Source organism: Caloenas nicobarica, chromosome 7, assembly GCF_036013445.1.
Source record: "Caloenas nicobarica isolate bCalNic1 chromosome 7, bCalNic1.hap1, whole genome shotgun sequence".
NCBI classification, from domain to species: domain Eukaryota; kingdom Metazoa; phylum Chordata; class Aves; order Columbiformes; family Columbidae; genus Caloenas; species Caloenas nicobarica.
The window spans coordinates 22,633,371-23,786,803 of record NC_088251.1 but is presented as its reverse complement, the minus strand read 5'-3'; the positions used below and the strand labels follow the sequence as shown (position 1 = coordinate 23,786,803).

The following is a 1,153,433-nucleotide window of genomic DNA, read 5'->3' as shown; positions in this document are numbered from 1 at the left end:
TTCTAGAGATTACCTATGTGCCAAAAGGGCAGTTTTACCTGCTCTCATCCTACATCTGTTGAGGACAAGTTGCAACCCAGTCCACGCCTGCATATTCCTGGTCTGTGTGCCGTGTCGCTACTCATCTTCTGCAAAACGGCAAACTGATAGATCCTCGCATCTTGCTTGCGTTTTGCAAAATCCAGGTATTGCCAACGCTTCAGGAACGAAAACCAAACCCCCCAGCCCATCTCTAGAGGGCACTGCAGGGTCCTTTCAGCATGTTATCTGTGTATTGAAACAAAAGCACAGAAAAGACTTTTTTAGCCTGATTTCTAAGAAAAGAAGATGGCACTGTCACTGTTAGTTTATACCAATTCCCTCAGCGACAGATCAGGCCAGGGAAGAGATCTCTAAACAACCAAACTGTCAAATAGTGGCACGGGCATTGCTGCATCTCACCTGGAAGGTGCTGCAGAAAGCAGCTGAAACAGGGGCAGAGCAAACCAGGCCCCATTCCCCCTCTCGTGGAGGATCTTCCTTGATCTCTTTCACCTGGAAACTCGCCATTCTTTTGGTCACAGGACTGCTGTCCCACAATCTTACATGCTTTTTGATAAAGAACCTGCTTGCACCTCAGCTGCAAAAACCATCCGTGCTAGGGGAAGGAGAGAGCACGTTCCCTGGGCTAGTTGGAGGAGCAAGCCCCTCACAAGGACATATCTGTGAAAAGCTCCTCTGTCTGAGCCCATTGCCAGCTCACGCACCACTCTTGTATGCTTTAAAACGAAAACTGCAGGGGAAGCCTACCAGAACCAGCCTCTGAGGAGGTGGCGGCACAGACCCCAGGTGCCGGTTTTGTCCCCTTACACCCCGCTACGGAGCACGTCACTCCCGCCGGCTGGCCCCGCCCGCCAGCCCAGCACCGGGCACCTCGGGCCACGAAAATCCACCCAGGCGCCGGCTCCAAGAGGACACCGCGCCCCGCACCGCCCTGCCGGGGAAGGAGGCGGCGGGGGCCGCCCCGGGGCGCCCCGCACCGCCCCCCGCCGCATGCCGCCGGCCCCGCCCCGCCGTCCGCCCCCGCCTGTGACCGCTCCGGGCCGCGCCGCTCTCCTCCCGGCCCCGAAATGCCCCTTTTCAGCGTGCCCAAAGAAGTGGCCGTCGGGACGGCGATGCTGGGGGTTGCCTTTGCCACGGGGTTGCTCGCAGGTAAGCGGCGCCCCCCGACCCTCTCCCCTCCGCATACGGGGTTGAGGGCTGCGTCCTCCCCTTGTTCCCACGGGGGAGGGGACGGGGATCGCGGCGGCCGGGCAGGTGCCCCCCGGAGGCAAGGGGGACCCCCCGGTTTCGAGCGACCGTCAGGGGGGCATCCTTTGGGCGCTCCTCTGAGAGGGGCTGCCCTGCGGGCCTGGATTTCGCTGAGCTGCGGCGATAAATACGCTGATGATCCTAGAGCCCAAGCCACTCCCCGTAATCCAGCTGCTGCAGCGTGGGGCTGCGGCCAAGGTCCCAGCAAAGGCGAAGGCACGGTCCCACCCGGCCCCTGCCGGCACTTCTGTGGCCAGGCAGAAAACGCCGTGCGGTGTCCTGGTCACAGCTTTCTCGTCTGGTCACAGTTTCGCTTTCGTTCCTCAGGGCCAGAGGAGGTGCGAGCCCACGATCGGGCAGGGGCAGGAGGCTGGTGCTGAGTTTGGGGCACAGGCGCTTGCTTACTTACCCTGTGACTTCAGGCACGTTGCTGAAGTAATCTATACCTCAGTGTGATCGTCTGTAAAACAGAGCAATTAACAGAAAATAAATCAAAACCTCGAAATAAGTGTTCTTCAGTAGCAAACAACTATCAAGAGATGGGGAACAGATATTTTTGTTGTTGTTATTTCTTTAAAGTAATTGCTCCATTTCGTGAAAGAAGCATTAGGCAAAGCTGAGATGAGTTCTCTACTTAAGTAGACAAGCAACAGTTCTTAAACTTCAGATTTCACAATCTGCTTTTTTTGCACCCTGGTTTTATGTTAAACCAGCCATTGAGCAATGCCGGATTTCCCATGGCTAGAGGGCAGGACACTGTCATTAGGAGAACACAATCCTTGAGAAGATGCATCAGCTGACAGCCCTAAAGACCAGCCACCTCTATCCATGTGAAGAAAATAGTGTGCCACATTCATGCTTTTCTCCTTACACTTGCCCTTAGAGTTTTGATGTGGTTACTTGTCCTGTAAGAATATGAGTTTCTAATGTTCACGTAGGCTGCTGAACAGCACAGTACCAAAGCCTTTGCCTTTCAGCCTTTGCAGACGTGGGGCTGGACATCTTAACAGTAAAATAATCCACTGAGTTGTCCCGCTACATTGCATTTTCCTTTTTCACTGGATTTTTCAGAGGAAAGAATGCTCCAACCTTTAGTAATACTTAAGTGCTTCCTTTATTTAAGCAGGCAATAACTAACAAAGATAAAAGTTCTTTTTTTTTTTTTGGTAGGTAAAAGATACCCTTCTTTAGTTTTCGGAACACCTAAATCACCCAAGAGCATTATCGGGAAAAGCAGTCCTCTCTGGCAATACATGCTGGATCACTCTTTGCGGGAACACCCAATTCTAAAGAAGCTCCGACTGGTCAGTATTTTATCCCTCAACACAGATTTTCTGTTCAGTGTTCCACTAGGCCCTTTCTGTATTGCCCATGCCTTGTCCTGAACTGCTGGGCTCTTTGTGATTGTCTTCCTCCATCTTACTTGCACACCGCTAGATTTATAGATGGTAGTATACAAAATTACTAGATCATTCAGGAAGGACTACCGGCATCCTCAATTGTGCAGCTGTCTGTTCCTTATAGATATACCTAAATAGCCCAGCCTCTTAAGGTTAGTCTGCTAGTTTTATAATCCAGAACCTTGAGGAAGAGACCAAAATCTTTCTTACTGCTGAAGACCATTATTTGATGTACATGGAAAGATGGCTTAAATCTTCTTCATTTCCTTACTCCTTGTGCTTTCTGGCACTTCCAGTCCTTAGAGAAATATTTATACTTATTGATGATATCTGGTCCTGAAGAAATCCTGGTCAAATGCACTTCCCTTGGATACACTTCCTACATAGGAGAAACAATGCAAAATTGTCCCATCTATTAAATTGTAAAACACACACATGGATATTGCTTTGGAAGCTTTAGGGTTTGTTTGTTGTCATGTGTTACTGTGGTTTTTTTTTTTCCTTTCTAGCTCACCGCTGATCATCCCTTGGGTAAAATGATGGTGTCCTGTGACCAGGCTCAGCTTATGGCAAATTTGGTCAAACTCATTAAAGCCAAGAAAGTTATTGAAATAGGTAAGAGTGTCACTTTTCCTCTCTGTAGTAGAATAAAGCTGCTGGCTGTGCTTTTCCAAATACAGTCATGTTTACATAAGTTATCTAAACATAGTAAGGCACTGCATCCCTGTCTCAGCAAACAGGTGGGCAAACTGCAAGTGTGAAAAGTAGCGTCAGATCTGCACTTACTTCCCCCTTTGTATGTATGTGCTTTCAATAACTCTGGTATGGATGTCTCATCTACTTAGAGGCAATCTGAAGAAATAAGATGAACAGATCACTTGTGTCTCCAATGTCAGGCAGCAATTGTAGGGTAGGGTGTATACTTTCCTTCCTGTATCAGTTTATTGCCAGAAGGAAATGTTTTGCTGCACAGGCCCTGCATCCAATCGGCTTTTCCTGATACACCTGTGTTAGCAGGACGTCCCAAAGCCAGACAGATGCTGAGCAGCCAGGTATGGGTTCCCACTGCCTTCATTCTTGGCCTGGCTGTTTTGATGCCCTTGTTATGATGTATTTTGCTGCTGGTCTGGTCCCTTTGGCTCAGGATTTAGCTCTGCTTTTAAATAAGGGTGTTCCTCAGAGATGCAGGGCCAGACTCCATCCCGTGTATCCATAAGACTTGGAAAAAGCTAATATTAAGCTTTGGTAAAAGATTGAAAAAAAATAAATAAATAAAAATTCCTCCCAGCCTACTATTACGTTAAAATGGTAGGGAAAAGTTTGTGTGTCCATTACCAAATTGCCATCCTCTACTTCTTTGGGGTTCTTATTCCAGAAGGGATCCCTGTAGCTCACTATCTTTTTTTTTTTTTCCCCCACAATATAGGAAGTGTTAATTACTCTTATGATTTTCCTAGGTGTTTTCACAGGTTATAATACCTTGAATATGGCACTTGCCCTGCCAGATAATGGCAGAGTTATTGCCTGTGATATAAATGAGGACTATGTCAAAATTGGAAAGCCACTGTGGAAAGAGGTAGGTAGCATCTCTTCTGTTATATGTTTGGGACAGCTGCATTTGCATGTCAAGGGATTTTGGTATCTTAGACTTGAATATACAGAAGCATTCCTGTCATTAAAGGAGGCTGAGACAGTTCAATTCAGAAAGACAAATAAGTGTTGTCTGGAACCTAAAAATAATAGGAAAAATATCTGAACACTAGTCACTCCCTGGGTGCAACCTACTAACAGGTTATGTCTTAACCAGTTTTGTCAATTCTTTGTTCTTTTTAACTCTAGGCAGGAGTAGAGCATAAAATTGACCTGAGGATTAAGCCAGCAATTCAAACGCTTGGTAAGTAACCTAAACCACTTTTCCCTTCCCTAGAAATAGAAGATGGATATAATGCCAATGAAATCCAAGACCAAATATGCTTGTGGATGCAATCCCTTTGCTAGCAGTGAGACAGTTTCTCTTATATTAAAAAAAAAAAAAATCTGAAAACTTCACAATTTTCTAAGTTCAGAGTTTTCCTACATGCTAGCAGAGAAAGAAAATGCTTATCCTGTGTGGTGGGCTGTACTGGTCACTCACCTGTCCTGCCCATTGCCTTGTTTAATCTATGAAGTACTATTGTCAGCTGCTTCTGGGAAAGCTGATTAAAACAGATTAATTAGACAAAGCCAAATTTCTCTTATCCATTTTCCATTCCAAGCCAGTATTTCTTTGTTACAGGCAGGAAGAGTTTTCTGAAAGGGCTGAAGTGCAGAAAAAAATACAGAAGCCAATATAAAACTTAAGGTATAAGAGTTGAATTTTGTCTAGAGAAGTTGAAGTTTAGAATGTGTCAAAAGCATGGAAGGCTATTAGAAAGGCAATGACTTTTGTCATTCAAGAAAAGAGAAGATGTGGAGAAGCGGGGATATTAGTAAATATTCTGAAAATGCAAGAAATTTGCTAGGAATGGAGGAGGCAGAAGAAGGTTTCCAGCAAAGGTGTTTGATGGATTCACAATTCCGAATTTATCCATCCTTTCTAAAGAGGCAAATATTAACAGTCGGCCAGGATGCACTGTCCTTGAAGTCTGATGGACAGCTTTGTCTAGGCAACACTTCAGACAAAAAGATCCTCTGTTGACAGAGGTGGCTGAGAACCTTAGGAAAGCAGCAACCAGCCCCTCTGCAACTGATGATTTGTAGTTCTTGGTCAATAAGTCCAATTAGGAGAACTCAAATCTGAACAACGCTTGCCTTGGCCCAGAGAGGGAATACTTACAGCAATCTTTTGCTGTGATGGAGATCTCCAACAAGATTTATTCATGGCCTGTACCATGGCATTTAATCATCAACAAGAGATTAGCACTTAGGACCTGTTCATAAATGTGAGAAAAAATCCTAATCCATTTAAGAAAACAGTTCTCAGTCAGCTCAAAAACTAGCTGAAGGTGTAGAGTGTGTCCAGTTTCAAACTGCTTGACTCGTTTTTACTGCAGCTTTCAGCAGTCCCAGATGTGTCCTGTAGGTTTAGAACTAATCCATGAACTTCCAAGTAGGCAGAACTCAGTAGCCAAGTGTTTTATGGCATATATTGTGTCTAGACTAGTTTCTGTGGGATAAGCTTTTCTAGTGATTAGCTGTAGAGGAATAGGCTGCCTGGTCAAGGCACCAAAACCACTATTTAATGAGAACTTTGACACAAATGGACAACTTCCTCCTATACAGTATTAACCAGGGTATAATGACTCACTTTGTTGCTCATCTAGATGAACTGTTGGCCAATGGAGAATCAGAAACCTTTGATTTTGCTTTCATTGATGCGGATAAAGAAAGCTACAACGAATACTATGAGAAATGTTTGCGCCTCATAAAGAAAGGCGGAATAATAGCTATTGATAATGTAAGTACTGCGGTTGTAGTGGTAGTAGCACAGGGAGTTACTGCTTTTGCCTCTGGGAAAGGAAAAAAAGTCACAGCGGGATACTAGTAATGTGATTTCTGACCTGCAACTCGGTTGCCCATTGCAACTTGTTTGTTCCATGTTATACAAAGGGGCCTTTTATAATTCAACATAAATTTCTAAAGTAAGCTATATGGAACTCTAATATAAGCAAAGAGTAAAAACCTATAGAAGAAAGAAGTAATGGGTTAAATCTATGTTAGTACATACACAGCCTGTGATAACAAACTTATCAAATTTTTTGTAATTAATTACAGAGAATGCTCTGTAGTATTCTGATTTGTCTTGTAGTGCATTTTCTATTATACTATGTACAGTACTTATGCAAGATCAAAGGTAACACTTGTAATCAGTAACTACTACTAAGTTACCAATTAATAACTTTCACTAGAAACAAAGAACAACGTTTAACTTCAGGTTCCTTCAGGGTTATGGTGGCAGCTGAATTGGGGCTTTTAAAAATGCCTATGTTTAATAATGTTTTAATTTATTTATTTTGGCTTCTAATTTGCAGTAGAAGTACAATTAGCCAATTCTGTGGACTCCCAACCCCACTTGCTTATGAGAGCTCCATGTCAGATACCACTAGAAATCTGAAATATAATGTATAATATTGATTTCTAGAAAATGTGCAGGACCTTTTCCAGGGCTTCATTTGTGGTCCAAAGAACATATTAGAACAAACAAGGTGCATGACATTTCTTTTTTCAATAGGTTCTTTGGGGTGGAAGGGTGCTAAAACCAAGAAAAGATGACTTGGCAACCCAGAACATCCACCACCTCAATGAGAAGCTTCTCAGAGATGCACGAGTCAATATCAGCATGCTTCCAATGGGAGATGGAGTCACATTAGCGTTCAAGTTGTAACTGGAGGAAGCCCAGCAGATGGGAAACAACAAGCAGTATCAAATCATCAGGAAAAATGTAAGCAGAGCAGTATCAAAAATGATTATTTAACCTATATCTCCACGGGATAGGATAGCCTGGGAAAGTAGACTTTAGGAGCAGCAGGATCCTAAGGATGGCTAAGTTGAGAAGAGACACTTCTTTTGAGATCAACTATGGTTTCTTATTTTAATTGTAATAAAGTAAGTAAACTTATGTGAAGTTGTCCTTGTAAGACAGTGGTTGAAAAAAAATCTCCCTCTGTAAAATGACTAAGTTTCAAGTGAGTCAATACAACAAAGTCATTTTCTGTCCTAAAGGAGACTACTGAGTAGCAGAATAATCAGTCCTACCATCAAAAGGAAAAGTGGAGTTTAGTAATGTAAAAAGCCCTAATAGAAAAGTGGATTTTAAATGAAATGTATGTGACATCAAGGAGATTGCCAGCCTTCTCAAACTAATGATTTTGAAAGTCATTAGTAATCCTTGAAGGGTACTACATAAGAAGCTGCAAATATACACCATCTGGGGGAAAAAAAAAAAGTTGTCTTTAAAAGCATTTCAAAGCATAAACAGGACTTCCAATACAGAGCATGCCCTATAACCTTTGTGTGCAAGGACTGGGTTTCTTTCACCTAGATAACAGTGCAGGTAGATTTTTTTTTTTTTTTAAGTCGGAATGAGAAAGAACAAATGGGCAAGAACAAAAAAAAAAAAAAAATTCTTCCTCCTTACTCTCTCCCTCCCACCTGCCTGCCAAAGTAGCAACTTGCTAGGTACTTGTCTAAAGAAGGAAAATGATGATTGTACAAGAATGTAATACAGCTGTTAACTGGCTATTCAAGTAATTACTGCAAGCAGAGATTCCCTTCCCTAAGCAGCATGTAACAACATGATGCCTTTTCCACGCCCTAGTAAAGATTTTTCTAACAGTGTTCTTAACTCCTAGTTAACTTCATTTGGTGTTGCCATCCATTGCTTGTTTCATCTTGATGCATTCCGTAATTTTTTTGATCAAGAAACAGTAGTTGAAAAAGCTCGCCTTACTGGGGACCAATGAAAGAGACTTAAGGTGGTAAGAGGCGTATTCTGTTCAAGCTAGAGAATAGGAATCCAGCTCATGACTTCTTTCCATGGTGAATTACAAATAGTAGTAACTAATTTTTAGGGATTTCTATTCCAGCCCAAAATTCTTATTACAGAAAAAACCTAACTAAACAAGAAACCAAACCCAGCATTTTACAGACAAAAGCTCCACTGGCTACTGTTTTGGGGGACTGATACACTGGAAGGATATCATATGTATATTGAGGAAAAAGGCCACTTAAATTTGTGTCCTATAGGGAAGCTGTATCAAGCCTAAGAGAATCCTCCTTCTTTTTGCTTAAAGAATGCACTTGAATGATTCAAGGCACTGGGGGATAAAGATTTCAAGTCTCAGAACTGTTAGAACTGGGTACTTGGCTAACGTTTTTTAAGTTTCACCTGGTGGCTTGGGTTCTGATAAGGGGCAGACGTCGAGGGCACAGGTCTTACCCATCTCAGACACTGGTGGCCGTACACTGCAGTGGGAGAGAGATGAGGAAGGAAGCGTTGCCTGATGGTTTCGTAGTGGGACTGTGAGTGAGGTGTTCTCAATTCTATTTCTGTCACTTCCACTTAAAACCCTGATTCAGCAGACCACATCAGGATGTGCTTAAGTACTTTGCTGAATTGAGGACTGGCTGCTGTAAAGTAAAATCCATGCCTGGGAGAAGGCCAGGACAAGGTGCGTATAGCTCCTAAATGAGATTTTTTAAACAGGGCATAAAGCTTGCCCAATTTCTTCTTCTGGGTACAGTTTTCCCCTCAGAGCTTCAGACCTCTGTGTGCCTCAATTTTCTTATCTACATAAAAGAAATAACGCCTTGCCAAAGTCTTAATGACTATAATACTTAAGATAGAGTGGTTAAAGGAACATACAAGATTATACATTTTCATGCAAAGCTTCTGGCCATGTTCTACATTACGTTTTTACTTTTTAAGTAGATAACAAAAAACTGTGAGGGTTACAAACACAAAATGGGACAGTTCAACAGCTAGGTCATCCTCTCAAATATTCCTGCTTTCTGAGGCTAAAGGCTGATAATCACAAGCAAGCTACAAGCTGTTAAGAATACATACATACTGTGACCTAGAAGTACCATGATGGCCTTTCCCAAACACACAGAAGTCACTGGAATATTGATCAAGGACTCTTAACTGTTTTGCTACTAATTTCCCAGTTGCAAGAATCCTTTCAGTAAAGCCAAACCAAAAATGGGTAAGTACCATCAGTAGTTTTGCAAGAAACTGACAAGTAACGTTTAGCAACATTCCAAACCAGATACAATAATAGTTCATCAATTCAAAAACTCTTGTTCCTTGAATGGTGGGAACTGGCAAAGTCCTCATCACCTGAGCTAGAGAAGACCTACTGAGTGCCTGAGGTTGAAGCTACACACAGCAAGCTAGCATTTTGCCTTTCCTTTGGACTCTGCTCCATTTTAAATATGCAGAGCATAGTGCAAGCATTTAATCAAACCTGTCTCCATCTTGATCACATAATTACCATTAGAAAGAATAGCAATGTGTCCCTAAACTATAGATTGATGAGCCATCTGTAAGCTGGAACAAAGAGCAGAAGGAAGCTTAATTGAATCAAATATTTAGAATACATTACACTCTATCTTGTAGTTAAGTCAGAAGCTGGCTTTCTCTTCAGGCTTCTGTCCTGCACGTCTGGAATTCATCACCACTAACTGCATTTAATCCTTCAACCTTACTATAAAGTGACTGCTGATAATATATAATTATGGTTTAATTCAAGTGGTGAATCAGCTTTGCAGAATTTGTGGGGACAATGGGAATTTAGGCTTTCATTAGGTGCTGAGAGTGGACCGCACAATAACGGAGTGCAAGTCTTTGTCTCTCTCTAATGGTGAGATCGGGTATGGAAGCTGACGGGTCTGCTCACCCCTCCCAGGTAACACACCTGCTCAAGACACTGCTCACACTGTAGGGGCTCAGGATTTTCCACCCCTAAAAGAGAAGCTGACCTGAGGGCACAGCTGTTGCCCAAACCCTGTCACCCAGCTGTTCGTGCAGCACTGGCATCTCTTCTAGTTGCAAGGGTTGACTCTGGAGAGGCCAACACAGGTAACAAATGTACAGTTGGGGCTTGCTTAGAAGCAAATGGGGCTAAAGAATAGCGCATTAAAAAAAAAAAAAAATCCCCCTAGTGCAGTAACTCCTATAAGCTACCATGAGAATGAAAACATGTAACCCTAGCTGCTGGTCGGGTATCTCAGTCCCTGCTCCAAAGATGTCACATTCGAAACAGTGTGGTGTGATATTTGGATGGGTGACAGGGAAAGGAACAGAAGATTGTTTCAGAGCAGACTTTGCATGTCTACTAGCTAATTAAATGAGCTAACGACGCTCACTCAGCAGTGCTACCATGTTCCCCCTTCGTGCTGGCCCTCTCTGATATACCCAGAGGAATGACAGCAAAAGCTTGGAGTTATCTACAGCATGGAAAGCACTCAGGACTCGGATCGAGTGCTCAGAAATCTAGAGAGAGGGGCTGCCCTCAAATAGAAACAACTCACTGCCCAAGGGCAGACACAGGGGTTACTGGATGCTCAGGGCTCACTTCTGCATCTTCAACGCTGCAACTTCTGATCCCAGCGGGACACATGGAATGAAGCAAGGAGCATCATCCGTCTGCCACGTTGCTGCAGGCCTAAAGGAAAACTGGGCTGCTGGGTGCAGCATTAACATAGAGGCATTTGTTTAAACCCCTGGCACTGCCGTCCCTCCCTCTTTTAACAAACTCATAAATTGCTTTTAATCTCTTTGAATTTGGCCACATTAGACACAAACAATTAGCAAGCTTTGTGTGATAAAGCCCTTCGGATACAGGGAAAGGAACATGAATATAAACCTCATCCAAATCCCCTCCTTTGAAGCATGAACAGCAACTCACATTCCCCACAAACCTTGCAGCTCAGACCTGAGGCATGTGCCGTGTCTTTGGCACTGCAATCTCAGTGATACCTGGGTGGTGACAGCAACGAGTGCCACACCTTGCAGCTGGCTCCTTTCTGTCGATGTATTAGCAGAGTCAGCTGCATCCCTGCTTGTGTTCTCTGTAGCAGTTGAAGAAATCCATCCTAAATGCCCGCAACAGGGGTAAATAAGCTAAGAGGTCAGTGCTGTCTTAAGAAACCATTCTCCCTTCTTGTTGAGATGAATGCAGCTCAGTTTTATCTAACCCACGCACTGAAACTGCACAAGCCTCCTCCATCCCTTGCACCATGCTTGTACTACTATGAGGAACATGACCTTGCTGAGCAGCTCCATCTGTCCTGCTAAACAACGGGCACATCAACACATCCAGATAACCTACCAGTTCCCCACACAACAATAGATCTGGACTCATCTCTGAGTGGTTTGCAGCACATTTGATTTTACTGCTCATTTCATTTTCACAGGAGCAGCAGCACTATCACAGCCTTCCCAGAATGACAATGTGGAAAGCTGTAAATAAAACGAGAAGGGTCTTTTGAGGAGGGATTTCTGATGAGATCCCAAACAAGAAGTACTGAACAGGGAAGACAAAAGCCATTTCTTCTCTCTTTGCACACCAAAGAGTTGCAAATGAACATTTCCTGCCACCGTGAGCACTGAAGTTCCTTCAGAGCAACTTAAAAGTAATAAGTTGTATTTGCTGCCTCACCCACCAGTTGCTCTGCTTCCTGTTCTGCCAAGCCCTGCCCCAGGGCCATGGCATTTCACTGCTGTTGCAAGTTGTGCCCTATGACTTCCACTGGAATTAAAAGCTCTGCCGAGTATGAAGCATTGCCTCTGCATAATTCCAATCACACACAAATTGCTCTCATGCATTTGCAGCTACTTGTGGTTTCCAAGTCACCTGTTTTACAATAATTTAAAAAGCAATGTTTTGAAAAAGGAAATGAACAAACATAAAACCTGTAAAAGAGGGATATTAATGTGGGATTTCAGACAAGTTATTTATCTTCCTTTTTGGCTCAGTGCAATACTGTAGGGATAAGCACACTAACTAGCTGCTTTAATATTTATTCCTGTTATAGGAAAAGTAAACATTGCTGATAAGTCACTGCTTTCCACGATTAGATTTCATGTTTTAGAGACTACTTTAAATTAATGCAGAAGCAAACATTATCTTTTCTTCTTATTCATATATTTCCCTAATGAGTTCCAAGCAAATTGTGCCTACTTATATTTTATGATTTTAAATAATTAAAGCATTTTATGGAGGCAACTAAAATTCTCCCCAGAGTTAGCAGAAAGATTATTGATTGAACAGATCTCAGGCTACAAGGAAAAATTATTATTTAGTTTAAAGGCTCATAATTTTATTCCTATTCATCTGCTGAAAAACCAGGAGACTTCGTGCATTTTTACGACAACCTTTGGAGTTATGCTGGGGTAGGGACTCGGGTTATGTTGGTGAGCTGAAAGTAGTAACTTTTTGACATAGTGAAATTAGATTTGGAGAACATAGTTAATGAGAGTGTGTTACTGCTTCTGTCACAAGTAAATGCAACGCCTAGCTCCCGCATAGACACAAGACAACACAGCGTCCATTACCCAGGACAAAACCTGGCTGTACATTCACAACACCAAGAATTTGAGTCAAGTCCATAAACGCAAAACATCAACAGAAGTAGCCAGCTCTCAGGGAGGACTGGTTCACAGGACACCTGGGCTCCACGGTGTCGTGTCGCATGCGCCAGAGTCCACAGGGCTATGGCCCAGATGTTACTGGCCTGTAACAACCCCCGGCAACAGAAAGGAGGTTTCTACCAGCATGAGAATAAAAACAAACAAACCAACCAAACCACACCAGCAAAAAAAGAAACAAAAACAAAAGAGACAAATGCTTTTTAAAAACGGGTGCAAAGAAATGTGTATAAGGGAAATGGGTGCTTGCAAATCTAAATGGAAATAAAGAGTAACAGTTGAAGATAAAATTTAGGCTTATTTGTAAGGAACCTCATGCTTATGCATGATGTCACTTTTGTTTTTTAACTTGCGTTTTGTTAGGAAGCAAACGTTAGGAGTTTACATTTAAAGGTAAGCAAAACCTGTAGCTGCTTGGACTAGCAAAAAAAAAAAAAAAAGGAGAACTTACAAAACTTAGGTGAATATATAAAGATCCAAAATGCTGACTTTAAGCATTATTGTTTACCCTGCAAGTCCTATCCTTTTCCCTATAACAGCTAAAAATCACACAGGCTGTGGCTCACAACACTCAACACTTACATCATGTCTTCCTCAGGTACATATTTTTTGCATGTGCCTGCCACAATCGACATTGCTGATGTCTGCTACAGGTCAAAACCTGGAGGGCAGGAGGAGCAGTAACAGATACAACTAGAAGCAGACGATCTTGTCAGATGGTGATGGACACTCCTGAATCCAGGCAGAGCTGCAAGGGCCACGCAGGGACTGGGGGGCCAGTGAGACATCCAGGCTGGTCTGTGCAGAGGGACCCACGTCTGCCTCTGGCAAGGTCCAGCTCCATGGACAGAGGTGAGAAAGGGTCCCTCAGGTGCCTTCACCCACAGCTTCCATCCAGCTGCCCATGACTCCTCAGCCTCCCGGGCACATCAGCAGGGTGTTGGTGTGCCATTTCCCCAGTGTCACCTTCAATGTCCTCTAGCCATCTAAATGTCAGCTGCTATAAAACACGCTCCCAAGACACTTAATCCATCTTTTCAATGCAGAGTAATTAGTGGGGTCATTGCAAAGCAGAAAGCCACAGTTAATTGTGCAACTACTGTGCCATCATGTATTATATCAAAGAGATTAATACAACCTGAAAGAAATTGCAGGGCCCTCCTTGGTTTCCTTTGAACATCAGAGCTAGATTATATTCCAGTGGGCCTCAAAGATATCCCCAGTGCAGAGGAGCATTAATTCACTATCAAAGTGCAGTGTCGAAAGGATATTCACTAGGTCAAACTCCTGACAAAATTATTTCTCTACAAAAAGCTGTAGTTTCTCCACATATGTGTAGAGCCAGATTCTACAGCACTGCTGGGTCTTCCTGCGTCTGTTGCAGACTTTGGGAACAGTCATTTCCTGGGAATTATTCCCACCAACAGGCAGCAGTCCCTCACCTCCGGTTGGGAGGACCATTAAGATGGAGCCAGTAAGGTGTCCTGCTGAGGGCCTGGCCTACACTACCAAAGCTGAGCTCCCATGGCCCCCATCAAGGACTGCTGTGTGAGATCAGACCTGTCCTAACAATCTAAGACTGATCCAAGTTATCACTGAAGACTAACTTGAAAGAGACAAAAGCACAGACACATTTAATCAACACCCAGGGAAGTGGGGCCTCAAAATTCATTCTGGAGTTACCGATTGGGTCCCAGGTGCCACCAAGCCAGTCACACATCCCCTCTCTCACACAGCTTCGGTTACTTTGATGGGCTACCAAGTTTTCCTTTCTTGATTTGCAATATAGTCACTCATATACCAGACACTGAGTGATGCCCTTCAGCTCAAGCTTAACTCCAAGTGTATATTTAAACTTCCAGACACAGACTATGGCAAACTCTTAACAAAAACTCCAGACCTGCAGCTAGGGTCCGCCTGTTGACCTTATGAACCATTTATGGTCACCTCCGTGAACTGCATTAAAGGCACATGATTAAGGTTGCAAAGCTAAGCACTTAGGTTACAGAAGACTAATTAGATTTCCACAAGCAAGCTTAATTTTGACTATCTCTATTACATATAGACATTATAATATAGATTTTAATTTCATGGTCAAGCATTTCTGCATTCTACCTCTTATGTGCTCCTTCCTGACCTTATTAGGTCTCATTTTACTTCTTTTGCCTTCAGGCTAATAAACTGAGAACCTATAAACACGAAAATAGTTGGTTTTAGGCAGCCTGTGTCAGTAGAGGTCTCCTAGGTCTCAGAAGGGCCAAGCAACCTTGTGCTGTGATCATGTTTCTCCAGCAGAAGAGGTGGAGGAAATTAGGGAATCAGCACCAGAAGTTATAACTGCCTTTCCTGTGTTCAATTATATTTTCTTTGTGCTTTGTGTTTATCTTATTTAATCTCCATAAAAGAAAATTGGACTGTAACAGCTATAGCAACACCAAATCATTTCAGCTAACTCCCTATACTTTCTCCCCAAAGGATCAAAGGCTATCAAGTAGAAGGGAAGAAAAAACAGAGAAGAGGTAAGAATGGGTTTTTCTGTGCAATAGGAAAGCTATCCTGTGAAGTACAAAAATTAAAGCCTTTCTTTTCCTGGAAATTTTACACTTTGAATGTTTCTCCGCTTCTCTTTCCTTTTCGCCCTTGCTGCTAACCAGGCTGAGGTGTTTGTGGTTGAAACCCTGTCCCCCAGGTCCCCAGTGCAGCTGTGCAGGCAGCTCAGGCAGGCACGTACCCGCCTGCACTGAACGCCAACGCAGCCGCACCCTGCAGAGCGGCCAGGTACGCCCCAGCCCCACCAAACTAAACACGTCTTACAGTGACACACCATATCTTAAATTCAATAAGTCCCGGACAGAAACATGAGAGCAATCTCATTTCAGGAAGAAAGAACTGGATTAGCCTACCACAAACACCTTGCAGGGCAGCGGGCTCGTGCTTCCTGCAGAGCACCACTCCTCTGCTCAGCAGCGAGGGGTGCTTTGCCAAACACAGGGGGAACCAAGAGCAACCACCTAACTCCCTGGCACTCCTTTCAGGATGGGGTGTGCTTCGAGTCAGGAGGAGCTGTGGCTCTGGGAGAGGCTGCTGCGAGTGACTGCGGTGGAGCTGCACGGTACAGATCCCTGCTACAGCTTCACAGCAAAGGAAATGGGACTTTGAGCCAGACTGTTCAGATAGCCCACGAGAGGGAGCAATTTTGAAGCAGGAGGTGGGTTAGTTGCATCGGGCTCACTTGGCAGGGAGACCTACCAAGGCTCCAACGTTTATGCAAGCTCATGCACCCGCCTTATGATAGGCATGATAAAGTTAAACCAGGTGAACTTCAGACTATGTGAGTGGGCTGTAAACAATTCAATACCCTGCTAACATACTCTAAATGCAGAGAGGACCTTTGCTACAAAGTGTTAGGTCTCACCTGGAAGCCTACCAGTCTTGCACCAGGACACCACCAGATTTCCCAAGGAACTTCAAAGAAGTAAAACAAAACTAAAATATTTCCTCAAACATGGAGGAAGTGAGATCAGCCTTCTGTACAGAAGCTGCAATAAAAGCCTACAGCCACTCCAAGCTACAGTACCCCGAAGAAGCATTTGTGAATTTCAGTTTCCTTAAAAACATTTCATAAAAACATTGATTCCTGAAGCACCCGAGATGCTCATTCAAGACTTCCGTGGCAGCAGGGAGGGCCGCCACCTCCACTTGCCACATGCATGGGGATGTCTGACAGAGCTGGTCCCATTCAGGCCACCCAGTGGACCTCCCAGGTAGGACAGCAAGCAGCCTGCATCCAAACACTACCAAAACATAACACCACTACACCCTCCTCTGCTACAGGCAGGCTTTTGTCCAGGCTAAAGGACACATGTCAAGCACCAAGACCACTAAGGGAAGGTAGAAACATTCCCTGCCCTGCTCCCTAAAGTACATGCTGCCAATTAAAGAAGTGAAAGATAACAAGTGACTTTCACGATCAGTCATAACTCATCCAACAAGGTAGCAAGGAAAAACAAAACAAAACAAACCCACAAACACACTATAACTGTAAATTTGGCCTGGGCCCAGGTCCAGCCCCCTGCACCAGGGCAGCTGACAGAACACCCACTCCTTCCACCCCCCAGCAGCTGAGGGGTTCAACACACCTGGCAGAGAGGTGTTTGCATGCTCTGCTTGGGCAGGGAAACAAGGCCCCAAAGACCAACACGTGTCCCCAAACAGGGGAGCAGGACCGGGTGAGGTACCCTCCAGGAGCAGGAGGTGGGGAGCCCTGGGGCAGCAGTGCCAGCTGCATGGTTCACTGCCCGACACCATGGACACACTGGTCTTCTAACTTTGTCCAGGAAAAACAAATTTTGTATATTCATGAACAAAATAGCCCAGACAAAAGTTGTCTCCACCCCCTCCATGTGAAAGGGATGCTGCAGTCACTCTTCAGAGCAGTGCTGACCACCCTGCAACTGCTTCTGGTTGGAGGTTGCTGCCCCACAGCACCAGCGGCTCAAGCAAGCAAAAGGGAACACGTGCTTTACTACAGCGTCCCCGTAGGACAGCCCCCGAGCAGACTTGCTGGGCTCTCCTCCCTGTCCCCATGCTCCAGTTGCTTGACTAAGACTTAAATTAATAGCAAAGATAGGGGAAGAGTTTGTAAGCTACCTAGACTGCGGCAGCGTAAGGTCCCTGGCCTGCAGCAGTCTGTCTGTGCTGCTGGTACGCTGCATGGTCAGTCCAGCCCCACCACGGTACCTGGTGCCACCAGACAGGGGAAGATCATTAGTCAGGGAACATTTTGAATCTTTCCCTTTGTCTTCTGGTTTTTAGCAGCTGGTGTGACCTGAGTTCCTGCGAGCAAGTGCTTCTCAAAGCCAAGGGTAGCCAGAACGTCTCTTTGGAAATCAAGGGATCTTGAGCCATTTGGAAGTTTCTAGAAAAGTATTGCCAAGTCAGGAGCAGAGCAGCAGTCGGGAAGATAACCTGGTTCCTTAATGAATTTTGTGTAGGCAGGAGCAGGGCGCACCCAGGAACCAGCCGCTGCAGTCCAGTGTGGGGACCAGGACCAGCTGCTCCTTCAGAACGGATGCTGAGGGCAGGACGTGCGCTGCCCGGGTGTCTCAGGCGCCGGGCTGCAGGACACCCGAGGGCCAGCACACGCGGGAGTTTTCGTCCTCTAATTCTGTCTCTTTAGCCCAGAACGGGGCTCCGGCTCGCTGCGGCCACCGTTTCTCTCTGTCGGTGAGCTGAGCAGAGGCCCCTGCACAACGCCCCAGCAGCAGCTGCCGAGGCCCCCAGGGGCGGTCCCCGGAGGAGCAGAGGACAGCGGCCGCCACCAGATGGCGCCGCTGGATCGCGGGCAGGAGGCGCGAGGCGGCGCGAGGCGGCGCGAGGCCCCCCTCCAGGGGCGGCGCGAGCAGCCGCGGCGCGCGGCCCGTCCCGCGCGGGCCCCCGGCAGCGCTCGGAGCTGCCGCCGCGGAACAGCCGTGCGACAGCCAGGCCCTCGCGCGGCACGGCGGCACCCCTGATTCCTTAAGCCAAGAATCCGTGTGTGCCAAAGAAACATTAAGCCGCGCCGGTTTTAATAATGCTACCGTGGATCAATCAAACGTCCAAGGACAAAGCTCACTGGTTCTACCGGAGCCACCTCCCCAGCTGCCCACCTGTGCGGCTTCGGACAGGGCACCTGTGACCCTGACTCATGCTAACACGCTCGCACTGACTCCACAGAGCAACCACGTAAGATTAGTGAGATTTTTGTAATAGCCATTTAGTATTTTAATGCTCATAGGAACAAAGTAAACAAAAAAAGGTACTGAGCTGCTAACAATGCAAAAATCAAATAGACTCATGGCTGTAGCATTAGGATCTTCTCCCACTGATCCCAGACAAGGAACAATCCCATGGAAACACACGCAAACGCTTGAAAGGGTTCTGATGTGTGCGCTACTGTTAACCAGCGGTAATTGTACTGTGAGCATTGCTGTGGCATCAGTTGCAGCAGCAAATTCTCATTTAAAAACACATTTTGTAATAAACGTCAAGTGTTTGGAGCCCAAACGAAGTCTGACCACTTGCCATCTTTAAAGGCCTGTCAGCAACACCAGCACACAAATACGAGTGTAGATACGAACCAAATCTCGCAGTGTATAACATCACATTTTGCCTGGTTTTAATTGCATATTATTTTTCAGAAATTGCTCTGAAAAAAAAGAAATTGCCTATTTTTACATGAGCATCAATGTCAAACTTGCAGCTAAAGCACAAGATGCCGTAGGTTTGGCTCACAAAAATTAACTGGGTTGTGCATGTCTGTTTGACCCAGCAGCATGTGTAAAGACAGACACAACAGGCAACCATTATAAAAGGCAGGCCCAAGAACAATCATGAGAAGCAAAACATCACTAAAATATAAGGAATGCACACTACAATAATTTATATAATCCGTGGTTTTATTCCCATATCAGATCAGGAAATCTTCCACGGCAAAGGGAGACAGACGAACATGATAAAACCGCTTGCAACAAACATCTCCCTTTCATGCCATGTAACAAACAGCTTTTCCTTTGTGTTTACCCTTCCAACATGCACAGGAAGCATTTGTACCTGCCATTAGGACACTGCCGCCACAAGTGCAACCCAGTATTTGTCATCATTAGTGGCTTACCTTGCACGGAATTGCTTCTGACTTTGCTAACGGATATAAGGAAACCAGGACCTTTGATACAAGCAGGGCTGAATCACCTGTGACCAGCTGTCTTCTGTTTGCTCGGTTCTACATCCCACAGAAGTGCAGTCACTGCAGATTCACCTGCAGCACCTTTGAGCGCAGCAGACAGATAATTGCAGGAACAAGCCAGGCACCGGAACAGGACATGGGAGGGCAGTGAGCACACTCTCTTACTGCCTGGCTTCATCCCAGCGATAGCCAAGCAAAAGGGAAACACCTGTGCCCCAGCAACTGGAGGTGAAAGGTTTCCTTGCCTATTCCAAATTCCAGAATAGTTCCAAAAAAAGTTTCCTAGTTTTGAAGGACTGCAGTGTGCAAGAGGCAGATTTAAGAATATACCACATCAAGCTGAACCACATGAAGAGTGTAAGGTGAATTGAAATAGCCTGGAGAATTTCTACAGCACAGTGAGTACGTAAACATTCAAGTCACTTTGACAGTAACTTGCAAAATCCAGGGCATCATAATCTTATCTGAAAGGATTTTTATTTATGAAAGCATGATTAAGTCTCCTTGCAATATGCACACAGACAACCCCTACTCCAGCTGTACCAGGCAGGAATGCAAAGCTACAGCCCAAACAAACAAGATACACAGCCATGCTCAGGTCATTGCTTAGCTGAAGTGGTTTTATTTTATTCAGAATGACACCTGAGGAAAGGCTGGCTACCACTGAAAGGTATCATTAAGGCTTTTCACGTGTTCTAACAAAACAGAGCCATTTAAACTACTGACATGCCTTACTACAAACTCCAATTACACCACCAGCTTCTGTAACACACTTGAAAAGGAAGTCTGAAAGCTATTTTTATTAACCTCACTTGAGAAATGCCAAGAGATATACACCAAACTTCCTTTTCATGCTCAAAGTAGTGATTTATGAAAGAATATTTTAGAAAAACTCACATTTTCACAGTTGTCTTAACTACTGCAGAGCCCTTTTATTTGTCCGGTTACCCATCAGCATTATAACAAATGAAACTACTTAAGGTTTAAAGGCTGAGGACTAGTAAAGCGATGCACATGAAAACAGAGTAAAGTCAATACGTTCAAGCTTTCCACTACTAATTTGTATGAAGAACTGAAGAGAAACTTCACAATATCTGCTTTTATTTCACTTGAAAATTTTGTGACCTCAGGAAAAATAGCTAGAGGTGAGCAGGTAGTGATGAAGAGAGGTACAGTAGTTGTTTCAAAATAAAACACAACCCCAAAGACAAAAAAAGTGTCAGACCACTACAGCCCTACCAAGAGCTTCCAAAAACTGAGAGAAACATCGGTGTTGCAGCCATGCTGGTTTAAGGATGCAAACAAGGCATCATTTATAAACAAAATACAGAAATCTTCATCTGCTCAGGGGCTACAGCTGGGTGATCCATGCAGGCACACAGCCTTTTGTTTTGTTTTTTCCAGAAGTCTGGACATACTTTGTGAGGCACCAAACAGAGTCATACTAAAAAGAGAACCCACACTAAAAAGAACCTGTACTACAGTTCAATTGTCTGGCCATGCGGTCTCTAGCTTTGAGTGATCTAGCACATAAAACCACTTCAAACTAAAAATAGTTTATAAACATTAACATGCAATAAGAGAGCAACAAGTCACACCTTACATGCTTCTTCCATCACTAAGTGTTGGAAGCGCTCCTCAGAAAAGGGCATTTCATGACAACAGCTGTAAAGATACGCCAAAGCATAAATGCTGCCAAACTTTCTCTCTGACGTGTAACAAACACGATCAAATAAATGAGCAAGCCTGCTTAACAGCCTCAGCTGGGAGCTTAAGCTCTGCTCTGTCTTCTTCAAAGAAGGTAACAGCTATTCTGCAGCTGAAGTCTAAACACAGGCAGTTTACAACACAATAGTTAACTTGAGCATTTGACAGCAACAATGCAGAACGGAACAAGACCTTGAACAAACCACTAGGACTTCTGCAGGGGTTAAGTCTAATCCAGCATGAACCGAACGCAACTTGCAAACCAGAGGTAAAGCTTCCTGACCATACACCAGCCACCTGCCCTATGAGGAAAGCTGCTGTGAACTTCAGACTGCAAGACCAAGTACCAAGATACCTTTCTCAGCCATGTGAGACTGTAAGAAGTAGGCTTCGGGCACTCCCCAAACTCATTAAATCCATTCTTAAATCTAAGCACTGTAACTACATGTATTTAATATATTCCACATTACAAGCACGCACAGCTAGTTACGTTTGACATTAAGGGATGTTATGATCACAGAGCAAATATTCCTCATATTATCTTCTAATTCTATCCTGGAAAAACATGAGTTCTTCCATTATTCTGCATGTTCCTGGGCTTAAAATGGATATCTGCCAAGATTTATTAGTCAAAGGGAAAGCAAAATCGGATGCATTTTCCTCTGTCTCCATTTAAAATTAAGCCTTTATTTCAGTCATTTTAAGCAGAAACCTCTCACAGCAGGTGGGATAAGCAGGCTGGTACACCATTACACTGTTACATTCAGTTGCAGAGATACGTCTTACTTCACACGAATATAAGCGAAAGGTGTGCTTGTGGTGAGGTTTGTCAACCCTTAGCCAAAAGCATCAAGGAGCAGTTTCTAAATGTCTCAGTGTGCCAGGTACATTATTCTGCACTTTTTGCATCAGGAGGCCAACTAGTAATGCAGGAAATCTTACCCGTGGAAGACAGAGGGAATTAAACCATTGTGTTATGACAAATCTTACCTGACAGAAAAGCACATTCAACTTGCTTGAGGAATCCAACTGTTCAGTGAAAAACACCTATATCCAGTGTTATCATGGGTGGGGTGGGGGTCCTTAATTGCACAAAGGTGTAAAGCACTACTTCTTGGATTAAAGTTAAAACTTAACTGAGCACTACCCTCACATCTTAACTCTTAAAATATCTGAGGCACAGATATGTGTGTGTACTTGTTTTATTCATAATTTGTCTTGGGATACCAAATGTATTTCTACTTCAGGTGATCTAACAAAACCATTGACCTCATTTCAAAACATCCACTGATCCATTTTTCATTCAATGGCAATATCGAATGTTAAAAGGAACATAAAAACAAACATGCACACAATTGTACAGTTTTCATAAATGTCTATTTCATTATTTGTGGGTAGCGCATTAAACAGTTAAATACATTTAAATAATGTTTAAGTGACTGCACTAATGCAGAATTTTAACTAGATGGGTAACCAATTTAACTAGAAACCAGCTAACAAGTAACTGTCTAAATACTTCAAATACAGCTCTTGTTCTAGGTCATCCTTCTTGGAAAAAAAAGCCTGCTGGTCACATTGGAAATGCATTTTAAGGCCAAATTCTTCTGATATCCCTTCTCTGCAGCAGTTTCTTCGCCCTTTTAAGCCTCCAAATCCAGGCCAAGACCAAGTTTATGGCCACCGGCATTGATGTTCTTTCCATCTATCAGGGCAGACATTGTAAGTTTCACACCTGTAAGATTTTTAAAAAGCATGTTTACAACATACCATTGGAACTCAATCTCTGTCATTAACAACTCCCAGCTCTTCTATTTTATTACTTTCCTCTAAAGATTTCTACAGAAGAATCCATTTACCCATGAAATGTATTGAAAGCTAGTCATGTGAATCAAGCTAGATGCTTTTTGTAAGTACCGTGTTATAAAGTGGATATAGAGTCCCTAGTTAGTAAGTACACAAGGGCTCTCCTTTTCTACATTCAGGTGTGCAAAGAAGGAGGAAAATTATGCATAGACAAAGACTTGTACCAAGGAATCATAGAATCGTTTTGGTTGGAAAAGACCTTTAAGATCGAGTCCAGCCGTTAACCTACCACTGTCAAGTTCACCTCTTAAACCATGTCCCTAAGAACCTCATCTACACATCTTTTAAACCTCTCCAGGGATGGCAACTCAACCACTTCCCTGGGCAGCCTGTTCCAAAATCTGACAGCCCCTTGTGTGAAAGTTTTTTCCTAATATCCAATCTAAACCTCCTCTGGCACAACTTGAGGCCGTTTCCTCTGTCCTATCACTCATTACCTGGCAAAAAGAGACCCACACACACCTCACTACAACCTCCTTTCAGGTGGTGGAGTGGATGGAATTACACTACGATTTTTATTGGTTTTCAAATACGGAACGAACCAATAGTAATATGACATTAGCAGCTGTTTTTCATATTTAAGCAGAATAAGTCAAGTTCTGCAGGGGTTTTTTTTACTAAACATGAAGAGCAGGAAATGTGTTCTTTTGCCAATTAATCATTATGTCAAGACCTGCTATCACTTGATACAATATGACTGGAGAAAGTAACACTGAAAAAAGACTGCTTGCACAGCCTAAAGCTAAGCGACCAAACACAATACAGTTGACTCCTACAGAAATCAATGAGGAGTATGATGCAGAAATATCATTAGATACAGTGGAATTTGTTTTGTTTAGATAAAGGTTTGATGTGCAACATAAGCTCCTATAAACATCTACTTTGCCTTCAAGACAAAATTATTCTGAAGAAGAGAAACAGTTGCATGTAAGTGCATAGATCTCAAAGTTTTTCTCTGTGATGCATAGAAGATACGTATGTGATGTAATACACGTGATAATCCTTACCTGGCCTCAGGGCCTGGGTGTAACCCACTCCAACTAAACTAGAATTGTTCACTTTTGCCTGAAAAAAAAGACAAAAGCAATTGAAGTGTTTTAACTGATTAGTTCTTTGTTATCATTCAGAAGCCAGAATAACTATGGCGATACCACCATTATCGACTTAAACAAATTTTACTTTTTCTTTCAATATCTCTGTGTTTTCTGGATTCTCTCTTCCCGACTATACTCTTGCCCCAGCTGAAGAAGTAACATATTTAAGAGCAGACAGAATGCAAGGGTGCGGAGAACTGTTACTGGAATGTAGCCTGGAAGGTGAAGTTCCCCACTCTGCCCCTACTTTTCAGAAGGGCACAGCAATTGACCACCACGTTATCTCAAAACAAGCCACTTCAGAAGAATCCTCCACATATAGATTATTACAAAAGAATTAGTATCTTGCAGGTCCAATCGGTCAAGCAGCAAACGTTTCACAATATCATCATAAACGATGCAAAATTATTTATCTCACTTGCATTACTTCCTCTACAGGATGACTTCCAATAATTCAGGTTCAATTCTAACTTTATTATAAACAGATAACTTTTCTGTGTATCACCTTTTAAAGTAGTATCATCAGAGTTCTTAACATGAGAATGTGACAGAGCTCCCCAAAGACTGTTGTTTGTTTGTTTTAAGAAAAAAAAAAAAATCTGTAAGCTTACAGAATTGGACATGAAGGTGGGTTTTTGTTGTTGTTGTTTTGTGTGTGGTTTTGGGTTTGTTTTGGTTTTTTTTTTTTACTAAATGTTTTAAGTCTTCTAGAGTAGAAAAACATTTGACAGTCAGATTCTAAAAGACTTGGTTGTATGCAGCATCACAGAATTTAAATACTGCTGGTTGAATTATGACTGCCTGGATTGTAAGAGTAATTGCTACAAGACTTTCTGACTTACAACCTTCTTTTGTACTAATAACACACAGATTTGCAGAAACTGAAAATACACTGTGCTTAGCATAACTCTTTTGGTTAGAGCCATACTTACAGAGATAGAAGAAGTGGAATCCAACTTGTATTTAGCTGCAATGCCAAATCGAGTGCTGTTGCTACCTGCTGTCCAAGCCAGGTTTACAGCAGTTTCAAGACTGTCACTCACTTTCTGGTAAATTGACCCACCAAATTCTGAACCATCATTGCTGCACAAATTAAGAAAAAAAAGTTAGTTTCCTATACCTAGATAATCCAAACATTTTAACTACTTCAAATTTTTATTCCAATTAGAATTTCAAAAGTTTAAGTTGTTACACACTTTGACAGGAGAAGGGAAGATGAAGAAAGGCTTCGGGGCAAAATTAAACTGCAATAATTGATGGAAAAGAAGATAATTTATAGAGTGCTACAGCTAATTGTTATGCTAGTGTTGAACTAAGTACCTGAATGCAATTCCAGATCATACCCTTCCAAAACGAACAGAGAGACGTTAATAGTTAGGAAATCGGTATTCTGAATTCTATGATTATTGAACACATATGATATTCCTAAAGAATTAGATGACTTTTAACAAAAATCAGTCACATTGTCTGACATTAGTAAACTGAAATGGAATTCTTACAGCCCAGACTATGAAGTGGTTTGTAGATTCCTCCCATACCCCTATACTTCCATAAACCCAGACAGACACAATCCATATCCTCACCCTCCAGAAGGACCAACTTCTATCTCAAAAATGAAGTTATTTCCTAATTAAACACACTAGAACACCAGCAATTTTTATTGACTTAGATTGAAAACAGCATGCTCTTCCGTAGGTTTTGATTAGCTTGCTCTGAAGAACATTTAAGATCTAAAGGTGCAAGTCTGAAGAAAGTTCATAAATGTCTTACACTTGTTTAGTTACATTCTAAGCATTTCATGGACTCCTCATCCCAGACGTGCAAGAAGATGAACCTACTCAAGAATTCCAAAAGCAAAGCTCTAGTATTGCTCCAGGAAAAACTACTGACCTACCTAAACAGTGCAACACTAATTACTACCTCTAATAAATCTACTGCCCTTAAATTATAGTCAGATAAAATTCAATGTAATGGGAAATCTGGAAAAAACCATTATGATCAGCTCTGCATAAATCAACTATTGCACTTCCAATTTGGATGCACTTTGGTATGCTGTAGTATATGTTGTGCTCTTTAGTGTTAACAAGCCACAGGTATTTACTTTTTTGAAAGAGAGAGATACAAAGTAACATTTATCATTTATTTGTCATTTTCTATTGAGAAATGGACTCCACCTAATGGCCTTGCAAGCACCTTGCAAGATATTTCAAGCATTTGTATTCTGACTAGAAGGACAGTAGAGAAAGCCTCCTTACGTAAATCTGGACACAATTTTCATTACTTACACATTAGTGTGCAGTTGGAAGTCTCCAGTCTTGTAACCCACAGAGAAGTTATTTCTTGTCAATTTTGATTTGGCACTATCAAAAGTCATCTGATAACCAGCAAGCCAGCCTTCATAACCAAAGACAGCTGAACCATGGATTGCAGGTCCAGCAAAATCAAAGTCAACATCACAACCTAGGTTTACACATTCACGTTTGTAGGCTGACTTAATTTTACCACTTTTCTTTCTGAAAAAGATAAAGAGTTATGTTAAGACGATGCTTGATCTTCCTCAATGAACTGTCAAATTTGAGCCAGATGACCCTACACAACAAATCTAAATGCCATGCACATGCATCCTCTAGACTGGGCCAAAGCACAGATATCCCACCAAAAAAGCACAGGGGTACCACAGACAGGGGCTTTGTGATGATCGTAGAGGCATTTTCATGACTCCTGCAATCTTCCAAGTATTTCTATCCCAGAAAATAAGCAAAGTGGGCTGTTGTGAAATGTCCAGTACTAACCCTGTAGAATGTCATCCTAAAGAGCGGAAGCCTTTAGCAATGTGATTTGTTAATTTGGATCAATAGCAAACCATACAAACACCTGTCAATATACCAAATCAGATGAACATTTCCTGACCATTGGTGTTGTTACTGCCCTAAACAAGGTAACAAGGTAAGCAATTCTTACCCTGTATTTGGTGAGAAAGTTGTGTCAAATGTCAACTTCAAGCCTTTGGCAATCTAATTCAAGGGGAAAAAGATAAAGCTTTAAGTTCAGCTCTGCTAGTTAGGTAAAACAAATACAAATACTCTCCTAATTTATTACCTGATCTTCAATTGCAATTTCTGTTCCCAGGGTGTTATCTGTGTTCCATTTTTCTGTGAAAGTCAGCCCATACTCAGCCCACTTGTATTTGGTCTCCAAGCTCCCATTCACTTTTCCAGTGTCTGTATTCGATGAACCAGATGTTGTGAATTCCTAAAAAGAAGCGTCCACGTTATACAGAAGACACATGTGATCCTGAAAGCATTACAGTGTGCCAAAAGAGAAAATATTTTTCTTCAAACACCAAGATCTTGTCATTCTGCACAAGTTTAACATTAGACAACTTGTGGGGAGAGAAGGGGGAACGACACAGACAAGAACAACTAGATGATTCATGCCCATATGGAGGCCTCCCCCTGCTCCCCATCTCAACTGCAGTGTTTCTGCCACTATTACAAAACGTGCAGGTTTGCAACACAACTCTGAAGCAAGACAGTAGTTACTATATGTACTCTCCTTAAAAGTAGAAAACAGTTCTTGAAACAAAGTCTGATATTCCTGATGAGTACATTAAAAATCGAACCAAGAGCCAAAAACGCTACAGGGCACATAAAACAACTCCAGTAAAATTCTCTAAGGAACACATACATATTTCCATTACTCAAGTCAACCTCAAAAAATAAATTATGTACAACTGTAAAACGTCATAGAATGACATCATTTTTCAAATCAGGGGTGGGTGGTAGCTTGCTTTTTTGTTTTGGGTTCTTTGTTGCCTTTTAAGAGAGCTCTCAGCCTAACTAATGTGCCAGCCTTTCACACAAGCCATATGCACGCATGTGTTTTTACTGACAGCTACAAAATTCCTATTCCCCCCACACTCTGGTTTAATGACACTAGAAGAACATTTATGCTTGAATTGTGAGATAAGGCAAAGTCTGATTTTATGCTTCTGGTACAGTCTTACTTGGAATTCTTGGAAGTGTTTAAAAGTTAGCAATATTGCTCACATCACCTTATTAAACTAAGCTGTCACTAACGTCTCTCACTATTTGGATTTTCACAAAGAACAGAGAGAGTAATTTCTGTGTACTACTATTCAGAAATTAAAGACAATACCTAGCAGAAGTGGAAGCCTGGTTTGTTAAGGATCTCTTTCCACTGAAATATTATTGCCCTTAAGATTTCAAAAATTATTATTTCAATTTTTTTAAAACAGAGATTAAAATTTTTATCTCTGACTTCATCCACACACAGTATTATTTTCAAATTGACCCCTCATACTCGCCTCCTCCAGAAGGAAACATGGATTTTACTTTAAAGACCTCATTTGAAACCACAAGTCCTTAGAAGTCCTTAAGCATTTGTATTCTCACATCGCAAGACCTGCTGCATATCACAAGCACGCATGAGACTGTTCTGTAATGGTGGCCGATCAAATTTAACCATGGCCAAGATATTTGCTTGAATCACGTTAGTGAACAACTAAACCATCCACACAGTTGCTTAATTTTAGTAAGGTCTATTTCTTAGCAAGTGACAGGGACTATACAACTTCAAGTCCAAATACCTTCAGCTTTCACTTCTTGCTTTGTGCTATTTCTAGTGCACAGGGTATATGTGACTGCAACCACTGTGGTAATAGCTTCAGGAGTGGCAGATTATTCCATTATCTCTTATCTCTGCTTTAAAACATCTGCAGTACATACACATCAGTACTTCCTCCTCCTGGGAAGGAACGCTTATAACCAATATGGAATTCACATGAGGGCTTGGATTTTTCAGAGAGTTTTACCAGTATTACTGGTAATCCTTGAAAGAAACAAGCTAAAGTAAGAACTACATCTATAACACGGCTCTTGCAAACTGGGCTTCAGTTGGGACACTCTTCTAGCAAGAACACAACATATATCGCACACACCTTGTTTTGTAGAGAGTTACACTGTTAAAGCTTCCTGGTATTAAAACAAAATAAAAATTTACCTTTTTATCTTGCAAAAATCTGCTCTAGAAATAGCTAAAAGTTACAGGAGGCACTGCCTGCATGACCAAGTCATCTTGCATGGAACATTACTGCAACACTTTAATACCTTTAAAGAGGAGCCAAAGGTTCAACGTCCTGTCACTGTCAGCTACTTAACACAAGCACTAAGACACCAGAAATTTCCACCAAACACTGACAGGATCACGAAGTACTTTAGAAATAAATTCTGTGTACTCTGATATATCAAAACACTTCAAAAATGTAATTGGCCTACCTTCAGACATAGGATGAGGGACAATAAACCTCTTTATTTTTACATAGATTACTAAACATTGCAATACCCCTGCTACATTCAGAATAAAGTCAGATCTTTAGGGGCTTCTGAAATTATTTGACACCAAAACTATTATCATTCATATAACCTATAAACTACTTCATGCCATCTGGAAGGTGTCCTTTCTAATTAAATATCAGAACACATCCAGAAAAAAAAATTATAATGAATAAAAGGTTAAACTCACCACTCCACTTGTAGATTTTGTTTTCACATCCAGTTTCACCAATCCAAAACCTTAACAAACAGAAGTCAAAGTTACAACAGTAGGCTTTAACTAAAACCAGGCACATTTTCCAAGAGGCTGGTTTTACAAGCAGTCTCATCAGTGTGTCACATATATACATTCACGCAAAACCAACCATAAACTGCCTTCAGTAACACCCAAATTTTGGACGCCACAGTAGGATGAGGAGGTCACTCTAGAACAAGCCAGGAGTTCTGTTCTATCATCACCACATAGAAAGCAGGTGTACATTTGGTGTACACTCGTACACTGTACATTTAACTACCAAACAATTACTTCCAAAAGTAAATGCAGTGACAGAAAAAATGCGTTCTTTTCTGTTCCCAGGATGGCATCAGCTTTGTAGTTGGTGCCATTTGAAGAGCCACCCTAACACATACAATTTGTCTCTCAGCACCAAGAAGAAATATCTCAAAGTAAAAGAACTGTAAGAGTGAAGTCACTCAGAAATACGCAGCCTTTGGACCTGTAATATAGGCAGGTTTTATGGGAGTGTCAATCCACATTGTTACCCCTAGAGCTGAGCAACAGTCTTGTTGAAAAAGCCCCCACACGCATTCCCAAATATCAGAAAGAAACAGCACCGTAACAAAACAGAATTTAACTAGGCAACTGCCTGGTATTAAAGCATTTTAAAATGTTGAAGGATTCTTTATCCCAATCGCTATGCCTCTTTCTATTATTAAAAAAAAAAAAGGCCACAATGTTACAGTAGCACATATGCCTTTCTATAACAACAAATGTTGCGGCAGAGACAGGTTGGTAAATGAAGTGTACTAAGTTAAATTACACCTGATGCTTACATTCTTGCACACTTGTACATCTCTGACATTTTTGTGGCTAAGGCAGTAAGTTTTAACAGACTTCACATCAAAACAGCCCTCAAAAAGCCTCCAAAGATCCATTAGTTGATGGTAATGATGTAAAAACATCACACCTTCTCCCTCCCCAAAAAACACAAGCATTTGAGCATTCAATTTTACATACAGGCTTAAAAAGGCAATTCATTGCCACATCACAAGCACTGTGTTTTATAATAAGTACTATTCTTACCATATCCTTTATTGAAGATATCTCTGGCAGACTTGCCAAGGTCTGCATATGATGGAGGAATCGCCATTGAAGCTGAAAGGTAACGGGGTAATTAACAGTCAATCTTTTACCACTGCGTGCACACACACAAAAATGGCTACCACAGCTGTTTTAAGATACTCTTTAAGGCAAATTCATGTATGAAGGCAGTTAAAAGACAGATGGCTCACACTACTACAGTGTTCTGTGAAACACCTACAGATTTACAGTGATGTCCAATGTGAACAATGAATGTTTCCTTGGCTTAGGTAATCTGCTTGTAGAGAAGCAGCATTACAACACCACCAGTTCTCAATGTTTCAAGTAGATTTGTCCATACACCTTTAGCCAACCATTAGCTCACATTACCACCATTTGGCAGATACCACCAAAACCCAGGAAACTGGAAATGTGAAAAACTATAATGCAGACAGTTATTCCCTGAAGTTCCACAACATCGAATTTGATAGACGCTTATGAAAATTACCTGAAAGGACATATAAGGTTTTACTTTCAAAATGCAAAGAGTGCATATCTGTTTTGCAACATCATTTGCCTGATATTTTAAATGGGAGACATACAATTTAAAAATGAACATCTAACACCGCTAACTAGCAACCAATCTGATAAAGTTTTTCCCCCTATAACACACAAGAGTTTAAGTCTGTCAGCTGGTCTTGTTAGTTTAGAACAAAAAAAATAGTAGAAGTGCTTGGCCACTGAGAAAAGCTCTTTTTAGAAGTCCCCTTATCAGCTGGTGAGCCTCTGGCAATCTCACAGTTAAAGAACTTGTCATTCCAGCCTAGCCATGACCCAGCCTCCCCGCCCCATAGATAGCTACTGGCCTAAGGTCTCACAAGGCCTTATGGTTCCCCTCCCTGTGAAGATACACCTACCTGTACCTTCCTTCCGTGACCGTTTTCCCACGATTTCACTAGCAAAAGGCCACTGTTACAGAGGCACTGTATTTTAAAGCTTTAAATTACAGAAAACAGAGCATATTTGAAATAACAGTTAACTCCCCCCATGCTGAGAAAAGGCGGGGGGAGGAAAACAACAAAACTAACTAGGTAAGTGCCACAAAAAGGCTAAACACAAACAGACAAAAATCTTCTCTTTTCAAACTGATTGGTCACATTTGTTTTGCAGAGAAAGTCAGATTAATATAATTGACTGTTTATCTTGCTTCTCTGTAGGGCCTTTTTGTTTAAGAAAATGGAAAAATATCTTCAGAACCTCAAAAATAACAAAGGCAGTACCCTCACATGTTAACTTTCAACTGAAAGCAGAAAAGTAATTTTTATTTTCATATAGTACTTTTAACCAGTATTTAAATTTTCAACACCTGGCTACAGAATTGCTTATCTTCTGCAGATCTGTGCAAGATCATAAGTATACTCAATAATACATTATTAAGAGGAGCTTTTTTTCTCTCTGTCAAAAAGAAGTTTATTTCAATCTTTCCATATCCTTACCTACATATAGGGAAAACTTCTTTAGTAAGGAGTTCTAAACCCTATAACCAGTTCACTACAGCAAGACATCCATCACTTGCTCAAGAATATAAAACAACTGCTTTTTCATAGAGTTAAACTGTCTCTTAGCAAAACAAAAACCACCATGAAAATGACTTAGAGCATTTGAAGCTTAAAAAGGCTTAACCCAAGTTCAAGTCCATAGTAAATAAGTCTTGAGAAAAGAAAGTTCTATAGTAGAACACATACTAATCCCAGTGACAAGAGATTAAATGGTTCCTACTATTTATTCAATAAAAAGGTGCTAGACCAAATTACGAGAAAGTGTGGGAACACTGCTCTTTCCCCCCTAAATTTCTGCTGTACAGCAGTTGTACAATTGATTAACACTTTAAAATAATTTAGAAAATGTTTAGCTACGTATTTTTTCTCTAATAAATAGGTCTCACTTCTCAGTGGCATCTTCAGAATACTTATGTCTAGTTTTAAAGTTTTATACTAGCCTTTAGCACAGACTTGCTTTTACAGTGTAAATAGATGAGCTTTTTGCTTTCGTTTAAATGTTTCTAATCTGACTAGAAAACCACCACGGACAAGAGGTTTACGCAAAGCAGTGATGTCCTGAGAAGTTAACAAACTGGTATCTATGTCTAAAGTCAAAGGATTACTGCAGTAAAAAGATACTGCCATTTTATCTGGCCTGGTTAAACACCCTTTTTACTGCAAGGAAACCAACCTGTATTTGTCAGACATTCCAGCCTACAGATGCAAGTTTTGTGATAAAAACTTAAAACACAGTACAACTGTCACACTGTTGTTCTAATCCCACACTAACAGGGATGGATGAGGAAAAAAAGAGAAACCAAGAGTTAATTTGGGGTACACTAAACATCTGATAAGACAGTGCCATCATCAGAATGCTCATTAAATGAAACCAGGGCCAAAAAAAAAATTCCTGGGTCCTCCAATGTTGGCAAGTTAGCTGGATTTGCAAATTCTTATAATCAGAAGTAATTTTCTTCAACCCTATTTTGAAGTGTCTTTCACTTAAAAACTACTAATTAGAAGTGACTAAAATATAAGTACCATTTAACAACAAGAGGTTTGTGGTGAAAGCAACTACCAGATAATCTTATTCCTCACTTCAAAACCACAAAATCTACTTGAATCTAGTGGGAGCTCCACCCTGATTTTTGTTTCATGCCACTCTAGAAAAAAAAAAAAAAAAGTTAAATTATTCTGTTACTCAAGACCCACAAATATGCTTTCTTCTTCTGTAAAAATAAAATCATCCCAAGTACAGAAAAATGTACAGTGTTCCAAAAAGATGGACCCAATTTCAAAGATATAGTGATTTCAAATTTGGTCCATCTTTTTTAAACACCCCGTATTAATGTTATCAGACTTATTACATCAGTTTTCTTTCGAGGTAATATTTCAAAACTATCTCACACCCTATAATTAAAGGAATGCCAATAACTTCCATAAATGTTTCTAACAATTTTAAGATCTCAGGATATTGAGGAACAGGCTGGAGGCTAGATCAGGCTATAATAATAAAAAAAACCCCTAAGTATTAATGTAGTTTTTTAAAAAATGGCAATAACTACACTGAGACTGCAATCCAGTAGTGTAAATAGCAACAGAGAAATCGATATTACTCAAAAATATTTTGTTAAAATACACTGGACACACCACTGATCTTTAGACTTGTACTGCTGCTAAAGCTTAAATAATATATATAGATATGTGTATATATATAAACCACCTCATTACCCTTGCTTCACCTGTCTCCCTACTTACATCTCAGAGGTGGGTACACTGGTCTAGCAGCCATAGCTAGACCAGTTTAGAGACTCTACGGAGAAGGGAAAGAAAATTAAACATCTGAAAATGAGCTACGTCTTCAGAAACCGAAAGGAGGAATAAAGCAGAGCCTCCCAGGCGATAAGGACACGGGAAGGGGAAGCGTGGCTGAGAGCGGCCAGGCCGGGGCGCAGGGGCAGGCGGCGCAGGCTTCCAGGGCCGGGCCCGGCCGGCGGCGCCCAGCGCCAGGTCCTTCCCCCGCGCCCAGGCCCGCCGCCGCCGCCAGGCCCAGCGGCGCCCGCTGCCGCAAGGTGAACTCCTCCACGCGGCCATCTTGGGCATCCCGGCCTGACCCCCTCCCGCCGCGCCCTCCCCGCCGTCCTTTATGTAACCGCGGCCAGGCCCGGCCCGGGCCCGCACGCCGCGGAGGGCGCGGCGCCTGCGAAGGCCACGGGGGGAGGCAAAGAGAAGCAACCCGTGCGGAGAAACACCCCACACCGCCACGCGCCCCCCCCCGCCGCCCCCATCCGGCCGTCAGCCGGGGCGCTGGGCAACGCGTTCCCGACCCCGCCGCACCCGACTCCACGCGGCCCGCAGCCCCGCTCGCCGCCCGCTCGCACACGGGCGAGCCCCGCCCGCCTCCCGCGCTCCCACGGGGCCGGTTGCGGCCCGGGCGGGCACCTGGCTAGCGTGGGAAGGCGGCGGGGCCGGGCGGAGCGGGGCCGGGGGTGCGGGCGGGTCTCGCCGTGAGGAGGCCGCGCTGCTGCAGCCGCTGGCACTGGAGGGCGAACTGAAGGAGACACCGATCCGCCCGCCCGCCGCCGCCGCGCAGGACCCCAACGAGCCGCGGCCGCCCCGCCCGCCGCCTCCCCCGCCCGCCGCACCGCCGCCCGCCCGGCGGGAGGTGTCGCCGTTGGGGACCCAGAACCGGAGGGGAGCCGGCATACGCCGCGTGCCCCAGCGGGGAGCCGGGCGGGGGGGGTGGGCCGCGGGCCTGCAGGCGTTCGGAGGGGCAGCCCCGGCAGCGGAGAGGGGTCCTTGCGGGCGGGCGGGGCCGCCCTGCGGGGAGGGGCGGTAACGGCTCAGCAGCGCCCGCGGGCCTGGGCGGCGGCGCCTCCTGGCGCGGTGGGGCCTGCATTCGGTGGGGCCTGCATTCGGTGGGGCCTGCATTCGGTGGGGCCTGCATTCGGTGGGGCCTGCATTCGGTGGGGCCTGCATTCGGTGGGGCCTGCATTCGGTGGGGCCTGCATTCGGTGGGGCCTGCATTCGGTGGGGCCGCAGCGGCCTTGGGCGCCGGCGTGCTGGGGAGCGCCCCGGGGGAGGACGAGGCTGAGGGCGCCGCAGGTAGCGGCTCCTCAGCGGGCCTGTGGCGGCCGCACCCAGGGAGGGATTCTGCTGAGGAGACTCTAATACATCGACGTTCCCTGGGGTGGGAGGCTGCAGGGTGGCTCTCGGCCGTTGTGGCAGGAGGATCCATGCTCAGGGCCCCTGCCCGCCCTCAGAAGCTACTGCTCCGTGCAGGGCCCATCTGCCTGGGCACACGGGCCCATCTGCCTGGGCACACGGGCCCGTGGGGCCCTTGTCCCGGGAGCAGCCACGGGGAGCAGCTCTGCAGCCCGACGCGGTGGCGCTTGCCCTGAGAGAGCTCGGAGGCAGCCCTGGTTCTCACAGCCGCCAGGACCCCTTCCCATGGCAGCCAGCCCTTGCAGAGCACGGGGGATGCTTGCCCTTGCTCTCCCGCTGCCCGCAACTCTTTGAACACCTTACAGCTAACGTGGTTTCCTGTTCCTACCCCAAAACACACAGACGCAGAGCAGCATCCAGCAGCACAGCTGTCCCATAGCTGATCTGACATCTAACAAGGTTTGCAATTCCTTTCGGACAAATGCCACAGTCTCTCCAATTGTGTAAGCTCTGTTATTATCTTCCAGTCACTTCCCACCAGAAGACACAAATCAAGAGAAGCAGTAACCCTCAGAAAGCTTTCCTAGATAATGCTGTCCTGATCATAAATAAGACCTCTTGGAGAAAACAGTCAAAACAACTGTTCTGCAGCTGTCACTGCACAGCTCTGTAGCAGGAATCACTGAGTCACCCATGCAGACCATTGCCAGGGCAAGGAACTGCAGGACAGGCACTTCTGAAACTCATAGTTCTCCCCTGCTTACTTACATTCTGACATGATCAAAGTTCCTCGAGAAAGTGAAAATTATTTACAAACACAAATTATATTTGCATAGTATGAAAAAAATATATATTACCATCCAACACTACCAACTTACCAGAACACATAGTACAACAGTAATTTTCCAGGTTATTAAAGAGAGAGCAGATTGGCAGCAAGGCCAAACACAATGTCAGTCAGCACCTCCTAGTTATATCAAAAGATAAGCAACTTCTTTTTTGTGAGAGTCTGGTACTTTCACATCAGAAAACCCAACGGGTTAGTATATTTCATTTTGATATTTTTAAGTGAAACAGCTTCGCATTCCACAGAGGGATATGTATTGATGAATCAATAAGGAAAACCACATGCTGAGAGAATAAAGAGCAGTAGAAGAAGAAAACTAGTGTATCTTATTGAGCGCCGGAACATATATAAGGAATAAATAGAGGTCCAATTAAGTAAAAATAATTGTGAGATAAGTTGTTCATTATTTAAAGACATTCATTTATTATTCATACCCATAGTATAAATCCATTCTGAATAAAGTTTCACTACTTACATGAGGCATCAGATTTTTTGCCCTTTTTTTCTTTTTTAAAGATTAATATTTTAGTCATGGTTCAGCTCTATTTTAGCAATCCAGGAAAGTAATTACTGCCCCACCCTAAGCAGGGGAGGAAAAAAAAAAAAAAAAAAAAAAAGGCAATTAATCACTTGCTTTGTGAGACAATAATCCGTGACGGACAATGCACACACTCCTCTGCATTAATGCTTCAGGCTTCTGTAGCGACAGCCTCTGCCTGCCAGTGTTTGTCACTCTCAGTCTCCCTGTTCCTCACTTGTACAACCTTGCCTTATTTCTCATGGCATATCTGCTAAAGCTTAGAGGGCCATGAAAGGCTCGCCTTCAGCCAACTAAATTATTCTGGACCTTTCTTCTCAGTGCTCTCTTCATACCATTCAGTGCACACAGCTCCCATGCAGGTGCGCTCACTCTCAGTGGGCTGGTTTTCCATTGAAACTAAGCAGCTTTCGGGTTTTTGTGCCACTTGCAGTTTATCTATTACCACTTCGTATGAATACAGCCATGCGTATGCATAACTGACACCACAGTGTCAAATGTTTTACTGGTGCCAATTGGATTAAAAAAAAAAACACAAACCCACACATCACTACAAAAGTTTACTGCCACTTGAACACAAGCTCTGCTTATCTCTCCATGTATTATAAGCACAATTATTTAAGTAATATATGTGACCAAAAAAGGGGAGTAAGTGGCTACAGTGCATATCAGTGTCCAAGCATTTTAAACGAATTTATGTTCACTTCTAACCTGCACCTGAAGTCGTTGTCTGCTCTCCCCCCAGATGCAGACCTTCAAGTTGAAGATTCGGTGGAGAAGAGACCTTAGCAAAAGTCTAGCAAGGAACAGCTAAGTAAATTAGAACTCCTCATTCTGAAACAAGTTGCCCTAAGGGATATAGCAGAGATTATGAAAGTATAACCAGCTGGGAAAGGGTGGGAAATAGTTGAAACCAGGAGGAAACAAGCTCAGAACAAGTACAGAAAGTTTTTTTCCCACCAAAGGAGTGCCATTCAGTGGAACTACCTGCCAGAAGAAGCTAAATATTTATATGGACTCCAGGGGAAACTGGACAGGTTTGTGGATGAGAAATCAAGTGAGGATTACTAATTACTAATCCATTCAATCATTACATATGGCTGTATGGCTTCTGGAATCAGAAAATCCCTGAGCTGCAAATGGAGGTATCATTTAAGCTTACCCTGTTCTTACACACTTTTTTTTTTTTTTTTTTTTAGGCACACATTACCTAAATCATTGCTTAATGCATCATCTCAAACACAGGAATATTAGGCTGGCCACACCTTTTGTTTGATCACCATACAACTGCCCTTATGCAAACCAGGCGTCTAAAAAGCCCCAAGAGGGCAACCAGGAGAGGCCCATACTGCCAGGATCCTTTAGACTAACAGACTTAATACCTTTAAATTTTTTTTCCCAGGCAGTTTTAAGTAGCCTTCTTTCAGTTTCGCTTAAACATCTAGGAGAAAGTTTAACTTAAACCAGATTCTAAGATACTCTTAACAGGTCCACACAGAAGCATCTGGTACAAATACATATGGAGATAATACCTTAGCTCAGAAGAACACCAACAAATATTAGTCTGCAATTTTAGAGCTGAGAAGGCAAACGGAAAGCAAATTTGAGAAAGCCAACAAGGGAACCAACTTACTTGCAGGCCCTACTAAGGCTAATGGAGACACAGAGCAACTTGCACCTACAGAGCTAACAAAAGCCGATTGTCTATAGCTCTGCAGCCAAAGCAAACTAAAAATCCAATCTTTGCCATGGCTTGTGGAGACACCGCGCACTCCTCTAGTATGTGTTCAATGCTAAAGCACCCTATTCCCAAATAAACAGTAAGATGGGGAAAACATTCTGTTAAAGAACAAGGAGAAACTGAAATTAAAACCAACCCATGCAGAAGAGCCTGGACTTATTCCTTCTTCTGGATTTATCTTTAGTTGATCGTAAGTTCTTTTCCTTCATTTTTCTTTCTTTTCCAGTTTTCATTGACTCAGGATTTTTTTTAATCCTCAGTAGCTCAAGGAATAAGTAACTTTTTAACAAAGCTAACTACTACCTGAGAGATCTACAAACCATCAGGTTCCCTGACACCCTGAAATATGTAAATTAATAGGCTTCATTCCTCCTGGAAAGGGAGGGCCAATCAAGTAGTCAAATGCTGATTTGTAAGCAAAACGACCATTCACACAAAACTCACTGAGAAACTCAGAAAGATATGCCCAGTGTTCCTCAATCACTTACACAGAGCAACAGGTTTGAGTGATTGGTGCAACGATTCTCACCTGAAGTAAATATGAAAACAACTCATTTCTGCTGTATCGTTGACATTTCTGCTCCTGGTGCAGACTAGAGCAGTTACTGTGTTGGACTGATGCATGGCACTTAGTTTTGAAGGTTACACATTTTTCGGTTATCTCGAGTTTTTCATAAGAAGTTGAAGGAGGATTACGTGCATTTAGTTAATTTTACACCAAAGAAATCACATTGCAGAGCAGCAGGCCTCCAAGACTTTAATCGCCTAGCTGAAAACAATTTGGTTGCCTCCATTAAACTGAGTGCTTCTCTCATTGTAAAGCTTGACCTGGTGAGGGATACAGGTGCACAAGATGCTGAACAATGTTTTTATGGACTTGCCTCTCACTGAAGCCATTGCAGGGTTAAGCCTAAATTCTGTAAATAACACCATGAAGGTAGGGATAACAAAGCAAAGCTGAGCCATGCAGGAGGAGGAACACCCAGAGGGCTGTGCTCAAGCCATTGCAAGTTACGTACTGCGTTCAGAAGTGCTAACAAGGAGCTTGGGGAGAGCAGATGGACAACAGTTTGCCCACAAGAAAATCCGTCCCTGAGAAAAAAAAGTCCTTCACTGCCACCACAACCTCTTACATTATTTATAGGATGTCCTTATTATGTTCAGAGTATCCTGATGATGGTCTTTACTGTAAACTGCTCTGGATGCACAGCTCCAAACCTGAAAGCATCTCTACAGTACCAGCACATGTGGTTCACCATTTGATTTATGAGGGACTAAGTTTTCTTTTTCAACAAATAGACAATGCAAAAATATTAATATTTGCTGTCATTTCAACCTGCACTCCAAGCAATTTCTCCTTGCAGGCAAGTGTTTCTTAAGGTCACCCCTCTTTCTAGGGTGCCTGCCTGCAGCAGGCTTTCCTAACATAGCAAAGGGATGGGAGGCCATTTGCAGTAGTCAAGCCGCAGAAGCTTCGGGCTTCTGTAATCTGAGCTCCTGCCCAAATGGCCTCAGACTTCGAGGAAGCTGCAGGCGGGGACAGGCTGGCTGAGTCTGAGCTGGGTGCATGCCTTGGCTCTCGGAGGCCAAATGCCACCGTCCTCCTGGGTAGGTAAGGCAGACTGACCTGGGGTAGGGCCACGCTGTGGGACATGAGTCTTGAAACAAATGGAAAACAGCAGATTTCTGGAAGCAGATGTGTTAGGGGTAGGCTGGTGGTGCTGAGTGGCAGGACGAGCCCAAGCTGGTCAGCAGGGCCCCACGCCATGCTGCAGCGGTCACTTTTTGGTTCTGGGTGCATCTTTTGGCAGCAGTGGGTGGATGCGATGCCAGTGACCCCTGAGCGAGCTTGGGACCAGCCATTGCCCACCCTTGGAGAGCGTGGGGTGGCCTCAGTTTTATCCTGTAGGCACATAGGAATAAAGTGGCTGCTGTACACGTCTGCTCTGTTATTCAGCCCCAGCAGTAAAGACACTTTGCTGAACAATGAATTCCATGGCTGCTGCCTTTCAGGAGCACGGGCAGCGGAGGGCAGGATTTCCCAGCTGCTGAGCACGGCCAGGCCCGGCGGTAGGAGGGAAACTGAACTGTAGATGCTGAGATAAAATCCAGACTTTAAAAAAAGAAGAAAGGGAAGGAGCGGGGAGTTGGGTTTCTTTCCACCGTCTTTGCAAAAGCAAACTGATGTCCTGTATTACACTGAGTGCTCTTTGGTAGCTCCTGCACCATCTGGCCACACATCCCATGGGCAAACAGACAATGTAGATGGAATTGACTCAAAACTGATTGATCTATGAACAGCTAGAGTTTCACCGTAGCAATTTGACACAGGTGGTTATCTGGGAGGAGGGGCTTATCTTGACAGAACAGACCTGTTATAAAACCCGCAAGAAGTGATTTTTCTGCAGATCTATTTTGACAGCTCTCATGCTAACAAATACAAAAGCAGCATGATTTCCTTAGAAAACTGTGTGGACCAGACTCTCACGTGGCATGATCACATGCAAAGTGAGCAACCTTTGCCAACGTATGTGAACTCTCCAGTTCTTCAAGGGTTTGCATTTTCATCTGAATATAACATATTAGAACACACACACACACACACACACACAAAAAGACCTGCGGGTTATCTACTCTCCCTATGGCAGATTTTTCCTCTTTTGCAGAAATTTAGCTATGTATATTTACAGTCATGTTCTAGTTAGTTGCCAGGTGCTCAGTGCAGATCTCAGTGCAGCAGAGCTGATGACAGTGATTCTTATAATTAGGTTTGCCTAAAAAGCCCCAGTAAAATGTCATATTTTAGTAATAAACTATTTCATTGACTCCTTTTTATTTACTCAGAGTGGAGATTCTAGTCCAGAAATTTGTGTCAGCCTGAATGTTTTTTCCGAAGTTCTGATTAAAATATTCAGTCTTTTATAAGTGAAATATGCTGTTTACCCAATTGAAATAGTTCTTATAATGCTTAATTGAGAAAGCTCCATGCTTTTCATGTTGAAACAGATATTTCAGACATCACATGGAAGGACTGCCCTTTTGCTGTCTAGTAAAACTCACCCATTCAATCTATAAACTTCAGAAGGATCTCCCGTGGCATGATCTGGCAATTGATTTCTCTGAAGGGTGCATTGATGGAGCATGCATAATCTCTGCACTTAATGTAATTGATCTAAGACATTTCCCAGGAGCAATTGTGCTGAAGAAGTGGGATGAGATCTTTAATACAATTTTAACTCTGTATTGTAAACCTGACTGTGATTCTGAGCAGAATGGAAATCCCTAGAGGTAACCGTTCAGGAGCATAAGAACCCCAAATGCCTCTCATGCTGAGGAGCAGAGAACAGAAAGCAATACAGAAACAAAAGGCAAGAAAGACAGAAGCACAAGTACTAACACAAGGGGATAATGAACTGTGACAGGAACAAGGGCAAAAGTGTCTGTTGACAAGAATGAAGAAAGTGGGGACTTACTGCAGACCTACCTGCAGCAATTAGGTTCACTTTTGTGTAAGAGTCTCCGCTCTTCTGCAAAAACGGAGTAATGATATTGACCTCTTTTGTCGAGCCCCGCGCAAAGCGAACGTTGAAAAAAAAATTGTCCTGCTTTCCAACTGTTACATAACTACAACTTTTTTTTTTTTCCTCCTTAATGTCGCGTTGCAAAACTTGCACAGCCAGGTGTAAAACTAGCAGAGCATGCAATAGAAAGATGGATAAGATATTGGTCAAAAATCTACACAAACAAAAATCCTCCCCATTCAAAGGTGACAAGATAGGTACAATAAATGTGGCATGTCACAATCTAAAGAGGCAATATTATTTGTATACAACCAAACCACCAGGAAAAATCATACACGATTCTAAATAAAACTAAACAGCTTCTTAGCTATCCCCTTTTCTTTCTGTTTGGAAGGAAGATGTGTCTCAGCATACCTATTTCATACCCTGAGAACACGTTCACCACATTCTTGGAATTCAGGCATTTAAAAAATTTCTCATACACTATGGTTCAGAGAGACTTTTGTCTGGCACTGCTGCATATTTGTTTTTAAATGTATTCCCAGTGTTTATAACACAAATGCTGATCAATTATTAGAGCCACAAAGAGCTCCATCTCTCTGAGCTGGGAGTAGGGAGAAACCATGGTGTTCTGTGGTGGTCAGATAACATGGGTGATGTGGACTTCTATAAGCACATGCCACATGAAGGCTGATCCTTGTATCCTGTCACTGTCCCTCCTCATGTTCACTGCAGATTCCATTATAGCAAAGCAATAAATAAGTAACGTCTTAAAGATTTTTAACAAAATACAGGACCCCATCTTTGGTTTAAATATGCACATGACTACTTTGGGTTAAATATTCACAAGCATAAAGTGAAAATTGACATTTACTCAGCCTATAATTCACATAGGCTTTGCCTAAGCACCCAGGAAAAAAGCAATTTTATCATATAAGTAGCTATGATCAAAGAGCATGAAGTTTAGTATATTGCAGGATTAAAATGGGGCAAATTTTGCAAATTTGTATTTTGATGGAGCAAAAGGAAGAAATACTTTTTACATGGGTACCTGTATAGAAATGTGTTTTCAAAACTAGCCTACATAGTATGCATTGACCTAGGAAAAATATCAAGAACTATTCTAATGACCACAATGTTATTATCTATGTGGCCTGGAAGGCAAAAGGGCATTCATTTGTTTTGAAAAGTTATCTTGTGCTAGCCAGATAAATCAAATGTGACAAAACTAAGTAGGAGAAGTTATTGCTAAAAATGACGGGCTTTCAAGTATGGTGTCATGCAGAGACCTGAAAAGCCTGTGTTGGGGGAAATAGAGGGTGTTTGCAGATGGGCTCATAGGTGCAGGTTGTGGAAAAATCCAGTGTCACTTGCTTCATCAGTGTCAGTTATGGCTGGAACCAAAGATGGAGCTTCAGAACAAAGACCTGCAAGTAATGACCCACAAAATGCATATTTCTGAAAAATAACGTCACTGAGGACTGGCAACCAAACCCACCTCTGTCGCTTGATGGGTATTCACAGCAGGACATGGGCCAACAGTTCAGTTAACCCAGCAACAGCTTAAGGAAGTCATAAACATTATGAGACTAGCTAGGACATATGTAGAGAATATAGCATGTGGTTCATTGATCATGAGTGATCACAAGGAAGGAGTCCTTTCAGAGAGAGAAGTGAGCTTTTGCTCCCTTTTGCTTTGCTCTTAGCTCCATCAAGCAGCAGCCTAACACGCCTCAACTTAATAAAACCATCAGCCAGGGTTATGCTACCACTGAAAATTCACCCAGCAGCAGTAAATGAAACCATCTACACTTTGGAAATGTGAAACTATCAGACGAGAAGTTCGTGGGTTTTTCCGAATAATCTACCTTTTGAAGGTCAAACCCTGTGAAATCCGAGCTTTTTGACAGCATCTCAGGTTGGGGAAAAGCAGTAACAAAAACCAAAACAAAAATCCTAAAATAAAGACAACCTTTGCATGAATAAACTGCAGTTTCAGGCTGTATATCCACCAACACGGTCCAGGACAACTGATTCGGTGATACGATGAACTTCTGAACTTTGTGCCATTATATGGCTGTTAACATTTGTTCAGTACTGCAGCATAAGATTAACTGTTTTAAGTACCAAATGCAGCATAGGTCGTATTGTGTACAACTTCACCCCGCCCTGGGGGAAATCGACGGAGCTGCGATTGTTCCCATGAGGGATACATTCTGTCTCCAGGTTTTCATGCTTCCAGCACGATTTTCAGTACACTCAGCAGCTTTCTCCTGGCACAGGCTGCAGCTGAAGTCATGTGAAGTGCTGCTGTGGGTGCTTTGTGGTGCGTTTGCCTCCCTGTCTTTCCTCTGCAGTATATCGTACCAGTCAACACACAGCCTTGCCTTCTACATGCTTCTATGACTGGCACTGCCAGCAGCTCCTAAGGTGAGCTGGCTTATGTGGACTGCTAGATGCGTGTGACCAGTAACAAGAGCAATTACGTGGGTTTGTTTGGTTGGGTTTTTTTGTTTTGGTTTGGTTTTTTTTAGTTTTACTCAGGTGTTCATTGAAGGCAGAAACAGACAGTTTTACTAGCAGCATGTTTATTTCCTTTGACTGCAGTCCTGATTTCTTACTGCTCAGGGAATTTATATATAGGAGACTATGATTTGAAGATAACTCTCACTGTTTTAACTAAGCTATTTGAGAAGCCAGATGCAGTATAATAAGTTGGTATGATTAAGCCCATTGCAATCTTTGGCATGCCTGGGACTACTTCTGTGCTTTCATTTTCCAGGAGGATGAATTTCAAATGTGCTTTGAAATCCTCAAAGCAGGATACAGATGTTCATGTGACAAAAGCCAGCGCTCAGTAATCTTAATGCACAAGCATACTTCTTTTGGCAGGATCCTGGCACTCCAGCTGTTACTCTGATCTGCTGGTCGGCTGCTTTCCATTAATCACTTCTGGCAGAAGAAAAGGCCTTCCAAAGATCTTTTAGCTTTGGCTGATACTCAAGCAGCAGAAAGGATGTTGTAGCATATAACGCTTGTGCCAGAAAGGATCTTCAGCCTAACAGAGAGCATGATTCAGAGTTTTTTGCCATGGGATTCCACACAGGTCCATCTTGGAAGACTCAACAATCTTGTCAGCCTCACCACCCCTCAGGTTTCTGTATCTAAATAGGGCGTTAGTCCTCAGTTACCCTGCCTGCGTTTGTAGCTAACTGACAAGTTAGTTCATGCCTAGCGGAGATCTAGCAAGACAATATCACAGGGGTGATGTTTGGAAGACTGATAATGCAGCACAAGCTTTTTAAGACTTACATGGTTGAGGGTAAAAAAAAAGGAGGAAAAGGAATCAAGGAAATATGGATATGAATCTAAGTCAACTTCATTCCTTTCTTCCCTGCGTTTGGGAACATTAATGTACAGAGATACTTAGACAAAACGAAATTCCTCTAAGGGACCTAAAAAAGAGAAAATTTTTCAAGAACACTACACATTCACTGAACATTAAGATTAAATGTTGAAGAAAGTCAGTGCACTCAATTTAGGAACCCAAGCTACCTTTATTCTGCTTCTGACAAATGCCCTCAGAAACACTGATGAGTTTGTCAGCACACTCTCATTAAGCTCCCTCATTTCTTACCCAGTGAGGTAAAAGAGCCTCCTTCCTAAGCCGGCATCTATCTTACCTGTTTGAGGATGAATTCTCACAGTTCTTCAGCTGTTAGATTGGAGTTTGAGATACCAGGGATCTGCATCCCAACCACCTACTGCCCCAGGATCCAACTGGGTTTAAATTCCCACATTTTACTCACCTGAAAGCTGGGGATCGGTGCCTTCTCTTGAGAGCTGAAACGATATATACATTTAACCTTATGTGGGAGATTTCTTCAGATGAAGTCAAAGAGCTGAGCCAGTTTCCTTAGGGTTCCATAGTCTCTGTGCAGCTCTACGTGCAAACTCTTCCTGCATCTGATGTGATAACATTGATTAGTATTGGATTAGTTGGCATCGGACTTTGAAGAGCTAGATGGGATCTAAGTACACCAGGTAGCCAAAAGTAAGCTCAGGCTACTGTCTTCTCATGGATAACGTGCTTGTCCCACCATACGCTGGCAGGGAAGATCCTGTGACTTTCTTTTGTGCTCCAGTGATCTGGGCTATTCTGTCATTCCTTGCTGGTTCTCCCATGCTGCAGGAAAAGCAGAGGAGGAATTTGTACAAAGTATTTGTGTAGCATGTGGAAAACCAAGGGCAAATCAATAGCCATCAGATGATATAGTGTACATCTCCACTGAAAAGCCAAAGAGAAAACAACACAAGTTGTGAACTGTTCATCGACCACACCAGCTAATGCAGGTTTTACTTTGATTCAGATGCATTTGGATGTAGTAGACATAATGCCCAAGCAGGAGCCTGTCTATGGGTTTGGCTAATGGTGTAACTCTGTCTTGTAAGCAAATACTGCTGGAATAGAATAAGTTAATTCTAGCATTTAAATCCCAGTGCGTTCCCAGTCAGTGTGCACACCACATCAGCGCGGCAGAGCTGCCGTAACTCAGCTGTGCCATCACACCAGCCTGTCCCTGCTTCTACGATCCCAGGCTGAAGCATCCAGGCAGCATTCCTGCAGCGCTAGGACAGAGGTGGCACCCGAGTGGTCTTCCGTGTTGCCAGCTGGGCAAAAGCAGACACCAGCCTTCTGCTAAAGCTCTGGTTTTCAATTACCACAACGCACAGCTCGGAGAAATGACTTTGTTAAGAGAAAACCAGAACAGCCAAACAGAAGAGCACCTTTGTGAAAGACTGCCTCTGTGAAGGAGTCATCTCAGGAGCAGCCAGAGGCCTTCAGCAAAGTCTACATTCAGCAGAACCCATTGCAAACTACTCTCCCTCTTCCTCTGCTGTCTCCTCTTGCTTATTTAATGCAGCCTGCAGGAGAGCAAATGCTTTTCTAGGTATTTCCAGTCTCATGATTGACGGTTTGCGATTGTCACATGAGGGGCTGTTATGCCCCTTGGCATTAGCCAAGCTGGCTATTTTTAGTAGGCAAGACAGAAACAGAGGTAGAGCCTTAGGCCAAGCGCACCACAACCCTCTGTTACTCACAGATTGAATCACTTTTTGGCATCCTCATTAAAGCATTTGGCTAACAAACTGTGTCTGCTTTCCTCTTCAGAAACACCGGTGTCAGCAACCAGTTCCCCTGTAACATGGTGAAGCACTCTTTCGTCCTGGGCTGGGGAGAGGACACCTTGCAGAGTCACACATCAGGGCACTGCTGACTGATGTGACATCCCCAAGGTCACATTAATATCTCGCAAGAGAAGTTAGAGATTGCTAAGATACACTGAAGCCTCCCGAGACGCAAAATAAGGGCTGCAACAATCTAGGCCTAATTTGGGCATTGACTATAACTTAGTTTGGCCGGAGCCTGATCTGGTGCAAAATAACATTTGCAGTTTTACAGAAGCTGGAGCTACTGCTTTGTACTTGTATTGGCTTCCCTGTCCGTAACTTTGGCTCTTGTTTCTAGGTCAAACTGTCACTTTGTGCAAACAATTAAAACATGTCTCTGAAGGCCTCCTGGAGCACAGGGCCGCCATAACCCTGCTCCTCGGGCAGGACCTTCTCTCCTTGGCTTTCTACCACGGAGCTTACCTCGGAGCACAGGAGAACAGAAAGAACATCATACACCTTATTTCTGGCAGAAGCATGCACAAAATCGTCTCTGTGATGTGTAAGTTTTTATGTATGTGTAAACAATAGCTGTATCAGCTTATTCTGTACATATTCTGTTTTACAAGCTTCCCCCAATATTAAAAAAACCCCAAGCATCAAGGAATATTTTTAAAAGTGCCATTAGGACACAGAAGTCTCAATTTATTAGCTTTGTCAAAAAACCCCACAAAACCCTAACATCATGAAACAATTTGAATCCAAAACACTGAAGATCTGGAGAGGACCTTTGTGATGAGACTTGTAATGAAGTTACAGAAGCCAGCAAAATTGCAGGTTACAGTTTTATCAGCCCCTTTCTGTGCTTCCATTCGTACACCAGAGCTATTCCTTAGTGGGAACACTCATCTCTTGAATATTTTTTAGTAATCTCCCCTGAGCTTCATGCTCCACTCTCTTTCACAGTATTTGTGAATTGAATTGCTTTTCCCAACATTTCCTAAAGACCCTTCTTCAGCGCTACAGTAAGAATAACAAACTTGTTGCCTGTTGCTGTCTCCTCTTCCTCTCTGGCCCTTTGTTTTTAGGGCTATTGCTCCAATTATAGCATTTGAGAATCTACCAGTGATCAAGAGACACAGATTCAGTTTTGAGGTCTTCATCTGGCAGGGTGAGGGGGGAGGGGAAAGTTAATTGCTTTTTATATTAAAATTGAACGATACGTCTTTGAAAATAAGCATTCCCCATCTCCTTCCAAATGGATCTTGCTTGCTGTGGTATGCTAGAGAACAGAGCTTGAAAATAAGCTTTTGAGAAACTAATGACACTGCTAGAAAAAAACCTCTGTTACCGAATTGGCTGTCAATATTTTGCACAAGACAAATCACACCGAGGAAAGGCTTCATATTCGGGATTCTCTCTCTAAATTATCAGATTGATCAACATTTTATAATTCAGTGGGAGGTAAATGAAAAACTTTATAGCTGTTCAGTATGTTAGGTTTAGCTGGCTCACACTAATTAGAGAATGTTTTAGCTGGATTAAGGTTACAAAATATATTTTTAAATTGACCTTTACAAATATGAACATACAACTACAGGGCACACAGTGCACCTGGCATGCTGTTACAATTTCTCCATAGGAATGAGTGTACATCCTTTCACATGCCAGATGACTGAAATCCGTGACTGAGAGCAACAACAAGCCTAACATACAAACCCATTAGAAGAGTATCTAGGTATTCAGAAGTTAACTTTACTCTTTCACAGTTTTTCCCAACAGTTCTTATAGACTACTGATTTATTGTAACACTATTGACCACCAATATCTGGAGAGATTAAAGTTACTTCCCCTGAAGAGTCTTTGAAAGCCCTCTTGCCATCCTTAACTGAAATCTTACGAGACAGAATACATTTTCTAACTTTTTGATAACAGAAATATTTAACTGATTTGCTGGAACAATTTACAACTGGCAAAGATATCAGGCACACTGATACATGCATTATGCAACATGCATTTTCACACCCTTAAAACAGAGCTTTCGGGAAAAACAACTCTAAACCCTGGATTACTCAGGTACACTTTTATGGTCACAGCACTAACAGAGACCATCATTTTACATATAAAATAAATCAAACATTTGTCATCTTTCAAATATTTTATTTCAATACTTTTAAATATGTTTTAATACAACAAAGATAGAAAACAATATATTAATTCAATCTGAGTTTAGAATCAAAACAATATTTACTTATTTACAGTACTCACTTTAAACTTCACTGGCACACCTTCTAGCCATTAGGTAATACTATTTTCTCTCTTGGAATAAAATGGAAGTAACTGTCAGTGTGAAAAGCTGTATTTCTACATCCCTATTACGTTAAGTACCACATACAATGCAGTTTGTGGTTTCTCACATTTGACAAATTTCTCATATTTGACAAAACAGAATTGAAAAAGCAAAACTAAGTTACAATTAGTCTTTCTAATTACGCAGTCACTGGGCTAATAGGTCAGGTTATTGTGCTCAATGTTTATCACCCTAAGATCGTACACACCTATTACAAACTGGCTTTAAAAATGTGCATGTTATTGAACTATGTACATAATACTCACTGCAAATTTCTTAAGTTACTAACGGTAAGTATGCAGGATACTGCTATACGGAAAGCTCAGTGTTCACAATACTATAGTGTTTGAGAGATTGTGAGGGGTTTTCGGTGTTTTTCTTCATATAATGAAGACAACATCAGTAGGTTCACTCCAAAGGACTTTTTTTCCCCCAGAAATACTGTTTCAATTAGAATAGTGACAATATCAAAGATGCATCAGAAATAGTAATCTATATGAATCATCAGTGGTCTATCAATTAACCCTTGATTGATAAAGTCTACATGCACAAAACAATTCAGAGGGTAAGCTGGCTCACTGCTAGGACTTCTGCCAAATATATATCCATCTTGATAAGTCTATGATGGGTTTTGTAGTTACAGGTCATGTTTCTACCAAACTATCCCAGATTATTAAAAAACTCCAGAAAAATCAATACTGTCAATTACTGCAAATTCTCCGCAACTCTTCAGTAGAAACTACATGGACAGGATGAAAAACTAACACAGTTGTTATAGGTTACTTTTGTTATACTCCAGGCCCACAAAACCTACTTTTTTTTTTCCTCAGGCGTCTGCTATTTCTTCAAATACGTATTTAATGATGAAGACTCAGCTCCACAATAGTTTTGGTGTGTGAAAACCTAGTGGACTTTCATACATCAAAAAACTAGCTAAATAGTAATGAACAAGTGTAGCACTAAGTACGCAAGCACTGCTTAAAAAACCCAAGGAGGTACTAACTGTTGCAGAAGACTTGTACTGATGTCCAAGTTCAACCCTTCCCTCTTTCTCTTCAGTACTCTTTGGCACTACATGAGACACAGCTGTACAGAAAAGAAGATTATAGGAACCTGTGCTTTTATCCACGTTGAAGGGTTTCAATACTTCTAAATAACTTCATATAACATGCTTGCATCAAAAAATAACTTTTTATTTTTCCAAATCGTTTACCTGATTCTTGCATCTAAAAGGAGCTAACTATCAAGGTTTTATTTCAATGCTTTTTTTTTTCAGATTTATTCTCTCAGAAACAAGTTAAGTAGTAATTTCTTTGAAACTCTCCTGGAATGTTTTCTTCTATAGTAGGTGGGTGTGGGCAGAAATCAGGGAAAACCAAAAAGAAAGTGACACTACCTATTCTCATTACTGTAGCAGCCGACCATGCACAGAATGCACTTGGCCTTATCCAAGACAATGCTTAAACTCAAACGGTAACCCTCACTGAAGTCAAGAGCAGTTTTTGCCTGAAGTTAAGCATATCATTTACATCATCACAAGCAGTAGGCTTGCTAGTCTTGGACATTTAAATACTTCAGGCCTACCTACATCTCTGTACCAACGCTTTGTATAAACGTTATCATGTTTGACAGAGGACAGGAAGATAATCAGCATATACAGAAGATTTCTATATTATTTTTCAAGAACAGCTAAATGAACCTTGTTTAAAGACCCTTTCATAAGCTTTTGTCAGTGTAATCAAAATTTGCTAAAAACCACATACATGAAAGTCTAATTTCTGTATGCAGGTGTAAGGTCATAAAACCACCAGTTTAATAGATCTTCCAGAAAGGAAAAACTAAAGGCAAAAAGTTTAGGAAAGCTATTATAAGACGCTCTGTCATAAGGTACAATGAAAAAAAAAATGGAGGAGGGGAGTGCCTACATGTCTATCACTTGCAGGTCTGTGCATACATATCCCAAAACTGGTAATAATAAGGGAGAGCTCAAGACTATTGTCAAGTCTCAAATATTACTAGATTTGCTCAGCTACCAGAAATGTGACCCTCCCCTTCTTTTGTATATCCAGAGTTATTCAGTTAAGACTTTTCTACTTGATGAGTTTCGCACTCCCACAGAATATGACTTTGTACAAATTAGGTGCAGCAAGTTAAAGGACAGTAAGAAAGACTGGTGCATGAACATAAGACAGAAAGGACAACCCTGAACGTACTTGGCATTAAATTCAAGGCCCAACGATGCTCTGCTGCCATTACTTAAAGTGCCTGTCAGCAGCAGAGAAGCAGCAAAATACTTTTAAAACACTGACTCTCTAAAAAGGAGGTACAGAATGTTAAGCCTGTCAGTTACTTGCAACTTGTTTCCATCTAATTAACAATAAAGCTTACATAAGCAACTTTATGGACTGACCTGTGCTCTTTTGCATGCAAGATAAGATTGTTCTGTCTTCTATCGACTTCAAGCCTTCCTCTTGCATGTTTATAGACAAAATGAACTTCCAAAATAGAAGAGGACAATTATCCCAACCATGTTTTAACCCACTTCAATGCTCACAAAACCAACCTCTGTATATTACTTATCTTGGATTCAGATATTTAGCATCAAGGGAACAGCACAAAAGAACATGTTTCCTTTAAAAAACAGTGACAGGCTGATTTAAAACATGGATTTACTTAACAGAATTTGAAAAATTAAATTAGAACAGAGACAAGCCTTATGTTTCAAAGTATATGAAATTCATTTTTAAAAAAATAGTATTGAAATGATAGCTTTACTTTATGTAAACATTGTTACACTGGGCTGTATTTGAAAATTCTCCTGCATGTCTAAGTTGCAGAATAATTTTTCTGTTTAGACACAGCTATGCCAGTTAGCACTCAGAATCAACAGCTTTGCAGTTCAATTGCATATCTCTCCAAATGTTTTAACTCAGAATACAATCCTGCATATCCTGAGAACAGATGTTTCCTAGAGTTTAAAAAATAGCATTAATAACTGTGTGTGCATTGCAAAGGCAAATATAAATTAGCACATAGAGCTCTTTGATTATTAAGTCTCAAGAGGAATGTTCAAATTGCCTTTCTGAAATCAGAAAGGTAAGAACAGCAAATGAAAAGTCTTCAAATATTTTAGAATATTTTCTCCTTTTTTTCTTAAGTGTATGCATACTCCTCCAGTTTGGATGGGAAAAGCCATTAGGCTATGGCTGATTGAACAACATAGTATTATACCTGCAATTTTGCCAAAAAATTGGAATGTTACAAATGTAAAAGTCTGCAGAATAGTACAATATATATGTGCTCAATACAGCTGGGAGAGATACTCTAAGATGCACAATTCCTCTGTGGAATAGGAGCTAAATTAAGTTACAAAAGTAATATACTACAAAGAGAGGAAGATAGTCAAGTTAGTACAATCCAGGTTTATAAAAGGAACACCATACAGCAAGGAGTAGCCCACAGTAGGTTACAAACCTCCAAATACAAAACTGTCAATTCCAAAGGGATCTTTTCCATGCAAACATAAGTATATAGCGGCCATTAAGTCAGCTCGTACCAAGCTGGAAAAGCTTCGTGCAACTTTCCAAGGCTGACTTACGCTATGTTTTGCATATATCACCTATTTGGAAATTGCAATAACTAAATAAAAATGCCTATACCTTTTTATGATTTGCACCTTTTACCTATCAGTTTTCATTTAGCATTAATCTAATTTCGAGTCTCTACAGCCAATACATTAGTATTGTCCCCCTAGAAACCACCACGTAAGAGATCACCAACTGCGTGACCCTTGGACTCGGAGTGTTGGTTCGGGGTTTTGGGGGGGGGGTTGTTGTGGGGGATTTTGTTTTTAACAACTGAAACTCAACTGCTTATGGTACTTTTATCTTTCAGTGTAGTAAATGAGAAACTTAAATTAAGAACTAGTCTCTTTTCATACTTGTTAGATGAACATATACTCTGTGTGTTTATATATATATAAACAAATATAGTGTGTATATATACCCAGAGATATTCACCATTGTTGATACCAGAGTGCTACAACACACACCAATATGAGCACTATTTCCAATACTCACTATTATTATTCTTCCTGAAAGAGTTACTACATGCATTTTCCCCATCCATTTATGGGACAGTAAGATATATGAAGAGAACCGTTCTGGCTTTCCAACGTTAAAGAGCTACCCCTAAAAAGCATGCAAAGGTTTGGGTACAAAGCACTTAAAACCACAAGAAAATTATTTTGTGGCTTTAAACTCACTAAAGCTAAATTGACTTTACTTTCAGTGGATGTAGCATTTATTTTAACTCATTTATTTAAACAGAAAAGGGAAAACTTCCAAGTGCTGGAACAACCATATACACAACTGATAGACTAGACTAAGTAAGCTGTCATCAAAAAAACCCCTATAATCGCTGCATAGCCACAAGGCAAACTTTTGTTTTTGGCAACCTGTATGCAGACCATTTATACTGTCAATTATACTTTAAGACTTGTTAAGAGACCCTTTTAGCAAGGAACTATACTGCTTTCCTCATTATGACACGGTACTCCTCAATTTTTAAGTATACATATAGTTTGTTTTGAAAATTACATTTATGACTGTTTTAAAATAAAGTTTTCGTGAAGTTCTGATTTTTTTTAGTCAGGATATGTAAAGGCTGGTATGTCAGGTAACGGAGATTATTTGGACTTGTAAAGGGTATATTATATTCAGTACAAGCAAATACTTGAGGTTAAAGTTACTTAAACATTCACATAGAACCTTACTACGGGTAATGATATTCTGGTTCATATTCATGATGCACTGATAGCCTTTACTGGTTCCTGCATTGTTTTCTATTTTAGCAACAAGAAAACAAAACACATACTTGTGAAATATGGGAACCCCATTTTATGGCTAAGAATCTAAGAAACAAGGCAGGGAGGAGGAGTGAAAAATGTTACTTTACATTCTGCCCCGCACCCCCAGCTAGCCTTGTAGGATCTTAGTCATAGCACTTCATAAAAATCTGAATTGGCCCACACACTCTTCAGCCAATCAATCTTTTCAGTATAGTAGGTTTTGAAAAGGGCCAGCAATACTCATTGGGAACAGTACCATTAACATTGCATTCAAAAAAAGAAAACATCGGAAACCAGATCCTTGCTCTCCTACTCTGTTGATATGCTCTAGTATTAGCCAATGTATGGTAATACAAAAAGAGTCTTGTAGTGATGTAGAAGGCAATGAAGACATCTATAGAATAATGTTCATGTGCAGCCAAAATGAAGAAGATTCCAAAGAGATTCAGGACCCAGGACAAGGTGTGCAAGAAGTTCCAGCTCCTTGGTGTATCTAAGAGAAAACAGAAAGTGACTAACCTTGAATGTCTCAAAAATCTGGGTTATTACAAAATCCAGGCCTAGACATCACAAGTTTTTAAACAGAGTTTTCATCCAAAAATGTAATGAAGTTACTGTCATCGCCTGGAAATATTGTTTACATCTACAGGTCAAATAAATCCAATGAAAACAACCACGCAAGTTATAAATGTCTATCACTTCATGACTTCATTTACAAACACAGCTATTATGCATTTCTGGACTAAAAGAGAATCCTAAAATGGTTTAGGACCATGTAAAGCAGAATTCTTTGTTGAACCAACTTCTTTTAATGAAAACCATGCTTTTTCCATGTAATAAGGGAAAAATGTCATAAAGCATACATTACTCTCTTATTGCAGTCATTCCACCATAGGTGAACTCAAACTAATTATCTTAGCTTGCTATATGATGTATCAAATCCTACTTTGTATTTACAGAACAACAGTAACCTTTCATATCTTCTCACTTATTATGAGGTTTGGTATTTTGGCTTTATGCATTATACTAAACGTCCAGCCACCTAGCTGGGTATTTTGCCTGACAGGGGTCAGCGGCAGATACCTAGGGAAGTGTGTAGGAACAGGCAATCATAAATATCTCCCCCCATATTCTCCCAGTAACAAGCTAGAAAGTCTTTCTAATCTTCTTGGCTCACATGTTCTTTCACATGTGCGCTATTCATCCTTCCATTGCTCTAGGTGGTGCTGCTCCTTTCCTGGCTGCAAGTGAACTGTCACGAACATGAGAAAGAGCACAGCAATCTGAATTTACATTTCTTTGCTTAAATGTTACACTCCGAACTTTTTGAGGAGCTCAAGCAGCAGATATTCTTAAAACTTAAAGACATTGAAGTATTTACACTCTCACACCCTTGGCTAACAGCAAGCAGTACATATTCTTAACACTTAAGGACATTTAAGTATTGACACTCCGTACTTACATTCTGTGACAAAGAAGTTGAGCATGGTCAGGACGACAGTGTGACCACTGAACATGTAATCTCCACATGTATGTACTCCAGTCAGAGTCATTCCAAAGCCACTCCATATTGCAAATGCCCGCTGGAGTTTTGCCCAAACATTGCCATACAACTGAAAGAAAATGACATTAACCATATTGCCGGAACAGTACGTCCTTAACGTTAGCTGTATAGCACTATGTATGTTTAATACCATTTATCATGTTGGGTCTTTTATTAAAATGAAGGTTAGCACATCTTTGAATTTTCCTGTGGCATTGAGTCACATTAGTAACTAGAATTACCAATTGTATTCATCATACCTCTGACGAATACTAGAATTTAGAGCAAGTATTTTGTTGCAAGTGATTCACATACAGAGTCTGCCACCTTTTTTTGAATGTATTCAACCTCCCAGTGTGTCATTGTCAAGCTTCCAACATATTCAGCTCAAATCTCTTCTAACTAAAAGTTAAGATAAAACCATAAAATTCCATGTTCTATGCAATATCCCTTATTAGAAGGGGTGAAATAATAATAGGTTGTGGGGTTTTTTTCAAACCATACATCCAACAAGACAATGAAGCGATTGCTCCACTTCCAGCCTTCCTTCATGAAGTCAGTATCTTAAGTGCACACTTCTCTGATGTATTCGCTCTGGTTTACACTGTGAAATATTCTAAACAGCCTTTCCCAAGTAACTATCTCCTCTCCAAGAGGGGCAAGCGCTTCTAATACCCTTAAGGATGCTTGCCTACATAATGGCAATTAATGAAGGGGCATGGAGAGGAACAGGAGAGAAACAACACTGTTCTTACAAACATACGTCTAACATTATGGTCACAACAATCTTAATCATTTTAAAATAAAAAATTTTTAAAAAAAGGAAATGGAAAAAATAATTTAAAGCATTTTAAGTTTTTACCTTTCCAGTACACTGCAAGTGCTGGCCTGGCACAGAGAGTGAGGTAACAAACATTGTAATGCAACGTAATAAGAATACTGTCCCCATGAGGCTGCACAGCCTTCGCAGAAGTATAGATCTGGGAAAAGTACATAGGAACGAATTGCAAGAATCCTAATATATCATATTCTTAAATCAGAAAAGCTATCATTAAAACATTTCCCTGCACCCCAACTTAATCCCATGAAGTCCCTTCATCATTGCTGCAAGTTTCACAGTATGGTTTTTTTTAAGTAGTACTGTAAAGGCATGGTTCCACATGACAGAGTGAGACACTGTGGCAAGCTTACTGTCACCAAAAGGTACAGCTCCACTCCTCTGAAGCTGCACTTGTACTAGCTCTGGCACTCACACCTTCTGTTGGCAAACTGATAAAAAAATCAACTAAGGGGTACAAATTTAACTTCAAATACATACACATACAAAAGCATTTTCTACCCTTCACTGACAGCAAGCTGCTAGGCTGGCTTAGTCATCCTGTGGAATTTCATTCTCATAGGATTTTCTTATCTACAAAATTGTTACAGTATGAGAGTATATACCGAAAACTCTCTGAAATACATAAGTTCTGAAGGAAATTACATATAAATCCAGTAGAAAAGTAAATTCAGATTACTCCTTTGTAAAATTCACACATCACCATTCTCGAATAAATCCTCCCTAATCAATTTTAACAGAGACCTATTAGAAGCTTACAAGATTCTCATTGAGTGGAAAGTCTTAAACAATCATAATAAGTTCTTGTTACAGTCCTTTCTCTGAATCAAAGTATTGGTTAATTTGAACTTTATATACTGTACCTGTGTTTGTGAAGCAGAAGAACCAACAGCCAAATATAGCAAAGAATTACGCCGCACACTTCAGTCATAGCAAAAGCCCATGGTATCCTAGGGACACTAAAAAAAAAAAATAAAGGATGAAGTAAGAAAGTTAACTTGCAATACAAAGGCTTAATTTTTCTACCTAGTCTCAGTATTGAGAATATATAAAGTTCTAACTACAAATCTAACTTGCATTAATCTGACAATAGTTTAAACTACAACCAAAATTATTTTGTTAGACTGAATGAAATAGAATTTGAATTAGTTTTAATCACATCATCTCCCTTCTAATAACATACTTTCAGCAGACATTTACACAGAATTCACTAAGCCAAAGAAAATCTCTAGTATGCTCTCTTAATTTACATGTATGACTTCCTAACAGCATGTGTTCCTCCACCATTGTTTCCCAACAACCTTTTTCTTTCTGACACAAACTTGCATCATGTCAATTATGCTGCTTATAAGAATGCCATGTCAACACAATTAATGAAATGTTGCAAAGCCTAAAATCCTAAATACTTGCAATGAAGCAGAACTGCACAGGAAAGCATCAGGAAAAACAAAAATTGTTTTCAAAGTTAGATTTCAGTGGTAATCACTATATGCAAACTTTTCAGCCTAGCTTCTCAAAATATTTAAGACTTTCTTGCACATGTATGGCACCAATAACAATTTCCACTCTCCAATTTCACCAAAATACAGACCAACAGATTTCAAGAGAGGCTGCTCCTCGTAGCTTTGTGTTCCCCCTGAAACAAAGGGGTAGCAAAGCTGCTCATATGCCAGCTTTATAGTAATCCCCCGCATTGTTTTGTGAGCTGCTGCTTTCTGACCTCTCCCATCCTCCTGCCCACAGAACACCGTGGCAGTGCCCGGAGAACACAGCCCAGCAATGTCACAGCGCTCGTTCTCTCTCCCCTCTCACACTCTGCTGGATGTGGTCCATCCTTGCTGAGTTATAACTGAATTTATGGGGAATTCTGCACACTTAAAAGATTAGACTCCTACGGACTTCATGAAAATCATTAATGAAAACGGAAGTTACTGGCAGGAATAAGGAGACCACAAGGATAGAACACTTAAACGGTTTATCTTGTCTTTTAAAGCTCTCCAGGCCATTGGTTCTCTATGGTGCACAGGCACTTCCTCAAAGGGAACATTTATCCCTCATTAAATCTGTAGTTAATGACTAGAATTTCACCTTTGCTATTGTGTCCCTTTCCTGCCTGAAGAGGAATATTTTCCTTAAAAAATGAGCAGGTACTGTGTAAGTTACAACGGTGTTTTAGTACACAGATACTTTATGGTTAAAAAAGATGTTGGTTTACTAAGTCTACTTCAGAGTTTCCCTAAACCACCTTGGACAAGTTAACAGTGGGGAGACAGCAAGAATACAGTATCAGTGCTATTCCCTTTCAATTTCCCTGCTCACTAGCAGGTCAAAATATTCCTTCATAAAAGGCTTTTCTATCAAGACATATTAAGCTTCATAGCAGCATCTGGATTTCAGAAAAAGCATATGGCTGCTTATCTATGACAGCTGACCGTCAGCCTTTTTACTAAAATTAGAGGATGGACAATTTAATTCCTGTGCTGCGATTAGCTGAACATGTAGAATGAAATATAAACTGGGTAGAACAACAGCTCAATTTATTTTCCCCTGAGAAGACTAAATCTCTTAATCTAACTGATGCGCATTTTGATCTTAGCAGAAGGGTTTAACTACACTCTAATTACTATTTTGCAGAGGCATCTTCAAGAGCACAAGAGACTTTGAGAATGAAGACAGCCTATACTTTAACCATCAAGTTACTATTTTGTTTTAGAAGAAAATTTCTTACCTGTCTAGAAATATGTCTGGTAGAGGTGGATATGTTTGCATGTCAGGTACTCGCTCATGTACTATAACCATAACAAACGATGTAAAGCCAAACACTATGAAGACATACACACAACTTAAAACTGTCTTCCAGTACTCTGGGTCCAATCTTCGGGCCGAGTGTTTGTTTTTGCCATTTGCATATTGATACTGATCACCGTTCGAGTCAGTACTTGGTCCATCGTAGTCCCGAGGTACTTCACCGTTACAAAACCAGTCTGAACCCTGCAGTGAACCCACACTGGGGCACACTGTACCAACGTGACTGTCGCTGTTGTAACCCAGCTCTTCTAGGACATCAATATGTTGCTTCTGTAGTTTGCGTATGGACAGCATTAGCCTTTTGATATCCCCCAGGACTTTGATTTCCAAAGGAGGTGATCGTAAGTCATACTCAGTAAGTGTCAGCAGTGTAATTCCATCTAGCCTGTGTCTATTGCACAAAACATCCACATATTCACAGAAACCTTCTTCCTTCAGCCACTTGGCCACATTCTTGGTAGTCCAACGTCGAATGCAAAGCTGGTTGTTGCCTGCCATCATCCTTCTCTATCCACCAATAAACTGACCTGCAACATGTTGGAGAAAGAGACAAGACCCAAACATTTAATGTAGATCACTGAAATGCCACTGTATTTTGTTTGATTTTAGATGCCTAATTAGCCAAAGGCTTTTTATATATGAGCCAGCTAAAAAACAGACATATAATTTATTAGGTAATATAAAAATGCTTTAAAAACATCTTTTATCCAAGCAAAACTAAATTAAGATTATCTCACTTGTTCGTAAATACACATTTAAAGCTACAAAGCAGCGAAGCATTTCCTAGATGTACCCAGTCTACTTTTATTATTTTCTTAAAATAAATAAATAAATAAAAGTTTGTTAATTACACTAGGCAAAGAAAAACAAAGATTTCTCTGTTTAAATACTAGCTTAACCAGTAGTCTTTTCCACTGCTTGCATTTCATAAGCTAAGTAAGAAAGTATAGCCAGCAACCGTGTAAAACTGAATTAAAGCTAAAATAATACATTACAGGTCCAATACATTCTACTGTTTTAAAAAATATACTGAAGCTTTAGTGGCATAGCACTTCCCCCCCGCCCCTCCCAAGTAAACCTAAGACTAGGTATCTACAATAATATTGACCTGAGGCATCTTAATTTTATGTTGATGGTGCAGCCATCATATTTTATCTTCGTTTGATCTCAGTAATTAAGATAGATGCTTATTATATTATGAATCCTGAAAAATATTCAGCTTTCAAAATAACATTACTAGAAATTAAGCATTAGCTTTAATCCCAAAGCACCTTCAAAAGTGATGTGGTAATAGATAACATAATAACACACCGGAACCAGAAAAGATGTATTCTCTTCACATGGATTTCTCAATAATTGTTTTCTTGACCCTAGAATATTGTTTGAAGGAAGGTAAGACATCTCAGCAACATTTGAGTCACATGGAGGTGACAAGTCAGCAGAACAACTTAGAACAACTACCAGAAAAAAATTAACCCCAGAATGTTAAATAGAATACATGAAAAAACTTCGAAAGGCTACCAGTGATGTGAAAGTAATAAAAAGCTTATCCAATATTCAAGACCCATAGCAGTACAGAATGGATTTGTGCATAATTTATATTTGGTGACTTATGTACAGTTACCATCTAAGAAACAGCTACAATTTCACAGCTCTTTTGTACTCAAAAAAATAATCTACTTAACTAGAATGTTTTAATCATGCCAACCAAATTTCAGAAAATACAGGAGTGAAATACACTAGCACCACATACATCACTCAAGTTTTTCAGAAAGCAAGCAAGGAAACAGTCTATTTAATCTATTATTTAGCTTCTCTATATAGTAAAAAGGTAATCAAGCCCATCATGAATATTCAACAAAAAGTTCTACATCATTTTCAGGGGCACAGCTCTTCCACAAACAGAAGCTCCTTCCTTCTCAGTTCTCTTTTTGAAAAGGTATTGTACCTATTGCTAGAAGTAGCTCTTCTCATAATTATTGGATTCAACTTTTTCTTCCAACTTCTATCTAATAGGACCACACACTATTTTACTCTACATCAGAGAAGATTCAATTTGTCCAACGAAATTTATGAGATTTACCAGCAGTGCATAAGAAATCATTTAGAAGAAAAATGAGTGCACAAATCAAAGCTGCCCTTCTAAATGAATTAAGGGAGCAGTACTTCTGAAGATATCCTCTCTGGAGTTGACTATATATTAACAACATGTACTTAATGCATTGTTTTAATTTTTCAAACCCCATATACAGTCAATATGTATATAAGCTTTAATATCTTCATTTAAATAGTTGCAAAAACATCCATAAACCACTACTAGAATGTCTGCATATAAAAGGCTATTTGCTCATTTCTACGTTATCTTACTATTTTTGAAAGTCTTGCTCAAAACAACTATAGCAACTACTTTGCTCGTACGGCTATTAACAAAAGAAATAATGACATTTAATTTGTAATTAATGATCAGTTAAGCGACCTTTTTCGTATTACATATTTTTATCTTACTCCAGTAAAACAAATGAATAAATGCGAGTTGCTTATCTGGACTTCCAGCTTTCCTTAGACAGAAATATAGACAAAAAATTTTAATCACTGTTTTTTTCATAACACTGTAATCATCACAAGTTTTCTAAAAGCAATGAATTTAGACTCACCAAAAATACACTCAATTTACTCATTCATCTTCTAACTGAAACAACTTCTGAGGGCAAAGGCAGAAAACTCTCCCTAACCCATGAGAAATCTGTTCATCTTTTGCAAGTCAAGTAGTCCAAGGCCGGCCTAGTGTTTCTTCATCTGGCATCGCAGGAATAAAAATCAACTCTTAGCAAACATGCAATAAAATGGATAACGTTATTTAAAGATGAATAACATGCATGAGTAACACAGAGCAAGCACAGACTTCAGTGTCAGAGGGCAAAATATACTTTTTGCCTGACGTCAGCAATGTCTGTAGCGAGCTAGTTGATCACCTCCCTGCTACTGGGACTTCATATTTAGTCAGCTCATCAGCAGTACATATCATGTGTCCCATTTCCCTTTTTTCCTTCCTCAGCCTTTCAATCAACAGCATGAACACAACCGAAGATGAACTTCATGCATGTAAGTTTTCGGTTTTTTTAAAGAAAAATGTTACTTTATGAGCAATTAACATTTCTGCTATTTGGTTAGGGCATTCTTAAAAATGAGATGCCTCTGAGAGGCTGAATATACCCTGGCTGTTAGCACAATATTTTTCCTAGATGTCTACTTAAATATGGAAAATTAATCTCTCTCAAAATGATTATCATGTTTTCCTCTACTGAATTACTGCCAGTCAACCATTTAGTCACTAACTTTCATAGCATACAGACTTTGAGCCAGTATTTTGAGGTAAAAGTGTGGAAAGTTGAATATGAATATCATTGCTCTAGCCAAGAAACTAACACTAACATTAGGCTGCAATTTGGTTACAGAAACAAAACTCGATTCCACCAGTCATAGCTGAAGGGTTAAATAAGATGCTAGCAATGCACACAGCAGTTAGCAGAATGCTGACCTGATCTGTTCATTCCAGACACATGTGAAACTCTACCAGCACCATTAGAGCTTCACCACCTGCCCTTGTGTGCCTGGGAGAGCCTGTGGCTCTCCTTCCTGACATGCCTGCGGATTTTGTCCCAGCTAGGTTAAATCCTCACCATCCTTCACAGGAATTTCAGGAAGGGCACTGAAACTCACTGATCTCAAGTGATTTAACCTACATTTCCTTGTGGAAGGTTTCAAGCTGAAGTCTGAATATAGGCAACTCCAACTCAACCCCTCCTTTGCCGGGTCCGCTGGCCTAGAAGCATGACATCTCACACCTCGGACATCTCACACCTCGGCTGAAAAGTTTTCCTGTAAAAAGGCTGCTGGATCACAATGGGGACAAGGTGCAGGTTTGAGGCCTTGGCTCCCCAGCACAAAAAAAGCCATACACAAAAATGTACACTGAGCCAGCTTGCAATAATGGGGCTACTGTCACCTACCAACCTAGTAACGCTGTGCTGGAAAAGGAAAATACAGCACTGCCTTTGTTAGTCATCAAAAGTCTCGAATACTCTGCTGACTTGCATCAGAAGCCTGTCACTTGTTCTTCCCAAAAACTCTAATTTTTCAGTGCTTATTTAAAGCAAATAGCACCAAAGGTTTCATTGCTATATAGTATACAGTGACTTAACCCTTACCTTCTAAATGCCACCATATATAATACAGTATCTTGAAAACAAAAGGAGAAAAAGAACACTTACAAAAACAATGGATGACTTCAAAGGGTTTTTAATACAATAGCTACCATGCTATACAAAAATCTGATCAAACACAGCAGAACGCCCACCATGAGACCAAAAAATTGGCTAAGTCTTTTCCAGAAGCAAGTATACAATAACTGCAAATGCAGAAATAATCCTGTAAAACTTTCATTCAGTTTTACTTAAGAAACTTTGCTATCAGGGTTGTTTCATAAACATTTATATTAAGTGAGATTATCAGCAGTATCTTAACTGTACTCAAAGGTCTCAGTGCTATTTATGAAAGTAAGATATGAAATCTCATAAAGTAACACTTGTTTAGTTTATTGTATGTCTTAGGTTTTAAAACATGAAGGAAGATGTGTTTTTCAATAATTATTTATTGAAGTGCTGCATTGTGGAAAACATAGAACTGATACTGTAAAATCAAAGATTAGCTCAACATGCTTAGGAGAGTCTGTCTGTTGGAATTGCCTCCATGCCAAATGGACAGCAGCTACTAGAGAGTCCTGACAGCTAAACATATTTGTCTTAATAACCACTTAAGTGCAGTTACACACTGCAGCAAGCTGAACAGAGTACATACTCTTACCTGACTTTTACACCTCATTAAACCAAATGGGTTGTACTATACTCAAGTGAACACTACAAGTGGCTCAACTCCTAATCAACTGCCCAGCTAACGAAACATTTTTAATCCTAGCACTGTAATTCAGTGCACACACAAGTGATTTTTAAACAACTGATCAAGCACTCCACCACTTATCTTAGGATGTAATTCACAGTATTTCACTAATATTTGTACAAGATCTTGAAAATTTCACATGCTAAATGTCAAGTGTCAAATACTTTTTCCTCCAACTTCAAGAAATAGTATATGCATCTCATAACAGAATGTTTGCTGCTCTTTATCCTCATACAGCTTTTAAGTAAAACAATTCATGTTCCCCTTTAATTCTTTTCTTCTCACATCCCCATCTTAGGATGGAAATCAGGAAAAATATGAACAAACTCTCCATCCAAATTAATACCAGAACAGTATCTGAAGTGAAACTGTGTTTGTTCTTATGCTCCACAATCATTTACAACCTGATCTTCTTGGTCTATTGAAAATCTAGGAGCCTGCCTCATTTTAGATGCATTAAAATAAATAAGAAATAAAAAACCTTTTCAAGTTATGTGATTATTAAATAATCATTTATAGTGTAATACAGTTTATGGATCTCAACCAGCTTAGTGGGCTGCAAAACTGAGCTCTGTTCAAAGAAACGTGATAGCATGGAGCCTTAAAGACCGCAGCTCCTAGGCCAAGCTGGGTTTTTAATTGTATACTATGAAAAAAAAGACCACCAAACAACAACAGCAAAAAACAACCCACAAAACCAACCAATCAACTCCAACAAACCCAAACCAACCAGCCAACAAAAAATTCACATAGCATAGCAAACAAGATAATTTCAAATTCTTGCCCTTTACAAATCTACAGAATGTTTCCTTCACATCTAAGTATCACTTTCGCAAAAAAAAACCTTATGAAACTTCCCAAATAATTTCCTTCCACTGCGTATAAAAATCACTTCACTCTAATCCTGAGAGTTAATTCCACCTTTTTTCTGTACCACAGAAAGCAAAAGGAAGAACAAGACCACAGGAATTTCCTTATTTCTGATATCCAGCAAGTGGCAACTCCTACCAAACATGAGGGGCATTTGAATGCCAGGACATGACTTGCTGAGCTCTGGCTGCTGCAGACAGAGCACATCGGGATCAGCGGCTCTGTGGAGGTGGCACAGGCCCCGTGCCCAGCTGCCCAAGGGAGCTCTGTGGAGATGGAACGTTCTCGGCGCAAGAGGAATCTCCCATCAAGTCATCTTACAACACAGAATGTGTGTTGGGTTTGTATAAAATGGATTTTGCAAACTGAAGCATCAAATACAAAGCCATGAGACCACTTCAGCTACAAACCAATAAATATGTGAACATTAAAACTGCCTCTTATTTGCCTCTTCCTCCATTAACTTATAGAGCTGAAAAAAACTACCCTTTGAAGTATTGTTTTTAAAAAACAGCATTAAGGGATTAGTCCAAGAGGCCACCTAATGCATCAGCAATGTAGATTCCAGAGACAGAGTGGACAGCAGTTCCTGCAGAGTTTCAACCTTCTGCACACACTCAGGCCTTAAACTCACACAAAATCTGTCCCACGCAGACAGACTCCTCCCTTAATCCCGAGACTCGAACAGCGTGGAACACGCAAACCAGCAACGGCACTTTTCCTTGTCAATTATCAAATCCTACATGCTCAAAAACTTTTTTACTCAAAACTGAATACTGTGCCCTCAGAAAACCCAGGATTTTACACCATTGGCAGAGAAAACAGTAACACAGATGAGTCTCTGTTTTCACCCGGTACGACTGTTTCATTATCGAACCGTACGACTGACACACAGCATCATTTCCAGAAACGATGTGTTTCCTGGGCAGGCTCGCACAGGAATGAGAAACGACTCCTCTCTCCCCAGACCTGTTACAGCAAAAACAGCAGAGCAGCCGCACGCCCCCGCGGACCCGCCACCGCCCCGCTTCACACCCCGGCTCCTCACCAGGGTTTTCTCCTCGCTGATCACGGCTTAAGTGCAAAATTCACAAAGTCCAGAACGAAGTCGACGCAACCGGACACAAAGACTAAAGCTGTTCATCCTCTCCGCAGCAAAACAAACGACTTAAGAGAGAAACACGCGTGATCCTCAGTTTCTCAGCAGACTGGTTTCCCCCGAGCGTCCGCAACCCGCCAGCCAAGGCGGGGCCGACCTCAGGAGAGCCGGGGCCGTGACAGACACACGTTAATGCCGGCGGAGCGGGTCTCAGCGCCAGCAGAAGATCCAAGGGGCTCCTTCCCCGCTGAGGCCGCTCTCCAGCGCGGCCGCCCCGCGCCCCTGTCCCTGCCGAGGCCCGCGGAGCCGCCCGCCGGGCCGCACGCACACACACACACACACACACACACACACACACACTCCGCTGCGGGGAGACGCGCGACCCCTGCGGGGAGCGCCCCCGCACCGCACCCCGTCCGCCTCACCTGCCGCCGCGGCAGCGGCGCTAAGTGGCGGTGCCGCAGCGCCCGGCCCCCGGGCGGCGGCGGCGGCGGCTCCTGCGCGCCCTCCCTCTCTCCGGCGGCGGCGGCCACCGCCACCACCCCATCACCCTGCCGGAAGTGGCGGCCGGCAGCGCCTCGCGGGCGGCGGAAGGGGCGGGACGGCGCGGGGGCAGCTTCCGGGATGGCGCGGGTGTTTCCTGGCCGCGGAGCGGTGCGGAGCGGTGTGGGGGTCCGGCCGTGCCCGCCGCTTCTGCCGGCCGCAGGGTGGCTGCGGCGGGTCGGGGCCGCGGCCCAGGGCGCCGCCTCGCCCGTGCGGTGTCGCAGCGAGGCCCGGTAACGGCGGCGCGGGGCACCGGCAGGCTGCGGGTCGGTACCGCGGCCTTGCTGGCAGGGGCGGAAAGGCTGGAGCGGCTGCTGCCAGCGGGCCTCGGCTTCCCAGCCTGCTGCCCCTCGGTTAACCGCCCCACGGCGAGGTTACACTATCGATACAGTGTTCTGTCAGGCTGCCGTGAGAATGAAAGTCCTAAATACGTGAAAGCATAGTCACCGCTCATTTGAGCTAAGAAACTCACAGTCCAGTCCCCTATTTTTTAGAGGTCATAAGACAAATGATTAACTCTTCCATAATAGAGATCAGCTGAAGGGACAAGTGAGGTTGTTTTGCTTTTCTGACTATATGGTGCTATTCTAACTGAAGAACAGAACATGCTTAAACCAGGGTAAAGGTATTAAACTCTACCCAGGTAAGATACCATAGTGTATTTTTTTCCAGAATGATCTGTCATTGGGATGTACCTTGGTACAGTGTGGATGGGAGAAAGACGTGGAAGTTTCTAATGACACTGAATAGAATTTTCATTGATTTTTGTATGAGAAATGGGTAAACACGTAAAATGATCCTGGCATCATTTAAAAATCCACTAGTGTTGTCATGAAGATATCCCCATCCTTCATTTAAAGGCGTATGTCAAGAGAAAATAGCAGAGAAATATTGCAGGGCCCTTATACTGTCAATTTTCATATCAAGAAATCATTATAGGACATTTCTCCTTAGATGCACCATTTTTTGCACTGTTGTTCTTTTCTGATGTCTGTAGAAAAAATAAATCTGAAAACTGGCAGCTGGCAGACAGCACTCAGTCATTCATCCAAGGTGATCCACAGCACCGATGTGAACAGCACAGATGATTTATGAAAGGTTCAGCAAGGCACCATAACGTCAGGAGCTCCATAACCTATAAATAATACAAATGGAGGGGATAGGAGACAGATGAGTTAGAAACAAATTACTCCAGAAATAAATTTATTCTGTATATCAACTGACTGTGGTAGCAGTCAGCCCTTTGCAGCAGCATAATGCAGTCGGAAGAACATTCAGATTTAGCTTTGTTTATGATTTAATTACTAATGAGGATCAAGACAAGTGACCAAAGTTGTCACTTCAGCTGAAGTAAAGAGAAGATGCTAATGTCACTCCATAAAGTTAATGACACTAGCCCTTTCAAAGTATTGGGCCTTGTATTCTTTCTTCACAGAGGAAAAAAAGCTCTTTGGCAATCCCTACCCATGTGCCCCTGCACTGAAACAAGGAAATTTTACATTTCAGAATGCTTCACAGCTACTTCAAGTTGTCAAGTCATCAAGCAGTCTAATGCAAGTGTCCACAATTGTACAATCTCAATTATAATGGACTATATATATTTTAAATAGATCAAATATTCAGAAAAGAAACAAGCTGTAAGAATTTCTGCACATTATCACATGCCCTGATACTGGTTCAAAGATGCTGATCTCTAAGCAGTCTGTTCCATCCTGCCTTTATTTTTTACACCAAATGTAGTTTCCCGAATAAGCTGCTGAATTTGGAGGGAATGTGCTCCTTTCTTTGCCAGCTTAGTAGCCTCTGCAAACAGTATAGGAATTAAGTGCAATTTCAGTCCTTGCAGCGTTGCCCTGCTTTCCATTTACACACACTAGATGAAAAACCAACAAGTTTGAATTCATCGGTGCCAAACCGTAGAACACATACATATGAATCTGAAAGAAAAAAAAATAAAAAATGACCTTGTCTTGCTGTTAATAATGGACCTGTTAATAAAGTTGAATGTTGAGGGAGTTTTGCTTGCTCCAGGTCCACATATCTGTATTAAAAATAACTGGCAGTTACCTGACAAGGGAAACAAATAGGAGAGCAAGGCAGTTTAGTTCTGCTATACACATTATTCACTTTTTCTGCCATGCATTTTTCTTCACAAGCTGCCTGTCAATCACAGCTTTCTGCGCACTCCCAGGTGCCAAGCTGGTACAATTTATGACACATTGCCGCATTTGCTTGTATCTGAAAAACTGGTTTAAGCTAAAAATGTAAAAATAAGTAAAAAAAGAAAATAAAAATTACTGCAAAAATAACTGTAGCAGACTACAGAGCTGTCTCATCACAGAACAGGTCACTGTGTCAGTGTCTTAAGCATAGTCCTGGAGCTAACTCACCTTCGTGATCTCATTCTTAGCCTTGTTTTGGGAGGTGCCAGGAAAGTGCTGTTTTGTTCAGAGTGCTGTGGCTTTGTTGTGTGGGTGGTTTTGGTTTTGTTTTTTAACATAAACACACACTAGAGTCCACCAGCTCCCCAAATTGCAGGAAGGAAGCGAAAATGAAAGCAGGAGTTTCCTTATCCTGTTTCCATACACTGTTTATAGCAAGACCAGCAATCCACCTACAAATGATTTCCCAAATTCAGTCTCCAGACTTCATAAATCCGGGTTGGAAAATGAGCCATAATTATATATACATGAGAGTCCAGGACTATCTGAAGTTTAGGGCCCCAAGTTATGTTATATCAGCAATGGATTTCCATGCAGCGAGCCCCTGGCTGAGAGTCACATCCGCAGCAGAACTGGAGAACAGACGTATGTACGTACGTACATGCGTGCGCAGCCTGGCCATGCCCGCTGGAGACAAGAGAGCCCTGTGCCCGGCTGTGGGGGGCGCTGGGCTGGTTTGCAGCAGTGATTTGGCAACTTTGGCACTGGAAAAAGTCTTGGCGGTCAGTTTCTATCTGAAGTTGTCCCTGCTAACAGCGTTTTTCTGCTCTGTCTAGTTGCATCACCTAACAAATACTTTGAAAATGACCAAATTATCTTGCACCAAAAAAGTGATGCATAGCACAATTTAAAACTTGTAACTGTTAAATGAAAGGAGACATGAAATAACTGCTTAGCCACTGCACTTCAAAGCTGAAAACTAGTTCTCCTTGCTGACATTTTATGTTCTTTGAAAGGGTGAATTATCCAAATAGTTTGTGCTTTATTTAACAGAAATTTCCAGTAAACCTCATTCCATCACTTTGAGTTATGTCATTTCATGCCATGTGACATGAAGACATTGATGTAAGTTTGACAGGCAGTGCCAATGCTGACATGTCAGTCTGAAAATTTATGACAAATTATATGCTACAGATGTTTTTAAAAATACTGCAGATTGCCAAGAAAAAATCTTCAAAATGTGTAATCACACTGGATGCATCTTTAGATTGAAAACAATTTCTTCAATACACTTATATTGATTCAATGTTCAGACTGACAATCAAAAAAAAATTTATATTGAAACTCCCCAACTAGCTCCAGTTACAATATATTATATAGTAAAGGAAAATGAAATGTGTCAATGTAATGTGGGGTTTTTTTTAAAACACTCTGTCATCACATAATACTGTTAGCATTTAGTAATTTGAAATTATCTCATATCTCAGGATGGCACGTGGGAAAGAAAGGCCCCAGCTGAATAGGGAAAGAATTGCTTATGAAAATTCTCTTCCAGCAAATAATAAAACATGGCAAGGAAAGATCTTTCACTAGAAATGCTAATTGATCTAAATCATGTCTTCTTTTTCCAAGTTTTGGAGTGGTGGGTTTTTTTTTTTTGTAATCTCATTTTTGTACAGATCAGATCCTCCTTAGAATTTATTTGTAATCTCTACTTGAGTTGAAACATACTTAGATTAGTCATGTGTGAACTTTCAAGCATCTATTTTATTTTCAAATTTTGTACTCCCATAATGGAAGAAAAAGGGACTGAACGCCTAAGAACTAACCAAATTAGTGAAACAATTCTTTTTCAAGGCAGAAAACAAGCTTCTTAGAGGGGAAGGGAAAAAAAGTAAACTCCACGTGCTAATCAGACAAAAATTGTTCTATCCATTAAAAACACATTAATGTTGTAGAACACTAGAAAACTCTGTCTCACTTAGTATTCATCTAAATGTGCCAGAATTCAATTAGTTTCTTTCTTCTTCAATAGCTAACCATCCCCAAAATCACATCCTGAAAGGAGGCTGATGAGTGAACTGAGTAGATGTTTTGCAGTCAGAGATGACTGTATCTATAGCATCACAGCTGGCTGAACTTCCATGCTGTAACATTTTCCACTATAAAAACATTCTTCTTTCAGGATATGTGAAAGGAGTTTGCTTTTGGCCCAGTTTTCACTAGTGAGCTGGAAGAGTGTCACAGACACAGCATCAGTGCTGATGTTCAACAGAAGAGCCTCCATGAATGTCCTGTTCTCTCAACTGCTGCTTGTTTTTCAGGTAATGCCATGCTGCTGGGGCTCTCTTGGCAGCTCACACTGTTGCCACCTAATACGTTATGAGCCAGGCAATGTTTGATTTAGATTATTGCACCAAGTACTGCCTACAAAGTAATCACAAAGGCATAGTCCACTCATTGAAAGGATGCCTTCTGCTGGGTGTTCCAAAATTAATCATGCATTAATTTCAACTGAAACAGCAGCTATTTTAAGATCATATATAATTGCACATGGATGTTTGGCTTAGAGCTGCCCACCATCCCAATGCTCAGGACAGTGTTCAAATCCTTAGAATCTCAAAAAGTCCCTACTGCACAGAAAGCTGATTTTGCCTCTATTCAGTGTCTCCATATATCAGTTTGTTGTTTTTTACATCCATCCTTAGTAGTTTTAGAAGGGCCAGCAAAGAAGCAAAGCTGTAGAGAGAGCTAAACCCATCTGGATAAAAGGTTACATGTGGAAGGAATATCCTGCCAAATTTGAGGACAAAGCTAAGTTCATGCTTTCCATAGTTTTTTAGCATCTGATTCCAAGCTACTTTTTTACTAAAAACCAGCAATTCTTCACAAAGTCAGAGAATCCTGGCATTTCCCTGAATGCTAACATGAGGACAAAATAAAGCACTGCAGGAGCAAGGAGATGGTGGAACAAAGCCTTCAGCTTCACACAGGGGAGTTAGCACTTCTGCTGAGAAGGATCTCCAGCTTCCTGGGAGTTTCACATCAAGGCTCATCTCAGTAGAGGAGAGCCCAACTATCCTGATAGCTAAATGCTGTGTAAATACATGGAGAGGTATATTCTAAGACACCCAAGCCCCATGCTGTGGGCAGAAGAGCAGGCAAGGGAGAACATGGAGTGGGAAGAGATGATCTTGTTCTCTCTAGTGAGGTTATGTCCTGTAGTAACAGGACAAATGCATAACAGAGCTGGTCTGAAAGCCAGATTTCTGCATCCTGTCTGTTTCAAAGACGGCTTCTGATAACAAGAGTCAGTAACACAGCTCTAAAAAAGTCATGGTTACAGACTGTTAAATGTTTAGAAGATGCTAGGTGTGGAAGGCCAGAGTTTTGAAGCAAATGGATGTATGCCATACAAATGTTGGAGGCACACAGGGCTTAAATATCATTCATCTGTAGTTCATGTTTTTCTGCTCAAAAGCTTTCATGCCACAGATGAATTCTGAATTTTTAGTCAGTGCAGTAGAGGTAGAGTCCAATAAAACTTTTACAGCTGAAAAGAGCCAGAATTAAATATGAGTGCCACATTTCTGACAGAACTTGATTAGCAACAAAAGGGCTGGGCTTACATTTTAAAAAACCCTGCTCATAAAGCCTCAGCTTAAGCCTCCACCCAGAAACCTGAGAAAAGTAAATTAAATAACTTCACCTGCTCAGTGAGTTAGTTTTCCTCATTCATGAGCACAAATCAATCAGCTTAAAAAGCACTAGTTTACCAGAGGAAAAAAAGAACAAAACAGAGAAACAGTGTAACATATTAAAGACATATGCTTGAAGTTTAACCATTTTTGCAGTTCTCTGCTGCGTCCGGCCAGCTGGTTGCCGCACTCACTGCAAAACTTGGCTGCATGTCCCACTGCCCCCTCAAAATACAGGCAGCAGCACTGTTGCTGGTATTTTCTCTTATTTGACATTTTAGGCCAGAACGTATATGGCAATGGCAAATAACAGTCTCTTTGTATACAGGAGGCTCTTAAGCAGTTTTTTCTCTAAATCCACAGAATTTTAACCATTTCTGCTTCATGAGAGACTCGTAAACAAAGTCTTTCCCCCACCTCTGTGTAATTTTTGCCCTCTGATGCTGGAAACTATTGCCTTGCATTAGAGTGATCTCTCACTCTCAGTACTACTAAGCATACTTATTTAGTCCAGACTTTAATACCTGGTTTCAAATGGCTCTTCATTATATGTCTCCTGATAAAATAAAATTAAGCAAATGCTCTCTCCATCATAGTAAGTCAATGAATGTAGAATAAAGGTGTTTCAGACCTGACCAAGGGTTCTTTACATTCATCGCCCTTTTTCCACAGGGGATAATAGCAGCAGTAAGGTTCTCTTCTCGGGTCACCTTCTCTTCTGCATTCCTTTGGTAGAGAAACCAAGCTCTGCACATCAGCTGCCAGGCTTACAAAGAGCATCAGCATCTCATGTATTTCACCCTGTAGCTCCATCACTGGCAGCTTTGCAGCCCCTTCCAGGAGTCCCATGGTCTGAAAACCAGAAGCACAGGCACTGCTCTACTTGACAAGACCCACTAACACTGCAGTTTGACATGATCAGTCTCTAGTGGCTCACCAGACCTTCCTATATGAACTAACTCAGCAGCTTACAAGTTTCACCTGTTAACCATTATACTCATGTTCCTTGTTCTCCCTTCCACAGAGGGAAGTATCGTGCAAGAAGTGGCAGCTGTATTGTATTAACACATTGGTGAAAGCAGTGACTGCAATAGAAAAGATTAGGCATATAATGTACAGTGAAGCTCAGGTAATTTTACTTAGTGAAAAAACAGTAGCTTCAAGAAATACATTTCTCTAGATTATTGGTGATAGGCAAAGACATCATCATCCGCTTGGTGTTTGACCTCCTGGTGACCATGTTGGTAGGACCTGCTGGTGCATTTCTGACTCTTTTGCAGCTATGGTTTTAAGCATCTCAAAGTAACTGGGAGACAGTTGTTATTGGGAGATAGTTGCCACGCTTCCTGCACTGGGCAAGATTCCATTTTCCTTTATTGGGCCTTGAATCACTTCAGATGAACACCCAGATCTCTCTGGCTGCCGTACATGTAGCTGTTTCGACTGGCCGTCCCTGGCAGGGCAACGTACAGGCGAGCGGCCAGCCCTGGGGAGGGGTTCGGAGAATGCCGCGGCGTGGGAACAGCTTGGCTCGGCGGCGGGAGCCGCTGCCTGGCACCTGCCCCAGCCCATCTCCCGGCTTCCCTGTGACCAGCGTGGGGGCTGGCAGCACCCCAGCAGCAGCGCCGTGCCTCTGGCTGGTGGGAGTGGGGTCTGTCCCTGGCTCTCAGCATGTCTGGGGCGGAGACGCTGGGCCCCCAGGGACCTGAAGGCACTGGCTCATGCACAGGGGACATTCCCTCCCTTAAAGAAATCGAGCAGCTCCTGAACACCGGGCGGCCCTCTTGCAACCACGTTGATGAAGTGTGGCCTAATCTCTTCTTAGGAGACCTGTGAGTACAGCTTTGTGGACACACCTCCACCATATGCTCTGTCTGTTTGCATGCCTCATGGGTGCAGCTTTAGACAGCTCATAGTTCTGCTAATTGCTGTCATTTACACGGCAGACAGCGTGGTTTCCGAGACAAAATTAAGACTAAGCTGGTACTTGTTTCTCAGTTAGCCCTTGGAAACAATGGATCAGCTCCAGCAAATGGCTTGGGAGATGCAATCGCAGTGCTTCTCCTGCTCTGTGAATATCTCTGTGCCCATCTCGATTTGCTTGTGTTTGTCTTTGCCTTAGAGTAACAGCTCACAACAGATTTGTTTTGTGGAAGATGGGTGTGACCCACGTTTTAAATGCTGCCCATGGCACAGCATACAGCCACGGGGGACAGGACTTTTACGGAGCGACCATTGATTATTATGGTGTACCAGCCCATGACCTCCCAAGCTTTGATATAAGCCAGTTCTTTTTCTCTGCGGCGCAATTTATCCACAACGCCTTGAATACGCCGGGAGGTAAGAAATTGTCATTGGTTGCATTTTTATGTGGGTTTGCAGCCTCTCCTAGCAGGTCAGCACCACAAGCTCAGTAGTGGACAAGTCACTACGTGGTGTCCTGCCAGCTTCTGGTCACCTGCGTGGTAGATGGCAGGAGGAGGGAGTGCTGGGTACACAGATGTAGCTCTAACTAGGTCCCAAAAAGGTGACATGAGAAAAGGGATGAACAGTGCAGGAGAGAGATCAGAGCAGAGAGGAGAGGAGGCAGAGTCGAGAGAAAAATATCTGGAAGGAAAGGCTGGTTGAAAAAAGGAGAAGCAAAGCCATGCATTTAAATTGGACACCCTCTTTTGAGACACTCTTACTGCAACTGTATTTGTAAGAACAAATGAATAAAGAGACAAAAGTCCTGATTTCTACAGCCACCAACCACATGGAGAGGCTCATATATTGCAGATGAGCTTCTTGTATGAATGGGGCCTGCAGCACTGTGCCCCCAGGGAGAAGATTTACCTTTACCCAAGGAGATTCATAGTGTGTTGCAGGAGAGACTGAGCTGCTTGACACTGGTGCAATAAAATACTAATTAACCTGTATTACATAAAAGACCATTTCTTAGCATGAGTAAACTGGCATTAATGGAGATGTCGCAGTCTGTATTACAAGTTCTGCCTTCAAAAGAGAATTACAGTCACAGCAAATTGCCTTATTATGCAATGGTACTAGGCCAGTCATTTTTCTTGGTGGCTAATGTGTTAGTGCCATCCTTTCAGGCCAGATTTTAGCATTCATCTTCACCTAAGTAAGACCCTCTGAAACCAAGGAGTTTGATTTTCTTCTTGCTCACAACTTCATTACTTCAACAGGGTTTTCTTTGATTTACCAGTGTTTCTGAGATCAGGTTGTTATGTCATGATACTTCTCGTACAAGTGAGTGTAACAACTGCAAATTAAAATTAACTGTTAGCCATTCATGTGATCTGTCAGAAGAGTGAGAAATACATTACGTTTGCGGTGTTACTCTAATTAAGCTGGAGAAAGCAGAAGGGCTTTGCCTTCCCTTTAAATTAAACTTCATCCACTGTACTCCTTTTCTTCTATGCTTATAATTTTTTTTTTTTTTAACCAGCTAAAATTTTGGTACATTGTGCAGTTGGAGTGAGCAGGTCAGCTTCCCTAGTCCTAGCATATCTCATGATAAATCACCACCTCCCATTGGTTGAAGCCATCAAAACAGTGAAGGAGCATCGATGGATCTCACCCAATCGTGGCTTTCTGAAACACCTGCGAAATTTGGATGTTCAGCTACGGCAAAAGAAAGACTGCTGAAAGGGCAAACCCATTTACGTTCACTTTTTTGAGTTTCAGCCTTCATAGCCGTTGCGTGTATAGAGCCTCCTATGATCAATGCATGTTGAAAAAAATGACTAAAATTACGCATCAAAGAAAAAAGTCAACAGAACCATAAATGGATTAATTCTGATAGCTCAGTGGATCCAAGACCAGTACAGCCAACATCAGCACCGTAAGTGCTGTGTGCTGCAGAGCGGCTACGCCGGGCCTGGGGCTACCAGGTGACTCCACTGGACTGGTTAAGATAAACCGAGTTTGTTCCCATTTTGTGTAATGCCAGAGGCAAGTTCAATAATTGCATCTAGCTGTATGGCATGTTTGAGTCCCCTTTACTCAGGAGTGTAACATAACCACCTTCCTTGGTTTGGTTACAGTTCTCATGTGCATGTTCTCATAACGAAAGTTTTTTGTGTTTCAGGCCTGGTGATGTGGTGAGGGCAGTTTCTTAAGAGCCCAGTCACTGCTACAGAAACATTCCTCTTTCACTGGACTGCTAACTATTGCAGTGCTACAGAAAGCTGTGACAGCCTGACCACCCACACCAGCAGAATAAACTTCTGTGCAGCTCTCTCTGCAGTCTCTGGGTCAGCAAATCCACAAACTTTTTCTTGTGTAAATATGTTTTCAGCAAGATAATGTTTACTATGTAGTATATTGAAGGCATTAAAAAAAAAAAAGTCAGATCTTCGAAGCATTTTGTAAGCTTGAACTCATCAGCTCATTCTCCCTCCAAATTATACAAAATCAGTTCTATGTAAGTGGCTTTGAATCACCCCTGGTTTAACATCACGTAGGAACTTAGCTTACATCAATGGCTAGGCTTAATTGATACAAATTCATTTTAAGCTGTTTTGAGGATGTCACTTTTCCTACCGCCAGTTAATTGGTACTTAAACCAATGTGATTTTTAATACAGCAACAGCATTTTAAATTCATGATACTACTCTGCCTGAAAATTAGCTTGTTACCTTGTGGTGAACCATGAAGCGATAATCAAATCTATTTTTGCCCTTTGCTACTGGCTTGATTTATTGATTAGCTAACCTTATAAGCCTTCCCTGCCAGACGAAGTAAATACATTTCTGTTTGTTTATTTGCATTTGAAGCACCAGTTCTGATCATTTTCCTCTCTGCTGGAAGAGACTTGCAAGGTTATTAGAAGACTTAAATAGTGGTGACTTGTGAGTTGAACCTATTCCTTCATGGACCCCTTATCTTCCTTAATTCTTGGAGAGGTTATGACATGAATGCTGATTCTGCGTAGCACTTACACGAATGTAGAAATCCCTCCCGATTCCAGTGTACACAAATGCTTTGCAAAGGAAGCATATTTAAGATCCTTTCAGAGGTCTATTTGACTGTCTGTTTAGATTTTCTTGAATCTTGCCAAAGAGGTCTGCTGACAAGAGAAAGAAGACATTGTAGTGAAAAAAGATCAAATAGAAAATCACATTTAAAACCCAACAGTGCTAGGACAATCTTTATACCTCACAAAGCAACAGAGTGGTGGAAGAGGACCCGGGTTTGCTTTGAAGTTCTCCATTAGAGTTAATATGGATTTATATGAGCTAATGTTTCATTATAATTTATACTTCATTCACGTTACAGCAGGTTTTAGCCTGGAAACCTTTTGAAGACATGGCATTGAAAAATCTGAAATTCATGTGAGTGAAATAATGCATCCTAATGGCTTTAGGCTGGGCAAAATTAGACACATGTGAGCAAGATTAATGGAACCTCCCATCAGGATAATGCTTTGCATGCCCCTGAACATCTGTCCCACAAAGCCACAGCTGTGAAAGCTGCTCCTGTTGTAAATCAGTACCTGCTCTCGGAGATACTGCTTGTCCTGGGAGAGCGTTGTTTCACCAGGGCAGAGAAGAACACAGAGCAAAGCTGAGCCAATATGGCATCCATGCCACCAATGACATGATAGTGATCATGTACAGCAAGACTGACTTACCCCAGTGGAGGGAATGAATGTTGGAAACTCTTTTCAAGGGCACTGGCAAACCACAGAAGTACTTTTAATCTGTGGAGTGTGTTGCCTGTATTTCCTGCCTGCCTGTATTGCTCTTTCCCTTATACACAGTTTAATTTTGGCTCCAGGTCTGCTCAGGGAGAAGATTCCAGTCAACATAAGCAAAAGAGGCAGAATTAGGCCTGTAACTTCATAAAACAGAAAACACTGTCTGCTGTGATGTGTGAGGAGGAAAAGAGACCTCACCTGTCACTTACACTACCCATAGTTCAGGTTATGATGTGACATGACACTAGCGCTTCATTATTTTCCACTATCAGCAGGAAAACTTATTTCAAATATTGGTTTGGGAAGTTAGACAAGGAACCAAAACAAAAGAAAAATACTGCCTTACCCGTGGCACTTTGTTCTGAAAATGGACATCTGTCAACAGGGTCTACACAACCCAGGAGATTAAAGACACCAAATATTAACTCCTCACTGAGGGAGGGTCCCATTTTGAAAGATATTTAAGTATTTAAAGGTAATCTGGGTACCTGCTGAGCTGCCAGAGCACCCAGGCTCACACAAAACCACAGTGTCACCTGAAGGGAGCCATGTAAAATTCCAGTGGAAACCTCCCTTGATTTTATTTTCCAGTACAAGAACTGAGGGCATCAGATGAAGTCAGTACAAGCCAGGTCTGAAACAAGAGGAAGGGGTGCGTAACACCTTGCCACAGGATGCTGCAGAGAGTAAAAGCCCATAAACATTCAAGGGGTAGCTGGAAAACTTCCTCTCAGGGTTAGAAATATTCAGAAACTCCATCCAGATCTGGAAGCTGGGAGAGTGTTAGAAAGCAGTGTAACTCATGCTTGTATGTTCATATTTTCCGTAGGTATCCACTTACAGCCACAGTTAGGTGCAGGATAGTGGGCTCCATGGACCTCTGGTGAGGCCCAGAACAGCTGCTCTCTTGGTCTTTATTTTGAACTCACCCCTCATATGAGCTGTCTGCTCTTTCCTGGTAGTTTATTATTAGAACTGGGTCACATGAGGCATTTGGGACTATGTCTCGGTTGCGTTGACCGACATTTCTCTCACGGGGAAAGCTCTGTGCTGGTGGGCACAGCAATATAGCTTACGTGGGGAGGGGAGTAGTGTCTTTCTGTGTAAGATTCGCTTAATGCAGACTTTTCATTTTTGTGGTTGTTCCCCGTTCCATCAGGACTGTAGCACTGAGCTAGTGCGGGGAGGCGGCAAGGCGTGTGCTGAATTTAGAGACAGCCACCTGCTTGGGAATATCACTCGGCAGCAAAGAGCACACTTCAGCAAAAACCCTCCCCTGCGGCTGCTGCAGCAGCGGCGCCCAGCCGGCTGTCCCCTGCCTAAATCTGCCCATGGCCACCCGAGGCGTCAGGGCCACAAAGATGATGAAGGGGAGTGGAGCATCTCCCCCATGAGGAAAGGCTGAGGGAGCTGGGTCTGTTTAGCCTGGAGAAGAGGAGACTGAGGGGTGACCTCATCAATGTTTATAAATATGTAAAGGGTGGGTGTCACGAGGATGGAGCCAGGCTCTTCTCGGTGACAACCAACAGTAAGACAAGGGGTAATGGGTTCAAGCTGGAACACAAGAGGTTCCACTTAAATTTGAGAAGAAACTTCTTCTCAGTGAGGGTGACGGAACACTGGAACAGGCTGCCCAGGGGGGTTGTGGATTCTCCTTCTCTGGAGACATTCAAACCCGCCTGGACGCCTTCCTGTGTAACCTCACCTAAGTTTTCCTGCTCTGGCAGGGGGATTGGACTAGATGATCTTTCGAGGTCCCTTCCAATCCCTAACATTCTGTGATTCTGTGATTCTGTGAGTGCCTGACGACGATCAGACCCTGTCAGCCCAGGAATGCTCCGAGCCTGGCAATCCTCTGCCCAGGAACCAGCAGATATTTTGGACAGCTGCAAGGTGGAATTAAATCACGTGGGTGAAGGGTGGCCTAGCCTCTGCATAGGCAATATGTGTTATCTGAGGCTGGGTTGTTCTGAAGGGCTGGGAAATACAGTACTTGTTAACACACCCTGTCCATCTACTTTATTTAGTTAGTGTTGTTGAACTTCATTGTCTTAAAATAGACTTAAGATTAGCATAGAAGAAAGCAAAAGGCCTGTCCATTGAAGAAAGAACATTCAAACCAGAACAAAATTAATTAGAAAGAGAATAAGACTATATTGCTTTGCATTATTTCATAATTATTCAACAAACAGATTTTATAAACGCTGCAAACATTTACCAAATAAAGCACAAGACAGACTCATGATTCTGAGTAGCCTTAAAATCGAACTATTATTGGTTTTGATCTTTTTCAGTTTATTTGTAACTGGAAGGGAAATTTTCATATTAAAACAAACAAACCAAACCACAAACCCCCCAAAAAACAAACAAAAAAGTATTATAATATTTGCTGTTTGTATCACAACCTTATTTGCAGTTGAAATTTCTGACCAAAAAATATGGATATTCTGAATAACAGCGGGCTTCAGTGTTTATTTCTCAAACTTGTGCAGATGTCTGTTTCACTCTGGAGCATGTAGAAAGCACAGTCATCTGCATTCAATGTGCCTAGTGCCCAATATTATGCTAAAACAAGTTCTTTCCACCACCAGCAGGTTGCAAACTTGTTGAAATATCTGGAAAGTACAATTACAATAATTCCTAAATGAGAGAAGCAGGAGTAACTGATGAACCTTTAGCTAATTGCCCATTGATTACAGCTAAAAGTGGGTGTTCTTTTAGCTGTGAAAAAGAAAAGCCTAAAAATGAGCTAGATGACTTTGGGGAAGTTAAACCGGGTTTTGCAAATGCAGATTACAAATTGTAGCCTGCTTCCTAATCTGGCCACATTTCCAGTGAGGAGCGTGTCACCCTGCAGATGAGCCCTGCGCACTGGTAGGCACTGGTGGGCACCCGGAACACGATTGTGCAGGTCTGGCCCTGGGTGGGGAAAGGCAGAAGCCAGCCACAACACGCAGAACTTCACTGAACTTCTGCCTTGGTGACAAGAGGAGGAATCCAACCTTTGCTTTTCCAGTTAAACCTCATAACTCTACTTGGAAGTTAACTTTTCTCATTTTATTAGAACCAGCTGGAAAAATAAGGATTTGAAGAACTGAGGCCAACAGGTAGTAAATGCAAAGATTTGAGACTCCATAAAAATCACTGAAATTGTATTGTCTTAGCACCATCATTTGATTTTAGACATTCTTCTAAGTGCAGTTTTAAGACCTCCTTTTAATGCCTGTGGGTATATATGCTCCAAATTATTCTTGCATGTTTATTTTCAATCACAATCTGTCTCTTGGGGGAAAAAATGAATGGTGGGGAAAAAATGTATAGATAACAGCAGTGTGTACATGTAGCATGGAAAATATTAACTTTGAGAACATTCGGCTAACAGGAATAAAAATGTAAACAGGTTTGTTTGCTAATGCAACAGCCAATCACTAATATTGTGGTTAAATAGAAAGAGTTACAGACTGCTATCAGTGAAACTGGAAGGTTTTCAAGTGCTATAGATGGAATTTTCTTTATTCAGCCAACATCAATAAGACAAGAATGAACAACACCTGAGAATAAGGTTTCATGGGATCTTCCTGAGGTGGAAACGGGACACAGAGGATTTGCATTCAGGGCCCAACGTAATACTCAGTGAAGTCAACAAACAGAGGCTGTTTCTGTTACTGAGCAAACCTGTGCCAGCATCAGGGCTTGTGCCAGACATAAAATAACCTGAAGCAGTACCATAAATTGTCACTGCTCGTTCCTGTGGAACCAGTTCTGTGCAGTTTCTGAAGAGCTATTTGGAAATGAAAGGCCAATCTAGAATTAAAGCTGTATTTGTAAGAAATATTTATCCTTGTGACTTTTTCAGAAATGTGATGGTCAGCCTCTTTAAATGAGTTAAATATCTGTAGTAAAACAAAGCAGGGATGGTTGACTTTACACAATGTTTCTCATCCCAGAGGACTTTGAAGTGGTCAGCAAACTGATTATTAAATATTTGTCTGGCTATCAGCCATTGCTGATATGCGAGGCCAAGGCCAAGACTCTGACCCTTTGGGTTGAAAGGTAAAATATTTTTTAAAGTGCTACATAATAAGCAGCTGAGGGCACAATATGTAAAATATCCTGCAGAAATCAAACTTCATGCAGATTTTAAGCAGGCAGGTTTATCAACTGGAGCTGAGTGACATTAGCAAGACTAATCTCACTCCAGTAACCGGATAAGATGGTTACAGGCTATGCTCTTAGTGTGTTCTTTCAACATACATATTTCAAATCCAGTTACAGGAGGACCTGAGCTACCTCATGAAGTGAATTTTTGTAAGGTGTTTGGGCCAGTAATTCTCCATGCCTTTGTCATCAAATAGAACCTGTAACACCTGTTAAATTTACAGGAAGTTGTAGGCAGGAAAGCTGTCTTTGCAGAAGTGACATGACCTGGAATTCTGCATTTTCTGCATCTATTTTGAGTATATTAAAAAATCACAACCTTTTACCTTCTTTTACTACAACAGGCTTTTTTACACAACAAGTCTGCAAGTGTGGTGGGCACTGGGCTCCACAGACAGGAATACATCACAAGGCAACAGGATATGTTGAGTTGCTTTCGGTCGTGAGCTTTTGTCCCTGACTCTCCACATCTCTGTAGCCCACAACAAGGAATGGCTGGGGTTGGAAAAGACCTCTGGGGATCATCCAGTCCAACCCACCTGCTAAAGCAGGTTCACCCAGAGCAGATTGCACAGGAACGTGTCCAGGTGGGTTTTGAATGTCTCCAGAGAAGGAGACTCCACAACTTCTCTGGACAGGCTTGGTGTCACCCGTGCACGTTTTGCATGGGGAAGCAAAGAAGACCAAACCGTCTGTGGCCAGGAAATGCATTATTATGTAATACCTGCAGAAGACTTGGTCTGCTTTCACCTTGGTGCACATTTCTGTACCACCTCCGAATATATTCACAAGGCCAAATGGTGAGTCCCTCTCCCGGTGGTAATCTGCTGCTCTTATGCGGCACTTACGCAGCACTTTCGTTAAGGGATCACAAATTAGTTTAGCAGCATTGACTAAGCCTCACTCAACCACTTGAGTGAGCCTAATTATCCACTTACAGATATCGTCTCCATTGGCAGGTGGGAGGACAGCAGGATCCTGAAAGATTAGGCGTAACCAACAAAATTACATCCAAATCAGCAGCAAGGATCACACATGGTTTACTGGTAATCATCAGAGTGTATCTTCTGTAGCAGGAGAGAGAAAAGAAATCAATTATAAAAGGGAATGATGCTCTATTTTAGGGAGTGGGGAGAAAGTTCTGACTTCTCAGTCAGAAACCACTGATTTTAAAAGTTTTTTCTGTGTTGATTCATCAGAATACACACTGCAAAAATCGTTGCTTTCTGGTTTCAGGAACAGCGGAAAGACACAAAGAGCTATCATAGAGACATGCCAATTGGCCATTTACGAAGCCTAATGCCATGTGTTTTCCTGTCTTTATGGACTCAGATCTCTAGAAACAAAAAGTGGTTCTTGATTTATGAAAGGGATGAATGTAATAACCTGGAGGCTACTTTATCTCAGCTGCTGTAAATTGGATCTCTTGGAGATGAGATGTGACTGAGGCAGAAGCATGAACTCAAGCAATCTGTGACCATGGTGCTATTCTGTGCAGTCTGGAACAGCACTGCATGTATTCATTTCTGTTTTGAAGGGAAAAATCTTAGTTCTCTGTATTCCTGGAAAAAGCAGATCTGCTTCCCTTGTGCTGGTCACCTTATGATCTTCTGTCACTTTCCTCTAGCAATGCTATCCCAAGAGTTATCCAGTAGCGAGCAATTTCATCAAGCTGCAAGATTTACATATTGAACTGAGATGCAGTATACACCTATGTAAACTCTAAACTCTTAGGAAATAAAAAAAGGATCAAAGGGGAAGGGAGAAAGGTCAGACAGACAATCTGGATATGAGATAAAGTTGAAAGGAACATGACCTAAAGCTTTGGCAACAAATCTATCTTTCCTCTCTGTTTAGGGGGTAGAAGGCTTCTGAATTTTGTTTGCTCCAGTCACTCCTCAGTCATTTGGTTAAATGGAGGCAACAAATGCACTAGATACGTCTGTAGGATACATCCCCAGTTTGTTGTCCATTCTGCTCATTAAAACTCATAAAATTCAACTCCAAGAGAAAATAGGCCCCTGCTAAAGCTTTTAAGGATATACCTGGACATAAAAAGATGCTAACCTGTTTTGCTGCATTGGGATCAGCAAATGAAAAGGGGGAAAAATGTTGTAGTCCAACACGTACAAGAAGTCACCCAAATGTGAGACAGAATCAATGGCTGGGGACTTTCCAGAGGTATCTTCCTCCCACCATGCCTTCTGCGCACCTCTATCTTAGCTGAGATTTACAGCAAATGAAATAAAATAAAATGAAATAAAATTTCAGCCATAAATTAGCCCTCTTTTCATGCTCAGGATTCCCCATTCTCACCAGACTTCTTTTTACACAATCATTGCTGCGTCTCTAGCACTGGTAAACACAGGAAGAGCCAAGTTCTTCTACAGGATTATTTCATAAAGAAATTGTTTTTTCAACCCTACTCATCTTGCTCAGAAGACAGTTTTCTCCCAGTACCCCGTCTTCTGTCAATGTCTTGCAAAGGAAAGGGAACTGCAAAGATAAAATACTCATCAGACTTTCAAAATGACTACCCAAATTGGCAAGCTAAGCCAGACCAATGTAGGGTAGTTCTCATCTTAGAGCAGGTTCCGTAAAACAAATTGTAGTTTTCTACTAAAGTCCTAGACACGCAGAGGTAAAATATCTGGAGAAAGTTGCTGGTGGCAGTTCCAGCATCTCAGCAGAGCTACATAGCTTTTGCCTAGAGCTCATTTGCTGCACGTATGCAGTTCTGTACAAGATAATGCAGCGCATCATCGGGCACCAACCCTGGGGCCAAATTAATCCTTGGGGAAACTCCCACCAAAAACCAGCGGTGCAACCCAGGGCTGAGTTTGCCCTCCTATTTCCGAAAAGAGAAGTCAGCCAAGGACAGTATGGCCTAAGAGGCACACAGAGCTGGCAGGCTTTCAAGTGTCAAAATAGAACCAGCATCGCCGGCCACGTACATCCCGTGCTTCGCAGGCGAGACATAGACAAGAAAAACAATCAAGTTGTCTGGTGGAAAAAGCGGCTCTCCAGGATCACTGTAGCCACGGTGTAATTGTGATCAATCCGCATTGGCAAGTATCAGCTTTCCATGTGTGTTTGGCCTCACGCAGGCTGCCTGCAGAGAGCAGCTCGGGCAGGCTGCTGCATGCTTGTTATCGCTGGCGTAAATATCTCTGCCTTGTGTTACTGTGGCACAAAGCAGCTGGACCATTTGAAAATCATTTAAAAAGCACTATAAAATTAGAGCTCCAGTGCTCTTATTTTATGACTTTCATGAGCAGCCATTGCCTAGAGAGAAATTATCCTCTTTATTTTCAAGGCTAAAGGTTCTTTTAACATTCATCAAAACGAAAGTGCACCCTTGATAACACATTGAGCTGTTACTTATCTAGTACAGACTCTTTACCTTCTGCATAATATCACATTTGAGATCTCACTTCTTCATATACAACTCATTTCGTTGTGTCTGCTGTTGTTTTCACCAAGTGAATTTGCATAGTTTCAGGAGAGGCTGGATGATGCCCTGAAACATATTCTTTCCATAATTCCTAATTTTTTTTTAATTTCTAAAACAATAGCCTGGAGTGTTTTTGTTACTGATCCTTCTATAAAAATGGTCAATTACCTCTTCTGGCAGTTGATTTGCACAGACCAATTAAGCACTGTAAGCGAAAGATTTCCAAGGACATAAATAGTACTTAGGTGCATAACCTGATAGATTCCCCTTTCTGCCTTTGAAAAATCTCTCCCCCATATATACAAAAAGTTTTTGATAATTTTCCTTTTTTCATTCTTGTTTTCACAGACAGCTTCTTTACGGAACTCAGGAAAACGGTGAGTGAACCAAAGCAGCATGACTAAATGCAAACTGTACGAAGGGAAAGCCATTCTTTTGAGCTGGATTGACTGTACTTAAAGCTCAGATATGGAGGGTTTAGGAAGAGACACTGCATGAAATTCTCAGCTAGAGAGGCCGCAAATGGAGAATGGTGAGGTCCTGCACATCCGCTGTCCTGCAGCTCAGGAAAACCACTGTTTTCCTCTGTGTTGTTTAACTTGCCTTAGGTTTCTGTAAGAGACTGGTCACCTTATTATGCAGACATCAAATATAGATTGAAGATTAATAATTTACAAAGTCATAACCTTAGGTCTGTTCTCATTATTCCCTCTTTGGCCAGGATTTTGTCTTTATTTCCTCTGGAGGTAGCAGGCTGCATTCCTGTGCCAAAAGGTGGCATGCTTTCAGATCTCTGCAAGGAGAACTGGTTGGTGCTAATAGATCCTGCTGTGAAAGCATGTGCGGCCACGCAGAGGAGCTATAAAGTCAAGATGCAGCATCCTGCATGGAGGAGCTGTAGCCAGCCAGAAGACAGGCTGCGTGTGGGCGAAGAGAGCCTCGCCACCACGCCAGCACCTCTGCTGGGAGTTTGAATTTTTAACCATAGAGGTCTTGCCTGTCATCACCCAGTTTGTGATTCGTCAACAGGACGCTTAAGATAACGGAGGGATGAGATGGAGATATGTGGTAATCACAATCTTTTATGCCCCCAGGAAGGCAGAAAACAGGAAAGGTGTGATCAGCAGAACCTAGTACAGTCTGCTGTCACCTTGGATGAAGAAAGTGGGACAGGCATTTAGTAAGTCAGGATAAGAAAGCACCTCTGCTCTGTGGTGTGTTTTTCTGCTCCAACAGTCAGCAAGCCAGTAACCACCTTCCTGTGTCTGACGATGCCAGAAAAGGAGAAAAGGGCCCAGCTGAGCTGACCTTGCTCTGAGCTGACCTTGCTCTGAGCTCCTGCATTTCAGACCAGATTTGACCTTCTGGGTTAGGACCAATCCACCCAGCCTCAGCCCTTACTGTGGCAATGGTCAAGAATAAGTGTCAGGAGAAGGGCAGAGTTCAGTGCAGCACAATCACAATCATGTCACCTGTCTGGGAACTTCCTCCCTTCTGAGCTCACCTGCACATATGCTTTTTCCGTCTTAGGTATATACACCTCACCTAACAGAACAGAAATAGAAAACTCAGGTATACACACCTTACCCAATAGAACAGAAGTAGAAAATCCCTTCCACCCAGAGTTTTCAAGTTCTTGGACAGCCCTGAATTTGCCCTTCTTTTGGAGATAAACTGTATGGAGTGTTTTTTCAGTACTGTCTTCACTAAAAAAAAGGCGGGGGTGGGAAGGGGGCAAATGAACATTTGAAGTTAATGCTTTAGTGCTGAAAGAGAAGGATTTTCCTTTCAAACATGGAAGGGGAACAGATGTCTATAGAGTGTTGTTTCCCCCATATGCACACTCCTACTGAAACCTCAACATGCAAAGGGTATGTGCTTACTCACCTCATGTCCAGAGCAGGGTTAAGCATACCCTGGAGGTGCTTTGACCTAGATGATCAGTTGTTGGACTGGACTCGGGTTGTAGGATGTCTTGGATGAGGGAGACTCAAAGTCATTTTGTGCTCTGTTAAAACTATTCATTTTCAGGGAGGATTAATAGACTTCTGAATAGCAGGTGGGACCCTGTAACTAAGAGGAGGGCAGTGAAGGAGCAAAAGAAAGCTCTTGGATGGCAGCAGTGCTCTTGTGGTGTTGCCAGCAGCCACAGAGCTACCATCACTTGCTTTACTCAAAGGACGAAGCTGATTCCACTGCTAACCACACAACCAAGCTGGGAACAAAGTTGTTTTACCAAAAGGAACAATATAATGAACAATACCTTAAAAAGTCAAGTAGGATCAGAATCCTGAAGCGGAAGGTGTAAGGGCACTGGGGTCTGTGTCAACATCATCTCATGGGGCAAGGGTGTTCCTGCCCAGCTGATGGCTGTCCATAGCATCAGTTGCTTTTCCTCATTGTCACAACAGTTGAAAGTTGCTTTAAACATTTTTCTTTTGCTTCTTCACTCTTGATCCCTTGCCATCCTCCTCCTTGCTGCCACTGTTCAATAAATCTTGGTTGATAGTAAAAATATATTGCCAACTTGGGAATTAGATACTAGATGTTTGGTGCCCATGTTAGATAATGCGATGTTTAGCAATGGATATGGTGGACACCCGATTCATAGGAGACATGGAAAAGATGCCAAGGCAGGTTAGATCTGAAGGTCTAGCTAGTCAAGCATTCTCCATCGGCCCAGAGCACAGTCTAGGGGAAGATAGTGTAAGAAACAGGACAACCTGAGAGTGATTCTTCCTCTGTGTATCTTCTAGCTTTTGGCCTTCAGTAGCTTGGCTGCTTCCTAAACCTCATGATGTTTTTAATTACTGCAGACCAGAGAGAAGTTCTGGTCTGAGCACAAAACTCCCTAATTGCTGCCCCTCCACCCCCAACAAGCACCTGCCTCCATCAGCTCCAGCTGGGGGAAAGAAGGAGAGGCAAGTGGGGGGTAATGGGGCCAGCTGGGGCTGGAGAAGGGCTGGGGGCTGGTTTCCAGCATGACTGCAGTGGCCGTCAGACTTGCTCCCTCCTCGAACGAACGCAGAGGCTGCGGGTGGATAAATGTGCTAAACGTCCTCGCTGCCTCATTCTGCCATCAGCTACCGGCACCGCGGCAGCGCGCTCTGCCTCGCACTTCCCGCCGGCTGCGGGGGCGAGGGGACACGTGGTGGGGAGCAGTAGCATGGCTGGGGCCGCCACCAGGAGCCCCTGCCAGGAACTTCTCTGTGGGAGCCCCCGGGCCTGCTCGGTGCTGCCCTTTGGAAATCACTCCTGCTGGTTAGTAAGAGCATGATCGTTTTCACCGGCGCCCAATAATTTTTGCAAGTTTTCTCCTACAAGGGAAGCATCAGACTGGCTGGGGAGGAGGAGTAACGCCTCTGGTTAACTCCAGGCCCCCAGCCAGTCTGATTGCACTTTCCAAACCAACTTCCATCCTTATAAAGGATTTATTTCCTTTAAGAAAAGTATTTGAAGTGAAAGTGGCTGGGGAGAGAGTATGAGCAGCACGGACTCCTCCATCCAAGCCCTCTTCAAACCCCCTCCAGCTCCTGAGAGAGGCTTAGTCCTGGCCGTGGAAAAGGCTCCGCTGTGAGACCCGTGCGACGGAAGGGTCGGTTTTCCTGTGGAGAACAGGCAGGGGAGATGCTGTCTGAGGTGCCCACCATCACTAGCCCACCGCCTAGTCCGGCAGCTCAGTGCAGAGGCTGTCAGTGCTCGGGTGGGTTGTGCCACCAGCAACTGCCCCCCACGCCTCCCTCTTCCTGAAAGCTGGAGGAGGGGAATGTTTGCACCACGTTGGCTCTTTTCCTACTATGACTGGAGGAACTGGGAAAGGGAAGAGAAACATGCTTGGAAAGAGAGACTAGAAGACGAAAAGAATCACCCTCTTTTTCTTTTGGGTGATTGCATTATGTCCTGGACTCTGGTGTAGCCTGGTTTGTACAGCAGATTTTGCCAGGCCAAATCGCACCGTGCATATGAAAAATGAGCACAGTTACAGGCTTTTCTAATACAGAAAACCTGCATGGGAAAGGATACGGTATAGATCATTTGATGTATACACCCAAGTCAATACCAATTTAATTCATGCAGTACATGTCACATTTTTCATTCATCCAGCTGGTGCCATTTCTTGTGAATCAGTAACAGCTCCCTTTAAAAGCCAGTAATGAGTATGCTGTATATTTTTAAATCATTCAAAATTGCTTTCTTCTGCCATCTTCTGGCAATATGAAAAATGACAGAGCTTCAGTAACGGCAGTGTTGCTGTCCTGATCAAAGTGAAGGGTTGTCAGTGAAAGCAGTGTATAATCATATCATTTGGCATAATTAGAAAAAAAATACGGTCCTTCTTGCTTCTTTGAAAGCTTGCCTAATTCTTCCAGCTCTACTAGTTGATCTAGTAGCAATGGCTCACTGGTTATTCTGGGACAAAGTGTTTGTTTTGTAGACCTTGTGTCTGTGTCGTGTCTGTAACAGCGAAGGAGTTGCACGCGTAACATGTGAGGCTTTATCACTTTATAACACGACTTCATTGAGTGTACCATAAATATTTTGAAAAGAGTAATTTTTTCCAGTTTTGCTCTCAATCTTCATAGCTCCTTGACAAAAGACATCTTTGTTTCCTATGAAATCAGAGGAAGATCTTGTCCAACAGGCGTGTAAAGCTTTTTCTTCTACTGCAACAACTATTTCTTTCTGATGTCTCAATGTAAACACCACAAATCATGCCAAAACACCTTGCATTATTTGCTTAATTCTAAAACAAAACATTTGCAATATTTTTTTTTAAACGTATATAAGATTTAAATAAGACTAAATTTTGATTCCTGGGGTTTTTTACCTTTTCCTGCAATCACACAGAGGTTCTTTGTAAATGACTACTTGTGATTCTCACTCTCCTGTCACAATAGCTTTCCCACATAGTTGTGCTAAAAATATGAAAATGACAGACGATAATTTAAAAAAAAAGAAAAAAAAAATCCAAAAGGGGAAAATGCCAATATTTTCCCTTAAAATAAACTTGAAATTCAGAGCCAGTGAGAAAAACTACTCACAAAATTCCAGCCTGCAAACAGAACACAAATAAAAGCTGTTCAAAGCTGTGTTCATTTTCACTAGCACCAGCAAAAATGACTGCTTGGGATGCCAGGCATTGGAGAGAAAGGATGTTAATGCTATTTATAGCTCATGGATGGCTCCCATTACCATTGTACCTGAGAAGCTCACAGTCTTTAATGTATTCCTTCTCACAGCAACATTTTGAAGCAGAGGACAGCCTTTCCAGGGCTGTGCTGGAGGAACTGGGGTTTGCTTGAGGAAAACGGACAGTTACATTTGTAGCCTGTTCCCAAACCATTATAAACTGCCTCCAGCAGGCACAACCTCCAGCAAGGCTGCACCCCTCCTTGCAATCTGTGCTTGACTCTCCTCTGTGGGAGCCATGAGGCTGCAGCTTTGCTGGAGGCTCTTCCTCCCTCCACCATCCTACCAGCTTTGGCATCCATCTACTGTCCACACCAAGCCTCAGAAAGAGACATCATCAGAAAAAACAGCAGCGTAAAACCTGACAACATAAAGGTGAAAAAAACCCTTCAAAAACTTGCTGGCACTTAACAACCCTGGCTCCTGCCCTGCCCGACCAACTGTACAACTCAGGTGCCACCAACATGGTATCTGGGGAGGCAGCAGCACTGCACTGCCAGCTCCTCGCAGAGACAGTGCCTGGCAGGGAAACTCCTTCCCACCAGCCAGCAAATGGCAGGACAAGCTCTCCCAGTGACCCCGAGACTGGACATGGCACAGAGCAGCAAGGCGTCCCCCCCGCACCCTTGTCCCCCCATCCATCACAGCCCGGAGAGGTGGCTGCACACGCCGCCTCACCCACACCCCGGCTGGGCAGCTCCCTGGTTGCTTGCGCTCTGCTCTACCTGGTACCCCCATACCAGGGAGGAGCAGTAGGAAAACTACCCCCAGTTTTATTTCCTCAAATTCAAAATAAGAAATTAGGAGCAAATATTCACCAGACACACAACCAAAAGTTTGCAAGAGAAAGTAAACCCCAGATCTAGGTCTCACTGTTTCCTCTTAGCTGTTCTAATGCACCTCCTCAGTGGTCAACTCCTTTGATAACAAGTATCACCATAATTAAAAGATGACATAATAAAAAACAACAACAACAACACAATCCAAACCAAACCAAAACAAACAAAAAACCCCACACAAACAAAACATGATTTTAAAGTCAGCAATTATAAAATCTGAAGCAAAATATCCTGCTCTGCCCCAGCAAAGCTGAAGTGTATCCTTTGAAAGTTCTGCCTGAAAACACTTCAGTGCCAAAATAGATCTCTCACTGTAGAGTTTTGAAGTCTTTTTTCTCTTGATTCCACTGCAAAGAGTTTGTACAGCTTTGTCAACCTTATAAAAAGGTACCTTTCTCATATGTACCCTTTCAAGCAAGGCAAGGCAAGGAGCGCACTTCACTGCCTACGTTAAAAGTGCAGGGCGAGACAGCTCAAAGATACCACTGCCAAACGACTGAGGAATATCAAAATGCCTTTACTCATGCCTTCAAATACTCTGAAATCTTGCAAGCTTGGCAGCATTGTCAATTTTGTATTGACAGCAGCAGTCAGAGAAAAATAATTTGAGGAGTACACCAAAGAGAAGAAAAAAAGCCCCTTTAATCCACAGTCACACAAATCCATACTGCCTGCAGAAAGGCAAGTCCTTTAGACCCCCTTTTAATAGCAATATATTAACATCCTTGTTTGTCTTTCCTGGAGCTTGCATGGCATTTCCCATCCTCCCCCCGACTCTGGATTCTTCAACATCATTTGTGTCAGAGCTGCCCATAACTTACACCTATCGACAGCCCGTGACAACGATGCAATCTCGGCGCAGCTCTGGCTGTGACAGCACTCACTGAACTGTTAGCAATATCAAGGTCACTCTGTTTTTCTTGCTCTCACTGGAGCTCCTCTGCCCTCGGGCTGCCCAGGGAAGCTTTCTGCCTAAGCTCCTCACAAGCCACAGCCTCGCTGCTCCATTACTGGCATTATGTAAGATTAGAGTGAAGTTTCCACTATTAGAAGCAGTCAGCTGCATGGTGAGAGTGTGCTCTCCTGATAATAGCATCTAGCACAGCTATGGCTGCTGGCAGCAGGACTTAAAACTACTGCTATTTTAATTCAGGGAGAAGAATGAGTGTAGTCGAGATGTATCAAGGAAAACAGTAGTTTTGGGAGTTTCTAATTCCTAGCTGTGGTATCCTGGACAGGAGCGCCCCAGAAGAGAATTAAAGGGGAAAGCATCACTCTAGGCTTGACAGATATCCACAGCCGAGGCAGAAATTATGGCAGGAGCCTGTGGAGGGCAGCACTGCCTTGCTGGGGATGGTGCGTTGAATAGCCCAGCGATGCTATCTGCTAAGGTAATACTTCTTTTATCTCCTTTGAATCCGAAAGCTGCAAATGTAAAAGCTGTCGTCCTGCCACAGCCATGGCGTGTCACTGCAAGCAGGGCGCCACATTTTTCCACCTGCCTCCCCCATTTTCCAAGCATCCTTTCCCACAGCACTAGCCCTGTGCATGGGCAGGTGCCTCTTCCTTGGCTGCATGGCTCTTAAATGGGAGGGTTGGGGGCGATAAGATGGGGCCGGGGGGCTGGAGGCGGCATGGAGGTTCTCCCCCTTTGGAAAAATATAGTTTTGGGGTAATACGTGCAGATCCATTACATTGCAAAAGAAAGGAAATGCTCTTCAGGAGCACTTCAATGAGCTAGCAATAACACCCTCTCTCCAAAAACCAGCAGGTCACAGGTGAAGCTCCCACCACGAGCCCTAATCCTGCTGGCAGGGCTGTAAATCGAGCTTAGCAAGCTCTGCCCCTCCTCAGGGCTTGCCTGCCAGATTGTCCAAGGGCAATGGTGGCTGTGTGACCTTGCACGGGGCTGCCGGAAGGAGCTGTGTGAGAATGAGCAGTGGGAGACCTCACTGGGGCTCCCCACCTCACTCAGGAGCCCAGCTGAGCTGAGACGCTCGGGCTTCATCTCCACCTGCGCCACCCCACAGCTCTGCCTCTGCCTGGCCACGCACCTCCTTGATTTCCCATTTCACCTGGGACCTGCCTCCCCACCACAGGATCTCCTGGCTGCCCAAACCGCTGGCTGAGGCTGGTTACCCTCACCTGCCCTGCCCTCTGACTGCTCCCAGCCCAGGAACAGCCTCACGCGTCCTGGCCATCCCCGGGTGCAGGCAGCTCCGGCAGGGCAGCAGGCTGTCTCTGCCCCGTGCCAGCCCCTCCGGCCCCACGGGCAGTCCTGTGCCGGGACAGGAGGGCTCTTGTAGGAAGGAGCCTTTTGCTCTCCAGCCCAGCTCAGGCTCCTCACATGCAGAAGCTGGTACCTTCCAGCTCGGTTTGGAGGAGTCAGAGGGCCCCATCATAAATGTACAAGGCTGGATGTGAACGGAGGCGTCAGGAGGGAGAACAGGCAGTGAAGAGGTGTGAAGACTCAGATTTTCTCCCACCCAGTAAAACACGGCTGCCGGCACAGGGCGAGGGGCACGTGCAAGCTGAGCTGCGGGGGTAGCCATGGCGGAGACTTGCCGAGCTGCTCCTGCTCCTTCCCGGCGCTGCGGTTAAAGAGGGGGCTGTGTTTTCCAGAGCCCTTGGTCTGGCATCTTTCCCGGGTAGTAAATTCTCTTAAAAACTGAACCAAACAGAGCTTTAATTGTACATTCTGCTTTTCTCTTCACTCCAGAATAATGGCAATGGCATTAATACAGTGCTGCATTGAACACGTACCTGCACTGAGGCCGAGGGACCGATTCTGCTTTCCATTATTATGGGGCACTGCCTCTGGTGAGGCAGATCAGGATTTAAACAGCGAGCAGGAGCAATGAACTTCTACTGTTCCCTGCTGTTTGAGTGTGGGCAAAATAAAAGGCCCTAATATATGATGCAGTCAGCCAAGAAAGCAATATTGCTCTACCATGTGCACAGTCTACACCGAGACGAGTCCAGGATCTCATTTCTAAATTCCCATAGGTGCCTCATTTAAACCATCAGCCATAACCTGCTTCTCATTTTCAATACCACTTGGTATTAGAGCTGCAGTGAACTGCTGGTGAGAGATTCTAATTCCTGCAAACAAGCCCCTATAGGCTTGCAAGGAAAACAGAGAGTTCCCCTCTTGGTTGCCTGCTAGGTTCCCATCTGGCTGTTTTAACTTTGCTATTGCTTTTAAATGTGCCTGTTTCTGCACACGAGGCTTTCAGCTCTACCTCAAGAGACTCCTGGGTTCTCTTAGCATCGGATTCTGGCCAAAATGTAGAGACACAGATTGGGTCTTCTTAACAAAAAGGAAGATCAGATTTCACATTACAGTATCTGAAAGATTAATTCCACTTACATGATCATTTCCCTGTGAACCACACTTCTTTCCATCTGGATTTTTCCATCAGGAGGACAAAGAGCTGTAGTGTTAAGCAGTACCTGAGAGAAAAGAGCCACGAGTGTGAAAGATGAGTGCAGAAATGCTTGCTGAGAGAAAAGAGAAGAAAAAACCACAGAGTAGACAGCAATTTTAAATGCATCAAGAGGCTTCTTCAAATTTTAATTTTCATGTGAATTATATTCTGATCTCATACTTCAGTAATTTGGACCATTTCATGTATTGGATTTTGATTCAAGGAATTCAAGATTTTTGGCTCCAGGCTCTTTCTGTATCATGTTATTGTTATCTAGTGTTTGTGTTACTGTAATAACCCCGCAGGCCCAGCCAAAATCAGTGCCCTGCTGTGTCTGAGGCTACCAATTATATCATGTAAGACCTTGTTATTCAAAGACACCTGTCCCCATCTGAGCTACCACCATAAGCACAAGCAGAGCTGTGCCAGCTAGGAAGGTGCGAGCGAAAAGGATAGAGGAAAGATGACTTGGGGCACAAGTAATGCCCTGCCACAGACGACTCCTGGGGCTTCAGACAGTCATTTAATCTCTCTACAGCTTAGTTTGGTCTTTAGGAGACAAGGTAACCACTGTAGCAAAAGGGCAATGGGCTTTCTCCCCTATAGAAGTGAAAATTAGGGCTAGGCAAGCAAGTGGCTGCTCAGTTAAGTGTTCATTTTTAGGTAAACAGAACATGTTTTTCTCAATCAGGAACAAGCCACTTCATCTTGTTTTAATATTTTAAAAGATATTATGCAATGCTAAAGTAAAATTGCAAAACAAAAGTAACTTTGAATAGAAAAATGGAATGGGTCATTTTTTTGGAGATAATAAAATGAACTATTCCAAACCTACAGTATTGGAACGTTTGCTTTTTTCTTCAGAACTTTGCTGAGTTTTATTTCACTGGAATCTGCAAATGCAACACAAATCTGTTAAATGCTTTAGCCAATTCAAGTCAGTGGGGGTTATGTGTTTTTTTTCTCTTTTCTTTGCCAGAAAAGTCTTCAGTAGAAAACGATAATTGTTTCCAGTGTAGAGGGGGAAAAAAAAAAGTGCCTTGCAGACTGCAGTACTCAAGTGGCCAGATAATACGAGGGAGATCTCAACTAGGTTGTTGCAGAGGAGGTCCTGAATGACCAGGTCCCTCAGGAGCTGCCCGCAGCTGCAGGCAGACAGGGCGTGGGGTCCCTCGCAGCCCCCCAGGTGCTCCCTGCAGCTGGGCGCTGCTGGCCCCACAGCCACCTGCAGCGATCCTGCCCCCCGGGGAGATCCAAGCCTCCTCCATGGCATCTAGAGAGGTGACTCGGGCTGCACAGCTCAAAGGTGGAGCCAAGCAGGTCCCAGCCATTTGGGGTTCACCCCAGTGCTCTGGCTGTTTGGGAACTGATGCATAATGACAAAACAGTTTTAAAGCTTGTGCTACCTCGTATTGTCCCAGGGAAGGAAGGCAGTTAATACATCTGGACAGCCCTTAAAAGCTCTATCCCATCTCAAATATCTTCTCTAGGTAGAAGGGTTCAGGTTTTTTGTTGCTGCTGTTTAGTTTTTAACAAAAAAATATATATAGAAAGAATGAATCTAATTAGAATGTCTTTAGGTACTTCCAGGCTACAGTTTAAAAGAAAAGTAATCCTACCCAACTTGCATGGTCTAGATCTCTGCAGAAAACACTAGTGACTTTGCAAGACAGAATTTTTTTCCCCCCAATTACAGGGGCTCCTGCCCTCCTGCAGTCACAGGTTGTTTCCAGCTCTAGCAGCTTCTGGGAGCCACCCAGAGGTACAAATGTAATCAGTGTAATCAGTGGCAGCACTTTCACTAGCTTTGCAGTATCTTAAAGTAGAAGGAGGGGGGAACTCTCAGCAAAGTCCCTGGCCCTCGATTAAAAAATTCATATTACTTTCCTCATTAGTGCAATCATCTGCTATAGCTATTTCCAGGCTCACCCCGAAGGCCCCGCAGAGCAATTCAATTCCAAGGCCAGCGCAGCACGGAGCGGGTGCTTGGGAGGAGCTGTGCTTCGCGCTGACACGAGGAGCTCACTTGTCTGGCATTAGTCATGCGAAGCAAATGATGCTGACGCACTTTTTGGGAAGAGGACTAGTGCATGAAAGGGAGCTCTGTTGCAAAGCACCTCCCTGGCTGCAAAGCCTGGAGTTGCCTGCTAAATTTCACCAGCACCAAAACGGCTCAGTTCTTGGAGGCCAAGAGAACCTCCTCAAAGTCAGGTCTTGAACAAGAGGCCTCACAATGTAATTCTCTCTGCTAATAATCTCTTTCCCTCTGCTAATCATCTCCATTACTCTAACTAGCTGACAGGCTACAACAGGCGTTTAAAGCAGTGGGGGCTAAGACAACTGAAAGTTTAGTATCCATCTGCTTACCTCCACAACTTCAGCTTTTAAACATCTGCAGAGACTGAGCATCAGCCACACTCCTTGAAAATGAGCCTGTGGTCATATGAATCTCCTGATGTAGAACCTGGATTATCTTTTTCTTTATTTCCTTTTACTGCTTTAGCTTAATGTTCTGCATCAGTGAAAGTACAAACAGGTCATCATGACAATGCTGGCAGTACCTCTTGAGCATAGTGCATGACTTTTGCAAGGTAGTAAAACTTGTAGGGCAATGCACAATATCTTTTTCTGTGCTGTTCTTCGTGCTAATCTGTGCTGGGACTGCACAACATACTCCTTTACCAAAGATCTTGCTGTTATGTGCCCTGAAAAATTTGTAGGCTTTTATCCCTATACTCCTCTCTACTTCCCTACGTTCTTTTCCTTCTTCATTAAAAGTAGAACCAGTCAGCTTTTTTTACATTTCTCCCATCATTTTTATTGTGCTTTTCATATTTTGCTTATTAAGTAGTTACCCTAGGGAGATTTCCTTTTTATTGGAATGTACAAAAAACTGTAACTGCTCTCAACATTCATGGAGAGGAGGAGGGAGAATGAAACAGGGGAAGAAAATTTCGGCTGAGGTCACAGAAATAAATTTGGTGTGTTCAATAAAATGCCTTGCATCATTCCTACTTCTTTTTCTATAAGCAACGAGATATTCTCTCTTGCTTTCTGCTTATTCCCCAAATCAGCCTACACTGTTAAAAATAGCATACCTGGATGTTTGGACAAAGTTGTTGTTTAGGAGTGACATCCGTCTTGCTGATGCTGCTGTGGGGCAGGGGGCAGACTAGATGACTTCCAAAGGTCCCATCTGCACTTGTTTTCTGGAATTCCTGAGAAAATAAACCAAAATTCTAGACTGAGACATTCAAGCATTACAGGAAAAGCTGATGTCACTTAAACTTTTGCAGAATAAGCACAGGCCATCAACTTTGGGAAGAGTTCTACTGTGGCTCCCATGTTGATTATAGCTTTAATACCAATAAGCAACCAAACAAAGAACATCAATATTCTCTAGGGTCAAGAACAGCAATTCAGGATAATGAGATCCTGTCAGGAGAAATGCTCCTGAAGTCTCAGAGGAGGGGCTGCTTGGATATCTTTGAACCTTTGCTCTCGACTGAGCACTGCTTCAGGCTGGCCTGAGCTTCCTGGGTCTAAATCAGCAAACAACATTGCAAAAGGGATGCCTGTATTCCACTGTATGATCTGTGAGGGAGAAAAACAGTCCTAAATGGGATTCTCAACAGGCCAACAAAGCCAGACCTTTCAGCTCTAAATTTCCCAAAATTCAGATGTTCTTTTTTCTCATGTGCCAGGTAAGTGCCCTACCTCCCAGGCAAGAGGAACAGCCTCTCTCTGCAGGCAAATACCTATCACATTATTTATCCAAAGTGGAACAGCTCCCAGAGGAGAGATTGAGACAGACAGATGCAAGTATACCAGCACAGCTGAGTGTTCAGGATTATCCACCTGAGACAGAGGAAAAACTGGTTCAATTTCTCTCCATTTCTATTCATATACACACATAGACATATGAATGCTTGTGAAAATTCTTTCTTATGTATACATATGTGCATACATGTGTTTAAATACATCCCTATAAACACAAAGAAATTGTACACACAATTTATATATGTATACACATACACTATATGAATATGCCTTATATACACATCCTAAGATTTCCACTTTGGCCCTATGTGTGGGAATAGTGCAAGAATGGCGAGGAGGGGAATTGCAAACACGCTCAAGCAACTGCAGCTGGGTTGTAGAAGAACACGTAAATCACAAGTAGAACCTCTGTGTTTAGATAACAGGCCAGTGAAAAAAGTTGTAAAGGCACCTTATCATATATCCTTGAGATTCCTGTAGGCAAAGATCAAAGCAGTGTGGTAAACTGCGCCTGCATGAATTCCTATATACGGGCCAAAACAAGCAGGCTTGTTGGTCTTCGCCAAGGGCTGAATTCTGCAGCGCCTGCATCTCTGCGTTTGCGACCTCTGCCTGGGAGCTTAAGTGCTGTTTCAGAGATTCCCTGATTAGAAAGATAACAAAAATGAATTTGTTCTTTGCATTGCATCTGTGGCCCCTGGTTGTTCCTGCGACCTACCTGCGCTGGCTCACACACCCTAGAAGCTTTGTAAGTATAAGTCAGACCAATGATTCATTCTTTCAAAAACTTCCAGTTTTAACTAAACAGAATCAAGTGTACACAAACACTTTGGTAGCTCTCCAATATCAAGTATGGGAACTTTCCTGTACACACTCTCCAGCACTATAGTAACAGAAATAATACCTGCACCTATGAGGTTCAGCCAGTGCTGCCTTTGGGTGGCACAGGATGTTCTTTTTTAAAGTGTTACTTGACAAAAAAATAAATCGTATCGTCTTATGCTGCTGCTTTCTCAGGGGATTCATTACATGCCTGCAGAGTCCTACCACAGGGTCAGTTCTGCTCTCTGGATGCTTTTAGCAACACTTGCAGGCCCTGCTGCATACACCGGTTACGATAATGTAATGCTATTTGGAGGGTAATGAACAGGAGAACTTTCTAGGGAATATTATTTCTGTATGAAAATTTCCTCTTAATTCATTTCAGGAAAGCTGTCTCTGATATAGCCTGAGTGCATGCAAGAGAGGAGCAAGATGCCTCACACCAGAGACTCTTCATCTCCAACTAGCAGCACAGGGAGCAGAGCTTCCTATGAAACACCAGCACTATCAGACCTCCAGAGGCTCTTGTGGTTCAGAGGAGGGTCTGATAATCATGTGGACGAAGTCTGGCCAAATATTTACCTGGGAGATGCGTAAGAACATATGGTGTTATAATTAAGCTGTTCTCAGTCCCTGGGAGGAGGAGGAAGGGGTGTGGTGCACTGGGAAGCAGCTTTTGGATCTGCAGGAATGTTTTTGTGATATGGGCTTCCAAAACTGATAACATAAAGAGTCATGAAAAACATGACTTACTAAAGGGTGACTTACTCACCGTGTGTCTGAGTTGGGTCTTCTATATTCTGTGAACCACAGCGGATTTGGCAGAGTAAGAATTATTTGTATTCTAAACAAAAGTCCTCAAAGAACCCATCCCAAATTGGTGTCAACTCTGAGATGTGTTATCCACCCTGGAAACTGCTCCAAGGCGTCAGACAAGAGCATGGTTGCCCTCACATTCAAATAGGAGTAGCATGAGCAAGAGCCAGATGGAGGAGGACCCAAGTGAATTATACAATAGGGATTTTGCCAGTCCAAATCCAAACTTAGTTTCAAAGATGGTAAAACTGAAAATATCAAACAGGCATTTTCAAGCAAATATCTATTCTTGTGACAGCTTCTATTTATTGCCATTTTCTGGTATTTGGATTACTGCAGATTACATAGATCATCAGCTCACTTTTCCCAGCTGTTTCTCCTCATGAATACATCAGTTAACGATCACAGTTTTGTGGAATAACTTCAGTCCCAGTTCAGGGTGGGGAGGGGGTAGAACCTGGCTGGTGAGCATGATGCAGCCACTTCAAGTCCAAACTAGGGATGAGGTGCTGCTGCGTGTGTGGGTTCTTGCCCTCGTGACCCACGCACACTATGAATGAGAGGTTAGCTCTAGAACTTGCTAAACGACTATTTAAAGGAAAATCTTGACCATATTATACAGTAAGCCATGTTCCCAGGGATTAACTGCTGAGAGGCATTTGCTTAACTAAGAGTATCCCACCGGCAAGTCTGTGCTCTTGCTGCTTTCCACAACACCATATCACATTTTTCATGTAGGCTTCTTGAAATTTGCTACTCTGTAAGCAAGCTGCAGTTCCTGCATCCTTCCCTAGCAGGAGGAGGTGCTAACTTTAAACCAGGCTATTTTAGGAGAATGTTAGGAGTGTTGCCAATGAGCCCTTCATGTCTTTCAACAGGTGGGCTGCTAGGAGCAAAACTACTCTTCAAAGCCTCAACATTACTCATATCCTTAATGCAGCAGATGGGCCTTATAGCATCAACACAGGAGCCAAATATTACAAAGATCTGCAAATAGAGTACTACGGAGTAGAAGCATTTGATGATCCTTCCTTTGATATAAGTATCTTTTTCTACGATGCTGCCAATTTCATAGGCAAAGCCTTAAACACTTCAGGAGGTAAGGGGGAGGCAAAGAGAAGATTTGGGAAGAAGTTTCAACGTGAGCCAAATGGCTTCTCCTTGCAGTAACAGGCAGCCAGCAAAGCTCAGATTCGGCATAGGGTTCAAGGAGGCACATGCAGAACCGCCATGCAGAGGATGGGAGGAGGGTGCCTATGCCACGTGCTGCAGGGAGGGTGGCCGTGGCCAGATCCCCAGGGGCTGGGGAGGGCTGGCCGCCCCAAACCCCATGTGCTGGGAGAAAGGGCCCGCTCTAGGGGCAGAGTGAGAGGCAAAAGCAGAGGTTCTGGCACTGTGGGTGCTCCCCCGCGGGTCCGTCCTGCGGGAGCTGGCAGGATCCGTGTGCCTCCACACACCGCACACCCCGGCAGGGGCTCAGCCCCGAGACCCTGCCCGGGGCCGCAGAGCCCTGTGCCCGCTCCCGGCGCGCTCAGCTGGGAGCAGCCGCGCTTCAGCGCTGGCTTAAAGTCTTCACATGCTCAAGTGCTTCGCAGAATTGAAGCTTTATTCAGACTGTCTATTAAGCTAGAGAAGCAGTAGAAGTTAATGAACTAAGTCAAAAACTACAAGCCTGACCCACAGCCTGCTGAATTTTGTCAGCAGACTTTGGATTATGGCCTAGTTATCATAATTTCCATTTGTTCCAGAGTTTGCTCCGACTCTGACTGGCTGCGAGATCTGCTGCTTTCACTGGAGAGCTTTATTAAATCCCCAGTTAAAGCTCACACTGGGCTGCTGAGATACAGTAAATTATGAGTCCACTTTTACAGGCAGACTTTTCTACAGAGTTTATGGGACTTGTCAGGGATCACAGTCAAGGCTGGGCCAAAATTTTCTGCCAAAACTGTTTTTTTTCCACAGAAAACTATACTATCAAGTTTAGACAGAGCAAGCTTCTCCTTCCATAGGAAATTTCAACTATTTTAATCTGAGGCCTAAGTTAGATGCATGTGGTCAGTATGAAATATGAACTTACTGGAGAAAAATGGCACAATCTTATGCTGTCTGCCAAAACATGAGTATTCACTAATCATCACCATTGTTTTCCCAACTAATTTCTAGTAGTTTTTGTCTTCCCTGTGTCCCTCTTGCTTTAGAAATGCTAAAGTCCACTCACCTTGCTGTGCCTTTTCATTTACAGGTAAGGTGTTCGTTCATTGTGCCATGGGGATAAGCCGCTCTGCATCTTTAGTGCTTGCCTTTTTAATGATCCATGAAAACATGACGCTTGTGGATGCTCTGAAAACAGTGAGTGCTCACAGAGACATCTGCCCAAACTCAGGGTTCCTCAGCCAGCTCCGGGACTTGGACATTAAATTAAATGAAGAGAGGGAAGGAACCAGAGAATCTGCTACTAAAGAGTTGTAAAAGAATATTGCTGAGAGAGAACAAAATGTTATTTGAGTTTCCTGTATCTCTTTTAAACGAACTGTAGTTGTAAACTAAGGACACGAGTTTATGATACACCAGAATCCATGTTATTACTAAAAGTAGATTTTACCTGATCTTTCCATTTTGCAAAATCCTCCCAGATTATGTTTACAATTGGTTGTATATTGTATCTCTCGCTCTCCACCTTAAAACATTGCTCTCTGCTGGTTAAAAAAAAAAAAAAAAAGAAAAAAAAAAGATATCAGGTTCCACTTCAGAAATAGCTGTGTTTCAGCAACTAGTGAAGCCCATATCACTTTATGAAGTGTTAGGCTATTTGAGGTGAAAGATGCCATATTATTTATGCTACAATAATGCTTAGAAGTTTTCTTATGAATCAGGCCCACACCCCTTTGCTCCCTGTATCTGAAATGGTTTGTATTTTGCGACTTGAATCTGGCACTGGTTAGTTCTTGCTTTTACAATTGGTGGAGCCGCTGAGTTGGGAGTAAGAGGCTGTTTAAAGACAGAGCAGCTGGGAAACAACACAAGCCACTCTTTAAGAAATTATTCCAGGTCCGCTTATAGTATTTTCCCTTTAACTGTTCATTAGATATATTCTTCTTTAGTCCATAAAAAGTACCTTTGTTTGAGAAGGCATTCAAATAATGTTCGTCTTCCCTAGTAAAATCCATCCAGGAGATGCTGTAGAAAATGCTTCTGAAGAGGAAGGTGGGCTCCCAGTTGAGGCTCCAAACATCTGCATGGGCAGTGGGAGCGGGTGCAGGAAAGCATTTGATGACAAAGTTAAAGGGGTCCCAAATTTGCCTGACAGTCCAACATTATAAAACTTGGGATTTTCTTTCTCAAAAATAAAGGTCATTAACATTGCAACATCATGTTCTGTGGCATTTGCTTTTGTGAGGGGACTCAAGTGAAAACTGAAGGGACACAGGAATGGCAAGGGAGGTGCTGACAGGCATCAGGCTTTCATCTCTGTGTCTCTGGGCCACCATAAGAGCATTCAATAGCTACTGTCATCTGATGGATCAGTGCTGCCTGGAAACTATGTGAAGCACATCTGGCTCTCAGTTCCCAGCGGACAAACATTCACAGCACAAAGCCAGCTTGGGGATGGCAGTTGTTTGCATTCCTAGTACCAAACTCAGGAATGCAGAGGCATGAATACTCCCCACCATGTGAGCTCGCTGCTCAAGAACAGCACAGCAACAAGGGAAAACATTCCTTGCCATTACCACTGCTGTCTACAAGGCAGATTTCTGCCTTCAGGACAGACAACTCAGTGCCTTTTATAATACTCTTTGGCAATATCTACATCTGCTATGTGGACCAGGCTATAGGAGCAAGAACACAAAGCAGAGCATTTGGCGCTGAGGACCGGACTCTCACACCGGGGCACCTCAGAGGGTTTTGATTTGGACTAACCCTGTGGACTGGACATCCCCGAGCAGCAGGCGAGCAGTGCTGGAGCGTTTCTTTGCTTTAGTTCCCTGTCTAAGGAAACCTGCTGATGAGCACCAGGGCTGCTCTGCAAGGTCAACAAAAACACAGCAAGTAGGAACAGTCAGCGTAAATGTATGCTTCAGACCCAAATCAAAATTTAATATGCACATCTCAGTTACCAATTAACTCAAATAAATTGATTTCAACTTACAGAACGAGTGGGAAACAAACAACAGTGGATCTGGCTACAGAGATTCCCCCAGCCCCAAGCAAAAAACCCACATTCCCCTGTTTCCCACCTAGAGGAAAACTCTCCTTGCCCTTGGCCAGCAGCGGGACTGAGGCCACTCAGCCACTTCCGACTGCAGAGCAAAGGGCAGAGCTGAAGATGTTCCCACTGGGGGTACACGATACCTGTAAATTATTTGCATTTCATGTGCTAAAAACTTACTGTGTTTTTAAAATACTGGTTGGTGCGACTGGAAAACCTGTTTCTTACTGTGATGATAAATTACTGTAAACACTGCAGAATAACACACAGAGCGTACTTTCTCACCCTGCGATGCAACACACTCGGTTTTCCCCGCAAAACTCCCGGTGCGCCCCCGCACCCCAGCCCGGGCGCTGCCCCCCCGCCAGCCGCGGCACCGGGTGGCGCCGCCAGGTGGCGCCGTCGGCCCGGCCGGCAGCACGCGCGGCGGCGCGGGGGGGGGCGGCGACCCCCGGGTTGGCCCTTTTGTTCCGAATTGGGGTCAAAGCCCGAGGGAATCGCAGCAGCCGGTGCGGGGGGCTGCGCTTGGGAGTGCCCCCACCCTGTGCCGCCGGGGAGGCTCGGGTACAGCACACTCACACCCGCCCCGCCGAGACAGAGCCCGGTGGCCCCACGGGCACGCGTGAGCGGTGTGAGTGCTGCAGCCCCAGCCACGCACACGGGCAGGGTAAAACTCCACACCCCCCACATGCGTGCCGGGGGTAACCACAGCCCCACAATGATGCACGCAGCTGGGGTAAGCACCAGCCACCCCGCCACCAGCTGCAAGGACGAAGCCCAACGGGCCACCAACGCGGGTGTGCCGGGGTAAGCCCAGCCACCCCCCGGCTGCGCATCTCCGGGGTAAACCGCAACTGCCCCGCCAGCAAGCACACACGGCAAAAGCCCAGGTATCTGGGGTACACCCCGCGACGTTCCCATTCCCGCTGCAAACCCCAGTACCGCCGCCAGCAGCGGCGCGGCCGGGGGGGACCAGCGCGGGGGGGACCGGACCAGCGCAGCGCAGCGCAGCGCAGCGCAGCCCGGCGCGCATCCGCTCGCACCACCTGCTCATCAGCCTCCTCCACCGCGCAGCCGCCCGCCGCCGTGCGCTGCCGCTGCCTCGCCCTGGCTCCTGCAGGTCCAAAGAGGGCAGGGGATTATGGTTTATAATTAACACAATTAAAAATAGATTTTGAATAAACTGAACACTGAGAGGATAGAAATCTGTTGTGCAACTGGCACGTTAGGAGGAAAGGAAGTGGTATTATTCAAAGGTAATCCCAGACACCGCAGCACAGGACCTTCGACTACCAGGCAAGTACTTTTAAGCTTGTTTACAAACCAACCCCCAGTGAACTCAATACATGCACTGAGCAGCATGAATTTAACCACAGCCAGCTCCGCAAGCAGCGACACAACTGCAGGGCTAGGCCAGATTATAATCTCTGCTGCCATACTCAGAAACTCTAATATTTGTGAAATTTTAGTTTGCTTTCCAGCTGGATTCCCAGGGTGAGGATCTCTCACTGAAAAAGATGCTTAAATTCAAGGGGTTTGGTTTTTTAAATACCAACCTGTCTTGTATTTAAATTTCTTACAGATCTATTTTTAAGATAATAGCCATGAAACACTGTATCTGCTGATATTAACAAGAGTCTGTCCTGGGAAGGGAGAAACTGGGCAGCCAGTTACACTGGAGAAAATGTGAAACAGACTATGAATGAAATGCTGTGCAGTTCAAAACCAAAACCTGGAGGTGGAAAAAAAAAAGATAAAGAAGTTTGAGAGATGGATGGGGGGATAATTTTTTTGCCTTTTTTTTTTTTTTTTTTTTTAATACTAACTCTCTATAGTTTGGGACTTCTATGGATTATTTATAACTAGGATAGGATTTTCAGACAGAAACGGGATTTTTAAAATCAACAGCCTTCCTCAGAACATTTTTATTGAGGAAACATGTTTGTGTGGCTGTAGAAGCCATCGAGACGCTTGGAGTAAAAGAGTGCAGGAAGAGAAGACTGGGTTAAATTAATTCCTGCTAAATACCTACCAGCAGACTTGCTGTCTATATGAGGAGCTGGAGACAGAACTGTACCAGGGTAAAAAGGATACTGTGTCTATTTATAGCACTGCCTTCAACACCGTAGGAATTCAAAGGAAAACTCCAACTCAGCACACAGTCTTCTCATCATCTGCTTCTGTCAAGATTATATCAAGGCTGTGATGATTCCTTTCCCCTGCAAATCCCTGCTAGGAAGGATCTGTTCCTTCCTGCAAGTGAGGGACTACCATGGTACAAACCACTGCAGAGCTCATATGGTCTGGGCTCTGGGAGTCTTCGGGTGAATGTCACCTCTTTCCTCTTGGTAGTCAGAGGAAGGGGAGAAAAAGATCCTTACAAGCCTCAGCACTTTAGCAGGAAAAACCAAAAGTGTTTCACCTGCTTTGCATCCCAGTTCTCCATGCTGTCCCCAGCCCTTCTCCTACACCAGATGCCCTGGGGCACTTGCAAAAAAAAAATGGTAGCATAGCTCCAGCATGCTCCCAGTGTCAGGAGGCAGGGAGGGGAAGAAGAACAGGGTCCTGGCACACAATCATTGTCACTCATGGTGTCACTGAGATCAGGCCTGTCCTCCACTGGGCGTCCATCTCTGACAAGGAGTGGGCTCCAACAGGTGTATAGGGCACCTGTTTGTCAGTGGAAATGATTTCTGATGTTAAGAGTACAAATGGAAGCAGCCTTGGAAAAGGTATTGGCAAAAACCTGACCACCACTCCAAAAATAAGGCAGGCTTCTGGAGTTCCTTAGGTCCACTCTTCTTTTAGCATCACAGTGCCTCAGATCTTTCCTTCTCATCTTCCACCTTCCAGTTTCTCTTTAATAAGAGCTGCTCTTTCATTCTTCACAAAGCACTACCTACTCTACACTCCCGGTGCTCCTCTTCTGTAATTCTGTTATCAAGCTGTCTGCTAGGTGGGGAGCAGAAGGTGCAGGACTTGGTGCCACCTTTGAGGCACAGATAATTATTACGTGCCTCATTTAGTGTGGTTGCTTCCTCAACAGGTGGAAAACATGCTGTTCTCTGATAGATTTGCAGCACTCTGAGCTCCTGCCTTGTCTTTTCTCTAAAGCCAGTCATGTGGTGTTCCTAAAATAATAAACACAGCCTCACTGCTGCCACAAAAAAAACCCTGGTAAATATATTTTTATGGGAATGAAATATTAAAGGATTTGAACATTTCACTGAAAGCAAAATATGAGCAGTAAGGTTGGGTAAAGATTCAAAGGCTGGTTTGCTTCCTTTCCCTGGGGCACATCAAGGCTGTACTGTTTGCACTTTAGAGATGGATAGTGGGGAATTACTTAACCCAAAACGATGGAAACAATTCAGACTATAATAATATAGCATGAGAGTTTCTCACATTACATCTATTCCCCATACTGCTGGCTATATTCTGCCTTCAGATTCACATGCACAACTCTCACTGGATTCTGGAGGAACTGTATTTGAAGCCAAAATGCATTTCATTGTCTTTCTGAAGTCTCTACGGTTTAGTTGCTAAATCCTGGGCTCAAGGACTGGGGACAAAGCTTGTCTAAACATTTCCCAGTGTTTATGTCTCTAACATTCCCATCTGCTGTGTTTTATTTTGAATTTCATCTCCCTACTTTCCTAAAAACAAAAAGCAGAAACACAGGTTGCCTCTGCCCTGGAGTGCAGGAATCACCAAATTTCCCAGCAGGTTCTTTCACAACATATGATGGATCCAAGTTTGTTTAAAAATGCTACAAGCCCTTTGTGGAGTAGAAAGAGAGGAGACCAGAAATGTGGGCCAAGTTTCTGAGTGTTATGAACACCCCCCATTCCCCAAAGGGACTCCATATCCTGTTTCCTCTCTCCCAAAAATTTCACCTGGCCTTGGGTTTCATTAGGAGAAATACACATTGCTCAAGTCCAGGCTCTAAGTCTTTGGTTTGTGCTTCCTGCTGACACCGCAGAGACTATGCGAGCAACAAAACCTGAGTCTGACCTGGAGGCTTCAAATTTACTACAATAGCAGAGCAAATTAAATGGAGAGCATGTTAAGCAGGTTGGGAGATTGTTGTTGACCAACAAATCTTCATTAAGCTCCCGCACCAAGCTGTGCTGCATCTCCTATGCAACTGATTATTGTGTCTCCATCTGTTTTTCAACTATATCTTCACCAGGCTTAAAACAAACTCAAACTTGCTTTAGGTCTAATTAGAAATAAAACACAATATTAATCCACCTTGCCCCACACATGCACCTAGTTTGGAGGTGCATTCAAACATTCAAACATCATTCAAACAGGCCAGGTTCCACTCTGTTCACCACCAGGTATTTACTGCTCTGGTTTTCGCCAACTCTTTTATTTACTGCCAGTGTCTCACAGAGACTTTGTTCACTATTTTATGGTGACTTTCTGGATTAGTGGTTTGCATTACCAAACACAAGGTCCGAAATTAGTTCCTGGCACTGCTCTCCAGAACTTTCAGCTCAAGAGCCACCAGCACGAACCCCAAGAGTTCATACAACTCATACCTCCTCACAGCAAAGCCCACGCTTGGCATAACAGCAGCTTTCACAGAATTAGAGCAAAGCTCTTTTTTTGATATTTATGACTGAAGGGAGGCTACCACAACTGGAGCCTCTGACAGCCTTTCCTGCAGGCCACTACTAGAAATACAGCTCCACAGGCAAAACTCAGGTGCCAAGCTACTCTGCTGTATGAGATTTAAAAACACTGCCTAATTTAGACCAAACAGAGAAAGGTTTGAGGAAGAAGTGCAGGGAAAGCAAGGGGAACCGAACAGCGGTACTGCGAGTTATATGGCTTCAGCATCTGCAGTGTACATGCAGAGCAGGATCTTCTGCCACAGACTGGCCTTGCCTTCAGGTAAGATGAGAAACAATTATTAGCTATTTCTCTTCTGAATACAAGGTAAGAAAAAAAAGGTATTACATGCAGATACACCATGAATGAAGGAGGTAGCCTTTAGTATCGTTCTTTGCCAGATAACGTTTATGGTGACCAAACTACATATTGGCCATCCCCCATACCACGTTGTTCTCAAAGTCAGACAACACTTGAAAAACACGGATAGGACTCAACCATTTCTGTATCAAAGAGAAGGCATTGATTATTTGGGTTTATGCCGCAGTACCTCAGCATGAAGGCTGTAACTGGTTCCCTGCACTTGGGCACTGCAAGGCAGCCTCCCCTTCACAGAGCTGCCTATCATGTCCCCGGTGAGGCTGAAGAGTGCAACCATGGCAGCTGCCTTCTGATGGGATCTGAATTATTTTTTGCTAGTGGTTAATTTGTTTCCAGCTCTAGCAGAAAACAAGTTCTGTTCTGTTTGTACCATGTGACCTATGACATCTAGGGGCATATATTTTTAATTGCCAGTTTTAGAAATACGGTAAAAGTTAACCTAAAGGACAAATAATGAGGAATACCTGTAATCTCAAGAGCTAACACAAATTCTGGGAAATTCTAGACCTCAAATCAGCTGTACTACATAATATGACGAGTTCCTATTTCTTTTTTTTTTTTTTTTACCTTCAGCAGACTTAGTAGTGATATTTTACAATGAGAAGAAAGCAATTTGCTTAGCTTACTTAGGATTTCTTCTCCTTCCATTGCATCTCTTAAACTGTACACGCATCAGCAAGCCTGTTCAGTCTCAGTCTGACCTCTGTACTAACTTGATTTATTGTTTTTAGTTCTCAAATAGTATATTACATTATACCCCAACGGGTCTGATTAGAACTGGCCAGTATTTTAATGATTTACGAGGGGCATCTGGGACTGCATGGGTACCATACGTGTTGTGTCACTGCTATAGGAGGAGTCTGTATTGATCCATTCCAGTGTGCTCCAAGACAACAGCATGTCAAATTCCAATAAGCTTTAGTTCACAAACCTGATTTGACAGGTGGCCAAGCTTGCACTGGGACTGACTGTAGTTCTCATGGTGGGAATAAAACAAAACATCTGGATTGCTTCTAGCTATTGCATTATGAGAGGATTTCCATTCCTTTCCCTTGTTCCATTTCTACCTTGCAGTGCTTAAGGAGGTGTTTATCCTTCCCAGTTCTGTAGCCAGAAACCTGGGCAATGGGAGCTTGCTATCAGCTCTGTGGTTTATCTTTCTGCCAGAGAATGCTGGTGAGGACAGGCTCCTGGAACTAGCCTTTCAAACCTCTCTGAGTCCTGCCATGGCTACCACATTGCTAGAAAGTCACAAATCAGAGAGGCTGGGGTGAGAGAAAGATAGACTAATGAACACTTAGAAAGACAATGTGGTTGTTCTTAAGCCATAATGTCACCACATTTAATAAGGGATCATGCTATTATTTTTAGGGCATCTCTAAATAAGGACTTAGCAATCATGAAAAGAAGGGTATCAGGAGAACAGCATAGTGACATAGGGTTTCTGTGTCCTTGGTTTGATTTTGCATGTTCTGAATTCTGTTTTGAACTAAGCTAAAATCTGCCAAAGTATTCCTAGGAAATCTCATCCCTAGGCGTGGAAGTCCAAATTTGACCATGATTTTCACTTCAGAATGTAAGCTATCTTTGACTCACTAGAGGTAGGCACAGCTTTTGACCCAAATTAAATCAGAGAGTGACTCTTAACCCTGGTTTAGCTGTTGCTACAAGTGTTTGGCAGCACTCTGCCCCCGGGTTGCCTCCCAGCTCAGTCTTGTGCAGAGATGTAGAAAAATCATCCAACTTAACTCTACCGTCTCCACCTGTGTGGTAAGAACTGCAGTTTCTTCTTCGCAGGCTCACTGTGGTAAGAACTATAAAATGCATTCCAGTGCTCAAGAAACACCAGGGAACCGGCTGCCTACCTCCTGCTGTTTTCCACCTTTCTTCCTAGCAGGTTGCTCGCCCCTCCTGCTATGCCAGCCTAGAGATATGTGTTTGTTGTCTCCTGTGAGCTTGGTAGCACTGAGCCATCTTCATGATGCTGGTAGAGACCACTGGGCAAGAATAAAGAGCAGCGAATCTGTCAATGTCCCCAAACAGAGCAGACCCCAAAAAGAGCAATATATTGTTTTTAAGATAGAAGAACATACCAGAGCTAGTCACAGGGGAGAAGGGCTTTGAATCATGCCATCCTTTCAGTTAAATGCTTGGGGCAAACCCCATTCATTTGTAATGAGATTCTTTGAATTCTGAAGCCTGATGTTTCCAGCACTGGGCTTGAGGACACTGCTATATTAGTTATTGTTAAAGCAGCCTCATTCACCTTCAGATGTGGCCCACTGAACTCTAGTGGGGACACAAGACACGGACCTAAGGGACTACATTACAGCCGGAGTTCTGTGCAAGGCACGGTGCAGGACATCCTTGGCCTCTGAGTAGTTACTGCTGAAGCAAGAAATAAACATGGCTTATGCCTCAGATCACTTTGGACGTGACCTGGGAAAATCAGATCAGGATAGATTAAGAGCATGCAACATGGTAAGCCTGAGGAGTAGAACCATGGCCGAGAGGCTGGAAACAACACCCAAGTCACATTCTGTCATTCTTTCATTAAGCTAGATGTAGTGTGCCCAGCAACCTGTCTGTGGCTTTCTCGTGTTGTGTTCAATTGGAAGTGAGATGTCTGGATCAACATCCCTTGCAAAGTAGACAGTATGCAGAGGACCATAGCAGTTGAGCTGCTTGGCAGTCACAGTTTCACCCCAAATAGCCTCAGAGAGGGAGCAGAGAATGTACCGTCGTGTACAGCAATGACAGGCTCTGCCTCCACACAGCAACAGTGCTGAGGTTGAAATGCTTCACTGCAGATGGGAGCCTACAGCCCACTGGATCTTCTTCAGAGAAAGAGACTCAGCACATTTCAAGTAATCTGTGAACAAATCCAAGCTTGTGCCTCTCCACAGGGTCATGCTGTACTAACATCACCCAGTAATGAGAGCACCACACACTCTCTGCAACTTCAGGCTGCAAATGTCAGTAAGACCATTACTAGAAGCCATGAAAAAGCAACTAAAATTTGTGTTGTTCATGGAGAGTGAAGGTTTTGGAATGGTTGTACCAAAACACCAGTGTCAGCCAGGCAACTCAGCTGGTTGCTGGCAGCTCCAAGAGGAAATCAAAGTGGCACACATTACTCCTGATTTACAGCAACCTGCATTGACTTGCCAGCTTGGCTTCAGAAATGTTTCATCCTTTGAGTTTTTCAGTAATCTCCTGAGGGTGCTTGCAGAAGAAAAAACAGAATTTACCCATTCAGAGTACACTGGCTTTCACCTCAGACAAGTCATTGCTGGAGGCAATAGAGAGCAAGCGGTGTAACAACCATTCTGCACAGGAGAAGAGCCAGTCTTACACAGGGAGAACTAAATTTTATGCAAGTGTGTCTTCAAGTGGGAGCGTAGGGATAGCAAGAGTGTCTCATGAATATAGCAAGTCCAAGAGCTGTTTAGTGCTACAATATTGTAAATTGGGATTTTTGTTTTCTCAAGAGGGAGTGAAAAATATCAGTACTGAATGGAGGAAGGTGTTACAGACTGTCAGAACTGGTCATTGGTCAAGTCTGATGGCTGAAGTCCATTGCAGAAGAAACTAGCAATTACATTTGATCTAGGAGCCGTAACCTGGCAGGCAGCTAGAGACACTCTCAAATACAGGTGTGCGGTTTCAGTGACAAATAGCATGGAGATGTGGTGGATGCATTTTGAACCAGCTACTGTCTTTGGGTCATATGCAATGTGTCTGATTCTCTACCAGGTCAGGTTTGGTTAACAGGTATTAGGATGCACTTGGCAGCTGAGAGCCCCGGAGTAACAAGGGGCTCAGAGGGCCCAATTTTGCAGCTGAACTTCTGTGCTCACAGCCAAAAGCCCCACACCTTTGCTGGGGCTAGGGCTGGAGGGGAGCTGACTTTCCTTTGCTTGCTTGCCAAGAGCCAAGTTCAGGTCCTTAGAGTCCTACAGCGCTCTCAGTCCAGCTGATGACTTCATGAACACCTAGCGTTGAGAGGAACACAGCTCCCTGCACAGCTTTAAATGTTTGTGTTTCCCTGCATATGCTGGTGACATCATTGCCACCTGAGGGCCTGAACTCTGGTCTTGGCAGGTAAAAGCCTTTCAGGTCACCTTACATTGGGGTTCTTGCTCTCGATACATATTTATGTAATGATTGCTAGATGGCTGTAATTAAATGACTGTAAAGCACCACCTAAAATGCACTAGTAATAAATTCTTAATAGCTGATACTATAACAAGCAGTTACCAAAAAATATATCGTAACATGCAGACTGTTAACAGTGTCTGGGCTTGTTTAACGCACAGCTTTAAAGAGTTACAATGCACACTATTAAAATAACATGTAAAATTTGTAACAAGCAAATAAAAGGTCCAATTCAGCAACAAAATATACCCAAGCTTCAGTGGTGAAGAAGCCACAGAAAAGCTTGGGGTGGATGAACTATCTCCTCTTATCTCTGCCATCCTTCTGGTGGTGCTACCTATCAGCCATGGTTTCTGTAAAGCATAATCCATGTGCCCACCCTTGCCTGGTACAGCCTCTGCCACTGCTCTGTCCTGACTCAGAAACATGGCTAGAATCAAATTTATATTAGAAAAATACAACTGTGTCCAGAAAACTCTTGGTTTTGCATTCCACGAGGAAGGGGTGGCTCTGGGAAAATACATTTAGCTGCCCACGTTTTTCACTTCTCTTTCATCCAGTCAAAGCTTCACTGTGGGCAACATCTCTACAGAGATGATTTGCCGTGGCTAAAGAAAAAATAAATATACATGCAAGACCCAGAAAAATTAACAAAATCAGAAGGTGGCTAGGTTTTGAGCATTTGATACAACATTGCTGCACATAAAAGAATGGCTGCTTCTGTCTAGCCACTGTCAGGAACCACACACATGGTTGATAAATACAAGTGTACTAACCAGCTGATGACAAGAGAATATTTTATACTACAGTCACAGACAAAACCGAGGCCACCCTGCCTTGAGGCTTGCATGCTGATGTACATCCTGAAACAGCGAAGACCATCAGGTCTGAGCCCTGCTGGCTGGCCCACAGACTTGCTATGAAAAAATGAGACATTTTTGAGGCTTCTGAGGCCTGGCAACCCATAACATCAGTGGAAGCTGTGGTAAATTCAGCATATTTGAGAACCAGGATGGGCCGATAAATTTCTTCCTTACATTTGAGTAATGCTTTGCAACAGAAATGTTGCTGCTGATTTCCCTGAATATCACATGGAGGAAAGTTCTACTCTGACAGAGAAGTGTCACAATCCCTCTCCAGTTAGGACAGAAAATTTGGTACCAACGCAGTACTGAGCGGGGAAAAAAACAAACAAAACAAACCAACAGTCAGAGGTTTTCCTCTTCCTTATGCTGCTCAAACCTGTCCAATACAGAGATTAATTTAGCTAGTCTGCTCCTCCGCATAGGCCCTGCATGGTCTGTTGAGAGCAAGGCCATCTAAATGGATTTTGCCAGGTCACACCAAGTGGGTGCCTTAACCTAAACACATATCTGGGTTAAAGTTGGGGGTCTGGAAGCCTCTCCTAAATTTGGAAGTGCTGTTCAGATTACATCCTCCAGCTGCTGAAGAGATTTTCTTACAAACAGTTGGCTACTGAAATACCCTGTGCCTCCCTGGAAACCAGCTCTATCTCAGCTTTCAAGTCCAGCCAGCCCCACCTCAGTCATTGCTGTATTTGATTCAACCCATCTATATCCTCTAGTGCTCCTAGCAATTGATAAATTACAGCTCCAGTGAGACTATCGGGTTAAACACCATGGAAGAATGATGACAGTAATACTTGTCATTTGTATGGAGACGTACCAACAGAAAACCCTCAAACATATGTTATCTTGGAGGAATCTTTCCAAGGGATAGGCTTTCTGAGAAACATTTATGACTTTTGAATACACGATAGGCATGAACTTGACATGACCTACTTTGGCCAAGCCCTAGCTTCAGCCTGGTCCTTTACCACCACAAATCAAACAGTCTGTCTGAAGTGCAGTCAGACTGATATCTTCATTGAGCTGACAAGGCTACAGCACACATCAGATTGAGAAAAAACGGGATGTAGAGCACTTTGTTCTCAAGATTTAAAAATTCAGAAATATTTTTACTAAAGCCAGAGGAAAATGATTACTTTCTACCCACACACAAAAGCCAAAACAATGCCTGGGATGATTAAAATATTCACTACATCACTGAAATGAGAGCATTGACATCCTTATATTATACTCAAATCCCTTCTTTATCTTGGCATTGGAAAATGCAAGGAAAAGCGGAGGATATAAAGGCTTTCTACTGAATATCCTAGACAGGAGCTGGTTTTTCCTTCTGACTTTCCATAGCATCATGCTGCAGGGTTTTGTGTTGCCCCATCTCAGCCTTTATAGCATCCTCTCAGCTTGATCTTGTACCAGTGTAATGCAAATCGTCAAATGACACTGACTTTTGAGTTTGTTCTTATTTAATTAAATACTATGGTGTTGGAGAGGTGGCACGTGTTTGCATGAACTGAGACACCTGTTTAAGGGATACCAGTCTCTAAAGGCCTTCTCCTACAGCACAGCACCAGACAGCATTAATTATGTTACAGATAAAGCTGTAGTCACTGAACTAACTGAAAAACAACCAAAGCATCCACGGTATACACAGCCCACAGGGGCATTCACTGCTGAGAAGAGAGGAAGCCTAAACATTCAGGAGGGAGATGCTCTCTGTGAGCTCTCACAGGACCACTTTCTTTCCTTCCTGGGACATTCCATGTATAAGGAACCACTGACCTGGCCACCCTTGTAGCCCAACTGCAGCAAAGCCACTAATAGGCTTCCAGAAAGGGGGCTACAGGTGTAGGCATGGCATGGTGACACGTGGGGCCGTGTCATACTCTGTGTCACTCTAGATGATCAGAATTATCTTCTGCTCTGCAATAGGCCTCTTTGATTGCAATTCTTCTGCTAGTAATAATTAAGGACATTTTGTTACACAGTTCAGATACAATTATGGTTGTAGTACAAACCAATTCAAAATTAATCTCAGTATAACGGTAAAATTTCTCTTACGTGACTGAATAATTACTGCAATACAACTCCAGTAGGGCAAAGATCAGGAACATTTCATATGAATATCATTCAGAAACCAGCATTGTAAAATTGCATTGCTCATTCACATGACACACATCACAGAAACAGATCCACTACAAAAAGCGAATATAGAGGAATTGAGCTGAGAATCATTAAAAACATATTTTTAAAATTAAGAACCACCACATTATTACATGTAATAATTTTCCTTTCACACTCATTTGTTTTAATCTATTTGCACTCCTTATAAAACATTACACAAAATTTTAATCATCGCATTGTTTTCTTTAAATATGTGCATTTCAGTAAATGACACTTGCATGTAAAAATTTAGTGAGCTAAAATGTTAGACTGACACTAGAACTGAGCAATCATTTATTCAGAAAAAATTGCCTTGTTTTCCTGTCTGTAAATTTCCTATGGAAAGCTACTATATTTTTCAGCGCATTCATTATTCAACATATTATTTGAATAGTTCTACAGAGATTTCTCTGCTTTTGAATCATTCACAGCCTGTTAGTTCCAGTTATTTCACATTTGAAATTTGAACCCAAGTCCTTAATTTTCATTGGACATAGTGTTTACATGAACTGAAGCTGTTGTCCAGTTGAACAAATGTGACTAGAATGCAGATGGAATAAGTTTTGCACACAGCATCAGCGGTTTGTGTCTGTGTTTCAACAGGGGTAAATTCTTTAGCTATAATACAAGATCAATGTGAGCACAAGCTGGAAGTCATCTCAGGGTAATTCTGAAGAAGCACACCCGTCTTATAAAGACAATTATTCCACAACCTTCAATAGCCATGTAGCACACGCTACCTTCTTTTGCCAAGCCTCTGCAGTTATGTTCCCTTCAAGAAAGACAACTTAACAAAAATCTCTGAAGGAGCACTTTTGCTAAGGTGTGCTATACTTCTGAGTTGTCCATCCAGCTGTTAGAGGGACAGAGTTATGGACCTGGAAAGCACAGCTCCCAGAAGAGCTGCTGAGAGTTGCCGCCTGTCCCTCCCGATCTTAATGACAGCCTGAATGCTGAAACGTTACCTGGACTTTTGGACAGTGCCCTGTAATTCTCCACAAATGTAAGGCTTAGGAAAGCAAGGCTGACAGCAGCCTTCCATCTTCTGAGGCTAGGTAATATGAAAATCAAAGTATCTATACAGTGGAGAGGGCAAGAGGAAGGGATAACAGGCAGTAGTAAGGAAGAAAAGAAAAAAAAAAAAAGAAATTGTTGAAACCAACTTTATAAGGAGTGAGAAGTGCCCTAGAGTGGTCATTAGCCACACTGCCAGGAATGAGATACGTCAAAAAAGAGGCACATTTGCTGCAGATGTTACGAGGTGGGAAGGATTGGAGGAGGCTGTTATAATTGAAAGTAGTTAATGAACTTGCAGATGTCCCTGTGGTCAGGCCACAGGAAATGCAAGTCCCATTTCTGCTGCAGACCTCCTGCGTGGGATCAGAGAAGTCACACGGGCATCCGAGATCACCAGTGGGAGCCAGGCAGGTCTGACGCAGTGGGCACTGGGGCGGGCCGGTGTCAAAGAAGCTGTCAAAGTCAATGGGGGATGTCCGTTCCAGTATGGGAATTCCTCCATGCCTCCTCTTGCATAAAGCTATCCAAAATGGGCAAGAACATCTGCTTTTGTTTTCACAGTAAAAGCTGACACTGGCGGAGATACGCACACTTGGGAGGGGAGCACATTCCACAGTGGAGCTCTTTGTAACACAAACAATACAAGACCATCCTGGGAACATTATTATTTTGTGAAAACTTACTGTATTCGAGAGGACAAGGCTGCCTGTGAAGGTGGCAGAAGAAGGTGTACTGACAGAAGAATAGGTCCCTTTGGCAGCTGCCAAGGCAAATCACCCAAGTGCATGGCATAAGGGTGGCTTCTAGTCACTCCTTCCCTCCTCCATTTCTGTCAACATTTCAGGGACTTAGCTATTCCATTTCTCCTTCAGCAAAACAGTGAATTAATATAAAGGTGGGATGAGCTCCCAAAGCAGTCTAGTCTTCAGACTCTGTGCATGCAAAGAAAAATATTTTTTAACAAAATTACACTAAAATGTGAATTTAGGGCTTGTGAAAGTACCTTGATCGAAAACCTTTCACCACAGTTAATATTTGGAAAGAAATTGTCAATGGAGGTGCTTGAACATGAATATGGCCTATTTGCAAATAGCAGAGATGTTCAGCAGAAAGACAGAAGGTTTCAGGTTTTCTATCCTGGACTGTTGTACCCCAAACCACCCCTCTAATCATTTATGCAAAAGACATTCAGCAGTCAGTGGCAAAGCAAGGCTTTGACTCATTGACTATATCTTCATCCATGTCCTAGACAGATGCTTCTGTTCTACAGCAGCCTGAGTTGACAGAGTTCCCAATATCTCTGTAATGCAGATACTTGACTAATTTGTAGAACATAGAAAAGTACATACATTTTTAGTAATTTTTAAAAACGTAACTCTGGTTAAAATAGAGTCTCTATTCCCCTCTTCAAACATCCTCCCAACAGTTCAAGCCTATAGCTAACACAAGGAACCACTATTTCAAAAGAAATGTATCACATGGGAACAGAGTAATACCAGAGATAAATTGATATCTAAAAAAACCTGTTTCTCCTTGTAATTAAAGTTCTTCAGGATTAGAAATGGGACTGTTTTGGAGAAGGCAAAAAGGAGAGGAATGCAAATGAAACAACCTATTAAAAAAATCTATATATTAATGGTCATGTGAATGGCAGCTGGAATCACTGTAACTAATTCATGCAGATTCCTTCTGCCACAAACATTTGTCATTCAGACAAGAAGTGTGGCTGGCAACTACCATCACAAAGAACCAAAATACTCCTTATAGAGTTTCCTCTGTTGAAGCTGACAATTAGGAGTTAACCAGTGAATAAGATTTTGTGTGACTAATTCTATTGAGCTCAGCTCAGTTTGCTGAGCAAATTATAAAAGACAAATCAGATAAATAAGCAAGTCCTAGTTATATGGATAAAGGAAAAACTCAGCATACCAAATCAGTAACTTGTTTCCATACCTGCTGTGTAGCTACATTTACACAATACATTTTTTGTAGCATTACCTCTATCCATTTGAAAGCAGAATTCTCATGCTGGCATATCAAGGACTGGTCTGCTTCACTGCGGTGGTAATAGTGTCTGGAATTCCAAATACGGAGTGGGAAAGTTCATACTACTATGTAAAAACCTTTAAAAATATAATCATGACCTTTTAATCGATTGTTTGACATACCTAGAAAGAAGAGTTGAGTAGTCAGGTCAAAATAAGCCTGCTGAGGCCTTAAGCCTAGTAGTTTGAAAAAGCTTTAGCTTCCAATTTGCCATAATAATAGAAAACGTTATTTAAGAAGCACAAGCTTCAAAATCATTGTCTGAACCACACGATGGGACTGTGGGAGCCACTGGACTGTCATCGTTTAGATCACAACAGTCTTCCTGAGTCCAGTCATGGCATCTGCTGTGATAAGTATATAAACACATGAGAAAAAGGCAATCTCTGCCCACAAGAGCTACAACTGTAACTGTGGGCAAGCTTTGTTAAGGGGATAAGGGAGGGGAGGGTGACCTCAGAAACATCTCTGGCTGGTGCTGAATGTCTGCCCTCCACTTTCAGGATGGCCTGGGACTCCCTGTGCAGCAGGGACTTACTGCGCCCCAAGATAAGAAGCTCCTCGAGCCGGACGCCCGGCAGCCCACGCAGCAACGAGACACCCTCCATGGAGGAGCTGCGGCGTCTGCTCTGGACACACAGACACCCCACAGGGCACGTGGACGAAGTTTGGCCAAACCTTTACGTGGGAGATCTGTAAGAGAGAGGGGAAGGTTGAAGGTGTTCATGCAACTTTTGGCCCCCGCCCTATACTCCCTGAAATAATCTACTCTTTGTTTAAAAAGAGACCTAGGCACTAATTTGGTGCCTCACAGTGTGTTAAGCAAGGCTGAACTCTGCTTAGGATGCTGTCGCATAGAAAAAGGCATCCTAAGTACTCCAGAAGAATATTTCCCCTTCTGATTTCTCCTCTTGTATTAGTACGGGAGTCCCGCCCTGCAACAGCCTGGTGGGGCCATGGCATTGGTACCACAGGCAGTCATGACAGAGCCAAGTCAAACAGGATCAACCCTGTGTTCTCCTCACACTGCCAGGCAGCATCAGTCCCCTGAACCGACGGGTGCCCAGCAGAGGTGACCTGGTGAGAAAGCAAGCCAGAAAACTCTTGGCTTGTACAGAAATATCACCACCATCACCTTTTTATTTCTTGTCAGTTGAGAAGAACCACCTAAACCGATGTTTGGGGGGAAAAAAAAAATATGCAGGAAACGAAAGTCACTTTCTTAATGAGTCACTTCTGTCTTGAAGGATTTTGGTGGAGACTTTGTACCTGATCAACCTGTCAAAAATAGCCACTGCAACTTCATGCAGTTTTAACAAACTGCACCATCAGCAGCATGTTCTACCCCGCATTGTAATGCAGTAGGTAAATATAAACCCCCGTCCATCTTCCAGGTATGTTGCTCGTGACAAAGCACAGCTGAGCCGAATGGGCATCTCCCATGTTGTGGATGCTGCTGCTGGGCGATTTCATATTGACACGGGACCCAAGTTCTACAAAGATCTGTCTGTGGATTACTATGGAGTAGAAGCAGAGGACAACCCAAACTTTGATCTCAGCATTTACTTCTACCCAGTTGCTCGATACATAAGAGCAGCACTGAATTCCCCAAGAGGTAACTAGACCATCTGTGCATGCTGCATACCTTCTGCATAAGAGCCAAGTAGGGCAAGTTATCAAATAGTATCTGGCATAACCAACCGCCTGCAGATGTGGGTAAGAATGGAGATAGCCAAACCAAGTAGCGTGACACCTGCCTTCTGAACTCCCACAGTGAGCGGCAGTTCACCTGAAACAGGGAAGGATGCACTGAACAGGCTTTCAAAGGGGTTTTGCTATGCCTTCTGCTATTCATTAATGAAAGCTAAAATAGCAAGTATCCTTTATTACCTACAGTGACACACTGACCTGGGAGACAGCACATAAACTTGATTTTTTCAAGTTAGTGCTGGGATTAAGAAAAAATGCTGGGATGGGGTAAAAAGACAACAGCAAGCATTATATTTGAATAAGAAGAATCAACTATAATGCTATACAGTCTGTTCAAGTCCTAGAAACACAGGATAGGGAAGAACTTCCTGGGAAGCAATTCTGTAGAAAAGAACCCAAGCAACAGCACTGGCATGCTGTTGGACATAATACCATGCTGTTGCTAGAAGGAGTATAACCTTGAAATAGGAAGATAACCCACAAAATCCTTGGACTCACTAAACACAGGCCAGATACAATGCCAGAGGCCTGGGACTAGGCGGGGATCACTACTGTTAAGGATAAACGTTCACAAAAGCAAGTCTTCACTGGAGCACAAAACTGTACAGATACCCACTCAAAAATAAGTGATTTATTAAGAGAACACTTACAAACTCAGCAAACTGTTTTGCTTGCATCATGGTGAGCTTTAATATCAATGAGGGTCATAAAATACTCACTACCCAGATTAACCATGTGCAGCTAGTAGATCTAATTCACACCATACAACATAGGAAAGGGAGACAGTTACTGAAAACAGTGCACCTCTGTGCTAGATACCTCAGCATTTACTGCTGGTTGGAGGGCTTGACCCATCCTATTAGAAAGAATTGGACTTTGGCTGCATTTGGATTTCAAAACCACTAACACATTTGGGGAATTTGGACCCGCACACATTTCTATTACGGTGTATACTGTTTGCAATTGAATTCATTATTTGTGGTGCTCCAGGGAAAGGTAAGATCCAAAAATCTTTTCATGCGTGTCTAAAAAAAAAAAAAAAAGATTCCAAATCAATTGACAAAAGACAGAAAACAACAGATGAATCATGGTGACTACAAAAGCAAACAAAATCAGTGCTTTGTAAGATGCATGCCCAAATACTGAAAGCTATGAATGCAGAACAAGTTAGGGCGCAAGGCAAACACAATGAACTCAAGTCTAGAGTGTATATTTATCTCTACTCCCATGCTTTTAGAGACTGCTTTACTGAACTCCATATGGAAGTAAGGTTCTGGGAATGGAGACAAGGTGAAATTCAATCATATACAGTCCAGCTGTTGCTGACATTCATCATTTTAAGGAAAGTGCAACGGTTTAGAAAATATATAAACAAGATGTTCTGGAAGCATAATTTCTTGAGGTATAGAAATTTAGCAGCTAAATACCCATGACCTGTGCAAGGATGAGACAGGGAGGGGATTGTTACTCACATCATTTAGAAGAAGAGAAAAAATGGCATTTATTATAAGCAGTGATGGTGAACAAAAAATTACACCAGGTGACAAGAGGCCTGTTCATATTAAACTCAGGATGTAATGAGGTACTTTTGTTTGACTGAGAAGTCGTTTAAGACTGCTGCTTAAATATTACAAGCAAATTTAGCATATTTTTCTTTAATGGAATTATCTTTTTCACCTGGGAGGATAAGTCAAAGTTAAAAATATATGAGGCACAAACATATTTAAAACTATGAATCAAATACTAATTAGAAATAAGCAAGAACTGTTACTCCCATCATGCTTGAAGAAAAATTCTGATACCTTACACCAGAAGTCCAGAAAACAGCATGGTGAGATTTACTTTGGATTTCTACCTTAGCTGAACAGATTACGTCTTTGGTGATGTAAGGAATTTATTTTTAAAGCAATGTCTTCAAACCTGGATGCCAGAGCATGAGCAAAAGGAAGCAGAGGAGTGTGTACTCACATACTCCTCATCGGGAGCTATTCCTGTCACAGTGGTCAATGGCTGCGTAACACCCTGAATGACTTCCTTCATCATCTTTGTTGTCCACATTAAGAAATACAGGCACTACTACTGCAGCCATGCCATATAAGCACTATTTTATGAATGCTGTTTCCTTGGCTGCCTTTCCTTCAGCAGACCCCTGCTGTTACTGTGCCCACTTAACAGAGCTGTTTGGGAAGGCTTAGCCAAGAGCAAGCAGATGCACAAGCTGCCCCCTTCTCTGCAAGGAAAAACATGATGTCAGGGAAGTACTGGCTTTCTCCCTCATACTCATGCTCAAGGGGCAACACCTTGAATATCAAGTTTGACCCTTGCATGGCCATCTGTGCAATTTGCATTTTTCTGGAGTGCAGCTAAACCTAAGCATAAATCAGCAGCGTTTGGTAAAGTCTAGCAGGAGAGGGAAGGATAGAGAACTTGAGAGAACAGAGGAAAGCATGCCATGAAAACTATTAAACTAACACTCTGTAGAGAGAAAGATTCCCAAGCAGAGAGCTTCTCCTTTTATTGACCTCCAAACACATTTAAAACAGGCAGGTTAAAATCACCCATTAGCTTCCTGAAATGGCAGATCCTCTGAAAGACATTTCCTTCCCTCCGCTTCACTGGAGCAAATGAGAAGCTCGGATCCCTCTTCTGCCTTCTTGGTGGTGGTGGTTATGAAAGAAGCTTAACTTACCAGAAAACTTAACTTTCTTGACTCTGCCATAGGCGCATTCCATAGACCAGTTTGACCTCCCACCCTACAGCAGATGACAGCCCTTACCTGTTCCGGGAGGCGTGGGAAGGAAAGGACATGCCACTATTTAAGGCTCTCCATAGGCTTCATGCTATTTTCAGCTGTGACAAATAGACACTTGATTAGTCAATAAATAGACAATTGATTCTGCACCTGGCTACAGGATGGTGGCTAAAATGTAACAGGAGATGAGAAAACCACAGTGGAGTAAGAGCAGCCCCTGGGACCCCCTGGCCCAGCTGAGCTCTCCTCCTGGTGAGCAGCATAATTCTGCTGGATTAAACGGAGCAAGGGCAGCTGGGGCGTTCACTCCGGGTGACAGTCTGCAGACTGGTCTTAAGCAAAACTGAATCCATCCTGCCAGAAAGCAAGGGCTGGTTCAGGACATTTAGCTCAGTTAACCATGAGTAGCAAAAGGACAATAAGATACTATGTGTTTTAATGACTAATTTGTTCAACAACATTGAATTTCCCAACTTGATTTTGGCCAACAAAGTTGAATGTGCAGACTTCATCCTTAGCGCAAACCCTTTGATGTCAGTAGAGTTACAGCAGGCATGAGCTGGATATAATATCCATAATCCGTTGTTAAAAACCAAGTGTCATTGTTCTGCACAAATCCCAGCCAGATGACAGTTATTGTCTGCCTCTGCAAAAAGTAGCTTGAGATGTGTGGTGCAACATTTCAAATAAGGATTGCAAGATTTAATAATGCCAAAAGCTAAGTGGCCCCACTTCTCCTCAGTTAATCCCATTATTCCTAAGGGATCCTGTTACACGCTCAGAAAGAAGGTTGCAATATGGCCCTCTAATGTGGGATCAGTCCGACTTCTCTTTGCACCGTATGATAAAACAAATCAGGGCGAGGAAGGCAGATTTGAAGGATGTCAGCTTGTGGTGCGGACTCTATGGTACAGAAGATCTGGTTATAACCTCCTTGCCCACCCCACGACAGGGGCATGCCCCACAACTGTCCCTGCGAACACCGCTCGCCCGGGCTGTGGTCCAGCAGCCATCCGGGAAGCCGAGCCTCGGCGCTGGGACAGTGCATCTCTGCTGCTCCCGCCAGAGCCTGACACAACCTGGTGTCAGCAAGGCCACTGCAGTCAGCCCACATGGTACAGAGCTGCTTCAGGCACTATTAAAATGCAGTATATCGTGGTGGGTTCAGAGTGTCGCTTAACTCAGAGCAACTGCTAGGAGACAAGGGTCTGAGCCTGTACACAGAACCAAACAGCAACACAGCTTGTGTTTCCTGACTCAGGTTTAACATTCGTTTGCTACAAATAATCACACAGGAAATTCAAACATATTTTCATTAGAACAATTTTACGTTAATTAAATCATTTCATATGACTGATTTATCTGCAACAAATAGTCATTTTATTGTCAGTGTACCAGCATTTATCATAACCTCTGTACATCATGAAACAAAGCTAACAATGTGGAATAGACATCGCACATGTAAAAGAGATAATATACCCGCATCCTCATGGGACCGAGTGTATCAGAGAGACGTGCAGATTAGGACCAGGGTCATTAGTTGGGGCTTGTCCAGGCTGTTGCTGAGACACCTTCTAAATCTAGATGTTGATCTAGGAGGATTCTTTTGAAGTGTGGATAAGCCAGAGAAGCAGAGAAGAAAATTCAGCATGTTCTTACTTACCTCCTTACTTACCACCTCCTCCTCTCAGACACAGAATTAGATACAAAACAGTAGAGCTAGCCTGTACAAGCAGGAGTCTGGAATTTGTTCTGCTTTCTGTGCACGCAACAAAAACACATCGGGCGATATTTAAAAGCAGCATCCATACCTGTGCTTAGCTCTGTCTTCACTTCCAGGCTGCAGGTGGGGCAGAGCATTTTCCAAAGCAGAAGGCTCCATCTGACTGGAAAAAAAAATGGACCCAAGAACAATTTTAAAAATTAATTAGGTTCAGAACAGTAAGTCTCCTGTCCTCCATCCAATTTCTGGACAAATTTAGACTGAATTCCAAACTATTTAGTGATTCAAAAATTAAATTCACCATCAAGGCCATCTCTTTTTGATTTTTCTTTTTTTCCCCCTCTTCCTGGTTCAGTTCAAACCATAAATATAATTTCTTCTAGTTACAGAGTGTTAGTAGCTTAGAAGTTTTCAGGAAAAAAAAAAAAAAAAGAAAAAAGAAGAAAAAAAAAAAAAGGCTGTTCTAGGTCCAAGAACATTTTTTTAGAACATGTCGTTCCTTTGCTTCTGTTATCCGGGCTGTGCATCAGAGTGAGTGTCTGGATTTCCCCAGTCCCTGACACTACCTTGCAGTTAGGCCTACTGTGAACTACTAAAGCATGGATTTTCCAAAGACTTTTTGGACTTAGCCCTATTTGCAGTATTTCTTAAAGATAAATTGTGCTCCTGACTCCTTTATGTTCCTCTGAAAATCTCAGACCTGGCTTATTGGGGTCTGAAGTGCCTCCTCCAGGGAAGACAATACAGCATACATATCCCACCAGGTTGGTATGAAGGCTAATGATAGTGCAGCACACTGAAAAAAAGCCTGGTAAAAATTCAAATTGCCATTATCTTTTAGCAGGGGTGCAAAGCATTTTGCCATATTTCCACAAAAAGTAGGACTTCACTTCCAAGAATCCCCATGGAGTTAATGGGATTGATAGATGTAATTTAACTTGAATAATGGCATCAGTATCTCAGTTAATTCTGTGAAGCTGTATCTGAATCGGAAAACATAAATAGAAATCATTTGATCTACTAATTCTGCAAAACCAACATTATGTTGCGAAAACCTCTTCCTCACCCCAAAGGTTTTGATGCCCAGTCCCAGTCTGCTGTCACCAGAGCTGGTTTTGCCGCTTCCTTGGAGACTATATTTGTCCCTTTATTTCTGCTGAAGACATGTCTATCTTTAGGGCTGAGATCAGATTTCTCATGCCAGGATAATGAAAGGTGGCTGTGTCACATACATCGTAGAATTCAACACGTCTCTCAACCTGCTGGCCAGAGCGGGTTTTTACAACACAGTCATGTCGCTATGCCATCATCATTAGTCAGAACTGGAACAGTTGCTAAATAAATACCCTGTCACAAACAAAAAGGGATTTAAGATGAAAAGCTGTGCACAAAGTACCTGGAATTAACACCCGGGGAGACGGGGGCAATCAGTCTGAGGTTTTTGACTGGATCTATGCTCATCATCCAACAAGGATATTTTTGTCTTGCTCCCTGGTAATAGAGAAAGTAAGATGCTGTAAGCACAAACAAAAGGAACTAGCCCTGAAAAGCTGTCCATTCTTTCTACCCCTCCTTACATTCTACAGAGAAACAGCATCTGAGACACTGTATTCCATCTCCAAAGGTAAAAAAGCGACAGGGGATTGTTTTTACTGATTTTCATCCTTTTCTGGATATAAATTGTATTGTTGTTAAATTGCACTTCATATAGCTATACAATTAGTAAAAAAGAGCCTTCAAATAAGAGTCTAAAAAACCCCTAAAATTTAAAAAAATACAGAAAAGATTTTGTCTCAAACTTGTGAAGATCTCCAGTGAAGCAGTGTTCTGAAATTTTCATGCTAAAAAGACTACTTTTTTTTCCAGCTGCCTTAACAAGACACAGAGCTGTCCACTAGCTGGTCAGAAATTCAAATCTGACTCTAGTCACTAGTCACATTAATAAGGTCCAATCGTTGGGCCATGGTCTCTGTGAAAAGACTAGATCCCACTGCAGCAAAGGACAGAAGAGTTTGAAAATTATCAGGCATGGCTATAACTGAGTAGAACAACAGGTCATTTTTCTAATTCAAATTTTTTCATTGGATCACACCATTTTTGTGAAAGCTGAAGCATTTTACAACATTTACAAGATGTAGGTTTTCAGGTTCCAGGATGAGCTCTTTGTTCACATCCAGAGGAAAAATACTAGAAATCTAAGTTTTTCCCTCTGAAAGCAATCCTTTTGACAAAATTTGCTTTAATTTCACAGAAGACCACTTAAAAAAATGCTTATTGCCTTCCAGCATGGGTCAAAGACACCCATCAGGTACCTGGGAAGCGGTCATGATACAGAATTGGGTTTCTCAGGCTGCTTCCATTAGTGATCACAGCAGCAACCCCAAAAGCAGAGCAGAGGGCAGGAGGGATCCCTGGAAGTCTTCCCTGAGGCTCGCTTACAGCAACATGGAAGGACTCACAATATTACTCTTAAAGAAGATGTACATCTCACATTGAAATCGCCGGGGAACTCAGAACATTTCATAAATTGTTTTTCTGGTGATGACCTAATGCAGAAGGGAAGACAAAAGCATTAGGGAAGGATAGTGACTACAGATATACAGGGTAGGTGTGGGAAAATAAGCGAAGTTTGTCAAGGAGAATTGTAAACACGTTTAAGTGACCTACAGCTGAGGTGTAGAAAAACACGTATCATACTAATTGTTATTTAGCCATTTGTGTTTCGATATCACAGCCCTGTGATAGACTTAGAGGCACCCTATCAAACATGATTGAGACACTTGCCCTGCTGTGGGAAGATCAAAGCACGTAGCGGTAAACTACACCTGCGCGAATCCCTGAAATACAGGCAAAACCAGCAGGTTCAGTGATCTTCTATCATGGGCTGAGCTCCGCGATACCTGCGTCCCCACTTGTGTGTCTCTGTTCAGATGCTGCTCCAGGAATACCCTGGTTGGCGAGGTAATGAAAATAAATTTACTTTTCACATTTCATCTGAGGTTTTGTGGTTGTTCCTGCATCCTGCCTGTGCCGGCTCATACAGTAGGCTATAGAAATAAAAAAACATAAGCAAGCTGGTGCAAATGGCATATACAAATAGGAGCTGTTCCTACAGGTAACACCCATTTCCCCACACACTTCCAACAAGGTCTGGGCAGCAGTCAGCACCCTCAGAAAGCATTACTGCCCTAAGCAAAGAAGAAAAAAGAGCTTGTTGAAAACCAGGAGTGTTCCTATAATAGCAGCAAGCACTCCTGGGCATCACACGTCTGAAATCCCAAGTTTCCAGGCCCTCTCGTAGTAACCTGTCAAGGCTGCTTCACATCGTGTGGCCTTCAAGTATGAAGACTTGAAGCTTTGCCAGCAAGTACATCACTCCCTAAAACCACATGTGAGCAAGCAGGGACACCATGGATGGCAGGCTGTGCAGGAGGGCTAAGGGTGTGCCATCAGGTTGACAGCTAAGCCCAAACAAGCAACTGTGGATCCTGGAATAAAATTATGAATTTTCCATCCCCAGACATTACAAACACCACTGTTCCCCAGCCATCAGTGCACCACGTCTGCTCTGCAGGGCTGAACACACCTGTTTGCTCAGCCCCAGTATCAGCACCACTTCCATCTCTGCTCCAGCACGATAAACCCCACTATTTGGCCTCCCGGCTTAATTGGATCTCTCTCTCCTTTTTCCAGGCAAAGTACTAGTTCACTGTGCAATGGGAATCAGCCGCTCTGCAACTCTTGTCCTCGCTTTCTTAATGATCTGTGAAGATATGTCCCTCACTGATGCAATTCAGACTGTGCGCTCACACAGAGGTGTCTGCCCCAACTCCGGCTTCCTCCAGCAGCTTCGAGAGCTGGACATCCAGTTAGGAAGAAGGAAAGGCAGAGGAGCAGAGACCTGCTAGCACCAAGGGGTGCTGCTTCCTGGCACTGGACCGACAGACGCTGCCCTCACTGAGGACAGTGCAAGGATACTGTCAGGACTGCTCTGTAGCTGCGCTGAGAAGCTGCTCGGGAAACGGCTGAGAACGAGCAAGCTGGTAGGCCTTTGGTATGCATTTTTTGGATAAGCCCACTAATTGGAAAGAAAATGAAATAAAGAAGGATTCGAACCTGCAGTTTTGCCCACCTGGTCCTGTTTATTTAACTACCTGTTGGGCAGGGCATAGGGAGCAGTTGGGTTTTCATGCAGAATTAAAGGCAGCACAGTCCACTTGAAAAAAAGACTTTTTACTTGCTTGTAATTGCATTTATATGGCAAGAGGGAAAATGGCTAAACTAGTAAAAAGAAAAAGCAAGCATGAGGTTTTTAAGCAAATCTTTAACATTTCACATCCAGCTGGCATAGGGTTAGACTTCGGGTTTTGTAAGCTGACATGCTCCTTTAGTCAGACGTGGTGACACCAGTCAGGATCCAACTCGGACCTTGGGCTCTCTGTGTTACAAGCCATGGAGGCTCTCACTGGGACCTTCACAAGTCTTTTCAGCTTCAAACATACAGCAAATACTGAGAACTTTAAAAGATCACGAAATCCTCAGGAGCCAATACTGGAGGTCCCAGCCAGACACTGCACCCTGGGGCATGGCTATCGACCGCCTCACCGCTGGTCAGAGCGGGGAAGGCGTCCCCTTGCACATGGAAGACAAGGGGCACGCTCAGGGCGCGCTGCCCACTGGTGCACTGCGGGGTGGCAGCAGTGCCAGACAGAAACATCCTCCGCCCGGCTGGCAACCCAGCACTCCAAATCACATTCCCTAAAAACACATCCCTGTTTTAACGGAAAACCAGAACCTAGTGTCATAATGTCAGAGCAAAAATGAGCAATGTTTCTAACAAATTCAAAGCAGCAGCTCTGCATTTCGATTATTCTTTTACGCCCAATTGGCCACATTTAATCTTGTGAAGAACCCGAAGCAGATATTTGCTTCAGTGCAATTACAGCCACATACAGAACATTGGCAAATGCAAACAATATAGAATTTCCACTTGACGGCAGATTAATTTGGTGTGATGTTTTCCCTTGAGAGGTCTTAAAGGCTTGCAGTTCTGAAAGTACCCTGCAGTTTGTATTTATAGCACTATGGATGTTGAATAGAAAGAGAGAAGCATATACTGGTTCTGAAGTTTCTTGTGCCTCCATACATTAAAAAAAATTAAGTGAGCATAGCACACTTCCACTGAATTTCTCATAATGCAATATGGGAACATGATTTCCCTGCAGAGCCTATAGAAAAATTCAGGTGGTGTTTCCACTTTCATAAACATTGTAAGTAAAACACAAGCCAACACTACAGACTAATTTCCTCTCAGGGAACAGAGAGATGTGTCTTCCCTCCAGAAAGGGTCCCATCCTTTGAGACTGGAGTAAGCAGCCAGAAGGGAGGTCACAGCTAATGATGGAAAAATCAGTGAAGTTATAGTTTTCACAGGCCTCTTACTGGCTGCTGCAGCACAGAGATTAGATTTCAGTGAGCATGGTGGCTGAACCACTCCTGACACTTGGGTCTCCTCCACCTCAGTCTGTCTGGGGATCCTTCTTTATTTCAGACCATGCTGAAGCTGCTTTGTGAGTAGCCTTTTCAGTTGCCTGACTAATCACTCCCTTCGGGTCTCTGTAACTCAGCCTATGCCGAGCCAAATGGCACTATATTAAAGCACAAGGAGCGTATGAAACACAACGGTCCAAAATCTCCATGCATTGAGCCCGTCAGGACAGGTCATAATTCCCAGCGAGCTGCACATCCCAAAACATCTGTGCTTGCAGGGCAGAATTTAAAGCAAACTATTTCTCTGAGTGACTGAGCCTAAATTTACCCCAGCTGAGGCCTGACAGCCATTGTGGGACTATTTCAGCTGACCACGGACAGCCACAGGTTTCCCAGCCATGTGTGACTTGCAGCAGGGTGCAGTAAGCCTGGCTGGAGCGGTGGCCTGCCAGGAAAGCCAGGGACCTGGCAAAGCAGGGCTGCTGCCTGGATGTCACTGTTACAGGTATATAGCGGAAGCTTCCTCTACAACTTGGAAAAAAACCCTAACAAAACAACGAAGAACAAGAGGTCAAAAATCACTGACCCAAAGACAAAGTAACTATCAAAGCCCAGGACAAAAAACATTCCGTTCCTAGAAGAGCCTGAGCTGGTTCCAGCGCTTAGCATTGCTATGAAGTTCAGATAGCAGAAGGCAGGTCCCCATATCACCTTGCAGTTTCTCCATCCTCCAGCAAACGAGAGTACCTGAGCCCACCATTGCTTTCCCTCTGTGCTTGGGCTGCAGCACCACAGAGATGGCCTGGCAGGGGCAGGCTCAGTTGTTGATGACAATTACGCAGTCCTAGTCTCTGCCCCACATGTGTTGCACACTGGGGTGGTTTATTGCCCCTGTGCTTGGTTAAACAGAAAGTACAGCTGGAATCAAGACAAAGAAAATGAAAACAATATTGGGGGCAGTTCCAAGTACATTTTGTACTACAACCTTGAGATCCAGAGTTGCTGACCCTTTGCAAGCCATCGGCTTGGCCCAAGAAACAGGGAACAGCTCCTTTCAGCCACAGCCATCTCTGCTAACAACAAGGCGTTTGGTCCTGGCGTGCAGCTGTTAATTGTGCTGCTGGTGGGCCAGGTAGAAGCCCCACTTGCTCACTTGCAGGTGCATTGCCCTTGCAGCACCGGCTGTGATCACACTTGCCCAGTGCCCTAGCTAAGTATTACCTGCCAAAAGCAACAGCAGGCAGGGCAAAAGTGTTCAGAACAGCAGATTCAGACATATTAATGGACAAAGCAGCGTTGATGCTACCACTTTTTCCATGCCCACTTCTTACCCAGTGCAGAGCAAACGCTGAGGTTTATTTATGAACACCTATCCATTCTACCTGCTTACGGAGGAGCAACCTCCAGCACTGTGGTGGAGCTGGTGCCCTTCCCGCACAGCCTGCGAGGGAGGACAGGTGTCTTCACCCCTTTTCCCAGACAAGGCACCTGGGGTTTGCCAGAGCTGCCATACGATGTTTGGGGAAAAGCACAACAGGATTGCTCTCCAGCCTCCAGAACTGGCACACAAGCATGAGAATAGTTTTCTCACATGAGGTTTCTTGCCTTCACCAGCTTTTCCTCCCAGGCTTTCAGCAATGATAAATACAGAGAATATTGCCGTGGGCATGTCTGCACTGCGTTATTTATCCTTTGGATCTGCACTTAGGGCTTTTTTGTAAAAGAAAAGTGGGACCATAAATCTGCTCTGCAAGAAGCCGAGGGGAGAGGACAGAAATCTTCAACAAGTTACATGGAAGGAGATGATGCCAAGAACAGGTTTCTCATGGAAATAAATGCCAACCAAGATATTGCCCAGGTACACGCCATGTGTAGTGGGCAACAGCTAAGAGTGTCAGCCTTTTTCTTGCAGGTGCTTTAATTCATTCCTTGTTGCACAGGTAGCTTTGAGGTTGCTGCAGCAAGGATGGCCCTCCTATGGGACCTTCTTTTGCCCCTTTTTCTTAACAAAAATAAATAAATAAATAAATCTTAAGTGAGACCAGAACAGACCACAAACCTGGAAAACTAAGTGTGAACAAGACTAACTCATCAGGGTTGAGTACCAAGCCACTGGGCAAGCCTAAGTTGATCACGTTCCAGAGTAACCATTTTGTTCATGGCCTTCAGCACACACATGACAGCCCTTTGGACACAGCACCCTAAGCGACACGCAGCGCCTGTAGGCAAGGATGGAGGCAAGCACTCTCACAGGCAGATCCCCTGGTTCTGCATTACACTGGCCTGTTCCGCTTTAGCCACTGGCTCCCACTTCTGCTTTAAGTTTGGCACTGCTCACCAAGACCAGGCGACTGTCTTCTGTGTAACCCTGATGTCTCCTGCCAGCCCCTCCAGAATTGCAAAGCAGTCCCAAGCCCACTTTCCAGACATTTTTCTCTTCCCAGTATTTTTTTATCTTGTATCTTCCTGATAGCAAGGCTGAGCTATGTGTTACTGTGGAGAGGGGCTTCAAAATAGCTTGTGCTTTGCAAATTTACTTCATAGTCTAATGCTCAAAGAGCGTATGTAGCTCCTGAAGCCAAGTCAAACAGGAATTTAGGGCCTGAGAGGCTTTCAACAGTTAAGTTTTCTTAAGGCTACAATTATTTTGCTTAGAAACTAGACCCTTGATCCTTTGCAGGAGGCTGCAGTTTAATAAAGTCAAACAATTTGCTCTTTGCAATGTACTATTTGTGGTACAAGTATCATCAAGTTATATCGCTCCCCTTCACTGCTGCCTCCTGAAACCTTGTCTGTTTATATACAGAAAGCACTCTCAGGAAGCACTCCTAAAAATAGCCAGTGATGTTAGCTGAGGATCTGGCTCTGTCTCTCTCCTCCTGCTTCTGCCTCCATAACATCTTTCCATGATCTTCATGCTCAAGAACCTCGGCTGCCCAAGCAACCTTATTCCTGTCTCACCCTCTAAAAAACTGTTCTTTTCCTTCTGCCTCTGCCAGTAACCATTCTCCAGCCTGTCACAGAGCAACTTCCATGATGTTGCCATGCCATGTCCCATCCAGTGTTTCTCACTTTATCACTAAATTAATTACAGTGAAGCCCACATTGTCTTTATCAAATTCTTGGGTACACCTATATGGCTCTGCCCACTTTTCAGACAACAACAAAGTGCCAAGTTGAGGCAAAAATAGAACCAGAAAAAATAACAATATCTTTTACTTTTGATAAAGAGGCATTTTAAGACTGCAAAACAAGATGCAGTACTCTCCACAGACTAACTTTTGAAACCACTCTCAAATAACTTACTTTGGAGAAAAAGCATCTCCCCATGGAAATACCATTGCAAATAAAAATACCGTCACAGTAGTTCAAATAGAAAATCTGCACAGCAAAAATCCAGCCAGCTGACAAAAACACCAGTTATTAAACTTCAGGTAAAATTCAAAAGCAGGTCTGGGATTCGGCTCACACTTCTGATCTGTCTCTTGCCCAATGTGGGCAGTGCCTCCCCCCCCACAAAATGCCACATGTCAAGGGACAGGGTCTTCTAGTTGCTGCAGTCTGATCCTGCTTGTTGCCAGTCATCCTCATGACCACAAAGATCTTCCAGCACATCCAGTAGGCACCCAGCACAGATGGAGATTCATAGCAGCACAAAGGATCTTTGATCTTTCAGTCTGTCCACATATCACCAATTGACCTGAATGTTCAGCAGACATACCCTAAAAATGAAAGCTCAACACCTCTGCTGTTGTAGATCTACCTTTGTGGTGCTTCCCAGTGTAAAACTCTTCTGATAGGCAGTTACTGCTCTACAAGCTCCCTTTTATGAAAACAAAGCATCTAATTGTCTAGTTCTTCCTAATTCAATAATAATTATAATTAATCAATTAATCTAATATTAAATATCAACAATGAAATATTCACAAAAATTTACAACCAAAATCATTCAAAGCCCTTAAGATTGCTTCTGGAGGACCAATGGTTCTTAAACAAAAATTCCCAAAACTCGAAAAGCCAGAACTGTAAGAAGTGAGACACTGACAATTTTTGCATCAAAAACATTTAGGTTACTTATGATAAATAAAAAAATAAATCAGTTATTTACAAAACCCCCACCCATCATTGGAAAACCATCAGACAGAAAAGAACGAGCGAGGAATTATTTGCTCAGCTCTGGTAACAATTGGCTGTTACTAGAGTTATTCTGACACATTATTTTGGAGAACATCTGTTTCCACTCTGACTGCTTTAACTTTCAGAGGTGAAAAACAAAAACTCATTTTCATGCCATGTCTCCCATCTTCCGTTGGCAACAGTTGCGTGATTATGAAGTTATTGTTATGCTGGATGATCTGTTTGTCAGTTTATATTTTCCTATCATATCTATTTTTAGCTGCTCATTAGTATTTGTCGGAGCCCCTCCTATAAATCTTAAACATTTACAGCACATCTCGACAATTCATCAAATGGAGCCAACCTCCAAGGAAAGGAAACCCAAACCACTTCCCCTGCTCAGCTGAATGAGATTCAGATCCTTGTCTTTTAAACTTCAAACTCAACATTTTCCCATCTGCTCTTTATACACAACAGCCCTTTTGCTCCGCACCAATATTTTATTCTCCATTCATAACTTTTTACTTCCCTCCGGAGGTTTTCTGATGCTTTTAGTCTGCTGGACTCATAGAAGACTTGGGTTTCGGAGGATTTCCCCCCAACACACCCCCTCCCCACACCATTGAATGGGAAAAATAATCATTCGGTAATGAATGGCCACTTTTCATTACTCATTCACAAGAGAGACACAGCAGGATCCCAGGGCTGGACTCAACGACACTTTTCTTTGCCATTCTCACAAGAGCAAAACGGCATTTTATCAGAGACTATTCGAACAAAGGATATTTGGAAATTTTAATTTACTTTTTACTCTCTGTTCTATTCATTGACTTGCATTTCTAATCCTGCGTGTGTGCACGTAAAATTATCAATCAGCTGCACAATTTTCGTAGCTATGACCATGCCTGGAGGTATACATGATTTGGCTAAGCCATCCATGCAGGGAACATGTCTGAAGGGTTCAGTCTGTAATGGCCAATGATAAGACGATTTCAAGAAACAAAAACCAGAAGATGTTGTCTGGCCAAGAGTTCTGCAGAAGAAAAATCTCCACCCGTGAAGAAATGCCATCCCGTGCCAGGCGCCTGGATGCCAGGAAAGGTTGTGCAGCTCCTGGCTGGTGGGACCAACTAGTGCTGCAGGCCAGGGGAGATGGCTCTCCTCCTCCTCCTCCTGCTCGGCTCTCCTGGGGAAATCCCAGCCTTGCACGCTCTGCCCATTTGAACGCTAAGCAACACATTTCTCAGATGCAATTGTTAATTGTCTGTATGCAATTAGCTGATATCTGACTGGAACACACAACTGATTAAACATCAGGCTGACCATCTTTTTTGTTTCTTACATATTTGAATTAATGGAGGGAGACATCATATAACAAGAAATGAAAACTGTACCAAGGAAAACAGTCCTGGCATGTATGTTAGTCTTACAGCTCATCTGGTCAGGCAGAATAGCTGTCTGTTGCTTTTTAGGGAGGTACAGAGTGCTCAGGAAAAGGTAATAACATAAAGGTGCATTTAGATTTTTTTACAATTAAAGTTGTTTCCCATCAATTCACACAACTCTTCAATTCACCTACTGTCATGTTGCATGAAAGAAAAAACCCCAAACCAACAGTTTTGACTCTGTTTCATCTCCATATGGTTACACCATAATTTTATGATCACTATAACCTCCAGCAAGTCCTCTAGTTTCTAACCCATCCTGCTCTGCACCACAGACATGTCAACTTACCCCACGTTTCTGCTAGCCCAGATCCATTTGGCTAAAAATTCTGTATATTCTAGTAGTTATCCCATGCAATAAACTGCAAGAGCACTTCTGGAGTGCTGTGATTGTACTAGCAGAATATTGCAATGTGGAATGTCAGCTCACAATGCGGAACAGACATTTGGAAAAAAAAAAAAGCAAACTGTGCAGGCACGATGACTCACAGAGATGAGAGATTACAGCAGCAAATGCAAGCAAGTCAAAGAAAGAACCATCATATCAAGATCCCCTGCCCACCCCAGCCACATTTCCCGTGAAAAGTAGTATGCCAAATCCCTTATGTTTTAATTTGAAAAAAAAAAAAAAAAAATTAAGGTTAAACTGAGGACTGACACAAACGACAAGGTTCAAATCTTACCCAGATTTCTCTTAGCAGTAGGCGCTTACAGACCTGGAATCTTAAAGTTTATTATGGTAATAACAACCTGGGATCCAGAATCACAGCTAGACTCAGACACACGTACAAATCACCCCTGTATCTACCTAAGCAAGAACTGTATTTCTGCCAGCCCCACATGTTCGGAACTCCTGTATCACCCACCCACCCTTTCCCGTTGTGAGAATGTCTTTATAAAGTGTCTTTATAAAGCATGGGATTTTATTATTTGTATTAAGGTTCATTGTTTTCATTATTTTCTTGACAAGGGCAATAAACTATATTCCTCCTCCTCTCCCCTGCCAAGGAAAGCTGAGATTCTCTGGTGGATTTAGGAGTGCGTACCATGTTATGAGACAAAGAAAAAGCTACGAGAGCTATAGTGCTGCCACCTGGTACACCACAGACATGTCCTAGGGCTAAAGCAGCTGGGTACACATGTTGTTTCATTTACTTGGCTGTGCCTTAAAACGAGCAGTGCCAGGGAAGGATGTATACATACATATATATTACAGCTTCATCAACATCCGTAACATTGGGACATTTAACAAATCTCTTCACTTACCAGCAGCTCCAAGCCCTGCTCTGTCAGCTTTGGGAAGGAACAGCCCTTTGCAAGCTGTCAGTCAAACTAAGATCGCTGTTTAAACTGAGATGATTCCCACCAGAAAGTGGAAATTTGACTGGGCCCTGTGTTACCACATACAAACTGGTGGAACAAATCTGTGTCTCAATTTGAAAGGAATCATTTACTGGCAAAGCCATAACCAATCAGGGGGTTTTAAAATTTTTTTAAACATCTGGAAAGACCATATAATAATACTATTTATACAAGGCTTTAGTCTTTCAAAGGAATATTTAGCTACATTAGCCCCTAAGATGCGTGAATTATCCAATGTTGAAGCTATCCTTTTAGCAGCGTTGTATGCACACACTCAGATAAGAGTTCGGCTGCAAAAGCAGAACGAAAGTTGCACGTCACTAAAAACTAAAGGTTATAAGACTAACCACTGCATAGTGCAAAGGAACCTATTTGTAACAATGAAAACATCATTATTTGGTTTTACAACTGATAGTATAAATGTTCTATAACATTAAGAAACATAACTTGGAAAACACTTGCAACCCACGTTTAACATCAGCAGGATGCAAGAGATGTGCCCCACGACACAGCTGGGACCACAGCCTTGCAGCAGCCTGGTGTGTGCCAAGCCACGATCCCTCCGTGCTCAGCTTTAGACCTCTGGCCCTGAGCACAACTGCTGCATGACTGCAGGGCGGCTAAACTGGGAGAGGAGAAGGCGGCAGGACACAGTGGGGACCGCGGGAGGACAGGCACCCTGAGTTGCTCCTGTGAGCCAAACCTCATCTTGTCCAAAGGCATGAACACCCACCACAGCGTGGTGATACTTTGCACAGGTTGTTTCTCACGAACATTAATACAGGCTTGAGTTTTTCACTGTCCTGTCATGGCTGCCTGAAGGATTTAGAGTTCAGGCTGAAGGCTTTTGGTAATTTCTGCAACAGCTGCATAGCAGGGCTCTGGAGACACCGACAGTATTTATAGCAGCCTGAAAATTGTACCTCTTCTCACCAACTGAACCAGTTCCCTCAGCTGAATGCTACAGCTAATTGAGAGAAGACTGTCATACACTATCAGCTAAATTTACCGCTGGTCCTCAGGATCAGGTTGTGCTGACTGCACTGTGACAGCAGTGTCTAAAGAGAGGTCATAGTCATTTCTAAATTTTCCCTCTAGGAGTTTCTTCTGCATCTGCGCTGCTAGGTTTCTATTTTTAGGCTTGAACCCTGTGATGTAATCTTCCTTTATGTTTCCAAGGAAACAATATTTCATGTATGCTACTTTCAAGTTTTCTTTCCTTTAGGTTACCCCCCCCAGCCCCACTCTCTCCCTCCCTTTTTAAAGAGATAAGTCAATAGGTAAACCTGTATTTATGTCTGGCATGCAGCATAGCTCTCTCTCTAAACCCAGGCTTATTCATATAACTGAAAAATTCAAGACATTGCATAAAATTACTGCTAAGCATATTTTTGAACTGTTTATACATATTACTTTCCTGATAGTAAATGAGTTATAATTGCAATAGGCAGCAACTCCTGTTGATGGCTCAGTTTCTTCAAAAACTTCAGTTCTGCATCTCAGCTCTGAGTCCTCTTTTCCTGGAAACATTTTTTAAAATCTTCTCACTGACCACCCCTCCAGCTTTCCCACAGTTTTAGTCCACAAGCCAGCGCTCCTGACGGCCAGTCCTGTCCCCTGGCACTCCCCTGCTGGCAGCAGGGCATCTCCCGACACCTCTCTGCATGCTCTTCTCTGGCACAGGGTGGTGTTCTCACGTCTGCTGCGGCTCTGAGTTCATTTTCATTCACATGAAAATCCTCTACATGAATGCTCTTTTAAAACAATTGGCTGTCACTTCACTGTCTGTAAATTAGGAAAATGCAGCGGGTTGAATCCATAATTCATACTGAAATCAGCATCTGTAACAGCTGGAATGAAGTCTGTTGAATGGATTCTTGGAGAAATGTGGATGCTTTGGAGTCTTAATGGAAAAGCAATGGGTCAACATAAAAGCTTTCCTTAAAAACCTCAGTGCTAGTGTTTATATGGATTGGTTGAAAAGTGTGGGAGAGACTGACTGATTTCACAAAAAGAAACTATTCTAACAGTGCATAAAAACTAAGAGTAGCAATGCTCATAAATGCAGTTAATTAATTCTGACTAGGAAATACACACTCATTTGTTATTCTGCTGCCTTGTGCCTCAGTGATATAGAATCATAGAATGTCCTGAATTGGAAGGGACCTACAAGGATCACCCAGTCCAACTCCTGTCCCTGCATATGACAACCCCACAGCTCACATCATGTGTGAAACAATAAAGGAGCTGGACTGGTGATAATCTGCTCTATGTACAATGAAGCTACAGCCAGAAATTTTTCTAGGACTACCCATTCTGGAACATGAAAGGGTAGGTAAAATTGCAACTTAAATGAGATGATGTGGACCAAGAACACTCGATAAGAGTTGTGTGATGACAGGGAGAAAAAGTGACAAAGCACATGCTGGATATATAGTCAGCAAATATTACAAAGTGAACATGGAAATTAGCTGCAGTCAGCATCTTCCATTTTGCATCATACAGGTTGTTGACTAACATCCATCAGTTCCCTCTGTCGGCTCCAAAGAAGGCCAGGCTCTTTTTTGAGGTATCTGATCTTGATTCAGAAGTCATTCCACAAAATCTCTGGCTTGGCAAGAGCAAGGGACACGGGATGGGAAGATTTACATGATCTAGACCTCTGCCAACATCTCTGGATCCTTTTCAAAAATTCACCACTATTTTTCCTCAAAACCCTAAAATAAGGGGTTTCCACATTGCATTCCTATTCGAAGTTGCTCCAGGAAGCCACTTCTCTCCTCCTTCCATCTCAGAAGCATTTGCAGTCAGTTTTGTCCCAGAGATCACAGTTGTTATCAAGCCATCATATCTCCCAGTCCAACCATGGCTTAATGACTTGACAACACTGTCTCCTTCCTAGTGATTACTCAGTCTCTTGAAGAACCTCAGCAAAAATCATGTTTGAAAGGAAAGAGAATAGTGGCAAGCTTCAAGTCTTTGTCACTAGGTTTTGTTAGTTTATTTCTGAGGCAAACTATTTCTGGTAGCTAAAATGCAGAGCATATTTCATGGTCTGGCAATGCATTGCTTTAGAGATTGCGGTTCTATAAAGAAAGAGCTTTATCAAGTTTGTTTTCTTCTCAAAGATACTCCTTGGCACTGGACAGGTCCAACTGGGTCCCAGAAAATCAAATGCTTATTTCATGTCAGTGAAACTAAGATGCAACTGCTGGTTTTGCTCAAGGTTGTCAGAAAGCTTTTCAGTAATCACTTTCAGCCAGAATAGATGCTCAATTGTTCTTTCCTTCTGCAAGAGGGAAAAAAACCCCAAACAAACAAAAAACCAAAAAAACCCAGCAGCTTGCTCTTCCTCAATAATTCCCTCATATTCCATTTTTAATCTCTTAAGCAAATTACAAGTGAAGACCTTTGATGTATGTGCCAGCCAAACGCATTCATTTCTCAGTACTTGCTGGACTAGAGAGGATCTCCCGTTCTTATGCATGTGGATGATAATAACAACTTCAAAGCCCCCAGGCATGTGTTAGCTTTCCCTGATTTCCTTTCTAAGTATGCGTTTTGTGGGCCAATACCAGCTAAGACCCATAAACAACTGCACTGGAATGCCATCTATTAAGGCAGTCTTGCTGTCTCTCACAGCGTAACAACTATTTCTGCTTCACAGAACTACTCAGTCTGGCTTTAGCATTTTGCCTAAAATGGAGTACCTTGTTTCCAACAGCTTAAGAGAGTCTGGAACTTGGTCAAACTCAGAGCAAAAAGCCATTAAAAGACACTTGCCCTGAGGTGGTGTGGAGCGTTCCTAGTGGATTACAAAGCATTGTTTTGCTGTTGTGGGGTTTTACGACATAAAGCGTACTTGATTACTTCTAGGAGGATGGAAGGTCAGTTGTAGCCAAATGGTACCACAGGACCAGATGTTCTGAGTACAGCAGTACAGCTGCACCTGAAAAGTGGTCAGGCAAACTTCCCCCAAGCTGGCTCAGGAAAAATGAAAGGGGGATATATTTCAAACCAGTTAATGTTATAACTTATAGTTATTATCTTTATTTTAGTCTGTTGAACTCATTATCAGAACACTCGGAGGATGAGAGCATAGAAGAGTTAAAGAGAATATCGGAGAGTCACAGAAATAAGAAAAACTACCACTAGAGACAATTTACACTGTAAGAAAAGAAATTGTTTTGGAAAAGCTGTAAAACTTCATGCTTCAGGCTTTCAGCCAAGCTTTATCTAAGGATGTGGAGTGGGGAGATTAAACAGATTTTCTGTGGGGCAGAAACTTTGTCCAATAAGTGGGGAGCACAGATTTCATGTACTTTCCTGTAAGGTGTTTGCTGACCATTCTCAGTGGTACAGATACTGGACTAATGGAACCAGCACAGCAGCTCCGGTGTTTCTCCATCTGCACTGCTAGCAAGCCAGAAACCTGTACCAAGAAGACAGCAAACATCAATCCAATTCCTGGCTCTCAGCTATATTTAAGCCTCGATTTGGCACTCAGTATACCATGAGATTTCTGTGACCTGAAACCTGTTCTCAGCATGTCTGGACAAAACTTTCTGATCAGAGTTACATACCAAGTATATGTTATTTTTGTTTATTTTTTAAAACATGTTATGCTTAGGAAATAGCTTGGACCACACATTTCTGGAATCTCTGCAGCAACATGTTATTAAGGATATAGAGAAGGAGAAGAAAAAAAACATTCTTAACCCAATGAACAATAATTAGAGTAGAAATAGACTGTGGCAGTTTCCCAACTTGTCATCAAGAGAGTTTAAGTGCAATCCTGTGTGTGATACTGTGGTATGTTAGGGACAAACACACCCTGCATTTTGGCAATGCTGTTTTCCTTGTAGGGCAGTTTAAATGCTATAAACGACTGGAGGTGCCCGAACTTTGGACCTCAGGAGCATGTCAGGATGCCCTGCACAGCAGGGAACGGTGCACTCACTGGTTAATACCCTCTCTCCATAGGATTTCTCTGGTAGGTGCTCTTCTTGCACAGTTTCCTCTTAGCATGAGCCGAGAAATAGGCGAGAAAGCAGCTTGGGGCCCATGCCTTCCCATTCCCAGCATTCTTCAGTAAAGGGAGGTTACAAGAAAGCCCTCATCCTGTATTTTCCACATTACTGTGCCTTGGGATCTATACTCCACTGGAACACAAATCTCCCAGAATGTTTTTTTTTTTTGCTGACAGCGAGAGAAAAAGCAGAACAGTGAACAAAATGCCTTTCAGACTCCCAGCCCCAGCCTCCCCCCACAAGCTTCAGGAAGGCCAGGAAACCTCGTTCATGACTGGGGTCCTTCCTTCCTCGTCCCCAGGAGCTTGATTCATCCCTAACCTCAAATACCGCCTTAGAAACACAGTCACTACTGCTGGGCTAGTAGCCCTGTCAGAGATGTAGCAGGAGACGCACCAGCCAGTGAATGACTCCTACCAGGTCAAGTCCAAATTACCCTCCTGACAATATTGCCTAAGCAACTCATAAAACAGTATTTCTACCTGTTATACTACTTGGACAAACAACATCAACTGTTATCTACAAGAACACTTGCTTATTGACTAAAAAACCACCAACATGAAAAGTAACATAGCACGAGTCTATCATTTCTGATGTGCCTTTCAGTTCCCCTTATTTTCAGAATTTCAGAAATGCTCTTAATGTGCTGATTTAAAACATTCAGACACTGAAATCCTTGCCCTGTGAAGCAAAAACATCCCTTTGATTTGATTTGCAGAATAGTCTCACTAGTCAACATAATTTTGATTCCCCTGCTGATAGAAGCTAGCACAACCGACGTCTAGCTGAAATACAGTAATGAACACAACAGGCAATGCTTATTAAAGAATCAAATAAAACTCTTGAGTATATAAAAAAATAAGCATACAACCAATATTTTCTGGTAATCCTTAACTAGGAGATGAGGAGAGAAGCAGCCCGAGCTCAAACAGCAGGTTACATAGGGCAGCAACTGTCCTGTTTGTTTTATGGGTCTGCAATGCCTGCCTCAGCAGAGCCCCAGCCCCTGGTGGGGGCCATTAAGCAATACCTCAGTATAAAGAAAAATTAAACAAGTAACGCCCAGATAGATACTCATGCATGCAAGGTATTGTCAAACAAGTTTTATGTAGTGCTGGGTAAATGCCAGTTGACTTCAGCAAGAATCAAGGGCATGCAGCATTTTGTGAGGAGGGTGCACAGTCATTTGAAATATTTCTCTCTATCTGCAGTAATCAAAACAAGTTATAGCCAGGCTACAGCTATATGTCTAGTTCGAAGACTGGATGTCTGTGCAAGAGAGAACCATCTGGATTTACTTTATGGTTAACTTTAAAAAATATATATATATAAGGTTTCTTAACTTTTGCCAAACAACTGGAAACATAATGGTTTCTGCATGCTGTTAGCATTCTCAGTACAGCTGCAAATGTCCATTAGGACAATCTTATATAATTATATACTTATTCTTACAATGCAATTGTTAAAACCCCAGCTTTTCCAAATAGCAAAGAGGAAAATCTTCCAGTCCACCAGGTTGGAAAGGGGGAGGGAAGTCTTCTAAAGCAGAACTTTACTCAAAGATTTTATTTTAAACTAACATCAAAACTTCAAGCCTTAGAAAATAGAGCGTCAGGTTTTTCCAACTGCACCTCTAGTGTGGTCTGGCCAGAAATCTATCATTTCTCTCCCTTCTCCTTTCTTTACCCAGTGTTTGTGGAAGAAATTCAGTCCTTTTAAGATTTTGATTTTTTTTTTTTTAAGCTTTTGTGTTTTTTCTCCCTTCCCACCCCTTCCACCCTGAATGAGACTTCAGCTCTCATCCTTCTCACAGCTCCACACACTGTGCCACAGAAACTGCCACCTAGGAATCTGGTCAATGGCATTTTTTTGGCCACAGTCTTGCTCATTCCACTTGAGCGTCATCCTTTTTCCCACCTCAGCCTTTGCCTCTTCTATCTAGAACATTAGCTCTCGAGGCCAGGAAGTGCCTTTTATCATGTATCTGAACAATGCCTGGTGCTGCCCTTGGCTGGCCCTTTGACACTTTCAAAATATACGTGAAAAATAAAGAAATCATGAATTTTGCAGAGGGCCATGTCCTGAGGCTGGTGCCATTGCTTTGCTAAGACAGGCACGCTGGGCCAGCGGGTGACCCCACACAAGAGCTGACCACCAACAGCAGGGACCTGCAGGCTGACTGCATACAAGGCTCCAGGAAGGGGGGCGATTGGCATGCTCAAAGCACCATCATCAGCTTAGCCAAGATTTTCAGAGATTACCAATAACATGGCAAACATCCTCTTTTAGGAGCCCAAGGCAACTGTTCAACTTTCCAGAGGGCAGGTGCTTACCTCTTCCAAGATAAGAGCCTTCCTGCTGTGGTTCCTGTGTGTCCAGGCTCCAAAACACTCCACGTCATTGGCCACCCTCAAGACATCTCAGCAGCTAGTATTTTTTTACTTAACAAAATCAAAACTAATGGAAACACATACAACTAGTCCCCAAAATAGAACATTTTTCCAGGAGGTGAACAATTCCTCTCTACATGTTCTTGGGACCCTACAGCAAGAGGAGCACAAGGGCTCGTATTGCTTTGACAGCCAGGCAGGCAAACAAATGCTTCTGTTTCAGCTTAATATTCCCGGAACTCAAAATGCCAGCCTGAAAAAACAATACCACAAAACATTGTCATGCCATTGATCTGACATCAGAAGGACAACCCTGGGGAGTGACAGCCCAAGAGAATAACAGCCCACTGCCCATCCCCACGCCATGCCGCCCTGGGCACACAGACCTTCCACCGCACACCTCACACAGCATCCTCTCGCCAGCCCTGCCAGTCTGCTGTATCATCTTACCCATATTCCCCAATACTGGGTCGCCTGCAGGGATAAAAATAAAACAACTGCTGCTAGTTTCTGCTATATGGGGCCTGTATCTCTTCCTCCACAAAGTTTCTCTGTTATCAGTATAGAATTAATTTGCACAACAACCTTCCAAGGTAACTTAGAAGGCACAGCAGGTTTCTAACATCTAAGCTCTTTCTCATTTTAAGAGCAACTATCTGAATAATTGGCAGGGAGGAGCTTGGCTGCTCTGTAATACAGAAACTTGGCTGAAGTGATGCTGTTAGCATGAAAAAGCAGCAGCTTCAATGCCCGGAACTTGAGCTGAAACTTTGTTATTACTTCACGTCCGTACTGCAGCATTACCCACAGGCCATGACCAAGTCTGGTCCTGGTCCTTCTGGGATGAGCTTTTATCTTTTGAACAGACAGAAGTTGACAAAGCTGGCTGGAAGCATTTGAAGTAACATTAGAAATAACTGACAGTGTCCCACTGAAAATTAATGGCACCTACCATGGGACTTACATACTTTGGGAAAAAAGTGTGGGTAACTTGAAACCTTGGTCAGGCACAGGCATTTGCATTCACAGAAGACTTTCTGTTCTTGCAAGAGATGAAAGAAGTTCCACAATGGGTATACATCAACAGCTGGCTGCTTTTTGCATTCACTGAGGTGAGAATAGGGAGCACTGTGAGCCAGGAAGAAAGGCAAGCCATGCATACAGGTCTGCTTGGGTCACCTCCAAGATGGTCATCTCAACAGAAGGGGGGCTGAGAGTCTCCAAAACCAGGTGCAGAAACCATTGGGCTACTTCCCAGAATCACGTGTTTGTCCTGACTGGTCTCTTTGCCTCCTTCCCCCACTCCCAGGCAGAAGGCAATGGATCAGAAGAACTTCACCTGAGAAATATCAATACTCATGTGACAGCTGTAGCTTCTTACGTCATTGCAAGCCTGGCTCCAGCAGCACACAAATCTCATTACTCCTAATGAAGCTGCCTGACTTGGCAATGCTGAAGCATGGTTTGCTGCAGAACAAACACTTGGGGAGAAGATATTGTGTCCCAGCTCCTCGCACAAGATCACTGACCCTTCCAGCAGGCAGTCCTGTGAGCCACGATGGTCACTGCTCTTGCTGGGAAATCAGATTTGATCTTTGATGAATCTGGCCACGGCTTATTACAGAAAGTTTTAGACTTTCTGCAATAGGAATGCAAAGAGCTTTTCATGAAACCTTTTTAGAAAAGTGGGGAGTTTTTAAAAGGTTGGAGAGTATCTCCACCTATTTTGGTCAGCTGTGCCCATGTCACCAGAGCTGAGCAGGGTTGAGAACCACATCACTTTTCAGCACAAAAACGCATTTGAGAGTCAGATGAATGCTAAGAGTGGTAGCACTGGAGAAAAGCGAGACAGTAGGTAGGGGAAGGTGGCTTTCTGGTGGTGTGCTTGCAGGAGATGAGGGTCTTGTCAGATGCCACCTCTCCCACTGCCTGTTGTGCCAGTGCCAGATCACTTGTGCACAGCGCGACAGAAAACAGCAGTGCAAGGCTCCTAACCCATACAGCTTGACAAGGGGACAAGAAGATAAAAGATGAGGTTTGTTTTATTATAGTCGACACGCAGGCATCACGTTATCTTAGTCATACCGCGGCTAGGTAACCAAATTGCCAGGTTTAATGTTTCAGGTCACATCAGGGAATAGTTTTACCAGCAGATGTAAAGATCATCCTTTGGAGTGGGTAGCACTCAAGGTCAGAGTCAGCAAATCCTCCTCTAAAAATAGACTCTAGTTGCAAAGTTGGTAAGATTTCTTTTGTCGTTCTGCTGCACTTCACAGGACCCAGCTACCTAGAGCACCCACCTAAGCTTACAGGTAAGGCTAAGCAATACACATTCTCTGCTGTATTTCTTGTGCTCCTTTGCTTCCTTTTATAACCTAGTTCAGTAAACCAGGGAGAAGACTGAGAGCTGGCAAACTTTCTAAGGTAACTGACAAACTTGTTAACATAAACTCAAACTTTAACATAAACTTGTTGCAGAGGGAAAAAAAAAAAAAGCTTAAAACTACTGCAGAGTCAAAGAGGTTTTGAAAGTATATAAAAAACAAATTGGTCATGTTACAGAAAAGACTTTATAAAATAAGATAAATGCAGTTTGGGCACCACATTTCCTAAAGATAATTTCAATTTAAGTTTGAAGTGTTAGGAATAAAAATGCAATTTTTCAAGCTTTTGTGACATCCACCCCAGAATATTTTGCTTATTCTTTGATAATTGCTCCACCCTCCAGTCAAATCTAACTTTTCCAATTGAATTACAGTTCTCTCAGATGACACTGTGTTTTAAGTTTCTTTGGGCACTCTCACAATATTTCATGAAATCTCAGCTTAATCTGTTTTAAATTACCCAGTTCAGTCAACAACAAAGAATGAGGGCAAAAATAAGTTTTTAAAAAGTCATCAGCGGCTTAGAAATTCATTGAAATAGCTGGATAGTTTTGAATATTCGCTGCAGGAGGGTCTGGGAAATAACTGCACAGAGGCTATGATTCTTCTGGTTTTAAACTGTCTAAAAATGAATGCATTGAATGAACTATTTTACAGTTCCGGAATACTTCAAGCATAAGAATGCAGGGGTAAAATAAAGCGACCGAAGTACATGACAGTTTTTGGTGAAGATTAGGACAGGAATAAGGAACACAGGATTGTGTTTTCCCTCGCTAAAGTATGCTGCAGGTACCCTGGGGATTTCCAGTTTTGGATGTACAGCACTGCTTAATTCTTTTTAGGGCTCTTTTAGAGAAACACTTTTTTGAAGTACTTATTCCTCACTCCTCCTCTCCCTCCCAAGAAGTATTGGTACAAAACGCACCGTCTTAGTCCAGCGTTAGGGAAAAGACCAGCCAAGGAAGCTCTGCAGCAGTGGTCACTGCAGCACCCTGGGGCACAGCGGGTGCCAGGTGACACGGGGAAGCACAGAGTCCTTGTGGCCACTGCCAGCGTCTGGTGTCCCCGCAAAATGTCATGGGGCTGGCGTATCAGGGAGCAGCACTTTCATTTAGTTAAATCATCCAGCAAAGCGAGCTTTTGTTACTGCAGCTAACCAGCTCTCAGCTCATGTACTTTGAGTCATGAAAAGCTCAGAGACCAAAGCACTGTTTACCCTCCTCCCAAGTGCAAACACTGCGCTCCAGACAGCGTGTGCATTGGCTTCTGCAAGGAGCACTTTCCAGTTTATAAAACAACCCTCTGCTTAGTCATACTCAAAAAGCTGAAGAGCTTTTTCACCCTGAAGGGAGGTATGTACCTGGCATGCTGGCTGGAAATGGAAGAACAAAACGTTTCTTAAGAATTCAGGAGCTCGCCCAATAGATCGCCTCTCGCTATTTCTGAGGAATTTTTGCCTTTTTCAGCACTGAGAGTGCTTACCTGGAGACAGGTTAGTGAACTGGCTTCAAGCCTTTTGTACATTTTTTTGAAGGTGTAGGAGAACTGGTATTCTCCATCCTGACCTTCTCCCAGGTACTTTCATCTCTTGTAACACACTTGTTACAGATGCTGTTTCTCCAAAAAGCTCTTATCTAAGGTAGTTATTAAACTGAAAGAAATAAGTAAATAAAAATAAAAGTTTTGGTTTTGCAATTGTCTGGAAGCCAAGAAGGTTTAAGGTTTGGACCCCCTGGAAGACAAATGTCCTCTGATTTCAGTGGTGTTAAATTCTACCTAATAAATAAAAACATTCAAATAAGTCAGCTCTCCATACAACATTAGAAAAGCAAATGGGAATAATTTCTCAGTAACAAGAACTTCATGCACAAAAATGATTTCTTAATCATAATTACAGCGTTGTGTTTTGTTTCTTTGGTTTTTTGTTTGTTTGTTTTCCCACTTTATTGTTCTTCTTTCAGATTTAGTGTTCATGACAGTAGGTAAATTCAGTCCCTGGACCTGAGGGTCAAACCACTGACTAATTATAAGAACACCATGTCCATCTCCTAATGCACTGGTATGGGCACAAGGTCTTCTAGCAATGTCATTACTTCCATAGGCTTCTCATGAAAGGCCCAGGCTGACAGATAGTCTGCTTTGGTTATTTTCTTACTTCCCTCGGCGTCTTGAAAAAACAACCACCACCACAAAAAAACCACACAACAACAAAAAAACCCCACAACCAACCAACCAACACCAAACAAACCTTAATATATCACAGCTCCGCTCCTTTTTCAGAGTTGTCATGAAAAAGAGGTAAAAAGCAAAATCTGAAACCATCAAAACAGGAATAAGATTAAAATCTGCCTTCACATTTAAAATAGGTTATATATTTAGGTGTCTGCTGGATGCTGAAAGCCTTAAATTCCAGCTAAACCAGAAGAATTTGCAATTGCTTGGTATCTTCAGGGAGAAGTAGCTTTTAGACAACTCTGAGTACAAAACTGAGGGCAGTACACTTGCGCACACCAAATTCAGTTTAATAAAGCCAGCATCGAAAGCCCCACTAGCACAGGTGATTGATGTCATATGGGCTGGGAGAACTCCCAAGAGCAGGAAACATGGGTGGTAAAGAATTTAAACTATTCTGCTATATAAATATGGACTGAGGCAGGCACGAAGGTGAGGAAGCGTTGTGCCCCATGTCAGGCAGGACAGAACAGCTAACAGGATTACAGTTGCTCCTTCTGAAGGAAAAGAGCAAGGAAAATTGTCTTCTGCCTCCATTTTTCTTCCCACCTTTTATTTGTTTAGCCTTTCTCATTGCATGTTTGTACCAACACCATTGGGCTTTGACCTTATTTGGGATCTGTAGCTTCAGGAACACAAACACAGCCACAACCTGGCAGCCAGAATACACATGCTTGGGATAAGAGCAGTGCTGGAGGAGCCCCCCTCGGTCTGGGGGGGGTGAAGAAAAGAAGGGGAGAGGGTACATAGGTCCTTGCAAAGGACAAAGGCAAATGCAATCCTTTATTGTGCATGTCTGCTTTTTTTGGGGGGGGCGGAGGAGGGGGGGGGGGTGTGGGGGGTGGAAAAAAAATCTCTACAGCTGACTTGGATCTTAACTCCCAGGCATAAATCTTGCCAAATTGTTTGGCGTCTTTATACACAGCACTAAGGCTTGCACAGCACATTGAGCCAAAAACTTTAAGAAACATAGTATTTTGTTATGTAGATAACGACTTCTAGCTTTTGGTCTCAAAGTACTCAGAAACTTCCACCACATCTGGAAAACCAGCATTAGAAATGCACACACCACCACCAAAGCTCTGACGTTCACCACTAGATATGAACCCCAGTTTCCCAACCCCCCTGCCCGCATATCTGTGGCATTACAAACTGTAGAGCTCATGACCGATGTTTCTAAAAGCATTAACTCACCTTCTACAGTTTTTGGTGTGGGGGAGGCACATCCATCCAGTTGAACAAATTTGAAAAAGAGCCACTATGTTCTGTGACTTCCCAGGGCTTTCCTGGAAATTTTGAGTTAATTTGAATGGTTCAAAGGACTCAGAACAAGGTGCAGAAAGGAAAATTTTTACTGCCATATCACTGCTCCAGCCAGTAGACTTTGCTCACTCTGAATTAAACAGCAGATAAATTGGCAGATTTTCCTTTTTTTCCTCTTGCACTTTCTTTCCACCCTCCCTGTTTTGTTAAAAATAAAATAAAAAAGCTAAAGAGATCTGTAAGAAATTCCATTTGGCAGCTGTAGAGTGGATAGTGAACATAAAGAAGAGATTCCTTTGCTGTGCCTAATGCATGCTGCTTATCCAAATTAGCCACACAATTACTTCTATCAATGCAAAAATAGTTTAGTGGTTTTTTTCTAGTGCACAGCACTTGAGAATGACTTAAAATGCAGTGTAATTTGCCACAGTGTACATCCTGAAGTGGCTCACTAATGAAAAGGGGATTAACTCTCCATTATTCTGAATTACCATTTTGTGAAATCACTAACAATATTTTCATTTATATACATATAACCCAAGGGAGAGAAGTATTCCAGCCATCCAAGTGATTAACAAATAAAATTCATTAGATAACATGCACTTTGGTCTTATTTATGAAGAGAAAGATTAGGGCATAAAAATGCAGATGACTGAATTTTTATCATCCTCGTTCCGATAACACACTTAAGTCCGTGACAGCATAATTGGCGAGCACCAGCAGCTCAGCGTTACGTGCACACGCTGGACTGAGCGGCGGAGCCTGCAGGACGTCAGGCTTGGCAGACAAAACCTCACAGGCTGGAGCATCACGCCCCAGTCCCACTGAGAGGGACCCGGCACTGGGCTGCTGACCGGCCACCGCAGGGTGGCCACAGGGAGGGAACGGGAAGGGGAAGGTGTCAGCGGCTGACGCAGCCTGGCCTCGGCACAGCGCCCCAGAGAGAGGAGCTGTGACTTGGGCATGGGGGAAGAGCGGGATGAGCCGCACACGGCTCTGCCTCACTGCAACGGCTGGCCCCAGTGCAGGGCTCCATTCCTCGCTACACCACAAAGCTGGACTCAAACCTTCCCGTTGAGAAGAACCTCTCTGAGACAGTGCCAGTTCCCTCTGACTTTGCTCTTCATTCCTCTGTCATGAAATCAGAAAGGCTGTCCTGTGCTAGCGCAGCACTTCCAGGAGCAAGCGGGGTGCAGAGTCCCCTCTGCAAAGGGCGCAAGGACCACCCCTGCTCCAGAGAGCTTTCACATCCAACGTTGCGTGTCCCAGCACAGCGCGGTGCCATGAAGTGACTGCCAAGCTGGTACAGGAAAGCTGCACCGGTACATCATTCAGCCTGCGCTGACTAGTCTATAAGGCAAAGTATTTTAGCCCAAACAAAGCACCACAAGGGGTGGGAGGCTGCTCCCATGAGCCTGTGGAGGAGTAACTCCGTGATCTGTCTGACCACACTGGCTGAACACCCTGCAAGGGACTGTCTCCCCTTCCGAGCGATCTGCAAAAGAAATCCGAGCTTTCCCTGCTTGGGCTTGTGCTAGACAGCCATCCTTATACAGACAGTCATCCTTATATCTACACCAGCATTAAGAAGAACCACCAAAAAACCAAAGTTCAATCCACTTTTCAATTTTTAATCTAAGAGTGCAGGCCTAGGGAACAGTCTTTCCTCAGCTTCATTTGGTGTATACAGAACAGTTGACACGAGATGAGATCAGACCTCTTTGGTTCCTGGAAAGACAAGCCTTTCCATCCTTCTACCCCAACTAAATGCTTCCTGGCAATTAAATCCAGAGCTCAAGTAGCAAATCAGACCCTTTTTCCTCCTTCCCTTCCTCCTACTTGGACTCTTTTACTTCTTACTTAGTCTAGAGTCAAATCTGAAATACATATTTTATTAGAGGAATTTCAACTGATACTTTCCTGTGCTCTAATTCAATTTAAAAATCCCCACAGCACATAATGTTGGCAAGGCACAAAAGAACATAGCTTACTTGAAAGTTCAGGGAGCATATGGTTTCCCAGGACAGACAGAAATGACTATTTCTCAGCAGAGGTCTAACTTTCAGAGTACTAACCAAGCTTCAAACTGAGATGGTGTTACAGTACCACAAACGATCACTTGCAGATGTAATTGCCCTGTTTTGAGGTCTGCAGTCTACGAGCAGGACTATTGGTGTAACAAATCAATGCGCTGTGGCCACTGAGCGTGATTACCAATTACATTGCCTTCTCTTCTTTCCTTTGTTTCCTTCCCTCTCATTTTATGGAGCTGTGAATAAAAGCACAGTCAGTCCTTCAGCGTCAAGGCACCCGGCTCTCAGTTAAGATAATTCCTTACTAGACAAATAGCAGTTCTTATGAAGTTCTAGATAACAGCCTATTCACTCCCAAAGTCAGACTGTATTAGATTTGTATCCGTGACAGCCTAACATTAGTTACACTGTTGAGTCTGCATGTAGAATTATGGTAAGGGAATAATTCTGGCACAGGAAGGGAAAAGGCTCTCTTGGGGAAGGGCTACTGGGGGCACACAGATGGGACTTGTTGTTACTCAGAGGCACAAAAGACCAAGCTCAAGGTAGATTTGCTAGAAGCTGGAATTCTCAGATTCCTTTACAAATCTCAACAGAGAACCACTTAGCTAAACATCATCATCATGTTTTAGGAAGCTTGGCTGAAAGAGAGATCCCCTTGCCAGTGAAAGCAAGCCAATTTTTGAACAAAGGTTTACACATGCCAAATAAAAACCGGCTCCACAATCTTGCCTAGCTTTGGAGTAGGAAAACAGGAATCATTTGGCTTTTTCAAGTTTTGTGGAGAAAAGGAACATGACAGGCACGAAAGAGCCCAAAATGAGGAAACAAACCCCATGGGTACAGGAGATGTCAACGAAAAATGGTCATCCTGCCTGTAGGAGAGCTCTACAACAGCTGCATGAATGCACTAGCCAGATTTTTGTAATTAAAAGGACACAAACGTCACCAGCAGCCAACAAAAAATTAGTGGGAGCCACTAGAGGATTTGTTGCCTGCAAGAAAAGGTGGATTTTTGGCAGGCTGTACTCGCACACTTCATAAGATCAAGCCCAGCTCCACCTCTTGTTACAAGTCTCCTACAGAACTGCAAAGTTTAACATCTCCCTTCAAGGGGACGAGAGACAGGAGCATCCTCTGCCCTGAGACTTCCGAGAGTCCAGCAGAAGCAAGACAGACCCAACAGGGAGATGGAGAAGGCAAGAAAGTCTGCAGAAGCAGGCTGGCGACATGGAAAATAGGGAAACTTATCTGAGAGGACGAGAGGGGAAGATGCTTAAGTGACAACTGGCAACAGGGTAAATAGGAGGTCAGACATGAAGCCAGCCCCAAATTCTAGTTCCTAGAGGTTTGCTGTAGGGCAAAGATGAGCTGCATGAGCAGTTTAGCTTCTTGTTGACTACTTGCAGAAGAAAACATGCCTTGCCTTCAGAAATGTGCAAATCCATGGGTGTTGTAACATCTCCTTTGGTTTCCTTTCTGTGTCCCTCATAACAGTCCTCCTTCGATATTGTGCCCGGATCTATGACATGTCAATTTGTCTGATAGTGTTCAGAGTTTCCAGCATGGTTAATTTGGACTGAAAAGCTCTCATGTACACCTTTAGCACTTGTGAATCACTCCCGTTTCTTCTTCTTTACTGAGAATACACGGATGTACTGTACCTTAGCTCTCTCCTTGCAAAATCCTCTTCGACTAACCAAAAAATTAAAAATCTGAAAAACCCTTGACCTAAACCCACCCGACAGCGTATGCGTGGAGATACCACGGGGCAGCGCAGTGCCACATCTCAGCTAAGGAGCAGCCTTGAGAAAGTGGGGAAGGAGGGAAAGCACCTCACTGGGCTGTGAGTGTTGACTCCACAGCTGAGGGAGCCAAACCATAGAGGGGAAAGCCCCAACCAGGGCAGCAGCTGAGGGAATCACAGCAAGCAGGAGAGAATCAGGAGCTTCAAGAGATGTGTAAAGCTGACGCCGAAGGATTCAATACTAGCAGATAGCAACCTTTATGTCCTGTGTGTTTGAGCTAGTTCTGAGCAATGCAGGTCTGACAGCACAGCCAGGCAAAGAGTGTTGGTTTTGGCAACATTAATGATACTCCGCTTTTAGCTGCAGGATAACATTACTCCATTGCTCATCAGTGCTTCCTCCTACCCACTTGGCATGTATGCATCTAGGTTTAAAAAAAAAAAAAAAAAAAAAAGAACCCAAAAAGAAGGAAGTCCTTGAGCCCAGCCTGGCTAAAAAGACTTTGTCAGTCAGTGGTGCTACAAAACAGCAAACTCTCATTCCTGCAAAAGCCTACGAGGTTCAGTGTGCAGTGCCGCATTAAGATCTTGTAAGAGTAGAGCTGGTACACACACCATTCACCTGAATGGACACATGTAATCTCCCTGCATTGCTGAAAATCACATGGAGAAGCCTTTAGGAGATTCACAATTAACGATAAAGGAACACCTTACATTTGCCCCACTCAGTTCCCCTAGCTGCTCTAGATCCCTTGGATCAGGCTGCTAGACCTACCAAATTCTTACCAGTGGATTTCCCAGGAAACAAGTTCCCAGTGGAGACCAAATTTCAGCGATCACAAACCTTTGGCTTTTGTTCCCATTGCTGGTAAGCTTGTCCAACAAAGTACTCCTCGCCTAGTTCAGGGGAGGCAGAAATCCAGGTGTGAGTCTGTGCACGCCACAGAGCAAGCACCTCCACCTCATACCATGACCCACCCAACCACAGCTGGCCAGTGCTGCTCCCAGCATCACACAACCAGAGCAGAACACACTCGCATTGTTCTTCCACGGGTTAACATTCTGGTCTGGTTCCATTCCAGTTGCTGGCACATCCTGAGCATACTACTCCACGGACAGGATGTCATCATCATCATCTGCTGTGAAGAAAAATGCGTACACAGCAATCAAAGTAGATCCTGATGAGGATTACTGTACCCCAGGTGCATTTGAATTGGAGAGACTCTTCTGGAAAGGATGCCCAAAGTACACTCATGTAAATGAAGTCTGGCCCAACCTCTACATAGGAGATGAGTAAGTGCACATAGTACCTCTCTACATGGCAGTGTATATAGTGTATATAGTACACCTCTTCCACATAGGAGATAACTAAGCTGTACTAAGTACATCTCACCAACAGAGTAAGGTGTCTCTTTCTTCCTCCTTCCCATTTGTTAGTATTTAGCGGTGGTGATGTGATTTGATGAGCTACTGACAGGTGCTAGGGTTCGATAGAGCAACGAGAGCCTGGCATGGCCCTTACAGATACAGGTGCAGCGTTGTCTGTTGTGTGGCAAGGTCTGCTGGTAAAGACTGAGTAACAGGAGCAGTTGTGGCACCAGCGTAGGCTGCAGAGACTGAAGCCAGTCACAATTTATTTTCAAATGTCTCATTTCAGGGAATAATTTGTCATTTATCTCTGAGTGAAAGTCCTGCCACAGTTACGTTGACAGAAGGGCACGGCCTAGATGTGTTGGACCACAGCTTATGTTGGTTTAAGACTAAAATGTAATTCTTGAAAATTGACTGAAGAGACAGTTCAACCCACAGTGGTATTTCTGCACTTCCAAGCCTGCGCTTGTGTACATGGAGTACTGCATTTCCAATTTGCTCAAGAGATTAAAACAAACAGAACCCCATGGAAGGCAAAGCTGCAGAGATGTGTCTCACTGATCAGATCAAGTGTGATTTGGAAAAAAAACCCCACAAACCCACAAAACAGACTTAGCCCTGCTAAGTACAGGATTGAGCTAGAAACAGCCTATTCTGACAAGCAGATGACTGCTGCAGCAGGGAGACATGCCATCAGAAAATCCCCCAAACCCTGAGCAGAGCAAGAGAGCTTTTCTTACCCCTTAGGCATTACTGGTTCCCTTCCCATTTTCCTCTACACCCTGCGCTAACACGACTTTTATTTTATACCATCACTGTAAGGCACAAGCAGGAACCCCACTGGCTCCAAAGTTCTCAATAACTTTTTTAAAAGGTCCTAAAATTCATCTGTTGCCAGCTTATAAAAGAGAAAAGATATACAGCTTTTAAAGTTACAAGACTTCTAAGATCATCGACCAACTAGTTCTATGGCGCCAGAGGCAACAGAAAGACACACAAGAGTTCTGGGCTTTAACCAAGCCAGGGCTCCCACTTTAAAGATAAAGGAGAAAAAAAAAAAAAAGTATTTTGAACTGTGGGAAGAGCCTGGCCAAATGACTCAGCAACAAAGGCAAACAGAGATGAGCTGTCTGCTCCCCATCCTACCCTACCCCTCTTGTTAGATATTTCTAGCTCAAGGTTCAGGCTAAAAACCAGCCTCTTCTGGCATTTATTTCCTACTTGCTTGTTCAAAATCACCAGCAGAATTATTCTGAATGAAGCCATTAGAAATATTTCCCTCTTATCTCCATGATGAAGCTACAGCTCTGTCCTCTGAGCGAACGGATCTAACGAGACAACGGGTCTTTGGACAGTCAGTCTCTAAACCCAGGACGTCAGCCACCGACTCCTTCATGTAATTGTTCCTGTGGCAGTGGCTTGTTACACCTTGTAAATGCCAGGAGGTTCAACTCCGAATACAATATGCACCTGCACTGTGTCCAAACTAACCTGGGGAATGGGAAAACAAGCGTCTTGAAAGGCACTTGGAGCTACACCCACTGATGCCGGGCAGTTTTTTATTTCTGCAGGGGACAAGTCTTAAGTCAAGAGAGAAAAAAGCAATGGTGCTTCAAGGGGAAACAAGTCCCCCACATGACCAGGACAAAAGAATGAGAAAGCCAATGGAAAAGGAAAAAGAAGTGGGAGGAGGTAAAGGGTGAACGGAAGTAATACTTCACTGGAAAATGGGGTTCCCTGCATGAAAATGACTGTTGTCTGCCAGATAAGGGCAAAATTGACATCCAGTAGCAAAAATCTGAGATGAGAGCTGGTTCACAAGCAAGATACAGCTTTCACTACTAGAACTAAAATTTGATTTGAAGCAGGCACAGTCCAGGGACCTCGGTATCTTTCCTTAGCCAGCTCCATATCTTACTTCTGACCAACAGCTTCCCCCTTCAGTGTGGCAGGGCTTTTTTTACTGTTTATTTTAAGATCTTACTGTAGCGCTGGTCACCAAAGAGCTGCCATGGAGGCCTGAACAGATGTTGGGTGTATTTGCATCCTTGGCCATGCTATATTAAGGTTGTTCTTGAAAGAATTTAGTGGAGTTCATCAACAAAATCAAGTGAACACACACATGCAGAGTTTATCTTCAGAACCTTCACATCTGTGCTTCATTCCTGCCTCCTGCATTTACAAGGTTAACAGGACTTGTGAGTGCTTATGGGAATGCAAATTAATTACCCTGACTACGTAACCACATCTTCCTTCTAATGCAATACAGGCTATCAAGGAGCCCTGTGAGGCCACTCAATTCTTTTGTTACAAGGCTTCGCTGCAGATGTTGCCCAGAGGCAATGAAATCTCCATGAGCCTGTCAGGCCCAGAATAATCAAAGCCTCAAAATATAAAATGCTGTGTTCAGCTCCAATTGAAATTTTCCTCCAGCAAGTTCCAAAGACTTTTAAAGACCAGACACTGGAACTTGTAGGAGACAGCCCAGTGATAGGAATAAAACATGCTTTGCCAAGATTTTGATTCATCCGCTACCAGAATTAGTGCTTGCATGTATCCTTCTTACATCCAGAAGCCTTCTAAAGCAACAGGGAGCAGCTTTGTCTTGCTCCTTTCTTTCATCTTTCACCAGTTTAGTTGCATGGGCAGTTTTACCGGTTAATCCCAAGCCTGCTTGGTTCACCACAATCACATGGAAAATTTCTGCCCATTTTGCAGCTTGTAGTTTCTTCTTGCAGCTCCTCAGTGATTGCCTCATTACCAGAGATTATGTTTATGGTTCCACATTTCTGAATCTCAAAAAACATTTTAGCCGAAGACAAAGGCCTCCCAAGATATTTTTTTTCTCTAACCATTCTCTAGCTCTCATTAGGATTTAAGCCTGATCACAATTTCAGGTCCTCCTGTTGTTCTCAAACTACTCCCAGAGGAAAAGAAGTCTTCTGGAATCTAATTCCCTACAGGTTAAATATGAAAAATAATGTTCTGGATATGCAGCTGAACTGAGCTTGCACTTCCAAGAAAACTATGGTCTGTGCCTGTCCCAGTAGAGCCCCAGGGCTTATGGTCTTGCACACTTACACAGGTCAGGTTCAACAAGACATACAAGTAACTCTAACCTACAGGTTGGAGTATATCATCATTAAAATATATAACTAAACTTTAAATATATGCTTAACTTATTCTATCCTCTTCCCTTTCTCCAGAAAAACAATACAGTATGGCTTTTTCCAAGGAACTAAGTAGAAAGGCAATTTACACTGATCTAGAATAAAACAGATGGGACTCAGGGTAGCAAACAGTTACCTCGTGCTGTTTAACATTATGAATTCCTAGGAACTACACCAGTATTAATCATACAAAAATAGGAGTGTATGCAGATTTAGATTATAACAACACTCTTGAGGATATAGTTTCAACTCTGTTAGTATGAGGACTAAGAACTGACTGACTACATCACATGTGTTCGATGCCTTTGCTGTATAGAAAGCAGAGGCATTTCCTCTCTGTCTTGCACCACTTACAAAAACAACATCCACCATTTTGGGTTAGATGAAAATGGACTACTAAATCTTTTTCTACCACATATTAGGAAGATCCTGTACGGTATTTTCAGTGGTACTTAAAAATCCATCTAATTCACACTGAACAGGAGGTATCCACAGAAATGGAGCAACACCTCAGAAGGAAACAGGAATACAATGCTACACTATCTCTAGATTGCCTCAGTGCTGGAGTCACCAAAGGAAATTGGGTCAGTATTATTGGAAATTCTCAACATCTCTCCTCAGGAGGGAGAGCTGCCAGGTTTTCTTAAGAAAGTGTCAGTATTGCCTATATTCAGAAAGTTTCTTTCTGACACTGACCATCTGGTAAATTATCATCCTGCATCAAGATTTCCTTCAGCACTTAAGAAAATGAAGAAGTTTGAGAGGGAAGATTCTTCCTCTAGTAACATGTTGCCTCAGATTTCCTTGTGTTTTGTCAATCTGGGTCACATCAATCTGTGGCTCTAACAGTCTATACTGAAACATGTTTTCATTGCTTAACATTCACATGAAGCTTAAGTGGTGTGGCTCTACATAGAGTTTATATAAGCATCCCAGTCATCTGGCTGACCCGTCCCAGCTATAAGATGCTGACTTACCTGTGGTGGGAGCTTCTCTGCCCACAGCCTCACGAGACACTTCGGAGGATTACATCCCTTCCTCTAGATGCATTTGGGTTTTCATCATGATCTGCCTTCTCTTCCCTTTGTTAGCTGCTTGTAATATACTTAATACTTGACGTGGAGGTACAGGCTGCAGTGCCAGCAAGTTGTTTCTCTCGTTCTTGCAACTCCATTGGTTTGGGCATCTTCCTGATGAAAGCAGCTGGGACTAAAGCTTGTTATGACAGTATTTTTGAAAAAAGAGAGAAGGGATTTGGTGCACTGCAGACAGCAACTTGAAGGTTTTTCTTTCACATTACAACTACTTACATTTTTGCTTCCAGTCGAAGGCAGAGTTTGCTGCAGCACTTGCTTTTAATCCTATAAATCTTAGCTCTAAAACTGACAGCAGGCACAGTTCAAGTCTTGGACAAGCCCTTTACTTGCCCTTGCACAACCCAAGAGATGTAAATAGTCTTTCGGGAACCATCTGAAAATGGATGACATTTTTGTTTGGGTCAGTTCTCCCTCTTGGTGATAGTCTGTTATTATCAACATATCCCTATGTGAAAGTGATTTTATCTCTGATTTTCACCATTTTAGGTGGCATTTCCATATCAAAGTACTTCCCCTTTCCTCAGAACTTTAAAAACATATTTACGAGTCCATCTGTCCTACAGTAAACGCAAGGTCTGACTCAGCAGAACACTGAGGTTTTGCTTAATGTGCTTTGCCGTACAGTGAAGGACTTCTGGGCATGCTTAACTTTCAGCATATGTTTATGTGCTCTGAAGAGCTGATGAGTTTTTACATGGGACCAATCTGCCCGGTTCATCTCTTACTAAACTGAATTCTACAGAAATCTTCACTGTTATCTCCCAGTGCCACACTTCACCTTCTCTGCATAGACACACATTCAAGGCAGACACTGGAGACCACAGCTGCACCATGTAAAAGGAAATCAAGTGCTAATGGCACAGATTGTGGAGATATACAAAATGAAAACAATTGCAAGAGTAGTCAAATGCTAATGGCTTCACCCACACTGGCATTTGTAGAAAACTCTTCTTTACAATGGCTATGTAAAATTCAACCATAATCACAAAAATGGAAATATTAATTGCAATTCCCTAGGAAACAGAGGGAAAATGAGGAATCTTGTTAGCTTGACTATTAGAATCTAGTAGTTAGCCAATTGCAAGGGAGAAAAAAAAAATTGTGTCATTCCTTGCTGAAAGTGAATTACAAAGAGAGTTATAAATCCTCCAATAAGGTATATGATTCATATACCCCTGAATGATCCTATGCTATTAGCCACTTCAACCAACTGGATATTTGCAGATATTTATGCTTGATTTATTCCCTTCCTTTCCTCTAAAATACTGATACCTCAGTCACAGTAAAAACTACAAGGAAAACCAAAAGCATTCTCCCCTCTTTGGGATGCAACCAGGAGTATCATGCGTGATGAAACACACACAAACATCAGGCTCTGATTAAAGTAAACAGATAATGAGGGACGCCTCCACAACCGCATCTACACTACAGATTCAACTGAGGCGGAAAGCAAGCCAGTCCTTCAAACCAAGCTGGAGTTCACTGATGGCTAAAGCCAGTCCAAGCAAATAGGACACAAGGCACAGCAACATCTCCATTACAGGCACACGGAGGGCTTAAGTCTGTTTCTTGCTCTGTGTTAACTGGCAATCAACACGCTGCAGACACAGCAGGACCTCAGGTCTAACTGCCTATAATATGGCAGCTTCAAGAGTCTCAGCACAGACCATCCCTGCTCAATACGCTTGATGATCAATGGGCAAGGTAAAAAGACAGCTGATGTGAGTGAAAAGCAGACAAATCCAGGTCAGTATGACAGCTGGTGGTGCAGCTGGACTGTTTGCCTGGCTTCTGGGGAAAGGTCTTACAAGAAAAAAAAAAGGAAAACTTTTGAGAGACCAGTAGAGATACCTTTTATGAAAACGTAATTATCAAGTGCAAGCCTGGGGGATGGAGAGAAAGGAGAAAGAGTATAAGTGCTTTCTAATCTCCATGTCGAGTTTGAAGCCAAGCACTCTTGCTCTTAGAAAAGGGTGTCACTTCAGCTTTCTTCAAATAATGCAGATTCTAAAGCCCAAGGCAGGCATCTCTTGCAGGCCCGTGAACCCTATTTTGTACTGCAAAAGAACCATTTCCTCAGATCTCTACACATCGTGTTTTAGAAACCCTAGGAAAAAGCTTTCCACAGATGATATTGTCCAGGGTACCTGCCTGAAGAAAGGTACCCGACATCCTCTTTACAGATTACATGCAATAGCTCAGCCTGCAGATGCACAAGCCATACAGCCACAGGACTTAAAGTGACCATGCTCCGCTTAGCGAGGGCAGAAGTTTTAGGTCTTGGTTCAACTAACAGGTTCCACTACATCCACATACAGCACAGTTTGAGTATCTGTATCAGTGAAAATACGAGGAACTTAAGCAATTTGAATGCTCAACACTGAGCATTCATTTTCTGCACTAGCAATGTCAGTAGAAAGACGACAATGTGCAAGGTTACATTCAGTCTAAAGGATATTGTGTAATCAGTTTACATACCAAGTGTAATTAAAAAGCAAGTGACATTTTAGATCAGTTTATGCCAAGCATTGATGAAAACAGCATAAATTCTTCAGTGCCAAAGCCAGTGGATAACAAAGGGTTTCCTTGGTACACATATAATTTACTTTAGAAATAAGAGATTTCAAAGAAGATGATTTCGTTACCTCTGAGCATTTACAATGGGCTTTTGCAACAGCATTCAAGGCTGCTACTCATTCCCATGGTTTGGGCTGGAAATGGAAACGGAGGGACCTAATGGAATAACACTGTGCACATTCCCAAACTCCAGCAGGCCAAGGGCCAGACAATGCCAATGCAAATACAGATGCAAAACGAACAACCTGATTAAACAAAAAGGAGGAGGATTAATTCCATCCTGGGTCACAAATTTCCAGTATCCCTTCTTTTTTCCTGAATACTTATTAAACCACTGGGGCCACCGAACACTTAAAAATGAGATCCTAAGATATATAGCAAGATTTTAACTGCGACTGTCCAACAAATGCATTAGATTCACCCACTGTGTCAAAAGGCAATCTCCTGAGAACCTAATCGAGGAAATGGGAAAACTGGATTTCAGATGAATGTAACAGTGTCAAATGTTAACGATTGTCAGTGACCTACTGTTTGACATTGTCCTTGCTTGGAACAACTTCATCACTTAATTTAAATGCTATTTATTAGCCTCAGCAGTGCTTGCAGAAACCAAAGTGTGGTAGTATCTACAGTCCACCAAAAACTTCGTTTTTCCACCGACCCTAACTATCCTGCAGGCCTACTTGCTATTCAGCACGTACAGCTCCCCTTGCAGGGGTTCTAGTGGAACACATCTCTGACCTGAAACCACCAAGTCTTCCATTGTTTGCTGGATACACGCTTCGGGCCAAGTTTGGTCAACAGAAAACATATTTTCTCTGTCACAGTATCAGAGAGGTAGAACAAAATAAGACTGAACTTGAAAGCAGAATCTGTAGTATACCTCAAGCACATCGGACCCAAGAGAAGTAGTTATTCACTGCCCCTTTAGTCTTTGGCCACAACATTTAATCTGTTTTTAAGTACTGGCCATCCTCATAGTTGAGAACTGAGGTGCCTTTGCTGGCAAATTGGATCGTGCATATCCACCTAAAGAGAATCCTAAAGGCATGAGTCTCCTAAAAGGAAAGAGAAAAAGAAATATCTTTCTAGGTCAACCACTGCAACAAGGATACAAAGGAAAGGAGTGAGCTCTATTTAACCTGAGGGGAAGGTGGGAAGCCACAGCACCAGCAGCAAGATGCTGCTGCACCTCTGTTCTCCAGCGCCTACTGAGCTTAGGCAGGCACCACCACACTAACTGGAGCTTTTATTTACATTTTAAATCATTGCATAGGGGATGCATGACATTATTTTATGGCAGAAATGCCAGTAACATCGAGACATTATCACTCCTGTCCTGAACGGAATTTCTGCAACGAGAAAGATCTACTCAGAACAGCCAACTATTGACCTTAACTTAAATAAGAGCGAACACAGGTGAAAGCTTCAGTATCCATATCCCTGTTAAATGCTCTCATCACCAGGTTCTTGACTGCTCAAAAGGGGGATTTTGACTTTGACAGAGGCTGGGAAGGTGGAGGTAACTTCAAGCTATTCTGAGCTGTCACTACTGGAACTATGAAACACGACAGGTAGCCCATAATGCCATGTGTGACAGCAGCTGCATTTACATGCTGAAATGTTCAGGAAACATTCACAAAGGGAGGTACTTTTGGTTGGAAAAAGCTGTTTCACATCATGCACTAACTCATTTATGGCAGCAGTAGTTATGTGAAAATATATTAACAAAATAAAGCCTGTGCATTTTTTTGTAAAAAAACTCAGTAGTCTACCCAGGCACTAATGAAACCTGACAGCTTTTTCAGAACAACTTCTTCCAAAATTAAAAGCCTTCTGTAATGGAACAAAAAAGTTTTTCCGTGCCTGTCCATGAACTCTGCACTTTTGGAGGTATTTCAGGCTGCTGGAAGGCATTTAAAAGTGGGTATTAGGCACACAAAAATCAAGGATTTCCTCTGCTATTTGACATCCCTTGTCTAAGAGAAGAGAGGACAAGAATAAATTAGAATATTGGGCTAAATACATGACTTTTAGCTTTCAGTGAAAGCTAATATCCAGTTTCCATATCTAGTTATTTCTGCTTTAGACCCCTGGTTTTACTAAATATGACAGCAAAAGGAAACCTGATAGGGTTTTGTGACCACAGAAGGGTGATTTTTAATTTTTTTTTTTTTTTTTGGAACAGAAATGGAGAAAAAACTCAGTAACTTATTTTAGGGATGAAGAGCTTCTTTTTGAATCCCAGATGATCTCACTACTCACATATAACTGACTCTTCATTAGTTCTGCAATATCAATTGATAGGACAGAAGGGGAAAGCAGCATTCACAGGTCCTATTTCACTGATTTGCTTTTATGACTTTAAATAATTCATTCTATTTCTCGAGTTTCTTCTTGTACAAGACAGATGGAAGCCAGTATTGCCTACATTACAAAGGTGCCAGGAAAATAAATTAATTTTTAAGGTGCTCTAAGGACTTAGGAGAGAAAGTTATGAATTCCAGAAGGATCATTCACTCTGAATGACAGTATCTTAAGAATTTTATAATAGTAAATGATGCATTTTTGGAGCATTATCAGTTTCATTGACATTTAGAACATACCAAATCAGAGATTTTTTTTTTTTTCTTCTGGATTTCTGCTTTGTTCTAACAGGAAAACCGCATTAGATCGCTACAGCCTTGAGAAGGCAGGTTTCACTCACATCCTCAACGCAGCCCATGGTCAGCGGAACGTGGACACAGGACCAGAATATTACCACGACATGACTGTGGAGTACCATGGAGTGGAAGCAGATGATCTCCCCACTTTCGAGCTCAGCCAGTTCTTTTATTCAGCTTCTAAATTCATTGATAATGCGCTTCAGGATGAAAGAAGTAAGGAGGGTGCTGAAAATAGTTAAAACCAGTATTTACTCCATCTGATTATAAGCATAGTTCCATGGCATTCAACCTTGTGGGAATGAAAAGTAGTCCAATACAGTTTAACAAAGAATATAAAACCAGTAGCAGCAAACTAGTTTAACAGAAGGTAGTGAGGTAACTAAGACCGTTCTCACTGCAGACCTAGTTCCAGCCCAACAGCCCCTTACCAAGCACGTTGATCAAGTCCACATCACAGTTTGCATTATGGTCTCCTGTTTGATAGAGGTTTTTTGTTGCTTTGACTCCTTCATGAACATAGACACAACTGGACACTGCATGAATTGGCTGTCTTTTCCTCAAGTTAGTGAATCCTATTAAGATTCAATGAATATTGGTTGCATAGCAGTGAGAATGGAACACCAGTGCCCTGCAGAGATTCCAGGCTGTCACTCCACAGCTTCATGCTCTGCAGAGTTAGATTCACTCTACAAACACAAAAAACACCTTCCTACCTGGCCATGAGATCTGCCCCAAGCTATAAGATTTCTCTCTCTGCCATCTTCCAAGCAGCAGGAAACCAAAACAACTCTGACAGCAGAGATCTAGAAACATTTCGTTAAAGCCTTTGTAATTTCTCAGCTTGATTACTACAATTCATTATTTGCTGACGTCCAGCAGCGTTCCATCAGAAAGCTTTACACTGACGTCAAGTGCTGCAGCCTAGGCCTCACACTGGCTTTCAATATTACTCCTACTCCTCCCCCCCAAATGCCCTTTTAAATTTTTTTTTATTTAAAAAAAAAAAAAAAAAAAAAATCTCTCTCTCTACAGGATACTTTACCAGACCAGCTGAGAAACTTAAAGACTTTCCTGCTGACCTAACAAAGATGTTAGTATCAGAGGGTCACATATCAAGTTTCTAGCCTTGTGTCAGCTTCTGTTCTTGGCTGTTTAGCTCAGCCATCGCCAGCTACTACCTGGCTTGCCCCCAGTAGCCAGCCAGGTCTTTACAATTTTACCCTTTCAGCAAGTAACAGTCTACAGCAACAGTCCTTATCCTTGTTCAGGAGAAAGTCTTGAAAGCAGGTCAGTTTTAAAAATCAAAGTCCTAATAGCGGGGGAAACTGCTTCAGGAGCTTACTGGCTTGTGAAGAAAGGCGCTGCCTTTGGGAAGGATGGATAACTACCACACACCTGTGTCTAGCCAGGGCTGGAGGCCAGAGGTCAGTGTCAGACTGGAGCAGCTGAAACAAGACATGCAGACTGCCTCACTGCCATCGCCCTCCTGTTCCCGTAAGACCTTTGGCTCCTGCGCTGAGGTAAAGAAACAAGCATAAGGGAAGCAGCAAAGGGTAGAAAAAAAATCCCCTTGGATCCCAGTATCTATTGGGACAGGGAAGGGAGCATTAACCTTTTTGTTTCAAAAGCGCATCACAGTCCAGAAAGTTCTGAAACAGTGTCACATAGCAGTCCAGCACTGAAACACAAGACCAAATCACTGAGAGACTGGATTAACTTCTACACAACAAAAAAACCCTGCACTTAAGTAGATACTACCAACTCCAACAATTTCTGTAGCTGTGCACTGCCTGCCACATTCCCATGATTTTTAGACAAGACAGGTAGGATCTTTTCTGATAGAGACCAATAAAATAAAGAATTCCTGTAATACTAATGAAGAAAGAGAGCAAGCTCTTAACTTTCTTATGAGGCAATAGTACTCTAAACGTGCATCTCCTATCCCAGCCTATGTATTAAGGCACATACGCATGGCCCACAGAGACTGAGGTTGAATGCATTACAACAGCTTTCTAATGCACATTCACGTAACAGAATGACTCCAGAATCCAAACTAAAGTGTAGACTGTTGTCCCTTACACTTGCAGGAGAAAAGACTAGAGACAAGTAACTCTCTTCCAACAACATAAATGCATTATTTATGAATGCACATGCAGTGTAGAAAGGTACTATGTAATTCAAGTGCCTAATGAGAGGACTATTTGTGTGCATCTTCCTGACAAATAGCATCCAGACTCTTAGGCAGGATTTAATAGTAAGTAACCAAGTACTTATCTCTAGCAGTAAGAACATGGGACTTCAGTATACAATGCTAAATACATCTGATCAGTAACATCATTACACTCATTTTCTACTTCGCGTTAGAACTGAGCAAATGCAAAGAGAGAGAAAAGGGGAAAAAGAAAAAAAGTTTTGACTTTTGTGGCCAGAATGTACATATTAATGAATTTGCTTTGGCTGTATCACATTGTTTGGGGTGCGACCTTCAGCCAGCCAAGTGACCAAAATCATTGTAACATATGTCTTCATACAATGCTTTTTGCTGGCAAGCTGCTCAATAGTCAATGCTGTTGAAACAACTTGTAACGCAAATGAAGCTGCCTCTCTCTTTCTGAAACAGGGCAGGAAGCTTGGCAACTTGGATGCTGCAGAAACACAGCCCTAATGCAGTAATTCTGATTTAACCTTCAAAATCTTTGTGATAATGAAGAAACTCTGTAATCAGAGCAGTATTTACAGACTTAAAGCATGGGCATATAGACCTAACAACAGGGAAAGGAGCTCAGTTAAGAGCAAGTTCTAGAGGCAAACTCTAACCATTCACAATTACGCATGCTATCATTCAGCTGTGCATAAAGATTTCCCAAAACGTGCAATTCAGATCATAGGACAGCTTAAAAATTTATACCAGTGAGGCCTGATTAACCTGAAAGAAATACATTATTTTAAGAGGTTTTTAAGTTCCTTTCTATGCTACAGATTCCATACTCAGTCCCTTGGTGTCTTAGCTCCTCAGAATGTACAGTAGAAGGGAATAAGCATTTTATTTTCATGTGAGGATGTCATGGGAAAAAATACACTAAAGACTGAGATGATAAAAGCAATGTGAGAACAAACATGAGACAAAGACCCAAGGCATTTGACCAAAGACACATCAACATTCATCACTGCATCTGACTCTGGAAAGGGAGTGCTACATCTAGACAGATTTTCAGGAAACACAAGCCCAAGTCAAGTGAGCAAAACAGTTCAGGGACCTGTCACCACCCCGCAGACCTCTGGCTCTATGCACTGCTACCGCATAAGCAGCCACACGCGGAAGGGTGCAAGTGGTCAGAAGCAAAGACTGCAAGAGCAGACTCCCTTTTGGGGAAAGGGGGCTCAGACTGGTCCTTATGTCAGAACCAAAGAGACTACGGAACCGTACAGGAGGAATGCGGACCTGTGTTTTGCTCTATCAGGCAGTCAGATCTTGAGTGTGCACACACAGGAAAGGACAGACTTCATTTTCATACAACCAGGAGGCATTTCAGAAAATTGTACAGCCTTTTTTTTTTGCCTTTGTTAACACAATATAAACCTGTACATTTTCTCCTAGATTCTTTGCATTTGCCACCCACACAAAGCAAAACCTTTCTTCACCTCAACAGCAACCCATTTACAAGACAGGAAGCTCTACAGAGAAGCATGAAGGGCTGAACAAATAAGTGTTTTTATCCATTTCAAATATTTACAGCAATAATAGAAAGGATTATCATTTTCTAGGACAGGAAGAGGCACTTTTAGTTATCAGAGAGACTGGAATTTTGCCAAGATGCCACCAAGACTATCTGCTGGGATTAGAATGCAGACTGTAACCATTAATCCTCTAGCGTTGGCAGTTCTTGATGCATCCATTACACAGCAATGCTACTTGTGCCAAGACATTCTCTTGTGCCTGGAAGCAAAGGAGTTAATCGGCAGGAGTCATGGCTTTGCACCCAACACTTCTCACTAGGCATAGCTGACAGAGAAACTATTATTGGCCATGATAGGATTTTTTTTCCCTGTGGCAATTCAGCTTAGCAGGGTGTTAAGCGTGCTCCAAATCTACTTCCTTCAGCAGTTCAACCCTTTGTGAGACCCCCTCAAGGGCTTTGAATCGTTTTTGGAAATCTTTTGAAGTGTTTCAAAACCTGTCAATCAGACCTGAACACATTTACCCTTCTCTTCCTCCACCTCCCCCAGACACAGCAAAGGGGGAAGGTGCCACTCTGGCTTACACCCTTGCTAGTACCTGAAGCCAAGGACTTTCTGCCTCTGAAGACCAAAGTGAAACCAAGCTAAATCTTGAGACATTTACTCAGAGATAAAACTATCACAAGAGACTCTGCATTCAAATTATATGAGACAGGCCACTACTGCAACATGATCATATAAACCAGAAAAGTGGCAGTGGAGGAACGTTACTTTTATTCAACATCATAGGGTAAGGGTGACTAGCCAGAGATTTCCGAAGCAGCTTTTCTACAGTTTAAGAGGTGGTTTCTTTCTAACCCCCTGGTTATATGCCTATCAACTTCTACAGTTCTCCTTATCCTCTGTCCTCAACATATGACTGAACCTTAAAAAAGCCTTGTTAGCTGTTTTACAAATTAAGTTATTTGGGCATAAAGTGATGCAATCTAGATCTTGAAGGACATTATTATCAAAATGACAACAAAAATCAAGTTCAGTTAGCCTTTGTGCCCAGGTGATATAACTAAGAAATGCACCTTCATGCCTTACCATTTATCCTCATGGAAGGATGGTTCAACAGCCTCCCGCACCCTTGTGCTTCCATCATTATGTCCAAACACAGAATTACATACATGCTGCTTGTGAGGCTTGCAAGCTTAGGCTGCAGCGGGGCTTGCTATGTTATTTAATGCAAGGTTGCAGCCCCCAGGCCTTCTCTGCAGTCTTCGTTCACAAATAAATTCGAAGATACTTTGCATAGGATTAAATGGGTAATCTCCAACGTAGATGGTGTTCAGTTAAGACAGTAAGATTTACAACCTCAGTTTCCCCACCTGTAAAAAGATGGGCCTTAGAAAAATGCTGGTAAGGGCAGTCAAACCACCAAACAGAGCAGGGGCGCTACAGAAAACTTCACTGTCAAAAAAAGAAATTACTCGGTGTCATCTCTGCACCATCTCTGTTTCCACAGACAAGGTTCTGGTTCACTGTGCTATGGGTCGCAGCCGCTCAGCCACGTTGGTCTTGGCTTACCTGATGATTTACAAGAACATGACAGTAGTGGATGCCATTGAGCAAGTATCAAGACACCGATGCATCTTGCCAAACCGGGGCTTCCTGAAGCAGCTGAGAGAACTGGACATAGCGTTGGCACTGCAGAGGAGGAACACCAAAAACAGCCTACCATCTGATGACGACGGGAACAGCACCACAATCTAGTAGTGTTCCTGGCAGAGTTATGCTACTGGAAAAGAAACTCCATAAAAGGAGGAGAGAAGGTGTAGTTAATTACACAGTCGCAAGGATCATTTGTTATTTGGAAGGAAAACCAAAGTCATTTCAAATGCTGTCAAGATGAGAAAGAAGGGAAGCCAAATCTAAACCCCACCTTCTTAGAATACTCCAGCCTTAGCAGAATTATTTGTTACATCAACAGATAAATTTTACCCTGTGTAAAAAAGCTCTTACAGCACAAAAGCAGGCACAACTTAAAGAAAACCCTTTTCTAGCCAGTTACTCCCCAAATCCTGATTCTAATCCAAGCACATGGCCTTTACAAGGGTGATCCAAGGCTTTCCTGAAGAAATTTTGCAGGAAAAACACCAAGATGCTAGCAGCACAGATGAATTTTTAAGTTTAGTCCCAGGGTCTGACGGATTTTGAGGGAATCTGCCTTTTGTGCTGTTTCCTGACATCTCCATTTCTTCTTCCACAGTCATGACCTAGGGCAGCACAGTGTTCAGAGCGCCTCCAGATGAGGATCAGCTACCCAGTCTTCACAGTGGTCTTTGCGGCAGACCATGCAAACTAGAAACAAAGCAATATCCTTGAGAAGGTCAGATACATAAGCAGATAACGAACAATGCAAGCAGATACATACATGTGACATTTTGGGAGTTTCAGTTTTAACTTGCTTTACCTAAATGCTTCAACTGCCCGAGTTTTAAAGGGTCCGACACGTAGAGTATCCAAGTCAATTTACTAGTCCACAAAAAACACCTCAGAAAAAACTGTGTTGTGACTCGTTCTCCTGCACTTGGAAAAACTAACAGCTAGAACGATAAACAAGAAAAATAGGATGTCTTTTACACCGCTAAGAGAAGTTCAATACTGAACCTGTGCAGCCCCAATAGCCCCCTAAATAACCATGGATTATAAGTAGTTCTAATGAGATTTTGGTTTTGATTAAAAAGGCAAGAGACACAGGTGAAGCCTTTAAGAAAAAACCTGACTAACCAGGAGAAAGCTGCTGCTGTGCTTCCAGACGCCAGTGTATGTATTTACCACTATTAGATGTTTCCTCCTATTTCAGCTTTAGTCACCTTAATACGTTGTTATGCTCCAATACAGCTGATGATAATTTTTATTTGTTGACAGAAGTAGTCCAAATACACAAATTAGGATACTGGACCTACTTTTCTGCCTAAACTTATTCAATTTACTCTATTTGATACAAATTATCAGTAACCCTGTTACCACGCACTGAGAGTTTTGCCACCTCAACAATATTTGATATTCTTAAAATATCCCGTAGGAGGAACACAATTAAGCCACGTTCACCTTTCTTTTGCATCTGCAAAATGTCATAACCCTCCCCAATGGAACTGTAACTAATTCAGTGTCTCAGGTAAGAACTATTTACTGCCTTAGTGCCTGAGAGGAACAACATAGCTACTGAGATCACTGAGTTCTCGTGATCTTTACCAGCTGACAAAGACTTTCTAACTTTGGTGCAAGATAGACTGTAGAAGTCTTGGATACTTTAAGAAAAGAACACAGGGCAGAAGTGTGCCACTGACAACTGCGAGTATACACTACAAACCAGAGTTGAGCACAATTTTAAGCCATTTTTTGTAGATGTTAACAGCTCTTTAAAGGCTTAGCATCACTAGTGTGAAGGCTTTCCCATTTCTCCACTTATTTTGGGGGTCCAAAACCCAGTAAATCATTCATGTCCAAAGAGTAACTGTAGCCAAGGCTGCAAACACCCACAATGCAATGCTTTTGACTTATCATTTGTATTTATCTGTATAACGAATACTCTACCTTCAAATTCTCAGACACAGCAGAACAGAATAAACACAACTAGACTATTGTTAAAAAAAATTAGACATCACAATGTGAACAATATTCATGACAGAGATACACAAACTTTGGAACTTAGAGCAAACTAATTATGTTTACACCTGGATGAGAGAAAAAAACCCCAAACACAACAGGATATTCAAAGGAAGTCATTTGGCACTTCAAAAATAAAACAAGCAGTCACAATATGGGTTTAAAGAGTAAAAAAATTCTTGGACAGGGTCCCTCAGCCCTTTCCATCTAGTTCCACAGACCTTTAAATGCAGCTTTTCAGAGCCCCTGTCTACTGCAATTTAATTCACAACCCAGACATGCAGGTGTTCTCCCAGCCTTGTGTCTGACAAACCTGCCTTTCGGACACATGGCCTCACTCTTCCATTTACCCTGATGGAGAAAGCTGAACTTTGCCACCTCTATGGCAGCAGTGTGTTTCTCAGCATTAGCCTTACAGACAGGAATTCTGTACCAAATGATAGGCTAAAATACAACAAATACCTTCCAGGATTTCCCTCAGTCAAGTTACAGGTCATTTTCTTTCTTGTATCTTTCATGATAGCTTGATAACTGCTGTAACTCAAAGAGAACTTGTAGCTGACTTACACGCAGAACTTTATTTGAACAAGGTTTACTGGGGCCTGGAGATGGGTATTTCTTCTGCATTCTGAGACTTGTGCAAATACAGTGGAAAAATTTTAATTTCCTGAGGTCCAGCTGCTTTTGGTGGAGACTGACAGAGCTTTCAAACAGCAGCCTCCCAACTACTGATAGAAAGCAAAATACTAGAACTCTCAGTGGTTCCCATTTGTTTTGTCCTACATAGCAGATCAGGAAACTGGGACATGGCAACACTGACATAGCAATAGAAGAATGTATCGACAATTTCCAAAGGACAGGATTCCAAGCTACTCAGAAACTAGGAGCTGCTGTCCTTGCATGGAGACAAAAAATAGCACAAAACTGAATTCTCAAGAAGTAAATCAATAGAACCCCATATTACAGTGTTTCTACACATTCTACTTGAAAGCCTTAAACGTGGCCTAATTAAGCTTAATTATTTTTATTTAATAGATGGAGGAAAAAATACTCAGAATTTCAATTACTAAACTGAAGTTATGATAAAGCCAAAACTGTAATCCTTTTATCTTCTTACAAGATAGAACTCCACAAAGCTCAAAACAACAACTTCTGATCAATGCATACCTCAGACCTTCACTATGGAAGAGCTGACCTAGATGACTATATAGGTCATAAACAATGCTAGAAATACATAGTTTTAATACAGAGAATTATTAAAAGGCAAGAGGAAGAAAATCAGTGACACGTCACTACATTGTCACAGCGACAACTTTGGTCAGTTTTTGCTTGCTGCCCAAGGTGTCAGTCTCTGCAGAGCAGGCTGGATCAGGATCACTCTCAGCACTACAGATAGTTGCCAGGCCCATTCTATTTACCACGCTATATAAAAATTGCATTTGCTTCAATCAGCTATCCTGCCTGATGGACAAATGAAACAGCTTATAAAACTAAAACTCACAGTGATCGAACATGAAAGATCTGCATGTTTAAAAGTGCTCTGTTTCTATCACACAGCTTCTCACAAAGTTAGTAAAAAATGCGTTGTATTTTGTCCACTACTAGGAGATCAAGTAGCCAGAGTGTGACAACACATACCATTCCTGTCTTTGCTAAACAGCTACAGTGCAGCTTTCAGGAGTACTGTCATGCAGCAGCCTCCAGATGCAGGTTCTGCTCCAGAGAGAAGTATCTTCCCTAGAACCAGGTCTTACCTAAAGCACTCTGCTGGTACAGCTATGCCAGTTAAACAACTCTGAAGGAAACATACTTATTTACTTCCCAGCCTTTTCCAAACCATCTCCCAGAAACCATTAGACTAAATCAGAAAAAGTAAAAATTCTGTAACATGCAGCTTCCACAAAATAGGCAACCCTTGCAAGGCGTTAACTAGTTAACTAACAAGTGTTGGCAGCACCGACTTCAGCTACAAGCCAGGTCTGCAAGCAATGTACACGTATAATGAGGCAAGCTTATCTCCTTGCAAATCACTAGTGGTATGAAGTATCCCATTTGTCAAACCAAAGACAAAGATTGCATGGGCAGGGAAACCTCCTGCATTTCACAAGAACCATCTATTGCAAGTCTGTGAAGAATTCTTCTGGGACACTGAAAGAGGTAATTCTCAGATGCTATGGTACTAGAGCACAGTCAAAACTGACACTGCAGTAGGCACACAATATATAGAACAGGTAGATCTGTCAAGGAAAAGACAGCTGCCTTATAAAACAGAAAATTCAGTGCAGTAATGCAATTCACAGCTGAACAATCACTATGGAAAAAGATGTAGGAGAGTAATTTGTCCTCCCGAAGGGAATTCAGTTCTGAAATAAAAAAAAAATATTGGAAACTTGTCTGTTGTGCACACACAGTACATCATTTTCCACCCAAGTTTTAATCCATATATTGCAAATATAGAATTTCAGAAATATGCTGGAGTTTGAATGCTCTGTTTTAGGTCAGCACATACTGAAATGGCAAGAAGGTCTGATTTGCCTGTATGTTACAGGCTCGGAAACCCAAAACTAAACAGCAGTGGATAAAGACACAGAACACAGTGCCACTATGAGACACAATTATTCAAAGATACAAGGTCCTAGTTTTACACACTCGAAGGCTGCACATTAACTGTGTTGAGTTCACCTTCCCTTTTCCTAAACCTAAAAGGTGACGGCGACTTTGTGAAGACAAACACACACACAGTTTAAGTACTGTGAATACTCTTTGCCTTCATAAAGCAAATTTGACAGTCTAAGTGCACGAACAAAGATCTTTGTTGTATTGTGCTCTTCTTATCAAGCATTCTGAACTCCTAAACCCCACTGTTACTCCAAATTACCATTTGACCAGCAATTTTAGCTCCCATTCAAATCCTGTATTTTTGACTGCTGCCCCATCATATTAAAATTGAACAGGTTATGCACATGAATTTGTAGTATCATTTTCTTGATTTGGCAACATCACACACTTCAAGGGTTTTATTTGAAGAAATACAAATTTCTCTGACTTTCGAGCATATAAAATACCACCTACAAAGCCGCTTTATATCCTGGAATGGGAACAGAGAATTTTCAATGAAAATGACCAGTCCTTTCACCTTAGCTAGCAACCTTCCTGCAGCATCAATAGGCTAGAGGGGGAATTCACTGGCAATATTCACATTAGAAGCATTTAAAAAAATCTTAGAAGAATTTTTTCCGGTGCAGATTCACACACACCCAATTTAAGTGTGGTCCACTCAAAAGCTCGGCACATAAGGAGCCTTGATTTTTACAGGACTTCTGTTGCTAGATTAGAAGTGTTCATATACGTGTGTATGTGTGCACACGTACACATGCATATACAGAGAACTTGGGAGGTTCAACACAAGATTTGCATCGTCTTGTAACCCGGTAAAAATGACAACGGAAGAGATTACAATTCTATGATTAAGATACAGTTCAAACATCATGTCTGTCACTATCATATAACCTTTTACATATATATTAACGTTTTCTATAAGAAAGAAGTTTCATACATTAAATACTGACAAGCTTGTAATGTATTAAATACATATTTATTCAATATTTTATTAAGATTATTAAAAAAAATAATCTTGGATACTCTTTATTTTCACAAGGTGTATGCAATTATGATGAGTAACCTACACTTAGGCTCTCACCACCTAATCCAAACCCCATCAACTTCAATGGGCTTTAGATCAAGCATGTGAGCACTGTAACAAACACTGTTTCAGGAGGTAATTCCCATGCAACATCAAACTATGACAAGACACAAGAGGCTAAAAATGGCTCATCATAATTTATTTCATGTTAAAATGTACAGCTTGGGGGGAGTGTTTTTTGCAGTTTTTATTTTTGTTTCTTGGGTGCTTTGTGTGGGGGGGATTTTTTTTTTTTTTAAGTGACTGACTAAAAAGATAACAGATAAATACAAGAGTGTCACTGGGTCCTATTTTTACATGTATCAAGCCTCTTCTGTTCGGCCCTTACAGTCACTCTGTACAGGTACAAAGGCTACAAAAAAGGAAGCAATATAAACAGACACAAATAACTTTTGCCTTTTTACATGCGATCTGTAAGCTTAGTTTGAGCTATTCACACGCTACTGCTCTATTTTTTCCCTTAAAAAATAACTCCAATATTTTATAAAGATAGAAAAATCTACAGATGGAATGAAAATGTAAAGTTAGAGGCATTTCCATAAAATAGCAACTTTACACCAAATCCACTACCTTTTTTTTAATCCTGCCAAGTATTTGGACATACATGAAAATGTTTGAAAACTTGACAAATAAACACTGAGATGTTTCAATCAACAAAAAAACATAACAGTATTTATAAAACAGAAAGCTGCCCTTTTTCCTACCCCAGCCCCAAAGTAACTGGTCACAAAAATGGAAAAGAGTCTCAACTTTACACTAAACATACAGCAATAAAACCCTTTGAACTAACCAAAATGTGAATAGCTTTTGCAGCTTTATTATTTTTTACAAGTTTTATAATTAACAAAAATATAGTTCTGTTTTATTTACCCCTCAAACTAGGGTAACCTAATCAAGGCAAAAAAATTAAGAAATGGCTTACTGTTAAGCACAACACTTGTACAGTACTACAAAATGCACTGTCACTAACAAAGACATTAGCGGCATGCGGAAGTGTCACCTTCAGAAACAAAATAATACAATAAAAGAACTGCTAAAAGGCATTTACATGTGGGGAAAGGAGAGAGAAAAAGCTCACGATCTAGTATGGTTTGATAGTTTTGGAGTCTATTTATCCACATTTTTAATGGGAGCAGGCACATAAAATGGCTCTGAACCATCAGCTGCTGTGTAATTGCAGTTCATAGAAAGAGTTCTTCCTTTCCAGAGAACTTCAAGCTCAATGAAATAAACAAAAAAATGGAAAACCACCTAACTCCACCCCCAAAGAAAAGAGAAGTTAAATCCCACAGAGTTTAAAACAAAACAAAATGAAACAAAAACCAAAACAAGAAGAAAAAAGAAAAACTTGTATAAGGCTTTCTGCTGCATACAGCTTTTAAATGGTGCCAACAAATGTTTTTGCATTCACACCAATTGCTGGTTTTGAAATCGTACTCTCCAAAAGATATTTGTGCAGATCAATCCATATGCCAGTTTGGTAGGCTGTCTCTCCAAAGGGCCTACCTTCTCATGTAGGATCCATTGAGAGACTGTTTGGACATGCCTGTATTCATGTAGCCATGATGCCCCGGAGGAGTGTACATCATGTTACCGTGTGGTGCTGTCTGCATTGGTTGCTGTGCGTATGGCTGAGTTCCCATCATCCCCATCTGCATCTGCATAGGGTACTGGGGTGTTTGATTCATATACCCATGATTACTGTGATATCCACTATTCATCATCGGCTGGGACATACTATAACCATTCATAGCATTAAGGGTATTCATATTCATGTTCACTGAATTGACATTGTAAGCTGGGGCTGGCATCAAATTTACACTCATGTTCATACCACGCTGCATTGTTAAGGTCCGCGTGGGCCCTTGCATGGCCACAGTCTGCGAAGTACGCCCATAGATTTGCGGTTGATGGGCTGCAGCAGCAGGTGGCAGAGGCGTGGATTTGGTTCTTACAGAAACATGACCTTTGCTGGCCATCTGAGTCTGCAGTCTTTGGGTGTGGGATATTCCAATATTTGATGAAGTCATGTTACGCTGCAAAAGGGGAGGTGGCAAATTCATGGGAGGAGGAGTAAGGTTGGGGGGAGGGGTCATGGTAGCCTGTGCTTGAGGTCCTCCAGGAACAGCATGTGGAGACTGAGAAAGCTGAACAAGCCCTGTATTACTCAAAGGGGTGGACAAAGAGGCACTGTTTGCATAGGAAGTTACAGCAGCTGAATGGCTGTAAGGCAAAGAATGATCCATAAGCGTGTTAGTTAACTGTTGCAGTTTGGCAAGGCTGAAGGTGGCAGATGGCTGTGAGTAATGCCCCGCTCCAAATTCACTCTGCCCCATTCTTTCATACAATCCAATGTTGGTATTGCCAGTCTCGGGGATTTCAGTTAACTGCATAGGTGGTGTAAAATTGGCAGCCATGCTGCACTGGGATAACTGTTGGTTGCTGCTGGGAGGCCTTTCAACAACGCAGCCTTGGGGAGATTTTACATTGCAAGTGGGAGGAGAGTTGATGTTTGTTTGTTGCATCATACTGCAGCTTCCATTAATGTTAGACATCTGCTGTGTCACTGCACAGCTACTCTGTGTTAGGTTACTAGATGTAAGGCTACTGTACGAGCAACTGTTTTGAGAAGAGTTGTTTCCACAGATACTACTGCCCATTGTAGAATCATAACTGCTTGGGTTTTCGTAGTTTTCCGTTGTGCTCTCAATGCTCCCCAAGTCACTAAACCCACTATCCACAACTTGTTGCGAATGATCAGAAACTGAGGGAACATCCATCATGGGGCTGGTCTCCATGTTCTGTAGAGACGGCACAGAAATGGCACTTTGATCTGGGCTGATCTGAGCGTAGCTGTTCTCTAAAGGAGCAACATTTGGACTGTTAACAGAACGAACTGACTGGCTGGGATGCGAGTGCACAGATGAAACTGGGCTACTGTGATCAGACTGCTGACAATCATCCAGTGTGGTCATTTGTGGACTTTGGTCATTATGGGCATAGTTTTGCAAACTTCTACAGGCCTCTTGAGTCTCTGCACAGTCCTGAAACGTATCTTCATGTTCACTTGCTTCTCGAGTTAGAGACTGCACTGCTTGAACCGTCTCTGAGTCAATCTCCATGGTCTCAGTACTCTCACTCTTGAAATTGGAATGTAATTCTTCATCAGCTTTTTGGTCCTGGTTGTTATCTGTATGATCATCATCAGATTCAGGCACTGGGTCTGAATCTGTAGCAAGTTCTTTCTGGTCAGTTTCACACTCATCAGTTGCAAGGTCAACCCCACAATCCATTAAGTCCTCTTGATTTGAATTACCATTTTGAACATTTACGTCTAAAAAAGATTGCTGTGTTTCCAGCATTTCTTTGAAAGCTTCACCAGGCAATTCCTCTTTCTCCACTTCTGTTGAACCCATGTGGCTATCGTCTTCATCATCTGCATCGTGATCCTCATTGTGAGAAGGTTCTTCATCCTCTTCCTCCTCCTCGTCCTGATCATCCAAATGCATGGACTCTTCTTTTTGCAGAAACACCTCATCTGCTTTGTCTTTTTCTCGATCTTTTGAATTTATTTCACCTTCTTCTACATTCCTTTCTTCTTCCCCAGCTTTCATATCATTTTCTTGTTTTTCAAAGGGTTCACAGGGTGGATGCAGAGGTTCAGGTTCTACCTCTTTTACCTCATCATCTGCTGGTGGCAATACTTCAACAGGCTCTTTAATCGCTTCCTCCATTACAGCAGGAACTGAGCAGGGCTTGTTGTCAGCTACCTCCTTTTGTTCCTCCACCAACACCTGATAGTCAGGCTCCATAGGAGTCTCAGGTGGAGTGTATAAATTAAGCTTAAAGCCAGGTTTTCTTTCTTTGCTTTGCCTCCATTTAGATGGACCACGCTTAACTCCTTTAGGCCAACCCTGCTTACTCTTTAAAGGTTCAAGATTGTCTTTAGTGCTTTCTTCCGATACAGCTGCATCCTCTGTATTATCTTTGGGAAGCAATAAAGAGAGAGAAAATAAAAGTCTTAGCTTGCACAAACTGATCAATATTTTCAAACATAAACCCAAAGTAATTTATAAACTCAAAATGTATTGAGAAACTCTGGAATAAGAGTTAAAGATCTCGGACCACAATAGAATGACATAATATCCACAGCTCTAAAATGCACAGATGTAGAGTTCTTGTTTGGTGGCCTTTTAAACAGTGACCACCGGAACCACCATTTATAAACTGGAAAACTCTTAGAGATTTAAATCACAAGACACGTAAACTAAAGCAAAAATTTTGTCCAAGTATTTGACTATTGACCTGTGTTTTTAGAATAGAGGTATGCCATCACTTTATATAGCCTGATCTAATGTATATTCATCTTTTTTGACAGTAATAACATGAGTGTGGAGTTTCCTGTTTGACCATTCTGGAGGACAAGCCACAGCAAACGTATAACCATGCTTTACTACCAACACTGAAAAAAAAGTGGTTCATTCTAGTAACTTCTCATGGGCAGTATATCATGACACAGCTCACAATACATGACAAAAACCAAAACATAATTGAAAATAAAGACAGAGCGCATCAGAGCACTAAATCTATTGACTACAAAAAAAACCTTACCCAAACACATTCACTTCTCTCTCCCCAGATACCACTTACAGATACACCACAAAAAAGGAGAATTCTCAGGATATACCATGCTGCACTTAGGAGTGTAATGGCTTCAGCGATACTCCTTTGCCAAGTTCTGCCTCTCACTGTAGCGTTATAACACTCCTACAGTCAATTCATGTGATGACATGGTCCACAAAAACAGTCTAGTTAAAGCAGTGCAAACCTGACCACTGGGACATAGCTGGAACACTCTGAATCTGCTACTACTGGTTTGATTCATTTCTGTGGAGAAGCAGGAAAAAGTGGTAATATCCTAATTACCTGTGCACTGGTTTGTAACAGCACCAACATTCGTAAGCATGATTGCTCTAGTCGCACAAAAACTGTTTAAAATAGAAATCAGTGCATGATTCCTCAACTGAGGATCGCAAAGATTAAAATTCCCATGCAATTATGAAAACACTAAAGTAGTACCCACTGGCTTCTTAGAGGAAATACATCGACCTGAGAATCCAGTCATTCATTCTGGAATTAAAACTTTTAAGTGCAATTCAAGAGCCAGGAGATGAAGGGATAAGTGTATGTTCATAATAGCTCATTAGTAGCTCTACTCTCCATCCATTAGCTTTTCTGCCAGGAAAGATCCTTGAAATTAAACTGGATAAGCAGCTTCAAAAGAACACAGTTAAAACTACCCCTCTCTCTTGTGGAGAAAAAACAAAAGGGACCCCAGTGAGGACATACTGTGTCCTAGAAACAAACATTTCATTGAATTACCAACAATGCTGAATAGAAAGATACTTGTGTAAACAAAATATTACTTTTTGCTTGTGTCCTCTACTAGGGATACAAAAACAATATTAAACAATATTCCAGTGATAACGCTGCTCTGTTGAGTACAAAGTGCCCTGTTGTACGAACATAGAAGTTGTTTTTGGCAACACGACAAGAACTGCAGTGCTTCAGACTGAAAAACATTCATTTTCTGAATACAAAAACCAGATTATAATATTAATGGGTCAGCAATAACAAAAGAAGTAAACACAATAGAAAAAAAAAAAACAAACACCACTAAAAAAGTCTGGAGATACCACTGAATTCTAACAAAACTATGTGAGATTAATGGCTCCAGTAGCACCTCTAAGCAGAAAGCATTATTAAGATCATGAGACTTTAAGACCAAAATGGCTAAATACCGCCTTTAAAAATGCCCAGACTTACGACAAAAACACCCACTTGCTCTGAAGGCCACCCAACAAATTAATTTTGTGAAGATACAAGAACATTTTCAGCTTACTTGTACAATTGTCATCACTCCTGTAACAACGAATATTTTTCTCCTCCTTGTTCTGCTCTTCATCTTCCTCCTGCTCCTGTTTCTGCTGCCCAGGTTGATAATCAAAAGCTTTTCTAATCACAGGCTTCAAGTCATCATCTTCCCCATCCATCTCACAAGTAGGTTCCAACTGTGGCATGGGACGCTCTTCATCTGAGTTATCAAATGGCTCATTCAACACCTCTGTTGTTTCAGAAATTGTCTCTGTTGTTACACTGCTATTAATCCTTCTGCGTTTACGGCCCCGTTTCTTTTTCAATATGAAAGGTCTCTGAAAAATAATTCCACAAACATAACTCTTCCTACACTCCTGTTTGTTAGCCAACTCTGGATATAATTTTTCATAAAGTGAGTTTACAATAATCTATCTGCTTGTTCAAAATAAAAACTTCACCTTGCATCAACTTCAAATGTAGACAGAATCTTAAAGTAAAATGTCTAAACAGTTAAAATACATATATATCCATACAAGCAGACAAACCTTTCTGTAGGTGAAAATTAAGATGAGAATTTTCTTCATATTGCAGTGACTTTTACCTTCTTCTCTCAAATAATATTCATAGCAATATTACATAAATTGTACTTATAAATCAACAGAGGAAAAATGTATAATTCCCAAACGACCTTCACAAGTATCAAGGTTTATTCTTCTACATTTCTGGTTTCTGCTAGTTTAGAAATAAGTACGTATATAGAAAAAATAGATGACAGCAAAGGAAGTGCGTCTCAAGCTTCACATGGGTCTCAACACACGAAAAGAATCCTACAGTTGACTGCTATAACGAAAAAACTGTTCAACACTTTATACCTCTATTATTATGCATTCTCACAGATTTATAGTTACTTTTAAGTCTGCTCATCTAAAGTTTAAACCAAGTGACACTTCAATTCTGTAATTCTCAGAGACACTTAAATACATTTGCTAAGGTGGGTTCTTTAAAATTTTGGGATGCCTACTTTTACTAATTTAAACCATTGAAATAGTCAATTTTTCAATGAAATTAAGATTATATAAACACTACACTAAGCAAAATTTATCATTTAAATATCTTGGGAATTAAAATAATATGGGTAAAAAAGCCTTTTGTTTTAACAGCGTTTGCTTCTGAAAAACATTATGCCACTATGAGCAGTTCTTATATTTAAAACAATAAAAAGATAAACTCCACAAGCCGGACTCCATCTTACAATGAAAAAAAGGAAGAACCATTAAAATATTGAACCAATACCAATGCCAAACAGCAGAGGGCAATCACTAGTTTAAAAATTGAGAGGAAATTTTGATATTTTGTGCCACTACTATTTTACAATTCAATGAAAAATCTGAAAGATAAAAAATTGGATGCAGGAGAAAAACCAAAAGACAGGAGTTGTTCACTGTCCAAACAATATAGAAAGCATTAAAAGAGTCTAATAAATGTTGGTAGAAAAACTAGATTGTTATTTCAGTGATAAAAATTTGATCGAAATGAGAGATGAATGACTTTAAACCAAACCATTGAAGTAACACACCTTTCTTTTCATGGCCAGTGACTGTGGCTTTGTCAGCCGGGGAGGTGAACTCTGCTGATTCTCATCCCCGCCATCCTCCTCGCTGCTTTCCTTGGATTGCTCTGCCGATTGCCCTCGCTCCCCCACTACTGCCACACTTTCTGGAGATCGCAAATATTTATTTTTAGATTGTACTTTTGCAGGTGATTGCCTACTATTAGTTCTCGTGGAGAATATGTCTTGCTCTTCCTTTTCCCAGCAGCTAGCTTGTTCCATCAGACGCTCAGCCTGAAGGGTTGAGGTTAAAATAATGGGTCACTGAAAGAACATTTACTTAGTCACATCCTTTACGTCCAGCTAAAGAGTTACAACCCTGATTAGCACTGCTGGCTAACCTAGCAACAACATTTCAGCTGAATCATCAAGTAGCTCCTTCACAACAGTTAGGATAACAAACCAAAGAAGATTGCATTTCATGGGATATTTAGCACTATTAACGATGCAGCGAATTGATTTAAGTCCCTTAGCACTACATTACATGCCCACTGACATGGATCACTTTGAGCAAGTTCATAACACAAAGAATCGATTGACACTGTAGCCCCAGAGCTCTGCACCAAATTTGATCTGATTACATGTTTTTCGACTACCTCAAGAGTGATAAATACAGCTCCGTGACAGGTGCTTCATGTTTTAAGTTAAGTTTTCATATTCATCACCCTGAAGTTACCATGTCTTGCTGCACAGCTTCCAAAAATTGTGCATTACAAAAATATCAGTATTCTCTACAATTAAGCAACGGTCAAAGTTAAAACTACTCTATTTAAGACAGCCTAATAATGAATATTCAGAGCAATAAAATCCAAAGGAAGGGAAATTCAGAATGAGAGGCTTCCCATCTTACCTCCTTTTCTGCCTCTCTCTCTTCTTCAGAAACTGCAGCATTAGAAACTAACAAAGGAGTCCACCTCAAGCTTTCAGGATCTACTTCATTGATACGTGGATTCGCTTTCAGTTTCTCCATGTGACTCGAAATCAGCTTTTCTCTTCTAATAATTACAAATCTACAATCCAAGAAAAAGTAATTTTAGAAAGTGATCACCTGAACCAACCTTCCTACTGTTTAAATCCGTTTGCACAATAACCTGTGAAAATATATGGGTAAATAAATGGATACCTCAAACTAAAAATATCAGCTGTCACACACAGATAACATGCTTACACTACTGACTGTTTAATAAGAGGAAACGAGGGAACAACAGTGTATGAAGTGAAAGCTCAATACCAAAAATCACTGGGGCAACAGAGAAGAAAGTAAAGGTTTTATAGTTGACTACTCTAAATCCGCTCCAGACGTTTAGTGTTGGCACTTCAGATGCTGCCAGAATAATTTCCAATTTTCACATAACATACAAGCATAAATAGAAAACACTGTGGATCATCAAGTAAAAAGCAAGAAAGTCATTAATATTACAAGTGAAGATGGCAGCTAACTGGATCAGAAAGCAACTTAGAAACACAGGTTTTCTAATGAAGCATAAAAATCTACCTTAGTCCTACGCTGATGCAGTAGAAAAAAAACTTTCTAATTACTATGAAATGAAGTAGCATACCAAAAGTAGGTAAAGACTAACACAATAGTCCAGTATGCTAATTTACTAGCACATATCCCACTGAAGCCCCTGTTACAAAGAACTATACAATTTTCAACAACTTTTTTTCTAAACAAGGGTTGCAAATGCTGTAAAAATCAGATAAGTGACAACATTGCTTTTCACTTAGATAATGCTTTTAAAAAAAAAAAATCACATCCAGGTGAACCCTTTTCACAGAATTGTGACAAACTTCTATGCCACTACATGTAAGAAAAATTAACAAAAATGTAGGAAATCATAAGAGGCCATACCCAGGGTGTCTGGCAGGAATTCCAAAGACACGATTTATTTTCCTGGCTCAGCCACTGACCTTCTGGATACCACTGGCCAGGTCAGTTCATGTACCTGTCTAAGCTTTACTACCTGTGAAAAAAGACTAACTGACCTTGTTCATAAAGTATTTTGAATTCTATAGAGGAAAAAACCTGCTATTTTCTAACCGGGTGTCAGTATTCAGGACCTATAATAATTTGTGATAAGGCAGAAGACGCATGTAAGTAATGAACGCTTATTTGATTCTCCCTTAAAACGTATTTGTCCTGTTAGGTTGTTCATTAACAAGCACTCTAGAAAGTGAAGGTTTTAATGCAATGACAGCACTCCTCTTAATAGTCTCATAACACCATTCTGTAAAGCCAATCTCTTTTTTGACAACTTGTATTCTTACTAGTTCAAAACTTGCTAGCTTTGAACACTAGTGCTGGTGCACATAGAAAGTTACTGAGGCTGAGCTATTCCTGATATTAATTCTATTTTTTGGCAGCCCACTGTTTCTAAGGCAGTTTTGCTTGATTAAAGCTTCCATGATTGGAAGAATTAAGAAGCTCTTCAGAAACACAAACACCATTGAAAGTCATTTAAGGCATTTTATGAAAAAAAAGAGCTCAAACAACAAAACAAAACCCATTTAAAATCTAAAACATCAATCAAGATTGTTGAGAAATAATGTATTCACAAAATAGGAACTCACCTTCCCAGTGCACTGACTTTCAACATTGATTGTAACATTAAACAGAAACTTTAAAAATCCATTTGCATTGCCAGTACCTTGGGCAGGAGGGCTTCACATAGTGCTGGTCTGATCCCATGGCTTATGGGAATTTGTAGTGATTGAAAAAGGGGGTGTGGAGAAAAAGACTGCCACCCACTCTTCACTGAAAATGTTTCAGTCTGACTGCACCCTTCTAATGACCATTAACACAAAAGAGGATCTAAAAAACCCACCATTTGTTTAGTAACAAAAAACTCTTTACATAAGACCCCATTAATGAGACGTGGCTGTAGTGACTCCTTCAGTAAGATGCTTATCATTCATTTTGAAGTCAGAATTTTACACAGATGTTTTTCACATCAACTGTTTCCTAAGTAAAGAAAGTGAATGTTTTGACTCGTGGTGGGGTTTTTTTGTTTTTGTTTTGTTTTGGTTTTGTTTTGTTTTTTTAAAAAGATTCACTGACCTATCTTCTCTTTTATCTATCATGCTATGTTGCTGCAGGGTTGTGGCAATATCATGTGGACACATTCCAGTAGCTCGACTCATTCCTTTGATGCTGATTTGTTTTTCATGGTGGCAGTTAAGGTATTCTAATATGACACTTTTCCAGTAAGCCAAGTATGAGAGACGACCCAGATCAGACAATGGTTTTTCAGGGGATCCTGCTTGACCCTCTCTTCTAGAAAGTAAATAGCCTAGAAGGAAAAGAAACAGAATACTTTACTGAGATAACAGAACTAAAGAATTTTAACTACCCTTTAAGAAATTTGATAGTAATAGAAAGATCAGTATGACTGATTAAATTATTGGTAACTCTTGCAATTAAAGAACTCCTACCCACCAAAGAGATCAGTTTTCATCATCATAGTGGCATAGAAAAAGATGAAATCCTTGTAAGAGACTCAGATCTCCTAAGAATCAATCATTAACCAGCCCCCACACCCCTTCTAATCATAAGGCAAGGAGGAAATAAAAAGCAAACACATTTCAGAACAGGTCTCATCATACATGATCTCATTTAGACCTACAACTCTGGCCTTCTGAGAAACTTTACACCTGACTTACAGCACTGAAGCTAAGAATTTTCAGAAAAATCTCATGAGAAAGCACCATGGGTAATATCGCTTAAGTCAGTTTTTTTCAGGAAGCCTCAGGTGATGCAAGTTTTTGATTAAACAGTTAGTTGCATTTCAGAGGTGACATAGAATTCACAAGTTGAATTACTAAGAAAATTACTTAGGAGAAATAATTTAAAAAATAATAATCTCCCATAAGTCACGTTTAAGAACATTCATGTAATTCCAGTTGGTAGTCCTCAAGACAGTAACCAATCAGCTATTGTACAATACACCACCTTCATTTTACATTCTATGTATGTTGTAAGTCCTTTTTAACTTTCTTCAGCTGTAAGAAGCCTTTACAATTTAAATTAGAACACACCTGCTTGGAGATAACAGAAGCCCGGTTTTTGCCACCATTAAAACTAATTCAGGAGAAAGAAAAAAAAACCAGCACAATTAATAAAATCTATCCTCTCACAGTATTTCATCCCTCCACGATACATTCTGCACTTCGCCTTTACAAACACTACTAAAACATGGGCCTTAAACACTAGGCTTACAAAATCCTTATTCCACCATAAGCACAGACATCATGCTTACGGAATTACATTACTCAGTCATTTGGAATCCAACAATATATATGGTTCTTTTGCCTTTCAATATTCTTAAATACCTAAAAAAAAAAGTTGGAATCTGTCCTTTTATTTTTCCAAGACTGCTTTAAAACGTATCTAGTACAGCCATGTCACATTTGCTAAACAAATCCTCCTGACTTCTTCATAAAGTTTCTCCTAATCAAGTTTGCTATAAATTAAGAGCATCCAGCTTTGAGTGAGGCAATGGCTGTTTCCCTCTTTTTTGCTGTATGCTTGACCATAAACAAACTGTACACACATATTTTAAAAAATATTTTTATAAATATGAAATGCACATGTACGTGTATATTTAATCAGCCTGAAACAACGGTCTTCCTTTTTTCCAGGGCAATGCAAAAGGTCCACAACAGAATTTAGAAAATACACATGCACTAGACATCACGCTCTCACCTCCAGTTTGCATTAAAATGTTTACAGAGAAAAGCAGACATCCTAGTACATTCCAAGTGATTACTAACAACACAGATACTGAAGTAAGTAGTGTACTCTTTGTATCTATTAGCATGATTTATGATAAAATGCCAGAACTTCAGGAGGAATGTCATCCCACATCTGCCTACTTCTACACAGCACATGGACGCCTACATCTGCATGGCACCACTGGAAACTCCGCAAGTACATTTCTTCTGTTTTACAGAAGAAACACTACCTTAAAACTTCAGAAAAGGGAGGTGTTTTAACATTTGTAGTTGCAGCATATTGCATTTTTTTTTTTATAACTAGATGATACATCTTAGTACTACCTGTAACTGCTATTGACAGAAAAAGCCAAACTTCACATTCAAAACCACACTGTGTCCTAAACAGTTTGAAGGTAAAGAATTGTTTTACTGCACAAAAGGAGACCTATAGTGTATAGCCTTGTCTACATAATTTCAGACAAAGCTTCATTTGTACCAAGAAATAATTTTGGATCAGCTTGTTTATAACATATAAAGACAAGTTTTATATTAAGACATCATTGCCTATTGAAAAACATGCAAAACTGTAGCAGTACAAGTAGTGAAAGAGGTGTCAACACAGGAAGAGAGAGAATAACAGATCATTAAAAAATCCAGGAGAACTTACATTTGCTTCAAGTAACTTTATAATTTAACCTACCAACTTGACATGCAAGAAAACTTGGGCACTAAAGTGTATGTAGACTGTTTGCGAGACCTGGATTTCATTCTTGTATTTCACTATAATTTAAAATTACTTTAAAAATTACTTTGATAAGAACTTTCTTCCTCCACTTCCATTTTCCTCATACATAACACAGCTGTAACTATACTTTTTTAGTAAGCATCTCATGAGGCTTAATAAGAAACCACTATCAAGAGCTTGGAATCACCAGTTAGGGAACAACGAGTAGTTCTACTAGTATATCCTTGCTCATTGGATCCTTCCAATAGCTGTGGACTTTGAGATTAGTTCTTAGTGGTCATTTTCACATTCTCTACATTAAAGCAGTGAAACTTCACCTGCATGGCAATAACATCTGCAGTATTCTTCCTCCTTCCATTCTACAGTATAACCTGGGCTTATCCAAGATACATTCTATAGGATCAAAAGTATAAATCAGAGGTAACAGTCTCAGTTACACGTAACGAGCACTGAACAGAAAGTTTCTCTTAACAGGTTCTGTGATTTGAATGACATCTATTAAATTAAACTTACCAAAGAGACGCCAAATAATTGATCTAAGTTGCAGGTAAATAAAAAACACTGATCTTGGTAGCTCGTGTATCTATCCTGAAGCATCTGAAATGAGTACAATATGCCCCTGTTAAACAAATAGCCCCAGTGTCATTGTGTCTACCTCATCTTAATAATGGATAGCCTCAAAGTGGAAACCTGAAAGAATTCTTTTAAACTATAATACCTGATACGAGAGTATGAACAACAGCAACGTTCAGAGGACAAAACATAGCTCCTCCCCACCCACCCTCCAAGAGTAAACAAGTCAGACTGTGTGTTACACACAAAACTGCTTGACCTAATCTAGAAGAACAGGGAGTTGTCCATCTTATCTTCTAGGCATAGGAGTGATAGTATCACAAAATTAAACAGTCAAAATACCATTAACGATTTTTACTTCTTGCCTTATCTTCAGCCTTCCTAGTGAAGCAACATGCCACGTGCAATTTACAGCCTTTGATTTTTGTCATGCAAACCTTCCCAGAACCACTAAGGTTTTATCATATTCAAGATTTAAAATAATTGAAGAAATTCAATCTGAGAAAGGGCAAGTTAGTACAAGATACATATATTTTATGCTTCCAACACAAATTTAGGACATAAGACATTAAAGCATACATTTAAAGAAATTAACTTGAGCAGTATCTTGTAATTTCAATCTATAGCATTCTTATTATGTAACTCCCCTGAAATAGCTGCACCAGAGTCCACAACAATAATACATCTGTGTCAGTCCCCAGAAACTTCCAGTTAATTATTGATTTTGCTATGCTCAGTTCTGCCTCTTAAAACAAATTAAACAATGTGACATTTGAGGTCCAGCTTGATTGTACCCTGTTCTGACAGAAAAGTCCAAGGGACAGACTAAAACAGGCAACCATCCTGCAAAACTCACACACGAACAAACTGAATTAATCTGGCTCTGTCCAAACAAATAGAACCCACCAGATGTGTATCATCCCCACACTTTTTGGCATTTTTAAGAACTTGGTAAGATTTCTTTCACAAGCAGCACAGAGTCCATCCTCCTCCTCCATTCACTGCATTTACCAGTGTTCACTACTACTAGTCTTAAATATTGTCATGTCCGCTAATATGCTTGGTACTGACATGAGGTGAATTGACTTGTGTATCCCTAGCTTTCTCCTGAAAAACTACTAAAAATCAGGATCGTATCTGCCCCCTTTCAGTCCTATGGCACAAAAGCAATTTTATACATACTTCAAGTTAGAAACTGCCATAAGCAGCTATTTCATTACTAAGTCTCTTATCTTCAAATTCCCAAGACACATCTTGTCTTCCATGCCATACACAATTCCAAACTTCACTGCCTGGGCTTCCTGATGGTAAGCATAAATCACTCCACAGTTTTAAATAAGGTGGGTACCATTTAGCTTGAGATAGCTGAATTAAATTTTATTATCTACTGAAGAAATACAGACTTGTCCCTTTGCTTGTAACATGGTAGCAAAGGTAGGCTAGCCCTCAAATAGTGCAAGAAGACAGATGCAGATGACAAAGGTCAGTGGCACGGGAAGAAGCAGCAAACAAAGATGCTAAAGAATTGAACTGGTATACTGAGAAAGACCAAGTGAACAAACAAAAACTGACAGAATGAAGTCAAGTGAAGCTTGAAGATATTCTTTAAGTACCCTCCTGCAACCTGTGTGCTCTCTAGACACATTTTATAATAGCAGGAGTGCCAAACTCATTTTCACTGGGGGCCACATCAGTCTCACGGCTGCCTTCAACTGGCCAAATGTAATTTTAGGACTATAGAAATGTAACTACTCCTACATTTCTACAGTCCTAAAATTACATTCAGCCCTTTGAAGGCAACCACAAGGCTGATGTGGCCCCCGGTGAAAAATGAGTTTGATATCCCTGTTCTATAGCAACAAATAAATCAATTTATCATTTCATTTCTGATGAATGGTCAGAGAAAAGAGATGTAGCTAGAAAAAGTTGTTCTTTGAGTGCGTTTAAGACCGACCACAATCATTATAAAGCCATTAGGTTTTCAGATAAGTAATTTAACTTGTTTGAATTAAACCACAAAAACCAAAAACCCCAGTCTTGTCCTCCCTTCCCTCCAGCCCACGTGTAACCTAGGCATGGGTGTTTGACTGCCACTTGTCTGTGTGCAGGCAGGACAGCATGCCCACACTGGGGCTCAGTTACACACAGCCGTAGTTAAACTGTGGCATGCATATTGCATAGGATTGAATGAACACTTCTTTAGTGGTTTCCTGTTCACCTGAGAAGCAAGAGAACTTAGTTAACATGAAGGTTTTGAACAAGCATTTTTGATGTAATTATATTTACTATTTCTATTTTAAAAGAACTTCATATCCTGGAACAATCCTAGAAGTGCTATATTTTATATTAAATACAAAGATTCCTTTGTTTAGCTTAAGAGGAAGCAGTCAGTTGGTTAGCATCCACACTTAAGAAAATGAAGGAACTGTAGCAAAATAAGTTCTAAGAAGGTAAAATAGAGAGCTATATTTGGCTTGTGAAGTAGAATAAGTATATTCGTCCTCCTTTTATGAAGTTATCACAACACCTCTTGCAATCCCCAATGGGCATTTTATTGAAAATCCAGTGTAGCTGGAATACAATCCATCCAGAGCATCCTGACACAGTTTCACTCTAGTAGTATTTCCTGTGTTCTACTCTCCATGCACTCCTTTAACAGAGCATCTGACAGATCAACCTTACCACACACAAATGACACTGTGCCATATACAATGGACACTGTGCTGACCTAACAGAACTCCTCCTGACCTTGAACTTCACTGCTTACAGGCAGGCAGGTTCTTGGAGAACAGTGCCACAAAGAGAGGCACTGGGAAGACATCATCTCTGATGTTTAACTATTGTTGTGAAAAATATTTCACCTCATTGCAACGCATTGTATTGTCTTCAGCAGAGACAGACAGAATCGGCAAAAACATGCCTGAATGGCAAACAAAGTACTGAATCTCATTCTGTAGCTGGACAAATACTTACAAATTGTAGTTCCTTTCTCCTGTGCTACTAGAAACAAATCCACATATTTGTGTTTCACTTATGAAGGTTAACAATTAAAACAAACATAGTCTTCAAAGTGGACCTTGAGGGTAGGGACTCATGCGTCCTGCATTTCAGCTAGAATAGATTTTATTTTGCTACAAAAACCTGGAAATAATAGTTTACGCTGAAAAATCTAAAAGAAATTTATCTGACAGTCTGTGATCTAGGAAACAGCTTTATGTACCAATCGCATAATGCAGTGGAGACAAAACGCAGTTCTGATCTTTTTTAAGTAGTCATGTTCAATATCACTTTCTAGGAAATCAATAATATTAACCTGCCTGTGATGTTCTTGTAACGAGACAGAACTCAGTCTACAAAAAAACCAACCAAACAAAAAATCTTAAAATTAAGAGTATTCCAGAGTCCTCATCTTGGATCATCCTAGCTCTTCCCAAGAAACAACTCTTCACCCAAATTTTGTAATTCAAAGTTACATCTTCACTTTTTTTTTGATCATCTGCAGATTAGATTGGCTTTTACCTTAGAGAAATGCAGTGTTTCCTTCAAAACCAGAACCACATGGGTGGTAATTTAATGCAAGAAAATAAGCAGAACTTTGCTTCACTGCAAACACTCATTACACAGAAACACATCCCACTTCATCCCTCCCATTCACAGAATTATTAATAAACGTAACACTCACGGAATGGTTTGTGTTGGAAGGGACCTTGAAGGATCACCCAGTTCCAACCCCCCTTCCATGGGCAGGGTCACCTGCCACCAGACCAAGTTGCTCAAAGCCCCATCCAGCCTGGCCTTGAACACTTCCAGGGATGGGGCATCCACAGCTTCTCTGAGCAGCCTGGTTCCACTGCCTCACCACGCTCATGGTGAAGAATTTCTTCCTTACATCTAATCTAAATCTGCCAATCTGCCCTCTCCAGCTTTCTTTCAGGTCTCCTTTAGGTACTGAAAGGCTGCTATAAGGTCTCCCCAGAGCCTTCTCTTCTCCAGGTTGAACACCCTAACTCTCTGAGCCTGTCCTCACAGCAGAGGTGCTCCATCCTCCTGATCATCCCTGTGGCACTCCTCTGGACTCATTCTAACAGGTTCGTGTCCTTCTTAGGCTGAGGGCACCAGAGCTGAAATCAAAGCTCTTGAGCAGGAGCAACTTTGAACAGCAATAGACTTGGCAAATAGGAAATATTTATTCTATTCATCAGGGTTTCATCGAGACAGCTTCCTCTCGTGCTTTTTAGGCTATCACCTTCCATGCTTCCAAGTGAAATTGCTTGATCATCACTGTCCTCGTCTTGTTAAAAACAAGACCAGTTTCTCTTTTAGTGAATTTTCCTTTCAGCTCAGTTCTTCTAAGTAACTGCATTTTTCTGAATTTGGCTGCATGTTTTTTCAGACACTGTTCACTCCGGAGGTGATAACAGTAGCAATGGTATGCAGAAGAGGCCCAGGTTTAGACTTATTGCTATGGCAGCCAAGGTTGCTGATAAATTTCGCCCTAATTTCCTGTAACTGAGAGGGGGTGTATTTGCAAGGAGGGGCGGACAGAACAGGTGACTAAAATCGATCGACTGAGTATTCCATCCCATATACATCATACATCCTATAAAAGTGGGAGATCACGAGGGTCTTGCTCTCTTCGACCATAGCCGGCATCTGAAGAGGACCCTGCCTGTCATCTCTGCAATCCGAGGCCTGGTTCCAGACCCTGCATCCCTGAATCCAGTTCCAGTTTACTGCAGAGTCCAGCCCAGGACTTCGAGGTGCCTGTCCTGCAGCCGCCAGGCAACCCTGCACTACCCGTGGAAATTCAAGATTGGTTTTGTATATTTTGTATAGTCTTCTCTATTTATTAGTAGCATTAGCAAAGCATTTTTAACTTTTTCCAACTTGCAAGTCTCTCTCCCTTTTCCTCCTATTCCCTTTCCTTAGTGGGGAGGGCAGGGGGTTAACAGAGAGCATCTGCCATGGTTTATTGTCACCCTGCAGTAAACGGTGACAATCACAATGGTACTTTGCTTCGAAGAGGAAAATTTCTATTGTGAATCTTCATCTAATTGACATGCAAGAAAAGGACTCTCGACCTTTTAAAGTACAAAGGATCAATAATTTATTGCTTATGTATTAAAATGCCCACAAAACAGACAACAGTTTTATCACATCTGAATAACCTTCGAATCAGTTTTAAACCTGGGAAGTCAGATGGTATTCTTCAAACAGGTAATGACCAAGAATCAAAGTGGGGAAAAAAACTGTATGAAGAACCAAATTCAAATTTATTAACCTCAGCTTCCAAAACTAAGTCTCTTTTGCCACTGTAATCTGCCTCACAGCAAAATACAAAAGCAAACTTTAATGGTTCCAAACTTGCCCAAGCCTTGACTCCACAGAAAGCCCATTTTAAACACAGATTTCAACTCACAAACAGGAATTACTTAGCTTAGAACAAATGTCAGGTTGTAAGCTCTCTCAGAGTCATGAAACAGCTACTGAGCTGCTACAACATACAGCATGTCACAGTGAGGTAAACTGTCACCAGCTTCCATTTGCCTACGAGACATGTCATCTGTATGTATTGCTATTCAGCAGCTGAGCTGTAAATGGCTTAACTGCCTGTGAATCAAGGACAAGACAGACAAAGAGCGAAGCACTGTTGCCATTCTAAGGGACAGACTTGCTCTCCAGCTGTGCAGTAAGGCCACTGCAATCAAATATATTTGAACAGTTGCACAGAAATGCCATCAATGCACAACTAAACCCCATTTTATCTTTCTGGATCTGTTCGGCTACACTAACAACAGTAATACATCACTGATCTTGAAGAAACCTGCCAGTGTTGAGTACCACATCAAGTCCAGTTCGAAATGCACCTATGCAACACAGCACTTAAATGACAGCTTGCTCACAGCACTGCACTTGCAAGCTTCCTAAAGTTTACTTCCAAAGTAAGTTTTCCTAGCATGAGCTAATCTAATGCTAACAGCAGAAATTTCAGAAGACAGCAGATGTAGAAATACCTGTAGACAGAATTTATACAGATTCAGAAGCACCTTAGCATTTGTTATGCGACTTATACCAAGTCAAATGCTCTATCACCTTTGTAATATCATGATGATACAAATCCATTTATTTCCCTCACTGCTGTTCACTCTTGTCTTTTTTGAGTATGTAATATTTGCTGTCTCTTTCAGTTACTGAGAAAGTTCCCCACTTGCCTTGACTTCTCAAAGATGATAGGGAGAGGTCTTGCAATCATGCCAGCCAGTTCCCTTGGGTGAATCTCACCTGGTCCTATGAGTCTGTTTATATCCATTTTACTTAAGTATTCTGTAACGTGATCTTTCTCTAACATGGATGGCATCTCTCTCTGCTCCGTAAATTCTGCCACACCTGCGAACAGGTCCTGTCAGTGAAAGCCAGGGCAAAGAAAATACTGGCTACCTCAGACCCCTTCGGAGATCCCCAATGCACCCCCATGTCATCACACGGTGCCTACCCCATTCAGCAGCAGGGCCATGTTCTGCTTCCTTTGGCTGCCCACACACTTGTAAGAGCTCTCCTGTTGCTCTCCATATCCCTCAGCTTTGGCTTAATTCCATTCCTGTACATGTGAACAATACCAGTACCTTTTGCAGGCTTCATTTTTGCTCAGTCAGGAGCTCTCCCTGCAGTCTAGCAGGCTTACTCTCATGCCTGCAATTTTCGTGAACATTAGAATGAGTCATTTTTGCAGTCTGAGGACCCTGTCACTGGAGATCAACATGTCCTGTGGTTCTTTGCCCTTCACAGCAGCCTCTTACAGGAAAGCACTTACTGGTTCTCTAAACAAAGTAAAATTCTGGGCCTTAGTCTGCTTGTTACCCTCCTCAGTTCCCTCAGGATCTGAAACCCTACTATCTCACAGCCACTACAGCCTGGGCTGCCACAGACAATTATTTCCCTGATCATTTTCTCTTTATTTGCAAGCAGCAGATCCAGCAAAGCATTTGCCCTAGGGCAAATACACTGCAGAAGTCTGCTGGATTGCTTGTACCCTGCTGTGCTGCCCTTCCAGCATAGTGTTTCAAGCAGTCCTTGAGGACAAGGGCCTTCCACTAGTGTCACCCAGTTGCTTGGAAGGTTCATCCTCTTGCCTTTTTGATCAGGCTGTCTGTAACAAACGCCTACCACAGTATTAACGACTATTGCCCTATCCCCTGATTCTGAGGCATACGGACTTGACAGACGTACCACCCATCCCACAGCAGAGCTCCATGCTTCCAAGTCACTCCTTTGTGTAGAGCACAAACTTCCCTCCTCAGCTTCCCTGCCTATCCTTCCCGAAGAGACAGTTATCCACCTATTGCAACAGTTCAGTGTTCTGAGCCACCCCATTGCATCTCTGTAACCCCAACGAGGTTACAGCTTTATGACAGAGCACAGTCCTCTAATTCCTCCTTTTTTTTCTTCACGATTTGAGAAACTGGAATAATAGGATCTCAAATGGAGTGTGAGAGGGCCCCTTCCCCCGCCTACCCCAGTCACGCTGTCTCTTGCAAACCCCACTCTCCAAGAAGCCCAAGCCCTGGATGACTCTTATTTCCCTAGAAGTTCGGTCCAAGTTAGTTTCTGATATGCCAGCACGGCCATTCCAACTAGTGCCTGTGATTCATCACCATCACAGCTGTGTCAACTCCAAACAGCTCTCTGGACCCTCAGTACATCCCATTCTGGGCCAACCGTTCCATTGAACTGCCCGGTTTGCAGGTCTTGGTCACTGATGCTACACACATTTGTTAAATAAGAAGCTGTATGCAAGTCTACTTCACCTCACTTCAAGACTTCCTACTTGACAAGCAACTTCACCTGCTGTCTCTTGGTTCTCAAACATAGTTCAATCACTTTCTGAACTAAGGATCCATCAACATGCTCCCTCCTTCCATGCTGTGCTCCAAAATGCTCATGCTGAGTTACGAACTAAATTAACTGTACACAACTCCTTATTTATCCTTAACCACTACCACACAGCTCTAAATGCAGTTAATCTTGTTCCATTTCCTACCATTTAGTCCAAACGTTGCTAAGTACATGAAACTAATACAAATATTCTATCATATTTTACAGCATACTGAGTTTGCAGCACAGGTCACTGCATTTGTATGTTTTTCTACTGTTATGAAAAAGCAAAAAACACACTTTAAACAAGTATGGGTCTCCATGAAGTGTTAACATAGACACTTTTAAGAAACTTCACCAAGGGGCACATATACAGGGTGTTTCAAAAAGATGGATGCAATTTCAAAGCAGTATCTGTATTCTCCTACTATTTAGGATTCATCTTGAAGAGCACTTCTGTGAACTTGTATCCAGATAGACGAAGGTTGCAAAACGTTTAACACTTGTGGTTTTTATTTGAACGTTGTAGATACCTTTCTGCCCATTTTAAACACTCTTTTCCTATCAGGAAGTATTGCATGTAGCACAAATATGCCCTCTAAACTCTATAGACTCACAGCTGTTCAAATAGCAGATGACAAACTCACATGTATTTTAACTAATTGCTTGGTCCAGAGCAATCACATAATAAATAACAACATTTGGATATGTCCTGGTTTTGTTAAAAACAAGATCAGTTCTCTTTTAGTGACTTTTCCTTGCAGCTAAGTTCTGCTAAGTAATGTATGTCAAATGCATGGTGCACCTCTGCACCAGCTGTACAGATTAACTACATTGCAAATTAGAGCAACAATACATGCAATTAAGCATGGGTAGAATGGGTAGCAAAAGGATAGGAACAGTGTACTGACATCATGAAAATGGGAGTCAAATAGCAGCAGGTTGCTTGGATCATAAGAACAGATTTTAGTCTACTGACCCTTCCCCTTGTCATGGAGCCTTCACGGCAGAAGTCCATTTAGAAACACATACACTACCTCAGCAAAATGAGAAATTAATGCTATGCTAGCATTCTGGACTTCAGTCTGGTTTATAACAGCTTTTCTTCATGCACTTTATTAACTTAGAGCTATCTCAGGTTCATAGTTACGCATGCACATCACAGTCAAGCACGTAAACATTTACATACACTTCCACATACAGCAACAGTATCCCAACACCACTGAACTAAGTCTTGTACAGAAGACAGAATCAAGTCACTTTGGAAAGCCTTCCAGATACACAATTTTAAGACACCAATGCATTGCTGAAAACCCTGAGCAGACAGGGGAGCCACAACAAAAACAAAATACTGACAGAAGTTGGAAACAGCTTGAGATCTGCTTCTCAGAGGCCTCTAGTTATAAAATGGAGCCTTTCTGAAACTCATAAGCAATAGTTTGTACCCAAAAGGTTGCCCTTACATAATCGGCAGCCCTCGAATCCTATGTGCATTTTGTTAACATCAGCATCAGAAGAAAATGCATTTATGAGAATCTATCCAGAACAAAAGAAACAACCAGTGAACTATTTGCCCATGCATGTTCAGAGTTCTTCTAAGTCTCTTTAAAGGTCAGCCCTCACAAATTAATTACCAAACTCAGGCAGATGGAATCAAGCACTTTTCTATTAAACTTTGTTTTCTTTGAAACGTAACCAAGTAAAGTAAGTCCATTAATAGGGAAACAAAGAACTCTTAAGTTTTCATGCAATGTTCTGTATCAAACCAGAGATCTGAAAGAACAGCAAGTCCTAGTAACTGTTTTTATAATGCCCCAGTATCTAAAGTGAAGATTTCTCTCGAACCAGCATTTCAAGTTATCCTAAGAGACTTCCTTGTGTCTTATAGAATATCAAATACTTTGTTTCAAAATAATATGAACAAGTTCTGAAGACACAGGTTCAAAAGAATAGTCAGAAAAATCAAAACAACTGAGTATTCAGACAGGATGGCTCAAAGCATTTAAGGCAGCTCAGTGTTCCAAGTTCAGAGGTATGACCATGAGTGGAAGGCAGAAATAGGAAAGGTGAAAGTGTGAGCTTATTAAGACTTAAGATTCCTAAAACTGCAATTCATGTTACCGTTTTTTTCATAACTATTCTGTGTGTCTCTGAACTGTTCTTATCTATGTCAATGGGAGGAAGGTCAAAGATAGAGGACCTTAAGTAGGTGTTAGTACCCTCTTTGAAAGCACTTTTGAGGCAGCTTCAAAGAACCCCAATGCCACAATCCACACAAACACTATAAAATAAAAAAAAGACCAGCTGTAACTTGAGATGCTTAGATCAGTGAACAACCTGCTACATTCTCTTTTCTTCTTTGTCTGGCTAAAGAAAAGCTTTCTTCGTGATGAACAGAGTAAGCCAAAGATTCTCTCATTATTGTTACAAGAAATAATGCCAGCTCTCATTCCTCTCCACATCCTCAAGTAAACTCAACACAGGGGGCCCAAAACCTTTAGTTCCTTTATAGAAAGCTTCACAGAAGAGGTTAGGGCTAAACAAATGCCCTTCATGAAGGGAAGGAAAGGTAAAGATGACTGCATTACAGTCAGACCAACAAGAGGCACCTTTTGAGTGAATTAATTGGCTAACACTTATTTCACCTGTGCCAGTTGCCAGTAAACCCTTCCTGAGGAGGTTCTGTGTACGAAATGGACTACTTATAAGCAGATGTGAAAGCATAAGCAAGGGAAAAGGAACTGAAGTACCCTTAAAAGCAAGAGTTGCATGCACAGAAGGCATCAGTCCTGACTCCCAACTGGATGAATAAATTTGTCAGTAGGTTAAGTAGTTTAGAAGAACATTAACAAGGCTGGATTGTTCTCAATTTTATAAGCAATGTTTAAGTTATTATTTAAACTTACATTTAAAAATTATTAAATAAATGGCACTGAAGAGTCAATTCTTTATACAACTGTAACTGTCGAATGAATTTAAGAACTGCCATTACCTTCTGGTGTTTAATGCTCACAGCACATGAATATCATCCTTAAAAATATGTTCAACATGCCCATTACAAAATACTACCTGTTTGCCTTCTAAGAGGCTCTACATACTCCTACAAGACAGTTGACCAGACTTAGGAGGCTACACCTAACATAACATGCAAACGGAGTAGGTCCAGAATCTTTACATGGCACTGAGGCCCACCAGATGGCATCCATACCAGTGAGCTCCGACTCTTGGCTAGAGTGTTAACCTGACTGTTAACATAATTCTCCCAGATCTGTGGCTCAGGAAAATTGTTATCACACTTGGAGAGTTACAGATGTCCTAGACCAAAACTGTATCAGGAATGGTTTTAACAGTTTTGGAGTAGATAAGCAAGTTTCAGAGCCCAAGAGCTTTTCCTCTAATTGTTTCATTCATACCTACAAAAGATAACCTAGTAGTGCTACAGAACATGAACAAAAGCAAAACGGGGAGTCAATACTGAGAACTCAAAAGGCACATCTAGGAAATCATTGCAAATACTGTACATGCCCAGGTAAGTGGTCATGACACACATACTAGTTAGACACAACAGAAGATACAAATTGTATTTGTTTTACGTATGCAGCGAAACACCATTGCTGTTCATTTGCTCTACTGAAGCATGCAGTAGAACAAGGGATTAACCAAGGAAGATTTAGAAGAAAGAATCAACAGATTAAGGGGGTTATCAGGCAATCTCATGGTGATACCTGGTTAGCCAGCAGATACAGAAACTGCGCGATAAAAAGAGCCCACATTATCTACCAAGCACTGAACACAAATTTATTACAGCGCACTTCCAAAAGCTAAGTCCGAGACATGGCAACCTGGTAAAACTACTGTTACTCAAAACAGCGGTAAACAAACAAAAAAATAGTTTCTTTACAACAAGGTAGAACTGCCTGATAAAAGTGATGGCACTGGAAAAGACCGTCATTAAGAAAACCACAAGGTTATCTCACTGAGGTGAAATGTCTCACTGTGCCTCAACAACAGGGCAACAGGCTACCAAAATACTCACTTTGTCCACTGACTTGCTGCAACATAACCATGTTCTGCAGTCGAAAGTAGAAATTCCTGATCATTAAAGATGCGCTACTTAAAATTTGTTTTCAGCCACCAGCTTTCAGCAGATGGCTCCTCCTGTTCACTAATGCCCTATAAAGTCAGCTTTGTCCAACAAACATTTGTTTTCATTGTTACCATGTTTGGCCTTGCCTTTTAGCTGTTTTCAATGCTATCTGAAATAAAGATGCTCTTCAGTTAAAGCAGTCTTAGCTTCTGTATCTGAAGTGACATGCCCGATTTCTTTTGCAGTTCTGATAAATGCACAGTGTCTTGAAGCTATATAAAAGTGATGCCAAGAAATCCCAAGAGGCTGATTTTCTTGGAATAATCTTAAGTCAACAAAGCTTGACTCAAAATCCATCTTTATTCTCTCCTCATCTAAATCTCAGCTTGACAGAATGTTCCTTATTAGTTATTTAGAGGAGGCCAAACTCATGCCTTCAGGTCAGCAACACAATCAATCATCAAGAAAAGAACATAAAATAAGCAGCAGCTTTCAGGCTCCCTCACAAATTCACAGCTCCCACAGACACTTTTATCTCCCCCTTAAAGGGGGGGAAAAAAAGGCAGGTAACTCAACCTTTCATTTGGACACAATACATCTCCAAACACATCAACAAAAATGACCAGAAGATTGGCACAGTGTTCTGTATTGGCGTACACAAGTAGGTCATTAATTAAAACAAAACCACAAAAACATCGCCAAAAAACAAACACAAAAACCTAACACAAAACACCAGGATGATTCAATATATGATTCAATATGGGCCACCACAGGTAATACATGACAAAGGCCCACTTTACACAGATCCTTAAATTCATGGTGTTGGCTTCACAAATATAGTTTGAGAATATATTTTTCTGATAAAGCCTATTAAAAATATTCTGTTCCTCTCCATCCTCAGCCTCTCATTCCCACCCTCTGTTGTTTACCTCACTCTCAGCAGCAACAGAACAGTTCTTTCAGAATTGTAATGTAAGAAAGGAAATGCTGAAATGCTCTTGGTTAAAATAAATTTTCTCTTAAAAAATATGGTCCCACTTCATGCCTGTCTCAATTCTGTTTACACAGTACAGCTAAATATAACTGTAAACATTTTTTTTACAGTGCGTTTATTCTTAGATTGTATTTCTGCTGTATTTCAGTATTTGTTATAGCAAACTGTAAAACATCTGAACACAAGACTTTGGAAAAGACCAGTATAAGGGACATTTACAGATAGAGTTCATCATTCCACAGACACTGCCATTTTTCAAACATTATTTCTACTTCATATCCATATTTGATTCAAGTACTTATACATTTAAAATATTCTGATTTTCTTAAAGTAGTTTTTCCAAAAGTCTACTTCCGGCCAATGTCTTATTTCCCATGACCAGATTAAGGGATTTAGACTATCAATCCTGTATAAACCATACCAAAGAAGTAGATCCTACCACTTACAGCTCACTGCAGCCTGGTCCCAGCTCTAAACAGCAGGCAGGTATCAAAAGTGGTTCCCAGCAGTTCCAGAAGCATCCCAGAACTTACATGGCATACATGTGAAAACACTTCCCCTGATCTCTCCATTACAGCATCCACCTCTATCTTTTTCTTTTCCAGTCTGCTTTGTTTTCCAGAAATTAATTTATAAATCGGTATAAAGAACACAGGTCTTCTCAGTTCAAGGTCTGTGTCTTGTTTCCAGCTGAATACAGTTTTAACTCAGTTACCACCATCAACTTGATACTACATGGCAAGTCTACATACTTACTTGAAACAACACAAGCTCAGGCTACACAGCAAAGCAATTGCGTGAATTCATCATAATGAAGAGAACTACATGTATTTTGATTACTTCTGCCCTCTTTGGCCCTTTTAGTACTTTTGTTAATAGTCTGTCATTGTTTCTGTGTTCAGGTATTCTTTAAAGAAGAAACAAGTTCACTTCCATAATGCTTTGCTCATTTGCCTCATTCCAGCTTCCAACCAAAAAAAAATGAAACCCCTTCAATCATCTGTCACCCTTTTCCAAAGCTCTTCCTTTACTGATATAACCCTTTCTCAGAATCACTGCAAAAACATCAGGCAGCATTTTTACTCTGTTCCACCACTTAATTCCAACACATTTATAGCATTTTTAATAAGCTTCTCATGTTCAAACCAGGGATGCTAGTATCATCTGTCAGCCACATGTCACCTCAAATGACAGGCCACATGTAAATCCATTACTAATTTCAACTTCTGTTCAACTTGATGTTTTTGGATGACCACACAAACATGGTGCTTTACAAAAAGTCATTGCTTTTCAGGTTTCACAGAGGAGTAACTTAATTTGCTGTTAAAGCAGAAAGCCTAGAAACACTATAGCAGGAACCAGAGATGAGAGTTACGAAACTAACCTTTTGGCACAGCAACATTTCCAAACCTTCTTAATACACTCAAGCACCACAAAGCCAGTGTGGAAGATGGAACTGGATCAAGAGCTCACTGTCCAGACTGCAACTAGCCATGGAAAGCTTAACCCTGACTCTTGAAGACACTGCAGAAACCCAAGTCACAGTAATAGACATGAGAGAGAAAACTAGGCCCAAAACAAATTCTTATTTTCAATTAAAAACAACCTTTTGTCTGTGTCAGAATATAGAGCTTTTAAAGTATTGGAGCCATAAGGAAGTTCAAAATAACTAGTTGATCCTACAGGAGAAAATGCTGTTTGAACTGAACATACTCAGACATAAGCAGTTTTGGTTTTGAATGATATTCATGTTTTTCTTCAAGCTCACCAGAAACCAAACCTCTTCCCTTTCACAGAAAATCTGATTATACAGGCTAGACCAGCTCTTTTCCAAACTTGTAGGGAGAACAAAATTTCACTAAAGACCAGAAGAAGATTTCATACCTTTCACAGTCTCCTTAAACTGTGACAGACATGCATCATGCAAATGGACTTGTATACATGGACATGAAGAGAAACGAACCCGGGATGGGATCTTATACAATAAAAGCCTGCTCTTTGGTTTACTTCTGGATCAACTTAAGCTGGAACCTACTTGCCCAAAATTTAATTTACAGCAAATACAAGATATTAATGCAGAAGTCAATTATTCTCCCTCAGGTACAATCACAATCCAGTCAACCTCATGGAATACAAGAACAAGGAAATGAAAACAAAACAAAAAGCCCAAACCTCAAAAGTCTGGCAAGAGTTATCAGTCCTGTAAAAGGTAGGAAGGTATAAATATAACAAGGAAATTAAGACCCTCATTCATTTTAAGGAATCGGTTTAGATACACTCCAAGTAAAAATTAGATTCCCTATATGAAAAGTCAGACTTATAAAATAATACTTAATTAAGCATACTCTGGCGTAAACAAAATGAGGACTTCACGTAAACCATTTTGTGTTCAGTACGACAGGCTTCTAGAATATAAAGCAGATTAAAATGATTTTATCTTACAGTAAAGTGAATTAAGCAAAATGAAGCAGTACCAAGTCTGCAATTTTACAAATCAACAGTTTTACCATTTGATAAATATTTATAACTAAACTTGTTTTCCATTTCTAACAGCCCAAGTTTCTATAACAGTCGAAGCCCATAACTTCCCTGACGAAGCAAACAAACAAAAATCCTACCATCCTTTAAGAAACAGAACAATTTCAGACAAATGTATTGTGTTTTTAAAACCAACCTTTTTATTTAAATGACCAATGACATACAGAAAACTATACATGAAATTTTTGCTGAAGACAATCAGTCAAGAGAACTCAGGCATTTTAGAGCATGCTTTCTTCTCACACTGAAGTACTCTTCCTACAAATCTTTTTTCCACATGTGAGATTACAGATTCTTGAAGAGGTAGGCAGATAGACCCTGCACAAAGCTTTATGTTGGAGTTTACAGAGCAAGAAATAACAGTACTATCAATTTCTACTTGAAATATAGATAAATTTAAGTGGAGTTAGCAAAAAGTTGAAAAGAAAGGTCAGAAAATAAATGTATTTTTCTTCTAGCAATAAAAAAAAAATCCGTTGCAAGTTACAGGGTACCAAATAGACTCATCTGTAAAGATTACATTAGTTCAAGACAAAAGAATGCATTGCAATCTGAACAAACAAATGCATTTCACTTACCAAAAAAGCAGCAAATTTTGTACTGCCAACTACATTTTCACCAGACAGCTGACAAAGCACAAGTCATGTCATGGCTTAGGGCTGTGTTCTTTCCAGCCTTTCTAACTGTCAAGTGTCCAGATATATACAAAGTAATGTGAGCGGTCAACTGCTGGCACACAGTTCTTGAGACCTTCTCTTTTGAGGTCTGTAACTATGGTTTTCTGATAATTACTTGTTTAGTTACATTTTTATTATTTTAGTGTAAAAACTGTCCTATAAAAAAGTCAAGTACTAGTGACTGCTTCACAGAATTCAAAATACAGCAGTTTAGACGCATTACTCGCATGACAAATGAAGACTTAACATTCAGAACTTAAAATTTATCTTCCAGTAATTTTATGAGAACATAACAATCTACATAATGTTACAGGCAAAAAAAAAAAAAAAAAAGTTTTAAACTATGATAAGCTTGCTCTTTCAAGCTTAGATTATTAACCGGGGTTTTGTTATATCCCAGTTACATCCCATTTTCTGAGGCTAGTTAGAACAACTTATTCTCAGGAGACCACAAGTGAACAGAAACAGTGCAATGCAAAGTAGATGGTGGTCAGTCAATTACAATATAGGAGGTAGAAACACAAATACAGTTCCAAGAAAAAAGTAAATAACTGATGTTGGTTTTTTTCGTGAAAAGACAGATTTTGGACTCGCTAATCCAGAAGAGGCTATGGCTGTCCCATTTAATGGCATTCAGACTCCATCCTGCAGAAGGATATACATAAAACCTAGGAAAACAAGCCTTGAAGTTTTACCTTCCTTTTTACACCTAGGGAAAAACCAGCCACGAGCGGTTCTCACCACGTTTAATTTAGTTTGCAGCTCACTCTCACCACAGAGCCAGACTTCCTCAGTCATCTCAGGGTTCTTCTGTTCATTCTGTTGGAGACTGAGACAGTCTGATTCCCAGTTAGTTAAGGGAACCTCTGTCCAGAAAATGAAGGGAAGACACTGTGGAAAGCTACTAGAAGGATTGACTGTGCTCCCAAAGTGGGAAGTCCGTTTGCTACAGCAGAAGCTGAAGCTGGTCTATGGACTATGCCCAGCACGTATACAGCTGCAGCCTGGACCCCAGATATGAACACATCTGGCAAAGAGGAAAGGTCTAAGAACGGATAAGCTTCAAGCTAGGGATACCATTCGGTCATGTTCCAAGTTATCATGGAAATTCTAATGATTCAAACAATTCTATGTCCTCCCAGATACTTCCAGAAGGATTGGAGGGACAGAATACTCTACTAATTTTTCCAGATTAAGTAGCACACGGCACAGTAACAGAGCACAGATTCAGGGAGACGTAGCAAATCCATATCCAGAGCTTCTATGGAATCCACAGGTTTCATAACTGTGCCACCAGTTTTGCAGACGTAAGTATCACAAACTCAATCACAATGTTGTCTGTTGAGCGCACTTTTCTTGGAAGACACCACAAAGTAAAAACCAAAGAAAAAGCCTAGAAGTACTTACCGGTTGTACCCAGTTATAGTTCCCAATCTCCTTTTGCAAGAGATCCTAATCCTAAAACAGGGCCAATTTCTACCTAAGTAAGCTGAAGTTCACTCTACAGTTCCAGAACTATGCAGTACTCCTCACTGCCTTTCCTAAAAGGTTGCAGAAGGCACACAAAGGAACAGCTGTTGTGTTCCACTCCAGTAATGGCTACGTTTCAATGGTGGATTAAGTGGTCCAGAACCATCCTTATCTAACTCACGGGGGTATAGTGAAGGCTGGTTTTAAAGCCATACAACGATTAGACATATTAAGTATCCCTATCAAGTTTAGTGTAGTCATGCTGGGTAGAACACTACAAGACACACAACTTGAAAACTCTATAGTTAGAAATTATTGTATTTGTCCAGCTGTTATACTGCAATGTATTTTTATTTGCATTTTAATGTTCTTGCATACACCTTCAGGCCAGGAATCCTATTATCTTAACTATGTCTGTTGCCATGTAATTCTACTGTGCCTTAAAAAACATAATAGTGAAAACTATATATTAATATATACTAATAAATACTAATTCCTTATTCTCCCTCTAAACTACAGTACACTGGATTCAGTAGCATTGAGGACACTCAGCTAAGAAGTTTCTTTAGAGGATTTTGTTTGGAGTTTCACTGCAGCTTAAAGATTTTGGGAATAACAAATCTATATTTAAGCAAGTGTGCCCGAAGCTTTCTAACAGGTCAGACAACTCAGCAAAATAAAGCAGCAAGTACATACACAGCCAAGAGCACAAATGCTTTTTTTGGTAACAATTTCCACTAAGGAAGTTATGAACTTCAAGACAAAAACCAAAATACATTCCTTCCATGTAGCAATTCTTCCACTAAAACAGTTCTTTAGCTCAAATAAGATAAAAGTTAGAAATATTAGAATGTAGAGAATGCCTTGGACTAACACCTTCTTAGCTTTAATCACAAATAATTGCCTCTTCGTACACTAATGAGCAAGGCAAAACAGAAAGTAATTTAGACATTTCACTCAGGGTAATAGCTTTGTGAGCTAATATAACTGTTGAGAGATTCATTCTCAATTTCCTTGAGTACAATAACAGAGCAGCACTAAGTTTTTCACTTCAGGGAGCCTTTCTATCCTATGTAAATATAAACAGAAATCCCATTATCTATTGATAAAAACAATAAAGCAAGTTAAATAAATTTTCATATATTACTATTTCTTGTAACAGCCATCAGCTCCCTGGATCACAAGTGTAAACAAAACACTTCACTTACTGAAATCGATGAGAAACCTTCCAAATCCTTGCCTTTGGTATTGGGGCATGATCATTATGCAGGAGACATTGTACTTCTGCTGGCAAAGCTTTTCCTGTGGGAAGGAGAAACAGATCAAGTATGTCAAAGCACTGCTGAAGCAGGCAATTGCCTGCACCTGCCACTGTCCTCGTAAAATAATCCCAATAAGGTGAACAGACACATGGGGTCAGTACCAAAAGTCAAATAATTCCATGTTAATATTTAATTACACTGAGGAAGTATCAAGCATACCCTTCAAAATATATATTTTTTAATTAGTTAACTACTTGGCATCTTAAAAATTAAATACATTGCCTAAACAGCACGATGAAGTGTAAGTGCCGTAAAGGAGAAGAATGGGAAGAAGAGGGCAATATTTTCATGCTCCACTGACCATTCTGTCAGGGATATAAAAGCGGAAAATAATATCCGTACACATGGTGAAGTTGTATTGCCTGCAATTGCTGTGCTAAGTGCCTGCTAGTTTCCATCTTGATTTTGCCTTCTCCCTCTGAATTAATACAGGGTCAGGGTGGAGAGGAGGAACCCCATACTCAGAGAACTGAGTCTTACTACTTGAAGCATATTAACTTTTTCAAAGCTGAATGCTTCTCACCTGAATCCAAATTAAGAGTGCTCTGAGGTCAGAGCTCTTTCAAACAGAATGAAGTAATTAACATATAGGAAATGGAGGCAAATATTCCACTGATTAAGACAAAAGAAGGAAGAATCTCAACTAGGAAACTGTTCTAACAATTTAAGGTTATAGGTTCTTTCACATTTATTGATAAAAAGGAAGAGCCTTGAAGCCTTGTTACCTTTAAAAGATTACACACACACGCACACAAATCTCAACATCAGCACTAGGTAGTTTTGAGGGAGACCAGTAAATCAACCAAAAATATCCAGGTCAGCATAACCGACAAGAAGTTGTGGCAGGCACAGGGATAGTTTGAGACACCAGCTATCACTTCAGCTTCCCCACATCAGATGACACCAGGCCAGTGATGACACTGTCAAGATCACATGCCAGAATATTAGTTTCTAAACATTTCTTCAGCTGAGAGCAGATACTCATGCTGTATTTTACCAGGTGTCTTAGTTTCTATGGTATGGTGAATTATTTTCTCTGCAAAGGCTTCTCAAACTCACAAGACTGCTGCTAGCATGGAGTTCGCATCCTGGCAACATTATTTGCCACCAGGGAAGAAAAGCCAGAGCACTTCTGCGAACAAGAGCACACATGTTTTTTTTTTTAAAAAAAAAGGGGGGCGGGGAGGGGGGCAGGCAGAACATGAGATGACACATGCAGTTCAGTAAATAATTTCAGTGGAATCTGAGAGAGAGGTTTTATTTTTCTTAAGTTTTGGTAGTTAAAAAATTTGTGAACATCAGATGTGACAGACTGGCCAAAAGCAACAGGGGTGAAGCTGACGAAGAAATGCATTCTTGCTGAAAGAAGAAACAAACAACAAGAGACATTCAACACCTCCAGTACCTTAAATAAATCTGGTAAGAAATACTTGCCTGTATCAGAGTTGCCATGTTTGTATGCCAGAAGAACTTCTGACTGACATAAGAGTGCAAATTGTGTCTACACATCTCACTGTTACTTTAATCCCAGGAAGGCCCACATCTTGGAAGGAACTGATGACCCCCAAGAGATCACTATAATATGTGGGTACTCTGACATGATTTTTAAACTTCCTCAAAGTAACATCTTCATACAAATCACTTCATAAACAAAGAAAACTATATACTGAGGGAGGTGGTGATACTAGGGGCAAGAAGTACTGAATCTCTGAGTAACTACCAATTCATCACATATCTTATGGACAAACTAACTAATGGAAACTTTTCCTGTTGCAGACACATCTAGTTATATTTCGCCATTATTTTCATCATCTTTGTCAAGACAGTCCACAGAAGTATAAAACTTTTGTCTATAGCAGTCACCTATTACTCTAAAATCCAAAGCAAAACCCCAACCAAAAGACATCCACTCTAAAAAAAGCATCTGCCATACACTTAGGCACTGCATTCTTACACTCAGTGCAATGAGTAACTGCATCAGATCAGAGTGCACACAGGAGGTGAACGCAGATGGCCAGTTATGTCTAAACAGCCAGCTTGAACTGCTAGCAGTAAAACCATGAAACCACACCGACATTTCAAATACCGAGCACTTCTAGAAGCTAGACTTGGTATACTATTGCAAAAATGATAGAGGGAGGAAAAAGATTTGATTTTCAACTGCAACCACAACACATTCTAGGGGAAGGAAAACAAAACAAAAACACAAACCAACAGCAAACAAAAAATACCCCGCCACACAACCAAACCAACAACAAAAAAAACCCACCACCACCATGTGGCTGAATGCACATATGATTTCTCAATTTGCATCAATGTCTGAGACAAGAAAGTACAAGTGTATTTGAGACAGGGCACATTATATTGGAAATTTATAGAGAATATTCCAAGCTTCTGAATTGTTTCTTCTTTGCTGTTGGCACAAATATTAAGAAAATGTGAAAATTAAAAATTTTAAAAACAACCACTTTTTTTTTTTTTTACCTTAGAGAAATATCCAACTAAATGGCAGCCTTTCTCATCATTTTTTGTAAGGACATAGAAGAGGAATGGTTCAACATCATAATACAAGGTTTTGTGGTCCAGAAAGAGCTTAGCTAACAAACAAAGATTCTGACAATAAATTTTGCTCACATTTCCATCAACCTAGAAAGCAAGACAGATGCAGTTATTTTCAATGCCATCGACATGTTAGGACAAAACAACTTCTTGCATCAATCACATCCTAGAAGGAAACATGAACAAGATGGAGTTACAGAAGAAACACGCATTAAGTTTCAGAAGAGAAATGCCCCAGCTTCTTGTTAAATAAGAATTCTCCAGTTAGTACTAATTACTTTGCAAGTATCCTCCAAGGATCTGGATTTATTAAACAAAGTAGCTTCACCTTTTCATTGTTGAAGTGAGACTTACCTCTTTCAGTTCAGTCCTGACATAAAAATGAGTGACTGGCAGACAACAAAATATTCTAGTTAAAATTACATTAAACTGTGGTTTGCTAAAAGGCAGTGGTGTACAACAATCAAACAAAATAAAAACAGCGAAGCGTATTTTGTTGAATCCTTGAAATGTAAGGCCAGTGAATGAGTTCTCAATTACATATCAATCACAGCAATGTTTTAGATAAACTAGACAAAACTTGTATGCTAGACTAAAACACTATTGAGCAAGAGAATTAAATTTTCAGGCTAAGTACTACAATTAGTCTAGGTATGTTACAAGTGTAAGGAGTCAAGCTGTGACTCAGACGGCTACAGGAGAGCCAGACACGGATTTCCTACATCAATTAGTTGCTCTCTGGAAGGGAAGGCTCAGTCAAAGGCAACAGCATTTTAGAAATAACCTTAATGGAAAAGTTTGCTTGTACTGGTATTTGATAAATTCACTAGCTGTATATCATTTGCAGAGACAGCCAAATGGTATACACACAGTATCAAAAAAGAATCCATATTCTATGCTAATTTGTTTTTAGTAAAAATCCTAGTTAAAAATCCAAGTAAAACCCAAACTTCAGGATATATCTAGGGATTTCAGGGTGGCTTCAGTAGTATAGTTGCATTATCTGGATTAAAGAAAAAACACTTAATGGACAGCTACTGCTCCTGAAGGCATCGGAATAAACTTACATGCAGTACTCAAGAACCTATCAAATACATTAAACTCTCGTACAATTCACCCCAACTGTCTAGATGCTTTTTGTTGCTTCTCACACTTATTAGCAAGTGTGCAAATTAAATGCAAGCATTACCCAAGTAGAAATCATCATCAGGTAAACCATAAGCCTGAAAACCCAAATTACGTAAAATAGCTTTTTCAGCAAGAACATTTGTACAAAAATGTAAAAAACTCCTTAAATTCCAGGCAAACTCAGCTTGTTCATCAGTTTTAAATGTAGGGGGGAGGGCAGAACAGGGACTGCAACTTCAATAGCAAGCATCTGTCAAAAGTTTCTTGTATACAGCATAGTAGTAAACTATGTCAAAGTCTTCTCTCAAATCTGTCGAAGTCATGCTCTGGGCAGAGGTACATAAATCTTAAATGTCAAACTCATCTCAAAAACAGAAAGCATGAAGGAAACCACAAACCCTTCATTCTGTCAAACAGAAAAGAGGTGTACAGAGTTCCTGAAAGTATCTGTGAGGAAGGACATCAACTGATGAGTAAGGTTCCACAATCAGCAGAGTAAAAACTGACATTAGCCTTTGAATTAAAAAAACAAACAAACAAAAAACACACACACACAAACCCCCAAAAAACAAACCTACTTTATTTCAGAAATCTTAGCATAAGTGCTTATTAAAGCACCTAAAGTAAATAAAGGCAATAAATGCAGTGGAAAAAGAGTCAGAACATTGCTTCACATTCACCTTGTTTGACACGTGGTTTGTGTGTCAATCCTCCACCCATCCCCAACCCCTTTCTCAGAACTATATTTTAAATTAAGAAGTTTTTATTCACATGTTGGTAGTAGCTAATGAAATTAAACTGGAAAGCAGGATTTGCCTATTGTATGCTGCACAGCTCTTAACACCTGCTAATAGAGAAGTTTAAGTTATTTTGGACTTACTAAGACAATTTTGCATCTTGATAGGAAGAGAGTTTTAAGCCTGTTTATAATTTAAGTCTTTTGCTGGGAGATCTATAATCTTCATAAACATTGCCCAAGTCAGGAAGGTAGCGATCTTGATGCTTATAGCTATTTTTTTTAATAGCCCAAAACCAAAATAGTGAACCAAATATTAAGATATTGTTCAAATTTGTTGGAATAGACAATGGCAACAACCAAGCACGACAGACATTTATACTATATAAAAACACAAGTTTCAAGAACCTATGATACGTGCAGGTAAAAAGAAGTTATCAATATACACATCTAAATACTCTTGTTGATAAATAGCCTCAAAAGAAGTCCTAGTAATCCCAGCAGTCTTTTCTGCTCATGCAACAGGTAACAACTCTTGAGACACAGGAATGTGGAGGTCAACGCACAGCTGTAGTAACTGCAGGCATGCTACTGGAAACACAGAATTCTATTGTCCAGGATATCCTTAAGACACTAAACTTTAACAGAAGTTGTGTCTCAAGAGAATAATTCAGATTATAAAAATAATACACATCCACAAAGCCCAACTCTGACTTTCTAAATTAAAGGCAGTGTGTTCTAGCCAAAGTTGGACTGAATCTCTGTCACCCAACTAGGCTGTTCCAGGGCAAGTTTCTCAAAGATCCAAAAGGAAAGTAAAAGCACTTAATAGATAAGTTTGTATTTTTATAACAATAACCAATAAACTGCTTTGCTTGCTTTTATACATTGGAAGCATCTACGTTATTAGTATTCTCCCCACACCCAAGATACTCAAATAGCCAGAAATGAACGGGTACAAGAGGTACTTTTGCTGAGAAGGCAAAGGCAATCCAGTAAAAGAGCTTACGTTGCAGTCCCCAAAGATACGTACTATACAATATCTTAAGAGGTTGGGTAGTGCATGAAGAAAATAAGAATTGTGACAGAACATGGTAGGGTGGAACAAGAGGGGGAAGATGGGCTTGGTTTTACAGTATAAGAATCTCCAAGGAAGTATTTAAGTAAGTTTTCACTAGCTCTATAACTGACCTGCAAAGTCTACAAACTCTCAGAGGTTTAGATTTTTATATACCTACCTCAAATACTGAAAGGTCATTTCTTCTGTAGATTTCATTGGCTGGAGGATGAAACCAGCCACACTTCTTTGCGTGCCTCAACAAAATGTTTTTACTTTTCATGTATTTAAGACAGAATTCACACAGGTAAAGCTTTGGTAATCTGTATGAAAATTAGAAAGATATTTTATACAGAAAATTTGTTAAATTCTGTAAACCAAAAAGTTACCACGAAGTGAAAAGCCCTCCCCATTTGTATACAAGGTACCATGAGTAAACGCTGCTTGAGTTTAAAAAAAATAAATAAGAAAAAAAATCAGAGTGAATGATTAAACATATACATCAGCCATTAGAAAAGGAAGAAAAGATTCAATCAATCACAATGAACCTAATCCAATAGAGTTGGGCTGTGGCCAGCTGTTTTGCAGTCCAGCCTCTGGTAGATGCCAGTGACATCACCCTCCCCACATTCCACCTAAGCTTTTGCTGGGGTCTCTATCAAAGTAGGCACCCTGGAGTCATACCTCAAATTTCACCCTCCTTCTTCCAGTAAAGACAAACGAGGCACACAGCAGAACACAGGGAATCTACTTCCCCTTAGTTTTCCTTATTTTGTATATGGGGAGGGCTAGGAGATGATTTTTCTTTCCACTGTCTTTCAAAGACTTGGGTGGGACAGCAAGCTGTAGTAGGATTATACCCCCTCACCCCCACTTAAAATAGCACTTGAACACAGAAGCTCATCCAAACAGTTTGCAAATAGGCAAAAAGTCTCCCACACATCTCCACAACACAGATGATTGTACTCCTCTGAGAAGTATTCAGTTCAGACTACATAAAAGTAACCCAAATGCCCCATGTAAGACAACGCTGAGAAGTGTTCCACACATCAGAAAACGCTCTTTTCAGGAATTTTATGGCTACCTACCTTCATTTTTAAATTACTGAAGCAGTGGAAGACTGCTGCAGAAATTAGTAAGTTTTAGAGCAGAGGGCAATCTTTATGTGTTCTTAAGCTACTAGCAGTATGATCCTGGAATCACACTGGGATCATAGCCATAGTTTACACCACTCCAATATTCTAACAAAGTTTATCAACAACATAACGGTACTTTGAACTGTTTGTTCCATGATGTAATCCCACTGCACTAAGCCAAATACCACACTGCCTCCTACAGGTGCCATCCCACTATTGCCTCAGTCTAATAATTATCCACCATTATGCCTCTATCTGGGATTAATTTACTTGATGAAACGGGTAACTCTCTCTTTCATATCATATAAATTGAGGGAATAAAAAAGTAACTCAAATATTAACACTATAAAAGCAAGAAATACAAATGCTTTCTACACTTTTTTAAACCGTTGAATTTCATATTATCAGTTCATGATATATACCTCATTCCTACCACAAAAAGATGACCATATCTAGGAGGGTATGGACAGAAAAGGCAGCTTACAATAATGCTATGCAAAGTCATTTTGGAACAGACCACATAACTTGAGTGCTTGCTATAGAGGTAGAGCTTGATAAACATACAGTTCTAAAAATCTCTGTGTGCCATTGATCCCATGGATTCATCAAAAAATTTCTTTTCAGCACATGCAAAAATCAGGAGAGATCTGCTGAGCACACATACTAGTTCATGCTCTCTGCCTGACTCCAAGGTGTGCCCTAGCAAAGACAGCCACAAACAAGACACTGTTGCCTCAATTGCTCACTTGGACCTATCTAGCACGTTCAGACCCCTTCCTGGTTCCTAGAAAAAGGATTGTTAAGAAATTCTGGATGATAAACAAGGTTAATTGCTCCAAGTGGCCAGAAGTTGGACTTACCTGTTTGCAATGGAGAAAAAACACAAAAACAAAAAAAACCACCATCCCACACCAACACATAAACCAACACATAAGAACAACAAAACCACACCAATACACACTGCAAGATTATGTTTATGCAGGACTAGGAAAAATCAGTCTTTTTAATGCATCTTTGATTAGATCTATTAAAAAAAAAAAAAAAGAGACCAACCCTTGTTCTCACTTGTAATTACAAAATCATATTTACTTCTAAAAGTTGTAAATTATGAACAATTACAAAAGAGCAAGAAAATAAATTGCAATTATCACGAGTAAAAATTCCAGCCATCCTGACAACTCGCTACCTTGCATATTCCTGTGGGTAAGGTGAAGAGTACCAGGTCTGTATCTCGTATTTTCCAAACTCAATCACAGAAGGGTATCGCCCACTCGTTTCACCACCGTTTTTGCAACCAATTTTCTGTCAGGTGCAATAAAAGCAAAATATTAGTTATAGAAAAAGTAAAAGGAAAGTTAGCTTTGTGTCACCAACCTCAAGTATTTAAACCAGTTGCTTAAATTCTTCCAACCTGGACAAGCACAGGACAGTCTTTGCAAAGAGCCAAATATAACTAGTGAAGAAGTCTGTCAAGGTGCCAAACAACTAGACATGAAGTGAAGTGAGCAGTGCTTACAGGTGTATACAAACAGATGGTACATGGCCCAGCCAAATAAGAGGCACAATTGCCTCAGTCCTCTTCTCCCACAGCATCTAGCACGAGGACTTCTGTATAGTTCTGGTTCAAACTCAAAGCTGCCCTTTTGTCAAAACAATGAGGGAGAAGGCATCAGCAGAACCCTTCTAGAGTCCTTGCAATTTACTTGTTAACAGTCAACGGTATGCCAACACACACTAATCTTGGCTATCATACTCAAGTTGAGCTGACCAGAAAGTGACTGCTAGACTATAGTGTGCTGGCAAAACGCAAAAAAGGAACAAAGATAGGGGGGCGGGGGAAGTAATTTCAATGCCACAAATTTCAGAAGTCTTATCACCTAACATTTTTGGGCTGCATATGAAAGACAAAGGAGGAGGTGGGAACCACTTCCATGAACAAATGGAAGTACAAACTAATAATGAACTTGAATCTTTAAACTTGGTTTGAGTTTGTACCTTAACACACACTGAATTAAAACTATGAAAAAAAGTCACTGCATTGACCCATAGCAGGTAATGACAGTTCTTGTACACTAAGCCTGAAAAAAATTAAGTAATTTCCAATTACTGAAAAAAATACAAGACAAACTAATTTATGATGCAATTTTATAAAAAACAGCAGTTGAAACATTACATGCACCTCTCCTCTGACCCAGATTCTCAAAGACACCAGTTGCTCACTTCATAGACACAGAAACATAAAAGTCTATTTTGCTACAGGAAGCTGCCATGTCCAGCTTCCTTGGTCAAAAAACAAGCAAACAAAAACATCATCAAGAAAACCAGCTCAGTCTCCACAAGCTTTAGATTAACACTACATACCTTAAAGAAGAGCATTAACACCAGCTGGTAAAAACAGTTTTAGTCAGATTCAGATCAAATATTTTCACTGCTAGAAAAAGCCTATAGTATTTAAACTCAAAGTGTGTTACATCCTTGGGTAAAATGAACTCATGAAGTCAGTAAACCCAGTTTCCTATCAAATAGTATTTGCTGGGAGAAATTAAACTTTTCAGGGTGGCTGCTTTATCCACAAGCACATTGTTACCAACCAACATCCCAGTCCTGACCAGGATGTCAGCTATGCTTAATCTCTACGCATAATCACTGGGAGTCCTGTGTCCAAAATGCTCAAGTGTATCTTTCAAAATCTATCCCAAGTGTCACTCATCATCTGATCCATTCCAGTGTGAGGCCTTGTCTCCTAAGACAATGTAACTGTATTTACAGTGTCTCCCAAATTAAATTCACAGCATGACACATTAGATCAAAAGGAATATATTAAAAATGAGCATGAATAGACATATGAAAATAAAGTAAGTTTTTATTTACAGAAATTACTACATTTTATGCACTATGATTCTTACCTCCAGGGAAAGTTCTCGAGCCTGCTTAAATACTTCCAAATCCTCCTGTGTAACAGTGACCTTGCTTCCCACCAGAAATATATCCGTATTTTCTTGCTTGATGCTTAGTTTGATTTCAGTATCTGTTATTTAAAACCAGCAAAAAGTTTATTCAGACATGAAGGTTACACATGCCTTACCACAGATACTCCTAAATAGGATTGCAGCAACTACAGCTGTTATGACTCCCCATTTTAACTAAACTTGGGATTACTAAGTAACCGAAATGAAACCTTTCCCCTTTCTGGATTTGGAGTTTGCTGTTGCATGAGCTATTTTTGGCACTTGTATAAGCCTTTACAATCCAGTTCTACTAAATTAGTTTTGAACTTTGTGAAATGGAATATATTCTATCACTAAAACTATGGTACTTACTCTACAAAGTAAAAATAAGAGAAAAAAGGTTGCCCTTAGAAGTTGGAGACCAATGCTAAGCTAAATCTACATTCAAACATTATAAATCTATTTTTTCTTAAATAAAACTATAAAAAAAGGTAGCTCACAGCAGTAAAGATTGGGTGTTGTGGAGACTGTAACAGGATGGACTTGCTCATGAAAAAGCAATGGAGCAGAGGGAAATGAATTGAAATTCCCACCATTATAAGCACTGACAGCACACAATCATGATGACAGAACTACTGCCAGAGAAATTGGCAGGGGAATAACTAGGAACTAGCATGAAAAGTGACTACTCATGCGGTACTACACAGCCATAAGCAACATTATGAAGGCACCTGGGGCTCCTAGTGTCACTACAGATGCAAAAAATAAATTAAAAAAAAAAGGTAGTGTGGTATTAGTCAGAAAAAAAACAAAACCAAAAAAAACCCAACAAAACAACACAGCACATGTTTTGGAGATTTAGTCAGCATTAGATAACAGGTCAAAGTTCCGTTGCTTTTGTATGAAAGTGAAGCAAGAACAAGAGAAAATAGCTAAGACCTATGTGACAATATCAGAATTTTGGTTTTGGATGGGACGCAGGTTTGGTTGGCGCTTTGACCTTTGCTTACCATCATCCTGATCAGGTTTAATCCTTCCGTCTGCCAAGCTCCCCTTCCCTGGTGAGGGGGTCCCCATCTGAGGGGTCACTTTACACTTTATTCTGCCTAGAATCCTGTGCTTTTTAAGGAAAGCTGCTCTCTTGAGGTGAGCAATTGCTTTAAAAGCGTGTCCTCTAGACACACCCCATCCAGAGGTACGAGAAATAAACCTACTCCTAACGGCTTTCTTTCCACAGAAACAGCTATTAGATTTTGATGTGGAAGATAAGTCTGGTTTACAACGCAAACGCTTGGGTGGTGCATAGCTTGGGTGTCTCTTTTTTCGATAATGTCCCTGAGTGGTATAGATATGAGAGAGTCCATCAAAAAGTCCCTTTATCTGACTGTTACTAGGAAGGCCACTAAAGGAGGGCACGCTTGACTGACTGGAAGAACTGTGGAGAGAGTTAGAAGAAGTGGAAGTGCTGGATTTTTGTGAACTGGGGCTCTGACCAGAGATGGGGGTTGGGGGTAGAAGTGAAGAAGGTGGAGGTTTTAGCTTTTGTGTGGTACCTGTAGCCAACACAAGAGAAGTGCATGACTGTTTCTGAGAGACCTTTTTCCTTGGACGATAGTGCTTTGAAAAGTCTATTATTTCACCTCGTGATCTGCGACCATCAGGTGATGGTGTAAAGAACTTAGTAAGGCCATCAATGAGCCCTTTGGTTTTCTTGTTAACTTTAAGTGTAGAGGCAGATATGTAGGTGGAGGTGGTGGTGATTTTGGTGGTGGCACCAGGCCGAGTGGGGTCTGTAACAGGCAATCTGCTGCTTGAATCCTTCACAGATGCAGCATGACCAGATGAAGGTGTGGTACAGACTTTAGTCTTTTGACCCCTACCAGGTGACCCCCTTCCTGTGAATGCATTCATGGATCCTTCATCACTGGTTACAGACCTATGCAAAAATTTAGAAAATAAAAATTAGCATTAAAAATCTGTAACTACTGCCAAATAACACCACAGTTTACAAAAGTTACTTACGCCACTGTACTTCAAAATCTTTAAAAGAAAGACATACACACTTTGCAAATACATTTTACACTATGACATAACATCCAACTTTTTTTTCCCCTTTTGTTTCGCCCCACCCCCTTGTCTTTAATAGATAGTCCACAGTACATATAAATAGAAGCAGCTGGAATAGCACGATCTCCCAAGTATACAGCCTCCCCATCTACTTTTATGCCTGGCAAAAGTGTGCTTCTTTGGAGGAAAACATCAATGCACTTTGTCTCAGTACAATAACTGCTCCATCACCATAGAGATTATTGTGCACACAGAAGAAATGCACATGTTCAGTGTTAATAAGTTACTGTATATCAAAACACAACTTCAGACTTAAACTGCAGAGAAAGTCCTTAAAGCAATATAGTCGGTTTTCGAGAAACTGCTATTTTTTCCCATACTCTCATTGGATTATGTATGCCAACACTAGTAGTGAAAACTACCATCAAAGACCTAAAAGCAGAATGAGGTAGTTTAAGAAGAACATTACAACAAAACCAAAGAAACAGACTCTGTTTTCTTTAAAAATTGTAACAATAGCAAAACCAAAAATAGTAAAGGAAAGGAAAAAGCAAAACTCTAAGACCAAGTGGTGTTTGTGGAAAAGCTGTAAACCAATCAGACCTAACATGGAAGGTGTTAAGAAGAAAGGGAGAAGAACGGCATGCAGAAAGCCAACATGTCACAGCAGAAGTACAGGTTTAGCTGGTCGCTAAGGGCTGAAGAGAAGAACGACATTGAAGGATACGCTGAAGAGTAGTATACTGTAAGTATATAGAAACAGAAAATTTTAAAAATATTGGCAATAAAATAGGCGTTAGGAGGCACAATCTAATTGAAAATCCAAACAAAGCTATGTAATTGCATCAAGTGCTCTGATTCCCTTTTCCATCCTGCTCTTTGAAGTCAGCTTATTTACTTTGCAGTGGAAAGTTTTCTTCTACAGATTTTGCTTTTTTAATTGAGATGCAGAAGTAATTAATTCCAACAGGTCACTTCTAATTAGAGATCGAACAGCCTGGGGCTACCATCTGGTTTACTGAACTCCAAGGGCCCACAAGTTTAAGAACTAGCCCCTTTTCCATTCACACATCCTTAAATTTGGTTAGCTCCTAAGAGGCAACAAAACCAAAAACTTGTAAGTCTTTTGAATCCTTTGGTGCCATAAGCTTATGTCCATCACAAGACCTATTCTTTCTGCCAGATGCAGTAATCACAGTCAGTGCCAGAGGCCAACACACACCTGGTTTTAGTTAATCCTACACAGTCATTTGCCTGTGAAGGGCTTCCCACAGACGGTCAACAGGCAAAAATCATTCCAGTACTACTGGACAGTTTTTCTTTGTACTACACAAAAATAACTAAGTGGCATTAGCTAACGTTCCTGTATTTCATGTGACCACACACTTTTATGTATGATACTGTCATCTTCTGTTCCCCACGATCACCTTTAAATAGGATTCCATAAGGAAGAGTATCTTCTCTTATCCCACCAGTTTTCTAAAACGTGATTCCTTTGTTTTACATATTAGACATTGAAGTAACAGAAATGTCTCCACAGTCTTGCAAGTATTTATTATGTAAAGAACCACCCCCAAGTACCACTCTAACATGCTAGTGGGGCTCATGTGCTACAAAGAAAAGATTTTTATAAAAATATTCGTATTCATCATCCAATGCTAGCAAAACTTCTGCATCCTTTAGCATGATATTTACGTTAAAAGTTGTAGCTCAGAATCCCATTGGCAAAACGTAACAGTAAAACCCTCACAAGCTTTCCAACGTTTATTTTACATGCATGAGAAAAGAGGAGAAGCAAAATTACTGTGTCAGACAAACATTCCTGCTGAATCCACCATGAGAACCCACATCAGGGACATGTTTTTAGATAACTAAGATGGCAAGTACTCTATTAGAACTCCAGTTGAAGGTTTAGAAGTTTCCAAAAGGGTAAAACCAGAGGTGTAGCTAGAGATACAGGGAATATTTTTATTATGCACAGTGACACACAGGATTTTCAGTTAAAACACTGAAAGTTGTATGGCTATTTCAATGACCTTCAAATTCCCAAGTTATTTAGTCAGGAGGATAATGGAGAAGTAAAATAATATTTCACCACTCTTCCTTTAACAGCATGCTCTCGTGAGCCACTACATCTTTTACTTTCATGTAGCACCACGATTCATCTTTGTCCTGTACTACTTTCCTAGACCAACACACACTGAACTTTAGGACAAGGACCAAAACGGCAAGAGAAGAGACCCTGGCAGAAAGAGTGGGGAAAGAGAACATAGCAAGCTGCACAGCACCAAGTACATCAACCTGACTAGCGTGCTGTACTCTAGCATCATATTTTTTTTTTTCCTTCTTTTTGTGCATGTTGGCTGGACTGCCTCCAGAAATTCTTATGTTGCAAAATGCAAAGTTTTACATCTGCTATCATGCAACTCTGAAGAATACCAGACACGTGTTTAGACTACAGAGAAAAATGGTTGGGTAACAGCCACATGACAGAATGAGTAGTAGATGGAGCCAGAAAGCCTTTCAGCTGCTGAGCTGACATGGCCAAATAGTTAAATAGGCAAAGAAAGGCGTATGTGGATGAGAACACGTGATGGAGGGCAACATGCTACTGGAATTAACACAGAATCTGTTCCCATTTAACACTCCGTGTAATGTCAACTGAGCATTTGAAAGCTACTTAAACAATCCTCCAACCAAGCCTTAAAGCCCAACTACAGTGTTCCCTGGAAAGACAGATGCCAAAGGAATTGCAGCACTCTCTTGTCTTAGATAAACACATTCCTGAGAAGCAAAAGGAATTCCAACCTCTTTCCCTAGTAACCAGTGGCAGCTTAACAGCAGAATTCAAGTAACAATTTCTTCCAGAGTACCACTGAAACCAGAACTTCTGTAGGGCTTGCCTAGTTTGCTTTTTGGAATGGGTTTTGTGAGCTGATATTAACAAATGAAGTAATTTTTATCCAACTTTTGAACAGGTCTTTGAGCAGAACAGTCTCCTAAAGTTGGATTTAAGTAACTCACTATTATCCGCTTAGTATAGATTCTGTATGTAGTTCAATTATCTGAAGTTATGTTTAAAAGACAGCTGTGGCATATGTTATCATAGACACTTCTATTTGCATCTGCTATAAATATGAGTTTTGTTAAAAAAATATGGGATCTGGGAAAGTAAGCTACAGGAAGTTTTTTCTTTTTTTTCATCACCTTCTGACATGACACAAAATGTAACCACTATAACTAAGAAGTTATGGGCCTTTAGGTTGAAAGCCATATACTAGAATACTCAACATGTATTTTCCCCAACTTGAAATACAGTTAAAAACTGTAGCTGAACCTGCATCAACTCTTAGTTGACCATATTCTCAGAACCATTAAAAAAAAATTGAAGAGAAACCTACAACATTCGTTGCTTTAGTTTATTTTTCGGTCGTCCAATAGGTTTTGCATATCGTCGCCTTATTTGGGCAGCTTTCTCATGAAGCAGCTTTCTCCCTTTCTTCTTTGGTCTACAGACCTGGCAAATCCACATGCCTACATTAAAAAAAAAAAAAAAAGTTTAATTGTACAAAGTTTATTTAATCTGTACTGCATGTGTCTACCAAGATACATGCCAAGTACACAAGGTCAATAAATTATCTTATGATTACGACACAGGGAAGGAGAAGTAGATGGAGAAAAGTGATCTACTCATACTTTGAAGTTTTTGAAAGCAAAGTGCTCATGGAAATGGTAAAAAAGAAGGCAACAAAAATCACAGAAAAGATTGTGAGCAAATGGGTTCTTAGAAGAATTTCTGGTTTAGCTTGTCCGTCGTTATACTACATTGGATCTTTCTTCATTAAGACAGTGACAAAAAAAAATTACATGAGCATTACAAAGCAATCTAGGCTAGAGCACACTAAAGAAAATACCACATCACACCTAGGTATGTTTGTTTTAATATGCAACAACTTGAATTTGGCATCCTTTTAATGTTAGGTGATCACATCTGAACACATTTATTATAGATAAGGCTGGGAATTTAGGGGGGATGAGGGTTGGGAGTCAGGGTGGGCAGAAATGGAGAAAGTATTCAGTGTAACTTTAAGAGTAAATAGGGAAAGCCACAATGATGTGAGAGCAGAAATGAAAGGTGCTACGTATCAGAATCTAGAGTTCTGAAGACACAGGTGTTTTATCTGTTTTTTAAATTACTCTTATAAAAGGCATGAAGAAGCGGGCTCTTTCACCTGCTCTAAGGATTTCTTTGTCAGCGTGTATACTCCAAACATTTTAAAAGCCTTCGTAAAACTTCACCTTAAAGAAACTGGCCAACAGTCAATGCGTCTGGTCAACTGACCACAGACCTTTATGAACTTTCTGAGAAAAAAACCTCAAAGAAAAATAAAGTATTGGCTTTGACATGATTGAAATCATACTGTTTATCAATGTAAGAACAATTTGCATGCTCAAGAGCTTTTGGTCATTTAATATGAGAAAAGACTGTGAATGAAAGTATTTTCATCGAAAGGATTTTTATTATCACCTTTTGGCATTCGGGAAAGTGGTGGGTCACAGCACTCCATGTGGAACCCTCTATCACAAGAGTCGCAAAAAAGCATGTTATCCTGAAGGGGGGTGGGAGAAAGGGAAGAGAAAAAAAAAAAAAAAGACTTAATAACTGAATACAGCATTGCTTGAAGTTGTACATCAGCAATTTGTATTTGCATACAAGCTAAGCATAGAGCTACAGTAAACAAAGAAGAGTCAGATAACACTCAGTGTAACTTACCGCATTTTTGCCTTGGATCCTACATGCACTGCATGTCTTGCATTCAATACACTGCCATCTTAAGGCCTTCACATTTGTTGTTAACTCTGGACAGAATTTCAAACATGATGGATGTCCTAAAGAAAAAAAAGAAGCTTGAGATTTAAGATTGGCAAGACGGATTCTTAAGTTCAACAGAACATAGCCAGCACCACCAGAACCCTGCAAACACCAGCTGTTTTGAAAACTTTGCAATAGATTATTTAACTCATTTACTTTACAAGATAAAGAATAGCTACCATAAAACTAACTTATGAAGAGAGGTAGAAAGTTTACTTTATTCTAATTGACACCTGTGAATGGTCTACACAAGCACTTGAAATTGAATTTTTATTTTCGCTAGGTTATTCTCATAGCACATTAAACTGCCGTTGGTTCTGAAAAAAGTATTTTTACAAACTTGACTCCACTTCCCTTTCATAGCAGAGCAACAGAAACAGAGGAAATCTTTAGATAAAACCATATTAGTCATTTTTCTAAATATATTAAGTATCTACGAGAGAAACTTAATAGTCAAACTACGTGCATTTTTTTGTTTCAACTTATTACTTAATGATATACAAAGAACAACTTCAGAGCAGTGAGAAGGAAAAAAAAAATTAAGCAGGCAATGGGCACAAGAAACACCTACTGCAAAGGAAGATTTTAAGTGGCAGGCAGTAGGGGAAGAGTAGCTGAACCACCACCTCCCACAAAACTATATTTTATTCTCTGGCACAACCATCCTCTTTTCATGGCAGGCTAGAAGGCCTACATGGCTTTTCCAATTACTAGAAGATATCAGACAACTGAACACATACAACACCTTAGGCAATACTGGCAGTGATTTTTCACGTTGTAAACAACCTCAGAGTGTACCATTAATACAGAAAATATAAAAGCACTGGTAAACAGGAATGGATAAGCCTTCCCAAGGAAACAGGTTTTGGCAGTATTATATTCAAAGATTATCAAGAACATCAACCCACAAATTGTCAGAGGTAGGAATCCTTGGTGCCATGCAGCAGTTTAATATGGCTGCAAGGATACGAGGCACATGAAGGAAGCTTTCTTCTCGCCATCAGGGTCGGAATGTGTGCTTTCTTCCAGGTAGCGGTCTAGTCATGGCAATTCGGACTTTCTCCATCCGCTGTTCCTCAGTTCAAGACTGAGCTAAACCACCACAAACAAGAATACAGGCTAATCCACGAGGATTTGCTATTTTTGTCTCCTAACAGACTGAGGCGTGAATGGAAAAGATGACTGATGGAATGCAAAAGCCACTTCGATAAGTGCAGATTTCAGCTTCTATTTCCTTTTATTGTATGTACCCAAGGCTTAACCTACTTTGTGTTAAACTTCAAAAGACAACATAAATGGTATGAATACAGCATATTCTCAAAATAAAATGCAGGAATAGAATATATTGGTAAAGATCAATCAATAATAAATTCAAAGAGTAGTTTCAAAACCAAAGATATTGAAAAAACATTGCCATTTCAGTCTTAGCATGCAGTTTAACATCAACAATTTTTTGTGGTTAAAACCAAGTATGAACTTAAAAGGGACTATTTTTCTTGAAAGTGACAAATATACTCCGTAATTGCATAGTTGAGTTCAATGCTACACTGTTCCCTTCAATAAAGCTTAACAAGACCCTCATTTAAAAAAAAAAAAAAAGAAATAAGAAAAAAGCTCCCTAGAGTGGCTGATATTAATAATCAATATCACAGAAAGACTTATTTCATCAACCATGACTTAACAACTAAATTAACACATTAAAGTGTAATCGTAAACCAATTACCTCCATACAAGTACATTTAATTCCAGTTATCTACTCTGCGCAGAAGTGATTTACTTCAAGAAGCAAGTAAGTTGTAGTTTAAATTGTTGATTTTAACTTGGCCTTAAGTAAATAACTGAGAAGTGCAGCCATAAGAAACACTCATTCTCACTGGTTGGTAACTATGCATAGATTAGACGTAACTGGGTTACTTTTTTTCTCTGTCATCTACCAACACAATATTTCTCATTCAAGCCATTATATAGGTTAATACAGTTGTTAATATCCTCAAGTGTTAAATTATACTGTCAGACAAAAGTCAAGAAAAAAAATCCACTTGTATTAAACATAAAGATTCTTCCTGCAACTCCACGTCCCTGAGCCACAAATAACTAGAGGGTGGAAGGGCATCAATGGGAATCACTGTGCACTTGCTATGTTCATTTCCTGTCCTTCCTGGGGATGCACTAGCACAGACAGCACAGTAGTTTTCATATTTCAAAATATCATATGGTATTGTTCTTTAGTAGCTGATAATAAATACACTCTTCATTTTGGACACAAACTGACATATCCCAAATATAACAATAACAAGTAGAGGGTAACACCTACCAGGCAAGAAGTGGTAATCAACACAGCTTTCACTTTTAAAAGGGACTCTGTTTAACAAATTTCTGTAGTCAGTTAAATGAAGTCACTGTGACCTTCAGTGATTTTACAGCTAGTTACTTTAAATTTGAAGGAGTTGAAGAGAAAGCATGCTCCTGGCTTCAAAATTTGCAGTATTTCAGCTCTAACTGATCTAAACTGAAATCAAGAACATACTGTCTTCTCCATATCCAGAAGCTGACACATCTGCCAAGAGGTTTTCAACACTTGATCAATCTCTCTAGTTTGTGAAGTGTTTCAGACAGTTATTTCTGCTGGTTCAATCACTTGACTTTCTTTTAAATCTCAACAGCATCAATATTTTAATGTAGCACACAAGTTTAACAGCTTACTGGAAATTTGGACATTTGAAGGCTGGCAATTTCCACCAGGAATACATATAGGCTTGCTGTAAAGTAAAGCTATTAAAATTAAAGGCTTGAAAATTCATTCTTGTATGTTCCAGTTAGAAAAGGTTATGATTTGTGATCTCTTGATTTGGCAGAAGTAGGTGAGATGAGGAAATTAGAACAGAACGTCTCACTCCTTTGTGACTGAATACAACTCATTTTACCTGCTCACTTTAGTTTTCTTGTAAATTTGGGCCTTGTTTATTCTCCAAAGAATGTGACAAAACAAGCAGTCTTTTAAAAGAACAAGTATTATATCAGTGACAACAATTATGTACAGTGCTAAATGAGATATGCTAATATCTCCATTTATCTTTGATACAAATGTTGGGAACTTATGCAAGATAATTCACATTAAAACCCCTTGTCTTTGATAACGTTTTAGGTAGAAAGCAGTATTATTTAGGGTGATTTGTGCACCTATCTCAGGCATGTAGTAGGTTTTTCTGCATGCAGGTTTCTTAGCTGTTCATTTTATTCAACTAGCCAACATCCTCCCACAGACAGCAATAATCAAGATAACTCCCATCTTCCTTCATTCTTAAAGTTCCTCTAAGTCCCCTTTATAAAGCAATCTCTGCACAGTCCTTTCCAAACATTTTCTGTCCCTGTGTCTCTTGACCTGACTGATGTTTCTTGTTCTGCTCTCCAGTCTCCCCTACCCATCTTTGATGGGTAACCCTCTTGCCTTCTCAGCTTAACATACTAACTATTTGAAAGGACAGCACCCACAGGTATTCTACTTACAGCTATTTTTTTCCTTTTTAAAAAATATTTATTATAGTTCCCCAGTACACTCAACTTATTTTTCCATCCTCTTTCTAAAACTTCAACTTCCTTTTAAAAATCTGTCAGCAGTAGCTTTTTAGTTGCTTCTGCATCTCTCAATTGGGAAAATGGAAGTAGAGTTCGATTCCAGTTCTCAAGTATATTGATTTTTCAGTATCAAAAGGGAAATTAAAAAAAGGGAGTGGGATGGGGGGAAAAGTTATGTTTGCTTTCATAATAGGATTTGTTTTCTCACATCTGACATCTTTCCACTTACTCCATTAGAAAATGCCCAGTGTATTCCATTTCCACTGCCCAAACACATTATCCTCCCAAATACTACAAAATAAGAGTAATATCAATGAAATGTGCAGATATCTGGATGGTTTCTGCTTTCAGAATACAGCATTACCTGAAGAGACACAAGCAACTGACACAAAACCAAAGTAGATATGCCAGTAGTGGGCACTGCAATTTAATCTCTGATCAACTCAACAATTTGCTTGCTGTGCACAACATGCAATTTCTTTTATGTTTGTTAGACAGCAATACCAGCTTTGAGATACACTACGATGTGCAGAATTACAAATCCAATTACAATAAACCTTCACATGAGTGAGGTTTTGTTATTTATAAGTTGCACTGAGATTGTTTTTTATTTTAGTTAGGCATCAGTAGCTAAAGTTTAATGATCCAGCAATCTGATTGGCAGTCTCAACATTTCATTCTTTTTATCTAATACATCTCAGGAACTAATTAAAGATAATTTAGTCTTAATGAGGCAGAGAGAATGTATCAGTGTTAATTCAAATGGAAGCTGATCCATGAAAGTCAAGACTTCCAGTTCTAAAGTGTCTTAGATCTATCAGGGGATTATTACACAACCAAAGAGTAGCTGATACCTAAGCTTAGCTGATTAATGTAAACTCTGCGTACCACAGAATCACTGAATCGTTTTGGTTGGAAAAGACCTGTAAGATCATCAAATCCAACCAGAATCTAACCAAGCACAAATCCTACTGAATTTCCAAATATTAGAATACAGATCTGAAAATACAGGAAACCTGTAAACCATTAAAGGAAGACAGTTTAAAATCTATGGAGTTTGGTTTTGCATACTGGGGTGGAAAAAAGCTACTTCCGTACTTCACTGTTTAATCACTTGCTTAAATATACTAAAACATACACCAGCTATAATAAAAAGAATCTGTCCAGGGTGACAGATGCAGAAGCACACAATCAAAAGCATATCCTGATTAACTGAAAACACATTTTCGATCCACACTGTTTTGTTGTTACTCAAGTACTTATGTAGCTATCACAGTACCCCAGACAGACTGTCTTCAGCACACTTACAGAATGATGACACACATGGACTCTGAATTCAAAGACACCAAAACAATACTTTCGCTTGCAGCTTTCTCAAAAGCAGTGCTGGCTTACGCAGACTCTGTCACTTCTCTACTCACTTCCCTCCTAAGCGCTTGTCTCTTCAACATTCTGGCATAAGAAGCTGGTATGGCTGTGTGGTGAACTGGACTGGGGAACAGATCAAACTTGTTGTCTTTCAACTGCATTTGCTCCTCAAGCCGGTTTAGATGCAACCAGGTGCCAGCACAGATGGGTAGCACTAAGCAGCTGCATGTTGCAGCCTGTGACTTTAAACAGCACCGCAATTTTGTCTTTGAGCTGGGATGGGCAGATCTACAGTGCAAAGCTTTACCAAAAGTACTTCCCAATCCAGCTGTAAGCTTATGGGGGCAAAAGTTTTTTACTGGCACAGCTGAACAAAAGCAGCCCACTCAACTGACAAACTATACTGGCCAAATAACTCCTCTTCCAGGATAAAGTTATTTTCTACAGGGGATTTCTTCAAAATAGCTAAACTGATCAGAGGATTTTCATACACCGAACTCTACAGCTACGCTGGGGAAAGCTTTATGGCATAGAGTTGCTAAAGAGATTTGCCCAAGTTTCTAAGCCAGATCCCTCTGTGAATCAGGAATAACCTAGGCCAAAACCACATTTGGTACCATCCATGCACAAGCACTGCACAAAGGAACAGTGTGCTACAGTATTTCATTTTCAAAATTAACCTAGTTGCTCACTTTAAGGGACGAACCTGCATTCACAACAGCCACGTGGAGTCTGCAAGAGCAACTGCAACACACAGGAGCACCGAACATATCATCAGTAGAGTCGCTATCTTGTGCCTGACAAGTAACAGGTGCCTGACAGCTTCAGCATGTTATTTGAAATATTATTCAAATTGCCACTTGAATAACAAAGGCATTTTATAAAAACTGAACTGGATACACAAAATAAACAGCAGCACAGATTGCTACACAGTCTTTATCATTATGATTATTCCTCAGCTTCTGAAATGTTGCAAATCTGTGCAAGCAAAATTCTTGATCATCATTTGATGCCATAAGGCAAAACGGAGCTTTCGGATCAAACGTGGATCCCAAACAATAACAGAAGTTCTGTATTTTACAAGTGTGGTTTTCCTATTAATTTCCGCAGCAGATCTATACTTTTGGCATAAAGATGAATTCATATCTCTAATTTGTAGTTATCCAGATGACAGAATTTTAGTGAAAAAACAAACAAAAATCTTCCACCCCCCGCTTTGTTTCAGTTCTCAATCTATATCCAAAGAGAGGATGACATTCAGAAGTTTAAAATGCTTTCAATACCTTAAAAACAGACTTAAACATTTCTAGTATCAGTACATTCTGCAAACTTACCACTGCTGCCACAGTCTGCGCAAGACAACAGCTCTTCCGGCTTTTTTTCACGATTCGATTCCTTTGTTCCCAAACAAAAGCTACATATCGGGATGGGATCAGCTCGCGGCTAGATTTAAAAATAAATAGAGTTAGCTAGCAAAACAAAACAAAACAATAACCAAAAAGCAAGCCTTTCTCAGTCGTCTTTTCTTTCATTTTTACCTGACATTTTTTGTACCAATTTGTATTAATTTCCAATAAAGTGTCCATTTTACTCATTTTGGAATAATAAAGTTTATTACTTTAACGTATTATGGGCCAATGTAGCATTTCTGAAATAAGTAATCTTGTGTACGAATCTATGTAAACATCTCCAGTACAAGATTAGTACTAACAAAAAGGAGAAAAAATTAGAATTTAAGACACCATACTTGAACACACAATTTCTGCTACAGAATACAATCACTTGTTCTTCAAATGCAATTGTGCTCAAAGATGAAGATGCAAACTGGCCTTCGTTAGAGATTAATACAGTTTCTTTCCATAAGAAAACCAGTAATTTTTACAGAAACCCTCAAATTTAAGACATATTTTATTACTTTACCATGCAATACAACTCATATCTCCCTCTGAAACTACCATTTCAGGGTAAAAGCACTGGATTCAACAAATCAACAGTTATCCATTCCAGTCTGATGAGTCCCATCAGCCACAATATACAATCAGAATTTAAAAGCCACGCAAAATTTTCAATGTCCGGAAGCAACGCACAGACATTTTTGGAGAAAGTCTTAAGAACTACTACAAATTTACTTCTTGGTCTTCCTAATCTGCGTTGTGACAAACGATCATAGATTAAATACCCCGAAACAGATTCTGTAGTAAATTTTAGAGATTTAATGAAACTACTTGCATCATCCAAACCGTGCATGTATTAATGCCAACATAGAAGTATGTGTAAACTGATCTGTAACAAATAAAATGATGTGCAACTATTTCTTCAAGTTGGATACTCAAGTGATAGAGTACCTTCCCGGACTGGCTGCTAGCAGCTACTTCACAGCAACTAAAAAATTAAAATAGTTTATTTTGCAAATTCATAGCTTCCAGATTTCGCTAAGCAATGCTGTTAGTTTTACATATCAAAGTAATTACTTGTTGTTTCCACCTTCAATGTGTACATTTCCACTCTATGCCACAATACTTTGAAAGCTGACAGACTATCTTCACTTGATCAATGAATCTGTATTCCATTACAGCTCTGGGAAGTGTGGAATGCTTGTTTTTAGGCGAATTCTTGAGAAGTCATCAGTTGTGTGTAGATATGGCCTATACCTCAACACAGAAATACTGAAACAAGGTTTGTATTATTGAGCTTTAGGATGATCTTAAATCAAGTAGCAGATTCCAAAGAATTCTGGCACCAGTAAGATAAAGTTGTCCTACCCAGCCAAGAGGAGCACAGACACCCTCGCCCCCGCCTACAGCCACTTCCACACACACATACCCTGAGGCACAGCACTTTTTCTAAAAGCTTAGTCCTCAGAAGATCTGCTCACTGCCAATCTCTTCACAATTTATTATAATAATTATCAGAATACTAACATGTATACCCCAAAGAATATATATAAAAGATTACCAGAGCCAAAGACTATTCCTAAGCATGGAGATGTCAGTTCTCCTCCATAAACTACTAAAGGGAACCACAATATTATCTTCTTGTAACTGATAAAAACAAACATCATCCATGGTCCTTACTAAGACCTCTGTTATGGATTATATGGATAGCTGAAATATTAAATTGCTACCTGGACAAAAATAATTGTCCCAAGTTATAAAACTGGCAAAATTCCAATTTAGTCATGCTTCAAAAAATAAAAAAAACCCAACAACTTATTGATATTCTTTGTCTGTTTTGGCAGGATAGCATTGAATGAGAACAATAATTCTACAGGTGGGAAAGCATATATCAGTTATCTGCAAAATTTTTCACTTGCAAGTTAAAAACGACACATACAAATTTAAAAAAAAAAAGAGTTGGTTACTATTCTTGACAGTAAGATGTCATAATTCAACAGATCTGTTTCATTATTAGACATTTAAAGAGTTTGTTTTTTGGAGCAAAATGCAATTAACAAAAACAAACAAACAAACAAAAAAAACCAAAACCAAACCACCAAAAACACCACAACATAAACTACACCAATAATCATAGCAGAAAAACAGTCCAGAGCTACCCAAACACAACTGTTCACTTGCAGCATCTTTTGGACATTTCTTAACTGCTACTTAAAGTTTAATTCAGATAATTTAAAAAGAAAGATTATTCTTTTAGTGGAATCCAGTAAAAATCTCCTCTTGGCAACCATACCATTCTCCTTCCCTTTGATATAACAGTGCTCTAGCCATTTCAGAAAGGCTTGCTCTGATAAATAATTTACAAGACATCACATATCATTCATGTAATGAAACAAATCCAGGTCCACAATCTCATTTATCTTTCCAAGATTTTTTTTCCTGCTCTACAAAAAGACATGGCCATTAGCCAACATTCATTTACTTCCCTATTTCAGAACACATCACCCCCACCTTTTTTTTTAAGTGAAGGTAAAATAAGGGACAAAGGTTGTTGGCAGTTCAGGGATACAAAGACTGATGTTCCTAGACCAAACCTAATAATAGAGAGCTTGCAAATCCTATCACTTCACACATGAGTTTTCAAGAAACTTACAGGCTCCAGTGTATTTTTGAAGCCATTTACATTAACAATTGTGTTACTGGGTCTGATCTCTGAGCTACTGGAAGTTAAGAATACACACATTCTTGTCAGCACAGTGAACAAAACATAGTTTCATTTGCTTTAGCTCGCACAGTCAAAGCAAACCCATATTGATACTGGTAGTATTATTTCTGGCTCACAACTGTCTCAATTAAGATAAACTAAGTGAAGTTGTTATGATTCTGTGAGGTTTTTGTTTGGTGTTTGTTTTGGCTTTTTGCTTCTGTTTTTTCACTAGGTCAGAACGTAATCCAAACAGAAATGCATCTCCTGCCTGTATCTCTTTTCTTAATCACTACTTTCTCTTCTAAAATATAGCAATCGAGTATCATTATCTTCTAAAAAACAATGATTAATCATGAGGAAGGTTAATTCCAATTCATCTCTCACAGGAACTGGTTTGGCCAGTTATTCCACACTGCAATATTTTATACCAGATGAATCAGTAATATTTTGCCTGTTAGTCAACCTCAGTTTAAAAGGAAAATGACTTTTTCATCTAATATTTAAGAACCACATTACTAATTGTGTTACAAAAACTTTTAGAAGTACGGTGTCTGCTCTGTCACTGAAGATAGGTCTGAATAATGCTTATCCAGTAACATACTATTATTTCTTCAGAGCTAATAAGCTGAAAAAAATTTTCATTCCTTTAATTTTAGGAAAAAGGTAAATTACAACTTCCAAAAGGGTTCGGTCTTCTGGGTCACTAGAAACTGTACATCCAAATTTAAAAGGCTGCTCTGTTTTTCTGCATTTCGAATTGCAGTAGGGGCAAATTTCCAGAAAATTCATGCGTTATGCCAACATGTAGTTGCACTCAGAAACTAAAGCTTCACAAAAAGTCAGGCAGTAAATTTCTCCCCCTCCCCTCCCTTTTTTTTTTAATATATTGTATACCATAAAGCAATAATAGACCAGCAACTCAGCACCTGTAAGCAGGTGGTTTTTTAATTTTACTTTCCAATTAGAACTTGAACAATACTTATTTAAGCATCATACATCCAACTGTCACAGTCAATCACATATCCAATGACCACGGTCCATCAATCCTCTAAATAGCATTAAGACCAAGTACCATATCACAATATTTTTACTGTCATCAGTAATTTTGGCTCAGAAACCCTTGCGATGCACACACTCTGATCATCTGCCCAATTTCACATTCTTTGTTTCCTACAATAAGTAGGAAAGAAAGGATGATGTTGTAAAATTCAGTACATAAATTTCTCAAATACATACAAGTTCTAAGCAGATTGTATTACTTCACACTAATGAACAAATTATTAGAGTTTGGTAGGAGATACCTATTTAATCCTGCTACGCATGTAGTGCAAATGTTAAACCAGGCATTATTTTTAACATTCATCATAGGAAGTTTCAAATATTTCAAATATATCCCCCTTTCCCTTCAAGCAAAAATGCAGAGGCAAATCTATTCCTATAAACAACCACCGACTGCAGCTGATCAGAACACTGTCATAAAAGCTGTGTGAACCAGAAAAGCAATGCAGGTACATTTTCAAGAGCCTCACTTACTAAGAGTATCACAGCCTATTTAGCAGGCCCCAATCAGTGTCTTCACTTTAGGCATTGTATAAATCCTTGCTCTGATATCACAAACACCATCTTTCTAACAAGGGCACTAACAAGACGAAAGAAGAAGCAAGGACTGCAGCTCTGTTACTCCCAACAAAATTTGGTATACCATATACACTGATTATTTTTTTGTGTGCTGCATAGAAAACCCCACAAACAAACCAAAACTATCAGAACAAGTATCATATTCAAGTGCCTGTCATTAAGTATCTAGAAAGACTGAAGACCACCAGATGGTCAAGTTTGAAAGCAACTGCCTTTCATCAGGAGGGCAATGCAAACCCACGAATTATTTCGTTTCAGTTTGCCTACATATGCTCAACCCGAGCGATGGGAGAAGGAAGATTTCTGAGACTGCACGTTGGTCCAGAAGGTGAGGTGGAGAAGGTCAGCATCACAGCTCATCCTCTTGTAAGCATTTGACACACGGTAGGAAAAGGAAGGACAAGCAACCACCCACATAACAAAGGAAAAGACAAAATGCATGAGTGACTTCATTCACCATAAAGAATCTAAAATATCATCCAACTTTAACACCTGTCAGTGCAGAAAGAACAGGGAATTAAAGAGCAGAGATTAGTGCTTCCAGATTTGTGTTACTGCAGTTATTGGAGGGGGGGAAAGCACAGACTACCCAAGGAATACTGTGAGGTTTTTCAGGCCTAAGAAAGATGGCAACTCCATGTCCACAGCCTGGCAAGGACTCAATTACAGAATTATACCACTAAAGATGTCAATGGAGCACTGAATGCTCCCAGCATCCTTACCATGACAAGTTCAGGTTCCTCCCCCACACCCCAAATCTCATTTTAGAATCAGCACATTTCATAACATCATTTTAAAGCCATTTTAGACAATAATTGTTTGCAATTCTTCTAACACTTAAGACTGTTTTTCACTAAAAGTTATACAAATGTGTCTAAATTTTTATTATGGTTTCATCATTTCAGTTGCTTCAGAAAACAACAAGAAAAACCATGCTTAGTAAGTTTGTGCTAGAGATAAAGACTAAAAATAATGAAAAATACTGGTACTGGTGACTTAAAGAAGTGTTTTGTCATTCATTTAAAAAAAAAACCCAAACAAACACACAAAACAAAAAACCCAACAAAACAAAAAAACCAATACCACCACCACAAACACACACACAAACACACACCACTCAAACGTTAGTTTCAACAATGTAGCATAGTTTACAAGTTCTGAAACATTAGGGACCCACTATCCTTACTGTTCTGTCTTTACATGTACTGCAAACCCTGAGATTGGTCCATGCAAAAATCATATGCATGTAGAAATAACAACATAGTGTTAGCATTTAAGTATATCAGTGCAGTTTCCATATTTAAGCAAAGACTTAGAAGTCATTTATGCAACCAGTAAATGATTTTATTTATTTTAATGAATCATAGCTATCTATTCTAAGAACCCAACAAGCTTTGCCACTGCATGAAATGAATCCTTGGTAAAAATTCAGCCAGACTTTTATTACCTTATGTCAGAATTTGTCTCAAAACTCTGGCACAAAATAACAACTTTCTTCCTAATGATAGTTTCTGTGCTTGTGGAATTTACATGCTTATCTGACTACAATTATAATTCCCATGAAATTCTTAAGGCATTTAGCATGTTCTAACATCCCACTCCCCAAAAAGTCACATTGTTAAGTCCTGAAAAATCTTATTTTTGAGTATGCAAAGTAACCCACAACTATAAATCCCACTGAAAGCAAGGAGATTGCTATTTGCATTGCTACAGCACTCTGAGGCTTTAAACAGATTGTCTGAAAAGTGTTAGGCATTAGCTGTGTACACACAATTACGGTTTTAAATGTTAGTCCCATTAAATGCTACACACACATTAAAAGAAATTGAAAGTTTCACACACTCTCCCAATAAATTTAAGTTTGAACACTAAACCAAAAAACCTCAACTGCTCACATTTGCAACTGTCTCTCAATGCCTTTTCATAAACACATCAACATCATCTGACAACCTGCTGGAAGACACATCCTTACATATGATACACAAATACCAGATCTCTAGTATCCTATGAATAGAAACAGCATGCAAGTAATTCCAGGGTTAACAGGACAGAGAGGCAAATTTTAATAAAAATGGAAACTGCCATGACCTTCACTAGGGATCTACTGTTCTGGTCCCAATCTTTACCCTACTTCAATTACTCAACTATTTACAGCCCTAGGAAGGACAGAAGCAGCAAGCTTGCTTTCTCAGAATTCCTACACTTTCACAAAGCACCTTCATGGGCTGCCTTTTGGGGGGGGGGCGGGGGGGGGATCATCACATCGTAGTTTGAAAAAAAAAAAAGTCTTTGAACAAGAAGTACCACCAGTAGCACCTCTAAGTACCAGCTTTTTAAAAAGTACTTTCAGTTGCAATTCTGTTATTGCACCCATTCTGTTGGTTAAAAAAAAAAAAAAAAAAAAAATCAAGTTTACTTTCCAGAACTGAAGAAATCCATCATGTTTCAGGAACCAGACATTGTAAGTTAAGCTAAACTTTGATATTTTTTAAAACAACTTCTTCATGAAAACTGTCCAGTAGATCCCATATTAGCTTTACAGTACCTCACAAGTATCACACGGTTAAGAGTACCCACTAACTCAAATGTTGGTAAAAACATGTTGACTGGCTATTACTGCAAAAGTATGAAAACATTAGACCTGTTAGAAACCTTAATGTAGCACCTATACATTCAGACAGCACAAAGCAAAAGCCAGCACAATGGCAATTCCAAGAAAAAGAGGACACTTCAGGTTGCCAAATTCTTTTATTACACCTTTAAGTCAATAAATTACATAAACAGGGTGTGTTGAGGAAGAACTATAGTCTGAAGGTTCTCCTCTTGTCTCAAAAGAGTATCTTCACTGCTAAAATACAGGTTTGTGTCCTCTTCTGCCCTATAAAACTCCAATTTCCTTACTACACAGTGGCATCCTCTGCTCACATCCCGCTCCTGTACTTTCAAAGGGTATGTCTGTATGGGAATTATGACATACAACGCAACTTTCAGAAGTATGCAAATTATCCAAAACTGAGCATTTTAAACCCCTTCATGTCCTCCTGGATTCACACACTCCAAAAGCATTTAACTGCAACAGTGACACTAGATTTCAGAGTTCAAAACACATTCTTGCAGGTCCATGACCTCCCCTTTGTGTGCACACAGAGCAATCAGCAGATGACTGGTGGAGAAGATTGTGAGGGCATGGATATAAAGACCATCTCTCATACAATGTTCTTAAATCATCATCTTGAAAACTGGAAATCGCACTTCCATCCTGCACTCCTGAGAAGGTGGGAAACTCCTGGAAGTGCATCCAAATTGACATATTTCTACAGGTAACAGCAGGAAGGGGAGCACTCTCCCACCTCAGCCCATTAAGAAAACTACGGTTCCTCAAACAGGCCTAAGAACTCTCTTCACCTGAGCACACTAGTTCCCTTGCCAACCTACGCTGACGTGTGCAGAGCATACAATGTTATTCCTAGATTTTTTATTGTTCCTCAGCTAATAATTCCAAGTAATATCCTTAAAACAACTTTTCCTTTTTAAAGCCAAGAAGCGTAAAACCAAAAATCTTCCTGTTTCCTTCCCGCTCTGAAAAATACGGCAAAGGCTACAATGCAGACTTTTATGCTTAGAAATTTATATACCAGAGAATTTTGACTAGCTCTTATAGGAAAATACACCATGTACCTCCCTGGACACGATGTGTCTCACTTGAACACAGCTCCCCACATCACTTTGCATGCCTTCATATTAACCTCAGGGGTCAACAAGCAACACTACAGCTGATGGAACTGAACAGACAAAAAGCTAACCTGCATCTTCATAAACAAGTACTGTCATGAGGAAGACACATAAACCAGCATACACTACTAGATACTTTTCTAAATACCATTTCTATTTTTACATTATGGAAAGGAACACTGCTGCTCCCTCTTCCAAACTGGGAAATAATACAACCTATAACAGGGGATCTCACAACAATTACTGCTTAGAAAACAGAATGCAGCTTCAGGCTTCAAACGTCTGTTTTCCTTGCAAAAGACAATACCATTCTATTTCAAGTTAGACCGTTGTTGTTTCATAGAGTAGTACAAGGTATTAGAAACAAAACAAATTTAAATTTATTAAAGTTGCTTCCATTGCATTCAAGAAATCAACTAAGATTAGTGCTCTCCATAGTGAATATCGCTGAACATGCATGGAAGAAGAAACTCCGATCTAAACAGCTATGAAAACCCCACAGAAACACATGCGCACACAGGTACCTCTTCTAGATAGGGTTTTATTCATTTTCCCCAGTCTTCTTAATTAACTTAAACATATGCCAAACTGCATTCATGTTTTGTTTGCAGTGTATATCCACTGAAAACTTTGAAAATCCACTTTCTGTTGAAAAATTACTACCAAAAGCACAGGATACATCTGGAGAAGGGTGCAAAGCAGAAGCTCAAAAGTACAGATAAATCTCCCAGTCCCCTGGAGGCCCAGCTTTCATTTTGAATAGGATCCATCTAAAGCCTTTATACTTACAGAGGGGAAGCTTTCAAACCATAATCCAAGTTTAATAGACACACAAGACTATTGTAGACAGCTGAAAACCAACACTTTTGGTATGTGCAGACCCTGCCATCATTTCAAAAGTTACCGAACTTAGACACTTTACTCATTTAAACTGTATCTCTTCTGTGATTTTTGTCAATTCATATGGTAGCACTACAAGACTTAAAAGGCTCTTTCCTCCTAAATGAGGGGGAATTTGTTATTTCACGTGTGTGTTTCCTGCTTTGGTCCTGCATCTGGGACTAAACAATTAAAAAAAGTTATTTGCCTTTCCACTATTTACAGTCTTGTATAATAGCTTTATTTAAAAGGCTACTAATATAACTGGGCTATGAAGAAGGCTATCCACAAGTCCCTTCTGCATTCTCTGCTGTGAGATTACAGTTCAAGTACAGATCTTGCCACTAAGGTGTACTTACACTTACCAGCCATGTTATAAATAGCTCAAGCTGTAAATACATCCTATATACAATGAAGTTTTCTAGTTGCATCTTTCTGTAGCTCTGATGTCCATCATCTACATAGTGCAAATCTAACCATGGACCAAGCAGCCTTCAGACTTCTTGAAACTGTCTCTTCAGTGGTTTTGAATTTAAAAGATCAAGGGGAGGGGGCAAGTTAGTTCAGTACTTTTCAGCTAGGTTATTGATAGCTGCGGCAATAAGTTATCTTCAGGAATACACATTTATAAGTTGTCTTTATCTAACAGACGAGACTGAAAAGACTGCACACCATCAGTACTGCATGTAGACACTGCTCCACAATTCCACATTCAACTACTATAGGTTTGCTCCCTTTCACCTTCTGCAAGGTACCCTTGGGAAATTAATTCAAAACATATTTTTAAGTGAAGATTTTATATAAGGCTAACTCAGGTCCATTTTCTTTATATTTAAGATGTAAAAAAAATGATGTCTTCAGACTAATCGGAAGAGATAGCTCAATAACAGTTAAAATCAGAACTGCTCCAAAACTTCTTTCTTTTTTCAACTCCAAATGTCATCCTTTTCTTTCCCTTGCTTACTATGAAACCAAAAACTGGTTCAAAATCTACGTATCCTGAACTTCAGTTTCTGGCTAAAATAAATATATTTAGTTAGTTAGTTAGCTTTTAAATTAAACTCTTCAATCTGGCACACAGAATACCTAAGTGTACCAAGAGCCTTGTTTTTCCCCATTCCCTCTCTGAAGTAGTTCATTGACTCCCACAGACCAAAGTGAAATCACTACTGCAGATCCAACCAAGCAAATTATACCTGAAGTCGCATTACTCCTTATATAGCAATCATTAGTCAAAGTATGAGGTCCTCTTCCAAGTGACACTTTGCTTTTTATGGAGTCAAAATTCTTCTTCCAAAGTAATACAAGTTTTCACTATTCACACCTCCCTTAAAACTCACTCGTTTAAATCCATCCAGACCTCTTAAAAGCATCACACCTTTCCCTTACTCACCCATACAGTGTCAGTAAAACGATGCACTTAAGCCTTAAAACAATGACCTATTATCATCCTCATCATGACCTTATCTTCTGTATCATCGAGCACAATGCCATCCTTGTGTTTGACAACATGTAGTTAAAAACAAGAAGTATCCACATCATAAGTACATCAACCTTCCAAGAATCTTACCTTAACTACACTCCTAGGTCTTCATTCAGAACTAAATTTAATTATATAAATACCTAGCTTTCTACAGTTCTGCTCATTTCTTGTTTCTTATTTTCACCTTTCCTTCATATGTCTCAGTTTCATCATACGCTGACGTTTCCAAACTTTTTGGCATAGAATCCACCGGTTTTTGTCACAAGTACATACAGCTGTTTGAATGGGATTGCATTGCCTAACTTCAAATTCTACCTGTTACTTCAGTGCAACTAAGATGAAGCAGGTTACACTCGTCATCACGAGCAGGCAAACAGTGGTGCAATTCACAGACTGATCCCGTGAGCATATCAATTTTCACATTCTTTAGGGAAATGTATTGCTTTTAAGCAGATTAAATAAACTCCAGTTCATTGCCATATTATTATGTTTATTCAGATGTCTGTATATATGTATTTTTATTCATAAGTTATTATCAAAGGCATCCCTACATCAATGTGTAAAATATGTTTGCAGTGTGGCACAGGATAATTATTAGTTGTCTTGATGCTAATTGCTCAGGGAAAATGTTTAATTGCATATTAAATTGATCATATGCATATTTCATCTAGTTTACTCTTTGGGGCAAGTTTACTCTTCACACTATCTAGATCTGAGTAGCACTGTACTCAAAACAGAAGTAGAGATTCATGAGACTGAGCCAGTGTTTGCAATGTGATCTTTAAGAACACAACCAGAGCCCCGTTCTACTTCAAGATAAAGCAGCTGAACTTCTGCACAAAGTCAAGAAATATCCTGCCTTGTTGCCCCATATATGTGAAGGGAACAATATTAGGACCAAAGCAAAACGATTAAAGCTGCAAATTCTAGAACCCGATATGAGATCACAAGAGAACTATTTCTTTAGATTTTTTTCCACTTGTGTGATTATGAAATGGAAGCTTTATTTAAAGAGAGAATTATGTTTTGGTTTTGTTCTGTGATTTTGTGTGGGTTGGTTTTTGTTTTTTTAAAAGGATTTAGTTTAATGCAGTCATGTAACTCGACATCCTTTCTGCTTGAACCATTACTTTAAGAGCAGATGTAATACAAATGATGTCAGTGTAAACACCACAGTCACTTCTCTTACCAGGGCCCAAGTAGTAGAGAACTAACATGGCTAAACATTTATATTCCTATGGGCAACAAGTGACAGCAGCCAGGCCACTGACCTTTCTGTTGCTGAGTCACTGGTTTTTATTTTGTAAAAACACTGGCACTAAGATACTACTGTATCAGGTGAACTACAGAGCTGTTTTATGTTTCATTTATTTACTTTTAAATAAAGTAATTCTTGGTCTCCTTTATGAACAAGGAGAAAGCTGGACAGATAGCTGATTAAATGCCAACAGCTTCATTTTTTTTCCCTCCCCAACAGAGACTGAACTTTGGTTTTGAGAGGAAAGGCAGTTTATTCAACAGCCAAGACACTGAAATCACTTGCAGACGTTTACTTTTATATGCCATTGCTCTAGACACAATGCCATTGAAAATCTGCCAGATCCGTAAAGTACATACAGCATATTTTATACAAGACCTAGGAGAATAGCAGTTTTTCACTTGATCAAGTGCTGAATGATAATAAAGGTGAATAGGCAAAGTAGCCCTGTACCCTAAGGAGTTACCCAAGAGGCCGGCATTTCAAACAAAGGAAACAGATCGCTCTGTTAATCCCCGCTTCTTTATATGTATAGGTTAAGTCCACTATTGACATACTGAAAGAAAATTACCCCCCTCCAAATAAAAACGTGATTTTTTAAATGAAAAACACAGATCACTGTAGTTCATTTTACAAATACAGCACAATTATCTCTAGTAGATTATAATAAAGCATGGTTAACTAGACATCTATGTAAACCAGAGTTCAAACAGTTCAAACCAAAACAGTTAATATTGCACAGAAGACCATATTTTCTTACAAAGGTTTCCAAGTAGGCCTATTAAAAAAAGTTAAATGAAAGTTTCTTGAAGGAAACAGGCTTGAGATTTGCCTTCAACTGTTACATTTACACTGTGGAAAAAAAAAAAATATCGCAACAATTTGTATTGCATGGTTTCTGGAAACAAAACTGGTCAGGCTCTCAAACTCTGCTCTTAATCTATCTTCTCCATTATTTCAAATTCTTTTTCCCAAGTAGTGTTTTCATGCTTCGTATCTCCCTCAAAACTCAATCCTTTAAAGATTTTATCAAACAAAATTTGTTAAGTCCAGGAGGCCATTGTCTGTCCTACCAATTATATTAAATTGCCATCCTACCCAGGGAGAGGATACGAGTCCTACCATCAGAATTCATACAACAGAAAAAAAGGATAGAAGAAGTTCACTCAGCCAGCAGCTTTCTTGCTGTAATTTTGTGAGGGATTTTTAAACGGTGCTTCAAGGTGGTTATGCTCTGCCTCAAAAAAGGCAAGTCTATTGCTGATAGCCTACAGAAGGTGGTAAGAAACTTCCACGCCAACAAAAAGGCATAACTGAAGGAAAGAATATATTAAAAAATCATCACTTAACAAATAATTTTAACAATACTATTAGACTATGCCCAAGTTTGACATTGAAGTCTTCTAGCATCAACCTCCCTCCAACACTGACAGGATTATTTAATGTAGTAGGAAGCTGCTCCTGTTCACTTCCATGTGATGAAATAACTGTGGACGATGCTGTAGGTACAGGTTAAGGGCCACTGCGCATTAAAACAGAAGTCTTATCTGTAATACTCAAACTACTTCCAATGCAAGTTTTCTTGTACAGTGCAGCCACAAAACCACGGTCTTCGATCTAATTCCAAATGAGTGCAGAGCATGGTTGGGCCAAGACACACAGAAAAAGTCATGTAAGACATAACCGCAGGAATCCACGTCATGAGAAAATTTTAGGTGCAGAAATTTTTCCCTTGTCCCTTCCTTCACATACAGGAGAAAATGCAATATCCCAACAGAAACGGAGAAGCAGCATGACAAGAGCTCCACTATATAACACACTGAACAGTCTTTAGGACTGGATTAACCCGTAAGGCCAAGAGATAAGCTAACAAGTAGGCCAAATTTTCACTTTGTATACTAACTGTTCAGCTGTTTTAGCACTAGCAGATAAATACAACAAAATTCTGACCTTGATCTCTTGCAAGGAAGTCTGCAATGCTGATCCCTACAGACTCTACGTATTTTAGACTCCCCTATAGGCTAGTGTGAGAAAAATATCTCCCCTAACCAGTCAGATGTAGCAAGGAGACAGTCAATCTGAAGACACAAGCAAGGAGATGAGCCATACTGGTAATTCTCAACACTCGAAATCAAAGTATTATTTACAGCTCTTGTCCTTTGGTAGCTTAACTCTCCAGTATATAAAATGCTTTCAGTGCTTATAGCATAAGAAAGAACGCCATTAATTTAGTGAAAGTAAAAAATAAAATCTGGTGCTCTTTAACAGCAAAGCTAATTTAAATGAGTAATTACATTTAGGATGAGCACAATATCCCCCTCAGTTTTGCAAAAAACTGTTTGCAAAAAACAGTTTGCAAAAAAACATTTCCAAAATATCAATTAAGTCATGCAAATCCAAATTTTTAAAAGCATAGAAAAAGGTTTTGAAAACTAGTTGTCTAAAAACCAGATAATTTCATTAATAGCCTATAAACAATTCTATATAACCCAATCCACAGAAGAGGCCCATTCTCTCTCTTTCAACTTGGATGCTCACCATATAAACAAAAAGGCTTAATTAATTACTAACAAGTCATCTTCCCAACCAAGTCAACACCTGAAAGATGCAACATCTACACCTTGTAATCTCTGAACCTAGTTTAACTGTATCGGATAGATTTAAAAACAAACCAACCAACCAAAAATCAAACAAACCACCACACTCCGAAACAAAACCTAATGAAAACTAAAACCTGAAGTATAAAGTGTACAGAAAGTCCTCTCAAGACTTAAAATTTTGGTTGAGATATTGACTTCACTGCCATCTGAGAGCTGTGCCACTGATGTCACCACAGCTTAGATATAACATATATCCCCAATTTTTAACTTCTTGCAAAAATTTCAAATATGCCATTTAAAGGGTGCTCAACTTTAAGCAAACAACTATAGATTTTACTATTTGGGAAATAAGACATACTCACAGCCCAAGCTAGTTTCCTTTAAAGTTCATTTGTACCCAAACGCAAGGGTCATGTTAACTGACCAATAAAAAGACATATTTCATGTTGCAAATGTAATCATGTAATGTATATAACAGTTAATAGAAGGCACTCTGAAGTTACTTGATCTGACCAGTGCCTTCTACCACTGCCAAATAAATAAGAAGTATGATCTAGTTATTCCACACACACCAAAATAGTTTCATGATAGGCTAATTAATCATGAACATAGCTTTTCAGACATTACATAATTTTGCACAGACTTGCTTGCAGCTCCTGCCAAAGAAAACAACAACTTGTATGAGAAATAAATCTACACTTGAAGAGAGATGACAGTGACAAAACATGACGAGAGGAAGAAAAAGAGGGGGGAAAGGAAAGGGAAAGTATTAATATCGCACAAAAACACCTGTATAATTTTATTACTCAAAACATAGCAAAGCCTAGAGCTTTAAAGCCAAAATACATTAATCAAGTGAACCTAGCAACTGAAAACAACTTTTCACTCTAATCTTTGTTAACTTTTTATGTTAACCATTTCATGAAATGATGTCTGCTAGAACTTCAGAAACGCAAACCTAAATCATGCAACATATTCTGTAAAACTTATCTGAGATTAGGAATCTCCTAATAACAGTAGGTTCATTTCTCATTTGGGATATATCTAGTAGTATTCAGATCAAGCACAGATCACTTTTACATTTCAGCAAAACAGTCTCAGACTTACATTTCCAATCTGCCAATAAATTAATATGTGATTAATTCAAATTATATGTTTAAAACATATACAATGAAAGCCAGACATAAATAAAACCAAAAATCCATTTTTCCAAGTAACATTTTTTTAATCCCCATTGAAGGCCCCTCTGATAATGCATTCAAATCCCAAATGGGCAAGACACTGTAACTGATGAAATAAGGACCACAAAGGCAGACAGAAGAGTTAATTTAATAAAAAAGGGGGGAGGGGAGAAATAAAACATATTCCAGAAGTGTTCACTTCAACTCCTCCAAGGGTTTACAGTAGCTACCCAGCTAACTAAGCCGCAACACAGACATGGAAACATGGGACCCTGCTCTATGACACATAGAAAAAACAGTGTACAGTGAAACAGTGAAACAGTTATGTATTAATAGATACACTTAAACAATGACCCGTTTGCTTTCTTCCATGAAAAAGGGCAGAGGGAGGTGGTGGAAGGCATGTTTCCAGTCATTCAGGACATCCATAAAGCTGTCATATTTCTAGTGCTCTCATATTCAGTATCTTGGATTACGCAGAGAGAACAGCACCATTCATTGGTGCTGGCTGGGAGACTTGAAAACCTCACGCATCATCTGCCAGGTTCCGATGCACTGTGGCAGGAATTCCACAATTTGTTCACCAAGTGACTCGAGAGCCGCTAGAAAGGACAAGTACTTTTTCATCACAGCAAGCGCTATTTTCTTTACAGACAGAACATTTAAAATGTTACCGGCCACTTAGTAGAGATTTCAGTTAATTTAGCCTGAGTTTGTTTAGCAAGACCACAAAGTGCATACTAAGGAACAAAATAATGCATTCTGAAGAGGATTTTCCTTTAAAGACAAGTCATGAGTGGTTTATGACATTAGCTTACACAGTCTGTTCCCCTTAAACGCTTTTGAACCTTCGTTATACCTGAGAAAACAAATTTGTACTTTTAAGATATCTGCCAGATAATAGTTATAACTGCTGCTGTTTGGCAAAATTCATGAGCTTGTGGTAAACAAAGGTTTCTTAGCAATTTCTCTGCTACATACTAAATTCTCAGGGACAGCAACACCTTTCCTTCTGCTGAGCAAATTCACAGGTAGTTCTGCTGCTACTGACTACTAAATACAACTCCCCTCTTTTCCCACCTCTTTCTGTCCATCAATGAGTCAATAAAAATCACAGCTGAAATGCACTCAGGGAGAACACCACGACTACAGTCTCTCTAGCTTCTGCTTTTGTAGTGAGGACAACAGTGCCTCTTCTACCGGTGACGGCAGAGTAAGAAAAGTTATTCCCATACACACCAGCAAAACTCCCCTCACCCTGAAAGAGTCAGGAATTTCTACTGTTAGAAAAAAAAAAAAAAAAAAGTCTCTCAAAAAGTGTCTCTTCAAATCCTGTATCAGAGACAACCCACACGACCTGCAGATTTATTATATACCTTTTAATTATATAATTGCAATTTAATGAGTCTGTATTCATACGAGCACAATTATAAATTTGACAGTCATTCACTGAAGTTTATTGTTCAAAGTGTGCTGGAAAGACTGACGAAAACTAAACTGTGTTACATATTGTAGCCTATACCCCTTATTAAAAATAAGGCAGAGAACATCTTCATGCCAGAAGACACCAGCTGAGAAAACAGCAGCTCTAAACCAAATTTGCTGTTAATATCACAATTCTGCAAATGTTTCCCACAATCACTCTCTCCCAGAAGTTCAGGGGAAAGAATTTGCACACTAGCATCCTCAAAACGTCAACATTAATGATGAGATCTTTCATGCACTCATGATATGAGTTGTTGTTTTATGGATGATAGGGAAAAGGAAGAATGGATACAACTAGCTGTTTTCCTAAATACTCAATTTTAAACACAAAAAGCAGTTAAGGCCTGGAAAATTTAAATTTAAGCTAAAATGTATAAACTTCTTTAATATCTGCATCTCTTCAAACTAAAAAAAAACCAAAAAAACCAAAAAAACAAAAACCACCACCTACTCCTTCACGACAACTACAAATAATAGCCACAGATACAGAAGAATGTAGAAAAGTTAGGACATATGACAAATGCATATTTGTTACTTTTTTTCCTCCCCCCATCTTGTCATCTCCTCCCTTACAACTGCTGGAGAAAAGATATTGCAAGAGTCTTTTTCTACATTCTAAAACTTTTACCTGCTGGGAGAAAATGCTGTTCTCCTGCCCATAATCATAGCTAATTGCACAGTATAGTTACTACTCCAGCACTGCTTCCGAGGAAAAATCGAGACCTCCACCAACACATCTGCCCACTTTATCAGAATTTGCAGAATCCGCTGACACAGCATCCTCTGGAGCACCTGCGCTACTTGGAGGATAAAGGTGGAAGTAGACTGGAACACTGAAGCCATCAGCTTAGGCAAAAAGTATTCCCCATACAAATCTATACAGCCTCCTTAAACCATTCTCTCCTAAGTTCATCACCTTTTTCCCAGAATACTTCTGTTGAATCATCCTTGTAAGGAAGTATAAAGAACGACCATGGCATGTCCAGAGAAGGAACTGACAAATACCCAATTAAAAAAAAAAAAAAAATTAAAAATTGATAAAGTCACACAACAGGGAAACACAACAAACCACTATCAGAGAGTCCTGAACACTGCCAGGGATGAAGATTCAGCAAACTCTCTGGGCTGTCTGATGACTTTTTCAGGAGTAAATCCTTCCATTATCACAGGCCCATTTTCTAAAAGCTTGACATTCTTGATTTCAAACAGAAATGAGAACCATATACAACCTACCAGCAAATGGATCACAATGGTACCACCTGACAGAGTTGCATAAGACGTCAGAACCATAGTTGCAACTTCTGTTTATACAGATCAATTAATTTATTACCGCACTAGTTAATCCCTAATTTCTCCATTTAACTGTATCTCCACAACAACTATACCAAAAAAATGCACCAGTGCATTTTTACAGCTTTCTCAAAGTCCTATTTAATTGAAAGCACCTGAATTAAGATAGAAACAGTTGCTAGAATACTAATTCAATGAAGAAACTCAGCTTCTGGTTTGGATCTGTGATTTCACTCCCTTCATGCTGTCTTTGGATAGCTGCTAATAGTATCACTGTTCGGAAAAAAAAAAAATTAGAAGAGAGTGCTGCTTATAGAACTTTAGGACTGTTCTTTCCTCTTCTAGCAATACTTAAATACCATCAGAGAAAATTCAGCCTGTAGGAGCTCTGACCCCATCCCTTGAACTGGGGCTAAATATGCAATTTGACTATAGTTCTGAACACACAGAGTGTCAATGCGTCATGGTCAGTAGAGACACATATGCCCCAAACAACATACCTACAAACTGATCAGCTATTCATAGTTTTAAAACAGTCCACCTTGTTTTACAGAAAAAAAGTGCAACATCCTTCTTAAACTCACCCTTCCACTCATTCTGATATATCAGGAAAAATTAAGAGAGACTCCATTTTATTTCAGTTTGAAAAGTGTTCATCTGAAAACCAAAACGTTTCTTTTATTTTTAAGAATAGGTGCCTATTAGGCAAGCATGCAAACTGTATGGGCTGTGTAATCCATAAAGACAGAAAGACAGACAGACAGACAGAAAAAAAAGGAAAACATTTAGTCATGTGATTGGACACATGTACCTCCCCCCCACCCCGAAATCCCAAATTTCAGTTTTGACCACGGCAAGGGGAAATGGAATTTCTCAGTGTCCCCAAAATAGGTTCCTGGGCCCAAAAATCATTCAGCATTTGTCACCTACAGTGACACATCGTGTCAGCATACACAATTTATCTGGACAGAAGTACTCAGGTTTAGTTTACACTACTTCAGCAAGTTAAGTAACTAGTGCTAGAAAAAACATTTATGTGTAGCTATAAACATGTACAATAGTCTTAAGCCCATTAGTCTTAAGGCAATTAGTCATGTTTTTGAAAATACATGTGCCATTGAGACTTTTTAAAAACAGCATGCAGCTCTAACACAGACTGCCCCTTCGTCTAAAAGGACCTTCTCCAAAATTCAGATTATAAAAAAGTTTTGTCTATACATTTACAGTATGACGTATGCATAATGTATGTTGAGAGTTTAAGTGCATCAGTATTTCCTTCTACTCTACCCATCTGCCCTCAAAGAAAAACCATAAAAAGGAGTTCAAAGAAAATAACTGAAGTCTTATGTATGTTGTTTTGTGTCCTGAACAGTTTTTAAGCCTACATCTTTCCCAATAGTTCCTCACTTGTAGCTCTGCAAAAGGAAACAGCAGGTCAGAGCTGGAAACTCTTACCACTGCTGTCTAAGCATCAGTAATCTAATTGCAAATCAAGAGTTAGAATTCTTAACGATGCTAGAAATAAAACAGCCGAACAAATTCTATCAATGTGCAAGCTTACCTTATACCAAATTGATCTAATGTTATACTGTTACATACAACAAATTTTGCTGGAGCAGGAAAACACACAACATGGACAACAGAACTGTTTTCTATCCAAACTAGCAGGGACGGAATGGGGAGAGGGGAAAATGTGTACACAGGTGCATACACTTAAATGCTGCATGCAAGATAGATTAGGAAGCAACTGATAGAACCAGGTTCTGTTGCAATAGCATCATAATTTTGATACTGAGGACAACAAGTAAGTACTTAATCGAGAAGCTGTAAGTGGCAAATCAGTTTAAGTACTTAATCACCTGACCACAAGAAGTGTATAAAGCAAGACTGAAAGTTGAATAAACGTAAGACAAGATGAGCAAGCAATCATGCTCCCAAGATTCTTCATTTCAGGGGGGAGGGAAAAAGCTTTACAAAGAAAGTAACATGATTCAGATAGCTTTAGATGTAACAGGGGGATGAGATGAGGACAGGGAGATGGGACTTAAACATGAATTAACCGACAGTGGTTGCAAAACATATATATGCTGTTTCAGAGCAGCTCAGTACCCAATATAACCAGACACTGAAATACTGGAAGAGTAACATCCCACTCTCCATCTCCAGTGAAGATATCAGCATTAGTTACAGACTAGAGAGACACACAGAGAACAACTACTTTGGGAATCAGAGAGAAGAGACGTATGTCCTTTTTACCACTATTTACATCTGTTGTACAGAAAGATCTGTCTCATATTTATTAGTTACATTTAATTTATTGCAGATCTATATAATGAACCATCTATTTTAAAAGTATCATTAGCCTATTATTAGCTACATGAAAAAACAGTATTGGATTCCCCCCATGCCACCTCCCCCCAGCAAAACTTCACTTGATACTCATTCATCTCCAGGATTATCATATAACCACCAGTTTAAAGCTGGATCGATGTTTTTTCACTTCACTGAACAACCTAATCAATAGCAACAAGGACATTCTGCTGTCAAAAGCAAACTGCTGCTCATGCTGCTAGTCCCCCCTGGGCTTGGTGTTACAGAACCATGTCAGATCCTACCATGCAGCACTCAATGTGACACTGATCACTCTGAAAGCACAGTGCAGGGTATTGATAGCAAGTATACAGCTAAATCAACACGGCTAATTGCTTGCACCTTCAGAAAATAAAGCTGTAGTCATGACAAACAAATTGTAAAATTATTTGCACCTCACACTGAGGAAACCAACCTAGTCTGATTCCTGGTTTAATTACATGTGCATGTGTTTATTTTCCAGGAAGGCAAAGCAAATGAAGAAGCTTACAACAACAACAACAAAATGCAAGTGCACTTCACTCATCCATACTACATAAATAAGTTTTCAAATTTTTCATCCCATCCACTGGAAAGCATACTGTTCTTTCTACAGCTCTCCAACTTCTGGAGAGCGCTGCACAACAAAAATACCACTGTATACTTTTCAGACAAGAATCATGTTTTGTACTTACATTACACACGTTCTAAGAGGATGGGGGCAGTCATACATACAGGAGATTCCAGACGTAATCTCTTAAGAATACATGCCAAACGGTGTAATCAAAGTAAAATCCACTCACTGGGATGCCTATTTTATATTCCATCTATCTTAGCCAAAAAAAAAAGAAAATAAGAGCTTACATTTGATTCCTAGATCATCTTGTTAAATAAAATTAAGCAATTCCTAGCTTTGTTGCATCTTTCATTAAGGCACACAAATGGAAAAATATGTTTCTTGAAACCAATTTTGTGTAAAGGCAACAGGATGGGAGAGAAAAGGACAAAAAGGGCAGAGACATCACACCAAAGAAATTTAAGTATTTGTCTTTACTATGTCTGGCTATCTTAGCTGGTTAACTCCACAGCCTATGCTAAGGGACAGAATACGCAGATTCTTTGTTCAAACAAGATAATGAAATCCGCATCTGTTGCTATAAAATAAGAAAAAAAATTCACAGTTTTCCCTTTCTATTTTACGCTACGAAATCTCTTAAACCATGAGATTTTGAATGTATTTAGCTTCATAATAACAAAATTAGCTTAATCTAGAGTCTTGGATCTTTACGAACAGTTAATTTCTCAGAGCAACACATTTAGTGATTTTGGTTTCTCACTGGATTACCTATGTTGTATTTTCTTCACTACCTTCTCATCTCCAAGTTCTCTAACTATACATCTCAAGCTCACACATCCCCAATATTCCTGCTCCTCCTCTCTATTTACGCTGGGTCTCCAGCCTACCAAGAGGGAACATTTGCCACATCTAATCCACTATCATATATGAATTGCTTAGCTGACTACCACTTCTACCATTATCTGAAATATCACCAAAGATGTATTTAGAGCTGTCCCTCCTTTTCCTTCAGCAATGCTTCCACTCTCAATTTACAGAAAACTTACTTGTCATTTTGGTTGAATACAAGCTGTTTGAAACTGGCCATTAAGTTAAACTTTACCAAGGGAAGATGGATAAAGTACATCTGACTGACATAGACTGCAATACTTCAATACTTTTTCTTCTCCTGCATATTGGGCCAGCCTCACCTTAAGCATCTTTACTGATTCCAGCAGTGTATATTCAAGATGGATATATTTCAGAAGAAACTAGCACTGTTGAAAGATGCATAGCAACTAGTTACTTCCCATTCAAACAAAACATGTCAATCTGCTAAAATGCTGGAACTGGTTTGTCTTGTTTTTTCCCTGCATAGTCTTATGGGACTGAATTTTAAAACAACCTTATGCCTGTCAAAACTTGGACACCTCCTCAGGCCCAGCATCAGCAAGCTGTCAATTTTTAAATGTAGTTAATCTAGTTTTAATAACCACAGGATAAAGGAAGTACACAGTGAACATTCTTGCAAATTACAGCATTCATATACTACAAAGTCATGTAAAGATGTGGCCTGGAAGCTTCTGGGGAGTTTCACAGGAATTCAATCTGCCCAGACACTTTCCTTCCAAGGAAACGTTTAATACCTTAAACAGTGTCGCATCTTCATGTACTATGAGCCTGCAACAGCCCTGGAAAAAGGACTATATAATTTTAGCATGTAAAACAAGTACAGCACATGAAGTTTCCTCAAATGCGTTTCTCAGATGGCTTCAGACACATTCTAAGAAATCAAAACAGGGATGACTGCATTAAAAGGCAATACCTTGACATATTTCCTATGCTACGGGAAATCAATAGCCCAGACTCTCTTGAAAACTGCAAGGCTGTGAAATTACCCTGATTAAGTCTAAAATGGACACCTGCTCATGGAGGACTGGACTGAGACTCCTTGTCATTTACCTAAGCCTGCAAGTAGCCAAGATAACCTCCCATAGTAAATGCACTGAACCATATTCCACATAGTCACCTGGAAGTGAAAAGCATCACATCAACTGCCTTCCGCGGCAAAACCAAACAAGAAACTGCCAAAATGCTGTCAGCTAACATTTCAACAGCCAAAGCAGAACCTGAAGATCCACAAAAACACAGACCGAAACCAAAGCCAAAGCCTTGCCAGAGGTTCCCACTACCAACTCAGAGCTGACAGCCACTTCCTAACACTGCTGTCCTTGGACTCAGGCTAGAGTTCCTGCAGGAACACAAGCTTCAGAAGAAGCAGGCTACTGCACAAAGCAGTGATGACAGATCAGAGAAGCAAACTCAAGACTGACAAATCATTATCAAGCTCTCAAACCACAGGAGCAGTTAAAATCCTTAACACAAAGTGTCAATAAAGTAAGTAGCTATTAGATAAAAGAACACTTATTTCAGAATTTGTTTTCCTTTCTTCACTCACATAAGTCAAAGACCACCCACAAGGAGCTATGCTTCAATGAGGTTTAGCAGAACACTCAACAGCTACTTCCTCTTAATGCCTTTGAAAAAACTGGTGGTTACAGGAATCACCATGTGCTGCATCCACTCTGGGGCATCAGTCGGTATTAGCATCATTCTTTATAATGCATGGTCAAGCTTACCCTGATCCATTGCTTGATTCTAGAACAGAAGTGAATGCATGCATCCATACATATCAGGTTTATCAACTGCAACCTAGGAATACGAAGAAAGCTGTAATGTAATGTCCTACATCCATGCAAACCCTATGACATTTAAACTGTAATTATTTTACTTGAACTACCACCTGCCTATAACCTGGATCCACTAGGGGACATAGAGCACAAGCCAGCCTGGCTGACCGGGGCTTTCCAGGCACCTCCAAAAGCTTTAGTTGACATCAAGATTCTGCCGTGGTTAGTTTCACCATTTAAAGTTACAGACACAGTACTGGCCTGACTGAACAAGTCACATTTTGCTACAGTGAAAAAAAGAGTTTTTAAATGAATGATTATTTTGTCTGGCATTGTGAGGCATGTTTGTTACAACATGTGGTAGCTTTCTGTGAGTATATGCAGCCCTTGCCAGTGTATACTTTCAAACTATATTAATACTTTTCAGCAACAACCATATGATGTTTTACAACAACATTGTAGCATAATTAAGTTTTGCTATATTTCAAAATGAAAATTATTTCAAATGAATTCCGATTTTACTAAACTATTAAAAAAGGTAGCCTCTAGAATTACTAAAACACATGCTTAACCTAGGGATGCAAGACAGTCAAACCATCAGATGTGATGACAAATTTTCACAGAAGCACAGTTCTGCTCAGAAGTCTGACACAATTTTATTAAGCCTTTGAATATACACACAGAATTAGAAAGACATGGATCCTGATGATGTAACCATGTAAATTTCTGTACTTCAGCTCCTTCCATTTTTCTTGTTAACTAGTTGTTCCTTGTCATTTGTCTCTCATTCTTTCTTCTCTATCCAAACTTCAAGTCCTCTCTAAGTAATGCTCAACCTATACCTACAATCTGTCTCCAGTTTTACTCAGACTACCCATGGACAGATTTTTTTTTTTTAAGTGATTTAAGAACATTACTGGGTAAACCTTGAAAATAAACAACCAAAACTCCATGGAAGTGCAAGAAAAGCAGAAAACATGGGGAGCGGGGAAACCCATGCACATGCACACTACAAAGTATTTCTTTATGTTTGACCTAAATATTGCTGTAGAATTTGAACTGACATACAGGTCCAATTCCTTTGGAAAAATACGACCAGAAAGTTGACCAAGTTTTTAGCATATACAAACAATATTTAGCAGAAAAAGATGGACAATTTTATCTCACTTCATTCCTACCTTGGTGATTAAACTTAACGAGCGATAACAACTCAGAACAACTACTCTGTCTCAGGACCTCTCCATATTACATAGCCTGCTGCACTTAGACCCCACAGACCATGCCGAAACCTCATTTGATGCTCACTGATTATCATTCTTCTACCTAATCACCACCTCTTTTCGCACAGGCTTAATTAATTCAGTGAAACTTGTTCACAAACATTCAAGCACTTTTTTTCTGGGGCCCATTGTTTTAAGAAACATGCCAAAGTTTAGAAACATTTTTGCAGGCACAAGCTGGGAAAAAAAAAAATAAAGCATTCAATTTGCCTTAAATTGATGCAAGCTTTACTCACTTTAATGAGGCCAAACCAACAGAGAACACTTGAGAAATAGCTTTCTAACCCTAAGAGAAGTTCTGGCAAGAGATAAGCTACAGTATAGCGATGGCCAGGGACCCGTCACAAGAGAATGCTGGAAGACACTTGAAGAAAGTATGCATGTTCTGGAATCCCTTCTTTAACTATCATCTAGGACTAGCAACTATCATACAAAACTTCTTTTGCTATTTATTTCATTTTTATTATTTCATTTGATTAAAATCTTTAAGAGCAGATAGGAAGTTTTTCCACTGCTATAAAAAACAATTCTGTCCATGAAAGGATTTGCCCATTAGTCGCACTATCTCCACAAAGACAGCAGCCTTATTAAATTACAACTGTTTGAACAAGGTCAAGCACTCAGGGTTTAATTCAAGTGTTTCCAGGTATAATACTGTCAGGTCAACTTAAACAAGCCAACAGAGGCTTAGAGCTTGATTAAATATTAAAACAGAATCTTTCACATCTGTTTTTACCCAAGGATGAAATTACTGTACATCACTTCAACCAGCTCATTAATACACTAAACACATATCTTGCCTCAAAAGGTTACACGAATATCAATGCTTTCAGAGTGCCTGCAGTGAAACCCACACAGCTCAGCTCGAAGTGAGGTCACTGCACACTTTAGCAGCATGTCAATATTTCTTTATAAATGTGAGAGGTAATCAGTTACACATAGATACATTTTAAATTAAAAGATGGGAGCCTCCAGTGAAGCTAAATCAGTTGCCTTTGATCTGAACCTTTTAATCACTCATCTCATTTTCTTTGATAGATAACTTGATAACAGACATGGAACAGGAAGTTTGATCCAACAGTAATTATTTTCAAACTGAAGGGCTGTCACGTCCAACTAGAAATCTGCCTTTTTAAAAAAATTTGGACAGCATAATTTTTAATTGAAACATAAAAGGTCTATCAGGATCATTTATTTTAACACCTATCATTTCTAATGATACTTGAATGCCATGTTAAAGTAGGGGAGAAGAGAATGCATTTGAGGATACTTCTTTGACAGTTACACATACTCTGTATTAACTACTCCACATGGCTTCTGTTGCCATTTAAAACACAACCAAAAAATAGATACTCCTCTAGCATTATCTTTGCATGAGACAGAAGACACTGGTCAAATCATGTTTCCTGACTGTAATCCATAAAACTCAGAGACAAATGAAAGCCATCTATTTAGAGTAACACAAGTATAAGACTGGACTTGGAAGGGAAGCACTGGGAAGTATTTTGTGTCTAAATTATGCTTAGCCCTGATGAGAAAGTGGTCTGTACATGTGTATACGCTGAAATTGAACCCAAGCATCTTATCACTTGTAAAATAAAATAAATTAAAAAATCCTAATGAATTTGCCATAAAACATTCAAACTTTCTATGCTGTCTTAACAGCACTCTGTTCGGGCAAGGGAAGGGGAAAAATAATGCTTGGATACATGTTCTCACATAATGAATAGGAGAAGCCACTCAAACCAGTTCTGAATGCCCTTGCATCTATTCCAAGAGTCAGAACCATACATTTTAAGCACTGGTAGTTAATAAGGCATGAGCCAATTTGCTTAAGACAAAATAAAATTCCAATACAACACACTCTTCTACCACCCACTAATTCACACTTGAATAATATAATCGACTAGACCAAACTATGCCTAATGTAAAGTCAATAAATTCCTTTTTGGCTGTTGACACAAAAACCTACTGGGAATTAAACACTTCAGGAAATTAATCACTATAACACTCTGGCTCAATGCACCGTCTATATTGAAATAATTTGGTCTTTAATTCTCTTTATTTGTAGTTGGGTTTAAACCAGTAAATTTGATAGAAGCGGGCCTCATTAAATCACATCCAGTTCGAACTGCGTTTCATTAAGTGTGGTGTATTTGAACAAAGTCAAAAAAGATTCATTTCCTTTATAACAATTGTGCATTATAAAGTAACCCGAACAAACTAGGACCATTAATACATTATACAATAAAGGCATTTACATTTGATGTGAGCAAAAGCCAATATTAATTATGTATTTGCTCTCAATATATCTTCTTGAGGCACAGAGATCTTTTTTTCTTACTGACCTCGGAAACTCATATTGACAAATAATAGGAAGATCACCAAAATAAAGTATCCAGAAGCCTGGTCTATTATGACAACCTCCCAGCTTCCTGTTTTAAGAGTTGTATTTAACTCTTCTAACAGAGATGTGGTTTAGCATTGTGGCTCCCAGACATAGCTGGCTTGGGAATCAAGAGCAGCGACATGTGGCTTCTGAAAAGCGAGTTTAGGAGACATCACATTCATGGGCTGGGGAAACTTGTGCAGAAGTGACAGATCCAGCTAAAAGAACTATACCAACACTCCTCTCTACATAAATTCAAAAGCAACAGCAGCCTTGTAGAAGGTGGCAGCAATCACAACTCCATATGCAGCTGCCAGGACACAGTGAACAGTTCAGCAGTCTGGGCACATCTCCAGCTTTGAAGCATTTACCCCAAGCTCTCCCAGGACAAAGCATGATGGTCACTGTATATTGTCACATGAGCCCTGATGCCTGCATAATGCAGTATGAAAACCTTTGGCAAAACATATACAGTTATACTAAAAACGTGCTTAAAGATGTGTGTGGTAACTCAAGAGCATCGTGTTAATCACTTCCACACACATCTACCTTTCTATTCTGTTGTAGTTTAAAGAGACGAGACAAGCAGTACACTTTCTGAATAGGGACTGCTTGCTCTCGGGTAGGCACTCAAGCAAAATCCTAGATGATATAAGTAAACTGATATACCCAATGAAGACTTATATTTTCTCTAAGTGCACACACATCATCTACTCCAGGTAGAATACATCTTTGATGCAATTTCAAGTAGTGGAGTTCACAAGTTTAGTTGTTAACTTCCCAAGACAATGCTGTGCGCTGCCCTATCCCCCCCCCGCTTCCACTGTGCATAGTTTATGCCTCCACATTCTCTCTTTTGGAACCAGAAACATGTACCCATATAGTTTCAGGCTTTACAATGAGATACAGTGCAATACCTACATGACAACTGAGTTGCAAACAGCAGTTACATGTTAGACTGGAGTGGGAAGGAAGAGGGGGATAACCTAGCATGAAACACAACAGTTATCTATCACTATTTACGTGATGTTCAGGTGATTACCACTTATTCCACTAAGGAAGTGTTGAAGTGCAAAGATCATTCCTTAAATTCTTATGACAAAAAGAAGAATCCATAATCACCCAAATGGCTCTCCTACAGAGTTTCTCCTAGCCCTCAAATGACTTTCTCACAAAATTCTCTCACAGGTGAGGAACACACTGACACCAGAGTTTCTGGGACAATTTTGCTCATGATTTCAGAAGGTCACCAAACAACGTGTCAGTAATAGAAGCCTGCTTTATTGCAGTGGGATATGGTGCCATGCCATTTGTTACAGCAACCCTGCATCTTTTGGCCCAATCATCTGCAGCTGACTGCAGGTATCACCAAGTTACTGAATAACTTGAAAAGCGAAAAACATCAACATTGCTGAATGGCTGCCAGTACCTGCAGAAAGGAAGCTGCTCTCAACAATAAACATCACCATTACAAAGTTAACTGAACACAGAGTATTTTCTGCTTTCACCTTTCATTCCCTGTAGTCTTCTGGTTTTCACTGCCATCTTCACTTAATCTTGCACCCTATTTTTCTGGTTTTGAAATGAAAGTCTGTCAGTCTTCACAAGACAAGGAGGTTGGAAATCACTGTATAAATGAGGGTGGTACAAATAAAACATTTATCTATATACACATGTACATTGTGTATGAATGTAAGAGACCCCAAGGCACACAAAAATCACTTCTCAGAAGAAAAAAAAATTCTCTTCCCTGGAAGCTCTTTAACAATTACTTGCATCAATTCCTGAATCACTACTGCTAAGCAGTGTTAGAATGCAAAAAAAAAAAAAAAAAAAAAAAAAAAAAAAAAAAAAAAATCACACTCCTATAGTTTTATCCTCTTGGGATTTACAGTCAAATTATAAGAAAAATACTTCCTGGTTAAATTGGACAGATAATGCAATACAGCTTTTATCAAACCAATAAATATGTTATAATACACAACACTCTTGCCCTAAGAGACTTCCTTCTTCAGGTGCTGGCAGTTTATCAATTACCTCATTTGTAGTATAGAAAAAGCTTCATAATTAGTACCTAGTTTATCATTAAAACCTTGCATTCACTTTATGATGGTCACAGACTAATGAGTCTGGCTCTCATTTACACACACTATTTTCTGGCATCTCAGTACAGTCAATCCATTATTTCCTATATAACTGACCAACTTCAACAGCTGCAATTCTGCTCTTGTAAATACAGAGCTCATTGCACAAGACAGGATCATAGTTATCACTCTTAAAATAATTCCACATCATGTACAGTTAAGTTTGACAAAGCTTAAGAGGCTTTGCCCTGCAGCCAGTAGAAGTTTGATTCAAAAAGCACTGTACAGTAATTAGATTTAAACCACAGAATTACTTAAAGTACCACGTTCATTGACTGGTAGAGCTTTTACGGCAATAGATTAGACTCATTAATTAAGAGACTGAAAAGCAGTTTGAGATTTATTTACCTCTAGTACTAGAAATTAATACATTTACTTCAGATTACAGCAATGAACGAGACATGCCAATAGAAGTTCTGCAGGTCTAGCCATGCCAGACACTCTCCTGGAATAACAGGGAGCAGGGGGTGTCCTAGCTGACTCAAATCTCTATTAGTGACCAACACGCTAAATCCTCTTAAATCCTTCTGGGAAAACCTGGAATGCACATGCTTTGAATTTCTTCTACTCAAACAGCTTGAAATGGCAACCTCTGTAGTGTAGACACAGAAGACAAGGGACAATTCAGTAGTATTTAATTTTAAAAAGCCATGAGAAACCCTAAGATGTTTTCCTCTACTTCTGCATAACCTTTCTGTCCAAGAACAAGATCTGAGAGAATACCTGTACCTTATTTAGCATAAAAGGGCTGAAAGCCTGGAAACCAAGAAGCCCTTTCTTATTGGCTCTCAACAGATGCCTTGAATGGTCTTCAATTAATCAAAGGAGAAAGCAGTAACAGAAAAGACAGATAAGATTCAAGAGCCTGCAACCGTACTGTACAGGACCCTTTATCCCTACAAAGCAAAAAGCCATGAGGAAAGCATGCTTTTTGAAGTCTAACAGTTTCTATACTGCCATATATATGCACAGAAGACAACTTTCACAGAAAGGTAGTATTTTTTCCCCCCACTTCCACTTCTACCCTTTGCTTTCTGGCATGAAAGCAAACAATACTCCTTTTACAGTTTCTTCGCATCTTGCTTGGAATTTAAAGACAACACCCATTAACTGCATAATACAGCTTTTTGTTATGGACTTTCATGGTTAATACTGTTTTCACATCATGATGGCTTGGAATTTCACACAATTTAAAGTATTTTATTTTGTATTACTGGGAACAAAAAAAAAATACAACAAAGAACAACACAGCTGCTTCCTGTTAGGAGGCAAAAATCTCTGCCTTTTGGTTCTTGCACTTCTAACATGTGTCATTTGTCAATCTGACACCCAGCAAAGAAAAACCTGGTAGCACTTGGGACATTTTCTTCCGGAGAGAACATATTTTATCAAGGATAACACACTAGCCAAATGTCTCCAAGACTTTTCACAGGTATGTGCCCATCAGTACTGGTGACAGTTGAAAACGTGTCTCAAGCACCTGCTGATATGGTTGCATTTTCTGAAGCATCATTTAAATGAAGCTATGTAATCCATGTGGAAAGGGAAGAGAGAGAAGGAGGGAACATTCCACCTCAAAACCCATATGCTGCACTTAAGTTTTGATTTGGCATTCCTGTTTTAAACCATTAAAGATACTTCAGGTTTTAACCCACTAAAAAAACCCAAACAAAAACAAACAAACAAACCAACCCACCACACATAAGATCACTAGATCCCACAAATAAAAATATGTACTGACCAAATTCAGAAAAGTCTTCAAAATCACGGCAAATACCTCACCTAATTCTACAGGATGGACATATGATATAACAGCATAGCAGTATAACTGAGCTCCGTAGCACAGCATCCTTTTCTTCCAGCCCAATGATTCATCATTTAATGTGAATGATTTTATCATGGTATTAATTACGAGCCATATTTGTGTTAATCTGCTACAACTACAAAAGCAAATCCACAGCAAAGCCTTACAGCAAAAGAATACTATTTTAATTACACAGCATTACAATTTAAGTATATTCTAACTTTTGAGGAAGAAACTGACCAAAACTAATCTGTCTCTTCCCAAATCTTTGGAAACCTAAGCACTGCCTTAAGCCTGCATTTTCTAGACAATTCTACTCTAGTTAAGAAATATGCTGTAGCAAGGGCCTCAAGCCAGCTTTTTTTTTTTTTTTTTTTTAAGCTGTGTGAACTGATGCTGGAAGGTAAGTAGGTGAGTGGACAAAGATATTGCCAGTGAAATTAGAATGGTGAGAACAAGATTATTTTTCCTCCTTCAGCACATGAACGATCCAACACTTAACATGTATGTTTCCCATTGCCCCAAATTATTTTAAGCTAAATATTAAAATATTTAACTCCGCAGAAGAACCTAATAAAGATTACGACATGACAGGAAACAGCATGAACTATACTGTGTCCTATACCACAGTGGTAAACTCACATCATAGTTGGCTTTTCCTTCCCCTAATTATGAGCAGTGAAACCACAAAACCCATGGTAAGATCTTATCAGTTAAAGACCCCTCACAGGAAAAGTTCAAGAATGGCTGTACAAAGAAACATCTTCTGCTCAGCTTGAAGTTTCTGAAGTAGCCACAAATTCAGAAGAGAAAAAATGAAACCTGTCCATCTTGACACAATATTTGGGCCTCATCTATCACATGTGCTATTTGTATTTAGTAACTTCCTAACCAGCGCTCTAGAGAAGCATTCAAAGTGACCACAGATGTAACAAAAACACAGTCTACTGTTTTCACCGGCACTGATAGACCTCAGAAGTAGAGAGTCTAAACACAAACTGGTAATTTGGGCAAAAGAACTCTAAGAATTCAGCTAAATCCTATGTAGTGCAAACAGGTTTTATATAGTCTATACATTGCTGCCTCCCACTTGCATAATAGGACACTTCTTAGTACCTCCGTGAAGCTGTTAATCAAGTATTTACTATAACTTTTTCCTCAAGTTTTACACTGATGAGGCTAAACAAACACCAGTCTCAAAAAATGTCTTCAATGCACTAAGTTAGCATAGAAAGCATTTTTTAAAAAACAACAACAAAATATATGTTCTGCTATTGTTATCACTAAGTAAATTATGTATTCTAGATGATACTGCTCTTAGAAAAGCCTGAGAAGTAATTGGAGCCCCACATCCAGGAAACAGAAAGCCAGGCATACGGCACAAATACCAAACCTGTCTTCTGTGGTAATAACCACAGAGGGAATAGGTGCTGACAGCAAGTGTAAGCTGTATCAAATACACCTGTGATGGAATTTAATAGATCTAAGAAAAGCATTTTTGTAGACTAAGAATACTCTTTTGTGACTAGAAATGCGTTAAAACTGCGCATAAAACAAACATTACTTTCCCATAGTGCTACCTAAAAAACTCTCAGAAAAAATGGTATTTTTTACTTCTTTATAAAAGTCAACACGTCATCAGACTACAGGAGAAGAAACACATATTCCTATAGCTCCTTACAAGCTATAGCTGCCATCTTAGTTTGAAATGCAAGTCTAAGTCATGCTTCACTGTTGCTGTTTTACTTGTATCAAAACAATTATCACTGGACCTCTGCTAATATCCACCCCAATTAAGAATGTAATTACGCTATCTTATTCACTTTATAGTTTAACAGCCCCTTGTCAGTAGAGAGTTATATAATAAGGTAACATTCAATATTCCCTGTAGTACCTCTTCCTGGTGAAACTCCAAGAAAACTGTTTAAATTTGGTATCGAGAAATGCAGGTTTTTTCTCCAGCTGTAATATTTTGCAGTATTTTATTTAAAAGCTACCCAAAAGCAAGCACCCTTTACTACAGGGCTTAACGAGACCTGAGGTGAATGAGACTACTAGATCACACAAAGAAGTAAAACTTCCCAAGTTGCAACAAGTATGCCTAATGCTTATCTGTGCTATTTTTGGCCACATTATAGCACCACCAAGAAACAACAGTGCTGTAACCAAGGCTACACCATAATCTGCCATTCTGAACTCCAATACTAGAAGCTGGTACTTCTGAAGCTGTCACGCAGCCTGCATATCTTCATCCTTGTCTCCTGTGAGGCCACAGTCTCTCACAACTAAAAGCTACCACTGCATGAGCGTATTTGGTCTGGTTTGCCTGAAGAAAGCATTAATAACCACTTTAGCTTAATCATCCAATATATTCTAGGAAAGGTTGCCAAGAAATGAAAGACTTGATTTTATACATACTATTATGCAATAGTTAGTTTTAACATTGGGGCAAAGACACAGATGCTAAGCAGACCATTTTTAGAAGTTATTTCTCTATGACAGTATCTTGGATTTTTATACACTATGAACATGATTAACCTACAAAACATGAACCAGGTCACAAAAGAAACCTGCTAGATACTTAATAAAAGTGGAAAGGAATTATTGGAAATGTACTGGAGTTAGATGTCAGCATTTCAGTAAAGTAATAAGGGAAGAAAAAGAAAATCTATTAAAAAAATCCCACTAGGTACAAGAGGAGAGCCATTTCTTCAGTCTGAGATGCTATTTCAAACAATCATTTATGACGGAATGTATTCCTGTTAACACTGTATTCAGAAATGGAAACCGATTTGATTATTTGGGCAAAAAATATATTGAGGGTAATCAAACAAATATGAAGCCACATCCTTTTTTCCATAATTTCAAAGATGTATCATTTGACTGTGGTATTTTTACAGAAGGGAAAATACTTCAGCTCCCAGGCTTCCGGCAAATATTTATTCAGAAAACTATACTAAAATGGGCATATAATATTATGTAACAAATAAAATTCATTCAACTTTAAAATAGATTAATTTCTAAATTCTATACTTCATATACTGATTTTTAGTCAGCTTTCTCATTATAATCCTGACATCAAATTAGACTTTCTAGTTGTTGAGCACTGCAGTTTCAACAAAACGGCTCAACAATTCTTCTTGAAACTGCATGAAAGATGCGCAACTATTTACTGGCGGAAGTCTAATCGGTACGTATGATTTGGGTTTAGGATTGGGAGAAAACATAAGAACCCATTAAAACATTGTATACTTGATAAAAATAAAATAAACCCCCACGCACTTTCAAGAATGAAGTTGAAATTACACTTAGGCAGGGCATGGACGATGAACCTAAACTGGATCTTAGAAACACCTCCTATAAGGTATATTATACAGTGACTCTTAAACATACATCCTTAAACTCAGCCCTCTTTACCTCTCACACAGAAAAGACATACTGTAATTCTACACAGTTACTTCTATTTCTGAATCTTGCTGAGGGGACCATAATGCCTTGAGAAAGCAGCTCTCTAGAAGATTCCTGAAGTCCTCAATCCATTACTATGTTACAGAACAGAGTATATTACCCCCTTCTATACAGCACAGTTAATACAAGTATACTCCTTCATAGGTAACTGCTCTGACACCACCTTATTCTAGTTGTATTTTATCCATTTTCTTTCCAAAGCAATAGAATTCTTCTCAAAAATCCCACCCTTCAGATCCTTACAAAATAGACAGACAAAACTATACTGATCTCAAGACCTTAGCTGGAAAGTCTGTAAGCACTGTCCAGCAATCCAGAAGTGATTTAATTTTTTGCAACTCAAATAATTTAGGCTTCAGCCAGGGAATGCTCTAACTCCCTCCTCAATCTCTTTCCAAAAATCATTCTAGAAACTAAATATTTTTATTTCAATCTTGAAAACAGTCTTTATTAAAAGCAAACTAACTGAAAACCTAATTCTGCCTACTAATTTGGTTTCAAAATGGCAGGGAAACAAGTTTACAAGCAGGTTTTAACATGACAGTGAACTATCACCTTTAGATGAGGTGCACAAATGTAATCCAAAGTCAATAAACAGATGTATTTATGAACTTTATAATCATCGAATTGCTTAAACTGTTTTTGAGGCAAGTCTCAGCAATAAACTGTGAACTAATTTTAAGTGATATTTGCCACATCAGATAGTATCAAACCAGACTTGGGGACAGAGGGAAGACAACCAAAAAACCCCAAAACTGTAATAATACAAAAAGCAGGCAGAAACAAGAGTTACTTCCCTTTGCACCACTTGACAAAAAAGGCAGAGGGAAAGAAGGAGGATGGAGGAAAAACACAACAGCTCTTTGCAATCTCTTTCTGACCTACTTCCAAAGTTTTAAAATATCAATGAGCATGTGGCAACAAAAAAGTTGTAAATATAGTTTAGTCAAAATATTGACAATAATGCCTTATTGGAGTGTCTTGATTACTAACACACTGAAGGTAGCACTAAATTTAAAAAGTTCTCACAGTGGTCCAGTGCTCAGTACCTGGAGCTGGACTAAATATCCTTTAACATAAACTTTGTATTCACTAAATCCAGAATCAAATAGTAGAGCAGCTGCTCAGTGCCTGGTCTGCAGAATTCAATGAATGACAAAAGGCTACCTTAATTCAATGAGATAATCAGCACACATTTACCCACTACCAAGAGTTTTCCAACCATCTGCAAGGCGGCAGAGCTAACTGCCTATAAAACAACTGGTAGCATGCTGACATGTCCTCACATCCCTCATGTCAACAAAAATTTATCTCTTAGCAGCAGCTAAAAAGAAGCTGAACTTCCAGAAATATTTTAGATGCATCATGAGCCAACAATTTCTTCGTAAGTGATTTTGATTGCTACTGATCTACAAACAGATGTCTACTCTAATTGGTAAGATCTATTAAATATATACTTAAAAAAAAGTCAAGTTGTCATGGCTTAAGAAAGCAGTAACAACAGGAGTCATATTAGCTGTGCACATAAAAGACAAAACTAACCTTATTTAAAGCTGCTCACCACCCAATTAGATCAGTAAAGTGAACAAAAATCGTGTTGTGGGGAGAAGAAAATATTTGCTAGGCTGTTGTCAGAAATTTGAGGGGAAAAACAAAATAAGAGACTCAAGGTTAAAACCACTTTAGCTACTAAAACTATTTTAGGATTCCCTTCCTTAGTACACAGGGGTGAGAAAGTTACTTTTGTTCCCTTCTCCAATTAAGTACACCATGATATTTCTATCTTAGCTAACTCCTAAGTTCAAATACAAAATTTTAAGGCATCAAGCTTTAAAAGTAAATTCCACATAAAACTTCTAAGATTTTTTTTTTTTAAAGCGAAACTCACTTGTAATAGCAAAATATCAAGCAAATTAGAATTTACCACCAGACAGAGATCGGGAAACAGAATAAACTAGTTCTCAGCTATATCAGTAGCTCTTCTTTAGAAATCAAGTCTTTCAGAGGTCTCTTCAAAATACATCCAAACACAATATTGAGACAGAAACAATATAGATCATTAAGGTTCAGTTTTATGTTAGGAGATTACGTGCAGTTCTCTTTAGAACTACATACAGAAAATTACGTATGGCATGTTCACACAACGAAGCCTGAACATCCAGGGGTTTTTTTTCTTAAGAAGAACGGAGCTGTCAGCTGTAGAAGCCATTTTTCTCAACGTAAACCCCAGCAGGTTTATTAACATAAAAGCAGATAAATCAGTTTTATTTGTAGTTAACTCTGAAAGTTATCAATATCTTTTCCATAACAGGCTTAAGGTGTCTAGTAAACATGTTTAAAGTGTTAAGAAGGCAGAGATATCCAAGAAAAAGAGAGGTACCAGATGAACTTCCAGTACATCCCCCTCCCACCACTACTATCTTCTAGGAGACATTAAAAAAAAAAAAAAAAAAAAAAATCTGTCAGTCCTGGGCTGAAGAGCAGCCAAAAATATTTCCTTAAATTCACAGGTAGAATTGAGGTACCCTCTTGAATTCAGAATGGTATAGGAAGTTGGGAACACAGGGAGATTCCTCCAATGGTTTATTATTCCAAATAAAAGACTCCTACCATTCATCTCATGTTTACATTTGAAAAGACTTCTAAAACTCCCTACTGAAAAGCTGAAAACATGCCTGCGAGATGAGCAGCTAGTCCTTGTTTTTTAAACACTGTACACAAATGCATCCAGCAAAAACAACTGCCCATCACCACATAAATTCTAAGTGGCAAAAGCACAGAACTCATGGTTTCAGATACTTAGTTCTTAAGTAGTTCACAATGAATGTAAAGTAGAAGGACTAGCTAGAGCCAGGATTTTTTTATTATTATTTTTTAAACAGCTACTGCATTCCATGTTTTATCCAGGATAAAGTATCTGTGACTTTTAATCACAAGAGAGCAAAGTTAAGTGCATAGATATAAAGAGGATGAATTGCTTGGCTACAATGCCAGCTGTCCCCTTTACAAATGCAGTAGTTTAAAATGTAAGAACATTGAAAACCATTAAAAGGCAGAAGTACCAATGATTTCTTTCATCAAAAGTATGGCAGACAAGCATGTCAAGTGACCCAACAAGAGGAATTCTTTAAAATGGCCACAGAAGAACAAGTCACTGGTTTCTAAGACAGTGTGAGCTCCAATACTTTCTAATGTGATTAAACATATGCATATACAAGCACAGTAACAGACTACTCTGTATGCACACAGCATGTGCTGCTATCTAACTTGAGAATCTACCCTGTGATGGGTTTCTCTAGTCATTTCTTGACTGATTTATCTATGATTTTTATACCTTCAGAAAGCACCTGTAACATCTGAATGAAAGCTTGCTTTGCTAATTCAGCAGAAAGGGTGTCAAATGTGAAAATAAATAGAAATTGGTTTTCCTATACAATTTTCCAATATTAGAGATGCACTAATGTTTATAAAACAGCATTAACAAGTTTTCAGTAACATCTGGTTTTCCTAACTGGATAAAGAGGGAAGGGAAAAGAGAGGGATAGTTCAAAGCATAGCAAGAATATTCAGATCATAAAATACCATGTTCATGTAGAAGCCCACTGTTTGTTACATAAACTTCCATGTGTATATTTATAAACTGACTGATAACCAAACACTTGCGAGAGTCAATACACTGTCCTCTCCCTCTACCACTAACAGATTCTTGTTAACCCGACTCCTACAGCGGATATTCTAGTGCTCAGAAGACAAAAGAGAAAAAAAAAAAAAAAAAGTAGCACATGAAAGCTGAATATCTTTTCAATCTGGAACAGAAGGGAAGAACACGGCCACCTTTATAAGCACAGAACTTGTTAACCAAGCTCAGCGACTATGATGGAGATTACTTTGGTCTTGAGCATTTTTTTAGGCTTATCAAGCATGGCCTTTTTCATCACCCTTTAACTGTATTCTTGCATAACCCTTTTGCTAACTACTGCTCGCTATCCACTAATCCTAAGCACTTTAGACAATTCCACAGTACTTGCAAGTTAGGCATTACTTACATTTTTACACATCAACATAAAGGACAACAGTTCTCCAAGCAGCACAAGGCAGGGTATCCACACAACATAATGGTGGAACTTAAATCAGGCCTAGCAGGCTGCAGACCCAGACTCCTAACTCTTCCGTCTAAAATGCTAGAAGTTCAGCAACCTTAAGTTATTATTTTTCCAGGTTTCGGAGAGTCCCAAGAAACCAGAAATCAGGATGTTCACTATTCTTAAAGCACCACACACAAAATGCACTTATGAAAAAAAAAAAAAAAAACACACACAAATATAAACACACTGAATTCTCTAGTGATGGTATTCCCAAGTGAAGCTTCCATACCTCTTAAAACTTCTTTAGCTTAAACTTTGGCTACTTGATGCAGCTGTCTGCAAATCTTCATCATCATAGGCTTGTATAAAGATACTATACTTCCTGTTTTATTAGCCAACAGTTAGAAGCAGCAGCTAAAACTTTCAATTCAAGTTGAAATAGAATACTCTAGATTGGGAGAGACCTCAGGAGCATGTACCCCAAACAATTACTCAAATCAAGACTAGACTCAAATGTTCCCTCAGATTGCTCAGGACTTTGCATGGTCAAGCTCTGACCACCTGTGAGGATGGAGATCCACAGCCACTCCAAGGCCCTGTTCTATGTCTCTCCATCCTCATCATAAAGGATCTTCTCCATCATTTATCTGGAATTTCCCTTGCTGCAACTGTTGCCAGTTACCTCTCAGACTTTTGCCATCTGAGAAATAGCAGCCTCCATCTCCACTATCAGCACTATCTATTGCGTGACTAACGAGGTGCTTTAACACAACAGCCCCACACAAAGACCAAAAAAACCACCACACCCCCTACGCTTCTGTGATCATTTTATCTGGACTATATTCCTTTCAACTGTTACAAGTAACTGCTTATTTGTTAGTTAAGAAGTACATACATCTACTTTATGTGTGAAACACAGGTGCCACTGACATTTGTCTCTTATTGAACCAACTGCAAATACTGCTAGTTAATGCTGCCACAGGTACACAAAGATTACATAAATATTTATTCCTAGAACTACAGTCAGTCATTTTCACCATTTTGGAAAAAACAGAGCTCTGAACTTGGAGCCAACTTCAAAACATCACTGGTAATGAAATCAAATGCTGGAGAGCATATGGAAAATTTGTGGCAAACTTATCAGAGCTCGTGCTAGCCCCCACTTCTATTAAGGATTCCTCCTAGATGAGGAAACATCAACCGTGCCTCCCAGACAACTTTGAGATCATACACAGCTCTGCTTCTGTGCCAGAGTCCTTCTTGTAATTAAAAACAGAAGTCTCAAGCCTACTCCACCTAGTACTGCATTAAGTTGGTAACTGATGGGCTGTACCACCACAAGGCGAGATAAATGAGACTGTCCTCTAGACTCAAAACACTTGAGAAAGCAGAAATTCCTGCACACATGTATCTATTACTGCAGAGACAAGACATAAGAGTTGACAATTTACAAGTCTGCAGTTCTCCCTCCCAAGGACTTTTCCTTATGTAGCATCTTCTCTACAGCACAATCTGAAGTCACAATAATAGGCAGAAACAAAATGATTTGCACCTAGAACTAAACACAGCAGCCCTGGAGTTGCCTACACAGACATCCCTTTAACAGTTCACATCATTCGTATTGTAAGAAGGCTGCCTGTGCCTGCAAATTCAAAACTTTAAGCTCTTCTGCAAGAACCTCGAAAGGGTAGGGGGAAAAAAGACAAAAACAACACACACACATTAAAAAAAAAAAAATCTAAGTGACACCAGTTATAATCTCCCTCAATGAGGAAAGATATAAGCAAACACGGGAACACAACAAGAACAAAAACACACAAGTGATTTTGCCACTGAAGGAAATCATATGGTCTAAAAGTCCCTTATCTAACCACGAAGGACAGCAGTGGACCTGTCAGCTAAGTGGTGCCTGATTTTATGTGCATCATCCTCAAAATTCTGCAGCCACAATCTGAGCCCTAGTAGCGTTGTATGAGTACACAACAGCAACTTCCCCCATTTGGTTCCACACAGTCCTAGTGTCCTGACTTGAAACAGGCCCTCACGACCACAGAACTGTGGGTCTGTCCTTATACCCAGGCAAATATAGTCCCGAATACAAAGAGAGCTGCCCTTTGAAAGAAGATGCTTTTTGAAAGAGGAACAGATACGGATTCGAAGTTGTAAAGAAGTGTACTACAGCAATTGAGTAGTTATTTTCTCAATGCTAGCTTGAAATTATTCCAAGTGTGACACTCTTTTGCCATTTCCAACCACCAAACTGGAAAACTACAGCCGATTAACAGTTGATCTACACTTGGGGATCTTTCTTGAATAAAAAAGAAAATAATCTGCCTTAAAATAGCAGACAGCCTCTCCTCCTGCCCTGCCTTATGAAAAGGCAAATCAATCTAACTTAGGAAACAGCAGTTTTTAATTTCCCTCCCACCATACAATTCAACAAAACTTTTACAAGTATGCTTCTTTGATCCAAATGTGCTGAATCCTAAAATACAAAAAAGCCCAAAAAACCCAGTGTATCTATCTACAGTGATATGAGCTGCTTCTCCACAATATGGTATGAAAAGACTTTTCCACTTCAGTTTTAAATGCTCAAAAGATTGGGTAAGTCATTCTTCGATTTCTGATAAGCTCCAGTATGTTAAGTGTGAATAGGATCACTTGGCTTATGCATGGAGTTGAACTTCTGGTATTTCAGGAGCTGCAGGGACAGCAGAGCAATGAGAGGGAGCAGCAGCACCTAACTATCATGCCAGAACTTCAAGGACAAGAGCTCCATGCACTGAGATGCAGGCTACCCTTCCAAGAAAGTCAGGTATCTTGTGAACTGAGACAATGAGAAGCGCAAACATGAGAGTGTTTGCCAAGAAACACTAACATTCCTCAAGTCTTTCTTCACCAGGAAGATGTTACAAGGGGAGAAACACAAGTTGTCTCCAAAGACAATAGTATTTTATGGACTGACAAAGTTCAAGCCTAGATTTCACTTTTTTTTTTTCCATATCCCTGCCCACAGTCTCCTCGACTGTAGTGCCACAGACACTCTCTTGCAGAAACTTGCCTATCATCGCGTTTTAGTGCTCAGACTCATCCTCAGGAGCACAGAATTCACGTAAAGCCAGCTCCAAAGTTAGGCTTCATACACTGTGTAGTACTTCCTTTCTGCCTAACTTTTCTGTTTCTGCTCAGTGGAAAGTCTAGAGGCCAGAGGGAACAAGGTAGAGCAAGCAAAGAAATCTCAGCCAACTGTCTCTTGTTGCCTACCCACAGGAAGGCAGGAAGCTGAAAAACTGAGCAGGGAGGAGCCTGAATGCCAAAAAAGCAATTCTCTACAGATTGGCCCTTTGCCTGAAAGACAGAAGGAGAAACACCCAGAGTCTGCACTGGCACAAGCTACCTACCAGAAAACTGAAATTCAACCCATGCCAAGCTATACTTTGAAAAGCTTAGTGTACATAGGCCAGTGAAAACAAAATTAGACAGGAGTTCAGAGTATGAAAAATTAACAAAACAAGTTTGATTTTGCATGAAAGTCAATTTAGAAAGATGAACTGAAAGGGGGGGTTAATAAAAATTTTCATGCCAATAGTCAGATGCAAACAACTATTAATAAGCTGATGAGCTGTTCAACAGAGCATTCAGGAGAACCAAGAAAATGCAGTATGGATCACGTCGTCTCCATTTGCACTGCACCTTTCCAAGTATACTCTAAGTGGTAATTATACTGAACATAGCAAAGTGGTAATCACTGAGACATACTACACGTCACCCCAATCCTCTGAAAATATTACAACAGCTACTGCCTCTTCACCTTTTAAAGCTGAATTTATCCTTATAAATCATGTTTAAAAATAAATAAATGAAGAGCTGTCTATGGCCTACAAACACATGCTTCTTGAGGTTTACATCCACACAGCATTTGTGCTCAGGAGATGGCTAATTCTTAAGACCTAGCAGGTCTTATGCAGTTCCCAAACTGCAGAACCTTCCTAGCACTTGTCCAAGTGACAAGCAAAACAAAGAACACCACAGCACAGATGCACAGAAAACACCACCTATATTGCCATTCTGCTATTGACACCATTAAAGATTAAACACCCATTGAAAAAATAACTGTAACTTTTAGATATTTTACTGCTGCATTTCCAGAAGAGTATTTTAATGCAAAGCCTTATCTAAAAGCTAAGTAACAGTCAATATGTTCAGGTTGATTTTTCTCTCTGTCCACACCCTTTCCTACTACATTATCAGTTTTTACACTGCATTTTCTGATTAACATACTCATACAGCCCTTTTCAGAAGACGTTGGGTAAGAGAAGGTGTGAAGCAGAAGAGAGGTTTTTATGCAAGATACTCTGAACATAAGGAAGAACACATAAGAGCAGTTAAATTGTTAAAACTAACTATGCACTGCAATATAATGAAGTACACAAACTCAAACTACTGAGCAAAAAATTTCCTTTTTCTACTTTCTTGTGTGTCATTGTTTTTTACTTGCAGTGGAAAAAAAAAAAAAGCACACGACACACAAAACCCACCACAACATATTACAAGTCTTCATCCTAAGGGACACCCACTGTTGTCAGTTTCCCTTCATTGTTAACCTGGCTTCACTTCTGGCTAGAGGCTGGTCAATTCCTTTAACACACAAATTTAACGCCTTAAAACAGGCATCTGTTGAAGTGCTTTGCTTCAAGTTACCTGTCCACGTCAAGTAAATATCTACCTTAATGTAGCCACCAGAATATTTAGGATAACCGTGATGTCCTTTTGAAATGTAATTTATACTACCCATTACACTTTATATGATGTACAGCCTAGACACTGTATAACTTATGACAGCTACTGACCTTCCAACGGCATCTATCCTTCTTATGAGCCTTGTGCTTGCCTCTCTTCACACACGAGTAAAAAAGCAACCTCACCCCCACACTAGGGAATGGAAAGGAGTGGAGGAAGAGAAGATTGGAACAGCTGCACTACATACTTCCTGTAACTCAGAGTAGACACACCTTTGCCCAAATCCAGAAGATTCAGGATAACACTTGAAGGAAACACAGCATTTTTACACAAATGTTTTCTTCCAGGCCTACAGGTAACAGTAAGAAATATGACAATACAAGCTATGTTGCTGTAACTAACTGCAGCTATGTCTACATCTAATGAAGCAAGAGGACTATATCTAGTTGAACTGGATCACCAAGTTAATACTAAGACAAGAAAAGCAGCTCTATATCATCACCACTACCAAGTGGAAGATTTAGCACTTCCAACTCCCTGTTCCACATCAGTATTTCATTGAACGCAAAACACTGAACACCCGCCATAACATAGTCAAGGCTCCAGGTGCACTAAATATTCCAATGCTTTGCAGGGCAGGGGTAGTGGGGGAGAGAGAAGGCGGGGCGGGGGGCAAAAAAACCAAAACCCTACACACCACAAAACACACACAGGCAGTACTATATTCTCTTCTGATCACCTTTTACTCAGTAAGAAATGCCTGTAGCCTGCATTTGGTACTATGACTGAAAGTTCAGATTGCCAAACAAAGCTCTGATGCACTTCTAAAGTACTAAATCTAACTGTCTCATCCTGATGAGATGCTAATTATGCATTAAAAAGTCAGAATTACTCAAACTTCTGCAGTCATCTAAACAGATTTCTGTACATCCTCCGGTTCTTTATACTCCTCAAGGAAAGTCAAGAGTATATATACTTGAACTTCACTTCTAGTATTTAAAAACAAGAAACACAAAAAAACAAAAAGAGCCGCCCAAACAAAAAAGTAGCTCTTACCTGTGCTAGCTATATAAACAGCCGAAGAAACTTTAAAATACATCCATCTCTTAGAAGACTAGCCGTTCCTGAGAGATTCCAGTTGACTACATTTTAGTGTATAAAATTCAGTAAATATCTTGACATGCCACGTACTGCCAGTTAAATCCTTCCAATAAAAACAGCGTAACAGTTTTCTTGCAGTGTCACTCTTCATTCTTGAGTTACCACCAATTTCAAAAGAACACGCAATCACATTCAAATAATAGACATCTATTTACAGCTACTTTCAGAACTGTCCTTTACATGTATTTAAAGCCCAACAGCTTGAAGATGAGCAAAAATCCCATAATTACACGAAGACTATGTATTTGCCCAGTAACCTGTGCCACAATTAGTACAACTAAGCAGTGCACTACACAGGTAGGCAACTACTGATTTGCCAACCTCACACCAAAACTATTTACATCAGGAAAAAGTGCATTCCGAACAGTTTTTAAACACTCAAGTCACACTGCTAATTTTGAGGCACCCAAATGAAAGCTTATTTCTTGCCAAAGCACTTGGTAAGAGAACAGATTTGTTTGGCTAAGTTCTAAATGACAGATTTATCCTTATACTAGTGTTTTAGTACGGCAGTAATGGCTTTTCCAGCACCATGACCCAACTAACATTCCTTGCAATGGATGCCAGTCCCAGTAGGTAGCCTAACAAGTGAGATTTTTGTTTCCACAGAATTCATGTGAAGCAGCATACTATTAAACTATTCTAATTGCTCAGTACTCCAGTATTCAAATTTTTCATGCCACTAAAGTATCAGAATTACAGAAGAATCTCTGATAATACTTAAACAGACAGCTTTATCACTACAAGTAATTAAATCTTTATAGTGTATGGCTACAGCAGTAATCACAGTCAGCAACACTTCTGAACTTCCATTCTGGTTATTGAGCCTGAATCCCTGTGCACTCTTCAAACACCCACAAAGTCCAATTTGACAGAAACAGATATCCACATATAACAGCAGCCATATTTAACACATATTTAGAGAAGCTCACAAAAATCAACCTACAGCTACCAACATTTGTAGTGTCACCTCTGACAGTTCCACAAATAAGTGTTTTTGTAAACTTCACTATTTCTAATACAAGCACTTTCTACTCTGCACCCTCCAGCACCTTATAACCAGCTGAAAGAAAAAGGCGAGTGAAAACCATCATGCAGTTTCCAGGAGACACAATGGCAGCTCTACAATGACAGAGTTGTCTAGGTTATTCCATGCCAAAAAGAACTGCAAAACTTTACCACTGAGAAGGGTGGGGGGAGGGGGGTGGGGCAACACACACACCCCAACATCACACACCACCACTTACAAATATTCTAAGCAACCCAATTCAAGTAGAATAGGTAGCTCTTTTCCAAGTACACTGAAAATTCAAAACACACTTCACCATACTAAATGGGGAATAAACAGAGAATGCCTACAGACGTGTCTTTGACACTATCCTTTCACAAATAAAACACTAACTGACACCCCCTTCTCCCTCAAGGCTTAAACCCTGTGAATAATTAACCTGAAAAGAGGGCTCAAGTAACAGCGAAAATAAACACATGTAGGAAGTCCAACAAAACTGATATAGGAGGGGGATTCTGCAGTTCAGCTCAATTTGTCTCTCTGACATCTTCACTTATATTCCTACAATATCTACATTAACTCCAGTTCCTAGTAAATGTAGTTTTAAAGCTAAGTAGCTACATGCAACTATCTTTGAAAATAATAATTCTAACAGTCTTCAATATCAAGAGACCTACTGGTAGTATTTCAGGTGGTGTTCAAACTACAAGAAAATCAGTATGCCCAGGTGTAAAATTAAGGTAAAAGGCCACAATCAAATCACATCACACATTTCGGCAACACCAGTCCACCAGGCAAGACAGAAGAGTCTCACACCTAGAAGAGAGTATGCAGCTGTACTCTTCCCTGGTGCTCTGTTTACCTGCTGAAAATCCAAAGAGCAAACTATCCAGCACAGAATCACAAGATAGAGGGAGCTAAGTAAACTTCCTTCACCAGACCTGATTCTACATGGATCTTTGACATGCATCCTCACTTACACATTTAAACAGGCAAATAAAGAACAAGAATCATCATTATTTTTGCATTACGTAAATAAACAAAGAACAACAAGAACCATTTTTGGATTACTACGTTCGCTCTCATTTTTCAGACTTACCTGGTCTTTTTCATGGGGTAGAAGGCTGACAGGTGGAAGAGAAGCTGGGAAAGTGCTGGAGTATTTTGGTACTCCTTTGCTTTCCAAACTGCCATAATTCACTCTATACTGAGGTCCATCCTTCAGTAATCGCCCATTGTTCACAGCACGTTTGGCCCCCAGACGCAATCTCTGCTGAAAGGCAGGACTGTTGAAAATATTTGCTAGGTCATTTTGACTTCTCAAGTACTTCTCTATGTTTTTCAGGGAGGAGCCATTTGGTTCTTGAAGCCCTTCAATTGCTCTTCTCAAGAGTTTATTCCAATCCACATTACGAAGCTCATTACAAGCTCCTCTAGATCCCTTAACAGATTTAGGAATAGTGCCAGGTTTAACAGATGAAAACCGTCCAGGATTATCTGGGTCCTTGTAGGACGCAAGGCCTTTGTTGGTAACTTTAAGAATAGAACCATCTTGAACACTAAGTTCCAACTGTTCTGAAACAGTCTTCTTATCTAATCCATGGGAAGCACAAACAGCATGACATATTCTCTCTTCAGAAGGCCTTTGTTTCTGCTTTTTAACTTTTTGTATAGCTTCAAGAATCCACTCCGTATAAAGAGGGTTGGCAAGTTTTACCATGGTTGACCAGTAATTGTTTCCAGCCAAGGGTTACCCATAGAGGTTCCTCCTTATCCTTTTAACAGATCTTTCAGAGGTTGTTCACACCTCAGACACAAATCAAAGGATTCCACACACTTCTTGGATGCATCTCAAAAATATCCATCCTGAGGAGTCGGAGAAGGCAGGGAAATGCCAGCTGACTGAAACTTCCAATTACTTCACTGTTAGGGAAAGGCAGAGAGGATTCATTTGTGATGATACTGGTATATCCTTACAAGGAAGTTTGTTGCAACCTTTAAAAAGAAAGAAAGAAGAGGCAGGAAAAGAATATAGTTAATGCTGAAGTAGTAAAAAGAAATATAAGGCATGCAGACTGCATTCATAGTGTAGATACTGCAGTACACAAAAATCTTTGTGAACTTTTATGAAATGTTCACCAATTCCCACCCCACACAAGTCATCATAAAAATCCTTCCACTTCTCATAACATGCAGTGGATTTAGTTTTCTTTAATTCCATCACCACAACACTTAACCTGCTACTAAACTGGTGGACACCTTCCATTCAGCCAGAGATCTGAAAATATTCTGCCTACAAATCATTCCAAGACCCACTGGTATAAGAAAATTGCTGTCTCTGTGGATTATACTTGCACTAAAACAAACAAACAAACCCCAACCGACCAAAAAACAATCCTCAACCGATGAAAGTCAAATTATTAACCACAGCCATTTCTTACAGCATACTGCCTTTAAGTGCCATGCCGTATGTTGATTATACAACTCAAAAATCAAAAGCAAAACAAGAGAACTGAGCCACTAGTATTACATCCTTCATTAATAACTAGGAACCCTGTGATACAAAAAGGACTCAAAGGCACTTCTCATTCTAAGCTGTAAAGAGGCATGCATCTTTGATACAAACTTCTAGGAATAGAAATGAAGATGAAGTAACAGGAGACATTTTCAGATAAATACACTGTCAGCATGAAGACATAAAGAGGTCACATTGACAAAATACATTTTGGTGACTCCCAGTTTAATACATAATTTGGTTTACTTATTATGGAATATATCACTCCAATAGGAAAAATTCAGCGGCTACAAAACTTAAATAAGAAACCTGCAAACATCTTGATCAGGAGTTTATTCATTCTGCAGGACAATATAAAAAAGAAAAAAGCCATACAAATTAAACTAAGACAGTAGTCACCTAATGAATAAATAAATATATTTGAGGTATTTGTTTTTTCTGCCACTGAATGTGAGGAAGCACTTTTGAAGACACTAACAGAATTGTATAATGACTTCAAAACAAAGAAAAACAAATAAAAAACAGAAGAGGAAAATATTCATCAATAAATGGGCTGTCTTGTAAAGCAGAAGATTCACCAGTTTCACAGCAAAAATCTAAACCTGAGTTAATCTGAAACTACATTTACAAAGATATGGCAAGCAGCCTACAACTAGCAATAATATCTATGATTACACAAGTTTTGAATAAATGAATGAAAATCAGATCCAAGTCATCTTGCAATTCAATCATGTTTAAAACTTGCGTAAATTATGAATAGCAAGAAAAAAATAACTGATGCAGTAATCTAAATTATTTTCAACTCATTAAAAAGATTCCTCTGCAACTATGAAGCAAACGACTACAAAGAAGACTTTTGGTCCCAATATCTTCTCCTCTGTCTTCCCCCTCAAAAATCTCTTTAAATATAAACTCCAGATCATGTTTCACACATTATTACACCTACACAACAGGATTAGTAACAAAGGAGCAGCTGGTTATCGGTGAATATAGAATTCTTCTATACCCAAATAGTAGAAATATTAGTAACTGTATGAGTTTGCCATTCTTTAGGTTTGATTGAAGCTTAAGAATTTTCAGATTTATAAATATGACAGTTAAACTGACAGCAAGAATGAAAACACACATTCCTGATACAAATGCAGGGCCTGAATGTTTAATTGACTCTCATACTGAACCTTATTGATCTACATGGATTGGATCCTGGTTCTTGCTTCTAGTCTGTATTCATGACAGTTATATTTGCTAACAGTTCTGTGTATTTCAAGTATTTGTAATAAAACAATAACTTTTTCTATAAACAGACATTTTAATTTATCCGGCTAGCAAAAGCCATTCTTTCTCTAACAGCACTGTTTATATTCACTGTTATCAGATAATCCCAAAATAACACTGTAGCTGCAAAATGCAGACAAACATAGGGAAAAGTTTCCACGGTATCATGACTCCCACAAATTCTCTCACAACTCTGACACTGAAAATACAATAACACAACAAAGCAGAACTCTCTATATAGTGGAGGCTCATTCTCACTGAGACTATATTATACTCTGTGCCTATAAACTTGGAAGTTCTCTGTAGCTACATAATAGAGCCTCAGATTCCTAGAAAGCTACTTTTAAGTTTAAAAGTTTTTTAGTTAGGCTGTTATACTGAACCTTCATGAAGACAGTACCTAATTAAATGCTGAATGCTGCATTTGCTGAGTCAGACATACTTGCCTCATTTTTAAATGTACTGCAGTACTGTTATGTTAAGTTTCATACAAGCAACCACATCACTTCCATTAAATTCCAGAACACACAGTGCAGGGCTTGTTCCAAGCACCTAGGCACTGATGAACATTTCAGTATAAGTGCTATAACTTGTGGGTTACAGGAATTTTTATTGGCCAGTGACTGTGGCAAAAGGTGAACATAAACCTGTATCTTCATGTAAAGTCTACTGCTTGGTACACGACTTTCACAGCAATATACATTCAGAACTACATTTTTACTTATTTACTTAAAACTCCCTATGTGTAACACAACCTCCTGCATGCTAGCGCCTACTAAATCAACACTAGTTGAGTGTATCAGCAGGAGCACAGTTTCCAACACACAGGACAGGATATTTCAAGAGGAAAATCAAGACATCTTAAATTCACACCAACAGAATCCAAATTCATTCTGCTTTAGGAAACCATGCAAAGCTCATCCGATCCAATTTTGGAAATATTTTACCACAACCTAGAGTTCCTGTTATTCCGCACCTTGATTGCATATGTATTTCAAGTGTAGGACCCTGATCTCCACAGCTGATACGACAAGGTCACCCATACATGAGATTCAGAATATCCTCGTAATAACAAATATCTCTGCCAGCAACATAATTCAGCTGAGTGATCCTGCAGCTATAAGTTAAAGAGGTCTGTCATAAATCAAGTCAGAACAGATTCATCCAAAATTGGCAATACAGAGAGATAGATACATATACATGCCCAGTGACCGGATAAAGACAAACTGCTTTAGCAACAAACCTTCCAGATTCAACATAAGACGCCTCACAAAAGTTCAAAATGACATTTGAGTTTATAAGTTTAGAGCTTAACTTCATCAAACCCACAAAACAGTGGTCATACATCATTTCATATAAAAAGTGTGATGCTTACCTAAACAAATTGAGGAAATACCAGTTTTTAAGAGTGATTATAATTTAGTAGCAGGGACTCATGTCTATTTATTAATCTTCTTCCCCTTGTAATTAAATAACTTTCAATCAAACCCTTAACAGTACCCATCCAATCGCAGATTAGATTTTCCAAACTATTAAGTGCACAGAGCCACTTCCAAGTTATGTCAACGGTGTTGAGCTCTTTCTATGTCATAAGTCATATTTCAGCTTTTACACTCTATAGTACCTTATTTTGAAGACATGAATATTTGAAAGTTTGACTACACTGTATTACTGACCAAATCTGTTAACAGGTCCGCTACTGAGGACCTGCAGAACATAAGCATTCAGAATGTAAAGTACATTACCTTTAAAACATGAAAAGCCATCTCTAGTCAAGGCTTGTCCCTTTACCTGAGACATAAATTATCAGATAAATACAAAGAAGTTGCAAAACTGCAGCTTGGGATTTAGAATGAATGTAAATATGACCTTTATAAAACACACACCTATTATACAGCCGATTCTAATTAAAGAATGCACTGACTGAACATGTCAATCTCAGGTGTCATCAGTAATCCTATAATCCTGTAATGAAGTCTTTTTTAGACTGAACTAGTATCTGGAATTATTTCCAAGTGATTCAGACCGTGAAAACAAGCTGTGTACTCAGAAAGACAAAAAAAAAAGTCATTATGCTTCCCTCCCTCCCCAAGAAACAAAACTAAAAATTATTGCACAAGTATCCAAAAGCATTTCAGAAAATACAATCTAAAGACTTCTCTTTGAGAAATTCATGAAAAAAAAAAAATCACTTTGACTGTCTTAAATGTAAATCCAGTTAAGCTTTTAAAAACTGAGGTTAACACAGCTACCTAAAAGATAAATAGAAAGGGAGGGAGGTGGGGAGCGAGAGACAACAGCAACTTGTGCAACCTGCCGGTGACCTGCGAAGCACAATTTTCTTCTGCTCCCTCCTACCTGCTCTGCACACACTCAGGAGAAGCAGCAGCAGGCCAGCTCTCTGCTGCAGCATCAGGGTCAGGTAAGGATTGCAGCAGAGGAAGAGGAAGCAGAAAGGTTTTTGCCATTTTTCTTTCCTCCAAGCCATTACTTATGTAGCTAATCAACTCTGTATTCCACCCCCATCTCAATTAATGATGCAAAAGAGGGATGATACTTGTTTCCCCATTGCAAAATACATGCACCTACAAAGAGACAGAGAGAAAGCAGTCCTGGCAAGGACTCCCAGCACACATGACACCTAAAATTACTCCGATCAGGAAACCTGCTATTGCATTACTCTTTATACGACATACAGTTTTCAATCATAATAAGGAAGGGCAATGACACTTGCACATGCTTTAAACAGACACATGAGGAGACAGTATAGTAACTTCAAAACTACACCAAGAGTCTTAGGGGTGTGGGGAGCAAGAGTGGTCCACGTGAATCAAACTGACAAGGCGCTTGCACTCTGCGGCACCCCACAAGGCTACTCTAAGATCATATGCTAAAAAGCGGCTCACAACGTGACGGCACCGAGCACCACCAGAGGAAGCAGCATCAGCACAACATGACACCAGCAAAATCACCCAAATTCACCCTTCCCACCCTCTTCCATGGAAGTTCTGAACACTTTAAAATATGATACTGGGGAGCACGGGAAGGTAATATCCATCGCCAGCAGTTAACCTGGGAAGGGGGTTTCACTGGAAACATTTTTTTCTTGGGACAGTGATTTTCAACAGAAAGCGTACCGGTTTGCTTTTTGCAGAGTGGGTGATTTTCAATGCTCAGTGACAGAATGCTAAAGGCGAGGTCTGGGCAAAGAAAACACGGTGTGAACGTCACTTCTGAAACGTGGTTTTAGAGGCTTGACCATCCCCCTCCCCAAGTTAGTTCGGGTTTTTGCAGTACACCCGTGCCACGGAGACGTGCAACGCCTAGTGCCGAGCGCCAAGGCATTGTTGTATCTGACAGGGGCCGGGGCTGCCTGGCGAACCCTCCCGGCCTGGCTCCGGGGTTCTTCACCTCCGGGGCGGAACGCCGCAGCCCGCAGGCTCCGTTCCGGGGGCACGGCGACCCCGCCGGACAGGGCAGCCGGCGAGGCACGGCGTGCACCTGCACCCACCCGCGGGGGCGGCGGGCGGGCGGCGCCGGGGGCAGCGGCCTCGCCGGCCCCCCCGCCGCGCCCGCGGGAGGCAGGCTGAGCGGGCCCCCCTCCCCGGTACCACTCACCTCCGCGGGACCGGGGCCGCGGGGGGAGGAGCCTCCTCCGGGCGCCGCAGCGGCTCCCCCTGCTGCCGGCTCTTCCCCTGCTCCCGCTGCCAGACTGCGCCGGGGCGGCTGCCCCCGCTGCCGCGCTGCCCCCCTGCCGGCGGCCGCCGCGACTCCCCCTACCGCCGCGGCTCGGCTCGCCTCACCTACGCCGCCATTTTGTTTCGCCCTGTTGTACTTAACGTGAATCCGACATGACACTGATTACAGCCCAATGGAGTCTCATTAAAACCTTACCTACCCCCGCGCCCCGCCCACCGGCGCCCGCCATTGGGCCATCCTGCGCACGCCGCTCCACGCTCACAGGCCGCGGGCCCGTGTCCATCAACCGCCCACCCCGGCCCTGTTCCGCCCAGCAACCAGCCGGTCTCTCCCATTGGAAGGCAGGGCGTGTCAATCACGAGGCACGCCCCTTCCCTCACGCACGACCCCGCCCACCAGTGAGAAAGGGCGGGCCTGGAGACTGCTATTGGCTGCCACGGCCGCCACACACCCGCATGGCCCGCCCGGCCCGCCTCACCGCTGGGCCTCGAACGCCACCGATTGGTCACCCGCAGCAGGCGGAGGCGAGCGCACTCGCAAGCTCGCCTTCCCGTTGGCTACCACTGCTGTCCGTCTGGTCCCGCCCGGCCTCGCTACCCTCCCCCACCCGCCACCGCCCCACCCGCTCCTGAAGTTTGTTCGAGAGGGTGATCGCCAGCAAGAGACACCGGCGGCGGCCGCCTGAACCAGCCCAGCAGGGCGGGCGGGCGCGCGACACACACTAATAAGCAGCCTTAAATATTGAGCGTCACGCGCGTGCTTCAGATGCTGCCACTCGCCCGGGCGGGCGAGATGGAACAGCACGCTGCCGGCAGAGCCCTCCCGAGGTGCTGGCACTGGCAGCCGCTTATCGCGCACACACGCACCCCGCACCGCCGAGGGAGGGGAGGAGAGGAGGGGGTGGGAACGGGGACGGCGACAATGACTCCCAGCTCTACAGCCACATGCAGGTCCCTGCAAGTTTCGCCATGCGAAGCACAGGGACTTCTCTGTCACCCCGTCTGCGAAGGAACAATTGCCGCCTCGGAAAGACAGGGTGGGAGCATGCAACACAAAAACCTCAGCCATCCCCTGCCTCCCTCCGCCACTCCATTCCCCCTCTCCCCACCCCATCCAACCCAGCCATCACCTCCTGCTGCTGCTCCCCCTCCCCTGCAAAACGCAGCGCGTTGCAACGCATTTACCGAGCGCAAGTGTCTGCAAACACGTGCATCAGCCTCCAATGCAAAGGGAAAAAAAAAGTGCCCAGCCTAGTGACAAGCCCCCTGCACTGAGAGAGGGGAGGGAAAGGGGGTTATTATGGCAAATTGCAGCCTGTCACCCAATGCAAAACAAAACCCATCGCATGCTCCCTGTTAGCCCCCACATAAACTCCTGGGAATCTAACCTCCGATGCAGGTTTCCCCCCTTTGCTTGCAATGACCTCCTTTCTCTGCCTGTGTTTCTGCAGCAGCGGTTCCTGCGGAATGTGCTGCCCCTGAAACGCGATCGCGGCTCCTCTCTCTCTCGCTCGCTCTCTCCTTCTCTGTCTCTCGCTCGCTCTCTCGCTCTCTCTCCTGGCTGCAACCAGAGCCAGGAACACAACAACAACACAACCTCCCCCCACCCCCTTCCCCAAACACATACACACTGAAGAGACCCAGCCAGGAGAGCCAGACGAGCCGGGGAGGGGGTGGAGGGAATCCCCAGCCAGCGGATTGATTGCACCAGTTACCTTCTCTAAGCCCCTTCGCGAGAGGGGGGAAAAAGAAGATGAATACAGAGAGAATACCTTGTCTCCCCTCCTCCTCCTCCGCGGGGCTCCTCTTCTCACTCCAAAGTACTAAAAGGTGGACGGGCAGATCAGACACAAGCGTTCAGCTCACGGCGGGAGCGAGGCGGGGGAGGGGAGCCACACGAACAATTATCATTAATTGAGAAATTAAAACACTAAACCCACCCTTCCCGGTGCCGAGCGGGCGCAGATTGCGAGGACTGGTGCTAAGACACAGGACCTGATAACAGCTAATTGAAAGGTTAATCTACATAGGCTGTGACAGAAGAGGTCCCTCCCCACTTTTTTATCTGCTGTTGGCAAGTGGGAAATTGAGCTCCCCCCACCTTTTTCCCTCAAAAAAAAAAAGAAAAAGAAAAGAGAAATGGGGGGAAAAGGCAATAAAGTTTGGGGGGAGGCGCGTCCCCGCGGCAGGCCGGGAAGGCGGCCGGAGGGGCCGCGTCCACCGCCGCCCCGCCGAGGGGCCCGCCCGCCGCCCGCGGGGGCTTGGGGTGTTGTCCAATGTGGGACGATGTAAATCGTCTCGATGGCAGCACCACCACAGGCAGGCTTTGGCAAATCCTTCCCAAAGGGCTTGAACTGTTCCTCGGTCTGCAGGAAAAGGGCCGTGTTTGAGGCGACCATAATTAGTCTGAAGGATGAAAGGAGGGTGTGCAAATTATAGATGTTGTCGTCCCATTGGGTTTGTTGTGAATGTAACAAGATGTTCTGAAGAGTGTATTTCAAAGGACAAGGTGATAGCACATATGGAGCGAAAACTTGCTTAAACATTTTCTCCATGCTGTCTTGCACCATGCTGCCCAAGGCCACTCGACGTGTCGAAGTTCCAATACCCGTGTTGGTTTTCTCAGCTGTGGCTGAGCAAACGCCCCTTCTCACTGAAGTACGGCATGACAAAATACTGCGGGGAATATACCATAGGGTGCCATGCAAGGGCGGAAGAGGTAATGTGCCTACCTGAGCATCTACTCAAGCGAGTACCAGATGGACACACCTCATCTTCCCAAACTTGAAACGTGACCCATCTCAGAGGTCTCCCAGACAGCCTCTTTTCCATGTCTCCTGGGTGACGTGTTGCATTAGGGGCCTGTCTGCAAAGTTTTGTAAAATTAATACCTGCTCCCGAAAAAGAAAACACAGAAAGGAAAAAAAAAACCAAAACCAAACACAACAACCTTCCTTTTAGAGCAGGTGAAAAATGACCTACAATAAATTAAGGTCTTTCTGGGAAAGACCATGTGTTGGATGCAGACCAGCAGGTGAACAAAGTTTCTGTAATAAAATAGTAAGCGTTAAGGTTTACTGCAACTTTTTTTCAAAGTCAATTGCTGGAGATACTGTATAAGGAAGCTCTTTGGTGGTGTTTCAGAGCACTGTAAAATTGAATGACCTACTTACAGAAAGCTACTGGGTGAAAATACCTATGATGCCATACCTGTTGACTGAGGTTTTAGTCTTTTAACTGCAAGATGCAGCTTTTAAACACAGAGCGGGAAATTGACATGTGTAGTGACCTAATATTTGTTGGAGAATCCTTCAAGGTTCACATATTATGCAGGACTTGGCTGTGATTGAAAATAGCTTTTAAATTATCAGAAACAATATAAATCATTACAGCACAATTTGTAACAGAGTGTCATATTTGCAATACTATTCTGAATGTTGTGTCAACATTTCCATTATAAACTTTTTTTTTTTTTTTCTTTCTGGGAAATTTATGATTTGGTTAGTGGTAAAAGAGGAAAATAATCTCTTGAAACTGAAACTTGGCATGGCACATCCCAGTTCAGGAAACAAAATACTGAAGAAAACTCGACAATCTGCTTGGCTATTTTGAAATTACAAGTGTGCTGAAGACATAAGTAATAGCACAGAGAAAAATCAGAAAAGTCTCTGTTTTAAATACTTTAATTCTTTCTTCTTAATGTAATTCTTTTCCTAAAAATAAATTTTATAGGCCAATATGTCATTTGGTGTTATGTTCCAGTTTCTAACATATTCAAGAACCTTTTGTTTGAAGAGAAACTCCTATGGATCTTGACATTTACAGGTATACCTAACACTGTATGAATTGTGAAGTTAAGCACATGAACCTCTTTATACATGAATCATCCTCCAGCAAACTTAGATCCACTATCACTGTCAATTATCCTGTTTCCCAAAAAATGACTTCAAAAGAATTGCATCGTGTTAATTTAGGGCGGTTCAGTCTGAGACAGTGCATGTTACAGAGACAGGTCATAAATACCTGAAACACGTCGGATCTAATTGAGAATGTCTAATGTGTTGTGTGCATTTTGGTTTGAGACCTAGATAAGAAATGGTTTTGGTTTATTGTATGAAAAAAAATCAAAACTACATTAAAAATATCCATGGAAAAATTACAAGCCCATCAAGGAAGTTAGTGTAAGCAATAAAATTGACACTTCAGCATGTCTTCTACTGTCCAACTTTGGGGGATTTACTCTCCCATGGCCACTACAAACTGATGAAGTACAACGGTTAATGCCCCTGAGCAGTAACAGGTGCCCAGGCACCTACACATTGAATACACCCATTCCATCTGCTAAAAAGATGTCCCTGATATTAAAAGAAGTATCTACAATCAAAACCACTCTCTCTCATCTGCTATTGGAAAGAAGTACTATGGCTCTGTTCACTCTGTTCCATTAATTTTTTTGCTTTAATTGTAGTTTAAATATCCTCATTTAAAGAATATATTTTTCCCCCCTGTGGAAAAATATATTTGATTGGACATCTATATGGTAGTGTATGTAGTAAGCAGATCCTTCTCCATAAAAGTCCTTAAGATTATTCTAAAAATGCATGTAAGGTTGCTATTTTTGGATCACAAGTGTGAGAAAGCAAGAAGGGCTGAACATGGTCTGAGTTAAATTCAGTTCTCAAAAATAAAAATCTTAAAACTGCTGTATGTATAGCAGTGGTATAAGACAAGCTGGAGACTACCCTTTAAATGAAGCCCAGCCATATGCAGACCAAATCCATCAGTATACAAAAAAGAACACTAAATCGGAGTTTGAACACTCGTTTGAAATCAGTGAGAAAATTCTTGTGCATGAAATTGCTGCCATATATAAGAACAAGAATTTCCCTGTGAGAGCTTTAATCGCTGGTGCAGTTCCATTAGAACTAGTGGGGCTGTTACATATTTAGAAACAATTATATAGTTGTCCATGTTGGTGTGGTGACAGATCCCTGTTTATCTCTGGAGCTGCTAGAAGGTGAAGTCTTGACCCCCATCAAAGTTTGGCAAAACTTCCTATGACTTCAAAGAGCCAGGATGTTCATTCTGTTATTGCCATACATAACCACATCTATGCCTACAGTCACCTGCAAATTGCCTCCTCTGCATACGCTGTTGTAAGAAGTGACCCTGGGGAGAAAAGTCATCCTAAGAGTGCAGCGAGTTTCTCCCCAGCCTCTGCAGTCACCCTGAGCGTGTCCCCGCCGATTCACTGAACCTGTATATCCTTTACCTCTACCACCTCCTCTGCTTAGCTCACCGGCCAGGGGTTCAGCAGCTTCCCCGTAACCGTCACCTTCGACCTCATATTCCTTCTGAATTAAAACAGCCTTTTCTTTCTTCACTTACGTGATTTTTTTTTTACAGCCTTTTATGTTGTAATTTAATCTGAAAGATTAATCCATTTAACTAAATCTACCCCTCTGAATACAAACAGACTATTTCTTGGTTTATATATGAGGCTATTCAGCACTGCACACAACAGAGCATCACTGCCCAATGTAGGTACTATTAATAAATACTAATATAGATTATGTGAATATGTACCTGCACATATTTATACACACACAGGCACACACATAGTTAATAACCTGTGAGCATATTTTCTGGCCATTTGCTGTCTCCTCTATTACATTTAATAAAATTGAATAATAGTATAAAATACTCTCCTGCTGCCATCTTACTGTTTTGGGGGCTTTTTATTTCCTGAAACTAACATTATAAGGTAAATGGTATAACAATCTCAACTCAGGAGTTGTAATTGGTATCATACTGTAATGTGGAAATAAGTGTTTGTGGTAGATCAGCTGTCATTCCACAGGGATGGAGACAGTGACTTTTTATAATAAATCCCACACGTTCCGTTCTACTCTGGCAAATATACCACACTGCTCTATCGAAGTACTTTACATTCCTTAATTAATTAGTTCCTATAAGAGCTCAGTTAGGTGAAAGTACATTATTTTTCCTGTTCTCCAGCCAGAGATACAAAGCATAGAGCACAGTGGTTAGAAGAGGATGCCAGTTTAAGGAAGGATCTGGCCACCTGAGTTACAAGGGCCCCGCTCCAGCCACAGGAGATTCGGTGATGGAGTGGCCGTGCTAGTCAGGGAGAGGGAACTAGTGGCCTGTTAACACAGATTTGAAACCTTAGCAGGAACATGTCTTTTTGCTGCACCAACTAGTATTCATGTTAAAGAGGCAACAGGATGAATAGAATTTAGGAATGCAAAGGAAAAGGCTAAAAGCAAAGCAGAAAAAACCAGGTGGCTCTTACACATGATAGTATCCTGTAAGATGGTGCTTTTCATATTCACAGTATCTCACAATACTGCATACAGTGGTTCTATTTATACACACATGATAAAGGATTAGTAAGTGATTAATAGATGTTTTAATAAATGGTAATCAATTGTTACGAGTCCAATGGGTCAATAGGGTTTTTTATAACAATAGCTTGTCATCAGCTGAAACACCCTACCCAAGTATTTAAACTTGATATGCTTTACACAGAAACACCTGCTAATCTTTTATAAAACCTCACAAATGGAATCTTAATATAAAGTGTGACTCAAAACAAATTTGCTGGAGAAAAAAGGATTAGAACCTAGGCTCCACAGTAAATTGTTAGCTATAGCTATACTGGGTTTAAGTTTCTCCTTTTGCCACATAAAACGCACTGATATGACAGGAAGCATTTTGCTGCTGTGTGCAAGAGTAGCGTTTTCTAGGCTAATCCCAAGAGGAAGGCCTGCGATATTGCAGGACTCTTGTATCAAACGGCATCACTGAACTTGATGCAGCTTTGTGTTTTTATACACATTTACAGTAGCGCTTTGTGAGGGCAGCTGATGGAGGATGGAATTGAAAACGAATAAAGATCAGTTTGCTCAGAGGTAGTGAAAGCTGCCATAACCAGAAACTGCTCAGGTCCTTCTTGCTACTGTCCTGCTGCGATTAGTTAGTCTAGGTGAAAAGGGAGGATGCTGGTGTTTGCAGGAGCCATTTTAACACCTCAGCTTGTCTTTGTGAGCTTTAAAGTAATTAACTCTCCAATCATTATCGGTTGACTTTGTCCACAGGTTTAGGTTTCCCTCCTGCTGTTCCCTTCGGGGATATTGGGTTGTCACTTTATGAGAGGGGGGGATTCTTTTTAGAGTTCGCACAAAATCCCTTTCACAGCTTCCCAACAGCTTTTTGTGCTCTCCAAGCTGCTGGAATACTCTCCCATGCTCTGTTTTAATGAACATTATAACTTTCTCTGGATCCAACTGGACAAGAAGAGAGAGGGGGAAAAAAGCCTCTTCGAAAAGCCTGGTATCACACTTGCTGAGCCCTTCAGATGAAAAGGTGGCCATCCTCAGTACTTAGAAGCCAATAAAAGAGACTGCAAAGGCAGTTTTGCTAAATAAGGTTACTTTGAGCCTCTAAAGGATCCTGACAGTCCTTAATGTAACTGAATGTATCCTCACAACTTCCAACTGTGATGTGGGTGTACTACATTCTAGTTCAGTTTTAGCCAGGGGAAAATTTCCAGACTTAAAAGTTGTTGGCAGTCTTTTATTGGTCAAACATTGCCAAGAAACATGGAGAAAAAAGGGGCGGAGCGAGCTTGACCATATTTTTGTTACTTCCATTCTCATCCAGTTTCCACTACATTTTTTTAAGTCCTATTAATAAGCTGAAGAAATTGAATTGACCAGAGAGGCTGTTACCAGCCACATAATTTGGAGACTGTTCAGATGCTGCCCAGCCCTTGGTGTACAACAGCACTAGACAAGCAGCCAGAGCTAAAAGAAATATGACTGAAAGGCACACCCACCACATTTCAGACTCAACAGACAGTGAAACCCTCGCCTACTGCAGAGCTGGTTGGAGCACTTCCCCTTGCAACTCCTGCTCAGCATCTCCTGGCACACACACCTTCTCCTAAAGGATGGGAGTTTGGGAAACAGCCCATGTGACAAACCAGCTCTGAATTTGCCGAGCCCAGGCTTAGAAGAACCTTAGGGGTGTTCTGTATTTTTCGAAAACTGAGCAACCTCCACTCCAGTCTTTGACTTTTTCAGCTTGAAACCAAGTGGAGTTTGGCTGGTCTCAAGGGCCAAACTGCTACCTGCAGCTGGAGTTTTAGCTGGGTCTGTATGGTGTTTTCTTTACTTTGTTGGCAGCATTTGTTGTGAGGTTTCGTTGCTAAAAAAAGCTCTGACTGCACAAACAATTTATTTCAGTCACTTCCCATAGCTGCCGGTGCAGGAGCAACTCTACCTCTGTTAGCTAGACTAGGAGGCCTGTCAGAGTCAGGTGGCGATATACCACATCATTTCAAATACCTTTCAGAAACCTTTAGATTTGCTCAATGCTGCTTTAAAAATAGCCAGTGGCTTGCTTGTATTAGGGCTCCCAACCTGACTAACGCGGGTTGTCAAATTATTGTCACGCACTCTAGGATTTTGTACTAAATATCCTTTGGGAAGGAAAATCTGAGTGAAAAGGGATTTGGGGGGCAGGAGAGACTTGTTTTTCTGTGTCAGGTAATATGAGAACGTGAACTACTGTAGTAGCTAGGAAGAGCTAAGGTAATAACATATCAGTGCTGGGAACACCAAGTATCTTCTTCATACACATTGAACTACACAGACTGTCTCCTCAGTGGTACATAGGATAGGTAGCTGGTGATTTATCAAGATGCCAGGAAAGGAGTTGCATTATCCAGCATAGTGAAGCTCTCTGTTTATTTTTAATAAATAAATAAATAAATAAAGAGGGAAGTTCTACCTCTCAGCTGACGGCAGGACCTGGGCAAGCAGTGAGATTGTCAGGATTGTTTCCTTAGCACTGGCCAGAACCCCCCTGTTACCCTGATATTATTCCCCTTTGTTATTCGATATCCCACAGTGCCAGCTAAGTCAGGAGTTGTCACACTCCTCACTGGTGCAGCAGGATACAAAATAGCTGGGGGTGGGGAGGAAGACTGGAATGGTTAGGAGGTGGAAGGGAAAAGGCCTTTTTTTGTGAAAACAGTAGCACCAGCTGCATCCTGCAAGTCGCTAAATTAGCCAGTCGGTTGTTTTTCTTTTAATTTTTGTGTGGATTCAAGAATAGGTTGTGGATGTCTTGGCAACTCATGAATGAGGCTCTTTATGAAAGAATTCACCTTGCAGAGGGGCTGCTGTCAGATGCACAAGCCTCTTTCCATTAATTAAGCTGCAGAACATCTCCTCTGCTTTTTTTTTTATCCCATCCCTCTCAACCGTCTGGATAATCAGACCCTGTGTCTTTCCATAACATGCACTGCTGTCTCTCTTGCTCCTCATAGTATTTCACCCACTCTTAATTCTAGGCTGCCAGATCTATTTATTTATTTATTTATTTTTAACACAGCTTTATTGCTGCTAAGTGCAATATCATGCTGCCTGAGCTAAGAATTAAGGTGAATATTCTTTTCCACTGCAACCAGCAGCATTTTCTGTGCGTTATTTTCAGCTGAGAGGTGGCCTAAGAGCAAAGTTGGATATTTTTCAAAAGCTCGTCTGGGAGTTAATCAACTCTTATTGTCTTTTGACAGGAGCTGAGTGCTTAACTTGCATCCAGTGAGTCATCCCCTGGATTGTGGCTCACTTACACGCAAGCAGCCCCACAGAAGGTGCAGAGCATGTCTGGGCATCCTAGAAATGACCTGCCATTAAAAGTGTAGAGGCTAAACCGCATTGGGTTAGGCAGTGATTACAGGTGTAGTTATGCCTGGACAGACAGTCTGGGGAGAGAACGTGGGTTGTACCAAGAACCTTAATCAATCCCCACCCAGCTTTGCTCTGGTCTGAACAAGATGTGTGACTGCAATTGAATAGTCTGGAAGTTCTTAGTGAGGATACTCGTGTGTATTTATGAAGTTATACACCTGCTTCAGGGAATAATACCAAAGCCTTTAAAAACAGTGAAAGGTTTCCACTGACTGATAAGCTTGCTATCATACCATAAGTGTTTGTATGTTTGGGCTAAATTTTGTATGGCTGATTTAAAATCCCAGCCACTAGGAACAGAAAAATACAGTATATGGTATTAATGACAGACTTCTAAAAATGATCTGTTAGTTTTCCTTCACACATTAATTTCCTGCAAATGAAGCAATCTGAAGTAGAGTGCACAAAATAATTAATCTTTGGAAACTCTGGACTAAGTTACAATAAAGTTAAATAAAGAGCTCATCTGTGGCCTCAGTGCTCTTTCTTGGAAACCAGGGGTACAGAAAAGAATCAAAAATAAAGCAAATTCCAAATTATCTAATAGGAAAGGAATCTACAAATATATGTAATAAATTCCCACATTACATCATAAAAATAACTTTCTCACAAATGCTGTCATTGCAAATGCCAAGATATGTAGGAGACTATTCAATTGGTAGTAAAACTGAGTAAGCAAATGAGAAATTATTCAGATTGGAAATATGCATTTTCTAATTTTGAGACTTGGTGGTTTTTTTTTTTTTTTTTTAGAGATTATCATGTTATCTATTATACTACTAGGAATTGGATGTGGTAGAATTTGAAATATCATTTAAATTGTACACTCGTGAAGGTAGAAGCACTCTTCCTGAATACAGGCAGCATCTCAAAGAATGAGCATTCACAATAAACTCCACGTTTTTATTAGCAAATGTTGACTTTTTAATCCAACGCCATAATTTGGTTAAAATTAAAGCATAATTGAATAGTTATCAGTAAATGGAGAACATTCAGGAATATAAGAAAAATAATTTCATCTTCATTAGATCCAGGAGAAGTAAGCCTGACCTTTTTTGTTTGTTTGTGATCTTCTGTCGAAATCAGGCCCTGAGTTTCTGTGCCTACATGTAGCCATTTCAGGAAAGACCATAAATAAGTTATTTTATTTACCTTCTGCAGAGGGAATCTGTAAAAATAAATCATTAATATTTGTAAAATAGCAGTGACATCCTCACAGAGAAATTATACACAATAACAGCATACTCCTAAACCCTGGAAACTTCCAGTAGAGCATTCTTGTTCACATCCCTTTGCCCACTCAGCCTACATGTCCTTTGTTTCTTTCACGGTTTCACTTTTTTTTTTTTTAATCTTTCCTTGGCTTCAAATCCACAGCTATCCAGAACTATCTCAGGAAAATAGTCTAATGGAAAACAATATTGCTGAAGAGATTAAATACAATAGCAGGCAGCAGGATCTTTTGAGTTTTAAACACATGGTACTGTCTCTAGTCTTGCTGAAAGCTGCTTGCTGGAGTTTTCTTGTTTGTTAAATAGGAAAAATATTAACCTGTCTCGTGGTGAAGTAGGCTCGAAGCTCAGAAATGGTTCTGTCTGTATAAAGGCCGGGCATTACTAGAGAGCATGTACAGCTTGGGAGGGGGGTTCTGAATACAGTGATGAACCCACTCAATTTCAATTGCTGCATATGGGGGTTTTTTCCTCTTATAACAATTAACCTCTTAGAAAAGAATTAGCACTGAGTTTACATGTTGACTCTATAGACATTGGATAATTGCTTAAAAAAAATCTTCTGTAGTCCAGGAAATTACATTTCTCCTTTTGCTTCTAAAATTACAAACTTCTGACTTCCCAGCTGGTAATGCAAGCAATCAAAATCGGGTCTCTTGAGTGCAGTTGCATGACACACATGAACAACAATCTCATTTCATAAAGAATTAACCCACAGCCAGCCACATTTATTGGCTCCAATTCCTGCCACAAAGCCCATCTGATCTGAGTACCGTGCTTCCCACTTTGCACAGGTAGCAACGTGCTGGTCAAGTATAATAACAGCAAAGCTTCTCAGAGCCCTTCCCTGACAGAGGGAAAGGGTTTGGAATAAAGCACTGAACTGAAACTCAGGAGCTCTGGCTCCATTTTCTGTCTTTCATACAGACTACCTATCAGTAAGTCACTTAACCTCCCAGAGTTTCATCTTCTCTTCATCACATAGGGACAGTAATACTTCCTTTGACTGTCTTTTAAATCTAGAGTATAAATAAAGTGACATTACCCCCCCTCACTAATCTCAGTTAAGACATCTAGGCACTACTGTGGTTCTAATCAGTAACAGCATTAGCCACCATTTAAACAGAAGGGCCTACTTCAATTTGGAATATCCTTGATTTTATCTAGTTAAAATTCTCTTTGTAATTTCCCTGTGGTGTTTTGGTTTTTTTTTTTCTTTTTCTTCTTCCTCTTTTTGAGAGAAGGTGGGAGGAAAGGAGTTACTTGATTTGGGTTCACGATTTAGTTCTTTAAATGCTCCAAGTATAGGGTCATAGAAAGGAAGCTGAGAACATAGATGCAAATGAGGAAAAGCCGGCAAATTTAACTTTTTTTCAGCAGGATCACTCCCTAAAATGTGTTCTCTAGATCTTAGATTTAAAGATGACCTGCCAATGAAAGTCCAGAACAACGCATAACTCAGTTGTGCACTTTCCTCATGAGCTACCTTGAAGTAATCGCGGTGGAGGTTCCCCCAGCACCTCTTCATCATTTCATAGACTAAACACCTTGCTGCTTTCAGATATTTTTTCTTGATGTTCAGTCTAAATCTTTCTCCTGTGTTTTAAGCCATTGCAACCCTAATTATAGTCCAAATCAGTTCTTCCCCATTATTAGTGTTTACTGCAAAGGGTTATCTTGGGTGAGCAATTGCCATATTCTTCGCCAGTAATCAATTAAGCAACCTGTAGCCACTTATCTTTCTGTTTTAAAACACTTTTTAGCTGGAAGATTCAAACAAACACTACCACCTTCAGTTTTGCCAAAGACTGCCATTCAGTGGGGTTTGTGCTACAAAGTCCAGTCTGGAGAAAGGTTATTAATCCATTCAGAAGTCTGACTTTGATGGCATATGTTCACGTTTGTATTTGAAATTTCTAGATTGACAACTCTTCAAAACCAATTGCCTTCTCCTGGGACAGGAACATGAACCTTTATTTCTCTTTAATTTGAGAAGTGACACCACTGCGGGCTCCTTCACGAGTCTAGCAATACTGAGTGTGGTGTTCTTTGCAGTATGACTGACTGCTTGAGTTGAACGAGTACATGTTGACCGTGGGGGAGCTGCAGGGGTGTCTGCATTTGGTTGTTTTTTAAATTCATCCACATGTTGTGGGGAAAGAAGCTTTTAGACGTTACATGATTCAGGCAGATTTAAACAACATTTTATTTCAGCAGCATCTTAACATTTTTCAGCACAGCTTTGTGAACTGTTGAGGCTTAGTACAGAATTTTTTTCTTAGATCAAAAGATGTGACAGGCCACAAAATATGTAGTGAAGAACTGAAACCATCCCCCATACACACCAAGAAGCACCGCTGCCTACCAGATTTCCCTGACAAAGGTGTCTTTAGCATGAGTCCAGAAAATTGACACTCCAAACTGCACATATACTTCAAGACAGACGGCCGTCTGCCAGGGACAAAAGTCTGTCTTCTTTTGTGATGAATTACAATGGAGCGCAGCAGTCATTGCAAGTTCAGTGAAAAGGGAGGCTGTGTGTGATACCATGCTCAACCAAGGGGCATCAGAGGAACCGAGAAAGAGGTGGAGCTGGCAGGTTCCCCAGGGCTTGTGCCTCCAGCCTGCGGTTCTGCCTCTGCTCTACCTGGTCCCCTGCTGCAATGCTGGGCAGAAGTAGCCTGTCAATGGTTCCAGGTACAAGGAAGAAGACAGAACTATTGTCTCCCATCGCTAGACAGTTTTAAAGCCCCCAAAAGACTGAGGTTCTCAGAACCACACATATAATTTAAAAATCTCTAATGAGAGAGAATCTGAAACTCAGGAGGCCCTAAGTCCAATTCAGAGACAAATTCAAGCGCTTATGACAGCGACGGATGAGATACATCCATTCACGGAAAGAAAAACAATTCTATGTTCATGCAGTTGAATTGTTTCTAATTAATTCATGATCTATATTTCATACTGCTGAAGCTGGGTCTGAGGCACACTAAAAAAAAATCCTTCATGTGGCACATCTCCATGGTGGCAAGGGTGCTGAGTCACCGACTCCATTATTAACAAGTTTTCTTGAGTTTGTAACTCACCTCTCAATTTTGTTCTCTTGTTCCCGGACACAAATAATGAGTTGTTAGTACAGTGTGACGGAGCAGCGAGGGACAGCTGCCCCTGGAGCCTAGGGGTGTCCCGGGGCTGGCGGTGAGGGAGCAGGGCAGGGCAGACCCTGAGACCATGGCCGGGTTTAACCAAAAGCCAAGCTCACCTGGGAAGTTTGTGGTGATGAGGCAGGTCCAAGGTCAAGCCAGGCAGTCGATCCACAAGTCAGAATCTGCATCAGGTACAGTGAGGAGCAGGCAGGGCTGAAATCAGGGTCAAGCGGGAAAGTCAGCCTGTGGGCTGGATGAGCAGGGCCCACGGCCAGGCACAGGCATGGCTGCAGCTGGGCTGGAAACCAGCGCTCCCAGCACATGGCGGGGGACTGAACTGAACTGAACTGGGGCTCCTGGGCAGGGCTGGGCAGTGGGGAGGCCCCAGCTGAGGCTGGTCAGGGCCATTAATGCTGATATACTCTGATATACAGATGCAATGTGTTTTCAAGTTTTCTTTATAAATAAACACCGTGAAAAGTGCCATACATTTGCCTGCCACATAGAGCAGGGCCTTAATGTTACGCAAATAATAACTTGATCCTACAAACCCTTGTATATGTCACTGAGATCTTATTACAGCCTGGGTAAGAGGATGCTGGGTGTTTGCACTGATGAGGCTATTTCAGTATGATAAGCTGCACTAAGTGGGCTCAGTTTTGCATCAGTGGAGGGCATTTGCATACTGCACTGCCAGGGAAAAGAAAACCTTCCATATTGTAAGAGTTTGCCATGCACAAAAATGCTGCTGCAAACATCGATGTACGTGAGCAGTTCCAGTGAAGTCAGTACTCTGTGGAAGTGCTGTGTTGGTGCTAGCAAGGCTAAATAAAAGGGTTTGCAACACTTCCAATTCTTGGATGCTCACTAGAAAAATCATCCATATACTTTCAGAACGTTTTGCAAAATCCGTTGCCTTGTGATTTATAAAATTGCACATGGAAAAAGAGTGGCAAATATTTTTGGCTATGAGAATTCAAGTAGTCTTCTGGAAGATTCATTATTAGAACCAACTTTAAGTCCAGCCAAATATTCCCATTCTCTTTCATTTCAGTCCTTGATATATGCTTTCCTGTTGAAAGGCAGTCTGGAAGAGTTGTCCATATTTCCATTCTATACAACACTTCTTTTTTCTATCAGCTGCTGATTTCTGATTTTTTTTTTCATTTCAGATTTTTTTTCTATTTAATAAGTTTTTTAAAACCAACAGAAGAACCCAAAATGTATCTTGTATTTTCCATTCTATGTTGCATTCTGCAGTTGTGTCTTAAAATTCTTCCATAAGTCCAACACAATATTATTCCTACATGAATATAATTATTTTAGGCCAGGCCCTTGAAAAGCTGGCACCACATTTAAAATTCTAAGAAGACAACATTTATATTAAAAACCAAGTGACTTCATATCTCTATAAAACTATAGACACATACTTACACATGCATATACACACATACTTTTAGTGTAGTGATATGTTCTAATGCTGGGGTTTCAAACTCATTTTCATCGGGGGCCACATCAGCCTCGCAGTTGCCTTCAAAGGGCCGAATGTAAGTTTAGGACTGTATAAATGTAACTACATCCTGCTGATGTGGCCCCCGGTGAAAATGAGTTTGACACCCCTGTTCTAATGGGTTTATATGCAGCCTATTAAAATAATGTAAATGGAGAAAACAAACCAGATTACCAGCAAAAAGTGCAATAACAAGATTAAGACCCAAATTATAATCCCCAAGCAAGCTGAGAAGTCATAACATGAACAATTTCATTCTGCTCCTACAACATTTGCATTCACTAATTTAACTACAAAAGAGATTTGGGGGAGTGAGGGGAGATCCCAAGGCTCCAGGATCGTTTCTCCAGCCAGATTCAGGCTGGGTCTTGTTTGACTGAAGCGGAAATGAACAAGAGACTTGCTGCATCCATTCAAACAGCATCTCTGACAGAGACGCCAATGTGGGAAAGTCCTTTATGGATATTGCATACCCTGGAATTTAAGCAGAACCTCCAATAGATTCTGGTAGCCCAACACAACTGCTCACCTCTCTCCAGGCCATCCTGCAAATGGAGCTCACAGTATGGACCTTCAAAGAAGCACGATGCAGCTTAGTAGGGCAGCGCTGGTGCAGAACAAAGCATTACCTGCAGGCAAGTCGGTGGGAAGGAATTAATAAACACAGTTACCCATAAAGTGAGAATGCAACAGTAACAAAAATGAAAGTGATTGTAAACTGTGTTAATGGGTGGGTAATTCATGTAGTAAATAGAACAGAAGAGAAGGCACACAAAACATTGCTTTGGTGAATGGTGTAGAAAAACCTGTCAGAAATTGATGTCAAATATATCCTTTGTAGCTTCACTGAAGTATTTTGCAGTAAAGCAATCAAAACAAATATGCAGAACCCAATTATGGGACAAGAATCTTCTTGTAGTTTGATCATAGGAGTGCCCTGGCAGTTTGCTTTGACAACACCCAGGTTTTGTGCTGTTCTGGGACTGGCTGAGAGTGCAGATCCAAAGCAAGACCCCCAGTCCAGCTGCTAGGTGAGTTTATGTGGTGCTGAGAGTAACGAGCAGCTCTGTACCCTTGCTACATGGATGCAGTGAAATCACTTTCCTGCTTAAACTGTGCACATACAGAAAGAGGTTTTGTTGTTGTTTTTAAATTATTGTTCAGCCGTATCTCTGTGCTTAATTTCTGCCTGTTCAGCTTATGTAGTTTAGTATTCATGACTTTGCACCTTGGACTTCCCAGTAGGTCATCCATCTCACATTGTGCTTAAGGCCGGAGTCCTTTCCATCCCATATCCACCAGAATGTTCACCAGCACCAGCAGGTGCTGAGTAGCCTCATCATTTCCTCAGGCTTCATAGGGTTGGAAAAATCATTTGCTGGACCACCAGGAAACAAGCAGCAGTTATATCTGGCAAGCCTAAATGCAAAGGGAAGATTATGGGTTTTAAAGCCATCACGGACCATTCCACATCACATAGCAACTCTCTGACATATTCCTCCATGCTTCAGCATGAGCAAACACAGAGAGGGATGGGGGCTGTCTAAAGGCTCTGAGAGCATCCCCCCTGCTGGTTGTTTGGCTACCTGGACTCAGGGCCAACCTGGAGCCAGTGCAGGGGGGAGCTGCTCCCCCTGCTCTGCTGCTCTTGGACACCACACTGCGGCGGGGCTCAGCCAGGGCTGGTACCAATGCCTGTGGGACCGGCTTTTAAGCTAAACCCCTTCCACTTGGCGCCCATCTGAGCTGAAGCTCCTGCTGTGTCTCAGCCATGCCTGTCCCTGGCTTTGGGCCCATTGCTCTGGACCTAGACCCTGACCCGCAGCTGATTTCCTTTCTTACCACCGTGGCCCTGCCTGGTGCTCACTGGGCTGTGCCCGAGCCTCGTAGCCCTCACTGGACCTGCCTTGCTTGCCTCACCTGGCGGCTGTGGGACTGGTGAGGCTTCTGCCCTGCCAGCTGTGTTCCTGTGCTCAGCTCCCAGCCCACCTTCCCTTGCAGAGGGCCAGCTCTTGCTGTTCCCTGACACGCTGTTCCTCTCAAAATCTCCACAGCTTGTAAAGATTGATGATCTCAGCAAAAATGTCAACCCATTTTCCTTCACAGAAGAACAGAAATGGTGGAATCAGCCAGGAATCGAACCTACCACTTACACTACTGAACCGTGGATTAATAGTCTTACATAATTTCCCCTCTCTCAGCAATAAGAAGACAGAGCTAGAAACTTTGGGAACTCTTTATCTTAGTCCTCCAGCCTTTCTATACCCAAAGTACAGAGACATCCTGGAAATAAATGCCATTAATTCACAGGTAGAAGAAAACAACAGTGGCACTTAAAACTCTTGGCGTCCAATGGATCTTTCAGTTTCGTGCCCTTCCGACCTCAGCTGCAACCTGTATCTCACTGGCACCTCAAAGAATCACTGCACCAGCAAGTGTCATGAGACTAAAAAAATATTTAAAAGTCCTCTTTGAACTGTAAGTCAGAGGTAGTCCAGGGAAACTGAGGTCAACATGTCAGGATGATCTTTTCTTCTTCCCCTGCTTTCCTCTCATGCCTTCCTCCCCCTGCCCCAGCTGGTATTGCTGGTGGCTTGGGCCCTGCTCCTGGAAGAAGTCTTTTTGTGCCTATTGCTAAACTCCTGCAGCAGCTGCTCAGACCTTTTCCTGTTACTGTGTTGTGATGCACTCAGGATTTTACCACAGAAGTGGTGGTCGCCTGCCTGCCATGAACCCAAAAGAGTTCAACAGTGATTAGGAAGGAAGGCTGGTTGGCTGGCAGGCAGCATGACTGACTAAGCCTGTTTCCTTAGGAACCCAGCCTAAAAGAACAAGAAAGTAGGAGCATGTGTGTTCTAGTAGGCAGTGAATAATCTATTAAAATTCTTAATTAAAAATTTAAACATGTGCCTGCTAATTACATCACCCTTCTCCTGCCCTCAAAAAAGCAGCAAATGAGCATGGTTGCACACCTGCCTGTGTGTTTATTTCCTTAGGATGCTGCTCACTTACTCAGCAACCCAAATACCAGCTCAGGTAGCAGCTGCCATTGTAAAAACATTCTGGGGAAGAGCAATGACAAATATTTTCTTTTTGGTAATGAATGGCAAAGCTGTTCACAGACATCCTGCTCACTGTTGCTGCATGCCCTGAATTTGTTGATGTTTTTCATATATCAATCCTGATATTATTAGTTCTCATCTCTCAGGGCTATTTAATGCCAGCAATGCACACTCTGCTGACCAGCCACCTGAAGACATGTGAAGAGAAAGAGATGGGGTAAATGGTTTGAAAGGTAGGCTGTAAGGATATGAAAATGGACATTGTAAAATCGAAAACAGTGGAGAAACGTCTGCCAAGGCTCTAGACCCTCTGGAGATTCTCATTCCTGCAAGGATAGTGTGGCATTCCACATTTCAAGGGCACATGGGGTGAGGAGTCTCAGCATGATAAAGGGACAGCTCAAATTGACTGCCGTCCATGCACACGAGCACTCATAGCAAACGAAACTTGCCTCTCCCTCCATAAGTTACCCCCAGTGAGTCTCCTCTGGTATGCATAGCCTCCTCAGCTGCTCAGAGTTGGCTGGGCTGCAGCCACTTGACATCGGGCCACAGCCTCTGAGTCGGGAAGGCTGTTTTATTCACTGCCTAGAGGAGTAGGATCATGTTCAACGTTGCTGTTGTTATTTATTACAGTCATTAATTTGGCAGGAATTAACCAAATTCTGGCAGGTAGCATATGTCTCTGTATATTAGCATAACTGTGCTGAGCTATAGTGGGTATACTGGGTGAAAAATCAATTCCCTGATTTTTGGCTCCTGTCAAAACAGGCAGAGGCCAGAGCAACTGGTCACTGTGACCAGATGTTCATCCAATATGCTCTCCTCAAGACCTGCCTTTGCAGAGTGGTCCTACCACAACCTGCTGAACCTCTAGGGAAAGGGTCCAGCTGGGATGTGGGCTTGTTTCCCTGGGGGCACTTAGAGCCATACTGGTGCTGCACAAGGCCTTCTCCAACTCGACCTAGAGAAGACAGTAAGAAACTCTGAACCCCTAAACCCCGGCACTGCGTATCACTGACAAAGCACTGCCTCAAGACTGTAGATGACCCTATGAGGTTATCTTTAAAGTGATATTTTAATGCATTCACTGACTGTTTCAAAGCTTCACAGGTGATTTCTTGAGATGACATACTGGAGAAGGCTCAGTTATTCTTGGGGGTACAGACAAGGAGATGGCTGCCCAGCTGCAGAGTTTCCCCATGTTGAGGTCACATCCATCTAAGATGGCTGGAGTCGGGCAACTCAGCCTCAGGGGCTGCCAGAATCACTGAACGATTTTTGCGTGTGAGGTGAAGCATCTGTTATTGCAGGGTAAAGAAACTAACTGATCCTTCCTTTGAAAAAATGGTTATTTGTTAAAACCTGAGGTATATGTAGAGTTGAGGATGCTATACGGCAAAGCTAGGGGCATGTGAAATCCCAAGCAAGGCCATGAGGTTAATTTGCTCTGGCCAGAAATATTGGGCTGGCAGGCCTGGGCTCTCATCATGGAAGAGGGAGACCACATCTGAAATTAAAAGAATTGGCCTATCTTTATAGGGTGTCAGCCCCCAGTCCCAGGGCTGGGTCACTCCCTGCAATCCCAAGCTCATCTCTGCTCCTTTTGCCTTTTCCTCTCTTGCCAGGGGAGTGACATGAGCTGGTGACATGAGGGTGGCTTTAGTGGCTGGACCCTGCTGCGTCACACTGCCCTGCGATGTGGGGTTGTGGCAAGAGTGCCAGGAGGAGAGAGTGGCTCATGCTGAGGTGGCTGTTTGATGTGGACTCATCTGCTCCAGTAAATGGCCACAGGTCACTCTCATGGGTAGTGTCCACTCTGCTGACCAGGTGCCTGGCTGAGCTTTCTAGCTCGTTTGTGCCCACCAGGATGGCTGTAGTGGCAGAGCTGTTGAGGACAGGCTGATGGACTTACCACGTGTGTTCTCCTCCAGCCCAGACTGGGTGGCATGATGGAGAGAGCTGAGGCACATAGTTACAGGGTCTGGGTTTCTGTGGGTCAGTGTCACTGCCCTTTGTGCTGCAGTGGTGGAGAAGCACCCAAGGCTTACACCAAATCCTCTTCAAGCTGGGAGTGGGGGACATGTCCGCAGCTGGGCTCCCCAGACAAAGCTCAATTACTTTCCATTTGTGCAGAGAATGGGTGCATTTAATCCAGAAAGAGTAGCAACCAAAAAGTCATTTCACTAAGTAGCAAGATCATCCACCACTTGGGAGTAGCTAGAACTATTTGCAAAATGTTTTCACACTTCAGCAAGGAAGAGGCTGCATATTTCTGACTGCGGAGCAGAAAGCAATCCTATAATAATGCCTCATCTTTACCAATCATTCCAAATTATTCACATGAAAGATCCTGCTTTCTCTCTTGGACTTTAATGAAGCTCCTGTTGAACCAATTATTCACTAGCTATTCATGTATTGTCAGAAAGGAAATCACAGAAGCTTTGTCATTAGGAATAAGATTTGATTGGCAAGGCACATGGCTTTGGGGTGGGTTTTCTTCTTCCCCTTTTTTGCTCTAAAGCCATAGCTTTTAGCTGGCAATTTCCGCTGCTATAAGCTGATGGAAAGTGATAAAACGCATCAGACTGCAGTACTCAAATGAGAAAACACTTCAGATTAGTAGGAATATAATTATGTTTTTCATGACATTGATTTTTTTATTTTCTAACTGATAAAAGTAAACAACTGAGGGGGGGAGAGGGAGTGCTGGAAAACAACATTTAGACTTTAGTGAGATAATTAACTCAGCAATTAAACATATTTTGTATTCAGCATTTGTCCTCCATAGCACACAGCATATGTGACGTTTGTCCTTTATTCAAATTCTTGCTTCTTGCAATCTTTTTTGTCAGCAGGAGTGGCAGCCGGCAAGAGTCCTGTATGAAGGCCAACTTCTATGGTGCTTTACTTTTAAAGATGAATATTCACAGCTATGGTTTGGAAGGGAAGAGGCAGCCAAAAAGGATCATTAAGATGAGCTAAATGAGCAGAATTGAGAGGCAAGAGATCTGTGCAACAGGCATTTATGTCTGTTTTCTTTTTGCCAGTAGTGTTTGGAGGTGAAGTAAACCAATCCCCTCGTGATCCTTGCTACTCCATCTACTAAACTTGGGCCAGGCCCAATACGGGGCTGCAATGTCAAGTGCCCAGCACTCTAATCCCATTCGGTGTCACAGCATCAGGATGGGCCAGTACACGGGCAGGATATTTCTAAGGAAAATCAAAGGACAAGAATTAAAGCCAATTAAAGAGGCTAGTCCTTTGGTAGGACTGTCTGCTGGTTTAAGAGAGTTGATTCCTCGCTACAGCATGAAACAGGGGAAGAGGCATAAGCAACAATGGATCATCAGAAATTTCACTGGCCTTTTTAGCATGGAGGGGTTATTCCATCGTCCGTTTGGCGAAGAGCGTGTGAGTCTTTAGGGAAGCCGATTGTCTCAGAAGGTATAACTACAATACAGAAGAGGGGTGCTCCACATCACTGCCCCACCTTCATCTCTTTTAGAAAAATGAGGTCATTAGGAAAAAGTTACAAGGCTAGGATAAATAAAACATGCTACTGATGACTCTATAGGCAGGATCAAGAGGGACGAGCAAACACTGTGTAAGACAGAAGTGTGCAGATATGTCATGCCAAGAATGACACAGTACTTCTGCATGTCAACCCGAACTGCAAAGATGTAGCTGATATTGTGTAAGTTAATACCCAAGCACACTACCATTTATCTTTTTTCTTTGAGACAACAATATGTGAGGCTTCTTTCAGGGCAGAACTCTGAGCCTCAGGGAAACTCAAATATCTTCCTACTCTGTGAGACTCCCATGGCCCAATTTAAGCTGCTGCTGCTGCTGCTGCTGCTGCTGCTGCGGGGTAGAAGGGCTAACTTCTGAGCTGGCATAAATTTATACAGTAAACATACTATGACAAGTCACTCCAAATTAATTTTTTCCTTTCCCAAGGTGAATTTGCTAGGTTATGGGCTAAAATTATTCTCTCTTGCTTTGTCCCGAAACACTGTGGTGCATAATAAAAATCAAGCTTCAGGAGGCTGTTTTACTGCTAATTTTAGGCAATGAAATGTATCATGTATGTATTCATGATACATGCAAATCACCATGTATCTGGAGCACAACCTTCCCTAAATCTGGGGTGTTCATCTTGTGAAATCTGTGGCCATTTACGGAATGCAAAAGTTGCACTGATAAATGCTTTTCACTATCAGACATAAAATGTGTTTGTTATTGTACTGACCTTGGGAGATGAATAGGAAAGCGCTTCGTCCTAACCCTGCAAGACAGCCACAGCAGCTGGCTATGCTTTAGGACAGGCCAGACTAAAATAGGTCTGTCCATGTGATAGCTTGATAGAAGAACCCTGGAAATTCTGCAAGTTGAGTGCTGTTAATAGTCCCACCAATAGATGAAATCCCTGAAAACGTATCCCAGAGTTGGTTCAATGATTTTATTTATAATTCACTGATCCACAGATATGACAACAATCTAATTTTTGGGAAAACTTATTGTGATTGGTAACCGCCCAGCCCCTCAAAACCCCCCAAATCTACTCTTTTTATAAAGCTAATTGGGACAGGAGGTGTATTTGTGGGGAAATATTTCAGTAGATAGAGAAATCCTATGGAAACAAAAGATTGTAGGAATCACTGCCCAAACAGTACATGAGCAATGGGGTTTTGTGCAGTATCTACCACAAGTATTAATTTGGAGAGATTAGAAGAATCATCATTAACTTGCGATCCAAATAATTTTAAGAAACTGAGATCAAGGTAGTTTAAATATGAGTCGTTTTGCTGATGGTTATAGTTTTTGCCGCTTTACTTGCCTGTTTATTATTTCTTTCCTCTTGCCTTTCTGTGGAAAATGGAATATCAGCAAATGGGAAAGGCCAGGGAAGAGCAGTCCCCCTCTGCTCCCGCTTCAGACAGCTACCAGCCTTAGAGCAGGTAGGTCCCGTCCTGCCTCCTCTCTAGAGCCAGCAGAGGTGCCCGCAGAACATTTCAGGAGCTGTTGCTCTGTGCCTGTCCCTAACTTGTCCTCGGGAGGCACACTCTGCTGTGGCTGCCCAGGGAGCCTGGAGGGCATGGCCTTCTCATCACTTTCGTTTGGCACTTACCGTCACTTGATCATAGAATTATAGCATAGTTTGGGTTGGAAGGGACCTTCAAAGGTCATCTAGTCCAACCTCCTGCAATAACCAGGGACATCTTCAACCAGATCGGGTTGCTCAGAGCCCCATCGATCCTGGCCTTGAACATCTGCAGGGATGGGACATCTACTCTGGGCAACCTGCTCCTACATTTTACCACCCTCATTGTAAAAAATTTCTTCCTCATAACATTGATGGGAACAGCCAGCAAATATATAGGGGAAGAGGGAATCTGCCTATTCCCAAGGGCCAAAAAAGTACGTATGTTCAAAATAAGAGCAATTTTAAAGTACAGTAAAGTGTTGCTTCTAGCATGAATAAGAAAAATAATAAGTAGAATGAGAGGTAATTTTCAAGCTGAATCTATTTATTGAAATATTCTCTCATATGCTGTTATTATTCTACAGTAATGCTTCTTTTAGGGCAGTATTTTACACCGATGTTAACGTCTCCATGGCACTACAGCCAGGGAGGCCTTCCGAGCACACAATTTCTCATACAGTTTAGGAGCTCTTCCATTTCTCTATGCATTTATGCTACACCACTGACTCGAGATATTAATATTTGATCTAGAGTAACGATAATGCTCTGCTTTGCTTCATCCCAGCCTTTACTCAATCTCCTTTACAAACATTGTCGGGGAGTAACCAGGCCTCGGGAAGCAGAAAGCTCGGCCAAAGCTTGTCTCTGAGTACCTGGCAAAGCTGGGACTAGAAGACAGACATACTCAATTCTTCTCTCATTTGAGAAGCAGCTCGGGTCCACATGGCTCTGAACTTTGGAGACGATCTGCCTGCTAAGCCACCACACATTTACGATTTGCGGATTTCTAGTCTGACTTGGCTTCATTTTTTAACTTTTTATTTTCTTTTTTGAGAACCAAACTGTTCAGTGGGTTTGGCAGCTGATGGCTATTAACTGTCACACTCCAATAACCAAGGGATAGTTAGAACATCATTAAATATTTGCACTGTGCAGCAAGGCTATACTTCATCTCAGTACACATGAATCCCATGCTCTTTTCACACTGGAAGAAAACCTACCTTATTGCTATTCAAATCTATCTGTCTCTCTTCCCATACTGTCATTACGCATGCAAGGCCTGTCAGTGCCGTTGACACAAAAAACCCCTCTCGCTTTATGCCGACACCAGTGACACCTGGAAAAAAAAAACCAAGACACAAAAGAATTACTGCTTTAAAAATTTTGTTTATTTGGCCTTCGCTTTCTAACAAGGTCACTTAGTCCATATCTTTATAAAAGTATTTTTCCTGCCCTGTAAGGGTGCATGTTGTCTCTCAAAGGAACAGGTTATAGATAATTCTATATGAAAAGTGGGGTTTGGTAACTGAGGTTTGTCTATTTTTATGTCCCTGGTTAAATTTTGAAGTTTTGTTTTGAGCAGGTTTTTTTCCCTCATCATCTTAACTGCCACTTTGAGTCTAATCTTTTAGGAAATATCCTATATAGGCACTCCTTGTGGTCTGCTTTTAAAAAGCAAAATTTATTTTGGCCTCTGCAGGAAGCATTTAAAGCACATAATGAATAATGTTTGACACAGGAGTCAGTTAGCAGTCATTTTAGATTAACAACACTGCTTGGAAAAAAACCTTGCAGGGGATTAGACGAAGGGAAAGATGCTTAGGCAATAACCTCTGAGCCAGTTGGTTGCTGAACTATTCACAATAGACATAACTATCTCCGAAGGTCTTAAGTGTGAGAATTATCTCCAGGAAGAGAACAATGAGTTAGTGAGATATAAAACAATAGGCTCATGCTCTAATACAAGCAGTTAGCACCACACATGTTCTCTTCTCATTTAAGCTGCAAGACTTTCAGACAGTAGCAGTTGGTGCCCAAATTAAGACTTCCTCTCTCCCTTTGATCTTATGTAAAAACTAATTAATTGTATAATCTCCAACACCTCTGAAATCCCGCTGTTTAAAGGGAAACTATCCCTACCTTTTCCATGCCTGTCTCAATTCACTAAACGAGAGCTATATTTAACAGCAGGCCAATCACATGATCACTGAAAAGGAACAGCACAAGGATCTGTAATCCTAATGCTCTGGAGCTGTGATTGCTATAAATCCTTTGCAGAATGATTTCCTTTAAATCCCAAACATGTCATCACACTTTTAATTAACATTTCTTTATGAAAACTGAGGATAAGACCCTTTAAATTAAAGATTGTTCCCAGACTTGTCATCTTAAAACACTGTGCATTTCTATTGTCATTTTTATGTAGCATATTTTACTTCACTGTATAAGTAAAGCCCCTTCCCTTCCCTTCCCTTCCCTTCCCTTCCCTTCCCTTCCCTTCCCTTCCCTTCCCTTCCCTTCCCTTCCCTTCCCTTCCCTTCCCTTCCCTTCCCCCTTCTTTGCCTTATGTGCCTTAACCCTCAAACAAGTAGTAATGGTTTTTTTAAGGGTAAACAAATAGTTTAAAATTAGTTCATGTACAAAAGGGAAACTTCAAATAATCAAAAGACCAGCAGTCAGTACAGGCAAAGATGTGGCTCATACTGTACTACTTGAATTCTTACCACCTTCATCTCTTGACTTTACCATCTGATTGATCTTACCACATTCTTTACAGAGAGAAAGAGACTGAGAGAGGAAAGGAGTCTGCCCAAAGTAATGAAGCGATCACCTGCAGAAACAGGAACACCACCTTTATTTCCTGTTTCCCAGCTCTTAATTCTTCTCAACTCTTTAGCATGTGGCTTTCTGAATACCGGGCCCATTTCCTTGCCTGTTGATCTCAGCAGCATTTCTACCCACTTATGTGGTACTAAACCAAGCCTAAAAAGCACAACGCTGGGCTTTGGCCAATGGTTAGTGGGAAATGCATTTCTAATATTTTTTTTTCCTGAAAATATCCCAGGTAAGAACTCTGTGAATGATGGCTTAAGCTCAGTGACAGACTCACTTCACTTATCCCATCTGGAATTCGAGACAGTGGCACGTGCCACTGGCAGACAACTCTTTCAATGATGTTTTTCAGGAAGCCCCGTTTTCTAACATGCCTCTGTGTGGAATAAACTGTTAGAGTTCCAAAGAGAGAGGAAAAAATATTTGGGAGAGAAAATATTAAAGATGGCACCATTATTCATTATATAGATAAATCCACCCTTCATCTGTGAGAAGCAGGAAAGAAATATAGCTCCTGAAAAATCGTCAGGAAATTTGACAACACGAATTGAAGTTATTCAGCATGATTTGGAAGTAATTTTCTAAGCATCTATATATCATCCAAGAATATCCATTAACAGATTATCAGAGAAGTAATGAATGGCTAAATAGAGCAGGTCAGATGCTGGTGCCCTTCCATGGCACGGGGAGTAGTTTATTCCTCAGCTGCTCCCACTGGCTTCAAATTATGCTTTGTAGCTGACACTCTGAGCCAAATGTCAGGAGCCCAAGCTCACAAAGCACGTCAGTGGAAAAGCTCAGGACAGAACCTCTGACTTGACTCTCTTGCATCCTGAATTGAAAACAAGCAATAGCCTACAAGGAGAAAGCCAGACCTCCTGCTATGCCATGACTACCTTCCTTTACGTATCCTTCCTTCATTTACAGTAGCTATGCTGTCTTGTAGTTTCATTGGTATGGTAAAGAATGTTTACATATTTATATTTTGTTTTAAATGGCCCATTATTATCTGGCCAGGACATTGTGACAAAGTTGTTTTAAAAGGAATGGAAGGTGTCATGGATGCAGAGCAAAGGGAACAGCAAATTTAGCCACTAGGCCATTGGGTTTTTCCTTAATGACAGCCAAATTCATGCAGTAAGTGTGGTGTGGCATATGTTACCATACATTAAGAGCAGGGAATGCAACACATCCTTCCTTGGCTTGTCAGCTTTTCTCGATTAAAATATAACACATAGATAAATCAAGTTAAAGAATTAAAAATTAACCATGCAATGTAAAAAATAACATTCTTCTGATCAGCCTATAAAGCCTGAAGACCATGTGCACTGTAGCTTCTTTCAGTTTTGTTTGCAGTTCCATTTTCACTCCACTACGTTCATTCCTCTTCCTCTCTCCCGTGCTAGAACGTGAGAAATGTAAAGTCCGAAGCTCTTTCGAGAGTAGCACTATGGAGAAACCAGGCAAGTCTTATTTGCACAAAGCTGTTCAAGACTAGGTCCACAGATGGATAAGGACTGTACATGCAGCCTTTTTCAGACAGAACTGTGAGCCCGAGTCCTTGAAGAACAGACTGTACTTACGATGCAGCGACCTGTGCTTCCAACGATGCAGTTCCATGGCCCCATGAGGATTTTCAGAAGTAGCTGGTTTGAAGTTCCTTGATGTACTTGCAGGGATCCCATCAGGTGATCTCTAAGACAACAGAACCTGTTGTCCAGTGTATCAGACTGGCTACTGGGCCAAACAAGGGAATCAGGATCACAGCCTTCATTTCTCCCCATGCTTCTTGCAATACACAAACCGTAATAACAACATTCAGTCTCTGTATGTCCCTTGTTCCATGCTATGCAGTAAAATGTGAAGCCTGCACTGACTTAACATTCTTTTATGAACCCTAGCCATTAATTTTTCATCTCTCCTGAGGTACAAGAACTAAGCTGATGTTCTTTCCCTTCCTCACTGCTGAGATCGCCCTTCGACACCCACCTGGACACTGAAAGTCACATATAAAATGCTGAGATCTTGCAGGTGCTGTGGGGTAAGCACCCATTTCCTGTTCCCATTCAGTACGATACGTGGAGGAAAGCTGGACACACACCCCAATACAAACCAGGAGTAACTGTATGACATTTTTTTATTTATCAGTATCAAATTACATAGCAAAGTAATGAGTGCAGTGTCAGATCACCTCTTTGAATACTGTAAATACAAACAAAATCCATCATATTGCTTAATTATCCAAAGTAAATTAAAAGTTTAAAAATGTGCGTTTCAGAGATTCCGTTTGGCATGTCCTGTCAATATAGCCTGCATAAATATTTCTGTACCTCATTTTCACTATGTGTACCTTAATTAAATACAGCCTCTAGAAAGCCCACATGAAGGAGATAGGATCTATCTGTATGTTTATGTTCATCATCAACTCACGCATCTGCCCTGAAATCACTGAAAGTACCAATCTGCTACCTCACCTGTGACTGTGACTGTGACTGTGAGTGCACACAGAGTGGCCAGACCCAAAGGTACTGGCATCAGTGCAAGATGACTGAATGCATGACACCAGCTTTGGATCAGGTCCTGAAGTTACTGACAAGATAGCTATTCACTTTGATGGAAACGGGGCTGAATCTGATGGCCAGACCTTGTACACTCAAATATGTAAGGAAATTCTTGGGGCATTTAAACCACTCCTTATACTAGTGTGACTCCACTATATAGAAAGAACAATTCCTGGTTTATCACATTAAGTAACAAATAAAGTCAGGCCTGTTGATTTCACGTGACTGGGATTTGGCCACCGCTGGATATAAACCAGATAATTCAACAGAAGCACTTTAATGGTGTTAATCAGCAGTGTCATTTAGATGGGACTTCCTTATAACCTGTGTAAATAGAACAATTTTTCCTGATGGATGAGAGAATAAGCTTCACTTAGCACTGTTTCCAAAAGTTAAGACTGCTGAGACATTATAGTGGTATGAAAAGGAAAACGCCATAGAAATATATATTTTGTTTAGAATACAATGAACAGAAGTACAGAAGCGTTGATGCAGGTAATGGGAAAGGCAAGGAAAAGGAAGGAGGAAAAACGTAGGCAGGAATCCCATGGCAATATGGGAGTTACTCTTGATCCCTCCAATTCACCAGTATCAGTGGAAGTCAGGCTTCTCTGGGAAGGTGCAACCCGAACGCTTGATGATTACGCTGGCTGCGTAATGCCCAGCTCGGATGCACTCGGTCACTGGCCGGTCATAGACGAGTTGTGAGAGAAAGCCTACGAAAGAAAGTGAGAGAAAAAGAGAAGGAAGAAAACGGTTAGATTAGTTTTTTGAGTGTATCGGTTTGTCACAGGGCAAAGCACTGAAATACTGGCCTGTGTGCACACGGGTAGCCTGGCAAGGTTAAATTTAGTATTGTGCTTGAGTGACCTGCTGAGCTGGAGTGCTGCTGCTGTTATTTCTACCTGAAGTCTCCAGTTGGCAGCTTCAAGTAAATTAAAGATTAACAAGACTGATCTTTATTAGTGCCGTCAAAATGATTTTACCAGAGTTCTTGCTCTTTTCCAGAGAGAACACCTGATTCCTCAAATACCATTTGAAAAGCAAAGCAGCCGTTTTCCCTGCTGAAGAGAGCTCCTTCTGTTCGTACTGGCTGCAGCCCCACACAACTGTCACTCTGCAAGCTTTTCTCAAAAAATGGGAAAGGCGAATAACAAATAAATGTTATCTATATTCACAGTTACAGGTGTTCAGAGTGAAAAGGAGGTGAGAAATTTTTACCTGATGAGGAAAGTTAGATGACATCTGTTGCCATTGATTATGGGAAAGTTAACCTAGGGCTTCAGGAGCAGAGGGCACCTCTTAGCATGTTCAGATACCAGCAAACCGCTGGGAGAGCCACGCGCCTCTCACGGTCGGGGCACTTGGTTAACTGCTTTAGCTAACAAAGCCCCAGGATGCACAGCTTAGAAAACCAGAAATCACGGGGAGCTGAGTGTTTTAAAAGCCAGAGCACCTCTTTAAATGGATATAAGCAGAGAGTCCTAATAAGGAGATTATTCATAGGTACTTGGAAAAGTTAGGTACGAGCGGCACCATAAATTTTATGGATTGAGCCCTTCATTTCTAAAACATTTTGTCTTGGCTGAATCTATTGTGATTGAAAGCATGACAGAACTTATGGTAGAGGTGAAATATGTATTTTATATTTGGAAAAGGTTTTCAAGATGTGAAAAGTAAACTTACTATCTTACAATTTAAAACTCTACTCTGTCATTCTAGAGGTAGTATTTTATTCACTTTTATCCTGTTTTTAATATATATCAGATGTATCTTCTCTTCTTTATCCAATCACAGGAGGAAAGTGAGACTTGTCCAGGAAAATCAGAATTCTAGCAAGCTGAAACATGTTCTTTTAAAAGCTTTCATCCACCATTTCAAGTTCCTGTGTCATGCTCTGACAGGCCTTGGCAGTATAAATCTAGTCTTGAAACCGTGTCTCTCATAAGTACTATGTAGCTCATAGGTACCAATTTCTGACATATTACAAATTTTGATTCAAAGTTGATGTTTTGCTAGTTTTCTTTCAAATACACTTTCTCTGTTCAGCTTGGTTGCTATTGGAACAAAGATTCTACATTATATTTATCTCACTTAACCTGTGCTCCTTTTCCAAATATTTCCTTTTGTGGCACATTGGAGTGTACTTTTAGAAGATGACAAAAATATTTTATCCTATGCAATAATACTTGCTCCTTGAAGATTAAAAAATATGTAAAACATGAATAATGTTAGGTTAACAAAAGATAATACTGGTGAGCAGAAGACCCTGTTTTCATGAATTCCAAAGATACTTGGCTTCTCAGTCATGACTGATAGTGAAAAGGAGCCTGGTTGACGTTTAGTTTTCTCTAAACTGCACTGAATGAGAGAAAAGTTTGAAACTACTACATCTATAAATCAAATACTTTTCATTGGAACAAGAAGGCCATGGAGAGTAGGCATTTTAGTTGACAACTGTGAGAAAACTCCTATGTTTCTGCCATCAATTCTGTTCTAGAGAACTACATATTAGCTAGAATTTCACAGATACTGACTCACACTAGCTGGGAAAAAAATGATTGCTTCACCAACAAAGTTAAGTCCATATGCACAAGCGGTGAAAACAGGAGTTTCCAGTATACGAAAAGACGAGACTCTGAAACAGGAAGAAATGGTGCTGTGAGTGCTATCACTTATGGCAGTCAGGGGATGACAGACAACACAACTGTGGCAGGATGGTCCAGCTGTAATAGTTGGGAAACAGTTGAGAAATTCAAACAGCATGCCTGGCAGAAATCAGACCATTTCAGAATAACGAGATGAAAATGGTCTGCTCTCCATTAAATTAACATGCATTCTTAGGAGAAACTTTCTTGGATATGTGGAGAATGTCAATCATTAAATTTAAACTGCCTGGGAGGCTGGAGCTTGCCAGTGTGCTTCTGGGTGGTTAAAACTTGAGAGCAACTTGTAACCGTATGTAAAATGAGGCTGCTAAGACAGTCCATTTCTGACTCGGTAAGTATCAAAGATGCACTGGGCAGGCCTCCAAAGGCAAACACAAGGCTAGGTTTTGTGCAGAGCATGAATTCAGAGAGGGGTTTATACAAGAAAGAACAACTGTCCTCTATGTTTATGATCCAGGCATCAAACACATATGAAGGCAAGAAAATCCGGGGAGCGAAGGACCATAAAACATGAATTATTTTTCAATACCAACTAGACTGGGACTGTCATCACCTCCCAGGCTCACTGTAGTTTCAAGCTAGTATGTATTTTTTCTCTTCAGTGAAGCTACTTCTTATTTATTCTGATCTAAGTGAAAGCAGAATCAGGAATAAAAACATTGTGTTCTAATTGGGGATAGAAATGAGATATCTCTGTGATTTCAGTGTGGTGGAGAAATGACATTAAGTACAGCTGTCATATATGAGATATGTAGAAACTGCAGTGGGGAGTTTGCCCTCAAACCATTCTCTTGTCTGTTGAGTTTCTCTTAAACATGAGTATGTGTTTCATAGATATGCTATGCGTTTCATAGATGAAATAAAAATAGCAGTACCTGACACAATATCCCTTCAAATGACAATACAAACACACATCTCACAAACACAGAACTACATCACATACTAATACTAGACAGTTGGCAAAGCAGACCCCAAGGGAACGCCAGAAAGCACTGTTGTTTGAGCAGAGAAACAAAGAGCTCTATCAGGTTGACTGCTTTAGCTGCAGAATGTTCTTTTTAGTTAATGCAGTAAAAAGCAGCATGGCCAGAACATAATTCAGAGGCAGCCTCCTCTAGTGTATAAGGTACTGTGATGCAAACCCCATGAGTCATAGTCTCAAGGCATGGATTCAGATCTTTGAGTACCAGCTGAAGAAGTTACTGTCTCATCTGTTTTTCACCATCCTTCTTTGCTCCTTGTATAACCTGATACTCTGTCAAAATGAGCCAGATTAGTTTAAACAGTAAGCTGTTGAATAGTAGATCTTTGCTAGCCCAGCTGATTTAAACTGAAATGGGTTAGTGAGTACTCAAACAGCTCTGCCAGCGAGCAGGCAGTGGAGGGAAGATGATGAGCAGTTGAAGACCGTAATCTCTTTAAGGTGCCATGACTGGAAATGCAAGAAGATAAGTGAATGTGGCTTCAGACTTCACACTCCTCCTACAATTTCACAGACAGAAAGAGCAGGATTGAACTCTGATCCTGTATCACGGACCTGGGATCACAGAACTAGATCATCTCAGCACATACTAAAGTAGCTCAGCAACTATTTTAACTTCTGCAATGGCCTGAACTAGTTCCTGGCTATCATTAGAATGGAGCGCAGAAAGCAGTAGCATATTTTGGCTACGAAAGGCAACTTCACTTCAAATATTTTACCAAAACAACTCCAGGCAATATTGTCTACCGTCTTCTAATTCACTCATTCTGCACCAGCACTTCTACAGTGCTGAAGCTGTGGATGGTGTTACAGGCATCGTGTACAACTCCCTTCATACTACAACGCAGAGGCAATGACCAAACTCAAGGCTTTCCCACTTGTCTGCCTCCTGCCCCGACATCCAACGTGTTTATCGTTTATGGAGTAAGAGAAATAGAAGTTGCAGGATGACTAATAGCCACCTTGCTGTAATTAGCTGTCTCGGTGAGCTTTCAGAGTAGACTGGGATACCTTTTGTCCCTCACAGGCATGGACAATCAAATAACCACCTCGTACCTAGTCATGATAGGAACTTATCTGGAACTGTGTCCAACTGAAAGCAAAGACAACTTTGCTTCAAAAGCTGCTTTAAACCTTAAAGTGGTACAAAATGTATTTGCATTCCCAGATGATAGACTATGAGTGATTATAACACACCAATAGCTATTTTTGGCCCATAATTATTTCTTTTCTGCTCAACTGAGAAAAGCATCTCTGAAATCACTTTGCTGAAAAACTTGTGCCTGAAATAATTGAGAGTTACTCTTTATTCTCTCCAGCTTCCTTACTACATAAGCTTGAAGACAATGTTTATAATTGTTAGGTCCGCAAACAGAATGAGGGACAGGAAAGTCAAGTTGCTTTCTTCCTTTTTGTGCTCACCACCAAATGAAAAGTTCTGTAAGCCAAGTGCCATAAGTGGTGCTTGAGCCTCAAAATCCACACCCAAACCAAGGCCCTCACTGAAACCTGCTCAAATCTCTTTGGGGATGTCAAAACAAGTCTGAAAAGACACAGCAAGACAGTTCACTGACTGACACAAAAGGTGTTATCTTTACTTTGGTACTTGTAAGAGCTGAGTAGCACTTAAAAATCATTAAAGGAGAACCAAGTTCATTTTCTTGTGGCCAGCAAAATAGACATTTCAGAGGCAACTTCACAGAAACGAATTATTTATTTGAAAGTTTTGTTTCCAGATTATCAGTGGTAATTCTGAATGAACACCTAGTGCTAGTGCATTTGGACAGGAATGTGGGAGCCCAATAGTGGAGATTTTAAAACAGTTCTGGTCTGCTTCAGTAGTGGTTTAACAACACTTAAAACCAGCTCATATTGAAGCTAAATGTTTCTTTACAAATCGTACACTTGACAATTAATTTTAATGACTGTTAATTACTAATGCTGGCTGGAAATCCATTTATAGCCTCCGACGCTCAGCTCTCCCTCTTGTCTTTCTACAGTTTCTCTCACACTTCCAACCTTTATAAAACGTCCAAGGCAAAATCAACATATTTTTTTAAATGCATGAGAGAAAAGCAGAAAACAACCAATTATCAAATGCAGTAATTATAAACAATTACAAGCTGACCCTGAGTCAGAGCCCCTCAAACCCTTTTTGCTATGTGATGTTCTCAGATAATCCTCCTCTTCCAGCTGAACCCTGAAACACCTAACATAGTCCATGCTAGCCAGGCCACTCACCAGCAAAATTACCTGAGCCACAGAAATGACCATGAATAGCTGAGCTGCCTCCTCTCTTTTGTATTTAAAGTTGCTACAGCTTAATTTGTGAACTGCCTTTTTAAAAATGGTGTTATTCCACCATGGGGGACAGTTGCAAGCATCTTCTCACACTCTTGTCCGTATACAGCATTTTTCACAGTTGCTCAAACGCTCACCTATTTTTATGTGCTCCACAAGCTTTCCAGGCCAGCAGTGTGGGTAGATGCAGTTTTCAAGAAACATCACCCTAGCAATTTAAAGCCTTGTAGCTGATATGACTGAGGCTTTTTTGGATGTCTTTTAGTGCTGTTGGAGTGGGCTAATGTTGTGGTAGCATGAGTCTGGTCAGCTGTAATCAGGTGGTTAGCAACGCTGGTGCCAAGAGCCAACCAGCCAACCCAGATTTTGTAAAAGACGTTGGCATCAGATGATTCTGCAATATAGTCACTGAACGGCCGTACGTCAACATGCTGAGGTTTCTCCTTTTTTAATTTTGTGGCAGATGGTGGATATTTCAGCCAAGAACTGTGGTAAGCCAGAGGCCCTGCCTATTGCTATCAAACTGAATGTTGGCTATTCTAAATGGAAACGTTTTTGATTAAGGGCGGGATTTGGCTTCTGTTTTCATGGACTGACACATTAGACTTACAGTATATAAGACAAATTACATGCAAGCATCTTCAAATACACTGTACTTTCAACCTTCACGCACCTTAGCACTGTCTCAAAATATAGTGCAAGAATTATTCCACACGTCCACATATCTGTTATTAACTACAAATGTATATGTGTGCAAACAAGTGGCTTTCCCTCTCTTTTAAAATGAAATGGCTCTGTGCTTTTACTGAACAGTAGTGCCAGGCTAATTACAAGTGAGAGAAAAAAGGTTACCAACCCTTTTAGAAAAACGGTCATTTAAGATGTATATCTAACAAGTGGCAACCTTGAAATCTCACTTTTACTGAAAAGAACCTTAGAAAACCCTTCCTGACTATACCACTGGAGGAAAGTTTTAATAAAAACTAATTAAACTACAAAAATCCCAAGCGGTTAACTGATTTTAGGGGCTAAATTTCTGGCAATTCTAATTATCCTCTGGTGGCTTCACTTAGTGTTTCACAACCATGACAGATGACAATGAAAAACTGCAGTTAAATTCATCCTCCCTGACACCATGCTAAGCACTAGCTTCTCCCTTTCCAAGTAAAATCAATACTATGTTTGAGTAAACACGTTTACAGCTTTATTAGGATGTCTCGCTTGTTCTGTAACAGCTACTTGAAGCTGTGGTAACAAATCGACTCAACTCAGTTAAACCTAGAGAGCTGAGTAAGAGGCTCATCGATAAGGCTGTTATAAAAATAAACTGCAGGAGATCAGAAAGATGGAACAAACAGACTGGTAAATGTCAATATTTTTACTTCCAGAGAATGACAAAACCATGAGATCACGAATAAAATGTTTCAGAAGTCTATATTTACTTTATTTATAAAATGGTCACATGCTAAATGCTTTTTACTGTCTATGTACACTCCCTTACACAAAATTCTTACTTTCTAATCACCAAGATGAATAATCAACCAAGTATGTTTTCAAGAAAAGCGGTTAGTATTGGTATTGCTGTCCTTAACCCTCTTTTCTTTATAAGTACTGACACATTTTGAATGCGTTGAATTTCTGTAAGGATCACACAGATGGGTATACATTTTCCTTAGTCTGAGGTTATACAGTCATTTATGGCCAAATGCAAATAATACAAGTTTGCATTTACTAGACAACTATGAATAAATGAAGGAATGTTTTCAGTTTGGCAGTCTTTTCCTGGAATGGAGAGGAGGTGCTGAATACACAAAGCAAAAAAGAGTTCAGACCCTAATGCTTTAAACAATTACATGTGGAAAATGTTAATGTAAGATTCCTGCAAAAATGTGACAATAAAAAAGCTGAAATAAAACTCCACTACATTCCCTGTTATTCCATTAGCAATCCGTTACTCAAGGCCGAATAATATCATTGCATTGCATGTATGATTACCAGTGCTTGGACCTACTGAATAAGGTGTCATCATTCTTCCCAAGGTCTGCATAGATGCTTAGGCCCACCAGAGATTCTCTCTAAGGAAAATTAGCAGTCTTGTTTCTTTGATGCCTTTGTGCAAGTAGGAACGGTGGTTGTAACTCTGTCGTGATGTGGTCCTGAAGGCTGTGTAATGGATGGAGAAAACTTAGATCCTGATTTGAAGCCTACCGAGATTGATGGAGTTTTCCCATCGCTGGCCTGTGCCTTGACTGACTACTGGCCACCGGTTGAGGAGGAACAGCTCAAATCTGGACGAGAGGCTCAAGTGTTTTATACTGTGACACCCTCCACATTAGTCATCCTCGGTGGACTCTATATCACCTCTGTTAAACTCCCCAGCGCACCTTATTGTCCAAGAAAATAATAATTTCAGTCTACAATATGCTCCAAGAAAGATGTGATGGAGGAAACTGATAAAAAAAGCTATAACTCCTGATGGTTTTGTCCTATTTTTAGTTTTTAAGTCCACGTGATGAACTTTGGGAAATTGCCTTTTGGATCAGAATCTGGTGGCTTTGGGCTCGTCTCCAACAGCCAGGATCAGGGGAAAACATTTGATTAAAAAAAAAAAAAGACAAAAACCACAACAAACCAACCCTCCAGGCTTACAAGGGATATTCAAGGCACTATATGCCAAACCAAATACAGATATTTTCATTGGAAGCATCTTCTCTAACTGTCTGAAAAAACTACTTTCCAGGCTGATATTTCTCTTTGTTTTTCCTAAAAACATTTCCTAGGAAGTTTCCTAGAAGTGTTCTTCAAAAGCTAAAATTCTCCTTAGCTATTTTTGAGACAGCAGAAAGAAATAAGCTTTCTTTTATTAGTACCTGAGGAAATTTTCTGAGCCTCAAAACAGATCTGTTATATTGACATTAAATGATGCAGATTACTACACCTACTGCTGGGGATAAGAAGAACAGAATTTCGCTAATTTAATGTAGAAATAATGAAGTTCTAAGCATAAAAACCAGAATGCTATATACTATCTTCTATTCAGTTTTTAACATATATTCAAGTACAAAAAGGGCTACGTAAACATAACTTCATAGTTGAGATTCACATGCACAAAAACGAGGAGATTTGAAGTTGTGCTTGCAGAGCGACCATCTCTCAGTAAGGTTTTATTTGCAGGTATGCTTCCCCACAATCAAGCCAGCAGTACGTAAAGACAAACAAAAAGCAACACCCAGCGCAGTGGGAATACGGTAGCTAGACAGCCTATGAACCTCTTGGCTTCTGTGGGCTGAAATACCCTACCCTAGCATTATATTCATAATGCTTCTACTTGATTACAGTGGCATTTAATACCTTTCGCCTCTTTAAAATATTTGGTACAGTCCTGGATTGATACTAATCATTTACTGATCACCAGTAACAGTAATGTCCCACTAAGGAGAGTCGGAGATCAGTGTGAAACAAACCTACGAGCACTGCTACTATCACTGCTTAAAACTGCGACCATGTTTTTTCTTTTATTTCTTTTTTATCGCAACCTAGCCATCTTCCCACTTCACATATGAGCCCATTTCAATGTGCGGGAAGCGAACAAATGATGGGAGATGTTACCATCCTATTATCAAATAGAGCCAATTGCAAATGAGTGAGGATCTTGCGAGCAAATCCCACAGCTGAGAAATACCTTTATGGTCAGTGTGTCAATCCCCGTAGCACCACACCAAGTCATATTAGACGTGAAATAGATAACATATTTCAATGTGTTTTTATTTTTCATTGTGTGGTGTTGTATCTTCTGTGAATAGAGCATCAGCTTAATCTGACACATCGTTCCTTAGGGGACTATATCCTGCCCTGATTCCCAGGGGAATGTTCTTGATGATCCAATATGACTAGTGCTTCTGTCTCTACTCAGAATACATTAAAATGACACAAAAATATTACCCATAGTCTGCAAGCAAGGTAATAATAACTCATTAAAGTAATTTCTAACCTTCCACATGAACATTTTCTTTATCATTACATGATTTTCTAACACATGACACATTAACATAAACCGAAATGTTATGAGGATAGGGATGGTAGGCATGGCAAAGTATTTTAAACGGTGATGATTTGCTTTGAGGCGTTAAGTCAATTTGTAATTGTCCCATAGCTATTACAGCAAAAATTGGAACTTTATAATTGGTTTTGAAAATCTATTTTTAACACAGTTGGTTTGTTTTTTTAAATGTACGCAACCTATTCAATGTTTATTTCTCACAAAACCTGTCCAAAATGTCAGTGAATTTATGGTGAGCTAAGTAAGGCCTTTTAAAACTCAATTTTGCAAAATATTAATCCTCTTGCTGTGTACTGAGGCTTCCTTAACACTGATGGTGTCACTGACAGTAAAAGAGACACAGCAGCCAGAAGGGTCAGGTCCTGCTTCAGTCTAATTAGAAAATTCTGAGGGTTTTTAATCCCATACACTGATCCTTTTAAATGGATCTCTCTCTTCTACATGTTATTTAAAAAATGATAGCAAGTATACTAATTTTTTGCTGTACATTAATTCTACTATGTATTTTTCTAGATTGCCTTAAAATTGTATAGGTGAAAATGTGAATTACCATATTTAAGTTACTATCTTTTGATTAAAAACACATATGTAATAAAATTAAGATAAACAGTTAGAAATCAAGAGAAGGGTAGCAATTAAAACAAAACAATTAAACCAGATTGGATCACATTTAAATTATACTTGGACAACACTTGCTACCAGTTTTAAGTATAATGCCAGCACAGAAGAGTGTATTAGTTCCAAAGAAATAATTTTGAATGGAAATTGGTAAAAAGTGAAGTAGGGAATTAAAAAGAAAACAGTAATATTCCATGTTTTCCCTGAGTGACATCTATTTTTATGTTTTTGTTTAAGTAGCTGCAATTCAAACTGTGACAGATTTCTAAATTGTGCCAGTACTAATGTTGAAATCACTAACGACTGGCTACACTATTGATCAGAATAATGATGTGCCTCTAGCTGAGACTGAGGAAAATCAACTAGGAACATATAATCTGGTAATTTTCTAGTTTCTCAAAGGTCAGTTACAGAGATAACGTGGCCACCTAATAGCCTAGGTTTAGATGCGATGTTTATCTGCGAGAGTTAAGAATGCCATCAGAGCACACGGGCGGTAAGTCATGGACATGTTGACAAGTTATCCCCTAGCAAGCAAAGATTGATGCCCTGTCTGCAGCTCAGCTATTATACTCATGTATGCTGTTTATAAAACAGGAGTATTAAAGATGGGCAAAACGGGCTGTCAGTCAAAATGCTGATGACATTAAGAAGGTATTTTCATTTCAAAGCTTCAGATCTCATCAGCCATGATCTCAGTAACAACAGGATTGATCAGAGGCAATTAGCCACCCGTGTTCTATAAATGAAGACTAAGAAAGTGCTGATTTCTGTTACAACATTTATCTTTACTTCAAAGCAAAGACAGAACAATTCCAAGTAGTATTTCCTTGTCTCTTCACCCGTAGCAGGTTACATGCACATATATCGTTAGTCAATATCACCAAAAAAATACTCCCCACTCCCAGCTGGCAAACAAAATTGCATCTCAGAGCTCCGGCATTCTCAGAAGGCAGTACTTCACAGCAGTGATATTTTATCCAGTGTGTTTCCCTCAATCAAATGTGACTAAAAAATGATGGCAACTTCCCAAGGTATCTTAAACAAGTATAAAAACCCAATATGAATTAAAGAAAACTGTAAGTGGATTAAGTAGCTTCTGATATCACAATCCTGCTGTTCAGTAAAGAACTGTTCCTAGTTCCTTGAATTTTTATTTCAACAACTCTAGAATGTTTTGGGGGTGGTGAGTACTGGAGGGAGGGCAGCTCTTACAACACGGATTCATACAGAGATGAAAATACAACAAATAAGAGCAATACTTAATTCCTCTGCAAGGTTTTTAGTGAAAACAGATTCTTCGACAATCTTAAAAAGCCTTACAAATCCGTTAAGGAACTTTTTTCTTTTTTTAGTTATAGTCACAAGCTCACTCATAATTTAGTATCCTGACAAACGTATCAATTTAGCTGTCTCTGCCGAAGGCATTATCAGACCTTTTGGGCATGTTTAGCTCTCCTGGTATGGCCATACAGGAACTATCCATAAGCACTTATTTCATTTCTCACATGTGCACATGCCTCCACCCACACAATTCCTTCACATGAAATAGATAAGGCACTTATTAAACAAAGTCATGAATATGGTCTGTCCCTGCCCTATATCAGATTTATTGTGAGAAGATGGAATTCCCATTGTATAAGCTTCATTTTTTCAGTTCAGTCAGTTTCTACTCTTTAGCTACCAAAACTGCCCTCTGAAGATGACTGAGGCCGGATTTTCGGAAGAGCAGGAAATGGCACATGGGAACCTAATTCCTGTAGGATTAGAACTCGCAGGACCACAGCACAATTAAAGTTGGAAGGGATTTCTGAAGGTCCCTTGCTCCAGCCCCTGGCTTAAAATAGGGCCAACTCAGGTCATGTTAAATCACACCTTGATGATTTTTTATTTTAAAGATTCTCGGATTCCTTCTATAAATGACGGGTTCTGTGAATCAACAGCACAAAAATGACGGTACTGGATTAAATTCTGTTTCCATTTTTATCAATAGCATATTTGTTTAAATCCACCGCTTCAATCAAGGTATTCCAAATTTATAGTAGTGTGTTTGGAAAATGGAACCAGACCTTTTTTAAAAAACAGTTTCTGAGTCGAACTTGTAATAGTGGAGGAGTAATGATGACCTATGGTCTGTGCCCTATGGGTTCTTTGTAAACCTATATTTACATTTCTTGTGCTGTGTTTTTATAAACATACATATATGTACATGTATAATATATTCAAATAAAGTTCCACATTAAGGATAATATTTTAACATTTTGATAATGTAGAAGTATACCAAATACTACTTAATTCTGAAATCAAAGCTGGATGTCACTCTGCAGAAAATCATTTGCATTTACCTCCTGAAAAGAAGCTAAAATTTGAACAATGTGATGACCTTCAGGCAAACTCTTAGGAGTCAAAGGTCTTTATTTAATTTGTAGTGTCATTTAGATTAAGATGTAAAATAATGTTTAGAATTAACTTCTATATTAAAGATGAGTGAATGGCCTTATTGAGCCAGTTTGGATAAGGATGCCATGAGGCACACTCACACAAGGACACATATGAAAGATGACAATTGCTCTTTTGTTGCTGTCCCTATCTTCTATCAGAATAGTTCTCTGATAGCTGAGACAGTAGCTGGCCATCTCATAAGATTCACGCTAGGTTTCACGAGAGAAAGAGAGAGAGAGAAAACTGCTTATTCTGTAAGCGTGTGCGCCAAAAAATTCTGAATGTAGCTTTCAAACTACAGCTAGCAACTTTATGAGATTCCTTGGTACATGAAAGCTGCCAATGGGATTTTTAAATTGACAGGTGGTTTGAGCCACTGACCTCAACTTTGACACTGACAGAGGCAAATTGCTATCAGCTCGTATCTGGCACTGTACAATGCTTAATGAAGAGCTCCTTCTATCTTGGGATTTATTTTCCTTGAGAAAGGTATAACATCTTTATGGCATGGTGTTAAGTAATATACACTTGCTGTGATCATTCTGTCACTGCTTCCTCATGCTACTTTAAAATGATTTGTGGTTACATTTCATACTCTAGTACTTTTCATGCAGTATATGACTAAATCATAGCAGATTACTAAGTCAATATATTTATATTGACAGATCCTGAACAAACATTGATTTCACACCTTCTCTTACTCATTTATTATGAACTCTCTACCTAGTTCCACTGAGTAGACAGATTCTAGGGGAGAGATTTTGCAGGGAACAATGGCAGTAACTATCAGAAAAGATGCTTATTGTTTTCATTAGTTACGATGGCAATGACAAAGCAGAGTCCAAACAGAAGGCAGACCTACTCTAGCTAAAAAGGGCAGGATGGCATAAAAAAAAGCACAAGAAGGTGAAATTGTCTATATTTCAAACTGTTTATTGCCATTAAATACACTTTGATTATCATTATTGCAAAGGTTCAAACTGGGGCTGACTAGTAATAAATAAATGTTAATTTAACGAGTAATAGAATGTTCCCCAAACTCTACAAATGAAGGCTGTAATTCCACTAAGAGGGCTCTTGTGACATAAGTCATGTCAGCAAAACTCAAGTGATTTGTCAATGTCATCAGAACCCGGAGGTGGAATTGCAACTTTAATTTATGGGTGTTTCAGGGATTTATAACCCAAAATCTGTGGTACCCCAGAAATCCACAAAAGGTTCTGAGATGCTACAAAGTAAATCCTTATTGCTTAAACTTCTAAAAGGTAGCACTGTTGCTGGAAAGCAATAAAAGCAGAACTCTGTTAGTATTGTTTAGAGAAGTGTTTTTAGCATAAAGATACCTGCAGCAGTTTTAAAACCCAGTTTCTCACTCATGCATTGCACCAGCCTGACTGGCAGATGACTTGATGCCTGCAGTAAGAGGCAAGAAATTCAGAGATATTCCTGGTGCCAACTTAATAAAAACACATTTCAACTGAAGAATGCAGTTTCTTTCTTGTTGCTAGCTGTTGGAGTGAGCTAGTTTTCCTTGGAGGCCAGCGGCTTCGTGTTCAGAAACACTGAACTCATGAATCAACTCGCAGAGTTACAACTGCCCAGAAACTTTGTGTCTTAAAACTTTTTCATGACTTTAAGGTTTCAAAACCTTCACTAGTTAGACAGGTTCTAGGAAAAAAAGAAAAAACAACAAAAAACCCCCATCAGAGTTCTTATTTTCCACTTTCACACAGAGAAACACATGAGGAGTGATCTGCCAAGTTGGCAAAATTATCGAGAAGGAATTTCCTTACAATCTGTGAGTTATACCTCTGGAAGAGAGTGCCTCTGTGAAAGACCTTTCAAAATATGATAACGTCTAACAAACCTGACCTCCTAATACAAAATAAATCCTGCTTGATGGGGGTAGCTCTCATTATATCCCACATTCCCTTCTCAGCCAAGACTTTTGCTCCAACAAAACCACTGTTCAGTCACGTTAATATACCAGTCCCAGGGAAGCACAGGAAGCTTTGCCATGGGACTCTTGTTGTCTGCTGTTTGAATAAAGGAACTACATTTGCACAAGAGTGTATTGTAATGCCGAGTGAATTTTTGAGTTAAGGGATGTATTTTGAAACATTTTCCTACAAGGACAATAAAATCAAAATATTATATGTACCGTTGCCTAGGTAGTAACAACTTGACGAAACTCAATCAATGAAAGCAGCTAGAAGAACACTGATGAGAAGATAACCTTCCCATTATAAAAAAGTCTGTCAGGACAATAACACTGCATCTGGCTCAATACTAGAGTCAACAGCAGATAACGTATGTTGAGCAGTATTACCAACATTACTGGGTAGGGCTTTCGGGTAAGGAGACAATAAAGAACTTTTCCTGTTGCAAATATGTACTTTGAAAACACATGAAAAGTGTGATATAGATAAAATACAGACATTTCCCCCAAATGAAACACAGACCAAATCAAAGCCTATCCAGTCCAGTATCCTATTTCCTACATATGGGAAGGAAAATGAAATGACTCCATGAAGGAGACCACAGTATATATGACTAGAATCAGCTGTGTATCTAGACTGTTACGACTCCCAAATCTCGCATCTGGACCAAATGCAGGAAAATCTATTCTCTGAGGAGAATAAATGACCAATTTGTTATTTATGGAGTGACAGAGGAAAACTAAGATATCTCAGAACCTAATGGAAGAATTATGGATATTCTAAAGCTCATGTTGCTTTGTGAGTCAGCAGAGACAAACACGGCGCAACAAGAACCTGAGCTCACAGACCGACACCCAGGTAAGTGCCCGACCACAATGAGATTTCACAGAGATTTACAACTGCTGAGCCAACTTCCATTACAGAGGGAAAACGAGCTGTGGTCCTTTCCTTCTCTGGCATTGGAGAACTGTCCACTGCCATGCTGCCACCAGACTGCATTGCACTTGTGCTCCGTACAAAAAGCATCTGATGCCTCAGTGCTATTCGTGGGGGAACTAAGGAAAATACTATATGTCCATAAACAGTGACAAAGGACTTTTCTTAAGATTACCGCAAATACACTTAAGTTTGCCATATCCAGACACGTTATCTCAACAGACTTAGAATGACAAAGGGGAACTTGTCTTTTGGAAGACCTATTTTCTTTTCTTCCTTCCCAATGGAGTTTAGCATTTTCCACATCATTTTCCCCCTTGGAGAAAGGAACCTCACAACTGATCCAAGACCAGCCTGGCAGGATGTGCCTGAACTCCTTATACTGCTAGTGGAAGGCAGCAGCTTGGAATAGAGTCTGATGTGGTTTATATCAGCCTGTCCATTCGAGATGTTCTGAATAATCACTAAAGTCTATGTTTTAGCCCTTCTACAGAAAAACAGCAGCTGTGGCGGTACCACGGAAAAGGATATAATTTAAAGAGGAAGGGTTATGAGTGACCAGGCACTTCTTAAAGCCTGATTATTTAGTTGCAGTACTCTTCCAGCAGCTAAACTAGGAAAGAACAAAGGCATTATTATTTAAAAAAAAAAAAAAAGAAAAAAAAAAGAAAAAAAAAGAAAAAAAAGAAAAAAAAAAAAGTCCTGATTTCAAAATGCCTAAAATCTGAAGAATGGAGAATAAGCGCAACCTGAGATAAACATGGCTGTCCCGGTTTTGGCTAAGATAGAATTAATTTTCTTTCTAGTAACTGGTATCGTGCTGTGTTTTGGACTTAGTATGAGAAGAATGCTGATAACACATTGATGTTTTAGTTGTTGCTAAGCAGTGATGGACTTTTCAGCTTCTCATACCGGTTTGCCAATGAGAGGCTGAGCGGAGACACAGCCAGGACAGCTGACCCCAACTGACCAAAGGGATATTCCATGCCATTTGATGTCATGCTCAGTATATAAGCTGGAAGAAGAAGGAGGAAGGGGAGGACACTTGGAGTGATGGCGTTTGACTTCCCAAGCAGCCGTTACTTTCCTGAAGATGGCTGAACACCTGTCTCCCAATAGGAAGCAGTGAATGAACTCCTTGTTTTTCTTTGCTCATGTTTGAAGCTTTTGCTTTACATATTAAAATGCTCCATCTCGACCCATGAGTTTTCTCACTTTCACCCTTCCCATTCTCTCCCCCATCCCACTGGGGACGAGTGAGTGAGGGGCTGTGTGGGGCTTAGTTGCCACCTGGGGTTAAACCACGACAATGGCAGACACATAAAAAGGTGCTTCCGGCTGAGGCAAAGCTTGGTTGACGTCTACCATACTGCCTGCCTGGGCCATACCCAGTATTATTTTATTTTCAGGATCTGAAAACAAAATAAGCAAGATATTTTCTCTTTTTTCTCCACCACAAAACCAGCAGCTTCCTGGCACAGCTGATACACAGAGCACATGTAGGCAAGGACAAACACTTGAAGATAGTCACTGTTACTTACTGGTTCAAATTTAGTCTTGTTTGTGATTTAGAAACAACAGAAAGTGACAAGCGCTCACTAAAAGGTGTATGATAATATGACCTAACGTGTTTCCCTCTATTTCTGTCCTTTTTGATTCACAAAAGCACCAAAGCAATGAGTAATAACATTCCTATTTTCAGCCAGATTTAAGCATATACTACAAATGTATCATTGTTTTAAGTGATGTATCGAATAAGGATGGATTACTCACATGCTTAAGATTAACCTTATGTTGAATACTTTCTTGAAGCAAGACACAATTCTGAAGCTTTAATTTGGTAACACACTGCTTGTTATGCCCTTCATAGCTACAAGACTGAGCCCTGCAATTCTATTTATAAAGTCTCTGTGGTAATGTTTCCAGTAAATTAGTGACTAATGGAGCTCCTTACAGCTACTACGTACTGGATATTAGAGCCTTCAGGATGCAATAACGCATCACAGAACTACATGTACGAAGGTTACAATGAATGACAGAACTTTTGGATTAGATTGGTTTTTGGCTTATATAGAGTAATTTTTTAAAACAGGCACAGACATAACATCCTCTTTTTTCCTTAGAGCTTGTGCCAAAAAAAATAGTAAGTTTGCAAATGGATATCAAGCAATGCCAGATATTTTCTGGGTTTAACAAATTAACCCTTTGTGTTCTTTTCTGATGTCCAAATAATTGTATTGGAAGCAGATGTTCTACCAAAATTGACATGATCAGAAGACATTATGCTCACTTATTAACATACTGTTTAATATTCACTACAACCTGTTTTAAAGAACAACAATGTGTTAACATTTAAGCCAGGAGGGATTTCTGTACACTATATAGTACTTGATGCAGCTTGTTTATGCAACAGTCTGACAGATACAATTAATCTCATGAAAACAACCAGAGTATGGCATAATGGCACATTATTTTTAAAGTAATAGAACACACTTTCCATTTGAAAAGAAGAACTTAATTAAATCATATAACTTCAGGATGCAGAGAAAAGCTCTAAAAGAATGAAGCTCATTCTGAAGGACAGTTGAAAGGAAAAATGGTAGATTTTATACAGAGAGAATAATAGGATAATCTCCAAACAAGAGAAAGAAGTAAGAAATACCTCCAACAAATGCATCTCCAGCTCCATTGGTATCCACAATTTCACTCTGATCACTCACCAACACAGGGAAAGTAGTCACTTCATTTTCTATAGTGGAAGGGGAGAATAAAACATGAGTTACCTGGACATATGACTTTGAAACACACAACAAACAGTGAAAATCAAAACAATTAAAAACCGGAGCTCTGACCTTTAACACGGTAATCTGGATAAAAATAGATTTGTTTCATAATTATGTCTGCATTTACTGCATAGGGATATTGGAACACATTTGATCAAGCTATTTGTTGTGGACATTTCCATTAATTACTTCCAGCCTCATTTGTTTTCTTTTTCTTCTAATATTGAGGGCAAGAGAAAAAAAGTAAATCATGAGGAACATAAAAACACTTGGGCATATGGTCGAGACTAAGAAAATCCATCCTGCCAAAACCAGTGCTTCCTATTAGTTGCAGAAAGGTGATGTAGTCTCCAGAACGGCCGGTCCAAACCTCCAGAGGTTCAACAGAAACTGCTGCATTGTAAAAACCAAAACGCATGTGAACTAACAAAAACAAAGCTGTGAAATAAAAAGCAAGAACTAGTGTTAAACAAAGTGCTCTCAAATTACATCTTTTAAAAAAACCACATATATGTAATAAGCCTTGCAGCTTACCATCTGACTAGATTTGGTTTCAAGACTTCAATGACTTCACCCTCTTCCTTAGTATTTTTTTTTTTTAAAATATTTCCTTCTCTGCAGCTCCCTGCCCTCTACTGGCACTTGTTAAACCTATTGCAATAGGTGGATACTCAGCATCTTCACCTCCAATTCACTGCCACACCACAGTTCAACATAATTACACCACTTAGGTATGATAGCTTTAGAGTTCTAGGGTTATAAATTTAATATATGCCACTAATTAATCAGCTATGGCTTTCCAGGTGGTAATGTCATAATGACGTGATAAAAATATAATTACCACCTTGTCACAATACCTTGTTAAAGTGTAAATTACCTCTGTAACAGAGCCAATGGAAGTTCTGCCTCTGGTAGTCAGTATGCATTAAACTGTCTCAGAGCAAACAGATTGTCCTTTGGCAGACAGCAGGAATTAAAAAAGGGGAGGGGGAAGAAAAGCCTGTCAATCAGTGAAAATGAAAACCATCAGAGCTGTTTTCTTTTCATTTTTGGTAAAAATAGAAATAAAACGGGAAAAAGACCCTCTAGTAGCTGAAAGCTGGAGCTGAGTCATTTCTTTACTGTCCAGCAACAGATCAGATCATAAAAATCACTCTTACACTGGTGCGCACAGTAGCAAACAAGGAAACCTCGTTTGGGAGGCATATAAAGAATTCACAGTCTCAAATCAGGCAAGTCTGTGTATGCTGCAGAGGTACCAGAAGGATCCTGGTTTCTGTGAAATGCAGTGTATCAGCTCTACTGCTCTTCACCATCTGCTCCTAAGTGAACCAGGCAGATATAATGATGCTGCCTCCAGAGGGAACTGTTGGCTGGCCCACCAGGAGGGGAGGGGAGGGGAGCATTAGCGACAACCATCCATGAGAGGCAAAGGAAAAAGGGTAATGAAAAACATAAGATGAATATTCCAATTAAAAACCAGGTTTCAGTCAGTTCTCAGTGCATCCTGCTCTCCATCCTGTTAAGAAAGCTATTTGGATACACGCTTCAATGCTGTGTTGTGCTCTTAAGATAGTCTTCAAGAGCAATGCTTTTTCATAATTTTAACAGGATTCATTTGAATTGGAAATCACGAAAGAGAGGTCTTACATTAAACTCTGCCAGACGAGCAGAGTGTATTCATCCATTTCATAAGAAGGTATATACAATTTGCTCTGGATAATACTAAAACAATGAACAAAGTGATAACTCTGTTGAAGACACATTGTAATAAACTAACCTGCTTCCTTCCCAAGTGTGCATGGGCACACACAGATGTTCTACATTAAATACAGAGTAGACACTTGCGTATGCACACAAATGTAAGTGTTTGGGCATAGACATTGTATTTTGAATGCTGTAAATGGGGCTTGGCATCAAGTAAGACTCTGTTCAAGCAAACAAACACAAATGAAGGTTCTCACCATCATCTTTCTCCTTTCTTTGCCTCGATTCCTTCCCTCAGCTCCCTCTAGTACTTGCAGGTAAGTATTGCACTATGAGCTCTTATTCTATTCTTTCTGCATTAGATGTAATTGTAAGTAACTGAATTAGTCTAAAGCACAAACACATAAAGGAATTTGGCTGGTAGGAGAACAATCCTTTTTTCTCTGATCACAGTTTTTCCATCTCTACCTGGGTCATACTTTCTGTTCCTATAATTTTATGCGTTTTCAAGGGGAGCAATAACCTCATATTTTGAAGTACTGAGGTTTCAGGAGTCGGCATGACTTTGGAGCACATACTACATTATAAAGATATTACCATCTGCACACATCCAATAGGGAAATTATCTATCTTTAACCTTAGGAGAACTTCTACTAGCATAGTAAAATCAACTAAACTGTAGTTAACAATAATATTGAGGTGGTTTTCTTCTTTCCTTCACAATAAATGAAGTCAGAATTAAAGCTGCCATTAAATTACCTTGCTATGTCTGTGTAATAAAAATAGCTAACATCTCTTACTGAGCTCTGTTTTGTACCAGCTAGGCACAACAGGGTGAATTAAGATGAAGCAGAAGTCTCCATTCTGAATATCCTTGCTTTTGTGACTTTGATGTTGCTTTAACTTAATTTTTGTGTGTGATCTATTATGTTATAGAACTTCCAAATCCATCATAGCGAACACAGAGACACCTTGGCTAAGTGCACTGGTCATCCGTGGCCTTGCTTTTCAAAGTCAGTTCTGATTTCATTTATCATTCTGAGAGCTTATGAAATAAAGAATAATTACATAAGTGTTTTGAAGTCTAAGTGCTGCTCCTCTGGGCATGAAATCCAGTGTTCTATTTTTAAGCAACAAATATTTTCTACAGTAAACACCCTGGGAAACAACACATTCCACTTGGATATGATTTCCTGGAAGCCTAGAATTGTGAGTGTAAATTGCAACAAAGTGTCTATAATTAGGGAAGTTTTAGTAATGAGCATTAATGAAATGTAAAATTTTGGGACTGTGCTTCAGCTGTCTCAATGATTTTACATTGGGAGGACCTCAACTGTTTTAGAGTGATATAGAAATAATCAAAATCAAACATTAATGTGGTGATTTCATAGGCTGAAGACACGTTCACAGATAAATCAGAAGGAATCAGCTCATTGGTAAATTTAGTTATTGTTAATTTGTTGCAGTATGTACATAAAGATGTGAAATTATCTTTATTTTCCTTAGGCAAAAACATGCGCTAGCATATCTAGCTCAAGATATTTTTGTATGTAAGACAATCTGGAGAGATAATAATTGGAGAGCAATATTAACTGAAAAAACAGTACTCTTTTTATTCTAGTACATTTAAGCTCTCCAATGAACACAAGACTATTTCGTGATGTTAACGGAAACAATCGAACTCTGATGATAGCTGCAAATACTACAGGTCTGTCTTTAAACCAAATTAGAATCACAGACTACACGTCTACTCTTAGTACAGTAATAAACACCAGCAAGCAATCATTACATCCAATTAGGCTGAGTACTTTCCTTAACTGGGTCATTTACCAGTCTCTCTTGCTCTTAAACGTAGATTAAATGTGTAAACTTACATTTAATTACCTGTAACAGAACTCTTATGGGCAACATGTTAGAGTGTCCTTAATTTTGTATTAAAATAAAATAAAAGGAAGAAGGGAGCCCTAAAATATATACAAAACCATCTAGCTATTTCCTCAAATAAGCTTTGATCCGTGGGCTGGTAGTGGTAGTACAGATGCTTACAAGATGGAGACACATTCATGTTTCTTTAGTGAGCTTTAACTTGTAAAAAACGAACAACTGTGAAACAGAATTCTGTCCGATCTCCTCCCCACCTCCACCCTCTGTAAAGAAAACTTTAGATCAGGGGCCAAAAACAGATAAAAAGAAAGAGAGGAAAAAAAAAAAAAGACAGGAAGAACTGAACAGAATATAGAAACCTGAACTCAAAACCTATAAATGTCTCGGGGCAGCTATAAGGTAGGAATTAATGAGAAAAATATTTGCACAAGCCCATGTCATTCAGGATGGTTCTGAGCTCTTAGCTCTCTCTAGAAGGTACAACCCAGAAGCCTACAGACTCTAGGTCTCTGCACCTTCTTCAGCACATTAAAACATATTTTAAAATCATTAGTATAACAACATTTTCTCCTGGGTTTTCTACAGTAAAAATACTGTTGTTGCTGTGCTTCACACAAAGATACCACACTTGATAATGTAAATCAAATTGATACCGCAACTCTCCCACCATATCAGCGCAGCACTGTCCGAAGTTATAAGGCAAGGTGGGGCAGGGCACTGTGTGCTGAATCCCCGGTTAGAAATCTTTCAGACTTCCAGCGATGCCGTATTTCAAACCTGGCAGTGTTGATTCAACCTGTCATTTCTAAGCAAACAGCACAAGATCCTGCATTTTCAGGCTGGGACTTTCAGATAGCTGTACTGGATGAACACCCCAGGGCCCCTAGCACTTTCTGTGTGCATGTTCGGTTTGCCTGGCTTTGCATGCCAACATCTCCTTTCTCCACCGTCTAGTTCTGTGCGCTGTTTGGCCCAGTGCTGTAGCCATGTAGGGCTTTTCAGAAAAATAAGGAATTTACTTGTGCAAGTCAATGGCGTTAAATAGTATAACAAGTGAGATGCAAGTCAGCCACATGCTTTAGGATCTTTCTAATCAAATATTTTAATAACACACAAAAAATGATACTGTATTCTAATGAACTCAATATGTAGCCAAGAAAACGTATAACTAGTAATATAGAAGTTAAGTCTTTATTGCTATAAAAAAACATCACACCAAACAAGGTATAGAGTAGCTGTAATTTATAATGTGTTTGTGTCTATGGTATGATACAATTAATTAATACAAATACTAATTTATTTACATAATAAAAACCCCAAAGAGTACAGTTAGGCTAAAATTCTCTTTGCAGCTTGCTAAGCAAAAGTCCTTATAGCTGTGTTGGCCAGGATGTAAAGAACTGTCCCTCACAGAGAACTAGTTAATTTTCAGTAGATAAAGAGAAGGAATACGATTCCAAAGACTTTGAATCTTCTGTGGCTTCATTAATGATCCTATAGATATCTGTAGGGGAAATGACAATGTGCAGACCCCATTTTTCTTCTCTCCTAGCAGGTAAAGTTAATCCAAAGAGGTTCAGTGAGACTTGTCTTCCCTTTATAGCTCTCCTCAGACATACACATCACCCCATTACCTGGTCAAGAGCATTTTTATTCAGAAGTAATATTCATAGCATCTAACTAAAGTGTGATTCATAAGATTAGAGTCAATAGAGGAAAGAAGGCTCCTCCAAAGGAACTTGTACACTCATACACATCAGCTATTAGCGATGATGTAAAATTCAGCACTAATTTTGTACTCAGTGTATATCCCCCGAACCTACATATGATTCTGTCTGCACTCCTATTAACTCAACACCACTCCTTTGAAATAGCTCTTGATTTATAGCAGCATGAGATCAGACTCGGAACTGTGTATCTAGTTAACAACAATTGTAAAAAAAAGTAACAGCATCAACTAATGACTCATGAATAGCTTCTACAGGCCCAGATGTGTTTTGTTTACTTTATAGGTGTGGAAGCCACTTAAACATCAGTATTTTCTATGTCATCATTGCCAGCGCCATGAGCTGAAGCTCTGCTTTATTTCTCATAGGAAATAATTATTTGTTTGCACAACTAAACAAAACACTAGGACTGTGTGTAAAAGATAGGGAAACAAGAGGTCAACAGAAAATACTAGCTTTGCTTCAGTTTAGTGCAAATATAACATTATGTATATATATGTATACATATATAGAAAAACTGCCCTTAAGAACACGCCGTTGAATTTTTCTGGCATGTGTCACAATGTTTAAGGTTTAGAATGGCAATGAACTCTGTTGAAAAAGCCTTTCTGAGCACACAAGAGTATTGCCATTTGCCCGCTAGGCACAGATTTCAGAGGGAGCTGAAACTGCGTCCGCTGAACTGCCACAAAACGTGCTCTTCTAACTCGGCGGGGTTGCTGAAGACATAAGGTAGTGTTCAGAGCTAAATCCTTTTCCTGTGATCTCTGTCCGTGCCAGGAAAGGAGTTGAGGACTCCGGAAAGGCAAAGGGTGTGAAGTCATAGGCACCAAAATTACAAAAAGCTCAAAACTTCTGCAGATGTTTCACTGATTCAACGCAATGACTGTCTTGGAATCAGTACTAAGAGCTCAGATCCAAATCAGCCCTGAAAACAGAAGAGATGGGTTACAATAAAGGAAACATGTGAATGGTATGATCCCAGTTTCTGTTGAGAGCATGCTCTACTGTGGTGAGCCTAGCCACACCACCGAAAGCACAGGGTGGCACAAAACCACATCTTGCCTTGGATATTAACAAATATAAGTATCTCCTCCTGAATTGTAAATCCTACAGGTATTGGTTTGGCCACTGTACCTCATATTTGACCCAAGCCAAGTGGCCCCCCAAACTATTACTTTTTGAGCTGTATGTGGGAATTGGAAATACAAACTAATCTATTTCTATCTGTAAATAGGCAGGCTCAAGAACTGAAGACACACACAAATTATGTCACTTGGGATTTCAATGTCTAATGTAAAGAATGTATCATATATGTGTGTCCAAGTTACACCAACACATACGTTCTAGCTCAAACAGAGTCTTCAACCTTCTGAACCTTGGCTGATGGAAACTCTGCAAACATGAAGCATTTTTCAGCTCAGAAAGCAGATCGTGCACTTCACTTACTGTTTGCACCAATACACACGCTAGAAAGAATGCATGTATGTTTGTACTCCACTTCATGGCATTCTACAGACATATTTTAAACCACTGCATAGCTGGACCATTAAAACACTGTCATATGGGAGAATTTTCTAACAAATATTGACCTATAATTAGGTCAAAGCAATTCCTACCCAAAAGCTTATCAAGGCATTGGCTAAAAAAGAGGAGAAAAACACTTTATAATTTGATTTTGAGCAGGACAAAAACTATATTATGCCTCACATTTTTTATACATTAAGCATATTGCCTTAGTGGGGCGAACACACCTGTCAAAACTTGCAAGCTTTCTTAGCTATACCTCAGTTTCAGAGTGGTGAACACAGAAATCACATCATTTAAATAAATGCCATGTTACATGACAGCTTTGTTTATGCTACACGATAATCTGAGAAGCATGGGTTGTCAGTGGAGGCAGAAATGGGCCCAAGGCACTTCTATTTTACTTGAGCATCAGTAAGCCTGAAAAGAGAAGGCGTGAGCATTAGGTCACTACAGAGCAGTTTTGAAGGATCTTTTTCTTTTGGGAGAATTTGTATTTGTTTTCATAAATACAATCAGTCCATCAGAATGAAAGAGACAGACTTCCCTAGAAACATTACTAAAAATAACCTAATGTATATCTATATTTCTTCTTTAAAAAATTAATTAATTGGATACTAGTTGGATATTACGGAGGTAGGTATGCCACAGAAATTCTACAGCATTACCTTTAAAGATTCAAATTACATGTAGATATTTTGATTTCTCATCCTTTGAAATCTGAGCTCAGCTCTAGAACTTCTACAATTATTTTTTTTCTTCTCATGCTGTATTTGTAAATTCTGTGTTGCCTTTAATTAAGGTCCCCCTACACCTCTTGTTTATTTTTGAAGAATGAAACATGCTTGCTAAATGAATTTTCTCAGGCTTTTGCAGGTTTTAAATCTATTAGAAGATGTCACTGCAGTGGAGGCTGAAATTTGTTCTCATCTCAATAGGAAAACATTCTGCTTCTAGAACGCCAGTTAAAAAACAAAGCAACTCCACTGTTTTCAGTGGAATTCTTCAGGTATTATGCCAGTTCAGAAAGAGAATTTGGCCCAAAATGAAGAAGTTTTTTTTTCTCTTATATTAGTTGCAGGTAATTTCTTAGATAGTTTAATACTCCAAACTATGATCTCTGTAGTATGAACTTAATAAGTTTAAAAGTATTACCTAGCCATTGCTATAAGTGGCACAGTCAATCTATGACCTTTTAAAATAATGTCACATACGTTTTAATGTAAATCATGCAACCCTGAATTTGCACAATTATTGACTACATAGTGAATTAAATTAATTTGGATTTGGTTATTATAACAGCAGTTTTGACAACCAGTTTCCGGCAAGAGCTCTTGAACTGTATGTTTTTGTAACAAGCCCTTTAAAGCATGGCAGTAGCACACAGGCACTCCTAAAGGTAACACAACAGGTTTTACAGTGCATGCACTATCATTTAAGGTAAACCTCAATGCAGACAAATTAAAAATTTCCAGCCTCTGTGTCTGCAGAACCTTGTCAAACTCCTACCATTGCCTGTCACTCTCAGTTACTTTTCTTTAAAGTTTTATTTCTGTACTATTAAATTGCTGAATCATTCAGTTTTAAGTTATTTCAACCTAAAAACTAAAACAATACATTGATCTTCTTTTTAGAAGCAATAAAACATTTCGAAATTAATCAAACTTTAGTTGGCACGTATAGTCAAGTCCAACTTGTGATCTTTTAAACCTAATTTGTATTCTCCTATTGTCAATGTGACCAACGAGATTTGTATTAGATGAAAAAAAAAAAGGTTCCTGCTCTGAAGAGTTTCCTATCTGAAAAGCAAGGTGGGTAGACAAGTAAACAGATATGTTTAAATAAAATGTGGACACACTGTTGATACATTAATAATTAAGTTATGAAAAGTTATGAAGAAAGGCAAGAAGCAGATACTGCTTTAAAAACCAGATAGATATACAGGAAAAAAACTCTGGTTAGGCTACAGAGTGAGATCATTGAAACTGGAACTTGAAAATGTGAATTAAAAAAAAAAAAAAGGAAAATGCTTGTTACTTGTTCCTTTTAAAACCATTTCAGTATAAAACATATACTTAATGTTTTTTTAGACATACTGCCTGTTTTTTTTTGCCATCTTCTCCCAGAGCAAATAAACCCAGATTGAAAAAAAAAATAAAGACATTCAATTTAACCTTCTTTAATAAAAAAATTTCCTTTTCTTATGGAAATAAAATTAACTTCTCTAACACTCAACTTGCTAAATTTATACTGTATCAAGTTTTACTAATCTTTGCTGTTTACTGTCTTCTCATTCACCTTCTTTCCCCCCATTCTTCTCTGTTGCCTGTTGATTCCTTCTGATTGCAGAAATGACTAAGGTGTCTACTGGTGACTCGGAGGCTGACTGCAGCCAATGATCCTAGCACAATTTGGATTTTTATGCCAACAAAAACTGTAGAAAGGCTTCATTCTTTTTCCATGTAAATACAAATCTGATCAAATAGCTGCTCCTCCGTGGCAGCGGAGGTGGGAGCAGAGGGCAGCGGGAAGGAACAAAGCTGCTTGGGGAGCAGACCAACGTTTGGAACAGGTTTTTCTGTTGAATGCACTTGTCAAACTTGACCTTTGAGCCTGTACTGTTTCACTCATCCAGTCTCTTATTTTCTTTTTCAGATTTTTTTTCTTAAGTGCCTGTATATTTTGCACGTTCAAGCTGAAACTGGAAGAATGGTGCTTTCCTCCTGTAGCTCTAACCTCTCCTGAGTTGGCCTCCAGTTCTCTGCTAACCAAAACCAGGGAATCTACCGTGCCCCCGGTCTCCAAGGAGAGGAGGGCTGTCACTCCCCACCAATTTCTCTGATGCCAGCACAGTGTGTGCTCCAATCCTAGCAGTTTGCCTTGGCCTTGAGGAACCAAACCTTGTTTCTCATCAATTTCTAACATATTTTAATTTCTGTATTCATTTCTCTAAGCCATTTGAGACCACAGCTTCACATGCTCTCATCTTCTAGACCAGTGCAGTGACTACCCCAGAAGCCAACACAAAATACATATCCCAGTATGAAATCTAACATGCTTTGTGCTTTGTTCCTCCAAACAAATGTTTGGGTTGCACACAGAAAGACCACTTAATAGTTTCTATATTCTACCTTTCACAGTAACTGTCCCTTGATTTTTGAAACGTTTAAGTTGTCTAGTTTAGCAGGAAATGAAAACCCCCAGTCTTTAGGTCTTCCGTATTTGGTTTTAGTCAAATATAAAACCATCAGTACTTACATTCCATGATGTACCAGAGATTAAAAGAAAACTGCACTTTTAGCACTCTACTAACTACAGTGTTTAACTGTTCACAAATCGATTTTCATATTTTTGTAGTAATTTACAGTGTGCAATAGGTAACCTAATCCCCTACAAATGCATAATTTTTGACCGACTTGCTGTTGATAAATAATGCAAGTATTAGGTTATTAAATTTTTTACAATTAAGTGACTGAGAAAGCTGTTTATTGCCTTCCGTTATACCCTCTGTTAATAAGATCGCTGTTGCAGATGTTCATGTATGCTGCATTGATGTTTAATGGTGCATGATGCTCTAGGTGGTTCCCATAACCTTGCTTTGTCTAGTATGAGCTGACTCAATTGATATGATAATAGAGAAAAGAGGTCTGAAACAAGCTGGGCTGTACTGGCACAATTTGCATAACCTTTAAATTTGCCATCATTTGACAGCCAACTGCTCCTAAAAATTCTTATTCACTTGTCAGCCACAACAATATACTGTACAAACAGCATTCTGCAATTGGACAGGTGGGGAGGAAAGAGAGGGCATGCATAGTTTATTGTACTTTTATATGCTATCACAAAATGTACTTATTATCAAATTTATAAAGCCAACAATTTGGAGCAGAGTTCTGCAGTTTCACTTATGATCAACCGCTATTAGCCACAACTCATGGCCCGGCATTTTTTTGGGTTCACAGTACAATACCACAGTGTCGGATTATAATACAAGGGACATAAATATTTGGTTTCATAGTCTCCTCTCTGATTTAGTTTTGACTGCTAATCACTGGGGCAGGCAGAGGAATCAGGATGGATTAGGAGGGCGGTGGGGGGCACAGGGTAGCAGAGTACAGCAAACAAAATGAGCGTAAGCAGACCTCCAGAATTTAAATCTGTTTTCAGACTACTCCATGTATTCTTTTTAAACAAACATTAGTATTATATCATTCAGTGGGTATAGCCAAAACCTAACAATATAAGAACAGCTCATGTTTACTGTATTCACTAAATCTGCTGTCTGTATATACTTTAAGTCAGGTCTGCTTACTTTACTGACTTCATTATTCATAACAAAGAAAACAGCTATGATGAAAGTAAGCCAGAGCCTACTTTCACTCAAATGAGATCAACTACATAAACGTTATTCTCGTGGTATCCAGAGATTTATATCTAAACTGCCACTTTATATTCTGTCATGCTCAGGTGTGTCAGGGCCAGGCCATTGGTATACGAGTAACGTGCACAGCCTATTTTTCAGACGTGACATTTCAACCATTCCCACTTTGCTTTATCTGTAAAACCTACTGGAGAAGTCAGAGAGACAAACTGATCATAAAATCTCACAATTCCACTTGTAGACAATCAACCACTTTTGAGAACTCCAATTACCTTCCGCCTCCCCTCCTTCTCCGTTCCCAGTGTTAACTCTAAATATTTGGTCATCTTACACAAAATGAAACTTAAATTCCCAAAGTCAAGCGAAGCAGGAGCCATTCAACCCTCCCCTTTGTCCACTTTTTCCACTAGCCAGGATCTCTGGTCTGACCCTCCTGAAGCTAAGGATTTGTTTTCCATTCACCCACCTCTTTCCCACAACTTCTATTGCCTGCCAACTGGATGCTACAGCAGAGAAACTTCTAATCAAAGGATCAGTTCCTGCAGTTAACTTTTGTCCAGGGTACATACCCACATTTTACTCTCCTTCCATTCTGTGCAATTATTTTATAGTGACTATTCCAGCAGGTGAAGATTAGAGGCTTGAAACTGTAAGTTCCATCATTTATGGCAAAAGCATGATATGGATAGCTACAATTTAAACTTTTCTACAATGTTCGTACAACTGTAATCACAAGATGGGAAATAAAATCTCTAAATTAAAGATGATAGGCTATCAGAGTCTGTAGGGCAGCTTCTGAGTAGAGATTCTGCTGCTCAAACTCTTCTGTGATGATTTGTTATGAAGTGAACTCCTGCCTAATAAAAAAAAAGGCTAGCACTGCCAAAATAATAGAAAAAAAAATTTCTACAGAAGGTATTCTGCCTAGGTGCCAGTGGTCAAAGAGTCCAGTTCTTTATGCACCTCATTTGTAACAGACAAAGAAGATACCTTAAGGTAAAATGTGTTATCAAATCTTTCAGCATACATAAAGATCACTTTTTGTATAACCTCTAGGTAGACTACAAAAATTGAATCGGAGATTGCAGACAAGGTACAACACACAAAAAGACACATGGATCAGTATAAACCATTAATATTCATGAATGTTTTAAGTTCTCCATGGCCATAATCGATATCCAATGAAGTTAATGAGATCTTTCCATTGATTTCAAAAGACACTGGGTTGAGCCCCAGAGACTATAATATCACATCCTCTGCAAGCATGCCAGCTGATAGCACGTACGTTGATAAGCTGCTACCCTCCCATCCAGAATTTCAGCAATGAACAAAAGATGTTACCTTATTTAAAACTGGTTTTGCAAAATGAGCAATACACCATTATAAAACTGAATATGGGCCATTGAATACCTTTAATTGAAGAGCAGTCAAGACCACAGTAGTTACTTGCAATGTTAACACCAATATGAGATCCACGAATAAGACAATCATTACTTGTTTAAGAAGGAAACGAAAAAAAGTCTTAATATGTTACCCTCCCAAAAGGTTGAGGTTTGGTTTTGTTTTAACTTTGAGCCCCTAGACAGCAGTGCTTCAAACTCTTATGTCTTCTAACACATCTAAGCCCATCCAATAGATTTAATCACTGATAAGTAGTGTTATAAGTTCAAACTGGCCTTGACCTTGGGCAGTATGACATTATCTGAAAACCATTAATGGTCTGAATCTAAAGGAAAAGCTCATTAATAAAAGCAAAATCCCACAAAGGTACAAAGAAAAAAAAAGTAAAAGAAAAAAAGAGTAACTTTTATTAAAAGTATTGATCATGACCTAGGGCACTACAGATATCGATCTTCCCACATCTCCACAGGAAAAAAAAAGTTAAGCCAACAAATTATTGATCTATTACGAAACCTGCTGAAAAAGCCATGCATTTAAGTTCTTGCAATGAAAAAAATAATTACACCAAATTAGGTTAAAGAGAAAATAGATTTTAGAATTATTGGCTAAAAAATTACTATGCGATTAATTTCATAAAATAGCCACTTTGTTAGTATGTTTTGAACCTAAGTGTCGGGAAGGGAGAAGCCTATGCGCTGTAAACCTTTAAAGCATGAGTTTCAGATTTCAACTCATTAGAGCATATTCTTTTAAGGAGAAATGAGTAGTGTACAATACTGGATATTGCAGCAACAGAGAATGCAAGTATAGAATAGGACAATACTGAACTTTGAATTGAAAGCATAAATTTAATGAAAAGTTTATAGGATAATTATTTTATATGAAACAGAACACTGTCATTTTGGATTTTCTTCAGTTTGTTCCAAAAGTCAGAAAGATATATTTAGACTGACATAACATTGTAGCTGCAAAAACAGTTGCCAAAAACCTAAAAGTCACCAGAATTTCATGTTTGGTGTACATGACAAGGGGTAGGTGTCATTTTCAGAATATGTGATAAGCTTGACAAAGTTGCATCAATTATATGTACACATGAAAAGCACAAATTAAATTTGGAAGGCTGTCATCAGTTTCAGTGCTTCCCAATTACTGAATGGCTGATTCCACTGTCTCGCCATTCTTTTAATATAGTTCTATGATAAAATTGGTGGTTTTCAGCATAGGAGATATCAAAGAGATTGTTCCCCTTCTGACAGTCTATTCATGGCTCTGTCCCCTTATTCTTTGATCTTTGCTTTGCAGACATAATTCTATAATATTACCAGCTGATCCTGGAGCAACTTTCCTTCCAGCTTTGGAACAACAGTCTTTGCTGCTAGATGGAAGATCAAAATAAAACGTCAGAGTGAGGTTCCACAGCAACTTCAGCTGGTATAGTTTGCAGATAATGTAGCCTCATCCTTGTCTCCTACTGCAAATGCTGCATTCTCTCCTCCCATGCTGGCACTGGTACTCAACCAGACATCGGTTCAGAAAGTCCAGAGCGAGTTTCTGCCAGTCTTGTGCAGATTGCTGAACTGGTTCTCCATGCCGGTAGAGAAGTGCTGACAGGGTGGGGGAAAGGCAGGGGATGGAAACGCGTGTCCTAGGATGAGCCAGCGATTTCTGATTTTTTTATCAGTGTAAAACTGCCAGGGATCCAAGTCTCAGTGTCTCACGCTCTGAGGACTACATAGCCACAGAATGAATAAGGTGAATCCTCATTCCGTCCATGGTGGTGCAGAACAGCAGGGGCCTGCCTTGGTAACCATAAGACTTAATTACTACCATTCTTTCTTCTCAGGATTTCTAGTAGGTAGTTCTGTTGCTTTGTGGTTTGAGCAAACAGAATAATATTGTGCCAGTGTAATTTTTTTTCTGTATGAACCACCTCACAACTCACTCAGGTCACCAGTAAAATAGTACCAGTTTTAAAGTTTACAGCCACGTATACAGGAGGCACCAGAAATTTATGATAAATTAATTCTACGTGGATGTTTTAACTGATGAATAATATCACAGGGAAGGCCTCATTTCTCAAAAAATAATAAAAAATAAGCTGTAGTGTACTAAGGTACTTTATTTCCTGAACAAGACAGTCCATTTGGGATTTAATGTCACCTGAATAGGTGTCTTACTGTAAATTCATTCAATTTTGCTCTCCAGAGTCAAGCAAGACAGGCCTCAAGTTGTTTAAGAGGCGGCATTATTGAAATCCCTCTAAGTCCAGTCTTGATGTTAACTGTGCCTACCAGTTATGGGTAGCACCTCCAGGCCATATATACCATTTCTGAGAGGAGCTCTGCAGTGTACTGTGTGCCATTCTCTTGTGATACACGTAGACTTTGGACAGTAAAACCAAAAGATGAGTTGAAGAATTGCAGAAGTGTCTCACACTAACGGACTATAAAATTCTTTGACAATCAATGTAAAAAAGGCACACATACAAAAAACAATTACAGCTTTAAATACAAAGTGATGGGCTCTAAACCACCCATTACCACACCATAAAGAAAATTTGAAGTTACAACAGTTAATTCTATGAAAAAGTCATCAGAGGCAGCCAGAAAAGCAAATAAAATGTTAGGAATTATTAAGAGAGGAATAAAGAACAAAGGAGACAACAGAATTAAACCACTTTGTAAACTTCTCACGCACTTAACATTCTGGTCTCTCATTCGCAAAGTGTTTAGCAGACCTGAAAAAAATATAGTGAAGGGCGGGCCAAGGTGTCAGAACTGTGGAACAAAGAACAAATAAACAGAATAGGAAGAAGAGTCTGGAAAAAAAAAGCCTAGTGAGGGGACATAAGCAAGAGTTCGGCAAAACAAAAAGTAACAAGACATTGCATATGGAACAGTTACAGACTGGCCATGCAACACAAGCAGCAGGAGATAGCCAGTAACATTGCTAAGTGGCAGAATCCAAACAAATAAGGGGAGGTATTTCTTTACATAACACAGAGTCTGCGATGCTCATCATCCCAAAACACAATGTATGGTAAAATCCTATTTGGGCTATTAGGCTCAAAGACAACATCTCTAGCTCAGAAATTCCTGAGCTGCAGATTGCTGGAAGTTAGGGGAGTGTAACATGGAAGTATCACTATAGATTTGTTCTGATTTTATGCTCTTTTACAAGCACCCACTAGTGTCCACTGCTGTGGACAACCGGCTAGACAGACCTCTGGTCCTGCTCCCACTCTTTCACTCTATACTGCCTCTCCAGCATCAAACAATTTCTACCACCTAATAAGTAGATTTGCATATTAACAGTTAGGCCTCCAAGAGTCCATTTCAGAACTATGGCACAAAACTTGACTTCTTAAATCTACATATTCATATTTGAGAAACAAATAGAGAAATTCTTTTGTGTAAGAGAAATACTGCCTAGTCCTCAGGAATGAAATGGGGCCCATACTTATTGTCCTTCAAACAACACACATTTTTCAGAGCTTAAAGGGGTATTTTTTCCTCAGAACACCAGAATGTAAATTCAATGTAGCACCTGGAATTCAGGCTCGGTTTAATAAGAGGCACAGTTTTGCCTCGAAAATTCCTCATTACTAGTGATTATACACGAAGAGGGGATTTCCCAGCTTCACTCTCAATTTCCGGGCTAATTTGGCATGCTAACACGGTAGATAGAAAAGACATCCTTTTCTTAAATCAATACGAAATTACTGAAACACAAACACATTACATACATATATCTATTTACATATATGTATATGCATTCTTGGAGTTGAAATAGTTGATACACTTTTAAGTCCAGTCAAGATACCAGTATCCGGGAACTTAGATTTTAATAATGTGTTTCAGCTGTCTAATAAAATGCTCAGACCTCCTCTCCCGTGCAGCATGAAAGTATGAATGGTCTCAGTTACAAAAAGGTATTATCAGCTTTGCTATTCATTAATCCTATCAACAAATGTTCATTATTAATTTAGGTTTTGTGGTTTCTTAAGTCACAACTAAACTAAAAATAATTCTATTGGGCTTTCTGGCTCATTTGTGATGCCATTAGCAGACTAAAATTTCCTTTTTTCTTAAATCCATCTTTGTTTTTTAAACTTTGCTTTCCATTTGTGAATATAAATGGATATGGAGGAGTGAAAGGGTGTAATACCCTGAAAAAGAGAGCACACTAATATAACCCAACTACTATTTCTCCAGGTCCAAGACACTACTTTTGTTTATGTAAACACACAGGGAGTCTGTCTTCTAAAAACAGCTAATCAAGGTTTTCCTGTCTTGAAGGCTAAGCATGAAAGCTGTGAGAAGGAAGGAAAAAGAATAACACTTCTTCTTGCTTCTTGGAGCAGAATACACAATACTCAGTAACTTAAAGAAAGACGAGGTGCAAACAGGCCCACCATAAAATGTCAGCAGTGTAATAGTAATAAATACTTCTAGGTTTATAGATAGGCTTACAAGGTAACATGTTGGTCTATGATTGCAGCACAACCTGACAAAGAAAATCTACTGACCTCTGTTTAGAGTAATTTGTACACTTGAACATCAGTTCTTTTTATTCCCCCAAAAAGCATACAGCGTCATGCCATTATGATTAAGAACAGCTGTTAAAATCTCTCTAGTTTCCACAATTTTGACAACCCTTCTAAAAGAAACGGTTTAAAAACTTTCCTCCTAAAATATTTAAGATCTAACTTATCCTTAAAAAGTAAGAGCAGCTTCATCATTCCTAAAAACATACTATCCATACCTTTGTTGTTATTTTCATTGAGATCAGGTTTTGGTTCTATCCAAACATATAAACTTTTAATTTATGATCATGTGCATATATTACATAAAGAATCGTTGTACTGGGTGACACCAACATCCATTTAGCTCAGAATCCTGTTTCAGATAACAGGTAGAGGCAAATGCCTACTATTGCTCCCAACATCCAAAGCTTGATAGGCAGGCTCTAAAACTTGGTAATGTTGCAAGCTTTATTGCAACATATTAATTTGGCTATATTACACATGCTGTTTAATTTATGGAGCAGATTAAATAACAATAATAACAAGTAGAAATTCAGAAAACTATTTCAGTATGTACTATGTGGTAGGTGTGCTAGGAAATTTTTAAGGGGAACGTTTCTCATTCTACCACATTTGCCAGCACTGCTAATGCATTTCCTGAAATATTCTCAAGTAATGTATCCCACAAACTGAAGAAGATGTAAGTGGTTAGAAAGCCCTAACTAAGGTGGCTTTAATGCTTGAATCCTTAAAAATAATACATTTTTACTGCCATATTCTAACAAATGAGGGTATTACAAATGTGCCCTTAATAGAGGTGGTCTTGCAAACACTGGGGGGAAAAAAGAATGGAAAATTCTATGTTCACGCCTGAACATGCCAGATTTCATTATTCATAACTTGAAAAATGCTAAAGTGATTTTCTTTATATTTGGATTGTTTTTCTTTCCTCTATTAAAGCTATAAAACAAGCCAAGTTTAAAGTTTGTAGCTTCAGCTGTTTCTGAATTATGCAAATATTTCAATATAAAAGTATGTTTTTCCATTGCTGAACTGATTTTGCTCAGACTTTCCAAAGATTTCCCTTTGGGCCAATACCAGTCATAAAATGTATCTGACTAAAAGTAATTTGTTTAAAAATGTTATGAGCAACTCTGTAAAAGGGATAGCTTTCACAGCATTTGATTCTGACAAATGTTACAGCACACATATAGATATGACATATATGTTCTTGCCAGAGCTTGTGATTTTTGGTGCATTTCTGAAAAGCTCCAGCTGCTGAAATCAGGAGATTGCATGTGTTCATTAACTCTCCGCCTTTTCTCAGCATATGTATTTTTTGTGGTTACAGAAAAAAGTGTTGAAACATGAAACAAATGTACCCCATAAGCTCAGGAACCCTAAGTCAAATCCAGCATCTCAGGCCTGGGAAGACGGATGTGATGGAACAAGTCTGTGGTAGTGGGATCAGAGCCTTCATAGCCAAGTAATTCCCAGTATGGATGAGGAGCATCCACAAAAGGAATTAACCCAATACTGTTCTTCAAATAAACATTTCTGGTAAGCAAGGCCACAGATCCTATTTTCTTTACTGGTACCTTTCACAAACCATAATTCTCTGTATTGGAAGGTTGCATCACGGGTGTCGCTCACAGGCTACCTTTTAAAAAGAGTTTTATCAAAACTCAGTCATGTTGGGAACTGATGCTAGAGAAAATTACAATGCTTTTGTCGATGCCACTTCTTACGGTCACTGAGAAGATCCAATGCCTTGAAGTTCTTTGGTAATAAGAGAAAATTTGATATCACAGAAAAATGCAACTCAGGTTGCCTACAGAGGTGGTAGATGCCCCATCCCTGGAATCATCCAAGGCCAGGCTGGATGAGGCTTTGAGCAACCTGATCTAGTTGAAGATGTGTCTGCTCATTGCAGGGGGGTTGGACTAGATGACCTTTGAAGGTCCCTTTGAACCAAACTATTCTATCATTCTATGACACAAAGAGGAAAACCTCAGCCAACAATCATTTGGTCATGCTGTGTGGAGCCTTATTAGAAGCTGACAGTTAATTTAGTCAACATTTCATGTGCCACAGCTCCTGTGTGCCAATCCTAAACACTCCTTTCCTTCCCTTCCCTATAAAACACACTGATCACACTCAGCTTGAATTTGAGCTTGCCTCTTCCTTGCAATTATTCCAACTGACAGAGAACAGGAAGGAAGGGGAGAGGAAAGGGGCCTTGGGGCTGGAGTACTGTGACGGAGGAGATACGAACAGACAGTAGAAAGGCCCAATGCATTCCATGATAAAGAGAGAGAAATTTTTCCTCTGAAAACACAAATAATTCAGACAGCCACAGAAAGTGAGCTGACAAATGGGAATGGCTTAGATTGGGATTGCTGATGCAGTTATTGCTTCTGTGTTCAATGTCTGCTCCAGTTGCGTGGACCTCTAAATTGCCTGTCAATCTGTGCCTCAGTGCCTACAGCTCTTGGTCTCTTTGAGGTGAGCCACCAGGGGTTTTGGTGGGCATTAAAACAACGTTGTGTTAACTGTAGCAATTCATAAGCTTTCTAAACATCTTTGCAGTACAGCTGGGCCAGATTGTTGGAGGAAGTCTAAGCACTCTCCTCTGTTTGTCAGAGCTACATTCTCAGAACTTTTTGGTCAAATTTTCTTTCCTTTTGATAACAAACTGTGCCTTTCTGCCCTATGCTCTACTCCTTGAGTATCTGTTGATACTTCCATTCTCTAGAATGTCAGGAATCAACAACTGCTGCCACAGCTGTCTCTCCACATGTAATGATTAGCTGTATCTAGCCTTCTTCATCTCACCAAAAAAAGAAAAAAAAATTCCACATCTAATTTTCAGAATGTATAATTCTGCGTCCTTTCATGACAGGTTGCAACCTGCAACCACTTCTCTTACCCATCTTACTTCCTTTCCTTCCAGCCAGAGCTGTATCAAAGTCTATCCCCTCATTACTTCCATTACCTGATCCCCCACTCAACCTACACATAACTCACTGGAGAGGTACACTCCTCCTCCTGGAACCCAGCCCCTCGGCTGCCTTGACCTGGACAGCATGCAGAGGCTTTGACAGAGGGAACTGAGCTCGGTTAAGGATGCCCTCACAGCCTCAGTGTTGCCTTTCTCACCTTGCCATTTGTGGCAGGGGGAAAGGAAAGAAGAGCGGGTGGCCATCCAGCTGTGTCTCTCCACAGAGCGCAGCCCGATCCAAGCCATTCCCTTCTGTTCCTATGGCTCACGGTAATGCCACTCCGCATTGCTGCCAGAGGGCAGAGACCTTTCCATGGGGAAAATGGGGAATGGGAGGAGGAACAAAACATAGAAAACCCACAAAGGCCAATTTCACCTTGGAGTCTTTTAGTCTCACACCTGTAAGCTCCAGTTCCATCCTGCACTCTTTTGGACATAAACTAAGATCACTGGAATACGTGATCTGCCCAACGGCTGATGAAGGACGGTTAAAGGCAGCAGCGGAAGGGGAGAAAGAGTAGAGTCCTTTGCCTGGTTACTGATCCCTTCTGGTTGAGTCACTAGTGACAGAAATGTCTTCCAACTAATAACCATGTTGTTCTTATTATTAACCTGGACAAAATACAAAGCAGAAGGTATCAACAAGCATATCCAAATCCATAGCTGACTTTGCAAATACATTTTAAATGTAGGCACAAACTCTTTCAGACCATATTGTTTCCGCAGAAAGGCAAGAGACAGACACACAGCCTGCTTTTTCAAAAAATGTACTCCTCTTCTGTGCGTTAGAAAAAGGAAATGAATTTTATACTGGTACCTACTCCTAAATGCAGTAACTCTTCCAAAAATCATTTAGAAACTTTTTACACTTTCCACAGCAGAATTCAATGCACAACTGTACCTAATTAGTGTTGAAATAAGCACGTTAGCAGTACTCTGTGCCATTGTGTGGTATCATCATATGCTAAATTAAGGGACACATTTTCTTTTTTTCATTATTATTTCAATGTGAGGAGGTGGGAAAAAGATGATCCATACCAAAGAAAGGAAAAAGGGGGAAAACAATAACAAATTGGTATCTCTTTCGAGAATTGCCCCACAGGCCAAACATTTTTATGTTCTTAATCATTATTAAATGACTTAACATGACACACGGAGCCTTGCGAATGATTGCATCCTGACATGAGAACGAATTACAAATGAAATGAAAGATCAAGCTGTATTAGAGGACTGCCTCTGGGAAATGAAAATCTTTAATTCTCTTTTATTATTGACATTTATTTGGCTGCCATGAATAACAACATAGCAAAGAGATTCAGCTATGCTTACGCGCTGAATAGCTTATCCCACAGCTCAAAACTGCCTTAACATTTATCATGTTTGCTTTTGTAGCTGACACCACTGCATATACTCTCTATCCATCTTGCATTTATCACGCATATAAAGTGCATTCTCTAATTTAAGTTCATTTCATAGCAAACAAACAGCTAAGATTAGCAAGTGTCAGTCCTCAAATAAGCTCCCAGTTGTAAAAATATCAAAGAAGGGATTAATGGATTTGTTAACAACTCCAGTTTGAAGAATAAAATAAGTACACAGTGAAAATTAAATAAGAGCACAAGAGAGTTACGTTTAAGATTTAGGTTTACTACCGTTATTACTAGCTCATGTATAAAAACATTTTTACACCGCTACTTCTCAGCCAACTGTACCATACTTAAGTGCAGTGCCTCTATATGGGCCATTCACGTAACGCAGTAACTTTCTGGAAGGAACACTTCAGTCATTATTCAGTGAGATACACATACCCAACTCTCAATGACTGCTTTCTATTTCCTTTAAACCTGTTTGTAGCTAACAAAATACAGGAAGAAGCTAACTATTGGAGAAATCATTCAAACTGCTGCTAGAATGATCTATACAGCAGTGTCATACCTACTTAGTGCCTGGGCCTGTAGCCACAGTCTGAAGCCAATTCTGATGTTGAGGCAAATATCGTATGAGTAAGCACCAGTCCCTCAGGTACAAAGTTTCCTCAACTTCACTTTATTTCCAAAGAAGGAATTCAGCCCTGACTAATAACTTACCTTGTGAAGGAATGAACGACTAAAATGGTTTGCCACAGCACATGTTTTTAATAGCTTTATTTAGTCTAGAAGCATAGGTGGACAGAATTAAAGAGACTGCCAAAAGGTAGGCAGTCATGTTTATAATGCTTAAATCTGCGTGTCGTAAATCATCAATTTAGACAGCACAAACTACTTGCATCCCTGCTAGAACACCTTTTTCCCACGTACTCCTTTGAGAATAGAAGAGCAGACGGCTGAGAAAAGCTAAAGTGAGACTTTCTGCTCACAGCAAAAAAGCTTGGAAATTCACTTAGCACTGGATTTCACTTCCTCCTCTTCACAAATGTTTAAATATACTATACTGTTGCACAGCTGTTCTCAGCAGGCATAGTGTGTTCTTGTTTGCAGCAAAGATGGCTACACAGATAAAATCTCAATTCATAAAAATCTGAGTAAAACCAACTAGATCAATATTTTAGATCTATGTTATAAAAAAGAACTTAAGATGTTCAGAACTAAATTCTCAGGCATTCTCGTGAAATATTAAGTTCTTAAAGTCAGAATCTTAAAGCAATTAAAAGCATAACAGATGAGAAACATGGACTAACACCAAAAGGCAAATATTGTGAATACCATTTGACAGTTACAATTTGTAAAACCGCAACTTATAATTGATTAACTAGAATATTTACTGTGAGTGACAGCGAACATTTGAAAAATATACCTGTAGCCATTACAGTGTCATCTTTCCCCTGGGTAAAGACGACGATTCGTTGCCTTTTAGTGTTCACCTTTGGCAGGGCTTGTGCCTTCCGGGCTATCTCTTTAATGTCTTCAGTCTATTAAGAGAAGAAAATTCTTGTTACCAACATACTAGAGTGGACAGAGATTAGAACTTCATTAGCAGGTCAAAGACTTATTTTCTTACAGCTAAGTATAAAACAGACTTTACTGTCAGTAGAGGAAGATTTTTTTTAAAAGAGGAAAACTTCCTTCTCCTTAGTGTTTATGTAGTACTATAAGATCATTGTTTTTAATCTTGATAATGATGGTTCAGCTAGTCCAATTGCTGCAAAACTGCAAAGCTAACGAAGGAATTACAGAGCATTTCCTAATGAGCAATTAGTGGATTTCTTTGCTGCTGACTCGATTGTAATCTTACCTATCGTAAAATTAAAAATAGAATTGGTAAGAGAATACTTTGGATCAACTCTGAGCCTGATTTTCATCCAATTTAGCCAGGTTTTATAGTTCTATAATCCCTCTGGTTTCAGGAGGATTAAAAATACTGTTTCTCTTACTTCCCTACAGCAACTGATCTCAGCAGTAAACGGACTGTGCACTGCAGCACCTGAGAGGGTGCGGAGCCCCAGTGAACGTGCGCTGTGCTCACTAGCTGGGTGCATAATACAGATGCAGGCAAGCAAAGGGTGAAAAAGCTATATTCAGTGGGGCTAAGAACATAACTGATTTTCTGAAAGAAGTCTAAGCTGCAAAAATTCCAGAAATCTTTGCTTTCAAGGGACTTTTTCTGTACACCATAGTGCATGTACCTAGGAACAGAGAAGCTGGCATACTGAACCACACCTCTCATCCACCCAATGTCTTTTACAGTGATAACTGAAATGTTTAACTGGATGCAAGAAACTCCAACAGCACAACTTGTCATTAGACTGTTATCCTTCATATTGTCATAGTTGCCCTATGATCTGAAACACTAGGATTTCAACTTATAATTTACTTATTTTTCAATGTTATCTAAATATAGATTATCCTGTTATTTGTATAAGCATCAAATCCTTTTATAATGCTATGTGGGAAGCTTTTGTTCTCAGATTTATCACGTCAGTAAGTTCTACAAATTACCTTTAGTATATGTAAACCTATTTCTTATCATCATTTATATTTTTTCTTTTATTTTTTTAATGTTAGGAAAAGTAAGGAAGACTGTAATTATTCTCTGTGCTAATTACAATGTCCCCCTTCATTAACATCTGTGTTAAATAACACTATACTTTTTTCCCAGTTTGCTCTTGCATACAAGCAACTGTAGTGAAACACAGCTGATTTGGTGAGGGCCTACCATTGAATATATGAAAGCATAAAAGTATTTTCTGCCTTGTTTTGTGTCTTATTCCTGATGAATCCCAACTCATTTTTAACACAATTACATAATGAATAGAGTTCATTTATAAAGCTGTCCAGAGCGGTTTCAAGGCATTTACCAGAGTTGTTACAATTAATTTATATTATTAATAAATCGATGTTTATCTTCCAAAATCAGCATATAGTGTTATTTTTAAACTCAGGTACAGTATGTGCCATTTTGACTGCAGCTGCCAATTTTAACAAGAGACTGATTATTTTTCATCAACGGGTCAGTTAAACACTTCAAGAAGTATAACCTACATACCATTCAGTCTTGGGTACTTGCTGATTTTTGATAATCTTGTTGATCTTCAAGCACTTCACCTTTCTTATGGACAGAGAATATGCCTGGGCTATATACTCACCAGGATTTATTTATGTGAAAATTATCTAGCTCTTTTGCAATACTCTTAGCTTCCCTTTAATTTCTCCCCCAACTCGGTAGTCAGTGAGCTCATCCATTTATACACATTTGCCAAACACACAAAAAATTTCCCCTTACTTACTTCTTTACTTTCTTCCCCTTACTTCTTTAAATCTTTTTAAAATTCTCTCATACTCTCATGTCATTTGTGTTATTTATTCCTTGCTCCTGTTCAGACAGTTAATATAGCTTTTAAAAGGGAACATCTTCCAGAGAAGAAAGAGAAGAACCTTGGGCTCCTCTACATGGACTGAGGACAGTGAACAGGGGCCATCTTATCCTAATTCTCAAAAGACAAGGAGTCCCTCAAAGATGCCAGAGAAAAAAGTTGAATTTCCTGCTCTTCTGTTTTGAAATGTCTTTAAGACATTTGTGAATAGCAGGTATCAGCTGATGGCACAAGTTGTTGAACAGGGGATGGATGCAGAATTACAGCCTTCCAGCTTGGTAATATGAAGGTTTCTGAAGGTTCACCCAAACTCTGAACTATTTCAGACCTTGATAATTAAGAAATCCATGAACTAGAAAACGCAATAAAGCTTCGTGGAGATCAAAGGAAACAGGAGAGAGGTGTTTAGGTTTTGCTAAGTAGGAAGTGGCTACTAGTGACTTTATTAAGCACATTTACAGTAAAGCGGGCACAGAAATCAAAGAGCTTGAAGATATCTATGTGATATATTTACATGCATTTTAACTTTTAAAAGGAACATGAGGAACTTATAATAGGAGAAAATGGCACAATCAAGAGGCGATGTCTTCATTTTAAGGAAGAATGATGATGAACTTATGAGGGAAAGAGGACCCTGAGGAAAAAGTTTAGTGAAGAATGATAGTAAGGGATGAAATAAAGTAGACAGTGAAAGTAAGTAAAAAGCACATCCGTTTTCTGGAAGAATTGAATATATAACAAGCATGTAACAGTAAAAGGAAGATATGTAGGGGGAAAAAGGCAATTTTTTTAACACCAGAAATTTCAAAACAGAGTGGTTGTGCAGACCTTAAAAGTAACTGTGAGAATTAATTTGGCCATTTTTAGCCAAAATCACTTTCTATACTAAAATTTTTCAAAGGAAGAGAATAAAATAGAGGTTATGTAGTGGAAGAGTTGCACCCTCAGTGTTGAGGAGGCTTTAATTTTTCCACAATTTATCTCCACTTTACCATTATGTTGTATTTTGAAGGTACAAGTGTGACATTTTATAATATGTGACTATTTACAGCTTAAGACTGCAGAGGTACCATTCCCCTCATTCCATTGCCAGGCAAACATCATGAAATATTGTCATCTCCTATTTCTGTTCAGAATATACATAACATTTTCAAATAGCTGAAATGAATAATATTTGTTTTGCACTGACTCATACTTGCACACTTACCAAGACTTTCTTATTCATCCTATATCTACAGACATGACTGAATGGTGAGACTGTACTGGCTTGTGGTCCTAAAGCCTCTCTAATGTGTCCCAAATTCACAGGATATCACATATATTGAATTATACACTTGAATCTGATTTAACGAAGCTGACATATGAGTCTTACAAATGCATGATTTGCCTATTGATGCTGCACCTGAAAAACCTTGTATATGGCATTCATTCCAGCAAGTAAGTGGAACACATGCATATAAAGAAGGTATATCAGATATCTCGGGATCGGACAGAGGTATGTGAAAACTCACATACAGTTAAAACTGCTAGTCAAACTATGTCTTCTGACCTTTGCCTCTGAACAGATAAACAATTGCTGGGACTACCACAGCCCTGACCTAAGCAAGCATAAATCCATTGAAAACAATGGACCTATGCAGTGCACCTCATATACTTGAAGACCTACTTTTGGTCCAGGATACCAAAAGTCTTCAGTTTAGTTCCCCAACCAATACATGCTTAGGAGGAGACCTCTGCCTCTAACAGGAAAAATTATTTTGCATGGCAGCTGCTACTAACTCCTCAGATGCATACTGTTCCATTCACTTCATTTTACTTCTTGGGCTGACAAACAGAATTAAACCCTAAGTTTTATGTTAAAGTAGGATTATGTTTTCCTAATTCCTACACAGAATAAACAGCAAGTTACCATTTTGTAAAAACAAAACCTCATAAACTTTTGCCCTGGCCATTTTGTTATTTGAAACATATTATGAATATCCAGTTAAAATATACTGACAATCATTCTACTGCTTCTAGGGGAACCAAGCCTAAGAGCTTCCCTGGGATAAAAATTGTGACTATTACAACGTATGTATTAATGAGATGACTGCAACATACAATCAGGATTAAGCACTGTCTCTACAGACTGTGAATTTATTGTTTATTTAATAGTTTTAAAATGTCATAGAACATGAATTTCACAAAAAACTCTGATGCACTCCAGGAAGAGCCTGCATCAGAAGCAATGTTCTACTTTTGATTATTACAGATAAGTGTTGGTCAGGACATGAAATGAAGGAAATCGTAGTCTTCAACTATCATTGTTTCACAAAAATACCTTGGACTTCTGCAAAGTACAATGGAAAACTAACTTTTGGTAAGGTGAACCATAACAATAAAAATTCCTTTGAACATGGTCTCTCTTACAAAGAAAAAACAGATCTGTGTAATGGAAGCATTTTCTCCTGCCTATAACAAGGTTTTATTTCTTCAGAAAAGGTGTATTTTTTCCTGAAGTTGACTTGATTGTACTTTTTTTTTAATTGTTTCAGCTATACTTAACTCATCCACATTTAAAAGCTGCATTTAGTCCACATAAGCTGCAGAAATTACTGGAAGATAGAAAAGGAGATGATTAAAATAAAAAGGCAAAAAAGAAAAAAGGTTAGTCACAACTGATTCTCGATGCCTAAAGATTTCTGATGATTTTTGTTAAAAAATAAAATTCCAAGCTGCAATTCAATGCAGCTACCAGCAACTTTTCATTACTTCTGTGATAAATATCCTCTTGATATTTTCTATGGTAACTCCAGTCCTTTACTTTTCTGTGTTTTGTCAGTTCTCTATTCTCAATATAAAATGCAGAATCAGCTTTACAAGCTTTTGAGAGTTGCCGGAAATTTTTCTTGTTTTTAATTGGAAAGCTAACTGAAGCTCTTTTAACGTTTTCCCGAGATGCTTTATTAGTAGTGTGATTTTTTTTTTTTTTGTCTCCACAGCACAATGGGAAAAATGTCTGTGGACTTATCAAGTTTTACACATCTGTGTCAGTAAACTTGACATGTGAGTTGTTGCCAAGCAAGGGGGTAATAAGAGATAAGATCATAATCATTGTGCACTTTACTGATATGCTGTAATCAAATGTGGCAGATTTAGGATGTTGAGAAGGAACTGTGCTAGAATCTCTAAGCAAGCACTAATGGAAAGGTTAATATGATGGTAGTTAGCAGACACCAGCAAAAGCAGTTTGTCACTAGAACTGAATTTAAACCAGGCACATTCAGTCTTTAGCTCAAGGGGGCAATAAAAATATAGAATGGGTAGACTTAATATACTACTTCCTTTCTTTTTTTTTGTCTAGCTACCAGAGGGTACCAATAATTTGTTATGCTTCATATTTGGAGGCATGTGTGAAATTCATTCGATAGAATAAATTCAAAGTGTATTTTTATGCTAACAATACAGATTATACAAATGAAAACTGACAGTGATAAAAAGTCTTGATTTCTACAAAGCAGTCACATGAATTTGGGAAACATTAAATGAAATGGGACAGCCCACAGTTTTAATATCCAAATACGGATGGCATTGATGTACCTGCTGGTGTATGGTTCTAAGGAAATCTAAATTGTAGAACAAAAGCTGTCAGTCTTTCCCTCTTGTTTTATATGCAACCATCTACACACAAAATCGGCATGTTCTTAAAGCAATGCAGTTTGAATTGCGCGGCTTATGCAAAACGGGTGTTGAGCAGTCAAACTCCTATCTATTATTTTACACTGCAAACAAATCAATTAAGGTGGGTTTTATTCCAGTGGAAAAAAAAAAAAACATGTAAAAGGATTTATGTGTGTTCAGTTCTGCAATTTAGATTTCAGTAAGATCACTTACTATCTGCAAAATTAGCACAACTGTTGTCACATTAATTATAGTATTTAAAACCTGCCTATTTGAATTCAGCATTAGAGACCAATAGCTGATAGCTCTCCAGATTAAGTTATCTGAATTTAGCCAATGGGAGATACTATTCAAATAAATCCTTCCAGAAGATGAAATCCAAAGATCTGAAAATCACTGTAAAATAGCAGCGTTTACTTCAAGAAAGAAGAGGATCATACATTTTTAGAGCACAGATGGAAAACACCAACTCGAATATGTTTTGAAACACAAATTCCACGCTACCCCTCCTAAAAGAAGCTGTTTGTAGAAGCATGGTTTACATTAACCAGTACCCAACAATTTTATACACAACCTTTCTAAAATTCATTTGCATAATGATAATCCGCATATGGCAGGGTTTAAGTTATTTAAGCAGTGTTATATTTCACTATTTAGTCTTGCTTCACCACTGCTTTAGCAGTGAATCCTTATGGAGTGTAATGCAGCTAATGAGGTAGCTTTTTAACTGAACAAACTGACAGGTCCCATATCTGCAGAGGCAGCTTGAAACCGTGCCCAACCTCTCGGCTTCCCAAGAGGCTTTTCAAAATTCAATAAATAACATCTGTAGGCGATGTTGGGTGCAGACCTAGCAGAGTGCGTCATAACACTGAGCTGGCAGAACAAAGAAACCATGACGACTGCCAAGTTTCCATGGCAACCGCTGCGAGGCTTGGAGAGTATAATAGCACATCAATCATTGTCCAAAAGAACTTCATTATCAGCAAGAAAAAAAACCTTTAGGATCTGTTTAGTGTGCAATTGTGGGTTAACTCACCTCAAAGCCTTGCTCTCTAGCAAAAGTGGCAGCTTCCTGAAATAATAAAAAAAGAACAGTTAATTATAAAGTGCCAGATAATGAAAGAAATAACACATTTTGAAACTCATTCAGCCAGTTTTCCTTTTACACGATTATCGCAATATACCCATATACAGTTGTTCAATTCTGATAGTCGCACCAAAAGCTTCCCCCTCCTTCCCTCAAGCCCAGCAACAGTACAATGTCAACACATTTCACAAGTTCAAATAAAGAAGGTACAATATGTTTTTTCCAGGCGAGGAAAGTTACTTCTGGAGATAAGACTTTGACTAGGAAACCACTACTTCAAAACCAGACAAACATCCTTCAGACATATTTTTTAATTGAAATTGTATCATATCTCTATTTATATATGGCAATTCACGGGATACAGGTTATCGAGCCATTTTAAAAAACCATTTGTCCTCCATGGTGCATTAAAAGACCAGGATCACAAAATGTGTTCAAACCCTTGTGGTGGAATCAGACGAGCATTTTAAAATACTCTGATGTCTTAATCACCGCTTTAGGCAACTTAACTATGTTCTTTTCCTGAAAGAACAGAGGAAACTTCAGAGTATCAGAGTGTCCTAATTTCTTATTTATCTTAAACGGAGCAATTAAAATCTGTTTTGAAATAAAAGCAAGGAGACAGAAGACAACAGCAATGTTTTTTCCCTGACTCACTTTCTACCTTAACATTGCAAATATTGCAGAAAACCCTCGAAGTCTTTACATTTTAACTTGCATCACTTCCAAGTGATATTAATAGAGGAATAAGATTCGAGCCAAAATAGTAAGTTGATCCAACTGAACAAAAATAACTGCTGTACTGAACCATTTAAGGCCAGTGTCCCTACAACAGCTTTTAGTGCTGCAGAAAATAAATACTTGTGGACCTTTATGATCTGCCACTTTGGGGGCAATATAAGAATTTGAAGTGGGTACAATTGATTATAACTACAGCAAGGTGAGGTTAATAAAATGTGATAAGCTGAAAAGCACAACTCCTCAGGCTGCTTCACTGCAGAAACATAAGGCTGACCGGGTTAGCCTTAGCTGATGTTGACAGAAAAACTGAATCATGGTCCTGACAATTGGGTGCGGGCAAGGTTAGCCACTTTGACAATTTACTTACAATTGAATTCCTTCTTGTACATCACACAGTCAATGACATTTGCTAGCCTGGCTGTCAAGACGGAGTGTAGGGTTCAAAGATATCATGCAGTGTTTTCCTAAACCAGCATGTGATTAACAAAGCCTATGCTCATATGAAAAAAGGAGCCTGTAAGCTTCCACTCTGAAGTGATGTACTTACAATGAGCTGCAACACAATCAAGAAAGCCTCAAATGGGATTGAGACACAGAAAACCCCCAAAATAAGAGAAATAAGGGAGTAGAGAATAAGAAAATTAACTAAAAAATGCATATTGTAGCCAAATTACTTCTTTAACCTCAGGTTTTTGGTCGTGCACTTGAAATCGGAAGTTACACTGATCTGTCCTAAGGGGGTATCTTTAATGTCCCAATGCAGCGGCACATTAACATCTGTGTTAAAACTGTTGTTTGGCCAGGAAACTGGACACCAGTACTTTCTTCCATCTGTGAAATAAAAACTATTCCAGTTAAGCAGTATTTCCTTATGTGGGAGTCTTCGAGAGAACTCATCTGAATTTTCTGTACTGGGGCACCCATGCATAGCACATGTGGTTTGGAAGGCATGGCTCTTCCACAGGGGAGGATAAATGATTGCACATTTGTTAAAAAGTATCTCGTCTTCAGATTTTCCTGTTAAAGCATCATCTTTTAGCCTGGTCTACTGCCTGCCTACATGGATAATCGTGGCTAGCATACAATAATAGATTTTCCTGCAATTGACCTCTAATCTGAGGGTGTCTGAGGGTGCCAAAGAACAAGAGCAACCTGAATTTTCTTCTCTCCTATCAACGGAAGCTCAGAATAACTCCTGCGTAGCTTCTTTCAGTAAGGACTGTGCCTACAGCCCCCTAAGAATCACCCTCTCTCAGAATTACACCCCATTAAGAATTAAGGCCCTTCCAGTAAAAAAAGATAAAGCTCAAACCACACATTTGGAGACTACAGTTTGGTGTTTGCAAAATGGTGAGAAATGTGTGGCAGGCCCTGAATGTCAGGGACAGTTCAAAGTAAATTAACCAGATAAAAGCGATGAGAAGCTTTTAGTATCTATTCACAATAACAGTCAGAACAGGAAACAAGCAGACCCCATCTGTGCAGCCCTAGGGCACCTCATACTGAGCTTCACGGCTCTAATAAAGTAGTCAGGTTAAAACCTAAGTGGCTGTAGCATGTGGAGACTGCTAGGGTTACAGCGGCCAGCCAGGGCGTTCCCCGATGCAGGTGATAATCAGTATGATAATCACTATATTTACAGGCTTTCCGTTTTATATCTGACATTGGATATCACGAAGAAGGAGGGATTAAGGAAATAAACAACCTACACAGAAGCTTTACCGCTCCCTGGAGAATGCAGCATTTTCATTCATGCGTGACATGCGACAACAGCAAAGCAAAACAGCAACGGAACAGAATTTTCTTGGGAGGCTTCATTTCACATCAGTTCTTTCAGTTTTGATAAACTTTAGGCATTATTCATTCGTTACTCTAACTCAGCATTTTCAGAGCTACCTTCCATTATTGTTGCAACAGAACACCTCATTTCGTACCCCCCCTCTACCTTTTTACTCTTTCATACTAAATATATTAAAAACTTGCACTCCTTTTTCTAAATAATGCTTTTACTAACCATGACAGCAAATTTATTGCTGTACCACCTGAAGTAGAAATAGGATTTGTTATTTGTTATGAAACATCATTTGGCTCATGCAGTTTGGGAAAAAAAAAAATTCTAAGTACAGTCTTGCTGAAAAAAACTGTGTACAGCATTACTTAATGGGAGTAACACAATGTCACCAAAGTTAGCACACACCCTCTCTTTGGACAATAGTGAGCAGTTTACACAGGAAAGTGAGATAAATTAAAGAGATAACAATAAAAAAAAAGACACCTTCCGTTAGTACTGGCCTCACTGTTATGTTAGAACTCGCTAGCTGAAAACTATTTCCATTCTTGCATGTATTTCATTGCTGTTGGAGTTCCAGCATTTAGAAAATAGAGCTGTCTACAAGCTACACTGGGGCTAATTGTAACAAGACTTGTTAAAATTCTGAGCCCTTTTATCACCAGTAATACAAACTATTTGTTTATAAGTAAATAGAAACATACCCTCCAAACACAGAATTAATTAGCATCTGCATTCCTAGGAGTATTTGTTAGCCCCCTGTGTTAGAAGAATTTTATGATTATAGAGTTGAGATGGCTCAACTTCAATAATCGTACATTCGGTTTGCCATAAAACATAGAAAGCACACTATATATTAAATATTCTTGACACATCCAATTTTTTTTTGTTGGTACCAAGGTTTTATGATGACTTGATCAAATTATAGCAAAATGGTAACAACATGCATATTGGTTTATAATTAATTCATGTAGGCCAACATAAAACTCATGCAGTTGCATTGAACAGCATTTAAAACTATGTATTGCTGAAATTAGCTGACAAAGACCGTTTCAAAAGCACCACCAACAGTATTATCTACAATACGCATTTTAACCTTTATACAGAGAAAAGGAGCACTGTAAACTAAATTTGCATTTCATTGCTGAAATCAACATTATCTCATAAAGAAATGATAAAACAGCAGGACAGCAATGATACTCTTGCACACTGAATGCATTTCCCATAATTACACAGGAAAGCAAATGCGGGGGACACTGAAGCTAATCCCTCCCCTGCCATCCTTCTTGGTAGAGGAAACATCTCACAGAATAACCTAAACTCACATATTACATTACTACCCTGTGCAGCTCTCTCTAATTCTCTATTATTCCTTGGGATGAGGGGGGTGGTGGGGGCGGGAAATTGGATTTGATTAACTTTTTAAATCGGGGGATTACCAGCGGGTTTTGAGGGAGGTTCCTATTGCAATAAATGTAAACTTCCTGATTCACTCAAAGTAAGCCCCAAACAAGCCCTATTGACATTTTCAGGAGTATCATCCTCTTCCTCTGTGTAACAGATCTGTGACTCCGTGGGTTCAGCCCAGCCCACGAATCAATGTAATCTTGAGCCCGCACGCACACATACAGCGTGTGTAACTGCAGAGGAAGATCCCTGCAGTACAGTGCAGTGCAGAGTGCGTAACGACAAAAAAGAAATAAAAAAGAAAACTTGAGTGGGCTCAATAAGAAACAATAAATTATTATGAGGACCATCCACTTAGTGTCTGCATTTGATAGAACCATTGCTATTGGTACCAACCATGTCTGATTATAACTTGAACAGTACTTCTACCATAATACCTTATGAGACATGTTTAACTGCTAAAATCTTCTAAAAATCTCTCTTAAACATTTCCTTCCTCAGCTTTAAGCTACTGCCATTGGACGACCGCCTTCTAAGAAGTATGAATTGTTAGTTTTCTTCCGTTTACATTGTTTCCTTGAACACATTAAGGGCTATGATTACCTCAACCAGATAATTTCCTTTCAGTATAATCATTCAGTACTGTCCATCCCACTCATGAGTTCATCTCTAATTCTGGTATAACTTTGTATGCATCCTCTCCCGCTTTTCTACAGCTTGCCTTCTTTGCTGCAACCAAGTGTTAGTTGCAGAAATTTTCTCTAACATGAAAACTGTTATCTAAATGAAAAGGGTGACAACAAAGTAAAATAAGCAAATGGGGATACAGGGAAGACATACGTGCAAGTGATGCACACCAATATCCATAACTTCATTCTGTAGAAGACTTAAAGTTTTATTATATGATAACCTTATTTCTTTGAGATAGGTGCTAAGGATTTGTATTTCTGAAATGGATGTTTTTATTTATGATTTCTTGAAGGATATTATACTTGTAAAAATTTCTAAAACAAACCAAAAACAACCAACAACCAACTGAACAAAAAAAAAATTCATGTGTTATTTGTCTTACTCCACCACAGAGATACAAAAGTCTTCTGCTTTATAATAGTATAATTACTAACAGTTGTAGTTCAGCTTTCCCTAGGTAGTTACATCTGTCCTTCCTATCTGTCACTTCTGTCATCTTTCTCTGTCCCTTCTTAGGATGCTTCTCTGTCCCTTTCTTATTAAATTCTGTGCTTTCAGAAGTATACCCTTAGTTTTATATACTCCATAAGCACTGAAAACCTCTGATTTCAGCAGTATCTGTTGTGCCCAGTAATTCTGAATACAGGCCAATAAAAGAAATCTTATTTTGTTAAAATCTCCTTTTTTGTTTTTTTTTCCTCCAGGAGAGAAGTCAGGAAGAATACTACTGTCAAGATCACCATGTGCCCTCCTATTGTTATTTCCTTCACAAAACACTTGTTCACAGAGCAGCAGCGAAGCCAGTTTTTAAGGAGTGGGGCTAGTGAGCTGTGCTGTGCCATGTTTTCCACTCTTCCAGCTCCAGGCCAGTTTACACTAAATATGACCCTGGAAATGTTGCTGAAGGCACAGATAGGACAATGGATTTTCAGTTGCTGCCTTTGACTTATAATAAAGATGCCATACATACATCTACTAACTTCACGACACAGTCTGTGGGCTGTTTTTATATCAAATCCAGGCATTTTATGCAGCCCAAAACATGCAGTAATATGATCTATCTTTATACTGCTCTTTCCTGTGTATGCTACACAAAGTCAAACTAAGTTATACTCGATTTTATTGCCCGTTCCAATTTCACGTGAGAAAACAGATCCATACATATACATGTACACATATTTAATAACAGACCCATGCTTCCTAACAATCTGACTTAACAGCATGCAAGAACTATGATTGATTTCATGCTATGCGCATAGGCGCGATGTCAAAGCTGCGGTAATGATAACCATGACATACCTAAGGAATCAGAGGTAGATACTGCTGAAGTCTGAAAACATGATTTCAACAAGTGGCCATTATCATTCTGTTATTTAAAATGAATGGATGGAAAGTCTATAGGATATAGTTCCAGCTAGATCACTAACCTTTAGTGCCAACAGTACATTTATGGTGGTTAGTGATAAGATATGTATGTTCCTCTTCAATTCAGTGCTAAATAGTTATCAAGAGTTACTCAAAACACTGTAGATTGTCCTACCCAGCCTTTTCGTCACTGTAGTCTGACTTAGACAGGCATGACTATTTCACTCCAGAAAAGTAATACAAGCTCACGTGCCTTTATTAAAAAATGGTCATTTGTAAAGGCATTAAGGCATTCAGGAGGCAAATATGATTTTATCTTTAATTTTCCCCAGAGACAGTTGCTTTAATATGGGTCATATCAGAGTTTGAGAAACATGAGTCGAAACCACCACCCAGCATATTTTTTGAAACAACTATCTGGTGAAATTCTGCTACAGTTGATAAAGCCTGAGCTATATTTGGGGATGTGCTACAGGGATGTAATGCTTCTAAATGATTTTCATTTGACAAGCACAGAAGACTAATCTTTGATTTGGTCAGTGGTGTACATCTGTTCACATTTCAGAGAAGATCAATAAAAGCTGGTCACAGAATGGACAGACCCCTCACACAGCTTGAGAATCAACACTGAGAATCAGCAGTATCTGAGCGAGTATCTACCCCTCGCTGGTTATTACTGAAGAAAGCACAGCTGGCATCAGTTGAATGGGCAGATTATCAAAAAAGAACATGGAGGTGGTTTTTTTCCCATGAGCAGTGCCAGACCCCAAAACTGCTTTTCTTCATAAAGGATAGCAAGAGTTCATACAATATCCTAAAATATTATTTCAGCTTGCTCCAGTAGTATTAAAAGTACTGGTAAATATATCTATACTACCTTCACCCAGTAGGTGAAAATATAAAATAATAATAATCAGTTCAAGTGAATAATCAGAACAAGTATAAATACCATCTGAGGTTAAAGTTGTAATGTTCAGAGGGGGTTCTGGCAGAGTCCCAGAAGGTTTTGTCTGAAAAAGCCTAGTGTGAAAAGAATTGAGAAAGAAACATATTTCCTGTCCTGCTTGTGTTCACCCTGGAGCATCTGTTACATACAAATCATTAATATTCAAGTATTTATTCTCCTATTCAGGTTATTACCCGAACTATAGTTCCTGCTAGAACGTTCTACAGAAAAAAAATCACCCTGAGTCAGAGCTTAATGCCATTACAAGGTCTGCAACAGCTGCAGCACTGATATGCCTCTGAGCCATTTTGAAATTTTATGATGGATAAAGCACTATTACTTTTATCTGTAACTTACATCCTTACCTAAAGAACTGAACTGCCTATGACTCTGTATGTGTCTCTTCACATATTATAAGCATCGAATTAGTGAACTACACTTCCTTAAACCACTTCTCTGCGCAAATGTGTCTGTCTCCATCTTAAGGATAGATGCAGCATGATCAGAACAGAGGCAGAAGAAAAAAAAGACCCTTTATTTAATCATCACTAAGTCAGTAGAACATAATAGAAATGAAAACAAATATCTTAAAATTAATTTAATAGCTAGAAGATAAGAGTTTAATACACATATAAGAAATAAAAGATGGGCAGGGTCTTTTGAAGTCTTTAGCACTGCTCATTGGATGCTCTTAGTGTTAACTTTCTGGCTGAAGGACGACAAACAGAAATGAAAGATTGCATCATTTTCAACAGGGCCTTCTATGATTGCGACCACTCAGACTAGCCTGAAATCACTGACAAGATATTCTCATCTAGCAATTTCACATGAAGAGAATAATCAGATATTGTGCTGAAAGTGCTGGAATCCAGCAGGACTCGTCTCTAGTCCAGCTAAAAGGTTAACACATTTTTAGCAGTGAAATTGAGTTGGTTTATGTACTTCTTTTGGTCTGATGTCATGCACAGCCATTTAGAATTATAACCAAGGCGATGGTTTTGGGAACCCTGTAACAAGCAATCATGGCGTAATGCTTCATGTGCTGGGCGTGCTCTGCTTCTTAACTCTGGCAAGAAAATAAAGTTGCTCACTACAACTCCAGCAATAACACTAACTTATAACTGAACCCTTCCAATTCAGTTTGAACTCAACTGAATTAAAGATTCTTGTTGAAGTTTGTTGTCTTATTTAATGCTATGATGCATTTATCTGTGTTCAAGATATGAATATTCAAGATACACTTTTTTTCTTGTATTCTTCAGTTTTAGCTACTGCAGCTACTTCAGGGAAGGAAAAAACTAGTTCTCATGGTGGCTCAATTCCATTTTTTGCACACCAGGATCTTGAGGTCCTTTTTGCAAAGCTGATTTCCACCCAGCTGGTACTCAACCTTTTCTGGGACCAACATTTCTCCCCAGGTACAGGACCTGCCATTTCTATTTGTTGAACTTCACGACATTCCGGTTGGCCCGTTTACTCTGTCAAAATATGGTACTATACTTTGGATTAAGATAAAAGCCATGCTGGGGCTAGGAAGGCAGAGAAAAGACTTTGTCAAAGACTTACAGATATATGCAGAAAAATCAGGTGATTGTTAGGATGGAAAAGAAACAACTAAAGAAACCAAATAACCAACCACAGCCACACAGCAGGTGAGTACAGTCGGCGGCTACAATTTTAAGTGGGACAAGATGCTCTGACAAATAAGCAGTATCTCTCAAACCAGGAAAACCCCTCCATCCAGCTTCTGATGGCCAAAGGACCGCTAGCATCAGTACAGCACACCAAAGATGAAGAAAACATGGATGTTCATTAATGTCTTGACCACTGAACTTCACCTAACTATTCCACATGGGTTATAATATGCTTGGCAGCAGACATTCAAATTATCTATAAACAATTGCTTCGTGCATTCAAATCACTCTCATTTCATTATAATTGCTTTTACCTTTAACAATTGGCTTAGGTAAAAAGATCATGACTATCCTGCTGGTTGGTTTTATTACTATGCTTTCAAACAAGAAAGTGATTTTTTTTTTCAATAAGTGGGGTTTAGAATTCCTATGTCAGAAAGCAAAATATAAGCTTTTGCAGCACTCCTTTCTACTTTTAAAACACCAAACTCTTATAAAAAAAAGAAAAATTATAAAGAGTAATAATATTAAATGACGTATGAATATGTATGAATACCTATAGAAAAAAAATCAAAATTAAATGAATTACGGAAAACTACATCACTGCATCAAAGATCAGTAATCTTTCACCTAATATATAACAGTGTAATCACGAAAACAACTTATTTGTTAAAAGTGCATAGTTCAGCAATACGTTATTACGTGGTTAACTGTATGCAAACCCCTTTCTTTCAATGTGATAATTTGCTTTAATATGCACTGGATATGTAGCAATAATACTGATAAGAAACTGTATCCATAGCAGTTTTGTCTGTCAGGCATTGCCTTCCCTCTTAAATAAACTTTAGGTACACATATATAGATACACAACTTTCACAAATGCATATATAGCTCATGACAAAACGATAGTGATCTCCCTCTCCAAAACCTTATCTATTTCAGTCTTCTCCTGCATGCAACAATTCTCCAAACAATTGCTGGCTAAATTGATGGTTTTCACAAGCATTTTTATTCACTAGACCTCTAAATAGGGAAAAAAACAGAAAACATTCAAAACCTGACCGCCAGTGGAATCACAGCCACTGAAATTCCACAACTTATCAGCACTTTCAAGTTTTCTGAGCCCTTGAAGGTTATGAAGACCTGCAGCTATAGTCTTAGATACACTGGTTACATCACCATCCATGTTACATAGTGCTAAAGGATCTTTTTGTTACTGTGAAGTAATTCTACCTTGTTAATACACTTGCAATGAATTATTGTCTATTATCTCTTAAAAACATCATTTGATACATTCACTAGCTATAAAATATTTAAGTACAAATATATTTTTCTTAGAGTGTAATGACAGAGGTGGTTTAACAATTTGCCATGTACTATTGTTCTTCAGTTCATAAATTCACACAGATAAATTTTAGAGCTAAGTTGAAAAGTAAAATTTGGATTCAGTCCACACAGATGAGAAATGAAAGACTTAATCTACATTTGAAGAAAAGGAAACTTCAACTGTGCTCTTTTTACAAGACCAGTTCTCCAAATCCCTGCTAAGCAAGGACATCCTCCTAGTGGCACCAGTTGTATATCCTAAAGGATCACAAAAATGTTTCATAGTTTTCAAGAAATAACGTTTTATAAATTTTGTACGTTAGCATACAAAAACCTTACCATCTCTGACTCCAGCATATGCACGTTCTCCACATACTCTCAGACTCAAAGGACATTTTTTAACCCTCAGCTATACTTCAGAACAGTTACCACTTCGACTTGCACTTCTGTGTCTTTAAAATGCTACACGTATTTAGAAGTTGCCTCACAACATTTTAATTACTGAGATAACAGATTAACATTGTATGTTTAGATATTTGTTAATCACTACTATATACTTAGTATATGTTAGCATGTTGCAAATGAACCCGAAATTGCACCTGATACATTTATTATTTTATTACATGACAAATGTAAGAATGCAAATTATTCTGAAGCTGAAATTAGTAGTCATAGTAATAGTAATTCAGTTTTGGACAGGTTATTTTTAGCTAAGTACTTGTTCAAACCCTTCACTACAGATTTCTCACACCTCCTGAGTGCTTAGAAGTGTAAATAATTTTTTAAAAAATTTTCTCTCTGCCTGTAGCATTATATTTGTGTTTAAATACAACAAAAGTTATTTCGATCTATTTAGTTTGCCTCACACTTTCCAACACAAAGAATTCCTGTGATTTCTTCCAAGATGCCATGTCTGTTCCATTTTATGCAAAATTTGCAAAGAGTTGTAGGGTCAAAGCAGTTGCTGTTCTTTTGTTCAGATTGCATTCCAGTTTGGGTTCTTGAAAATTTACTTCTTTCTCTTATATTAGTAATAAATTTTTCAGCCAAATACCAGGCAACAAATGAATGGGAACATCCTAAAACAGTAGTGCTATGGTTTCACAGCAAAAGTAGTGGCAATAACAGCACACCAGATGCTGCATTGGAAGCTTTTTTGAAAAGGCAGCTACTTAGGGATTTAGGGAAATGAAATAAAAATAGGCTAGGACCTCTGAAAAGTGTTTTTCCTAAAAGAGCTAGGAGGAATGTAGTGCTCATATTACATAGTAGAATCTAATTATCTTATAAACAACAAGATAGAACAGATATTCAGCATTAGCAGACGTATACATCTTCCTAATTCTTTGTCTCTTGTCGAGATTTTCATATCATACACTCTCCTCTTTCAGGCAAGTTAATCAACTCTTCTGAATTGTGCTTTGAAAAGTCACATATGACATCAACCATGCCATGTTTTGGAAATTGCCATGCCCTAAAAGGCATTTTGATCTTAGGTTTAGACCCTGAAAACAAACAGTTTATTTGGAGTCTGGCTGGCCTACGTGGCAAGCAGTGAACAGTTTGCAGAGGATACTGTGCTAGAAGTGTCACTTTTTAAAAATAATATTGAAGCAGTTCTTTATAAACATGGCACTTCTCCAAAGCACATATGGAACATTAAATATAACCATAAAATTTTATGTACCAGATTTGACCAAGGTCTTGAGCTCTAATTTATATTTTCTCCATTTTGCTGCAAGACTAGCTGCATTTGATAAAGCTACTTCATAAGGACTCTGTTCTCCTAACATTTACACATCACACATCTGGACTTGGAAAGGGATTCTGAGTGAAAGAACCAACTAATGCAGATCTTGTTTACATTATGTGCAATTACTCTTGTGTCATGAATCTCCCTGGGATATCAGAATGTGCTGAAGACACCGAAAGAATATGTACTTCAAACAAAAGTGCAAAAGCTTGGGTGTTTCTGTCCCTATCAATGAGCTTGGTACACATGACCATGTAAGAAAATGAATTGTATTTGTATTTTCTAATTATATTGCTTTTCATTTTTATTAATTATTTGTATGTAATCGGAGCTGCCCTCAGTGTCTGAATATCTCTGTTTGGATTGTTTTTCTCTCACAACTCGCTCACTGCAGCCAAGGGAACTAAGTGATGGCAGTTGCAACACTCAATCCGGTTACATAAACACATCTTCCTTGCCAGATTCCCCTGCAGTGTTCCCGTTTAATTAAATAAGTCTCCGGAATTTAGTAATGTAGTATACTAGCAAGTTTCTTTTCATGTGACAAAAAATTAGGCCCTCTTCTCCTGGCAGCAGAGCAGCATGTGTTTGAGCATCACACACCTGGAATCCACCCCAGACTAGGTGGCTGCACCAGCAAGAGGACAGGAAAGGAATACAATACTCCAGTAGCTACAGAACAAGAACTGGAGGTCAGATTTTAGTAGGAGAAAGACAGCGTTCATCCAGAAAATGAGGCAGATTTATTCCTAAGTCTGTTGCAGTGCCAACAAATGTGAGTGTACATTATACCTTCAACCATATACAAGATGCATGTGCTTCCCTATTGAGTGTGTTTGCCAGTAACGATAAAAAACACTCTGGCCAGACTCTTCCTGCGAGTGTAAATGGAGTTATGTAATACTTTTTAACATCACAGCTGGAACAAACAGTCTTGACTATGAAAGCAGTATGTGGTAAAAGTGGAGAGATGTAGACAGAGCGACCTAATCTATCGCAGAGCCGATCAGCTGCAGAGAGGGAGGGCTTTCTGGACAAAGTTTCCCACCATACCTGCCCACCAGTGTGAAACTGGGTGGTCACACTCCATTGACATATTGGGAGTTTACCCACTGCTCAAGGTTATATGGTAAATTATATAGGGACTAGTACCTGTATGTCTGTGCAAAGGTCAGAGACAATATAAGTCTTTGGGCATCTTTTATCAGGCAGTGGGGCATCAGAGATCTCAGAGACACCTGAGCTGGTAATTCACCCCGAGTCACACAGCTTAAGGTACTCCTGAGGCACAGCACTCACATCAGCAAATTGAACTGTCTAGTTTTGCAGGTTACATGTCCGGGGTCAGTTCAAATGCCTTTGGTTAAAGCATACACCTATGCTCCTAAAGGATTATTCAAAAATTCCACTTGCTGCCTAGATAAACACAAAAATGCTGAGGTTTTATTTCTAATAAAGAAATACAGGAGAACAGAGAGAATCCAAATAAAAAAAATGATTAGTTAGAATTACTTATTAATGATTACTAATAATAACACAATGAAAGAGGTTTTTCTGATCCTTTTACACAATCTGCAGTCAACATGGAAGCTGTGAAAAAAAGTTTCCTTCGTTCTAGTTTAAGACTTCATTTTCCTTTGAGGGCCTCTCATCAGATTCAGAGACTCTGCAATCTGAACCACTCAGTCTCCACCTCCAGGTGAAGGACTTAGGGAGGTTGGATCAAACTTCCCAGCTAAAGTAATTTCCTAACTCTTCCCTACAACTCATGCAGACGAACTTAATACCTAACAGCACCATGTTGACTTCCTAACCCAGCAAAGTGAGGTTCCTTCTTTGTGGGAAGAATCCTGACACTGCATGATGTGAGGAAGAAGAGACCCACCATTACATGAATGTGGATCACTTTTACTTTCACATGTTCACATGGAATTGCTAATAGTTGGCTCTATGCGTTGATATGTTTGTTCAGTAATTCATGTGAGCTGCTCCTCTTTAGTCAAACACATTTTCAAAGTAAGTTAAACAGGAACAAACCACTCCTGTTCCAGCATAAGATTGTCCACAAATGGATACAATACAAATCTGAGTTAAGGCATGCTTAAAATAATGTGATATCTCAGTTCAAATTATTTTTCCTGTGTAAACAAGTTTTTATTAAAGGAGAATGACTGAAATGGTAGATTAAGTCTACAGTCCCATGACCTGCTTTTCTTCAAAATATCTGGTGTATTCTGATTATCTCATACTGTCTATACGTAAGAAAACATAATTCAGCTACAGAAGAAGTCTAGATCTGTGGTAAAAGAGTTTTCACCTTTTATTTACCCACTGTCTCAAGTCACACTGGGGTAGCCCAACACTCTCCAGTGGTTAATGCTGATTTGGGAAATCTAGTACTCGGCTTCTCAATTCTACTAGAGTCAGTGAGCTGCACCCCAAGGTATAAAAGCTTATCACCTAAATTCTTTACAAATTTGCCATTTCTAAAGTAGAAGAAAGCAGGGGAAAAAACCACCACTTTTTGTGAGGGTATTTTATATAACATTAACAAGATGTAAATAGCCAAAAGATGGCTTTGTTTATGAGTTCACACTTAAAATCAGAGAAGATGTCTTCCTGAATACTACACATTATTTTTCTGGAATATTGCATGTAAGTACCAACATTTCACAGAAGACTAAAGGTTAAGTATGTACTAGTGGAGTCTCTGCTGATAGGTGCCAGTGAAGCTTTTCTTTCAGCTTAGTGGCAAAGGATTTACAATACTAGGGATGCTAGAGACACGATATTCACTTGCACTGATTGCTTTTCACCATAAAATGTTCTGTAAATCAATGTGTTACTGTTTGTTTAGAGAGGTGTGTGACACTCTCAACTTGCACTTTTACTACTGTGCAGGAAATAATCAAAGTACAGGTGGCATATGGATATTTTGTATTTCAGAACTAGCAAAGAAATCTAGTGACATGGCCATTGCTATGGTAACTATACTTTTGCAGTGAACATTGAAGTAAATAGGTACATAAAACATGTGTAAGTTGTCACTACATAAGTTACTGCTGCCCTGGAGCTGCAATAATTTGGTTCCTTTAAAAATCATTAAATTTAGCCATAAATACTTGGTATCTCACAATGTCCTATTATTTCAATAAGATGACAAGGCTCCTCTTACATAATAGAGTACAAACGCATGAGCAGATTGATTTATCAAGAAAGGAACTTTTTGGAAAAGTAATTTATTGGCCTGTAAGTACCAAAATATGAGCAGGCTTCTGGTCTTCATGAAGAAGGTTGCCATCATTGAAACTTGGTGGGACAAATCCCATGACTGGAGTGTGGCTATCAATGGCTACAGGATGTTCAGAAGGGACAGGCGAGGAAGGAAAAGTGGAAGGGTTGCCCTCTATGTCAAGTGATGGATAGAGTGTGAAGAGCTGTCCCTGAAGAATAACCATAAGCAGGTTGAAAGCTTATGGGTAAGAATCAGAGACTGAGCCAACAAAGGAAACCTTGTGGTTGGTGTCTACTACAGGCCACCCAACTGATGAAGCCTGCTTACTCCAGGGATTCAGAGCAGGCCTGTGGAGAAGGACTTGGGGGTTCTGGTAGATGAAAAGCTGGACATGAGCTGGCAATGTGCCCTGGCAGCCCAGAAAGCCAACCGTATCCTGGGCTGCATCAAAAGGAGCGTGGCCAGCAGGCCGAGGGGGGTGATTCTGCCCCTCTGCTCTGCTGAGACCTCACCTGGAGTCCTGTGTCCAGCTCTGGAACCCTCAGTACAGGAAAGACATGGACCTGTTGGAGAGGGGCCAGAGTAGAGCCATAAAAATGAACAGAGAGATGGAACACTTCTATGAAGAAAGGCTGAGTCGGGGTTGTTCAGCCTGGCGAAGAGAAGGTTCTGGGGAGACCTTTTTGCAGACTCTCAGTACTTAAAGGGGGCTTATAAGAAGGACGGGGCCAGACTTTTTAGCAGGGCCTGTTCGACAGGACAAGGAGTAATGGTTTGAAACTAAAAGAGGGTAGATTTAGACTAGATATAAGGAAGACATTTTTTTACAATGAGGGTGCTGAAACACTGGCACAGGTTGCTCAGACAGGTGGTAGATGCCCCATCCCTGGCCAGGCTGGACGGGGCTCTGAGCAACCTGATCTAGTTGAAGATGTCCCTGCTCATTGCAGGGGGTTGGACTAGATGATCTTTTGTGGTCCCTTCCAACCCAAACTATTATTTTCTAAAAAAACCCACTCCCACACCTTGATGCACTGAGGCAACGTTGAGCCATTGTGGAAAGCCTGAATGGTTAAGGGAATTACTCCATCTCTGGGAAACAGAGAACCATTTTCAGGTATAGTGCTCAATCTGATTTTCTCAAGTCTTCCCCTTATGCTTTGTCTCCTCCTCTCCTCAAATAATTCACCAATGGCTGAGATGTGAAATTAGAAGAGAACAGGCTGGACTTGCCCTCCTTCAGCAAACAGCAGTAATCTGCAGAAAGAGATTTTGGTTTCCTTTCATGCTCTGCTCTTCATCATAAAGAATGTTTGGCTTCAGGAGGTCCTCCTTTTGTCCCAGCTGAGCAATATAACACAATTGTTAGGTCTTTCATACACAAACAGGTTTTGGAACAGTTAAGTGCAAGCTTAACACACAGCTTAACACAAGCTTCTCACACATAGCGACGATGAACTGATACTCAGAGAAGGAACTCACAGTTGTCTTCCCATTTAGACAGTGACCATAATCCTGCTGAGCAGAAAACCAAAGGAAACTCTCTAGCCACGGCAGAAAATGAAGGAAGGCACTGATAGGTCAAGTGGATCCCTTGGGAACATTTCCTTGGGTTAGATTACATGTGTGGCTTTGAAGTCTTATGTTTCTGAAAGGAAGGAGATAGTGTCTTGTGACAGCTGTATTATATCATTTTATCGAATAGATAAGCATGGCCATGGAGATTGGAAGGCCTACACAGTTACCACTGATGAGGGACGTACAGCTGAATCAGTCCTTCATAGAATATGTACCAGTGGGTGTCCGAGACTGGACGAACATCAACAGGTATCTTTTTAAACTAGAGAATGCAGTTTCTGCAAGAAATGACAACAAAAAAGATGGTAATTTTATTTTATGTATGAGAAGAAAGCATCCATTTTAATGTTTCACTGATGTTCTGGCCATGTCTCTAATGCCATTATTAAGTTCTGCTTTTTACTTAAAAATAGAGATTTAACCTCCATTTACTATGGGAAATATTGTATCAAGACCATGCATGCTTTGAAAGTACTGTGAGAGCATACAAGAACTTTATTTATTAATCCATTGGCAACTATGCCCTTTACCACAGATACAAACATTGTCTGTATCCCAAAGGATTTAGCAAACATGTCGTAAGTAATTCTCATTTGAAATTTGACATTCAGGCTACATTTAAAGATGGACATTGAAACAAACTATCGATAGTTGTTTTATCCAATTATATCTAGAGGGACTACAGCAGTACAGGTAGCTCTAATATGGGATTATTAAAGTGCTAGTTACCTGTCAGTCTTTGTCTCATTATTTTATAGATTGTAACAATCTAGCAGTAGGGAAGAAATTCAAGGACTGTGTTTTCATTTCTTTCTTTTAGATTGGCTGTCTCAAATCACATCCCTGTTTAAAAATCATGTGGCCACACCTCCTTGTCCCTTTTCTTTAAAATATCGCCCATGTATCTGCTGCCTTAGCCCCACTGTGCTGAGGGAACTGAGACAAGCTACAAGTCCGAAAAGGGGGAGAAGAGGGAGAACAGGGAGAAATGTCTCCCTCTTCCTCTGGCAGAAAATTCCTAGATCAACTCAGGCTGTAAAGTGCAACTTCACATTATCGCAACTCCGCAAATCACCACCTTGAGGGTCTGATTCATCAGTAATGCTCTAATTTCATTATGCTGCTCTGCTGATGGAAAATGTACACAAGTAGAGGTTAACAGCTTGGTGCACTGTGGCTGTTTTTATTATGCTCTGTTACATTTGTAAATCTGTTCTTAAGAGTCAACATCAATGTAAAATGATTTAAGTCTGATACTACTCGAAAGAGACAGAACTTTTGCATGGCTGTGTAATCCCCAGTTGAGTTTCTTGCTTGGAGACCATGTATGACACTTTAAAAAGTCATAATAATAATAATAATAATCATCATCATCATCCAGGAGTAAAATTTACATCAAGTCAATATAGAGTTAAAATCAGAGTATGAACCAATAACTTCATTATGAAGAACTGCAAGTATGCTGTAAGAATTCTGAAATCCATGAGCATAAACTCAGGACACTCGGGGTTAAGTTTATATTGAAAAAAACCCAATCACATTAGAATAAAAGATAGACAAGCAAGTTACTCATACATTAACTTCTACCTGTCATGATACTATGAATGAAAACATCCATGAAAATGTCCAAAATCCTGAAAACATAACTCTGAGCTAATCCAGTACCACAAACACTAAAATATTTAAGTCATGACAATGTTTATTAGATAGTAGTACTACAGGGTATGCTGCCATTACTGGTCTCAATAGCAGAATAGAGAAGACAGACACCTCCCTGAGACACAGCTCTTTCATGGCTCTTTTGTGCTGACAGAGGACCAAGTTACCAAAGAGCAACCTTCTTTTCACAAATCTTGCAACACACAATCCCTGCTGCCATGTTAAAGGCTAATGTGACAATACAGGGATTTCCAACCTCCTTTCCCCTTGCTCTCCTGCATAAGACTTACGCATAATACAGTTAATAATGAGTACGCATTTTTAGCCCAAAATCTTTTACTCCGCTCTGCTAGAATTCAACAGTTGTTTTAAAATACGGGGACTGCTATTAAAAGTTGCTGGAAGTACTCGTGCAGAAAGCTGAAAAGATTGACAGTGAATTTTTTACTTATATAGCAAAGACTAATTTGTATTTTACGCTGTTTCAGCAGTCTTTGACTGTTTTCTTCAAAATCACTGGCTCAGTGGCACCATATGGAGCATGTTGAACTTAAGATACCAAGAATGTGTCCAAGATATATCTCACTCCAGTGTGTTAAAACATTCCACCCTGCAGCTGTCATTATAGGAATATAATTCATACCCTAAAGTTTAAAGAAAAACAGTGTAGCTTACTATGCTTACAAAAATACAAGATGTTTTTGGTTCCAAGTAACGGTCAGTAAATGGAGAACAGTTAATCTTAAATACTGCTTTCTTAAATATTTAAAATCTTAACTGATCATGAACTGCTTTAATACTGCATGATATTTAAGACTGAGAACAACAACAAAAAAGCAAAAGAATTACTAAAAACGTTACAGTGAAGGGACTTAGATATCTAGACTTAGCATAACCCATCATTAATTTTTTTCTTTTCCATGGATTGCATTTCTTTCAAAAATTGATACATGAGATTACAGGGCAAAAACCTTACTTACATTTTTGGTAATGGCACTGAGCAAGCAAGTGATCATTGTTATGACATTTCACCTCTCTCTGGTCATTACTCTCAAGTCTTTTGTTTGTTATCTCTATTTAAAATGTAAATTTCTCAGGACAGGACACATTTCTTACTCTGTTTTGCACAGTGTATAGTACTCCGAACACCTTCTATAAAGTTAACTGCTGTAATAATAAGGGTAGGAGACAGGCAAGAAAAAAGAACACATGATGGTTTTCTGGAAGAGCTGTCTTGGGAAGGACACATTACTCAAGTGGTCAATTCACAAGCTAGTAATGCAAATTGCCTTAGAAAAGAATCCACAAAACCATTTTAACATGCCAACCCATCCTATATTCTGTACATGACACGTTGCAGAGGAAAACTATTTTAGAGAATTTAAAAATTTTATTGATACGATTTTTCATGCGCCTTTGTCTGTAAAGTGAGGAAGTTGTACGAGACTCAGGGGAAAATGTTTTAGAAACCTTCTAAGGTTATCCCATAATAGCTTATTGATAAATGGTAAACTTGTATGTAAGGCTTAATATCCCGGAGGCCTTCAAGGGCAGACAGTAAGTTCTGCGTGTCTTGCTGGTAAGCTGGAGATCTCCTCTCTACAATAGTGTCGATCTTCCATTTACAGCCATCCAAGGACCAAAGATATTGATGCGGGCCTGAACATTACATGCCTTACGTCTCTAGCCAGCATAATATTAGGGAGGCATTTCCCAGCATAATATTAGGGAGGCATTTCCTATTTGCAGGGAGATTACTGGGAGTAGGAACATGAAAAGGATTTTCAAGGGCTAGTTGGGGTAGTTCAGAGCATAGAAGCTGGCTCTGTTGAGAGAGAACAGTAACTATGCTCAGTAATAAGTACTACTGAAGACCTTGTTATACTTTCCACATAGCTGGGGCAGGCAACATAAGATCCATAAAAGTGTTTGTAAAATGAGGAATTAAAATAGGAAAACATTGCACAGTTATACCAAATTTGCACCCCAGGCTGTTGCTGGGTTTGATGTGTTTGATTCCAGAAAAACAGAATGCAAGAAATAAAGAAGAAAAAAAAAAGTAGTTAAGGAGATGTTATGAAAAGGTAAGCATCATAACTTGTTATGATCTTGATTTAAATTAGTAACATGGTTTGGACAGATTAGTATAGGCAAAATTAGTTATATTTCAAACAGTTTGCAGGATGAGTTGGATATTTTTCAAATCTACTCTTGGGAATTTTATCTACACGAAGTATAATTTTTCTTATTCACTATCCTGAACAAGGATGTATTGCAAGAGGTCTTATTAACAGATGAACAATACAGTAGCGCTGAAAACAGTTGTTAAATTCTAATTAAAAAAAGATCATTAGAAAACTTTCCACATGTATAAAACGTAAAATGAGAGAGTTCTATTTATCTGGCTAATCACTTCTTTAAAGAATTGTGTTCAAGGACCACAGGACTGGCCACAGTGGATCAGATCAGCAATCTATCTAGTCCAAGAACCCATCTCTGGAAAACCATTACAAAGAAAACTGAAGGAAACCAAAAGTTTACAGAACAGTCTAGTTTCCTTTAAATGCTCATTAAAGAGCTGATTTTTACCCTGAAAAGTAATTGTTAAGGGATAGTAACTGTGAATGGCCATATTGTCTAATTATCCCATTCTCCTCATTCACCTAACACTCAAGATCACTACTGTACCACTGAACATATAGATTTTGAAGCAGAAAAATTAGAGGGTTTGCTTTGTGTTTCTTTACATGAGATACCATTCTAAAAACTGTTACCTTCAATAACAGCCACAAGAAAGCAGGTCTCCATAATTTACTTCTGAATTAAGCATCTTCACAGTGTGTTAACATTTCTCTTTTATCTATTACATATTCTTCTCTCACTCTCTATCTGTCCAAACACTCTCCAAAGTAACCAACTTCTGTTAATTTATGTTGCAGTGTTCTATACAGTACACTTTTAAATTCCAAATAAAATGAAAGAGACTCTTATTTAAGATTAGCAGAGGTGAAGGTTGGTTAAAAAGACATAATTGACATTTAGCTTGCTACAAAAACAACTCCAATGGAAGAGGTGCAAAATAAATATGTATGCTTTGAATAAAGTTTGCTACAAGGAAGACCCCTCCCTAAAATACTTAATAACTTTACCATAAATGAAAAGATAACTTTGGGATGACTTATGTTGTCACTTTCATGCCAGCTTAAAAATTATCCCAAGAACATAGCTGAAGATGATGTTAACACACTAAACACTTTGATATCGAATTTAGCTTGCTCTACCTGAAATATATACATGTACCACTTATCCTGGGACACAAAGTTCATGTTTGAAGTATGAAAGTAACTCATCTGGAAGTAGAGTTAATATGGAATCTCGAAACTTACGGTTTCCATGGTATAATCTAAATAATAGGTCCACCTCCCACCAGTGCTACCTTTTAGAATACTCATACGTGTGTCCACACACCTCTCAGACAATGCACAATAATATCAAAATGAAGAAGCAGACAATTGCCCAGCATAAGACCATGCACTTCAGTTCTTTTCAGCAGTTTAGATTCTAGAAGAAATGAATTCAGTTCCAGATGATGAGTGTTCTTTTTTGAGCAGTTAGATTCAGTAGTTTGACTCATTATCGTAATTTGTGCATACCGAGACGCAGCTTCATCCAAATTTGGCATTTACTTTGATGTTCAAATCAAATGCATAGTGTTTGGCAACTATATGTGCAGAATTTAAATTGACTGCTCCATTTATCTGAAACTGGTACACGTCCAAGACCACTCACAGATGTATCTACTGGTCTAGTAGAAATTCCGACAAGAGGAAAAAGACACATTAATTATAGCTGCTCCAAAATGACATACATATTAAATATTGTGTGTGTTAAGACTACCTCTGACTGCCCATCCACATAGGTCATACGTGTTTAAAAAAAAGTTAAGAAAAAACTTCAGGTGAACCTATGGTGAAAGATAACTGCAATTCCATGAAATTTCAGATATTTTCCAGTTGGAGGAAGGCCTTCCTTTCAGAGCAATCAGAACTGCCCCAACAACACGCTTTATGGCTACAACTTCATTTCTCATGAAAATGCTCATTAAAATTCTTTTAAAAAAGAAAGAATGTCACCTAATCTGGAGAGGTCAACGGCCTGACTAGGGAAGATAAAAATGCCCTGGTCTCTCAGAGGAATTCCAAAGCAGAAAGACACTTTGTTAAAAGAGATCCTGAAGATGACCTAATTCTGTGAGGTCTCTCACCTGCCAGAAACCAGAGATACTGCTAACAGCTTGGTGTTTCAGAATTTAGAAAATAGTATCCTTCAGAATGACAGGCACAGCAAATGAGAAATAAGCATGCTGTTGACTGGCACCTGCAGGCTGGCTTAGACTCAAAGAACAATAATATCAAAATGAAGAAGCAGAATTTCTCAATAAAAACAATGAGTTTCCCCTGAATCAAGATCCATCAATCTTCATCATCAGAACAATTTATAATAAAAGTCCTAACTCCAGAAATTTTTGGGATGTCCTCAGATAGCCGATTCAACTAACAGGGCTGTACCTTGATAACGGCAGGACAGCTTGAAAAGTATCACTAAGGCCAGTTGTGGATCCTAAGAGTCTTCCATTGGAATGTGTACCACTTTCCCACTGCTTTCAAGTGACTTTCTCAAATGCTAAAGTTATTTGCTTCTTGACAAGGGCAGCCTGTGGCCCTACAGAGCAGGGAGAACCAGCTGGCTCCAAGTTCTAAGACCTGGACAAGAAGCAGATACCGGCGGCTGCTTCCTCTGTAAGGGTGCTGAGGAAAGTCCTTCACCTTAGCTGCGGTTGGGAAGAAGACAGTTTCTGCTTGTCAAACTGCTGCCACTGAATAACTTGAGGATGATTAATACACTTGTTTGCTGAATTCCAAATTTAGAGTAGGGGTTGCCCTCTACACAGCTAGAAACGTGACGAAGAAACAGACTTACATGTTTCAAAATTTCTACCATGCCAGCCATTAGGCTGCTACAATTCTTTCCCTTAGAGCAAGGATGTCAAACCCATTTTCACCGGGGGCCACATCAGCCTTGCGGAGGAATAGTTACATTTCTACAGTCCTAAAATGACATTTGGCCCTTTGAAGGCAATCGTAAGGCTGATGTGGTCCCTGGTGAATATGAGTTTGACACCCCTGCTTTTAGAGAGAAGCTCCTTCACCTGGAAACTACTTTAGCATGGAAAGCAAACGGACTCATACATGCATGTTTCCCTAACGCGACTGCAGATGTTGCTGGTTTTGACATGGAATAGGAGGTGTCAAATGAGGGTCAGAGGACTTAACGAGCAACTTTTCGACATCGTTACTTATCACGAATGTGTTTGTAGTACTTTTATAGTAATAAAGTAAAGGTTTAGTAGATCATATCTGTGGAGAATTAAGGAAAAAAAAGTGTAACGACTAGGAGAGATGAGTTCCCTTAACTTAGAACAAAAACCTCTAACACAGCAATTTCTCCACATTGCTTCTCTGAGAGGTCTATATTTAAACAAACGGTATTGAAAGTCAGAATGTGAGCACTAAACCTCAAAATTTATCTTAAAAAGACACTTTCATGTGACCGCAAAATTATCACCTAAAGGCTGTTGTAAATGGGTTGGCTTACATTTATAAACAAGGCAAGGTTTTAGAGATCTGTTAATACCTTTGGGAAAACCATGGATGCTTTTACTTATCTTTCATATATTTTAGGTACGCTGCAACTGTATTTTTCCTACTCCTTTTCAAAGCTCCTTCCCTAACTTTTTGACAACTCTTTGAAAAAATATTTAGAAATTAATAAAATATTTTTGCAACCCTTACATATATTTATGACCTATTGTACATACTTCATAATAGAGTGCACATTTTGCTTTCCTTTTAATGCCATTTATAGGAGGGAAAAATTATTTTTTTATTGTATAATTAGTAAATTTAATCAATGAAAATGCCGAGTATTATCAATTCTAATGTCTTAACTCTAAATTCTAATTTAAAAATTAAAATACAGATATTAATCAATAACAGTTGAGCAGAAGTAATTTCTAAATACCATCGATGTATATGTCAATGCATGAAGGAAAAATCTTTTTGAATTTTTTAATTATACATAGCACCTTTTCAGTAGTCTTAATGAAACATCAGTGGGTTACATTTATTCTTGTAAAATCTACAAACAGTAGGAAACCCAGTGATAGAAGATTATATAACTACTTGGAAAGAAGAGAGGGTTCAAGTGCCTATTTTTAACCTTCTTTCTTGAAGAAAGTCAGAAAAATGAAACTACTTAATAGATTTGTAATCAGATGTGAAACTCTCTTAACAGAATAAAAGTATTATTTGAGCTATATAAGCAGGGTGAAGGAAGGTGTTGATAAAGATAACATAAGAAATAAGGTTGAAACTGTACTTTTGAAGAAACTGTGTTATGTAATAGTACAGAAAAATGTTAACATAATAAAGATATTGTCAATTCTATTCCAAAATCTCCAAACCACTTTTTCAAGATGATTTCCTTATAAAACAGTTTTAAAAACAAATACCAAAAGCTGTTCTAATGCAGTTTCAACTTACTGTTGCACAACTACGTGTTTGCATTTTGAATGTATTTCTTAAGCAGCTTCAGTGTTAAAATAATTAGTGAAATATTTGCAATCATACAGACTGAAAAACACGTGTACTTTTAGTCTCTGCATTCATTACGTCATATTGCATGCTTTCTTGAAAAATTTAGTTTAGAGCAATTTAGTTTAAGAGCAGCCTAATCTACAATACATAATCACAGGCTTTCGAACATCATCTTGGACTTGCTACTGGCTCCTTGACTATCCTTCCCTTTCTTCTCTTCCAAATACCCTTTGTTCAGAATCAAATTTATAAGCACAGGAAGCACCAATAAATATTCCTTAGGGAAATACAAGCTCTTTTATGTAAAAACCTCTGTCCAAGAACTTTACAGCTAATACCTGAACTCATCCATGCATAATAACATTCAGCTAAAAACCTGCAGACAAAAATATGTTATATAACTCTAGTCAGGATTTAAAAGGATATTTCTGTAAATACTGTACTAAAGAAAGAAAATCTTTAAGTCAGACAATGTTCCTAACTGTGTTCCTTCGCTATATTGCTTGGGAGACCCTAACAATATAGACTGATTAGACCAGATGAAACAGAGAGGTTATCAGGCTTTCTAAGTCGGCTGTACCACCAAGTATGACCTTCTCATCTAGTCAGATCCAGTGATTTTGTTGCCTGGGAAAGCTCGACTGGCTCAGTGATTCAACAGTAACCTACCCCACATACCCTCTTGCTATGGATATAAAATTGCTAAATCTGACTAAAAGGGACAGATGAGACTATGTGATAAGGGCAGCTGATTACCATTTAGGTGTTATCCATGAGGATCACATGGAACCGCGACCTAACAATTCACTGTAAGGACTGTAACAGGGGGAGAATCCCCAGTATATATTGGCATAAAAGGCTTTCACATGATCTAACAATGCTTGGAATCAGAAGCTGGCTACATCTGCCCTATATAGAGCTTGAAATGTGGAGTCATTGAACAGACCTTAGCTGGACTGAAAACCAAAACCTTTATTGAAACCTATACATTTTACCTGCATTATTATCTGCAAATCTCTCTGTGAAATTGAATTATTCTGGATTTACGTGGATTTAAAGAAGTTCTTGTGAACATTTCTGCCTTCATTCTGCTTCTTATAGACTATGTAACTAAATTTTATTCATACTTATTTTTGCAGCTCTTACATTATATATTCATCTTACATTATATACTATTATGCTTTTGCCCCAGTACTGATTATTGAAAATGCGCACGCAGGTCACCTTTAAAAGGCTTTCAGAGACATATATTATATTACACTGAAAACTGAAAGCTAAATTCTGCACGTCTTTCCCTCCAGTCAGGTGAGTTTTGTCGTAAATGACAACATTTCAGGACACTAACTGAAAAAAAATTTAGAACTCCATTTTGCTTGTTCCTGGCTCTCTTGCTATATGACCTTGGGCAAATAACCTCTCAGTTGTCCACCTGTAAAACAGAGACAAGACTACACACCTACCTTATTGGTTTATTCTGAGCTTTAATGTTTATGAAGTGTTAGGAGACGCTCTGGGAAGTGCTACAAAGTGAAAAGGGTTATCAATCATCGTCAGTAAAACACAAGCTGCTGAAATACAGTGAAATCTGCCTTCCCTCCTCACAGGACATGTTCTGTCTTGTGCTGCATTCTAACTAGTATTTGTAATCTTAAAAGTATCTCAACATTGTATAGCGTAAGGAAGGATAAATATCCCTAAGCATTTTGAGAGACCATCGGAAAATATTTTTACTTCTAAGAAGTGAAGCCTGTTGTAAAGTATATGCTTCTCTTCTAAATACCTGCTTGTTTTCCATAACAGGAAAGAAGAAAGCCATTTTTGAGATAGGATTCCTAAATTGCTTAAATAGCTAGACATTTAGCTGAAAGCAGCACTAAATATCAATTTAAATACTTGGCTTTCAATTTTGCTTTCATTCATAATGTACTAGGTAAACTACACTAAAATAATTACTTGCTTATTACTCATGAATTTCAGTGCAACAGCTGAGACAATGTAGATAAATAACATGATTAATTGAAACAGAATGAATCACAACAAAATATGTTGTTGTATAAGGTATGATTAACTCCACAGTGATTCATATCATTTCAGATAACAGGGCTTTTATCAAAGACGGCTGCAAGGTTGGGAAATTATTTTAAAGCATTTCATCTTAGAAAGCCACTGCAGTTCACAAGGGAGGAAAAAAAAATAAGAGAGAGAGAAGCAGATTCAGTGTCTGCAGCTGAAATAGCCTTAGGCTGTTTCAGCATCTTCCCACAGCACATCTTTACAACACGCCATTGACATTATCAACCTGCTTGTGCCAGAGACCCTCTCATTTTTCAGTTGGCCACAATTTATTAAATATTCCAATACTGAGAAAGCTAATTCTATGAATTAAGCAGCCATATATAATGCCATAGCTTTCGTATAATTGAAAACGCAATACCTGCACCAGGCAGTGTGTCAAAATTTTACAAAGACATCGAAGAAAAATAATATTTATTTTTCCTGCCTTCAAAATTACAATTTTTAATTCCCAGGCTCCCTCCAAAGACTATGCAGCAATCTTAAACGTAGGATTCATAAAAAGACACTGCTATCTGTTTACTGCAGTTTTGAAAAGCAAACACCACCAGCAACTGACCTGAAAAACCTCTACCTGTTAAAACAGAAGATGAGATGTCTCCTTACAAAATTTTTTCCCATGTGTATTTAATAAACTGGGTCAGAATATCTGACGACAATTTTTTAACTTAACCACAGACTCCCTGTAGGGGACTGTGCAAACCTCAGTCTCTCATTCAGTCTATGAAATGAAGATGATTACCCTCACCTGTGGGGCAAGTTTCTGAGAACTTCTGAAAGCATGAAAAGGAAAATACTGGCATATAAATTGAAATGCAAAACACCGACACCCAGCTTAATTCCATTTAAATTGATTAATGTTTCTGAAAATGTAATTAAAAATGAATAAAGATGTAGAAGCTGAAGGTAAAGGTTGAATTCATAAGGAAGATAGCTTGCAACCAACCACTGACAGAAAATAACCCCTCAATATGAACCAGTTCCAGTAAGCTAAAAAGAATCAAGATCTCTTAAGGACTGTTTCCATAGCATACATGCAAGTTAGGAGTACAGTAAAATGAGCCTCTTCGAGATACTAGTTTTCGAATATGGTCTAGTATTTGTGTTCTACTATTAATTTGAAACATTCAAAAATAATTTTAAATGCTTACTTGAAAATACTTCAAACAGAAACAACAATTTGGTGATATTTATGGCATGACCAGCCATCCTTTGCTATGTTCCTTACTTCTTGGCCCCATCTGATACAAAAGAACAGACTGAAATGTTTGTCTCCCTTCCATTATTTATGGAAAAATCAAATCGTATTTCCCTTCCTCCACACACCACATAACATCTGCCACCTGATTTTCTCCTGTCTCTTGCCTTTTAATAGTTTCTTCAGAATCAGACAACTCACCAGTGTGAAAGGACATTCAGGTAGTGTGGAAAACTATCTGCCAGGTATGTAAACAACAGCAATTACACTGGTGTAAATTCAGATCAATTCAGTTATGCTGTTATGAATGCACGCTAGTTTAAAAAGAATCACCTTGAGGCTCATTTATCTTACAAAAGTGATTATGTCTCATTTGAGATCCTAGTGAGTTGTGGGCAGCTTCCTAAGCCTGCAGGTGTCAATCTGCTCCCAGGTGATAATCCAGCAGAGGAAATTTGCAGGTGGGACCAAAGATTGTCCACACTGTCATATTTTAATGTAACATATCAAGCTATGTGGAATGAAAGTTGTTTACAAACATGCTTATAGGTTATTGAAAGGGAATAGACCAATTTGTTTGTAAACTATCATTTAGGTGTAAATCCTGGTGTGCTGAACACAGTTTTACGCCAGAAAACTCAGCAGCATTTCCATTCCCTCCCCTGGTTAAAATAAGCACAAAACTGCAGGCTGGCTGCAAGTTCAAAATTACGAGCATGCTAACCACTGTTACCAGTTTTAGATTTACTGTTTTTCCTTGCCATTAAAGAGAATTTTCCACATCATTAAAGAGACCTGCCTTTATAAAGCCTTACAAAGGTTCTTAAAGGCTGTGTCCAAACCACATATATTTGTAGGGATGTTTCTGTCAGTATTTGATACCTCACTTGAAAATATTTTTAAATTAAGGAGGCACAACGTACCATTTTGGTAGAATTGTCAGATGAAATGATAACAAGACCCATTCAATATCTTACTGCATACAAAGGCACCTATCTTTTTAAAGGATTCATAACTCCAGAACCACTACTAAAGTTGTCACTGCTTTTTAAAACATGTAAGTCTTGCATGCAACCTTCTTTCTTTTCAGCACATCTGCTGTCACACCAGCATCCATTTCTCAGTGAGCTTGCAGAAGCATCTGTCTTTGCAGAACTTCAGTTTACAATCCTGTAATTAATTTGTTCAGAGACTGCATGTTTAGAACTAACAGCTCTTTACACTAGACAGGAAGGGGATCTGATTTCTAAGAATAATTGTTTTATTGGTTTTCTTTATTATATTCGTGCTTTTGAAAAATCCACAATTTCTCTTTTACGTAACTTCCTCAACTTTTACTGATTGTTGTACAATGTTACTGCAAGCTATATTGTTTGGTTATGGATTTTGTTGTAAAGCAATAGATGAGGAGCTCAGCATGCCTGTAATTCTAAAGTCTCTAAATGTTCAAATTTCTCAGTGATGTCCTGCCTACACGTAGGAAGAGAACCTAGATGATCTTTACCACATCAATATCTTAATAAATATTCCTCTGAGTCATGAATGACTGCCATATGCAGGGATGAATCATGTGAAAGCTTTGTAGTGCCCCTTGAATTCCGAAGACTTCACAGAAAAAAACCTGCTATCCAGCTGCATGTCCAAAATACACAGACTGTTCCCTCTAGAAGTAGTTCCTTCCCTGAGGAGATGCCATTGTAACTCACATCTTCTGGGGAAAGCGGAAATTGAGTTCAGATTCCTGTGCCCATTACTGACTTAGATGGATCAAGTATATCAGAGACATCAAGGTTTAGCCCTGACTGGGAAAGCAGAAAAGAGGCCTGGGCAAGAAATATATGCAAATTTAGGCTCCTTTACATGCCTAGTACAATTGCTGTGTAGGAAATATTCCACAGCTCTGTGCAGAGATGTAATTTTAAAGGCTTTCACTCCTTTGACCACTCTGTTACTAAAAGTTACTTTGAGTTGTAAAATATGTATTCTAGGGTGAGCTTTTACAGATAAATTAAGCAGCAACTTGTGACAAAGCAGTTATCATCAGGAGATAATTGACCTTATTTGAGAGTTAAGCATCCTGAGGCAAAGTAGAGTGTGCTTAATCCTGGCAGGTTAATTATCCAGTGATTACGGTATCTTGGAAGGTATTATCGCTAAGAACCATTTGCAAAATGACACTATTAAAAAAAACCCTTAATTTAATAAAAATTAAAAGCAATGACAATAATCAAGTTCTCCAGTCATGTATTGCTAGATAATGACTGCAGAATGGCCCTAATTGGTTAGCAGCAATGAACATATAATTATTCCTATTCTGAATGTTCTGTACTAAATTTATTGTATAAAGTACAGTTAATAAGCATCGAAAATCCAAGACAAGATGTTTGGCTAGCTATAAAACGGATTTAAACTATTGATCAAAACATGAGTGGTCAGTGGGCTAATGCTGAAGCTGATACATGTAGTAAGTCGTTATCACAGCATTCAGGGTCTCCACTGCAGTTAAGGGTATGCTGGCTTCTACATTCTAAACTAGAACATTTATTCTGAGGGGTTTATAACTTGCCCATTTTAATTACCATCTGGCTGAAACTTGAAATAACTAATCTCCTTTCAGATGTAAATTTTTAAGTAGAATATGTAATCTAAAATCACTTTGCCAATTGTTTTTAGCTTAGGAATGGCAGTAATTTTGCTGCTCTTGGATGTTGTTGTATTATTCAAAAAATAAACAGCTCAGTGCTTAAAAATAAAATTGTATCGGTCTGCAATGTGAAGATAAATATAGGGAAGAATAAAAATCATATCTGAGAGTATTGTTTGAACTAATAAAGTAACAACCACGCCACTTAGTATGCCTTTCTTATATGTTAAAAACTTTCAATATCTAACTAGCAAAACTGATGGAAAACATAGCAAAAAGCAAATCACAGTAAATGGGCAAAAATTCGGTGTTGGCAAGTTGAAGTGGTTCATCGCGCATCAAGGCATACATAAACAAAAAAATTAGGAATGTACTTGTAGATGAAATGAATATAGGAGGAAAAAAAGCCAAAACAAACCAACAACGAAGGAAGTTACTAGAATGCAGAATATGTCAGAATGAGCGGCTCGGGAGTTTTGCAACTACTCTTTACCACAAACCATATGCAGAGAGCAGAAATACTGACAATCACAAGATATAGCAGCTACCAGAAACTAGAAGTACACCATGCCAAGAGCACGGTTTCAAGTCACACAGAAAGACAAGAGAATAAACCATGCAAATAGCATTTTAACAACTCAAAAGCAGCAATAACCAGCTTATATAGCAGACAGTGGAGACTAAAAAACGACCAGGGCTTCAATGAGTTAGCATAAGTAACAAAGCATAAGAAGCTGGTACTCTGAAGTGTATATATATACATATGTAGTACTGCCACATTGAAGAGTGATCACTTAAGTTTAAGTAGTATCTTTTACCCTGTAAGACATCAAAATACTTCAGAAATTACACACAGAAAATGCATGGAGTCTTTCAACAGTCTTATACAATATTTTATGACAGCAGGTGAATAATACCATAGCAAACTGAAATGGAAGGGAAAATTATGGTAGTCTGAATATAATTTCTAAAATTGGAATGTCATCAGTATAGCAGACTACTGCTTATAAAGTGTGCAAATAGACAAAAAGTAACAAACTATGTTTTGTTGTCTGAACAACAGCACCTAACGAACCACTGTGATCTGAAGTCTCCTAATAGGTCAATGGGGCAGTATTTTATACAAAAGACCAGCAAGGTTTAATCCCAGAACTATCTATGAAGCTCTTCCATTCAAACACCGACTAGACTTGGTATTACTTAATTTGTGAAATCTGACAAGATTTTTTTTTCTGAGCTTATACTGCTATTAAAACAAAATATTCAGTAGCATCTTTGTGAGGAATGTATTGTGGAAGACAGAATAAAGGTAACAGTTGGTAGTAGCAGCAAGATGTCAGGAAAATACTTCTGTATTGTTAACTATAGTTAAAAAGGTTTTCCTTATCCTACTGTATTGAAAAACAGCCATTTTCTTCATTTTTTTAAAAGTCCTATATCTGTAACAATACTAGCCCCTAATATGGACATGTGGACAACAGTGTAAAAACTGACTTGTGTTGATGCAACTCCCTGTATCACAATCAGGAATAAACACTGACAGGAATAAGTTGCTTTTCCATCATTTTCCTGTACTAATGTAGTTATCTTGAGAGACAAACCCACACTTCATTTAAGTGTGTCACATTCTCCATGGCTTTTTTAAACCTTTTTCGGCTAAGCAAACTAATAAATATTTAAGAGCACTTTCTGAAATGGAAAAAAAATAATCAAAAAGTGATAGCACTACGACGAGGGAAATCTGAATTCATATGGTCTGCTACCATGGACTTGCAGGCAGAATTTCATGCAATCTGTTTGCCAACTGTTGCATAGCAAAGATAAGTTTTCCTTAGATGGACTGCCAGTCCAGCTACCATAAAAATCAATGAAAGCCTTCTAAACCAGTTAACCGTTTCTTAGTTTTTCTCCTCCCACTTCTACCCAAGAAGTCGTCTTCATCACAGAAAACGCTATTAATAGCACCAGTATGGGTATGGAAACAAGTTATAGAACATCAGCAGCTCTGCAAGAGCCCTTCATATGTTTTCTTCCAGCAGAGAGTTAATTTCTGGGTGAGTACATCATGCGCATGGACAGTTACTACAAAGCAACCAATGTGCTGGACACAAACAGCTAGATGCAAGCGATATGAATACTTCAATTACTTTCACAAGACTCACCGTCTCATTTCCAAAAAGGACATCGACATAAGGCATGACTTTCATCATAGGCTCTTTGTAGAACTGGCTAATAAATGGTGCAGAAAGATTCAAGCTGAAGATCTTGTTGTTTGCAGAAGCCTGAGTAGCCACTTTTAATACTGCTTCTGGTGACACCGTCAGGAAGAATCCCTGCAAGCATCCAAACAAATCAATGCATGTTACTAATTTCATGTTAGGAACCACATGGAGTATGCTGCTTCTAGGTCTCCCCCAACCCACCTTCATCATGCATGCCCACAGATAACAACTTCCAGAAAATACCACCTTTCCATTACGGTATTATGGAGGTGACAAAGAATCTGCACATGCCTAGAATCACAGCCCTCCAAAATTAAACATAATTCCCTACCGCTGTATTCCATGTAGTATGCTTTCCCATGGCAGCTAAGACGAATGTTCGTATTTTAAAAGGTGATACAATTCTAAACACCACTTTCCAGCAATAGCGTCAGTCAGACTGTGCTGCCTAATTCTGAAGTCCGGTATGATGGCTCTATACACAGCTAGGAGATTAATGAAGTCTCTTGTCTGAAAAATTACCACCTCCTTTATAACAAATATGGTGAGTATGCTGTCATTATAGTAGCTGTTACTGTTTTGCAGGAAAAACCTAAGGGTTTCCACATTTCTGCACATGCATTTTACCTACCCTCCTCCCAAAAGTATTGTTCTATATTCTAAATATGAACATTCCAGTAAGTATCAATTGTGAAACAAAACAAACAGAACTCAACCAGAAATTACTATTTGTCTACTAAAATTGTGAATGCCAGTTTCAACCCTGTGTGAAGAACAGTTCAAGGCTGCCATTTTGAATTTAGCATTGCAGATGGTTACCTCAACTGCACAACTTCCAGGACTTATGTAAAGATTCCCAACAGCTTCATTAATCTACTAATTAGAGAAAGGCTTAGTCTTTACACTAATTAACCAAATTTTGTATGTTTCATTTTTATAATCCTAAAAGTAATTTCACCAACTGTTCTCAAAACTCAATGAATGTGATTTTCAAGTAAGAGCAGCAAGTGTTAACTTTAAGGCCAGAGATAACGTCTAAGGCACAGTAACAAACAACTTTGAGAGGGATCTGATAAATCAAACATCATCTCAGTACCACCTGTAACATTGCCACTGTTACACTCTAGAAGGTATAACAGTGAAAAAGTCTTATTTTCCAGTTTTTATCCATATTATTATGTCTTCAGATCACAGAATACCTGTACTTTTATCCTGCTTACTTCAGCTAACAGATCATAGACATTCTACTTACTGGAAAAAATACTATAATGAAGAGTCTACAGATAAAAGACTACTTAGAAAGTCTTTCTATTTATTTCTCCTTACTCCATGCTCTCCAGTCTAACGAATACATGATTGATTTAATCTGGGCACAATTCACCACATGACAATAAAAGTCCAAAGGACACAAGAATGCTTCAGTACCTTGAACAACTGGAAGCCTGTAAACATCCAAGTTTCTTTGCTATTTTTAGAATCTAAAGAATTAAAATGAACAGTTTATATAACATCTTGTCTCCATAGCAATCTTTACCATCTTTTAGTTTTTCATTTAATGAACAGAGTTGGATTTTTTAATATCTGTTCCAAACAAAAAAATAAAAACCTTTCAAGGCTAACATGTTGCCAGATGTGGATAAATCACAGATCGCTATACAGTGGTCTACGTAAATAGTAACCTGGTCAAGTAATTAGGCTTCTTACCAATTTTAGGCTGAAAACTTCATCTGAACTGAAAGACAGCTGATTGTAATTTAAAATACAGAACACTATCCCCATGAGATCTAACTCAGGCCTGCATCCAACTCCCTTTTCCTTGGAAAGGCAACATAAAAGTACTGAGATACAGATAGGAGAGCTTGCTTTTCTGATCCTGCGAAGTAAAGGCCAGGAACTCTCAAAGGCCACAGCTCTGTCTTCTGGGTTTCCTAAAAAATCACTGCTGCCATTTAATTCTATTCTTCCAAGAGTTTTTTACATTTTTATTTCAATAACTATTTGACATTGAAACATCTAGAAATTGAGTTGCGTGCATGGTAAGTCTTGTTAAAACTTTGCCAACTATAACATTTCTTTGTAAAAAAAAGTTGCAGCAGTACAAAAAAAAGTTGTAGAAGTACAATTCACAAAATGAAATTAACAAAGTAGGAAGAAAATGTATAAAATCTGAACTGAATGGATCTGGGTTTAAAGAAACCTAATCAGTCCCCCCTCCTTAAATATTGAGTTTGTCTGTAGTTTTAGTGGAATTTCAATTACAGCTATGGCCAATATATTTACAGGAACCCGGCTCCCTAAGTTTAAATTACAACTAGATAAGCCACAGACCACGCTATTGCAGCATGCCACAATTTTGTACAGGAATGAACTCCACTAAAACAAACATGTTTTCTTATATTTCACTGGGATTCACAACAAAGTCACTCTGCGGCTTCCTTAGAACCACAGCCCACATGCTCTTGCAGCTGCCTCAGCTTTTGGTCCAGACTGATGTATACGAAGGAATGCCTGAGTCAACTACTCCTTCCTACTCTAACAAGTGTTGGCCGACATTAGCTTTGAGTGTGAGAATAAGTGTATCTTGGTATTGCTGGTACAAAAGACTTCGTATTTCACTTGTAAGAAGTTCTGTTCCCACTAATTAGAAGGCTAAGAGGCCCTTCAGAAGATATTCTATATCCACCTACACACCTCAGTCTACTTCTGAGAGTTTTGGGAACATTTTTACCCTCAAAACCCAAAGGTACTTTAAAACAACTATGAGGAAAATATCTGTAATCAAAGCATGAGACAGTTAACATACAGAAATTCCAATAGCCTTGGCAACTTATGTTGCATACGAAATGAAATTACTGTGTATGTATCTCTTTGTGAAAGAATGTTGTACATACACACAACCGGACAGTGCAGTCAAAGAAAGCGAAAAGCAGCAATATCGAACTAAGAAAACCTAGTAAACATCACATGCTATCAGACACACTAGCAACATGCAGTATTCCTTTGCTGTGTACCCACTGAGACTAAGTATACCAGATGCTACTGCTTCATGATGTGCCACTATTTGCTGCTGCTCAAAATGTAATGAGCCTCTTTTCAATGCCAGGAGGAAGGTAGCGTTGTACCACAAGCCAGAGAGCAAGGCTGAACTGACATGTACACCAAGAAAACAGGATGATAGACTGAATTATTTATATGCATGTTTGTACATATATGCACACAAAACATGACAATACTTTTCTTATTCACTGTAAGCAGTCCTTCTGTTTAGATACAGTTCTTTGGTGGAAAAAAACATTTTCACCGTGGGAGAAAGAGAAACAAAAAGGAAGAAATAAGAGAAAGCTATTTGTGTATTGCAGACACACAGCTACGGGAGATACAGAGTTTGTAACAAAAGCTTTTAAAATTCAATATTAAGATGCATGCGACAGGACTAGACAAAGTCAAGAGAGAATATCATATTAATCTCACTTTTACAATATTCAGGAATTCTTTGATGCACCTTTTAAAATATGCCAGGGCACTGTGAATATAGGATTGTCTTTTTTACATTCACTTTTTTTTTTAAAATAGACTCTAGCATTACTGGAAGGATTTGGTGGGTTTACACACAAGCAATTTGTCTCTGCAAGTTCTCTCTCTAATTTTCATCACACATAGACCCCAAAGGCTTCTTCTGACCTACACTAAGCTCATAGAGCACTAGCAGTAACAGATGTGAGGGCAGAAAATGAGGATGTCAAAAGTGTCAGTAGCACAGAATCAGAGTGCTGAAGGACCTCACGAAGCCAGAACAACTCTGCCTTTAGTGAAGGTAATTCTGTATAAGGTGTCTCGTCCAAACTGAGAGGTCTTGTCATAATTTGTTCACATGAAATAACGTGTTCACACTGAATTTGTCTGGATGACGTACATTTAATGTTTGCACAATGAAGACCAAGATTTTTTTTTTTTTTTAAGCCAGTGAGTTTTTCGTTAAAGCTAAAACTGAAATCTGTGACTTAGTGTACATTTAGACAAATCCAGGCTGAGATTATAAAAACCAGCTTTGCAGTTTCAGATTTATTATTGTTTAACAGCACAGAAGCAATGTTTGTATAAGAACATACAGAGAAAACAAAAATTAGGATTTTCAAACCTACTACCCACTAAAATGCATTTGCCCTCTCCTTTCTAGCTCTTCTTCTCTCCTTGACACTCCTATTTGCAGAGTGGGTTATATGAAAATAACTTTATCATATGAGTGACAGGATTTTGAACCATGGTATTGTGAGCTCATTTTGAAATGCCACTTGGTAACAATGTAAAATAAATAAATTGCAAGTGTGAATAAAAATATTTAACTTTCAGAAACACATATACAACAGTCTGCCGCCATTTAAGACAAATTATATTCTGCCAACGTTAAAGGAACACATCATTTAATCCAAAATCATTTTAGGGCACGCATTTACATAAAAACGCAGTTATGACGACATCACATTATCATCCATCTAAAGGGTGGAATTTTTCAGGCACATAGAAAGTTTGACAGTTACGTAGTGACAGTCCTGATAAATACTGTGGGTCAGTAAAGCCCTGCAGAAACCATCTAACTTCAAGTATGCTGGCAGTTCCAGTAAAAGAGTGAGATTGCTAACGTGCCCAAAGAACTTGCTCTGTTAAATGACAAACATAACCAAGTCAGAGCCTTTGGACCTGGTGAGGTTTCCTATATTCTGTACCCAAAGAGAACTTCAAGCCACACACTTGGGCAGAAGAGACTTCCCTCAGCTCAGCGCTGCCATCAGCCTCATCTGCTGCAGTCCAACAGAAATATCAGGGCTTGGAAAGAGTGAAGCTGCAACACATGGAAATTCTTGGGATGGAGAATGAACGACCAGGTAACTGCGCCAAACAGAAGAACTTGCACAAGGCTCCCAGGTGCCCTTACAACCAGAAAAGACTGAAAGACACTTGTCTTGCAGCCTCAGAACTGCACAGAGCGCAAATTGGGTGCAGTCCATGCCCCACCAACTGTGAGCCAAGGCAATGAAATCACCTTCCTTCAGAACAGGAACCAGAAGGAATCTCCTTGGAACATCGAAGCAAAAGCTTTAATCTTAGTACTTACGTGAGTTTAAAAGAGCAGGGAACAATTTTAAAACTATCTTTAACGCTGAAGTATGTGAATACAATACCTGTAATATGCAACACTGTCAAGTTAGCAGCCTGACTGACCCCCTACCTCTTCCTCTGAGTTTTGAGCATTCATACTTGCAACCTGTTCCTGCCTGAAATTATTTGTTACATTATTTCCCTTACTGAGTTATGACAAAATAGTAGCAAATGACAGAGATATTAGAACACAATGTGGAAAAAAACTCCAGAAATAATTAATAAAATCCCACAAATTAAATCAACAACATGACCTTTATTAATGAAGGTGCTTTAAGTAATTTTTTACTTTCTCTAGGAAGGACAAAAGCTCTATATAACTATCCACTTGGGAAATGTTCAGTCTGTAAATTAGTGAAATACATGGACATTATTTTAATCTGTGTACCCGCTATTCTTGTAATAGGTCATGTAGGAACTTAGAAAGTACGTACAGAGTGTCAACTGCATTTCGGAACTATATTTTATCTTGTAGTGGTTACTTACTGCAACAAACCCCACTGCTTTTCATCCAGTTCCTCCTGGAAACAGTTGTTTTAAATCAGGAAGCGAGGACAGCAAGAACGCAACAGTTTCACTGAGTAATTGTTTTGGCTTGTTCCTATATGCATTGTTTATTTTTATGGAAGTATTGCTTTATAACTGGAAAATGACTAAGCTGTAAACTATTGTTTTATCATTCTGAGTGGCCAGTGTTTCTGTTTCTGATAAAAGCCAAGTTTCAAACAGTTTTCAGTAACATAGGAAAAAACCTAACTGTCAGTGAATGTGCTTATATTGACCATGACACTTTCCTCTACGGTGGTGCCAACATGTCAGAAGGAGAGCGTTGCTTTCAGATTTGAACTGCTGCTTTGTTGCTGAAGTGAACTCTTGATTGCTGCCATATTAGTATCTATCAGATTACAACAGTAGCAGAAAACCTCCAATATTTGACATTATATGTTAAAAAAAAATTATTTCACACATATATTAGTAATTTCTTTTTAAATTTAAACAATTTGGAAATATTTTTCAATTCTGATTACTATTGATTAAATTAAGCACTCTCCAGGAAGTTCTTCCAAGTCATATTTAGGACAAAATAATTGTGTGACATTCCTTACGAGATGTATACTCGCAGAGTGTATAGATGAGAACTCCAGTAATGAGGTGGAGGTGTAAACACATGTACAAGAGAGCAGTAATTTACCTAGCTTGGATTTAGGGAAATGTCATCCCAAATAAAAATTTCTCCTGTTTCCCTGGAAACTACAAAGTTAGTTAAGCTCATTTTGGCAAGATGAATTAAGCTCTTAAGTTGATGGTTTGACATAGCTCCCTAAAGTTTATCCCTCTGTGAGGAAGCAAAAAATTTCTATATTCTTTGTGAAGTATAAGCATACAGTTTTATGTGAGTTTATTAAGCCCAAGGAGTGAGATGTCTGTTTTTATTCGCACTGAATTTACAACAAAATTTTGGAGGAAGTATTAAACATCATCTGGGAGACAGAAGCCTAGAGGTTTTATTACTTTGATTAATAATTCAACCTTTTTTGCCTCTGTTTACCCACTTGCAACATAGTTATAATGATAAATACACTTCCATTGGCAGAACCAGTGGGAGGTTTAATTACTTAACATTACCGGAATTCTGTGTTGAAAGGTATTATAAAGTACAGAGTATTACCATCAATAAAATACATGCTGCAAATCATACAAGCTATGATAAAGAACAAACCACTTTTCTTCTTTTCTCCTAATATCCCAAAACCACTTTGCCACACCTTTTCTTCATTGAACACCAATTTAATCCTTACTGAGAAAGCAACACATCTTTAAGCACAATTTAAGACATATTTTAAGTAAGAAGCTGTTTCTTTCACCTTTCATCCTTCTAAAGTAACTTAATCAAAATTAGGTTTGCCCAACCTATCTATTAATACGAGGATAACATGTATACACCAAAAAGTAGCCTTGGGCATACCTATGATTGTTTAATGAAACAATAACCAAAAGTCTAAAAATTGGTAATTCTATTATTTACAATGTTTGGAACAATGAGATAACTGATTTTCAATCTTAATTTCCACAATTTTGAGCACAATCCCAGGGTCCCTGTCCTAGCAAATGAACATTTCAGGAAGTATAGAATAAGATATCATTAATTTAGGCCCTTGATGATTGCGCAACATTTGCTTTTTTGTGTATGGCTAGTTACATTAATATAATTTGGCATCTCATTAATTATGTAAACATCAACCATATGTCGAATTCATTCAAGTTTGGTGTGTACATAATATTTACAGTATATTAGTAAATGGAGAGGATCTATGTAACTACAAATGCATAGAGAATTTCTAATTCTCTAGACAGTTAATCCTCAGTTTGAGAGCTCTATAAGTAAACATCTTAAACAAGCCTATGGCTTACTTATTCAAATAGCCTTGAACAAAAACAGAACATATATAAGTATCTTTTGAATTACATGTGCTTATATCAGCACAATGGTTTATTTTATAAATACAAGTAGAACACTCAAGGACTGAAACAATGACTGACCATCGGTGTATTAGTAAATAATCAATATTGACTGAATGAGTGTCACAAGAATCTTGTAAAAATGCAGATTATTTAATATTGTTGTACAAAGTCTTGTGGAGAACTGTTCAAAGCTTGCATATCAGTACTGCTTACTTAAGCATTTTAATATTCCATAGCCTGAATGTAATAAAAATTATTCTGCTGTTTACATGAAGAGACTTTTTGGTTATGTGACTTTTGGAATGGAGAGGGAAACTAATTTGTGCTTGCCCTTGCTGTATTTATAAATTTTAGTTCTCATGCTCACAAAAAACAGAAAAAAAAAATCTTAACTAACCTCTTGCTCTATACTAGTACATACCATATACCTGTGCCCTCAGAGTGTCAAGATTCCCAGGTGATGCAGAGGAATGAAAGTCTTTTGTAATACAAACAAATACAGGAATAAGTCTATTGCCGTGAAAAATAAGTCAACTCCAGCATGACTTCTATACCTTATGGATTTCTCTGTCAACAACATGGTCATGCTATGAAAGGTTTCACTTAAATTCAGGTTAGAAAACAGATATAAGGTATAATAAAGCATAGGTATGCTTTTCCCTAGGCACTCTCATACTGAAACACTTAAGCAGAAACCTTTCCTCCCTCCCCCCGGCTACCTTTGAGATCTTGTAAATTCTAAGAACATAGCAGCATGGGGATTAAATATTAATCATTAATCACATTAGTCATTACCATCATCATTAGAATATATTTCAAAGGTCTGAAGAAAGAGCATATTATTCACTAATATAGATCATATCATCAGAAAGACTACACTGATACTGTAGCATGGTAGGTAGAAAGGAAAAAAAAAAAAGTCATGATCAAGAGGTGACACAAAAGATTTCTGAGGCTTATTGCACCATTCAAACGCTAACTCATCCTTTAACTGAGTCTGTTTAAGTAAAACAGACTCACCATGGGCAAAACAGAGCTCTATATAGAACCACAGAAACACACAGTGTCTTTATAAAATGTAATTTCGCTGGGGAGAAAAACAACACAACAAAAATCAAAGGATCCAAACTCCATAAATTATATCAGTGAAAATCCAGAGCAGCTGTAAATAGAGCTCTGAATTCATTTGGTGTGCAACAGGGCAGCCCACAGAGCAACCGGTGCACCTGAAACCAACATTGTTCGCAGGATGACTTATTCCTTGCACTGGAGTAATGACAAGTTTTATGTAATAATAGGACTTTTGCTATTTGCAAATTAAGGTGTAAATGATTAATAAAACAAATACCTTCTCCCATTCGCCAAGGTATTTGCCAGATAATTTTACACAGCCTGTGCATCCTTATGATATATTTCATTTAATGTATAAGCACCACTATTGCATAAAATTAAGTGCATAGTAAAATAAAATGCTCAGAAGAAATAAAAAAGTAATTGGCAAAATAATAAAGGATGTATTTCTTCCAATTTCTGGCTTACCAAGTTTAAAAGTGCATTAACATTTATTTTTAAATCACTCTTTTCACAACTATAGCCCCAGAACCACAATTCCAAAAAAACCTTATTTCACAGCAAATATAACATTTACTATGAACATGCAATTAGGTCCTAATCATTTGAATTAATTACCACATCAGGGTTTACAATAAAACATTTATTGCTGACACTTCCACACACTAAAATTAATTATTTAAAAGAATATTAACGTTATTGCTTGGCCTTTTAATTTTGATTATATAAAGACTGTTTCATGACTTTGTTTCTGAACACACAAATAAATGAGGCTCAGGACCTATGCTAATTCTAATAAATATTAAGATACATAGTTGAAATGTGGACAGTTGCTAAACTCTAAACAAAGATATTTTCACTTAAATTAATTTGGGCAATAATAATTGCCTGTAGAATTCTTTGAATACCATGAGTATTATATAAGTGCTTAGCATTAATTATTATAGTCTTAATGAGCACTTTCTTCAAATTCAAAGTAGGGGCGGAATAGCGCTATTAGCCTTTTAGAACCGAATCATACTTACATTAAGTTCCTGCTTCTAATGAACTCATGAGCTCACACCTCAGAAACCCACTTTTAATAGCAGGACCACTACTGTAACCAGGGAGAGCAGTGTTAATCTTTTACTCTCAGTTCTTACAACCCGAGGAGAAACTTCTCTGCAAAGACACTACTTTCTGTAACATCATATTATCTTGGGAGTAGCAGTTTTCAGTAGAGGCTTCAATTTGCACTGTTATGCAAGATGCTTGAATACTCCAAATAACTTTTATTTTTCTACTGAATATTTTCCGTACTTCTCTACTTGAAAATGACTCCACTCCTGTCACATTATTTTCCCACCTTCACAGAAAATCAAACTACAGATACAGGAAATATGACTGAGCAAACTTTTTCCCCCCGCTATTTAATTAAAATGTGTAATATTTAAAAAAACCAGTTCTAGATCAATAAAAGATCAAGTTAGGTGGTCAGCCTATGGCAGAGAACTAACCTTTCTTGATGCAGAATACCTCTGAGTTTTCAAGCAAAATGATTTTAAGAACAGAAACCCCCTAAAACTTATTGAGCAATTACATATTTGTTCCCTAAGAATGTGTGGTCTGTGACAATGCCCCTTTAGCCACCTTGGCAGGATAACACATCCATGCAGCTTCTCAGTCTTCAGGAGCAGGTCTCCAGGGTCAATGGGGTGCAGGGCCCTTCTGCGGATGTTACGCTGTGTTTAGTACTAAATGTTCACATGATGTACTGCTGCTGATAGAAACACTTGCAAATCACGGATATACAATTAAAAACACTCATGTCTGGCAACACGGAATTCAGGAAGTACTGAATGAGGCTGCTCACATACATACATCGTGATGCCATTTCTGACGGTAGGATTACAGGCTACTGATTTTAAAAATACTGTGTAACACTGTACCTTTTTTCTGCAACAATAGAAACATATGGGCAGTACTTTCTACTTAATGTATGAGAGACAAATGGATTTCATAAGCTGTCACATAAATGAGACTTTATAGTTCCAAATCAATTTACAGATTAAGAACAAGAAAGCAGAATACAAATAGCAATTAAGAAAATCACTGGTAAGAGGTAATTAGTGACTTCTTCAGACTCACTTAAGCCTCTCAAACTGTTACTTTATGGAAACAAAGTTATATTCAAGGAGATATTTCCAACATGGTAATTCCAGTTTTGGAAGATTGGCCTATGCCCTTGAACCAACATCTCTCCCATTTGTTAGTGCCCAAATTAGTTTGTCTGGTTCAACTAAACTTGCGTATTCTTGAAATGTTGAAGTGCACAGGGAAAAAGACGAGAGATTGATCTTAAAAAATGTATTTTAAATCATACAATTCGAACAAACTGGTTTTCAACCTCACATGACTTTCATAACGTCTGAAGAAATTTCATGCATAAAAAGGATTTTCACAATAGTGGTCAAATATTAGAAAATCCTTAGAAATATTCAAAACAACTGAACACAAAGCAACTGTGTAAACTTTGAATTTGGTCTAACAAACCTCTGGTGGTTCATTCCAACCTGAATTACTCTAGAAGTCTATGACACACTAGATATGTGAGTATTTGAAAAATATGGACAAAAGAATATGTGGACAAAATATAGAGCCTACAATGTTCTAACAGCTTCTAAGTGCAGAACTTCATAGCAGAGCACCCCAGATACTGCATATACCTCTAACAATCATGTAAGAAATTAACTATTTTACCCTAAAATGGACACCACAAAATGTATACATATTGCAAATGAAGCATGTAAATGCATTAGGAGTAGAATAACACCTTAGAGGTTAAGATCCTCCAGAGGCCCTTCAACTTCACATGGAGGTTCCCTGAATTCCCAGTTATGAAGTCAATGAGATATTAATACTGCCTACAGCCCTATATGTGGATCGTACTTTGGACAGGAATGAGCTTCACTACAAGAGTATTAATTATGAAAAACTGCTCCCTGGTCTTTTTTGCCCTTTACTTGAATCTCTGCCCATCCAATTTGCATCATTGAAAACAGAGAGAATAAGAAAAATACATACTAAATCTATCATAATGTATTTAACGGTGTTAACTTGTGTGCTAATTTATATAGTATAACCATTATTTTCTACATTACAATATCAATGAATTACTTTGACATATTGGACACATATAAATAAAGACAAATGAAAAGGCATTTATTTTAAAATCATCATTTAAGCTCATGTTTTAGTGCTTTTATAAGAAAGGGAAGTTCGGATCTCACAAAATCACTTCCTAAATTCTGAGAGTTTAAGTCCATTCTTTATGCTAAATAAACATCATTTGCACTTTTTTAAACAGCCAACTAGAACATTTTGGAACTGTATAAGCATATACATGTTGAAGCAAAATGCAGCATGCATTCCTCAAAGCAAATATGGAAAATCTCTGTCTCAGGTTTTTGACATATTTATATGTATCTGTGCCAATGACATGCCATCATTTACAGGAAAGCCCGATGATTTGGTATTTATTGGAGCTTGCTCTCTCTTCAAAACAGCCAATTACAGAAACCAAGGATTTTCTCTTTGCTCCTGTCCCTGCAATGCCTCCTCATCAACATCTATGGTCCAGCCCAGTCAGGAGCCTCGTAAGAAACGAAACACTGGCAGAGTTCCATCAAACACTTCTACAAATAACAGGAAAAGAAAGTGATGAAGGTACCTCCAAACCAGAGGTCAGAAGCCATGGCTAAATATTTTACATTTCTTCAACCTTCTGATACTTCGAGCTCTAATTTTCTTCTGGAAAGGCAGTGGATACACACATCAGCTGTTTTCACAAAACTTTCCCTGGAGAGCAATAGCTATACGATGCTATCTAGAATATCTTTGCAGGACAAAATTAAGCTTAAGAAGGTCCCTTCTGAAACAGATGTTTGAATACTGCTATAAATCACAGGACAACATATTGCCCTCTCCAACAGTCATGTTTATCTGTAGCAATAATTGTTGTTAATCAAAGGGTTAAGTAGTTGATAATGACATGAACAACAAAAAACTTACGAGATTCCATCCTCATTCCAATCTCTACCAAGCGTCAAATGTAATTATAAATTTTCACCAAAGATGTCAGATTCTTATGTTAATCTTTGCACGATCTGACATTGCCATTCTTCAACTTTTATACATGTGAACAGTTATCACTTTGCTTGTATGTCACTACAGACAACATAATCAATAGTTTTAATATCTTTCTGTTCATACGTTTTGTTAAAATGAATTTTATGAGTGCTGCTTACTTTTGTTCCACTATGAAACTTGTTACTGCTTGAATAGAGAGTACTTAATCTCAACAATAAACATTATAATGTATGATAAAGCAGTCAGGAAAAAAAAAGGTTCAACATCTTTTTTCAGTCCCAATTTTAACATACTCTGTCCTTATCAAATTAATATCTAACAACAGTGACATGAAAGCAACACAATGGATGTCTTTGTTCACTTCAGATGTACTAATTTAAAGCACAAACTGCCTTTCACTCCTTTTATGCTGTATATTTCCGTAGTAAGCAAATCTTACTCCATGAATCTCCATGCAAAAAATTATAACTGGAAATAACTGGTTTATAAAATATCACCTCTCCTCATCAATAATTTGAACAGGATCCACAAACAAATGGATTGCTTGTTTATTGTTACCATACCCAAAGAGTCACGAGGCAGGCTGGAGAGGTCGCCCAGGTGAAAGTACCACGCGGGCACACATTCAGCTTTTCCTGCCGTTCTACAGTGAAACTCCTCCAGCTCTGAGTACAATCGGAACAGTTGTTCTGGACTGGAAACAGACACTGATAGATTTTCATAGAAGTTGGAAAACACACTTGTTGAAAAATTGTTTATTGTAGGCTAATGGCTTTTGTAAAAGTAAACTTGATCCTTAACGTGCCTACCCATCTACCTATTCTCCATGGATGCCACAAAGCACCAAGACTTGAAAAAAGTATAATTTTTTAAATCAGTCACTGGAGCACAAAACTGAAATGTAAAGAGCTTTTACAAATGAACACCACTGTGCCAACAGTGAAACTGGTCCTGACTTTGTAACGTTTGCTGAACTCGAGTTCCGAATTGACTTCCCTGACACACAGTCTGATGGGAAGTTTCCCTTCTGGGCACCAAAACAGACAGAACTGCTCCAATAGAAGGAACATATTCTGAATATGATGATTTAGCTTAGGTTTTAGGCTCTAGCTTGATGAAACAAGTATTTCGGACACTTAATACCCAACAAAGACAGTCAAGATTTTTCTATTGCCAGCGCCCAACTGATTTCTTCCAGTGTGACCTAGAAACAGTTAAGAGTCTGCTTCGTCCACACCTTCCTAGCTTAAAATTGATGTACATCATCACAGGAGAATATGTTTATGTCACCTAACTGCTAAGTTTAGCCAGAGGTAATTACCATTGCTTATTGGAAACTGCAGCCCTGGTATTGTCCAGAAGCAGGGAAATTACATGACTCCTCCTTGAATGAGAGCCTCAGATTTGTGAGGCTATGCACTTAACTCTGTAAAACAAACGGTACTGAAGTCCAGCCTAATGCACATCCATAACCTCTGAGTAATAATACCGTGGTATGTTTCAGGCTGCTGAAAAAGCAGATTTTGGAGGATGGGTTGCAGCACAGTGGTACTTTGGTATACATGTAAGAAACAGAGTCTGAGTTGTCATCTGACCCTATTTACTCCTGACAAAGTGCATTTGGATGTGCAGAAATTGCAGAAGTCTTCCTGTGCAGTTGTTTTTCTGGCATCTATTGCCCATAACGATGACTGCTTATCTCTCTTGTACCCTGCCATATCCCTGTCCCCTGTAATCTCAGAGCAAAGGAACTTCAGAATATTCACTGTGAATAACAGTCCTGGGAAAATATTCAACAATTTCAAGACTGTATGATACATTTTAGAATTTAGATATTTAATAGCACTGATGACTAGCAATTTTCCACAATTACCATCATAATCATTCTATGTTCTGAGAAGAGGATACAGATGACAAGGAGCTGTTTGAAAAATTAAACTTCTATAAAACATCTTCTGAATGTCTGGCATTTTGATACACTAATACTTTGCTTTTCTGACTGCCTGTTACAAATTTGTATCTGCCTTTGGATATTCTCCTCATGGCAAAGGGTCTGTCCTGAGGAGATTTGTACCTTGGTTTTCCTACAGTGAATTATGTATCTATTCAGAGATCACGCTCTCCCAAATGAACATCCAAGCCTGTTAAAATAGTCTGCCAACATACTGTGAAGATCTGGGAAATGGCACACCCTCACAAATGCCAGATGTAATTCTGCCCACATGAAAAGTCAGATGGATTCCTCCAATAAATTCCTACTTCTTTTGTCTGCCTCTGGGTTGACATATGATACCAGTACAGATGTATCCAATTTGATTAAGATTTGTCCCATCAGCTCCATTCTGAAAGTAGAATTTTCAAATTTACTCTGAGTTTGTGCACATGTTGTGATAAGTTATTCCTAAGCTAAACCCCAAGCATTAAGTTTTATGACATTTAGTTCAGCAAGGTCCATATCTGGTTGGACAATCTTCTGTGTTTGTGATTGTAAAAGACACCTATATTTAAGTAAAAGTGCTTGGGTATTTGGGCTCCCACTTCAGTAGATTTTTCAGTTAGCACTGAAACTGGAATTATGCCGACTTCGGCTGAGTTTGAAAATCATCATAACTAGCAGAGCAGTTCAAACACCAAAACCTCCCACAGGACTACATGCAAGACACAAAGATCTCATCACAGCTAGCTCTCCAAATGCTAGCAGGATCTTTGCTAAAGAACTGAACTGTAAGAATAACATTCTTTAGTGTTTATAGCTTTATATTGAAAGCTTTTCCTAAATGAGTGGCTAATGATGTACTTGAAATTACAGAGATACTGGTAAATCTGCACTTAAAGATGTCACTTAATTCCTCCATTCCAAAGACATACCTAATGTTACAAAGTATATAGAAAACTCACACAGTTGAAAGAAAACACAGTTGTCTATGGCCTTTGCTGAATTTGATACTAATAAAACTCTGAACTATTTTGAAAACCTCATGTCCTAAAAATCATCACGTAGAAGAAAAGTATCCGCTAGAAAGTTTAAAAAAAAGGTAGCAATTCAGAGTAATTTTTAAAAGGCTTTTTGAGTGAATATTTATGATGAATTTAAGCACGATAATTTACAAGTAGTTATTTATAATACACTTAGAACAACAGCAGTTGCTACACATTCAAGATTTTTTCTAAGGGGACATACTGAGGAGGCTAGGTCAATATTTTTTGAATTGGGAAGTATTAAGACTTGACATTGAGCTAATATGGAACGATCTTGCACTGAATTACTCATACATTTAAAGACTGATGAAATAACTCTATATAAATAAATCCACAAAACAAAATACAGGTATACAGACACGCTGTTTGTGCTCTTTCATGTACTGAAACCAAGCTTGTAATAATTCAACTTGTCTTTGTGTAGTATTACTACCCTGTAGAAAAGAGGGTGTTTTGTTTCTAGAAATGACATTTTTGGCATTATGCCCAAATTACCTGGGATTCTGAAGATATTGGCCAACAACCATCCCTCCCATTCCCAGTCATTCATTTTGTTACTAGTATTTGCAGACGCTGATCACCTAGAATGTCCTTTGTTGTAAGTTTTTGTATTCCACTTTTTTCCTTCTCAAGTGAGGATATTACAGTTCAATACTATTTACATTTAAGGGAACACAGAGTGTAAAAGTTAGTGATGCTCACTGGGCAATACTCTTCTGCTTGGAGATACAGAAGGGAAAAATACTGTGTGGGAACCAGGGAGATAAATTTTAACACAAGTGTGAAAATGAATTAGGGTAACTATTTTTGTCACTGTGGTGTCACAGCTGGCCCTGCGATAGATGAGTCTTAGTTTGCATATGAAATGAATATACACTAAAAACTTTATTAATAGGAAGTATTAATTACTTCAAGATGATAACATACCTTGGATCTAAATCAGATGCTGCTCAAGGGCACACTGGGGATAACTAAGTACTGTTATATGAGTGTCTTTCTCACATGAAAAAAAGTACAGTAAAGATTCTGTACATTTCAGTTCTTGCACAAAAGTATCCAAAAGCATATTGGGGCTTCCTGTAGAAACAGAAAACCTCTAAAAGGGGCCTTTAAAGTTGGCAAAACTAGCAAATTTAATCTATCCACTTTCTTTTGACCTTTAAACCTGACCTGAAAAAAGTGTTCGGCAACATAAATTTGATCTCTAAAGGCCTGCTGCAGATCTCATTTTCTGCTGTTTTTCCATTAGGCATTTATGGGACTTGCTGGTGTTACAGGGGACTAGTAAAATGTCGAAGTAATCCTGCAGTTCCTGTGTATGAATTCAGCTTTTCCCTGTGAGATGATAACATTTTTTTTCGCTGCCAAGGCTTTTTCAGATACTGGAGTATAAGACTAATACCATAGGTGTGATGTTGTTTTTTTTCATTTGGTAACATTAACCAGACCTAGCAGTTCAAGTGTTGAAACAAAAGAATTCTTTTCTGAGCCAATAAGGTGGCTTGGTGCACATCTGCACTAATTGAAATCACAGCATGGCTTTTCAGGATAGGAATTGTATCCAAAGCATACAGAGGATTTGAAGATCTTGGTTGTGTGTTTGTACATTCTCTTAAGTGCAGAGGAAACCAGCTGCTTCCATTTATGAACTGTGCTGACACATGTGCCTCAATGTACCAATGACATAATGTGCAACTTAGCAAGCTAAAGATTTGCCAGCCATTTTAATAACGAAAAGGAAAGGATAAGTATAGAAAGTATGACAATAGAAAAGAATTTATGACAAAGATATCTAATTTCCAAGTAGCACATTCTATAATTTCTGTTATACTTCATGAGGATTAGAGTTAGGTGATAAAAATACAATAAAAATAACAGGTTATTACATCATCCTGCCCTTTCATCCACTGATAACGGCTTTTGATTCTTTCCAAGTTCCTCTCTCCTATCTCTTTGGCTATTGCACTGTTTTTCCATAATATGGCCATTGACTTCCAATGCAAATTCACTTTCCAGTCCGTTTATGCTATAGTAAATTTTTTTACACAAGTTTGCACCACCAAGGCATAATCAAAGTCTCTGAAAAACTCTTCCCAACTGTGAAAACCTAAGTACCTGTTTTCTCTTGATTAATCACCTTATAGTAGGATTGACCATGTTCTTGTTTATGAAGTGTTCTTTTTCTCTTGACTTGCATAACTTTTCCCTTTTTTGATGCTCTTATCTCCCTAACAACTCCTTCAGCACATCTCTTGAAAGATCCTCCTCTATGTTACCCAATATGGTTGTTGAGGTTGGTTTAAAGACATCTTTACCTCTAGCTCTAGCCTATTTCCAGGTAATAATTACAAAATACATATATAAACTGAGAGTGGAAGGCTCTTTCTCCCCCTCTCTCTCTCTCTATTCAAATCCTGGCTTATTCTGTCCAAGCTGAGACCCACATTTTCAAACCACATTCTCAATTCAAATATTTTTTTAGGACTTCAATTCTTCTAATAGTTTCTAGATAACTTTACTTTTTAGTCACACAGCTCAAACTGAGCAGACACCACCTTATATGAACTGACCTTGAAAAAGAAATCATTTCCAGGCCATATCTAATCAGACCACTTTCCATTCATCTCCTTGACTGTATCAAGTATTCGGTATTTGGCTCCTCTCCCAGGCTTTCATACTGATCTTAAACCAGATTATCTATGAGCATTCATCACTTGCTACTTCATTTTTGAAACAATTGGCTATCTGCTTTTATCCCATTCTGTCCCACAAGCAGGTGAAGTGCTTCCCATAAGCCTCTCCTTTTCCAGGTCCACTTCTAGTGCTGGAGATTCTGGGATACTCCGACCAACATCACTGCGGTGTTCTCATTTGTACGTGTTTTCCCTACTGCATGCTCTACAACAGGAAATATTTCTTTGAGTAACACACCAATGGGGCTTGGATCTGTCATTAAGGCTCCAAGGCACTCCAATAATAGGATGAAAAAAGAAAACATTAAGTTTGTGTGACACGTCATAGAGAAAGTTCCAGAACAGAGAGAGGGAAGGGTTTTGATTGTGTTTTTACTTCATGCATGCTCACATAACACTGACCAAAAATAGTCCTGTCTGCACTCTGCAATTGTAGTCAAACAGAAGAAATGGAGAGGAGACTGTTCTAATTCTTTTGTTAAACCACCAAAAAAAAAAAAAATCAATCATTATTGATTGATAATTTGATCCTGGAAAATCATGAATGCATTTCCGTCCAAGAATTAAATACTGCATAGAAGAGGGATGTATAGCAAAGACAATTAGGACCCTGACATTCTCACAATAGAAATAAAATTCGGTTCAATCAATGACTGAATTTCAGTGTCAACACAAGAAAATTAAGATTATGGCCACATATGATGATAAGTGTTTCTTTGAAAAAAAATTTGTATAATTAAAGGTGCTAGTCTCCACATCAAATTCCACTTTGGATGTGGTTAAATTCCAGCTTGGTTAAGTATTTCCTGTCTATTTAATTTCATCCTGTAGATCCAGCTGCACATAGTTATTCCACACTTCCTGTCCTAAACTACCACATAGTGCTGTTGTGAGTCACTGAGCCGCTTCATTCTTTTTGATTCGTTATATGATGTACCAATTATGTCATCTAGAAAGTGCTTTAAGACTGCCTGACAAGTTACCATAGATATCAGGTTATATCCCTAACAAATAACATGTAGTGCAAACTTTAAAAATCCCAACTTTTGAAAGGTAATATAAGTCAACTAAGAATTGGCAGATTCTGGCAAATTATTTAGAGTCCACTAAAAAAATAAAAGCCAAATAAAAATTAATTCCAGAACACAGTTTTCAGAAAAGTTACTTCAATTTCCTCATAAATAGGCTGAAGTTTCTATGGTGGCATTAGGAGAAAACAACAACAACCACAACCAAATAAAACCCACAAAAAAACCCCGAACAAAACCAGCAACAAGATTTAGAAGCAATACAACAATTATACAAAATGAAAAAGCTGATAAATGTATTTTTCTGTATTTCCTCCTCTCCACTTCTTTGCATTAAATAAAAAGTAGGTGACAAAAGCAGAAGTATGCCCTGTCAATCACTCAGTAATACCCCAGCACTCTAACAGCTCACAAAGGATCAGAGAAACTGACTCCTCAAGTAACACCTGGTCTAAAAGCCTTAAAAGCATTTAAAAACACTGATCAATATATAAAACTGAGACAGATATAATCCCCAAAGGGAACCAACTCACTTTTATTCTACAGTCAAAGGTAGAAATAGAGGTCCTTGACTGTCAAAGAACTTCTTGCCAGCTCCCACAGACTTGGTAAACCTAGGTTGTTGCTATCTAGGTTTGGTTTTGTGCTTTTTTTTTTTTTTTTTTTAAGTTTGGGATTCAGCCAAATAATCCAGTGTCAATTGTTTATATTATTCTTCTGTTCCCTCAGCCATGACAACTAAAGCCTCTGTGATCTGAACTCAGAAACCAGGATTCTTTGACAAGCAGAACGGCATAAGCCATCCTTTAAAAACTTATATTGTTACACGTGGGGGAAAGAAAAAGAAACAATGCTCTGGCCATGAACAGGTAACACTCAAGACCACGACCAGAACTGCTGGCATTTCTAAGTGTTCTCCCCAGGTGCCTCCAACATGCAGTACTTCCCTGGTCACAGGCACTGAGTCTATGTATGAAACAAGAAAAACGTTTTTGGAGGACAGGAATATATTGCCAGTGTGGGTAAGCAAAGCAACAATATATCTAAACGAATGATAACTAAAACATTCATCCACATGGGAGCTGTCCCGTAACTCTTTTGTCATCTACAACTTGAAAAATTAACATGAAAATGTACCTGCAGATGGCCCCAATTCCCATCACTTCAAACCCCCATTTCTGATGTTACATCTAGGCATTAGGCCCAAACTCCTCAACTATGTTTGTTCAGGCCAGCAGGGATGTTCAGGCCAGGCATACAGGGAAGTAATGTCCCCTCCTGTATTGAAGCTGCACCACCTGAGCTTCTGCGTTACAACCGTGACTAGATGGACACGCAAGAGCTCAATTACCAATGACGCAACTTAAGCAAAAAAAAAATCCTCTCTTGACTGTACCGCACTGATGAGTAAACTCTGCTACACCTGCATCAACCAGCTGCCCCCATCTCCCCCTGTCTAAAGGCTGTCAGAGCTTTCACAGTGAAGTCCTCAGTGTACATCATCTCTAGCCCACATGGTTCTTGTGGGGATGTAAAAATGGCATGGATGTAATTTTGGCAGAATGCTTCCTCCTGACATTGATTCTTTGTTAAAACACAAACTCTTCTTAGTATATATACAACCAATTATGAATTTAGCTCTAGTTAAAACAGCCCCCTGGTCATCACCATAAGGATTTTGAATTAAAGTTTTATATAAATGAAGGCTAGTTGGTAGCTACTTTTTTCCCTTGTTAACCAACAGGCAGGAGCAGTGAACTACTTATTCTAGTTTCAGCCTACAAAACTTACACAAGGTCCATCTATGCAGCATTGCCATTTGCTCAAGAAACCTAGTTATAACATTGCGTTTCTTTGATACTGTTAACAAACCTGGACTTCATCATTCAAATGGATTTGAACCAAATTAATGTTCTTAAACAAGTTGGTGCTGACTATGTCTCAAAAATAAGATAAACATATGCTGCCTATGATACCAAGTGTCACAAGGCACTGACCCATTTTCTACCAATATCAGGGACAACACGTGAGTAAGACAACTTGCAGTCATGCTACAGAGCACTTAAAGTCTGCAAAGACTTGCTATAATTCCTTCAGCACGTTCCAGACTAATGACCCACAATAGTGAAAGAACTTTCTTTTACAGTGCGGATCAATGCTTATACGCAGCTTCCCTTGACTTTGTTTGTACAAGATACAAGTTGCTCTGGAGATATGGTAACAGTAAACTAAGAAAATGTAATTTCTCTTTCATTTACTCTTCTGAATATCACAGTACATGATTACCAACTTTCTCTGCTCTTGAGTAAGGAGAAATAAAAGAGCTTAATAACATCAAAAACTGCAAACATGAATCCATGACTGTAAAAAAACCTGGACACACAGAGACACAAACAGGGAGACACCAGTTAAGCTACTTTCACATTCAACCTCAAATCACTTTTCCTGTAACATATACATTATGCTTTACATCAGTGTAACTTGAAATCAAGGTTTTATTCTTTCTAAACGTATTTGCTGATGTAGGGAAACATGACCAAACAATGAGTCTCCATTTTGCAGTGGAAACACACAAATGATATTTGCTTTTTTATTAAAATAACATGTCAAAGATGTATTACAGATTGAACTTCCTTTTGGAAACTTTAGCTGCCCTGGGAGACAACACAGCCTATAATATTTCTTACTAAGAATATCCATAATACTTTTGGAAAAGTCTTAAAATAAAATCTAGAATATGCATGAAATATATGTTTTTCATGAGGTTTTCTTCCCCTGTCTTTTCCTCACGAGCTCTAAAATGCCAATTTTAACATTTTAATATTTAATGCAATTCAGTTAGTCTTTTCACCCTTTGCCTTGTATAACTTAGGAGAGAAAGGTTGAAAAGTTAAAGAAAGGGGGAATTTATCTAATTAAAATGAAATCTTTTAATTATGTTATGAAACCACTCAGAGCAATGTTTTAGATTTGCTCCTGCTGTTGTTTGAAGCTGTGGTGTTAAAAATGTCCTAGTTAGAGTTACAGACTGTTCTAAAAAATGGTGAGGAATTTATGTAGGATTTAAAACAGACACATGCTTTTAAAGTCGAGAACCTTCAAATAGGACAGCTAATCCACACAATAATTCAACAACCAACCCATGCTCAAATTCCTAACAGATACCATATGCAACCTGTAATAAAAACTGCATCAAGGTATTTGAAGCAATGGGATAATTTCATTTTCCACTTAAGAGCCCTATTTACTTTTAATTAACAAATTATTATAAGGTGCCTGAAAACTGTTCCACCATTTTGCATACAATGCTTATACTGGAAAGGGTCTTGAAGGTATTTTACTGTCTAGAGAGGTTGGGTTATTAATTAGATGCATTATCATAAAATCAAGTATTGTTTATTTAAATATACCTGACAATCATATACCACAATGATACTTTCTGCCTTTACCTTTTCTGTAACTACAACAAAAAGAAATATAGGACAAAATGATCCATCTGGTTCAGAAGTAGCATATATGTAAGTTAAAAAGCAAGAAGAAAAGCAACCTCCAGGGTTCAATACCGTGTATTTTGTAATGGAAAATGGTGCTTTGACAATATAGGAACAAAATGTAAGGATACACCGAATCTGATGGTTTAGCCTTTACATTTTTCTATCTACTTATTCATTCTAATATCCCTTCTCTCAACATCCTCCTCTTCCCTGAGGATTACACATCTTTTGGATTTGGACTTTCTCATAAGAATAGCTCTGGTAATAAAGCTGCACCCAAATTCTTGTACTAGTTAAAAAAAATTACTTCATACAAATAACAGGATCTAATTCCTCTTTTGACTGTCTCTTTGGTTAAGCAATACATTTAGTTGGCTACATAATTAGGCCATTGCTAAATGTGAAGATTTTTCAAATGTGAATCTAATTAGTCTAAGTAAAGAAGGTATTTCATGGGAATTTTTTTTTTTTTGCCTTCAAGGAGATGATTCTACATTCAGTGAAATTGTGTCATCTTATTAACACTCAGCTTGTCTGGTATAGGTCCTGAATGATTTACTCTTGCACTCTGTTACGAATTACAGGTTCAGTAGCTCCTGAATACTAGCAGTCTTTACCAAGAGTCTCAGGATTTGTATTAAAATGCTTTACATTGTAGAAGCAAAAACTTGACAGTGTCAATATATTTACAAAGTTCAATAAACCATCCCTTTATGTCAAATGAAAATTTTCTTCAAATGAATGAATTGTTTAATATCGTGATGGGAACATGATGTTCCTGAGTGAGGAGATCCTACTTCAGATCAATGAAGTCCATAGCTGCTGACAGCCACAAGCTACCAGAACACCAGAGAGGACTGACTCCTTCTTCCTCCATTTCCTTAAATATTTAAGAACTATCTGATCACTGCCAGATACAGTGTATTCAGCTAGATGGATTTTTGCCCTGATCTACTATGATTGATTTTGTTGTGCAGATATGAGTAGCTGGAAAGATTTTAATGTATCCTTGGGCATAGTAGCCTTTTAGTCTATGAATGGATTATAACTCACCACAGTGTATCTATTTAAGAAACACATCATGCACTAAACGAAGTATTTAAACTCTACCATAAGTAACCAAGAGTTTAGCAGCAATTCCTAAAGAGAAAACAACAAGATGACAATACAACTCCAGACAGCAAAGTGTCGCATTGTCCACCCAAGGTAATCCTAGTATTTTTCAGCAACATAGATTCTCACTCATGAGAGCATGGGAAAAAAGCAAGGAAATGAGTAATTAAATCACATGACATAAAAAAATGTACCTGATTAAATCACCTCATTGCATGGCCTGAATTTTGGGTGCTCACTATTTCTACTTCTGACCTACCACATTCAACAATTCCCAAAGCTTTTTTGGACTGTAGAGTATAATCTCCTCTGTACCTATGCTTCCACAAATGTCAACCACTTTTTAGTGTTCACTGAGTGGAAGCACGATCAGTCCATCTTGACAAGTCTGGTGTTCACATCTAACATATCTTAAATTATTTGGCACATGATGCTGCACTTCAGCTATGACTTTCCAATGAGTTTTCTGCTTTCAGGTTTGTGCTAATCCATTCTGAAATGGTGAATACAACTATCAACAAGAAAGCACGGTATGGCGTCATAAACTGATATGGACATACTTCTGTTTGATATAGTTAAATGGATTAATTTAGATTCACAGTATTTTGAACGGCCTTTATGGGCAGATGCATGCTTATGATTTGGGCCAACCGCCTGCAAGAACAGTCAAAAGTCAACAGTTGGGAAAGTCACACTAGTGCAGTGCTGAGCCTTAGTTGATAAGTGCATCTCACCAAAAACATAAATGAAGAGAGGCTCAGTGCTGTACAGTGTATGGCCATCGGACACATCAAAACCTGGCATAATAAACATGCATGTGCTTGGAGTACAAAGAGTGAATATGTGTGTCTGCTTACTTCGGCAGAACTTTCATGCACTGGAGATTACGAATAATGGACAACAATCGGTAGCTCTATAGTGCATATTTTCGATTTTTGCACTATTATGCACTCAGCTTCCCCATCCCTTAACACCCTCCACAATCAAAGAATCTTCCTGAAGTTGCAGAATGCAAAGCTTCCAAAATGAGGAAAACCACAATCAAAAGCATCCCACTTAACCTTAATTCTCTTCTTTTTGCATATTCAATATTATCATCATTGTCATATGTCAAAGCTTTCTCAGATCTGTGTATGAAACAACCACTTCACAGGATCACTTCCTCATTTAATGTAGAAAATTAAGCAGGGTGGGGAATTTTGTATGTAGTTCCTGTTGTGATTTGTGTGTATAAAATTCAAGGAATTTTTTGCATCATTTCAAATATCATCAGCTATAGTTGATTTATGAATACCATTGCTCCCTTTATCAAATCTAAGAACTTTCAGTATTCCATTCAATCCTTGCAAGGTGAAGCTGTCCAAAATCTCAGCTTATGTTCATCTTTCAGAAAAAAAATCCACCAATTTCTGTCACTCAGGCACTGTTAGAATCTTTAAAGAATTGTTTAACTTATTTTCACCACAGAACTTGGTCTTTATTCTGCATCTTATTGACAACATATTTACCTGTGTAACAGCTACAAGAACTTCAAAGTAAATATCCTCAGACTATTCACTCCAAAATGACAGAACACGTCCTGCCCTGTTTTCCACAAAGGAATGTTGAAGTTTCAGCTCTATGTGACCATTACTTTCTTGGTTTTCCCCCCCAAATCCCATTCTCTTTCCAATAAACTAGAGTCCTTAGCTAGGTGCCAAAAGAAGTTCAATAGCTCCCTCTTTGCATGAGATTTTACAATGAGATATCTTGTATTTCAAAATCAGATGACGCTACTTGAAGATCTGTATAAGAAGAAACTTCTTCTCAGTGAGGGTGACAGAACACTGGAACAGGCTGCCCAGGGGGGTTGTGGAGTCTCCTTCTCTGGAGACATTCAAAACCCCCCTGGACGCCTTCCTGTGTAACCTCACCTAAGTTTTCCTGCTCTGGCAGGGGGATTGGACTAGATGATCTTTTGAGGTCCCTTCCAATCCCTAACATTCTGTGATTCTGTGATTCTGTGATAAGCAGCAAAAGACACCATGGAACTGCATAGCCCTTCTGACTTTTCTAATATTTGAAGATGCTCCTCCTTTATATATGGCTTGTTATATAAATGAAAAAACTTCTGAGCCTCTGTTTTATTCCACTTTCTGGATTAAATAATATTGCTGTAATATATATAAAAATCCCAAAATATCTCTGGAACAGTCTAGTGAGAAAAAAAAACTCTGAAAAAAATTATTCAAACCCTAACACTGGATTCCTTTTGTACCTTATATGACATAAATGTATTTAGAAAATTTCTGTAACTGTTGTTAAAGTTCATCAAACTTAATTATCTTTGTATTAAAAGAAAGGGAATTACTTTTCACAGCCCAAAATAGAATTTAAAAATTCTTAATTCCTACAAACTAAACATTCCAATTGAAGTATTTCTAAATTGTGGCTTAATTCTAAGTTTGAAAGCTGTGGGTTTTATGTATACATAAACTACTCAATAAAATGGTGCTTTGTCTTTCTTCTGAAGTTGTTTTATGAACAGATGAAGCAAAAATGGTCATAAAATGATGAAGTAGTTTCTAAAAGGAAAATTATTGACTTCAACTGAAATGCTTTCTAAAGGTTTTTAATTGCCCTAAATTTGTGAAAAACTACCCAGGAGATCAACAAATTCATATCAATGAACTGCATTATACTATTGAGAGAACCCTTGGCCTCAAGCCAGGGAGAACAAATAGAAAGGACCATTTTCACTTGGCTGCAAATTATCAAAAAGCTAAGAGAGAGCTATGGAGTTAAAGTGACATGTTTGTATGGTGGGAAAAAGATCAAATATTGATCGTCCAAGCTGAGGTAATTAGACCGGTTGTCAAGGAGATGGGATGCATGTCGTTAGCCCTACAGAAATGCATCTTTGTTTTATATTGAGTGAATTAGCTGTTCAGCAGTTGGCAGTGTTTGGTTTTGGTTGTGGGTTGTTTTGTGTTTGGTGTTTTTTTTGTTTGTTTGGTTGGTTGGTTTGGTTTGGGTTTTGTGGGTTTGGTTTTGTTTTGTTTTTAATTTAAAAGGCTATACACCATTCAGCAGTAACATATTCCCGTATTCAATTTTTTTAAAAATAAACATATACGAATACAATTTAAAAGCTTATTCTAAATATTGAAAGTTTTTCTACATAGACTTTTATGGGTATTTTGTAAAATGGAGTAGTAAAGCAGGCATCTTCCTATGCTTTAAGGCTTATGTCAGTGTAAAACACCAGATTGTAAATGGAGAGAAAGACGCATGGCGTGGAACTGAAGTGCCTGCTGTTTTATTAAAACTCTTCAGCCTCACCCTAGGTAGTAAGTCCTTGCAGATTAATGTCAGTCCACTAGGGACTGGAAGCTCACACCACTACGGACACCACAGAGACCCATCTGCTGGAGCTGGTGCCACTCAGGCATTTCACAGAGCAGCTATTATAACTGCTGCCCCTTCCCCAGCAGCCCAGGCTGTAATGCCGAGAACTCAGTGAGGTTCCTCTCTCCTCCAGCAACTCCAGCCGAGAAGATCTCAGGCTGACAGCGGCGTCTTCTGCTGCGGCTCATGCTTTGTCAGCGATCTGCCTGGGACACTGAGCAAATGAACATCAGAACAGAACATGGATCTTCTAGAAATATGTGACTGTGCAATGTTACCAGATTCCCCAGGAAGACAACGAAACAGCTAACAGTTTCATCCGTGCAAACTGGAAATACTTCTGTCATAAAATCTACATCTGTATCAACAAGCAAAACCATTACTCATAGGACATGTAACCTTTGTGACCACTAGGAACACAACGACTGGATGTGTCAAGTCTAATCTTTTCACACAAAGAAGTGGTGTTTCCAATAGACATTTACAAAAATAATTTTACCTACTAGACCAGTGGCAAAAACCCAGAAAAACCCCACAAAACACCATCTACTCCCCCAACTCAACAAACCAACCCCAAACAAACAGACAAAAAAACCCCCCAAAAATGAAACACACACCCCTCAAAAAACCCAACTCGGTTCCCCAAATGATAATATAAAGGTGAGATATTAAAAAACCTCAACCCACAATTGTAAATGCCCGCATGAGAAACAACCCATCTGCTACCAAAGAACCTGTACCATTACCTTCATTTCCTATCTCAGGAATTCCTCTTCAGTGTCATACAACTATTTAAGTGGTTTCATACTTCCAATTATAAGACTGGTCTCAGTCTTATTTTAAGCAGAGGAAATGGAAGGAAGGCATCCAGTAGCTCTGACTTGAATTCAGTTCTCCATAGGATAACAAACATGGGAGGACTATGCTTTATCCTAACGTGCTGCTAAAATATTTTTTAAAATAGTAAAGCCTAAGAAAAACGAATTTTGGTCAACTCCATCATTTTTTTTTCCAAAGAGAAAGTCACCTCTACCATGCTACCTTGCAGACATTGCTCTCACAAAAATCTGGTCCAGAAGCTGTGTGAAGAGAGAGTAAACCAAACAGTCACCTTTCAGCAGGACGCTGAGCAAAGCCTTGTTTCCTTACCTTGATGATCTCAGTTTCTTTAAAAATACTTATCACCATTTTAAAGCTTCAACAGTAAGCACTAACAATAGATTTGTTTCCTTATAGCAGAACATATTCATACTTAAAAAAAAATTCTAAAAAATTTTAATAAAGAAAAAAATAAAACACAGCTGCTCAATCCACCAATAAAAATCTCAGTATATTAAAGTACCTAATGAAATAGCCTGTCTTTACCATTCTGCCATGTATTTAGTTTATTCCAGGTAATTCAATAAAAAGAACTAGCTTTAACAGAAGCAGGCCAGGTACTGTAGCTGATACTTTTTCACAAGTTTCTGTTCCTTTTAAGTAGAGCTGTACAGAAAGAACAAACCTTCTGCTTCCTTTAGTCATTTACTCTTCCCTACACAGATGTCGATTCCTGGAATTCCTATTTGCTGGAAAAGGAACTTATTATAACCACTTAACTTGAATACTATCCTTCTTATGAGAGACAAACTAAAGAAAAAACCTGAGCCAAGTACAGTATTCCATCAGTCTAGATGCCACGGGGCTCCATAATATGGCAATGTTTTATAAAGACCTACTAAAGCAATTAGATCTGAGATCGAGGGACTACCAGCCATAGGGCTGCATATTCTTGCTGAAATACTTAAGTACCTATTTCATATTTGCATTCCTGTCATATCAAAACTGAGAAAATAGTCTCTTTTTGCCATTAGAATTTGGTTGAAAACACAATGGTATCAAAAGTAAAAGCTATCCTTCAGATTATAAAAAAATGCCCAGAAGAATATGTTCAGATCATTATATACTTTTATTCCCTTACTGTATATAGAAAGAAAAGATATATTTCTCATGTGTCAATTAGAGTAACAACTTCTCCAGTTCCTCTTAATGGAACCCCAAATTTGATATATCATGAAATTTGAAAGAAAAACAAACCAAAAGACCAAGCAAACTACTAACCCAATAACCGTTGAATGCAGCTCCGATATTCTTCTTTCTTATATGATGTACTTAGTCAATACTTGTCATATATAACAGTGCAATGACTTAGGGCAGTCTTGTCCCACTAAGATTATATTTTTATGCAGTATACTATAACGTAGTAATTTTCCTTAAAAAAAGGCATGAATGTTGTCCAACAGGTGCCATGTAGAGATAAGAGAGCCATATCACAAAGAATAGCGTATGGATACTGTTAGCTAAATGTTGAAAGACACTGAATTTTTCAAGTAAGCAACTGCATATTTACTATATTGCCATCTTGACCAATAATTATACTCGTCAGAATGCATTAACGAGAGACATGATTTCAAAGTTCTTTGTTTATTATGTTTGTTTACTTGCTCAATCCAAAACCATATTTACTTAATAGTGAAGCTAAAAGTTTCAATTGCATAGTAAATACCACACATTGTGTTTGGCATAATGAAACCTCTAGATCTGTAAAGTATTTCTGTTTCGGTACCAGTACTGAAATTACGATTCCTCTTAAACCATAAGCCAATTTTTGGCCGACAAAAATGTTTCAATAACAAGGAGATCTTTTACTTACTACAGGCACATGGCATTTGGCCTCTGAATAGGAACAAGAAAAGGGCCGAGTTTTCCTCTTTGTGTCCTTCTTGCAATAGCAGACTTTCAAACTTGTGTGTTAAAAACTGCATGAAGCTCACAAATCTCTCAAAAAACAAAGTCCAGCAATGGTCTCTATCTCAATCTGCTTAATGGCAAGGACAGTTCAACAGCTGCAGAAGAGAAAGCCTAAGATGGCATGCACTGCCCTTTAGTGGTTGTAGAAATCCTCACCCATGAAGTACTCAACTGCTAGTTTAACACAACGAGGAGCATACCTTACTTTGCTTTTCTGGAAAAATCCCAATGCATTTTCCCCAGAGCTAAAGGTAACAGTAACTTGTATACCTCAACAGCATGAAAACTATTAGGCTCATTTCAACGTAACAATTACTTCAACAGGGAAGGTGTTTTGAGGGTTATGTTGTCTAAACATGCCATGGTTTCTGACTGATCAAACTCCAGAACAGGATAAGAAAGGAGTAGGTCGAGAAGACAGGAAGAGATAAATTGAAACTGAAGAGAAGAACAAACTCTTCAGTTCATCCTTGTAACACTGGACGGGGTCTTAAGAAATTTTTAAAAAGAACCTATGCAGGACTGGCCTGTAAGATACTAACTACTTTTGAAAACACTCTTGGTGATCATCAGTATTACTAGACACAGAACTAGCTTTGAACATCGAACCCTTAAACTCTTCTTTCAACTTACTGAATTTTTCATTTAAGTAACTTCACTTCCGTTTTCCCTCTTGTGCCTTTAGAAGGCCAGTGGTAATTGCTATCTGACTTCAACAGAATATGCAATGCTTCAGTATTCTTCCGCAGCTATTAATATTTCTTGCACTGCACACAGTTGCAAGATTGCAGCTATTAAAGAAAACAGCAGCATGAACTCTCAAAGACTTGATCTAAACTGACTTTAATATTGTCTACAGGCCAGTGGTTGTTGGTGAATTTCCTAGGTTACTGTGAAAAACTGAAGTTTTAATAGAAGTTTAAAGCTCACTTGAGAGAAACACTATCATTTCTAGGCTAGTAACGGTGTGAAATAAATTTGGGTTAATTTTAAGGTCTGCTATGGATTAGCTAGCCAGTCATGACTGTCATATAAGTTTTGTCTTCTACGTGTTCACAATATTTCAAAAGTGTACTGAAATGTTCTATCAGAAGGGCTATCTTTATTATTGTTACTTAAATGATGTGTCACGCATAGCAGACTTTCAGCTCTGAAAATGAGGGCTTTTATATGAGTTATCCAACAAATTAATCTCTAGGACTGCAGGACTTTTGTCTAAAGTCTCTCATAAACCCTGCACATGACGAATGAATGAATGCCATCCTGTATTTTCCTCAAAGCTGCAATGAAATAACTTTTACTGTGAAAATCCTAGGTGCACGTTCAGAATTACAGAAGATTATCTTTCACCCTGGAAATACCAAAATTTGCACCAGTTTCAAACTTAAAGTGTTTTTCAGACACAGAACATGAAACTGCTGCATCTTCCTGGTGATTCTTGTGTTTCAATAATGACCATGTTGTCACAGTACATTTTTTCTGCCTTTATCTTACCAGTAAAAACACTCAGCAATTCACAGAACACCACAAAGAAAGGTGATGAAAATACAACAGTGTATCACAAGCAATGGAAAAAAGAGGATTGGAGAAGGTATCTGTGTATCAGATTCTAGGATACTGCTAGACAGTAAATATTTGTTTGTTATATTATTAGGATGGCACGCAGTTAAAACTACTGACACACACACAAAAAAAATCCTAACATTTCTTATTGTGTAAACAGGAGCAGATCGGCATCAAAGTCTCTGCAAAAACATTTGCTCACTCCATGACCATGTGGACTAGGACACAAATCCATAGTCTCTGCTAGGGACTTGTCACCTCATCTCCTTTGGTACTTCAATATATTTACCCAGATTCTTATTACATAGTGATTTTAAAAGTTTGAGTGAAGAATGATCTTCCATGCTATTTTTTTGGAATTTGGTAAAAATGGGATGCAGTGAGAATCCAGTGGCAATTGAAAATGATGGTAGCTCTACTTGTTCATAGTTACATGTCCCGCCAGGAAAAGAACTGCAGCAACTAAGTAATAAGAAAGCCTTCAAATTAGTATTTCATCCTGTCTGTGACTGGAATACTAGAAATGTTTTAACTTCATTATTTTTAAAATTCTGTTCTAAACTTACATTTCTGCACTACCCTTCTTAGGTATCTAATGTATGCTACCAAAATGAAAGGGGGTTTTATAGTATTTTCCCAAAGGATGAAGATGCATCACTTGTTTAAAAAGAAAAAAAAAATATTTTTACAAAACTTAGATTTTTTCCCCCCAGTTCTCTCCTGAAAAAACAACACACACACAAAACCTACAACAAAAACAAACCACAAAACACCAACCAACACCACCACAAACACTTTTAGATGTTCAAGAGAAGGGACTGAGACTTTGTTACCAGCATAGCTTTGTTCAAAGATGAAGTGGAAGCTTGGTCCCTTTTTCATCTTTTAACATCCTCAAAAAGATAATTAGGAGAAGCAGCATAGTGGGAAACAGAACAATCATAGTGCATTAAGAGGCCATTGGCCAGGAGATAAGGTAAGGAGGTGAGATAGCATAGCTTATTAATCTCTGAAACCTGCATCCTGAAAACCATTATTACTTAAAATTGATATTACACATTCAGTTATTTTGACTGTTTTCTCAGAGGTGGCACAGTGAGGCTGGATTGATCCTGTTTAAACTCTGCAAAACCCTGTGTTCACTGTGTCCTGTTGGATAAGGCACTCGTGAAAGAGGCAGTCAGCTGGGAATACTAGGCAGAAAGTCCTTGGCAGAACTCAGTTAATGAATCTGGGCCATGACATCCAGTGGAGAACTTGGAGCATCTAAAGAATATAAAGGAGTTAAAATTATATAAGCTTTAAGTTATTAGGGGCTGCTTTCCAAGAAGCACGACTTCCAATACTTGAGCATGCAAGCCAGATTTCATTTCTGGCTCTATCTCACAATGCCATAATAGTTTAATTCAGCTGAACTAGAGATTCTCATCTGGTATTAGGAACAAGAGCTAGAATAATACAAGTGTTTTATAAACTGCAGCAAAATTACTTTGCAATTTATGAGAGAGTAAAATCAGTAACGTCCTACAACAATTCTGCGTCTGTGCTGGCTTTTTGCAAGTTCTGCTGGCTGCTGAAAAAATCCCAGTATTGATAAAAGATGCACTTTTTTGTTAATAATACGTATTACTATGATTTTTATTACCTTTACTGTCTGAAGTGTGTGTTAAGGCTAGTTGTGTGACCAGGAAATGAAGTTTGCACTGACTTTCCCTATGGGTACTTTAAAGTCTGGGAATACCCAACCTGACCTTCTCTAGAGTAAACGTACCCTGAAATAAAATGAAAGTTATTTCTCACGTCTGAAAAATTATTTTAAAAATTTCAATCACACTTCTACTATAACAAAGAAAAAAATTGAAATGACAGGCAAAAGACATTGTGAACTGTATTATGTAAACACAAGCCTGGTATCCTTAGAAAAAATAAAGTTTGAGACTGTGAGGGATTCCAGTCAGAACAGATAGACAGATATATCCATGGATACCTGTGCACGTGCATGTAGTACTTCTATACTCCTGCTTATGTGGCTGATAGCTCCTGAATATGACATCTATCATAGAATCATCTCCTCTTTGAAGTATTCTTCAATGAACAAGTCTTAGTCTTGGGACAGCAAAGCAGAATTTTGATTTTTAATAATGTTATATGTAATTGGATTCATACTGAACATTTTTTGGGAAGATACCCCTAATTTCTTCAGTAATATAATTCATAGTTTCTTTTCTGAGCACATCACAATCATAACAGGGACTGATGGGACCCATGGGTATATCACAAATATAACTACTAGTGAATACAAATGGAAATACTTGGCTGAAGTAGTTATCTCTGGGGCAAATTGTCAACAACAAGGCAAATAAAACTAATGCTTATAACAGAAGCTGAGAAGGTTTCACAAGTGTTATTGAATTAAACCAAACTACAAGCTTCCAAAGCAAGGTTCTCCTAAAAATTCAAATGGCACAACTAGGAATGAAGGCCTTTTTCTTGGCTCCAGACTCTCAAAGACAAACCTTCCCTCATTCTCTCTTCCTCCTAATAGTCTTGCAATCTGTCACTGAGTATTCAGTCATATTAGAAGTATCAATATCACACCACTACTGTTCTGTGAGAACTTTGGATATGCATTAAGAAATGCAGCGAGAGAATTTTCTTTTTGTTAAAAGTGGATCATAAACTTTACTATTGTGAAGTGATGGCCATTCTGAAGAAGAAACATATTTAATTTTAATTTTTAGAGCTCTTGAATACCATAATGGGTTTGTGCAAAATACATGACTTTATTTAATTTTGAAAATTAGGGTTTAGAATTGTAAAAATTTCCTATATTTCTAGCCCTTGTGGTTCCAGTGATAACTTTAAAAATAAGATCAGGTAAATAATGCAGTAGTGACCTGCTAAGTCAGCAAAGAATGTCATTACTGCAGCTAATGTCATTCCTGATCCTAAGAATGACCTAGATGTATAACCTAGACAATGTGCTCGAACATTTAAAGACCATGTGTGAAATAGAGATGACTCTCGTTCACTTTGGGAGGTTTTGTTCCTTGCAAGAAAAACCACCTTATTCTTTCTGAGTTTGCTTATTAAGTGACATTAACACAGCACTTTTATTCTACAAAAGCATTCTAACAAGCAGACAATGAAGTTTAGTAATTCTATTGGAATTCACACCCACAAAGTAAGTTAGTGACAATTTACGGAGGAAAAGAAACAAACTGCAATGTTCTTTTGCATTCCAAGACAACTGTGTGCCTTAATTTCCCTGAACGGTCCAGACAGGGCCATGCCTAGACAGCCCTTCTTGACTGTTATGATGATACAGGGGAAGAACTGAAACTAGTCAGATGGACAAGGTATCAGCATGAAAGCCCATCTGTTTTGACAGTGGCAATAACAGCAAACCTGTCAAGAATGTTGGGATGTTTTTAACATCCAGAAACAGGCTGCCCAGGGAAGTGGTGGAGTCACCATCCCTGGAGGTGTTTAAAAGGCGTTTAGATGAAGTTTTTAGGAACATGGTTTAGTGCTAGAGTTAGGTTAGGTTATGGTTGGACTTGATGATCCTGAGGGTCTCTTCCAACTGAAATGATTCTATGATTCTATAAACAGAAAATCTTCTACTTAAGCCAGCATTATTTTTTTCATAAGATAAACCTAAGAGAATACTTATAAGCTAAGCTTTCTAGGGATGAGGTAAGAGGTATAGCAGAAACAAGTGTGAGCGAAACATTTTCCTATTACTTTTTCAATTACATGGCATTTTCTGATACCTACTAAAGAAAGTGAGCCCACAGATATCAACTGAAAATGACTGAAGAACATGTATTGAAAGAGACATCTTGAATAAGAATGAAACTGCTTGCCATTCTTAGAAAACTGAATAGGAAAAAAAAAAAACATAGAAAGGACCAGATTTTGTGGGCACTCAAGTCATCTGCCTCTAGAGGATGAAGAATTTAATTTATAGTTCTAAGAAACTGCAGTTTTTTCCATTGCATTTTAGTGGCTTAAGCCACTAAACCAGTTCCTTATGTGTAGAACAATAATGGTCCGGCTTTGTTGAAGTTAAATAAGACTTTGTCCAACTTTCAGTGGGACAGAAACAGACCATAAGGCACATTTTGTATAATCACTTTTAACAGGAAGATCAAAGGCACAGAGCTTTTATCTATTCTTTTAAGTAACTGTACATAAATAGAAAACACTTTGCCAAATACACATCGGGCATACTTTTTTCTTTTTCATTTAGAAACATACTAAATGCAAAAAAGAATATCCTAATGTACTTATGAGCAAACAGTATTATCTACTTTTGCTAAAAACAGGCTGCTGTTTCTGAATCTGTTTTACATTATCTTTCTTAACCTGAAAATACACAGGAGGAATTACAGCACAGAATTTTCTCATGCAAATACACAAATAAGGTGGGAAATCTGCACCGCCCCATCCCCAACCACAAGTTTCATTCATTCTTAGGCTGAGTGAATGGAGTAAGTTACAATGACCCAGTTAACAATTCATTTTAGTCAATTTAACAATAATTGCTCTGCAATCACCACTTATTTACAAACATGTAAATGCTTGCTTTAGTTACGGAACTAATCATAAAACACATAAGGTATTTAGTATTGTGATTAAGTATAGACTTATTAATGACACGTAACACTTGTTACTAATTAATGCACACAGTTAATCATTAAGTATCTTGCTAAGTGCTTATTAGGGCGTCTATATCCATGGACAGCTGATATTTCCCTTTGTCATCTGCCTGATATTTTCACATTTCAAGACAGCAAGGAATGTAAAGGGAGGTAAGACCTTTGAGTAAATTATTTTGCATCACAATATCACTTCAGATATCACAATTTACAATTACTTTACAATTAGAGAAAGAACCAATGGCTCCTGTCTTGAAATGCTTACAATCTAATAATTTTAAACCTTGAAAGCAGGAAGTTCTGCTAGACCCAGATAACTTGTACTTTGTGTTAGAACATACATGTTTTTTCTTGTCATAGGCATTTGCATACAAAAGTAGTTCTTTCTTAATGATAAAGCCTTTTATTGATTAAGGAAATTTCCTCTACACCAGAAACATGCATTACCTCAAGAAACCCAAAGTTTGCAACTAATCTACACTTGACATATATAGAATTTAGGGTTGTTGTGCTTCCTGTGCAGATGGGCGGCTGTTTCTTATTAATAATCATTTTATTATTTATTCATGTTGCGATAATGTTCCAAGTCTCTGATCTAGGTCGCAACTTTATTATAGTACAAGTGATCTATATACACAAAGGCTGACTCAGTTCCTACCCTAAAATACTAACTTTAGAAAAAAGACAAGTGAATGAGACACAAGGTACAAGCAAAGTAATTAAGATTGCAGAAAACCTCCTATTAGTTACCTGCTATTTTTATATTCTCCATAAATTCCCTATTGCCTTTCCATTTCCTCCTCAGCCACTGTAAATAACAACTATACCTCTTTCTCAATTTCACGTTTTAGTTACAAGAAAAAAAGAAAAAAACCCATACTGCCCTCAATCAGAACTGCTCAGCCTACTTGGTAAAGCATTCTTCCATGGCTAGCTGTACAAGTCTCCCATGGATTTTTAGTGGCTCCAGCTACCTCCTCCTGTTCAACAGGGAGCGATGGCGACTGCCACGTATGCTGTGATGGGTCATTCACAATTATGGAATTAAGCCCCCCTGTTGCTCCTGGTATCTTCTGAATACAGTCCTACCCAAGGAACGTTCCTCTGCCTTGCCCTGTGGGACACGCCGTCCTCCCTAAAAGCTGTTTAGGTGTTATACTTACTTCTTATATAATGGGGTTTTTTTTATATGGTTTAAAAGTGGTAGCTACATCACCATGAATATTTTCAGTGTGATTTCATATTTAAAGTTAAAAATGTACCCTCTGTATTCCTCGTTTCCTCATCTTTCCCCCTCTCCTTGCTCCAGATTCCTGTCTGCAAGTCTCTTCTTTCTGCCTCTGTTATTAAATCATTTGCCAACATTTATAAAATAGTACAATTGTCTGGAAACAGAAAACAAAGTTCACAGATTGGACACACAAAAATACCCCAATATAACGGGATAAATACATGGATGTTTCCATTGGCTCAGAAACCTGCACATATGATAGGGCTTTGTTTAAACAAGTTTTTCTGTAGTAGCCGTGTGAAAGTAACAAGTGTCCTCATAAGCTAATTTCACTAGTTACGGAAATCTTCGCTAGTACCTTAAAACAGCAGACAAATTTATAGCCGATGGATCACATACCCTTTACCAACTGCAGAAGACTGGATTCCAACCTTTTAAAATTTTTTAATCTTACTTATGAAATGAATACTTCTGTAAGGTTTCCAAATGTTTCAATTAAAACAGTGGTATGTTTTTATCAGAAAGCTGAATGAAATGTAGCTGCTCAGTATGTTTATGTAGGTAGCTTTTTTAAAATTAAATTTCCAATAATATAGTACATATTCTATAATATTTTTAATACTTGGTCATGAAGGGAACTTCCACTATTGCAAATGCTGGAATAAATCTTAGTGATATTAACATGTAATTTATATGACAGTAGCAACATGATAGATGTCCAGAGCATCTGAGATCAAAACACAATATCAGTCATGAACACATGCATGTCATTATCTTAAGAGAAACAGTATGCTCCTTTTCTGCTTCTGAAGAAATGATTCAAATTTCAATCCAACAAAGTAAAATTTTACTTGAACATAATTAATCTGCTTTCTTACTATGAGAGCAAACAAGCATCGTGAATGTCTATCGAGCGGTAATTTCTATGGTGTTGGGGTCTTTTGTTTTGTGGGGTTTTTTTAATACAAAAACCCCCAAAAACCAAACAACACCAAAACACACACACACCCCACAACAAAAAACTCAAACATACAAACAAACAAAAAAATCCCTCATGATGAACAAAGGCTAACAGATGACTAAAATGATTGTGTTCAGATTGTCCAGAGAAGTTTGCCTTGACCTGAGACCTTGCAGAAATAAATACATATATACTCATCTGTCTGTTAGAAAACAGGACATAAATGGATTGTGAGCAGTGCAACACAAGCACATATACTTAATAAAGGCACTGTAGACAAAAACATGCTAAAACTTTCTAATAGAAACCAGTGAAATGTGTGAAGCACAAAAGATCATTTTTTTTAAAGGAAGAAATGCATACTTGTGGAACTAGCACACAGATCTCTCTTATCACCTGCAATATCCCTGCCCAACCCCAACATAAGATAGCATCACATGAGTAACAGGCACCCAGCAAGACTCTTTGCCATGCCCACATGATTTGGAATCCCTGAGCTAAGAGAGGACAATAAATGAAAGAGAGTTAGAATTACATGTTTGATGGTCAAAGACACTAGGACTGATAAATATGGTAAGCGCAGCAAGTAATGATAGCTTCACATAGACAGACAATTCTGCCAGAGAAATACACTTTAAAACACACCTTACTCACTGTTTCAGGGATGCTGTCTCACTTCGAGCTATTACAGATATCTTTCAAAACAACATGTGTAAAAGCAAGCCACGGGCAGGTGCTCACCGAGGGACTTCACTTATATTCTTGCAAACTTTTCAAAAGGAGTCCAGAGTACTCCAAACAATTTTTTATTCAATAACAATTGTGGTGCAATGAAAGAAGAATGCTAGCAATAACAGAAAAAGAAATTATTTTTTGCATAAGCCACTCAAAGCTGAGTGATATGTTGCCGTTAGAATGAAACATCTGAAGTTCATTTCGGATTTTAGCTTTCTTGTGCTGAAGATTTTTTCAATCGTATTTTTTGGCAAGAGCTGATGGGTAATATATACTGCTTGAATTAGTGTTACTAACTGTACTTACTCTGCAAAAATAGATATTGTACTCCAACTGAAGCTCTGCTGGATGAAATAAAGGGGCTCACATAAAGGGCAGTGTGCAACTCTCCATTTGTCCTTATGCAAGCTGTTGCTTTGCATTTTCCCACATCAGCTGAGCATCAGGTGTTCACATCCATATTATTCTGTGAAAACCTGTCTTTCTCACAGCTCTTAGCAAGCTTATTACTTCTACCAAAACCAAAGGCAAACAAGGAGCAGCACAGTTGCTCCTATCAGCTCTACACTCAAGAAAAACCTCTCTGTAGAACAGCAATTCTTTACACATCTTTTAATGTTTCAGTACATTCTGGAAACCAAGGCACAACTTCCAATACTAAGAATAGCTATACTTCGTCAATCGAAGATCCATCCTGTCCAGTGTTCTGCCTCTAATAATGGCCACGAGTGGACACACATAGGGAAAACATAGGAAAAGGCGGTATGCATTTAGCACACTTTCCCTGTGTAATCTTTCAGCCTCCAATTGTTTTCAGCTCAAAAATTTCCTGAGCATGCTGTAGTTTTACTAGCTTAACTCTCACCTTGGAAGAGATAGTGAACAAGTTTTTTTCAGCTTTTGCAGTTTCCTCCTTTCAACTGTTTCTTTTCCAAGCAAGAGTCCTATGTTCCTCAAACAGAAGCCATTCTTTATCTTTGCTTATCTTATTGCATTTCTCTGATCTTTGAGTTCTACTACAGCCTTTTGGAATTGACAGAACCAGAACTGTAAGTATTATCCAAGGCGTGGATGTCTTTGACCTAACGTGTTGTCTTTCGTGCATTGTTCTCTAGTCCTTACTTCATAATTCCTAACATTTGAATTGGTCTTGGTTTTGTGGTCCATCTGGCCACATGAGAACTAGTTCAAGTGCCTATTGCTTCCCCCACACCAAACATAACATAGGTGTCTGGTCATAGGATCATAGAATAGTTTGGGTTGGAAGGGACCTTCGAAGGTCATCTAGTCTACCCCCCTGCAATGAGTAGGGACATGTGCAACTAGATCAGGTTGCTCAGAGCCCCATCCGGCCTGGCCTTGAACATCTGCAGGGATGGGGCATCTACCACCTCTCTGGGCAACCTGGGCCAGTATTCTACCACTTCCATTGTAAAAAATTTCTTCCTCATGTCTAGCATGCATCTCCTCTCCTTTAGTTTTAAACCATTACCCCTTGCCCTGTCATAACAGGCCCTGCTAAAAAGTCTGGCCCCATCTTTCTTATAAGCCCCTTTTAAGTACTGAACGGCCACAATAAGGTCTCCCCGAAGCCTTCTCTTCTCCAGGCTGAACAGCCCCAACTCTCTCAGCCTGTCCTTAGAGGACAGGTGTTCTATCCCTCTGATCACCTTGGTGGTCCTCTGCATGGTTTTGCTTTGAAGATTGCTCCTGTTGTATGGCATTCCTTCCTGATGTAGCTGTATCATAGAATCAGTTTGGTTGGAAGAGACCCTCAAGATCATAGAGTCCAACCATAACCTACCTCTAGCACTAAACCATGTTCCTAACAGCCTCATCTACATGTCTTTTAAACACCTCCAGGGATGGTGACTCTACCACTTCCCTAGGCAGCCTGTTCCGATGCCTGACATCTCTTTCCATGAATAAACGCTTCCTAATATCTAATCTGAACCTTCCCTGACGCAACTTGAAGACATCTCCTTTCATCCTATCACTTGCTACTCAGGACACGAGACCAACACCCTCCATGCTACAACCTCCTTTCAGGTAGTTGTAGACAGTGATAAGGTCTCCCCTCAGCCTCCTGCAAACACCACAAGTCAGATTTCCCTTTGCAGAAGCCACACTGATTTCTCCCAAGTGGACTATATTTAGCCAGGCATTCATTAACTCTATTTTATTATAGTCTCTACTAAATTTGCCTGGCAAAATCCTCCAGCTTACATGCCTGTAATTCCCTAGAAACTTCAGGGATTGCTTAAGCAACAGGATTATCTCTAATAATCTAAACCAAAATGTTTAAATACTTGCTAGGGAAAACATTAATTCAGAGATTCCTTTGTGTATGATTAGAATCCTCAGATAATGTTTCCTAAGACAAACATAGTCCTTTTTTTCAAGAAAAGGAAATAATAGAGATGTTTCTATCTTGGCCTTAGATAAAGTGGTAACAGATACAGTTGCCAATCAAACAAACAGAAAATGTTTTTGTACCTTAAGCATATTTTCACTTTCAACTTTCTGCACCCCCCCCCCCCCAATTGCTTTTATTTATTTTTCAAGTAGGCATATGACTAAATGAATACAGACATTCACTACAGATGTGAACAGAGTCATGTATGGTTCTTCAACATCAACATTCAGGAAGGGAACAATTTATGTCTGTTCTTCAGCTACAACACTACATACTAAGCTTGCATTTTCTGGTAGAAGGATGAAATACAATTGCATCACCTCTGATTACCACAAAGCTGCAGCTTGAAGGCATGTGGTATTTATTAAACACAGACAAAGCTACTGAGAAAGTCAGAACCAAATGTATTTGACCAGGATAACATTTATCAATTATCAATACTTAAGGAAAAGAAGACCTAAAGGCTTATTTAACAACTGTTGTGAAAAGTCAGTTCAGTAGTTCATAGAAAGTCTTTTCCAATAAATACTCCCTTACGCACAAAGACAAGGTATTTGCTGCTTCTAAAATCTTGTTCCTAGCAGTTCCATGTTACTCACAATCATCCATTGTTGGAGTGTCTGATTAAGCCTGGTTTGGCTGGAGAGCTGGCTGCACACAGGAGTGACCCTGCCATACTAGTCCTTAGCTGCAATGTGAGCATCTACCTGCTTCCATGTGTCTAACTGGATGAGATCTTCTGTGCGCACCAAGTGTTATCACAGGACTTTTATTTCCATTAAGCTCTCAATGGAGGCTCTTGCAATCTGATTTTACATGTGTTTTGTGTTAGTCACATTTACAATTACCCAGGTTATTATCCCCACCTCCTCATTACTCCTCATTACATTATTATAATTGAGAATTGACTAATCGAAACCATAAGTGCAGTTTTAGAGCAAGACATACTTTTCCTGTAATAATACATAACTCCCCCTTCCTTCCTCCAAGAAAGCCATAGGAAATTCACACCCAACGCTCTTGAGTAGAAAGCTTTTAAATACTGATCATATGCAAAAAAATCTACTGACAAGTAAAAGAATTGTAATTTTCCTTCCCTTCACCTCCCTGTTCCCCAGAATATCAAGAGAGAAATTTGATGAATAAACTAAAGACATAATACTATCTCAAGAAAGCATCATATAGGAGATACAATGTAGAAGGGACATCTATTTACCTTTGCATCTCACTGAATTTTTCTCTTTCCTGGGGGATGGGTGAGAGCATTTCAACATATGCCAGAGCAGTGCTAATTGCTGCTCTAACGCATGGTGGTTACCTTCTTTCAACAGCTGTTCTGCAGCACAGAAAACAGAGTTGAAAGTGCTCCATCCTTTCAGACCCAGATGCTCCCATCCCCTCCCCCAGCAGACTTATAGGCTGCAGTTTGGGAAAGCCACGGGGAAAAGTGGCTCGAGGGGCTTATTACATCGCCTTTGAAGCTGAAGATCTACTGCAGAATGAATGCAACACTACAGACCTGCCCTAACAGACACTGCATAAATAAAGGCAATTCCAATTTTATAAGTAATTAAAAAAATCCCAACCAACAACCAAAAAACCCAACAAATAATGCGTAATTTTTATCTCATTATGTCAAATAGCAAAAGGAAAAAATTATAAGAGACACATTTTTAAAAAATCTTTCAAATTGAAATTTTTGTGTATATACCAATTTTTACTCAGATACTACAACACCATCTACTCACATTTAAATAATGAGATATTTTTAAAACTAAGGAGTACATTCATGTCTTGGAAGGCCAAATGACAATGTACAAGCATAATGGTTTTAGAAGTGGGGGGTCAATAAATATCCCTCACATATATCTCTTCTTCTTTATTAAAAATGTAAATATGATGTAGGCAGAGTTAGGCCACAATTACTTGCACACTTTTACTATTAGCAGTACTAGGGCAACTTATTCCTAACCTCCAACCTTCCCTAAGCGCTCATTAATATCCCTATGCCACATCTAGTTTTATGGGAGAACTGTTGGTGAGGTTTCTAGGAGATCAGCTCAGTTCCTTGCTTCCACTCCGAGCACAGCCCAATAGATGATATAATAATAATAATAATAATAATAATAATAATAATAATAATAATAATAATAATAATAATAATATTAATAATATTAATAATATTAATAATAATAATAATAATAATAATAATAATAATAATAATAATAATAATAATAATAATAATACTAGACAAGTGAAGACACAAAGTAAGGACAGGGAGAAGATGCTTGGGTACACCTGCCCTCCACAAGAAACGTATAGACATCCTTGCCTTAAGTTTTTTCAGACACAGAGATTTGAAAACACTGTTGTCTCATTTATCTTTAAGACTGTATTGTCTGTCACGGAAATGCAGTAAGCACTTTTTTAAAATAATGGATTTGCACATAGTTATACAAGCACATTCAACCATTTAGTAATTTTTTTTCGAGTGATAAAACGAATCAGGGCAGAATTCATAGCTTAAGGCCTGAGGGTGTAAGAGAAATAACCCAGGTGGGCCCAGACATTTTTCTGGAACAAGCCCCCTATTGCACTTGGTGACAGGCACAGAAGAGAAGTGGCTCTGCACTGCTATGCCCTCACCCTGGCTTGGCCTCAGGACGTTTGTGCATCTCTTTCGGCCAGTAGATGTTCAAGCCCAGCGGATCCTCAGGACAACCCAGCTGCCCTAGCTGGACTCCAGTCCTTCACACCAGCCACAGGCTCAGGCTTTGCCAACCCTGAAAATCATTCAGATTCAGAATCATGTTTCCTTCTGTGCCTACTTCTTAACAGCGTTTCTTTCGCGTCTGAAGCCATTCCTGGGGATTCCTGCAACCTTGAGTATTTATGGCCCGTGCACCCCTAGTTTTTTCTAGGCCAGCAGAAATCTGCTTCAGCTGCCATCCCATCCAGCTGCCTTGGGCACACCCCTGCCTTCTGGCTGGACCAGCTCAGGTTCCCACCTCCCAGGCAAACCAAAAGCAATGATTCTCAAGAGGTCAGTGAGGAAAAAAAACGCATCCCTTCCTAGACCTCAGGAGCTCACGTACCAAAACCCTACTCATTACATGTGAAGTAAAAATTACTATTACATTAACATTCACGAGACCAGCGCATAGAGCTTATGCCTAGCTCTGAAGTGTCAGCAAACAAATATTGAGATGAATGTTACTTGGGGAAATGACACCTAAATACAGACACTGGAACTGGAGTGGAGAAGAGGTGCACTGTGAGACTTCTTATAGCTCCCATAGTCTGAAACAGATGTGCATATGTAGTTTGTACAGGTACACACTTGGGATACAGACACAGCTTTAAGCTGGCACTAGTTTTTATGGACAAGTTTAAGTATTATCTTCAAACTACCTCTTTATAACATAAATACTAATAAAATCTTGAACACTGTAGAAGGCAGCCTTACAAATAAGGAATAAGGTGAACGCAGAACGCTTTAAACACTGTTAGAACATCATTTTAGCCACTAAGAGAGGTGTGAAAGTTGTTACCATCTTCACTATCAGAGTGCTTTTATGTAATGTATTTGGAACATCCTTAAAATGAGGTAGATGAGATTAACCATGTTCACAGGCACCACTGAAGCCATAAAGAAAAAAGCAACTCCAGCCAGAGCTCTAAAACTATTTTATAATTCTGAAATTAGCACTATCATGTACGTATGACATATTTGCCCACTATATTATCATTTTACAACTAGTTTTCCCTGTTCCCTCAGGTACTGATAGCTTTCCAAATAAATTAACTTGCATTATGGGACCATTGTTATTTCAGGTCAACATTTTCAATATGAACTCATTGTCTCCATGAAGCAAAGAAATATTATAATCCATTAATATCCCTTTCAACAAAAAGGATGAAATCTTCCCCTGGTTAGGCTGATAAACACTTTGGTGTCAAAACTAAGTCCCTTTATCATGATAACCCAGGGTAATGGTCTGCTGCTCCAGGCACTTTATCTACAGATGAAAAATCAGTTCTACTTTCATGGAATTAGATTAATGCCATAACAGGAAATACTTCTGGGGCTGAACTTGCTTCATGCCTTCAAAGCTGGCTGTAAATTTAAAATACTTCCTGAACTCAAAAGATAAGACAGAAGAGAAGGAAAAAGAAAAACAGTAGAGTGACCTTCTTTCTAAAGAAAAATATTGCTTCCTGAAAAAGCTGTCGAAAGCTACTTGCTAAGGGCATTGTGCTCCAGAAGGCCCAGGGCAAGTCTGGTTTAGTTGAACATGAGGATTCTGGGAATATATCAGACACTTGCCATAAATCTCTTCCTTCTGTAATCCTCTCTGATAAGCTTTTCTTTTTTTTAGTCATTTTACTTGGCATAAGACAATGTAATAACTTTCTCAGCTTTTAGCAAATACAAACCAGCTTCTTATTTATGTATGGTATTTTTCAGGGATTACAGGTTTGCAAATTTTGAAAAATGCTGACCCCAAGCCTTAAAATTGAATTTCAACTCTCAAAATAGACAACAAGCAGCAAATTCAGTAACACCTTTATACATAAATAGCCTTACAATAAAAGATGTATGGCATTCTTAAGAGTAATTTCACATTGATGGTATCAGAACCTGAAGTCTGATACAAAATATTACTATAAAGGCAGGCTTCAGGGAATTCTGTGTTAAGTTTATGAAGACAGGGAAGGTTTTCTTTAGTTCCCTTTTCTATCAAACAGTATATACTAAGGAATCACTTTTTTTTTAATGTGGTCTACATTTAAACGAATGGAATATCACATCACAAAAAATGGAGGATCAAATATCTTAATAAATTTTACAATTCAGTACTTCATAACAATAACATTTACATACTCAGAACTTTGAGTCAGAGAACCCAAGGAAGATAATATATGTGATTTCCACTGACTTGTCTCTTGACTCTATCAACTGTTGTGCCTTCTTGGGCCAACATTTTTATGGATCATGTAATCCCTTTTGCCTTTTATGTTTGTTGCATTCAGTACATTCCTGCAGTTGGAGAAAACAAACCAAACCAAACACTGTCTTGCCCTCCTGTTCAAACTTCACCTCTGTAATATTACTAACCCAAAGACTCACAGGTTAAGTGTTTATTCCTGTGCCAAGGCACTCTTCATTTGATCACGAAGCAAAATTGTTACACTGAAACTGGAAAAAAATTATTGACCAGCACAAATCTAAACCCAGCACAAATGGGATGGGCAGCGAACTTCTTGTAAGCATTCCTGTTCAGGCTTCCATGCTACATGTCAAGACCTGCACTCTCTTTCTGAGCGTCAACTTTACTCCCAGGTGTAAACACGTAAACAAAAAGCCTATCCAAAAATCACCACCAGTCTTCAAAGATCACCTCAGATCCACAAGATGCATATCCTGCAGCTCTCCACTCATCTCTAAGCACCAATTTAATCAGTAGGAATAACTACGGAGGTTTGCTAAAGATGAGTGGGAAGTGAGAGAATGCTGTGAAAAGGGCGTTTAAGTAATGCAGGCAACTGAACTTTATGACAGAATTGTGTAAAGCATGCATTTATGCATTTTTGAGAGATCAGCTTGAAGCTGAAACACACACACAGTTGTTCAGGAAGACTATAGCAAACCAGATGCTTCTCACAAATTTTAACTGGACACATTATTCGGCTAGTTCTTTCTGTAATACAGGACTGCATACTGAAATAAACCAGCACCACAGCAGGATCTACCATCTAGACAACAATTCCACCTTTGACCTCACAGTACGCTCAAAAGTCCAGGAAATAGAATGAAAAAAACCCTCAAAAAATCTATTTTATGATCTCATCACTATAAATCGTACCCTACATGCCCATTATTTCCCCAATATATGAAATCCGTTCATAATAGGCAGTTCTCAGAGATTTTTTTGGAAGGATTGAAGTATTGCTACCATTGCTTATATGTCTTCAGGATCAAGCGCTTTTTCCTGAACACCTTATGCTATGGCAGAAACATATTGCCACAAGCTTAGCACCAGGGAAATGCAGTATTTCAGACTAGCCTTACTCAAGTGAGATACTACTTTTTAAAACAACATCTAAAATCATGTACCAAAACTGTCCTGTGGATCAACTGCCCTGTAAGGAATTGTAGGCACATGGGACCAGTTAATGCAACAACAGGACTACCTGCTTCTAGAATAAAGCAATCTTGCTAACAACACATCACTGGCACTGAAAAAGCTAGTCAATATTAAAAAAGTAACTAATTAGTAAACTAATTTTTTTAAATGAATTTTGGGTTTAGTTTCTTTTGAGGGATGGATTTGTTTTGTTTGACAGAAGAAACGCTGAATCTGAGACCTTGCATTTTCTACAAATAAGTATGTTAGCTTCAATGTTGGGATTGCTGACAAGCAGGATTCCTACAACAGGCAGCCATCATGCTCTGAGACATTGCAATGGGACACCAGCACTCCAGAAGTGTCGGGTTTCCACAGAACTCTCTAGAAAGTTACTGATAGCATTGCATGCCATCTCTGCTTCCACACCTCTTGCTTGCATTCACAGACATCTATAAGTTTTCTCTTTCTTTCTACAGCACAGACATTGATCTTGCTGCTATGGGCTGAAGAGCACACATGAAAATACTGAGAATATACAGTGCATAGGTCACTTGAATGAAGAACCATTTGGATCTTCTGTATGGAAAAACATGAATGAAAGACACTGCAATGCTAAAAGGCACATTTCAAGAATCCACTCATTCATTTTATCAGAGTTAAAAGCATCATTATGAAAGAATTAAACTCCTTTGTGAAATGGATCTGTCATGTAGAAACTTCAGTGGGAGATTATCCTTATCAATTATTCACATGTGAAGGAAATTTTTATAAATTAACATTGCTCCTGTCAGAATGTTGTTATATTTGCATGTGTTTAACAAAATGTTGTCTTCTTCCACCTACACTCACTAGAAATAGAGCAAACATTTCAGTCTTTTCATTAAAAAAAAGCCACAGAAATACTACTCTCCTAAACTTCAAATCCTCAATTTAATAAAGGGAGGCATTTCAAATCTGAGTAGAAGCTGTGTCTTTTACTTCTTGAATCCTTCACTGTGAAGTTTATTACTTCAATTATTGTAATACATCAAGTCTAGAGTAAGACAAGATCCATAAGCAGAACGTGTGATCGCGACAGGCACCAGCTGTAACGCTCATTCATCTACTAGTGTCTGTATTTGTTACAAAAAGGGTGGAAGACTTCACTTGAGTGAGCTCAAACAATCCTTTTCTGTCCCACATGGATACCACATCAATATCCACTTTTGTGAGAGACTAGTCTTCCAGAAAATATTTGTTTTAAAAGAAGAGAACTGGAACACTCCATTTGTTTGGTATATTTAAGAAAATATTTTTCAGATTTTCCCCTGAGAACATATACTTGGTATTTATAAGCAGGCTTGTTGTATTATGAACAATGATTCAAAGGAAAAAACAACTATTGCGGTGGCAACAATGTCACTGCTAACCATTAGCCCTTTTTATGGAAGGATTTTTTTTTACATTTCAGAGTTCAATTCAAAGCACATACATAATCTTTTGGAGTGTTGTCCTGTGGGTGGTAACCTACAAGGGAAGGAGAAGACTGCCACAGCAGGAACTGTTATGATGCAACATAAAATAAAATTCAAGCTAGAACAACTCAGTTCCTGCTAATGTAACTACTCCAGATGTGGAAGCCGACAAGCTCCATGGCAAGATTTCTAATTCTGTGCCACGTGTAATTACGTGCCCAAAAAGGACTGATTAGCTTTAACGTAACTCTTTAAGAAACATATGGCACAGTGATTTGGCTTACTGACTAAGCTAACCCTGAAATGAGCCCCAGGAACCTCTGTGACACACACAAGATACAGTCATGCCAGGGCATGCATAGTAACTGAAATGTTATTTTGCACATTGCGTGTCCATCCTCACTCAAAATAAGAAAAATTCACTGTGTCAACTTGAGCTTAGAAAACCCGACCTAACTCCGTAGTGTAAATGCACATGATGTCCTTGCATAGTAACACAGGGCCCTTTTAGAGAACACTCTCAACCTGAGTGCAAAAATGCTATATTAAAATTTATTACTACCGGGCTGTGTGTGTTAAGTTATACTGACAAATGTATCTCTGTAATTCAAGAACAGACATAAAGGAGGTGGAAAAGCTTTTGGGGGCCAAAACAGATTAGCAGATCTGTTTAGGGGAGAAGAAAAAAACAAACCAAACCAAAACAAAAACAAAAATCAAGAAAAGGATCTCAGCATAGCTGGTCAGGGTAAAACACCTGGACTTTTTATAAAGCAGTGCCACTAAGACCATATCCAAAGAAAAAGAAACATGAGATGGTATCTGAAGGTATACCTGGCCCTGGGCAGAAATACAGCTCATTTAACACTTCACAAAAGCCACGCTTAGACTATTTAAGAAGCCAGCAATATTGCAAAACCAGCATGCCACAAGGCACCACTGCAGGTCCACCATGTCCTCCTCCACTTTCCACCATTGTCTGTTTAAATTATCTGTTGATTACTTTGTTATGCTTATCTATAAAACTAACCTTACAAAGCATAAGTGGTCTGCACAAGTCTGTATGAATATTTGCTGCTGGAATGATTCGTAAGGTTGATTTTTATCTTCATTTTGAGCAAAGTTAAAGGCAATTGCCAGGGTTAGGTGTAGGAGGGCATCACTGTGATTTTTTTCTTTTTTTTTCCTCTTCCTTTTTTTTTTTAACTTACTGTTACTGGATATACAATAATCCTAGAGTTTTAAAGCAGCACGAGTTTACACTCTTGGGAGAAAGTATACATATCCACATATGTAACTCTTTGAGTTGCTGAAACAACGTAAAAAAAAAATACAAAAAACCCACAACAAACAAAAAAGAACAACCAACCAACAAAAAAAAATAAACCAAAACCCAACTTTTTTTCCCCCAGAAAAAAAGAAAAAGCTTTGCATGCCAGTTAAAAAATGGGGTAAAATGCGATAAGCAACATCAATTTTCCTTTATCATGTGGGATTTTCAACTTCACAAAACCTGATCTATCTAGATACCATATACAAAATATCAAACTGATTTATGGGAAGCATACAGCCTTTTGTCAGCTTACCACCTTCTTCACTGGCAGCACCAAACCAGACATACAGACTCGGGCTTCAAGCCAGGTAGTATTCTCACATGCTGTCAATTATTTAATTCCTTTTGTCTTTACCCTCCCAAAATGCAGACATTTTTTTCTTGTAATCTTTTAATCTCCAATTCTCCATCACTAGAATTTTTATACAATTCTACCCTAAGTCTTCCACAATCATTCAAATGCATAAAGAAAAAATTTCGGTTTAGTATCAGTGGCTTGAACTAGGAAAAAAAATGACACTCGATGTTTACCTATTTGAGAACAACTCATTGCTCAGCAACTACAAAAAAAAGCAAAGAAAGAGTCTATATTAAGTTTAGAAAATAATTCTGAATAAATTACAATCATATATCCTCATCTGAAATACAGTGTTGGGCTCTGGGGAGCCAGACTGCAAGTAGACCCAGTGTACAAAAAGAGAATGAGAAAACTGGGATTGTGAAATTTAGAGCAAGGATGCCACAAGCATTTGAAAAACACGTATTACTCACATAATGAAGAGATACTATGTTTAATATAAGAGTGAAAAAGAAGAAGGATAAAATTACTAGAGAACATAGAAATCCATGCACACATGCTGTATTTGGGCTAGTCCACACTGGGAAATAAATATACAGTAAGCTAGATTGTAATACAGTATGTACTCCACGATAACTTCTGGAAAGGCTGTATTTGGAGCTTATCCATGTTTTTAGCATGAAAGTACATCTGTGGCACTTTCAGTGTGGTGTGCATTCAGAGTACTCATGGAATAGCACAGCAACTACCATGTTATAAACTCAGGCCCTTACTCAATATTTCCTGGTTTCTGCAGGCAAGCCTCAGGACTCTAAAGCCTTTGCACACATTAACCTATTCCACTTCAAAAGTTAGATGTGCTTCCTCACAGCCCATCCACACTAATGAGACCCATATGGGGGTCAGCCTGGAATTCTACATTCACATCACTGCTCACTCCGTGTCGACCATCTCAAATGAACGCACTCTTCCCAGACCAAATAGCTTCTAACGTCAGGAAGGGCATAGAGAACAACTGTTCAGGGTCTCTCATACTATGGGGACTAAAGGACATAAAATAAAACTACCAGGTGGCAAGTCCAAAACAAAAAAATGTACTTCATATGTACACTACTGAAGTGTACGACTTGTTATTCCAGGATCCCACAAATGCAGAAGTTCAAAAAACTATTATTTACGTTGACTTGGAAAAACTCACAAACCTCAAGAACTCTTGAGCAACATGCTACCAGCTTTACCTGAGGAAGACTTTGAGATGCAGTTTACTGAAAGATGTACACATTTACCTATACCATAGCCATAATCTCCTGCTCTTCCCTTAGCACTTGCCTTACTCTATCAGCTCACTCTTGTGAGTGTTGCTCTCGTTTTGTCCCACAGTTTTATTTCTCATTTATATTTCTCCTTTTTATTCTGTTGAAGGAAACATTTTTAAAGAAAATAAACAGTATCTAGATCCCAGTTGTATATGTTTAAATATCTAATGAGAGTGGCATAAGAGGAAAAGAAAAAAAAGGAGTTTATTTAAACACCATCATTGATTTAAAGCAAATAGAGGGGATGAGGTTAATTCTTGGTTTTAAAGGAAAATCAGTGACAACAACTTTGTCCAACCCATGCCTGAACAGTTGTATTAAACATCCTCTCTATAACTTTGAAGAGCACCTTAAACTATCAAGATCAATCAGAGCACAAAGTACTCCTAAACAAAGCATTGCTCAAAGTAGTTCAGCTCCCATTCAGCTAAACCCAACTGTCAATACTCCTGCTATGTCTCAGCTGGAGCAGCATGGCCATTTCTGAGCACAGACTTACCCAACTGCTTTCAAGCCCGTCGTAAACAGCTACAAATGCACGCAGTATCAGCTTTGAAAGTGATAACAAATGTGCATTTCATGGCAAGTTAAGTAGTTTTCTTAATTTCTTTCACATACACCACTTTCTTGGGAGAATTCACTGAAATCCACAGAAATTTCCCTAAATCTAAATCCATTTTGACAACGCAGCAATTTGAAAGTGTGCTTTATTTTGCATTCGACTTGCTAGTATCTGAAAATTTATTTTCTGAAAAGAAATTACCTTTTCCACCTTTTTTTTTTTAGGATTATCTTGCTGAAGTCAGATGACAAGCTATCTTTTTATTAAAAGAAGAACCTGAAGTAACATTATATTAAAAACACTAATGTCCTTTATGAACATGATACAGTGCTTAATAAAACTTTAGCAAAATTTTAATTAGTAAGTATACAGTATAGTCACCATAATGCACCAAATACTTGGTTCTAAACCTATCGGGTGGTCTTTCTAGCATATAACAATCTCTTATAAAAATATGTGAGGTATATAATAAAAATATGAGCAAAATTGGAGAAAAATTACACTTAGATTTATGGCTACATTTGAACCACCAACCATATGCACCCACATTAGTGCAAGGCAAATCAACCACTGCTAGTCTGGGGTTCTTAACAGCCAACAGTCACTGAACTTCAACCACATACGTCTGGAGAAAATGATTTGTTTGCTTTATTGTGCTTAACCAATGCTACCCTTTCAGGAAAACCACACTGTAAACCAAATGGGGTATCCCACATCCTAACAAAGTATCTTAAATATGTTGAATAAAAACATGAGCAGCATTACCTACAGTGCACTAAAGTCCTTTATAACATGCTCTTTGCCCCCTCTCTCATTTAATTTCCTTCCATACTGTGAAAAAAAGTAACACCTCCTATGTATGACAACAGCTGCAGATTGTACCATTACTGCTTTTTAGACGACTTACAAGGTTCACATGACTGTGGGCTACCAAATCCTGCAGCTCATCAGCAGGAGAGATTCTGAGAATGACAAGATGAATTTTTATATTTCATATCAAATCACAGTAAGCAATGGAAGTCTTCCATGTGGCACAAACAAATTAAACTATAGAATAAAAGACAAAGTATAGCAAACATTATTGTGAAGCAGCTCTAAGGAGATTTCAAAAAAGGATCTCTCTCTGGAGATGAAACCAATCACCTTTGCAACATAAGTCCTCTGCTTCAACACACTTGAAATTCAGGATTTTATTGCCAACATGACAGCGATCTTTTTAATGTGGCAAATTAGAGGAAAAAAAGATGAAAGAAGAATGAAATGCAATTTTTCTGGCCCATTATTACCAAACCAGCAGAGAGTATTTTGGGGTTGAAGGATCTGTGGTGTTCCATTATTTGAAACATTGTGCCAAACAAGGCTATACAAAACAAAACAAAGACAGATCAACCATATGTGTGTCCTTTTATAATGCATTTCAGACAAAAAAAATCCCTTGATATGAGACATGAGAAGTTAAGAACTTTTAGAAAATAAACAAGCTATGAAGTTCATTATAAAAAACAGTGTACTGAGAAATTTTGGGAAAGCTGTCTTCTCATCAGAAGTTTCGGTAATGAAAAAAATTTATGGCAATTACAAAGCAAAACGAGTAATTAATAATATTCCTTGACATCTGGGTAGAATTGGGTACTTTATTATAATATATTCTCAAACACTTATGGCTCTTGCAGCAGTAAACACTACTGACATGGAAGACGAACCCATGATGTTTCATGGGATTTCTAATAGCTTTTCTTTCTTTTTAAACAAGAGAGTTTAATTTGAGAACTGCTTTTACGCCTGCTCTAAAACTTCTTAATCATTTGTCATATCATGCAAATATTAACTCCTAATTTGCACAGGGCTTATTTTTGAACCATGATCCATTTCAAAGCAATCATAATTTCTGAGTATTGCTAGGCAAACTTATCTGTGAAGGCAAACAGAACTCCAAAGCAAATATTACTCATGTAGCATTTACAGCTAAGATGCTTTATGCATTTCATCAAAACTTCCATATTTAGCCAGAGCTCTTCAGATTGAAGGGACTGTAAACACATTTTAGATTTAGCCCAAAAATCTGTACAGGATTGTCTCTAAGACTTTGCCTAATTCATAGCACAAAGTTTCAGTTTATTGATGTCATAATAAGTATTTAATTTTACTTAAAACAATCAAGGCACATGTGCAAAACCTAAGAGTACACACTGATTTTTCTTTTTATTTAGCTGTGGGCTACTACTGCCTTTCTGCTATAGATGAGTCACTCTGCAACACGGATTTTTTTGCCAGTGGCCATATCAAGAAGCCAAGGTTCTTATTATCTCAATCCCCCTTTTCTTGTTGTATTAAAACCAGAAATTCATTTCCATTGGACATATTGAATTGGCAAAACCAAGAACACACATATGCTACCTAAACGGGCACATACATTCAATAATATTAAGATTTCTTTTGTTTTGTTTTTCTTGTTTCAAGAGTTTTCCAGCTACCATTGGAAGCAGCTTCCATGAGTTCCAAATAAAGCTACGTACTTTCTATTAATTTAAAGCTAAAAACTACTTACTGTCAAAATTATGGAAATTGAAAACCTACCTGAATTGTAACAAGAGGACAATACAGTATTGTAAAACTGATGCAATGTTAAATCATATTTATTTACAATAAAATTTAAGTGACTACTTTTAGCATTATAATATATATGGTAGTGATAAGAATGAAGAGACATGATGATGATTTAACTTAGTTTTTTGGGAAAAAACCTCTTACTGGCTATAATAATACTGCTCAATTATTGTTAGGAGGCAGAGAAAATGACTTTCCTCATCTCAACTGATGCATCGGTTGCATAGGCACAAATACACTTATGTTAGGAGCAGAAAGAAGAAGCAGGAGCAAAGTCTAAGCTTTGCTACTCTCTAATCTAACTGGGCTGAACTGAGGTGAACGGAGGGACACACGGCACTGAGTGCTCTTCCTTCTTGACAATCTGTCACTCAGCGCCAAAATATCCCGTACTCTGTCAAATGGTAGGAATTATTCTCCCAAATGGGAAAACAAGAGGAGGCAAGGATGACTCTGACTCCAAGTTAAACACATATTGGTTGTGATTCAATTATAGCTTTTTAGCTATTATAGCCATTTATAGCCTTTAGCTTCGAAAATGAAATTCATGTCCTGGGTGGCACGCTAGGTGTTGCCTTCTACATGTTATAGTCTAAATCCACCCTTGAATTTTCTGCTTTCATATTGTTACATTGTACAGTCAGAATTTAAAATTTTGCCTTCAGGACAGACATTAACTGTTAAATCTCTTTATACTTGGTAATACAGGCTTAAGGTAATTATGGCTTAACAAAATCTGTTTTCAAATCTAAACCAAACAGCTTTAACACTGTGGAAAACACAGTAAATGCTCTGCCATGGTTCACAGGTGTGTGAGCTGTACTCTATTGTATTAATATTATCACAATTTTTCTGAAAATAAAACATTAAAGTATGTGTATTCTTATTATGCAGAAGAGTAAGAGGCATAATGTTGTAACATGCCCAGTAGCATTTTTTTCCTAACATTTAAAGATTTATACTTTTATTTTTCACCTCTAACACTTGTGTCTTAGTTTTCATTATTGTTCACATTTTTCTCCTCTGACTAGGTCAAAAATCAAGAGTGAGGGGTGCAAGCCATGATTTTACTGAACTTAAAAGCTGCAATAGTAAATTATCAGCTCAAAGGTTCTCCTAGTGCAGTACCGCATCTCAACAGTAGCCACAAGTGGATGTCTAGACAAGAGTTAAACTAGAGAAGCACATACAATACTCTTCTTGGCTGCCAACTATTACATTTTCAGCTTAGAGTATTTCCTACAAAGATCTGCAGTTGCAGAAACACTCAAGTACTCTCCTGATATTCTTCCCTGTCAGGTCAATGGTGACATGACTGCTACTTATATGAAAATTAGCAGATGCAATCAGATTATCTAATGCATTAGTAAGTTAACCTCCAGTTATACAAGTCTCTGGTTCCTCAGTTCCATGATTTCTACATAGAATTCTGAAGTGTTTTTGCCGCTGTACCCTTTATCTTCCAATCTATTACATTGCTTCATCAACCGAGCAGCCAGTAAGCACTTATTTTAAAAACAAAATTGAAATTAACTTTTCTTACAGATGAGATCAATTCAACCTAATGTTGGAAAAAAGGAGGAGAGGGAGGAGAGGGAGGAGAGGGAGGAGAGGGAGGAGAGGGAGGAGAGGGAGGAGAGGGAGGAGAGGGAGGAGAGGGAGGAGAGGGAGGAGAGGGAGGAGAGGGAGGAGAGGGAGGAGAGGGAGGAGAGGGAGGAGAGGGAGGAGAGGGAGGAGAGGGAGGAGAGGGAGGAGAGGGAGGAGAGGGAGGAGAGGGGCTATTCTAGCAATATGCCTGTAATTCTACATTCTATAAAATAAGGATTTTTTTATTACTGAGCATGACTGAAGTTTAATATAAAATTCATGTGCTAGATGGACTGAATCAAGTAGAGAATGTGCCTCCAATTAAAGGGGTTTTTAATACCCTTTCTGATACTTTTCTACTAAGTGATAATACTGAATGTTTTCTTCTGCTCCTTTTCCACTGTACAACACTTGGCAATAACTCTGCAATTCGGTAGGTTACTACGTGGACATTTTTGCTCAAAAGAAAAGATGACACCTGCTTTCAATTCTACTGACATAATTTTATCATCATACTGATAAAAATAAGAACTTAATAAATTCATATTCTGAAGACTTGGGGGCTTTGTAATAAAAAGAAGTCCAATGCTTTCAAAATAATTATAATCTGATGATTTTATTTAAAGTATTTACCATATGAACATTCAAATATTTGATTCTGCTGCAATAAAAACCTCCCAGTATTCTGTATAGGAGGCCATCCTAAAAATTTTAACGTTTTCTGTTCCTCTTCCATGAACTACATTTTACACTTCTGCTGTTACTGAGAAATGCATTAAAGGCAGATCACATTATTTCCCTCCTGTCAACAAATGATGGCTCAATTAGGCAGATAAGAATCTACAGCCCTCAGCAGAAACTCTCTTCAGCCCATTCTCAGCAGTATAAAGGAGCACTTAGGGACAGAACTAGTTCAGGGGAATGAATACCTGCTATCCTTTATATACACGCTCACTGAAAATTTCTCTTTTTCTTCAAAGAAAATTGGATTCTTCATATTGTTGAAAGTTTTCAATCACTTATAGTTTGTAATTTTTTTTTCTACATTCAGCTACAGTTCATGATTAAAATCAATAAAATGGTAAGGAATTTTAATTTTAGCACATTGCTCTACTAATTCTAAATCATGTCTTGGAAATAAGATGTCTTAATAAGTAAATGAATAAAAACTCTAATGTTTCTACTCTAGTCCTCAAAGAACAGGGGAAATTCGTATTTAAGGATGAAATTAATTCTTACCTTACTTTGCTGTAATCGAGTGCCTTAAGAACTCCATATACAAAGAGTGCCAATGATAGCAAGCCCAGCTATAAACGCCAATATTCTCCTGGGTTCTCTCAGTGGATGATAAGGTTGTTCCTGCTTCATTCCAATTACTCACACCATCTTCCGTGCCCACTACCTGTCATTGTTTCACTGAATTTCTTAATTTTAACCCTACTGTGAAGAGAAATCTATTAAAAATACTGTGGTCTCTCAGTTCATGTTACGTAGAGAGAGTGAGAAAGAGAATTCGGTACCTCCCTTCTTTCTCCTATTTCTTTCATTTGTCTCATTCTTTAAGATTTTATGACTCTTTCTAATACTTAGCCTTTACCTTTCACAAAACACCTCAGTGTTGTTCAGCACCAGTTATGCTCCATATGTTCTTAGAAAGAAATGTTCAGAGGCATATGCTGAGGCATATTTCGTGCTAAATACTGTTAAATGCTGTTCCCCACCACTTTCGAGTTTCCAGGAAAGTATTGTTATATTGCATCTGGCAACAGCATAGTTGGCAAAAAACTATTAGGAGCAGTGGCATTCTGCAAAATAACTTCAGTAACTTTAGCATAAAAAGTGGTAACAAGACAGATCTCATCTACAGATCTTCAAGGGCTAGACATTGTTAGCCACACACTACGCATGGGAAACCTTGTGATTTATATAGGGCTTTGCAGAATTTATGGACTGTGGACTCAGATTATGGTCTGAGCATGCCAATATTTTACCTGAGCAGCTACATCATTTAGAAACATGAAAAACAAACAAACAAAAAAATCAAACCCAAAAGCATCGTCCTTAACCAACACAGTCCTGCCAATAAAACTTTGGTGCAAGCATGGTTAGTCTGGGAAGGTGAGAGCATTTCTGCTGGTATAGCAGCTGTTATAACTGCCTTTACATTAGGGTGCTTATGCCAGAGAGAAGTGTAAATCCCCAGGAGGATTTTCCACAGCAGCTGCACGAGCAAAATCCTTCTTTTGTCGAAAAAAATCTAAGTGCCTTTGGCTTTTGTTTAAGTCAAACCTTTGCAAGGATTAGTACTGGTGGTTTTATCCTGCTCATATTGCTAAAATGATGTTTTATTAGTCAAGCCCAACCTGTCACCATGATGGTTTGGGTATGCCTTAGAAAGAAATAGTGTCTAACTCTATTTCTCCAACTCAGAAATTTCTTCTAAGACAGCACTCATTATTTATTCAGAAAATTTAGTATTTCCTTAAGTATTCTATCCCTAATTAAAATAAGAAGAAAAGTAAAAAGGAGGATCTTCTTTCTTTTGAGCAAACCAGACAGCTGGAAGGACATTTACCAAGCAGGCTTCCAAAGTCTGCTTTTAGAATCGGTCAATTCCTTTTTCAAATAAACCCAATAACAAACAAGGTTGGCTGGACTCAGCCTTTCCGCCTCCTAAAGGGCTAAAGAATCTATCACAATGTTGTAAAAAGCCCAGTCTGCAAGGCATAGTATTAATGTATTTAATGTTATCACTGAAAACCTGTGCAGAAACATTTTTGCAAAATGCTTTTTTACTCTAAGTACACAATGCTAAGCACAACATAGCCCACTGAAATTTACTTGATAGAGATTTTTAGGATATTGACGAACTATACTGTAAAAACATTTTTACTTTTAAAAATAATTGTTACCTGCAGAATCAAAAATTAGCCTTCAGGTTCCTATCCTGCTTGCAACCCCTGTTATTTCAAAGCAGTGTAGATAAATGCCATTCAGTACAGTTCAGTTTTTCGGCTAAGAGCAAGCATATATGAATCCCCTTGCAGTACGTATACATATTTTAACATTCTATAATTTTAGTGCAAAACATTACTGCCTTTGAAATAATAAGTACAAATGTGATCATTTCAGAGTGCTCGTTTCAAAGCACATCATTAATCATAACTTTCTGCAAGGCAAAAGAAGTTTTTTGTTTTTAAACAACTGCACCATCCCTATTTCACACATGAACAGATGAAAACATAATTTCAACTTCAGACCAAGTAGTGGGCTACCACAAATAAATTAAGTCAGCTCTCAAGTTACACACATGCACATAGTTTTTGCTGTTAAAAATTAATCTTCCTCATGTAAAACAGAGCACAACTGCCGTAGTATTTATATGCTGGTTTTAACGCGGCAGTTGATGACACAGACACAAAGGTAGAATATCCCAGGGTTATGCAGGCTACGACATCTCCACATGTTAATGAGATCAACTCCTTTGGAAGAAAGGTGAAACCCCAAATTTCAATCAACTGTACAAAGTGGTGACTACCATTGTATTATAAATTCTGGCAGTCAGCACCCAAAATAAGCAAGTTAGCTCAAATTCGAAAAATCCACAAATCCCAAGTTTTAGTCTTTAGAACAGCCTTAAACTAATCATTCTTTTTTTAAACCTTATCAGAGAAGTACTGAAACAAGGAATAATTCAAGACAGAACCAATACTGTTTCAGTCAGAGCTTCTAACTCCTCGATTTTCTGGTACTTTAGTTTTGAGATTTTGCTCTAACAAAGTTGACATGGTAACAGACAAAATTCTTGTGCTCTCATAAAGAAAGCATCTAATAAAGACTGGCATGCAAGAGGACCTGCAGTAAAAAAATTCCCTTCAAACTAACTAACCTCACCCCTCGGAGTAGGAGAGCTTCCCTTTTTAATTTACATTTAAATAGTGTGTTAAGTCTGCCCAGACTTTACATATGATTTGAGACTCAGTGTCCCTGAAGGCAGAGGCACCTGGGAGCAGAGGTCTGTGCAGCGGCCTGTGGGCGGCACAGCAGGTCCCTGTCCCTGTCCCTGGTGAACGGCTCTTCTCACCACTCCCCAGTCTGCTCCAAAGCCCAATTCAGCCTTGGCAAACAAGTAGATTGCAACCAAGAGACTGATTTAGTATTTCAACAGACTTACAAATTCTACTAATGAAATAAAAGCATGCCCTTTCCCCTCTCCCACCCATCCCTCCTCCACCCCCCAAAGAAATATAATTTTAAAAGGGCAATGTAATCACAACCATTATGCCAATGAAAATTACATGCTGGGTTTCTCTCTGTAGGTATCTGTCAAATGCAAAGCGTGCACAACATCTTTGGAGTAATAATGATGTTTTATCATTTTAATTACAAACACTTTGAAAAAAATCCCTAAAGTGTACCAATTGGGGTGGTCTGAACTAACAGTAGCTTGATAGCCCAAGGGTAGCAAAAATAGATTGAGCTACCAAATTTCATAGTAGTCAGAGCAGCTGTCTTCTTGCCTCAGGGAACCCGGGTATTTAACAAAGCAGACAGCTTGGCATTGGCATCTGATTAGTAATGTGGGTATTGTTGGACAGAATACGCGTGGTTCTATTGTTTCACTGTTTGATTAGGAATTTGGAGAGGAATGACATTATTTAGCTTTTATAGTTAGCTTCTGTGTGTTCACTTACAGGTATTGTAAAGGATATTTTCTCACTTATCACTGGCTGCAAGTAGGGAATACTGTCTTCAACATGATCGATGAAACATGACAGGATTTAAATGTCAGGGTCAGTTGCTTCCCTATTTCTGTGCCAAAATTTTGTTGAACTGACTGCATAAGTTTTTCTAATTGGGGAGAAAAGTGCGTAAGATGAAAGCTTGTTCTTCCCTTACTGCAGGATACAAACTATTTGGAATTTAAAATAATTTTAAACCATCATTCATTCCAGTTTAACTTTACAAGGGAAAATTTCTCTTCAAAGAAACAAGTCACAGAAACAAAAATCCAGTTGTTGGGGTTTCTGGGAGAGGGGGATTGATTTTTATTTTTCTAATCCCACAGTAGCCTGACAGTTTGGATAACCACTGGGGGTAAGAGAATCTCCAGTTCAAAACCAATCTGCTTAATGGTAAAAATCTTTGTTAACATGCTTTATCTTAAAAGAATTGATCTTGGGGAATAACCTTAGCACAAACAACAATATTACTTTGAGGTTTGTATTTGAACTTCATACAGCCATAAAGACCCCCCACGTGGCTCTTCTCTTTTCCGTTCTTTAAGTATACATCACAAATTATTGGTGCTTGTTGGCAGAGTTCAAATCACTGAACTCATTGCAAATAGTCTACTTCAGCTAGAAGTACATTCTTTTACTCTATCAAATCCATCTGAGGTAATAAGACTTGATGTTTTATTCAACAGAGCTGAGGAAAATTGTTGCACAATAGGTTAATTCAAAATGGCAGCATAGAAAATGCATCTGTCAGTGGGGATCAAATTACAGGGCAAGCTCCTCTCAATGCTTAGAAAAACAAGTCTGCAGCTCTACAGATTATGTGCATGTGTGTGTTTAAAGGGGTGGGAAAGGAGCTAAATATCTGAGCTAACCTCCAATTAAAGTCAATCATAAAAACAGCCAATTTAATGAGTACGGATTTCTTTGGGTAATTATAACACCAACCACTTTTTTTTTTCTCCCTCTCTTTTAAATCTGTAATTCTGCCTTCTTGTTATTGCTTGCTTTGTCATTAATCGCCTCAGGAACTTGATTTCCTAGCAACAGACTCTGCCACCAAACATTTGGCTCCTGTTCAACATTTTCTTTGTGAAAAATGGCACTGCTATTGCCGCCTGGCTGCTGCAGCTAGACTGGCTGTGTAAGTGCTCTAATAATGCATTCTTCTAAAAACCACCCCAAAATCACATGATAAAAGGAGCGATGACTGAGCTTCGCTAATTACTGTGCTGAAGAAGTGTATCTGCAATTTAAAGGCTACTGGGGTAGGAGGAGAATGACAGGGAAGGAAACATGTATATTCTTCATATAAATAAATATCATTATTAACAGAGGTGAGCATTTAGAAATAAATATTTTTACTACGTTAGATTCTCATTAATTTTCTATTACAGAAAAAGGATGTGCAATCTTTCTTAAAAGTTGATTATGTATTTCTCTGCATAAAGTACAACGCATTCATCTTTAAAGAATGACATCTTGAGGATCAAAACTGGGGGGGGGGGGGGGGCAGGGTGGAGAGAAGAAAAAGTTTCTAATTCACTTTTCCACATAAGTTAACTTGAGAAAACACTGGCAAAATTATCTATGCATGAGAAGTTATACCTTAAATGGCACACGACGTGCTAGATATATCACAGAATAACATAACACATGGTGGTGCCAATTTAGACAAAGCTATTTTTCTCATTTTGATCAAAAAAAAAAAGGCTGGGAATTCCTGTATTTATGAGAAACTATTTTTCCCCTATTTGTTTTGGAAGCCAGTAAATAGCAGAGTTGCTTCCTGGTTAGAGATGGAATCTATCACCTCTCCACAACAAACGTATCACACTTCAGCTGTAACTTAGCCCCTCAAGGGGGAGTTTTAGGAAGGTGATGTTGCCCCAGGCCAGCGAAAAAAGGCCACAACTAACTGTTGCTGTCTGCAGCTGCTTCTTTACGGCTAAGACATTCAGAAGGGTGCTTTCCTGGCCATAAAACCTCTTCATAATTGTGAGAAACAGTTTTGCATGTAAAATGACATATATACTGATGTCAGAGCACCACGGCAAAAGTTATCAGTGGAAAAAAAGCTATTACAGAGTTATTCAAACAAATGTCTTTTTTAGGGGATATTTTAATTCCTGCCAGTGTCAATGTCATTTCCAATGATGCACACACAGGCCCAGCACACCTCAAAGAAAAAAAAACCTATCACAATCCATTGTAAATTATCATACTCATCATAGCAGTAGATTATAATAAAAATGCCTTCACCAAATATGCCTCTGAAAGGAGGAGACAGCACAAAAGGAATTTCATTTATACTTATCTTGTTATAATAATCAGCATTTTTTCTCAAGTAGAATAACCGAACTCCATATAAAATACTGTAGAATGTTATTTAAGCTTTGCTACACAGTGCTGACATCGAGCTTATGTTTTGACAGACTCATGTTGAAACCAGATAATGCCGCCATCAAGCCCACTACACCACCACAGTACCTCTCTCCTTAGAGAAGCACTTAGGCATTAGAAGAAAATAAATATAAAAATACCACAGTATTTGTTGAAACATATCAGAGTGGTTGGAGCTTTAAAGACTTCTCCAGCAGATAGGTATGTTACATTGGGCTCATTATCGCATGCCACGACACATGACATTTCCTATTTAAAACTCTGCCTAAGACCAGAATATCTGGTCTTGATCAGAACTGTCATTAACACCAGAATAAACTACACTTACCATTAACTTTGTAAACACAAAAGAGATGCTGAAGGTGGTGAATGGAATTTAACTGTGGGCTAACAAAGCTAAGCAGTATTAGAATATTTTGTACTTAATGTGGTGCAACTGAGGAGGATCCCCATTGAGAAATTTCTGTTATTTGATACATGGAAGTAGAAGGGAATGGTTTAAACTTTTATGGATTGTAAAATAACAGCAGTCCACGCAAAGCTGAGTGAAAGTGTTACCTTGTCTGAATAAAAGGTTTTATGGCAATACTGAAATTGAGCGACCCAAAAATCAAGCTGCATAGAAATAAGTCTTAGAGCTACAAAAAAGCTTCATTGCTCCTCTACCCACAACAGGTAGCACAGGAGCTGAAGTTGTCAGGCACTGTAAATTCAGAAAGAAAAGACAAGGGATCATAATGCAAAAAATATGGTGTAAAAAGGGTTTCACATCTCTATAATGAACACATATAAGCATGAGTATCAGTAAGGCCATACCTATATGAAATGGCTAGGCAAGAAGTCTACATAGATACTACTGAGAAAAGCTTTTTAAGCATACGAACTATAGCCACAAAGTACAAACTCAAATACAGTCCCTAAACAACAGTCTACTATTTTATTTTGTACAGAAAAGAGATAAGCATTTTATAAAAGGAAGGTCTGTTTGGTTTTTGGAAGCTGCTTAACTGATCCATTCTAAGCTAAGACTCAAGTTACTACAGATCAGGAACTTAAGTGCAGTCAATACTGCCATTTCATATGCTTAGTAAAGCCATGTACAGGGTGTTTCAAAAATATTAACTCAATTTGAAATCACTGTATCTTTGAAATTGGGTCCATCTTTTTGAAACACTCTGTGTTTAAGATAAAATGGAAAACTGAAGCACTGAAGGAACTTTCAAGAACACATTTATTACTTCAGCACCAAGATATTAGCATCAAATGATAGTGTTTCACCCACCTAATGCCTCCGACTGCAAACATTAAATGAATGCAGCTGTTGGGCTGAAGAACAAATTGAGTAAAGCTAAATAACTGGCAGAAATAAGGATGGATAACTGGAAAAAGAGAAAACACACATCTGGGAAGCACCACACTTGTGGTAATGATGTTCAAATACAGGCAGAAAGTTAAAATTCAGCTGTTTGTATGAGCAAGCAGTATCAATTGTCACAGAGTTAAGATTTCACAAGGTTAAGTGCAGCATTTAATGAAGGAAAACATTTTCTCCTTTTCCATTTTCTTCCCATTATGAAAGGACAAGTGCAAAATTCTTAACTCACATACAGTAAGAAAGAGGTGCTAATTGGAGTCAAATGACAACTAAAATTCTCCTCAGTTTTTCTGCTCTCCTAAATAACTCTTATTAGCAGATTTTTTTTAAAAATCAAAAACATTGACCATAAAAATATCTTTGCATTCCAGGCCTTCATAACATATGAAAATTAATAGCTATACACTGCAAGTTGCATTAAAAACGTTTAAATGTTTGTCTGTGATGTCAAAGAAACTGAGCACCAGCGACGCCCATAGATTTCAGTTAGTGCTAAAGATATTGATGATCTTAAAAAAAATACAACAACAAAACCATACAGCACAAAACCCCCACAACCCAATATGTGTTACAGAATTCTTAGAGATGCCTACGTAAATGCAGTACTACCATCAGTTTACTAAATGCCTCTGAAAATAAGACAAAGAAGGTGCCCAAATATGAAGTTTTATCACCCAGGTTTGTGAAATGCAACTCTAACACATAAAAATTCCACAGTGCAAGTCCTGACAGAAAGCATGGATTCACAGAAAGAAAAAAGAAAAAAATAAAAAAACCCAAACCAACCAACCAACCAAAAAAAAACAAACAAAAAAACCCAAACCGCAAAACACAGCTTAAGACTATTTTCATGCCAGGTTGTGTTCCATTGACAATTTTAGAGACAGAATGACAATGTTTAGTGTTATCATAACTCTCATAACTCTCAACTTATTCTGAAATAAGGGAAATGTCTGAGGAAGTGACATTTTCTAGCTCCAGTAGGAACCAAATAAAGTCCCTCACAGTGAATTCTAATCAGACACCAGCAGCACAGGTAGCTGATCCGCAGCGAAATGAATATGATAGACTGGAAGATATGATGTCAATGGTAGAAATTACTGGAAGTATATGAATTATATCTGGAGAAGGTAACAAAATTGCATAGATTGTATGTGCTGTCAAACTCTATCTTAAATGAAACAAAGCAGAGTAATTTTAAATGATTAAAATATACTTTTAATGTCTACCATCTTTGAGAAAGCTGGGGCAGCCTCTGTATTTTGCTTGTGTCTGTGATTTACAGGGTCCTATTCTTTGCTAGTCTTTCTCCAATTTGTCTGCCAGATCTGATTACCAGATGGCTAAAATAAATGTATTGTGTTCATTCATGGTAACAGAAGCTGTCTTTAAGGGTTCTTTCACGGCTTCACTATCTTTTCCTTTGTACCTACTCCTCCCTCTGTGAATTGATTAGATTTCAGAGCTAAGTTTCATCTGAGAGCCATTCTGCTGAATGCTGCACTGAAAAGCATGTCATCTATTCTAGGAAGCACATACAGATGACCACAGGATATCACAGACCTGTCCTAAAGCAACAACTGCCCTACTCTGCCAAGAAAAGAGATTGATAATCTCAGGACATGGATTTCCAGAGTAAGTATCTGTCACTAACATACATTCTAATGCAATCCAAGAAACAGGTGACAGTTGGACAGAAAGAGGGAAATAAAAAGCAACATATGCACAGTACAAAGCTAAGGAAGGTAACAAGACTAAAATGAAGACAGACAACAGTAGACAAATTAATGACTCAGGGAGCTACTCTGTACCTCAGGAGTGGTAATTGTTCAGTACACGGTTTTGTTTAATCTGGTAAACTGCTACAAACCTGCAAGTAAAGAAGCTAAACGAAAGAAAAGGGCATGAGGGAAGGTGTACAGTTCTACACATTATCTCCTCTCCTTAACACATACGATCTGTAATCTGAAGTAATAACACTGTCCTAGAAATCTCTTAGATGAACCCAGCCTTGAGTGCTTTTACTACAGGTGTGAACTGGGTTCTTTACTCAACAGATCTCCTCCTGCAATCAGATGTTTACCTAATCTGAATTTCATTTTGCAAATATCTAATACAATTTATTAGCACTTCAGTGTTATTTATTTATCCATTAGCATATGCGCACCTTGGGTTTTATTTTCAGTTTAGTACAATAATTCTCTGTCTCTTACTCAAAGCTTGGATGCCATAGAACTGGTATCTGAAGAACAGCTTTTATTGTATATGAAAATCAGTGTAGTGAATCACCTAGTCAAAATTTAAGTGATTAGTCTCACTGACCACAGAAGAGTAGCTTTGGAACTAAAATAAGGTGAAAGCTATATCTCAAAAAAACCAAACCTGCTTTTCACCTCATATAATGTTTCCCACTTTTCCTGAAGCATCTTCACTAGGTTAATTTTTTCTAAATTGTATATTGGAAGCTTCGCTGCTATGTATGTATAAGCACGGTAAAATAATTTAAAAAAAACACTTAGTGGTTTTGGTAACATTTGTCATTCTTCTTCTTTATTTAAACTATACTCTTAGCCTTTCAATAGTTTTTTGCCAATAGCATTAGTTCCTAAGCATGGCATTTGGAACAGAGTGAGGTATTATTATGTGGAAATAAAAAATGCAGAACACTTGAAAAACAGAAACAAAAAATGAGTAGACAATACACCCATGTATTTTTTTTTAACCGCAGCACAAACATATGGTCATAGCAGTGGGATGTATTTTGTTTGTATACTGAGAAGGTTCTAAGTATTTTTTGACAGTTATAAAGGGGCAGCCTTGGCCATACACAAGAATCAATAACAACCATGTAAAGCCTACAGCAGTGCACACTAACAGGCTGTAGGAGACATTAACACTAGCTAAAAGAAATAACTGTATTTTCAATGAACTTGTTCCTCCTGGATAATCAATTTTTTACACTTCTTCCCAGCTGTTACCACATAGCTCAGGTAGCGGAATGGAAGCAGCTGTCATACAGAATCCATATATTACATGCATGTTATGAGGTTTTAATCTGTCGTAGTTGTTTTATGTTTGCTAATTTTGATCAGTCAGTTCAATTTGAAAGCAAGATGAAAACAAATTCACCACTTCTATTTAGGCAATATGTAATCTACACAAATACACTAATCTGGCTTGATTCATTCTGGATGGTAAAAGAAGAATACTAATTGTGAATCTACTAATGCCCCATCCTGAAAACCCCTTTATTCCAGAAGTAAGATTTCATCATTAAAATTAGTTTGCCCCACCACCCACATTCAAGAGATCTGTCACAATCATTGTTTCTGAAATACTGAGTTATAAGGTGCCATAGTAATTACTATGGAATAAATAGCAATTAAGATTGTTCACACAAATAAGCTCAAACTGTTTGCAGTGAATAATTATGCTAATAGTGTTTTTCTACATAATTTGTGCATCCTTCACAACAATTTACTAGAAAATGTGAAATGTAAATTTGATGCACTACTACAAAAGCTCTGAAAATATGTTTAGTTCCTATGATTTTTTTCCCACAAATTTAAGAAAGCACATAACTAAAACATACTTCTACATTTGCACATTTAAATTCAAAGAAACCAAACTATGCTGAAATGGAAGCATTTTCTTTCGTTGTATTCCTATGAAATCATCCTAAACCATACACAGACATGCTCATTGCTTAAACCTTGCAATGTTGTAATGCAAATTTTAGTAACTTGAAAGAAGCTGAACTTACTGCTATATAATAAACTTTGGCCTTTTCCACCAGCTTCCAGTTCTTCTCCAAATCAAGATGCTTTTCTTTCTTATAGCAATTAGCAGCAGCAAGGTTAGCTACAAGAGACCTGAAAGTGATTAAAAAATGGGCATTAGACCCACTTTAACTAACACTACTGCAAATTTGTCACAAAGAACAAAATTTCTCTAAGATAATCAAAGATCATAAGAAACATAAAAGCAATTAACAAAGAGCAAGACAAAACATATACTTTGACCATGTCACAATATTTAGATAATATATTTTAAAACATACATTAAATACAATTTAAGTTTAAACCATATATTCAATAATGATTTTTAAATCCATTTACATAGTTTATGTAACCTGTCACTACTATGCTGTTCACGTGCCTTCATTTGCCTGCAATCAACCTTTGTTGCATTTTGTGATCAACTCCCTCTGTACAGTATACTATCTGCAGATTTTCATGAAAACTTTTCTAGTACCTAACACCTAAAGGAAAATAGCTGCTCCAGTTTAACTTCTGAAAAGTATTTTCTCTCACTAGAACCAAAAAGTTGATGGATATGAATGTCTTCCCTTTATCATTTTCCAACAAGTAGTTATTTTAAAAGGGGAATTGCTTGTGGGTTTTTTTCCTCATTAGGTTCATATTTTCCTTTCGCAAATGAAAAAGGGTCACGCTGCTACTTTCAGATGATGAACTGTTAAAAAAAACCACTTTGGCTTAGCTGTGTATTACTGGAAAATTACCAAAAACTCATTTGTAGTTCATTTTTTCCTAACAAGTTATAACACCAGCCACAGGACGCAACTTCCATTAGCAAGAATAAAAATACTTGTATCATATTTACTTTGCTACATGTAAGATACATTCTATTTTAAATCATCCTCTTCAGCCATTCAGGTCAGCCTTATGAAACAGATAAAACTTACAGATGTACTCTTACAAATGAGTTATAAAAAGATGATTATACACTAACTCTCCACTCTGGCTACCATGACCAAGTCCTTCTGTACAGTTTTACTAGAGAATGTCTAACATTTACTAGAGAATGTCTAACAACATCCAATATTTAGAGAAGGGGAGGAGGGGAAGCAGACATTTCCAGAGTTCTAAATTTAATTTTCAAGGTTTAATAGTCCTAGGATGCACTGTTAACATCAACACATCACTGTTTTGTGATATTTCAGTACATTAGCCAGATAAATAATGTGTAATTATACATACAACATATGGCTATTGACAACTTTTACCTTCTCCAACATGCATACAATCGACCTTGTATGTATCATCCCTTTCCATAGAAATACTACTAGAATCCAGAAACAATGGGTCAGAGCGAATTGCTAGTCTGCTTCTACTCAGGCTTCTGCCTCCAGACTGAGTACCACATAAATGTGTTAGGAGGTAAGTAAACTAGGAATTCTTGAAAATTTAGTCCACCTCAAAACAGCATCTTTCCAGTATCACCATTTCTCTTTGTCCTATTCAATAAAAACCAAACAAAAGCCCAAAACAATCTCTTATGAAGACAACTAAGTCTCCCTGTAAACTTCTTGAAGCACTTATCACTGACAATCCCTGCAAGTTAAACCGCTCAAGTATATTTAAAAAAAAAAAAAAAAAAAAAAAAAGAGTCTAACTTTTTCTGAATATATTAAATTATAGAGCACAGTTCTGTGTCATTTCATCCCAGGAATATTCTCAGGGCTTATCACTTTAATTCTAAAGCCTAAAGACAATGAGAACTAATGTGAATTTGGAAAATTTAAAAAATAATATTTTATGAACAAATAGACCAAGCCTCAGTATCAGTACGAGTAACATGACAAGAAGTTTCATTGTTGATGAACATTATTATTCCAGTGATAAAAAAAATCCACAGGAGAACAAAGCGAATCCAACAAAGATATGCAGAACTGAGGTAAATTTCTGTAAACCAAATTTAAAAAGCAAATTAAATGTTTAAGTTTTGGCAAACACTAAATATCCATCAAGGACCTAGCTGGAAAAATCTTGTATGTCTACACATGTTCCTAAATGAAAAGCAACTACGTTCCAGAAAACTAAGCAAAGACTCTGTTTCCTTTCACTTACCACATGCCCCTGAAATTGTAAACCCAGCTCTCTGCGGCTACATCCAACCGTAGAGATGCTCTGCACATGATACGTTAAAAAAGATTGTTACACTAAAGACAAAGAACCAAGCCTTTCCAAATTAAAACTCTAAGTTTAATGGCACTAACTTCAACATGTGGGACACAGAGACGGTGGATGTTTTTTCATTGAAATACGGTAATTGGAGACCGCCAGAGTACTCCAAATCAAACAGTGTAACCAAGACACTCTGCATGGGGATATTTCTGAGCAAAATGCACAAATCAAAGTAACAGATTATGACACAGTCTATGTACTACTTTATAGTTTTATCCTGTGTTAGGATTTTCTTGAAAAGCTCTGAGAAAACAAAGCGTATTAGTATTGCTAAGCCAGAGAATTCAGACCAGTAATCAGGAATTAGCTCAGAACTCTTTCTTGCAAAAAGCTAGATAGTCTTAGCAGAAACAAGAAACATTCACATCAGGGCACCTGGAACATAAATATACACAGCCACTTACTGGGAAAACCAGGAGTGCCATTAGGCAGCTCCTCCAAAAGAATGCTGAATTACCTGAAGAAGCAAGTTTGCACATACCTGAGTTGGGACAAGAGATTAATCAATAGTGTTATCAACTGGGGCCAGGTTGAAGTGATTCTTACAAGTATAGAAAATACTGAAAACCAAGAAACAATCAGACTGAAAATAAACTTGCTCTCACGAGAAGGAGGAGGGGTTGCACAATAAAGCCTTTAGCAGCAACCGTCAGCCATGTTTTTCTGTCTCCCGAGGAGTGAAATAAGTCTCTTGTACTCCCTGCACACTCTCAAGTGTGCTCTAAAACAGCAATTGAAATGGAGCTACTGTCTCTAGTCTTTGAGCAAACATTTGATATTGAGAAAGAAGAGTGGTTTATGTTTGCAAACCAAAAATACTGCTTAATAAGTTAAAGAAGTTCTTACAGACATTTTAATGCCTAAATTCAACTAAAGTTTTAAATTCCATTGAGATGCATGACAAAAGATGCATATATTTTTCCTGAATTCATGATGTATGTCTATTGACAGTCTTGACTTCAGTTTCCCATCACGTCATCTAGGAAATGGTGATTGCTACAGGATGCGTACACAGACACTATGTGACTGAAGAGAGAGGGAATCATAGAGCAGAAACACCTTTATTGCTTGTCTTCTCTTTGAAAAACTGGATATGGATGCTGGAGATGAAGGGGGAAGTCTGTAGACATAATTAATGTCAAAACTCCAGATGAAGATGAATGAACTTCCTTCCTCCACCAAGCATGTACATTCATTCTTGAGAGTAAGACATTATGTATGACACTCAATTAGGAGGGACAGGGTGATAAGCTGGAGGACAGGGCTGTCTGTCATTCAGTGGATCTTCAAAAGCTTGGAGAATTGGAATGAGAGAAAACTTGAAGCCCAATCCAGAGCCATGCAACCAGGATGGAATAACCCTCATGCAGCAATATAGGCTGAATGTTGACAGGATACAACACAGCTTTGCAGAAAAGGACCTGGAGGTGCTGGTGGACAAGGCTTGGAACACAAGTCAACACTGCATCCACACAGAGATATTCTGGTCTCTACAAGCAAGTGCGCAACCAGCTGGACCTCATCTGGAGTTCCATGTCCAGCTTTGAGCTTCATGTTACAAGGAAAGCACTGACATAATGGAGTGCATCCAGCAGTGGGCCATCAAGATTATTAGGGGGCTGGAATACTTAGCAAATCAAGAAAGGCTTGGCTGAGCTTTAAGAGGAGGTAAATAAGGGGAGACCTTGCTGCCACCTCCAATATCTAATGAAAGGTTATAGAGAAGATGAAGTCAGACTATTCTTGGACCCAAGAAGGAACAGACACAAGCTGGAAGAAGGCAAATTCCAACTGGGTATCATCAAAAGAATTTCTCCCATGAAGAGTCATCAAACACTGGAACAGGTTGCCCAGAGAGGCTGTGCAACGTCCATCCTTGGAGCTACTGAAAACCCAGCCCTGAAACCATTACGTGGTCCTGAAAACCTGAACTAACTTTGGAGTCAGTCCCGCGTTCTGCAGGGGTTTGGAACAAGATGTCTGCTCTAACTAAAATTTTTCCAGGGTTTAGAGGGAAAGCTATACGAGGAGCAGCTAAAGTCACTTGTTTTTTTTAGCCTGGAGGAGACAGAGGGGAGACCTCATCATGGTCTGCAGCTTCCTCACAAGGGGAGGAGGAGGAGCAGGCACTGATCTCTTCTCTCTGGTGACCAGTGACAGAACCCGAGCGAACGGCAGGAAGATGTGCCAGGGGAGGTTTAGGTTGGACGTTAAGAAAAAGTTCTTCACCCAGAGGGTGCTGGAGCACTGGAACAGGCTCCCCAGGGAGGTGACACAGCCCCAAGCCTGACAGTGTTCAAGAAGAGACAAGAAAATGCCCTCAGACACATGGTGTTTTGGGGGTTGTCAGATGCAGGCACAGAAGTTAGACTCGATGATCCTTGTGGGTCCCTTCCAACTTGGGACATTCTATGATTCTATATTATATGGAAAATTCTCCCTCTCCTGACTCTCAGTTCAGTTCACGTTGCTGCCTATTGCCTTTTCTAATTCCACTCAAAACATTCACCAACTTCTCAGGAAGTTTGGTGTGGATTTTATTATTGGACTGCTACCTTATCTTAATAAATTCTACTGCTTTGAAAGGGAAAGAGCAATTCCTCTGGATCAATGGCACCAAAAGCCAGAGAGGGAAACCAAAAAGGATACTTAGAGACGTTTTGTTCTTATTCAGAGCCAAAAAGAAAATATTCTTCAGGGTAACCGATACCTTTTCCATTGTTTTTTCAATATCCAGTATCAGAAAATTCAGATATTGGCAGAAATCCAGGAGGCTTGGTGTGTGCTTGTAGCATCTCAAGACTAAGGCAAATCTGACTGGCTGGTTTTGAAACCTTCAAATAATTGTCAGGAGGTAATCAGCTAAGAAGTAGTACATAAGTTCAGGTGTTGTGAGTGGAGCGAGAAAGAAGAAAGCAAAGGGACACGCTCAAGATAAATACCTATTGTCTTCATTATCTCTTTCTAAAATTCTTGGTTTTATTAGTTTCATTACACTACCCAAAATAAATCGCTCTATAAACAGGTTCTTATGGAATGCTCTGAAACCACATAAAATAGTACAAGACCATTGTTCATACTTTACAAATATAAGAAAGGTTGAACACATCATAGATTTCTGGACAAGTGATTTTTTTATAAAGCAAAGACCATCTAAAAAACGTAGCAAATGAAAAAATGAAAGACAATTCAGAAAAAATTGTTGAGATGTGGACATACAAAATTACAGTTATTAGATTAAGTTAACAACTGTAAGAAAAAATTTGGTTTTTTCTTCCTCTCTTATAAAATCAAATTAACCCATTCAACCAGGCTATATGTTGACACCCATTCTCTTTAAACATATGATCACCTGAAGTATATTCCTCACTTACCAATCAAGTATAATACACGCCTTACATGCCAATCGGGTTTCACATAGGCTGCATAAATATACTTGCTAACCAACTTTTATGTCCCACATATTTTCTCTCTCCAGAGCAACTGGAAGCTATAAGTTCGGAAATAAGTAGTAGTTTATTATCTCACATTTTTCTGCCATAATAGAACTGCTGTTCTCTAAAAGTATACTGATACTGCACAGACCCAAACTATGACCCAGGCAGTCCTGTGTTGTCTCAAACCGATGGTAATACTGTCTTTTTCATTCAAATCACAATTTTTCAAGGCCAAATTTCCAAACAAATTAGGCTCCACATGCTATGCCGACTGCATTTATATCTTAGGAACATATCAAAGGTCCCTGACCTGTTATCACTAGTGATGCAGGCAGCACAAGTTCCTGTTGGTTCTTCACTCTGCTCATAATAATGGGCATCCACGTGAGCTTCCTCAGCCTTCTTCTTTAAGATCTCTCCAAATTTATCTTTGCCAATGCACCCGAAGAAAGTTGCAGCTTTGTAAGGGCTCTGAATCATCCACTGCAGATTGACAGGAAAAACAAACAAACAAAAACCACAATCAACAACAAAAACCACAAAGTTAGCAAGCCAGATTTTTTTTTGGTCATTTTTCTCTCCACTTGCCATATTTTATTCTGTGCCTACAGAGCACTGCAATATACAGAACACTTCTACGCCTGAAGTAAAAACATCTGGTACATCAAGGAAGGGAAGGTCAGCAAAGAATAAAAAAATTTACCCTTAATGATCCCACTGAGTGTTTAATACCTAACGTAAAACTTAAATACACATAGCTCACTATCAAATAAAGCAGATTAGTATTTTTTTAACAAGGTATTTCAAAAGAAGTTCCCTTGCCCAAGGGAGATGTCCCTACGCTTACATTTAATCAAGCAGCGTATGATATCTTTGAAGAAAATTCATAGAAAAGGCAAAAGAAACAAAAAAACCCAACCCCAAACGCCCACAAAAACCAGTGAGACAGCACATAAGGAAAACAATACATTTGAGAAACCTAAGAAGAAACATTGTGCAACATTCACAATATATACAAAAACTAAATGGTACTGAAAATAAGCATTTATGTCTACCATTTAATTATATGCAAAAAAGGAAATGCTCCCCTTTTCCATTGTTAAACCATGCATGAAAATATCTATCTCCAGCTTTATTAAGAGCAGTTCTGTCACCTGAATTGTAAAGAAAGAGTGTAGCTGCACAGTGTTGCTAAGGTGCCAGGTTATTTCATAAAGCTCCTCTTTCATTAAGCCAAAATATGTATCATTCAACTGTAAATGTAACTCCATTTTGTACTAAGTTAAAAAACAGCATCTAGCAGCAAAGTAAAATCAAGAGTGAACTAAAAATATAAATGCAAAGAAACAATCATAGGCCCTACTCTGCTGGTGGTGAGTCAACCAACTGAAGTCATTACAATTCACTCTAATTACAGCCAGAAAGCTTATCCACTCAATCTATAGTATGAATTAAAGGCTACATCAATTTACTGCTATACTAAATCCCTACTTATAATTGTTTCCTAATCAAGATTTAAATAAATGATAATGTCTCCATTACAAAGCAGCATTAGTGGTAGCTGCAGGTTGTAGAAAGGTCAAGTAACTGAGTTGCAAATACATGCTTAGTCACATCTTTATTACTTCCAGCTCCAGGGTAGGGGAAAACAAAACAAAACAAAACCAGAAGTCTTCAGTCATGTAAAAGTCTTCATTAAAGAGGCAAAGGTAGATGAAAATTCCAAGGCCTCTTTCCTGCAGCAACTTAATATATATCTAAAGTTTAAGGACAAAAAAGATTGTGTCATCAGATGGTGGCAGCGTTTTATCTCTCATTGATGAAATGCACACTACATATGCTCTGCTAATCTCATCCATATCTCTCTATTATAAATTAACACCTAACAAGGGAATGATCTACAATGTCCTTGTATTTTACATACATTGACACATACCCAATACACTTTTATACAACATTCATTTTGAATGTCTTAGGAACAGTAATCTTTTATATTTGGAGGTATGTTTAAGTAGAACGGATTACTTAACAAGACTGAAGATCTTATGACCTAGTGTAAGCAAACACGGAACCAATTTCCACACCGATAAGAACAGAAGTACCTGAAGCCTTGTGTCCCATGTTGAAAAACAGGCCTTACTCTCACAAATAACAAGAATTAATAGAGATCAGTATGAACAGCATGTATCAAAGCATCAAACCCCAACAATTCTTTAAAAAAAAAAAAAGTTTAGCTTACAACATTTTATCAAATGACATAACTTCCTTTATATATAAAGTCTGACAACATTTGGAGCAGTAATCTTCCTCATACATCTCTGAAAAAATAATTTCTGCTCAAGTATCGCAGTTTTGGCAGCAGCTCAATTTGAATTCAGATGCGATACATGCCATATATAATTGTCACAATCCTTACTTTAAAGCTAAGTAAAGTTGTTATTATTGAGAATCAAAAGTCATGATCTAGGATTTCTTGAGATGAACCTCACTATGTTGTACAGACCACTTCTTCCAGAACAGTGGTTCTGCTCATATTCATGATTGGAAACACAGGTATTAGATGGTGGGGGAATATTCCCACTATATGGATATTATTTTCATTTTCACATCTGAGCTACGTTAAGCAACACTGAGGAAGATGGAAAAGTAGTTCAGCAGTGTTTCTGGAAAGATCCTCTCATCACAGATCTCCAGTTACAAACACTACCAGCTTTTTGGAATTATCTCCACGTATTCCCACAATACTGGTGGTGAGGTCTTGCTAGTTGCAAAACTCCTCCAAACTGTTCCTCCTGTCCTCAGCTGAAGGGCTACATGTTAGAAAAGGCAAAAACCAGACATCACATTACAAACTTGATGAAACTGAACTGTAGAAATATCTCTGCGGTATACCATTTAAGTTGTACCTAGTGAAATGAGTCACAGCAGGCATTTTTTCCATATATGTGAAGAAACAAGAAACAAAATAACATCTTCAAGGTAGACTCTTGAGCACTTTTTATAAAATTTGACCCTGGATTGGAGTTTACTTTTGAATAACATGATATGGAAAAAACAGGCTTCTATGGGTTACTTCACACACCACTGTTATTATCAACATTTTGGCTAAAACACTCTAAATGTGAATGGGGGCCAGTCATCACAAGACCATGAAGCAGTCAGGCAGCATTATATCCAATAACAAATGAAGGCCAACAACAAACTGCACATATTAATGCCAGGCATATGGTTATATAAACTGCAAATTTGTTTTATAGATTTATGTGGAATACAGGATTTAATTGAATGAATAAATACTCGAGACAGAAATGGAAAATGACCCCGCTGAGTAGGCTCCAATATAATGAGTTAATTATCTAGGGTTTGGCTAGGCAGTGAGGCAACTATTACCGAACTGTATTGACAGTCTGGTCAGGAGAGGTTGGCACCTGGCCACACCATGAATCCTCACCATCACCCAAGGGAATCTGGGGCCCTTAATGGCCCATAGACAGAAGTGTCAAAAGTAGGAACTTACCATGAAGGAACAAGACAGCTTCAGGAGTGGGATGCTACAAAGGAAACTCAAAATCTAGAGTGGTTTATGAAATCTAATGTGTTTCTTCATCCTAAAGTTTTCTTCTGTCAATGCAGTTTGAACGTTGGGTACGCCCAAGCACAGGCCCTGACCTTTTCAGTTAAGATAAGCACCTGTGACAGAGGAAGGAGCATGGAAAATAGAATACCTTTCAGATGTTCTCTTGAGTTAACAGATTGCATTTTCCTTACATTTTTGTTGTATGCACCCTGGTAGACTAAATGAAAATATCAGAACTTTAAAAAAAAATATTTATTGCCTTTAGCATAACTCTGTCTTAAAAATCAGGCTGATTTCAAAATAAGCATCATCTAATATCAGATTATCCTATCCCTACAAGCATGTTATTCCTTATGATCGAATACTGAAGTCAGCACTTCCAAAAGAGGCCAGCACCCTGGCCACTCAAGGACACACTAGAGAGCGACAGAAAGCTTCTCTTCTTATTTTCATGAGACTAACTTGGGCTCACAGTAGCAGAAGTATCTGTTCAAGTGTTTTTTCATGATCAGAGTTAACAGAGTGACCTCTCTGGCATGCTTTAGCTACCAGAGAAATGTAAAGAACCTTTATGTTCCAGCGAGTGGGTAGCAATTGCAGAGAACAGCACCGTCTTTTCTTGCAAGATGTTGAGATGCCAAGAAAACTTGGTAACAAGTAAAACTTGTGAAAACTCCATTGTGACTTTGTGAGACCGCCTGGAGTTAACTATGTCCCACTCTTTCAAGTCCTCAAAGATGTGGAACACCTATTTCCACTTTTGTCTGATTAGAAAACAGCTTTGGAAACAACCTTTCCTCCGAGTTACAGAAGCACTTGTAGAAGCACTTCTTCCAACCCTAGACTTGACTTTGATTGGCTACTCAAGGCTCTCTTTTGAGACCAATATTCAAGATGAGATGACAGAGTTCCCTGAATGGTCCCTTACACCCCCAAAATAAAAAATGCCCCTTCATACTATGTGAAAGAAAATCAGTGGCCTTAAAGAAGTAAAGAAAGAGAGAAACTTGAGTTCTTTTTTATTTCCCAAGCTTATTCTACTTAGCCTGAGAACACTATGCTTCTGCTGCAGTGGCAGAGTGCCATATCCCATACCACAACACTCAATCTGCATTCAAAGCTTTTCTTTGCTGTTCCTGCACAGCTCATTGTAGAGGAGAACCTCCACTTGAAAGGTAAAAAGCAACAAAACTAAATAGTTGATCTAATTTGTCTCATTATCTCCAGTTGCAAAGATACTTCCCCTGCGAAAGGAGAGTTTGCTGCTCCTGCATCTCAGTACATGGTCCCATAAGACTTAAAAATAAACATCATACTAATGAAGATTAAGAAAGCTTTATAGCCCTCTGACTAAAACAAAGATCCTCCAGAAATTATTTCATTTTACTCTGACTGTACACTTTGCTGTAAGTGCTGCAGTTAACTGGACAACATCGATAATCAGAACGAGAAGGCTGACGAAGACACTTGCTATGACGCTCACATTGTTCTCCATCTGAACTCCTTAGATCCCAAATTGTTTTTAGAGCTGTAGCCAGTAGTGCATTTCCACATCTGTCAGTCATCTTAAACTAGCAATGCCAAAGCAGATGAAGTTTTGCTTAGACTGACATACCTTCTGTACACAGGAGTTTTCAGCTGTTGACTTGAATCCTAAATGCCTTGGAACTGACAACACAACAGGAAGCATTATGCCCCTTCACAGTGAAGGATCTTCAAAACTCATTAACACCGAATACAGACATCTGAAGTGCATCTGAAGTGCGTTATCTGGAGATGGACTCTTCTCTGCATGATCTGTCAAATCTGGTCTTATTTTAAATTGCAGCTCACAGAGGAGAAGACTCAAAAGATCAAAATTAGCTAAGACTTAACATGCTTGCTACATCTAAACAAAACACTGTTAGCAGCTACTTATGATGCATTCTTTTTAGTAAATCAGTACAGAAATGGCTTCTCTTTATACAGCTCTATATAGAGTATCTCTTATTTTTATATTCTGACTTTTGGAATGAGTCCACACACACTTCAGGTTTCCCCAGTCTGCTGTACCCCAGGACATATCCTATCACCAGATATATATGCAGTCCATTAAAAAGCTGTTACAAATGTTTTAAGGAATATTTTAGATGGTAAAAGAAAATAAGTCACACATCATCTTAGAAAACTAGATAAAAATGAGAAAAAGTGGGATCAAAACCTAAATCACTATATATATCTATATATCTATATATAGAGATCTGTCTTAAAAACACAAAAACCTGACAACATGCAAAACTATCCTAAAAAATGACATTCATGTCACTGTTCCAGTGAGCTCACTTATTTCTTGTGAATGATGTGATACACCTTCAACACAACTTGGAATGCAATATTCTGTTACCATAACACATATTATATCATTTAAAATCCCTACCACAGTGGGTTAACCCCAGCCAGCAGCTAAGCCCACACGCAGTCATTGTCTCAATCCTCCCCCAAGAGGGAATGGGAGAAAGAACTAAGAGTGCAATAGTGGGGAAAAAAAAAAAAAAAAAGAAAAAAAAAAAAGAAGGCAAAAAAAAGCAAAGCACGGGTCAAGATGAAATGATGCAAAGGCAATCATTCACCACCTCCCAGCAGCAGACTGAAGCCCAGCCAGTCTCCAAGCCATGGCTACCTTGGAGAAACTCCCCCTCCCTCACTGCCCCCAACAGTTTATTGCTGACCATATTCCATATGGCCCACACTACCTCCTTGGTCAGTTAGGGCCAGCTGTCGTGGCTGTGTCCCTTCCCAACCTCTTTCCCACCTCACAGTCTACTTGGTGTGGTAGCAGAGTAAAAACAGAGAGAAGGCCTTAGTGCTGTGCAAGCACTGTTCAGCAATAGCTAAAATATTGCTGTGTTAAACAACACTGTTTTGGTGACAAACCTAAAACACAGCACCATTGGGCTGCTATGAAGAAAACTCCATCCCCAGCAGACCAAATATACCTATTCAAGAGTCATTGTTATGAGAATACAGCACCAGGACCCTGGAAAACAGATGAGATACTACAGTTTTGTTCCAACATCTTTGCAATCCTTTTTCCTTTTTCTTTTTTTCATTGATCAACATTTAGAGATTGAAACTGCTATTAACACATAATGGCCATATAAGAAAAATGGAAAAGGAAAAAATAAGCTTATCTTTATAAAAGCAGGTTTGCAAAAAGGAGGCCCATGTCCTGTACAGTAATTCTTCCACCATTAGCTGAAGCTGCCAAATCTTGCATGAGGAAGTGATATTGTTAAAATGCTTGACAACACCCTCAAGCAACTTCCAGTCCAATGAGATAAAAGCGATAATATTTTTTAAAGGAAAAGACTAGCTAAAGCCTTGCGCTGAGACCAATATTTAAACCTTATCAGGGTCTGGTTCAACACGCACTATCCAAATCTCTGCTCAGGAATATCTATTAGTTTTAGTGTGGTGCCACAAGTTGTGCTTCGCTATAGCTTTTCAACTTGAGATGTCTATCAAAACATGAATCATCCAGAAGAAGTACTTTATTCACTTCTACATTTAAAAAACCACAAAGCTAACAAAGTGCCTCTTAACAAAATCTATAATCCAAATGACTATTTTCAGTGCTGCTATTCTTTCGTATCCCATTTTGTATTCTTTCCCTCTTCATTTGCATCGCCACTGTTTTATTTTTAGTCTAGTTTGTAAGCTTCTTGCTCTACAAGGAAATACAAGCATATTTTCTGTAATTAAACATGTATTTTTATTGCACCCCTTAAATATAGGCCACTCGAGGCACCCAATTCCAATATTCCTTACTCCATCACCCTCTTGTCCTTCCTTTATAATGCTCGGCCCCAAATACCTGAAGTGCAGCAGCCTCTCTTCTGAAGTTCTATATATGCTGAGGCCAAAGGCAGAATATCTCCTGCAAGACCTTAAAAAGGCACATAATTGAGACCACAGCTGGCCTTGTGTCCCTTCCCTGTTTGAAGCACAGAACCTGAGGCCTCAACCACCTCCTCATTGTTTGATCTGATGTGTCACTCCCTTTCCATTTCCATGACATAACGTGGTCCCTTCTCAAAACCAGGTAAAAGATGATACACGTACGAAACAGGACTGGTCATGCTAGTTCTTCATCACTCAGATGACAGTTATGTGAAAGGTATCACAACAGTAAGAATTCCAGGTTTACTTGGGACTCTTCTGCAGCTGTTTCAGTGTCTACAACTGCTCATTAAGAAACTTGCTAATATTACAAAGCAACGTACAAATTAAGATTTAAGAGTATTGGTATCAGTAAAAGAACTTGAAGATACTAATTTCCTTAATGAACACTGTGTGTGAAACATGGAAAGGTGGTGAACAAAGTACAACACAAAAAAATCTTGTTACTCTGTGGCTAGAAGCTGTGGTGTTGAGCTGTTAATGGAGGCATATTAACAAACTGAAAATGGAGCATCATACTTGGGTAGAGTAAGACAGACTCATTGGGCAACTGTACACCCCCGTTAACCCTGCCTCAGCTTACTCTACCTGTAAAGAATTAGCACTCACTTTAAAGACATATAAGGAATACTGAGAAGCATTTAAAAAATGCCTTGAAATTCTCCAGTGTAAAACACTGTACATGTATTTAAGTGAAGTTGATATTGTTGCAGATTGACATTTTACGATAATTCACATATGATTTTGCATATCTGTAACCTTAGAACAAATCTTTCTTTTCAAAATGCATGTACGTGTCTCTCTCACTCCCCTGCTAGATGATGTGCAGTCTCAATGAATACACCCACACTCAGAATGACAGCAAAAAATCCACAAGTGAAGAGACTTCTTTCATTGTCTGGCAGCACAGAATTCAGAGAGCACAAACTGTAAACAGCTGCCTATCAGCTTCCATCAGCAATAGTATCAAAAACAGATGGCAAAGGTCAAGTCAAAGTTTATTGACAATGATGAACTTTGACAGTCTCTATTAAATTACTTCTTCCTTTAAGGTGTATGTGATCAAAGCAGCAGAGAGATTTTCACTCAGTCACATAACAAGCTATTTGTTGAGATTGAAACATCTGGTCAATATCTGCTAACACTGCAATTTCATGCACAGTTAGCAATAGGGTACATTTCTTCTCTTCTTCTTACAGGGTCCATAAGGGTGGCACATATGGCCAATCATTTCATTCAAAAAGGTTTCAATTCCAGGCATTACATAAAATTGTCTCTATGCTTTATAGTATTTTAAGTCTACCTACCATTGTTTTCCATCATCACTGCTGTCTGCTCTACTCTTTGCTACAAAAGCCCACAAATATGACAGAGCACTTAGAGCTGAACAGCCTTTGACTACTGGAGTTCGCAGTTAAGGTAAGGGCGTTTTTACAGTGACAGGTCTTCACCTATCTGTTGTTCAGAATTCCCAATGCATTAGACTATTTACCAAAGCTCTAGTAATACAAATTGTAATTTTTGTTCTAATAGTAAACTCCTCATTTATGAGGCATTCTTGAGCAATTAGAGAACACCCTTTTTACTAATTTATAAATTATTATACCTTTTACAAATTTAATACACAACATACACTATATTTCAAGTAAATGGGTGGTAATGGCAAGAATTTGATGAATCACAATCCTATTTCTTGAGCTGAAATAGCAAGAAGACACAAACTGTTATCTAATCCAAATGCTGAGAAATGCTTGCCTTTAAAATTACACATCTATGTTGCCACAGCAACAAGTAGTGGATAATGTGAAATGTACTTCACCCTTCCTTTTCTAAATCCCAATCTTTTTGGCTAAAAGAGAAAGGAGGGCTAGTTGCAAACATGCCTACAGAAAGTACATTTCAAAGAGTTTTCAGTTACCATTAAATAACCTCCATTTTTATTCAGTTAACAGTTGATTTGCACATCTCATTACCACACTGGCTGACTCCAAGTAGCAGCTGAACCTTAAAAGTTTACTTAGCAATTGTAGGAAGACACTGACTCTAAAACTCTCCAATACGATCATCTATCGTGCCCAGATGCTGCACCAAAGATATGACAGAGGGGTGGGAAGGGAAGGGAGAATCTGCAAAATGCTTGAACAGAGACATCCCTCAGAGATGTCACTGAAGATGCCTGGGATTTTCTGGAGAGTGTGTTGACTTTTAGCACTATGGCATTTATTCAGTAGCACCTTGTTGTTCTGAAGGAATGACTTATGTAACCTAGATTAAAAAAAAAAAAAAAAAAATCAGAATTGTATAATTGTATACTAAAAACTGATGGGTTTCATATAAATGTCAAGACAGGTAACGGAACATATTTACAGGTTGTAAACATGAGCCTAAATAAGAGCCTGTCACACCATGCCACAAAGGCAGACAAATTGTATCAGGAAAGCAGCTAATTGGCTGTCACTTAGCACTAACAGCACTGGTGTAGAAATTGAGCAGTTAGCCAGATTCTGTTTTTGATAGGAGTGCAAAGCAGGAAATGTCCTAGGAGCTTCAAACAAGTTCAGAAGTGATGGGATTAATACTATTAAATTGCAATTTTTTTTTTTTCCAAAGAAACCCACAACCACCCCGACCAGTCACAAAGGGTGTAAATCCAGCCTAAACTTTACTGTATATGTATGGTAAGGCTTATAGTATTGTGGTGGAGCATTCCACCCAAGCTGATAGGAAGTTTATTTCTTCCAGAGTTAATAAAGAAGTTTCTTCAAAAGAACTTAGGAGAACAAAAGTTAAAAAAATAAATAATAATCTGGTGTCTCTCCTCTACCTTTGAGGCTTTCTCTTACTAGACTGGAAGGCCTCTGAATGACCAACATAAAACTTTGGAAAGGTGATATTATGTTTTGAGTCAACCCCATCAGGAATTAATAATTCAAGATTAGCCTCTCCTAAGTGTTATCCCATATACTCCATCCACAGTTTCACATGGAAATGCCTCCCCTCCAAGGTTCAATATTCTTAAGGAATGATCCCTCTTCTAAAGAAGAAAAATGTGAACCAACTGAAAAATGACTGCTTTAGGACAGGCAAGCCTCAGAAATGCTCCTGGATTCCAATACAGTTACTTGAAAATGCTCTACATCCACCAAAGATCGTGACTGGCACACAAACCAGGCTGAGATGCCGGGGAATACTGGATCCACAGTTTACATCTGAACAACGATTGGAGGAGAACTCATACATGCTCTCACAAAATAATAAAAGTAATTGCCATAGTATTCCCAATAGAAAGTACTGACTTCCTTAAAATTATGTTTGATGTCACTGAAACAAATCCATTATCATGTTTATTACTATGTGTACAAACATTGGTACCTTACCTTATGCTGGTCCTGCACAGTAGTTAACATCATCCACTCATGTAAATAGATAGTTTTTATTCTATTCACCAATAACTGAATGGCAACAATCTTTTCCTATTTCTTCATTTCTTAAGCATATAAATATCATATTGTGTTTGCTCCAGTTCACAAGAATCATTTCCCCTTGCCAGTTTCATCCATAATGCCTTTATATTCGCTGTGGTGGGACATAACCAATACCTTTGTCAAAATAATTTAAGAAGGTTTCTATTTGCCATAAAGTGTAAAGATACTCCATTCTGATTCCCAAGATATCAAATGAAACAGCAAAATACAATTATTTTAGTTTTTGCTCACTTATAAACTCACGTACTCTTTCCTGCATGGTAACTTTTATATTTGATTGTAACAAATTTTAACTATTTTTTTTTCATTTTAACAAAATGTATGACAGAAATCACATATAATTATGCGCAGTTGAAAGCAGCACTTGGCAAGAGTTGGAATAGCTACCACTGATGGACAGAAAAAAAAAAAAAAAAAAAAGAAAAAAAAATCAGACAAATATCCAGAAGCAACAGCCTCCCAAAACACAGGACAGTCCTACAATTGCATTTGGCCCTTTGAAGGCAACCATGAGGCTGATGTGGCCCGCGGTGAAAATGAGTTTGACACCCCTGTTCTAGGACCTTTTTGTTCCTACTAGCAACATAACCAATAATTGTTTAAAAAAAAAAAAAAAGTATAACACTAAATGAAAAATCTTGTGTCCAAAACTTGGTGTGATACACTCTTGGGTTGCACATGTCACAGAGGATAGTCAATGCTATTAAATGAGATAGAAATCTTCAACTGATGCCTTGAGAATACAGTAACTTTATTAATTGCTATAAAGCCAGATTTTTTTTCCCTCATGGGCAAGTCCAAATACCCAGAATTATCTGTTCTTCTTCATAATAAATCTGTCATAAAATGCCTCCATCTCAGCACATATAACAGTCCATTTACTTTTTAAAGAAATATTTTTATGTATGCTTTATAGAAAATGTAACACAGTCTAAGCAACAATGTAATTCAACAATCGCTGTTGTTTTCTGCTTAGGGGCATTTACTGCTTTCAGCAGCATAAGGCAAGACAACAACCCTGTATCTTGCTTGTGCTGGCTGCAGGATATGCTAATTGTGAACCCTGAAGATCCAGCGTATTAGACAGCATGTACTTAATCTGAAACCCAAACTACATATGTGCTAATTAATTTGGATCTAAAATTATCATATTATTACTTTGGTATTTTGTATAGTCATTTTCTGTACAGCACAAAATCCATCATATTGAAATTGCACAAGTATAAATGTATTTAACTGAGTATCTAAGGAAAACTCAAATCAAGTGTTTTCAAACTATGAATACCTTGGGATATTTTCCTTCTCAGAAAGAAAAAACTGCAACATAATTTTAAGGATTCTTTCTGGAGTTTTTTTATATTGGTGTCATTGTTAGCTGTTCTACTAATGTTAATTACATCGTTACATGATTTCCCATGGATAACAACTTGTAATTCCATCTACTTATTCTCCATAGATGTAGAGGAACACAGTAGATTAGGAGGCCGTCGAGATGATAAAATGACATAGAATGCAAATTTGTATTTGTAATACAGCATGCAAGATTTGGAAATGCTACTTAAAACAGAAGCAGCAAACTAGCTTCAGGCGCTGAATGTATGCTTCAGGCAGTGAATGTATGAAAAAATGCAAATACATCGGAATATCTGAAGCAACAACAAAAAAAGATTCTATCTAAACTTCATTAAGAGGAGAATCTGTCAATAAATCAGCTGGAAGTATGAATATTAAAACATTCACTAGTTATAACCGATATAACATCATTTCTCTAGACGCAAAAGCTAACAAGTAATGATATAAAAGGTTAACTCATTAGTGCTAATTTTTCATTTTCCAGAACAAATTCCTAAACATTTCAGATACTTTTAATCTAAAAGCCAATTTTCTGCTCGTACTTATATTGGTGCAACCTGACTGATATCAGTGGGATTATACCAGTATGGATTAAAAGAGAATTTGGTCCTATTGTCTTAATTCTGATAAATTGGTAGTTGTTATACCTAGTATATAACTACTCAAGACTAAGCTCTCAGGATGCAAATACATTGTTGTATTAGTGGACTGTGAAGACATTCATTAGTAACTGTAAAGCAATTTGAAACTTAACAGACCAGATCAATGCTAGACACTGTTACGAAAGTACTGCCTATGCATATGATTTTAAAGCCAACATCATCACTTCCTATTCCTAAGAAAATACAAATACATTTATTTTTACCCGTTTAGGTACAAAACCTACTTCCATAAAACCACAGCAATTTAGTATTGAAAGGAGCAAGCTGAAATTAAGTTAGAATGTCTAGGTGTTAACAAAAACTATTTCTGCAGATCGAACGTTTTAATGATGTTGAAAGCATTCATCCCTTTATTAACATGACAAAACCCACACTCTGGAAAATGCTGTAGAAATTTGATAAATTATCCAAATTTTTTCTCTTTTTTTTTTTTGGTATTGATGCTAGAGGGGTTTTGTATATTTGTTAATACCCCCATTAACATGGCAATGTGATTACTCTAAGACAATCTAAAACGGGATTGGATAAATTGTTACTGGCTGGTAATAGACTGCTTTTAGCCTTCAGTATCCCTAACCCTGATTTATAATGCATATATTCCCATATTCACACTTTATTGTACCACATATCGATGTACCGGGGTTGCCCCGCAGACACATGCTAAGGGATGGCCAGGATGGGTTCTCTCTCTAGAGTCTCATTCTCTAGAGAGAAGGTATGGATTGTGAACTGCCATTTCATCACGTCATCTGATTAGGGGCTAGTTGCCATCACTTTTATTTTTATAATTTTTATTTACCCTTTCTTTTGCCATTTTTTTTACTATTATTTTCAGAAAACAAATGTAGCTGCCACACAAGGAGAGACTGATTTTTGTGAGGCTGAGATCTGTTATGCTCTAGGTTTCACATTTAAAGAAATTTCAGAGGAGCAAGACCACAATCAGCAACTTCTCAGAAGGCCTGACAAGTATTTACAATGTTTAAATTTAGCCTAATAGGGCTAATATTTCCACTGATGAAATGCAAGATGGTAATGAAGATTCTTAATTTTCAGACCTCTTCAGTTTCCTCTTGAAAGTGCACATCTACTTAGATTTTTGCTATACAGATTCCATATAGCAGACAAGAATTTTCCTTCCTCCTTCTATTTCTATGAACCACTTAGCAAGTCCATGATTCCTTTTAGTTCACTTGAACACCCATAGACAAATACAAGGCAAATACTACACAGCAACCTCCTTCAAAGAATAAGTTAGAAATGAACCCAAACGCAGTTCAAGTCAACATCTTCAGTAGCTGCTCCTATTCCAGCACCACCCCAAAAGCAATAGAAAGTTACAAAGGAAACTAATATTACCAGTTTACAGCTAACCTCTGTTAACACAGAGAGGAGAAATAACTGCCACAGTGAGGATTCCTTCTAGATTTAGCGATATTAAAAGCTCGCCCTTTAGCAGCAATGATTTTGATGAGTTGCCACTCGACAGCTGAACCCCAGCACCAGTATACCATCTTCTAGTGCTTTTTACATATAAGCCAAATTAAACACTTTATTTTCCAAAGTGTATTTGTTAAATCCCACTCTAACCCAGTATTTTAACATTTTTGAAAGTTTATGCTGACAAATTTAGGAAAACAATGTTGTTACAGCCATTCCTGCAATTCTGTCAACTTTTTCTTTTTTGAAAAAAAAAATAAATTCCTCCACTAAAAGCCAAAAGTAGCATTCTTAAGTCAAGGAATTGTATTTAATTTCCTTGTTAATCAATTATCCGTTTTAACAATTGCTAAAGTCTGGACAAAAGATGGCAGTGTTAAAAAATGGGAGCTAAAAATACATCAAAACAGGTATCTTCGACTGTTCTGGAATGAGGTTTTAAAAAGACAACAACTTCACAGTTCCGTAGGCTACACATTCAGAAGATCTTAATGTAGGAAGCCGTAAAAATCCTTTTAACCCTGACCTTACCAGAGGTCAGACACAAGGCAAACTCCAGGTGTTACAACATTAAGCTTACCTCCCCCTGCAAAAACCCAGAACATGCCCAACCACCACAAAATACTGGCAACTCTGATAAGAGATGTCTAAGCTTATTCCTCAAATGCTTTAGACTCCTTAAAAACCAAAAACAAACAAATTATTTTTAAAAGCCACTATCTACAAGCCAATTTTTTTCAGATCATCACAGATGCACTCAAGAAGGCATTCACGTTTTTTTCAGACACTACTTGAAGTAACAGATGCATGGTGGAGAGAAGAGCGGGTTACAAAATTTTCAGAACAACCAAAATACGTGGATTAGTTTCTGTTCCATAGCTAGGCTTAGAACAGAGCCAAACAAGGCAACTTAAGAAGTTCAACTACCCATAACTATCTGACTCAGCATACAGAGAATGGAAAAAAATAACACAATACTATTAACACCAAATGGAGTAGCAGAAGGGGTTTGAATACATAGCTCAGTGGATCTCTACAATTAAAGTTCTGAAACTATTGCAGTGAGTAATTCCTCACAAGGTTATTATAACCATGTCAGAGGTCAAAATGGCTGGCAGAAATAAGTCAGATTTTTCTCTATAAGCAAACTTCAATGAAGCTCTCATTTCACCTTATTTAATTGCACAAATAAAATGTGCTCCTTTTACATCTTACAGAATCAGTACGGAAATTTTGCTTTTTTGTCATGCGACACATTCACCATGATCGTACAGCAAGTATCCAAAAATTAACTGATCTTCTAATAGCTCTGCCTTGGCAAATCAATAGGTTTCTGTACAGTAGAAAGTAAACTAATACATCACTCAAATGATTTTCTTCCTTTGAGTCTAATGATCACATTTCAGTAACCAACGAACCAAAACCAGCTCAATTAATTCCTTTACTGTATTAAGAAGTTATTCTTCTCTTGACATTCAGGCATAACTCCCATTAATGCTAATGGGAGTTATGCATGTTTATTACAGTGACAATAAACTTTCAGATACACAGTACAGAGTCTGCAGGCAAGCGTGGAGATCCTTCGACAATCTACTGCACTTCCCGACTCCAACACAGCAAAGCTGCGCACTTCAGAAGCTCAACTGTTCAGTCACACCAGAGAGAACTCCAAGAGGGGATAGTCATCGTAACTGCATGGAACTACTTCTGTTTGCTTGTTTTAAACAACTCTTTGAGTGTCACATCAAAAAACAGTGGAGAAATTGTGTCTCAACTTCGAATGTGTTAAGAAAATGCAACTTGTAACTTCAAAGAATAGGAAAAAAATCATATGATGGGACAAAAGCTTCAGGTGGGTGGGTCTGCAGTTCTGAGGAAAAAATCAACAGTGTGTAATGTACAAATAGACTAAGGTCTTGGGGAAGAGGTGCAAATGGTGCTGAGGGGAAGAAGCCACAATGGTCTTCAATATGAAAAGAACATTGAATACATTAAGATGTTATAGTGTTCTACACACTAAAATAATTAAATTTACAAGTTTAAACCTGAATTTAACTTGGCTAATACAAGCTTATCTGCAACTATCCCCCCCTCTCTTTTTTTTTAAATCTTCAGTGTATTCTGTCTTTTTCTGAATTTATTATTTCTTCAATCTAGAATATTGGGCAGAGTAAAACAGTTATACAGAGGGTGAAAAACTGTGGCTTTAGGTTTCTTGAATTTAAGTTTTCAGAATAAGTTAAAACCATTACATTTTTAAATACTTCATAAATACTGTGATACCTATGTTCGATTTTACAGCTACAGTATAATCTAAACTCAAGTTATTTTTAAAACACTGAATAGAACAGTGGATTCTTTCAGCTACAAAAGAAAAGTTCCTTTGAAAGACTGCCAAAAATACTTTTATAGCTGACATGTAGCTGACACATTAACCTGCTGAATGTTTGTGGAAGTACTAATGACTAAGCAAGAGATATCAAAGACAGTGAATAAAAGAACAAACAGCTGCCAGTACTTGGCATTCCATTCTGCTATCAGAGCTAATATGATTGGCAAAGGAAGTTACACCTACTTTATAATAATAATAATAATACTACATTTGGCAAAGACTTCTAGATGGAAGTATTCCAGCACTTGATTTTCCAAAAGGTATTACATGATTCATTAGAAAGATCAAAATAAAATATACTACTACTGTAACTGCAATAATGCATCCAGATCAGCAGTTTTCTAAGATACCTAATCGGTATTATTTTCAGACATGCTTTTTACTGTTATTGGATTGTGATGTAGTTGAAAGCATTTCGTTAAAAAAATATATATATATATATATATATATATATATATATATATATATATATGTGTCGAATTCACTTGATGCTGAACATTTCACTGAAGAGTAGCTTTTTGGATAGTATGACAGTGTAAGAGTCCAATTATAAATTATGCGTTCTATATTAATGACAGAAATATGACAACTTTCAGTTGACTATCCACTGAAGAAGCATGGAAATTAATTTTTAAGAGCTACTAACAGCATTGAAAATCCCCAAAAAGATTCTACGTTGCATAAAAAGCCAATAAAACTTGGAGTTTTTACTTGCTTTTACTATTGGTCTAGCAATTATTTTACTATACTCATTGTAAAATGGAACTCTGCATGTTTATGATGATTAATATAACTAATTTTAATTTTTACCAGTAGGCTAATCTTTTATATCTTTGCTTATACCTTCAATATTAAACAGATTCCAAGTAATGATTCTAAACTGTTACGATAAAGTGATTTAAAAAAAATATGGTTTCAGAATATGTAGAATGTTGTTGCAAAACAGTGGATTACAGAATTACTATGATGATAGCAAGTGTCATCATAAAACAGAAAAAATATACGCAAAAATTGATCTTAAATACATTGGTGTTACCAGAGACATTAAATTACGCAGATATACCTGATGTGGGTTGGACTAGATGATCTGCGGGTTAAACTAGATGATCTCCAGAGGTCCCTTCCAACCCTAACCATCCTGTGATTCTGTGATTTAAGAGACTAGGATAAGTACAAATGATATAAAATGACCACTGTCAAATAATACAAGGCGTTTGGTTTTGGCAGGTGAACACATATACTAAAAATTGTTCACATAAAAATAATATTTTAAAAATTAAAGTTTTAAATTTAAAATGTATTATTTTAAAAATCTGAGAACACTAGTTTAACACGCTGTCATGAAAGTTCACAAAATAATACTTCCTTAAATTGTTCTTTGTGGAATTTATAATGCAAATGAGCATTCGGAAATACTGTCTTCAGTGGTTTTGTGTGCCTTACAATGTAAATAGAATCACAGTATCATAAATATTTAAGTAAATGAAGAAACAAAACAGAATTCCCAGGGCAAATATTATGTGTTTCATGTACTTAGTACCTTCCTTTTAGGAAGCAAGAGTCTAGGGATCTGTTACCTACAAAAGCACTATCATCCCAATGTGCTTCATTAGCTCTTGATGGGGACCAGACAGGAGAGTAATAATGAGCTACATATATTTGTTCTACTTAACTGTTTGTACCATGCATGTTTACTAATGTAAAAATTGATAAAACGATCGTTCATATTCAAGCACAAAGCACCAGAGGAAATGAGAGACAGCTTTACTCCTTATTGAACAGATTTAAGGAAACATGTTAATCCCTCTTTTCATTACGAAAAATGGCCAGGCTGCCTCTTGGATAAGGAAAAAGCATAGCGACTTTACAGCAAAGGGCTTAATTTGGTGTTTCTAGAAGACTTTGCAGGGTACAGCAACTCCAATAATCACTCATCTTAATGGAAAAAGTTGGCTAAGAGGAATGTGATGTGCAGGCCTGTGTGATGCAGTGAGGATCGCCAGCAGCTCCCCACCACTTCTACCTTACTCCACTCTTAGCTGCACACTCCCATGTGCCCATCTCATCCCAGCTCCAGCAAGAGCTTCCTGGGCTTCTCTCAGAGAAGCAGCAACCACTTTATGGATATGTATGTCCATAATATTGGCGCATAACACTGTGCGAAACAGCTGCCTGAAGTTTTCCTTCCTATTAGTTTTCACCTACACTTCACATGCCTTGTTTTCTGCCTTTATTCCAACACTGCAGCACAGCATTATAAGCATTTTGGGTAAGAAAGCACATAACTTCCAGCAGCTGCTTTATAATGAACATTCTTAAATAAAAGCCACGTTCACCTGCCCCTTCTACACCATCACCCCAAACCCTGAAAAATCTGAGTATTTCCCAAGATGTCTTCAACTTTTTTTTTTTTTTTTTTTAAGATTTGTCTTAAGTAAACCAGTAAAGATTTTACACCGCACACTCCCAAGGTTTTATCTGTGCACTTAGGAAAGATAGAGTACAACTCATTACAGGATAAAAATTATGTTCCAAGTAAAAAACTCGAAAATAGCAGAATTCTACTAGGGAAAACAAACAATCTCTCATTTAATTAAAACTACTACAAATTTACATAGTCGATGAAGGGCATGGAAAATACATACAAAGAATTTTCAACACAGCTATTGGAAACATGATCAAGGACCTCAAGTACCATTTCTTACAGAAAATGTCTGCTTCAGACATGTATGGCTTTTTGCCCACAGGTATTAATTGGCATCTATAAAAAATGATAGGATACAATAGATTGACTGCTGAAACACCATGTACTGCAAACATGCCGAGCAAGAAATAGTTCTTACATTTAAGACAAGACAAAACAAGATACAGATAACTGAAGATGTGCAACGTGACCTCAACATTATGCAAGATTACAGGCACTCTTCTTGAATCTTTGAATGAAACATAGGGAGGTAAAGGTGGGGAAAATGCCAGATGGACTTCCTAAGAGTAGATTATACCAGACAAACCTGACATTTTTCTTTGGTATTTAATATATCTGAGCTTGACTGTAGAGGAAACTATTAACAAAGCTGCTGAAATGGAACTTAGTAGTATGCAAATCCCAGGAAAGTAACAGGCAGTGCTGCCTGGAAATGGGTTATGCTGAAATAGGGATCATCAGGCTTCAAGCAAGTTAATGCTGGAGCTCCTCCAGGATCAGCCCTAGGACATATCTTAACAAAACACTAATGACAGACACCACAGAACAGTGCTAATGAGATTTGCTTACAAAGAAGCTCAATAAAGAGGAAAAGCTGAAAACCTTAGAGGAACCAAACGGTTTAGAGAACTATGCTACTGTGAAAACAAATGGTATCAAATGCCTTAGCATGAAACACAAGGTCACATATTCAATGCCCAATAAGTGTGTGTATATATATATATATTTTAATATAAAAGTAGGGTCTTGCTTGTTGGAGAAAGCTCTGGACATAATAATTGACCACAACCTGACTTAGACCAACTTGAGATGCCATAAAATACACTGATTTCCTAATTAAAGAAAATGGAAACCTGTGCCAGCTTTTGACCACCCTGAGAGGCTACGGAGACTCCATCCTTGGAGATACTCAAAACCTGGCAGTCCACAGCAACCCGCTTTAGCCGCTCCTGCTTTGAGAACAGGGTTTGGACTGGAGAGCCTTTCCAACCTCAACAATGCTGCAATTCTGTGTAAACACCAAAATGGCTCCCTGAAGGAAAATTTTGACACATAGAAGCAAATTAGGAAAAACACAGGACAGAAATTACAATACCATTTACTTTGGAACAGCTTTTCGGAAAAAGCAGAGAAGGTTAGAAAACCAGTCAGATGGTTTTTAGATGAAGTTGACAAAATTGTGAAGGGGTTTACAAGACATTGCCTGTGATATCTAGACAACTCCGGGTCTTTCTCTTCAAAGAGGAAGATAACTTCATACTTCACATCTGCAGGTACCATGAAATAATATATCACTGCATATGTACACAATTGAGCACATACTATTATAGTTTCCACAGATGTGCAATCTTTCAGAAGCCCCAACTTTAGTGAAACCTGTTCTATATAAAATGAAATATCCTCTTCAAGCAATTAGGAGTTTTACATTTAAATAGCATGCTAGGTTGTTTCTTCAAGCAAAATTAACCAGAAAATTATAACTAATGAATATTTCAAAAACAAAGAGCAAATTGTACATAGCCTGTTTCTCACATGACATTTTTGATGTTTACAGAGAATGACAGGATCTCAGCCTGACAACTTACAAAGCCTCCAGAAGCCAAATTACTTGTAAGTGCTCATATTAACTTAATACTTAATATTAAGTAACTGTGAGCACGGTCACTAAAATACCTTAGCCCTTAGCTTATTTACCTTAGAAATATTTTAAATAACATACCATGACAAGAAATCAAAATATTAATGACTGCTACCAGCTTGAAAGTAACCAAAAATGACCAACCCCCACCCCCCAACACCACCACAAAAAAATTAAATAAAGAAAAAAACCAAACCCCCAAAAACACTACAGTCCAAAAGTTCTACTAGGATTTTTAAAATGTCTGCATTTGGTATCATAGAATCACAGAGTGCCCTGAGTTGGAAGGGACCCACAAAGATTAGAGTCCAGCTCCTGTCCCTGCATATGACAACCCCAGAGTTCATACCATGGATGATAGTATGATTTCTGCAATTAAAGATAAAACCTTGAACTAATAAGCAAGAGCTAAAAGATGTTAATTTTCAAACCTATACCTGCAAAAGTTGGAACATTCAGAGCAGACTATGTCTCTTTCCTTCTTGACCTCTGGGTGTCAAGATCACTGTATGCAACACGTCTATCTTTTGTTTTATCTATTTTCTACCAAAGCTACTTCAGTGCCCTAACAAGCACGGCACTTAACACAACTTCTGAGCAACCGATTTCATGGCATTGAGCAATACACCATACTACTAAATAAACATTCAAAAACTACATCAATAGGGGCTTTATGTTTTTATTTCTAGACGATCACTAAATTATCAATCTAGTATATGACTGTAATTAAGGATTTACCAAACAATTTATTGCATGGAATAATAACTACTAGTCATTATAAAACGTTGCATGCAGAAGAAAACAAATTTCTACATACTGCAATTTAAAACTCTATGTTTTCTACTGAAATACATTCAAATACAGTAGTCTACGGAGTTATCCTGCCTTCTAATTTAGCCGTTTTAAACTGCTGTCACTAGATTTCCTCTGTTGTAAACAGGAGCTGTCCACGCAATACAGAAAATTGCACTGTAATTATTTTGAAATGGCAGGATTTTCTTACACGACTTAGAATTTTGACCTGTGTTGGAATTCAACGTATGCTCTTTGTTGGCTTTTAGAAATCGCTCTACTTTTGAAGCAGGGTGAACAGACCACTACAAAGTTAAGTGAGAACTTGAAGCTACTACTTTATCATGGTGCCTTCCTACTAAGCTTTTACTATACTCCCATCTTACAAAATGAGAACACTATGCAAAAAAAAAAAAAAAAAAAAATCCCCCTTCCCAATACTCACAACACTTATGTAGTCTGTTCCATCTGATCCACAAACTACAAGCAACCAATCAGTTTCTGAAATGCCTGCTGTGGCATCTCCATGCTTATAGCACCTGAATTTAAAACTTTGATAAAATACTTTAAAAATACTTGAAGTGTCTACCATAGTGCATGTTTCCAAGGAGAATAAACGGATACTCTAGTTACATACGATGTACTATTTATTCTTGCTAAATCAGAGCAGTACTTCTGCCAAATACTTCGGTAACGTCCTGCATGGAAATACGTCAAAAAAGCAAATACATAACAGATAAAAGCCAAAATGCACTGAAAGCCAGGAGAAGAAAAGAAAAAAGAAAAAGAACCTGAGGGAAAAAGAGCTATATTTAACTGCTAAGAAGCCATGGGATAACTATATTTCACTTGAACTGATAACATGAGAAACATCTTTTTTTTTGACAACTAACATTTAGAAACTGCCGGTTTGTGTGTCTAGCAATCTTTCATCTCTGTAACAATTCTTTGTAGCCACACTTTCAATCCTTAAAAGAAGGAAACAACTTACGTTTTAAAAATATTTTTCATCACTAGAAATAGTTTCTGTCAGTGTTTTTTCAGTGTGAACAAAGACTCATGAAATTTTCAAGTCTACATGCCTAAATCACTGAAGTTAGGTATTAAATACACTGGCTTCCATGTTCAACAGTACTAGGTAACTCCAACTTCTATTGATATTAAAGATAAATTGATATTAAAGATAAATTATTGATTAAAGATAAATATTGAATATCTACTGTGAAAGCAAGGTGCTCAGCGGCTCCAAGTGTTTCTGTGTAAACAGTTAATCAGAAGAGAACATGAAATGTTTCACAAGAAGCTCCTGTTCTCATGTATACTATAACCAATGCTATTCTCCGACACAGCTGAAATTGGCTATATCAACCTCCCATTTCCCAGCAGGACACAAGATTTAAAGAATTGGGATCACAAAACTTGATTCTCATTTAAACAGATTCAGGTTCTTTCAGCTTCACCATTAAAGAGTTAGGTTATAAGGGCATGCAAACTCATTTTATACCTAAAATATATTGACATTTCCAATTAGAACTTCAGATGTTTTCTCAGATCTACAGAAATGAAAATGGTTCAGAAGATAGTAGTCAAAAATGAAGAACAGGAAGAAGGGTTAAATGGCAGACACCCCCTCATACACTAGTGTGGACGCTTAAAAAACCTACCAAACAAATAAAAAGCTCCAGATATGCACAAATGCTACTTCAGCCAGAATCTGGAAAGACCAAGAGAAAAGACAAGAGAAGCCAGGGAAGTGCCAGCCAGCAGGCTGCCTACTTGTCAGATAACTGACAATCCAGTGTGATTCTAAATTCCTTTATACTTAGTCAAAGAACTGAAATCAGCAAGCCAAATAAAACTGTATTTTAATAATTTTCAGTGACATCAGGCAAGTATAAGCAGACGTAAACCCCCCACATTTATTCTGTAAGAATCTTCAGAGTTAGTTCCTATTCTGGCAAATGTACAGCGTTAAAACCACGGTGTCTCTTTTGGTAGCCCTGTGGGCTCCCTGCTCTTCAAATTTTAATGTTCAGTCCAAAGATCCCAGGCTCACTTCAGTTCCTTCTGCACTGCAAGTATATGAATAAACTACTTTTTATGACCCATTCTCTGCACTTCTAGTGTTTAAGACAAAAGTACTTAAAACTAAAATGAAGACATTAAATACAATGCACTCAGTTGCTTTGTTCTGTAATACGGCCCTCCTAGAAGACAGAAAATTAGACAACTTTCCTGTATGCATAAACAGATCTATCAACTTTTTTTAAATTGTGACATGAAAAACATTGGTTTTGGGAAAATAGAAGAAATAAGACTTACCCTGGCCCGTATGCAATGCTCTAAAATAATATGTAATTTCATTGCTTTTCAAAATGTTAGTTAAGAAACAAAATTGATAAAAAGCGAGTAAAAACTGCATGCCACTGTCATAGTTTTTTACTGAATTACCAATAATACACACACTGAGAAAGACTGGTGTTGAAAAATTACTGCCTGCTAAAACAGGTTTAGTACAAACCAGAACACATAGCATAAAAAAAAATTGATCACTACTTACAGAGTGCTATAAATGAACACAGTGCTTTACAGATAAACATTAACAGGGTTCCTTCCCCTTAAGAGTGTATAATTTAACTCAAATGGGATACTCTGAATGACAATTAAGGTTTGTGAAAATGAGCAGAGGCATTGTTATTGCAAAGATGAATATATTATATAAAGAAACAGAGACTTGCATGCTCCCTGCTTGATTTCCTGCAAAAGCTCTAATTCACACACTGCTATTGTTCTGATAGCTGCATAGATTTGTTCAAAGGAAAGATTACATACCTATAATTTAAGAGGTGACAATTGACTATTCGAACTATCAGACTCGATATTCCCTTTATTAATACAGAACACTTAAAGATAAGAATTCTATAATTGACGTGGTTCGCTGCTTAGAGTATGACGTTATTTTTCATCTCAGGACAAATGACCATAGTTATCGCATGCATTTTGTTCAGCTTCTGGTTGTGCTGGAACAGACTGAAACTTGTTTGCCATAGCCAAGGAGATCAATACAGATGAGATGACAAATGACCACCAGCTGTGTAGGGTACAACACAAATGCAATACACAAGAGAAGAAGAGAAACAATCAGAAATAAATGACACGAAGTAGGAAACTGAAAAAGTTTTTTCAAAAGACAATTTTAGTGTAATTATCTCAGGAGTCCTGAGACAGTTCACAGATTAATTCACAGAATGCAGCTCTACATGAAAGTTTAAACATAACCCATAGTAGCACAGCTGAGGACACTGGCAGCATCATAAAATTAACAAAATCAAGAGCCAGGTGGGGCAATAGGCACTCTAAAAGACAAGCTGGGAACAGATGCTGCAGTTAAGAAAAATCACACCAGATACTTTTTATAGCTTTAGTCACTTAAGGTTACTCCCTATTCCAGCACCTATTCAGAACACATCTGAGCACAAAGAATAGAGAAGATGATCAGACTTTCTAATAAATTACGTAAGATGGGATAAATCGAAAGATTTCTTAAATATTTAGATACTACACTGGGAATAAAACTTTGAGGGAGGTACATGGCCTGCTTTTTAATATGCATGATCACACCTAAAGAAAAACACCCAAAATACCTGTAAGATATGAGAGAAGAAATGTAAAGCATCAGTAAATGTAGAACCATCAAATCAACAAAGGACTCCTGAGCAACAAAGTAGCCAAGTTGTTTGAGAAATATTTAAATAAAAGCTGGTTTGGGGTTTGTTTGGGGTTTGTTGAGGTTGTTTTAACAAATAGGAAAACCACATGAAATAATTAAGCAAGAAAAGAAATATTGAAAAAACAACAGAAAAATACTACTTTTCTGTTCAAATCAAGTTCATTTACAAGCTAACATTTAGGTACTTGCTCAGAGAGACAGAAGAGATGTATGAGTATCTGAAAATTTTTCAGATAATTAATATATATATAAAGTATTCTTAACCACGCATTAAGATGTTGAGTTTCAAATGTATTCTTTGACATAAGGGAAAAACCATCTATTTTTAAATGTCCTCATTTCTTGTATGTCAGATCTGAGAAAAGGTGTCCACCCACATGTAACAATATCACAGCGTACAAGAACTATTCAACCACCACAAAGGAAAAATAAGACTGCTATGGGATCATCCAGAACACTGCAGTATTGTCACTTATGACACAGAAGGCAAAAATTTAGCGCAAAATTATGTATTTGGCTATGATACTTAGTTAATATAGCACTTGTTAATCGGTTATAGAACTTCACAGGACAAATTAACTTTTGCCTCTAATATCCAAAAGAAAAGTATTGCAAATTTTTTTGGCCAAAAAAGGAAAATATATATGTATGAAGAGAAACAACAAAACTTCATCAATAGTTATCTTCAAGAGCAATTAAAATACAAATAGTATTCCATATTCCATCTGTCACAACAAAAGAACATTTAAAATGGGTAGCAAGGGACAAACAGAAACCCATAAGATTGGGCAGCTAATGTTTCTACGCTGCATCTTTGTAAGCATTTATTTTGTTAGTGATAGCTCATCTGTTTCTGTAAAAGCTTCTGGTTCTGTAACCAGGAATTCAACACCATGAGATACACATTTAGCTACATAAAAGGGCAAAATAAGGCTGTAAAGCAGGAACAAATCTGCATTATTGAAACATGAGACTATAAGAGTAATGCTCTCAACTTTTGCAAAATCTTAACACTCAGTACAGCACCTAAACATCAAATGTCATTAGTGCTGTTGCTTTAAGCCTTTTCACCCAAAGTAGATCCTGACATAATTTAAAACTCGAGGAAAAGTTGGATTGCTATTTTAATAGGATTTTCAGTAGCCCAGATTATACATAATAGAAAGTTGATGTTACAAAAAGGGGCTTAAACACGCCCTATTATTCATTTACTTTAGAGAGGAAAAACACATTTTTGGGTCTGTGATTCCAGATTGTTTAATCTCACCATAGAATTTCAAGCATAACCTGAAATAATTCCTTGATGTACAACTGCAGTATACTCCTTAAAAAATAGAAAAAGATAGAAGCAGGTATGAACAATTTGTACTTTTGATAAAATGCAGTGGCAGGCTGGTAGAAATCTAACCATTTGAGGATTAAAAAATAGTTAATACAAAACAGTGAGGAAAGCAATGCTGACATTTGCAGTGTTTTTAGAGTCTATTTCTGTTTCCTTTTGAAAAGAAAACTTGAAACATGAGCCAGTTTTCACTGAGTTTTACACAGAATAATTGAACAAAATATAACAATTTGCTAGAAACAAATTACTGAGACAAAATACATTGAAATTACCCACCAAGAACAATATATATATTTATAGGGACATGCATGGAAAATGTCATTTCCTTATGCTATTTAAACATGTCATAAAAGTGGCTATACATTTCAGCTTCATTCATAGAATCTGTTTAACAACACATTACGTAAACTGAATCTAAATCTCTCTCTTAATTGTAGCAGATGCAAAATTAGTGAAAGCTCATCCTTTACTTATTACAGGGCTGCCCTCATGTTCATAAATACTGGCTTCAAGTGGCAGTTATATTATGCAAAATTCTCAGTTGTAAGAGATCAGGATAGAAGCCTCACTGTTTTTATTGGGTAATAAAATGCAAGCCACTCTAGTGGAACCTTCAGAAGAAATTTTGTTAATATGTCATTAACACTACCTCATAAACGAAATTGTTGATTTGAAAAGGGTATGAGGATAACTCCACTAATTTCCTGCTGGACAATTTACACCAAAGAATGCAGAAATAAAGCTGTCAGTAATAAATTCATAAATCTTTTTTAACTTAAGATATTTCAGAAAATAGTATTCCAAATTGAAAGGCAAAAGTAACAGAAGTAAAAGTCATTTTATCATGAAATCTTAAAGACATTGATGCTGAAAAATGATTATTGTTTCTAAATATTAGAACGCACAACGGAAGAAACCTTGTATCAGTTCATTGGTACTACACTGTGAGATTATGCAAATAGAAATAAGGAGAGTTTAATATGAGTCCAAGATAGTGGAGAAAACCTGGAATCTAAACAGCTTCCTGCAAAGTTTGTATCAGCTTCACAAATTTTTCCAATTGCATCATGCCCAGAAGTCTTGCAAGATTAAGTGGCAGCTGGAGAGTTTTTGCCTGCTGAAGTGTTTATAAATTCACTGGAATCATGATGGACTCAGAACCATGCCTCCCCCAAGTATAGCTCTGAAAGCAATCCAAACTCCTATGGTTTAAAACTGGGATGTTACTTAACACAAGGATCTCACTCTCCAACATTTTGAATACGAAAAGTATAGCATATCCATTTCGTGTCCACTCAATATATTGAGTTTGATATATCATTTATTGTATGTATTTACTTGTTTAATGCTGGTTGTAAATCATTAAAGCAGAGTCCGTATTCCTGTCAACATGCAGCTGAGTTTGTACGTTGGCTATTTTAGCATACTATGTCATAGCCATGATAGCTTAATGATTTTAAAACATTTTCCCAGCTGGATATCACAGACTTTTCATCTTCCTCACCAAAAAGTCCATTGCATACTCATTTAATGCACACTGGTAAACATGCATTAGATCTGGAAGTTTTCCCCTATTTGTCAATATTAACATTGAGTTTAATATATAGAAAAATAATCCTTGCCTTTTGGCATCAGGGATACAGAGGATCCGAGGCCCACTATACTCCAAATGAAAAAGAGATACTGGCAGCATACGAAGGGGTTCGAGCTGCTTTGGAATTGGTCAGTACTGAAGCACAGCTTCTCCTGGTACCTCGACTGCCAGTGCTGGGCTGGATTTTCAAAGGGAGGGTTCCTCCTACACATCATGCAACTGATGCTACGTGCAGTAAGTGGATCACACTGATCCCATAATGAGCTTGCATAGGAAACGCTAGTTGTGCAGGGATCTTGGAAGTGATCATGAACGGGCCAGGAGGCAAAGATTTTTGGAACATTGCCAAAGGAAGAGGTGGCCCATGCTTAAGAGGCCCCACTGTATAATAAACTACCAGAAAATGAGAAGCGGTATGCCCTGTTCAATGATGGGTCCTGTCGTACTGTAGGAAAGCATCTTAGGTAGAAACCTGCTGCGTGGAGCCCTATACAAGTTGTAGAAACTGCTGAAGGCGAGGGTGAATCGAGCCAATTTGCAGAAGTTAGAGTCATCCAGCTGGCTTTAGATATTGCTGACTGAGAAAAAAGGCCAGCACTTGATCTTTATACTGACTCATGGGTGGTGGCAAATGCCCTGTGGAGGTGGTTACAGCAATGGAACCAGAGCAACTGGCAGCGCAGAGGCAAACCCATCTGGGCTGCCCCACTGCAGCAAGATATTGCTGCCCAGCTCGGGAAGCTGGTTGTAAAAGTACGTCACATAGATGCCCACGCACCCAAGAGTCGGGCCACTGAAGAACATCAAAACAACCAGGAGGTGGATCAGGTTGCTAAGACTGGAGGGGCTCAGGTGGAACTGGACAGGCAACATAAGGGTGAGTTAGTTACAGGCCGGCAGGCCCATGATATCTCAGGCCATCAAGGAGGAGATGCAACATACAGATGGGCTCGTGGCTGAGGGGTGGACTTGGCCAATGGACACTATTGCACACGTTCATTGCCCATGAATGTGAAACATTTGAGGCAATCAAGCAAGCCAAGTGGTTAGAGCCAATTCCGAAGCCAAACCAGGACACCTATGAATAACTACATGATTCCTGTAAGCAAATGTAAAACCAAAACAGTTTCAAGGTGATGGGAGACAGTGTTCCATTCAAAGTATATATTTACATTTTAATATACCAGATCCCACCATTTTGCAGTTCATAGTACAGCCCCTTATGGTTACTTAAAATAATTTTCCATTCTGCAATTAAGACACTATTAAATATTGGGACATGTTAATAACTCTTTCTCATTACCATATTAGAAATCATTATTGTCACCACACAGTCTAATGTAATGCTGGATTAATATAGTGGAAAATTGCTAATCATATAATAACATTTCAGTGTTTTTACTACACTGGCAAAACTGATTAAGAATAAAGTGCAAATAATAAATAAGACAATTTTACAAGCAAGAAGAAAATTACAAGCAAAATGACAGCACTGAAAATGCTGCTGTACCTGATAATATAAATATCAATTATGCTATGCTTCTGGTTAGAATTTAAAATACTTGTTGCTGACACACAGCATTTTTGGAAATCAGATCTCCTCTTCTATGCCTTAAATAAAACTAAAACTTGTTATGGCCTTTTCTAATTGAAATGGAATTTGCAACCAAATGATAATTATTTTAAAGGTTGGAAACCATCTACAGTTTTAAGTTCTGTTAATTGTACACATTTTTAAGCACTACATTGTAGTAAGAATGCTAGCAGATAATTTCAAGTTTTGGCTAGAAAATAACTGTATAATTTTAATAATCGCCTGTAGCATACTTAGATATTACATGTTTGACTTAGTATGCATGAAATGGAAAATACCAACAGGATCCAATTTCTGTTAACATCCGAGTAGTTTTTTTCTGAGGAGTTTCAAGCATCCACAAACACTACTTTTAATTTAAAACATCCTTTTTATAGCATGCAAGTTCCAAAAAGCATGATGAAATGTGCGATTACAATACAAAAGCCTATCCCTTTTATCAGGCTTCAGCTTGCATACTTCTCACAAAATATGAAAGAATTCTTATAAATGGATTCATTAGTTATTTAGTTATTCTAAACGGTGCATATCATTTCAAAACCAGTTACCAGCATACATTGAGATGCTTCTGTAATTTCTTTTGATATAAAGAATACAAACCAGAACTGTAACACAATTTTTACTAATTCTAGCAAATCTACTGCGATTCAGTTTACAGACTTGAAAAATTAGTTTGAACTAATCTGACTTAGGTATAACTGATCTGGCTTAAGTACCAACATAATTTTAACAAACATTTAAAGAGAATCACAAAACGATGCTTTAGCCTTTATTCATTTCAGTAAAGATGTTTTTAAAGTATTGAAAAGAAGAAAGCGCTGCCAAGTGTTTTCTTTTTTAACTAACAGACAATAATACTAAGCTAATGAAAGTGAAATTTTTATATCCCCTTGCTTACGGAGTCTCTCTGCTGGATTTATGTTACATTACAGTACCAGTTAGGTATTTTTCCACTTACAGTACTACACTATACTTCACTATGCACCTCAGTCTCAGAGTCTAGACAAGATTTTGGCACTCAGTTACCATTAGCAGTTAACTCAAGCTCCACAGAATGCCAATATCCATTGCATAATGCTCCCCATTGTTAAGGAACTCTCTCTTCTCTCTTGGAGAATTTCATTTAATTCTATTTAAGATTTCTCATTTAAAGCGTACTTTCTCCCAAAAACTAAGGCATAGTGCAAAAAGGTATGTTTATTTGACAAGACTTTTGTTAGGGAAGGCTGCTCATGATGAAAATGCATTTCCTCATCAGAGAGACCTGAGCACACCCAAGAGTTTTGTTGCAGGTCACCTAATTAGGATGTTGAGAAATGGCAAAGCATGTTCTGAATACAGGTCTTCTGTGTCCCAGTGACTGCATGGATCACTTCAGTATGGCTAGGATTGACTATTGCTTATCCTCCTATCAATTTCTCTCTTACCCTGTCAAATTTGGCTCAGTTGGTGAAGGCTCTTGAAAAAGTTGCCTCTTGAAAATTTAGGTGTTTCATAGGAAGGAAAGAGTATTGGCTGACAAAGGTATTGCTGAGAGCGAGAATAGTCACAAAATACCAGTGAAACTTCACTTTATGACAGAGTAAAAGAAAAAGCTTCTTGTCTGTATTTTCTTCCTCAAATCCACAGAAATAACAGTCATGCTTTAGTAAATAGTAACACTAGGTACTTCAGTCTGAATACATTTATGATTCTTATACCCATCTTGGAAAGTACTACATTTTATACTGATAGGAACCCTGAGAAATACTGAGGGAAGAGTAATGGGAAAACAATTCTCTGAAGAATCAAACCCTTTATTTGTCAGTTCCTAGTTCTCACCTTGGAAGTTCCATTCTTGTAATGCCTAAATTAACATGACAAATACATCAAAAGCTACCTAAAAATGCCTAAAAGGGGTTTTTGATGTAAACCTAACTTCAAATTCCATTTCTATTAGGAGATTATATTTAAAATTTTATGTTCCAGTTAATTTTCAGAATGAGATATTCAAATACTCATCTATCTTGCATTTCAGTTTTACCACCATGCTGGTTCAACTCTTACTTAAGAAAAAAACCCTAAAGCCCCAAAACTGAAAAAACTTGCCCTGACATTCATTATGCTAAATTATATTACTAGCGGAAGTGTAGTATCTGCTGACTAGGACTCATTACTTCCTTCATGATAGACCGCAGTAATGAAATTACATCAGGATCTGATCAAGGTGGCTCCTATTTTGCACAGAGTTTTACAGTTTATGCATTTTTATCTGAAGTACAATCTCAAAACAATATTTTTGTGAAGAACTAGGTGATACTTCCTGAAATTCACAGGAATGAGGGAAGACTTGATAACAGGCACACAACTAAGTTACTCTCACAAAACATGTTTGTAAACCAAAAATCTCCCATTCATTCAGATAAAAACAATCACTTAAAGTATTAACATAATAAAATTCTTAGCATCCTCAAAAATTATTTTCCTTTTTTATTATTTTGGTCCCATTGGAAATTTAAAGAGTTTGTGCAGATGCTGACTTACTGTAATTCAAAAGCATTGCCTCAAATCCAGCTTACCCATATAATCTCCAAAATATCACTGCTTTTACATCAGAGGTTTAATAAATCTCTAAATGATTTTGTCATACAGAAGACTGAGTTTTCAACTTACTGCCACAAAGGAAATATGATACAAAAACCACAACATCAGAATAGGCATTAAAGGCCAGAGTTTATCAGCAAAGCAAAGATATCCTAGCTGGAAGCCCCACCTCAATTACGTGGTGTCTAGATAATGCACCACACACCATGTACAAGATCAGTCACAGGTGTGAAACTGCTCCAGCACCTCGACACAACACACTAGACTGAGGACAGCAAGTAGGTCCACACTGAAAATCTGTTACATGTGTTCTCAAGATGCTTTATTATATTTCCTATTAAAGAAACACCAACAGTTTTGCAAGTGAAGATAACAACAGGTTTGAATGAAAACATACAACTGTTTTGTTCCATTACCTAAGAAACCCCAGCCTATGAGTACATGCAAGTTAAGCTGCTACTATGATTAAGTAATTATGCTGTAGTATCACAAATAATGTCAGTGTTATGCCTGCTTCAGCTAGGAGAATGCCAAGCCCAGGCACATTTTTGAGAAATTTTGCAGTGTTGTGGACCAGTCTCAACTGTAAATCTTTTTATTACTCTCTACGAAGTTATAGGAAGAGTTTGAGAGAGGTTTATTTCTACAGTAGAAGTTCATTTTTCTTATCTCCTACTTTCCCTCCCACCATCACCTTCATCAGAAATCGATGGGTGCACATGCGACTTGATTTACTGAGACAGGTGTAGAATGAGATTACAAAAGGTCAAAGAGGAAGTAGGTAAACTGCCTGATGGCATTCTACCAAAGACACTCCACTTCCTCAGGAACCGCTATTTTACCTTCTAGCCCAACTGTAGAGCTAAATATTTCTGAAGGTACCTAAATAAATAAACAAATAAATCTTTATTTTCCACTCGGTTGTCTTTCACTGTCATGTCTGAACTCTTTGCTATGTTTATCTTGCTTTATGCTTAAATCTGTAGTTATTTCACTCCAGAGAAAGCAAGAAATGAAATGGACATTATCATAAATAGTTATTGAAAAGGCATCAACATTCATGAAAATGGAAGGGTAAAAAAAAAAAAAAATCACAAAAGCCTGGAATTCAAAAGAGCATGATAAAAATAGTTGAAGCAAATAAACGCAAAGGTATAATAATGGGTTATCATTTTTGCATACTGCTTCCTCCTATTCTATCACTATTTGTGAAAGCAAAAGAGCACACTCCTGCTTTTTTCATTCCAATACTTTTCATATACTTCCTTCCTGCAAATTAAAACCTGAGCATAACTAGCAGCAGTAATTACACTAGTAGTTACATATACACATATGTGCTTCAGTGAAATTCTAAGCTGGCTGAAGTCACCACCACTGAAGGTTTTGCACTAGAAGTTTCTAATGCATATCATCTGGTTATCTCCTCCTTTTAGATATGCCTAGAACTCAAGAAAAATAAATCTAATTGAAATGAAGTTAAAATATTTGACTTAACAACTAAGGCAGTCATTAGCTTTTTCATATAATATACTTCAATCTACAAACTCAGGCCAAAAAGATGCCACTGACTGATTCAGAAAAGACAGACCCTAGAATGTGCCTTTATCAGTGAAGACTATCCACGCGCTGCCACTCAATGCCCTTAGAAGCAGCAATTTCTGTCAGATACTGATACACCGCAATAGCATAGGAGAGGGAATTGGAATGTATTTGTCTTATTCTTATTTCTGACAGAATTTTGAAAAAAGGCCATAAGCCAAAGCAAGGCGAGCAACAACTTTAGACCCTGAAGACTTGTGCCAACTTGGTAACTCAGAGTTCCCTTCTGGTAGAGTGCTGTACATGGAAATAATCTCTTTCCAATTCAAGTATTTATGGCTGCATGTAACTGTGGTAAATCCATACAAACTAAAGTGATCAAAGCAAATCGTACATTCTTTCATCCATCCTGGATTTATTGTCATCATTGAAAGTTTGCAGGTGATTCAGATGGCAGTAAGATCTGAGGTCACTAATCTCCCTTAGAAGAAAATTTCTGTGGGCTGATCATCAGGAAAACATCTAAGCCACATTCAGAAATGATATAAAATATTCATAAAATATATTGCTTTACACTGACTTGACTCATTTATCCTCTGTTAGGATGTGTAAGTTAAGAGTTCATACCTATACATTACTTTCTTCTATCTCCATATCTGACTATTTCTTTCCACATTTTGCAGCTGTTATTTTTAAGAGCTCCTCTATTTCTGAAGAGGACAGCCGTTGTGAGAGAGATCTTTACTGCTAAAGGAGACATGGTCCCCTCGGCAGTCCAGTCAGCTTTGATATTTAGTACTATACTCTGGAGCCAGTATCAGTAGGTAATAGAGAGCAACTGTAGTTTAGAACTGAGGCTTTCAGCTCAACCTTAAGCTACTGTATTCTGGACCAGATAGCGTTATTTTAAGCCTTAGGTATTTTCCAGGTACAGCATTGTTAGAGTAAACAAGCATGCAAGTCTCAAAGGTAAATATCTGTCAGAATAACAGCTCAGCCTCATAGTCAATAAAAAGCAACTTTTAAAAGCTCCCTCCTGGACTGAAGAGGATCACAAGCTGCACACCATTTCTAACAAAGTGCAATATTTTAAATGCTAGCTTCTAGCAAAAGTTTCATCTTTCCATTGGTATCACTTCTAGGCTAAGTTCAGTCCCAATACATTGCTTTTCATTTATGTTCAGATTTCTCAGAAGCTTTTAGATGATGCTTCCTGTACTGACTTAAAGGCAATATACAATTATTTCATGTTTGCATACAGGCAGCATTTGATAGCCCCCCAGGTTTTCATGTGAATTCTAACTACCATGGAGAAGAAAACTGAAGTCTGAAAGACTCCATGCAAGACAGCTCATGCAACACTTATGTCAATTCCTATAATGTATAGTTACAAAACTTAGTTTGGTGTTACTGCTACTGAGGGTAGCAACGACATTTGGATCCCTGAGCTGTGAGCCAAATAAATAATGAACATCACCATGGAAAGGCTGTCTCCATCTCTTCTTTCATTATTTCTCTGATAACGGCCCTAATATTATCTCTGTTAAAATGAATGCTTACCAGCATCCAGAGTCGAGCTAATGGAAGGGCCAAGTGAAACAGATCCACAACAATGGCAGAAGACGGGCATTTTTTTGAATCGTCCATCAATGTGCTTCTGAAATAAATTCCTCGTAAGTGAACAGCTACCATACAAAGAGAAAGATAGAGGCATCAGGTGCTTTTCATTTCAATTTTCCTTTATATTTAAATGATACTTTGTAATTGTACGTTATCACAAAAATGGCACTGCTTGTCTCCTTAGAAGAGATGCAGATGTTTAAAATTCAAGCATGATCCTACAGGGCAGGCTGGACCCTATGTCCTACCACATCACTCCCAAACATACTCCAAAACCAAAGAAATAAAGCAACAGTTTTTGAATGAATTATAAGGTACTCCCTCCATAATGACAGTGGGTCATGACACTTGAGAGAGCAAGCAGCATCTGACAAATTCTGTATTAAAGAAATACCAAACACTACTCAAAGGGCCACCAGTTCCTCCCTAAGCAGACTGTCAAAAAAAGAAAAGCTTCTAGTATATGGCATCTTGCCATTGCACTCTGGGTATTTCTGATTTCCTGACAAAAACCTGGAGCAGCTCCTTTGGGAAAAAGGATGCTCCCTTCTTAAGTTCAAAATGGGGAAAACAGAAAGGAAAAGCAACAAGAAAGCTGCAGAACAAGGGAAGACTACAGACTCCTAAGAGTTATGGAGAGTTTGTACTAGATAGCAAATCCAAAGCAAACACTTGCAAAGATCTGGGGGTGAAGAGGAAATTGCACAGCATTTGTCTAGTGTCAGAAGCCATTTGAAGTTCCCAAACTAGAAAGCAAAACCATTAAAAAAGCCCTACAAAGAATGGAACAGGTTGGGATTTGGTTTTAAACTTTATTTAATCTGCCTCACCCATATCATTTTAAATCATAGCTTTAGAACTGGAAACATTTTGTGTCTTTCACATGGTAACAAAAAAAGGCAAGGAAGGAGACTGTGGAAAGTGAAAGAGGTCATTTCTTGTTAAGCCAGACACACCATAAAAAGAGAAGTTCAACTTCAGTGGCCAGACGGTAGTTCAGAGCATAAGTTAGAAAGAAAGTTTTTCTATCTTTGACTTCTTGCTTGAACAAAAGTGTCGGGTTTTGGTTTGTTTTGTTGAGGGTTTTTTTGTTGTGGTTTTTTTTCGTCAAAATCCTGCTTTCAGCTGTCTAAAAGCATCCTGAAGACTACACACTTTCTCAGGATGCTAGTAAAATGAGAAAAATCTGACAAGAACACATGCCAGATGATGGTCAAATTCTCCTCCTCCTTCTACACTCTCTGGAAAAGATGAAAGAATAATTAAAACTCACCTTGACAGGACTAACAAAGTAGTTTATCAAGATGTTTCAAATGGATGGGAAAAATTGGAAGATGTAAAAGAAAAACTGAGATCTCCAAATGCCATCTCACTCCACCATGTTGCAATTAAAAAAAAAATATCTGATATATGTTCTTGCTTGCTTGACTTGGAACATACTCAATTACTATACATCAATATTTTTAACAAAGCGTGCTATGCCATTCTCCATTTCCTAAGTGAAGCTGCTTTGGAATTTAATTATTAACCTTTAAATTTATTCTAAAATTTAACTTGCCCACAATATTTAGCAAAAGGAAACCTGGATGTCAATCAAGCCTGTGTTGCCTTACTGATTTGTAAAAAATATTACAGCTATTAACACAGGAGTCTCTTGGACAGGTAGCTTCATACGACCAGGTCACAGTTACCTTTTCTTTTAAGTACCTTACTTCTCAGGATCTTTACATCTTTGAGCTGTATGTCAGAGTTAAAATACCATCAAAAATCTGTCATACACAGCAGCTAATTTTTTTTTAAATTTGCTGATATATTCTGTATGCATACAGTTCAGATTTTAAAACAGAAACCTGCTTTATTTTTAGCAGTACAGCTTTGAGTCATCTAGTCTAAAATTCTAGCACAGTTAGATTGTCACAGAAAAATCACACTTGGTCTACTTCACAGCAGTATTTCCAGCATAAAGCTCAAATTTACATTATGTATGTAAATTTAAAAACTGTCATTGCTACAGTTTTTTAAATCATGTTAGTTCTTCTGAAAAAATTGTATTTGTCATACCTAAGGCCATTATCCACCCATACCAGAAACAGGGTAGCAGAAAGAGAAAATTTCCTTTTCATGCCTGCCAACTTGCTCTTATTTTGTGACCCAGCAGTCCTGGCCCATGCTAGGTCATGCTCTGGATCCTAGAGCATGCTTGGTGGAAAAAAAAGACATGCCGTTTCTTACAGAGCTACTGCAAAGCTTTTCAAAAGCAGGTATATCTTCATCGATAGTGACAGCAAAACTTGATAAATTGCCCAGTTTAAAGGGTCATGGACTAGCTTGTAATAAAATAAAAATCAAAATAAAGAATTTTTTTCATTAAAAATGGTTCTGAAGAAACAGCATAACTAAATATACAAATAACTGGACAAATGCTTGAGAGTAATTACTTTGCATTTGGTAGATGTGCTTTTCCTCATTTCTGTATATTGCGCCCCTCGAAAGAATGAGTCCCACTTCCTTTTGCCCTCCAGAACTTCTGAGAAGGGTACAGAATGTAAACTTGTCATTTCTGAGACATCAGCTTTCAGTTCCATGACTACAAAACATCACAAAGATCTGTCTCCAGTGGGCAACTAACATTGGACGAGAGAAAGTGCAATTAAATTTCAGAACTATTTTTAAAAACAGAATTTTAATGTACTGCAAAGCACATAACTGTTTAAAAAATGCAATTAATGAATGCAATTCAGTTTAGTGTTAAAGTATAATTGTAACATAAGTGTATGCCTGCTGTGCTAACTTCTTTGAATTGAAATATTCAAAATGTAATCCACTTTTGAAAACAATCTTTGAAAAAAACTTTGCAGTGACTGAAATAGGCAACATCTAGACTTCTAGATTTGGTTAAAAAGATGTATTACCATTTTATCTCATTTATAAAAGAGGATGGGGGAGAGACATTGTTATAAGCAGCAGTATTTAGCAACTTTTCACAGCAATTTTAAAAGGTAATACATATCACCATGTTATCAAAATATCTGCATTTCACATATGCCAACCATTAGTAAAATTATTTTGGGGATACGAATTCTTCAGTTATTGTAATTAGACTAATGCTGAATTTTGGACTACCTTGCAATTATCATTAGCTATATTCACAAACTAAAGATGCAATAATCTGAGATCAAACTCCCTCTCACAACAGGGCAGGGGCCCTTACAAGCATAGCTGGACACCACTGCTAATGATCCAGACAGATTTCTGTAATATGTACCCTCTAGAGAAGAAGAGCTGATTTTTCTGGGCACTCATCTAGGCACAGAATTCTGACTTATGAGCAGGAACAGATTTCCATAGGAGAGTCTAGTGGTGTTCAACCAGTAGACTACTGATCCCTCTCCCAGGAACCCTTGCCTTCACTGCAGGAACATTTCAGTTGCTCATGACGTATCTGCTGAGCTACCACAACTGACAGCCTGGTAAATTAAAATATACCAGCACCTATTTTCTCTCAGTATTTTGGCCTGCAGGTTACAGCAATTCAGCAGCTGTTCCAGAATAAGCTGACCCATCTTGAGACCACAGATGAGAACTACTGAGGCCACACATGAATTAGCTGTTTTGATCAATCACATCCACTGTAGTCTCGACTTGTACACAAAGTATTTTAGAAACTTGAACAATGAATAATAACAATATTAAAAATTTATGCCAACTCTTGTCCTTCTTGGTTTAATAATAATCTGCTGTAGACTATAGAGTTAATCTACAGCCAAGCAGCATTTCTTCCATATAAGATGCATGAAAAAGGCAGAAAATCCCAACTCATCTCAGAGTCTAAGAAAGCTCTGGAAAGTTGTCTTGAAAAAAAAAAAAAATTTATGAACAAAGACAATGAGACCATCATGATTTCAGGTTGTATTTTTAAAAGAAAGACTAACCAGCTTGATCTATCCTACAGGACAATTCTACCACTATAATGACAGTGAAAGAAAGACTTGCTACTTATGGTTTACAAATATATCTCAATGCATTTATGCTACTGTTGACAGAAAAAGAGTAAATCATTTTCTTGAATTAATTTATTTGTCAGACTGTAACATCATGAAGAAACTCAGCATCATTGGGTTTAGTCATCCCACTTTACTAGGATATCTAAACTTAACTCTCCTTGCACAAGTTCGTATGCCATTTAAAATATATCTTTTATTAGTATTCAGTTCTAAAACATCTGCATCTAACTCCTGACGATGTCTTAGTAAATCAGAGTGATCTCATTAGAAAAACTGAAAATTTAAAAATGTGCATGTAGAAGCAAACGAGTTTACTTAACTTATTTTCTTTCCTAGGATAGATTTATACTAATTTGAGAAAAAGAAACGCAAAAATACTTGAAACATTGTTCAGTTAGTCCCAACACCGTGTCATGTGTAAGGATGGGGGAAGAGTCTAAGGCAGATGCTGTGAAAAGCTAGGGAATGTATGCATAATCTAGCTATTACACACACAGCACCCCTCCTTCACCCACAAGTGAAAAACATCCCAGAGTTAAAAGCAGAACACAAGCACGGCATTTGAAGTGAATACAAACCTGTCAACTTTCAGTGTTTTACTTCACTCGCTACAACATAACAAGAAACTAAGTGGAGCTGCTGCATGTGTTGTGCTTTAACTAATCCAGAGTATACAAGAGGCATATTTTTCCTTTAAGGTCTTGCAACCATTTTGAACACAACCTCAGCAACATGGGGTCAATATTCTGCTGAATATTCTCCTACAGTTGTTTAAGATGATAATCCACCTAAATACTATCTTGCAGCAAGAATAATTCAACTGTGACACTCAACACATATCAAATGAAGTCAAATTCTACAAAGTTCTTTTTAAAAAAGACCGGACATATTCCGGTAATACCTACAGGTCAACTCTAATGGGCCAGGGTGTAAGTCAACTACTAATGGAGTAGTCCTAGGATAAGACTTCCTTATTGGGAGTTCACTGTACTATCCCATATCCTTTCTTTGAAAGGAACAGCACACAATGCCAGGCACTGCAAAGGCCAGTGAAACAGTCTGCTGACGTGGTTGGTAAGGCAATCCCATGTGCTTCTTTGAAACCACGCTCAGGGGCCTGAAAAATGGCACTACTGTACCTCCTGATAAACCAGTCAAATTACCAGTCCTTATCTCTTTGCATTCTTAAAAAGACCAGGTAAATTCCTATATTAAATTTCTATTTTGATAACCACTATCACCTCCGTCATATGCCTAAGTTATACTAATTTACTATACAGCTACAATGCAAGTTAGCAGCAAAGTCAAATTCAGAACTCAAAAGTACTAAATGAGACAAACATGCACTTGGATCGAGCACAAGTTATTGAAATAGAGAAAAGAACGGGTTTAGGCAGCAAACCTATGAATATATCTAATCAATGTGCAAGAAAGTTACACTGATATATTTAAACTTTCTATGGAAAGTGCTAGGTCTCCAGAAATATTATATTGTAAAATCTGCATAGAGTTCTTGGCTAACAGCAAGCTTTTCAGTGTCTTTGTTTTGGGGGCGGGGAATAAAAAGAGGTACACTTTCAACAGGAAGTATTCTAGAGATGTGCAAGAAACCCCTGTAACTTGGCATTTCAGATTTCCAAGGCAATTAACTCCCCGCTGTATCACATCACTTAACATTAATTAATTGCTAAAGATGTAGTTATGTAACTTATTGAGCTGCTAAGGATAAAACAGCTCTTGAGCTCCCAAGACTTGAGTGGCATGCCAAATTAATCAGTGAAGCACAGGGACTTACCCTCTCTCCTGAGACTGCCAAATCAGTCAGTCTCCTTTCCATGTCAACTAATGGGAACAAGTCAAGTAACCGCCAGCCAACTACCAGAGTGCCATCAGCCACCGCTGCATGGACAGCCTCACGGAGTGAAAGGTTCTGACAAAGTCTCATTGTCACTCCATGTACAACAATATTGGAGAGTTCACAACACGGCACACTTGGAACCAGGTACCCTAAATGTGGTTCACTGATACTTCCAGCTTTTTATTTCTTCAGGATAAATCCCAGCCTGCACCAATTATTGCATTACGTAGAAACATCTTTATTTTCAGGATAAGCATAAATTAGGGAATGTCCTAATTAAACTCACTCTAATATATAGCATGGCTTACAAGTTAGAGGTGGCATTGGCTCATGGCAAGAAAAAAAACCCAAAAGTCAATGAAGTTTGAGTCCACTTACTCAGCTAGACACTAGCTTAGGGACAGAGCCCAAATTTGTTTGTTGCTTTTGAAAAGACTGACCAACTTGTACAGTTCCAGAACACAGTGTGAGCATAGTTTAACAGGCATAGAAGCTGAGTCAAGTAGCAGGCAGCTGAACTGCGTTCCCAGGAAGAGCCAACTGCCACCATTTATATAGTGCCTTCCGATTCCATGTGGGTGAATGATGTTTGATGACTCTGGAATATGGAAACAGTTTCTAATCATTTAAATAAATTACCATTTTGGATGGATGAACAGGGGCTGCATATGCATTCTGAAGCTCACTCAAACACAAAGGAGAGAGTTTCAAGGTTCTATCTGAATGGATTTAGGGGGAATGCGATTGTACAATTCTTGTTACTGTTTTTCTAAAGTGATTTCAGATGTGACTTATTTCGAACACATTCTTCCCACAATCCTACTGAAGTTGCTGGCCAAGGACAAGACCTGAAGAAATATGTGGTTGTGGTTCTGTTGTATCAAGCAGGCAAGTCCATGTGACCAACAGCCAGCCACTCATATCCATGCCCAAGTGATGCACATAGGACATCTGTACCCATCAGCTTAGGCATTACACCAGTTTCCCAAGCTGCACGGTCTAATTCTGAAAAGGAAATGCTATCTGGTCTGTCAGAAGCACAGACACATCACTGCTGTTTGACATCGGCTAATTTGGAAAAGCACATGAATGATAGAGTGCTCTTGAGAAAATACATAACTTGGGAAATTGATGTCACTGATACGTGACACTGTCCACTGTGACTGCAATAGTGGGAAGAACCATTGTTGTATTTCCAGAGACTATTAAACAACTATATTTGCCAGCACCAAGGCATGTTTTGTTACTCATTCACAAAGAACAAGTCTCACTCATGAGTATCGGCCACGGCACTGAATAGGTGGACGTAATGAAGCTGCTTAAGGAATATTGAGCATAAGAGGCCAAAACTAGCTCCAAGGAATTTAAGATTCTGACCAAACAGTTCGGAAAGCACAGACCTACTTCTCTTGAAAATCAAATTATCTATTTCCTTTTGGCCAACAGAAAGATACAGAGCTAAACATTCTCTGCTTCCTCTGTAGGAGGAAAGAATTGTTTAGGGGACTTCCTTGCACATCAGAGCACTATCTCAGAAACAGTTTTTGGAGAAAGGTATTTGTGGCATAAGTGAATTTAAGTATACAACGAGCAGAACAGGAACATTTCTAGTTGATGGCAAGATGGATTCCATAAAACCATGACAAGTCTTGAAAAGTTGCATCAACATCAACAATTTGAGAGCATGCTTGGGGTGACCTCCCTGGTAAGTTTTCCATTAGCTCTCTCCTAGTTATGCGTATTCAATACATTTGGAGGCCAGGTCTCAGCCAAACCTTTCCTCCTGCTATGCCTCAGTCTAACCAATTGTATAGAAGTAATCCAGACATTTCCACAAGTGAGGAAAATATTAAATTCATTACAGTTATATGCCTATTTGTATAGAATGATAGGAAAGTGAGGAGGAAACCACTAAATGGCTGAACACCGAAGAGCTAACGTGTGATGGACTTTATAGATTATATACAATAAGTAATGTTTAGCCAAGGGTACTACTTTGTAGATACATACGAATTTAATTTTAAAAGCATGGAGCCAGTTGAAATGAGCTCGTTATATGTTTACAAGATTACAGTTAATATTCTTTAAAAAAAATGAAGTTCTGCCTGCAAGTATTTTTCATAGATAGATTTGTAATTTTACAGTATTTTTGGATTAAGCATAAGACAAGACACAGTAGACAAATATGTTTCAAATAAAGCCAAGGTTTGGCTAATTACATAACAAATAGTAAAAATTTATTATAAAAGACATCTAAGCCTCCAGCACATATTGCTTTTTATAAAAAAGCATGGATCTGTTCATTTTTCAAAATGAAATTCTCTAACTTTTGAGTTTATTAGAATGCTAAAAAGCACTATCACTTTAGATTAACAGAACAAGTTGTTAGTCATTGAAGAATAAAAATTAGTATGAAGTTACAAGACCTTGAAACTGGGAAACTGTCATACTTCCCTGGTGTACAGAAGACGAGACACAAATGCTCCACATAATTTAGCATCGTATTATTCTCTTAGTGTCATCCCTCTTTTAAAAGTCATACCAATCAACACATTATTAAGAGTAAATAAATACATACTCTAGTTTAAAACCAAGGTCCTTTTAAGTATCTAACAACAGTATGTAGGCTTTTTGCATAAAAGTTGCACAATCACAAAAAAACCCCAAAAGCTTATTATTATATAGCAAGAGGTAGTGCAGAAAAAACACAGGGAGTCATTACCATTTTCTGAGGTGTCTATTATAAAAACATTATTGTTAAGTCCCAGGAGTATCTATATGAAAGCTTTGTGAGAATTGTAACTTATGTTTTTCCCTTGTCTGCCAGTCCTACAAATTCAGCTTGAAATGTGTCAAGCTATGTTCTTCCAAGTTCACATGGCATCACTAGTAATAAACGAAAATTTCACACTTGTTATAAGTATGAATAAACAAGAGAATACAGCACACTCTAACTGCTAAGTTGGACCCACAGCAACAGCAGAATTGTTAGAATGAAAATGATCTAATAAGAAAATTAGCATAGACTAAAAGCACTAATTCTGAGGATGAAGAATGTGGCATTCTTTATATGCACTTCCACAAAAAGAAGAATGAAACCTTGGCAACAAACAGCACGTTTTAAAATCCAAGTTATAAAATTCTATCAAGTTAAGACTTGAAATCCAGCACTTGAGTTAGAAAGATAAAACTTCAAACACTACATCTTATAGTTCTAACCTCAGCACTCCAAAGTCAAAATAAACACTGACCAGAATCACAAAAATATGGCCTGGTCAGCAACAATTGCCCTGTCTTGCAAGTTGGTTTAGATACTTTAAAGTCACAGCCCTATTAAAAGATTCACTTTTTTTTTTCTTTCAGAACAATATCTGTCACTAGACAGACAAAGTCTTAATTAAAATTATAGAAGGAAGCTGAGAAGTAGTAAAATACTGTCTTCACAAATCTGAATTTAGTTTGTTGGCAGAACTCTAAAACAATACATTATTTATGAACTGCATGCAGTTACATGTATGCATCTTTTATAGATCCAATATAATGGATCCAATCGTTTGGAGGGATTGCAAGAGCTCAGATTAAAGCAAGATGTCACATATCATATTAGATATAAAGCCAAAATCTAATGAGACAAGTAAAGGTCAGAGCAGCACACTGCAGTTTCAATTCAGTACCCCCACTCTCCCTCCTGTTCTTAAGCATGCAGCATAACTTCAACTTTAAACACAAAGCAAAACTGAAAGTTAGCATAAAAGGATAATACCAATGCCAAATTCACTAAAGCAAACAGGGAAGTTAAACTTCAGTTTCTATTCCAGAAACTAAATCATTACGATTCAGTTCGTCATCTCTAGTCCTCCTTTTCCAAATTTCAGTGACTGACGCCTGATTAATTACTGCTTGATACAGTAAAGTTTGAAGTTATTAACAGTCCCTGCTCGTGGGTTAAGAAAAAAATCCCAACAACCGTGTCCAATAGTAACACAACGCCTCTAGAAGTGCATTACTTGCACTTTTACTGAGAATTGGGATTCCAACTGATTTCTGTATTGTACTGCACTTCCCCTCTCCCCATTCTTTATGGCCTATTTTTCCGCTCAGTACTAAGTCTTAAATGAAAATGTTTGTTTCAGTAAGACTTTTCCTTAAGGCCTTAGAAGTACTAAATATGTTCTAGTTAGCCATCTTTTGTCTTCCAGGTGAAAAAATTTACACCCAAGAAAGATGAGAGTAGACAAGGAAAAGCAGATTGGTGAGGAAGAAACAAGGATGGGACACTGAAGGATGCAGAATCAGAGCAACACTGGGATTTTTATACTGTTTTTCTCTTTCCAGATTACTTATTTTTCTATCCTCTCAGCTGTGTTTTCCCTCACCTGTTTTTCTGTCTGGACTCTCTTCAATTTTCTGTCACTATTCCTCTCCAAGACATAATTTGCTGTTAATTTAAAATCATTAAGGAATTATTTTTATGCCTCTGTCATTTGTGGAATATATCAATCACTTTCCCTCCTCCCCTCCTCATCCTTAACATGAGTTAGGTCAAATCAAAATAATTTAGACTTCCTCACTCTTTTCAAGAGCAGTGTATGTTCTAACAACTTTTATATCTGAGAGAACTTAAACATAAACATCCTATCTCAGTGGCTTCAGTACTGCTCTTCATTACTTTTATATCACTCTTGGTACTCCCTTTCACCACTTCGAGGTATTTTTAAAAAAATATTATTGTACTTACGAAAACACTTATATAATACACTTTTGAAAAGTAAGAATGCGGTATTTCCAGGTTTCTGCCCCTTTATCATTTATCTCCTGTTCTCACAATTTTTATTGCAGCTTGCTGTATTTCTTATGCAACAGAATATTTTTTCATTTGCTCCTTCCTTTCCTTTTACAGAGCTTTCTCTTTAATATATATTTTGACTCTGCTTCCTCATTTCATTTTGCAAAAAACTGTCTTCTCCACCGTACATTAGAAGCATTTATTAAAAAGAAATAAAATCCTTTCTGATGTCCCTGTTACATCCAGATCTTTTTCTTTTTCTGACTCTGCCGAGATACCCTGTCCACATAATGCCCACTTTGGGCAGTCAAACTTTTGCATTTGATTCTCACAATCCTCTCCAACCACTGCTCCCTCCCGCAGTGTGCCAGACACTCTACTTCTGCTCTGCTGCAAGACAATATTGAAAAAATACCAAGATACCCTTTAGTAACTTACCAGCAAAATTTTTCCTTCAAAGCTGCACTTCAAATCTTTCATTCCTGTTAGCATACTAGAAAAAAAATAAATCTAATTCTACACCTCACAGCTTGACTGCAATTCTGGTTAATTCCTTGTAAACTTCTAAAATCTTCATTTCCATTACAGCTGATGATGCTTTACATTTTAGTTAAAAACCCCATGATTTAAGCTTCATTTTCTTCCCAGTTTTCTTCGTAATTCAGAGCTTCTTCCTATTGCCTCTTTCTGTGATTACCATCTCAAATTTCTCATACACGATAAAGTATTTTTAAGACTATCTTTTTTTCCTCTCTCCCTTTTTTTAAAAAAAAAAAAAAAAAAGTTGGCTTATCCTTTTCAGGAACAGAGATACAGTCTTTCTTGAGTAGATCTCACTATCTTTACAGATACGAAAGAAATACCAAAATAGATGTGCACATATAACAGAAGCGATCATTGCCATACACCATGTAAGCAAGCATATGACAGTTTCATTTTTCCTTTTTAAACACATTTTGCCTTTGGGTATTTTTTTTCCAACATAGTGTTGCTTTTCTGATCATTAAAGCAGCAGACTATTTGAAACAATTCAATGACCCTATTTATGTGTTACTTCTTCAATTCTTCCTTTTTTTTATTCCAATAAATTTATTAATTGCTCTCCAATTTTCCTGCTACACTTCTTAATAATACACTCTTCCCGCTCAGAAATGAACTTCTAAAAAACCAATTGCCCGACTTGAGGCCATTTGTTCATTCCCAGCCCTTCTACTCAGGCAGTTGCCTTCCACAGCAGTCATGCTTCAAGGATGCTTTTCTAACGTGCCACTATTTCTCACCAACTTTTAAACAGTTGAAACAAACTTTTTTCATATATATCTCCCAGGTTTTAGCATATTTTTTCAAGCTTTTCCCAAAAAGTAACACAAGTTGAGAAATTAATAAGAGCTGTATTCTTAGGATTTCTTCCCCACACGTCATCGTATCCATTTAGAGTGTGACCACCTCAGAGCCCTGAACTAATTTATTGGTCCCTTATTTCTCAACAACTTGTCAGGCATCCTGAATCAGCCTTTGCTTTCGCCCATTAGTTTCAACAAATAAATATATATTTAAGTTATCCAGATCTAAGATTACTTACACACTTATTCTCTCCAATATGCCAATGAATATTGCGGAAAAAATTATTCCAGAATTTCTAGTTTAATTGTTGATTTACATTTAAACTGTTTTTTCTATCATCACGGTTTTTTTCTTCTGCTAAATCTTACAGAATAACAGCTTTTTTCAAGATTTCCAGAATTCTCTTTTCTCTCTCTCCCTCTCAGCCTCCCATCCCTCTTTGTAAAGCCTCTTAGTGATGTTATATTATTTATGCACAACTGTTTGAAGTCGTAATCTTATTTGAAACAAAACCTAGGAGATGACAACCCTTCTGGAGACAAATACAATTCCAGATGGCAACTGGAAATGAATGAGGATCTCAACTCAGAGCCAAGGTAAAGGGAAAAGTTCACAGACAGAACCTGATCACTATAAGAAGGGAGCATTGACATGAAAATCCCTACATTTTATTGATTTAAATTTCATCTTTTTCATTGACTCTATATAGGTTCTGTGTTCTTCATAGTATAATTATTGAACAGCACCTGGACTGATAGATTAAGAGGCAGTTAAATATGAGACTAATAAACTAGCTGATGTCAAATAGGTCGCTGCAAGGAGAAATGGAAATAAAATCCTGGGCTCTTTGAACACTTCAAAGTTTGGAAACTCTGAGTCTACCATATGCACTTGCTTTTAAACCTCCTCAATCTAAATGTAGGAATAGAAGCAGAATTTCATGCCTCTGAAGTAATAAACAGTTGCAGAACTCTCTCCAAAAAGTTGATCTTGAATCAGCTGTCATGGAAGAGATCAACAGCATGCCACCTCTACACCATCCCCATAGGTCAAGCAACAGTCATACTGACATAGAATGAATCCAATAACTTGAGCTCTCCTGATGAAAAGTTTTTTTAAGTATCAGAAGCAAAAAACTAGTTTAACCACATAGTAAAAAAAAAAAAAGCTCTGAAAGCTCTCTGTATGTAAAAAACAAAACCATTTCAGAATTATAATGCTCCATACAATAAAACACATGCAACTTAGGTTTCTCTCTGTTGTGAAATATTTCCATCACAAATATTTTCAAGATATTTTGGGGTTAAGAAAATGCAAACTTTAGTAAAGCAGCAGCAACTATTTTGTACAAAGGAGCAGCAATTATTACTCTAATGAATTTTTCCTTTTTATTGGCAGGGGCAACCTTTGTTAAACTAGAAGTTAATTTCTTCCAAATGTGCATTTAAAGCTATCTGGTAGTAAGTTTTAATTATCATATATATGAAGTCTGGAAGTTAGTAAGTCAGGATCATTAACGAAAAGGTTATAAATACAGTCTGCATATTTTGATTTATAGGATTTGTACATCTATCACAATCTAAAAATATACGTACAGGTATACGCTTAAGAGTATTGTGACAAAAGGCATACTTTAGTTATAGAAAAGCTAGTATACCCGAAACCAAATTCATCATTACTGTTGTTCATCATACCGATAGCCAGAAAAATTATCCTTGTATAAAACAAGTTTTACATTTCAGTGTTTTATGGACAAACTTTCAAGTTCTTACAGAAGAAATGTAGTTAGAATCACAGAACAATTCAGGATAGAAGGGACCACTGCAGGCCTCTAGGCCAACCCACCACTCTAAGCAGAGCCAACCTGAAATTTAGACCTGGTTGCTCGAGAACTCGTCCTGGTAAGTTATAAAAATCTCCAAGCACAGAGATTCAACAACTCTGTTCATTCATTCTGATTTTTGTTCTCCTTATTGGAAGATGACTAATTGCAGCTAAAGACTTTGTCCTTGCCTCTTATCCTTCCACTGTATAGCTTTGACAAGAGCCTTAAAATGCTCTCTTCCACTCTTAGGTACATAGTCATTTAACTATAACCATAACAGAAAGTGTATGAAAAGGGTACAGAGCACAATTGCAAAATAAATCATGTTGAAAAATACAAGCGTAGTCTGAGCAAGAGAATCACAAGCATCCACTCAGCAGTGCTCATGATAAACATAGACAATACAGAGCATCAAGTTGGTTCAAACTCAACACTTCAAGCTATCAATAATTCTTTAAAGAAGAACAAACCTGGGCGACTTTAACGGAATTTTGAGTAGAACCACCAGCATGATATTCTACTTTGAACTTTTTCACAAGTTCTTCAAACCTGTTAAAAAAAGGTGGAGAAGAAAAAAGTTAAATGCTACAATTTTTGTTTGTTTTCAAAAGGAGGCATGAAGATTAGAAGTAGATGACATCATGTTATTTGAAAACAAGAAATTCAGATACATTATTATAACTACTACATATGGTGCAAGCTGGAAACATCTATTTAGATTTTCTCCAAATTACAAAGCAGTGTGACATCACCTTGAGTCCTTTAGCTTAAAGTTGCAAGTGGAGTAAATAACTGAAAAGGCATTATCTGAAGCAAAAGCTTGATTGCAATAAACTGTTAGATTGATAAAACATATGTTGAAGAAAAATTATATAAATGAAGACATTTAGATACTTATTCTACCTCATTAAAGATAGAAACAGAATGTAAAATCAAATGAAAAGATTGAGGAGATCTGGTGTCTATTTCAAAATTAAGGTGACCCAAACAATGGTGCTATGTTTTAAGTTTTCATATGAAGTAGTACATTTTGACAGGTCAGTTTTATGAACAGATCTACTAGAATATGAGAAAATCTGATAACAGAAAAGCCAAGTGTCTCCAGATCAGCTTTCAAATCCTTCAAGTCATACTACTATGAAAATATGGTATTCTCTGGTAACATTCAGGAGTGTAATATTAGGTTTGAATGTTAAAACAGAAATTTAAACTTTTAATGGAAATATCTACCCTCATATTTCAGATTGAACTTTAGTATTAAGAATCAAATAGAGTTCTATGAAGACACTCTTGTCTAGGGTACTCTCTGCATCTCTGATCACAGTACACCACAGCTTAAGAAACAGCCGCCTTCTCCTCTCTTGTCACAGGCTGTAGAAAAGGGAAGTATTACAGAAAAGGAAACTTATACAAGCGAGTTGTGGAGATTGCAGGGAGGCTGTGCACAAATGCTGTCTCAAGTTCTACATACACTTGAAAATGAGTGGATTAAACAGCAGGATTAACAACTCAGAAGAGAGACTCAGAAGGAAGTACTCCTGCAGGCAAGTTAAAATGTTTACTGTAAAATTTGTTTGCACATTTGAGGTGCAAAATGACCTTGAGGTCAACCCTAATTAATAGCATAGATTTGCCCTTAAAGTCTATTAACTTTAGACGTTTACCTTTAATAAATGAAACTTGCCCAGTTAGATGTATTTAAACATATTTTATTGTATTCACCTTTAGCATCTTTTAAAACAGTGACACATCTTTATTTCAGACACAGTGAAAAATGAGCGTTACCTGCCAACCCTGCCCTTCCTCTCCCCCTCACAACCCCAGTCTCCCCATAGCATGTGAACAGCGGCTTTGGGGATAGGCTTGTCAAATAATGACTTTTTTGTTTAAAAGGATTTGATTTTCAATACCATGTTACTAATAAGCACATTTTTATTTCTACAGCACTTTCCATTTAATACATTTGAATAATGAGCTACTCACCCTAGCAAACTACCGATGGGCAGACTACTAGAAAGAACCAAGAACTAAATTGCTACATATGCTTTTCACAGTTATCCACACTACTAATTATCCACCAATTCTATGTCAAGCAATTGAAACCTCAAATGACAGCAAGTAGCTGAGAGTGGGAAAAAATAACAAAAACCAACAGGTCTCCTAATAACTGCTTCTCAAAGACATACAAGCCGTCATGAACCAATTAAGTATTTTGGCGATAGTTTCTTCAAATTAATTGACATTTTACCTTTTCAATCAATTTCAGTGTGTACTGCCCAAATCACATGGTTATTTTTGTATTCTTGTACATATACAAGCATGCCAATTGATATTTTAATTCTTCTGTCTAAACACATCTAATGTTTTATGTCCATATTATTTAATGGCATGTTATACCTAATAAATTTAGTATACTGTAGTTGATCACCTACATTAGCAGCTCTAAATCTAGATGAGTATGTATTTAAACACTTGTAGTTTGAATGAATAAAACAGGTGGTATCTGAATTTGGGGCGGGGGTGGGGAAGAAACAGCCTTAAAATACTGTCCTTATTATGAAGATTTCAAGGTGACGGCTATGTAATCTAAAAAATAATCCGAACAAATTATTTTACAATTACTTATTAGAAAAAGGCAATGTCCACTGTCTTTCACTATTTCAGACTGAATATTAAAAAAGACCTAACTCCTTTTCTTCAAATTAAGATAGTAAACTCAACACCTCTAAAGGCCTGTTACATAAAATAGAACAAATTGTACAAATGCAAGAAAAGTAATTTTTGCTGGTCATTTTCCATGACTCAAAAGGACAATAAAAAATGTTTTGTTTTAATCCACAAGAGCCTGATAACCAAGTTGTATCAAGCATGACCTCAAAATTATGAATGTCAATAGCTTTTTATCTTAAGAAAATGAACAGCTAGATGGACATTTTTCAAAATGTCAGCAGATGGCACAGGCAGTGTGGGAACACTGACTTTGTCACTGTCTGCTCTATGTCTGACCTGCAAAGAGAAGACTGTCATTCCAGCATGCCTCAGGAACATGGTATTTGCTTTTATAAAACTCTCCATTTTAAGGAAGGAAGTTCAACTGTAGAAACTGCTCTGAGGCCTGGGAATGCTAAACAGAGCTTCTGTGTGTGCTTCAGGACTAAGCTGTTATCACACTTAGGATAATTCAAGAAAATTAGAACCTTATGAGCAAGACTGAATAATATTTTTGTTTCACTTTCTGCAATTGTTGATCTTTCTGAGTATTTCTTAAGGCTGTGCTATATCTGAGAACTGTGACCCTTCTTCTGACCCAGTAACATACCGTTACCTTAAATAACAGAACAATAAATCTCACAATCAGCACCATATAGATGGGCCCCTATTTTTGGTACCATGAATTTGTTCACCACATTACAGTGTATTTTAACAGAAACAAGTTTGCCTTTGCAGCAGCATATGTTTTCAGCTGTGATACTGCTGATCAACTCTAGCACTGACCAAAGAGGATATGTTCATGTTTTGCTCAATTACACTAAAGGCAATGAGCACTTGTCAGTTGCTTTTTTTCCTTCCCCTTATAAAAAAGTATTGACTCTTAATTGAATTTGATACTGGAAAGGTGAGCCTTTTCAGTACCTTCCTTTTTGACAGAATTAACAGCTTTTTTAAAAAAAAAGTATAAAGGTGGTAGCTGAAGAAGCTATTTTATAAAAGAATAGAAACAAGAATGAGAATAATTTTTTTTACGCTTTTAAAAAAAATACACACCACCTCCTTACATTATAGGAGGTGAAGGCTTATTTTTAAAAGGCACAGACTCCTTTTATGTATGCCATACCTCAAACTGGAGACAGCTGTTAGAACTTCCTCCCAGTATCACTGCTGACAATTTCACAAACCTGTTTGTCACACAAACCATTCACAACCTGAGCATCACTACTCATCTTCTCTGTGTCCTCTTACCAAACTGTGTTTAAAGCTCACACTATTTCTTCTCATAGCACCTCTTAGAAAGCATGATTTCCTGTACTGTATAGATAAATGCACTCATCCTAATATCTGATCCCTTCAAACAGCTGCAAAGATCACCAGCGTGGGCTATCCCTCTGAGCCTTGCCTCTCTCCACACTCCTCTGCTGGGCACTTCTCAGCCATTTCAAGCAGAAGCCACTTCTCTATGTTTTCAAGGCCCTGCAAAGTGTTCCCATCCTTCATTCCGTACATACAGCCCCCAGGCACCAAGCGGTCAACAAAAATACATCTTCTCTCACTAACCCATGATATCATCCAATGTCCAGTTACTAGAATTTTCTATGAATATTAGCAAATCTACTTTAAATCTTCCTTCAGAGTATCTTTCACCATAATGTCTAAAAAACGTCATCAGCAAAGCTGTGTGATTTCCCAAGGCTATTCTCCAGCCTAATGGCTGGCAGTCCTCTGCTGGATCAATACCCATCTCCTGTAATTTGCTTTTTACACAAAATCTGAGGGTTTTTTTGAGCTGAGACTATCTTCTTGCTCTGTGTTACACAGTAACAAATACAGCCCTGTTTGGCTCACCATGGTTTCCAAACCAAAATGACAACAAAAATAAGCACATAAAACATCCTCTACAACTGAAGGCAGACGACATAAGGCAACAGAGCTGCAGTAAAGAAAAATAAAGCAAATCAAGTAATGCTGTTAAGTTTTCGGAAGCAATTTATATTAGAGTGCAAGGTTTAACTGTCTTATATAAAGGGATGACCAGGAAAAAACACTTCTGATGCATATGTCAGAAGCTACTTATCTGCAACAAGCAGAGAAAAGTAATCTCTTGTTTTTCAGCAGGGTGTGTTGCCCTGGATATCCTTTAATATATCTGCTTATTACCTAAGATGTACTCAATAGCATACATCAGCGGGGAGCTACACTTTAAAAAAAATCAGCTGCCAAAAACAGCTAGAGAAGAGAGAAAAATAATTTTTGCCCTTTTTGCTTTTGTATGCCAGATAATGACAGCCTGAACATAGAGACAAAAATCTGGTTATTCTGTATAATAATACAATATTTCCAGTGGGTTTTACATTTTTGTTTGGTGTTGTAAAAACGCTCAAAACACTTAAATCAATAAAAGGTCGCAAGTTGCACATAAGTGTGTAACTTCTTTTTATTTGGAGTAAGTTAGGGCTCAGGAGGCAGCCTTTGTTGATCCCTCTAGAGCAGAAGGCAGACCAGGATTTGGTATGTTTTCAAGCTATTGGATGAATTTTAATTAGATTTTAATTAAAAATTATAATTAATGGTGGTTCTGACACCTTTCCCAGATATTTATTTTTAGTCACAAGAAGTAGTCATATTAAGACATGCCAATAGCTTAAATGTTCATCTGTGAGGAGAAACAGACTAATACACTGACACTTAGATGTTTGCTACTTTTAATTGCATTTTTTAAAATCTACTTAAATCTTCAAATTAAGTAACCTCTGTCAGAATGTGTATGAAATCACTCCATAAATTAAAGAAAAAATGAGTGAGAGAGCGAGCATCATATTATACAAGCTGTTTTAATAATATTAACAGCTCAGTAAACCTACAAAAAAGGTACAAAATATTCTTTCCATTTTTTAAGAGAACCCTCAAGGAATAAATCAACACAAGTAAATAATGCCAAACCTGCATCCTGATTGTTCTGCAGGGCATGGCAGAAGTACTTATGCATACATCTGGACAAGCCTGTCGTCTGTCACATTCTCAATTTCATCAGAGGCTGGGCCAGCGCCAGCCGACGCAGGCAGCCACACCGCCAGGCAGATGGGGCACATGTTGCAGCCAGCCAGCCTGGCCTGGGCAGTGTTAGCAGGCAAGCTGAAGCCCTCAGAATTTGACCCTAAGTGAAATCTAATTCATATTTAAGGAAAAGGTCTAGTTTTGAGATTCAAACATTATTATCAAACCACAATTATTTTTAAATATAGGCATTATTTTTAAACAGAAGTAAAAGGGGAATACTTAAGAATAAATACTGTGGCTAAAAAGTAAAGTAATTCATATTTTTAACTTTAAGAGTGTACCTAATTTCTCTAAGTTGTACAACGCAGTGTTCAAAGTTTAAAGCCTATAAAGGACAGCGATACAAATGAACTATTTCATCCATGGTCTTTGACGTATAACCAATTAAGACGGAGATGCAGATATAATTGGTTGTTCTTACTTAAAATTAGACCTGAAAGAGCAAAAATATTGCCTTTTAGAAATGAGGTGCAATCACAGAGGTACATGAGAAAACTGTAAAACAGCTGTTTGGCAATGACTGACTTTACCCAGAGCTAGTTCTTCTCCTTATTAGCTTGGCACAGAATTAAAGAGCTTGGGAATGGGTAGGGGAGTAAAGGGGAAGAATGAAACATGCTAAAAAGGAAGTATTGGAGTCAGGTTAGCACCACGGACACAAAACACAACAGAAAGCTAAATGTGTTAGAAATACGATCGCTACAATTGAATATAGAAGATTATAATATTTTTTTTCCTTTATTTACTAAAGTTCAGAAAACAGTGACTCTTCCTGAAAGTATTTACTGTTGTAAACCAGAATTTCACATAAAGTATTTTCCTAAATCACCTCATCCAAACAACCAGCAAATGAAAAAAGCCAGTAATTCCAACCAGGTTAGAATTATGAGTACCAAATGTTAATATATGGAAGAAGAAAAAAAAAATGCATAGGCAAATTGCAAGATTCATAGCTTTGAAATATTTTACCACAAATGTTAGCGAGGTTGAAAAAAATGCACTTAAATGTCAGTTTGATAAAAGCCAAAAGAACATTTTCCACATGTGTTTGCATTTAGGCATATTGAAACAAGATGGGAAAAGTAACAGTCATTCAAATGTAAGGTTAAAACATCAGCTCTTACGGATCATGATTTAAAGACACTTCTCAAAGTATTTTTTTTCTTTTCTCAGCAAAAAGTTAAGCAAATTTATGCTAGTGTTCTTGAAAAGCCCCACTTATTCCAGATTATCTGGATATCTTTGTCCTCTATATTATCTCAAAATCATACATGATTATAGACAGAAGCATTAGCCACCACAAGGCAAGTTTTACTGTTGCTATTATGAAATACTGTAGGAAAAGAGAAAAACTACACTGTTAGATACATTTCTGATTCAAACTGTCACTAAACACTACAAATACATACACACATCATACATATCCAGAGTATCTTCAAAAACCTAAAAGTATGTATATTAATATAATTACTATAAGTCAACAAGACTAAAATTTCTCTCCCTCTAATAAACCTCTAATGAAAACATTTTTAAAAGTTTTATCTGAGGATACTTAACCAGAAATATTATTAGAAAATTTCCATCAGTTCAGTAATTCACTACAAGTTTATGCTTTCTCCTCACTGTCTTTTTGGAAGATCTTCCAAATGATCAGCCAAGATTCAAAAGTCTAGGGATTTGCACCATAGTATTTGTTGCAAAACACTGTAGCCAGAAATAGCTCCCTGCCCTTACGCATAGCCAATAAGGGTCAAAAGACATTGCAGGCAGGGAAAAACATGTTGCATTTACCTTATTCACCCTTGGATATGCCACAGTGTGCTCTGGAGCACTAAGGAACAAGGTCATTTTGCAGCAGTATTACAAAAATAATTACACTTGCTCCTGATGTTTCTACTATACATTTGGCAGCTTGTATACAAGAGTACTAGTTCCAAAAAAACTGTGTCATTTTCTGTTTGTTTCTTTTAAGTAGTATGGGAAGAACACATGCTTCTGAGACCTACCAGTAAATTCCTCATCTCCAAATATCCTTGCTAACTAGCCAATGAAAGGGCAAGTTGTTTTTCATATTAGAAAGCAGTATACTTCTTAATCCTTTTAACGTCAATAACTTTGCCCTATAATAAAAATGCAGGAAAACAAGTAACATGGACTGGTTTTGAAAATAAGACTAGATTTACAAAAAGCAAATTAGAGATCATAATCCTAATTATGCAACAATCATATGAGACTGCAATAGATGCTTCCCACTTGGCACAGTAGAGACCAGGTGTTAACTGTCAGGAAATCTTTAGTGAATGTTAATTGAAACTGCTGTTTCACAAGCATCAGCTTACTCCACCTCATATCAAAGTGAAAATTTGTTAAACAGAATATTTGCCAAGAATATTTTAATATTAAAAGTATTCAGTCATCAAGAGATCTTAGACTTTACCGTTGCTATAATTTAGATTATCTAAAGCTATAGTGCAAATCATATTAAGCTGACTGTAAAGAGCTGACAAAAAAAAGGACATGCACACTCGCACCTGGCAGAGAGAAATATTTTACTACAGTAAATTTACAATTTGTACTTTTATCTATAAATACATCAAAACAGTAAAAAAAAAAGTTAACCAAATGGCAAAGTTCAGGTTCCAATTCAGAGTCGATAAAATATCAGCAAGTTCTGCAGAGCTGTTCCAAAACCAAATTATAAACTAATTGTTTCCATACATCCCTCAGATTAAGCATTTTATCTGAGTAATATTTTCAATTAACATAAAGTCCAAAACAATGGTGACAGTTGTTAACCAGAATCTACATCAATATTTTGTTCTTTACAATAATATAAATGGTTCATGTCAATTCAACTATACTGTTAAAACACCTATTTTTTCTTCACCCCTTGTGCTATTTTATATTGTTTTACATCAGTAACCAGTCAGTAAATTTAAACCAAGCGAACATTAAAAATATATCAGGATATTTAAGTAGACCAAGAAGCAGTATATGTCCCTCTAAGCTCTTATTAACATGCAGTGAACCATAATAATTTTCCTCATGAAGAAATAATGAGTGCAGAAAACCCTGCTTTGAGCACAACCAATTAATAATTTTATTTTAGTTCTCTTTAACCTCCCTGTTTCTCAATGCAGCTCTGTCTGTAGCTCAAAAGCACAGGTAATATTTATTACCACAAGAACACACGCGTACTCCCAAATATATTTCCTTTCTTCAGTTTTGGTAAGTACATAATCACATGTCTACATCTTTATTTTCACTAGGTGGCACTGGAAACTACAAAAGGAATCAACTGTTTATTATCAACATCTTAGGATACTCAGAGGAGGGAAAACAAGATTTAAGAAAGAAGGAACCAGAACTGTTCAGAAGGGATAACCTGGAAATACCTTCCTTTCACTTATGGAGAAGACAAAAGCCTTGCCTTCCTACAAGCAGAAGAAATTATGCTGGTGGGATGACATCTGAGGACTGCTACCTGAGAAGATGCATAAATTGCCAACTAGAGACACAATTACAGGACAACCTATAGAGTCAGTGTAGTGTACTCAACTAGCCATAAACAGCTGAGATCAGGATTTGGAAGCAGACTAGCCACAGCAGCTTGAGGCTTAGGAGAAGTTCTTTCTGCTAAAACACAGGATAAGTTTCCCCACACAAGATTCCACGCTACTGCAGTTAAATTGATTCTGATACCTACACCAGCTTATTTATACGTTTCTCAAGTGTTTTGACTACAACACTATTGTCTGCAATATACATATATGCCAAATTTCTAAAATGTGAAATATTAATCTTGACTAACCCGGTCTAATCCCTGTGGGTAATTTAGGAGCAGCACACACTGGTAATATCAGAATCACTGAACTTGATTGGTTTAAAGCATTTGGTACAGGGATCACAGCAACATGAAAAGATGGGTTAAACCAATATGGGTTGAAAGGTCAACACGTCCTAAAAATGCAAAAATATTTAACTGAATGAGGTAAGATAGAATGTTCTTTTTTATCTCAAGATTCCACTGATAATTGGAAAAAAACCAAACCCAAACCCAAATACCTAAATAGTCAATGGAGAGCAAAAATTATTATGTCTAAATGAAACATCCTCTTGACTCCAAAACAGAAAGGCCTCTTCAGACTTGTAATATGCTTTACAAGAGGAAGATGTGCGAACAAAACAAGGTAAACATATAGATTGTAAGTGGCATTAGAAGTTCCAAAGGTGAAAAGGAGACTTAACACTGATGCTATTCTTTAAGTCATTTCCTTTATAACACAGGGCTTGGGGGTCTTTCCCTCCCCGTCTTTCACATGGCTCTCCCTAAGCCTTTGCATAGTTATTTTATAAATGAATCCTTTGCAATACCAAATTCTGGAATTTCATTAATAGAAAAATAAAGCACTGGATTAACAACATTGATTAATTATTCTTAAGTTTTTCACGTGAGCATTGATATTTTCAGCTGCAAAACAAAGCCTACCATGTTGTATCAGCACAAAACCTTCAAACATTGAGGGAAGAGGTTAAAGGAAAGACTATGAACTGCGGACAGAAAGAAATTTTAAAAATGTTCTTCAGTAGGAACCAAAACAAAGATACTGGATAATCTTTAAAAATTATACACTGAAAGCTGACAAATTCGGGGTTCTCTCAAGGATGCAAGCCTTACATAGGGCTTATCTAGTTAGGAATCTTTCCAGAAGATTCCTAGAACTAGATAACATATTCAGATTTCAGGAACTGAACTATGTTCTAAATTAGGAAGCAACTATGTATTCTTCTCTATCTGTAAAAGGTGACTGTCTTCAATTAACCTTCTTTCTCGAAAATGTTTCACTACTATATCATTACTAGGCTCTTCAGTCTTCCAGTTTTTGAGATTTTCATATACATCATAATACAACAATGGTGAATGCATGCTTATTCTTACAGGGAGATGATATGTCTCCATTTCAACATATTTTCTAGTTGAAGCTTTAGTTACTTGACAGAATATCTCCTGCAGAGATTAGCCTATTATTATTTGCTACAGACCCTCTCTGAAAGCAAGAAGCCCATTTTCTCCAGATGACTCATTAACAAGCACGACAGAATGAAGTGTTCCAGCCTGAAATGCCAACAGCTAAAAATAACTCATCCCACAGCCTATGACAATTCAGTCCATATCTTCACTCCATAGGTACAATCTCAGAGGGTCACCTTTCGGGGGAAAAAAAATGGTATATGCAATGAACAAGGCGGGGCAGGGGGGGTGGGCAGGGTGAATCACAACACCCCAAAAATCACAAGTTCCAGAACAGCTGCAAGAGAATCATACTGCATAAATCATTTCAAAAAGCAATGTTCCCAGCAGCATTAAAAGATTAATTCCACAGCAGAACAATTCATGGATTGAAAGAAAAAATCCAAACATTTGACTCAAATATGACAACATTGAGAGGCTCCCTCTGATAAACCAGTAATTTTGACTTCCCCTGTCTGTATACACCCTGCCACTACATTGCTAACAAGACATGTTTACTGATAACCTGTGTTAGCCTTCATGCTATTATTAAGCAGCTTATGGTCAGCTGTTAAGTTTCACAGAATCACACCAGCTCTTTTGCAGCATTCTGTCACAGGACTTGTGCGTGAAAGAATTTCTCTCCCCTCCCAAGAATGCTGGAATGAAGGAGGAAGAAACTTACCTTCTTACCCTCAGTCCTGCAAAAACCAGGAAAAAAAAAATCATCTGTCTTTATTAAGTATAAAAATGACTGGGATATGTGAGAACTCAGCAGCTACAGACCACTGAAGGTTAATTTCTCTATCTGGAAGGCTGCTGGAACTAAACACCAGTGCATAAGTACCTGGTAGTTAACTGTCACACAGTGACCATTAATTGGATATCAACATTTTCTTTACAAATCAATATGCATTTCCTTCTTCAGCAAGATAACTGGCCTAGTAGAGTAAAGAGGAAAAGCAGACATCATAAATCTCAACTTAAAAAAAGTTCCTGGCATTTTCTCGTGTGGCACTCTCATAAACAAACTTGGGAAATATGAAACAAAACAAAGTATTCTTAAGTTGTTACACCAGTAACTAAAAAGCACCCACTAAAACTATAATTTGCTATATAATCAAATTACATCGCAGGCTTGATCCAGACATGATTATCATGTTGTTTTGCAGTCAATGTTTATTAGACAATCAGGCACCTAAACTTAGCAAAACAGATGCACCAAAAAAAGTCACTTTGCTCAATGTTCCTAATACAATTAAGAAAAAAAAAATCAAAATCTTTTAAAATGAAAGCTAGTGAGGACTAGCACTGATGAAACAGAAATTTAAAGAACAAGAAACAAAAAGGAAGTAACTAGAACTAGGCAGCAGTATCACTGGGGTGGGAGGAAGGTGTCTGATGGTAACGGAGGATCAAGAATGTAAAAACTAGACAGCAGCTTAACTCCATTGCAGCAGCTGAGGGAGTTGTGGGAGCAGGAAGGCATATATTTTTTCTAGAATATAGTAGTATGGATGACAAATGTTAGATGCAAGGAAAATGTACTCTTTTTCTAACTCAATAGTAACAAAAGATCCCAGCTGCCAACTCCCATTTCAGCAGTCTACTTTGAGATGAAAAGGAGTTTGAAGAATTAATTGGAAGACAAGTAGAATAAGAGGTATTAAAACATGATGTGTAAGAGGAGATTGAAGAAATTGAGTTTAGTCAAGAAAAGAAATGTCTAGAAACAAGATGGACAGTTGAATGATGACTCTTACAAAGAAATCAAACAACATTTCCTCATATCTCTTACAGGCAGGCAAAAATGAGCTTAACTAAGACTTAGACTATACATTACAGAAAGTTAACTACATGTAAGGAGACACTCTACATAGAGGAGGGAGAATCTCCTTCACTCACATTTCGAGAACAGTTAAACTTGTAGATATTCCAGCTACGTATGTTTAGCTTGGTGCTATACAATGGACTTCAAGTTCATACCAGCCCTCTGTCTATAATTAAAAGTACAGAAGAAAATCAAATGACATTTCCTTAGTTGTCTTATCTCTAGGTTGAACATTCCTTTAATCTTCTACACATAACAAGAGAAAAGCTCCCACAAGAGAGAAACCAACATACAAGGAGATTGCAAAGCTCACCACACACTCAAGTAATGAGAAAACTAAAGTCAACAACTCATTTCATTTCAAATATAATCTTTCACATTAAGGTCACCGAAGATAAAGAATACCCTGCTGTTCAAGAAATCAGGCAACTGTAATGAAGTTCCACAGAAACCCAAAGCAATCACAACCACTTCTTCAAGTGGTAGAAACATTCCTTTAACTTCCCCTTTTACAAATAAGGAAAAAACAAACAAACAAACAAACAACAACAAAACACACAAAACCCCACAAACCAAAACCAAACACACAAAACCCAGCACCAAACCGAAAAACAACCAGACAAAAACCCCCCACACCTGCACCTAAATCTCCTGTTGGGGAAAAGGAAAAAGGAAAATACATGTAAGAATACAAAAAAACCCCACAACACTACACATCTTTTCATGGTGCCTGTAGACATTCCGGTAATAAGTAGGATCAGAATGATGCAAGAGCCCACAAAGACTAGAAAAATAGCTCAAAGAGCAATTTTGAAAAGTTCAACAAGACCAGAATGAGAGAGTTCCCAAGCGCAAATCTAAACGTCCTTAGGTTGATATGAGAGACCAATTTTAGAAAACGTATTTTTAAGAGGACATCGAGATCTGACATTGAGATTTTTCAACCTTGCTGATCTTCTACGTAAACAGTATTTAGGTCAGGGTACTTCATTGTTTTAGGAATATTTTTACTTCATGCATAGGCATATATCACTCAATGTTATGATTGTTCTCTGGTCCTCCTAATAAAAGTGGAGAAAATCATCACGTCGGAGTGAAAATCAACAGTGTGAACACCACAAATAGCTTTAGCCCTCATCACCTTAAAAGGGAAACAGTGAAAGACTGAAAAAGGTACAGAGAAAAGCACCCGGCATAATCAAAGTCATGGAAATCCTCTCGCATAATGGAAGACAACCAGGACACAGTCTAGAAGAGTCGACTATAGAGAGAAACAATCAAGATCTATAAATTCATCAGCAGAATAGGTTGTGATTATTCACATCATCTCTTAATACAAGAGATAAAGGGCATAAATGAACCAGGCTAGTGACAGATTGCAAAGATGGAAAAGAATATACTTCTATAAGATGTACAGTGAAGCTATAGTACTCTTTCCCTAGCAAACCATGAACGTGGAAGCACACAGGACTCAAGAAATTACTGGATAAATTAAGTGACAAAACATTTAGCAAAATTATTTGCTAAGAAAAACCTCACACCACCCTCCTGAAACCCCTACCATTTCCATTTCACAAACTCTAAATATTATTTGTTGGGAGCTGGGAGAATATTCAACACAAATACAGAAATTCAGTAATGACTGCTATATTTCACAGTCCTTCCCTCCAGTCTCAGATACTATTAATTGAGCCTTTGAACTGAGCGGATGCGAACATAACTATATTCTTACACACCAAGCAGAAGGTACATGAGCCATTTCAGCTGTTTTAAGTAGCCTTTGTCACCATGACACACTGCTTTGTCATTGAAAAGACTTGGTCAGAGTATTTATTACGTTTATGTTAGTGCAGCTGAACCACTCGCAAAGAAACATTTGGCCCTCATGCCAAAGGCTGGCCGGTGATGTTTGCTACCTTACAGCAATGCTTCCCAAACACTTTTCAAGTATACTTTCTGTAGTGCATGTAGTCTTGTGGGATGATCCACAGAGAGTATTACTGCGTGGAAAGCTTAAAGAAAGTGTCTGTACCTGATAGAAGGTGGCAGGCAACTCCTCAGTAAGTTTGGATATGCCACTCAATAGGGTAACACCTCTGCAAGGGCTTGAATTTGTTCACAGACAAAGCCTGTCTTTTTCCAGCAGGAATTCATGACTTAGTCTCATCACATGCAGAATGTCTCAAATTATGTAGAAGTTTTTCCCTCTCCAATTTTTACTCACTAATACTGTAAAAATAGTAAAAATATAAAAAGAGACCTCCCTCCAAATAGTTTCTGATATTAGAAGACAAAAAAGGAGGTTGAAACACATATTCATCCTGACTGACTCTAGCTAGGAATGACCAGTGGTAGTGAGAAAATTGAACTTTATACAAGAAACAAGCCTGAAAGCTTTGGGTTATGGAACTGTTATTTGTATCATTACCATATACAAGTCGGTAGGAATGGAAATGCATCTGATCAAATAACAAGTTGAACTGAAGCAACTTGCAAAGTTTTCTCTTTTTGTATGCCATGTAATTCTTTAAGTACAAGATTTCAACCAAGGTGGATTAAGACCAACAATTAAACCAATTTTATTTCTTTTCTTTCAGTCCCTAAAGATCTAGGCTTTTAAAAATATGTTTTAAATAGGTTATTATAAAAGTCATAGTGAAATAATAAATTCAAAATTAGAGTTTTCAGTTTTAATAAATAGTTTGATATCATGGTGAACATTTTAATTTGTTTACTTGAACGGGGTCTTGTCCTAGTGGGTAGGAACAAAGTAGCTTTGAATTACAAACAATGCCTTGCAGTCAGTAAAAGTCATGAGGTATTAATTTACAGTTTCATCTGTGATCAGTTAAACTGTATGTGAAATCTTAAACATCTTTTTAAAAACACCACGAATAGTTCAAGAAGATTTTTTTTCAACAGTGCTTTAACAAAAACCATGCAAGATTAACTTCTATTGTCAAAACAGAGCCAAATACAAGTTGTGTTTAAAGCCTGCATTCTAGTAACCAAACAATACTGAGAAATGTTATCCTTCAACAATATCCAAGGAGCTGATACAGAAGTAATAGTCTCCAAAACCACTTCACTCTGATTTTTAACTCATACAAGAATAATAATAAAAATATAAGTAATAATAAAAACAATTTAGAAAAGTATCAGGAAGAAAATATGTGTGCATATAAAAAAATATTTCTCATAGATAGCAAAATAAATACAGTTTTTTTGCTACAGTGTGTATGTCTATCTATATATAACAACAGATGGCAGTTTAACTGGTCTAGAATCAGAGTATTGTTAGCATGCGTTCTTATGTCCCTGAGCTCTTCTTCCTCTGGTTTAAAAGCGACAATGTTGTGGCTTTGTGCCGTAATCAAAGGCACAACTATATTGGCAGAACTTGCTTTTGGGGAAGACAATTTAGCAGTGATATGTAATTGTGGTCAACTGCGAATACAGGGAACATCTGGAACATTTATACTCCTTTTAAAACATTTATATTGCTAATATACATTTATTTCTAAAAAGTAACTTTTTGTAACTCTTGAATTAACTTTCCATAATTGTTGAGGGCTGTGTCCATTTCACAAAACTTTTTTTTTAACAAAAATTTTTATTAATAGGTTCTCATTCATTAAAGAGGGAAATTATATGTTAAGCTTTAAATAGAAGTTCATTATTAACAATGTAAATGAATATAAAATACTCAAAAACATAAGGAAACTTTTGTAGCAGTCATCATAACTTAAAAGTAGCTAACATTCTTCACACATTTAGAAATACTTGTTTTAAAAATATGAGACTTTAAACCAGTCAAAGGCAATTTAAAACTGTAAGACAGTTCTCACAAAAGTTTTTTACTTTCCTACAGGACTAGGGACATAACTACATACACTTTTTTACTGCATAAACATAGATGGTAGGAAGTTAGTATAGATCATGACTTAAATATTGCCTTTATATCACACAAATCTAACTCCTACTGTGGAAATGACATGTCACTTTCTACTTTTCAATGGTTTGCAATGAGAGCTACTGAGATGCTGTACAGAATATTCTCATGAACAGTGGCACATACCTAAGAGTGTCAGTTATGCATGTGTGCATGCTTTTTTAAAAAAATGAACACCTGAAACAACTAGTTATATCTGTGAACATAATTATACCATTACAAATTATCACCTCATTAATATAGTAATTTGACTTTCATTCATGAGGTTCTTTTTCTCCACTTGTAACTCTGCTCTCCTTTAGTAATTAGTAGCAGAGTTAAAATCATGCATTAAAATACAATATGTAATGTATTTAGAACAAAAGGTAATACTATATAATTATTAGACATCTCATGATTCAAACATTACATGTGTACATGTGTATAACTACAACAACAACAGCAACAACAACAACAAAACAAAACAAATCCAGACAAAAAAAGAACTTCCAACACATTTCAGTTAATTTCTATTTCCTGGATTTAAGACACTGGATTTCTCAGCTGACTGATCTATTCTAATGAAGAAACAGTTGAACTTTAAGCAAAATTGCTATAGTTTCAAATTACAACAATGCAAAATAGGTTTGTACCCAAAAGAGAGAGATACAAAACTTATGAAACTGTATTAATGATGCACAAAATCCTTCCGTTGAAATCACTCACGTTCCAAGTCAAACACTTTAAAGTTATGAAAAGCTGGAAATCAGACTTTGGCTCATTCTTGTGTGTGCGGCTTACTATTCCATCATCTTATTCAGCTTGTGGCCCTACACCTTCTATATACAACATTTATGAGGACAGAATTACTGGCTTTCTCAGCAGTATTTTACAACATAAACTTCTATAGTGAAGCACTTGTATTCAAGTGCAAACAAATGTATTTTCATAGGATCCCACTGAGATTAAAGGTATAATTACCCTTTTCTGTGGGAGCAAAGGTTAAAAAAAAACCAAACCAAACACCACACCAAACCACACCACAAAACCAACATAAACCACAAACCCACTAATTTTGAGTGCTCAGCTTGTTATGCTTACAACCTGTTTTTCTCTGTATTCATGTTTAACTAGTACCTAATATGTTCGAAGTATAACTCCCACTCATCTGCTTACAGTTGTATGTACTCAGCACATAAAGAGCACAAGTCAAATACTTGGGAAAAAAAAATCACCTGTGAAAATTAGAAAATTTACACAGAAGACCAGAATACAATCTTACAGGAGATTATTCAATTTTGCTGTAAAGGAACACTGTCTACAATTTCCACTATGTCTCTTCTCATTCATCTTCACATATCCCATCTACCACAGTGTATGATGCCCTATAGACAAGAGCATCTTTTCATTACACAATCACCACTCTTTTCATATTGTGCTCTGAACAGCCCTACATAAAAAATAGCATATAATCATATCGCCAAAGACCACCAGCATAGAGATGCATGCTTGTTATTAAGACTGAAGAATGTAAGACAAGCACACAGCTGATGGCTACTGTCACCTTAGTGGAGATGGCAATAACTGCCTGTATAAATGTTGTTGGTCAGTTTTAATGTAAAACAAGGCAGATTATTTTAAGTCACTTTTAGAGATAATGAATAGGCATATTCACACTAAAAATAATCTCAAAAGTAAACTCTGGTGTTTAAAAAAAAATTCATGAACAATCATCACATTGTTATTAGAACTGACACTGGACTGCAGATTTCTTAGCTTAACTTGTAGAAAGCACAAATATTTCCCCAAAACGTAAATACAAGATAGCACTGAACAGAGACACATCCTTAAGACATAAATGAAGTATACAATATCCAGAGAAGTTTCAAATACGTTTTTTAATTCCTCAGTTCAGTTTCAGATCCTACAACAGAGATGCCAAAGTTGGCTGGCAAAGATTACTAAACTAAAATCAAGCCCTTACAAATTAAAGAGCTCTAAAAAGGCTGCCTTGCAAATCTCCTGGAAAAGTAAACTGAAGCTGCTGTTCATCTTCTGAATGCGTGATTTTTTTTTTTTAATATGCTTTGTAGGTTTAGGACAAGCATGTGACAAGCAATCACCAATGCATCATATACAAGCCTCAAATTAAGATTCTGGAAGACAAAGAAGTATATTTTCCAAAGCCTTTATTGCAAACCATCTGGACTTCAGAATTTTTAAATATGCATTTTATCAGAAGAAATCTTGAACATGGGTAGACCAAGAGCATGTATAGCAAAAGAAAATAAATCTTGGTCATGAATTTTTGTACCTAAACAGGCAGAATGCAGTTCTCTTTTTCAGTTCCCTTACTTTCAAAAGATGCATTGTATCCAGAACAGCAGGCCTCGGGATAACGACCATTTTCCATGCGTTCTCTTATTTCTGTTTTCCAGTAACAGTTTCCAAAATTTTTTTCAAAACCTAATTGTCCTCCTGCATTTTCTCTGGCAAAGATATCTGAAAAATTATCATACTCTTCTCTGAGTTATAAAATTTCATTTCATTTATTATTCAGTTACTACCTAGTATCTTATTTTATAAAACACCTATTGAGGTCCATTATTCCCCTTCAATCTTTTTTAGTTATACTAACCTATTTCTGAGATGGGGGCGGGGGGGGGGGCGGGTAAGTGAACTCATCTGCAGACCTCATCTGCTGGGCTCTTTTCTGTTTTTTTAAAATTTTCTATTTGTCTGGTTAATGTATTTATTTGGGGGCACTTTTGGAAACCACATTGGCTTTGCGTGACATCTGTATTTTTAAAGTGAACTGCACCCTGCAACTCACAAACTTTAGAAGAGTCTCCAGGTGACAGATTTCAGTCATTCTTAGGCCTTGCAAAGGGAGGGAGAACAGAGCACGCATACGGCTTCTTGCACATGTGGCTACAGAAGAGCCCATGAAAACAGCAGTCCCACTGGTATGAGCAGCAGCAAAGTTAAACCTCTACGACGAGTTATATATGTGTAAAGCTTTAAGAAGTCTGAACTGATAAACATCTACTTGGTCACTAGCTTTTACTGTTACCAACAGCATTTTGGCAAATTTAATTTACAACTAATAATTGAAATAATTTTAGAAGTGAGACAATTGCCTATATTGGATAATTAGGCACAGCATCCAGAGCAACCACCATGATCTGCTTAAATGTATTACACCGTCTGTGGTTTCAGCTCATAACAATCTCCTCACAAAGCACGAACTAGTTTCAGTTATGCTTCCCCAAGGAAAAACAAAATCTTTTGTAACACATTATTGATAAGAAAGTATTTATGTACAATGTTTGGCATTGTGAGTTCCTTCATTTCCCCCATTTGAATGCACCAATTTATTGGTTAATACAGTAAATCTGTTGTGTTAAACCTGAACCTGATTAATGATGCACTGTATCAAGCTAAGTAGAATTAAATTAGTGTATACTTGATTAGTGTGTAATTGGAGCAGAGATGTAGATTTACCAACTTTAATTAGGATAGCTCATTACAGATAATTTACGTTATCATAATATAAAACAGAAAATAGAAGTACTTGGTTCATCAAAAAGCTTAACTTAAGATCAGGTGGACAGCCTCATAGATTAGAGGCATACAAGCTAAAGCCTTGCAAAGTTCGTTAAGAGAAGTAAATCGTAACAAGGTAACTCCTTTAAAGAAAGGCAAATTGCTGATTAACCTTTTACCCTGGATTTCCTAAGTAATTAGACAGTTTATACTAATTTACCATAATAGACCATTCTAGTTTAAGAGGGTAAATCTACAGTGCCGCTACAATTAAACATCAAATCCTTTTAGTCAGTACGCAATATTGCCAGACTGAGAACAGAAAGATTATGACTACTCTCAAAAATGTAAAAAAACCAAACCAAACCAACCAAAAAACCCACAAACAAAACAAAACAAAGAACATTCCTTTAAGATGAAACTGTATAAAGCATATGCATTTACTAAAGCAGCAGAAGGAAATAAGTAGTGGCAACTCAGCTACCAGATCTCATCCACATTTTCTTAATACTCCTTTAGATGGCAACTCCAGTCTAAATGGAGGGAAGAACTGCTCATTCCCCTGAGTACGCTGCCATAGTAATTATGTTCATTATCTTACATGCTAACAACAAAGATATAATAATCTACCAGTGCATAATTCAGACATTGTCAGGTCTCTCTCTGATATTCATTACTAATGGTGCTATTTACAGTGCAAGTTAGAATGCAATTTTTTTTAAGATGCATTTCCTACACATAAACAAAATCTTTGAGTCAAGTGGTTTCTACCTTCTTAACCATTAATGAATTTAGCAAACAAAAGAAACACTTTTTAAAACATCATTTTCTTATATATTTAAATGAATACCAAGAAAGGGAAGTGAAACAGCCAGTGGGCAACTTCACAGATAACCACAAATGACTATTTGAAAAGGCTAAAACTTTTTTTTTTTTTAATTGTAAGTTAACAACAAAAGAGTCCAAAAGCTTTGATAACAGCCACTGGTCTCCCCCGCCCTGCAATGCTTGCTTTATTCACTACCAAGATAAAAACATCTTTCCACTGGTTTCATATAAATACTTGCCATCTTTCTCACAGAATCTAAACAAACGTCATATTTAAGCAAACATTAATAGAACTGACCTACTTCCCTGTTACAACCAATAGTTACAGTATTTTTCTATTATCAGAACACAGAAGAAAGTGAAAACCAAGGCAGGCCTGCACTCAAAAAGTTCTTGTGTATCTCATTCCACATCCAGTGAACTATTTATACAACTTCAGTTCATGAATATGACGTGCCTGACAGGCATAGAATATATTTGAATATTGATAGAACCACAGTACTCTTTGCTTCAAGTCCTTCTGCACTAGTATCACCACTACCATTAACTTCCAACATGTTTAAGAGATGTATATGCAAAACCAAGTTATGCACGTGAAGGGAAACTCTCTCCTAGTTACTACACACAGGCAGGCAAAATCCTAAAGGATTGGAGGAATGCAACAAAAAAATATAATTCAAACATTAAATTTAATAGAAACTAACACCAATTAGAACATCGCACCCCAGAACTTCTCCCAGTAGACTGGTAAACTGATATGGTTCACTTTGGCAGGGGAGGCGGGGAAGGTACTCTCAACTGTACCTTCAAGGCTAAAAGTAAAACTTACCCTGAACTGCAAAAAGGGGAGCAACCAGGTATTACCACATTTATAAAGAGCAAACTTTTTATAAAATCATAACTGTATGGAAACATCCCTAACAAACAAACATTACTAGCAGCCAGTACATGCATTCCAGGCCAGTCCTGATTTTTCTCTTACCTTTAAATCCCACATTGGTGGTTATTCTTTTCCAAAAAAAGAGTGGTGAACTCTTCACCATGTTTTCACTTGTTTATTCTTCAAATAAAACAAAAGCTTCCCATATACATTAACCACTATGCACTTAGCAGCAGCAGCCCCATATTTGAAAGGTTTAACAAAGCCATCACAACTGTGCAGATAGCTCGATGGCTAGTGCATTGCCCCATAAAGATCTATGTCTAAAAATAATTTCAGGCTCATATATACTGAGCCAATAGTAGAACCAGTCAATTAGCTGGTTTTAGAAGTAGGTATTCACTGCACAAGTATTTCAAGGCATTTGTCAGACCAGTTCTTGTGAGGTATGGTTTGGTAGCACGCTTTTTTTGTGTTGCCCAAAAATAATTCGGTTCATGTGCTCAGAGATCACTCTACAATGCCACGCCAAGTGCAGTAAGTAGGGACAGTTGGAAGATTCAATCCAAAGGTAGAGGAAATCCAAACTAGACAGTAACATAAATGCATCTATGGAACACATTAGTTCAATCTGCCCAGACAGCATCCAGATTAGGTCTTTTCCTCAGAGGCTAATTTCCTAAAAACACAGCAGGGTTACATACAACATCCATCTTCCCAACTACTATTCCTGTATGTAAATCCAATGAGTGTTTAATTAAGCACCCTTCATATATGTATTAACATGGACTGGCTTAGATAACCTAGAGCCTACCTGAAGCAATACTTTAACAGGGCTGATTTCCAGAGCTCTAGTAACGTTATACCTCAGACAACCACAACACTTTCTTCTCCCAAAAACATAAACAAAATCTTGCCTTTCCACTGCAAAGTACACAGAGAAGATAAGGCTATATAGCAGGGCCTGCTCCCAAGCTATGTTACTTGGAGTAAATGACGTGCCGCTCCACCAGCACCAGAAAGGACTGGGCTAACAGCACTTTGCATCCTTCAAGGGCAAGCCTATACAGCCTCATTCCAAACCTATATTTGCATGATGGAAGAACAGTAACAAAGTCCAAAAAATGAATGCTTCTTTCTGCTAAGAGAAACTGAAACATTGAACACAATTTGGAAAGCAGTAAATGCACTCCTTGGACTAACAGAAATTTGTACATCAACATCTAATAAACTAAAAATCATAATTTTAGGTTGCTTAGATATACATATAATACTTGCAAACATTTTAAGATAAACACCAGTTTGAAGTCTGCACTTAATATGATCAAATGTTCTTCATTAGGATCGAAGTTCGTCCAATTCAACGAAGTTGTTTTAAATAACACCAAGTATTCAGAGACAAGTCATGATGTAATATGAGAAATTTACATACTGTGTTCCCTCTCATTGCGGCTTTGGGGTTTAATGCAAAAATCTAACATCTGTATATGTTTTCCCCTGTTCTAGTTTATTAAGGACTTAACAAGGAAAAATAATTTGTTTCACAATCATCAAGATACTGCTTGCAGGATTTTCATTCCTTCATCCAACCAACTTGCCAATTTCAGCACGCTTCATTTTAGACCAGTTCGCATGTCTTAAGCTCCCAGATTGGTTTTATCTTGGTTTGCTTCTCCTTTATACTAAAAAGCACTCTCCAACACTCCGCATTTTCTCCCTATCAAGATACTCGTAGGCTGTTGTCAAGTCTGGGACAACATTTCTAACATTGAAGTTTTTACACCAGAAGAAGAGGACAGCATAGGAGGCAAGCTGTTTCTGGAGAACTCCAAGGTTTTCACTCTCCTCTCCTACTCGTGCATGTCTCTCCCCACAGTGAAAGGCAGAGCTCCAACAGACCAGAGCCAGTCATAGCATGACTGAAATGGGACAACTCCAGTGCCCCATCTTTCAGAAAGAGTGGAACAACAGGGGAACAAATGAAAGCCAGCTTACAGATTTAACTGTGATATAGAGAACAGATGAAGAATCCATCATATTAAAGAATTCTAAAAATACATCAGAGCAGCAGTATGAAAGGCCACAGTTTTCCCCCTCCTTAAAACGCACCTATTAAAGATTCTCGCTCATAGACAGAGAGTTTGAATAGTATCCCGAGGCATGAGGGAGAACAAAGAGGTAACATGGGGCACTAATACCTAATTCTGATTTCTAACTGCTTTTACGTAAGGGAATGGATCAAGAAAAAAGTGTTAGTTGGGAAAGAAAGGTTAAAATAAATTGAAAACTGGAAAAACTTTGGAGAAGGCACTTCTAATAATCAGAGAAGGTTCATGAATCTACACTAACAAGATACTGGACCCAAGAACAGGAGGCCTGAACAGATGGTGTCTTTAAAGATTTCTCTTTATTTACCAAGAGAAGCTGGATGCTCTGAAACAATATCCATTTTATGAAATCTATCACAACTACTGTACATTATAAATTTCAAAAAAGACATATGCTACTACTACTTCTTGGTTGTTGAACACCCTATCTATATTCACAATCACACTGATTAAAACATGAGTTTGTGATGTGTTACCTCACTACAGTCAGAAAATGAATCTTTAGTAATAAGAATTTAAGTGAGATAGACCTATGACACGCTGAACATGAGTCTTCTGCGTGGGAATGTATCTAGGATTTTGTACTCCTTGAAACAAGTGATAATTCTAGTTAGGTATTTCATACAGAAGGCAGAGGGCACAGTAGCAGTCATATAACAGAATGTAATCACTCTTTCACATGCAGACCTGATAATCAAGAAGGGGGGGGAAAAAAAAAAGAAAAAAACCCCTGAGGTGTATCTGGAATCATGTACCTAGCTACAATGATCCATACATTCCATTCTGACTACTTAAACTTTTTTGTATGGAATTTGAAAACAAAAAATCTACAGCGATACACAATGTCAGCTTTTTTCTCCCCTGTTAGATGACAGATTGTTTAACAGTGACACGACAAAAAGATGGAAAAACAAAATAGGATAAAAGAAATCAAATTATATTAATAAAATTTCATTAGTGACTCACACAGACATGACACTGTTCAATAAACACTCCACAGAAGGCTTCCATCCTTCAATTACAAAAACACAGGTTCTTGCAGGTATTTGATTTTGTAGATGATCTCAGTTTGTCCCAGGGAGATGGACACAAAGAAGAATGCAAAGGGTTGAGGGTATTTTTGCTTTTAATTTCGGAAACACATCATCTTCAGGTATTCAAAAGATTAAGAAATGAAAATACATCATACTTCAAGGAGTCATCCCAGCTTATATTGCTGTGCCTTTAAATGCAATAAGACTAACATTATTTGAGATATTTATTTTACTTTTAAGCATTTTAGGGTTTTTTAAATGCCAAAGGATTTTTAGAAACCTAAGTGGAGAGTGGAAATTTGAAAAAAAATTACAGTATATTTAGCTATCAGTTCATTTGTATCGAGTGGGAAGAGTTACATATTATAGTAAAAATATTTCAACATTTCTACCAGCTGCCATGCAGCAAACTGAGTAATAACAAAGAAGATTTTCAACTAGAATTAAATCTCTTAATCTTTTCAACCCTCACTGCAAGAGAAATGGATCCATTATTTCATAAACTTTTTAGATAACGCTTTTGACATACTCAGCCTACTACTTTGGATCTGTTTTCAAGTTCTACCACCCACAACATATCTATACATAGATAGCCTGCTTCAAGTAAGTACATCCCATAGCCTTTAGCCCAACAGACACTTCAAGTGTATGATCAATACCACTTACCGCTGTTGTAAAAACCCTCCCCTGAAGCTCCCAAGTATGCTGGCCAACTTCCTGCCAAACTGCTGCACTTCATTTGCCTGCCAGGGATTTCCTGCACCTTCTCTTGCTCCTCACCTGGCCCCAAGGATCCCCAGTTAGACCCAATGGTAAGTAGTGCACCATTCCCCTAAGCCTCTGAATAGTTTCCAAGACTTCTCTCAGAGATAGTTTCTCTACCTTCAGGCCAGCTCCTCACAGTCTAACTTCATTGTGCCTCTTCCCAAGCCCTGTTCTTGAGCACAGCTTCTAGGAAGAGAATTGCCTTCTCTCAGAGAACTCAAGATCAGAGCATTGCTTTGTATCAGCTCTCGAAAGTTTAAGTCACCATCAATAATGTCTGTGCTAGATAGAGCTAACAGCTACAAGAGCAAGTAAAATAAACACAGTAAGAGAGTTAATGGGTTAAAACAGAAAGGAAAAAAAAAATAACATTAAGCATAAGAAATAATTGCACCAAAAGCAGCAGACTGATATCTATGCCTCTTAGAACAGAGACTTTGGAACAGGTTCTCTGACAACTAAAATAAATTAGGAAAAAAAAAAAGCGTGCTACTTCTGTCTTAGAAATGTACAAGTAATAAAATGGAAGTTAGAACTCCAGGACAGACGTAGCATATGTAGCATAAACTAAGGTCCTCCAGGTGCAGGTGGAGCAAGCGAACACCTTCTGATGTCAGTAAGTAATGAGCATATCCAACAAGTAGCCTCTTGAAAGATACACCTGCTGAACGTAAACCTACTTCTTGATCAGAGAAATAATGAAGTCTGCATTCTTAAGAAAGCATATTCTACAGTTCCTACACCAATAGCCTCACTTCTCTGTCATGTTCCTGAAGTGACACTACAGTACCCTCTCACACTCATTTTCTCCAACCTCCTCCAGCCACCTCTTGACTGGTGAAAAAGGACGACCTGCTGATTTTGGGTTCACAGAATCACAGAACGCTTGGGGTTGGAAGGGACCTCTGGAGATCACCTAGTCCAAACCACCTGATAAAGCACATTTACCTAGAGCAGGTTGCACAGGATCATGTCCAGATGGGTTTTGAATATCTCTAGAGAAGGAGACTCCACAACTTCTCTGGGCAACGTGTTCCAGTGCTCTGTCATCCTCAAAGCAAAGAAGTTTCTCCGCGTATTCAGATGGAACTTCCTATGTTTCGGTCTGTGCCTGTTGCCCCTCATCCTGTCGTTGGGGCACCACTGAAAGGAGTCTGGCCCCATTCTCTTGACACCTGCCCTTAAAATATTCGTAAGCATTGTTAAGATCCCCTTTCAGTCTTCTCCAGGCTAAACAGATCCAGGTCTCTCAGACCTTCCTCGTACAAAAGATGCTCCAGACCCCTAATCATCTTTGTAGCCCACCACTGGATTCTTTCCAGTAGTTCCTTGTCTTTCTTGAACTGGGGAGCCCAGAACTGGACACAGTACTGCAGATGTGGCCTCTCCAGGGCAGAGTAGAAGGGGAGGAGAACCTCCCTTGACCTGCTGGTCACACTCTTCCTAGTGTAGCCCAGGATACCATTTGCCTTCCTGGCCACAAGGGCACATTGCTGGCTCATGGTTAACTTGTTGTCCACCAAGACTCACAGAGCTGCTTTCCAGTAGGTCAGTCCCTAACCTATACTGGCACATGGGGTTATTCCTCCCCACGTGCAGGACTCCACACTTGTCTTCGTTGAACTTCACTAGGTTCCTGTCCACCCAACTCTCTAGCCTGACCAGGTTTCGCTGAATGGCAGCACAGCCTTCTCGTGCATCAGCCACTCCTCCAGTTTAGTATCATCAGCAAACTTGTTGAGGGTGCAATGTGTCCCTTCACCCAGGTTACTGATGAACAGGTTGAACAAGACTGGATCCAGTACTGACCCCTGCGGAATACCACTAGCTACAGGCGCCCAACTAGACTCCGTGCTGCCGATCACAATCCTCTGAGCTCTGCCATCCAGCCAGCTCTCAATCCACCTTGCTGTCTATGCATCCTGGTTGACTAGGCAGCACCCATAGGCTGTTCCGGCCCATGAGGCACAATGTTTCTGGGAGGAAAATGTCTCAGTTCTACCCACCTTTCCCTCTATGGGACTCTCTTCTTTATCAAGCCACTAACTTGCTTGAAACCTGAAGTAACTTACTATCCTACGCATTTTTGCTGCCCTGTCAAATACGGTTATGATATTGCCCACTGAGCTTAAGAACTATTAGGAAACAGACACAGGACAGCTCATTTGGTAAAAGAGATAGGCTACAAATATATAAGATGGTGCCTTGCCAAATCTCATTTCTTCTGAGGTCTGGACTGACAGCAGCAATAGTTTTCTTAGGTTCTAGAGATATTTTTTTCCCTTCCTCTCCCCTCCCAAGCCTCTTAAAAAATTTTACTCCAATTGCTCCGGACAGATTGAAACATGTGAAAAAAAAAGTGGAAAAGAGAGAGAGCAAGCATAAAAAAAAATAATTTTTAAACCATCTTCTAAGAAAATTGGAGTACATTTCCAATTGTTCATAGCATATTCAAAGATGAATTTCAAAAATTTCTTAAGTCATTTTAACTCTCAAATCTCTAGCTTATCAAACTGCAATCTTTAAAAGAAGGTGCACCTTTTCAAGTAGTTATTTACTTCTTGAAATGCAAATTTATAAGAAGAATTCATTTTCTCCCCCCTCAAAAAACATGAAGGGCTTTCAAAAGCTGATTTACCTTCTCATTTATAGGAGGTAATGCCGTATATTTGCATAAAACAGTCAAAACTTCTTTTTTTTGTAATGTAATAGGTAGCTAACTATGTAACCCCTGCCGTTCTAAAAGACAGTCCTCTTGTTAGGAAACTGTTCAAAGTGACGATTTCAGTAACTCAGCATCTCTTTCTGGATAATTAGATGTATTATGAATATGCAGATTTCACAGAGCTGATTGGCTCAAATATAACCCATTCCTCGAGAATATCACCTTTCACAAAAACAATTGTATTACCAAGCAGCAGGCTCTCATCCAAACTTGAATTAAACATTCATCTGCAAAGCTCCAGTACAGATCACACCAGATAGAATTATCGTTGCCCAACCTTTGTGAAGGTACAGGTTAAGGGTGACTGTTTTCCCACTGGTACTGTGACCTGTATACATAGGATTTTCTTGCAGTAGATCTCAAAATGTTTGGGGAGGACAGGGGTGGAGATTTCACATCATCCACATTATCACAGAATGCAAGTTAAATAACATAACAATAGCACCATCCAGTGGCCATAACTTCCCTTTAAGAAGTTCATCACTCACTTCTGCCATCCTCCTGCTGGAGCAACCATAAAATAGCTAAATAGGGTATTTCTATTTCGGACCATAGTTTTTTGAGCAGCCAGGATCTCGAGAATTTAGGGATCTTGGTGGGAAATGCAGTACTAACAAAGAGTGAAAACAGCAACTGCACATACAACTAATTTTGCAAAAACAACGCTGAACTGCAAGTATCAAATATAAAATTCTGCAACTTGTAATATTTACAAGATCTGTAATACAAGTTTATTCCAATGCTGAAGTCCTACTAATCTATTCACTGAAGGCTGAAAATGCTTTTTTCCTTCTTATTGTTTTTTAGGTAGAAAATGATTCAGTGTCTTCTCAGTATATACACTTTATATATATATACTTTAAAAAAATCCGCCACATTCACCCCACCCCCCCCCCAAAAAAAAGCCCAAACAACTGTTCTCTTGTATTTTAGGCCTGCTCATTCTTCCCTCTGTTGTTTTTTGTTGGTTGGTTTGTTTGTTTTAATTCATATTCAGTTACTTTTCTTCCTTCTGTTCACTTGGTTGATGCCTTATTTTCTCAGAAAACAGAATATTTTATATTTTCAGGTATCAGAATAGTGACATTCCCAAAGCTGCTGCTGGGATTATAACCCTTTTTTTTTTTTTTTTTCAAGAATGCAGAAGTCTGTGCAGGACTGTGCCAACAGAAGGGATTGGTCAGCCTATTCACTGTTGCTGAATGCTAGAAACGTTAGCTGAAGAGATTGGCTACTTTAGAAAAGTTATTGAAGTGAGTTCAGGGACAAATCAGCGTAGCCCATCTCAGCTTTCAGCAAATCTGTAAGATAACTTGTCACTACAGTTTAAAAGCATGGTGTTAACGAGGGTAGTCACATATCCTGTTTAAACAATCACTTTCAACTTAAAGCACTCAACACATTTTTGCACTGACACTGAATTTCCCAAAATGCTTTTTCCAGTACAGTGGAAGATTGTGATTCTATCTTCTTGCCTTTGATAGTCCAATACAAGATCTGCACACATCCTGCTGACCTGAATCTAGTACAAGCGGGATAGGAGAATGTGCATGTATTCAGCTTTGTTTATGCAGATATTCAAAATTAACAACTGAAATGAATTAATACCCTTATATTCTTACTGTGTGGCAGCTCTATTGTTACTCCCCTCACAGAGCCAGCTACATCAGTTAGAGACAAGGCCTGCCTGCATGTACTGAGGGCAGGGTGCTCAAGATGCTTGACTGGCACAGGGAGTTCATCTCCATCACCTCCCACACGCTCCTGCACCAGCCTGAATAATGTATATTGGTTTCAGCTGCTCAGCAGAGACACTGGCATCTGCAGCTGCAACTGCACCAGCTGACTCATGTGACCAGAAGGTACCACTGAATCCCTTTCAGCAGCTGCGCTCCATCTGCGATCACTGGTTTGGGGACAGAAGCTGCAGTGTGTGTCAGTTGCTGTTTCCACTTCTTGTAAAGCAAGGTCATCTGATCATACAGTCAGTACACTATTAGGATGGGAAACCTCCTTCAGAATAAGCAGATGGCTCAGTGGTTAAGACACAGCTTCTGAATTCGCTTGTTTCCCATGCAATTTGGAGCCAGCTACATTCCCTGTTTGCTTTGGCCACAAATTCGTAAAATTACAATCTTATCCAACAGAAAGCTGTAAGAACAAATCCATTTAAATGTCTGAGACACCCAGATACAGAGCTATGAAGTATGTAGATCAGAAGACGAGATATTTGCTAACAAGTCTTCAAGGCTATTCATGATCAGCAAGAAAGCAAATCAGCTTTACACTGAAACACAAACTTATCTCCCTGCAAATGTAAACCCACCTATCCACACCAGACATATACACCTGCACTACTAACCAGGGGCTTCTACATGTCCTAATTAAATCAGTCAACTTTAAGTGATCTCTTCAATTACACTAATAAAATGGCCTAAGCCTCAATATTTTCCTCACACAACAGCCTACTCTGCCTTCTCTATGTTTCTGCTTATGGGGTGCATAGGTGCACAGAACCTTACTGTAGCTAATACATAAGCACGTTCTCTTTGCATATGGCCTTGTTCTGCCAATCCTGCATTGTTCTGGCTCGCCAGTTTAGAACCACTGCCATTTTTTTGCCATCCCATTCCTATGCATTCTTTGATCTATACAACTACCTCTTCACTGTTCTTTCTCCACTGTTTAGATGTTTGAATAGGAGTTAATTAGTAGAACAGTTACTCTTGAACTTAAACTAAATCCTGAACATATGAAGTAATAGATGCTGGAAATGTTAAGCTTTTTTAATCAGTCTTGTTTCTTAATTAATCTGAATGTTCATAAGAAATTTTTAGTTCTAAGGCATACAAACCAGCATCTCCAAGGTGACAAGAAAATTAAAATGTAAAGACAAATATTTACAATTCCAATACTACTTCTCAGAATACCGCACTCTTTCAGCTTTGAGTTTTGTGTGTTTTAATTTGATGCCTTAGGAATTCCACAATACATACAACAAGGCCACAGCTGGAATATTGCATCCTATTTTTGGCAACACACTTCATGAAGTACCTAAAATAGTTGGAGAGAGGCCAGAGGAAAGCAGTGAAATTGAAAAGAAGTTGAGATGATGCGAGCTGCATTCTCCAGTCTGCAGATGAGAAGAAAAGGACAGACTAGAGAACAGAAAAATAAAACCAATAAGGGAATAACCTGTTCTCTGCACCAGTGGAGAACAGCACAGCTGATAGAAATGAACTGTATTCAGAACAGATTAAAACATAGACTTAGTATGGAGAGGGGTAACTTTTCAGTGGGAACGAAGCGGCACACCAACACAGATTACACAGTGAGATTGCACTGTCTCCAGGTGACACCTTACTATTTCTAAAGACCTCTAGAGAAGGCTAGACAAATATCTGGCACGAATGACAAAGATACATCTCTAGCTGGATGAGGGGAATGAAACTAAATGATCTCTTGAGGTCTCTTTCTGAAGTTCTATGAAAGGAAAGGCAATTAATGGACAGATACTAAATTATTTTCACACAAGCCATTTAATCTGCTCTGATGGATAATCAACTCCTTTAAAATAGCAGAATCCACTATACTGAGCACTAATTGGTACTCTTGGGGTTAAGATTAACTCAGAAAAGACTGAATGGACAAGAGAGACTTGTCTATTCTTTCAGCTGCTGATAAACTATACAGCTTATTATATTTTTTACTTGGGATGCTTTCATCTGTAAATGACTATCCTTTTAAAGCTAAATTAGTGAAGATAGTGATGTTGCACTAACAGCTTTGAAAATGACATATCTGATGTGATCATGCTTTTTTTACAATGCTGTAACAAGCAGGACATCAGTTGAATTTCTCTGGCAATTCAGTTCTAAACAGTCTCACTGGAAAAGATTTTAAATGAGAAAATTGAAGTCCCAGCACAGGAAAAATACATACTGGGTTATTCACTGAAAAGCACACAAATGTCTAAGAAAAACAGAACTACACTACAATACAGCTCATTACCTGACTATTTAGGAAAAAAGGTGGCATTATATCCTTGACTATGTCTCTTATGGAATTATGAAGAAACAATAAATTACACTATGCATTTAAGCAGAACATTCACACATAGGTGCCATCAAGCAGTAAGTTCTATTTTTAAAATTCTAAGATTTCACAAAAGCTTGAAGCTATTCAAAAAAATCAAATGAAAGATGTCTTACTTTTTAAATTCAGTTATAGTATCTCTCTGTTACAGTAGATTTTTTCATTAAAACACAAAAACAGTGAAAGCTTAAATTCTCCACCTACTCTTAAGACTACCAAAAAAAAGTATAAACTAAATTATTAATATTTTTACTTTATTTTCTTTTGCATTGGCCAGCTTTTAGTAATCATACCAACAACATGTGTGATGTTAAAAAGCACATTACCTCAACATCATCATCCCAGTAGCAAGAAAAAAAAACCCCACAACACACACCACACAAACCACAAACACACGCACACACCACTCACACAATTTGCTTGCTGTACTCATGTGCATCTTATCTCAAGCTCAAACTGTGCATGCACATGTACATTTCTTATTTTCATTGTTTTTAAATAGTGTCTATGAAAGTATTAAGCCTCCTCATCTCAAGCCTAGAAGTATTTAAACAAAAAGACAACAGTGCATTGTCAAGTACTTTGAAATGGTTAAAAGCTTTAGACATTTTGCATCTTTTACTGTAGTCTTCAATTAATTGCCATAAAGCTAGCTACCACATAAAGCAGAACCTTGTGGTACAACCAGTACTGACTGCATGTCCCTTCTTTGGGGCTTTCAAACATTGCCACAATTTCAACAGCTTTGCTATGTATTTCATTAAAACCTGAACAAAACCAGAATTTTAAAAGGATCTGCCAAGAGAAGGTTTTCTGAAGATTCTCCTCCACACACACTACATTTATGACATTAATGAAATTAATATAATTTCATTAAATTCTCAGACAGATATTAACATTTTTCCCACATCTAGTGCTGTGTCCAGAGGACCGTGAGCAAAACACAACATGTAAGAAATACAATAAAAGGATGGCATAAAAATTCCATGTTACCTACAAGAAAGACTGCAAGATCTGCATAAATTAATTACTCTGATGGCTCAAAACCATTTCACAGTAATACCTTTATCTAGATTCTGTTTCTAAAAGACCTTAAGACAGATGGCCTATCTTCCAAGCTAGTAAAACGACCAATTAGTCATTTCTAAATTTTAGAAATAAATCTCAGGTTTAGTGCTACATTTAATAACACATAAAAACTAATATTCTAAAGACAGAGTTTGTCCGATTCTAAATTGTCTTCTTCCGTGCAACAAAGATGCAGAAACTTTTCCAGCTACCTTAACTAAGAAATAGCTATTCCAGAACATTCTGCATGCATCTTAAGATTCTATCTTGTTGTAAACATGCACCCCATTCTCTATCTGAAAGAAACCAATACAGTCACAGATACATACCACATTATGGAAAAACAGTCTGCATATTCAAAACTCAGTCTTCAAATATGTCAGTGGTTGCACAAAGTCATGTCACTACTGTATTAGCACCACATTTTGTGCATACCTGGAGTCAATGCAAAATACAGTTAATACCATTTTCCACACAAATTTTTGAATTTGTTGTAAAATAAGAGAAGTGTTAAAAGAAGTAGTGAGGGAAATGTCTCCTCCTTCTGGACAATCATGCCTCACTGACGGCTCAAACTGCATTTATTTAAACATGAACCCCAGATAGACAAGAGGGTGCAACTATTACATGCTGTTTGTGAAGCCTTTGCTATGAACACTTGGTGAGCAACAAGCTGAAACCCTTTACAGGAGTTTGGAATAATTGAACTTTCCAAGACTGGGCATTCAGTTTAATGCTGTGCGCTACCTGTTCAGTCTGTGCTCAAGGGCAATTTCAGGAATACGTAGCAAAAGCAAAAATGTATTTCTTTGCTTTAAACAAAATATGTACGGTACATACCAAGTAACAGTGATTACTATCAGAAAGAGCAATAGAGGAACTCATCTCATAAGCTCACTACATAGAAGAGCCAGGTAAGTCGATGTCAACTCATCTATTTCTGAATAAGTTTTCAGAGCATAAGAAATGGTTACGGAAGGTCAATTTAACTCAGTAACCAGTACTGTGAAAGCTCCTGAAAGCTCTCAAATTTGAGCTAGAATTACAATTTGAAATACTGAACAAAAAAATCTTTTCCTTAGAGGATCTTTTGATATCTCTGCTGTACCAGCTATAACAGGAAAATGATAAACAAAGTAGATGACACAGGTACTTGAAAAACATCTCTTGAAGATAAGAGAAGAAAAATCAATATATGAGATTAAATTGCATAAGAGCAAGACTACAGAAGAAAAACAAATGTGACACTAGGAACTTCCATAACTTCATTTAAGCAAATTAAGTTTCAATCCTCTGGCAGCTGTTTTTATACCTTTCGGTTTTTAGTTCTCATATGTCACACACAAAATAATTTGGTTTCTCCATTGGCTTTCACATCCATCCTTCTCTTTCCCCTCCAGCTCTCTCCTTCCCAGTACCTTGGAAGTACTGTATCACACAGTCTCAGATAAGCAGCTCAGGCAATGAAATCAAGCTCCCCAGAGGAATAAGCCTTGTTCTTATCTGCCAACCATAGCTATTATCAAAAGTTTTCTTCCATTTTATATCAAATAACCACCATGTCATATGAGAATGAATCAACACAGATTTCCAAGAGCTGCTTGACAATAAAGAATATTCTAGCAGAGCCTATAAAGCTACATAGCAAAGTGTTGCCTTAATGTACTATATACACAAACTAAACAGAGGCAGAAGGCTTAATTAAAATACTGTATTGATACGTGAGCACAATTTTAAAATATTGATCCAATATGTTTACCACCCTGTATAAGTAACCTCCCGATTATTACTTATTTCACATCATCAATAGCAGGAAGCAAAATGCAACGATACAATATAATTAACACTTGCAACTTTTCATTTTAAATTTAAGCAGATGTAACAACTGCCTTCATCAAAGAAGGCATTTCTGCTGTAATTTAGATTCTTAATTTTTTAAAATTTTATGCAGGATTGTCTGTTACCAAGAATTCGTGCAATTTTTTGTGTAACACTAATTTGCATCAGTGCTGCATTCAAAAGAACTGGGTGAGGGATGGGCAGGCAGAGAACTGAAAGGAAAAATAGAGGGAAGAATCTGTAATAGAAATTTTGTAGCTAACCATAAATCATTCTTCTTGTACATGTGAGTTAAGTCTTTATATATATATCACAGAAATGAGGAAACAATTTTAGAGAAATCAAACTGCAATTTAAAATAATTTCTACAGAGGGAGCCAACAACCCAAAAACCAGGATTAACAAAATGCATTCTAGATCAGCACAGAGTTCTTCCCAAACAATCTCTTTCATTACATTTATGTATTTTTCAAATATCCACAACACATCATTTGGATTCTTATTCCACAGCACTCCCAAGCATTTAAAGAAATTTTACTTACAGTGCTTGATTACACATTATAGAACAATCAGTGTCAATATACAACAAAATTTATGTTTGCTTTGGGAGAAGGTGACACCTTAAGAAACCTATCATTCTAAATTATTATTTGTTCATTAAAAACAGTAGTTTAGAAGTTTCAATTTGTAGCAATTAGAAAAAATAGATTTTATAAATGAATATTAATTCCACAGTAGACATTTTTATTGAAGTTTTCATACAAACCTCTACACTAGGAAATAGGCCAGTATGATAGCTTGATCTAAAAGAACGAGGAGGAAATCTAAAACAAAGTTGTGTAAAGATGAGAGTTGGTAAGCTTTTTCATAAAGCTGGGCACCTTGTTATTGCCATAACAGTTTTCCACATTACTTCATTGCCAAATCCTATTTCATATTATATACTAATCCACTCAAATTTATTTACAAGTGACGTATACTATATACAGTAACTCAACAGCTTGACAGACATTTGTGACAGGTTCATGCATCACCCCAACCATACAAATCATCTATATTGTCAGCATATGTTGAGTAGGCTGACAAAAGATTTAAAGCTTATTATTTCTGATATTTCGGTATGTCTTCCCCCAAAACAATTTCTACTCTCTTTTTTAGGTTTTGGGTGCAACAGAGTGGATAAAAAACACCAAAGGACACTGAATCCTAAAAGCAACATACAGAAGGATTTTTGAAGTGTTATGGAAGACAGGCTACACCCTCTAGTGGAACAAAATTCTGCAGCTTGGTTGCTCCAAACAGACAGACGGTTGCACCCCTTTATGTCCCCGGCATTCATGCCTCTCTCACTGCATGCTGAGCAATCAATGAGGCATGGTTGCATAGTAAATGGTGTGGGGTTGAGTCCCTTAGCTTTTGTACTTAACTGTTGTGATAGTGATTTACACATGGTAACATCTCCAAATAACAAGGAAACTCCACTACAACTTTCCCATTAACAAGTTCAAATCCTTTTCTCATCCTCTAGCTTTCTAACATACCCAGACTACTTCTAAAACCTTACTGTAAATTTCTCTACTCTTTCCCAAGCATCATACAGGCCATCTGTAATCTCCAAAGAGCCCTCCTATGTCTCCAAGATTCACCCTTCCAATGCTCACATATGAACTCACTTAGATACATCCTAGCTAAGCAAAACTAGAACACACACAAAAACCCCCCACGTTCCAGATAATTCAAAACTGCATCAGTCACTCAAAAAGCTGTTCTCAAGCTTAAGAGTCCCTCTCCCTTGTTCAGTTTCACTATGAAAAAATATTCATATGGCAAGTACACAGCTAAGAATGAAATACCTAAATAAATTCCTCTCAACAAACCTCAGCACCATGTCTGTTCTCCCTTCTGACTGTAACACATCAAACAGCTGACTGAAGAGAAAGGAAGCTTTTATTTTATTTATTTTCTCTCCTGAAAGTTACAGGGGATTAGTTGGGTTATGGGAGGTGGGAAACATCTCCAGGACATGTCTTCAGCCATAAAACCATGCTTACCTTGTAAAACACCTGCGCAAACTGAAGATACTGCAGTTCCCCCATCTTTGTTATCCTCATGGCAGAATAACAAACTCGCCAGTCAAAACAAATATGATTGTTCATCTGATTCACTGCAATTTTGGCATGCTTGGCTTGATGGTTTGAACTAATCTGCTAATTTTACATGGAATCAGGCTAGGGAGCCTCTACACATTTCACTCCCTGGCTGAGATGCAGAACAGTGACCTCCATCTTGTGTGCATCTGGGAGTTGACTGGGACAGGGCGGGCAGATATTCCCAGCTGAATTCTGAAAACAATGTATATAAGCTTCAACTTGCAACTTTCGTGCTAACAAATCCCTTTAAAATAAAAAAGTATACACTAATGAAAAGACACAATTTTAAAAGGCTGCTACAGTCCAAGTAAATTGGTAGCAGGAAAAAAAAAAGTGATCTTTCATACCTTAGCTCTTAAAATAGAAGCTAAGTATGATGCCACGCCTGTAAAGCAACTCCAGTCTTTCCTAGTGACTGTGTGTATCTCTTGAGATAACTAAGATTCAAGGACAACAGGATTAAGCAAAATCAGGGTGCGGCCAGCCCAACTACCTTTGGAGATAAAGCATTCACTACTGAATAAAATGTACATTTTTATGAAGAACAGCTACACAGAAGTGCTCTCTAAGGAACTGAAGGACATCTGACATAGAAATCATCACGGTACTATTAGATAAAGAATGCCAAAAGAAGTCGTCTTTACTACATAAGTCATTATAAAAGCTGCTGACATTTCAAAGACTGGAAGATAAAGTATTTCAAGCAGGAAAATTTTGGCACTGAACAGGAATACAAAGTTTAACTTTGCCTGCATTTGACTTAAGAACGTCAGGACAGGTTCAGGAGAACACCTTAGTTACAAGGGCACTGAACCTAAGAGTAAGCAACTTTTATCCAAAGAGTAAGCAACAATTACCCTAGTGGTAAGTTGTCTTGCACCATTCCCTAGAATTGGCATTTCTTTTAAATATGAAAGCCTACATAAATATCAGAAAATTATAGTTAAATATCTAACAACTCATCTGTAAGTTAAATCAGAGAATTTAGCTTGAAGGAATAAAGTGCTCGGAGGTTCAACACTGTTTAAAATCTGTTCTGTACCATACAGTTAACACGGTCTGAGAAGCAGCACAGAGCATACCAGAAAAGTTCCAAAGGTCTGTCCTGAAACAACGTGACACTGACCTACGAGAGTTCTTCCCCGGTCAAGTATCCAGCGATATTCAAGATGCCAAGGTCAATGGCAAAAGCACGTTCAAACTCCTTCATTATAACCAACAGCACATAAATCATCTCAGGAGGTACTGTAGTGATAACAATGAAAAACCACAGGTTTCTGTTGCAGCTGATTCATGTAAAACTTTAGTTTCATTAAATTGTCTTTATTTAATTAAAGGAGTCCAACCCTCCATTTAAGAAGCGACTATGCTCTAAATATACCAGGAACTAACATGCAATTAAGCAGTACGCAATATACCTAAAATAGAAAGCTCGAACATGATTTTAGTACGTTTAAACTACTTCAAATGAAATAGCTCACATTGAAAGGTTCAGTTTAATCAATATCTATTGTGCAAATACAGCCTGTGTACACAGTACAACTTGTACCGCCCAAAATACAGACCTGAATGTCATTTAACTTCTGTTTAACCCCTCAACATGCTAGTACTTTGAATACTTCTGATCTGTATCTTTTAAAATGGTCTAACACATTTAATGGGTTAATCATAATAATCCTGTGCACAGTATTCTGTCATTAGAGAGAGTGCTTTACATAAAACCCATCTTATCTACCTATCAAAGGCAACTGCTGTTGCCTGTCTTCTGCCTGGAGCTCAGGCAGTTTTAATGCCACAGGTACATTACCATGACGTACAAGTAACGTCTTTTTCCATCCTCTAAAAGAAGATGGAAATTTTATTTGGTTCAGAATTCAGTCATTAAGGCTTGCAGCAAATAAGTCTTTCTCCAAAGGAATTAAATCTTTGTTATCAGAAAACATTTTTACTGTTTGAAATCTATGAGCTTACTGAGAAATACTCCGACTTTTAACATGCAAAAACCTGACAGTTAGAGATACTAATTCATCTGAAACAGTTACCTTATCTTACACATAAACTGCTTAAGTCTTTTGGGATAGTATAAAATAATGCAAAATACTGCTACAGTAATTATGGAAACAATAATGTTCAAGTGCTGAAAATCTAAAATATTAAAAAACACTTTCTTCTATGAATGAAGATGCACACAAAAGGGACCAATTTCCCCACCATCTCTATCTTGAAAGGAAGAAACGTAAAAGTAATCCTAAAAATCTGTATCTTATTTGGAAATACAACTTCATACAAATATTCCACTGGTCATTGTGGAGAAAACACTGAATAGAATTATGTAACGTGTGACATGTGAAGCATTTTCTACAGTCTTTCATACCAACTATCTTCAAAAAAGCAGTTACATAATACAGATTTGAGGGATGGTAAAGAGGACACTCACATCGAATGTTTTTCAGTCAGCTCATAGAGAAAAGCGAGTGAACAAGGCAAGAAGAAAACTGAAGTTCATGCAATGAGTACAGCTCTTCAGCTAGTGGTATCAATGTGCAGGAATTAAAATCAGTGGTAATAAATGAGACAATTACTCCACATAATTAAGAGCTTTAAGAACAGAAACTAAATTCTGAAATAAAGAAGTATTATAGTATTGCTTGTACTCAACCTGTATGCTTACGCATGCAAGTGAGCAGGAATGTTCCAATTGTGCCATCTTTTATTTAGTGAGTACTTTTCTCTGATCTAATATAGTAACTTTTGATTAAACTATTCAGTCATCACTGAACATATACCAAGCTCTGATAAGTCTTTCAAAACACGTATACAGTTCAAAAGTCAGTAACTTGGATGACTTCAGCATCTGTTTTAAAAGCTACCATAATTGAAAAAAAAAAAAAAATTTGAAGGTTTCAAAACCAGACACACAAACACAGAATTCCCTTCTCCCATATCTAGATAACATGCAGACAATACCTACCTTTTTACTTTGCATTTTCCAAATGTATATATACATGCTTATGCACAGTACCCAGTATTTGCTTTCAACTCAAACACAGAGCTTTTGTATTTTAGTATATAGTGTGCCGCCATAAAAAATAAAGGTTCTTTTGCCTGATCATGGAAGACTCTCTAAAACCAGGTTAAATCTGAACTTCAGGCTTCTTAGTTTGGGCATGTCTTTAATGAAGGAGTAAAATAACTGAAGATTATGTTGTTGCAGTGTTTGATTAAGCTTCCTATGGCTACTTCTCCTGCAAGACCAAAGAATAATCCATTCAACAATGGATCATATTTTTTCCCCCAGGAACAAGAGTTTTTAGGCTACAAAATCAGATTAGCCAAAACAGGCAAAATTGACTGACAAGGCACTGGTGACTCTTGGCCACATTCAACATCACAGTCCAACTGTGATGATGAGAATTTGCCAAGGTGGGAATAGCCATGATATCACACAAGTAGGCAAATTAAAATAATGAGTCAACACTGAACCTGGAAAAAAAAAATCATCTTCCTTTTCATTTCTGTCAGATATAAACAAATATTTCACTTCTCCACAGACATACTGCAGGAAGGCAGTAGCTCTTACTATAACCACTGTCATACATAAAACATCAACTAGGATGAACACTAAGACATTTCAATTGCATGTGTGCCAACTGCAGTTTAGAAAAGAATTTAAAACAAATTAATGAAAAAAAATTTTTAAAACTTTTTTGAAACAATTAGTTTTCAGACAAGTTGTGTAATTCACAAGAGGCAATACTGAAGAGCAGAACCTATTTATAACAAAAAATTTTTGCTTCAGGTTTTTACTAAGAAGATACGCACATATATAGAAAAGTAAATACATAAAACATGCATGTATATCACCACAAAAGAGCTTACAGTTCTTTGTGCTTCTCTTCTGCCAATATTTGGTCATTTGGCTTCAGCCCATACCTTGGAAAAAAAAACAAACAAACACAAAACACAAAGCAGTTACTCCTTTGAAAATACAGGCATAAAACGTAGTTTTATAGTTTCAAACTAGCAAATTATTAAACTCTGTAATATTTGTTGATTCAGGTACCTCAGGTATTGCAGAGATAGTAGCAAAATTTTCTAAAAAATTTACATGTTTATTAAAATAAACTTAACATCATACTTCTGCTTTATACCACAGCTTCAAATTACATCAGATACTTTGACTTTCTATATATCCAAAATCATTGCACTTCATACCATAAACTGCACATTGATCTTATAGATTGGATCTGACAAAAGATGACAATGTGAACATTAAAAGTGGCTAGTGTTTCCTCCTGTACCAAATGTTACATTGATGCAAAAGTAATTGTGGTTTTGGACTGTGAATTTTAAATCATTATAACTGGGCTCAAACACATCTTTATTAATCAAAATAGGAACCATTACAATCAACACAGTTTTGCCAACAAGAAATAAGTTTGTTTATTCCTGCAGCATCAAAATCCGTGCTTTGGGATTTCACAAAATCTTGCAAAGCATTTTCTGCATACTGCGAGTTGTGGAAGCACCTTCCCTGCAAAACGTTGTCGAGACACTTGAAGTGGTAGTCGGTTGGCGAGAGGTCAGGGGAATACGGTGGATGAGGCAAAACTTTGTAGCCCAATTCATTCAGCTTTTGAAGCGTTGGTTGTGCAACATGCAGTTGGGCGTTGTCGTGGAGAAGAATTGGGCACTTTCTGGCGACCGATGCCGGCTGCAGGCATTGCAGTTTTCAGTGCATCTCATCAATTTGCTGCGCAGACTTCTCAGATGGAATGATTTCAGATTCAGAAAGCTGGAGTGGATCAGACCAGCAAGAGACCACCAAACACCGACTGTGACCCTTTTTTTTTTTGAGCAAGTTTGGCTTTAGTGGTCCTTCTCAGTCCAACCACAAAGCTGGTCGTCATCAGTTGTATAAAATCCACTTTTTGTGACATGTCACAATCCAATCGAGAAATGGTTCATTGTTGTTGCATAGAATAAGAGAAGGTGACACTTCAAAATGACGATTTTTTTTTTTTCAGTTGGCTCATGAGGCACTCACTGATCGAGCTTTTTCACCTTTCCAATTTGCTTCAAATGCTGAATGACCGTAGAATAGTCAATACTGAGTTCTTCAGAAAGTTCTCGTTTAGTTGTAAGAGGATCAGCTTCAATGATTGCTCTCAATTGGTCGTCATCAACTTCCGACGGCCGGCCACTGCGCTCCTCACCTTCAAGGCTCTCTTCTCCTTTGCAAAACTTCTTGAACCACCACTGCTCTGTACATTTGTTAGCAGGTCCTGGGCAAAATGCACTGCTGATGTTGCAAGTTGTCCCTGCTGCTTTACGACCCATTTTGAACTCAAGTAAGAAAATTGCTCAAATTTGCTTTTTGTCTAACGTTATTTCCATACTCTAAAATAAATATATAATAAGCAGCAAGTAATAAGTCAGTAGCAAAAAAAACAAAGCAAGAAAAGCACATGTATAACATAACCACATTTAAGAATGTATTCCAATATCAAACAGCAAATTTCAACAATGCCAAAACCACAATACCTTTTGCACCAACCTAACAGAATTATATTATAATCTATACCAATATATCAATACCAATCAATCAATATCAATAACATTCTACAGAAAAAAATCAAGTTTAATAGGCTTTTTAGGAAAGTTTCTGCTGTCCATATAAGTGACCTCTGATGAAAGCAAGAGCTTGAGACAAAGAAATTTGCTAGCTTAACCTAATAGGCAATTTAGGTTACCTAAACTGTCTGAATCAGAGAGATAAAGGAACCTAGCTTCTCCCAGCACAGTCTGCTACTGGTCATGTTGCGGACTGCACTGTCACTCGCTTTGGAAAAACCTTTGAGAAGTGACCTCACCTTTGTTGTGCCTCAGAGCAAAATCTCTTGCCATCTCAAAATACTCCACAAATCTAACTGCTATGGGGTTTGGTTTTTTGAGTTTCTTTGTGGTTTTTGTTTGGTTTTTAGCTGGTTGGTTTGTAAGACAGTCATACATAATGAAAGCAGCAAGAAGTCACTGTCCATCTAACAATTCTGCAAAGAGCTAACTGCTCACACTGGAGAAGGCTCCCACTGTCCCTTTGCCCTGTTTTTGTTCCTTACTCCAGTCAACTGCAGAATCATAAATTACTCCTACTGAGGAAAGATTCTGGTGACCAGTCAACTACAATCAAGCTACCTTACAAATTGATTCTTTGTGTCAAATAAACAGATAAGACATGTATTCTCTATTCTTTATAGCATTTTCTGATTATACTCTCTGAAACTTGTTTTTCTAGCATCCATTTAAAATGCAAGCATCAACCCCAGACACATTCTCAAGTTCACTAGTGCTGCATTCAAATATGCAAGACACTGACTGACCCATTTTTCTTGTTTACATATGCAGAGACTGCCTTAGGTTATTTGCCATAGTATCACGGTGACTTGAATCCACTTATCCACTTTGCTGCTAAATCCTTCATGGGGTCACTTCTAATCAGGATACAGTGGGGTCCTTCCACATTCTTCTTCTAAATGCAGGGTTTCCATTTGACTCTTACACCAGACTATACTGTAATACACTATTCAATTACAGATTCACGTGATGTGGTTTAATTGCCAAGTCTTCATAGTTTACCATCCTACCAGTCTTTAAGCCACAAATTTCAGCTGTTGTGATCTTACATCTATTTGCAAATCAATGTTTTCTGTAGTGAACAGTATCAGGCTTTTCCTTTAATGAAAAAGGGTCTAGCCCAATACCAATCTCTTCATAATGCTGCTGCTACATCTCCCTGATATCCCCCATTTGTCATGTCTTAATAAGCATTTTATTGATAGCAAATATGTATCAGAGAAAAAGCAAAGAGCTACCAGGAAATTCTAAAAGGAACATCTTCCAGAAGTCAAAGGACACTAGCTCTTCTTATGCAACTTGCAATATTACTTAAGATGAAATCAGGTGATTTGTTAAACGGATCTGCCTGTCATAGATAGATATACCTTTGTGTAATATGCAATCCATTTTGTAAATGGAGATCATTTTGCCTATTAAAAAAATAATACACCTGCATAAAGTCCCAACCGTTCTTCACTAAAAAATAACACTGCATGCTTTTCCTCTGACCAGAAAGCAGACTATTGCAGCTAGAACTTCATACAATTTTAGCTGCTGATGATATAGAAATAATATCTATACCTGAGCTTTTTAAAGCTTCCAGATTCCTTGTTCCTTCACTTGTTTGTTTGGGTTTTTTAACCATAATTTCACAACCCCTCCCCCCTCGTTATTCAGAGGGAAAATAATAATACCCTTCACTACCTACTCAGGCTATTAAGTCAGCTACAGCAGAAATCATGTAACATAACGGGAATGCTGTTGAACAGATGTGTGATTTTCACCTCGGGTATGTTACTGACATACCACAGAGGGGTGCAGGAGGGACACAGTTGCTACTCTTGAGATTTGCACAACAGTTCCTTTGGTGAACCTTAGCTTACCTAATATTTTTCACTGCTGCCCCTTCTTTCACCATGAAAATAGCATTTTTCAAATGTTCTTGACCCCTAAAGATATTGCTTTGACAGCAACTTGCCAAAGAAACTTTCCCACAAAGGGATATGCTTGTGGAGTTCAAACTTTTTTTAGTACTTTATGCATTAAGAAAGGATGCGTATTATATTTCATACACAGCTGCTGAAGTATTTAATTAGTTTAAATGTGCAGCTAGCAGAGTGAACAGCTTACATAATATTTCCCAACGTGTTTCGTAGGCAAGATTGATAAGCACCAGTTGGCTCTTCCTTACTGATGAAGGTTAGGGCTGGGAGAATTTCTCAAAAAAACATTTTAGGAGCCAAGGATACTAAATGCAAAATTCAAGCTAAAGATATGCAGTCCAAAATTTAAAATAAGGGCATTTAAAACCATCTAAGCAACCAGAACAACATACTGTAACATGCATTATACATTTACATGCCTGACATGAAACTAGCAAGTAGGAGACATGCAAATACACTATAGAAGTGGGCAAAGGAACTGAAGGGACCACAACTTCACTTTTTTCTATTCTCTGCCCTATGAAATTCAAAGTTCAACACACTCTAGCACATTAAATAAGTACCAAACTGCGATACGGTTTCAAAATGTTAATAGCCTCTTCATCACTGCTCAAGATCCTATTTCAAAACAGAGGCCTAAGAGTAAAAATATACAAGGATCTAGACCAAGATCACAGGGGTCAAAACAAACCAGATATGCACAGCCCAGCCTCAGAGCATCACAACTGATGGCTTGACAGTCCAATAGGCTGACTGTACCTCGGCTAAAACTTCCACTTTCAGAAGACAGCAGCATTCTCCCCAAACTCAGTTCCTTATGGAATTTCTTAAGCCACAACATTCTTGGTCTAACCTCTAGATGTCATCATGTTATAGTCACTCCAATATACCCTATTCCGATGAAAGCTCAGGTGACCTAGCTGCATACAGGAGCTAACAGAGATCATTACTCTATCATCCATCTTCTAATTGCAGCTTAAATGAGAAGTTCACACTGCTTTACTTTACTCTTGTCAGTGTTGATATAATATTTTAAGCAGTTTTCTTTCCAACCTGGTTACAAAAAGGCATTTTTTGGCATTTAATTTACCAGGACAAAAGAGCAAGCTAATGCCCCTACATTTCATCAAGAAACAAAGACCCAACTCTGCAAAAGCATTTCTCAGTCCTTTGACTATAATGGGGCATAGTGATACAGAATGTCTAAACTATTCTGCTGAGCAAGATGATTTGAATGCCTCCCATTAGTCCCCAAGCCCATAACTTCAGAACATGAACAAACCACAGATATATTTCAATGATAAAACCTTTTACTCATTTGTTTACTGTAATCAATAACTGTACCAGAACTCAGATCTGAACTTCATGTTATTTTCTTCCTTCCCAATTGTTATCTTTCCAGAACCAAATTTTATGTGCATGCAGATATATACATAATATATGCATGGTGCGATACACATAACGTGAGGTGCGAGGCTGTACCTCGAACTCTGTGTCCAGTTTTGGGCCCCTCACTACAGGAAAGACATTGAGGTGCTGGAGAGAGTTCAGAGGAGGGCAATGAAGCTGGTGAAGAGTCTAAAGCACAAGTCTGGTGAGGAGCAGCTGAGGGAACTGGGGCTGTTCAGCCTGGAGAAAAGGAGGCTGAGGGGAGACCTTAGCGAGGTCGTAGCATGGAGGGTGTTGGTCTCTTCTCCCAAGTAGCAAGTGATAGGACAAGAGGAAATGGCCTCAAGTTGCACCATGGAATGTTTAGATTGGATATTGGGAAGAATTTCTAGACAGAAAGGGTTGTCAGGCACTGGAACAGGCTGCCCTGGGAAGTGGTGGAGTCACCATCCCTGGAGGTGTTAAAAGATGTGTAGATGAGGTTCTTGGGGACATGATTTAATGTCAGTGTTAGGTTAACACTTGGACTCAATGATCTTGAGGGTCTCTTTCAAAAAACACGATTCTATGATATCAAACTTAGCTCTCAAAAACAATTATTATAAATCCACAAGCAAATTAATGTTAAATATTTTTGCTTTCTACAACCCTGAAAATAAAGTAGCATAGACCCAGACTAAAAGATTATTTCAGGCATTCTGAGGACAGATATTTTACAGAGCCAAAATGGTGTTAAGAAAATTTGGCTGTATATACAGGTAAATCAGAGAATTTTAGAATACTATGGGTTGGAAGGGACCTTAAAAGGTCATCTAGTCCAAATCCTCTGTAAAATGCCAAGACCATTTGGAAGAGTTTTACTGTATTTAACAGCTAGAGGTACAATTCTCACCAATACTTTCTATTTGGTTATGGTGCTACCAAAAAAAAAAAAATAAAAATAAAAAGGTGGCATACTCTTCTTCTCTTGCAAGTATACGACTTCCCTAGCATTCACCTACAGGTTTATGATCTAAATTTCAGTTTTTTCAGAAACATAACATTTTTATTAAATGTCTGCTGTTCATTTTTTAAGCATACTAGAACCTTTAAGTTCAGTTCTGACTTCTGCAACACATTTTAAAGATCCTTGTGAAATGGTAATCCTATGACTCAAAGCTTTTTTTTATTTCCTAACTCCTAATATGAGAGAGTATGAAAATTAATGTGCTTGGACTGTAGTCAGCATTTTTACAATAATGCTCTTAACGTAACAAACAGCCATAAGACATGGTCCCCTTCAGGCAGTATCCAATTTTACAAAGCCTTAACCAAATTAAAAAGAAAACACATCCTACACTAAATATGCACTGGTGAAAAACTCCAGTGAATTTCAAGTTCAGATCTGCTCTACAAACAAGATTTTCCTGAAAAGCTGGTAAAACTCACCTGTCCAAAGCCTCAAAATAAAAACTGGTGATGAGCAAAGAGGTTTAAAAAATGGCAACAGATCTTCATAGCTTCAAACTTCATTCACTTTTCAAAATTTCTGACCTAGATCCACCAACCTAAGCAAAAACTTACATAGAAACAACAGCTGAAAATCACAGATATCAAACTACAAATCAGCACAGACATACGCACTGCTGTTTGGGCCAGAAGAGCCAAGGCGAAATCTCCACCATGCAGAATACCCAGAAACAAAGAGGTACACAAAACTGTATACATATCAGAGTAATATTTTCATCACTATTTTCAAGAATACTTGTGAAGCAAAAAGACACCAGAGATAAAAGATTTTTTTTTTGCATTAACCATCAGTGTGAGTAGTCAGCATTAAACAAAGATTAAAACTATTTCAGTAACAAAGTTGTGACAGTAAAGCACCCTAGGAAGCTCCAAACACATACCTGTGCAGACATTCTTCTGCCTTGTTTGATGTACAAGTTAATATGAACTTTTTGCCACCGTATATGGCTTTGACTAAACTTGCTCCCCTTTAAAAGCATTTGGGCTTTACTATTCCATAAGCTTAGTGTACTTGACATGCTTCACTGCAGCTACTGTTTTAAGTATTTCCCAGATTGATTAAAAACTGAACGTATGAGAGGGTAGATTTCCAACACGTTGTCTGAACTTTGCAGAAAAGTCATCTAAAAAAGGAAGAGCGTGTGATTTCTCTGTCAGAGACTTAAAGCATGTTGGTGGTATTAAATGGACAAGATAAGCAGAATTTATGTTATACTAGGTTATGCTTCATCAATAAAAGACCTTTTAAGGCAGAGCTCTGCAGAAGCATTTCTTCATAAATTTTCAACAAAGACATTAAGAAACCCTAAGGATTTTAGTATAGTGTTCTTGTATTTCAGATTAATCTAAAGAAATTTCCACAAAAACAATTCAGCAACTATGTTGCTTCAACTTTCAAGTGATGTTAAGGCTAAAAAACAGAAATGCAGTCCTTTTTCTGTTGTTTTTTTCTTAATTATTAATCTTGTAAAACTAGGACAACCAGCCTGTGGGGCACTGGTGCTCATGTCCTTTTTCAAACTGTATTGACTGTTTTCTACTAAACGCACTTAACACATCCCACAAGATCTGTCAGGTCAGAAACAAAGCGACGTGTGAACCTGCTACCACAGTGCATCCTCACAAGTGTTTACAGACCAATGCACACAGTAAGCCAAACAGAATCTCCCAAAATATTTCTAACACATCAAATTTATGAGAGATGCGTATAGAAGGTCCGCCTGTTTTTCAACTTCCTTCTGCAATTTATCAGACAGAATGAGTAATGCTGCTGTAACTGCTAACTCAATTTCTTCTGACTTGATCTATACAGAGATCAAAAGGCAATAAGTGAACTGCTTTTCCTACAGTAGTAAAATACTTCTTAAAACAAGGCAATATTTCTGCATTTTTGACAAGGCTACGGTTGCTTAGAAATTTCGGTTAAGCCTAATGTAGCCTCACTCTTCTGATTAGCCTAGTAATCTTTTTCAGGTACACAAATATAGAGTGTAAGTACCATAACTTGTGTTTGTTTGGATCACTACTTTAAACTTGCCAAGCCAGATTCTAGGGGCTGTACATTTCCTAAATCAAGATGAAAACAAAAAAGCACAACCCAGACCACACCTTATGTATAAATTCAACAGCCAGAATCATCATGGACCAGATGCAGCCAGCTAAACCTAAATAGAAGTTTTATGTAACCCTAGTCCAAATATTTAAGAAATCTTTTTTTCTCCATTAAAAGAAAAAAAATAAACAAACACAAACCCACAACCCACACAGTAAAGGGCTTTGATTCATATCCTGAAAGTCTCAGTCCCTTCCCTGACTGGCACTGGGTTTATTCCACCAGTTTAACACATTTGTTTTTTCATTTTTTCCATAAATTCCTCTGTTGCTTTGCTATAGTCTTTCAGCTTCACCATCTGAAAGGCACCACTCCCTCAAACTTTCTCTCCCCTTTAGCCTCTCTCCTATTCCATAACAAAGCAGCTTGTCCCACCTACCTTTTCACATTCTTTCTTGGCCACAAACTGACAGCAAAACAGGGACCCCTTCTACATTAATTTATGGTTTTAATGACAGCTTATAATCATTCACTGTTACTCCAGGATGACCTTGTACAGGTTAGACAATTTTAGAAAAAATTCCTTACTGAGTAGATACTGCTTTTTTGTCTAATCCAAAATGCAGGTCCAGAATCTTTTCCTTGAAAAACTGAAATATTAAAGAGAGATTGTATTATAGCAATCCAATCCCAAAGAAAATCTGCTTCCAGAAGATTCTAAATTTTGCAATAGTCCACTTATACCAACAAAAGAGGAAACTGCCTAAAAGACTTTACAGACATTTATTTAGGAAAGTATTAGGGTTGTGAGAGAATTCACATCACACATTGATTTCAGCATGGATCAGTGCTAGACCCAACACTATGCCACACATTTAGGAGCGATCTAGAGTTAAGTACAGTAGCTACTGATGAAATCCATAGATGACAGCAGACTGGCAAGGGTAACAAGAGAACATTCTAGCAGACAGTAAGATGAACCCGTTCAAACACAGGAACTTCAAACTACAGACAGATGCAGAGCCAAGTAAGTAAATAAAAATAAAAACATGGGCAGGGGTAAGGCATCCCAGACAGTAGTAACTTGGAACAACTAACTCAACCTGAGCTTTCAACTTATGTCAAGCATTGAAGACATCAGTGAACTACTTCAATATAGAAACAGGGAAAAGGAAACAAAACAAAAAATAAGAAAAAAAAATAAATAGGCCACAAACCACTACACCACAGAGTGAGCAGTCTTCCTTATTATTTTGTTCTCTTCCATTTTTAAGCAGAAAAACATGTAGCTAAAACGTTTAGGCTTGGAAGATGAAATGTAGGTAGGAGTAAAGAACACACTAGTGGCAATGGGGGAGAGACATGAAAAAATAGCAATAGAAGGCTAAGATACTTCTGTCTAAAGACTGCTGAAAATAAATTACTTTATAATTATAAATGGCAAAAAAACAAGTCCAGCTAGGGAAAAAACATGTAGCACTGTGCTGGCAGAGAATTACACTGCTGAACAACAGCATCTACTTAAGGAAAGGTTTAAGAACAACTCAAACCACAGATCTTGGCCATTTCATATATAAAAAAAAAAATCCAGACTTTAAACACAGCTACTAGAATAGAAATGTCAGGGCTGAGAGAATGAAGGAGTACCTTGGAGAACCCATGGAGGAATTTCTGGTGTTTTCATTTTTACCCAGTTATTAGTACACAGTTCCTACATACTAGTATGACTAGAGTCTTTATTTGGCTGCATCACATCCTATATAAACCTCTGCTTTTCAGAAAAACAAACAAACAAACAAACAAACAAACTTGGAATTTCTGGGTAAAAGGGATCCCAAAAATGTTAGCAGAAAGATTTTTTTTTTTACCACAATACTTATTATGGAAATGAAAGACAGACTTAAGTTTCAACACAGAATTCACTTAAAATTACACTCCTGAAACCTAAAGGAAAAAAGAAACACAGTTATTGATGACATAAATTAGAAACATTTTGTTTCTCTAATTTCTTGCACGCATACGATCTCTTAAATAGAAACATTACTAAGTATAGTTTTTCTGGTATTTTTTTTTCTCTCCCCCATTTTCCTAAATAGTTGTTTCTAAATTATTCAGTGTAATAAAATAGACTCCACACTGATAATATGGTTGGAAATCAGGACTTTAATCAGCTATTAATATTGTAAGACAGATTTAAAGAGCTTTTGAAATTGAAGTCAAAACAATAATAGGTTTAAATGATTAAAGGGGATTAAGAAAGCCAGGAAAGTTCAAAGCCTGTTAACCACCAGACTGTGGAAAACTATGATCATTTCATAGGGTCAGCCCTATCACCCCGGGCTTAAGCATGCAGTAGTGGCCTTGTCAAAACAGTTTTCTTAACTATAAATTAGTGAGCTAAAAATTTAAGACATCTAAATACTTCCAGTATACAGCTGAAGAAAAATGTTTTCTCAGTAATAATTTTTTAAACATCTGACTTCAAGCACCTTTTAAAAAGTTGTACACACGCTGTACATTTTTTTGGAAACTGATACTCTGAATTCTATATTCATTAGACTTGTTGAAATATACTTGGTTGACCTTTAGTAACTTCCTCAAGGAATAAAACATTAATTCAATTTGTGCAGAACTATAGGCAGTTCTGTTTATAGACTGAACTCATCATTTTAATATTATTCATTTGAGCCTTCAGTATTTAAAGAGTTTATTTAGTCATACTAGTCACTTTGCATTGTTTCTGTTCTGAAATCATAACCTAACCTTTACATATCAATTTTCTTCAACCAGAAATAAACATCACTTTGTAGTTGAATTAACTTTGATTATAAACACAAACCAGCTTCCACAATTTCGCGTTAGTTTCATTTGTATTTAAAAAACACAAAAAAACCTCCAAGAAAAGTAAGATGTATGTAATCTAAACAGGATTCCTGTTCTCTTCCTAGTTATACACGACTACTTGCTATTATAACTTCAAAATTTATTGTTTGAATGATCTTGTACCAGTTCTACAACAGATCCTGTAAGCATTAGTACTGAAAATCCCCCAAATACCTCACTGCTGCATAAGGTCTATCCTGAGAAGGAAACTGTAACAAAATACCATTCAGGAAAGGCGGAGTAGTGTGGTTGTGGACACTATCCTGACATTCTCCTGCCTAGAGTTATAGATTTCTGTATGCCATATATGAATAGCACTGCCAGCTACACAGTTGAGCTTCTTTACACTTGAAAATGAATCCATCATCTTTTCTTCTAAGGAGAAAGTACACTTGGGAAGCCATGTGCTTTGGGTGTCAGGATGAAGTTCAACAGGTTCTACTTTAAATACAGGTTTAATACTTTGGACAAACTAACAAGGGCAGTAACATTACACCATTACAAACTTAAAACAACAGTGTGAGGCTCCATCAATATGCAGTACATTTCATTACTGAGTTACAGCTTTGTCCCCACATTAGATCTGTTCTGTCTCTATCTGTAAAATAAAAAATGAAAACAGAATTTCTAAAATACAATTATTTTAATATCTCTAGTAAAAAGACAGGACACATCCATAAAAATCAATTAAGACACAGTACAAGACAATTATTCTCCAGTGAAGAACTCAAGAACCACCAAGTGAGCCCAGAATATTACTTTCAATCAATAAAATCCTCCAAAAGGAGGACATTGGAAGTGCTGAGGCTGTATTGAATTTTGATGGATGTTAAATACTTTATTGTCTTAAAAATGCTCAGAATTGACCTTTTCATCATTCATAAGGACACAGAGAAAAAGACTGGAGTATCATATTTAATGGAAAATACATTGCTCTATTCAGAAATCATAAGGAAACTAACAGTCTTACATATCAGTTAAAACCTTTTTGTTTAAAAAAATATAGTTTAAAATGTATCGCATTTTCCTGCTACACAACTTTATGGACGTCTGTTTGTGACAGGCTAGGCAAAAGTATCAATTCCGTACTATTATTGCAACCTAAACAAGTTTTCCTGCTGCTTAAAAGCTAGATCTCTTCCATCATCTGTCTCTGCACCTGAGCACTTTTTACAGGACAGTTCAGCTTACAGAAATTTAAACAAAGAATTGTCAGAGAGTTCATGTGTTTTAATTTGCCTTCTCTAAAAATGATTTTTAACACTGACTGGAGCTACAGACAAGTGTTGCAGCTACGGTGAAATTCCAGCCATGCTGAAAGAACTTATCCAAGCCACTATAAGGGTATAAGCTTTACTGGGAAAAATTAGCATATGGAAAAGGGCAGAGAAGGCTTCTTTACTGCACTGAAAATTTTAATTTAATCCTAAAAAATGAAGGAGCAATACCAAGATGGAGATTCAGGGAAGATCTCTTGAGAGATAAACTCCTTGCTCTGTTACCACTAGAGAATGAGACACATGGAGAACAGCAATTACTGCTTCTGGGAAGCACTGTTCCTCCCTTTCGTCTCTAGCCATAGCCACTGTTTTGTATCTTAAGCCTCCACCCACAGTGGTAGCTGCAACATCAAGCCCAGACATCCAAGGATCTGGCAGAGGAAAGAGGGACTGAGGTATTAGGACAGTTCCTGCCATTTATGGCCCAGAAGAGCTTCACACTTCAGCTTAAAAACAGTTTTCTCCCAGGGGTGGTTGTAGAAAAAGGTCTTTCAAGCATTTCCCATTTTGCGAGTGTGCAAAAACTTGATATTAAAAATATCTTTCTATTTTGTAAGGTCGCCAGGCTTCTTTTATTAACTTTTTACCCCAATTTACACATAAAACTTGGAATACCCTAGTTTTGAAAAAGTCAGCTACACTTTGCACATTCTTAGCTAAAGCAGGAATTCATAGTTGGTGCTTTCAAAACAGTAAAAACCTAGCAATTACTAAACCAACTCACTCATTTTAATTAACTTGTTATTTGAATGGTGGAGTCTGTTGATACAACTCTACAGTCTGCCTTAGGGACATGTTTAGCATATATGACCTAGGACAAAAGCTGCTAAAAAAAAAAAAAAAAGTAATTTGCACAGGCTAACTTCACAAAGGTGGCAAGATTAGCTTTTTTTTTTTCCCCCTCCATAAGTAAAAAAGCCAATTCCCAGCCCACAATCCTCCAAAATGTTTTTTCCAACAACTCTTAACTTCTGGAATTGCAATCTAGATTAAGAATACTACAGACATAGAAACAAACTATATCTAAGGAAGATACACATCCAAGCTCTTGACATAATGTAGACCAACGAACAGTTGCATTATGTTTAGTAATTTAGTTGTTGTTTAGTACTGCTGTACATAACACTACAAGCACAATTCAAAACCAAAATAGCTGCCATTAAATTCGCTGTAAGACACTTTTGCAAAAATTAAGTTATAGCAATCAAATTTGGGGGAAGGTCTTCAATCTCTTTTCCACACAGCAACTCTACAAAAAGGTTTGTAAGAGACACATGAGATCCGGAACAATCTGCCTCTTCTACTGGAAGGCCAGAGAAGTACTAATATTAAAAGTTAAAATATTTTCATTGCAACTACAGTTCTTGTCTTGAAAAAAGAACAGACAAGGTATACTAACTTGAAGCCATGTAAGAGACACTAGGATTGAAACCTCTGCGTCGCTATGTACCATTTTTGGGTTTTTATTAACTTAATATCCATAGTTGAGACCCCATGCCACCTTGGAGGGGTCAGGCACTGAATTTCGTCATAGTTTCACTTCTCATGAAGGAAGATGACTGTATGCTTACTGACTACAGCAACAGCATAATTTTATGGTGATCTTCATTGCTTTTCTTCCTATCAGTAGGAAGCTCCCGTTGCCTAAAAAGAAAAAGAACCAACCTCAACACTAAAAAAGTAGCCTCAACAATACAAGGATTGAAAAAAGTCCACGGTAATATTTGTATTTCTACAACTTCTTGCTACTGTTCACTTGTTACAGCTTGTCGTATTAGGCAGTTGTATGCCTCCCTTTATGCTTTGTCATGTGCATCTCAGATTCTTGCATTGAAATTGAATCACCTGTGCTGCCACTTCATAACAAGGGAAAAATACAAGAAAAAAAAAGGGGGGGGGGGGGAGGAATCACTGGAACAAACTGGAAAAATAATCACCCAAAATTGTTTATCCTTAGCTCCCCAGTCTCCATCTGTCAATAAGACAGACATATAACCACAAGTTTAAAGTAGAACTCAAAAAATGAAGATAACTTTCATGTTAAAATTAATTAATGCAGCTTGCAAAAACACAGAGCTTTTCTGAGTGCAATTTTTGAGTTGTCCTAAAAGATATAGCATTGTTTTAAAGGATTTGGCTCAGGTTCAAAATAAGAATCTAATGGCATAGTAGGACACACAGCACAAACATCTACACCAGTGACTGATGAACTCATCGTTGCATCTCATTATAATATTTTTTTTTAAAAAAAGAACAACGCTTCCACTGAATTATTCTATTATTCTATTAAAGTGGGGAATCAAGGGTTTGTGAAAGATCTTTGTCCATAGCTCTGGATTTAGTCTGAACTTATTAGGTAACTACAGGCTTCATGGCATCCTAAACTCTACAACACAGACTTCGTCTCCAGTAACTTGAAGTATTGATGGTTCTGCCCTGACAAAAATAAAGTCAAATAGCAATTAAACAGCTGGTTTACTCTTCTCCAGCCCTTGACTAAGGAAAAACAAGAACACCAGTAATTAAGCCAGGCTGCCTCCACCCTCTCCCTGTGGCTACAGCAGGGACCAGAGATCCAACACTCCAGAAAGGAACAGGACAAGCAGCAAAGCACAGAGCAGGCCTGGACATGGTTACGTGATGCAGAGCATAAGCATAGTACCAGGGATCGACAGCAGCATAAGTGTCTCATAACTTAGAGTACAGTTAACAATAACACTGATGTGCTACCTGCACATAGTTCAGGAATAGCCTGATGAAATAGCAAGTAACTAAAAAAAAGTTTAAAATTAGTATTTCATTTCAAGGGAAGGACAGAATTCCTCTCATCTTGATACACCTAACTTGGGAAGAAAAGCTATTGAGACTGCAAATTGCCTGACCTGAATGAAGCAAAACCAAACAAGAGTAATGAGCATTAGAATTTACTTAAATATCAATTTTTTCAAAATCTTAGGTTGTTAAAAAGCTGAAGGTATTCCAACCACTTAAAAATGCTATAATTAAAAAGTTGTCTTTTCTAAGAGATGACAAATCAATTTCATCTAAAAAACCTGAGAATTTCACAAATAATTGTTAATTTTTAACTTGACTTTTCTGTCTTTTCATTTAATATTGTTGCCTAGTTAAAAACAGAGACACTTAATTCATAGAGTTCATTCACCTAAAGTCCTTTGTTTGCATTGAACAGGCAAATGGAAACCAGTATTTCATAATCTCCCTTGTAATACAACTCCAAAAGTTTTGTGAAACAAATTTTTACTTGGGAGTGAATTGAAAAATACAGATAAGCTGTGTGTGATGTGTTTCAAGGTTATTCTAAACAAAACAATCCAAGAACTAGACATGTTCTATGTACATGTATTAAATTAGCAGGTTCTCTGAAGAAATGGAAAACTTAAAAAAAAAAGAAGTTATGACTTGCAGTTTATTACTAAGCAATTATTTGACAAAGTGAGAAAATACAATAGAGAGAAGAGAGAACAAGGAGTGGAATATTTCCTATTCATGAACACGTTATGTACTATTTTAGAGGTAAATAAGGAGTTAACAAGCTTTTCTGTAATCATTGCTCAAGCTCAGTACACCCCAAAAACATCACAGCTCCTCATCTAGAACTTACTCCTTGCATAGGGCAGATTTTTTGAATAGCCTTTTCCAAATGAATCTTAACTAAAAATCTTCCACTCATTTAAACTAAACATTTAACTAAATGTACTAGGAGAAGCTATCAGGCTTGTAGAAAGCTCTAATTATGTTGTCAGGAATGCTACCAAATTTATAGGCACATTAGTACTGAGAGGATATTTTTAAGACAGCCATCATTACCCTAAGTTTTTGCAAACAAATACTTAAGTTTTATATAATTTACCAGCAGTCAGGTGATGCAATTTGGCTTAACAGTTTCAACAATGTTCTATGTTCAGACCCTGAGATAAGCTAAATTGACTTCTACAACTACAACTTAAAACACAAGGTAATATAAAGAACCTTCAGCTGTTCAGCTTCTTGGCCAAATGAGCCAACACAACAGATACTTTTACCAGTGATGTTTCACAAGAATTATTGAAACAGTGGAAAATTATATAGCAAACTCTCTCAAAAAAGGGGTAAATTTTCAGGGACAACAAGTTTTAAAGTTATTACTATGTACTTTCTATACATTCAGCACTGTACAGACAGGTAACACAATCCTCACCTCAAAGAAATACAAAACCCCATTAACCTCTTCAAGAGGGTTGATGAAGCATACAAGTAAAGACATTAGTGAAAATGAAAAAGCTAGAAGTCTGGGGGTTTTTTTTCTCCCCCTTAAATCTGGCAACAAAGTCCGTATCTGTAGCTTGTGCATTCTTTGATCCTGCAGCCTCCTAGTACAGAATCATCACTCACCCTTCTCAGTCTCGAGGCTCACTCCATCACGTGTTTTTGAGGAAGAGCTTGTTTTGCATTGAAGCCTTAAGACTGTGTTGAAATCTGAGTTTTGTAAAGAGACAAAGAACCACTTCTGATTGTGTAAAAGCTATTTAGACTCTCAGCCACTTTATGAGAGCTAACTGCATGAGCAGTGTTTTGATTTTTCTGCTATGGAAGTTACAAAGGCTTCTGTTAGACATGAGCAAAGGTAACAAACTGAAAATGTTGAGAATAACACATGGCAGAATGGCTAAAGCCACAGCTATACAGATCAACCTAAATTTAATGTGAGATGATGTTTTTCATTTCAGCTGCTTCTCAAGCCTTTTCCTAATTTATAATCCAAAGTCTCACATGAGTATAAAAATGATGAAATATGTACACTTCCATCACAGCAAACACTAAAACAGTCTCAGACAAGAAAGTTTAGTATATGAGATGTCAACATTGCCCTATTAGTAAGGTTTGCACTTAACCAATCCATCACCTTCCAACAGTACTCTGCAGTAAGGAAAGGTAGAGAATGACCAAGCATCTTGGGATCTTCGGTAATGACCCAATGCTGCAGAGAAGTTGGCAGCACACTGCAGGAGAACCATACCCCTACTTGTGAAATTACAGATCAAAATTACAGCATTTCTTCCTTCAGTGTGATAATATCCTTTTTTCATATATTAACCACTACCACCACCCCAAGACACAAACACACTTTGAAGACCTCATTCATTCTTCTTCTCATATTTCTTCAAATCTGTTTTTCCAGTGAAGAGAAAAGTACAAATCAATTTCTTGGTTTACATATAGTTCGTATGTACAACAGTGTCACAGAGAAGGCAGGGAAGAGAACTAAGGAACAGATGATACGTGAAGGCTATAAAAAACCTACAGATCTTTACCAAGCACCTTCAATGAACTTGTGCAAAGATTTCCACAGACCCCGATTTTAAGGAGAAAAAAAGAAAGTCAAAACAAACCACACAAGAAGAAAAAGACTTGGCTGATTTGACAACAGATGAGAAAATAAAATAGCAACTTGTAATCCTGGACAATGATGCTGATTGAATAATCAGTCTGGAGAAGCCAAATGTAATGGAATTTGGCATCCAAACTACTAAACATAATTCACTTTATGAGATCATGGCTCTGGTCAAGAGCCCAGAAAATAGAGTGAAATAAAGCAATAAGCACCCTTAACCCTGATATGAGAAATAGGACATATAATTTCCGCTATATCTCCATTCCTTTTTAAGAGCATGGGCTGGAAGACATTTACGTGCTTACACAGATGCTGTCTGTATTTTCCTCACCCTCCCACTGGCTAACTAAGGAAGATACAAGGTTTTCACATATTTAGAAGTTCCAAGACTAGCATAATAATTGTGTCAACATGAATTTGACAATAATAATTCTATCTCCTCAATTCATGCAGTCATAGACCCAAATGTTTGACAACAGCAAGACAAGATTTGTCCATTCAGTGAATACACACTTCTCAACTGCTGGATGTGCACTTGAGGTGACCAGGAATGACCGAATCTCTACAGCCTAAAAATTAACTATAGTTAGATAAATGTCAAAAACTAAATCATTGCAAAACAGAGTGCTCTAGGGGGACCTATGAAACAGATGTCACCTCCTAACTTTTAACAGCAGGACACTGGAGTATTTACAGGAGTCAGCAGTACTGAATTTCTATGGAGTCTTAACATATCATTGCCATGTTGATCAGAATTTCTTTACCTGCTTTATTAGAGTTTAATACATGTAGTGTAGATTAAGTTATTCTTAAATGTAGTGTAGATTAAGTTATTCTTAAATGCCTGTTACAGATTCAGTAGGTAAAGGAATCATTCCTGTTAAATGTCACAGGTAGAAAAAAAGTACACAAAAAGCTTTAATGAATACCTATTAGCAAAGTTACTTTCAGATTAGCATAGCTATAGTTAGCAGTGCACCCACAGAACATCAATCCTTTTCCTATTCTTTCCTCTCCCACCCATAACAAGCTGCTCTTTGAGCAAGTATCTATATCCCAGAAAAATTAAACAAAAATAAATATTGTTAGGTTATGCAGTTAATGCAAATTAAAAGGAGACCCCAGCCCCACCCCGCAAAAAAAAAAAAAATCTGATATTTCTTTCATGCATATACTCAGAAAAGCCAAGGACATAGAATGGATTATGTTTACTTCAAGAATGCTCTCCAGCTTTGTGAACAGAAACTGAGGTGAATTTGGGTATCGCCAGCTTTTAACAGTGCCATCAACACTGCTAACACTTTTACAGATTGCCTCCCTGAAGACATTAAGACATGAGACCCAGAAAACATAACTACCTGACAGAGGCCAAAGGTTCTCCGGCCCAGGTAATGCCAGACTGCTGATATGGCCTGAAAAGCTCAGACACAGTGAAGTTCTGTTGTGATATAAATTAACACCACCTCTCCTAGATATAGTCTAAGAAAGGCTTAAAGCTTTCCAAAACTTGTCAAGACAGCAAAATACTTCAGAGCCCAGATTAAACCAAAATCCACATTGAAAGAAAGGTGACAGGGCCGTGCTAACAACACAAGCCAAAAATACCCACCCAACCCTCCAATACTGCTCATTTCTTCAAACCAGTATTACATGGCACCAAGCTGGTTCAAATCCACCAAGGGCTAGGACTGCATTTATTTTCACCTTTATTTATAACATGGATAGTAGGCTATTTAAATATTGTTAAAAGGACCGCTTGAGACTTTCTACACACTCTTATGCTGTTTCCATTTGCATTTTCTTAACAGAAGTTACAAAACTAATCTAGTTACAGGACTCATTTTAATACTCTAATTTCATTGACAATATATGTTGATTAAACTTGCAATATCAAGTCATTGATTCTGAACAAAGGTATTTACTCTTAAAATCAGTTATACAAGAGAGTAGGATGAACTAACGGAAACAGTGAAAAAGTTAAATGTATCAAATTCTTAAGGGTTTTTCCTAAACTCTTTCCGCATTTTACTAATCTATCTTCTCAAGTCAGAGTCCAGCTGGCCTGATGGGCCCATTAAACATGGCCATGCAGTTGAAGAGGTGAGACACGGGCTCCAGAGTTACTTCACAAGCTGAGGAAGTGTAGGATTCAATTCCCATTCCAGAAAGTATTGCAAAATGTATTTGGACTTAGAGTAGAAACATGTTTGTCCATTTGTTAAATGCACTACTATGCACAAACTTAAAAATAGGGAACTAGAAATAAAATCAGGGACATGCGAAGAAGGTAGACAAGCTTTTCAGTTTTCTTGTTATTAACAGAGTTATCACAGTACTATTCAATATATTCATCAATGACTTCGATGAGGGAATTGAGTGTACTATCAGCAAGTTTGCTGATGACACCAAGCTGGGAGGAGTGGCTGACACGCCAGAAGGCTGTGCTGCCATCCAGCGAGACCTGGACAGGCTGGAGAGTTGGGCAGGGAAAAATTTAATGAAATGTAACAAGGGAAAGTGCAGAATCTTGCGTCTGGGCAGGAACAACCCCAGGTTCCAGTATAGGTTGGGGAACGACCTGTTAGAGAGCAGTGTAGGGGAAAGGGACCTGTCCATCCTGGTGGACAGCAGGATGACCATGAGCCAGCACTGGGCCCTTGTGGCCAAGAAGGCCAATGGCATCCTGGGGTGTATTAGAAGGGGAGCGGTTAGCAGGTCCAGAGAGGTTCTCCTCCCCCTCTACTCTGCCCTGGTGAGACCACATCTGGAATATTGTGTCCAGTTCTGGGCCCCTCAGTTCAAGAAGGACAGGGAACTGCTGGAGAGAGTCCAGCGCAGGGCAACAAAGATGATTAAGGGAGTGGAGCATCTCCCATATGAGGAAAGGCTGAGGGTGCTGGGGCTCTTTAGTTTGGAGAAGAGGAGACTGAAGGGTGACCTCATTAATATTTATAAATATGTAAAGGGTGAGTGTCACAAGGATGGAGCCAGGCCCTTCTCGGTGACAACCAATGATAGGACAAGTGGCAATGGGTACAAACTGGAACACAGGAGATTCCACTTAAATTTGAGAAGAAACTTCTTCACAGTGAGGGTGACAGAACACCGGAACAGGCTGCCCAGGGAGGTTGTGGAGTCTCCTCCTCTGGAGACATTCAGAACCTGCCTGGACACATTCCTGTGTAACCTCATCTGGGTGTTCCTGCTCTGGCAGGGGGATTGGACTAGATGATCTTTCGAGGTCCCTTCCAATCCCTAACATTCTGTGATTATCAGCAGCTTCCACATGAAACTGTTGTTGCAAGACTGCTTATTGCTTTAAATAATGCAATACGACACAAAGGCATTCTAGCAGTAAAGAAATGCTCACAGAGCATATGCTGTTCCAGGAGATAATTTAACTTGTCTGACAGGACTCTAAGTACATAAGACTTCTATTTTTTAACTTAAATTCTGCAGAGCATATCAGGTCCAGTGAAAAGCACAACACACACTTGCAGGATTTCACTGCTGCAATATAGATACAACCACCTCTTTTATGACACCAATTTAAAAGGATTAGTTGGGGGAGCATTCTTAGGTTGGTGTCAGGGGCATTACTGTTGTTCAGAGATTGGTTTTTCAAGTTATTTCAGTAGAAACAGAAGTCAGAGAATTACATCAGAATAATTTACTTTTTCAAAAATCAAGTCTATGCCTTGAGTGTTCAAAGTTCCAGATGTTTTTGAGACTGATACACTCCATTACATTCTTGTCTTTTGCCTCCAGCTTACATATTCAGGCCCTCACCTAACGCACCCTTAGATAAAACTTGAGTGATAAAATAGCCATTGCAAAACAAGTTATTGTTATTATTAAAAACTTCAGAACAAAAGATTTGTGGCTGACAGTACACATTCACAAATAAAAACTCTGCACCTGTTCTTTATTGATGTGACATTTATTCTTGAACCAATATTCCAATTAATAACTAAAAGAACTACTAGAGGCAAAAAAATTAACACTTTAAAAATTAAACAAATAATTGTGAGCACCCTAAAAGATGAAATCAACTTACCGAACACTTGAAAACAAGAGAAACAAAGCGATAACTATATTTTACACATCTTGAAAAGTCACATCTCTAAGCTGATAGAGAACGAGGAAGCTTAACATCACCAGCAATACACAAACCACAATTCAGTGATATGCTTATACGGACGGTAGCATAACAACTATGCTTAAGGCAAGATAACAGACGACACGATAAGAAGCAGTCCTGTTCTTGACTGATAAATTGGAATATTAAAAAAGTACACTTGCACAGCTTTTCATGGTGTGTTGCAGAAACAGCTTATTTGCCCCAAAGTCATCACTGAAGAAAGAAAAGAGCACCGTTTGTAATAGCACATCAAAAGTAGCACACAAATATTCATATAGGAGCTACCTACACGTTACTGACATTGATGATTGCTTCCAATTAAAGGCTAGCAAAGACAGCATGAAGAGACTAGAATGATTGTAGAAAACAATAAATACCAAAACCATAAGAAAACAATGAAGTTTTTCACTGACACCACCACCACAGCTTCATATAGCTAGAACAACCAAATGACTGATATAATGTTGCCATCTTTCAGCATAAGGCCAGAATCCCACAGAGATCAGTGCAAACTTAGCAATTCACAAGCACATAGTCCTGCATTTATTTATAAGCATCATTCTGGAAACAAGACTGACATTAAAAAAAAAAAAAACCCACACACAAACAAACAAAAAAACCCACAACTTACTTGTCAAGGAAGTCCTTGTCCACAACTGCACAGATATCAAGCAGAGGATTTCCCATTCCAAACAGGACATTTTCACTGTAAGAAAATCAGTTATTTCAAGTTAGCTTAGCATTAGTGTATTGTTCCTAGTATAATACACTGAAGACATTTTTTTTAATTAGATAGAATTTTTTTTCTTGAATACAGCTAGGGAACAAAAAGATACACATTTTGCCCAGCTCAGTAGTCACATAGAGACCAGGCATATAGACAGTGTGAAATCTGAGTGAAGTATCATCCTACAATAATCTTTGATCAATATCCAGACTGTAAGCGATCAACAATATATCATCCTACAATACTCTCTGATCAATATACAGACTGCAAAAACTCAGGAATATATGAAGGTGTATTAACCTATCCTTCATTCAGATAAAGATTTAGAGCTGCATGCCACATTCTGGAGTTTTAAAGGATTGCATTCAGGTTGTAATACCAGATTTTAGACATGGAGAGCATCAGACCAGATTGTAAGAATTTCACTGAACAGACTTAGTTGCTATGCTAAGTCTACTCTGCTACTAATCAGTAATTAACAATTTAAGACTGTTTTAATAAACTGAAGTTAAGAGACTATGGATTCTGCATTGTCAGCCATCTTAAACAGCATAGCTGTCTACTGATGAGAATGCATGTACTTTTTAATCAATTTGAAATTCATTACCATGACTTCTGCCACATAAAAAACAAGATGGAGATACTGCAAACAGCTGAAAGTGCTGGCTTTAACTTTTTTAGATTCATTCAGAAACCGTGTGTTACATTTTCCTGAATACCAGTACTTGGGTGATAATGCAGTAATACCAAAGGATTAGATATCTAGCCTAGTGTCAAGTAGGATTGAATGCAGCTGTTCTCAAAGGCTGCCTAAAACTACATCCAAACCCATCACATTCTTTGCTAAGCTAACACCTGCTGCCTCCAGCTGGCAAGGCAAGCCCTCCCTCTAGACACCCAAGGCAGCTTCAGTGCCACCACCAAATCCACCTCCCTCTTCACTATGTCTCTATCAAGCATTTGCAGAGAAAGCATATTCCCTATCTCTCCATTCCCCAAAAAGCACTACTGGAACACTACAGTTGGATCCAAAGTTTATCTTGATATTGAGACACTGCAAACGATGCTTTAAGTATCCTATTTTTTTGTTGTAGCTTTAAAGACAGGCCTTTACAGCCCATTTCACTGTAAGTGAAGTGTGGAAGATGCTGCTCTATGAAGACAGAGCCAGAAATCCAGCTCACTCTTAAATGAGATGGGTAACAACTGCTTAGTAAAATACTTTTGTCAGTGTCAAAAGTAGTATTGATTCTTCTAAATAGCATAACTGTATCTAGCTAGAAGAGAAGGAAAAGAGACAGATGACAGTTAAGAAGCAAGGGGATTGACGTTATGCCCCCAAGACATGACATTCTCTCAATTTTAAAAACTAAATATTCCATCGGTAGTATTGCAGGACAATTAACAAACAAGTCAGAATTCTAAAAGTGCTGAATGCAGATTTGTACCAAACTGTATGCTCCTGTGCTTGATGTTTAGCTTATTCTCATATTCTGTGAAATTCTATGTATCAATAATTTTATACCTGCACTTAAGAAAAAAATGCCTATCATGGATAACTTAGATGGAAGACAAGAATCAGTACTTAAAGAGTCTGGTATGTTAGAAAACAGCAGCTGTACTTCAAAAACTCTCTGAAATGCAGCTGACATTTTGAGGTCACTACCTATGAAGAAGTTACCTTGTTCAATAGAAAAGCAAAATAGAAGCTACCATTTAACAAGCTGTGGGATGCAGAGCATATCAGCCAATATACTTAAAGCAGTATGAGAGCAACTTTGTACTGGTTTAACATCCACAGAAGCTCTGTTAAAACTAATAACGTGCATACAAACTCCTGATTTGTCAGCAGCAGCAGAAACCAGCATTTTCAGTGCCATTTAATCCGGGCAGCTCTCTATATCACATACACGTCCTGTTCCATCCCCAAGCCTTCCTTCTCCTACAGTATTTATAATCATCCCTGTTCAAGTATTCCAGAGGTTGTGTAGTAGGGTGCCATCTGGGATGGAAAGTTTTAAAAGCCAAGGTAGCTATCACTAGACTAGTAAATGTATGTTAAGAAACATCCCCCTGAAGCTTCTGGGCAAACTCTCCCCAACTTCAGCATAGTTGTTTCTCACAACCAAATATAAGATAGCAGAACCTGACAGCTTTTCAAACACATAAAACTTTTGAGCACATTAACTGTTAAATTTCTATGAAGAAAAGAGGTATACGGGTTATAACATAACTTATTTTTTGCAAATAATCTAAATACGTGAGCTAATATATAGTAACAGCTAGCCTTGTGTCTATGATTAACATGTATTTCTACATTTTCAATTGTTTCAGCTAGATGCTTGAATTAACTAAGTCCCAAGGTACTAGAACTTCCAGGCTTAAAACTAGATATTAACATTCCATTGGCAAAAAGGAGAAAAATCCATACACTTCATTTGTACTGAAGACTGTAGTTTTGTCATTCCTTAACTGACACTGTTTGGTAAAGATACCTTTTTGGGCAAAACTTCAAGAGTTTAAACAATCTCTTCCCAAGTCACGAATTTTAAAAATTCAACAAGTCTAAGCAGACATTTAAGATCACTGCTGTGATCAGTGTTTCCTAATGTAAGATTTGTGAACCACAACCTGTAAAGTCCCGTATTTCTACCACTGAAGACTTGGCTGTGTAAATCCTTAGCACGTTCAACCTGATTAACCCAACACTGGCTACATTTCAGCCAGTGCAAATCACCCTTCCCTTCTTGAGGGGCTGCAAAGTATCTGCACTGTTACACTACTGTGCCTTTTTGTGGCACAACATGAGGTATAGCACTCAGTTTGCTCCTCTGTAAAAATGTAAATTTTTCTATATATACACACTGCATAAAGCCACATATTGTAAAAGCATAAAATCAAACATAATGTTTAGGATCCTGGAGAATGCTAAATTTACAAGTCTTGGGAGAAAGTAACCAAGATATTAAACTGTTACAGTCTCATGAAGTTTAACACTTTCAGCAGTACATGTGAACCTTACTGGCCTTACGTTTGCTGTTCAGTCACACTGGACACCTGCATCAATTAAAACTTCATGAATTATTTCCAGCCGACTAGACGTAAAAGACCTGCAATAGGCAGCAGCAGCAATAGTTTCCTGACATGTGAGATTTCATAACACATAATTTATCTGGGAAATATGCCTCTGCAGACACAGAACAAACACTTATGTGCTCCACAGCCTCTTCAACTCTCTCCAGTCTCTTCTCTTCCAGAAGAGTACAGGTATCTAATCATTTGAGAAGGATATTCTTGCTTAACTTGACTAACCTATTGCAAAAGAACATTCGGCTCAGCTCTGCCAGGAACAAGTGACAACACCTGCACAAATAAAGGGCATACAATTGACTATACACAGTCAGTGCGTGAGTGTATATATATATATGCATACACGTACAGAGAACATATATATGAGCAGAATATATACTTTTTGAACTCTAAGGATAAGGTGTTCATACAAATCTAAAACTTGTTTGGATGCTGAAAAACACTGTTCATCTAGCAGGCAAAACTACAGGAAATACAGCATCTACTTTACAACAACTTACTTTACAGAAAGCTTGAGGTACACCACATTTGCATCCTAAACTCTTGACAACAAGCAATATATTTTAGGAGTTTGTCATTTAACTTTGGACTAGATGAAGAGTGAGTTGTAATTATAAGTTCAAGCAATGTAATTCATGAAATATAAATAAATCCTCAGCTACTAATGATAGCATTTTTTTGAGATTGCCAGGATGACTGACTTTTCACAAATAGCCAGTGTTTCATGTATTACTTTCATCATAAGTTGCAAAAGTAATGAAGTGAAACCAAACTGGATGGAAGTAAAACAAAACACACACACAAAAACAAACAAACAAAACCCCACAGTACAAACACAAAACATCACAAAACCCACACATCAGTACTGAGCTCCCCCTTCAATCATTTTTAAAAAGTCAACAAAATTAATCATAACTGAATGATCTGGAAAGCTGTGTCCAACATCACGATTACTAATGCTCTACTGTTGCATTCATTTTTAGAAGTACAATCCTGTTTCAAGTTGGAACATTAGCAGTATTATACCTGTCACAGAATATTGTTATCATCCCGTGCTGCTGTGCACTTCAGTGGAAGAGCAACATCAAAATACCAGAGAAAGTATATGATTAGTTACTGGCACAGAGACAGAGGACTATTTTGAGCCTTTGTATACTGGAATGTCTTGCTAAAAAGAAAATTCCAAATATTTCTTTAAAAAAAGTTCATGTTTTTTCCCGTTCATTGCTGCAAATTTTTCTCATCTATGTAATAGTAACTAACAATAAAGGAAGGCAAGATTTCATCTTTTTTTATGCCTCTGTAACAGCCTCACACTGCTGTACAGCTGTAGTGTACACTTAGTATTACGTTCTTATGTGAAGACATTTTACAATGAGAAAGCCTTAATAAAACATGATTGGGACATTTGGGTGTCCTGACTGCATGACAGCCTGCTGTATGCCTAGTCTTCCACTTACAAATATAAGATATGGTTTCACAACATCTAAAATGTTAGTACTTCTATAGGGTTTGACTATGCCCTTAAAAGTAAGGCCAAACAAAGCATGTTCTAAGCCTATTCTCAGCATATCAATTTCAGTCACAAATGAACATAGTTCAACCCCATATAATACAAGACTTGAATTTAACAAAAATCATTTAAACGTCATTAAAACAACAAAACAACAGTACTAGATTCATAGCATTTGGATAGCTATAAGCTCTCAACTAAGAACATCCTTCTCTCATTCCACTTACCTACACAACATAAAAGTGAATAAGGTGACATTTACTATTAACCGTAACTTCTCTGACATTCAAAGTACCTCAGAACCACTGTTCCATGATTCCAGAGTTCAGACAATTTCCCTTGCATCACTCATCAGCAAATCACTTTCGCATATAGACTTTAAACATGTATGTAGCCTGTAGGACTGCTCACATTGCTTTCCTTGTGTAGGTCTTAAGTAAAGGCAATATTTGGCTAAGGAGATAAATGTTTACATACTGACTTAGAGGAGTATCTTCAGTGAAGATTTCATTCATTATGGAACAATTTTCGTAGTCTTCTAGAGTGACACATTCACAGGTTCCAACTTGGAAGTCAAGCCTAACAGCCTTGGCCTTACATAAGCAAGGCTGCCGCAGAAAAAAAAAGCTGTTCCACCACTACCCAGCTCCTTGGGCGCTAACTCCACAAGCTCCAATAGTGAGATACTACTACAATTTCAAAGAGCTACCGTCTGTACTCCTCGGTCAGAAACAGTGTGAAATCCAATACACTGAGTTTTGAGGGTGGAGAAAGGAGACGGGAGAGTTGCCTGGAATGATCACTGAACTCGTAATTTTAGGCATTTCTTCAGCAACTGAAGAACCGATAAGAATAGCTAAGGTTACCAGTTCACAATATCCCCCGTCTTGAGATGAAGTGTATTAAGAAGCAAAAGTGACCATAATAATTATTTTCACTGAATATTAAGTTACAGGTTTGCCATTCTTCAGTTATGGCTGATAAACTGACACCACCGCTAAGAGCCTAGCCTGATATTACCACCCTGCTTCTCATTATTGGAGATTCATTTAAAATTAAGTTCTAGTCAAGGCACGCTACAGCGATGCTCCAAGGTTCAAAGCCGGCTGCCCGAGCCCCACCACATCCGTCCGCCCACCCCACGGGCGGGACGGCCCCCCGCCACGGAGGGCGGCCGCCCGCGCTCAGGCGCTACCTTTGACAGCGGCACCGCCGCAGCGCGACGCCGCACGAAAGCCTCGGCCGTGCCCCGGCCACCGCCCCGCGGTTCGGCCCCGGGAGCCCGGCTCAGCCGGGGCAGGGCGGGCGGCCGCGCCAGGGCTGGCCGGACCCGCAAGCCGCTGAGGAGCGGGGCGTCGCGCGGCGCCGCCGCGAGCCCCGCGCCGGGGCGACCGTTGGCGAGGCCGGCGCGCGCCCACCTGCCCGCCAGCAATACAGCCCGCGCGGCCGGGACGCGGGTGACCGCCGGGCGGCCCCGCCGGGCTGGGGGGCCCCAGGGAAGCGGCGCGGCTGCCCCTCCGCGCGCCCGGGGCGGCGGGCGTGCAGCCGCGAAACCAACTCCCGGCGGGGAGCGAGGGACGACAGCCGCGCGGCCCCGCACGCTGCAGTTACACGGGTGGAGAGGAGGGAAATGCTGAGCTCCGGCGGAATATCGCGCCGGGCGCCCCCGCCCCGCCAGCAGAAGCACCTCAGCGCCCGCCGCCCCTTCCCCCGGGGCGCCGGGCTGAGCTGCGGGAGCCGCGTCGGGGCTCGGCATTACCTGAGGGTGGGCATGGCTCCCCGCCCGGCCGCCTGCGGCGGAGCCCCGGTGGCAGCGGCGTCGCCTCTCCGCCCGGCGCCAGCCCGCAGCTGCGGCTGCTGCGCCTCCCGCACCGCCCGCGACTGAGCCGGTGGCCACGGCTCGGCTGACCCACCCGCGCGCCACCGCCCCGCCCCGCCCGCCCGCGCGCGCCGCCATTGGCTGTGCGGCCGGCGGGGGCGGGCCCGGGCCCTCCGCGGCTGCGGGGCGCGAGGAGCCCCGGGAGGAGGCGGCGGCGGCCCCGGGGCGCTGGCGACCGGCCCCGCGCCCCAGTTCGGAAACTCGCGGTACCGGGCGGCGCCTCCCGGCCGGCGCCCCGGGCTCCCTGGCCGCCATCTTGGGTACGGGCAGAGAGCACGCGCCTCCCACACCCTCCTGCCCCGTCCCTCCCCCAGCCCGAGGAGACAATTACGGTCGGCAGTGCCAACTAAAAGATACGTTTAAAGGAGATACGGAAGACGTGCGGAGTTGTAACCGTACTGCCCACACTAAAGATGGCCAGCGGAGGCCCCGGCAGCGCAGTCCCTCAGCTGTCACGGGGCCATGGGAACTGCTGCGCTCCCAAGGGGACCCAACCGCCCCCCGGCCGGGGCTGCTCCCGCCCCGGTCTCCGCCCGCCGCCCCGCCAGGACCGCGCGTCCTTCCCGGCCGCTGACCGACGCCTCCCTCGACACGCGTTTTTTACTGGACAAGAACGCATTTTCACTCTTTTTATTTGCGTGCTGGCTCAGACCTTAACGCCGCCTCAGGTGACGCTCCGCGAAGCCTTTCGCTTCCTCCTCCGGCACCGCCGCTGCCACCGGCGGGCATCGGCACCCGCGGCCGGCGCAGAGCCCGCCCCCCGCCGGCGGTGCGCGCCGGGGCTGGCCGGCCGGGCGGAGCGGGCTCCCGCCCTACCCGGCAGGAGACTGTTACTCCCGGGCTGCTGAAGCGCCTGGCAGAAAACCGGCGGTGGGCAGGTACCGGGCGTTACTCCGTCTCTCCAACCTGCCAGAGGGCAAGAGTGGGGACACCGATGAGATACGGGCCTGTCTGCCACCGTGTGCGGGGAAAAAAGGGCAGCCCTTCGTGGCCTAACCTGCTTCTTGTCCACCTGACATCCCAGCACAACTGCCGGAGCAGAAAGGAAAAGCATCAGTAAAGCCAGCGTCCTAGTCTTTGCTTGTCCTACCCACTTGCTCTTCATGTGGCTGCCGGTTACCACTACCCTGTGCGGATTTGGCACTTATTTTGTTAACTTACCAGCACCAGAAACACTGATTCATGAAACTGATGTCAGAACAGGTTGTTTTTGCCAAAAGTGAATCTCACGTTGTGAAGTACTGCTGTGTCACCTCTAATTAAATATTTAAACTTTACAACCTCCTAATCATGTGGTTATTAGCCTTAGTTTCCCTTCCTCTCCATCTACAAAATGGGAATATTGTACTCAGAAAAATTAAAGCCCAACTTTTCAACTATTTGCTAATTTTTGAGTGCATCAGAAGATTCCGAAATTTCAGATGTTCATGATGCTCAAGGACCTATAGTGTTACATGAAGGTAACAGGAATATTTACACTCAATACCTGATGTAGGACAAATTTCCTAGGTTCTCTAAACTGAACACTCAAAAATGAATCGCCACTTACAAAATTGTTATTAAAGCGTGTCAGGCGTCTTGAAAAGTCTAACTAATTGGAGTGGTAAATACATTCATCCCCTTACTGTTGCAACACACAGTACCACAGGTCCCCATGTCCTGGTGGCAGACTTTGAACTCTAGTAAAATGTGAATACTATATTTGGATACGTTATGGCTGTATCCTCTGATCCATGTTGAACAATATATTATTCCCAGTTTAACAATTTCAGTGCCTAACAGCCAAACCTCTGTTTTATAACTGAAAATGGTGCGGGGAATCCCATCACAGGTAGACATAACAACAGTAGTAACACAGCTTGGTCTTGTTGGTCCCACCACTGTATTTTAAAATCATACTTTTTTTTTTTTTTTAATCAAGTTGTAGAGTCCCTCATAAACAATTGCCTGGCTTTAACAAGCCCATAAGAATATCTAAAGGAAAGCAGATATCATACATTAACATGATCTAAATGTATAATAATTTGTAACATACAATTGCATATTATGAATATTAAGCTACAGAGTCCAAACGAGGTACCATCAAATGTTTCTAACATTCTACCAGTTCAGCAAGACAGGATCAAAAGAGTGTTTTTCTAAAAAAAATAAATAGCCTTTCATGAAATAGCATGTATGACACCTCAACAGCATTTGTCAATAGCACTTTATAAACTTGCAACTATTCCCAAGTGCCCAGTTGCCTTACTTATATTACCACATACCCACAGGTTCTACTGTTACTGACGTCTTTGAGGCATCCCCTACCACTACGGGTTTTCCCGTCATTTGCCAGGGAACTTACATAAGTCCTGACATGTAGGCAGAGCAACAGCAACCAGGGTATCCCTGGAAAAAATGGTCATCCATCACTTACAGTCATTCATAGATTAACTTTATCATGCTTATGCCACAAGTTCGACTCATAGTCACAGCACATATGTGCTAGGCAGCCAACTCGAGTTTGCTCAGCCTCACTGACACCTTCCAAATTTGCTCTGCTTTCATGGAGCAGCGACCTGTGCCTTCACATGTGTTTTGGCTTCAGAAATCCCTGAGAGAAATATGGAATTCACAGCTTTTGCATGTAAAAATACAAAGCATCAGACAGGGTCTAGCCACAGTTTCTCTCAACTGCTTCTGTTACTGTACAGCAACTGTATCAGTTCCCCTATGCATGATGAACAATTGTTCCTCAGGTGATTTTACTAAAATGCTTACTTCCAAGCAAGGTATGAATTAAAAATGAACTGCACCCCTACCTAATACAACAACAGGTAAGCATGTGAAAACTTTTAAAATTGCACTTTATTGAAGTAATCCATGAAACTATACATTTTATACATTTGTAACTTGTGCATCCATGATATAGGCAATCTAGGCCTCAGCCTTGGACTAATATGTTTTACACGACAAATATTTGATATAAATTGTCCAGTTTACAATACATAAAGTTCTCTACTAATTCAAAGTATGAAACTAAAGTTAATCTTAGATAAAATGACCACTCTTTCACCTTTGCAAGATGGAGGTATGATCTCTTACATAACAGCCTCAGCAGACATTATAAAACAGGACCAGCAAGCAGAAAGTCCACAAATTGTCTTTCAATAACAGCATTTTGCAGAGCTTGCATGTATTTTCTACTAGAACAGGGCTTGTTTTGAAAGCTTTTTACAGAGAGAACGCTATGTTTCTCAACATAAAATAATATGTATTTTATCCTATATGGCTCTACTAAGAAAGTATTAAAAATAATTTTTAAAAAATTTTAAAATTCCATAGCATAATCACATTTCTTTTAAAGCAGCTTCACAGACCATACAGCTCTAAAAGCAAAGGGAAGTCTATAAATCTGCTAAGTCGTCATTGTATTGCAGACAGCTATACTATTTTTTCTGCCTCACTCTAGTCAAATAGCCTAGCCCGTGAGACAGTTAGAACTGCTTTGTACCACTGAATGTACAAGAAAAAAAACCCACAGAAACCTTTCACCGTAAATGAAATCCCCAGGTAGCATAAAGCCAGCAAGTAGCTTTATGCTACCACATCCTTCAAGCGTGGAACAGCTTCAACTGTGGTCAAACAATCATTACAGAAACTATTACAGTTCAAAATGGAAAAAAAGCCTCTCCTTTTTCTGAATTCTGAGTAATACCCAAAGACTTCTCTCCTTCACACACACACACAAATATATATATTTATTATATAAATAATACTAGTATATAAATTTAAATTATTTAAGAAGCAATTTAGGTAAATAGAAAACATTGTGTTGAGAAAACATAGCGTTCACATTGCATATGCAAGTTCAACTTAATTTTTCAAGGTTTTCCAACACTTTGCCAGCAAATACTAATTAACAACCTTTAGATAGCAACTCATGCCCTGCTTCTGAAACTGATTTTGTGAAATACTTGTGTACCATGCCTGTGTAAATAACTACTCAAATTCATTGTCACAGCCTTGAACCACAAGCCAGAGTTTTTCTTCAAGCATTTCCACATCAAATATACCTCAGGAATAGCAGAGTAAGCCAAGGTCTTGTTCTACAGGAAGTGCATTGACACCGTATTCAACTACCTCTACATTCACTCACGTCCCCTTTCCAGGCCTCTTCTTTGTCCGTTTACAAGTAATATTAGCAGATCCAACCAGATAAGTAATTTGACACAAGCTGTTTCATTAGCTGAAAAAGAAGGAACTTGCAAATGTCTGAAAAATTCACAGGAACTTCAAGATTCATGATGAAATAGTCACATTTGCACCGACTCCCCTCCCACGGGTGATCAAGCACGCAAGCAGCTATAGGGACAAGACCAGGCCTGTTGACTTCAGGGAGGCCACACGCAAAGTCAGAGGCATACTTTGCTGCAGGATATTAGTAAAGCCTATTATGTCTAAACTACCGTCGTTCGTCAGTATGTCTCTTCTGCTGGGTGGGCTGCAGGTAATGAAAGCAAGAGACCCAGCCATGCTTGTGGTCCAGAGCAGCATGAGCCTTCCCACGACCTCCTCTTTCCTCAGGTTACACACTCCTTCCCATAAAGCAAGGAATTACTTTAACTAAAAGGATGAAAACACCATTAACAAGCTTCTCCAATACAAGAAAACAAAACTGTGGAAATATGACACAGCTTGCAAGAAATCACACAGGATTACATCAAAGGCCAAGTGAAGACACATGTCAATCTAAACAGTAATTTGAGGGTTACATATCTGAACACTGGAAACAAGTGAACTGTAAGAGTGAGGTATTTACCATGCTGCAAGTCATTCCGGTTTTGGATATACTTCTGTCGACATGACTTGGAAGGGAAAGTTACCACTGTTCTGTCCTAAATGAAGCAAAATTTGCAAAGTCTGTTGCTAGTGTCTTCAAAAGTATTTGTGTTTGTGGAGTCTAAACATCCATTTGAAGAAAAAGTCCATTGCTTTTATTCTTCTGAGAGCAAACACAGAAAGGTGCTAGAGTCTCAGATCTTTCCTTGTACTAAGAGGTCATATAGAGTACTGACATGGAAAAAGTTACCCATATTTGCAGATATGAGAAACTGGAAAGTGAGAAAAGCATAAGCCATGAAGACAGAAAGTGAAATGAATACAAATGGAGAGAGAGATGAAACTATTAAAAAAAAAAAAAAAACACACCCCACGGAGATAGTAAAAGAGGAAAAAAATAATTTACTAAATTCTAACCAAAAGCTTTGTCACAGCTAATTTAAAATATTCAGAATCTCATTTATAGAGAGCTGATGAAGGAATAAGGTAAATTAACAGCCATCTTATCAAGAAAATTTAAAATGCATGAAATTAGCAATTTTTTTTCCAGTCACAATCTAGTGGAAGAATAACGACAAAGGACGGCTTTTGCTAACAGTTACCCACAGAGTGTTTGTGAATTTATTCTGAAGAGATGTCTAATATTAGCAGAAGAAAAAGAATACTATACTTTGTACTTTTAGTATGAAGTATTTGTCAAATTCAATGCTTGCATTGTCTTCATGTAGATAAATTGATTTGCCCAAACAGGCAGCCACATCACGACTGTTCAATCAATACAGCAGCTGCAGAGCGGCCAGAAGGCCATAATGCAGCAGTAGGAACTTCACAGTGGAAGATTTCACAAGTTTGTTCATTTTTTTCTTCTGCACACATGTATATTTCTATCCAGACATGTACATATAAGCTCAAACATTTCTACAGAGGATGTCCAAATTCTTTCATAACTGTACCAGTCTGTTCACAGAAGTCTGGTTGTGGTATTCACAGGCTTCCTAGATAAAACGAACCCAAATATAAAAGGACACAAATCCTTAGTAATTCTCCTTTAAAGAAACGGCTCGTGATGTTTCTAGTAAGTTGATGCTACCACTCAGTGACATGCGGTTTTGCAAGCCTATTTTCTGTTCAAACAGAACAGTTTACACACACAATGATATTTTATTTCGCACAGCAGAGACACAGTCAGAAGCCTGAAACAACACAGCACACATTAATGGCCTTGCCTAAAGCCTGCTGGTTTTAGGGGGGATTTGCACCCATCAATAAAGACAATGCAAAACCTGCCGCCCAGCAGATGAATGTCAGCACAATGCATTGTTGAGCTGGGAACGCTACTTTGGGTCTCGGGCTTTGTGCTCTGCTCACTGGGTGGCAAAAGCCGGCCATCCTATATTGCTTTCAAATAACTTTAGCTGAACCCCGTCAGTTTTGCCTACCTCATGAGAGAGTAATATTTGCTTTCCTTTGCCTGAAAGGATCAAAAGGGACTAAACAAAAAACATGTATTCATGAAAACTTCCTGATGCCACTTTGACAGAGAAAATAATGAAAAAAAAATACAGGGGAAGGAAACGTTTGTTATTGTTGACAAGGTATGGCTTATATTACAGAGTGGAATTTAACTTTTTATGTAATTTTTTATATTAAAACAGTTTTTGTGGCAGCCACAGGAAAGATTCAGGTTTGTATTGTATGGGAGAATAAGGTACAAGACCATCCTTGTCGAGTCCCTTACACACAGTCTTCTGAAGAAGCTGGAGAGCCTCAGATCTAGAGGCTGAGAACAAGGAGTTCTCCTCTAATTCCTGGTATAACAAATATGAAGTTACTATCTGCCAAAATTTTGAAGTGATTTTTCACTTCTTTTCTAATCTGTAGGTTAACTGTTTCCAGTACTCCCAAGCATATGTAGCAGTGCTTTGAACTGACAACAGAACCCTTGTTACAAATACAACAAAGTCAAAGAACCTTGACCTTTCTGGTACCTTCTGTACTGGCTCTTAACACAGGACAAAGTCCTACAGCAGCACTCGGCCAAACACATTTTTGCCGCTATGTTCAAAGAAGTGCAGAGGTCTGCCAAATCTAATCCAACCACCTCGCTTGCTTTGCAGGTCCAACCCGAGGCCCACAGCACACGGTAACTTTATTTGATCACCAGCTGATTATGGCATTTCTCTTCTTATGAAACACAGCTGGAGTCTAGGTTACACTTCATACTGAAATAACTTGAAACAGAATTAGAGTACACAAGTCCTAACAACGTTCCCCATGTTTTATCCATCGTACCTCACAAAAGTATTATTTTCAGTTTGATCAGTTGTTATCAGAGCATGTCACCGTGGCCCTTCATTCCACATCCTTTACATTTTTAACTCAGTACTTCAATAACGTTCTCAAATTTTTGAATTTTCATGTTTAGGCTTGAAGCAGGTAAAAATGCACTTTTGTCTAATAAGCTTTATAAACAGAAACATTGCAATTCCCAGTTTCTTGTCTCCCCTTGCTTTAAGGCCCATGAAAATAACTGTTGCTTTTTAATTACAGCTTTACACTGCGGCCTGCCATTTATTTGCTTTCAGGTCTCAGTTACATTTTTCCTTTTCCACTATCTGCAACTGAGCTTGTCAACTATTATTAGACTTGAAAAGTCACTCAGCTGCCAAGAGAGCAAGTAGCCTGACTTTGACAAACTTAATAGGATTAGTTCTTTCAGTAAGGACACCAGTACCGAAAGTGGCTGTTCGCATATCTGTATTAAGTACATCTCTTTTATGCTATATTTGAGCAAGTTATTAGTTATTGCCAAAGTAATTTTAGACCTTTGAAGCCTTATGTCATTAATCCTCTCCATATACCGAATACTTAGAAGGAGATCAATCTTACAATTATATTCATGCAAATAATCCCAAGAAAATAGTCGGAAACTGCACCAACAGAAGCTCCAGTCTAGCACTCTCTGTACTCATTTTGATCATGCTTCCTGCATTGAGAAATCTTGCATTTTTCTGCTATATTTAAAAAATAAATGACTTGCTTGTGTGCAGGCCATCAGTCAGATCGGGTTCAGTCCACAATACTATACAGTGATCACACAAATAAGGAAGCATAGTAAATTGCACAGATTGCTTCAATATGAAAACACTTAAAAACATTCCACGCGTCCTGAAGAAAATGTCTCTGTTAATAAGGATTTTTGGATAACTAAATTCCTGTCTAACAGGGACAGAGACCCTTTCAAAGGCATTAATCGGGGCTTTCAGAGGGTATTTTTCAAAGCCGAGGAACACGGGGTGCCAAACTCAAGCTGTATCTCAGGTACGGGCTGCAGCAGCTGCAGGCAGCGTTCAGTTCCATCGCATCCCCCACCCAGGGGCTCAGAAGCGCGTTTGCACGAACTGGCCCCGGCCCCAGAGCACAGCGAGGGCCCCGCACACCGGGCGGCACCGTCCCCGCGCCTCCCGCGCCGCGGCAGCGGCGCTCCCGCCCGCCCGCCTGCGGGGCGCCCAGCCCGGCGGCGCTCCGGGGTAAACGCCGGGGCCGGGCACCGGAACCCGCGGGGCGGCTGCCAGGACGGCGAGAGCGGCAAGCGCAGGGCCGGCAGGCGCAGGGGCGGCAGCGGGGCGGCAACGGGGCGGCAGCGGGGCGGCAGCGGGGCGGCAGCGGGGCGGCAGCGGGGCGGCAGCGGGGCGGCCCCGCCGCCCGGCTCCACGTGCGCCCGGCGCCGCCGGGAGGGGAGCGCGGTCCCGCCGCCCGCACCGCCCCGCGCCCAGCCCGGCCCGCCGGGGCCCTCCCGGCGTGACTGTGACTTTGCACGTGGCTCGTCCTCCACCGGGGGCAGCACCGGCGGCACCCAGCCCCCCGCCGGTATGCGCTGGGGCTTCTCCGTGAGGAAGAGCCCCTCCCGCGGCCCCGCCGCCCGTTACCTCAGTTGCTTTTGCTCCAGCTTGAGCTTCTTGGCTTGCGGCTCCTCCGCTGCCATCTTCGCGCTGGCTGGCGTGCGGCGCGCTTCGCTCGCCTCGGCCCGCCCGCCAGCCCCGGCCCGCCCCGCCGACCGCCACCGCACCGCCACCGGGGGGCGGGGGCGGCGGGGCGGGCGGCTGTGCCGGGCGCCTGACGGCGACGGGAGGCCGCGCCGCCCGCCGCTCCTGCCCAGCGGTGCGCCGCCCGCCCAGGTGGTTTTAGCGCCTAGAGACAGCGCCCGCCCCTTGCCCACCGCCGCGGCCGAGGGGCACCGGCGGGCGGCTGGCAGCGGGGCCGGCGGGAGCGCCCGTTATTCGCCGCTCAGCGCAGGCAGCGCCCCGGCCGCCCGCGCCTCCGCCGGGGGGCGGCCCCGCGCGCTGCCGGGCCTCGCCGCCATCTTGGCCGCTGCCCCGGGAGCGGGACGGGCCGAGCCTGGCCGGGGCGAGTGGGCCGCACCGGGCCGGGGGAGGTACGTGAGGCCGGAGTGGGGGGCGTTGTTTTCCGTGTTCGGGGGCCTGGCGGCCGGCGCGGCGGGGCGGGCCTTCGCAGCAGCCGCGGAACCCTCGCCCGGCGGGAGTCGCCTGTGCCCGGCCCCGCACGCAGCCGCCGGCAGGTCTGGGTGGCGGGAGTGGGGCCGGGGTGACATTCCTGTCAGCGGCGGTGGCGGCAGGTTGCGCCGGAAACCCGAGACTTCCCGTTTTACCGGCGTCCGTTTCCGTTGTTCGGGGTCCGTTTAAATACTGGATTATTTCCGTGTGTGAATAAAGCACCTGTTTGCGTGGGCTCTGGGGCGTGTGAGGCACGGCGCGGCCTGCGCTGGAGCTGAGGCCCGGCCGGCGCCTGCAGAGCGGTGGGTGCGCGGGGGGTGATCTGCACAGGTCAGTGCGGAGCGACAGGCGGGGGTGGAGAGGGATCACGCACAGGGAGGCAATTGGGTTTAGTTTTTAGAGGAGGTGGCACAGAGACTGCGGGAGGGGTGATGCAGGAACTGCCATCCAAGGCTGCAGGCAAAACCTGCAGCCGGGAGGGGCGGGGGGGGCAGCACCCAGGTCACCTGAACCTTTCTTCGGCAGCACTGCTGCAAACATGGTGGTTCTGGCCATGCTGCACTTGCTTAATTAGCAAGGGGCCCCGTGACTGTAGATTTGCATAATATGCGCTGGAAATTAATCCGTTATCATCCATCTCTGTGCATCGTACATCACTTCTGCCCTGTGCAGTACCCTGCCCTGTCCAGTACCTAACAGGGTAAATGAGTGGAGGTTGTCGCTGCTTTTCTTTTGTTTCAGTGCTAATCTGCCTTGAAGTTGCAATGCACTGAGCGTCTTTTCAGTATGATGATTTGTACCCATTAGATGTTGATCAGACTGGAGGAATAGCTTCACCATTACATGTAGCTATTATGTAAACAACCAGGCAAAAAATCATACTTGAATAATGAAAATTCATGTTAAAAGAAGGCAGACTGCAGTATGGGAGAGGAAAAGCTATTTTGCAAGAAAACCACAAGAAAATCACTCATGCAAGAGGTAAAATGATGGAAGCAATGTTTTACAGAAGAACTGACTATGCCAACCATGAGAATGATTCAGCTGGCGGTTCCCAGCGGGTTTGAATAGTACATAGATTCTCATTTATTTTTAAAAAAATCTGAATGGTATTTCACTGTAAGTGTCTAGGATTTAATCTGCGGTGTTTTGGATGCTAAGAAAAACACAAGCAAACCTGGTTTTGAAGAAAAAAAAGAGGGGAGAAGCAGATTCTTTCCCATCTGCATGTGCATACCTGAAAATTCCTTGCAGATGGAAAATTAAACATTAAGACCACTCCATGCCCTCTAGTACTTAATTTTTCTGTCCCTTGTCCAGAAATGAAATTTCCTGTTGTGCAAAATAGCTATGCATCAGCTAAGTCCTAGTTATTTTTTCAAACAAAGCTCTCCTTACAAGCAGTTGTGCATTAAGAATCTTAAATAGAAACATTGTCATGAGGATTCAGGAAAGAAAAATTGAAGTCCTTGAGGTAGAATGGTCTGAACAGCAGGTGACAAGTGGCAGCAATACTTCATGGCTGTAGTAGTGGGAGGAAACCAAATTAAACCTTTTTAACATGTTAAATTCCTTCCTCTTATTTCCCTTTTATTTTCCCCCAATTTACAGCTTCCCATATAGCTTTCAAAACTTCATTAATACACAGAAAATAAGTGTAATTTTTTAATGCTTACTCAACATAATGCATGAGAGGCTGCTTTTTAACAGGAACTTCGTAGAAGATTCTTTAAGACTTAGTATTTGGGAGCCTGATTTTATTCATATACGATGGAAGAACTAAAGAGTGCTGCTCTGCTCTCTTCTTACAGAAGAGAAGGGAGGTAGAAGTGGTTCTATATCTTCTTTCTACTGTCTGCATTTGGCCCGGTTGTGGAAGAGCGTGCACACATTAGTAAGAGCTGTCATTTACAGCAGAGTTCCAGTGATACTTGCTGGCTCTGATCTAGTATTTCAGTAGTGCATGGCTCTTTGGCACTGTGCTTGTCCTTTCTGGAACCTCGAGTGCCTCTTAAAATAGAGCCTGTGAAAAGGAGCAGTATAAAGCTGGTAGCACTGTCGCCCCAGCTGGTCAGACTTACTGGAGCAGTGAATTGGGAGAGCACAATGGAAAACATCTTCCCAAAGAACTGCTGAGATGAGGCTTTTATATCCTTTGATCAAATCCTGCTGCCTTGGCTGTTCAGAGTTCTCCATGGTTTGGCTGGAATATGATCCTAATTATCAGTCTGTTCCTGAAAATCCCATTGACAGTGTCCTGTGTCCATTTGTCCCATCGCTGTCTTGTCAACACTGCTTTCAGAGGGAGAATTTCTTAAGTGGTCTCTTGGTAGTCCTAAAGCAGCTGATTCGGCTGTAAATTGCGGTAAAAATGTTCCATCTTCATGTAAAAATGTAGTTTTACCAATGAATTTTTAATTGTTTTGGTGGGGTTTTTTTCTAAGAAACTCTTGCTTTTTCAGCTTTTACAGTGAAGCTTTCTGTTCTTGCAGGTCCCAAAGGGAACTGCAGTTATTCAGGATCTAATACTATTGGATTATTCAGGATCTAATATTGTTCTGTTGGCAAGAGATGGAACTATCTTGACAGCAATTAGAAGATTTGTACTGGAACTAAATTGGACAGTGGCGCCACGCAAATGAATTATTGGAAAGCTCAACAGTCAGTAGATGAAATGCTGCACAAGTTCTTATGCAGGCTGTGACTGTTATTGGTTAAAGTGCGGAGGAAGTTAGAAATTTGTTATGGATACGAAACACTGATTTGAGACAACTTCAGAGTATTCTCAAAGGACTACTTCCTTATAAAAACAATTCCAGAAAGTTACTAACAGTGTTTTAAATGAAAGTAAAGATAAATAAATGTATACTGAGCATCGGGGAAGCAAAGTGTTTAGCCTTTAATAGGGATGATCTTGCTGGGAAAATATGTATCTGAGTAGTTGTACAGACACAAGCACTTCATGATGTTAAGTTAGAGTTGATTCAATTATGGGAGTTTTGCTTGACTAACGGGGACACTAGACAATTTCTAAGAAGGGTTGCAAAAGTGTTTTTAATGTGCAGACACCTGAACTGTGGGCATCTTATAAGTAGACAGATTAATGACACTTGAGCAGCAGCAGTAAGATATGCTAACAATGATAGGAGCCTTACAAAACCCGTGAAATTACAGAACATTCACATTTTAGTAAGATACGAGACTTCCAGGTGTATCAGTTTGAATCACAGCTTTTAATGTTGTGTCAGGGTTGGTCCAGCCAGTGATACGCCAGAGTTGCCATGTTTGCTGTCTTGAAAATGTCATTCAAGTATTTAATAGGACTTCTTTAAGTTTGCTGTTTTAAGGGGCGGTGAATGGGGTTGGGGAGGTGGGGAGCAAAGGTTGTCTAGTTCTGCCACGTCTGTGACACATGTTGAATTTATAGGAAAAAGCTAAACTGCTGACCAGCTGGTTGTGACAAAAATACTACCTTTAAAATAGAACTAGAACTGCTTATTGTAGCTTATTTGTTTCTCCAGATTACTTCAAGCATTCAATTACTTTCCATTCACTTGTCACTAGAAGTTCATTTCCACAAATACATAACAGAAGCTCAGACAGTCCACCCCCACTAATCCTTCCACCCTTCAGAGCAGCTACACCGCATGCAGGGAACATGGAAGCTATGGAATACTTTCCCAGTGAAGGTCCCGTTTTGAGCCATTTTTAGTAATTATTACTAGCTCTAAAGGGCATTGCAGAGGTCAGTGATAAATTCCTCACTTCCTGGTTTTCAGAGCTTTGACTGTAACTCAGCTCAGTGTTACAGAAAAGCAGCTGCTAACAGAATTTCTGCATTAATTACATTTTCGAGTACTTAATTGTAGCTAAGGACAAGCACGTGCAGTCTTTTCCCATGCTCACAGCTTTTCCCTCTTGCCAATGAGCTCCACTTCTCTGTTGTGAGCCTGCTGTGACTTCAGTCCAGATGTTTCTCTGCCAAGAGACTGAAAAAAACGGTAACATTACAAAACCAGATTTAGTCAAAAGAAAAGATACAGACTTGGAACCAAGGTATGCAAGGTGCCTTAGTTAAAATATTTAGCTCTTCTGTGAGGACTTCAAATTCTGGTAGGATGGAAATGACTACAAGGTATCACGGGGAGTTTGGTGTGTCAGAGCAAGGATGGGAAGTCTGTGACAAGAAGTTGCAAACAGGCAGTAGTATGGAAGGCTGTCAGCCTCCTAAAATGAGCTTGAATGGCTTGCTCTGGACTAAAGATGCAAATAATAATCCTTGTATGTTGTCAGTTTGCTTCTTAGGTAGGCCTAAAAGCAGAGAGGTGGGAGACATGTCCTTTTGAAAAAGTCCTAGAAGCACACCTTCAGTATTTTACATAGAGTGGTTTTATGCTGCCATCTCAAAGTGGTATGTGTTTGCCGCTGCACAGATTCTCTCATGATTCTTAAATTTTGGTGGTGTGCTTTTGCTACTATTTTTTTAAACTTACGAACTTTGATTCAAGACCTTTACCCTCAAAGTGTTGCAGCTTTTAACATGCTTTGCTGCTTGGCCACAAGTATTAACTTGACCTATTAGTGTGAGGAATCTTACTGTTACTAGATTGATTTCTTATGTTCAGCATTTTTTAATACTTTTTTCTTTGCAAATCTAATGTTCTGAAGAGATAGAAGAAGGTGGGGTACTGAGAAGTGAATTCAGGAATGTATACGTGTCTGAAATGAAATCTGGCACTCAAGAAATAGAGTAGCAGAGACCACTCTAATTTTTGTGAAATAATAGCTTACATAAGGCATTTTTATAGTAGTACAAGTTGTAAGATAACCAACATTAAATCCATCTTTAATTGGCTGGTGCCAATTGTTTGACAGTGTGTAGGATAAATCAAATTACTTAGTCTTGTGTATAACAGACTGATGGCTCCACTGCTGTAGGAGCTTCTTTACTGTAGTCAGCACTCGCAGAGGTAAGTGTCCAAACTGAGCTGCCCATTGACGGATAGGGTGGGGTTTGTGCCTGTGGGTCTGCCTGCTCTGCACTTCAGTTGCAAGGAGAGAGCTTTGGTTTTCGGAGTACTGCTAAAACTTATGAAGGGGGAAATGAGTATGCGAGGGGCTTTGAAGGGAACTCTTAAGCTAGAAGCAAAATAATTACGTATCAAGGGGAATCCTAGGTGGGATTTGACTGCTCCATTCCCACAGATACTGCAAAGCTGTCATCTGCCGAGCATGGTCTCCTGGGTCAGTTTGCTTCTCCAGTTCACCACAAGGCCGCACAAACATGTGTGTTGTATGAATACAGCCAGTACCTGGGCACTTTGAGGCAGATGAGTAACCAGGGGACATGGACCAACGCTACTGTCCATTCTGGCTCTCCGTGCGCTCCCTCAATTGCAGATCTAGTCATGGTCTAACATCCTAAGTGGAACTTACGGCACAAGCAGAGGCCCTGCTAACACAGCCGTTTCACATGCCAGGAACTTGTTGCTACCTAAAGGTAGCGATTATGTTGGACTGCTGCACTGCTGTGCTTGTTAAAAGTATATCGTGACAAATGCAATTGTTTCTGATCAATACAATTTGTATGAACATTAACAGCAGGACAACTGCTAGGGCTTAAAAACACTCTGTCACACATATCTGATGTACTTTGTCAAAGTATTGTCCAAAGCTGCCTGCAGCCTAGCCTAGCTGGTTCACTGTGGGCTGTAGATCAAGTCCTCTGGAAACGGCGTCTTAACTGGTGCTGCTTGTATGGAAACTCTCCTATGCAGCTTTGTGTGCATTTACTAGGAACTGAGTTTTCTATTTGTTAACAGATATGCTATTGTATCCATATTAAAATGTACAGAGAACTATTCTAAGCTTTACAGCTGATCACCTTCTTATGTTTGGGCTGCCTTGGTGTGGAACAATACTGACATTCAGTGGTTGATTATACTTGCCACCGTTGTGTGACTATCCAGGAGATTTTGGAGGGTTTTAATGTTCAGCACTGGCTAAATTCAGAACACATTTAGTTAAACTGGATTAAAGCAATTGTGTTAAGGCTCCTTTATAAGAATTCTGTGCTTACAGTATTAAAATTGTCTGGTTTTTTAACAAACTAAATTAGAGATTCATTTGGTCTGGGAGAGATACAGCAGAAACATGCAATAACACTTTGTAGCTTTGTGTCCTTTCCCACTCTTAAGCAAACTGGCAATCACAGTTTCCAAAAGAACTTCCTCATATAGTGTATTGGCTTAGCTGGATTTTTCTGTCCATGTTTTGACTATTGGTCTTTTTGTGTCTACCACCAAAGACAGTGTGCTCTCAGCAGGAGGTATCTAAGACCTGGCAAGGCCCCAGTGAAGATGAGCACATTGCTGTCATGCATGTGAAGGAGCAGCTGGAGTTTAGAATTTGAAAAGCTGGATCTTGGCACCCTTCCCATATCTGCTGACTTAGGTGGAGGGAAATGGCACGCTAACTCCCTTCTTTAGTTGCCCTTTTTCACCTTCTCTGGTGAGCTTTGAAAGACGTACTTTTGTTTTGTCGAGACCCACAGGGCCAGACAGTTTTTCAGTGTTACAAGTGTGTTGGGAGGACATTGTAGAACTTTGGGCAGTTTAGGTTCAGACACAGCAACAAGAGCTCATTCTGGATGGAGCTAAGTGCTTATTCCAGTATTTTGGAATGAAGCTTAATCATACAGTGTTTTGACTCCTTAGTATCTCTGTGAGACTGGGCCATTAACATCTAGATGCTTCTATGCCTTCCTCACATTTGTGTGCCAGAGTTAACATTAGCAAAGGAGCAAATTTTATCTGTTTTATGGCATGATCCTGGCCAAACGTCCTTAGGTTAATGAAAACTATGATAGGTTTTTGGTAGGTATATTTGGCTTCTCTTGGACATGCAGAGTTGACTGTGATCTTCCTGTTTTGAGGTGTGGATGCCCAGTAACTGTTTGATCTCTTTCCAGTCATATTTGAATTCCTCCAAAGGCTAAATAAACTTCAGTTCAGGATATCTCCACTGCTATCATCTGCCCATTTCCACTATCTCCTCTCCTCCAGCTGTAGCACTTTCTGGCAATGTAATAACTTGTATCAGAAAGCTGATCTCACCAGAAACTCCTTTTTTCTGTGTCAGTTTATGGCTGGACCAGTTTCGTGACGTAGGTAATTGCAGGGCCGCAGATCTGCTCAAATCAATACCTGGAAGGCAAAAGGGATGAATAGCCAGTGGCAAGGGCAGCTTTTTTCAATTACAGAATGAATTTATGCAGGATGCAAGTACCAGGTTTACTTCACCGTGAGGAGCCAGTGCTTGGGTTACAATTTGTTTTGTTTTCTAAGCCTGAGTTTAAACTTGGACCTTATTTTTGTTAGAGGATGGTTATGCTGCAGGTCAGCCAAAGCATTGTATCTGTCTGATATAAAGGCCAAAGTGATAAACTGAAGTCTGATAGCATGTCTCTTCTGTACATGTGAAGAAAATAGCTTATTCACTTCATTTGAATCAACAGCTTAGTTCACTTATTATCTCATTCAAAGTTGAGAAACAGACTGCAAATTAGGGTTTTTTTAAAAAAGCAGATAAGCTTCTTGTCCCATCAATAAAATGATCAGTGGCTGAGGCATGCTATTTGTGAATCTTTAAAGATATGACAAAAAATTCACGTGTTATCTGCAGTTCACACTCCCCTTTTTCTTGAGTGAGTTAGTGTTTCAGTGTAGAACATTTTATGTAAACACATTTCATGTGTGTTAAGCACATTTGAGGCAATTTTATTCATTAACCTGATTTAAACTCCGGGTTTTGTGTACTTTTAATGAATTCCAACCCTTTATCCAAGTGCAGCTTGGCATAGATCCTAAGTAAAAGACTAATCAGCCAGAAAATAAAACCCACTTTTCTAGTTCAATAGGTGAAAGCTGGCAAGCTGAAGAGCTGCATCTTTAGGATAAAATTCTTAGTTATGTGTAAAAGTTATGCGAACCCCTCTACCATACGAAACTTTATGTGTAAGTTACCCTTACATGTTGCCAAACATGTTTAAGTGAGTGCCAACTCAGGAGAGTTAGCTTTTCTTTAAGAAATAAATAACAAAAACCAAATAGGGATGAAAGTGGAAATCAAGGGTGCTAGCTGCTTGCTTACATTGTGATATATGTTAGTGACTCAATCCACTCTGAAGTATTTTGTGGTTGAACATTCCTCTAGAAAAAGAAAACACAATTTAAAGAAAAACAGCAAAGCAGATATTTTTCTTAAATTCACAGTGCGTGTTAATAAAGAATAACTGTTGTAAGAAAGGGAATCTGGGAGAAGAAATAATGTTAGCCCTTATATCCTTTTGTTTATTTTAACTTCTTTGAATGTGTTTCCAACAGAAAATGATTCACAGCCTGTTTCTTATAAACTGTTCCGGTGACATATTCTTGGAGAAGCACTGGAAGAGCGTTGTGAGCCAATCTGTGTGTGATTATTTCTTTGAAGCTCAGGAGAAAGCAGTCGATGTTGAGAACGTGCCTCCTGTCATCTCAACGCCACATCACTACCTCATCAGCATCTATCGGGATAAAATCTTCTTTGTGTCTGTCATACAGACGGAAGTGCCACCACTCTTTGTAATTGAATTTCTACACCGAGTAGCAGATACTTTCCAGGTCTGTCACCGTAAAATAATTTTAAATTTGAAATAATTCCAAGGAAATTTTTGTATAAACTTATTTGAAAAAAGGCAATAAACCCTCCTGTCAGTGACTTTTCCCTTTTAAGATAAACATAGTTTTTTAATTTTTTAAAATATTTTAGAATTAAACACTGGTTTATATTGTACAAAGGAAAAGGAGGTATATTTTGTGTGCTCATTTGATTTACAGATACCAGTGCATATGCACTGCAAACCAAATCCCACTTTGTAAATGCCGTCTTTTTTTCTGTAAGCTTTGGTACTGCTCATGTTAAATGGATGAACAAGAAGGAGCATGCAGTCATGAAGGACGCTGGAGGGAGGAAAGAGATGCAAAGTGCGAATCAGTTTTCGACCTGTTTCACAGATACTGTAAATAAAAGCTCTGTGAAGATTAGGCAATGTCACAAGTTAGTCTCTTTATTTTACAAGAGTCATCTAACTGAAGATGTGTTAGTGTTCACAAGTAGGAGAACCTTTGGGACATATATGCTACTAAACTACATTACAGTAATTTCACTGTTCATGGTGTCTTTATTTCTAATTAGGTGATAAATAAATGTAACCTTAATGTAAGATGCAATCAGACTACAGAAGTATTAATAGCTAGAATTTCTGATCTATTCGAGAGTGTCTGTAAATAAAAAAACAAAAACAATACCAACAAATTTTGGAAAGCATTTTAACAGGAATAAAAATTGTCTCCTTTGTAATCTCTGATTTGTTTAGGATTACTTCGGCGAATGTTCTGAAACTGCAATTAAGGACAATGTAGTTATTGTGTATGAACTTCTAGAAGAAATGTTAGACAATGGCTTTCCACTGGCAACAGAATCTAATATACTGAAGGAGCTGATTAAGCCTCCCACAATTTTGCGCTCCGTTGTCAACTCGATCACAGGTATGAAAATAAATAATTTTCAGTGGTGACTACTTAAAAACAAAGCCACATCGTGCTTCATAGCTAAAAAAATAATATCACAGTGGTGTGAATCCGTAAGGTGTGGCCACTGTCCTGCCACTTCTCACAACTAAGAGTTGAATGAAAGCAACTTCCTCCTTATTTGCAGTTGCTGCCTGGCTGCTTTGATATCCCCAGTGGCACTGCCTAGCCCAGCCACAGCTGCTGAAGTCCCTCAGGAATAGCAGTTCCCAGCACATACTGGAGACAGGTGCTCTGGGACTAGTACAGAACTAGCCCCAAGCCTTGAATAACTGAGGGGCATTGGAGAAGGTTATGTGTTTTACAAGAAATCATTATAGGAAGGTACATAACAGTTACCTAATAAATCTTTGCTGGCTGGGAACAGACAGCATGAAGGGAAGCAAAGAGCCTGTCCTCAGCCTCCTCCCTCCCCCTGCCACCATCAGCCTCCGTCAAGTTCGGAGCTGGTTTCAGGCCGTCGTAAATGGGTATGTCTTGCACTGACAGAGCCGAGTGTCTGTCAGCTGAGCTGGTGTAATATGTTTGTCTGGTAAGTGGGTGCAGGGGAGGTACACACACCATGAGGTGTCACATGGGGTCAGAGATAAGTGACATGTTCACGTATACATTGTGTTAGAGAAGGGTGGTAGATGGCTGCGGGGCCACGCAGAGATAGTGCTCAGAGGAGCTGGTCTTTGAGGTGGCACATGGGTGTTGATTTTTTAGTATAAATCTCATCAGCTTTAATTTCTGTTTTCTAGTTGTGGTTTTGTTGGGGTTTTTTTTTGGCGTTTTTTTGTTTTTGTGGGGTTTTGTTTGTTGTTTGGTTTTGGGTTTTTTTTGTTTTAATGTGGTTTTCAATGGTAGTATACTATGTTATATATAAGTTCTATATATATGATACATATATGTTATACTTACGAAACATTTCTATTATGTTAATGGACTAGATGCACCACTGTAAGGGGAATTAAGACTCCTGAAGCCAAGGGCTGCAGCATCAAATCCTCTTGTTTTATCTAAAGCCTTATTAGAATTCCCTAGGAGCTTGAAGCACCTGCCTGGGGCAGCCTGCATCTTGTCACTGTCAACAGCGTAGTGCTGAGCGGGTGGGAAACAGCAGCCTGAGCTCTCCGGCCTGCCTGGGCTGGCCGCCCAGCCTGCGCGGTGCTGCTGCACCCTGCGAGGCTGCCGAGGGACAAGAGGCATGGACACAGCAACTGTTCCCCTTCGGAGATGCAGCAGGAATGAGGAAATGATTGTTGCAACTCCTACCCAATGTGTTATAGCACCAGAGTGTACTCAGGAAGGGTTTTTTCTGTGCGAGTTATTTTACTAGCTGAAAAGAATGAAAACTTCTGTTTTCTGCCTGCTAGGAGAGGACCTATCCAGTAGGTTGTGTAGAAATGAAAGCCGCTGGCCGTCAGCCTCTCAGTGAAGCTGTCTCACATAGCAGGACATACTACCACATTCATTGTGCTAAAGGGCACAAGGAAGCATGAGCTGTGGCCCTGTCCCGAGACCTACTTCTAGTAGAGGGACTTGTTTTCACTGTACTGGGATTCCAAGAACAGTCAGCTAAGCCCCTGAAGTGTTTTGTTTTTTTGTTTTGGTTTGGGTTTTTTTTTTAAATCATCAGTTTATAAATAGGTAGCTCAGGAATCCCTTTTCTCACACTGGGTATTGTTAAAAACCAGGATCTGAGGGCCTCAGCAAGGCAGGCTGGGGCAGTGGCATCACCATTAAGGAGCCCAGAAGTTGAGCCAACAGGTCAGGGTCAGGATCAGATGATAACAGGGTCATTTACAGCTCAGCGATTGCCAGGAAAGTCCTTTATGATGAGACAGGTCAAGCCAGAAAGTCAAGTCCATGGGCCAAGATCTGGATGGATTTGGCACGTGGTCAGGCGTAGACGCGGCTGTCTTGTTGCTACGAGGTAGCTCAGATGGGTACCAAGGTGAGAGCCTCAGCCTAACAACAGCTCCCAAACAAAGGGGTGGGAGCCCTCCTTAAGGCTTCTTCCAGGTCTGTCTTCATAACAACTCATCAGTAAATCAGCCCTGAGGTCAGATAGCTACAACTCTTAGGAGGAGTGGGAAGCATGCTTAAGGCCTTCACAAGGGTCTTGAATTGCAGCGATGAAATCCTTTGCAGGATCTAGCCCCACATCTACTGCCACTCAACCTCCTGCTGACTTGAGCATTGGATTTTGCTGTGCAAAGCATAGTCTGAAAACCGTAAGTCTGGACACATCTTGCGTTCATGTCACGTAATGAATGAAATTGTAGTGGTCCAGGTTCTAGTCTGCAGATCTTGGGGGCAAATCTTGCTTTGATTCTTAATTTTGGCTGTTGAAATGTTCCTCTTGTAATTGAGTTCCTTTTCATTTTTAAGGCAGTAGTAATGTGGGTGACACACTTCCCACTGGACAGTTGTCCAACATTCCCTGGCGCAGAGCAGGGGTAAAATACACAAACAATGAAGCCTATTTTGATGTCATTGAAGAAATTGATGCGATTATAGACAAATCAGGTAAGATGCCTTGCAAACTCATTTTTGTTTGTTGAATGTTTACATTTAGCTGCCGATGTTTAAAGGGAATACAGTCCAGCCACTTTTTTGCATGTGTTTTATATACATTAATCTATATCTTAAATAGAAATATATGATTTAAAATTATGTGCCCAAATGTATTTCTTCAGTTCATCTTAAAATAGCAACATGCTCCAGGCTCCTTCAGGAACATCCACAAGAAATATTCTGTACTTAGATGTTTTCTATTTGTATATTGGTTATCTCTTAGATATAAAAGGGAAAAAACAGTTGAAGTTTTAAATGTGATGAGAAAATTATCTTCCATTGTTCCTGCCAACAAGTTACTTTAGTCCTCATAGGCCCTCAAATGGGCAAGACCAAAGCTTTCATTAGCTTTCTTCTGACAGCAAGACAAAACTTGGTGCGAAATAGCTGGACAGTATTGTTTTCCTTTTAGCTGGACAGTATTGTTTTCCTTTATATATAAACTGGAGCCAGATATTATGAAGCGTAATAGTACTCCTTGTTTTTCCGTAAATGAAACATACTGTCTTCAAATACAAAAGATCTTTAATCTGAGATTTAACTCTGAGGAGGAATCTGATTAAGTTTTGTGCCAAAAAGTAGAAAAAACTGATCCCAAGAAGAAAACTGCTGTGCTGTGGACAGGAGCCTGCTGGTTTCTTCTTTATTGGAGCAATCAGTTACTAAAGCTGAAGATGCACGACACCATTTTGTGGTGGTATGAGACAGGGAGTAAATCTCTGATTTCTTCATGCAGTGCTGCTGTTGTAGCAGTACTCAGTGTTGCTTTGGTTCCACACACCAACTCAACAAATGCCTTGGCCACCGTTGAACTGGATAGTTATAAATAGCTATTGTGCAGTTCTTACTCTTGCCATCTTGAGACTAAACGAAGGTGACAATTGCAGTCAGAGCACCCTGACAGCTGTGTTACTCTCCTAGCTCAACAGGGTTCCCAAGAGCAGTATGAGTGCTTCATCTGAGGAGTCATAATCAAGACCATGTTAGTATTTCGTTATGTATTTCAAGCCCAATCAGTGTCCACTGAGTGTTTAAATTTCCTACTGAGGATCCACTGCAGTAGTCGTAGCCATTTCTTTTTTTTTTTCTGATGCCTTGGGGACTAACAATGCACGAATCTTTCTTCCTTATCTTCAGTAGAACTAAGAAGTAAATACAGTTGCTTCTGTAGAATAGGGATGTTATCTTGTTTCATAGGGATATGGGTAACTGCTTTAATCTGAAATAGGATCCCTTCTTTTCAGGCAAAATATTAACCCATAATTCCTCCTTCCTTTTGACTAGATCAGCAATATTTTCTATGCACCTTCTAAAATAACTTTTGCTTGTAGGGTTAATTAATTCATAGTCCTCGTCTCACTTCTCTCTCCTTATAGAGGATTTAAGGCAATGAGCCTTTCTTGGGTAACATGCTTGGTATTCTTGCTTTGGTTTTTGGGGGGATTTTGGGGGAATGTTATTGTAAATTTTTGCTGTGGCTTTATTTAACATCAAGATGAATATGTAATCCTACTGTTGAACAAGCCATGCTTGTGAAAGCCAAAGTTATCTGGCGCTTTATAGCACAAACTTACTGTGTTTTCACGTGGACTGTTTTGATGTGCTTCAATGTCCCTGCACCACGACACAACTTGATAGTTTTCTGGAGACGGGGCACAGGGATGAAAGAAAAGATTCAGAGCTTGCATATTCTGAAATTCTTACTCGCTGGTTGCTGGCAACTAGTTCAGGCACAGCCAGGACAAGTCCTGTGCACCAGTTGGCACAAGTATCATTAGCTGATTTGTGGCAAGCTGTTTGCTCTGGCTCATGTATTCTAGCAGCTGCCCAGGCCACAGGTAACTGGAATGACCTTTTCTATCTGTGCCTGGCATGTTCTTGAGTGCTGTGCAAATATCATCTGTGCCCTCTGGCTGCACTTCACAACGTTTGCAAGGCCCTGGATAATAATGTTAAGTCAAGTGTCTGTGTTTTTTTCCTGCAGGTTCCACAGTCTTCGCAGAAATCCAAGGTGTTATTGATTCGTGTATTAAGCTCTCAGGAATGCCAGATCTTTCTCTTTCTTTCATGGTAAATTTAATATACATTTAGGAATTTTAATTGCTTAGGATTTATTTTTCTTAATGATCAGAGTTAAACAATTTTAAGAGTGCAATCACTACTTCATGTTGTTACACATACAAAAAATAACTCAAGTTTTGCATTATATTGTAGAAATTGCGTTGCTCAGTAGTTGGAATGGCTTTTGTCTGTACATAAAAGTACACTCACAGGAACTGCTGCACCAGGTCAGACTAGAAATCCATCTAGCTCAGTAACGTGTCTTAGACAATGGGTAGGAATGATACTTAGAGTCTAAGAAAAAGGAATTGTGTAGAGTTCAGTAGCTAGTTCAAACTGCTGATACTTGATAGGATTTCACTTACCGCTTTGCCACCACTTACAGAACCCACGGCTGCTGGATGACGTCAGCTTCCATCCATGTATTCGCTTCAAACGCTGGGAGTCTGAGCGAGTCCTTTCATTTATTCCTCCCGATGGGAATTTCAGATTGATCTCCTACCGTGTCAGTTCACAGAAGTACGTTTCCATTTAGACACACTGGTTCTTTAGATGTACCACCTACTGTTTTCTGTCCGAGTAACCACAGATTTCTCCTTGTTACGGGGAGAACTTGCATTGTTGCTAAAATGTATGTTCTCGGGTTTTGTCTCATCTGTTGCTCTGTCCCCACTAAAACAAGAAAACAGCTTTTCAGTGAGCTGCTGACACTCAGCAATCATTTTTCAGTGGGACAAACTGTACATGACAGTAACATAGAGCTGTCCATTCCTGGTAGTCATGGTTGCTGCAAGATGCTTTGTGGCTGAGTCTCTGTGTACATAGAGGACTCTGATCTTCATAAAAAGAATAAAGCAAAAAAGTCTGAACTGCAGATATTTGCAAACTAAGTCTGATTCCACTGGTGGCTGTTCTGAGATTTGGCTCGGTGAGATTACTTTAAAAAAAATTAAGCAGATGGATGGAAAGAGATTACGACAAGTGATTTGGAAGAAAATATTTTTTTCCTCTGATTGCTAATAAAATCACTTCAGCAATGATGTTGAAGAGCTGAGTATCACTTTTCACTTTTGAAACAAACTGATTCTAACTTGAATACCTGCCAGAAACACATGAACTATTTGTGAGAAAGAGCTTTATTTTCTCGAGCAGAGAAGTAGCCAGGATGCATTCAGCTACTGTCTTGTCTTTTCAGCTTGGTCGCAATTCCTGTATATGTGAAACACATGATCAGTTTTAAGGAAAATAGTTCTTCAGGAAGATTTGATGTTACCATTGGACCAAAACAGAACATGGGGAAAACTATAGAAGGAGTTGTCATGACAGTTCACATGCCAAAGGCCGTGCTTAATATGAACCTCACTGCCACACAAGGCAGCTACACATTTGACCCAGTTACTAAAGTAAGTCTTACGTTTTTATTTATTTAAATACCTAAGACAACATTAGAACAAGTCATGTGTATTGCAGAGCACTGGAGCAGTGTTTCACACTTGGAAGAACGCTTTCCCTTCAGTATACATTTATGAATTACAGTCTTCTTTTTAAAATTTACTTTTTCAAACTCAGATACACACCAGTTGTGATTTCTGGTTTTATCAGTCTTCTTTCCCTTCCCCTCTCCCTTTCCTTTCTTTCCTTGTTCCTTCATCCCTCTAATTTTTTTCTTCAGTGGATGCAGCAGTATTTTGCTGATAGTTTCAGCTATGGTATATTTTCCAAGCTATGTTCTTTAAAACATGCTTATCTAGAGAAAATGCAGTAGATTTGAAAATAGGTAGCCACAAAAGCAGAGAGCAGCAAATGAGGAAAAATAACCTCTTCCAGAAGATCGGCCTGAAGACACACAGGAAGGAAGACATAGGGTCTGAAAAACTGTATCTTGAGAGTCCTGCTTTCTTGCCTCTGAGCTGGCGTTTGAGGCCTAGATTTCCTAAAGCTCCTGAAGCTTTTTAGTACCCAGGAACCATTTTGCTGAAATGCAGTCTGAGCCAAACCATTCTGCTGGCTCTAACACTCTGCTCTGAGCTTTCTGCTGCCCTTGGAATATCTCAGTCAGCAACTGGATTTGAATTGTAAGTGAAAGCTCTCCAAGTAACATTTTGTTTCAAAAAGAACGGACCTTGATATTTTGAAAACAAAAACACCAACAAAAACACTTGAAGTCTCCTTTCCTCTCTGCAGAAATAAATTATACTCCGTTATCCCAACTCTTGATAAAAACAAGGTGGATTGTAATTGCAAAAGCTTGTAGAAGCAGGAAGAAAAAAACAACCTCTTGTGAGTGAGTGAAGGGCCAACTTGGTTCCCTGTATCTTCTTTGAAGTGTAAGAATCAATGGGAAACAGGTGACCCTTGGGAAGGTTACTCTAACTTAAACACCTCCTTTTGCTAAGTGCCTTGCTCCTGGCCTCCTCCTGCTCCTGTGTAAGTTCCTGTGACCTTTGCACTGGTTACTCTCCTTGCTTCATGGATCTACCTGACCCGCTCTGACAACAACCATCATCACAGAGGGAGCAGACGTGTCGAGTGCATAGCCCAGCTAAGGAATGCCAACAGGGCAAAATCAGCGCTGGGGAAGAACACACCTCACACCTGTGGGAGCCCCAACCGCGCCTTCTCCCAGCCACTGGGATCATTCCCAGGCCTACCAGGCTACTTTCTGTACCCAGCCTGCAAACTAAAAGCTTGACGTGAATTTGATCTTATAGGTTGTTTCCTAGAAAGCTACTTCTACTATTCTCTCTTTCCTGACAAGGTGTTAACATGGGACGTTGGCAAAATCACCCCTCAGAAGCTCCCAAACCTGAAGGGTATAGTGAACCTGCAGTCTGGAGCCCCCAAGCCAGAGGAGAATCCAAGTTTAAACATCCAGTTTAAGATACAACAGCTTGCCATTTCAGGTGAGTGAGTGGGTGTTACGTGAAACTGCTACTGACAGAAGGCGTAGCAGTAGGAAGTGAAGCGGGAAGCCTGTGAATCTTGTAATTGGAGATGCTGATCCAAAGTCAGCTTGGTCCAAAAAGGAGAAGTCCGATTTACCCAAACCTGACAGTTACTCTTGCTGGAAGATTCCCTTGCTGAGAATTGTGAATTCCCAATTGCTTTGCTCAAGAAAGGCTGAGAAGTGTACAGAGGAATGGGGTTTTCTTTGTTGACTTGTGCATTAGACATGCAAATTTATCCTTTTGGTGAAGAGTGATGGATGATGATCTAAGCATGCTGCTCTTGACTTGCACCGCTAAAGCCCTTTCTAGCGGTCAAAATCTCCATTAATTTTAAAGAGATCCTTCGTACCTTCTGGAGCTGGTTAGTTTTTCTTCTTCAAAACAATCTGCAAGTAAAATCAGAATGAAGTCCGTAGAGTAAGTGCAGAAGTAAATGTAAAGCAAACAAGGCCTCAGTCTGTAAACACTTAAATCATGTGAGTTGTCCATGTGTAAAATGCTTCTGCAAGCAAACTTTGCAGGATTAAGACCCTGACAGAGCAAAGACTCACGTTTGTAAAGAAGGAGGATGACTGAAGGCAGTAGATGGGAATGGGTGGTAGTACCTGCCTACCTTTCTAGGTAGGTACCAGACTGTGGTCCTTTTGCTTCCTAGACTACTTTGCTGAGAAAATAACGCTTAGTCCTTGTGTAAGAACAGAATCCTGCAGTTTCCTCTTAAACTTGCAACCCACTAGTTTATAAATTTAGGAAAACATAGTGGATCCAATGGCTGGGACCTGTAAGAAAGCAGGGGACAACCTGAAACTGTTAGGTAATCAATAGCTACTGGTGTTAGTTAATAGCAGAAGGATTTCTGGTCCTTGCAATTACAGAGTGAAAAGAATTCTAAAATTTGTCCTTTGCTTCATCTGCATTATTGGACATAAGTGCAGCATACAGGAGCTGTGGAAGATAATGGTCTCTTCTGTTTCGTACCAGAGGAACTTGTGGAAAGAAAGAAAATCAGCTTCATAACTGATCTTACCATGCTTCAAGAAAGCAGGACTTTTAAACAGACTGACATGATTTCTAGCATTCTGCTTTTAACTTTGTACTTGTTTTTGTCTTTTTCAGGGCTGAAAGTGAATCGCCTAGACATGTATGGAGAAAAATACAAGCCTTTTAAAGGTGTCAAATACATTACAAAAGCAGGAAAATTCCAAGTCAGGACATGAGAAGATGCTCTACTTTCAAGAAGATATTCCTCATTTAAAAAAAAAAAAACCAACTTGACTGCTTAGTGACTTATGTTGCTATTGATTAGGTGCCACTTAATAGACACTGATTAGTTTGGGATCAAAGCATTTGTGCACAGCAGCTCATAAAATGAAAGCATAGCTTAGGTTTTTTTGATACGGCTTTAAAATAAGGTACCTTTTTTCTAATACACCTTCACTCTTTTTTTACTGAATTGTTGTGTTGGTGAATAGTTTGATAGAGGTGATCCACACAACGTCGCTAACACTACACTGCCAGTCAGATACCAAAGCCCAGGGGCCAAGCACATTAAGAAGGCCAGACAGGCCACTGGAAAGGTCTCGTGGTGGCTGGTTTTGCTGCTGCAGCCACCTGCAGAAAAGGCTCGGCTGTCCTCCCAGCCATCTGCAATCTGGCATTCCACAGAGCATCATGTAATCCCTCCAGAAATGGAGCAGCAGTGAGAGGGGCAGGGGTCCCACTGCAGCCTGGGACAGAGCAAGTGTCACTCCCGAGAAAGAGTTTCTGATGAAGAAAAAGTAATTTCCTTGTTTACAAGAAATCGCCTTTCTTAAGAAGCATTTGCCTTAAGCAGCTTTCATTTGTGCCATCTGCGGATGAGCTGATAAAAAGAATATTCTGCATTAAATCTGGGAGGTGTTTGTTGCTTCAGTAATCCACTTTCTTCCCATTCAATCTCATCATCGCCACCATTTTTTTTAAGAATACAGTTGCAGAGAGTAAGATCTATTTTTTATGTGAAGCCTTTGCTTTGATTTGGATGTTCCACTTGTTTGAAGTGGATGCCACCAGATTTGTGCCATGAGTACATTGGAGTGTAGCTTTTTAGATAGCACAATAGAACTGTCAAGTGTATTTAATGATTGTGTGCTTTAATGTTATGAAATAAAGGGAACTCTACTGAAAATAAATCTTCTCCTGTGATATGTTGGTGCTGTTGTAAACTATTAGTGATGCTCTTAAGCAGGAGACATCAAATATACAATGAAATTATGACTGTTTACTGAACTTCATCACTCCGCAGCTATTTAAAGTTTAGACAGGGCATTTAGGAGCATGGCAGGTAAGCTCTCTTTCATGTTTTTTATTTTTACATGGAGCACAATTTATGTTTAGATTATGACATTTCTATGACATACCAGTGATGATGCAAAGCTGACTAAACTTGTTCTCTCTGTAAACTAGTAAGTGCTCCCCAGTCCCTGTCAGGTTCAAAGCATACATTCAGTCAGTACATTGGCTGAGAAACTCACGTTCAGAATTAAGGAAGGGGGGCACACTGGAGAGTCTTTGTTTCCCTGACCTGTTTGGATTACAGCTTGATGAACAGGTGCTAACTTTTAACTTTGCTTCAGATAAAGAATAGCAACTAAAGTCATTCAGGAGTCAAAATTTCAAATACTGGGAAAAAAAATTATCCAGTCTGAGAAAAGGAGGGGGGACCCATCTGAACACTGGCAGCAAGCCATTAAGAAAAGAAATGAGCATATATTTTCTGTTGGTAACTTTGGTAATATCACTAGGGTGAACATGGCCAGAGATGACCATTCTGAATTTCTGAAATTAGTGTAGATAAAACAGCACTTTTAAGAACCAGCACCTGTAGGAAAGCCTTGTGTTTGTGCAGACACAACAGTGCCTACTAAAAGCTACCGAGCTTCTAGTCTACCTTTTTCAACTGGAGAAACATCCATCAATTCATGACTCACCCTCCAGTTCCACTCCCTTTCAGCGAACAGCATCTTTCAGTTACAGTAATTTTACAAGGTCTTGTTTTCAGCTGTAACTGACAAGGTCCCCAGCTGAAGTCTGAGTAGCTAGTGCTACTGTCTGCTTTAGCAGCCTGGAAATGCTGCAAGATTTCAGAACTGACACCATTACTGATACAGAATGTAATGCAGTATCACAGCTGGCTGGCCTTAACACCAACGCTTCCCTATACTGTGTGTTACAGAACGAGCCTTGCCAGCCTTCTGTAATTCGGGCACCAGGGAAGCGTGCACAAAGCTGCTGTCTCTGGAAAATCTTTGATCTGTACTTCACAGCACACCACCACAAGTCACTGTCAAGAAGAATTACACTCACCTGGTACAAAACCATCCCAAGCACAAAGATGGTTTTCATCAGGGAAATGGTGTTTGTTGCGTGAGGCTTATACCTTTTGCTGCAAGTTTGCTGGCTCCTGACTTTTCTCCAAACACAGGAAGCTCAACTGCAGAATCTGCAGTTGCATCTCCCTGTTTGTTGGTTGTTTTTTGTTTTTTTTTTTTTTTTAAAAAAAAAAAAAAGCACCAGCAGCTATATGGATAGTACAGTGTAAGAAATCAGAGGATGTCATTATCGAGGAATTAGTACGGCCGACTTTTGATCTCCCTTCCTCTAGGTGCCCATCTCTGGGAGTGCCGACAAAGATGATTGTCTCAGGTTCTCGTCCTCTCTCAGATATTAAGAGAACCATGTAAACAGTGTGAAATCTGAGTTCTACCTATTATTACTGAATCTCAGATGCCTTCTGGCACTGCGGGACTATGTTTGGTCCTACAGCACAAATAAACGTTGGTTCCACAAACTCATAGAATCTTAAGAGTCATTTTGGTTTGAAAAGATGTTTCAGATCAAGTCCAACCATTACCTCGCACTGCCAAGTCCACAACCAAACTACGTCCCCAAGAACCTCATCTACACGTCTTTTAAACACCTGCAGGGATGGTGACTCCACCATTTCCCTGGGCAGCCTGTTCCAATGCCCGACAACCCTTTCTGTGGAGAAATTTTTCCCAATATCCAATCTAAACCTCCCCTGACACAACTTGAGGCCATTTCCTCTTGTCCTATTGTCACCTGGGAAAAGACACCAACACTTCCCCACTACAACCTCCTTTCAGGTAGCTGTAGACAGTGCTAAGGTCTCCCCTCAGCCTCCTTTTCCCCAGGCTGAACAGCCCCAGTTCCCTCAGCTGCTCCTCATCACACTTGTGCTCCAGGCCCCTCACCAGCTTCAAAACATTGTGTACTTGTAGACTTTTTTTTTTTTTTGCAAGAAAAAGTGTTTGTAAGAGGTTCTTACTGTGAAGGAGTGAAGGAAACAGGACAGTGATTCCATGCTAATCGCCTTTACATTCAATTTGTGAAGTAAAATTCAGATTAATGAGGAGTTGGCCAGAGTAGCAGTTCACCCCTTATTGACAGGACCAGGCAAATTCCATTTCAAGTTTTCAGTACCTTGCGTGGTGCTATCAGAACAGATGACCACCAGGTCTCTAGAAAAGCTCCCGGTTTTCCCCCACTGGACCACAGCTTCCAGTAAGTTCTTTAATTACTAGATTTATGGGCACAAAAGACAGAAACAATTTGCTTTAATCTTCTCCTGTTAGAGGAACTTTGCACGTTTTTCGTGTTCAGAATATGTAAAAACAACTGTTCTTTTGCTTAAGTATTTCTGCTGCTTTAGCTTTTTGCTCTTCTTGTCGCAGTGTTATCCACTGCCCCGTTATCGTTAATACTCACAAGCTGACATTTGTACAAATGCATTTTTATTATTTTCATGGAACCAAAGAAAGGTTGAAAACGTTAGACTATACAATACATTTTGGTTTATAAACAAAGTTTTATAGTGGTAAAACATTTTTAAGTGACATTCATGGTCTTTTTCAAATTTTTGCTGCATTTTCGGTCTGAAGACCAATAGTGTTCAAAAAAGCAGTAATTGCATAAGGTGGACAAGTATCTCAGCTTCTACAAAACAGTTTGAGAACTTATAGCAAACATTCTGGAAGAATATCAAAGGCAACCATGATTCATAACTTCCCTGCAAACATTCCTCAATGAACGAAAAGTGATCTTTGGCATAAACAATTATGTATTAAAGGCATTAGTAATATTGCATTAATATCAGTCAAGCAACTAAACAGTGATGCTAAAAAAAAAAAATAATCTCACAGAGAAGCCTGAAGGGGGGTGGGGGGAGAGGAACTGTGAGGAGCACTGAAAAGTAATACAGGAAGACTATTTAGAAAATCCCTTAAAAATAACCCCTACCTATTCAGTGTTACTTACTATTAAATAGAAATTACTACAATACAATTATGTTAAAGATCTGGTGTAAACCAATCAAATGCAAGACATTCAGGTTAAGGCTCTGGCACCTCTTCCTTCCTCTTCCTGTTGCAGGTAAATTGCAGGAAGAGAGCGCTACGCAAAGATCTTAAGTACCACGTATTTTGTAATACCCAGACAGCAGGAGTGAACTAAAGAGGAACGCGTGCTTGCTCTTGCCAAGGTCAGTTTGAGGCAGATGTATTACAATCAGTTTAACTTCCCTTTTTAGATAACAGTGCAATGAAGGGCGGGAGGGTGGAGGGGAGAAAGTCCAGCTGTAGAATAACTGTTGCAGCCAGGTAAAGGACAGCTGACTGTGACAGGTAAAGGACAGCTGACTGTGTTGTGTCTCTCTTTGAGCTGTTAAGACTGAGCAGTTTTTCCACAAGGGCACTTATACTAAAGGTGGCTTAATCATGCAACAATTTTCAGCAAATTAGGAGGGCATCTTAAAGTCAGTGCTGATCTGGGCAGAAGCGTGCAAGTGTTCCTTGCCCATGAGCAGAGACTCATTCTAAAGCAATAATTCTCCTTTCTGCCAAATGCCAAAAGATACTATGGAGTAATTAAATGAATATGTGTACATATATATATAAGGCATGTTCAACTATGGAAGGATAAAAATATCCCAAGTCTATTTTAATAATAGAGTGGGGAGATTTTGTGGGTTATTGTTGTGACTTTGTTGTTTGGTTTTTTTGTTTGTTTGTTAAAAGATACAGTAACACTTGGTTCAATTCACTATTACTAGAACTTGAAAAAAAGATTTTGATCCTCCAAACTCAAAATGTCAAAACCAGTGAAAATATCCTAATTTATTCAGCATTAGATTAGAAAGCACCATTTGGTGGTAGCCAGACTACTGAAAAAGCGTTTCAGAAAGCTTATGCATTGTTGGAAAGAAGGGCAGTGAGACATAAGGTCTTTTAAAATTTGATATCTTTATCTTTTAATTTCCACCTTGAGTGGCTGGAATGACACTAGAGGGCAAGAAAAGGAAAAAAAAAAAAAAAAAGAAGAATTGCATGTGCTCATTTGGTTTTCAAAAAGAAAAAGCCAGCATGTGGCATTTTCTGGTTCTGGACACGCAGCCAGCTTAAGAGAACCAGGACTTTTCAGCTCAATACGTTACTGAATTGAGCAAGGAAAGAGTTCCATGATTGAAGGTCTCCAGCTGCTAAGGCTCAAGCTGTCAGCAGTGCGCCACTAACATCCACTGCAAAGCATTTCAGTACAGTACACAAGTTCTGGAATGCCTACCTACAGGGTCACAAAGACAGCTTCCGTTTTTGTTGCAGTACTATTGCCAGGCAAAAATAATTTTGGACGTGGAATATTAATCTTCAATTTACAACAGTTCTGTTGCCCCCTGATTTTAATTAAAAACCCCACACCTTCCATCATTTCTGCATGGTTTAAGAACAGCCAGCTAAACTCCTGTTGAAAAGTTGAATGTCTCTACATCAATGATTGTCCCTAAAAAACTGCCAAGTAATCCATAGTGTCCTAGACTTCCAACACTAGCTTAAAGTGAGGTCCATGTTTTATATCATGACATGGAAACTACTGGAACATACAGTGCATAAAATAAAATGTGCTTCTGGGAGTACAGAACTCATGAAGAGAATCTTCAAAAGAAAAAAAGAACTGTCAACTGTTGGAAGCAATTTTGAGGTGTTTGATACCAAATGTGTTCTGAAGACATTTGAAATGCATTATTTTATAATTCATGCCCTTAGAATGGGGCATTAGCATACGCTAATCTTAAACTCATGTATACAGCACATTTTGCTGTTGATATAGCTCTTCTGTTTCCAAAAAAAGGCATTTTATGTTACAGAATACTTAACATGGAAAGTGTTTACTGATACCATGGGGTCTTTCTGACCCAGCGAAGAGTGAATCCAGCATCTGTTCTTATTTTAATGGATGCTGCTTCAGCTTCTCTCACAGTTTCCTTCACAGACTGCATGAGATTCTGAGCATTATGAACCAACATCTCAGTTGCCTGTCAAGAAAATGAAACATTTCCAATGTATTAGTAAATACCACGTTCAGGACAGTAGCATGGAAGCCCACTGTGCGTGAGGACTCCCAGTGCAGGCATTAAGGCAGGCGATTGCTGACTTAAACTATGGAAAAGTAAACGCAACAACTCGTCTGTGGAAACTAGCGTTACCCTGACTCACAGCAAGGCTCTCCCATCTCTCACTGTATGTTTGTGCGAAATCTGAATTACGGCTGAGTGTCTCCAAGCAGAGTAATCTGCCGGCAGCCCGAACCGCGGGATTCCCACAGGAACGGAGCCCTGGGGACCCCCCGGGGCCCCCGCCCTGCCGGCCCAGCCCGCCAGGGGCTGCGGGACAGCCAGCAGAGGGCGCTGCCGGCGGCCAGTGCCGCCCGTGCCGCTCGGCCCGCACTCACACCCTGCTCACCGGCGTGGGAACGGAGCGGCCCCGGGCTGGGCAAGGGCTGATGCTCCTCTCAAACTGGAGCTTTCGAGCCAGAAACCAAGGTGCCACACTACAACTATCTTCACAGAACAGCCGAGGTGAGCTCCAAACGCCCAGTGCCCCCAACACATCCGATATTGCACGTTGTGTATTTTTCCCCATAAAACTGCTCAGCCATGTCACACTATCAGCAATTTTTACACCTCTTACCTGTTCCGACTCTTCATCACTGATATTAGTTCTGCCCAGCATGGTGGCTTTAACAGTGGAAAGAATTTTGAGTTGTGTGCTGATGGTTGGGATTCGCTCACAGACCTGAGGAACAGAGATAAAAACACTTCACGTTGTAAACTGAACAAATACATTATCTATTATATTTTCAGATAAGTTACTGGATTTTGTGTTACTATTACATAAGGAATAACCATAAGAAGAACCTTATAACCACCAAGACTTTCGAACAAATATTGGTAGGATACGTGAATCTTATTTTACTTGCTTTGGGAATTTTGGGGATGGAGCCGAAATTTTTCCTTTCCTGCAGATATTCCTGGAGAGTCTGCTTGGTTAGGAATGCGATGATGTATATTTGGCTGAGACTGAAAAACTAGGAGTATTATATTTCCGCTACTGTTCTTCGATACAAAGGAATGAGTAGATGAAACACAAAACAAAGCAGGCTTAGGGCAGGACTGTGTTCACAGCACAGTATTTTTTAAAACCACTTTGAACACTTCCATCTTCCACTCACCTGTAAACAAAGCCAGACTTTACAGAATGTATATGACCATGGGATCTAAAAGCAGACCTAGAACTTGACAAAACTTTACAAGCCAAGCGAAGATGCACGTGATTTACTGCCACAACTCCTGTGCTCACACTAAGAGAGGAACAGAGAAAAAAAGTAGTATTTGAGTCATTTACAAATGAAGTCATTACCTGCAAGAGGTTTGTTCTGATGCGCTTGTCAGTGCACTGCTTTGCCACCTCTTTGGCCAACCGAGTGACTTCATCTGATGCCTTAGCAATATCCTTTGCACACTGAATAAGGGCACGCTTGTTTCCACTGCCTCCTCTCACGAGGCGCGACATCTCTGCCATGAGCAGCGCCATTCGTTTAGCAGCAGCAATGATATCGTTACCCTGAAGAGAACAACATGAGTTAGTGTTCGTGCCCAGGACAGAAGCTTCACAGAAGCCACGACTGAACAGCAGTCTACATTTTGATAGCAACGCTTTCAAGAAGGATGGAAGAACCATTTGTGAACACAGAAGAGGTTTCTTCGAGGAACAGGGAAGATCTGTACTAATTGTATGTTTCTGACATTTTTCTTCCTAACACTCAGGAAAAAAGTTTACTTCAAAACTGGAAAAGAAGTGGTAAAGAAAAGTGTTAGTTTGTCCATGGAATGAGAATTACTGCTCTGCTGGCTAGGTTTTAAGATAAAACATGTTATTAGTATTTGAAATTCCAGATTTCCCCAAAAAAAAAAGGCCTTTAAATTTAAAAAAGTGTGCTAAATAGCTTGTTAAACCAAATAGCACTGATTAAGTTAAATAGTGTAGTCATAACAGTTGAGCACAAAATTTTCAGTGGCATCTGAAACTGAAGTTGTTAAAGCATCAGCTATGCTGCTAAAGGATAAACGAAAGAATCTGTGACCTAAAACTTTTATCACTGGTAACACGGAAATGAGATGCAACTATTACCTTTTTTTAAGTTATTCCTTGAAAAGAAATCTTCCTTTTTGACAAAATCTTTCCCTTAAAAATGAAGCTTCCAACGGATAAGAACTTGATAGTTCAAAAGATAATCTAGTGATGTTTCTTACATTAAAATCCATATTTCTTTTATTAAGTCCATCAAAATTACAGTCACAGAAATACTTCTGAGAAATATTTGAAACATGGGAATTAAGTATGACCCAGACAAAACCATCTCTTAGACACTGTTCCCAAGAGAAACCTAGTGCAAGAAAAAGCAGACCTAGATGATCAGTCGTTAGTAGTCTGTTAGTATATTTAGATTCACCTTTGTAGAAAGTTGTTAGAAGTGAACCATTTGATGCCATGAAGCATTCCTCTTGTGTGGATGACATATTAGCAGAGTGAGTTTAAGTATTAGCACAGTCTTTCCTCAGTATAATTCCACAATTAATGACCGATGAAGTTTGGAACAAAGAGTACACAGCAGAACCCAACTTAGCAAATGTGATCTCAATCCCTGTGCACAAACTTCCATGACTCACTACTAGCAAATTCAAGAAGATATCCCAAGATATTTTACAGATACAGGTGACACAAAAAGCTGAACTACTTGTTACCGTGACCTAATAGCTAAACAGTTTGCTAGTATAACCAGTTAGGATGCAAATGACATAACACAAAGCTTTTCCATGTTTTCACGTAGGAGGATCAAGAAATTAGGACCAGTGTCATTTACGAAGCTCTCTAACAAGTTATCCAAGCATCAGAATCTGAAAAGGACAAGAACATTTTTAAAGCCCTTTTTATTAAAATAATTTAGTGTATCTATCTATGTAAATATATATACACACACATATACATACACACACCCCCCTAGCCTTTGTTTGTTATGGGACACCAACCTTGATTTTTGCAGCATGCTATAAAAAGTGACCAGTCTTGCAAACATTTGTGTTTAGACAGAAGAGACAGGCTACTTGTGAATGTCTGAACCTCATGTTAGATTTCCACTGTTTCATGTAAGCACAATCTCAACTCAGCAGCTAACAGCATTCAGTGCAGCTTCCTCAAAGAATTCTCTCAAGACCAGCATTTGCAATACGGCCAAGTGCAAGCCAGCAACAGTCAGTCCTCTTGGATAAACACTGCCACACAAAGCCATTCCTTGTTGGAAGGTGTTCTGATGGCAGCAATGGAGGCAAAGCACACAGACATGTTAAATGACTTCTTGAATGCTGTATGCTCTGCTGTATCTGGAAGTCATTAGGAAACCATGAATGATGGCTTCCCAGGTAGTCCAAATGAACAGAAAAAAGAACAGGGGGGAGGGAAGACAACCCCTACTACAGTTTGAAAACTGCCATAACAAAGAACAGGCAGATGCAAAGGCAGAGGAAACCTTCACATATTAATAAGTGACCCAAATCAAGCTTCAATCCAGCACTGACAAACAGATCTAGCAAACTTGTGAAGCCACTCTCTGTCCTTAAAATGAAGTGCAGACACACTTATTCATTCAGAATGGTGGGGCCCAGCAGGGATCAAGAGTGATGCAAATGTGTCAGCGTTCCAAATGGCTGGATGCACGCGGATCAGTCCCCGGGGAGACTCAGGAGTACCTTACTAGACCACTTGGTTGCTTCCCGATGTAGAGACTGAGCAGCAGCCAGAATGGGCTGGTTAACAGGCTGATTGGTTGGCATTAACAGCAGCTCAGGCTCGTAATCATCTTCAGTGTCAGAGGGGAGAGTGAATTCAACATCTGCATCATCCTCATCATCTATATCTACAGACTCAGCCGCTTCATTAATCACAGTCACATCAGGCTTTGCAGGTGGCAGCAAGGGTGGAAAAATGGGACAGTTAGTACGAGAAGCAGAACTTGGTAAAAGAGCATGAACTGAGCTGTTTTAGTGACCAAAACATCCTCTTGGTCTCTCGGGATCTGGACAAGACAACTCTAGGATCAGGTCAGAGGGAGCAGGTGAAGGAATACAAGATTAGCTGAAGGAAACAAACATTTCACCTGTGAACCAAAGTTACCAAAAATATTAAGAACTTACAATTCAAAGATGCAGAAACATTTTTCATCAGAGCATACACAGCTTCTACAGAGACTGACTTGCAGAACAACATTTTTCTGGCAAGACAATGGTGAAAAGAATGGATTGTCTGTTTAAATGAAAGCCATTTTGACTGCATAGAAACAGGTACAGCAGCTGATGACCGTGGTATTTGTGCAGGAAGAAAGCTTCGTATGGAAGCCCCTTCATGTGTATGTGGTGGAAAGAGATAGCAGCAGGTTCACAGAAATACCATTGACACTGCTTGCTGTAGAAGGGAAAAAAAGATGGGGTGAAGGACACTGTAGAAGTGAGTATTGACGTACCGCAGATAACATGAAAAAGAACAAAACCAGGTTATGAAAAGAGGTGATACTGAATGTTATGAATGCTGAGAACATTACAGTTCTTTTAAAAAGACTGAAAAAGAATTAGTAGAATAAGAGGATTATGAAGTATGATACTGTTTTGCCACAACATGTTGTATCCGCTACCTTCAAAAAACCAGAGGATTCAAGCAAATATATTGTGTTAGGGCAGATCACAAGGAAGAGGTAACTGGTATAACAATACAGGCACTTATGATACAGCAGCATTTCAATACAAAAATATTCTATAAGTTTACTAACTATTTCTTTGACTAAAGCCAAGCATGATAAAAGCCAAACTACCCTTACCAAAAACTATGCATTTTCAACCGTTTTGCTTAGATGTGGCCTTTTATAGAAAAATATCTACACCAACAAAAACACACAGAAGTTTTGGAAGGAAGTTGTAACTTTTATATAATGCCAAATCAACTCGTCTTCATAAACAACATCTATTTAAGTCTTGATCTAATGAAAAGTTTCCAAATATCCCTCATTCTCTGATTTATCCGAATGAGGGGGGAAAGCTGGGAAAGCTAAGGCAATAGCGTGTTTGGTTTGTGCTCCATGAGAAAAATGGAGTACATAAAAGCCCAGAATCCACTCACTGAAGAAGAGTTTTTGTAAAGGAGAAAACACCAAATTATTTTAAATCTTGACAGAATGAAGAATGTTACCAAAATCTTTTAGAGACTAAATACTTGCCATCCCTCCTATAAGCATAACACATGGTAAAGTACCAGTAGATTAACGTAATTGGGCAAAAAAGCAGAAGAGAGCTGACACATAGTCGACTATGATTTAATATGAGCAAGACATTGTTATCTGTCTTTCCATGTCTAACCCATATTCCTCAGTAGCACTGTCCATCAATCCCTCTTCCATCCAATAGGTGACTTCAGAGACTACGAAAGTGTTTTTAAACAACTTCTTCCCCAAAAGCATACTGGCAGAATAACTGTACTCTATTGATAAAATATACTGTTAAAATAATTAGAAGGACAAATGCTAGGCTACCTTACTTGTTTGCTGGTCTCAAACTAAAGACACAGCAATGAAAATAGTGTCTGATAATCTCAATGCAGTAAGCTTAAAGGTCTTTCATAAGCAGCAAGGAGGTTTAAGGTCTGCTGCTCGGCTTTGATAAACAAATATTTTAACGGTTGCACTATTTAATTTGGAATGTATATAGTACATATAGGTAATTTAGTACCTATATAGTAAAAGCATTTTATTACCTACTGTGTATTGTTAAGTTGCTCATTTGGGGATTCAAACATCAAAACACTTGTAGGAAGCTGAAATTAAGGCTTTTTGCCTCAAAACTACCTTCTGAGATGACTGCTACATGCCAGTACTATCTCTTTAGTAATGTAAAACTCTATTGGGTATATCCAGAAGGACTGGGGGAAATAGAGCTTTTCATTTTATGGAAGAGACACTCAAACAGATTTGCAAGATGACTTTAGGATGTTATCTGTACTTCCGAAGCACATATCCCCTAAGCACAAAGCACTGAAATTGATTCTGTAAGCTGTTCAAGTTTATCTTCTCATTCACCATTTAATTTGGTGGAGAAAAAAAGTGGAGATTTTAAAAGCCAAATCCTGATCTTCAATTTTTAGCTGCAGAAGCCTGAATCTCAGAAGTTTACTCAGCTACTGCCAGAAGAAAAATGTAGTTCTCAGGGCGGGGGAAGCAAAGTGGGGGGGAAGCAAAAAAGTTACATTGGCAGTTATAAGACTGACGAGTTCACACTGTTTCGTCCTAGCACTGAAATGGTACAGAAATGAAGGCTTTTGGCCATAATAGTGAGTGTAACTCAGTACAAAAAGAATGAGACCAGGCCATCTATATATGGTCACTTTTCCAATCATAAATGCAATGGATTAACTGCAAAGTAACTTGCAGCTCCTTCCATAATTAAGACAAACCAGCTCATAATTCCTGCAGCTGGTGTCTGCAACATCCACACAGACTTTTCGAAGTCAAAGCAATCAGCTTGTCAGCCTGGAAAAGGCATAAGTATTAATGGTTCTCGAGGCAATGGTAGCATCAAGGCTCACAAACAGCTTAGCATACAAGTCACACTTGTGTTCACAGATGTATGTTAATAAAGCATTCTAGCAATTCTGAGTATTCAAACAGTTGACTCTAGTTCAGTCCGAACTTGAAAGGGTTTTTAATCCCTCCTACAGCAGTGTTTTTACTATTTGGTCTATAAAACATTAGCCTCTGTCATTGATGCAGCTGACTTTGGACCAAATACACTGATCCTAAAAAAAATTTTTTCTTTTTCTTTTCCTCCTTTTAGCACAAGACGTATAAAACAACTTCTTACCTTGCTAGACCATTTCCGGGCTTCATCATGCAACTGCCTAGCAGCCATCATCATTGGCTGATTAATAGCTTCTCCTGCTTTCTGCTCCGGGAACTCTTCATCCTTTTCTTCAGGTGGTGGAGGTCTGGGTGGGGGAACCTCACCTTCTGGAAGTGGTGGTTTTGGAGGAGCAAGCTCATCAGTCAGCTAAGAAAGGGAAAAACCTTTTTCAGTGCAATGAAGTAGTATATAGATTGAGTGAAGGATGGTGTCATGGCAAGGCATAATTGCATGAGCTCGTGCTTTTTTCCAGTTTTTCAAGTGCTCTGTGTTAGAAGAAATAGCACATTTTAATCTCTTATTTTGAAAGCTGCACTGGTATTTTTTAGACTTAAAAGTGCTTGTAGGCATGGCTGGCTAGACAGTGCATTTTATTTCTAAGGAATAAAAATATACTCAAGTAATTTCAGTGTGCAATCCACACATTGTCTGTGACAACTGTGTATCGTATTACAAACTATGCTGCACTTACATGAAGCTGCTCAAGGTCAGGAGGAGGAGGGGGAAAGTCTGGTTCCTGAGGCTGGAAGGCTTCTCTAACTTTGGCCACAGCTCCCAGAATTCTGTATCCTGAATCCAAGAAACTCTTCTGCAAACCTGAACAAAAATTCCATTACCAGTTTAACAGCATTCTGTAATATTTAGAACGGCAACACTACCCCAAAAACCGCTTCTGTAACACACTGTGCCAAGTACACATATATATGTAAAAAAAAATGTTTACAAACAACTAAAATGCTTACATTGGATTTACTGTCATATGCAACATGCATAAAATAAAGCCTGGGCTGAATAATAGTCACTACGAATAGTCAAAGTAATTCCCAGAACACCTTTTAAAGAATAAAAGAAATTAGGTTATATTTTCTCATATAAAGTAGTACTACTGATAGCTAGTGACAAATACGTCTTCTAAAGATTATGAAATCATGAAATAAACTAGAATGCTGAATCTTTTTCCCTTAAATATACCAAAGGTCTTTGACTGTATTTTAAAAGAGGACTCAGCATTTAGTGGTGTGACCTTGATTTACCATTCTGGGATTTAAACGTACACAAAACTTGCATAAAGGGGGCTACACAGCTGTACAAGACCAAATAAGCACTACTTCACATCATCTTCAGCCAGTCAAAATTATATTTGAAATCAGCTGACTGAATCCTTACCAGGATCAGAAATGTTTCCTGCCACAGCTTTAGCATCCATTACCATTGGTGATATGGTTTTGCTCAGCTCATCAGAGGCTGCTTTAACAGCCTCACGGAATTTAGGGTCTTCTGAATTTTCAACCTCCCGTTTTGCTACTAGTAGGATGCGGTTTGCTCGTCTAGCAATGCTGGTGGCACCAGCTACCAGCATCTGAGGCTGCATATTAGCCATCGCAACTTTACATTTATCAAGATCTTTCTTAATAGCCTCTTCTGATGCATCCAGCAGAGATTTAGTATCAATGGCTTCATCCACCAGCCCTGCAATAAAAGATAAACACATTAGTATTCTAGTTTCATCTGTGAAAAGGGATGTTTGGTATTCCAGAGATTGTTCAAAACCAGAAAAGTATTTCCAAACTGGGGAGCATGGAAATCAGACCAAATGTATTACTGCAGTTTTACTTCTGATTATGTGGTACCTCTATCACAGTAACTGTGGTCAGGCTTCCTCCCACTAATGGCATCCTAAGCTCTTATTCATCTTCCGTGGAATGTTGCTTGAATCAAGAACTGGCTAACACAGTATAAGCAGCAGAGCTTCCTTCCTCCCAACAGATTTCTTTGAGCATATTCAGTACTTTTTGTACCTATCCCATTCATTCAAAAGGAAATATCCCTCTGACTGTGCTTTTACTTAAGGATAATATATAGTGACGAAGCAGTAAGATTTCAAGTACCCACAGTTTAACATTGGGGACGGAGAAGGAGGTAGTATACAGTCAGGAGACTAGCAGACCAGTGCAAAGGATCTGCAGTTTGGAAAGACTGAAACATTTAAGTGTCTCAGCAAGATTCATCAGATCAGTAGCTTCTGTTTTAATCACTGCTTTCATCAAGCTGTTATATCATTTTAAACATGTTTTCTTGTCTCCACTTAATAATGTGCCCTCATTTAATATGCTGAGATTATGTAAAAAAAGAAAACCCTGAAGCTGCTGCAGCGATACATTGCTAGAATAGCAATCACAATAAAAACTACTGGTACTCTGGTTTTCCTACAGAAGAACTAAAGCCAAATTTGCTCCCCTGCAGCTCAAAATTAAAACCTATGAAGCAAAGTATTTTGTTTATGCTACAACATATACCTATTTCTAGCATCAGAAAGCACATTCCCACTTCTCTTAATTTATTTTTAATGAGTCACTACTCTTACATATTTCATCAATCCAAACAAAAAGCGGAAAAATTCTATATCAGCTAGTTAGCCACAAGTATAGTCTTCAACAAGAATTCCTGCTTTACCTGTCATTTTTTCTACGTTATCAATCCATTGGTTTTTCATTGTCTCAAAATGTTCATAAGCAGCTTGATTTCCAGGATTTCTCAGGAGGATACGAGCAGCTGATACTACCTGCCAATGGAAAACATTTTTAATTATGGAAGTATCAGTATATAAAGACATCACACATATTCCTGGAAATACATTTGTTTTTCAGGGCAAGATGTATAGCTGCTCATTTGGAATTCTAGCTCATTAATTCTAGTTCAACATCGAGCTACCTGAAGCTTTACAATGCTTCTGGAATGTATTAACACATATACTTTTTTCTGGAACTTCAATTACATGCTTATATATCAAAAAGTGTTTATCATTTACAAACACTTCTTGAAAGCACTGTAGTACATTCATTAAGGGACATTTTTTCCACTTACATATTTTAGTAAGCCTCAAAGTAATTTTGTTTCAAGAATAAGTCACTAACACTTCTGTCCAAAAGTTGAAGAGTAAGACATGTCATTTAATCAGTTTGTTCTACTCGGTATCATATACACAAATATTTGCCATTCCCCTTTTAAGTGTCAGCACTACATTCCTTGCTGGTATTAACATCTTTCTCTGATAGCAGAGGCATAAAGAAAATTCCACAGCAGTAATCCCCAGCCCTTTCGCAGCCCCCAGAGACTCAGGGAGCAAACCTGCGGGGTAAGTTCCCTTGCTGACTTCACTGTTGCTTGGATGCCCTCCACAGTAGTTTTATTCGCAGTTCCAACTGCAGCTGCTTTTTCTGCTGTAGCTCCCAGTCTAGCAGCATGGTTTTCAAAGTTTGCTGCTCTTTCCTCAAACACCTAGTTGTCAGAAGAGAAAAACACAGTAAAAAAGCCTAACTTCCCTAAATAATACACGATTTCTTCAAAGCATCAAACACCAGAGAGACCTTCATAACATTCACACAATGCATCTCCCGAGAGGATACAACAGGGACACAAAAGCTTTGAAGCTATTTCATTTTTTTTAATCTTCACATTACTGGACTTTCTTCTTTACTAACTCATCTGGGCAATGAAGGATACTACCACAGCTTATCACATTGAGGTATTAAGTACACTAATTCCTGATGACTATTGCTGTAACAAATACTGTTTTAAGACTATTTTAGCTCATAGACATTAATCTTCAAACCCATAATCCAGAAGTAACTATATCTGGAAGATAAATACGAGGTTTTACATAAAAATCAAAGCTTTGCATTGTAAAAAATAAAATAATAAAATAATCCCTCCTTCCACCATCCTTAGTTATTCAAAGCACAGAACACTTTGACAAAAAAAGCTATCCTGTCATAAAGCTGAATTCCCCAAGGCCTTGGGAATCATTTTGATCATGTTCAGATCAACCAGGCAAACAGAGCTGCCAGCCACAGAGCTTTAGATACTTCACATGCAGCCAGTAGCTTCGAAGTACAGTAAACATATAGCAAGATAACAGGTTACATCTGTTCATCAATCTTGGCATGAATTTTGACTATTTTAATCAGGTTATATAATGTCAAGACACACAATCCACTAACTAGTGTGTCAGTGATTTTTGCACACTATTTTTTAGCATGCTGAAGGCAACATGGTACAAACATCACAAGGAGAAATCTTTGCCATTTACCAAAGTTAGGACAATACAGTTTCCGGGCATACTCAGCACAATTTGAATTTGCAATTTCCAAGAGTCCGGAGAAATTTGCATGACAGTCATTATGCTGTCAGAATTAATAAGCATGTATCACAAACTTAAAAAAAAAATACTGATTCGTTTTTCAAAATGCCAATTCAGGTAAAATTGCAAAATAACTGAAGCATCACATAAGAAAAAGACCACCTGGGTATACTTGCCTCATCTCTATTGGGAGCATCAGAAGGAGCAGTGGCTGCTACTGCTAGCAATTTAATAGGAGTTGTGGTGTCACTAAAAATATCAGAAACCTCTTGGGTCATTGCCTCTTGCATCCGTGTTTTAAGATCCTTAAAAAAAAGGAAAATTATTAGCACACGATATAGGAATATTAAGTTTGTAGGGATTCAAATCAATAAAACCTCTTCTTAAAAAAAATCCCATTACAACGGCAGTCATTAAGATAAACTGGTCTTAAAAGCATGATCAATTAATCACTTTTTACATAATTTGAAATACCAGAAGCTTACATACCATTCCTTGAAGGAACATCAGAAGTTACAAATAGCACAATTTGAGACCTTGCCCCTCAAATTTGCAATGCTAGCATACTATTTTAAAATGAGACTTTGGTTTTACTTCTAAATTGTTTATTTGGAATTAATCTCTATGGCATGGTATCAAGAACTTTGTAGAAAGTTTGCTTTAAGCATCTCAGCTAAACAAACAGGGTTTGTCTTGCTGCACTTTTTGTTTTTATTGATACCTCCCCCACACAAGCACTTCACCAGAGAAGTGCAAATACTTCAGCATACCTTGCATCTCACTGCACAAGAGCAGATTTTTACCTTCAGTGAGTCCCGGAGCTGAGCAGCAATTGCCCTGGCCTGAGGAGACTCTCCCTCCCCTCTCGCAGCAAGGTCAGCCAGCTGAGCAGCCAGCTGGTCTACACGGTCACATTTGGCAAGCAGGTCTTGACGATAAGGTCCCATCATGACATTGGCTAAACGACGGCCTTCTGCGACCAGACCCCGAATTGCTGCCTGGCCTACAGTGGAAGAAGTTACATTGCATTAACATAGAGTGGAGAGGGAAAAAAAAAAAAAAAAAAAAAAAAAAATCTCTAACGCATAAAACAGATGACCTATGAAGCGACAATCAGAATTCTTGGGTTTTCAAGAACACCATTCTAGGCAGTGGAAAAGATCTTCTGCAGTTTATCATTAAGCAATTGCAGTTCAAACCCATAGAGGAATTCAACTCTCATCAGTTTCTTTTTGCTTATTACAGCAACTCTGGCTAGAGATGCATCCTTTTTAACTAGGGTGGCCTGACAGAAGTTAACCATTACAAGCTGTCAGGTATTCCTACAGAAATCATCTGTTGACCCCAGTAGAAAGCACTTGCAAATTCCAAGTACTGCAATTCATCTTCACATTATTACAAGTCATTAGAAGATGAGCAGGAAGTGGGGAAGAAAAGTCAAGTAGAAAACAAAACCAAAAAAGCAGAACACTCTCTCCCAGGCTTCCAGAAATCATAGGTATGAAGTATCAAGTGTCCAGGATGGAGAGGGGGGAGAAACCCTTATACGGCCTCCACAGTGTGTTGAAATTTTTTCTGTAAAAAAATGTATTTTTAGCGTGGACGATTTCTTTCATTTATTTACAGAAGCTTCCTGTTCTTTCACAAGAATATGCTCCTCAAAACAATAGTATTCTTTTAAAATAAGTAATTGTATTTTAAGTCCCTTGAAGACCTACTGAAGAAGTTTTTCAGCCAGTGCTAACACACAAGTGATCCAAGTTCATGATCAAGCTCAAAACTACTTAGGAAGAAGTTCTCATAGGACCTGACTATCCAAGAATCACTCAGCACTGCCATCATCATTTTAGAAAGCTTATTAGTGTAATTAAGCTTGGTCCTGCCGGACTGTGCCAAGGTATTTTTTACTTGTTGTTTTGCATGAGACAACTGCAGCCAAGCAAGAACACTTCACACTCCAGTTTAGTATTTCAATACATCTTGCCTAGTTTGTATCTGCAAATTACAATTACTTTAGCCATCACTTGGCTAAGATAATTCAAAATATGATTGCATGTAAATATTTGTAGCAGCTAACACCACTGAAGTGGTTCACATGTTTATAAAACAAAATACACATTCTTCCTTGTTACTTCAAAATTCAGTTTCTGCTGAAGCACTATCCTAGGACAACTGCAAACACGAGTTATTTGTGACATGGTCGTTACTACTGCAGAGAACACTGAAGTATTTCCACATTATCATAGCACTGAAAATACCAGGCCAAATTTTACCAGAAGCACTGTCCAGACTGAAGAGAGCCCATAGCTGATTTATGTTCTTAATATACCTTTCCCATAGGCACCCTGCCAAGGGCCAATGCAAGTGAAAGACATTTAAATTAAAAAATTGAACAACAACATCGTGTTACAACTAGAATTGTTCTTCATTAAACTGGAAACATCTATGTAATGCGACACGGAACATCTTGCATCTCTACACAATTTTCTATTGTCTGTATTACTACAGCAATTGATTAAATTCTATACTATATATGTAGTGCTTAGAAACTTCAGCTCCTTCAGCAAGTTTTCAGTATGTATGCAAGTCTCATGATTAACTAGGCACTGACAGACTTCACGTAGGATTTTAGTTACCTTGTTTCTTCTGAATTAAAAATTTTTTAAATTAGGTTTAGGTTTTGTACTTCTTTGAGCTGAGCACCTCTCAGGTTACTATGCTCAAGAGAAACATCAAAATTAGGACAGTTTTCAGCCACTGCAAAAGCATCTCATTCAATATGCAGTTTGTTCATCAAAAAGTGTCAAAAACACAGAACTTCACTATTCTGCTTAAAATATTGCATATACATTTGCACTTCACAAGTGTCAAAGCTATTAACATCACTAAATCTTTAATTCAAGGATCTGTCATTGGTTATTCACACAATAGGAGTTATCTTCACAGACATGGAAAGTGTGAAAAAGAGGTAGTAGAGGTCTGCTGTTATACTACTTATAAGGCACATTTCCATTTGCCATTATCAGTTGCACTGCTCAGACTTAACTGCTATGGAAAATTCTACTGAATCCAGTTTTCAAGCCTCATCCACCCTACTTGAAACGGCATCAGAAAAAGCTAAACAAGAAATTTCAGAAACGGTTTACAATAAGCTCTGAGTAGAGCAGCTCCTGAACCATAATGGTATGCCCACTGACCACATACTTGGATTCTCTGATCACCTTTCTCTTTGATTAAGTAGCCTCCTCCTCAGATAACCCAGAAACCATACAAGATGTTTCATTCGTAGGTCAGATTTATTAATGTTTTTCTCTTCTCTAACAGACTTAATTACTCAATTTGCTAAAGTAGGTATAAATTCAAATTTGAGATACTATATTTGTATGATAATAAGAGCAAGGAGCAGTCTAAAGTGTGTTCTACAGCACACATTCTCCTATTCTTTGCCAAAGTTGTTCTTTCCAGAAGACAAAGAATCATGGGCCAGCTCAACTCAGTAATATTGCAGCCAGGACTTGGCTATAAGCCTCCAGCCACAAACTCCACATTGGTGAAGCAATTCTGTGCATCCTCAGCATCCCAGGAGCAGTAGTTTCAGTCATAACAATTACTAACAAGTTCAACCATAAAACTGCAGGGGGAAGAGCACACAGAAACACTTACCTACTCCCCGATCAGCAACTGTAGGATTGTCTATCCACCTCTGAGCTTGCTCGATCTTGCCCTCCAAATGGACAGCTGCTTTAACTGGCCTTGTATTTGCTACAGCCCTATTTGTTTTGGACTGTAAATTCTGAAGCGCTGTAGCTATTTGCTTAGCCAGTGTACGGGCCTCAGGAGAGTCACCTTTCCCACTAAGGATTGAAAAAAAGTACAATCATATAAAGATCATTTACAGCTAGTCCCAAATTCATCAGAAAGACACAATGAAAGGCACTTCATCATTTTAAATAAGGTTAAATTGGACACTTGAGTCTCAAAGCAAATAATGCAGATTTGTCGCCCATAAATCCGCACCTCATACTTTTCTAGTGTGGCACCTGGATATTACATTTGTTCAACCCAGCACTGAGGTGGGGGAAGGCACAGCACTGTCATTGATAATACTGATGTACGACTTTGATTACCCAGACTCATGGCTGTCTTATGAGCAACTGCAATAATGCCACACAGATTACAAGCAGAACAGTAAGCAGCAGACCTAAGGCTATATATAAACTTGAAAAGAGGCAGCACATTAAGACCTGCAGCAGCTGCTTCTCAAGAAATAAATTGATTAAAGTGTCTAACTAAGGAAGAAAAATATTTGTCTCCATATTGCAACTGGCCACAGATGAAGACCACTCTATACAATAACTTTATCTCCATTTCCATTCTCAAGTATCCTCTTTGCAAAACATCATTTGCAGCTGAGCACTGAACCCAAAGTAACATAGTTTTCTGAAAGGCTTATCTTTTTTATATAGTTTGCAGTCACAGATTAGAACACTGACACTGATTGAAAAGCCAGATACACCACCCTGCCATTTAGTAAACTGCTTAGTAAAAAACAATAATGACATTTGCCTGTATAAACAAACTTAAATTTTACATTATGTCATTCCTTTGAAGTGCTTTGACAGTACAAAGGAGCTCACTTTTAGCTTCAGTTTGCCTGTCAAATATTCCATAGGCAGTAGAAAGAAAATATTTTCTAGATAATACAACTCTGGTTATTTTTTTTCCTTTGGAGAAAGGTAGTGGAAGTTGGGCTATGGGATAGAAATCATTACGCTGAAGCATTAAAAAGGATACCACATTTTATAAATTAGATTTTTTTAAATGGTGTTAAAAAGTTAGCTTCCCATCCCCCCCGAAGAATGGAACAATTCTTTGCATTCGGTTTTTATTAAATGCAGGATAGAAACTCAAAAATATAAGATGTCCATTGCCAGTTCTTGGAGGAAAATATATTCCTCAAATAATCCGCAATATTCTGATTTTGCTCAGTGTTTTGAACTGCAAATAGAAGTCATTCAAATAAATAAATGGTGATAAAAGTAATACGTACTGTCGCCGCAGATCTGATAGCTTAGCTGTCAAAGCAGAGATTTCCCCCAAGGAACGAAGGATATCATCTCTCTCTTTAGGCTCCTCACATAATTCGGCAACTTTCCTTGCTTCAGCCATAATTCCCCGAATATGTTCTTCTCCTTCACTGCCCCCATTAGGATCCGCAAGCCAATTCTTAATAGAAAGAAGTTATGTATGAGTGAAGATAAACAGTATTATTTCTACAGAGACTTTTAAACAAAAACAGAAATCAATACAGCTTTCAAAACTTTATTTAACAGAAAACATTTATTAGGTACCATGAAGACCACTGCTGTCTAGCAGATTTTCTGCTTTGAAAAAGATGTCAAACTAGATGAAGTCTGCCCAAAGATCTTGCCTTCTCTCCCTCCCCAATATTTGCCAGCAGTATTTTCAGAAGTAAAATTTAAGTAGCAGCTTTAAAAACTCATGATCTGGCTTTCAGAAGAAAAATTAAAACAGGCGTGCTCTTGTGCACCATGTGACATTCTTTAGAGAGCTCTTACTAAAAAGTTTCTTTATAATTTCATTTGATATGTAGATAATATTCATGCGCATATATATAAAATTATATACATATACACACATTTAAGTAAGGTATATATAGAAGGTTTATTATTTGATGACCATCATCATCACTGGGTAATAGGCTGACCACTGAGGCAGATTTTAATGGTTACAAAAATATAAGATTGACTAAAAGGAAAAAGCAGTTCAATAACATTGTTTTGTTTTTGTCATGAACATGAAAGTTCTAAATCTTGAACTCCACTCCTAAAGCAGAACCCAAGGAAAGGGCTCTGGTTTTACCCACAGGTAAATCTGTGCAGTCTGAAACGCCTCTACTCTTTTCTTCAGTAAGACCAGTTTATGTTCAAACTTAAGGTGTTTCCTCATTTTAATTTCACAACCTTGACATTTTCAACAATTCTAGCAAAACTACAAAAAAAAGGCCATAAGCTGCAGCAAAATTCACAGCACCCCGTAAATTACTGAATTTAGGATTTTTCTGTGTAAAAGCAAGTATCCCCTACATGTTCTTCCTAACACTGCGATAGTTTAGTATAACAGCTCTAATAGCAGTAATGTAATGTTCTGAAGTATTTATGAAAACATTAGCAGTACCTGAGCAGCATCAATCTTCTTAGCAATTGCCTGCTTAGAGTTTGTCATGGCCTCCAATTTGCGGGCTGCATTCTCCACTTTTGCAGTGAGCAAATCCAGACCCTGTGACACCTGCTGCGCCTTCTGCATGGCCATGGGGGTAGCACCCTGTCCTCTGCCCAAGACAAAAAGAGTACCACAGAGTCAGCTCGAGATTGAACAAAGCTCTTTTCTAATTAAGAGCCAACAAAATCTGATTGTGAGCACTCCCAGCAATTATTGCAAGAGATACAGTAATTATTCAGAAAACTGATAAAGGGCTCTGGTTAAATAAAACTCTATGCAAGAAATGTACATGAAGTTCAGTAGAATTTGTCAGTGACTGAAACAACTTCTACAGCTACTGCTTGTGGTCTAACATCCAAATAAACACCTGAAAACTAGAGTAATCATGTATCTTACAGTCAGAGGTGTATATCCTATTTGGAGAACAGACTTAACAGTAGAGTTGAAAATTTCATTTCTGCCTAATTTGGAGGAAGGTTATGTGTTTGACATTAAACAAATTCCAAATTATCTACTGGAGCAATTTTGCTCATCATGTTATATATTTAAGATTTTGTGTAATAAAACATTTTTCGTATTCAGAAGAGACTGAAGTAAAAAAGGCAAAATACAGCTATTGGCCTGCTCTCCTACAGGTAAGGTAGTGACAACTGCAAGTTCAGAAAAACTGTTTTAATAGTATTGGAAAACTGTCCATTAAAAGTAATAGATTTACCTAGCTCGGAGGTCAGACAGCTGATCAGTTATCTGGCCCAGCGTTTTGCATGTTCCCAGAATCTCTCTGCGTTCTTTGCCTGCACACAGTTCTCCTGCTTTTCCAGCTTCATCAAGGATCTGTCTTATTGCTTGCTCACCAGCATCCCCTAAGATGCAGATTTAGTTAGTAAAACGAATGAGACATTCCTTGACATGTACAAGTAAACCACTAGTCTCACCATGTCCCACCACATTCATTGCATTAGGTTCAGCCGCGAAAATACATTTATCAAAAACTATAAGATATACACCAAATGTGATAATTATAATGGGACAGTATTTCTGAAACAATATAGCATAGCCTTAATGTGCACCATGTATTTAAAGTCACTTAACCATTCTGTTATCATAGCTTAATTTCTATAAATACTTCATTTATAGAATCTGTAATTCAGGATAAGAAGGCAAAGAACAACATGGCAATGTTCATGTAGCTTTCAGCCAGGTGCAAATGTGCCTTGATTTAGGCTAAAGAAGATGCAAGAACAACACTGCTTTTACTTGCAACCCACCCTGATCCCACTCTCCAGCATTACAGATAATGGAAGTGCCAGTACCCACAAAGTACTGGTTCCTCCATGAAATTATAATCATGAAATTGGCTCAAAAATCCTACCATAAGGAATACCCAGATGACATTTTATGAGGTTAGTTCAAAAACACACCCAGTAAAATCTGATTTGCAGTAAGTTCTACAATTATATTTGCATTTGACCTTAGCTACTGAATTTTTAATAGGTTTTTTTTCATTAATTGCCAGTGTCAATGATAGAAGGCTTTGAAAATAGCTTTGAGGTTTCTGGAATTGACTGTGGCAGAAGGAATAAGGTCAGAAGTAGAAAAAGCAGCAGCTTCACAGATAACAATTCACTTCCAACTTTTACAACTTTTATTTTAGCTTCAATTTCAGAAGAAATCTTTCAGATAAGGTCTTTCAAAGTCCAAACGGAATAGGCCTCTGCTTAGTTTTATTTGCTCTAAAGAAGCATACAAATGCAAAAACTTTATATAAGTAAAGGTGACTATGGTATTTATGGCAGATTTTCATATTAAAAATTGCATGTCAAGACTTAAAGAAAAACACTTAAAGATTACTGTTACACAAGTCTAAAGTTATACAAAAATAAAAATACAGAAGGGGGGATTTTAAGTATTAGCAACTACTACAGTCAAATACTGATCAATGCAATTTATGGGGTTTTGTTTTTACTAGTGTTATTTTTTTTAGTATTACCTGGAGGTGCATTTGGATCTCTCAGCCAACCTTTTGCCTGGTTCATCTTTGAATCTATTAAGGCTAAAGCTCTTTTCATGGCTTCAGTGTCCTTTACAAAAGAGAAACCACCAAAATGATTCTCAAAAAAAAAAAAGTCAAAGCACAAATAGTCAACACAGCCAAAGCAGACAGAAGTTCTATGAAGCACAGTTTACTTACAGAAACAGGCCCATATAAGCAGCTCTAAACCCATTTTCAAACTAGCAGGTCATAATTGTTTCTTTCCGATTAAGACAGACATTTTCATTTCACTCAAAATGCAGAAAATATGCATGCAATTTTAGTGATTTTTCTACTTCTTTATTTACTAGTGTTTTAATTTCTCAAGTCAGAGCTCTAATAAGCACACGTCTTGGAGTTAGTTCCATTTTTTTCCTTAATGTACATCAGGGCATGTAGAGAAGTTGTAACAATGAGATTAAACTTTCCAAAAATAAAAATTGCCCACTGAATTCTACTACTTACTTCTGTGTAAGAGGTTTTACATCTGCATTTTTCACCTGCTCTGATGCTTAAAGTCAAACAGCTGCTATTTGCAGAAAAACAGACTGCCAGCTAATTCCTGGGATTCTCAGATGTGGAGTTTAATGTCTTTGGAGACAAGCACATGTATTCAAATGTGGTTGTTTTAAACTCAGAAATTCTCTGCCAGGAGCATCAGAGAAGTTGCTTATTTGACTATTATGCTGCTATTATCAACAGCTCTTTGACCAGAGGAGATAAAACCATCTAGTTCTCATTTCTCTGCATACTCTGTTAATTGTTCATGTGTCATCTCTCCACTAGAGGCCAGAAGTTTTCTATCCTATGCAAATTGAGAGACAGTAAAAGGAGTAAGAAGTACCTTAAGTAGAAAGTTGGGAAAAAGCCAAAATAGCTTTTTACCACACATGTCATGGAAATAATTTGAAATGCACCTAACATCTCATGATACAGATGATGAAAAGAAGCCTGGCTTTCACGCTTAACAGAACTGGACTGTCCATGGCCAACTCTTGTGAAGAGGAGCCTACTAGGATCAGCAATCAGTATTTTCTAGAACAGCATGTGATATCCTGACAACACTAAAGAACTGCCACATTTTTCTGGAGTTGTTCATTCTGTGTGCTTAGTCTCAAAGATACATCACCGTAAACATTTTGGCACTTAAGCAAGTTTTATTCAGGCAGGTTGGTCTGCCAGTTGTTCATAAGGTGCTATAATACAATTCAGCAACCAGCTTTCCAAAAGGTCATGCAACACTCTCCTGGATATTTTTAAAGGCTCTGGAATCACAGCCTGAGAGAGAACACCAAAAGCAGAATCATATTCACTTGGAATGTTGGTTCTCAAATCTAGAAACTGTGTCTAAGAGGTCAGGACCTGTTGAAAAAACTTCGAAAGGGTAGGATATCCAGCTTTGAAATTCATCTTCTCTATAGCTTGAGAATTGTGCATTTAATACATGACAAGAGAATAATTACTTAAATATTCAAATGTATATAAAAACATTACCAACTGTGAATGAAGGCACATGTTACAGTTTTCTGTTTTATATATGGGCTACTTTCATTTGGAATGCATGGTCTACTGCAAAAATAACTTGAAACTAAAAGCTAACTGAATTTTTAAAAAGGCAACAGATGTTGCTTAGTGTGTTGATGAGATGATATGTGTGGGATGGCTGAGAAAAGCAGTGTTGGGAAAACCGTCTTTGCCCCTCCCTTTCTACTAACACCCCTCCCTTTTTACTAACACAGGCTTTTGCATTGTCTCAGCTGCCTGCAGAGTTGCTGTTTCAGCCAAACTCTATAAAAGCCTCTGAGTCTAAAGTCTTATATCAGGTGACACAAAATTACAGGTATTTTAGCTTTTACACTCATGATTTTGTAATTGCTAGCACTACCTAAGCAATAACAGGATCCATCTGTCCTATCATATGAAGGCTTTATAACTGCCTTGCTCTGCAGTGTAATCTTGCTATCCCGTGTAGCTCTGCACTCATGTTCACAAAATACTGCTCTCTTTTCCTATTTAAAAAAACTGGTGGAATCCTAGTGTAGCAGTCAAAGTGTTCCAGGACAACTGCTCTTAAAGCACAGATTTCCCATTTCACAGCTCAAACTGTCACAGCAAGGTATCCCTCGCAGCTTTAGCCCAATAAGGAGTTTTCATTGTAATGAGATGAGTAATTTTTAAATAGGAAATTAGAACATGTCCTTAACTAGGTTTGTTGGTACTGCACTTTTTTTTCTGCTACAGTTATGCTGGGTGTCAGATACCTGACAAGAGACAAAGGTGTAGCAATCCTGAAATGTCTGGACTTTGTCACCAGTTCAGGATATTAAGCAGGAAAACAAAACTATTCAATTTAAACAAAACAAGGCAACTTGCTCTAGGTCTTACTGCTTGAAAGTGTCTTGATACTCCTGATTTCTGGAGCCGTTTAAATGCCTCGTTCCCTCCTAAACAGCTAAGTATAATATATTTCAAATTTTACTCTTTGGGGTTTGCCAGCAGAATATCAGTTGAAAGCAAGAAAATTAAAAAAATCCTACAGCTATCCTGCAAGAAAAATTTCATACAGAGTAGTTTTATCAGAAAAAAAAAAAAAAATTCTCTCCCCACAGTTTTCCTGTTGACAAAAGGAATGTCATTAACAAAAGCAGCACTTTATCTTTTCAGAAGAGATGAACAACTTAAATTAATCAAGTTAAACAACTAGGGCAACATTGTCTGAAGGGAAAAGAACAAGTTGGCTTTTTGCAAATCAGTTCCTAAAGCAAATGAGCCCTTATTCAAGACACCTTTATGCATCACTTCTGCCACTACCAAGAATTTTGAGATAATTCATGGAGTGGGTGGCATTGGCACTGCTTTGAAAAGGAGCAAAATAAATACTACACAATCTCTAGTTGAATATAAAACACAACCTCTGACTCAAAGTGGTCCAGTCCAGCAATATCTGCATTTCATTACCAAAGAAGGCAATCTGGAAGGAAACAGGCAAACCCAGCCTTCTGGCAGAATAGATGGCTTAGTCAGCAGCCTGGGTTCAATCCTGCAAGATACTAGATACTCCTCAGCTTCCTACAACTTTTAACTCCCGCCATTTCTATGGAAATGGAAGATGTTTGAATTGAGTATTGCTTCACATTTATTTAAAAATAAACACTAAAAATATAAAAGAGACAGCTAAACTCCTCTGTAAAATGAAAAGTTCAAGGGAAAAAAAAAAAAAAGGTAAAAAGCTATGAATTGAAGAAATAAATACTTTTTTCCCACCTCCAAGATTTTTTTTAGAGATCAGTATTTGCTCAGTATTTCAATTTTAAATCAGCACACTGTTTTTAACTATCCAGTGCTGGTGCAAGTAGAGATTATTGCAGTCCAATAACAGTAAAATGCATTTCGGAGTCTAGAAAGACCAACAAAATAGTTTACAAAAAAGGCCTACAACTCTGGCTCCAAACGCTCAGGCATTCCCTACTATCTCTAGGTAGATTTTGTGATATTTCAAAGTATAAACAATTCAACATAGAATAATAAATATAAAATAAACTCTAACATCAACAGTAGCATGTACTACACAGGAAAAAATTCAAGGCTGTGCATCCCCAAACACACCTTACTTCACTTCAGAAAAGCATGAGGAAAATATCTTCCCCTTGACCACCAGGTACAAAATGCCTGCAACAGTGATCTCAGGCAGAACTAAGGCTACCCCTCCTCAGAAAAAATAATGAGTCAACCATTAGATATATATCCAAAAACAGGGAAAGGTCTGCAATAAGTGGCCATTAGCAAACTAGCTCCTGCTTCTTCATCCCACTGCATTTTTCAGCTCAAACTCACTCTTTGTCCTAACTATTTGGTTAGTGCCCAGTGCTACAATTCCAAATTGTCAGCGTATCTCAGTTCAAAAAACGAAATACAGTTTAAAAGTTCTCAACTCAGAAGAGAATGATACTTTGATTATACTAGTCCACAAAACATATTTATGTATTACACACAACGACCAAGATTTTCCATTTGGAAATACTGCTAATACACCAACTACTTAATAAAATCCTGTACTACTCTGCCTCACAAGCAAGAGAAGTAAGAATTTCCTAAGGCTAAATTGCCAACTTTTTGCAACAGTGCATTTTTTACCACAAATTTCCAAATTTTTTCTGTGAAATAAAACAGAACTGGATTTGATTTCATAAAATACGGGAATGCTTAAATCCAACAATAAAACTGAAATGAAAACACACACATATATAACTGAAGTTTTGGGCCTAGACCTGAAGAACATGAACCATCTGAACTGAAGGAAAGCTGCTGGTGAAATACTCTGAAACAGACAAAATTCCTGATTTAATAAAGCTTCCTGGGCATGCAGAAAGCTTGTTCCTGCATGACTGGATCCTTTATTTGTAGCTACAGAGACTAGTAACATAAATTAACACAAAAGCATTCAGCAAGAATGTGCTCTGAAATCTTGGGCAAACTCTAATCAGACTCAGAAAGACAGTCTTAATGCAGTTCAGCTTGCAATTCCCATTCTTTTAGTGACAGCCAACTCTACACATAGCTAGACACAGCTATTAAGATCCTTTTAAAACTTCTGTGTGTATATACGTAAGTGTGGTGTCACAGCTGGCACACAAATAAAAAGTTGCACAGCACACAGTCTGCACACAGCACAAAAACCCACAGACATGCTTTTTTGGTTTTAGTACAAGGTAGAGGTGTAGGGTGTGGAAGAAAGCTTACCTTCTAAAGGTGAGAAAAGGGTAAGAAACAGGAAAACAAAAACAAAGATGCATAAAGTAGTCATAATAAGGAAGTGATAGTGACAAAATAACTCAAAAGGCAAACTAAGGGTCAAGTGCCAAACAATATAGGCCAAAGTGATTTTAATGCCTAGATTACATCAATGTTAGATTTTCTGCAGGATTTCATTTGTTAATAGGTCTGGCTTCAGGTCTCAGTATTTTCTTTAAATACATTTATAGTTACTCGTTGCTCAGAGCACTAACCCTTAAAAAAAAATCCCTTCAGCAATTTATTTCAAGGTATAAAAAAAAAATTGGTAGGAATTTCAGTTATGCAGTTAAATGTATTTGTAAGCCCACAATAATAACACTTTTACGATTCCGTCTGTCAGACCTGCTTTATGTTCTGCTAGACACATCAGTATCTTCAGTGGGTATCACCAAAGAGCACCACTTAACTCCAGGTAAGTGGCTGCAGTCACTTGCTCAGCTTAATGCCAAGTTGTAAGGAACCAAAACTGTCCACGTGCCAGCTTCACCGACACCACACTTACACAGAAAGGTTGTTCAATCCAACATGTCTTTCTTCGAGACAATGCAAATACCTGAAATTTACTCTCACGCCCCGAGTAAAAATGGAGCAGGGGGAGGAGGAAGCGTTCAAGGAGGGATCCCCAAAATAGACTAAAATTTCTCAACTTCAGACCCTTTGCACAAGGAATGTGACAGCAACCTATCTTTTCTTACAGTATCTAAGGAGAAAAATCTCAGGTAATCTCACTTATGAATGCCTAGCTACAAGACTAGTTTAATGTATAAAACAACTTTTACCTAACTTCCCTCTGTCAAATATTATTATGTAGCCACTGAGCCATCTTCAAATGTTCCACTCCTTTAACCTAGCTAATTGAGAGAAAGCTAATTTTGAAAGATACATTAATACAATAATCTCTGAAGATGTTCTTTGACCTTGAAGAGATTACATGATGTGATTACAGTGCTACGAAACTGATGCATAAATACATATTTCAACAGTCTCAAAACCGCAGGTTTGTAAAGCACACACCACAGTAAATAAAAAATAGACTTCCATATATAAATATAGGTGTGAAACATACCTTGCTCGCCCATGCATCTTCATCCCAGGAAGTGAGTTGTAATACACGGATTATTTCATTTATCTCAGCACTCATTTTCTCTACTGTGAAATTGCGATTTTTCAATGCCTCTTCTATTCCCTGGCTTTTAGAATTTTTTGTGGTTACGAAAATCTTCATAGCTGTGACAATACCATAGATTAGAAAAAGGTATAGGCAAGATACAATCAGTGCTTAAGGTGACCTACTGCATTAATGCAGAGGTAGTACATTTTATTTTGCATAGACCATTTTATCTCAGAGAGATTGTAGTTTTAATACAAGAAGCACAGTTATTTGCAATCAGTCAAGGCTGTTATGTTTAATAAACATGAGACATTGGAACTCCAGCTCAAAATAGACAGCAGTTCAGAGTGATGTTAAAAATTAAAGCTGAAAATACCTGAAATAAGTACTGGCAATAGCTCCTTCACAGTATTCATGGAGTTTACCAGCATAACCCTGTGTTCCTGATGAGTTAACTCCTGTTGCCTCTCATCAATCATTTTGGCCATCTTTGTCATTCCTAAAGATTAAAGTAATTGAACATAGTAATAAATAAAGAACAGTAATATTAAGCCTAATTTGCAACAGTTGAGTTTTCTAAATAAGAACAAAGTGTAATGCATTATGACAACTATATTGAAGTTAAAAACTTAATATTAGCAGCTGTTACCTAACACACATTCCAGATGCTTCAGAGAAGCCACTGATTCAAAATCTAGCCACTATACAAAGTAGAATGGAATCCTCAAAAATATTGATTTAAAATCCTACCAATAAAATAGGAAAATATCTGAAATCACTACTTTCAGACATGAAGCCACTTCATGAACTCTGGAAAGCTAATTTACAGGTTTTTTGGGTTTTGGGGATTTTTCCTGTTAAGACTTGATCAAAGCCTTAATTGTGAGAGACAGAAAAAAGTAAACATCAGGGTTTTTTTTGGTTGGTTGCCTTGAGGTTCTACCAGAGTTCAAGAATTGTATTTATTTATACTTCAGTTCTGCTAGAAACATTTCTGTGCTCTAAAAATGTATAAAGAATTAAATTTATTCTTGAGCAAATATATTTTCAATGGCTAAGACTTGTGACGTTTACCACACAGCACACGTGGAAATTTTAGACACAGCTTCATAAGAATTTAAGCTGATTTGAATTTGCTATTGTGGTCCCACTCTCTCTTTCTCCTACAGAGGACAAAACTGGAAGAAAGCTGTATGCTCTCTGGCGGAATTACTTCTCTGCTGGTTAGCATCTTAATACAATAAAAGTGTCAAATGAGCTTTAATTACAACATTTAAAAGTAGCAGAATTCTTGAAGTGACAGCATAGAGGGTTAAATTATGCAGAACCACCTTTCCTTTCAAATGACAGAAGCCTAAACAGGCAATCTTGTTCTCTCCATGCTCATATTCCTGTTAGTGCTCACATAAAGTTCAGATGCCCACTGATTTAGCTGAAGGGAACAAGGACAAGAGGCATAAAAATTTTTGTGGGCATGGGCTGCATTGAGCAGCATTTAGTTCAGGCAAAGACTGTGCTCCTAGAGCATGTCAGAAGCACAAGATTAACTATTTATTCAGAACAGCATGAGTTTAGAGAAAGTTATTTGCAATAAAGGTACAAGCCTGTACCTCACTAAGAAATTAAGACACTTGCCTAACACCTCTAACCTCTGTCACACACATAACAGCAAATTATGTCTAGTTCAATGAATAGTCCCAAATGCTCGTGACTGAGCCAAACAGAGTAATTTTGCTTCTTTTCCTGTTCAAAATAAGGCAAAATCTATTTAGTTGAAGGTAACTTCTTACAGGACAAAAAAAGTTTAGAGAACACTATAGCTTCATATGGAACTTAAAGATTTTCACATCTAGAAACAGGGTATACACATGTTAAATAAAACCAAGATAATCTACAAACATACTCTGTTACCTGAGAGCTGCTAGTCATTTAATCTATGAGCTAGTTATTCTTACACTACATATGTATTCTTATTTATATAGAGTACTAATAGATTCCCGTTCTGTTTATATAAGCATTCTTTAGTCCAACGTAACTTTAATTCCAACATCTTCCTACATCACCACCACAACATCTAGATTTTATAGAATGCTTTTGTTAAATACCTAAACTACTTTATGCTTGCTGAAACTAAAGCATTTGGAGTAGTAGATGACAGAGATTAATGGTAGATTTCCTCTATAGCAACCCAAGGCTTCACTTACCAATTGCTTACTTCCACCAGTGAAAGTGTGCCTTAACATGGTGAAGTAACAAGTAGTGAAAGAACATCAAATAATGAACAAAAATAATTTTTGTAACAGCTGTACTTCTGTATTATCCTGCAAGACAGCTATTTCTGCAACCTCCTCAAAAATCTATTATATGTACCTTATACTACTCCAAGAAACTCCTAATAGGCCTAACTATCTCAGTTAGTACAGATATTTTATCAGCTTAATGGACTTTATAGCTGTGAGTGCTGAATAACACAGCTTTTTCATTTTTTTTCTTTTACTTTTACTAATCCATGCTTTCAAAACCCGCCTGGATGCCTTTCTATGTAATTATGTAATCTATGTATTAGAGGTTCTCCTTCCCCTCTACTCTGCCCTGGTGAGACCTCATCTGGAATATTGTGTCCAGTTCTGGGCCCCTCAGTTCAAGAAGGACAGGGAACTGCTGGAGAGAGTCCAGCGCAGGGCCACAAAGATGATGAAGGGAGTGGAGCATCTCCCTTATGAGGAAAGGCTGAGGGAGCTGGGTCTCTTTAGCTTGGAGAAGAGGAGACTGAGGGGTGACCTCATCAATGTTTATAAATATATAAAGGGTGGGTGTCACAAGGATGGAGCCAGGCTCTTCTCGGTGACAACCAATGATAGGACAAGGGGTAATGGGTTCAAGCTGGAACACAAGAGGTTCCACTTAAATTTGAGAAGAAACTTCTTCTCAGTGAGGGTGACGGAACACTGGAACAGGCTGCCCAGGGAGGTTGTGGATTCTCCTTCTCTGGAGACATTCAACACCCGCCTGGACGCCTTCCTGTGTAACCTCACCTAGGTGTTCCTGCTCTGGCAGGGGGATTGGACTAGATGATCTTTCGAGGTCCCTTCCAATCCCTAACATTCTGTGATTCTGTGATTCTGTAACCTCATCTAGGTGTTCCTGCTCTGGCAGGGGGATTGGACTAGATGATCTTTCAAGGTCCCTTCCAATCCCTAACATTCTGTGATTCTGTGATATAATATAGTGTAGGAAAAGTACCATACATATTATTTGCCAACATCTTGACTCCTCTGCATTCCTAAGAGAGAACGTGAATCAGAAAATAGTCATCATTCAACCTCTAGTGTAAAACTCTTTCCAACAGACACTTTCAAGGCAACCACTTTAACATTATCAAAACACTTGAAACTTGGGTGAGGAAGGTGCTGAGGGGGAAAAAAGTAGTGGAAGAGACTCTACTTCGTATGTTTATGATAGGCTGTAGCAAACCAAACCTGGCCCTAGATTCTTTGTGTATGTAACCAAATCCTCCATAGTCTCTACTACTTCTGCCACCGTCAGATATTCCAATATTCCTTTGCAGACACGGATGATTTTACGGACCTAAAAAAGGAACATTCCATCATTAATTAGATGAAGCGAAGTTACACTTGAATTAGAAGTTGAGTCTATTATTAGAACAGAATATGTATAGCATTTGCTAACTTGACATACGGGCAAAGGTCTGGCATACTGATTAAACTATCCACAATGTCATTATTCAAGAGTGCTACATTGACAAAAACAATATGTAATCAGCATTTGACTACTCAGAAATGCAAAATCCTACTACAGTGTTAGCACTTTGCATGATAAATGAAGGATATCATTGAGAAAATAAGTTATATGGAAGTGAATTTAAATATGCTAGCATACTTGAAGTTTTGCATTCTAATTTCATTACTAAAAAATATTTGACTTAAATCACAAAGCTAAACTACATAGAAAGCAGACTCACAGCTTTCAGAGGAAATACACGTTTACATATGGATAAACCATTATCCAGCATTCCAGTGGGAAAGGTAAACCCAACATATTAAGCTTTAAAAAAAAAAAAATATCTGTGGAAACTCTACTTTATCTCTGGACGCCTGCCTCAGCTTAACTTTTTCAGTTCATACTTGATGGCAAACCAGAGTTCTCTATCAGTCTTCTAAGCTCCTGAACCACATTGTTTCTGACAACACTACATACAACTCTCATTGAAGAATGACTTAACTAACATTTAATCCATATCAGCCCCATGCAGTGTTAAGCCCCTAGAATGGATCATAGTTTCCTCTAAAACTCATTTCAGTTTTGTCCCAATGTTAGCTTATCTCAAAACATAGTAGGATAGAGACAAGCCAAGTTTTTTATTTGTGAAAAGTCAATCATTCCCAACTAATATTTTACTTTTGGTTAACATGCAGTTATCAGAGACTAGTTCAATGAAGCAGTAACTCCACAGAAGTCAACTCATTTCCTAAACACTGGAAGCAGGTAGATTAAAAGCTATTAACTTCCTTGCAATTCTGCCCTATAACACTTCATAGTATCTATTCAAAACCACTTAAAATAATGCGTAATCACAAGTGCCACAGAGAAATCCCACAGCATTCTCCTAATTTCAGATGAACGTGCTAACAGTACCATGAGCTGGTTAAATGAGAGACAAGGATGCCATGTTAAACTACTCAGACCAGCAGGAAGAATAGCAATTTCAGAGATTAACAGATTGTTGAACAGGTAAAATTTAGAATTAACATCAGCATTTATAAGTTTGTGCTTCATTTCCTCATGGTAGAGTGAAACTTGCTACTTAGAAATGAGTAGGACTTCACATTCCCAGAAAGAGGATCACAAGAGTAAGTAAGATTTGTAACACAAGCATTTTCTAATATAAGACACTCAAAACCTCCTTTAAGTTTCCCTGCAACTCCGGCTTTTTTGTCCATCTGAGGTTGAACAATACTACCTCCCATGCTCCAAGGCCAATTAAATTGCCACAGCTAAAGAGTCAGTCAGACATATTAAGAAGTGGCCTAAGGCTTTTCAGGGAAGGGATACAGAAAATATAAGAATCAGTAAGGAGAATGGTGAAGGGAATACAGAAAAGTGTCTGCAAAATGTAAGACAGGATTGATGGGATCTGGCCTTTTTAAGGAATAATCACAGGCAACATCTAAACTATCTTTGTCTTACAAAGATACTCTTTCCAAAACAGAGCAACAAGCCTAAGCTCCTTCTGACAGAAAGGAATGCAAAATATGCTTCCAATCAAGCTAAAATTATCAAAACCACATTCATCTACTCAACAGCTAATTCAGTTAGGTGGATATTTGAATTAATAATACTATTGTGCAGATACCTATGTCAGCCATGTTGGGATTCCTACCTCTGCTTCATCGAATGTCAGAAGTAAGTCTGATGTTCCAGACAGGATGCCTCTTGAGCCATCAATTAGATAGTCACGAGCTGGTACTGAATAAGGGTCTGCTTGCAGCATCTGGGCTGCCTGAACAAGTTTGGTACAGGCATTCTCCACTCTGTAGAAAGTCAGACAAAACTTGCCAATTAGTTTCTGTCTATATGGCAACATACTTGAGAAAAGGCTAGATTTATTCTTAACTTTACTACTTAAATCTCTGCAAGCAAACTGATTACTCTTCACCTTTATAGTTTAAAAAGCAAGAGTATTTATTGTATTTATTTGAACAAGAAAGTAACCAGCAACCGTACATCATGGTTTCTCAGAAGTCATGCAATCTTCTAGCGTAGGGGATGTTTGACAAATCCCACGTGCAGCAGTCGATAGTGTCATTAAGGAGAGGTGCCAACACAGCAAAACACCTTTCACTCTTAATGACAACAGCCGAGGACAGAACATTTATTCTTTTAGGACTTCACAATCAAAGTAATTGCTAACCTTTATGAGCCTTGTATTTGCATCGTCATTCAAGAAGCAATTGCTATTAAGAAATATGAACTGATAGCTACTCATTAAGACAAAAGAACACAGTATTAAGGAAATCAGGCCACTGTGCCCTGGTCATTGAAGCTGTAGTGCAGCTCCTCAGAGTCTGTTGACACTCATGAAATAAATAGCATTTCAAATAGCCACAAGATTTAGCAATAAGGTATGAATTTCAAATGCAGCTTGCAATTCCACACTTAAACAGGAAATAGTTTTCGCAAGATACTACGGTATGTAATTACAGTAACACACAAGATACCACAAGAAGCAAACGAGCTCTGAAATTAGGTTCCATCAAGCCATTTAACACAACTATTTTAAAATATCAAGAACTGAAACATTGAAAAGCTTTTGGTTTTGTTCTCTTGCTGTAATTAGTTCATGACAGCTTAGAGGAATACAGCATTCAGACCTCACTTCCATGTTAGCTATGTTATTCACAACTAATCATTAACTACACTGTGACTTTCCTCCATTCTCTCCCTTTTCTTTGACAGAAATGTACATGCAGCCTAATACACGTGAGTGCCACGTGCTCGTTCAAGTTATATAAGGTTCCAAACATTAAACCTTTTTATTACAGCAATACTACCTCTTATCACAACTTTTTTCACACTTGTCATATAGCCCATTTTCTACTGACCACTTGCACAGACTTTTATTATACTTTCAGTTAAGTACCATTGGAAAGTTACACAGTTATCCCATTTTCCCCCCTACATTCTTCATTAACACAACTGGTAGAATGTAATGGTTACATCTAAATTTAACTATACTAGAAATGAGACACTCATTACAGGAAAACACACTTTTTTCCAGAAAGTAAAATTTTCAGCTAATGGCTCCCTAGAGCAGATCAAATTGGGCCAGCTGACCTTATCATAACCTGCTTTTTTGTGAGACATCTGCTCAGCACATCAGATGGTGGTAACTCATAACTGAGTAAGAAATACAGGAGGACTTCAAGGCAGAAAGTGGGAATGGTCTGCTCATTACTATGCAATGTACTTAGTTGTGTTATTGAAGTCAATTGACTTCACTAAATTAGATTTCCGTGCTTGCTTCTCAAATTTATTCTTTTCAACTCTGCCAAGAAAGGGATTAAACAAATCACCTATTCAGCCATCTCAGAGCTATAGGCTCAGAAATACTTAATTTCCTACAGCTCGATTTCATGGTCATCTGTTTAATACAAATTATTATCTCAAGGCTGGCTTTTTCATTTGTAAAGAAATAAATTAATGTGAATGTGTATTACCACAGAAGTCACCATAATTAACAAAAATAAAGTTTCTAAAGATTCAAAGTTATTTACAGTTTTTAGAGTTCAACCTCTGAAAGGTAAACTTGTATTTTACTTGTACAATGTTTATTTTGTATAAACTTCCCAATGCATTTGAAAGACTTCAGAAGTGTGTGCTAGGTACAAAAAAGCAGAGTGGTGTTTAAAAACCAGACACCCTCCATCCCCTGCAAAGCATAGATGCTTAGAAACAAAAGATTAGAATTTGGGAAAAAGAGTAATTCAATTACTCTAATAAAAATTAAAATATAAAAATTAAAAATAAAATAAAATTTTAAAAACCCACAAAATATTCAGTGCAATGAACTGCTTGTTCTATCGCAAGAACTAAACACGTTCAAAAGTTTTCAATTGCTCATTGCTCTAGTGAATTTTCTAATCCTTGTATTATATCACAACCTAAAAAAATCTCTGCTTTATAGAAAAAGTATGCTCATTTTTGAGGCACGATTACAATAAAGCCATGTTAACATCAGCCACATTCTTTGTGAAGACATTGGTCATGATATTTCCAACCATACAATTTCTGGTAGTCAATCAGCTTCATTGCTGTTAGTGTCGTCTTTATGAAATGTGAGGAAAAAAGTTACCTTATGCTAAACTACCATCTTAGTTTTTAGGATTGAACTCCACTTTTTTTTTTGGAGATGTCTGCTCAAAAATGCCAGGCAATGCCTTTGACTCTTGAATAGTGCTCAGCTCAATTTCTAATCACTTAAGTTACAGTGGGCTGCCTCACTACAGTTTAGATTACTTGGAGTTCTAGAAATATAAATTAAAATGCAAGTGTTTTACATTAACATTAGTTTGTTGATACAGTTACCAGCAATGCAGCTCCAGCTTGACTGGCAAAGTAATGTTAATATAGGATAGCATTACTGCTTGATTTGTTAAGTGACTTTGCATGTGCAAGTTAAACACAGACTTTTTTATTTTCAGTGTAAATAAATCAGGCGTTACTCTATTCTTCACCTAGAGATTATAGCTTTTTCATTCTTCACCAGACAAGTACAACAAGTAATATGAACACATTGCAAAGCATCTGATGTAAATTATATGCATTAGTCATACTCCCTGGTGATTAAGACAATCAAGATAAAGAACAGAGAATTTTTTAACTCTAGGTCAATAGTTCCAGTGTGGTTTGTGTCAGTAGCAAGCAAAGAAATGCATGATAGTTTTTCAGCAGCCAACTTATTTTGTTGCACAATCACTCTCCCACTGAAAAACTTGACAGATTACCATCATATATATTCATTATAAACCCTCAATATCAGTCTCACATAAGCTAAAACCCAAGTCTTTGATCAGAATAAACACATCTTCTCCTTCAGCCTTCAAGAGTGGTTCCCTCCAGACTGGTGGTCCTTCTGAATGGAGAAAATATGGACAGGGAATGCGGTGCTAGCACATGCCCACTGCTCCTTACGCCATTTTCCATGTGCCAGTCAGTACAAGTTCTGCTGGAGCACTCCCTTAAAGAGGAATGTCAGTTCCTCAACTAACACTTCAAAAACATATATCCCTCCTCTAAAGAGAGGAAAAACACCTCATCTATTTCACATCCTGCATCCAAATCCTGCCCTTAATGCAGGAACAGGTAAGACTCCCTTGGCAGCTCACCTGTGACTGTCCCTTGTCCCTACAACACACATATCAGTGACAACCCACTCCACAGGGTTAACAAGGAACAGGTTCATTTTGATATAAACTCCAGATTAACAAAAAAACAAATGCAATAGATTATCATTCATAAAGGCCACTGAACATTCCTAACTCATGTTACTAAGTTTAGGATAGTAAGCAAGTACCATGTGAAGTAGGTTTCATTACTGTGACAGATAGCTTTGTTTCCTGTTTTTCATTATATCACAATTAAAGCAGTCGTGATTTGCTGCAGAAAAAGTTCTTGCATCCAGCATAAAGTGTTACTATTCAGTAGTGCTTGTATCACGTTTCTACAGTAATTTAACTATTTAAGTCTCCACAATCTGCTAAGTGTTGATCAAAGACTAGCTGCAGTACAGCAAATTAAGAAAATCATCTTTCTTTAATCCCTTACTTGTCTAGGTGAACAAGAAGCTAGAAATTAACTAAAAACTCTACACATCCTAGAATATGAGCACAATTAAAATTACATGTTTGAATACAACTGATCAAGAAGGAAGAAAAAAATTTTGGTCTCATTTCAATACGTAAAGAGAGATCATAAACAAGAGAGAACAACAAAACAAATAAAAAACACACACACAAAAAAACCCACCACCTCTATACCTGAACAAGATGACACACCAGGCACACAGCATAATAAATACTGTAGTCAATTGTAACAAAGGCCCATTTAGGCCAGTATCCTGTCCCCAAAAGTAGCTGGGACTAGATGCCTAAGGAAGGTTAGAAACAAGATAAGCATTTAGCATACTTCTTTCTGGGTGCTCTCCCATCCTTCAATTATTTTCAGTTCTCTGGATTTCCTGCAGTTTGTCTATTTGATAATCCACAATGGATTCCTTTAAGTACTTATCTATTAAGCTCCAAACCTATACAAAGAAGTGTAATGGTACATAACTTGCCATACAAAGACGTTCTCCCTACTGTTGGTTTATAAACCTCTATCTTAAAGCAATGACCCCATCAAGTTCTTGCACAGAAAGAGAAGTGCAAGTTTTCACCTTCTACATGTAACTTGTACTTCCTTAGACCTTTGTCAGGGCCCCAATCCCCTCCATCACCTTTCCCAGGCTGAAGAGTTCCAGCCCACTTAGGTCTGCCTTATACAAAAGCAATTCCATACCTTGATTGTTCTCAGAGTCCTTCTATGGGCTTTTTCCAGTTCTACTACAGCCTAAAATTCAGGGATCACAAGCGCAGGTAATGTTCAAGGTAGGGGAGAAAAATAAACAGTGACATTTTGGTCTTTCATCCTTTGCTGATAAACCTAACATTTGATTTACTTTTTGACCACTACTAAAAACATATAATGGATGCTCTCAGCAACGCATCACAGCTCCGAGATGCTGATCACTATCGGTAATGGTCAGTTCAGAATCAATCACCCTATCTGAAGCTAGACCTGCTGCTCTCCCCTGTGTGCATCATTCCACACCTTTCAAAAGAATTTCATCCACACTTAAGTCAATTTAATAACGTCCTGCTGTAATTTCTCAGAGTCATACACTAATCTCACTACCCTGTGTGAGACTTCAGGTCACTGGCAAGTACTTTCAACTCACAGCTGATCCTGGTTTCCAGAGCATTTGTGAACATGGTGAAAAGCACAACCCCAGCAGAGATCTCTGGAGCCCTACTGATTGCCTCCAAGCATTGTCAGGGTTAACCAGGTAACTTTTCCTTTCAGTTTTCTCTTTTCCATACAAGAACTTTTCTTATTACCCTGTGGCTACTTCATTTTCTTAAGAGTCTTCAGACTTCACCAAAAAGTTCAGAAATTGGTGTATACTGTATCACCTGGATTATCCTTATCCCTGTTTGATACACCAACAGATTTATCAGGCAAGATTGCCCTCCACAGGAACACTGTCGGTTCACCTAAAGCAATTAATTTGTATTTCAAATCTGTTAATTCTCTTCTCTGGTATAGAATTTCTAATCATTTTCTCCACAGGTACGTCAGACCTATATACTTCCTCTTCCCCAGGTTCCCCTAGAAAGTTTCAGAGAGAGTAGCATCACCTTGATTGCCATACCAGGTGGTCGCAAGTGAGAAACTGTACTTCGCTAACAATTCAGCTATTTCATTCTTGGACTTCTATACTAATGCCAACTGGTCCTAGGCATCTTTTTCATCATTCGTTTTGTCAGCCTACAATGCAATACACTAAATCCTTTTTCACTGCCTTAAAAATGTTCTCTTTAGACATAATATCTGTTTTCCATTTTAGTATTTTCTTAGTTGCATCGATGCTTTCGGCTATTGGCCTGTTTTGTGTTTGGGAATACAGTAAAATACTCAGGCACTCTGTGCACATTGGACAACACTAACAGAGCAGTCACCACACTCAGTAAATTGTAGGGCAAAGTCACTTCAGTGAAAGTTTGTCAGCTGGCAGTAAGAAGCTTGACAATTCCACAAGAAGTCACATATGATTTTTAAGACTTAGGGCAGCAGGAAAATGTCAGTTGCCCTTGACACTGAGCTATGGAATTCAGAGTGTCAGTCACTGCACTTCAAATGTCTTAGATTTCCAGGCAGTTATATCATGTATCAGCTGCCTATACTAACAAATTCACACTTTTCCACCAACCAAATTAATAGAAAAGATTGAGAACACATTATCTCTGACACTGTTAGGCAAAACTACAACAGCACATAGCTGAGTACCATTGTTACTCTGATTTTTTTTATTAGTAGTATTATTATTTTTAAAGGAAGAAATACCCTAGATGCATACTCATACATATATATAAAACACGTGTCAGGAAGAGTCACTGTTGGCAGAAAGGTTGATCCTGACAAAGGTCAGCCTCTAGACCCCAAAGAACTATTCAAACATAAGAGTATTTTCTAATCTGTACAGTGGAAATGAGTAACAATGATATCTCGGAATAGGTTTCTTGTACCTACAATAGAAGATTTACAATAAGATCAGTTTACTTGATAAATGCTGGTGGCATATCCCTCTTCAAGATCTGGTCTTCTGTTGTCTGCACGGTCTCTTTTCCAACCTACAGGAGAAAGAAGTCATACTTAAGATTCAGAATTTCACTGTAAAGCCTAGATAAAAACAAATAGCAAAGTAACAACAAAAAATTGTACTAATGATAACTCCTTTCAATAGGTTTGCTGTTGCTGTGTCTATTTGTGAAACCACTATATATACTGTGGTTAGTCTAATGCTTTGGAAACCATATGTTGTTTCCTGCCAACATCTCTACTAAATTAACTGGAAGAGGTGCTTTTCCATCTTCCCACTTTCCATAGAAACAGTATTATTTGTTTGCTAGACTTAGTTGTAAAAACTTAATCACTGTGAACTCTGTAGGCTTCCCTCCCTCCCAATCCCCACAAGTCAGAAATCAAGTTAAAAAAAATTACTCCATTTTGCCATTCAACCTAGTCCATTAGAAAAATGTAGTTAATTACTGAGAATACATCCTACATTCACACCATCCTTTAGGCAAAAACAGTTATGCAGAAGCTAATAGAGTTAAGATCTGGAATCTTCTATATACTAGCTCTTGTGTTATACAATAGAAGCCTTTATAATTGGTGGCTGGCTCTCTGGACTGTGAGATCACCAACTTGACAAAATATTTCCAGCTCCTTTGTTCACTGTATTTTCCAGCTGAATAAGCTATTCAGGAAGGCATCACAAAGCAGAAGGTCTTTAACTCAGGCACTAGTTTATGTTAAGAGCTGCCAGGCCTGTTCAAACTAGACAAGATATCCCTGAAAACCCCTGATCAGATGGTGTTTAAAGATCTGCTGGTTTTTGACAGAATTTGCATGGTGCCAATATGCACGGCACTTGCCAATTCTAATGCTCTACAGCCTTCCGAAGCACCATTTCTTTGCAAATTTATGCCACTTGCCAAAAACTGTCTCCCTAGTTTGGTCCTTTTCAGAGGGGCTTTACAGAAGTACATTGGCCCTAGTGTTTTATTTTGTTCCAACACTAGGTCTGCCTGCCCTACATTTGATTTTTTTTTTTTAATTTATTAGTACTACACTCAAAAGTAGTTACACAGCTATTTATAAGTAATGAAGGGAAGAGCAGAGAGGAGGTTAAAGGTCTTCAATTTTATGATAGGTTTCTGTCTCTTTGGGTCATTGTAGGCTCACTAAGGGCCATGCTCCCTCCCAGCACTCAGCACTGCAGTGTTGCTTGGACTCCTAAGCTTCACAGCAATGCCTCAGGACCACAATTATACATGTATCTCATGCCCTGTTTCTTGGGACAGGGCTACATTACCCACGAAAGACTATGCCTGCATTGCTCTAATTATTTTCATTGCACTCATGAAACATGGTTTGTTGTTGTTTGTTTGGGGTTTTTTTTTAAATACTTCTCACATGTTTGTATGTGCACATGCATTACAAAGACACAGAAAAGGGATAATTTGCATGAACTTTGAATTACACATCATTCAGACAGAAGGCTGTCACCAGGTGAAAAATAAAGAGTAATACTTTTTTTCCAGAGAACCACTAGGAGGAAATCCCATTGCCGACAAGATTTATTTCTCTTGTAGCTGTACCAATCTGCATATAGTTCAGTTCATTTTTTTTAAATAAGTATTTCTGAGGATATAGAGTTTCTAAAGAATACATGAAAAATAAAGCTTACTATGGGGGTGGTGGGGTTTGAAGTTTTTCAAGTTCATTCTAACAATCATTGCTGTTTTATATTGAATAGTCGGTCAGGAGCAACCAAGAAGCAACTTCTGCTCAAGTTACAACACACTCAATGCTTGAGGTAAGTTACCTCTAGTTTTAATAGACCATACAAAAGCACTTCTTTCAGTCTGGAAAGCATAGATATATCCTCTTACAGAAGAGACTTAAGTTCACTACTCAAAGAAGCATTATCAACTAATTACAGACAGATTATATATACACACACTATATATGCACATTATATATTGATAGATACACGCGTATATACAGATGTTTTTTGCTACGCCTAGCTGGGATCTTTAGTCTTCAAATTAAAGTAATATATAGGATATGAGTCAATTCCCATTTTCATTTTTTGTGGGGAGTTTTAACCTCAAAACTTTCCTGAAACAGACTTTGTCCCAAACTCCAAAACCAGATCATTTCTTTTCCACATCTACCACAAAGCAGAAATACACATTCCTCCAATATCCTCAGCACTATACAGCACACCGGCAGAACACAAGATTTCAGGCAGTTCCCATGAGGTCTCAACTATAAAGGTCCTCTACCTTTCCAGAAGAAACAAATTTTTACCATGTTTTAAGGACCAATACAGCATATACTCACTGAATCTGTTTAAACATAAAACCCTGTGGCTCAAAGGAAAGCATTTCATATTTACATAGCTATTAACCTTTTCAGAAGGTGCTCTTTGCATTTGTAGCCAAAGTATAGAGATAGAATGTAGAGAACAAATGTACTCTGCACACCATTCAACAGGGAAAGGCTCAAAATGGGAAGCCACAAAATACACAACTCCCGAAGAGTTTTGTCACTTTTCCTTTTTAGCTTTGTGGTCAGGAGGATTTTTTTTATTATTTATTTATTACTTTTTGTTTAATAAGATCTGGTTCCTTCAGACTTAATTTTACACAGGCTAAGCAATTTTCAAACACATTGCACTGTAACACAAGGTAGAGATTCACTCAACTTTCCCTTCTCTGTAGTTCAATACCAATGGAATTAAGTTGTTTTGTTTTCCATAAGATGTAATAGTTACATATTCCCCATTTCAGACAGAAGGTTTGTCAAGCTTCATGCAATACAAAACAATTATCTGGGAAACCTGTATTTTATTTCTATCCAATGGTATACATGTGGGAGGGAAAAAAAAAAAAAAAAACAACCTTACTTCCTAAGGTAATTTTTCCCTAACTAACTGGGAAACAGTCTCCATGGAATAGAAGCTTCTGCTTTAAGTAACACTGAAGTGGCTGCTACTCATGGTTCCAAAGAAACTGCACTGGTTAACACAGTAAAGACACCACAACTTCTTGAACACCACACCTGCCCAGAGCCAGGGAAGCTCTCATGCAAAATTTATCAAGACTGTTACAACTTCTACCCATCCATATTCATTTCCATATTCCTTGGGACATTAGAGGCAAATCAGTTGAATCAAGATACAGAAAGAGCTACTTCCTTGCTTGCTCCCTGCTACTTAACAGTGAACAAGAGGCTGAGTAGTCTAGAAATTTAAAGGAAATGGGGCATGCACAAGTCAGACGGCACATGTGGCCACTGAAAAGCCTTCTGGAATGCAGCTAGAAGAACCAGGAGGAGATTCAGATTTCCTGCTGCTTTCAGCTTTCAACCTTGCTTGTAGGTCTCACCTACTCTTATCTGCCACTGATCAGTAGAAGATCAGTATGTTCTAAGCTTCCTGCTGGTGAGTATTTTCTCCATGGAAAAGCAAGAGGAAAACTTTCTGATCAGGCCGACGTTTTCCTTTATAAAAACAGTTTTTACAGTTTTTTTGTCACATCTGCTTCTACTGCAGGAACGACATGAGCACCCCACAAAGGTCCCTTTCCCATCCTCTTAGCCTGCTGCACATAGCAAAGAACAGCTGTTCAGTGAGAAGGGAAAATGCAGTTTCAGCTTCTGTAATTCTCTAAGAGTTTGTTTAAACAAAAACACCACAAACACCCAGTAATATCTAGTTCACTTAACTTCAAGAAGTTTGAAAGTACAGACTGCATGTATCACAGAGAATAAAACATACAAATATTTGAGAGTCCAAAGTTTATTTTTTGGGAATGGGGTTTCGTGCAGGTTTTTGTTGGGTTGTGTTTGGTTTTTCTTTTCTTTTTAAACAAAGATTCTTCTGAATGCCTATATTGACAATACCAATTTGACAATTTGCCAAATGCTGGAAGTGAAATTTTCCTTGCAGCTTATATTACTTCCCCAGTTAAAAAGGGAGACCTTAGAAAAATTAGTTCTTGCAATGTTCTAAAAGTTAATTTAAAACATCTGTCATTTTAGCAAGGAAATTAAGAATATTCCTGCATTGTCATCCAGTGAACATACACAGCCTTGGCTGTAACATGCAGAGCCCCGGGTTTCTACCAAGGAATAACGTAGAGTATGAGTTTTGCTCAACAAAGTACCACACAAAATGAACTAGTCTGTATGCTATAAAAGCAAGTTGATCATAAGCCATCTCATATTAAAATTCAGTTGCTGGTTTATGCATTCTTCAATGTTTTCAAGTTTCCAGGAAGAAGAGTGGCATGACAATGAGAGTGTTAAACCTCACGTCAGAAATTTGTTGTACGTCGGTGCAGTTCCATGAAGTTCTCTGCAACTTCTTTCTCAATTTCTTTAGATGTCTGTCCTGAAAAAAAAAACTTAACTATTTTCTATAACTCTACAATGACAGTAGTTTCTACATTGCTTATCCATGTCCAGAATCCATCTCAAAACAGAGTTGGCCAGTGCTTTCCCCTGACCCCACATTTTAAGGAAGTAAAACTGGCCTGGATTTCAAGACTATGAACAATCCCTCAAGCAGAACTAGAAGCAAGCCAAAGTTACACAAAGTTTACACCTACTTCTTACTGGCACACATGTACAGTTCAGTTCAGACTGAAAAATACAACATAGGCATAGATAATTAGATCTTTGTGAAAGCATTTTGAGTCCAGGTGACAGACTGAGAGGGCCTTACTCACACATGATAATATAAGGAAAATGACAACTGAAGTTAATGGTATTCAGTTTTGTATCCTGTACCTTTTACAAGAGTTCACCCTCCCCACAAGGCTTGTTCATTGAAGGACAGGTCCTTTATCTCAGACTGAGTTCAGAGACAGTTTGTCTCAGTGTGTTCACAAGTGGCAAGAGCTCAGTAACTACTTCACAGTTGTTCAATTTCCCCTTTGTGAAACCAGTCAGAGCCAAATTACACAGAAAGGTTTTGGTAAGGAGTTCTGGCAATAAACCAGAAGCAAATAAGGCTTAGCAGTTTACTTCCATTGTTGTCAGTCACAGTTTTTTTGATTGCAACCCTTGTTCTGTTTTTATTTACAGCATCAAGCAGATTCAGTTGTTGGTGTTTCAAGCTATTTCACTCAGCTGTTTCTTGAAAAATCAGCTGTTAGAGTGAATATTGTTTTATCATGCCCTGACTCTTAGCTGCCACAGTTGATGTGGTAAACATCAGCAAAACAGAACTGCATATATCCTGACATAGCAGCAAAGCCTAAAACTTTTCCAGATGCAAGTCAAACAGCTTTGGGGTACATAATGAAATTTATTAGTCACACTTGAATTTTACAAGTTACTCAAAAGTTATCAGATGACAAACATCTTCCAGTAAAGACAGACTTTTAAGCAAACCATAAACAGAAGAGATTAGTGTTGAAGTGCTTTTAGAGAACAGGCTTACAGGTTACTCTTCTCAATCCAATCCTTCTTATCCAATAAATCTGAAGAGTCAGTTATAACAAGGTACAATAATACAACTTTTTTAATAAAACCACAAAACTATCTTTGTCCTTCAAATGCTCCCCGGAAGCATCTAACAAAGCAAATTTCCAATTTCTTCATCATTCTACTCCTATCTTGCCACCAGCAAGTTTAACACAGTTTTAAGAAGCTTGACGTTTTTCTACTTATCTGTAGGGGAAAAGGCAATGCAATTAGAGACTGAAAAATAAGCTCAAATAAATTCGCAGCTGAATTCTCTTCCTGCTTCTAGTTTATGCCAAACAACATTCATATACTACCAGTGACATCAGTCAATAGGACCACTGTTGCTTCGAGCCAGGCATGAGCCTAAAGAAACTGCTGAATCAGAGCCTATCCGCATTACCTTTCAGTTAATATGGAAGCTGTATGCTGGATCCTGGTTTTCTCATTATTACGCTGGAGAATGCATTCCAGGCATAGCAAGGTACAATTTCAAAGTCATCTAGCAATAAGTAAATTAGAACACTCCAGCCATCTGGTCCCTACCTGACTACAGCAGAGATTAAGACAAATTCAATTGGCTTGAGGCTAAGGAAATCCTGCTGTCCAAGTAAAATACATAACTCTGAAACATGAACCATATGGAAACCAGGAAGTGACATCGTTTGGGTACCAAAAGGCTTTTATTCATGCTGCTATTGTCTACTAAGTCTATCACTGGTATGGAGTTGAGGCTTGGATGGTTTAGCTAACTACAGGATGCACAACTTAAAGAAAAGCACATACTGATTATGTGAGACCTTTTACAGAACTATTAGAATTTGGAAGTTAGTTCTTTTATGATAAGAGTTTCTTCTTCTAAACCGGTACTTCCACATTGAAACTACTTTGAGACATTATAACTCCACTTCAGTCAAATAACATAAGTCAGCTCCAACCTTTGAGCATATACAAAACTCATGTGGAAAAATAAGATACAGCAATTGTCTTCTACAAATGAGATTCACAGCTGCAACTAGCTAGTTTTACCTTACAAGGAAGACTAAGGAAAGTGCCTCACACCAAGCAGCTCTCCCATTTCATTTCTATGTCCCCAGACCTATGAATCACCACTCAGTTTCAGAGCACCTCTTAACATAAATCCCGCTGCAGATATATACACGATTAGTACTGTACTAAAAGATAACATGTTATATCACAGTTAAATTCTCTCCTTATTCAGATTCTTGTCTGAAAAGCAAGCAACCACCAAACACCATAATGGCGCTGGCAGGTTTGCATTATCTTTGACAATTTGCTAATATCTGCATGTTGAAGAGGTGGATGAGGATCCCGCCACACTGCCCAGCCCAGTAACTGGGTTGCATCCTGTCCCCCCAGCCTTCCAAGTGTTCAGTCCAGTAAAGTATCTAGAAAGTTTACTTAATCTTAAGGGTTTCTGTTAGTAACAGAGTAATAAAAAGCCTCACCATAGGAAGCTTGTAGATCATATAAAGTGGAAGAAAGAGTTCTACCCAGATACAGCAGAGTGGCCTGTGAAAATTTGTTTTTCTAATACAAATAAATATTGTATTGCAGAGTCTCTAAACCAACTCCAGTTATAGCTTCACATAGGTAACAGATTTTTCTCCCTAGGCTGGTTTTTACCTTCATCAGAAGGACAAACTAATTTGGAGGTATTTCACTTACCTATGTGTTGGCACAGAAAATATTCAATGAGCTGAAAAAACCACAACACCACAAAAAAAACACACACAAAAAGCCAACTTGATATGTATTCTCTGTTAATTCTTGAGTAAGTTTCAGATGCAGAACAGTAGAAGTTTCTTCCTCTAAAGTTTCTCAGATGTCTGACTAAATCAGGTGCAAGGCAGATGTCCACTACAAATGCCTTCATTCTACTTCGATATTTAATTAATTACAAAATCTGTTGTTGCTTAGAAGTCATTTTACTTTTTTAAAACACTGCTAATTTGGCAGGTATTGTTAAGTACATGAAGCATTTTAATATAGCACAACTGAAAATGTAGATTTGCTACCAGACACTGAATTTTAGGGTCTTCTATTTGATATATGCAAACTTGTACTGACTTCTGAATGCCAGACTGTTCAACACTGATTTTCCCTCTTCCACAGAAAAAAAGGTCAGCACTGCTTCCATTATGAGCTCCCTCCTTGAGTATCAGTGGTTCCAGAGTAACAAATTTTATAAGTTCAAGTCAGTAACAGTTGCCTGCAAGAAGGCAAAATTTATAAGTATGAGAAAGAAAAAGCAGTTTTGAAGACCTCTGATAACAGGGGGAAGAAGAATACAAATCATCATTTATTTTAAGACATAACAAACCAGAATAAAAACTTGCTTTTAGCACCTGATAAGGACAATGCATTTACCAGTGGATAAATGGAAGAACACTCACCACTGTCATTTACATGACACTGCTTTAACATGTTCTAAATGTAACTATTTTGCAAAAGCCACTGTCATGAGACCATCCTTCAATCTAATCAATTCTGAAATTCTTATAACTCCCCCCACCTCTTCCCATGACACTGTTCCAAGTTACTGAACTTTTTCTCATCTGTTGTAAGTGCTGTCATATCTATCTGCAGCCCAATCAAACAAGTATCTATTTAAGTTACCTTGATGAGTTACAAAAACTAGACAGCTTAGTGCTAAACAATGTACAGAGTCAGAGAAGGAATACATAAGAGATACTACTTTAATCTATGTACTTAAGTCAACCTGCAAATGCAGGAACTAGACAGAGTTCTGTCCCTCATTGCCTTTTTTTAATCCACACTCATCTAAAATTAGCTTTATTTGATAAAGTAACATTTTTTGCTGAGTTTTGAATACTATATTAAAAATATCTTCATGTGTTCACTAATATATGGTTGAAGCAACAGAACCTTGTAGTAGCCACCTTTTGGCATAAGCCCACCCACAGTAAACTTCACTAGCAAGATGTGTATTAACAATGGTACTTCATAGTGATTATCCACCTTTTGTAGCATATCAGACAATTTGTCTGTCATAAGAGTCTCATTTTACTTGAATAACAGTTAATTCAAGTGCACAATAACTTCACAGTCTAAATCGTTGCTCACACATTAAATATGATGCTTTAATTAGCTACAATATCTAGTTACATTAAATAAAATTAGGACTAGAAATAGTGGGCTGTTTTCCAAGGGACAGTGATCATTTACAGAATCATTAAAAACTTAAGTGTGTCAGAAATGTGATATCATGTGATTATTTTCTGGCTTGATTTTTCCTCAGTGCTTGTCATCATTTATACCACCTCTGCAAGGAATTCAACGTGTAAAAGACCCCCACATATGTGCAGAGTCATCACAACGAATTTGCAAACTATTATAAAGCAGTCACTCAGAAATAAATGATAGAGAATATTAAAAAAAAGTCAAAGAAAGAAATGTCTGATATGGCATTTGTTCTGCATTAGATTAAGACTTACTCTGCTTTTAAAATTGGTTGTTAATAAAACTTAAACATATGTGGTCAAGTAACTACTTTTCACATCCAAAAAAGCTTTAAAAACAACTACTTACAACAGCATTTGCTATTTATTTCTTGACTGGCACTGAAAAGGAAAATCATTCTTTGAAGACATTAAATGGTAAAGGCCAATAAATTATGCTATAGCAACAGATGTTGCTCATGTAGTCAAAATCTTCTACTACAGGATGACATAACCAGTAAGGGTGGTATAATCCAACTCCTAGTTGTCAGTGGTTCCTTTGAGAAATTAGGTGTGTAGAGGAAATTCAGTGATAAAAATTCTTACTCAGAACAATTCATGTCTTCCACACTATCTTTAGTCTTAGCTTTTACAGTCTCCATTCAGCCACTAAAACTTATTTCCACTCAAAACAGTGCCAGAGCCAGCCTACTTCTAAAACAGTGCTTTGGACTAACATTAATGTACATTACATTCGACTTTTCTTTGTTCACTCAATTAAAGCATTATGAAAGCACTATTCTTACTCTTGAAGTCACTACTGGAAAGCTTAGTTCACATAATATTGAAGCCTGTGGGACCTTTCCTTGTATTGACAGATCTTTTTTGGCCCTTTTCTGTAGACAGTAGCATCTGAACATGCTTGATGGGATGGACAGACTTTCTCAGTTTAGCTCTGTAACATGGAAGCTACTGCTATTCTCAATTGAAACGAAGGGGGAAAATTAGGCAGTGTAAGCAAGCAACTTGAAGGTTGCAATCTTATTTTGTTAAGTTCCTGTGACTGGCAAAGCTGGCCAAAGTCTGGCTTCACCTCCTGCGTACAAAAGGAATAATGTGAGTCACTGTTAGTTCAAAGCTGCACAGAAGTAAAGCCTCCATAAACTTGTCTTTAAAAAAAATTAAAATAAAAATAAAATCAATCTTTAAATTTTAAACCAAATCATAAAGAGACATCAGAAATTTCAACTTCTTTAAAACAGAAGCTTTTTCACTGGGATTTGTTAGCATTTAAGAGCTCCATTGTGCCAGACATGGTACAAATACATAATATTATCTAGTCCACATATAACGGACCCTTGCTTCCCTTCCTGCTCCATGGAAAGTACGGTGCACTCGGCTGGTCTGAGCTCAAGTGCCAGCAGAGTCCAGTCAGAGAGCTAAGGAACACAGGTTTTGTCCAGCATTAACTTAAGTAAAATAAATGCTATGCTATTACCATTTTGTTTCCAGAGAAAGACTGAAGTCAAGCTAAAACCCACCTAAAACTTACTGAGGTTCCCACTCTTCTTTAATCCCCACCCCTTGACTTTCTTGAGAATAAGGGAACTTTTTGTAAGTGTGACAAAGAATCAAGCAGCACTTCTTTAGTTGCTACAGTTAAGTCAGTTTGGCAGTTACAACCTCTTCACAATCCTTTTTTTTTTTTTGGTCATTCTATCAAGGCAAGCTAAATGAAAAGTGAACTTTCTGCTACCACTCCGGAGTTCGAGAGAAACTCCATTTGTTTATCTCTGTTAATCAGCACAACTATTATGCTGTAAAAGCTGCAAAGACAGCAAGGCTTGTGAAAGTGATTTTTAGTGTAGTCCAACAAACACTAGTCAGTTTACTCACTTGCTCTCTTACCCAAAACCTCATAGAAGGTATGCAATAATTTAACAAAAGTGGTTTCACACTTGTGAATGAGTTTCCTTTCAAGTATTGAGTGGTTTTGTGACCTTTTTGTAACCAAATCAGCTTTTGAAGACTTAGCTGAAGGATATTCAGACACATCTATACACATTCAGAGGCTGAAATGGGAAACAACTTTTGAGATCAATCTTGAGCAAAGTTACAAAAAGTAAGATTTTTAAAAGCAAATAGATACACCAAAGAAAGTAACCTTCCCAGTAACTTCTGACTGGGTGCTTGAAGTAGCACTTTTTGTAGTGATAGTCCTTAAGATAAAGATTCAGTACATCACACACTTCAGTATTAAAAACCTCTCCTAAGCAAGTTTAGATGACAACATCAATATACAGTAGCAACTGACAAGGTTTCCACAGAGTTTAAATAGGAAGGCTGAACATGCCATCTTGCATACAACTAAATCTTATCATTGTTGCATTCAATTATGTATTATTATATCTGATTTTGAGATTAAAAGTTTAACCATTTGTTGTCTATGCACTCATTTATGAGAAGTGAATTTTTTCAAAACCTAATTGAATTTGTGGTCACCAGGAATCAAATCCACCCAAAAACTCTCGCAGCTTACAAGTTATCTGGCTGTCACATGTACTGACTATCAGTCTAGTTGAAGTCTGTTTCGGCTCCTCCCAATGAAGCATTTGTGCAGGTAAACAAAACAAGTGTCCTGCATAAGAAAGTTTTATTAATGCTTCTGTCCTCAAAAACAGTTGTAATATGCAACCTCTTCCAAGCTCAGGTAAAGGTTTGAAGACAGCAGAGGAAGCAACTCAGCTAGAATAACTGAAGTTCCAGATGATGGCTTTTAATAGCTTCCCTGCTTGACAGGAGGAATCTTCAGACTGCTGTGGCTGAAGAACTGATACCTAGAAAATGACTGAAAGACTAGAATGGGCAAGGAAGTTGACATGGACTTTCCTAGTTCAGCCTTTAATAAGCTTCCCATTTTGATACACCTGCTCCTTATGTTATATAGCAACTATTTTATGAGAATTAAAAAAAAAAAAAACACACAACAAAAAACCACACACACACACAAAAACACTCACACACAAAAAAGAAGAGAACAGTCATTAACTGTTTGCCATCACACAGTGACTTAGCTAAGGTGACACTTGTGTCTTATCCAGTACAGGCCAGAGTGCTTCTCATCAATTCAGGGGTTACAGAAACAACCACCATCTCTCATACTGCTGTTTGGGCACTTCGGTGACTATACCTGTTAAAGAAATTAATTTCTACAGCTCTTTTCTTGTGCACTCTTCAGCATTTAGGAAGGGACAGTCTTGTCTCTGTAGTTCATGCAAACACTCAGCTACTAAAAAGCAGTTCAAGTTTAATACCATCATACTTTACTGTTACCACAAACCTAAGATGAACACATACTCTGGGTACTGCCATCAGTGTGTCCATTAAATAGAAAAGACAAAATGCAATCTTGTCCATCACCTACTTTAAAAAGATGTGTTGCTGGATAAACACCACAGGAATATTAAGTACTCCTGAATACTCTTATGAACTGCAAATGCATTTACTTTTACACTCATTACAGAACAAGGCTTTTGGTCTTTGTCTACTGCTAGCCTTAACTGAGATCACCTTGAAATAAACTGTACCTTTTCAGAACAGTTAAAGAATTTAGACAACTCTGAAATTGCCAGACAAAGTTTACTGTATCCTAACCAAGTGATTGAAAATGGTCACAGCTCTAGTTTTGTAGAGACCACAACAGCTGCAGCATACCCAGACATTTTAAGCTGCATACACAAAGATATCCAAGCATAAACCTTGTGAAACTAGCCAAAGCAGTATTTTTACTCAGTTCTGTTATTCGTCATTTCATTTATGCACCATATTTACCTGAGGACAAAGGTCAAGCATGATAGTTGCTCAAGTCAAACCTTCTTAGGCCATCATAGCAAATCAGTTTAATATGAAAGTTGCTTACCTTCACTGCAATGAGAAATGCTGTATTTTTCCTATCACATACTGTAAACTTTAAACACCATTTTTCATTACTAGACAGATACGGATCAAGGACTCAAAGAGAAGAGGCACTCTGCTGTTAAAAACAAGGAAGAACTGGTTTGGAATCCAAAGGTCAGGTGCAACCTTAGCTGCTTTCCCTGAAAGGAAGAAACAAGACAGATCAGACCCTGGACTTCAGGACAACAAACTTTGCCCTCTTCAGGGACCTGCTTGGAGAAATCCCATGGTATACAGTCTTAGAAAGAAGAGAGGTTCTAGAGAGCTTGTTGATTTTCAAGGATCACCTCACTGAGGATGGTTCACCCTGATGAGCGGGAAGTCAAGCAAAGGTGGCAGGAGGCCTGCATGAATGAACAGAATGCTCCTGACAAAGCTGACATGAAAAGTAGGCACACAATAGGTAGATGCACGGACAGGTGACTCAGAGGCAATACAGAGATGCTACCTGAGCATGCAGGGATGAGGTCCATCCCTAAGCCTATCTAGAGCAGAATCTGGTAAAGGACATGAAGGACAATAAAAAGTGCTTGTGCCAGTACAAAAGCAGCAAAACAGAGACTAACCTGGCCCACTAAAGAGACTAAACTTGGGCCCACTGCTGAATAGGAGGTGACAACACAGAAGATGCTGAGGTCCTCAATACCTTCCTTACCGCAGTCTTTGCTGAGAAGATCTGCCTTTGGCAATCCCTGGTCTCCAAGATACACTGAAATTCTGGCACAAGGAAAACTTATCCTCAAAGAAGATCAGGTTACATCCACAATTCTGTGGGTGTAACTACTGATGGAAAATAAAATGCAGTTTTATTACAAAAGTTCTCTTCACAAGGATTCTAAGCCAATAGCAGCAAGACACAAAAATTTTCTACAGGAACAGCTTGTTTCTGTTCTCTGCTCCACTGGAGAATCCTGACATTGATCACCAGTTTCTACCCTACCCATGAAATAAGGGTACTGGGACACTGTTCTGACACACGTTCTTTCACTGAGAAAAAGAGTTCAAGACCATCATTATCATTTAAGAGCCAATATCATCTGACAGTTTCAGTAATCATGGAACACCTTGGGAAGTTTTTTGTTGTTTTGGTTTGGTTTTTTTTCCTTCTTACTGCTTTCATTAGCCAGTATTGTTATCCATTGATCATTATTCATAATTAAATAATTATTCTGAAGCATCAGAACATTATTTACTTCAGAATAAGAGATTGGTTCAGTACATTTTCACAGAAAACTTCGGTTCTAGTGTCAGGACAGGGGCAAGTACAAGTCATACCTCAGGAGACTTGAATAGGCAAAGTACACAAAAGGTAGGTTTGCTCTCTCTACTGATTCTCTATCCAGTCTTTTATATTCTTACAAAAGCACTAGGGCCTGAAATTACTACAGGGACAAACTAGACCTACTTCCAAATGTTATGCGCACAGAGTTCCCCCACTTCCACTGCAGTTTTGAACTGTTAGGCTCATGTTTTAAGGAGATATTTAATGGTGAAATACTTGTAACTGAAAAGATGATCCAGCCTTTATTTTATGATTTCATTTCTCCATGCAACAAGTCATTGTCTATCCACAAGGTATCTTCTGAAATGCAGCTAGCTACAATAACCACTCATCTGTGGTGCATTTCCATGCATAAACACAAGTTGTTACTTTAGACTGCAATTACAAGACATTATTTAGGGTTAATTCTCTCTTGCCTGATGTCATAAAAATTAAGGAAGAAATTATACAATTAAACATTACAATTAGTGGATGCACTTACACCAGTTATGTAATTATAAAGACAATACTGTACTGTTTGACTTAGATAATAACAATACTCCCTAATAAGAGCTCCTATTGCTATGCTTAAAGATAAATGCCACATAGGTTATTTTACAGGAATTAAGAACCATGGCTGCAGAGGCAAGTTCTGTACCAAGAATTCCTTCTCAGAATTTGACTGAGCAAGTGGCAGAATAGAATTTGTGTCACTCGAGGAGGAAGGAAAAAAAACCCCAAAAAAACCCCAAAACAAACAAAAAAACCCACAAAACAAAACAAAAAACCACAAACCACACCATACATTACATTGCAATGTTTTTCAAAGTCTAGTTTGCTAGTCTGATTTGCTTTTCAGAGTGAGAAACAGCAAAAGATTGATATTACTTCATCTTCATATTTGAGGTGAAAAATACAAAGCCAGTAAGACTAGTAAAACAATGCAGTCACAAACGAGAGCTTAGGAATACCACATACAAGCTGTACAACAGAGAAGCAGGGATAAAACACTAGTCTCAGCTATATGTGAAGCCACTACCAAAATTAAGCAGTACTTAAGGCAAGGATGGACTAGGACTGGCCTATTCTTCTTTGGAAACAAAATTGGCAAAAAGTGTCATTTGGCTTTTATTTTGGAACAAGAAACATACCCTAGCATTTGCAACAACCAGTTAATTATTTCAAGCATCCTTTCCAGTAACAAGGATTAACACCACATGTTTGCTAACACATTTTTAAAACCACTGCTTGGTTCTCCCCCTCCCAGTCCTCTCAAAGACTTGCTTCATCAACCCAAATTTCAACTATATTGGGAAGGGGAAGACACCTGTAAATTACCCAGCTTATGTTCTGAAGCTATACATTTCTACACTGCAACCTCCAAATTATTCCCTGCCTGTTGCGCCTGCCTATTTTTTCACCCTCAACCAATTCTGTTTTCTTATAGTGTCACGAGAAATACCAAACCAAACCCCAACTCTCCCAGAAGAGGCACAAAGTCACTCCAAATATCAGCCAATAAAAACAAAGATCTTTAAAAATGACTGATTTAGTACATGATTAATCTTGTGATATTAATCTGAAGCCTCTCCCTCAAATTCTTGGCTCCAGTCAAAGGTTATTTTTGTGCAAAAAGCTTCTGACACATCTACATGCAAAATTTCTGCATGTGCAACATGGACCTTACATCACAGTTCAGAAATGTCAAACTAATTCAAATAATTTGAGTATTGTTCTGCAAAAGCTATCCCCCCCAAATACTCAAGACACAGTAGAATCCAACTGTCACATATTGGGAACTAATACAGAAGTGCAGAATACCAAGTCTTTGGTGTTTACCATGGGAAGGAGACTAACTGGTAAATATTTAGTTATTTCATTAACTTCAACAGTGACTTGGACTGTCTCTTACCTAGGATTACTTTACAATTAGGTTTTGTACAAGGGAACACCTCTACAGTAGGTGGTGTTCAGTGTGCAAACCTTGCATTAAAAATGCACAAAACTTAAGGGGCCTTCAGGCAAGCCTTAAAATACAGCACATCCATTTCTCATAGAAAATACAGAAACGTATGCTAAATGGCAAACTGAAGGAAAACTGTAATCAAGTTACCTAGGAGGAAGACTCAAGTTTAATTCATCTAATAGTCTTAATCTAAGACTGTCATACCTATCAACCTCTGTTCCATCTTGGATGTAGTGTATTGTGCTAGCTCCATCTCAGGAATGTCAACAGAATAAACTTAAGTTATTGCATATAGTTCCTTCCTCACAGCCATTCTCTCATTTCCTAGCCCATTTCCTCACACAGCACATCTCCTAGGCCTTGCACAAGAATGGGTCTCAGCACTTCAAATGCTGCTACCAGTAGTTACTTACAGATGAAATAGTTACATGAACTAAATATTGCACCCTCCAGCTGTGGAGTTCTTACTGTAACCTGGGGAACTGGAAAGTAATGCTGCTGTATATGACAAGTTACCACCAAAAAAACTTCTCTACTGGTCAGTACTTACCATTTTGTACAGTTTGTGACGCTAATGCTAATGAAGAACCCTGAGCAGACAGCAAGCTATACAAAGAGCTAGTGACTACATTACTGTCTTGGTTATACTGACAATTCCATCTTTGTCACCTGTGAAGCCACCAGAAGGCTCATAATTAGATAACCTGTCTGCACAAATATTCCTGCTCCTGTGAAACTGCAGCTTCACTAATCACTTTTACACTTCAGAGTGATGGACCAGCAACATAGCTCCAGATAGGAAACAGAACTTTAATTCAGTATTTTTCCTAATGTAGTCAAAACTGTATTCTACCAGATCAGAACATCTTCCTTGTAAGTACCACCTCAGATTACACCCCTTCTATTTGCTCTTTGTGAATTAACTCAAAAATAATTCAGTCTTTCATCTAGCTAGCAGGCAAGAAAAGAAAACCAGCACCTTCCAAAACGGTCCAAAATGCAAGAAGAGCTGGCATTGGCAAACTGCAGAAATAAACTAATTCTGTTTCTGCATTTCTCTGGTAAATGCTACTTTATCAGATTAGGTTTCTTTTGAGAGGAAGGGAGGGGTGGGTGGGAAATAGTCACACAGTTGAGTGATACAGGCTAAGCTCACAGAGGCAAAGTGTTATTCTAAAGTCTTCCTTTCAAGGAAAAGTATTTCATACACTCAGGCTTCACACCCTTACAGCCAATATACCTATTACATCAGTTCATTGCTGCAGACCAATTGTTCTTCATAAAAACAAGAGTTTCAGCTAAAATCAGCAAGAAGCACAAGTATTCCAGGCAGTACATACTGCAAAATTCATAGAGTCATGGGGACAAAGAGTTATAGTTACACTGTAGTAAACTGCAAAACCTCAAAGTGGCAAGTTATTCTAACAGTAGCAAGTACTACAGGCTGAAATCTGATGAACACATCACATACATTAGTCATCTTGACATGTTCTTATACCCACAAGCCTCATGATTTCAGAGCATTAACACATCAGTTAACAGTAACACAATGTTTTACGTGTATGTAGCTATTTCATTTTAAGGTAAAGTTTGCAGGCAAGGGATATTACTTGCTACAAAGGAATTAAGAATTTCCTAGGATTCCAAGTGAGCAAGTAACATCTGATGTTGAAAAATGAACTCAGAGCATCTGTAAATGAACTTAACAGAAGTAGAAGGTTAAGTATTGCCAGGTAATTCTTAAAGAAATAGAGGAGGAGTATGCAACATTGCAGCACTTTCTACATCAAACATATCTGCCTTGCAACAGCTTGCTATTCTTTTGATACAGTCGGTTATAAAAGTACTAACAGAACTACATCATTTCAAATGTATCAGTCATTCGCACTTCTCACACTGAAACATCCATATTGCAAATACCCAGATTTTGAAGAGACATGCTATGTATAGCTGCTTTCAAGAAGTCGAGGGATTCAAGCCGATTTTCAGTCACCTTTACCTTCCCACAAGCAAACAGTAACTCACACTCGAAGCTATCTTAACAGACAGAACCAACTACAATGCCAAACTCTGCCAAGAAACCACAGCTCTGTCCTTCCTCAACTCCTGTGCTGATAACCAACTGACAGCCTTCGCCAGTACAAAAACCACTATCAAATGCCTGGGAGGTTTAGGGTTTTTTTTTTTAGGATAGGATCACACTAAGTAAGTGTTTTGCTTTTTATAGTGCACACCCTTAAAATAGGAGTTTCCAAGACAGCAAAAAACCACACAGCATATCAGAGACATCTGTGAGACGTTTCAGGGTGCACTCCAGCAATAATTACAGCACTTCTCTGCACTTTGGCGTGATGCTGCTCCTCAGGTGGGTAGAGGGAGACTTCTCCAGCCGTTACGATGGTGAACAACGCGCTGTTCAGCTAACTCATCCCCCCGCAGCAGGGCTCGCCGAGCTCCTTCGCCAGCCGGGGCGGGAAGTGCCGAAGGCGGCTCGCAGAGAGGCGCCGCAGAGGTCCAGAAAGCCTCTGGGCTTCACCCGTTCCCGGCCCCGCGGGCGGCACCGGGGGTCCGGCCGTTACGGGGCGCCCAACGGCCGGCGGGGCTGAGGGGGCCCGCGCACCGGCGCGCGACAGCCCGGAGCCCGAAGTTGGCCGGGGCGGCCGAAGTTGTGGCCGCGAGGCGCAGCGGGGGAGGCGGCCCGGCCGCCGCTACTCACCCGCACCAGGTTGCTGACAGCGGCCTGCACGGCCGACACGGGGGCGGTGAGGTCCGGAATAGCCTTGCCGTCCACCTCCCCCTCCTCGTGCATGATGACCAGGTGGGAGATCTGCTGGGCCACCGGCTCCAAGATGCTCTCGATGGTTCGCGTGTGGAAGACGGGCATGGCGGCGGCAGGGCGGGAGGCCGGGGCCCGAAGTCCGCACAAACTCTTAGCAAACTCTGTCTCTGCGGGCTGGCGCCCCACAGAGAAAGTCGCGGCCTCCGCGCACGGAGATAAATGAGGACGGAGAGGAACACAACCAACCACTGAGATCTCCCCTCAGCGGATTGCAGCAGCCCAGAGAAGCAGCTCCCGGTTCAGGCTGGCGGAGGCGGGACTCGAACTCGCCACCGTCCTTCTTCCCCCTGGCAGCACCCACCCCGCACTGGCACGGCTCCTCAGCCAGGCGTCGGCTTTTCAACTGCCACAACCTACCCTTCCCACGACTTCCCGCCCCCTGGGCCGCCCTCGCCCAATGGCCGAGCAGGAACCGCCGCTCCCAGTGGTGCAATGCCGCGTCCGTCAACATTCCAGCACCTCCCTCCCTCCCCCTCCGACCCCCCCGCGTCAGCCACCATCCCAACCAAGCTTGGATGCGCGGGCGCCGGTTTCCCAGCGTTGGGATGACGTCAGACATTCTGGTGTCCATATAAGGAGACGACTACAGCCGGGGCGGTGGGGATGAGGAGGTTGATGGGATCCCTGCGTTCCGCCCACGCCAGAAGTTTGGCCCGTCGGGCTGAGGCGAGGTTGCTTGGCTGGGGGGAGGCGGCGCCCCTCGCCCGCTGTCCCCGGCCGCCGTTCCGGGAGTTTTCCCGCGGGGAGCGCTCCTCGCGCCGCGAGTGCGACCCGTCCCTCCGCGCGCTCTCCCCACAGCTCCCGGCCGCGCGCCTGCAGCCGGCCCGCCCGGGCGCGGCCCCGACCGCTTCCGCCCCGTGAGGAGAAGCGGCGGAGGCCGCCCGAGGCGGGAAGGGTGTCCCCGCTGCCCTGTGCCTCGCCCGCCGCCTCTTTGAGGTTGAGGGGACGCGGCGGGGACAGCGGCCGCCGCCCCGGCAGCGCTCGGTCGGGAGAGCCGTTAATCGGCCCCCGGCCGGGGGTCAGTACCAGGCGGCGGCCCTGCGGGGCGGGAGCGCCAAGCGGGGCGTGAAGCGCCGCTTACGGTTTTTACCGTTATAGCCCCCGGTGATAACAGCGGCACAGTCGCGGGAGCTCATTTAAATACATTTAGGTGAGCGACGTGGTCTTGGGGGAAGAAATAGAGTCTTAAAATAACAAACTAAGGGTGTGAGCTCATACAGAGGGTACGTTGCCTGCTCTCTGTGTGGTCTGTGCAGTGTCTCTTATGACACTGGGAGTACTCATGGTGATAAAATAAAATATGTAAGAGGTTACAGGGTTGCGCTCTGTACTTCTTCCTTTCCTTGATAACGTGAGCACAGAATTAGAGTTGGAAAATTATTACTGGCTTTTAGGTGTTTTTGTTCTGATGCTATTTTAAGCTCTAAATCAATGTTCCTGTCAGACTAGCTTTCACTCCTAAATGTCTCAGAGCAAACGTTATGCTTTCTGTGCAGTGTTTGAACACAGACGGTCCTACCAGCAAACACAGGGGCATATAGGAAGAGCAATTAAATCGATAAGGCTTCTGACGTGCATAAGGATCTGTTTTCATAACTTTTAGTACTAGAATTGTCATTGGTGGAGCTACAGGGATCGTTACAAGTTGTAGGCCTAAAGAACTAAGAAAAACAGGTTTCTTGCAGGGTTAGAAATCTCAGCAACACCTTTAGCTCTGATTTTTTTTTTTAATTGTTCTCTTTTATTTTAGTATGCTTCAATTTGCATTTACATGTGTGTATTGCAATGGTAGAATCTGCAATGGTAGAAGTCAGACAACAAATTTACATGTTGCATAATCCAGTTTTGTTTGGAAAGAGGCATACCTGTAGGCTGGATAACAGATAACCAATTCATGTTATTGGCATTCAAAACATACTTAAAATATCAGCCTCTCAGCAGCAATGAGTGTATTAAGTCACTTGAACTGTGCACTGTATTTTATGTTGGTAGCTATTGGCTATATAGCATTGTACTTAGAGTTTCTAGTATATACATTCCCAGCAGTGCCTCTTTAGCATACTACGGATCAGTAATAATGAGCACACATAAAAATCCTTCTCGATAGTAATGTGCAGCAGCTGGGAATTACAAAAAGTAATTAGTCCATGCTATGAACTAATGATCTGCAAAATTCTGTTTTGTGTAAGTGTGCAAACTTAATAAACCATGTATTTAGTAATTTGTGGGACTTGCACATAAGCTAAGTTCTCTGATTAGAAGTAATTGCTTTAAGTCTGGGATCTTGATACCAAGTTCTGGCTAAAATATTCATGTACATGCATATGTTTTAAAAAAAAGTTATCTGATCGTTATAAAAGGCTATCTTGGCTCTAACAGATATAGTTACTACAGGCAAAATAAAATAAGAACAGATGGACATTTTTGGTAGCTTTCTGAAACTTTACTCATCTACAGGGCCAAAATATGTGTGTTTTTATTTGAGGGTGTGTTGATATTAAGAGTTTGTTCCACTTTTGGGGTTATATTGGTATATTTTTTGCCCACACAAAAATGAATTTTTGTTTTCTGTACTACATGACTACTGCAGGCCCATCACTGAAATTCTCTGCCTGCTATTGCTGTGGCTACCTAATTTTTGAGGCCTCATCTGGCAAAATTCTATGCAAGTAACAGCAATACACGTAGCACTGTTGTTTGTTTTTAAGTACCACCTTTACAGTGTTTTCTCTTTCCTTTGCAGTATTCAGATCTGTCGCACTGATGTCATATGAATAACAGCTTTCCAGCAGGTACTTTTTTAAAAAAAATCTTTTTTAAAAAAAAAAAAAAAATTTAAAAAAAAATTCTTTTGCCCTTTGCACTATTCAGTCTGTAACTGTACATTAATTGTGCTGCTACTGTAAGATTGCTGCTCTAGTTTATACAGTTTCATTAACTCTCCAGGTCCTAACAGATGGTTAGAAAGTAATGATAGATTTGATCACAATATTTTCCATATATTGAGCCCAAGGTAGAAATGTATGAATTCTTTTGTCCTCTTCCAGTATGGTATTACACATGGAAGGGCGGATTCCCCCACTGAGAATTAAAGAGATACTGAACCTCCTTTCCTTTCCACACACTCAAAATCTTAGTATTGTTAAGAAGCAGCATCTGTTATTAGCACTACAGTGATGACTAGCATCTCAAGTAAGTTGAAGGGGTTAGAATGAAAGGATTTCCTTTTAAGACACTCTTTCCATGTCTTTTACTATTTCATAAGAACTCAGGTGAGTCCAGTTAAACTCAGTTCTGCAAAGAACTTAATGTCAGCAGACTCTTCTGCTTACAGAACTCCCCACTGACTTTAGGGCTTTAATGTCTCTCAGTCCCCGATGATCAAATAACAAGTTATCCTTTTCTGACACATAATGAAGTCTTTTAATGAAGCAAATCCTCTTTTCCACTGAAGTAAGCGAGATGTATGAATACAGAAGGAGTAGGCTTTAGGAGAAAAAGGGAGAACACTGTGTGCTTACAAGCAATGTAGCTGCAGTGCAGCCTCTTCCACAGTATCTTTCAGAGAGGTCTGTGTCTGGTGGTCAGGGTACATGGCACTGCAGCTGCAAGTGGTGAGAGCAGTGGAACAGAACTATTTTCAAAGAGCTTCACCAACTTGCAGTTGTCTGTAATTACAAGGTGTTTAGCTAGTACTAATACTTCGTTGAAGTGCACATGTCTGGTTCCTAATAGCTCTAAGCACTGACCTTCATTTTAGAGTACTTCTTTTCAGTATTGGGTACCACAGCAGAGAAAGATTAGGCTTTATAGGCACTTGGCTGTGATTAATCACTTTTCCCTGGAATTACCTCATGTTGTTCCTTGATTGTACCAACTTCTAACTTTTCTGAGTAACACCTGATTAGCTGCCTGAGAAAGTTTGCAGAAATGCCATATTAATATATTGCATAAACTGGGTTGGATTACTGTCTTGACCCTATGTAGGTTTAAGCATATGTCAAAATTTAAGGATTTGAGTCTCTTTTTATCAGCTTCTGGAAGACTGGGGGCTACTGTTGATCAGTGAACATAGGCTGTAAGGTCAATGTATTCTGCACTTCCCTATTATCGAGCCATTAACTTTGGGTAGTCTAAGGAGTAAGCACTGGATGATTAAAGGAATCTGTTATAAAACAAAAAGAGGACACTCTTTCCTTTTTGTGTTATGTCTGCCTTAAATGCTAATTTTAAGTTTGTCATAAGTTTCTTGTAGAATGATATTACTATATTGATAGCTCTAGTGTGTAGGTGACTGGTGCAGAAAGAATACATTTCACACTTAAGAGACAACAGCCTAGGAGAATGAAAGAGCAGGTTACTAAGGAGATATGACAGTGTAACTTCACTATAATAGTCTGTCCGTGTGCCTTGCCATTGTAATGATGACTTCTGCCATGAGACTAGGTTAGGTTCTGTTTAGTTTTGGGTCTTGGCTGGCTGTGTTCTAGAAACTATAACGAGACCAACACTTCAGGATTTTTCTACACTGACTCGTCATCAGTCACCATCTGAGCTAGATGGGAGCAGCCTGTTAGGACTGGAAAAATTGAATCACAATTGTCATCCACATCCTGAATACGAACTTCTTTTCATCACACTACACTCCTGGGTTCCTAGCTGTCCTTCTGTGGGTGCAGTGATAAAACATAGTGGGGCTTAGATCTGCAGAGAGTGCTGCTGCCAATTCACTGTCTGCTTCAAGGAGTTTCTTGCTAGAAGTTCTACATAGCTTTGTAGCACCTACTGGGAAGCCAAGAGTGCAAATGGATTAATTTTTTTTTCATCTTCTTACTGTGCCAACTGCTCTGAACCCAATTAGCTGCACTGCATTCTTAAGTGTTTATTGTGGAATATCACAACAATTGTAGCAAGACAATTCAAGGAACATTTTTAACAACCTAAAACATGTAGAAACTAAAAATGAGCTTATTAAACGTGTGTGTGTATATATATTAATGCTTATTCTAGAAATTGCTAACTAGGAATGAGGTTTAAAAAACAGATTTTCCTACTTTTCTTCTGAAAGATTCCACATGAGAATACATTTTCATGTGTATGTAAAGCATGTATGATAGTGTAGATGTCGTTAAAATTAGACAGGTTACTCACAGTAAATGCAAACAAAAAGTCTTTCTAGTTTTCTGACAACATTACTGTGAACCTACAATAGAGTTTGGTTTTTCAAAAAGCAACAAGTAGTTTTCAGGAGCTTGACTCTGTGATTGTATAGATGAGTACCACCAAAAGAAAAAAGAATTGATAAAACTATTCTTATATATCCCACCAAGTATCCCATTTGTTACAGCAGTGTTCTTTTAAATAACATTTTTAGGCAATAAGAGATGTGTACTTGTGTTCTGAGTATATGTATGCTGGCTGAGAGTTTGTCAATATAAATGACTGGTAAACTATCTAAGTGCTTTATTCATAGTAGGTGGCCATTTTAACAGTCTAAATATTTATTTTACCACTGATGATTCTGGTTAATATTTATGGTCATGTCTACACATGGACACACGGAAATTGAGGCAAAGGAACTGAGGATGTTGAAGGAGTTTAAGTTAAGACTGTGAAAATTCATGTGGATGCTGGCATTCAGCTTTAAATGGCCTTTGCTGCACCACGATTCTTTTGTAGGAACATGCTTTTGGGGAGCGTTAAGACTGTTGTGATCAAGCAGTTTACAGAGCTACTGCATCTACCGGCTGAGATATGGTAACTGACTTCCTGTATGCTCTTTGTGCATTTCCTTAAAATGGGAAAGGTTAGTTTAAATCACTCTTGTTGATCAGTTTAAGCTTCCCTGGTTTGGCACTGAAATGGACAGATACCTCTGTTGAGATGCCTACAGTAAGTTCTGAAATTTTTTATCTGCCTTGCAAGAACACATCTTGATTTTCAGTCAGTTCTTAAGGTTTTTTTGTGTGTAATTATGTTCAATTCCATTTCAAGGACCCCTGTATCGAAATCAGCCTCTAAGATCCACTATGCAATACTTGCATTGTTTGTGTACATGTTTATCAGTGCCTGTTTCATCTCTGCAGGCTTTCCACCCCCCACACTCCATAATACTGGGTGCTTGTATGTATCAACTCCTTTCCTCATAGTTCCTCATGCTGGATTTGCCTTACTAAAGCAATAAAGCATGTGTGTGTTGGTAAGTGTAAGATTAGTCTGAAAATTTAAGTGTTTTGCTGGTTCGGAGTCTCATAAATTATTTATATCCCCACTGCAGAATGAACAGGCTGAGGGGTTTCTGCAATTTTGTGTACATTCCAGTTCACCACAAAACCAAAGCCTCTGGACTGGCCAAGACTTCTGAAATAGCTTCTGGCTAAAATTAAATAATACTATATTTAGTAATAATGAATTATTTGAATATGTGCATGTGTGTAATTGGTTTTTTACTGGCTAATAATGAAGATCTTAACTCTTTCATAGATTCTTTAGGGCTTAAATAATTACCTTATTTAGCATGCATACTAAAGGTTTCTAGCTTTGTATTAGTAGGTATGGGAGTTTAGTGCCATCAGCAAGCACTAAATGACCAAATTAGGCAATACTTTAATAAAATTGCTAGATAGCACCATATTTTTTTATATATATATAAATTCTTTCCATATACATTGAAGATAAAAATCCACAGATTAAATCATAGTGACATATTTTTGGGTTTCTTATCTGTGCCATATTCATTAACTCGATTAAAACTCTTCTAGTGTCCCAGACCTCAGAGGAGCTTCAAGTAATTACAATAGAGAAAGAAAATTAACCTCATAGAAAAATACTTCCTTTTTCCTGCCCTGAGATCCTGAACCTACAGTTATTTTCACATAATTGGACCTTGTACTTGCAGAAAATTCAGTAAGACTCATTGTAAGATTTTTCTGTGAATATATACATTTTGTTCTCTGTTCCTCATAAAAATGCAGTGGTGTCACGGAAGGGACAGTGTGTATTCAACGCTGTGCCACTCATAGATTTAAAGATCATGAGAACTATAGTGAGAGTTTTATCCTGCTGCAAAGGGAAGAATTACATTGTTCCACTTCTGGGCTTGAAAAAACTGTCCTCATGACATATTATGTTTGTAAGGTTCGTTTTACGTTTTTTTAAAGTGTACTGAAAACATGATAATCTTAGTCTCCTCTATAGCTAGATTCATAGCTATTAAGAATTAAATTGTGAATCTTTTACACATAGAGAAGATCCTTTTTTTTTTTTTTTTGCTTTACTTTCCTGAAGGGATCGAGTGTTAGCGGGATGGATGTTTGCCTCATTACACAGGTGAGATTACCCATGTGAGTGTTCAGAGATAGGGATGAGAGGTTCATAAACCTGGTCATAAAGGAGTGTACTATCAGCAAGTTTGCTGATGACACCAAGCTGGGAGGAGTGGCTGACACGCCAAAGGGCTGTGCTGCCATCCAGCGAGACCTGGACAGGCTAGAGAGTTGGGCGGGGAAAAATTTAATGAAATATAACAAGGGGAAATGTAGAGTCTTACATCTGGGCAGGAACAACCCCAGGTTCCAGTACAGGTTGGGGAATGACCTATTAGAGAGCAGTGTAGGGGAAAGAGACCTGGGGGTCCTGGTGGACAGCAGGATGACCATGAGCCAGCACTGTGCCCTTGTGGCCAAGAAGGCCAATGGCATCCTGGGGTGTATTAGAAGGGGGGTGGTTAGTAGGTCCAGAGAGGTTCTCCTTCCCCTCTACTCTGCCCTGGTGAGACCTCATCTGGAATATTGTGTCCAGTTCTGGGCCCCTCAGTTCAAGAAGGACAGGGAACTGCTGGAGAGAGTCCAGCGCAGGGCCACAAAGATGATTAAGGGAGTGGAGCATCTCCCTTATGAGGAAAGGCTGAGGGAGCTGGGTCTCTTTAGCTTGGAGAAGAGGAGACTGAGGGGTGACCTCATTAATGTTTATAAATATATAAAGGGTGGGTGTCACGAGGATGGAGCTAGGCTCTTCTCGGTGACAACCAACAGTAAGACAAGGGGTAATGGGTCCAAGCTGGAACACAAGAGGTTCCACTTAAATGTGAGAAGAAACTTCTTCTCAGTGAGGGTGACGGAACACTGGAACAGGCTGCCCAGGGGGGTTGTGGATTCTCCTTCTCTGGAGACATTCAAAACCCGCCTGGACGCCTTCCTGTGTAACCTCACCTAAGTTTTCCTGCTCTGGCAGGGGGATTGGACTAGATGATCTTTTGAGGTCCCTTCCAATCCCTAACATTCTGTGATTCTGTGATTCTGTGAAGGAGCCTGGCCGTAAACTATTAGTTCTATTGAAATATTTTAACGTCATGATTCCATGTATTCAGTCCACTGACAAAAAATAACACTTGTTTAATAAAAATGTTAACATTTTTCTGAAACTAGGAGATACTTGGGTTCTGCCGTCTTGGAGCTGCTGGAAGATGAGAAGCAAAAATTAAGAGCTATTAAGTTTGCTGCAGATGCCCCAAAATTTCAGGGGTGAAATGAAATTCCCATTTAGGTTTTGGGTTCTGTGTAAAGAAAAATGCTCCTGATGCCAGGCATGTGTGTGTCATTCCTTACCGTTGCATGCTCTATCAGCATTGCCAATCAAATGTGGTACATGGTGGAAAAGTGTTTGTAGACTGCTGCCAAATGAGGGTCAATAGCCCAAAGGAATGATGTGCTTTTGAAACATTTTCTCCTGAACCAAACTTTCTGCATTCGTTACAGTTTCCCTTGCAAAGCAGTTAGCCAAGCCTATGCTCACATTTTTCACTCATAATGTATTTGATTTACATCAGCTGAAGGAAATGGTAATGTGCAACAGTGACTCTGGAATTTAAACAGAAACCCACAAGGGATCTCTGTGCTGCAGGCCAACTTCCAAATATGGGAGAAGAGAAGCAGTCATAGTAGCCTGGGAAGCCATCCTCAGTGCAGCAAGGGGCAAAATAGTTGGAAGTACATGAGCTGCTTGGAATTTGTTCAGAAAGGTAACTGCTGTAGTGCTTTAGTCAGAATAAAGGAATGAAGTACAAATGCTGTGACAGCAGAAAGAAGCATTGTTGAATTTTAACTGCCTAGGCCCTGAACAACAGAAGTGCAGCTATTTTTTTCCATTCCATTTTTCAGTATGTCATAGTGCACTTACTCCAAATCCAAATGTGTATCCAAACTCTACCAATACCAATTTGTTAGGTTTGCAGATTTCTGAGGAAGACTCACAAGAATGCTTGTGAGAAGATTGGTGGGGCTGACTGTACTGAGTCTGGTTGAAATTCTGCCAGATCAGACTCTCCGAACAGAACTAAATTCACCAATATTTAGACCCCACATTGTGAAAAACCTTTATTTGAAGGCTTAATAAGAGCCTTTAATATATGTTCAACAGAGGGAGGACCTTTTAAAAAAGCCCTAAAAAAGTAGAGAATCGACAGATTTTAACTACTAGCTGGTAGATTCACTTGTATTTAGCTGTTGCAGATTTTTGAGGCTTCTGATTTCCATAAGCAGCGGTAGCTGCATGTCAGCCAGGCACGCAGGGAAGCAGTGGCCTACAGGCCAAAGGATCATATAGCCAAGCCAGCAAGTGCAAGTCTGACAGAGTAGTGGTTCACATTTCTCATGAGTCACCGTTTACAGAATCACAGAATGGTTGGGGTTGGAAAGGACCTCTGGAGATCATCTAGTCCAACCCACCTGCTAAAGCAGGTTCACCCATACCAGATTGCACAGGAATGTGTCCAGGCAGATTTTTAATGTCTCCAGAGAAGGAGACTCCACAACCTCTCTGGGCAGCCTGTTCTAGTGCTAAGAACAGTTTACACAACACTTTGTAAGTAGTGGTGCCCTTATTTGCTGCTTTATAGACAAGATTTAGGATCTTTTGATAGGACGAGGATAAATCTGGCTTTTAGAAACGAGGAAAATGAAGCCAATGTCCTACAAATTGAAATGCCATTAGAAAAGCCTTCTTATGGAGGCAGGCATTTTATGTCAGAAAATAATTTGTAGGCTGCTTTCCTTTAGTCATTGTGAAAGAGCTGGGCATTTTCTAGAAGAATAGGTCAGGCTAGAATGGCTGTGGTAGAGACAGGGTGCTGCTTGTCCTGGGACACTCTTGAGATGAAGGTGGAGATGGAAGATTCTGTTTTTCTTTTCAACCTGCCTAAAGGAGGAAGTATCATGTGTTCATTTAGCAAAAGAGATTTGATTGCACTGTGTTTCAAACTTCTGAAACTGATTTTGCTGTCTCAACAAAAATTGACTTTCTTTAGGGTGGTATATTATGGTGGTATATGTGAAAGTATATTATTTATATGTCATTAGGCAAAAGCACCAACATTTATCTCTGCAGATTCTAAACAACTTCTAGTGTGCCTTCATGTGTTTCCTGTACTACTACCACCAAAATAAAGATACCATGTACAAGTTGTAACGGGAACGACTTCCAAATTTCAAGTGGCAAGTCTCTCAAATTAGGATTGTAATGTTGAAGTCGAGTCATAGTGATTCAGCTAATGTGCCATCAGTGAAGGTTTGGTAGGAGTGCCACTAAATTACACTATTAGCTTTCAGAGCTGTCTGAAATAGGAAATGTTGCAGCTTTGATAAAGTTGTTCCTGTCTAACTGAAGAAATTTTGTACTTTATTCTACAGGTTGTCATTGCTTTGGCTACTGCTTGAAAAATGTACTTTACCCCTCAGAAGGCTTAAACCCTAATGCCTGATTTGGTTCCACTTTTCACCTTCCATGATAATGTACATGATAATGAAGTCCAAAAAACATTTTGCAAAGATGTAAAAGACTCTCTCTCACAGTACATGCTTAAACTGTTCAGTCTTTAGTTGGAAATTTAAAAAAAAAAAAAAGTGCTGTCCATAGCTGTAAATGACAAAATAAGAGGTTCTGAATGTTAAGTGCTTTTAACTTCAGTAGAGATATATTTTAACTATGTCATCATAAAGAGATGTTATTAATTCCAAACGTTTATATGGAACAAAGTTCAAGAGTCCAACACGTTCAAAAGCTGTTTGAACAAATTCACAGTAGATGATGCCATCGGGGTCTGTTAAACATGGAGACACTATTTCTGTCTCAAGAAGATCCTCAGCTTTAGATTTTTCAGCTGGACACGTGTACTTTGGAAATCATTATTTTATTCATGGACACCTACTGTTGATCACTGTCAGAGCTGGGATAACATCCCAGATGACACACATGGTCTGACTCTCTGCATCTTTATGTTGTTCCTGTAAAATTATTCTGCTCTAACACCTCAGATCAAGAACGAAGGACCAAAATTGGTGTCCGTGTAATGAGAAACTTCCGGGTAAGGATGAGCAAGACAAAAGTAACTTGTTATCTGCTGTTGCTGTTACTTCCTCTCTTCTGTGACTGAGCTTTTCTTCTGCTAGAATTGACTTATATCTGCTACAACAAAGATACATATTGTATAAACAGAGCACTGTTTCTATTTAAAAATTAGCGATAATATGAGAGAAAGCAGAACACACGCTGCATGATCATGTCCTGACCCTGCGGATGACCATGCACACAGTGATCCAAGGGGCACAGCTGTGGGTCAGGTCATGGCGTGGGCTGCTCACATCTTGGTCACATGGCAGAGACTGCCTGCTGGACAAACCTCTAACTGCCACACATGCTTTTAGCACTCAAAACATGACCTGTAAGGAAAAAAATGTACATATACTGAAGATACCCATTGGCATACTCCCATGCACCTTATTTTCATGCTTATGACACTCCTTGTGAGATATAATCCTTGCATCTCCTTCATGTAAAGTGGCAGTAAACTTGTGGTATCTCTCTTCCAAAAAAAGCCTGGAAACAACCTCTATGGCTTCATGCAAACCTGTTTTCTTTCCAGTTTCTAAGTGTGTCTAGCCTAAAAATTCCATGTGTCTTTAATTAGGTTTGCATTTCTCCTGGAAACTGGGAGAGAGGGCAGAGAGACCATAATGCAATAGAAACCCAGGGAAAATTAGATCTGAAAATGAGGTAAAGTAAGCAGACTCTGAATAAAGGACTGAGACAGAGAGGAAAATTATTGTGGGAAAATTATATAAGCATTCTACAGACAGGACTGTTTGAGTATCTGAGAGCTTTCATGAAGGGAGGAGATCTTATTTTGTCCATGAAATGAAGGTGAACATAGATTTCCTTTTGACAAAGGAAACACGCCTTCTATATTTTCATTTCAAAGTAATAGTAAAGGAGAGAAAGAATATGGGTTTAAATGAAAGAAAAACATTTCAAGAAATCCCGCCACATCTGAGTTGATACAGTTCCTGCAACCATAGCACCAAACCCTTGGGACATCAGCTTCCTTCAGCTCCTGTAGGAAACCAGTACTTCTATAGCTTTCAGGAAGAGTTAAAAATAATATCACTAAGTGTTTTTCCAAATGTGACTAAAAGCAGGGAAGGCTCTCTGCTGCACTAGCTGTGGTCAGTAAAGCTCAGTACAGGCAATGTGTTTCTGAGGGGTAGTTGTGGTACTTGATGGCTACAAAGTCTGTCACCTCGGCACAGTTGCTTTCTGAATCTTGCAGCTGATAGAATCCTGGGGATAACAGAGTAACCTTCACTATTGGACACTGGAGTCTGGTTCTCCTTTTAGTTGTCTAGTCACAAAATACAAGATCAACATCAGATTAATATCTGAAGTACAAAGAGAATCATGGTTCATGGATTTGCATGACTCAAACCCTATGAGTGAGAGACTGGGCTTTGCACTGAAATCTTGCAGATCACACTGAATCATGCAGTGGTCTGCACTACTGCAGAGGGAAGGAGGAAGTGTAAACACTCCAGCCTGGCTGCTGCCATTCTGCCCTCTCCATTGCCCATAAAGTGGGAAGCAGTAGTGGTGCAACCCAGGCCTGACCTTGGCTTGTCTCTTTGACAGAACATTAGCAAAAGAGCAAATAAAACTGAAACAAAAACCAACCAACCAAAAAGCTCCCAAAAAAACACCTGACCCACAAAAAACCCAATATGCAGAATCTTTGTAGCTTAGATTCTGCTTAGGGTCTCTCCAGTCCAGGATTGGAATCCTAGGAGCTGCATAAAGGCAAGAACTTGGGAGGCCCAGGAGCAGAACAAGAAGGAATGTGGACATGCTGGGAGCAGGGAGAGAACTCCCTGGTAAATGCAGGACAAAAAGAACAACAGGTGCCAGAGGCCAAGAGTTGAGGTGCCTTGTCACAGAAGAGCTATGTAAAGAATCTTGCTCAGCACCTGTTCATAGTGTCCCAGGCTTGAAAAAGAAAAAGACAACAATGATAACAATGACATTCATTTGGAAAGATTCAACTCTGGGACAAGCTGAGACAAAAAAAAAAGGAGTCATAAGGAAAGAAGTAGCCATTATGATTTTTTTTTTAATTGAGAGTAAAGTAACTTAAAAGTACGTGCCAACATAAATTGAGTTACATTTAAAATTGCGATAATGGCCTACAATCAGCTTTGAGCCTGTAATAAAACATGTTAAATACTCTTAAGTTATAGCTTACTTTCACCTTACATTTTAATGTATGGACACTGCAGGAGCATTCCAGGGAATTAACCATGCAGCTGATAGTACTGCAGGATGGAGAACTGTGCTTCTTCCCTCCATATCCAGTATATGCCTATCCCACCCCACCCAGAATTGAAGGAGTTTTGTTTCTTTCTACTGCACTGTTCACCCTTCTGCTCTCTGTAGGCTGAATTTCAAGGAGGGCAGTACACGGGAAACAAGGTAGCACTGCGCTTCTGGCCTGCAAAATTAAAGAGATGGCAGCTGACACCTTAGAAATGTATTTTCTTGCAGTTGCCATGGTCAGAAGATAGCTTTTACAGTAAGAAGAGGTAATCTGGTACTACTGCTAATTGTACTGCAAATGTTTCCATATGCATGGGGTGCTCCAAAGCTTCATTAAAATCTCCAGGCTGTTTCCCTTTTCTCTTTTTTTCATTCCCAGGTAGCACCCTACAGTCATCTTGAGTTCAGACTTCTTAGTATTCCAGAGGCAGACAAAGGTACTTTTATTTGATATAAGAAATAGAAAGTACTTCCTATTTACATTTTGTTAGGAGCACAAATACTTACATAGACTTTTTATGGGAAGGTAGCAGTCATCATATAGATCAGACCACTAACCTGTCAAGTCCAGTCAAATTGCGGCCAGTCCTGACACTTCTAGAGGAAGGTGTAAGAAACTCTGCTGAAGAGTTCCCACCCAAGGTAGGAGACTGTTTGGGGTTTTCTTTGGCTTTATTTGTCTGTTTGTTTTACACCCATGTAATGTGGCAGTGAACTCGCGTTACTTGTAACCTGATAGGTTGAGCAAGCTCATTTCTGCCATGAGTTAGTACATGCTGGGTCAGAATTTAGATGCATACATTCCACTACATATGAAAATCCCACCAGGGTATCCTTTTTTTACAGACTGTGTGATTCACATACTGGCAAAATGACATTCAGAAGTATTTGGACTTATAAAACTGCTGAGCTAGCAAAACTCCCATTGTAGTCTATAAGACATATATAATGATTTGAAATTATCAACAGTGAATTCTCCTATCTTTTTGCTACCGAAAATTACTATTGTTAAGTAACTGAAAGTATTGTATAGCAGTAATTCTAATATCAATTTATCTCCTGGGAGATTGATTTCCCTATTTGTGGATGTTCTGCTTTCTCTGCAAGTAATGGTATTATTTATATCTATTGATGCTCTTTGCAAGTTCATTCACCACTACATATTTTTCAAAGGATGGGTTAGATATTAGCTAATGTGTAGTACTCTCTTCTGAGACTGGCATGAAATAAGTCCTTATTTTAGAAAGGAAGGAACTGAGACTATTTAAATATAAATATTTTTCATTCTTTAATAGGGCCTGGAAATTACTGAGTCATATTTTTAGGCTTAGTCTGTGAATGGCTCTTTTTGAGCCATCAGAGAGCACTGTTTCTATGTGCTTTTATTTTATGTAATTTGACATGAACACAGTAGTTACACAATTGAATGTTGATTGCCTTACTGTTAATGCACTCAGATGTGCTAAAAGATGGTACCCAGAATGGTATACAATGTGCAGGTACTATAGGAATAATAGCAGAAGATGCCAACTTTTCTCACCAATGTTCATAAATATGCCTTGGAATATTCCGTAGAAAAATAAAAAACAAACAAACCCACAAAACAACCGCTAAACAGCTGTGCTTGGGTTTTAACTGGCACTTTCAGATGTAATAAAACTATTAGTATAGAAGGAACCAGGTGTCTTTTGCTCAGGAAATTGGCTGTAGTTTATTCAAACACAGACTTAGCCCCGTATCTGGCTTAAAGCTATCTGAAATAGAGCGTCAGTGGTGAGGAGGATGTTGGAATTTAAATTTCATAGGACACTGACTTATACAGAATCCCTAGATAACTAGAGTATTTTGAATGACCATTGATTCTAGCAGTATGTGTAAACAACTCACCAAACGTTTTGTTCCAGATTTCTTTCAAGTCTAGCGCATGCTTATTGCAAGCTTCCTCTTCTTCAAGGCCACCAACTGTTGAACAACGTAATATAGTGTAGTTGCCGGTACTGTTCTATATTTCTGAAATCTGTAAATGCATACTTGCTAGTCATCATGTACAAAATAGGGGAAGGCCTCAGGCTGATAAAGATCGCTATAAACCAAAATCAAATCCAGTTTAACAGCAACTAAAGCTATGAGGTTTCAACCCAGATGGTTTCTTACTTTAGTGGAAAATAGGGATTGGGGATCTTGTAGCATCAAATCCTAACTTTTCATCCCACTAAGTGGTCTGTGGAAATACTTTCCGTAATCTAAAATAAGACACACAGACCGGAAGCATAAAGCTGCCGTTTTTCTGTGGGAAACTAAAGGCAGATTCAAGAGTTTCTTGAGTCAAGCTTCTTGCATTGTTTGTTTGGAAAGACCTGGATTTCTGTTGTTTTGTCAGTTACTCATACAAGAAGAAAATGCATCAAAGTATGAAAACTGCATGGAGAAGAATCCCCTTCTTCCCCTCTGTTTCGCTCAACTGTCACTGGGCTGTATCACTGGCACAGGCACAAATGAACTCTCCTGCTCCTGAGAAAAGCCTTGGGGGAATAACTGCTGGAGACATTAACATTTCAGTTTGTTCCTGTTTTTCTTTATCTGTTGACAAAAATATGATGCTTGCATCTCTCTCAGGCTAATCTATTAAAGAAGCTTTGCCAGGGTTCATTGTTGTGCTGACATGCTCTGCCCCAGTGAAAGAGTATATGTATCAGTACTGAATTCTTTCTGAAGTTTTAGTTGCTAATTTGTTTCCCTACAATGTTGAAGACTAGTTCAGGGTCAGGAATGATCATCAAATAGCAGAGACAGAATAGCCTACAGTCTCATTTGGAAAGCTATGCTGTCTTGATAGCAGTATCTTTGCCAGAATGTTACAGGCTGGAGCCATAGCATCTCTTTTATGGGAAAGTTGTCACAGCTGCTGTGTGTCACAGTGGTTGCGGGTTATTTCTTATTTTGGGGGAGAAAATGGAAGGTAAGGAAATGGAGCATCTGTTAATAATTCCTATATAAGTATGCCTTGGTTGGTGCAGTGATCAGTCCCCTCGAGGATAACTCAGGAACTGACTCTGCTTCACAAGACTTGGCACCACACAACCCCGCAGTAGGACACAGGTCTTATATGGTGCTAAGACCTTGTACTGGCTCTATATGAGTGCTGGATATCTGCACCCCCGCTGTGCATCCAGCTGAGCAAGTGTTGATGAAGTCACACTGCTAGTAACTGTAGGAAACAGTATGTGCATGAGGGGTGTGGGTTAAGCCCATGTCTTGGTGCAGTCTCCACTTTGTCGTGGTGTAGCCTCTGAATTGTTAAACAGTCAAAACTCCCCTCCTTCTAGGTTCCTGTCTTCCTCACTGAATTGTATACAGCTAAACTACACTCTCTAGTGATTTTCTTGATTCTTGCTGTTGTACACTGCTAGGAAATTTTCTTGAGCTGCCACACTCATAAGATAAATCAATCGTTCTTCCCACTCTCCAGCCCTGCTGTATCCTCTTTGATATGGAATCTTTTATGTCAAAACCAAAACATTTTCAATTACCTTTGATAGCAGATCTCACTAAATGAATAGTTATATATTACTGTGGTTCTTTTTCTGTATACTTACCTGCAGCATTATAAGGGCAGGTGCAAAACCTCATCACGTCATGCTCATCTGTACTGCAACCTTTTTCTGATTCTTGCAAAACAATACTAGTGCTCAATTAGTGCACAGTTACCCAAAGTATTGCAATTACTTTGTCTTACCTCTAAATGATAATGGCAATCCCTGTATTAACCAGAATCTCTGCCCTTAATATGTTCCCTGATACGTAACTGCCGTAGTTTTATGACCCAAATAGACAAATAATGTTTAAATTCAGACAAATATGACTCAAGGATTTCTAGAATGTCATGATATAATGCTGAAAAGGCAGAGAAAGTTACATTAACCATATGTAAATTTTAAAAATGTCATTTAATTTCAGTTTCAAAAATGTAAATTGGTAAACATTTTAAGAGATGGGCACAAACTGGGAGGACAGTACAGGAATCAGTTGATTTTGGCTATTGTTTCAGTAATAATCCTTCTGCTTAATTTGATTTTATGATGTAATATCATGATGGTTAGGGCAATAGGAATATATTTTAATAAATAATGTCCTGCTGTATGTTCATTCATTTTCCTGTCCCCACTTTGAAATCTTTCATGAAACTATTGCAGATAACTTGAGAATAGCTTGAGAGCAAAACTTGTAACACAAAGACACATAAATCCCACAGTGGCCAAAAATGTGACCCTCCCAGTGATCATTATTATGACCTTGTGACCAGCAGGAGAGAGAAGCATGACTTAAAGATCACTAAGATATCCTACAGACTGAAGGAAACATTCTCCTATCTTCTAGAAACCAGAGCCTGCTGCTCCTATTCAGTGATGTCTTCCTCATAGTGACCTATTTCTTGAGATTACTCTCAGAGTGCCAACATTTCATCCAGGTAAAATAAAAATCTGAGAGTCCATGTTTTTGTGGTCTCTTTTCAGCTCTGCCACTGGTGTCTGTCTATTGTCAGACAAGTCTGTGCCTCCATGGTTGAAACAGCTTTAGTATTTACATGTCTCAGAGCAATGAGTCACATCTTGGTTCTGTCCAGTAAAGCACATTGAGTTCGTCATGAAATACAGAGTTATTTCCAGACAGGGCCCCTCTCTGAAAAATGTTAACAGGTGGAAACCCTAGTAGATAAATTAAAGTCTGCTCTTCAAGAGAGGGTTATTTTTACCGCCAGCCTGAGTTTGGTGAGTGCAAGTGTACCATGCAATGATATACAGAAAGCATTTATAGCCAGAGTGTTGTGGACCTGTCCCTCCCCTACTTTTAAAGCAGAAGAGACAAACAGTCTGATAACGTGTGTGCATTTGTGTATTCGTAACACCTGCATGGGAGATTATTTGATTTCTAGGCACAGAATTAATTTGATCACACAGACTGAAAGAAGTGGATCATGAATAAAGGGCACCAAGTGCGTGGGTGCTTTGGTGAAGAGAAGTGTACATAATTATTTTCCATGAAAATACTGCTTGTCTTTGTGGGGCTACTGATCTTAATATGCCTACCCCCACATGAAGATATCTAGAATTTTCATATGCTTATATATGAGAAGATGTCTAAGGGCACCACGTTTTTGTTTGGGGAAATATTGATTTTTAGCTTCTCAGAAAGTCAGTGCCTTTTTCCCAGTGTCTAGCTTTGTCTTTTACACTTGGAGAAACATTCATGCCCATGAAACTGAAGAATTTTTATGCAGAAAGTCAAGCTAGTAAGTGGATGCAATAGTCTTGTCTGCTGGCTGCTCTGCTAAGCAAGAATAAGACCTGATCACTTGTGGAATTCCCGCTGTCTCAGCCCGAGTGGGTGGGCAGTGACCTGCATGATCCCCCCAGCCCATCAGCTTTGGTGCCTTGGACACCACTGTCTCTTCAGGCACTTGAGGCCCACCAGTGCTCCTCCTGTGAGCAGGATAGCGGTGTCATATAAAACATGATATATTCCTACAGTGTTCCTGACAGAAAAGAGTCCAGCTTTATCTGGGTCCAGTTTTACGGGGAAGGACTGTACAAAAGAAAGCTCATAATAACAGTGTAAAATGATGTCGCATTATGCTATAATCAGAGTTTAAGTGTAGGAATGAGAAATTCAGTAGTGAATCACCTGAACTCTCCTTCCCACTTGCAGAATATTTTACATGTTTTTAGAAAATTCTGCATTAGTAATGCTGTAAAAATCTGCTTTTATTCATGGATTGCATTGCATATCCATAACTAAAAAAAGGGAGGTTGTGCTTCCCACATAGTATTCTAGCTAGGCCACTAATATCACATATTTTAAGAGAAGTGCTCTGTTTATTTTAGGTATTTTGTCTTTTCTGAAACACCCGATATGAATGCCAAATAGAGGCATGTTTTTGATGAGTATCTTTTCTCTAGAAACTGGGCTGAGAGCCACAGACTTGCTTCCAGTGAACCACCAAAGCGTCTTTTAATTTGATGACCTAAGTTGCTGTTGAATTTGGATGAACTCAGACAAGTTTATCTGTGAAAGTGTCTGTCTTTCATTGCTAATCCATTGAGCTATTCAGTCCTTTTAAATGCTCTTCTTTTTAGGCTTAAAAAGGCTACATCTCTATCCAGACACATTCAATGTTCTGCTTTCAGGACTTAAAAACACACTTCAAGGCTCTTCCTGTATTTAAGATTATGCTGATAACTGCAAAGAAATCTTTTTAGCAAAGATGTTTGCAACAGCAGCCAGCATACATTATTCTTTTTTATTGAGGTATAGATGTGCTTAATTATATAACATACATTGTTGCACATTTAAAAATTGCCTTTCTAGGAAAAGACATGTGAAGGATGTAGTCAGGTTATCTGATGTCTTGCTTCAAAAAATTCTCCACCAAACAAAAATCACCAAACCTCCTTCCAAGAAAGGAATCAGCAAATCATACCATACTTTTCAAGGTAACATAACTTAAATAAGAGCAATGGCATGGAATAACATATTCTGAGTTCAGAGTGCTTGATATAAATAGGTTTTGAGACAGGATAGAAGAAAGTTTTGTGTCATGGGCTCTCACATGTTGAGCACACTTTGACACCATGGTCTTCTTTCCAAACCTGGGCACTGGGAGGGGTCCCCATTGCTGTGCTGTCACACATTCCCCTAACCGAGCTACTTTGAGCTCTAAAGTGTCTGAACTTCTGAAGAGTTCCTCCCCCGTTCATGAATATTTTTTTCTATTTTCAGTTCTTATTTAGTGTCAGGTTGAAACCAAGACCTTCGATGATTTGTAACAACCACAAAAAGTATAAGTAAAAAAAGTGTAACCTAGAGGTTATTAAATCTGGTTAAGCTCTAGGGAGTTTCAGTGATACTTAGTGTCTTCTGACAAAAGATTCCCCATCTTTATCTTTAAACTTATGACTTGAATTGGGATGGTGATTGTTAACTCAGGTAAATTTTGAGAAAGATAGGTGGTGACATAAAAGGGATTATTTTATTTTTTTTTGCTTTTCTTGTTTTTAGTTAAAATCAAGCACATCACAGAACATAATATATGTTTCCATTAAATCCTCAGCAGAAGTCGACATCTTTTACTGAACAAATTACAACTTCTAGCTGCTCGCGGAAATTGTTTTTAGAATACTCATTTAAGGTCATGGAGAGTCAAATGTAATCAATCATCCTGGAAAATGCAGCCGGACAGACTCAAAGAATCTGAAATTGTCTGAACTTGTCAGCATAGGGAACTCTGTGCTTGCTTAGTGTGAAATAAAAATGTTTACAGCTACTATGAGCAAGTAGGAGATGGAAGATACTTTTTTTTTTCTGAACTTCAAAAAGTGTTTTAACAGACACTCATTTAAGTGCTGTACTCGTCTGGTAGAGTGGCATGGTGGTAACATCTACTGTCCTAATCTAATATTAAGTTACTAGGCAAGCATATTCCTACTTCTTACTATATATTTAAAAGGTATCAGGAAATGCTGTATTCAGAAATGGAAAGGCAGTTCAGCCTTCAACAGGGTAGGCTGGTTATTTTTCTCTAGTGGAAGTCAAGGATTTAAAGAAATTACTCTTAATGTTTTGGAGACTCCAGAAAGAACTCCACTGAACATGGAACTGCTTTAGTTTTCAATCCTGTCTCTTACGAGTGCCTTTCTTACTGGAGAATGCAAAATCTGATGCTTATAAGTCCAAAAGCTACAATATGCTTTGCATCGTGAAAAAATCATCTGTGCTAGCTGTCAACCATCATGGGGATTGATGCTAAAAATCTTGACATATTTCTCACTGTGAAACACAATATTTTAAATAAAGGAGAATGTTCATTTTAAGGCATGCTAACAGAAGAAAACAAATGTCTGAGAAGCAGACCCTGACCCCCCAGGGTGTATTTTTCTTCCTATGCCTTACACCAGAAACTGTAGCAAAAGGCTTCTACTTCTCACAAAGCCTCTGTTGTACAGATGAAGAGGGAATGCCCCCATTTCTGTGCACCCTGGGGGGCTCCCTGAAACACCCTGTGTTACCTGGCCTCGCTGGCGCCCCAGGAGCAGCCCGACTGAGCAGAACGTCAGATTTGTTCCAGGCGCTGCTGGCTGCCAGCATGTTGTAGGACTAACTCGTGAGGAATGTTCCCCTTGGCAGGCAGCATTCTCCTGGCACCAGCGCCAAGTGATATCAACCATAATTGTTGCTATTTATGATTTTTCTTGTTGTTTATATGAATCACTGCTAAGACAGCTAGGTTATCCCAAATCTTTGAACGACTCATACACTGGGAAGCCTGACAGTAGGTAAAGGATAATAGAAATTATTTTGAATTGAATCTACGATTTTTTGAGCTGAGAGATAAAAGGATATTCTGCTTGAGTGCGTAGCTCCAAATCCAAGAACTGCTGAGTCTTACAACTCCAGCATTGATACTGTCTTGCTATGTGCCCTGGAAGAAGTTTCTCCAACATTTTGCTTGCTTTTCTTTTACTTATACTTTTCTCTATTTTCTGTTAATTTGCTTTTCATTCAGCTGCTTTGAAACTAATGTAAGCAAGCAGGTCCACATGTAAATAAATATTGCAGCACTGAGAATAATATCACCTGTATATGATGGGTCTGAGTATGTGTTAAACCCTGAGCTTGTTTATATGTGGATGAAATACACAAAATAAAAAAGGTAATTTTGGATTTGGCTGAAACTAACAAACAATAAAAACATAACAATGACCCTGTCCTTCAATTTAACTTTTTTTCTGAATAAACAAAATGCAAATATACCCAAGACTCTATGAAATTCCTGAACTGGACACTGCTGTAAGTGCCCAACAGCTCTGATCCGGGTTTGCACTTCCAGAAGCCCTGGGCATGCTCACCGTCAGAAGCATTCTGGAAAGTGCTGGGTAAAACAGCTATGCATACCCAGTAATTCTGGCATGTCCTAAAAGCAGGTGACATCACTGTGCCAGTACATTGTCATATGAATGCAGGCAGCTTTGATCAGGAAATCCCAAGCAGAAAGATATTTGTCCTTTTCTGTGTGTCACTACTAAAGCAGACAAAAACCAAATTTTCTGTAAAAGAGAGAACATTGTATGCAGGGTGCTCCTGTGTGGGGTTATTGAATGTCTACTCTAATGGCATAGGCAAATAAATCCACTCTTTGGTGCTGTAGAATAACCTTCTGCAGCATGTATTGGCTAGTAGAGACTTCTGTGGTGGTACTTGAAGGATGCTTTAAATTCTACACAAGGAGGATTGTGTTTTTCTCCACTTCTTGTGATTGACTGTGAGATAAGATAGTATACACCTCTTCTTGCATTTGCATAGTGTGTTTAGTGCCTCCGCAATTATGTTATATAAATAATATTGCTCATTTAAACTTACATAAGGTTTCTGAGTGCCAATAATACTCATGGCAGAGTTTGAGTTTTGCACTATTTTTATCTACTATTACTATGCATTTAATTCTAAATGCAGTACTTCCTATTTCATTTTGCAAACAAGAAGCACCTATCAAACATCACTGTTTATGATGACAAACATGAAATGTACTATGCAAGTAAAATATAATGCTCTTTTAAAGTTCAGGATCTGTATAGTCAGAAGAAGGCGGACAGGAAGTGCAACTGTGACTATCCCCAAATATGTGCATTTTCATCAGGTCACCCTCAGCTACATGAAGAAATGGGTTGTTAGTGTAACAGACAGACCACAGATGTGAAACATCTGGAGACCCAAGAAAGCAAAGCAACACAACAACGTTATGCCATCAAAGATGATACAGCTAGTACAGAAATAGAAGGGTTGGTGACTTGGAAACAAGCAGCAGAAGGTCTGAGCTGATTAGGGACACGCTGCCAATGCCAGTGCTTTCTGTTGCCTTCAGGCTGGCATTGTGTCCAGGCAGGCACAATACTATCCTATGTAGACAGGCAGATATTGCCTAGTACAAGACACAGAGAGAAGTGGAAAAGTATTGAGGTACACTGTGTAGCTGACTCACTGAAAGGAAAGGGTATGGTAAATGTTTCTGTGTCTCAAACATAGAACTGAACTGTGGGTAAGCCACTAAGAGGCTCTGAATGCACACACTGGGGCAGCAAGCAATCTCTCTGCATCAGCGATAGAGAGTACGTCACTGTGCATCCTCACTCCTGCTATCCGAAGCAGCTGTCTCAGACTCAGATTGCAAAAGATGTACAAGCTCAGTTGTTTGCTGTCCTGACACAATCATTTAAATGCACAGAATTATTTATCTTGTTTACTTTATTCCAAACTCCAGTTAGCACAGAACTCTAAAAACATGGTTTTGTGGAGGACAGATGAGATGCTTTATTATGATGCAGTTGCAGAGTCAAGACTCAAATGACTCTTTGGTGCAATCCTACCTAGAAGTTGTGATACAACTAGGAAATCTTTGTGTTTATTAAACATAAGTACAGAAAAAAGAACCAGTTCATTAGGTTTGAGGCCATTCTGAATGAATAGATCTAGACATACTAGTATTTCAAATAGCAACCAACCACAAACTTGCTTTTAGTTGTTCAGGGTCCTCTTCCTATTTCTTAATTTTTATAATTCTTAGAAAACAGAATGTAGCCAGAGGAAGCATGGCAGGGAAGTAGTGCTTCCTCTGGTACACCTTACACTGAAATGTTATTTCTGTCTTTTCTAGTGAAGAAAAGGCTTTTCCAGGATTCAATTATTTTTTTTCTCAAACTTGTAATAATGTTTCAATTAAACTACCATAGATGTTAAATTTCAGCAGTTGTCTGGTCCTCCCAGGAACATGAGTCTTCTGTTTCCCACCGTTAACAGCTTAGAGCTAAAACTTTTCCACATTTTAATTACTACAGATCTATCAAAGTGCCAACCATCTAATTATGACTTGTTCTGGGGCTTTTAATTGTTACTTTAAATGTGTTGTCTTCAATGAACTTTCCTCTGCCCTGAAGACAGTATTCAGCAGATTTCCAGGTCTTGGCTGTGTGGCATTACGTACGGTCTGTTCAGGTGTATCATTTTCCTTTGTAAGAATGACCTTTCTGCTGCATTAGGCCCTGGATGTTTTTTGCTGGTGGTTGTGACGGTTTCGAACATACCAGGAAGGCAGTGGCCAGAGCAATGATTTTGCTTTACCTGTGCATTTCTCAAAAGCCATCCAAATGCCATAGTGATGGATGGCTTTGACCTATATATTTAAGCTTATAAACTTGCAATTAAAGAGCCTATCTGTTATGCCAGAGCAAAAGACAAGTCTTAGAAATCAATTGTAGAAAGCCTGAACTAGCCACAAGCAAATTTTTGGTGCATTGGCCTTTTTCACTTCTGCATCTCATACATGTGGTGGTTCCTAGTGACCAGGCTTCCTTCCTTCCTTCCTTCCTTCCTTCCTTCCTTCCTTCCTTCCTTCCTTCCTTCCTTCCCTCCTTCCCTCCTTCCCTCCTTCCCTCCTTCCTTCCTTTTTGTGTTTCTTGAACTATTCTGTTCTTTGTAAAACTCTGACTGTATCCTTTTCCTAACCTTTTTCACTAGCATTCTTTCTCTTTGCATAGTATCTCACAATATCTGACCTGAAGTCAGTGAGAATGCAAAATCTGAAGATTATTGATGCCAAAGAATTAGAGGGTTAGAGTTACATAGGGAACATGCAAGGCGGAGCACTGCTGGAAAGTGAACCAAAAAGATCAAAATCACTAAATGCTATCTACATGAGACTACTGTCTTGTGCATGGCTATTCTCATTTTACTGTAAAATTACTTGCATCAGAAGTGCACCGCTTGCATTAGTTATTGTCACAGGCGACAGTGTTGCTGCTTGTTTCCATCTCACAACAGAAGGAAAAAGAGAATGGACAGGATACACACTAGCCTAAATTTCTTAGGTTTGCGTTCAAAGTTGTATTCAGGATCCTTATTTTGACAAGTACTGCTGAAACTGGGTAGGTTCACTGCAGTGATGTGGAGCTGGCTTCATTCCGTTGCAATTGCTTGCGATAAATTGTAGCTTTCTCTAACGTAAGGCCTTTGTAATTGTACTGATAATGCTGCTGGGCTGTCAGGGACACTTCGTAAAGAGCATCTGTTGCAGGAGTCTCCAAAAATAGGTTGTAGCACACGTGACATTATGACCACTAGTATCTGGCAATTTTAGCAACCCACCTGACTACATTTTGCTCTTTAGGAATGTATTTTTAAATAGATGCATTTTTAAATTAATGATATCTTCTTTTTTTGCACTTGATTATTTAGGAGCTTTCTGCACTTCAAACTCTCAAACCATAGTCTAGCAGGTAGCAACAGCACTTAAATGCGGCATTTTTAGAGCATGGTTTACAAGGCACAGAATTCCAGCCTGGAACAGCTGGCTGATAAATTACAGTGCACACTAATCAGCATGTCATGGTGGAGGATTTACATGGTCGATAGCAAGTGCCAACCAATTATAAAGCAAATACATCACTATTTCTGTCTCTTCAACCAGAGCACTATCTGTATAGTAATTTGCTTCTGCACCCACTAAGCTATAATTTCCTAGTCATCTGGAGAAAGATGCAATTACCAATAGGGAGAGTGATTCTGGAGGGAGAAAATTGAATTTGCTTGGATGTTGTAAGCTGAAAAATTTTAAAATAATGTTTGTAGTTCAGCTTCAGAAGTACATTTTTACCTCAATTAAGTGATATTGGTTTTTACTTTTGTGAAATGGCACAACAGCTCTAACAAGTGACATTGTCTTCCAGATCCTCAGATTCACATTATGATGTGCTCATATTCTGAGCAGATGTTTGGTGCTTGTAGAAGAATATCTCCTTCCATTTCCTACAAGAAGCCAAGCATCAGCCAGCTTGTGTGTATGGCACATGCACATGGGAGATGTGTCTGTACACAGGTGTCAAGTTAAAGTAGGTGGATAAGGACAGGAAAGATGACTAACAAAAAACAATTAACAATGAAACAGAGCTGTAGGTTGTGGGTTTTCCTCCTGATGTTTATTGTTCACCAATGGCTAAAGACTTCTTGCTGTGTCAGGTGGTAGTCTTGGCGAAAGAGAATAGAGTTTCTATACCTCTTTAATTGCTGGATGTTCTCAGAGTACTAGTGCATTTTGTCACCTGTAGAATATAATGCTTCACTTCTGGTTGTAGGAACAAAGGCAGAGCTCTAATATTCAGCTCTGATTTGAATTTTTTTCTGGTAATGGGCCAGTAATTGTTCTTCAGCCACTCAGCAATGTAATACTAATTCTGAATGACCGATGAGCAATGGTAGCTCATTTAGCTAAGTTTACAATGACTTTATGCTGAGCTGGGACTTTCTAGGCATTGGTAGAACTTTTTGTTGCTGCCTTGTGTAGGTGCTGCTAAGCGATAGCAGCAGCACCAAATTTCAGATCTAAACCTGCACTGACGGGAGAACAAGTGAGGAGTGGAAGTCTGAAAGGGGAGTGTTTCCGTTCTGAGAAAATTTCACTGCCTCCTTAAATTACCAAATAGCTAAAATCGTGCTTATGTAGGTTCTGAAAGTTTCCATATGTGCTTCTGTTACATGGATCTATACTACTGATGAGACACAAACTTGTAAGGAAACAACTAAGCCATGTTGTGGCTGGTTGATTGCTGTGGTTAAAGATGGTACTGGGTGGATTTGAATTTATGGAAATATTGCATACTGCTGAACCCATTGTGGCTGAGGTTTACCAGTCAAGGAGGACAATGCGTCAGTCCACTGAAGGAAACAGAACAGAGGGATGTTCATGAGATATACTGTATTTCTAAAAAAGGAATCATAACTGACAGTTCATTTGCCTTCACTTGCCTTCATTTTGAAGTCTTTCTGTTACTATGAATGGGGGCTCCTGGTAAAATCCGCTCCCTAAGTGTTGACGCACATACATTTTTTTCAGACTTTCTAATTTTTTGCTTAAGCTGTCTTAAGCCTGGATCTGTAAGCAATAACTACACAATGGCTCTGGAGGAGAGAAAATGTATACACTTCAACAGATAAGAATGCTAGTTTCTTACTACTCAAAATTATGAGAATTTTCTTGTTTAAGGAATGAGTCACAACACATTGACAAAAGTCATTTACTCAACTCAGTGTTCAGCTGCTATTATGTCTGATTTTCAGTATGCATGTGTTGCAATGTCTAATTTTGGGAAAAAAAGCATAACACTCACTTATGTATAGGAAATTATTTATGAGCTAATGGCACTGTGGAGCCTGGTTTGATCTTCCAGGAGTGGCCTCTGACTTCAAGGACTACAAACATTTGCAAACGCAATTAATAAAAAATTGTTTGGAAGCATAGATGGAGATGAGACAAAAGAGCACTGTAAAATTTACTTCAAAACAATGTTCCAACTCCACATTTGTAACTAGACTCTCCTTAAAACTAAGTCCATGGAATTGATGTCGTGTGTCTCATAGGGGTCTTCAGCAATCTCAAGGAACTGCTTCAGGGTTAGCTAAAAATGTTCTTGCATTGTTTTCTGATGACTCATTTGTAACCATCTGCCACTCCTCTTCCTTGAGTAAATATTGGAAAATGTTGTTGCTGCAAAAACAACAGTCAGCTCTACATCACGGCTTTCTCAGATACTGGCATAATGGCTGTGCCAGGATAAGGCAAAGAGCTTATCTAGAAGCTGTAAAAACCATCTGGGGCTTTCTCAAATAATGCCAGTCAAAGTAACCATAATGCTGTGCCATCTGATTGGGGGGAAAATCAGGATCGAGGTCAGGAAATAACAAAGGTCGACCCCTCGGTCATTTGTGTTGTTTCAGAGGACCTGATCTGTTTTGCCTTAGCTAAGAACAGTCTTCTAGCTTGAGGAAAAGAGCAAGGGCAGATGATGCTTCTGTGAAATCTATTGGGTTTCTCACTTCCCCCTCTGGGGGAAGCTTTGGATGCTAGTGATGCCTAGTGTTCTTGCTTTCTTCAGCAGGACCAGAAAAGATAAAAAACCCTTCATGTGTATATATATATTACTTTCATGCTGTGACATGCAGTTGTATCTAATTCCCATGCTTTTAGCTTCTTCATCTTCACTGTAGAATTGTGAAATCCTTTGTGACCTTATGCTGTATATAGATTATTCAAAAAGTGGCATCTTGATATAAAATAACAGACAGTACTTTTATCCTAGTTCTATGACTCGGTCTGTTTTTTAAAAAAAATAGCAGAATATCTTTGCTGAATTCTTACTTAGAAATCAGTGATCCAAAATTATATCTTAATTGATTTGGCACTTACCAGGTTTCCCAAATAAGACATTACAAGATCCTTAATGGCTGTGCTTTTGAGGTTTTGTAGTGGATTGGCTCCTTCTGTTTGCTTTCAAGGTAACCTTTAACGCTCACTACATTTTCAGAACACTTGGAATATCTGCCCCAAACCACCAAAGACATTACAGAATCACAGAATGTTAGGGATTGGAAGGGACCTCAAAAGATCATCTAGGCCAATCCCCCTGTCAGAGTAGGAACACCTAGATGAGGCTACACAGGAAGGCGTCCAGGCAGGTTTTGAATGTGTCCAGAGAAGGAGACTCCACAACCTCTCTGGGCAGCCTGTTCCAGTGTTCTGTCACCCTCACTGAGAAGAAGTTTCTTCTCAAATTTAAGTGGAATCTCTTGTGTTCCAGTTTGAACCCATTACCCCTTGTCCTATCATTGATTGTCACTGAGAAGAGCCTGGCTCCATCCTCGTGATACTCACCCTTTACATATTTATAAATATTAATGAGGTCTCCCCTCAGTCTCCTCTTCTCCAAACTAAAGAGATCCAGCATCCTCAGCCTCTCTTCATAAGGGAGATGCTCCACTCCCTTAATCATCTTTGTTGCCCTGCGCTGGACTCTCTCCAGCAGTTCCCTGTCCTTCTTGAACTGAGGGGCCCAGAACTGGACACAATATTCCAGATGTGGTCTCACCAGGGCAAAGTAGAGGGGGAGGAGAACCTCTCTGGACCTGCTAACCACCCCCCTTCTAATACACCCCAGGATGCCATTGGCCTTCTTGGCCACAAGGGCCCAGTGCTGGCTCATGGTCATCCTGCTGTCCACCAGGACCCCCAGGTCCCTTTCTCCTACACTGCTCTCTAATAGGTCATTCCCCAACCTGTACTGGAACCTGGGGTTGTTCCTGCCCAGATGTAAGACTCTACACTTACCCTTGTTATATTTCATTAAATTTTCCCCCGCCCAACTCTCCAGCCTGTCCAGGTCTCACTGGATGGCAGCACAGCCTTCTGGCATGTCAGCCACTCCTCCCAGCTTGGTGTCATCAGCAAACTTGCTGATAGTACACTCAATTCCCTCATCCAAGTCATCAATGAATATATTGAACAATACTGACCCCAGTACTGACCCTTGAGGCACTCCACTAGATACAGGCCTCCAACCAGACTCCACCCCATTGACCACGACTCTCTGGCTTCTTTCCTTCAGCCAGTTTGCGGTCCACCTCACTACCCGATCGTCCAGTCCACACTTCCTCAGTTTAGCTGTGAGGATGCTGTGGGAGACTGTGTCAAATGCTTTACTGAAGTCAAGGTAGACCACATCCACCGCTCTGCCATCATCAATCCACCTTGTTATGTCCTCATAAAAGGCTATGAGGTTGGTCGAGCATGACTTCCCCTTGGTGAAGCCATGTTGACTGCCCCTAATGACCCTCTTATCCTTGATATGCCTTGAGATGGCACCAAGGATAAGGTGTTCCATCCCTTTCCCAGGGATGGAGGTGAGGCTGACTGGTCTATAGTTATTCATCCTGCCCCATCTAACTTCAAAGGCTATTTCAGTCATTCTCTCCTGAGCAAGTGAGGTTGTTGTAAGAGAATGACTTGTCAACATATCTTTCTTCCCTCTACGCTGGTAGGTAGTCAATCCATACCCAGTACTCTGAAATGCACCATGGAGGTGCCTTGCTAAATCTGAGGAGTTTAGCTTGGCTACTGGAAGTAGTACGGCTATATAATCGTGTGTGTGGCTTCACCTCAGCTAAAATTCTCAACTTCATGTTTGGCTTGGTCATGCTGAATAGAGTGTCAGTAGGGTGAAATGCTGCCTAGCCAACAAGAGGTGAAAATACATTGCTCTTTCATATTTTGATGTATTATTCTAGTGGATTCTGGTGGTAGGTATTGGGTCCTTGCAAGGTGGCTTTTGAAGAAGAAACCAGGGATGTGGAAGTCTGCTATGTCCTTGCTACATGCAGGCCTAGAAAACCAGCTTTTCTTTCAAGACTTAAAACTTACTTGCACATGAAGAAAAAAGGGTTCTTGAGAGACAGCAGTGATATTGCTGGGTAATATGTAGACTTAGTTTGCAGAAATTAGATCTTCAGTAAAATTATCGGTTAACATAAAAATTCTGAGAAATAGGCAAAAGGAGATATTTAAAGACCAAGTTACAGACTGCTGGCTGATTACAGCTTGAAAAGTAGGGCTACTGACATGGTGTGGGGAAAAGCCCATTTAAAACCATACTCTGCCTGATATAGAGTGATGTGGGATGAAAATCTATGGTAAATACCCATCACTCATATTCAAATATTAGAGCACGGACTTGTATCAGATTGTCCTGAACCCTTGTGTTATTAAAAAAGTATTGAAAGGTTTTGCCTGCTTTCATTGCAAAGGGAAAATAACACTAATTTTGGGAGCCTGCAAGAACCTGCAGGACAGAATTAAGATATGCTGGTCTAGTTCTGTGTTCCTTTTATTGTGGTGCAGCATGTGAAAGTGAAATGCAAATGTTTGCAATATTATAACTTGGATTTGTCTTCTGTTTGCTTAGACTTCTCTGTGGAAGAGTTTTAAAATACGTTACATCACAAATATAGTTATACAGAGTTCAAGTATGTTAGTATTGTGCAGACTTCTATATCCCTTCTCTCTCCTCTCCCATCATCCTGTAAAATCATGGGCTTTTCTTTCTGATTCATGGGATTTTTTCATTTCTTTCTTTGTTTTGTATAAGGAAATACCTGAGTTATGATTTTACTGTTTTCTCTGCAACTGCAAGGGATACAATTTTTCTTGTAAATGAAAGCTTAAATCCCTTGACTCTGGGCTTTAAGCAAAATGACAACTATAGTTACAAGTTCTCAGAGCTTTTGTTTTCCCACTTTAGCATGAGTAGTATTATTTCTAACTAAACACACTGTTAAATACCATTGGTGCTTCCTTTAGTGCTAGAAACTCACAGAAAACTATTCAGCTTGTTCTGCAGTACAGGATTCTTGTTGGCTAGGCTGCTTGTTTTAAACCAAGTCTTAGCTGTGACCATGAGAGAGATGCTGAGGTGAAGAAAGAACATTGCAGGTTCAAGCTTCATATCTTTGCATCCAGAAAATGGTAAGAGAAATGAAGAGCTAATTTTGAAGTTATTTTTTATACTTGACACACCAGCCCCAGCTGAAAAACATAATTGCAGTTGATGTATTTGCTGTGTCATGATCTTTCCCAGTATGATAATAAACATTCAGCAGTTTGGTGATACTGGAATAAAGTTATCTTAGGAAGCACTCTATGGTTTTATTTGTCAGTATCAGGGTTGCAGGAGCACGCTTTGGCCTCTTTGTACACACATAATAGAAAAAAAGCCCAAAAGGTTTTTATATGAACATCTCTCTTCACAACCAATAAGCCATTTTTTAATGCACTAACTGCCCTTACAGATTCCAAATGGAGACTTATCTCCATGCCCATTTCCTTCGTGTTGGAATTACCTGTTTTAATTAGTCTGAATGCCTTAAGAGCTTTGTGTCTTTATACACCACTGTGCTTATTTACCTTCTGAACATACAAGCAACCATCTAGGTACAGAATACATGACACTGCAATGTTCACCTGGCTTGGTAGTGCAGCTTTTGCAGCAAATTCAATTAAGGCATCAATTTTAGGCTATGCTGATGATAATAAATTCCCCATTTAATAGAAGTTATGCTTTGATGGTGTTTCACATGTAATTTTAATTAATCAGTGTAAGTGCTAACAAAACAATGAAGTGGTCTCAGCCATAGAAAATAGCTATCTTCTGCTAAGTACTATGCAAGAAAGAATAACAGTGCTTACCAGACTGATGCATAAGTTAATGTGGCTTCCCTGAGTTTATGGTTTTCAGCTTTTTTAATTTTGTATTTTATTAGTCCCAGGAACGTGTCACAAAATGAAGTAAACTACTAAAAGCATGGAAGTCTAATGCAAAAAGTTAATGCTTAAATTGTCTGATTACAGTGAATAGAGGATGTGATTTTGTAAGTATGATTAGTTCTTACTGAATAGTCTTCCACTATGCCTTGAAATGGGAGTCACTGCTAAAACCAAGAACCTATAAAATGTAGCTCTTTGCTTCCATTGTGGCTTTGAGAAACATAGGAGACAAGTTGTCTGGGTTTTGCACAATGCGCAGGGCTTCCGCTCTCAGTACGCATCAATTTCAGCAGCAGAGCCAGGACCGCAGGCTCAGTTCCTTCCCCGCTCAGTGATTCAGCTCCCTTCGCCGCTTGGAGCAGGGGAAAGTTGCAGCCAAGTTGGTGACCAGTTACCAGTCCACATGAAGCTGGTAGTGTTGGCTGTTTGCTTCTAGTAGGCTTCACTTGAGCGTAAGCACTATCTAATTAGACATGGAGTGATTTGTTGAATTATGTTCCCTTTGCTCACTTGGTCAACGCTCAGAGCATGAATCTTTTAACAGATATTGACGCTGACTCATGGGACTCTAGCTGATGAGGGAGAAGGTTGTGCATCTGGCATGCTCAGGGTCACGTCATGGATTCACGTGTTTGTGGGAAAGTGCAGAGCTGCTAGGCAGCTGCCCAGAAAATGTGCATTACTGCCGTGTCTGCTCCTTCTGAAAGGCCATGAACAAGGCACAGCAAAGAGCTGGAGGAAAATCCTGGCACTGCAAATACATGAAACGCAGGCTCTGTGGCAGAAGTGGGGAAGTGCAGAAGCTGAGGTCTAATTGAGTGAGTCATATGCTCAGAGCAATGAGACTTGACAGGTCTAAGTGAGGAAAGCCCCAGAGGGGCTCTTCAGAGAAAGGGCCCTATTGCTACAGCAGTTCCATTCCTTCTCAGCCTCTTTCTAGAGCTGCAGCCTAGCCTTGAAACTATTACTTGCAAATGTTTGCAAAATATAAACTGCATAGGAAGTTCATACTTGCCCATTTTGCAATGTCTTGAATGTCTTGATTGAGAGTTGTCTTTGCAGACATTTGATCTCACTGAGCTGTATTTCTTTTTCATGGCAATCTGAACTTCAGGGTAAGAGAAAGTTGCCAGATTTTGCCTCTGGAACAAGCACTTGATGCCCATGAGATTCAGTGGGAGCTGCTGGCATTGAGGAGGACAGAGCTGAATATTTGGGCTTGATCCTGAAAAAAAAAATTTGAAGTCCTGCTGTTTTATTCATTATAAAATGACCTAGACAAACAGGATTTGCAGAAGATTTTTTTTTTTTTTTTAGTGTTGGACTCTTTAGCATGTATTTCATTGTTGGTAAAATAGCTGTTTGAAAAACGATGTGCAACATAAATACCATTACTGAATTTGGCTCCAGCTGAGGGGAGATATGCAGAGGAGATGGAAAAAGATGCATAATGAGAAATCTGACCTTAACTTACTCCCTTGCTGGGTGCATGCTCTTTTACTGAGGAGAGGCCCATAAATAATAGATTTTTTAAACATTTAACTTAAATCACCAATGCATTTGAATAAATATGTTTAGCCACTCTTTTCTGACTAACAACTGCCATGATGTTTGGCTCCCCAACGCCGTGCTGTTAAAGCAATTGCAGGCTAATCTCTATTCCACACCTACCTGGGTTTCGTCAGTTCTGAGTAGTCAAGCAAGTCCTACAGCTTAGTTTTATTCCTCCTGTCACAGAGGCAGAGAAATAGCCCTGCTGCTAGTCTTGTTCAATGTTGAAATCGCTCTTGAGTTTCATTAATATAATGAATCAATATGTTCTCCTGACCTGGCACGTTTTATGTTCTCAGTCTCTGCTCCCTAGGAAGATACTACTATTTAGGGATCAAATCTATCCAGTTAAGTAAAATGAAGTAATTTTCCCCCTTCTTTATATATTTTTCTAGCTAAGGAGTATTCCAAGCAGCATTCCAAATTATTCAAGATTCTGTAGCCTGTGGAATTTTCAATCTGTTGGAAACCGCTAAAAAATAAAAACCACATGCTCCACTGGCTCTGCATACAAGAGTCTGCATTTTAAACCAGAGCTGCTACATACACTGTAGCTTGTGCCTGTATCGTTTGGTGTTGACATCTGCATTATGATGAGGAGAATTATTCAAAGCCAAATTACTATTCAGGGTGGTAATGTGAAACAATGAAAATGAGATTGCTAGGGGGGAAAATATATGCAACAGTTTGTATAGTTAGGAAAGAAAATCGGCTTCATTTGCTGAAGCACTGCTTTCCTCTTTAGCAGAGTTTAACCCCTTTATAACAGCTAAAATAAAGCTGTGGCATGTTTATTGACAAAATGAAGTGTTTTCTCTGTGCTTTCTTAACTGGGGTAGTTATATTGTTTATGAATCTAATCTGAAAATGTCCTGTAGGGTAGTAAATAGTTGGTTTGGACATAGGTCTACACCTTGTTGGAAAAGTGGGAATAATTTGCATTAAAAAGTAAAATATGACAAAAAATCACCACTTTTACGAAGCTGTGAACACACTGATTGTATTTTTTTCATTGCGTATGTAAAAAATCCTACTTCAGTGAATAGATTTTGATCTTTAGTGAACTGGGCCTGTGAGTTGTGAATATTCAGCCACCATCCTTTGTTGGTTAGCTTAATAGCTTGAGCTATTAATTTCTGTCCCTAAAAGCATTTTCTTCCTTAGCTAACCAAGACAGTCTGGCTTGTGAATACTGGAATTTAGTGTTAGAACTAGCAGCTGGTTTCTCCAAGTTTGTGCTAGTCTACACCTGCTTTAGAAGTAGCGTCCTGATGTTCTCCCGCTACCTAACCATTCAGAGATTCTAATAAAAGTTTGGAAAGTCATCCTTGCCTTGGACCCTACCTCTGCAGAGCTTCAGGAGGAGAAAAGAAACATTCATAGATTACAGATTCCTTCCTACACTTAAAAATTGTCTGCAATAGCCATGAGTTAAAGAGCTTCTCAGTAAATCTTCGTGAGAAATCCAGGTTTACATATCGCATCTTGCCTAGGAAAGAGGCTATTTGGAATACATTGCTGTTTCACAGCCCTTTGGCAGAGCAAAATTTGCATGCATTCTTGAAAGGCTTGTGCCAAAGTGTAGCTCTAGCCTCATTTGCTGCTTCTGAATCTTCCTTCCTTTTTCCTATATTGTCTGTCCAGGCTTCAGTATCTCAGGTCTGAGATGGGGCGATAGTGTTCCCATTCAATTTCTTTACTTCTTGGATTGTATGCCAGACCAAATACTGGCATAGAGACACATTTGAACTGTATGCTAAATAAGCAACAGACACCTTTCTCCTCGAAGGCTGTTTACCTACAGTTTAGCTTCACTTACCTGTCTTTTAACTGCTGGCAATAACAGCTTTTTGTGTGATTACAGGAGCCCACAAAATTTCTTATTGACCAAAGAGAAAATTCTAAGAAAATAACAAAGAACTGGAAGTTTAAATTTAAGACCTGAGACAAATTGACTAGTGCTTTTAAGGCTGGCTTTACTTTTATTAATATTCGGGCTGTTGATTTATTGAATCTTTATTTAAACAAACAAAAAGCCCTGAAGTGAGTTGTTTCTTTTCAGCAATATGATGTTTTTATCAATGTACATTCACAACAGGGGGAAGAAAGTTGTTACAATTCCCTGATTACTTGAGAAAGGATTATGATAAGACAGCTGAGTGGTTTTGATAAAAGACAGCAAAGAACCATTTTTTAAAAAAATATTCAATTCATGGCATGTAGTACCTTTTCTTCTAATGGAATTCTGCACTTTCTTATAATAAGGAAATCTATTCTATATATATTTGCATGATGTGCCTTTTATGTGTAAAGATAGAAATACTTATCCAGTGAATAGTGAAATGTTGCAACCAGTAAACTTGTGTTAAGAGATGGACAAACACAGAAGCAGAAAGGAGCCATGCAAGTTCTGTGCTGAAGAGACCAGGAGTAAGGAGACACATCCCTGGCTCTTGCAGTGTCTGTAACTACTCTTAGACTGACCATCTGATGCTGAGTCTTGAGAACTGAGTGTTTGATAGCTGAATGGTGATGTATCCGCACTGTCTTGCAAAAGATCTGAAGAAGGGTATCAGCTATGAAAGTGCTATTGAAAGGTGCCATAAGCTTTGATCACAGAGAGTTGGAAAATCAGGAGTTATCCATGATGAAAGACACATGCTGACAGATTAATTAATTCGTGGGAGCCAATAAGTGTTCGTGTGTTTGCACTAAGGTGCAGAATTGTTTCCATACATATACTAGAAGATGCCTGTTCTCTGGTCCCTGGTCAGTGCCCCAGTGATAGATGTTGAATATCCCCCATTGCTGCAGTTTTAATAACCTTCTCACAGACACTGGAAGGCAGCCACGCAGAGTGCAGCCTGGGCAGGAACAGTAGGAACTCCATTCAACTTCATTTTCCTGCAGAGCCTGGAAATGACAGCTATTTAATCCTCATATTTTGCATGAAGGAGATTTTGCCTGCGTGATGCCATCCTGAGTTTATGTAGCATATGTTAATAAGTCAAAAGCATCTTGTTGAAGAACTTAATTACTTAACTGTTACCTTTCATTTAATTTGTAACTGAATGCTTTAGAAAAAATTCTTCTATACTAAATTGTCTTCACATCTTCAGTCAGAGTTTATCCTTTAAGCAAAAAAAAAAAAAAATTACTTACTCATCCTTGGCATGTGAACCACCAATTTTTGCAAAAGATATCAATTCTAAAAATAACTTTGAAAATTACTGGAGATTATTAAAATTATCTGTCTCCTCCCTTAACTTTTGATTCAATGATGGCTGCCACAGCTTAATCTCATTTGCTTTCAAAACATGGTATATCATACGCTTGTGGCAGAAATGACCATAAAAGGAATGAGTGATTTGACAGCATTTTAGAGTTTAACTGATCCCTAATGAAGATCAACAGTAAGCTAGAAACTGGGTAGTTTTTGTGTGCTGTACACTTTTAATAGTCTAACAGAGTATGTAACAAATCTATTTAAACCAGTTTCTAATGGGGATAGGAAATTTATGAGAAATGCAGAATATCTCTGGCATTCTGACAGATGTGATGTTTGTTTGACATCTGCAGAATGAGATTAAATAAGTGTCCAGTTTCGATCTAAAAAAGTCGCATTTGCTTCTCTAAGCAATATTGAGTTCTGTTCATATGTCAGGGAGAAAACAATCTTTAAAGGGCTCTTTACTGAAATGATGAACTAGGATTTTTTATCTTTGCCATATATTTCAAATTTCTCTTATATTTGAAAAAAAGGTAAATTTGATAAATTAGAGCCTGAAAATATTTCTTGACCTTACAATGTATGTTTTCCAGTCACAGGTGTTTTAACAACTTCATATTCCACAGATCCAGAATAATAAGGATTCCTAGTGCTCAGGTCACAGGCTCCGTAAAATTTGGCAACAACTGATAACACAGATCAGACACCTGTAGCACAGGGGAGTGTGCAGGCTTATTTATTAAACATATGCAGGTGCTTTTTGGGACATTCTGTTAATCTTACCTATTTTGATATCGCAATGTTATTTTTACTTTCAGGATGGGACAACTTCTTGAACAAACTGATAAGATCTGTCTTTTTAGCTGTGCATTGATGTCTAGATAGATTACAATAGTTACTCAATGTAAAATCAGTTGTGTTCTGAAAAGGTTCATGCTCCTCCTGATGGAAGTGCATCGTCAAAAGTCATTTGACAGTACTTTGCTTTCCTGCCTGAAAGTGTCAGATGTGAAGACCCATGAAAAATTAATTAAAAAAAAGCTTTTGGCTTTTACCTGAGTATGTCTGCATTACCATCAGAAAGCAGTCTAGGACTGACTTCCCCAAGCACCTGTAGAAACTTTGTGGGTGTTGTCTTGAAGTTCGAACTTTCAGCATCCAAAATCCAAGAGCTGAAAACAATCCAAAACAAATTGCGGGGTGTTGTTGTAACTCGGCTACAACTTGTACTTGTCTCTGTTTGTGTGGAGCATGTAACAGAAGTGATCTGAAGAAAACTAGACAAATGTTAGTGCCAGAAGACCCCAGTGCCATGTTTGGGATGCGACCTCCATCCTCACCAGTATCTGCATCCGGGGAGAAGTAATGCTTCACAGCTCTCAGAGCAGAGCTCTGAGCTGGCTCATACTTAGATGTGACCGCACGACCTGGGGTTAATATTTTCATAATACGAAAATAATATTTTCGTAAGCGAGGGTTGCAGCCTCGCATCACTGCGGGTGTCTGGGGTGTCCCGGTGAAAGGCACCTTCCCCTCTCCGCGGCTTCGGTCTTATAACACGCACGCCCGGCTAGCCTGCTCGAGCCAGGCTGCCCGGCTCTGTCCTCGCTGCCCAGCCGAGCGGGGGCTGCCCTTGGCCGCCGCCCCGGCCTCGCCGTCCCGGCCTCGCCGCCGCGAAGGGCGGGCGCCCCCAGCGGAGCCGCCGCCGCGGAGCCGGGGGGAACGCTCCCAGCAAATGCTCTGAAGCGGCAGCAGTTGGCGGGCCCGTTTTTAATGACCTAGAGCTTGAGAGCGGCTCGGGGGAAGATCACGGTCACCACCTCCACTTAAAACGATTATAACTGTTACTCATCTTAAGTAAGATTGAGTATTGTCGTGTTCGCTTGTATTTTATGTGCCACATTATCTTTGCCCATGCTATTTTAGTCGAACTCATGCATTGCTGGAGGAAAATGGTAATACACTGTACTCTGCTTTTGCAATTTCTTCTTAAACACTTTTCCCGCTGTTTCCACACTTTCCTGTGAGCACGACATGAAAGAACTGGCCTTTGTTTTGTTCACGAGGGCTTTGTTGTGACGAGAGATTCTCACAAGGGCAGCATTCTGGCTTTGCTGCTGCCCTGATGTGTGCTAGCATTGCCTGAAATCTAGTTAAATCAGGAATATGCAAGATTATATATGTTGATGCGGAATCACAGTCTTGTTTGGCAGGGTCGCAGTAAGAAGTGCGAGGTTATATTCGTAAATGGCTGATTACCTACTGTTTATCCCTTGCTCATATTTTTTAAATCCAGAGGTGGAAGGGGAGCACAGATTACGTTATAAATAAAACCACTTCACTGTGATTTAGGTGCAGAGCCCAAGAAATTGTCTGCGAGTGGGCTGCGACGGACAGGTCTCTTTTTGTGAGGCTGCTGCCCCATCTAGTGGCAGCTTGGGCGTTGGGTGCCCGGACAGGAAACGAGACGCTCGCTCCTCCCAGCCTGGGTTATCGATTGCAGGCACAGAACTTAAAAATAGATTTGAATAAAAGCAAATACGACCCATCAAAGCTTGCATGTATCTAGGCCAATCAATTAAAGACATAATTACTTTTTCTTCAGATGTTCATAAAAGTTTTAATAGAGAACAGTGCCATTTAAAGACAGGGAAGATGCTCTATCTGCTGGGAGCTTTGAAATTGTGAGGTTGTTTCCCGTAGAGCAAGCAGTGTAGTTGGCCCCGACAAGTAGGACTGAACCTGGAAATAAGAATTAAATTGCTGTTGTAGGTCATTCAGTAATAAAGGTGTCTTTTGGGGAGTGGGGGCTTTCCTTGCTTCTGTATTTACATTCTCCCTTTAAAATGTATCTCTGATGGCTCACAAATCTCCAAATTGATCTGATTATTCATAGCTTTGATCGGAGGGCTTCTAAATTTAATTTCTGTTGCTGAGTCTGTATAAAGACTGTCTTGATGCATCTTTGTTTTCATAGCAAGATTCTTTAATTAAAAATACAAGACTAAAAATTCTGTTCGGCAGTGGTTTTGTTTAATATGAAAACCAAGCCATTGGCTCCTGTACAGTGACACCAGCAATATGGCTGGGATACTGGTAACCTTCTAAGTAAGAAAGCTCATACAGAAATGCGCTTTGCCATTTGAAGACCCCATAGACTGTAATTTTAGATGTAGTGGCTAGACAAGTGTAACAGGTACCCAGACAATGAAAAAACAATAATTAAATAGCACCTGGTAATGATTGTTCCCATAGAAACTAAGATATAGCAGCAGGTTTATCTACCTTCTCAGGCTGTTAAATGCAGGAGATTTGCAGGATCCTTTGATGTTAAATCAGTGAAATACATCATATATATATATATAAGTAGAAACTTCAGCTGTTGTCATGAGTGGTTTGCAGGAAAAACAAATATAGTGAAAATTATCAAATATCATTATGCTTGTCTGTTTTCTCATACTGACACAAAGTCTATCAGCATAAATGCCAGCATAGGCATGTATAGCCTGGCACTTTAGTCTGATATATTTTCACTGACCTACTGTATCTAGCTCCTGAGATGTCTTTAAACATTGCCACCTCCTGACATTTCGAATACTGCAATTAATAATAACATTTTTGTTATTATTGCAAATGTATTTATTTAAAAGACTGCTGATATAGATCACAGTCAGGTGACAAACTTAATTTTTGAACTTTGCAATTCAAATAAATAAAATAAACAATTCAAATAAGCTAGCATCCTTGGGAGGCTGGAATCCACTGTCTCTTTATGTCCTTCCCACTATTTGTCGGCTTGTATGTTTGACGGCCTCTGAACAGTCAGTATTTTTCCTGTCCATTGACTGTTTTCGTGCTTCAGTAGGATATATATGTATTTTAAGACTGGAATGTGACTGTAAAATCAAAAATTGTTCCAAAGTTTTAGAGCAAAGCTAGTACCTTATAAAATTTCACCCCTAAATGTTCTAAAAGTCTTTTAAATGTAGTATTAAGGCCGAGTTGAGTTGAACATCTAAAAATACTTCCATAGCCTGGTTTCAGCAACAAAATAGGATACATTTCCCTGAGTTACCTCCCCAGGTAATAAACAAAAGAGCTCTTGATTGCATGTCTCCAAACAAGCCTATTGTAAATAACGGATACAGTTAATGTAAGACAAAAGTGTCCTTAGATGCCCAGCCTAGTTGCAGTTATTTTACATGAAACTGGGTTGTTCTGGAAAAATATTTCAAAATTATCTTTTTATGTCTAGTTTGAAATAAAATCAGCAATTGTTTGTTCTTAAAGGTGGTACATAAAATGTGATGTCTGTAATCAAACACACTTGATCCCAAATGCAAGGTGTGTGAGGGAAATGAAACAGCCAAAATCAGATTCAGTCTTTCCAGTGATTCTCAATAAAACTGAATACTTTAAATATTTCTGTTGTGCCCAGTCTTCACATGGGAGACTCAATGGTAATTTCTACCCCACATTTTTGAGGGATTCTTCCACTTCAGTTTCTGCCCACACTCCCCATTTGGCATTCAAAGTCTTATCAAACACCCAAACAATGAAGCCTAGGACACACTCTGTGAAGAACCGCAATTGGAAAATGACAGCTAAGATCCTTCCAGAAATAAAGCAGAAACTGTAAACCACATAACAAGGGGGAAATGTCTTCCCACTGATGATGGCTCTTGAATTCTGTTGCTGATTTAAGTCTGATAGTTTCTTTCATTTTTTCTGGAGGGTTTTCAGTCTGAGTCATTTCTGAGACAAATCAATTCATTTTTGAAGGGCAGCTGCTTAAAGCTACTTGTTCTGCAATGTTGGCTCAGATTCTGGCTGGCAAGTTCTAGAGCAAAGTATGACTGAGATGGTCAAGGATACCTGTTCATGGTAGTTCTTTATGTTGCTGTGTCTGCTATTAATACAGAACGTAAGCAGGTCGAAAAAAAGTTACCTGGCCACACCAATTTGCCATGTGTCAGACTTTGCAGGTGCATTTGAAGATGAAGGAGTTGGAACATTAGTGAAGATTTTTTTTACTATGGGTGCTTATGTGCTGTAGTAATGCCAAGTACATGCTGTGATCTTCATGGAACAGCTGCAGTTTCAACAGATGTAGTGATGTTCTGATTTATGTCACTTGGGGATGTTTTGTTTTAACTTAGGCTAAAGTTTTGTGCCACAGCACAAGAAAATTTAAGGGAGAATTAGTAAGTGGTGACTCTTAATTACTGCTGCTAAAGTTATTATACTGAATTTAGAACATCTGAACTTCAACTAGCAGAAATACCTTGCTTCATTTCCAATAAATTGTCTGTGGTTGTTTTTTATTTGTAAATGTGCCCATCTGGTTTTCTGGAATTCTACTGTTGCCAAACAGGCATTACCTAAAATGCATAAGGCCATGACTGGCAAAGCCTGGTAGTTGCCTGTGATTTTCAGCTTCTTTTGTGATTGCCTCCTTATGATGATACTGTGCTTTGGAAGGTTTTATCACACTTAGAGGCTTCCAGCTTGAAACATACTGAGGTAATTAATGCGTATGATGCCAAGTCATAGCATTACGTACAAAACACTTTCCAGTTACTTTCCAGTTATTCAGTAGAGAAATAATGTTTCCATTATCCAATGAGGGATAATAATTTTACTCACTTGCCAGTTGCACATGTTATTCATTGAAAATATTTTGCCCAGTGGGACTTGAAAGCAATTAATTTGATTCTAGTTCAGTCTAGAATATTATTTTGTTGAGCGTCACTGAAAAGTTTGCTCAAAACTTTAAAAAGGTATTAGTCTACCATTAAGAGGTTTGCCTTTAATTGGTAATTCAGAAATCCAGACCTTCTTGTCTCATAGGAGCCATTTTTTTAAAGCCACTTTTTAAAAAGTTGATTAAATTGTGTAATACTATTTCTAAACTTCCCTCTGGTGTCTGTATTTTCATGTGGTCATCTCAGTCACTGAGCATGTTCATTTATTTCATCAGAAAACATATAACCTTGGATGAGATGATTTCTCAAAACCTCTCCCAGTTGCATTCAAGAGCCTGAAACAAGTGGTTTATCTCTGTCTAAATTGTTCTGAAAAAATTCCAGTGGAGGAGGTTCAGTGCCACTCAATAGCATTTATTGTTGTGCTTTACTGCTCTCACCAGTAGTACTTTGATTCAGTTTCCCTTCCTGCAGCCAGGTTTATTGCTTTTCACCCCATCTCTCATAGACACAGAGGACAGCTTATTCCCTTCTCTGCCACAGTCTTTTCCCCTTTGAAGAAAATGTCCCTTGTAGATTTTGCTTCTTTGGATAAAACAAACCAGATATTTTCAGTCTTGTCTCCTTGTGATCATTACTGTCGTGTTCTCATCGAGAAGAATGATGCTCAAAACAAGACTATGTGTCTATGTGTCAGTGTGTTTACATTTTTTACTCAATACTGTTGACTTCAATCCAGCTTGTGGTCTGCTATGCCTTCTGGATCCGCTTTAATACTCATCTACATCTGTGCATTTTATTATTCCTGGTTGTGTTTATTAGCTTGTGTATTTCCAATAGCTCTGGTTTGCTAAGCTCCCTCTGAATGCTGGTTGGATGCTGGTGTACGTACAGTCCTTCCCAGCTTCAAATATCGTCAGTGTATCCTACCAGTCAGGTGCAGCCTAAATCTGAATGAACCAACTAGTTGGCTGTAACCATGGAACAGCACACAGGAACTGAGTATGTGCTGCATGTTTTCATGCTTGACTTGTGGGTCTACGTGTCATTTTACTGTTTATGAAGTACATGACACTTGCTCCATAAATTCTTGCATTTTCACTTCTTAAAGTTCCATTTCCTTCACTTGGCAAAAGGTTAAACGGATTGCCCATTTGTATAATTGCAAGGAATAGGACAGATGTGGAAGGGCTATGCCAGACCAAGTTTAAACCCAGATTTGCTCTTTAACGAATATGCATTGTTTCAAGTATGTCACTTACATTTTTAACTTTGTCTTGAGATGGAGGTACCTGAAACTTCAGATTTCAAGTTCGATGAATGCAGAAAGGTTTGATTCTCTTTTCATGGATAAACTCTGTTCTCATTTGCCCCAAAGCAAGCAGTCTGTTTAAGTGTCAGAGGTGAGCCAAAGGCCTGGTGACCAAATAGTCATATTGCTCTTTATTAGTTCAGGTTTCAATACACACAAACAAAATCCTCCTACGCCTACAATTCTATATGGAAGTGGTGTAACATGCAACCAATAGGTGACTATATATCATGTTTCACTATAACTTAGGTTTTTTTAAACACAGATTTTATTTTTATGTACTTTGAGTCACATTTTAGTTTCACTTCCATGAAGAAAGCTTTTGCTATATAAGGTAAAGTGGCCTGTCCATTCAGGATGCATCACTTCCTTTAAGAGCTGTCAGGTTAAACTAGCTTGCCATGCTCTGGACACATCAGATACTGCTTTATCCTCATTGCTTAATGTTTCTTCTCTGGAAGTGTTGAAGATAAGTAGGGACTTGAGTTCATATTAGTTATGCTCCTGAGGCTTCTGAGAGTATGATCTCTTCTCGTTGGCTGATGCCCACCTCTCCGCTGTTTCTAAATGCTTGTTGGACTCCCATTCTGCTCCTTTCTGCTGCCCGCACATACCTGAAATCAAGCAACGATATGCTTTAGAGCAGATTTATGATATCAACATTTGTCCTGCATGTATGTTAGTACCAGATAACCAATACCTTCCAAAAATGTCCTCTCTCTAGTATTTCTCTTGTCATTCTGCAGTGGTGTTTGCCAGTCTCCATGCACAGTTCTCTAGGCTGTTTCTCTTAATCCTCACCAGCACCACAACCTGCATGGTCCTCTGGTCAGTCTCTGTGAGGAAGGAAAGAAAATATTTCCCATGGATTCTGTTGCAGGAAACAAAAGTTTTGCAAATCAGTGCTCTCATCTTCTGGCCTTCTTCTTCCCAGGCTTTGATCACTAGCCAGCCAGATGATAATGTAGTTGTGGGGCCAAAGGCATGCAGGGAACATTGAAAGATAGTATATGAAGTATTATAGCAGCCGAAGCAGAGACATATGTACACTGTATGTTTGTTTGAAGATTTCATTTTTGTTGGGGAAGTTTATCTAACATAAACTAAAGAACAAATGAGATTGCACACCCAAAACAGCATCTCAATTTCCTCTGCTCTCAAGACTCTTTATTCATATTTTCTCTAGAGCTACCTAAATTTCAGAATGAAAGAGACCTAAATACAAATTTTGTTTATCGCTCCTTTTTCATTGTTACTTACATTCATAATGATGGGAATAAGTTGAAATTTAAGTTGTACTTACTTTATTAATAGAAAAAGCCCACAGAAGTCAATGACAAATGTGCCATTCATTATGATAATAATAATATGCAATTGTCCTGAAGATATGTATATTCTCTACCTGTTGGAAGTCTGTTGACTTTAGTACTTTGATTAATGTTTAAATGAAAAAAATACTGAAGTGAACAAGCCGTAACATCCCAAAAGACATGATTAAAACATAGTATTTTTTTGTCTAAAACTATATTACCATTGCTTACTTTGTGCCCAAAGTATTCTTGGCCGACACTGGCCAGGCTGTCCTGCTAGTTACTGTCTAGAACAGTAGTGAAGAGGTGCCCCTGCTTTCTTGTCTTGCACAGTCTCCAGTCTCACAGTCTCTCACGGGAGATCCCAAACTTGTGCTCTAGAAACAATGGAATTTTAACTTCCTGCACAAACTTTAACCAACAATCCACAAACAGCACCCTTTTGCTGAATAACTCTACCACCCACAGTGGTAACCTCTAGTAATAAATCTCAGTTTGCGGATCCCAATCACAAATTGTATTGCCAAACAGTTCACAGTCCAGTATTGTCAGTAACCATTTTGTGTTTGAGTAGTGCTCGCTGTCCCTGTGCGAGACCGGGCTGTCAGTTTGTTACTCACAGCACATTCACACTGTTGTCAACTCTCCCTCCTCCTGACAAGTCATACCCGAGCAGACCTGTGCGAGAAAGGAACTACTGTCCCACCCAGTTTATCAAAAGGAAATTGAACTATAAAAACAGGCTTAAAAATAACAGAGCTGGTAATAGTCCAGATGTTACATGCTTCAGTCTTGAGTCTATAGAACAAGCCTTCATTAAGATTCTTATTCCTATCATTCCACCACTAATGTGCAAGGCTGATGTACCCAGACTTCAATAAGCTACAAGATGTAGCATGCTTCTCACAAATACCAGTGTGCTTTTTGGAAAGAGAGAATTTAGTTTATGCATTTTGCCTAGATTTTTGAAAGGATTGCTATAGTTGAATTTGTACCTGAGCAACTCCGAATTCACAGTTGCCATGCTATGAAGACATCAGTCTAGAAACTACTTGAGTTTATGTAGCTCATTTTTTATAAAGAAGAAAAGAAAAGGGAAAAGAAAAGGAAAAGAAAGGGAAAGAAAGGGAAAGAAAGGGGAAAAGAAAAGGGAAAGAAAGGGAAAGAAAAAAGAAAAGAAAAGAAAGAAAAAAGAATAGAAAAGAAAAGAAAAGAAAAGAAAAAAGAAAAGAAAAGAAAAGAAAGAAAAGATTTTCACTTTCAGAGGTTTTTTACATTCTTTGGTATGTATAACATGACCAAAAAAATTGACTGAAATGTTATTATGAGTACTTTTTAAAAAGAGCCAATTCTGCTCTTTTGTAGTCAGAGCACTACTTGTAGGTCACAACAATTTTTTTGCTCAAGACTTTTCCAAAATGTTTCTGAAAACTGTAGTCATTCACCATTAAGCAGCTAGTGACTGAGACCAAAAGCTTTGTATGAGAGCTCTGTAAGGAATGATTGCACATACACATTTGATTTTTTTTCTGAATTCTTAAATGAACTATGATGAAAAAGTAAACATTAATATGGTCTGATCTACAAAAATCAGTTAAATTTTGCTAGCGGTCCTGTAATTTGACCCTAAATTCTGCATTTGTGAGAAGAGATGAATACTAAACAAAACACTTGGGTACTAACTTTTTTAAAAATAGGCCAAAAAATGACAAGCCAAATTGCTAATTTGAGATCTTCAGATCAGTAACTACTGGAGTCTTTCTGGCTCACTATGTTGCTCTGTTAGGATGGATAGAACTGCTAACTTCGGAAATTAGCCTGCTAATTTGCTCCATGATGGCCATTTCAGTGCAGGGAGTCATTTGATTCTTGGCAGGATATTATTACAATATGTGCAAGCCATTTACTTTCACAGTTACATGTATCACAGAAATATATGCCATCTTGATGCTGTGACACAAACTCTTCTCTGTAAGTTTGCAATAAACAGTGTTTATAGCAGTGTCTCCAGCCTGCCTCATCTTATAGCTTCCTTAAGAGAAACAAAATCAAAGCAGATAGCACATGTTCTTGAGGATATTGAAGCGATGCTAGGGTATCTCTGTGTTTCCTTAACCATCCAAAAGATGGTTGAGAATATTGAGAATATTTTCTGCCTTGTCTGCCCCAACAAAAGAACATCTTCAGCAAGGACTTAAATTGTGACATTTTGTCCAGAATTAGAAATGTAGTTGACTTTAAGTATTTCTTTGTTCTTAGCACTCTTTACTACAAATTCTGTTCTAGCTAAACTTCTTTGTTGATAAAGAAAAGAAACTGAAATACAAATAAATCTTGCTGTTCAGATGTAATTTCTACGAACTGAGCTTTTGCGTAGCAGTACTTGATGTCAACTGCAAAAGCTTCTTTTCAAAAATTAGTGTCCACAAAGAAGTACTGAGGGAAGCTGAAACTATCACTTTCCTTTTAGCACCTTTCTATGACATTGTTGCTTTGCATTCTTCCACATTCATTAGCATTTTAGTTAATGAGTGAACTTTTGATACCTATCTCTTGATCCCCCCTACCAAGTGACTTGGAAGTTATTGCAGAGCAGGTCTGGAGTATGCGAACTGTATTGCTTTATGGTAAAGCCCAAAGAGGATGGTTTGGCTTTACAGGTTCACCTGTTATTCCACAGCCACTTGCAAAAGGCAAGTTCACGGGTCTAGATGGGAGTCCTGAAGCACCTGCAGCATGGATAGTGGATCCTCAGCACTTCATTCATCCTATGCTCTATGTTTTGCTAGTAAACAGGAAGTTCAAACATGTATGTTTTACCAAGAAACTTCACAGTTCAGATTAGAACTTAATAATATCAGTTCTCTTTGAATTGTACCCTTCACCTTTCAAGAGAGGAGAGACAGACACATAAGAATAAGAGAGTTTTTAATGATTTTTTTAACATTAATAATAAAAAATAAGTTAAACGCAGTAAAAATAAATAAAAATTGAGGTTCCAGCCCTCATACGAATAATTCAAATCTGTAGAAAAAAAAAAAGGCAAGTTTAAAAATAAAACCAGCATAAGTCTTGGGAAAAACTAAGTAGTTTCCATATAATATCAGTTAAATGAAATGGAATAAAGGTCTGACTTCTGACATCTGCAGCGTTCAATGAGTGCCGAGTCCTTAAATCCTCTTCTAGTGCATAGGTATATGTAAAGAGGTTGCATAATCAGAATTTTCAGGGGAATCCTGCAGGTACCTTTACACGTGATCTGAAAGTCCAGTCAAGTTTCCAATTTCCCTTCTTGCAGCACAGTTCTTAAGTGGAATACATTAAGAGTTTGTAATGCTGACATAGCTACAGGTGCCATCTTTCAGATTTTACTGTATGTTGGGCCTATAGCAATGACCCCTCTACACCAAGAGTTGCCTTAGTCTAAGTAGACTTTGGTCCTTCTTCACACTTCAGCAATAATAATGCTGATTGATTTTCTTTTACTTTCTGATGCAAAGCCTGATCACCCTTCTCAGTACTGGTTTTAGTGAGTTAGATTTCTAGAACAATACTAAGATTTTAGACTCAGGCCATGTATAAAATGAATACTCGAGTTAAATAAGTTAAAACTTTACCAATGCTTCCAGACCAAATGCCGGTTCTTCAATGAAGTGGACAGATAACTTGATATGCATAGTATTGTGCATGGGAATACTCATTTAAATATTAAATATTTTAGCTTCCCACTGAGTGGTTTTCAGGTAATTCATAGTAGTAAGATAATATATCAACCATCTCTCTGCCTCAGTAACACTGATGTGAGTGGCAGACTACACACACATTTAAAAGGAAAGCCTCTCGTGATATTCAGGACTTTAGTGTCCTGTTACCAGTATAGGCTTAATATTGTTCATTTGATTCCAGATGTAGAAAAAAGGTCACTTTGGTTCAGGAAGAAAACGACTCTTGGTGCTGATTGCATTCATACTGGAGTCAATCCAATTAAGGTACTGAGTAACTCTGGTGTAAACGCCAGGCCTGTTTTCCTTTGCACAGCCGTCTCCCCAGCTGACAATCCCATAAAGCGTCATCCTGCCATTGTGCTCACAGACCATTGGGCCACCGGAATCTCCCTGACAACAGAAGGAGAACATATTAGGCCATTTTCTGCAGATGGAGCCTCTGTAACAGGGAGCCTGTGATTATTGCTGTTCTAGACCGAAACAAGCGTAAACACCTACAAGCTAAAGCTTTGATTTTTGAAAACACCACATAGATAGAACAGAAGGTTCAATATCTGCTGTGACTTGAACACAGTCTGTAAGGTATGGAATTCTCTAGTTCCCCACAGCAGGGCACAGAGAGAAAGGTTACCTTGCACACTTCCATCCTAAGTTTCTAATCACAGATATTGGGATAGTGATAAAAGGTCAAAGCCAGCATGCCCAATTCTTCATCACAGAATCAATTGTCTCACTCTCCATAAGGTACTTTCACACTTGAGGATGACACTTGTTCTTTTTAGTGGCTCATGTGGCCACTCTGCCCAGTCAAGGGTACAGGGAAGTAAATATAGTTTTGAGGAATCTGTGGAATCGGTGTCCCCCTATAATTCACCTTTTATCCCTTTGCAGAACTACAGTTAATGGTAAGAAAGTGCGCATGGAGATTGGAGTAGCTGCCATATTCCTCTGATGCATATCTACCAGCCATTGCTTGAATAGATTGTAAATAAGGCCTTGAAGAATAATAGTGGCTAAGATACTGCACTCCTTGCACCTCCAAAGAAGGGTCTGGAGGGGATAACACCTAACTTTACGTCCCAACCCTCTTCCATATGTTTGGCCACACTGTGGGTCACCTCCATTAAATGTACTGAATTCCTGCTACGTGAAGAGAAACTCTTCTGACTAGTAGAATTACAAGATGCCACCAGCTGATCCATATAGTGTATGTATATTTAAAATTATTTAGAAGATAAACCAAACCAGTTTTACCTTGCACGCATCAGTCATCCATGTGGGATCTCCAGCACAGACCATGTTGTCAGTAACTCTGATATTATCATAATATTCATATTTGCATTTTGTCTGTGATATTAAGTTTACCGTGGCTGACATTAGTCTTTGAGCATAGTAGATGTCATCTGCAAACAAAACAGCATTTAACTATTTTCACCATCCAAGACAAAAACAAACACACACACCACAAACACATGCCCCGCCCCCCCCCCAACACCAAAACAAACAACACAACAACACTCAAACCAAACCCAACCCAACCCCATAACACACACTTTCAGGACTTAAAAGAAATTAGCATAACTATTCCAGTTCTGATTTGAGGCTCTTATTACCCACTTATGCAGTATTGCTTTACTTGTACTGTTAATGAATAGTTTTACAGCAAAAAACAAGTGTTTCAAATGCAAACTTTATAGTTTGATTTTTAAAGATAAAGAGTTTGGTATTTCTTGAAAGAAATTCTGCACAAACACAATCCTTTTTTAATCCTCCAACACAGCTTTAATTTTTTCTACTCCTCACCACATCAGGAATGAAAAAGTTGCCATGTTTTACACCTTGGCTTACTTTGTATGGTTGACAAATGTGAGAAGCATCAGATTAGAAATGCCATGGACAACTAGAGAAGATGACAGCAAAGATCACCTTTGACAGACACACATGGAGTACATGGAATAATAGAAAGGATTTTTTTTTTTTTTAATCCTTTGCAGATTATGGTATAAAAATACATCCAGTTCCCACATGGTGAAAGTACAGCTTTGGAATGAGATGTCATTCACTTACAATAATCTTGTTTTCCATAGCCAGCTATTTCACACCGGGTATTGTCTCGTAAGTAAAGGTTCTTCTCTGGCAAGCAGACTGTTTTGACATATTTGGATTCTACTGCACACTGTCCAGAATTTGTTCTTATCCTTATCAAAGCTGAGAAACAAGTCAGAGAAGATACAATTAGATTTGTAAAGCAGGTTTTTTTTCCCCCTCAAGTTCTCTAACAATAGGAGCAGTTACAGTTAATGATAATAGTTGCAATTACATTTAGTTCTGGTTACACACGGTTCCTCTCATTGCTTTTGGAATGACACTAGGTCATTATTTAGTAACAACAAAATTAATTTCTCAGCACTAAGACTGGCAAACGTTCCAACTTGAACTTTCATCCTGGAAGGATAGGGGCTGATAGCTCAGGGAAGATTCTTCTGCAAGTGTTATCTTCAGATGTTTTAAAACCTCAGGTTCCTGACTGGCTGTAGAGGGTGGCACCAGCTGCCCTTCTGAAGAGAGGGCAGTTTATGCTGTACTTCTCACCAGAAGAGCTTATGAAGCTATTCTTTGAGTCTTTTTCCTTAGTGGCAGTAATCTGGAAGGCATAGTTGAGTTCTAATTGCCAAGTGCAAGAGTGGCAAGTTTGTTCTGTGCAAGTTGCAAATACCCATCTCTGACTTGGCTGGTTTAGGCATAGGCTTGTGAAAGCCAGAGAGACTTATAAAAGTCTGGATTAATTCGGTATAACCTTTGGTTAATGCAGTACTTGATATGGCATTCTCGTACTATATGATGAAAGGCACTGCACATGCATTTTTTCATCATTTACTAAACATACAATGTGATCTCTGTAGGCATAGAATAATGTGGTAGAAGTGGGATGCTGCCAGTAGTGCTTATGGAAAAGCCATGCCTTGTACAGGTCTAGAGATAAGACAGGCTTACAATTGACTGTATACCAGGTAATGTGTCTGACATGCCACAAACCAAATTTATACAAGCTCAGCACAGGCCTAGTTCTCAGAAGCACCTAGTTGCTGTTGCGCTTCAGCTTATCTCCAATTCTACTTGTTTTAGAAGATGTATGCTGTGATTACATAGTCTTCAGCTATCCTCAGTGTTTTAACAGTTCATATTAAGTTGACACTTACCAATATCATTCTCATTGCCACCTGTGTCATCTGTAAAGTCAGGGTGAGAGATGATGTTATCAACCATGAATTCTTGTTCTTTATCATCAGTCTCATTCAGTCTGGACTTGCCAAGGAAGACTTTGTAGACAGATTTGTTGGGTGGGTATTTTGACCTGAATGAGAATAAAGAGTTTCATGAAGACTACTGGTGTCTGAGTGAGGTCAATTTAGATCCAGTTCCAGGTCTTTTTTGTGTTTACGTTAGTGCTGACAAGAAAAAGCAAAATTTAGTCAGCTTTGAAAACTGATCTAAAGGAAAGCGTCCTGATTTTCCATTTGAAGGGCTCAAGATAGAGGTTCAGGCCAGGCATCGACTATGAGAATCCCCTGCAGGATGCCAGCAGGATCAGCTTTCCACAGGAAAAACAAACAAACAACACCCACAAATGTATTGCTCAACAGTTCATCACCTTTCAGTACAACTTTTAAGTTTTGGGAACACCTAAGGTAAAATGAAAGCCTGTCTCCAATTCAGGCTAAAATTGTTTAAATTGCATAATTCACCAAAAAGTTTACATTTTGCTAGCTCATTCTGCCAGACTGAGACTCCCAGAGGAGTCCAAGCCATGTTTATGGCTGCTTTTCTTGTTTTGCTCAGAAGAACATTCTTACTATGGTACATTTTGAAGGGTTGCTTAGCAAGCATTGTGCAAAGAAATCAGTTGAAGAAAGTTGTAAAGAAGAAGGATGTGGAATTGTAAACTTACGCAGTTTGAAAACAGTGTGCTGCGGTGAGAACCCAGCAAGGGTCAATGAGGCTGCCACCGCACAGAAAATGGTCGACGCCCCTTACGTTTTGGAAGATGCCAGCTACCCAAGGCTGAGACTCAACCTCTGCCTGGCTTCCACCAACAATCTTGAAGTACTTGCTGATGCTCCTTTGGCCACATTCACGCCCTATGAAAGAAGAAAATTTTTTCAGATTTTCTAACAACTAAGCACCAACCTTGTGCTACTAAAAAAAAAAAAAAAAACAAAACCCAAAACAAAAAAAACCCCATTGTTGTCCTGAAACTGCTGTTACTTACCACACTTCTCTATGTTGCAGGGTGTTTCTTGAATGGTGAATCCCTTTTTGGTGTAACACCAGGGACTGTTCCTTCCATTTGGGTTTCTAGAAGAAAAAGGAAGTGTTCTTTTCATAAAGACAGTTTAAAAACATAATAGTATCTTAGAATTCTAACTGTCCTGAAAAGGCCAAAAATGTCCTGTCGCAAGATATGCCAGAGAAAATAATTGATAACTATTACTGTTGCATACTGGGAATTTTGCAGTACAATCGTCTCTGGTGGTGAGAACTCTAACACTTCAAAGAGTCCCATTCCAAATATTTTCAGTCAAAATTCAATTCTAGTATTTTGTTGTTTTTTAAACATGTACCAGCACTTGAGGCACTTCTGGGGCTGTGGCAATAGAAGTCATCCTGGGAAGAGTGATGCTTTTCTTACCTGCAGTAGCTGTGTTTGCCCAGTCCAAGCTGCAAAGCATTCTTCAAGTCAGCATGGTAACGACCTCTCCTGATTACTGAGGGAAGGTCCCATGGCAGACACTCATCTTCTGTTGCCATTCCTCTGTAGCTCTCCCCATTCTCAGTATAGCATGTGCTGTCAGTGTCTGAGAAAATGAATATTTTGTTAGCAGCATGTTCTCATTTATGATTGTTCTGAGACAGAAATAATCTGTATGGATCCTTCTAATGAGAAAAAAGTTCATGCATTACACTTGAAAACAGATTATGCAAAATCTGGACTGATAATATATTCTTCTAAAATTTGTTCTATATGAATTTTGAGCATCAAGTATCTTCTGTTTTAAAGCACACATGTTGCTGTTGTTTCTTTAATCATTTCAGTGTACTTCACAATATAATCAGTTGTTCTTCTGCTTCTGGACATTCCCAAACAAGTTCACTTTTTTCACCCCAAATAAAACATTTGTGAGGTAGACAAAAGTTAAGAGATCCTGGTTTTTGCACCAATATTTAGTTATTTCTCCTTACTTGGTCTGTTAGCATAAAGTGCTAAAGGATAATCAATCATGTGTTTATGGGTAATACTTCACTTGCCATTTCATATTCATGATTTGCCAATCTTTTCAGATCTTTTTGATCAATTTAGTTAGTATTAAGGAAGATAGATACTCTACCTAGTTCACAGTGAATCCCAGAGTATCCATCTGGGCATATGCAACGATTAATTCTGCTGAAGAGGTAGTAGGTAATGCAGGTTCCTCCATTCAAACAATGGCATTCTGAAAGAAAGAGACATCACTAGTTAGAGGCAAAACATCTGAATGATGAAGCGAAACATAGTTGCAAACTAAGTTTTAGGTGTTTAAGTATCATTAAGAATCTTCCTTCTTAATTGAAGATGTAATTGCAGGATTATAAGTTCTCTTTAGGTTCAAGTAGAACAAGCAGATATTTACCCTTGTGATCTGATCTGCGTTTATATGGCAGCCTGTAGTACTTCTTGCTATAAACCTAGAGGAAAAGAGAAAAGGATTTTAAGGCAACAGTTTCTGTTATGTGGTTTGATTGTCTTTTATGGGCCCAATCTCTGTTCCCTGCTGCATCCCTTCAACAGTTTAGTTTTTTGCATGCAGTTACTAGCTGAACCTGCTCTGTTGAATCTGGATGCGAATGAAGAGTGGAACTCTACTTGAGCAAAGCAGAATGGGGAAGGACAAAAAAAACCACCAAACAAACAACCAACAAAACAAAACCCACCACCATACCATAGAAAAAACCCACCAAGCTGGTCCACTGCATCAGGTTAACATTGCAGTTATTTCTGCTGTGAGAACCTATGCAGCTACCAATGGTCATCCCAAAAACAGGGAAGGGAACTTCTCCCTCTCCACCTCTCAGCCACCAAGCAGAGCAGCAAAGATGCAACATTCTCCAGCTACCTCTGTCATTTTGGTGACATTGGCGCTTCACATTTGTGCCATGGAGTAAAAGCCAGCAGATTTATACAACAATGGATTCTTGCCCTGTCTTCAGGTCCTCCCTTGGCTTTGCAGGCTGGATATTTCTTTCTCCATTGAATTAATTAAGATTAGGTTTTTAGTACACTTTTCCCAGAGGTCAAGTGGTCTTGCCTGAGTTAAAACAAGTAATGGTAACAATATAATTCCCTAATGTTGAAGAATGGCTCTGCTGATAGATATGAACCATCATACAAGTTGATACTCAAAAAAATTCAAATTCATATCTCTTCCTCCTTTCTTAGCATCACTCTTTCAAGTACAGGAGGTTAAAATTTAGTTAAGGCCCAATATCAGCCTCCATGAAAGACCAGTGAGCTCTTGGTACTCAGTGTCCATGTCTAAACTGCATTAAGGGAAAAAAAAAAAAAAAAAAAAACAGAAAAGCTAGATTTCTTGGTTATTGTGTGATGTCTTCACTATTTGAATGCTAGCAGACATCTTAGGATGGAGCACAATCAGAAGAAAACCCAAAGGGTTCAAACCCGTGTTTTTTGGAGGTATATGTACAGCATACGTATATGTACATGCAAAGGCAGCAAAAAGGAGAATTCAAGTCAAAAGCCTACCATACTGTTCAAAGCAGAAGTATAATCAAAACCAGAAGTGGTTCTAAGTGAACCCCCCCACCATTTATTTCAAAACTTACAGAATCTAGTCCTGTGACAAGTATGCCCAGGGTTACTGCGAGGAAGATGAGTAACTTCATGTTGTTGGTTAACTTCTTACTTTGTTCCTCTTCTATCTGTATTATTTTGATTCTGAAAATAAAAGAGGAACTTAGTGTCATGTTGTAGTTTTCAGTGTCAGCTTTCTTCATTCTGTTGTCTTCCATTGGTTTCAGAATAAGTCACAACACAATTGACAGAAGAACTAAGCATTGACTTGCTGTGGAATATCTTCTAATTATTTCCACATATTAAATTACAGGTTATTGTTTGATGCTTTTTAGTACATTCAGCAGTACAACCATATTTTTTTCTGAGTTTAAATGAAGGAGTGAAATTGGAAAAACCCATATTTATTTTCTACAGCGTGGGCTAACACAGAAATTGGCAGATGGATTTAGTTGCTGTCCAGCTGCTTGTACCTATTTAACTGATTATTACTACCTTGCAACAAAAGCACTGAACACCCACATTTAGGGTATGAAAGGGAAAGCTCCTTTTTCATTACATCTGTAGTTGCTGACTGCATCTTGTTGATGTTAGGTATCTACATGAACCTGGCCACCTCACTGAGTACCTCTGGCCACTGTGAACTCTTCAAAGTCTGGTCTTGATGTTTCCTCACATGTTTACAGCATTAGAGAGGCTTAAAACATATTCTGTCTTGATTTCTTACATGCAGCTAGCTCTTGGAGGCAAGTATGTACAGCAATCTTCCCAAGAGTGGCTGTTAAAAAAACAGCTTGTAAAAACAACGTGGGAAGAGTGCTATTAAACGCGGGAAGAGTGCTATTATATACCAGTATGCCTTTTTTTTTTTTTTTCCAAATTGTAATGCAAGTCATGGGATTTTTTTTTTTTAAGTGTCCTCAGTGCTAGAAAACAGGAATTGATTTTTAAAGGATTCCGTGGGAATCCTAGTTATATCTACATTGGCAAGCAGTGCAATGCAGGAGAGGCTGTGCAGAACTGAATTGGTGCAGAAGACCTGCTCCACATTGTCTCTGCTTCAGAGGTTTTTGCATTGGACTAGTTCTAGTTTGGTCCTGCAGACTGAATGCCTGCTGGTATTTGGAGTGTATCTTCTAGTTCAGTTTTATTCAGAAACACATTGCAAGTACTCTAGAGCTGCTCAGGGGTGTGAACCAGAACATAAGATATAAAGACGATCAGCGGATTCATTTGAAATAAAACCTGACATGATCTAAACCAAAATGCTGATGCAGATGTACTCTTTGCTTACAAGCATGTTTAATAATACAAGAAAGCAAATCCTGCCTCAGGTACTTGGGACACACACAGTTTTCAGATTCGGCTGAGAATTTCAGCAGATGGATCTTCCCTCAAGCATTTTTTGTATTAAGATAATTATTTTTAGGATACTTGGCATCTATGAAAGTATTTTGTTATTTGTTACCATAATTAGTTTCCAACCTTAGCACCACAAATAGTACTGCTGATTCTGTGTTAACATTATCATACTCTGTACCTTGTAGAGCAGATCCTCTCCTCTGCTGAAACACTACATTACAGGAGATTTTTATACATTTTCTTTTTTTAATTTAAAAAGCAATCCCTTAATTCTGTTCGATTCATACCTGGCATGTGTGTCCTTAAATCACAAGTCGGTTTAAAAGGCATCGCACTTACCAGCAGCGGAGGAGCCCCGCGGTCCCTGCCGGTGCCGGGTGGGTGCAGAGCGGCAGCGGCCGCAGCGCGGGGCGGGCGCTATAAAGGCCGAGCCGGGGCGGTGCTGGGGCCGCTGCCGCCCCGGGGCGGGGCCGCGCCCCCGCCACCCCCCACGGGACCTGCGGATGCCTCGGCGTTTACCTTCCTGCGAACGAAAGTTGCTCGAGTGACTCAAGAGGGGAGTTTTAAATGCTGCTTTTTAGTTTCGGGGGATGTAGAGGGGTACGGTCAGGGCGAGCAAACAACTGGATTCAGGGTTAAATTTCTGTAAGAGGCTCCTGGGCTTCCCCGCGGCTGTCAGCAACTTAGGGGCATTTAGAGAAACAAAAGAGAAATGCGAGCGACAGCTATGAGGAGAATGGCTTGTGGTGAAACATGCCTAGAGATACGAACGAGCGTGATGTATTTTATTCGTATGGTGATAACTACAATGTGAGAAGCACAAATGACTTGGTAATTAGTAGAGGATTAAATTGATTCAGGTGTGGGTTACACACAGCCCACTGGGAGGGGGTATTGGGCCAGAATGTGTGCTTGAGGCACTGAATGTGTTTTCAGAGAGCTGCCTCCAGCTGAAACGGAGGGCATTTGTGGCAAGCAGGGTGCATTCCTCATGCCAGCTGGAATCTATTAGGACACGGGGCTCACAGCAGGGGTGAAAATCACTTTCTGCAAAGCTACTTACAGCTCCCTCACTCCTAAATGATCTGTTGTTCCTGAAAAATTGTTCCTGGTTTCCCCATAATTTCTGTCTTCCAAAGAAATATTCAAAGCAGGGTTTTTTTGTAAGATGTGGATGGAAATGTGAACTGACAGATTTCTATCCAAGAATGCAGGCCCAGCAAAAGAGATAGTCTTTGCTAGTCCAGTCAAATGTGATTTTTCATGTTATGCTGTGACATTGTAGCAATGCAGCGAATAACAGCAAACCAGCACATAGTATTTGTGGGTACATTCATAGGGTTTAGCTTCAGGTAGTGCAGGTGACTAAGCTGAGGCAGATCTCCATAGGATGTGTAGCTGATGAGGAGCAGTTTCTTCAGAGGCCAGGTCAAAGCAGGTGGTGATCTGAGTTTCCCTCAAGAGGGATGTTTTCGTAAATGGAAATTCAGAGCTTAAGGAGACCACCCTTCTGCATTCGACATCTAAATTCACTGGTATGAGTATGGTTTAGCTTTCTTCTTTCCTTCCCACCTTCTATTTGTGCCAAGTCTGTGATATAACCATACCTTTATTTGGGTACTTTGGCCACTTATGTTCTCTATTCCTTTCTGTTCAGATCTTTAAGCTTGTGTCAGAACAGACCTCACATCTGCTGAAAGCATGCTGAATTCACTTCACTGAATGTCAGGAACTGAGTCAAGAGAAACAGTTCAAGCTGGAAGACCAAAAATGAACACAGGTAAGGAACAAATCTTTCTAAATTTCAGGAGATTCATTTTTCTCACTCTCTGTGGTGACTGAATATATCAACATCATAAGCAGTTAGATCCTCTAAGAAACAGGACAGAAAATATCATGGTAGAATCCCTATAGAAGGCTCTTCACTTTAGATGAGTGGCTGTGGAGTAAATTTATCCTAAGGAATAAATTCTGTGGGGTGGAATGGAAATAATCTAGATTTTAAAAGCAGTCTGAATCATTTACTCACATAATGAATTTTAATACACCAACCTTACAGATAATAAATGAAGAAATGGGTCACAGTTTGATTCAGCAGGGAGAGCAGGGAAGGGACAGGGTGCCAGGAAGAGGAGAGGTCCTCAGGGCTGGGCAGGTCCTCTCCTTTCTCCTCACACTCCCAAGGAAGAGGTGCTAGGCCTTGGTGGCTTTCTCAAACCCTCTTTCTGGAAAAAGTGTCAACCCTAGAGCATCTAGGTGTCCTCTTTCACATTTATTGTTCCCTGAGAAGTGCTGTAGAAGTGTGAGCAATTACCTTCTCCCTGAACCTCTGATCAAGCGAAGTGGCACCTGTTCCTCATTTTCTCCCTAAAACATGAAGATTCATACTTGTTTCTCAGGTGCGAGAGCCAACAATTTTTGTTGTCTTCACTCTGGCACAAGATACAGCAAGATTCAAACCTCACTTTTTCTACTATTTGTCATATACTTAGGTTTTACTGAAACACTGTATTACTTTATTCTCAATGATAAAATATACCTAAAAGGCCACCAGGAGAATTGACCCGGGCTGTGGTGTTGCTTTGTTTAAATGGGTCTGGTAACAGTTACCGATCAGAAACTCTGCCATGTTTGCGGTACGGCTTTAGTGCCATCAAATTACTTTGGTCTAAATATTTGCACCTAGATAGGTGGGTGAATTATAGTTGAATGATTGAACTGAAACTATGGTTTAGCAGAGAGATATCCAAGCTAGCTGCAAATGAGTTTGCTTTGGTACTGCAAGTAATCTCACAGCAAACAGGGCTGCATGATCTCTATGAGTATTAAGTGACTCTTAGGGAAGCAGAAATGGATGAGATAATTTCCAGTGCCCGAGTTCATTGAGCTGGCCAATGGTTGGCACAAGATCTGAAGTGAGGCTGCAGCTGAAATAAACCCTCGGACCCTTGTAATGCATCCTGTCTTAAGGCAGAGACCTTGGAAAATCTGTAGCCTGACAGTTCTGGCAAGACCTCCACCTGCCCTCAAAGCTGGTACAGGTGCAAAATGCACAGGCCCAGGGGGTGGGAGGGGTGAAACAGGACCAGTTCTGCTACCAAGGGACTTTTGGTATCTTCAGGGTAGGGATTTGTTCATTAATACGTGTCTTGAGAGTTTAGAAGGGCCCTGTTACAAGCTATATTCTCTCTCCAGAATAAGATTGTGATAGGACAGAGGAAAAGAAGGTCTTCATAACTCAAAATCCAAGTAGTCTGGGAAGAACAGTGGACAAAATGAAATGCCTGCTGAAAGATTCTTGGTAAAATCTGTTTGTCTAGTAGATACTGATTAATGACAAACCACTGGCCCTAAGAGAGAAACTCTTGTGCAGACCCATGAACAAGTTTTGTATTTTGAAAGCTGCTTTCTGCTTTTCACTGTTTAGTTCTATTTCCTTACACATGTCTGGGGTTTCATCACTTTGGTCTCTTCCCTGAATTTGGCAGAAGTATGGGCAGGTTGGTATGGGGGAAGACTTCTGAAGAAGAGAAGGTGCTACAGGAAGTGATACGGGTTACCTTGCCGAAGACAGTTTACTTGCTTAGTAGGAGTGCAGTATCTAAACAAGAAAAATCAATTAACAAAATTTACAGTAATTCATTTACATAGTCAGGGCTGTTAATAATAGGGTTTTATATATTTATCTTGTCTGTACCTGGATTATAACACAGGCTAAAGAAAATATATATACCTATTATGAGCTGCTCCTGTGAATCAAGTGTGTGAACCCCTTGCAGTTGTATAGTACTTCTCTCAAACAGAGTTCAGATGCAGTGGATCCAACCCTGGAGAGCTAGTAGGATCACACCCATGGTCAGGCAGGTCTTGGTTTACTGTGATTCTGTGATTTAGTTTTTAGTTACAGATAAAAATGTTGCTGATTCTTTTAATTTATAGTTGAAGTAACTTGAATGTTTCAGACTAATCGCCTAGCCTGACTTAGCAAATTTAGAAAAGACAACATTCCATTCCAACTAGATGAAGACACTGACCCTCTTAAAGAAATACAGGGTTTTTATCTTGTGGTGGCGCGCTGAAAGAGATAGTGAGGTTTGCACTGTTTTGCGGAAGTTGCCAAGGTGGAGGTATTATTAATTCCAGTGTTCTTTTTCACAGCTGATGATAAAATGTTAAAACTAAAGAGAATACTGTCCACCATACATTAGTTGTGATGGTCCATCAGTAAACCCCAAAGGGATAGAATTCATGGAGAGTTAAGTAGCCCTGTAAATATTAGTAAAAAGAACTGCCACAGAAGTACTGTTTGATCAGGAAAAATTTCCCTTACTGTGGCACCCTGTCATTCACACTGGTTTTCTTAGTCAGGGACACTCACTAGCCTAATAGGAATCTCCACACACTTAAAATTACAGCCATGCTAAGAAATCTGCCCCAATCCTGAAATCCTGGCTCTGTGAGCAGGCACTTCTGCAAGCCCCTGCTGAAGGGAGTGAGGCTCAGTGCAGGAGGAGCAGCCCCTTCTGTTCAAGGCACTTCTAGAGTCAGGGCTCAGATATGCCTGAGGCTTTATGGTGCCTTAAGTTTGGCGGTTGTGTGGAGCATGTTCTGGTTTGTATCCCATATCAATAATGCCACAATTATGTTTATTTAGCCAACATGGCTTCCAATTAAATAGAAAAATCATTTGCAAGTCCTTGCTACTCATGGTACATTAAGAAAGAGGAGGTCTAAATTTGCCTATGAGCAGTTACCTGCACCTGAATCTCTGCCACCTCACATAAAAGAGCGGGGTTAAGCCTTACACTCAGTATTTAGTTAGTGATTAAGAATACAAAAGCTAAGAAAACACCTAGATCCTTTTGACATGACTTGTCATCTCCATAAGGATAACAGTTTGGTGGGTGTGGTTTTTTGTTTGTTTTTTTGTTTGTTTGTTTGGGGTTTTTGTTTTGTTTTTTGTTTGTTTGGTGTTGGGGTTTTTTTTAAAGATAATAGCTTGTCATTGAATTAAGTAGGCCCAGCTATCAGTATAGAATGTAAAGGATATAACTATATTTACAACAGCTTTGTGTATTGGAATGTGGCTTCAAAATCAAATAGTATTGGGTTACTGTAAATTTTGGATTATGGCAGAAAGGATTTCAAGTCAGTTATAAAATGTGTTACGAGTTTAAGGGAATTTTTTCCAGTATTAAGTTGTTTTAGAATATTCTAGCTTCACCTTTAAAAACATGAGCACTTTTACAATAAAACATTTTTATTCTCACTTTGATATTAACCAACTTAATTTTTTTAAATCAGTTTACTTCTAGCTCTTGAGATAATAACAGGTATGACTGAATAAACCAATAGATTTTTAAATGTAAACCAATAGATTTCAAATGTTACATTATCACCATTCATGAAGTTAAAAATATACAGCTCACTCTTTAATCTTATTCTCCCAGTTTACAGCTTGTGTGAGTCCCAGGAATTTCCCGAGTAGCTGATTTTAAGTTGAATGTGATTCATAATTCTTGTACTTTAATGACTCTTGATTACTTGTCAGTTGTTTGTGGCTGGAATCTGAAGCAAATGGTGAGCTCATTTCCTTTAGGTATAATTCAGCTACTCAGGTTTCTTTGTTTATTTAAAATTTTGTTCCCTTTCCTTGCTGCCTACAGTTTTTTTCTCATCTGTGTTATCTGTATGGGTAGATGGAGCGGAGCATATCAGTTGTGGGCCACTGGACTCTCTCTGGAAGCATGTTGACACTACTTGTTGCTTTGCAAGCAGCAAGAGTAGCCAGCCTTTATCTCTGAACTAAGCCAGTATAATAAAAAACTTGCAAATGGGCTTCAGTCACAACAAGAAACCAACTGCTGTTGGCTCAGCTATTTTATTACACTAGGAAGGGATGTGGTTGAAGCTTTAAAGCAATATAATGCCTCCAAAACACAGTTTTGTTGGATACTTCAGCGGCGTTCTTCAAAGCGACTGGGTGAGAAGTTGACTCTGGGTACAGGCTGAGTGTCTTGAGCACCTGTGAAATCCCCTGTCACTGGGCCCATTTCATTCATGCGTAGAAAGCAGCTACTTGATGAATGTTCTTTTTTTGTATACAATGTTTTGTTGTTTCAATGAGCTGTCCGGATACGGATATTATTTGAACAGCAATGATCACATCTGAGGATTTCTTCATCAGCTTAATATGCACCTGCTTTTAAACTATGTCTTGCATCTAATTTACCATTTATGAAAATCCATTGATTATGAAAATCAGCAACCCCTTTGTTTGTTGAAATTACTCAGTTGAGACTGCTAAAATCTAAAGCAAAGATTAGTCTGAGCTACAGATGTTGCGTCCAGATCCTAAATAGCTTAAAATTATGTTTGTGTTTAGGTCTAGGCCTGTCTTTAGTTTCTAGTTGCTGGTAGCATCAGAGGGAAACCCAGAAAAGAAGACTGCAGTGTCTGAAGCTAGAAGGCAGAAAGCAAATACAAAGTTTTTTAGGGATTAAGCTGTGCGTCTTTCAGTGATCTTAAGTTCTGAAGTAGGATATTTTTCAAGGGAATCCTATGTCTGCCTGCCGTTGACTGATCTGCAATAGCATATTGAAATCTGACATTGGAAATTTACAGAAAAAGCTGGCTTGGCCTATTATTTTGCAGTGCGTCAGTCAATCAGATTCACATTCCACAGGAAACCAACAAACAGAGAGCATGCCAGTTGGCAGGATTCTGGAAAAAAAAGTTTTGCTAAAAACTAGGAAGAAAGTAAATTTGGGGGAATGAGTTCTGTGTGCTGTATCCCACTGATGGTGTATCCAGAGAAGCAGCATACCTTCACCTCCTATGCAATACAGCCCAGGCGAGAAAATTGGCATTGCTTATCTGTGAGAGGCTGCCTGGGAAGGTCATTTAGGATTCCACTCCTTCCTCCTCCATCTTTGGCTTTCCTACTCATGAAGGAAGATAATAAATGCCTAAACTAACATAGACAGTTCCTACCTACAGGGAAGGAAGTGGTGATTTTAAAGGCTGCCCTGCCAAGCAGCACTAATATCATAACAGGTGTCTTAGTGGAGAGACAACTAATTGTTCCTGCTCTCAGTCGGGTGTGACACTGCCTGTTCTTAGCAGTTTGGCCTCCAGGGAGAAAACAGCATGTTGTGCAGGTCTTACACCTCTCAGGTAGAAGCCAGGGGTGCAGGATCAGTGACAGGGAGCCCTGTCTGCCCGGTGAGTAGCAGGTGGGCTGAGTGTATCACTTGCTGCTTACCAGAGATGCATCTCTCTTGCAGCTATGGCACAGAATTTTGCTACCATCCTTAAATGCAGGATTGTTATGACTATAAGTATCCAGGTACCATAATGGCGGGCAGCAGCATAGATTTTTAAAGCATTAATTATCTAAATAAATACAAGCTACAGAAAAATAACTCTATAATCATAACATTAATGACATAAGTCACGGACTGTTCTATGAAGTACTGAAAAATCTCTGAAGAAAAAATACACCCCTGGTAATTTACAGCTTTAGGAAAAGCACACCAAATGCAGGAAGATATGAGTGCGGAGATCCTACAGGGCAGCACTGCCCAATGTGACAGGCAGAGTCTCTATAGACTTGCAAGCGAACAGCTGTTGAACAATTCAGAGGAAAAACAGTTTTAAGGAGAAAAAAAAAGTTGCTTCCTGGGTGCTGCTGAACAACAGCATTCTTCCTGGATAAGCTCATAAAGAAACTGTGCTGAGAAGAAAGGGGAAACACAATTCGCTTGGATACTCTAATAATAGCATGTATCTTGGGTGCTCTAATAATAGTACTTATCTTTTCTCCCCCTCCCACTCCTTCGGATGTTTTGACTGCAGTCTTCCTCCTTTTTTTTTTTTTTCTATTTAGCTTCCTGTAACTTATTTGTAGTATAGACACTGTGCTACTTTCCCTAATCTTTGCTTGCTGATGATTATTTAAAGTTGATAGTTTAAGTAAATACACCTCTAAAGCAAGTTGTGCTTGCTTTTCTGCAGGAACTTTAACACCTATCCTGTCTGTGGCAGTTGTATTGATAGCCAAAGAGGAGAAAGAACAACAACAAAATAAAGAGAGAGATTACAGAGCCATCTCATATATGATAAGCACAACAGAAAAAAAAAACTTTTTGAAACACTTTTTGTTTGCAAAATAAACCTTTTTTCCATCCTACACAAAGTCTTCCCAAGGGAGGTTCTGGCATATAGTGGCCTGTCATCAGTACCACCAAGGGTATTCCTGCTAGAAGGCAGAAATACTTTCTGTCTCTATGGCTTTTTTCTTGGCAATACTGACCACTTGTGTGGTCACTTCACTTCTGTGATTTTGGTTAGAACTGTTGGAAATTACAATATTTTATTTCTTCTGAAATATATCTGGGTTTTGACCAAAATATCTCAAATTGAGATACAACAAAACCTCCCTCGTTGGGACTTTTGGAAACAGTTACGGAGTTTATCTGCCCTTTGTTCCCCCAGAGGTGTCAGGAGTACGCTCTCTTGTTTCTATGGACCAAGCAGTGAGAGAGGCAGGCATTTACAGTGGAGACGGAGAAGGCGAGGTGTAGAGCAGAGTCTGTGCTAATAAAACTGTGAGGCTCAGCATATGGGGCTGCATGCTGGTACTGTTGTAGTCATCATCAGAAAGGTAGAGTGGAAGGTGGGGCAGGGGGAGAGGCAGTGTTAAGTGTTGTTTGCCTTTCAGAAACTGCTGTGTTTTAGCCAGGAGAAGGGTAAGAAAGAAGTGTTATTAAGTAAGTAGTTGTCAGAAATGGAAGAAGAGCACAGTATCAAATGAAGGTTGTGCTGTAAAAGGTTGAAAACCACTTCTCCCTAGATTTAATATCAGAAAAGTTAGTAAGTGGACAGTGGAGGCTGGCCACACAGGTTAATCAGCAGCAGTCAGCATCCAAAGGATGAATGCGAAAGGGTAGGCCTAGAAGGAATAGATCATGAGAGATCCTGAGAGTGAAAACAAATTATGTATGGCTGACTCAGTGAAGAACAGGCAGATGATACAGGGTGGCTTTATCAAAGAGAATTCCATAAGAGAATCCTTTGCAGGAGGTTTTCTGAGTGCAGACAAGAGAAGCAGAATTGCATTTGTCAAGGCTTCTGGCAGGCAGAAAAGTTGTGTTGCTTTCAATGATAAAGAAGCTGGAGGATGGTGGTTTTGGACCCAAAAGGACCAGGAAACATGGAGCACTGTCATAATCAATTTGAGTTTGACCTTATGAACACAGTCTTACAAAAGGTGATACCAGAGAGATGTGTGGATTTACTCTTTGACAGAGTGAGGGAAGTTTGCAGTAGAGGTGTAATATCACCTGCAGAGAGATGGCAAATTAGTTTGCTTTTCCAAGTGAGATGTGAAATGGAATAAAAAAGGGAACCAAAAGGCAGCCATTTCAAGGCAAGAAATGTTGAGTTAGGAGAATAGGAAGGGAGGCAGCCAAGGACAGAGCTGTGGAACGTGACCAGTGATGTGTCAAGGGAGCTCCCAAGCCCAGGAGAAGGAGGACAGCGCTGCTTCTGAACAGTTGTGGTGAGGGTATCTTCCACTTCATGCGAAGGACAGAGGAAGATTGGAGAAAGCCTGAACTGGAAGTGGAGGAGAAACTTTACTGTAAAGTTTGTATTTGGTGAGCTCTGAAGTGATCAATGTATGAGATAGTTGCAAGTAGTGTAAAGAGTGGGATATTGTTAAGGCAAGACAGACTATAGGAAAGAATCGGGTTTTCCCTAGCAGCACCTGGTGATGAACATTCATGTTATAGTCCAGTAGGAAAGCTTTTGCCAGCCTATGTGAATTCCCCTGAGATAAATGGAAATTTCTAATATAGTATAACACAATTCATTATATGGAACTACTTCTATGAATAAGCATTACTCAGTGGGAGTAAGGAACGCCAGGACAAATCTTGGGCTACTGTTTTATGCTATACTGAATATTACTTAAAACTACCTTATGCTGCACTGAATTTTATTTAAAAGAAAACTAGCTTAGGGAGATCCTTGTCTTCTGTTCATTTCAATTGAGTAGAACTGGGTACCGGAATACCTACTAAATCAGAGACTCAAACCTTCCTCTGAAACACACATCTATAAACTCAGTTACTCTGTAACATGTTTATACTGGTGTAACAGGGATCAGCATTTGGCCTGTAATAATTCATCACTGTATTCTTGTATCCACAAAATTATATCAAAAGCCCCCTGGAGAACATATATTCTAATGGAACAGCTTTTCCTGGAAAGCTACCTAGTTACTCAGTGTCTCTTGGGCCTCATTGATCCTCCATTTCTCTCTCTGCAGGGCTTCATTCTCCTCAGGAAAAGGTGGAGGATGACTCCTGCCCTAGGCCACACTCTTCACCGTAAAAGCTAGAAATTCATGACTTAGGCTGACGAGAGCCTGGCATCCCAATCTTTCCTCTCAAGGTCACTGCAAAAAGTGGGTGCTGCTACTGCTGCCTCTTCTGTCAAGCTCCTCCTCTTAGAAGATAACTTAATATGAGTCTTAAGGGGGAAAAGGGTGTTTTTAGTGCAGGTGCTGAATGTCAGCTGGGCAATGGTTCTACAAAAGCATAAGCTCATACACCTTAGGATGTGTTAAATGTTTTTAGGGGTGCTCTCATGGGACATAACAACATCAAATAACTACCTTAGGCATTCTGAACCACCAGGCCAAGCACTTTTTTTTTTTCCATGCCTAAATTTGATATGTGTGGAAATTAAGCTTGTAAGAGTAATGATTTTTTTCAAGCTAAATTCCAATAAAGGCAATGTAGGCTAGTAGGTCATTTACTTGTTTCAGATAGTTTTGTGTGATTAATGCTACTCCTCTGCCTTTCGTTCTTCTCACTGTGTGATTCATATTGAAAAAAAAAAATTATCTTGTTTTGACAGTCTGGTGATATATTAGTAGGTGATTCCACAATAGCATTCAGTGTCAGGCAGACGTGTTTGCTTTGATCCTCAAAGTATGTCACTACATTAACATGAGAGAATTCCTGAAAGTGAGGTTCATTAAAATTACAGTGCTGCACAGTTCTGGTTTCACAGCTCTCAGTTCTGGAGCTGGATAATTTGGCACACTTGGACCTCTGTCTCTCTCCACATTGCCTTCTATAGGCATGTTTGACACTTTTTCCCTAGCTGCGATATATACTGAGAACAGTGATTCCCCAAAAATTAGTGAGAAAATGCAGAAAAAGAGAAAAGATAAAATCATTTAAGGAACATAAGGAAATCACAGTTTGGGCATGTGACATTCAAGTCTGTGTGAGCATATATATCAAGTATTGTAACTTGAAACAGTTTGTGTAAGTCACTTCAGACTTAAGTATCTTCAAAAAAACTACCAAAAATATAAATATAAGATCTGACAATACATCTCTACAGACACTTCAAAAGGCAAAACAAATATTATAAACTATGTTTTGGTTGTTAATAAATGACATAGAAATTTCCAGCAATTTAATGAAAGTGAAAATTAGACTAGGTACCTGAATCCTTGGTGCAACTCGTGTTATGAGAGGATTTCTTCTGCTATTATATGGACCAGAGCTATGAAGAGCCAGCAGAGCCCCAGGATCTGTGACTCATCAGGAGCTCTGAGGCACCTTTGATATGACAGATAGTTTTCTGAAATCTGACATGAGATTTACCTTTCCAAGCAGTAGTAACACTTGTTTTAAATAAGTCTTCCTAGGAAGAGAAGAAGCCAGAAAGCTCAGCAGCTGGAAGTCAATGTTGTATTTTCTTTTTACTTCTTGATAAAATAGAAGTGTTTATTGCATATAAGCACTGCTTTGCTTATAAGCAGGTGATTAACAATAGGAATGTGTCTATCTGATACTCTGTCTCAAAGCCTTAGAATGGTAGATCTTATGCAATGACCAAAGGAAATGATGAACTCCTGAGTTCTTGTATAGTACTATTGCCATCTCACCTCTGCTGAAACCTGTATTCCACAGCAGGGCAAGCTTCTGGGGCATTGTGTTGGTTCCTTAAGGTTCCTGTACAGCAACATCTCGGCTATGGGAAATTCCACAATAATGTACAAAGACGGTGAGGTTTTGGGTCTCTAAGAATATTCCAAGTGCAGTTGGGCTGCCTGTATAAGCTAAAAATGACACCCACTGCAAAAGATTTGGTTCAGATCTTAGTGCCTTCCTCATACACAGTCCCTATTATGTCATCTGAGAATTTCTGATTTGAATTTTCAAGTTTTGTAGTGGTTGTTTTCTTCATCATTCAGGCGTAGGATGAGAGGTCAGTGCTGTTACTCTATGAGCAAAATAATGTCCCAGTTCCTTGTGCACAAACCTTAAGAAGGAAATGTGAATATGTTAGCAGTTCAAGGCTAGGCTTATACTGTTGTTTTCTCATGTTACTACTCTCCTTTTGGACAATCTTCTTCAGAAACCTCATTAATTGAGTCTCCAGACTAATTAAATCTTTGCTCATTCTCAAAATGAAGAGACTTACTGCTTACTACCAATTAAAGCAGATACTTGATGTGAAATATTGAGTCCTTTGGCAGGCATGTAAGCAGTTAAATATATTTTAAATAAGCTTGCAAATGAGAATAGTTACAGCTGGGCTAACAATAAGAAATTGGAACAGAAGCATCCATTACTTCTGACTACAGCTTTATTTCATGCATGTTCCTGGTACTTGACAAATATTTTTATAAGCACAACTTACCAAAACTTTTGCTAACGGAAATCATGGCAGGAAAGTCACAAAACTATAGTAGAGTGCTTAGGCTTGGCTGCTTGGCAGAAACAGCTGAAGTTGTTAGCCCTGGCACGCAAGCATGACCTCATGATAAACTCGCTGATCCTTACTAGGACTTAACCGTTTCTACTTGCAGCCAAGAGTCTATTACCAAGAGGAAGAGACTGTTGACTTTCTTTTGCATATCATAAGGACATTTACCAGCATTACTGACCAGAGACTTAGCAATGAATTTATGAGCTGGGACGGTCATGTGCAATATGTGCACATGACACGTGTAATTTCTGATAATAGTACCATGTAAAATTCCCCCACTAGTCCTTTATTTGTTTTTAAAATGTGTAATATGACAGTGATCTAGGAGTTGCTTGTTTTGTGTTTGTCTATTTCTAAAAGTGTTGTACACCCTAAGATATGTAAATCCAACTCTCAGAAAGTTTTAGCTATCTTGACTTCCTGACATAGAAAAATCATCCTGTTCAATAAGATGTCTGTTCTAAGTGCTTTGCCGCACCATTGAAGGAGGACACAAAGCAAGAGAAGCATAAAGATAGACATGCTTTCTTTTTTCATTTGAGAAACTTAGTTTATCTTCCTAAGAAAAATGAATATTTTACACCACATATGAAACACTACTGCATTTGAATAACCTCATACGAAGCCTGTTAAATGGAGTAGTGTATTTTGTTCAAACACTACACAAACTGCTTTATGTTCTGCAACTTTGTTGTCTTAAACTGTGAGGTGAATTCTCAGCTAACCAGCTAAGCACCCCTTCAAAATACTGCAGGCAGAAACAGTCCCGCAGGAAGTGGGATTTGTGATTCAGTAAACGGCACCTTGCCCACTGAGTCAGTGTTGAGCCAGTGTCCAAATGTGTTTCTAGAGCTTGGAATATAAAACTGAAGTCCTGAGTGCTTGGGTAATTCATTGATATATTGATGAGAACAGGGGTATTAACCGCAACATCCCAGATTCCAGACAGGGATAGTTACAACTTTCCCTCACTTCCTTCATTGAGAGGATTATTATTCTCCTTTCTTCTAAGCTGGTACCTTTTCCTGCACTTAGTTGGTCACCATCCTCTAGGATGTTGGAAGGATGAGTGCCACAATTCAGATGTGCAGTGTGCCTTTCTGTGGGCACTGCTGGAAGTCTCAGGCTTGGCACCTGCAGTTTTGCAATCCCATGCCTTATCCCATGTGGAGTCTGTCTTTCAGAGAGACACCACCACCGTAACCTGTCTGAGCTTTTTCAGCTGGTTCAATTTTGCAACCAAAAGGATGCACTGAGACATTTGCAGTACATTTCCTCTCAGGACTCATGACCCAGTAGATGTGCACAGTGACTCAGAACAGCCTTTTCTAAACAAAGTCTTAATTTATGGATAGGAATTGAAAAATCTCAGCAAAGTTTAAACTGAAGATGTTTCACATGTGATCTGACTGACTCTCACATGTCCAGTACAGAATTGTTCTCTACTCAATAGGTTTCCCGTTATTTTATTTTTTTAAATCTCGTTGATATATTAAAAAAAATCCCAACTTTACAATTTAAGAAAAATAAGTCCTCAAAACAGATATCTACTGTCTTTCATCCACACAATAATTTATGCGAAGGTTTGTAACAGCAAATTTTGGTACCTGGTCTTAAAAAGTAATGCCAGAAGCTGCTGTGAAAGATCACAGCTTCAAATCTGATGTTGTCAGGCAGCGTAGGTGCTGTGATCCTGCATGTAGTTGATGACATAGTGCCTAGATTTTGTAAGTCTTTTTCATATTTAATTGTTCACATCCATATTTTTGTAGTTTTCCTGATTTTCGTGGTTTTTTTCCTAATTATGAACTATCTACCTGTATTTGACTTAATTTTATAAAAATTTTACTTGGAGTCTTGGTAATCTTTTAGACCTGCTAGAATTATTGTTGCAATCATTACTAGCTACATGTAAATGGTTTGAATTTTTTAGCAGGAAGATGCATTTTGGACCATTTAGTTAACCATTGTAATCTGTATGTAATGGTTAACTGATTTCTGAGACTATGGATCATATTAAACATTATGTAGCTAATTTAGCAGGTGGATGTATGTGGAGTTTGTCAACATGTACCTCCATTAAGGCTGTGGATATATTTAAACATTACATGTATGATCTTAGCAAGAAGATGTGGTTCATCATGGGTAATGGAGTAGCTTCCACAGCAGAGAAAGGGACATAAGCATGCAAAATTCAATTCCCTGGGCACAATAGTACCACCTCTGAGTACCTGCTAGAACTAGGCTTGCATGTTCAAGACCCTTTGTTCTTAAAGGAGTCAGTCATTCCATCAGAGTGAAGAATAGGATATTGATCAATGTGAGAAACAGTGGCAAGATTTCACTGTGAGGCATGATCAAGAAGTTCTCTTGGTGTCATATGAAGAATGCTCTGATCATGCACAGCACACCAATTATCCTGGTCTCTCCCCTTCCCCTTCCTTTATCTTTCCTCCACCCTCTGAAACAAAATTTTCCACTTGATCATGAAGGAAGTGAGGGAGCCTGGATGCTACCCCTGGAGGGAGAGCTAGAGGAAGGGCTGGGTCACTTAGTCAAGAAAAGGGGAGGAGAAGGAAATGGTCAGTGAAAAATAAGGTTCTAAATACAGGTCTTTGGACTAGAAATATGTTGAAATACTTCTAAAGAAATGAGGGAAGGGGATAATATAGGCAAAGCAATTTAATCATATGCAATTAGTAACAGGAGCTTTCAAAGTCTGTGGCCTTGTGTGAGACCAACTGCCAGCAACATAACACAGAGTGCCAGTTCTCATTAGGTATTGACCCAGAAATGCCAATCGTTATGAAATTCCTGGTATCCCTGCAGTTCACCCACATAGCAGCCTGCCTGTGCTGAAACTCACTAGTTGACCTTAACTCCATTTTGATCGGAATCCTTACTGATGCCTTCATCTGTCAGATTCTGCCTGTTGCAGCACCTTCCTTTGTGGCTTCTCTCTCCCTCTCAGATATAATGATTTAAACTGTCTACATTCTGACAGTTTAGAAAACATACAAAAGAAATTGATTGTGTCAAATCCAGTTACCCTATTGGTGTACATTGCATGTGTATATTACCATCTGTTTGTTTGAAAAATCAGATAATTGTTCATCTTTTTACTGTGCAAATATAAGTTAATGTAGTTCGTGTTAGCCCATCTCAAGTTAAGCAGTTTTTCACTGAGTTTTTCAAATTTTGTTTGTTTTAAGCATTGTTTTTAGAGTATTTGTTCAACCAGCACATTTTCTACCAGTAGTTTTGTGAACAACTACAGAAGCCAAGCAACCTGTTTGTGAGCATGCTGGAATTTTGTAGGTGTATTGCTCTCACTTTGTAATGCTGAAACATCTTATGCGGTGCAGAAAATTAAAAACTTCAAAAAGCTCTTCAGTCAGAAATGCTGGTATTTTATACCTATATTGCCATAGCATGGAAGCTCACAGAGTGCAGATGGTGAGTTGCGCTAATTGGCAGAAGTTGTGGGACCACAGGCAGTGGAGTCCCTCTGCAAGCCTTTTGGCTTTCCAGCAAATTCTGCCCTTAGGGATGGCCAAAGAGAACTGAAAAAAATAGTAACAGTGTTATTTTGACATTTTATGACTTGACTATGTCTTTCCTAGCCTTTGGAGAACTGTGAAGATACAGATATCATGCTGAAGCAGTTACTCATTTCAAGTCATGGGAAAGGGTTAGTAGTTGAAGACTTACTGGAAAGGTCTTACTATGCCAAGTAACTAGGCAGCTCAAATCCCTTCTAACTTTAGGGGATATTTTTTACAGGATATCAGTGAAAAATCATTGAGCAAACAAAAGGCATTGTCCCTTCCTGTACCAGACCTGGTTCATAAATAGGATTTGTTGCCACTTCCTGCACTCTGCTACTTTGGAGCCTCATGGGGCCGTGGACAGGCAAAAGAGTTATGTATCTGATCTAGAATTGAAAGGGCAGGATTATTTCACTCTAACCTTGGAAGTGCCGTTTGAAGATAAAATGGCTACGATGGGGCTTTTTTACTGCTTGAGAATTCAAGCATGTGTCAGTGCTTATGGTTTGTGAGCATTCACTAAGTTTTGCAAGATGAGTAGCTGGCACCACTCCTTGATGTCTGCTTACCTTGCTCTTATACAACTCATTTGTTTACAGTGGACCTCTTTGCTTTATGCAGCCAGATCAGCAAGCAAAAAGTAGATGCTGTCTCAGCTGTCAGAGTTTTAGCCAGGGTACACACAGTTCTGTGGGATGAAGATTAAGAGATACTGAGGTCAAATGTTGAGGAGAAGCATGTCTTTTACCCAAAGGTCGTCTTAAGTATATCGGGGCAACTTCCCCATTTCCTTCAGATACATAAACAAGAACACCATGCTTAGTGGCAGCAGGAAGTTTCTGTTTCTTTCATTTCCTGGGAAAGTACTTTTCTTCATTCTTTCTTTCCTGTAGCAAGCAAAGCTCTGCTAGGAGATTCTTCCCCAGCAGTTTGCTCTGGTGAGAAATGACTGTCAGCTCATTCTCTGAAAGCAGCTAAGTGAGGTGCATTTGCAGGTGCAGGATGACATCGTTACATTTTCACAGTGTCCGTTCTAGCCATGAGATTTCTTTCTGAAGTGTGTGGCAGTAGGCATAGTCACCAGATGTAGACCTCTGTCATCCATATTACTTGTCGTCTAGCTGAAGAAGCTCATATAGGAGCATCTTACCTGACTCTACCTCACACATTTATTTGCCTTAATTTATAGATAAATGCAGGGGGAAAGTAAATTTTTTAAGGCCATAAGCAGTCAGAGTGAAGAGCAGAACAGAGACTTGCCTTTTATTCTGGTGCTTGAATTTCAAGCCAGACATTTCCCAAACTGCTGCCTGAAGAGGGCTGGGTTATTATTTAATACAGGTCCTCATGCTGTTATTTTCAGCTGTCTCAAAAAAACCTCAAAACTTTTGATACCTAGTGATGTGAGAACGCACAGAGCAGCCAAAGAAATGGAGGCAAAGTTCCACCTCCACCTCTTCCTCAGGCTTCAGGGGAGAAGTAATTTTCAGGCCCACTGGGTACATGTACCCTCCACCAATTATCAGGAGTACCACAGAGAGCAAAGACAAGGAACATTAAGTTTCTTGAAGCTGCTGGAAACAACCATATCTTTAGCATTACATTTATTCTTATCACGTACTGCACTTTCCTGTGGGTTGCTTTGAGTTCCCATGGGTTGCTATTGAGGTCGTGAGTGTGAATGAGAGGTAGGCATATGACGGCAGCTATGAAAGAAAGTGCAGGGCAAGCTCCCTATTGAGGTGTGACTGGCTCGATCAGGATATTCCTGAAGAGTTCATAAGAGTTCATTGTCAGTGTTTCATGGATAAAAAGTCAAATAATTTAGAATGGATGATATTAGAAGACAAGGTCATTGTCTCTAATGGAACTTTGTACAAATTTGGTTTCTTTTCATTGTCCTTGTTTCAAAACAAAATGTTAGCAGTGAAAGTCTAACTTCAACTCCTTTTCTCTGTTTTCTGTAACTTGGCAGAATTGAGCTCTGTTTCCAGGTTGCATTTTTAAATGCTTACAAACATCCAGTTTCAAAACATGGGAACAAACAGTTGGTAGTTTTGACTTTACAAGAACTAGAAGTTTCCAGACAACCTGTAATCTGTTCAGTTTTGGAGGTGAGCAGGCAGGAATGAGTTTCACACTGAAATTTTAGTCCACTTCAGTTCTTTCTACTAGTAAAGTGGATTATTTTGCCTGCACAATAAATACATCTGATTGCTTTCGAGAAAAAAGCATTACTCCTTTCACAAAAATAATTTCAGAAAGGCCTTCAAATGAAATAATAATTATTTTTATGCAGCTGCTCACCTCAAAAAGTAGCAGAATGTTCCCCAAAGTGTTATTCCACAAAGACCAAAAGCATCTGCCGGACCTGGGAAAGATGTTCCACAGAGGAAGGCTAGAGCTCTTGTCTCCACTGCACTGGGCTGGTAGGATAGGAACTGAACCTATTGCTAGTGGGATCTGTTCAGGAAATGCGTCTTTTCTTGGAGTTGCAGACAGATCAATAAACCAGCTCTCATCTGAAAGTAAGGTGTAGCTGGGTGTTGCCACAAAAGCAACAACAAATGAGAGAAGTTTATCTTTCTCATATTCATTCTAGAAGACATGACATGTAAGGCTCGTGGATTGAAACGACATCATGTCCTAGCAGAGAAGAAATCCTGACATGCAGAGAGAGGGGTTTCTGTAATATATTTGAAAGTAATCTTGTTAATAGAATAAAAAACCCCAAACTCTAAACCAAGGGACTTAATTACCTGGTGTTGCAATAAAAAGCAAGGCGCAAAACATATTCTATCCTATTATGGAAATGGTTTGTTTTCACCCTTCCAAATGAGCCAAAATTTGCAAAGGGATATGTTTCAGGGAATGCTGGCAGTATGAGTTTCTCAATAAAATGCCCTGTGTGTTCTCACTTCTAGTCTGCAGCATCTCAGAACTGACCAGTGCATCCTGCTGCCTGACATTGCATGGGCATTCAGTTACATCAGATTTGAATCCCTTCTGAGTAAACAAGAGGAGGCTGTTTAGTTTTGTTTAAAGATTTTTAAAGTATGATAAGAATACTCCAGTGAGTTGGAATAAACTCCTTGTGGAGTTCAAAGTCATTGTTGGCTTATCTTGTAATCTAGAACTGGTACCGACAAGAAGTATGACTGTAAACACAGCTGAAATTTATTAAGATATCTTCTTGGTTAAAAAAGAAATAATAAGGCTTGGGCTGGCTTTTTATATTTTTTGAAACAAAATAGTAGGAAACAAAACAGTTCTTAATTCTTTAATTACTAACTGAATAACCAAAGTGACTGTTCAAATAGAGGGAGGCTGAGGCAGGTAACCTCTTATTTATTGTGAAAAATATTAAAACGAGCAGGCTTTGGGGCAAAGAGATGTAGCTGTCATGCACCATGCCGAGTTCTTGCTAGATGTGACATATGTTAAGAAACACGTCTATTTTAGGGCAGAACCTGAAAAGAGCAAACTAACAGTAAATGTTCATTTCACAGGACATTACTGGCTTGTGTGCCTTAATGTAAACTCCCTGCAAACTGCACTTGAAATTTCCTGTCTGTGGTAATCCAGATGGGAAGCACAGTCGGCGTAGGTATTCCTAAAGTGGCTTTATGCTTGCTAACTTAGCTACGCCTAGTAGAGCTGTAGGGGCATGTAATTTTCATGGTTACGCCTGGAGTCCCTTTTGGGCAGGCGGAGCTGAACCTGCCACAGCTATGCTGTCAGCACTGAAGATTCATGCTCAAAGCTTCTTGGGATATGTCCACACAAGTTGCAGTGCCACTAGATTGCCATGTAGGCAGACTCAAAAGTGTGAACCCCAATCCAACCTCTATGGCACCGACATCCAAGTTACAACCATTTGCAAGTTGCTTTTCTGTGAGCTGCAGCACTGTCTCAAACCCATCGAGCAGGCCTTGTTGATCTCCCATTCTCCAGCATGTCTCTTATGCCAAGGCTCGCAAACATCTCCTCTGAGCAGCACTATCCTGCTGTCTGCTCAAGTGCCAACCCAGAGATGAACTGATCCAGCTTCCAGGCATAAAGGTAGTGTGGAGTGAGTTAAGTTCTCACCTAAAGCAAGTGTGTTTCTTACTCCGACATAATTTTTGTATCTCAGACCTGAAATTAGTCAAGCTGTATGTGCTTCTGCCATTCTGTTTGTGGAGATAGATGTAACATACTGTGTTGAGGACGTATGTCATAAAATTGCTTGTTGACTATAGCGCAGGAAGCTCTTCATTGAATCAGTAACCTAGAAAAGGAAAAGCAAGGTAGTATGAGCAAAGTAGCTGAGTGATGGAGGACTATGAATTAGTCATATTTACTGTAGGATGTCATATTTACAGTAGGATGTGTTCCTAAGATAGGTGTCTGTGGGTGCTGTTCTCTGTGAAATTTATGTGAAAGGTATTGATGACTTGTCCATTCTCCTCTTACCTCCTGTCCTATGGACAGTTGTCTTACCATGTTCAACTGTTTTCCCCAACTATCTCATTGTGGGCAATCTTACTGGACAGCCCAGAATATTCTCTCACAAACACACCCTTGTACTATCAGAGGCATGCCCAGCAAGGACTGTTAACCCAACACTTCTTTCATCAGCTCCCCCCATCTCTCATGGTTTTCGCTTCCCTCCTCCCCTCAGATTGTTTGCTACTTGCGGCAATCATGTCATTGTTTATATAGATTGTTCTTAGACTGTTGTGTGGAGCTGTGAATGTCACGTTGTGTCACTCCACAAGGATGGGGCAAAAAGAAAAGAGTATCCTTTACTGCTTCCCTAGCTGTATGTTAAATACTGCCGATTTGGGTATGCGAGTCACCAATTTATTCACAGTAGAGACTGACTGCAGGAGTGAGGGGATCACAACTTGCAAGTCTTTCCAGCCTGTTTTCATAACATCAAGTTATTATCTTCTATCAAATTACAAAAGGATTGCAGGGCTTTCTTATTAAAACAAACATGGAAATCTGGAACAGTTAAGGTTTCATGTGTGTCTTGTTTTTCATCTGTGCCTGAGCATTTCTATCTGATGATAATTCTTCAGATAATAATCAGTGCAGTTCTGTAAAACAGGCATAGTGAGAACTCTTGGTGCTGTTTGATAACTGCTGAAGTAGAAGTAGAGCTCAGAAATGACAGAACTGGCTCACATTACCAGCTGGGCTGAAAACTCAGGAACACCACAGTTCTTGCCTTAGTACCTAGTCCCCAGATGGCATTTTGGTGAGAAACTGGCATTTCGGTGAGAAACCGGCATTTATAGATGGACTTGAAGAAACTGTTGCATTGTCCACAGTCTTAAACTGATTCAAACAAAACTTGTGATTAAAAGTATATAAACAGCTTACCTTTTTAACTTTCAGGGATTTCAAAAATAACCCAACCAGTTATATCTGCAAGTACCTGCCAGTTGTTTCCCATGAGCAAAGACATAGCCCAGGGCTGTGCAATCTTGACAGCTGACAGTAATTTTGAAAAGATGCGGTGGCACTACCAGGTATTGTGCTTGTCACACTGTGTTCTAAAAGTCAACTATTCAGTGCATTGTAGGAAGAGAGCAGCATCGCATTTTTATTGCCAATGTATGAACATCGCTTAAATTATTTGAAAAATTTCTAGAAAAATGGTAAATATATTTTACTGTGATGAAGTAGCTCAGTTTTGGGCTGGTCGTTAGACTGATCATTTACAAATAGTGACTCAAAATTTGTCCCTAGCTACACCCTCGCAGTTCCACTTACGTCACAGTTTGTGACCTTCGAACAGTTGTATTCATAGCTATTAATGATGCAATTAGGAAATGTAAAGATGGTGGTATTGCATGCTACTTTTACAGCATCATTAGCTGTAATAGTAAGAGCTCTGATTTTAAGAATATAATTAGTAGAAGAAAGTAGCACTAATAGTCACAGCTGCCAAATACTTTTCTCTGGCGCTTTTGGTCAGTAGGGGCTCTATTTGTTATTTTTTCTGTAGTGAAGATGGCAAACTATTTTCAGGCCCTTGAGATTAACTGAGAAGAAGGTCATCCAAGTTTCAGCCTGTTTTCCAGTCAATCCATTAAAATTTCTACCACTAAAAATACAACTAAAAGTAGTATTTTATTTGCCTTTCTCATTAAGCAAAAATTAAAGTATTTAAATGCTTCCAGGCTAGCAGATCAGTTCTTGTTTTGCTCTTTTTAAGAACAAGTGACAAAGTGAAACCCATGTCCATAAAACTGGCACGCATGGTTTAAACTGGGGGAGAGACCACCTTGCTGCTTTTGCTGTTCCCAAGCGTGTGTGAGGGATGGAAGGAAAGCCATGGCAGAGGCTGCTGGAGCTAAGGGGATGTATTCCCCCCACTGGCAGCTGGAGCCATCATCTCCCACACCCTGATCCTTCCTCCAGAGGCAACCACAGGGGCACATCTGATCGCTTGCAGCTCTAGTCGTTTCTTATTTCCAGTTGTGCCCAGCAACCACCTGCTCCAGGCAGCTACCATCTCTTTACCTGTGCCAAAACTGACCCTGCTCAGCAATGTAAGAAAAAGTCTCCATGCAAAGTCTTAAAGTTCTCCTGAACAGCCTTAAAGTTATGTTTCCGTAACACATGGTCCAGACTAAAAATGCTGATAAACATAGTACATTTGTGTGGGATACCAGCTGTACTTTGCTTGTGCTTTTAACACTGCTATATGGTATAGCTGTCTTATATGTGTACTGATTTAAAAACCTGTCATGACAGCACAGTCATTCAGAGAGTGAAGATAGATGTATGAATCTGTGACCAGCTCAGGGAGCTCCAGCCTGTCACCAGGTTGCTCCCTTGCAGTTCTCACTACCTTTCTAAGCAATGCTGCCTGCTAGTCTGGATAGTATAAATAAATGGTTTAGCTGCAGTAGGAGGCACTAAAAATTTAACTAATATTGCTTGTAGGTCAGTGGAAAACAGGGTGCAAATTCCAAGTCTGGTGAGTTCCATCCCAGGGCTCTGCTTATAGGTATCTCTAGTGAAATCATGTGAGCACTGAAGTGTCCTGAGGGCATTGTGTGTGACTGTGCATGATGTGTTTGGCTTCATTATTTCCACTTTTAATGGCTCCATAGTGATAAATCCCCTTGTCCGTTATCTGGCTCTTTCAGAGAATATTAAGGTAAATAGCCTTCTGTTTTGGAAAAACTGGTAAAGAACAATAACCCTCCTTGAAATTAAGACTTTTTTAGATGTCCATATTTCTCTGACTTCCATATCAGCCTTTTCTTGGAAACTTTGTGGTTTATAATTTAAAGTAAATGATAAATATTTGTATTTTCATGTTGTTGCATACTCCACATTCTTTCAGGGCATTTAATGTGTTCCAGTTTGTACAAACAAGATGTTACAAGAACGCTTAATACTTACTGATTGGAACAGATCTGTTTTTTCATGAAGTTTGAAATAGTGGCCTGTCAGTTCAAAGTATACAGTTCTCCCACAGCATTTGGGACATTGCCTTGCCTCGCATGCCTGCTTTTTCTAATGGAGTCAAAAGAGTTCTGGGTCATTCATGGTAGATTAGATTAGTTTGGGTGTGGAGTGATTTTTAAGATTACATAAGGTACCTCAATATGTGTGGTCTATACTTAGAATAAAAAAGCCAGCGAAACTCATGTGCCGTTCTAACAGGTGATTCAGGTCCATAAAGTGTATGGAGTTACCTTGAGTACGTTACAAGTGCTGGGTTTTTTCGGTTTTGCTTGTTCGTATAATGTGGGTGCTTCAGTTCACTCCTTTTAAAGATTCTTGAGTTGGCACTTAAGTTTGCTGAAAAGTTCACTTAAGTGTCTTAAGCTGACCACACAAAAACTTTTTTTTTTTTTTTTTTTAGGTAATTTTTGGAAGTCTTTGCAATCTATACGTATTTTCCAAGTTTGGTCCTTCAAATACCTGCAATAGGATATAATTTTTTTGTTTAAGCATTTTATAAATGCATATGAAGTAATGCACAATTCAATTAATATACCATTATTTGATAGGACAGCAAATGAGAAACTGAGGGACGGAAAGTTCAGCTCACTAGATCAAGGTCATAAAAATGACATTTGGAAAGAGAAATCAATGGCAGTACTAGAAATATTTACCAAATCATTTCCATCAGCTGCAAAGTCAATTTCTATATAACTCTGTTCTCTTAAAATGAACATTGCTCATACACATCTACCTGCCTAAAAGATTTAAGAAGGTGCGTATTGGATATGGTGTTCATTTCTGTGGAGATTAGGATTTTGTGTTTGTTCAGTATATTAACTCAGTTCCTTCATTTGAGATGCTAGAGTAAACCAGGAGGTACTTGCTTTCCACTAGTAACTGGTATTGGTATTCTAGCTGGAATGTTTACTGGCGGCCAAAAATATATTTATATGCTAGTTGTTTGGAGAGCACAACTTTTGAGAAATGAAACTTCAGGCTTTTTAAAAAAATGTAAGTATGCTTAACAGCAGCTGTCCCATTTGCTGCTTCTCAACTTCAGCAGTATTGTCTGCCATTATCTGTCAATTCCTATAATTAATATCTCCACCAGACAAAAGGCTTCTTTGAACCAGGCTCTGTCAGTACTGATAATTTTATTTTTTCCCTGTCAGATATTGTACAGGTCCTATGTCTTTCAGGTGAAATGTTGTTCAATTTAAGTTGCAGTGTCTTAAAAAAAGAGCCCGTTAGGGCAAATAGCTTCCTGTGTGGAACACAAAGTTCAGCAGCTGGTAGTGGTGACAGTGTATCTATCTGATCACTGTGAAATGATGAACAAATCCATAATTTTGACTATTTGGAATAAGGACTGCTGCAGAATTCAGATGTTAGAGTAACCAAGGCCTATGTTTTAAGGATATTACAAGTGTCTTCATTTTCTTGTTTATGATGATAGATGTGTGAGTCAGAAGAAAAAGAAAACAAAACACCCCCCACAACCTAGCACCACCAAAACCACCAACTTCTGCACAATTCCCGCCCCCAAGCTGGAAAGATGGGTAATGAACTGCTTGCTGTGCATAAATCCCTGTCATTATACCCTTAAACCTTTACAAAGTTCATTTAACAAACATGTCTCGCATGCCAAGTATCCAAAGGGATAGAAGGATTTCAACAATTCTTCTGCCATCAGTCACTCATTTTCATTTTAATATGTCTTGCAAAGGAAGGAGAAAAGGCTAATGACCTGCTAGTCTTTCTCTTGCCGTTGAAATGTAGATGACTGAAGACTACATTTTTTTAGGCATTAAGGGCATAGCTAGTTTGAGTACTAATAGGGAATATTAAATGAACTCCAAGATGCTTTGTTTTGAGAAGATATTTCTCCAGGCATCTCACAAGGGTAATACAAGGGTAATTAGGAGATCTAAACTGAGCAGTTTTCCTCTGCTCTACATGTCCAAAGACTTCTCAAAGTCAGTAGGGAGTAAGATGGGCATGTTGGAAGAAAGCAAATATATCCTACTGGGACTAGAACAGCTACAATGGAGATGCTAGTGCCTGCCATAAAGAGTAAAGAGGTATGCTTGGTGCCTGTTGGGAGGAAGAATTTTGACAAATTCAGTTTTGACAAAACCAGCATCAGTCTGAAGTCTGGATAAACACGCAGAGCTTTTGGACCATGGAAGTTGAATACTGACTTTCAGAATCTTTATGATTTTTGTCACAATTAAGCTAAACATAATTTGAAACCTATTTGCTTTCTTCACTGGTCAAAATAGTGCTTACTCCTCTTCTGGTACCACTCACTGAGGCCCATTTCCCTTTTCTTTCAGTGTTCTGCTGTCCATTATTCTCTCTACATTTTTAATATAAAAGAGTAACGAAGCTAAAATAAAATAGAATAAGAGTGGGTATAAATTGCCATCTGGCTCTGTATTTTCTGCAGTAACTGCCACTTAGTGGGAGGGGAGCAGCAACATGAATATATGCAGTGCAGTGACACCCATCCCATGCATTGTCCTGCAGTGAAGTACTGCGCTCACTCAAGTGGAGAACTGGCATTCACAGAATCACAGAATGGTTGGGGTTGGAAGGGACCTCTGGAGATCATCCAGTCCAACCCACCTGCTGAAGCAGGTTCACCCAGAGCAGATTGCACAGGAATGTGTCCAGACAGGTTTTGAATGTCTCCAGAGAAGGAGACTCCACAACCTCTCTGGGCAGCCTGTTCCAGTGCTCTGGCACCCTCGAAGTAAAGAAGTTTCTCCTCATGTTTAGATGGAACCTCCTGTGCTTCAGACTGTGCCTGTTGCCCCTCACCCTATTGTTGGGCACCACTGAAAAGAGTCTGGTCCCGTCCTCTTGACACCCACCCTTGAGATATTTATAAGCATAAATAAGATCCCCTCTCAGCCTTTTCTTCTGCAGGCTGAACAGACCCAGCTCTCTGTCTCTCCTCATAAGAAAGATTCTCCAGACCCCTTATCATCTTTGTAGCCTGTTGCTGGACTCCCTCCAGTAATTCCTTGCCCTTCTTAAACTGGGGAGCCCAGAACTGGACGCAGTACTGAAGATGTGGCCTCTCCAGGGCAGAGTGGAGGGGGAGGAGAACCTCCCTTGACCTGCTGGTCATGCTTTTCCTAATGCATCCCAGGATACCACTGGCCTTCCTGGCCACGAGGGCACATTGCTGGCTCATGGTCCCTAGGAAAATGAAAAGTAGTTACTTTTTGTATCACCATTCCCATTTCCTGACTTCTTTAGTCATTAGAAATCTGTAGAAATTCTGAATCAGACTTCCACTTCTCTGTAGTTGTTAATTTTAATGAGGAAGAGACAAGAATAGGATATTGTGTTTGCTGTTTGGCTGATAAAGATACTCCTCCCTCTAGTGCTGATAAGGATTTCCTTCCTATGATTAATATCTCTATCAGATAAAAAGGTGGAGTGATGTTCTTTAAACCAGGATCAGTCAATAGTGTTTACTTTGTATTTATCCCTGTCTGTTATTTCACAAATCTCACATATTTAATGCAAAAGGCTGTTCAGCCTGCGTGCAAATTATACAGTTAAAGCTAGAGGTTCCGAAGATAAAATTGTCACATTTCTTGCATTAATCCTTTATGCTTATTTCAAGTGAGCTACTGAATGACCTGGAGTTCAATGAGATTTGTCATACCATTTTCTTATGTTCTTTAGAAAATCCCTGCCTCTGGCCTAGTTTATTACAGAAATTTTTGTTTTTAATACTTTTGATTGAGCGCATAGTAATTTTTTGAGCAAAAGAAAATATATTACTATCCTTAACCCTCTTCCATTCTAGCATAGTAATACCTGTCCAAAGGCTTCTACTAGTCTAGAAATATAATAAATGCCTACTCGTCATTGGTAACACTTTCTAACACAACCTGGAAATTTCTTTTCATCTGAAATTTTGCAAAGTTAAAATCTGCATATCTTGCAGTTGTACTCCTGGGTTGCACATAGTACTGATCCTCTGGCAGCTCTCAAGGAGAAGTAATGATCAGATGCTCCTAAAGTAGTGTATTTCATTAGCTTTTCTTCACCAGGAACACCACAGGATTTATGTATGTTAAAACTCCTTACTTTCTGAGAATCATACATGCTAATTAAACTTACAACACTTATTTGACACCCCAGGAAGGGTCTTACTGACAGAATTAAGCATCATGAATTCCTGTATTGCTTGGAGCTCTGTGTTATGCCTATGCAACAGACCTGTCTCTTTAACAATACTGAAAGCCTGTGTGCTTTACTGTCCTTATTAGGAGCTGATCTATAGGATTATTTTATTGTTGCTGACATGCACAAATGGATTCTGACACTTGCAGTCATGCAGATGTGTGAGGTTTACCTACCCAAAAACTTTCAAGGGGCAGATTTTTCTTCTTGAATGCACACACTAAAATCGACATTTGCATTTATTATATACCAAAGATGCAGAATTAAGTTCCTAAATTCAGTAACATAAATTGGGGGAAGAAGAAGAAAAGTATTTAGATTATGTCCTTTCATGATGTTTCATAGATGTTTAAATGTATAGTGAGGATCTGCTGTGAAGTATCTTTTAGTACCAGTGTTTCTACCGATGTCAAGAGATATGTAAATCAGATCTTAAACTGCAACTGTTTTACCAGTAGACTTAATAACATGCCAGTTCTGGATAAGAAAATTGAATGTAATACCATGCAAGTACAACTTAGTAAGCAACCTTCCCCATGTTAGTTGGGAAAGTGATGATAAAAATCATCAAGGTGTATAGAGTTGTGCCTCTTGATAGTACGAGTGCCAGAGCAAGGACTGACTGTTTTCCATCCAATTATCAAAGAATTCAAAATCCAAGTTTTACATGAGTGAAATATTAATTGATTTAATTGTACTAAACTCAGGATCTGAAGAATAAGGCTGCCCTTCATAGTACTTCTTGATGTTTCAAATATATAGGAAATAGCACAGCTCTCTTGAAGCATGTTAGTATATATCCTCAGAAGAACATACCATAATGCTTCATCTCAGTTGTCACCTTATCTGAACTTCAATACACAGAAGAGTATAGTCCAGCTGCTTACAACTCTATTAGTTGTCTCATTACCCATATGACTCCTTCCTCAGAAGAATTAAGCTTGGTTTGCACATTCAGTATTCTTTGACAGCGAGAAACAATTTTTAGACATATCTGTCCCTATGCAAGTTTACTGATCAACACAGCAGCAAAATGATTGCAATAGCATGAGCAACAGGAATGCCTAACATCAGTCAGATTTTCAACATATTTTTCATGCCGCTTCCTTTATTTACGCTATTGTAAATCAGTTTATGCAATCATGACTTGACGCTAAGTCTGTCTTGCTTTACATAATTGTGGGCTGCATTTCCAAACAAAGTAGGACGTGACTTAAGTACCTTTTAAAACTGAATATGACTGTCAGCCGTGTAGGGTCATCTTTATTCATTTCCTCTGCATAGATACTGCATACCGTACATTGCAGTCTCTCTTCTTCTGTTGTTTACAGTTTGCTAATGACTATTATCCACCAACCTAATGGCATTTTATCTTTTCTTTGAATTTACACCTCTGATTTTGACTGATATATCCGCAATCCTTAATGAACTTCGTGATTTTGTTTCAGGTTTTTCCCATCTGGCCTGTCTTTTTCAGTAGCCCACTTCTATGGCATTGATGCCTGATTTATTTGATGCCTGTGCTGTTTCAAAGAGGCATTGCATTGGTATGTCAGGGTGGTATTTGATCCTGTGTCCATGCTTGCTCAGTTTCAGTTACTTTAAATTCTTTTAAATTGAATTGGAGCAAAACACAGAAGTTTCAAAAAAAATTTCCCCCTTTCCATTCCAAAGAATTATTTTGGCTACATGGTGAGATTTGAAAATTCACTGAAGTCACACGAAAGTCTTCCACAAATGAAATCAGTAAATGGAGATACGAATTATGACAAGCATTAAGAGGGAAGATAACCTTACAAAAAATTCAGAAAATGGTTAAATAGTAAAATCAAACAAAAGAATCATATGCCACCTTAAGTTTATTGGTAAAGGCAAGCCCATGACTGATTTGGTTGGCCTAGTGGATCACAGGCTGTTAGGAAATACAGTTAGGAAATGTAGACAATTGCTGTGGTTGCAAACCAACCTTCTGTATCTATGTTCTGTATTAACTTTGGAGAGAGACCTGTCTTGGACCTGTGTTCTTCTTGTAATATATATGAAAAATGAGATCTCAAAAAGAGGGGTGCCTGATCAAACTAGTAGTTTGCAAAGAAGTAGTGCTGTTAGGAGGTAAGCAGCATCTGAAACTTCTGAATCAACTTTAATGTGAAGTACGGGAATATTAAAAACAATGCTGCTTCTCAAAATTGATGCTGCTGAAGAGGATCAGAATTAGTGGGTATTGCTCTTCTCTTGAAAAATATTCCAAGGTTAACCCCAGGTGTTGTATACCAAAAAACCTTACCTTTATTCCCAATAATTATTTGAAACTGTAGCTAAAACAGAGGGAGCACTGGAAGATAAATGTTCTCAGAGGATGAAAGAATGCAGGCTTTGCAAAGGTAAATCTTGCTTCTCTTACTTGCGAATTCTTTGAATGTGTCGGTAGAATGAGGGATAACTAGGAACCAGATGGTGTAGTTTAATGTGTTAAAATTTTGATTCTAATATCCTAAAGAATAATCATGTGGTAAGAACCAAAATATATTAGGAATGGAGAAAATGAATGGCTTTGTGGACCTTCTGCCTTCCTTCCCCCATACTGGCATGGTTACAGATATTGATGTGGAACTAAACCATTATTATATTGGTTTGTTCTGTCACGGAAATAGTCTTCCTCTCAGATTTGGCTTCAGCTGTTTGTTTTTCTGTTAATTGTTTATGCAATTCATGGCAAAGCTGCATATATTAAGGACATGTTCAGAGACTTAGCCTAACCTAGGAAAGAAAATAATTCTCCTGTATATCATGACTATATGGATAAGGCTGTCAAGTTGTTTTCTTTACTAGTTTTAAAAGCTCGATATTGGTTACACATGTCTTTCTGGTTTCTGTATTAAACATAGTGTGATAGTTTGAAGTATCTTGAGTGCAATTCTGGCACTTAATGTGCTTAATGTAAATTTGTGATTATAACAATATGAATGCTAGAGAAAATGTGTTGAAGAGTTCAAATGGAGTTTGTTGAATCAACATTGCAAATACAGTAACACACAGAAGCACAATCGTTTGTGAGATTTCATTCAAATAATTTTCAGGTATTTGTGAAAATGTTATATGTTCATATGACCCAATGACTACATCTGAAGAAATCAGGAGTGACTCATGAAATATTTGCAGACCAAAAAAGCCTTCAGTGTAAATGTTACAACAAAACCTATTCACAGCGCAGTTCCTCTTTTACTGGGCCATAACAGACTTCTTGCTGTATGCAAAAGCATGGGATTTTCACAGTAGCCATTGTTACAGTTAATATTATAAACCACCTTGTAATGGTCCTTTGTTCTCAGATACTGGTAATATACTGAAAAAAAGATGTTTCAGGCTAAGACTCTGTTCAGAAAGACTTCTGCATTGAAAGAGGCATACACTCTCCAAATTAAGGTATGCTCTTAAAAGTCTGAGACAAATCTGGATTTTACTATTTGAACTTCTGTACAGGTGAAGCAAATTTTCCCTGCTTTTGTCAAATGAACTTGGATTAAAGTGAATATCAAGAGGCACAGATGGCCTACTGGGCTGCAGGTGGCATGCTTACAGGTTTCCTGCCTTCTGCTTATTTCAACCAGTTTAACCAATGGAACCCTGTATTTCCTAGACTCTGTTCAGTTTTTATCTGAGGTTGCCCAAGAGTCACTTTAAAGAGTCTCATAAAAGAAGAAGATAAAATCTCCAAGTCTGGCTTTCCTCCAGGATATAATGCAGATGTGCGGTAGTTTACTTGGGAATTTAAACAGCTCCTCATGAGTCAATGTCCCCAGTATTGTTCTTGGCACTGTTCTCAGAACTGAGGTTGCTGGATCTGTCCTCTGTAGCCATCTCTGGTTTTCTTTGTTTTATTACTTTGGAGGCCTTGTTTAGAAAATCATTCCTGATCAGCAATTTCTGTATTAGTATTCTTAAACTTGAGAACATAGCATATGTTTGAAATTTCTTGTATATTCAACTTTGATCTGAAGAGTCAAATAGGAAAGTTCATTCAGAGTGGCTATTTCAGATGGAGAAAGGCGTGCAAAAGTTGTCATATTACACACCAGTACTTTGTGTCTTACAACTGTCTTCATCAAATTGAATGAAGGAGAACCGTCTTTTCAGACAGATTTTTCTAAGCAGTAGAAGCTCTGTCTGCACTGGTGGTCTCCTGCGTTTGGCCAAGCACCCCAGAGCTCCCTGGCTACAGGATTTCAGTCCATGTTCCCTGTCAGAATCCACATTCTTCTACATTTGTAGTGCTTGCATTGTGTAATGCTGGTTGCTTAGCAGTTTTCTTCTGTCCACAGACCGCTCTTTGCAGGATTATTATCGGTAAATGAGGTTCAGCCCCTTTGTCCCATGATCCTGAACCCTGAGTCTGGGTGAGATTTATATATACTTTGGCTTTTTTCTTATTTTGAATCCTCAGTTAACATACAAATGCTTCCATAAGGATCTTCATTATAGTAATACTTCAAGCTCTGAAAATGATCTTTAATTTCAGATGTTCTCATGTGGAAAATGTGTTTATTGAATCTAAATGTATCTTACCTTTTGCAAGTCATTGAAGTTCTTTTAGCAATTATAGCAGCCATTTTTTGCTAAATGAAAGAAAGAAGAGTGGTGCTTTTCCTGGTTTTCAGGTCCTTTTGAGAGTTTATGATGACTGGAGGCATCTTCTAAATAAAACTGAAATAAAATGCTGCTAACATATTTTTAATTTAAAAAGCTGTGTGTAATAGGAGCACTGATATGCATTCCAGCCAATGTACTATCTAGCCCTTTCCCTATTTTTTGATGTATTGGCAAGGAAAAGACTATTTTAAGTATATTGTAATATCTCTCTTTAGTGACTTTTCTTTGGCAGTCATGGTTTTAACTCTGCAGCATTCCCGGGAAATAGGGACTGAGGCATAGGGAAATTAGATAAATCTGCAGTCATAGGAAATTAAAACGCTTAACTGTTTGCTGGGTACCTGAAGGCAGTGTGTCTCACAGAGGCTTTGGGTGGCGTAATGGATTATAATGTTAGGCAAGGAATTAATTTCTGGAAGGAGTAATGTTTGTTAGAAAGATTTGCAGTTAGTGTGTCAGATGCTTCTCCATTTCCATAATAGGTATAAACCAGAGAAATTTTAGTATTTTTTTGGTTGGACAGAAGAAACTTGTGACAAAGATTAAAGAGGAAGAGAGTGATTTGGTTGAGGTTCTTTTTTCCCATGTTAGTGTTTTTATGTTTCTGCATATCATAACAAGAATCAATAACATTCACATCCGCATGGTCTTGTGAGAAGGAAGTCGTCTGAGGGGCAGAGGGTTGTACATCACTTTTTTAGTTTTGTTTTCTTTTATAGGCTTAAGCTCAGGAATGAATGACCTATAATACAAAGTCCTGTGTTACTCTTTCTTTCAATAAGTTATAAAATAAATCATATTTGAAGGAACCTTAAGTTCATCCCTCTGTCCAAAGGCAGGTTCACTCTATGACATTGTTTCACCTGTTTTAAAAAAACCTTTGATAATGGAGGGAGCGTATGCTCCTCATCAATTTTTTCTAATGAAAATTTGGATTATGGTTACTGCAACTGAAATTCGTTAGTTCTTGCTCTGTCTCCCGCAGCCATTTAAACACTTTATTTCTACATTCTGCATGTACTTTAAGAATTGTATTGCATCCCCCCTCCTGCCTTTTTCTGTGATGGATGCAGTATCTGATCTCTGCTCATAGGCAATGCTTCCTGAACTCCTAAAATGCATAAGTTGGGCTCCTTCTGTCTCTTACTCGCCCATGTCCTTTCTTACACCTAGAACTGCACCCCATGTTTCAGCTGAGGCTTTACAAGTGCTTAAGTGGATAGCAAAGCAGGATTATTTCACGTGTTGTACAGACCATACTCCAATGTAGACACTTCAGTACAATGCCTGCATTTTTCACAGCAGCATGATGTTGTTGACTCATGTTCTTTGAATTATTAGAACCCTGAGATCTATTCCTGCAGAACTGCTGCCAGTACAGTAGTATCCCAGCCAGTCCCGTCTTCTCATGGAAGCTCATTTGCTTGTATTTGCCAAAAGAGATTTGCGTTTTTTCTTTTTTCCCAATTGTTTTTCTAGTTTTCAAAAATTGCCTTAAGTTTTAACCTGATCTTCGTCAGAATTTGAGCTCTGCATGCCAAATAATGATAATCTCTGTTCCACCATTTGTGCTGTTTTGAAAATATTTAACAGTTCTGGGTCATGGACAAACTGTTTTTTAAAACCCCATCCAATGACTGAGAAAAGGAATTCAAAGAGCTGCCTCCATTCAGGTATGGCTCTGGATTATAGAATCATAGAATGTCCCAAGTTGAAAGGGACCCACAAGGATGATCGAGTCCAGCTCCTGTCCCTGCATCTGACAACCCCAAAATTCACACAGTGTCTCTAAGGGCATTGTCCAGTTGCTTCTTGAACGCTGCCAGACTTGGGGCCGTGACTGCCTCCCTGGGGAGCCTGTTTCAGTGCTCCACCACCCCTCTGGGTGAAGAACCTTTTCCTGATGTCCACCCTAAACCTCCCCTGGCACATCTTCCTGCTATTCCCTTGGGTTCTGTCATTGGTCACCAGAGAGAACAGATCAGCGCCTGCTCCTCCTCCTCCCCTTGTGAGGAAGCCATAGACTGAGATGAGGTCTCCTCTCAGTCTCCTCTTCTCCAGGCTGAACAAACCCAGTGACTTTAGCTGCTAAAAGCAGTTGTCACTACTGTGATTGCTCTTCTCTTCACGATGGGCAGACTGAATTATAAATATTGACACAGAGGACATGCATATTCTTTCAGAGGTCTACATGTACCACAAAGGAATATGTGTCCTTGGCAGACAAAGGCAGCCTCATATTATCCGTAATCCCTACTAAAATGTGAGACTATTTAGAATTACTGCTATAACTGTCCTACAGATCATCTGATGTTCAGTAACATGAAGTTACAGGTCTTAACACTTAATGTACAATGTATAAAAAGGAGGAGGAAGCTGGGATTTTCTCTGGGAGTTTTGGGAAAGCATATCAATTTGCTCGGTGCTTAGAGTTGTGCACATAGTACAGAGAAGAGGTATTGTTTAAGGCAGAGAATTTAAAGTCTCATGATTTGTGTTCACGCTTGACTCTTTCTAGTCTGTCTCATGTTAGGGAAGTCATTAGGGAAGTCAATATACTTCTGTGCTTGTATTTTCCTAAATGACTAAAATGATCCCAGAAATGTGAAAATGAAAGGGAACTTTGAGAAGCCATGTAACCTCCTCACTGAGATAGTGTTAGTTATAAACGGATATAAGCAGCTATATATTCCTGTGACACATTTAAAAATATCTGTTCAAATCTCTGTTGAATGAGACTTAAAACCTCCTCAGTTAAGATCTTAAAGAGGTTTTTTCCTTGGTATTGCAGTGCTAGTACCAACTCTTAGCTTCTGCATATTTACGTCTCGTTTTCCTGCTTCTAAAGATGGAGAAAAGTTAACCACTCTTCTTTTTAAAATATCCATTAATCTATTATAAGCCTTTTACCTTTGTGTTTCCTCATGGTCCTTTGTAGTTGTCTCTTCTTCAGACTCTAGCATCCCGATTTCTTCAACTTTTCCTTTTAGAGCATGTTTTCTAGTTGATTTATCATTCATGTTGTTCTTCTCTGGACTTGGCCACTTTGTCTACATCTTTATTTTGTTTGTCTTTAAAGAAATACCATACTTCTCTTCACTAACACTCAGAAGCATTGGATTTTCACCTCCATTTTCTAATCAACAACAAAACTGATAATTTAGAACAAGCTGAGATTTCTCCTTTTTGTAGCGATCACATTATTGATCCCTATTCAGTGTGTGACATTTTCTCCAAATGCTTCACTGCTCTTTTGCTAGGATGCAATTAATCTTCATTTTGAATATGTGTTCTTTCATTCTTCCTTCTCGAGGGTGGTATTTTGAGCTTCTCTTTCTTGAATTTCATCTTGCTGCATTCAAACTTCTTCTTATCCTAATCAAAAGAAGTTTGAAATTTTGTCCTTCTCTGCAGAGTGCTTGCAATTCCTCTGCCCCCCGCCCAGTTTTGCACTTTGACAGATGTTATAGCTGTAATCTGCAATATGTCATCCAAATTGTTAAAGAAAACATTGGCTGGTACCAGGCCTGTGGACACTGACTTAAATGATTTCTCCATTTGCCAGCAGAACACAGATGACTACTTTACGTATGCTTTTTCGTATGGTAGGACCACTCCATAGCAGTGTCCCTCTAGACTGTATTTCACTGGTTTTCTTATGAGAATATCATATGGGATTGTGCTGGAAACAGATCTATTATCTCTCCTTTGCAAGGTCAGTAGGTCACCTGCATCAAGAAGGAAACATGGTTTGACATGATTTGTTCTTGACAAAGCTGTCTGTGCTCTTGTTAGCAGGCTTAAGGCTTACCTGGGAGCAGAATGGATTTCTGCAATGAACCCAAATGAGATCTACTTAAGAGCAGATGCTACTCCAGTAGCACAGTGAGTCAGCTGAAGCTCCTTGTGCAGTTCATAATTACATGACTGGTGGGGTACTGCTAAATACCCAGCAGTCCTGCAGGATGATGAAACTGATAATACAGAGGTTGAGAGAGCATTAGGGGGAAACTGTCCTGTTTGCTTAGCCTGTTCCCATTCCTGTGAAGGCGTAGATTTTATAATCCCTGTTGGAGAGGATAGTGGGGGATATAAATAGCCTGACCTCCTTCAGTCATTATTCTATAGTTGGGGGGCCCTTTTGCATTCCCCCTTCTCTGTTTTCATCAGCTCAGTGTAGAGCTCCGGGGAGCTGCAGGGTGGCACAGAGAGTTGGATTAACCAGCTCCCTGGAGCCTGGGGGAGCCTGATCGGGAGGGGAAGCAGTTGTATGGGGCTATGGACAGGAAGATCCCCTGTGTACATAGTACAGGGCCTGCAGAGGCAGAAGGACTCTGGAACAGCAAAACGAAGTGAATGTTAATAATTTCTGCTTCATTTTTAATTTCCGATCTTCCAGAATTAAATATCATCTTAAATGTGAGATTACCTTACAATCAAGTCAGTATGGTATGAATGCACTGTGTAATTAAAATGCATACTGTCTTCGTTCAAGAGATCACACCTTTTCAGACCTGCCTAGAAGTCACGTGTTGGAAATGAAAAATCTGCTTAAATGCATTTCTGAACTAGGGTTTATGCATTTAAAGTATTTTAGTTAGGGGAAAAAACAACAACAAACAAACCACAAAACAAACAAACAAACAAAACAACACCAAAAACCCACCAAAAAAACCCCACACCAAACCCTGCAGTGTTTATACTTCATCATGATACTGTGTAACCCTGGCAGTTTTAGGAATTTCTCCTCAAATTCTTATTTCTCACCTGTGGTAGAGTAGAAATAGTTTGATTATTTTTAGCAGCTTGTTTACACAGCCATGCAAATCTAGAGGATAAAGTTGTAAAAACTCCTGAAGATAAATACCATGGAGTTGGGCTGCTAATGCTGCAACAGATGGAGAAGTGCCAGCACTGTCACTGACATTAGGGCACCCAGACATTCAGAGTAAAAATAATTTACTGTAGAGTGGCTACAATGTAGTGATCAATGTAGGTAGAGCAGAGGGGTTGTATTTAGGGAAAATTTTGTTGCCTTCTTCCATATTTGCTCTCACAGCTGTGACAGCTAAGCAAAACCAGGAGGTGAGGCAATAAAACAGCTCAATGGAGGATGGATAAGATATTTTTTCTCTTACGTTCATGTCCATATTCAAGTTTTCTATTCATAGCTCCGATTCCAAAACCTACTTGTCACTTTAGAGCCATCATTTCTTTTGAGAACAGACATTGGATCATCAATGACTTATTTCCAAATATTGCCCCAACATCTTTTCACAGTGGAGATTGTCTGTTTCTTGTTATTACCATTGTATGATTGATCTTCTTAGTCACAGGCTGTCACTTCTTTCCACAGAAATGGGGAGGAAGAGGTCAAATCACTAGACATTCGAAAACCTCCCCATCCCCTGAGAATACTTTTGTTTTATGGAAGAGCTGGCAGCATTACAGAGTTTTTAGAATTCTTCTTTTCCATGTGGCCTGAATCAGACCTTGGCCAAGATAAATCAGCCAGATAAAACAAGCTATTGTACTAGAAATGCAGCTGTCAGGTGTAACATTAGGCCATGGCGGCATTGTAGGTGGTGCTTCTAATCGATTTCTTTATTATTTCACTGTTAGCAAAGAGCTTTGTGCTCAGGCTTAGGGAACATGCCCTTTAAGGGACCGTGTCTCCTCCCATGTACAAGTCTCTTACATTTACCAAGACAGTGTGCCAAATTTGCTTGACCTGTGTTTTGTTGTCCAAACCGTCATCCAAGTCATTGGTAGGTCTGACATCAATGTGTTACTGAGAAGAACCCATGCTCTGCAGACATTGCAACAGACCTGGCACATAGGTGTGTTAATGATGCAGTAGCCCCTTAGTAACAGTATAGTAGAGGACACACTGACAAAGAAACTGTTACTGGCTAATTCAGGCAAGCTCAGTGTAGCTCTAAAGGAGCATTGATTTGTATGTTGCATTTTAATGGGTTGGAGGACTTTTTCTTTTTCTTTCCACAGCAATGGATCTGTCTTAGTGCTGGTTATTTAAGAAGGAGATACAGTGGTCAAAGCAGAGAACAACCAGGATGGCAGAGTACTAGATCAAAGATCCATGAGCACTAAAAGGAAGTGTTCCTTCCTACAGGCTGCCACAGCTGGTGCTCCAAGCAAAGCACGTGTCTCTTTCAGAGACAATTTCCTGTTGTTAATAAGTGGAAGTGGTCTGCAGGGGAAGTGATGTGTCTGTCACAAGTTTGAAGAGTTTGCGGACAGCAGTCTGGACTGCAGCTGGAAGAGCAGAACTACTCTGTGAATTTCGATTTCTAATTCACTGCATTGCTCAGATTGCCTTTTTTGGTTCTTTATCTTCTGAACATGTCACTGTTCTCATTTGCATAGGAAAGTTAGAGGTTCTGCTCCCAAACCCAGTTACAAGGCACTATACTCCTGGGAAAGGAGTAAATTAATCAGTTAAATCAGCCACAATCAAGTCATGCAAGTCGCTTCTTCCTCCTGAGGCTGAATTTGAAGAATTCCCAAAATCAGCTGCCCAACAATGTTGCATTCCCACTTCCACCCCAGCAGCACAGACCCGGGGAGCAATAAAAGTGGGAAAACCAGACTGTAATTTCAGAAATTATGAAAGTTACAGTAAAGAAAGCAAAAAACCCAAGAATTTTGAGTTCGTGCTGGCTTAGGCTCAAGGTCTGGTTGTGTTTAGTAAAACTATGGAAACATTTGAGTGATTACATAGACACCATGTCACAAAGTAGACCCAAAGGAGTCTGTGTAGTTACTCAGTCTCCTTGCCTGGCTGGATGCTCCTATGAGCTAACTATGAGGGAGCCACAAGCCACACTCCAGCTGGTCACTATTGCCGAATTTCACAATTTCGTGGCAAGACTTTCTGCAGTTGATATATTATTTCAAGGTAATTCGGTGTATCAGACCAGTGGAGAATCTCAGTTTTATTTTTACATTCCTGATTATTAGAAAAAGGCTTGAAACGTAGATTCAGGTAGGAAATCATAGGACCCACAAAATACTGTGTTTTGAAAATGTCATTAAGCAAAATATTTTTTAAAACGTTTGAGGTGAGAATTCTGGTCCCTGTGGTCATTATGAGACCCCTGATTGATGCAGCATATGATACACTAAACTTGAACTGGTGACCTGTCTTTCTCTCTTGGGCATTGGTCAGTAGAGCCAGAGAATGAGTTGACAGGGATGAATCTGCTTTTCTGTGGATTTTAGTTAATTTTTTGTAAATACCATTTCAAACTCAAAGCCATCAACATTCCTATAAACATGTTTCCTGAAGTCCTGGCCTCTGCAGCAATGTTTTTCAAGAACAGGCATCCACTGAAGTGCTTATAATCAACCAACACCACAGTGAGTCACCAGTATGATTCACTGACCTAGTCGTGATGCACGGGATTGTAAAAACGGGGCCAGATTTCCCTCTGTCCCAGGGAAAGGCATGCTATGACTGCCAGCTTCGCTGCACCAAAATGAGGGACGTGGCCCTGGATGGTGGGTACTAGTAGGAATGCACAGCCTGTCCTCAGAAGTTGCTGCACAGGCTGAAGTTAAATGAGACGCGGTATGACTTTAAAAGCAGAACCTGCCACCAGCAGTGACAGAATCTTTACAGTTCTGAGCATACTGACCAGTGCTCTATCACCGCTGGTAGCAGCCAGTGTTATCCCTGTGTTTTCCAAGGTATGGGCAGTTATGGACACAGCCAGATGGGGCTGTCAGGCAGGTTGTACAGTTGCAGTTCAACCAGCTATTCATCTACAGAGCTTTTCTTAATGTCATGGTACAGCGAAGGAGGGAGGGTCCTAGGCCAGCTATCTAAATGGCAGACTTTTCCAAGAAGACCCTTATATGTAGGTCACTTTCCCCCTTAACTATCACTTCCACTTGTAAATATTTTTAAAATGAAGGACAAACATTTTGTCATTTGTAGATGCATGTTTGGAGTCAGTAGAAGTTTGATGTAAACTAGGAGGTTGATATGAAGGACTTGTATCCAAGCTCACATACCACTAGGAGCTGGATGAACTGTGTTTCACAAATACTGTTGAAAGACCACGGTATTTCAAATGTCACTCCATGAAAATGTGCAATGAAAAAGAAGCAATGGGAAAAGATATACTGAAAATGTATGCACCGAGCAGGCAAGGTACCAGAAGCTGCACAGCACTTTGGTTCGAGAGAGACCATGGAAAGAGATGAGGCTTCCTTCCCAGTAGAAGAGGCTCACAGAAGAGAGAGTAGAAAAGAAGCAGCTTAGCTGCAAAACCACTCAAAGGGTGAATGTTACAGCCTGGTGCCCATTCACACACTTGCTGCTCAGCTTGGCCACCAAATTGCTAGACAGTGAACTCAGTGAATCACACAGATTGGAGCAAGCAGATGTCATAGTAATTAATTCCAACAGTAAAGTAATTGAAAACAGCATAGAGGCAGCAATTTCTTGCTGACAACATTAATATGTCATCTTTAGATGGAAAACCTCAGGTTTTATAGTTCTGGGTAATACAAAATTATTAACCACTTCTAAAGGAAATAATGAAACTATAGATACTGAGACAGGTATTTCTGTGAGACAAGACCATAGTCTTTGCATATCCCCTCAGAAGGGACTAGCTCAGCATCCATAATTCTAAAATATCTCTTTGAAAGCATGTGTATAAGGCTTCTTCACAGGCATATGCTTGTCCATCTTTAATTTAAAATCCTCTTTACTAAAATATTTAAAAATTCTATAAAGGAATTCCAGTACTCCATGGGAGTACTCTGCTTCTTTTATGTCAGTTCTGACTTTACTGCTTAATGTAATTATCCTTGAGGTAAATGATTCTTAGGCTGATTTTTTTTCTTGTTTCAAGGTGATATTTTGATATGCATCTTGGGGATTTAAATGCCTGAATTGCATTGAAATGCCTTAGGGCAGAGCACACAGTTCTTGTAAAAACTGTTGCCTCTATTAGTATCTCCTGTGTTCATAAGATCCAAAATGTAACTTCTTATCTATATGTTCCTACTCTATTTCTCTTTTTATTTGGATGTAGTTTTTCCTCTGTATATTCTTATTCTATTTCTCATTTTAGTTGGAGGATGTTAAAAATGAGGAAGACAAAGTTTGTGCTTGTTGATGGTTATAACAGTGTATGAAGGGTGCTGGATCTTCCATTTTTTTCAGATGAGAGCCTTTCTGTGAAGTAATAAGAGTCATTTGCATCTGATCTATATGTTCAGCTCTTTTGAGTAGCAAATTATGGTTCATTAAGATACCACAGGAATTTAATTAAGTGGAGCTACTTTGTTTACACAGTACAAATGAGAGCAGAATTTACCTGCAGTTGAGAGACAATTGAGAGAAATTTTCTTCATTAGAAGAATACTATCACTTCTGAGATTTTTATGTAGCTTATTGTAGATAAGTTAAGAAATTGTTAATTAAAGATTTAACATGTAGTTGTTGTAATTCTACTTTTACCCTGTCTAGCAGTTTAAGTGGAGATGTCATAACTTTGTTTTACAGTTCTTAGATTTGCCGCAAGAAAGTGGGGAAATGAAACAGAATTAATTAAGCTGTTAGCTTTAATTGGGGGGCTGGGGGATTTGGTTAATTGTTATTTTATTTCAGTACAATTAATACTTGGTACCATTAAAAAAAAAAAAAAGAAAAAAAAAAAAACACAACAAACCGAAACAACAACAAAAAAACCCAACTCACACCACAAAACCAAACAACCCTGTAGCACTTAGCACTTAGGATCTTTCATGTAATAGCAAATAGATCTTCTACACTTCAGCACTTGTAAGCAACCCTAGAATAGCAAACCTGTGCAAACAACTTGGATCTTCTGAGAAACTTTGAAGTAAAAAGTTATTTTGTGCAAAACACAGCACTTTGTGCCCAATCAGACAATGGCAAACCAATGTTCTCAGTTCAGCACTTGCCTGCTCTTTTGCAATAAGCCAGTGTGAATGTATGGCAGAAGAAAACCACTGAGACAAAGTTTTCATTTCCAAGTTCACAAGGAGTGAGTAAAACCAAATTTTGTCATTTACAAATAAGGTTTTTTCTATACAGAATAAAGTGCAAAAGGTTAGACCTGGGCTTTTGGTGTGCTGCAATACTCATAGTTAGTACAGGAAGATGTGATTTTTTTAAAAAAAATTATTTTTTTTTTAATTTCCTTGCTAGAATCCTGAGGCCACATTAAGCAAGGAAGGGCGAGGCAGGCTGGGATAACTGACAAGTAGTGGTTAAGGATTTGCTCCTTTTCACAACAACTTTGGGGGTGTGATTCCATTGTTCACTCAAATGCTTTCAGGGCACCTTTCTGGCATTTAGCTGAATGCCGCTGGAAACATTTCAGCTTGTGCTGCTTGTGTAGCAGTGTGACAGGGACTGCTGGACTAACCGTTCAGGTCTACAGAGCTGTGTTCAGTCCCCATCCTGTTCTGGTTTGAAACATGACTCTCCTTTTCCCATATTCTCTCTTCCCATTTCTGACTCATTCTTTGTGTCTTTTTATATACAGAAAGGAATTATTCAAGTGCAGGAGAGGTCAGAGCTGCTTCTGCAACTTTGCGCTGCTCATACAAAGACAGCATCTAGGTACCTCTCACTCACATAGTGCTATGCAGACTTGGGGGTCAAAAGTATCTCGCTCACAGCAGATTGTTTTCCTACAATATTCAGCTCCTTTGTATGTCTCGTCTCCTCCTGGTGGCACTGGGGGAAAGGAGGCTGTGCCTGGAGGGAGAACAGAGCAGCTGGATTGGCATCTGTCATGTGGCAATAAAAATAGCAAATCTCCATTATGATTCCAGCCACAAAATTGTTATATAACCATGAGTTATACAAGATTCAAGGGGTTTTTTGCTCATGCTCATGAAAGTGACCTTTAGTGACTGTTTTCTGGTCAAATAAACACCAAGCTTTTGGAAATGGAAAGTCCAATTACATACTGAATGTTCTCAGCTCTGACATAGATCTGGAAATCTATCTAACGACTGGAATAATGATGAACCATCACAGTCAGAACCTGTTTTACCAACTGCAGTTAACCTACGGAGTGCTTGTTAGGGGTTTAACCAGAAAAAGGCTGGAAATTCATCTGGAACACAAGCAGCCTTTGTTCAGCAAACTGCTGACATATTCCTTCAGGCAAATTTTTCATTTGCCTGGATTAGCTAACCAAATAACTATGCAGAATGCTCCCTTCTGGGTTTCCAAATCTGAATGAAATCTATTTCCTTTACAGGTGCACTATATATATGAATATGTCAAGACAAGATCGAAGTCTCAGTCTTTAGGACTGAGTAAAGCTCAGGCCATTTGAAACAGAAGGGAACTCTGGTTCTGCGTTATCAGCAGGACCACTGATGCTCATCACCAGGTGGTTAAGAAATACTTCTGATACCGCTGAAGTCCTGTTCATATTTTTGTGCTCTTTATACAAGGAAACAAAACTGAAATGAGCGATGCAGGGTATTTTAATTCCAGACTCCTGATAGAGGATGTTAGCAAGGTAGAGGGCACTTGGCTGTACCAAGTAACTAATGAATACACACCAGTTGTCCCATAACTGTAAGATTATGGCTTACTGAAAGATATGGCTTTGAAGAATCCTGTAATAGTATAAGCTATAAATTATGATTTAGAAGTCCTTTAACAGACTGTTAATCAGTTCAGACACACAGAACTCTGTGTGTGTGAGTGTCCAGTAGTGAGCTAGCTCCTGTACAGTCAGAGATAAAACACTTTTCTTGGGAAAAATAATATAATTGTCTCTGTATGCTTTTTAGGAGTTTTCAAGGGAATGCCAACACCAGGAGAGCTGCCTCTCCTTTTCTGAAATATCTTAATATGTTGTTAGCTTTACCTTAGACATCAGCTTTGTCCAAAGGTGTTCAGTGGACCCTTCATTTAAGTAGGTCTTAAAGTGCAGATGACAAATATTTGGCAAATGGTTAATACAGGTTTTTCTTTCTTGGTTAAAATCCATTTTCGCCTTTAAACCTAGCTGCTGTGTTATGTTTTTAGTGATTACCACTCTATAATCGAGACTTTTTCTGTGATGTAGCAACTGTATACCCTTTTTCTGAAAGGGTCCTACATAACTGATTTTTTTCACATGGCGTTTCACAGACTCATTAATTCAATCCCACCTCCTTTGTGATTAGGAAATTCATATATTTCCCATGTTACAGGTGTGCAGACATTGGCGGGAGGGGTAGCACTTCTCAAGGTTGTGGAGGAAATTGGTAGCAGAGCCTGAATGAATCCTTCGTTCTCTGGATGTCTGATCTTGCAAATCAGTCAAGAATCCAGGAGCAAAGAACTCAAGGGACATCTCAAGGACAGCATCTCAGAACACGAGGGGCACAGGGCCACCTTCCCTGTAGCTGCTCTCACAAGTGCATGTTCCTGCACTGAACTCCCCCAGAGTCTGAAAGAAAATGAAATGCTCGAGTGTCTCAGATGCCTTTGAGAATCGCAACCCAGAAGCCCATTCTTCGTAACAGGGCTGTTTTCTAGCAGCTGGCTAAAACCAGCACAAAATAACAGAAACCCATCTGTTGTCTGTTGATAGGAGAAACAATAGATATTTGATGGGCTGATTTTCGTAGCTAATCTGTGGCTTTCTAGACTCATTCTGATTTTTGCTGGAGTGAGGCATAATAAGTTACAGCTGGGACATGCTTTTTTTTGTACTTTGTAAAAAAAATAGTAGAAAAGTGTGCTTGGAAAGATTCGTTGTTGTTACACTGTATTATTGACATAATGAGGCAGCAAAAGTGAGCAAGAACAAAGAGAGAAACAGAAGCGTGCCTTAATCAGCCTGCATAGGCTGCCTTGATAAGTCTCATGAGCTAGGAATTAATCCGGGACCTCCTCACTCCACACCATGCAGGTGATTCTGTGACCACTGCAGACCTGCCTATGGCTGCTTTTGGACTTTGGCAACACCCGGTTGCTGTTCACAGGCCTGAGTGATGCTCTGACTTGCCTAGGCCTATGTCTCATTCTGCAACATGTAAGCTGTGCAGGAATTGTGCAGTGCAGTGCCCCAGTCTGCTTTCCCTGAATTCCCTTCCCCATTGCCTTTGGTGGCTCTGAGTGACAGAGCTGAAGTCAACGAGACTGTCTAAGGAAGGAACCGGTCATGTCTGCCTTTCCTGTCGAGCTTTTTCCCTTTTACAGTTATAGCAGACCTGTTAACACAGAGAAAGCTGGGGAGTCGCTTGCTCTTACAGAGCACTTTCGCACACTGTAATTGAGTTGTTTCCCAACAGCCTCATCAGGCAGGCAGAATGATTGTGAAAACATTCCTGAATCTTACAAGGGGATTTTTGCCTGCTTGAGCATCATGAAAGGTACACAAGGAATAGAGATGCCAAATCTTTCAGAAACCATTTTGAAAGTTGTGAGCAGAACAGGAAAGCAAATAATAAAATAATGAGCGTGTACTAATGTAGACATGCCCCACATCCAGGTGAGAGGAGCTAACAATTAAATAGCTAACAATTAAATAACTTTGAGGAAGGACTGCTCAAAGGTTCTATGTGGGGGCTGAAGAGGTTTGCAAGTCTGGAGACATCCTCAGAGCATGAGCAGAGGAGAGTGCGGATCATTGTCTCCACTTGAAACTGGAGGGACTGAGAGCTCCATGGAAAGAAAGTGGGCTGTGTTGAAAGCAGAGCTCTGTGACGCATGCACAAAACAAGACAGTGGTTTGCAGAAAGCTGCTCATGCTGGCTTTTGCAGAGCTCGGTTTGGATAAAGACACAGTAGCCAACTCCCTAAGTGTACATGGAGAGAGAGGGATAGCAAGCATGAGTGATCCATCAAGGACGGAAATGATCTTATCCTCAGTCTTGTGCCACAGACACTTCACTGCATTTCTCCAGTCAACTGCATCCCAGGCACCTTGCATTTCGTGAACCCCCACCTCTTTCTTGGTTGTGGGAAAGGATCACACAAACAGGCAAGACATGGGTGAAGGGGAAAAGATAAATGAGTTGGGATCTTCATCCAGGAGAAAAGTCCACCTTCCTGTACTTCTATGTGATACCTTACTGTTTAACACCTGCTCTTCATAGTTTCATTTCCTGCTCAATGTTAGCTCTTCCCCAGATGCAGCTGCCTTTTCACATATCTCTCGTAGATGCCCACATTGCTCAGTCTATTTGGCTAAGCTGATCTTTGATCCTGGCAACATCCAAACTCCAGTGTCATGGAAGCCAGTACTTTCCAGATATCTTTACCTGTATCTCTGTGAAGAGAGCTAAGATGACAGGGTTGCGGGGAGAGAAAACAATGGTAACATAATGGAAGCTAGACAGAAATCCTGCCTTCTCTCCTGGTACATGTTGGCTACCTGCTGGGATTGTAGCTCTTCTTCCAGCTCTGGAAGGTGGAAGGTACCCTAGCAATGAGAAGCTAATTCTGACTTCTAGGTCATCTGTCGTGTGTCCTGAGATCTAGCTAAAGAAGAGGCCTTATAACCCACTTCCTCTTTGCAGTGTTGAATATTGCAGCTCTGTGTAGAAACATCTATTTCTTTCCTTTGATTATTGGAGGCTTATTGGCTGTTTGGTTGAGAAAAGCTCAAACAAGCAGATGTGTTAAGGTCAGCACGGTTGTCTGATCTAATACACAGGCTTTTCTCATCAGAAAAGACTATTAAGGACCAATCTTTTTAGTGTGTAAGACAGAAGAAGCTGTCTGGCTTGACTCATGGGTTTGACAGAGGAATTAGTAAGTTTACCTGAGGACATTCTGAAACATCATGAGACTTGCTGTAGCTAAATATAAGACAAGTCAGTCCATGCCACCCTGGGAAACAGAACTAAAGGGTGATGTGGTACAGAGATAACTGAGCCTGCTGAGAAGAGGTAGGCAGACTCTCCCACTGACTTTTTCCAAGGTATCAAGGCAGTCAGGCTCACCCACAGTTGTAGAGCTGTGGTTGGAGCTAATATCCAGTATATGTATGACATTGGTGAGGCAAGAAGGAATGATAAGAAGATATAAGAATTAATGAGACAAGAATACAGATAGTTCAAAGCTGAGAGTTTCAAGGGCTTCCAGAATACTTAGGATTTTCCATATTTAACCTGGGATGATTCTTATTTGAACTCAACACACATCAAAGTAGCCAGAAAATAGACTTCTGCTGGTCTGGTTTTGGACTGTATATCAATTTGACTAGCTAGCCCCTAGCTACAATGCTGTAATACATATGAGCCATACATAGATTGCTAAAGCTTAAGGAGGAAAGATGCTGGATCTTCTCCAGGAAGAGAATGGTTGTGGCTTAATGCAGCTGGAGAGAATTAGCCAGCCAGAATATTTGCTATGCAGAAAAAGCCAGTCTCAGCACTACATAGCCACCTCCAAAGCCAGTTACTGTATTAAGCTTCTGTTTGACACAGATGCAAGTGAAGTGTTGTGATTTTAACCTGCCTCAGATGTGGCCTCCAGTTATGGATGTAGAGGAACTGTGATTTGGAACTTGACCCTACCCACGGGTAACTCTCTTTCATTGAATAGTTCAAGAATTTAATTAAGTCTAGCTACCTCCGAAGATCTTGCTGGACCTATGTACCTCTTGAAAGTGACCCTTAATGTGTCACCAGCTTGGTTGTCCATCCAATTGAGCTACTGATGCTTCCTTTCACTCACTACTTTCTTTACTTTTTCTTTCTTATTTAGAACCTGCACTCTTTGAGGTTTACATACTGTTGGCTAGGGCAGAGCACTTCACCTTCTCATTAGCACTTCCAAAGCTTGAGGGAAGAAACAGAAATGTGCAGCCTGTGTGTGGATGATACCCAGTCATCAGTGAAGGCTTACAGAGCAAGGCTTGCTCTTCCAGTGACCCCAGAAAAGGCATGACCATCACAACTTGCAGATGGGACTGTCACCAAAAGAGAGTAAGAATTAATTTGTGCCTGATATTTCTAGTGCCTGATCACTGAACTGCATGAACAAGTCACACAGAAAGCAGCTTCCAGAGTGGAAGATAAAGCATACTAATTTCCTAAATCTGAAGAGACTTAGTTTTTATTATCTTTTGGCCCAGGCTTGAACTAGAGGAGATATTTTAAAGTAGAAGTAAAAAAATCAACCAAGTATCTGAGCATCACGTGACATCTGTTTTGAGCAAGCTACCAGAGGGTTGGGATGCTCCCATGTTAGCAATTGCATGAAAATGACAATGTTCAATGGCAGCACCCAAAGAGTGTCCATCTCCCTGTAGAAACTGGTTTTGCTACTACAAGCACATTCATGTTGAGATGATTATCTACTCAACAGTGCTTGATTCCTTGTACTTAAGAGGATATGCCATGTCGGTTTTGAAGGTGGATGGCAGAGAATTTGAAGACCAACTTTATATACAGGTGATTTAAAGTAATATAGCGCATTTATTTTAAACTGGAACACCAATAGATTTTATATACACTGTTTTACACCAGAATCACTCTATCCACCCCTTCTGAAGTTAGAAGAATAAATATTACAGACATAGAATTAAAATGAAATTCTTCTGTATGACAAATATATCTTGTAGAATGGCTGTTATTCAAGAGTATCTATGGACTTTTCTTTCAGGCCTCTCCAGATCTAGTTATTTGAATGACAGTCCCAAGGTCTTCTTTCTGGGTACAACCATGTTTCAAAGGTGTTTTCAGCCTATAGTTCCAGCCTTCATTGTTCTTCCAGCTTCACGCTGCCTGACCACTTCCAAACAACTTGTTTAGAAGTGAGCTGTGATTTTTGATGGTACAAGGACCCAGAAAAACTTACTTATTACTTATGCATCTAGAGGACGGGAGTCACAGAAGAATGACAGAACAATAAAAGTCCAGCATGAAAATTATTCTATTAAGTGCTTAGCATCTTCCTTTGCACTGAAGCAGGCTCCACTTATCCAAGTGTCATTTCTCAACGGAAAACAAAATTTCAGCTCTTGCCTCTCCTATTCCAGATGGATCTTCAAAAATTCCATTTACAACTGCACATCCTGTAGCACTGTTCCACTGGAGATGTGTGGGGCTTGGCCAGAGGCCTTTGACACCTGTTTCACTATCAGTTATCTGAAATCTTTTACTTTTCTTTGTGTGGGTATATGAAACTATCATTAGATTTAACTCTTAGCACTTTGCAAGCAATGCAGTACCCATTGGACAGACAAGAGAGTCAGATAATGATCTCTGATACTATCCTGGTGCTTCACGGGGAAACTGCAGCGAAGTTTATTATTATCTCTTGCGTTACCTTTAAGGTTTTGCCTGGAAGCCAGTGCCAAAATCAGGCTTCCAGCCTGCCAGGAAATTTACAACTACTTGCTAAGTCACCCTCCCTGCCCTGGAGACTTTCTATTCTAAAAAGGCACTCTTTTCATTTTATAGTCAGAAAGGTGATGCATAAACCTAATCCAGAGTTAGATTTTGCAGCAGGTTGATGCTGCCTGATGTCTTGTGGAGCATCTGTGAGACAATCAGAAATGTTTTCTGGGAACGCCATGAGTTTCAGCCCTGTGCCTTTCTCACCCAGCCTCCTTCATGGGCCAGGAAGGCATGGAATAGAGACTCAAGTTTTTAAGTCATCCTAGGCAGTGGGGGCACTTGTGGTTGTGCAAAACACACAGAATTGCAGATACAATGAATCTGCAAAATCTGACCCAAAAAAACTATTAGGAGTTGATATGTCATTTCAGTTCCAGTAAGAATGAATATTCTACTGAACATAATGTTTTCAATGGAGATTAGTTTGGGATTTGCTCTGTGTTTTCTTTTTACTATTATTATTTTTTAATTAATCTTCTGTTGAGAAAAACTCTCATGGAAAATCGTACAGTTTATTTCGTCTGTGAGAGAAAGGGCAGGATGTTTTGCTGGTGAATTCATCATGTGTGAAAAATAAAGTGTTGCCAAACCCTACGTTGAACATACTTCCTTAAGAAAAGCAGGTTAAATTACATTAAGCCTCAAGGGGTTTTAGTCACTGTAGACAAGTCAGTCCACAGTTTCTACTATACCAGCAGGTTAGAATGCCCATACTTGCCCAGAATATTGCTTCTCTATTATACTGCCTTGTGAGTTTTATTTAATGTTTTAGTCTCTTATTACGAAATTTTTGTTTGTTTATTGGTTTGGTTTTTTTTTCCTATATGTTGAGATTTTTGAAAACTCATCTAAAATCCTTTTAGACAATATTTTATATTTGTCTGCCTATATCAAAGTTTGAGCCAGAATTCCTTAAATCTTCTGAAATACCTGTACGTGAAGGGAGCAGACAATGATGAACTGGAAAAATGCAGAGGATTGATAACATCTCACATAGTTCTCATATCTTTAGGTTGCTGGGATATGAAACACTAAACGGTACTTATAACAAAAAGTTAGGCATCTGAAGGTGGCCTGTGCTTGTCACTCAAGTTGTTTAGAATTTTTATAAGCTCTTTTGGTACCTGTTTTACAGATGTAACCTCCCATCTTGCAGACAATGCATATGGTAGGTTCGATAAATGTACTTACTACATAGAATAGAAGAATGGTACTTGCCTCTACAGGCATTTGTATGAGTCTTCCCCATGATTTTAGTGCAGATTTTCATGAAGCACCTGCATGACAAAAAGTTGATAGAATCAGCCTTTAATTCCCAAATGTATTTTTCATTTTCTTTAGGATTTTCCAGAGTGAAAAAGGGCTTCAAAAAGGCAGAAATAAAAATAGGTAATGAGCAGTGAAATGTGGCAGTTGCAAGTTTTATTATTTGAGTGCTGACAGGTCATTTCCCCTTTGCCTCTTGCATGGAGCGTAATATTATCACCAGTCAGCACCAACCATTTGGCTTGTCAGCAGAAGGGCAGGGAAATCACACACCAGGCAGGGAAAGCTTCTTTGTTTCTTTCCCAGGGAAATCCATGACAGGAAACAAAGGAAGAAATTATGAATGATGATCAAATAAGATAGAATCATCCACTCAGGAATTTCATTCTCTTTTCACTGGGTGATGAGAACAAAAGGCTCAATGTTTTGCTGCTCTGACCTCGAGGGAGCCAAGTCAGTTCTCTAAATGAACACTGAGACTTTAATGGTGACTAAAAACAAATGCCCGGAATTGTTATGTTCCAAGAGGAGGACAAGTGGAGCAGGTTGGGGATGGACTACACCTCCAGCAACTATGAAGCACTATTAGAGAATCCACCTTTGTAGATAAAAGTTGGGCTAGAAATTAGGCTTTTCTTTTCTCAGTGCATGTCAGTCTGACCTGTGGAGCAAGGTGCAGCACTTCAAATGCACAAATATGTCACTGGACCTCAACGAAGTCCTTAATTATACAGCGGTTAGGGGATTACTGCATGAAGTGCTCAGTAATATCCCACAGCTGTCTGAAGAAACCTTTGTGCTGCTGCCAAATAGTTTGTGGGGATATTAAAACAAGCGGTGAATTCTCAGCAAAAAATTAGGCTGAGCTCCTTTACTTATGAAGAGAGGCAATGTTTCTCAGCTCCAAATCTGGGCAGTCCTGCCCTGGTGCCCATGCCAGTAAGAGAGAAGGACTCTTAAATGTTTTTCTATTCCAGCTTTTGAGGGGACGCAGATACCTCTTTGATCTCTGCTTTAAATTGGTGTGTCTTAGCTATTTATGGTTTGTCTTGTCCATTTATGTCATCTCCTTTTCAAATACCGTTAGCTTGCTTGAGTCCTTATGTAGACAGACATCAACAGGTGGAGTGTGGACTCCAGGGAAGTGATGAGTTATCAGATGCAAGGGACATATCCTCATTGGATGTGATTTTAAAATTTTGTTCAAAGTATGAAACTAGTGGAAATAGAAACTTGTGACATGCAGACAACTTTTCTGAAACATAACAATTTGATTTTGTTTTTGTAATAGCAAGAAGCCTATGACTTCCAGCCTGGCGAGTGTAGAATGGGAAGGTCCCACACATGTGTAATGAAGGGATTTGTTTTTGGAGACAGATTTGAAGAGTTCTGCTAGTTAACCTAAAAGACTAACATCCAGCAAAATGTAACAGGAAAATGTTATTATCTTGATCTGAACTGTTTGCTCCTGTCTTGTTTTGTTGCTTTAGTCAGAATTTTTCAGTTTCTCACTGTACACACCTGTTTAGTGGACTATAAAGCTTACTTACCACCTAGACATGCTGTGCAGTTTGACTAATGACTATGTGAAGAGTGTGTCCCTGTCCAAGATGGACAAAGCCAAAGGTATTTTTAACAGGAGAGTCTGGACAGTCATGCTGCTAGGCTTGTTTTTGTTGCCTTTGTAAATCTTTTTGACAAACACATGCAGATCTTTAGAGTCAGCCATTCTCTGAAATAATTAAGAACTAAATTTAGCAATTAAGGGGCCAAACTTTGTGATGAAACAACCTGACAATTACATCAGTGGTACTGTCAATCACCAAGCATCAGCCCTAGAAGGTCAGGTGGTGTTTCCTCAGGGCTCCTGCTGCACAGGGTGGGGGGAAAAAAAAAAAATACCCCTGAAGGGCAGAACTGTATTGGCAAAATAGCCCTTGACTATATGCCTCTGTCCCATTTTGGCTCTGTACTGTCTTTTTCAGACCTGCCACTCCTTGCTGACACATTACCAGGTCACCTCCACTTCCGTGCTTTTGCTCTCTTTTTCCCAGGCAGGCCACCCACCAGGTCTTTTTGGACAAGTGGCATTCAGAGAGCTGAAGGAGTCTCCTCTGCAAACTGGAACTAGTCTTCAGGTCAGATAGAAATCTACTAAAAGTGCTGGAAATTTTTAACTGCTTTTCAGGGCCATCAATGCAAGTACTACACATATTCATATCCTTTCATGGAACAATACATATAGCTGCTTGTGAGTCAGAATGAATTTTCTTGGCAACAAACAGTGTTCAGGAGGTGAATTTGCCAAACCCTAAGTTATTCAGTGTCCTTCCGTCTCTGGGGATTTGCATCTTAACCTCTGCAGCCGTGAGGCTCTTGAATTGGGTCAAGCAGCATTCTTATTAAACAGGAAGATGGCCTTTCCTCCTGCCAATTCCCAGTGCGTTTCTCACTCAATTTTCTGGCATCACTCGCAGAAATACTAGATGAAGTGGCCATACCTTTCTTGCATAGATTTCTGTTGCATATGGCATGAGTACAGCTGGGGAAAAAGCACCATAATGCAGGTGCATCTTTGGAAACTCTCTCCTGACTTATCAAATATTTTTGCCTTCAGTTTGGTTCCTGTCAAGTTTTTGCATGAGTTCTATAGAAAATAGTAGGAGTTGATCTCACCTTATAATGTGACTGGTAATATGACTCTGAGCAGCTGCAGCTAAATCATTGCCCTGGGAATGAATAGCACAGTGTGTTTCCTTCATTGTATTTATTACTGATTAAAGGCTTCCTTTATAGGATGGCTTATCTCCTTCCTCCCTGAAGTAGTGTTTAACCTCCAAGGAGTTAGTTTGTTGCAGATGGGAAGATACAGATGTATTGCAAGTACATCCTTCTGTTTGGGACTTCATTAATATGGAGTAGCAGTATACCTTAAAATGCTAAATACCTGGTAATGTGCCAGCTATATTTGGAGCACCCAAACCAGGTCTACTCCCACCTTCTACCCTTCTTGGAAGAAAGTTGGTGGTGCAGATAATTTGACCCAAATCTATTCCTGAAAACTGTTGATGGAACTGTAAGGCAATGTGACTCAGCCACATCAACACTCTTTGTGCTTTAGTGTGTCTGAAATTGAAATTTGGGCTTGAATGTTATAGGGGAAAGATATATCTAATGAGAAAAGCAATGAATGATTCCTTTTCTTCTGTGGAAACTGAGAAAGCCTGGCTGCAGACTAGCACCTTTGTACACAACTGTCACTGTAAAGGTGAATATGTTTGACAGTGCTGATTCACATGCTATGTGATATTGCATTCCAGTTTCATTACTGGCAGCGGCTTGAGTGACTCTAGAGAAACCACAATCTATGTGCTCAACTGATCAGCTACATACAATTTTATTTATTGAACTAATTTATCCTTACAACTGTTCTCAGACCTTTTATTTGTTTGTGGTGAGGGTTAGAATGTTCCTATAGAACTAAAGAAAGGTTGTGGGCTGCTGAAACAAGAGTTGCATTCAGAAGCTACTGTAGTGTGATTAAGTAATTTTTCCTACCATATCAGCCTTTGAGAAGGAATGCCTACCTATTTGACCAACCATCTGTGGATCATACTCTTAAAACAAGTGAGTCACTGAAATTCTTTAATGTGTAATGAATTGTGAGGGTATTTTTCAGTTCTTTTTTTCTTTTCCTAAGTCAGAAAGTGCCTTAGGACATGGGTATGCAAAGAGCGTATTCAGTGTGTTAAATCATTTTACATTTATGGTGCTTTGCTTTATTGAGGGATATCCGTATTAGAGAAGGTCAGTAAGCAAAGGGGTATGGTTAGTTTACCTGAATGCTGAACTTGTTTAATTCTGGTTTTTGAAATGTTAGCTTATACCTAAAAGTGACAACGTAACTTTAGACAAAACAGGGACACGGATCCGATTCATATACACACCGTAGGCATTAAAAATTACCCTCCTGAGATTCCTGTTTGAATCTGCTCCTTGGTTACTTGATGCCCAATAATTGGAAAAGCTGGGCAAATGTGTGTTCTCTAAGCAGGGTTGGAGGAAGAACCTTGTAAACAAAAAGCTACAGGACAGGTATTCTCACTCATTTCTCAATTCATTAAGCAATGCTGTGCTTTCTGTTGTGCCTGTTTTCCTGCTCTCTCATGTGTCAGTGTGGGGTTTTCCTTTACTTCAGGCTAAGACAAGAATGAGGGAATGCTGAGGAGCTAATAAAAACTGCTTTTGATCAACTGGGGAATTCACAGATACCTAGTTATAACTGACACACCTACTTAAGTCGCCTGGATAACAAGAGGTCTAGTCTGTTGCAGAATCTGTTAAGACAGCTATATATTTCACATGCTTACAGGAATGTCATCATAGATGAAAGTATTTGATCTATCTGGTTTGGCATCCTGCCTTTTGACCTGGCCAGTAACTGAGAGTTAGGTGACCAGCACGGTTCCTCATCTCTTCTCTCACACTGAAAATGCACATAAGCTGCTTTACTGTAGAAGCCAGTTTTATGCCTTGGAGGGACCCTTGATTCACGAGTTGCAAAGCTAAGTTTTACCACCAGCTCTGCCACTGACTCACACATCGGCTGTAAGCACCTTCATTACTGTCAGGTTATTTAAAATGTCCAGCATGCTAATTTAAGGTTTGTGTGTCATTATGATTCTTGCAATGTTTTGTGGAGACATTATTTCTTTTCTGTGCCAACCAAATCTATTCAATTTAATTCCCTGAATCATAATCTTAAAACATGGTCTTTTAATGAGGATAACTGCAAATTCTTTTAATAGTCACAAATGTTAGCAATGACTTCTCTGGCTGTCAGGCTCAACAAGTGTCAGTCTGTTGAGCTGAAGATCTCTTTCCCCAGCTGAACCCTGTTCAGGTGCTGTGTCAACTGCAGCTTCTCCTCTGTGAGAGGAGGATGAAGGCCTAGAGTACAGCTGAAGGCTGGGGGGAGGCGTCCTTCCTTCCTTTGCACACAGCTGGTGGATCTGCTAACACTGCGTGCAGTGTTTACTCAGGCAAAAAGCTAAAAAATACAGAGACAAGACCAGAGGATCCAAGGAAACAAAAAGTAGTAAACAAAGGTATGCATAGGTGAGGTTGTAGGGAGCTGGGCACTGAATAAGTGGAGAGTACATTACTGTTTGAAGAGATTTGAAGAATTATTTAGGCCACAAAGAGAACTGGATAGAAAAGATGTACATGCTCCATTGGCATTTACGTGGCAGAAGCTATTCACACAAGAAATGTCACTTTAGGGGGAACCCCTGGAACAGACTGTACAGACAGTGCCCACTGGTTGTGAGTATATTTGGGCTAGAAATTGAAAGGAGTTCTCTGACAATCACAGCTATTGGTCTGGAGCGCCTTCCTAAATGATGAAATGAGGGGAAACGCTTCGCTGAGAAAATCGGTCATTTTAAGGAACAGAATTTCATGAAGTGGCTTCCTTCAATAACTAGGGACAAAATCTGAGGCTCAGCATGTTCACTTAACCTGATACTCTTAATATATTTGTTCTCCAGCAAATTAAGTCATTACTTTTCTAAGAATCCTTATAATGAGGCTCTTGCATGTTTGCTTTTGAGCATCTGTGTTTGGATAGTTTAATCTTTGTTTTCATCTCTGTCACTGGACTTCTTCAAGGAAACAAAAATATTTTGTAGTAAGAAAAACAGTGCTATTAGGCACAGGCTAAAGACATAATGGAAATACCCCATGCAGCGTAATCCATTTTTAATCAGTCACATCATTCAGCTATGACTAGTTAGAGAAGACACTGGAAACAAAATGTGTAGCCTCAGAAACACCAAAATGTGTTATAAAAACATAAATACAGAAAATTAGTCAATCACAGTAAAACTAATAATATGGAAAGTCTCAGCAATCAATCATCATGCAATGACTGAGATTATTTCAGTGTATTACAAGTATGCATGGGTCTGAAATAATGTATTTTTTGCTTTAGGCTACACTATTAATACTGTAAATTTTTGATTCCTGACTACTGTATTTACCCAAAAGGAGGACTGCCTTTTTTTAAAGTTAAGCTACTTGGGAAAATGAAGCTCATTCTAGATTCCATCATTCTCCCTTTAGGTTAATATGGTAATGTCTGTTTTTTAAAACAGGGCAAATATTCAAAAGCTTTTTATTTTTTTTTTTTTAATTCGGATTACATAGGGTGTAGGAACAGCACAAAACTATCCTATCATGTTGCCTCTACTTTTCTTTCAAGTTATCATCTCTGCCCTCTCCAGTCCTTAGGCTGCCCTGTGACAACCAGTGAGGTTATCTGCCACTTGCACTGGGCAATTTTCTGATACCTCTTAAATGCCTCAGCTATTGAATAGCTGTAGGAACACTGGTTACAGATCAAAGTCCCATGGTGCTAATTGCTGTACAAACACAAAACAAACAGGGGACCCAATGCTTTCCCCTCAAAAAGTACAAGCAAAGTGAAGTAACATTTCTAAGTGTCTATGTCTAAATGGTTAGGTCATAGTAGATTTGTTTTAAATCTCATCTCTGTGCAGGATAGGGACAATGAGTATCTCCTTATTGAGCTAGTGAAGTGGATTTTCCACTTGTTTTTTCTCCTTTAAATGGTATATAATGCATGACTTACAACAGTGAGTTACAACTTTGCTTTCCCTCCTGACCATGTTTGACTGGGGTTGGATGACACCAGTTGGATGCTGGTTGGCATGCTCCATCTGCCTTAGCGCAGGCAGACCAAACTGGCCCAGTTCCCCAGGTGGTGTGTTTGTTACACTGAACCCTACCAGTGTGGGGGGCAAGGCAGGTTTGTTTCAGACTGACTGGGGCCGTCTTGGTGAGTTGGGGCTGTACACACTCCACCTCCACAGACCCCGCAGCGCAGCAGCTAGCTGTGTGCCGTGAGGAGCTGGTGGTGTGTACATGTGCTGGGACCACTCAGCAGTCACCATTTTAGATTACAGGAAGTTTTGCTGTGTATTTCCCAGACATGGTTCACTTGGGAGGATCAGTAAGGCAGCTGCCTGTTAAGAGCAGAGTTTCTGGGAAAACTTTCCATTTAAACATGAATTTTTTGATCAATTCACAATAAAGTTTAAGCTAAATCATCATAGGCATGGAAGTATGAAGGGGCTTCTGCTCACTCAAAGCAGTCAAATACATGTGTTTGTCCAAGGTAAAAAATAATCAGGAAACATTTTTCTTGCATCTCTGATGCCTTTGTGAGAAGGGAACAGGGCTGCTCTGGAGCCCAGGCTGCCAGGGAGCAGCAGGGGGAGGCGCACTGGCTGCGGGGACGGGCCCCCAGGCAGGCAGGGCTCTGCCCGCACCAGTGGGACTGGGCACAGTGCGGTAACCAGCGCCAGCCCAGCACCCAGCTGCCAGGTGAGGAGCCGCGGTGGCACATCTGAGGTCAGGCCAGGAGGCTGGTGGGGCAGGGAGGCACAAGACAAGGGATGTGCCTACCCTCAGCACAGCTTGGGCTAAGGGTTTCAGCTCCAGCCCCGCTCCTGAGCAAAAGCAGGGCAGACCCAGCTTCCCAGTCTGAACCCAGATCACAGCCCAGCACTACCAGCCCCAGTCTGGCACACAGGCAGCTCAGCCCTGAGCAGGGGAGGGGCACGCAGGGCCTGGCAGGTAGAACTTGCACAGTCCCGTGTTGCGCTGGCATCTGGGACTGGGTGGCGAAGGTGGCTGGCATGGACTTGTCTCTGTTTGTTCAGACCTGTGTCTAGTTGTTTATGCAAATAAATCCAAAGCGCCTGCTTCCTTGCAGACAATGTTCATGTCAGTAAAGCTATGGCTTTGGCTATAATTTCACCAAGGTATGTAACTGCAAGTGTTTGGGTTGTTTCGGTACAACCTATTTGTGAAATTAAAACAGTTCAAAAGCCAAAATGTTTAGAAATGGTGAAATTAATGATTTGCCTATTCCTGATGTGTGAGGAGGAGAACAATTAATCATATCTAGTATTTACATGGTATTATTCAGACAAATTACAAGGAGAGATATCATTATTATTTACATAATCCACAGCAAGAAAACAGGTCTCAGAGGTCAAACAAGAGGTGAGCCAGCATGTGTGAGGTCAGTCTTCCAAGAATTAATATTTGGTACACGAAAGCAGACTGATTTTTTTATTATTCTTTTTCCCCAGAGATACTGAACATCCACAGCTTGCTTTGAAATTAATGGCAACTCAAGCATTTCTGAAAATCAGTCTGTTACCCACTTGTACTTCTAAATAGATGTGTCATGTCTGGTACAGCAGTTTGAGCTAAGCAACTTGCGCACAGAGAAGTCACACCTAGCTCTTATGGAGGAATAGAAACTGGGATCCATGACTGAAAATCGCATTTACATCCAGTTTTATTGTAAAGCATCCAGTTATCTGGGAGTGATGGGATGAGACAGTAGCTTTACTCCACTGCTCTGTTTGAATCTGCCAGTCTCCACTAGTTGCATTGCTGATGGTTTTTTTTCTGATTTTAGTGCTAGTTTTGCTCACAGCTGCAAAAAAAAGCTGGCTGTGGGGTCTGTGCAGTACAGCTTTGCTGAGGCAAAGCTTCCTAACCCTCTTACATGTCATTCTCACTTGGCTCATCTCTTGCTAGTGAGAAACACGCCCCACTTTTGGGACTCTACACAAGTCCCAAGAAGAAGCCTACGCACTTGGATTCCGAGGGTCTGGATGAAGCAAGTTGCACCATTTCCATTCACTCAAGAGCACCCAGCTGTGATCAGCACCCCCGCTGCACCTCCAACCCACTTCTAGGTGAGTCAGAATCCCAGAATACCCATTGCCTAGTGGAAGGAAGCAATGAATTTCCTTCATACATCACTAGCTGGGACCAGGATCTGAAATCTTTTGGGAAAGCCTCCAGATGGACATTAGTCTGGAACTGGGGTGTTCCCAAAGGTTTAAGGAAACCCTCTGTGCCCTCAACCAAGGTGCATTTCTGGCTACCCATTTCTGACACAAGTACTTAGCCACTGGTTCCCAGAACACTTCTCAATTGGACCAAATAACTTTTGCGAAATCTGATGTTCAGTGTTACTTTTACTCACATTAAGGATTAATGCAGTAGCTCCATAGCTCTGTACCTATATAGCGAGCTGCTTTTACTGTAGGATCTTATAGCAATGGACATAGGCTTCTGTTGATACAGGTCCAAGACAAAGAGTTAATCAGGCTCACTTCTTTGGCTGGGTAGGGCATAACTAAGATCCTTCCTTTTCTTTCCCGCTCCCCAGGGGAATGGCAAAATTGCAGAGAGAAGCTTGCATGGCACAGTGTGAACTAGATCTGCTGCAGAACAGAGCTTATTAGTGCAGCTCACCCGTCTCTTCCAAATATCACAGTTGTCTTCACATTTTGAAAAGCAATTAAAATCAACAGCACGTAACATATTACAGCTGTAGTAAACATTTCCCTTGGCCATGGCAAACAATCCTGGGAACTCTAAACTGCAAACAACAGCCCCTCCTCCTGTTTGCAACAGGGATGCACATTTATGTTCAACATGGCAAAAGTGATTTTCTCCCAATTTTTTGCTTGCCCTTTGTAAGCCACCTGGGGAGCCACAACCCCAAGAGTATTGAATTTAAACAAAATAAGTCCCCTGAGCAAACTGGGGCTTATTATTGTGGAGTTTATGAAAAGCATAAACTCCAGTAGAAACAAGTATTAATCATGGATTGCTGAGACAGATGCACACCCTGCATAGTATTCATTTCTCGCTGGCTACAGGTTTGTTTGGTTAGTCCCACACGCTGATATTCATTAACTAAATGAATACACCCACAGCAAGAACAGAATGAATTTGCGGGGTTGTTAGTTGGCATAACTTCAGTGATTGTTAACAAGTCTTCATTCTTTATATACCAGTTGTCAGCCATAGCCCTGTATGTGATTTATAGGAGAGATAAGTGCTATTGTCATCTTGCAAATAAAGAGATAGAAGCAAGAAGCGTAGGGCTTGTCTGAGGCCACTGTGGAGCCAGCAACTGAAAATCTGACAGCTCCAGGCCCATATTTACGAATATAAATTGTCTGATGGCTTTGTTCTTGTCTTACTGGTCACAACTCTTGCAAGGTGCCTTAGCTCACAAACAGATCCTTTATTTGAAAATAGAATTACGAGCCCTCACAGCCTGTGTTACATCTCAACTGGATGTTGCCACAGAAATGTGCTGTGTCTCATGTAGTATTGTCCCTTTGCTCTTTGATTAATTCCTCGTTTTTGTTGAGTTTGCAATTAAGTGTCATGCAGGAGATTCGCAATCTTGATTGCATTTGTTAATTACTTGCCAGGACACTGCAGGAACTAGACTGTGAAGAGCAGTGATTTGTCGGAGGAAGGCAAGCACCGCTCCCAGATGTTCCCTCATGCACTTTAGGGCTGGACCCAGTCTTATGGTGTTGGCAGGTGCTGAATTCTCATCATCTGCGCCATGGTCTGTGCTTGGGGCTGAACTGGGTCAGAGCTTGGATTTTAGATTTACGGAAGTCTTGAGCTGCTGTTAGGATAGCAGAAAATCCAAATCAATGTAACTTGTACAGCCTGCACAAACCCAGTGATCTTATTTTAAACGTTTCTGTCAGTGTACATTTTTGAAGTAATTCGAACAGGTTCTGTCCTTAAAATTTTTGAGTAAAATTGCATAGACTGGTAAGGACACAAAGTACAGTTCAAAAAAAAAAAAAAAAAAAAAACCAAAAAAGAAAAGCGCCTCTGCCCTGGAAGGCTCTCCGTACCTGACCCTTAGAAACAACTTTGGGGCTCTGGCCGCACCCGCTCAGCGCCAGCGGGACGCGGCGGGGGGCGCCCCCTGGCGGCCGCGGCACGGCCACAAACTCCGCCCCCTTTACTGTTCCAACAGCGCTGATTGCGCTTCTACTGTTTACCGCAAAGTGTCTCGTAGGACCAGAATTTAACATTTTAAGCCTGTTGGGAAATGGCAAGGTGAAATGCTTCAGTGCAGATATGTGTGTTGGAAGGCTGGAAAAGGCTTTAAAGCTCTTTCAGGCTTCAGAGGAAAGAATACACCAATAAGCATAAACTACGTGAAAACATCATGCAAAAAAATTGCTCTGAAGGTAGCAGCCACTTTGATATCTTAGGATGGGTTCCCTGGGTTCTCTCAAGGGCTACACACCTCTGCTGAGGGTTGTCACCAATTTGTGCTGGCCCAGCTGAGGGCTGGAGTGATCACTCAGAGCCCTGCTCAGGATCATGAGATCTTATCCAACTCCTTCGGGAGGTACCAGCTCAGTTCTGCCCAGTCCATGCTGCATTCATACCCCATGGCTCAGGCTAAGGGCTAGGAATGGTGGTGAGTGCTGCTTATGAGTTTGTGGAGGTAAGGGCAGACCTTTCGGAGAGGAATGTGTTTCTGTAGGGAAGACTGGCCCCGATGCACTTTTGGGGAGCCCAGGGTAGCAGCAGAGATGTGAAGAACTCTGGAGGACCATGTCGCCCTGTTGTTGTAAGACCTATTAGCCTGATACTCACCTAGCAAGTCTAAACCTATGCGCCTTGGTAAATTCCAGGGGAAAGTACCAGGACTAGCTTCCTAATGGAAAGTGTATTTTTATGGTATTTATCACAGTTACTTTCTCTTCTTTCTTCCTCTGAATCCCCTTGTTATTTTAGATGCACATTTCACATCACTTTCATTTGTTTCCTTTCTCGTCTGAAGAGTCTCAGTTTACTTAATCTCTGTTAGAGTGGCGTTCCTTATATTTGGCTATCCTTGTTGCCTTTCTTACTTGTGTACAGAAATGATCAGCTCATAGTCCATCACCTCATAAACAAAGGTGAGATTTTTTTCTCCATGAGCATCACTTGACATTTATCTGCCATAAATGTTAGTGCAGGCAAATGAGAAGCAGCAGAAAAAAGCAACAAGAGTAGAAAAGTGTGGGATGCTGCCTTCTGGGGGCAGTGTGCGCTTGTGTAATTACAGTAACTGTGATCAGCTTTATTTCTCAAGTGCAAACTGTGTGCTGCTTGTTTCAGTAATTCCTCTTATGCTGGAACTACCTCCCCATCGGATCTTTACACCTCCTGTACTCATTAACAGTGGGGCCATTGCTTGAGTGATTAATTAAAGGCTTCCCAGTCACCCTCCCACCCCACCCCCTGCCAGTTCCCAGAGTTTTGTCTCTTTTCACTTTAGGTATCTTTGGAGTGTTTTTTTCTTTTTTTCTCAATACATAGGCATGTTGATTTTTCCCATATTACCCTCTCCCAATAGAGAGCTATTTGGAGGGACCCTATAGAGATACCCTTTGTGGAGGCTGGGCTTTCAGTAAAGGTTGTCTAGGCAAACTGTTAGAGGTTCTCCTGCTTGCAGTGTGACATGTGACAGAAGCAAGTGGCACCTTCAGCCTGGAAAACCTTAATTCACAGTGGACTTCTGAGTGCTGAAAGATAGGCTTTGGGGTCTTTGGTTTCTCCTCTGTTACACTGTATATACAAATACAGTATACCGTCATTATTTTCTGAAAAACACAAGAAATTAATAATTAAGATAGGTTGGTTTGTTTGTTGTTGTACATCCTCATGCTTAGAAATGTTTTTCAGCAGAAGCTTTCTGAGATGGACATGAAAGGAATGGGTACCTCATAGCTGCCTCAGCCTGATGTTAAATCTGCAGTAATTTTCAGGAAAAATCACTTAAGTGAATTATGATAGGATCATGGGGTATGCTTCCACATTTTCTCTTGTGTTATTCCCCCTCCTTTTTATATGTAGTATTGAAAGACTGTTTTAAATAGATTCTTAGAAATTAAATCTGAAAATATGTACTTGGCTATCTTGTATAAATCAGGTATTTTCCTCAAATATATTAATGGATATCTGTCAATTCTCCTTTAAATAGTTAAAAAATACTGAGTGACAGAGACAGTTTCATAAGTGCCAAATATCTCTTTAAATCTAGTTAACTGAATCTAAATGATAGTTTCTTATTTCTGCATTGAGGTAAATGACACAAAAGAGGGAGAGAGAAAATTCTTCAGAGTCCTTTCTCTAGATTTGCAATTATCTTATATCTCATTTTATTGTTGTATATCACTGTGCAAATACTTGCTGACTTGTGCAAATAAGTAGCCCACCTCCAAAGAGCTCTGTTTACCTCCAAAAAGGCACAAGAACTGTTCAGCAGAGGAAATGATTTATGCTGAGAAGGTAGGGTCACCTGCTTCAAGATCCTGTTGTAAGCTTAGACTTTAACAAGGGGACACTGGCAAAGGAGCACAAAGTGGGTTTCACAGGCACAGAGCACAACAAAAGCAGAAGTTGTAATGTCAAGAGTAGCACACACAGGTGAAGCTGATTAAACAGAATATAGTTTTGCAATGTGGGTAATTCCTAACCCATTAAACTGGAAGTGTTTTCTTAGCTACCTAAACCACAGGATTAAGAAGTCTAAAGTGAATGTTGTGGATGTGGTTTTAATCCTTGGGCAATGTAGAGATCTTGGCAGGTGGGGTCTGTACACCTGGGAGAGATTTACATGTTCAGTTACCCAGCCTTAGCCAGGATTGCAGGTAAGTTACCTTTGCAGTGAGCATTCATCGCTGTGTTCGCAGTCAGACTTGGCAACAGGTCTAGGTGTCTCTCAGTGATGCTATCTTGAGGATATCTGAGCATCTCAAATAACTGACTGGTGATCAAAACTCTTCCAGTACAGCAGGCAGTTCAGCCGAGGCTCTCCTCCTTTTTACTAACATTTTTTGACTGCTAAGGAAGAAATCAAAGCCATTCGGTTTGGACCACCTTTCATGGTTTTGTGTACTGTGATTTCCTGACGATGTTCCCTTTTCATTGCTGTCTGTAGGACTTGAGATCTTTCCATGCTGATGCTTGTTTTATAAATGCTAAGTTGAATTTGCAATGGATTGCAATTTCTCCCACAGTGACCTCTTTGTCTGAGTCAGTAGTAACAGGACTGTGCCTGTAGTCACTGAAACTTTTGCTCTTCCTCACCTGTATGTAGCTTGCGTATTTTTTCTTGCTGCTTCTTAAAGCTTTACTGCTACAAAACTTCCCATATATACCATGGGCTGGCCTTCATGGACTACATACTCAGCAGCGTTGCTCCTCTCTCTCATTTGCACTGGGTGGGCTTGCATGGGGATGGTTCCCCAGAAGCATCATTCCCAAAGGGCATGTGCGCTTCCGAAGTGGTGCTGAAAACATCAGGCAAGTTCTGAAGGTTGCTTGTCCTCTACTCCTGTCCCTGAAACAGTTTCAGAAGCAACTTGCATGGACAGGGTTGCACACGAGTCCAGTGTGCGCAGGACATTGTTGATTGTCAGCCTGTCCCGGCATTTGAAGAAATTTTGCTGGAAACGTGAATTCTTAAAGTCGCTGTGGCTGGGCCTTGCGTTTGCACTACCCTAAGGTTAGAGTAACCATGTGCTGTGTGTTTGGGAAAACATTATGCTAAAATGGTGGGATGGTAGACTTTGGGCAACCAGAAGCCATTGAGTATAAATATCCTTTTCACTTAGTACAACACTTGCTATTGCACTGGCTATAAACTTTGTAACTAACGAAGTTTTATTTGGGAGAAAGGTGTTGAAAACATAAGAGGCCAGATCCTAGTCTCTGGCAATCAGATAAACTTCTGCAATTTGGCCTGTTAGCAGTGGCCAGAGACAAGCAAGTAAATAGAAATGTAATGCATGGAGTGTGCATGGTGTCTGTAAGAAGGCTGCATCTCTACATCAGCTGTGTGGGAAGCCCAAAACAGTGTTTCATATACATAAAAGTACAAATGCTACTTGTAGTAAAGCAGGTCTGTTGTCAGCTGTATTGGACAGTCCCATGTGTCCCAAAAACTGGTGATCTACACAGACACCTTTGTGATCTCTGTCTTGGTAAACATGATTTAGAAAATGCCAGATAAACTTTTAGTTACCAAGAAGTGCATACCATCCCAAGGAAACAAGAGGATTATACCCTCTAGACAGAAGATGAAGATATAGATTGAAATAAATAGGTAATATTTAGGTTTAGAGAGTGTATAAGTCATTGACAAAAAATGTGGGCATAATATGAAGCTAACCTCAAAACAACCTGTTGTAGCAAGAGAAATGGAATCATGTGGAAGCTCCAAAAGTTTTCAGTGTGCCTGTAAAACTCCTGAGTTTCACACTGTAATGGTATTTCTATTGACATGCAAGACAAATAAGTTTTTAGCTCCTCTGTTCCCCCTGCTGAAAGGAAGTGTGAGCTAGGAATAGGATTGTCAAGTCCTCAGCTGACATCATTTGTGAAATGAATTACTGCAGCTCCTGAGCTGACAATGTCCCATTGGTGGCCATCCAGTGGAGTCAGGGACAGTCCACACTGTACTTTCGCCTACCTCCGTGCCTGCCTAAGAGCAGAGACAGATGCCAAAGCTGAGACAGATGTTATTTCTGTGGATTTTATTTATCAGCCGGTGTGATTTCCATGGCGAGCTTGCCCTTCCCTTGAGAATGACAGCCCAGTACTACAGCTGCGTGGGATCACAGAGTGCATGTCCTCTCCCAAACACACTCAGAGCCAAAAGCTAAATGAAGTTGGGCCCATAACTGTAATGCCAGCATTTATTTTCTCATCTAAACATAAAATGCTTTGTCATTCTTTCTCCGACCCACCCACTAGCCTATCCTTCATTGCTGTACGGAGCTCACTTCAAGTTAGCTGTCCCTGGATCCTTGGCCTTTACATATTCTGACTATTTTTGGTCTTAGAATATATACGTAAAAATGCCTTTCATCTCTTCTTGCACAGTTTATGGTCTCTCTCTGCTTTTATTCCCATTTAATGTAGTACATATATACACATAGGCTACGTGCCATCCAGTTGCATGTACACATGCGCACCTCAGCATGAGTCACCTTATCCACATCTCTGTGACTAGAAGCACAGTTCTGCTTCAGGTATTCACACGCACTTCTGTGATTTGTAAGTATTCAAGAAACAAACAGCCACAGGCTAACATCTTATTCTGCTGCTGTGATGTATTTTTTGCTAGTACTTTTTGAATACAAGGATATTAAACATGGAAATAATACCTTGCTCTGCAGTATAGAAATTCATTTAGCTACTTTGAGGGCTTCTGAATGTGCAAATATTTGTGTTTCCGCACAGTCAGGTGTATTTGCCTCCTGCCCTTCAAAGGCAGGAAGTCTGTGTCACTGTAGACTCAGTGTGGTAGATTCTTAATGGGGATCCCAAGCCAAACTGACAGATCTTGGGTGTAATTTTTTTAACCTGTCAAGAACCATCTCTTTTTCTTTTGCATTTTATTTTTATTAACAAGATACAAGGGACAAAGTACACTCAGAAGGAGGGCTAGAACACAGTAACTTTCACAGCCATTCCACAGAAAAGTGTCGCAGGAGCATAACAAAGGTTTAGTGAGTTTTTAAGTGTGAATGGCACTCTGTGCTGAAGGCACAGTTTTGGGGAGAAATCTGGTGAGACCTGCACATTTAATTCAGAGTGGCACCACTGCATTACCTTCACCCAAAATCAAGATCAGCAGGAAAGCGTCTGTATCTGTTCATGTTGGAGAAGTGACCAGAATTCTGCCTTTCCATGGTGGCTGCACTCCCATGAGGTCATGAGTGAGTCACTGTTCCACTCTCCGCCTCATTTCTCTCATTGTAAAACATGATTTGCTTCGCTTATTCCCACAGGTTTTGTGGCTGTTAATGGGGAGTGTAAATCACTTTTACTATTCCTCTGGTTGGGAAATCAGGCCCATCTTCCTTGCTGTGTTCTCTGTTTGTCACATGCAGGCAGAACTGAACCCCGGAGAAACTGGAGAGTCCAACTACTGGGTGGAGGCTTTGCTGTGGTTCCCAAATACCCTCTTGCTGTGCCTGCTGGCTCGGGCTGTGTTTGTAAACACTCACAGGCCCTCTCCTTTGGATTGTTCTTTGGAGCCAGATTTTCTTTTGATGTTAAACAGGATATGTGTGTATGTGTGTGTGTGTGTTAATTAATTTATTTTACTCAGGGTAGGAAATTGCTGCCAATGTTCTTTGAAGAGTCCTGTGAGCCATCTCTCCCCTCACATAAACATTCAGGCAATTTTGGTTAAAGTGTTTATTTTTTTAAACTATGCATAAATGTTAATCTGGTGGTTTTACAGCGGAGAGGTTTTACAGGCTCCTTTAAAAATGTCAAGGTCATGTTTAAACAGTTACCGTTCAAACCGAGGAGATGAAGCACTGGACCAAGAAGATTCAGAGGTGAAAAAATGAAAACCACTATTTTCTGCGAACAGGTGTTCTTTGAGAGTTTAGTGTTGATGAAAGTGATGGTTAAACACTTTGGAGACCAATTGCTTCTGCATCTACTCCTTTGTACTTATACCATGGACATTGTTAGTGAAAATACACCCTTCCTGCCTTAGTCCTAAATTGAAAGGATTTCTGCCTGGTGATGGCAGGAAAGCGCAGGCTCTGTAAACGTTGACTTCCTGAGACTGCTAGGAGGGGCCAGTTCATGCCGTGATGTAGAGGTGCACTACTTCATGGGTTATAATGGTCTGGGAGGCTGTAATGATTAAATGGTGCTTGTGAGATCTCCCAGATTTGGAGTAATCTCTTGGGAGAGAAAGGATTGAGAATGCCAGTGCTGGATGATCGGCATTTTTCATATTGTAATGCTACACTCCCACTTGGTTAAGGAGCACAGGCTGCTTCTTTTCAAAACCCAAACTTTCAAACTGCAAGTTTGACAAAAATAATCAAGCTTTATGGAATGCTATTAAGTTATATTTAAGTTGGAAGAAAGCAAAACCCTGTATTTTTTTAAAAAACTTCCTCTCTTTGTGATAGCATTAAATAACTCTGGTCTTGGTTTGATATTTAATTGGTAGGGTGTTATGATTTGAGAGCTGATGTGGTTGAAACTGATCAGTCTGTTGTGTTACCAGATGTGCACAGTATTTTACCAAACAAGACCAGACAGATGCCTTGTTTTGAAGAGACTGAGTTTTAAGACTGATCTTTCAAGATACTGTATGACGGCAGATCCCCCAAGGGAATGATTTAGTCTCTTTGTAGTCTCAACTGCCTGCATACACTTCAGTGTAGGTTTGGTATCTAGCACTCTCATTCTAGGACAATAATCCCCCGCCATTTAAAACAAGACCTAACGGAGAACTTAATGGAAAAGGTTTAGTATCTCCTCAAGGATTGACATGAATTCAACTCAGATGACAAGAGGAAGGAATTGCAAGATAGATAGTGTGAGATACATGAAGTTTGTCTTTAATTGGACTTGAATTCAAACAGAGCTACTAATGGCCAAATATTATGATGACTTTAGTGATAAGAGTTAAATTGGAGGTTTTCCCAGTGATCTGTGCTCCATTTTAAAAAGCAAAGAAACAAAATTTGTTGTAGATGGCACTAAATGGAAGTCTTGTTTGTAGCAGTAGCAATAGATGGCGATGACTGTTCCACAGAAATCAAACTGCTCGTTTCTTACCCATTTTGGTTACGGGTGACCCACAGCAATGAGGGAGTTACTTGTTCATATTCTTCTCAACACTGTGAAAGCCAGTATTCAGCTCACGAGGACTGTTCATCCGTCATCTTTTCTGCAGTATTAGCTTTCTCTTGGACAGAGACCTTATATAAAAAACAAGGGGGACCTTACCCCAGGATGTGACATTACTTTTCCGTATCCATTCACTAATCATTAATATATAGTACCATACGACGTTTTAAGTTCGTGGAGATATCTGGGATATAGGGAGAAATCTGTGTTCATCCTTTATGTAACAGTCATTGAGTCATGCAATCTTGTTTAAACAAACAGTGTGAATCTTAAAATAGCCCCTGGACATTCCACTGCGATGGCCATATTCAAATGAATGTTCAAGATGTTTCCCCACTATCGTATACCCACACAGTAACCCTTCGGTGACAGCATAGCCATCTACAGACAGTATTAAGCTGCACTTGGCACTGGACACACAGATCTGTTCACTTGCTCTGGTGAAGCAGGAAAATCTGCTTCTCTGTCATCCACTCACCAAACGAGGCAACAGACATGAAATATTTTGAGGCTAAGCTCATCTGAGGGAGATTTTAACATACCAGCTATTGTTACTGGATAATTATTAAAGGAGTTAAGGAACATGACCTTGTTGCCATTTAAATGGTAGGGAACCTTGCTCTTCACCTGATTAACAATTGACATTGGCCAGTTTCAAGAAGATAGGAATGAAAACTTGAAATTCTTTGAATGCAATACTATTAATATCACTATAGATACAGAACTAGAGGAAATCATTTTTACTGCTCAGAACATTTGTCTAATTTCCATAATCCTCACTGATGTTTCTATAGAGTCCTATTGATACATTTCAAAGTAGCTTAGATGTGATAAAAGCATATTTTGTGGAACTGATCAGTTAAGAGAGCAGCTAGTAGACATTGCAGCTCAGCATTCAGAGATTGTTTAGCTGTGTCTCTATAGCGAAGAGAAGAGGCTGGAAAGACTACTCCTCTGGAGCTCACTCAGTTTCTAACCTAGGGGTCAGGCTGGGATTTGACTTGGATTTTCATGAGATGAGAAACACAAAATCAGGCTTCTGCAGCACCTTCTGTGTGGGTCTGTGGGAGAAGTACTCAGCTCTTCAAGACTGTCCATGTGTTCTCTTCTACCAGGCTTTGCCTATATCATGTGTCCTTGTGCAGGAATCCTGAACAGACTCTGAAATCGGTCGATAAACCTGGTATTGATCCCTCAGCAAAGGCAGGGTAAGGCTCCAGATAAAAGACTGTGTGGAGTGAGTTTATGGCAGTTAAATGAGCTGAACATGTACAAGATGTTTCCCTTTCCTGGTTGGGGACCTAGACTGTGCTTCTGAAATGCAAAGTCTTGAGCACTTCAAGCTGAGAGGAAAATACCTCAAGTCTACATGGCTTGCAAAAGTCCCAGTGAAAGGCACGGGTCCCCATGAGTCACTTGGTGAACTGGGGAACCAGGCAGGCCACCAGCAGGTACACTGGGCCTGCCCAGGGGCACCCAGGCACTGAGACCCTGCCAGGCAGCAGCCGCCCCCTCCTTTGTATCAACTTCCCTGGGGGCAGTGACCCGCAGCCCTGAAGAGCAGAGATGTATGGAACAGGGCTGGCCACTTGAACATCCCTACTGACCCTGTGTCATAACAGGAGAGAGCACTCAGTGACATTAAAATAGAACAAATTGGCAATGGTATCAGGTTGTGTGTTTTATGAGCCATATAATTAACATGCGACCCTCAGTGCCGTGGGATATTGTGGACTTCAATAGCTTAGTAAGTATCAAAAAGGATTAGGCATTGACATGAAACAGAATAGTGTATGCACTGACACAAGCTAGGATCAAAATTACAAGGGCTACCAATCCTTGTGCTTCAGGGCATATTTTGATCATCAGCCTGGGGTCAGGAGGAAAGCCACTCTCTAATCAACTAGTGTGCAGTATGCATGTGGGTTATAGTTATACGGATCTCTTTACTGGCCTGTTTTGATTCTTTTCCCTTCTCCTTCTCTGTCTTCCTTTCATCCCCTCCTGCTCCTCCTCCCTCACATTTATCATCTGGAATAGGTCACAACTGAAGACAAGACACTAAACTAGATGGATGGCTGAATAGCCTGTACTAATAGGGTAATTTAATGTTTGCTTCTCTGCAGAACTCTAACATTTATTTCAAATAAAAATTTTATATTGACTTGCTAAAAAGTTCCTGTCTTTCCAACCTTCCTTCTATGCATGCTACTTTTTATCACCAATACCTACAAAGCCACTTAGACTCATTTGAATAATGATTTTTCAGAAGTAACAAATGAACCTTAGTTTGTGAGAAGGAAGAGAACAACCAGGCACATTAAAGGAATCTGATTTTTCTGGTAGATACTCAACAATTGCTTAAGTCAAAACTTTTTGAGAGATCTTGTATAGCCAGCATGAATAATCATGTATGAAAATGGGGGGGGGTGGTTCTGTGTACATAACAGTGAGTCTGTGGACAGTCATGATAAAGTGATGCTTGATTTAGGTAACTCTTTGCATTTTTCTTTGTAGACTCTAAAGCAAAATAATTGTTAAGAATTTTAACACTTTCAACACTTTCACCTGCCAAAAAATTCCTCATTTTAAGATGATGCAATATTTCACACAATTCTAGAGCTTTGGGGTTTTTTGTGTTTTCATTTGTTACTATTCTGAAGTAGTGCCAGGAAGCCCCACGTAAGAGCAGGGCAGGTTGAATTTTGTGTCCTGTAAATGCCTTGTGAGTGATAAGACCTACCTGGAGTTACTCTAAATAGGCAGACTGGACAGCAGAGGCATAAAAATTGCTTGATTCTTTGTGGGACCCCAAGCTGTCAGAAAACAAACAAGAGAATGTCTATCTTAAAATATACCTATTCATTCCATTTGTGGCTTATTTCTTTTTTGGTTCTTACCGTCACCCTCTCAGACTGATTTCTAACTCCACCCATTCTTACCATTTCCAGGTCCTTTATTTTTGTTAATGACCTCTCTTCATATCTGGCACTAAGCAGCGCTGCTCCGCTCAGCACACTGATGTGTGCTGCCCTTTGGCTTATTCAACCTTGCTGGAAAGATGCTATTGTGCAGCTTCTCCAGCATCCTTCCCATTTTCCACAGTGGGTTGAATTCCAGTTAGTTTCTGTGAACTCATTTTGTAGCCCTTCCCTCTGCTTCCCTAAAGACCAATGCTTTTGTGTTGTTTCCTTCCCACAGATATTCTTCAACATGCCAAATCTGACCTTAGGCTCCATGGACAGATGGGGCCTGATCCAAAGTCCATTAACATCAGAGGAAATGTCCATTTACATCCATGGGCTTTGCATTAAATCCTTTGCATTTCACTGACTTTCTTTAGTGCCTCTTACTCAGCTCCAGTTATTAAAATCAGATTAATCCCTGACAGATCCCTGACAGTTGAGTGTACTGTATAAGCCAACCTGTGCTACTTCAAAAGATAGAGACCAAAACTGCTGCTCTGCTAATGTGAAATCTGCAGCTGGCTAAAAGCAAGGCATTACTTCCAGATTTCATTCCTGCGTAACTGAGGTCAGAATCTCACTCTTCATTAGCTGAATCTCCCATTACCAGGGCACAGGCTCTCTCAAAAGCATTTCTTACTGTTCAGATGTTTTCTGGTCCCTGCAACATTATTCTGCCCGGGCACCATTCAAGATTCACCTCTGTCTGCAGTCTTACTCTTGGTACAAGTAGACTGCTATGTCAGCCAGAACATCAATATTTCTTTCTGTTGACACAATACTCTCTTATCCATATTGCCACCCTCCTCCTGGTTCATTTTGTCTGCATTCCTTTTGAAAACTCGACTCCCATAATTTAGTCTCCCACTCAGTACTTGGTTTAATCAAATCTGTCATTCAATTTATATCTCACTTCTCACTTAACACAAGTTTCTTGGTTAGCAATCTGTTTCTGTAGCACTCGCTATGCATAACACATGGTTAGCTTTTCTTTCCACACTTGCTTGTCTGTTCCTTTTCTGATTTCCAGACCTCACTTTTCCTTGTAATGCTTGAAGATGAGAAACATCCTCTTCTGTCTCCCTCATTTTATGTTTCTTATGTATTTTTATGAGACCACTGCAATCAGGGCTTCTTAAATATCATGGGATGCTTTGTATATGGGACAGAACAGTCCCTGAGTCCAGCTAAAGCAGTTTTCAACTGGAGAATCTCACTCAGTTTAATACATAGCTTTAGGTAAACCTCTCCTGTTGCTGTATTTCTTTGTCGTGGCTTGCACCCCTTTCCATCATCATCATCTTTCTTCAGTTTGTAGGACAAATGCACAAAAGTTCAGATTCTCTCCCTCTGGCTGCTCATTCAGCACAATGTGCTAAAATCTGGTCTTAAACATCCACCTCAGTTTTTGCGTTGAGGAACAAACTGCAGAAGGGAGTCCTGTTCCAGTTGTTCCGTACATTTTAACATAGGGGACTGGGTTGCATATATCTTGACTACATCACCTACTGCAATCACAGCACAAACTTAACAGCACGCCTTTCCTGCACAAAGAACATGTAATTGAATTTTGGATAGTGGAAGTGCACTGCACATTGTGTATCAGCAACATTGCCTGTCACCACATCTAAAATCTCCCATGTGAGTTTTGTGTTACCAGCCGCTTGCCCTGGTAAGGACCGGGGCTGTCAGACTGCTTTCCTCCTCACCTGCAACTCTTCTAGCTATTAGAGAAACTGGTGGACCACTGAATGAGGCTGTTGGAGCAGTTTTAGCTCGGCAGGAGGCACATCACTGATTGGCACCTGTTGATTCTCTGAATTATTCTGCTGGGTCAGCAGGTTTCCAGGTTTAAATGCTGGCATGGTCTAAGACGCAGAATGCTGCTGTTTCATAATCACCTTCTAGAAGTATTGCTTTGTTGTAATGCTACTGTTACATTGTCCTACTTTTGCTACTTTCTGCATAGGCTGGGTGAATTTTTGCCTACTGCATTATTTGAGTGTAGACCTTGCACCACTGGGCTGGCCACATTTAACCTGGAGATGGGGAGTTGGGAGGGATATGCTGGTGACTGTTGTCACTGCTTTTCATGGGATTCAATAACAGGACAATTTTCTAGTCGAGTCACAGAGTAAAAATGCATGGTACTTATACAGTACTCCTCATTTTCAGATCAGTTTAATACTGCTCCTGGGTTACAGTATTCTCATCTGTCTCTCTGTATGTTCTTAGAACAGCACTCCCAGTTGCACAGGAGGGGCCAGAGCAGTCCTTTCCTCTCTGGCTGGATCAGTGACTGCCCTATATAAATCTGCACATTAAGCAGATTTGGCAATTGTTCAGTCAGAGACAGGCTCACTTAAGTAAGAGGTGAAAATAAACTTGCTTATAAAGGCACTGCAGACAGTACTCTTGGATAGTATGCTATCAGAGGCAGGTTTGTTTTCTTTTGCAGTTGGAGACTGATTATTTCTACTTGCCTTCTGCATCCAAGTCCCATCACCATAAACCATACGTGTGTGCGAATGTCGGGCCTTATTCTTTAGCTGTTTCAAGACACTTCGCGTGTTACCACTCTACCTCTGCACCAGCTGGTTCATTTCCACACGCACCCCCAAGGTCGGGCACCGCCTGACAGTGCTGCCCCGCTCGGCATCGCGCCCTGCCCAGCTTTGGGGTGGATCAGGAGCCGGGCGCCTCGCGGGGGGCAATGCAGGGCGCCGCGTCCCCTACGCTGGGCGGTGGCCTCAGGCTGCGGCCAGAGCGGGCGGCAGCGGCCGGGAGCTGCTGCTTCTTCCTCCCCGCGCCTCCGCCTCCTCAGCCGGCTGGAGCACGCACAGAGCGGCAAAGAGAGCCGGGCAACTGCTGCCTGCGGAGCTGCTGCCTGCGGAGCGGCTGCTGCCCGCGGGGCGGCTGCTGCCCGCGGGGCGGCAGCTCTGCGGCCGGGGCACTCAGGGGCTGGGTCGCCTGGCGCTGCCAGCCCGGCGCTCGCCCAGCTGACGTGCGCCCGGGGGAAGGCGGCAGCCCCCACTTCCCTCCCGCTGTACGCAGGAAGTTTATCCGGCTGCGGCGCTCCCCGCCCCGGGCGCTGCGGCCCCGGCCCGGCGCCCCGCGGAGGGAATTGAGAGAAATACTCCCCCGGTGCGCCTGGCCGGGGGTCTCCTCCCGGCCCTGCAGCCTCCCAGCCGCCTGCGGAACAGAGCGGAACGGGTGGCGGGGGGGGCAGCCCGCCGCAGTCTGCCCGCCCTCCGTGCGCGGGGGCGGGGGCGCTGACTGCAGTGCCCGCTCCGGCGGCCGCGGGCGGGGGGAGGCGGCCGCGCCCCGGCTGCAGCCCCCCGCGCGGGCGGCGGCGCTGCGGGCGCCCCGGGAGCGCCCCCGGCGGCCACACCCCGCGGCGGGCCGGGGCCGGCGGAGGGGCGGAGGGAGGGGGCCGGCGCGGGGTGTCTCTGAGCCAGTTCTCGCGGTGCTGGCCAGGCTCAGCCTCCTTCCCCTCCCCGGCGAGCGGTGACTGTGCACGGCGGAGCGGGGAGCGCCGAGCCGGGCGCGGGGGGAGCCCGCGCCGCCCCACCGAGCCAGGAGGGAGCCCGCCGAGGAGCGCGCCCGCCCGGCCCGTTCCGGTCGCCCTGCCCCATGCCCTAGTGGCGCTGAGCCTCCCGCAGCCCGAACATGGCCACCACGGCAACGTGCACCCGCTTCACCGACGAGTACCAGCTCTACGAGGAGCTTGGCAAGTACGGAGCCCGCTGCGTGCCCCGCGCCGCGCCCCGCCGCCCGTCCCGGCCTCAGGACCCTCCGGCGCTGCCGGGAGCCCTGTGCCGGTGCCCCGGCTCTCCCGGGAGCCGAAGGAGGATTAGCCGCCGCGCTGTAATCCGGCTCTCCAACCCCGCGTCTACCCCAGCGGCGTCGCCGCTGGAGGGAAAGGTGTTTCTGCGCCCCTGGGTCTTCCCCACCGCTGGATGGGGTGTCCCCGCAACCAGCCCCGGGCTGCGCGCTCCTGTTGCACCCCGGGACTTCCTCGCTTCTCCCCTTGCCCTCCTCAGGACCAGGCTGCCGCGTTCTTCTTCCCGCACCGTCTCCCTGCTAGATGTTGCCGTTCCCTTCAACTGTTTCTGCACTGGGACACGGCACTGTTACAGCCACTCTGCGATGCTTCAGTCCCCACTTCCTTGTCCCTGTGAAACGGCCAGGTGCTGCTGCACCGCGCTTCTCTCTCCTTCCCTCCCTCTTTCCGCACTTGTCTCTGCATTAGCAGACCTGCTGCTGCACCCTAGGACAGGGCTTTGCAGGGGGACCCTGTGGGACAGGAAAGCAGTGTAGCAACGGCCAGGGTAGGATTATCGGGACAGTGCTTTCCTGGGTGCTGCTGCTCTCCCCCTCCCTCCCTTCCTGCACCAACTGCTGGGCTCTGCTGCATCTCGTCTCTCCAGCCTAGTGTCCCCGTCACTCCCCACACTGCTGCAGCTGTGTGTCACCAAGCCTGGGCCCCAGCGCTGGTGCTCACCTTGCTGCTTATTGGTTTGTATGTAGAGGTTCAGGAAGGGGAGAAAAAGGCAGGACTCTGCAGTATTGAGAGGATTTAAGCTATTTTAGGCTCTCTGTAGGGCTAACTGTCTTGTGGGGCCCTTGTGCAGCTTCTGTTCCCCTTTCTTACATATACGCGTACATTTGTCCATAGACACGGGTTCACATTTTTGTTCTGAAGGACTTTGAATTTTCTGCTGGTTTTCTCTTACTTGTCCTTTTCCCCTTTTCAGATCTTTCCTGTAAAACCAGCTGTTATTCTTTCCCCCCTGATTTTTGTTTTTTAAAAAGGCACTGCTTTCAGCACTCATCTGTGTAGTCCTGTAGATTTTGGGTCCCTGTCTTTTCACCTTGATCTCTGTTGTATTATCTCTTTTTTCCTCACAGAAATCCTTCTTTCCTCTCTCTCAGACCTCTTATCCAAGTGGCTCTTTGGGAATAGTTGTAATAACATCAATAATTCCAGCTTGAGAAAAATGTACAAAGCCTCATAGCTTCTTATTCACTTCATTAATAGGTACAACTTATCCCCATTTGCAGATGGGTAGGGAGACGTAAGAGAAGTAATAACTTCTGCGAAGTGTTGCAGTGATTCCATGACCGAACCAGCACTTGAATGTGGGAGAAATGAGTCCTGGTTGTCTGATGTAACTGCTGGGGATACCGTCTTTGGGAGATGGACTTACGGGCTGGTGTTTGCAGCATGGTTCTAGGCTGCCTGTCTCCTGTTCGTCAGTCCCTTCGTGTCCTGTTTCTGTGCCTGTGTGGTGTCTCTCTCCTTGCACAGTGTGCTGTTCTTACCGCGCTGTCTGTGAGGGGCTCGAGGGGTCTTCAGGAAGCTTGAGTACCATACGGACTAGGTTTTATTTGCTGATCAGACTGCATGCGCTATTCTTCAGATTCTCATGTGTTGTTTCCCTTCTCTGTATGTCCTCTGCCCTGTCCTTAATCTGGTCCGCTCTGGGGATAGAAATTGCTGCTATTTATAATTTTCAGTTTCATAGCTTCTGCCCCCTTTATTTTTCTTCTAGGGGAGCCTTCTCTGTGGTCCGCAGATGTGTAAAGAAAAGTTCATCACAGGAGTATGCTGCAAAAATCATCAACACCAAAAAACTGTCAGCCAGAGGTTAGTGTCTTGATCTACCCTTCTTCCTTGTATTAATATAAAATACTTCACTGGAGTTGAAGCTGTAATAAGTTTAAGGGATCTGAAGTTGCTCGTCTCAGTCATTTCAGCATTACAAAATCATTGAGTTGTGTGGCAAAGAGGAGATTGAAAGGAGGTAGCGTAGGATGATAAAATAATTCCTATATCTGGAAATGAATACTCTGTGATGATGTCTTTTTTTCTTTTTGAGGTCTTTCTTCTGCAAGCTGAGCTAGAGCTATGTTTATAGGCAATTTGTCTACGTGTGTGTGTACCGATCACTCATAATAAAGAGAAGTGTTGCAGACTGATTTTGCTGAATGTCTTTTCTACCTAGGAGATCTGTCTCACCAGAACAGATGTGATTATTTTTTTTTGAAGGATAGATGCCCTATGCCATGCTCCTTTCATGCTGCAGTTAAAGGTGGTGTGTTTGGAAACTTACAAGTTTGCCCTCAAAGGCTGAAGTAGGTTGGATGGAGAGATCTTGTGAATTTCACCTCTCAACAGATGAGAACAAATATTTTTTGCTTTCCTTAGTCCTGGAGATTTCCAAAACCTGAAACTAGACTGTAGTCGTATGAAAAGAGGAAAAAAACCTTAATTTTCCCCCCAAGCTGTTGGTCTTCTGTTTTCCAGGGATGTCTGTATGCGCGAAGGGTAGCATACCTTGTATTAATAGTATGCAGGGAATGTGTATCTTCTAGTGTGTAGGGAATCCCTTACAGGAATTAAAGTTGCTTCCTGGGTGGTGTGGATGAGGGGGAGAATGAGAGAAACTTAACTGCAGTAAAACATGCTGAAAGCAGAGAGTGCAACAAGTTGACGAGCCAGAGGCAACTGTTTGTAGAAGAGGTGAACAAGACAAGATCTAAGTCCTTAGAGGCCTTTCAGATCTCACAAAATTAATGTATTACACCCTTGACTGTCTTGCTAGTTGAATAGATGGCTTAGTAGTGGAGTTGGCTGAGAAAGCAGGAGGAGGAGGCAAATGATCTTGGTAAATGATTTAGAGATGAAGAATGTTTTGCCTAATCCCTGTATAAGAGAAAAATAAAATATATATTCTTTGTGCTGGAATATGAAATGTGATAAGAGTAGAAGATGGTTTGCAGAATGGTGAAAAATTTCCATTTACTGTAGTTTGGATGGAGAAGTAGTGTCAGCAGTAGAGAGTGCCATGTCATGAAGTTTTTTTGTTGTTGTGGGTTTTGTGTGTGTGTGTGGTTGTTTGTTTGTTTGTTGACTTGTGGAAGTAAGCATATGTGATAATGTGTTGTTTTCGCATTTAGCCTGAGTGAGGTCGTGTTGGGGCCAACCAGTGGAGCCCTAGACTGTTTAGGAGGTGGCTGCAGATCCTGTGAGAATTGGTGTCCCTTCCATGGTCAGGTGACAGTGCCTGCTGATGTAGGTGGGGTATCCAATCTCTTGAGTTCAAAATTAGTTCAACTTAATATGGGAGAGGTTTGAAGGGTGGCGTTGCTTTGCTGACAGCCATTAATGTCGTGTTGGCTCCACAGAGTTCCCCATCCATCCTGTAGTGAGGACCATCTGCTCAGATGCTAGTGGACACAAGTCTGCTTAGAGGAGGGGGAGAGTAGCTTGGTGAACTGATCGCAAATGAGAAACCATTTTCTTACAAAGATGGTGGTATTGAAGTTAACTCTGGAGATAAGAAAAATGGGGAAAACTGCAGGATGAATAGATTTGAAACAAAATTCAGAAGCATGTTAGCAGAAGTCCAAAAGCAGCAGAAGAACTGACTGAGTCAGTTTTTAAGTGCTTGGGTATATAATGAGTTACAGAGGGAGCAATATATAGATTGTAATTGTTTGTCATGTTAAGGGGATGACAGTTTTATGACCCAGCAAGTAAAAACAGTAAGTATGGGTGAATATAGGCCATCTTTTGATCCACTGCTTACTTTCTAGATTTCACACCTTCCTATAAATAAAGTACATTGAGGACAGTAGCCTGGTCCTCAGGTATCTAACTTGAGGCACTCAGCAATGATTTACTTACAAAGGTATTGGTTAGTTAGAGGACAAGTGTGGGGAGAGCCAAGAAAGAAAATGGATGTTTCTGATTTTCCCTGGACTAGCAGAAACAAGGGACTGATCAGGTTTCTTTGCAGTCTTATCTGAGGACTGAAGAATCTGCATTTACAGTGAAAAGTGAATGGTGACTTCAGCTCAGTTATTCCAGCTGTGTTTGCTGATAGCTCAAGTGGTTGGTACAAAAAGAGACTGAATATTTTGATAGGAACTTAGCAAATTCACCTTGGAGTAGGTCTTAAAAGCACCGAAGGAAAAATGCGTGCTGTTTAGATACTACAGCTGTAAATCGGTGATTAGGGCGATTTGATTCAGCAACCTGAAAATGAAAGTCTGGGGAAAGGCATTTTAGAAAGCTGCCTCCCAGAGGAGGAGAATTATGGTGTTAATTCTGCAGTATCCTGGATGTATGTTGTCTGATGCTTCCTCTCCCTGGGCTGGCACTTGGCCCTGGGGAGGCCGTGTCTGCCCAGCTGCGTGTGCACCCAGGGCTCCCTGTGCACCCAGCTGCCTGCCCGGCTGTTGTGCGGGTTAACCCACCCTCCTGACCTGCCTCTTGCATTGTTGGTTTTCTTCTAGGGTTGGTCACGGTGCCAGAATATTCCCTCGTGTAGGGACACCCTACCGCTCTCCAACTTATCCATAGCTACACTTAACATTTTGTACTTTCTCTAGCAGAATTTGAAACTGTATAGATACCTGATATAGTAGCTGCTAGTTCAAGAGGCAGCGTCTTGCTGCTGCTGGGAAGTACGTACAGCCCATTGCTGCTTCACAGAAGTTTTACCTGCTGTAGTGCTTCCCTTGATTATGTCCTGGGAAATGGTAACAAAGCCTTGCTCTCCTTCCACAGTACTTCTTGTCACCTTTCTTTTTCAAGACTCTTGATGAAGAAATACTAGATAGCTGACTGGAAAGTGCTGAATAGCTTGCTGTACGTAGCTGAAGAGGAGGAACACTTCAAGGGGAATTGTTTGAAGCAGGGGTGTCAAACTCATTTTTACCAGGGGCAACATCAGCCTCGTGGTTGCCTTCAAAGGGCCGAATGTAATTTTTAGATGGTAGAAATGTAACTACTCCTACATTTCTACAGTCCTTAAATTACATTCGGCCCTTTGAAGGCAACCACAAGGCTGATGTGATCCCTGGTAAAAGTGAGTTTGACACTCTTGGTTTAAAGGGTTCTGTATTACTTGACATGTTTATCAAACCGTTTTCTTAAAGCAGTAAAGAGTTGAAGAAACATGGCGCTGTTAGAAGGCTGCTCTCTGAAAGTGAGGAGGGTGAATGTGGAGCTGGTCTTTGTGAACAGTGGTCCTAACACCTTCAGTCTAGTATGCTTCACCCTTTTTAAAATGCAAAGTCAGATTTCAAGAGGAGGGTCTTTTTTTCTCTGTTGTCTATGATTTTTTGGATGCCTGTCCTCTCTCTCTTTAAATAAATCGTGTCAATAAGAGCTGGTCTAGACTAAAATTCATATTTTGGCTTTAATGAAGTATTTGCTATTATTCATATTGTGTTGATGCTTAAGATTGCCCAGTGAAGAGTATGCCAAGTACTTCAATGTTAATTGGGGCCAAATGCTTGTGGGAAGGGAGAGGAAACAGACTTCACCTTAGTCAGCATTCAGCTGACATATAAAAGCAGTGGTTATTACATGTGGGGGAAATACAATGCTTCAGTCATCCGAAATTCCTATGGGATTGAACACATAGGCTTTTACCAGACCTACGGGCAGAAGGAAGTAATAACTGTAATTCTTTGGAAGTTGTCTTGTGGGTGTCATCAGAATACTTTCTGAACATGAAAATTCATAGCTATTAGTGCTTCAGTTCCTGAGCAGCAGTGAAGTTCAAATAAAGTAAAATTGCTTGCAGTGATCAAAAGGATCAAGAGAGAAGCAGTAGGGAAATACCCAGGATTTGACTCTCCAGTGTATACTTTAAGAGACAGTCCTGCATTAGAAAGTGGTAGGCAGAGCTCTACCTGTGATAATTTTTAAGATTTTTTTTATACCAAATAGTATATAGTGATCCTGCCACCATGTGTAGGATTTTTAGTCCTTGTTTTTTAGGGGTGGGGGGCGGAGAAATCTCTGTGCATTATATCTATTGTTAAATTTAATTTGCTCCTGAAAATCTTTCTTTTAACTGTTGCAGGTGACATCTCTTGATGAAAAAACTTAAAAGCAGCTGTCTTGGAAGTTAGTTTATTTCACAGCTTTCTCTTTACTGTGGCTTTGGTCTTGCCGGTGGAATAAAGAGATGTATTCTCTTCCTGCTCTCCATCTTTCCAAATTTGTAAACCAGATAAAAATTTTCAGTCTACTTAGACATTTTGTTGTTGTTCCTGTAGGAGATTATGTGGACTGTGGGAGGAGTGAGGAATTACTTCTGTTTATCAAACCTCAACAGGAATAAAGCTCTCTTTACACTTCCAACTCAACTTTTTTTCATACACCTCTCTTGTCTCGGCTTTCAGTTCCGTAGTGGCTGCTGATTTGGGCTTCACAGTATGTTTTGTTGGAGCTGTCAATAGTAGTTTCACTGGACACTGAAACATTAGGTTTGAATGCTGCAGGGCAAATTTCGCAGCATCAGTTGCTAACCTCTGTCTCGATCTGCTCCGTACACGTTCTTAGCCTGTGTTTGAGTTAGGACTCTCTTAGAGTGCTCTTTGGCTGCCAGGTTTGAAGTCCTCTGTGGGCCAGAGCACAACTGCTTGACTTAGGAGCAGGCAGCGGTGGTGCAGCCCGGCACGTCGGCTCTGGGTGAAAGCACGGAAAGCCCAGCACACCAGTCACGGACGGCTGAAGCACAAATCCAGACTCATGTAGAAATGTCTTGTAATAGGTGCCCTCTGTGTGTGCCTGTGTTTGTAGGCTGGGGACGAATGTCCTTTCTTGCAGTGGATGGCACATCAGACCGTGTGTTCTCAGCTGTATTTCCTGAGCAGCCAAATCAGGTCTGGTCATTTGGTGTGGGAAAGGAGCTGCCCTTCCTGCAGGGTGGGCCTTCAGCTGAGTGTGAAGTGCTTTCCTGCACCCCGGCTTTAAGAGATGCTGTGATTAATGGTTGCACTTGATAATCTTAAAGGTCTTTTCCAACCTAAATGATTCTGTGATTCTATCACCAGCTGCAGTGAAGGCTGGGGATTTTTTTGGAGGTTCTTGTGTCCGCGGAGGGATGCAGGAAGCAGAGCGCAGGGTGCACAGCTGGGAGCTGCCTGCCGGGGTGACTGTCAAGGGCTGGGGGCTGCAGGGGAGGCATCGGTCCATGGGGTGGATGCATGGATGGCCAGTAGCTGAACTCGCTGCTGTGCACTGCAGCACACAGCAGGGGCGGATGATGGGGGGCTGCTCTGCTGCTGTCAGAAACTGCAGCCTTCTACCTCTGCCAGCAGCCTGCATCTCCCTCCTCTTCCTCCCTGCCTCTGCTTGCGGCCCCACTCAGGGGAAGTGGCGTTCAAGCCATGTATGTCACTAGAGGAAGTTTCATTGGAGGAGGTGTTTGGAGAAGAGGAGAGGTGTGTCTAAAAGGAGAGACCCTGTCCTTGGAGGAGAGGTTAGGGCTGGGAGCTTGGCTGGAGTCAGCCTGGCTTTTTGCCTGCCTTACACAGCGGTGTGGGCAGGAGAGCATTTTGGTGTGAGGGCAGAGGCTGACGGGCTGACGAGTGGTGGTGGCCTTGCTTTTGCTGTGGCTCCCCATGGCCAGAAGCTGGCTTCCTCCCGCTGTGGATGTCAGTGATGGTTGGGGTTACCCCAGGTTGCCTCTCAGTTTACACTGTATATTTTATAAAGGAGCTGGAACACAGCAGACAGGATTTCAGCTTGTGTCTGTCTTCTCAGTGGTCACATTGAGTATTAAATTTCCAGCATTAACAATGTTGGGGGGGGCAGTGGTCACACAGATTGGGCAGGAGTTCCTACTGCCTCTGCGTGAGGTTGGAGAAAGGGGCTTTGTGAGAGAGTTGGGTTTCTTGTTTTCCCAATATCAACTGGATTTGTGTATGGCAGAGATGAGACTAGCTCCCGCACTTGTCCTGAAGCCCTTGGCTGTAGAACATTTACTCTGATCAGTGAGCCACAATTCAATATTTTGAGGTGTCTCTCCAGTGAAGAGTGGGATGTCGAGCACACCGTACATATTTGGAGCAGGGAGAGATACTTGAATTTCTTGTAAGAAGGATCCAGTGCAAAAGCTATACATCTTTTTTGTTGGTTTTGGGGTGTAGTGTGGAAATTCCACTGCTGCCAAATTTAATCCTTCTCTGGACAGTGTCAAAACCATCACTGCCAGAGGAGGACTCATCTGTGGATCATAAAAAAATTTCCGAAGGGTGTTCCCCCCGCAAAAAAACAGTGGCTTAACATCACTGTTTGAAGAGAGTGCAATGACAATCGTTTTGTTCCCTTCCATGCCCTGGAAATATTTTAGTTCTTCTTGCTCTGCAAGTTGTATGAAGACGAGTTTTAAAAGGGAAGCACACTAATATAAAAATCTCTCTCCACTGTGTCCCCTATGAGTGCCGTTGATCTGCTTCACAACCCTGACAACTAGGGCATCAGTTCCCTTTTCATTAATTCTGGCCTATCACCTGTTTTGGTGTTTCAGGTGTTTCTTTTTCTTTCCTCTGTTCTTGAAACCTCCTGATTTTCACCAAGATAATAGACTTTACAAAAAAAAAAAAGTTAATTTGCCAGTGTTTGACTATAGAGTGAGCTATTGCTCTTGGCTTGGCTGTGGGAAGAGGGCAACACCAGGATTACCAGCGCAGGAAAGAAGCCTTCAATGTTGTAAAAAGAAATGTGGAGTATCTCAGCTCATCGTGTGTCTGCAACAGAAGTGATGTCAGTGCTCAGAGTGATCATCTTGGGGAAAGCAGAGGGGCATTGGTTTCTGGTGGCCAAATGCGTACTTAAAATTTTGAGCCGCTCTCTAGATTTTTTTTTTAAGAGTATGAAGGAAATGTCAAGCTGTAACTTAAATGACTGTAGTTCCTGCTGGCCCGTATGACAATAAACTTAATTCTTCAAAATGTGGGGTCCTATGAGTTAGGCTGACCTCAGGTTCCTTTTTGTACCTTCTTAAATTTACTGTCTATTTAAATATCACTGTATACTTCTGTTATGGCTCCCCAAGCATTCTGGCATTGCTGCCTACATGATTTTTGGAGAAGAGTAGCAGAATGCTTCTGAAGAAATGGGCCAGCAGTGTCTTAGAAATCAGCTTTTTGAACACCAAGGGTAGCCAAAGATCAATAGGGCATGGATTTAGCTTTCTGGAGATTCTGAGTCTATAGTTGTTAGATTTTGATTCCTTGTAGCTTTTTCCACCTGTTACACTCTGGCTCCCTTTCTTTCTGTTTTCATTTTGAATTTGGTTTGAATGTTCATTTGTCTCTCGTGGATCGGTTACTTTAAACAGTAGTTATATTAATCTGTAATGCTTTAATTGAAAGTATCCCTTTAGTAATGCTGCTTTTTCCCCTCCTTCTTTCCTCCCAGAGAATATTGCAGAATTCCTGTTGCTCCCACCTGTTAGATGAGCAATCTGGGGAAGACAGTGGTTGGTGCAAGTGGCTAGTTACTGGTGACTCTGAGACTAATTCAGAGATGTAAGAAGAGCTGGTTCATGTTGTATTTTGCCTTTTTATGATGGAATCGGGAAAGGAGGAGATAACTGTGGCTTTACTCCTGGTGTTGAGATCTGTCTCACCCTACTCCTGGCAGAGTCAGAAGGAGAATTCCCCATCCCTGAGATGTGAGTTGAGTAAATGTGATGACCTTTCAGAGAATGTGTATGTGCCTGTGTGTATAGATGTGATACTGTACTCTCAGCACTTCCGTGTTGTGTTCCTGAGAGCATGAGTTACGTGTCTCTCTAAAGCGGTGACCTGCTGTCCTGCTGCTTCAATCCAAAGTTCCCATCCTGAGTTAGCTGCCGTCTTAGCACCCACAGCCCTGGGCTGGCTTGTCTTTCCTGTGGCTGGAGTCTGCTTAGCAGTGACACTGGGACAAGTCCAGGTTAGTGTCCTGCTTCTGAGAAGGCTGCTAGCAAACCTTTTCTCTTTGCTAGAAGGCACAGGTGATTTGGCTATTGAATACAAGACCCTTTTTCCCTGGGGCAGTAGAGGTAACATCTCTCTTTGCAGTGCTGTTGTTAGTGTGATTCTGTCAAGAGTCCCAAAAATTGAGCTGAGAGCTGTCTCTGAGAAATAGGCATTGTGGGAATGAAGACACAGTTAATTTAAAAAGGAAATAAAACCCATGCAAACATATCTCTGGGGAAGGAAGGTGCCCTTGAAGATGAGCCTGGGAGTAGGCATAGCTCTTTGGAGGCCTCCTGAGCCAAAGGCTAAATGGCAGAGAAGGCGAGGAGCTGCAGCCTGCCCGCTGTAGCAGAGCTCCTGTGTTACCTCTGGGGGCTGTTGCCATGATGGCAGTGGCAAACAGGGACTGAAAAATTCACCAGATGCGTGTGAGCCAAAGGATTAAACTTTCTCATAGGAGGAAAGGAGGAGGAGAGTGCATGATGATGTATTAACGAAGGACAGCATCCTGGTGAGAAATACCAGGCTCATTCTCCTATAGCCACTGGGATGGCAGGGGAGAATGCAGACTGGCATTCCTCCTCTAGTCTAAAGTCCGGGCAATACTGCTCTGACAGAATCTCTCTTTGCAGAGGGAGTGAATGCACCCGCCTTTCACTGGGTAAATTGGCAGGATTTGGATTGTTTTGGCAGATGAAACGTAAGAAATGGGAAAAGAATGTGTCCCCTTCTTTTTTGATTTTTTTTTTTCCCCCCTATACCCACAAATAAGTCGAGTTCTCTGCCTCATTCTTAGAGCTTTTCTGCATCAGAGTTGGTGCAAATAATGAAGTTTCAGTGTTGCCTGCGGGTTTCAGACTATTGAACGTGACGCTAACCAGCCTGCACTAGTGTTGATGGTAGCACAGACTGTTGTCATTGAAAATGTGTGATGCAAAACCACGTCAGCACTATGAGGGCTAATACTGGTCTTGACCCTGCATGCTGCTTTTGTCCGTGCTGGTTTCCCTTCCCAGAGCTGGAGTGGTGTCCCTGCATATCAGAGCTGATGGCATGGTGGGGTGGGCCCAGGTGGTGCGTGAGAGAGGTTGGGCTTGGGTTGTTTTCCCTCCACTGGAGTCTGAGGGAAGTCCTCTGTTGTGGAGGTGGACCATGGTAAGGACTGGTCCTAGAAGAATTAGTGATTTGCAGTTGGCTGGGGAGCAATGAGCTGGTGAGGGGACCTCTGCCCTCAGTGCCCAAAATCTTGGTGCCACACAGCTTGGAAGGTGGTACCACTTGTTTGTTTGCAGTACTACAAGTTATCATGGTACCTTTTTGCAGGCAGCTTCAGGAAAGACCTATCTGGTTGTGCCCAGCAAACCTCTGAGCAGCAATACACGTACTGGCATAAAATGTTTGCAGACTTAGTAAAATAGAATTGTGGTAATTAAAACTGGTTTCTTTCTAGAAGGGCTGCTTCAACTTGTTTCATTTCATAAATAAATGCCTCGTTATGATCTATGGAAAGTATAGATCTTTCCCTCTAGCCCAAATCCCAGTGGGCTTTTTAAGCCGCTGTGAATACAGGCCATGAGTGAGAACAAGGATGTTTAGGCTCCACAGCCAGTTCCTGAAAGTCTGTGGAAAGGATTCTTTCCTTTCCCTTCCCTCACTTCCACTCCTCTTCTAGGCACCTGAGTTAGCTGGTGTGGGCTGCAGCTTGTCTAGTGAAGTAACACAGTATTTGGATGTGCTTTATCTTCTGCTGTTACTGTGTGATCTCTGGTAAGTCAGTTGGTGTAGACGGTGGTAATAGCTGTGAAGAGAGAGATGTCATTTCTTGGTGTTGAAGACAACTCTCCTTTGAAGGAGGAGGTTTTCTTAGTCCCAGAGGAGCTGTGAGTTAAGGAGAAGCAGTCTGACATAGCCTGAAGTCTGAAGTGAAAAAATAAGAGCTAGACATCTTTAAACTTAAGTGCCCCTTTTTTTTTTTTTTTTCCCCCTCTGAGTCTTCTTTTACCAATAGGACTGAGCATAAGGTAGCTCAAGAAGGTGAGTTTTACTCCAGCTTCTCCCTTGAAGGAGATTATTTCCTGGACCTGTTGCTTTGTTCCAAATCTGTGTAGGTTCCTGAGGGGTCTGCAGTTGGTGGTCTTGCTTTTGAGTGAGAGGTCTCCTTATCTGTGCTGCAGAATATAGTCAGTGTGTAAAGTTCCCTGCAGCCCTGGAGATGTGTGTGTTGATCCTGCTGCTGTGTTTGGTGCTAGAGATCTGACACCTGACTAGAAATGTGGCTACAGAGGGGATGGTCCAGTGCTTTTTCTGGGATGCACCTACTAGATGCACATTTCAAGTAGCACAGGTGGCCTGGAAACTTCTGCAGGGAAAACAGCTTGTTAAACCTCTTCTTGTATTGGTCTCTAGTACTTGCTGAGTATACTTAGCATTTCTACTGTGGTGGAGCAACTGCCATTCTGAAAATGGCCATGTATATCTTAGGTTTTTTCTTCCCCCCCCTCCCCTTGCGTCAAAGCATATAACATTTCATGGTGGTTGAGTCATGGAATCACCCAGGGTGGCTGGAGGAAAAACCAGATGTGGAAGAAGGAAGTTGTCTTTAGTGGCCTCTGTAGCCCCCAGGGACTTGCTGGAAGGTTGTGATGCCAAGCAGGAGTCCTTTCTGGTTTTTGCCCAGAGTTGGTATGCTGTTACGTTTAATTTTGCCTGCCTCGGGGCCTCTCCATGTGAGCTTTGCGTATCAAATGCTCTCTGTTGAGATTGTGTTGGAGAGACTGGAAGAATTGAAGTTGCACAGCTTTATTTTATAATTGGTGCCAGTGCAGAGAGAAAGCTCGACCATGATGGATGTGCTTCTTCAGTGCAAGTTAAAGTAGTGAGTCATAGCTCTTGTGTTACTTTAAATATTCCTGATTTTTGGACTGCAGAATTGAAAAGTGACTTCCAGCTCTGCCCATTTTTGTTTGACTTGTATGGCATCTGGCCTAGAATCTGCCAGCTCTGCAGATTAGGATATTGTGTTGCGTCTACTGCTTGTTATGAAGTTGCCCAGATTAAAATTTTCAGTGTTGCCTGATCAGCGCAGAGCAATGATCCACAGCCTTCTCTGTCTGGCTGAATTGCTCTTGCACTTAATAAGGATAATGTAGAGGAGTGAAGTGTTGGTCAGCTCGTCCTTTGTGTGGAAGCACTTCTACAGCAGCGCACTGGGAGTCTAGCTCTCATAACACATTTGTTTGTCTTCTTCGGACAGCCAAGTTCAGCATCAGAGATGTGAAAAAAGTGGAAAAAGGTAGTTTGCTTTTTTGATAACCATTATCAAATATTGCTGAGAAGTCCAGGTGACTCTGACTGCTGCTAGCAGTTTATGTTGCTGCAGAGCTGGCTACCCAGCTTTAAGGAAGCGCATTATGCCTTGTTAACTCTTTGTGCTGGTGTACACTTAGTTTCTTCAGTAGTCCTGAAGCCGAGCTTAAAAAGCTTTCCCTCTCACCACCTCATAAATGGTCAAGAAGCTTCTTGGCTTTCCTAGGCTGTTCAGCCTGCTCTTCTCCCTCTGATGAAATATGAAATGTTAACTGCTGAAGTTTGTGTGTTTTTTTTTTTTTTCTTTTGAAAAACACAGCTAAAACTCCTTCTCCATCTTGGAAGCAAAACTCAGGTCTCACTGATGCAGTTTGCTTATCTGAAGGGGTGGTGGGGGCTGGCTTGGGAACAAGGAAACACGCAGCTCGACTGAGCCAGAGGAATTTATGTTCTTCCTTCTGCATCGCTGAATTCCTGGATCCTGCATTGCAGTGACTTGGTACTGCTGAGACTGCCACACTGTTACCTTGTCTGATAACCAGCTGTAGTCCGATACTTATTTAGCTGGTTCATCCAAACCATTGGCACCTGACGTGATCAGCTGATGGGGAGAAGGAAGGAGCTCATGTCCAGAAATGAGCTCAGTCGGTGGAATTTCTTGTTGTTAAGCTGTGCACTTCAGGACCCTCTGTTTATAGTGGGATCAAGACAGAGTGGCTGGAATTCTTGCATGGGTTGTGGTCACTGTGTGTGCAGAGGAGAGGCCACTGGTATGGCTGTGCTGCCTTCAGAACAGCTCTGTGCCCTGCTGTCTTGCTTACTGCATGTCCACTTTAAGAGGGTTCATCTGCAATGCAGCTGTTAGCGGGGAAGTTCTGTAAATCAAGAGGGAGCGAGCGCAAGTGAGCCCAGTGTCTGCAGTTGTGGCTGGGTCCTCCCCACAGCACAGGGAAACTTGTTCAGAAAGACTTTTTGCGGGAGGAGGAGGAGGAGAAAGGGATGGCAGCCTAGTGCTGATGCTAGAAGCCCCTCCTTTCTGTGCCTGTGTCTGCACCAGTAGCTCAGGAGCTGGAAAACATGTGGAAAAGCACCATGAGCAGCAGCCTTGGAACTAGAAAGTCCCGTCATGCTTTTCCCCTTCTCACTCCTCTGCCACAGAGTCTAATCAGGTGTTTGCTTAGGGCTGATCTGTCAGGATGTCTTCATTGCACACTCCCTTCTCACACAGGATGTCCTGTTACAATTCGGAGCTTGTGAGCTTCTGCACGTGACTCAGAAATGCAGAGAGGCCTTATGAGTCGCAAGTTTATTACTGTGCCCTCCTCTGTCAGCACAACCACTTGCTGGTGCAACGAGTGATGCTGGTGCCCTGTGGGGATGCTGTGATGCCGGGGAGAAGCCCCACAGGTGGAGTCAGCTGGAAGACCATGGCTGTGCAGGTGTGGTACCTGACAGGCTGAGGACTGCTGCTGAGTGATGTGGTACGGGGAGGAGGAGAGGGGCCGTGTGCTGCGGGAGCCCTGCTGCAAGTGGGGCGGATGCGCTGGCTGAGGGGGAGCTCCGCAAGGGCTGCAGCCCCTCAAGTGCACGTCTGGCTGGGGAGCATGCGGCTTTGAGCATGTGGCTGAGGAGCAGGCAGCCTACTGTTCTGCTCTTCCCCTGCCCCTCTGCTTCTCCAGTGTGCAGAAGCCCTTTGAAAGACTCCCGGGGTATCAGCCATGCGTGGGAGCGCTTGTAGGATTGCTTGCTGGTTCCCCAGCCACAGGTTCCTGAGGATAATCTAGAGAAGAAAGTCCTCTGTGGTTTCTATAATGAAGTAGCTGAGAAGCATGATGCCTTCCCACAGGTATCTGCAGGGATATCTGGAGCTCCATGGGCCACAGCTGGAGAAGGCCTCACAGGACCTTCCTTAAAGGCAGGAAGTGCATGGGGAGAGTGCATGCTCCTTTTCACTCTGGTGCTTAGCAGGCAAAGCTCCCTGCTTTGTTGCATTTAAAAGTATTCTGTTCAGACTTGGTTCTGGGTTTCTACTTTGCTTTCTTTAATATTTCAATTTGGGAAAACATCTCTTATTGACAGTCATTGGTGATGCAGGAGAAACTGGTGTAAGATTCACCACCTGCTTTTCCCTCTCTCTTTCCTCTCTGCTTCTCCTGTTTGCCTGGACATTCATTGTCCCTCTTGTAATAACCGAATTGTAGTAACCGTGTATAAGCAATGTTCCCTTCCCCTCCCCTTTTGCCAGGGGACTGGCTGACTTGTTGTAAGAAGCTATTTTTAGGGTTTGCTTCCTGGGATATTCTACCCGTGGCCAGTTATGGTGATGAAAATGTCACTGAGATGCAGAAAGGACTCCCAACTCATTGCTAGCATGCCTGATCTTTCTGTCGTAAGGGTGTTTGTGGGGGACATGAGTCCCTTACCACTACATCACCTGTGATTAGGGAGACAGCTACAATGACTGTGCAGCATGACTCCCTGTGTGAAAAGCACACTGAGCTTCCAGGATGATAGATTGGTTTGCAACTGAATTGGCCCAGAGAAAAAGAGTGAAAAAAAGCAAGCAAGCCTTTCTTTGGTTGCACCGGAGTTTGTTTCTGCCCTTTTTCTTTTTTGTACTTAGGGATATCAGTGCTGCAGAGCTGTGTGTCGGTGTACAGGGCTGTCCCTAACAGGCAATTTGCTCCTTGTACTGGATGTATTAGGTTGCACTGGGTTGCTGCCAAATGCCTGGTCTAGACTAGAGGAGAAGGTGTGTGCTTATTCTTTTTAAACACCTCTCCTACCCCAGATCTGCAGCTTGCAACACCTGAAAAAATTAATCTTTATGGCAGCTGTAGTTAGCAAAGCTTGAATGTAATATGGGCAAATTACAGAGCCCAGCTGAATGAGACCTTGAATTGATAATACTCAGTCTCTGGTGCCAGTGATGGCTAAGGAGCACGTGCCTCTTTCTCCGGAGGTGTCTCCTCCCTTCCCTGTATCATGGCAGATCTCTTTCCTTTTCTGTTTCATCCCTTGAATGAGCAAACCACGTTCCGAAGATCCCTTCAGTAAGGAATTATTGAAGTGTTGGGGATGGGAAGGCATTTGGTTTCCAGATAGGTTTCTTGGAGCAGCCATGGAAGTGGCTGCTTGGCTGTAGCTCTGGGAACCAGGATCTCCTGCAGTTGGGAAATGTGCACAAGGAGTTGTGTGTTAGTGCACCAGACCAGTACTGTGGAGAGAGCCCTCATGTGCCCCTATTGTACTCCTGGAAGAGGGCATGGGGAGCAGAGAGCCCTTGTGAGTGGCTTTATATCAAGGTATTATAGCAGGGAATATTAACTTGTATTTCGGGTCTGATGCTGCTGGGACTGGGAAGGTGGGTGGCTGTGGCACAGGCTGGCGGTGGCAGGCTGGAGGGGCTGGGCGCTGTGCCTGTGCAATGCAGAGCCTTGCCAGCTGCCCGAAGGGGGCCTGGTTCCAGAAAGGTTGGGAGACTGGGAGACACTCCTGCCTGCTGACTAGATAGCATCTCCAAAGTTATCGGTGCTTAGAAACAGTCTTGTGTATGTTTTCAAGTAATCCTTGCATTTAAAGTTGCTTGACTTAGTGGTAACTTTTCCTCTTAAAATGTCTTCTCGCTGTCACATATCTATACAATACCTAGAAGTACCTGTGAGTTTTTTAGACTCTTCAGGAACTGGAGGCAGCCACGCTGTCTCTTCGTCCCCCACCTTGTGTTCCCAACTGCTCCGTGGATTTTACTGGTACATGGTGCATTTTGCCTTTTTGTATAGAAGTGTTTTGGTGGCTGTGCTATAGATGATATCTGGTGTGGCACATATGCGCATTTTAAGTCTTTTCTCTCTGAAATTTCTGGGTAGCCTGCTCTGTATTTACAGCTTGCTCTGCTTAATTTAAAGTTATCCTGGTATCACTAGGGGAACTTAGTCTTAAAATAGATGGTTTGGCCTTTTTTAAAAAAAAATTATTCTAATCCTCTGAGTCTTGGTGTTTTTTTTTGTCAGAAGAGCATATTTCGACAGAGGTATTATCTCTTTTGGAGAGGAGTGCAGAACCATTCATCTATGACCTCAAGAAGATTTTCCACTTAGTTTACTCCTCTGGTTCATATCCCTCAAATACAAAACCAAGGCAGCATTTGCAGCATTCTTCCCTCTCTCAACTGGTTGGAATAGCTAAAAAATAAGTGATGAATATAAGTTTGCTGTTGCATGGACACAGCCCCCCCAGCCCGTCTCCTGCAGTGCAGAATGGCATTTTGCTGAATACCACTATTAGGAATATGCAGAAATTTTGTGGTTTCTTGTTTCTCTCCCAAGGTTCCATCATTGTGTTCAAATGTGGATTTCCTTGGTTCATTCAGAAGAAATCCAACTGTTTGATGACCAGTGGCGGCATTATCATATAGCATTTTATTCAAGGGCCACATCATGTTGTTGGAAAACTGGGGGCTGGACGCAGTAGGTCTGCAGGCTTGGGCAACCCTGACAGTGACGGCTGAATTGAAGCATGTCGGGGCTGTATGAGAAGGAGCCTGTGTAGCCCCTCCTGCTTAGGACAGCCCTATGGTTTCTCATCATATGTTGGTAAAGGTGGAGTCAATGCCAGGAACTTCCTCTTCCAAGTAGAGTTTTTCCCAAGGTATCATTTGTGATTTGCTCTCTCCTGTGGAAAGGGATAGGTGTTTAGTCTTGTTTTCCAGGAGTTTGGTTTCCACCCTCCCCACCCCGCCCAGCTCTTGTCCTCCCAAAATTTGTTTTCTTCTACCTGAACAAAGATCCTTCCCCTGCACTGTGCTCCTCTGCACCACCAGGAAAGTGTTCCTGCAGGGTTTTTTTAGCCATGTGCTCTCTGTCTTGCTTTGTTGTTCCCCCCCATCAAATTCATAATGCATCAATAGCTTCCTTTGTCCTCCCAGTACCACTACTGGGGAGGGAAGTATTAGCCCTGTTTTACACTTGGAAATACTGGGAGAGGTGCAAATTTTAGAGTGCTTTCCAGAATGCTTGGCAATAAGCCATGATGAATTAGGAAAAGAGTCCAAGTCATATTCTTTGCTACAACAGTGATAAGAAGAGTGTAGGTAGAAAAGAGACTGTGGGCATTTGGCAGGAAAATAACATGGGCTAAAGCATGTAGTATTAAGAGGAGATGTAGTCTGGTTTGCTGGCTATAGAAATAAGATTTTGGTGAGTTCCTTGTACTACTTTTCCCTCTGATTTGCTTATTGTTTATGGAATACAGCTCTGAAATACATTGTGTCAGGCCTGCCATGTTGGCATCTGCCTTTGGACTCTACCTTTCTGTTATTTTTCCATGTGATAAGAGAGAGTTTGAAAACTACAGGTAATTAGTGTTGCTACAGAAGGCGCTTATATAATGCATGTGACAATAAACAGCACAAGAATTTTTTTGTTTGTGAAGACTAATCAGTAAAAGTAAAGGACATCACTTAGATATAAAATTGTTTCCTTATATCAGTTGTAACTACAGGAACAGGGACAGGAGCATCTACAACGGATTGCTTTCTGAAGTGAGTAAAAGTAAGGTGGCAAAAAATAAAATTTCAATCTGTAGGAGCAGTAACTGTACCCAAGAGTAAAAATAAGAGCAATCTTATGACAAGAATTTTTAGGTAAATTCTAAAGTTGGCTGCATTTCAGGATCTGAGTGAGTCAGTTGTGAAAATTGAAATTATGGGATGCTGTCAGGAAACCGTTCCCACTCCCCACTCACTGTGTCTCTGGCTAACTCATCAGTCTGTTTCTGCAAAGATTTCCTACCTCCTGGAGAATTTGTAAGCATTCACATTAATGTATGGTTAACACATTTGAAGTCTTTCCAAAGGAAACAGCTGTAGATTCACAAGGTATACTGCTGCAAGCCCTCTTGATCATACAACTAATATGAAGTCTTCAAGAGTAGAACATCCTTTGCCACCCAGGGAGGAATAAAATCTTGGATGTGTTTAAGGAGATTACTATTAGCTCGTCAGAAGGAATAATGAGAAGTTATGAGACAGAGCTGAAGACCTGTCATTAACTGAAAGCTGGTTCAGGGGAGGGAATGACCAGAAAGCTGTTCTACACTTAATAGCGTGTATGCCGGAGATACTGCTCTCATTTCAAATAGTGTGACTCAGGTTTTGTTCAGAAGGCAGTTACAAACCTTGCTGTGGAAGTGTTGGAAGGAGTATCCATATGAGGAAGGGAGCAAAGGGAAAAGGAAAATACTAGGGCAAGGTGGAATGTGATTCAGGTTGATTATAGTGTGCTGTGAAAACTAGTTAGATGTTCTTGTATGCCCTTTTTGTAATAAGAGACAAATGTGGTTATGCAACAAATTGAAAATTTATCTTTTCAATAATTCATTTCAGACTTGCTGCCTTGAGACAAATATCATAGATTGGAAAAAAGGATGAGAAACTTGAGTGTAATTGAAGTCGGCATCATTGGAGAGGAATTATTTTTAAAAAGTTAAGGGTTTACTGACTTATTTCTTCAGGTTATTTCTATTTGGCACTGGGAGATTAATCCCTTGTCCCCTTTGTACAGAGTGACTGGGACAGTCCTGAAACATAGTTCTGTGTATTTAAATTTTTTTTTTTTTAATTGACAGGTTTTTTCTCCATAATTTCAGAGAATAAAAGCTTCCCTTTGGAGATACACTCTTTATTAGCACTACAACAGGAGAGCAGAAGATGAGGGAAGGGGTGGAAGTTTGATTCCAACGTTGGGAGTGATCCATCCTATAGCTTGATTTTAAAAAACAAACAAACAAACCAAACCTAACCAAAACCCAAAACAAAACCACAAAAAACCCCAACCAACCAAAAAAAACCACACACAAAAAACAACCCCCAAAATCCACCAAAACCAACCAAGCAAAACACAAGGAAAAACCCAACAAAAAACAACCTCAGAGGACATCTGGCCACTATCCTTTTTCAGTCCGTCTTTTCTGCCATCTGGCTGTCCTAATGTTGCAGCATGTTATAAGTTGAATTGTTGCTGTTCTACCTGAATTAGCAGGTTTCAGCCACCATTGGTTACAGAATGCAAGACAAAATGAATTAGTGGTCTGGCAATGAGTGTATATTTAATTTAGGAGCTGACAGTACTGCCCATTGTGGCTTGACTTTCCCCGCTTTTGGAAATTGTGTTTGTCTTTGTTTGCACTTGAGCTTTGTTTTCTTCATCTTTAGCATGTTAGAATAGTGTGTAATGCTGCTGAGGACTAATGCTGGTGCGCAGACCTATGCTAGTGCTATTGCATGTAATATTTTGGCCTTCAGATTCCAGAGAATTTTTCTGGTAGTTTGTTGAGGGGTTTTTTGGTGAAGGGCGGCGGAGAAGATAGCAAAGGGAAAGCCTCAGGAACCAGTAATGTAACAACCCATTTTGCTGTTTTTAGAAGTTCTGTGTGGTGCGAGTCTACATAAAAGACACTTAGGAAGCATTTTATTTATTTTTTTTCCCCCCCAGCTTTTTGCCTCCTATGAAAATAAATGTTAGTACTGTGAAGGAAGGATGTGAAGCACAGTCCTCCCAGGCTCAGTCCTGGGCCTGGATGTGGTGCACGGTTGGAAATAGCTTTTTACACTGGAGCTGTAAACATTGTTCCGCTTCTCTCTGTGGATGATAAGCCGGTCACCTCCAAACAAACAGGGTGTTTGTTCGTGATTAGAAATTCAGGTTAATTTAAGCAATATTTGTATCGAAAGCATGAAGAGTGTGATGTCAAACCTTCTCTGTAGAAAATGATAAGTTATTAGCTGATTCAATGCACAAGTCATAGAGAAATCAACTATATGACTAACAGAAAACCCTAGTGATTCCACAGGTTTTGTGGAGCCCTGAAACACTGCAACAAATTGGGTAGCTGCTTCTCTGACTCTTGAGAGTGGGATTTAGCTGCTGCCTGGGCTGACTCTTCTGGCAAGAAGCATGCCAGCGTCCCCTGTGCTCAGTGGCTCTGTAGCTTCATGAAAGTGAAATTCTTGCACAGTCTTGTCTTTTAGGCTTCCAAGAACACACATAGTTTCAGACTTTAAACTGAAGTGAGAGTTCACTGTCCAGAGTCTGGCTCTTTGAGGGGAAAAAACATAATATATATTTGTTCTTTTATGTTGCTTGTGTGCCTGAAATTTAAGGATGTGGTCACTTCATAAATCCATTATGTGATTGCTAACCCCAAAAATCTCTGGAAGTTTTTCTGAAGTAAAAAAGAGGAGGTGTTTAGTTTGTTTGCTTTTCCCCAATTGCTGTGTTTTAAAATGTTCTTAGTTTTTAAGTCATGAGGTATACCTTAATTGCAAACTGGAGATCTTTAAAGCCATCCTTCATATAACTGTCAGTTCATTTGGAATAACTGTGAAGCCAAATGAAGGGCAAATAGCACTTGGGTTTGAATTATCAGTGTTTATGGAAAGGCAAACTGTTTCTTTCCCTCCTGCCCTTGCCCCAATTAAGGGCATTGCTTTTGTGCGATGTAAACTGCATTTAGTAATGGTCTTGTGCTTAAGAGCTTCTGCTTAATGAGACCTATTAACAATAATGAAAAATGGCATCCTTAAAGTGCAGACCTAGTCAGAAAAATTATTCTCCAGGAATGGCTGGATGGATGCATACTCTTTCTTGGTTTATTGAATTTACAGGGTGGGGGAGGAGCACAGTCTTGGCTCTGAAACTAATTATTCTACTAGAAATGTGCCCATGATTTGCAGTTCCCGCTGGGGATTTGCAGGGCTGGGGCTTCTAGTGCTAAAGAGCTTCCCAGACTGAGCCTAGCTGAGACTGGTGTAGACTTGACTTTGGTTTCCCAAGCCTCAGAGGGAGTAGCTGTAGTAAAACCCAGCTTTTTGTCTGCTGGAATGAACACATCTGAGTCAGCAACACAGAGCAGTTGCATGGAGCAGGAAAGTGATGTTTTAAAATAATTATTCATCTGGCTATGTTTGTGTTTTAGTGTCTTGCCACCTCCGCATCATGTGCTGTTTTAGTTGGGAAGGATATGCATTGCTTTTCAATATGTGAATAATTCTGCTTAAGGAAAGGGAGGATGGGCAACAACTATATTGGATCTGAAATACAAAAAAAAAGCCCCACATTCCTCCTTTAAGAGCTGACATGAGAAGACTACATGGATGATGTTTGTTCATATGAATAAATAGTAAGGCATTACAGGGAAAGTCTAGAGAAGTGGAGGCTCCCCTTATCTTTGCCTTAGTGTCCTCCCACTCGGTACAGTACCCACACGTCCATTCTAATAATTTCCTTTTGAGATAGGACAGCCTGTCATGCCACTCTACAGGCTTGGAATAGCTTCCCCTAATAGGGGACCAGCTTGTTCATCCTCATTGAAAAGGATTTCGCTGGTTGTTCTCTTATTCTTCTGTTAGCGATAAGTTCTTCTTAAGAATTACAGCTTTCTGTGGTTATAGGTGTTCTGTATATTGGGAGAACTTCCCTGATGTAGGACAAAATGGGCAGGTTTTAGGACAGGTGGGAGATTTTAACGTAAAGGAGATGTTTCTTTTCCCATTTTGGAAGCAGCATTGATTGCTGGAGACAAACTTGATTTCTTGATTCTATACCCTGGCTGTCAGGTCAAGCTAATGGTACCAGACCTTTTAGGGTTTTAATTTGACTTCATCTTCTATTAAGGAACCCTCCTATTAACTGCTGTCTGTGGCAGGATCATGTGCTTGAAGTTTAGTGGGTCCTAGATGGATAGCCAGTGGCTAGCTCAGTGGTGATTCCTCTGTCTCTTCTTCTTCTGGTGCTCAGCAGAAGGATGTTAATGTCTGTTCTCAAAGGAGCCATTTCTGTGCTATAACGAAAGCATTTCAAACCACCTTAGCCTTGTCTCTAGCAGTTGCATCTTCTGTGTGGAGGTAGAGGGCCTTCGTGGGGGGTTTGTGTAATTTTTTGGGATGTGTTATGTGCTCGCGCATCTGCTCTATGCAGAAGAGGGAGGTTGGAGTGTTTGCCACTGAGCACTCAAACCCTACTGTAGGGATCGTTGAACCATCTGTGGGAGAGACTCAGCTGCTTGGAAAGAAAACAAACTGGTGGCTGAAGGTGTTTAAGTATGGAAATCAGAAAGTGGTGGATACCTAGGGCACGCAGGAGCAGTTTCAGCTACAATGGAGCTGAGAAAGATGCTGTGTGGCCAGCAGCTGCATCCCCAGAGGAGCCACGAGCTGGTTGCACAGGAAGAGGCTGGTGCGAGGAGGAGGGGGTGGCTGGCAGTGCACAGGGAGCAGACCACTAAAGGGGCTCTCCGGAGTGCTTCTGCTGTGTAGGTGAGAGGAGAATTAGCTTTTGGTGCAAAATGTTCTGTGGCCTGACGGCCAAAAACACTTGACAGTGCCAGGTTTGTGTGCATGGGGTTTGGCCAGATTTTCTTTTCCAGGTCTTACTCTCCTGCTGTACCCTGCCACAAGGCCAAGATTTGTGAGTTTGACCCAGAATTGCAAGGATACGCCTGTGCTCTATTTTCTTAAACTGTTGTGTTTCAAAAGACTGGGATTTCTTTACTGAAAAATCAAAGGGAATGGCAAAATCAACTGCAAAGCAGAATACCATGTTGTGAGCTTGTACTCAAATTTGGACCTTATAATTGCCACTTGCTCTCCTTAACTGTTTTAGAGATGGAAGCACTGAACACCCATGCTTCTGCTGGGTATAATTTACCCTGGCATACCCAGTATTGCTGAAAATAAAATTTTGGAGCGTTCCTTGTAATCTCATCTATGATACGGTGTCACTACCAATTTGCATAGACAATATTAATTCTGCTATTTTTAAAAACGTCCAGGTATTTTGTAAAACAATTTTTTTGGAACAGAACATAAGTATTACCTTTTTTTTATTTTTCTTTCCCAAATGTGTTATGTCTACTAGATGTAGATGAATGTTTTTCCTCCTTCTCATAATTGGCTGGGTCATTCAGAGCCGCAGCCTGGAGTTTTATTGCTCATGCTACTGGGTTAACTGTTGCTGGTAGAAAAGGAAAGCTTCTACATCTCTGAGTCCTTCGCTAAGAGACAGACTTTTGCAGTAGCTGCCACTTCATCTCCTTCTCCTCCCCTCCTATGGCTTTTGAAAAGTGTATAGAAGAGCATGGGGGAGACAAGACACAGTTTGTCATAACCTGCCATCTCTTTCAAGATGTTTGGAACGCCTTTTGACTAGAGTGAGTCAGTATAAATAGCTGGGTGCCACTTCAAGATGCATTTCAAGTTTGGATATCAGAGCTTAGTTTGTAAGTAGCTGGTGTTGAAGAGGAGTTGCCATTTATGGGACAAAGAGGTGCCCTTTTTTAGAAATGCCTATAGCAAATGGGTATCTCTGAGGCAATATTGCCCTTTTCCTTAAAAAGAGGGTAAAAGATGGTGAGCTATCTGTTGTGTGATCATGCCTTACTCATAGCTTGTGTGATGACAAGCAAGTCACTGTACTCAGATGTTTGTTCAGTTTTGGTATTCAATGCAGACAGAAAACCCAATACTCCCTCTTATTTTATTTCCACCACCCCCCCCCCACTTTTGTCTATCCCCATTCTTTCAGAAGTAGCTGAAGTCTAATCAAAGCAAATCCAGTTGTTGGGCAGGCAGCTTCTATGGAAAAGCAGAGTGCCATATTGGGCCTCAACCTTCTAAAATGCAGACTATTTTGAGTCTTAGATTGTGTTTCTGCATAATAGTGTATTCTCCTTTTATTGCTGATGCTATTAGGCTAAATTAATTGCTGTTTAAAGTACCAAAAATCCAGTACTATAAGGTGTGCTAGGTAATGCTGGATGTTCTTTTTGCAGCCAGTATAATCTGGATCTGTATTTTATTTGAAGAGCATTTCCAGTTTTTCTTCTTGATGCTTAGTCATGACCTGTCTATATGTTAACATGTATTTTCTATGTGATAAATGGAAACTTGAACTATTTATGTGCTGACCAGAAGGATCTTTTCTATAACACACATGTGAAATAATTGCAAATAAGCTGTCATGTTGTGGGTCACTCCAGTGTCCACTGAGGTGGATGATTAGAAATTATTTAATGATGCCCTCAGAGCTTTACTAAGCTGAATCTTATGAACTAACCAGATGTAAATATTTTATCTTTTAAAAATATTTCATATGCTGGAGGATCTCAAAGTACATCCCAAGCTAACTGTGCCAATGACATCACTGAATTGCAGTCGTGGGCTGGGCGATAACAGAACAAGGCTGTATCTCAAATTGGAGCTGAACTTCAATAGTCCTGTTGAGTAACTCGGACATGATGAAGACAGCTAGTGTGTTGGGAACATGATGCTTCAGCATACAATCAGAAGAAATAGTAAAGTTGTCTTTTGGGCGGGTGTGGTTATTACTCTTTTAAAAGTGTGAAGAACAAAGGGAAGCAGCCAGGTTTAGCTTGTACTCATGAACACAGAAATGCAGAATAAATATCTGTGGTCTATACTGTGTTTCTGCCCAAATATGACTCATTGTTTCTCTTGTCTGAATTATATTTCTCGGAGCATCTGATTGCCACAGAGCTATGAACTGATTTTGCCCCATGGTTAAGACTCGAGGATGCATCTTGGTATCATGAAGGCAACTAGACATCCCTAAGGACAGCCTCTTGTCAGAATAGCTGCCTTGGACAGGGCAAAATATGTTTAAACTTGGCAGGAGGCAGATAAGACTGGAAAAGCACCTTAGAGGTGCAGATGTTTGGTTTTCTGAGATACGCTGCCCTCATCCACCTCTGACTTCTGAGAATGATTTGTGCCAGATCCTTCTATGTGGGGAACCTGCTTGTTTGAAAAACAAAACAAACTCCTCAAAATCCCCTCTTTTCCTGGTAAGCTGGGTGTTTTCCCTCTCTGGACTGAATGCTTATCTTGTCTTCCCTGTGCTGCTGATCAGTGAGGCCAGGCCGGGTTTATCTGAGCCCACACACCCAGTGCAGGCTGCTGTCAGCGTGAGGCTGGCGCAGGGCTCCCTGCCAGCCCCAGCCCTTGGCTTGTCCTTCTGAAACTCCTTCCTCCCATACCTGCCATGGCGATTTGATAACTACTTTCCCCAGACCTGTCTTCACTTTCTTTGTTCCTCCAGTGCCATCTTTGTGATTTTTCTCTTAGAGTGCAGAGTTATGTATAGGCTGTAATAAATAAAAGTTTCTTCCATAAGCAATCAGTGACATGCTTTTCTAGATAATTTGCTGTTTAAGTTATTATCCCTTAAAGCTTTCATTTCTTTTATTCACCAAGTCAAGTGTCCTATTGTTCTAACACTTGAATAAGTCTTGATGTGTGGTCTCCATTCTGTCCTTGTAGGGCAAACTGGGAGCTTTAACAGTCTCCAGTTGTAACTTCAGATCATGTAAATTCTTCAGTGCTCTGGCCTGTTGGTTTCCTGACCAGCTAGAGCCAAGGAAAGCATTGTGTGGTGTGCTCATAGACACAGGAGGAGATGCTGCTCATTGCAAGTTCTCCAGTATGTTGAATGGATGGGAGCTAAATGTGGGAGTTGGTACACTCTGGTTTTAGCTGTCCCTGTTAAAGAACGGTAGACAACCTGACAGGTATCAGGCACTGTCTGTTGTTCTCATTGGTGAGGTCTTTGGTTCTGACTGTAAGCAGCCAACTGCATAATTGCTTCTTGGGAAATCAGTGTGTTTCACTAGCTGCTGAACAGCTCATCTTTAAAGTAGTGCTGTCTCAACAGCAATGTCATATTTGCCTTGCTATAATCCAGATCTCAGGTGATATCCTGGTATTACATGACTGGGATGTTTCTTCTTTCTTTTAGGTGCAGGATCTAGGGCTCTGCAAGTCCTGGCTGTACTGCTGACTCCTTGTGATTTTCGAATAAATTGCATTATTCTCACTCTACTTTTTTAATCTGTGAAACTGGATACTTTTCTTCAATATGTGATGAGGGGATGGTAAAGATTGATCTGCATTTTGTACTTATAAAAATGATGACCTCTTACGTGCGTGCCAGGAGTTACAAAGGGAAAATGTTGAGGGAGCTCTGATGAATGGTTGTCTCTCGTGATGGATTGGAAATTAGGGGTAGACTAATTGAGTCAGAAGATTAGAACATCATACGGTCTGACGTAAAACACTTGTGGACACGAATTCTTGGAGCATTATAGTAAAGGATAGTGGAATTATATCCTGTAGCTTCATGAGCAGTCACAGCCAGTGTGAGCTGTGTGCCGTGGCTGAAAGAGGCAGCCTTTCTTCTGACCATTTGTTCCCTCCTTGCACCAGCACCAATTCTTTATATAGTTACATGATGAACCAGGTTAATGATGGATCAGTTCAGCTCTCCATTTCAGTGCACTGCTGCACAAGTGCTTGTGCCAGCATCAGAAGCAAAGAGGATGCAGGGCCATTAGGAAACAGGCAGGGGAAGGACAGGACTGCAGTGACTGCCAGCATTACAACAAAGGGATCTCCTGTACCTAATGTTGGACAAATCCGCACCACAGGCAGTGCCAGAAGAGTGATCTCTTTCTTCCTAGAGATACTCCAAAAAATCTGACTTTATCTTACCTGTCGCATTTTGGGGAAGAAGGCGAGGGGAATCAGTGCAATGGTGGGACCTTTAGCTCATACAGCTGTACTACTGGAATTCTCAATTCCAGTAGCTCAGCTAAGGAATCAGAGATGCCAGTGCACCTCTCTACAACTGAATTACTAAAATACCATCTGAAGGGTAGATGTACTTTTTGGAGGGAGCAGGGGGTTCTTCTAAACAGTGTCTTGCTGTGATGCTAGCTTTGCTGGTGTGCGCTTGTCCTTGCTGTAGGAACTCTTCTAATGCAACGTGCAGGAATTGCTAAGCCTGTGAAATGTGTTTACTGGTAGACAGGATCCAGACAGGAACGAAGACCAGCAGTGGCTATCATTTCCTCTAGCAGGGAATTTCAGTCTTCTGAAAGCATGGACTTGATCTGATGGCATTGTTTGCCCCATCTCATACAAGCCTCAGTTTCACTCCCTGAGGCACAGGAACGGAACCCAAAATTTGGGTCTGAGACTGCTCTGATTATCTATTTAAAGCCACTGCATGGTTGAAGAGAATGTCACACAGTCTTAAGATTGCTTGAACGAAGAGATCTCTACGTTGTGTCTCACTCATCTCTTGAGGAAGTCATTTCCTACGATTTGAGAGCTATGCTTCAGGAGCGGGAGCGGGTTTCTCTGTGATCCCTCGCAGTGTCATTGCCCACACAGTGAGTCACTGGTAATGCCTGAGTTCTTATTTTTAGTCCTGTTGATGCCATCAGGCTGAAACCATTGGCCAGTAAGAGACTTAAGTGAGGAGATAAACACGTTAATCTCCGTAGGCCTTCCCCCTCAGCTGCTGCCTCTGTGCCTTTATGCATCTCAAGATGTAGCTTTTCCTGGACCATCAGGCAGAACGATGTCCTCACTGTACCCTGGTAGGATGTCATTCACACCTTTTCACTACTAAGCGCTGGAGCTGGGAGCAGTGCCCTCCCTACACGTGGGTTTGCATGCACAGGTGGAACAGCGTGCTTTATCTGCCATGACGGCAAGCTGGGCAGGCTGTTACCTTCCACCTGGCACCTCTGCCATCAGCACTTTTCAGGGAACATTAGCTCTTTTCTTGGGTCCTATCACCACACCACCTTTCCCTCCATTCCCTCAGGAAAAGCCCTGAAACAAACTAACGGGATTATTTTATATGAGTTTTCTGTAGCAATTAACAAACTCTGTCCCCCTAGGTGAGCTTTTGAAGTATCCTGATGAATTCTTGGGCGAGGTCACTGGTCTCTCAGTTGCATGGTAGGACTCTAGTAACGGTTTATGAATTCATTCTTAGGCTTCCTTTTTAACTTGCTTTCTTGGCATGGAATGGCAGTGGATATGGGAGTACTGGTGAGTGCTTCTTTGCCCAGTAGTGGGCTGGTGGTGGTGCAGACTGAATAGAGTGTTTTCTTCTGTGCCTTCCTCGTCATGCCCTCTTTCCCAGCTACCTCTGATCCCGCTAAATGATCCAGTTTGTAGATCTCAGGGTTCCAGCTCTTTGTTTTCTATGCCTTTTTTGTTAATACATCTCCAACTTCAGGGAGTCTTTTGCACAGATTTACACCATGTGAATTTTAAGGGAAGAAAGGAGTGTGTCCATCTGTTCTGTACTTTCGTTGACAGGGTAGATTTCTTTTAAATTATGTATTTTGAGGGTTTTGCTTGTGGAAGAGAAATGAAGGAAAGCCAGTCAACTGGTGGGGACTTGCTCTTCTTCCAACAAAAGTACTCCTGAGCCCTTGTGGACCTCGTTGTTCCGGAAGTCCCAAAACACACATCCAGTGCTGGTAGCGCTGTGTGGTTATGGCTGATCTTAGTTTCCTTGGCTCAGTGGCCACAGGTAGCCAGCCATGGCTCATCATTTGGATAAGACTCCCGAGCTCCTGGCAGTGTGCTGGTGATACAACAAGCACATGGTTAACTCAGAGGGAGTTCAGTCGCATTGATTATGGCTCAATTGGTGTCATTCTTCTGACCTTCCTGGTCCAAAGCCTGTTTCGGTTCTGTGCCCTGGCTTTTGTTCTCACACGTCTTTGAGGGTGGCCCAATCTTTACAAAATTCAGAAACAGATTTTTGAAAACCTCTTTTCTTTCTGATACCTGCCATTTGGAGGGGAAATGATGAAGTCCTGTGTGTTTGAGACCTCCTGTTTTTCTTGGCAATCTCTTCTCTGGTACAATTTGAAAGCACTTCTGACTGTCAGGTCTGGGAGAACATTAACTCAGCCGTGGGATAGCATGCTCAAGTGGAGAGTTGAAGTGTAAGCTGAACAAATTAACTACCAGTATTATCCCATCTGCTGGGCGATGTGATGTAAAAAGGTAGCTGGAGGGAGTGATCACAGTTTTGAATGTGGAGGTAGCACTCCCAGCATGCTGGGGTGGGGGAACAGCCCTGTGGGAACAAGGTAGTCCTGTGTGTGACTGAACTTAGGTAGACCTTCTCTGGAGGCTCTAAAACTTACCCAAAGCTGGCTCCTGTTTGTTTCCTCCCCTGTAGTGCTGGTTTTGAAATGCAGAGCTAGTGTGGGAGAGCAGGGCACTTGGTGGATGTGGTAGCTTGTGCTCAGAGACCACTGTAATGGGAACTACTATGTGCATATTTATTTGTAAATCTCTGCGCCCCTTGAGCTGGAGATCATTACTTGTCACTGCTTGCTCATTGCACTGAAAACAGAATTGGCTGTGAGCAGTGGAGCTGTGAGATATGAAGTGTAATCACTTCACCCACATGTGCTGTGAGTTCCTAGAGCTGCTCTTCATGTGTCTCTCCCTTTCGATATGTCTCTCTATTATTACTACTACTGCTGTAGAACTTGTCTCTGGATGTGTTCAGTGTTTGAGTGGAAAAATGCACAGGACTGGACAAACAAAGCAGAATTAGAAACTTCTCACCATGCGTCGGTATTTTTCCCCTTCTTTCTGTTCCTTTAATTCCACTTCTGGTCTATATACAAGTACTGAGTATCTGAAGCTGAGAGAGCTTGGTCTCTGTGCTGGCAGTGTAGCAGAAGATGTGATTACAGCATGAAGGACATACTTCACTAACTTTATTCTCAGTAGTACAGAGATAATAGCATTGAAGTCACAGTGATGTGGTTTTCAGTGTGGACTAGCAACTTGGGCACATATGTAAGACCCCAGCAGGCCTGTAGAATTTGCATTAAAGTCCATGAATCCTGCTATTACTACTGCTAGTGGGTATAGTGGTAATGTGGATATGTCTATTCATGCTGCAGTTAAACCTTTGATTGCAGCGTAGACATCTCCATAAAGCTTTGAGGCTCTTTGCAAGGACAAAAGGTGCCCAGCAGAAATGATGTCAGAAGCTGGGTGTCTGTCTCCTGCTCGTGAGTGCCAGCTCCAGAGGAAATTGTTATGCAGTTTGCTTATCACTTCAGTTCTACTCCAGCTCTCACTCTTCTGCTGCACTTGTAAAGCAAAGGTCTTGGGGGATTGGACTAGATGATCTTTTGAGGTCCCTTCCAATCCCTAACATTCTGTGATTCTGTCTTGGCTTCCCAGAGAACAGCTGCTTATGGTATCCCCTTGCACAGGGTCTTGTTCACTAAAGCCCAACCTCCTGGAGCTTTTCCAGCCCCTAACCCTATGGACAAAAGATCCGTGTGACCAGCTGAGTCCTTGTAGGCAACAGGTTGTCTACAGTGCTGGATTTGTCATCATCAGATCCCAGGGAAGGGTGATTTCTTTCCCTTCTCTTAGTTGAGGTGAGGAGGCAGGTGGGTGGAAGATGCTGGTGAGAGCCACTTGTGTGTCTGTTCAGGGCAGAGCAGCAAAGAGAGGGCAGTGGAAAGCCTGGGGTTTTGATAGTCTACATCTGTGCTAACTGCTGTGTGTTAGGAATGCTGGTGTTTTTAATGCCTCAGAGGTCAAGAAAGTTAGTACTGTGTCTGTGGTGTGCATGGGGAATTACCATGACTTCCATGGCTTCTGAAATGAGAAAAAGGCATCCAAAAACTAGGAAAGTGACGAAAAAGGCCAGAAACCCATGTGTGCTGCAGCATGCTTTGCTTTGCTCCTCCAAACACTTTTGCTGCCAAAGGGATTGAAATACAGCTGTGGCAGGTGTATTCCTAACCACAGTTACAAACCCTGGGAAATTCTGGGAGCTGTTAGCTCAGTTGGTTTTTAAGTCCCAGCAGCTGAGTTGTGGTTAGTATGGGGGATTTTGGTTTGAAGAGGCCTTGATGGTTTTTTTCCAAAGCTCCGGAGAAAATGGTCCTGGGGAAGGCCACTCTGCCCTGCCCTGTGGATGTGTCAGCCCTGCAGCTCCCCAGGGCAGATGCCTGGAGTGCTGCAGAATGTAGGAGGGAACTGTGGGGACAGGACAGCAGGGCTGAACCTGAGACTGCCTTTGGTCTGATTCTGGGAACTAGACCAATAGATACCTGCTGCTTTCCTGTGGATTTTGGGTGACAGTGGACAAATTTTGACAGCTGCATTTCGCTGGTACTTGTGTCCTGACACAAGGCTCACCAGCGGTGCTGGCTGTGATCATTGCAGTGATGGCCATGCGGAAGTTATCCTCTCATCCCTGCCAGAGACCTTCCTCTGCCACCTTGTCCTGTGTGCTATATGCTTCCTTCAGTTTGCTGAGCAAGTTTAAGAGTTATTCTTCCTGTTCACCAGGAACCTCCCCAACTGTAGATCTCTTGAGCTGTTCTGAGTCATAAGGGTGTTTGTTCCCTTGCTCTGGACATAAGCATGGATTTATTCCAGGCTGCCCTTAGCATCTCTTCTCGGGCTCTCTGAAGCTGTATGTTGGACAGTGAAGGAACTTGATCCTCGCTGGATGTGATGCAACTTTCCTATGTCCATAGCATGGTCAAGTGATGACTGTGAAAATCCTTGCTGACCTGTTCTGCAGGACTTGTGCAGCCTCTTTCTGGATTAGACAGAGACTTTTATGCAGGAATAGAAAATAGCTTATATGCAAAGTGGTGGCCCAGCCACCTTCTGTGGTTCCTTTGCAGTAGCCTCAGCTCCATTTGAGCTGCTGCTTCTGCTGGGCACTAGAGTGAAATCCTGTTCCTTGTGGGGCAGTTCCCTCTCCTCCATATGCTTCCCCAGGCATACATCCACAGATGGTCTATACTGGGGTGTCAAACTCATTTTCACTGGAGGCCACATCAACTTCGTGATTGCCTTCAAAGGGCCAAATGTAATTTTAGGACTGTATAGATGTAACTACTCCTTAATTTCAAGAGTCCTAAAATTACATTCGACCTTTGGAAGGCAATCGCGAGGCTGATGTGGCCTCCAGTGAAAATGAGTTTGACACCCCTGGTCTATACTGTCCCCCGCTGTGGACCTCATTTGTGAGCATTCAGTTTTCCAGTGTTCCTGCTACCCATCAGTCAGGTACAACTCTGAGTATGCTGCCTATGTTGTCCTCCTCCTCTTCAGTTGTGGTTTACAACTAGCATGTTGTGTTTTGGACCTTGCTTCCCACTCGTGCAAGGAGGGGGAGTTCCTGGCTGCTCCTGTGAACCTGAGTAGCAGGAGATGAGAATTACCACCCAGCTTCTGAATGAGGCTACAGCCAGAAGGGAGTTAGCCTCTGACATGCGGGTGATAGGATGGTGAACGTGCAACATCACTGATGGCACGTGGGCATAGGTTAAGAAGGTCAGGATAGCAAAGCAACATCTGCGTAATGCCTGTGCTATTTTGTCTGAAGATGAATGAGCGGCTGGGGCTGGGAGGGGCAGGAGGCAGCAAAATCACTGCTAGCAGGGCAGACATGAGTGTGGTTGCAGGTTTGATTTTTTTTGTTTTATTTTTGTAACAGGAATGAATAGATTTGTAGGACAGTCTCAGTAAAACATGCACTAAGCTGGCAGCCTTCTTCTCAGGGTTTTGAGAACTTCCCAGAATTTCTCAGAGGAACTGGAGGCAGAGATTCCCCACAGCTTAGAAGCTCTTGAAGAGTTGATAACAGCTCAGCATTTGAAGGGGCAGCATATTTATTCTGTGACAAGTCTTGCATTCCCCAGCCTGCCTGCCCCTCCAGCTCCCTTGCATTTGAACTTCTTTGGAGGTGCCTCAGTGCTCCCTCCATACCAAGGGGCAGGTCCTGCTTGCTGCAGCCTTTCCAGATGGCCATAGCCAGCACACAGAGAGGAGGTGTGGAGGAAGAGACAATTCCTGTCCGACTGCTGGGGCCGAGGTGTGCTCAGAGAGCTGGGGCATGCACAGAAGCACGTTGTAGTCCAGTCGCTCCAAACTGCCCTGGCTAGGGTAGGGTCTCTGTGTATTTTAGGTTTTCTGCAGCATGCTGTGACTTCAAGGAGGAAAGGAGGAGCCACAGTCTTTGCAGTACCTCTGAAGTGCTTGCCTTGCACTCTTATCTTCCTTTGTGGATGAGCTTTCATGTGAGCAGTGACAGCTCCTAGAGAAGCTGCAGCCTCAGTATTTTGCTGGGTCTTCCTCCCACTAGAGCTGGCAGTGCTGGTTTGATGTGTGTTTAATAGACCGAGCCCTGAGAGGCAGTGTAGGCCAATACTAATTGGAAGGATCTGTTTTCTGCCTGTGTCTTCCAAGTCAGTGTCTGTCAGGGAGCAGAAGGCAGCACCTGGGTGGAGGGATACGGGGACCCCGCGCTGTCATCGTGCTTTCTGGAATGAAGTGTGCGGCAGCTGTGCTTTGGGCATGGAGGCCTTGTCTCCCGTGGAAGCCAGGAAGATAGAGCCCTCCTCTGCTCCCTCTGGAACAAAACCAGTGGATGACTAATGCACTCTTTGTAAATACAACTTATCCTATCAGTGACTAATGAAGGCTGCTTTTTTTTTCCCCTTCCCCTCCTGTCTCACTAAAATAGAAGCAGTTGTTCAGAGCAAGGCTGCTGATCTCTTTCCTCTTGTTTTATTTCTTATCTCTTATCACTGGTATAGCAGGGGCCACAGAGCTTTTACAAAGGGCAGCTTATTGCCCCTTTTCCTTGTGTGAAACTTCATTCCAGATGGTAATTTGTGTATTCATTTTTGTTAGGGTCACAGCATGCTCCTAAAGTGATCTTCTGTTCCATATGCTGATCTTTGCTACTCATTCTGGAACATGTGTCATGTCCACAATGCAGGAGAATCAAACTCTGCTTTAAGTTTTTTGATAAAACTTTTAGCAGCATGCCGTTACTCCTGTACATTTGGACCATGCTCAGATGCTTGCTCCTGACTGTGTGTCTGGTCCTTGCAAAGGGGCATCCCAGTTTTTCTCTTGGCACTCTAGCGACAGCTTCTAGCCCGCAGGTTAGGAAGCTTGTGGGCTTGCTAAAAACACTTGGAGAAAGCTTATTGTTCCAGTCCCATGCTGTCTGGCCCTCCCAGATACACCCGGTATGCTAACAAGCTATCCAAAAAGACCAGAAACAATATTCACCAAGATATGTATGGAGATACTACTCATATGTTTGGTGTGTTATTAAAAAGTAGGACTTATAATTCAATAGAAAGCTTGGGTTTAGATGGAAGTCATATATCAAATAGAAAAATTATAGGACAGAAGTTCTCTGAACCCTGTTGTGTGATTTGCATCCATGGTCCCAAAGGTTATTCATCATCAGAGACAGATCTGTAAAGGACTTGAACAAGAATGCTCTTGAGTGCTGTCTTGCATTTGGCAAGCAGATTCCATAAAAGCCTGTGTGAGCTTGTCACATTGCCCTTTTCTGAGAAGAAATCTAGAAAACTGCGTTTAAGTTTGGTTAGTTTGTTTTGCACTTCCAATATATTGTTATTTTCAAGGCAGCAAGGACAGGAAGGGGTGTCTTACTGTCATCAAATATTGTCCTTCCAGCTCTGCCTTTTGAACCTCCTGGAGGCAGCAAAGGTGAGCAGTACTTGGTGAGACCCTATGTTCTCTTTCTCGGATGCCATCAAGTGCATCTTCCTCCTTCCGTTTCTGTGCAAACCAGCCTCTGTTGCATTCTTCTGGCATTTCTATGGCTGCTAGAGCAGTAGTTTGCATGTCACTGCACTGTTACAAAAGAGAATTTTCAAGAAATTGTCTTTTTTACTTTTGAATTTTTTTTGGTAGTCCTTTGTCTGGCAGGAGGGTGCATCATTTTTTCTCTCCTTTGCTCTGCAGCTCCCATCCTGCTCTTCCCCTCAGCCAGATCATGACCTGTTCTCTTCAGTCGCTCTCCCTGCTTGTCCTGGTGTGACACCAGGTCTTTGCTGCAGCCTTTCCCCACCCCCTCTTTATAACCAGCTTATAGCTGGCCTTAGTTGCTACTCCTCTGTCAGGGTGGCTGCTTGCTTTTTGCCTACACTTGTACTCGCAGGTCTCCTGGGTGCTTGCAGAAGTGGAGACAGCCAAGTGCCATGTGTCTGCCTGACTTCCACAGGTATTCAGCAGTGCTCTCAGCTGCCTTTTGGGTACCATCTGAATTAAGATTTATATGAAGTTACTTGCTGACTTTATAGTAAACAGCCAAAGTATGCATTTTCTTCTATAGTCCTTTTCAGTTTGTTATTGATGTTTCAGAATGAAAAATTGTTTTATTTAAAAGCACAAATCTATTAGTCAAAATGTGAAGTAAGGAAGTGGTCCACAAGTATGGTGAGATGGGAGGACTGTAAGAGGGAAACTTGGACTTCAAAAGCAAGAAATCTGTGCTGGAATTGGACATTAAATCAAACTCTGGTCACTAAAAGGAAACATATTTGCTGTTTAAAACCTAGCAGAATTGCTGATAGCAGAACAGGATCAAGCTGTTCCTCTTAAAAATGTTTCTTTCTCAAAAGAGAATTGATCCCTGCTCTGTTACACACGGGCTCAAGAATCCCACTGACTTCCTTGTCCCAGAACCCTTTTATCTCTGAGTTGTTGGGCTCCTGATAGCTCAGTGAGGAATCTCTTGCCCCTGATTCCAGACTTTGGGTAAAGAAACGCCACTTTCAAATATGACAAAGAGTGATCGATTGCACAAGCAGGACCTGAGCCAACTGATATAAATCTGCCTCAAACACGCATGTATAAACACTGGTACACATGACATATATCCTGTGCTCAGGAGCCAGATGCTCAGGGAAGTTAAGCAGAGATTACACTAGAGTGGTATTGGATGGGCCATGTCAACCAATAGTAGAAAATAGAGTTGTCTTCCCATGTCTTCAAGTCCACTGGTTGATTTGTCCATTGCTGTGTTTCTACATGATGTTTTGGACTGCAGTAGAATGGGAAGCTGCTTTCCTCTAGCTCTCCATAGTTCATTTGGTCCCTGGACCACTTTCTTTTACAGCAGAGATTTGTGATGTTTTGGGAAACCTTTGCCAGAGCTGGGTGGGAGACAGGCTTTTTTAAGGAGACATTAGAGGCTTCGCAAATACATCATGTCTTGGACTGGCCTGTTTTTTGGCCCATGGGCATTGCTGGCTCCCCTCCCCCAGGAAGGGGTAGCAGCATCAGGAGCTTCAGGAGAATCAGTGGGCTGGAGTACCCGGCCGGAGTATGGGCAGAGCACTCTCACGACTAGCACAGTCAATTTACTTTGCCTGTCTTAGGGTAGGTAGCATTTCACGTCTCCACTGTTCTCTTTCATTCATTCTTTTGCTCTGTTTCTCAGTGTGAGCTGTGTTGATATGGAGGCTGCAGAAATGATCGTCTTCTTCCTCTTCACTCGTCAGTATTGCAGTAAATGAGTTCAGATACACTTGTTTTGGCTGCGGTTTCCTTGAGGAAGCCTGGCATCGAGAGCATTCGAGCCATCCTGCCTGTCTAGGGGGCTGTAGAAAGACTGCACAAGTAGTTTAAACAGTTGACCTTTCCTCAATATTTAGTTATATCAGTGACCCTTTATGAAGTTACTGCGTGTACTCAGTATACTTGGCAGGAGTTGCTGTTACCATACTCTTGGTTGAGACAGGTGCCCTATGCAAGATGTTACTTTCTGCTTTATGCTGCTCTCTCTCCTGTGCATATTCCCTGCCTTTAACCATGTGCGACAACGCTGTAATCATTCCATCTTGTGTCTTAAAAGTTACAGATGAGGAAGCTTTACAGGTGCGTCTTAAATGATGGGGATTTTTTTGTGGTAGGGAGTGGGAAAAACACTATGAGATATGTCTTCAGGCCAGAGGAATAGATTGATTAGGTAAAGGAGAAACTGTTCTTTTATTTCTTTGCGTTCCCTGAACATGGTTTGGAGGAGAAGCCAGCACTATCTTGGGCAACTGTAACTGTGAGAGCAACCACGTATTTATCCAGGGTCCTGTGTGTTTTGTCATTTCGCAACAAAGAGTTGTGGGGGAGTGTTCAGAGCCCTGTGATACAGAACATGGAATTTATGAATTGCAGAATTTACCCTCATTAGCCTGAAACTTGAAGTTGGTGACCTGACTCTTTCTTCTTGGTGTGAATATCAGCCTAGCCAGCTTCTGTTGCTGAAATCCTCAGCATCCAGTATGTACGCCAGTGTTGTAGGTGCAGAAAATGGAGCCGCCTTCTGTTCCTTCAAGGTTCTTTTCCTTTTCTCTCCATGTTCCTTCTGGTGTGTTTGTACATCGATGAAACTGGGGAAGAGAAATGTGTCACATACGCAATGGGTGAGGATAGTTAAAACTTCAAGGCTCTCCCATAGGGATTGCATTAGACACTACAGGACGTACTGAAACCCCACATTCTTAAAACACAGAATGACTTAACTGCAGGATTTGCAGCTGTGGTGCTTCAGTGTTACAGCACTTGAGGCTTTCTTTTGTGTTGTAGAGATCTTAACTAGTTGGAGTGTGTGTTTTAAACCAGTTCCTTGTTCTTGGTGCATCTGTAGGGGAGACATTACACACATGATTTAGACTCGGTACGATTTGCTCTTAATTCCAATGCATTTTGTGCTTTCGTTAGTTAGCAGGATTATTGCTGCCTTCTTCCTAATCTTCAGCATTGAGGTAATGCAGTCCTGATGTGATCTGTCAGAACTTGTTGCTCAGATGGTAGAAGTGAGCAGCCAGCACTGTAAACAAACTAATGCCAGTACAGGGACAAAGAACAACTCTTTATGCAGTGTCTTCATCACTGTTTTTATTATCTATTTGCTTTCACTTTTTTTTTTTTTTCCCCAATCTTTTCCTCATTTAAAAGGGGGAGCTCTATATTGCATCCTCACCTGCCTGAGATTCAAGCTGTTGAGGGGGGACTTCTGAAAGCAGGATCAAGAAGAAGAGGAGACATAAAAGTCTATTGGAGCTGTATGGGAAGCTCAGAGCGCTAATGGCCATTGTGACTACCTCTGGTGCTTGCATGCTTGCATCAAGACTGTGGTGTTTGTTACGGGCTCTGTGCCTGCCAGGAGATGAGCAGCAGGGATGCTGTGGGCTTAAGAGCTGGTTTGCAGCACCCACCATCGACTGGCAGCAGCATTTATCTAGGCCAGCAGGGATGCAGGGAGCGAGTGACTCACTCAAGGATTCATGCGCGCTCTCCCCCTCCTCTCCCCCCCGTCACAGCTGTGGCTTGGTCATCAGCCATTTGGGAACTAGCAGCTTTATTTGGTTGTTGTTTGCAGTGGGCAGTTTCTGTTAAGGTTGTTAATGTTATCAACTGCCTTGGAAGCTCAACCGACTTCAGAGAAGACTTAAAATTGCCTTTTCTGCCTATCTTCCCCTTTCCTGCTCATAGGGCTGCCACCCAAACAGCTGATCTGGCACTGGACTCAGCTGAGGAGGTGAGAACAAGCAGATGGGCCGGAGGCAGAAACTTCCTAAGCTGATCAGCCAACAGCATGGTCACTGTTTTGGATGGTGGCTGATGCTATTAAGCTGAATGCCCTCTCTGCGTGCCACCTTGGCTGTGGTGACTAGAGGGTCTGGTGGCTTTGCCCCAGCTGAACAGCAAAACACATTTCATGGCATGGTGGAAGAATGAATGTGGGGACAGTGTGAAGTTCAGGATTTTTGAAAAATAAGTGTAAAGTGGAAAACTCGTTACTTTGGGATAACAACAGCTGGTGAACTTGTCGGAGGTTAGCAGGCTTACTTTCTATTGAACTGTGGGTGATATGGTTAGTAACAGCCCAGGCTGCCGCTGAAGGTTATGGCACATGAAGGAGAACAGCCTGCACTGGCAGCCACTGTGCTGTCCTTTGCTGCCTTTCACTAGTGTGTCTCGTCTCTTAGCTGGGCTTTCTCTTCCCTTTGTGACCCCATTTTCCTTGTACTGCTCTTTTTGGCGAGTGCTCTGTCCTTCCAGTGCTCCCTACTTGTGGCTCTGGCTTCTCTCTGGATGTTTCTTTAGTCATCTTTGTCTCCTATCTTTGCTCCTGGCTACAAGTGCCGTTAATGTGTTTTTCCTTTAGAAGCACATTTTCTGCTTGCATTTACTAGGGTCTGGAGGACACGCTTTCTAGGCTTTCCTGCCCACTGGCTGCTGTCGCTTCAGATCCAGGCTGTGTTGGATATAAGCAGCTTGGGAGACTCGCTGTCCCTAAGCCCTTGAACGGTGCCGCCTGCCCTGACACTGCCTCCCTCCCCTGCCATGTCACGGGACCTGGGAACCTCTTTTTGCTGCAGAGACCAGTCCTACAGCACAGATTATTTATTTATTTATTTATTTATTTATAGGTAAAGGGCTGTGCTTCTGTTTTCCCATCTTCCTCAGCTTTCTGGTGAGCTGTGTGAGCTATGTGTTTCTATGCTTGGACTGCAGCAATAGCTTCACAGTAGATCATATTGAGACATCTGTAGTTGTCCTTTGCCTGCTGTGCTGAAGGACTGCAGTATTTGGATACACTGCTAGACAGAAGAACTGAAGAAGAGGAGGGAGGCTGAGGAAGGGGCAGATATCTCTTCCTAGCATTCACCTCAAAATGGAGATAGCAGTTTTGGTGATAGGATGAGGAGGATCCCAAGCCTCATCTGGCTGGACCAGCTGTCCAAGTAGAGATGCCAAAAAGGAAGTGTAAGGGGACTTTTTTACCGTGCTATCTGCTGGGAATGGTGGATGTTAGGGAGCCTGTTTTAACAGGAGGTGCTACAGTCTGGATCCCAGCTTTGTGCTGCACAGACCATGTATGGGACTGCAGAAGCTTCTCGGGCACTGATCATAGGACACCATGATCTGCTATCTTTTCTTTGTTTTTGGTTTGAAATTGAACTTGTAGGTCAAAGTAACATTGGTAGGGTGGAAGTGGGTTTTTTTAGGTCAGACCTGAGGCTGTCTAGTGGGTAGTGTGGGAGAAGCTTTCTCTGCCACTATTCCTCATTCGTGTATTCCATAGAAAAAGACACATTAGTCTTAAGACACATTGGCTTGACTACTTCACCACCACCCCATTAAAACCCAGTCTCAACAAAGTAAGTTGCTTTGTAGATGTCAGTGTTAGTACTTTAATAACTGTTTCAGTGCATTTTCTTTCTGCTCCTGACACACCTTCCTTTTCCTCTCTCATTTTTCGCTTGAGATAGGCAACAATTTACAGATCTGCATGGTTTGAGATTAACATGAGAGCTACCATTTCAATCCCCCATCCTCAGTCTTTGTTGATCAGTATATAGGGTGGATTTAATCAGTGAGGATTGTTGTTCTGGGTATGTTGTCTGGTAATCAGCGAATCTGGCCATCTCTTGAGATTCGGTAAGTGTCTGATGTCTTGATGTGGTGCTGTGAAATTTAATGCCAAAATGCACCACATAATTTAGATCCAAACAATAGCAAAAGACTTGTGGGGGGAAAAAAGCTGTAGGTGGCCTGAAAATGAGTATTACAGTAATGTAGCAGCATTAAATGCCCCCAGGCAAACAACATCTAAACTGATCTAGCCAGGAGCATTAAACATTCATCAAAACAAGAAATAAACTTAGTCAGAGAATAAATCAAAACCATAGCATAACAGCTGCTTTTTTGGAAAAGATGTGAGTCAAGTGCCTCTTTCCTGGGAAATCTGAAAGCAGGCATGGTGATGGGGCAGTGCAACTGCTTTCAGGCTGTTTTGCTCACCATACAGGGCAGATCTGGAGCTTCCACATGAAGGAAGCTGTTTGCAGGCTTTGTTCTTGCCAAGTGCAACGCAGGCTTTGTCAGGTGGCAGTTCCCCCCAAACAGGCTAAGTGTTGGTTTTTTAAATATTTTAAAATTTTATTTTTCACTTCCGAACACTGGACCTTATACTAAAAATCCATTAAGTCCTAGCATGGCATTGAGGTAGGATTTCATGCTTTGTAGAGTGAGGTATGGTGAGTTATCACAGCAGTGCTAATGTTGCCCCTATGATTTTTTGCTTTGAGAGGCAACTCAAAATCATTAAATTTGAACTGCATCGTTTCTGTTTTAATTTCTCTTTCTGCAGAAGGATGAAAAATGTGGTAGAGGCTGAAATTCCAAAGATCTGAGTTTGTTTACAAATTTGTCACTGATACAGTCTCTCATTTCACTACCTCTGCTTTTCCCTTCCATCTCTTTAAAGATGGGGGAAAAAAACTTGCACTTCAGGCATTTTCAGGCTGCACAGTAAATGTTTATTACGTACCTAGAGATTCTCCAACAAAAGATACTATGGAAGTAGTTATTCTTCTATGAGGGTTTTTAAATTTGTTTTCTAACTTCTCTCCCCCCATTTAAGTATCCATCTTCTAGAAATTTCCCAGAATTTCTATTGTCCCAAAATCTTTGCTTGTGGTCTGCAGGTCTAGGGACAATTAAGGAGAGCTCTGTAAAGGACACCTAAGAACATCATTATTGCACAGCTCTATGTGAGCTAAGAGACACAGCATGCATATTGTCTTGCCCATCTCATTGCAGAAAGTGTGTGGAACCCCTCTAAAATTTAGATTGGATGTTTATTTCAAAAATCACTTGTCTCTTCTGCCTGTTGGGATGTGTTTATTTAAACATATATTCTATGACCAGCCTCTTAGATCTGGAACACCCTCCCTGTGTAGTTACGTGTGTGTGAAAGTTAGTGTTGTAACTGCAGCCTCCTGCCTCTTAATCCCCTAACCCACAACTTCTACTTTCCTGTGTGTGGGAGGTCACAGCGTGCTGTCTGTAATGCTGCCCCAGACCGCTTGCTCAGAGATGCAGATGGACTCTGGAATTGCCATGTCAGGACACCAGACATCATCACTGCAGCATTTCTTTGGGCTCTCATGCTTCTGGTGGGGTAGGAGGAACCACTGCAACACCTATGGAGTAGCAGAGCATGCCTTCCCCTCTGCCCTACCTTTAATACTGTGGTTTTTAATTTTTCCTGCCACTAGGTTTCCACAACCCATTGCTGTTTTATAGGAAAGATCAGCTCCTTGTACATAAGCCATCAGAGGATCAGGCTGGTGTCTCACCTCTTCTCTGACTTCAAGGTTGGCTGTTGTCAGATGAGATGCCAGACCCTCCTGTTGTGCATTTGCTCCCCATCTCTGCTGTCAGAGCTCCTGAGGAAAGAGTTGGTGGTGAAGGAGGGGTGTGAGGGGGATTCTGCTCATGCTCTCAGGGAAGTTGCTGGTAAGCTGGTCACATGAAACAAAAAATACATCAGCTCCCCTCCCCCATGCACTGGAGTGTTTCTTGGCTCTGCACCTAAACTGGCAGCTGAGCATGTGATTTACTTGTAAAATGCAGTTTAAAAAAAAATGGTGCCATTGCAGATGGGAAACCAAGGATGGGAGGGCTGGACTGGGCCTGCCCTGTGTGCAGCCAGGGAAGGGAAGGAGTGCATCTCCCTGCTGAACTGTGCCACTGTGGGACATGGGCTTGGGGAACGTGCTGCAGGATGTGGGGCTGCAGAGGAAAGTGTGAGCTGCAGGAGGCCAAATGGAGGGGAACTGTGCTGAACCGCAGCCCTGCAGGAGGAGGAGGTGGGGGTGCTGCATGTGGGGCTGGGGGAAGGAAGGGGAGGCCTCTGGTGCAGAGGTGGGGTGCAGGTGGTATGGGGAGCTGGTTTGAGAGTTAGGCTGGACAAGTACTTTGAACTGAAGGTCTTCTTACAGGGTATGAGGTCTGAAGTGGCGATGACAGAGAGTGCTACCTTTTGCTATGTTATGGTGCAAGAAAGGGGAAGTTGTTTGACCATTCAAAGCTGTGGAGATCAGCATCTTCTGGTTTGAAAACTTCATTTCTTTTGCTGCTTGTGTTCATATCCTACAGTTCTTCCTTTCTGTGCAATGGAGACTTTCTTCAGCTTTTGAAATTACGCTAACCCAATATACCCAAGGAGAGCTAAAATATGCTGTTATGCTCATCACAAGCCTGGTGGAAGCCTTCAAGCAGATGCCCCGCCAGGCTGGGTGGCACAGCCTGGCAGTTGCACCGTTCTTAGGGGTAGCAAAATTTCACCACGTTTCTTCTTGTGTCAGGACTGTGGCGGATGCAGTTAACACTTCCTGGCCACAGCAGATAAAACAAGATAAAAGAATTCCTGCCCTTTGCTGTGCTTATATCTGCCTGTCAGTGTTTGTGGTTGGTGATCTCCACTGCTTCAGGTCAGGAGAAAGGTGACTGTGTTTTTGCTGTCAACTGGAGGATGTATTTCCCAGTACTTCCCACTGCAGCACTGGCTTTCCTTGTGTTTCATCCCACCCTGAGCAAGGAAGAAGTTTTGTAGAAGCAAGAAACATCTTTCTTTGCAGTGGTCATTGGAGCAAATAGAGTTGGTGAATCAGTAGGTAGTTTTACCGGTCAGTTGGTAGAATTCTTAATTATATCAGCAGATTATAGGTACCAGCTTCTGACACCATAGAACACAGTTGGGAAGGTAATCTCAGTGGTGAAATGTTTCTTTCCCACCTGTTCACCACCACACCTGGAAGAGATGTTTCCTCTATGACTTGCCTCCATCACAGTGACAAAAGTAAGCTGATGGCTAACAGAAAAAAAAAGAAGGGGAATGAAATTCAGATCAGAGGCTCTTGGAAAGGCATCATTGCTTTAGTAACTAAAGTAACTAGTTAACGGGAAAAGCAAACGCAGAATAAAGCAGAGTTGACACAGGCCTAGTATCCCACTGGCAACGTGGGAAGGATGACTGGGGAAATGAAGAGGCATTTACCTTGCCCGCAAGAACAACTGGTATGTCCAGAGGGGAGATGCAGACCAGAAGCATGGCTCGTATGTGAGGGATGGCGTGTGTGTAATGTCAGAGCTTATTGAAGACTTTGTTGACCGGGGCCTGAATGGTGCTTTCGCCTGCATTAGTTGTTCTGTAGGTAGATATTTTCTACCCTCCTAATGCAGTCATGGTGCCGGCTCGTTTTTCAGTGACTGCACTGGCAGAGAGCCTTCAGGCTGAATCTACTGGGCTCTACCTGGCCAGCTGCTTTTGGCTGAATAATACTGGGAACAGCTTTCAAAACAGCCTGAAGAGCAGGAGCTCTGGGGGCCTGTGGCTTGTGGGGAAGGATGGGTCAGGAGCAGAGTGGGCAGCGGATGCTGTGGAGGGATGTCTCCTCAAGGGGTTTGCAAAATCCTGCTCTGAGTGCTGTAGCAAGCTCAGAAGATGGTCACTTGCTCAGGTTACTTTGTTCTGAGGTGATCTCAAATGCGAAGCCAGGGACTGTACCTACAGTAGATGGCTGGGGTGCTTGTCCCTTCCCTTTCTGTATAGTCGTGCATGCACATGCATTCAGGTTTCATGATACTTTGCAGTGTCACTTTGTCAGTCACTTTGGTCAAGTCATAGGATCTGCTGTAGGCAAAAACCCAGGCTGAATGGTGGGAGTTAGAGAGAAAACACCCAGTCTGGCTTTAGCTGTGCCTTTGTAGGCAAGGAATGGCACGCCAGGCTTCAGCACACTTAAGCCCCTTGTGTTCACATCATGAATTGTGACTGGGATGACTCTCACCTATAGCTGTGAACCTGCACTGATCTATTAATTTGACCTCCTTTGACTCTTGAGGTTCCTGGAAACTTGCTGATGTCTGTGAGAGCCAAAGCTCCCCACTTCCTCTTAATATGCACGTCAGGTTGCTTTTCTTTTGCTTTACAGTATACACGATAGGTAATACTCAGGATAAGCATTCCTGCTGAAAGCAAGACAACAGGAGTTCTCCTTCCCTTTCCAGGTCTACCTGCTGGATAACCCAAAGAAAAATATTGGAGAAGTTGTTTGGTGATAAACTGAAAAATATGCATGTGAAAAGGCAGCTTTGAATGGTACCAAGTGTAGAAACTGCAATGGTGGAGGTGCACACTATGGCTTTTAAAAAAAGATCCATCTCTTTTAGGTGTTTTTAATATGTTCTTTCCTTTTGCCACTGTTGTACACGTAATCTAACTGAAGGCAGATATGAATATCTTTGCAAAGTAAGTACAAAGTAATGATACACTAGAACAGAGAATAAATTTCCCTGGCCCACTCTTCGGGGTGCTCATTGGAGGTACAAATATAATTACTTAAACTATCTTGGCTTCTACTCTGTGGTGTTTACAATCTGATTTCTGCATTACTTGAACAAAAAGGTGGAAACTCTGTTCTGAGTTTGTGTAGTTCATTCCTTTTGTTTGTTTTGGTTTTTTTCCAGTACAGTTATACCAAGAGGTTCACAGATACTAGTGTGTGGAAACACAGCTTGTTACCAACTGTGTGAGTTTTCTGTCTGTCTGTAAGATCCATGTGTGTATGTACTTTTAGGAGTAGTATTACACTTTTATGTGTGGAGTTGTTTGTTTCTGGGAGGTTGGGAGAGCGTGGGAAAAGGCGTGTTACAAGGTAATAATATTTGTGGTTTTGCTAGAGGAAAGGCTTTGTCTGAAAGTACCTCTGCCGGCATTTGTTGAAAGAAGTCTTTTATTCGTTTATTGTGTCCTATTGGCACTTGAACCTCCTCCTTTGTCAGTAGCTGAAGGCAAGTGATGATGATTTCACCAGTATCTTGTTTCTCCAGCTTTCACTGGGTGAGAAAAGTGGAGCTTCACTGTTTCATCTTCACTTGCTCGCTCCAGCCTTGTCTTCCCCTTGGTGGGTTTGTGGCTCTTGCGCAGGTGCTGCAGCAGAGATGCTGGTGCTGGTAGGGGCTGGGTGTCCCTCTGTCCTCGCCTTGGGACGTCGTGCCACTGGGGCCATTCTGCTCTGCAAAATGGACTTGGGCTTTCAGAAATGTCGCCTGCAGTGGGGGTAGTATGCTCTTAAAGATTTATTAATTTTGGCTGGTCTTTGAAATGGCAATGTAGGAACACTGAAATGGAAACGTCTAAGACCTGAGCTGCAAATAGCTGGAGGAAGGAAGTATTTGGGAAGTGCTGTTATATGGTTATTTTCTTTATATTTTTCTTTAGGCATTTGCTCTTAGCTCTTGTCAGAAAGTATATACTGAATATGCAGGGTCCTCTGATCATTCTTAAAACCTAGGATGATTTTTTTTTTCCTACTAACTTCTGCAGAAGGGCAAATGGTGGTGATCTGAGACTTGCTGGCATTCATGTTTAAAGTGGTGGTGTGGCATGGCATGCTGTCATGTGCCACCTGATTGCAAATGCTGAGAGATCTCAGCTGTTCTGTAGCACAGTCTTATGGGAAAAATAAGAAAATATGGGGGAAAGTCCGTGGCTTGAAGTGCGGGATGAGGAGCTAGCTCTCTTTTGCTGGGAATGTCTCAGAAAGGAAGTTTAAATTTAAACAAGCAAAGAAGAGCATGAAGGAACCTGAAACCTCAGGCTAGTCTCACACTACAGAATGTATTTGATGCAAATTCAATTTCTGTCTTGAAGCAACTCAAATGATATCTTAGCAGCTGGCACCAATTGACTATCTCCCGGAATTGGCATGATGACAGCAATCAAACTGAATTTATAGCTTTGGGTTTGATTCTTCTTCCGGACTCTTCCCATTCTCAGAAATGTAATCTAGAATGTGTTCCCACAGGAATGATGGCTTCAGGCCTCCTTTAACAGCCGTGATAGAGCATGGTCCTAGTGCAGGATGCAGACAGGTGGACTGGAGTATTGAGCAGCCGAACTGTACATTCCTGTTGAGAGCAGGAAGATTATGTATTGGTAAAGCGAGGAGCAAGATTTTTTTTTTTTTTCTTTATCACACAGTTTCTCATCAAGCAGAGATGATTCACAACTGTTAGTTTTGTTGCTGCTTCTTTTTACTGCATTTCAGAAAGAATCTGCCTTCCCATTGTGGTGCTGAACTTTGAGGCTGCTAAAAGTTCCCCCCCTACACACTTTTTTCCTTCTTCAGGCAGGTGTATTAAATAAAGATGGACCTTTGGCCACAGGACCTCAGTATAACTGCAGTTTGGTAAAGTAAGCCAGTAAATGCTGCAGTGGGTGTGCTCCTTTGCACGTGAAACCATATTGAAACAGTGTCATGTTTCTAATGCTGTTGAATAAAGTATGGAAGAATTAACTTTTCCCACCTCGTTTTCTGGTAGGTGTGAAATTAATCACTTTCACTGATTAATCTTGGTTTGATTCATTTCAGTAACTGTTTTGTCCACTTTTTCAATTAGTTTTTAATGCTGTCTTCTGCTTGCCAGGAGAAGGAACTACCTGAAATAGGTGTGGTTTTGCTGATGTTTGTTCCTAGAGCACATCTCTTTCAGCCCTCCCGGTCACCGGTCCCTAGAGGAGCTTGTGGCAAGACTTGGGCTGGAAAGCATGTTTGCGGGGCAGCTGCCTGCAGCAGAAACAAAACCCCTCTCTGCCTCTCTTGGGAGCAGGAGTCAGTCAAAGCATTGCAGCTATGGCCGAAGCCAGGAGGATTGTGTGCTGTGCTGCCCGTGCAGGGTGCAGCGTTGGCACCTGGCACCTCACCATCGTTTCCTGCTCCCTGGCTCAAATTCAGCTCTCACCCCACTTGCCTGGGACTCATCTCCTTTTCAGGTTTATTGCAGGTGTCCTGCTCCAGACTCTGCCTTTTGCAAACGTACCTCAGCTCTGCACAGACAGGTCTCCCTCTGCTTCCCTGGCAGCCCCTTCTCAGCACAGCTTCCCAACAGGCCGATTAGGCACAGTGACCTTTTTCTGAATTTTTTTTGTTGTTGTTGTTACATAATGTTCTCACTTGACAGCTCTAGACTACTGCAATTTGTAGATGTGCTGTGCTGTGTCTGTGTGTCTGAAAATGTTCTCCTCCAGGCTTTGGGTACTCTTGGAGGAGAAAGACGTGGTGAGGAAAAATCTCCTGCAAAGCAGCTGTGTGTATAGTGGCTAGAGTAGAAAACTGGGAACTGATTCCCTGGAGAAGAATGGAGCCCAGAAGTTAGATCTTACATTATTTATTCACCTCTGCCACCACATCTTTGGGGTAACAGGCTGAAGTGGTCAGACAATGAAAGGATTTTCTTACAAAAGAGTAAAAAATGCAGAGCAATATAAAACTAGACATATTCCCCACCCTGCTGGAGATTTTGAGGTTTTCCTGAAGTAAAGCTGTCTGCATTTGGTTTTTTATTTCTGTTGGGTACACCTTTCTTTTACATCATGTTATCTTGCTCATCTGCTGAAGTTTGATGCATTTAGAACGTGCAGACCAAACTATTGTGCTGTCTTCTGTACTCAGGTGGGCTTGTTTTTGTTTTAGCCTGCTCAGGTAGAAATTGTTGCAGCTGTGACGTTATTAATTGTGCATGGCCACTTCTGTCCATCCGTTGTGCGTGAGCAGTCCTGTCCCAGTGAATGGACTGCAGGTTTGTATAAAATGAAGCAGTTGCATTTTTGCAGGTCCTTAACTCTCACAAATGATGCTAACACAATCATTCTTGTTTTCAATTGAAGTATATCTGTAGATAAATCAAAACCCACCCAAAGAAATCCCAGTTCTCTGAACAGGCCATTTTCTTATCAGATATATTCTGAAGAAACCTGGTATAAGCATTACTAGAACGACACTTAACACAGTATTTGCAGAGCAATAAAGCTAAAGGTAATTGGGTTAAATGTAATCTCACATGCTGAACCAAGATGCAGAAATCTTATCATATAAAGGACTCATAAGGAGAAATAGGTATTCACACTTTAGTTTGTGCATCAAACACAAGAAAGTTTCCTCCTCCTGTTTTTAAGTACCATCTCCTTAAGCGTTCACATTTTAAATATTGCTGCAAATAAGCTACATAGACTGCACTCTTCTATCTGTGTGGATACTCATTTCTTCAGATTGTAGACAGAGGAATTGTCCAAATAGCAAGATTCTCTTCTTTGGCTGGAAAACAGTAAATGAATATTAGATGAGTGTTTGTAATATCCTGTACTTAAGTTTTAAGCATCAGCTATTGTTCAGGGCTAGACAGCTCTGTAACATAGCAGGAATAGAGCTTAATGAAATACCGTATTTGGAAGCAGGAGGTAGATGAATTCAGACTTGAAACAGCAGTGCAAAATTTTAACAGGAAGGATAACTAGTGTTTGGAGTAACTTCTGTGGGTATATGGCTTTATTTATCACTTGAAGTCTAAACCATGAACTCTTAGATTTTTCTAAAGGATATACGGTGTTTTAGGCAAGTTACAGTTGAATTTTGTATTTGTGAAAGGTGGGAAATAGATGTCATGTCCCAGGCTTGGGATTCTGTGAGGTAGGTCAGGAGGTGTCGGTGTGTTTCTGTTAGCTACCAGGTGCACTTCCACTGTGCTTTCAGAATAAACACTTTCAGTCTACAAATGGCTTACAGGAATAATTTGATCTTTTGGCCAGAGGGAGGAGAAATGATTTGCTTTTCAAGCTCCTGTAAGGCAGGGATCTGAACCCATGCCTTCTTTTCATCGTTATTCAAATACAGTTAAGAATACTTTGCATTTTTAAGGTCTGATGAGTCCCTGTATAAGAGATGTCTTAAAGCACAGCCTTTGCCTGCAGAAGGTTTTATATCTCCTACTGGGAATAACCTTTGTTAGACCAGAGAAAAGTAGAAAAATTGCAATTCTGTGTTTGTTCCTTATGCATTTAGGTACTTGTACTGTGCCAAAGGCTGCTGGGCAATGAGCAGACATTAAAAGGGGCTCTCTTTGGTGATGGGGGGGCTCTTTTCAGGTCACATGTTGGGCTGTGTTCTGGTGCCACCTGCAACGGGACGGGTGATCCTGCAGGAGTGGGACCCGGAGCAGGGAACCCACCCAGCCTGACCTTTCGCTGCTCCCGGTGTGGCGGCTGGCTGCAGGCCGGAGCCTACTTTCTCTCTGCGAGTTGTGCTTGAGTTTGCCTGTTTTGTTGCCCTGGAGACAGAAGAGTGTGGTATGCTTTCCCCCTGACCAGAAATAGTTTCCTGTACCTTGTGACCAGAGCGCTGTACTCCTCCTCTGGTCCCCAGCCAGGCTGGGTGGTGCTGGAGGGATGGGGTTGGGGTGATGACCTCTTGTCACAAGTTCTGCTGTGGCTGCTGCCCATGATCACTAGCTGCCCTGTCTGCTCCCCTCCCTCTGCACGATGGTGTTGGATTTCAGGGGAGCAATTGCTCTTGATTTACATCTCCCATGGCATTTTGATGGTTATGTCATTTTGTTTGAGCCTTACTTCTGTCAGCTGTCTGTCCTGGCTGTCAGGACTCGGTGGCTGAGTAGCACGTGGTGAGCTCTTACCTCTCCTTCCCCCTTTGCTCAGCTGTTTTGCTCTCTGCTTCCCTGTGTCCTTGTACTCGGGAACAGATTCTCAGCAAGTGTAACTGCTCACGAGGGCAACGTGATCCGACTGGATGAAGGATCCCCTTCTGTAGGAGTTGCAAGTAGAGCTGGCAGGGTAAGTGGGGAATTTGCAAGACCCATGTGTGTAAGCAGCTATGGATAGTTCATCTTAAACTGTTCTGCTGTGAGAATATGGCCCAAGTGCAGAGTATGCAGTGCAGTCTGTTACCTTGCAACTGTGTTTTGCAAAACTTTATTTGTGAGAGATGCTGCTAAAAGGGAAGGGAAAGCACCCCCACCCCTCCCCAGCAATACAGGCAAGAGTGCTTGCACTGCACCAAGGCCTCGGGAGTGTGGAACCTCTCCAGACTTTCTTGCTGCCTGATACTTTATTGGAGTCATTCTGGCATAGAACTGTAAAATATATGCAACAACAACAATAATTTCCAGGACCGAGAAGGAGGGAGAGATGAAAGGAGTAATTTACCTTCCCCCATCCCTGAAGAGCAGCAGATGAGGATGTAAGCACATCTCAGCCCTATAAAATATTAATTGCGACATTTTCTACAGTTCAGCAGTGGGAAAGAAGACAAAAATCCTGCAGTGCCCTGAGCTGCTATTCGCAGTTCAGTAAAGTGTTCTAAGCTGAGATCTGGCTTGGTCTTCATCCTCTGCTCATGGGGAAGAGAACAGTTGCCCAAAGCCTTCCTTCACAAAGGGAAGACCACGCAATGGCCACGGAGCTGCACTGGCTGCTCTCAGGCAGAGCAGTGTGGCTTTGTTGAAGTGGATCTCTAGTGGGATTCATGTAATCAGAGAATGCCGCATTCCCACCACTGATCTGGTAGCTCAACCAGCCAAGGATCCTGCTCAGTCCTGTGGAGAAGACTTATGTGTCCCAGGGGATGTAGACAAGGTGTGTTTTCAAGTCTGTGTGCTGAAGATCTGCTACAGAAGAAATGTCAAGAGCAGGCAGGGACTGCTGCTTCGTTTTGCTGTGTTCTCTTGATGGCTGGACTGGGGAGGAAGGGCAGTCCTCACTTTTGGCCTCTTTCTGGACATCTGCATCCTTCAAAGTCTAGAGTTTAACAACTGCCAGGACTGCCTAAAAGATTTGCCTCCTTCAGTGAATCTATGCTTGTCCAGTGTGAGCATTTCACCTGAGAGGATGGGGGCTTTGTAGTGAAAGTTCAGGACTCAATCACTGCTGTAGTGAAAAACCTCCGGTCAGTGGCTGGCCCCCTGCTTCTTGGCTGAGATCAGCAGAGTTGCTCTAGTTCCCTCTCCTTTCCTTGCACTCACACGTTACATTTATAGGGAGGAGAAAACGTTTTTTAGTCTCCTTGATAATTTTTTTTTTTTTTAATCCAGATGACAGTTGTGCCTAGACCGATATTGCCTTTGGGCTGGAATAAGCATACTTAGCATTTGGGCAGAACTTCTTGCCTGGAGATCTCAAAGTGCTTGATCAGCATTTCACCAGCGAGTCCGTCCATGGGCACTGAAGTACAGTTACCTTTATGGTTCACTGGAGCTGGCAGAGTTCCCTACTTCATGTGGTAGCTGTGCACTAGCAGGAGTTGTGTATTTCTCCCTCGTACTCTGCCCTTCTTCCCTGGTGTTTCTTTGGAGTAGAAGCAAGTCCTGTTCGCATTTCGTGTGGGCAATTTGTTCAGAGACTCTTCCTCGTCCTCTCCAGCCTTGGAGAAGGGGGTAAGTCTCAACAGGGATGTCACTGGAATGACACAAGTGGCTTTGCATATTTGTGAGGCTGATGGAAGAGCGGTCGATGTCTTGGACTCTGCTGCTACTCACTTCGAATCTGAGGAGTATCAGCTTAGTGCTAGCTCTGTAGCAGGAGCAGAGGTCCTCTGGCAGCCTTGGCTGCACAGCCCTTGCCTGAAACAGTTGCAAGGTTTTGTGAGGCAGTTGTGTTCCAGCAATTCCCAGCCCTCTGGATGTCTGCTGGGTCACTGTGTTCCTTTCTCCGTTGCATATGAACAAGAGCTTAGTTCAGAGTTGTGGTGCTTAACACCTTGTTTCTTATTTTCTTTCAGATCACCAGAAACTGGAACGTGAAGCTCGAATCTGCCGGCTTCTAAAGCATCCAAATATTGGTAAACCTCCTTGGGCTCAGAGGGATGGGGGTGAGAGAGGAGTAATGTGTCTCATCCGGTGTGCTGTAACAGAGCAGATATATTCTGAGTGTTCACAACAACTCATCAAATGTGCCTATTGAAATCACCTCAGTTTCTCTCTTTGACAAATTCTGCGCATGACCCTGTCCCATTCCTTAGCATCCTGGCCTGGATGTTCACTAAGATGTGTTATGTTCCAGTCTGCTTGCCCATGCAGAGGTGTCCTTACTCCTTGGGTAATGCATGACTCGTGTCTGCTCATCTGATGTTCTGCAACGGGAGTAAGCTGTTGTGTGTGTTTTCCCCATACCTGTCTTCTGTCACTTTTTGATGTATCTGTTTAAATGCTGTTTTCAGTTACATGGCCAAAGTTAAAGGAGGCTGGGATATGATATGTCAGCTCTTCTCATTACAGTGGCTGCTTTAAAAACAAGAGACCAAAACCGAATTGCTCATTTTGGCAGTGGTCAGAAAAAGAAAAAAAAAAAAAAAAAGTAGTAAAAGTTTTGTTTATAAATACAGGAAGAGGCAAAATAAGGCATGACTTCAAACTGGAAGTACTTTATTTACTGAATTGTGGAGAGAGGGCATGGATTTTTATCAAGCTCCAAAGCACCATGGAAGTTTGTCCTAAGTTTTCTTTTAGAGAAATTTCACATTGCTGGAAGTTGCTTTGAGCAAAAAATTTGGACCATTAATAATCCCCATTTTAGGATCTTTAAATAAATAAAGCCTCTAGGATCCTAGCTAAGGTCTAATTGGAGTTAATTTATTTCAGAAAATATTAATAAATGCCAAACTGCCACCTTCAACCAAACCACTGTTGAATATCCCTGTCCAGGAAACCTCTGATGCGTTGCTTTGTCTTCCTTTTGCATAACACTGTCAGTGTAGATGAGAACATTTTAAGGGCACCTGTCTGGTCTCCTGACATTGAGCTTTGTAATCATTTGCTCCTATCTTCTGAAAACCTGGGAGAGAAAAGGTGCCTTGTGGAACAGCATATGTAGCCTATTCCATATGTGATGAAGAAGCAATTTCTACAAGCTCAAGACCTCACAACATGCAAAGCACCTTAGTAGCAGCTTTTCAACAGAAAGAGCTTTGTTGCACCTGAGTGTAATTGTGGAATATGGCATAAGGAGAGGAGCAGTGGCCACCTTCTACAGTAATTTGCACTGATTAATATATTGGCTGGTAAATTTATTCCTTGGCAATATTCAGAATGATCAAAGCTCATATTAGCTAGTTAGCAAACTTCATTTGCCCCATAAGACTTTTTGCACTTCGTTTAGTAGGTGATGTCACTTTGTATTTTGGCCTTAATTTCACTTTCATCATCTCTCTCATTTCTTATATAGTTTCTTGCCAGGCCTCTCACAGAGTAAATCATACACAGAAGAGGAAAACCACTTTTATAAGTAAACCACACTGAAAGCAGAAACATATCACATTCCTGGTTCAATTCTACAGCTTGTTCCTCATCTGTAATGAGTGGCAATGCTTGTCTCCTGTTGTATTGTGGTTTGGGAAAGACAGTTTGGGGGAATGTCAGTGGTTCTTGCGTTTCTTGTCTTCCTAGAAAGAACAGTTTTTCTTTTAAGATAAAGAGACTAGTCATTCTAAACTCAACAAGTAGTCACAAATAGCAATAAAGGAATCAAGCTTTATACCTACAACACACAATCAAAATGTGTTGAATAAGACCTTGGGAAGTCATGTGGTCCTTTCAGCAGTCCTGTGAAAACCTTTCATTCCTGGGGGGTTCCAGGCATGTGTGTTCCTAAAAACCTTTAATGCTTCCACAGCCCCTAGTGGCAATCTTTCAAATGTTTAAATGTTCTGTCAGTTAGACATTGGAAAAAACATACTTTGCTGCTATCTTAGCTTGTTGTTTCTAGTTCTATGTGGAGTATATGTGGAAAGTAGTTTTTCTTTCTTGTAACAATCTTTTACATATTTAAAGACTGTTATCATGTCTTTTTTTAGTCTTCTTTTTCTTCAGACTAAACAAACCCTGTTCTTTCAATCTTTTCTAATACGTCATGTTTTCTAGACTTCCAGTCTCTCTATTTTTTTTTTAACCCCCTTGACTCTCTCCATTTGCTTCATATCTTTCTAGAAATGTGATGCCCTAAACCAGATATAAGATTCTAACTAAAGCCATGTCAGTGCTGACTAGAGGGGGAAGAATTGTTTCACCTGTTCTACCAGAGATACTCTTGTTTGTACGTCTACCTGTGAAACTTGCCTTTTAAATACACTGTTGATGCACGTTTGTTTTCTGACACACTGTTGCTCCAGAATACTTTCTGCAGAACTTTTGGCAAGAAAATAATTTTTCCATCTTGTACAGATGAGGATTGCTATCAAAGTGCACATTACATTTGTCTTTATTAAAACAAATAGGAAGAAACCCGCTCTGTGGGTTTCCCCCCAAAATTTGTCAAGAGCATTTTGATTTATCTTCTGATAGTATAATAGGGTTGCAACTCCCTCCACAGTAACATGATCTTTAACAACAATGCCATATATTGCATAATGTAGATGATTAATAACACTGTTGAATACTGTTGGAGTCTGGACAAACTCTTGAAGATATCACTTGATACATTGTTCCAATGTGACAGTGATCAATTTCAAATATGTTTTTTCAATGAGTTGTATACACCATTGTAAGCTAGTTCTGAATACACATTTTTTTCTAAATTGCTTTTGGAAATAGCACGTGAGATGCTGTCATAAGCCTTGCTAAAATCCAGATGCTACATGCATTGCTGCTTCCATATTCATTGGACTTGTTGTGTTGTCATAGAAGAGAAACATGTTGTTTTGACATAGCAGTAGGGTTTTTTTCCTTGAAATGTGTATTAGCAGTTAGTAATCACCTAGTTACTGCCATTCTGTGTCGTAAACTCTTCTGGATGAATACTTGGTGTGTTGCCTCAGTGTAAGCTATGCTAGTAACGCTGCACCAGTCCTGAAGAATTCTGCAGGTTTTGTGCTTGCTTTAATTTCCCCATTAAGTTTTGTTGTTACTGTATTTGTTGCAAACTATGGTGCAGCATGTCCTGTTTTTCTACAGTACCCTGAGCCTCTAGTGAGTCTGGGGCAGAGGATTGAAAGTTAGGACTCTGCAAGGTGAGCTGCTTTTCTTTCCTGGCTCCACACAGGATATAAAGCAAGCCTATTGTTGAATTTGTGGTTCTTACCCATTTGATTCAAGACAGTTGATTCTGCTATGGAGATTCTGGACTGCAACACACTGACCATAACACTGCTTTTCCGATAAAATAACAGTTACCCTAGGTACAAAACAATGGTTATATTTCCGTTTGCTGTTGCTCTTTTTGAAATGACCACTTTCTGAGTTATCCTAACATGCCTTCATCAAATCTCAGCCCTGATTATAGGCTATTGCTCTGTAATTGGGTGTTTTGCATGTCTTTAGATGCACATTGTGGCCAAGGTAATCACAGAAGCACAGAATCACAGTGGAGTAATCTTTCTAAGAGCTTAGCGTTGCAGTAAGGTTTTTTGTCTGGACAGAGGAAAGTTGACTTTATGCAAATTTCTGGTTTCTGACTCATGGTATGTACTATGTTCTCATTGTGAACCATCTGTTTGAATGTGCCATTATAGCTGGGCACCTTAGATTTTAGTTCAGTAGAGGAGGGACTTATTTCTCCAACTTTCAACTACTTTTTTTCCCTCCTGACAACTTTTTTACGGTATTTTTCATTCTGGTCCAGAGAAACCTCTTACCAGCCATGCTCACCAAATACAGAAGAACTGGATGGAGATCAATCAGTGATCTGTTCACTCCACTCTGTTTTAAAGGCAAAAAAGGCGCAGACATCACTGAGGATATGGGAGTGTTAGAGGGAGGCAGAAGGCAACATCGTTAAAACCCCACTGTCCATAAGCAGATAAAATGCCTGTGGAAGTTGGCAAGAGTCACGACTCTATGGCCAATTCTATTTCTTGAACAATGTGCCATTCCAGTAATTCACTTATCTATAAATCTTGCGGGCATTTGACATGGATGTATTTGCAAAATTTTATAAAAGTCCTCATTCCTAGTTTTGAAAACTCTTCTCTGGCATTCCTGTGTTCTCCTACCAGAGTAGGATTGTGGCTTGTGTAGTGCACCATGAAGTCTGCCCTGTACATGGATTTTGTCCACTGTGTTTTTGGATTTTGTCCATGTGTTGCCCTTCTCCTAAGTTTTCTTTGTTACGCCAGTCTAAATATGTGCCTCCTCTTTGGATCTGTCGTCAGATGATCTGTCCTCTTTCTCGGATATTTTTAACCCAACTGTAAAAAAGTAGCTCTTTAATAGCTTTTGTTCATAGTTCAAACTGAGCACTTCTGGTCAGTTACTGTGTCCCAGCTCTTGGCAGTTCTTTGCTGTGAAGAACTGCATGCACTTAGGTCTAGAATAATGAAAATACATATCTTGAGAGGCTGGTAGTAGACCAAGAACCAGAGCCAAATTCTGGTTTTGATTTTTGCCTTCGTATCAATTGCTGAACTGCTTCAGAGTTAATTTATTTGAGGGAATTTATTGCAGTAGTGAAATGCTGCCCTCAGCATCTATCAGAGTTATTGCTTTTTCAGGTTTTTCCTACTGCTGACTGTTTCTCCAAAATATACTTGCACTTGAATTCTTTTTATTTTAACTTCTATCTGTTGGCTTCTCTCAGGATAAACCACAATTTTGGACATCTCCTTATTTAAAATTGGGAGAAAAAGGTATAGAAATCTTCTGTGAATTAGAAGGATTTCTTTTGACCCAGTTCAGTTTTATTTCTTTTGACAAGTGGTCTGTCCTCCTAGTACCTCTGTCTTGTGGGAGTGATTTTGATGGATGTGTATAAAAAAGGCCTCCAGTTTATGTGCCCTTAAATGATGGTTACGATGAAAATGGCTGCAAGGACCAAGAAAGATGCTGTGCTTCTGTGTGCAGCCAGGCTGGAGAAGCCTGCAATACTCATAACTAACCGGCGTGGGAAACGGGGTGCATTGATGATGTCTGCAGACCTAACACTGGATTTCTTGTCTTAGTGGTATCACCACAGCTTGAGGTTTGCTCATTCTTCGTTTTGAGATACCAGTCTCGATAAGCAGGCCCTCACTTTTCCCCCCTTCCTGCCACTTGGAATGTTTCCCTACCACCTTTTCCTTAACAAGAGATTTGAATCGCTTCCTTAGTGAGCAGGAAAAAACCGTAGGCTGTGTTTTGCTGTAAACAGCAGATTTCCTTGTTTTCATTTAGCTGCAGACATCCAGACTGCCTTTGCAATTCAGACAGAAAGGATGTTATGTGCGAAGAATAGTGAAAATGCTGGGGATTCTCCAGTGGTTTGGCCGCGCTTGCTGCCCTATGGAAGCTCAGTGATTGCCAAGTGGGCTGCTCCCGTGCCAGCTGCTGCCCTGGGATTTCTGCTGCTGGAGGACTGCTCCTTTTCTTGAGTGCAACTGGTGCAGAGAGAGGATGGTGTGGGAAGGGAGAGGATGAGGATAGAGACTTTGTAGCAAGAGATACTCTTTACAGCTTTCTCAGTTACTGAGCAGCTTTTCCATGGAAGTGTCATGGGGCTATCTGAGAAAATAGCAAGGTGCCGTGCTTCCTAAGAGGTCAAACAATTATGTTCTTGGCCTTATGCCTTTAACCTGCTCTCCTCCTCTTCTCCCCGCAAAACAAACAAACCAACCAAAACAACAGCAAAACCACCACAACACCAAACACTCAAAACACCAAGCAGAATATCAGCTAGAGTGCATTCCAGCTGGAGAGTTTGAACCTTTGAGTGGCAAGTTACTACCTATTCTTTCAGGTGCCTGCACTGTTGGGGATTTAGGCAAGTGCCCATGCATGTCTGGCTGAGAGGAGGCTCCACAAAACCCCAAGCAGTCCAGCTTTTTATTTCTCATTCGGACTTTCCCAGTTACTTCTTTCACTAACTATTGTTTACTTACCTCTTCTTGTTTTTTCTGCCTCCTCTTCCAAGAGCTTTTCCTGTAGTTTTAAGAAAAATGTTTCTCTATAATCCCCCTCAATTTGGGAATGGAGTAACAATTGCATTTTCTTCCTTGCCAGGGATATATTTATTCTGTATGTCTTTGAGGTCTGTACTAGAGAGGTATTTGGATTCCATTATTCATGTATTTAGCTGCAAGATTTATCTGTATGCAAGCAATCCCTTATTAAAAAAAAAAGTAGTGGGATGATGGCCAGACTCAGTGCACTCAAACTCAGAGGTACTGCAAAAGCCAGAGGAGGAGGATTCCACTGCTTCCCCCGCCCCCGTTCGAATAGCACAGAGTAATTGGAGGAGCCTCCTTTGGGGTTCCCCGTGCCTGAGCACTCAGCAGAAGGGAGCGACGACTGCACCAACTGCACCGACTGCGCTCTGGTGACATTGTGCAAGCAACAACCTGCCTTTTGAGCAGCGCCTGCCTCTGCGGCGAGGTTTCATGGCTGTCCTGGGCAATGAGAGAAAGGGGTTGTGAAAATGGTTGATACAGCCAGGCTGCATGGGCAGGAGCTCAGGCCAAAGGCCGATTTGTCCCTTATGGCAGAAATGTGTGCAGCAAAGTTGCAGAGACTATATGACAGACCTGAAATTTGTCACGGCCTCTGCCTTTATTAATTCTGATGAAATGGGTGTTCTCTGTGTATTTGAGTTACCAGTAAAGTTGGCTTGTTATTATTTTTTTAGGTTTTTAGGAAAAGCTCTTGTATAATATTAGTCATTATCAAAAGTACTTTGCTTATCTGGTATGTGGATAATGGGAAATTATTAAAAACAATTCTGCGTGGTCATGATTGCACTTTTATCAGGAGAGTAGGAAATATTCCTGCTAATGCACTCTTTTGGCTCATGTAGTGTTTAAGTAGGGCATACTAAATGTTATGTATCGTGCTGAACTTCAGGCTTTCAATACAAACATGGCAAAATCAAAGGAAAAACAACATTTAGTTGGCACTGAAATGTTTTAAAAATTACTTTGTGGGGGTTTTTTTGTTTGTTTGTTCGTGTGGGTTTTTTTGTTTTTGTTTTTGTTTTTTTTACTTTTTACCTCTGCAGAAGGACAGATTTCTTAACAGGAAGGATACTGTTCTCCCTACAACCTCTTTCCAGGCAGTGAATTGCTGTACATAAGGGAATTTCCCCTGACCTGGCACCATGTATGGCAGAAAGGGGACTGGTTTAACCTCAGTTTTTAGGGCTGGAGTGTTGAAAAGGCTACAGTGAGAAGAGTGCTGAGGTGGAAAAAAAAAAAAAAAAAAAAAGGAGGAAAAAAACCTCAGGCCCCCACAAACACCTCTGTGTGAGTGTGTGCCTCTTCATGCTCCTTTAGGCCTGTTCTTGTCTCTCCTTGCAGAGCCTGCAGCAGCTTGGTTCTGCCTGAACCAGAGCAGAGTGTTAACAAGTCCTTCTTCTCTTCCATTTTCCAAAGCTTTAAAACTGCAATTGATGTAAAATGCTGTGTGAGCTTGGGGAGTTCCCAGCAAGCTGGTGTATATCCAGCATGCTGTAACCTCTCTGTGTCTGATTTGGAGGGAGGAGGAGGGAAAGAGTCCATGTTCCTAAGGGACAGGTTAACGGTAGCGTGCCATGTCCTGTTAGCTAACTGTCCTGCTGCTGGTAGTTACTGCTCTAACAAAGCTGGTCATTAGCTCCTGGAACAGATGATTTCTAGAGGATTATTTGCATTACACAATTTAATGATTTTTAATAGCAAATTTTTAATTAAAAGGAGAGTCCTTTTGGAAGCAGCCGGAGCAGCTGCAGCTGAATTCTGTGTATTTAATGTAATTAGAGAAACAGCTGGGATGGGAGCTGAGCACCCGGTGCACAGGCAGTCACAGGTTGGTGGTGGTTCCTTGTGGGACAGGCATCCTGAGTGATGCGAACCACATGGGAAGCGTTCTGGCCCACAGCCAGGCTCGGAGGTGGTGGGACAATTCCCATCTTGGCTCCCCAGGCTGGTGAGCAGCTGGGGAAGCAAAGAGTGGGTGGTAGCCATCTGCGTCAGTTCGCTTGTCACTTGTACTGCCACAGACGATGGTGCTCAGTTTGCAGTCTGTCGAGCCATGTGTATTTGTATCTGTAGTTTCGACATCTCCTGGCATGCCAGAGAGTATCTTTGGAAGAGGGCATGAGACAGGTTTTAGCCACCAGTTTTGTTCTGCTTCTTCTGACATGCACGCTCTCTCATAACATGCCCCTTGTGGTATCTCTTACCTCTTCTCTTTCTCCATGATAAAAGCAAATGTCTGATGTCTGGTTGGAAACTGCTGGGAAGTGAAGCTGCGTCTGTTTCTAATGAGTGGCTGACCTTTAAATAGCATTGTTCAGTCCAGAAGATCCCGGAGCACTTTTGAGTCTGTACTACTAAGGCTGTGTGAAGGAATTAGTGTTGAAATTGCCGTGACCCAGGAGGCAACCAGAAATCTCTGTTGCCTTGTATTGGCTCTGCTGCAGGTACAGCAGCACAGGCAACTTAATTTGAGAGACTCAAATATTAAACAATCATGCAATGTGTATTGGTGCAAAGGTAGCTGGTTAATAATGTGCTTTAGTTTCCCATAATATCCAAATGCTTTACACTTAGGAACACCAGTCAACCTGGCTTTAGCAGACAAGATTACCCTATCCCGTAGCTCGAATGCTGCCCTTAAGCACAGGTGAAGACCATTGGTATGTAGGAGCAATCATATTTCAGCCCATGTTACCTTTTCCTATGTAGAGGTGAGTAATTGCAAAGTAAAGATAGTGGGAACCGTCCTGTGAAATTCTTCTTCTGCTTGTGTACTTGCCTTTTGCTGTGACTTTCAGTAACTACTTTGCTTGTAGAGATTTGCTTGCAGCAGGTTGCCAGAAACCACCCTGTGTTACAAAAGCCTGCCTGCCCCAACCATGGGCTGAGCCCTTGGGCAGCCCTGTACCACTGTTTGCTGTGAATGTGGGACACAGGGAAATGCTCATCCTGGGAGGTTATGCGGCAGGTGTAAATGCTCCTGGACTGTTACTCTTGAGATAAGAGTAGAAACCTCATAATACTCAGCACACTGGACAGACAGAAGGGAAGATGTGGGTCAAATCTAGGCTAGGCATAGTCTGTGTTTGTGACCCCAGTATCAATTCACCTTTTACATATGACCTTTTAATAATCTGATGCCTGTTGCTTTCCAATGTGTTTTTATGTTCTTGTAGTTCAAGTGGACTTTTATAAAAATTACAAGCTCTTTTCTGATTTCTTCATGATTCACTTCAACTTTTGCATTCACAGAGTCTTGCTTTGGGTGACTCAGCAGCAGTTTGCATTGGTTATTAGGCTGATAGGTTTGTTGTGAGGGAGATTTTTCCTCTTATGCTCAGTTGTATCACACTCAGGCATCAGAGAGCTGCAGCTGCCTCTACAGGGTCACTTTACTCAGGCAGGCAATGCAAACCACCTAGCATGACTATTACCGTATTGCTGTTTCTCACTAAAATGCTTAATTCTCTGTAGTTAATATCATATTTTGTTTCTTTATGAAACAAAAACTGTATGTGCCTGAGGATTTTGAAACACTTTGAAGTATCAGTTTTAAGTTTTCTTCTCGAGACAAAATTTCCAGTGAGACTGATGAGAACAGGCAAAGTAATATACATAGCAGATGTTCTTAGAAAGTGTTTGAAGTCGTGGTACCCAGATGCTGTTAGGTTCAGTCCCCTTGAGCCACTCACTTTGGTATGAGGCTCTTTGCAAATGCTCTGGATTGCATTATGGCCTCAGACCTGACATACGCACCCACACAAGACAAAAAATAATTTGTGTAACTTGCATCAGGTGGTGTTGAAGATCTGGGTTTTTGGGGAAAGGGAGTGGTTTGGTCTTGCTGTTCTTTCTGTTATTTTTCAAAAAGATGAGATACTTTATGGGAGATACTTCCTGTACAGGTAAGACCAGTTTACATACAATGAGGCTGGAGAGGTGACTGAGGGAAGAAAAAGATGCTTAAGCCAGGTGGCTAGGTTGGGCCTTGTGTGTAGTGATGCATCACAGCTCCTTAACTGTGCAGAGTTATGGGTGTACATTTAAAATCAGGGCGACAGTTTAAGCATCAGTCTCTCATTACCCTCAGTGGAGTACTACTGCAGTACCAGATTCAGGACTGTGTCTTGCTGAAGACATTGTTTCATCAAGATACTGTGCTGAAACTGCTGCTTATTTCTCCCAGAATCTATGTGCTTCTTGGAGATATCATCCAAGTGGCGATGCACACTTTCTGCTGACTGACGAGTTGGAATTCTTGCAGAAGATGTTTCTACTGAACATTCTGTAACTGATTCTGCTCCTTTGGATAGCACTTGTTCTAGTGTTGCTTACTAGTGCTGTGGTTTTTTATTTATTATTTCTGAAATTATCTGTAAGACTTGACAGTCTTACAAAATGAGGTGTACTTGTAAACTCTGCCAGTCCTCTGTTCTTTGTGTGGATGGGACTTTTTTCTGTGCTCTGACTAAAACCTTGGGTAAAGTCTTTCACCATATCCTGTAACTGATTTAGTGCCTCGTTGTCTGACTTGCTTCTGTTTTCTTTCTTACTCCCCTCTTTTCATCTATTCTTGCTAACCATTATAGTAAGTGCTCTCTCATCCATCAGAGACCTTTGACGTGGGAACAGTCATCAGGTGACCCTGAGTGTGCGTGGTGTTGGCAGGGACTGATTTCCTATGTCTGTAAGAATCCTCTGTTCAGTGTGTTTGGCTAGGAAGGAAATATGGTTTGAATTGCTGCTTCTGGGTGACGAAGTAGATTATTTGTATTAACTGATTCCATCTTCTGATGAATAGAGTGAGATCAGGTTCCTTGGCAAGTACTGGACTCTCTTGTAGTTTGGTCCTCTTTTGGAAGACCCTGTGTTGCTGTTGTGCAACTTCCCTCTTGCTGTGACTTAAAGCTCTTTTTGTGATGTGTGCATTTGTCTAATCTGCTGCACTAGACATAGGTACCACTGCTCCCCTCACAAGAGGAAAAAAAGGGTTCTGTAATATTTTCGAAGAACAGGTTCACTGGATGAATACTTTTATTTTTAATTCTCCATTTTCTTATAATGGATAGTCAGTTTTTGTGAATCTTTTACCCTCCAGCATCTACATATGATTATATTTTTCACCCTCTCGCTTCAACAGGTTACACAGGTATGAGCAGCCTGTGTGGGCTCTGTTCAACTGCTTGGTTGATGCTGAACTTATGGTAGTAAAGGAGATGTTAGATGGTGTGCCAGGACCAGCAGCCTGGGGAACAAATGGGATCTCCTTTTCATGGGAGAATGTCTGAAACAGAGGAATGCCCAGCACCCAGGTTCCTGTTACCCAGTCTTGGAAATGGCCAGTCGAGAACCTGTGTCTTGTCTCAGGTGGAGGGCACTCCCATAGGACATCTTTAAAGCAAAGCTCTATAATGTCTGAAAGGTGGAGGTGTCAGATGGTATTTGATGTTTGTGTATCTTTATGAAGAATGTTAACACAATGTGGGTCATATTTATGAACAGAAGTGGAGAGGAGGCCAAGAAACTTTTAAAATGCTTTTATTCTTTACACTGAGCTAAAGGTGATGGAGTTACATTTGTATATATGCCATTTTGTGGGCTGGCTGAATGGTTTTGGAAAAGGCAGATCATGTTTTTAAGCTGCCAGTCCCTGGTAGTTAGCACCATATGAAAGAGCAGAGCATTTTAGCCTGGGTTGTCAGCAAAGTGAACCATGGCATGAGAGCTGCTGATTGCAGCATCCATGCTGGTCAGAAGGCCACTCTTGTGGCTCTGTGGAGGCTAGGTGGGCAGAACGTCAGGGTGAAAGGGTGCTGGGTGCTCTTACTGCTGTGCTACTGGGTATTGCTTTTATCTCTTCCCATCAGCATTGGTATGAAGCTGGTGTGGGCTGGAATTGAAAATCACAGGAGTTTTGGTATATTCAGACTTTTCTTAATGCTTTTTGACTCCCATCATTGCTGCCCCCCACTACACATTAAGCCTAATGTTTGAGCTGTTGCTGATTATTTCCAGGCAGGGAGATGGTGCCCACTGTCATCTTTCCTATAGTTTTTCTGGGTTTTGCTGTTCTACTGTTATTCCCTAAGCTTTGTTACCTAAGTAGATTAAATCCTGGGCAGATTTTGTTCCAGTATCGCCCTGGGTTGTCACGAGGAACCATCTCCCTTGTTAAGTTAATGACCTGTGTCCTGCCTCCAAGGCCTTCTTTTGCTGTGCAGCCCTAGGGTGATGTACAGCGTCAGTATTTATGAACTCTGTCCTCCTGTCATGGTTCCTCACCTAAGGATGCAAATAATGATTTACTGTCCTTGAAGGCTCTTCCTGCTGCCCCTGCCAGTCTCTGCCACCTGAATTGCTGTTTCCTTCCTTTTTCATAATGTGTCTGACAAAATTGCTTTCCTCAGGACGAAGAAATAGCATCAATCAGCTCATTTATGTTTTATTTTCTGATGTAACTTGCTGCCCACTTCTCTGCATCAAAATGTATTGTTCATTATTTCCCACTGTCTACCTGCAGACGTGTTTGCTGCTCCCTTTTCATGGCCGCTGCTCCCAGCCTGCTGGTGGCTGTGCTCCTTTCATTCATGCCGCTCTCCTCCCTGCTTGGTGTTTCTTGCAGCACTTCAGTGACCTTTCGGGTGCCAAAGGAAGGAGAATACTTTTTCTTGCACACAGAGCGTCACCAGACATGACCTTATTAGCACGTTCAGCTTTTCTTGAAGTTTCTTCGTCTGTTTCCTCTTCATAAGGTCCCCTTACAGACTTTTGCCCATGCCCTGGGCCTCAGCTCTTGTTCATGAGCCTGTCTTCTCCGTTCACATCAAACAGTCTTGTGCAATGGAGAGAAAACTGCCATGCACTGGAAATCCAAGTGTCGGTTTCAGCTAGCTCATGTCTTGTTTCCAGTCTTGAATGGAAATCTTTTCTCCAAGGAAATACTTGTGTTTTTGTAATGCCACCTCTGCTACTTTCTGAGAAGTGCTCAGGAGGCCAGTTTTCTTGTAGACACGAAGTTGTATTGTAATGAAGTTATTACAAAGCCAGCTAAAACTTCTCCCTTGGAAGAATTTTTTTTTTTTTTTTTTCCAGAGAATGATACAAGGAACATAGTTATTAAAGGTGATGTGTCTCGGTTTTCATGCTGTAGGAAGAGCATGTTGTGCCTGAAACACCTGCTACCCCGGTACTCCGTATTTGCTTGATTACAGCATTATGCTGTGTTGAATGCTTCTCCCAAACCGCTGTGGTTAGATGCAGTAGAAATGCTAAGGAAAGGATATTGGTCAAGGGACCAGCCCAGAGAGCTTGTAAATAAAGGCAGGAAAAATGTAGGAAAGTACAGGCAGAAAGAGTAAGAATGAAATCCTTTTAGGAAGGGTACTGAAGGTGGTCTCTGTACATCTGTGCTAATCAGTTTTGAGTTTGTGTGTGTTTGTGTGCATGTGGAAGGGTGCCGTAGCAAAGGAGAGCTGCAAGGAGGATTAGAGGAGAGCACTGAGAACATTTGCAAAAGCTGTTCCGTATGAGGTGGGAGCATGTGCCAAGTGCCTGTTTGAAACATTCCCAAGACGGTGATGGGAGCTGACGTCATGCGCCAATAAGAGCTGCAAACTGACCTCTCAATACTGGCAGAGAGAAAATTGTGGTGTTGGGGAAAGTCAAGACAGGTCAACTGTATTTTATGTGGAAGAGAACAGAAGACAGGGAAGAGAGGCAAAGGTACCATCCAAGTGACCAAGCAGGATAACAAGCTTTTTCTTGTAGGAATGAGAATGGTAATGTTACTTTGGTCAATACTCAATTACAAGGTGTTAGAGTGACTGAGACCCAGTCGAGTCTCAGCGAGTTGCTTTATTTGAGTGAATCAATAGAGGAAGTCTGTAGACAGTCATGTGAAGAGACGATTTGCCCTACTTGGGGTGTGAAGGTTCAGGTATTGAGTCAAATAGGGTTGCAAGCTTGTGACTCCAATTGGCAGGGAAAACATTGAAGTTTTTCAGAAGGGGAGAAAAGCAAAAAGTAGGGGGTAGGTAGCAATGTGCAATTAAGGGCTTAGTTTCTCGTCTTGGATTAGAATTAGTGCCTAGGTATCCAAGTAACAACAAAGAAATTGAGATTTTGATTCAGACAGGAGGAAATGCAGATGCAATAGTTATCACCCACGTGTAACATGCGGAAAGGAGGGCAGAGCCCCAGAGACCCCAGAATACCAGGGGATAGTGGCCCATCATGGGGCAAGCCCAGTCCTGCAGGTTAAAGGGGACGAGGAAAAGATGAAGGTTAATTTACACAGCAGGAGCAGAACTGGTGAGGGATAGGTAAGGAAGCTGAAGGAGGGTGAAATTTTGAGAAGGGGAGTGTGATCAGATATGTCTGTGGTAACAGGTCTGAAGAAAAACAACGAGACAGGAAACTGGCTCTGAATTTTGGGTAATGGTCTGGGGTGCAAGAATGAAGTGAGAGGAAGGAAGTAAAGGGAAGGAACTTCTTGGAGCTTTACAGATGAAAGGCTGAAGGGAGATCAATGGCACTGCCATGCAGGTGGGGTTGGAAGTCAGGTTTTGGGTTGGAGGCTTATTTGAAGATTCTGAAAAGGGTGTGTTTTGGGAAATAAGAATGGGAGAGGAGAGATGGCAAAATGTGAGCATAGAGGAAAGAGTAGGCAGATGTGAAAGGAGGGTACTGAAGCATTAGAGAAGGAGAATGAACAGGAGGTCAAAGATATTTAGAGTTTGTTTTGACGCTGGGGAGGAGTGGGTGTATGTGAAGGACACCCATCTGTTCCTTTGAGATAACGGAAGGAAATGGGTCACTAAGTGAGCACACAAAGCGAAGGGCATAAGGAACTAATATACCGATTGGGTTGAGGGAGAACTTGACTGTGCGCATGGGTTTGATTTGCGAAGTGTGTCATATTGCTACATGCTCTGTAAATCTCCATTTCTTGATTATGTTTTTGCAGTGCGGCTCCATGACAGTATTTCAGAAGAAGGTTTCCATTACCTCGTCTTTGATCTGTAAGTGTCTTTCTTTGGCTTTGATGCTTCACCAGTGATACAGGCACGTGGATGGTTGCCTAAGAGTGAAATAAAAAGCACCTGCATTAATATAATTATCCCTTTCTCTTTTGAGACTTGTAGATACCTCTGGCCTATTTGACAAAATCCATTGACTGTGTGGTAGGGGATGGACCAGGAGGCTCCTGGCAGCAGGTGTAAGCGTGGGATGGCAAAGGACGGCTATCCTGTACAGGGAGCCTGTTTGACTTTGGTCTCTGAGGCAGCCTGGAGGGGGTCAAAGGAGCGGTGTTCTGCCCAAGCTTAGCATATACTAAGCTCTGTAGAGGTGTGTGGGCAATTGGTGCCCAGTGTGTCAGCAGTGTCCTGTGCACTGCTGTTGAAACGGCAGCCCAAGGGCTCCGTAACATGGAGGTACCGGTGCTGGTACTATGGTGGTGGAGCTCTCTCATGGTTCCCCTGTGCTGCAGGTTGGTGGTGAAGCTCTGCCCTGGCTCCCCTGTGCTGCAGATCCCCACACAGGCTGTGGGAAAGGGCCACATATGTCCTGTGCAACCTTGAGTTAGAGGTGCATGGGCTCTGTAACCTCCCTTGTTATTTTGCACTCCAGGGTTACTGGTGGGGAGCTCTTTGAGGATATCGTTGCCAGAGAATACTACAGTGAAGCAGATGCCAGGTAAGACTGTTTCCAGACCCTTCTGTGTGCGTGCCACGTGTGTTGGCAAGTGGAATGAGTTTTCCTGACTGCTGTTCTGTGCACGGCTTTGTTCTGACACTTGCTCCCTATCTGGAAAAAACAACTCCTCTTTCGGCTGTTAGCATAAACTGTTGTCACTGGTCAGCCTGACTCACTGCAGCTCTGGCCCTTGCCGCTTGCAGACGCTGCTGTCTGTGTGCTTTTTGCTGTGAGACCCATTGCTGGCAGCTTTGTCCGCCTGACCTTTCTGGTGGGTGGTGACAGAGCGTTCTTAGCGAGCTGTCCTGTGGCTGCAAGAGCACTGCCTGCTTGGCCTCTGTCCTCCCTTAGTAGGGGTTCCAGTGATGTGCCATTGCTTTTCGGCAGACCTGTTCAGTTTGCTTGTGTCTAGGTAATGGTTTATGAGGCAGGGGGGAGAGGGGACTTTGAAGGCTATGTTGCTGTGGAGGCCCTCTCTAACTGTGAGCTGGTTGGCACAGTGAGAAAGCCACAATATGTGAGAACAACCTTTATATTTTCATAGTAAAAAGATTTGGGGTTTTGCCCTTCTTTTTCTGAGTGTGTCTGCTCTCTCCCACATGTGTGCTCCTGAAATGGCCTGTGCTTGTCCCTTTGCTGTTTAAGCAGGGTGGGTGTTTCGTGCAGCAATAGCTGAGGGTGTTGTCTGGCCTGTCTGTCATGCAGCATTTGGAATCAAAGCTGGGATTAGACAGCTCCTGTTCTGCTTTAGCAGCGCTTGAGAGTGGCCTGATGATGTCATTTCACCCCTGCTTATTCTGCACCCACGTTCTTACCGCGTCCTGACCCTTGCTGGAGCGGAAATTAGGGGTGCCGTGAGGGGAGAGGGATAAAAAGGGAGTAGTGGGTGCTGCTGCAGGGGAAGCTTGGTAGGTAATACTGTGAGGAGGATCATACTGACTGCAAGGAAGGGAAGAGTATGACCCGGTGTGTTAGTGTAGGTACTGTTGTGAAGCCTGTGGGCACTTATTTGCTTTCCCTACGGTACACTTATAATAAACCTCTGTCTTCCGGGCTTTCAAATGAGACATTGCACCATGTGCTCCCCGGTGAGCTGTCTTGTCATCTCTGATGGAGCTCCTGGCAGAGAGGTCTGAGAGCCCTGTAGATATTTTCAGTGGGGTGTACACATGTTGTAGGCACAACATCGCAGACAGATACACAGTCACTCAAGCCATTCCACCTTGAAGTTGGGAAGTTTTGAGGTTGTCAATCATCATCCTTTACCCTATCCTGCTTGCCAATGCCTGTTCCCAAAAATGGTCAAGAGCTGGCAGTGGCTGTCACTGCTCAGGAAAATTATGGCAGGGTCAGGGGAAAAGGAGAACTGTCTTGTTGCTCTGTGAGCCTTCCTTGGGGTGCTCGGCCCTCTGACTGTCAGCTGGCCAAGTCTCGGAGTGCCCACAAAATGACAGAGTGAAACTCCTCCCTTCCTCTCCCCATGCCGAGCTGAATTCCAGAGCAGGCTGGGAGAGCGAGGGAGCAAGGTCCGTGCCAATCTGCCGCACTTGGCTCGCCTGGGACACCTCACACTTTTGCCATTTTTGGCCAGAAAATCTCTCTCTCTCAGACTCGGCTCTGTTCTAATTATACATTTTTGTTTTGGGAGCGGGGAGATATTCATGGACTCCGACCCTGAGGTTTGTACTGCCAGCTCTGGAGGGGTGGGGGTAACAAATACACAGTGCTGTACATCCTCTCCTCTTCCTCCCCTTACCCTCTTCCCATCTTTCCCAGTAGCTGATTTCCCTTCCCTCAAATATTTCACTCATTTCAAATTTGTTCCCCTGAGATTTGTAGAATTCAATGAGGGGACTGACTGATCCTGCAGTGAAGACACAGACCCATCTGAATTGTCCACATCTCATCTGGGTGCTTACTGCCCAGCTATGGCTGTCAAAATCCCTTCTCCATTCCACATTCACCCTTGGGAGATGAGTAAATGTTTAGTGGAAGAGATGTTTTCAACCAGAAATCTCAGCCATGGGTGTGTTGCACTGCTCTTATGCAGCAGGTGTAAATAACATCTTTTGCCCCTGTGATTACAGCAGTGGGAGCGGCAGAAACAGGGATTTCTGTGAGCTGGGGGAGTACGGCACACTGCACTTAACAGGGAGTGTGTCTGCTTTTCAGATCACTAACCCCTTAAGTGGGATCTGTACTTAAAAGGCACCCAGCAAGCGGGCGTGTGCACACATTGTGTATGTAAAGTGCTTGAGATGCTGCTCTGAAAGCTTTGCAAACTGGCAGTCACCCAGGAGTCGTCATCCTGAGTTTGCTGCGGAAGGCTGCTGCTCTCTGAAAGTTTATTCTTTTCTCGGGACTAGCCCAGATGGATGTTTCCTGGAGTGACTGGCGGCTTGCTTGCCCAGTCTTGGCTGCTGTTTGCAGATACTCGGGTGCCTCGGTTCTCCTGTGCAGGATGGACACTGTTGGCTGAAGGAGCAAGTGAGATGCTTCGTGTGATGGGGAGGAAAGGAAGGAGATGATGGGAGATAGGAGAGAGGCTTTGTGGTCCTGCTATGGCTGGGATGTTTGGCATCCTGTTGCTGAGGGAGCTGATGGTGTCCAGCTGTGTCAGTATGAGCTATGTCATCCTGCGGGCATGACAAAGGGATTCAGCCTGGGATCTTGAACTCTCTCTGGTGCAAATATAAAAGTTAGGGAAACAGTTCTGGGATAAGATGAGATGCCAAGTGTACGTGTGTGTGTGCATAACTCTGTGTGTCTCTCCCTTTATCTTGCAGCCACTGTATTCATCAGATACTGGAGAGTGTGAATCACATTCACCAGCATGATATCGTGCACAGGGACTTGAAGGTAATATTTCCTCCGTGCCACAGAGGCTGAGGAGAGCAGCCAGGGGATCACTGGAAGAGACAAGACAGCAATACCGTGTTGCCAGCTGGCAGGGTTTTTTTACTTGAACTGGGCTCAGGGGTTCCTAAAGCAGAAATTTGCTCCTTAAGAGTTTTCTGGAGGGTATGTTGAACTCCCGAGGAAGTTTTCAGTCTTCATGAACTTTGTCAGTTCTCAGCCTCTCTGAGGCAGATCCAGGATGGAGTGGTTGTGATCCTTAGAGTGCAGCAGGCTTTTGGAGAAACTTGGGTAGGACTCATTAGAATGAAGGACACTTTCTAGTTTGCCATTGAAGAGATCTTTAGAGACCTGGGGCAATCTCTGTTCAATCTGCCAGGATGAGTTTGTCTGCACAGAGCATGTATATTTTTATTCTGCACTGTTGCCAAACACATGCCATTGAGCTAGGACAGAGATGCACAACAAGAATTTTTCATGTCACTTCTTTCTTCTCTCATCAGTAGAAGTACTTTTAATCTAAAACCAAAACTACTGGTGAGTTAAACACTGGACGAATCAACCATTCACCATATTATAACACATTTATAAACCCAGAGCCCCCATAGTGTAGTTACTTAAACTCCCTTCCCACATAGCACCAGCTGTACTGGGAGCTGGGCAGGCTCCAGAATGAAGAGGTTTATGCAGGAAGGTCTACATGCCCTGCAGCCCTCTGTCTAAAGTGGGAACAGTGATGGCCACCAGTGGTCCAGTTAAATTAATGCAGGGTGACACCTGCTGCTAGTGTTGGTTTTGGTTTGTTACACAGTGCATAAAGGAAAGAGATAAAAATACTTTGCAGAGAGCAAGGTAAAACCCTGTTGTAAGCTCAGTGACAGTATTCCCCCAGTGTTTTGATCTAGTAGACAGCTATTAACCCTTAGTGCTTCTGGCAAATTCCCATGCAACATTTTTGGCCTTCTGATCCACAGCACTGTGAAAAGATGCAAGTGATTTACTGAGGAAAGGCTGCCCTGGATTGGAGTTGACACCTGCTCTTCAGACAGGCAGCCTCCAAGCAGCACTGCTGCCCAAAATTAGGGCCTCTGTGAAAACTGGTAGCATTTTCCAGTCCAGGATGGTTTAAGTTTTCCTTTGCATCCTATGTTCAGATATAATCTGTGTCGCTTCCCCTGGTTTGTTTGTGTGGAAGTTGTGAACTTGTTTAAAACTTATCAGATGCTAGACACTCCTCACTGTAGTTAATGTGTTTCTTCTGTTGCTTGCTCTGATTCACTGAAACTATCCAGGCCTGAGCAGTAGCTATTCCTTTTAGCAATAAAAGATCCTGTGATCTTTATTTAACATTTAACTCCTTGACAAAAGCTTGGCCTTCAGGATCACTGCAGAGCTTACTTCAAGTGAAGTTTTGTCTTTTGCACCTCCCTCTTATAAGCTAGTCTTTTGGCCGACATGCTCTTAAAGAACTTCAAATGTTGAGCTGTCCATAGGGACCATAAGAAATTAGGGAATGCATTCACGTCCTTACCAAAAGGTATGTGAAACCTGAGACAACTTGTATGTTGGCAAACATGTACATGGATAAGCACCATTAGCCTTAAGGTGTTTGTAGCTGTATTTTGGAAGCAAAGAGTGCTTAATGAGCACAAGCCTGGCCTGAATTTTCCTGTTTCTTAGTCAAGCAAAGCCGAGGTGTAATCTGAAGTTGAGAGGCCTTCCTTGTTTTTTTTCACTGGTGAACTTTCATCAGTGTAGCTTGATTAACACTATCTCTTCCACTTCTCATGTTGTGAAAATCCAATAGCATCCAAATGTATTGAGACCCAGTTCCTCTTCCTTCCCTGCTTCTTATGGCAAGGACTCTGATGAGCAAGGCTGTTCTCCCTTCATTCAAAGCAAAAGCAAGGCACGTGCTCGGTGCTTTAAGGCAGGTGAATGACCAAAGCATCTTGTTCCTGTCAGGCAGAACAGGGGATGTTGAGTTGCCATGGGATGAAAATGGTGAGCTGGCTGCAAAATGGACCTTCATCAGATTTGTGAACTTAGACAGACATCTGTTTCTGGATTTCCAGGCTTCCGTCTTGCTCTGTTAAAAGCTTAAGTTTATATGAATTGCCTAAATGATCAGAAGGGAGTAGAATGAGAAATGACATTTGTCCTGCCTGTCTACAAGTTGTGTTTACTGCAGAGCTGAAATAGCCACCACCTTAAATGCTTTGGGGTTTTGAAGGGTCCCTTGTAACTACCTGCTCTAGTGCTTCAGAGGAAGCTGCTGACTCTCAGTACAGTTTTCGGAGTTGTGTTAAGTTGTGTTTCTTTGCTGGAACACAGCAGAATTATGATTCGAGGGAGACTCATGTGACGTGGAAATGTGAGGGGCAAAAGTCTGTCTCCCTTTTGTGGCACATGGGGGAAGTGACATGGCTGCTTGTTATATAGGTGACAGCAGCAGTAGCAAGACAGCATATTTTACGCTGTTGTAAATATGTAGCATGAAAAAACAGCTTACAAGAATACTCACTGCTGTGCTGCTTACGCCAATTTGAGGCTGAGGCTTTTTCTGTAAGGGATGAAATCTACTGCCTATCCAGATGATGCCTTCCCACATTACGGTGCTGTATTTGGCAGCCCCTATTAGCATCATATGTACTTTTTCAGTGCCTTGGGGACTGTGTAATGTTAATGGGGAGAAACTTCACTGCAGATTGTATCTACTGCACCTTCCCCCCGCTTCTTCCCCTCCCCAATTACTCTCTGCGGGGATGACAAAAACAAATTTTGGGTTCTGTGCTGCAGGAACTGTGCTGCCAGTGCCCTCTGGTGTCAGCATGTAACATATGGGCTGGGCTGGGAGAGGCTCTGGTTCCCACAGAAGTTTTGTGTTAGACTAGAGGATTTTCTGCCTCTCTAGGTCAAGGCCATTCGTTGCCATTGCTCCATCTTCACCTGAACAGCTTTAGTACATGCCTGCTAAATTCAGTCAGCAAATTCAATCTAATGATGTGAATACTGAGGTAGGAGGCTTGAACGGCAATATCAGTCTTTCATTCTTATCTCCTTTTTTCTTTCTTCTCCCCAGCCTGAAAATTTACTACTGGCAAGTAAATGTAAGGGTGCTGCTGTCAAGCTGGCTGACTTCGGACTGGCTATAGAAGTGCAGGGAGAGCAGCAGGCCTGGTTTGGTAAGAGTGTTTGAGCTTCCCCACTATTGCTCCCCCCATCCTGGTGGCTGGTTGTGTTGCACCCTACCCGAGTACTTTCTCTCGGCTCTTCCAGCACACTTGTGTGTAGTCGGCATTGCTGCTTCCTTTCCAAACTTCTTGGCCTCTGGATCCTTGGGCATGAGCCTAAGTGCAATAGGCGAAAGAATATGATAAATAAAGACAGAAACAATGGCTATGTATTTATCTGTTTTTCTTCTCAGTTTGCAGTAGATGCTAGTGTCAGAGATGAACGCAGCTCCTAAGTTTAGACCCTGATCCAAACTTTCCTACTGCTCAGGAGTGTAGACATCTGGAATTTTGTTTGGTCATTTTACAGAAATGCATTTGACCTGGCCTTCTTCAGGCACATTTGGATTGGCCTTATCTTTGTTTAACTAAAACATAATTAGAAATAAGACCTTTTCAGGCGAAACATCAGCTCTGAGACTCTGCAGTGCTGCAGAGATTTTGGAGAGATGGCTGCTTCTCCTCATCTGCCTGCAGCATTTGGCAGTGAGATGTGTCCCACCTGTGTCTTGTGTTTTAAAACTCTAAGGCATTATATGTAACAATGATATGATGCCTGATGTATGAGTTTGTGCCCAGCTGGTTGGCACAGTCCCTCTCTCTTTTCTGTTCTTCCTGCAATATGTAGACACTCTATCCTACCTATTTTTCTTTTTCCTCTCTCTGTTGGTCTAACAAGGGGTAGCTCTAGCAAATATGGGGTGTAGAGTGGGAAATGGGATTTGAAATTTGTTGGTTACCATTAGTGAGTTTTGTGGTACAGCAAGATCTCTTTTGCTTGGGCACTGTAAGTACTTCATGTCATCCATTTCCTGGCAGGGTTTGCTGGCACTCCAGGCTACCTCTCCCCCGAAGTCTTAAGAAAAGATCCTTATGGAAAACCAGTGGATATATGGGCATGTGGTAAGACTCTGTCAATGTTTTACACTTAAACAACATTGTTCCATGTAGAAGAGCAATTCATGATTACCTGTTGCTGGGAGGGTGTGCAGTGCTCCTGCTTATTGGGTGCAGAGATGAAGGCACACTTGAGGATAAGCACCTTGTGTAGATGAAGTTAATATTGAAGCCTGAACTCTTTTGATTCTGGCTCCTAACCCTTTCCTCAGGCCATCTATCAGATGTTTGAGAATCAAGACATACGACCTGTCTGTGCTTTGCAGAGTCAGTGGTTTAGATAACCGTAGCAATTTCCTATTACCCTATGTAGAAGATGAAATACTGAAGAGAGCTGATTTTTTAATAAGGAAAAAATGAAGTGTAAGTGTATCTGGGACTGATAAGTTTAAAGATATGTGATATCAGTGTTGCCTGACATAGACTAAATGGTTCTCTGCAGGCCAGGAGTGTTAGCCTTGTCAATGGCATTTTTGTCCCAAGACCATGCGCAGTAAGTATCTAAAAGCCTAGTCTTTCCTAAAAAGTCCCTTGCTGCCCAGCAGCCCCAGGGGTTCTGGCTTCATTTTATTCTGAGAGCAGCTGAGAGTTGTGGCTCACCAGCCATGATAGCCAGAGGAGGGTAGAAGGACATCGTGCACCTTGTTGTAGCTCCTGGCAGCTGGCATTAAGAGCTGAACATGAAGTGCCAGGGTGAGGTTTAGCAGGTGAGAGGTTTGTACTGACTTTTTCTATCTTGGAAGGATAAATATGATGGCAAATGAAGATATAGAGCAAGCATTGCATTTGGGGAGTGTCAAGAGGGAAGGAAGAGGGGCTGAAGCAATAACTGGCGGATTAGCCTAACCATAGTGTATCTGTGTCTCTCCCTCCCAGGAGTGATTCTGTACATATTACTAGTGGGGTACCCTCCCTTTTGGGATGAAGATCAGCACAAACTCTATCAGCAGATCAAAGCCGGAGCCTATGACGTAAGGGCACTTTCTTGCTGAGTACCTGCATGGGTGTAGAAGCCATCAAAATGTGGCACTATCTTACTTGGTGTCCAGCAGCAGGCCCCAAGCTACTGTGCAAAGTGATGTTTGGCATGTTTGTACACCTTGTTGTCTTCACTGCCTGGGATGCAGTCCTGTTTGGGGCTACTGAAAGGATGTGCGGAAAGCATCGCAGCAGGCACCAAGACATTGCTGGTCATTAGGGAAACGCAGAGCTGGAAATGCAGATGTTGGGATATGGTGTCTCTTTAGTACATTTACCACAAAGTGCTGCAGACATAGCCAATGCTAACTCAGGGGAAGAAGGTGAAATGAAGGAACCTGTCTTTATCAAGGCCTAATTAAAAGTGTGGGGAAGTACTCTGTAGAATAATAGCTTAAATTATGGCCCCTCATCTCCTCAGTGCCATAGTAGAATGTCTTCCAGCCATGGAAAGCGGGGAGCCCAGTGAGAAGGCTGAATGGCAGGGACCTTTGGAGGGGTGGCTTTGTGGTGGGGATCAGTGTGGTGAGTCGGAAGCTCTGATAAAAAGCCAAGCAGTTCTTGCAACACTTCTCAGAGCATGGCAAAACTGAGGTGTAAAAAGTGCCTGGAAGAGAGGAATAGCAAGGCGTTTACTACTGGGGAGCAAAGGTGATATAAAACGTGCTTTGGGTACCACCTTGAATGTTTGACATAAATTCTTCCGCGTAAAAAGAGGCTTGAGAGGGAATAAGGAACTCCTAGAAATCCTAGCTCAAAGTCTGTGAGGCATGAATATCAAGAGGAAGTTGAGGAGTTCATTTTGTAGACTGTCTTGTGGTTTGTATGAAAAAAAATGCATGAGGGTTCTTCTGGACCCCAGTTACCTTCCAGCTTCTGTGCCTGAGACTGTGAGAGCGACTGTACTGGTGAGAGCAAAGGTCTGCATAAACCTGTGTCCTGCCTCGGTGGCTTCCTGAGTGAAAGGAAAGTGATGTCTTTGTACTTGAGAGCCATAAATGGACTCGTGTTATTCTCTTGCCTTCCTGCCCTCTCGTTTCTGTTTTGCTTGTTCTCATTTGAAGTGGTTTTGCACTAATTATATCGATGGAGATTTTCAAAGCATTTCAGGGTTTAAATGTCCAAGTCTCTCTGTAAGTTTTGAGGAGTGAAGTGCCTGATGCCTCTGATGTACTTGTTGGTTTTGAATTCTTACCTATGACAAACAAGTTCCTGTAGATTCCTCCTGTTTTGCCTAGTAGAATACAGCTCAAGTTTTACTGGCGTACCTGCTCCTGGTGTCCTTACCGCAGCACCAAGGGACCTGTATGCACTGGACTGGTCTGTTGGTGTCTCTTGACCATAGAGGAAGTGGCAGCTGTGAATTGGACTTTGTGCTGTTGGGTAGGGGGTTTGTAAGGCATTACCATGAATACTTCAGAGTTCAGGTCGGGGGAAAGCGTCCTGGCTTGAAAGCTCAGTGTCAGAATTTTTGAGTAATCTCTTGCAATGTTCGCAGAACAAATTGTATAATGCCTTGCTGATTCCCGAGAATGCAGAAATAAGGTTATATGCAAATCAGATACGGTGGGTGTATTTTTATGACCCAGCTGAGCAAAGCACAAAATGCAGGAGAAAAGAGATGGGATAAACTTTTTCTAAATAATGTAGTACTATAAGGAAATGTTCTCAGGATAAATCAATCTTCCCCCACCCTTAAAGACAGGGGAGTTTTATCCCAACAGTAGATTTGTCTTTGTGTTCTCACGTTCACCTGTATTTGTACAGTAGATTCATAGGAGTGAGACGTACTGCATTTAATCTCAGCGTGCTGTCATCTATACCACTTGCAAGCATCTGGAGGATGGCGCAAATATCTTTATCATTACTGGAATTATAGGAGAGACTAGTTACCCCTTGTGGATGATCAGTAGCTGAAACACTTGAGATTCTTTTCTTTGTTTCCATGCTTCTGTATTCTTATCCACTATTATATCACTCTTGCTCGCCAAGTAATAATTTCTAGTACAGTAGGTGTTTGCTAACAACTTGCTGGTGGGTTGCTGCACCTAAGTAACTGGTATTGTTCCAGGATATTGCGCTTTATGGTGGAGAAAGGATACCTGATGGGATGTTCTCTGTTAGCAGTTTTTGCTTTCATGAGGTTTTGCTGTAGTTAAGTGTTTGTGATTTTGCATACGCTGTTACAGCTTTATAGCATGCTGGAGAAAGAGCAAGGTGAGGTAAAAAAGATAGTGCTTGTGTTTTTCATGTCAGGATTCATTTAAAAAGATCCGTGACTTTACTTTTTGACTGTTGAGCGTGAAAGAAATTCAAAGGTCTGAATGATTCCTAGAAGGCTTTTGCACTGTTAATCTTCCTGCCTGTGTCTGGTGAATAGTACAGGTGTGTCCTGCTGTCTGGTACCATTCATTTGCTGTATTCTGTATGATTTTCATTCAGCATGGGTTTTCACAGAAATTGGTGTTTTTTGCAAATATGTTAGCCCTGGTATCAAAAGGGCAAAAGCTGGAATTCAGCTGTGTAGGAGGGAGAATATCTTCTGCTAGTAGAAGATATTTTTAGTTCATCATCCATTCCTTCTTCCTCTTTCAGTTCCCATCACCTGAGTGGGACACAGTGACTCCTGAAGCAAAGAATTTGATCAACCAGATGCTAACGATAAACCCAGCAAAGCGCATCACAGCTGACCAAGCTCTCAAACATCCATGGGTCTGCGTAAGTTTTCTTCTATTACAGATTGATTTGTGGTTTACCCTGAATTGACAAACTGACATGTCAAGAAGACTTAGCTGCACAGAGGAACACAGAATATTTTAAATATTTCAAATTGTGTGGGTTTTGTTTGTTTGTTTATTTGTTTTTTTGGAGGGTGACCTTGAACAAGCTAACTTTTGTCACGCTGTGGTGCTTTCATTGCCACTGTAGAAAAAAAAATCCCTTATTCTTTAGAAAGAAATTTTAGAAAAAAATTCTTCTGTGAATGTCCGTAGTTTCCGGTTTCCCCCATATCTCCTCCTTTAATCCACATCATCCTAAAATATCAGATGTTATATGGCATCAGACAAAATATTTTAGGATTATTTTGTTCTTAATCTCTGCTTTAGTTTATTACATTGCAGTTTTGCAATGTTGGAATATTTCTACTGTGCTGCAGCTTAACTGGCTGTAAGCTTGAAATCAGTGAAAAATCTTTTGCTGGTCTGTGTATGTAGTTTCTGCTTTACCAGACCCCACACATGAATATTTTTCATCTTTGCAAAGTTGGTAAGGAACTCCCAGAACTCAGCTGGGAGTGGGCGTAGGGGAGGGCAGCAATGGTGCACTTCTCCTTCTGTAGAATGAAGTAGTTCCACCTAAGTCTAACCAGATGCTCTTGTAATACCATACCATACTTCTGCTTTCTAGGATGTGTTCAGTATGTTCCTTTGCTCATTTGTTCTTGAGATTTTCATTCCACCGCAAAACAGCAAATTAGCAATTTAAACTTACTTACGTGAACATCTGTGTAACGGCAGTGTATTGTCTGCTGTAAAGTGATGCAAGTTCCTTGGAAGTCAAAACTTCACACTAGTAATCAATAGCAATTCCTGTATATTTAGATTTTGTCCCAATGCCTGTAAGCAAAGCCGTAAGGATTACGGTAGCTCGCTCCTTGTGGCAGCATAATATAGAACAGTTCAAGAGAGGCTTTCCTTCCCTGAGTTATGGGGAGTTTGATTTCACTTCACAGCCATTTCAGCCTCTCACCCAAACTGTCTCTTGCTGAGTCTGTTGTTTCCATTTGCTCTGCAGTCTCTGTGTGTGCAATAGACATTTTCTTTTTGGAGGTGTGTTGCTCCTCTGAAGTAAATGTGGTAGGAAGTCTTAACAGTTTATCTGAGACACTGAGTTTCTTAGCATAACTGAACTTTTGAAGTATGTGTTCTGACTCTTTTAAGTCCACATAGAACAACTGAACATCGCTGTCACTCCTAGAGAGGCTGAATGAACAGTGACCATCGTTAAAGAGGACAGTTTAATTACGTTCTCCCTCCACACTGCCGTGTAGGCTGCAGCAGCTTTGACGACAGGATCAAAGCAGAGACTTCCCATGAAACTTAGCTGAACATAAGCACGGTTTACAGTTCTTTTGGGTATTGCAGAATTTTTTCCAAGCAGGAGAAAGATAATGGAGGGTTTGTACGCACTGATCTACCTAGTTAGTCATTCACCCAGTGTCCTTGTAAAAGGAATTCTGGCTTGTGGCTCTATGCAAGAGCAACAGCTACTTTGGCATTAGTCTCTGGTTTCCTCATGTGCTCTGAATGCCAGGCAGCATCTGTCTCTGTTTTCCTCATGTGACTGGCAACACTTCTGGGAAGTTCTCTTTTTGTGGCCGATGGGATCCCAGTCTACTGTGGGTGACAGGTGTGCATCACTGGCTAGAGGTTGTGCTCAGGTTTTTGAATTGGTACACTAGAGCTATATGATCTTTCCTCTTACACACTGAAAATCTGTTTCTGCAAAACTGATGCAAAAATGCCGAGGCCTCTGCCAGTCAGCACTTAAATTCAGGGAGTTGCCATGTCCCGGAAGGCTACCACTCACTAGCATTCATGTACTGCTTGGAATTTTCCCTTAGAGCCATAACTAATGCAACCCAGATCATTTGTAGTGCTTCCAACTCAGTCCCCATGGATGTGCTTGCTTATTTGACTTTTATCTTCTTACTGTCTTGATCCATTTGTGTGCCTTAGAGACAGGGAGCATCGATACTCACCTGTACCTCAGTCATAGAGTTTCTTGGGCACAGTTCTGTAAGAGCCAACTTTGACTTAACATGTCTTGCTGTATTGGGAAATTAAGTTATGAACTGGTTGCAGTGTTTTGCAGCTGTGCAGTGATAAGAGGCTTGGCCATGTCAGATTGCATATCATGGTTGTGTGAAGGTGGAGAAAACTCCCCTGGCTGATTTGGTTAGGGTATGTTCTTGATATTTTGCTGTTCATATTTTTCAGCAACGATCCACTGTTGCTTCGATGATGCACAGGCAGGAGACTGTGGAGTGCTTGAGGAAGTTCAATGCTAGAAGGAAGCTAAAGGTAAGTGTATGTTAGTTTGCCTTTAGTTTGATTTTAATCCTCTGAATTTGAGGTTAATGCCTTCCTAGTGGCAATATTTTTTTTGATGAATTGCTTAGTGAGGTACCTTATATGGTCCTCTAGTACAAGGTACTAAAGAAGTGTATTGAGGAGCTGAGTAGTTTCTTTCTCCAAAGCCGTAAGCTTCTCATGCTTCTTCCACTGCAAAATCACCCCTTCTCCTTTATGCACCAGGGTTGAAACAGAGCAACTGGTTCTTAACTCCTGGGGCTTTTGGTTGTGATCACTCTCTGCCTCCCAGTACTAGTGTATGAGTTGCCTGAAGCTAGGGCAAAGCCTCTGGCCTGTGTATGAAGCAGCCATTTGCTGTTTGAAAGCCAGGAAGCAACTATGTGTCTAAACATAACTCTTAGTGCCATTTTAGATTTCCAAGGCTATCCTGCCTGGCCTCTATCTGCTGCTGTAGAGAGGCTGGACTCCAAGCAGTCCCGTCTCGTGTCCAACAGCTACACGTGGGAATCCTGGATACACTTAGTGTTGGGATGCCTCTGCTTTGGTACCTGACACACCGTGTTCTCCAGGGTCAGCGCAGCCGCTTTCTGAAGTGAGTGACGCTGTCTGTTACCCTTTCTTTGTCTTCCCCACAGGGTGCAATCCTCACAACAATGCTTGTGTCTCGGAATTTTTCAGGTAAGTTCTCACTCTTCCCATCCCTGCTTTGGTTTTGTTCTGTGTGAGTATTTGTGTGAGGGGGGGATATTGTAACCATTTTGGGGTTGAGTAGGAGGAGAGGAAACAAGCACACAGTTCACCATGGTGTAATGGTGGTCACTTTGTCTTCACTGGTGACCAGTGTGAACTAGGAAGTGATTTGTTTGGGGAGGAGCACATGGTGCTGTAGTCTGGTACAAAGCAGAAATAAAGTCACATGCCACAATCCTCTCATGATGTTTTGTGATCAGATTATTTTGAGAAAATTCTGTCTGGTATATGTTAGCTTTCCTGTCTGAATCTGGGAGTCAAGAACTCTTATTAGGTAGCAGTGATTCCTTTAGACCTGAGGCAGGGGCTAAGAGCAAGTAATAATATTGGTGAGAATAGGGAGGGGAGCTATTTGGGTATTGCATTACTTTGACTCATCAAAAATGGGTCTGAAGCATCTAGCTATTAGAGTTTTCCTTCTCGGAGTCTCAGAAGTGGTTTTCATCCTTTTAAGCCTAATAACTGGTAGTCTGGCTCCCACCCAACTGCATTACGTAGTGCACTTACTGAAAATGCAAATATCAACATGCAAATCAGTGCTTTTTGGAAGATGATTGTCTTGGCTCAGCACATCTAGGTTATGTAGTCTTATCTGTGTTCATTTCAATTTGGGTGGAAAACCTCTATTTGTAAGTGCTTTTGGTTTATGGAATTGTTTGCTTTCTTTGCCCTCTTTGCCATTTTTTTTTTTCTTTCTCTTTTTAAAAAGTCCAATCACTGAATGCATGAGTCAGATTTTTATTGCACCTGACTACAGTTACTTTCAAGTGAAAGTCTGCTGTATGGATTATAAGTGATGATGAATGAAATGGAAGTGTATTAATTTCATCTGGCCATTTACTAATGGTGGATAGCAATACTTATATTCTGGGTGATGTTACAATGAACTTCTAATCATAATGAAAACCTCTGTGAAATGATCATCCCAGTGTTCAAAGTGCGCATGCACACATACATTCTTTTGTGAAATCAAGGCAGCATTTTTAACCTCCCTTATGGTGGTTTAAAGAAAAAAAATTAAGTATGTGAAATCCAGCTACAATTAAGGGAAAACCCTCAGCGACTTCAGAATGGTTTTCCTTGGTTCGTGCTTTCAGGGGAACCTGTGCCAATATGTTAGGACTACCTGTGGCTACAGCAATTCCTCTTCACTGCATTTCTGATAGTTCGGCCTTAAAGGGGCAGAATAATTTTCTCTATTCACCTGTCCCAGGATTGTGCTATGATAGGACTTTAAAATTACGCATATTTTTTTTTCTAAGAGTGATTCTGAAATAACTGAGGAGCTATGGCACAACAGCAAGGCTTCTGCAGGACTGTATGAAACTTACTGTTTTCTTGGGCTTTCTGCAGCGCGAACAGTCTTTGATCTATTCACACAGCTAGTTTTTATTTCACTTAATGATTCTGAAATAGTATTTTTTTTAACAGCAGTTTGATTCATTTTTAGTCTACAAATGTTGTCACTTCTAATGAAGCTGCAGAAGTGCTTGGATAAGAAAATCTCCTGTGGCCCAGATTTTTGAGTACATTAAATACCAAGAGAAGGATTCTCCTTAATGGTTTATGACCTATACATCTATGTATTCCCTGAGCTGGTATCGAGGTGGAACAGGCTTGCTCTGCTCATTCTTCCCTGTCTCGGGCTGCAGCTGCTGGATCCACTTCAGTTAACAGCTGAAGAAAAGGAAACCCTAGGTGGTGGCCCATAGTGAATGCAGAGTTCTCAGTATCACTGAGTTATACTTTGAATGTAAGCTGTGATCCCAGGTAATGAGAAGCTCTGAAAAACTGTCCAGAAAGAAATACCGTGAATATAGATGCAAAGCGTTATAGCTTCTGCAGATAGTAGCTATTCCTAATATTTTGATGTGTTTTGGAAGAGTGGAGATCAACTACTCTTGTTTTCTTTGCAGGGTTGTGTGTGATGTGAGCTTGACTTTAAAAATTATTATTATTATTCTCTTTTTATTGACTTAGGTTTTTTAATTTCTGCAATTGAAACACATGAATCTGCTGGAAGTGAAAAATAAGTACATGCTAACTGAAAGTAAAAAGTTAGAAAGTCCATGTGGGAACTTTGGATATAGTGCAGACTTTTCCTATCACAACAGGTCATCTGACTGCACTTGAAAAATTCTGAAATTGTACTTGTTTCTTTCCCTAAAGACCTGGAGGGGTTTTTATTTTCTCTAATTGGGTGATGCTGTTTTGTGGGCCTCTAAAAGCTCTGTTCCCAGCAGCCAGGGGACTAAATTTACGAGGAGAGAAGCTTTTTCCTGTCTGGGGATGAGATCTTCTAAAAGCTTCTTCACAGATGTTTTGAACCAAGAGGAAAATGAAGGCTCATGTGACCCTGGTATCAATTAATTAGGCACGATAGGACTATCTGCAGGAAATGTAAGAAGGCTTCTTTAATCCTGTTGTCATTACTATCTCCTCTGTCAAACATTTTGTTATGTGGAGTTCCTTCATTTGGCAGTGTGGTTTTAGCTTGTCAGAAATGGTATGCTTAAAAGAGACTGTAGCAGTACTCTTTCTCTTTTTTTCCACATCAAAAAAATCTTACAAATTATTTAAAAGAAAAAAGTTTCTGTTCTTTTGTGAGTAATCTGTTGCTTGCTAGGTGCCTTTTGCCTCAGGTCAGTTCCTAAAGATAAAGGAATGTGATCTGGCTCCTTTCCTCAGTTATGGTATACTCAACAATTTAATATTGTCTGTTTGTGGTCTGTTTGGAGTCACACCAGGGCACACACAGAATGATTTGGGTGCTCACTTCTGGCTTTTCATGTTCAGATGCTTCAAGCAAACCTGACCTGCATTCACTTAAAGAATACAGAAGTATAGTCAAGGTAAATCAATGGATTAGATCCTATGCAAGAAACTCCTAAATCACCTTCTGAGAAGTAAATGTAAATTTATTACTAGGAAAAAGTTGGCAAGATTTTCAGAGATTCCTAATAGTTGCACTATTTAAGGGTGCCTGGGCTCATTTATTATATATAGGTAAAACTCTAAGTACGCCTGCTATAAACTGAATGAAAGGATGGAAAAAAATGGTTTTAATCTTAGGAACAGTCATCTTCACAAAGTGCTGAGCAGTGGCTTTTCTCCATAAGTTAATTTTTATGCAAGACTTACAAGTGCATTACATGAAATTTTTAGCACTGTTTTGCTAACTGTATTGCAACTGTTAATTTGGGGAGGTGTTGTTCAACAAGCTTTCACAGTCTATGAAATTCACTTCTCTCAAGTGGTTCAGCACAAGTCCTGTGTGCTACACTTCATTCAAAATAGATCCCAAGACAGACATTGCAGGTAATTAAGCATTATGCCTGAAATCTCTATCTTTAACTGGTGCTGAGCTTTTTTTCTTGGGAATTGTCACTGCTAGCTGAAGTCAGTTTTGTGAGGGAGCTATTACAGCAGCTTGTGACAACAGCTGGAATTCATTATATGTCTCTACAGATCCTTATTCACTCTCCAGTGCAAAGTTTTGGGTTTTTAACTAGGTGGGTGAAGTTGAGAGAGGCTGGAGGTAGAGCCAGGAAGCAGAGTGCTTTCTAAATAAAGAAGGGCTGAATATGCTTGTGCATGTTTGGTATAACCTGTACAGAAACGTTTTTTGAGCTGACTAAAGGCAAGGAGAATGAAATAATACAAATAATAAAGTGATACTGAAATATTTCACTGTCCTGTTCTACCTGCCTTCCAGAAGTGCTTGTGAAACTGAATTTTTGCTATTTTATATGTGTACACATATAAATATATATATCTTTACACTCAGACTGGAATTTGAGTTTTTTCTTTTAACCAAAGTAAAGTTAAAATCATGTGAGTAATATATTGAAGTTCCTGCTGTGTTGTGTTAGTTATGTAGATATCCATTCAGGACCAGAAATTTATATCAGCAGACTCATGTAAACACTAACCTCGTGATGTGAATTCAAAGGATGAAAATATGGAGGGAAAAATGTCACAATAAATGAGTATGAAATCACTGAGAACCACATTTCCCAAGCAGAAGATGAGGTCACATTAAATGAAAAAATACGGGGTTTTTAAGTGATTTCTCAGTATCTACTAGGTTGCTTAAGAAACAGTCAGGGCTTTCAGAGAATGGTGCTCAACTATTGCAGTGTGGACCTGCTGAAGTAGTGTACTAGTAGTAGTAAGTAAACTTCCATTTTGCAGCTTCCCAGAATCACATGAATTTTATTACTGCATTGAAATGTTTATCACTATGGCCTGAAAGTCTAGTTTATCATCAAAAGTGGTTTTAAATTATTATAATAATTCCCTTTATATTTGTCTTCCTTGCCTTAAAGTTCAGGAGACCTCTGTGAATGTGTTTTCTTGTGGTATTTGCCCTTCACCCGTTGATTTCTTAGTTTGTGAGGAAATGGGAGTTTTTGTAATACTGCAAGAGAGGTACTCTCATATTTTTATCAACTCTTGAAGTTGGGACAGACTGGGGCGTTCAGGCTCAAAGGTCTAGGATGGGAATGTTCGAGGTTCTGCTCCTGTTTGTGTGTTCATACGTGTACCTGCAAAAAGAGCATGTTGCAGCACGTGAAATTTCTGTGTTGGTGGGAAGGTGTTTGAAGACCTATATTGAAATGTCACAAACTCCCAGATTGGCTCCTGGTTTTTGGCTTTTTGCATATCATCTTGATGGAGAATGTTTTGGTTTTCTGAGGCTGGCAGAAGTGAAAAAAGCAGAAGGAAATCACCTGGCTCCCACACAATTTCCCCATTATTCACTAGTGGGAGAACGGGAAGCTCTGTGGCTCGTGCCAAGAAGACACCATTGGGTTGTGTATTTCAGGCTTTAGGTTTAATGAATCCTCCCTCTTTTAATCTTTCTCTGAAAACCTTTGGGGCAAGTCTGGGAGATGGGTGTGCATCTGCAGACACTATCTACCCTTGAGATTTTCCCAGAGCACTGGAAGTGTGTGCACAGTGCAGGCATTGGCTGGGCCTGGTGGGATGGGAAAGAAGGTGTCTGCTATGTCTAGGGATCCTATGGGTCCAGATCACATAAAGGCTTACATTGCCTAATAGTTCGGGGTTTTTACCTTCCGTTCCACTTGCTCCTACCCTTTTCCCTCTACTTGTTTAAAAAGAGTGTTTTGAAGTGACTGACTGCTTTTCACAACCGTTTGTTTATCCTTTAGCAGTTCTTTGGGCAGAATCACTCTAGTCTTGTTGAGGAATAGATCCTTTCATGGAAGGCTTTTTATTGAGAGGGAAATGTTAAATATTGCTGTTTGGCTATTGCTCAGGTACATTTCTGGAACAGTGGTGGTGTTTGGGTGGGGGCAGAGGGAGTTAATAACAAAGCAGGATTAAAAGAAAACATATTAAAATCAACTTTTCAGCAAGAGAAGGGAATCCACATTGTAAATTCTACCATGCAGTTATCCCGTGCAAATATGTTGTCGTTGTAGTGGTCTCTCACTTAGTGCATAGCATTCCTGTGCAATTGCAATTGTTCCTATTGCAAGGAGTTCCCATAGCAAGTCTCTGGAGAATCTAAGAGAAAGGGGACTGCTGAGACAGAAACCAAAGTGAGGGTAGAAAACACAAGGCAACAACTCCCCTCTGTTCTGCGAAGTCACTCTGCTATGTTTAAATGGCAACTGCTAGAGTAGCTTGTGCGTAAATAGCCATCGCGGCAGAGTGTTAAGCATCAGTCTTTGCTTTGTCTTGTCCTTAATAAATAGATATTCAATATGAGGATGACAAGCTGCAACTCTGTGTCATTGGGAATTCTGTGTTGGTGTGATACTATTTTTATTTTAATAATCAAATCTCAGCAAAGTCCAAAATTCTTTGTGGTGTAAGTGCTTGTGTTTAGAAGCCAGAACTTGGGTTGTCTGTTAGGCTAGCATCATGAGTTAGTCAGGCTTAATAAAAGCAACCTCAGTGTTATCCCTGCATCTCAAAAAATACTCTCTGGAAGCTTGATCGAGATGAGAAACATAACTGAGATTTGACCGCTGGAGACAGGGCAAACCCAGGGCAGGCTGGGCAAAGGACTGTTCCCACTGGAAGAGGAGGAGTGGGGCTGGCAGGAGGGAGACACTATCCATGGCTGTATTTGGAGCAGGTATTTCTGTCCCTCTGGGAAATTCCCTCCTCCGCTGCCTCCCCTTGGCTCTGGTACATCCAGAGTGTCTAGTGTTTCCTGCTGACGAGTTCAGCATTAGGGATCTGTGTTTCTGCCAGAAGCATGGTCCAGAGCCCAGGCTGTTTCCTATAGAGGCCAAAACTGAGAAATGTGGGAAGAGGGAGTGGTATATGGGGTCTGTGCAGGGAAGGCCTTTTGTGTTTCTCTCCAGAGACTAACTGGTGGGTATCCTGTTAAACCAGGAACAGAACTGTGCTTTTAAGTTACCAGGTTAGCAGTGCGTGTCTTTGAAGTGCTTCATTATAGAGGAACTCTTTACTCCACTGAGAAGAGAGAATTTAATCCTTTTTATTGTGTAGAGGAAGTGGAAAGGATTGTGAAAATAAATACTAGTATCTCATGCCTGGAAAGCTGCAGAGCATGAGTACGAGACCATTTCCTGACCAGTAAAGAATCTGCCTTCACATGTCCTTGGATTTTTTTCCCTCCTGTTGTCTCTTTGCTAAGGTGCATGTTGGGTAGTTCTGCCTGTCTTCTAAAATGATTCTTGTTACAGAAAGTCTTGTTGGTTGCTTGCTGCAGAAATTCCACTTGCATCCCCTTTAATTTCTGTCTCGTAACATGTACAGGTTGACCTGTGAGTAAATCTGTATGCCTCCCTTGTGTTTGAGGTGTCCACAGTCATCTTTGCGTTTGAGTGCGTTTCATGAGCTCTTCAGTTGCCCTGACAAACCACAGAACTAAATACGCCACAGGCTGAGTTGCCTTCTGCAGTGTGGGGGTGCTGCCAGGCCTGGGGGAGAGCAGTGTGTGCCACACAGAGGTGTGAGCAGGGCAGGGGGCTGCACGGGAAGCATGGGCTCAGCAGGGCAGGGGGCTGCACTGGGAGCATGGGCTCAGCAGGGCAGGGGGCTGCACGGGGAGCATGGGCTCAGCAGGGCAGGGGGCTGCACGGGGAGCATGGGCTCAGCAGGGCAGGGGGCTGCACGGGGAGCATGGGCTCAGCAGGGCAGGGGGCTGCACGGGGAGCATGGGCTCAGCAGGGCACGGGGCTGGGCCGCACAGAGGGACTCTCAGCTGAATTTGCCTTAGTGCCGGAGAACGTGATTTTAGCTGTCTTCTGTCCACAAAGACAAATGTGCAGTTCTGGGGAAACTGCAGAAAGTGTGAAGAACGTTGCTTCCCAGCTTGTGTCTGGGTCATTGCTAGGACATATGGTGGTGCTGTTTCCCTTCTCTGATGTTTCTTTTTTCGCTTCAAGGGTGTCCTATTTGTGATATTTGTTAAGTTGCAGAATCCTTTTCTCTTTCTGAAGTGTTGTAAGGCCTTAACAGTTGCTTGTTTTTAACAGTTGTTGTGTGAGATGTCTGGTGTGGTACAAACGCTGGACCCCTTTTGACTCCATGGTCACCTTGTTTTCACTTGCATGTGGAATCAAGCTGGTCCTCATCATGCTTTGAAGGTGGCAAGAACTTATCTCTTAGATTCAGTCTTGCAAGGCTTTGGTGTGTGTACACTCAGCAAAGAAACTGTTGCAGGGCAGGTGAGTTGCTTGGGTCACTTTGCCCACCTTCATGTGTGCACATTGGAGCATTGTGTTGCACGTTGCATTCAGAAAACCTCTGCATTGAGGTTCTTCCAGTGTTCTTGGATGGTTTCTGACAGCAGGAATGAAGACAAATTCCTGATCTAGCTTTATATTTGCATTAGGGAGTGGAATTAGGAAGACCAATCCAGAGATTGTAATAAATTTATATGGGGTACTACCTCTTTATTGTGAGGAGATGCTGCATTTATTTGCACCAGCTCAGCTGATATTGTCTAGTTAATCTATATTTGTAGGGTGATGCGGTAGGCAAGGCAGGGTGGAAAATGCTTTTAACATAAAACTTGAACAGTTGCCTGGATATCGCAAAAACATTTTTGCCTAATGTTGCTGCTTCTATAGAGAGACTGAGCATTCTGTATGTGAGTTGGTCAGCATGTCTTTGGGAGTGAAGCATTTCAGCAGTCATGTGAGCATTGTCTTAGGACTTGCCTTTTCTCTAGGCCTCATCTTTGCTGAAAGGAGAATCCAGGTCAACTACCCAGACCCATATGCTTCCCAGCAGCTGCTTAGGAGAGACATATCAGTGTTCTGGACCAGTAGGTCTCTGGTGTGCTGTTTACAGAAGTTGAAACAACTGAATACATTCTTCATGAGTAGGCAAGCTATGTTTTATATCTGTTGAGGTTGTAGATGGGGTCTTACTGTTGACAGTAGTTGTCAACATGCCACTTTCCTGTAATAGATGGAGCAGCTCGTTCGTCAGTCCCAAGTGTGCCTTCTGCAAGGCATTCGTTGTGGACTCCCTGTCTGTGCTTATCATGCTCTTGCTTTCATTGCTAGTGCCAGTTGTTCAGGTTGAGCACAGCAGAACATCTTTATTTTTCAGTGAAGAAATTGAGCCTAGTTCCTGTCTCTTTTCTCATTCCCTTTTATTATTTTTTAACGGTTATCAGATGCTGCCTTTTGTACTTCTCCAGTCTCTTTCAGCTATCCAGATGCTTCCCTAGAGTAACTGTGAATAGCAGTAATTAGGAGGCCTGTGCATTATCAGTGCCCCCTTTGCTAAGCCAAGTCTGTTTTGTGAATGTCTGCACTTCAGGGTAAAACCTCGATCCTGTTGCAGAGATCTGGCAGATTTCTTTAGCTTTGCCCCCTGTAGCTACTGGCACTTCTGGATGGGGTCACAGTGTGTGAGCAGAGGGTTGAAACAGAGGAGCTCTGAAGTGTCATTTCAGACTTGGTCTTCCTGAGATGGTGAAAGTGGGAGCATTTTTGCTCAATTAGTGAACAATAGATAGGATAGGTGACCCTCTGCTATCAGGTTGGATTTGATGAGTGACTCAGCCTGTTTTCAAGGGGTTAGCAGGATCGTTGTCCTTCTGAAGTCTTGTGCAGTTTTGAGGAAAGTGTGTGAGAAAGAGAGAGAATAGTCTTGAAACCAAAATCTGACCTACTTCTGCTTCTCTCCACAGCTGCCAAAAGCCTGCTGAACAAGAAGTCAGATGGAGTGAAGGTAAGTTCTGGATTTCACATTTCACTCTTATCTCCCACCATCTGAACAGAAGGCAGCCGCTTTCCCTGGTGCCCATCCTCTTCCAGGGTAAAATCACAGCCCTGTCTTGTGGCTGGGATTGTTATGTTCAGTGTATTGTTATGGGGCTCTGGGTGGGATATTAATGTTCCTTACACGCACCTTATACATCACACAACTAGCTAAGTGCACTGTTGTACCAGCAAGAGTTCTTCTTCCCCCTTCTCTGAAGCATGGAAAACTGGTCAGTGCTGTGGGTTAGAAAGACCAAGGACTCGCTCAAAAGTAACACATGCCTCTGACTAGTGTTTTCTGTTCAGTGGGGAATGCTTCTGGGTATCAAAATTGCACAGAGCAATTGTCAGTGACTGATGATACCCAGCAGACCCCGTGGAAACCTTTCTGCCTCCCCCCTTGCACAGAATGCTGAAAGTTGAGCTGGGAAGAGAGTGGGGGAGGAGAAGCCTCCAGATAGATGTTAATGTTTGGAGAGAATGGAAACTGTCTTGCATTAGAGTTTGGTCCATGACCCTGAGGGCCAGGCACTCTCCTGATCCCTTCTGAGGGGAATTATCCCCACTTCAGTTTCACTCTTTGTGTGCATGGTCATCTATTAGTTCTGGAGATCCAACAGGCCATTCCCAAGGCTGTATGTTGTTGCAGGCAGTAGCCCTTTAGCAGCTGGTACTGGAGTACAGACAGTTATGGGTTAGAGCAATTTCCTCTTCTAACTGTTCCAAAGGATAACTGCCCTCCACATGAAAAAGTAGGGTTTGATTTATTTGCCTGCATTTTCATTTGACGTCCAAACCTTTCTCCACAGCTGTTAGGCAGAATAGTTCATCTCCTGGTTTTGCATTGTGGACAGTCTTCATTCTCCCCATGCTGGGGGGTTGACATGCACTCTCCAGGACCAGCACACTTGTTCTCTCTTGCTCTTTTAGCCCTTTTCCATTGTAATGAGTCTGTGTTTCCAGAGGGCTCACAATACAAACAGGCTGCTGGAAACAGCTATTTTCAGAGGAGCTGCGTTTACTTTGGGGACTCCTGTAGTAAAGCCTGCATTCTTGTAGTTCTGCTGTGTTCTGCCCTAATGACACCCAAATCTTTGGGGCTTTTTGACAAAAATGCTATGCAGAACTGCTGTTCTTGCCCTAGGATACTTCTCTTTGAAATGTGTCTGCACGAGTGAGCTTTTGTGCCTTTGCACATGCCTGCCTCTGGTACAGACATGCATTGAACACCTGCACACGAATACAGCAAGCGTGTTTGAGTTGTCACATCTGTTGATACGGAAAACATTACAGAAAAATCCCAGTGGAATTAAAATGGATGATCCCAAATGTTGTGTACTGAGAACCAGCAGATACATGTTTCAAAATCACAACGTGGCAGGGAGAAGCAACTGGAAAAGCAGCAGATAACAACACGTCTACATAGTTTTTGTCATGTACCTAGAAAAAACAGGCTTTCTTACAGGATTCTTGATTTCCAGCATGCTCTCAGGGCAGGCTGCAACTTGGGTCAAAATCTTCCTGAAATGGACAGATGATGTGCACACAGGTTTTGAGGCACAGCTTCCTGGTCGTGTAGTTACAAGGAGACCTGCATGTTAGAGAGTTCCAGCTCCATAGAAAGCTTCTGATGTTTGATTCATTGAGAACACCGTGTCTTCCTCTGTGAAAAGAGTAAAGCTGGATTTGCTTTTCTAACTGATTGGAAGTATTCTTCAACTCTTCACAGTATATGTTGTTCTGATATATATAGTTGAATACTTATAATAAAGTGGAAGGTAGATTAGAGAGCATAGCATTCTCTGTACATGGTCAATGGGTTTGCCCTCTCAGACCTTCTGTACTTCTGCATGACACTGGAAACCTGCAGTCAAGAGTCTGCATGCAACATCCTTGTTCCTAAGTGTTAGAGCAGTCATGCTCTGCAGAATAAACCTGAGTGGTGCCCACGAGGGGCATCACATGCTTTCAACCTGGGCTGAGGGCCCTCATAAGCATCGTTTAAGCTTCCCATGTTCCCCAAGTGGCCTCTGTCTTCAGGTGTGGCTTTTGAGTCCTCATTTCTGTAAGCTTTGAAACTCAGAAATAAATCATATATTTCTTCTTAAAGCTGGTGTTTTGAGTAACCCTCTTGCTCAATAATGCAGACTTTTAAAGTACAGGCTGCTTCCCCCCAGTGCTAAGTTTGGACAAGACAGAGAGCAGGTAGTAGTAGTCTGTGTGTTTTTATAGTACATCCTTAACACCTCTGTTTTAAGATTTCTGTGGCTACATGCTTATCTCCTTCCTTGCCCCTGCCATCTACGTGTATGGTGCTGCTTCCCATTAGTCACCCCATGGAAGTGTAGCCTTTTACTGCTTCCATTTGGAGCAGCACTGGCATGCTTGACTGCTGCGTGGCAGAATCTGTGCCGATCACTGGTTGGTGGCTTCACCATTGTGACCAGCTTGCTTTTCATGTATTGCTCCCTATGCAGGAGACTTGTAATTTTAGCCCTGCTGATTTTCTAATCCTAGATAGTTCTGACAAACAACTCGTGCCGTGACTGGTTCAGTTAAGAGCATCTGATCTTGCATTACTTGTAGCGAACTGCGATTTTTTTGCCTATCGCCCTTTAGTGCATAGCATAGATACCCTGACTTGAACACTAAATAGATTTTCAGCTTTGTTGTATCCTTTTCACTCCCACTTCCTGTATAATTTTACATCAGATGTAGGTTTAGAACAAGCATTGCATGCTGTATTTTTAACTGTAGTCTGCTGCTGACCACATGCCACGTGGTTAGGCCGTTTCTTATGTTCCTTCCAGATATGGAGGCTCCTGGTTTGATTGGTGAAATTTATTTTTGTTTGTTTGCTTTGTCATTTGATGGTGTTGTGTTTGGTTTTGTTTGTTGGTAGGTGGTGTTGTTTTGTGTGGTTTTGTGTTGTTGGGGGGTGTGTGGGTGTGTGTGTAGGGGGTTTTCGGTTAGAACCTTGGAAATTAATTCCTTCTGGAGTTTTGAGAGAAAGTATGTTTGAGTTTCTTTGCTGGCTCTATCTGGTCCAGAGTGACTGTGCTCCATGAGAGTGTTGCCATAGATATCTACACAGTAGGTGAGAATGAAAAGAGTATTTCTTCCACAAACTGGTGATTAGACTACTGTAAAAACTGATGGCTTTAAGCCCATTGAGAAAAAACATTGCTAGTTTGCCTTAATTTACTTTCTGTTCAAGGTAACTTTCCCATCCTTTTGGCTGGTATTCAGAGCTACCTATGCTAGAATCCTGCATTATGTGACAAATACAGTAGGAATTTCTATAACATAATATTAGGCAAGTTTGAGTGGAACCTAGATGTCCTCCTCATGCTTTATTCCCAAGAGCTGCATGAAAATGTGTGTTGGCGAATATCTGATGCGAGGTGCAGCGTGTTGTTGCTGATTTAGCATAAATGGGAAAGGAATGATAAGTTAGTCATATGTGATGATATGAGCATCTTCTGTGAGTCATGTTGAGCTGATATGTAAGAAAAAACCCACAATTTTTATTTCTATGGGAATTGGCTTTAATCCTTTGCTGGAACAAGCCCTAACACACTAGAGCAACGAGATGCATGCATTTTCTTTGCATCAGACCATTTTGGAAGCGGAGGAAGCTTAAATCAGGAGGGGAAGACAGGAAGGAAACTTTTTTTAATTATTCCAAATATAGATGTGTCCACAGTGGAGTTATTTTGATAAATTTCCATGTGTATGACCCTCTCCTCTAGCAAAGTCTTCTCCAAAATCTATTTGAAGCATTCCTGGTTTTCATTTTGCACTGCTGCTTCTATTTCAAGTACTAATTTTGCTAATTGGTAGATATTTCATCACCTTGGCACTTGAGAACTTTTCCATTATCTTAAGTAATGAATGATTTAAACTGCCTTGAATCTTAAATTGTTCCTGCTTACCAAACCTTTGGTAGTGCTGCACTCACTTTCTTCAGGCAAAATTTGGATCCAGGCTGATGGAGTAACAACAAGGAAGGCCCAGGTTTTATCCCCAAGGAACATGCTTTTCTGCTTTCAAATCCAGAAAGTGAGGCTAGAAGATACTGGGTGACGAATTGCAGAGTCATGTAACATACTGCGTATCTTGTGGCCACCACTGTAGGTCCCAGGTATTTTTTTTTAAGATTCTAAATTTATGAGCAACGTAGTACAGCTGCCATTTTAAAATTTACCTTGCATAGTTTCACATCAAATATACTTGCTTTCTTGTTCCCTTTCTGCCTGTAACCTGGATTTGCCATCCACTGCAAGGTGAGGGAGGGGTTAAGGAATGGGCTGGGGCAAACACCTGGGTGAAGATTAAGGACCCTTTATGCTGAATGTCCTTTCTATGACCTTGTCAGGGTCTGGGCTCCCTGTAGTTAGTGTTACAGTCCTACTGTTGGGGTTTTTTTTGTCTTTGGGCAGCTCTTCAAACAGTCGTGTTCCCTTTTTTCCCAAAGGGGAATTTCCCTTCCTACTGGTATGAGAGGATGCGTCAGTTTCCAGTTCTAGCATGGCCTGTCACATCCATTTTATACTCAGAATTTGTTAATGCGCAAAGTGCTATTTTTAGTTAAGTATGTAATTGTAAGTATTTTAAAATTAGTTCTTCTCTAAGCCTCTAAGCTGTCAGTTTCTTCTTTTTTTTTTTTTTTCTGAGCACTTTGGTTCGTGATTATGGGATACAAAATGATATCAATAATGTTTTTCAGGCCCGGTGTAACACTCTATGTAAATAGTAATTTATGGAGAATGCTATGGGATGCAGGAGATTTTAACAGCATTCATTTGCAATGCTCTGCAATTTTTTTTTATATTCTGCCATGTTTCTCTGCTGCATACACACTGTTTTCTTTCTCAGTAAAAGCTGAACAGCATAGCTGAAAGAGTGAAAAATCCAGATTTTTGGTGTGACAAGGTTAATGTTGTAAAACCTGCCCTTCATCTTACATAACTGCAAAGAGGCACCAATACCATTTGTTCTGCTGTTTGTAAGGAATATCATGGTAAGTGTACATTTCATGCATGGCGGGTACTGGCTTTCCTTGCCCTTTGCCCAGTAAAGAGAATGCGGGGAAGGCAGGATGCTGTGTAAGGTGGCACGGCTGCCGAGAAAGCAGTTTGTGCAATGTGCCTCAGACAGAGCAGGCACAGCAGCAAAGTGAACCAACAGGGAATCCTTAGAAGATCTGCAAGGGTCAGGTAACATCCATGCAGTGACCAACAGGAGTAATACTCCTATTTCTGTGTCTGGACTGGTTGTGATCTTAAAGCCATACTGTTTAAAGATGGTTATAGTAAAGCTAAGTAAGGAGAACCCAAGTTCACCTGAACAGCACAGTTTTATGCTGAACTGTTTTATACGACACACGTGGGGAGCACTTCAGATCTGTTTAAGTGCTGACATCCAGTAACACACTCTACCCATCTTTGATGCATTCACTTTTTTCACTGCATTGTTGTAATGCCTAGAAACTCCAACTGAGATCAAGGGCCCAGTGTGCTTAGCACTGTAGCAATGCCTAAGCAGAAAATCCGTGCCTCTTAGCTTACAATTTAAATAGACAAGCTGGCAAAGGGCAAGAGAGAAGGTGGACTGACAAAGATTAAATTATTTCCTCGGCATCTCACAAAAAGACTGAAGCAAAAGTAGAAATAGGAGCTCAAATCTGCTCGTTCAGGCTGCCACTCGCTGATCTGCTTTGAGTTCAACATATTTTTTTTGCCTACCTTGAGTCCTGAAATGACTATACTGTCTATAGGAATATGAGTTGCAGCAAGCATGATATTTTAACATAAATACACTGTCAGTATCAAACTGTGGGAGAACTGCATGTAGAAGACAGAAATGCAAAAAGGTGGTGTAAAAAGATATCCGTGGTAAGTGCCCAGAACTGTGAATGGGACCTTGCCTGGAATCACTGTACTTCCTATAGCCTCTTCTAGTATGTCTCATATTTTCTGTAGGTGCTTGGAATGATTTGACACTTGCCATTTCTAATATTGCTGCTATGCTGAAGGGACAGTGATTCTTCGGGTTGTCTTCTGTTACCTGCTGACTTCTGTTTATTGCTACGTAAAGGAAGAGTCTTCGTTAAGTTTCATAGTAGAGAATCTGCTCCTCTTTTGAGATGAACACCTTAACTGCACACAAATACAGAAATAGAACTTTAACAAACATCAATCCCTGGGTTTGAGAAGAATATGTCCATACTGCTTTGGGAGAATGTTCTGTTGTTCAGATGTAGGGAAATCCTTAAAGTGATCAGTGAGGTACTTTACCATGGGCTGTCTATCTGCCGAGAAACACTTAGAGATGTAGCTGTGTTATGGAAGGGAAAGAGAACTCTGTAACTAAACTTCTTTGCTAAGTTGCAGTCACATCACAAGAAGAACAAAAAGTTTTGCTCACTGAGCTAGTCGTCTTCGGAAGGTGAGGTAGATGGCTCTGATGCAGCTGTTACAGAGGAGATTGTGGGAGACTCATCTGGTTTTAATTACTTCCTTGTGTATTTTTGACTTAATAAGTTTTGGTGCTTTAGCACTTACTGCTGGTGCCTCATGTTGGCATTATCCAACTTGTCTTCAATTGTAATGGTACTTTCATGCTCTGGTCTTAACATAGACCTCACTGCCCACCCTTTTCGTGCTGCCTAGCTAACTTTCTTCCCCCTGTTATTATAGTAACCAGTAAAAATGTGCTTTCTGGGATTCCTACAATACAGCATGCCATGTTAATAGACCAACACTGTTTTAAGTTTAGATTGTACTCTTAATTAAACTCTGATCTGCTGAGGGTTCTGTATCCTGTGTCAGTGTTACTCGTGCCTCTAATATAGGAGGGTGATTGTTTTCTGTATGAGTTGGTTAACTCTCCTTTCGTTTTGAACCTTTTGCTTATCTCAACATTTTCTGCCCCTTTTCTTCTTTCGGTAACTCATTGGAAATTATATGAACTTCAAATGAGATTGTCTTCCTTAGAGAGAAGTTTCCTTGCAGTATCTGTATAGCCTCTGTTTGTGTGCTGCAAATTAAAGGATACATTAAAAATAAAAACAGACGTTTTGGAGCAGTTTCTCAGCTGGCGTGAATTTCTATTTCTCCCAGTTAAAAATTCCCTGTTGTGACTGGGTACAAGGATTCCTCTGGGTTGTTTGTGGTCTAAGCATTGTATTCATGCTCTGGTAGTACATCCTATTTTAGCTCTAGCTTGAGAAAAAGCTTGTGGAGAAGCTAAATTGTCCTAAAAGAAGACGAGAGAAATCACAAGATTGTAAACCAGATTATGACAAGCCCTGTGTTGTGCCTCCATGAAGTGGAAGATTGGTGAGCCAAATGGTGAACAGATCGGTGTTCCGAGTCTGTCTGTACTGGAATTAAAGATCAGAGGAGGCAGAAGCTTTGCTGATTTGAGTCTGGTCATGCAATGGCTGCATGATTCTGGGCTGTATGGTGTGATTAGGAATGTGGCTCTGGGTATAAGTTGAACATGGACATTTCTGCTCTGAGAGACATGTCAGTCTGTATGTGTGTTTCAGCTTTGATGTGACAATAGCAGGGAGGAAGGCAATGTTCAGGGTGAAAGCTGTGGAGGGTCAGCAAGTATGTGAAATGGGGAGGTACAACTCCACAGCCTGTACTAGGTTCAAGGGCTGCTCCAGAAGTGGGCTGTGGTAATGTGCAGGAGTAGCTGAGCCCACACCATTGTGGGTTTTGGCTGCGATGTGCGGTCCTACAGTACTCTGTGAGCTAGACTCTGTAGTAAGCAGCAGAGAAATAACCTAGATAGTACCAAAGGAGGAGGGCAGATGGAAAATGTATGTGGAGACTGCAGGGGAAGGGGGTAGCGTTGTAGTGCTGAGAGACCTGCCAGGCTCAGCTTGGACAGGATGACACTGAGAGTATAGTGAAAGAGCAGAGAAATGCATGCTGAGACTGGGTTACTGGGAGTGCAGTTAGTGTGAAGGTGTCTTTGAAGATGCCTTTGAACAAGAGTATAGTCCAAGAAGGTTGGGTAGTGTTTGAGCATTGCTCCCTGTTTGTTCTCCTCCCAGTATCTGAGAGCGCAAGCTATGCTGGCTCTTGAGTGTCTCTTTGTCTTTCTTGCTTTTCCTCTGTGTCTGAGCATGGGCACACCTTGCCTTTCCAATCAGCCCCAATTTCAGTGTGAGGGAGCCTTTCTCTTCCCCATGCTATGCACAGAAGTTCCCTCTTCTTTTTTTCAGCCCTTAGGGATGCCCCTCTCGTTGTGCCCTCCTCCCTACCCTCTGATTCTAGTTGAAAACACACCTCTGCTTCCTCCCAATGTGAACACAGGGGTGTTTTCTGCCTACCTCTTCCGTGTGGCTGGGGAAGTTGCACAGTTTTCTGAGGTGGGAGAGCACATAGAGGCACCCCCTTGCATCCTACATCTTGTGCATATGTATTCCTTTCTCTTCTCCTCTCCTCTCCCTGTGTCAGTGTGTGGGGCACCGATGTTCTGACCTTGATGTTTGAGTGGATGGGGGTCTTCAGCCCTGCCCTTTCCCCTGGTGTGTAGTCATGTTCTTTAATGGTGACTTCTCTCTGCACCTGCTGACGTGTCTGTGCATTTCTGCTGCTGCTTTATACCTGCCCTTAGGGGAGCATTATTGGCAGGGGGGCCCTTGCTGGCACACTAATGTGTGAATAGTTTCTGTGCTTTTCTTCTCATCTCCTCTCTTCCCTTCTCTTTCCCTCTCTCAATGGTGTGTCCAGAAAAGGAAGTCGAGCTCCAGTGTGCATTTGATGGTGAGCACCTCCCGTAAGCTGCCTGCGATTCGTGCGTCCGCCATTCTCATGCCATGCACGCTCGGCTTGTGCTCATCACCCTACATAGCATGTCTGTGCAGGGGGGAGGTGGGGGGGCGGAATCATTGTGCACTGAAAGGTCCATGTCCTCACTAAAAGGGCCCTGTAAGTGTTTGGCCCCCGGCCAGTCATACAGTTCCCATTTTGTGTGGAAAATCAACTGCTGGCAATGCCGTTTGACCTTGCCTGCTCTAAGTGTGAAACAAAAAAAGGTAGTGGTTCTCCTGGGCTCAGCAGAGCAGGTGCGTGCCTGGACATGGGGCTTTGTCATTCTATTGCAGAGGTGCCAAAAAGAGGAGCAGGTGCTTTGCCTGGTGTTGGTGCCGTCATCCTTGGTGGGAGCCCTGCAGTGTAGAACAAACTGGGAGTCGCTCCAAATGTGGCAGAGACTGATGGGGCCCCACTGTTCAGATGAAATGTGTGGGCACAGCACCGCTGGGCAGCTCAGAGCTGCTGGTCACTTCTTTTTTTAAGCATACTTACTGAAAAGGTTTGTCAGAGCCTTTATAATCCGAAACTTCCTTTTGTTCTGATCTCGTTTGTTTCCCAGCATGATCAAATACCCAGTAACTGCCTCCCCTGTCCCATTCATTTTCTTTTATTTATCCATCCAGATGTTTGACATCCATAGAATTTGTCAGAAAAGTGGTCAAATCCAGTCTCAAGGGAGCAAAGAGAAAATTGGCCAGTGCCATATTGTAAGGAGTCATACACAGCCCATTAAATGATGCCTTTGTCTCTGACAATGAGATATGAACAGTAACTAAAGTACAAAAATTAGTTATTGCGTTATTTCCTTTACATAGAAGAAGAACAGAAAATATTTCTTCCCTATTGCAGGTAGGAATAGGAATGTTATACTACTGAGAAATCAGAATAATTTGCTTCTACATTACTATCTGGAAGATTTCTCCTCTTCCTCCTTAAAACTATGTAAACACAAAAAAGTAATCTCAAAGTACTGCTTGGGAAATCTGATGTGAGGGACTGACTTTTCACCAGCCCCTTTATGAAACTCCAGGGCAGGTGTTTGCTGTGCCTTTCTTGCCCTTCTTTTCTGCCCACTGCCAGCAATACTTAAATTCTCTCTGCATGTTGTTTTAAAGCAGCTAGGATATGTAAACTGTGTGTCAGCCTTAGAAAACATGGAAGCAGTGAAGGTGGCTAAATAACCAGAGGCAGCCCATGTGTTGGTACTTACTTTCTTTTAGCTGGCTAGAAATGTGAGCCTAGCGATATGATCACTGGTCTGTTTTCTTTCTCTTGCACCCTCTGTGTTGTTCCTGTCTGTCTGTCTGTCTCTTGTCTAGCTCAGGAAGCGCTGCCAACTGCTGTGCCAAAACTAATTGTGTTACACAGATCTTAAGAAGGGCCTGGCACCTTTTGAGGTGAATTGGCCTCTCTTAACTTGAGCCGTACCACTGTGAATTACCAAGGCTTGTAGCCTGCCCAGTGCCTGTGATGTTGGCTGGCAGCAGGAGGGGAAGGAGGGCAAGATTTGGCTGTAATACCCGGGGCTCTGGGAAGGGCAGGCCAGTCTTCCAGGAGAGGACAGTTGGTTAAGTGACCATAGACACAAATGTGTATGGGAAGCTCAGTATGTCAGATACCTCCATCTGAGAAAGAGACATGAAAAATGCTTGGGCTAAGTCTTCTGCCTCTTATTTCCTTGGGACTCTGTCATAGGGTAAAATGCTATGTGATTCTGGACTAGCAAACATGATACTCAGTCTTCTTCAGCCCACTGGCTGGGGAAGAGTATATGGAAGTCCTGGGTGTTCAGTGCAGCCTGGAGGGTAGGCTGTGTGCTTTAGGTGTGCATGGGTTTGCACTTCGAAAGTGTCTCATGTCTCATGCCTAGCAAGCTGCTGTCAATTTCTTTTCAGAACAGTGGCTTCCTGGATTATTTTTTTCCCCATTTGGCCTCAGTTATAAAGTCTTCCGAAAAATCAAAGTATTTTTGTATAGCTTCTTGAAGTGTTTCTCCTTTCTTACCTTTGGGAATGAGTGTGTCATATGCTCTTTTATTTTTCCATGAACTTTTTAAGAATTCATTCCTCCCTCTCTTTTCCACTTCTTCCCCTCTCCACCTACCCCATCTTCCTCTTCTGTTTCTCCCCTCTCCCTCTCCAAAACATATAGCTAAGCCAAGGCACGCTGTTTGTGAAGAAAAACTGAAGTATTAGTAGGTGTTTGTGAAGTCTTAGCCTCATAGGATCTATCTCTGGTTGACACAGTTAAACCTTTGGCAGATGTTTTTTCTAGCTCAGCATTTGACTTTGGTATTCTTTGTGGTGATTACTGGGTGATGAGGGCCTGATATTTTGCAGTACGAGTTTTCACTCCCCAAGAACAGTGGGATGGAGAGCAGCTGCCATGAGGTCACACTGCTGTGATCTCCCATCCAGTACCCTGATCTGTAAACCGAGAAGTTTGAGAATGCTCCTGCAGTGCTGATTTTGATGTTGTTGCTGGTGACTGGCAGGAAGAGATCTATACACCTGGTGTGGGAGTTACATGGCAGTGTAACTGTGGGCCTAATTCTCCAGCAACTGTCTGGATTTGTGGACTAGGAACTATATACTAGTGGACACAGGTTTGTCTTCATACTTAGACCTTTCTCATTCCTGATATAACTGACGTACATGACTCAATGGGATGTTTCTTTGCAGCAAGCTGGTGACTGCCTTACTGTTGTGCTGTGTGAATGCAGGAAATGTAGATTTTATTCTTCTATCACAGCTACAAGAGAGGCTGAAGAAGGAAAAAATTAAAAGCTACTGGGTACCATCCAGAGGACTCGCTACTTGGGGAACTGCATGGCCTTTTCCTTGCCTCCCACCCCCATCCCTTTCCATATTTTGGTCCTGAAGTCTCTTTGTTCAGGTCACAGCAGGAACACAACACATCATAACTCACTTTCCTCTACCATTTCTAGAGTTGACCACACTTTTTCTTGTATCAGTAGATTCCCTGGGACCCTCAGCATCATCACATATCTAGGACTGTTCCTGCACACTTTGGGACTCCTCAGATACAACTCCCATTTGCCCCATTTGAGACTGCACCATGGCTATTCTGTGTCTCTCACTTCTGTAGTCTCTTTCTCTCAGGACTGCTGCCATCACTCATTCTTCTTCACCAAATACTTTTGTTGGTACTCATTGCAGGATTCTCCCCAACCCTTTAGGCTGCTGCCTTTTTCCCTTCTGTTTTGCTTCCTTATAGCTCTAGCAGTCCATGCACATTTGGGTTTTGGTACATCCCTTACAACATCTGTTGCCTCTGAGGAAAGGATGATGTCCAGTGAGCGGGCAGCACTCCTCCTTCCTCCCTCTTCTTGATGATGAGCCTATGGGGAGGGAGGGTCTGAGATGGTTGGGATTGAAGCAATACTGTCATTTTCTTGCTGCCTCTGCTGCCCAGCAGGGGAACTAAAACCATGTTTTTCTGTCTCAGCCACAGAGCAACAACAAAACCAGTATAGTAAGCACTGCAAAAGAAACACCCCCAGTGCAGACGTCCATGGTATCTTCCCCCACCACTATTTTTTTTCCTGTTTGGTTTAATTTTGATTCTGTCCTCTCCCTTTCTCTCCTTTCCCCCATCCCAAGTGCTGCTTGTGCTGCTCTGTTTCAGCTTGTGTTTTGGCTGTATCTGTGTCCCTGTGCTGCTGTGGGGCCTGATCACAGCCTCACAGGCTTTGGGGTGGGGGTGCTGAGCAGAGCTGTGGTTGGATGTGGGGATCGCAGCTTGCCTGGACTTCCCCTTGTGCCATCCCTGTATAGTTCTGTGTGTCCCGTTCAACTGTTCCTGCTGGCTTTGGGGAGGCTGGTTTGGAAGAAGAGAGTGGCAAGCTCCATCCACTCTCCCACACCCAGGAAATGGAGGATGGGCTTCAGGACACCACAGAAGAAAGGGCAGGCAAAGGGGTTTTAGAGGAATCCTTTGATAGTCCATTTGGCCTGCTTAGTTGTATGGTTGATCCTACGCAGCTCACTGGCTTGCTGGGCCAGCATTTTCTCTTTGGGCTGTGTGCAGTGAGCTTCATAGGGTGCCCTGTGCCTGGTACGAATGGCACAGCTCAGTGTGATCTGCCTCTGTACGCTTGGAAGATGAGGCAGCAGTGCAGTGGGGACAGAGGCAGATGGTGAGTGTACGTCAGTCCCTGGTGAGCCAGGATGACAGCAGTGAGAGGAGATGGTGCAGGATGCTGAAGTCTTGTCCCAGTAACGAAGGGATGAGTGCAGGAGCCAGTTAGCACCCATAGGCCTGGTAGCTGCTCTTTGTTGTGTGTCTCTGGAGAGTTGGATTTGGCATTTTTTGGGGGGTGGGATTTCATGTTTTTGTTGTTTGCTGTAGGGCAGCGGGTTCTTGGGACACTTCATAATTTTCTGTTTTCCCTTCACTGGCTTTGTTCATCATGGTTTTGATACTGAGGGAGCCTTTCTAAATTATTAGTTATTGTTGTTATTATTGAAATCGGATCTCATTTTAGAGACTTTTAGACAAATGTGCCTTTTTTCAGTTACCTTAGCAACTCTTCTCTGAGAGGCATTGAGGTGGTCTGGCTTATCCCCTTTTTATTATGGAAATTATGAATGTCCCTTTTTTAGGGTAAAATACCCAGCAAACTTTCCAAAAAACTGGGAGACAAAGACCCCAGCCCAGTATTATTCTTTCCTCTCCCTCTCCCTCTTCTGAAGTGTTCTCCAGGGAGGATGTTGCTGAGGGGTCATTACTTCACAAGCAGCTGCAGAGGGGGCGGACTGGCTGCTCGGTTGCCATCTGGCATTTGTGCCAGCCTGGCTCACTGGAGGCAAATTGCAAATCTGGGGCAATTTCAGGGAAGCTGAGGGCTTTGTCTCCTTGTGACTGTAGCTTTTAGTGCAGCCTCTCTCTTCAGGAAACCTTCTGTGCAGGAAGTGTGTGCGCATGCACACAAGCACATGTGTGCTGTTTGGAGTTTGTGGTTTGATTCTTTTTCTTTTTTTTTTTTTTTTTTTTATTAATGTTGGTCACCTTTTCTCCACTTGTTGGGGAGTGAAAATAAATAAGAGAATGCTTGGAGCTGGAGTTTAATGATTCTTCCATCCTTTCCTAGGAGCCTCAAACAACTGTTGTCCATAATGCTACAGATGGCATAAAGGTAAGGGATGGGAGTGTTGTCAGAGAAACCTCCGCTTCTCGCTGCTTGTTCTTATCTTTGTGTGTCTTACTTCAGTTTCTACCTTTCCGACGTCTGGTTTGTAACGTGCTCCTGAATACTGCTGGCAGTAGATTAGAAGGGTTGTGTTGTATGGCTGTGGATCTCTGGAAGAGGCTGAGTAGGAACAACTATTCAAATACTGCAGTGTGTAATCGCCACTCTCTTTCGTATGTGGGGTGGAAAATACAGGCACTTATGCACTTTTTTTTTTTCCTTCTGGAAATGGAAAACTGTTCCTCTGAGAAAGCCACAAGAAGCTAGAGGAGGGTTCCTAGGCTATTCTTCTTCCAAACAGAAGTAACCCCCATTTGATCTCATTTGACAGAGTTTGGTAACTTCTGTCCTTGTAAAAGTTCTGGGCGGACAGCTTGAACGGCTTGAACACGCAAAAGCTGAGCAAAGATGCCGTTAGGCTTTGCTTAATTCTTGGCCGGCTTCCATCCAGATCTTCCTTTTATCATCCTCTCCCTGCCATCCCTGCCAATGTTTATGCGCTTTTCCCCATCTTCCTTCACAAACAAATCAAACTATTTACTCATGCTCGCGACTGCTGATGCCAGGTAATGCTCTGTTCTGCTGTGCAGGGTTCCACAGAGAGCTGTAACACCACGACCGAAGATGAGGATCTGAAAGGTAGGTGTTTTGCCTGTGATTTCTAATACAGCTAAGTGCAGGTAGGGGATCCTGGAGATTCAATCATTGCCTTGAACTAGCTTCCCAGATTTCTGTGTCTGACTCGGTTCATAAATTTGCCATGACGCTGTCATTCCTGTCACAGCGGGACCACGCGCTGGGGAACCAGCCGACTTGGCCTCTGTGGTATATAAACACCGTTTGCCCAGAGCTAATTTGTTTTTGTCTCAGAGTTGGAATTAGTTTTTTGCAAATATCATAATCTGTTCATCTCCAGTCCATTTCTAGGCTTGGAAAAATCCCTACCAGTCCCTTGATATTTGGAGTCTGGTTGTGTTTTTGTGCTTCCCTGTAGGTTACAGAGAGTCGAAATCTCTCTGTTACTGCTCAGTCTTCCTTCTCACCTCTTTCTGGGAATCTCTTTAGTGACATGCACACACTTTGCTCTTTTTTTTTTCTTTTCTTTGGGTCTATTTTTGTTTCTAAGATTAAGATCATTCTCAGCCTGTCACCTCTGAATGGGAATGATTTTTTCATGTCCTTGACTGAGATATCAGTTGAGGGAGAGTCTGAGGAGAGATTTCACACCTTTCAGTGTCCATATCATAAATACTCTGTGCTTGTAAAACTCTTTAGATGAAAGGGCTCCAAGTTCCATATCTGTTCATGTTGTTTGAGCAGCTGTCCTTTTCCTGACCTCTCTAAAGAAGGACAGATAGACATTTTCCTGAATGAGCAGGTTCAGGATGGGGAAATGCAGTTTGCATTCTGAGGCAAATGTGTTAATAGTTTGCATCTTGAGACAGTGGTATTCTCATTCTCCCTGTAGTCAATCTGAGTTACATATCCAGGGAAAAATCAATGCCGACCCTGTGGTGTAGCCACAATGTCACCTCTGTCAGCGGGGCTAGTTCTTGTTGCTTTTCCCATGGCTTATCACAAGCTGCTGGCTCCTCTTCTGAGGAGTCACTGGGAGCAGAAATGGATGTCAGTGAGTAAATGAGCTTTGCAATACAGGTTGTTTCAGAGAAGACCTGACCTCCTCACAGGACTGTATGCTAGCCCCCACCTTTTTACCAAAGAGTAATCTGTGATTTAAGAACCTAACTTTGACGGAAGGGAACTGGATGACTTTGGTAGTGTGGTAATGAAATTGATTTATGTAATGTCTCCTGGATATCCATGTAGAACAGATATTTGTCCAGAACTTTGTCTCCTTTGGCAGCTTTTGTTCAGGAGAGGTCCCAGACGTGAGCCAGTGGTCTTGTAAGTCAGGAATCCAAATGGTGTGAGGAGGGAAAGGTTAGGGCTGGAACAGAAGGCTGGGGGGGACAGGGGGCAGCTGGTCGGGGCTAATTCTAGGAAGAGTTGTCTAGGGCTACATTGCTGCAGATCAAAACTGGGGTTTTTTTGGCAGAGTTCAGAAAATTTTGTTGATTATAATAGAAGGGAGCATTTGAATGGTGTTTGGGATGGAAGGAGCTCGCACAGTAATAGTTTGTGCTATGGCCAGCTCTGGTAATTTTAGTGCTTCAGTTTTAAGTGTAGCAGTGTTCACCAGTGTTCCTTTTCAGCTCCTGCCCCTCCATGTGTTAAGCTAAGCAAGCACTCAAGCAACACTAAGTAGACCAAAAGGTTTGGGTGTGTTGGAGTTCGTAGTGTTTTTATAGCCATGACTGTGGAAAGGGAAGTGAGAGTTCAATTCCTCTGCCAACTTCTTGTTTTCAACAGACAACAGGTTACACAGATCTGTTCTACTGTGGTGTAGGAGACATGTCTTGATCCATCAGCGACAGTTGCCTGAGGGATATGTTGTTTCTACTGTGGTGAGGCTAAAGGCAGTGCCCCCCCGCCCCTGTGTCGTTCTAAATCGAACAGCAGGTCCCTGTTGTAGAGCTGTCTACTTGGCTTTGCCCTGGAGGATACTCCTGCATGTTTTGTGCCCAGCATTGTGGTTTCTTTAATGTTCTCCTATTTCCTTTCTCTTTTTTTATTTACTGAACTTGCGTGTTTTGTTTGTGTTTGTGTTTTAATTCCCTGCCATGCTAGCTCCCCCTCTCTCCACCGGGGATGGCAGCTCAGTGCTTGAAGGACGGAGGCACAGTGAGAGCAAAACACAGACTGAGTCCATGCAGTCCCAGCTTTCTCTCTGTTTCTCAGCCAGTAAGTCCAGGGGTGCAGTGCTTCACGGCATCTTTTTCCCACTCCTCCCTCCACCTTCCCCATTTTTCCTTCCCCAAGATTTTTCCTTTCCTCAACTTCCTTCCAGAATGTTGATTTTTCATTTCCAGTACTCCAGAAAAAAAAAAAAAAAATCATCTCCCTCCCTGCAAAATACCCTCCTTTGCACACTGAAAATTTCCAAACCTTTCCTTCCCTATTTGAAACAAACAAACAAACAAACCACAAAAAACCCCAAACAAAAAAAAACCACACAACAAAACAAACAAGACAAACTAAAACCAGAACTTCATCCTAGCTAATTTCATTTCCTTGTTTTAATCTGGACGAGATGTGGAGTTCTCTGCAGAGACACTGCCTTTTGGGGTTTCCTTGGGCAAGTCACTGCATCTTTTACTTTTCCTTGTGTTAAATGCGGTCTGCTTATGAAGGGGATGTGAGGCCAAATTCGGTCTTGCTGGCCAAGAACTTCGGAGCACCCCAGACATGGATGGTGCTCAGGAAGTACAAAAGGAATGAGAAACTGTTTTTACAGACTGCTTCAGTGAGGCTGTGGCTACTGGAAGACACGATAGCATTTCTGAATCCATTGTCAGGTGCTCCAAGTGAAAATCCTTAGATAACTGTTGGCTCTGAGGGACATTTCTCTGTTGTGAGCTTTATCTTGTGTATCTGTCCTGCTAGCTCAGCTAGCTTGCACCATGGTTAGTCGGCCAGTTATGGTACCGTCTGCCTCATCTCTCCTGAACTGGCTGCCTCTGTAGAGGCCTGTGGCTGAAAAACTTTGAAAAGGGATATGAAAAAAGCTAGCAGGTTGGAGAAAGTCTAGTTGGGATTCCCAGCCTTTCCCCTACACAGATATACTGTACTAGCTGCCTATTTAAAGCTATAATGGAAGGATCCTTAATATGAGTTGGGAATGTCTGTAGTATTTTATTCTGTTCAGGTCAGTCTCGGAAGGAAGGAGCAGGCATGCCCTCTTCTGTCTCCTCTCTTCCTTCCCTGGTTTCCTGCACACAGCACCAGTGTCTCATATGATGCAGCAGTCAGAGCCTCTCTTGTTACTTACTTTTGAAGTAGCTCTAAGGATGTCAAACTGGTTTGTGAGGTGCAATGGGAAAGGTGTTTTGCCCAGCCAGAATGGAAGGGAAATGATCTCTTCTGAAGTCCTTTTTGCTGTGTACTGTCCATTGCTGCTTTTTTATTAACTCCTTCCTCTTGCTCATAGCAAGGCCCTGTTTGGTACTCTGAGGAGTGCCAAATCACTCCTCTGCCAAGCGAGGCAGCATTCTCGCACCCTGCTCCCCTTCGAGTTGAGATTTGCAGTGATTTGGATGCCCTACTTTCTTTCCCTTTCACTCATATCTCGTACTTGCCCTCGTGCTGCTCTGTCACTACTCTGACCAGTGTTTAGGTCACCTTCAAACTACCTCAGCAGCACTAGTGTGATTCCTACTGTGCTCTGAGGGGTCTTCTGCACCAGTGCCAGGGTGGTCCCCTCTGAGCAGTGCCCGGCCCAGCTGATGTGTGACAGAGGCAGGAGAGCGGGTAGAGGTTGCTGGGATGTGGATGTCTCTGTGTGCCCACCGGGGTTGGGGTTGTGTGTGTTTGTACTTGTTTGTTGTTTTTTATTTTGCTTTCTGGTTTTTCTTTGTTTATATTATTTTAATGCTTACATTTGTTTTGCAGCTACACAGTCTTGTGAAGAGAAGCTTCTTGCCTGGGACAGCCCAGGGCAGACATTGGAGTTAGAGCGTGCTCGGTCGGAGCCTTTGCTAACTCCAGTAGTTCCCTTTGTACTTAACCGTGCACCGTGTAAGTTAGCAGCTGGGTAGCAGTAGTGGAGTAGTGCAATTAACGCTAGTTACTGTAGATGTAACGTTCCTCCCTTCTTCTCTCCACCTCTGTGCCCCTGTCCTCCCATCCGTCCGCCAAGGCACGGAGCGCCCCTCCGCGCTAACGCTGCGGCAGTCGGTACCGGCGGCGGGGGCGCTGCCCCCCGGCAAGGGCACGGCGGGGCCGGCGGCTGCCGGGGCCGCTCCCGACCGGGGCGGTGCCGGCTGCAGGAAACGGCGGCGACCGCCGGGAGGCGCCGCGGGGCCGCCGGGCCGGCTTGGGGGCACCCCGGCTTCCCCCCGCCGCCCCGGTGCCCGAACGGGACCCCGCTGGAAGTGCTGCCGGCGCCCGCGGTGCACCCGCCCGCAGCCCCGGTCGGCGGTGCTGCTGCAGCGCTGGCTGGGTGCTGTAGCGGGGCAGCCTTGTAGCGTACCCAAAACCAGACAGTAGCATAGCCGTGAGTCACACTTGTGTGTCTGTGCTGGTGCATGCTTGCCTCCTTTTTGTGCCCCTCTGCAGTGTAAGTTAGGAGACCCAGGGATTCATCAGGAGTGGCAGGTGCAGATGCCTTTCCCTGTGACATCCCGAGGCTCTCTGTCCTTCAGAAAAAACGTTATCTCCTCCTGTGTGCTGGTTGTAGCTTGGGACATGTAGTAAAAGCAAGAAGACGAGCACAGTCTGATGGAATGGACTTGTGTTGAAGGACAGGGTCAATGCCGCTACATAGTGACACTTGGGAAGGGGGTGCAAATCTCCTTGGCATGAGTTGGCCCATGGTGGCTGTGGTCTGTAGGTTTCTTCACTTGTCCCAAATGGAGCCTTTCCCATGGACTCGGTCTTCTGGACACTGCACTGTGTGCTCTGCATGGCAGGGAGGTCCAATAAGTAGCCTTCCTTCATGCGGAAGCAATTCCAGATGACTTGCTTGTAACATAACCCACTGTGTTGTTTTGATCCATTCCCTGTATACATATTTTGATGTGTAAAAATGTGTACAGCCTGAGCAGCAAAAACAGCTCCCTTACTATTATGAGGCAGTTGTCCCCTATCTGAGATGTTTCTCTGGCTGGTGGGACAGTATAATTCTCTTGGATGATTTCCAGAGTGGGTGCAGACATCTTTCGTAGCCAGATTACCATCTTGTTGCTCTTCAGTTGCACTTACCAATGATGGGATGAGATGCATATGTGGATGACAGTTTACAGGGGAGGGCAGTTCAGACCTTCTGGCATTTAGAGTGGAATTCATCTTCCCTGACTTGGACATCTAAAGATGGTAGGTTGGATTTAAACACAATTTTCCTGACGATAGGCATCTGAGATGCCTGAATTGAGACTTCCAGAACTACCTATTTCTTTCACAGCCTAAAGAACGAACCGTCAGGTGACTGGTTCCATTTCAGACATCTACATTTTAGATGCCATGGGGTAGATAAATACCACTTCTGGTGGTAAGAATTGTAAATTATTTGGTAAAATTGAAGATAATGCTAGAGCACCTCCTAAATGCTTGTATAATGTGCAGGATATTCTACCTACAGGGAAAGAGTGGGGAAGGCTGAAGAGATGCGAGGGTGTGCACACAGGCTCAGGCATATATGTGGTGCATATACAGTCATAGAACTAGAATTGTGTTATTTCACAGAGCCAACCCAAACTTTGCAAGTGTTAAGGACTCTTGAGATCAGTATGGGTGACGGAACTCCTCAGAAGGGATGGGGCCTGGGCAGTTGGCTGTGGGAAGCCAAGAGAAGAGAGTGCAGAGGTGCTGGTCAGAGGGGACCAAATAACAGCAGACAGCTAGCCCCCATCTTCATTCATCTTGAAGTCCATCGTGCTGGATTGGGTTACGGCAGTGCTGTCAGAGTGCTGAAAAGAATTGCGCCATGGGGAACGACAGAAGTTAACTGCTTGAGGAGCAGAGTGCACACTAGTATATAGCTAGGACCTGTTCGTCCAACCCATCCATCCTGCTGCGGTTGTCTTTCTAGCTTGGAGAAGTCATCCCTACATGTCCTAGTTGCTTGTTTGCAGCATTGATAATAGCTGAGGTTTTGGTGATGGTGACAGGCAAGTTGTTGGGAGACTTTTTCAAATTGGCTCGATCTGTGTGGTGGCCATTTGTATATAACTACTGTGGTGAAGGATTTCCACATCTTAAGCTGCCAGACAAGTGCTTCACATTGGCAGGTTCACTGACATTCATTGGTCAAACTCCCCAGAAGCACCTCAGGCTGTCATTCAGGAGGCATCTCTGGTGCCTTAGACCTTACTCAAAGAAAAAAATTGCATATGACATCTTTATTTCTTTTCTCCCTGCATTATAGGATCACCATTCCCCTTTCATACCACTGCCCCCTTACTCTCATGTGGATGGTTGTCATTACTGCATATCTCCAGAATGCAGGGAGCAGCATCCTATGAGATCTAGACTAACGGTGCTCCACAAATTGCTTGTAGGAAGCACCAATTAGCCCCATATTCCCATTAAAGTCTTATGCACAGTTAAATTGGTCTTTCTTCTTGTTCGCAGTGCGTAAGCAAGAGATCATTAAGATAACAGAGCAGCTGATAGAAGCCATCAACAATGGAGACTTTGAGGCTTATACGTAAGTACAGATGTCTTCTGACAGGTTGCTTGTCAGTTTGTGTGCAGGTGATGTTCTGGCTCCTGGGTATGAGGAAGTGTCATGCAGTCAGGGATGGTAAAAAGTGTTATATTTTTTAGCCCACATCAATTAGGAATAAGGATATGTTACAGCTCTTTGAATGAACATCAAGTAGAAGTCATGTATCAAACAGCAACAGGAGCAACAAAGGGAAAATGTTCCAGCTTTGTAAGAAAAGTAGAGGGGAGGACAGGGATGGGCAGAAAGAGAATAAAAGAAAAGCCAGAAACCTAGAGGCTTGTTTTACGTGAAATGTCAACTAGCATCAACACTGTGTTGTTGTAGTAGGACTGAGTACTCCAGGAACTTACTCCTTGGAATAGGTAAATGGGTGGACGCAGGGTGTGAGTCAAATGCTGTATCAGTGCTTCATTGTGTAAATAGCCTGTGGGCTCAAATGTAGACTGTAAACCTGTGGTGCTTTCCTTTGCAGAAAAATCTGTGATCCTGGCTTGACCTCATTTGAACCTGAAGCACTGGGGAACCTTGTTGAAGGAATGGATTTCCATAAGTTTTATTTTGAGAACTGTGAGTGGGTAGATTTGGTAACACCAACAGCTTTCTCTCTAATATTCCTTTATATCACATTTAGGGGGGAAAATTGTCCTTGTTTTTACTGGCTATCAGAACCAGCAAGAACTTGATTGTGCGTGGGTTATGGTGCATTCATAAAAGCCAGCATCCTTTCTCTCAAAATTTCTCTCAACAATTTCAATTTTAACCCCCAGATCCCTTTACTGTAGGCATACAGTTTGCCTGGTGCAAATATTTTGGAAGTGTGGACTGCAGGAGCTTTAAAAGTTTGAGGCACTGGATTTCCTACTGATACGGAAATGGAAAAAACGAGCCTATTTTGATGGAAACAACATGTATGTTTGGGGCAGACATACCGAATGGTCAGACATAAGGATAGTCATGCATGAATCAGTCATGCCTTCACTTTGAGTTTTCCCTGGATGGTTTCAGATCTCTTAAAACCTAATGAACCCATTACATGGATGCAAGGGTCACCTTGTCAGCCTGGGGCAGGAAAAAGAGTTGGCAGAAATGCTGTCGTTTATACTAGTGGATTTACCTCTCTTCCTGGATGTCTCCACAGGATGAGATAATTGAAATTCAAGTCCTGATCTGTTCAATTTGTTTTATTTTGGGCGTTAGGTCAAGGTCCTTGGCATAGGCAATTCCTAGTAGTCTAAGTATGCAGAGACTTTGTCTCTCTCAAAAGCCTGTTCTGGAGTGATTTTTACACTTCTCTGAGGCTTGTTCACATTTAATGCAGGCCTAGCTTAAACGCCTCCTGATTATTGATTCCTTTGCAACAATATTCTGTAATTACGAGATATTTTCCTATAACTGAAGAAACAGCAGCACTGATGTTGAAAAAGTGGCGAGTATGCTTTACAGAAGAAATGGGAGCAAAGGAGCCAGGGGATTCTAGGCAATAATAAATGTGCAGTTCCTTAGGAGAAGAACAGGTGATAAGGGAAAGAGTTACTTGGATTTTGCCTGGAAAATTGCAGGAGCAATTTTTATTGTACCCCAGAATCCAGTGGAAGGTGAGTAGAATGCAAAAGAGGTTGGAGGATGTGGGGGTCTGTTCCTTCTTAGTAGTAAAATGAAGCTGATGGTTTTATATGTTCTGCCAGTACTGTCGAAGAACAGCAAGCCAATACACACCACCATCCTGAACCCCCACGTCCATGTCATTGGTGAAGATGCTGCCTGCATTGCATACATCCGCCTGACACAGTACATCGACGGCCAAGGCCGTCCCCGCACCACGCAGTCTGAAGAGACCCGCGTCTGGCACCGCCGAGACGGCAAGTGGCTGAATGTCCACTACCACTGCTCTGGAGCTCCTGCAGCACCTCTCCAGTGAGGATCAAATACGGGTATGGAGTATATCATACAGCTAAGGCTGCTGTATGCAGGAATTCAGCTTTCAAGGCTGTTTAGCTGGCCGTGAGAGAACCGTTTCATTTGTGTGTAGGCTAAAAACTTCTGCTGCTCTGTTGGTGTTCCTTTCTCTAAGCCCTGTGCTCTGGACTCAGTAGGATTATCTGCCACTCCTGACAAACTGGCGTCACATGCCAGATGGTTGTTCCTGAGCACAACTGCCCTGTGGCAGCAGCGCTTCCTCCCAGGTGCAGGGCTCTGTGCTCAGGCAGAGCACTAATCCAGAGCAGAGAGGAAGAGCATCTCATGCTGTGCACAGGTTTGCTGTTTCCCAGCTGTCAGGGATCTACTTTTACATGCTGGTGATTTCATAGAGCTTTTTTGATGAGAACATAATAATCTCAAGAGGATATTGTAAAGTCTACACAGAACAATTTCTATGCCATAAGGATAAAGATTTATTCATAAAAAAATTCCGATTAGCAGAAGCTATTTAGTGTACAATGTTGAGAAAACTCAGAGGTAAAAAAAAAATCTAAACAAATAGTATCGGAGGACTTAAAATATCCCCCAATTCAGCTTGCCACAAATCAGCACTGGAGGAAATAGATTATAAAATTTGACATGAAGAAGCAATTGTTGCTTGCTCCTGAAGGACAGCAGATCCATTTACTTCTCCAGCATTTAGGGACTCTGTTTTATCGCCTTACTGGTTTCTTTTAGTTGGGTCTACAAAGTCATTCTGCCTCCTTTCATTTTGTGCTGAAACATATGTCACGTTCATTTTCAAGATCTAAGTTTCTTAATCTTAGAACCTTTTTACTAAAGACTTTGTACTTAAGAGCAAACACAAAACCCATCTACACCTGTGAGACAAGCTTTTTTCATGTGGTCATTTGAGGATGAACCACCCAAGCATAGTTACTACTTGAGTGCTAGTCTTGTGTACTACTTGGGACTAAGCCAAGTGCAGTTTATATTCTTATGTGTTGTGAGGAATTCAACCCTACTGAAGGCAATGGAAAGGAATGTGAACTATCACAAGCAAACTGCAGAGGTCACAGATGGAATTTGAAAAGCAAAAGCCAGTTGGGGGCACCAGAAGCAGGGAAGCTTTCCAGAGAGCTGGACAATCAGCTGAATTTCCAAAGAGTAAGGCAGTGAGAAGGCCTTTGCAAGGAAACAAAAAATAACTTACTTGCATCAGTTTTCATCACAGAGATGTTGAGGCAGACTTCTGTCCTGGATTTAGTCCAAAAAATATGCAGAAGAAATTATTAAAGATTGTTTTTGGCTCAGTGGAGTTCTGAGGAAGCTTAGGAATGGACAGTGTTAGCTGCTACAGAAGGGGTATGTTCCCTTGACTTGGCTGCTGAAGTGTTGCAGCTCCTCCAAAAGTATGTACTGGAGGGTTTCTGAAAACTATAGAGCAGAAGCCATTTCCAAACCACAAAATGTTGGTTAAAACAACATTTTAAAAAACCCATAAACTAAATTGAAGTTGAAATATTTGTGCACATTTCTGAGTTCTGAAGGTGGTGTAACCACGTGCAATTACGAGTGGGTCAGTGTGGGCAGCCTGCATCTGAACACATTGAGTCATTTTGGAGCAGCATTGGCTCATATGCAGTGAAGGGTAAGGATGAAGAAGGAATGAGATGAATAAGAATGCTTAAATAGAAATGAGTGTTTTTTTCTTACCTGGAAGGCAGAGTTCAGTTCTGGGTAAGTCATCTTAAAAGGAACCTACAGCCATAATAAGGTTAATCAGCGGACTTCTGTGTAAGGAGAGAGTATGAAACAAGAAAGAAGAACACTAGTAAGAGAGTTTGTGACAAAGGTTTGCAAACTAAGAAATGGTAGAAAGAAGATTTTGGCTACGCTTTCATGGCAGGACAATGCTAAACAAAAATGAAAAACCCCCAAACTTAAAACTAATAAAAATAAATCTGGTAATCTGACACAAGCAGAATAGCCAGGAAGAGCCTTTGCTAAAAGCAGTCCCTAAGGCTACAACTTTGCAAAGCTGCAGAAAGCTCATGCATTTATTTAAATATTAGGAATGTTTAGAAACAAAATTACTGAAGACTTTAAAAAAAAAAAAAGTAGCCAATGAGAAGTGAGGCAGAAGCTGCTCCTTAGGACCAGAGCCTTTGATCACCCCTTGGGAAACTTCTTCAACTTCTGGGACATGTCACTATTAGGTAGTGGGCCCAGGTCTGCTCCAATCAAGCAAGTAATTCATTTTAGCAAGTAGTTCATTTTCACTGGCGCACGTGGCCACTTGGAAGGGAAAGCGTGTGACTCTTGTCTTTGTGGCTCTCCTCATGAGCCCCAGTCTGTGTTGTGTTAGGGTTTCTGCCTGCACCAAATAATTAGCCTGTAGAAAACATGTTTTATTAATTATGTACAACTAATGTTTGGCTTTATTTCCTTCCGTCTTGCATCCCATTCTCCCTTCTCCTTTCTGGGTGGACACTACCTCTTCCTGACTGCAGCAACTTGTGGAGATACTCAGCTGGAGGGCAATATCTTCTTAGCAAGCGGCTCTGGAGTGCCTGAGTGACAGCAACGGTCATGTCTGTTTTGACATTAAAAAAAAAATAAATACAAATTACAAACAGGCAGCAGCCAAATGCACGAAACCCTGCATGCATCTGATGCTCCGGGCGCTGCCTTTCTGTTGTTTTCCATGGATCCATCGTGTCTGTTTCTGCTGTACGAAGGTGTTTTTAAATCTAAAAAAAAAAAAAAAAGGACATGTTGTTTGTATAAAACAATAAAAACCAGATAAATGACAGATTATCCAACGTGCCCCCTCCCCCAGGGCTAAGAAAATGGCAGCAGCTGGAACATCTTTCAGAAATGAAGTGAGGGGGGAAAGCAAAAGTGAAGGAGAGCGAAAGAGAGAGGGAGAGCAAAAAAGGAGGCGGCTTGAGCAGCGGATGGCTGAACTGTGCTCCGCAAAGCCATGGTGGAAGTTAACATCGCATTCAGGCTGTGCTGCAACTTCAGTCAGTGAGAGGTGGCGAGGAGACCCCAGAGGAGCCAGGGTGAAGACTGGGGTTCAAGAGAGAGGAGGCACTTCTCTTCCTGTTGCCCAACAGACTGACTTCAGCCTGAGTTTCTTCTTTGATCTCTGCACAGCAAGAACGCTATAGAAAGCTGGTTGCTCGGCTGCTGGATCCCAAAACAGACTTTTTTTTTTCTTTTAAAGAAAAAAAACAAAATGGGATGTTGATTTAAAACTAAAGGTGGAAGGAGGGATTAAAAAAATGGGTTTAAGTGAATATAACTTAAATAGAAGCTTGCTCTTCAGAGATACTGATTTTAGAAACAGCCACTACCTGGCCAAACATGGAGGTTTGAAGGCAGTTTATTTAATTTAACAAAACAAAAAAAGCATTGCATTAAGAGCAGAGATTTTAGAGGACGAGGGTACATGTATGAGATTTTCTATTTTTTTTTTTTTTTTTTCCTTTCTAGTAGCATAGTTGGGATCCACAGTGCTGCAGAACACGTGTTCCTTAGGAAGCAGGCAAAAAACTTAGTGTTATGTTCTTCATGAAGACTTGCACATACACTCCTATATGAGGCATAAATAGCGTGTGTTTTTTATACTGAAATATATGCACCCATAGAATTAAAGGGGTTACCTGGCCTCCTGTTTTGATTTGTTTGGTCTCCGAGTAAAATAGCCGTGGGAGCCAGCAGCCCCAGCCAGGTGCTTCTCCCCACCACTAACCCATCTGATGTTTGTAAGTGTCATGTTTCCTAGTGTTTATTTGGGTAATTTTTCTATTTTTTACAGTGATGTTGTAACACAGAAAACTATCAGATCAGAACATCAACAACTGTAACCGAAGGACTCCGGGCCACCTCCCTGTGTTGTCTCTGGGTGTTAGAGGATACCTCATGAAGCAGAGGGGAAAGGGAATTAGCACATGCGATCTGATGTTTGTCCTTTGGGCCAATTCATGTTTCGTTTGCTGCAAAAGGAGTCCATTTCCTTTATTCATGGGATGGGGAATGTGTTCTGTTGACCTTACCAAGGAGGGAGCCTAGCCCCAAGAAGAAAATGGCCTTTCTGGCGGACAGATAGAATTTGTCTTGACCAAGGGAAGGCATCACTTGCAGTAGAGGGGAAGGGCTTTTACCTGAATTTCTGCCTACCCCTAATCGGTTTTTTTGGATCTTTTGAGGGAGTTTAAGTGATTGCACTGATAGCCTACTAAGTATGAGGCAACCTTTTTACAGAAGAGAAGAAAGCCAATTTGGAATTTTAATCCTTATTTAACAGAATGCAGAAGATAAAAGCTGTTGCGCAAAGTGGAGTTGTCAGTTTGCAGCAGATAGCTCTCTGCTCCCTTTGTTAGAGAGGTGCTACCCCACGCCAGGGTTAGATTAGCTAACCCCTGATGAAGGAAAAGACCATCCACGCTTCCCAGGTTTGTCTGAGCAAATGCTCTTTTCTTCCTCCCTCCACCACGCTAGGGAGGAGTGTGGGGATTGAACTCACGGGAGGCAAACGAGATTTTATTATTTTGAAACATTTATAAGACAGCACTAAGCCAGTGAGTGAAGTAGAAAAGTGAAAAGCCTTGATATTTTATTCAGATTTTTTTAAAGCCACAAAAGGAGAGCAAACATTACAATTATGCCGTTTAAAAAAGATAAATACAAAACATTATGCATGCCTTCGTTAGGTCTGATCTTCCTTGTCTCTTTACCTGATGATTATTAATAATTAAAAAGAAAACCCTCTGTATTAAGTATCTGCATCTTTCAGAGAAAATCTAAAAAGAACAGAACTGTTGGGTTTTTTGGTTTTGCACAGTCTTGGAGACAAACTCTTAGGTTTTTTGTTTGTTTTGTTTCCTTTTAAGTTAATGAGAACCTTAGCTTGGTATGGCCATTATCAAACACAGCTGTACACCTTTAGCATTCTTAATGTTCTCTTATGGGGCTAATATAAGCATCTATATAATATATATTATAAATATCACATTTTAAACAGGAAATGGAAGGCAGTTGATGCAGAATTTTTGCATGATATAGAAATAATTAAAGTTAGCTAGTGTTTGTTTGTTTGGTCTGAATGTTGGTAGAACCTTCATAGCTTTGTTACAATGAAACCTTGAACTGAAGATATTTAATAAATAACATTTAAACAGTGCAAAGTTTTTAGTGTCACGTTTTTCTCTTAAACCATGGGACAATGTGGAATTTGCATTTCTGGGATAAGAATCAATCTGCAAAGCTTTTTTTTAATGTCAGTAAATCGTGTGATTTTAAGATGTCATTTTAAAAAGGAAAAATGAAAAAAAAATTAGCGTAAATAAAAAGAAAGGGACAACAGAACCTGTTCAAATGAACTTTATGGCATTTCCCAGACAGACTATGGGATAATGGGGAAATGTTTCTGTTCCTGATAGCCTCACCCTTGGCAAGCCTGTGCTGTTGATTCCTTGCTTGGTCTTTGTGTTCCTCACCGGTATTTCAGACTCTTTGTGAGAGAAGCTGTCTTGCCATTAGGTTTGCCTGATGTAAATGCACTGAATTCAAGTTGATTGGCAGCTCTCAGGTTTGTGAGCTAGCATATTTTGTGCCCTAGGTGGGATGCTCCTGTGGAGGTGCAGATCAAACCACTCACCTGTACAAATTTGCCTTCTGTAGCAGCATAAGAGTGATTTCGTAACAGAAGTTAGAAATTAGTTGGATTTAACCTGTGTTGTTTCTATAATGCCTCGTTATTTATTAGCATTTCATTTACGTTCCCTTGGGTGGGCTTTGTTCCACTCAGGCCTTTGCTGCTTGGGCGTTTTTCTTCTGTTTCCCACCTCATACTGGTCAGGCTGCTCTTTTGGGGCAGATGTGCTCCGCGCTGGGCCAGCCTGGGCTGCTCCTGCCTCCCCCAGCCCGGTTGTTGTGCCGGGACAGGGGCTGTTGTGCTGGGACAGGGGTTGCTGCTCTGCTCCGTGTGCCTGGAGCTGCCGCTGGCCTTGGAGCAGGCGAGTCACTGCTGTGATTGCACTGGGGATACGCCTCTTGTTTTGGGGCTGGCTGCAGCTGAGCCTAGCCAGCATTCGTGCCCCCAGTTTGGCAGGCTCGGCTGGTGCCCCCTCCCTCCCCCCGCCCCCCCAGCTCCTCTCAGGTGCATCTGGAAAGCACTGCAGATGGGTGGCTTTGCCTTATCGCCGAAAGAGTTCAGTGTGCTTAATCCCCTTTAACTGCAGCAATTACCTAGTAAATAGGTGTCGGTTGCTGCTGTTTAAAGAGATGATTGCTTTTGCTGCCTGATGAAACAGGAGGAAAATTGTCCTTAGTGTTTAAAGGGAGAAGGTAAGAGTTCTACAGCCCATTTCAGTGGGACTGAAGATAATCTGTTCATGGCCAGGAGAGATAGCTCCTGCTATTACAGTAGCAAAGAGAGGTTCTGCTATAATTTCTGACATCCAAAGCAGCATCACTCATTAGGTAAGGTCTCTCCTGAAGCAGTTAATCTTATCATAATGATCTTTGAAGAAATGTTGCAGTATGATCTGATATGCACTAGAAGATACCTATAAAGTTAGTGATGATTTCCTGTGTTCTTAGTAGCTCTTTTAACCAGGACAAGAGTAATTTAAACACTTACTGAAAGCACAATAGTCAGACTAATGTTTATGTCAAGAATATTTATGTAGCATATATACGGGCCTTTCAGAGGGTTCTTGTGTATGTGTGTGATTTAAGTACATTTTTAAAAAGGTGATGGCGTTCCATTTAAGCTGTACTGTACGGCTTTACCACTTGCAAGTGCTCTATTAGCCAGTCTTGGGCAGGGGCACTGAAAAACAGCATAGAATCTGCTCCAGAAAGGGTTCCTGTCTTATATTTTGTTGTGCTTTACCTGACAGCAGGGATTGGAAGTGCAATGTGATAGCTCTAGTATTGAGCTATCAAGAAGTGATATTCCTAGAAACTTATTTTCCAGTATGCCATATCTGGTTAAAATCTGCTTATCCCATTGGATGGCATTTTGCCATCTTCCTAACGAAGAGAAGTGTCTGACTGTGGTTTTCTAAGGTCCCTCCCTCTCTCCTAATATATGCACATGCAGGCTCGTACACTTAGGTTGATTACTCTGTGGGAGACCTATGATTGATGGTAGCTTTTATTTGTGTCCAAATCAGATTGCCCTTTAAATCAGGATTGGTCTGCTCTCGCTTGCTGGGCTAGTGGCACGAAGTCTGGCAGGATATTTTTATGCTATAATATGTATGAAGCGTGGGAAGAAGCCTAAGCAGAACGAGACCTTGAGTCTCTATATCCTTTCTATTTTATTACAAAAACTGTTACTTTTTATGTGTAACTGATAATGTACACAAATAGACAAGGTATTTGACTGGCAGTCAGGAGTTCTGTGATCTGTTTCTGGTTTTGCTGTGGCTCTGTGGGATGACTGCAAACAAGCCAGTCGGGTGCTCTGTGCTTCAGCTTTTGCATTTGTCCGTGCAGATAATGAGACTGACCTCTGTAGAAACTGCTAGAAGAACCTGATGAACAGCAATGCAGAGCAGCTGGGTGGTATTGCTGCTACATATCACAGATGGCTTTTTTTTTTTCCTGAGAATTTGAAAAGTTTGGGACTACAGACTAATGCATCTGGAATGCTTGTTTATTTGGGTTTGGTATACATTTATTTTAGAGTTGGGGAAGGTGGTCCTTGGGGGCATTTAACGTGGATCGAGTGGAGAGTTATGAAGTTTTCCCTCGAGAGCCTTAGTGCCTGAAAACTCCTCACTTGCAGGAATGTTCTGCCTGCCAGTAAGGAATAGGAAGTTACCAGTCGGTGCGTAGTATTATGAAGAATTTCAAGCAAGCAATTTCTTCTATACTTAACAAGTATTACAAAAGAAAAATGCACATGCTAATGGTTTTTAAGACAACCTGGCCACAGTGTAAGGATGTAAATAATAAACTCTGTAAAATCTGAGTCTGGAAGTTCCTTATGCAGCAGTGGGGTCCTCTAAAGCTCAGGTGGATGGAGGTAAAGGGAAAGGTGGTTGTCCCTAATCTGTGATAATTTACATAGTTCTACTCATCATAATTATCCTTGAATGGATGGGCTGGATGAAATTTATTGACAAAAAACCTTTTTGTTAGTGCATCATATGACTGCATATTGGCAGAGTTGGAATTTGGCCAGTTCTTGTTGGAATGAAATACTGTTTCATGATGATTTATTTCTCCATGTTTCTGTGCAAAAGTGTAGTGTTGATACCAACAAGAGGACAGCAGGCAAGAGTGGCATCAAGGCTGTGCTTCAGAGGCCTTGGTCACATTGGAACATCACAGAGGTTATATCAGTAGTTATAGCAGTGCTACTCCTACATGGTTGTTCCTGTTCCACAAAGCAATTGTTTGTTTCTTACTACATGTTTAGAAGTTAAAAATAAATTGGAAAAAGCACTTACACAATAAGGATATGTTCTACTCATAGAATCATAGAATTGTAGAATAGTTTGGGTTGGAAGGGACCTTTGAAGGTCATCTAGTCCACCCCGCATGGAATGAGCAGGTTGGATCTGGATCTTCAACCAGATCAGGTTGCTCAGAGCCCCGTCCAGCCTGGCCTTGGTTGTCTGTAGGGATGGGGCATCGACCACGTCTCTGGGCAACCTGTGCCAGTGTTTCACCACTCTCATTGTAAAAAATTTATGTCTAGCCTGAATCTCCACTTCCTTTGGTTTAAAATCATTACTCCGTGTTTTATTGTAACAGGCCCTGCTAAAAAACGGCCTGTTTGAGATCAGTGACTCCACTGGCAATGACCATGGATTTTGCATCCCATGCCTTCTTGGCTGTATGAGATGGAGGAAGAAATACAGAGTTTTATGTCAGTTCCTGAAAGCAGTTAGGATATCTCAAACAATAATCAGGAACAATGGCAGTCATGGCTTCCTAATAAGACTGTTGTGTGTCATTGCTTTGGATTTATCATATTTTTCTTGTATGAAAGAGGTCCAAACCTTGAGATAGTCTTAAATGTTTTTAAGAATTGTAAACAGATTTCAGCCGTGTTTATTCCAAAATAGTATTAATGCTGAGATTATTTTACATATCATAAGTCAGCAAGTTTGAACACCTTCTGTTCTGTTACAATAACAGTAAAAATCTTCCATACCTTTTAGAAATACTTAATGGAGCTTCTACATAAGCAGTAACACATTTAATCTTTTATACAGTGCTATACTTCAACCTTCTCTTTTGAAAGTAACAGGTTTCCTGATCCATGAAAACTTCAATAGAAGAGAGAAAATAGGAATATTCATTGTAACTCAGTTTTTTACTGAATATCCAGGGAAGGATTGTTTGTTTACGTAACCTTAAGAAGGAGAAGTTGTTCCTTCGGAGAAATGCAGTGTTAGCAGGGATGGCATGTGCTAAGCGAGATGGGCACAGAGCAATATGACAGCCTGGAAGATGGAAAGGGAGTAATAAAGCCAGGCACTCAGAGTGGTTTGGAGTGTGAGGAGGCTGGTGTGGGGAACAGAGTGAAGATGCAAGATGGATTTAAAGGTGTCTTGCAAGTGAATAAAGGAAGCTACATAGGAGGCAGCTAGAAAGACGAAGGTGACAGAGAGATTGAGAGTAGTGATGTGGTGAAATGAGAAGGCAGGCAGGTGAATCCTGCTCTGGTGGTTTGAGAAAGCAGGAAGGGTTTGGAGAGATGGGGTGTATTTTAGGGTGGTTTCTTTCACTGCAGATTTAAATGGGATTTTAAGCCAATATTGTTGCACCTGTATAGTGTACTATAGTGTACAACATATGCTCCTGTCAATGATTGACCTCCCTCAGTGTAACTGAGATGGGTTGGACTGGGGAAGAGAGAGAAACTACCACAAAACTTTTGACATCAGAATATCAAACTGTGGTTTGAAATAGTAAATCCAGTTTCACAGAATGTAGTACTGGCTCATAAATGCTCCAAGCACATGACACAATGCTGAACTGCCACAAATTCCCTCCATTGGCTCCGATTAGCTCAGCTGTTTTGGGAAGTGCAAGGCCTGTGGTAGATCTGGTCTCACCTGCTGCTGCCACGCTAGCTTCGCGGTAGCTGCAGGCAGCGGGACGGTGCTTAATCTGATGTAAGCACTGTGGCACGTGTTTGGGTTAATTCAACAGAAATGCAGTCACGTGTTGACATATGTGCTGCTGGGTATCTTGGCAGCACGCAGAGCTGTGGGATGGGAGTACAGCCTCGGTGCAGGTGGTGGGAGCAGCTGCCTCATCAGCCTCTGCTGAGGTGGGGGTGCTGTTGGCCAGAAGCAAACAGGCTTTTGAACCACATTAAGATGTGGTTGCTCACAGGTTTGTCTGCTTGGTTATTTGATTCACCTGCTAACTCAGGTTTAACAGGCTTGCAGAAGCATGGTCAGTGCTTCAGGTGCCAACTGATTAGCTGAAGATGAAAAGCCCTGTATGAATGTGTCTGAAAGCAGCGACCTTCAAGCTTTTTCAAATTTTCAATAGAGGAACAGGCCCCTATACAGCAAATTTACATCTTTTGTTGGCTTTTTGAGGTTTCCTGGGAATGATCGACTGGGCCTCTGATTCTCAGACTGAGGGACAAGCAGCAGCACTTTGCCAGGATGAGGCACCTGCTTTTTTCCCTTTGCTCGCTTCTCTTCTGCCACCAGCCAGTTCTGCTGCTTTTGCCCGGCAGGTCCTGCTCCTGCTAATGTCTCCCATCCCTGTTTCGCTCTGCTGCAGCACGGTGCGTGTTTTCTGCAGAGCAATTCAAAAACCGGACCATGGCCACAGCACTCCCCACCTGCTGTGCACCTCTCCATCCTCAGCTGAGAAAAAAATGCTGCTGTGATGTGGCTCCACATCCCATTCTGGCTTCCTGCTACGATCTTATGTCTTTCTAAGTAGGAAATCGCACCGTGCGTGCGTTTGTTTTTCTCGGGAGGCCGCTGCCACAGCGGATGTCACAGCAATGTCCGTCCCTACCTACTGCTTTCATGGGCATCCCCCGCCTTCCGCGACGCCGGGACCGCAGCTGCACCCGTGCCCTGTCACCCAGGGCTGCGGCCGCGTCGCCGTCCCCCGCAGAACCGCAGCGAGCGGCCGCGCTTGCAGGCGGGGCGGCGCGAGCTACACCCGCCGCAGCGCGTTTGGGCGCCGGCGGGCGGCGGTGCCGCTCCGCCCCGGCCCGGCCCGGCCCGCCGCTGGGCCCACCCCCGCCGGCCCCCCCCGCCGTTCCCGCTCCCGGCGCAGCGGGGCCCGGCCCGGCGGCGGCCGCCGGCGCGAGGCGGCCGGAGGGCGGGGCCTCGCGCCCCTCCCTCGCGCGGAAGATGGCGGCCGGCCGGCGCGGCGGCGGCTCCCCCAGCGGCCGGAGGGACGCCCAGCGGCCGGCAGCCGGCGGGCCGCGGCCGGCCTGAGAGCTCCCCGCGGCGCCGGGGGACGCCCGCCCTCCGGGAGCCGTGCCCTGCCCACGCCAGCCCGCCCGGCGGGGCCTCCGTGCGGCAGGTGAGGAGGAGGAGGGTGGCGGGGGCGGCCCGGCCCGCGCGTCGGCGGGGGAAGGCGAGCGGCGCTGGCGGGGCCGGGGGAAGTTGTGTGCCGGCCGGGGGAGGGCGGCCCCGGGCACGGCGGGGGGGGGCGGTTTGTGAGGAGCGGCCGCGGGACGAGAGCGGCGGGGGCCGAGCTGGGGCGGGCGGCGGGGAGGGCGCTGCCCCCGCCCCTGAGGCGCAGCCCGAGCCCCGCGCCCGCCCCGCCGCCACCTGTGCGGCCCGGCCGCGCCGCCAGCGGACGCGGGCTCCCGCCAACGGCGGCCGGAGGTCTCACAGCCCTGCCCGGCTGCGCTTGGCGGGCGCCGAGCCCCAAGCCGCTGCCCGGAGCGGCAGTTCCGTCCCCCATCGCGGCCGCCGTGGCTCCCGCCCCTCGGAGCCCCTTCTCCCGGGCTGCCGGCGGGGCGCACAGTCCGGCACGGGAGCTGCGCTGCCGGCCTCCCTCCGGCTTTGTTTGGCGCACGGCGCCGCGTTGCGAACGGCCGGGTCGCTTGGCGCGGTGTCGACGGCCGCTGAACAAGTCGGCACGGACCGGGCGAAGGATGCTCGGTCCCCGTCGTACAGCAACTGGACTGTCTGTGCTGCACACGCTGCGCTTTAGGGGCTGTGTTCGGTGGAGGCCAACAGCGAGTACGGTTGTGCTAGCATGAAGACACAACGAAAGTGTTACGTAGGAAAAGCTGGTGGAACGTGAGGAGTGGTTTCTATAGTATTTCTCATTCTTTAGTCATTAAAACGTATTTGCAGTGGTAAAGAGATAAATGAAGCACGAGACACCCCTGTTTGCTTATGCAAGACTGAATGAACTCTGTGTTGCCCGAATAAACTCTGTGTTGCCTGAATTAGAAGTGGGCAAATGTCATGTATCTGAATTTAACCGCAAGTTACACTTTGCACACTGGGATTCTTTGTGGCCAAGCTTGACAAAGAAGTATTCAGAGTTGTTAATTGAACATGCATTTCTCATTAGGAAATGTAACCTTGCCCTTTGTGGCAAAGAGATAAACTAGAAACTTCTGATGAATTTTTCAGGTTATGTGCAGTCAACTCAATTACCTACAATAATTGGGCTGGAAGATTTTGGATGATGGAAGAATTTAGGCTAGCACTGGTATGGTGGGACACCTTGTGTACAAAAACACCCTGAGATCCAGAAATAATGACACACTCAGCAGCAGCCTCAAGAGTTTATCGAGTTGGGTGCCCACACGTGCTCACGTTGCCCATGTGAGCTGGCTCAGCACCCGCACCAGTAAGCGGTCCCGGAGCAGAGCTGCGCAGGGACACCCGCAGCACTCCTCTTGCCATGCGTTTGGATGGTGTTTCTGCACTGCACGGCAGTGCAGCTGTTTTCATGGCGCTGAGGTTACCGATCCAACTCTTGGCAGATCGAGCCTAAAAGGGCTTTTTAGTTTGTACTTCGCGCCACACAAAAGCGATTGCACTGTGTTAAGAGCTAGGCTGGTTCCAAAATCAGGCTGAGTCTGCTAGACCAGATCTGAGCCAGTGGAAAAACTCTGTGCTCAAATCTGGCAAACAGTGTGAAATGTTCTAAAATTTTTCCACTGTCAGCAACTGCGAACAAGTACATATCTCTTAGGGTTATTGTCTTGTGTGCTTACTGCTTTCTTTTAAAAGTCTCTTCCTCATACCAAATTCCTCTTTTTGTTCGTTCTTCCCTTTTAGTTTTTGCTTTTCTCTAAGTCCATGGTACGGTTTTTACTTGGTGCTGCTTCTCAAACACAGTGTCCTAATGTGTCTTTTCTTTCTCCGTTTCAATGTTTTCCCAACCCTTTTAGAACTGCTTGTTTTGTGTGCGTGTGTGTGTATATATATATAAATAAAGTGATTTTGACCTAGGAAGTACTGGAAATTTCAAAAAGCAGTGAAAATGAGCTGCAGAGCAAGGACACAGGGCAGCAGTAATGGTACATCTGTTGATGGCAGATTTTTCACTACTGTCGCAGAAATTATTTTGCTCTTGGGTATGGGTTCTCAAACCAGGTGTCAAGAGTGGAGCCAGTCCTATCCTTGCTGACCATGAGGAGAGAGGCATTCTGGGGCATCTGTCAGCAAAATGGGATTGCGATACAGAAAAATTGAGAATCACTCTTTTAAGGTGTGGAATAATACGTGCAAGTGTTCATAAGGACATAAGCGCTTGCGCTGGCGAGCTGTGTGTTTTTCAGCAGTATCTTGTAGTTTCAGTGATGGTGCTATCTGTGCCGTGGTTTTTCTGTAAGGCACGGTGTACTGTTGTGATGCCTAACCTTCAGTCTGATCTACATCAGAATTCACATAGGTGACCTCGTAGAAAAGCCTGAGACTAATTTTATATTAGCATTTATAATTCCATGATATCTGTAAAAAAAAAAAAAAGGGGGAGGGGTACCTACCCAAATTCAGATGAAGCTTTAGTGTGTCCTGAACCACAGCATATCTCCTCATCACTGAGCCTTGTTTCAGAGGTTTAAATGCCTATCTCAGATCTCTCTGTGGTATATCTGGAACATGCGGTGATACTCTGGCAGAGCTGCATAGATAAGATAATCCATTTCATTTTAATTGGCAGAGTTGTTTACACATGATCTCTCGCTCATTTTCGTCTTTTAAAGGAATGCTATCCGTCCCTGATTACAGCTCAGGTCAAAATCCCTCAGCACTTGTTGCAAATCTCTTTTAATTGGTCTCATTTAGCTCTCATAAGGTTGTGTTTTAATTCTCTCTCTTCTGAATCCTTTTCCCTAGTCTGTAATGTAATTTATTACAGGATATTTCATAGACAAGTGAACAGCCCCTAGCTGTCAGCAACCTTTGCGGTGTATCAAATTTCCAGCTCAACAGGCAGCTGCAGTGGAGTTTGGGTGTAAGGCAGTGATGCTGCAGCAGCAGCAGCACACGAGCTGGCTGCACGAGTGCTGGATCTGTCCCGGATTCTGGAAATAATTGGGGCGAATGCTCCCATTTGCGCTCTCTGCTTCTCTAGCCTTTTTGTAGCCATTGCTGATGCAAGGGCCTTTGAGTTCAATTTCTCCCTTTCTAAGCTGTCTTTCCAGTCTGTGTGATTGAATGCAAATACATCTAAGTTGCTGTTGTTATCTGATGACAGGCTTTGAGCAGCACAGAATTGGTAAAAGGCTGATGGTGGGAGCGTATTTTTAGAAGGCCCAGCGCAACCTTAGCTGTCTTTGTAAAATTCTCTGTGCTTCCCTGAATGTAGTTGCTTTGGTTAATTGAACGTAATGCAAAGAGGTGAAGCTCTGCGTTTCATTATGCCTGCACCGAGGCACTTCACCTCTGGCCTGTAACACAGTCTGCAGGCACGACCGCTGGTGCAGCTCACGCTTGTTCTCTGGGTGCTCTGACAGCAGCTCTGGAAGTCTCAAAGGCTGGGGTTTTTTTCTTTTTTTTTTGAGCTATGCACTGCCCTTACACTGGCAGTTTTCCCACCACAGCAAAATCAGAGGGGAATACATGCCTGTGCTTCAGCTGCTGGAGATCCCAGCCTGTGTGGTGCAGCAGCGAAGGTACAGGCAGAATTTCTGCTTTGCTGATCCTGCTCTGGAGGCAGGAATCTCCAGCAGAGCCGTGGAGCACAGTTATGTCTTAAATCGCCACTGAAAGATTTACTGGAGTACATACATCAGAGCCCTAACTGTTCTTTCTGCATAGCGATATTTGAAGGTCTCAGGCCTTTGGCAATTGCTGTTTGGGGACTGTTTTTCAATATAGACCTGTATCCAGAAAGGAAATTATATAGATCACTTGACTCAATCCATATGTGCCCTATTAAAAATGCAGTAGAAATCTCTAGACATGAATGATGAATTAATCTTCTGCACCAGGAAGATATCCTCCATCACGTTCTTGCATGCTCTGATATTTTCAGTAAGCTAACTGATCTAGCAGTGGATGCGAGGGAGTCGATAAGATTATAAAATGCAGTTTAGACCTTCTCAAAATATTTGTGGCTTACACTGGGTAATGTCACAAGATCTCTTGTCACAGAAGTGGGAATTGATGTTTGCTTGTTTTTTAAAGCTGTCCAAACACTCCAAACAAGGAGAGGGATGGTCTCAGTCTGTCTCTATATATATAGACTCAGCCTGCTTTTGAATTTGTTGAGTAAAATGGGTAGTGCAAAATAAGTGAGGACAGCTTCACACAGAACTTGCTTATGTACTAACAACACCAAGCAGATGTTCAGAAATAGCTGTCTCTTCCAGGTGTGTTTGTAGCTGTATGTAACCAAAGCTGTTCTTCCTGCTGGGGTTGCAGACATTGAATATCAGCAGTGTTTGCAGCTGCTCTCAGGCTGAAATGTTAAAACCTTAACTTAGTCTAAAATACTGCACGCTGTCTTTCCAGTAAGTAAATTTAATATTTGTCATGAAATAAAAATTAAAAAGTTAAGCAGTAAAACTATATTTGTCATGAAATAAAAATTAAAAAGTTAAGCAGTAAAACTAACACTGATTAGATACCAACATTCATTTTTTTTTTTCCAGAATCAAAGGAGGGTGAAAAGGAGGGACACGCTTTGTCCTCTGCTCAGTGTGTGGGGCTTGTCCAGGTCCTAACGCTGGTCTCTGTGCTCTGTGTGTGTGTCACACCACAGTTACCATCTTCAGTGCTTTGGTGCAAGTTTCGAGTGTGGGATGGGAATGAGGGAATGTGATCTAGGGTTTTGGTGGGATCCAGATACAGCTGTACTGCACTAGTCTGATCTGTTTTCTCGCTGTGCTGCAGTGCGTTATTCTGATTTTTTTTTTTCCTTTTTGGAAGCGTCTGCATTAGTGGAAAAGATTGTCTTGGACATTCCCTGTAAAGCAAGAGGCAGCAGTGTCTGTCCCCTCCTCTCCTACCTGCCTGTCCCAGCTCTGCAGCTCACACGAGGAGACAAGGGCTCGCAGGGGCCTCCTCAGGGAGGAGGGGTTTCCACAGCAGGGGAGAGAGTAGGACATGAAACTGCATGTGTTAAATGACATGCCAAGTCACAGCCCTCGCTGGGACTGAAGATCACTGCCGCTTTTATTTATTGATGTATGTTCTTCCACTGTATTTAGCAGCTCGCTTGAGAGCTGGGTTGGCATAGCCGATGCAACAAGGAAGGAGGGATGGCAAAATGACAGTTTTATCCCTTCTTAATCTCTTTTTGCAGTTCTGGTCTGCCATCTGGTCAGTCTCTTTGAAAGCGTACAACCCCAGCACCCTGTCCTTTCTCCTCTGTTTGTTTCTCCAGTCTCCTAAATCCTTCATTTCTGTATCAGAAACTCTCCAAGAATATGGCGTTCCTCTGGGTGGTTCATGTTGGGAGGCTCCCATGTCAGGACCATTAGATTATGTGACGGAGCTACTTGTTTTACTTTGATCATGTTTAGTCTTACGATTCCGGATGATTCCATTAGCCTAATATTTTATTGGTCTTTGAGCTTATCTCTAATTAATGCTAATTTGCTTGGCAGTACTTCTGAAGTAAAATCAGAGCTTGCATGTGGATTTCTAGAGCTCTTCAACAGGTCTTAACTCTTAAATTTTCAATTACTTTGCTATAAATGCCTCAAAGGAAACAGTGGAATGACAGGCCTGAGCTGTGGTAGACTCCAAGTAGTAGAGATCAATTTAGAAAAAAACAGGAAACTTGAGATTTACTTTAGAAAGGTTAGAAGAACCCCAGAACATTTTATAGATATCTGTTTTTGTCTTAAGAGCCCCTTACTGAATGGCTTTGTGTTAGCTTGCTAGCCCTACCGGGTACTTTAAAGTGCATGGGAAATTTCATGTCAGAAGGGTCTTTTAAGACAGTCAGTCCTGTCATCTCTTGGATGATGAGCGTCGGACTCATCTGACTACACATGAAGATCTACAACCAAAGTGTCCACATCTGAGCTAGGCACTGTAATTTATGAAAAGGATATGCTAGGGTGAAATTCCCGCTAAGCCAGATGTCCACATTTGGTGAGGTGAATCATATTCTGGAAGTTCTTTTTTGTTTTTCCACCGAGTATAATGAAAACTGAGGATGTTAGTCCAGATGTAGAAAATGACAGCAGAACAGATACCTGAGCAGAAGGTAAGCTCAGCACCTCCCAGAGTGACACTAACTTGCTCCTAATCCCAGACTGCTTTCAGTGCAGCATTTTTAATACCTTCACTGATAATTGATTTAGATGAATTTGTCTCTTCTGAGTTGAGCTATGTTTTCCATCTTCAGAGCACCTTTTCTCTAGTTGGTGGCTGTGGGGGTTGGTTTGTTTGGTTGGTTTGGTTTGTTTTTTTAGCTAATGCTGATGCAGTGATTCTGTGCCACTCACACTTTATGTTGAAAGCCTTTGCAAATGATGAATGTTACAGCATGCCCTGCAGCTGTCGATGGGCTTTGCCCTTGCCTCTGTGGTTTAAGTTGTTCAACAGCCAGGGTTCCCCTGTGACTGGTAACCAGGACCTTACTGTGGTCCGTGCCAGCCATGCCAGTCCCGGAGAAGTCAGACCAGGTCATGAGTAGGTTTTCGTTCAAGTCAAAACCTTGACTGCTGAGATTACAGTTGGCTGTGGAAGCAAGCTGAATGTCAAAATGTCAGGTAATGGCCTATTATTTTTTTCTGTAAAGAGTCAGGCTTCCCTCCTGCAGAGTCTGGTGTTTGCACTGCTGGAAGTTTTAGCTTTGAACGAATGGCGAGGTCAGGCTTGGAGTGGCCCAGCGCAGTGGCACATTGTGTCTAGATCCCTGCTGCAGATGAATAATGTAATTTCACAGCAAATCGAGTAATTTTTAATATTTGACAGCCCAAGGTGAACAAGGAACACAGTAAGACTGGGACCTTTGTGCAATCTAGTTAAAGGCAGAAACTTTCAGTGGAGAAAAGGTTGGTGTCTTGACTGACTCCTTAAAATGTCATCCTCTTCCATCTGTCATCACCTGTGTCTTGTTTGTGTTTCTCTTCTGGGCATCCCCTGTGTGTGGGTCTGTTTGGAGTGCAGAGAGATGTCTTTGAAGTGGCATCATTTGTCTCAGTTGTGGAGCTACAGAACTGAAATCATCGGCACCTTACTGTTGGTGAACTGCTTGTCCTTCCAGTTATTGAGGGCTGCAGAGGTATTAGAAAGAGCAGGCAGTGTAGACATTGCATTGATCAGTGCAGAGTGGTGATGCGTGAGGACCGCCGCAGGTTCATGTTTCATCAGCTGTGTGAATCTGCTTTCAGGGGAACGATATGAGCTATCACAGTGTCGAATCTGTCTTTTCAGTGGGATAAAGTGGGATCCTGGCCCAGTCCAGCAGTTGCAAAGAGGCAGATGCATTCGAGCATTGAAGCCTGGCAAAAATTGCTAGTCTCCATGTCTGATGTATGGTGCAGAACACCTCTGAAACATCAAGCTTTCCCCTGCTCCCCCATTTCAGTTACAAATAGTGTATTTGAATTTGTTACTTGTAATTTCTTTGTTTTTATTAATTTTTAATTAAATGTTCTGGTTACAGTCAGTGATAACTTCAGCTCGAAGTGCATGTACTTTACTTGTGGCTGAGTCATAATCATCTTCCTCCTAAGCAGAGATCTGTCACTGTCTCCTGATTTAGTTTTTTCTGCAGGCTTTTGTCCATATCCTTCCTTCATGTTCCTTTTTCAGGTCTGACCACTTGTATCAAAGCATGAGGTGAATAAGTCTACTTCCCTGAGTCAAGGCTACCATGAAAACGTGCTGTTATGTATTAGCATCTGTAGTGTAGTATCGTGTAACTGTGCACGGAACAGAGTATGTTTCCATGGCCCAAGTCCACATAAACATGTAAACACAGAGCTTTCTGCAGGAAAACTTGCTTTGCCTCGACAAAATATTGATGTTTGCCTTTCCCAGCATTACTTTTAGATACAAGTTCCTCACTAACCACACGTGACGGTACAGCGCCTCTGGTAGCAGGCACAGCTCAGAAGTCCCTTTTGGTCTTGCGCTGCGTACGTGGGCAGGTTAAGAACAAGCTAGTGTTCAGGGATGGTTGTAATTGCAGCTGGTGTTGAGTATGATGTTGCTCTGAGGTTGTTATAGTTAATTCCTTTGCACGTTGTAGAACTACTGTGTAATTATCTTATTTGTATGTCAGTCTTAGCTTTTTTGCATTGCTAAATGAAAACAGGGTGAAGATGCCCTTTGAACATTGTCCTCTTGGTTTGCATTTAAGCTGATGCTACCCCTGAGGAAAGCAATTCGGTCCTATCCTGACCCTTCCCAAGACTGGCACAACCACTCAGCAAGCAGGATCAGGAAACTGACGTGGAAATAAAAATAAACAGAACAAAACAAGCCTCCTTTTTTCTATGTTATCATTCTCCAGTAGACAAAAAGTTACTTTTCAGTTGATCAGTAAGAAACCCAGTCAGGCTCAAATGCTTTTGTGTTGGCACACCACACGGCCTTGAGGACAGGGTGAGTTGAGTGAGTGCCAGGATGGCTCTCTTTGGGGGAAAGGAGAGGTGTCACCACATGAACACATGCCAAACGATCCCCTTAAAAGTACAATGTCACATGGTGTAAGCTGAAGAGGAGTCTTACGCTACTTCTGTCTGCATCAGTCCGGCAACATTTTTAAATGTCAGATTTATCTGGGTTAGACTTTACTAACAGTGGTCATGACAAACTCCAAAAGGATATTGGAAACAAGCAGCATGGTAAGAGCTGAGCTGTGTGCCCAGTCTGAGTGAGTAGCTGGAGCCCTTCATTGCTGCCTCTTCTTTTCCACCTCTACTCGGACATTGGATTACTTGTTATATCCGTGATTTCAGCTGAGGGCAAAGATTGAAGAAGTCATAGAGGAGGAAAGCAGTTGCTTTGACTGAAGTACGGACCAGACCTGGGGTCACAGGTTCTACACTATACTTTTTTGCATCCTACCTGCCAGCTTCTCTGATGAGTAGTGCTGCACTATCTTTGTGTTCCTGTGCAATTTACCAGAAAGACAGGATGCATTACGTCAGAACACTAGTCGCGAATAGTTCTTGGATTTTCCATACTTCGTTTATTTAAAAAAAAAAAACCCTCTCTGTTTTGCTCAACATCTTTTCCTAGCACCCTGCCACTGACAGTCTGACCCATGATGCTATTCTGGACAGGTCTTTGAGGACTCAAATTGCTGTGAGTGCTCAGGCCCCTTCCCCTTCCTGCTATTATATCTTCCTGAAATGCATCCTGTGCAAGGGTGAAGATCAGTGAGATGCAATGCTGAAAGAAAAAGTAGTGGCAATTGATACAGTGTCTGCACTGGAAGCAAGACTGTTTTTGAAGGATATATCTGTAAACTGTTTGGTCTTATAGCCTATATTCAGTAGTTTTTATTATAAAATGAGCAAGCTTAAAAAAATAATAAAGGCAAGCACCTCTTCATACAGATCCAGGTGTAAACCAGGAATGCAAGGTTCTGGTTTTCCCCCATCATTAGGCTTCATGTGGAGAAAACATTAGGTAGGGATGCAGGGTGTGCTTGGTCTTCATGGGGTAGTGATTTAGAAATCTCATGCTTGCTCTTCCAGGATGGGACTGATGGCATCAGTCTTGAAAATGAGTTTTGAGAGCTCTGCTGTTTCTGTCTTGTCTTCGCAGCCCTTTGGCACTTGTGTTATGCAGCCTCTGCCACCAGCGCTGTTGAGATATCTGTGACTTTTGCTGGGGCTGAATGGAGTTCCGTGTTCCTTTGCAGTCATGACCTTTTACCAGAGCTGTCTTCCAGTGTAGCTATGGAACTGTTGACAAAGCTGGAGAAGTGGTTGCAAAGCTTGTGAGCACACATGCCAGAACTTCCACGATGGCCAGAATGAGATGAGGGAACTCTTAGCCAAATGAAATCAAATGACCTTGTATGCACAGATATAAGGATATAATCTAACATTCAGATCTTAAGTTTAGATTTCCTACCATGAATTATCCTTAGGTAATATTTTTTAGGAAAATCTTGCCATCTAGCTTGATTCCAGCTGTCTGGAAGGAAAAGGAAAGAGAAGCAGAAAGAAATGTTTGTTTCATCTAAAGCTACAAGAACAGACTGGGTACTGCAGTGAAATCCATCCTGTGAATGTGAGGAGACTTCTCATCCCTTTCTTCTGCCTGTAAGGCTGGCCTTACTGAGACTGCAGGAAAAGAGATCAGTGGGGAACACGAGAAAAAAGTAGAAAGGACTTTCAACTAGTACTGATCTGAATCTAGTTTTGAGTTGGTAATACTGGTGCAGAAGACTCTTTGTCCGGTCACTATCGCCCAAGAGCATCTTAAACAGGGATGAGGAAGTGTTTGAAATGTTTGTTAATTTTTATTGGTTTTGGAAATTGCAAATTCTAGGAAGCAGTAGATGAGAGCAGTGAGAGGAGTAGTTCTTCCCCTGCCGTGGTTACTCAGATTATGGGTCTCTCTCCTGGAGCGCAAGTCATACAGTGCGGTTTTTTTGGCTTGGCAGACTTCCTACACAAGGTCAGCATTGCCGTTACACGGGTAGCACGGCATCATCATGCTTTCAGTGTACTAGCTGCAGAGGTTATAAATGACTACTGATTTTTTTTTTAATACTGCAGTATTTAAGTATTCAACTTGAGGCATTTTATTAAAGGGGCCTCATTACCAGAGCAAGCGCCAAGTGCTTTAAAAATTCTGTGCCTATTTAATGTAGCTCATATTGGGCATAACTAATCACTGCTAAGGCTTAAAATCTTTGGTGTATAGTGCATCTGGGAGCAGGTAGCTATGAGACTGGGCAGAGGAATCCCCTTTCTCTTCCCTCTTCAGAAAAAGCTCTTTCTTAACACAAAGGTCCAATTGCTGCTGGTTCTTGTATAGTGTGCAGAGCATAGCAATATGCAGGCAGCAAACTAATGCAGAGTGCTCTCCTGTCTAGTGTTTCATTGTTCTTTCTGCCTGAGGCTTTGCAACCTTGGTCTTTTTTAGTTAAAATCTTTAAACAATGGATTATCTGTTTTCACAGGCTTTAGAGGATTTGAAATAGCAGTTACCCTTAGGCATTTGGCTCAAGATTACAGCAATAAATACATTCATCAGAGCCCCCTGGCCCTTCCAAGAGCCAGGCAGTCGTAAGATTAACTCTGCCGTATTCTTCTGCATCTACCTCCAGTGAAGTGTGTCGATCTCTTAACAATTTGAGGTAAATCCGGTTCCTCCTGACCATTTGCACACAGGTGGTTTGTGAGAAAGTGGAGATGTGTGTGGTGAGGTTGAGACCACCTACAATAGGGGGACCTTCATTTTTGCTGAGGTATTGGTCTTTACTGCATTACCAATCTGTATTTTCCAGGAGATCAGAAACCCGTTTTGAAAGCCAGCATTGCATTTTTTCCCCCCAAAGCTCAGCAGTCTGAAGATTTCCTATGGCTTTAAAATTTTCGAATTGGAATGTAACTTTAATCAATATTGATGTTTCAGATCTTTGTGGGCCAGCTGCTGTTTTTCTGAAAGATGGTGCTAGGGCTGGAAGGCCCCATACTGTGGATTATAAACCAGTTGCCACCCAGTTCTGAAATCTGACGTGGCAATTTCTGTAATAGCGTTTCCTGATTGCAGTTGTTTAAACAGTGAATGTAATGTTTTTGTTCTGTTACTATGAGATCTGAAGTAGTTTACAGATATCAGACATTCTGCTGTGTTGCTTCGAAGAAAGATGTCAGCTGTCAGGAGGAGACCTAAAAGTCACTTCCAATAAAAAGCTACATTTTCTAAAACAGTTTATTCCTGGTTAGAAGAGCTGTTTGTTGTATGACTTTGCACAGGCTGTGCTTTGCACCGTAGGACATACTTTCTTCTAAAGAGCAGCTTTATGTCAGGAAAGTTCATTGCATAGGGAGATCTATGATGTCCATACATCTGAGGTTCTGTGAAGATTTCCTAACAGATTCTATTGATTTTCAAGAAGTGCTATTTCCCAGCCTTCTGAGCTGTTCTTATCACACCAAATCATGCTGCTCATCACTATTAAACAGCATGTGCTGGTTGGCCGCTGGCTTTATCAAAAGACCCTCCCAACACAGGTACACAAATTGGAAAGGGAGAAAAGTCAATTCTCTTTAGAAGGTTTTTGTACTTTGCTTCATTTTTTTTCTTCCTTCCAGCAGGTAAGTGATGATAAACATTTACTAAACCACACTGTATGTTTTCACAGTATATAATACACATTACCTTTGCCTTGGAAAACTTTGAGCTTACTTTTCAGCAAGAGATACAAGTGTTTAAAGTATTTGTAAATAGAGCTGAGTCAGCTTCAGCACTTTGCTACATAATTTTTCATCAGAAGATGGTGGAAGCATGGAGTCTTTTTTTGGGCTATTACTTAAAATGATTGCATAATTTTCTACTGTAGTTTTAGTCTTCACCACCACACCTCAATTCGCCTTCCAGAGTTACCAGTTCTCTTTAATTCCTAAATTGGTAACTTGCCTGAGCAACATAGTGGGTTTTTGTCTGCACTCTGAAGGATCTGTATATTGAGGCTGGTGTCTTTTTCACTCATGTGAATAGGTGGGATAGGGAAATGAATACGAACAATCATGAACATCTGTTACTGTGGTTTTGAGTATTAAGAAAAATACAAGTGTAAATACAAAATATATATAATCTGTGGTTATTGATATGGCATTAGAGTTGGAATACTCTTTTATGTTCCCGTGAGAATTAGCTGACAGATACAATGTCAAGGGAATAAATATAGCTTAAGCATACTTAAGACTTTGTAGAGCTGGTTAGAAATTCTGGAGATCCCAGTGGCAGTGAGCGTGTGTGAGGCTGGGGCTGACCCTGGTTTCTCCTGAGCTGCAGGTCCCTGCCTGCTGGATATGGTCAAAGTTGAGAACCTGTCCTGTAGTCTGGGGTCTGCAGTCTCTGTACAGAGGGGACAGGAGGGAGCTCCTATATGGGGGCACCCAGGAGCTGTGAGCTGGGGCAAGCCAGTGTACAGGCTGGTCCTTTAAAGGAGATGGAAGTTGGAGCTGTTAAGTTTTGGGAGATGGAGACTATGGCTGATGAAAAAAAGACGTCTGATTCTGGGAAATGAATGGGGTTCACAGAAATGGTGGACGTGCTGAGGTGCTAGTAGGCTTTTGGGTGCTAATGAAATGGAAGATATTCCATCAGGAGGGTACTGCATCTGTCACCTTGTCTTGCCAAAGGGGAAGTGTTAGACAGGAAACTGACAGGTGACCAGCAAGGACAGGCAAGCATGGCACGAGGAACATGAGAAGGTTGGATTCTAACAGGTTAGGTGGGAGAGACAGGCTTTGGAGGAGAAAAGAAGGTGAAGTAGCTAAGATACAGGTAGCAAGAAGTAGATACAAAGGTTTGTAACACCTTCTTGTGCTTGGATGGAATCCAGGTCTCTGAATCTGAAGACCTTGCTGTCAGAAAATACCTAAAACCAATGCTGCTTCCTTTTCTTCTTCCACACTGAGAACAATCACCTCTAGCTGCTATAACTTGTGGTTAGCTCAAGATGCCCCAGTGGCAGATCAGATGATAGCTCTGCCCATGCAATATATCAGTTGGATGATTATGTAGTGGAATTAGTCGTTTAGGATTTTGTTTTAACACAGAAATTGGGGACAGGGGAGAGCGCACGCGTATATGGGTATGAATGTACACCACCATATTCAGATATTCCGAAGGCTGGGAGGACAAACACATATAAGATAGAAAATATTGGACTTGATTTTGCCTATAAAACCCGAATGTGCCCCCCCCCCCCCCCCCCCCTTAAAATAAAACAATTTCTGATTTACAGGGATCATGAAAATACCAGGGTTGGATGGGGGAAATTAATTTTCCCAAACTTGTTCTTTTAATTCTACCATCTATACATGTTTTTTTTGTAATTACTATAAGGAAGAAAGCATGGTACAGGTTGAAGGGGGTTTTTTATCTACTGGTATTAATTTAAATTTTGGAACCCAACAGAGTGAGTTAAACAGGCACTGTTTAGGTGTTAATTATTCTTACTGGTGTTATAGAGTGGTACGTGCAATTTGAAGCTTTGAAATACTAGAGCTCGGGAGCTGAGCTTGCTGTGTTCACTAGGACTTTTCCCTGTCTTTGGGGAATAATGAGTTGCAAAAAAAGTCATACCTTGAATTACTTCCTGTATTTTGTCCTTTGGTCTTCTGTGATAATAGCATCAGTGGTTTGGCCTAAACGATAGTGAGGCTTTGCTAGCATAGAGGGAGAAAAACCCATAAATCTAAGCACTTTTAGGAAAAAGGAAGTAGAGAGATTGAGGGTAGGAAGTCCTGTGAAACAGCTTAATGTACAGTTTAGGAGCCAGCGATTTCCTTTCCTTTTGCAGTCATCTTGTCCAGATGGCCTATTTTCTTTTTCCTTATCAAGCCAGCCTCTTTTTCTACCTGATTTCTTCAGGGAAAAAAACTACAAGAATAACATACAGTGGCACAGGTGTTTTTCAGGCCATGAAATTTAGTGATAGAGCAAGGAAGCAGGCAGGAATCCACTGCTGGAGAAGCAGATCCCTCAGGTGGTAGGATAAATGATGATCAGATCTCTCTCCTCATCCGTCTGCTGCATGTCCTATCAATGCAGATCGCTGACCACCTTGCGTTTGTCTTGCCTGTGAAGAAGTGCGTGGCTTCAGAGTATATTCCAACGTAATAGCAAACCTGCAAAGTCTTTAGACAAAACAGGTTATTGTGAGTGATTGTGAGGAAATGCCTTTAGACTCAAGACTGAAGCAGTAGTTCAGAGAGGTATGGCTCCCCTTTTCATCTCAGTGGCGTGTTAGCACAGAGTTGTTTCACTAGTTGCACTTTTTTCCATGAGGATTGCTCCTTTTGTAATTTATATCTGTAGAGATTTAAATTTGGAGGCTCTTAGTGGAGTCGGTCTGTTTTCTGTTGAACCTGGTGATGTAGATCAGCAGTCCTGGGATCTGGTACTTCATTCTTAAGCAGTTCTGAACAAAAAATATCTGCATGATCAGTGGTTCATTAGGCACTATAATTAAAGCAGACCCATTTTCCCATATTACCTAGTTCAAATCTATGCCTTTACATTGAAGAGACCAAAGAGGTTAACAATCAGTTGATCACTGTGTTAAAACAAAAAAATGCTTCACCTCTGCTCTGTTACAAGGCCACCTTATTGTAAGACTGCTGCTGGCAACCTGTGTGCAAATTTTGAAGTGTCTGCCTTTTTTGTAACTTCATGGAAAGTCGTTAATTCTCAGAGTTGTGATTGGTATTCATATGATATTTTAATACAGAGGGGAATAGGTGGTCCTTGCATCCAGAAGCTTACTACTGGGAACAGGTAGCGTACAGATTGAATGGGAGGTACGAGACACAGCAAACATTGGTGTTAGCTGCCTGCTGACCTGTAGCTTGCAGGCCCTTTTAACTTCTGAGGATGCACAGGAGTATTTTTGAGCCTTCTGCCCATTACAGGGGGAAGGCGGGCTGGTCAGTTGGCTGTGGGAGCAGGCGTCCGATCTTCTGGAGCAGAAAGGCTGGGAGACAGCCACAGACTTTGCTGGTGGGTTTATTAAACAAACAATAAAATTAAAACAAAACAAACAAAAAAGAAAAACAACATCAAACCAAAACCAACCAACCATACAAAAAAACCTCAACCCCACAAAAAAGCCCTAACAGGAAGTGAGTCACATTCCTCTACCTTTGTCAGCAACACCCAAAGGAAGCTGGATACATGTTTTCCATATTATAAAACAAACTTACTGTATCAGGTGTTGAGGCTTGGAAGAGAAACTTATGCAGAAGAGGGAAAATTGATAGGCGAATAAGTCCTTTTTAGAATGTTTTTTAAAAGGAGCTTAAAGGAGATTTTGATTTGTAATCAACCTTTTCATTTTGCGCCCAACATTGAATTCAGCTGCTTTGAAGCTCTAGGTAGTTCGTCTGTGCCAGAAGTTATTTTTTGGGATGAAATGGAAAATGGCATTTGCTCAAGGCCTTTTCGTAAAATGCTCTTACCTTTTATCTTGTCCACATAACATGCATCTGTGGAAGATGCTTCCTGTGTCTCCCATTCCCGCACACTTGACTCCTTAATTAGCAAGTAACTATTTTTAGTTATTTGTCAATAGTATATCAGGGAAAGGTAAAAATGAGTGAATTGAGTAGAACACAGATTACTCTTTGGAAATAGTTCAACTGAATTCTCAGTGATAACAGCAGAGAAAAAGGAAAACAGTAGCTTATATGCAGGGCAGGTCTTTACCCTGTTATATTGTTTGTGGATAGACCATGTACCATGTCTTTTTCAAAGGACCTGCTAAAATAATGGATTTCCAAGCAGGTGTCACTGGATTGCATTGCAGATTTACCGGAGGCTTGTGTGCAGTGGAAGGGGTAGCAGTAGCTGCAGTGTTTGGTGTATGACCGGTTTGAATGTCTCTGGCTCATCCAGATTGAGCACTCTTCGTCCTAACTCATCTCTAAAGTGCCAAAAGACCTTTTTTCATATGCCCTAAAAACACAATGTCATTTATACTTGGTCATTGCCAGCGTCAAATGATTCAAAAGCATTGAATAAGCTTCTGTCATTTTAGAAGTAGTGGTGACCTCATCGTTAGACCCATTAGAGACATCCCTTAATTTAATATTTTAAAAAACTGTTGAATCATCTGGAATTGTTGTTCTAATAAATGGAGAGATGATTCGACCAGGTGAAGCCCTGATGGCTAACATCAGGGAGATAATACCAGATCTTTTTAAAAGTATTTAGATATCTGTCCAGTTGTCAATATAAAAAAACCTGAAATCAAATAAGAATACTTTTGAAGATGGATAGCAAGGTATTTAATCTGTTTCAGGGCCACTTGTAATTGCAAGAGATGAATTACCGGCTATGCAATGTTTCTTAATTGGGGAGAGGGTCACACACTTCTTATCGAGATTTTTGGATGATGGAGGGGAAGCTAGGTAGCACACTGACAGGGGTTTGGCTTCAGCTTCTGTTGGTGGTTCTGGCCAGATCAGGACAGAAGATCCAGTTCCTGGCAGTGAGGAGTATGAGGCAATGCCTCAACCCGCTCTAACCCTGTGGGATGAATGAAGAGGACAAATTGCTGTATCAGAATCTCTGAGTGGGTTGTTCAGTGTATTTCTTCCTTTCTGTCCTTTAGCTAAGTAACCACTTCCAGTAATTTTTCAGTATCCTTTGGCTGGTTTTTGTATATGCCACTTTCTTAATTCTGTAAAACAATATCATGAAGGCACCGTCTGCTGCAGACTTCGCATCCTGCAGGTAGGAATTATGTATGATGGCAAGTTCAGAAGAACAATACTCCAGTGAGTACCTAATTTGTACAGCTGTTATGCTTATTCCTACCATCAAGGGAGGAGTGTCTCTTCCTAGTATGCTACAGTTATGCTGATGTGTGCTCAGAAAGACTAGAAGCACTTAAAAAACCATGTATATACCGTGGTATTGCTGGTAGTTTCATGATGGGGATTTGATCCCGTTCTGCCTGGACCTGGGTGTTGAGCTGTGAGGAAGGTGCTCTGAGCTCTGTTATTAAGCCCCAGTGCAGGGGCACAGAAAGGGTAATACTGCTGGAGAGAAACATCATCTCGGATGCAGAAGGTGCAGCGAATGTGTTGTCAGTAGCTTTCATACCGATTACAGAATCTCTATGAGTTATGGTCATTGCAGAGTACTTTCTATTTATGAAATAGTTTCTCTGTAAAAGAGATACTGACCATTTCTTGTTTAGAGTGGTGGTTTAAGAATAGATAGCTTGTTGTCATCAGAAAGGGAGACTGTCAATGGTACTGGAAAGTAACAAATCCAGTTCCGGCTAAAGGAAAAATACTTCATTCAGTGCACAGATTAGTCTATGGGAGTCATTGCTGCTGTACATCATTGAAGCTAAAATTTCATGGGATCAAACATAAGCAGATGTTTCTGTGTTACGAGAGTAGTAGTTGTTGTATAGAAAAATCTTGCAAATGAAAACAAACTTTTAAGGACTTTTGGAAAGGACAGACAGCTTCCTTGAGTTTAAGGTATCCCTAAGTGTAAAGGATAATAAGAAGGACTACTCTTCTTGATGACTATTTTGCAAATATGACTTCAAGGCTTGCTTCTGCTAGTCTTTGAAATACCTGGCACTGGACAGTACTGATAGTAGGATACTGATGTGAAAGAGTTTTAGGCCAAATTCAGAATGACATTTTTCTGTCCTGTATAATTTTGAAGTGTTTTAAATAACTATGATTCTTACCAGACCACAAAACAATTATGAATAACCCACTAAAAACAAGGTGCTATATTCAGATTATTACACTGGTGATAAGATACTAGAGAGAAATGTATTCTGCAATGCAGGCAGGCCACTTAAAATAAATGCAGGCTTTTGAAAGGCTTGAAATTTTTCTTTCTTTGAGGTATCGTCATGTCACGGTTTCTCTTATCCTTCCCCATACGGTTTCTCTATCCCTGTACGGCTTCTCTATCCCCGTATGGGCCACCAATAAAATCTGTCAAGTTTTAATTGCAAGGCAACAATAAACCGTGGCAGATGCTCTCTGTTAATCCTCCCTCCACCCTCTCCACATAGGAAAAAATGATAAGAAGGGTAAGGAAGAGAGACTTCAAGTTGGAAAAGTTTTAAAGGCTTTATGAATGCTACTAATAAATAGAGAAAATATTACAAAATATACAAAACCAATCTTGAATATCCCGGGTAGCAGCTTTGCCCCCTCTCGGTGGAGGATGGAGTTGGCATCACTCCAGTGGCTGCAGGGCAGGCACTCGGCAGACCTGGGTGGGACTTCACAGCAAACTGGAGCTGGATTCAGGGATGCAGCGTCTGGAACCAGGCCTCAGATCGCAGGGATGGCAGGGTCCTCTTCAGGTGCTGGCCGTGGTTGAAGAGAGCGAGACCCTCGTGATCTCCCTCTTCTATAGGGCGTATGACGTGGATGGGATGGAATACTTGGTCAGTTTTAGTCACCTGTTCTGTCCGCCCCTCCTTGCAAATACGCCCCTCTCGCGACGGAACGTGTGGAATTTTATCAGAATTCTTGGTTGTTATAGCAATAAATCTAAACATGAGCTTCTTCAGCATTCCATTGGTCACTCTTATCAGTCCAGAGCAGAGTGTTTAAAAAAACATGTAGCTAAATTCAGAAAAGTGCAGTTACTTAGAAGGTACTTAGAAGAACTTAGCTGAAAGGAAAATTCACTAAAAGAGAACTGGTCTTGTTTTTAACAAAACCAGGATATGTCAAGAAATATATCAGAGAGTAGACCTAGTTGTTATCTGAATGGATCAGGCAGAGAGTGGCAGGTCTTTAACCTGTTCGATTTAAACAAAGTCCAGCATAATCTCATTTTGGACTGAAGGCTATCTGCTGCTGTGTTTGTCTAAACCTTTGTCCTATTTGAGAAACCGAGGAGAGGTTTGGGGCCTCTGTGGGTGCCAGTGCTCAGCGCTCACTCTGCAGGATCATGACTCTAAGTGGGCAGCTGTGTTTCTGTGCTGCTGACTGTGCGTTGGAAAGGGCGAGTCTGGTATGGGTAGATCAAGAGGTGCTGTGGCAGCCTGTTGATGTTGCTTTGTCATTTACACATAAAAAGGCCGTGCATTATTCAGTCTTACTCTGCCACACCTGAAGTGCTGGTCCATGCTGGTACAGAGCAGCCCTCAGTTGTTCTGGTTTTTGTAGCGTTGGTTCTCACTTGAGGTATGAGAGCACAGCTGGACCTCAGCAGGGCTACCTGCACCTTTTCTGGCCAGACTGCTTCTGAGGAAGCACGCAATGCCACCAACCAGGGTGAGAGAAATTGAGCTGGGGGTTATGGTCACAAACGCAGAAGTGTTTTCAAAACAGTCATCGCCTCTCCTAAATGTTTACATGCCTCTTTGGTTTTTGTGCAAAAAGGTAATAGTTAGATCCTTATTGGTTCAGTTAGTTTCAGTTTTTTAAAAATAAATTTGTTTCATATATTTAGAATCTGCAGTTTATGAGCAAAAAGACACATCAACAATGGCAGGTAGTTGATGGACAAAATGCTGACACGATCAATAAGGAGTTATTGTTTGCTATCCATTCAACCATCAAACGCCAATAAATTAACTAATGATATCAGTGTATTGCTATTGTAACTGGGAGTATATCTGATATACTCCCATTAGGGCTGAACTCTGTATGTTGGAATTGCATTGGTGGACCAGGACTGGAGCCAGGAGCTGAGGTACGTTGGGAGTGGTTCATGATCTCATGGTTGGGATAGCAGAAGAGGGAATAGAGAAGACTAAAAGGAGATGAGTGCATTTCAGCTGGTGCCTTCTGTGTGGTTTTTTTTTTGTTTTCCTCATCAGCAAATTGCCTTATTGTGTGTTAATTAGTTTAGACTTTTTGCTACCCCCTTGACTTGTGTTACCTCAAAGTCTCTATGATATGATGTGAGACATGTTAGATAAATATTTTTGATACAGGCTGATGGAAGAATACAGTGCAAGTGGAGAGAAGAGAAGCCTTTTCATAAAAAGCATCTGAATAGAATACATTTAGATGCCAAAGGCACCTTTGTGTAACAGCTGTTACTTAAGAATGATGGTTTATTTTGTAATGTACTGGCAAGAAATCAATGCTACTGAAAATTTACTTTTTCTGTATAGATATGTAGTATTCTTATATCTTTCCTTGTTTAGCATGTGGTCATTGTGCACAGTGCTTTATTGCCATCTATCTCCTTTCATCCCACCATTTTCCTTCATATCCTGTCCTTTGTCCTCAATGCTGAAATTAAAATTTATTACTGCTAAAGCTAGGAATTCTGGTTTTGGTATATTGGAGAATAAATTTGTGGTTGGAATTGTTTTCATGCAAGCTGAAATTTTGTCTGCTTTCCTGCAGTTTCTTGTGTGCTACAGTTGAAAGGATATTGGCCACGTATTACTGCATATGTGGCTAGAAAGGATTTGTGGAAGTGAGAGGCAGAAGCTGGTATTTTCTTTCCCTGTGTTTTTTAAGACAGAAACTAAATACAGTGACTGTTAAACAGATGGCTGTGTTGTCGCATAATAAATATTTGAAGAAAATTAAATTATATCCTGCCTGTTTGCTGACGACAGTTCCAGCCCCCATAGTAACAGCAGTAATAATAACAAGAGGATTTACAGTGCATTTGTTTATAATTCTCAAAGTGAGGTACCTAGGAAGGTCAGATAAGGAGAGGTTTTTTTAATGTGGGAAAGATCAAGTGATGTGCTTGAGGTCATCCGGCACGTCAGTGCATCTCTTGAAAGAGCATGCAGGTCCTCTTGATTTCCAGACAGTATGTTTCCGTTTTAAACCATGCTGATTTGCAAATACTTACTTGAGCGTTTCCTTCAGAACTTCATTGTTTGATTTTTTTTTTCTTAATTCCAACCTAATTGTTCATAAATGTTAACTTGGGAAGAGGAGATAATAAAACCAGACGTGCATTCCTGTCCAGTGTACTTGACCACCAGGCTTGTAGGCTATGGAAAACCTACACTGAAGCATCTCCTGAGAGTTTTGTTGTGAAGAGGAGAAGGTGGTGGATGCCAGAGAGATGATGAAGACTCAGCTGAAATCAGAGGTTGTATTTATACAGCTGAGCTTCATCTTGTGATATTAATAGTGTACAGGCATTTCTTTTGGACAGAAGGAATGGGTTCTGTATTTAGCCAAGGTCAGTGTGCTCCTCTTTCTGGCATGAGCTAGAAAGTCTCGTTGCCATTTAGCTGTTTGCATACATTACCTTATCTTTACTGGGAGGACTCTTGTTTTCCTCTGTAAATCATTCTGATGTTGCTAGATTGAAAGCTGTGTGTGAGAGATACAGGATGAGAGCAAGAGCTGTAGTATCTCACTCAAAGGTGAGAAGGTTGGATGTCAGATTGGATCCATGGCAGCAAAAAAGTTAATACGGCCCACAGTCCACCCCCTTTTCTCAGGACACTGTAGACGTGCTGGAACGCAAGTTGAGGAGCTTATGAATTGTCCCGATTACTCATTTCCTCATTTCCTACCAACATTTATTGATATTTTTCTGTCTTCGGACTGGAAGTGATTGTATCACATGATAGAAGTGGAATTGGCGCTTAACACATGGTAATTTGTGTGATGGAAGTAGTTTGCTGGTGTATTTGCAGCAGAGTGGGTAATCTGGAGTGCGAGTGGGTTGTTTGGTGTTTTTTTTTTTTTTTGGTGGTGGTTGGTGGGGAGAGAACAAGACTTGGGATTCTTCCCTGCCTCTGGAAAAAATTGTCATCTGCCCCAGCTTAAAGATATATTAATAGCATCCCAATCTCTTATGTGCACGGTTGGTCCTGTTGCCTGGATACAAACATAAAGTGATTAGAAAGCTATAATTAATATAAAATGAACAAAATAGGTCATAAAAGTACCCAGTTAGATGTTTGTCGTGTGCGCGCACTGTGTATGTTGGTAGTTGGCTCTTCCGCTTGCTTCTTGCAGATTGTTTTGCTGTAATGCTGTGTTAGGCTGCTCACTAAACTGCAAGAATAACCTCTCTGATATTTTCTGCCAGCTTTCTCTCTGTGTTTTCTTCCCTGTTCTTTGAAATAAACCCATATCAGTTTTTCTCACATCATTTGTACCCTTTCATAATCTGTTACCTTTTGTGTGTCTTTGATCGAATGCTGACTTTTCGTCTTAACTTGTTTCAGTACAAAATTGTATTTTTAGTTTCAGTATGCTGCATTACTCTTCTTGGTAAATATATGCACTGTGTCACACAAAGGAGTGTTAAACAGTGCTACAAAAGCCCCTTGTTTTTTAACATCACCCTAGGGTCTTGTAATGGATTTGTTAGGGCTTTGGGGAGATGTCCCTTTCTAACCTAGTTTCTGGTTCAGCTGTTATCTTTCCATCATTTCCTGCAGTGTTTCCGATTTCCTTCGTGAAAATATATGCCTGTTTCTGATCCTGCTCTTACCTCTTTTTGCATGCTTTTTTTTTTTTTGGCCTAGATGAAAATGTCTGTGACAGGCTTTGTAATGTTTCTTCAGGTAATCCTGTCTTTCTTACAGTCTGTTCACACATAGAAGCGCTGTACTTCAGCTTAAGGTGTGATTTTTCTCTTTCCAGCTGTTCTAGTAGCACTCCATAATACATTGGCTTTAAGGATGAAGTAACTAAAGGAATATCTTCATTCTCATGACTTAACAACCAGCTACTCGAGTTGGACCGCAATGGCTGAGTTCTTAGTTTGCTTCAGTTGCAAAATAAATAGTTAACTTAAAGCCTGCCTGTGTCGGCCTTTGGTATGAACTAGCAGAGAAAAAGGAGGGATGAAAACAGTGATACGGGCTTCCTAAATTCAGGAGGGTGAAGAATGAAAGTAATTCTTGTTTTCTCTTGGAGCTTGTTACATGTTGTTGAGCCACAAGTATTACTGTGAATGAGTGTTAGATGTGGGCGTCTTACATCTGTGTTATTTGGTGATTAGGGAAAGGAATGCAGGAGGATTGTTTTGTGGTTAATATGCTGCAACTGCGATTAGAAAATTTGACCTAGGTCCCTTGCTCTGCTTTTCATGTGAATTTTGGCAGTTCACCTCATTGCTGCCTCAGTTCTGTTTTTGTCAAATTAGGATAACACTTCTGTTCTAATACTTGCTGTGCTATCTATCTCTGTTTCTTTTGAAAATTGCGTGGGACAGCGTCTGCCTTTTGTTAGGCGTACAGACATCTGTTTATATATACAGACATAGTTGTGTGTTTGTGTATGTATTTGGATAGATACATAATATATAGTAAACCTAACCTTGGCTGAAGCCTTTTGGTATGTGCTGTGATGTAAATAGCAAGGAGAATATAGTTGAAACAAATGATGTGATGCTTTCTCAATAATTTGGTCACAAAATACAGCTTCCTGGTTTTAGCTGTAGGTGATGTTTTCGGGTCTTGCTGTAAATACTGTGTGGTAGCTTTCAGAACTCATGCATCCATGCACAAATACATGAAAGAAAAATTATTATCCATTATTTCATGACTATTTCTTTGATATCGTGATTCATTTTATTATAAAGCCCAGTCTCCTTTTTGGCTTACTTTGTGTCATAAAATGCACTTACGAGAAATGAAAAAGGAGAAGATGAGAATGCCGTATCCAGTCAGAGAAATGATATGTGTAATGTGGTGTTCTGTTTCCACTAGTACCTGATGACCAGTTGTTTCGGACATAATGGACAATTATGTAATTATGAGTGAGAGTTTCAGAAACACTTAGAGGGATTTAAGCACATACATCTCACTGAAAGGCAAGGAGGTTCAAAAAACCCCAAACTGCATAAATGCCTATCTCCTTTGTGTTTATAGAAACTAAAGATGGTTCTATTTTCATAATCACTGCTAGCTTTTACTACAATATTGCTCTCATAGTGGATTGCATAGTTATGCGCAACTTCTTCTCCCTTAATTCCTCCCTTCCACTTTGAATAACTTGATGTTTAATTTTACTGTGTGTTTTGTTGTTGCTTAAGGTAAACATCTTGTTTAGGCAAGATTTATCAACTGCACAAATATTGAACAGTGAAGGCTAGCTAAGCAGTAGGCTTGTGGAAAAGAAGCAGGTGTTGTAGTGGATCATACCTTGTACATGAGTCAACAGTGCAAATAATGTATATGAAGGAGCCCAGCATCTGACCATGTAGTCTTTCTGTCTCCTCTGTACTGACACGGCGAACTGCTGCAGCTGGTTTTGCACACCATGCTTGAGGAAAGATGAGGACTGACTGGAAGTAGCTCAGGACAAAGCAATAGCAATGGAAATGTGACCTACAAGGAAAGAATGAAACAGTCAGGATTGTTCAGGCTGGAGAAGTTAAAATCATGTGAAGATTTCTAACTGTGCTGCAAAGAGAAAAAGAGCCATTTCTCCTCCTTGTTCACACAGAGTAAGACCAGAAGTAAAGTGCTTAAATAGCAGAATTAGAGTACACTTCAGGAAAAACTTTCCAACAGCGCAAGCAGTTCAACAGTAGACTGGATTGCCCAGGGACCTTCTGGGCGCTCTCTTCTGGAAAATGTTACCAGAGATAACAGGCAAATGTGTTGGGAATGCTTTACATATCACTGGTCCCACCTGAAAGAATTTCCTTCCAAGCCTGTTGTCTGTGATTTCAAGGATACTGAAACTGTTTCTGTATAGTTTCCCTTCCGTTTTAAGTATATTCTTTGCTCTGATGATTTTAATTGCATTTTCTTGAGGATGTTTCTTTCTGCTGAATACAGTTTCAGTCAAGGTGGACTTAAGCATATTAAAGGTGAAGATAAGTGTAAAGAAAAGTATATGTTAAAGAACATTAATGTATATGACGTCAATATTATTTTTACTGTTTTCACTGACACACAACATAAATTCTTACAGAGTAACTACAGGTACTTTATAGATCATAATTAAAGTCCTCCCTCTCTCTTTTTGATTTTCATTTCTTTCTCAAACTGCCCAACAGCTCTCTCTGTTAGAATTTCCTAAACTAATCCACATTATTCTGTGTTTTCAACCAACCTCACTGAAAGTTGGGTTCAGCTGAGATTTTATTTCAGTTTTTGCTTTCTTTTGCAGCTACTTAATAACAACCTGAAAGAAAATAGATACTAATCTTTGAGAGCTCCACAAATACCCTTCTTCCACGCTCAAAACTGATCAGTGATTCTTGTTTTGTTTCTTTTTGCCAGTTTCACGCTTGTGACAGTACTTTGTTCTTTTTGCCCGCATAGTGACTTGAGTAGCCCTTTGTGAAGGATTTGACCAAATCTTTTGAGCAAGTTCCAATAAACAATGTGTTCTTGTATTCCTTTACTCCATCAGGGTTTTTTTTCTAATCCTTGAAAGAATTCAGCTCCTTAACAGATCTACCTTGTGTTCAATTCATCTTGACCCCTCAACTATGCAGAAATCTTCACTGTTCACATACTAAGAAGGATTCTCCTTCCCTCTGTTCTTGAGAAGTCTTTGGGTTTTTGCAGACTTCTCAGTTGACAGGAGTTTAGGTTTACTCTCTTAGGCTGAGGTGGTGCTTACAAATGGGAACACAGGACCAGTATCCCATGGGTGTTTTTTGGTGGCATAAGTTCTCCTGCAGTTCGCTCTTCCCCTGTTGCTACATGATCTGGTACACAGTAGCTTTACAAGTATTTGTGCAGATGCAAATGCAATAAATCTAAAATTGAAAAATACCTGGCTCACCACAGTGTATGGCAGCATGGGGCAGTGGCAGCACAGTAGAGGTGACGGGCAGCTGATCGATGTGTGGGAAGGGGAGGGGAAGGAAGGTGAGATACCTGCTTTTTCCAACAGTGCTGTTGGCTTAACTGTGTATCATACCTGGCTTAAGATATAGCAGATTGTCTGTTTCGGTCTTTTCCTTTTATATTAGGTAATTTAGGCTGAGAGTAGGAAATTTTCAACATAAAGTCACAGAAATGTAAACACAGTAGTGCTGAACTACATCATGTTTAGCCATGTGGAGACCTTGTCTCATTTTATCTTACTAAACAATGTATGTTTTTAACACCTTTATTACAGGCTGGGGTTTTTTTAACTTCTAAGATGCTGAGTGTTTGAGGTGAATCAGAAGTAGATGAAGACACTAACAGAGAAGAACTAGAGATACTGGAAATAATAAGGAGTATGAAAATTAAGTATTTCGCATTTGCGGGGAGGCACTGGTGAGAATGCAGTCAAAAAAAGTTTAACCTGAAATGTGTTTGTGTGTTTGCCAGTGGAAGAGTGAAACTGGGAAAGCGCTAGTGTTTTTCCAAGCACTCAAAGGCTTTGGAGTGAGTAGCTGTATGGCAGATAAATCAGTTTTCAGATGCATCCTGGCAGCAAAAAACAAATTAATATAGCTTTAGGTAATACAAATTAAAGAGAAGTTCCTTCTCAGACAACTGTGAGAGTTAACTTGCTAAGTGTGCAGACCCAAACACCTTGTGTCTAGACAGATGTAAACCAGCTGAAGAGAGCTGAGGGACAAATGACAAATGCATAGAGAGCAAGGGATTGATGGACAAACATGTCTACTTTGGCTATGTGATAACTAGAAGTGTAGCTGAGAGATGTGATAAGAGTCTACAAATATTTGAGAGGCACATACTTGAAAGATAGAAACTAGTTAATTTAGTAAGGTGAGAAGGGGCATAACTAGAAACAAGGGAATGAGATTATGAAATAAATTAAAGTATGGAATAGTCTGCCCAAAGGAAAGGTTGAAAGAACAAACATATAAGAACAAATATATAATATATAAGACTTGTAGAAAGATTCAGGAAATAATCTAACATCAAAGGGTCAACTTTCTGATGAAAATAGATTGGACAACTTAGTAAGTCTCTTTTACCCGTTTAATTTATGTTTGCTTTTGAGGTACTAAGGCAAGTTGGCAGCCTCTCTTAACTCTTTAATTTTGCCTCCCTAATGCTTCCTGCTGATTCAAATCTCCATTATTGCATACTGATTTTGGATGCTGTTTTTCTTTAGAAAAATGTTTTTAAAAAGGAATAGTTGGGCAAACAATATAAAAAGATACAAAGGGAGAGGAAAGGTGAGTAAGCTTTGGGAATGACTTTCCAGAACGTTGTCTTTTGCTGCATTCTGCTTAAAAGCTGTAGCTGCAAATAAATGGGAGCAAACTAATACCAGATATAGAGATCTAGTTGCACTGTTTTGTTCCTGTTTGCAGCTAGGTGAATGATGGTGAGGGGGCTCCCAGACTGTGAGTTACTATTTGTATTATGTGCAGCCAACCTGCAGCTGATGGGATGGTAAGAAGAGGAGCAAAACCTTTTCAGCATAGAGGAAGGCAGCAGAGAAATTTTCCTTAATGAAACAAAGCGCATCTTAAACTGTAGCCAGGAAGTCAGTTTGACTGCATCTGAGGGGACGGAGAGCAGCACTAAGCTGCTCTGTGTGGCTTGTGTGATAGGGTGAATAGTAAAAGGTGTCCAGGTTCACTGCTGCTCTTGATGGCTTCTTGTCTGGACAGATGTCAGGTGCCTGCGGGGCTCTGGTGTGGCAAAGGAAGACAACTAGGAGTCGCGTGGAGCCACTGCCCCAGTCGCTGGCTTGTGAGAGGAAGGACGTGGCCATGCTTGGCATTTGCTGGCTCACTCCTGTTGGCTGGAAGTCAGCCCTGGGATTAATTTGAGGAGATTATTAAAAGAATTTCTAAAGTGCGCCAGTTTTGGAGTTTTCCTTTGTAAAGCAAAAAAACTCTAAACCTTAGTTTTCAAACAGCGCAGAGAGCGAATTTATGATGCTACATTGCATTTCTGTACATGGTCTCCATCTATATGCAATCTTTACAAGGATTTAAGCTGCTGTCTGAGCTCAGGTATTGAGAACTTCATCTGAGGGTGTGTTTTGACTTCTTCATTATGAAGAAAGGTCTTCATGTGAAATTTAAAGCCAGGTTCTCAGTGCTGTGATGCTTATGGTCGTGGAAGTTACAACTCTCTGACTTGTGGACTGTCAGCTTTTAAAACAAGCCAGGAGGTTCTTAGCATATTTTTCCCCTTCCTGCTTTTGCTTTTATATAATTTGGGATCTGTTTCAGTGATTAAGAAATATTATCTTCTTTTTCACTTCCCGTGTTTCTGAGGAGGCACAATAGTGTGTGCATGTCTTGCTGAATAATTCGTGTTTAGAGCAAAAGTGGTGGTTTGCTCCACCTGTGTGCAATGTTCTTCATGCATGGATAAAATAAAGTACTCTTTGATCTTTCTTTCCCGTGTGTCTCTAATCCAGACCCATTTTATTCCTTTTTCTCCACCCTGCCCCCCACCCCACAGCTGGAGGGTGTGCTTGTGAGCCAGGCATTGCTGGCTTTCTCTCTGCGTGCTGGCTTCTGAACAAAGGTGCTGCTGAAAAGGTGAGTACTTCCATCCTCTTTGATGCAGATTTGCCTTCAGAGGAACTGAGAAATTTAGACTTGCCAAACCTGTCACCTTAAACCATATCTAGATTTGCAATGGAGAAAATCTAATCTATCAGCTCATAAAATTGTGAGCATGGGCTGTCAAAGCACTGCTAAATTCTGGTTTAGTGTAAATTGTGTAGCATTCTGCAGAACTGCAGACCAGAGAACCTGAAAGGTAGGCATGTTTCATCTCTTGAACAAATCTGAATTTAGAGCTAGAGAAATCTCTGAGACCCTGAAAATAAACAGCAATAAATTCCTACCCCATGACCAGCATGGGAAGAGGTAGCTGAGAGGAGTGCTTGACTATGCATTTCCTACATAATTGTGTAAATTCTTCATCAAATCTCTGTCAAATCAGCTCTGTTCTGAAAGTAGCTGAGGTACCTGAGTATTAATTGAAAGAAAGGAAAAAACAAAAAAAAACCCCACGACACAACAGCAACACCAACAACACCAGGCTTATATCAGCTCAAGAAGGCTGTTCATGAGATGGGGGATACGTTTAATGGTACTGCTCTGCAATGAGTACTTAGCAGGAATTTCTGGAAACCTTTCCCTTCAGTCAGTGAGGTGCTGAGTGTGCCAGGCATGCAGAGGTGCAGTGCGGGGTGTGTGTGTGTGTGTGTTTGGTTTTAAAAGTGTTTCCAGTTGGCAGTGAATAGAGTAAAACAACAGAGGATTAGCACAGAAGGGAACTTTTTGAAACATCTACAGTGCTTTATGGTCGAGGAATTATGTTTGTGTTTTATCTGCACGCAAACAAAACTTTCTTTATAGGAGACTATTAATACTTTAAGGAAGGGTAGATGAAAGTAAATATGTGATACTGTAAAGTCTGCGTTGGTCGGTCTTCCATGATGGATTAACCATCAGAAATAGGGATGTCATGCATAAGGTTTCATGATGATTCTTCAGGAGCATACATAAAACTTTCTGCTGCCATATGTTGTATGTGTATTGATCTTCTGCAGGCGATTTTCCTTATACACGTTCTGTGTTTAAAAATACTGGTGTTATCTACCTCTGCCTGTAAAACCACTCTGCATTAGTCATTAGCTTAATATTTTAGGAACCAAAGAATGTCAGGGGTAAAACATTCTAGAAACTTTCAACTAGTAGCCTAAAAAGGCTTTTTATATACGAGAAAGTATTTAAAGTAAATATCTTGACTTTATGATGAAAAGTATCTTGGAATGGTCAAGATTAAAAGCAAATATTGTATATTCCATTAGAAAGCTGGAGTTTTACACTTGATAAAACTTGAGCATACTGACATACATAAATTTAAATTTTGTCAGTTACTGTTATTGCTTGCTTAATTTTTCTTGCAGTAAAGTTTTTAATAGAGATATCACTGTATCATTAAGAGAAATGCGGTTATATATATTTAATAAAATATGTATAGATTACCTAAAAATAATGATTTAGAGATTGCCTTGTCTTGTAAGAATCTGTTAAACACTTCTTAGGAGAGATATGGGTATTTGTTAAAAGGAAAGAGGTTGGAAGTGCTCCCATTCTGTAGTTGCCATTTGAACTGGTTTTTTGAATCCACTTGTTTTAAAAATCAGAGTGTTTTCATATTATACTTTGCTATTGGTCTGATCTGGAGCCTTTTCATCTTGTCTCAGAAGATTTGTCTATTGATGTCAGAAGTTCATATTAATGTGCCACTATTGTCTCACAATCATGTTTCTGATGTTATAGGAATATTTCATGAAGTTTAGTGCCCAAAATGTGTTAACACTCTTTTATTTGCTTTGTTTTGTTGTTTGTTTGGGTTTTGGGTTATTTTTGGACTTTGGTCATTTTCAAAGATGTCCAGTAAATTTCAGGGTGTATCTTTGAAATTAGGAAAGGCAAAGCAAGATTCTTTTCCTAGTTTTGTGTGTAGATACATATCCCTGGTAGAGCAAGACCTTGTTCTATGAGTCTCTTGCTCTACAACACCTATGAGAAAACCTTTCTGCCTAAGGACACTTATAATCTCGTAACCAAAGGACACCCAAATCAGTGGTCTGCTTCATACAGCTCACAAACTAGTTCTGTGTGTCGGAAGTGTGTCCCTGACTGACACTTGGCACAACAATGTGAATTGGAGTTTCCAACTGTGTTTGGCATGTTTCTTGTCTCAGGAAGCGGTGAGGAGCAATCATGAGGAATAAGATATGCAGGAGGATTTGCAAGCAAGAGGTGACAGGTAGATGTGAGGATCTGGCCTGGAAGAAGTTACAGTTACGAGGTTGTAATTTTATTAAATAATCATAAAGAATAATTCTCTGTACCTGGAGGGTTGTAGAGAATAATCATTTCCAATAAGGTTTAGTTCAGCAATTACCATGATACTCTTGAGGCTAGGAATCTTTGGTCTTTTTACTGTTAGCAGCTAAATCATGTGAGACCCAGTGGTACAACCAAGTTGGAAATAGCTTTTTTCTTTTTTTTCTTTTTCTTCTTTTTTTCTTTTCTTTTCTTTTTTTTTTTTTACCCCCTCTAAAACTCGCTATTGTAGATAAGGCCCTTAAAGCAAGTGAAGTTTATATTTTGAAAAGTGTTAGGGCAATTACTGAGGATTCTTGTGTTCTTGTGGTTGTCCTGTAGAAAAGCACGGATTCCTTAAAAGAAAAAACAAAGCAAACTAACAAAAAAAGCCAGCCAAACAAAAAAAAAAGCCTCACACAAACAAACTCCCTTAACTTTATTTCCAAATACGATACTTTTATAAAAGATGGAGTTTTAGGGCTCTGAATCAAGTTGCTTCTTTCCTCTTGTCATTTCTCTCACCCTTTCAAATGAGTTAGTGTGTTCTTTCTGTCATATCTATGTAATTGGTATCGGAAGAAGCTGCTGCTTATCCCTGATGTTCTGTATTATCCATTTATTTGTGCTCCAATTCGTGATGGAGGAAGGCTTAACACCTTTGATACATGTGGAATCTGTAGAGGGATCTTTGGAGTCCTTGCATTAACATACTTACTATAGCTAGAGAACTGACAGTTTCGAGGTGATTGTAAATAGAGACGTTTACTCCAGCAAAACCTTCTAAGCTCCCTTTTCAGATCCTCACTCAAACCAGAAATTCGGGCACAGGGCAATGTTTCGGACTCTGTGTTAGAAACAACAGATTGGAACATGATCTGCTTTTCCGCTGAGGAGCTCTGGGCATGTGGGGCTGTGTTATCAGCAGCTGCCTAGAGCAGGCCCTTGCTGCTGAGGGATTTTTCCAAGCGTTACTGACATCTCCCTCCCCAGTAAGCTGTAGCATCCTTGTGATTCCTTTCAGATGCGCTGGCTTTTGTGGACTAGCGTGTATGGGGGTGGATCTTGCATTGAATTTGGTGTCTCTCCCAAGCTGGCAGGATTGTTCCCAGCTGTCAGTGACTCACACTAGCCGAGTTGCTGTCTCAGAGTTCAAGTTAATGGAATTTGCAGTTCAGTTTCCCTTGAATTGTCTGGCAGAGATGAAATTTCCCATGAACTAGGAAGAGCAGGAGAGATTCGACAAAGTAGAAGCTTTGAATGTGTATTGGGTCTGAAAAATTGCTGAGAAGTGTCATGATTCCTCAGTTCTTCCTGCGGACGGCTCCTTGCCAAGGATCATGCGTTCAGGTGTTTAATTTCGTTCTGTCTGAATTCTTATGCTTTGCTTATTGCTCAACATCTCCAGTTTCCAGAACTGGATTGAAAATGTGATAAATGTGGGGAACATGATTGTTGTCTTACTCTTTCTCTGCATGGATGGCAAACTGTAGAGGTTCTGTTCTTCTGTTTATGCTAAAGAAAAGGGGCACAAATGTCATCTGCGCAATTTATTCATTGAATTAATGTATTTACTGAGCAATGGATTGCATTTTATTGTCTTTTTTGCTACTTGTTCATTTTCACCAAACAGATTGTCTTTGCCCCTTAGGTTAATGTGAAGGGATGTTTGAAGTAGCTGAAGTACACTGTGTAGAATGGGTTTACATGTTGATGCTGGCAGTTCTGGTGCTGTGTGAGTCCTCTGGAGAGCTCGCTGGACTCTGATAGAGCTGCGTTCGGACATCAGCAGTGTTAAATGCTGGATCCCAAACAGAGCAGAATCAGCAGGATGCTTTGGATTTAGTTTATTTTCTTTGAAGATGCCTGTTATGACTGTTACATGACTGAGGGTCACTGTCATTTTCCAAAATAAATCTTCTGTAGCTTATTTGCCTTGCTGGTGCTCTGGTTTAGAGTACCAGAATGTCTGGAGCAAGCTCAGTCTGCTGCAAGTACAGTCGATACAGACCAGCCCACATTTGTGGCTTGATTATACTGTATGCAGTACCTTGTTCCCTCCTTGCTGTCTGTGGTTAAATGCACAAATATTGTGTTAGATGATTAACTGTGGCTGTACTAGTCACCCTAAGAAAGCAGTATTTTTGGTTACTTATGTACATGATGCATCAGGCCTCAGGGATGACTTCTTTCCTGCAGTGTTTCTGCTGCGATAGCTGATAAAATTAGCATTGTACCCAGTTGTCCAGGTCTTCCTTCCATAAATTGGAGGAGTTTAGTATTCTGTTTTTCCTAAGATCCTTCCTGATAAGAGGATCATTGAAAGTTATATCCAAGTAAGGGGGTCGAAAGTAATCTCGGGGCTGTAAGGGGTGGTATTTATAGTGATATAATGACCCTTTCAGGGTCCTTTTCTCCATTGATACAAAGTACTGATTTTGGTGTCTGGTAAAATCAGTTTTCATTCTTGGTACATTCACCTTCACAAGAAAATGTTTTCACTTGAAACAGTTCTTCTTCCTTGCACTTGGTTTTCTGAAGGGAAAGGGTGGGAGAGTTTCACCGTGTTGACTGCTGAAGACTTGATGGCATTAGTGCATTGAGAAAAGGTGAAATTAATTTTTTAAAGATAGGAAATCAGTATGTAGTAAACTCAAGTACTCAATATCATGGTGTGGACTTCTTATTCAGAAATAAGTTAGCCTGATTTTGTTGTTCCTTTAGCTTGCTTTCCAAATTCCCAAAGAATTAAAGCTGCCTCTGTGTGTGTCAAGGTGTTTTGCTAATGATCTCCCCCAGCGATCTCAGTGACATAATTGATCCAGCAGAAGCCATACAGTAAATGCATAATTTGTAATATTTATCACTTAGATTTTCTCAGCTTGGTGTTGTGGCACTAGCTTTGGTAGTAGTTCAGAATCCTAAAAGTAGTCTTTACTAGAGGTCGCATTGTAATTTGCATCAACCTAGTTAGAGTAGCCTATTATAATTATAGTTTCAGAATTGTACTGTGATCTCTTGAAATGAACAGTAGATGATAATACTGAAAATACTGTGTGAATACCCTCTTGTTACCTGGACTTCAAAGTGCCGTGTTCCATAGTCCTTTTAAAGGGCAGGGAAGGATACAGGAGAAAGAGAGGGGTAGAGAGTTACATACACAAATGAGAAGTAGCACAGTACCATATAAATATGATTCTAAGTTTAAAAATTTGGAACTTTTTTGAAGATGTGACAAATCTGAAGTGATATATTTTGGAAGTAGTAAGTACTTTAGCACTGGTAATTTCAAACCTCCATTTTCACATTTCTTTATCTATGCAAAAAGAGTTATTCAGAAGAGTTGAGCAGAAGCAAACCTAAACTGCTAACAGGAGATACTTTTTATTATGCCTGAATTTGTCCGTGGAACTCAGGCCACACTTGTTATTAATTCTGAGGTGTAAATATGAATCAGTGGGACTGGGCATGCATGACTGATGGAAAAGAGGAAAAAAAAAAAAAGCCAGGTAGAAGAGGATATAAGCTCACATGATACAATGTGTGAGTCAGTTTGTAAAGACTGGTTATTTCCATGAATATTTTAATTTAGAATTTCTTGAAACTTTTCAAAAGTGGTGGAATGGCTTATTTCAAATTGTCCAATATTTGAGCAAGATAAACTCCAGCTCTGAATTGTCTTCTGTACTACCATACAGTTTCCTGATACTGTGAACTAATGTCATCATTAACTACCAGGGAAACACTGCATCAAAATTCACTCTGTTTCTGGAAGATGCTCTTTGTCGAAGCGGAGCTCCCCCAGAAGATTTATTAATTTAGCTTACCTAATCCTCTCTTCTACCTTTCCTCTCAGTTCTGTAATTTATAACTTCTTTTGTTCTTCCTTACCCTGTTGATAGTGCAGGATTCCAAATCCGTCAGTCCTTCTCTCTAAGCAGCTCCTGTCAGGATTCATGCCGGTTGACTCCTGCAGTCTAATAGAGGGAATCTCAGACAAAGCATGTAATCTCATGTTGTGGAAATCAGCAATCAAAAGTGTATGTTTCAAATGAGGGAGTATCTCCATTTCAGAATGAACTGAACTGCTGCGGAAGTGACTGGTCCTGTGGTAAGAAAAGAATAACCTGGTGAATTTCCAGCTGTCATTAAGTTATCCAGTCAAAAAAAATTAGTTTTTAAGTCAAGACTACTGTAGACTATTTATTTTACCAAGCCACTTGGGAGAATCCAAATGTAAGAGAACTCGCTCTGTGTGCATGTAGCATTGAAGGCCGTGGATGTGCCGCAGTCCTTCAGCCAAGCCCTGAAGGCAGCAAGCAGCCGCCAGGGTCACCTGTCCAGCACTGACTAGTTGGCAAACTGTCTCCTCTACCTGAAATGGCCCCTGGAGTTTACCATTTCCAATGGAATTATTAAGAAAAGTCTACATTTATTCTTTAGCTCCACAACGCTTTAAAAGTGCTTCACAGCTGCTGTTCTGAGAAGGTCTGTTCTTCTCTTCTCCTAGTGCTCCGCGACTCTCATTTGTGTTTGCGCTGTTCTCTTGCTCTTTTTTTCTTAAGCTGAAGTGTTCTATCTTGGCATAAGAAGGAGGTCCTTCTTGGTTTTGCTGACTATATTGTAACTTCAGTAGCTGAATTTGAGGTGGAATAGTGGCTTACTTTCGAAGCTGGTTCAGGCGAGGAAAAGCAGCACCACGAAGGGGATGGGTACCGCACAGTGATGTAGCGAGGAGAGAGAAAGAGAAAATAATGGGCTGATGAAAGGTGAAACATTCCCTGAAATGAGCTTCTAAGAAAGCACAGAGAGAATGTGTGTGTGGTGGAGAGGGAGTTGTCTCAAAAAGCTGCGTTTGTTCTCTAGAGGCTCCTGTGTACTATAATTGAGTCAACATGTCGAAGTGAAGTATGTGCTGAGCTTTGGGAGTGCAGAACTGCCTCTTCTGCACATACAGGCCTTGGATGAGCCCCATCTTACAGCGATAATAAGCATCCTGCTTTTGCATTGCTGAAGCCACAACACAACAGAATAGCTGTACAGCCAAGCTCTGTAGCTGATGTTTCTCTAAGAATTGCTTTAAATCTTTGTTGGTTGTGAAGCTAAGAATAATTGGCTCTGACTTTGCTTTTGATGTGGATTTGAAAGAAGGCGATGAACAGAGGGGAAGATGACAATGTCCTGGTGAGATACAGGCAATGCAAGCTGCAAGGGCCTTCCTTAATTTATTTCTAAATCTCAAAGAAAGAAGTGTCTGTATGTCTTATAATATTTCTTATGTTGGTGTTACGTTTTGAGGATATACTGACTTTACCATCTGATTTTTGTGTTTTAAATAGACGGAAAAGGGATGATTATGACACTTTTTCCTGGTGGATAGTTGCAGCCTTTGGCTGTGTGACTTCATGCATGATGCTGCACTTGGCCATAGCTCACTGCAGCATTGCCCTAGGAATTCATGTGAACTTGAAAATCCTTTAAAGCCAATGTTTCCATGCTAAAAAGCTAATTTTGTCTTGATTGTTTTTTATGTAGAGTCTTTACCTTTGGCACTTTTGTATTTTATAAATCATGCATACTGACATATTTGATGCTCTGATTGTTTCCATAGTGACAGCAATGGCAGAAACCTGCAAAAGGAAGGTGACAGCATTGTGTTTTCAAGATTAACTGTTTTACAGAGGAATGGTGTGAGGGGGTGGGAATACAGTTGATTTTTCCAAGCAGCAACAGAATATTTAGGAGTACTTACTTGGAGGTCAGAGAGAAGAGGCAGCAGGACAGAAGGATTCGTTCAGTTTTTTGGCATTCGTTTGTGTGGGGAAGCAGTGAACACAAGGTCAGCCTAGAAAATAAGAAGTGTTTTCAGCAATGTCTCCTTTCTTACTGCTCCAAAAGATGATGAATTTTTGAAATGCAGAAAATAGCAATGTGCAAATTATCTTCACAGAAGGGGCAGAAGTTAACATGCCTGTGCAACAATATGTGTAACATACCTTTGTTTCATAATTTCTCCCAAATTCTTAACCCAAGTGCAGGAAGCTTTTAGCATTAGAAATCAGACACAAAGCCATTAGTGAGAGCTTCAGCCACCTTTTTTTCCCTCTGGTAAAACCAGCTGTGAAATTTTAATTTCCAGGAAGCAAGGCTTTATCCTTTCATTGCACATCATCTTACCCATGTTTGTCAGTAAGATATGTTGCGAGGATGCAAGTGTTTGATTAGAGTCCATGCTGCAGCAGAGAGGGTTGTTTTAAAGCATTTTGTAGGATAGACAAGCCTCCCTAACATGTCCCCGATGGGATGCACCCACGAGTGCTGAGAGAGCTGGCAGATGTTATTGGTACATGTTAGGGGCAGACCTGCTGGAAAGCAGCATTGCAGAGAGGTGCATCTTCAGTACTGCATCCAGTTCTGGGCTCCCCAGTTTAAGAAGGACAAGGAATTACTGGAGAGAGTCCAGCGGTGGGCTGGAGCATCTTTCTTATGAGGAAAGACTGAGGGAGCTGTGTCTGTTCAGCCTGGAGAAGATAAGACTGAGAGGGGACCTCATCACTGTTTATAAATATCCCAGGAGTGGGTGTCAAGAGGATGGGACCAGACTCTTTTCAGTGGTGCCCAATGATAGGGTGAGGGGCAACAGGCACAGACTGAAGCATAGGAGGTGCCATCTGAATATGAGGAGAAACTTCTTTACTTTGAGGGTGCCAGATCACTGGAACAGGCTGCCCAGAGAGGTTGTGGAGTCTCGTTTTCTGGAAACATTCAAAACCTGCCTGGATACATTCCTGTGCGAGCTACTCTGGGTGAACCTGCTTTAGCAGGTGGGTTGGACTAGATGATCTCCAGAGGTCTCTTCCAACCCAAATCATTCTGTGATTGTGTCCTTTTGTAGTAGGTGTTGATGCTTCTGTGTGCAGTGTGGTCACTTGAAGCATTTGCAGTTTCCTGAATTATAATGTATGCCCACCTCTCTTATATCAACACAGAGAAGTGGGAGGAGATAACGCGCGAGATGCTTGTAAATGATGTTAAATATTTTGTTGCAGGGACTCTTTTCTCTGAAGCATTTGATAGTATTCAAAGTGTGCTTTCTTTCCCCACCACCATCACAGTGGCTAGGATCTACAGTCAGGTTTGGGACCTTGTGCCCAGGTAGTTCTGTCTAGGACGACTAAGTCAGCCCGCGCTGCCCATCTCGAGGTGGCAGGCAGATCTCTGGCCCTGGGGAAATCAAGCAGGCTGCTAGTAAGACACAGGTGCTACACTCCAATTTAACACATTGTTGAATTCGGACCTCTTATGCCTTCCAGCCAAAATATGGCATCACACTGTAAACTGAATTTGTGTTACATCTTATTACACTGGGGAAGAGAAGCCATCAGCTGGGAACTTGCGTTGCCTTGAAAGTTGCAGAAGTTCCTTATTTGTCAGCGCCTCAGGCCTCTTCGGTCACACTCGCGTTGGTACCTCAGCTGCGTCTTCCATTATCTGGATATCTTGGGAGTGGGGGTGCATAAAAATATGTAATTTATGGTTCTTTTTAATATTTATCTGCAACATTTTGGTCAGCTGGCATGTCAAAAAGTGTTGTTTGTTTTTCGCTTCGCCCCACTGAAAGGCAAGTTTCTCTGTTTTGTACCAGTTAGAATAATTGTGTGTAAAACTGGAAAGTGGTTTAAAAATTGTGGGAGCAGTCAGTTGGAGCAGAAAGGCTGAAGTAAATTGTGCCATCTGCTCTATATACTGTCTTGTTTGCAGAATGATAGAAAATTAAGTGAAATAAGTTTTTTTTCTTCATTTATAGGTAGTTAATCTGTTGATATGATGATTTAGTGTGAAAATAAGATTGGTTAGGATGTGTTCTCTCCACTTCCCCGCACCCTCCAAAAAAATCCACAAACACATTGGTTTTGCATTATGTACACCGATGAACCTTTAAGGTATAGCGTTGTGCTGTGCCTTACGTAGTGTCCTGTGTCTCAAGCATATGGTGGACATCACTTGTATTTCAGTAGCATTATGAAATGTAGATGGAAATAGACATTTAGACATGCCTTTGTCATATGGAACTTGTATCTAATTTCTTCATGTGTAAAACTCACTTCTTAAAATTTGCAGCCTTTTCTGATCCCCCTTAGAATGGCAGGGTAGTGGTTTTCTTTTTTGCCCTGTTAGTGATAGCAGTTAGTGCTGATTCATTTGCATTGACCCCCCTGCTGCTTGTTAAAAGGTAGGTTTATTTGCAGAGGTATCACAGTGTGCTTAATTCGGCTTGCAGATTCTCTGTAGCTGTTTTAATCTTATATGAAGTAGGTAAAATCCAAAAGGAAATTGGGAACGAACAAAAACCCCAACCAACTATTCACATGTAAATTTACCCATTAAAGCCATAGACCATGTAGATCTGGAAAATGTTATATTCATTTCTTGAAGTAGAACTTTCCCCTAAATCACAGAAAAACATTTGCAAAGAAGAAAGCATTTCTTATACGTCTTTTGCTCCCAGTTCCAATTACAGGCAGCTGTCTGATTTATACTCAAAGAAAACAGCTAATTGTGCCCTTGTAAACTCTTTCAGTTTAGAGGAACATGTATTTATTTGCATGAAGGCGTTTGCATGTGAAATACTGAAAACCTTCACTGCAGATACAACATTTCAGAGTTCAAAACACATATGCCTCTAATGCTCTTCTGAAAGCTCTTCCTTCCCTGGTTGATAGCTGTCACCTCTCTGTGTGTCATTAATGTTTAGTGCTGTTTCAAGTACTTGAATAACAGATTGAGGTGACTTTGTGTGTGGTGTTTTAGATAGAATTAGCCAAATTGTTTGGACTCCAGTCATTTGCTCTCTGTCTCTTATGAAACATGGAACTCTTATGATGTAAAGGATTTTGTATTTATTCTTTTTGTTTCTGAAGTACTGGAAATATTGTTTAATGGATGCTGTTGAATACAAGTTCCCATTTTATGATAAATTTTTAAACAAGAAAAAAAGAAAATTATTTAACCCGATGTTAAAATTTCAGCCCATGGGATTCAGAAGATCTTTACCCTATGGGGATGGTCAGAATAAATAATTCTGATTCTCTTAAAGGCATTTTGTTTTAACCCTTTGATTAATTTTGTGGCACACTCGAGGTTAAGAAGCTATGGAGTCGTTATCGTTTTGCTTATTAGAGAAATAGGTTTGGATAAAATTGTAGGCTTGAAGTCCATCCCTCCCCTTTTAGGGTGATGTGTCTGCAGTGGGAAATGACTGGTAATTCAGTGGTACAGTGTGTTCTTTTACTTATGACACACGAGATGTGTCACTAGGTCAACTCAGTCTGTGTACTCTCTGGCCATATTCATTCTTACCTTGAAATGACTTGTATTGAAAAGAGCTCAGAGATATTTCAGCCATGGTTGTCAATTTAAATCAAGATGCTGTGGGTTTCCAGAATGGTATCCTCAGAAATTTTTGAGGTCTGAACTTCTTGGAAGATTTTTATGTGCTTTCTAATAATGTTTTTTTAGTCATTTTTATTCCCAGAAATCATTCTAATGTATGCTTTGAAATATTGATGTTTACTATTTTTACTGTGTTGTCTTCTGAATCTTTATAATTGAGTATCTGTCTTTTTTGCTTGTTCTTTCTCACTTCTGCATTTCAGCCAGGTAAAATATGAGTTTTATTCCATGATGCTCATAAGGGTAAATTTGTAGTTCTTTTGTTATGTTTATTAGAAATCGTCTTTGGTTTAGCTGGGGTGAAATTGGGAATATCAAACAAAAAAATAAATGTTCCTTTTGCACAGCAGATGAACTTCTGACACTGACAGGATCTGCAAAGCTGTTAACCTAACAACTGCATAAATTATTTCTGTAGTGGTGAGTGATTTCTGACCTGAAATCAAAACACGTGTTTATTCTTCAGATGGTGATGATAAGTTAATGTATTGTTTAAAACCGGAAGTAAAAATTCCTTAAAAAAAAAAATCTGAATTGTAACTTCAGAGGTGTAGAAGCCTGAGATGTTGCCTTCTTTTGCCCATGGTATTCAGTGGGGTAGCTGTTGGCCTGGGTGGACATTACTGGACTTGAGTCTTTTGCCCTGTCAACTTGATAAATGCCCTCTTTCCTTCTCTGGAGTCATAATTCTGAGGCTGAAGGGCTCTGGTTTGTGTGAAACAAGAGGGCATTGAGGACCAGTAAAGCATCTTAGTAAACTCATGGGTATTGGGCATGGCTGCCCTGCCAGTCCCTCCACTGTTCTGGCTTTTAGCAAGGGGGGGGTTGCTGCCCCCTTAATTTATGACATTGTATCAGTCTCTGTGGGTACCTATGGAGTGTCTAGTTGACTGAACCTTTCTCAAAAGTTGTGAGCAGGAACAGGAGAGTGTTTGGTCTCCACCATTTCCACGTGTCAGGGGAGACAGTCTGGGGCTGGAGTATCTAGATACTCTGTTCTATTTCAACACCTTTAAAGATATCTTCTGTTAGATACACTCTCAATTCTGGCTCTGTCTCAGCTGTGTTGGTTGGTGGACGGATACTTAACTCAAAACTTGGCATATTTGCTAAATTTTAATGTATTTGTTTTCTTAATGTAGAACAGAATTGCTCATTTCCCTATTTTAATGTGGTACTTCGGGGAATAGCTGTAGTAAAGCGTTCTACTGCTGAGTCATAGCAGTGGTACAGCGTAGTCATCTCACATGTTAATTTTCTTGGTTTTCAAAGCAGGCATCTAGTTAAAAAAGTGGCTTTGGTTGTGGGGTCAGAGCTGTGGCAGCAGCGTGTCTGTTCCCAGAGTGGGTGCAATACAGGAGGCTGTGAGGTGCCATTGCCAATGCCGTCCTGCTGGTGAGATTCCACACTGGTTCAGGTTCACCGTTTCACTTCTCTGTAAAATTCCAACCAGTTGAGATGGTAACTTTTGTGACTTGAAAGCTGTGTGGAGACCACCAAACTCGATCAGAACCGAAGTTGGTTTTGTTCTCAGCCAGCCTGAAGCTATTGCTGTATTCCAGCTTTTATTATTGTGTGACAGGCACACATGGTGGACAGTCATTTGGATGATGGCTGTGCCATACTGTTTATTTTTCTGCTTTGGGAAGCTGGATAAGACCTTGATTTTGTGTGGGCATGCTTCTCACTTCAGTACCTCTCAGTAGGGTGCCTTTGAGATGCTAGATTTAGCCAATTCATAGTAGATTCCTTTCCAAAATGTGTATCTCGTTGGTAAGACACATTCACATTCCCGTTCTGGTGGCTGTAGAAAAACATACAGTAGGACAGTACAGTTGGTACGGCGCTCTGCTCTTGGAATGCTTTTTGGCACATTTCTGAATATTGGTAATCTTGTGAGTATCTCCCCCCTTGCCTAAAGCATGCTGCTATAATGGATTTGGGAAAGCTCTCAGTTTCTATGGGTATAGTTTCTGAATCACAGGAAGACAAGTGGATGATGTTAGTAGATGGCAGGTCTTTGAAGTACGTTAGAATCAACTTCAGAGAGAAAGAAAATCCCTTCCATGAGCTACGGATAAACAACAATGCTTTCAAACCTTCAAGTGGATCAAGGTGAAACTCAGTGAACAGTAAGTGCAGAGAAGATGATCCTGCTTTGTGACAAGTGGCAAAAATACTTCCTTTCCTTTTTGTGCTCCCTAACAAAGCAAAATAACAAAGTACTCAGAGATTGTTCTATGAAAGGCACATAAAAAGCTTTTTATGTTAAATAACTTCATCTTAATAGATGTGGGTAGTATATATTTTAAAAGAGATGGAAGTATCTCCTTGGAATTGTGAAATATCTTGAGAAGTGAAAATAACTAAATTAATCAGATTGTGCAGATGCATTTAACAGCATTTATTTGCTTATTTAGACTTGTAGGCGGCTGACATCTTCCAACTGATGTGTGTTGCTCCCAGTTTAGTTGGCTTTGGCTGGGAGAGGGAGAATGGATTGGTCGCATTTTTCTTGTTCAATTCTTCAGGAAAGAAGGAAAGTACTTCTAAACCAGGCACCTGAAGTAACATTTTAAAAGGCAAATATGCTCCCCTTTATCTAAGGAAAAGACTGTCTTGGGATGATGAGTTGGAGAGCAATAGGAAGTGTCACAGAAATGAAGTGACTGTAGGATTGTTCCCTTGGAGGTTCCCTTTTGATTTTTCCAAGATTCAGAGTTTTGGAAGACAAAGCAGAAAGGTAAACACATTTTTTTTTTTCAGATGAGGAAAGTATTTTTCAAAAGCAAAAATGTATTCGCGTGGGTCTGAAATGGTTTGTGGTGGATAAAGGCTGAAGTTCAGTGGACACAGGCGTGTATTAACATGCCTTATGGGTTGCAGTGTCAGGAATGGTAAATAAAGATGTAAGAAATCAAAAGCTGAGTGTCCAAAACTCAAATGCAAACAATGAGGAAAAATTGTTGAGTTTTAAAAAAACTATGATTTTTAAACATATTTGCTGGTACATGAGGACTACTGGGAGAACTCAACTCTGCAGGTCACCTTTAACAAAAAGCTCTCTGTATAGATAAGGCTACAAAAAATGTACCGCACAACAGTGTGCCCCATGTGCAATACAAAAGTGAGAACAAACTCGGAATTGAGAGGTGGTGGGTTTGGGTGGGGGAGGGAGATTTAAATGTGTCCTTCAGGAAAGAATCTATGTAAAGAATTGAGAAAGAAATAAGATGGCAGCAGCAGCAGCCAGGATTTGCAGAGCTTTTCAGTCCTTTGTTTAGTTATCTTGCATAAGTGCTTTAGCCAGAGACTCTTTCAGTAGCTGCATGGGGCCAGCTTGGAACACAAACGTGCATGAATCCAAATGTAATTTCCCTGTTGTGCACATTCTGGCTGTGACAGCTCCAGTTATGAATGTAAAATAGCAGGAAAAAAAGTTCAGAAGATGGCCAGGCCTGAAATGTTAATAAGAACGGACTTAGCCAGAGCTCCCGTGAGTTCGGCAAAGGTGCTGCCTGAATTTTAAGTCTAGCTGCTTCCATGCTTCATTTTGGTGTGACTTGGAAAAGGAGAAATGCCCTGTTTCTCTGTGTGTCTAAGTGATTCAGCATAATAGAAGCAACATTTACTTGCACATGAGATGCAAAGCAGGCAAAGGGTGTGATACTAATTCTCTGCTCCAGTTCGTGGTCAGTACTGCCACTGAGTTGGTATCAGTGGCTTCGATCTGTAGATGTGAAGCCCTGCACAAGGAACAGCAGTACATTTTCCTTTTCAGGCATTTCTGTTTTCTCTAGGGCAAGAATCTGCAGCTTTCTCTACTTCCCAGTGTTCAAGACACATTTGTCTTTCCTCTGGGGAGGACTGGTGCAGAACAAGGGATTTTCTCCCCCATCAGTACACTGCTCACAGAAAGGGCACCTCGTCATAGCTGTGGGACAGCTTGTCTTGAGGACTGTGCAGGCGGGGAAAGGACTTTTCCCTCTTCTACATGTAACTTGCGCAGCAAAGAGGAGTTGCAAACTTTACAGTTTTCCCTGCTTCTTGAACATCAGATTTTCCCGGGTCTGTCCTCTCTCTCTCTTTTCCAACCTCCTTCCATCTCTGGTTACCATGGAGAATGAAATGCCAGTTCCATTCAAGTTGTCGGCTGAATAGGTTTTGAGGTTGATGTATGGTGAGAATCTCTTATCCCTCCTTCTCTAAACACCGCCCCTGCCTGGTTCTTGACATTTCACTTGCCAGAGACTGGCAGTCAGCGAGAGGGAGCTGAAAAGGAGACTGGCAGTGTCCTGCTGAGATGCTCTTTCAGTTCTGAGGATGAAATCAGCAGCCGTGAGAAGGTCTTAAGGACTTCGGTGCAGAGCCTTGTCCTCAAGCTGGTGGAGGCATGAATGCTCACTTGAGTGCATGCTCCCGCTTCCCCAAGGCACCCGGGGAAAGAAAGATTCATGTACAAGCCTTGCTCCTGCTTAGGACTGGGTTTTGAGGAGTGATGTAACCGCTGCAACGTAAAGGGAAAGGTAAGGAATGAATGAACACGATGCATGATCTGGCATAAACTATTGCTCTCGTACATGTTTCTTTTAGCCTTCATTTTAGTGCCACGTCACACGAGAAGTGGAATTTCTTGCGGCAGTCTGACTTGCCTGGTTTCCTGGCTGCGATGCTGAAGTTAGCAGGGGAGTCTGTGTTCAGTGGGATTCTAACAGTCCCCGTGTGCACTAGTTGCCTACGTGCGGTATTACTAGCACAGTGTCAAAACAGCCTTCTGAATAAGGTACCTTCTAATAACAAATTTGTGGAATTGTGGATCTTGATAGGCCCAGGATTGAAATGGGATGTTGGGGATACTGCTGAAGTGCATGAAATGGAGCTACAAATCAGAAAAATCAAAATGATAGCACTGTAAAATTACACAGAAAATACTTTTATTTTGTAATTTATTACTTTTCATGCAAGATAACTATGGTTTTAGGGGGGATTGGGAGAATTTTCAGCTTCTGCTCAAAGGCATAATGTTGTCCTTTTTACTGGAGGAGCTGTTTTGACTGATGACCACTTAATAGAGTTTGAGAGAAGTGAATACCTGGTATTGTTTGATAAGTGTGTGGTTTTAGCTTCTGCAAGTAATGGTTCGTAAATTTTATGACCTTACAATTTAAATTCAGACATTTTTTTCTACATAGAAGTGTTTTATGAACGTATACTTGTTTGGAGTGGGAAAGTATTTTTTGAGCTTTCTGCTAAGACCCGCTGCATCAGGACCATACCAGCATAGGAATGAATACTGGTGGTACACTGTAGCTGGTGGCATTTCAATGTGTTTAAGGTCATATGCAGAAATTTGTTACGGGTTCTTTTGAAAAGCTGTGTTTGGTAAGTGATTGTGAACTCTTTCTTTCAGTACATCTTTTTAAAGCATTGCACTGATAAATATTTCCACACCTTCTGTATGTTCCTAAACTTGCTAAACAAATGCATCTTTCCACACTACCACCAACAGCTTTTGCATCTGTCTTAGTTCCTCAAGAGTTCACTTTCCATTTGATGCTTTATGTCCTGTTTATTGTTGGATTGTTGTTTCCCTGCTGGAGTTTTCCTACTGTGCAGTTGCTTTTCCTGTTGTGCAACCCACTTCCAAAATGCTAATATGTGAGCTGTCTGGCCACTGATGTGCTAAAGTGGAATTTTTTAATTGCTGCATCAGAAAGGCATGTGTGTATGTCAATACATTAAAAAAAAAAAAAAAAAAAAAAAGAAATATATATGAGTATACAATATCATTCTTTAATTAGTTTATTGTAAAGATTGTAGTAGTATCTTTGTCCCCAAAGCTAGGGATTTCCTAGAAGGATGCATGCGTAGTGGACCTGATTACCTGATTACTTTTAGTCACATGAGATAATATGCAGGACTTGGATTTCCTTGTTTGAACCTGGTTGGCTGGTGTACTGCAAAAAACATGGATTTTTAAAAAATACATCACTGAAGCAGCTTCTTTTTACCATAAATACATCACCCATGTCAGATGGGGCTGAGAGAAAGTGATATGGGGAGGAAAAAAGAGGGGGGAGTCCATTGGGACGTGGAATGGTACTGTAGTCTGGGATTAGCTTCTTAATAGGCACTCAGCTTCATGTTACTGTTGGAAGGGATAGGGGACGAATAAAACCATGTGTTAACATGGTGATTTTGAGGGAGCTGAAGCAGCATCAGCATGAAGGCTTGCACACATATTTCTATTTATTCTGTTAACCTGTTGGGTTTTTTTGACTTAGATACAACCTTCTCTATGAAAAAAATGTACTCTTACCTGCTGATGAGTTTGCAGGAGATGAAATCCCTGATCTTTCTCTCCTTCTCTGTTTGTGAGGATTGTTATACTAATAATTTTAGAGGTTGTCAGAAGTTTTTCTGGGTATTTCTGACAGGTTTCAACTTCTGAAAAATGTTCCTCTAGTTTTCCACATGGATATATTTAGATTCACTTTGCCCCTTGAAATGCCTCCTTCTCCTCCCCCTACCAAGATCAACCTTTACTCGATTGGTTATTTTGATTTTTATGTTTTCCCTAGTGAGAATTGGACTAACTTAATAACAACAACCACAGTAAAGTTTATTACTAGGACATGTCTGGTAGCTTCTCTCCTTCATTCCGTCTGGTCTTTGGTTAAATTATTCTTGGAAAAAATTTTAATGTCTCACTCATTTTAGATTCATAGTTGCAAAATACTGGTTTTGTAACTGCTCCTCTGTAAACTGTCACTCAGACATTTTACGGGTTCCAAGATTTTCATGAATATACTGTAGTCAGTACCATTAACCACCAAAGGTGACTTTTTTTTCTTTATTATACCTAGAAATACCTCCTGGCTTCAGAAATTGGTGCTTAGGTGGTGGCAACTATAATCCAGTGATCCTTTCTGGTACATACTGTTCTCTTACAGTGTTTTTTCTCCTGTTCTGAAGGTTGACTGCTGCTGACATGGTTTGTTAGTATACTAGTGTCTAGATTCTTCTAGAGAGGCAAAATGCCATGAATTCTCCAGCTATGGAGATCCTGAAGATTTTACCCTTTGCCTTAGGTTTTGATTATGGAGTCTAGTTCTCATATTCATTCTCAAATTCACTATTGCTGAATTCTGCAATAGCCTGGCACACCTGAGACCTATCCTTTACATTGTACAAAGTATAAACACTAAAAGCAAAATGCAAACGCCCAAATGTTATATGATTTAATGTCAGCTTCAACTATTTATTCAAATCCAAGCTTTTTGAATCTGTGGTCTTTCTGAAATATCTTCCCTGAGCCTCAAAAAATAAGTCGGTTTTGGAAATGCAGCAAAATGAAGGAGTCCCAGAGTGGCAGGGATGCCCTCTGCTATTGGGCTCAGTAATGTCCCATCAGTGAATTCGTTCAGTCTTCCACAACCTCTGTTGTAGTAAAGCATCGCTGGTCATGAGGCGTGTGTCACATAGCGCAGGAGCCCGTGGATGCCAGCAGTCCATTGTGCTCATGTGCCTGGAATCTTTGAACCTAGGAATTAATGTTATGCATAAATGATATTTTTGGACAGAAAAATGGCAGCATGAGGAGCATCAGCAGACAGTGATACTGTATATAGCAATTAGGGGGGCTGAAGAACACCTTACTGGCATGGTTGCTGTGGCATACAGGAATGGAATAATTCTGTATTGCTGATTACTTTTTTTTTTTTTCCCTTGCAATTTTTTTTGCATTTTTTTGCAAATTTTTGCAATTTACAATTGCAACAGATTACTAGCTAACTTCTTATTTGATACATTTAAATGACATCTTAGTTAATGGTACAGCTAGTTTGAAAGGAAGTAAAATAAATTCGTCAAACATGTTATTCTAACTTTCTTGCTATCTGTCATTATGTCATCTTTGACAAAGAGTGCTCAATCATGTAGATGTTACTAATTCTGCATTAAAATATTGATCTAATTAATTGTTGCACTAAGACTTGGAAAATTTGCTGGATAATTTGACTGTTTTTCATTTGATTATTATTTGTAATCCCTGCTTTTTGTCTTTTGTTCCTGTTTGACTCAAGTTGTCCCTAATTGGAAATTTGGGTATGTAAATGATTTTCTGTATTTTCTCAGCATTATCTGGGTATTTTATCTGTCTGCTCCTTTCCTTTTAGTGCTTACCTCTTCCAGAAATGTGTTTGTTCCTCCCTGCAGTCTTTCCCTGCCGTACTTTCCTTCTGCTGCTGTCATTTTTCCCTCCTCCTTTCTCATCTGAACAGTAGCCAGAGCTTGTCATTTTCTTATCTCCCCCTAAAGCCCACTGGCTGCTATTTACATACAGGCAGCTGGAGGAAGATCCAGTTCTAAACCTCCTTCTGTTTGCTGAATGTTTCACTTCACCTTTTCCTCAGTGATCAGTGCCTGGGTTTCTTTTTGAAGGTTTCCCAGGCAGTGCTGCATGGAACTGACCTCGTTTGCTTCAGCTCCGCTCCTGTCCCTGTCCTTGTTGCGGTGCCCCGGTCAGTGAGCAAATCTTTGGCGACAGTGAAGATGGGCAAAGCTTTGGTCGCTGCAGCTGAGGAAAAAGCCCTGAGCAGAGCAGCAGGCTGAAGCTGTCTGTCCATGGATTTATGAAGGTGGCTCTCCACTGATTTGTATTTTGCAAGTTACGTTTGTAACCTTAAAGTCTGGAAAATTAATTTTAGTTTAGCTTTTGCAAAGGTTTCCTGCCAGCTCTGGTCAAGTGAATTTTTAAGCCCTTTTATTATAGGCCGGTCTACATGCAAAAAATGAGCGTTGTGCTCTCCATTTGCTTGTTCTCTTATCTCAAGTGTCATTTACTGGAATCTCTCTACGTTTTGCTTGCTGTGAAATGTAAACTGAATTACAGGCATATAATTAAATCAACATATTAAGTGTGTGAGGAATGAGAGGCAGTGGGGATTTTGATGGCCATATCCACAGTCAGAATATTAAAATCTGTGATATCAGCTATCTAAGCTATTTTCCAGTGCATTGAGAGCACTGGTTGTGTACGAACAATTTCCAGCTGAGACAAAATGTGTTTCTGTGCTAGGTCAGCACAACAGGCGATCATTTCCCCTCACCTGGCAGAGCTGCTGCTCCATACACCGTGTGGCTGCTAGTTAAAAGACTCAGATGTGCAGTATTACTGCTCGCTGGGGACGGGGAGATTTGAATGATTGCTAGATACTTGTGAGGGTTTGACTGGAAGAAAATGTGACAATTTCAGGTACTCTACATTTGCTTTTGCCTGTAATTGCTGTCCTAGTCATTCTGTTGCATCTGGCATACTTTATACTTAAAATTGTCTTGGTCAGTGTCTGATTTTCTCTCTGATTTTTCTTGTGCTTAAACATTGTGCACATAGTATTGGTGCTTGCATTATCTGTAGATATATAGCATTGAATTCTCAGAGCTGAGACTTTTTATTTATTTGTTTATTTTACATTATGCATAGCAACTGAAGTTCCTGTTTTCTTGCCATAAGCTAAATTTGGATCACAAAATCAAAATGAAAAACGGTAAAACAAAATACAGCACAGGAGGCTTGACAAGAAGTAGGATTAAATCTCTTTAATGGAAATACTCTTCCCTTTAACCTTGGATTTTTGAATAGGTGTTTGATGTCAGTTTACCATAAAGACTAGGAATAGCAGACTAATATTTGGGTGCAACGTGAGGGATGCGCTTCACAATTAGATGGATTTGTGTAGTGAATGCCTCAAGGCCAGCTACTGGCTATTTCAGATTTGTCCCTGCGAAATCCTCTCCTTCAGTCTTGTTCTAGAGCTGTAGCACTAGATACCAATACATCCCTCCCCACCCAGTCTGGTTATCTGTTGTTGGCTCTGCATTCCTCTTCACCAGCTGTGATGTTGGATCTTTATTTTCTCAGTAGAGCAAAACGGAGAGAAGTAGGGGAAGGGATATCTGAAAGTGGTATTTGCTTTTGTTTTAAATAAAAGTTAATGTTTTTTGCAGCACAGATACTGTAGAAGAAACAGGAGGGTGCACTAGGGAAAGCTGCTGAAAATGCTGCTTGTATTTCACTCTTAAAGGGTTTTGACTCCTAGAACATAATCAAAGTTTGTTACCATTTTATAGTTTAAAGTCTAGATGGAAATATTAATAACCAGTATCTCAGTTGCAAAGTAATTCTCGAAATTAAGGACTAAACACACAAAACGTGGTCTAATGGACTAGGATGTTGTCTAGCCAGCATCTATGTCCCCTGCCTTCCTCTCTAGTCTTGAGTTGTAAAAAAGATACTGTTTTGTGAAAGGGGATGTCAGACTGTGCTTCTCCTGGAAAGGTCAGTGTTGATCTCGTCTGCCGCAGTTGTGGCATTTCTGTCTTGCTTCAGTTCCTGCAATCAGGCAGCTGTAGGGAGCATTCAGTCAGCTCATAAATCTAAGGGACTGATAGTAATTTTTTGATGGATTAGTTATTTGGATCAGTGTGCTATGAATAGCCAGGGATGTGGGTCCACCTTTTTTGCTGGTAGACACTAACATTGGTTTATGTTCCTTGTGGACCTGTACCCTGAGCTCTCCTCTGTAAATGCTTTTGGGTAAGCCACTGAGCAATACTGTGTTGCAGATGAGTACAGGACAAGCTGAAGTTTATGCTCCTCTGAACAGTATCTCATTGCAGTGTAATAACCGTGTGAGTTGCAATATCCTTTTATGCAGGAGTTTTCAGACTCAGGCTGAGTATCATCTGCAGGAGTAATGTTGGCTCTGGGTGAAGCTAGCATGACCATGGGTGGAAACACACTGCTGTTCAGTCCTCCTCCATTTGCTCTCCTACTTGCTCTCTCTTGGGCCTAACCCCATAAGAAAAATTATCTCTTCATTATTTCCTGGGCCCTTAAACTTAGGTTTCCATCTGTGCTTTGCAACCCCACAAATCAGGCGTTGTGTGAGGTTAATCACAGACACCAAACCCATGCTCCCATACGTCAGCCTCGTGCTCCCATACATCACCCTGCGATGCTCCCGCTCCTGAGCAGTGCTGAGCAGCAGAACCTGCCTGTACGCAAACCAGTGTGTCAGTGACCTCAGTCACAAGACATTAACTGGCTTGTCAGAGGAGCGGCCCCACTGTTCAGATGAGAACAAACAAGATGCTGTCAGGAGTTGCCATCATTTACTAACCTGGAAATGGTTTTTGAGATTCTCTGCTTTGGCAGTTGATCTTCAGAGACAGTATGGGTCTTTTACTACCTTCACCCAAATGTGCTTTTTCTTCACTAGTCCCATCTTCCCATTTTGATATTTTATCGAACAGTTGCTTCAGTTGCTCATAGTACGTGGGTTTGCTACTCTGGATCATATTAATAGATATAAATAGATGCCAGTAGCATGAGGCCTTATCAGCTGTGAGCAGCTGTACTTGCCTTTTCATTTTAAATCTAAGCGCCTAAGGTGCAGATGAACAAAAGAACTTGGTTTTCTGGAAGGTAAAACTTTTCTTTGGAATTTGTTGAAAGCTGTTGTCTTTTGTGATTAAAGTAAACTAGCATTAGACTTCTTGTGGAAGGCCGTGACCTGTTTGTTGGAGCTCAGAGTTAAGGTTCAGGGTGGTGACTATTAAGTTCTATAATGGTTTCATTTTGAAATTCTGTGTATATATGGACAGTCATGTTTAAGTATATTACTTGCATATATGGGACAGCCTAGAGAGTCAAGCCTGATTTCCTTGAGAGTATCATCTTTATGTTCTTTGCAGAAGTGGTTCTTGGCAAATGCCTGAGGGTGCTGGGAAGTGAAGAGGAATACACACAGGCAAAACTTCAGATGATGAGATTTCAAACACTGGATGGGGGATGTTGCAAATAGCCTTAGTTAGCATCATGGGGGGTTTTTTTACCACTGAATTACTGTGTAGGCACTGTAATTAGCCTTTCTTGTATTTAAATTTCACAGATAATGTTTCCATTTCCATGGGTGTGTTATTCAGGTGACAAGTTATCCATACAGAAATCCCAAACTCAGACCTGGAAGCATTACGTATGTTTTTGCATGGCTTGGACCCTGAGCTAATTCTCCTGCTGAACCTTTGCCAGCTTTGCCCAGCTTTGCCACTCCTGATGTCTCTGCTCTATGCTCCCAGCACGTAGGACACTGGGAAGCTGGCTTTGGGGGAGCATTCAGGAGCCAGCTGGGGTCCACAACTTGCAGATTTGGGCTAAAGCTCTGCCTATGCAAGACTTGCAGCCATGGAGCTGATGATAGCAGCAGTTCCAGGAGGGATAACTGGTGAAAAACTACTATATTATGTATACAGTGATCCCTTCTGCTTTGAGGCATTTGTCAGATGGGATTTCTTATGGGGCTGCCTCTGTACCCCCGCTAAGACTCTTCCCAGGACCTGGGCCACTGCAAAGCACAAAGACACTGGGCTTTTGCCTCTGAGCAGCAGGGTTTGTGTGCTTGGGGTTTTCCCGTTACCTGGCCAATCCCATCCTGCGCTGTCCTGGACAATAGAAAGCTGCCTTAGTTTGTTAGTGCTTGATTGAGGGCTGTATCAGGTGATGTCTGACCAAGCTAAGAATAAAGCATTTAGTTCAGATGTTTTCTCCTGGGATACTCAATGTTCAGAACATTTATGGAAAAGATTGAGAGGACAGATAATCCTGTACCTGACTGCTGCTAAATCCATCTACCTTTGAATAATGGCTTTCTTCCTAAAACAAACGTACTCAGTTTGAAGTATCTTTTATCTCTGCAGTATGAATGGCAAAGATGCTTTTTTATTTTCCGGTTCCAGGAAAGGCCTGTAGGGCTATGTGGTTTGCAGGTGCTAATAAGTTGCATAGCAGAGGTATTTTATGGGGGGGGGGGGGGAAAGGCAGCAGATTTTCTTCTGGTAGAAAGTGTTAGGTTTTTTGCCCTTACATATTATGTTGTCAAATTGTGAAAAGGTGTCCAAAAGGAGGCATGCATACATACACCACTTACCATAATGTAACCTCCCACAGAAAGCAATAGTAATATTTACTTGAGTTTGCCCCTAAGGAGTAGAAAAGTGTTGTTCTGCCCTTGGGCTGTGTGCTCTACAGAGAAGAAATTAACCCAGTTTGTTAGTCGCAAAGTCTGTTGCCATTTTACATTGAAGTTTTTGTTTCCTGCACTTGATTTTGCAACATTTGTTATGCTGTTGTGCAAGACATCTTTGCTCACCTAGGAGAGCACCTTGCTCTGCACTGGTATTCTTTCAGCTGGAATCCTGTGGTCTTTCTAGTCCTTGGCTTAGCCTTTCTGCTCAACAGGTACAATAATGTCCAACAGACTGAGCAATGGCTCGTGGCTGAGCCTCCTCCTTCTTTTGGGAGCTTGTGACCAGTGGCTAGTGAAAGTAACACTTGATAATTCTTATTAACCCAGGAAGAAGGAGGAAAACAAAATAATCTGGCTGAAAAAGATAAGACCAGTATGCCTAACTTATAGTTAGTTCTTCTTTAGTATTTTTATTTTGTTTGCATCTTTGGGTAATTTCTAGTCAGTTCAGTTATTCCTATTCCTGGTTGAAGGAATCACTAAAATCAGCACTACTTTAGTGTAATCTCCTGAGCTGAAATCTGCAGTAGTTCAGCTACTGAAATGAATCAGATGCCCTGGCTGGAGAATGTTTGCAGTTTGGAAGATATTGCTGCCTTACACCATCAGGTACACATATTTAAATAAAATTTCTTCTCTCTCCCCAGGTTCATGGTGTTTTCACTCAGTCTGCATCTGGTACAACACAGCTCTTTCTCAGACTGCACATACACTTCTTGAGGTAAGGAAGAATTGATATAAAGGATAACTTTGGCCTGGGTAGGATGGTAGGAAGAGACACTAAGGAAGAATTCGTATTTTGAGGGTCTTTGGTTTGGTATATTGATGAAAGTCCTAAGAAACAAATCTTTGGTGACTTGGAACATTAATCTATATCTGCATTATTATTCTTGATTGTGTTACTTACGAAATGCCTGAAAGTACGAGTAATCAAGTAAAGCTGAGTTGTGACTCCTCTGGTTTTCAGGCCTGTATATGCCTTGAGGTGACTTTTTTTTCTCCCTTGGTATTGACACTGAACTATAAACGTGTTAGAATCTGTACTGGATTCTAGAGTATAGCACCGTATAATAATACTATAGTGAAGTACATCATCATTTATGTATATTTACAGATCAAAAGACTGAGATACAGAATGAAAATTAGGAGTTCACTTGTCTGGCTCTTGGACAAAATCTCCTGGATAGGAAAGGACGTAATGTCCTCGTGTGGTGTAGCTATTAGTATATTAAGCCTAAGGTTATTCTAGGTTATTCTTTTTAGCTTTTCTGTTTTGTCCAATATGCTCTTCAAAGATCGACTTTTTGTACCACAATTATTCAAGGAGTGGGAATATGAGGATGAAGCAGTAACCTTCTCTAGAGTGCACCAGTAGTTATTTTTTTTTTTGCTGTACTTTCAAAAGCAAAAGTGTTCATTTTACTTCAAGTGAATTTATCCTCCAGAACTTGATGGGCTGATTGTGCACAAGATAGGGAGCTGTCACAAGTTCCATCCTATGGGTTGCTTTGATGTTTAGGAACTGGAGCCAGCTTTAGTGTGTCAGAACAATAGATTTAATTTCTCATCGTCATCTTTTGGGAACAGTGGTAATAAGAAATTATGACTTGTTGTCTCCCAAGTATTCCCTCAAACGCGCATCCCTGCTGGCTCCTTATCAGCTGCTGTGCTGGGCTCTCTCTGGCACCAGAAAGCTTGCATCTTCCAGCCCTTTAGGAAGTGCCCATTTCGTGTTTCTGTCTGCCAGTCCAGTTAATAAAGTTGGTTTTAAAGGGGGAATTTAGAAAGGAAGAATGGTCACGCTTCTGGGTTTGGTTTATGTGCAGCTCATTGCATTTAATGTGTCTGCCTGTTTCTGGGCTGGGTCCAGTCACTGAAACATGGTCCTTGTAACATAGGAGTGTTGCATCACCTGGGATGGGTATTGCAGAGCTTACTGTGATCCAGCTGATACGGCTTTAACTGGGATGGGGGTATCTATGTTCAATTTCAAAGTTTTATGTTAAACCTGATGTCACTTTTCAGCAGGGATAGATTTTTAATCTTCTTGTTATCATGCTCTAGGGGAGTTGCAAGGACAGTAACATCTGTGCTTGCTGTATAAGGCTGACTGCTGTTTTAGGAGCCAATTTGTGCTTTTATCCAGTGTCTTTTGATAGCACAGAGAGGGCAGGCTCTGCACCTTTCTGCTGGAGGCTTTACAGGATGGCACTAACTACTGCAGGGGTGTCAAACTCATTTTTACTGGGGGCCACATCAGCCTCGCGGTTGCCTTCAAAGAGCTGAATATAATTTAAGGACTGTAGAAATGTAGGAGTAGTTACATTTCTACAGTCCTAAAATTACATTTGACCTTTTGAAGGCAGCTGCGAGGCTGATGTGGCCCCGGTGAAAATGAGTTTGGCACCCCTGGACTACTGGTACTGCAACGTGTGGGCCTTGGGGCTCCATCACTTCCCATTGATTTGTGAATACTCCTGAGATCCAGAGTGCTTCGGAAATGTTAGGAGGCATATTGGTTACAAGTGAGGGACAGTCAGTAGTCAGCCAAACCTGAAGTTTGGTAGGTGGGCATAGATGACTGAAGAGGTTGAATTATGGCTTTAGTGAATGGATAGAGAATGGATATTCTGCTTCTGAGAGTATCTTGGAGATCCTCCAGCCTCAGCCTTCCCACAGAATTACCCCTTCCCACAGAATTACCCCTTCCCACAGAATTACCATGTTGAGAAGGGGCTACGATTTCTCTTTACTATCTCCCTCTTTGTTTCTGTACTCCTTCCTTTCTTTTTGTTTGTACTTGTACTTTAAAGTAATAACATAAAAACCTCTTGCAGATTTTCATAATTTTAGTAAAACAAAAGGGAGGTGCATAGGAGCCTCATTCATCACCTTTTGTCACCAGACTTGATTTGACATCTGAGACTATAGAGAAACTTTGGCAAGTGCATTGATTTCCCGTGTGGGGGTAATAAGAGAGAAAAAAGCTGTCAGTTGAAAACAGCAGGAGCTGCATTAGCAAATATAAATTAAACAGATGGCTAAGATACTGCAGCTGTCACATAGAAGCTCCAGGAAGATCTTTAGCTTGGAGCTGCAGGAGGCTATTTTAAAAGGAAAGATGAAAACAACAACAAAGCAAACTTCAGCATGACGAAAGAGACAATAGAGCCATTCAGATGATTCTATGAAATTTATCCAGCACTGACTTTTTTTTTCTTCATCTTTTCAAATCTTAGGACTCTAAAATTAATTTAGAATCAACTATTATAAGATGTCTTTAACAGATTTTCATATTGTCTGTCTGCTGATTTAGAGGTACTGTTCCGTACTTCGTGTGAGACACTGGCTGTGACACATGCTCTGGAAAGGGGGGAGAAGTGGGGCACGCATCGCGCAATTTTGGTCTTCAACTACTTGTTTTACAGCTGTTTCAAGAAATTGTCTATAAATAGAATGTTTGTGGAAAAGCAATGTTGAAAGTGTTAACATTTTGGTGGAGGAAGCACCTGAATTTCAAGTGTCTTGCATGTTCAGTCTTAAGGAAACATTTTTCAGACCCCTTTTCAGCTGAGAAGTGACTGCTCTTTTCTTTTGTGAAAGAAGTGATAAAACTTCACCTGAGTATGTTTGCTATGTCAAAATACAGACATATGTTAAAATTAGAACAAATTGGAATTTCAATGCTGTTTCTTGGAGGCCAAAAGGCAATTCATTTTCTAAGTATTGTGTCTATACTGTATTTTCCTCAGGTGGGATTGATGGTTGATCACAGATATCTTGTGTGCAAGCAGAGATTGTTATGCTGCCTTTACAGTTACTTGAAGATGTGAATTATGAAATAGATGCAGCTGCATTTGAAGCCTGTGTTTTACATTGAAAGAAATAGTATGCACAATGGATTCCCAGACAGGCTGGTTGATTTCCCACATTTCTGCTTTTTCTGTTTGCTTGTTTACTGTGAAAAAAATCATGTCTTTATGGTTGACTTTTTAAACAATACTTAATACATTTATTTTGTGCTTGGGCTTCGTGCTTCAGCATAGAACAGAACAGCTGATCATGCGGAGTACCTGTTGTATCTACCCTGTAAATTTCGTTTCTACCCCTGCAGAAACTTTGGAACGGTTACAAATTCCAGAAAAATAAGAGGTAAAAAGTCTTAGCCTAAGTGTATGCCTTTTCTCCCATTTTTGCTTAAGAGAAACAAAATTGGCCTTGAAGAGTACTTGAACACTTGAGAATGATAAATATGGGGTATCTTTGTCAGTGATGGAGGGATGGTTCAGAGTAGGTGAGCTTCCACTGGAAAGCCTGGCCTCAGCCTCCACATATTTGTTTCTAGTTTTTTCTCCGAATGCTTTAGTTAAACTTCACTGTCAGGGCATGCTCAGCAAGGAAGCAGTTTTGTGTAGGCAGGACCTGAGGCATACAGAAAGATTCTGCGCTGAACCCCATAAATTCCCTGTGAGCTCTCTTCCTGGGAGGAAACTAAGGGATCAGTCAATGTGATCAAAGGCTAAAGAGAGATGACAGTTAAGAAGGGATGGGAAGGAGCTAAAACAGAGGAGTGGAATGGAAAGAAACAGAGGGGCAAGATAGCCTTGCCTTTAAAGGTCGTTAACCTTAAATTTTCCTGCAGAGTATCCCAAAGACAAGAATGAAATTCTCCAGCTAGAAATGTAGTTGCTGTCTAATGGCCATACTCTGTCCTTGACCTTCATACAAATCAGTGATACTGATGGAGGATGCACGGTACGTGGTTGCTACGCTGTCAGTACAGCAAATTAAGTGCCGTCCAGCCTATGGCACAGAGCTAGTGTGGAGAATGTCTTTCTATTTTTTGAAAGAAGGCTGTGACAGAAGTTTTCATGTCATATGAAGTGTTAATATCTAACTCTCATTGATTAGGAACAGCTGCTTACATGCAAAATATATGCTAGTGGAAAAAGGAGACCTGATCCAGCTTTTTTTTAATGCTCTCATGACAGGAAAGTGCCTCTTAACTGGAAGCAAGAAGGCCCAGCCTTTTGGTGCTATAGCTTTGGTGTATAGCTTAGCTAATCTGTAAAAAGATTTCATGTGTTTTGGTTCTCATTTGAACCTTGTTCTTTTTAAGCCTAGTCCAGAAATCTTAAGTCTGGTTTTTAGGTCAAAGCTGCTGTTCATGCTATATGGACAGGTACCTCAGTGACTGGGAGAAAATGCAGCAATTATAAATTATTGCTTATAATTATGCTTATCATTTCAGAGGTCACATAAATAATTCTTATGTGTAACAAAACAGCACATCAGGTAGTCCTGGTATGCGGGCTGTGTATTCTACAGCGCTATGTCAGTAAATAGTAGGTTACTGATTAATTTACAGTATCTAGTCTTTTTCTAATTTGTCTCAATAGCAAAGAAGATTGAGTTTCTTGTTTAGTTTTGCTCTAAAGTAGATTTAGCTTTTCAGTGGAAAGCAACTGAATACACCTTCTTAAATTTCAGTGTTGAAACCATCTTTCAATTGAAAAAAAAATTTCCATATTGTTAAGTAGCTTACTTCTCTTAACTATGGCAATTTCTGCCTTTGGATTTTGAGGTCTATTCCAGATTCAAGCATGTCTGATCTGGTTCAGTTTGTGGAAAACCGTTTAGCCAATTTATAACCCACCACAGATTTGAAACATGGCTTTGCTGAAGTGTTACGCTGTGGTACAGAGCTTTGGTGCTGTGACTGTTACAAAACTGTGTGCTACTGCAGATGGATGTGGAAAGATGCCCTTCTAAAATAAATACAGATATATGTTGGAGAAAAGCCTTGCAGAGATGTGAGACAGATGAGTTTCCCTGTGTAAGCAAGCCCTTAGGTGATAAGATTTGCTACAGACTTCTAGCAAGATGCAGAAACGTCCAAAGGCAAAATGTAAATGCAGTACTGCTGGTAGCCGCAGGCTACCACCCGAAGCAGCTCAGAATAAGGTTAAACGTGTCTAGAAAAAAATGGCAAATAGTTCTTTGGGAACTTGGCATGATGGTGCCTCTCCTCCTTTGTTAGTAGACAAATAACTATTGGATATTTATGTTGTTTTAAAGTTGAGGGAGAAAACTGGGGTCTTGAATAGAAAATAATAATAATAGTTATAGCACAGTTAGAAATGACTGTCACATGAACGAATTTCTTGTACCACAGTCTGTGTTCTTTGCAGTTGTAGTAGTAGTTTCTAGGTGTTCATTCTAGCGCTGTTAATATTGTGTTCTTTTCTGTTTGGCAGAATATATCTGACCTAGACTTTATCCAAATTGTATTTATTCCTTTAGCTTCTTGCAGAAAAACAAAACAATAAAACCACCACAGTTATTTTGTATAAAGTAGTAAAGTCAAATGCATTTTCTGCTAAAGGGATCTCTTTGCAGAAGGCTCTATTGCTTTTAGCTTATTCATGTGAATAAATGAACACAGAGGCTTGGCATTCTGAAAGTAGTAAATATGCATCCTTCATTTGCGATCTCCAAAATACGTTGGTCAGAGTTAACCTTCAAGGTTTTACCAGCATAACTGTGTTTTGTTAAGATTCTGCAGAAATCTCCCTTAGTCAACATGCAATATTCTATGCTAGATTCAGTTAGATGGCACCAAAAACGTGCTTCTGCCAGTACAACTTGTTTTTTTCAGGGAACTGGTATTAGCTGTTATGGTAAAATAACTTTTTTTGCCTGTGTAAACCACATCTTGACTAGGCAGATTTGCTAGTATAGCTATTTTAGCAAAGCCTTTCCACTGTAGAAAAGACCTTATTGATAATACTGCAAGGTTCCCACAGTAGATGAAAGGCACAATACAAAGAGCTTTACAAACATGAATTAAGCTTCACAACACCCTTGTAAAACAAATCATTCTTCTAGCTTGCCAATGTCTAATTTCTTTTAATATGAGATGTTTTGTGGGGATGAGAAGGAAGGGTAGAAGATTCAGAGTTGGGGGAATTAATGTCTGCTAGCATTGTAGCATTGGTAAACTAAAATGTTGACGCTTGGCAATTCCTTTCTTTCTGAAAACATGGAGATGGCTTTTGTGTACGTGATGTTCTCACTAATACTGTTTTTAACTGCAGTTTTCTGTCTGTCTGATTTGTATTAGACTCTTGCAGTTTCATACGGTTTATATAGTTCGGAGTATGAACAGCTTGCACAGTTAAGGGATCTCAAAGGTAATGGAGAGAGGAACAAAACTATAGATTTATGCACAAGAAACATTTTTAAGTCAAGGCACAAGTTAGAGTAGTCTGATACTGATACTGAGTTTGCCTACGTGGTCTTAATTCAGACATTGTTGTGTGTTAATTATCATGTAGTCTGTAATTACATTACCACGTTCTATTTGTTCTTTTTCATCTCTTAGGGAATAAGGAACAGAAAAACTCTACTATGATGTAGATTAATTTTCTTTACTGTTCACCAACGTTGCTTTTGAGTTCAACCTGTGAATTCTTGGGGCAGGCCCAGGCATTTCCACAGTCCTCTGTTAAATACCATGTCCCGTATTCTGTATTAATACATCTGTAAAGAATTTAAGTGAGCTGTGTAATTTATCCTCTCCCCAGTTTAAGGCCACCGTGTGATGGTAGTTGTTTTCACAATCAAGATACCTTTCTTCACCAAGTGTAGTGAGGGACTCACTTTTGAAAAGCTATCCTGGATCCCCTGAAATCTGGGAGTTGGTGGAGACATCTGGTCTGACTGTGTTCCCTGTCCTAACCCTCCCGGCATGCTGAGGGGAGTTCCAGTAACTGTTCTGCAGTGTGCGTGGTCCTCCAAGAGAACTACTTGGTCTAATAGGAGTATTTTTGTGCTCTGTTACCACAGCAACAGCACACTTTCTTTTTTTTTTTTATTTTCTTCTTTTTTTCTTTCTTTTTTTTTTCTTTCCTCTGTCAAGGTGGCGGCTGCTTTGAGAATTAGACCTGTGGAAATGTTTGGCCTTCTTGTCACCTATTGAGATTTCAGCTTGCATAGGTCAAGAGTGGAAGGAGTAGGATGGGGAGAGTGTGACTCCCAGCAGAGCCTGTGTGCTTATGAAGTTCTGGTGGAAGGAACGAGTTTTACTTAGTTGTGGGATTTAGTGTTAATAAAATGAGTGTGTTGAAAGTCATGGCTCTTTCTGAGCTCTGCAAATGTAAGGCCTGGTACTGGGACATTGGCAACGATCATTTTAGCCCTTTGCATGTGCTCTTGTAATCATGTAGGACCCATGTGTTCTGGCATGGTATGAAGCCAGGTGTACTTTCTTCTGTCCGCCTGCTCATAGCGACTTTGTGTGTTCGTGTCACATTAAGAAACCTATTCTTCTGTCACAGCGTTCGTCCTAGCTTTGTGGGGAAGGAAAGTGGTGTGTTTATTCGCTCCACTGAAATAGGAATTAAATGTTAAGCCACGTCTTGGGCATGGTGCCTTCTGTAGGTAGCAAGACACGTCCCTTCCAACTGAAGTACACATGCCAGTCTTAACATCTGCTGCCTGGAGGACTAAGAAGCTTTCAGTTTTTGCAATACTTCCATAGATCAGTCTCTTCTTGTTATCATTTAAAGGTGGGAGAAAACAGAAGCATATGGGTTGATACTGATATCTTGCTGGGGCTGGCTTTTTTCACCCACGTAAGATAGCAATCTCTTCTTACCTGGGTGCCTAATGCAATCCTTAATACAATTGCTTTATTTTTTCAACTGTTTTATTTTACCCCTTCCCCAGTATCCTGGTCCTAAGAACTAACTCTCATTTTTTACTGCAGAGCATGTAATTTGTGGTACTGAGCTGCCCGCTGTGATTTTTTAATCTTTTTTTTTTGGCCTCCTTTACTCCTCTTCCCTTTCGTAGGAACTGCATGATCTAGGAAACGTTTTAGTAAGTGCTGTTCTGCTCTTAACACACTTCCTAACTGAGTATGTCATGGAATAATTTAAAATTCTATTTAATTTAAAATTCAGATAAGTAAATCAATGTTATTAGTATTGTATTTGGGAATCTCCCTTCTTTAAGTGTGAATATCTAAAGCAGTATCTGTCACTATGTTATGCTTTTGCAGTAAAGGCTTCTGCTTGATGTTGGAGTGTGGTGGCTCTTCACCATCAGTATTTTAGTTCCTAGTAGTTTTGAGTCAGAATGCCAGAAGTTTTATATTTCCCTCTGACAAATAGTAAGTGGTTGTGTTGACTGGGAAAATCAACGGCTAATGGATGAAACCACATAATCTGGGGTTATCGTGGAAAGACACATTGTTTATAGCCATCTTTACAGTGCTAAGGCAAAAAATTCACTGATGCTTATATAAAACGTAAAAAGCTGTTCAGGGTTAAGCATCCAAGTCAGAAGTGTCATATATGTACAAAAGCCAGAAATTAATCAAAATACTTTCTATTTCTTTCTAATTATAAGCACATCTGAATGTACATTTCTTGTTAAAGATCTTTATTTAGTTCAAAGATGAAGAGCATTCCAGTACTAAACCTTTTTAAAATTTAAAATTAAGTTAGTGGTTTCAAGTCTTGCATTGCTTGACTTCAACTACTTCTGGTTGTATGTAGCTCTTTTTGACTGCACGTTGAAGAAACTGTACATCTTAGTTTACTCAAGGACTTGTTTATTGAAAGATCAGAGTGTAATATCCCATGTATGTTTAACATTCAGTAATTTACCATTAAGCTACTTGACACAAGTTAAAATTTATGTTAATACCATCTTGATTAAACAGCATTCATTATCACTCACTGTGATTTGGCTAAATTGGTTTCCTAGCAGATGTCTCAATAAAGGAGCCATCCTACTATAGTATGGCCAAATTAAGTTGAATGTATTGCAGCAACGTTTGCACTTATATAGCATCGTTCAAGCCAAAGCGCTTCTTGCAGTCATTCATGATATTGGGAAAACATATTTGGTAATATAATGACCAAAGCAAAAGTATATATTTTAAAGAGCTACGGGACATTTTATAACTGCAACATATGTCTTGTACTACAATTTTTATTGTTTGTACAAAATAGTTGTCTAGTGGTTTCTAAGGCAAAACTCTGTTTATATAGCTTGCAGATGAAGATTTGAGTTAACCCTCCAAAGGCTGGAACAGATGCCTCTATAGATATTAAATATTTCAAACCACAGCCTCAGACTATTTCTGAGTAATCCTTTCCAGCCAGTCTTAGAATCTTTAGTGCTCTTCAAGCCTCTCCTCTTTCATTTTCTTTACCACAGAAAATACTTGTGATTTTCCATCTTCCCCTTCAGTTATTCTTTGTTGCCTACTTGCAGCATCACTTAAAACTGCCGTCACGTGGGCTTTGCCAAACTAACTGAAAACCAAAGTGCAGAAGATGGGGTTTTTTTCAGTATGCAGTGTTTGGTTCATAGCTATGACATTCTTCCTTAAATCCTCACAATTTGTTTTTATGTATTTTGTTGCTTCTGTTTATGTATCCAGGGAAAGTTCATACAAATCATAATTGTGCATATGCAAATCTAAGGATTTTCTAAGTTAAAATTGTTTGCCTGTAATGAGCTTTTCCAGCTCTCATTTTCCAGCCTCTCCAGCATTTAGAAATTGTATTATAGTTGCAGTGTAGTGCAAAGCAGATATCTGACACATGACACCAAACAAGTCCCTGCCTAATTTTTTCTGTTTAAGAATTGTACTAATCATGTTTTGCATTTACTTAATGGTTATGCTTATTGATTGTATTTTACGGATATCATAGCATAACTGAGAGCAGACACTGAAGGCAATTTGCCGAAGATCCCAGTATTTCCTGTAATTCTGGTTGTGTTTTCCTGATTTGATTTGGAATGATTCAATTAAGAGCTATATGTAATTTCATAGATGTGTGATGTATCAAGTTTGTGGCTCATCAGATAATGTTCAGACTCACCATTTCCCTCTGTACGTGCACCTGGCTGGGTTTTCTTGTAACCACAACTCATTGTATTGCCAAACTTTCCCAAACTTAATATGACATGGGCCATCTAGTAAGGCTGATGTTCATGCTATGTTCAGTTGGATTTCAGCCATCCTTGAAAGCCAAAATTACTTTTTCCGAATATGAAAATTATTCCTTGCATTTGTTAGATCTTTATATAACTCAAAGGCTGTTTAAGTGATTTTACTTAAACCAAGGATGTAATATTTCAGTGCTGAAGGCAAAAGTTAGAGAAGCTGGGGGACACTTGACAAGAGAGGGAGAAGGTGGAAGAGCTGGCGGGCATAGCCAGGTGCTGCAGGGACTGCTGCTCCCAGGGTCCCCCCTTGACTCCTGAGTCTGTTGGCTGCATTGCTGGTGGGGAGGTGATACATGTGGGAGCTTTGAGTTTGATTTAGCACTGGTACTGTAACACTTAAAGGAAATGAAACATACGGCAAGTGAGAACTGGTGAGTGAAGCCAGTGAAGGCTTTCCGAGGCATTAATGGTCCTGGAAGTGGAGTTCTCTTACATTATTCATGCCCTTTGAGCTTTTAGCCAAGCTGAGCACTCTGCACTCAAGTGTGGTAGTAGAAGGTAAAGGGGAATTAATGCTGTAGTGATATATTGAAAGTTCCTTGCCAAAGTAATAATCTTGACAGTGTGTCGAGGGGATAGAAGCGTGTCTGAGAGAGGGGAAAACAGATTTCAACTCTGAACTGATCTGAGAAAGTGCACAAGAGTACTGCGCAGCAAAGAGAATGAAAGACCGCTTGAACATAGATGCAAGTCCTGGGGTCCTTTCCTGTCCTTCCTCAACAAAGCATGTCTTTCAAGTTTCAAAAGAAGATATGTCTTACGGCTGCAAGATGAGGTAGCACTCAAATCTTGCCAATGATACTGTGGAAAGCTTTGCTGTAGGAGGCTTCAGTGTGTTAAGACTGACTGTAGTGGCCAAGACTTCTCAATGATTTGTAAATCAGGTACCGGACATAGGTACCTGAATTCCAGCTTGAGTCTGTAGATGTTACTGTGCTTGTGATTATTTTTTTAAACGTTTACCTTTCCTTAGGTAAACTCCTTATGTTTAGGATTCTTCTTTTCTTCCTCTCCTTCCTACCATTTTTAATTAATCCCATCATTACGTACAGTAGGACTGTGTGCTCGAGGGGGCTTTTAAAGAAAGGTTCAGAAACAGGAGATTTTTAATGCAGTGGATCTGTATTGGTAATTGATCTGGGATATTTGTGCTGGAGTGGTCTCATATATCCAGCTTTTACTCCCTGTCTATCTCCCAGCTCCTCTGAGGTTTCACAGCGAGTATCCAGAATGTAAAACAAGTCATTGGAAACTAATGGAGAATGACCTCACTCAGAGGCTAGGAGTTGCTTTGGGGAGGGAGTGGAGAAAATGACTGTAAGTAGAAGTCCTTTGCTGGTGCATAAGCTTAAAGATGTCTAAACTTTGATTTACTGTATGTACCTTTTGTAGATAGGACTAAAATATATTACTTTGGAGGCAGAGAAGATAACTTGTGGTGGAAAAATACAATACCAGTGCCAAATACTGCTTGACTTGTGAAGCGCAGAACACAGATTTCCCTGTGTGTTCGCAGACTCTTTATATCCAAATTCCTCCTTTTTCTTTCACACTTAACAGAAAATCATGTTTGAGGCTGATTTTTTAAAAGCCAATTTTTACTTAAAAGCACAAGGTCTATGGCTTTTAGGAGAAAGACAATTCTGAAAATTTTACCCTGGAAAGTATATGTCTTCTAGGTTGGAGGGAGTTGTTTTGGTTTTGTTGGAGCCACAAATTGGATGTATCTGCCACTTGACATAAGCCTTAAGAATAACTTAATTAAAAGGCTGTGCCTTGGAGTCCAGCAGTCTGGAATAAAGGGTCCCAGTGAACAGTGTATCTCTCTATGCTCTGGTTTTTAGGAGAGACTACAAGCGTTTAGGCCAACACAATAAGGACCAGGAGGAAAATTATACATAGAACACAGTGATTAGTACTAGTCTGGGTATCATTACTGTACCCAGGACCTTTAAGAGACAGAAAGGAGAAGAGTTTTTTAAAAAAAAAAAAACATTCCTGTGAAGACTTGTGAAGATTATTCCTCTGGGATCGTGCTCTTGATTGTGCAGCCTCATAGCTGCATCTTAACTGAGCTGTTGCAATTTTACCCCTTGGACATTCTTCAGGCTACTAAACATTTCTTTTGCTGGCAGATATCAGCAATACAACTAAATGCCCTTAAGATTGAAATGTTACTAATGGGAGCCTTTGATGATTGAGAAACTGTGTTGAAAGTTTTGCCTTATTTTTAAAGTATGCTGAGCATTCAATAGTTAAGCAGTTAAACTCTTTTTGACATTGGTTCAATTATGGCATTTCCCTATAACCACTGCTGCTAGCAGATAATTTTCTTGATGTAGTGTTTTTGCTTCAGTGTCAATCAAGATGTACGATCCATAACAAATGCAATAAAAAAGACATTGGAAGTTCCAGAAAGCCCCTTTTGAAGGACTTTAGCAGTCTAGGCTTTTCCACCACTTGCCTGTAGTCTTATGAGACAGAGCCTTTTCCGATAGCTCTGTTCTTGGTTAATTTTATGAACCATTTCAAAAATTCCTGTATCGTTTTGTCCTGTAGGTAATACTTTCAGATTCCTTGTATGCTGCTTATTTAAAGAAAGCTCTGTAGTGTTACAGCCTCTAAAATGGCACAAGCAGGTGCAGTCAGGCACAAGCCCCCTCGACCCTCCCCATCTGGGTCAGTGGTCGCAGGGTTCTCTGTTCACCTCTGGGTTTGCAGCAGGAGAGCCACGCTTGGGCTTCAGTCCAGCCTTCTGTTCCCCCCATCAGCCATCACGAAGGTGCCTGCAGACCCCTGGGTAAGATGCAAACCCATGACTTGAAACAAAGCAGCTATGTGCTTGGTCTCCATTGCAGTTAGTAAAAAGGGGGAGAGACTGGGAAATAAAAAAACGTGTTCCAAGGATGGAGAGCAGGGAGACACCACTCCTCTCTGTCAGAAGAAGCGTGAACAGGAAAGTCCTGCTCTGGAGGACAGGTAAGCTGAGTCTGGGAAATAAGGGGGAGGAAACGCAGAGACTGGGTTTCACACAAAGCATGCTGACTCCATTGGAGTATCCAGCATGCCTGCTATGCTTAATAAAGTTGGTATTTAAGTAATTTTAAGCAGGCTTTGAAGTTAAAGCCACGTTGAGTTAAGGTAGAGGTCAGCATGTTGTAACTGTTGGCTGAACATTGATAACAACTTTGTGTACTTTTCCATTGTTAAGCTATTTGACCAAGAAAAAAAAACACGGAAAGAAAATTTAGGAGAATGATTTTTAATCGAAAATGTAATAATTATGGCAGTTTTATGTCGCAAACCCCTAGAAATCACAAAAGGCTGTTATTTTTCTGCATCCATGGTACTTCATGGCCTAATTACACAAGTGAAATGAAAATCTTGGGCCCAGATTTTTCCTCCACTATGCAGAGGAACGTGTATTTATGGTTTTAAATTTTGAACCATGCTTGTCAAGTGTTTCAAAGCAAGGAAATCCCAGGCAAGAGGGAATTAAGTATCTCTCATTCCAGTCGGCATACAGGGGTAATGGCTGTGCCTGGGAAAGTGGTACAGAGCAGCACTTCACACTGACACCCCTGCGGGCACTGGCAGCAGCAAAACAGAGGAAATTTTAAAGAAGAGTATCGGTGTAGACAAGCCCAGTGCTGCTTATGTGGAAGGAACTGGTCCAGAAGATTTTATCTTCTGTTTAGGTTTGCTGTTCCTTGCTCATGTCACACGTCCTCACTATTCTCTTTCCTTCAAACTTCCAGCACGACCTTCTCTTGGAGGTGAGGTTCCCCCTCCCTGATGTCTGTTTGAAGGTGTGAGAGACAATAGCACAGCGCTGAAGAAGGGCATGCAGTTGTATTACCTGTGGTGTCAAGAGCGTTTTAGAACACTTGGGATGGTGATTGCTGGAGGCACAATGCTGTTTCAGACCTTTGAAGATATAGTTGAGTGGAGATCTCACTGGTATAAAGAGGCTGGTATGGGTTTAAAGAGCAATTACAGGAGAGCACTCCAGTGCAGCTGATGTGGGAAAAAAGTATTTTTTTGTTCCTCCACTATTTGGCAAGAATATATTTACATAATTAGTAGGAAAACTGCTCTCAAATATCTGTAATTTCGTGTATATTCCCATGGGGAAAAACGCTTTCAGAGATCTGTAATTTTGTGTATATTCCCATGGGGACAGTAGAATGTGTGAATGTAAACCACCCTTGATAGCATATCTTTGACACATCATCTATCTGTTCCTTCGGATGTGCTCAGAGACCTTCTTTGCACTCAGCGGTTGTACAACCCAACTAAGCATCAGCCCTGAGGAAACCAGTGCCTCGAGAAGCCTCATTTGGGACCCCACCTGTGCACCATTTCCCCAGAGGTCCAGGGACTGCCCTCAAGCTCACACCTGGGCCTTCAGTCCTGTCGTGAGTGGCATGGTAGATGTGTCTGTCTTCTCTTTTGTCTCCACCCTTGTTTCCTGATGGATGATGAATCTAGGTTGTAGATAGTGTGTCTTCTGTCTTGCCCTGTCCCTGGCTCCATCTTTTGCTCCTAACTAGACTTCCAGGTGGCCCTTGGACCTGTTTCATCACTCTCCTTGCTTGGGACTGTCAATGGACCTTGTCACCAGCACACAGCTCTGCCTGCCATCTTCAGATATGGTGGGACTGCACCCCTTAAGTGCCTTGAGGTCTCCTGCTCTTCCTCTCTTGGAGCAGCCAGCCCTTGATGCACCCTGAGACCAGAAGAGATCGTAACAACTGAGTAACTTCTAGTGTGAGAAAGTAGCCAGAAGAGGTGGAGCAAGCTACCTGCAAGATCACTGTCTCATTTTGAAGCTGAAGCAGTTGTAAAGGTGAAAACATGAGAGGCACAGGGTTAGAGTGTTTCTTTTCTTGCTGGTGGTATTTTATGTTGGTTTTGTCTTTTAAAGCTGTTCCTGCCTGGCACCAGCCACCCACAGTACTGGTAAACAACACATGACACATAGCAAAAATTCTCTTTTCTGTCTCCACATACTTGCCACAGGACCAACAATGGGAGGCAGCAGTGACACCATTGGTGGTGGTCACTATCTCTGTCACTGATAGGGGTTCTTGGAATGAAAGGGATCCTGAAGTGAAGGGATCTGCTCATATAGCAGCAAGCACAGGGTCTTGTAAAAAAAAATAAGTCGTCTTTTTTGTGGAAGTATATAGCTGCTTTGATGTCAGCTTAGTGTTAACAACTTCCATCCTGCGCTTCATAAATTGTCAAAGTATCGTTCTCCTATTCAGCCCCTCGTATTTAGGAAGGTCTCTAGAAATGTTCAAAAAAACTACAAAACCCCCTTGTTTTTAAAAGTTAGACCAGTATCATTGATTACTGTTGTCTTCTGTTGCAGCTTTGCCTATACATCTTTCTGTTGTCTCTCTTCTTAAACTATAAGTTCTTCTTTGTTCTGCCTTTGTGTAGCACACTTCTTAAGACTTTTTATCACTGTAGCTACAGTAACATAAATTACACCATGTTTTCCCTGCAGACGAAACTGCTACTGATATGTCTTCACCATTGCCCATAGTTGGATCAGAGCATCCGTCCACCAAGATTCAAAGTCCTTCCCTCAACAACAGTAGCTCTCATTGTTTAAGAAAAAAATTCTGTAGAAGACTATTATATTACACTTTTCCTAAATGTTTATAATGTTGTGCCTTGAAACAGGAGCATTTCTGTGCTTCGTGATTATTGTTTGTTGTTATTCATTCAAATATGCTTATTATAAATATTAATGTTTCATAATTTTCTTAACATTAGTGTTAATGCCATAGTAAGCACTACTGGATAACTGTGTATAATGTGAAACTATATAATCTCAAATTACCCAAATTTTGTCTTCGAGTATTTACTTGTTCTCCTATTAGGAAACCAAATTAACAGTTCTTAGTCTGTGCAGTCTCCTCTTGACTGTTTTGAATTTTTTCATGTGACTCCTAAACCTCCTGTGGGATTTAAAAACCAAACAAACAAAACCCACACACCAACAGACTTTAAATGTTTTTCTTTATGTTATATTTTCAATTAGCAATTTCAAACCATTATTTCAATGTTTTTCTGTTCTTTTAGGATTAAGTGGTGAGAACTGAAATGTTTCACAGTGAAAAGCACATGTTAGTTCTTGTACTACTCACCTCTAAATTCCTTGTATATCTCAATATAACGTAATTTGCATTTTTACTGCATTTTTTTCCTGTCATTACTTACTGAGCACACAGTGTGCCTTCATGAAGATGTCTAGTTTTTCTGCTTTTTTGAGTTAGCAATTTTTTATTATGCTGTTTCAAAAAAAGTGTAAGTGGTTATGATTTTCAGTGTTTGGTACTTTGCTTTTATTAACCTTAAATATAATGTATCCTAATGTTTTGTCTTCTTAATTCAGTTCTCCTAAGGGGGAATATATATATATATACATATATATATATGTGAATGAAATTATTTTTTGTTACAATTTGTTTATATTGCCAAAGTGCATAGAGTCCTTATCATAGGTCAGATGCCAGCTGTTTTGGATGCTTCGAGAATGCAGCACAAAAAAATCCCTCATTTTAACTCATCTGCAAGCTACAGAAATCAGGTTTATTAATCAAAAATGCACTGCGCCACCATTTCTGCTTCTTTAGAGTACAGCATTTGCTACTTCATATCTTTAAAATCTTTTCCTACTGTTAAATTTGCCTAGTTCAAATAGATATTTTTGCTGTTTGCCAGTGTTATGATTTTATCAGATTTTGACAGCTTGCTTTACGTTAGTGTTACATGCAATTTTTCCTGAATTTGTGTTCTGCATTTTATACTGTGGTTTGTATAATATGAAAGTTGTTTCCATATGAATTGGATTGTTTTTCTCTTAATAGAGAATGTTTTTATTAGACTCTATGTAATCCTCTGCATATGACAAATCTTTTCGTACCTCATTAATGTGATGTACTCTGGTTTATAGCTCGCTGTGATCACAGCCTAGTGACTTCTGTCATTCTACTGCATTTGTTTTGCTTGTTATGTAGTTCTCTTCTTACAAGGCAGAGTAATTTTCTCTCTCTTTTATACCATTCTTCATCCTACATCAGCCTCTTGAGCCCCAGATGTTACTGGTCTAAAAATGGAACAGAAATTAACCCTGAACTCAGAAGACCCCAAACACTCTCTTTTACCACTTTTACAGGCTAGTGTGTGTGAATGCATCTCAATGCCTCTCACAGGGAGAACATTTTGAAAGGGGCCAGCTCTTTATGTTGTCCTTTCTACATCTCTCTGCTGTGAGGAGTACCTGAAGTAACCATGGGCTGCACAGATAAACGAGTTATCCAGATTCTCCAGCTGTGTTTGCCCCACCTTTTTCCTTTACCCCCTGCCTTGTGGGCACTTATTCAGTGCTGCTCTGTCATAGCCAGCCCACACCAGGAGCTATCTGTTATGTACTTGCGGCTTATCATCCACTTGTCAGCAATTGCACATTACTTCATGTGACAGCTTCTAAATCTATCCCTCACTTCAGAGCTCCAGCCAGGCCTTGCTTTCTCACGTTGCCTTGGTTGTAGAGCTGCCCTGTGCTACAGAGGGTGCTGGTGAATGGGGAAAGGAGGATCTGCTGCCAGAGGATGGTCGAGAGGAAAGTCCTGGGCAGAGTCCTTTCCTCGTGAGCCACAGGTCTGCATTTCTATTTCTACCAGTGTCTTCAGTTGTCAAAAATAACTTGCTGTGTGATGGAGAATTTCTGCAGCAAGGAGAGGTAGGATGGGTTCCTGTGTTTGCAGCAGCTAGGCGTGTGGCGTGATGTGTGGAGACTTTATTTTGCCGGCACTGGGTGCCCTAGGCCTTGTTTCTCAGCATAGCTGTGAGCACGGGTTCTCCACTGCCCTCCTCAGTTCCTCTGTCTCGAGGAGCTGCTGCCTACATCTCTGACCTTCAGTGGGGCCGGGGCAAGACTAGGCAATCAAGACAATGTAACTTGTATTTTATATATGCAGGGGCTGGGGAAAGGGCTGCCTGGTTTATAAGAACTTCATTGTGATGGATTAACTTTGCTTTTGAGTGATCGCGTATGGCACATCCAAATGAGGGATTGCAAAGCGGCCCGGCAGCCCGAGCAGAGCAGTTACGAGGCCCCGTGTGGGCAGGGAGGCGGCGAGAGGGCCGAACTGCCCTGGCACGGCCCCCGCCAGCGCAGCGGGCGTCAATTCCTGCAGGAGCGAGCCCTCCCTCCTCCCGAGGGGCACTAATGAACCTCAGCGGGAAAAGACAAAATGCAGTTCATGAATAGCTTTACAGTCCCCTTTCTCCCACCCGTCCCGCTCTCTGTCCTGGGAATGTGCTGCCCACACAGTGACCAGAGAGGAATCTGGAGACATTTGCAAGATAATGCCATATCAAATGTTCCATTCTCACACTTCCTTCTTGTATTTTCAAAACTGTTTATATGTTTCCTTTCAGTTTGCGTGAATAAGCATATCACTCCAAGACTAAAAAGCGGAAATGCATTTGCAAATGTGTGAAGCCGCATAACTGTAATAAATTGCTTTAATTACATATGGTGTGTTTAGTTTCTGGAAGCCTATTGTGCCTTTCTGTCTCCAACAAGTAGCCTTTCCTGTTTGTTTGCTTCTCTTTATGAGGCTGGCCATCCTCCCAAAGTAATCCTCATCCAAATTCGCTGCTTGACAGATGCTCACCGAGAGCCTTTTTGATCCTCAAATGCTCAATGTCATCTTGGGTGTTGCTCTGGCAGACAGCAAAAGGTAGAGACTAGGTTTTCTCATGAGGAACTTGATGTCTTACCGTATTTTGAAGTAATATGTTTTTCCGTTTTTTGATGTTTTTAGAAAGATATAAATTTATAGTTCAAGACAGGGTTATCTCACTTGTGAATACAGTTTCATCCAACTAGTAAGCACAGGCGGGGAGGTCATTTATATTATCTTCCTCAGGCCGTCACAGTTCCTAGGTACTCAAGTGGTGCTGTTGCATGCTTGTCTGTAGTTACTGTTTTTCCTGGTAAGTGCTAAGTTCCTTCTATTTTCCTTTCCTTTACTGTTTGGGAGGATTGGGAAGGTGTGCTACCAAGGTGCTTTGGCTTCTATATTTTTGGATGACAAAAGCTACAGAAGCATAATTAAGTTATTTTTACTGCTGACTAAATAATATTTCTCACTTTTCTTGTTCACCATTGCCCGTATTTGACCTATTATTTTTTGTTTCAGTCTAGAAATGAATGTGCTTTTAAACTCTTTCACCTTTTGTAGGGTAGATAGTTTTGGAGTTACTAAGCTTAAGTTATTCCCTATGACAACCAGGAGTGATTTAAGGTGTTATGCAGTATGAGAAAAGGTCTTACTTTGAAGGTTTTCAACTTGAAGTTGAAAATGAGGTGGCAAAGATTAAAGGGAAGCTTTTCTGCTTTCTGTTGGTGTTTTTCCCTATCTGCAGTGGGGAAAAGCTGTTTAGTACTGCTGGGATTAAATGCAGAGAAGAACTGGCAATACAATCTTCTCTTCCTCTGGAAAAAAATATTTTTTCAGAAGCTTCAGAGTCAGTTTGGATAGCTAAAACAACCCTTCGCATCATGTTGGCCTGTCTGTGCCTGTCATACTCCTAGCCTTCTCTAAGGAGCTCCAGCAAAGCCAACCAAAGTTATCCTAAGTGTCTAGAAATCACCTTTGCGCAGCCCTTCCCACAGCTGGGAAGCTGATAGTGTTCATTTATTCCTCTGCTCGTCACTATCTGTATGTGCAAAAGGGAGATACTTGCTCTTCCTTCCTGAAACTTTCTCTCTAAAAGTTGATGTGCTCTCGGGAGATGAGGACTGTATTAATGAATTCATCAGTCACAATAATCTGATTAAATTGATGGGGGAGAGGGAGCCAGAAGATGAAACACATTATTTTAAGATATATGAGATATCCAATTAGTGACTGACTCACTCAGCATTTAAATGGAAGTGTTGCACAAGAGATTTACTAGTAACCAATGTAATAAGTTATACTGTATGGTTTTTCACCTAAGAGAAAGGCTCATGTTCTGTTACAGGGACCTGTAAATAAAACAGTGGCGAAGTATTACTCGTAAGAAATGTGAGGTGTATGTTACTTTATAGTTTTTAAAATCTGCATATATACATATATATACACATATATACATTTTGCTTAGTAATGGGCTAGAATATGGACAGTACTATGGAGAGGTTAGCATGGATTTTAAGACTTTTACAGACACTTTCATGGGGAACCTGGTGAGTGCTTTCAGGCACATAGGAAACTGAGACCTGAGTACGAATGGAGTTGCTTTGTGTCACTGAGGTTTCAGGGGCAATCCCCTAGAGCACAGAGGTAATGGAAAGGAAGCTTTCTGTCAGGGAGCATATGTTTTTGTGACGATTACACTGTGTATAGATTAGGACTTCTGGGAGGGAGGGAATGGGAAGATGTGCTTGGAACATAGGACCATCTGCCAGTACCTTGGCATAGTCATTTCATTAATGAGAAGCTTATTAGCTTGAGTCCAGCTGAGATAGACAAGAAAGACAGCAACAGGGACAGAAAAATGTTACCCAGCTGTCATTGAAACAGGGAAGAGATGGCTCTGATAACCTGTAAAATCTGGTTTTGTTTAAAGAACTATTCTTGTTCTGATTGATAAAGGTATCAGTTGTCTTTTTCCTGAAAAAAATGTTTTCCTTAATTTTGTGATGCAGTGTGGGTGGCTCTTTGGTGGGGAAAATTTACAACTGAGAGTACCCTGTAATTGACAAGAAAAGGTGCTAGGAAAAAAGGACAGAATAGTGGTATTTTTTTTTAGTGGGAAATGTTTTTTTGCATCAAATGACTGACTTTTCCCTTTGGTAAACACTCAAAGGTGCCCTGTATTGAATGTTGGATATTTAACATTTGTGGTCACAAAAGATGACACCTGGAAGACACAACTTTGAGAGCATCACAGTCCCAGCCCTGGCTATGCCAGCAGCCTCAGAGAGCACACAGTCTGACCTGTGCTCCATGCGGGGCAAAAAATCAAGGGGGGTGCTCTGGGCAGACAGAAAATAATGCTCCGGAGGCAAAAAAGACAAAAAGGCAGTGGTTAGGAGCCTGCAGACTGCGTGCCTGTGACCTCACATTCCTGATTCTGCTGCTGACACGGTAAGTGTCTGAGCTTGTGCTCTCTTACTGAGCTTTGCTGTCCTGTAAATCAGAAAAATTAGGCTATTTGAGGGAGAGCTTTGCTATTATTCTGTTGACACAAGACTTAAATGCTATTGTATTTAAACAGCTCTGTTTTTTCTTTTGACATTTGAGTCAGACTTGAGTCTGGGTGAGGGTGAGATGGCAGGGCCTTTGCCTGGAGAAAATGGTGGTTAGAAGCACCAAGTGGTTTGAGCGTTGGTATTTGGAAATTATTTCCTCTTTGCCTGGTTTTATACTGTTTAGATTGGACTGGTAGTTAAGCTGAAGGGAAGGAATAAGAAAAAAGTGTTTTCCATGAAAAAACCCTATAATCTGCAACTACCTAGGTCTGTGGGAGCATGGATGTGTTCAAGACACGATGTGAGAGTTGTGTAGTTCACCAGCAAAATGGTCTGGTAAATAAGCCTGGACAGGGGCAATTTCTGTTTGCACTGCTGGGAAAGAAAAGGCAGTTTCCCCAATGTTTTTGCTGATTTATGAGGTAACTCAGAGTATTGTCTCTGACTTGTCTATTTTAAATCTGTTGAAACAAAAGGAACATACATTTTCAAAAAATGACTAGGAAAATATGGCTTAGGAGAGTCAAAACACCTAAGCAGTGTGAACTTTAACCAAAAGGGGTTTGGTTAGTCATCCACTTTGCAAATTCTCTTTTCGTATTGAGGGGAGAAGATTAGTGAGATGAAAATCTATGTTACTACAGGGATGAGAGTGGTTTATGATTGGGTCCCAAAGGAGGAGGAAGCTTTTTAATATTATTTAAAAAACCCAACCCTTTGCTGTGATTCATGTGTAATGCTTAGACAGTTCCATGTCAGAAAAATAATTTAATACGGTATGGCATGGTGTTTATATATGTAAATGTATGTACAAACATTGGCAAAACATAAATTTAAATCCTGACCTTGTGCTTGGTGAATTCAGTGGAAATGCTTCTGATCATTGTGCCAAGCATTAGATCAGATTCTCACGCTGACATATCAATATGGTCTGAAACTCAAACTGAAGTTACTGCTTTTGCATAATTTTTTTCTACCTACCTTAAAATGAAACAGAGTTGATTGAAAGTCTTAAAAAAAATTGTCCTGCACACCGGACCCTGCTGTGTTTCATCTACTGAAACACCGTTTGGTAGTATCCTACAGTGATAATATTCAATTGCTATGTTGCCTGCTTTTTAAACTGACAGCTCATGTGTTTCTCTCTCAAGCAGTGGAAGAATATTGTTGGTCCCAGAAGGGCATGGTAGGGTCAGGGTTTTGGCTCAGTCTGTGAGTCTAAAAGGCTTTGCAGTTCTGATATAAGCCATAAAGAAACCTCCAACTGGCTGGATGGTCTCTTAAAAACACAAATGTGGTCTTATTCCAAAATGATGCTCAAGTGAAGTTGTATATGCTTTCATCTCTTGGGATGAGGAGGAGTGGGAAGGGAGGGCTTCACTGATGTTCCAGTGAAGCCAGAGAAGTCAGATGTTTGCATGAAGACACAGGGAATTTAATCACTGATTGACTCAGAATCACTTTGAAAGGGTAGAATAAGACAGAGGAAGAGAAAGAGGGAAGGCAGCAGAGAGCATTTAACTTGAGGTATGGGAGGAAATTAAGAAGGGAAGTAGACATTTTCATTTCATTGCAAGCACAGAAGCTCCCTAAGCTCTTTATGTCAACTATGAAATTATGGAGCTCTGTGTAGTTTTCCTTCCAGCAATGGCACAGGGAGCTGAGTGCCTGCATTGGGAGTGTTATGAACAGCTTTGCTTTAGTGCCTTTCCGGGTCAGTGGCTCTCAAACAATGCCACACAGAGCTGCTTTAGTCGTGCTTCCATGAGTCAGTCTATAAGTACTGACATTTCTCCCTGAGTGTAACCCAGTGTCATAGAGAATCTGCAAGCTTTGTTGACTACTAATCTCAAAGCAGTTATGGTGTTCCTTGAACTCAGGTTGGTTGATCATGTGTACCTTTTTCAGATGCCATTCTTCTTGACAATTCAACCACAGTCAGATTGTTGACTTCAAAAGGCCAAGTGAAAGGATGTGGCCAAGTCCTTGCACCTGTAGCATTGAAAGAGTTGATACTCCTCACATTATTCTGGCATTACTTTCTCAGTAGCCACAACCTGTAGTCTTGTCTCATAGAAAATAAAGAGAAAGAGAATTACTGGTTCATGCAAAGGTTTTCTTCCAGGCATAATCAATAATAGGACCAAGCAGCTGCATCACTCATATTCTTTTAAAATCGATTTGTGTGCCAGGTTGCTTTACCTCTGCATCCCAGAAAATATAAAGGAGGAGGGATGGGAGGCAGAGTTAAAATAGTACATTTAAATATTCTTCCAAACAAGGTCATATGGAAGTGGAGGCTTCTGTGGATGGATCAGATATCTATTTCCATTTGTGGCGTGGTTTGGTGACGATTTGAGCATTTGTGTAGCCAACCTCAGTGGTGATGTGGAGCCCCCAGGGAGGAGGAAACAGTCTGTTCAACATTTGTGCGTTCCTCACCAGCTGACTGCACCTGCAGCCGTTGCCATCAGCAGCTGGGTATAGAGGCATTTTGAAAAGCAGCAGCAGTGAGGAGCAGAGCTTGAGAAAACTTCGTGGAAAGAGAAAGAAAGATAATCATGCCTCAAAGTGAGGGTAAGATCCTGGAAAAACATGTCTGTTTCTGAGAATTGCTTAAGCTGAATTTGGGACTGAACATTGGCTAAACACGTAAAAGGTAATTGAGTAAGAAGTTTTTATTTCTTCTTTCCCCTCATCCCCCTGAAAGCATGCATCGTTTTTACCTGTTTTCCGTATTTCCTTCCTCTCAGCTACTGAAAAGGCAAAATGCACCTAATTAAACAGGTGTGGATACAACCAATTTGCTAACAAGCCATATCCTTTCACAATTTGGCTTCAAGATACCGTATTTATTCTTCCAGATCTGGATTTCATTGAGCTCTGTGCATTTGCATCCAGGAAAATGCCCTATATCTGTTATTTTTATTTGGTTTATTGGATGGAGTATCTCTTCCGATTATGTATCTTTTCTGCATATCCAGCTGCGCTGTAGCCACTTATTGAGCATCCTGGAAGTTACTACTATGAACCTCAAAGTGCATACAAGGAAAGCTATTTTCTTTATTGCAGTATGTCTTTACAGTCATACCAAACATGTGTTTTACACCTTTTATTTGGGTGTAGGTTATTTACTTTATTAGTTTTTTCTTTATAAAAACTGAACAATATTTATTTTAATTTTAATTAGTTCCTTGGTGGGGGTGAATCATAACTTGGAATTGCCGATTCATAATGTTGTAGGCACATTTGTGGGGTTAAGTGAGGAGATGTTTATACTTTTGTTCCCCCCCATCACATCATTTTAGATATTGAAGGAATCTCCTCTGCAATGTAGAGTGTGCATCGCTTCATCATAAAACACAGAGATAAAAGTTATGCATAAGGAGCCTGAAGAGGCAACACTGTCCAGATCAAGTATTCACAATGATAAATGAAAAATGTAGAGAAGGAATTACGTTGTCTTAAAGTCAGTAGGCTTCTGACTTAATTTGCTTTATTTAGTGGAGGAATAAAATGAGAGAAATATAAATGACCCCATTCCTCTTGAAATTCTCTGTGGTAGCTGTCAACATCATTGTAAATTGGGGGTCACCATGTAGGCACAAAGCCTTTACATAGCTTTCTCTTGACATTAAGTTCATTCCTGTGGGATTTGGGCTCCTAGGTGGTTTTCAAGCTGTCTGTCTGGAAAGCTAAAACATGATTGCCTTTCATTAATCTGATTATTTGTTTGCTATTTTTTAAATGCTATTTTTCTTAAGATAACAATGGCTTTATGGCTGGTATAGGGGAGATAAGGCGTTGCTTTGTCTGCCTGAGGCATGGCTAATTAGGACCAGGGAAAGACCAGTACCAAACTAGGTGTCTTTAGTTCTTTTGGGTGCTCTTGATTTTGAATGCTTTGGGGAGGAGTAGCCTAAACAAGCCACGAGCAGAATTGTTTAAATGATCTGAATGGGGTGAAAGGTTTAAAACCAGTGCTCTGCTGCTTTAACCCAGTAATTCAGAGAATTCTCAGTGCTATCAAGTTAATTACAGCATTGCTGTCAGGAGGCAGTGGCTCTGTGGCAGCCTGGAAACCGACAGTCTTTTAAGGTATATCTGTCTAATACATAAATAATAATTTTTTCTTCTTCAAGACCATTCTTTGCCCATTGAGGAACGGTCAGAAACAAAGGGGAGGGAAAAGAGAATTGTAGCAATGGAAGTTCATTTGCTGAGAAAGCTATTTCCTTGCTTCCCATGTGATGAGAGCAGAAAGCAAAAGAGAACAAGGAGAGATCTTTTCCTAATATTTTAGTTGTAGTTGTTCCCCCCTTTTTTACAAATCTCTCCTCACAAAGATGGTATGATTTTAGCTGCTAGGCTGCAGCATTGGGAAGAAGGTTGTTACTGATAGCTTTTTCCCCATTGGCCTTGGCTGCAATAGGTTTGCATTTTTGCATGTTGGGACACACACAGCTAGCTGATAGCAGGAGAGAAAAGGACAGAGGCAAAGACAGATAGCATTATGGTGTTTTAACACTTCCCTGCTTGCATTGACCTTTCTGAAAACTGGACTGCTGGAGCAGTCAGGGTGATGGGCATTTCAGAGCAACACGGTTGCAAGCAAGCATGCTGATGGCAGACGGGGTCTGGGCCACATGCCCTCTGTGCCATGAATGGGCTTACAGGGAGGAATCCTTTCCTCTGTGTGCAGACAAGGTGATGCCACATCAGGACAGGCGAGGGCTGAAGTAGGGCATTAGCTGAATGATGAACCATGCTAAGCCATTTGCTTTACATTATAAAACTGATGCTTCTCCTTCCTCAGATGGCTCTGCCTTTTTCTTCTGTTCTCAGAGCTTCTCTGGTGAATTACATTGAAGACAACCCATCATATGAGAGAAAGGAGGAATTTAAGAGGTCACTTCTAGAACTTTGAAAATGAGACTGCTTTCTCTTAGCAGAAATATGTATTCACTTAAGAGCTTCACAGGGTCTTAGAAATAATTTCCCTTCTCAAACCAGTTCTGCTGGATGCACATGAATGAGCCATAAAGGAGCTATATGTGTTAAGGTAATCTGTTTTGATGGCAAATGTCTTCAATTAACTATTTCAACTATATCCTTGCTGCCTACTTTCCATTTCTTTTACTTCCTTGGAGATCATCCTGACATGGAATGCAGTTTTCTCCATGGTGCTTCTTTCTTGAGCATTTGCAGTTTCTGGCAGTGACTTTTTCTGATGATTGTTTCTTGGTTTCACTCTTTCGCACATAGTTCTATGCCTTTTCTCTCCCCCTTCTCTAGGTACATTTTCTCTTTTCTTTCCTGTTCGATTGCTGCAGTCCATCCATCCTTCCTCCCTGTAGCCACTGAAGGTCACCCATGTTTTTGCTCTGTGTTGTCTTTGAACTGTAAAGCTACCCAGCTCTTCCAGTGATGTTATAAAGTATTTGTTACTCAGGAAGAAATGCAAATTACAGGTACCTGTAGTTTTTATTCCCTATTTTATTATTTTACATAAATTAACTAAAAATCTCCACTATTTACTAAGCAGGGCTTTCCACTCTGGTCATGTCCGTTGTAAATCTTTTCATATTTTGACCATATTGATCTACTTTCTGTGTTTTTCCAATGTATGCTTTATCGTTACATGTTTCCACTGTGCTTCTGATCTGGTCTTTTAAAATTATTATTATTATTATTTTTAATCTAAGGACTGCCGTGTTTCCTTGGTGTAATTACTATTGTCTCTAGTGTGAATTTGATTGTTTGCCCAGACTGAGAATAAGATCTTCATGGGAAAATACTTCCACTTCGTTGGGCTTCTGTGTGAATACTGTTCTTCTGACTAAGTGGACCCTGTTGTATTTGATTAGTGTAAATATTAAGGTTTTTTATGCTTAGAAAAACTAAGCGCCCTTCTCATTTTCCCAAAAGCTGTTATATCTTGTAATGGTGAAGGGGACCACACACATGCTCTCCTATGTGTCCTGGGCGTTCCAGACAGCATCTGTTACACTCAGGTTTGGCCTTTTTTTCCAGAGTAAAAAGCGAAACTTCTAGTGTGGCTGGTGTTGAAAGAAATAAAACTGTCAGGAATACAAATGCCATTGCTTATTGATTCTCCATGTGGCACACACCCTGAGTAACGGGAGCTGCTGTGGGAGCCTGTGTGGCCAGAGCACGAGCTCCTGAGCTTCCCACTCTGCTGTTATGGCTGGTAAATTTGAAACTAAATACGAACATGGGAAAAGATAATGATGCTCCTAGAGTTAATGACCTCTTTCCAAAATAGCTTGATTGTGAACTAGGCAGACTTTCACTTCCATTAGTAAATGCTTTGATGCCTAGAGATGAAATGTGGTGTTGCCTCCTCTGTTAAGCATGTGGGACGTGTTTTTTAGCAGCTGTTGATAATGGTGGTAAGGTACACTTTATGTCAAGGGCTTTCCAAACATACAAATATGCTACTTCTCACCGGTGACATAGGCAGAGGAGTACATATGGAGAAGGGAAATGAGACATCATTAGGCAAGGTTTTTGCCACCTGACTTCCCTTTCTGTGGAAATGACAGCACTGTCATCCCTTTAGTGTTGTTTTTAACTGCCCCTTTAGTTTACATTGGTTTTTTTTTTTTTTTTTAAATAAATCTTGCAGTGAAATCAGATTTGGCTGATTCCAGTCATATTCTACTGATGGAAAAATCTATCTGCTGATAATATCACTCTGTTCTTTGTGTTTCATCACTGGCTACTTATCAATTTTTGCATTCAGTTTAAATTCCTTCTTACCCCATTCAACTGCTATTAAATTCTGCCTCCCCTCTTATCCTGCCCTGTTGTGTTTCTACTTCTATTGGTTGTGGAAAACTGGAACTGCAAAGAGCATGAGTCTCTTTACTTTATTGATGTCACAGAATCACAGAATGTTAGGGATTGGAAGGGACCTCGAAAGATCATCTAGTCCAATCCCCCCTGCTGGAGCAGGAACACCCAGATGAGGTTACACAGGAATGTGTCCAGGTGGGTTTTGAATGTCCCCAGAGAAGGAGACTCCACAACCTCCCTGGGCAGCCTGTTCCAGTGCTCTGTTACCCTCACTGAGAAGAAGTTTCTTCTCAAATTTAAGTGGAACCTCTTGTGTTCCAGTTTGAACCCATTACCCCTTGTCTTACCATTGGTTGTCACTGAGAGGAGCCTGGCTCCATCCTCGTGACACTCACTATTTATATATTTATAAACATTGATGAGGTCACCCCTTGGTCTCCTCTTCTCCAAGCTAAAAAGACCCAGCACCCTCAGCCTTTCCTCATACAGGAGATGCTCCACTCCCTTCATCATCTTTGTTGCCCTACACTGGACTCTCTCCAGCAGTTCCCTGTCCTTCTTGAACTGAGGTAACTGTTTCTGAGCTTCTGTAAGTGTAAGCAGGTTGCATTTTTAAATGCTGAAAAGAAAATTATTTGTAACTCCTGTTCCTCTTTAAGTGTGTCCTCTGCATTTGGGATCTGTTGATCCTTGTTGTGTTTTGTTTGTGTGGTGTTGATTTTTGTTTGGTTGGTTTGGTTGTGTGTGGTGTGTGTGTGTTTGTTTCAAGTAAGCTGTATTCTGGAAAGTAAAACCAACTAGACCAGAGTGATGCTCCATTCTGGTCCAAGTCGCCACTTTGGTAATAGTGCAAGGTATTTTGCAGTGAAACATCAGGGGATAGCCAGCCCCTATGGGAAACATACATTAAATGCCATTAGTTGGATGTTGGTGTATCTGGAGGAGTGGACATGTGAGAGTCTTATCCACTGCCATCGTATAAATTCTACTAATAATTAACCTCCGAAATTAATTTTTTTTCTCAGTGTGTTTCACTGGATTGTCACATTTCTGTGAAAAACATTTCTTTATTTGTGGATTCCTTTTACAATGACATCAAACATTCACCCCTTTTGTAGTTCAGTTGTTTGTGCAGTCGCATATGGCAGTTTTGACGTTTACCCTGGTGTGTTGGGATCTGTGGAGGGCAGGCATGCAGGGCTTCTCATTCTGCCTTCTCAAATGGTTTAGTGAAGAAACATAAGAATTATGGATCAAAATGAAAGAGGAAATTTATGTACTGAGGAAAGATAAGTGCTTTTTTTCTAAACTAACTTTATTTAACCAGGAAAAAGGAAAAGAGAAAATTTTACTCTTGTTGTAAATTTGCAAGGGAGGCAGGGAGCTGGGCACACTTGGTTATATTTACAGCCAGCACAAGCATGGTTCTTCTGTGTTTACTAATGGGCTGTAGAGGTATTAAAGATTATTGGAAACTCAAAGGTCAGAGTTTTTGCTGAATCAAGGTTTGCGTGAGCTGGAAAGCTACAGGAGAGTCCTTGTGTATCTGAGACACAGCTGATGTGGAAGAGCTGCCTTTAAAGGCTGTCTGACAGGTAAAATTAGCCTTTTAGCCCCAACCCTGGTCTCATCTGTGTCCTCCCTCGGGTCTTCAGTGTCTCCGCTGAGGTGCTCTCACTGGCAAGTTGCTCTTTGTGTGTCTCTCCGTGTGTGTACACACAGGGAAGTTTCCTGAGCTTCTGTTAGCTTCACAAAGTACTTTAATCTGTGTGATCGCCAGCCAGGTGGAGGGGTGGAGGAAGGGTGTAACTCCATTCTTCGGTGGTTTGTTTTTGTTTCACAGTATACCTAATGGTCCTGACTCTTTTAAAGGCTTTGCCAATAGACTACACAGACGCTGTCACACCACTGAAGTTTTACTGAACTGATTTAGCTGTGGCCAAGACTAAAAAAGGTAGTGTCTTATAGTTTGCTTTGTTGCCTGTTTCAAAGGCAACGATGTTAATGAACAGATGTGAGAAATCCCATTAGGAGTATGCTGGCGTGTCCACTTCTCTCAGTTCATGCTGCATTTCCTTGTTCTGTGAACTTTCTTTTTTCTTTATGGTTTACCTCTAAATCCAGGTTCCTGGTTTGGGTTGGGGTTTTGTTGTTGTTGTTTTTTTCCCCTGCACTTGTCATTTCTTATCTCACCCCACTCTTTCTCACTCTTGCGCAATGGAGCCTGCTGCAGTGCAACCCCATGTCATTGTCTAGTCGGTGCCAACAAGGCTGTTGTCATGGCCTTGTTCTGTCCTCATGCCATGGTTAGAGTAATGTAATCATTACCTTGGTTCTGGAGAGCTAAGGTGTTCCTGCTAAGCAAATGTTTATGAACACTGATGGAGTCTAACATTAAAGAAGGGAGAGAGAAGCACTGTTTAAAGTCTTGTTTCTTTTTTATTTATTTTAAACCAGAACGTTGTTCCTGAGAGAAGCAGTTGATGAGTATTTTTTCGTCACCAGACTGTGATCAGAGGTAAGTGCAGAATCTTTTGCATTTTGACATATCTAGGTTTGTTAAGGGGAGCTTACTTAAGTCCTTTTGAGTGGTCTCGTGTCAAAGAAAGAGACCAGGAATCAAGTAGAAGGAGGAGGCAGCTAGACTGGTATGCTGCAATGTGAAGTTGCACTCCTCCTTCCCCCCTTAGAGTGATTTGCAGAGGAAACAGTTTCCACGTGTCTTGTCTTCAGTTGCACAGTTGTCAGCATGAAGTGGCAGATGAGTTAATTTGGATCAGAAATGAATTTCCGATGCAGTTCCTGAGTGAGATAGGACTGAGTGTTTGCTTATTGCTAAATATTACTTTATTTAAATGGAGTTACTACTTCCATACCTTGTGGGCAGAATTTGAGGCAATGTTGTTCAGTATCCATTAACTCGGCCTTTGAAAAGGAATGGGAAGGATGCAAGCTAAAAAGCTTTTAAAGTTTCAGATTTGCGATTCACAGAATTTCTGACCTGTGCATAACAGCTCTAAGATCCCTTTGGGAATGACTATTTTTACATCGCTCCCAGCATACTGGAACTGCATTCATGACTTATACTCACAGGAAATATCATAAATGTAATTAAAAATAGAAATATTGGGTTGGTCTAAATTCTGTGCTGAAGGAAAGGAGTCCTACTTTTTTTCGTCAGTTCCGTCTGGATGAATAGTGGGAGAAAGTAATTCTTGTGGAGTTTATTTAAGACATATGTTTGAATACTGAACTCTAAAATAACAAAAAAAACACTGGTCCTGTCAAGGTGCCTGATGCAAAATTTGCAGAGATTCAGGCTCCTGTGACATTTATGGATTTCAGGTGCTGCAATACTTGCAAAAAGCCCAATCTTATCCTAAGAGTGGAAGTTCCTCCAGTCAGTGCAGTAGAAGAAGAATGATGTAGTCAAGTCTTGCCTCCATTGAAAGGTTCCTAGATTCTTTGCTTGGAAAGAATAGAGCTGATTTGGTTTTGTGTGTGTGCTGGACAAGTCTGGTTGAAATACTTTTTCATGCCTGAAAAGTGTTCTCAGTTATACAGATCTCTCAGATTGCTTTATACGAGCAGACTGTTACGGCTTCAGCTGTGCAGAAAGTCAGAGGGAAAAAAAGAGAGGGTGGAACGGTGCATTCCTTGTGCAAGTAGACCAGGTTTGTAGAAAGGAAATTGCAGGAGCTAGTACTTAATGCTGAGTTGCAGTGCACAGAAACTCAGGTGGTCAGGAAAGGTGGACATGCTAAAACGAGGACTTCAGACTCTTTGAGCCCTGCACATGCTACAGCTCTGAACTTCCTCTGTCAACTGGCAGCTGGACTTTAACCCTAATTTTCCTGGGAAGCCATAGACAAGTTTGATACTGTTGTCCAAATGAAAGATTTCTTCCAGGGCCATCTCCATGCAGTGCCCACTTTCTTTTGGCAGCCCCTTGCCAGCCCCATTCACAGTGCAGCTCTTTGCTTTCTCTTTCTCTCAACCCTAACCCTGAGATTTCTGGAGACACTTGACAAAGGTCCTCAGGCATTGGTCAGATAAAAGGATTTTGGAGGCCGGAAAAGGTGTAGGACCTATGCAGTTGGTGTGCCCCTGTTTTCATAACTCATGTTTCCAGTGTGATTCAAATAGTAAATATTTTCTATTGTAAACTTGTCAATTTTGCGGATGTGATTTGCAGAGACTAGTAAAGGAGCAGAAATAATTCAAAACACATGATAAAGGTTTTTATGCTTGCAATACATTGTTGTGAGGAGTAGAGTAGTAATAGAAGCCAGGGCTACTTTTGCAAACTCAAGAGTAGAAACTGGATATATTAAGCAAAAATTTGTGATGGAGTAGAATGAGTGCAATGGCCACATTGGCATTCTGTCCAGCTTGAATAGTTGCGTAATTCCAGAGACACTTCGTGTAATATTCACATGAGAAATGGATAAATATAATAAGTGAGAGAATGAAAATATTAATGGAATGCTTTATATATGCTACTCATGTCAATGTATGTGTGACATCATGACTAGAACAGCAAATGGAGGAGAATACTTGATTTCAGATACAGCCACAGTAAATTGCAACTGCACCTTTGATTTCATTGACACAAAGGCTAGGAAATGGAGAAAGACAGCAAAAATGTAGAAATAATAGCAGGTGGAGAGGAGACCATGCAGTAGAACATATATAGCCTGGTAGGCCATGCAGAACCCATTTCACTGTGCATGAAAGCAGAGTTATTGGAAACTGTAAGTTATTGTTACTAATTTAAAAGAGGACTTTGGGCTTTTCTTGTGCTAACCCATTATTAGTTCATCCTTAGCAACACTTATTTATTGGTTAATAATGTTTTAGTGTTTCCTGCAATGAGATGCCTCTCCCAGTAATATTCCACAGTTAAATTACAGAAAAAGTACGAGAGCAAGCCACTAAATGCCTGTAGCTTACTTCTCAAAAAACCTTCATTTTCCTAAAAGCCTTTATATTCCTGTGATATATCTCAACTCTATTCAGTCATAGCAGGAGTAGAGGGACAAATAATTCCTTTTCTCTTCTATTGTATTTTATCTTTTTCTGGATGCTGTGTCTATTTTTTTCTGTCAGTTGATTCTAATAAGGACCTGTCTACTGGGTATTTCTTTGCATTCACCAGTTCTTCATCTTATTGTCTAAGGCAGGTTGTAGTAACCAGTTCCTCTGAAACTTGTGGAACAGATCTAATCATGTCAGTGAGATCCTCTCATTGAAACATCTCCAGAATTGTGCTGGTTTACTTAGATGGTGTGTCTGCATGACATCATGCCACATTTATGCAACAGAGAATGAATTCTAGTGCTTGGACAGGATTTGATCTTAAACATTTTAATTAGTTTATTGGACTGAAGTTCAAGAGAACTGGCAAGTTAGTGGTGGATTTTTGCCAGTTACGGCTTGCATAATTTTTAAGGACTGGCTGTTGCTGAAGATGAGCCTGAGTATTAAAGATGAATACAAAAATGAAATAACTGTCTCAAATTGTAGGCACTACTAAGTATGAGGACTATGTCAGGCTAGCAGCCTGCATAGCAACACCTAGTGACCTCATTATCCTTTCCTCCATACAAACTACTTTATCCCCAAGTGGGCTTTGGAGGTCTGTGAGATAGGAAATGCAAGCATAGCTGAGCAGAGACAAAATTAATTACAAAGCAGAAGGGCACGAGTTAGGGTGCTCTGGCAGGTTTGCGTTCCTCTCTTTTGAATGTATCATCTATTTGTCAATTGAATGGCTTAACTTTGGCCCTTTTCACCCTTCTCTCCATGTGTTTTAAATGAATATAATCTTATGAGTGGGGAATGCTGTATTCAATCAAGAGCTTTTTTCCTACTTTAACATGGAAGAGGAAAAGTAACACATTAAGTTTTCTCCTAAAAATGCAAACATGTTCTTTCTTCCTTTCACCTTCTTCCACAAAATGATTCATGTGCTTACATATTACAAAACTCTAATAGTCTCTCAGATTATATTTTCTGTATCTGGCATTAAAGCTGTTGATCTATTACTGGGCTAAGGCCCTCACCAAACTGCCAAACTCTGTCCTAAGGCCGTACTTAAAGGCTTGGAAATCAACTTAGGTTGTGATTATGGACAACTTGGCGGGCTTCCCAGAAAGGACCTGTCCAGTCACCAGTTACAGAAGATGAATATTATTTCCATCGATTTTTAAATCTTCTCCTGCAAGCACTACGCACCAGCCTCTTGTGAGGGCACAGCAAGGGCTGGGAGCTGAGGCGAGGCGGGGGGCAGGGGTGACCCCAGCGCAGCCACTGCCTACACTGGTGGGCCGCCGTCCCACAGCGTTTGAGCATGGCAGGCAGAGCCGGGTGCTGGTGACAGGGTCTGTGGACAGTCCCAGGCGAGATGGAGTGATGAGGCTCCATCCAGGAGTTCAGAAACACAGGGCCGAAGGCCGCAGCATAAGTCCAAAGTCCAGCCAGAAGACAGGGCCAAAGACAGAACTGGGTACGAGCTACAGCGTATATATGAGGAGTCTTTCCAGGAGACAAGCTACCTACAGCCTAAGTCAGTCCAGGAGCCAGGGCCAGAGGCAGGCTGCAGGCAGGTACACCCACAGCAGAGTTCAGGCAAAGAGCAAAGGGCCAGGCCTGAGCTTCAGGGGGGGTGCTGAGCCAGAGGCAGAGGGGGTGCGTGGCGGTCCCACTGAGACTGGTCTGTTGAGGGCTGATGGTGCCCTCAGGGTCCTGAGACTTCCAGATCCTTGGTGGGACAGATGAAAGTTTGCTTGCTCTGTATGCTGTCATCTCTCACAAGTTTTAGTGATATAACTGGTACCTATAAGAGAGCCCCTTTGTTTCACTGAACAGGAAGAAAAGAGTTTTCCCTCATGTGCTTATTCTGGCCTCAGAAATTCTTCTTATCCATCAGATAGGCACTTCATTCCAAACAGAGTGGATGATGGCTCACTTGTCTCCTGATGTAAGAGACAGGCATGTTGTTAGAAATACAAAACTCTTCCTGGTTTTCGTTTGTTTTGTTTGTTTGTTTTTTCCCCCTTAATCCCAAAGTCAACTACATCTAGACTTTCTGAAGACTCTTGTTTCTATTTCAGTGGCAGGCCAAAAAAAAAAAAAAGGATAATATGACATAGCTGTCTTGGATTGAATTTTGGGTAGGGTAGATTTCACCAGTGACAACATTAACATTCAAGCCAGCTAGAAATTTACCAAGATTTATGCATGTAATGAGTTTATTGGAGTTGAACAGATCGTACCTACACAAGCCTGCAGGGTCTATCTCCTTTCTCAGCCTCCATCCCTGCACCAATTCTGGCAATGTTCACGTGGCTTGTTAGACTGGGTTTAATTGTAATCTTCCTTGTGCTACAGAGTGGATCTCTGTAACCTCAGTTGAAGGGGAAATTCCAGACAGGAGGCTGTTCCTCTGCTAACAAACAGATACTGGCTGGGTTAAATGCATCTTTAAATCTTGTCATATCCCTTCTGTGGCTGCTGAAGAGAATAAGGAGTTTTCTCTCCTCCATCAGTGATTCCCAGAAAATCTGCTTTGTGTCCCAGTATCTTTTTGAGAAGAGCTAAGGTCATCTAGATCCCTTATCAATATTTGGGTGAAGAAGGATGGAGGAACTCAAAAGAAATCTAATTTTTTTCAGTTACTTAGTGCAGTATTAAAGTACCTCAGTAGTGATCTATCTTTGCTATTATTTTTTCCAGTAAGAGTTACACACAAACATGTTTGGTCTTTACTGGCTCCAGCGAGAGTTTCAAGATGTAGGGGACTGGCTGCAGCAAATCCTGTATGTCATCTTTACCTGTAAAATGTGGTAAAGCAAAGCGAATGAGTGAAACGGTGGGCAGAGCCCTGGGGGACAGGATCTGGGCAGAGGAGACTGTGGGGTATGTGTGTGAGGCTGAAGAACTGGTGAGAAATTCTTGTTTGGCACATTACTGTAAACCACAGTAGATTTGTTAAGTGTTTCTGTCTGGAGGTTAGCACTTCAGGGATAGCACTATCAATGCTATCGTGCCATGGTAGCTTACAAATAAGGCTTGTTCAAGAAAATCTTTCAAAGAATGTAAACTAAACAAACATATCTTGCTATGTCTTGGTAGTTCTAAAACTGTTTAGGCTCTGTTTCTCAAGTGCAATCAGTGTAAATAGCATCCTAAACTTGAGGTATTTTGAAAAACGTGTAACAGGCATGTTACGGTATGAAAGATGTGTTTTGCCGAGACATTTAAAGTCACTGTAAAGGTCCAAGTAAACACCCTGTAGTGTAGCCCAATAAATGAGAGACATCAGAGAGGATAATCGAGTGTCTTTTGGGTTATAAAGCCAGGATTTCAGTATAGGTCTGTTAGCATAATTGCTTGGACAGTGGGATTTCACTCCGTTTTTATTTAACTTTTCAAGATTGGGTTATTTACAAAGTACTAAGGCTACTTATTTCAAACATGTTTATCTTGATACCATATACGCTTTTAAACTACTGATACAAAGCACAGCAAGAGGTTTGGGTCTAACCAGCATCTTGGAAATCATGCCATCACAGAGAATGACTCGGGTAAGGAGGAAGTACTACAAATACTGTTAATATTTTTGCAACAACCACCATTCTTTCTTTAGGTATAGAGGCTCTAAAAGGCCCTTCTCTTTCTCTAAATAGTTGGTTCTGGTTTTCAGATATGTTTTCCAGATTATGAGTATTAGAAGTAAAGACACAGGCTGGTCCAAAAATGCTGCATTGGGCACGTGATTTCAGCCAGTGACAGAAGAGAGACTTTTATCTGAGTCATGACTAGACATTTAGAGTTTGCTTTAATTTTCCTGGGCATTACCAGGCATAACCAAAAGTTACTTTTAAGATCTGTTTTATTTCACGGATCTACAAAAATTGTCTAATAAAGATACTGACACCTCTACAGTGGGTTAAAGCTACTGATGATTGGCTTATAATTATCTTGGTAACCTTTCCTTGGACCCTCCAGAAACAGCCCACTGATCCTGGTGGAAAACCTCTGCTCTGGCATTGTATAATTCCGCTGCTGTGCCTCTGCTCACAGTATAATAATTAAAATACATTGAGTAGCAAACACAAAGATCACGTAATGGTTGTCAGAAAGGCCTTATTGTAGATCATAGCCAGCGCGGGGAATGTTACAGAGAGACCTACATGGTCATCCCACTCTTCATGACGGGGAAGCTGTGTGGGAAGGGGAAGCTGCACTCACAACATGCAGGAGTAGAAGCTGACTCTTAGCTGGTAGCAACACCCAGTATTTCCCCCTTTATTTCCAGGGCTCTTTGGAGACAGCACGAAGTGATGTTGAGCAGAACTACAGCTTGCATCATGCCAGAGTAGTTGGGACCTGACTGTTCAGGAAAATATCACTGAAATCTCGCTGTAACTACCTGCTAGCATGAGGACATAGTTGATGTACTTGCCTTTAAGTGATCCTTAGCAGCAACGGAGCTAAGTTTTTCTCTGCTTGCCATTGATCTGGGAAGTTGGGAAAGTGCAGGAGGTTTGGGTAGGGAGGATGGAAGAGAGGAAATCACCCTTTCAGAGAGAGATTGAAGTTTTGACTTGAGGCATTGAGCAAAAGTGAATTGTCTTCATATATGCGGACCAGCAGTAATTCTTCTCTCTGTTTTCTAAGTGAACACGTTTGAAAAGACTACTAGCAAGTGTCCAGTAAACCAGAATCTCTGTAAAAGCTGGAGAAAAATGTATTAAGTGTATGGTGAAAACTCGCCATGAAAATCTTGGTTATTCTAAAAATCAGTCCCTTGTTGTGCGGAGCCAGGATTTTCTGTTGTCTTTGTAATTAGTGGAGTATTGAGAGTTTTCCAACACCTGCTTTTTGCATACTGCAGCTTGAATGGGAAGGGTTTGTATACTGGCGTAGATGGGAGCTGGAAGCTAAAAATTTAAATTGTGTTAGTTATATATAAATGAAAATTTTTGTCACCATCATTCATCTGCAGTTCACAAAGAAGCTTTCAAACTTGCAGTCCTACATTGTAGCATGACATGTATGTGAGAAGATTTTATTTTTTTAAACAGAGGCAGAATAGAGAGTTGTCTCCTCTGTTAGATGTGGAAACTACATTTTTCAAAGGTAGTCAACATCCATTTAACTTTAGTTGATTGATTAGGACAGCAGCGCTAGTTTCATGTGTGTAATCCTTATCCCTCAGCACCTCGTCTTTTATTCACCACTTAGCAACAAATATTTTAATGTTTGTGTGCTTTTCTTTCTCAAATACTTTGGTGCTTTTTACAGTTTTCACATGAAATACACGAATAAATAATTTGCTATGTTTTTGCAACGTATCTTCTAGGATTAAACAGCACTGAGCAAATCATTGTGCTATTATAGGACAGAAAGACTGTGTGATAGTATGCCCATTCTGAATTAGTTCTATTGTTCATTCAGAAGGAAAGTCATCTACTCATAATAAACAATTAAAAACATTTTCTACCTTAGCTACTGGGGCTTATTGCTGTCCTGTCAGGGCAGTGAGACAGTAGAAAATACCTTTGAGACACACCTTACTGCAGCTACCTGTTCAGTTTAACTGTGAGAAGCTAGACATTCTGCAAAAGCAGGTTTAAGTCCTAGTAGGTAACCCCAAGAGCCTGATAATTGAGCCTTGTTTCTGATCTTAGTTTTTAGCTTGTTATTGTCAGGATAAAATTGTAAGGAGGTATTTTGTTAGCTTTATAACAGGGATAGCACCCGAATCCCTGAGATTCAGGCCTCTTTCAGAGCATTCTCTAATACCCTGTACCATTCCACTGCATTAAGTTTTCACTGTCTTATTAGAGAAGTGTGCGCTGTGCGCTGTCAGCTCCTGTTAAAATAACTCCTCTAGAGATGTGTGCTAGTGTGTCACCCTGTCTGAAAACCTCCTTCTCCCAAACCCCGACTGGGAAAGGATACAACTTTGAGCGCATCTAGGGCTTTGCATCTTCAAAGAGAAGCCAATTATGCTGCTGTGATCAGAAGCGCCTCCTTTCCTGCCTGCCTCTCCATTCCTCTAAGACACTGTTTTCTACTATGTTTTAAAGTAGTCAGCCCCTCTTGTGCCAGTCTTCTAGGGGTATAGAGTTTAGCTCCCCCACCACCACTGTGACCAAACAAGGACAGAACATAATCTCAGATTTATGTGTTCATTCTTTTGACATGTTAATTTTTTATTAGTGGTATGGAAGAAGGTGATTTTTCTGTGTTCCTCTGCAGATTTATTCCAGTCTCCAGATTCCAAGAATAGTGTCTGAGTATACTTAGCTGGTGTTGGGTTGGTTTGCCTTTTTTTTTTTTTTTTTTTTTCCCCTTTTCCCCCCACCCCCTCCTGATAATGAGATCGGTTCACTAAGTGAAACTGCGAGCCACATTAGGGCATGAGAAGCAATTTACTGCTGCTGAATACATTTGCTGAGTGTAGTTTCCCTCATCTTGTCAGCTTGTCAGTCTGGAGGCATCCATAAACCTGTGACAGCCTCAAAAGACAAACTCAGGCAGCAGGCTGTCAGTGTGCCAGGCACTGCTGTCTGTGGGCTCCCTTCCTCCCCGCTCCCCCCTTGCCTGCCCACTTGCCCTCCCTCTATCTCTCCCTCTCCCTCCTCTTCCCCCCACACCGCTCCCCTCCTCCCTCTACCTTACTGATGTGGGTTTAGGTGCTGCTGTTCTCCATGGTGATACCCTTTTGGTTTCCTCCTTGATCCTCTTGCCACTGGAACAAAGGGAGAACTGGCTGCCTGTGGTGCAGCACTTGCCTGTGCAGCCTGGGGAGCGAAGGGGAGGAAAGCGGGGCGCTCCGCATCCCGCTCTGCCTTCGCCGGCACTGAGCTTGTTCAGTCACTTCGCTTAGAAATGCCTTTGAACTGCTGCCGGATCCTGATCTCATTGTCTGCGTCCAAATGGAGTTCAACACCCTGCCGTGAAGAGATGCACAGTGTGTAAGAGGAGGAAGGAATGGAGCTGTATCCCCACCCTGAAGGAGCATCTCAAATCTGCCGTGTGCCATGATAATCTGAGTACTGGAATGTGCCTCTCTGCCTTCCTCTGCACACCGTCTTCCTCACTTTCCTCTCATTGTTCCTGCGATTTCAGGGAGCCTTTGTGGAACCTTTTCAGAGAGGAGCTGCAAGGCAAGATAGTTTCTGGGAGAAGAGGGCCGTGCTTGTGGGTTGTTTATGTGGGACTGTGCTTTGCCTACCACCCACCTGTAGATGCACTATGATACACCAGCTAGTGGTTAATGGCGCTCATACTGCAGCAGTGATGTCCTCTTTTTTAGCATGAATGTATTTACATTTTCCAATTCATCTGCACTTAAAATTCCAGCATCCTTAGGTCTGCAAAATGATCCGAGAGATTTTGGCAACACTGAGTGAAGGCAGCCCCTGCTACTAATAATGGTTCAGCCAGAAAGGCCAGGTCACTTTACATATTATTTTTGTGAAAAGCAGCTCTCAGACTTTCTTGCTTTCCCTTTGGGTCCATGTCTTTCCTTGGGTTGCTGACTGTTAGACCCCTTTTGAGGAAGTAACTTCGCTTGAGGATTTCACTTTTAAAGGTAGGAATTTGAATCTTTGTGCTTACCTTTGCTATTCCTTATCTAATTGTTACCTAGGTTGTTACAAGAAAACATTGTTTTTCTTTCATGCCTTGTTATTTGACTGCTTGTTACACAGTCATCATCTGCAAGGACAATGCTGTGAGAGGAGGATGGACGAGCTGCTCTTCAGTGACTGTATGAGGCAGTGCACTAAGTGGAGTTGGCAGGGTGTCTATCTTGCACTGATATGCATGCTACAGTCCTTGCTCATTAAGGTCTTTGTTAGGTCCTTCTCCTCCTCCTCCTTCTGCTCTCCCTTTCCCTCCCTGATAGGATGTCTCTGCATCTAACCTTGCTGCTGGGTTCAATTCAGGTTCTGAAATGTGCTGGAGGAGGATGAAATCTGGCTTGTGAGGAGCTGGTGGCTCACAAATGCATAGCACAAGGAGGTTTCGCCTAGGCTACTGCTCACGCTGCACTATAAATAGATACTCCCTTGACCCCTTATAGTCACTTTGTGTCTTGGGCACCTGACTGGAAGATGAACAGATATCAGCAATATCGGTAACTGATGACATCATTGTCAAGATTAGAGTCATTACAGGTAGAACATTTTAAAAATCAGATGATGTCTTATATGGTCCCTGAGGACTAATGAAACCACATTATCCGGTGGTTTGTCACACAGCAATCTACATTCTCATTTGCATCTCAAGAGCAAAGCTAGTTGCGCTAAGTTAATATTTAGCAATTTGAAAGCTTAGAAATTGAAATTTTTATAGATATTCTTTTTCCTTTCACTACAAACTAGTAAAAGAATACCCTTTGCCTAACAATGTGTTTGATTTCCATTTTTTAGTTCCTTGGGAAATAAGATGCACTTGGAACACTGAGGATTTTCTGGTCCTTAAGAAACTTCTTCATCCTTGAGCTGAGGTGTGGCTGCCATTCTCCTGGTCAAGGCACATTAAACAGAATTTGGGCCTTTAAAACTGTTCTTTATTTAACCAGTCAAGTTCATGCTGACAGTATGGATGCTTCTGCAATGTGGCCAAACACTGCAGATGTAGGAACCAGGAGCTTGGCCTGGAGCACAGGCCAGAAACTTTTTGCAGGGCTTCTTCTCTTAAAGGTTTTTTTTTTCCCTCTTACAGTAAAGAATGAAGTCAGATGGTTAGGCTGCTTTGTAAGTAATTGTGTAGATGTAGCTCCTGCTGTCTAAAACCTTCCCTCTACAATGTGGCAATGTGGAAGAGGAGGCACAATTTTCAGTTCTGTTCTGTGCCCTCCCTGTTCACTCCCCAGCTTCAGCTCAAAAGGATAAGGAAGGGTGGTGGTCTCTGCTTAAGTGTTTCAGGTCATATGTGATATGTTTCATGTTAACTAAAATTGCAGTGAAGTTTTTTCCATATTGTATTAGGATCTGGCCTTTCTATAGGCCATTCAATTCAAGAAGCCTAAAGAGGTAATGAAAAGGTATATGTTGACAGGAGTGTTTAACCAACACAGAGCTGAAGTAACCTGTCAAAGTTTGACCTGCTGCTAATTCCAGGAATCTTGGGTCTTACCTTACTGCTGGAAGACAGACAACCTCCCATATGGATTTTCTGCTTCGATGATTTGAAAGAAATTACTAAAAAAATTACAAATTATCTTCAATAAAAATGTTATCCATTGTTTTAAACCATCTGGAAATGATGTATCAAGTGTGTTCACCTTAGATGAAATGTAACGAAAAGTCGATAACCCCACTGCTGTCATTCATCATGAAACAACAATTTTATGTGCTCAGTAAAATGTTACAGCATGTCAGAGGCATTTTGTGAGTGGATGCAGCCATTTGCCTGAACCAAGGCAAAATTTAAACAAGACCGAGATTTAGAGTGCCTTTGATTCTTAATTGAAGGTTAAGGCATGAAAAGGAGAAAGAAGAATGAGTGTTTCCCAAAGCCACTACCTATAGGCAAGAGTAGGAAGCAATAGGTAAAGAAGCAATTTTAATTCAAGTAATTTCTTGCAGAGTTGTGAAGCAGCTCAAAACAAACTGTTTTTTCCTCTCTTCACCAAACTATTATTGGCTTGTGTGAGGTAGGAAGCTGTCATCTTGCTTGGCCTGTCCTTCTCCCACATCTCATGTGTGACTGCACCACAATTAAGGTCCAGTTGCATGAGACCCTGTTTAGCCTGGTGTTACTGCTTCAGTGTGTTTAGGTGTGTCTCCATTGTCACACCTTATTCCACACACCTGGACGCTGCTGACGTTTTCTTCTAGCAGGATGAAGTGCTACCTGTAGTGCAGAGCTGGACTGGAGCAGGTACTTGAGTAGTTACCACTCAGTTTTCTGATGTTTTGTGATGGAGTCACCTAGTACAGTAAAAGCACTTGGGTGTGTTTGAAAGCTGGCAACCTCATTTTAGTCTCTGAGACACTCAGAAGAAGATGATGGATTCAATAAGCTTATTTCAAGAGAGGCAATTGTTAATGCTCATTTATAAAAAATGTTGCTGGAAAATAGGAGGGGGAAGAGGTTGAGAAGGAAAGTCTGCAAAATAAGCCTGCTTACACACATTAGGATGAGCCCAGGCATGAAGCGAAAGGAAAACTCGGAGCTCTTCATTATCTAATACTCCCTTAGGGCAATAACAAACTCTCTATAGAGCCAGCAAGCCAGGCATAGGGGCTGGCGGAGAGAGAGCACGCATTGTTCTCAGAATATGGCTGGTGCTGGAATCTTTCACTGCAAATTTGAAGCCATCTTTAATGCAAAATATTCCTCAAAGGGATTTGGTTTTGTTGCTTTTCCATTCCAATGCTTTCAATTCAGTGCAATGCCTTCTTCTGAACAAAAGGTTGTAAAGTTAGGTATCGTACAACAAAGGAAGCATAATCCTTTTTTTTCATACCCTCGTATATGAGCTGAGGTTATGTAGAGACACTTATTTTTGGAACTGAAAATGACCAAATGGAGAAATTCACCTCTCTGTGCTTTAGTGTGTTGTAGCTTTTCAGCCCTTCTGTGGTGCATAGGTCACTCCATATTGTGTGCTTCATTTCAGGGTAAGTAATCATTTTTATACTGAAAATTCAAGTGCAGAATATATTTGTGTAAAGGCCAAATGTCTTTCCCAGGGCAGGGGGGCGGTGTTTGTGGAATGTGGGAGAACACATAACACAGACCTCCAGTGTCTCCCACTGATACGTGTAGAGTTGTTCAGGTTTGGATTTCTATAAGGAGCAGGGGACAGAAGTTAAAGTGTCTCTTCTGGGTGGTAGGGTAGTTATGGGTAGGATTTGTGGCGTTGGTTCACCCTACCTACATTACATTGGTTGATTGACGTTAATCTGTTCAGGTCTGCAAAGGAAAGTGGACCTCTCTCTAAAAAAACAGAGGACTCAAATATCTCCTCTTATTTGTATTCCTAGCATTTGTAGAGTCGAAGGTGATTCTTCATATAAACAATTTGACCTAAAATAAATGCACTCTCTTCCCCCTTCCCAATAAATTAAATGCCATTGCCAGTTGTTTAACCTCTGAGATGGCCCTTGCTGAATGAGTGTGGTTCCTCTGTTTCACGCAAATAGCAGCGGTGAAGAAAAAGGAATGTATGAGAGCCTGGCAGATGCAGTGCAGGGGAGAAAATTTTCACCCCTTCCATGGAGCAGCCTCTGTGCTGTCAGCAAACCAAGCCGAGTTATGATCCTTCTACTGACTGGAAACAGCTAGACAATTTTTCACCTTCTGTCTGTCTCAAATCTCATTCTCTGGAGTGTTTGCAGTGGAGCAGTGAGCAGTGTCAATCCCATCCTTACCGCTCTTTTGAAGTTTGCGTTTTACCCAGGTAACATCAGGATAACAGTTCATTTTGATACATTCACAAAGTGCTGTTGAAGCATGGGTGCTCAGCATCTTTGTGTAATGTGATTCTCGTTTTACAGATGGGGTTTGTCAAACGTGTAACCGCATCAAGTTAAAAGTGGCGTAAAGGAATGAGCTCGGTCTTACTCTCCAATTGCCTAGCTTTTAGGATGTCTAGCTCCCTTTCAGAGGGTGTGTGGAGAGCTCTCACTGTCTCTAAGATGGTCTTTGTGTTTCTGATGCTTGTGGGCCAGTGCACAAAGGGGAAGTTAAAGATTTCAATATCCCACCATGTCTCATCTCCCATGATAATGCTGCTCTTCCTTCTGCCCTTTCTGTAGCTGTGCGAGGAAAGAAGAAAGCCAGAAAGGACACTGACATTTCTGTGACAGTTCCTAATGTTGATCTGAGCATGGAGCCCTTGGTTGTGGCTCAGCTATGGAGTCTTCCTCTCTGAATGCTCTGGAAAATCGGTGTCTGGATGAGATGACAAAATTGAGTCTTCATTCATTTTATGTGTGCAGGAATGAGATAGAAAATGGTCACCCTGCCTTAACTCTGGAGTAGCTGAATGGGGATAGCACACAGCTTGACAGCCCCTACACATGCCCCTTGGCACTGCTTCGGTAGAGTCACCTGTTGGCGCTGCTGCCAAGGGCCTGCACCTCTGAGTGGAGGGACATAAGGGGATGGAAGCGAGAGCTGCATTGGTGGGTTTCCTGGAGCTAGAATGACCACTGCATTCATCCAACTGGCAGCCCTGTCTGGCAAAGGAGATGAAGGATGTGCAGGTCTGCTCTCCTGACCAGGGTGGGGGGATACTGGGGAATTTGCACATCTGCCTGTGCCTCCCTCAGCTGAGAGGGGAGTCGGGCAGCAAAGCCAGCGCCTGGTGAGGCAGAGGAGGCTGGGGTGCATCCAGCGCAGCAGCTGCCTCGTGATACTGCCTGGTCGTGTCAGATAAATTGGTTGGGAAAATAAGGGTCAGGCAGGGGGGAACGTGGGCAAAGGTAAGCATAAAAGCAGTGGGGCAAGATTTTTGTTACAGGTGCCGAGATGTGAGCAGGTCCTTTGAATGCGCTTGCCGTTAACACTTGCAATCACAAATGTTCTGCAAGCCACTTAGCACTTCATGGGAGAGTGAGGACAAAGTCAAAGCGTTTCAAATTATTGCAGAAACACTAACCCAGATTCATAATGAAGACTGAATTTTATAATTCAAGTAGAGGCTTCATTTCTTTGTTGTGTAAGAAAACGGAGCATGTCTTCCAAAAAGCTGTAATCTTTATATTCCAGCTACCCAATTAATTATGTGAGAGTTAAGTAGACCAAATAATTAGAGTTAAAATTAATTTGTGTATTTAACTTTAAAATTAATGTCTAAAATTTTAAAATATTTTATCACGGTGTATTTTTTAGTAACATAATTATAGCTCTTCAAAGTTGCTGTCTAGCTAAAAATTATTTAATTATTGTGTTTTGGCTACAACAAAGAAGATAAGAAAATTCAGAATTTGGATATCCAGGCTGCATTTGCTCTCACCTGTGCAGCAATACTGAGTAGAAAAAGAAGAAAAAGCCTTGTCTGGAAGTATAGCGTTAATCTAATCTGAGGCTACTAAAAAGCATTAATTATTTAGTTATAGTGTTGCTGCAAAGTCGAGTTTGAGTTACTTGAATGCTCTAAATGCGGTTGTTTCTCTCCCATCACATCTGTGCACAAGATTTTAAGTGTTAATTGATCCGAAAACTATAAAGTATCTATTACTTCACTGAGATCAATTAGCACATTTTTACTTGAGATTTCAACATTAATGCTGAAATTTCAACATTTATAATGTTTTATTGTGGGTATTCTGCTCTCTGGACAAAGGGAAGAGATGAATGCAGTTACGCAGTACTGTAAGCGTATTAAGATTTCCACAACCAAACCAGCAGTGGCTTTAGTCAGGAATAGGGATAAAATAATGCTGTGGTTTATCTGGAATATTGCAAGACATGGCGAATTTTATACTTACGGACTGTATGAGCCTTCCTCTGTCAGCATTAAACACATAAGCTGTAAGCACGCGAGTGGTTTCTGCTGGAACGCATCTTTGAAGATGAGCTGTTAAGCCTTTCAGACCCTGCCTCTTTTGATTATTAAAGAACCTATGTTTTTTAAAAGTAGGCAAGCTAGACCTAATGTCTCAGGCAAATTCTGTCTTAGGTGCTATGTTTCTGCCTCCTTAAGCAATGTGAGCTGTCATTTTCTCCTACTCCCCTCTGACTCCCTGTGCACTCCTCTCTTTATCTCTTCCTCCTACTCTCAGCTTTGCATTTTGTTTCATGCTGCCTCCTTTTCCTGGAACAGTCTCCCGGCCTCTGCTGCCAGATCCTCCCTCCCTCTCTCTGCTCTTGCGAGCCTGTTTCTTCCAGCAATCATTCCCAAATTGTTTACTTGACTGATTTTCTCTCTGTATGCTTTCTTTCCTATAGCTGTTGTTCTGGATTGTGTTTCTTAATGTGAGATAGTATGTATGGCAGGATAAAGGAGTGTATTTGCCACTATTTTGTTGAGCATTGTTTGCATTAGCTCTTTAAACAGTAATTAGTAATAAATTCCCCTTCCCATTTTGAGTGCAGAATTTTTCCCTTAGTTCACTATTAAAGAGTAGCCGTGTTTTATCTTAAGGTAGGCTAGGCTGTGGAAAATTAATGTCTACATTACAGCAAGTGCCATCAGCTAGCCTGTCTGTAGAGGCAAAGTTCAGCTGTGTTTACCAACTTGCATGAAATGGTGGTGGAAAACACGGGGCTCTGGGCAAATCTGGTGGTGCTCACAGTGTTGCTGTCACTGCACAGCTTCACCACGGTGGTCAGTGTGGTGCCGGGGCTGCTGTTTTCCTGGCATGTCCAGGTTCGCAGAGGCACACATGGAGATGTGGCTCCTTACTCTTCATAAGGCATTTTTGTGTCCTTGTTTGTGGAACAAGTCTTACCACAAAAACGTTGCAGAAAAGCAGAAGACCCACCATGTTAGTAAAATTACCTGTTAGTAAGTGGTTATGTTGTTGTACACAAGTGGTGGATCAAGTCATCAGGTTTTTTGCAGTGCATTTTGTAGGCTGAATACCTGCTACCAGGCCAGACCAAGAGAAGTCAGTCCTCTGTCCTACTGAACACCTTGCCATACAAGGCTGATGCACCTGGAGTGAATGCCACTTTTCTGGCAATTCTGTTTTTTCCCTTCCAACTGAGAAAGGGAAATCTGATAATTGATTTTTTAAAAAAAAAGGTTACTGGGATTTTCTGTTTTCAGTTAAATTATTTGAACCAAATTGAGTATTTATTAAGAAAGAAAAATAGCTCTGAAAACACAGATGTTGCTTTAGACAAAGTTTCATAATAAGTGGTGTTCTGAATACTTCTGTTTTCTGAAGTGTCACTTATATATGAGCTTTTATCTTACTGCTATGTGTGAAACAGAATTAGTTTCATAATTGTTTAATCCTGTGGATACTTACACAAGCTTGCAAAATAGCACACAAGACTAATCCTGTTAATTTTGACATGAGGGTTAGGCATACGTTTTTCCATTATCAGAAACTAAAAGTAGACTTCAAAACTAAATTTCTTCATGGAAAGGAAAAAAGAATTCTTCAAAACATAAATGGTTTCCATGTTAATAGTGAAAATTAATCAGATTTTCAGTAGTTGAATGCATTTTACTGGTAATTTTACTACCTGTCAGTTTTGGAGAACAGTCTCCCAGATAGCTGACTTAATCTCCAAACCCCATAACTGGGCACCTTGCAGCTTTCAGTACTCAGATCCTCTTGTCTTCAGCTGCAGTCCCTAATGGAGATGTACATTTTGATCAAAATTCTTGAGCTTTCCTGACAAAACTTCAGTTTTATCAGAGGGTAGATTTGATTGCAAATATGGCAGCTTTTGTTCCTGAGTTTGTCTGTGCTGTTAATTAGGCTGTTAATGAGGTCCTGGTCTTATTCTGCGTGAAAGAGTATTTTAAAGACGCAGTTTCATAGTAGAAAAAAATTCTACTTGTAATCAGTTGACTAATTAAAAATGTAAGAATTTAGCACCCACTTTAGCAATTAAGTCCATGAAATGGGAGGAACGTGAAGAACTGGTGATGTGTAACTACAGTACAGTTTAAAATGAAGTCATGTATTAGAGAGTTTTATTTTTCCCTGTTGATTGTCTAAAAACAAGGTTTTTATAAAGAGGAACAAAAGGTACTGTGTTGTAATTCTTGTTTAAAAACGTAGTGAACATGCCATAGTGTAAACTGAGGTGTGGAAATAGGTGTGCCTTGCCTGTGTTGCTCTGATTTTGTAACAATTACAAACACAGATGGTTTGAGCGAAAACTAAATAATTCCACCCACATTAAGACAGGGAAGTCTAACAATAGCCAGGACTCTTTATCAGCTTGTTTCTCTAGCAGACTCCCTCCTGCTGTCACTTACACATCCTTCATGCTTTGAAAACTAACTAGTGTGTGAAGCTGGTGCAGAGTCCATCAAGGCCATAAGGACCTCAGAAGGCTGGAGTTGCCCTCACCCACTGTGCACGGGGTCTCCATCCACCCTCCTCCTCCTCTGACTCGGGCAGCTTCCTCAGCAAAGTACCCCAACAAGACGAGTAGAGGCGGCCAGTGACAGCCACCAGTTCAACCTAGAATCCAGTGATCCTGGTGAGTCATCGGGCAGGTCCAAGGCCAGGTCAGCAAAGCAGAGCATACTTGGAATGTAGTTCAGGGCATGGCTTGGGCTCAAGTACAGCTCGCAGGTCAGTAGGTGGGGGCTGCTCAGGGCATTCAGAGGCTGTTGGTGTGTATAGGACCCTGACAGTCTTCCTCAGAGTCCCCTCCTCAAGATCTATTTCTGCTATAACCCTTGTGAAAAAACAGGTGATGATTTTCATTGCACAGGTGGCCATGAAGGCTTAGTGAAGGCAGTGGAGCACTTTGCGTATATTCCCGCCTTGCAAACCCCGGGAATCCAAACCACTGTCTCAGCCAGCATGTGTCATCTCCGTAGACCTCAAGTCATCCCCCTTCCATTCATTCCACTCTTCTTCCCTTTGCTTGTTTTTACTCATTTTGCTAGGCCACATTTATAGCTTGCTTATATCACTCTTCCCTTCTTTTTCTGAAGTGAGTTTGTGCTGTGTTAAAAGGTGCCTTGCAACAGCTAAGCCAGCAAAAATGAGTATTTTGGGGTTTGAGTCCAGGAGACTTATTTATTTCAATCATGCCAAGGTAATAGAGAACTGAATATTAGATACTACAAAAACGGGGAGATATGCCATGAGCTTTACACTGGATGGAAGTCTTTTGAATAGATGACCTCAGCTGAAGGCAGGCGGGAGGGGAGCTGCTGTGCACAGCTGGGGAAACACGTTCTTTTACAGGCCCAGCAATGGTGAATATTGGTGCAAATACACAAGAACAGGTAAGCACAAGAGCCTTTCCTGAGGTTTTATGCTTTGGTAGAGCATACTTACAGCTTTCTTCTGATGTCAATTTGGATGCACTTTCAGTGTAACAGTATTAACTTGTTCCCTACTGTCATATGTTCCTAGATAAAATAGATTGGAAAGGAAGATTAACTCCTATGTGTTACGTGACAGGAGGAAGCAACTGAATATAGAAGATCAGCCTCTTGCTAATTGAGGTGAAATTTTTAAAGTGTAGCTCAAAGGAAGAATGGTTAGGCTGCTTTCATACCAATTGCAGATAAACTGTTGTAACGTACACTTCTATACTAAGACACTTCAACTCTGACTGAGTTGTCTTGGTTTTGCCAGTTTGACCGTGTTTCCCCACTTGATTAAGTTACTGAAGACAGCAGAGATGTTTTGCTTTCTGCAGCAGGATGGTTTATCTGAATTGTGATAAGCAGGGTGCATGAGGGAATGGAAATTAGATCCTTGGCCATATCTGATGCGGAAGGAGCTGCATTTATTTCCTGTTCTCACAGTTGAGTTGAGGATGTTCTGCCATGATAGAGTGTATTTGTTGATTAGCCATGTAAGGACGAGGCTGAGGATGGTGTGTTCCTACCATTTGGGGTTACTGAGGTATTCACTTCTTAGCTGGGTGGGACTGGAGAGAAACTTGGAGTACCCATGGTGTGGTAGGCTCTGAACTGCACTAACTCTAGTTGTCCCACAGCTCCAAATGACTGGCTGCAGGAAGGAGCTGGAATCTTGCATCATCACCTGGGCTTGGGTCAGAGCATGAAAGACCTATGTGTCAGGAAGGCACAAAACAGAAGGAAGGGAAAGTCCAGAAAAAGACTGCAGTTCTTGTGGTGGCCTGATACCTGGCTGTTAGAGCTTCAGTAGCACATAAAATAAAGCAGCGGGGATGCCCCTTTGGTTGTCTCTGAGGAAAGTGCCTCCTTTCTCTCATATGAGCAGTTGCATTGCAGAGACCTGTGCAGCCCCAGAGCAGTTACATCCCCTCAGCTGATGGAAAGCTCTGAATTCTCTGAGCACTTCCACTACCACAGTGCTTGTCTTTCCTTTTCATTCCAGCAAAAGTGTGCAGCTGCCAAAGTAGATATTATTTTTATTAAGTAGGTAGCATCAGCAACCGTTGAAAGCTGATTTTTTTCTGATTTAGTGTTTTTTACACATCTGATCTTTAGGCAGGCTGAAAAACAAGGCAACAACTGTTTTCTCTTCCCAATTTTGTCCTGTGCTGAGACAGTTAAACCTGTAGGGGCTTGTGGTGCTGATGTTCAACTTGGGGGAATACCTCAGTGTAAAAGTTTTAAATTCTTTTGCTTTTGAAAATTAGTCAAGTCAGTTGTAATGACCCTAAGCAGTGAGTGTAGTGTGATGAGGAGAAGGCAGAGTCCTGGAAACCAGATTTCCTGGAAGCCCTCATAAGGAGGACCTTTTCATTTTCAGAGCAAAGGGTTGGTTTATGTTGCTAGCAGGTAGTGCTGGGCCATGCCTCTGTTATTGGCATGGGAAGGACTAAGCCTGTTTTTTCTTTTTTTTTTTTTTATTTCTTTTTTTTTTTTGTACTGTAAAGGAGTAAGGGAACAAAGATCTGCTGCAAACTAGGTTGTCAGTGGAAGGGATAAATCCTGTCTCCCGACAGCAAGAACCTTGCAGGAGTCATGGAATCCTTGTGCAGCCCCCTGTGCAGCTGGCTTGGAAACGTGAGCTGGCCTCTCCCAGATCCACGCCTTCATGGTGCCTTCAAACTTCATTGCACTGGTACAAGGATAAATTCAAGCCTGCAGTTGGGCTTCCACCAGGCTGGGCTGAGAGGGGTTCTAGCAGATCTGTTTAGCATGGACTGCAGCTTCTTGCTCTTGCAGAAGGTATGAAGTTACATACCTGTCTGAGGATTATGATTAAAAAACCACCAAACAATTATTACATAATTGCACAGGTCTTCTCTGATGTCAGGCTGACGTGTTTCAAGACTGCTGGCCAGCTGGCAGCTCACCACAGGTCTGTACCAAAATAGGCCTATCTCTACACCGGGACCTGCCAAAGCAGAGCTCAGCTCTGGCCGGAGGCTGCACGTCCGTCTGTCAGAGCAGCGCGGGCACCATTACTGTTCTTGCTTCTTTGATATGAGTTCTGTGTTCCTTGGGCAGTCGTTCACTGCAGGATTTGACTGGCAGTGGGTGCTAGCTGAAACACACACCCAGAGCCCAAAAATGAGCTTGGTTGGCAATTACATTACAATGTGGCTGCAATTACAACAGTGTGGGGGTTTTTTTAATCCAAAATGTGGAATACAACCAGTGTTCGTTCTCCTAAGGTTCTACTAATTCATTTACTGTGTGCTCACTGTGCTCTGCTGAGGTTGCTTGCCAGGTTCCCCACCTTCAGGAGAGACAGAGGCTGTACCTGGAGGCCTGGCACAGATACTGCCACAGACAGGGGAGGGGCTGTGGTGTCTCAAAATCAAGCAGATGAAAGAGGAATTGTGTGTCATGATGACACCATAAAAGTGGAATGGGTTGGAAAAATCAATCAGATTCCTTTTCTGATTACTGTATAACTCAATTACTGCAGTCCCTCTGGGGCCCAAGGCAAAAACTGTCTCATGGGAAGTGCTGAAGAAAGACCTCTGAGTTAGAGCTGTTTCAGACAAAGGCAAGATGCTGTGGATGTGTGTTCCAGAAAGAGGGGTTATGTTATGAATGATAAAAAGGGCTGGGGAAATGTGCTCATGACAATGGTTTTTAGGATGGTAAGACCTTCTGTGGCTCGGCTAGGAAAGAGCTTCATGACAGGAGTTCTTGATAAAGGAGTCAAATGACACCAATTATCTTCCATATGCTTTGGCATCAATGTGACAGCAGCCCCAAATACATATATTCTGGTCACTGGTTATGGACAAGTGCTGGTCTTGAGCATTTATACTGATCCCGCACAATAATTTCCAAGTGTTAGAAATATCTGGAGATCAGACATTAAAACCACACAATTCTGATTGCTATCTTGCTTTCACATCACATCAGTTGCCATGTGGCTTAGCAGCTGATAATACACAAAACGATTTATGTTTCATGCGAACACTCTATATCACTAGGAAACAACATCTAAGTTTTATAAAGCATTTGTCTTAATGCCGGTGGTTTGTGAGATAGCTGATCTTATAGCTGACGCTCTCTGATCTAGTGATGCTTTTCTGGCAGAACAGGAGCCTTCTGATCCTGCATCCTTGCACCAGTAAAACACTTCATCCTTGCTGTGCGTTCTGACTGTTGCCTTCTGCAACCTTCACTCAGGCAGTCCTGACAGGAGTTCGGAATGGACCTTAATTTACCTATACATTTGGGAGTTTTGTGGTGTTAGATTCCAAGGAGTTCGATCTCAAAAGAGGACACAGGTATTTTCTTCTCCTTTAAGAGGGAGCAATTTCCAGTGTGAATTTTTTTTTCCTGTTGTTCTTTTTTTCTCTGCTATAAATCTTCCCGGTCTTTGTGCTTTGGGTCTGGGTGGTTTCTGACAGCTCTCTCACCTTTTAATATGAATTTTGGTTGGTATATTTGTTTTGTAGCTTTTTTTTTTTATTTGAACCTAAACCAGCTGATGTGGTCCCCAAAGAGCTAAATGCATACCATGCCAGCTGGCATGCCCGCTAGCTGTGAAGCCTTGTTAAAGAGATCGGAGCTGACAGATTCTTGAGCAGCAATCTGATACAGGCCTTTTTTTTTTTTAATTTGTTTGTTTGAGCTCACCCATGTAACAAATGGGGGCTTGTTTGGGAGCTTCACTAGAGGCTTGAATGGAGTCATTGTTATCGAAACACTGCTGTGATTCAGAAGTGCCCTGTAAAGGGGATTCCCTCTCCCTCTTGCCCCTCAACTGGGCACTGCAGGTGTGGCAGCCTAGCTAAAACTCCAGTTTCATCCTTATTCTAGAGAATAATCCAGTTGTCTTGTGATTTTCATATTTAAACTGATAACCAGGGAACTGAAACCACAGCTCTTTGCGAAATAGAGACTCAGTTCAACGCTAAAAACGAAGTTGGAGAGGTAAGTGTAACCCGGGAAGAGATGCGTTTTCCAGGTTGATGTTTTGGGGATAAAGAGTAGTAAAAGTACTACAGGACTTTGCCATGCTTTTGCATAGATCAGCATATTATTGCTTTTCCTACTGTTACTGTGGTGTTTAGATTACGAATTCTACCCCAGAAGCGCTTGCTTGGAAATTTCTACAGGCAATGCGTGGGCTCCTGAGCTTATAAGTCCCACTTTATGTTATTTTCTCCCACAAAAACAACTTCTTGTCTAATACATGTTAAGATAGTGAATCTTTGAATCCAAAATAGTCAAATTATTCTCTTTTTATCCAACGGGATTAAAAGCAAAAGGATGTGAATCATTTCAGAAGACATTGACTTGCAATTCCGGGTCAAAATAAAGTATGTAGGATTCTGAGTGGTGTGTTTTGTGTGAATTTGTTGCACAGGAGTAAAATGAAGACCGCTTCTCATAGCAGCTGATGTGCATGGAGCTGTGTATATATTGTGTCTTACAGGGAATGAACGTCGTAAAAAGATACAGCATTTATTACATGTTTTTATGTAGCCTTTCTCTGCCCCGCTGAATTCTGCCTCTGCTGGCTCCTGCCTCTGCAGTTCAGTGTGACTGGAGCTCTAGTGCCAGACACGAGGGTGGTGACATCAGGGCCTTCCTTGCAGAGTCAGTGGGATGGGAAAGGCTCTTTGTGGAGGTGGAAAGGTTATTTTCCTGCCTGCTTTTGGATACAATGCTGATACATTGGCAGTTCCTGTGTATCACTGGGACTGCATGTGGCTTGAACAGGAATTACAAGCTGTCTTCTATACTCAGTCTATGTATTCAAAATCAGTCGTCACTTCAATAATAAAAAAAGCAAAAAAACTAACTGAATTCTGTTTTTTACATCTTCCCATAGTATTTTTTTTAATTTCACTTGTCCTTTTTTCTATTAAAAGGTTAACAGTATGTAGAAACAAAGCAAAACTGCAAGATGGTTGATTGTCTGTGTTGAAGAAAACATAGCTTATTGTTGCTGGCTGAGCTGGATGTCCAAAGCCACCTCTCTAATGAGAGAGGGATATTTGGGAATGGAGACTCAATCCATTCAGAGTCAGTTATTTCTGTAATATACTTTACATTTACAGTCTACAGCTACTCTGAAGACCTCGTAGGGGCTAAGGTTTCATTGTGCATTGCACAAGCCAATCCCTGCTCTGCTGAGCTTATAGCATAAACGTTATTTGAGATAATACTTAATGATCATTATAAGGCTTGTGTAAACAGCACTCTGGCTCTTTTCCATCCGCTGTCACAAAGTTAGCAATATTATATCTCTTCATGTAAAATCTGCTTCGTTTTTTTTCTCTCTGCTTTAAGCTGTACCAACGGTTTGGAAAAGAGCCTGGTGGGAGTTTTAAAGTGGGACTTCTGGCCTCATCTGTGAACTGATATTTTCCCTGACTCAGAAGGAATTTTTTTCTGTTTAGTAATACACATTACAAAATAAACATCTGCCCCACAAGTAATTTCTTTTCTGGTGGAGCAAAATAAGCATCTGTCTCACAAGTACTTTCTTTTCTGATGGAGCTAGTCGTTAAAACCCTGACTTTATAAAAACTTTATGTCTATCTTAAACTCATGGGAAAATTAGTCTTCTAATATTCTTTCTTTCATTGGGATGATAGTAACAAAAAGGCTTAAAAATGGGAGGAATGGAGAAGGGATGAAGAGCTGTTTTGGTAGTATTACATGTTTTGTTATTGTCGCTCTTGTGCCTCCCAGTGTGGTAAACTATGCCAGCCGAACAGGTGGTCAAAGGGATTGTATGTGGTGGAGCACATGTCTGCAGGAGTGCGGAGCTGTGAGTAAGCAAGGTTTTGAGAGAAAAGGTTTTTTGACTTTCACAGAGAGCTCATTTTGGGCACTCCTGACGTGGTGAGCAACATCTAGCATTCAGGGTGTCCTTGCACTGAGCTGGGAGCAGCAGCATGTGCTCTGAAAAATGTGCCTGTGTTCCAAGTAATGCACACCTGGGTGTTGTTGCTGTAGGTAAGTCACACTTCTTATAGGAGAGAGAAAACTAGGCAGTGATTTTATTTTATTTATAAACCGAGTTGCAATTTAGTTACTTTCCCTAGTGTTTATGTTTTAGATGGCTTGGTGTTTGTTGGCTTTGCTGAGCATTTTATCCTGGAAAAATAACAACATATGGTGAAATAGTCTGTTGTCGTAAACACAAAGCGGGAGGTGAGAGAGCTTTGTAACAAGAAGCTTTCACGTATTTGAGACTAACTCAAATTTACATCTTGCTGTTGGTGATTTAAAACCGGCTTCATGCTCTTCAGTGGCATGTGAGGAGGGTTTTGGGAGATGTTTTGTTTCCATCTGCCATTGAATCAATTGGCAGCAATTAGGTGTGCAGTGCGTGGGCAGCCTGTGCCCCCTGGCTCTGTGGTGCCTGACGGACGATGTCTCCCTGGAGCCATGCTTTGAGAGCTCTGGAAGAACATAACGTTCCCAGGACAAGCGGGGCAGTGGCATAGAGAGGGGTGGGAACTGTGGAATTCAGGAGCTGTGGGGCAAGAGACCTGGTGGGAATTTGAGGCATCTTGCTGTGTTCAGGACAGCAGGATCTGGAGGGTCTAAGAAGTCACTGGCAAGGACTTGGACACATCATCATTAGGCTGAGAACAGGACAAGACAGAGAACGAGGGCTCTCTCTTTCTCTTGTTAATTTTGGAATACAGGGTAGAATAGAAGGGGTTCATATATTGTGTTCAATGGCGTAAAAAGGAGTGGGGGAAGACCAAGTGTGCCATCTCTGTTTGCTGTAGTGTGTGAGAATCTCATCCAAGGCAAATGCTGAGTCCCTGTGCGCTGCCAGGAACTTTCTTCCAAAGACCATTATGGTGGTTCTGCCGAGCTCCTGTACAAACCATTTGTGTCATTTCCCAGGGAACAGGTCTGCCTGCTGACAGGCAAGTGATGCTGCCCACCTGGCACCTGCTGATCCTGCCATTTCATCTTGAACACATTAAATACCATGAATCCATACTGAGAATTGACTTTTTCTTTTTAAATTGCAGGATGCGAAGAGGAAGGTGCCATCATGTGAATGTGAAACAGCTACATGAGAAACAGAACACCTGGGCAGGCTGAACTGAAACTGCTTGTGCACAGGATGACAGACTGATTTGCTGTTGGAGACAAGATTCAGGAAACCCCGTGGCTCCAAGAGACTTTCCTGAGTGAGAGGAGAGGAACAGGAGGAAGCGCACAAAAGAGCGATGGGAATTGAGGGCCATGGTTACTTGAGATAAATGGCAGATCCCTGGGAGTCTAGCCTTGTAGCTGTTTGCTTTAGCTTTGTCTCTCTCCGCAGCCACTGTTTCTTTTTTGCAAGCTGCTGCTGTGTACTGCCACGGCGGCACTGGAGATTTCAAGAGCAACGTGGGTGCAGAGAGTGAGGAGGGGGTGGGCAGCCCGCCTCACCATGATTCAGTTGTGGAAAGTAGTGCGGCACGTGCGACAGCTGGAGCTCCACAGATTGATCCTGCTGCTCATTGCCTTCAGCCTGATCTCCATGTGCATCCTGGCTTACTACGTCACTAACAGCCCCAAAATCAAGGAACCACCACCCCTGCCCTTCAGTGACTGCAGCAACCAGCACCGCATCGTGATCCCACCCCAGGCCAACTGGAGGCTCACAAAATCTGTGGACACCTCACGCACAGATCCTGTGGTGCTAGTCTTTGTGGAAAGCATTTACTCTCAGCTGGGGCAGGAAATAGTGGCCATCCTGGAATCTAGCCGGTTTAAATACAGGACAGAGATCGCCCCTGGCAAAGGGGATATGCCCACCCTGACAGACAAAGACAGAGGACGCTATGCGCTTATTATCTATGAGAACATCCTTAAATATGTGAACCTAGATGCTTGGAACCGAGAGCTGCTGGACAAATACTGTGTAGAGTATGGAGTGGGGATTATAGGCTTTTTCAAAGCCAATGAGAACAGCCTACTTAGTGCACAGCTCAAGGGTTTCCCCCTTTTCCTACATTCCAACTTGGGACTGCGGGACTATCACATCAACCCTAGTGCTCCCCTGCTGTACGTCACCCGGGCTAATGAGGTGGAGCAGGGTCCCCTGCCTGGTGACGACTGGACTGTGTTCCAGTCAAACCACAGCACCTACGAGCCGGTGCTGTTGGCCAGCACAAAGTCCTCGGAGTCCATTCCTCACCTGGCCACCCACAAAGCCTTGCATGCAACAGTGGTGCAGGACCTGGGTCTGCATGATGGGATCCAGCGAGTTCTCTTCGGCAATAACCTCAATTTTTGGCTGCACAAACTCATTTTCGTGGATGCCATTGCCTACTTGACTGGCAAGCGCCTCTGTCTCACACTTGATCGCTATATCCTCGTCGACATTGATGATATATTTGTGGGGAAAGAGGGCACTCGCATGAAAGTGTCTGATGTAGAGGTAAAATCCCTGAAAATAAGTATGGGCCCCAGACAAATTTCTAGTGTGTGTGGTATGCCAGGAGAGTCAAGGTTGCATTTAATTGGAGTGAAAGAGCTGATTGCTGCAATTGTTCTTATCTTGAACAGAGAAGGAGCCCTCAAAGATATTGAGGCACCATGTGTGATGCTCTCAAGGGTTTTTCTAAGTTTAAATGGAGGATTTTTCATTTGGGGACCTGTAGCTGGCATCTCTGAATTTTAAGAGGAGGATGCCTGTGGTGGTCTGTCGTGTCTTCTCTTTAACATAGGGAGCAAGCATATGCAGATTTCCTCTGTCAACCTATTTGTATCAGTAAACTCTACCTTTCAAAAGAAAAAAGCAAGTTGTGTTAGAACAGAATAGAAAAACTGTATTTATTATTATTTATGATGTATATAAACTGTATATATTATATTGCAAAACTGTGGGCCAGTGCATGCCACCTTTTCTATGTGTTTTATGCATCGATGCAAGACATATCTCAGTTCAGCTTCATTTTTTCAGGTCTTTGAGATTTTAAGTTCTCCTTCTGATCCCAAGTTTAGCTTGGGCAAAAGGAAACTCTTGCTTTCTGTTTGGAGCTAGATTTATCTTTTCAGTTCATTTGAAGCTGCGTGCCTGAAGCAGCTCTAATTGTGTGCTATTATTTATTTTACTTGCTTCATTCTTTAATAATTCTTTAGAGCCATCTTTGACCATAACTCTCTAAGCAAACAGGTATAGAAAAATTGTTTCCAAGCAGACAGGTATAGAAAAATGAATAGTTATATATAATACTTATTTAAGGAAAATGCTGAAATTTTCTTAATTTCACTCTAGCATACCTGTGTTTTGAGGTGCTGAAATGCTCCAAAAGCCTTTTTTTTTTTCCTAAGGATCACAATCTGATCTTGGTCCTAAGCAGGCCCTGCACCCGCTAGTCCAAACAGGCAGATACTTACCTCTGTAGTGTTTGTGCAGGTTACAGACCCATGTGAGAAAACAAGAGATGGTTGGCCAAAGCTCTTGGAAATAAAGGCTGCTCCGGTGGTTATTAATAAAAACAAACCCAGACAAGATAATTCCAAAAGATGCTTTGTTTGGGTTTTAACAGGGTGAAATGGAGGAATAAGCTGTGATCAGTAAGCAGAGAATCTCAGGCAAAGCAGATAAAACCCAGATTTATCTATTTAAAAGAAGCTCTATGGTTGCAGAGCTATGAGAGGTTAATGATTTTTTATTTTTTAAAAGCGAGAAATAACTACATGGATCTGTTGATAGCCTCTCGCTGTGGGGAGAGAAGGGGATATAATGACAGAACAGCTGGCATTTTCTTTGGCCTTTTAGATGAAAGGTCTGTTTCAGGGCTGTTATCTCAACACACAGCTCCTTATCTTAAAGCTTAGATTACACTGGTCAGGGTGGCGGTTTGAAGATTTGGTGTTGTGTGAAGGTATAAAATTGATTCTGCTGTCCCTGTGAGCCAGTTTGCCAAATGCAGGTCCACGTTCAGAGAGCTTCCCAGACAATGACTTATTAAAAGAAGTGCTGAATATAATTTGATCAAATGCATGCCCATGGTAGATGTCCTGTGTGAGAGGAGAAATGTTTTTATTTGTGATGCTTAAAAAAGGGCTGAATAGCTTTCTGCTTTAAAAAGAAAAAAAGAATCCTGCTTGCTTTTACTTTAAAGACTATAACCCTTAAGTTCCTGTGTCAGCTGCAGGGCTGCAGCAGGAGCTGGCAGTCCTCAGTTCAAATGGAACCGTTGGAAGCTGCACAAGGAAAACATTTTTTTCCCTTGCAAAGTTTACCAGAGATTTGAGCCGCACATAATTGAATAAAACGAAATCTTGGAGAATCCCTTCTCAGTTTTTTTACAATCAGTCTCTTCTAAAATCATAGTCCTCAGAATTTACCAAAGCTCCATGGAACTAGCCAGCAAAGATAAGCCATTTCTAATGCGAAAGGATCTGGCTTTTATGATCCTTCCTGGTCGTCTTTAGGTATGAGGAAAGAAGATTAAGTAGATGAGTTTTTGCCTCTTTTGCTGGTAATCTCTACAAGGGCATAAATAGTGAGCAATTATTGCTAGCAACTCTGAGAGCAAGCTAAGGGAAAATCAAGGACAATGATTTTGAGTTATGAATGGTGAGGGTGGAAGAGAGAAAATCTGGTGAGGGTGGCTGTCAGCCAGCTCTTGCCTTTCTAAACTGTAGAGGATGATCTTAACCTGAAATGAAAATATTCATCAGTTTCTAACTCCACGATTCTAACATTGTAGGGGAGGTAGAAGTGACGGTACCAGCCATGCTATCTCTGTTGACAGCACTGTTTTAAGCTATGCCAGTGCTGCTGCTGGGCAGTGAGAAGACTGCAGAAAATCCTCGTCTGAATGTGCTGCCCAGTGTCCACAGGGGCAGTTCCTGTGAAGAGTTGTTTCTGCAGCACATTTCTAGTACTCTTTGCATGAGCACTCGAGAAGAGGCTGACAAAGCAATCTGCCTTCTTCCTCCTTTTTTTATCACCTGTTTCTCCTCATTTGTCCATGTTCTGTTTTCCTAGACTCATGGTATCCTCTCCTCCCAGCATCTGACTCTCAACCTTATTTTTCCCTTTTGCCTTTTTTTAGAGGGACCTGAGGTAGAGGAGGTAATATTTAGGGATTTTATAAAACAGCTAAAATTTCTGCGAACACTTCTGGAAGCTAAAAATTTCTTAGCTAAAAAAGCAGAGTTGCATGAAGATTTAGCTCTGTATTATTGCAATGCCAAGGACACCGTGCCACCTTAGAAGAGGATTTAGGTCCTAAAAAAGCAACATAAAGAGAGTACAATCAAGGTGTGGTGGCTTCCCCTGAGTTCTTCCTCGCTCCTAGAATTTTACCCCCCTTGAGAGAGTTTTTGTCTTTCACTGGATGGCGTCAAGGGCTTGTAGTGACTGCTGAGTAAATCTTTGCAGATCCATTAGTGAGATTTTATAGATATATAATGTGTTGCAACAAAAGGCACAATTTTAAACTGTTTTCTCCTAATATTTGCTTAGAAGTAAATATTTATTATCATTTGAGATTATAAAAAAGCCTTTTTTAAAGTGCTGGGCATGGAACACCAGACTGAAGCTTAGACCTTTTTTGCATTGTGTCCAGCAATGTGCATTGGAATGTAGATGTCTGTCAATTGGACCTGCAGCGTGGCTGCCCCAATTAAGAACTAAAGGCCTTCCAAAATTCAGGTCATGCGTTGCAGAGGATGTTCTCCAGTAGACTGTGACAAGCGTGAAGCAGGTCTGGCCTTGATGTGGCTTACGAGTTCTGGTGGCCAATGCTGGGAATCTCTTGGAGACCCCATCTGTTGGTTCCTGGGGTGAGCCTTGCTGAGCTTCTGGCAGGGGGCTTGGCTGGGTAAGGGGCCTTTCTGGCCAGCTGTTGGGCTGGGCTGCGTCTTGGAAGGATTTTTGGAATGGAAGATAGTTAGAAAATATAAACCAGAAATACTTGGAGGGATTGGAGGGGCAGTTTTCTAGGGAAGAAAACTTGGCTTTTAAGAGATGGGAGGTAGCTAAAATGCTAGCTTTCTGTCCCATACTGTGTGAGCAACTAAATGTCTTAAATACGGATACGAAGATCTGTTTGCATCTGACTAGCTATTTTATATCTTAATGGATAGCCTACTCCACATTTATTTCTTGATTGCCTTTCATTTGAGAATCTCAGAGCACATTATGGATATAAATGAAATGCCACTTGAGTCACCTGTAAGATATTATTAGCACTATCACATTCATCACACTTTATAAAAGAGAAACAGAGTGCAGAGGTGTCAGAACAGAGAGAAGTGCCATCTTCCCAGCCTGTTTCCACATCCATATTGTTACAGTTCACAGACCTCTGAATCTGTGTGCCAGGGAACAGTGAATGCATAATCTGTTGAAACAAATTTCCAAATATTTTACTTGCACCTTAGTCTCTTTTATCCTGTGCAGAGGAAAGACATTCCTTCAAACCTATGCTGGGCCACCTTATGGATGTGGCTGTGAAAAGTACAGAGCATCAGCAGAGGAATGGCACACGATTAGCAATAAATCTGCCAGGAAAGCAGGACTCCACAGGGCTCCATAGTCTCAGAATTTCTGGGGTCCCCACGGTTCCTCCCCGGTCCCTCCCCGGACACAAAGGATTGCTGCCTGCCGGAGCAGGGCTTTTTGGGATTTATCATCAGACAGATGTGTCGTCATGGTAACCCCAGCCAGGCTTTAAATCTCCCTCCCTGCAGAGGAATTCTAAGCCTCTTAACCACTGCCTTTCCTCCCTCCACCTTCCTACCCGAGCTTGAGGAACGAGGCACTGGATGTGCCTATCAGGGCAGCAGAGACAACTGGTGAGGCTTGGGACAGCTCTGGAGACCAGAAAAAAAAAAGTGGCATTTTTCTGCCTAAGATACTGGGCAATGTGTTCATGGTGCTGATCCCAAATTTGATGCGGTATCGTCATCCAGCTGGGCAGACAGGTGCCTCTCTGTAGAGGGATGCACAGCTCTCAGTCTGTGCTCTCTGATGCGTGGGATGAGCCCCTGTGTCTTACAGGGTTATGACCTCCCATTGCTTGTTCTGGATCTTGTGTAGCAAAGGAGGCTTCAGCCGTCAGTGCTGCTGACATGGCACCTTCTAAAACCACTGCCTATGTTTGTGATGAGTTCTGGAGATGTCATGTGCCGTACATTTCTCAAAATATTGCTCTCGGGTGGGGACTGTGGTAAGGTTGTGGTAGGTATGTGGCCATGGAGGAGCTGGGATCTTTGAAATTTGTCCCAGGCAGCATTTGATGTCACTGTTGGGTGGATGTAGGGAGGGGGAACTGTTAGGCATGTCTCTGGGGAAAAATCTGAAAGCTCGGTTACTTTGGAAAGAGTATCGAGAGTTTCTGCAGCACTGCAGAAATGATCTGTCTCCTCTTCCCACCTTGCCATGTGTGAAGGGTCATGGGCTGCCTGCCTCGGGAGTATAATAAAACTGGTCAACTTCCTTGCTCTTAAGATATATTTGCAGTGGATGGGTGATTGAAGTAAATTACGGAAGTCGTCATTTTTTAATTAATGTAATGATCAGTGTTTGGTCAACACTGTTTTGAAATATTAGTGACAGCAGTGATTTGTCAGGATATCCTTTAGTGGTAGGTGTGAAGGCTGGCCTCACCAATGAATGAGAGTCTGCATTTGTGAATGGACTTTCACCACCTACGGAGCAGTGTTCACTAACAATGCCTATAGAGTGTGAGCCATCTGAAGGCAGCCCTGTGGTGTCTTTTGTGCTTCTTGAGGCTGGGGAAGGGCAGCTGATACAGGAAGGTTTGCCGGTCTGCCCTGCACAGTTTGAAAAGCCTGTGTGCTTTCGCCAGTGTTATGTGCCAAGTGGCTTGTATTTGCAGCTAGCCCAAGTCTGCTGTTGAGAGGTCGTCACCTTCACCTTGGTGCAACCACTGATCCATTGGTTTCTGAGAAAGGCTGTGAAAATCTAAATAACTGCCTGGGCAAGGACCATCTCTGTCACCTGCCAACAGCCCTTCTGCCAGGTCCCTGTTTGGCTGAGAACTTCTCCCATAGGGAGCTGTACTAGTGACACTCCCCAAAGCACACAGGTAGCAACAGAGCATGCATCTCAGGGCTTCTCTCTTTTTATTGTTTTCCAGCAGAATAAATTTGACTGGAATTAGTTCGTGTGTTACTTGTTTGAGACATGCTGAGCCTCTGGGCTTTTTTTTTTCTGTCTAGGCTGTCTGCTGTCTTACTGTGTACACTGATGGACCTTGGGGTTTGTGGCACAAGGCTCCTTTCCTTTTGCTATAGCAATTATTTCGGACATTTAAAGCAGACACAAGTGAGCAAGAGAGAACATGTAGGAGATTTCATGACTGTAAATGTCAGCTCCCCCAAGGTTTCTTTCCAGAAACCAGGAAACTTTCCTGCTACAAAAGGATTTTGATGATTTCAAGGGATACAGAGCCTGGGTTACCCCCTGACCATGGCAGGACTGCTTGCATGGGTAGTTCTGTGAATCCACTTTTCCTCTCTAAATAAAAGCCCCCACTTAGTTACTGTTCACGATATTATTGATTTCTTTTCCTTCAACTGTGCACCATGTGCTGCCTTGTCTTCCTTTTCATTAACATGTAGGGTCAGAGAAAGAGCAGAGGCTCAAAAGCAAAGTCCTAACCAACATGGGAGAGGGAGCATTGAGGTTGAACCTGGAAAGAGTAGTGGATCTGTTGCTTGGAAGTGAAATTTATTTTCCCTTTGCTGTAGCACAGATACTCTGGGTCCTTCATATTGAAGAGCATCATCTGACTGTGCTTTTAAACTGGCATCATTTAGTACAGCAAGACTCCTTCAGGTAAAGACTCTGTATGTGGAGCACTTGTTCTCTCTGCTTCACAAGCAACAATGCCTTAGCCCCATCCCTGTGATACTTCTTCAGACTGAACTGGGCACCACTAGAGCACAGAGAAACATTACACAGCAACTGAATCTGAACCATTTATTTTTCCTTTCATTCAAACAGGCTTTACTGAGCACGCAGAATAAGCTGAGAACTTTAGTCCCAAATTTCACCTTTAACCTGGGATTCTCAGGGAAATTCTACCACACAGGTAAGCCCCTGGCATGCCTTCATCTATGCAGCTGTGTATGGCCCCCACGTTCCTGTTTGTGTGTGTAACATGTTAGAGTGGCCACGATCCTGTGTTGGAACAACTCAGCATTGCAGGGGATTAGCCACTGCTTTGAAACATAGAGCCTCTCTTGCACTCTTTGTTTTTGCACTGCCTTTTCTTCTCTCCGTAGGTACCGATGAGGAAGATGAAGGGGATGACATGCTACTCAAACACAGGAAGGAGTTCTGGTGGTTCCCTCACATGTGGAGTCACATGCAGCCTCATCTTTTCCACAACGTCACTGTGCTGGCTGAGCAGATGAAGCTAAACAAACAGTTTGCTGTGGTAAGGGGCATTGCAGTTTTACTTTACAGTACTAATTCTTAAACATTCTTCTGGAATAGCTGTTCAGACCCTGCTGAACTCAAATACTGGTCTAATAACTCAGCTGCATTTAAGAAAGGCAGTTCTGAAAGTTTAAATTGATGTGTGGCACCTGCTGTCTTCAGGCAAGAAACAGCATTCGCGTGCCTGCCTGTGCAGTGGGAAGCGTTTCCTGGCACCTGCATGGCCCCAGGCAGCTCCGCTACATTCCACAGTGTAAATCCCAAGGCTCTTGTTTGCTGAGGTGTGAACTTGTAGCATTACCATCCAAATCCAATGAATTTACAAATTCTGGCAGTGAGAAAGCATTTCCTTTTCCATCCTTATTCTCTGTGGTTTTGTAAGGAAGTCACCTGGTTGGTAGTATAAAATGCTCTGTGTGCTAACAGCCCTACTTCTGGCCTGCCCGGACAATGCTGAAGGAAGTCGCTTGTCTAGGAAGTCCGGGGGAAATTCCCTGGGTTTTGGCAGAGCCGGGGGAAGCCTTGAACATCCTGCCTTGCTGGAACAATGTCTGTTTGACGCTTACAGCCCAGAGTTGAATATAGCATACATGTTTCTCTGAAAAGAAATGTCCTCTTCACCTCTCGTTTGGTTCTTTTGATGGTAATCCCCTTGGGAATAGCAGGCTTCTGTCTTGTGTTCCCATGACACACACAGATTAGGAATGATCTTTAATTCAGGGCACAGTTGCAGCATTATGGAAACAATTTAGGCTCCTTCTTTTTTCTGGTTAAATAACAGTGCGGTCTTTTGCAAAGAGAGACAAAGCACAGAACACAATTATGCATATTTAACATAAAACAGGCTAGCAGTGGGAAGGAGAAGGTTGTTGCTTCATTTAGGGGCTCTGGTTTTATTGTACACCACCAGCGTAGAGCTGTCATCGTTCATATTGTTACCAGAACCACATAGTGGAATTAAAAACCATGAAATTCAGATATTTCCTGTCATTGTAGTATAGCTCCAGGCCCCATATCTTCACCCTCAACAGTCTCTTGCTTCATGTCTGCTTTTCTTTGAATTGCTAGAGACAAGACATAGCCCAGTCATCATCTTCATTTCCTTCTGTATCAATTAAGGAAATTTTGTTTTCCTCTTCCAGTGACTCAGATCTACGCAGTGTGGGAGTGAGATAGGTTACTTAACAGCATTGATTAGTTTGTAGTAACTAAGGAGCCTGCCCTGAGCCTTGTGAATTAATCTGATTTGTCACCCATGCAAGATACAAGACTGTTCCTACAGCAGCTGGTACCAGTGCTGAATGTCCTTGTTGATATAGAATCACCCTTATATTTCTATAGATGCATAAAACAAGAAGTACAAGCAGTATTTCAGGTTTCCCAATCGGGAGAATTTTCATGTTACTCTGTCTCCTTGCTCCAACTTGGAGTCCATTGCTAAATATGATCATAATTAAGGATATTAGTTAAATATTGTATGATCAAGTTGTGTGTTCTGCTTCCAGGAGCACGGGATTCCCATAGACTTGGGCTATGCTGTAGCCCCCCATCATTCTGGAGTTTATCCTGTCCACACGCAGCTCTATGAGGCATGGAAATCTGTTTGGAGCATCCAAGTAACGAGCACAGAGGAATACCCACACCTGCGGCCCGCCCGATACCGGCGTGGATTCATCCATAATGGAATCATGGTGAGCACAGCTGGGCAGGTGGACCCCACTTTCCTACCCAAGGGAAAGTCTCCTAGTGACCTGCATCTGAGACATTGATCTTAATATCATCAGTATTTCCAAAATCATAAAGTCAAACAAAGAGAAAAAACTTGGCTAAAGGCAGTTTCTGTGTTTCTCAGTGCAATTCAGAGGTCAGTACTGAAGGGAGGAGAGCAAAACAAAGCACAAGACCAAACTGAAATCCCACTGACTTGTTTGCAATGTGATGAGTAAATGGTTGGGAGGAATATCAGGAGTCCTCTGAACTTAGGTCGCTTGTGTCCCTTACTCTTTATATTGATCCGCAGAGTGCTGTTTGACACATTCATGTGTAGATTCCACACATTCATGTGTACCTCTTATCTAACTTTGCTTTTCTCTGATATTGCCAGGTTTTGCCTCGACAGACCTGTGGTCTTTTTACTCACACCATCTTCTATAATGAATATCCTGGTGGCTCAAAGGAGTTGGACAAGAGCATTCGTGGTGGTGAACTCTTCCTGACGGTGCTCTTGAACCCAGTAAGCTCATGTGAAAAGGGGATCAGCTTATGTGCCTGATGTGGGAGAGGACTAGATCCTATGAAAGATTCAGTATAGTCTCACCCATCATGGTGTGGGCATCTCCAGTGGGCTCCTAAGGAGAGGTGAAACAGAAGGCCAAGGAAGTACTCACCGATTAAAGCTGCTTTGCTTTAGACACTGCTAAGGAAGCATCAGTATTGAGTGTTGACAAGTGCAACACCCCAGAGAAAGAAACAAGCCAGGGTGACGTGCTGAGCATGGCTCAGCAGAGAGTGGGTGTTACTTGGGCTGCTGCATCTTCAAGAATCTTAAGTGAGAGGTGCCTTAGCTCCTTCTGTTCCATGCACATCTGCTGCCTGTTGGTTTCTCCCGTGGCTCACTGAGTTTTTTTCAGAGTTATTGCTTTCTCTGAGCTTTTGTTACAGAGCATTTTCTCCTTGCTTTCAATATGTATTCACTTGAAACAATTTCTATGTGCTTTTTTTGTGATGTAGCTGTCACTTTAAGGCATTTTTGGGAGATCCGGATCTGGTAACAAGTGTTCCTCTTTCCCTTTCAATACTTCTCAGTTTCATCAAGCCACCAAGCTGATGTAGTACCTTCAGCACCCTGCTGTCCCTTCCCAGTTTTTAGCCACAGATGCCCAATCACATGAGTTTCTTGCTTCCTGTTGAAGCTGAGAAGAGGTACTAGGTGGCAAGAGACACACACACACACACACACACACACACACACACACACACACACACACACAGGATCATTTTTTAGACAATCCTGAATGGATAGAATTAGGAGATGAAACTTTGTAGCCCTGTTCAACCGCAGATCATGCTCCCTCACATTCCTGCTTGTTGGCTGCAGCAGCACATGTGCTGTTCTTTTTGATTGTGCAGTAACTTTCTCAATTCCCCATCTGAATTTATTTCTTACTAAAGCTGATTTGACACCTGTTGTACCCCCTTTCTCTGAATGGGCATTGCCCTGCCAGGTTTAGATAGTGATTTTAGAATGTCTACTTCTGTAGCCAATCCTGAATATAATAATGTTTAATCTCTTCTTGTCTCACGACTTACAAATTTTTGCCTTCTTACTTCTCCTTGATATGTCTTTTCCACCAGTGCCTGAGTATGGTCAAGCAGGTCTGAGAGAGAGTAGGTTGTTTCTGGCTAGCTTCCTAGGTGGGAGCTCTGCAGTACTCGTCCCAGTCATTGAATACTTGTCTGTGGGATTAGTCATGTAGCATCAGTGGCTGTTCACCATGATGGTTTCTTTCATTCCCTCGTTTTGGATCTTGGTTGCAGGGTTGTATAACGCAGCTTTAGCCACTTCTAGATAGGGCTGTAGAGGCTCAGTGAATCAGAAAATCAAGCTTTTTCCTTCAATGAGCTTAATTTTTTCTTGTCTCTTGCTTTTCCTAGTGTTTAGTGCCTCTCTACTCCTAGAAGTAGAACTGTGATAGTGAAAAGACCCTCACAGTGTGCTCTGGGTCCATCACAAAAACAGGCCCTGTGTTTCTGAAGGTTAGCCTGTGACCCGCCTTGGCTTAGTGTATAATCTGCAGAAGGTATGGGTCTATAACAGCCCTAACTAAAAAGCTGTAGGAGTCCATACTTCCATGTCTGGAAGTGAACCTTCTGTCCCCAGGTTCTGGAAGCCTTCTTCTGTCCCTGTCACCTGAGACAGAATTGTTATCTTTACACACAACAAGCAGATCCACCTGCTTAATAAAAGTCTGTAGTAAGGAGAAGGCTATTCTTTGCATTATGTGTGGAGTGATTGGTCAGATGGAAAGAAACCACTTTCTGTTCTGTGAGCATTGCTTTTCTGGGCTTCTGTTCCCATATGTTGGGTGAAATCCACCTTGTCCCACTTCCTAATTGTCAGAAATTGCCTGCAGAAATAGGTACTGTGAGACTCAGGGGCTCTTGGAAAACCAGTTGCTAGACTGTAATCCAGAGATCATTGCTGGTCTAGGAGGCTGCGCCCAGGAATTTGTAGAAACAGTTTTTAGGCCCACCCATTATAATTTTCTGATAAGCATGTGACAGTTGAAGCAGCCGGCAGTGATCTGTGATCCCCAAAGTTTAGGAAGATTGTGCTCTGGTACAGGATGAGCTTATTTGCCAGATTTACTGTTGGCTCTTCATGATGACTTCTAAAACTCTTTCAGGCACCTTCAGATGCTTCTGTTGTTTTACACTTTTGCTGCTGAGCACTATGCTCTAAGCTCCTCTTAATTGCTCATGTTTGCAGAGTGGCTCAGACCCTTGGATTCCTCCTCTTGCTGATAGAGTCATCTCACAGACCTGATAGAAAGCTGGCCAGCCCCACAGCCCCAGCAGTGATCCGTAGCAGACTTGGACCAGGCTCTTTCCATCCTTTTTGGCACTTCCAGCTCCCTTTGAGTGGATACACACATGCAAGAGTCTCCAAGCCTGTACGCATATGATTAATTCCACAGTGCAAACAGAAGATGTTTGATCTGCCTTGTGAACAAGGTCTGATGTCAGGAAGAATAGCTGTTGGTGTTCAGCAGATAGGCTGCCGTGTGCCCAGTCACTGTTTCCCAGGAGCAAAGAGCATCTTTTTTATCACTTCTCACAAACGCTTCTGCTCACACTGCCCAGGCAGGTTTCTGCTATGCCCACAGCTGCCTGTTAAGTATTGCAAAGATGCTCATACCCTCCTGTCTTCTGTATTCTAGGCGCTCTGTGACCTTTCATCTTTCCTCAGTGTGAAGAAAAGGAAACCACGGCATGCTGAGAGTGGAAGGGAGGGGGAGAGGAGGGAGGTGTTATACCAAGGCAGTCCCCAAGGTCACTGGGTGTGGATAGGAGGGGAGGGAGAGATGGGGCTCTAGTGTAGCTGATGTCAGAAGTAGTAGTGCTCAGAGCTGTTTTGGCAGCAGTAGCTGTGACAAGGCAGAGCAAGCTGCCAGGCCTTGTTAAACAGCGCATGTGTGTTACAGGACATGACTCTGTGCTCAGTAGTACAGGGAAGCGGCTCTTTGTTTGGGTTTGTCTTGTTGTCTCCCAAATCCAGTTGCTTGTGACAGTTTGCAGGTGACAGCATTACCTGTGTGAGCCATTTTACCAGACGTTGTCAGTCCTGAGACGCAGTTGCTAACCTGGATCGCATGCAAGCTCTTTTTATTCTGGAAATCTTGAAGGGGCCCCAGGTGGTGACCTGTGTCCTCCTTGCTGCAGCACTTGGTTTATGCTAGTGAGCCAGACACTTCATGCAGCAAACTTTTCCTCTAAATGTTTCACTAGCAAGTCGAAGGGATGAGCCAACCTTTTCTGTCACACCGCCTTCCTGGTGTCTCCCAGAAATGGGCAAAATACACGATGAGACACAGTCTTTTGCCACCTTATGTGCTCCGCATCATGGCCCTGCAACTACACAGATCTTTCTGTCCTTTGCTCTGTGTTGTGTTTAGCACATCCTTTTTACAGAATAGCACCAAGCACCTGCTGCTCTTTGAAGCGTAGGTGCCAGAGCCTGTCTGTCAGGGCCTCTTTGTCAGCTCAGTAGGAAACCAGAAGTGAAAAAATCACAGGCAGACAAGCATGATAAGTCTTAAACTCTGCTTACTTTCCGTGTGCCCCAGAGTTCTACCACTGTTTTCTGTTGCCTACCCAAAGATGCTGGGGTGTGAGCACCTTATGGACAGGATTAAATTCATTTCACGATGTCTTGAGGGTGGCTCAGGCACAAAGCGCTACTATTTATCAGTACCTGAGACTAGTCCATGGTGACACTGGGCAGAAAATGGAAATTCAGACCTCCTGAGTGCCAGCAATGTCATCATCCCAAGACCGTCTGTCTCCTACTTCCCCCTTTTGCTCTTCCCCTACTGTGAGTGAGAAAGCCATTCCTGCCCCCTGCCAGGGAAACCTGTTGTTGCCCGCTGACCTTACCTGGCATCAGCAGGATTCAGCCCTGAACTGTGCAGCCGTGGGTGTCCCTGCTGTGACTGAGGTCTCTTCCTCTCCCTGCTCTAGCAGACACTGGGCTAAGTCATCCATGTAGTCATTCTTCCATTTGCCTTAGTGTTCTGCTTTTGTTTCGCTAACTTCTAGCCATGGTGTGGTTTGTGTCTGGCAGAGTGCTGTTGTGTTACAGGCACTGAGATGCCCAATTCCATGGGACCTGTCGAAGCCACTCACCAGAGTAAAGCTGACAGCAGTCTTTTGCGCTATTTTCCAAAATTTAAAATACTGAAAAACAGACTGGAGGGAAATGTATGTTTGAGAGAAAAATTGGCTTGGCAGGGCAGAGACAGCACACCGGCTCCTGAGCACCCATGGGTGCTCAGTGCCACTTTACCCAAGGGTTCCCATCCTCAGGCTTGGCAGGACATTTTTCAGGGGCTGCCTGTGCTGAAGGCTATCACGAGGTAAAACCTTATCAGCTGGTGTCTGTTCCTAGGACAACGTCCTATTGCGATGTCTCTTTGCAGTGCACGTTCAGGTCCCTACGTACACTTGTTTGTATTTTGAAGTGTGAATTGCCTCTTGTTCCTTTACACTGGATATGTCAACTCCAAAGTGAATGAAAGCTGCAGGCTGTGGGCCTAGAAATAACTCCGGTGAACTGTCCCTTGTGCCGCTGTGCCCTGGCCTGCAGTGTGCTGCCCCTTGACCTGGCCTGTGCCTCTGCTGTAGCAGGGACTGCAGCTGGAGAGGCTACCCTGCTTGTGCCTTGGGGAGAGGAAAGGAAGCTCCCATTCTCCCATGGAAGAGGCTTTGCAAGGTTTTGCCTAGGAGAGAGTCACTGATTAACCCTTGTGACCATGAATGTCCCAGAGCCACTTGAATAGAATTTTTAAACTGTTCTGGACTCGCATCTAGGGCTCGGTTAGTAACCCAGGGGAATGGTGTGTGGGTGATGAGAGGTATGTGTCCTTCTTCTGTGGAGTTCCTTCTGTCTTGCAAGCACTACATTTCTTTCATTTTTCATCACACCAGTGCTGTATACTGGCAGATGGACATTCATCAACCCAGACAGCCTGGGCAGTCTGAGCTGTGAACAGCCTCTTGCTGACAGTGGAATCAAGCTAGGAGGAAACAGTACTGTTACCTGTTTACCAGTATCCCATGTCTTTCCTGTTTTCAGATCAGCATCTTCATGACCCACCTGTCCAACTATGGGAATGACCGTCTGGGACTGTACACTTTTGAGAGCCTGGTGAAGTTTGTGCAGTGTTGGACCAACCTTCGCCTGCAAACACTGCCCCCTGTCCAACTTGCAAAAAAGTACTTTGAAATCTTTCCCCAGGAGAAGAATCCCTTGTGGCAGGTGAGCAGGCAGCTTTAACCGCTCCTGGTGGTTTTCCAAGAGGTATGTCCCACATTTAAAGTGTGGCGAGACTGCTGATCCAGAGCACAGAGGGGTAATGCATAAAGCTTTTAGGTTTAACCTTTGTGGCTTGAGGCTGCAGGTGGCAAATTGCGATGGGGAGTAGGAGCAGTAGGACACAGTCAGGGTGTGAGCATAGGGACAGGGATGGCTGTCACAAGTGACTCAGGGGCAGGCTTGGAGGCATTAGAATTGTTAAAGGGCTTATATTAGAGCAAGCTGCTGTGAGATATTAAGTGTGCAGGGAAGACCCTGTTTGGTGCTGGAGGAGCTTGCAGGCATGTTAATGTGATTAATCCTAAAGTAATTTCACACTGCAGAATTCATGTTTATTAAATAAAAACATGCTTATTCCATTTTATCCTGGTGCAGCAGCTCTCTGCATGGTAATGAGCAGATGAAATTAACTGAAGGTGATAGAGTTGTCTGTCTGCCAGAAGTTCACAGATCCTGAGCTGTGCTATCATGGTGGGCCAGCCCAGCATGTCTACGTGGGGCAGGGCCTGTGGTTAACACTCTCAGAGGGACTTTGGCGTCTGTGTCACTTTAGAGCTTTTGAAAATGTTCCCTCGTGTTTTCACTTAACTCTTCTTGATGCCTGGCAGCGCAGCAGTGTGGCTGTGAAGTGTTCTTCGTATGCTAATAGCATTTTCCCGAGAGGACTGGCCTTCCAGCTTTTCCTCCCCTTTCCATTAGCTCCTGTGGTAATGCTTAATCCCATCACTTCTGCTGCAGAATCCCTGTGATGATAAGAGGCACAAGGATATCTGGTCCAAAGAGAAAACGTGCGATCGGCTCCCCAAGTTCCTCATTGTGGGACCTCAGAAAACTGGTAATGTAAATGCTTTATCTAAAGAAAGATTGTAGATTCCATCTCATTCCTCCAGAGAGGAGAGCTGGCAAGGTCTGTGTTGTAGGTCTGTCTGTGTGGCTGCCCTTTGTGCAAGCTGCCAAATGGCTGCAGAGGACATTTCAGAGAATCTCACATTTGTTCTAACCTAAATCTGGCAAGTCCATCAGTACTTTGTGGCCTGGCACTTTGCTTGGCTCAGTTCCGATTTGCAGGGAAAAGCCCTACCTGCAGAGTTGTGTTTTGGCTTTTCCACATAAGCTCAGAGAAACTGTGACCTTTCTTAGTGTGTCACAAACATAAGCTGTCAGCAGGACTAAACGCACAGGCTTAGCAGAGGTTATGACGAATGCCCCCTAGTGCTGTTGTTCTGATGGATCTGTGTACCCACTGCATGCTGCATGTCACCGTCAGCGGGAAACAGAGATCCTCTTTTGTCTGACCTCTGTCACCACCTCTTCTTAACTGCTGTGGCACTGTGGTTGGCAGCAACATAGCTGAATGTACTGTCCTGAGGAGTCCTTTCTAGGCCAAAGAGAGCAAAATCTCTTCAGCCAAAGCCAGGTCTTCAAACTTTGGCTCTCTCTATAGTGCAGCGAAACAGCTGCTGCCAACCATGCACAGCAAACAGTGACCCTGGCCTTGGGAGGAAGCTTTTCCCAGCCAAGCTGCTGTCTCCTGCCTGTGTCCCTGTGGAGCTCTGTTGGTGTGTCTGCAGCATGGGCCCTCCTGTGTCACGGCCCAAGCTGCTTGCAGTGGCACAATAAGAAAACCCTTCTCTCAGCTGATTTATTGGCCTGCTGGAGCCTACAGCTGCGTGCTGAGCAGGATTATTAGGTTTGGCTGGGTAAAGGGAAGAGCCAGCCCAAGGCACCTCTAGCTGAATTTTTACCCGAGGACACTGATGTTGTCCCAGCATATCTCCTTCCCACACACATGATACTGTCCTGCGGTGCCCAGGCCACCTCCTGTTTGGCAGGTGTGGGTTCTGCTACATGAGAGTGTGGCTGTGCCACCAGGGAAAAAAGTCATGGGCATCGCCCAGCCATGGTAAGAACACAAGATAGCCAGCATGAGTGACAGCCGTCATGCTAAGGAGATGACTTAAATCAGCTGCATGATCTGAGATGTGGGATTGAACTGCCAAGTCAAGTTCAATCCCAAAGTGCTTGGTGTCGCTGCTCTTGTAACCTGCATGAGTTAAGGGGTGGGCTAGCCAGTGATAGCAGGAGTGTGCCCACTTGGAGACTGTGTGACCCAGGTCCCGTTAACTGGTTCCCGTTGCAGGCACAACAGCTGTGCACTTCTTCTTGACCATGCATCCAGCTGTCACCAGTAACTTCCCAAGTCCATCCACCTTCGAGGAGATCCAGTTTTTTAATGGACCCAACTATCATAAAGGAATTGATTGGTAAGAATCCTGTCAAGAATCCTGTGTTCTTGTGATAAGGTGCACCCAAGTTGTCTTCTTCTCAGTCTGTGTGTCCACTTCAGCCACCGTAGTAGCTTCTCTATTTCTAAAGAGCTGTTTTCATTGCTATGGCTCAGTGCACATTCTGTTTTCCTGTTAACCCAAATGCTTAGTCTCAGGAGCAGGACAGGTAGTTTTTTATATTAGTGACTGTCGCCAGGTGATTTCTGGGCATTGTTTAGCTTTTAAAATTCAGTCTTTGTTGAATGCACTGCTGTCATGAGGTTTCTTCTCCTTTGACATGCAAAACAGACAACAGTGTTCTCATTAAAAGTTTTTCATAATTTCCAAGTTAAGACCCATAGGACAGAAGGGATAACCTCCATACAGTTATTCTGGGCCCTTTAGACTTAACAGAGATCACACTGCATTCCTTGTGCTGTCTCTTTGGCTACCTCCATACCCTGTTCCTTACCTGTAGAATATGCAATTTTGATAAGAGTGTTTCCACCTGTCAGGGAAATAAGAGTGTCACTATGGCACTATTATGCCACTGTGTTTCCAGGCAGAGAAATTTTGAAGTTGTTTCTTGCTGGAAGTGTGTACTTTTGAGTCCACCGTGGTACTGCACTCCCTCATGTGTGGCTCTGAGGGATGGCTGTGTGGCAGTCAGGCATTCTGCTGTGGGATTGCTTTGCCTGTGACCTGTGAGAAATTTTGTCTGACTTCTCTAATAATTTAGAGAACTCTTGAAATTATATTGTAAGGTGGTTTGTACTTGAATGAAGCTCATGTGAGTGAAGGACTACAGAGCAGTTGTACTACCTGATAAGACAGGCTTAGAAAGCACAGGCTGTTACGTGTATCCTGTGGAAAAATCTTCCAGCTTGAGTGTTGCATCATGTGCAAGAGGAGAATCTTCATGTTTGGGGTGGAATTTGAGTTTGTTGTACAGCTTAAATTTCAGCAGAGACCAGTCTTCCGGTGCTTTACAGTGTCTTGTTCCTCCATTACCTCTACCATTACTCAAATGTCTTACAGTTTCTGTATGACTAATTTTACAAGCTCATGTGAGGGGGAGCAGAGCTGAGCTCTTGACTCTGTGTCTCAACTGTGAACTAAGGTACAAAGAGAGAAACTATTTAGATGGGTCTAACCCAAGCAGTCAGTGGCAGGCCAGGCAGCTGATTCTGACCTTGTTCTTGGGACAAAACCTCTTCTTGTGGAGCCTGCAGCTAGTACTCTGCCCTCAGCCTTTTCATTCCACTACCTCAGGAACACTCTCAGCAAAATACTTTCTCACCCTTTTATCATTTCCAACTTTCTGTGCTGTGCTTCACCACCCCTTTCCAAGTCCTGCCTCTGCCAGCTCTGCGCCTGTTTGCCCATTCATTGCGTTACTGGCAGGTGCAGTTGTTCTGCGAACTGTGTCTGTTGAAGAGGTGCAAGCACATCATTGTGTCATGTGCCATTTCTTTGTCGGGCCATGCTGCTCATCAGCGTCCCGTCTGTTCGGCAGGTACATGGAATTCTTTCCCATCCCCTCCAATGCCAGCACAGACTTCATGTTTGAGAAGAGTGCCAATTACTTTGACACAGAGGTGGTACCGAAACGTGGTGCAGCCCTGCTGCCTCGAGCCAAAATCATTACTGTTCTGATCAACCCTGCTGACCGAGCCTATTCGTGGTACCAGGTAACTTCCCTGCACTGCTCCGTGGGTGAGGGCCGGTTATGCCAGTGGGGTGAGGTGGAAAGTCTGAGGCAGAAAGCCCACGGATCCATTTCCACAGAGGGGCCAGGAAAACGACGATGCAGGCTTACTGCAGAGTGTGGACAGTTACAGAGAAAGGTATCAGTGGGGGGTTGTGCCAAGTCAGTGGGGTCTGCTCAGAGATGTGTAAGGTGGAACTTTATGTTCCTGCTCCTAAATTTGGCTTATTTTTTTCAGCACCAGCGTGCTCACAATGACCCTGTGGCGCTCAATTACACTTTCTACCAAGTGATCTCTGCGAAGTCCCAGGCCCCTCAGGAACTGCGGAACCTGCAAAGCCGATGCCTGCTCCCTGGCTGGTATTCAACTCACCTGGAGCGCTGGCTCACATACTACCCCTCGGGGCAGGTAGGAGCTTTGGCAGTAGAGGCTTTCTTGGAGCCCCTTGTACATTTAATGGAGAGGAAAACAAACTGTTAAGTGTGCACATGCTCTCCACAGCCCCCTTTCCCTGTTGTTTTCATTTTACTTTCTGTCTTGTCTTATGGAAGAAGAGACACCACTTGCTTCTGATAAGAAATCAGGCTTGAATACTCCAATTTTGCACTTCATTGTATTTGTAAAAGTAAATGAGTGCAAGAGGATACTGTGATCTCCCAGAGAGCTCCACAGCATTGAGAAGTTCAGCAGGAATAGCAGTGTTGGCATTCCCTTCCTTTCATCTGGGCAGCCTACAGCCCAGGGACCCTGTTCAGGCTCAGTAGGTGTTCAGCTACCTGCTGTGGTTTGATTGCTCTAAAGAGAGGCTCTTGGCCTCTGCCACTTGTTAGTTCCCTTGTTGTGAAGCCTTTAGCTGCCTGCTGAAGGGAAATTTCACTGCAGAGATGTCAGGATAGTGTTTTATGTATAAATTTGCAAAAAAATCAACTAATAGACATTATAGACCATTTCTGTGTCTAAATTTCCAAGAATTTTAAAAACCGTCTAAAAATTGTGAATCGGGATATGTTTTTTCAAGTTCCTTTCTGCTGCTGGGGTTATCCTCAGACAGTCTATAATCCAGAAATCTCTTATAATATCCATTTAGTCTTTCATTCTCTGCCAAAGCAGCAGCCTGAACTGCACATGATAGATCTGCCAGGACTAAGTGAGACATGGGAAAACATTCTTGGGTTCACGTCTCATTGTCTTGCCATTCCTGGAGGTTACTGCTGTGAGAAATGATGGAGAAAGACACATCATCCTTGTACTTACTATGGTCAGGGTCTCCTGCCTTCCCAAACTTGAAGGTGACTATTCTTCTATTGTGTTCTTTGGAACAGGTAATTTATTAGCAAAAATGTTGTTCATTATTGTCTATCATACATGTAACAGGAGAATAATCATAGGTTGTAGAAGAATACTTAGCACAATGGGTGCCGACATCTAAAAAGAATACATGAGTTTCCAGAGACACTATGTAAATCATGCTGGGCCTTGGTGTGGCCAAAGGCAAATTTATTAAGCAAAGCCTGTCATGATCTACTGTCTTACAGTATTTGTGGCCCGTATCGTAACTTCTGTCTGTGGTGACAAATGGGCCACACTCCCCATGGTGTTGCTCTAGGATAAACAGGCTTTGGCAGCCTTTGCTCACAGGCACAAAGGTCGGGGCAGTTCTGAGATGCAGGAAGCTCACGGATGGCCTTCAGCACAAGCTGTCAGAGACCAAGGTGGCTGCTGTCTTTCCAGCTTCTCATTGTGGATGGTCAAGAGCTGAGACACAACCCTGCCTCCGTAATGGACAACATCCAGAAGTTCTTGGGAGTCACGCCGCTCTTCAACTACACCCAGGCCCTCAGGTAAGGACACTGTATTTGGGAAGATGCTTTCTTAGGCAAGTGCGATACTAATACACGTTCGATTAGAAGAATGCTTCTTATCTCTGACTGCATGACTTGCTAAGGTTTCAGAGGGAAGCCTAACCCTAAAATTAGGTTCAGATAGCATGAGGTGCTGTGCTAAGACTGGAATAATAACTTAGTCTTTCCAGAAATGATAGGGGAAGGGGTGCTTTTTGGCACTGGCATGGAGAAGCAAGAAGTTGCTCACAGCAGTAATTACGATGTTTTCCATTTCATCTTTGTGGTTTCAGAAAAGGTGCTGGAATTATTAGCACTCCTTATGTTCTGTGTTATACCTACATCTGACAGAAAGTAGACGAAGTATCATAAAAATGTGTGACAGGCTGCTCGTATCTTCAGCTAGATGGTTAGGGACACATGGCACTGTTTTGAGATAAAGAGCCTGTTATTACAGAAGACAGGGACTTGACAGGTGCCCAGAGCTATGTTAGCAAGTGTTAGCAGAGGCACTGCCTCACTGCTGCTGAGTCGAAGGACATTACTCAGCCATTACTGTGATCTTAACCACACTGCGAGTACAATTAATCTGAATAGATTAAGTGTTAGCTGAAGGTGATCTGTGGCTGTATCAGTCTTCAGTGGAAACTCTGCAAGCCCACGGGACATCCTGAATATTGCTCTTTGCAGCTGAAACGGGTATTTTCGTATCTTCTCTGTTATCACTACGTGAGAGGGTAGTGAGTGGTGTGTGTGTGTGTAGGCATATGGCAATTGCCCTTCAACAGGAAAGAGAGGAGAACCAATTCAGTTCTCTTCCTATTGTTTTCCATTGCTCCCCAGGGGAGGGCAGATTTAGGGACATGTCAGATTACTTTAAAGCCTTACTTGGTGGAGCACACGTTGTGATGGTAAATGGCTATTTACAGTAGTGGCTGGTACCCTTCAGCCAGGGTCAGAAAAGAAATGGCATTGGTGAGCTTGCCTCAGAGTTTGGTGGAGGTACTTGCTCAAACCTCAAGCTTGCCTTTGGCAAATTGAGGGGACAGGACAGACAAGACCACTTATGGTTACCAGCATTGCATTATACCTATGTTTTAGCAAGAGAAGAAACACCGACATTTTAAATAGGTAATTCTCTAACACATTTCAGCTATGAAGAGGAGATATAAAGGAATTTGCGTACACTAAAACATGGATTATTATTTCCCCCCTCAAGCTTAACAGACAAATATTGTAACACTGTACTACTTCTGAAATTTGCATGAAGCTGAAACAATCATGGCTGTAATGGATTTCTTATCAAAGTAGTCAAGTGCTTAAAAAAATATTGAACCAATATCATAAACAGATAAACCCACTTTTTAAAGCATTGAAATGGGAAATACCTATGGAGCTACTTAATTTATCCTGCTACTAATTGGGCATGTGGCGATATCTTTTAAAGACAAGTATCCTTTTCAGATTTGATGAAGCAAAAGGATTTTGGTGCCAGCTGCTAGATGGAGGAAAGACTAAATGCCTAGGAAAGAGTAAAGGAAGAAAATACCCTGATATGGATTCCTCGGTGAGTAACTGTCTTAAATCTGCTGGCAGCAAGAGATGGAGAAGCATCTCAGCAAACCAGCCTGGATTTTCCTACCACCTGTCTCCTAGATGACCTAAGGAACACGTGTTGATGGTAACATTTTCTTTTCGTGCTAATGTGGTCTGTATTTTCCACACAGTCACGGCTGTTCCTAAGAGACTTCTACCGGGAGCACAACATTGAATTATCCAAGCTGATGAACAGACTTGGACAGCCCCTTCCAACCTGGCTTCGGGAGGAACTGCAGAACTCCAGCTGGAGCTGAGGGGGACTCCCTTGCCCCCAGTGCCATTGGGATGTGTGGTGCTCCCACGTGTGCTGTGATGCCATCTCGTCAAGCCAAAACAAGTGGACAAATAAGCAGGAGCAGAGAATGTGCATGTGGAGCCTTTCCCGACCACTGGGAAGGGCTGCTGCCTCTGCCACTGCCCTGGGGCATGGAGTGCATCACATTCTTGAGTATTAATGGTGTGTTACACTCTTTTATTTACAGGAAGAATTTGGAATGCGCGCCCTACAGGGGAGAGAGCACAGTTAACACTTTATGTTTCAAGTACTCTTGTCATTATATGAAAGAGGCACTAGGTGGAGGGTTAATGTGTTACTCCTCTGAGTCCAAAAGTAAAGACTTCAGAGGTGAGCTATTAAGCCCACTCCTGAGAAGAGCAGCAGCAGCAAACCCAAGGGGAATCTGGTCCAGTGAACCCCAGCTTTTATCCAGGAGTCGATTTGGCAGCAGTAAGGTACAAGAACACCTTGTTCTGCCCCATGCAGGGAACCAGGATCATTACCTACAGTGCCACTGTGTGTGGTTTGTGGGGACTGCACCTTCTTGGAGACAGATGTTACACATGTAAGGTGGCCTCTCCTTACCTGCTGCTGTGACGCTGTGTCCAAGGGTCAGTGGGAGATAGGGCAAAACTGCAGATATTTATACACACACTACTGTTTTGTTACCTTAGGGAAAAGGTTGCCATATGTGGCAATGGGGCAAGTATTTCTCTGCAGGGACTTTAGACATTTCAAAAGATGACCAAGGTGCAGTACATCCCCTTAGAGCTCTTTGGAGGTATGTGTTAGTGCAGCACAACAGCAGCTGGGGGAAGCAAAGCTCAGGTATTGTAAAATAAGGCTGATACAGCTGAAAGCAGACAATTCAGTTCCCCATCTCTGATCAGCTTAAAAAGAAAAAAAAAAAAAAGCAACATTTTTCTCTTTCCAACATCTCCAGGGCCCCTACCACATTGCTGATACTAGCAACTGTTTTAATCCCCTGCAGTCCAACCATCCAAGGAGAAAAGCAAAAACCAGTTAAAAGTAAGTATTGTTCAGATTTAAAGGGAAGGCTTTGAGCTAGAAGTGGTCTCCTGTATCCAAAAGGAGCTATTTAGTCCAGTAAGTACACTAAAGTGCTTTGCCTCCTCCTGCAGTTGCTGGACAATTATTCTCAGAGGAAATCCTCCATCATGGTTGTACATGTTTTCTGTTGCTGAGCCGTGGGCTTCTGGAGTCGTGTGGGCCTTCGTCCCTCCTTCCCAGGTACAGCTGGGCCTTGGAGATCCATGCAGTGCCAGAGAACAGAGGGGCAGGATCCCTATGAACACAGATTATGGAAACTTCCACAACTGTCATGAGCTCCTTCTCTCCTATCGTAGGAGAGAAGTTGCTTCAACCAAGCTTTTCCATTGAGCCTTAGGTATTGTGTATTTCTGAATGAATGGTGCATTTACCATTGTATGTAAATGTATATAATATGCAATATAGTATTTTATTTCATGTGCCCTTGGAAAGGGTTATTTTGTGCAGCCAAAAAAAAAGGACAGAAAGACTAGAAACCCCTCTCTCACTCCTGGTAGAGAGAAGAGCCTGACTTCCTGCACTGGATTAATGTATAGCATCATTCACATTGAATGATAATGAAGAAATTCTTGGCTCTTGAAGCTGAGCACAAGTGTCCGAGTAAAGGCTAGAAGTAGTAGTAAGTGGATTCAATAAATGGACTACTTATTTTTCTTCTTTGTGATGATCTGGAGTGATGTCATGGACCCTAAGCTGGTAGAAGCATAAGAAAAACTGGAAAACCTTATAGCTGATACTTGGGAGAGCAACAAAGCTAAGTTATATTTAGAACAACACAGAAACAGCATTCTAAGGCTTCTTTCTCTGCAAATACAGCTGTAGGCTGACACATACACAGCCTGTGGTTAGAGACTCGTTCTTACTGGTTTGCTCTAGTGATGACTTTCGGGCCATCCCTGGCTGCTGCAGGAGTTCCAGCCACTGTGGAGCGATGCTGTGCACCTTCTGACCACGTGTGCTCCTGCAGTAATAAGCAACCTGACATTCAACTGGAAGTAAAACATTGTTTAAATAGTCACGGTTGTGACAGTATTATAAAGCAGCCTTACAGCTCTCACTTCACAAATAAACACAGCAGCAGCAGCACAGCTATTTTACATGCTGCCACAGGAGGAGGAGGCTCTCAGGACCAATGCTACTGATGCTCCATTAACCACAGTTTCCTGCTCCTAATCCATTACAGGTTGTCACTTACTTACATGATTACTTCACACTTTACCTCAGACTTTGGTGCATCTTCAAGGAGATGGATTCGTACATTAAAAAAAAAAAAATCAGGGTACTAGGAATAATGTTCAATAAATGTCAAGGTTATTTTACTGGCAATAGTCCTTCAATCAAGGCAGCAAAGGGTAGCAGTGTGTTCTCATTATTTATTTTTCCCACCTCCCCCTGATTGCTTCATTTCTATGCTATGCTAGTTCTTACTGCTTATGCTAACAGCAAACAAATCACCTGCTGTGGTCAGATCCAAATGTAGGATGTCCTTATCTGATTTAGCTGATGAGTCATTTTCAAATCTCATGTGTCCCTCGGAAGGCACACTGCAGAAGCAGCCCTCTTCCCCAGCCATCCCTTCAAAGCTGTGGAAACAAACCCTCTCTCCTAAGAGAAGTTCTTATAATCAGAAGCTCTGTGATATCAAAAAGCCAACAAAACCATATTTTCCAGTGAGATGCACGGGTTACTATATACTAAACCATCAGGCACTTACACATTATGGACCCTCACACTTCTTTTTTGATAGCGGAAAAAAAGAAAAACCTCATCTTCTTACCTCACTGTTTAGTAACAGAACTTCATGGTAAGCAGCAGTTCACTTCCAAGACAAAGAAAATGGTAAGCACAAAACATCTGAAAATTTTTTGGTAATATATTAAAAATATTTTTTGTATTATGATGCATAGGAAACCAACCCATTTAAAAAGAAGTAATTTGACCCAGGTATCAGAAAGGTACCTGATCGTAATGGAAACAGTAATGAGGTGGTGTCACTTCAGAACTGGAAGGGTACGGGAAAGGTGAGAATTGGCAAAACAATAGGAAACAAACTTTTTTTTTTTTTTTAAGCCATCAGTGTCTGTGTATCCACCAATGTGAAAAAAAAAAAAAAAAAAGCGCTCAGCATACGAAGCTGCAACTTCTACTCACACCGAACCTGTGGAATTCAATCAGGAAGATACTTAAAAGTGGGCTGCTACCAATTTCCGCTAGGTACAGGACCTACTGGTACAAGTCTCAGCTACAGGGAACTGAGAGAATTTCTCTGTAGGTGGCAGCATGTATCAACTCTACATAAAAATCTGATGGCTGAAAACTGCAAATGCACATGTTCCTGGCAGAAACCTGCGGCTTCTACAAGTGAGAATGGCACACAGCAGTCTAGCTATGTCAATCTAACAAACAACTTGATCGAACTCACCCTGTTTTTCAGCCCTCACACTCAGCTCATAAGAGAATCCTCTGCTTGCCAATCATTTTGCTGTATCAACACTAACATGGTAAGAAAAGCAGTGACAAACTGGACTGAACATTTCAAATGAATCTGGAACAAACCTGTTCATCCTCCTTGCTGAATTGTGAGTGTCCCCTGGCTGACACTGCAGCCGTGAGTGGGACACCAAGAGTGGCACCCAACACAGGGCAGTGTTACCAGCGGGCTGCCTCAAGCCAGGAATAAGAGCTCCCATCACGCAGCAAGACATGGCTTCAGCACTGCTATCTCTACTCCAGTTATCAGGGCTTTACCTACAGTTTGTTTCTTTCCCCTTTTTCTTAAAGGCTTGGGGGCAGAAAGGGGGGTGAAAAGAGTAAACACTGAGAATTATTTAACCCTCCACCTCCAAGAAACGTTGCAAGCTGGATTTGCTACCAAAAAAAAATATTCCCGACATTCCCATCTCCACTGCTCTTGAGAACTATGGAGCAATAATCTACTAAGCAATCTATTCAGGGCTTTAAAGAATGGTTTTCTTCCAAGACTCAATTTCTCCCCATTCTCACCTATATAATCTTATCGACTTCCCGGTCTCTCCGCAATGCTTGTAAAGCAGCCTGTCCATCATGGCAACACTGCCCAAGCAGTCCGAAACCCAGCTCACAGTTATTTCACTTACAGTAACAGCAGATCACAAATCAGGTTGGTCTCAGGCCCCTCCAAGTCAAGTTACTGGAAAAAGTGCACTTCAGGCTGTAAAACAACGTGTTGCCACTAAGGCCCCGCACAATGGCTGCCCTTTAAGCCCCAAACTTCCCGACAGAGCAGCTCTCCTGCCTGGCTTAAGCGAGGCAACGTAGGACATGGAAAGCATGGGGACCCAGTCCCCATGCATCGTGCGCACTATGTACATATACCATATACAATAGGCTTTTAATGCATTTCCAGTATTTTCCCCTTCTTATAGCTCACACCATGGCAATGAAGTAATCATGCAGTGCACCCTGTGCAGCATTAAGTAGCTACAAATGCTGTAACTGTAAGCAGGCAACACCAAAAAGGAAAAAAAAGGCCTTTTCTGACAGCACACAAAGCTTGCATTTGGATGTTAACACTTGAGAAAAAGCATTAACTAGTCCTGGGCTCAAATGGAAACCCAAGCACAGAACAGCCCCAAGCAGCTGTCACAGGTTAACGCCACTCTGGGACAGGTGCCTCTGTCACCCTGCCCCACATGCAAGTGCCCTTGAAGTGGAAACATGAAGCAGAAAGAAGTTCAAAAGCCACATGTGAATTATGCCGGGGGCAGTGAGGTTAGTGAGAGGAGAGGTAGTTTAAAAAAAAAGTACTGTTTAAGAAAGACCCTCTACCATATAATCATGTCACATGCCAGTTAAATTCAGGCACAGAAAACCAAAATATTCTAAATAAAGTGTATTTGAGAGCCATTCACTCTATCAGCAGGTCTTAAAAGCAAAGTCATACAACAGGCATGGCTATCAACAAATGCTAAGAAGACCTCATGGCCCAACCTGCCCTTTTTACTATTTTCAACTTAGTTTAAAACAAAACAAACAAAAAAAACCCACAACCAACCAAACAAAAAAACCAACAAAACAAAACCACACCCAAACAACAAAAAAGCCTCAGTAGCAGACTGAACACACTTCTCTGTTTTGGCACACTCTCTCCTCAGGTAAATCCTGGAAAATCCATTTTAATACTCTGCCCTTCTATTAACATCTAGGTAAGAAAAAAACACTTTTCCCAACTCCCACAGAAGAAGAGTCCAAATTTATGTCACGTTACAGCTGACTTACACTGGGAGATGGTGATGAACTTCATGGATACTTCAATGCTTACTCCGTTTCCATTGACTCTGGGTTTTGCCAGGCTGTTAAGCGCACTCTAGCATTGTGTAGCAATAGCTAAGCTAGTGCTAAACGAGCTGGGAAAGTAAAAGCATGTGTTCTGCTCCAAAATACAACAGTGCTAGGCTTGATAAAAACCATACAGACACAAAGAATTACAAAACAGTTTAGGTACAACAATTCACCAGGAGGCTATTTCTGAAGGCTCTCAGAGAAGGAAGAAATCTATATCCTAAATAAAAATTAATGACACTACACAAAACTAAACAGAAATGCTTTTCAGCTAACTCCAGCCATGCCTGTTGCTAAGCATGTTGCTTTGTCAGATGACGACTCCAACTCAGCTTGTTCACTGGCTGTAAAGATACCGAAGTCCACAGGCAAATCCTGTTCTGCGAACTCATATTCCCGGGAAGCGCTTCCAGAGGAAAACTTTCACAAGCAAGAGAGATGGCAGTAGGTGAAGGTGTCCAGAGAGGGAGGAGGGGAGCCTCTCGGAGGCTGGCACACCTGACTGCATACAAAACGGGTACCTGCAGCATGAGATGTGTTCCAAGGAACAAGGCCTGCAATTACTGAAACCTTTATTTTATCCATTTCATAAGAGCAAAAAATCACATTACTCCTTCTGATGAGCCAAATATCCAGAAGTCCAGATGCAATCTTGGCATATCTTCTACCAACTACACTTACACCAAGATGTTACCCCTGAAGTCTCAGAAACTATGCAGGGATCCACAGTTTAAGTTCTAGAAAAGCTGCTGTCCCAGGTAACAGGCTAAGAGCACATACAGACAAGGGATAAAGACACTACATGGCCACCCACTAACATTCTCCAGGAAGTGGAAGAAAGACCTTTTCACTTACAGTACCTCACCTTTATCTTCTCATACCCTCTCCCTTACATTTTTTGATGTATGGCCCCCACTGTATACATATAAAATGAGAGACAGAGAGAATCTACATCTTTAAGGAGTTGCTTCTAAGTATCCTAACACTGGAACACCATCTGCTTTTATCTGCATGTACTGATCCTTGGACAGAGCATCAAAATGTACATCTATGCACCACAGCAGGTTGTTTAGCTGAAGTACTCAGGAAACACCAAGTGCAGGCAGTGGGTTAACTCGGAGTGAAAGGCCGCCCCTGGCACCCTGCCCTCGGTAGGACTCTTAAGCAATTTGATCTTCAACACTAGCAGGACAGACTGTGAAAACCAGCCTACAGGTATCTTGCCGTCAAGACATCAGCCACTTCTCACTTGGTTTCATCTGCACCTGCACAAATTCGACTTTTTCAACTCCGCACTGAAGTGAACTGTTATTTCCAGAGACCCTAACGGCTAAAAGGGAAAGTGTATTTCCTATGGTCACAAGAGGAAACAAATCTGGCAAGTGAAAGTGAATCATTGTGAACAGAAGACACAGGAAGAAGTACAGTCTAAAGACCTCACTCATCTTACCTTCGAGGAACGGACAGTGAATTAGACTTCACCAAACATGACAACAACCCACTGCAAGGTCTCCCATCACAGAACATCAACTCTCTTCATGCAAGTGGGGGCCAGGCCCTATCCAGACAGATACCTGTAGCTATTGGCACTGACTAAATTCGGCATTTGCTGCCCAGCCTGGGAAAAGGTGTTAGCCAGCACAGAAAACAGCTTCTCAGCTATGGAAAACCATTTATACACTGGAAGAGCTCTAAAGCGTCCAGTGCTTGTGGGAGCTGGCCTTCACTGCATGTGAAAAAACATATGGGTTAACTGAAAGTCAAAGGAAATCTGAGTTGGCTGTGACCTCTGCTCTTTTACAGGTCTTCTGCTGAAATGTCTTTTCAGAATTTCTGAGCAGAAGTATTTTCCCAACTCCTGGAATAGTGACCAAACAAGACTGCACCGGGTAATAATTTTTCTGTTTTAATATTAGATTAATGGTACTGATTCTGGGGCCACTAGGGCTCATCTCATAAAGGAAAAATACCTCAAGAACCTCCAAACTACATGGCAAAAAACCATCATCATCTCCTTTGTCACTTTCTCCTGTCTTTGCTCATGTATATTTCCATGGAATACAGTTCAGGAACAACAACAGATTAACAGATGCAGAGATCCAGGACTGAAAGCATCTTTTGGAAGACCTGAATAAATGAGTGTGCAGCACCTCCATACAGCTCCCATCTCTGCTCACTCTCAGGATTTTTTTTCCAAAAGACTGGAAACTTCTGAGACTACTGACCTGTGCCTCATACCACTGAGCTGCTTGTTCAGTCAATGTCAGCCTGAGGTGAGACTCCTCAGCTCTTCCTCTGTTTGGGCTCTGCAGCTGCTGGAAGACAACTCTGACAGGGTCTGTCATAAAGAAGCAGTGCAATCTGTATGAGCACTAGAATGGGTAAAATACGCAAAGAGAAAAAGTTTTAGGCATAGTGAAAGATAATGGGTATTGTGATTTCTTTTCTCTTACAATCTTTACGGGGGACTACACAGAATGAAAGCAAGCACGCTTCCAGATAAAGTCCATTCTAACCTCGCTTCAAGCAGCTCCATAGTATTTTCCCAAAACAAAGATACTGGTGACAGTGCTCTCGTGCTCCTGGTGTTCATTAATTACAGTAGTCTGAAAACTTGCCTTCTCAGGGTCTAAGTGTAGTCTTCTAATATGTATCACAGATAAGGCTCTGCCATTTCCCCATTCAGTCCAAATCCTCAATACAGTAACAGTCACTTCTGCTCTGATATTTAATACATTCAGCTCTTTTGCCCATTTCCCTTCTGCTTCTTCTAGAAGATGCTCCCTTCTCTCCCCCTAATTTTCTCCTATAAGCAGTAGAAAGGAAAATATTAGACTTTATTAGAAAACTCATTTTTCTCCAAACTCCTTTCCCAGTTCTGACTATGCAAGAACGAGACCACAGAAAGCGCTCCAGAAACCCAAACCTTCCAGCCGTCAGACTGTGCTCTCCAATCAGATCCAGTTTTGCCCAATAACAGGCAGCTCATAAGCACCATGGAGTTTAGTTTAAAAACCACAAAGCTTAACACATTCCTACAAACACCAGCATATATAATTAGCATGTAAACAGAAACCTTACAGAAGGATACAAGGGGCTGTAAGGAGATTTTTAAATAGTTACTATTGCACAATCGGAAGTAGAGGAACCTCAGTCATGCTCTGTGGCCTGTGCAGTACACACAGTCAAACCAAGGGAGCCTGTTCATCTCTTTTGCCTTATGCCTGTGAGTTAGTTTGTTTTTCAGAGTATCATTGAAAATATCAAACACAAACAGGCACATATTTCTAGCTTGCAAAAAATTAAAAGCTCACCATTGCTATTGGCTAAACCTAAGTAAGAAGCAAAATACATTACTACTGAGAAACTGAATTCTTAACATCCACCAATCATCTGTCTTCCAGTTTTAAAAGCCCTGAAATTTATGTGCTCGTAATGCTTACAAGTAGCAGTAGCCTGTTAAATTTCCTTGGCGTAAGAACAAAAGCTTTCTAAAACTAATTTTCTGCAATGCTGTCCCTGTTGGGTATCTTGCATAGTCCAGCAAACATATCTCTAAAGGCATGGGCGCAGACCACTGGCTTCTTTACCAATCGCATCAAGGGTGAGCTGGTACTGTTTTGCATGATACTTCAGAAATACAAAGCTCTGCGTTACCACGTGATTTCAGTGGTGTCAAGTCCAGAAGAGGAACCTGGTGGCTGGCACAAGTGCAGGCAGAACATCCCAGGCTTACCACCAACTCCTCTGACACCCACCAACAACCCAGTCCGCACATACCTCAGCCTCTGCAGAGGCACGTCATTCTCAGAGCAGTGCCAGGCAAGGAAATTCTGGCTCACAGCCTGTGTAAAACCTCCGGCCACCTGCCTTGTGCTGCACTGCTGTTCCCCGAGGCAGGACAGCTATCCACCAGGCTCACAGGAGCTCCCACTGACACACAGCTGGCCAGCTCCACGAGACTGTCAACATCATAGCAGAGAGAAGAGAGTCAGTCTAAGAAAACGAGCATTTAATCAGGAAACGAGACAAGACAAGGGATAAGAAACTGATTACAGGAGAGTAATACCCCACCCAAAAGAAACACGATTGTACAACTCGGAACGACCGGGATCAAAACATCCTATGAGCCAGCAGTGCCCAGTGAGGGACACTCCTGAGAAAGAGCCCAAGCATGTCAGGGCCTCTGACTGCCCCAGCTCTGGCCCCGGCAGCCGCTGCAGGAAGCCACAGAGATGGCCCTGGCCCTGCTGCTCCAGCCTCAGCTTCTCTCAGCAGGAGGTGCTGAAAGGAATGGAGGGAGCACTGGCTGTGCACAGCAGTCCCAGCCTCTCCCAACAGGAGATGTGTGGAGTAAGAGAAGCCCATACAAAAAAAAAAAGTTTACATATTTATAAATGCCAAAATAAATATTTAAGACAGAATCCCCCATCCCTCTCACACGTGTGTAATCACACTGCAAACTGCTCGCAGAACAGCCTCCAGGGGCTCAGGGAAAAAGTGGTGACTACACCACAGGGCAGCCAGCTCAACTTCCTTCTTGTTTCCTGATGCTTCCAAAGCCTGCAGCCCACTGGGAAGGAGGAAGAAGAGCGAGCAAAGCAGAGCGCCAACACGCAACAGTGCTGGAGAGGAATGTCATGGTATAAATACATCAGATCAGTGGTTTCCAACAAGTTAAAACTAAAGTAAAAAAGACACCAGAAGGAAGGATGGTGTAAATGGAACTACAACTACGCGGGGCAAAGGGTTTTGTGTCCGTGGAGCTCCGCCAGCTGTCACGGCGAGAAGGTGGTCATTTCCAGAGAGACTCTTTGCCACAGCTCCTTCGTCTGCTTGCTGCGCTTTAGGTTCTGGAGAATATCGTTAAACTGCATCATGCCCATGGGAGTCAGGCAGAAGGCGCTTCTGGCGCTGCGGATGGCGTTCACAAAGTCGTCGTAGTCAGCTGGAGTGAGATGGATCAGCCGATGATGGATGTACTGGATAGGAACAGGGAAAGAGCCTTAAGGTATTTGCTCACCACCCTCATGCTGGTGACACTCAGAGCTCCCAAGGTAGCCCAAAAATCAACAGTGTTGTATTTTACATGCTAACACAGCCAGGGCAAGTGTCCCCTCAGAGCACCAAAATGCACCACACAGGATCAGCAAGTGTTCTCTCCTTCATGACGACCAACTTGGGCCACAGTGCAGCGCAGAAGGGCCAGCTAATGCTCTACCACTCCAGCATCTAACCCTCACACCATTCATTCTGCAGGTTATACATGGGGACCCAGCACACTCACTGGACATCTCCTTTGCTAAGGGGTATGGAAGGAGTAAGGCTTACCCTAAGCTGGGACAAAATATCTCTAGGCTTGACACTTTCACTTTTATCAGCTTCTTAACTAAGGCCCCAAAACTGGACATCTAGCTTTTAAGAAATCTATTTCCCAATGTAGTTCAGAAAAAGAGCTCAAGTAAAGAACCTGTCACTTCTCCAAAACATCAAGCAACCTGGACAGTATGTCTACAGAATCACCCTTCTGGTCATTTAATCAAGAGAAGTAGGTACATGTGAGGTGTCCTGTTTACACTCTTTTAAGGAACAGGCAGCTCTGGTATTCCAGCTGGCTCACTGAAACACGCTTGTCCTGTTTTCAAAAAATCCTGAGATATCTCATCCGTACTGGTAGCTGACCAAGCCACTTCCACTATTAGTGCCAGCACTGGCATACCAGACAGCCATGCCAGGGCTTCATGACAAGGGGAAGACAGGCTACAAACAAGGAAACAAAAAAAAGACAGAATAGGGAAAGAGGTGGACAGGGGGCCTGAAAATACAGCAAAGAAAAAGTACAGAAGTCAAAAGGTACAGGCAGCATTTGGAAAGAGGAAGAAAGTGGACAGGGAACACAGAACCACCCATCATTCGTGGTGGGCACAGGAGGTGAGAGGCCTTGGAAAAAGCCGCACAATGAGGTCCTTTGTATGCAGCCACCATATAGGCGAGCAATGCCTACGCTAGTCCCTGCTGTGGGAGAAAGACACATCCAGCAACGGACCAGTTCAGCCACCGGCACCCAGGGCCCCTTCCCTCTGCACACGCACACAGGCAGCGCCTGCAAGGCAGGCAACGGCCCGGCAGCTTTGGCAGGCAGGAAGACAGGACACACATTACCTGCATGTAGGCCTGTTGGCACCTCTGCACCAGCTGGTGGAAGGCTGGGGTACGCAGGTGGTTGTGCACATGGGCAGGGTTGAGCCTCTGTAAAGCTTCCATGATGATCTCCTGAAGCACAAAAGGGCTCAGCACCCCCTTGGCTGCACCAACACAAAACTGATGCACATAGTTTACACCTGCACAGGAAGAAGTCAGAACAACAGTGTTAAGGTCAGAGAAACACAATAAATCAGGTACTTCACAGCAAGAACCTGGATTTGGAGCACCTTCTTCTCACTGAAATGTATCCTTCCATCGGCTTGGAGGAGACAGTCTAGCAAACTCATGGGGACAAGAGATCATTCTGATACGCCCATTAGGGAAAACTGAAAGAAAACTGCTGTGCGAGGTAACTATAGAGGCAAGGACACACTGCATCTCCTCCCACTGTTTCTTGCCTCCCCATCTAGGGAGCATCTAGATGCTCCAGCACTTGGGCCTTATGGAGCCTGCAGGGACAGCCAAGCTTCCCCACTGCTGCCTACAGTGGAGCTTCCCCAGCAGCAGCAGGAGAAGCCATGTCACTTGGCAGGCTGTTTGTAGAAGCTGGGGTTTATGCTCTTACTGCTGATGATAGAATTTTAAAAAAAGAACCGACAAAAAAGATACAAGAGTGAAGTGGAAGTAAAAACAAAAAAAATCCCAAATAACTGGTGGTTTGAGCACCTATTGCTACGAAAGGTCTTGGCAGAAGGTGTAAATATATATAAGAAAGAGGAATACCTACAAGATAGTGGAAAGGGAGAAGAAAAAGTTGCTGTTATAGAGTGGAAGAGATATAAGCTCTGAGCCCTGTCCAACCCCACACACTTCATCCAGTGCCTCAAAACTCAACAGCATGCTTACAGAACCCAGAAATGGGACAACTGCCTGGATGAAAGAGCAGCAGGGATCTTCTGAAACATTCTCAGAAACAGGATCAGATATTGGGCTCACCCAATCTCTAAAGTCACTCTCTTTGGAGAGCTTTTTCTCACCATGGTCCAAATCCCAGAAAGTGGATTTCTGCTGAAGTACTGCTCTGGGCCTTACCTAACTTCGCAGCTAACCCAAGGAGCCATTTTACATCCTCCGTGTAAGGTGGGCTGCGGGAGAAGTTGTTGGGATGGTCGTTGTGAGCTCTTCGGCCAAGCATCTCCAGAGCCAGCATCCCTGTGAGAAAGGGGCAGCCAGAGTCAAGCAGCACTTCTGCCCAGTAAGACTTAGTCTAGCACTTCACCCACTGCAACACAACCCAACGGGCCTGCCCTTCATCAGCAGAAAATTCTCTGCCTGCAAAGAATCCAGAAGGAAACAAAAGGCCCATCTTGGAGCCTGTCACCACAGGAAGTATCTGCAAGAACTTCTGGATCTGCTGCCCTAGATTGGAGACTCTGCACAGCCATCACACCTCATTAGAGCTGCAAAGCGACACTCCCCTAGCATCTACAGCAGGGTCAAACAGATAGTCCCAAAGGCTGCACTACAAGAGGTGTCCTGAAAGCAACGCAATCGCTCCAAATTTTGCAGCAGAGAAGCTGCCCGTATCAATCTACTCAGCTGCAAGACAACAGGCCAAAACTGAGCTGCAGTACTGCCAATGTGCAAACATTTCACTAATTCCACTACAGTTCTCCATGCAAATCACCCCATTTAAAAAGTATTAAAATACCAACAGGCACTTCATGTCTTGATCTTCCAAGCCCTCTTCCCCCTGACCATTCTCTCTTACTCAGACTGTTAAATGCCTTTCACAGCTTACCACTTACTACTGTGATGTCTCCAATGACATCTGCACCCCTTTCTGCCTAACAACTACTTTTTTCTATAGCTTTCAATAAAAAAACTCAAGCAACTTCCAGATGGCCTTCATTCCATTTTGTTGCTGTTTCTCTTCCTTTGTTGCCCTGTGCTGGCTTTGCTTATCTTAGAGGCTCCCTGTTCCCGCCCCACATATCCACTGGGTTGGACCACAACTATGCACAAGTAGCTCACTGCAATCTAAGCTCAGTCACCAGCCCCAAGACTGATATCCTTGTGCCAACAGCAGTTCAGAGACTCCATTTCCTCATAGACAGTGTGGCTGGGAAAGGAATGCTAATTACACACCCACTCTCCGCAAAATGTAAGATCCCTCCATGTGAGTCTTCAACAACCTACCTGAAGAGGCACAGGGCACATCCCTCTGTGCCTCTGAAGACTCAGCTGGTATTACAAAACTAGAGGTGTGCCTTCACCATCTGTGAGCAGCAGGAGCTGAACTTGATTTTTTCACATAGTCAGAACTTGCACAACCACATCCTCAGAGTCCTATCCAGACTCCTTTGCATACACCAGCTGAAAGGCAAGGCTCTTCCCAGATCTAATCCCCTGGGTTTCTGTTCTATTCTGATGGCTCTCTATAGCAACTGTTCAACCTTCTATTGCTTTGTCGCTATTTTTAGCCTCCACATATAATCATGAACTGGTGTTCCCCATGTAGCTAAGATGCCATCACCCCCAACAAGTGCAGTAGCAAATTGCCAAACGACAGTGAAAACCTGCAGCCCTGCCCTGAATCCCTCTCAAGGGGGCCATAGAAACCCATTTGGCCGTCCTTACCAACTCGGTATGCAGAGTGCAGGTAGTGCAGACCCTGGGGGCTCACAGGCTGACTGTGCTGCTCATCCTCGGCAGGAAAACCCCCTGTAACAAGGGAGTTGGGCTGTGAGGACAGACTTGTCAAGGAAGCCCCCTGAATCGCTGGGAACGTTGATCCTGCATGGACACTTCCTACTGAAGAGAGCAAAACAGCAGCATTAGGACCCACCATCAGCCTAAAAAGAAGGTTTACTGGGCCATTATCTCCCTCATCTGACTGCCCCTGCCAATATAGTGTTCTGTTCCCCTAAACAGAACAATATATCCAACCAAAAACCACAGACTTACAACTGAAATACAATGGGCTAGGAATATCTCTTGTTTGCAAGCAGGTCCTGAAGGAGGTCAGTTATATGGTTGTTCATCTCTTTTGCAGTACACTATGAACATGCACGTCATCCATGCTTTACATGTAAATACATGTGTTGACTCAAATGTCTTTGCTATTATTAAAAGACATGTCTGGTTCTGATTTTTGGCGCAAGGAAATAAGCATGTGCATGTCTACACCTAATAGAGAAACTGCTGAGGAAAATCATTGAGCAGGAACAGTATTAAATCACTCAAAGATCAATTCCAACACCAAGGTTCCTCCACTTCTGCTGTAAGACAGCTATGACTCCATCCAGCTACCATGCAGGAAGAACGTTACTGGAGGCTTGCCTCCAATCCAGCCTCGGAAAGAACAGCCATCGCACACACCGGCAGCGCATACCAGCAGTGAAAACAGCACGGAAACTTCAGCAGCTCTGTCACTTTTAGACACTTTAACTAGTGTGGGTAAAATCAAGGGAAATCACAGGAAAATCCATTGCATTGTACCACCTATATCCTGACAAGACACTCAGGTTTATCTAACTTTCCCTCTCAAGAAAGGCATGGAGAGGAAAAAGCAAGGTTTGCTTGAGACCTGCAGAGCAGAGATGCCATTAGGTGTGCACACATTGTTACCCTTATGTCACAGTTTCTCTGTGGTGCTTCTACACCACCTTGCACCATGCTCCAAGTTCCAATTTCTCCTCTTCCCCTGCCACCTCCAGCATTTTTTTTCCATGTTTACTAGTGAATAGTTGTATACCTGAGAACAACGCACCTCTCAGGACAGATCTGTCTGACTTCCTCAACCAAGCAGACACACAGTGCCAAACCACCCACAGAGTGGGGCAAAATCCATGCTGCGTTTGCAGTCTGGCCAAGAAGAATAACCCATAAGAATGAGCTGAATTGTTGCCACAGGTCAAGTGTCATCACAAAACTATGTACTCCAGGAACAGTGAAACAGTATTTTAAGAACTGAAACCAGAAGTTTATGCAAGCCATAAACAATGGCAACTGGAAAGGGTGGAGTTGTTTTTTCCTTTCATTATTTTAAGTGCTGTAGGATGAGTTAGCAGTTCTGGAAGATTCATAACTCTTTGGAGGAATACAGAAATGGTTTCTCATGATTAAGAATCACAGCATCAGCCCAGGACTAAGGTTGTCAGCAAGTGACGCTCTTCAGATCCTGAGGCCTTCGGGACTATTCTAATTGCTTTTGCTGTGGCTTTTAGGCATCAAAATGCAAGATAAAAATAACTGAAAAGATTCTCCTGATAATCTGGATATGAAGGAGGCCAAAACAGCTCTTAAGTTTTTTCCCATGTACCAGTCCTTCCAGCACCTGGTGACTTGCAAAGAACTGATAAGCAAATGGACAAACAGGCAAACACTACAGCCTCTCCAGTGAGAGGTAACAGCCTGGGTCAGCCATGACCCACTGGTGCAAAACTCCGTGGCAATGAGGGCACAACCACAACTCAGGCAATGTCTGCTGTTCCAGTGCTGTACATTATTTGATGGGTCTGCACCAGAGCACTCCAGCCTCAACACAACACGTGAGCAATCAATTCAGATTGCCATTGACATGATCCTGCCAAAACATCTGTCCTCTCTACAGAAGTCCCACATTTTGGGTACAGGCTGCCTCCAATCCCTTAGGGCAGGAAAGACACCTGTTAGTGCTACTACAGCAGAAGTCTGCCTGCTTCTTGCACTCCCTATTCATTGGACCCAAAAGAACCACAAGAGCCTGCTCAAGATCATCTATGCTCATCTTGCCCTAAGGGGAGGAGAAATAAAGCTCTAATAAGTTAGAAGTCAAAAAGGACAGGAGGGCTCCAAACGCACTTTAGTCTGAGACCCCAAAATAATATCATATTGGAAATTTAGCTAAACAGAAATTAAAGCTCCACTAGCTGAATCAGGTCCTATTATGGTCCACTACCCCGAGCATGCACATCTTTAAGCTGGGGTAGATTTGGTCAGAATTTCTCAGTGCAAGAACTGACCACCTGTGGTCAATGAGGGGCAGGACTTGAGTGGGGTGCAGCTAGGAGCACAGTAAATAAACCTGTGCTGTGCACAGCCCAGGGCTGTAACACTTACTCGCTACATTGGAAGACAGTGACAGTCCTGTCTCACTGTGATAGGGATGCACTGCAATCTGCGTCATGGATGGGACCGGCACACCGGGGAATGACACTGCTGTAGCTGCCAATGACGGTGTTGTTACCGAATATGGGTACTGCGCTCCTATGAATGCTGGATGGACACCCTAAAACAGAAAACAAATAACAGTCATGTCTACTTCGTCTGACCTTTTAGAAATAGTCCAAAACACGATGTCTCCACACAAACCCCAGAGCATTTGAAGTCCAATCTGACAGGGAGAAGGAAGCACAGGAAGAATCAGCACAGAAATTACATTGCACCACATGACCATTACATGTTCTTGCTCCTCCTCCTTTTAAATCTAATCAGTCTGTAGAAACATACTCCAACAACTTTCAAAAATATGCAGAGGTTAAAATAAACTTTGATTTCCCTCTGTAGTCTCTATTCAGCCTGCAAGTTCTCAAGAAGACAAGCTCTCTGTCCAGTGCCTTCTGAGAAACTATAGAGCAATAAAAGTTTAAAACTACTGATGTATTATACTTTATATTCTCTTGAGACTTTAAATGCACCCACAGAAGCCTACTTGCAATGCAAAAGCTGAGCTGGGGAACCAAAGTAACCAGCACAAATCAGCAAGTAAGTGAGAGCAGAAACAAGATCTCGAGCTGCAGCAGGTCTGAGCCACACAGGCCCTCCCGTCAGAGGTACTCCCTCTGCAAGCAGCCACACAAGATCACCGTAAATGAACAAGAGACAGGCAAAACTCACCTGGGGGTACGCTGAGCCAGGCACCGGGAAGACAGCTGGGCGTGGCATGTGCTGGATGGTGTGTCCAATATACTGGGGGTTACAGGGGATGTGAGTCTGAAGGGTGGTGTAGGGGTGGAGGCCCTGCGTGTGTGTATGTGCCATCGCCGGCCCTGCCATCGTATGCTGCTGGTACATGGTTGACCCCACGGAGATCACCGGCATGACTGTTGCTGCCGCGGTCACCGCAGCTGCCACTGTTACAGTGGTTGGCTCAGAGGTCACCCGGTTGTCTGTCAACCCACGCACTGCTTCCGAGGCAGCCCGTGCGCCACTGGCACTGCAACCAGTGGCACCTTCTCTCTGGGCTGGGGTCCCACCAACAGTTTGTTCGTAAAGCCAGTACCACTGGTGAGCTACTTCAAAGAGGACTTCTGGGTACACGCCGCCTCCTTTGGCTGCCTCTTCTACTGCCATACAGGCCTTTTCCAGCATCAGATTGTCCTAGAAGGTGGAAAGAAAAGCAGAAGTGAAGAACACAAAACCAGAAATATAAGAAGGCAAAACTACAACAGGAGAAAAGTATAAGGCATTTGAAAATGACTGACACTATGGGGAGCAGACAGATCGTAACTATGCAGCAGAATAACCAGTTATTCATGAGATGAGAAATCCACAAGACTGGGGTTAAGACTGTCCAGTAGCAGAGAAGCCAATCCCACAAGTAACAGCACTTCCTTGATGCTGGAAATCAGCTTGCACTAGCCAGCTCCCGTGTGATGCTCACCTGTTCCTTACACTGCACCAGAGCCCTCTGGATCTCATTTGGGTTCAGGGCATGAGCATGGGGCAGGCAGCTGAGTGCCAGTTCAGCAGCTGCCCGCACCATGTTGGAGTCTCTGGCCCGTGAAGCTCTGTCTGCCAATGATGCCACCTCTGGGGGAGTCAGATGTCCATCCCAACACTCCACCAAGATGTTCAAGGCTGCGCTACCAATCTCCATGGCCTGCCCTAAGAGTAAAAGAGAAGACTCTCACACCACTGTATGCCCAGTGCAGTTCCAGTCAGCTTTCCCCCAACAGGAGATGCACTCCCCACTTCCTTCAGGAGTGGCAACAGAGCCCAGCTGTTCCCCTTAGGCTTTAAGTCATATTTAGTCTCTTCCTCCCAAAACAAAGGACAGGCAAATGACAGACTTGTCATTAAGCAAGCAGCGAGTGATGTTAAAGTTAAGCTAAAGATATATTTGAGATAGTGATAGGAACTTGCTATAGCTGATTTTAGTACCCACAAATCAGTCTGGACTGTTGCTCTATTTCCATCACACCAGGAAAACGCGAATTTCCAAGGGTGTGCTTTTCAGGCTCTAGAAGCCATGTGGATAGAAAGCAGCTAGTAGGCCTGGGTGCAAACAGAAGAAAAGCGTTCAGCAGACCCTCAAAGGAAAAGCTAAGACTAGTCTCTGTGTGAGTAGTGGTCTACAGTTCTGAGGACTGAAGGATGTTGCAGTACAAACAAGAAGAAACAGGTCACAGGAACTTTTCAGGCCAAAACAAGCACCATCATGTAAATCACTGGTTCTCAGTTTGTACTACCAGCTGTGCCAGCAAGCTTACGTGGATACCACAGCAGATCAGCATCACCATTTTTGGGCATAAAGTGACCTCCCTCCCTCTCCTTCCTGCCCAAAAGTAAGCTTCCCAATAAAGTTTTGCTGTAACCTGTGATCCAAGACACATGGGAGGAGTAAGTTCGAGAGAGCCAGTTGGGAGAGACAAAGTTGTGCAGCCCTAGTGCATACAGCCCAATCTCGAAGGCGCAGAGATGAAGGTTGCGGTGTGGTCCCTGGTGCCCACCACTGGAGGAAGGGTGGGTGAAGATGGAGGTGCTGCTATTTCCACCTGCTTTGATAAGGACTGTCTTGGCCAATTCAAAGTAGAAGTGAGCAGCTGCCTCCGAGGGCTGGTTTGGGACATGAGGAGCATGGCTCTCCAGCCGCCTCCCTTTATACCTAGAGGAAAGAGACAGAGGAACCTTTCAGACAGCAACAAGTATTTGAGGTTCACTAGCTGGGGTGCAGAGTTCCTTTCTTCACGGTCCAGAGAAAACAAAACAAACGGTCCCAAGGAAGTACTTCTTGATACACACATGGTAGTTCCCTGACACCAGGCCTAGAGGTTGCCTCTGCATTGGTATCATTCGTTACCTGCCAACTTCCACAGTCTTTGCACGGGCTCCCCCACTGGCTCTTCTGCTGCCACTGGAAGAGGAAGATCCCAGCGAATCACTTGAAGAACTGCTGATGCTGTCACTGTCCTGTCCTCTGCCCCAGGATGTTGTTGCCCATCCTCCACGTAGTGGACGCCGACTGAGCGTTGGAGAACTGTCAGAGGTGGTTTCAGGAGCGCTGCTGTCAATACTAGCCATGCCTACAACACCAGAACCAACACAGTAACGTCACCAGGGCTGGTAACTGTCATGTGGGTGGGTAAACTCCTACCCACATCACCTACAGTCATGTCAGTGACAGTCAGCCTCACAGCTGCCAGGCATTCAACTTTGCAAATTAAGAGAGATTAAATTAGTCCATTTGGCCACAGACATCAGTGTCATTTTGCAGTTCTCGTATTAAAAAACAGAAGAGTCCAAGAACAACGTACCTCTCCCTTCACACCATCCCACTCCCTCACTCCATCTGCCAAGCCTTGTGGCAGACTCTAACAATAAGAAGCGAATATACACACAAAGTTCCACAGATTGTATGGATATAAAGAAAACCCTTCTGGTATACACTGCACAACTTACACAAAGTTTCTTCACATCCTCAGCCTCTAACTTACGCCCTTCCCAAGAGAAATGTAGAAAGGCAGGAGCTCCTCTTTATTTGTTTCTGGACCCAGGAGCACAGTGCTCTACTCCAAGAGTCCAGCAATCATTCAGCTCCAGATATCTAATCCATCACACACAGAACATATCTGCTGTGAGAAATGTGTGGTAACTTGCCATACAGAAGGGGGAAGGAAATCTGTGGGGCAAAACCTATTTCTCCATGCCAGACACCTCAGAGACAATCAACTGCTTCAGTAGTACAGGAAGGGCTGACAAGGGGAATGAAAGGGCAAGGCAATTGCCTGAACTCCAGCGGGCTGCCTAGACACTGTATGAACGAGCCAGTTCCTACCTGTGTGTTTCTTCTTCTGCCTGACAGGCGAACCCCAGCATCTCCCGTTGTATCCACCTCGGCTTCCAAGGGCCAGGCGACTGGGGACTTTTCCCTCTTGCTTCAAGACAGTGGACTCTGCAGCTGGCTCACAGGGGGACCTCTGAGAGCTCTCTGCACAAACAGGACAGTGACATGGTAAACATCATGATTTGTTTCTGTAGCTCTAAAACCAGATGTGCCCATTTAAAAGATTTAAACGTCAAAAGATGCAGGATTTTTATAAAATGAGTGGTATTTATGAACAGGATTATCTCAGTTTTCTTTCAGGATCAAGCATATTATCCAACACCAGGCCAAGAACATTTAATCTTAACTCAAGATTTGGAAAATTTGCTGCAACTACAGAAAAAATTTAGAATAAAAATGCTCCAGGTACCCTATCCTTACTGCAGTCATCCTCAGCTAGTATTGATCTCTTTGGGAAGAGTTAAGAGAACATCTGCTTTCCACCAAATGCTGCTGTGATTGCCGTCAAAGTGGAGGCACAGCTTGAAGAAAACCACGTTTATCTCCAATGCCCTTCAGCAATCTTAGTTATTTGTGTTGCACGAAGGTACCTGACTCACTGTATAACTTTTTGAAATACTGCCCCCCTGTGATACCAACCTAAAAGATGGAGTCATGGTAGTTTTATGTTAAATGGTAATACAACTGGCTAAGATAGGAAAACCTGAAAATTAGCTTGCATTTCTATGCAACAACATGTACTAAAATGGATACAGCCAAAGAGGTAACAGGGGAATGACATTCTAGTAACCACCAAGCAGCCAGATGGTAATATAAATCACTCTGCCTGCTTCCCAAAAGAGACAAAAACGTAGAGTTACAGTTTTGCACTGATTAAAGAAGAGTTTCAGCATAGTCCTTACAAAGCATCTCTTACCCTGTGCACTCTTCTCCACAAAGTTCTCAGGACTGCTCTGGACTGCAGTGCTTACAGCAGCTTGCTGAGTGACAGAAGTCCCTGGAAGCTGCTGGATCGCTGCCGCGGACTGGGCAGCGTGTTTGGAAGGAGATTTTTGATTTGCTACTGTAGGCTTGCTGGATGAGTAGAAAGAACTCAGGGTCTGTGGTTTGTGAGTTTGACTCTCTCTGTCTAGGAGTTTGTCTAAAATCTTTAAGAGCAACAGGAAAAGAAAAGAAAAAAAAAAAGGAAGAAGAAAAAAAAAAACAAGAGGCATTACATTACACTAGGACATAGAGGGAAAGTACCAAACCAGCTTCCTGGCAGACAATAAATTCCATTTGGTTAGAGAAAAAAGAAAAATGTTTATTCTCTAGAAAGCAGGCATCATCTTCTTGCACTGAAGACCAGCAACGCACAGCTGAGAGCTGTGTGGCCTGCAGTACAGAAGCAGCAAGGATTCATTTGTACTCAGTAATATCCCCATTTTCACTTCCAAAAGCCACTGGCTTTACTTGGAAAATACCCAAAACTCACAATACAGAAGTAATTCTGGTACATCAAGGACAGAATAGAGGACTCTATATTTAGTTCTGCCAGTCCTTAGTGTTCTTGTTTAAATCACCAGCAAATCTTTGCACACCATCCAAAAAATCCTAGCATACCATTATTTTTTTGAGACTTTCAGACACTAGAGAAATTGCCTTCTACCAGCCTACCATAACACTTTCTTATCCTTATTTATTAATCAATTAGGGAACAATGCACGACCACATTTCACGGGTTTGTCCATTTCTACTGTTCATTTTCCACACAAAATGAACACAAGTGTGACACAGCACTTATTTGCAGACGATGGATACCAAGAGTGTCCCTGTTATTCCCTATAGAAGATTATAGCAAAAGTGCTTCTACTTTAGGAGATGGAAAGACACTAATAATATTCTTGCTGGGTAGAAGCGCTTCTGAATATAAAATATTAATAAAACCCTTCCTAAATATTCAGTTTTCTTTTTTTTCCCCTTTGGGGTGGGGAGCAGAGCTTTACTATCTGTCTTGCATAGGAAATTAAGGCATAGGTGGACTAAACTAGTATAACAAAGAAGTGAAAGATTAGAAACAAAAGCTTTGCTAGATATACTGTTCTGCAAGCCAACATCCCTGCAGCAAAACAGAACAATCCCCAGACCACACACACAGTGCACACTGAAAACCCCTGGGACAAAGGACCTGGTTTAGCAGGTAAGCAAAAGCATTAAAATCAGTGAGAACACGTTTCCCAACTGGACTTTAAGAAACCTACGGAAAGAGTGCCTCTTCCAGGGCCAGGCACACTGAGCAATCAGATCTTGCATCAGTAGAAGAATATAAACACTGCAACATCGCTTGTAAATCACCAGTACGTGACAAAGCAACTTACGCTCACTGGCAAAACCATCAAATCATGATTTGCTCTGCATTTCCCTCTCCCTTTTTAAAAGGAAACTCACCTTCTTCAGTTTAGACTGATCATCCTTGTAAGTAATCATCAGGGCTAGAGCCAGATCCCCTTTCTCCCTTCGGGTGCCTTCGCACAACAGAGGATGTTCTGCTTCACTGACAGTTGTTTTCATGCCTGCAGGCCAGAAAAGAGGGGAGGAAGAGACAAGTGAGCCCATGGGACTACACCACATCTTGAGCACTATCTATACCTCAGACTATTTTATTCACTTCTCTGTCACAGGCAAAAGATTTTTTTCCCTTATTTTTCTGTTAACTTCAGAAATACGTCATGAATAAACAGGAGCTGCTGTCTGTCCCCAGAATACTAAGCTTGCTACAACTGTCAGAATAACCAGAGGGAAAAGAGTCCGGGCAAGCCTACAACTCCATCTTGAAAGAAACTGCAGATGCTACAAGTCAGAATTCCCACACCATAAAGAACTCATCTTCCTCCTTTCAGAGATGAGGAAACAGAGGACAGGCCTTGTTTAATCTGTTCTATTCCTTTTTGCATACTGCTTTAAAACAGGCATACAGTATTGTCAACATAAAAGATATAATCACTGCTTTGTTGCTGAAGATGATTAATGAGGCAAGAATCCAATAATATGCTAAGATGCTGAATTATATGATAATGCTTGAGAGTACTTCTGTTAGTCTTTCATTATTGTTGTCTAATGTCCTCTGAAATGATTGCGTTTTGTTCTCTGAAACTGTCCATCTCCATTAAAATCCAAGCAATACATCTTCCGTGATAAAAGAGCACGAAGAAAGCTAAAACTCATGTTAGTAATTTAACATTCAGTTCCTGTCCCATATTCCCCTTCCATTTTTCACAGTTTTGCAAAGGCACCTCAGCCCTGGCATGCAGAATCCTTCTGTGTCTGGTTCTGACAAACTTTGCAAACACTTTCATTTCTGCACCAAACTGGAATGAACTACTAGCTCTCACCATCCAAAATAAGGCAAGATGAAGAATATGGATGAAGAAGTACTTTTCTTGTAAAAGATTCTTACCAAGAGCAGCAACAGCTGCCTCAAAACCAAGCTCTTCATCTCCAGGCATTTCATTATTCCAATTACGGCTTGGGGGTCTAGAGCCTGTTGGAGAAACCACTGAAAGAAGACAAGAGAATTAGTACTCAGCTTTCAAAACTAGGACCTAAAGGCAAAAGCAATTTCTGAGAGCTTTCTGAATTTGCAGAGCTTCCTGTGGTCCTACTCCTAGCCTTGTACCAGTTTCAAGACCACAGCACTGTCTTGGGTTTTTTTCCCCTTTCTCTCTCCAAACTCAGAAGACTTCAAACAAGGAAGGTATATTGCCAAGTCAGTCTTCTAATCCCAGGTTATGTTCTTTTTTAAATACTATATTTGTTATTAGCTTTGTCTGGATATATCCAGCATAAGAGTAGAAAAGTCAGTATTTTATAACTATTTTACAAACACACACAGAGTGCTGAAATGTGGTAAGTTCCCAGTTGTTTTCAAATGTAAACAGGAGAGACAATTCCATCGGGGCACAAAGTATCTCTAAAGCAACACAGAGGGAAGAGCAAACAACAGTGTGTGAACAATCAAGATTAGGTTGTTCTTATACAGCAGACAGTTTTTCTTTGAAAAACCCCTCAAGACCTGGAATCTCAGAACATGCCCTTCACACACTCGAGCCAATGCAGGCAGTACCTGGAGTGCACAGGACATCAAATATAAAGCTAGCCAACATCAGAGGCAGGACTGGACGGTAATCACATAACGTCCCTTCTCGCAGTTCTTCAGCTCTTCCTCGAATAGTGTTCATCTCATTAGTGCCCAAGGGAATCTTCTTCAGGAGGGCTACAATCTCAGACTCCTGATAGGCCAGCTTCACCTGGTAGTATCCACAAGGAAACAGAAGCAGCTCTCCTCAGCACAGGCCTGAGGGCAATGGACCATTTTTCTCTACACATATGCTAAAGTACAGCAATAGTTTTTATTGGATCATTAAATTATAGTAACCCTTAGCATGCTAGCCATCTTTACCATTCTCTTCACACTGAACACAGATTTTCAAATCTAATACAAGTCTTGCCTCACACTTATACACAATTCTTTTTTACTCTAATTATCACTCCTGAGCTGCGTACAGAAAAAAAAATATGCATCGGCTTTAATAAGAACATCAAGATAAGCATTTGACTGTATAAGTCAGCGGAAAAGGTGATTGCTCTTAATTGTAGGGAAAAAAAAAATGCTATGTTAAGTAATATTTGAGACAACAGGGACTGACTAGCAGAAGAATGGTCACAGGGTGGCGGCATGTGTGTCCCCAAGACGAAGACCATTACATTTCACTACTCTTGCCATTCCTGCATCCTCTCCATTCTAAACACGTGAAAGTGGTTGTTTTCTCCTAGGCAGCTGGTGATTGCCGATCTCACAATCTTCTAATCAGACCGTAAGTACAGATAATCAGCGTAACACGTGTAGTTGGTGGATACCTAACAACAACACACACCTCCAGGGACTGCACAATCCTGCAGTGAAAAGCAACGTGGCTACAAATCACACAGACAAGGTCTTAACTGGACACTCTTCTAAACAGGAAGCCAAATAGTAATCAAGCAGTATCCAAAATAATATGCCTGCACAGTGCACACATTCACTTGCCAAAGAATGAGGTATTAGCAAGAGCAACAATTTCCAAACATCTAACAATTGCACCAATTCACCCTAAGGAATAAGTTTCATATTATTTCACCAATGCAAATATGGACAATTACATTTACAAATGGCTTTATCTTCCCCAGATTAGCCAAGCAAACTGGAAACATATTTAAGACAAGAAGCTAACTGTTCTAACAGAAATAATATATTTATAAAAGATTTTGTAATCATTGAAATATTTTCAAGCCTTCATGTGAAATCAAAGGTCTGTTGGCACAAGAGGTCTGAGCTTCCTATCAATGAAAGTAGTGCCATATGAAATGATATTTCTAATAATTTTGCTGGTAGATCAATGTGTGCTAATGTGATGTGCACAAAAACCATTTAATCCCACTGCTATGTATTTTAAGGAAACACATAAAAACCTAACCAAACTTCAGGAGTTGAAATGGGAACCCTGAAATGGGAACCACACAAACAAAAGCATTGAAGTATCACAATGTTGTTTAAGATGTTTCTTACCTCCAGAGCCTTTGTAGAGGCTGGTGGTCTCTGCAGCTCCAGAGCAAACATTCCTATTCGGAAGGCCAGGTTGTGGTACTCCAGCCGCTCACTCAGCACAGTCAGCAGGAAAGCAGCTTTAGACAAGGTGTTGGTTGCCATCCACGTCTGTTTGCTGGTTGATACCTTGTTCTTTTTGCCCTGTTTGAAGAGGAATGTGTCACAAGACACTTTCCTAAACACCCTAAATGACTCTATGCTTGTCCTCCTACTCTTTGCAATAATCAGTAGATAGGAGAAAGAATAAAACACATTTAAATTTTATTCCCTTTGCTAAGGAATCACAAATCCCAGTGGTTACTGATGAACATCATTCCTTCCCCTATCTCACCCTGGCACAACACAATGGAAGAGGTGGCCTGTTGCTAAGACATATGTCCACTATTGGACTGATGCTGTGCATCCGATGTTGCATGCCTGTCGCTTCCAAGGGAACCCTTTCATACAACAAACACTGCTTAGTGCCACTACAAGTGTTTTTCCAGAAGTTCATTCTTATTTCTTTCCTCTCCAAGACTCTATTCTGAAACAGCAGAACTTCTAACATTTCAAGTGGTGCACATTATGAAATAGGAGACTAAGGTTTTCGAGAGAATCGCAAGAAACAGGCAGGTCACCTGCACAGAGCTGCACAAAAATCAAGACTTCTTGTGGTTGCTGTATAAACCCATCGCACCCAGTAGCGGGTATCTCTTAAACAAAACTTCCTTTGAAGTTGATGTTAAATAAAATAGAGTGTTTTGTTCAACCAGATTTAAAATAGATTCCTAAATAAGCTGCAGCTTTTAACAGAAAAAAAAACCCACTAAGCTTCTCTCTGAAACACAAGCAAAAGTGAAGAGGCTTTTAACTAAACTCAAGTTTCTGAAGACTCCAAGTCCTGCTTAATGGCCTCTTATTTACTTTCTCCCTTTTATTCATGCACAGCAATGACATCCAGAGAAGCATCATTGTGCGGCCTTAAATCACAGCTAATGAGAAATGCCTGGGAATGCTGTTGTATCCATGCCTTATATTCCTTCTAACTTACCCTCTAGCCCCAAACTAGACCAGCTCGCTCTCTACCTTAGTTGGTGGCTGCTCCACTTTTAGATCTGGTGGGTTGGCCAGTAGGTCCCTGGCCAGCTCAACAGTTAAGCGGCATGCTTCACTACCATATCCATGTGCGTACAAGGCCTCTGCACAGGCAAAGAGGATCTGCAAGAAAGAACAGATGGTCATATTCAAACCACACTCCTCCAGGCTGGAGCTAGCCTACTCAAACCACTTGTCTCAAAGACTCTGCAAACACAATTCACAATTAACTTCAGCAGCAAGTGTTCTCTGAGCCCTCCTTGCCTGGACCTCCACCACCATCCCTTCAAGTTCTCCCCTAAAAAGCCTTTTCTTCCATGATTTAGTCTCATCCTCCCTCCAAGTGCTACAAGAGATTAGCGAATTAACTCAAAAAGTCCCTAAAACCCAAACCAACTGACTGTAACTACTTCCATGCACCTCCATTTCAGCTGCTTGGTCATATAGGTGCAAGCTCTAAACTTATTTTATTACAGGAACGTGACACAGTCTATTTATGTTGCCTCTGGCTTTCCAGATTCATAGTGAGTTGCAGAAGTGAAAACCATCCAGCCGGCTTTAGACATTGTGGACCAAGAAAAGTAGCCAGTGTTCTATCTCTGCACTGACTCACGGGTAGTGGCAAAATCCCTGTTGGGGGCTGTTACAGCAATGGAACCAGAGCAACTGGCAGCGCAGAGGCAAACCCATCTGGGCTGCCCCATTGCAGCAAGATATTGCTGCCCAGCTCGGGAAGCTGGTTGTAAAAGTACGTCACATAGATGCCCACGCACCCAAGAGTCGGGCCACTGAAGAACATCAAAACAACCAGGAGGTGGATCAGGTTGCTAAGACTGGAGGGGCTCGGGTGGAACTGGACAGGCAACATAAGGGTGAGTTAGTTACAGGCCGGCGGGCCCATGATATCTCAGGCCATCAAGGAGGAGATGCAACATACAGATGGGCTCGTGGCTGAGGGGTGGACTTGGCCAATGGACACTATTGTACACGTTGCCCGTGAATGTGAAACATTTGAGGCAATCAAGCAAGCCAAGTGGTTAAAGCATCTCTGGTATGGACGACAATGGCTGAAATATAAATTTGGGGAAGCTCAGCAAATTGCTTCTATCACACTCCCACAAACCCACCAAGGAAAGAGCCATGTACTTAGAATAGTGGAAGTACCCATGAGTTTGGGGTTGCTTGTTGTTTGTTTTGTTGTGGTTTTTTTTCTTCATTCTCCTCTCGATCCCACTGAGAGTTGGGGGTGAGCAAGCAGCTGCGTGGCGCTCAGTTGCTGGCTGGGGTTAAACCATGACACTGTGATGCATGCAATACATAAAACTGTAAAACAGTGTTCTGAACTAGATTCAGCTCACCTCCATCCGGTTCTCCTGCTCCAGAGGCTTTATACCAGCAAATATATCTTGTTCATCTTCATTTCCTCCTTCAGCTTTGTCATCATCTTCCTTGGCTACCTCTTGTGGATTTAGATAGTATACCTGGTAATCGTCTTCCTCTTCTCCATCATCTCCTCCCCCCGCTGCACCATTCTCTCCCACTTCTTCTGCCTTCAGGCCCACACCACTGCTGTTCTCATCTGCTGAAGGCAGGTCGTCATCACCACTACCCATTTCCCCCACAGGATCCTTGGGCGATTTCTTGCCCATGGAACCGCTCCTGACACTGGGCTCCGGTCCCTCAGAGAAGTACACCCCACCATCCTCCTCAAAGGTATCCCTGTAGCTCCTGCTCAGTGGGCTTTCCGTAAAACTAAATGTGTTGCTGGCTTCTGCCCCCAGAGCCAAGCTGCTGTCATCCAGACTCATCTCTGCCAAGTCCGGCTCCAGAGAGCTGTCTTCACTGCTCATGCGGCGTTTCCCACTGTGTTTACTGGTCAAGCCTTTGCTCACTGGTAACTTTGCTTTGCCCACTGCAGTCTTATACACAGCTTTATCACCTTCCGCTGAAAGTCGTCTCAGAACCCTCTGTGGCGTTTCAGAGACAACTTTCCGCTTTCCAGTAAGTTCCTTCGGACGAACTGCAGGCTCCTGGGGGGAGGGACGCAGCCTGTCCCCAGGTTGCAGACATGGTCCCCCAGGCTCCTGTCCAGGGGTTCTACCAGCCTCAGAGGCAGTTTCTGCACATTGTAACCGGCAGCTCCTTTGCTGGATGGCCTTTACCCAACAGAAAGAGTTCTTCTTGTCAGTGCTGCTATATGTGATCCCAGGAATGGGATAAGCTTCCTCCCAGTTGAAGTAACAGGCTTCCACAGCTGGCTTGAAACCCTGGAAGAGCTTCTCCAGTGACTTCTTGTGCTGACCCCTCTTAACATTATCTATGACTTTCAGTTGCCACTGTCTGAGCTGTGAGCAAAGGTCCCTGCGCCTAAGAGAAGAAGTAAGAGGACAGGTTAGAAAGCAGACACAAAATGCACCTGTGACAAACTACCTCTTAACCTACAGAATGCCTCCTCCTTTTTGTCAGAAAAATCTGTTGAATTAAATGTACACAGCATTAGTGAGAAGACAAGCTGAAAAAAGGAAACAGGTACGTATAATAACAACCAAGTCCTAGACAAGCCTACAATACAGAAAGAAAATGTGAACAGTACCAACATGAAAGCACGATACAAACAGGGAGGTTTAAAAATGAAATACTGTCTGTCCTGTTTGCTTAACTGCCAATGAGGTATTAGTGATGTGAGCCTCAGCAATTCAAGACCAGCGAGTGCCATGGGGAACTACTCTTGGAACCTTTCATAAACAGCCTTGTGAACAACTCTGGTCAAGATGTTCACAAGTACAATCTAAACAGCCTAACCAGGGAAGCACAATACCAGACAGGACCACCTAATCTACCTCCCAGGCAAACACCCTTTTACCCTGATACGCCCATCTACAGCCCAACAATTTAACTTAGGCGTTAGCAGGCTGTCCTTGGGAGACTAAACCATTGGAAGCCATAGACACAGAACAAGCAAGACAAAATAATTGATGTTCATATATCTCTGAGAAAGAAATAAGCTGGTCAGTTTATAGACACTTAAATTACACAGCAGTTAGTCCCATGCCCCCTGTTACTATGGGAAGAACAAAGCCTTTCTGCATTTCGCAGCTCCAAATCTCACGTAGGGCCTAAACATATGAGGAAGATAATCTAAACGGATTAAACATTTGGGTGATCTAATTCAAGAAGAGGAAAACACATTTCTAGAAATTGCACCAAGTGTCTCAATTTACTGCCATGTTGCTTCTGCCACAGATTCCAGAGACCTGAGGTACAAGCCCAACACTTAAATCCTCTCAGATTTCCTATCAAAAGCAAAAGAACAAGAAAATAAAATCCAAACAGAATGACCCAGTTTAGGTGCAAAGGGTATCGGGACAAAAAGGACTAAACAAAATGGACCACTTCTATTTGAAATTAAAGAAATTAATTAAAGAAATTAATTAACAAGAAAGCAAACTAGTGGAGCTTAATCAAGGTGAGGAAAAAGAATGGGAAACTACTTAGGAAAGGTAACATAAGGATGAGAGCCTGCCATGAATTAGGAATGAGGTAGCAAGTTGCCTTATGATTCACTGCAAAGAATAGCAAGGACTGGTAGAAGAGGGAGCTTCTTGGTGACTATTAAAATGCCAAGAGAATAGGCAATCAAGCAGGAGCATTTCAATTATGCATGAGCTCAAGTAGGAGATCTGAGCAAATTTGAACTGTGCCAAATGACTCAAATGTGAACACACATAGCCCAACTTCATACTTTATCAAAAGCCAAAACCTTTTACCGGTTTTCCATGTGATCCAATTGATGTGCTTATTTTAAGCCTCATTCCCAGTTTCCTACAGTTTTTGATTTGTCTTGTCTCCTATATTTAACTACTTCATACTGTAAACTGTATAAGACAAGCTGCATCCATTTTAGTGTCCCTGATGTACCTTACATAGATAGGACATTTTATTAATGTTACACAACAATTCACAGAAAGCAAATCCTGTTAACATGTAATTGTGTTGAAAATACCATCATGTTTTCATTTGTTCTGAAAATTTTTCCTGGGCACTCATAGCACAAACTATTTGAGTACATTTTACATACCACAGTTTGTAGACTAGATGTACAAGACAAATTATTACAATGTCAAACACAGCATCTCAACACGAGCTGTCAGTACCTCCACTGCTATTTAACTAGTGCTAAATAAAGATGGCAGTGATTTACCAAGGCACAATATGGTTTAGAAATCTGCAGAAGCCTCATGATTTTTCCTCAGACAATTGAAAACCCTGACTGAAATTCACACACCAATGATACTGTTTACCAATACACTGCAGAGAATAAACTCCCCAAGAGCACAGAAAGTAAGAAATGGTTCATCTTGAAACAGACAACCGTGAGTGACTGGGCTAACCAGAAATCCATTAAACTGCTGAATAGTTAAATTTAGAAAGCATTTAAATTTATTGGTAGCCAGTGTTATAATTCAAATAAATGTCCTCCTCCGGGACGCTGAAATGCAGAATTACACTCATATGTAAAAGAGAACTCCAAGAAAACAAATTATTCGCACTACATGATGTTACTAAAAGTGAGCAGCAGGAGCAATTAAAGTTTAAAATAATTATAGTGCTCTTGAACCCTATATAGCATATGTCTGGAAGGACTAATGGTTGAACAGGTGATGAGGTAACAATACAAACACAAGACATCTACAGGAAGAAACTCTTGAGTGTGCTTCAGTGTCACAGAAATAAATGAGAGACTCGATCTGATTCTGGTGCTCACCTCTGCGGACTAATAGTCGGGTCAAGGACAGCCAGCCTCCAAAGAACCACCATCTCATCACACATACTTGCACAAGCATGAGCAGCTACTTCTGACTGGCCGTTGCTGCGTCCCGTGTGCCCGCTAGCGCTGCTGTGTGATGCAGATGTTCGCACACTGTACCACCAGCCGGTTATCTGCAGAACAAAATGTTCAGTGGAGCTGCGTTGTGGCCATCAACTCATCCCCTGCTCTCACTTAACCTCATAACCACAAGGAAATAGGATTTGTAGCTGGTACCATGTTTTCCTTTAACTCCAAAATAACTATGAGCATTAAAGCAGTATCGGCGTGTGAGAACTAAGGGTGTCTCAAACTTTCGTTAAAAGGCACATGCCCATAGAACAAAACACGGGCATGAGGTTCTCTTACTAGAGGCCTTCACACTTGGAGGAAAATAGTGAACAAATGTGATAAACTAAGAATTTATTTTACCCTGAAAAAAATAGATATGATAGAGCAATAAAGAAACTTGCACTCTATTTTATGTTACAGAGCAATGCCAGTGTCCTGAACTGTGAAAGGAAACCTTTTTCTTAATGTTAATTAAAAACAAATTTAAAAAAATATTACTCAAGGCCATCAAAAGATATCTTCTACAAAAATAACCAAAGAGTGTGAGATTCTACCACCCAATTATATCTTTAGTCTGTCAAAATGCTTAACTGGGCAGAAATCAAATCAAACGTGCTAAAAAAAAAAAAAAAAAAAAAAAGAGTTCAGACTCCATATATTCATGTTGAAAGAGTTGAGGTATTTTGGGAATATAGTGTTGCCAGGACATCACTGAATCAGCACAAGAGCAAACATAATATTAGTGTGGAAAAGCACATGCCCGTAATGCATACAGACTGTTACAAAAATTATTCAGCCTTTGATTGCACAGGTATGTGGCATCTGTCACTGGTTCAGCCTGGTTCCCCAGAACTTCCCCCCTCAGAGCAAAGAGATTTGAGTACCTGCTCGTAGTTGAGACACTGGTCAGTCAGAATCTCCAGCAAAGGGGCTGCATTGCTATCCCGTCTCTTAAACATCTCCCGCACAATGGAAAGCAGGTTCCAGATGCCCTCAGGCTCTCTTCCTCGCAGGGGACGCAGGAGACAGGCCCACTCAGCAGCAGCTGGTGGCTCCGTGGAAGAGAGATACATTGAATTCACATCACTAGGGATGTGAAAACAGAAGAGCACGGATGAGAAAAAAATGAAATCAAGTACAATCATACAAAATCCTGAGCATATTCTACATCCAGAAGCATATTTGCACCTTAAATAGGACAGACATGCATAAAGTAAAAGAGAGGATGTATAATGAGACCGAGTGCACCACACAAGGACGATATTGCGCAAATATAATGTACTCTACTGAAATAACATGAACAAGCTATGCAAAAATACACTCCAGAGTAGTAACCACAAAACTAAGCATCCTTCAGTCCATGGTATCACATAAGGTTACAGGCTATACAGTGAACAAGCTTACAGGTTATATGAATATCCCATTTTTCCCTTCAATGGGAAACAGCTTACCTGAAAACAACAGGAGAGGGGCCACAGAATTTATGAAGGGTTTTCTTTATGTTGTCACTCAGAGTAGATTCATCTAAGTACCACGTGCTTTGATCTGATGCAGAGGGCCCAGCAGTGGGATCTTGACAAAAAAACCACACATACACAGTCTTCAGGCTTTGAAGAAAGAGATTTTCCTCTGTGTGCCCAACCATAGGGATTATAGGGAGCACCCAGGCAGTGTGCTACCCAGTGTATTTCACCCATTGCAGAACTCACTCTTCAGAACTACCTCAAAATGCCATCATAATATTACCCTACCCACTGACAACACTAAACTGGGAGACACGGCTGGCACGCTGAATGGCAGCACTATTACTAGTGGGACCAGGAGTAACTCAAGGACTGTTCTAACAGAAACCTCAAGAAATTGACAAAAAATGTAAACTTCTGTAGCTGGGACAGAAAATCCCACACATCAGTACAGACTGAAAACCAAATGGCTAAGTAGCTGATAGGGTTTGGTGATTATGGTGGATGCCAAGCTGAACACAAACTGATGGCAAGTTGTCACTGAAAACACAAAACAAAACAAACCCTAACAAACCTGCAAACAGGGTTATATTAAGAAAAGCACAGCAGGCAGATTTAAGAAAATTACTTTATCTCCCTCTACCTGGCACTAGTAAACTGGAATATTGTACCCAGTTTTGGGTCCCCCAGATCAGGAATGATACTGTGAAATCAAGAGGATATAGTGGGGTGGGTATCAAGATAGCTGGGGGCACAGAGCACATGACCTGTGAGCTGAGATTGAGGAACATGGGCTAATTTCATCTAAAAAGGAGAGGGTGAGGGGTGCTCATTAACAGCCTACAACTACTTGGAATCGCAAACACAACACAGACAAACTCTTCTTGGTAGCAGAACATGATAAAAAAGGATATTTATATTGAAAGTTGGGGAAAAATTCTTGACCAAAAGGGTAACACAGCACTAAACCAGGAATACTCTGTAATGTTACTGGTAACCAAGACTTGGCTAAGCTAACCCGAGCCACAGCTAACCCACTCTAGTGCTGCAAACAGCCCTGTTCCAAGTAGGAGGTCTCCTCCAATCAGCATTTCCAAGAGTCTATAATTAATAACAACTTTAAAAGAAAAATCTTTTGTTAGAAAGATGCATTGCCTGCTGCTCCCTTCTTCTGCATATAGAGTCATCCAAGTGCCTATTGATGTGCCATATATGCATGCAAGCGCCTGTTCTTATCCCTTTTCCTTGACCTCCACCTGCAATCCCTGCTACGTGGTAACAGACGGGTTCAGAAACTCAAAGCAATGGAAATATATCCACTTCCTACCTGTGACAGACACTAATGAAATAAGATATATCGAGGTTACCTGGGGCTCCACACACTGTGTTGATGGCAGTAGACTGAGAAGATAACAGCTCATCCAGTAAGCGTTGAGCAGTTGGAAGAATCTGAAAGCATGAAACAAAACTTTCAATATACACAGTATTTCTTATTCTAATATACCCAGCCAAAAATCTGCCCAGATTTTCATGATTGAAGCACTCTCAATTTCAGAAGTATCAGAGACACACAGTCTTGTTTTCAGAAAGGACGACAGAGGGTGCTAAAGTTTAAACTATAGCAAACCAGCTGTTAGACTTTCCCCTCTCCTCCTTCAAAGCAAACCTATATCCAAGGCTTACTTCCTACATTCACACCCTAAGAAGTAAAGAAAAGCCTCCTAGGTTATTAGTTTCCTTCTCATCTCTTGAGGAATAGGAGCCCACAGAGAGTTATACTGCAGCTAACTTTGAGAGATACGGAAGTGACTGCAGTCAAGGTCACCATTTTCCTGCACTTCGAATGTTCTTGATGTCTTGTTCCTAAATTATTTCTCTAAAACTCAAGCTAATGGGAACAGAGAAGCAAACTATAAATTACACCTATACATAACTTTTGGGGCAGACTTTAGTCTATTTACTATCCTGATAGCAAAGATACCAGATATAGATATAGATATAGATATAGATAGATAGATAGATAGATAGATAGATAGATAGATAGATATAAACTCAGACTCAATAGCAAACTGATGCAACTTCAGCACTCAACTAATGCAGTCATAGCTTCTGGACAGTTTGGAGCACAAGCAGAGAAGGCTCACACCTGCCTGCAAAATCCCAAGTACGTATACCCTTAATGTGCTCTTTTTGAAAGAAAAATGCATAGTAGAAAGTGTTTTTTCCCAAACTAAGTCTGGGGTGAAACTGTAGATCCATTTATCCTTTAGCACACATGCTTACAACGGGTTAGGCAGATAGTTAGGATTTAAATTACTTGCAACAGAAGATCTGATATCCCCCCACCTCTCTCAGCACAACAGCTGAGGTCACACTTACTGTAAAGCAAAGCACGTTCAGTACACCTATATTTGCAAATAATACGGACCCATTTCAAACAGATGGAAGAAAAACAATGCTTCAGAAGGATATTTTGCATTTAAGTCACCTGAAGAAACAAACTCAGCATTAAGCTATTCTTGTACCTTCTTCCACTACTACATATTTTAAATCACCACAAAGCAGAAAAGTCACGGGTCTAGGCAATGTCATGCCTTAAGGATGAAGTACCAGGGACCTGCAGCAACTCTCCTTCAGGCATTTTTGCCAAGATATTCATATTTAATTGGAATAAGAGTCCTGGCTTCATGACGGGAAATAGCTCTTGGGAGAAGAACTGGGTAACAAATTCAAGCTGCTCAGAATCACTGACATTTTCATAGATACAGAAAACTTTCCACAGAGATTTTGAAAAACATCTTATCTAGCTGCATTCCTACAGACCGCCATCCCTTTACACTGGAAAGTAATTCAGCTTTATATTACTGTCCCATCATGCAGTTCACAAGCTGGAAATAAGGATGAAATAGAATCATCTGTACGGCCTACTCTAATTCTATATCATGTAGTCAAAAAATGTAGTCCCAAGGTATCCGAGTATTTATCTGCTCTCAGAAATCTTGAAGACTGGGAATGATCCTGTTGGAAGAGTTTGGAGCACGCCTTGCCTTTTCCAAGGGAATTAAACTACATAGGTTAAGATGCATCTGCCAATAAAACCCCAACTTTTCTGTTAGGCAGCATCCATCAGATTATATGGCAAAATAGTAATAATGAAATTAAATAATCCAGATGATCCTGGGTGCACAGCTGGTACACATGACTGTAGGAAAAATAAACGCTGCAAAAAGGAGAAAAGAAAGAATATTGAAAGCAAACAAATCACGTGCCATTCAGGAAACAATTACCGCTACTACGAGCGTTCCAAAACCCTCCTTTATTAAGCACCAGACTATAGGACATAAAGCTCCGAGTCCTTAAGGAGAGAAAAAAAGCTTTGTCTGTTATTTAATGCAGCAAGAAGCGCGCACCATTGGTGCTGAACTCTCAGCAACAAATAAGCAGTATTTTTATATCACTTTCATATTATATGATTCCTGTATTTCCTCTCATAAGAAGATTAGTATTTCAGTAGGAAATTTAGAGGATGTTTTAGCAACAGAACATCTTTGTGTCCCAAGCACACCACCATAATTTGAATTTCAGGCACATGCTGACAGTCATCTAACTCCTACTGAAGACATTATGCACACACTACTGAAACGTAACAGATACCCATGCAGGTCAGTTTTTCTCAACCTGCTTTGGCCGAACCAGCACAAAAAAGTTGCCAAGCCCTATATTTTTAAAGTAAAAATTTTTAAAGTATTTTATATCAGATGATATAAATTACCTGACCTTGAACAACATAGATATTTAAGGAATAAGAGAGCAGATTTTGCCTTTGACTAACAAAATCTCAAGTCTATTACTTTCCATAACCCAAATGATTTTTATGAGTCACCGAGAAGCTACACTGGGAGAAGTCAAAGGGTCACCAACCGGGTGTATTAGAAAGTGCCCACCTAAGGCATATACCACACATTACCTGGGTAATCTTCTCCACTTAGCTACCCGAACACACTGAAAAGCAACCAGATTTGTTCTGACCTAAGTTTTTCAGCACCATGCATTTATTTTATTGCATTTGATCTTCCACAAGCTGCGTGCATATTCATGCTAATATTTTAAGACATTTCTTTTACTTGGCAATAGACAATTGCCAAATAATAGCGCGGCAAACCTGAAAAGGGCAAGAACTGAAGCCTTCCCAGCATCTCACCGTCAAATAGCATAATCTTACAACAAAAGACCTCACATAAACTGACCCAGGATAAAGATAACTGAATTTAACAAAAAGTTACTCTTATTGATTGCCCCCATTTACCTGTTGTGGAAGTTCACTGATTAGGTACTGAGCAAATTTTTGCAATTGGTCTCTTTGCAGCCGAGACAAGGACTCAGAAACAGGTGCTCGTAAGCATACTGCAGATGCCTGAAGGGAAAAAAAAAAAAAAAAAGAAAAAAAAAATATATAAACCCACATTAACAGGTCAGAATTAATGAAGCTATGTCCACTGAATGGATGAAGTGTCATGAACAGTAGCTATGCTGATGCATATCATGCGTGGTCTTGATGGGCAATTTTTTTTTATTATAATTATGTGGGTTGTTGCAAATAAGATGCAAATAAGCTGCCTAGGCTTTATAAAAACTGTTTTTAAGAGTTTCTTTTCAAGGAAACTGCTTTAACAGCTGTGCTTAAGATCTGTTGTTGCTAGCAATTGCACAAATACTGGCAGGGATTTCACAAACAAACCTCTAAAATAGGACATTATTCTTTAAGCTTCTGGCAAACCGATCAGCTCTGTGGGGGGCTGTTTCACAGAATCACAACCACCTCATTTATCTCATTAGAGGGTTTTTTGGAGTTTGTTGTTTTGTTTTTTTCAATCTAAAAATCAGTCTCTTTCCACATTTCAGAACAACTGAGATGATTAAAAAACACCACACACTATTTTCTCAACCTTTTTCAGCCTACAGAATAAAAAATGCCTATGTGGCACCTATCTAAAATTTAACCTGGAAACAGGCAAGAGCAGTTTGATAATAAAGATGCTTCTAATATTTATCTGTCTACACAAGGCAAGGTATATTGCTCTATAAGTTGCTAGTGTCAGCAGCCAGTATATACAAACATGAAAATCCTTTCACTATCATTTTTCAGGCAGAAGAAACAATTGGAGGGAAAATAATTATTTTTATCTTACACAGGGTCCAAACTTTCCAAGTGTAAATAATACAAATGAAAATTTGTTTCCTATCCTCGCTCTCCATAACAGCCTTTTAAAACTGGAACTAATAATTCAAAGCTGAACCCATTATTTTTTGCCAAGTCTCTGTCCTACGCACAGAAAGTATAGCGATATTCCAAAGACTTCACAAGAGTATCAATTTAAGCCTATTACAATTGTCCATTGTGAAATATTAACCAGCTTCATCAGGTTATTAGCACTTATTTAAGAATCTGGAGTTGATTATAAGCATATTAGCTACAAAATGTTCAGTGACAGCAGAAAATCTGTTCCTTTCAACCATCCAAGCTTAATTCTTCTTCAAGATGTATTTCTCAGCTTCCCAAAGACTGAGGAAATTAATCTGTACGCAAGACTGAACCCTCAACTTGTGTATTTCATGTTGACTCTATGCATTTTCACCTGGAGTTCACTGGGATAGGAAACACCTACTTTTCACTCTATACAAAGCCATGCAGAATACAAGCAGTCAAATAAAAGCATAAAATCGGCTGACTGTTCAAAATCTACAAGTCAAAATGACACTTATCTGCCTCAGTACATGTTAAAATGAACTGGTGAACATAAAGGCCAACAGTGATCAAAATTACTTTCCTTTGGCACTCTGAATGATCAAACAACCAAAAGAAAAAGCTTTCAAATCCCATATTTAGAAAGGCTTTTATTAAAAGACTAACTGTTGGTGACCTTCCACTCCTTGCAGAACTGAAGAAAGAATAATTCCAGTATTTAAATGAGAAACAGGAAGGGGCCAAAAAGGACCCTGTGTCCACCCTGAGCAATCTGCACATTATCAAAGGACATTCTGCAGTTTAGAGCCTCAGACAATTCACTCTGCAGACTGCAACTGCGAGCGCATATTTGCACAATCTGTGACCAAAAGGAGTGCCAACAGCAATTTCCCTAAGGAGAGTGCACGTTGCATAAAACTGCCATGAGGAGAGGCTCAGAGAAGACGCCCAGGGGAGAGCAGAAGCGTATTTAAAGGCCTACGTTGTGTATCCGGAAGAGGCAGAGCGCCACGACGTGAGCACACCACTTGGCCCCAGCTCCGCAGGTGCAGCTGCACGACGTGATCCTGCAGCGATCAAACATCACTGCCACGTTGTACGCACCTTTGGGTGGCACCATCTGTGGGGGTACCACAGTGGCGCTCAGATGGAAACCTGTAAAAATTCAAAAGTCCAGAGTTACTCTTCTAGTGCTTGGGAGACAGATTCGGCTAGCACGGAGATTTAGGTATGTGCCATTTAAACAGCAAAACAACATGTCTAGCAACAACATCCATCTCGGGATGGACATGGAGCTACAGTCTCCAGCACTTGTTTCTTCCCAATCAGCTACGGTAGAATATTAGCATAACATGTTATAAGAGGTTCAAAAATACAAATCTTTTGATACATTAATTTATTTATATATTTATATCTATTAATATTTTACAAAGAAAAGCAGAACTAGATAAAGCCATCACTGAAAAGTGTGGGGTTTTCATCACAGGGTCAAAGCTATGATATACATATTTTAGACGTGATTTCTATGTTAATTAACTCTGGCAACAGTGCAGAACTGGCTAGGTGACTTCTTCCAAATTATTTCTGTCAGCTTCCACAATTTTACAGTGAACTAAAGACGGCAGCACTTACACCTGAACACTTACTTTCACTTTGTGGCTTCAGAAGCTACCCATTTCTCATAAATTATGTACCTCCCTGCAATTTCGTGAATATCTCGTTTTTACAAAACACGTACTTGGAAAACAACAACAAAAAAGTCCTCTTTCTTAGATTAAATCAACAGAAAAGGGAAATTTCAGCAATAACACTTGAATGAATCCAGATCCATTAATCTGTAATCAAACAAATAAATTATGAATCTCATCTCAGGCAGGATTACAATGAACTTTAATGAGGCTTAACTTCATGTAAGCTCATGTACAATGCATACCAGTTGTACTCATAGTGCAGATAAGGGTTGTCCAGAGGCACACAGATTAGAAGCAGGCCATCAGGAGCATGAATCTTCTACTTGTCTTGAAGGTCCCTATCACCAGTTAACAATCCTCTACAGCAACGAGTATCAGCCTCAGAGCCTTTCTGTTAGTCTCAAATTCAGTTTTAATGAAGCACAGAAAGCACCAAGGGTATCAAAGCCATAACCAAATTTCGGTCCAACAATCTACCATAAGTCAGAAAATACGGCTTGGAACAGATGATTGAAATAGTTTCTCCACCATCAGCACAGGAAAGTACATTATAAATCCACACTACTAAGTTTTTATTATGACATTGTGAGATTATAATAATGATGGTGTTCAGGAGTGCACGTGACTTACTAAATCCCATTTAAAACAATGTGCACTAATTCTTCTTCAAAACATAATCCCTGTGCCAATATAAACTTGCTCTTACCTTGCTTAACCTTTCTATTTCTCCTATTCACCCGAATTCAAATCCTCTTCCTGACGTGGGTGATTATTTTGATTAGTACACATAATGCCACCCAAATTCTTCAACTATTTTAGCAATTGGAACAGAATCAAAACAAAAGAAGGCATTCACCACAAAATTACTGCAATGCTTATTACTAGCTACAGTTCTAATTTATGTTCCACACTTGGATAATACAACCCAAACAGTTCAGCTAGTCCTTCTGTTACACTAGAAGGATCTCAGACTAATGCCAAAATGCCCTAATTTTCACAAAAGCAAATTAAACGTTTCACAAATTGGAATTGTGGCAATTCTGTTTGACTGAGAAAAAGAAGCATTCAAAAGGTGTTAGAGAAGAATGGGTCACAGCTACACTCTTACCAAGGTCCTACTGTGAAATTTTTATTTATATATGAAAGAGTTATCTGATTAAATGCAAAGAGGGAAGAAGAGTTAGAAAAAGAGACAAAGAAAATTTAAGGGCTTCAGCATGACATCACAAGCGTCAACCCAAACTGTAGCTTGACGAAGATGCCTGCCACTGCTAATTCAAGCAGCTCTGCCCAATTATTTTACACCAACAGTCTTGCTGTAGTGAACCACTGTTCATGGGATGGCACAGGAAACCACACCAGGAAAAAAATGGATTAAATTAATGGTTACTTTTACTGGAAAAACATCTCAATTTGGTTCAACGCACAGCTTACAAAAGTCTGAGCCTGCAGGGACTGAAAAGGTGACTATGAGGGGGACTATTCTGGGGTGCTTAGCCCAACACTACTGTTTAAGGAAACGGTCATCAAATTGTACTTCTTTACAGTCAAAGTGCAACTATGTGCAAACCACAGCTCTTACCCTCTTGCTTAAATGTGAAGACAAGAATCACATCTACTGCACACCTGAGTGACCTGGCCACCTCATGGAGACCACAAGAATGTTCTTCCCTCCCACCCACTCCCTGCTCCCACTACCTGATAACAGCTTATCTATTCCATGCATAACAATACATTATAAAAACATGTCTGCATGCACCGGCAGCATTCATTCTGCAATTGCACGTAGCCCATCAGAAAAAAAAAGAAACAAAACCAATGTCTATACCCTATTCTTGTGTTGTGGTCTAACCCGAGCTAGTAATAAAACTACGATAGCCGCTCGCTCACCCTCTCCCCCACTCTCCCCAACAGGGAAGAGAATCAAAAGGGAACGGAAAAACTTGGACTGAGATAAACACAGTTTAATAAAATAACAAAATACTAATACACTACTAGTAAATATATATATAAAATAGAAAGAAAAGATACTCAAGGCAATTCCTCATGAACCCCATCCACAACTGAGCAGTCAGTCCCAGCAAGCAGCACCTGGTCCCCAATAGCGAAAAAAGAGGAAAAAGGCAGAAAGGCTCAGAGGCCTCTGCAAAACAGCAAAAGCCAGACTAAACGTCCTGCACCAAAGACTCCCCTGGCTCCGACAAAAAGAGCAAAGAGAAGAAAAACAACACACGCAAGAGAAAGCGTCCAAGAAGCCAGAGAGATAGCGGAAGAGAGCAACTCCTTCAATATGGAGCATGACACCAATGGGATGGAATAGTCTTATTGATCAGTCTGGCTGTCAGTCAAGCTCTGCCCCATTTCTGCCCCCCTTCCTCACTGCCTCACACCTGTAAGCAGGGCACTCAGAATGTCCTTGGCTTTCAGACCAGAGCAATTAAAAACATTAGCGCTGTGCTGGGGTGTTATCTGCTTGTTCTCAAAGTCCAAATTACAAGCATGCTAGCTATGAAAAAGAAAGGTTTCTAAATTAACCCATTTTCAGTCAAACCAGCACATCTTGGAAAACTCCACTCCCAGGAGACCTCGAGAATGAGCTGCAGGCCAGAGGAATTGCTCTGCCAGGAGTCTAACCCCCTTGGCTACCATTCTTCTCAAACGCACTGTGGGCGCAGAGCAAGCTTTGTGCTTCTGTGAAAGCACTTAGGTTTGCTACACAGAAACTGCATCTTACGCTGCTTATGAGTACCAGATTTACTACTCAAGCAGAGAACGAGTATGTCCAGCAGCCAGTGCCAACGCTTCAGAGGATGTGTCAGGTACACCAGACTCGCTATGCAGGAGTGACGTACAGCACTCACGAAGGAGGTTTTATCATGTAGTAAAGAACGGCTAGCAACACACTGCCCTCTCTGATACTCAGTTAAGACATGTGGTCTGATCAAGTGTAAAAGCTGGAAATAATCAACCGCTGCCTAGAATAGGTCCCACAAAATAGAGATGGCTTCTTTTTTAGTCCATATCCTACACTTCTCACTGCTCTGCCACTGAAACCAAATATTTTCTGAAAAGTATCCAAAAGTAATGTATGCTTCCTGCTGGTTAAAATCCAGTTTGCAGAATGTTAGGATAGCTATGTCAATGTCTTTTGCATTTAATATTTATTTTATCATGAAAACCATTTCTTGTGAAATTGCAGGTCTATTTATCCATTTTTCTGAAGTCCCACTAGTCCTCATGATTTCAGGTGGAAATGCACAAATACCCAAATCAACTCAGTAAGCAAATGGAATGAAAAGATTTAAGTGACCTGTAGGTTAATAACACCCTGCTAAGAATACTTCTTGCAGTACAGGTTCCAAGCTTTCTTCATTGATATTTGGTAGTTCTGATGCCCCTATAACAATGACAGTAAACACACCTCTGCACAGAATTTAAGAGCTTTTTCTCTGCTTTCTCAGGACTAACAAAAATGGGAAAACGAGAGCTGAACAAAAGCTTTCAGACAAGAAGTAAAGCAAGGCAATTTTGCACATTAGTTTGACTTACACCAAGACAGAAGAATCTCTAGAGTGGAGACATAGAGACAATATTCAAGGAGATGCAAAGTTAGAATCCAGACTGAACCTGCTGCTGCCTTTCTCATTAGTTAAAACAAATTAAGACTATGATAGAAAAAAAAGCCCCTGAAATCAGCAACTACTACCTGCCATTTGAGAACTTCAATAATGTCTTCAGTGCAAGGAAGTGAGTATATGACTACTACAAAGGGAATGTGTAGAAGGTCTACAAAAGCCAATTCTTTGTGTATATACAGTACGACACTGTAAAAAACTGGATTTTTGGAATGTGGTGAAGAGGTGCTATTATGCAGAAATTACAGGTATGGATTTTCATGTGGACAGCACATCTAAGATTACTCATTTATGTTTTAAAAAAATTAACCTCATACTGCAAAGGGAAATGGGTCAAAAAGAGCACAAAGCACATTCCAAGCTTTGTCCTATTGATCACAAAACCACAATGCACTGTCCAATCCCCCTCCAAATCAAATCCCCCTCTCAAGGGCTGCTTCATTTCCTGGGTTTCTTTTCCCATTTGTCAGTACATGAAACTCAAAACTGCAACCACACACCTTAAAAATCATTTGGAGCAGATAACTGAAATTATATCCACCCCACCCGTACTCCCCAGCTTTTGGGCTGCTACTCATGGAAAAAATTTTTAAAAAAAAGAAATCCCTCTATTAGATAAAGTTCCTCTACTAAGGAGGAAACAACAGTACTGTTTAAACAATGTCATTTCCTTCCCTTCCACATACATAATCCTTTGTCAAGAAGCCCAGTTGCTGTATATGCACTTGGGAAGTTCCTCCCATGTCATTCACCACTCCTTTTTCCCTACTCCCCTCCTCCCCCAAGCACAGGTTTTGCACTAATATTCCTAGCCTTTGTTCATTTACATTGCTTTACACCTTTTTAATTTATTACTGAAGCAAGTTTTGACCACAGTCTTAGTACTGTACATTAAATATTCTGCTCTTTTCCACAGTGAAAGTCTCAGCAATTACTGCACTTCAGTCAGTTGCGTTTTAACTGATTTTGTCTCTCTTAAACATTTGCCTTCCTGAAGTTCAGCAGATGCCTTGGAGGCCTCTCTCAGCATTTTAGTCCTGATATCAGGATTTTATGAATGCACTCAAAACCCAATTTAATCCTATTTAGCTCAATTTTGTTGATGTTCCAAAATTACTATCTGGTCTTACCGTCAAGTCGACATACTTTATGTATGAGGAAGTACTTCACTTCCACTCCAAAGAATTCCTGCTATTGTTATCACAGTAGAAAAGGGGCCAGGTAAAATCCTTTCAGATGCTTTACCCTATATTCAGATAACAAGTTCATCAGTCTCTTCCAATTTGCATATCTCAATTACTATCTCCTCCTCTTTTCATTCTCCCCAAACTTTCACAGTATGAGTTCCTTTTATTCCCTTTTTGAGGGTCCTAAATTTATTCATTCCACTGATCACTGAGAGTTAAGTATTACTGGTACTAGCAACTAGAAAGACCCATAAAAGTCTCTAACCCTCATCACAGGAAGATACAGGAACTTTCCTCCTTAAGATTATACAGCTTTTCATGTTATCATTTTTCTTATCACAACTAGGCTCAGTTCCCACATGCCAATTAATATTCCTAATTCTGAAGCTTACACTTGCAGAAAAAAAATAATTAAAAAAAATTTTTAAAAAACCAAACCCACAACACAAAAAAAAACAAACACCCACACCACACCCAACCCAAACACATTTGCATTGGACTGACACAGCCCACTTTGACACATTAGTGTCTTTATCTCACACAATGCCTTCCTGTCTAACAGCTGTCACTGAGAAAGGCAACTGAATATTCTTCTTTACTTCAAAGGATTAAATGAAAAATCCAGAGTCCAATTCTTTGTTTAAGATAAGATTATTTTCTATAACCGTAAGACATAAAAAGAACAAGATATAAAAAGAACATAAAAAGAACAAGAGATAAAACTCACTGTCCAGCAACACGGATTTTCTTCTGCGAAAATACTACATGAGTAAGTGTATTATTAATACAATTCTTTTGCTACAAGAATAAACCTTGCAAACTTCCTCTCTGCCTTACATGCACTTCAGGCAAGGCATTAGTTTGATCAGACCACTAGAAAACCAAGTTCTCTTTATCAACGAGGAATTCAAGCATTATGGAGACAAAGGCATTCCACACAGTTTTTTCCAAAACACTATGACAGATTAAGGAGCTAATTTTCTGAACATTTATGGTTTTTCACTCAGTTTCACAGCTGAGCTCACCAAGGCTGAAATAAATGTAGTATTCAGCTCAAGACATTACAAAGAATGCATGTGGCAGGGAGTTTAGATGGCAGAAAAGCTCATTTTGAGACACGGTCATACCACTGCTGTCCCACTGCAGATACAGTTTTGAGAATCTGAAATATCTAGAAATGTGAGCTACAATGTTCTTACCTATCTGGAGCGGGTCTTTGACAGCCCTCACTCGGAACAGCTGCTCCCCTCGCTGGAACTCATCTGCACTGCCATTCGCTAAACATGAGTACAATCTGCAGGAGATAAACATATAACATGTCAAGATCAGTCTGATTTTGTGAAACTTCACATTATTATCCTCTTGCATTCTTTGTTGACATGACTTTTGAAAAATCTTTCCCATCTTCAAGTCCAGCTCTTTTCTGCCATTTCTCCATTATAATTCAACCATAAAAATCATTAGCCTCTTCTTAACTGGGTTTGTGTATGGTCACTAACATTTCTAGGAATTTCAACCTAAGGCTCTGAGATACAAATTCATTCATAGCCTAAAATTAAGCTTTTATATACAGTATACTATAAATTCAAGTTCCAATGCTCGCATGCCACAGTAAAAACTCCTTGTATAATACTTCTAGATGAGTTACCTGCAGGCTCACTTGAGTTTCTTTTACATCTGTGCTCATCAGAATAATGAACATGTATAAGCAGCTGGTTTGCTCTATTCCCCCACAGGTGATCTTACTAATTAGATCAGCACTTCTGGCATTACCTCCTCACCTGATACTAGAATGTTAGATGAATGCAACTAAAAACTTTCAGGATGATTCTTTCTAAAAGAGTGGAATATCATTACTTCGCAACAAAGTTACATGGGTAAGCCCCCTATAGTACAAAAGCTTCAGCAAAAATTCTTTGGTAAAAGACCTAAAAGTACACAGTTTTCGACTGTACTCACACAAATTGTGTGGAAACATAAGACATGTAGTCATCTCTCTGACTGCATCCGCTCTGATCACTGATGTACTCTGCAAATTCTCCTACTTATACCAACAAAAGGCTCACAGCACAGTGAGCTAGCCCTCCACAGCAATTTCAGAGCCCAGTTAAAGCTCTGACCCAAGCAACAGATTCAAACTAGAAAGAATACTGCCTAAGATTAACATAAGGACTCTACAAACAAATTACTGTCAGGCAAATTAAAGGGTACATTTATTCTGTTACCATTTACCCACGGAACCTACAGGCGTACATGCTTTTCCCGGGACACATGCAGGGCGGCTCACCTCAAAATAAAAACTCATATCACAGCATAGGGACAACAATACTCTAGTGAACAGAACTCTTTCTTGAGCATCAATGAAACAGAAATAGTATTCATTACCTGATATCTTCCTCATTTTCTGGGAAACTCCAGAAGGCGATTCGAAGCTGCAGTTGCTCAGGCACTGGAGGATAAACTTTCTCCACCACCTCGAATGGAATGTGAAATGCAACCTGTTTTGCCGACAGTTCCACCAATGGGATCACCAGCCCATCTAGCAAGACAAGAAACAAAATGCAATTAGCCATTCAGAGGACAAAAGCTGGGACAGGCTAAAGAGATCGGAGCTGGGAGCCCTCCCACTTCCCCTCTTTTCTCACCAAGTTCAAGGATCAATTTTGATAAACAGTAAAAGGCAGCACATAAGTTTTCTGAAGAATTGCCTGTGAACTGTGTTTGTTTTCAGCCCCCTAGGATATGGGTACTCACTCCTAAAAAAACAGTCCTTCATCAGGAGAGCTACATTAGCTTACCAGACATCAGTGACTTGAACTTTGTCTCCTGACAAAACTGAAGCCATTTAGCAAGACTTCAGGGAATCAAATATTCTTCACATATTTCTGTTAGAATATGGCAGCAACATCCTGTGAATGCCAGGTGATTACACAGAGAACTACTACAGTGTATATGCACAAGACAGCAATGGAAAGGTTATCCGTGAACCTTAGCATTGACTTGTTTGGCAACATGCAGTATTCAGTTTACAAGATTTTAAATTCAATTAGTATTTGTTGTTTTATTCACCTCACTGCTACCTTTCATATGCTACCTGTCTTTATATTTCAAGTTCTTTACAGAAGCAACTGGGAATTCACATATTTGTACATGAGGAACTGAAGTCACCAAAGGCTTTATACAGAGACATTTAACCACTGCCTTTCTACCAAACGAACTCCACTTTCTATGTTTTTAAGTGTAGATTAAGATTTCTTATCATCAAGCTATGGAAGCCTTATGTTTGTGCTTTGCTCTGAGCTAGATTACGCTCCATACAAAACGCCAGACTGGGCTTATCTGCAAGCACCTCAGTGCTTTCCTGAGATCACCTCCTGACCCAGCTCTGCAGCTGCCTCAGTTCCCCCATCTTCTCAACCCTGTTGCCAAGAGCCTAATTAATTCAGTTTTAGATATTCGATGTTATGTCTCTTCACCTCCCTAACCAGCTTCTAAAACACCACTGGAAGCCAGAATGTAAACCAATCTGGCCCTCAGTCTTCCCTCCCTACTGGCCTCCAGGCAACACATCAAAGGCAAACTTAAGCCCTGGTGTCAGTAAGCGCTTTCTCACCCTCTGCCTAGAGCTGGGAACCAGAAAGGAGGGGAGAGGGATTTGAAAGTGCATGCACACAGCAAAGCAGCCAGCATCTCCCCCAGTACTGAGCAGACCTGCCAAAATGGAAGGATTGCACAAATATGGAAAGAAAACACAGTTTTCAAACATCCACATTCATGATTTTTTGATTGCAGTGAAATTAGATTCATTAGGCAGCATTCATTTCTCCCAGACAGAGTCAGTCTTTTACTGGCAGGATTATTTCTCCATCACTAGTGACTTTTACTCTTTGTTATAGACAGAGCCTCTGTTTTACAGTATTATAGTCCCATCCACAAACGTGAGAGCAGCAGACTATAAAATGAACAGCGATGGAAAAGTGAAGTGTCCCTTTCTCTACAGCTAGCAGATTAATAAGATTTTGGCAGAGAAGTCATCTAATTTCCATTTCTGACCATCAGAACAGGTGTAAAGCTTTCATCAAGCCTCTAATAAAATTTACTAATTAGTCACCCCCCCAAAAAAATCACTATTTTTAATTAGCGAAACATAGTCAACTGAAATATCATTGCTGCTACTACAGTAGTAGTAGATACCACATAAGGTCCAAACTGAGGCACTTTAATACTTAAAATTACTCTGAGCAATGAAAGGAGAGAAATTTCTTGTGGTTTTAACTGAACTTTTTGTAAAGAGGCACTTTATCTGAGTCTTTCATTACACAATACTAGGAACAAGACAACACCTAAACAACCTCTACAAGACTCAGAAAAAGACTTCAGTACATTCTTCAAACAGCTGCAATCCTGCAGCCTGCATGGTATTCCTTTTTACAGGAATTTGGTGCTACGTTTGAAGGTTAGATTAGAAATTCTAAAGACAGACTAAGTTGACAAAAAAGCACCAAAGGCAAATACACTCTGCTTGTTATCCTACCAGTACACCTTACTTTTAAATATATTTTATTTTACTGTTGCAATGGACTAGGACACACAATCACGCGCTAGGTCTCAATGGTAGTAGTAGAGTAACAGTAGTGCCAGGAACAGCAGTACCACCCTTACAATTACCCCACAACCTCTCCATTACACAGCATGGCTGTTCCCTTTCAAGCTAAACTAAACTAGCTCAAGAAAAATACTTTGACAAGTGTTACTGAAATTACATCTCCTGAGAAAACATTTCTTCCAAGTGGAAAGAACACATGAACCCCTCTCACCTGCTCCAGTGCAAGTCCAGTCCAAGTCAGCTTGATTCTAACTGTTTTACACAGGAAACTAAGGTAACACACTGACTCTGCATTGAACTCCTCATCAGCTGTGCTGTGTTAGCAGTAATCAGCAGGAGACAGGTGGTCAATCATCTGGCATTTCTGCCATAAACCACAGTCAGACATTCACAGCACACAGCAGACACATTTTCAGAATAAGGTGAAAGCAGTAAAACCTGATGGGGAAAAAATAATTTTAAAAGCAATAACCTTATTTATAAGACCATGCATCTCTCTAAAACGCCACATTTTCTATAAGGAAAAAGAGTCACAGGAAAGAAATGGTAGAAGACAATGCAAAAATAAAAAATAATTTTCAATGATACTTTAAAGGCAGATGAATTCACAGTAGCTATCTTGGTACACAGTGCAAATACTAAAATTAAGAAGTTAAAACTCCCTAAGTTTCAAGGGAGTAGTGCCCTATGTAGCCGAGGTGAGAGAGGATGTGACTCACAGCATCAGAGGGTCTTTCCTCATTAGGCCTCCTGTGAAGTCAGTTGGACAGTCTGAGTTAGGTGCTTAAATTAGATTCTGAATAGTCTCCTTTGTGTCCTGAACAAAGAGAGATCCACTCCAAAAGTTTATGTCTAGATACACAAATAGGTGGTGGGTGGATTCACACCAACTTGTATCAAAAGGTATTATCAATAAACAGGCAAAAGGTACTCTCAAGTTCTATAATAAATATATTTTGAGCAAGAAAAGGAAAAGTCTGCTAACTAAGAAAAGGAGAAAGCATCACAGCTTGTACTCAGAAAGCAAAGATAAGGACAGCAAGGAAGATTGCAAATTTAATATAAAAATGATAGTATAGTGAAATCAAAGATGTAATAGAAAAATTGACAGATCTGCAAGATAAATCTATCTAAGGGAGAAAAAAAACTTTAAACTGTGAAGCAAAACTAGCAAGAATCATTGATTCCTCTTGGGAACATGATGACCCAAGCAGAACAAACAAAACATTTCAAGTCTTGGAAGAATAAAGTCACAGGCAAAGCACAAGCAACCTCAGGCAATTCTCATTTACAGGTTAAACAACTCGCAAAACCCAGGTCAGGAAAGGATTTCAAGAGGTTGTCTAATCCATATCTACCTAAGAGGCAGGATTAAGCATATCTAAACCATTCTGAGTAAATCACATCTCATGTATTTACTGCCACGTGGAATATGCAGCTTTAATGAGGACTATCCTACCCTTTTTGCTACTGCTTTATGTGAATCACTGGTTTGATTTTTACAGCTGTTTTATAATAGCTAAAACTTTAGCATAGACATAATTATTCCTGCTGAAAAAAACAACAGCAAAAACCCCCAGCCCCAGAGAAGCCAACACAAGCTATGGACACAAACATGTATTTTCACCAGCGGAAACAATTTCTGTGCCAGCAGGTCTTCCTGACATAGGAATGCACACATAGCTACATCGCTTAACCTTTCCTGATATAGGGTAGGCTGTAACAAGTTGCAGCCAACAATTATTCATAAAAAGAGATCATGTTCAAATCAAGCTATTATTCTGAGGTTTTGTGACAGACGTGTAGAGAAGAAACTGCTTGAACAATCAGCAAAATAGGGGCTATGAGAACACCAAAGAGTTATTAAATGGAACTGAAACAAACCCAACTGGGCCAACCACTGATATATTTGTTATTTAATTACATTATTTCCATTGGTTTACATTCATTTGACACACTTGCCCAAACATAAACTATACGTCCAAGTGAATAAATAAAAATGCAAGGGAACACAGTCCAAAGACAGAACGTGATGCTTTTGCCATACAAACCATAAGAAAAATGGCATGTTAGACTGCATTATCCTTTTAGAAATGAGTCTGCAGCTTTGATTTTATAGCTATCCGTGGTCCCCATCTCACACTTCCCCTCAGCCGAAAACGTAACAGAGTGGAACAAAGGAATACAACTAGACACAGAACAAGGAGAGGAAGAAAATTAAGTGAAGCATTTCTGATATCAAAAGCTAAAGTGAGAAGAACAGTAAAACTAGCACCAGTGAAGGAGGTATGTGTGTGGGTATGATAAAACCTGGTTTACACATCTCATTTTAAAACGGTAAATATTACACTTCTTTTTACACGATTTGCCATGTAGAAAAGCAAATCCGTTACTGTAGAATGCACTATATTTCTGCTTGGTTTATCTTAGTTAAGTGCCTACCAGTAAAATGCCCCTTGACTTCAGTCAGTGACATCTTGTCTCTCCAACATCCATTAAAACCAAAAAGTACTGAGAAGTCTCAAATACAGGCAAGCAAAGCAAGTATTGTATTTAACCATAACATACCTAAATCAAAACTTTTCAAAAATAATTGGTTTCTTACTGTTTTCTATTTTTTGTACATTCCCTTCTAAAATTCTGCTGTTGGTTTTACTTTATTCTCTCATTCTTTTTTCCTTTCTAGAAATTTATTCTCAGAATTGATGTCTTTAAGAAGTTCAGACCAGAACAACATATTCCTTCACATCTCAACCTCTGCAACAAACAACAGAAAACTTCACCTTTGTCTTGAAGTCTGTAATACTTGAAGATGAGTGCTCCGAATGTACTTTAAAAAATTCCCATGGTAAACATTGCAAAATGAAACATAAGCTTATCAATTAAAAATTTACTCTTCATTTCAAATAAATGAGATCCAAGGTATTTAGGCCATTATTTATACTTCTTTACTTGTTCCTCTTCCATTTCACTGCATAATCAACATCCTATAAAAAGCAACATATGTGTATTTAAAAATAAAATTAGCCTCTGAACTGAGGATAAGACACATGGTATGTAACAGAAGCATCTTGCAAAAGTCTGAAAACAAGATATTTTCTCTTCCTTCAAAAGCATTTCTCATACAAAGCTCCATCCACAAGGCTCACTAATTCTAGTTTTCTTTTCAAAGAAGCATTCAGTTAAGAGCAGACCTGATTCAATGGGTCACAGACACACTACCACCAGTCAGTTTTCTGTCCCATTAACATTTTGCCCAGGTAAATCCCAGCCCTACAAAGCCATCAGAAAGGGAATATCTTCAGAAGTGTTGAACTAATATACTTGAAGCCTATGTAAGCAGTAAGGGTACCTTTCTGTCCACTTGCTCTTCTGTGGCTTTCAAGCACAAGGCTAGACATGACGAAGAAATTTTTTACAATGAGGGTTGCAAAATACTGGCCCAGGTTGCCCAGAGAGGTGGCAGATGCCCCATCTCTACAGACAACCAAGGCCAGGCTCGATGGGGCTCTGAGCAACCTGATCTGGGTGAAGATGTCCCTGCTCATGGCAGGGGGGTTGGACAAGATGAGCTTTGAAGGTCCCTTCCAGCCCAAACTGTTCTATGATTCTAAGCACAGACTTGTGAGACGGCTAACTAATACCTGTCCCATACAATTTCCCAAAGTTCAGGCAACATTATTAAAAAATACAGCACATATATAATGCACTAGTACAGAATACATAGAGATGGTGGAATATTGACAGCATCTTTGAACAGCCTTGGGATTACAATCTTGGGAGCAAATCAGACCAAGCACAATTAAATATAAACTTCATAATGCAGCCACAAACAGGATAGCTATGTTTCCAAAGAGGTAAAGGAAACGTTCTCCATCTGAGTAAAAGAGATATTGTAGTTACTCTACTCTCTGCCTGTAAGACTTGGAACACAGGAAGACTTTACCTCGAACATATGAAGTACTGAAACACAATCACCAAGCTCCAGAAGGAAACTAAATATTTAACACAAAAAAGCAACTGAAGTAGCTAACGTAATTTTAAACAAAGAGAAGGGAGGGAGAGAACACATAAGCACTCAAAAGAACGGAAGTACTCAACTTCAAACACCTATGTCAAAATGTTACAAAGTTAGGGGAGAGGGGATTTGGGATAAAAAAAGTTCAAACTAAATTGAACAACATAAGAAACTTCTGTTGTAAAATCTCACAGATGAACTGCTGGAGGAGTTATGAACCTGTACTACGTAGTAAAAGAAAGATAAGCTAGCCAAGAGTAGGCTATCTAATAAAGCACATTAGATAATAAAGAAGAATCTCATCCAAGATGCTCTCTTTCAGGCCTGTATTCTGATCCTTACAATTAGGAACTCATTTCCCTTCAAAAAATCACCACTCTCCAGATTGTAGATGATGTTTTTGAATGACGCAGCTAGGTGATGTTCGGAGCGGACACATCCACACACACACACCACAGATTGCTCCAGCACAACCAGAGCTAATGAGTGCTCTTAAAACAGCCCATCAGACATGCCAGGTACTGAACAGGCACCAAGAGTGAACTTTCTAGCCCCAAATACAAGAGGAGAAACCAAAGTGGCAAGCTGAGGGGTAAGGACCCAAGATAGAAGCAAGACTGCAGTGTCAGACCCTGACAGCTGAACAGACACAAGGAGCTGCCCCCTGCAACCAGTCCTGGTCCAGCCAGAATTAAGCATCTGAAAAGCTGAAGACACAGCGTAATATTCAAGCACTGACTCCTAGCTGTCTTCAACTAGTATTCCTCTGCTTCAGATTAATAACTCTATGCCATCTTACACCGAGTGGGAAAAAACCACAATGTTCCTTGTAAAAAAACAAGCAAACCACAGTACTGTTAAAAAGTAGGAGTTTATTTTGCTTTTACAGATCATGGAAACGGATGCAAAGATACATGTTTCCTGGTTCCTCAACTATTCAAGCAGTGCAAGTTTTAAGAAAATAAGCAAGTCCTTTACACTGGAACACCTGCTGTACCAAGTCAGAACAAGGTTTCAGCTATTGTTCTCAGATACTACCCACTCCAAACCAATTCCCTGCAAAACACCTCAGCATTCACAAAGTCAGCTGCAACAACACATGGAGAACAGTAGCTTTTGGTGGAATTCATCTGTGCAAGCTTTTCACACGCTGTGACAGACCAAGAAGGTTAGATAAGACAAGAATAGGTATCAAGTGATGGAGAAAGGATGCTACAAATGCTGCTGCTGATTGCCTGTTAATCAAGCTTGCTCAAAAAGATGACTGGAGAGAGTATTGTGACTTGAGGGCTCCATTGGTTTTGTTTCCTCTCAATGTTTTTGTATTTTTAAAATGTCCACATACCCATAACAGGCTAGCGAGTGCAGCTAAACTGACAGAAAACCAGCAAGGACAGGGCACTCTAATACAATCATCAGGTATTTCAGCCAGTTAGCCACAGGAAAAACTTTACAAATATGGGTTTCTCCTCTAGGGTTGTACAGTAGGATGATATTCTTGCTACACTGGAATGAAAAAATACACACACACACACATATATAAATACACTTTTTACAGCTGAAAGCATAGCCCTAGAGAGAACTAAGTGATCAAAAAACTTGCAAAATGCACCACAGAACAAATCAAGATTCAGTTAGAATCACTAGTACATTTATATTTTTCTGTCCATGCAATTCACCTGTTAAATTTGCACGACCCTTCTCACTGCCTGTAATAGTGCAGAACTCTAAGGAAGGAAACTTATCAACTAAATATGGGGGGGTTAAATTTAGGAACAGGTCTGCTTTTCTTGTTCGCTCTTTTCCTCCTCCACTGCTACTACCCCCGCCAGGTTACTAACAGTATTAAAACCCTAATGGGATCTGTGTTTACAACACTTTCTTATACCTCTTATTTCCCCACCTAGAGTTATACAACTCTATCTGGATCCCATAACCATTTTGCAGCAGTGAAATTACACTGAGAATAATGTCACAGGGTAGTAAATGCAGAGATATACAAGATCACATTGAAAGTGAAAAGAAGAACAGGGGGGTGGGGGAGCAAGGGGGATGACTGCATCAGCCCTAAGCCACAGAATGACATTTTTATGTGCAAAACAGTCAAGAAGACAAATAAGCAACAGAACTTTCTCATTAGCATTTACTGGATAAAACTGACGAGATCCATAGCCAAAAACCGTTAAAAATACAAATCCCAGATGGGCAGATTACGGTCCAGAATTGGAAACCTCACGCTTAACTGACAAACTGCAGCAACGATTACTACACAAATTCCGTTAGAACCATCATAGTAACATTTTAAGAATGGCGCTTTTAAAAATCAATTTAATCCAATGCAAAAAGGTTAGTTTTATCACAGGAGGGTGTCCAAATCACCCCCAACATCTCTGCCATCTACAGCAAGAGCCATAGCACAGAGTCAAATCTCAGCTCAATTTGACTTCTGAAAATCGTTCAACGCTGTATCACAAACAGCTCATACATGTAAGTCAAAATATTTAATGGATCAAACTATCTTTTTGCTGCTGTATATACATTTCCCTTCAAAATGAAAGAAGTATATTATTTAGTCAACTGCACAAACATATCCTGACACCATGACTTCTGTTCCCACAATTAAGACATTTCAGGAAAGCAAGGATTAGTTTCTTCTATAAGGCAGACCTTAAAATACATCAAAAGATCAAAAACTAATACTCATTTTTTATTTTGCACACATGCCCCACAGATTTCCAGAACACAATACTAAATCACATTGTGGATTCATAGTGGATGTGGTTTTCTGTGTTTTGTGGGGGGTTTTGTTTGGTTGGTTTTGGTGGTCCTTCGTTGTTGTGGGTTTGGGGTTTTGTTGTTGGTTTTTTTGGGGGTGTGAAGCATCAGTAATTTTAAACCTGTTAAAAGGCTTACAGTTCCCCTTCTGGTCATCTGAATTACTAAAAGAAAACATTTCTGACAAACCCATTTCATCATGCTTTTCTACATGTATACTCTGCACGTATACAGAGCTAAAAAAATTTTTTTAAATAAAAAATAAAACAAAAAAACTCCAACTTTTGTTAAAGAATCTGAGCACCTAACAGCAGAGGGATTCCACATACTCAGCTCAACTCCTGCTGTTTCAATATTAGACTGAGTTTAAAAGTATTTTATCTTTATGTTATTACATTTAAAGTTAAAACCTTTAAATCATAAAGTGTTTGACTATTATGCCAACTCCTGGTGACACCTCCACAAGATTGTGTTAGGCATAAGAAAGCCCCACAAAAAGAAATCTGGTGAGGCTTTATAATGCTAAGCAAGAACTGATCAGAGAACTAAAACATAGAAGATGCAAGGTGTGTGTGTCAGGTTCAAAAGTCCTAACCCACTGAGAGTTTAAATCAGTCAGAGTATGCCAGAAATCCCACAGCTATGTCCCAGCCTTCCCTACAATAATTCATCATTTCTTCCTGTTAGCAAAAAAACTTCTACTAGCAGCAAAATCTTCTACTGCTGTATAAAGTGGTCATGATCTAAATTCAAAAAGGGTTTCTTTGAGATGCTCTAGTTCCCAATGCCCCTTCCTTCAAAGCTAAGGCAATGTTGAAACAAGCAAGCAGGCACAGCGAACAGTAGGGGTTCTTATGTCAGCCTGCATAGCGCACGGTAATCCATGAAGTATTTACTTGCCCTGAATTTCTAGAGATTTGTGGGGAAATGGTTCCTTTTTCTTGCCACACTCCCTCCAGATGAGACTTCTCCCCTGAGAACCAGACCCCCCAGCCCTGTGCCACAACAGATGAGAACCTGAGACACGTGGGGACCGAGTTCCACCTCCTTTGGCTGCCAGAGCAGATACTCAGACCACCTTGTCAGACAATCCAAATACACCTGTGTTTGGAATCTTCCACAAAACCATTCAGAAACATCCTCTCATCCCACAAAACATCAGTGTCTGCCACAGTCCTACTGCAACAACAGCCAGCAGGGATCCTGCTACTCTTGTCACAACTTAATCAAGAGGGAGAAATTACAATTTAACCAAGTAATGCAGTCCTGGCATTAGCAGGGGAAATCTGGGGTGTATGTGAAGATGGAGGCAAACTTGGATGGAGCTGCTTGCTTCTACCCCTTCTCACTTCATTTGCGGTTTCCTGGGGCAGCAAGAACACTTCCAGAAGCGAAACATCTGAAGGAGTTCTCTCCTCAAAGTAGCGTGAGATGTTAATAAGAAAAATAACCACCCCTGTCATGTTACTGCTCCTTTCATGCCTGGCAAACATGACTAAAGAGTTTCAATATGCCGAAGTAAATTTTAAATGCCAAGCTGATATGCCCCTGTATGATCATTCCTCAAAGGTCCTCTTGCAATTAGTAGACAGAAGAAGAGCTGCACATCTGAATTTTTTTTTTCTCTGCTCCAAAGGTCAGCTGGCTGAAGAACAGATTTCCCTTCTTTCCTTACAAACTTGTCTTCCTTATGCCCTTAAAGCATCATAGCTACAGCACTTACTATATCAGAGATCAGATCTCTAGAAAAAAACACTTGAATCAAGTCTTCAGAACTTCAGGACAAGGCAAAGGTGGAAAGCTACAAGTTATATTTGGTAACCAAAAAGATGTTTGATAGGGAAGGGGAGAGAAATAAAGATGAAATCAAAATCTATTATTTGGTTTCAAAACTCCAGGAGAGAAACACCAGCACACTCCTCCATCACTAAACTCAAATTCCTAAGACTCCAGTCACGTAAGTTCTGCCTCACAGTTCACATAAGATTTTATTGCAAACACCTACGACGTACCTACAGAAAACATCTGCTGTAAGCAAATGTCAGAACCCCTCCAAATACAACTAAAATCCAGATCAGAAAGGAAATATGTATTTTGCATTTAACTCTATTGCTTCTCCTATGCGATAACCGTGAAAATCTTCTGCACAAGCTGTGCTGATGAAACTGGAGTAATCGATGTTATGTTGATGCCTTATGCCAGATGAGATCTATTTGTCTCCTCATAAGCTCTGCATCTCAAGAGCAAAATGTCGGTAAGCTTTTTCTCAGCTCTCACCCACTCTAACACAATTGAGATCCCAAAACTGTAATACCAGCATTAGGCAGGCAATGCAGCATTCACAACTTGACAACCTTCTCTGGAATTTCAGACAAGAAAATTCTTAATCCAAACACCCTTCCATTTCCCTCCCTAAAAAAAGAATTCATTTTAAAAAAAGAGCAGCCCGGGCAAGCAACCGACAGCTGTTACAAATCGTAAAATGAACAGCAGATTTTTGTAAAGCAAGACAGACAGTGCTACCAAACACTGTATTTCATGCCAGTGCTGGCCAAGGTTTCATGACAAATTGGGCAGCTTGCATCCAGAATAACTCTACAGCTGATGAAGCAGATCAGCTTCAGGCAAGTAATTTCCCCTGCACTGTTACTCCTCGCTCTCTCATCTCAGCCCATGCAGAAAGCGTGCTGCATAACCGGGATGGTGCATGCAGAGCACAGACAGCAAACAGCTCCCGTCTCCTGAAAGGAAGGCTCAGTGCTACCAGTCATCCCCACTTCTGCCCCACACAAGGTATTCTAAAAGCCCAGAATTCAAAATTATCTCCAGTGGCCAATGAAAAAAAAAAAAAACCAACCAACCAGAGACCAGATATTTTTCTGAACGATAAGGGAACATAAACACAAATCAAAAAGTCAGACTACATCACAGCTGAGTATCAATCTCTATCAAGAAGTATTGATACGTTTCCAAACGCGGAAAGGAAGTCATACAAACACCATGCAACCTCTATTATTTAATATACTGCTCTTTACCATTAGTATCCATCCTTAAATATTACATTTTCCTGTGTCTAAATCCCAGAGCAGTATCACTTGGCCTCCAAAGAAATGCGCTGGCAAACACCGAACAGCTGCATTACTGAGCATATCAGAATGAGATCAGGCCAATTTTGTCGGGGCTGATGGGAAAGTTATTGTCTGAAAAGAATAGATCAAGGATAAGGCATTCTCACCTCTGTGTTAAAAAATAATTAATTAAACATCTGTCAGGAACCCAAAGAAGATACTGCCTCTTAACATCACCGATGGAAAACCATTAGAGGTTTACTAATCTGTTTCACAGACAGAGGAGTTAAAATAAGCTAGATAACTAAATGATTTTGAAAAAAATCTTACCTGACTCCTATTTTTATCTCCTTTGGTTTTGTAAAAATCTCCCCAAATCTAACCCCAGGTCTATGGCTTTATGGAAGGTCACAGAGCCCACTTGGAGATGCCCCTCAATTGTAGGTTCTTGCACCGCAGTTCAAAGGTGCAGCACAGCAGCCCCCAACCAGCCTGAACAGCAGCTTCCAAAGCCGGCAGCCCCAGCCCTCCTCAAGCTCTCACCCCGCAGCAATTACATTTCCTCTCACTCAAAGTAAGGCATCTGCCTGATCATTTCTTGGCTGGAAAAAGTTCCTCCCTAACAAGAAATAAATTCTCTCGCATTTTCCCCTCATCACCTATGGAGAGAACAACAAGGGAGAAACAAAACTGAATACCAAGGATGAAACGATCAGGGAGCTACAGAACATTTGCAGAGGTGTAACTAATAACAAACACATCTATCATTTTCAGTGCACAAAAGTAATAACAAAAGCAGCACTGGAAAGCCGTGAGGCACTGATTAACTATAGTCCATTGCATGAATTTGCTTAGGCAAATGCCGTAATATCTCCCAAGATCTCGCCAAGGCCACAGACTGAAGCAAAGTCTACCATCTTCTGAAAATGTCCACAGAAGTCTTGAAACACTTGCTACTCATAACTAGACAGGGAAAAGTAACTCCCTGTCCTTGAGAAGGATAAGCAGCTTAGCCGACCCCATGCACTCCTGCTTTAAACGCAATCAATTAGTCAATGAAAATTTTCAAAGGCATTCCAGGTCAAATACAATCAACTTCTCTGTGTCAGATCACTTGCTCTTCAAGCCATGCGTGAAAGTTACATGCAGGTGTAAGTTGCAAATATTTTCACCTGGCCCATGCAGCTCACTCCAGTAATTACAACTGCATTTCCCTTTTTCTCCCGTCTCAGCATTTACTGACCTAAATATGGGCTACCAAATGGAATTACACACAATATGCAGCAGGAACTGTAAACAGCTCAAAAGAATTACTAAATGATGCCCTATAAACTTCACAAAGGTAGTAGATTCTCAGAAACAATCGTCATGTCATTTGTATGCCTATGGATCACATGCTAACCCACCAGCAAAACTATCTTAAATGCCAAATATTTACCAATAATTTTTACATCAGCAGTCAGTGTTTCCTGAAAGTGTGTAACTGGGGCATTCAAGCCGTCACGGAGCTACTGAGTTAGCGTCTAACACGGATGAACAAGGATTCATGTTGGTACATTCTCCACGGGATGAGACAGATGCAAATTTATCAGCTAAGAATTCCAGTAGAGGGATATTAAAAAGAAAATAAAAAGATTAAAGAGCAAGTCTCGGGAATCACAATTTGTGATACACAAAATCAAGCAGATGTGAGCATATACTGAGAACAGTAAACTTGAAGTCCTGCAAAGACCAGAAACGAGAGACAGACAGATTCCATAAGGTCATACAATACTCAATATTCGCAGGTTCAGCAAACTTTTCTGTACTTCAGGGAAGAATATTGGTTCTGTCACATACATTGACAAGATGCCAGTAAGAATGGCTTGGCTGCATGTAGGCATTGTTTTCATATTCATTTAATATTCATATCTAATCAAGAGTCCAGATGGTAACTTGGCTACATTCACTTTAAGGCTGCCTCATTTTTTCCATTTCGTTCTGGCTGGGGAGACATGCTCAAACCAGCATCTTTGGGGATCTCAGGCCTAATGAACAGAAAAGCTGCAATTAACTTTTTCCACTAGTTTATCTGTGAAGAAAAAAAAAGAAGAACCATACTCATTGGATTTTAAAACATTGGTGTCTTCAAATCTCTACCAATGAATTACTTGTGTTTACCAGTATTTCTGGATGACAAAGAATGATCACCATCTGCTTAAATTTTTCATCTCTCTGAACAGAGGAGGAAGCCAGAATTGGTAGCCCAGGTATTCATCTGCCCACTGTTTCAATGAGTTGCCTCATAAGTGTTTTAACTTGAGAGGAAAAAGTACAGCTGGACACTTTCCTGTAAACGCTCTCATTGCTTGCAGACAAATTCTGGGTAACATTTCTTTTATCACACTACCTATTTATATTTTTGTAAAAAATGCAAACTTCTTTTTCTATATTGTTTTGGGTCTCTGACCTCCTTTTTTTTCATTCTTCTCAAGTTTATTCTCCCTCACAGTACCCACAGCATCCAGCTTTTCTTCCACAAAGAGACAGGATTTCTTCTGAAGACAGATTTTTTTCTTCCTCCTTCCATCTTACCAATTTGTCCATTCCCTTTCTTCCATGTGCAAATCCTTACCCCATCTGAAAAAGCAGCTTGCAAGCTCTACTCTAGGTCTCACAGCCGCCAACTAAACCTTGCGGACAAAAGAAAGGCATAAAAGTCGCTGAGACATCAAGAAATAACACTCAGGTCCCTCTACTTGCAGCAGCCAAATGAGGATGTTAAGAATTTGTTTGAAGACATTACTCCTGCAACTTTTTCAGGTTTCCCTCTTCTGTGGAAAGAGAATGTCTTAACATTTTTTCAGCGCTAACCACACACCAATAGAGATTTAGGTAAATACAGAAAAATTGGCACACAGATTTTCCATTTGTGTACATCTTAAACATGTTCAGCCTTCTCCTAATAGATACTGTTAAATATTAACATTTTCCCCTTTCTTAGGTTTTTGTTGCAGCAATCTAGAAAAACTAATAATGATTCATAATAGCAACAATATTTTATTAAAACCAGACACTTTTCACAGCATCACTTTTCTCAAAATATGCAATTCCAGAAGATTTTAAGTAAAAGGTATATCCCAGCCTGCCAGAGCCTCTTTGTTTCATTCTTTTCAAAGATGGTACATTTCCAGCTGTATGGAAGCAAATATAAATGAATTAAGCATAATCAAACCAGCAAAGTTTCGATAGGGCTTGCCCATAATGTCTAGAGCACCATCAAGAAGTGTGCTCAAACACTTTACTTTCAATATTTTCTGTTAAAAATACTACACAACTAGTAAGTGTCACAAGCCCCCCAGCCTTGCCAGAACATTACTGCCATTCTACAGGCAAAGAAACGAAGAAGAAAGGATGCATCAAAACCCAGACAGATTAAAAGTAGTACGAGACTCTTCTGGTTGGTAAGCCTATACTTACTGCTCAAGACTACGCAGCTTCAGGGGAGGTAACTTAGAAACATATGATACAGTATTAGAGCTGGCGTTTTAAATATCTTGTATATGATGCATCACTGCTCTTGAGTCTTTTTCTAGGCCTAATATTTTAGCTACTTGATACATATATGCTTTGAATTTTACATTTGGAGGTCTTGAAGGGTGTCACTAAGCACAAGAAGGGACGAAAGATATTAATACAGATAAAGTACAACCAAATAAAGTTGAAAAAATAACTTCTAGCCATGACACTATTTTAAATTACTCTTATAACTGCATTACAGCATTCCAATTAGATAGGTGACAGAAAAAAGCTTTTGGTTTACAAAGACCAATGAAATCTTAAAGACATTTTTGCACTTTAAGAACTAAAGAATAAATTTGTTTTGACTCTTTGGAAAGCTTACTTAAAAATATTTAAAATCACACACAAATTAATTATAGATATTAATTATAGATATTTTAAATAGCCAAACATTCACTCCAAAAGTTCATTAAAGTATGTAAAACATCTTTTGAAGCTGTACATTCCTTTCTTTCTCTGGAACAAAGTACTGTATAATAACTAGGACACTGGACAATTAAGAGGAGAGATGGTCTGTGCTCCCAGTTTTATAACCAGCATAAGAGATGCTGTTCAAATCACTGATGTCCATTTCTGTTCCCTCAAAGGTATACTGGGAGAGGAGAAGGGGGTTTTCTTGTTTGATTGAAAGACTACCCTATGATCCTTGCCATTGATTTTTTGTTGGGGTTTTTTTTGGTTGGTTGGTTGGGTTTTTTTAATTTCTGGTTTCATATACCTTATTTTTACTATTTAACTCACTGTGTTATCCTTTCCTCAGCATACTAGTAAAAATAATTTTATATTATGTTACTCAGCAACAACAGACTATCAAGAACTCTTTCCTGTTCACAAGACTAACATGAAAACATACACATTTCCCTTCAATTCTGAGTTTAAAAACATGTAAGGACACCTTTCTTATAGTTGGTAGCTAGTAGGGTAACATAACTATTTTTAAAAACCTAGACATCATAACAAAGCAAAGGTTCATAAACTAGCCTATACAAAAGGCAACTATCTTAGTTACTCTAAGAAAAAAAAAAAAACATTTCAGTACTTAATCCGCCTCTAATCCTCTACCAACTTTTGATAGTAACTGACATCATTGAATTTATATTGGCTTAAAAATGAACTTCACCACAGTTATTATACAAATGCTGCAGAACAACTGTTGATTGGAGTATGTGCTACTTCAGAGAGGAAAAAAAGGGCCTGGCCGCAAGTCAACATGTGAGTTTTACTTCCACAACTCATACATAGAATATTTTTTATTTTGGGTATATTATATTTGAAAACAGCTGTTCCTAGGTCAGATCAGTTCACTTCTTTTCTCACTTCTTCTTTTCTCACTAAAGCCACAAGAAATGCAGACTGCACAAAAGGTGCTATTTTTCTGTATACAGGTTATCCTATGGCGCTATTGCTGTTCCTCAAAACAAACTGGAACTCCAAAGTTGTAAACTTGCATATTAAATCACATTTAACTGCTGGCCCCCCAAACACACAGATCGTGCCACTATATTAGGACCAGAAGCAACATCAAACCAGAGCAAGAGCAGCATGGAACTGACAACAACCCAAAACAATTCATTATCTATGAGGTCACCTCCCTCTGTTGAACAAGCCTGCCTGGGTTTTTGAAACTTCCCATCACTTTCTGAACTCAGCAACTCACAAAAAACCTCTAATGGTCAAGTGAAGTGTCACGAAAATTCACCCTGCAAAAAGCAGACCCAGAAAATGCAGGTACAGAAACTGAGTAATCTGCCTAGAGATGAAGATGCATCTTGAGAGTAACTAAGCTCTGATTTTAAATCTTCATCAGGGCAGGAATTACATCTTGTCTTACATGTTTTAGCAGAAAAAAAAAAAAAAAAAATCTGGTCTCTCTTGCTCCTGGCCTTTAGCAGCAACACTAGAGAAGCTGCAGGACTTTTTTTTTCAGTTTCAGTAGAAATATGAGACATTAAAACAGAGAAAGAATGTGCAAGACTTCTTGTGAGGGGAAGTTTATCTAAAGAGAGAGTAGACAACTGTAGAGTTAAAACCAGATTGGTCATTTAAAATCTCAGTAGTAAAAAAGCATATTTTCCTGAGCTGCTTTCTGTGGTTTCTCCAGTACCCATTTCTAAAGAGGAGGTACACACATTCAGTTATCTCAGAAAGGCACAGGAAAATGCAAATGAAGAGACAAATGTGTGAGAGTCTTTCAACTTATCATCCTTCCAAAAGACAGAGGTATCACTGCATTGTGAAACCACATTTTGTTGGGCAGAAACCACTAGACAGGTTCTGAAATCTACAGCCCAGCTCTGAAGCAGTGCATTTAATTATGCCAATCAGTCTCGATAAATGACTGTCTCTAGAGCTTCTCGGGGGTGTCTTCGGCTCTAATGAATCAACGTCCCCTTTGCACCTTGTATTACAGCCCAGTCAGTCCCTTCCCGAACTTGAGCTTTTGCTTCTGCTATATAGCATTAAGGAGCCATGCAATACTTTTGCTCAACAGTTATTGTTTTGGGGTTTTAATGTTATTAGTGAACTTGTATATATTGTAACAGATATATTTGGGCTAAAACAGATTTTTCACATGTTGTACTAAACTAAAAAAACCACAATAAACAAGATGTATTACACCTGCACATCTCAGAAGCATGAGCTGATTACATAATCTCCCTCTTAATACCAGAGGCACAAATAAAACAGAAAAAAAAACAAAACAAAAAAACCCAAACAAAACAAAAAACCCCAACAAAACAACAAAAACCAAACCAAACCAAAAACAAAAAAAACAAACAACCAACAAACAGTTGTAACTTCATAATACACAGCAATGGTCAGTAACCAAACAGCAGCAAATCACTGTCTTCATTTCCAGCTTCACCAGGCTCAAGGAGTGGACACCCTTTGGATGACACCAACATTCTTCTCTGAAAAGAACAAGAGTCTGAAAAGCACAGTATGAATCTGAAAGAGACTACATGTTTCTCCTGCTGTTTTCTGCAATTACTCCTTGAGAAAGAGTTAACTTTAATTTATTAAATAGTTACTGGCAATCCTGAGGAAGAAGTGTTGCCCCTAAGCCATTTATACTTTGTCCGAATAAATTAATGAAAACCAGTCACTGTCATTTTACCAGTGTAGACGTTGCTCAGACTGGGATCAGGTTGTCTCTGTAAACCTCAGGCTCTGTCTATTCTCTGACAATGATTCCCTCTCTATGGCTTGTATTTTTGAGGCACTGTGCCCAGAGCTTAACATTGTGGGCACTCCTAACACTTTGGAAGAACATAAACTGTCTGAGGCTGGATAACAATAACATTTTCTAGGAGATCGCTGCCTGCATCAATTCTTAGTTAAATCTGGGGGGAGGGGGTTGCAATACACCACGCAATGGTTCAAGCTTACAGTAAAGGGAAAAAAAAAAAAATCCATCTTTCTCACTAGCTGCCTATTGAAAATAGTTTCAACACAACTCATCAGCACGCTTCCAGCAGAAGCCGGTGTGAATTAATAAATACAAACCGAGCAAAAATATTGTGAACATACTATTTAGCAATCCTACAGTATTTATGGCAACTTCTTAAGTGTTCGGTAAACATTCATGCTTCAGAAGCTGTGAAATAGAAAGGACTAAGGGTAGGAAAGAACTTAGAAGCTTTAAAGACAAAGCCACAGTGGGTTTCAAGAGATAATGAGCGCACTCGAACATTTACTAACACCTCTGTCACAAGAATCCTTATGTGAAGATAATTGATAAGAAAACATTTGCAGAAACATTAGACTTATTTCAATTAATAATGAAAAATACAACTGTTTTAAAAAGTGAGAAGGAAATGGGAGAATTATAACGGCATTTTTAACAGTTTCTAGGAAAGAAAACACTGTCCTGAAAAGTGGAGAAAAGGCAAGTGGGTGCATCCATTGGTAGAAAGATAACAAATAGGTGGAATGTAATTTGATATGGAAGAAAGTGAGTTACAGCCACAAAGCAACCCAGGAACCAGATGGTTCTGAATACACTGCAAGGACATCGCTCTTCAAAACATCCACCTGAACTCCAGCACTGAATCCCAGGCCTGCCCAGTACAGCTCAAAGCTTCTAATCCATGTACACAGGCAATGGCCAAATACCAGTCAACAGCATTACCTTGTTCGAAATTAAACAACGAGGGGTAAAAAACAAGCAACCAAGGCCGTCTAATGTGTGAACAAGTAATTTCTAAAATATATGTTCAAAACTATAAAAGGACTCTTGGTATTCACAAAATAGCCATGCTCTGTATGTCTTTTCCGTTTCCTTTGGAATTTCAGTACAGGTGAATCTGTGGAGATTGAGAGCAGTTTCAAAATCTAATGGCATCCATAAAGTGGACGCAATGCATTCCTCCTTCACATCAGCAATTGTACACTTAAAGAGAAAATTCCTTTCCAGAAAGTACTACAAGAGGGCTATAAGAGGACTTTACCACAGTGAAAATTAAATGAGGGAAAACCAGCCAGTTACAATCCTATTTTTCTGATGTAACTATTCAAGATACCTGATTTTATAAAGAATTCCATTCCAAGGATCACAGTAGAGACACTCAGACATTTTTTTCCACTTTCTAGCAAGCTGATGGGGTGACTGACAAACAAGTGAATAACTCAACTTTTTGGCGACCCTCTGTAGTGAATACTGTGTATATTTGCAATGAGCTACTCCAAGCCTTATTGTTAAATTTGCAGTAAGCATAATCATAATATTAAAAATACCCAAGAACAAAATTAAAAGTTGCAAAAAGTAAGAAAGCCATAACTGGGGTGTGTGCGGGTAGTTTGTTTCTTTGTTTGCTTGTTGAAGAAGAGGACTCCGCAGCCAAGAGCACTTCCAGCAGTCTCAGGGGAATTCTCTTTGAACTAATTAACGAAGAATTGGACTCTCACTAGGACAAACTCAAAACAATTGAAAAAGCTAGAAATCCCTTCTATTACATAACTTGCCTGGCTGACTCCAAATCAAAACACAGGCTGAGATCCAAACTGGAGAAAAGGCTAACATAATATAGTTCCTCTTGTTTGCCCTTAGCATTTAACACCAGAGAACTCAGTGTCTAACCTCATTTTTTGTTTGCAGAGGCAACTACATCACAGGCTGCTGCAAAATGGTAAAATGTGGAAATCAAACACACAGCTCAATTCAGAATGAACACATTTCAGAAGACTCAGTGCAACTGACAACCTCAGGATTCGGCATGTTCCCAATAAAAACTGTTTTTTCTGACTACAAAGACACTGTCAAAAAGAGGTGTTAAAAATAATTAAATTGGTATGGAAGTTCTGAAATCCAAGGAGATCCCAGATGATGACAAATCCCTCACCAGGCCAGACTTAGTGGCAACACACTATGTACAGTAAGGTACCTGCAAGTGTTCCATGTTGGTAATATCATACATGACTTCATAGAGTGGATAAATAATTGTTTAGACAGCAAACCCATGTTCACATACTTCTCAAAATAACTCTGACCAGAGCCTGGGAATTGCCAGCAAATGCCTTTAAAGCAGGCAACAGTATCCTTTCAAAATGTCTCTCATTAAAGTAAAACTTCTGTACAAAGGAATTAAGTCTCTCTACAGATAAAACCTAAAAAATAGGAAGCAAGTACAAGCAACACAACCCTTGCCAGTGCAGGTCTGCAGAACCCAGAACAGCAACATCTCAATATGGTGTAAATAATTACAATTATCACAACAATAACGTTAGCTATTGTGTTTCTCATGTCAGGAAAGAAACTGAGGATTAAAAATATGCATAAACTACTGAAGTGATTTTTCATTTTAATGCAACTAGTGGATGACAGCAGACAGAGCAATTGCTACTTGATTTTAACACGGTCAAGAAAGCTCAAGGAACTAGGCCAAGACCCAGAAAAACACACAATCATACGCTGAACCAGAGGAGAACAGTCAGCAATAAGCATCTCAAAGCTGAACAGAAACAATCACCTTTTCAACCATCAGTCTGACCTGTAGATCTGTACAAACCAGTTTCATACACTTCTGCCACACTAAACACGTCTTACTTCCCACAGAACTATGTTTTCAAAACTTCAGCTCCTTTCCAGCAAGTTAATATATCAAACAAGAGTTAAAGCAAATGAAGTTTATAAGCTTTGCCCTGTGCCCAACACTTATTTCTACATGTCAGGATTCACAGCTTTGAAAAACACAACACCAACACTGTTCCCCTTTACACCAGTAGAGTGTTCCATACTGAAATCAATGGGTCCCAGCAGCAGGATCCAAAAGAGCTATCCAACCTGGATACGCATTCAGCATCTCTCTCTCTCTCTCTCTCTTGTTTTGGGTTGGTTTGTTTTGTTTTGTTTTAAAGTTTTCATCCTACCCTCAACTCTAATCTTGACTATTCAAGAGACACGAACAGTTACACATCTGGGACTAGAGAAAGTTCTCAAATTTATTAAGAATTTAAAACTTATGCTGCTCTGGAAAGTCTACAGTCAATGCAAAGTGTACTTTCTGGTCCTATTTCAATAACAAGTGAGCATTTGTCTATGGCGTAACACAGCCAGATTTCAGCACAGTTCAACATAAAATGTATTCTCTGCTCATGTAGGGCAAACATTCAGAAGAGAATGAAGTTTTGTAGTTCCAGATATGGAGAGATTAATGAGGTAGCTGATGGTCATGAAGGTCGGCAATAACAGGAAAAGTACTGACAATGGAGTGAAAGAGAAGAAAGGAGATATAAGGAAGAGCAGAAAGGGTTGTGTAATTTCTGTAACTGTATGTCTGGCTCTGCTTGGTGTAAACACCACCTGAATTCTAGGGTCAAGATGCCTCAGGATAAAAGAGAAATTATGTTTCACTTAACAACAACAACCCAACAAACAAACAAAAACAACAAAACACAAATACACCAAGCAAAGAGTTAGTAGCTATATGATAATTTCAAATAATTTTAATTGCTAATGTTATCTGTTTTCTCGTCATTAAAAAGAAATTACTATCAAAAGACAGGAAATATAACAACTCTTGAAGCAGACACACTGTGGTTTGTTGATTTCTTTGTGACAGTCTTCAGGCCTTCTTGCTCTACTGTTGCAAAAGAAAGTTTGCAATTTACTAGAAAAAAATAAATTTAAAGAAATAGACAGAGAACATAGACTGCTCTATACAATGATGGCTTACATGCCTTACCAGGAGTAGTGTTATAGCAGTTACAAAAACCTTTATGAAAACTTAGCGTATTTCAATGAATGCAAACGGGAACCTCTATTCAGTTATTCCCAGCCAAGTCTGTAGTTTGTTTATAGAAAACTGTTTTCACATTTCCAAGAGACAGCCCACCAAACATACTCAGAAAAGCAGTACTCACCCAAAAGACAGCTTTGTCTCAAGATCCACAGTAAATATTCGCTTTCAATGTTTGATCGAAAACTATCCTGACAATGATCCTACATCTGACTTCTCTTTGCAGCTTTGACATTGCTTCTGCAGATCTCCTGACCCACCGGCCCTCCCTGCCCCACACCTCCCAAGAGTCCAAGGAGCATCTCCATGAAGCCGGGTGACCTCACCTTTCATTTTGACAGTGGGAGAATTGGGTCCAGCCGATTGCTTCCTCCATCCTCTCCAGTTCTGGCAAAGGCTCTCTGCCTCAGAGATGAAGGAACAAAGAGAGTCTTCCTCAAAGCGATCCGAGTCTTCAAATGAAAACCTCTCCCCGTCCTCCCACTCTGCGAACATGAGTTCCATCACATCCGACAGGCGACGCGGGGGGAAAAGAAGAAAGACAGGAGCAGCACCGCTCGCTTTTAACAGGTGGACAGACTCGAGGGCTTCTGCAATACTAAAAATCTCAGTTGTGATTTGATCCCCATACTACAGTACCAGGAAAAACAGAGCCAGTGCTGTCTGAGGTGGGAGAAGCAGGAAATCAACTGAGGGGAAGCTCGTAAAAATCCCAGGAGGGAAAAAAAAAAAAAGCCACACAACAACAAAAGTTCTTTAAAAAGTTAAAAAAATGCTCGTGTCCACAAACTACTGGAGGCGGCGGGCGCGGGTCGGTCTGAGAGCCGCCCCAGGCGGGGCAGGTGCCCGGCGGCCCGCGGAGGGTCGGGGCTCCCGCCGCCAGCGGCCCCGGCGGGTGCGGGCAGCGGCGCGGGGTGCGGGGCGCGGGGTGCGGGGCGCGGGCAGCGGCCGGGTCCGCTCTGCGGGGCTCCCGCGGGGCGCGCGCAGCCCGGCGCTCCCTGAGGTTGTGCTTTGCTCACTCTCGGTGCAGGAACCGGAGGGAGGGCGGGAAGGGGGCGGGGGGGACGGGACAACTTCCCTCCCGCTCGCGGTGGCTTAAAAACGGCCCGGCGGGGGCAGCGTGACCTCCCGGCGGCTCGTCAGCGGCGCGGGCGGGCGGCGGGCAGCGGCTCCGGCCTCATGGGGGCGCGGGCGGCGGGGAGAGCCCGGCGCTGGTCGCCGGCGGGTCGGGGTGGCGGGGGGGGGGGTGGTGCAGCCGGTCGCCGCCGCCGTTTTCGTCACGGCTGGAGCCCGCGGCTCTAGGTGCCCATGGCCAGCGGGGCCCCGCGCGCGGACGCCCCCCCGTGCCCGGCCCGGCGGCGGTTCGCTGTCCTGGCGCGACGGCGGCGGCGGGAGCAGCGGCGGCGGGTCCCTGCCCGGCCCGGGCACCAAGATGGCTCCGCGCTTCCCAGCTTCACCTGCGACACCCCCCCCCGCCAGCTGAGCCCTACTTCCGCCTCGGCGCTTCCGGCTTCCGCCGCCGGGCTCCGGTGGCCGCGCGGGGCTTGCTGGGACAGCCGAGCCCCGCCGGGTCCGGGGCTGAGCGGCGCGACGTGCGGGCCCGGGCGGGGCCGCAGCTCCCGGAAGGGTCGGGCCGAGGCGGGACTCGGCCCTTCCGGGTGAGCGAGCGGAAAAAGGGGTGCCCGGTAGCGGGGGAGGCTCGCTGTGAAGGCGGCGTCCCGAGGAAGGGCCGCGGTGCTCGGCGGGACCCAGCTGCCGCTTCTCAGCGGGTGGGTGCAGCCAGGGCCAGGCCGGGGCTGCGGGGCCGTTCCGCTCGGAGGGGCTGTAAGGAAACAAAGGCGGTTCTGCCGGCTCGTACCGCCAGGGACAGCGGGACAGCGCGGGCTGTGCCGGGCTGCGGAGCTTCGGAGCTTCGGCAGCGGGACGAACCGCGAATGTGAGGGAGAAATTACAGCTGTGGTCAGCCGGTGGGAGACGAGAGGAGTACTGCACTGCCCACAAATACTTTCTGTTAAAAAGAAACAACAAACAAAACCCCTACACCCCATTTTAATCAGGAAGGAGGGCAGAGGGAAGAACACAAAAAGAACTAAAACACAAGGGGAATACGGCTCTTAATAAGCCCTGTTCATAAATACCAGTCACCCCGCGATGGTGTTTTTCCTCAGGCCAAGAAGGCCCCAGTCTCTCCACCAGAGGCCTGAGGGCAGGAGGCAGAGGGCTCAGCAGCTCCCGAGTTAAAACAAAGTAGTTCACACACCAGTTGCGTAAAGGGTTGCACGGGTTAGGTAAGGTTTTCATATCCTACCTGCTCTGAAAGCAGGTTTTATTTTCTGTTTGAGCTTTTTCTGTAACTCTTGTTTTGGAGATCTAGTTCATTGTTTGTTTGGGAAAGTAGATCAGAAAAATATCAAGTGGTAAGTTTTCTCTGTAAGCTGAGTAAGTGTCAGCTGAACAACCGCAGGCTGGACCTGGAGTTCCCTTCCCATGTTTGTACAAAGGAAAAGAGAAAAAAAAAAAGGGGGGGGTGGGGGGCGAAAAAGAATGAAGTAGTAAGAAATGGTAGTGCTAGAGCTGAGAGGAACTGAACTGGTCTGTCTGGAAACACTCACCATCCCCCTCATCTCAATTCGCTACAGTCCTTGATCAACAAAACTTTCTGCATTAATTGTTGGGCCCTCATTGCAGGTCCTGAGAGATGCCCTTGGACCTCAGTGGAAACTTCTTCTGTGGCTTGTCCTTCCTGTGTAATGCTCATTGGTTTAAGGTCTTGAACACAGAAAAATGCATTATTGAAATGTCCACCAACTGTAAGAGGAATGTTTACTC

The 1,153,433-nt window shown here is 40.5% G+C and overlaps 15 protein-coding genes and 2 long non-coding RNA genes across 50 annotated transcripts; 9 read left to right on the top strand and 8 right to left on the bottom strand.

Moving 5' to 3' along the window:
• The first annotated feature begins 1,038 nt into the window (after positions 1-1,038).
• COMTD1 (catechol-O-methyltransferase domain containing 1) lies at positions 1,039-8,013 on the top strand. Its single transcript, XM_065639160.1, has 7 exons — positions 1,039-1,191; positions 2,461-2,594; positions 3,200-3,305; positions 4,148-4,266; positions 4,530-4,584; positions 5,993-6,126; positions 6,901-8,013. The coding sequence occupies exons 1-7, from the start codon at positions 1,110-1,112 to the stop codon at positions 7,051-7,053; spliced, it is 783 nt and encodes a 260-aa protein (XP_065495232.1). The 5' UTR covers positions 1,039-1,109; the 3' UTR covers positions 7,054-8,013.
• Positions 8,014-20,450: 12,437 nt separating this feature from the next.
• VDAC2 (voltage dependent anion channel 2) lies at positions 20,451-35,128 on the bottom strand. Of its 2 annotated transcripts, none has more exons than XM_065638473.1 (9): positions 34,850-35,128; positions 30,865-30,936; positions 29,752-29,801; positions 27,307-27,459; positions 27,169-27,221; positions 26,493-26,720; positions 25,140-25,290; positions 24,121-24,178; positions 20,451-22,982 (listed from the first exon to the last, which is right to left on the bottom strand). In XM_065638473.1, exons 1-9 carry the CDS (start codon positions 35,106-35,108, stop codon positions 22,891-22,893), a joined length of 1,116 nt encoding a protein of 371 aa, XP_065494545.1. In that variant the 5' UTR covers positions 35,109-35,128; the 3' UTR covers positions 20,451-22,890. The 2 variants fall into 2 exon arrangements, with proteins under 2 accessions (XP_065494545.1, XP_065494544.1); XM_065638472.1 differs by having other exon boundaries at positions 34,845-34,937.
• A 14,493-nt stretch (positions 35,129-49,621) lies between these two features.
• SAMD8 (sterile alpha motif domain containing 8) lies at positions 49,622-67,247 on the bottom strand. 2 transcript variants are annotated; one of them, XM_065639279.1, is made up of 6 exons: positions 67,125-67,247; positions 59,695-60,301; positions 57,830-57,925; positions 56,991-57,108; positions 56,048-56,198; positions 49,622-55,078 (listed from the first exon to the last, which is right to left on the bottom strand). In XM_065639279.1, the coding sequence occupies exons 2-6, from the start codon at positions 60,273-60,275 to the stop codon at positions 54,774-54,776; spliced, it is 1,251 nt and encodes a 416-aa protein (XP_065495351.1). In that variant the 5' UTR covers positions 60,276-60,301; positions 67,125-67,247; the 3' UTR covers positions 49,622-54,773. The 2 variants fall into 2 exon arrangements, with proteins under 2 accessions (XP_065495351.1, XP_065495353.1); XM_065639281.1 differs by lacking the exon at positions 67,125-67,247 and adding an exon at positions 66,649-67,039.
• Positions 67,248-74,678: 7,431 nt separating this feature from the next.
• DUSP13A (dual specificity phosphatase 13A) lies at positions 74,679-76,850 on the top strand. Its single transcript, XM_065638771.1, has 3 exons — positions 74,679-74,934; positions 75,225-75,442; positions 76,554-76,850. Exons 1-3 carry the CDS (start codon positions 74,774-74,776, stop codon positions 76,751-76,753), a joined length of 579 nt encoding a protein of 192 aa, XP_065494843.1. The 5' UTR covers positions 74,679-74,773; the 3' UTR covers positions 76,754-76,850.
• Positions 76,851-85,891: 9,041 nt separating this feature from the next.
• Positions 85,892-104,456, top strand: LOC135991088 (dual specificity protein phosphatase 13B-like). Its single transcript, XM_065639363.1, has 5 exons — positions 85,892-86,032; positions 86,767-86,795; positions 100,863-101,070; positions 102,172-102,392; positions 103,536-104,456. Exons 3-5 carry the CDS (start codon positions 100,892-100,894, stop codon positions 103,760-103,762), a joined length of 627 nt encoding a protein of 208 aa, XP_065495435.1. The 5' UTR covers positions 85,892-86,032; positions 86,767-86,795; positions 100,863-100,891; the 3' UTR covers positions 103,763-104,456.
• Positions 104,457-106,554: 2,098 nt separating this feature from the next.
• On the top strand, positions 106,555-131,057 carry LOC135991087 (dual specificity protein phosphatase 13B-like). Of its 2 annotated transcripts, none has more exons than XM_065639362.1 (4): positions 106,555-106,796; positions 121,255-121,404; positions 122,146-122,366; positions 130,630-131,057. In XM_065639362.1, exons 2-4 carry the CDS (start codon positions 121,256-121,258, stop codon positions 130,842-130,844), a joined length of 585 nt encoding a protein of 194 aa, XP_065495434.1. In that variant the 5' UTR covers positions 106,555-106,796; position 121,255; the 3' UTR covers positions 130,845-131,057. The 2 variants fall into 2 exon arrangements, with proteins under 2 accessions (XP_065495434.1, XP_065495433.1); XM_065639361.1 differs by having other exon boundaries at positions 106,558-106,796; positions 121,255-121,446.
• LOC135991089 (uncharacterized) lies at positions 123,056-146,949 on the bottom strand. Of its 4 annotated transcripts, none has more exons than XR_010606476.1 (6): positions 146,713-146,949; positions 129,249-129,482; positions 128,333-128,427; positions 127,025-127,099; positions 125,238-125,311; positions 123,056-123,486 (listed from the first exon to the last, which is right to left on the bottom strand). It is a non-coding gene; the product is annotated as an uncharacterized LOC135991089 (long non-coding RNA). The 4 variants fall into 4 exon arrangements; XR_010606477.1 differs by having other exon boundaries at positions 123,057-123,486; positions 129,396-129,482; XR_010606478.1 differs by lacking the exon at positions 129,249-129,482 and having other exon boundaries at positions 123,058-123,486.
• A 1,999-nt stretch (positions 146,950-148,948) lies between these two features.
• DUSP29 (dual specificity phosphatase 29) lies at positions 148,949-177,114 on the top strand. Its single transcript, XM_065639020.1, has 4 exons — positions 148,949-149,081; positions 157,511-157,721; positions 167,302-167,522; positions 172,498-177,114. The coding sequence occupies exons 2-4, from the start codon at positions 157,549-157,551 to the stop codon at positions 172,743-172,745; spliced, it is 642 nt and encodes a 213-aa protein (XP_065495092.1). The 5' UTR covers positions 148,949-149,081; positions 157,511-157,548; the 3' UTR covers positions 172,746-177,114.
• Positions 177,115-178,292: 1,178 nt separating this feature from the next.
• Positions 178,293-288,853, bottom strand: KAT6B (lysine acetyltransferase 6B). Of its 5 annotated transcripts, none has more exons than XM_065639016.1 (17): positions 288,798-288,853; positions 280,694-281,589; positions 233,607-233,715; positions 227,230-227,345; positions 226,984-227,065; positions 225,857-225,989; positions 221,399-222,324; positions 220,347-220,468; positions 218,627-218,742; positions 216,486-216,627; positions 213,309-213,470; positions 210,711-210,804; positions 188,892-189,123; positions 186,684-186,843; positions 185,801-186,067; positions 184,250-184,559; positions 178,293-182,332 (listed from the first exon to the last, which is right to left on the bottom strand). In XM_065639016.1, the coding sequence occupies exons 2-17, from the start codon at positions 281,312-281,314 to the stop codon at positions 179,850-179,852; spliced, it is 6,075 nt and encodes a 2,024-aa protein (XP_065495088.1). In that variant the 5' UTR covers positions 281,315-281,589; positions 288,798-288,853; the 3' UTR covers positions 178,293-179,849. The 5 variants fall into 5 exon arrangements, with proteins under 5 accessions (XP_065495088.1, XP_065495086.1, XP_065495089.1 ...); XM_065639014.1 differs by lacking the exon at positions 288,798-288,853 and adding an exon at positions 288,471-288,544; XM_065639017.1 differs by lacking the exon at positions 288,798-288,853 and adding an exon at positions 288,471-288,544 and having other exon boundaries at positions 221,942-222,324.
• Positions 288,854-315,774: 26,921 nt separating this feature from the next.
• On the bottom strand, positions 315,775-601,917 carry ADK (adenosine kinase). Of its 3 annotated transcripts, none has more exons than XM_065639242.1 (11): positions 601,709-601,917; positions 586,381-586,455; positions 563,924-563,977; positions 522,932-523,010; positions 472,970-473,142; positions 466,999-467,107; positions 397,498-397,668; positions 364,591-364,626; positions 357,875-357,989; positions 334,808-334,894; positions 315,775-316,913 (listed from the first exon to the last, which is right to left on the bottom strand). In XM_065639242.1, exons 1-11 carry the CDS (start codon positions 601,762-601,764, stop codon positions 316,789-316,791), a joined length of 1,080 nt encoding a protein of 359 aa, XP_065495314.1. In that variant the 5' UTR covers positions 601,765-601,917; the 3' UTR covers positions 315,775-316,788. The 3 variants fall into 3 exon arrangements, with proteins under 3 accessions (XP_065495314.1, XP_065495313.1, XP_065495315.1); XM_065639241.1 differs by lacking the exon at positions 601,709-601,917 and adding an exon at positions 593,611-593,694; XM_065639243.1 differs by lacking the exon at positions 601,709-601,917 and adding an exon at positions 592,839-592,922.
• A 120-nt stretch (positions 601,918-602,037) lies between these two features.
• On the top strand, positions 602,038-621,644 carry AP3M1 (adaptor related protein complex 3 subunit mu 1). Its single transcript, XM_065639240.1, has 9 exons — positions 602,038-602,214; positions 610,678-610,953; positions 611,709-611,880; positions 614,299-614,436; positions 616,469-616,554; positions 616,931-617,064; positions 617,741-617,948; positions 619,304-619,448; positions 620,610-621,644. The coding sequence occupies exons 2-9, from the start codon at positions 610,681-610,683 to the stop codon at positions 620,708-620,710; spliced, it is 1,257 nt and encodes a 418-aa protein (XP_065495312.1). The 5' UTR covers positions 602,038-602,214; positions 610,678-610,680; the 3' UTR covers positions 620,711-621,644.
• Positions 621,645-624,269: 2,625 nt separating this feature from the next.
• VCL (vinculin) lies at positions 624,270-683,047 on the bottom strand. 3 transcript variants are annotated; one of them, XM_065639239.1, is made up of 22 exons: positions 682,626-683,047; positions 664,042-664,112; positions 657,545-657,695; positions 655,623-655,731; positions 652,520-652,642; positions 652,099-652,259; positions 646,197-646,287; positions 644,922-645,069; positions 644,162-644,315; positions 643,014-643,189; positions 641,627-641,817; positions 638,767-638,966; positions 638,140-638,268; positions 636,952-637,101; positions 636,277-636,385; positions 634,990-635,292; positions 634,295-634,419; positions 633,784-633,969; positions 630,631-630,837; positions 628,244-628,447; positions 627,515-627,619; positions 624,270-626,859 (listed from the first exon to the last, which is right to left on the bottom strand). In XM_065639239.1, the coding sequence occupies exons 1-22, from the start codon at positions 682,791-682,793 to the stop codon at positions 626,713-626,715; spliced, it is 3,408 nt and encodes a 1,135-aa protein (XP_065495311.1). In that variant the 5' UTR covers positions 682,794-683,047; the 3' UTR covers positions 624,270-626,712. The 3 variants fall into 3 exon arrangements, with proteins under 3 accessions (XP_065495311.1, XP_065495308.1, XP_065495309.1); XM_065639236.1 differs by lacking the exon at positions 630,631-630,837 and having other exon boundaries at positions 646,197-646,290; XM_065639237.1 differs by lacking the exon at positions 630,631-630,837.
• A 558-nt stretch (positions 683,048-683,605) lies between these two features.
• Positions 683,606-800,697, top strand: LOC135990689 (uncharacterized). The gene is made up of 4 exons (XR_010606447.1): positions 683,606-683,898; positions 685,492-685,540; positions 742,274-742,396; positions 800,547-800,697. It is a non-coding gene; the product is annotated as an uncharacterized LOC135990689 (long non-coding RNA).
• Positions 731,657-741,002, bottom strand: PLAU (plasminogen activator, urokinase). Its single transcript, XM_065639199.1, has 11 exons — positions 740,956-741,002; positions 739,287-739,398; positions 738,077-738,131; positions 737,795-737,899; positions 737,098-737,263; positions 736,678-736,763; positions 736,357-736,546; positions 735,608-735,762; positions 734,475-734,615; positions 733,662-733,810; positions 731,657-732,797 (listed from the first exon to the last, which is right to left on the bottom strand). Exons 2-11 carry the CDS (start codon positions 739,344-739,346, stop codon positions 732,603-732,605), a joined length of 1,302 nt encoding a protein of 433 aa, XP_065495271.1. The 5' UTR covers positions 739,347-739,398; positions 740,956-741,002; the 3' UTR covers positions 731,657-732,602.
• A 16,124-nt stretch (positions 800,698-816,821) lies between the features above and the next one.
• CAMK2G (calcium/calmodulin dependent protein kinase II gamma) lies at positions 816,822-938,000 on the top strand. 15 transcript variants are annotated; one of them, XM_065638621.1, is made up of 23 exons: positions 816,822-817,212; positions 819,034-819,128; positions 870,695-870,754; positions 885,792-885,846; positions 886,457-886,522; positions 889,309-889,381; positions 892,461-892,563; positions 893,431-893,514; positions 894,385-894,479; positions 897,082-897,204; positions 899,487-899,570; positions 900,218-900,260; positions 909,487-909,527; positions 918,313-918,345; positions 921,865-921,933; positions 923,510-923,554; positions 924,199-924,247; positions 926,297-926,410; positions 928,118-928,243; positions 930,797-930,872; positions 931,366-931,460; positions 932,579-932,824; positions 935,327-938,000. In XM_065638621.1, exons 1-22 carry the CDS (start codon positions 817,148-817,150, stop codon positions 932,809-932,811), a joined length of 1,827 nt encoding a protein of 608 aa, XP_065494693.1. In that variant the 5' UTR covers positions 816,822-817,147; the 3' UTR covers positions 932,812-932,824; positions 935,327-938,000. The 15 variants fall into 15 exon arrangements, with proteins under 15 accessions (XP_065494693.1, XP_065494695.1, XP_065494694.1 ...); XM_065638623.1 differs by lacking the exon at positions 923,510-923,554; XM_065638622.1 differs by lacking the exon at positions 918,313-918,345 and having other exon boundaries at positions 816,823-817,212.
• A 6,116-nt stretch (positions 938,001-944,116) lies between these two features.
• NDST2 (N-deacetylase and N-sulfotransferase 2) lies at positions 944,117-1,081,969 on the top strand. 3 transcript variants are annotated; one of them, XM_065639128.1, is made up of 17 exons: positions 944,117-944,351; positions 973,194-973,273; positions 998,772-998,845; positions 1,029,692-1,029,752; positions 1,056,278-1,057,677; positions 1,064,233-1,064,320; positions 1,064,514-1,064,668; positions 1,066,176-1,066,361; positions 1,066,775-1,066,903; positions 1,072,025-1,072,207; positions 1,073,003-1,073,099; positions 1,074,405-1,074,528; positions 1,076,048-1,076,222; positions 1,076,478-1,076,648; positions 1,077,972-1,078,081; positions 1,079,546-1,079,648; positions 1,079,809-1,081,969. In XM_065639128.1, exons 5-17 carry the CDS (start codon positions 1,056,685-1,056,687, stop codon positions 1,079,932-1,079,934), a joined length of 2,640 nt encoding a protein of 879 aa, XP_065495200.1. In that variant the 5' UTR covers positions 944,117-944,351; positions 973,194-973,273; positions 998,772-998,845; positions 1,029,692-1,029,752; positions 1,056,278-1,056,684; the 3' UTR covers positions 1,079,935-1,081,969. The 3 variants fall into 3 exon arrangements, with proteins under 3 accessions (XP_065495200.1, XP_065495201.1, XP_065495202.1); XM_065639129.1 differs by lacking the exon at positions 973,194-973,273; XM_065639130.1 differs by lacking the exon at positions 1,029,692-1,029,752.
• Positions 1,081,970-1,089,343: 7,374 nt separating this feature from the next.
• Positions 1,089,344-1,151,479, bottom strand: ZSWIM8 (zinc finger SWIM-type containing 8). 4 transcript variants are annotated; one of them, XM_065639182.1, is made up of 26 exons: positions 1,150,931-1,151,479; positions 1,127,724-1,127,877; positions 1,126,538-1,126,632; positions 1,119,808-1,119,980; positions 1,117,887-1,117,994; positions 1,114,948-1,115,029; positions 1,113,569-1,113,689; positions 1,113,002-1,113,203; positions 1,112,004-1,112,179; positions 1,108,597-1,109,605; positions 1,107,230-1,107,361; positions 1,106,126-1,106,305; positions 1,104,644-1,104,827; positions 1,103,978-1,104,076; positions 1,102,969-1,103,093; positions 1,101,458-1,101,689; positions 1,100,533-1,100,685; positions 1,099,558-1,099,780; positions 1,099,073-1,099,362; positions 1,098,139-1,098,362; positions 1,097,373-1,097,855; positions 1,096,596-1,096,764; positions 1,094,133-1,094,306; positions 1,092,585-1,092,704; positions 1,091,511-1,091,689; positions 1,089,344-1,090,330 (listed from the first exon to the last, which is right to left on the bottom strand). In XM_065639182.1, exons 1-26 carry the CDS (start codon positions 1,151,106-1,151,108, stop codon positions 1,090,127-1,090,129), a joined length of 5,469 nt encoding a protein of 1,822 aa, XP_065495254.1. In that variant the 5' UTR covers positions 1,151,109-1,151,479; the 3' UTR covers positions 1,089,344-1,090,126. The 4 variants fall into 4 exon arrangements, with proteins under 4 accessions (XP_065495254.1, XP_065495255.1, XP_065495256.1 ...); XM_065639183.1 differs by lacking the exon at positions 1,150,931-1,151,479 and adding an exon at positions 1,147,890-1,147,921; XM_065639184.1 differs by lacking the exon at positions 1,094,133-1,094,306.
• Between the last annotated feature and the right edge of the window lie 1,954 nt (positions 1,151,480-1,153,433).

What these genes read in the sequence shown, in the direction of transcription:
- COMTD1 (XM_065639160.1), top strand. Translation starts at nt 1,110, where the DNA reads ATGCCCCTTTTCAGCGTGCCCAAAGAAGTGGCCGTCGGGACGGCGATG. An exon ending in GAAAGCCACTGTGGAAAGAG is followed by an intron (nt 4,267 to 4,529) that starts GTAGGTAGCATC and finishes TTTTAACTCTAG; the next exon opens with GCAGGAGTAGAGCATAAAAT. An exon ending in GAATAATAGCTATTGATAAT is followed by an intron (nt 6,127 to 6,900) that starts GTAAGTACTGCG and finishes TTTTTTCAATAG; the next exon opens with GTTCTTTGGGGTGGAAGGGT.
- VDAC2 (XM_065638473.1), bottom strand. Translation starts at nt 35,108, where the DNA reads ATGCCGGCTCCCCTCCGGTTCTGGGTCCCCAACGGCGACACCTCCCGC. An exon ending in ACTTTCTCACCAAATACAGG is followed by an intron (nt 26,721 to 27,168) that starts GTAAGAATTGCT and finishes TATCTTTTTCAG; the next exon opens with AAAGAAAAGTGGTAAAATTA. An exon ending in ATTCCACTTCTTCTATCTCT is followed by an intron (nt 24,179 to 25,139) that starts GTAAGTATGGCT and finishes CTTTTTTTTCAG; the next exon opens with GCAAAAGTGAACAATTCTAG.
- SAMD8 (XM_065639279.1), bottom strand. Translation starts at nt 60,275, where the DNA reads ATGATGGCAGGCAACAACCAGCTTTGCATTCGACGTTGGACTACCAAG. An exon ending in ACTTGCAGTGTACTGGAAAG is followed by an intron (nt 56,199 to 56,990) that starts GTAAAAACTTAA and finishes ATTTTCTTTCAG; the next exon opens with TTGTATGGCAATGTTTGGGC. An exon ending in CAACTTCTTTGTCACAGAAT is followed by an intron (nt 55,079 to 56,047) that starts GTAAGTACGGAG and finishes GTTTTCTCTTAG; the next exon opens with ATACACCAAGGAGCTGGAAC.
- DUSP13A (XM_065638771.1), top strand. Translation starts at nt 74,774, where the DNA reads ATGTCTGGGGCGGAGACGCTGGGCCCCCAGGGACCTGAAGGCACTGGC. An exon ending in AATCTCTTCTTAGGAGACCT is followed by an intron (nt 74,935 to 75,224) that starts GTGAGTACAGCT and finishes TCTTTGCCTTAG; the next exon opens with AGTAACAGCTCACAACAGAT. An exon ending in CGCCTTGAATACGCCGGGAG is followed by an intron (nt 75,443 to 76,553) that starts GTAAGAAATTGT and finishes TTTTTTAACCAG; the next exon opens with CTAAAATTTTGGTACATTGT.
- LOC135991088 (XM_065639363.1), top strand. Translation starts at nt 100,892, where the DNA reads ATGCAAGAGAGGAGCAAGATGCCTCACACCAGAGACTCTTCATCTCCA. An exon ending in AATATTTACCTGGGAGATGC is followed by an intron (nt 101,071 to 102,171) that starts GTAAGAACATAT and finishes GTCTTTCAACAG; the next exon opens with GTGGGCTGCTAGGAGCAAAA. An exon ending in AGCCTTAAACACTTCAGGAG is followed by an intron (nt 102,393 to 103,535) that starts GTAAGGGGGAGG and finishes TTTCATTTACAG; the next exon opens with GTAAGGTGTTCGTTCATTGT.
- LOC135991087 (XM_065639361.1), top strand. Translation starts at nt 121,256, where the DNA reads ATGGCCTGGGACTCCCTGTGCAGCAGGGACTTACTGCGCCCCAAGATA. An exon ending in AACCTTTACGTGGGAGATCT is followed by an intron (nt 121,447 to 122,145) that starts GTAAGAGAGAGG and finishes TCCATCTTCCAG; the next exon opens with GTATGTTGCTCGTGACAAAG. An exon ending in AGCACTGAATTCCCCAAGAG is followed by an intron (nt 122,367 to 130,629) that starts GTAACTAGACCA and finishes TCCTTTTTCCAG; the next exon opens with GCAAAGTACTAGTTCACTGT.
- DUSP29 (XM_065639020.1), top strand. Translation starts at nt 157,549, where the DNA reads ATGTCATCATCATCATCTGCTGTGAAGAAAAATGCGTACACAGCAATC. An exon ending in AACCTCTACATAGGAGATGA is followed by an intron (nt 157,722 to 167,301) that starts GTAAGTGCACAT and finishes TTGTTCTAACAG; the next exon opens with GAAAACCGCATTAGATCGCT. An exon ending in TGCGCTTCAGGATGAAAGAA is followed by an intron (nt 167,523 to 172,497) that starts GTAAGGAGGGTG and finishes CTGTTTCCACAG; the next exon opens with ACAAGGTTCTGGTTCACTGT.
- KAT6B (XM_065639016.1), bottom strand. Translation starts at nt 281,314, where the DNA reads ATGGTAAAACTTGCCAACCCTCTTTATACGGAGTGGATTCTTGAAGCT. An exon ending in TACCCCATGAAAAAGACCAG is followed by an intron (nt 233,716 to 280,693) that starts GTAAGTCTGAAA and finishes TTTTAAATCTAG; the next exon opens with CCGCGAGCTGATCCCATCCC. An exon ending in AGAGAGAGGCAGAAAAGGAG is followed by an intron (nt 186,068 to 186,683) that starts GTAAGATGGGAA and finishes TCAACCCTTCAG; the next exon opens with GCTGAGCGTCTGATGGAACA.
- ADK (XM_065639241.1), bottom strand. Translation starts at nt 593,687, where the DNA reads ATGCCCGCCGGTGGCAGCGGCGGTGCCGGAGGAGGAAGCGAAAGGCTT. An exon ending in ATTCCGTTAAAGTCGCCCAG is followed by an intron (nt 473,143 to 522,931) that starts GTTTGTTCTTCT and finishes GTCAATCTGCAG; the next exon opens with TGGATGATTCAGAGCCCTTA. An exon ending in TGACACTGTAATGGCTACAG is followed by an intron (nt 334,895 to 357,874) that starts GTATATTTTTCA and finishes CTTCCACTATAG; the next exon opens with AAAATGAAGTGACTACTTTC.
- AP3M1 (XM_065639240.1), top strand. Translation starts at nt 610,681, where the DNA reads ATGATTCACAGCCTGTTTCTTATAAACTGTTCCGGTGACATATTCTTG. An exon ending in GAGTAGCAGATACTTTCCAG is followed by an intron (nt 610,954 to 611,708) that starts GTCTGTCACCGT and finishes TGATTTGTTTAG; the next exon opens with GATTACTTCGGCGAATGTTC. An exon ending in CGTTGTCAACTCGATCACAG is followed by an intron (nt 611,881 to 614,298) that starts GTATGAAAATAA and finishes TTCATTTTTAAG; the next exon opens with GCAGTAGTAATGTGGGTGAC.
- VCL (XM_065639239.1), bottom strand. Translation starts at nt 682,793, where the DNA reads ATGCCCGTCTTCCACACGCGAACCATCGAGAGCATCTTGGAGCCGGTG. An exon ending in CTGTCTGACCTCCGAGCTAG is followed by an intron (nt 644,316 to 644,921) that starts GTAAATCTATTA and finishes TGTCTTGGGCAG; the next exon opens with AGGACAGGGTGCTACCCCCA. An exon ending in CTGACCTTGAGCAGCTTCAT is followed by an intron (nt 633,970 to 634,294) that starts GTAAGTGCAGCA and finishes TCCCTTTCTTAG; the next exon opens with CTGACTGATGAGCTTGCTCC.
- PLAU (XM_065639199.1), bottom strand. Translation starts at nt 739,346, where the DNA reads ATGAAGTTACTCATCTTCCTCGCAGTAACCCTGGGCATACTTGTCACA. An exon ending in TTGTCACAGGACTAGATTCT is followed by an intron (nt 738,132 to 739,286) that starts GTAAGTTTTGAA and finishes CTTTTCCTCTAG; the next exon opens with GTTTATAGCAAGAAGTACTA. An exon ending in TGGGATTCACTGTGAACTAG is followed by an intron (nt 737,264 to 737,794) that starts GTAGAGTATCTA and finishes TCATTTTCTCAG; the next exon opens with ACACTGACAGCACATGCTAT.
- CAMK2G (XM_065638621.1), top strand. Translation starts at nt 817,148, where the DNA reads ATGGCCACCACGGCAACGTGCACCCGCTTCACCGACGAGTACCAGCTC. An exon ending in CGAAGATGAGGATCTGAAAG is followed by an intron (nt 924,248 to 926,296) that starts GTAGGTGTTTTG and finishes CTGCCATGCTAG; the next exon opens with CTCCCCCTCTCTCCACCGGG. An exon ending in TTCTCTCTGTTTCTCAGCCA is followed by an intron (nt 926,411 to 928,117) that starts GTAAGTCCAGGG and finishes TTTGTTTTGCAG; the next exon opens with CTACACAGTCTTGTGAAGAG.
- NDST2 (XM_065639129.1), top strand. Translation starts at nt 1,056,685, where the DNA reads ATGATTCAGTTGTGGAAAGTAGTGCGGCACGTGCGACAGCTGGAGCTC. An exon ending in TGTGGGACCTCAGAAAACTG is followed by an intron (nt 1,073,100 to 1,074,404) that starts GTAATGTAAATG and finishes TTCCCGTTGCAG; the next exon opens with GCACAACAGCTGTGCACTTC. An exon ending in ACCCTGATATGGATTCCTCG is followed by an intron (nt 1,079,649 to 1,079,808) that starts GTGAGTAACTGT and finishes TTTTCCACACAG; the next exon opens with TCACGGCTGTTCCTAAGAGA.
- ZSWIM8 (XM_065639182.1), bottom strand. Translation starts at nt 1,151,108, where the DNA reads ATGGAACTCATGTTCGCAGAGTGGGAGGACGGGGAGAGGTTTTCATTT. An exon ending in TGATGTCCTGTGCACTCCAG is followed by an intron (nt 1,104,077 to 1,104,643) that starts GTACTGCCTGCA and finishes GTCTTCTTTCAG; the next exon opens with TGGTTTCTCCAACAGGCTCT. An exon ending in TGGGTTAGCTGCGAAGTTAG is followed by an intron (nt 1,091,690 to 1,092,584) that starts GTAAGGCCCAGA and finishes CTTCCTGTGCAG; the next exon opens with GTGTAAACTATGTGCATCAG.